This window comes from Somniosus microcephalus, chromosome 25 (genome assembly GCF_052327205.1).
Source record: "Somniosus microcephalus isolate GS21.2 chromosome 25, FLI_Smic_1.0, whole genome shotgun sequence".
In the NCBI taxonomy this organism is placed as follows: Eukaryota; Metazoa; Chordata; class Chondrichthyes; order Squaliformes; family Somniosidae; genus Somniosus; species Somniosus microcephalus.
The window spans coordinates 12,149,286-13,302,718 of NC_141011.1; the positions used below are offsets into that span (position 1 = coordinate 12,149,286).

Below are 1,153,433 nucleotides of genomic sequence, written 5' to 3' on the forward strand. Positions count from 1 at the left end.
TTACTGAAACAGTTGGATAATACTCATGATGCAGGCTCAGTATTTCTGATCTTCAAGCACCAACACTCAAGACATTCTGGATCATTGCCTTATTCAGAACAGGCAATGAACTCTGGCAGCAGAACAGAGAGTTTATGAACCTCAGTCCTGTTAGCAGTACAGTCAAGGGAGGTCCAGCAGGCAGATTAAATCGGCTGATTACTCTACAAATCAAAAAGCCAAACTGTGACCACTTTATTATTTTTCAATGTTAAAAGTATTCCCCCCCCACATTACTGCAGGTAGAGGAGGATTGTCTGGGCTATGAGCATTTTTGTAACCACAGTCTATGATGCTGTGCAATTGGCTTTTGGGAATATGCTTCTGGAGAACAGGGTTGGTTCTATTGTTTTCGCCTTCCCACGGAGAGGAAGTGCTCCTGTTGCACACTGTTCCTTGCAGTTGCAGCCCGACCAGGTCTAGGGGGAACCAACCCAAGCAATCCAGATTGAAAGTTGGTCATTCCCTTCCTAAATACCTCTACCTCTTGCTGTTCCTTTAAGACTCTCCTTAAAAACCATCTCTTTGACCAAGCTTTTGGTCACCTCTCTTTCATGGCTTGGTGTCTGTTCCCCTCACGTCTCTACTCGGTACATTTTCCTACGTTAAATGTAGGCACGTGTTGTTATTGGAACCAGAGGCTGGGGGTCCAGTGCTCCACCATTTGGGTAACAGGCCCATCCTTGCTAAGAGGTGTCCCTGTGCAGGTTGTCGGCAGAACTAGTAGGTCACACGTTCTATACAGAAACACACAAGAGGCTGCTATGGGAACCTGGAGACTTGAACATCTCTCTTCTGCTGCTAAACATCATTTGATACTTTGATAAAATGATCTCTCCTGTCTTCGGACTGATTTAAAAATAAGTTAAGTGTAAAATGAGAGAAAATAAAAGTGCATAAGGTCTTTCAGGGTTATGAAGGGAAAATATACAAATACAGCACATTCACAATTCAGCATCAATATCATTTAATGTATTGCATCAATCTAATACAAAAAAGTGCAAATTTTAAAAACAGAAAGGACAGTAATGTCAAAGAATAAACCCCCCTTTGGAATGGAGAGTGTTCTTATTACTAGCACCTAATGTGGCAGGTATCCCATATCAAGTGTGAGCCACACATTGGTTGCTTCACCTGATAACTTGTGTAATGTGTATGTTTTTGTTTCCTTATCCATAACCAATGTAAAAAAGTGCTACCAATTATTTCTCAGCTGAAGAAATTAGTTATAGGTATGTGGGCCACTTTGATTTAATTAAAGAATAGCCTAGAAGCTAAGGCAATGGATTGTCTTGCATGGGTATAATACAAGTACTGTACATATCAGTGCTTAAACAATTTAATGCATCTATTCGGAATGTGCCTTTTGTTGTTTATGTTTGGGTGCCCTTCATCATTCCTGGGTGGTAACTTGAAAATCAGGCACCAATTGAATGCGTACCCAATTAAAGTGTTTCATAAGGAAAATAGATAAGGGAGAACCAGTAGATGTGGTGTATTTGGACTTTCAAAAGGCTTTCAATAAGGTCCCGCATAAGAGATTAGCGTGTAAAGTTAAGGCACATGGGATTGGGGGCAAGGTATTGACTTGGATAGAGAACTGGTTGGCGGACAGAAAGCAAAGAGTAGGAATTAATGGGTCTTTTTCCGAGTGGCAGGCAGTGACTAGTGGGGTACCGCAGGGATCGGTCCTTGGACCCCAGCTATTCACAATATACATTAATGATCTAGGTAAGGGAACTAGATGTAATATCTCCAAGTTTGCAGACGACACAAAGCTGGGTGGGCGTGTGTGCTGCGAGGAGGATACCGAGAAACTCCAGGATGATTTGGACAGGTTGGGTGATTGGGCAGAAGCGTGGCAGATGCAATATAATGTGGATAAATGCGAGGTTATCCACTTTGGTATCAAAAACAGGAAGGCAGATTATTATCTGAATGGCAATAGATTGGGAGAAGGGGAAGTGCAACGAGACCTGGGTGTCCTTGTGCACCAGTCACTGAAGGTAAGCATGCAGGTGCAGCAGGCAGTGAAGAAGGCAAATGGTATGTTGGCCTTCATAGCGAAAGGGTTTGAGTACAGGAACAAGGATGTCCTGCTGCAGTTGTACAGGGCCTTGGTGAGACCAAACCTTGAGTACTGTGTGCAGTTTTGGTCGCCTTATCTGAGGAAGGATGTTCTTGCCATGGAAGGAGTTCAGCGAAGATTCACAAGGCTGATCCCTGGGATGGCAGGAATGACGTATGAGGAGAGATTGGGTCGATTGGGCTTATACTCACTGGAGTTTAGAAGAATGAGAGGGGATCTCATCGAAACTTATAAAATTCTGACAGGTCTGGACAAACTAGATGCAGGTAGAATGTTCCTGATGGTCGGAGAGTCTAGAACCAGGGGTCATAGTCTAAGGATAAGGGGTAAGCCATTTAGGACAGAGATGAGGAAGAATTTCTTCACCCAGAGAGTGGTGAACCTGTGGAATTCTCTACCACAGAAGGCGGTTGAGGCCAAGTCTTTAAATATATTCAAGAAGGAGTTGGATATATTTCTTAGAGCTAAAGGTATCAAGGGATATGGGGAGAAGGCAGGTACGGGGTACTGAGTTTGGATGATCAGCCATGATCTCATTGAATGGTGGAGCAGGCTCGAGGGGCCGAATGGCCTACTCCTGCTTCTATCTTCTATGTTTCTATGGCATCATTGCACTGCCGATCACTGGTACTACACTTTATTTTTGTCATAAGAAAAACTAAGACTGAAACCCTGTTGTAAAAGTTTGTGCTGTACCATATAGCAATTTCTACAACATAAACCCCCCGTGGGTGTGCAATTGAGAAAGATCGGTAATGATCAAGACCCAGGGTACAAGACACAACCGAGGTAGAAATCAGGAGCGAAGGTGCAATATAAATCAATAAATCGTGATTTGGTGAAAAGATTCAGTTTCAATAATCTGTATATTGTTGAAGAGAGGGAAAAGTGAGGGAGCAAGTTCCACAGTATTACGGTCCTGGGAAAGAATTATAATACAATACAGTTTTAAGACTGCGTTTTCAGAAAAGGCTATAGCGTTTACTGAGCAAGTCCCAAAATGCAGAATATACAATACCTCTTTAAAAATGGATTGTCCTCAGACCAGTAGATTAGGGAGATCAATTTTTGCATCATTATGGTTATAGATTGTAATTATTTCTGTATTACAGGATGTTAGGCACAAATAACTGTTCTGTCAATAAGGCCAGCATTTGCCTAGTACTAACAGCATTGACTTTGGTTGGCCATTTGCCAAACCATTAATGTAGAAGGAATGATCTTTGTAGTAAGTACCTGGGCGGAAATTCAACATCTAATGGAGAAGAGAATCATTTATCTGAGCTGTGTTCACACAGAGATGGAAGTGAACCAGAGGTCCTCTGAATATCATGACTCCTGAGCAGATGGAAACAAGACGACTTCAGAATATTTAGTGCAACTGAAGTGCAAAGTGTGCTCCTAGTTTAACCTGCTGGATATGAAGTTGCCCTAATTGCATGTTCATATAGCATACTACAGTATACAAGGAATGTTAGGCCTTGTGCATACCAAAATGAGATGTTCTCTCAGGCTAATTTTTCACAGATATCCAGTGTTCCCATGAGAGGTGAGCTGGAATATTTGTTTTAATTGAGAAAACTAGAGGGAAGGGGGGAAAAAAATAGGACAGGCTGTCTTTTGTATTTCCCATTTGGTGTCTGCACAGCAGTACAGGCCTGGGAATCGGCCAATTCCCTCAATTCTACAAGATAATCGAGGCAACACAACTGGGCTCCCTCAGTGGCGCAGCCAATTTATCCAGCGACCAGCTACGGAAATCAATGGTCTTGTGCTGAGTAGGGGCTCTACAATTGGCCTCACCGCTCCTTGGTTAGGGATGGAAAAATCCATCAGGGTATCAGCTTCTGAGCACTAGCCAGCGACCATTTCTGGAATTGTTTACCCCGACAATGGGTGAGGACAGGATCGAGCTTGGCTGCATGTTCCCTGTGGTAAAATATCCTGCTGACACTTACCATTAAGGTGGACACATGAACAATGGCCACTTGGGTGAGGTATAGGAGGGTGACCAGCACCCACAAAACTGCACCCTAGCAAAATGTCAACACCTTCAGGAGGGGAGGGGAGAAAATTGGAAGAAGAAAAAAAGATTATTCTCTTCCTCCCAGTGCAGACAGCTATGTACAATGTGTTTGAAAATGCAAAATATCTGGCCTCACAGAAACTACCTTGGATGCCTAAATGAAATCTAAACTTGTGCATTAATGATTGAAGAAGGAATATCTGTATTTCAGAAAAGATTGCAATAAATATGAAATTATGCACATTTGAGAAGGATATATACAAAAAAGTCACATCACTAAAAAAATACATTAAATATATATTTTGATTTTTAAGCTAAATACAATAATAGAATCAGGAACAAATTATAGTCAATCTCTCTTGATGTACTTGTAATCATATATTAAAAAACAGCTATATACATGGTTTAAAATACCCCAAACTCCACAATAGTTTGCTCAAACAGTTCTGTCAAATACTCTGAACCATGGATTTAAAACAAAACAAGATTAATTTGGATTACCCAAGGCCTTTTGTAACAGAGATATGTTGCAATTTTACTTATTTCTAAATCAGCTAAGTGAGGCTTGCTCTGTGATACTGAGGTCTAGGTAGTGCAGCTGCAAAATCCCTCCTATTTTCACTCTTAGCACAGCTTTGACCACAGTTAATTTTGTGACCAATGCACAGCAGTTTTGACATGCTAACTTAAAATGTAAAAGAAATATTCACATACAGTTCACCTGTCTAAGCTGCCCCATGTATCACTCTTGGTAGTTCTCGGAATTCAAAGGTGATTTTTAAGTCAGTGAGTTGTGAGTTTTGAAAATTTATCTCCACATTTTTAGCATTTAACCACATTACTTTGGTAACGTGGATGCTGCTCTATTTCTTTAACATCTCATGGCTGAATGTACCTACCCTCAGACTGGGCACAAGCCCTGCAGATGGCACTGAAGCGCATTAGACTGCCCTGGTCATGCTTGGATTGAGGTCCTCGGGATAGGTCCAATGTTACCCTAGTACTGGCCTGACCCTTGGCAGAGGCCTGTACCCATAATTGGGGTGAGGAAAGCCAACCACTGCTGCAGGCCTGAGGGGCTTAGAGCAGCAGAAATGGTTGCTAGTTTTGGGGCATTCTGACTGGTGTTCAAAGATCAGTCAGATGGTCTCCAGCCCCGAAGATGCTGTGCACCACCTTGCGGGAGGGGTGGGGGCATGACAGGATAATTACCATTTTCCAGCCTCCATGCGCTTGCTGCCTGGCCCTTCACATATCCTTCAATGTGAGAGGGGTGGGCACAAGCACCAGGGTCCACTTGCTGTGGAAGCTTCTGTGTTTGGGCCTTTGCCAAAATAGTAATTAATACCATCTTTGTTTAATGTTCCAGCTATCGAATAGAATTTCATTCAGTTTTTAAGTCTTATATGGAAGAATCTGATAAAACACATTATCAGTTCCATCTTTAAACTGGGGTTTTGTGGTTTCCAATAAATGTGAACTGGCACACAACTGCAATTTATTTTTAGACATGTTAAAAACGCGATGCCACCCACAATCTCCTACAGTTACTAAGATATGTCATGAAAATTTAAGCACAGGATATTTTTTTGTTGGGCAATACTGCTACACAAATACTGCACCCAAAGAAATGGGTGGGATTCTGGAATAATTTTAAACAAGTGGATGAACATTGCAGGTGAATGTACTGAGCCACGAGGAAGGGTTTCACCATTAGGAGATTCAGTGAGGTGTCTTTTTGCAATGCCTTTGAGATTCTAGACTTTGGGCAGATTATTCTTACATTGCAATTGGTGTTAAATAATCACCTGTGCAATTTAAATAGATGGAAAATCAGGTGGGTTCTGTTACAAGTTTGCGCTCCTTCTCATTCGATGTTTTGCGATGCACTCCACCTAAGCAATTATTTAACAACAAAACACGAAAGAAGAAACACTGCCCGTTAATGCTAATTCATTTTTACCGTCAATATTTTCCTTGCCAAGTGTTTAAAGAAGCAAAGTTAAGTCACTTCACGCCACTCTAAATGATTCTATTCACATAGAAGCAGCGATCAGACTTACAGGCTGCTCTACAGATGCATGAAAGAACCACAGTGGGAGTCACAGTTGCCTAGCTTTTCTCAATCCATCTCAAATTGAGCTCCAGTGTCAAGTTCACAGAAGTGTTTGCCACAGATTTATTGCATAAAACTAGTTTGCTACAACCACTTATTTCAGGGATAGTTTTTTTTGCAGTGAACGACAGTGTTGTGTATTTTGAATGTGTATTAGAATTGTCCCACATGGGATACCGTAGTGGTGATTTGCAATCCATTATGGGAAATGTAGTGCATTGAGTGAAGAAGCACATTGTAAATAAAATGGCCGTTAACTAAACTCTCCACCCCGGAGTCCTTCTTAATTGTTATATAGGTAAGGGTATAAAACCCCTTGAGACACAACAGACAGTCCTTGCTTTCAGTCTGACTCTGACAGTGAATGATTTATCCAGTCATGATGAGCTCCATCCCTGATGGGTTACAAGTTACTCAAATGTTTGGACAAAAGTATTCTTTCACTTTTGAACACGTGTCCAATTTTCAAAATGCAGCACCTCATACTCTGCTGTGGTTTATGCATGCACGTTTAAAAGGGAATGATTGCGTATAATCTTTAACAATATATTCTAAAAAGGACTGCTATAAATGATCAGTCCATAGCAGTGTGATCACATTCTTTTCCAAAACTCTCTGCATGAAAGGAAAGCAAAAGAAAAAAACTGGAGTTCAGTAAATTGGAAATTTCTGTAACACAACACATGGTTGGGAACCATAAACAGACTATCTGGGCTGTGAGTAAACTCTGAAACTTGTATTTTTACAGACCTGTTTCCTTTTAAATAATGCTTTAGAGAAATTTCACAAAGAACTTTCTTAGTACCAATGGAATTATTTAAGGAATTAAGTTAGAGTCTAGCCTGGATGGGATGGATGTTTCATAGAATATCAAAATGACTCCGATAGGTCAGGAGCATGTTCTGCTGATGGCGCTTAACCATCATGCAAACAGCTTTTTACCTGTCGTCAGTGATTTATCAGTCCTGTGTGCTTTCATAAATGACATTGCAATCCGACTGTTTGGAGTTCATGGTGCAGAGGTTACATTAGGCTCGTTGCTGTATTTTGACCTCTGGGTGGAGCGAGTTCATCGACGATTTGGAGTTCTGCTTGTGGTTTTGTTTAACCCAGCTCTTGGAGCAGGGATTTTGCTGCCGGTGGTTGGGGAACGTCCTTTAACCCCTGTGGGACCCGGCCTAGACGTAGCCACAGTTCCAGGTTTTGCTGTTAAAATAAACATGCACATTTAATACTGTGGTAACGGTACGAACAATGATTAGAAAAATTGAGGGTTAATTGCAGCAGAGGCCCAAATGCTATGGTAACCGAGGGGGGTGCGGGGGAGTTCACTGAAACCAATCCTTTAGAAGCAACCTGACAGGAACAAACCAAGAGGAATGCTACACAGAAGTAGGCCAAAGGTGTACTTTCCTCTGGTTGTTAAGGTGAACAGAAATAACATGGGAGGAAAATATATTCACATATGGGTTTCAGTCTGATGCACTTTAAAAGAAGTGTCAGGAAGCAAACCTACATACTCTGCTATAAATTAGACCAGTTTTATTTCATTATAATTCTATACTCCAGCTGGAAGTAACCAATTTGTGAATACTTAGCATGTAACTTCAGAGGTTGGCTAAACACAAATCTCACATATACGTCATTCATATTTTGACATTGCCTCGTGCACATACACACATAAATCTTATATAGTAATCAGCTAAGGTAGTGTTGATAAAATGACCGGTATTTCTATTTAATTAAAATTTCCACTTCGTTAAAGGCATCTGTTACAGAGGACCTGAGTATTTGGTACTCACAGTACAAAATCCACATTTGAGCATCACTTCCCAATTGGACTGTTTGCAACAAATAGTGCATAACGACGGTGATAAGAATGTGGTAAAGGGTAGCGTAAGAAATATTTTTTTATAGATTGAATTATTTGGTAAGTGAGTGCAGTGAAAAAACACCTCACACTGTACAGTTTTAATCACGTTCTTGATAACCACAATTTAAGCCGCAAATTTAATTACGCTGAGGGGGCGGGTTTGGAGGTGGGTCCGCTGTCAAATTCGCAAAGATTGACAGCGGGTAGGAAACATGCTGTGAACCCGCCTCCACGTGAGTCTCCCAGGTGTCGGGTCTGTCAGCGCAGAACTGACCCGACACCAAGCGGCAGGGGAGACAATTCAGGTACTTAAATGGCTTAAGCGCCAATTTAAGAGTATTTTGAGGCCTAATTCTAATTTTACCGTCTCCCCCCACTGGTTACCCGCTGTTCGGGGAACACACCAGCTCAACCTGGCGTGTTTTGAGTCTGCTCTGATGTTTATGAAAAGCAGACAGCTGCAGACGTGATGTCAAGGATGCCATATTTGCAGATGGTGAGTTTCAGAGCACAGAAATGTTGGTTACTGCGTTTTTAATATATAGTGATTTCTTTAGCTTACAAGTTTTCATATCCAACTGTATGTCCAGTGCCACCTCACTAGGAGAACCTCTCTCACCAGTGACAGATCGCTTCTGTCATCTCACCTGCAGCTGCCATCTATTCCAGCAACATCAGAGCCAATGAAACAATCAGACCTTGGTCCTCCAATCCTTCCATGATCAGGCCCAACACCAACATCACCAGGCACACCAACATCACCACCAACATCACCAACCTTCTCCGCCATCACCTGATGCTGCACTGGACACAGGGCATCAGCCCCAGACAAAATTGCTGGCCGGGAGGCCAGCGATGGCATCACCATGGCCAGATTTTCTTCACTTGACGCTATAAACCCTGGCTGCCACATGATGCGCCAGGTTGACAAAATCCCACACCAGCACCGTGAAGCATCCTTTTAATGTCCAAGCCATTCCATGCACACTCATCACTATAGCGGGGGGGGGGGGGGGGTCATTGGAGAGCCTGGGTGCAAGCATCCACCTTTGTGCAATGATTGTCAGTGTTTGCAGCACCTCAATGCTGTCAAACACTGACAGAACAACTGTCAAACTCCAAATGGACATGGTCCCTTTAAGGAAACCGGCTGATGACGTCATCAGTACCGCTTCCTGTTAATTGGCTGGTAAACCCGCAGGGTGGGCTTAACAAAGCCAATCAAGGTAAAATCACGGCTACAGAGCGGATGAAGCTGGGGGCGAGAGCAGAACCCAGAAACTAGCTGTCCCACCCCCATCTTGCCTCCTCAATTAAATTTGCATCCTTAGTTTTTGTTCCAAAGTACATTTAAGGAGTATAAACTGGAAGGTTCCCAACGAACCAAGTCGTACAAATGGAAGACAGAAATGGCAGAACCAGGAACAATGCCTCCTGGTTGACAGTGGTTTGCAGAATCATCCCTAAATCCAACCCGTGCTTCTGTCTAGCAAGGCTCCACACCAAAGCAGAGCCATACAAAATTACCCATCAAGCTCATGTCTATAGTTCCTTGGGGTATCCTTCAGTCTCTCTAATAAATTTGCATTCATTGGTCCCCGACACAACTTCCACATTCAGTAATCCTCTTAAAATATCGTTGGAATGTGACTCGATTTCTTCTGCCACTCATTAATATTGTGTAAAGTTTGTTAGGGCTCACTTCTATTGTCCTGTCTCTCACTGCTTTGTGGAAGAAAGATTCAAACAAAGCATATCTATAGAAGAGCAGGCATAGGTATGTGAATACTAATGTTTACATAATTTGAGCAAGTTGATGGCCTCTGTTACTCAGGTACAACAGTTACAAAAGAAAATGGCAAAGCTGGCCTGATCAGTTAGAATGGTCATTGTCTCTCTGATGAACTGACTGGCATCATTTTACTAGATTTATAAAGGAGGAATGTGGATTGATGTGATTGTGTTCATCATTGTGTCTGCAATCAAATTAATTTATTTAAGGACTTTCTGGAAAAATGAAATGTTCCTGTGAAAACTGCATTGCAATAGATAGTTCAGCAGTTCAAACTTTCCCAACTGTTCCAAGAGCTGAGCCTGCCTTAAAACACAATGCTAGCAATGAAAGTTTTTCAAAAAGGGAAATAAATGCCATTAGAGATAATGGAAAAGATGCATTTCAATGCACTTCACTCCGTCATCTACCCAATTCTTTGTTGTAGTAATGAAAGCATCAAAAATATAAAGCAACCTGGATGAGAGTGGATGACAAGTGAGAAAATATTATTAAAAATATGCAGAAGGATCTGGCCATCATCCATCATTTTAACAGAGACACAGAGGGTTTAGATATGGGGTGCATCTTTTTAAAATATTCGTTCACGGGATGTGCGCGTCGCTGGCAAGGCCAGCATTTATTACCCATCCCTAATTGTCCTTGAGAAGGTGGAGGTAAGCTGCCTTCTTGAACCGCTGCAGTCCGTGTGGTGAAGGTGCTCCCAGTGCTGTTAGGGAGGGAGTTTCAGGATTTTGACCCAGCGACGATGAAGGAACGGCCGATATATTTCCAAGTCAGGATAGTGTGTGACTTGGAGGGGAACTTGGAGGTGGTGGTGTTCCCATGTGCCTGCTGCCCTTGTCCTTCTAGGTGGAAGAGGTCGCGGGTTTGGGAGGTGCTGCAGAAGAAACCTTGGCGAGTTGCTGTAGTGCATTTTGTTTTTTTATTAAAATGAGTAAACATGCCCACAAACAGCACATCAGAAAGGCAAGAATTTTGGGAAAACAGAAGATAAAACATTTATATAGAAGTACTGGCATGTTTAGCAAGTTCTGATCAAAGCTTCCTATTCTATCACCAGGACAACTGTTGATATCACAGCTGGATAAATGTGTTTAGCATTTAATCACGTAGCAAAACTGCTCTCCTGGAGCTACTCAGTTTTGATACTCACAGGCTTCAGTCAATGATGTTCTCAGGTTGGACAACAGGACATATACAAGCTTTTAGGGTTACTTGTCTTCTGATATTCCCTTACCCCCATGCCACTTTCATCGATGCATCTGACATGGAGTCTCACTTATTTACAAAATGACAGTTGCTGTCTCCTTCAGCCAAGGAAAATAAACATCATTGGTCGGAGCTAGCAGTGCAAGGACCAGCAGGAGCGATCTTTCTAGGTCCCGGCTGATATCGCTGACTGAGGGGTTCTGAACCCAGGTATGAAGACAGCTTGAATGGACACGCCTGCATTTCCAGTCAAACCAGTTCAGTAGCCATGTATGACTACAGTGGCTATTAAAACTTTAAGCAACTCTCAGCTAAATCTTCAAAGTGATTCGACGAAAAATCTTTGCCTGTAGGTTGAGTGAGAGACCAGAGGTTCTGAGCCAAGCTTGCATATTGATCAAAATGCCCTTGAAGTGATGGTGCAATCTGCATATGCAAGTGAGATGTCCCAACACAGCTGTGTATCTGTCTGACTACATTACTAATCTGTTCCACTTGTTGGTGGATGAACTTGACCCCATGGACTTCGTAATCCACCAGTTTCATTTGGAGGGTGCTCTAGATATACACCCTTCTCCCTCAGAATTCCTGTTTACGGATTGTTTCTTTCTTGCAGGGGCCTTACCCTGAACAAGCCACACTTCATTTGTACGTTGAAAATCACCAAGGAATCTATAGTAGGGGAAGTGAAAAGGGCCTTCTTCATGACAATAGCTCTGTACAATTCATCAGCCAAGGCAGTAGCACAGGGAAATTCGCTTGCGCTTTTCGTGATCTGAAAGTGCACTAGAGGTCTTACTGTTTGTGCATGAATGATAAAAATGGGCCATCCTTTCTTTTAGATAATTTTGCAGAGTTTTACATGATGATATTGATCTGGGAAGACAATAACACTGACATGCCAATTAATGGGTGGATGAGAACCCTTTTAAATCTGGGCACCATCATTGAATTTTGCTAAAGTTGACATGGTTGGGGTGGGATTTCAATGAGAGAAATACCATCAAGTCATTACAGAGCTGAACTGAAGAATTTTAACCTGGATGCTAAATCAGGCCTCGGAAACAACATTGATGCTAAGACTGTTACACGGCAACAGAAAACTATGAGGAAAAGTAAACTCAAAAGAAAAATTCTTGGAAAAAACAAATAAATGGTAAATCAAGAGCTGCTGCAAAGGTAGATTATGATGCAGTGTATCTCGAGTCCACTAGGTTATTAGGGAGATGAAGTGGGATCAGTGAGCTGCATTCATGCACAAAGGCAACCATTACACTAAAGTTAGCCACGACAGTTTTCCTGTTTGCTAAGCTCTGCCATCAATCATGGTCAAAAGGATTCTTCTGGGATAATGCCAATGACCAGCAAATTTGGTGCGCTCCAGCAAATCAGTGAGTGCATTCTTGGGGGCTAGAGAGATCATTATACAGAGTTGCATGTGACAAAAATAGAACATTTTTATCGTGATGAATTATTTATTAGATTCTTTCATGTTGGCTACCGCACATGCAGTTAAAATGAGTTACTGCTCGCTATTTCTACAGACTTCAAATACACATCTCACACTGGTCAATACGTGTGGATCAATCGCTGCCATTGTCTGCAGATGGGTACCCATCTAATAGGTCTTTCAATGTATTTGGAATTGATCAATGAGTTAGGCCAGGGGTTCCCAAACTGTGGTATGCGAGACATCTGTGGGGGGGGGGGGGGGTACGTGGGAGAAATTGTCTAACGGTGGATTTTATTTATTAATTATTTTAATTTAGCTATTGCATTTTTTATAATAGACTACTCAGACATAGCTTTAAAACTCTGTGGGAATTTGTTCTATACTTCAAGGTGTAATAATGTACAAAGCTTGGGCATTAAAGGGGTTAAAATATTCAACCTGTACACCGGTAGGCAGCCGGTAGATCTGGAAGGGGGTATACAATAAGTAAAGTTTGGGAACCTCTGAGTTAGGCCATTCCATTCCATTCAGTTACAAACATCCATTGGGATTTTTTTACAGTATGTTTGATTGGCGCTCCGTGCAGGCAAAGATGGGTTTTATTGTTGTGAATGGTGTCAAGAACAATATAGTTATTCATTCCTTTTTTGCGCTATCTTCAAAGAAATCTGGAGATGTATCTTGGCTGTATTGTAGTTTGTCAGATTGAAGCCAGCAGGGGTAAAGGGAAGGCCAGCGACTCCTTTGCAGTAAACAGCCCCAAAACGCGATGTGGTGTCTGATCTAAAACAGGCCAAACTGAAGTCTCATCTACACGGAGGCTGTAAAAGCTGGTGGAGTATGCTACACAGATAGAAGGCTTTAATGAACTACTGTTGCTGGCAGAAAGTGGGCTTCACACTACATTACCCAACTAATGGTAGGGCCCCAAATAGTAAGAGTATTCATGCAGAATTTCTAAAAGCTGCTTTGGGTCAATGGTTTTCAAAGTTTCCTGTGTAGGACATGCGCTGTATTTACTGACACAATGCCCAAGGACAACAGCTGCTGGAAGGCATTACCTGGAGGCAGGGTATGAGAACATGTACTCATATATCCAAGGTTCTATAGCTACCACAACTGGGTTCAGAGAGGCAAGCAGGATCTTTTGGAGTTGAGATGGCTCCAAGATGACATGCCTGACATTGGAAGATTGGAACAAAGTCAACCCTGGGACTCTAATCAGTATCTAAGACAAGCAGGTTAATTGACTGACCAGTTTGGCTCATTAATGGGACCTTGAGGGGGCAAACCTGCCACTGAGGGCTGGGATGTTTTCCACTTAGCTTCAGGTAGCCCTCCACGCGAATGCCCTAAAGGATAGGATAGTCTTGGCTAATAATAGGAAGCTTATCAGTACTCTGGTCAAACTGCAGCAGTACCGCTGCGCACACAAGAACAACTTGTATTTACATAGCGCCTTTAACTTAGTAAAACATCCCAAAGTGTTTCACAGGAGTAGAATCAGACAAAAAGTTGAAACTGAGCTAAAGAAGGAGATATTAGGACAGGTGACTAAAAGCTTGGTCAAAGAGGTTTTAGAAAGTGTATTCAAGGAGGAAAGGTTTAGGGAGGGAATTCCAGAGCTTAGGGACCAGACGGCTAAAGGTTTGGCCGCCAATGGTTGGGCGAAGGAAATCAAGGATGCATAAGAGGCCAGAATTAGAGGAATGCAGAGTTCTCGAAGGGTTGTAGGGCTGGAGGAGGACAGAGAGACAGGGAAGGGATTTTTTCTATTTTTCTATGAAGCCATGGAGGGATTTGAACAGGAGGATGATAATTTTAAAATTGAGGCTTTGGTGGACCTGGAGTCAATGTAGGCCAGTGAGCTCAGGGGGTGATGGGTGAACGGGACTTGGTGAGAGTTAGGATACGGGCAGCAGAGCTTTGGATGAGCTCACATTTATGGAGGGTTAAAGATGGGTGGCTGGCCAGGAAAGCATTGGAATAGTTGAGTCTGGAGGTATGGATGAGGGTTTCAGCAGCTGATCGACTAAAGTGTGGAGATAGAGATGATATTACGGAAGTGGAAGTAGGCGGTCTTTGTGATGGAAAGGATATGAGGTCGGAAGCTCAGCTCAGGGTGAAATAGGATGCTGAAGTTGCGAACAGTCTGTTCAGACTGAGATAGGTGCCAGGGAGGGGAATGGAATTGGTGGCTAGAGAACGGAGTTTGTGGCATGGATCGAAGACAGTGGTTTCAGTCTTCCTAATAATTATTTTGGCTCAACCAGGACTGGATGTCGGGCAAGCAGTCTGACAACACAGAGGCAGCGAAGGGGTTGAGAGAGGTGGTGGTGAGGTAGAGCTGGGGGTTATCAGCGTACATATGGAACCTGATGTTGTGTCTTTGGATGATGTCGGCAAGGGCGCCATGTAGATGAGAAATAGGCCAAGGATAGATCCTTAGGGGACTCCAGAGGTAACGGTCCGGGGGGGGTGGGGGAAGAGGAACCATTGCAGGATATTCTCTGGATATGCAAGAGTGGAACCAGGCGAGGGCAGATTTACTCAGCTGGACAACGGAGGAGGGATGTTGGAGGAAGATGGTGTGGTCAAAAGCATCAAAACTGCAGACAGATCGAGAAGAATGAAGAGGGATAGTGCACTACGGTCAGTCACAGAGAATGTCATTTGTGACTTCGATTTAGAGCCATTTCAGTGCTGTGGCAGGGGCGGAAACCTGATTGGAGAGGTTAAAAAATGGAGTTGTGGGACAGATGGGCACGGATTTGGAAAGTGACAACAAGTTCAAGGACTTTGGAGAGGAAAGGTAGGCTGGAGATGTGGCCGTAGCTTGCAAGCATAGAGGGGTCAAGGATTGGTTTGCAAGGGAGGGTGACAGTACCTGATGAGAAGGAGCCATTTACAATATCAGCTAACATGGTGTCCAGAAAGGGAAGTTGGTCAGCAGTTTTGTCGGAATAGGCTCAAGAGAGCAGGAGTTGGGTCTTGTGGACAAGATGAGCTCGGAGAGGGAATGAGCGGAGATAGGAGAGAAACTAGAGAAATATGTGGCAGAGGCAGCTGAATGCCTGGTCTCAATCTTCATGACAAAGTCGTCAATAAGCTCCTCTCCCATATTGTTGGAGATGAGGGTGGAGGTGACAAGGGAGAGGGCTTTAAGGAGATGGTTGGTAGTGGGGAAGAGAAGCCAGGGGTAGACGGTGCTTGATTTGGCGATGAATGGCTAAACCAGTTGTGCGCAATAAACGTTCAAATCTGTGTCCCTTGGACTTAAGGGAGTGCCAAGGGGAATGACCAAGGTGGGAGAGAGTAAAGGTTTTACTGGAGAAGGGCATCAAAGGAGGAGGTGGGTGTGATTGAACAGATTGGTAGCTGCAGAAGTATCGTGGCGAATGGTGGGACTTTGCAACTGCTGTTGTAACTGACTTGGGGGGTTTTATTCCCGGGGCAGATGCAGAAGGAAATGGGGCAGGAAGATGGTAGGGGATGCGAGTGGTGAGGGATACAAGGAAATGATCAGTGATCGCCATGTCTGCGACTGAGACAATGGGAAATAGAGAGGCCACGTGAGATGGCAAGGTCGAGGGGGTGACAACGAATATGGGTAGGAGAATTTATATGGAGAGAGAGAGAGGTTAAGGGAGGCCAGGAGGGCAGTGAACTCAAGAGGAGAGAGGGCAAGGTGAGTTGAGAGGGAGATTGAAATCACCGAGGATGAGAAGTCGTTCAGTGCCGAGGCCAAGGATATCTCAGTGAAAAACTTTGGGTGGCGCTTGGGTGGGTGGTACAGAATCAGAATTTAAAATGCGAGGCATGGAACAAGATGAGGTGCCCAAGAAGGAGAAGGTGCCAGATGAGTAGGGGGGTAGGACCAAGGTGAGATTTGGTGATAAGAGCCACATTGCCACCATGGTGGTTTGGTTGGGGCAGGTGGTGGAAGTTATAGCCAGGCGGAGAGGCTTCAGTGAGGGAAAGGTGTCTTCACAAGTGAGCCAAGTTTCTGTCAAGGCCATGATGTCAATACTATCATCTGCAATAAGGTTGTGGATGGCAAGGGCCTTGTTTGCAAGTGAATGGTCATTCTGGAGGGAGATGCAGATAGGAGCAGTGATGTTCCACTGGCAGAGTCCATGGGGTCAGCGGTGAGTGGGACGGGAAAAAGGTTGGCGAGATTAACCCCCAGCACATAGCCTTAATCTTTCATCAACCTGCGCCTAAGCTGTCTAGACTTTCATAGGCTGGGGCTGACAAAACTTTGGAGACATATTGCCTGCCTGGTCTCCCAGCTGAAGGTAGCTGCACCGCAGCATAGCTCATGAAGGATGAGAGAAGCGAGAAGTAAGAATGGGAATAACAAGTTGGGGCAGGCGCGATTCACAATGCATCTGGAAGCACTAAAGCCACTTCAGGTCTACAAGACTGAAGATGATGTTAAAATGTTGTTGAGATATTTTAAGCTTACAAACACATCAGCCAGGTCGGAGCCTCAGAGGTGGCAGCAGACTGACTACAGTTTTCAAAAACACAAATTTATTTTGCATAGAAGTGGTAGGGTGTTAAATGGGAGACTGGAATAGCTAAATAAGGCAGATATCTGCAGTCTGTTAGTCACTCTATTACTGTAATCAGATTGCCTTCTTCAGCAATGCCAGGAATTCCCAGGAAATCGTTGTGATTGTTTTATTTATTTATTCATTCACGGGATGTGGACGTCACCAGCATGGCCATCCCTAATTGTCCTCGAGAAGGTGGCGGTGAGTTGCAGAGTCAACTGCATTGCTGTGGGTCTGGAGTCACATATGGACGGCAGATTTCCTTCCAGATGGGTTTTTAAACGACAATCTGGTAATTTCATGGTCACGTTACTGATGGTAGCTTTTTAATTCCAGATTTATTTAACTGAATTTAAATTCCTCAGCTGCTGTGGTGGGATTTGAACTCGTATCCCCAGATCATTGGTCCAGGTTTCTGGATTACTAGTCCAGTAACATAACCATCATACCTCCCTTGTGTAAGCATATACATTTTGCTCCAATGCATGTGCTTAAACCGATGAAAAGGTTACAACATGGCTCTTAAGGTGGCTTTGATTTATATAAAATATTTTACCTTGTTGGAGTTGCTGGGTCCTCTGTAATGTCTGCATCCTGCGGGGGTTCATTTTACAGCCGTCTCTTCCCATGAGATGCACTTTCCAGGCCTAGGAGGGTCGGGAGAACAAGAAGGCCTCTGTTAGTTACAATCTGTCCAGTGAGCAGCTCCTTGTGTAGCAGAGACGCAGACAGGGCCTCTGCTGAAATTGGCGCAAACCACACAGGGCGAGCGGGTCAGCATGTCTGCCAGATAGCAAAATTTTTCCTTTCAATGTACAAAGCCATGGCTTTATTCAGGGTGGAGACTTAAAACAGCACCACAGTATTTCATTCTGCATATTTTCTCTTAAGATTGCTACTCTTTGAAATATTCACAGGTATATATAAAGCTAACTAGATTGCAATGAATTGGAACATTACAAAATGTTAATGCTTTTCAGAAAAAAATCCCCAGTCTCTAATAAAACGGTTTAGTCACAGTTTTGTCTTTCCTTCTTTTCCGTATGGTAAATACTAATTATTTACAGCGCAGTGGTCACTGGTGCAATCTTCACAAGGCTTTGGACTTCATTTTCTAATAATTTCTGTAGTTGTACTTTGCCATAACTTGTTCTGTGTTTTTTCTTGGCTTCATAAAAATATGAAATGTGTTTCCTTTCAGGCTTTACATCTTCCTGCAACTGATTTTTTTAACCATATATGCAACTGAAGAGTAAATAATATTCATTTAAGTACCCAACATTAGAGAGCAGTAGTCAGGTTGATGTAAAAGTTTTTCATACTATTTAGCCAATAGCCTACAAATACAATGACCTACCTTTATGAAGCAGAGCTTACACTAGCAGACCTATCTTTTTGAATTGAAAACCAAGGTGAAGGTACATAGTGTAGGATACCAATAAGATTAAAAAGGACAGAAGAGTAGACAAGGCAAATTAGGAAGGTGTGTCTGGGTGACGCCAAGCTCGGAAGGAAAGTTTGAGGGAGTTCAACACCTTTGAGGTCCTGGGAAAGGTCCTGAGCCTGTTCCGCCATTCAGTTAGATCATAGCTGATGTGTATCTTAACTCCGCCTACCCACCTTGATTCCCTAACCCTTAATACCCTTGCCTAACAAAAATCTATCAATCTCAGTTTTGAAATTTTCAATTGCCCCAGCCTCACCAGCTTTTTGGGGATAGCGTTCCAGGTTTCATGTGTGTGTGAAGAAGTGCTTCCTGACATCACCCTTGAATGGCCTAGCTCTAAATTTTCCCAGAGGCTTGGAAGAATGAGGGCTGTATAAAGAATCAGGAACTATTAAAAGGATAATAAATATTTGGTACAAAATAGGAAACCAAGATTCTTAGAAGGATCTTTCAGCAATTGAAGATATTTGGGAGCTGAATTTGAAGCTGGGGGCGATAATAAGGCCAGGTACTAAAGGTAATGCCAAACATAACAGGCAGCAACTGTAGGCTAGAACTGAGAGACACATGAAGATACCATGGGGTTGAATTTCCACAGAGGTTCTCCCAATCATCCACTGTAATTTTGGCAGAAGGTCAGAGGAAACCCCAGAGAAACGGCATAAATTGGAAGCAACATTGTGTGAGATAGGGCAAAGCCCCGAGGAACCCGTGTGTTAATGGAAAGTCAGTCAAAATGGCACAGAAGGAGGCCATTCGGCCCATCGAGTCCATGCCGGCTCTCTGTAGAGCAATCCAGTCAGTCCCATTCCTCCGCTCTATCCCCATAGCCCCACAAGTGTCAAAAGACGTAGCAGGGTGTTGGCTTCTTTAAGTCTGTCAAACCACACAAGGGGTTAAAAACTAGCTTCATTCACAGAGAGACATGCTTAGTTTATTTCATACACAAGTTACAGAATAGATGGTTTATTTGAGACAGTGGTCCATGGGAGGGGCCAAGCCATTCAATTCAAATACAAACATCTTGCAGGGTTGGTTCAAATAAAGGTTTGTAAGCTCTTTTTGAATTGACAGTTACTACGTAGATTTGTTTGGCCCTCATCACTTTCTGAAGAGATTTATCAACCTGTATTGGTCAATTAAAAGACACTATATGAAGTCTGTAAAGACACAGAGTCAGGCCAGATTGCTTCTGTGGATGGCGAGGAAATGATCCGCTAAGCAAGAATATTAGGTATATCATACTTTAGCATAGCAGTTGCAAACAATTAATTTTCTATTTACTCATGGAGGTAGTTAAGTTTAATAACTACTACAAAATATCTATTTGGGATTCTGCCACTACTTGTGTGTTCTTTTACCATTTAATTAAAATTTGTTGGTTAAAGTGCGAATCAAAGTCCAGTGCAGTGCAGTGTTCTTCTGCTGCCCTCTGAAGATGAGCAGGATCACACAAGGGCACGCAAGAAAATCAGTGGGTTTGGAGCGTGGGCGCAGTTAAATTGTTAAAAATGGGATTCCCGCCCTGATCCCGCCTACTTCCAGTTTTGCCAGAGGCGGTACAGGGGGCGGGCGACCAACCCGCTCCCAGGGGGGGCGTCACCTCAATTTAAATACTGTAATGAGGCTGGAAGACTCGATTCCCCCGTCCATTTTGTGTTTAACTGCCTGTGGACGGGTTTCACACAATTCGTGAAACCCGGCAGTTAAACAGAGGTGGGGACTGTTGAATCCAGGTGGTAAGTGGCTTTATACCTACCTCCTGGATCCAGGGTCCTGACCATACCCACCTGCTGCGGTCGGAGACACCACGTGGGCTCGCCGCCGCCTCCCCCCCCCAACGATGATGAGGCCAGCCACGATCCTCCGGTGGCCAACCCCAATCCTCTTTACACCCCCATGGCCGAGCCTCTCCCCCACCCCCACCCCGATCCCTGCTGATCCTCTCCTCCCATTCCCCTGGTCCCTGACCGATTGCCGACCCTCCTCCACCCCCGATTGCCGATCCCCCATTACCATTCCCCCCGATCCCATCCATCCCCCTGATCCCCAACCAATTGCCGACCCCCCTCTTCCCCAACCGCACCCCCGCGATCCCTCCCCAGGACCAGCCCCTTGTTTCTGAGGCCTACCCGCCCGCAGCCAGCCAGCCTCTCAATCTGGCTGGCTGTGGGTGGGAATTCGAGGTCTCGCATTCAAATCAGGCCCTGTTGTTAAAGTCGGCAGGGCCTGCGAGAAACCCAGCCCCGCGCCTCCAACCAGCCTCCCTCGAGAAATTTCCGGCCTAAAGTTGTGTAGGATAACTCTTGGATTAAGGCCTTTGGAGCAAGCAGAGTAAATACCTTCTTTCAGGCTGAGTTAGCACTACAGTAACATCAGTACAAAGTGACACTGTTACGCTGACACTACAATTCATAGAATCATACAGCACAGAAGGAGGCCATTCAAAGTTTTCCCACCACTGATGTTGGGTAGTTACCAGGTTTATCCTCTTTTTTTGAACAGGGGTGTTTAATTTGCAACTCTCCAGCCCTCTGGAACCACTCCCATATCCAAGGAGGATTGAAAGATCGTGGCCATAGCCACCCTTACTTTCCTCAGCAACCTAGGATGCATCCGGACTAGGTGATACTTTTACAATGACCGCTTTTTAAGTACCTGCTCTTGATCTATTTTTATCCTATCCAATTTCTCTATCCCTTCCTCCTTTACGGTGACATTGACAGCATCCTCTTCTTTTGTGAAGACAGATGTAAAGTACTCATTTAGTACCTCAGCCATTATAGTGTAAATGTACTGGAGATATTTTCATGTTGGTTCGCATTAGAAAGCAGCTTGGAGACCCATCTTGCCGGGCCTCCCCACGGGAAGAGACCCTCCAGCAGGTTCCTTTCCAGCCACCTGCCACTTCTGGTTGCGAAGCCCAGCAGTTACAAGTACATGAAAGGTTTAATACTGACGGTCTCATAAGACAGCATTATAGCCAGAACACAATTCTGGATCGCATAATTTTTAATGTTGAAAACTTTTAGAAGTATAAGTAACGTTTCAATTTTCCTTCCCCTAATAAAATAGTTAGTCATACTTCAAATCGATATAGAAGCTGCACTCTGGATCATGAATAGACTAATTCCTGTACATCAGGTAGGTATTACAACAAACCAGATAAGGTCACTCTGGATTCCTTTCCTTGTTATGCAATAAAGGAAAATGTATATGTCGTTGATAAGAAAGCCTATGACGCTTAAAAATAGCTTTAATCAATTGAGAAATGATAATGATAAAAGAACACTATTAAACTAAAGGCAATTTAGATAATCTATGAAGCAGCTGCATCATAAGAAAAACATTATACAAATTTCACCTAAGGTGCTTGTTGGAAAGTCATGTGTGCCTGAAGGGTACATTGCAACCTGTTCATTAAACTGCCTGCACTCTGTTGCTGGAGGTAATGTGGCGATGGCCTGAATGGGAGCCTACCCCTGCTTTACACTGGATAAACAGAATCTTTGCCCCCGATATTTACTGCTGCAGGATTTCTGAGCGGGGTGGAGGAGTTGTGGCCCGTCGTCCGGGCTTCCCGAACACCATAGAGTTTTAACTTGGCTAGAGTTATCGGGGGGTGGGGGGGAAGAAAGAGACCACGCGGGGTGGGGATTCGTTAGAGGGAGACCGTGCAGGGTTTGGGGGGGGGGGGGGAGGAGAGACCGCGCAGAGGGGGGCTGGGCCGGGGGGACGGGACACTGCGGAGGTGGGGGGAGGGGGAATGGACCGGGTTAAAATGAAGGCACGCAGCCTCCTTAAACTGACTGACCCGCCTCCTGAGAGCGGATTGGTCGCCCCCCAGTGTTAAAACCAGAAGCGGGTGGGTTCAAAAAGTGTGGTGACCCTCCCACCTGGCCAAAACCCACCCGCTTGTGGGGGTTAAAATTACCCCCATACTGTTGTCTGGAGAACTATTGGGGGGGAATTTTAACCACCAAAAACGTGCAGGTTTGGGTCGGGTGGGATGTTAAAATGTTAAAAAAACTGAATCCTGGCCCAACCTGCCCACTTCTGGTTTTAACAGAGGCAGGACAGGCGCAGGGAACCGACCCACTCCCAAGAGGCAGGTTAGCAATTTAAATACTATAATGAGGCTGTGTGCCTCATATTTAACCACCATTTTAAATTTAACCCTGGCCGGCTGAGCTTTCTGGGCTTCGGAAAACCTGGCAGCTAAAGGAAGACAAGGACTGCTGGATCCATGAGGTAAGTGCCTTTCCACTTACCTGCTTCACCGACCCCTCCCCCCCAACCCGACTCTTCCGATCTCCTCCCACTAACCCTTCTGATCTCCTCTACGAGGCCTCCAACCTATTCCCTCCACCACTCCCCCGCCACCCCGAGGCTGCAACCGCATCACTTCCGATCTTCTCCCCCCCACCTCGAGGCCTCCGATCCCTCCCTTCCTCTGCTCCGCTCCCCGATTGTGGCCTGGTGCTGAAGGCCTACCCACCCGACAGCCAGACAGCCTCTCAATTTGGCTGGCTGCACCCAAAACAGAGACAAAAAATGCTAATCAGATCCTGCCATTAAATTCAGCAGGACCTGAGGGAAACCCATTCTTCTGGGTCTCCTGACCTCAAAGCAGCCCTCTCACTCCCTCCCCGCCTCCGAGTTAATATCTAGCCCGGAGTGTCTGTCTGGCCTAAGATGCCAGAATGGAACTTGGAACAGGTATACCCAAATAATCTTTCTGGCATACCGGAGCTACTGAGGCGAGACTGTGATAATTTAAAAGGGAATTGATGTGTTTGAAAAAGAAGTGTTTGAAAAAGAATATAAACGAATAAGGAAAAGGGATTAGAATATTCTGCTATAGTTGAAGAGCTAGCATCGACACAGGCCTCATTGGTGGATTGGTTTCCTTGTTGCATTTTCTGTGATTTTATCAGATACCATGGAATCCTATTGTAACAATTGATTTGTGCAGCCGTCTATTCCATCATTACACTCAGTTGATCATTTCATCACGTGGAAAAAATATGATCAATGTACAGTTTATTTATGGAGTATTGGGCTACAATACATGTTTACATTAGACGCAAGACAAAAATATTAGTGTAAAGTGTCTAAGGTGATGGCAATGCAGAAAAAGTTTATCATTTTTTCCTGTTCTTTAGTTTCTTCTAAAGAATGGAGATCCAGTTAGCATCGAGAATCGGCCCTTGCCCATTTCCAAGCCATTGTCTAGGGCACTGCTCCATTTCTTGCCATGTTGGCATAACAACTGTGACCTCTTTGTTTCCCTCTGTCTCATCATTGCTTGAATTACTCTGGAGTTCTGCTCTCATTTCACTTATACTGTACTGTCTATGGCCATGAGCTCGCCGCAAATCTCAGAATGTCATGGGTTCGCCAACTCAAATCTTTTGAGTATCATTCCGGTTGCTGAATATTATAATCCCCTGCAGCTATGGAAGTAGCTTTCATCAACTGGTTGGCCATTCTGAATGGTAAACTCAATGTATGAAGAGAGTTTATATTGCATGTCTGTGAGACTGCACCCTGCGCAATAACAATCATGTGTAATGCATCCAGTAGGTTAATATGCTTCGTAACATCCAGTGCAGTCAGTGTCTGCCTTAAATCATTTTGCTGTGAAGCCAGTAAAAGTTGTGTTTTATTGAAAGTTTGTGTGGCTCCAACTGATCTCAACTCCTGGATCTTTACCAGCACCTCTGCATTTACTTATCTGAATTCTCATTGGTCAGCCAGTTATTCGTTATCAGATTTGACAGTGTGGATGGGTGGGATTTTAAAAGGTTTTAATGCTATATCTCTTTGACTAGTCATGAGGACTGCCCCAGCAAAATCTTCACAAGGGAAGCGCAGAGCATTTTAATTGAGCAAGGATCATTGTGCAAAACGTGCCAGGAAGGGAAAAGAAAACTCTAGACACACAAATTGGATGGCTGTATTGCCAACCCCAGTCAATTCAGTTCTAATTGGCCCTAATCTAATTGGCTTTCCCGTGAGCTTTAAATTAATTGAAGAAAATCACTTCGAATCGGATTTCTACAACTGGATGCATGCCAACTTTAACGAAAGAGCGAAAACACTGGAGTTGTGGAAAGTAAGATTTGATCCAGTTAGCTGAATCATCAATGTAAGTGGTGATCAATAAAACTGAACTCCGCTGCATGTGTCAAGTCATGCACATACATAACCGGTTATTGCACTTTAAAAGTAATCCACTCCTTTGAAGTGTTTTGATGTAATTGGGTGCTATACAAGTGCAAGTATTATTGAAAACTTGTTCAATCAGCTCCTCTGCTGCTTCTCCTTAGGAACGTAGGAATTACTGAGCGAAACAAGACCAAGGTCCATCCAGTTCACCATCTAGATACAATGATAAAGGAGCTGTTGGCTCATCACAGCAATCGATCTCGATCAACAGATCCAGACATGAAGCAGAGAAACGCTCAGTGGTAGAAAGCTTTGAGAACTATAGGTCCAAAGTCACCTGTTCCTCCCAAGCATGCTTGACTTATCTCAAATTACTCATATACTGTGTCACAATATAGTACAGGTAGACTATCCTTTATCCGAACTTCCGAAAACCGAAAACCTCTAAAAACCGAAAGTTTTTTCGTTTAGCGTAAGTCGTGCGCACGACATGACCAGAGTGGCGCACGACTTACGCTGAGCAGGGCAGAGGGTCACAGAGTTCCCTCCTGGGTAGGAGATTGCAGGCCGAGCCGGGCAGTGTGAAGGAGGTACCGGGAGAGTGAACCCAACAATACAGCGGCCGGTCCGATATTCTTTTCTCCCCCGACCCAACCCGACCCGACCCGCAGCCCGTCCGCTATTCTTTTCTCCCCCACACCCGACCCGACCCCCGACCCGTCCGATATTCTTTTCTCCTGACCCGACCTGAACCGCGGTCCGTCCGATATTCTTTTCTCCCCCCCCCCCCCCCTTGGACCCCGACACCCCCCCTGAACCGCAGCCCGTCCGATATTCTTTTCTCCCCCCCGACCTGAACCGCGGCCCGTCCGATATTCTTTTCTCTCCCCCGCCCCCCTCCCCCCCGACCTGATTTGCGGGCCAGCTTAGTAGGAGTCAGACGATATCCGGCTTTCCAGAGAAGCAGGAAGGGGAATGAGACACGGAATAGTCGCAAGAGGTAGCCTGAACTTTTAAAATTTATATTAAATACAAATTTCCCAGTCTTATAATACCTTCTGAAATCCGAAAAATTCCGAAAACCGAAACTCAGCTGATCCCAAGGCTTTCGGATAAGGGATAGTGTACCTGTACTTTCTAAAATATACCTAATTTGCATTTAAATGATTCAATATTATGTTTCATCATCTCCCTAAAAAGCCTGTTCCATAGATTTATCACTTGCTCACTAAAAGAATGTTTCTGCATATTAGTTTTGAATTTTACCTGTGGGCCCCCCCCCACTTTAAGCACAGGGCGTGTCCTATGGTTCTACTGTTCTGGAGAAGGTGAAAGCACTTGTCATGGTCTACATTATCTAGTCACTTTAGAATCCTAAAAACAAACATCACCCCTGACCCTTCTCTTTTCCAGCGAGAACATGCCCAAATTATACAATTGCTCCTCATAATCTAATCCCTCCACCCACTTTCAATCATTCTGGTTGCCCTCTGCTGCATCCTTTCAATAGCAGTAATATGCTTTTTATACTGCAGCAACCCGAATTGTATACAATACTTTAAGTGTGATCGCACAAATGATTTATAAAGCGCAGGATTATCTCACTATCTCAGCTCAATATTAACGCTTTAATACATCCCAACATCTGATTTGCTTTACTCACTGCCACTTAGCATTGTTGTTACAGCTACAATTTATTGTCAATCAGGACCACCAGATCTTTCACTTTCCATGCAGATTATTTTCTTTCCATTTAAGTAATAGTCCCTCTCCCTCGATTTTTTGTCCCCATGTAAAGCACTTTGCATTTCTCTCAGTCTGCCCAATTCTGAAATATATTCAAATCCTCCTGTAGCTTATCCTGCTCAGCTTTGGAGTCTACCACCTTCATTAGCTTTGTACCATCGGCAAATTTAGCCACTGTGCTTGGGTTTCCTTGCTCCAGGTCATTTACAAAGATATTAAACAAAAGAGGTCCCAAAACAGACCCCTGTGGGACTCGCTGGTAACATTCTCCCAGGCTGATGGCAATCCTTGTACCACTACTCTCTGGGTTCTATCCATCAACCAATTATGTATCCATTAAAAAATATTTCCACTGATTCCTGCTTTCTTTATATTCAGTGCCAGCCTTTCCAGAGGAACTGTATCAAAACCCTTACTGAAACCCAAGTACATCACATCCACTGCCTTACATCAGGCTCCTTTGTCACACCCTCAAGTTAGCAATCAATAAGTTAGCTTGACAAGACCTCCACTTCATAATCCCTTATCAATTATCTTTTAAAATTTTATTTCTATCCGGATGCTCCACGATCTTATATATCTGTTTTATTTGTTTATGGGATGTGGGCAAGGCCCAGCATTTATTGCCCATCCCTAGTTGCCTTTGAGAAGGTGGTGGTGAGCCGCCGCCTTGAACCACTGCAGTCCGTGTGGTGATGGTACTCCCACAGTGCTGTTAGGGAGGGAGTTCCAGGATTTTGACCCAGCGACAATGAAGGAACGGCAATATACTTCCAAGTCAGGATAGTGTGTGACTTGGAGGGAAACTTGGAGGTGGTGGTGTTCCCATGCGCCTGCTGCCCTTGTCCTTCTAGGTGGAAGAGGTTGCGGGTTTGGGAGGTGCTGCCGAAGAAGCCTTGGTGAGTTGCTGCAGTGCATCTTGTAGATGGTACACACTGCAGCCACGGTATGCCGGTGGTGGAGGGAGTGAATGTTTAAGGTGGTAGATGGGGTGCCAATCAAGTGGGCTGCTTTGTCTTGGATGGTGTCGAGCTTCTTGAGTGTTGTTGGAGCTGCAGTCATCCAGGCACGTAGAGAGTATTCCATCACACTTCTGACTTGTGCCTTATAGATGGTGGAAAGGCTTTTGGGATTCAGGAGGTGAGACACTCATCGCAGAATACCCAGCCTCTGACCTACTCTTGTTACCACAGTATTTATGTGGCTGGTCCAGTTAAGTTTCTGGTCAATGGTGACCCCCAGGATATTGATGGTGGGGGATTTGACGATGGTAATGCCGTTGAATGTCAAGGGGTGGTGGTTAGACGCTTGCTTGTTGGAGATGGTCATTGCCTGGCACGAATGTTACCTGCCACTTATCAGTCCAAGCCTGAATGACATCCAGGTCTTGCTGCATGTGGGCATGGACTGCTTCATTATCCGAGGAGTTGCGAATGGCACTGAACACTGTGCAGTCATCAGCGAACATCCCCACTGGAGGGAGGGAAGGTCATTGATGAAGCAGCTGAAGATGGTTGGGCCTAGGACACTGTCCTGAGGAACTCCTGCAAAGATGTCCTAGGGCTGTGATGATTGACTTTCAACCACCACAACCATCTTCCTTTGTGCTAGGTATGACTCCAGCCAGTGGAGAGTTTCTCGCCCCCACCCCCCGCTTTCCATTGACTTCAATTTTACTAGGGCTATTTGATGCTACACTTGGTCAAATGCTGCCTTGATGTCAAGGGAAGTCACTCTCACCTCACCTCTGGAATTCAGCTCCTTTGTTCATGTTTGAGCCAAGGCTGTAATGAGGTCGGGAGCAGAGTAGTCCTGGCAGAACCCAAACTGGGCATCGGTGAGCAGGTTATTGGTGAGTAAGTGCTGCTAGATGGCACTGTTGACAACACCTTCCATCACTTTGCTGATGATTGAGTACACTGATGAGGTGGTAATTAGCTGGATTGGATTTGTCCTGCTTTTTAGAGACAGGACATACCTGGGCAGTTTTCCACATTGTCAGATAGATGCCAGAGTTATAGCTGAACTGGAACAGCTTGGCTAGAGGTGCAGCTAATTCTGGAGCACAAGTCTTCAGCACGACAGCCGGGATGTTGTTGGGGCCCACAGCCTTTGCTGTATACAGTGCGCTCAGCCATTTCTTGATATCACGTGGAGTGAATCGAATTGGCTGAAGATTGGCTTCTGTGGTGGTGGGGACCTGAGGAGGTGACCGATATGGATCATTCACTCGGCACTTCTGGCTTTAGATGGTTGCAAACGCTTCAGCTTCGTCTTTTGCATTCACTGGCTGGGCTCCACCATCATTGAGGATGGGAATGTTCATGGAGCTTCCTCCTCCCGTTAGTTGTTTAATGGTCCACCACCATTCATGACTGGATGTGCCAGGACTGCAGGATTTATTAAGGGCTTCCATAACCGTACCCACAATGGATGTCAAACTCACTGGTCTGTGGGCTCCTGGGTCATTTTTGCTACCTTTTAAAAAAAAAATAGGAGTAACTTCTGCCTTTCCCCAGTCTCCTCTCCAGTATTGAGCAATTTCTGGAAGATTTGTGCTAGAGTTCCTGCAATTTCCTCCCTTATTTCCTTAAGCATCCACAGATGTATCTTATCTGATCCCGGAGATTTATTTACCTTAAGGTTGCACAGCTGTTCGGCAACCATGCTGGCAGTAATGTGAATAGCATTACAACTTATCTCCACAACACCTTTTAGTTCCCTTTCCAGATCAAATAAGTTATCCGTCTCCTCATTGGTAAAGACTGAGGCAAAAACGTATTTAGAACTTTTGCAGCCCGTGTAACACAGCTGTCTTGCCCGCACCCAATCCCACTTTCAGTGGGCCCACTCCATCCCTCGTTTTCCTTCTGCTCTTTATGTGCAAATCTGGGAAGTAGCTTCTAGTCACGGGCGTACCAGCCAGAGCCAACAGAACTTGCGCACAGTGATCGTCAAGCTGCCATTGGTTGTTATTGGCACTGAATTGAAATTCCTAAGGGACAGCCCTGCTTGGGTGACTGCCATGCCTGGAAAGCAAAAAATTGGTTCCAGTTTGAACAGCTAGTTATTAGTTTGCAAATTTACAGACCAATAGTGGAATCAATTCAAGAAGGCAACTGATGGATTATATTCCCTTGAAAGGGGTGGGGTGATGCAATCATGGTCTACAAGATTGGTTAGGACCAGTATTAAACAAAAGTCTAATGTAATGGTGTAGATAGTGATAAGAATAAGGGCTGGGAGAATTATAGAAAGCAACAAAAGGAAAGCAAGAAAATAATAATGAGCTTACACAAGCATAAACAGTTAAGCAAGATACTAGGGGCCTGCAGACTGCTCCTGTAGAACTGAACCCCAGCAAGAGTTGATACATTCAGGAGAGGGAAAAACATCAGGAACTTAGAAATCAAACTGAAAGCTTTGTTGTACAGCTAGAGTTGTCCATTTCCTTCAGGACTGTCTGAGCAAAATCATTTTTCACGTTGAAAAAAAAATGTGACGTTCCAATGGAAGCACAGAAAAGATTTTGTAATACTTCAACCAGTAGTAAACAGGTAATATTATTTTCCATGTCCTACTTAGTGTGGCAATATTCCTCCAATAACAGTTCAGTAAAATAATGCTATTGAAATTTCGAAGTGTACAGCGAACAAGCCACTAAAAGTTTATAATGAATTTGTTGGCAGGTTCTAGTGTGTAATAGGAGATCTTATGCTGGTTAATGCACTGAGCCATTAACTGAGCAGTGCGGCACTTGGTTGTACTCTGCACAAATTAACGGTGGAAGGCTGGGACAGCAGCCCGCACTACAATTCCTGGCGCCGCAAGTTCCCACAAAGAAAACCAGTGAAAGTCACCTCTCCAACACTGTGAACCTCACCTGGCAGGTTACACAACAGCATTAGCAGAAATCTGCTTGCCCGTCTTCTCTGATGGAGAATGGCGGTGGGGGGGGGGGGGTTGCAGATAACCTGAAAAAGGGGGCTGGTGGATCTGGAACTCAGCAATATTAGCCACTCCATAAAAAGTAAGCAAGTGAAAAATCATTGTTTTGAACAAAATGGAAAAATGTAGACAAGCCATTGTGGAGCAGGCACATCACTATGCCAGTTTCCACAATTGAAAATGAGGCACTTGTTCTAAAAGTAAATCCCACTGCGACTAGAATACAGTCTTTGATTGTTCTAGAAGCTGGACACCCAGCCAAAATAAATGAATAAAAAGTAAATGTGAATTATATTAGGCTCAGTTTAGACTTGGGCAGAGTAGAACTGTCCATCTGTGGCCTTGTCAGTGTAGGGTTAATTGGTCCCCAGGAATGATTTTACACCAGTGTGGTTTTGCTAACAAGGACTGAACCTGCACTCGTGATCACCTACCTACGTGCTCCAATGCTTCACAAGAATACTACTTTGTTGCTGGAGAATATCCAGTCCAAATGCCAAAATTCCTCAGGAAAACTTGAAAGGGAGTAGTGTGCAAATGGGAAGAAAGTCTACCTTTGGACTTGAACTAGTGTGTGCTGTCAAGTATGTTGACGACGCTCGTCTCTGGGGGTAATGTTAGCCATACGATTTTAAAGCTACATCCGACACAGTCACAGAAGATACAAGCAGCTTGCTGATTTGAAAGTCAGCGTTATTTTATAGAGCATGCGCTTGAACACTAGGGTAGAGATGCAACAGGGCCTTTTCCAGGTCTGATGAAAGGTCATTGACCTGAAACATTAACTCTGTTTCTCTCTCCACAGGTGCTGCCTGACCTGCTGAGTATTACTGGCATTTTATGTTTTTATTTCAGATTTCCAGCATCCAAAGTATCGTGGTTTTGTAATATTTCTATTATTCCACAAGGAAAAAAGAGCTTTTTTTGGATAGCAGAATTCTCAAGAAAAACTTAAGAGTACACCATATAGTGGCATGGAAAACTCATTTCCAAGTTGGACTTGTAAACAGGTATGTTTGGTTTCCATCACTTGCAAAGCTGGGGCACCCTCTATTTCATCCCATACCCAGTGTAACACTGCAATCGGCCCTTTGCGATGCATTCTTCAGTTCCATACTCCTCTGTAAAATGCATTGCCCATTCCACATTAATCTGTTGCAACTGTTGTTTCAGATGCCTGAAGCAAGCTTAAAAAATAAAAGGAACCCATTAAGGGGAACCTTTAAGACTATCTAAGAGTAATGTGATTTCATATGGATCTTCTTACAAAGTTTCAGCTTTTTGGCGACTTAATTACACCCAACATTTCTTGGCAATCAGTCAAGCACAGTAATTATTTTTCTTTTCTTTGCCCTTTATTTAATTAAATTACTATTTGCAAGGACTGAGGTTCAGTATGTTTAGTTTGTTACCCAATACGCCTGAACAAAGGGTGTTCTGTTACTTTAGTCTAAAGTTAAATTGTCAACAACTTCTCTGCCATTCCCAAGCCATTTAATCAATACAAGTTAAAAAAAAAAATTCCCCCAGTTTTGTTCACCATGCAGCATCCTCCATTTTCAATTAAATTATTTAAAAAAAAATATTACTCTTGTTTTTCCACATCATTTGTTGAACTGAAATGATCTTTGGGCTGAATATCTCAAAAGGTACTGAGGTTACTTGTACAGGTACTGGACATTTCTGTGTAGTTGAACACTCACTGTCAAATTTATTTCTATTTTGTTTCCCTCGCTTCAGGTGTTCCTTAGCCAAGTACCATTCAGTAGCTGAGATAGGGAACTGCCTCTCTTCCTCCAATGCTACTTGAGTCGGCTAAGGCTAAGAGATGTGTATGAACTCTCTGTGGTGCAGAAGTAAGACTGGGAACTTATGATATGGGGAAATTACAGGCACAAAGTTGGATCCTACTTCATGGAGGACCAACAAGTCACATCACATCATGCCTCAAAGGCATTACATTTCGAGCTGTCCAATTAATACTGGAACAGAAAATGTTGAAGACTCCTCAGCATTTTCTAGTGGTATTAATTTCGAGTTGGAAATGATCTGGTAAGTGCTGATGATACTCAAATCTTTTCACCGTTTTTCCAAGTTCAGTGGTTTCCAGGCTCTCCCTCACATTAGTACAGGTTGAGCGTCCAAAATCTGGAGTTCCGGAATCCGGGATGTTCCAGGACGATTGGTGGCAGGGTCGTCCGGATCAAAGTGGTGTCTGCCAAGGTTCAATGTTTCGAAGTGCTTGGTTTACAATTACACTTGTAAAATTATCAGTGGGGAAATATTTTATTGATTTGGAAACAGATGGGAAATAGTATTAGATCTGAAGAACAGAAACAAATAGCAATCAATTTGTTGAGTACATTTGTGAGTCCAATCAAAACTCGATTTGCGCAAGTACCAAGCCTAACACTTAACAGCTGTACGCCACTTGAAGACACTCCTAAAAGGTAATTAGCAGAAACTATGCAAATCTTTATATGACTACGGTTTTTACAATACACAAAAAGATAAGGCAATGATAATGATTACATCAGCAGTTAGTGAAGGACATAAAAAATGCAACTTTGGACATTTGGTTGGCAAAATATCTGGCTAAATAATGAAGATTTTTTTCTTGTACAATGGAGAATCATTTGACATGGTTACTGGGCATAAGGTCTACATAGAGACTGGGACTTCCCCTGTATATGTACATTGATATATTTACATTTCTGAAAACTCAAATAGATTTTTAAATAATTGTTTTGTGATTAGTGCTGTGTAGGCAAGGGAGGAGTAAACGACCTATACTGGAAGTGTTTTTGTGAGGATATACAGTAAAGACTGATCCACGCTCAGCTGTGATGGCTAATGTGGTTGAATAATCTACAGACACCTTAGTCTAGAAATGCGATGGCACTGCACCAGTTTTTCAGGTGCTAAATGGGCGACTAAGCCTCCAACTTGCCAGGCAGGGAGTGTGTGCTCATTGCAAGCCTGAAGTGCATCGCCTGCCACATTGGTATAGGCAAAGAATAGGTGCCCAAGTCCCATGCCTGAAACAGGCGTCAGACCCTTTGCATATGGAGAAAAGGGGCACATCGCCTGTTTGAGGCTCACTGTGCAAAATTGGGTTACCCTGCGGGCTGGCTGCATTCAGGATAACCAGGTCTACATACAGCCTAACCAGTTTAAAAGGACCGTTGCAGGCTGCCACCAAAAGGTAACTTTAAAAAAAGGTAACTTAAAAAAACTTAACTGAACGTGCTCCTTCCGGCTCCACGTTAAAACTATGGGCCACTACCAGAGCACTCGACTGATCGCCACCAACCTCTCGCCCCCACCTCGATCGCGCTTCTCCTGGTCACCCCATCCCTGCACAGGTGGTGGAGACAATGTCACAGGTCTCTGCGCTTCTTTCCTCTGCATTACACCCAGGAAATAAGCATTTCCAGGGTGCAAATCAGAGAAAAATCTGCCTTCTGATCTATAATTGCATCTCAGCAATATTGAATATCTTGATATAGATTTAATAATGTAAATAACCCTCAATCTACTTACTTACATAAACCTTGGAACAGTATTAACAGGACTCAAAAGTAGATGGGGGCCCTGCTGCAGGTCAGGGAGCAGGCTTGGTTGTGGCATAACCCAAGAGAGAAATGGGGATACCATTTGTTCTATCAAAAAGTGCACTTTATTTGTTCAAAGAATCAGTAAGTAAACAGGCTAATATTGGACAAGGAAATTAGTGTGTGCATTATTGAAACTTTCGATAAGAGTAACTTTACATAAAAAGATTACGAAACTAAATATTAAGCTACCTGGGTTACAACCTCTGTTGATATCTAACAAGTAATGTTTCTAAAAAAGTCTACTCTGAGTAATTAACAATTTCACAAAGAACCTCTGAAAGCATCATAGGAGAACCATGGGAACTCAATATAACTTCCTCAAATGTGTTTAAATTGTGCAACTGTGTACAGTGAGTAGCTCCTTGTTCTAATGCCAACGTTTCATATGTAAATATGATTTGTTTGCAGCGCCGTGATCCAAAGCTTGTCACGTCAACTTTAGCAACCCAACACCACTGTCATCAGAATGGAGTCAATACAATGGCAGTTCAATTCACTGAAGTTCCTTTCACTCTGGTGCAGCCCTCTTAGGATATTCATGTCCAGTACCCAACATTGTAGCGCAACGAAACCGTTTGGTCTACTCGAAGTACCCAGGATAGAGATGAAGAAGTCAGTGACGACTGTACAAGGAAATTGTCTGCATAGTACATGTAACCAACTGCACTTATGTCAACATAAAGATATCTGCCGCCAGGAGTCCAGTACATGTAGGACTACAGGCTCTCTGAGCTGGACACTAGCAGGGACACATCACTTTGCATATTTATCAGACAGTACCTGATGTTAAGCTTTCTTTTTAAGGCCACACAATCTAATTCATTTATCTTTTTAGATGCTCAAAATGCTGATATCCTGGAAGGATCAGCAATTTCCTGTTATTTTGAGGCCCTTATTCCCTACTGCCCTACAAAGCTTTCTGGTTTAGGGCACAGAATTTCTAAGGACATATGAAAATTAAATTGCTTCACCAGCAAACTGATCCACTGTCATTTTAAAGGAAGGGGTCATAAATACATTACTTGACTGTAGAACTTGGCAAATCTCATACAATGATCACACACAATGTACATTGATGAAAAGGCCAGTTTTCCCACCAAGTGCTTACGTACTTTGATTGCTTCAGTGCAACCCGTTGACCCAGGTGTTATATTACCAACTTGCCAATGTGCTGTCAAGTCATCTGCCAGGACTTCTATTGCACAAGCAAAACTGAACTCAATCCCAGGTGCGCATGGTACTGCAGAGATAAGAGGATCGATCCCCTCTGTGGTAAAAAAGGTTGTGCTGTCCTACAAGAAAACAAAACAGCAGGAGCCAGATAACATTTGCACACTCAGAGCTCAATGCTGAGCATATGTCCATCTGTATTTGAAGTCACAGGTAGATGGCATGACTAAGAGGGTGTCTTGTGTCTTTTACAAGGTAAACAGTGAAACATTTGGCGCTTGTAGGTTGTATCTTTCTTAGAATCATAGAATAGTACAGCACAGAAGGAGGCCATTCGGCCCATCGAGTCTGCGCTGGCTCTTTCGAGGAGCAATCCAATTTGTCTCACTCCCCTGCTCTTTCCCATATCCCTGCAATTTTTTTCTTCAGGTATTTATCCCATTCACTTTTGAAGGCTACTATTGAATCTGTATCCACCATCCTATCAGGCAGTGTATTCCAAATCCTAACCACTCCTTGCATAGAAAAGCTTTTTCTTATGTCGCCTGTGGTTCTTTTACCAATCACCTTAAATCTGTGCCCTCTCGTTATCGACCCTTCAGCCATTAGAAACAGTTTCTCTTTATTTACTTTATCTAAATCATTCATTTTAAACACCTCTATCAAATCTCCTCTTAGCCTTCTCTGCTCCAAGGAGAACAACCCCAGCTTCTCCAGTCTATCTACGTAACAATAATCCCTCATCCCTGGAACTATTCTGGTAAATCTCTTCTGTACCCTCTCCAAAGCCTTCACGTCCTTCCTAAAGTGTGGTGCCCAGAATTGGACACAATGGGCTAGATTTTTGGGAAGCCGTCAGGCGGGGTTTCAGGCGTGTGGGGGGGGGGGGGGGAAATCCCGTATTTGGGGGTCCCGACACCATCTCGCCCAAAACCCCGCCCCACGTAAGTTTCAGGGGCGGTGGGTACCCGCCCCGCACTGGGACCCGCCGAAACCAGGCGGGAAGGGATTAGTGCCAATTAACTGCCTGTTAACAGGTAGTTAACAGGCAGTTTTTAGCCTAATCCCTATTTTGAGGGGTTTCGTGTGGGTTTCCCGACGGCTCCAAACCACGCCAGGTTGGAGTGGCGGGCCGCCGGGTTGAAGGAGTCGCGATGTCGGCACTCAGGTGAGTGATGGGTGTAAAGGTAAGTGTGTTTGGTGTGTCTAAAGTGTGTAAAGAACTTTTACTTACCTGTACTTACCTTCACAGCCTTTCTTCCTGTAGCCGTCGAGAGCCCATCACTCACCCGGCACTTAAAGCTGAACGGCTGCGATCTGTCAAAAGTGACAGCTTCAGCTTTGAGTGCCGGTAAGAGTTCTAACTGAGTCTGTACAGAAGGACTCATGTTAGAACTCAGACTGTCAGTGTTTTCACAGCTTCAAACAGCTGTGAGACACTGATATTTCATCTGTCAAGAACTCTTGACAGATGAAATTGCAGTCTGTGACATCACCTGTTGCCGGGTGGCCCTTAATTGGTCTGCTGAGCCCGCTGGGCGGGCTCAACAAGGGAAAATCGCGCGGATTGGCCGGACGTCGAAGTAGGTGGGTCAAAAACCCAAAAGGGGAAGTCCCGCCTTCTTCCCGACAGGTTCGGGAAAATCTACCCCAATATTTCAGCTGGGGCCGAACCAGTGTTTTATATAGGTTTTGCATAACTTCCTGGCCTTTGTACTCTGTGCCTCTATTTATAAAGCCCAGGATCCCATGTGCTTTATTAACTGCTTTGTTAACCTGTCCTGCCACCGTCAAAAATTTGTGCACAAGCACCCCCACATCTCTCTGTTCATGCACCCCCTTTAAAATTGTACCATTTAGTCTGTATGGTCTCGCTTCATTTTTCCTACCAAAATGTGTCACCTCGCACTTCTGTGCATTGAATTTCATCTGCCACGTGTCCACCCATTCCACCAGCCTGTCTATGTCTTCTTGCAGTCTATTACTATTTCCCTCACTGTTTACTACGCTTTCAAGTTTCGTTCATCTGAAAATTTTGAAACTGTGCCCTGTACCTCCAAGTTCAAGTCATTAATGTATATCAAAAACCGCAGTGTTCCTAGTACTGAATCTTGGGGAACGCCACTGTATACCTCCCTCCAGTATGAAAAACAGCCACTCACAACAACTCTGTTTTCTATCCCTCAGCCAATTTTGTATCCATGCAGCTACTGGCCCTTTTATCCCATGGGCTACAATTTTGCTAACAAGCCTAATATGTGTTACTTTATCAACGCCTTTTGAAAGTTCATATACACAAAATCAACTGCACTGCCCTCATCCACCCTCTCTGTTCTCTCATCAAAAAACTCAATCAAGTTAGTCAAACACAATTTGCCCTCAACAAATCCATGATGGCTCTCCTTTATTAGTCCACGCTTGTCCAAGTGGCTGTTAATTTTCTCCAGGATTATTGTTTCTGATTTTGCCTTGTACAATCATCCCTTTTGTCATTTAATCGCTCCTCCCTTCCAACCTATCACAGACCTTCTCTTTTGTTCTTTCCTCCCCTCCCCCCTATCCCTGCCTCTGCCCTTGCTTAAATCCTATTATATCTAACTTTTTCCAGTTCTGATGAAAGTTCATTGAGCTGAATTATTAACTCAGTTTCTCTCTCCGCAGATGCTGCCTGACCTGCTGAGTATTTCCAGCATTTTCTGGTATTGTTTCCGTAATTGTGGGTGTGTTTTCTTCATGTCATTTTTAGAATGTCTTGCTTGTAATTTTCAGTGTACTTAGTGAAGTTACCCTTCTTTCCAAATTCTGTTGCGTTAAAATAGGTAAATGTAATTTTGTACAAGATCGTAACACATTTGACAGTTTGCGCTTATGGTTTTAAATGATGTACTTGCTCCTTACCAGTAAAAGCTGTGATTAAATCAAAGATGGTTTTTATTAAAGCAATCACCGTGTAAATACATTTAAATAAGGGGGCCCAGGTGCAGGGGTCCGAGGGTGAGCGGCTCTACATCTTCACACAAAAGGCGGTAAGTGTGGAGTAGCTCAGCCATGGAGACAGTAGAAGCAGAAGCTGTTATTAATTTTAAGAGAGTGATGGATAATTTTTTGGCAGACAGGGCTATTCAAGTGCATCAGAGGTAAAGTGGGGGTTGAGAAATCTGTGACCTTTGCGACTGACTCAATAGTTGTTTCCAGTCCTGTGTAGTCCAATCAGCCACCAAATAATGGGAAGGAGATAGAGGAGCAAATTTGCAGGAAAGTTACAGGAAGATGCAAGAACTAGAGAGTAGTGATAATGGGGGACTTCAATTATCCTAATATAGACTGGGATAGTAACAGCGTTAAGGGCAAAGAGGGGGAGGAATTCCTGAAATGTATAGAAGGGAACTTTCTTGAACAGTATATTTCCAGCCCAACAAGGAAGGAAGCAGTGCTGGATCTAATTCAGAGGAAAGAATTGGAGCATTTGGGGAACAAAAATTGGTAGGCAAAACAGTAACTGAACAATGGGAGGCCTTCAAAGGGGAGCTGGTTCGGGTACAGAATAGACACATTCCCACAAGGGGGAAAGGAAGGGCATCCAAAGCTAGAGTTCCCTGGATGACAAAAGATTAGAGATTAAAATGAGAAAGAAAAAGGAGGCTTATGACAAATGTAAGGTACATAACACAGTAGAGAACCAAACTGAATATAGAAAGTACAGAGGAGATCTGAAAAAAGGGAATAAGAGGGGCAAAGAGAGAATATGAGAATAAATTAGCGGCCAACATAAAAGGGAACCCAAAAGTCTTTTATAAACATATAAATAGTAAAAGGGTAGTCAAAGGAATAACGGGGCTGATTAGGAACCAAAAAGAGATATTTTTGTGGAGGCAGAGGGCATGGCTGAATGAGCACTTTCCATCTGTCTTCACTGGAGAAGAGGATGCTGCCACTGTAGCAGTAAAGGAGGAGGTAGTAGCAACATTGGATAAGATGAAAATAGATAAAGAGGAAGTGCTTAAAAGGTTGGCAGTCCGGAAAGTAGCAAAGTCACTCGGCCTGGATGGGATGCATCCTAGGTTACTGTGGGAAGTAAGGGTTGAAATTACAGAGGCACTGGCCATAATCTTCCAATTCTCCTTAGACTTGGGGCTGGTGCAAGAGGACTGGAGGATTGCAAAATGTTACACCCTGTTTAAAAAAGGAGGGGGGATAAACCCGGCAACTACAGGCCAGTCAGCTTCACGTCAGTGGTGGGGGAACTTTTAGAGACAATAACCCGGGGCAAAATTAATTGGCATTTGGAGAAGTATGGGCTAATAAATGAAAGTCTGCATGGATTTGTTACAGTCTAATAAATTTATCTAAATTGATTGAGTTCTTTGATTAAGTAATGAAGAGGGTTGATGAGGGTAGTGCGGTTGATGTTCTGAATATGGACTTTCCAAAAGGCGTTCAACAAAGTATCACACAACAGACTAGTTATCAAAATTGAAGCCCATACGATTAAAGGGACAGTGGCAGTGTGGAAACAAAATTGGCTAAGGGACAGAAAACAGAAAGTAGTGAACAGTTGTTTTTCCAGACTGGAGGGAAGTATACAGATCATAACCTCGGCCCCTATTACATTTTTACTTATATTTTTTATCCACACCTTTGTTTTGGCCCTTTCCCACCCCCCCCCCTTTCCTTTTTTTTCTCTCTCCCACATGGCAGCTGTCTCCCATTCTGCCAGCACATTTCACACCTAATCTAGAGCCGTCTTTTGTCTCCACTTGTCCTATCACCATCTCGTCTCGTTTTGAATACCTCTTAATGTCTCTTCTTCTCTTTTGTTCTCTCCCAGCCTGGCCTCTTAATCTATTTCATTCCCTGTGCCTCTTTAGTCTTGACAAAGGGTTTTGACCCGAAACGTTGACTCTAATTTCTCTCCACGGATGTTGCCTGGCCTGCTGAGTTTTTCCAACATTTTCTGTTGTTATTTCGGATTTCCAGCATCTGCAGTATTTTGCTATCGTACAGGTGATGTCCCCCAGTGTCGGTATTGGGACCACTGCTCTTCCTGATATATGTTAACGGCTTGGACTTGGGTATACAGGATATAATTTCAAAGTTTGCAGATGACATGAAATTTGGAAATGTAGTAAACAATGTGGAGGATAGGTACAGACTTCAGGATATAGACAAAGTGGTGACATGGGCAGACATATGGCAGATGCAAGTTAATGCAGAGAAGTGTGTGAAGTGGTTCATTTTGGTTGGAAGAATAAGGAGAAACAGTACACATAAATTGTACAATTTTAAAGGGAGTGCAGGATCAGAGAGAGTGCTGGAGGTGTAAGAAGTCATTGAAGGTGGCAGGACAAGTTGAGAAAGCTGTTAAAAAAGCATATGGGATCCTTGGCTATATTAATAGAGAGATAGAGTACAAAAGCAAGGAAGTTATGTTCAACCTTTATAAAACACTGGTTGGACCTCAGCTGGAGTAGAGTATTCAATTCTAGGCACCACACTTTAGGAAGGATGTCAAGGCCTTAGAGAGGGTGAAGAAGAGATTTACTAGAATGGTACCAGGGATGAGGGACTTCAGTTATGTGGAGAGACTGGAGTTGTTCTCATTAGAGCAGAGAAGGTTAAGAGGAGGTTTGATAGAGGTGTTCAAAATCATGAACAGTTTTGATAGAGTCAAATAAAGACAAACTGTTTCCAGTGGCAGAAGGGTCGGTAACCAGAGGACGCAGATTTAAGGTGATTGGCAAACGAACCAGATACGACATGAGTAAATTTTTTTTACGCAGCGAGTTGTTGTGATCTGGAACGCACTGCCTGAAAGGGTGGTGGAAGCAGATCCAATAGTAACTTTCAAAAGGGAAATGGATAAATACTTGAAGGGAAAACATTCGCAGGGCTATAGGAAAGAATAAGGGAGTAGGACTAGTTGGATAGTTCTACCAAAGAGCCGGCACAAGCACGATGGGCCGAATGGCCTCTTCTGTGTTGCATCATTCCATGATTCTATGTTCGAAGGATATTTAGAGGAAAGGGGCAGAGAAAAAGGAATACAGAACACGAGTTAGTTTAAGTATGTCTAGTGATGCATCACGGGTAAACATGATCTCCTGGAGCTTGCCTGATTGCCTTAGGAAGTTGGAAACAATCAACGCTTAGACAGATGGTGCACGAAACTGCATTGTCTAATCAATAGAGTGAGCATGAATGGGCCTAAGTCTTTTCTCACCTTTCTTTTAATTTCTCTGTTGTACTCACAACCTAGGAATAAGGTTGACTATATGGGACAGGCCAGTTGATCTTTTCCTGTCCAACATTTTTGTATGTAACATACCATTTAATATTTTAGACGCCTCCATAAAGGTCTCCTCTTAGTGCCTTAGTCCAAGGCATCTTTCTCCCATTTTCCCTCATTTATCTGAAGCTAGAAAGTTGCCTCATGACTTTTCTCCAACAGTCTCCACAGCTTGAATGTTTCTCTTGTCTTAGTGACCAGATCTGGACACAGTAGTTAAGGTATAGTCTGACCAGAGCACTATGCAGTTTGAGTGTGACTTCCTCTGATTTGTACTCTATTGTGCTGTAGCCATATTCCCAATTTGTGCTGCTTTAGATCTGTGAGCATGGAATCGATGAACGTATCTTCATGTCTTGAAAGGTGTTACACTTGCCCCCTAGTGAACTGTTGTTGAATAAGTATTCCCCAATCAATTTCCTTAAGCTATTCCCTCATTTATTTTGAAGTAGCCCTTTTAAAATTCCATATACTGGCAAGTTTTATAGGAGTTGCCACCAGGTACGCAAGATCTGCATGTCAGGATCCAGTGGTGCAAGCACCCCCTCTAAGGCCAATGCCAAAAACAGCTTTTCTCTCTTCTGTTGTAACCACTTTGTAGAATGAAAGGCACAGTTTAATTAACACATGCAACGTGGCTGCAGTGTGTACCATCTACAAGATGCACTGCAGCAACTCGCGAAGGCTTCTTCAACAGCACCTCACAAACCCACGACCTCTACCACCTAAGGAGGACAAGGCTGCAGGCGCATGGGAACACTGCCACCCCCAAGTCACACACCACTCTGACTTGGAAATATATCGCCGTTCCTTCATTGTCACTGGGTCAAAATCCTGGAACTCCCTACCAACAGCACTGAAGAGTCCCCTCAACAGATGGACTGCAGCGGTTCAAGAAGGCAGTTCACCATCACCTTCTCAAAGGCAATTAGGGATGGGCAATAAATGCTGGCCTTGCCAGCGACGCCCACATCCCGTGAATGAATGAATGAAAAAACTGGATGGATAAAAAGGGTATAAAACAACTCACGATCCAATTCTCATGTACAACTAATTCAGTACAGCAATGGAACAGCACAGTATAATGTAAGATCAAAAGCAAATTGTAAACAAGGCCCTTTGGTTCCTTTGCAGATGTTGGAAAAGGGGGAGGAGGAAGGGATCAACAGGAGGTCAGGGAGATCCAAGGCCACAGGGTGAGAACTAGTACCAATCCAGAATCTAACTCACGTAATGTGCGTGCGAAAGGTCAAATATATACTTTTGAGCCACTGTGGAAAAATTCTCATGTACATTTAAAACATTTTTTTTAGGTACTTATGGTGCAATCTAATTTCCTTGATTGAAAGGTCACCATTTCAGGAACTTGATCACCAACTGTTTCTGTGGTTTGATGTAATGGAGAAAGCAATGAATGAAAATTCAAATTCTACACATTGGGGATTGTTATTTTTAAATATGAAAATATAACAAATAAAACATTACCAGGCTGTCAGCCTTGGGTCAGTGGTAGCACTCTCGCTTTTGAATCAAAAGGCTGTGAATTCAAGCCCCACTCCAGACTTGAGCACATAAACTAGGCTGACACTTCAGTGCAGTACTAAGGGAGTGCTGCACTGTCGGAGATGAGATTTTAAACAGAGATCTTGTCTGCACCCTCAGGTAGGTGTAGAAGATTCCACGGCACTATTTGAAGAAGGGCAGAGGAGTTCTCGGAGTTCTGGCCAATATTTATTACTCAACCAACATAACTTAAAGAAAGATTTGTGGGACCTTGCTGCGCATAAATTGACCGATGGGATAGAAAGCCACATATCCAGATTTGCCGATGACACAATGATAGGCGGCATTGTAGGCAGTGTAGATAAAAGCATAAAATTACAAAGGGATATTGATAGATTTAAGTGAATGGGCAAAACTGTGGCAAATGGATTTCAATGTAGGCAAATGAGAGGTCATCCACGTTGCATCTAAAAAGGATAGAAAAGGGATAAGCTGAGATCTCCTGAATGGCGGAACAGGCTCGAAGGGCTAAATGGCCTACTCCTGTTCCTATGCTGTGCTTCCCAACATTACAATAGTGACGACACTTCAAAAGTAATTCATGGCTGTGAAGCACTTGGATGTCCCGAGGACATGAAAGTTGCTATATTGATGCAAGTTATTATATAGGCATTATTACGGGTATAATTTTAACAGAACATTCGAGACTTTCTCTCCCTTTTAATCTTGTATAGATAAAAATAACTGCTTCAGGTGTGAAATTATAGCAACGGAACCAATTTCAATAGCAGCTTTCCATCAAAATAAAATCTTCTTGTCCATTAGCTTCGCCTTCCAAAATATAAGTTCTCAAAAATACCAAACGGCAACAATTCTAGCAACAATGGATATTAGGTTCACAAACTGATAGGCCTCTAGGACGACTGATCCCATAGCAAATGATCCTGTGTACTTTTTGGCTCTTGCAATGGGAGCCGTTTAAGGCAGTTTGACATACCTGTAATATTGTGTCTGCATTGACCTACTTACATTATGCTCTATACAGAAATGATGCATTAAGAAATAATTTGCTATGTTAACACTGTAAATGTTTAATATTGCAACGTAAATAAATGGGTAGCGTAGCACCATTAATGTCACACTCACTTTTAACATCCAGATCTGCTTGGGCAAATAATATCCTGATTATTCTATACTCAAGAATGGATTTCAGCCGCTATTTTTGTAATACTACACCCAAGAATGAAGCACAGTTTCCCCATTACAAACCAAGTCGCTTCCAAGCGAAAACCTACAGCAGCCATGATCTGCTTGCTGCAGCATAAATGCTTGGTAGCATTGCCGTAGTGTGAGCAATCAGGATAATTGGCCCAATCTTGAAATCTCCTATTACATGGATTTTAGAGCATGCAACTGTACTAAACAGAGATTGTAAACATAATGGCAGCATTAGAGAGTCAGGGATATTGGCATCAGTTCAGGCGATGATTCAAAGTAAACATTTCAGTCTTTACAGTAGTTTATTACGTGCCAAAAGGGAATGTAACAAGATATTTACTAGGTGATAACCTTTCCAGGCATGCATTGTTAGAATCATAGAATGGTTACAATACGGAAGGCGGCCATTTGGCCCGTGCCAACTCTCAGCTAGTCCCACTCCTCTGCCCTTTCCCTGTAGCAATGCAAATTTTTTTCCTTCAGATACTTATCCAACTTCCTTTTGAAAGATAAGATTCAGTCTGCCTCCACCACCCTTTCAGGCAGTGCATTCCTGAGCAAGGATGTCTTGCTGCAGTTGTACAGGGCCTTGGTGAGACCACACCTTGAGTATTGTGTGCAGTTTTGGTCGCCTTATCTGAGGAAGGATATTCTTGCCATGGAGGGAGTGCAGCGAAGATTCACCAGACTGATACCTGGGATGGCAGGAATGATGTATGAAGAGAGATTGGGTCGATCGGGCTTGTATTCGCTAGAGTTTAGAAGAATGAGAGGGGATCTCATTGAAACTTATAAAATTCTAACAGGACTAGACAGACTAGATGCAGGAAGGATGTTCCCGATGGCGGGGAGTCGAGAAACAGGGGTCACAGTCTAAGGATAAGGGGTAAGCCATTTAGGACTGAGATGAGGAGGAATTTCTTCACCCAGAGAGTGGTGAACCTGTGGAATTCTCTACCACACAAGGCAGTTGCAGCCAATTCATTAAATATATTCAAGAAGGAGTTAGATATATTTCTTAAGGCTAAAGGGATCAAGGGATATGGGGAGAAAGCAGGGACAGGGTACCGAATTTGGATGATCAGCCATGATCTCATTAAATGGCGGAGCAGGCTCGAGGGGCCGAATGGCCTACACGTGCTCCTATCTTCTACGTTTCTATTACTGCCTAATTGGTGATATTAGAGGGGGGTGACTCAAAGCTTGACCAAAGAACTGAGTTTTATGGAGGGTCTTAAAGGAGAAGAGGGAAGTGGAAATTCTAGAGCATGGAGCCTAGGCTGTTGAAGGCATGGCCCCCAATGGTGAGGTAAAGGAAGGAGAGAAATGAACAGGAGGATGGAGTCTGAAAAACGGAGAATTCAGTGGTGGGGATATCGGGCTGGAGGAGGTTACAAAGCTAAATTTGAGGCATGGTGGGCTGGAAGGACTGGGGTGACGGGCAAATTGTAGTTGGTGCAAAATAGGATATGGGCAGCAGAATTTTGGATCAGCTGAAGTTTACGGAGGGTGCAAGATGGGAGGCCGGCGAGAAGAAAGCTGGAATAGTCGAGTCAGGAGCTAACAAAGCCGTGAATGCGGATTTCAATGGCAGATGGACTGAGGCAGGGGCAGAGACGGGCAAGGTTACATAGGTGGAAGTAGAGTGTCTTTCTGGTAGAGAGGATGTGGGGTCAGAAGTTCAGCTCAGGGTTACTCGAATGCCAAGGCTGCAAACGGTCTGGGACTGTGGCCAGGGAGGGAGGTGGAGTCATTATAGATTTTGTAGTGGGGGCTGAATATGATGGCTTTGATCTTCCCAATGTTTAGCTGGAGGAAACTGTGGCTCATCCAAGACTAGATGTTGGAGAAGCAGTATATGATAGTATAAAGGCAGCGAAAGGATCGAGGGAGGTGATGGAGAGGTAAACTGGTTCCGTCAGTGTGCATATGGTAAAACATATTGTGGAAATATTTTTTGCCAACCAACTTTTTACAAATGTCAAACACATCAAACTCCCTTCTTGTTGGACACATATGTCGGTTCACATTTTCCTTTAATTTGTGGTGACCTGCTCCCTAGGCACCGTTAGGTCAGTTTGCCCTCTTTTGAAGTCTAGCCCCACCACTGTATTTGGTAATGGGAACTGGGTCATTCTTACCACAGATATATGGGCTGGGGGTGGGGGGAAAGGAAGAGGAAATGAGGAGATTCTCCATTTAGCATAGCCAAGATTTTTTGCATTGCCATCGAGCAGAAATACTACAGTGGAACCTGTACAAACGGACAGACAAAAAAGTGGACACCTGCCAAAAGGGACACTTATCAACAGTCCCAAATAATTTACATTGTAATAAATACAAGCTGGCAATGAACTGCAAAATCCAACAAACAGAAAGTGAACTGAAATCAAATCCTGCTGGCAGGGCTTCAGAATTAGGCACGATCCCAGGTGAGAGCGTAGAAAAGGAAAGCTGCAAGAAATACAGCCAATCCTGGGATATTTGGCTCATCCGGTTTACTGTACATACAATGACTGTTCTGAAAATAAAGGACACCTGATGCAAGTCCCTTAGGTGTCCCTAATTTACAGATGTCAGTGCATTTAGGTTAGCATAAATGAAATTTATGTTACACTGAAAATTTGGGGCCATGTGGTTATTATCCATATAGTACTGAGATTCCAGGGGGAAATATCAACCTACATAGAATTACATAGGATAAGAAACTACAGGCCAGTTAGCTTAACATCCGTCATAGGGAAGATGTTAGAAGCTATTATTAAAGATGTTATAGCAGGGCACTTAGAAAAGTTCAAGGTAATCAGGCAGAGTCAACATGGTTTTGTGAAAGGGAAATCATGTTTAACCAATTTATTGGAGTTCTTTGAGGAAGTAACATGTGCCGTGGATAAATGGGAACCAGTGGATGTACTGTACTTATATTTCCAGAAGGCATTTGATAAGGTGCCACATCAAAGGTTATTGTGGAAAATAAAAGCTCATGGTGTAGGGGGTAACATATTGGCATGGATAGAAGATTGGCTAGCTCACAGGAAACAGAGAGTAGGCATAAATGGGTCATTTTCTGATTGGCAAGATGTGACAAGTGGTGTGCCACAGGGATCAGTGCTGGGGCCTCAACTTTTTACAATTTATATAAATGACTTGGATGAACGGACCAAAGGTATGGTTGCTAAATTTGCTGATGACACAAAGATAGGTAGGAAAGTAAATTGTGAAGAGGACATAAGGAAGCTACAAAGGGATATAGATAGGTTAAGTGAGTGGGCAAAGATCTGGCAAATAGAGTATAATGGTGGGAAAATGTGAAATTGTCCATTTGGCAGGAAGAATAAAAAAGAAGCATATCATCTAAATGGTGAGAGATTGCAGAGCTCTGAGATGCAGAGGGATCTGGGTGTCCTAGTGCATGAATCACAAAAGGTTAGTATGCAGGTACAGCAAGTAATTAGGAAAGCTAATAGATTATCGTTTATTGCGAGGGGAATTGAATACAAAAGTAGGGAGGTTATGCTTCAGTTATACAGGGCATTGGTGAGACCACATCTGGAGTACTGTGTACAGTATTGGTCTCCTTATTTAAGGAAGGATGTAAATGCGTTGGAAGCAGTTCAGAGAAGGTTTACTAGACTAATACCTGGAATGGGCGGGTTGTCTTATGAGGAAAGGTTGGACAGGCTAGGCTTGTATCTGCTGGAGTTTAGAAGAGTAAGAGGTGACTTGATTGAAACATATAAGATCCTGAGGGGTCTGGACAGGGTGGATGTGGAGAGGATGTTTCCTCTTGTGGGAGAATCTAGAACTAGGGGTCTCTGTTTAAAAATAAGACAGAGATGAGGAGAAATCTTTTCTCTGAGGGTTGAGAGTCTTTGGAACTCTCTTCCTCAGAGGGTGGTGGAAGCAGAGTCTTTGAATATTTTTAAGGCAGAGTAGATAGATTCTTGATAAGCAAGGGGGTGAAAGGTTATCGGGGGTAGGTGGGAATGTGGAGTAATCAGATCAGCCATGATCTTACTGAATGGCGGAGCAGGCTCGAGGGGCCGAGTGGCCTACTCCTGCTCCTAATTCGTATGTTCGTATGATATACGGCACAGAAACAGGCCATTCCGCCCAACCAGTCCATGCAAGCGTTTATGTTCCACTCAAGCCTCCTCCCGTCTTTCCTCATCTAACTCCATCAGCATTACCCTCAATTCCCTTCTCCCTCATATGCTTAACTAGCCTCCCCTTAAATGCATCTATACTCCCTGTGGTAGCGAGTTCCACATTCTCACCACTCTCTGGGTAAAGAGGTTTCTTCTGAAGTTCCGACATACAGTTCTGGATGAGCAAAAACTTTCTCCAATTAAATACTGGGAAGACCGAAGCCATTGTTTTCGGTCCCCACCACAAACTCCATCCCTCTCCCGAACATCTGTCTGAGGCTGAACCACACTGTTCGCAACCTTGGTGTCATATTTGACCCTGACGGGAGCTTCCAACCACATATCCGCAGCATAACAAAGACCGCCTACTTCCACCTCCGTAACATCGCCCGTCTCCGCCCCTGCCTCACTTCATCCGCTGCTGAAACCCTCATCCATGCCTCTGTTATCTCTAGACTTGACTATTCCAACGCACTCCTGGCCGGCCTCCCACATTCCACCCTATGTAAACTTGAGGTCATCCAAAACTCGACTGCCCGTGTCCTAACTCACACCAAGTCCCGTTCGCCCATCTCCCCTCAGCTCACTGACCTACATTGGCTCCCGGTTAAGCAGCGCCTCATTTTCAAAATTCTCATCCTTGTTTTCAAATCCCTCCATGGCCTCGCCCCTTCCTATCTCTGTAATCTTCTTCAGCCCCACAACACCCCAAGATATCTGCGCTCCTCTAATTCTGCCCTCTTGAGCACCCCTGATTATAATCGCTCAACCTTTGGTGGCCGTGCCTTCTGTTGTCTAGGCCCTAAGCTCTGGAATTCCCTGCCTAAACCTCTCCGCCTCGCTACCTCTCTTTCCTCCTTTAAGACGCTCCTTAAAACCTACCTCTTTGACCAAGCTTTTGGTCACTTACCCTAATTTCTCCTTATGTGGCTTGGTGTCAAATTTTTTGTGTTAAAATACTCCTGTGCAGTGCCTTGGACGGTTTACTATGTTAAAGGCACTATATAAATACATGTTGTTGTTGAATTCCCTATTTGATTTCTTGGTGACTATTTATATTGATGGCCTCTAGTTTTGCTCTTCCCCACAAGTGGAAACATTCTCTTTGTATCGACGCTATCAAAAACCTTTCATAATTTTAAAGACCTGTATTAGGTCACCCCTCAGTCTTCTCTTTTCAAGAGGAAAGAGACCCAGGCTGTTCATCCTTTCCCGATAGGTATAACCCATCTGGTATCATCCTTGTAAATATCCTCTCCAGTGCATCGATATCCTTTTTATAAAATGGCGACCCGAATTGTACGCAGTACTCCAAGTGTGGTCTAACCAAGGTTCGATACAAGTTTAGCATAACTTCTCTACTTTTCAATTCTATCCCTCTAGAAATAAACCCTAGTGCTTGGTTTGCTTTTGTTATGGCCTTATTAACCTGCGTCGCTACTCTGTGATTTGTGTATTTGTATTCCCAGATCCCCTTGCTCTTCTATCCCATTTAGATTCTTATTTTCCAAGTAATATGTGACCTCCTTATTTTTCTTACCAAAATGTAATACCTCACATTTATCTGTGTTGAAATTCATTTGCCAATTATATGCCCATTCTGCAAGTTTATGAATGTCTTCCTGTAATTTGTTGCAGTCCTCCTCAGCATTGATTATCCTCCCCAATTTGGTGTCATCCGCAAATTTAGAAGTTGTGTTTTTGATTCCAAAGTCTAAACATAGAAGATAGGAGCAGGAGTAGGCCATTCGGCCCCTCGAGCCTGCTCCGCCATTCAATGAGATCATGGCTGATCATCCAAATTCAGCACCCTGTTCCTGCCTTCTCTTCATATCCCTTGATCCCTTTAGCCTTAAGAAATATATCCAACTCCTTCTTGAATATATTTAATGAATTGGCCTCTACTGCCCTCTTTGGCAGAGAATTCCACAGGTTCACCACTCTCTGGGTGAAGAAATTCCTCCTCATCTCTGTCCTAAATGGCTTACCCCTTATCCCTAGACTGTGACCCCTGGTTCTGGACTCCCCGATCATCGGGAACATCCTTCCAGCATCTAGTCTGTCTAGTCCTGTTAGAATTTTATAAGTTTCGATGAGATCTCCTCTCATTCTTCTAAACTCCAGTGAGTACAAGCCCAATCGACCCAATCTCTCCTCATACGTCATTCCTGCCATCCCATCGTTAATATAAATTATGAACAACAGTGTTCCCAGCACTGATCCTTGTGGGACCCCACTTTCCACCTGCTGCCACTCTGAATAGTTACCTTTTACCCCTACTCTCTGCTTTCTGTCTTGAAGCCAGCTCGCTATCCATTCTGCTACTTGTCCCCTGACTGCATTCTCTGACCTCATTCATTAGTCTATTACAGGAAACTCTTTGTTATCCGGCACCGACGTGTTGTCGGTTGATCAAAAATTCTGGATGACGGAGAGGGTTATCTACCGAGGCTATTTTTAACAAAGAAAAATTTAAAAAATCAAGAAATGTGGAGTATACAGTAATTGGGTACTCACCTACAGAATGTTGTGTTAAATGGATGGTGGAAGATGCTTGATTAAGTACAGTACTTAATCAGTTGAGAGTAATGCAATGCAATGACTACCAGCAGCGTGGGAGACACACAGTACCCCTGTAAAATGGCAGATCAGAAGAAACTACCGGCAACACGGGAGAGTCAGACTCCTGTTACAGGGGTACTCTTTTTGTTTGGACCAAAAAAAAAACCCAATTGGACTGTAAATAAACAAAAGTTCAACTAAAACTTAACAAATCAAATTAAAATTTGGTTTTCCGGGTTGATAATGCACTCCAGTCCCCGCGGCGCCTGTTACAGGGGTATTGAGGTGTTCCGGCTTCCGACAGCGCCAAGAAGCCGAGTAGTGGCAGTTTGGAGAACTACCCCCACTGACCAACTCGGCCACCGTGGGATACTTGGACTCGGAAACATTGCCAGTTATTGAGGTGTTGTTTTCGGAGTGAGAATTTTGCCGGTTAATAGAGAATTCCAGATATTTAGGTGCCGTTTAAACGAGAGTTTCCTGTATGTGGTATCTTATCAAAGGCCTTTTGGAAATCTAGCTAAATTACATCAACTGCATTACCCTTGTCTATTCTCTCTGTTACCTCTTCAAAAAATTCAATGAGGTTGGCCAAGCAGGACTTTTCCTTTTGAAATCCATGCTGATTATTCATCATTATATTTTTGGTTTCTAGATGTTCTTCTATTTTTTTCCTTTAGTAGAGATTCCATTATTTTTTCTACCACCGATGTTAAGCTGACTCGTCTATAGTTCCCTGGACATGTTCTATCTCCCTCCTTAAATATAGGTATTACGTTAGCTATCCACTAGTCCTCTGGCATGAATTATTAAATATGTGCAATAGTGTCGCTGCTATCTTTTCCCTAGATTCTTTTAAAATGCGTGGATGTAATCTGTCCGGACCAGGGTATTTTTCCTCTTTGAGTTGGTTAGTTTATTTAATATTTCTCCTCTTTTTATTTTAAATGTGGTTATATCATTTCTAATCTCATCTTCCGACGTCATGTCCACCTGATCTGTTGCCCTGGTAAATAATGAAGCAAAGTAATTATTTAAGATTTCTGCCATTTCGCTATCATTGCCTATGATTTCATCCTGACCATCCCTTAGTGGCCCTATTCCCATCCTGACTCCTTTTTTTATTTATGTGCCTGTAGAATATTTTATTATTTTGTTTTATGTTCCTTGATAATTTAATTTCATAGTTACTCTTTGCCTTCCTAATTGTTTTTTTGACTTCTCTCCTGTCTACTCAACCCTGCTCAATAACAAATTCAATTTATCAGGCACAAGCAATTCTAGTAGCACAGCAGAATATGTGGAATAATAAAAGGCCACGTTGCCTATTAACTGCAACCGATTCCCCATGGTCTCCAAGGTAAATGGTACAAAATTTCTTAATATCTATCTAACCTTATATCCGTTGCAATTTATCCTTCCTTGGCATTGATCCAAAAACCCAGGAGCCATCAGGTCCCACAAAGCATTCAATCATCTTTACTGGTACTTATCCTTAGAACTCTCAATTTCAACCAGATATTCATCCAGTTTCTTTTTACAGAGTTGTTAGTCGATACAGCTGAGAGGCCATTATTTAGAGAAAAATTCTTCTAACCTCAAATTTTGCCAGTACCTAGTTACCTGACAACCGTTGAAACTTACTTATGGAATTTTCAGCCTAAGTTCCCAATTGAATAAATGAACCACGTAGTTTCGTTACTGAGCCGAAGATATTATGAGTAGGATTTTCGTCTTCGCCGCCTGGAAGATAATCTGGCGGAACAGATTGTTCGCCCTTATACAACCTGCCCTATTTTCATTCCATTCGCTGCCTGGACAGTAATGTAGTAGAGCAGGTCGCCCGTCTGATTATCATTCCATTGAAATCAAAGTAATGAAGATCAGACAGGTTCTATAAAGGGCATGCAATCAACTCTGCCAGATTACCACCCAGGCAGTGAAAACAAAAATGTATTCCTATGAATTAGGAATTCAATCCCTATTCCGTGTTGAGTCAGTTCATTCAGCTGGGGCTACAAGGGAGAACTACAATTGGCTCAGTGTCTCCATGCTAGGGAAGGGCCCTGATCTTGATCGCCACTCAGTGATCGCTGCTGGAAGTGACCAAATTGGGCTCACGTTGAATTGCTGGCCACAGTTGCTCATAGCACTGCCTTCAGGGGAGCAGGGTTAAGGCGAGAAACCAGAGCAAATATTGGGGAGGATTTACAATAATAAAGGAAAGGATAAAAGGCACTCTCTCATCTATAACATGGAGAGAGGGAAACCTTTGCACTTGAATATTGAAGAGTTAATGCAATCCTCACAGCATACGTCAAGTTCTTACCTCCTCTCCTGGCTGGAAATTCTCATGGCACAGTGGACAGTGGTTGGCAACTTTCTCAGGCTTGGCAGCTGCAGAAAGGGTTACAGGAAAAACACTTCATAACTTTCCACATCATTCATTTGAATTTTTTTACATTTTGTTCCAACAATCTACTGTACTATAAATTTGTGAAGTGTATAAGAATATCCACAGATATATGTATGCCAACATATTTTGATCTACTGGACTGCTGACTTGACCAGTTTCCAATTCTATCACATTGCTGACATTAGACCATTTTCCAAGTCAGAAATCATTTGATATTCAAGAACCCAAAATACTGACAGTCTAGATTCCAGAGGTTTTATATGCGGGAGACATCTCTGCGAAGCAACAAGCGTGCCATGTCTATACTCTTCTTCTTCTTACACTATGCTGCTTATATTCTATTGCTGAACTAAATTAGTTGCACATGGGAATAGGATCTCGGGTTGTTTTATACCGTTTCTATACATCCAGTTGGCCAAACTGTCTCTTTCATACTGCATTTTATCCTGCACAAAATTCCGCTATCACCGCAATCCTTGCTGACATTTAGTGGCTGCTTGTCCATCAACAAATCAATTTTAAAATTCTTATCCTTGTCTCAAATCCTTCCTTGGCCACAACACTTTCTACCTCTGCAACCTCCTTCAACCCTTTCCCATGTCCTCAACTTTCCTTTTTCTGGTCAACTTAGACCAGAACACCAAGAAGCAAAGCTTTTTTTTATATTCGTCAATGGGATGTGAGAGTCGCTGGCAAAGCCAGCATTTATTACCCACCCCTAATTGCCCTCGAGAAGGTGGTGGTGAGCCGCCGCCTTGAACCGCTGCAGTCCATGTGGTGAAGGTACTCCCACAGTGCTGTTAGGGAGGGATTTCCAGGATTTTGACCCAGTGACGATGAAGGAATGGCGATATATTTCCAAGTCAGGATGGTGTGTGACTTGGAGGGGAACTTGGAGGTGGTGGTGTTCCCATGTGCCTGCTGCCCTTGTCCTTCTAGGTAGAAGAGGTCGTGGGTTTGGGAGGTGCTGCCGAAGAAGCCTTGGCGAGTTGCTGCAGTGCATCTTGTAGATGGTACACACTGCAGCCATGGTAGAGGGAGTGAATGTTTAAGGTGGTGGATGGGGTGCCAATCAAGCGGGCTGCATTGTCCTGGATGGTGTCGAGCTTCTTGAGTGTTGTTGGAGCTGCACTCATCCAGGCAAGTGGAGAGTATTCCATCACACTCCTTACTAGTGCCTTGTAGATGGTGGAAAGGCTTTGGGGAGTTGGGAGGTGAGAGACTCGCCGCAGAATACCTAGGCTTCTGACCTGCTCTTGTTGCCACAGTATTTATGTGACTGGTCCAGTTAAGTTTCTGGTCAATGGTGACCCCCATGATATTGATGGTGGGGGATTCTGCGATGGTAATGCCGTTGAATGTCAAGGGGAGGTGGTTAGACTCTCGCTTGTTGGAGATAGTCATTGCCTGGCACTTCTGTGGCGCGAATGTTAGCTGCCACTTTGTGAGCCCTTGCGGTTGACTTCACTCCCATCAGAGTGGCATGGTGCAGGCACTGCTGAAATACTCTTGAAGATTCAAGGTGCCTGCTCCATCCCTGCAATTTAGGTCTTCTGGTATGGCGTTCCACTATGCTGCACTTGCACCAGTGGAACAAAATGTCAGATACCCAACTCTAACTTGTACATCTTACATACTAACTTGCTGTTCCCCTCAGCTTGAAAACTATTAGGGGATAGAAATTAAACATAAAGTCTCAGTCATTTACTATTTCCACAGAACATTGGACAAAGTCAAGTAAGTCAAAGAAAGAAAGAATGGCCTAGAAACTGATGCATGCTGTGCTGCTTTATCAGGCGCTAAACGGTCTCCTAAGTCTCCAATATGGCAGGATGGAAGCGCACAGGAAGAGCCTGAAATGCGCCACCCGCCATATTTGTAAATGTTAATTGCTGTGCAGTACCCATGCCTGAAACAGTTGTTAGGCCCTTTCATTCATATGTTCGCTTCGCAGGCGAGCTGCCTCTTACTCTCCGCAGCTCACCGGCTTGGCGGTAATGAGGCCAGAGGCCCAATATCAGGGTTACCGTGGACCTCACCATTCAGACGCAGGGATCGGATCCTATGCCCTCAAAAATGGGCATGGCCAAATTTCTCGGCCTATGTCTCAAAGTGTTCCAGAGCCAATTTTAAAGTAAATTTGAGCACAGCTAGGTCTCCCAAACAGTAATGAGATAATGTGATGGTGGAGGAATGCCGACACCGGTCGAACCCTACATGGATTAACACCTTCAAAAGAAAAATAAAGAAAATTTAGAAGTAAAATTTAATTGCACCTTGTTATACTTGAAATTCAAATGATTCCCTTTAAATGCCACCTCCAATCCATGATCATTTTCATTCATCTATAATTTGTGGAGAAAGTCATCTGGGTTTCTCATTGTAAAAAAATACTTTTTCCCCACCAAGTGTTAGTTTTTAGAATATTAGCTACAGACGCTTCCACTGTATAATGGTCTGCACTTTCCTGCAAAGGGTTTACTCTTCTCAGTCCTGTAGCCCATGAAAAGGTGTGTCTGCCTGAGAAATACACCTCCAGCAAAAATGGTCTGATTTCATCTTCCTTCTCTTTCCAACTGGGGTAAGAAAAAAAATCAATGCAAAGCTTTTACTTGCTGTGCCCTCATGATAACAATGCGACCATCTACATGTAAATTAATCCAGATGCATATCAGTTTCTTGATGACAATGAACTCTCTCAGGTTCTTGTTTGGTGTTTCTTTTGTGTTGAAAATTTTGTTTCCAAAATTCCCAAGAAAGGCCCAAGGATAAATTGGGCTCCATCCAGGCAAGGATGAAGTTGTTTTTGTTAAGACTTGTCACAATTTAGAATAGACACTCGGGGCTAGAAATTCATGTACTTACCGCTACTCTGTAGCGCCATGAAATGGCGATAAAATGGCAGCATCTACTCTTTTGCCAGCTGGTGGCGGGTCCCGCAGTGGCCGCCATATTCCCCTCCCCCTTTGCGGTAACTGGCAGTGCCCTGGGGGAAAAATTGGCAGCATGGTGACGTCAATCGGCAACACCGACTGAACATCACCAAGGTGAACTTCGACCCTAATGCTGAATTCAGCACTGGGTCCCAAGCACGCCAGGTTAACCTGGCGTGCAAGCAGGCTGACAGTGGCGATGTCTGTAGCTCTTAGAGACACACACAGCATTCAGGCAAGTTTGAATTTAAGAGTTTGGACTGGTTTTTATTATTTTATTGAAGTGGTGGCTTGCTGCAATAGATGTGAAAAGTTTTTTTTTTTAAAGTGTGTAGGGAGTGCTGCTGGACACTTGCAAGGACTCGGATGGTAAATGAAGGCCTTTGAGAAGACAGAATATGCTGCGAATACTCAGCAGGTCACGCAACATCTGTGGAGAGAAAAAGAGTTCACGTCTCAGGTTGACATGCTGCCAGACCAACTGAGTATTTCCAGCATTTTATGCTGTCATTTCACATTTACAGCATCTGCTTACACAGGGACGAGGAAGACGCAGAAGAGGAGGAAGTCGAAGAGGAGGAATCAGACGGAAAGATGCATCTCAGGCAGCCCCTTTGTGGCCGGGATATCTGGGATGGAATCATCCACCTGTGGTCCCACAGGCTGGGCAGGCTGCCTCTTCTTGTTGACCCACTGGCTGGGCAGGCTGCATTTCTTGGGTGTGTGAAATGAGGAAAGCACAAGGGTGGAGTTGTACTCACGGGAGGGCGGGAAAGCAGGAGGAGGATAACGTATGAGGATATCGGTATCTTGTATCCTTTCAGCCCCGCCGCTGGCCAAGGGCTCAACCATGCCCCTGCCAAGAATGGCCTGCACCGTCTCCAAGAGTGTGAGCTGAAGCTTGGAATGGGGTATGTGCCCAGTCATTGGTGCAAATTGTTGGTAGGTGAGTGATTGGGGGTTGTGCATTGAGCAGTGTGTGAGGCTAGTGGTACAGTTGGTAGGCGACAGCTTTTGAAGGTGCATTCACTGACCTTGACCAGTGGTCTGAGGTTATGAAGCTTCTTTGGGCACTGGAGCAAGGTGGTGGAGGCGACACTGATGGCAGTCACGGCCTTAGTGATGTACTCCCACATCGTTCTTTCTTGAGGGCCTCCTAGCCCCTGTGTGTAGAGGGCCGCTCTTGCACTGTTGACCCCCTGCACAAAGCTGGAGTGCTGCGTGAGACCCCCTTGGTGCCCCTTCCCTGGCTTGCTGAGCCATGTGTGTTAGTGCTGAGGCAGTTTTCCCATTTGTTGAGGTTAGGAAGGTAATTCAGCTTTAACAGCTGAATATTCACATTTGGAAGTTCTTTTAAATATTTAATATTTCTTAAAAGGCGGAAAGGGCTGAAAAATGTATTGATTCACTGCCTTTTGTTTTGTATTGTTTCAGTGTGCATGGCCCCTTTAATTCTCAGACCTCTTCATTGTCCACAATTTCCTCCGGGCTCTACAGCTTCGCTCAGAGGCTGTGGGAAGTTGCAACGCCGGACCTGGACAGAAACTTCGTCCCGGATCCCTCCAGCAACGCCACCAAGACAGCGGTACACAGAAGGTGGACACTGCGCCACCTATCTCCATGCCCCCAGACCAATTTCACTCGGTTAGCGTTGCAGCCATTTCCAGCGGCTTTTTCCCCCTAGGTCTTTTATGCTGAACTCCAGAGTATAATACAGCCTCAGCAGTTCAGACTGGTGCCGCCATTTCCTGGTTAAATTAAAAATTACATTTTATTGCTCCCTCACCGAGCAGTTTTTCCATGCATATTTCCATGGTAGTCAAGTTGTTCTATACCTACTTAGTAGTTTAATTGCTTACTGAATCCTCTGGACAGGTCAATCGGTCAAACTTTGACCCAATTAAATCAATTGAAAATAGCTCCTCTCCTGGTTCAGTGAGCGAGTACATGGTATTATTACTGAAAAATACAGCTCACATAGGCCCCAGATTTAATCTCTGGTTACTGTTGAGTTAGCTGATTTCAGCCAAGGTGACAACTAGGGGTATTACAACTGATCTCACAGCAGGTAAAGAAGAAAAAAAAAATCAGACACATCTGATTGCTGTCTAATGAAGCCTGCTGGAAAGAACGTGAGTACAAGAACCGGTTGGGCTTGGCTGTGGATTAACAGCTGAATGACACTCACTGTCTAGACTCACAAATAGAGTGGCCACTTGGGCAAAGCACTAGAGGGTTCCTGATGTCTGTGGCGCGATACCCGATAAGGAGCCAGACCGCAAAAGGGGAGGGAAAATGGAGTAAATAGAAAACTCAAATGAAAATCTCCCTGAAATACGGACACTAATTCAAAAGGAAGTGACTTTTATGCAACCATTGGATTTGCATCAACAGAACTCCCCAAAGCCTTTCCACCATCTACAAGGCACAAGTAAGGAGTGTGATGGAATACTCTCCACTTGTCTGGATAAGTGCAGCTCCAACAACACTCAAGCAGCTCGACACCATCCAGGACAAAGCAGCCCGCTTGATTGGCACCCCATCTACCACCGTAAGCATTCACTCCCTCCACCACTGGCGGACCGTGGCTGCAGTGTGTACCATCTACAAGATGCACTGCAGCAACTTGCCAAGGCTTCTTCGGTAGCACCTCCCAAACCCGCGACCCTCTTCCACCTAGAAGGACAAGGGCAGCAGGCGCATGGGAACACCACCACCTCCAAGTTCCCCTCCAAGTCACACACCATCCTGACTTAGAAGTATATTGCCGATCCTTCATTGTCGCTGGGTCAAAATCCTGGAACTCCCTACCTAACAGCACGGTGGGAGTACCTTCACCACACGGACTGCAGCGGTTCAAGAAGGCGGCTCACCACCACCTTCTCAAGGACAATTAGGGATGGGCAATAAATACTGGCCTTGCCGGCAACGTCCACATCCCATAAACAAATTTTAAAAAACATTTAAGTGTTATAATGCACTGGAGGAGTCAAATCATCGGGTCATGGTCAGCTGCTGGCACTATATTCAAAATAATCGGGCCTGCAGCAACTCTTCCTTGTAAAAATACATCAATGGTTGACCTTGTTGTATTCATGATGAGAACACATCAGTCTTTAGAGTTCTGGCATTCAATGAGATGGAAGATCAGCCCCTGAACCAATTTGGATGCCAATTTTATAATGCATGTCCTACCTTTGAAACGGATGATTGAACCCATATGGAAGAGGAAAACCGATGTGATTATTTAAAAGTTAAAAATATTAGAAAGCAGCGAGTATAGGGAATTAGCTAGAAATTAGGAAACAAACTTAAAAGAATAAAAATTGAAAAGCCACAAAGATGAAGAGGAGAGAACAGGGAAACAAGAAAAGATGACAAAAGCTGAACAAAACTTATTTTAGCTCTCCAAAGTCTGTTGCAGCAGATGATGAGACTGTATCCTCGTAGTTGGAGCTGAGCCAGAGCGGTTACAATTGGCCAGAGTTCCTCAGGAATAAAATCAGCCAAGATTTCCACTATTGATCGTTGTCCAGTGATCACCCACCATGTGCATGTCAGCACTGACTCCCCACCCCTTCAATGATGACGGAGCCCAGCACGTGAGTGCTAAATACAAGGCTGAAGTGCTCGCCACCATCTCTAGCCAAAAGTGCCAAGTGTATTATCCTTCTTGGCCCTCTCCTGAGGTCCTCACATTCTCAGATGCCAGTCTTCGGCCAATTCAATTCACTCTGTGTGACACCACGAAATGGCCGAGTGCTGAAAACCTGTGCTCCAGAACTAGCCGCGCTGTTCCAGTACGACAACACCAGGTATGCCCTGTTCACAAAATCCAGGTGCAAATCCAACCCGGCTAATTACCACTGTATTAGCCTACTCTCAATCATCAGCTAAGTGATGGAGGACTCGTCAACAGTACGATCAAGCGGCATTTACTCACCAATAAGCCGCTCAACAATGCGATATTGGGGTTCCGTCAGAACCATTTGGCTCCAGACCTTATTACAGCCTGGGTTCAAACATGGGCAGAAGAGCATAATTCCAGGGGAAGAGGTTAGCGTGACTGCCCTTGACATCAAAGCAGCATTCAACCGAGTGTGGCACCAAGGAGCCTTCGTAAAACTGAAGTCAACGGGGATGAGGGAAAAAAACTCTCCAGAAACTGGAGTCATCCTTGGCATAAAGATGGTTGTGGTTGTTGGAGGCCAAGCAACTCAGCCCCAGGACAATGCTGCGGGAGATCCTCAGGGCAGCATCCTAAGCCCAACTATCTTCAGCTGCTTCATCGATGACCTGCCCTTCATCTCAGGGGTGGGGCTGGTGATTGCAGTGTTCAACATCATTCGCAATTCATCAGATAATGAAGCAGTCCATCCATGCCCACATGCAGCAAGATCTGGACAACATCCAGGCTTGGGCTGCTAAGTGGCAAGTAACATTTGAGCCACACAAGTGCCAGGCAATGACCAGTTCCAACAAGGAAGAGCATAAGCACCTCCCCTTGACATTCAATGGCATTACCATCGCCAAATCCCCCACCATTAATATCCTGGGGGTCATCATTGACCAGAAACTCAACTGGACCAGCCACATAAATGCAGTGGCTACTAGAGCAGGTCAGAGGGCTGGGTATTTTGCAGCAAATGGCTCACCTCCTAGCTCTCCAAAGCCTCTCTGCCACCCACAAGGCACAAGTCAAGAGTGTGATAGAATACTCTCAATTTGCCTGGACACATGCAGCTCCACCAACATTAGGACGAAGTAGTCCGCTTGATTGGCACCCCATACGCCAACTCCTTCCACCACCAGCATACAGTGGCTGCAGTGTGTACTACCTATAGGATGCACAGCAGCAAGTTGCTAAGGCTTCTTCGGCAGCACCTCCCAAATCTGCGACCTCCACTACCTAGAAGGACAAGGGCAGCAGGCGCATGGGAACACCATCACCTCTGAGTTCCCCTCCAAGTCACACATCATTCCGACTTGGACGTATACTGTCGCTCCTTCATTGTCTTGGGTCAAAGTCCTGGAACACCCTAGCCAACAGCATTGTAGGAGTCCCCTCAACACATGGACTGCAAGGGTTCAAGAAGGTGGCCCACCACTGCCTTATCAATGGCAGCTAGGTGTGGGCAATAAATGGTGGCCTTTCCCTCAACGCCCATATCCCGAGAATGAATTAAAAAAACTTGCATGCTGGATTCTACCATCCTCGTTGATGGGGATGTTCGTGGATCCACCTCCTCCCGTTAGTTGATTCACTGTTCACCAGCATTCACAACTGGATTGGGTATGACTGCTTTGACCTGGTCTATTGGTTGTGGGATCTGCAATGCTAACTTTCTTTAGTCTAACAGTAAGGTGAAAGATCCTTTAGGAAAATATGAAAATGCAAAGTCAGACATTAAATGCTGGGATATAACGAAAATAAAAAGCTATTGAGGACTTAATGACCCTATGGCGCTTTCTGTCTTTGTAAAGGATATTTTATTGTGCTATGCTACCCCTCCCAAAATGTAATCCATTCTAATAAATGGTACAAAAATGCATATTGAACCCTGTCAAGGAGGCCATTCGGCCATCATGCCTGTGTCTGTTTCCAAATGAGTACTTGAAAGTAGGCATTAGAGGATATCAATGTGTGACAGAAACCTTAGTTTTTCTATTCATTAGCCCAGGGACACAAAATCCATCCTGGTTAACTTGGTGCGTATCAGGGATAAAATCTTATGCCACCCCAATCTTTATGGGTCAATGAAGCACCAATGAGGGAGCTTTCTTTTTATTTATTTTTCAATAGCCACTAGTTCCCATCAGTGATGTTGTGTATTTCAGTCAGTGATGTCAGAGACTGATACTACCATGCAGTCGATCCTGAGAGACTGTTGGCCCTGTTATCTCCAGAATTTTTCTAGCACTTCAGTATATCAAACACCTAATGGGGGTAGATGCCTGAGCTTTACCAAATGACAAACGTGCATTATGTTTATATATATATATCTTAATGTATATACAACATGCCATCCCCGAACATGGCTACAAGGTATTCAGGAAAGACAGGGAAGGGAAAAAGGGGGAGGGTGGCAGTATTGATCAAAGATACTGCTACAGCACTGGAAAGAGATGATGTACTTGAGGGTTCAAAGACAGAATCTACTTGGTTAGAATTAAGGAACAATAGAAGAGGTATTGCGCTGCTGGATGTACACTACAGGCCACCAAATAGTGGGAATGAGATAGAGGAGCAAATTTCAGAACTATAGAGTAATGTTAATAGGGGGACTTCAATTATCCTTATATAGACTGGGAAATAACAGTGTTAAAGGCAAAGAGGGGGAGGAATTCCTGAAATGTGTATGACAGAAATTGATCAGTATGTTTCCGGCCTAACGAGGATCTGGTTCTGGGGAATGAAGTGGGGAAAGCGGAGCGTGTTTCAATGGGTGAAAGGAAGGGCATCCAAAGATAGAGCTGGATGACTAAAGATAGAGATTAAAATGAAACAGAAAAAGGAGGCTCATGATAAATACAGTAGAGATCTAAGCTGAATACAGAAAGTACAGAGAACTGAAGAAGGAAAGAGAGACAAATGAGAATGAATTAGCAGGTAACATAAAAGGGAACCCAAATGTATTTTATAAACATATAAATAGTCAAAAGATAGACAAAGGAAGGGTAGGGCCGATTAGAGACCAAAAAGGCTATCTTCTTGTGTTAGCAGAGGGCATAGCTGAGGTATTAAATGAGTACTTTGCATCTGTATTCACTAAAGAGGGCACTGCCAACGTCACAGTAAAGGAGGAGGTAGTAGAGAAATTGGATAGGATAAAAATAGATAAAGAGGTACTTAAAAGGTTGGCAGTCCTCAATGTGCAAAAGTCACCTGGTCCAGATGGAATGCAGCCTAAATTGCTGAGGAAATTAAGGGTGGAAATAGCGAAAGTTCTGGGCACAATCTTCCAATCCGGGGGGGGGGGGGGGGGAGAGAGGTGCCAGAGGACTACAAATGTTACACCCCTGTTCAAAATCAAGGAGGATAAAGGCCAGTCAGCCTAACGTCAGTGGTGGGGAAACTTTTAGAGTCAATAATCTGAGGCAAAATTCATTGTCACTTGGAAAAATATGGGTTAATAAATGACAGCCAGCATGGATTTGTTAAAGGCAAGTTGTATTTGACTAACTTGATTGAGTTCTTTGATAAAGTAACAGAGGGTTGATGAAGGTAGTGCGGTTGATGTTGTGTATATGGACTTTGAAAAGGCGTTTGGTAAAGTATTACATTAATAGACTTTTTAGCAAAATTAAAGCCCATGGGATGAAAAGGGGCAGTGGCAGCATGGATACTAAATTGGCTAAGAGACAGGAAGCAGAGAGTGGTGGTGAATGGTTGTTTTCAGACTGGAGGGAAGTATACAGTGGTGTACACCCCAGGGGTCAATATTATGACCACTGCTCTTTTTTATATACATTATAATGACCTGGACTTGGCTGTACAGGGTATAATTTCAAAGTTTGCTGTTGACACAAACTAGGAATGTAGTAAACAGTGAGGAGGAAAGTAACAGACTGGTGAACTGGGCAAACACATGGCAGATGCAAGTTAATACTGTGTCCAATTCTGGGTACCACACTTTAGGAAGGATGTCAAGGCCTTAGAGAGGGTGTAGAGGAGATTTACTAGAATGGTACCAGGGATGAGGGATTTCAGTTACGTGGAGAGATTAGAGAAGCTGGAATTGTTCTCTTAGAGCAGAGAAATTAAAGTGAGATTTAATAGGGGTGTTCAAAATCATGATCGGTTTTGATAGAGTAAATAAAGAGAAAGCGGTTTCAGTGGCAGAAGTGTCAGTAACCACAGGACAGATTTAAGGTAATTGGCAAAAGAAGCAGAGGCGAGAAATATTGTTATATGGTGAGTTATGATGATCTGGAATGCACTGCCTGAAAGGGTGGTGTAAGCAGATTAAATAATAACTTCAAAAAGGGAATTAGATAACTACTTGAAAGGGAAAATTTTCAGGGCTATAGGGAAAGAGCAGGGGAGCGGGCCTACTTGGATAGCTCTTTCAAAGAGCCAGCATAGGCACAATGGACCGAATGGCCTCCTTTTGTGCTGTGTATTCTATGATTCTATAACAAGTGAAATAAAATCGGATATCACACTGCCATGTCAGTTCAACTTTATTGAGAGCTAGCCCAAAACTCGTCATCAGCCAGGTGGTTAATATTATTTAAACAATAAGACGCACACTGGTTGTATATAAAACTAAAAGGACTTAACAGGGCGGGGCTGAACATTGAGTTTTTGATCTTTTTTATATGTTTAACTTGTCCTTATCATAGCAAGGACCTATAATATGTTACCTTTGAGTATAGTTTAAAAAACCCTGCACCTAATTTTATTAGGGAAACTGTATTCTGGGTATTCCTTTAGAAAGTTGCTTTTTAAAAAAATATACAGATTGGGGTATAGATACCAAGCACTAAAAGTAACAACACAGGTTAATAAGGCCATAAAAAAGCAAACAAAGCACTGGGGTTTGTTTCCAGAAGAATAGTATTCAAAAGCAGTGAAGTTATGTTAAACTTATTTTTAAAATCTTGCTTAGATGTGCACAGAGTATTGTGCACTGTTCTGGTTGCCATATTATAAAAAGGACATAGAGGCAGTGGAGAAGATGATCATTCTTTTACAAGGATGATACCAGAACGGAGGTTACAACTATCAGGATAGACTGAACAGGCAGAGGCTCTTCTCTCTAGAAAAGATAACGCTGAGGGGTGACTTGATAGAGATCTTTAAGATTACGAAAGGGTTTGATAGGGTAGATGTAGAGAAAATGTTTCTGCTTGTGGGGGAGTCCAAAATTAGGGGGCATAAATACAAGATAGTCACTAATAAATCCAATAGAGAATTTAGGAGGAACTTCTTTATCCAGAGAGTGGTTAGAATGTGGAACGCACTACCACAAGGAATGGTTGAGACAAATAGCATAGATGGGGAAACATAGATAGAAATATAGAAGATAGGAGCAGGAGTAGGCCATTCAGCCCCTCGAGCCCACTCCGCCATTTAATGAGATCATGGCTGATCATCCAAATTCAGTACCCTGTCCCTGCTTTCTCCCCATATCCCTTTAGCCTCAAGAAATATATCCAACTCCTTCTTGAGTTTATTTAATGAATTGGCCTCAACTGCCCTGTGTGGCAGAGAATTCCACAGGTTCACCACTCTCTGGGTGAAGAAATTCCTCCTCATCTCAGTTGGTGCAGTCGGGAGAGCAGGAGGCCAGTAACTGGTGAGTTTAAAAGCTCACCTTTCGGGGGCTTTTTCTTTCACAGCTGGGGCAGTCGGGAGAGCAGGAGGCCAGTAACTGGTGAGTTTAAAAGCTCACCTTTCGCGGGCTTTTTCTTTCACAGCTGGGGCAGTCGGGAGAGCAGGAGGCCAGTAACTGGTGAGTTTAAAAGCTCACCTTTCGCGGGCTTTTTCTTTCACAGCTGGGGCAGTCGGGAGAGCAGGAGGCCAGTAACTGGTGAGTTTAAAAGCTCACCTTTCGCGGGCTTTTTCTTTCACAGCTGGGGCAGTTGGGAGAGCAGGAGGCCAGTAACTGGTGAGTTTAAAAGCTCACCTTTCGGGGGCTTTTTCTTTCACAGCTGGGGCAGTCGGGAGAGCAGGAGGCCAGTAACTGGTGAGTTTAAAAGCTCACCTTTCGCGGGCTTTTTCTTTCACAGCTGGGGCAGTCGGGAGAGCAGGAGGCCAGTAACTGGTGAGTTTAAAAGCTCACCTTTCGGGGGCTTTTTCTTTCACAGCTGGGGCAGTCGGGAGAGCAGGAGGCCAGTAACTGGTGAGTTTAAAAGCTCACCTTTCGGGGGCTTTTTCTTTCACAGCTGGGGCAGTCGGGAGAGCAGGAGGCCAGTAACTGGTGAGTTTAAAAGCTCACCTTTCGCGGGCTTTTTCTTTCACAGCTGGTGCAGTCGGGAGAGCAGGAGGCCAGTAACTGGTGAGTTTAAAAGCTCACCTTTCGCGGGCTTTTTCTTTCACAGCTGGTGCTGTCGGGAGAGCAGGAGGCCAGTAACTGGTGAGTTTAAAAGCTCACCTTTCGGGGGCTTTTTCTTTCACAGCTGGGGCAGTCGGGAGAGCAGGAGGCCAGTAACTGGTGAGTTTAAAAGCTCACCTTTCGGGGGCTTTTTCTTTCACAGCTGGGGCAGTCGGGAGAGCAGGAGGCCAGTAACTGGTGAGTTTAAAAGCTCACCTTTCGCGGGCTTTTTCTTTCACAGCTGGTGCAGTCGGGAGAGCAGGAGGCCAGTAACTGGTGAGTTTAAAAGCTCACCTTTCGGGGGCTTTTTCTTTCACAGCTGGGGCAGTCGGGAGAGCAGGAGGCCAGTAACTGGTGAGTTTAAAAGCTCACCTTTCGCGGGCTTTTTCTTTCACAGCTGGTGCAGTCGGGAGAGCAGGAGGCCAGTAACTGGTGAGTTTAAAAGCTCACCTTTCGGGGGCTTTTTCTTTCACAGCTGGGGCAGTCGGGAGAGCAGGAGGCCAGTAACTGGTGAGTTTAAAAGCTCACCTTTCGCGGGCTTTTTCTTTCACAGCTGGTGCAGTCGGGAGAGCAGGAGGCCAGTAACTCTTATATAGGTGGAGCTGTTGCTAAACCCGAAACACTACAGTGTAGTGTCTCCCACCCTTCCACCTCCTCTAACCTTTTAGGGGTTAGGGGAAGTTGAAAAGGTAGGTTCAATTTATTTTATTTCAGGAGCCTAACCTAGGTGGAAAAGGTTCCAGGACAGGAGGCGGCAGTGAAAATACAACACCAGAAAACAGGTAGGTGACTGGTTGGTGAGTACTTTCACAAACTTATTCTAAGTAGAATTCAATAATTAAGCTAAATCGTAGTAAATAAAAGGGTATTGTAAGGGCTAAGTCATGGAAGGGCAGCTCGGACCCGTGTCATGCTCCTCCTGTGCCATGTGGGAAATCAGGGACACTGTCCCTGACAACTATGTGTGCAGGAAGTGTGTCCAGCTGCAGCTCCTAGCGGACCGCATGGCGGCGCTGGAGCTGCGAATGGACTCACTCTGGAGCATACGCGATGCTGAGGATGTTGTGGATAGCACATTCAGTGAGTTGGTCACACCGCAGGTAAAGGCTAGCTCAGACAGTAAATGGGTGACCAAAAGGCAGGGTAAAGGCAGGAAGGTAGTGCAGGAGTCACCTGCGGTCATCTCCCTCCAAAACAGGTTTACCGTTTTGGGTACTGTTGGGGGAGATGACTTATCAGGGGAAGGCACCAGCAGCCAGGTTCAGGGCACCATGACTGGCTCTGCTGCACAGAAGGGCGGGAAAAAGAGGGATAGGGCTATAGTGATAGGGGATTCAATTGTAAGGGGGATAGATAGGAGTTTCTGTGGCCGAGACCGAGACTCCAAGATGGTATGTTGCCTCCCTGGTGCAAGGGTCAAGGATGTCTCGGAGCGGGTGCAGAGCATTCTGAAGGGGGAGGGGGATCAGCCAGTTGTCGTGGTACATGTAGGTACCAACGATGTAGGTAAAAAGAGGGAGGAGGTCCTACAAGCTGAATTTAGGGAGTTAGGAGCTAAATTGAAAAGTAGGACCTCAAAGGTAGTAATCTCTGGATTGCTACCAGTGCCACGAGCTAATAAGTTTAGAGAGAGTAAGATAGATAAGCTAAATACGTGGCTTGAGCAGTGGTGCAAGGGAGAGGGATTTAAATTCTTGAGGCATTGGAACCAGTTCTTGGGGAGGAGTGACCTGTACCAAGGGGACGGTCTACACCTGAACTGTGAGGGAGCCGATGTCCTCGGGGTAATATTTTCTAGGGCGGTTCGGGAGGATTTAAACTAATTTGGCAGGGGGATGGGAACCTAGGTAGTGGAAAAGAGGGAAGTCATATGAAGTCAGAAATAGATGGTAGAAAGGTGAGAAGCAATAAGCAAAGGAGAGAAACACAAAGGGCCAAACTAATTCATAATGAGAGTGTGAAAAAAGCAAGCCTGAAGGCTTTGTATCTTAATGCTAGAAGCATTAGGAACAAGGTGGATGAATTAGTTGTGGAAATAGAGGTATACAAGTATGATTTGATTGGGATTACAGAAACGTGGCTGCAGGGTGGGCAAGGCTGGGAACTCAACATCCAGGGATATACAATATTTAGGAAGGATCGGCAAAAAGGTAGGGGAGGTGGGGTAGCATTGCTGGTAAAGGAGGGGATTAATGCAATGGAAAGGAAGGATATTAACTCGGATGAAACGGAATCTGTATGGGTAGAAATGAGAAATAGCAAGGGGAGGAAAACGTTAGTGGGTGTGATATATAGGCCTCCAAATAGTAATATGGAGGTGAGGGAAGGCATAAAAAGGGAAATTAGAGAAGCGTGCGATAAGAGCACAGCTGTCATCATGGGTGACTTTAATTTACATATTGATTGGACTACCCAAATTAGTAAAAATTCTGAGGAGGAGGAATTCCTGGAATGTTTTCGGGACGGTTATCTGGACCAATATGTCGAGGAGCCGACTCGAGATCAGGCCATTTTAGACTGGGTATTGTGCAATGAGAAGGGACTTATCAGCAATCTTCTTGTACGAGGCCCCTTGGGTCAGAGCGATCATAATATGATCGAGCTCTCAGTCGAGATGGAGAGTGAGGAAATTGAATCAGAGACTAAGGTCCAGAACTTAAATAAAGGGAATTACGAGGGTATGAGACGGGAATTGGGTAAGATTGATTGGGTGGTGTTTCTGGGGGGATTGACAGTGGATAGACAATGGCAAGCATTCAAAGATAGAATGGAAGAATTCCAGAACATGTTTATACCGGTTTGGCATAAAAATAAACCTAAAAAGGTGACTCAACCGTGGATAACGAGGGAAATTAGGGACAGCATAAAATCAAAAAAAAGGGCATATCAACTGGCAAAAAAAAGCACCAGACCGGAAGATTGGGGGCAGTACAGGATACAGCAAAAGAGGACAAAGGGATTAATCAGGAAGGGGAAAATAGAATACGAAAGTAAACTTGCAGCAAACATAAAGACAGACTGCAAAAGCTTTTATCGGTATATCAGGAGGAAAAGACTGGTAAAATCCCAAGTCGGTCCCTTGCAGTCCGATTCGGGAGAATATATAATGGAGAATAAGGAAATGGCAGACCAATTAAACTCATACTTTGGTTCTGTATTCACAAAGGAGGACACAAATAACCTCCCAGGAATATCGGCAAACATAGGGACTAATGAGAGGGAGGAGCTGACAGAAATTAGTATCTCTAGGGATATGGTGTTGGGTAAGTTGAGGGGACTGAAGGCCGACAAATCCCCGGGGCCTGATAAACTACATCCTAGGGTACTTAAGGAGGTGGCCCTGGAGATAGCAGATGCTCTAAGGATCATCTTCCGGAACTCCATTGACTCGGGAACAGTACCCGTGGATTGGAGGGTAGCTAATGTTACCCCAATATTTAAAAAGGGGGGTAGAGAGAAAGCAGGGAATTATAGACCAGTAAGCCTTACATCGGTTGTGGGCAAAATGCTAGAGTCCATTATTAAGGATAAAATAGCGGAGCACTTGATAAATGGGGAAAGGATCGGACAGAGTCAACATGGATTTACAAAGGGTAAATCGTGTTTGACTAATCTGCTGGAATTTTTTGAGGAAGTAACTGGTAAAATAGATGGGGGAGAGCCAGTGGATGTGGTGTACCTTGACTTCCAGAAAGCCTTCGATAAGGTTCCACACAAAAGATTATCATGCAAAATTAAGGCTCATGGGATTGGGGGCAAAGTATTAACGTGGATAGAGAACTGGCTGGCGGATAGAAAACAGAGAGTTGGAATAAACGGCTCGTTTTCGGAGTGGCAGGCAGTGACCAGCGGGGTGCCGCAAGGATCTGTCCTGGGACCCCAGCTGTTCACAATATATATAAATGATCTGGATCAGGGAATTGGATGCAATATTTCCAAATTCGCTGACGACACTAAACTAGGAGGAGGGGTGGGCTCTGATGAGGATGTCAGGAGGCTACAGTGCGATTTGGACAGGTTGGGGGAATGGGCGGATACGTGGCAGATGCACTATAATGTGGATAAATGCGAGGTTATCCACTTTGGGGGTAAAAACAGGAGGGTAGATTATTATCTAAATGGCAATAGATTGGGAGATGGGGAAGTGCAGAGGGACCTGGGTGTTCTTGTGCACCAGTCACTGAAGGAGAGCATGCAGGTGCAACAGGCGATTAAGAAGGCAAATGGTATGTTGGCCTTCATATCAAGGGGGTTCGAGTACAGGAATAGGGATACCTTACTACAGCTGTACAAGGTGCTGGTGAGACCGCATCTGGAGTATTGTGTACAGTTTTGGTCGCCCCATCTGCGGAAGGATGTTCTTGCCATGGAAAGAGTGCAACGGCGATTCACCAGGCTGATACCTGGAATGGCGGGAATGACCTACGAAGAGAGATTAAATAGTTTGGGCTTGTACTCACTGGAGTTTAGAAGATTGAGAGGGGATCTCATCGAAACATATAAAATTATGGCAGGCCTGGACAGGCTGAATTCAGAGAGAATGTTTCCAATGGCCGGGGAGCACAGAACCAGGGGCCACAGTCTAAAAATAGCGGGCAAATCATTTAAAACAGAGATGAGGAAGAATTTCTTCACTCAAAGAGTGGTGAGCCTGTGGAATTCCCTGCCACAGAGGGCTGTGAAGGCTAATTCAATAAATATTTTCAAGAGAGAATTGGATATATTTCTGAAGGCTAAGGGGATTAAGGGTTACGGAGAAAAGGCGGGGACGGGGTACTGAACTGGTAAGATCAGCTATGATCTCAGACGAAGATCAGCCATGATCTCATTGAATGGCGGAGCAGGCTCGAAGGGCCGAATGGCCTACTCCTGTTCCTATCTCTATGTTTCTATGTTTCTATGTTTAAATGGCTTACACCCCTTATCCTTAGACTGTGACCCCTGGTTCTGGACTCCCCCGCCATCGGGAACATCCTTCCTGTATCTAGGGAAGCTAGATATATACATTAGGGAAAAAGGAATAGAAAGTTATGCTGATAGGGTTAGATGAAGAGGGGTGGGAGGAGGCTCATGTGGAGCATGAACACCAGAATCGAGCAGTTGGGCCGATTGGCCTGTTTCTGTGCTGTAAATTCTATGCAATACCTTCCCTGGGCTGTTTACAGCCCATGGACTAGATTTTATTTGCCAGCATGTCAACACTGAATGCAGTGTGGATTTCAATGGCACTAACAGTTGAATCATCTAGTTTTCTGGTTTCCTGGAGATTATTAGTATTTAAAAATGAAGATTTAAAAGTAAATTTGGAGTCTCCCCTGATGTCTCTGTGGCTAAATGCACTGCATGGTGTGGCACTGATCCACTCGGACTAAGGATGTCCCAGGCCAGACTGATTTCTTGGTGGACATCGAACGTGGACTGGATCAAGCTGGTTCATGATGGCCCTTTCTGCTAAATAGCCACCAACTCCTCACTGTCCAGGCTCACACATGAAAAATGGCCACCTGGGCAAGGTACCTGAAAGTTGCTGGCACCAATGGTGTCAAACTCCAGCATCAATTACCACCTTCAGAAAAGGGGAGAGTAAATTAGGGGGAAAATTAAAACAATGGAAGTACCTCTTCAGTTTTTAAAAATTCATTCTGGGGATGTGGGTGTCGCTCGCAAGGCCAGCATTTATTCTTCTTGAACCACCGCAATCCGTGTGAAGGTACTCCTACAGTTCCAGGATTCCAGGACCCAGTATATGCTGTAGTATCACTGCTGTTGGCTTCCTGGAGTGCCTGAGCAGAATGGCAGCTGGTGGTTGTAAGGTGCCTATCACTTGTTGCAACTTAATAGTCAGTTCATAACGTGGATTTTCCTGTGCGTGCTTCTTCCATTGGGATGCTACAATTAGACAGTCAGATATTCACAGGATTTAAAGTGGTTCTTGCCCACCCAATCGGAGTTGCCAAGCAAACATACACAGTGAACAAACCCACAGGATGCTTGTAATAGAATGGGTTAACCGTTGATCAGTTCCAAACACTTTGAACCATCAGAAAGGCAAGTTATTACTGAAAGATAATGGCAGCAATCAGGAGAAGGAAATGCTCACAGAAGGGAATGGCTGTGACACTACATCATACTGCATACCACCAAGAAATGTTAATGGAGCAAATTGTGGTATTTATGCTATTGAGCACTAGGAATGAGTTAGGAATGAACGGAGGGACCATGGATTTTCTCGGCCTTGAAATATGAAAGTTATTGTTAGTGTGTAATATTCTATGTAAAATCCTATGGCAATAAAATCTAGCCTTACATATACTTTTTTAAAGCACGTATACACAGGTGCAGTATTGAGGGGTGCACTTTCCAACTCGGACAGCAAAAAAGTGAATTGTTGCAAACCCATAAACTTGAAACTACTGCAAATCCTCAGCGGTCTCACAATCTTTAGGCCAGCTGGGATGGTTTTTCAGCAACAAATACATTTTGAGATGAAATCGGGTCAACTTCCAGAAGCTACAATACAGAATTAAACTGAAACGGCTTGAATAGACCACTGATGAACCTATGCACAATATGTTAATTGTCTGCTGCCTGTGGGTTTTTCCCGTCCCGATAGGCTATCTATGGTTTCTATGGCAAAAAGTCTGTCCATGGTTTCTATGGCAATAACAAATCAAAGCTTGGGTCGCTGTCCAGAAAGTGAATCACCAAATACACAAACAATTCACATGTGTAATGATTCCATATCCCCCCTGCCATACAAATGAAGTCTCCGAGTTATCTATGCATATGCCAGTATGGGAGCAAAGCAGAAGAGGCATTTTTAAGACAGATCAAATAAATGACAAAGACTTGTTAAATGTCAACTATTAACTCTGGAGCAATGACTTAATAAAAAGTTTGATAGCAAGATTAATGGTTAGGGCTGCTCCAGCGGCTCAGTGTGCAAATGTATCACTTGGTGTTGTAATTACAGGAAACTTTTTTTTATCCGGCAGGACGGGACCGACGTGGTGCCGGTTCATCAAAAATTCCGGATAACCGAACGCTATAGTAAAAGATACAGAGAGCTGACAGCTCCGTATAAAGCAACAAACCCTGTTGCTTAGCAACAACTGCAGAACAATGGCCACAAGTTCCAAGCGTCTCTGTAGCCACACCCTTGCACAGCAACAGATGGAGGAACGCAAGTAGAATATGAAGTAAAACCTACTCCTGAATTTTGCCGGTTAATCGAGATTTCCGGTAATTTAGGTGCCGGTAAATCGGAAGTTTCCTGTATTCTTACAGGCCAGAAACGACCCAGGTCTGGTCTGTGGGGATTTTAGCCAGGACAGCGATGGGGGCAAAGAAAAATAAATTAGCCAGGGTTCCTGCTTACTATGTAGAGACACCCTCCTGGAAAGCGTAGAGATGCAGATATCAGTTGAGGGCGGGATCAGTGTTTGTTCTGATGTCACCAGTTATGTTTTTAGGTTTTTACACTAGATATTTTCCTTTGGTTCAGTGTCACTGGCTGCTCCTGTAATCAGACCTTGTATCCCTTGTGAGCCAAAGTGTGCTTTTATCTGCGCGATATATAAGTAAATGTAACAAGAGCCAGCCAGTTGAACACCGAACCCTTACCAATGTACTCAACTTACTGGAATATATCATGTGCTGCCGGGTGATCCCCTTATCTTTGACAAATGGATACAGACCGTGACTCAGGCTAACCACTAACTAGACAAATTTATTGAACACAAACAGGAAAATGATAGTGTAAGCAATAAATTTACAGTTAATACAAATTCCCTCATTCTACATGAAATTAAAACAATAAGCACGAAAATGTGAAATGGGATCCTTTATTTCTTACTCGGTTATCTGCTACCAAGAAGTCCTCTTATTATCCCCAAGGATCTATCCTCGGCCCCCTCCTATTTCTCATCTACGTGTTGCCCCTTGGCGACATCATCTGAAAACACAGCGTCAGTTTCCACATGTACGCCGACGACACCCAGCTTTACCTCACTACCTCTTCTCTCGACCCTTCCACAGTGTCTAAATTGTCAGACTGCTTGTCCGACATAAGCAAAAATTTTCTCCAATTAAGTATTGGGAAGACCAAAGCCATTGTTTTCAGTCCCCGTCACAAACTCCGTTCCCTAGCCACTGACTCCATCCCTCTCCTTAACATCTGTCTGAGGCTGAATCACACTGTTCACAACCTTGGTGTCACATTTGACCCTGAAATGAGCTTCCGATCACATATTCACGGCATAACAAAGACCGCCTACTTCCACCTCCGTAACATCGCCCATCTCTGCCCTTGCCTCAGCTCATCCGATGCTGAAACCCTCATCCATGCCTCTGTTACCTCTAGACTCGACTATTCCAACGCACTCCTGGCTGGCCTCCCACCCTACGTAAACTTGAGGTCATCCAAAATTTGTTTGCCCGTGTCCTAACTCGCACCAAGTCCCGTTCGCCCATCTCCCCTGTGCTCGCTGACCTACATTGGCTCCTGGTTAAGCAGCGCCTCAAATTCAAAATTTGCATCCTTGTTTTCAAATCCTTCCATGGCCTCGCCCCTCCCTATCTCTGTAGTCTCCTTCAGCCCTACAACCCTCCAGAGATATCTGTGCTCCTCTAATTCTGTCCTCTTGAGGTTGAGTGATTATAACCGCTCAATCATAGAAACATAGAAGATAGGAGCAGGAGTAGGCCATTCGGCCCCTCGAGCCTGCTCCGCCATTCAATGAGATCATGGCTGATCATTGTTGGCCGTGCCTTCTGTTGCCTGGGCCCTAAGCTCTGGAATTCCCTCCCTAAACCTCTCCGCCTCGCTACCTCTCTCTCCTCCTTTAAGACGCTCCTTAAAACCTACCTCTTTGACCAAGCTCTTGGTCACCTGCCCCAATTTCTCCTTATGTGGCTCGGTGTCAATTTTTTTTGTCTTATAATACTCCTGTGCAGCGCCATGGGACGTTTTACTACGTTAAAGGCGCTATATAAATACACAAGTTGTAGGTGTTGCTGATGATCCATTGACCAGCTCCTAACACTTTGAATGATCTGTAAGAGAGGTCATTATTTAATGACAATGGCAGCAATCAACCTATGCATAATGAAGACCTTGCCTTGGAGTTTCTGTATCAGCCAGTCTGGGGTATGTGTTCTCTGCAGCTTGCAGGAACAGTTAGCAGTACACAATATTAGCCAAATGTTTCATTTTATCACACCCCTTTATCAGATCAACCTGCCAACACTCACCATCTAGGCTCACATGTAAAAACTGGCCAGTTGGGTGAGTTACTGGAGGGCTGTTAGTGCACACACAGCTGCCACATTGAATGTTAGCACCTTCAAGAGAGAAGGGGGAAAAAAATCCAAACAGCTCCCCTTGAGCTTCAAGCTCTTCAGTGATTCATTGATCTTCGGTAGTAAAAAGCCAAGTTTCAATAATTGCCTTTGACTTTAGCGAAAACGACAACATTCGACAAAACAAAGTATCAGGGCGATTTTAACCCAGCCTACCTGGTGGATTGTACTAGTTACATATGGCAAATAAAGAATCTTGAATACAGGGCAGTCACGGGGTTAAAATCATTGTACACCACTTAACCTCCCCCTACTGCTCTGCAGTGTGACATACACAGGACCCTGGTGCAATTTAGAGGGACGAATGAGCAGATCGTGGGCCTTACGTGCTCCACCCAATTGAACCCCCCGAAAATAATGTGGGACATAAGTACCCAAACTTCCCCACTCCATTGCACCCCCCAACCCCACCCTGGACCTACGTGCCTGCCAGTTGGAATGACATCTTTGCTGCCCAATATTGTGGCAACTTTGAACCAGCGAGCTGCAGGACGCCTGTTCAGGGTTTGCAGCTCCCCACCAACATGGTAATTAGACCCGACCCTCAAAAAAGACCGGGTGTCCCTCTGGCAGGAATGAGCGGGCACTGCACATGATGCCCATCGTCCATGCAGGGACTTAAATCTACTCCATGATTTTAAATGATACATAGAACTAATTCTCTGTTCCTCTGACTCTGGCATTTTGTGCATCCCTCCTCCCTTCACCCCACCAATGGAGGCCATGCCTTCAGCTGCCCCTGCACTGGAATTCCCTCCACCTACCTCTCCTCTTTTAAGACCCTCCTTAAAACTCGTCACTTTAACCAAACTTTTTACCACTTCTCCCAATATTCTTTTGGCTCGGTGTCCATTTTATCCCTTATGATTTTTAAAATATATTAAAGGTGCAATTTAAATGCAAGTTGTTGGTTTAAGTCTCCCCTTTCTGTAATGTACCTTGTCAGAATTATGGACAGTTGTTTTAGATTCTGGGCCAAGAATCTAAAAATTAGCATACTCATTCAAGTTATGAAAAATGCACTTTCAAAAATAGCAAAGGACTGCAATCTTCATCAAGTCAGTAATACAGCAATTAGTATAATTATTTAAACAGACAACTCAACTGATGAAAGTGACACGTGGCTCTTCTGTCCAAAATCCTCCCCAAACAAAAAAAGGTTTGCCAAGTACATTTCATAAAGATCATGCCTGTTAAACCCTTCTAATAGACACAGTGAAGCATCCTAATAGCACCTGTAGAGCCAACTGTCCTTAAACCACTTAAGAGGCTGGTTTACTCATTCAATAGCATAATACTGCGGATGCTGGAAATCTGAAACAACAACAGAAAACGCTGGAAAAACTCAGCAGGCCAGGCAGCATCCGTGGAGAGAGAAACAGAGTTCACGTTTCAGGTCGAAGACCCTTCGTCAGAACTGAGAAAAAAGCAGGAAGTGGAACAGATTTAAAAGCAAGTTTAGGGGCTGGGAAAGGGGGAGGGGATGAAAGAACAAAAGGGAAGGTCTGTGAGAGGATGGAAGGCAGGAGAAGTAAAGAGGCATTAAGAGATATTCAAGGCAAGAGGAGATGGTAATGGGACAGGTTAAGGAACAAAGGATGGCTCTAGATGAAGTGTGAATTGTGCGGGCAGAATGAAGGACAGCTGCTGTGTGGGAGAGAAGAAAAAAAGGCACAAACAAAAAGTGCGGATAAAAAATATAAATATGATAGGGGCCGAGGTTATGATCTGAAATTGTTGCCTTGGCTTGTGTGTTACAGTCCCCATCGCTTCTAGCGGGCGCGCTCGTGCAAACACATATTGGCCACTATACACGATGGCTGGTGTAAAACGGGGGGAAAAAAAACTACGTATCTGAAACATACTTATGAAATTTTTATAAAAAAGGACTGTGTGATTGTTAGAATCACCCAGCTTTGGAATACCTCATTTAAATTGTTCCAGTAAGGTCAGGAGAGACTCAAATTAAACAAACTTCATTAAGAAAGACAAGTTTGTGAAATCCTGGGACAGACTCTATCCTTTCGGGATCAATCAATAGTTTATATAAAACTGGCATCAAGCAGTGTTTGTGTTCCCATTAATTCTCAGCTACAATCAGTTTATAATCTTGGGCCATGGTTTCTGACGTCAAACTATAGGAACCAGGCGCTCACCACTGATATTCAGTGTAAAGTAGGGTCAGTGCTAATGTTTGACAGACCTCATGGCAGGTGGGTGCCATTTTTAATAAGACATTATTGCCTGGAGGATGTTTAAAGTCTTGAACTGAATGTTGCACTGCTGCCAGAGCTTTCCACTTTGGCTCGAAAACCGCTGTTAAGTGCTTGTACAGACAACATAATTAAAGGAACAGCTGATTGAACATTGTGCTAATTATGCCAGCTACAATTTGCAGAGCATGATGTAAATTAACAAAGGCTGAACTTAATTGGTGAAAGAATTGACTCTTGCTTTTCTTGAAGGGTATCCGATTGAATAAAAAATATATTTAGATCAGCAAAAACACCCAGAATTTCTGTTCCTGCCCAAAATAAATGGAGCACTTCAGACGCTAAAACCGGCAACTTTGAAATTGGTATTAATGCAAATAGATAACGGTTATCGCTTTTTGCTTATTTTCAGCGACTGCCGGTTTTAAACGTGGATGTTTTAAGTGGTGCTGATGGTACTAGTGTCATCAATTTTAGTTTAAAAGAAAAACAAACACACTATAGGTTGATTTCTAAATCCTTAGAAGGAACAAATTTGACCTAGCTAAACTAGATTGGATTAGGTTACAACATTTTTTGGCTTACCATTGCAGCTCTTTATCTTGAGATGTTCCTGCAGGTCCTCTCTCGCTACTGCTTCACCGCAACGGTGGCATTTCCCAAAGCTGTCTTTCTTGTCGCACTCGGTCAGCCTGTGCTCTGTAAGGCTGGCTATTTCTACCACCTGGATAGAAAAAACAATCCAAAATTACTCCTGGATGTCATCAATTCAGTATGCTAGTCATGCAAATGCAGAGTGCAGTATGGATATGGAAGTCATGTTGAGGAATAAAAGGCTCCATGCCATGTGAAAACGGGTAATATTTGTGGTAGTCACAGTTTCTAACATCGGGCGATAAAATGCTTATGTGCTGGACTGAAAAATATCAATTGTCAATTACTGGAGGGTAGATTCAATAGATTTCAGATATACTGTGTTTTCTGAATAGTTATGTGGTGTTTGAGTCTGAAAGTGTAAAGCACACTTACGTTAAAACCAATTATCCACACCAGAGGAGAGATGGCTTTGTCATAAAAGTCAATTGTGTCAGTGAAAAAAAGTGACAGCGCGACATTGAACCATATCGAAGCATCTGGCACCATTTTGGAAGATGGACAAGCACACTGTAGAACACTTTGTGCCACAATCCCATTTTGCATTAAATTTTAGTAGTGCATTACAGGAAACTTTCGTTTAACCTGTAAGTTTTTTTTGCTTTTCTTTTCCAGTCAGGCTCTGCAAGGTCTAGCTGAAGCTGTTGCTTAGCTACAGAGACGCTTTTAAGCTGCGGCCGACTGTTTTGAAGCTGTTCAACAGGGTTTGTTGATTCACACGGAGCTCAAAAGCGCTGTATGTTTTAACATTAGCGCTGGTTTCTACGGCAGTTTTGATGGTACGGCACCAGCTCGGTCCCGTCAGTGCCGGATACCAGAGAGTTTCCTGTATTTTGAACGCAAACTTAGCGCATACATATACAGCAGAGGGGACATCACTATACCCTTTAAGCTGGTATCAGGCAAAACAAGCCTTCATGTTTTTCCAATGATGGCAGGATCCCCAAGGGAAATAGTTGACAAACTGGACTAAACATTCCAGGAACAGTTACAGTTTCACTAAAAAAAAAATCAGCAGCTCCATACCGAGAGGTTCACAGCTTCTCTTTTCAATTTATGAAAAGCTTGTTGCTGGACTTTTGCTTGTCTAATGGCGGATGCTACAGAGGGCAGTATGCGGGAAGAAGGGTCACCTCAACAAATGCCGGCCCCATATTGCCTGCAGAAAGTCCTTCAGATGCCCCAAAGTAGTACTGAATACCTACACCCCAGAGTAAAGTGGAGATAGGCAGCTAGTAATTCTTATGGTAGACTCGAAATGGTAAATACCAAGCTGCCCTTGTACGACTGTACGAAGTTGAAAGATGTGGGTAGCTTGCATGATTCACTACATGGCGAGTTCCTGATCAAAGAACAAGGTAACCTTCTGTGCACATCAAATGCCTCTCTATAACCTACATGGAAGAGGCCTACAATCTGGCTGCCTTTCTCAACCCTCTGGTAAAAGAATTGGGTTGGGCCAAAGGATAAGAAAGGAAATAACTTGAAAAATATGACAAAGAATGAAAATGAAGTGCAACATTCCTGTTTTTAAAGAAATAAGCTGAGCTCAGATACCTTGTATAGTTTTATTTCTTAATCTTCCAGAGATCATCAAAATCCTTGAACACTTTTGCTAATACATCCCTATTGAATTATCAACCTATTCAAATTGCATTTTCTGAAGAACCCCAAAACATTTCTACCTCTCACCTAAAACATCTGAGTTTTGTTACAAAGTGCAGGAAAATGGTGGGAAGGCACTTGCACTTCCAAGTAGCTAGGTGTGTAGCAGCATTGGGTCTTGGGTATGGCGAGTCATGGCATTTTGCCATAGTGGGTTTACATAGCACTGCGGGGGTGGGGGTTGGGTTTAATTTAATTTAAGTGGGGTTGTACTGCAGTGAAGCTGGTGTCTTGGGGATTTGCTAGTTTGGGACAGAGGTACTGGGAGGGTGATCCTGGAGGCTGGGAGCACTTCGGGAGGGGGTTACTGACATCTGGGAATAGAGAAGCAGGTGTTGGAAGTATTGGGGATGGTGCACTGTGAAGGAGGTTATGAGGTCTGAAAGTAGCACAAAGTAAATGCTGGGGTCAGAGACGTTTGAAGGGAGGGTCCCATGATCTGATTGGGGCGGATTAGACAGTTCTAAGATGCTGCAGTAATGGGAAGGGATCCAACAGCATGGAATGACTAGGCGTTACACTATTGAGGCTGTATTGATGAGAAGAAAGGTGCAGGAGAATGGAAGTTGTGGACCGCAGTCCATTCCCTAAGGCCAGAAGCCGAGTGGAAGCCACTTTCCTGTTAGTGATCTGGCAACTGGATCTGTTGATGAGAACAGTGGATGTGTTTCTAATCAACTTGCAGACGTACTGTTATTAAAAGTGCAGTACGTACTTTTATCAACTAAAAGCTGGTTTCTCGCTCAGTGTGGGAAGGAGCGATGCAGCTGGCTCAGGTAAGAGGCAGCAGCGGATGCTGGGTTGGATGAGAGAGCAGCCCAAGTTGGGCATCAGCCTGAGGGATCATGCAGAGTTGGCTCAGGCAGTGTTGTGGAGAATGACGCCACTGGGCCAACGATCTTGGAAACTGAGCTAAAAAGTTTCATTTAATGGTGTACATGCAGACATGGGACTTTCGGTTGCGCTTTTTCCATCACGCCAGTCACACTTTTTTATGCAGACTTTGTTGATTGGCTCAAAATAAAATAGATCAGAACTGAATTAGTAGGGAACATTCAAAATACTGAGGATATCAACCAGAAAACTACCAATAGGAACCTATCAAACCTGAATGCCAATCAGGCGAACCCAAGTTTAAAAGAAAAATGGTGAACCAATCAACTTGCTCAAAAAAATTTCCAAGTCCTTTCATCTGTCCATTTTTGTGATCAGTAACTAAAATTTGTAACTTTCCAAGTTAATTTTTTTTTTTTACTAGGTCCCAACAGCCAAATTTAGTGATTTTAACTTAGGAAAAACATACAGATATGGCTAGGCAGCAATAGACAGAGGGAAGATGGACAAGTTCAATCCTGTTATTGTGAAATAGGTAATTTTTTCTGCATTTATTATCCAAGAAGATAGCTTACTGATGAGTTTTCTTTTGTTTTCAAAAACAGGAACTTGAATTTTGAAAGCCCTTCAGGTTAAAACCTGAGCTACCTGTGAGCAAAACCAAGAGTTATCAGCTAGTATATAGAGTTAACTTAGTCATGTTGGAGACTTATACTACCGTTCAGTCTGTTCTTTTGAGACTGACAGCCCTGTTGTCCTCAGAGTTACTCTAGCACGCTGCTGGAATGTCATGCTCCTTATTGAAAAAAGAGCAGAAATCAGACCTCACCCAATATGAATAAAGTCAGGGTGAGGTAAAACGTGCATTTCAATTCATACCATTTGACACAATGTATAATAATACTAGCTGGGGAGCCCCGCGTTGCGAGGGCAATTTTGGGGCGCTTGGTCTCCCTGCCCCTGTGTGTCCCCCCTCTCCCTGTCATGTCCTCTCCCTGTCCTATCCCTCCCTTCCCTCCCCTCCTCTGTCTCCCTCCCCTCCCCTCCTCTGTCTCCCTCCCCTCGCCCACCCCCACCCCTCCCCCACTCCCCTCTGTCCCTCTCTCCGGCCCCTCCCCCTGCCTAGCGCCTGAGGTCCGGTGCCGTTCCGATAGCGGGAATGCTGAGCGGCGGCCGGCGCCGGGAGTGGGCTCTCGCGGGCGGCGCATGCGCGGTCAGCGCATGCGCGGTCGGCGCGAGCCCCCCGCGATTTCCCGAGGCTCGCCCCCCCCCCGCGATTTCCCGAGGCTCTCCCCCCCCCGCGATTTCCCAAGGCTCTCCCCCCCCCCCCCGCGATTTCCCGAGGCTCTCCCCCCCCCCGCGATTTCCCGAGGCTCTGCCCCCCCCGCGATTTCCCGAGGCTCTCCCCCCCCCGCGATTTCCCGAGGCTCTCCCCCCCCCTATTAAATTGTTATTTAATTCCCTAACACATCATTAAAATATTTACCTTAGTTCCCTAACACACAGAAGGTGTGGGGGGAAAAAATTGTGAAAAATCAAGATGGCGGCCACTCACCTCGGTTCAGAAGGATAAGGCCCGCCCACACATTGGTCGACCGGTCAGGTCACCGAAGCGTAGGATTGGTCAATCGTCGAGTCACTCGACACTCAACTGTAGGAAGGAACCCGCCGTCCGATTGGTGGACCTCGACGTCACACGGTCGCTAATGAGATGCTAATGAGCGGAACGCTGAACGTTTTTGGGATACCGCGGGTGGGATTTTTGTCCGGTCGAAACGTAAATACGCCTATGACCGGTCCGGAATCGCAAGCTTTCTTTTGAGGCGACGCGCGCGTCGGTACGCTCTGTAACTTTCAAACATATAGAGAACGGACAGACATCGGGACAGACAGAAGAGCCGCTTTATATATATAGATACTAGCTGGGGAGCCCCGCGTTGCGAGGGCAATTTTGGGGCGCTTGGTCTCCCTGCCCCTGTGTGTCCCCCCTCTCCCTGTCATGTCCTCTCCCTGTCCTATCCCTCCCTCCCCTCCCCTCCTCTACCTCCCCTCCCCTCCTCTCCCTCCCTCCCCTCCCCTGTCTCCCTCCCCCGCTCCCCTCTGTCCCTCTCTCCGGCCCCTCCCCCTGCCTAGCGCCTGAGGTCCGGTGCCGTTCCGATAGCGGGAATGCTGAGCGGCGGCCGGCGCCGGGAGCGGGCTCTCGCGGGCGGCGCGAGCCCCCCGTGATTTCCCGAGGCTCTCCCCCCCCCCCCCCCGCGATTTCCCGAGGCTCTCCCCCCCCCCCCGCGATTTCCCGAGGCTCTCCCCCCCACCCCCCCCGCGATTTCCCGAGGCTCTCCCCCCCGCGATTTCCAGAGGCTCTCCCCCCCCCCGCCCGCGATTTCCCGAGGCTCTCCCCCCCCCCCGCGATTTCCCGAGGCTCTCCCCCCCCCCCCGCGATTTCCCGAGGCTCTCCCCCCCCCTATTAAATTGTCATTTAATTCCCTAACACATCATTAAAATATTTACCTTAGTTCCCTAACACACAGAAAGTGTGGGGGAAAAAATTGTGAAAAATCAAGATGGCGGCCACTCACCTCGGTTCAGAAGGATAAGGCCCGCCCACACACGCACCGATTGGTCGACCGGTCAAGTCACCGAAGCGTAGGATTGGTCAATCGTCGAGTCACTCGACACTCAACTGCAGGAAGGAACCCGCCGTCCGATTGGTGGACCTCGACGTCACACGGTCGCTAATGAGATGCTAATGAGCGGAACGCTGAACGTTTTTGGGATACCGCGGGCGGGATTTTTGTCTGGCCGAAACGTAAATACGCCTATGACCGGTCCGGAATCGCAAGCTTTCTTTTGAGGCGACGCGCGCGTCGGTACGCTCTGTAACTTTCAAACGTATAGAGAACGGACAGACATCGGGACAGACAGAAGAGCCGCTTTATATATATAGATTGACTACTAGCTTGAGTTTCTCTTTCCCCCAGTCACATTTATTCTGTTCATCATATACTTTACGTGTCTCTCTTCACTGGTAGCTCCATTCGGCTGGATTTGTTTTGAGTTTTTGGCTCACAGCTCGAGATCTTGGACTTTTCTTGCAACAATTCCAACCAGTAGCTATCTTTCACAGAAGCACATGGATCCTCCCTCTGGGATGGTGGCGATTGAAGGGTATTAGCCAAGTCTAGTCCTGGCCTCACCCAACTTCTACATATGCCCACTTTCCAAGCAGGGCCACTTAAGTGATCAGTAACTGAATTTTCTCCCTCCTAATTCTCTTTGGGCTTAAGATCAGCCTAAAAGAGACAAGTTTTTGGACTAAATAGTCTTATCCCATTCACAACATTTCGTATATTTTTAGTCCCAAGACATTGAGGCTACCTGTAGTCCCAACTAAGATCACTGATGACAGTTTATGGTTGAAACCTTGGAACTTCCTGATCTGTATCACTCAGTACCAACACCATGCAGTACATTTACCCACTACACCATGGGCAGGAATGGTACATACTGCAATCTTAAATATACTAGAGTAGTGTTAAAAATAAAAATTAACATGCAACTTTCTACAAGGAAATCTTCCAAAATAGCAAAGGTCAGCAGTAGAACAAGGCTCGTCTATATAACACGCAGCTAGGTTTGTAAAAGGAACATTGTATAGATCTGAATTCCACTCTCCAGCCAAGAGTTTCACCTACAACTTCGAAAATGTGACCTTCCACACCTCTGACTGACGTAAGGCATAAATCTCAGTAAAACAAGGGACAGTATTAAAAAAAATTGAGTATATTTATCAAGAGTGAGCACCTAACAGAATTTGATAAAGTACAGGAAACTTTGGTTTATCCGGAGGTTATATGTCCGGAATACTCGATCTAACGGCAAAAATCAGGAGCCGTTTTCTATATGTTTTTTTAGTTCTCGTTGCTTTTTTTCCCCCCAGTCAAGCACTGCAAGGTCTATAGCTATTGCAACAGCTTCAGCTACAGACGCTTGCAGCTGCAGCCGACTGTTTTGAAGACAGGGTTTGTTGATTCACACGGAGCTTCTCAGTTCTGTATGTTTAAACATTAACTCTGGTATGTCCGGCACTTTTGATGTTACGGCACCAGCTCGGTCCCGTCAGTGCCGGATATCAGAAAGTTTCCTGTATGTTGTAGAGCAAAACCTATTTACTTGAAGACCTGTCGTCTTAAATGGACAAAGTTTGAGGCTGCTTGAGTATATGGTAGGATATTTACATTGGCTAGAAAGACAAAATTGCAGTATTACTGTCGACAAGGACTGGGGCAAAACCACACACTTTCTATATAAATTCATTAGCAAACTTTCAAAAACTAGCTGAAGTGGGTTTCAGTGCTTGGGAGGAGTAGGAAATGAAATATTAGATCACATAAATAAGATACCATTAACCAACAAAAATGTATTCAACGGTCTGTACCCCAAGTGGTATGCTTGTATTCAGTACCTAAATATATTCTTTAAAAATTCAACTTAAGCACTATTGGCCTAAAAGTTATGCCAGATATGTCTGAATAGAAAAGCGAAAATTGCCAATGAATTCTACATACCTGCTTACAATGCTCGCAACGTCTCAACATTGGACAATGCTTCCAGTAATGGATATCCAACCCTTCATCAGTAAACATTTCATCCCTCTCCCCACAGAATATGCACAAACTGAAAGAGGAAATGAGATACAACAAACTCAGTCCGATAATGGGAGACAGTCATTACCTTATCATTTAAATTATTACAGGCTAATCTCTGGGACTTCTAGCATTTGGATCAAGAGACACTGGGAACAGATTGCTTGTGTGAACACGCAGTTGAAGGACAACGCACTAAGACTGTATCTTGAGGGCACCAGTGCAAACCCAAGACAAACACAATGAACTTGAAGTCCAACTAGAAAATTTAATTCAAAAAGGAATAAATTACAAGTTGATATTGACTGTGTTCTAACAAAATATGGCGCAGCACAAACCTCATTTACATTTAGTATCCAACCCACCTCAACCGTCCTCCCTTCTCAACACAAGACTCCTGCCAAAGACGGACCATCACCCTATCAATCCATAATACTATTGCTATCCAAATCTACAGAGCTGTGCAAGATGCTCAGTGCATATATCGGCAAGTGCAATAATGAAATCCCTGTTTATTATTCAGCTTGTAGTATCCTGATGTTTGATGTGTGCTCTTTTTTCAAATTTTATTTTTGCCAAAAATCTTCAGACAGGAAATTAAAGAAGAAAAGCCTTTAGGTAGTACTTGCAGTGCAAAAAACACACACACATGCAGATTTCCCATGACATTGCTTAATGAGTCGGAGGATATGCTGTTTAACGATAAAGGTATTTATACCATGCAGGGGACACCAGGACCACTCATTTACAATGGCTGAAGGAGGTCATTTAAATTTGTATGAACTTGCATTCTGGGATTTCTACTGGGGCTCAGACGATCGTGCTCCCTGGCCCAGTTCATTATTCTATAACACCTGTATATTCTTATACCCATATATTTAATTTTTATCCCTTGTCCAGTTTTAAAGCTGGGAATACAGAGTAAGATGGTATGCAAGATTTACCACAGAGTTAAAAATCTGGTATTTAGGGGTACGGGAGTGGTGTTTAGCTGCACTGGGGGTGGTCCTGCATTTTGGCGACACAGGGGTGATTGATCATGGACTTCGGCAGAATGCGAGTGGGGATCCTGGAGGTTTGCAGCACGGTGATGGGGCTGCTGTGATTTTGCAGCATGGGGGTGAAGATCTTTTGGTCTGGGATCAATGCGGAGAGGGAACTGAGGATTTGGCAGGACTGCGGAGGGGGAACCGGAGGTTACAGAGAACTGGAGTTTGGGTCGCTGGTGGATTCATGGGTCTGTCAGCAGTGAGGGGAAGGGAGGAGCATAGGACTGATAGCACGGGGCTGGGTTAGGGATGTACTATATCTGGTAGCACAGTTTGTAGCTTTGTAAGGATCTAGATAAATATTAAATTTGATGGTTTGTGATTGGTTCCTGGAAGTGTATCTTCTAGAAGTCATTCCGTTTGTCTGCCTCTATCGTGTGTGTGTGTGTGTATCTCTCATATGCACACACAGGTGTCAATAATAAGAATGTTTACATTTTCTGACCAACAAAATATTGGTGATAACTTTGTTTGCTTTCAAGAGAGAAACAGAGTCAACGTTTCAGGTCGATGACCCTTCGTCAGAACGGGAAAAAGTTGGAGATGGAACATGTTTTTAAGCAAGTGTAGGGGCAGGGAAAGGGGGGAGGGGAGGAAAGAACACAAGGGAAGGTCTGTGATAGGGTGGAAGGCAGGAGAGATTAAAAGACAAAAGGGATGATGGTGCAAGGCAAAAGAAGATGGTAATGGGGCAAGTTAAGAAGCAAAAGATGACTCTAGATGAGGTGTAAATGGCAATGGCAGAATCAACAGCTGCCATGTGAGAAAAAAAATATAGGGGCTGAGGTTATAGTCTGAAATTGTTGAACGCTATGTTGAGCCCAGAAGGTTGTAAAGTGCCTAATCAAATGATGAGGTGCTGTTCCTCGAGCTTAGGTTGAGCTCCGTTGGAACAGAGTAAGAGGCTGAGGACAGAGAGATCAGGATGGGAGTGGAGCAGAGAATTAAAGTGACAAGTGACCGGAAGCTCGGGGTCAAGCTTACGGACTGAATTGAGGTGTTCCGCAAAGCGGTCACCCAATCTGCGTTTGATCACCCCAGTGTAGAGGAGACTGCACTGTGAGCAGCGAATGCAGTATACTAGATTGCAAGAAGTACAGTGTTTCACCTGGAAGGAGTGCTTGGGGCCCTGGACAGTGGGAAGGGAGGTGGTGAAAGGGCAGGTGTCGCATCTCCTGCACTTGCACGGGAAGGTGCCGTGGGGAGGGGAGGGGGTTTTGGGGGTGATAGAGGAGTGGACCAGGATGTCGCGGAGGGATGCTGAAAGGGGAAGGGAAGATATGTTTAGTGGTGGGATCACGCTGGAGGTGGCAGAAATGGCGGAGGATGATCCGTTGAATGTGGAGGCTGGTGGGGTGAAAGGTGAGGACAAGGGGAACCCTATTGTGGTTCTGGGAGGGAGGGGAAGGGGTGAGAGCAGAAGTGTGGGAAATGGAATGGACAAGGTCGAGGGCCATGTCAACCACAGTAGCGGGGAATCCTCGGTTGAGGAACAAGGAAGGATGACTGCTGTCAGACCTGTTGAGTGTTTCCAGCATTTTCTGTTGTTATTTCAGATTTCCAGCACCCGCAGTATTTTGCTATTCATCACATAAATCACATAAACCCCACAGTGCAGATAGAGGCCATTTCGGCCCATCGAGCCTGCACCGACACATATCCCACCTGATCCCCGTAACCCCAACACATATCCCACCCTATCCCCGTAACCCCACGTATTTAATCCCCCTAACACTAAGGGTCAATTTATCATAGCCAATCAACCTAACCCGCACATCTTTGGACTGTGGGAGGAAACCGGAGCACCCGGAGGAAACCCACGCAAACACGGGGAGAATGTGCAAACTCCACACAGACAGTCGCCCGAGGCCGGATTCGAACCCGGGTCCCTGACGCTGTGAGGCAACAGTGCTAACCACTATGCCACCGTGCTGCCACATACTTCCTGTTTACAAAATGCATTTCCGATGTCACAATTTTTGGTCACACATTTGTATTAAATTCCCTATGTCCACATTTCTTATTTAGTTTTGCCATGTCAATTATCATTTGTCAAAATGTAATTACAGGCTCTGGTCACTAACAGATAGGTGATCTTCAATTGTCAAAATTAACTAGAGGCGGGTTTAAAGAATTCAAAGTGCCCTTTTTGCAAAACCAGTAAAACAGCAAGCCATATCTATCAGTTGTACAGGGAGATGAAACTAAAACGTAAATGTCAACTGAACTTATTTGAGAATTTACCTGACAGGGAAAATCAGTTTAAAAAGTTAACAGATTTGGGAGACTTCACAGATTTGCTCCACCTCGGTGCCGGAGCGAGGAACTGCAGTGTGACAGTTGCAATAGAAAACTGCAGGGGAAATGTTGACCTACCAATTTACATTGAAAACAGTTGACACAAATGGGTAGCCAAAAATTGCGACATTATAGATATTGATACACACGATCCCCCCGCTCCCCCCCCAGTGGTGGGTTGGAGGAATATATTGTTTTATAACAACAGATCTACCATGCCATGTAACATACATTTGATGATTATAGTCTCCCACTCTCTCAAGAAGATGGGTCTTTTTTGTAGGGTTCAATAAAGTTCAAAATTATAACCCAAATAAAGTTTTGAAAGCCTGTTTTTATTTGTATGGAACAGTATGTCTATTTTGATGACAAAGATAATATAAGGGTCAGAGACAAAAACCATCAGTGTGCAAAAAAACTCAAAATTCCCATAAATTCCCCAAATTCCCATGGAAAGTTTCCTGTTTTAAAAATTCCCAGAATTTTGCAACCCTACTATCTTATCTAGATGGCCTCTAGTTATGCTCTTCCCCACAAGTAGAAACATTGGCCCAGAAATTCGGGTCGGGGGCTTCCCGCGGGTGCAAGACCTGCACTTACCTAGCGCGCCGGCAGTTGAGCTGTAGGGCCCCGTGGAATTCCGATCCTGGGCCTGGCCCAGCTGCCGGTGCGCAGTGCTTGCGTGTCCCAGGGGCGTAGTTAGTGCGATGCGTCCCCTGGGATCACGTGGGCCATGGGCAGCCAATCGGAGGAGGGAAAAGCCCATTCATAAGTCTTGACAGGAAGACCTGTCAAGACTTATAAATACTACGGCCCCAAAACAGCAGTAAACCTTCAAATAAATTTTTTAAAAATCACACTTTTAAAATAAACTATAAATTACATTAAATAACTATTTAAAACAATAATTTAAATTTTTGAATTTTTTTTTAAATATTCTAACGGGGCTAAAAATAAACTTACCTTGCTTTAAAGTATTTAAAAATAATAAATCTGTGGAAAAATTGTTTTAATTTTAATTAATTGACCACTTACCTTGTAAAAAGCAGGCCTTACGCCTGCTTTTTACATTTCTAAATTCTAAAGACTTACCCTCCCGGAGAAACCTGTAAAAAAAAAACAAGTTCAAAGCGCACGCACAGACTCCCCCGTACATGCGTTCGACCTCTGAACCCCTTCGTTCAGAGGAACGGAAGTGCCGGTTTCCCGCGCATGCAGGAAACCGGCACCTCCATCGGGCCCATGCATGAGTACCCCGTGCGTACTCACCTGTGGAGACCCGAATTTCTGGGCCATTATCTCTGTATCCACTCTATCAAAACCGTTCATAATTTTAAAGACTTCTATTAGGTCACCCCTCAGCCTTCTCTTTTCAAAAGAAAAGAGACCCAGGCTGTTCATCCTTTCCTGATATGTATACCCTCGCATTTCTGGTATCACCCATGTAAATCTTCTCTGCACCCTCTCCAGTGTCTCTATATCCATTTTATAAAATGGCAACCAGAACTGTACGCAGTACTCGTGGTCTAACCAAGGTTCGATACAGGTTTAGCATAACTTCCCTACTTTTCAATTCTATCCCTCTAGAAATAAACCCCAAGTGCTTGGTTTGCCTTTTTTATGGCCTTGCTAACCTGTGTCGCAACTTTTAGTGATTTGTGTATTTGTACTCCTAGATCCCTTTGTTCCTCTACCCCACCTAGACTCGCACCCTCCAAGTGATAAGTGACCTCCCTATTCTTCCTACCAAAATGTAATACCTCACATTTATCTGTGTTGAACTTAATTTGCCAATTATATGCCCATTCGGCAAATTTATTAATGTCCTCCTGTAACTTGTTGCTGTCCTCCTCAGTATTGACTATCCTCCCCCAATTTGGTGTCATCCACTAATTTAGAAATTGTGTTTTTGATTCCAAAATCTAAATCGTTAATGTAAATTGTTCCCAGCACTGATCCTTGTGCAACAACACTACCCACCTTCTGCCACTGAATAGCTACCCTTTACTCCTACTCTCTGCTTTCTGTCCTGAAGCCAGCCAGCAATCCATTCTGCTACTTGTCCCCTGACTCTGCATTCCCTGACCTTGTTCATCAGACTATTATGGGGTACCTTATCAAAGCCCTTTTGAAAATCCAGATAAATTACATCTACTGCATTACCATTATCTACTCTCTGTTACCTCTTCAAAAAATTACTAAAATTGGTCAAGCAAGACATTCCCTTTTGAAGTCCATGTTGACTATTTATTATATTTTTTGTTTCTAGATGTTCTTCTATTTTCTCCTTTAGTAGGATTCCATTATTTTTCCTACCACCAACGTTAAGCTGACTGATCTATAATTCCCTGGACATGTTCTATCCCCCTTCTTAAATATCGGTATAACGTTAGCTATCGGCCAGTCCTCTGGCACTACACCTTTTTCTAACAAATGATTAAATATGCGTAGTAATGCCTCTGCTATCTCTTCCCGAGATTCTTTTAAAATGCGTGGATGCAATCCATCCGGACCAGGGGTTTTATTTTTTATTCGTTTATGGGATGTTCCCTTATGGCTTTATTCATCCATGGAGTCTCATTATTGTTTAGTTTGTTCTTTCCTTTTTGTGGAATATATTTTTCCTGCACTCTGTTGAACACTGTTTTTAAATGTTTCCCATTGCTGTTCTACATCGTTGTTTGCCAATATTGTTGCCCCTTTTTGTTCCCCCCAAGTTCTATTCTTAGCCCCTCAAAATCAGCTTTTCTCCAATCTATTAACCTGGTTTTCATCATATGTCCTTCTCAATTATCATCTTAAAGCGTATTATATTATGGTCACTATTGCCTATATGTTCCCCTACCTTTACTTCTCTTATCTGCTCTGGTTCATTCCCCATTATTAGATCCAATAGTGAATCCTCCCTTGTTGGGCTTTTTACATATTGGGTTAGAAAGGAGTCCTGTACACCTTGTAGAAACTCCATTCCCGTATCCCCTTTTCTGTCCAATTAATATCGGGGTAGTTGAAATCCCCCATGATTATTATTCTATGTTTTTTACCCATTTCCCTAATTTGTCTGCATACTTCTTCCTCCACCTCCCTTCCACTGTTAGGTGGTCTGTAGACTACGCCTATTAGTGTGGTTGATCCTTTATCTCTATCCATATGGATTCTATTTTTGTCTTGCCGATATCCGCACCACTTTTTTCTACTGCCATTATGTTATCCCTAATAAGTACAGCTACTCCACCTCCCCTTTTTCCCCTCCCTATCTTTTCTAAATATATTATACCCTGCAATATTCAATTCCCAGTCCTGATTTTTCTGTAGCCATGTCTCAGTAATCCTGACTATGTCTGGTTCCTCGCAATGTATGACTGCCTCCAGCTCCCCTGTTTTATTACGGACACTGTGTGCATTGCTGTACAGACAGTTTAACTCATTTTAATAGGATTTCTTCTCACCCTATGTTTAACCATCTTTTTAGACTTCTGTTCTATAACTATTTATTCCCTTGCCATGAATGTCCTCCCTTATTTTATTCTTTCCTATGCTCTCTTTTCCTGTTTTGTTTATATTTAGGCTGGTTACATTTCTTGCAGATCCCTCCCCCCATCTTACTAGTTTAAAGCCTTTGCCACTTCCCTACTTACCCTTTCCGCTGGGACACGGGTCCCATCCTGGTTCAGGTGGAGCCCGTCCCATCGATACAGCTCCTTCCTGTCCCAGAACTGGCGCCAGTGTCCCATGAAAAGGAACCACTCTTTCCCACACCAACTCTTTAGTTTCTGCTTCTATGCCAATTTGCCCATGGCTCGGCCAATAATCCAGAGATTAGTACCCTCGAGGTCCTGCTTTTTAATTTAGATCCTAACTCCCGATACTCTTTCAGCAGGACCTCCTCCCTGTTCCTTCCTATGTCGTTTGTTCCAACATGGACCACTACAACTAGATTTCCACCCTCCCGTTCCAAGTTCCTCTCTAGCTGCCGTGAGATATCTCTTACCCTGGCACCAGGTAGGCAACACACCCATCGAGATTCTCGTTCTTGGCTGCAGAGGACGCGATCTATCCCCCTAATTATAGAGTCCCCTATCACTACCATATTTCTATGGTCTGCATTGTGGCTGTGCTCCCTGAAGTCTTTCTCCTTGCCCTCTGTTTCTGTTTTGTAGCCCATGTCATTACTCACTCATTGACATGGTTATCAAACATTCTGGCATGTGCTATATTGAAAAGGGCAACAGAGAGCTGTGCCTTGTGCTGGAATGTTTATTATAGCCATTCATGCTGTCGATTGGGACAAGTTGTTGTTTCCTTTTGAAATATTTTTGCTTGTTTTAATGTTTCTTCTGGATCATGCTATTCTATTTTAAATGCATTATACTTTCTTTCCTCATCTTATACAATAACCATAAATACTGTCTATTCTTGTTTGTTCTCTCCAATATGGTTTTCCAATTAATGGACCTAGAGAATGATGAAGTTGAACAAACCTAACAGATCAAACAGTACTATGTGCCAGAGCCTAATAGACCACATGCACTGGATTCAAGAATTTAGATTTGAAACTTGTCCCAATCGACAGCATGAATGGCTATAATAAACATTCCAGCACAAGGCACAGCTCTCTGTTGCCCTTTCCAATACAACACATGCCAGAATGTTTATGATAGCCATGTCAATGAGTGAGTAATAACATGGGCTACAAAACAGAAAAGTACAAGGTCACCTTGACTACTGGGGTGTACTGCAATAACCATTCAATTATTCTTATATAAATGAAACAAGCTCACTCTTATCGAGTGCCAAGTAGCACTCAGAAATCTATTTAGGTTTAGTCTGAAGTGCTCTTGGACGGCCTCTATAGCTTCTAAATTTTAGTTTTTGAGCCTCCTCAATCCAATTTGGTGTATCAATCAATTAAAATAACAATTGTCCCATTATTGATACATACAATGCTATAGGTGCCAATATAATTGTCATTAACTACATGGGCTCACAGGAGATTCAATTGACATGGTCCCAATGGTTCAGCTGATTTAACAATAATTACTTACATTTATATAGCACTGCTCATGTGTAACAAGACATCTCAGGGAACGTTATAACAAAGAGGAAAGAGATATTGTTGACACCAAAAGGGGAGAGAAATTGAGAGGCTAGTCTGGAGAACTAAAAGCACAAACAGGACGGTTTTGAGTAGGTTTTTGAAAGCATGGAGTGTGGTGACAAGACAGAAGGGGGTGGAGGAACAAGTTGATGAACCAATGGTGGAGCAAAGAGAACTCCAGAAAGCAAAGGGAAGAAGAAGAAATCCAGGCAGCGGGTACATGCAGGGACGTAGGGCAGAAGCAGATTATCATGTTACAGTTGGGCAAGGCAGTGGAATGATTTGAAAATAAAGACAAGAATTTTGAACTCAACATGCTGGGACACTGGGAGCCATTGAAGCTTGGAGCAGGTGAGGATGGGGATAAAGGGAGTGCATGACTTGACGTGGGCAAGGATGCAGGCTGCAGCAGCTCAGATCGGTTGAAGCCTGAGTAGGATTGATATGGGGAGGCCAGACCGCAGAGTATTAGAGAAGTCAAGCCTCACGATGAGGAAGGCATGGACTAGGGTTTAACAGAGGCGGTGGGGCCGAGGCAGGCAATGTGGCAGAGGTGGTAGAAGGCAGTTTTGGTATGTGGGGAAGGAAGTTGAGGGTTGAGCAGGGTGCCAAGGTTACGCACTTCTCGACTCAGCTTGAGGGGGCATTCAGGGAGGTTTATACAACTGAAGGCAGAGACCTGGAGATGCTGCCAGGCATCAAAGAGGATATCTTCAGTCTTGCCAACATTCAGCTGGAGGAAGTCTCGACCTTTCCAGATCTTGATATGTCAGAAAATTTGACAACATTGCAACAACCTCAGAGTCAGTAGAGGACGTTGGGAGGTAGAACTGGGCATCATGAACACAAATGTAGCAGCTGACCCTGTGCTTGCAGAAAATCTCACCAAGAGGTATCATGTAGATGGTGAACAGCAAGGGGCCAGTGATGGACTCCAGGTTACATCATAAATAACCCCACAAGTATGGAGGAGAAATGATTAGCAGCAATGTGGTAGCAGCAAGCTGCATTGAGTCAAGTTAAGAGCGGGACCAGAAGGGAGCAGTGCCCTGGAAACAGACTGCAGAGAAGAGATGTTGGGAGGAGGACAGAGGGCTCAACAGTCTTGAAAGCAGCAGAGAGATTGAGGAGGAGGAGGAGATAGGAAGCCATGGTCACAAGTACACTGGATATTGTTTGTGGCTTTATTTGGGCAGTATCAATACCAGCTTGGAGGAACTCAAGTAAGGAGTAACAGGAAGGTTGAGAACTAAGTTGCAAGGTAGCAACAAGTTCCAGGTCTCCAGAGTAAGGGAAGCTTTGAGATCAGCAGTAGCAGGAGTGGAAACGTTTGGGATGGGTTTCCTAAGGGGTAGAGTGGATTTAAAGCTGGAGGAGGATAGACGAGAGAGACAGGTTGATGATGTCAGCAAGTATGGGGAAAGGAAGCAAGTTTGAGAAATCAGGAAGAAGGATGGAAGGGGATTGAGGGAGCAGGCAGTACTTAATGGACAAGATGAGTGGGCTGAGGCTGATGGGGAAGAAACTGAAAAAGTAGAACAGTGAAGGCACGGTTGGATGGAGTGCAGAGGGGGAGATGGAAGTTTGGGGATAGGACAAGAGGTCGGGGAGACGGTGGCTGCTTTGGGGCTGGTCTCAGTTTTGTACCCAAAAAGTCCAACAGTTCTTTGTATTTTGAATCGGAGGTGAGAATTAGGGACGAGGTCTAAGGGGACAGTTAGCGGCTTTGGTTCGAGAAAGGAAGCAAAAGTACAACTTGAGGCAGCCCAGTTAGAGCAGACAGAGGATTGCGGATTTGAGGCTGCAGGTTGGTGGTGCTGTATCAAGGCGGCGATTGGGTTGGGAGGCTACATAGGATCTGAGGGGGGAAAGGGGAGATGAAAATGGAGGCAATACAATTATGGAGAAAATGAACAAAGGCGTCAATGTCAGTGCCGATGGAAGGCCAGAAGCACGGGGTGTTGAAGTTAAGACAGGATTCAAGAAAAGTGGGAGAAAGCCTGGTTAAAATGAGAGAGATCATTGTAGTGTTGAGATCCAATAGTTAAGATGGTGATAGCTGAGCCACACAGATAGGAAGATCTCGGGTTTGACCTTTAGTCTAAGCGGTTTGCTGATTACAGCTGGAGGGATGGCAGATGCCCTATGATTGGCTTCAGTGAGGAAAACTCATCAAGGTTCCCACTCCTCACCCCTTTCTAGCTAACTTGTTGGTATTGCTTGAGTTCAGCTGTGCTGCTCCTGTGGTTGAATATCATTTCTACATTCACCACCGGGCCTACAGATAAATAGCAGCCACTTGGGCAATGTGACCATATGTATAATTTGCAGGGGGGTGGGGGGGGCTATTGTAAGAAAATAAGTGTGCGCACACACGAGGTGGAAGAGAAAATTGGCAGGGGGAAAAAAAAGAGTAAAAATAAGCTCACACATATAAATATAAATAAATAACAGCAACATCTGACGTTCCATTGTGTATTACAAAGCTGTAGTATAGTCTTGTGGCTCAGATGACTTTAATCTGATCATGCGTGCAAATTTGTACATATCAGAGCAAGTAATTAAATTTCTTTTGCTTTATAAAAGGAATAATGTTAGTCGTATTTTCAGACAAGCAGTTGCCAAACTAGCAGTAACAAAATGTTCAGTGGATTCTAGCTGCCAAGTTACTGTCAACACATTATCGATAAATAATGCACAAAACATTTGATAAAATAAGGTACCCATTTCTCTGTCCCTATTGTATATAGGTAAAAAAAAAGCCTATTCAATCCAGGGCAATTTCCCTTTGGTTTAAGACAATAGCCCATTCACAGCTTCAGCCAGAAGAAACATCTGTTCTGAAATATGACTTCCATTTGCCACTGTAATCTGTCCAAACTATGAGTTATAAACTGGCTTTAAGGTGGACTTCATGCCAGTACTGATGTAAGCATATTACTATTATTGACTGGCGATGGACAAACAGCCCAAACTTTCCACACCAGCTGATGCATTCCTGCACCTGTTTGCTTTCAATCCAGAGTAAAATGTTCCACTCCCCCATCCTAAGGTAAGGGCCTGGAAGTCTTGGAATTAAAATTTGAATAAACCTGCCGAACTTCTGCATCTAAATACAGAGCAGTATGTGAATGAATGGGGATCTGAAGTTCTCCACAACTCCATTTATTGGTAACCAGCTGGAGTGCCCGGCGGTGCCGAGGGTTGTTTGAGGGTATGTTGTTGTTGGAAGAGAGAGAGAGAGAGCGACTGCTGGGGGTAAGAGAGAGAGCGACTGGGGTTAAGAGAGAGAGCGACTGGGGGTAAGAGAGAGAGCGACTGGGGGTAAGAGAGAGAGCGACTGGGGGTAAGAGAGAGAGCGACTGGGGGTAAGAGAGAGAGCGACTGGGGGTAAGAGAGAGAGCGACTGGGGGTAAGAGAGAGAGCGACTGGGGGTAAGAGAGAGAGCGACTGGGGGTAAGAGAGAGAGCGACTGGGGTAAGAGAGAGAGCGACTGGGGGTAAGAGAGAGAGCGACTGGGGGATGGAGAGAGAGCGACTGGGGGATGGAGAGAGAGCGACTGGGGGATGGAGAGAGAGCGACTGGGGGATGGAGAGAGAGCGACTGGGGGATGGAGAGAGAGCGACTGGGGGGGGGTGGGGTGGAGGGGGGGTGGGGTGGGGTGGAGTGGAGGGGGGGAGGGTGTGTGGGGAAGGGGGGGTGAAGGGTGGGGGAAGGAGGGGGGAAGGGAGAAAGGGATGGAGGGAGAAAGGGAGGGGGGGAGAAAGGGAGCAGCAAACCCTCTCCCCATTGCCGGCGATGGCTCCGCGGAGCTCCGTGCCGCCCCACGCACTGACATGGCCCAGCCGAGCGCAGCGCCCCGGTCAGCCCGAGCCCCGGCTTCAAGACCGCCGATTGCGGCTGGGCCTGCGCTGGAGCGAAGCCGCGGGAACGGGCGTGAGCCGGCTTGAGGCTGTGAGAGAGGGCCGGGTGCAGTTGCCGGGGTAACCCTTCCCCCCCTTCCCGCTCTCCCGAGCCCCGCCCGAGCCGCGGGGGTGGGGAGGAGAGAGAGAGCCGCCACTCCTCCGGTCGATGTGTTGCGGGCCGACCCCTGATGAGCGCCCGATCAGCTGAGGCAGAGCCCCGCGGTGACCGCAACTGACCTCCCGCTAGGCCCCCCCCGCGCCGCCAGCCTTTACCAAAATGGCGGCGCGGCTACGCTCGACCCAGTCCCACGCCACCAGCCTTTACAAAGATGGCGGCGATCGTGGGGTGGGCCCAGCGGGAGGGGCGGTGCCTAGCTCGGGTGTGGCTGGGCAACAGAGGCCCAGGCTTCCAGGCCTGCAAAAACGGTGAAAGGTAGGAAAATTATAGAGGTTAGAGAAACGATTTACAAATGAATTAACTTTTTTAAAAACAATTTGTGTTTTAAAAGGAACTTTTTTTTTGCTGGAAATCTAGATTGAAAAGAAACACGCAGAAAGTGGGAAAAAAAATAAACTTATGAATCAAGATGGCTGACACCTCAGTTCAGAATGATAAGGCCCGCCCACACACGCACCGATTGGTCAACCGTCAGGTCACTGAACTGTAGGATTGGTCAATCATCACGTCACTCAACTCTAGGATGGCCTGCCCGCACACACAATGAACCCGCCCCCACTCGATGCTAATGAGCGGAATTTTGAACATTTTTTGGATACCGCCGGCACAATTTTTGTCCGACCAAAAAGTAAATACACCTACAAGAGTCCCCTAATGATGAGCTTTCTTTTGATATAACATATGTGTAGGTACGCTCTATAACTTTTGATTGTATAGCCGGACAGACAGACAGAGAGACAGACATACTGTTTATATAGATAGATAGAAGAAGATAGAAGATATAGGTGCTGCAATGCTTCTAACTGACACTTGTGCACATTTACAATGGCAAAGAGTCAGCTTGACTGTTCATGAAGAAACTCAACCAAAAGCATAGTGCAAAGGAGTCCGTTTGAAAATGGGTTGTAGTTGTGAAAGAGTTAAACGTGGACTTACTTATCCAAATAATTAGCTACTGAAGACTGCTCATCACCCATCTCTGGTTGTAGGGCCGGAGCTTTTTTGCCACGATCTAAGAAAAAAATACAAATTTTTGTCAAAAAATAAATTCTTTCAGTACTCTGTTAATTTGTACTGAAACTAATTTCAAATCACACTGCGAGTTACTTCAACTTCACTTTAATCAATGGATACACAAGCACATTACTGTATTGCTTGCCTCAGGTTATAGCATATTTGTTCTTGGTGACTATATGTAATCTCATTTACTTTGGCATGTAGTTCTTTTGTGAGTAAGGATTAATAATTACACTAACTGGAATCAGGAAGGAAATTGATAGATATTCTGTCACAGAATTTCTAGCTTGAACAAGCAAGTGGAAAATCCCTTTTGGCACAGCAAGTTATTTCTATTCTCTCTCTGAGCGTACTCATGCCACCCTTGAGTCGCTACTAAATTTGGAACAGGCATAAAATAGCTAAATTTGGAACAGGCATAAAATAGCCTGACGTTACTACCTTGCTGATTTTTGTCTCCTTTGCTTTGAGGGAGTGGTTGTCTTCCATCTGACTATCCAGCTGAAATTGTAATGTTATTAACTGAGGGATTGTGGGGCTGATCTGTGCCCTACCACTCAGCACAGACCAGACATAACAGGCCAGACATTGTGCAAGAGAATACAAAAGATATGTTGGTTTTATTTTGTCGCTTATTGTCTGCCCATTTGCTGCAAAAATAAAACCCACAAACGTTTGTATACATATTGCAGAAATATCCCGCCTGTAAAAATATTGCATAATTGCTTGTTTTACAGTATACTAAATAAGAGAATCCAAAATTTCAGCCAATATCAGCATTCATAAACAGCTGCAAACTACTTAAACCACTAACGTAGCACAGTATGCATTAACAGGACGACATGTAATCTAATCTTCCAACGAAGTACAAGTTCCAAGTGAACAAATTACATACATAAAAAGCTGGATGTAATTTACTCCTAAAGCATGCTTGAAAACCTCAACTCATGGATTCTTGTCAAGCAAAGTTCTCCTCAGTACCTATCCTGCCATGCGACTCTGGTACAAGTCAGGTTAGCATTGCAACTGGTTCAAAGCCTTCTTTTCCTGCCACACAAATATTTCCATCTAAAGATGTTTTTATATTGTTCATGTACTGTCACTGCCAGTGGGCAGTACTCCCACCTCCCCCCCAAGGGCATGAGCCACTATCTATATATATAAATCGGTCGATCTGTCTGTCATTCTGTCTGTCATCGCCTGTGCGTCTGTCGGGCTATGCGCTCGAAAGTTACAGGGCGTACCTACGCGCGCGTTACCTCCAAAGAAAGCTTACGCTTCCGAGACGGTTTTAAGCGTATTTACGTTTCGGCCAGGCTAAAATTGCGCCCGCGGTATCCCAAAAACCTTCCAACGTTCCGCTCATTAGCATCTCATTATCCGCTCATTAGCGACAGAGTGACCTCGAGGTCGACCAATCGTACGGCGGCTTGCTGCCGCGTGCGGCCAGGCCCTCCTACAGTCGAGTGACGGGACGATTGACCAATCCTACGCTTTGGTGACCTGACGGTCGACCAATCGGTGCGTGTGTGGGCGGGCCTTATCGTTCTGAACCAAGGTGAGTCGCCGCCATCTTGCTTCCATTCTTTTTCCTGCTTTCTGCGTCTTTCTTTTCAAATATAAATTTCCAGCAAAATAAAATTCAATTTATTAAATTCTTTTAAAATAAATCACTCATTTGTAAATATTTTATCTCACCTGAACATTCTTTTTCCTACCTTTGCCCGTTTTTTTCTTAGGCCTGAAAGCCTGGGCCTTTCTTGCCCAGCCAGGCCCGAGCTAGGTAACTGGGCTGCTGCTAAGCTCCTCACCACTGCCCCCCCCACGTCACGTTACCCGGGGCAACGGCGTCAGCCACGAGGGTCAGGGTGCGTGCGCAGCAGGAGCAGGTGAGACTCTGTTCCGCGCTCGGCTCGGGCGGGGGGGGCGGGGCTCTCGAGAGTGCGGATCGGGTTACCCCGGCAACGGAGTGCGGGCCGGCTGGGGCTTGGAGAGCGCGGCTCTCGGCCGGGGGGGGGGGGGGCGCGGGGCTTGGAGCGTGCGGCTCTCGGCCGGGGGGGGGGGGGGGGCGGGGCTTGGAGAGCGCGGCTCTCGGCCGGGGCTCGGAGAGCGCGGCTCTCGGCCCGGGGGGGGGGGGGGGGGGGGGGGGGGGGGGGGGGGGGGGGCGGGGGCTCGGAGAGCTGGGCTCTCGGCAGTGCAGGGCAGCGCGGCAGGGTTACCCCGGCAACCGGGCGTGGCCGTGCCTGTCTCTCAGCCTCAAGCCCTCCCTTCCTCCCTCCCCCCCGCCCTCCCTCCCTTCCCCCGCACCCCCCCTTCCCTCCACCCCAGCCCTCCCTTCCCCCCCCGCCCTCCCTTCCCCCACCCGCGCTCTCTCTACCCCCCAGTCGCTCTCTCTCTACCCCCCAGTCGCTCTCTCCCCCCCCCCCCCCCCCAGTCGCTCACTCTCTCTCTCTTCCAACAACAACATGCCCTCGAAAAAGCCTCGGCACCGCCGGGCACTTCAGCTAGTCTATATATATAAATCGGTTGATCTGTCATTCTGTCTATCATTCTGTCTGTCATCGCGTGTGCGTCTGGCGAGCTATGCGCTCGAAAGTTACAGGGCGTACCTACGCGCGCGTTACCTCCAAAGAAAGCTTACGCATCCGAGACGGTTTTAAGCGTATTTACGTTTCGGCCGGGTTAAAATTGCGCCCGCGGTATCCCAAAAACCTTCAACATTCCGCTCATTAGCATCTCATTATCTGCTCATTAGCGACAGAGTGACCTCGAGCTCGACCAATCGTACGCCGGGTTGCTGGCGTGTGCCGCCGGGCCAATCGGTGCGTGTGTGGCCGGGCTTTATCGTTCTGAACCGAGGTGAGTCGCCGCCATCTTGATTCCAAACTTTTCCTTTCTTTTTCCCGCTTTCTGCGTCTTAAAAAAAAAACGCTGCTTTTAAAACACATATTGTTTTAAAAAAAAGTGATTTAGAAACGAATTAACTTATCTAATCTCATTAATTTTCCTACCTTTCCCCGTTTTTCCAGGTAGGCCTCGAAGCCTCGGCTTCTCCTTCACACCCACGCCCGAGCTAGGCACCTCCCGGCCCCACTCGAAGGCTGGAGGGCCGAGCCTCAGCCCAGCGCTGCTAGGGTGCGCGCGCAGCAGGAGCTGAGATGCGGCGTCTCTCTCTGGCTCGGCCGGGGCTTGCTGAGCGTCAAGCGTCACCCTGGCAACCGGCCCCCCCGGCCGTCTCGCACAGCCGCAATCGGCAGTCTTCACCTCGGGGGGGGGGGGGGGGGGGGGGGGCCGCGACCTTCGGGGGGGGCGCCAAGCGTCACCCTGGCAACCGGCCGCCTCGCACAGCCGCAATCGGCGGTCTTCACCTCGGGGTGGGGGGGGGGGGGGCCCCCGCCCTCCCTCCCCCGCGCCCCCCCTCCCCTTCCCCCCCTTTCCCCCTCCCCCCTTCCCTTCCCCCCCTCCCCCTCCCTTCCCCCCCTCACCCTCCCTTCCCCCCCGCCCTCCCTTCCCCCCCGCCCCCCCTCCCAGTCGCTCTCTCTCTTCCAACAACAACATGCCCTCGAAAAAGCCTCGGCACCGCCGGGCACTTCAGCTAGCGAATATATAAAATAGGCAAACTCCACATCCCTAACAGCATCTGGGACCATATGTTTCCTGTGCCACAAACACAACCGTTAAATACAGAGCAAAATGTGTAGCTCCTTTCCTGTTGACCTTTCAATGGGCTCAATAGAAACCAGGGGTACACAGTCGAAGGGAAATGTGGAGAACTTTACTACAGTTCACAGGTCTCTGCTTCACCATCATTGTCAAGTCACATCACTGTAACTCACACTAACCTAATGAGCTGATATTAGTTTGATTAAAAATTTACATGCAAAAACAAGCACCTGACATGAATTGTACATTCCAAACTGTAATACAACCTTACGGCTCAGATTACTTCATAACACTTCATGGATGATACCAGTAAAACCCAATAAATTCTGTTTCAGTTTTGTAATACACTATGACAGCAACTCTTTTCTCTGTGTCAGCTGTGGCTGAGTTGGTAACACTCTCGCCTCGTGGATCAGAAGGTTGTGGGTTCAAGTCCCCCTCCAGAGACTTGAGCACAAAAATCTAGACTGGTACTACAGTGCAGTGCTGAGGGAGAGCTACACTGCCGGAGGTGCCGCCTTTCGGATGAGACGTTAAACCGAGGCCCCATCTGCTCTCTCAGGTGGACGTAAAAGATCCCATGGTACTATTTTGAATAAGAGCAAGGGAGTTGTCCCCGATGTCCTGGCCAATATTTATCCCTCAAGCAACATAACAAAAAAAATTATCTGGTCATCACATTTTTGTTTGTGGGAGCTTGCTGTGCGCAATTGGCTGCCGCGTTTCCTACATTACAACAGTGACTACACTTCAAAAGTACTTCATTGGCTGTAAAGCGCTTTGAGACGTCCTGAGGTTGTGAAAGGCACTATATAAATGCAAATCTTTCTTTCTTTCACCTGCACAAGTATCAATCTGCCACTCGGTCCCCTCCTTCCCACCCCACCGCTCCAAGGAACAGTAAACTATCTACTGATCAGAAGAGGGGCCAAGCCAGCTAGTCTTCGGGTGGGATATTGTTCGAATCATCCACTAATTGACCATTCCCTGCACTGGACTATATACATTTAATTCAAAAACATCATAGCTGTCAAATATATTAGCAAAATAAGGTATTTGTGGAAACAGAAATAAAGCTCGTTGCTGTCTAGAAGCACAAGCTAAAACAGTTTCTTTCAGCATTGAAATGGTTAAACAGGGAAAATCTCAGAAGTTTTACTCTGTGGCATGCCATGTCTGCTTAGAGCCCAAACCAGGACTAGCAGAGTCTGGAAAGAGATGGGATTATAAAGTTAGACATTGTACAGATCTTTGCTTCTCTCTGCTAAGAATTTAATTTAGTGCAAATTTCCCCCTCTCTCATTTCAGTTGTCCTCTTTTCTAAATGTAAACACAGCAAGCGACTTAGAGGTGGGAGGTATTCATTTTCTACTTCTGACTTGTATGGTCTGAGCTTTAAAATATTTAAACTTAAAAATCCATCAAGCGTGCCATCAAAGCATCTGTGGGAGAAGTGATTTACTGAGCGGCTTATAAAATATTCTCTTTATTAACTTTTTTATGGCCTATTTTTGTATTGGATGGCTTTCAAAAAGGTTGAATATTTTCATATTACTTCTCAGTAAGTCTTTTGTTTTTATACAATGAAAGCCAGCTAGAAACGAGCTCTTAAGGATTACTTTGTATATTCCTGGACAGAGACTAGTTGGATCAGTTTCCTAGGCTTTTAATAGAAACCCAATTGTGTATTAATATAAGCCCTAAAACAGTTAACAGTTCTATTGTTTAACTATGACTTTTTACATGTACTGCTGGCTTGAATGCAGTTTTCCCACCAGGCATTGAAACAGATGCCGCAATTATACTGGGGTACACAGCCACAATGCAGGCCCAGTGTATGGAATTAGTGACAGCAGTTTAGTGCAGCAATGCCAGTTTATGATGGATGCTTTCAAGAGGGCAGGCACCTGTATTCTAAATAATTATTTATTTTCTTTAAAAGTGTCTATTACAGCAAAAGCACATCAGGTGACTCGTAGAAGGTGGCATCTGTGGTATTGTGCAGGGACTGCATGCAAGATTCTGAGGGAGATTTGGTGGTTGGTTGATTTGCCACGGAAGCCTGGCGTGAGTCTGAATTGACATCAGCATGAAACCAGGCTTCATGACTTAAGTGGGTTATATTGTACACTGTGGTTGAGACAGGCTGATTAATGGTCCAATCTAACCTTTGTGCACTAGTACAAGTGGGACAAATAGAGTAGATTATAAACATCATTTTAAATATGCATCAGTCTGCTGATAAGAAAAACGGTTTTAATGTCAATTGGAGTTGTACATGGATATATTGATGGGTTGACAGTATGGGTGAAATGCAAGGGCAACAGCTCTCTGTGAAACAGCAAAAGTAACTCAAAGTTTTGCTGGGAATAAACTGACAAGTTGGCAAAGTTTTATTGTGTTCCTGTTCTACAGATGACCTCATAAGCAGATATGTGAAAGAGTGAGAGAAATCCATTTATACCTATCATTTGTACAAGTATACAAGGAAATACTGAGCCCATAAAGCTACCAATGTACACTGTATACATGCAATATAAAACTCAAACTAAACTATACAGGAACACACCTTTCAAGTCTTGGCCTAATTCTTAAGTTTAGCAAATTTACAAACAGCTGTCTCGCTTCAGACTTGTATTACTCATTATTTCTTTGCACAATGCTCACCATCACCCAAAACTGGTTGCATAAATAGCCACTCAGATATGCGTCAATTTGGAAAATTGGTGCCAAATAACAGTACTGCCTTTGCAGCCATGCTGTAATTTCACATCATAAACAGCACAAATCACAAATTATCTGAAGCAAAATAAATTACAGGAGATAATGACAGGTTAGATTACGAAAAAAGGCTCAATTTTTCTCCCTCTTCCTGAACGTAATCACTCATGCTGGAAGTATAAGTCCATCAATGCCTGCAGCGCTCTAGTAACTTGTCCAAGTGTCCTATTTATACCTGAGCATGACAGGTTATTGGACCAGAAGCTGGGGTGGGGCAGACCTGGCCTGATCCAGACCTTAACCAACATCCACACTGGGAAACTTTCCCCTAGGGTTCAGGAGATTTTCATTTCTGAAATAATGGAACCCTTCATTAACTAATGTTCACACTTGAAGAATGACCACTTGGTTGAGGTAATGACGGACATGCATGGAACGGTTAAAAACCGTAAAAAAAAAACACACGTCTCTGCTCTCGAATTTAGTACCTCTGCAGAATAAGCCATACCTGACTGAGAGGTTTGTTGGGGTACAAGTTGGTAATCTGGAGTTGGCTTCTGGCAGGTGAAAGAGGGGCTCAGGGTAAATCTCTCTGTCAACTTCCCCCTCTCCCAGATGGTAACTTTGAGGTTCATTGATACAGCTGAGATCAGTAACCCAGTAATCCAAAGTGCTGTGTCACATTGCAATTTCTGGACCTTTTATTTAAAAAATGTTTTAACCTCAAGATATACTAAGACAAGGAAAAGAGACTGAAAGTGCAGTTGGATACAAGCCTGTTATAACTTAAGGTGTGGGCATACCAAACATTCAATCATCTTCACTGCAGGGGATAAAACCCAAAATACAGAAAAGCATATCTGGAAGTCCATTATACGTAATAAAAATGTGGGTTTCCGATAAACCATTTTATTTGAATGAACAGGAAGTGATATAGAAACTCATAACTGTAAGGGGAAGTTAACTCAAGAGTCCATCTGTGACTTTGTTTTTTCAGAACGGTTTCTCTCCTTTCCTCCTGTTTCCTTATAGATAGGTAGAGGAAATAAAGAAAAGAAAATTCAAATGATAGTGCCATAGAAATTCTTTGCTCGTTGTATGAACCATGTTGGGGAAATTTACTTGGCTTGACATACCATCGACCCTTTATACCCTACGGACATTTGCTAAGTTAATCATTGAACTTTGTTAAGCAACATGATTTATAGGTTCAATTTATACCACTTGGAACGTACAAACACACAATGATCATCCCTAAGTTACAGAGCAACTCTCAGCATTTGCCGGTCATATATTTTATTTCCCAATTTCTGCACCAGCCTCATTATTGTGTTGTATGTAGCCTGTATTATAGAAGATAGGAGCAGGAGTCGGCCATTCGGCCCCTCGAGCCTGCTCCGCCATTCAATGAGATCATGGCTGATCATCCAAATTCAGTACCCTGTTCCTGCCTTCTCTCCATATCCCTTGATCCCTTTAGCCTTAAGAAATATATCCAACTCCTTCTTGAATATATTTAATGAATTGGTCTCTACTGCCCTCTTTGGCAGAGAATTCCACAAGTTCACCACTCTCTGGGTGAAGAAATTCCTCCTCATCTCTGTCCTAAATGGCTTACCCCTTATCCTTAGACTGTGACCCCTGGTTCTGGACTCCCCGACCATCGGGAACATCCTTCCAGCATCTAGTCTGTCTAGTCCTGTTAGAATTTTATAAGTTTCGATGAGGTCCCCTCTCATTCTTCTAAACTCCAGCGAGTACAAGCCCAATCGACCCAATCTCTCCTCATACGTCATTCCTGCCATCCCAGGTATCAGCCTGGTGAATCTTCGCTGCACTCCTTCCATGGCAAGAACATCCTTCCTCAGATAAGGTGACCAAAACTGCACACAATACTCAAGGTGTGGACCCCTCATATAAAAAACACTTTCCCTAACACACTTTTCAGTATGACACGATGGGCTGGATTTTCTCAGCCCCGAGGAGCTGAGTATGCAGGCGGGACTGCCGGTAAAGTAGCAGAAAGTGGGGGCGGATGGTAAACCCGCCCCCATCCCGCCTCTGTGCCGTTTTGCCAGGAGGCGGGAAGATGTGCTGCTTCGGGTCCCGTCTCGAGGCAGGAAAGGGATTAAATCCTTTTAACTGCCTGTTAACAGGTAGTTAACAGGCAGAAAAAAGGATTAGTCCCATTTTACCTTTTTAGGTGAAGGCTTCCCTACCTTGGAGAACCCCGCCGGGTTGGAGGAGTCGAGTAGGAGGTCTGCGCGGGTCGGAGGGACCTGAAAGTAAGATGTAGAGGTGAGTGATGGGTGCAAGTGTGGAGTGGTAAATATGTAAGGTGAGTGTTAAGTTTAAAAAATGTTCACTTACCTTGGTTTCTGCCTACAGCCTTCATCCGCTCTGGATCGGGAGTCCCAACATCTTCCTTGTCGATTTCACAGATGCTGGATCCTCCAAACCAACAGTCATCTGAAATCTACAAAGTTGAAAGGTTTGAGGAGTCCTGAACACAAGGACTCATCAAACTACAGAGAATGTCAGTGTTTGACAGCTTTACAGAGCTGTCAAATGCTGACATTTCTTCTTTCAAGAAGTCTTGACAGATGGCATGTCAGACGTTGATGTGCTCGGTCAGTGACTTCCCCCTAATTGGCCTGCTGAGCCCGCAGGGTTTAACAAGGTCAATCAGGGGAAAATCCCGCTGGTTCGCCAGAAGATGATGGAGGCGGGACATAGACCCAACAAGCAGCAGTCCGCCTCCAACTCATCTCCATTGAGAAAATCCAGCCCATACTTTCAACAGCTCACAAAAGCATCATTATAACCACGTTAAACAATTTCAGCTTTACACCACTTTAAACTACCATGTTTGCAGCTTAAAGCATTTCCTCTCCAAATGACACATGCTCATTAATTCCACACTTATAAGCAGCCGCCCCATGCCTCGTCCAAGTGGGTATTCTTCTAATGTGAAGAGAGATACCACAGCTGCAGATGATCCTATCTGTGACAGCAGTGACAGGATCGGACAAAGTCAACATGGATTTACAAAAGGTAAATCATGCTCGACTAATCTACTGGAATTTTTTGAGGATGTAACTGGTAAAATTAAGGGAGAACCAGTGGATGTGGTGTATTTGGACTTTCAGAAGGCTTTCGATAAGGTCCCGCATAAGAGGTTAGCGTGCAAAATTAAGGCACCTGGGATTGGGGGCAAGTTATTGACTTGGATAGAGAACTGGTTGGCGGACAGAAAGCAAAGAGTTGGAATAAACGGGTCGTTTTCCGAGTGGCAGGCAGTGACTAGTGGGGTACCGCAAGGATCGGTCCTAGGACCCCAGCTGTTCACAATATATATTAATGATCTGGACGAGGGAATTGGATGTAGTATCTCCAAATTTGCAGACGACACAAAGCTGGGTGGGAGGGTATGCTGTGAGGAGGATGTCATGAAACTCCAGTACGATTTGGACAGGTTGGGTGATTGGGCAGAAACATGGCAAATGCACTATAATGTGGATAAATGTGAGGTTATCCACTTTGGTGGCAAAAACAGGAAGGCAGATTATTATTTGAATGGCAATAGATTGGGAGAAGGGGAAGTGCAAAGAGACCTGGGTGTTCTTGTGCACCAGTCGCTGAAGGTAAGCATGCAGGTGCAGCAGGCGGTTAAGAAGGCAAATGGTATGTTGGCCTTCGTAGCAAGAGGGTTCGAGTACAAGAACAAGGATGTCTTGCTGCAGCTGTACAGGGCCTTGGTGAGACCGCACCTTGAGTATTGTGTGCAGTTTTGGTCACCTTACCTGAGGAAGGACGTTCTTGCCATGGAGGGAGTGCAGCGAAGATTCACCAGGCTGATACCTGGGATGGCAGGAATGACGTACGAGGAGAGATTGTGTCAATTGGGCTTATACTCACTGGAGTTTAGAAGATTGAGAGGGGATCTCATCGAAACCTATAAAATTCTGTCAGGTCTGGACAGACTAGATGCAGAAAGGATGTTTCTGATGGCCGGGTAGTCTAGAACCAGGGGTCATAGTCTAAGGATAAGGGGTAAGCCATTTAGGACTGAAATGAGGAGGAATTTCTTCACCCAGAGAGTGGTGAACCTGTGGAATTCTCTGCCACAGAGGGCTGTGGAGGCCAGTTCATTAAATATATTCAAGAAAGAGTTGGATATATTTCTTGAGGCTAAAGGGATCAAGGGATATGGGGAGAAGGCAGGGACAGGGTACTGAATTTGGATGATCAGCCATGATCTCACTGAATGGCGGAGCAGGCTCGAAGGGCCGAATGGCCTACTCCTGCTCCTATCTTCTATGTTTCTATGTATCAAAGACCCACAGACACACTTGCTGGCAGTGGTCAATGGGTAGCAACCAAGAGTGTGAACTTGTCACTGAGCACAGACCAGGGATCATATCTAGGATCTTCCTCCTTTGTATGGGTCAAAGCCAAACCACCAGTACACTTACCCACCTGTGATTCCTAATCCAGAAATGTTATATTTCTTGCGAGAAAGCACAGGGTGGGAGAGGATAGAAGCAACTATTTTATGAATAGTTTATAAAACAATTTTCCAATACAACCCAGAAGGCCATTAATGAATTATTTTAAATATATTACACATCCCAAAGATAAATGTTCGTATATTTGATGGACTGGAGGCATTCTGGCTCTGCTGAGGTCAGACAGGATGTCACTTGACGCACGTTGTGTGAACATTTCAACACGCAGGTTTTACCTTGCTCTAACATGGTTTCTCCTTAACAAGACTGACACTCTGCTATGAGTCAATTAATCACTTCCAATGCAACAGTTAGTAGCAATTTAATACCCAGTTTATATTACTGAACTACATCCAAAGAAAGTGATTCTGTAATATGTGCTGGTTCCCTGGTGCCAAATACTCCATGTTTAGATTAAACAGTGAATTCCGCAAATATGAAACAGTGCGCATGGTGCCTATGTAAAGTTGCTCAAAAGCTACATTTGTCATTGTCATTCTGGTTGCATGTCATGCCTGATGCCAGGGGTAGGTCCAAACAGGCCAGCACAGTTCAAATCGCATTGCTGGCCTGTAAGAGTGCTGGGATCTCAGCCAGCCCACGGTTAGGATCAAAATGATCGAACACAAGTAGCGGCAGCACTTTGCCAATGGTGGTACAATGAAATTTCCTCCTTATTGGGTTTTGCTATCTCTCATGGCGCTGATTCCTTTATACCGTAAGGTTCCATCAGACAGTAAGTGCGCTATAGAAGGCAACTCAAGATAAACAGACCATTAGGTTCTAATCCAGAACAGCTGTCATTAAACAGCAAACATTTATCCATCACCAACTTTGGTAGATTAGAGACAAATTCTATTTAAGAAAAAGGCTTAGAACGGGCATATATTCTCTGGAGTTTAGAGGAATGAGAGGTGATCTCACTGAAACACGCAAGATTCTGAGAGGGCTTGACAGGGTAGATGCTGAGAGGCTGTTGCCCCCTGGCTGGAGAGCCTAGAGGAAGGGGTAATAGTCTTAGGATAATGGGTCGGCCATTTAAAACTGAAATAAAGAGAAATTTCTTCACTCAGTGTTGTGAATCTTTGGAATTATCTACTCCAGAGGACTGTGGATGCTCAGTCGATGAATATATTCAAGACTGACATCAATAGATTCTTGGGCACCAAGGGAATCAAGGGATATGGGGATAGGGCGGGAAAGCGGAGTTGATGTAGATGTTCATAGAAACATAGAAGATAGGAGCAGGAGTAGGTCATTCGAGCCTGCTCCGCCATTCAATGAGATCATGGCTGATCATCCAAATTCAGTACCCGGTCCCTGCTTTCTCCCCATACTCCTTGATCCCTTTAGCCTTAAGAAATATATCCAACTCCTTCTTGAATATATTTAATGTATTGGCCTCTACTGCCGTCTGTGGTAGAGAATTCCACAGGTTCACCACTCTCTGGGTGAAGAAATTCCTCCTCATCTCTGTCCTAAATGGCTTACCCCTTATCCTTAGACTGTGACCCCTGGTTCTGGACTCCCCCGCCATCGGGAACATCCTTCCAGCATCTAGTTTGTCCAGTCCTGTCAGAATTTTATAAGTTTCAATGAGATCCCCTCTCATTCTTCTAAACTCCAGCGAGTACAAGCCCAATCGACCCAATCTCTCCTCATATGTCATTCCTGCCATCCCAGGTATCAGCCTGGTGAATCTTCGCTGAACTCCTTCCATGGCAAGAACATCCTTCCTCAGATAAGGCGACCAAAACTGCACACAATACTCAGCCATGATCTTATTGAATGGCGGAGCAGGCTCCAGGGACCGTATGACTTACACCTGCTCCTATTTCTTATGTTCTTATACACAGCAGAAGAATGACCATGAAAGCTGCCAGATTGTCATAAAAGCCAAACTGGTTTATTAATGTTCTTTGGGGATCTGAACCAGCCACACCTACCTGGTCTGGCCTACACGCGACTGCAGACCTACATTAGCATTTGACTCTTTGTTCTCACTGAAGCGGCCTAGTGACCTACTCAGTCGTAAAAACAATCGCCCACCACCACTTTCTCAGGACAACTAGAGATGGATAATAAATGTGGCCTTGTCACCATCGCCCACAACCCAAGAACAAATAAATAATAAAGTATTCATCTAAAAACATGAAAAAGGAGTGGTAATGCATGGATTAAGGAGGAAAAATTGACTGGAAATATACGTTTAAATATTAGGTGAGGATTGGGCTCGTCTATGAAAACCTCTGCAGTGAAATAACCTTTAGGCGTTCACAGCCAAGGTGCAAACGTGGGTAAGGTACCAGAGTGCCAGTATACCTCAACAAAGAGTCAATGGCCTAGAAATTCAGTGGGCTGCGCCACCCGTTAGCGCCCAATGAGGGCACTTAGCGGGACGCTAATGGTGGCGCTAGCCGTTAGCGCTGCGCCACTACCGATGACGTCATCGGTGTGCACAGTGCCCCGCTCGCGAAATTTGGTAGCGCCTCCTGCTTTAACGCCGGTCGCAATTTGCGATCGGTTCAGGGGGGCCTACCTGTGGCGGTAGAAGCACTGAGGTGCGGGGCGGCCATTTTTTTTGCTGGCCGCCTGCCAGCACCTCTCTGCGCCACCGTCCCCAGCCTCCTGAGCCTCCCCCCCACCCCCACCCCCCCGCATTGTGCCGGCTGTGTCCCAAGAGCCCGGCACTTCTCCTCGGTGCTGGGCTCTTTTGCCAGCACTCGCGCTCTTCAGCAGGCCCCTCCCCTTTAAGAAGTGGAGGAAGGCCTGCAGTACCGCAGCGCGCCGTGCCGCAGCGTGTGGCGCTGCGGCACGTTGCGCTGCGATTTTCAGTTGCAGCGCCCCAAGAGGGATGCGGGGCGCCTCGAGTAGCGCCGCGCTTCCATCTGGGGCGCTGAAAGTGAATTTCTGGCAGGCGGCCGCGACTCCTTCCGGGGCGGTATTTCTGGCGCCCTGGCGCCCCAAATGGGGCGTCAGCGAATTTCTAGGCCAATGCCTTTAGGAGGGAAATGGAGGGTAAAATAGTGGTCATACTTAAGAGAAGAATAAAGCAAACAAACTATTTCATACTACTGGATATAACCCTGAAAGCAAGTGCAAACTGGAACAATTTAGTTAAAAATAGAATTTTAAGTAAAATTTGCTCAATTTTAGTTAAAATATCTTAAAACGTAGCAGCCATTTTGCTTGTGGTAAAAAGGATATACCTGAAGACAAATCTAATTTTACAAATTACTTTTGTACTTGACTGCAGGAAAACTTGAAAAATAAACGGAATAATTGATAAAATAAAATGTCTGATTTTCATTTGGTAATCAAAAGAAAGTAGGAAGTGGGGGGGGGGGGGGCGGGGGTGGAAATCATGAAAGGTGACACTTCCCCCTCAATACCAAACTGGAGAAAGCTGAGTTTTACATCCCAGTTGAAGTTGAAGTGTAACTTTGCCTGTCATGCAATTATATAATGTATTAAAAAGAAAACAATTCCCAACTTATAGAACTGCAGACCTATAGGTTTAATTTACCGGGGGCAGGTGGATATAGAGCGCTTGGCTCCAACTCTATGTACTCACTAAGCTGCACTTGAAGGTTCAGCTCACACCAGTAGTTGCAATCATGAAAAAAGTACATTGAGAAAGCAGACTCAACGTCTTGCTAACTGTTTATCTAGACTCCATGTAACACAGTTCACTTAAAAAACCATGTTCGTAATGGAAAACTAGAAAGCTTCTGCGTAATCCCCAAAATTAGCATTGTTGACAAATTTTCCAGCCTACTTATTTCCAGGAACCTAATATGATGGCTCATGGTTAGTTTCCTGTACAGTCGAGGGTTAAATTATGAGGACAGGTTGCATGAACTTGGCTCGTCTTCCCTTGAGTTTAGTGAGGGGTGATCTAATCAAGGTGTTTAAAATTATAATGGGATTCAATAGGGTAAATATAAAGAAACTATTTCCTCTGGTGGAGGAATCCAGAACAAGAGGGCCACAATCTTAAAATCAGAGCTAGGAGAGCACTTTTCCACACAAAGGGTAGTGGAAATCTGGAACCTTTTCCCCCGCAAAAGGTTATGGGTGCTGGATCAACTGATATTTTCAAAACAGAGATCAACAGATTTTTGTTAGGCAAGGGTATCAAGGGATTTGGATCAAAAGTTGGTAAATGGAGTTGAAGCACAGATCAGCAACAGACTTGAAGGGCTGAATGGCCTACTCCTGTTCCTATGGAATCGAGTCAGGGGTCAATATTGTAAACTCAATAGTGTAGATGTTTAGACAGAGAATTCCAGTTTCCATTCTCCATTAGTTGCCAAAAACAATCGCGTTCTCGATCCATGAATAAAGTAGTACAAGGCTTGCTGAATCCAACATATTCAACTTGGTTTAATTTTCAGGAGCTGAGAACCAAATAATGTTTGCTACTTTGGGGACTAAGGGTGAGATCTAAACTCTAACTCCTCAGTCCACTGTTGACCTACAGTCGAAAGCCAATCAATACTCTACTAGTTGACACCGAGAAATAAGAATTCATAAGAACATAATAGAAGGAGTCGGCCATTTGGCCCTTCGAGCCTGCTCCGCCATTCAATAAGATCATGGCTGATCTTCTACCTCATCTCCACTTTCCTGCACTCTCTCTATATCCCTTGATTCCCTTATTATTCAAAAATCTAATCGATCTCTGTCTTGAATATACTCAACGACTGAGCCTCCACAGCCCTCTGGGGTAGAGAATTCCAAAGATTTACCATCCTGAGTGAAGAAATTTCTCCTCATCTCAGTCCTAAATGGCCGGCCCCTTATTCTGAGACTGTGACCTCTGGTTCTAGACTCCCCAATCAGGGGAAACATCCTCCCTGCATCTACCCTGTCAAGCCTTGTAAGAATTTTGTATGTTTCAATGAGATCACCTCTCATTCTTCTAAACTCTAGAAAATATAGGCCGAGTCTACTCAATCTCTCCTCATAGGACAATCACCCCATCCCAGGAACCAGTCTGGTGAACCTTTGTTGCACTCCCTCTATGGCAAGTATATCCTTCCTTAGGTAAGGAGACCAAAACTGTACACAATACTCCAGGTGTGGTCTCACCAGGGCCCTATATAATTGCAGTATGACGTCTTTACTCTTATACTGAAATCCTCTTGTAATAAAGGCCAACATACCATTTGCTTTCCTAATTGCTTGCTGTACCTGCATGTTAACCGTCAGTGATTTGTGTACAAGGACACCCAGGTCCCTCTGAACACCAACATTTTCCAATCTCTCACTATTTAAAAAATACTCTGTTTTTCTATTTTTCCTACCAAAGTGGATAACTTCACATTTCTCCACATGATATTCCATTTGCCATGTTCTTGCCCACTCACTTAGCTTGTCTATATCCCCTTGAAGCCTCCTTGCATCCTCCTCACAACTTACATTCCCACCCAGCTTTGTATCATCAGCAAACTTGGATATATTACATTTGGTCCCCTCATCCAAATCATTGATGTAGATTGTGAATAGCTGAGGCCCAAGCACTGATTTCCCTGTCATAAATCCATGTTGACTCTGCCCAATCCTATTATTATTTTCTAAGTGCCCTGTTACCACATCCTTAATAGTAGATTCTAGCATTTTCCCTACTACAGATGTCAGGCTAACTGGTCTGCAGTTCCCCATTTTCTCTCTTCCCTCCTTTCTTAAATAGTGGGGTTACATTTGCTTCCTTCCAATCCGCAAGAACTGTTGTAGAATCTATGGAATTTTGGAAGATGACAACCAATGCATCCACTATCTCTATAACCACCTCTTTCAAAACCCTAGGATGTAGACCATCAGGTCCAGGGGATTTATCGGCTTTCAGTCCCATTAATTTCACCAGTACTATTTTTTTTACTAATGCTAGTTTTTTTCAGTTCCCCGTTCTTGCGAGACCCTTGGTTCTCCACTCTTTCCGGGAAGTTTTTTGCGTCTTCTTCCATGAAGGCAGACACAAAGTATTTGTTTAATTTCTCTGCCATTTCCTTATTCCCCATATTCAAGTATTGCTCAACCACTCTTTCGCAAAAGAATAGGAAATAAATTCACACAAACCTGTTTTAGAAAGTTTGTTGTTTTCGGTGTCTTTCCCCTAAAAAAGAAAATAATTTAAACCTTTAGAATCCTTCTCACATGCATAATTATTGAGAAAGTGAATGCAGTTAGTTAACACACAGTTGCTCCAGCAGCACCAATAAAACCGCTGAACAATTTGACATGAAAATCAAAAAGAGATAACCTGAAACTACTGCACATTGGAATGGAGAACTGTGCCTTGCTGTTGGACAGTGTTTCACTAGATCTTTTTGTTCAAAAGGCAAAGGGAAAATATTTTTTTGAGGCCATTATCCATGGACCATATTTTCATTTTGGTGGATAGAATTTGTTTTTAATTCATTCTTGAGATGTGGCCAAGGCCAGCATTTATTGTCCACCCTTAGTTACCCGAGAAAAGTAGCTTGCTAGGCAACTTCAGAGTCATGTGGGTCAGAGTCACATAGGCAAGACAGTGTAGGGACGGTAGATTTCCTTCCCTGAAGGATAATGAACCAATTGGGTTTTCACAACAATCCAACAACTTTGTAGTCACTTTTATTTGGTACCAGCTTTTTATTTCCAGGTTTAAAAAAAAACACAAATTCAAATTCTCACACTGCCTTGGTGAGATTTGAACTCACTCTGTGGATTATAAGTCTAGGCCAATAGGTTACTGGTCCAGTAACATAGCCACACTACGTTACAGTGCCCATTAAATTCAACTATGACAGTTTGATATGCTTGACTTACTACAAATGACATTGTTAGGCAAAATCATTACATCAGTTTACAGCATATTTCTCAAAAATCATTGTGGATCTATAAGATACGCCAGTCTTTCTTAAACTGTGAGTCACAGCTGAGGATGAGGGGAAATTAAGTGAAAGGTGGTAGTGAAATTACCGCCAATCAGCATCTGAAATGGAATGCAATGCACCTGTATAGCGTTCCAGGTGTTAAAAAATTTGAAGCCGACATCTGCTGCCTGTTGTGGCCATCTCCTGTCTGATTCGCTCAGCTCACTGCTGCCTTTCACTGAACACTTGCTGCGGAGGAGGGAGCGGGTGCTACTGGCATTATTGTTTTATGGTTTGTTTAATTACCAGACAAAAGAAGAACACTACAGCACAATGACTGGGGGGCAACTCATTTCAGGTGTAAGATGGAGTTAAGAAAAGTTGTAGCCTCCCTCCAAGTGACATGTAACTAACAATTCCACAATATAAACAAAACAATGAAGCATTACGTTCTATGATAAATGCAAGTTTGTTCTTTCTTCATGAACATAGAAAAAAATCTTGACTAACTCACTACAAATCAGAGACAAGAAAATTGCAACCTTCTTTCATCAATCATAACATAATTTTAGCTATTTTACATTCTCCTGAAAGGTTGTCTTTTATGCATAAATGCAAAAACACTGCAGCTCTTGCATGCAAGGACGATCACAAATGTGTAAATCTGTATTTAGGCAGTTTAGTGAAAGTTGTGTACTAATTGTGTATTTCCTGTCAGTAAACCTCATGCCTTGTCGTCATTGTGGGGGTGGGGAAGAAGTGTGTGTTTAGAGAGCGAGAGAGGCGCATACAGCTGAGGATCCTCTGACTTACTGTGAGCAATGGCACAGGAGCTTTGCCAGTTAAAAGACTGCATTCTTGGGAAATTAACTGCAAAAAGGATTTCCCTTTCAAAGCTACAAAAAGGCAATTTGACCTGAGTGAAGCTCCTGATTTTGTGTTATTTCTACACAGCAGTCATAGGTAGTGGAGCCAGCCTCAATGAAGTCGGGAACCACTGAGCTAATTAATTTGTTTCTGTGTAAATAAAAAGGATGTTGGTGCTGTACAGAACACTTAACCTTTGATTACAAAAATAGATCTTTCCATGATTAGTTCGAGGAACATAGGAATAGCCAGACGAAAAAAGACCACAGTCCACGTGTTCGCCTTCTCCCACTCTGGTAGTGGCAGGACGTGACAATAATGGAGTTGCTGGCTAATCATGGTAGTCAACCTCCATCAATTAGTCTACAACAGACCCAGACACGAGGTCAGGAAACCCCCAATGGTGGAAAACTTTCAGAATAATAGGTGAAAAGTAACTTGTTCCTCCCAAGCTTTCTACACTTACCACACATCAGATCTCAAATTCTAGGTGTGAATGTTGGAACTATTTTAAAGCATCAAATGGGAACTGCTTTATTAAAAAAAAACTGAACAAAAGTACTAATGAAGAAATCGCCCCACTATAATTTAATCTGTAGAATCATTTTTTTGGATAATTTTACGTTGACAGTAAAGAAAAAGTGGGATATAATTGAAATTTCCTTCATTCGCTAATTTAAGAATCCTGCTTCTTGCCATGGAGGGAGTGCAGCGAAGATTCACCAGACTGATACCTGGGACGGCAGGAAAGATGTATGAGGAGAGATTGGGTCGATTGGGCTTATATTCGCTGGAGTTTAGAAGAATGAGAGGGGATCTCATTGAAACTTATAAAATTCTAACAGGACTAGACAGGCTGGATGCAGGAAGGATGTTCCCGATGGCCGGGGAGTCCAGAACCAGGGGTCACAGTCTAAAGATAAGGGGTAAGCCATTTAGGACAGAGATGAAGAGGAATTTCTTCACCCAGAGAGTGGTGAACCTGTGGAATTCTCTACCACAGAAGGCAGTTGAGGCCAATTTATTAAATAATATTCAAGAAGGAGTTGGATATATTTCTTAAGGCTAAAGGGATCAAGGGATATGGGGAGAAGGCAGGGACAGGGTACTGAATTTGGATGATTAGCCATGATCTAATTAAATGGTGGAGCAGGCTCGAGGGGCCGAATGGCCTACTCCTGCTCCTATCTTCTATGTTTCTATAATGATTAAGACGACTTGGCAACCTGAAATTGCATAAAGATGATTTTTTAGCTGGCACGTCTGTGGGGAATTAAATGCAAACATTAATGCAGGAGACATCGAGATTAACAAAGCACCACTGTGCCAATAATTACAGAACTTTTCTATTATGTAATGAGAAAGGATTAATTAGCAATCTTGTTATGTGAGGCTCCCTGGAGAGGAGCGACCATAATATGATAGAATTCTTCATTAAAATGGAGAGTGAAGTAGTTGATTCTGAGACTAGGGTCCTGAATTTAAATAAAGAAAACTACGATGGTATAGGCACGAGTTGGCTAGGATGGATTTGGGAACGTTACTTAAAGGGTTGACGGTGGATAGGCAATGGCAAACATTTAAAGATCGCATGGATGAACTACAGAATTTGTTCATCCCTGTTTGGCATAAAAATAAAACAAAAAAGGTGACTCAACCGTGGCTATCAAGGGAAATTAGGGATAGCATAAGATCCAAGGAGAGGACATATAAATTGGCTAGAAAAAGTAGTAAACCTGAGGATTGGGAGCAGTTTAGGATTCAGCAAAGGAGGACAAAGGGATTAATTAAGAGGGAGAAAATAGAGTATGAGAGTAAGCTTGTAGGGAACATAAAAACGGACTGTAAAAGCTTTTATAGATATGTGAAGAGAAAAAGATTGGTGAAGTCAAGCGTAGGTCCCTTGCAGTCAGAATCAGGGGAATTTATAATGGGGAACCGAGAACTGGCTGACCAATTAAATACATAGGCCTAGAAATTCAGTATCGCCACGTTTGGGGCGCTACAGCCGGGCGTTCGCTAAATTTAGCGGCCGGCACAACTTAGCGCCACCTTCGCCGAAATTGAGTTGCATCGCCCCAAGAGGTTGCTGCTGCGCTAAAGCAGGCGGTGCATGACTATCATAAGGCGCTAAACCGGCGAGCCGAGGCGCTACCACCGAGGGCAGGCGCAGCGAGTTATTGATTTTTTAAAAATTCATTGATGGGATGTGGGCGTCGCTGGCTGGCTAGGCCTGCATTTAGTGCCCATCCCTAATTGCCCTTGAGAAGATGGTGGTGAGCCGCCTTCTTGAACAGCTGCAGTCCATATGGTGTAGGTACACCCACAATGCTGTTAGGAAGGGAGTTCCAGGATTTTGGCCCAGCGACAGTGTAGGAACGGCGATACAGGTCCAAGTCAGGATGGTGTGTGGCTTGGAGGGGAACTTGTAGGTGGTGATGTTCCCATGCGTCTGCTGCCCTTGTCCTTCTAAGTGGTAGAGGTCGCGGGTTTGGAAGGTGCTGTTGAAGGAGCTTTGGCGAGTTGCTGCAGTGCATCTTGTAGATGGTACACACTGCAGCCACAGTGCGCCGGTGGTGGAGGGAGTGAATGTTGAAGGTGGTGGATGAATTCCCAGCCTCTGGCCTGCTCTTGTAGCCACAGTATTTATATGGCTGGTCCAGTTCAGTTTCTGATCAATGGTAACCCCTAGGATGTTGATAGTGGGGGATTCAGCGATGGTAATGCCATTGAATGTCAAGGGGAGACGGTTAGAGTCTCGCTTGTTGGAGATGGTCATTGCCTGGCACTTGTGTGGTGCAAATGTTACTTGCCACTTGTCAGCCCAAGTCTGAATGTTGTCCAGGTCTTGCTGCATATGGACACGGACTGCGTCAGTATCTGACGAGTCTCGAATGGTGCTGAACAGTGTGCAATCATCAGCGAACATCCCCACTTCTGACCTTATGATGGAGGGAAGGTCATTGATGAAACAGCTGAAGATGGTTGGGCCTAGGACACTGCCCTGAGGAACTCCTGCAGTGATGTTATGTGATTGAGATGAATGACCTCCAACAACCACAGCCAACTTCCTTTGTGCTAGGTATGATTCCAACCAATGGAGAGTTTTCCCCTTGATTCCCATTGACTTCAGTTTTGCTAGGGCTCCTTGATGCCACACTTGATCAAATGCTGCCTTGATGTCAAGGGCAGTCACTCTCACCTCACCTCTTGAGTTCAGCTCTTTTGTCCATGTTTGGACCAAGGCTGTAATGAGGTCAGGAGCTGAGTGGCCCTGGCGGAACCCAAACTGAGCGTCAGTTAGCAGGTTATTGCTGAGTAAGTGCCGCTTGATAGCACTGTCGACGACACCTTCCATCACTTTGCTGATGATTGAGAGTAGACTGATGGGACGGTAATTGGCCGGGTCGGATTTGTCCTGCTTTCTGTAGACAGGACATACTTGAAGGCAGACACGCTGGCGCCGGTCAGCTCTTAAAGGGGGAGGGTCAATTTGGATTGCACCCACGCCCTGCAGCCCTGAATCTAGGCCTAAACAGAGCCGCTTCAAGAACGCTACGCCCACGACTATGGAGAAGGCCAGGGAGCGAGCACAGCGCTTCAGCGAGGGTGCCCTGAAGCTTCTGGTTGGCGCAGTGGAGCGCAGGCGACCTGTCCTCTTCCCTGACAGTGGCAGGAGGCCGCTGCCCAGCGAGTACAGAAAAGCCTGGAGGGAGGTGGCAAACAGAGTGACCTCCAGCAGCTTGGTCCCCAGGACACCCACACAGTGCAGAAAAAAGTTCAACGACCTCACTCGGGTTGTCAGGGTGAGTACCCTTTCCAGTATCCTCTTCATCCCTGCATGGGCACCTCACTTTACGGCCAAAGGGTCCTGAAAGCCCCAATGCCCAGCCCTCATCCAACAGCTATGGGACTCTCTTGAAAATCACATGCACATTCACCACTTTACACACCGTCAGGGCTATTCGACCATGGGAGACAGTGCAGGCTAGATCAGGGCTCGACACTGTCAGGGCTATTCCACCATGGGAGACAGTGCAGGCAAGATGAGGGCTTGACACTGTCAGGGCTATTCCACCATGGGAGACAGTGCAGGCAAGATCAGGGCTTGACACTGTCAGGGCTATTCCACCATGGGAGACAGTGCAGGCAAGATCAGGGCTTGACACTGTACTCAGAGGCCGTCCTTTCTCTTGCAGGGCAAGCTGGCCCACAATCGGAGGCAGCAGCGACAAACCGGGGGAGGCCGCCCTGACCTTAAAGACCTGAGCGACCTGGAGCAGCGAGTGGAGCGGATGATGGGAGGCCGGCTGATTGGCCCCGTCGCCACTGGAGATGCCGACCCTGTTCTGGACAGCAATGGTAAGGTCATTACGGGGCAGCACGGTGGCATAGTGGTTAGCACTGTTGCCTCACAGCGCCAGAGACCCGGGTTCGAATCCGGCCTTGGGCGACTGTCTGTGTGGAGTTTGCACATTCTCCCCGTGTTTGCGTGGGTTTTCTCCGGGTGCTCCGCTTTCCTCCCACAGTCCAAAGATGTGCGGGTTAGGTTGATTTGCTATGATAAATTGACCCTTAGTGTTAGGGGGATTAAATACGTGGGGTTACAGGGATAGGGTGGGATATGTGTTGGTGTAGGGGTTACGGGGATCGGGTGGGATATGTGTCGGTGCAGGCTCGATGGGCCGAAATGGCCTCTATCTGCACTGTGGGGTTTCTGTGATTCTTTCTGTGATTACCTTTTTGACCTCTCTCTTTCCACTTGTGCCTCACACCAGCATCCTTTGCCACTCTCGAACCAATGCAGTGCATTGCAGCACTCATGCCTCCCTCGCTGCCGCCCTGTCCTCACTCTAAAGCAACTCCTGTGCCTCCCTGCTTTCAGATGCTGAATCGCCAGATGAGGAGGCGGGCCCTCAAGCTGGCACTGCGACTGATTCGGAATTCGAGGAGGAGGAAGAGGAAGCCGGCCCATCAGTGCCACCCTCAGCCGAGGCAGCCCATGGCCATGATGGGGACACGTCTTCCCTGGAGGGGAGCAGGGGGAGAAGGGTCTGATGACGGTGAAGCTCTGGGGTCCAGCGGGCTGCAGCAACGTGGGAGGGGTGGGGAAGCTCGGCGGCCTTCTCCCCGGAGGGTGAGTGCGGCCTCCAGTCCTGCTACGGTGAGCGCAGAGGAGGTGCGGCTTCTTGGTGAAATGGGCGCCCAGGCTGAGCGCAGGCACATTGAGCTCATGGCTGCAGTGGCAAGGATGCTTGACTCCATAGAATCACTGGCAGAGTGTTCAGGAATTCGGGGCAGCACAGGCCAGGAGTCTGCAGGACTTCGGGGCAGCACAGGCTAGGAGTCAGCAGGACTTCGCTGCATCACATGTGGCTTCCAGCCAAGTGCTTAGTTGTGCCATGCAATCACTGGCTGGTCTGATGCAGACACAGATCAGGGCCACACGGGAACTAACTGCTGCCACCCTCGCTGGATCGGCCAGGAATCGCCGGGGCCCTCGCCGCGCCGCAGCAGCCCAGCAGTCTGTGCTTCAGCAGATTGCTGCGCATGCTTCAGTGCTGGCCCATGCGAGTGCCAGTGTATCGGCCGACCAGGGAGTGCCTGTGCTCTGTCAGGTTGGCAGCATTCCTGCTGCCAACACTGTCACTCCTCCACTGCAGCTGCCACCACCCATAGGACAGACTGCTGCCGCCCAAGCAGAGTTGGAGTAGTCAGCAGCCGGGCCCTCCAGGCCCAGAGCTGGTCCAGGCCGTCCCCCAAGGGCATCTGCCGACTCACCATCTGACCCTCAGCAGCCTTCCCCCAGCCTTGCTGCAGCCACTGGGGTCCCATTGAGGAGGAGCTGCAGGGCGGGAAGGGGCAAATCGCGCAACCGAGGCGGATCACCCTCGCAGGCGAAAAAGTAGGTGTGGCAAAATGTTTTTTTTTATATGAAGGCCGAGAATGTTGTTTGTTTTTTATATGAAGGCCGAGAATGTTGTGTTTGTTTTTTATATGAAGGCCAAGGATCATGGTCATTTTTGTTTCACTGTTTTTTTCATTTGCTCCAGGTTGTGAGAGCCAGTTATGTGTCTGACTGTTTTTTGGGGGGTTTCTCTGTATTTGTTTCTCATGCGGGAAGGGCACAGCGTTTGGAAAATAAAAAATTGTCTTTATTCAGATTGTCCATGTTTGCACTTTGAACTATTTGTTGCCTTGACCGGCTGAGGGTTTGCAGAGCGGCTCCATTCATGTTCTTTCAATGGCACAAGCCATTCCCTGAGAGGGGACCTAGAAGCGAATTGCAATAATCCGCCGATGGACGGCCCTTGCACTTTGTGCCTCCCTCCCGTCTTGGTGCTCCTCCTCCTCCTCCTCTGGTGGTCCTCCAATGTCTGCTGGCAGTGGCTGAGTCCTGAGGATAGCCAGGTTGTGCAGCATGCAGCACACTACAACGAAATGGAAGACTCGCTCAGGCGAGTACTGTAGGGCTCCTCCGGAATGGTCCAGACAGCGGAACCGTTGCTTGAGCACGCCGATTGTGTGCTCAATGATGTTCCTGGTCGCTTGATGGCTGTCATTGTATCGTTCTTCAGCAGGGGTGCTGGGCACACGGAGCGGGGTCATCAGCCAGGTGCACAAAGGATAGCCCTTGTCCCCAACAAGCCAGCCTCCTGGGTGAGCTGGGGCTTCGAAAATGTCTGCCACAGAACTCTGGCGCAGGATGAAGGCATCGTGGCTGCTGCCTGGAAAGCGGGCATTGACAGCTAGTATGAGCTGCCTGTGATCACACACCAACTGGACGTTGAGCGAATGGTAGCCCTTCCGGTTGCGGTAATCCTCGGCATTCTGTAGAGTTGCCCGCAAAGCCACATGCGTGCAGTCAATGGCGCCCTGGACCATGGGGAAGCCCGCTATTCTTGCAAATCCCATTGCACGCTCTTGCTGCTTGTCCGGGGTCATGGGGAAGATGTACTGACGTCTCCTTCTGAAAAGGGCATTCGTCACCTGGCGGATGCAGCAATGTACCGCGAACTGGGAGGTATTGGCAATGTCCCCAGTAGCGGATTGGAAGGAGCCGGTGGCATAGAAATTGAGAGCCACTGTCACCTTCACTGCCACCGACAGAGACGTCCTGCTCCTGAGCTGTGGCTGCAGATCTCTCTGAAGCAGGTGGCAGGTCTCAGTGACCACCTCCCTTCTGAATCGCATCCTCCGAACACACTGCTCCTCAGACATGTTGAGATATGAGAACTGCTGGCAGTATACCCTGGGTGGGTAAGGCCTCCTGTGCCGACGCCTGTTGGCCCTTCTCCGTCTGGCCATGACTGGCACTCTCTCTCGGCGTCTCTGAGCCCCTTGAATGCAATGCAGAAACCCAACGTTTCCACCCATTGCAGCCCCCATTATATGTGGCGACTCAAGGCTATGGCACTGAAAGTTAAATCCAAGTGCAAAGCTCTGGCCTGAAGCCAGAAGTACCTGTGCGAGCGCTGAGTCAAAGCAGAAAGCTCTCTCCCTTTGTCTCTCTCCAAATCTCTCTCTCTCACACAGGAGTGGAACAAAATGGCTGCCACAAAGAATGCAGGAAGAGTCCCCTTTAAATAGCGCCCCCCCCGCGCCCCACAGTGACTGGGAACCGTTCCACTCAACCAGTCGCTGGGGGCGCCAGGTGTACAGAAGGGGGGTGCCACTGAAGTTCCGGTTCGGGGCGCACCAAGGGCGTTGCACCATGAAATGATGTCAGGATCTGCACGCGCAGCTGAGCAGGCGCTGCAGTTTTGCGCCGCCGCTAAGTCTTGACTGAAGTTCGCGAGAGGCGCAGGTTGCGCTGCGCCCGGGCGCTAGCCGCTTCGCGCCCCACTTCTCCTCCTCCTAAGGCGCTAGCGGCTGGTGCTAACAACTGAATTTCTGGGCCATATTTTGGTTCTGTCTTCACAAAGGAGGACACAAATAACCTCCCAGAGATGTCGGGGAACATAGGGTCTAATGAGAGGGAGGAACTGAATGAAATCAGTATTTGTATTGAAATGGTGTTCGGGAAATTGACGGGATTGAAGGCCGATAAATCCCCAGGGCCTGATAATCTTCATCCTAGGTTACTTAAGGAAGTGGCCCTAGAAATAGTAGATGCATTGCTGGTCATCTTCCAAAATTCTATAGACTCTGGAACAGTTCTCATGGATTGGAGGGTAGCTAATGTTACCCCACTATTCAAAAAAGGTGGTAGAGAGAAAACGGGGAATTACAGACCGGTAAGCCGGACATCTGTAGTGGGGAAAATGCTAGAGTCCATTATAAAAGATGTAATAGCAGAGCACTTGGAAAACAGTGACAGGATCAGACAAAGTCAACATGGATTTACAAAAGGTAAATCGTGCTTGACTAATCTACTGGAATTTTTTGAGGATGTAACTGGTAGAATAGATAAGGGAGAACCAGTGGATGTGGTGTATTTGGACTTTCAGAAGGCTTTCGATAAGGTCCCGCATAAGAGACTAGCGTGCAAAGTTAAAGCACATGGGATTGGGGGTAAGGTACTGTCCTGGATAGAGAACTGGTTGGCAGACAGGAAACAAAGAGTTGGAATAAACGTGTCTTTTTCCGAGTGGCAGGCAGTGACTAGTGGGGTAGCGCAGGGATCGGTGCTAGGACCCCAGCCATTCACAATATATATAAATGATCTAGACGAGGGAACTAGATGTAATATCTCCAAGTTTGCAGATGACACAAAGCTGGGTGGGCGTGTGTGCTGTGAGGAGGATGCAGAGAAACTCCAGTACAATTTGGACAGGTTGGGTGATTGGACAGATGCATGGCAAATGCAGTATAATGTGGATAAATGCGAGGTTATCCACTTCGGTGGCAAAAACAGGAAAGCAGATTATTATCTGAACGGCAATAGATTGGGAAAAGGGGAAGTGCAACGAGACCTGGGTGTCCTTGTGCACCAGTCGCTGAAGGTAGTAAGCATGCAGGTGCAGCAGGCGGTTAAGGCGGCAAATGGTATGTTGGCCTTCATAGCGAGAGGATTTGAGTACAGGAGCAAGGATGTCTTGCTGCAGTTGTACAGGGCCTTGGTGAGACCACACCTTGAGTATTGTGTGCAGTTTTGGTCGCCTTATCTGAGGAAGGATGTTCTTGCCATGGAAAGAGTGCAGCGAAGATTCACCAGACTGATACCTGGGATGGCAGGAAAGATGTATGAGGAGAGATTTGGTCGATTGGGCTTATATTCGCTTGAGTTTAGAAGAATGAGAGGGGATCTCATTGAAACGTATAAAATTCTAACAGAACTAGACAGACTAGATGCAGAAAGGATGTTCCCGATGGCGGGGGAGTCCAGAACCAGGGGTCACAGTCTAAGGATAAGGGGTAAGCCATTTAGGACAGAGATGAGGAGGAATTTCTTCACCCAGAGAGTGGTGAACCTGTGGAATTCTCTGCCACACAGGGCAGTTGAGGCCAATTCATTAAATATATTCAAGAAGGAGTTGGATATATTTCTTGAGGCTAAAGTGATCAAGGGATATGGGGAGAAAGCAGGGACAGGGTACTGAATTTGGATGATCAGCCATGATCTCATTAAATGGTGGAGCGGGCTCGAGGGGCCGAATGGCCTACTCCTGCTCTTATCTTCTATGATTCTTCAACTAACTTCTTTTTGAAGTCGACAAAGTTCACTGTGAAGAGCATTTGTGGCGCAGGAGCAAAATACTCTTCCTTTACAAAATAATAGGGGAACATTGGTCTTCACGCTCTGGCCTCCTATTCAATCCCAACCTCTGCCAGACCATTGGTGCAGCACTTTAAGCTGCCTTTTACTCAAGAGACTTCCTCCCTATACATTTCCACCTCACTACTTCTCCCTCCTCTTTTGGAAACCTTCTTAAGACTCATCTTTGCGCCCAGGCCTTCAATCATCCTTCCTAAGCTCAGGGTTCCTACTACTACTCTGAAAGGTCACTTGGGAAGTTTTGTATGTTAAAGGTGATCTGTAGTGTAAATTCAGGGATTTTATTTCTTAGCATTGGTTTTTCTCATATTTCCTTCAACTTAATTGTAATTTTTACATTACTAGATTTTAAAATTCTCACCCGTGTTTAAAAATCCCTCCAAGGCTTGGCTCCTCCCCATCTCTAACCCCCTCCAGACCATTCAAACACTCCACTCCTCTAACTCTTGTGCAACCCCCTCCCTGTGCCCTACCACTGGCAACAGTGTTCTTTACCCATCTGGGCCCCACATTGTGGAACTCCCTCCCTATACCCCTCTGCCTCTACAGCACCCTCTCCTCAAGACCCACCTCATCGACCAAGCTTTTGACTACCCCATCTAATAGTTCCTTCTTTGGCTCGATGTCCATTTTTCTTTATGCCCGTGAAGCGCTTTGAGATTTATTTTTTTAAACATTAAAAGGTGCTATATAAATCATCCAATATGGAAATTGTTGGTCATGTCAGGAAAATAAAATTCATCCTACCATATGCAATAGTGAGTCGAGCTATGGATATTATAGTTATGGCTGTCTCATTATCTGAAAAACTGCAATGATATGACCAAGCTCATTACAGTGTGGTTACAAATGGTTGGCATACAGTACAGCATCCACAAAGAGTGTAACCTTTAGCTCTGGATCAATGAGCAAAAAATAGGCAGAGTCTAGCAGAATAAATTTAACTGATTCCTAAAAATATAGTCTCCGTGTGAAATAATTATAATACTAGAATAGAATCACTTCATGCATTGGGAGTTTCAATTGTACTCCTGAGAAATCATAATTGATAGCAAATTATCATTTGTGTTCCCTAATGACATTCCTGAGTGATTCAAAGTAAGAGTAGACAGTAGCTAGAAGAGACCTGATGTCAAGGGATGCGACTCATTACCTAGCCAATTTCAAATGAGTTTTGCAATCTGCATAAGTGTCAAATTGTAAACATATCTTTCAGGGCCTGGCATGGTATTGAGCTACACAGATTACGCAGGTTGCAAGTTTCATGCCTGGCCTGTGAATCAACAGATGTCAGCTGGGGCAGCGGTGAAGGCACTATAACCATGCTCAGTGCCTCCAGGTTAGAGAGGGGAAAATCATCTAGGATTTCTGCTCCTGACCGCTATCTCGTAGCACCAGGCATAAAATGTCACAGTGGATATTAGATGAGTGCAGGGCCAGGCTTAACTGTGACTGCCCCATGTTTGACACGAGGGCCACTTGAATGAAGTACAGTACTGGAAAACTGCTGGCACCTGTGAAACCGCATCCCAGCACCTTCAAGACAGGCAGAAAACAGTAGGAAAATGAGCAGATGGAGCTGTGCTTCATTTTGAGAGTCAGAATTTTCAAAATAGGTTATGTTGTTAAACCAAAACCGGTGAACGGCCACTTAGGGTAAGAAGGAATGAGTATGTAAGAGCAGAAAGTTTAATCAAGAAGAAATGCAGGCCTTGCAAAAGACAGTTGAGTGTGAGTCTGCTTGGACTCAAGAGATTGCGGTTCGCCTAAACATTACCTCATGTAACATTCAGAGGCAGAAAGCCAAATAATGAGGGAGAAGTCTGGCAGCGAGCAAAGCCTGGTCTGTGGAGCACAGAGCTTTATTGTAGTTTAGTTTGAAGGAACAGATTGGGTTGAAGACTGAAGCGGGAAATAAAAATAATGCTGAGTTTAATCAGTAAGGCAAAGGTAAAGTGGTGGATTGGTCCAGGAAGCTGGGAAAGAGAAAAAAAGGCCGTCAGATACAGAAGCGAATTCATTCTTTATGGAGTCTTTTAATAATATATATTTATTTTTCATGCAGCAACAGCATGCATGTGTAACACAACAAGTGGTGCAGAAATGAGGAAAGTGAAGTTCAGAGGCTCGGGCCAGGGGATTCCTTTGCCCACATTACCCTGCCCCATAAAGCTAAACCCAGTATCCCTACTTGTACATTTCACAGTTTGTGTATGGACAATATGCTGCTCATTACCCACTAGCGAGTCTATGCCCTTATCATTTAAAGTCCAACAGGGTCCTCAATGCACAGAATGACAGTTTTCCACAGTGTGCAATGTGTGTCTGTCTAGAGAAGGCATTTTCTCTACAGGAAATTACACCCCTATTGCCGTGACATCAGACCTCTAATGGCAGGCGGATGTGGTCTTGGTATTAATCAGAAACTGACTGATGTAGGAAGATTTGCTCAGCCCACGGTCAACCATACAAGTTCCTCTTTGTTAGCCATGACACATGAAAAGAAATAAAGTATCAAAGGCTAAAAAAATGTTGGTTGAGGAGCGATTATTGGCATGCAGAATTATCATCTTCAAGGGTAGACAAGCCTACTGAATTGCTCTGAAGGTAGTAGTATAGATACCATTATCTCGCACTCACACTCACCCCTCTTTAATATCTTTCTCTGAAGATATTCTGGTTACAGCTACCAAGGCAGCTAGCTCAGTTGGTAAAGTCAATGCCTAACTGAGGCATACAGCCCAGAAGGGTTCTGGTTCATTTCCCAGTCTATCAAATTAACTAATCTCAGGTGGGATGTTTGTAGGGCCACTTAAGGGACTGCTGGAGGCTGCTCCGAAAACACCGCAGGCACGTTGTTTTAACAATTTTACTACACCCCCTACCTGCCCCTCCTTTAATTCATTGGACCGGAATTTACGGTGCGCCGGTGGTGGAGGGGGTGAATGTTTAAGGTGCTGAATGGGGTGCCAATCAAGCGGGCTGCTTTGTCCTAGATGGTGTCGAGCTTCTTGAGTGTTGTTGGAGCTGGACTCATCCAGGCAAATGGAGAGTATTCCATCGCACTCCTGATTAGTGCCCTGTAGATGGTGGTCTTGACGTCATTCTTAAGATGGTGGAAAGGCTTTGGGTAGTCAGGAGGTGAGACACTCGCCGCAGAATACCCAGCCTCGGACCTGTTCTTGCAGCCACAGTATTTATGTGGCTGGTCCAGTTAAGTTTCTGGTCAATGGTGACCCCAGGATGTTGATGGTGGGGGATTCGGCGATGGTAATGCCATTGAATGTCAAGGTGTGGTGGTTAGACTCACGCTTGTTGTCGATAGTCATTGCCTGGCCCTTCTGTGGCGCGAATGTTACCTGCCACATATCAGCCCAAGCCTGAACGTCGTCCAGGTCTTGTTGCATGCGGGCATGAACCGCTTCATTATCTGAGAATTTGCGAATGGCGCTGAATACTGTGCAGTCATCAGTGAACATCCCCATTTCTGACCTTATGTTGGAGGGATGGTCATTGATGAAGCAGCTGAAGATGGTTGGGCCTAGGACACTGCCCTGAGGAACTGCTGCAGCGATGTCCTGGGGCTGTGATGAGTGACCTTCAACCACCACAACCTTCTAACCACCGCATCTTGACATTCAACGGCATTACCATCGCCGAATCCTCCACCATCAACATCCGGGGGATCACCATTGACCAGAAACTTAACTGGACCAGCCACATAAATACTGTGACAACAAGAGCAGGTCAGAGGCTGGGTATTCTGCGGCGAGTGTCTCACCTGCTGACTCCCCAAAGCCTTTCCACCATCTACAAGGCACAAGTAAGGAGCGTGACGGCATACTCTCAACTTGCTCCAATAACACTCAAGCAGCTCGACTCCATCCAGGACAAAGCAGCCCGCTTGATTGGCACCCCATCCACCACCTTAAACATTCACTCCCTCCACCACCGGCGTACCGTGGCTGCAGTGTATACCATCTACAAGATGCACTGCAGCAACTCGCCAAGGCTTCTTCGGCAGCACCTCCCAAACCCACGACCTCTTCCACCTAGAAGGACAAGGGCAGCAGGCGCATGGGAACACCAACTCCAAGTTCCCCTTCAAGTCACACACCATCCTGACTTAGAAGTATATCGCCGATCCTTCATTGTCACTGGGTCAAAATCCTGGAACTCCCTCCCTAACAGCACTGTGGGAGTACCTTCACCACACAGACTGCAGCAGTTCAAGGCGGCGGCTCACCACCACCTTCTCAAGGGCAATTAGGGATGGGCAATAAATGCTGGCCACAACCCATAAACAAATTTTTTAAAATGACAGAAAATATCACTGAACCAACCACATGTGGGCTGAAACTAAACATACTGAAAAGGGTTGAGAGGTTAAATAGAGAAAGATTATTTCCATTGATTGAAGATCGACTACTTCCATTTCTGTGCGTTTCTTCTGTAGATAAAGAGCTATCGTCTTTTCATGTGCCTGGGCTTTTAGCCCCTTCCCCTCCCACGCCACCATTCTCCTTCCTTCATTCAAGTTGAACTGTACAAATGCTACATAAAATGTCTGTCCCCAGGTAGCAGCACCGTAAGTGTAAAGCAGGGTAATGAAGGCTTCCTGAAAATGTCAAGTGTGTAGGTATCTCCATTCATAACAGTTGGGGCAATTTGATAGACCTTACCCTTTAAGGCACTCTTTTGTGTTAAGAGTTCCAAATGTCAAATCTAAAATTCACATTCCAAGCCAAATTCTCCCAAATTATACTGCCAGTATTGTAGAAAAGACAAAGTACGTAAATGGAATTCTCTAACCTGTATTTAACTTTTCAGTGTAATTATTATAAACAATTCATTTTAAAGTTTAAATTCCATTAAGAAGTTTTTATTCAGAATCTATATTTATACACTAGTATATATAATGTTTTTAACCTCCCCCACGGGAACAACAGTGACGGTGCTTGGTGCTATATCGTGCAAGGACAACAGAATTGTTCCACAGAATAATTCCCAATGTCATGGAGGAAAGAGAAAATGGCAGTGTGTGCAGCATAATCTCTTGAAGGGGAAAGGAAGTCAAGGAGGAGTATTTTTCATTCCAAGTGCTGCCCCATTCTGCAAAAGTTACATTTCCAAAAATATGAATTCTGCTGCTGGGCCACTCCACGATTACCGAGCAGCCCCAGTGAAATCAGTGAGCGGTTGTGACTGTGTTAATGAGCAGAGAGAAAACAATGCCCGACAAGGTCTCTGCAGGTGAAGATGTGACAGCTATCAAACCATAAAGGACAATTATCTGACTGCATATTTTTAAATAATTAATGGGAAAGTGCTTTGATCAGAAAAAAAACTCATCCCTAGACTTTTCTTCCCATTCCATCCGTCACCAGCAACTGCATTTCAAAAAAATTCTACACCAACTTCTTTCTGTAGGCGTTTACAAATATTTGCGCATCAATACCTCCAGATATCAATTCGCTTTTACAGTTAGAATATTAAAGCTTCTCGAGGTCTGTCACGTCCTGGTGGAATTAGATGCTTAAATAGTCAGTGGAAAAGTTTGCTCGTCTCACCTTCTGTTTGCGAAATTTAATTCTGCTTCTGCTGCATTTTTATGTAAACTTGCAAATGAATACAATGCTATCAGATCAGTTACATCAGGGAATTATAGGTAATTGCCAACTTGCACATTATTAATGTGGGACTGGAGTGAAATTAATTAAGAAACATCAGTCAAAGATGAATTTGATATTAGGTTTGAGAGGTGCGGGGGTGGGGGTAGAGAGTCACGAACCAAGGTTTTAAATTTAGGCACGGCTGACTTTGGAAGGATGAGGCAGCAACCGACCACAGTAGGCTGGGCTGAACTGTTAACAGATAAAAATACAGATTAACAGGGGGAGGTGTTCACAGAAGCATTTGGTTCAATAAAAGACTCGTACATTCCCCTAAATAGCAAAAGTTCTACTTACGTAATTAAACAACCCTGGTCAACAAAAGAGGTGAGAGATAGTATAAAACTGAAGTAAAATGCTTATACAAAGGCAAAGAACAGTGGATATCCCAGAGACTGGGAGAGATATAAAGGCAGTCAAGGGATACAAAGAAAGTAGTTAGAGCTGCAAAAAAGGGAATACGAGAAAAAACTTGAGTTATCAAGGACAAAACTAAAGTTTTTTACAAGTATATTAAAATAAAGAGGGTGGCTAAGAAAAAATCGGTCCCTTAAAGACAGATGAAAGTGATAATGTAATTGGAAATTAGGAAATGGCAGATTTGCTAAATACTTATTTTGTATTGGTCTTCAGTATAGAAGAGGATAAACTACCAGAGAAATGAGGAAAACAAACTAAATCAAGGAGAGGAATTTACTAGATTTAATGCAAGTTTAAAAAATGGTAAAGGAAAAAATAATGAGACTAAAGATAGATAAATCACCAGGACCTGATGGTATCCACCTCAGGGTATTAAAAGGAGATGAGAAAATTGTAGATGCTCTAGTCATGATCTTCTAAACTCTCTTGATTCGGGAATTGTCTCCTTGGATTGGAAAATGACCAATGTCACTCCATTACAGGAAACTCTCGTTTAAACGGCACCTAAATATCCGGAATTCTCTATTAACCGGCAAAATTCTCACTCCGAAAACAACACCTCAATAACCGGCAATGTTGCCGAGTCCGAGTATCCCACGGTGGCCGAGTTAGTCAGTGGGGGTAGTTCTCCAAACTGCCACTACTTGGCTTCTTGGCGCTGTCGGAAGTCGGAACACCTCACTGCCCCTGTAACAGGAGTCTGACTCTCCCGCGCTGCCGGTAGTCTCTTCTGATCCGCCATTTTACAGGGGTACTATGTGTCTCCCACGCTGCTGGTAGCCATTGCATTGCATTACCCTCAACTGGCAGTACTGTACTTAATCAAGTATCTTCCACTATCCATTTAACACAACATTCTGTAGGTGAGTACCCAATTACTGTATACTGCATATTTCTTGATTTTGAAAAAATTTTCTTTGTTAAACATAGCCTCAGTAGATAACCCTCTCCATTATCCGGAATTTTTGATCAACCGGCAACACGCCGGTCCCGGATACCAAAGAGTTTCCTGTAGTTAAGAAGGGTAGGAGAGATAAACTAGGAAATTCTAGGCCTGATAGTGAAATGTCTGTTTTGGGGAAGTTACTAGAATCTATTATTAGGGACAGAATGACTGAGCATTGGACAAATATGAGCTGATCAGCATGGGTTTGTAAAGTCATGTCTAATGAACCTAGTTGAATTTATTGAGGACATAACTAAAGTGGTAGATAAGGGGTGTCTGGATGATATTTATATGGACTTCCAGAAGGCATTTGATAAGGTTCCATGCAACAGACTATTAACAAAAATGAGAGCGTGTGGAATTGGAGGTAACCTATTGGTATGGGTAGGGAATTGGTTAGGATGTAGGAGACAGTAGAAATAATGGATATGTACTCAAATTGGCAGGATGTGACTAGTGGTGTCCCCCAAGGATCTGTATTGGGGGTCTCTGCTTTTCACGATAGCTATAAATGACTTAGATGAAGGAATAAAGAACCATATATTCAAGTTTGCTGACGACACGAAGTTAGGTGGCACAGTAAATAGTGTAGCTGGGAGCAGAAAGCTGCAACAGGACATTGACAGATTAAGTAGTGGGCAAAACTGTGGCACGTGGAGTTTAATGTGGGGAAGTGTGAAGTTATCCACTTGGGACCCAAGAAAGATAGATCAGAGTATTTAGGGGTACATGTACAAAAGAGTGTGGCTAGGTACAAAAAATAATTAAAAAGGCTAATGGAATGTTGGCCTTTATCTCAAGAGGGCTGGAAGTCATGTTCCAGTTAATATAAAGCTCTGGTTAGACCCCTTTTAGACTGCTGCATTTAGTTCTGGGCACCACATTGCAAGGAAGGATATATTAGCCTTGGAGGGGTTGCAGCTCAGATTTACCAGAATGATACAGGGCTAAAAGGGTTAAATGATGAGGACAGGTTGCATAGACCAAGCTTGTATTCCATCGAGTGTAGAAGATTCAGGGGTAATCTACTTGGTGATTAAAGGATGCGATAGGGTAGTAAGAAACTATTCCCTCTGGTGGGAGAGTCCAGAATAAGGCGGCGCAACCTTAAAATTAGAGCTCGGCCATTCAGGGATGATGTCTGGAAGCACTTCTTCACACAAAGGGCAGTGGAAATATGGAGGAGGGGTAGCCCTGATAATGAAGGATGGGATAAAGACAGTAGAGAGAAAATATCTTAGCTCCGAAAATCAAGAAGTAGAATCAGTTTGGGTGGAGCTAAGAAATAGCAAGGGGCAGAAAATATTGGTGGGAGTTGTTTATAGGCCCCCAAACAGTAGTTGTAATGTAGGGCAGAGTATAACTCAGGAAATTAGAGGCTCATGTAACAAGGGTAATACAGTAATCATGGGGGACTTTAATCTACATATAGACTGGGCAAACCAAATTTGAAGTAATAGTGTGGAGGATGAATTCATGGAATGTATACAAGATAGTTTTCTAGATCAGTATGTTGAGGAACCAACTAGGGAACTGGCTATTTTAGCTTTAGTATTGTGCAATGAGAAAGGGTTAATTAATAACCTTGTAGTAAAGGGGACTTTAGGGAACAGTGACCATAATACAGTATAATAGATTTTTATATTCAGTTTGAAAGTGATTTAGTTAAATCAGAAACTAGGATCTTAAATCTAAATAAAAGCAAACTACGTAGGTATGAGGGGCGAGTTGGCTAAGGTAGATTGGGAAACTACATTAAAAGGTATGACGGCAGATAAGCAATGGCTCGCATTTAAAGAATTAATACATAATTTACAACAAATATACAGTCCTTTAAGGCACAGAAACAAAAAGAGAAGTTAAAGATAGTATTAGTTCAAAGGAAGAGGCTTATAATGTTGCCAAAGAGAGTAGTAAGCCTGAGGAGTGGGAGGATTTTAGAATTCAGTAAAGGAGGACCAAGAAATTGATAAAGGGAAAGTAGATTATGAGAGTAAACTAGCAAGAGACATAAAAACAGACTGTAAAAGCATCTATAGGTATATAAAAAGGAAAAGATTAGCAAAAGTAAATGTGGGTCCCTTACAGGCTGAGACAGGAGAAATTATAATGGGAAATAAGGAAATGGCAGAGAAATTAAACAAATACTTTGGGGGGAACTTTCCTAGCCTTGGGAAGGCGGGACTGCCGGAAAAATGGCAGAAACTGGGAGCGGGTACCGACCCCACTCCCAACCCGCCTCCGTGCCATCTTCCCAGGAGGCGGGTCCCCGAGTCGCACAGGGACCAGTCTCCTCGAGGCGGGAAGGGGATTAGAGCCAATTAACTGTTTGTTAACAGGTAGTTAACAGGCAGTTTTGAGGCTTTTCCCCATTTTACGCCTGCAATTGCGGGCTTCCTGATGGCTGCGAGCCTCGCCAGGGTCAGCAAGGTGAGCACTGGGTCTGCGGGGTTGAGAGGGGTCGAAATGGCAGCTGTAGAGGTGAGTGATGGGTGCAAGTGTGGACAGGTAAGTATGAGAGGTGAGTGTGAAGTGTTGGAAAAAGTTTCCTTACCTTTGCTTCTTTCTGCAGGCTTCAACCGTTGAGGGTCCGGAGGTGCCTCATCTCAATGACAGAGATGACAGAATGGCTGCTGCATTCACAGATGCAGCAGCCATCTGCTTTCTGCTGAGGAGAGGTCTTGGTGAGCCTCTGTGCAAGGGCTCACCTTAGAACAGAGATTGTCAGTGTTTGACAGCTCCTCAAAGCTGTCAAATGTTGACAATTCATCTGCCAAAAAATTTGACAGATGAAGCGCCATACGCTGACGTCACCTGTCACCGGCTTTCCCTTAATTGGCCGGTAAGGGTGGGCTTAACAATGCCAATCAAGGGAAAATAGCGTGGGTTGGTCAGACGTCGCTGGGCAGGACTGAAACCCGGATACGAGAAATCCCGCCTCCAGCACGTCTCCATTGATATAATCCAGCCCTTTGTGTCTGTTTTCACTGAAGAAGACACAAAAATCTTCCCGGAAATAGTGGAGATCCAAGGGTCTAGCAAGAATGAGGATGCATTGGTTGGCATCTTCCAAAATTCCATTGATTCTAGAACGGTTCCCACAGATTGGAAGGTAGCAAATGCAACCCCACTATTTAAGGAGAGAGAAAACGGGTAACAACAGACCAGTTAGCCTGACATCAGAAGTAGGGAAAATGCAAGAATCTATTATTAAGGATATGTTAACAGGGCACTTAGAAAATAATGATAGGCTTGCGCAGACTCAGCACGGATTTATGAAAGGGAAATCACGTTTGACGAATCTGTTAAGAGTTTTTTTGAGGTTGTAACTAGCAGAATAGATAAGAGGAAAACCAGTGGAGGTGGTGTTTTTGGATTTTCAGAAGGCATTCGATAAGGTGCCACACAAGAGGTTATTAAACAAAATTAGGGCTCATGGGATTGGGAGTAATATACTAGCATGGATTGGGGATTGGTTAATGGACGAAAAGCAGAGAGTAGGAATAAATGGGTCATTTTCGGATTGGAAGGCTGTATCTAGTGGGGCACCGCAAGGATCAGTGCTTGGGCCTCAGCTATTCACAATCTATATCAATGATTTGGATGAGGGGACCAAATGTAATATATCCAAGTCTGCTGATGATACAAAGCTAGGTGGGAATGTAAGTTGTGAGGAGGATGCAAAGAGCCTTCAAGGGGATATAGACAGGCTAAGTGAGTGAGCAAGAACATGGCAAATGGAATATAATGTGGGCAAATGTGAAGTTATAAACATTGATGGGAAAAATAGAAAAGCAGAGTATTTTTTAAATGGTGAGAGATTGGGAAATGTTGGTGTTCGGAGGGACCTGGGTGTCTTTGTACACGAATCACTGAAAGTTAACAGCAAGCAATTAAGAAAGCAAATGTTATGTTGGCCTTTATTACAAGGGGATTTGAGTACAAGAGTAAAGACGTCTTACTGCAATTATATAGGGCCCTGCTGAGACCACACCTGGAGTACTGTGTACAGTTTTGGTCTTCTTACCTAAGAAAAGATATACTTACCATAGAGGGAGTGCAACGAATGTTCACCAGACTGATTCCTGGGATGGGTGGATTGTCCTATGAGGAGAGATTGAGTAGACTAGGCCTATATTCTCTAGAGTTTAGAAGAATGAGAGGTGATCTCATTGAAACATACAAAATTCTTACAGGGCTCGACAGGGTAGATGAAGGGAGGATGTTTCCCCTGGCTGGGGAGTCTAGAACCTGGGGTCACAGTCTCAGAATAAGGGGTCGGCCATTTAGGACTGAGATGAGGAGAAATTTCTTCACTCAGAGGGTGGTGAATCTTTGGAATTCTCTACCCCAGAGGGCTCTGGAGGCTCAGTCGTTGAGTATATTCAAGACAGAGATCGGCCATGATCCTATTGAATGGCGGAGCAGGCCCGAGGGGCCGTATGGCCTACTCCTGCTCCTACTTCTTATGATAGATTTTTGGATATTAAGGGAATCAAGGGATATGGAGATAATGCAGTAAAGTGGAGTTGAGGTAGAAGATCAGCCATGATCTTATTGAATGGCAGAGCAGGCTCGAGGGGTCAAATGGCCTACTCCTGCTCCTATTTCCTATGTTTCTTATGGAACACTCTTTCCCCCAAAAAGCTAGGCTAGGTCACTTGAAAAGTTCAAAATGGAGATGGATAGGTTTTTGTTAGGCAATGGTATTAAGGATTACGGAACCAAGTCGGGTAAATAGAGTTAAGATTCAGATCAGCCATGATCAATCTGAATGGCTGAACAGGCTTGACGGGCTGAATGGCCTACTGTTGTCCCTATGATGGGCAGAGGCCTTATAATAGGTTACTGAACTGTACAGTATCTGAAGCATGTGACAGTGAAGATTTTTCTCTACTTCTCCCCTTCCAGATGTTACCTCTGGGTACAAATATTGTTTAGACCAGTAATACTGTTGCATTGGGCACTGGTGGCACCTCATCAGGTGTCTGGAATCATAGCACAGAATTACAGCATAGAAGGAGGCCATTCAGCCCATTGTGTCTGCGCCGGCTCAGCTATCCAAATAGTCCCATTCACCCGCTTATTCCCCATAGCCCTGCAAATGTGGGTACTAATTAAAAAAAAACACTATGTCCCGCCCCGGAAGGAGCCGCGAGCGCCAGCCCGATATTCAGTTTCAGCGCCCCAAACGGAAGCAGGGCGCTGCTCGAGGCGCCCCGCATCCCTCTTGGGACGCTGCCACTGAATATCGCAGCGCAGCGTGCCGCAGCGCCACACGCTGCGGCACGGCGCGCTGTGGTACTGCAGGCCTTCCTCCCCTTCTTAAAGGGGAGGGGCCTGCACCAGCGCGATCAGAGATCGCGAGTGCCGGCAAAAGAGCCCGGCACCGAGGAGAAGTGCCGGGCTCTTGGGACACAGCCGGCACTGCCCGGGGGGGGGGGGGGGGGCTCAGGAGGCCGGGGACGGCAGCGCGAGGAGGTGCTGGCAGGCGGCCAGCAAAAAAAAAATGGCCACCCCGCACCTCCCCTTTAATTAGCACCACTACCACCGCAGGTAGCCCCCCCCCCCCCCCCCCCGAACTGGTCGCAAATTGCAACCGGCATTACAGCGGGGGGCACGACCAAATATTGCGATCGGGGCGGTAGCGGGGCGCTGCGCACACCGATGACGTCATCGGTGGCGGCGCAGCGCTACAGGCTAACGCCGGCATTAGCGCCCCGCTAAATTTCGTGGGAGGCGTGGCCAGTGGCGCTAAAACCACTAAGTGCCCTCTTTGGGCGCTAACTGGTGGCGCAGCCCACCGAATTTCTAGGCCTATATATATATTTTGTTTGGAGATTGTTGCAGTTGCATTTGTACACCATCAAGGGGCTGCTTACAATACTTTTCTTTCTCTACTGTACTGTTGTATATTGCACCTTGTTAAGTCAGGTTTATACACCTTTTCAGCCTGGACCTCTGCCTGTATTTCTCTCAATGCCGCCAGCTGTTCCTGAAGGGCCCGTATTTCCTCCTTCTTCCGCCTCTCTGCCTCTTCTGCAGCTGCCTTTTTGTGTGCCTGGTAGAAACATCCAACCGAATAAATAATTTTAAAAAACGATGCTTATCTCTTTGCTGCGTGTTAAATTTCTCACATGGCTTTGTAACAATCTCATTATTTTTTTCCTTTAATGCAACATTACTTTTGCTCCATTCACCAAAAGTGGGACATTTAAATGTAATTTTTTACTCCATTTGTACTATTTTCAACTTGCTTTCAATAAATTGTGACCATTTCCTTTATGAATGTCATAGTGCATTTTTTCTGCTACATTAAATAAAACATTTCATTCAAGCCTTTGCAAGAGTTTTCCTTTTTCGTAACTGAATAACCAAAAAAATGTGCACAACCACAAGAGACCAGGTTTGTTATGAGAAGCTATCTATAAAAGTTAACTTCCTTGAAAGCTAGATGTTTCCTGTGTGTTGTATACCATTTATGTGAATAGTATGGGGAGAAGATAAAATAAAACATCAGTGCAAGGAAGTACTGCGCCACCACTGTAGAACTTACACGCTGCTCAGCTTCTGTTGGCCTCCCATCTATTTTTGAAAACCCATCAAAGAGCGATTTGTATAGCACATTCCTGCGTGTATTTGCATCATCGGGTGGAAGGTGGTGCAAAATGGCACTCCTGTGTTGTCGATACATGTCAAGGACAATCCGTACAGCTGTGTCTCGGACCTCCGATGCAGTATGTTCCAAAGCTTCTGCTGCAAACTTACAGAAAAATTAAAAAAGATTATCTAAGTAATGATATATACATAGACACACACAAAATACAACACCAGTCCCACAGTAAGTGCTTTAAAAAACTCTCTTTCCTTCATCTCTTTTAGATCAGCTAACACTCCAATGAACTGGACAGGCTGGTGAACTAAAGCTCCCCACAGGGAGCTCTTATACATATCTTGTCACTTACAGGTTGATTTTTTCCCTAATAACTTGCTAACAGGGAATTGGGCATGAGCGATAGAGTACTAAAATGATTCAAATTGATTCTCCTCCTCTCCCTGAAGGAACAGCCTGGCCTTGAGTCAGTGCCAAATCGGGGACAGCATGGTGCAGAGGAGGAACAAATGCAAATAACTTGCCTACACCCTTAGCTATATAGTCCACAATCAAACTATATCACCTCCAAAATTTCTCATATATTCTATCAAAGGATTGACAAAAATCACCAGGACAGAATCATTCAAAATATGGCAACAATTAATAAAAATATGAAGTCTTTTGCGATAAGAGAACTGTAACACCCACAATCAGCCCACCCATGTTGTTCTGTTGTGGTTGATGGTGCTTTATATACAATGAGAAGCAACTCCGAAAGGACATCAGCTGGTCCTCCAGTTGTGCTCTGCCGCCAAACTTAAAGACTAGCAAAGTTGTGCTGATGCCTGCATCTGACATTTTGCCACGGACAGACAGAAAGGATCACTTATGCCCATGGCACAAATAGAAGCCTATTACAGCAACAAAACCTCTCTCATATGTATGATTTTGTAACCAGTTTATTCAGAGCAGAAGGTACAGCATAAACATTGGCTTTTTAAGATCTGAATTTGTATATTCAAGCATGAAGCAGAAAGAAAGAGCTGACAGGCACTTCTTTACTGTGTGGCACATTATATATAAATATATGGGCCAATAAAGCTGTCTAAGAGCCTGTGCAGCAACTGTGCACAAGGCTCATCAAGGCACTTTTGAAGAGGTGCGATTTAGAGGCACTTATGCTTGTTGTTGCTTTCAATGCTGTAAACAAGTTGAGATCTGGAGAGTGAACAGCTGTTTCTGGACAAAATAAAAGGATGGCTTAAGACATTATAACCAGCAACTTTGAAATTGACATTAATGTAAATGGTTAATGGTTTTTGGCAAGAGACTACGGCCTAGAAATTCAGTGGGCTGCGCCACCAGTTAGCGCCTAAAGAGGGCACTCAGTGGCTTTAGCGCCACTGGCCACGCCTCCTGCGATATTTAGCTGGGGCGTTAATGGCGGTGTTAGCCTGTTGCGCTGCGCTGCCACCGATGGCGTCATCGGTGTGCGCAGTGCCCTGCTACCGCCCCGATCTCGATATTCGGTCGCGCCCGCCTCTGTAGCGCCATTCGCAACTTGCGCCCGGTTCAGGGGGCCTACCTGTGGTGGCAGTGGCGCAAATTAAGGTGGAGGTGCGGGGCGGCCGTTTTTTTCGGCGGCCGCCTGCCAGCACCTCCGTCCCCGGCCTCCTGATCTCCCCCCGCGGCAGTGCCGGCTGTTTTCCGAGAGCCCGGCACTTCTCCTCGGTGCCGGGCTCTTTTGCCGGCACTTGCGATCTCCGATCGCGCTGGTGCAGGCCCCGCCCCCTTAAGAATGGGAGGAAGGCCTGCAGTACCGCAGCGCGCCGTGCCGCAGCGTGTGGCGCTGCGGCACCTTGCGCTGCGATATTCAGTTTCAGCGCCCTAAGAGGGACGCGGAGCGCCTCGAGCCTCGCCCTGTGTCCCTCTTGGGGCGTTCAAGCTGAATTTCCAGCGGTCGCAACTGCTCCGGTCGCTGCGCTAATTCCGACGCCCAGGCGAGCTTGCCGCCCCGTTTGCGGCTCCACCGAATTTCTCCCCCTACCTGTTTTAAACGTTGATGTTTTAAGCAGTGGGGACTGTATTATTTACAACTGAAAGGAAAAAAATCCTTGCGTAGCTGAGATAGGAAAAGAGAGAAAAATATCAAAATGGAGACAGAGCTGTGCCAGATCTGGCCATCCCTCTGCAATATACCTGGTGTTAAGGAATTGCTATGTCAGTTCCAAAAGTTACATCTTCTTCACACATTATAAAATCAGGATTAAGCTCGATCTCCTTTTCACAAATTCCCAAATCTTATAAATACAGTGGAAATGACAAGGAAGCATGTGGATACCTCCCTATCTGGGAAATTATTATTTTTTCTCAGCCAGCTGCCTGGACATGTGCAGAAACCCACCACGTTTCAAAAGTCACCAAACCAAGCGGCTGAAATTTTTCTCTATGGTGTGCAGTATAGTGTCTCCACATAGAGACACATCCCAGTCCAGAGAGCTTAGATGCAGGTTAGCTGTAGCAAATCTTAAGGACCCCCCAAATATATACTTGTACTGCTACAGGTTAACTGCCTAATACTGTGCAGCTTGCATGTTTATTTGGAGTACAGATGGAAGAATTGCAGCCTCAGTGATAGGTTCCATTAATCAGGTCAATAATCAACATGCCCTGGCGGCCGTGACGGTCCGGTGCTGAGAGCGCTCTCCCTGCTTCGGGCGGCCAGCTCTCGCCGCTCGCTCCCGCAACCGGAGCGAGGTGCTCGGCGAGTCGGGCGGTGGAGCGCAGCGCAGCGAGCAGCAGACACGTTGACACACTGCAGCACGTCGGCCGGCAGCTCCATGGCGGGTAACTCGCAGTCCGGCTGGGAGGAGGGGAGCCAGGCATGGCGGCCAGAGCGGGAGAAGCAGGCCACCACACGTGGAGCCGGCAACAGCGAGGAGGAGGCCGCGGTGAAGAGGAGGACGGAGCGGCTGAGGGACATCGTGCTCCCACTGCCACGGGAAGCCATTGTATTGACTCTGAACGCGGCGCTGGATGTATAGCTGACACGTCCCTACGGGGAATAAGCATTCCATTGTACTTGTACTTGTACTGGTTACATATGGCAAATAAAGCTGAACTGAACTGAACTGATCAATCAAGAGTGCCCTGAAGCACTGCTGACATGCCAGGTTGAAGTATCAAATTATAGAGTCTGCCACAGAGGCTTGACTTGATTCCAAACTTCCATCATTCATCACCCATATCATCGTGGACTCACCCTGATCCTGAAGAGATCACCCTTCGCAACCCCGGGTTGGTTATTAGACAATGGACAAGCAGAGGTTTGAGCTCTCACTGGGTGGACGGCAGATATCAGGAAATCCTCAGGAGCAGCACAACACAGTATAAAATCTGTCAAATCATAGCCACCATCCTCCTGATCACACTATGGATACACACTCTACCCCTGCTGAATAATGCTTCTACCCGAGGTATGGAGCTTCAGCAGCATCTGCGTACCTTGCCGCACCCAATCATGGTAGCCACGAAGCCCTGTATACACAAGCAGCTGTCACTCCATGCCACAGTTTTCTAGTCAGCAAAAGAGACATTTGCCTTCAGCGTCGTGGAAGGACCAAACAAAACAGCTTGCAATGTGTTAGCCACTTTGATGTTCGAAACATCCAAGTCCAATGCTGCATACCAGCCTTGTTCATCGCCAACTGTTTAATCCAAGTCTTTTGTGAGGAGCTTTAGCAAACAGGACAGTACAGGCTAGAGCCCCCTTCTTTGCAGCTAATTTCCCTTTTCGCCACAAATCTACTTCAAGGATTAGTCCAGCAAATTGTTTTAAAAGGGAATTAGATGGTGGCTTGACCATATGATGAGCAAGGAGAGAGTGGGATTGAACTAGACAGTTCACATGGAGAAAAATAGGCTTGATGGGACGAATGACCTATTTCATTGCTGTAACATTCTATGATCTTGGATCTCGCACATGGGTCAAAAGTAATTGATCCATTCCATGCTTAGGAGTTTGAAACAATGAGAAACATTTTGGTCTTTTAGACGAAGCTTAACTTACATTGAGACTTTGCATGCGTTGAAGATAGGAAAGACTAAAGTGCCCTTTGCCCCTTCTCCTGTGACAGTGTCCAGGACTCTCAAGTCAACAATGGAGACAAATTAATTCGATTCCTTCCAATCCAGATCGTCAACATCCCTTCTGGATTTGTGAAAAGCCAGAATACCACAGTTGGCTTCCGCCGCACCTGACCGCACCCCACGTAACGTCAGGAGGCGGGGGCTGCAGGGGAGTCAACATGGCAACAGGCCTTAGAGACAGAAGGCGAAGATACAGAGACTGGCGGCTGAGCTGGACACAAGGTGGCCGGGAGTCGTGGCCTTCTACCGACGGCAGCGCAACCCCATAACCGGTGGAGAGCGGTGAGTGCAGCAGCGGGGAGGGCCCAGATCTGTCACACGCAGCTCAGGCCCAACCCCCAGTGATCGGATGACTGGTGGATGAAACCTGTTAACCAGTTATTAACTACCACCTAACTAATTAATGCAAAACTAATGTGCTTACTAATTAGCATTTTAATCATCGCAATTGTATTTATTTACCACATTATTTATACTAACTGATAATTAGTAAATTAGTTAACAGATATATTCACTAACGTAACACCTGCTCGTTAGGCAATTGGTAAGCAATTGGTGAGCAATGTAATTGTGCTCATTACTATAATAACTACACAGCTATTAATAACAGCCCGCTGAATTATTTATTTAACATTAATTTTTACTAGTGTTTAACTAATTTACTAGTCACAGACTATTTATTTACTACCTTAGCACACGCCAAGCTCATCAAACAATTGGTGAGCAATTTAAATTGTGCTCATTAATTTATTAATTGCACTATTGTTCCCTAAATACTGATATATTTACTAATGTGACAGAAATTCTCTGCTCATGTTCAATCAGTTGAATGATTATTACTTGAATGATTTCACGTTTAACAGTACACCCATATAATAATCACTTATTTTTTTTGCAACTTAATCACTAATTGGCTGAGGATGAATTTTACAAGAGGAAAAAAAATCTCTACTAGGATTTTGTAAAGTGATAGTGCAAACAGTAAATTAAACATATTCTGGAATATGCTCAGGATCGAGCACATTCAGGGATCACTGTTGTTCATGGGCTGTAGTCTAATCCAAACTTTCATCTTGATTACACATCTTGTGTGAAAGGCCAGTTAATGTTGACATCTTTCGTGCTTGTGAATGACAAGTTTTAGCATCAGCTGCTTATAGTCAAGTTTTGACAGAACATAAGAAATAGGAGCAGGAGTAGGCCAATTGGCCCCTCGAGTCTGCTCCGCCATTCAATAAGATCATGGCTGATCTGATCCCAACCGCCAATCTACTATCACAGAACCATCTCCTGAAACTAACAGAATTAGACACACGAAATAGGAGCAGGATCAGGCTACACGGCCCCTGGGCCCGCTCCGCTACCCACAGGGCCATGACCAATCCGAACCTGGACTCATGTCCAAATTCCTGCCCGCTCCCCGTAACCCTTAATTCCCTTTACTTCTAGGAAACTGTCTATTTCTGTTTTAAATTTATGTAATGATGTAGCTTCTACAGCTTTTTGGGGCAGCATATTCCATGGACCTACCACCCCCTGAGTGAAGTAGTTCCTCCTCATCTCAGTTTTGAAACAGCAGCCCCTTATTCTAAGACTATGCCCCCTAGTTCTAGTTTCACCCATCATCGGGAACATCCTCCCCGCATCCACCCGATCCAACCCCTTCACAATCTTATATGTTTCAATAAGATCGCCTCTCATTCTTCTGAACTCCAATGAGTAGAGTCCCAATCTACTCAACCTCTCCTCATATGTCCATCCCCTCATCCCCAGGATTAACCGAGTGAACCTTCTTTGTACTGACTCGAGAGCAAGTATGTCTTTTCTTAAGTATGGACACCAGAACTGTATGCAGTATTCCAGGTGCGGTCTCACCAATACCTTGTACAACTGAAGCAATACCTCCCTATTTTTATATTCTATCCCCCTAGCAATGAAAGCCAACATTCCATTGGCCTTCTTAATCACTTGCTGCACCTGCATACTAACCTTTTGAATTTCGTGCACCAGGACCCCCAGATCCCTTTGTACTTCAGTACTTTCCAGTTTCTTGCCATTAAGATAATAGCTTGCTCGACGATTTTTCCTGCCAAAGTGCATAACCTCACACTTTCCAGTATTGTATTCCATCTGCCAAATCTCTGCCCACTTACTTAGCCTGTCTATGTCCCCTTGCAGGTTTTTTATGTCCTCCTCACTCACTACTTTCCCTCCCATCTTAGTATCATCTGCAAACTTTGATATGTTACACTCGGTCCCCTCCTCCAAATCGTTAATATAGATTGTAGAGTTGGGGACCCAGCACTGACCCCTGCGGAACACCACTAGTTACTGATTGCCAGTCTGAAAATGAACCATTTATCCCAACTCTCTGCCTTCTGTTAGATAGCCAATCCTCTATCCATGCCAGAATATTACCCCCAATCCTGTGATTTTTTATCTTAAGCAATAATCTTTTGTGTGGCACCTTGTCAAATGCCTTTTGGAAGTCTAAATACACTACGCCCACTGGTTCCCCTTTATCCACCCTATATGTTACTTCCTCAAAGAACTCCAGCAAATTTGTCAAACATGACTTCCCCTTCATAAAACCATGCTGACTTTGTCCTATTAAATTATGATTATCCAAATGTCCTGTTACTGTCTCCTTAATAATGGACTCCAAAATTTTACCTACCACAGATGTTAGGCTAACCGGTCTATAGTTTCCAGCCTTCTGTCTACTGCCCTTTTTAAATAAGGGTGTTACATTAGCAGTTTTCCAGTCTGCCGGGACCTTTGCTGAGTCCAGGGAGTTTTGGAAAATTATTACTAATGCATCCACAATCCCTACCGCCACTTCCCTCAAGACCCTAGGATGTAAGCCATCAGGTCCAGGTGATTTATCCGCCTTGAGTCCCATTATTTTACCGAGTACCAATTCTTTAGTGATTTTGATCGTGTTTATCTCCTCCCCCCCTATAGCCCCCTGTTTGTCCAGTGTTGGGATATTCTTAGTGTCCTCTACTGTAAAGACTGATACAAAATATTCATTCAGTGTTTTTGCCATCTCCATATTTCCCACCATTAATTTCCCGGTCTCATCCTCTAAGGGACCAACATTTACTTTAGCCACCCTTTTTCTTTTTATATAACTATAAAAACTCTTACTATCTGTTTTTATATTTTTTGCTAATTTACTTTCATAATCTATCTTCCCTTTCTTAATCAATCTTTTTGTTATTTTTTGCTGTCTTTTAAAGTTTTCCCAATCCTCTATCCTCCCACTAGATTTGGCTACCTTATATGCCCTTGTTTTTAGTCGAATACTATATTTAATTTCTTTACTTAGCCACGGATGGCTGTCTTTTCTTTTACACCCTTTTCTTCTCAGTGGAATATATATTTTTTGGAAGTTGTAAAATAACTCCTTAAATGTACACCACTGATCATGTATCGTCTTACCCTTTAATCTATTTTCCCAATCCACTCTACTCAATTCCACTCTCATACCTTCATAGTCTCCTTTATTCAAGCTTAGCACGCTTCTTTGAGATCCAACCATCTCACCCTCTAATTGAATATGGAATTCAACCATGTTATGGTCACTCATTCCAAGGGGATCCTTTACTAGGACATTTTTAATTAATCCTGTCTCGTTACACAGGACCAGATCTACGGTTGCTTGCCCCCTGGTCGGTTCAGTTACATACTGCTCAAGAAACCCATCCCTAATACACTCAATGAACTCATCCTCAAGGCAGCCCTGCCCAATTTGATTTGTCCAATTAATATGATAGTTAAAATCCCCCATAATTATAGATGTTCCCTTATTACAAGCCTCAACTATTTCCTGATTGATACTCCGTCCAACAGAGTTGCAACTGTTCGGAGGCCTATAGACTACGCCCACTAGTGTTTTTTTCCCCTTATTATTCCTTACCTCCACCCAAACTGTTTCATTATCCTGATCTTTTGACCCAATATCATTTCTCTGTATTACAGTGATTCCTTCCTTTATTAACATAGCCACCCCACCTCCCCTTCCTTCCTGCCTGTCCTTCCTGATCGTTAAATAACCTGGTATGTTTAATTCCCAGGCATTGTCACCCTGCAGCCATGTTTCTGTAATGGCCACAAGATCATACCCATATGTAGTTATTTGTGCCATTAACTCGTCTATTTTGTTACGAATGCTACGTGCATTCAGATAGAGAACTTTCAAATATGTTTTGTGACACTTAGTTCCTGCTTTTGCCCTTTTTATTACTTTACCTTTTACTCCATACCTTCTGCCCCTTCCTGACACGCTCTGGTTTTTAATTTCCCCACTGCTACCTAAGTCTATGATCTTCTCTGTTGTCATTTTTATTATTTGCTCTCTAGGAACCTCCCCCCCACTAGTTAGTTTAAAGCCCTCTCTACAGCCCTAGTTATATGATCCGCCAGGACTCTAGTCCCAGCACTGGCCAAGTGAAGCCCGTCCCAACGGAACAGCTCCCTCCTGCCCCAGTACTGGTGCCAGTGTCCCAGGAAGCAAAACCCATTTCTCCCACACCAGTCTTTGAGCCACGCATTTAACTCTCTAATTTTATTTGTCCTAGCCAAATTCGCTCGTGGCTCAGGTAATAATCCAGAGATTATTACCCTTGAGGTTCTGTTTTTTAATTTGACCCCTAGCTGCTCATACTCCTTTAACAGAACCGGCTTCCTAGTCCTATCTACGTCGTTTGTACCAACATGGACCACGACGACTGGATCCACCCCCTCCCACTGCAAGTTTCTTTCCAGACCAGAGGAGATGTCCTTAACCCTGGCACCGGGTAGGCAACACAGCCTACTGGACTCTCGCTCTTGGCTGCAGAGAACTCTATCTATCCCCCGAATAATACTATCCCCTGCCACTACAACATTTCTATTTACTCCCACCTCTTGAATGGCCCCCCGTTCCACGGTGCTGTGGCCAGGTTGCTCATCTTCCCTGCAGTCCCTGCTCCCGTCCCCACAGGGAGTAAGAACCTCGAACCTGTTGGTCAAGAGCAAGGGCTGCGGCTCCTCCAACACTACCTCCTGGATCCCCGTACCTGCCTCGCTCATAGTCACACCGTCCTGTCCCTGACCATGGGCTACATCTGAATTAATTAACTTCATAGGTGTGACCACCTCCTGATACACAGAGTCCAGGTACTTCTCCCCCTCCCTGATGTGTCGCAGTGTCTGAAGCTCAGACTCCAGCTCATCAACACGGAGCTGGAGATCCTGTAGCAGCAGACACTTGTCACAGATGTAATCACCGTGAGCCTCAATGGGGTCCACCGGCTCCCACATCTCGCAACAGTAACACATCACCTGCTCCATTCTATGTAATTAATTAAATTTTTTTATTGTTAGTTATGGACACCCTCTGCCCGATTATAGATGCCAATATCCCCTTTAATTAATTGGATTTAAGCAAGCGGGGTCAATACTTTTTGCTTGCATAGAGTGTACAGCACAGAAACAGGCCATTCAGCCCAACTGTTCTATGCCGGTGTTTATAAGAACACAAGAAATAGAAGCAGCAGTAGGGCATAGGGCCCCTTGAGTCTGCTCCGCCATTCAATGAGGTTATGGCTGATCTTGTCGAGTAACCAGTTTTAATTATGGCATAATATCATTGGCCAAGATAAGTTGTGTGTTAACCAGTATCATGTTCATTAGCATGTTAATAAGTGTTGTTACTTTTAAGTGTGGAAACAACATCAAGGGTTCTTTATACAATAAATGAACTAACATTTTAATGGTAGCTGTTGTCAACACAATTCATTTTATGTCTGCGGCCCTCAACAGCTCACCAAAACTTGTTAACTGGTCCTTCAGCCCAAATAACTGCCTGCCCCAGTTTAGACCGAAGTTCAAGATGATGAGTACAGGTCACGAGATCCGAAGGTGAGTTTGCCAACAACAGATCATGCGTGTAAAGAACTGCTGCAATTTTTCAGATATGTCTGGAACAGACAACCCAAGGCCAACCCCACCAACAGCCCCCTGCCAAATTCCTATCTACCTTGTCGGCAGTGGCCTGAACCACCCCCCGCACCCCCATCAATTTTGACCCACCCACCAGCAGTGATAGAATTCCTGCTGGCTTCGGGCAACAGTCATGAGTCGGGCATCCAAATGAGGCCCAGGAGTTAAAATCTATCTGGCTCCATGCTTCGGGGGTTGGACAGTTCGCCAAGCCTTTCACCTCAGATTCCCACCTCGAGTTAAAATTGCACCTTTAGATTCTCCCAATTTATGATGTGTTGAAAAATGAGGAGAAAAAAAACCCAACACAATAAGGTAGCATTCTTTGGTTTATTCAGACAGTTCTGGTTACAAGGTTTTATCATCCAAAATAGGCTCTGTTACAGGCCAACATCTTAGACATGAGAAGACAGCTAATATCCTTTCACAAATCTATACAGCCTTATTTCTATATAGTATACGCCAAATATCCAGTATTTTAACACTTACTCCATTCTGAAGCATTGAGACACAAATCTCTCATGATCAAATCTTACCTGGATTGAGAGGCCAGCTAAGTAATGTGTCTAAGGGCATTGTCAATGCCACTCTATTGGCCCTTCACACTCCTGTTGCCTCCAAACATCAGCTTCCTGGAATTGGGTTTTCATCCACTTCCTCTAACTGAAACTGGTGGTGGTGACAAGACACAAAGCATAGGCTGGGTTGGCATCTTGCGGTCTGGCTGTGGGTAGCTGGCCGTCCGGTCAGCTTGCCCATGCAAGTCAGCAATGCATCATAATTTTGGCCTGTAAAGAACTCATCTGATATCAAGGAAGGTCTGCGACTAGACTAGCAAAGTCAGGGGCTAAGCAATCTTGTGCACAAACAGTTCTCTATTCTTGCTGAATCTGTCCCACAAAGAAATGGGAATGGAAGCGACTCAGTGAAATAAAGGGAGTATACAACGGACTACTGGGAGGTGTGCCAGAGAACTCTGGGTGTCTCACCATTCAGCTTTTCTTCATTTTTGATTTCAACTGCTCATGATCAAGGGCTTGGCATATGGGGAAAACCATAAGTACAGACATTTCATCACTTCATTATGCAGAATACCACAGGGACAACTAAGCAATTTTTATCTGGCTTTTCTTACTATGAGGCTAATTATAAACCTAGAAATAAAATCTGTACAAAGAATTTCTTCATATCAGAAGAATTATTTTAATCACCCATTTTTTTCTTGAAGCTAATCTCAGAAGGAGTTTGTGTTTTTTTTAAACTGAAAAGTTTGCAGGCTTGTAACATGACACCTAACAAATCAGCAAAAACTATATTGCAGTATTTTACTGAGAGAAACTACATTCTGAGAAGTATAATCCCAGCAGTACTGCTTTTCTCATGTATATAATTAACTCTGAATGCTCAACCACGTCCTACAAGAATGGAGAAGCAGTATGAACAGCAACACACAGCACAAAAGAGAAAGTGCATTTCTAATTAGCACTTTTGGATACAATAAGCTGCACTTCCTTCTGTGTTTTTGCTCCCTCAAAGGCCATGCCCTTCATCTCCCCCAAGCAACTGAAATTTAAAAACTTACCAATTAGGAGGCAGATCAGAGTGGCAGAATGCAGTACAATACAACTGAGAATCCAGCATCATAGAGCATGACAAATTTATGCTACCACTGTCACATTACACTTTGAACAAAATTGAAGTTGCATGTCAAATCCACTGTTGATATTCATTGAAAATATTTTTACTGCTCTCGGATTTTCCTTTACTTCTATCATTTTCACAACTGTATATCTTGTGAGGAGTGGAGAAGAATTAGTTTATGGACCAGGGAAAATTGAATGAATATAATTTCTGCGACAGTGCACTGGAAGAGGAGATAAGTAAGAATGTGCTTCTAAAAGTTGGCCTTATCGAACAGTTATTATGTTATACAGTATAAAGCTCAGTTCCCTCGTTCGCAAACAATATTGCAGGATCGCGACATTCTATCACAAATGTCCTAACTTGACGTGAGTTTCCAATCAAATGTATACAACTGTATCTCTTCTGCTTTCAGCTATTAACACAGGTGCACTGTGTTATGCAGTTTTCTACAACATGCTCATTTGTAAAATAAATTAGATTTGCGTCACATTTTTTTCACGTGTAACTTCTTTATTTTCAGAAAGGCTCAAGAGATTAGACCCAAAGCTTTTGTAAATATAGAAAAGTGGCAACTTACCATGTACAGGTAACAACAAACTTCAAAGTAAGAGAATCTACACCTGCTAAGTTTCATGATGGTTACTTTATTGTGAAAGCCAAGAATCTGTTTGTGCATTAAGAGAATATCTACTGTGGCTTTCCTATTGGCTCATCCAATTTACCCAGTAAGTCGCTGAGCCACAGAGACCAGGTCAGTCTGTGCTTTTGACTGATTTCAGCTGTGGGGGTGGTGGTCTATTATTGGCCTTGGAACCCCGACATTAGCGAGAGGAAAAGATTTGCCCAGGGTTCCTGCTCTTGATTGATGTCCAACAATCCCTGCTAATAGTACGCATGAAACTTAGCAGGTGTAGATTCTCTTACTTTGACGTTTGTTGTTACATGGTAAGTTGCCACTTTTCTGTATTTACAAAAGCTTTGGGTCTAATCTCTTGAGCCTTTCCGAAAATAAAGAAGTTACACGTGAAAAAATGTGATGCAAATCTAATTTATTTTACAAATGAGCATCAGGAGAGGGCAGGATCAGTCTCTGCTGCGATGCCCTATGCACTCAAATATCCTGCTGATATTCTCTGTCCAAGCTCATACATTAATAATGGCTGCTTGGGTGAGGTACCAGAGGGCGCCTGACCCCAAACAACATCTCAACACACACAAGTCAGCACCTTTAGGAGAAGGGAGGATGACAGGAAGTTGGTGAGAAAAATAGGGGGGAAAAGACGTAATTTCAATAATTCTCCTACTGATATATTCCACCCCCCTCCGCTCCACAAATTTAATTGTTTACAATGGCCTGACCTGAAAAATTGTGAACCTTTCAAGAAAATTTTACAACCAGAGTTAAGGGCATGGACAGAGTAGCTGGGAAAGTGCCCACACTGACATCTTTTTTCTTTTTGGAAGTTGAATTAGAAGTTTTAAAGCCATCATGTTCTCTCTGGCTACTCACTTGTTATAACCTAGCCTGATTTGAGGACCAACAGGTTCATATATAAAAAAATAAACCATATAGACTAGTAAAGTCCTAGGTTCAATGGCTGAATTAGTTAATCGAAGCTGTAGTAATAATGAAGGGGCGACAATAGTTTAGAGAGAAGCAAACAAAAACAGCTCCTGATCAAATGATTCCTGTTGGAATGTTTGCGTGCAGGTGTTAAAGGGAGGGCAGGTTCACGCTCAACTGTGATGCCCTCCACAGCAGAGTAGCCGGGCAACATTTACTGCTTAGGATCACACATTTAGAATAACCACATGGGCATGTAGTTGAGCGCAGCCAGAGCCCATGGAACAATATCCCCAAAAGATAGTGACTCAGGAGGGGACATCTGTACAGGTCTGACAAATCTATCAGATATACTAACCCAAGTCCCCATAACATTTTTTGTCGGAGAAACCACTGCATAATTGGGACCCCACACAGAGTCCAATTAGAAAGAGGTCTACAACAGTTTACACTATCTGGAATGCTCAGAATTTACTAGTGTTTATTTTGTTAATTCTGCCCACTTGTTTCCCCCCCCCTCCTGTTGGCAGTGTTTGTACTAATGGTCATTTAATTAGAAGAACCTGACTGAAAAACTAAATACTAAATTTGAAACTGGATTTAAAAACAAATTGGGCTTGGCAAAGCAGTTATTTTATTGGCTTTTTGTAGTGCAACACAAATTCCACTATGTACATTCCATTTTTATACAGGTTAGCAATAAGTGAATTGGCTTGATAAATCAAAGGGCCATTTCCTCTATTTAAAAAAAAAGCTGCTAGTAAATTCTAGGACAGGATCAACCAGCAATGGTCTTTTCCAGTCCTCTACAATCCTATGTTTCTCCTCCCTTCAGAAACAAGGGTATATGGAAAAAAAACTTTTGAAATATCAAGGACCCCCCCCCCCCAATGACGAGTAGCACAGGTCGGAAAGTCCCTAGTTTGATCACTGCTTTATGGGGAGTGAGCTGAAACAGCAAGTCATGGCACAATACCTGACCTTAGCACCCCTCAATTAGGGATGGAGGAACAACATTAAGCCAGGTTCCGACATCTGATGACTGGTAGTGTTACCATGTCAGTACAACAGCCATACAGGCTGACCCAAGTGATTTCATAGTGCCCACGAGTACTAGAAATGTGTTAAACATTTATTTCTGTGCAGTTTCAAAAAAAATATTCACCTAGAATACTGAATAAATCCTGCAACCCCCATATTATTTGTACAAACTTAAGTCTATAGAGTGAAAAGCCAAAAGCTATTGTTAAAGCTTATGTTCTTACAACCCTCCCCCATCCCAGCAATTCTGTCCACCAGTTTCCTCTCCTCCATTGTTAAAGGAATTAATTTCTTGTTGGGTGCATACCTCACCCAAATGACAATTGTTCTAATGTTCAATTGTTTGAGCATCTGCAGACTAGTTATTCAACCACATTAATCAATTTTACCCAATGCTGCCCTCACTTGACATCCCCTAGATATACATGTACAGTAGAGGTCAGTAGATCATGATCAGGAGCAGGAAACCTCTCCAATTTTTTCTTCCCTAAACCAGGTCAATTATTACAGTACTACCACTGCCATGGGTATGATCAGCTATTTCAGCATTTACTGGGCCTTCCTACTCTCTATAGCTTCTTTTTCCTCCTTTGCCAGTTTTCTCTTCTCTGTAGTTGTTGGCTATTTCTGGGGTACAGTTTCAAGTGTGTCCTCTAGCTCATGTATTATACAGCTTTCTACAGGAAAACTCTCTTTTCACCGGCACCTAAATAACCGGAAATCTCTCTTATAGAGCAAAATTCAGGAGTAGGTTCAGGTAAGTTTTACTTCATATTAGTGGCCGTGTAACCGGGGTTCCTGCACCTGTTGCCATGCAACAGGGACGCCTGGATCTGTGGCCGTGTACGGGGCTCTCGTACCTTAGTAAGTGTACCTCTCTGTAATCTGGACTTTTTGATCAATCGGCACCGTCCAGGTCCCGTCGGTGCCGGATAATAAAGAGTTTCCTGTATTAGGAAAATTCAGAAATGTAATAGAGCAACAGAATGAGAAATTGTTTCGTACAAACGTTTCAGGTAGTGCATTTACACAGATTGGTATTGATTCAATCGAAGGGTCAATGCTCTTTCCACTTCACGTTCAACATCATAAAACTTGCGGAGGAAGTCTGGATCTGCGCCAGTCATTGCTAGCACACGTTCAATTGTGGCACAAGCCCGCCGAGCTTCCTTCAGTTTGGGCATTGGTAGACTATCTTCCTCCTCCTCTTCTTCACCGCCACCCTGTTTCTTTGATCCCTTCACAACACTGCAGAGCTCCGTGTCTGCTATCTCGCCAATGCAGGCAACATCAGAATCATGGTCAACATAAAGATAAAACTCCTCGTCAGTCATTCTATCTGGAGCGGCCACTTTCTCTACTGCCATTTGCACAAACTCCTTTGACTGCCGAGAAAAAATAGTCTTATGAAAGCAATACTCTATGGTGGCCTGCTTTACCTCTTCCCAGGCTCGAGACATCATGTGGACTGCATCCAAGAGACTGACCGTTTTTCCTATTACAGTTGCTGTTGCTTGCACCTTTTCGTCAATAACATTTAGGATTTTCTGTATCATCCTCCGGCGATATAGTGCCTTAAAATTTCGAATGATTCCCTGATTTAGTGGTTGAATCAGAGACGTGGCGTTTGAGGGTAGGAAAAATAATTTCACATTTTGCAGGGCGACATTGCTAGGATGGGCACTGCACTTGTCTAGCAGTAGAGCAACATTCCTTCTCTGCCTTTTCATTTCTTGGTCAAAGTCCTTTAGCCATTTTGCAAAGATTGTGGCCATCATCCAAGCACTGCTATCAGAGGTGTAAGTTACAGGGATAGACGAAGATGGGATGCCTTGAAAACATTGTGGGTTTTGACTTTTTCCCACCAACAGTAACTTTGTTTTCTCAGTTCCAGTCATATTGCAGCAGAGGAGGACAGTAAGCCGATCCTTTGCTTTTTTACTGCGAGTTAGAGATTCATGCTTGAAAAACAAACTCCCAACAGGAACAGCCCTGTAGTATATGCTAGCTTCATCACAATTAAAGATATCTTCAGGCCTAAAATCTTGCAGAACAGAAAGAAGTGTTGTATGAATCCAGCTACTAGCTATAGGTTGACATGCACCGACACTTTCACTATGGGCTCTCTGAACACAAATGTTATTTCGATTTTTCCATCGACTGAGCCATCCACTGGTTGGGGTGAATTCCACATTCAAAGCATCGGCCAGGGTCCTTGCCTTAGTCATTAGGATTTCACCAGTAATTAAGACATTTTGTGCCCTGGCCATTTCAAACCAGTGCAGCAAAGCAGCATCAACATCAGCATCCTTGCCTACTCTCCTCCTTTTCCTGTCTGGGTTGCTGTTTCTCTGCCACTCTTCCAGGATTGCAGCCTTCTTCCTTATGAGGCGGGATATGGCAGGCTGAGACACCCCCACCCTTCTGGCAACTTCCAGCTGTGACATCTTTGTCCCCTCGAGCATTTCCAGGACCCTTACCTTCTCAGCGAGGGTAAGCTCTCTCTGTTTTTTCTTCTCCATTGCAGTATAGTGCACTGCAAATGCTCCCTATTGTACTGGGAGACCTGCCTGCCTGCCTGTTTAATTGCAGCCAGCTTCACATACGGCCTTCTCTGCCCGTCAGCAGATTACATCCGGGTGAAAAGCTTTCAGTACGTGGGAGAAGAATGGAAGATGAACAGGCTCGGTTAGTCAGCAGGGAAGCCTGATGTTGTTCTGGAGCTAAGATTAGATTAGCCCAGCATAGGAAAGTGCAAAAACAGCTGCGAGTCAGTGCTGATTGATCTTTAAAATTCAAACCAATGAGGTGTAAAGGCAGCATGAATAGGTGCTGATTAAGGCAGCTGACTAAGCTGTTTCATTGTCTGGACTAAGGATTTTATTCATCTAAAGGGAAATGGCTATTCACTTATTATGCAGAAGAGACTCAACAGAGAATGGTTGCAGAACCCAAAAGTCTATTCACTGAACAGAAATGTTTAAATGTTTAACTAATGCAGGTGCATACTGACAACAAACCATTCAACATGTTATTCCCATTATTACAAGTACCATATCACAGTACTTTGAAAAGCAATGTGAACCATTTAAAAAAAAATCATTTTCCTTTTAGACAACTTCCTTTTGGCAAAAAATTTTCCTCAAAACAAATGCATCAGCCATGCACAGGAGACACTTTCTAACTTGGTGTGCACAGTAGTCATTTGATTTCAATAAAAGTAGACTGCAGTGGTTTGATTTAATTATAATGAATGACAATGCAGAAAGTGCCGGGTTCTTTTGCCTGCACTCCGATCCCGGTGGCCCAGCTGGGCCCCGGGTCGCGCTGCGCAAGGCCCCTCCCCTTTAAGGAGGAGGGGAAGGCCTGCAATACCGCGGCGTAACGTGCCACAATATTCCCTCGCAGCGCCCCAAGAGGGAGGCGAGGGTGCTTCCAGTAGCGCCCTGCTTCTTTCTTGGGGCGCTACCACTCAATTTCGGCCACGGGGGCGCTAATTTTTTCGGGCGCTGGCGAAGTTAGCGCCCCAAAGGGGGCGCGACTCAATTTCTCCCCCCCCCCCCCAGTCTCTCCATTTTGTGGAAGCATTCGTGTATCGAGTCAACAGAAACACTCAAGAACTTTAACAGGTAATTTTGACAGTTTCAGGTATACATGACCTTCAACCCCATCTAAAAAAAAACCTGCCAATCAACACAGATGCAATTTAGAGTGCAATTATCATTCTAAAAATTAAAAGTATTTCCCTAACATTTCAGATTCCGGAGACTCAGCTGGATCCTCTATTCTAATTGGCTAAACACCAAACTAATAGTATGCACTATACATGGAAAAAGTATCCAAATTCATATTTAAAATGTTATTCTTTCGCATTGAAAAAATTATTTTGACACTTGGAATATACAATACCCAGAAAAAGCAACTCTTCCCTCAAAAGGTTAAACTACAGTATATTCTACACACAAATAATTAAGACTATTCCCCATTTAGAGAACAAAATGCTCACAGGAAGAGTAAACAATCTACACCCTAATGGTTTCTTGGAGCCAATTCTACTGAAGCACATACGGTTCTGCCATTGGGATAAGGAACTGGTATTAGCCATTCAAACTTGAGCCAAAGCTTACACCACTCACTCCCCAGTGATCAGAACTAAGCACCTACAGCCATTTGCTTTTCTTTCTAGCCATCTAAGTAGATGCTAAGTCAGTGAGATTATTCAAGAACTCATCCCAGTGCTGTACTGTGAATGTCTTGAGCATATGTTCTGGATATGGGAATGTTTGTCGAAGGAGGTTATATTTATTTAATACAGTAATCAACTGTTCTTGCATGACTGCAAAGTACTCATCACTCAAACAAATATCATTTCCTCCATGAACAAAGCAATGACGTCAGATATTATTTTTGAAGAAAACGGAAATGCTACTAATTAACAACAGCACAACTGCACACTGTTCCATCAACACTACACATCATCTCATTCAATGAGGCCTCTTCCCTATACATATTCAGATATAGGGGTACTTGGGGATTCTGCTGAATGCCCAAATTTAGCTTGGACACAGTTCTTCACGACTGTGCCAAGCAGGAACAAAGGGGGGAAAATTGGCTCGCACCCCCTTTGGGACGGTAACTTCGCTACTTTTAGCGCCCTGAAAAAGTTAGCACCTCCACGCCCGAAATTCAATGTTGGCGCCCCAAGCAGGAGGCGGGGTGGTACTGGAAGCGCTCCCCTCCCTCTTGGGGCACTCCCATTGAAAAGCTCGGCGCCACACGCGCCGGCACGTAGCGCCGCAGAACTGCAGGCCTCGTTCCCCTGATTAAAGGGGAGGGGCCTAGCACAGCACAGTTTTGGGGCTTATAGTATTTATAGTTTTGACAGCTCCTTCCTGTCAATTTTATGAATGAAGCATTCCCTGCGACCATTGGCTCTCCACGGCCCACGTGATCCCAGGGGATGCATCGAACTAACTGCGCCCCTGGGATACGCAAGCACTGCGCGCCGGCAGTTGGAGGAGGCCCAGGATCGGAATCCCACGCGGGCCCTCAGCACAACGGCCGGCGCGCTAGGTAAGTGCAGGTCGGAGGCTTGCACCCGCGGGAAGCCTCCGACCCGAATTTCTGGGCCCATGTAGTAATAAGCGTGGAAAGGAATGCACTAGAAATGAATTGTGGGATGGGCTGAAGTCTGAAAGGGGATATCATAACTTTTATTAAAACAGTAGACTGTGCATTTTGAGGAATGGACACTGGAACTTCCTGCCTGCAACCCAATTCCAGTGCAAGTAAAAATAACACAAAATGACCATTAAAAAGCTGTCAGACAAAAGTATCAATTTTATAAATGTATACTGGTGAAAAATCAAATACAAATTACATATTTGTTCTGTTCAATCATAATTTCCCAACTTTTTGTAGGCCACTTTTCATTTTGCTGTTGCTACTTTAGATCTCCAAATTGTAACAAGCCTCTGAAAGTTAGTAATAGAGGAGGAGACAATAGCAAGCTGCAAGAAAACTAGAAGTGAAGAACCTATGCTTGGGAGCCACAACATAAAATGAAAAATTTAGGCAGTGAGGATTCAATCGTACAAATTCCATCTTTTTCAACTATACAACAATCTATACTTAGTTGAATTACTTATACTGTGTGCATAAATATAATGAGATATTTAAAATGTCTTCACTGTATTTCTATTTCTGAAGTCATGGATGCAAGGCACATGAGGTACGGAATTAAATTGCCATGAACCATAGCTTCTATCTGGAAAGTGGTACAAAAAAACAAAACGTTGGCTGCAACAATCAGTAGCTAGCTTCTGTCCAATAATGTTAATGTTTTTCCTATGAGACACATGTTTTCAAAGCTCCCAGCTACTACTCATCTGGGAAGGCCAGACACATGCAGGAATCTTGCTTATTGCACGGAGCAACAGAAGCCAGGCAGCAAACTATGCATCTTGTTCAGTACCGTACAAGAGCCAGGGAGGAGTGTTACTTACTTGAATATTTCAATGGCACAGCTCCTGGAAAGCACAAACGGAAACAGGCTTGGAAGTTAGAAAAAGACTTGCATATATATGGCACCTTATGTCTCTCAAATATGTTAAAGTGCTTCACATGCAATGAATTACTTTGAAGCGCAGCTAGTTATGCGGGAAAAAATGCCATCCATTTTTGCACTGCAAGATCCCTCAAGAGCAATGCGATGAAGGATCAGTTAACATATTTTTGGTGGTGTTGATTTTTGGAGGACTATTGGTAAGGACAACAGAGAATTCGGTGGTCCTCTTTGAATAGTGCCATGGGATCCATCACCTCAACAGGCAGATGAAACCATCTCCACCAAAAGACGACAGCTCTGACAATGCAACAGTACTGCATTGGAGGGTCAAGACTAGGTTATATGCTCAAGTCCTGGAGTGGGGTTTGAATCAACAACCTTTGACTCAGAAGCAAGAGTACTACCAACTAAGCCAAGCTAACACAAATAGGAAATACAAGTTCATGTCTAAATGAGACAAGTGTGCACAGACAACACAAGCTTTTAATTTTTTTTTAAAGATTGCAAAGGCCCTGAATTACGTTTTGGGGTGTTATTGTACTATTTGTCTGAATGCATCCCAATATTTATTTTATACTGGTTAAATGCCCCACTCAGATAGTGAATAGAAGAATTTCAGAAAAACAATTAGGCATTTAGAAACATTCACGACCTCAGGACATCCCAAAACGCTTTACAGCCAATGAAGTACTTTTGATGTGTAGTCACTGCTGTAATGTAGGAAACGTGGCAGCCAATTTGCATACAGCAGGGTCCCACAAACAGCAGTGTGATAATGACCAGCTCATTTGTTTTAGTGATGTTGGCTGAGGGAAAAATATTGGCCAGGACACAGTAGATAACTCCCTTGTTCTTCTTCGAAATAGTGCCATGGGATCTTGTACGTCCACCTGAGGGGGCAGACGGGGCCTCAGTTTAATGTCTCATCTGAAAGTCTGTGCAGCAACCCCTTAGTACTGCACTGGAGTGTCTGCCTCGATTTTGTGCTCAAGTCCCTGGAGTGGGACCTGAACCCACCACCTTCTGACTCAGAGGCGAGAGTGCTACCACTGAGCCATGACTGACACCTATTCACACAATACTTTCCAAATGGCTTAATTTCAGGGCCAAAGTATTTCCACTCTCTATTTCTATTTTGAAGGTGCAGTTTTATGTTGGGGCACAGTTCCACAAGTACTGACCACCCTGGCTGATTCTTCCCTTCTATAGCCTAGGAGCAAGGTCAATTGTACCAGACCTACTGCCATCAATATGGACCAGAAATCAACCCAGGAATCCAGGCCGTATGACTCAGTTGCATGGTGCCGACACCAACAAAGCCCGCAAGCAGCTCATAAATTAAAATCCAAGAGAAATTAAAAGAGTTATAAAGCAAACCTTTGCAGCAGTCTGGCATATGACAAAGAAACTGTATCACAAAATATAATAGTCGAAATGTTTACCCCTTGAATGAAATAGGGATAATTACAAATAAAATGAAAAATCGGAATTGAGATTCTGAAAAACAAAGTGTCAAAAACAACAGGTGTGTCATTGTTTTACACTGACACTTTTACCACAGGCTGATGTTCAACTAATGAGGAATGTAAGTCCCCTGAGATCATAGCCATTAAAATATAACTAATTACAAAATAATATCAAACCAGCTTGTTAAATAGTTATACCGAAGTGTTCCAAAGTTAAAATAAATCTTAGACTGCAAACCAATTGGGAGAAAACATGTCCATTTACTTTTAAAATAAACAATCTGGTCATTAAGTGTCAGTTTGGCTCAGTGGTATCACTCTCGTCTCCTGATTCATAAGCTGTGGGCTCAAGCACCAATTCAGAACTTCAGCGCATAATCTAGGCTGACACTTCAGTGCAGCACTGAAGGAGTGTATGTATAACTTGCACCGTTTTCAGGAGGGGCAGGGATTGAAGAAACCATACACAATCATGTATTTGTAATAAGGATGTGGACTCCATTTAAATGTATGGTTTACTTGACCAAAAAACTACCCAGTAAACCTTGTGCATAGGCAGTGGAAACTATTGCAGTTAACAAAGAGAAAAGCTTGTTCTTGGAGGCTTGAGCTGTTGATTAGATCTTATGCTCCTCTTTGTGATAAGTGCCTAGGAACCGCAAAGGCCTATTCAATTCATAGGCTCTAAGAAAGCTATGGAACTCCAAAGTGTCCTTGATTATGTCTCTCCCATTTAGTCACTGCTATTGATTGAGTTTGCTAACATTGAATCCTGTGGGTATATGTTGAAAGAAGATATGAATGTATTTGAAACCTTGAGACAAGAGCGGAACATCATGTTGAGACTTGGTCAAAACTCTAATTGCCGAGACGGCATGACGCACCAAGAGTGGCCGAACAAGTAAAACATCACGTAAAGAACAAATAGATCTCAGCCCGGTCATATGACTAACCCAGGGGATATAAAGGACTGTGAGACTAAGTAGCTGTACTGCAGCCGGGTGGGTTGATTCCCCACAAAGATCAACAAGAGCTCAACCGAACTAAGCAATCGTTTGGACTTGTACCAAGTAAGTGTATGTATTGTTTGCTTACTGTTGACTAATCAAGTAAAATAGTTGAACTATGACTTCCTGTTGTTGTGTCTTTCCTACGGGTCAACCCTTCAGCTTCTCAGCTGAAGAAGCAGAATCCTACAGCATCGAGGGAGTACTGTAATGTCAGAGGTGCTGTCTTTCAGATGAGACTTTAAATTGCCTGCCTGTTCAGGTAGATAAAAGATCCCATGGCATTTTTATTTGAAGAGCATGGAGTTCTCCAGGCACCCTAACAACATTCATCCCTCAACTAATACCACCTAAACAAATTAACTGGTCACTCAGCTGACTGCAATTTGTGGGATCTTGTGCACAAATTGGCTGCTGTATTTGCCTATAGAACAATGAGCGCATTTCAAAAGTAATTCTCAAACTTTTGGGATATCCTGAGGTCATAAAAGTCCCTTACCTAAATTTAAATTCTCTCTTTCTTGGAAATATGTGCTTAATCACTTGAAAAGGAACAAAAAGTTTCTATGATAGACGGTCATTGAATGGGAGGCAACGTATGGTGGCTAGATAAGCAATTGGTGAAAACAAGAAGTTTTCAAGTTGAAAAGAAGATACGAGCAGGGTACTACAGGGGCTGGGCCTGGGACCCTTGTTATTAAATATATATTAATGATTTGGATGATATCATCAAACAGCAAAATTATCAACCCAATGGGTGGCTGCAATGACAAAGGTAAATAAGCTCAGAGCTGCATTTGCAAAGGCTTTATTGTTATCGTAGAAGGCACTGATCAGGCTCCATATTGTGCAGTGATGGTCACCTAACTGTAGGAAAGATTGGCCATTTAATACATAAAGAAGCAGCCTTGGCAAGTTACTGCAGTGCACCTGTAGATAATACACACTGCAGCCACAGTATGCCGGTGACTGAGTGGCTGGATGTTTAGGCTAGTGGATGAGGTGCCAATTAAGCAGACTGCTTTGTCCTGGGTGGTGTTGAGCTTAAAATGTCGCTACAGCTGCACCAATCCAAGCAAGTGGAGAGTATTTCATCACACTCCCAGTTTGTACCTTGTAGGTGGCGGAAAGGCTTAGGGGAGTCAGGAGGTGAGCCACTCGCTGCAGAATACCCAGCTTGAGTTGCTCTAGTAGCCATAGCAATTATGTGGATGGACCAATTGAGTTTCTGGTCCATGGTGACCCCCAGGATATTGATGGTGGGGACACGGTGATAGACATGCCATTGAATGTCCCATTATAATTTCACCTATCTCAGCTTCTAAGGGACCAACATTTATCTTTGCTACTCTTTTTTACATACTTCTAGAAGCTCTTACAATGTTTTTATATTTCTTGCTAGTTTACTCTCATTCTATTTTCTCCTTCATCAATTTTTTGGTCATCCTTTGCTGGTTTCTAAAGCTCTCCCAATCCTCAGGCGTACTACTATTCTTCACAACATTATAAGCCGCCTCTTTTAATCTAATACTATCCTTAACTTCTTTAGTTAGCCACGGATGGATCACTTTTCTCGTGGAGTTTTTATTTCTCCATGGAATGCATATTTGAGAATTTTGGAATATTTCTTTAAATGTCTGCCACTGCTTATCTACCGTCATACCTTTTAATTTAATTTCCCGATCTACCTTAGCCAACGCTCCCCTCATACCCAAGTAATAAGCTTTATTTAGGTTTAAGACTCTCGTTTCAGATTTAAGTATTTCACTCTCAAACCCAAAGTGAAATTCTATCATTATGATCACTTTTCCCCAGAAGATCCTTTACTATGAGATTACTAATTAACCCTGTCTCATTACACAATGCAAGATCTAAAGCAGCCTGTTCCCTGGTTGGTTCCATGATGTATTGTTCTAGGAAACTGTCTCAAATGTATTCTATGAACTTGTCCTCCAGACTACCTTTGTCAATTTGATTTGCCCAGTCCATATGAAGATTAAAGTCTCCCATGATTATTGTATTACCTTTGTTGCAAGCTCCTATTTGTTGATTCATACTCTGTCCAATGGTATAGCTACAGTTTGGGGGCCTATAAACTACTCCCACAGGTGATTTCTGCCCCTTGTTATTTCTTATCTCCACCCATACTGATTCTACTTCCTGATCTTCCGAGCCAAGATCCTTTCTCACTACTGTCCTTATGTCAGCTGGGCTACCCAGCTCCCCCCTGCCGCCACCTCCTTTTCCATTCTGCCAGTCTTTTCAAAACATAGACACATAGAAGATAGGAGCAGGAGTAGGCCATTCGGCCCTTCAAGCCTGCTCCACCATTCAATGAGATCATGGCTGATCATCCAAATTCAGTACCCTGTCCCTGCCTTCTCCCCATATCCCTTGATCCCTTTAGCCTTAAGAAATATATCCAACTCTTTTTTGAATATATTTAATGAACTGGCCTCCACCGCCCTCTGTGGCAGAGAATTCCACAGGTTCACCACTCTCTGGGTGAAGAAATTCCTCCTCATTTCAGTCCTAAATGGCTTACCCCTTATCCATAGGCTATGACCCCTGGTTCTGGACTCCCCGGCCATCATAAACATCCTTCCTGCATCTAGTCTGTCCAGGCCTGACAGAATTTTATAGGTTTCGATGAGATCCCCTCTCAATCTTCTAAACTCCAGTGAGTATAAGCCCAATTGACACAATCTCTCCTCATACGTCATTCCTGCCATCCCAGGTATCAGCCTGGTGAATCTTCGCTGCACTCCTTCCATGGCAAGAACGTCCTTCCTCAGATAAGGCGACCAAAACTGCACACAATACTCAAGGTGCGGTCTCACCAAGGCCCTGTACAACTGTAGCAAGACATCCTTGTTCCTGTACTCGAACCCTCTTGCTACGAAGGCCAACATACCATTTGCCTTCTTAACCGCCTGCTGCACCTGCATGCTTACCTTCAGCGACTGGTGCACAAGAACACCCAGGTCTCTTTGCACTTCCCCTTCTCCCAATCTATTGCCATTCAAATAATAATCTGCCTTCCTGTTTTTGCTACCAAAGTGGATAACCTCACATTTATCCACATTATAGTGCATTTGCCATGTTTCTGCCCAATCACCCAACCTGTCCAAATCGTACTGGAGTTTCACGACACCCTCCTCACAGCTTACCATCCCACCCAGCTTTGTGTCGTCTGCAAATTTGGAGATATTACATCCAATTCCCTCATCCAGATCATTAATATATATTGTGAACAGCTGGGGTCCTAGGACCGATCCTTGCGGTACCCCACTAGTCACTGCCTGCCACTCGGAAAACGACCCGTTTATTCCAACTCTTTGCTTTCTGTCCGCCAACCAGTTCTCTATCCAAGTCAATACCTTGCCCCCAATCCCATGTGCCTTAATTTTGCACGCTAATCTCTTATGTGGGACCTTATCAAAAGCCTTCTGAAAGTCCAAATACACCCCATCCACTGGTTCTCCCTTATCTATTTTACCAGTTACATCCTCAAAAAATTCCAGTAGATTAGTCAAGCATGATTTACCTTTTGTAAATCCCATGTTGACTTTGTCTGATCCTGTCACTGCTTACCAAGTGCTCTGCTATTACATCTTTTATAATAGATTCTAGCATTTTCCCCACTACCGATGTCAGGCTTACCGGTCTATAATTCCCCGCTTTTTCTCTACCACCTTTTTTGAATAGTGGGGTAACATTAGCTACCCTCCAATCCATGGGTACTGTTCCAGAGTCTATCGAGTTCTGGAAGATGACCAGCAATGCATCTACTATTTCTAGGGCCACTTCCTTAAGTACCCCGGGATGTAGATTATCGGGCCCTGGGGATTTATCGGCCTTCAGTCCCATCAATTTTCCTAACACCATTTCCCTACAAATACTGATTTCTTTCAGTTCCACCCTTTCATTAGACCCTATGTTCCCCGGCATCTCTGGGAGGTTATTTGTGTCCTCCTTTGTGAAGACAGAACCAAAGTATGAATTTAGTTGGTCTGCCATTTCTTTGTTTCCCCATTATAAATTCCCCTGATTCTGACTGCAAGGGACCTACGCTTGACTTCACCAATCTTTTTCTCTTCACATATCTATAAAAGCTTTTACAGTCAGTTTTTATGTTCCGTGCAAGCTTACTCTCATATTCTATTTTCCCTTTCTTAATTAATCCCTTTGTCCTCTTTTGTTGAATCCTAAACTGCTCCCAATCCTCAGGATTATTGCTTTTTCTGGCCAATTTATATGTCGTCTCCTTGGATCTTATGCTATCCCTAATTTCCCTTGTTAGCCACGGTTGAGTCACCTTTTTTGTTTTATTTTTGTGCCAAACTGGGATGAACAAATTCTGTAGCTCATCCATTCGGTCTTTGAATGTTTGCCATTGCCTATCCACCGTCAACCCTTTGAGTGCATTTCCCCAATCAATCCTACCCAACTCGCTCCTCAGACCATCGTAGTTTCCTTTATTTAAATTGAGGACCCTAGTCTCTGAGTCAACTACTTCATTCTCCATCTTAATGAAGAATTCGATCATATTATGATCACTCCGACCCAAGGGGCCTTGTACAACAAGATTGCTAATTAATCCTTTTTCGTTACATAATACCCAGTCTAAGATGGCCTGATCTCTGGTTGGTTCCTCGACATATTGGTCCAGGAAACCATCCCGTAAACACTCCAGGAATTCCTCCTCCACAGTATTGTTACTAATTTGGTTGGCCCAATCTATATGTAGATTAAAGTCACCCATGATGACTGCTGTGCCCTTATTGCACGCTTCTTTAATTTCCTTTTTCATGCCATCCCCAACCTCCGCCTTACTGTTGGGAGGTCTATATACCACTCCCAGTAATGTTTTTTTCCCCTTAGTATTTCTCAATTCTACCCATACAGATTCCACACCATCAGAGCTAATATCCATCATTACAATTGTGTTAATCCCTTCTTTAACCAGTAATGCTACCCCACCTCCCTTTCCTTTTTGCCTATCTTTCCTGAACATCGAATACCCCTGGATGTTGAGTTCCCAGTCTTGGCCATCCTTGAGCCACGTTACCGTAATCCCAACCAAATCATATTCGTTTACCTCTATTTGCGCAGCCAATTCGTCCACCTTATTACAAATGCTCCTCGCATTAAGACACAAAGCCTTCAGGCTTGTTTTTTTAATGCTCTTAGACCTATTAGAATTATTATTTACTGTGGCCACGTTTGATTTAAACCGTTGATTTCTCGGACTGCCACTTTTGTTTTTCTCCTTCCTATCTTTTGCTTTTATCCCCGTTTCCCTTTCCTCTGTCTCCCTGCTCAGGTTCCCAACCCCCTGCCATTTTAGTTTAACCCCCCCCCCCCGAACAGTGCTAGCAAACCTCCCCGCAAGGATATTTGTCCCGCTCTGGTTCAGGTGCAACCCGTCCGACTTGTACAAGTCCCACCTTCCCCAGAAGCAGGCCCAGTGATCCAGGAAACTAAAGCCCTCCCTCCTGCACCAACTCTTTAGCCACGCATTCATCCGCTCTATCCTCCTATTCCTATACTCACTAGCACGTGGCATCGAGAGTAATCCAGAGATTACAACCTTTGAGGTCCTGCTCTTTAATCTGCTACCTAGCTCCCTAAATTCTTGCTGCAGGACCTCATCCCTCTTCCTACCCATGTCATTGGTCCCAATGTGAACCACAACCTCTGACTGTTCACCCTCCCCCTTCAGAATGCCCTGCAGCCGTTCAGTGACATCCTTGACCCTGGCACCAGGGAGGCAACAAACCATCCTGGAGTCACGTCTACGGCCACAGAAACGCCTATCTGTTCCCCTTACGATTGAATAACTTTGACTTTGAATCAAATATGAAAGTTCTAGGCAACTTTTGCTTTGAAAAATAACTCTTATTTTTAGTATGAAGAGAATGTAATCCTATAGCTATGATTATACAAAAACCACACACGGGTAATGACTGCTATTTTATGCTATGGTTTTAATAGCATACCCAGTAAGAAACGTTGGAAGCAATGCAAATAAATAAGATGGTAATGCCACACGACAGCACATGGTATGAAAAGCCCACTTTCAACTGCTCCAACATTTATTTTTCCGGCATAGTTTAGCATGTTCTTCTTGTGGTTTTGCTCAGAAATAAGTTCTGAAATACCTTAAACATGGCATGACAGAAATGAAAAACTACTTCTTAATAGTCTTTTCAAGGCAAATGGTTTCCTCCAAAGCTTGGCTGACTAGGCTACACACACGTACTTTGTGCACTTTACCTAAATTAAAGCAGCTATTGATAATCCAATTTTTACTGGCATAATGTCCGAATACCATTAAATGTAACCCATTAATACCCAAGTTGCTCTTCCATTCTGTGACTCAGAAAAATACTTCTATTCATATATTTGTGTTATTAGAACTGGGGTGAAATACCTTTCAGCAAAGAGCAGGAAAAATAAATTCCACACTGAAACAGCCACAAATCATGAATAAAGCATGAATATGCTCACTGTTAATCTTACTATAACTACAAAATAATGTGGCTTTTGACAGGGTTTTATTTACTTGAAATCAGAATTGCATTCATCTCTTAAATACACCTCCTCTCCCTATCTCATTCATCTTCAACCTCTTTCCAATTTTTCCTCAAAATCCTCACTCATTTCCTCTTATTCTCCTTGATCTCTGTATTTCCCCACTTATCCATTTCTCTCATCTGTCCCCTTTTCCTCCTTCTTCATTCCCTCACCGTTTCTCTCGTCCCCTCTCCAAGTCTCAGTATCATACTTCTGGCTCTTTCTCCCCTTTTGTCTCATTCCGCGTGTTTCACACAATTAACAACAGTGGCTCCTTGTCTCAGAATCCCGAGCGGCACTCCTACTGTAGGTAACATCATCTGCCTTCTTTTCTGCTGCAAAGACGGATAGCACTAAGGGTTTGCATTTGTGGAGGTAGCAGCAGTATTGCTCCCCATTTAATCCTTTGCCACGCTTCAGGCTGAGGGCCAGCTGTACCTCTCCTCGCTCACTTGATATGGTGGCATATATGGACTAAAAAAGTAGGTGAATCCAAAATAATTGCATAAAACATATGAATGAAGGATCCTATTTGTCGAGAATGGAAGGGGATAGGAAGTCCCATTTCCCACAAGAAAATCATTAACATAATCAAAAGACAGACCGAATTCATTTTTTTTGTTGTTGAAATTTTAGCCTCTTCTAATTGTACACTTTCTCCGCCCGCCCGCCCGCCGCCCTCAAAACACTTTTGATTGAAAGCACTCTTCAGTCTTCTGAAGAAATTACAAAGATTATCAACCAGAGTATTGGGCATATTGTTTCTATCACCTATTTTTTTTTAATATAAAAAGGAGTCTTGGCCAGTTTAGGGTTTTGGTATGATATCGATTAGGCTCTTGCCTTATGTCAAGAGGAAGTGAGAGGAAAAGAGCAAAGAAAAACACACTATCTACCACAATAGATTAAAGAACCTTTGGTGCTCTGGATTACAGCCTAGAAAGCAAAATTTAATCCCAAACTCATACTATTAAATTGAATAACTGTAGTGAATATCATTTAAAATGTCTTATTAATCTCCTCTCCCAGAAAAATATTGACTTAAAGCAACCATTTTGTAACGGGTTTATCTTGCTACAGCCTACAAGAAGTTCATGCAACCGTGCCAAAAATAAGGAATATGATCATCCATATTTGATATAATAATGAATTACCCCCTTTAAAAAAAAAAAATCTATGCAATCCTTTATTAACATTAGGTGGGGCAAAGGAGGGGGTCGGTTATCAAGTATATAAATTATATTTCCTAAAAAAGCTCATTTCAAAGAACAGCTTTTTTTCCTCAGAAAGGGGATACTAGAGCTTTAGGATCCTTACCTTGCATCAGCATTTTGTAGTGTAGATGAGAATGCCACTGGCTCTTACTGCACACCCAACAGTAATACATATTGGCTGAGTCAGAAATGAAGGATGGCTGTTTTGTTTTGCCTGATTGGGCCCTGTTATTAGGCTGTTTTGTTTTGTCTGATTGGGCCCTTTTATTATTCTGCACCTCTTACATTAGGATCGATAGTGTTGGCAGTGCAGTGAAACAAAATATTCAAAGAGGCAGATTTTAGTCACAGAAGAGTTGCATGCTGCTCACGAGATGCAGTTGGCCACCCTTGCAACAGAGCAAGCCCACTTTGCCCTCATTAGAAAATCTAACATCTAAATAACCACAGCTTTGGTTAAACCATTGTGGTGAAGATGATTATATGCTCTCAATAGTCTTCATACATGCTCAAAACTAATGAGTCATACAGATCAAGAAGATGGAAGTTGGATTCCCTGTGTCACTGCGTTAGTTGATCTTTGTCAGTGATGGGGACAATACAGATAGCTTCAGTGTTCCTGGACTAAGGAGGAGTAAAATAAAACAAACAGCAACAGTTCTTAGACCTGCAAAGTGCATCTATGGATAAGGTTGAGCTCGCCTATGATGCCACCAGACAAGCAGCTTGCCAACACCCACCGTCCAAGCACATATAAAGAATGACACGTTGAGTAAGGTACCGGCAGGCTGCACTGCTTAGTATGAATCACTGACTGCAGTAGAGGAGGGTGTAATTATGAAAAATAGAAAGCAATTAATACGGAGATGAGTAGGATAATGAGATGCTATGGAGAGGTGGGGTGTAAATTTAATCGTTGAGAAAGAGAAAGCAAACAAGAGCGCGTGGGACACACACACACACACTTACTCATTCAGTAAGGGTTGATAGATAATATTCTGCAATAGGAACTCTGATTAATCCCCCCCCCTCACCCTAGCATGAAGTGCAGAGGTCAGTAGTAGTAACCCACAGTTGCTGTGGCTGAAATCACTGCAGCACGGGGATCAAATCTGGGACCTAATTGTAGAATAGTGCCACATCATATCATGCATTTGCCTAGAGCCAGTGAGCAGGGAGGACGGGTGGGGGAACAGGAGAAAGGAGCCTATAAACCTCATCATACTTATTTTTAAGAATAGATAGTGGGAAAAGATTAATGCAAACCTGCATTTAATACAGTGGAGCCAACCTAAAATATTTGGAACAAAATGTTCTTAAGATTAATTTAACTCTGATTTTGCTTCTCAGTTTCCTGAAAGACATTTTGAACCAATTTCAAAGATGAATGTCAGTAGGACAAACATAAATCATTTTTCTGGATGCCTATTATAAAATTGAAAGATAGTTACAAATCAATGTAGGAGTTAAGGGAAGTTTCTCAGAGGCAGAAAGTGGGAATTGATGTCCCGCAGGGCTATGTGCCGAGTCCACTGTTGTTCATCATATACATAAATGATTTGGACTCAGAAACTGGAGGTGTGGTGACTTTTAAAACTTGCAGATTATACCAAATTGGGACAGCACCAAAATACAGGAAAACAAACAGGCTTGCCAAATGGGTGGATAAATAGTACATTAAATTCAATACAATAAAGTGTGAGGTGGCTCATTTTGGTAAGAGGAATAAGGAAGATATTCCTTGGAAGATAAGAAACTAAATATGGCAGAGCAGCAGAGAGATCTGGGAATACTTGTACAGAAATCGCTAAACGTAGCACCACAACTTGATAAGGGCATAAAGAGTACAATATACTGGGGTTCATTTACAGAGGAGGTAATGTTAAATTTATGTACAACTTTGGTTAGACCCCAAGAAGTACTGTGTGCAATCCTGGTCTCCATGTTACAAAAAGGATATTGAAGCACTAGAGAAAGTGCAGAAAAGATTTACAAGGATGTTACAGAATTGAGAATGCAACTACAAGAAAGATTAAAGCAGGTTGGGGCTCTTTTCTCTGGAAAAGGGATGACTAAGAGGAGACCTGATAGAGGTTTATAAAATTATGAATGGGTCCGATCGGGTACATCTGGAGAAACCATTTCCAGTTGTGTGCAAGTCCAGAACAAAGGGGCATATATACGAGATAGCCATTCGCAGATCAAAGAATTTAGGAGGAATTTGTTTGCACAGAATAGTGAGAAAGTGGAACTTGCTGCCCTGTGGCGTGGTTGAAGATAGATAGCATTGATCATAGTATTTTTACAGCACAGAAACAGGACATTCAGTCTAACAGATCTAGGTCACTGTTTATGCTCCACATGAGCCTCCTCCCACTTTACTTCATCTCACCCCATCAACACAGCCATGTACTCTATCTAGCTTCCCCTTAAATGCACCTGTGCTATTCGGCTCAACTACTCCAGGTCATAGAGTTATACAGTGCAGAAAGAGGCCCTTCGGCCCATCGTGTCCGCGCCGGCCATCAAGCCCTGTCCATCCTCATCCCATTTTCCAGCACTTGGTCCGTAGCCTTGTATGCTATAGCGTTTCAAGTGCTCATCTAAATGCTTCTTGAATGTCGTGAGGGTTCCTGCCTCTACCACCCTTTCAGGCAGTGAGTTCCAGATTCCAACCACCCTCTGGGTGAAAAAGTTTTTCCTCAAATCTCCTCTAAAACTCCTGCCCATTACCTTGAAACTATGCCCCCTGGTTATTGACCCCTCTATTAAGGGGAAAAGCTCCTTTCTATCTATGCCCCTCATAATTTTGTACACCTCAATCGGGTCCTCCCTCAGCCTTCTCTGCTCCAAGGAAAACAACCCCAGCCTGTCCAGTCTCTCTTCATAGCTGAGGCACTCCAGCCCAGGTAACATCCTGGTGAATCTCCTCTGCACCCTCTCCAATGCAATCACATCCCTCCTATAGTGTGGCGACCAGAACTGCACACAGTATGCCAGCTGTGGCCTAACTAGCATTTTGTACAGCTCCATCATAACCTCATACAATAGCAAAATACTGCGGATGCTGGAAATCTGAAACAACAACAGAAAACGCTGGAAAAACTCAGCAGGCCAGGCAGCATCCGTGAAGAGAGAAACAGAGTTCACGTTTCAAGTCGAAGACCTTTCGTCAGAACCGTTCTGCCGAAAGGTCTTTGACCTGAAACATTAACTCTGTTTCTCTCTTCACGGATGCTGCCTGGCCTGCTGAGTTTTTCCAGCCTTTTCTGTTGTTATTCCCTCATAACCTCCCTGCTCTTATATTCTATGCCTCGGCTAATGAAGGCAAGTATCCCATATGCCTTTTTAACCACCTTATCTACCTGTCCTGCTGCCTTCAGGGATCTATGTAGATGCACACCAAGGTCCCTCTGATCCTGTCCTTCCTAGGGTCCTACCATTCATTGTGTATTCCCTTGCCTTGTTAGTCCTCCCAAAATGCATCAGCCCCCACTTTTCAGGGTTAAATTCTATTTGCCACTGTTCTGCCCATCTGACCAACCCATCTATATCGTCCTGTAGCCTGAGGCTTCCCTCCTCGCTATTTACCACTCCACCAATTTTCATGTCATCTGCGAACTTACTGATCATACCTCCTACATTCATATCCAAATCATTAAATTACACTACAAATAGCAAGGGACCCAGCACCGATCCCTGCAGTACACCACTGGACACAGGCTTCTAGTCACAAAAACAACCTTCGACCATCACCCTCTGCCTCCTGCCACCAAGCCAATTTTGTATCCAATGTGCCAAATTGCTCTGGTAGCAAGTTTCATATTCTCTGGGTAAAGAAGTTACTCCTGAATTCCTTATTAGATTTATTAGTGACTATTTTATATTATGGCCCCTATTTTTGGACTCCCCACAAGCGGAAACATCATCTCTACATCTACACTATTGAACCCCATTATAATTTTTAAAGACCTCTATCGGGTCACATAAATGTACTGGAGAAGGTGCAAAAATGATTTACAAGGATGATACCAGAACCGAGAGGTTATAATTATCAGGTTACATTCATCAATTCCGCAGTTAGAAGATTATGAAAAGGGCTGAATATGCTATGTAATTCTATGTACAGTCACCTCTCAGCCTTCTCTTTTCTAGAGAAAAGGGCCCAGAAATTCGGGTCTCCACGGGTGAGTACGCACGGAGTACTCACCCGTAGGCCCAACGGAAGTGCCGGTTTCGTGCATGCACTGCACGTGCGGGAAACCAGAACTTCCGTTCCCTTAAAGGAAGGGGTTGACAGGTCGAACGCGTGCGCAGGAGAGGCAGCACGTGCGCATGGAACGTACGTTTTTTTTGCAGGTTTCTCCGGGAGGGTAAGTCTCCAGAAGTTACACATGTAAAAAGCAGTCGCAAGGCCTGCTTTTAACAAGGTAAGTGGCGAATTAATTAAAATTAAAACATTTTTTCCACAGGTTTATTATTTTTAAATACGTTAAAGAAAGGTAAGTTTATTTTTAGCCCCATTAGAAAATGTAATTAATTTTTTCAAAAATTTAAATTATTGTTTAAAATAGTTATTTTATGTAACTTAATTATTTTAAAAATGTGATTTAAAAAAAATTTATTTGAAGTTTTAGTGATGTTTTGGGGCTTATAGTATTTATAGTTTTGACAGCTCTTCCTGTCAATTTTATGAATGAAGCATTCCCTGCGACCATTGGCTCTCCACGGCCCACGTGATCCCAGGAGACGCATCGAACTAACTGCGCCCCTGGGATACGCAAGCACTGCGCGCCGGCAGTTGGAGGAGGCCCAGGATCGGAATCCCACAGCACAATGGCCGGCGCGCTAGGTAAGTGCAGGTCGGAGGCTTGTACACGCGGGAAGCCTCCGACCCAAATTTCTGGGCCAAGAGCTCCAGCCTGTTCAGGCTTTCCTTAAAGTGCCCTTAAAGTCCTTTTCAGAATCTTTTAACTGATGAATTGCTGAATGTAACCAGATAATTATACCCTCTCAGTTTTGATATTATCCTTGTACATCTTTTTTGCATCTTCTCCAGTGCCTCTAGATGTAATTAAGGGGATGCTTAATGCACACACAAGGGACAAGGGAGTAGAGAAATATGGGTACAGGGAGGAAGCTTGTGTGGAGTATAGAAACAGCATAGACCAGTTGGGCTGAATAGCCTGTTTCTGTCCTGTAGAGTCCATGTAATTCTATAAAGTGCACACAAACACAGCTAAACATTTGTGTAATAATTGGAGTAGGGATTACAATAGACAGATGCTCAATTCTGGGTATTCACAATTATTTTATGTGTCGCAATTTTACTGGATAACTGGATATTTATGTTAAACTACAAATATACTTGTACCTAAATAACCTGATCACTTGACCGTATAAATTAATCTTTTTACTGATCCATTTATGAATCCCACAAAGACTTCTAGACAAAGGTATTTACTGTAGGTTTGTAGTGCAGACATTTTCTTTGAATGCTGTACTTTTCAATTTCCCAGGCAAGTAACAACATGTTTAACAGTAAAGAACCTAAATGAGTTTGGACATTTTTAACCTAATTGAGCACAAATGCACCACACAAAACTACCAATAATTCAGCATTAATTAGAAGTCCGTCACTCTAATGGTCACAAGGATGGTTAGTATGGGAAAAGGAAATGATTAGAATTGATACATTACAAGAGTCAACACAAGTTCCAAGTCAGCCTATTATTCCCACTTTAAAAAGATCAAGAAGAGTACTCCTGCAATTTATTTTTTTGTTCCAGAAAAGCACTGCAATTGAGACTTTCAGGCAGTGGTTGGCATGAAAGGACACAGCTGTTCTTAGGTGTTTTTTATATAAAGGAGTACAAAAATAATGTACAGGAAACTCTCGATTTACCGGCACCTAAATAACCGGAAATCTCTGTTAACCGGCAAAATTCAGGAGTAGGTTCAGGTAAGTTTTACTTCATATTAGTGGCCATTCCTGGATTTGTGGCTGTGTAACGGGGTTCCTGCACCTGTTGCTAAGCAACAGGGAAGCCTGGATCGTTGCTGTGTACGGGGCTCTCGTACCTTTTACTATACCTCTCTGTAATCCAGACTTTTTGATAAACCGGCACCACGCCGGTCCCGGATAAAAAGTTTCCTGTATGTATATACAGGAAACTTTGTGCTATCCGAAAGTTGAATGTCCGGCAACTTTGATCTAACGGCAGAAATCAGCAGCCGTTTTGGTTAGTTTTTTTTCTGCTTTTCACAGGCAGGCTCTGGAAAGCGTCTTTGTCGCTTAGCAACAGCTTCAGAGACGCTTCCAAGCTACTGGGCCGAGTGTTTACAAGCTGTTGCTGAGCAAGTGTTTGTGGTCAGACACGGCAGGCTCTAGAAAGCGTCTCTGTATCTTAGCAACAGCTTCAGAGACGCTTCCAAGCCAGGGGCCGAGTGTTTACAAGCTGTTGCTGAGCAACAGTGTTTATGGTCAGACACTGCGATGAAAAGCTCCTATCTGATAACATTGACGCTGGTCTATCCGGAGCTTTTAAAAAAACAGCAGTAGCTCGGTCCCATGGGTGCCGGATAGCACAAAGTTTCCTGTAAATGTAAATCAGTACAATTGCACTGGACAATATCCCTAATTCTGTTTATACACCCTCAGGAGTAATAACTAATACCACAGTGAAGTGAAAGCCTGATGGTAAAGTAGCCTAACTGAGTGGCGGAGGGTTACAAACAATCACCTAATTGCCCATGTTGCAGGTGTTCTTAAACAGTTTATCCCTCAAAGAATCCACAGAATAAATTGGTTGCGGTTCCAGGTAACAATGCAGTTCAAATTTTTCAGCCATGAGGTTCTTTAACATGTGGTTTTTCCTCCATCGGCTGCATTCCATTGTGCAAAATTCATCTCCTTTTTCCTGATAGCATCGTAGGCCCACACGTGTGTCCCGGAGACAGGGCAGCTAGAAACAAACAATGCCAGTCCTGTGCGTTTGCTCTTTGTGGGTCACCGTAAAAAAGCAGAGCCCAGTAACTCTACGGAGACTGGCATCTCCAGTAGGAATGCAAAAGCAGAATAATGCATAGACCTCAATCTCCCAAAACAGGATACAGTGCTAAAGGTGAAAATAAAAGCTGGCTTATATCTGCAGCAATGAAGTTAGGATTCTTTCACATTCATGAAAAAGGAATGTGGTATCCTTTATGCATTTACTTAGCTTCTACCTGATTATTCCCTCTAATCTAAGTTTACGAGCAACATTTCACAGATCAGAAAGCAAGCTTCTGCATACTCTTAGCAGAAATGGTTTATCAATCAAGTAAATATACAATAGATTCCAAAGATATAGCTTGGAATCGTTTTACTGCTGAAATCGTGATTTATTGAACTAATTACTAGATTGATGCTATTAAAAAGCACAGTTTATGTTATTAATTTTACACCCTCAGGCTAATCATATGATATTTTGAAAGCTCGAATGTATGTAGTATTTATGTCCCATTTATAGTCTTCCAGTGGAGATGAATCTGGGAAAATTCCTAGACTTCCAAAGGAACTAGCAATGGCCTCAGGTCTGGGAGAATACAGTTTGCAGCCAGTCCACTGGGTTTATTAGTCTCCTTTGTAAAGCACCATAGCAAACGGCAGGTGTACCATTTTACAAGTTGCAGTGTAACTGACAGAAGCCTAATCATTTATTTTTTACCATCTGCATTTTAAATGTAAACATAGAACAACAACTTTCATTGTATTATACTGCTAATATCGAGTTCCAGTGCCTTAAGCCTGGCTAGTAAATAATCCATACTGGTGCACTAGCCCGATTTCCGCTGTTTAAGCCAGTAACACCAGAACTGTAGTTTCGCACAAGATTAAACAGAGCAGATGCAGCAGCTGTTTACTTATACCATCTCCAAAATGATCCTCACATGAAACCTTTTCAAAGGAGTGTTGTTGACAGCATACAAATAATTCTTCTACCATCAATAGCACTCCCAAATACACAGGACATGATGTCCAGAGTTCTGAAGCATTGAAGACCAGACATTCATTGGTGTTATGATCTGCATCCAATTAACTGCTCCCTGTTCTGGCCCACTAAACTTTTGGAACTGGTTCTGGCTTCTGTATGCTATTGTCATAAACCAGTTACACATCAATCCCCAGGCCAGCCCAGTAATTCTATGTTCCTACCAAGCTCACGCTCACTTCCAAACTGTTTTAGCAGCTGCTGGGGATCATACATTAGGGATTTTTTTTTTTTAATTTAAAAGACTGCATTAGTACATCATGACACTAGTCCATCATTCCGCTGGTGCTTCCACAGGAAAAACTTGCATTTGTCTTATGAACTGGTCTTCAATAAGCCTACAGGATGAACAGCAGAACAGGCACAAAGGACCCTGCTTGAAAATGGAGCATTCAAAAATTCCAAAGGAAATCAAAACCATTTTCATGCATGCAGACAAGTAACTAGAAGACAATGCACAACTCATTCTAAGAGGTATTGTTCTACACTTGTGTTTGTTCTCACAGGCAGGTCTAGTTTCACTACATGACTACTATGTAATTAAACTGAAAGCAACTTCCTGATCATTGGATAGACCTGCTTGGCTATACACTGCTGATTTGATGTTAAGAATTAGACAAGTTTTAAACGATCTTTAATTAGACTTGCATAAGTTTAAAAAATGCAGGTTTAGGATGATGTATACACAGCCCAACTCCCTACATATGTCGAGATTACAAATTTGTACTTCAAAATCATCACTTGGGCTTTTTTGGGGGGGGGGGGGGTGGCAGAAATCAGCCTAGTGTCAATCTGGAGTCCATCTCTTACGATGTCACTTGTATCTAGGTTCTACTGTAAGGTAACTGTAGTTGCGAGGAGTAACATCTCAAAAGGTGGTTTCTCCCCAAGCTGCCAATGGTTCATTTAAATGGCTGCTGCCAGCACCGTTGGACGTATGGGAAAATCTTTTTGTCGTCATCGTGTGAACTCACTCAGCCAGCCTGTAAATGTAATTTTCATGTTGTTGGCTTGAAGGGCCCTTCCCCAACCAACGGCGGTGGTGGGTGGGGGTGTAAGGCAGAAAAATGCAAAGTCTGTGACAGAATTCAAAAATTGCAATTAGCTGATTTAATGCAGTTGATTAATGAATAGCCTGCCAACACTCATTATCCAGGCTCTCACACCAGCATGAGGTACCAAAGGATGCCCGACACTTGTGCAACCATACTCCAGCAAGGAGAGCAGAGAGGGGGGAAAAATACCAAAAAAAGGACATTTAAAAAAAGCCAAATTCCATGAGGAGTTCCCTCCATTAAGCTATTTTCTTCTATAAATTTGCCTTCATGAAATACACATAAACAAACATGCATCAACTAATTTTTAACCCAAAAATGTTTGTTATAGTATTTTCTCATCTTGCAGTGCTCATTACCTTGATGCAGATGTAGGTCGTGTACTACATTACAATGTTTTTGTGCACAGTTTCTGATGATCCTTACAATTATTACAAACGCAGCTGGAAGGCTGATCAGAAACTGTTGTATCCACCCAAGTATTTCTTTAAAACAAAATGCATGTACAGCAGGCACATCAAAGCACTGGAGAAGTACCACCAACGCTGCCTCTGCAAGATCCTGCAAATCCATTGGCAGATAGAACGTCAGTGTTCTCGCTCAGGCCAACATCCCCAGCATCGAAGCTTTGACCACGCTTGATCAGCTCCGATGGACAGGCCACATCGTCTGCATGCCCGATATGAGACTCCCAAAACAAGTGCTCTACTCAGAGCTCCGACACAGCAAGAGAGACCCAGGTGGGCAGAGGTAATGCTTCAAGGACACCCTCAAAGCCTCCTTGAAAAAGTGCAACATCCCCGCCGACACTGGGAATCCCTGGCCCAAGACCGCACAAAGTGGAGGAGAAGCATCGGGAAGGCGCCGAACACCGAGTCTCTTCGCCGGGAGCAAGCGGAAGCCAAGTGCAAACAGCGGAAGGAGCGCACGTCAACCCAAGCACCCCACCCACCCGCCCCTTCAACCACCGTCTGCCCCACCTGTGACAGAGACTGTAGGTCCCGCATTGGACTCATCAGTCACCCGAGAACTCATTTTTAGTGTGGAAGCAAGTCATCCTCGGTTCTGAGGGACTGCCTAAGAGGAGGAGATTTCGTTAAAATATAAATATAAAAATAATTGTTTTGCTTAAGTTGCTTTCAGTATGTAACAAAATTGAGACGCCTGAAGTACAATGGTCTTAAAACTTTCATACACTTAGATACACAAATAAAAGTTCGGGATTTAGAATTGGCTCCAAACCCACAATCAAAGTTGTAGTCAACGGTTGTGGATCAGCCTGGAGGCACGTTACTAGTGGTGTTCCCCAGAGATCCATATTAGGCCCACTACTATTCACTGCCTATATTAATGACCTTGATCTTCCAAAATTCCCTAGATTCTACAACTGTACCGGCAGATTGGAAGGTAGCAAATGTAACACTGCTATTCAAGAAAGGAGGGAAAGAGAAAACAGGGAACTACAGGCCAGTTAGCCTGACATCAGTTGTCAGGTAAATGCTGGAATCCATTATTAAGGAAGTGGTAACAGGGCACTTAGAAAATCATATGATTAGGCAGAGTCAACATGGGTTTATAAAAGGGAAATCATGTTTAACAAATTTATTAGAGTTTTTTGAGGATGTAACTAGCAGGGTAGATAAAGGGGAACCAGTGGATGTAGTATACTTGGATTTCCAAAAGGCATTCATTCAATAAGATGTAGCAGCCTTGTGTGGCACAAGATAAGGGCTCATGGGGTTGAGGATAATATATTAGCATGGATAGATGCTTAAAAGGACCAAAAACACAGTAGGGATAAATGGGTCATTTTCTAGTTGGCTGGCTGTAACTAGTGGGGTACTGCAAGGATCAGTGCTTCAGCATCAGCTATTTACAATCTATATTGATGACTTAGATGAAGGGACCGAGTGCAATGTATCCAAGTTTGTTGATGATACAAAGCAATGTGAGGAGGACACGAAGTGAGTGGGCAATAAGGCGGCAGATGGAGTATAATTTTGGGAAATGCAAGGTTATTCACTTTGGTACAGGTAGACTATCCTTTATCCGAAAATCTCGGGACCAGCCGAGTTTCGGATAAAGGAGAATTTCAGATTTCGGAAGGTGGGTCGGCGGGGGGTCGTGTGCACGACGTACGCTGACGCTCAGCGTAAGTCAGTCGGGGTCGGCGGTTGTCGGGGTCCGCGGGGGGGGGTCGGCGGTTGTCGGGGCCGGCGGGGGGGTCGGCGGTTGTCGTGGCTGGCGGGGTCGGCGGTTGTCGGGGCTGGCGGGGGGGTCGTGCGCACGACTCACCCTTTATCCGAACTTCCGCAACCGGAACCCTCTAAAAACCAAAGGTTTTTTCGTTCAGCGTAAGTCGTACGCACGACTTACGCTGAACGAAAAAACCTTCGGTTTTTAGAGGGTTTCGGTTTTCGGAAGTCCGGATAAAGGGTAGTCTACCTGTAGTAAGAATAGAAAAACAGATTTTTTTTTATTTTTTTTTTTTAAAAAGGTGAGAAACTATTAAATGCTGGTGTTCAGAGAGATTTGTGTCCTCGTACAGGAAACACAAAGTTAGCATGCAGGTACAGCAAGCAATTAGGAAGGCAAATGGCATGTTGGCCTTTGTTGCAAGGGGGTTGGAGTGCAAGAGTAAGGAAGTCTTACTACAATTGAACAGGGCTTTGGGGAGACCATACCTGGAGTACTGTGCAGAGTTTTGGTCTCCTTATCTGAGGAAGGACATACATGCCTTAGCGACGGTGTAACGAAGGTTCACTAGATTGATCCCTGGGATGACAGGGTTTTCCTATGAGGAGACATTGGAGTAGATTGGACCTATACGCTCTGCAGTTTAAAAAAGAGAGGTGATCTCATTGAAACATAAGATTCTGAAGGGGATTGACAGGGTAGATGCTGAGAGGTTGTTTCCCTCTGGCTGGAGAGTCTAGAACCAGGGGGCACAGTCTCAGGATAAGGGGGTCGGCCATTTAAGACCGAGATGAGGAGGAATTTCTTCACTGAGGGCTGTGAATCTTTGGAATTATCTACCCCAAAGGGCTGTGGATGCGCTGTCGTTAAGTATATTCAAGGCCGAGTTAGATAGATATTTGGACTCTAGGAGAATCAAGGGATATGGGGATCGGGCGGGAATGTGGAGTTGAGGTCGAAGATCAGCCATGATCTTATTGAATGTCAGAGCACACTCGAAGGGCCGTATGGCCTACTCCTGCTCCTAATTGTATGTTCTTATGGACAGTGGTATTGAGGTATGGTCAGTAAGTTTGCAGATGATACTAAAATCTGTGCAAGGGTTAAGACAGTAGAGGAGTACAATCTTCAGCAAAAGGATTTAGATGCACTAGGGGAACTGGGCCAAACAATAGCAAATGGCATTTAATCTTCATAAATGCAGTGTCGTGCATGTAGGCAGGACTAACAAAACATACTTATTTACAGGGAACGACACTGAAGGTGGTTAAGAGAGAAAAGGATCCAGATGTTACTGTGCAGAGATGTGTGAAGGTTCATGACCAATGCTGAGAAGCTGTACCAAAGTAAACAGGGTGTTGGATGTGTGGTAAACCACTGTTATTGTTATTGTTGTTGTTGTTACACACTGTTGTACCTATGCATGCCTCAACATGTCTCGGCTGGCTCCACCCACAGGCCCAGGTATAAAGGTGATTGACCTGCAGCCCCCTGCCTTCTTGGAACCCAGTCAACCACGAGTTACTCTCTTAACTCTCAGTCTTTTATGAGTAATTGATAGTGCATCAGGATGGTATTAATAGAACCACTCCGTACAAATCAAAAGACACCATTCTTTCATTATATAGGTCGTTGTTAGACCACATCTGGAGTACTGCGCGCAGTTTTGGTCCCTTCACATGGTAGGTGATGTAGTGGTCTTGCAAAGGTTCAGGAGAGCTACAAGAATGACTCCTAGCTTAAAGAACCTTCAAGTTACTCAAATAGCCTTAAAGAGCTAGGTCCATTTACTTTAGAGCCATGTAGACTTAGAGGCTTCCTGAGAGGTATATAAAATAATGAAAGGGCTGTATTGCATGCCTATTGGCATATTATATTAGTTTGACAGATTGAGGAGGACCAAGGGACAGTCATTTAAACTACTCGAAAGTAGAAATAGGCTAGATGTTAGGCGGTGGTTCTTTTCCCAGAGAATAGTAATCCTCGAATGCGTTGCCAGGTTATGTGGTGTATGCTGACTCTACATGCCTTCAAAGAGCTGAACCAGTTCTTGGCTGCGGCAGAAATCGCAACATATAGAAGGTAAGTGGATTAACAGTCAAAGTATGCCTGGTCAGGGTGATCTCCAGGACTGGTTTCGATCGCCTGAAGGGGTTGGAGAGGAACATTCTAGAGTTTGGCTCTCTAGGATTAGCCTGATGTAGCAGGACTTCACTCACCTTCATGACATTGTCTATGGTGAAGCCGCTGTTGTCTGTACCCAACTCCTTCAGCAAGCGCTCCACCAACTCAATTTGATTCATTACCAGGCGGACTGGAACTTGTGGTTTCAGAGGCTGCATTAACTGGGGTGGGGTAATGTGAAGAGGTCGCACTTCTTTAAGCAGTGCCATTTCCTGTGAAGGAATAAGATAGTTTTTCAATAATGTTGCTTCCATTTCACTTCTTTTCTGTTCAGTTTAAATTGTAATTCTTAGAAGCTGTCATATCAAAGACAACAGACATGGTCCCTATTACAACATATAATCGGACATTTTCATAACTTAATTTTCAAATGATTTTCAACTTTATTATGCCAGCTATGTGCCTCTAATAAGGCTGTAGGAGCTGGTCAGGTTTACCTGTCCAAGCATGGTCTTACTGCAGGTGTCATTGAGTGTACTTGTTATAGTTAACACTCGCCGATTCAAATGCAATTTTTGCATCATGATAGGATGTTACACTAACACTTCTAGATTATTTACAGCCATCAATTTTAGCAATGCAACGGCAAGGCTTCCTCATTTGCATAGTCAGTAATAGCACAACCTTGTGTAGCACTAAACAAACCAGTAGTCTCCAGATTTGATTCCCAGTCTGTCCTGCAGCAATTGATTCCAGTTGGTGTAGAAGCAGGGATACCACAATTGCCTTTGGTATCCCTGGACTAGAGAGGGGAATATTTCCAAGGGCCTACTTGGGTTTGCCTACATTACAAGTGACTAAACTTCAAAAAGTACTTAATTGGCTGTGAAGTGCTTTGGAATGTTCGGATGTTGTGAAGGGTGCTCTATAAATTCTTCTTTTGGGTTGGAAAGGATGCACAAAGGCAGAATGGGATGGCAGGAATGACGTACGAGGAGAGATTGGGTTGATTGGGCTTGTGCTCACTGGAGTTTAGAAGAATGAGAAGGGATCTCATTGAAACCTATAAAATTCTGTCAGGCCTGGACAGGCTAAATGCAGGAAGGATGTTCCCGATGGCCGGGGAGTCCAGAACCAGGGGTCATAGTCTAAGGATAAGGGGTAAGCCATTTAGGACAGAGATGAGGAGGAATTTCTTCACCCAGAGAGTGGTGAACCTGTGGAATTCTCTACCACAGAAGGCAGTTGAGGCCAATTCATTAAATATATTCAAGAAGGAGTTGGATATATTTCTTAAGGCTAAAGGGATCAAGGGATATGGGGAGAAGGCAGGGACAGGGTACTGAATTTGGATGATCAGCCATGATCTCATTGAATGGCGGAGCAGGCTCGAGGGGCCGAATGGCCGACTCCTGCTCCTATCTTCTATGTTTCTAATAAGGTTGGCTGTGAAGCCCTCCATGGTCAAACGCCAGCCAACTTGCAATGTCTCACATGAATAACCAACTGGGTGAGATGCCAGACAGCTGTCTCTTCAGCAAGGAGGACAGAACATTTAAGTAGTAAAAGCAAAAAGAAATGCAACTGCAAATTTGTGAAACTGACAACTTATCAACCTTGGATACTTTTTTTTTTAAGTTTGAGTTTTCGTAAATAGCTTGAGACTAGTTTGAGATTAGCATGAGCAGTAAATAAAATTTCAAATATGATAAAGAATCGATAACAAAGGAGGGAAGTGGATGCCTGCTCACTGATGGTGTCCAGCTAGAATGGGATCATTAACCTTTGAAGGAATGCTTAATGCAGCAAGCTCTGCAGGCTGCCGTCCACCTTTGGGCAAAGAGCATATGAATGGAACATAACGTACCAGAATTTTACATGTAAAGCTCTGAGGTTTCTACTGCTGTATGTTATATAATGTGATGTAAAAAGTTTTGTTACACAGGTCAATAGCTTAAGAAAATACCATTGCATTTGGCGGTTAGAATTCACGGTCAGCAGCGATGTGAAAGTGCTCGCCGCTGACCTCGAAGAAAGCTGCCCACAAAGATCTAGTGATCTCTGGCATGAATTTCAGCTCTCCCAGCGCTAATTTCATGCCGGCGTTAAATTTAGGGGATCTCCAGCAACAGTGATATCATCAAACTGGCTAAACAGCCAATCACATTGAAGAATTCTCAGACAGCAAACCAGGAAGTAAAATGCACTGATTTTCCTTCACTTAATTATCATTTTAGAGTGCCAAATAAAGATTGGAACATACACATGGTAGTTAGGTAGAAGGTAAAATATATCAAACTTTAAAAAAACATTTAAATCAAAAAATTGTATGATGTTAAAAACCATGGAATTTTAAAAATTTGACATTCCACAAACATAAAATTAGTTTTTCAGGGCCACACAGTTGTTCAGCAGTAATTATGAATCAGTACGCCATTATAAACCCAGTTGCATCTCAGTCAACCAGGGTTAACGGTTTCGGGATTTTTTTTGAGAGCGGATAAAAGCTCAAGCTCTCACCAGTTCAGTGGTTTCTTGAGAACTGCCGGCTCTGGGGAGCTCAACAGCGCACCCTATGGAGAAGCGCAGAATCAGTGACAGCAGCTTCTGAATTTCCGTGTTTATCTGCGCATGTGCCAGCTCCAGATGTTGCTATCAGTTTCAGAGGAATAATGATGGCGAACACCGACAGTTTTGCCATCATTACCACAGCAAAATCCAGGCCAACATATTAAATGAAGAAATGGCATTACCATGAACAAGACTGGAAATCAGGAAAATGCACAACACACATGCACAAAACAAAAGCTACCACACAGACTAGACTTAAGAGCATACAGAATGTACTCTATAGGGAACGGTAACGTAGTGGTAATGTCACTGGGCTAGTAATCCAGAGGCCTGGACTAATGATTCAGAGGCAGAAGTTCAAATTCAGTTAATTAAATAAAATCTGGAATAAAAAGCTAGTATCAGTAATGGTAACCACAAAACTATCGGATTATCGTAAAAACCCATCTGGTTCACTAATGTCCTTTAGGGAAGGAAATCTGCCGTCCTTACCCGGTCTGGCCTATATGTGACTCCAGACCCACAGCAATGTGGTTGACTCTTAACTGGTCTCTCAAATGGCCTAGCAAGTCACTCAGTTGTCACTAACAGCTATGAAACATAAGAATGAAACCGGACAGACCACCCGGCATCGGCCTCTCCACCGGCAACGGTACACCCAGCCCCAGTCCTCCTCACCAACATCTGGGGACTTGTGCTGAAATTGGGAGAGCTGTCCCACAGACGAGTCAAGCAACAGCCCGACAGTCATACCCACAGACTCATACGTTTCAGCCAATGTCCCAAACTCCGCCATCACCATCCCTGGGTGGTGGCACAGTGATATACAGTCGGGAAGGGGTGGTCCTGGGAGTCCTCAACATTGACTCATGGACAAGGAAACCTCCTGCTGATTACCACCTACCGCCCCTCAACTGATGAATCAGAACTCCATGTTGAACACCACTTGGAAGAAGCACTGAGAGTAGCAAGGGCACAGAATGCACTCTGGGTGGAGGACTTCAATGTCCATCACCAAGAGTGGCTCGGTAGCACCACTACTGACCGAGCTGGCCGAGTCCTGAAGGACATAACTGCCAGTCTGGGCCTGCGACAGGTGGTGAGAGAACCAACACGAGGGGAAAAACCTACTTGGCCTCGCCCTCTTCCCAATCTACCTGTCACAGATGCATATGTCCATGACTGCATTGGCAGCAGTGACCACCGCACAGTCCTTGTGGAGATGAAGTCCCATCTTCACACCGAGGACACCGTCCATCGTGTTATGTGACACTACCACCGTGCTAAATGGGATAGATTCAGAACAAATCTAGCTCAAAACTGGCCAGCAGCAGTAGAACTGTACTCCACCACAATCTGTAACCTCATGGCCCGGCATATCCCTCACTTTACCATTACCATCCAGCCAGGGGACCAACCCTGGTTCAATAAGGAGTGACGAGTATGCCAGGAGCAGCACCAGACGTACCTAAAAATGAGGTGTGAACCTGGGGAAGCTACAACACAGGACTACATGCATGCTGAATAGCAGAAGCAGCATGCTATAGACAGAGCTAAGCGATCCCACAATCAATGAATCAAATCAAATCAAAGCTCTGCAGTCCTGCCACATCAGTCATGAATGGTGGTGGACCATTAAACAACTAATGGGAGGAGGAGGCTCCATGAATATCCCGTTTTTCCAATGATGGCGGAGACCAGCAGGTGAGTGCAAAAGATAAGGCTGAAGCGCTTGCAACCAGCTTCAGCCAGAAGTGCCAAGTGGATGAGCCATATCGGTCTCCTCCAGAGTTCCCCACCATCACAGAAGCCAGTCTTCAACCAATTTGATTCACTCCACCTGATAGCAAGAAATAGCTGAACGCACTGGATACAGCAAAGGCTATGCATCCTGACAGTCGTGCTGAAGACACGTGCTCCAGAACGATCTGCACCTCTAGCCAAGCTGTTCCAGTACAGCTACAACACTGGCATCTATCTGACAATGTAGAAAACTGCCCAGGTTTGTCCTGTCCACAAAAAGCAGGACAAATCCAATCCAGACAATTACCACCCCATCAGTCTACTCTCAATCATCAGCAAAGTGATGGAAGGTGTCGTCGACAGTGTTACCAAGTGGCACTTACTCACCAATAACCTGCTCACGATGCTCAGTTTGGGTTCCGCCAGGACCACTTGGCTCCAGACCTCATTATAGCCTTGGTCCAAACATGGACAAAAGAGCTGCATTCCAGAGGTGAGGAGAGAGTGGCTGCCCTGGACATCAAGGCAGCATTTGACCGAGCGTGGCACCGAGGAGCCCTAGTAAAACTGAAATCAAAGGGAATCAGGGGGAAAAACTCTCCACTGGCTAGAGTCATACCGAGCACAAAGGAAGATGGTTGTGGTTGTTGGAGGTCAATAATCACAGCCGCAGGACATCGCTGCAGGAGTTCCTCAGGGCAGTGTCCTAGGCCCAACCATCTTCAGCTGCTTCATCAATGACCTTACCCCCATCATAAGGTCAGAAGTGGGGATGTTCGCTGATGACTGCACAGTGTTCAGTGCCATTCGCAACTCCTCAGATAATGCAGCAGTCCATGCATGCATGCAGGCAGTCCCTCCCTTCTTAGGCAGCAAGACCTGGATGACAGTCAGGCTTGGGCTGATAAGTGGCAAGTAACATTCACGCCACACAAGTTCCAGGCAATGACTATCTCCAACAGGCGAGTGTCTAACCACCTCCCCTTGACATTCAATCGCATTACAATAGCCGAATCCCCCACCATCAACATCCTATGGGTCACCATTGACCAGAAACTTAACTGGACCAGCCACATAAATATTGTGGCAACAAGAGGTCAGAGGCTGGGTATTCTGCAGCAAGTGGCTCACCTCCCGACTCCCCAAAGCCTTTCCACCATCTACAAGGCACGAGTCAGGAGTGTGATAGAATACTCTCCACTTGCCTGGATGAGTGCAGCTCCAACAACACACAGGAAGCTCGACACCATCCAGGACAAACCAGGCCACTTGATTGGCACTCCATCCACCACCTTAAACATTCACTGGCTTCACCACCGGTGCACCGTGGCTGCAGTGTGCATCATCTGCAAGATGCACTGCAGCAACTCACTAAGGCTTCTTCGGCAGCACCTCCCAAACCCGCAACCTCTACTACCTAGAAGGACAAGGGCAGCAGGCGCATGGGAACTCCACCACCTCCAAGTTTCCCTCCAAGTTACACACCATCTTGACTTGGAAGTATATTACCTTTCCTTCATCGTCGCTGGGTCAAAATATTGGAATTCACTGCGTAACAGCACTATGGGAGTACCCTAACCACATGGACTGCAGCGGTTCAAGAAGGCAGCTCACCACCACCTTCAAGGGCAATTAGGGATGGGCAGTAAATGCTAGCCTTGCCAGCGTCACCCACATCCCATGAACGAATAAAAAAAACCAAATCTAACTGAAATCAATGTTATGTCAATCCTAACATGCAGTAAAGTTTATTTCCATCAAATTGGTAAACCCACAGTGGATCAACTGACAAAGGGAATCCTGATTTTTGCTCCAACTCAGGTCAATGGTCATAAACATTTCTGCAATTTAAAGCGAATTTGCAATCGTGTAGATTAACACATACTGAAGGAATAACTGCATTTTAACAATGAAAATCGCTATTTAAAAGAATCATGGCGTGTAATAGAGATTCTGATAAGACCAAGAATATCATTCAAATATTTTGTTTTTGATAGCAATATCTAAAGTGTGTGATTTGTAGTGGAATTATAAATGAAGCCATTCGCCACAGAAAATGAGGATTAGAGAAGTTATGCTAAACTTGTAGGGAGGGATATACTTGCATTGGAGGCAGTTCAGAGAAGGTTCACTAGGTTAATGCCTGAGATGAAGGGGTTGTCTTATAAAGAAAGGTTGAGCCTATACTCATTGGAGTTTAGAAGAATGAGAGGTAATCTTATTGAAACATTCTGAGGGGGCATGGCAGGGTAGATGCAGGGAGGATATTTCCCCTCGTGGGGAATCTAGAACTAGGGGGCACAGTTTCAGGATAAGGGGTCTCAGAGGGTCGTGAATCTGTGGAATTCTCTACCCCAGAGGGTTGTGGAGGCGGAGTCATTGAATATATTCAAGGCGGAGATAGAGAGATATTTGAGCTACAGGGGAGTCGAGGGTTATGGGGAGCGGGCGGGTAAGTGACATTGAGGCCAAGATCAGATTAGCCATGATCTTATTGAATGGTGGGGCAGGCTCAAGGGGCCGAATGGCCTACTCCTGCTCCTATTTCTTATGTTCTTATAAAAGATATAGAGGCACTGGAGCGAGTGCAAAAAAGATTTACAAGGATGATACCAGAAATGCGAGGGTATGCATATCAAGAAAGGATGAACAGGCTGAGTCTCTTTTCTCTTGGAAAAAAGGCTGAGTGGTGACCTAATAGGTCTTTAAAATTATGAAAGGTTTTGATAGAGTGGATACAAGAGTGTTTCCATTTGTGGGGAAGAGCAATACTAGAGGCCATCAATGTAAGATAGTCACCAAGAAATCCAATAAGGAATTCAGAAGAAATTTCTTTAACCAGAGAGTGGTGAGAACATGGAACTTGCTACCACAGGGAATGGTTAAAGCGAATAGTATAAATGCATTTAAGGGGAGGCTAGATAAGCATATGAGGGTGAAGGGAACAGAGGGTTATGCTGAGAGTTAGATGAGGAAAGATGGGAGGAGGGTCGAGTGGAGCATAAACACCGGCATGGACTGGTTGGGCCGATTGGCCTGTTTCTGTGCTGTATATCCTATGTACTCTTGTGTAACCACTTTGAATGGGTCAAACAGCCACCAACTGGAATACCAGATGATAGGTCCTCCTCTTTACCTCCGTGCTCCAACATCAGCTTGGAGGTGGGAACAGCATGAAGGAGAATGTTACTCTCTTGCTAAGAGGTCTGAGGTAAACGACAGACTAATCCATAACCAGGTTTACCACTTAAATTAAATCAAAGATGCAGAAAAATAAATGACTGGACTGTTAAAATTGGACTTCTCCCAGACTTCCCCCTCCCCCACATCACTCGCAGTAAGAATTCATCTGTTAGCCAAGGAAGACTAGTGTGACTCAGGAACACGCTCAATGCAGATATAACTCATTAATATATGTTGAATGGGCACATGACTCACTTTCTGACCTAACTCTATCTTCCAATCATTTAAACAAATCTGGATCAGGCATGGGGACAATTAATCCCAATTTAGCTGATTCAAACTCTTACCAGTTAAAGGGTAAAGTCAATTTGGAATTTAATTACTGGGCAGCTCACAATTTAAACATTTTCCAACTTGACTGTATTGGGTAGAAAACGAGGATGGAAAACGTAAATTAAAGAAAGTCAGTCTCGGAAAGAAATTTCACTATTCTGAGGTAATGATCAGTGCGACTGTATAACGAGTACAGCCCTCAAGCTGCACAAGCAGCCAATAAAATCAAACCAGACTGTTGGTTTTATTGCGAAGCTTGATCTGAATGCAGACATTAAATCAGTTGCCAATGACTTCAGAACAAATCCCCCAGGAACGCAGTTTAACAGTAAATAGATGGAATGATTGTTCCCTTGTAAACTCATCTGTGAAATACAGGAGAGCTTGAAAACGTTGATGCAGTCATTCAGTGCTCCATGTTGCCAGCAGACAACAAGATGAACATTGTCAGCAGCTCTCATGTTTTTATAATGAGCACGCGATTAAAAAATTACATCAGCCACCACCCTACAAGAAACCATTACAACAGTCCACAAGCACAGACCCAGTCACACCCATTAGTAAACATAGCATAAGAAATAGGAGCAGAGGTAGGCCATTCGGCCCCTCGAGCATGCTCCACATTCAGTAAGATCATGGCTGATCTTCTACCTCAACTCCACTTTCCTGCACTATCCCTGGATTCCCTTAATATCCAAAAATCTATCGACCTTGGTCTTGAATATACTCAACGACTGAGCCTCCACAGCCCTCTGGGGTAGAGAATTCCAAAGCTTCACCACCCTGAGTGAAGTAATTTCTCCTCATCTCAGTCCTAAATGGCCGACCCCTTATTCTGAGACTGTGACCCCTGGTTCTAGACTCCCCAGCCAGGGAAAACATCCTCCCTGCATATCTACCCTGTAAGCCTGTAAGAATTTTGTATGTTTCAATGAGATCAGCTCTCATTCTTCTAAACTCTAGAGAATATAGGCCTAGTCTACTCAATCTGTCCTCATAGGACAATCCCCCCATCCCAGGAATCAGTCTGGTGAACCTTCGTTGCACTTCCTCTATGGTAAGTATATCCTTCCTTAGGTAAGGAGACCAAAACTGTACACAATACTCCAGGTGTGGTCTCACCAGGGCCCTATATAATTGCAGTAAAATATCTTTACTCTTATACTCAAATCCTCTTGTAATAAAGGCCAACATACCATTTGCTTTCCTAATTGCTTGCTGTACCTGCATGTTAACTTTCAGTGATTTGTGTACAAGGACACCCAGGTCCCTCTGAACACCAACATTTTCCAATCTCTCACTATTTAAAAAATACTCTGCTTTTCTATTTTTCCTACCAAAGTGGATAACTTCACATTTCTCCACATGATATTCCATTTGCCATGTTCTTGCCCACTCACTTAAACTGTCTATATCCCCTTGAAGCCTCCTTGCATCCTCCTCACAACTTACATTCCCACCTAGCTTTGTATCATCAGCAGACTTGGATACATTACATTTGGTCCCCTCATCCAAATCATTGATATAGATTGTGAATAGCTGAGGCCCAAAGAACTGATCCTTGCGGTACAGCATGCCAATCTGAAAATGACCCATTTATTCCTACTCTGTTTACCAATCCCCAATCCACGCTAGTATATTACCCCCAATCCCATGAGCCTTAATTTTGTTTAATAATCTCGTGTGGCACTTTATCGAAAGCCTGCTGAAAATCCAAATACACCACAACCACTGGTTCCCCTTCATCTATTCTGCTAGTTACAACCTCAAAAAACTTTAACAGATTTGTCAAATATGATTTCTCTTTGTTGGCGAAACAAACAGCTAAAGCAAGCAACTACAGAATAGAGGGAAGTGTGTGAGGAATGAAATAATATATCTATCTAACTAGTAATAGCAATGGGTTTCAAAGGAGGCAGAAACCAACCAGTGCTCCTTCCGCTGGTTGCGCTTGCTCCCAGCTGTTGTATGTAATATATATACAGGTTAAGTGCAAAAGCAGTTGAAATCCATTATTTGACAGAAGTTGCGTCACTGCCTCAAAATCAAAATAGGCAAGATGTTTACACGCCTACTATGAAAAGACTACTTGGATCTGGGGTGTCAAAGGCCTGCTTGAAGTAGTACAAATGTTGCTGGCTTTTTCTATTCTGTTTACTTCTATTGTTTGTTTCCATGTCACAGTCGTGAGGTAGACTTTGTGAAACAAAAACCATTCACATTCCATTTAGTAAAGTCTTAATTAAAAGTTTCTGAACTGGATTCTAAGATTTTGGACTTTTTTTTTTAAAGGAACATAGGAACATGAGCAGGCCATTCAACCCCTCGAGCCGGTTTTGCCATTCAGTTAGATCATGGCTGATCTGTACCGTAACTCCATATTCCTTAATAATCTTACCTAACAAAATACTTCGTTTTGAATTTTTCAATTGCCATTTTTATTTGACAGTTTATTGTGCAAGTCAAACACTGTATTGATAGTTATTTGCTGTATTCCTTTCTGTTCCCTGTATGATTACGCATCTTGTAAATAAGTTCAGCTACTGAATGATACAGTAACAGCGTAAAATTTTCTACTTCTCAGAATGGACAGGAAAACATGGCGATTAATCAAGGTAAAAAGGTAATTGTTACTCCTGTGGTATGCTACACCCACTCACAGCACACATAAGGGCACAAGTTTCAGATCAGAGGACACACAGGTCTATCCATCAAAACTGCACTTTGGCATGAACCCAAGCACAGAGATGGAGAACGCGAAAACCGAAACAAGGTGGCCGGCTGGACAGCTACCTAAATAATACTGTGTTAATGCGGAGATTAAGAGACCAGACCCAACCCACATCAAGAGACCTTCTTCTCAGAACACAAACCAAAGAGATTTTTCCCTCTTATTCAAAATCATACACTGGTGAGCTTTGTTCCTACTGTAATCCCTGCTCCAGGAAGATGATGACTGGTGTTATGGCACTTTGTAGGGAAGTGACTGCAGAATGCCAACTTATAATGAACAAGTTAAATCCATTCAATCACAGGAGGAAACCTCAGAGTTCCATTGGGGGATTTTGTTACAACATTTAAATTTATAACAGTATTAAATAAGTGATCACTTCCAGCAAGTCAGATTACCTCAGCTACTTTATTGATTATTATAGGTAATGTTTCAACTGGAGGGTTGGCTAATTATTTATTAATTGAACAGGAAAACAGATAAGAAATAGGGGGCAGGGAACTGCAATAAACTAGACCAAGTTATCTACCAATAAACTTGTATACTGCAATGCAAACCTTCCTCAAGAATGTCCAAAGCAACGGTCTGGCTCTGGCTTTCATCATTTACTGGCAAAAGCAAAACGTATGGCACAAAAACAAGCCAACTTCTGTTTTGAGTATAAAAACAACCGATTGGCGTCATAGGCAAGTTAGAAATAAATAGACATTTCTACTTCGATAGCAAAATACTGCAGATGCTGGAAATCCGAAAGAACAACAGAAAATGCTGGAAAAACTCCTGCCTTTCGATCTATTTCATTTCCTTTCCAGTTTTGAAAAAGGGTTAGGCCCGAAACGTCGACTCTAATTTCTCTCCACGGATGTTGCCTGGCCTGCTGAGTTTTTCCAGCATTTTCTGTTGTTATTTTAGACATTTCTACTTACTCATTTAGCCATTCTACCCGATTGCGCCAGTGAAACTACATCACAATGATAAATTAATGTCACAAAGCAACTTCCAGAATTTTCTTCCAACTGCAGAAATGACAAACACTCAAAAAGTATTTTTTCCTGTTAAAAACCTGCTACAAATATTGAATGGAATATGTCATAGCTGATCGTTTAACACAACAGATATCAAGCTGGCTGTAAAAAGGGGAAAAACTGAGAGCTTGCTGCGCATGTAAAATTTTGAAAATCTTGACCAGAGCTTGCTCTATTGTAATGTACAGTACAACTGTGCAACCTCATTTCCAAAGTAACTAGGGTCCAGTTTATTGCAGTTTTGTGCTTCTTGATCCTTTTTCTTATCGGTTACCCAGTTTCATTAAAAAATGATTAGCCAACTGTGCAGATGAAATGTTACCTGGATCAAGAAAGTAATCTGACGCGCTGGAACTAACTTATTCATCAAATACACCACAACCACTGGTTCCCCTTTATCTATTCTGCTGGTTACAACCTCAAAAAACTTTAACAGATTTGTCAAATATGATTTCCCTTTCATAAATCTGTTGACTCTGCCCAATCCTATTATTATTTTCTAAGTGCCCTGTTACCACGTCCTTAATAATAGATTCTACCATTTTCCCCGACTACTGATGCCAGGCTAACTGTTCTGTAGTTCCCCGTTTTCTTTCTTCCTCCTTTCTTAAATAGTGGGGTTACATTTGTTACCTTGCAATCTGTGGAAACCGTTCTAGAATCTATGGAATTTTGGAAGACGACAACCAATGCATCCACTGTCTCTACAGCCACCTCTTTCAAAATCCTAGGATGTAGGCCATCAGGTCCAGGGGATTTATCGGCTTTCAGTCCTGTTAATTTGTCCAGTACTATTTTTTTTACTAATATTAATTTCTTTCAGTTCCTCATTCTCGCTAGACCCTTGGTTCTCCACTATTTTCAGGAGGTTTTTGCGTCCTCTTCCGGAAAGACAGACAAAGTATTTGTTTAATTTCTCTGCTATTTCCTTATTCCCCATTATACTTTCTCCTGTCTCAGCCTGTAGGGGACCCACATTTACTTTCACTAATCTTTTCCTTCTTACATACCTATAGAAGCTTTTACAGTCTGTTTTCAATGTCTCGCGCTCGTTTTCTCTCATATTCTATTTTCCCTTTCTTCATCAATTTCTTGGTCCTCCTTTGCTGAATTCTAAAATCCTCCCAATGGTAATGCACTTCTAGGGGTCTAAATGAAAATATAGTCGTCATACACAGCTTTCCGTGGAGGTTGCACCAGTCCCACATTTCTTTGCTGAGTGAGGTTCCAGTTTTATACTTGACATTAGCACCAGTAACAGAACACTTGGCACATTTTGGTATAATGTACAATTTCATAGTTCCCATTTTGCAGCACTTTTAAGAAGAATCGTTTATTTTTAAAACGAACTGAATGTTTAGGGCCTTCAGGACTTTTTCTTTACAGGATGTAGGCGACACTGGCAAGGCCGCATTTATTACCCATCCCTGATTGCCAAGGTGGCGGTGGTGGGTCTTTCTACTTGAACCGCTGCAGTTCTTGGTGATGGTGCTCCCACAATGGTGTTAGGAAGGGAATTCCAGAATTTTGACCCAGCAATGATGTAGAAAGTCAAGATGGTGTGTGACTTAGTGGGGGGGAACTTGGAAGTAATGGCGTTCGTTCCCACAACATTATTGTTATGGTTACTCTGTGGTAAAGGCTGCTGGGAGTGGGAATGTTGCTTACTTCATCTCACCCTAACATCCTTCTATTCCTTTCCCCCCTCATGTACTTATCTAGCTTCCCCATAAATGCATCTATGCTAATCGCCTCAACCACTTCATGTGGTAGTGAGTTCCACATTCTCACCACTCCGTAAAGAGGTTTCTCCTGAACATCTTATTGGATTTATTAATGAACATCTTGTATTGATGGCCCCTAGTTTTGGAGTCTCACAAGTGGAAACATCTTCTCTACATCTACCCTATCGAACTGCTTCATAATTTTTCAAGGCCTCTATCAAGTCACCTCTCGGTCTTTCCTTTTCTAGAAAAGAGCCCCAGTCTGTTCATTCCTTCCGTAAAGTGTCCACAGTCTTTTGCAGAATCTTTTAACAGGGGAATTGATGAATGTAACTGGGGCGCTTCTTCATGCCAGAGACTTGTGTCATTAATGTGTTGGCGAAACAAACAGCTAAAGCAAGCAACTACAGAATAGAGGGAAGTGTGTGAGGAATGAAATAATATATCTATCTAACTAGTAATAGCAATGGGTTTCAAAGGAGGCAGAAACCAACCAGTGCTCCTTCCGCTGGTTGCGCTTGCTCCCAGTTGTTGTATGTAATATATATACAAGTTAAGTGCAAAAGCAGTTGAAATCCATTATTTGACAGAAGTTGCGTCACTGCCTCAAAATCAAAATAGGCAAGATGTTTACACGCCTACTATGAAAAGACTACTTGGATCTGGGGTGTCAAAGGCCTGCTTGAAGTAGTACAAATGTTGCTGGCTTTTTCTATTCTGTTTACTTCTATTGTTTGTTTCCATGTCACAGTCGTGAGATTGGTTTTTGTTTCACAAAGTCTTTCACATTCCATTTAGTAAAGTCTTAATTAAAAGTTTCTGAACTGGATTCTAAGATTTTGGACTTTTTTTTTTAAAGGAACATAGGAACATGAGCAGGCCATTCAACCCCTCGAGCCGGTTTTGCCATTCAGTTAGATCATGGCTGATCTGTACCTTAACTCCATATTCCTTAATAATCTTACCTAACAAAATACTTCGTTTTGAATTTTTCAATTGCCATTTTTATTTGACAGTTTATTGTGCAAGTCAAACACTGTATTGATAGTTATTTGCTGTATTCCTTTCTGTCCCCTGTATGATTACACATCTTGTAAATAAGTTCAGCTACTGAATGATACAGTAACAGCGTAAAATTTTCCACTTCTCAAGAATGGACAGGAAAACATGGCGATTAATCAAGGTAAAAAGGTAATTGTTACTCCTGTGGTATGCTACACCCACTCACAGCACACATAAGGGCACAAGTTTCAGATCAGAGGACACACAGGTCTATCCATCAAAACTGCACTTTGGCATGAACCCAAGCACAGAGATGGAGAACGCGAAAACCGAAACAAGGTGGCCGGCTGGACAACTACCTAAATAATACTGTGTTAATGCGGAGATTAAGAGACCAGACCCAACCCACATCAAGAGACCTTCTTCTCAGAACACAAACCAAAGAGATTTTTCCCTCTTATTCAAAATCATACACTGGTGAGCTTTGTTCCTACTGTAATCCCTGCTCCAGGAAGATGATGACTGGTGTTATGGCACTTTGTAGGGAAGTGACTGCAGAATGCCAACTTATAATGAACAAGTTAAATCCATTCAATCACAGGAGGAAACCTCAGAGTTCCATTGGGGGATTTTGTTACAACATTTAAATTTATAACAGTATTAAATAAGTGATCACTTCCAGCAAGTCAGATTACCTCAGCTACTTTATTGATTATTATAGGTAATGTTTCAACTGGAGGGTTGGCTAATTATTTATTAATTGAACAGGAAAACAGATAAGAAATAGGGGGCAGGGAACTGCAATAAACTAGACCAAGTTATCTACCAATAAACTTGTATACTGCAATGCAAACCTTCCTCAAGAATGTCCAAAGCAACGGTCTGGCTCTGGCTTTCATCATTTACTGGCAAAAGCAAAACGTATGGCACAAAAACAAGCCAACTTCTGTTTTGAGTATAAAAACAACCGATTGGCGTCATAGGCAAGTTAGAAATAAACAGACATTTCTACTTCGATAGCAAAATACTGCAGATGCTGGAAATCCGAAAGAACAACAGAAAATGCTGGAAAAACTCCTGCCTTTCGATCTATTTCATTTCCTTTCCAGTTTTGAAAAAGGGTTAGACCCGAAACGTCGACTCTAATTTCTCTCCACGGATGTTGCCTGGCCTGCTGAGTTTTTCCAGCATTTTCTGTTGTTATTTTAGACATTTCTACTTACTCATTTAGCCATTCTACCCGATTGCGCCAGTGAAACTACATCACAATGATAAATTAATGTCACAAAGCAACTTCCAGAATTTTCTTCCAACTGCAGAAATGACAAACACTCATAAAAAGTATTTTTTCCTGTTAAAAACCTGCTACAAATATTGAATGGAATATGTCATAGCTGATCATTTAACACAACAGATATCAAGCTGGCTGTAAAAAGGGGAAAAAACTGAGAGCTTGCTGCGCATGTAAAATTTTGAAAATCTTGACCAGAGCTTGCTCTATTGTAATGTACAGTACAACTGTGCAACCTCATTTCCAAAGTAACAAGGGTCCAGTTTATTGCAGTTTTGTGCTTCTTGATCCTTTTTCTTATCGGTTACCCAGTTTCATTAAAAAATGATTAGCCAACTGTGCAGATGAAATGTTACCTGGATCAAGAAAGTAATCTGACGCGCTGGAACTAACTTATTCATAAGCTCCAGTGGTAAACATACCACAAAGCAGAGCCAGATTTGTTAATATTGGACAAAGCAATTTCAGTCAAAAACCATATATCGGAGGTGTCGACTCGTGGCCAAAATAGCCAACACTCTCCCCCCCCAACCCCCCCCCCCCTCCAAAAGGCTCTACGATTTTATTCTGTTAGTGGCTCAGTCATACACACAGGTGCAAGAAGTCCCATTTGTTTAGCTAGCTCATCTCAAACCAGGGCTGCAGTAAGAGTAATACAACCAGTCTCAATGTCCCTGGCTTGGGAAAGTGAAAATTGGCTCAGGTTCCTGCTCGAGCACTACCTAGCAACCCGCATTGGAAGTGTGCACGCCTGAACATAAATCGAGGACAGGATTGGGCATGGCTGCGATATCCTCCACGGTCAAATGTCACTGGCTGCTCACAAATAATGACCATTTGGGTGAGCTATTGGAAAGCAACTTCTAGTCCTAGAACTGTACCACAACAAATCAATACTCAGAAAAGGAAAGAGGAATATTAGAAAGGGAAAAAAACCCAACAAGCTGCATACAATACACAGGCCTCTAGAGATGGCCAAATGGTATCAAAGTACAGGAAACTTTTTTTTTTATCCGGCACGGACGGGACCGACGTGGTGCCGGTTCATCAAAAATTCCAGATAACCGAACGCTATAGTAAAAGATAGGGAGAGCTGACAGCTCCCTATAAAGCAACAAACCCTGTTGCTTAGCAACAACTGTAGAACAATGAACACAAGTTTCAAGCGTCTCTGTAGCTTAGCAACAGCTGCAGCCACACCCTTGCACAGCACAGATGGAAGAAGACAAATACAATTATGAAGTAAAACCTACTCCTGAATTTTGCCGATTAACTGAGATTTCCGGTTATTTAGGTGACGGTAAATCGAAAGTTTCCTGTAATCCATTTCTTATCCTTTTTTCACATTTCCTTCATTACAATTTCTCTTTTTCACAGACCACCTGACAAGTATTTGTTGTATTCTTTTGCGGCAGAAAGAGAAAGTAGTGCCAGAAATCATTAGCGGAGTCCATATAACCCGGGTCACTATTCAGCGGCCTCTACTGGACACGGAACAAGGGCTGGGATGGGTTCAACTGTACAGCATGGCCAATTGTGCATAATAATGGAGCAAAATTGTCTATGAAACCATAACCAACAATGGATTACTGCCTTCTAAAGTGGGAGAAGCACAGAGGGAAATTCTAGAAGTTATAATATATATTTTTTTAATCTACAGCAATAAATAGTAAAGAGGAAGAGGATCATAGTGATTTGAATAAAAATATATTTAAAACTGGATAATATTGTTATCCATGCTGTCACATGACCTTTTACTACTTGACTTGTAAAAACTAAATAAAGCTGGTCAAACTAGAAAAATATTACAAGAAACTTGCTACTTTGAAAATATCTTTCAAAACTACAAGCTTAGTTACTCTATGCTGTAGCTGCAGAAGTTTGTAGAATAGCATACAACCTTGCCACAGGGGCTTCGGCTAACTGGCAACAGCACTTCTTTTTTCGTTTATGGGATGTGGGGGTCGCTGGCAAGGCCAGCATTTATTGCCCATCCCTAATTGCCCTCGAGAAGGTGGTGGTGAGCCGCCTTCTTGAACCGCTGCAGTCCGTGTGGTGAAGGTACTCCCACAGTGCTGTTAGGGAGGGAGTTCCAGGATTTTGACTCAGTGACGATGAAGGATTGGCGACATACTTCCAAGTCAGGATGGTGTGTGACTTGGAGGGGACCTTGGAGGTGGCGGTGTTCCCATGTGCCTGCTGCTCTTGTCCTTCGAGGTGGAAGAGGCCGCGGGTTTGGGAAGTGCTGCCGAAGAAGCCTTGGCGAGTTGCTGCAGTGCATCTTGTAGATGGTACACACTGTAGCCACGGTACGCCGGTGGCGGAGGGAGTGAATGTTTAAGGTGGTGGATGGGGTGCCAATCAAATGGGCTGCTTTGTCCTGGATGGTGTTGAGCTTCTTGAGTGTTGTTGGAACTGCACTCATCCAGGTAAGTGGAGAGTATTCCATCACACTCCTTACTTGTGCCTTGTAAATAGTGGAAAGGATTTGGGGAGTCAGGAGGCGAGACACTTGCCGCAAAATACCTAGCCTCTGACCTGCTCTTGTTGCCACAGTATTTATGTGGCTGGTCCAGTTAAGTTTCTGGTCAATGGTGAACCCCAGGATGTTGATGGTGGGGGATTCGGCGATGGCAATGCCATTGAATGTCAAGGGGAGGTGGTTAGACACTCGCTTGTTGGAGATAGTCATTGCCTGGCACTTCTGTGGCGCGAATGTTACCTGCCACTTATCAGCCCAAGCCTGAACATCGTCCAGGTCTTGTTGCATGCGGGCATAGACTGCTTCATTATCTGAGGAGTTGTGAATGGCACTGAACACTGTGCAGTCATCAGCGAAATCCCCATTTCTGACCTTATGTTGAGGGAAGGTCATTGATGAAGCAGCTGAAGATGGTTGGGCCTAGGACACTGCCCATAGGAACTCCTGCAGCGATGTCCTGGGGCTGTGATGATTGACCTTCAACCATCACAACCATCTTCCTTTGTGCTGGGTATGACTCCAGCCAGTGGAGCATTTCCCCCCGCCGATTCCCATCGACTTCAGTTTTACTAGGGCTCCTTGGTGCCACTCTCGGTCCAATGCTGCATTGATGTCAAGGGCAGTCACTCTCACCTCACCTCTGGAATTCAGCCATTTTGTCCATGTTTGGACCAAGGCTGTAATGAGCTTGGGAGCCGAGTGGTCTTAGCGGAAACCAAACTGGGCACCTGTGAGCAGGTTATTGATGAGTAAGTGCCGCTTGATAGCACTGTCGATGACACCTTCCATCACTTTGTTGAGGATTGAGTGTAGACTGATGGGACGGTAATTGGCCAGGTTGGATTTGTCCTGCTTTTTGTAAACAGGACATACCTGGGCAGTTTTCCACATTGTCGGATAGATGCCAGTGTTGTAGCTGTACTGGAACAGCCTGGCTACAGGCACTGTTAGTTCTGGAGCACAAGTCTTCAGCACAATAGCCAGGGTGTGGTCGGGGCCCATAGCCTTTGCTGTATCCAGTGTGCTCAGCCATTTCTTGATATCACATGGAGTGAATCGAATTGGCTGAAGACTGGCTTCTGTGATGGTGGGGACCTTGGGAGTAGGCCGATATGGATCATCCATTCGGCACTTCTGGCTGAAGTTGGTTGCAAATGCTTCAGCCTTGTCTTTTGCACTCACGTGTGTTGTGTATTTTGAATGTTGTATTTGAATTGTCCCCCATAGCTTACCGTAGTTGAGATGTGCAATGCACTATGGGAAATAGAGTGCACGAGTTGAGAGGAGTCTCTGGAAAGTCATGGCTGTTAACTGAACTCTGTCTCCTGCGTACTCTTTTAATTGTTATACAAGCAAGGTTATTAAACTCTTGAGATTTAACAAAAGTGGCGACGAGGACGTCTGAACTTACGTGGCTCTGCTGTGCGGAAGATAGTCGGGTTTTACGTGTTTAAAACTGATATTTTTGCCGTGGACAGTTAATTAAAGTGAGGCTGGCTCAAGGATAAAGGAGCTTGCAATGGCGGGAAGACGAGACGGCGTATAAGGTACTAACGACTTGAGGAAGGGGAGGAAAAGCAGTGAGTAAATCGGGAAGGACATTTATTCAACTGTGAAACGATCTGTGAATTGAAGCACTAAATAACTGATAGGGATTTTAGTTGAGTTCAACATTGGAAGGATCCTTAGTGAATGATAATTAGGAGCCTGAGAGAAGGAAAATGGCTGGAATTATCAGTAACATTGGACTGTACAAGGTGCTGGTGAGACCGCATCTGGAGTATTGTGTACAGTTTTGGTCGCCCCATCTGCGGAAGGATGTTCTTGCCATGGAAAGAGTGCAGCGGCGATTCACCAGGCTGATACCTGGAATGGCGGGAATGACCTACGAGGAGAGATTGAATAGTTTGGGCTTGTACTCACTGGAGTTTAGAAGATTGAGAGGGGATCTCATCGAAACATATAAAATTATGGCAGGCCTGGACAGGCTGAATTCAGAGAGAATGTTTCCAATGGCAGGGGAGCACAGAACCAGGGGCCACAGTCTAAAAATAGCAGGCAAATCATTTAAAACAGAGATGAGGAAGAATTTCTTCACTCAAAGAGTGGTGAGCCTGTGGAATTCCCTGCCACAGAGGGCTGTGAAGGCTAATTCAATAAATATTTTCAAGAGAGAATTGGATATATTTCTGAAGGCTAAGGGGATTAAGGGTTACGGAGAAAAGGCGGGGACGGGGTACTGAACTGGTAAGATCAGCTATGATCTCAGACGAAGATCAGCCATGATCTCATTGAATGGCGGAGCAGGCTCGAAGGGCCGAATGGCCTACTCCTGTTCCTATCTCTATGTTTCTATGTTTGATGAGAATGTCGAACAATGGAGCTCATACACAGAACGATTTGAATACTTCACACAAGCAAATGACATTGGAGGGAACAAAGTAGTACCTACATTGTTAAGTGTGATGGGACCAAAGACTTTCAATCTTTTGCGTACTTGAGTGCATCCAGATAAACCAGGGACTAAACAATATAGCGAAATTGTGGAGATACTAAAAGGGCATTTTTCACCCAAACCCCTAGTCATAGCTGAGAGGTTTAGGTTCCACAGGCGTAACCAGGAAGAAGGAGAAACAGTGACCATGTTTGTAGCTGCACTAAAAAGACTATCAGAGCACTGAGAGTTTAATGACGTGCTAAATGATATTATAAGAGACAGGCTAGTGTGTGGTATGAGAACTGAAGCCATACAGAAGAGACTATTAACGGAGAGTAATCTGACTCTACAAAAGGCCATTGAAATCAGTATTTCCATGGAATTGGCAGCTAAGGAAGCTCAACAGTTGGGTGCAACAGAAAAAGTGCACAAAGTAAGAACAGAGAGCCAAGGGCCATGCTTCCGTTGTGGCAAAACGGGGCATCTTGCGTCTGCATGCTGGTGTGTGGACATGGATTGCCACAGCTGTGGTAAAAAAGGACATATTCAGCGCGCATGCAGAAATAAAAAGGACACCGAGAAAACGTCAAAGACGGAAGGAAGAAAAAAAACATTCAGACAAAAGACAAAGAAGCATGTCCGCTCTGTAGAACAGGACAAAACAGAAGCAAGTGACACTTCAGAGGAGGAACTATCACTGAACGTGCTGACTGTAGCTGGGGATTCGCATGGCTACTGGGTCTCACCCTTGCTAGAGGGGCAGCCTGTGCGAATGCAGATCGATACCGGGGCAGCAGTATCTCTTATGTCAGAGACAGTCTACAAAAAGACATTAAAGCACCTTCCACTTCAGCCAGCTAACATAGCGTTAAAGACATATACGGGTGAAAGAGTAACCGTGAGAGGTATCACTGAGGTCACAGTTCAGTTGAATGGACAAACTAGGAAGTTACCACTCTACGTAGTTAAAGGAGACTACCCCTCCCTGCTGGGACGTTCGTGGATGGAGAGAATAAAATTAGACTGGTCATCAGTCTACATGATGTCACAGAATGATCCAGGCTTACCCGCCATCTTAAAGAAACATGCAGAAGTCTTTAATGGAGAACTGGGTAGCATGAAAGATATTACTGTGAAGCTTCGTATTAAGGATAGCAAACCCAAGTTCATGAAGGCACGTCCCGTACCTTATGCCATCAGACCAAAAGTCGAGGCTGACTTAGAAGCCCTAGTTGAAAGCGGAGTACTAGAACCAGTCAGCGTGAGTGAATGGGCAACGCCCATCGTACCAGTGCTCAAGAAAGGAGGTGGAGTTAGGATATGTGGAGATTTTAAAGTAACTGTTAACCCTGTATTGTCAGTGGAGCAATATCCGCTTCCCCATATTGATGATTTGTTTGCGGGACTTGCTGGGGGCCAGAAGTTTAGCACAATCGACCTCTGTCAAGCCTACCTGCAAATGCATGTGGATGAACAGTCACGAGAAATGCTGACTATTGTGACGCACAAGGGCCTATTTAGGTATCGTCGACTTCCTTTCGGAATTACATCAGCTCCAGCGCTTTTCCAACGTGCTATGGACCAGATCCTTAGTGGATTGCCTGGAGTCCAGTGCTACTTAGATGATATCTTAGTTACTGGGTGTGATGACCAAGACCATCTGCGTAACTTGGACGCAACGCTACAGAGACTGAGGGATTACGGACTCACGAGTTCGCAGGGGTAAATGCGATTTTTTTCAGGCATCAGTTGAGTACCTCAGTCATGTGATCGATGCCACAGGCCTTCACAAGGTACCGTCCAAGACCAAGGCAATCGTGGATGCCCCAGCACCTGAAAATATCAGCCAGCTGCGTTCTTTTCTAGGGTTACTGAACTACTATGGACGGTTCATACCGAACCTAGCCTCGATGCTGAGGCCACTGCATTGGTTGCTATGTAAAGACAAGAAGTGGGAATGGACTAACAAGTGCCAGGAGGCGTTCATGACAGCAAAGGACACGCTCCTGAAGTCAGAGGCTTTGACGCATTTTAACCCTTCATTACCAATACAGTTAGCTTGCATCGTCATATGGTGTGGGAGCGGTCGTTTCTCATATCATGCCAAACGGAGAAGAGAAGCCGATAGCATTCGCATCTAGGACTCTGAACAGAGCTGAAACTAACTACGCCCAAATAGAACGAGAAGCACTGAGCATCGTTTTTGGCATTCGCAAGTTTCACCAATATTTGTACGGAAGACAGTTCACCCTACTAACAGATCACCGCCCTCTCACGACCATCTTCGGGCCACATACAGGGATTCCGTCACTTGCTGCGAGCAGAATGCAAAGGTGGGCGCTGCTGTTGTCTGCACACATATTTGACATTAGATATCGCAAGTCTGACCTGCACGGCAATGCAGACGGTCTTTCCAGGTTGCCGCTGCCTGTCACCAAGCCTATGACGCGTAGCATGGACATCTGCTATTTTAGGCAGGTGGAGAACGCGCCTGTTACTTCGACACAGGTCCGACGAAACACCAGAAACGACCCAGTGCTGGACATTATCGTCAGGGGCAAGCTTGACAGCGATGACCCAAACCTGAAACCATATCCCTTAAGGAGAAATGAACTGTCGGTGCAGTATGGATGTTTGCTGTGGGGGAGGAGAGTGGTTATTCCACCATCGCTACGGAAACCAGTGTTATAGCAACTACACTCCGGACACTGCGGAATGGTTCGTATGAAAGAAATAGCGAGGAGCTACTTCTGGTGGCCGGGTATGGATGGACAGATTGAGGACAAAGCTAAAACCTGTTCCTCATGTCAGAGAGTTCGTAATGTGCCAGTTTGCACCTCTTCACCCCTGGGACTTTCCGGAGGAAGCATGGCACCGCATTCATGTAGACTTTGCAGGTCCATTCGAGGAGAGAATGTTCCTGGTGGCTGTTGACACGCACAGTAAGTGGCCAGAGGTTGTTATAATGAGGTCCACCACCGCTGAGAAGACCATCGAGAAGTTAGGTGAGGTGTTCAGCCGATTTGGATCTCCAATGCAACTTGTCTCAGACAACGGTCCACAGTGGGTGTCACAAGAAATGGCTACATTCCTGCAAGTGAATGGCGTACAACATATCAGGGCTGCACCATACCATCCTGCGACCAATGGTCTAGCCGAGAGGTTTGTTCAGACCATGAAACACTCTCTAAAGGCATCGCAAGGCCAGGGAACGCTTCATCAGCACCTGAATAGTTTTCTGTTGAGTTACAGAAACACACTACATGTGACCACAAAAGCATCACCTGCCACTCTACTGCTCAAAAGAGAGCTACGAACCAACTTCGACCTGCTGAGACCGCCAAAGGTGAAAGACGTGGTACAGTATCAGCAGGACAAGCAGATCATGCGACATGAACGCTCCAAAGACAGAGTCTTCAGTCCAGGTGAACATGTGTTGGCACGGAACTACAGTGGTGGACCTAAGTGGGTTCCTGCTACTGTCATTGCACAGACTGGTCCAGTATCCTACACTGTACAGACACCCGAGGACATTGTCTGGAAGAGACACACCGATCAGCTTCTACGAAGAGCAGCAACACCCACTGAACCACCAACAGCAGTTTATCTGCCATTGGGTGATGCTGTGGGTCATCCGCCTTCTACACCGAGAGGCTCACCTTCTGAGGAAGCAGCCGTTTCAGCCCCTATCTCATCAGCAAGGGAGACCTGTATACAGGCACCTCAGCCGCCTACACCTGTGTTGACGTCACCTGTGAGAGACAATGAACTGGAGAGCCAGGTTGACTGCCGGTATCCTACCAGAGAGCGGCGGGCCCCTATACGTTTGAACTTATAGTTCAGAGGCTTACCCTTTATCTGGGGCAGAATAATCCCCATAGGTATAGCCATGGTTGGAGGAAGTCTACCCTCACTTCCAGGTTATTGTGTTTTAAAAATTTTGTGGTTCTATTGGGACATCTAATGTAAGAGGGGAGGAGATGTTGTGTATTTTCAATGTTGTATTTGAATTGTCCCACATAGCTTACCGTAGTTGTGATGTGCAATGCACTATGGGAAATAGAGTGCACGAGTTGAGAGGAGTCTCTGGAAAGTGATGGCTGTTAACTGAACTCTGTCTCCTGCGTACTCTCTTAATTGTTATACAAGCAAGGTTATTAAACTCTTGAGATTTAACAACGTGCTGGGCTCCACCATCATTGAGGATGGGGATATTTTGGAGCCTCCTCCTCCAGTTAGTTATTTAATGGTCCACCACAATTCACGATTGGATGTGGCAGGACTGCAGAGCTTTGATCTGATCCGTTGATTGTGGGATCGCTGAGCTCTGTCTATAGCATGCTGCTTCTGCTTTTTAGCATGCATGTAGTCCTGTGTTGCAGCTTCCCCAGGTTGGCACTTCATTTTAGGTACATCTGGTGCTGCTCCTGGCATGCTCTTCTACACTCCTCATTGCCATCAAGCCAGGGGACCAACCCTGATTCAATGGTAGAGTGAGGGATATGCCAGGGCACGAGGTTATAGATTGTGCTGGAATACAATTCTGCTGCTGCTGATGGCCCACAGCGTCTCATGGATGCCTAGTTTTGAGCTGCTAGATCTGTTCTGACTCTATCCCATTTAACACGGTGGAGGGTGCCCTCAGTGCAAAGATGGGACTTCGTCTCCACAATGACTGTGCGGTGGTCAGTGCTACCAATACGGTCATGGACAGATGCATCTGTGACAGGTAGATTGGTGAGGGCGAAGTCAAGTAGGTTTTTCCCTCATGTTGGTTCTCTCACCACCTGTCGCAGGCCCAGACTGGCAGTTATGTCCTTCAGGACTCGGCCAGCTCGGTCAGTAGTGGTGCTACTGAGCCACTCTTGGTGATGGACATTGAAGTCTCCCAGCCAGAGTCCATTCTGTGCCCTTGCAACTCAGTGCTTTTCCAAGTGTGTTCAACATGGAGGAGTACTGATTCATCAGCTGAGGGAGGGCGGTAGGTGGTAATCAGCAGGAGGTTTCCTTACCCATGCTTGACCTGAAGCCATGAGACTTAATATATGTATTACCCATTTCCCGAATCTAGAGCGCTTTGGAAAATTATGAAAGTATTGGCAATTTCTTCCCCCCCACTTATTATTTTAATAGTTTTGGAGTGGAAACCATCAGGTCAGAGATTTATCTATCTTATGTCCCACCATTTTCTCCAGTTTGCCTTACTTAAATTTAAAACCTTGGTTTGCGATACTCCCTTCACCCTCTCATGCCGAAAATCAAATTTAATCATATTATAGTCACTATTCCCAAGATGTTCCCTTACCAGCAGACTGTTAGCAAAGGAAACAATCCGAGAAGGGATAAGGCAAACTTTGAAGAATTTTGAGAAATGATTACAAGATATACGGCACAGAAACAGGCCATTCGGCCCAACCAGTCCACGCCGGCGTTTATGCTCCACTCGAGCCTCCTCCAGTCTTTCCTCATCTAACTCTATCAGCATCACCCTCTATTCCCTTCTCCCGCATACGCTTGTCTAGCCTCCCCTTAAATGCATCTATACTATTCACTTCAACCACTCCTGTGGTAGCGAGTTCCACATTCTCACCAGTCTTTGGGTAAAGAAGCTTCTTCTGAATTCCCTGTTGGATTTCTTGGTGACTATCTTATATTGATGGCTTCTAGTTATGCTCTTCCCCACAAATGGAAACATTCTCTCTGTATCCACTCTATCAAAACCTTTCATAATTTTAAAGACCTCTATTAGGTCACCCCTCAGCCTTCTTTTTTCCCCCCCAAAAGAAAAGAGACCGAACCTGTTCATCCTTTCCGGATATGTATACCCTCACATTTCTGGAATCATCCTTGTAAATCTTCTCTGCACCCTCTCCAGCGCCTCTACATCTTTTTTATAATATGGCGACCAGAATTGTATGCAGTACTCCAAATATCTCTCTAGAAACAAACCCTAGTGATTGGTTTGCTTTTTTTTTTTTAAAGCCTTGTGTATTTGTACTCCTAGATCCCTTTGTTCATCTACCCCGGCTAGACTCGCACCCTCCAAGTGATAAGTGACCTCCCTATTCTTCCTACCAAAATGTAATACCTCACATTTATCTGTGTTGAACTTAGTTTGCCAATTATATGCCCATTCTGCAAGTTTATTAATGCCCTCCTGTAACTTGTTGCCAGTATTGACTATCCCCCCCCAATTTGGTGTCATCTGCAAATTTAGAAATTGTGTTTTTGATTCCTAAGTTTAAAGTGTTAATGTGGTCCCAGCACTGATCCTTGTGGAACACCACTTCCCACCTAAATGAATTAACCGTAGTGACCTGGGCTGAGCTGTTAATGGGTAAACCTACTCCTAAACAGTGGGAAGTATTCAAACAAGTATTTGGTACGAAAGAAAACAAGTACATACAGGAAACTCTCGTTTAAACAGCACCTAAATATCCAGAATTCTCTATTAACCGGCAAAATTCTCGCTCCGAAAACAACACCTCAATAACCGACAATGTTGCAGAGTCCGAGTCTCCCGTGGTGGCCGAGTTAGTCAGTGGGGGTAGTTCTCCAAACTGCCACTACTCGGCCTCTTAACGCCGTCGGAAGTCGGAGCACCTCAAAAACCCTGTATCAGGAGTCTGACTCTCCCGCGCTGCCGGAAGTCTCTTCTGATCCACCATTTTACAAGGGTACTGTGTGTCTCCCACGCTGCTGGTAGTCATTGGATTGCATTATGGAAATCCCAAAAGTTGGTCCAAGCAAAAGGAAGAGAGTGGTGTTAACTTTAAAACAGAAAATCGATATATGCCAACGACTAGAAAGGGGAGAAGCGTATCAACATTATGAATGAATTCAAAATCGGTTCGTCAACAATCTATGACATCAAATCACAGAAGGATAAGCTGCTCAAGTTTTATTCAAGCTCGGAGACATCTAAGAGTGTAGAGAAACGGCGTACGCTTCGTAAGCCTAAGCTTGAAGAGCTGGATACCGTGCTTTATGAGTGGTTTTCTCTTAAGCGTTCAGAGGGTGCTCCGATTTCCGGACCCATGCTAATCAAAAAAGCGAAGGATTTCTACGCAAAGATGGAGCTCACTGACAAGTGTGCTTTCTCTGAGGGATGGCTAACGTGCTTCAAGGTACGGCACGGGATACGACGACTCGATATTTCCGGGGAGAAGAAATCAGCGGATCGCGACGCCGCAGAAGAATACTGCGATTATTTCAATCGGATTGTGCAGCAACATGATTTGTCGCCAGGGCAGCTATACAATGCCGATGAAACTGGCTTATTTTGGAGGTTTTTGCCAGAATCAACACTTGCTGGGGCTAGTGAGGCTAATACTTCAGGTTACAAGAAAAATAAAGATCGTATAACCGTGCTAACATGTGCGAACGCTGCTGGATCACACCGGGTTAAACTTCTTGTCATGGGAAGTATAAAAATCCCTGTGCATTTAAAAATGTGAGGCACTTACCTGTTGAGTACAAAGCTCAAAGAAATGCTTGGATGGATAAGGAAATCTTTTCAAATTGGTTCCATCATATTTTTGTTCCATCTGTGAGGGAACATTTCCGTAGAATAGGGAAACCTGAAGATAGCAAATGCATTTTATTGCTTGATAATTGTAGAGCCCATCCGCGTTGGTTTCGGGAAATATTTTCACCATTTATTTGCCACCAAATGTAACTTCTCTCACACAACCCATGGACCAGGGCGTTATCCAAAATCTCAAGTGTCGCTACAAGAAAGACTTCCTACGTAAACTGATAAGCCAAGATGACAATACAGGTATTCACGCATTTCAGAAGGAATACAATCTTAAAGATGCCATCTTTAATATTGCATGTTCCTGGAACTTGGTGAAAGGTCACACTTTGAGACAAGCCTGGTGCAAATTGTGGCCTTCTGTAATGTTTGCTGAAGGTGGTTCTTCAGAGGAGGAATTTCATGGGTTCAATGTTCGTCCCAAGAGGACTACAATAATGGAAATGGCTGGCATGGTGAAAAATGTAGGCCCAGCAAACCCTCTACATAACCTCAGTGAAAGTGATATTGAGCAGTGGGTTGATGCAGATAGAGAAGTTGCTGTTGTGCATATGCTAAGTGATGATGAAATAATGGAAACGGTTTTGAATCCAAAGAAAGAAAAGGAAAGTGAGATGGAAAGTGAAGAGGATGAGATTTCTGAAGAGAACAAGATTTCTTGGGCTAAAGCTGCAGAAGATTTTGTTTCATTACTCAAATTTGCTGAAAGCCATTCTTGCTATTCTGCCCAAGAAGTTACGATGTGGAGATGCCGGTGTTGGACTGGGGTGGACAAATGTAAGAAGTCACACAACACCAGGTTATAGCCCAACAGCTTTATTTGAAATCACAAGCTTTCGGAGCGCTGCTCCTTCGTCAGGTGAAGTGAAGAGAGGCATATAGGCACAGCATATATAGTCAGAGAATACTGCCAGATGATTACAGGTAATCTTTCTAACTGCCCTTTATCACACCTCGGCAGAGAGATAATCACAGCAATCAAAGATGTGAATGGTGTCCAAACAGGTCAGTCAGGAAAACATTACATCAAAGAACAATGAGGTGGGGTCACAAGGGGTCAAATGTTTCAGATGCTGGGGTCTGTATGAAAAACAAAAAACACACAAAAAACTATTTTTTTGCTGGAAATCACAGCAGGTCCGACCGCATTTGTGTAAGAGAGAACAAGCCAACGACGACTCGAGTCTGGATGACTCTACATCAGGTGGGGTTACATGTAGCGTGACATGAACCCAAGATCCCGGTTGAGGCCGTCCTCATGAGTGCGGAACTTGGCTATCAGTTTCTGCACGACGATTTTGCGTTGTCGTGTGTCTCGAAGGCCGCCTTGGAGAATGCTTACCCGAAGATCGGAGGCTGAATGTCCTTGACTGCTGAAGTGTTCCCCGACTGGGAGGGAACACTCCTGCCTGGCGATTGTTGTGCGGTGTCCGTTCATCCGTTGTCACAGTGTCTGCATGGTTTCGCCGATGTACCACACTCCGGGTCATCCTTTTCTGCAATCTGAAGTAGACAACGTTGGCCGAGTCACATGAGTATGTACCATGTACCTGGTGGGTGGTGTCCTCACGTGCGATGATGGTATCCGTGTTGATGATCTGGCATGTCTTGCAGAGGTTGCCGTGGCAGGGAATGTGTGGTGTCAGATGCGGCCGGACCTGCTGTGATTTCCAGCAAAAAAAGTTTTTTGTTTTTCATACAGACCCCAGCATCTGCAACATTTGACCCCTTGTGACCCCACCTCATTGTTCTTTGATGTAATGTTTTCCTGACTGACCTGTTTGGACACCATTCACACCTTTGATTGCTGTGATTATCTCTCTGCCGAGGTGTGATAAAGTGCAGTTGGAAAGATTACCTGTAATCATCTGGCAGTATTCTCTGACTATATATGCTGTGCCTATATGCCTCTCTTCACTTCAACTGATGAAGGAGCAGCGCTCCGAAAGCTTGTGATTTCAAATAAAGCTGTTGGACTATAACCTGGTGTTGTGTGACTTCTTACAAGAAGTTATGCACCTCCATATTCTGCATTTCACCTTTCTACAAAGAAGGCAAGAGTCCACTAAGCAAGCAGACATCCGGGACATGTTTAAGAAAGCTTCCCAAAGAGTTGAAGCAGTGGAAGTGCCTGAAGAATCTGTTGAAGTGCATGATCCTGATGACCCAGCTGACATGGATATTCCTGATGAACCAGTTGACTTGGAATAAGTGTACAGTCAACTACAGTACTGTATACAGTCGTTTACTGTATAAGTTTTGTTTTACTGTTATGTAATTAAAGAGTAATGGATTACCCTCAACTGGCAGTACTGTACTTAATCAAGCATCTTCCACCATCCATTTAACACAACATTCTGTAGGCGAGTACCCAATTACTGTATACTGCACATTTCTTGATTTTTTTATTTTTCTTTGTTAAAAATAGTCTCGGTAGATAACCCTCTCCGTCATCCGGAATTTTTGATAAACCGGCAACACGCCGGTCCCGGATACCAAAGAGTTTCCTGTACCTCTAAAAAAGCAAAGGTTCCACTTGTGTAGTTAAGCAACCATGGTCGACAAATGTGGTAAGAGACAGAATCAAGCTAAAGGAAAATGTTTACACAAAATCCAGCAGACTGGGAGAACTTTAACAAGCAACATAGGGATAAAAAGAAAGTAAAAAAAAAGTGTAAAAAGGGAATATGAATTAAAAAACTTGCAGGGGATATCCAAGGTAACAGCAAAAGTTTTTATAAATATATCAAGGGAAAGAGTGGTAAAAGGTTGCTAACCTGTGCTATGTAAGCATTTGCATAACATGTCAAAGGAAACAAAGGCAGATGCAAAATAAACTAAGTAGGCATCAATAAAGAAATCACTTCTCTGAAAATGAAGGAGAGAAAACTGACTGCTAAAGGCAAGTGAAACCCAAATATCAGGCTTCAAAATTGCACCACCTTTGCCAAATAAGAAAAAGTGAGTTAGCCAAGAGCAATATGTTGCTCACTAACCTTCTATGCCAAGACCAGGTCTAGTATCACTAATTATTTTGAGTGAATGAAAAGATGCAATAAAATAGTTTGCATCTCACACCATATGGGTTGAACGTGTGATGAAGTTGAACTCCTGGTTCTCCTAAGCCAGTCCTTTGAAGTGCCGAACTGTCAGTTGGAAGTTCTGGACTTGTTGTGCTAGGAGGTAGGAGACAGAGTGGGGAAGAGTGTTCATGCTGGCAGATACATACATATATATTTTAAAACATATATACAGGAAACTCTTTGGTATCCGGCACCGACGTGTTGCCGGTTAATCAAAAATTCCAGATGACGGGAGAGGATTATCTACCAAGGTTATTTTTAACAAAGAAAAATTAAAAAATCAAGAAATATGCAGTATACAGTAATTGGGTACTCACCTACAGAATGTTGTGTTAAATGGATGGTGGAAGATGCTTGATTAAGTACAGTACTGCCAGTTGAGGGTAATGAAATGCAATGACTACCAGCAGCGTGGGAGACACACAGTACCCCTGTAAAATGGCAGATCAGAAGAGACTACCGGCAGCGCGGGAGAGTCAGACTCCTGTTACGGGGGTATTGAGGTGTTCCGACTTCCGACAGCGCCAAGAAGCCGAGTAGTGGCAGTTTGGAGAACTACCCCCACTGACTAACTCGGCCACCGCGGGAGACTCGGACTCGGCAACATTGCCGGTTATTGAGGTGTTGTTTTCGGAGTGAGAATTTTGCCAGTTAGAGAATTCTGGATATTTAGGTGCCATTTAAACGAGAGTTTCCTGTATAGATATAAATAAATAAACATAATGGCCCAGAAATTTGGGTCCCCACGGGTGAGTACGCGCTGTGTACTCACCTGTAGGGCCAACGGAAGTGCCGGTTTTGTGCATGCACTGCGCGTGCGCTGGAAACCGGAAATTCCATTCTCTTGAAGGAAGGTGTTCGAAGGTCAAACACGTGCACCGGAAAGGCAGCGTGTAGACCTGGAACTTCCGCTTTTTTCCACAGGTTTTTCAGTGCTAAGTCCCTAGCAAGGCCTGCTTTTAACAAGGTAAGAGGTGAAGTAAGTAAAATTAAAACATTTTTTCCACAGGTTTATCATTTTAAAATACTTTGAAGAAAGGCAAGTTTATTTTTAGCCCAGTTAAAACTTTATTTTTTTCAAAAGTTAAAATTTGTTTAAAATAGTTAATTTATGTAATTTATAGTTATTTTAAAAAGTGATTTAAAAAAAAAAAATTATTTGAAGTTTTCCTTAGGTTTTGGGGCCGATCTCGATTCATAGATTTGACAGGTCTTCCTAGACAAATCTATGAATGGAGATTCCCTGCTCCGATTGGCTCCCCATGATCCCAGGGATGCTGCGAACTAGTTGCGCCCCGGGATACGCGTTCCCTGCACACCGGCAGCTGGAGCAGGCTCAGGATCGGAATTCCACGCGGGCTCACAGCACAACGGCAGGTGCGCCATGTAAGTGCAGGTCGGGGGCTAGCGCCCGCGGGAAGCCTCCGACCCAAATTTCTGGGCAGCACGGTGGCCTAGTGGTTAGCACTGTTGCCTCACAGCGCCAGGGACCCGGGTTCGAATCCGGCCTCGGGCGACTGTCTGTGTGGAGTTTGCACATTCTCCCCGTGTTTGCGTGGGTTTCCTCCGGGTGCTCCGGTTTCCTCCCACAGTCCAAAGATGTGCGGGTTAGGTTGATTGGCTATGATAAATTGACCCTTAGTGTTAGGGGGATTAAATGCGTGGGGTTACAGGGATAGGGTGGGATATGTGTTGGTGTAGGGGTTACGGGGATCGGGTGGGATATGTGTCGGTGCAGGCTCGATGGGCCGAAATGGCCTCTATCTGCACTGGGGTTTCTGTGATTTCTGTGATTCTGTGAATATTAAATATAGATATATGTATATATAAATAAATATATACAAATTGAAAAATGGATTCAATAGCGTAGATATGGAGAAACTATTTCCTGTGGTGGGGGAATCCAGAACATGGGCCATAATCTTAAAATTAGAGGTAGTCCATTTAGGAAACCTCTAAAATCAGGAAGCACATTTTCCACACAAATGGTAGTGGAAACCTGGAACACTCGCCCCAAAGGCTGTGGATGTTGGGCCATTAAAATTTTCAAGATGGAGATTGATATATTTTTGTCAGATAAAGGTATCAGGGGATATGGAGCATAGGTAGGTAAACGGAGTTGAGGTGTTACAGATCAACTATGATACAGCAATGTCATCAGGAATTCTGGCAAACTAGGCTACTATGGCTACATAAAAATAAGCCATAGATTTGTCTGGTCTGTGGCTTAGACTTGTGAGCTTGTTAATTTTTTATATACAGAATGGAGACCTTTGTGACAGTCCTACAAAGACATCATCATGCAACTTGCAGCAGTAGAAAGGGACTTTCACAAAATGCACAATAGGTCAGAGTAGGATGCTTGCAATGGCAATCTTCAGAAGGCTGCAAATCCCTAGAGAACTATTACAAACATTTGAAAGGAAGTTGGAGAAATGACATGAAATACTGCCTTATTAACAACCATTCTAAACATTCAAAAACTTTTATATATGCTTGTCAAAACAAGAAAGTGTAATGATTGATTATATGAAGCAACATGCTTTATACTGGCTGAAATCTGTTTGCATCATTTGCAAAGATAAAAAGGTGTTTGAAATAAAATATTCAGCAACTGGGTCAGATGTCTACAGCCCTGGAATGTGGCCTACAGCAAGTCAGTAATGTGGCTTAAATTTGACAGAATCCATCTTCTTGAAGAATGATTTCTGTAGAAATAGCCCTGTAAAGCACAATCAAATCCTGATAAATTCAAATAATTACTGTACTCGCTCTGATGTTTTTTCTGTTCCTCTCCTGAAATTGCTGACCAATGCTGGGGTACAGTTCCACTAAAGTCAGCTGGTCTCTGGTAGCTCATCCAAGCAGTTATTCTTCATGTGCATGTCTAGTCACCGAGAGTCAAAAGGATATTCAACCATGGAGGCATCATAGCCGAGCCCAACTCGAACTCGAGGGAATGGTGGCGTAGTGGTTATGTTACTGGACTAATGATCCGGAGACGGGAGTTCAAATCCCACCACGGGGCCTGGTGAATTTAAACTCAGTTAATTAAATAAATCTGGAAGAATCCGACAACAGCCCGGCTGTGTGCTGAAGGCTTGTGCTCCAGAACGAGCCGCACCTCTAGCCAAGCTGTTCCAGTACAACTACAATACTGGCATCTAACCGACAATGTACCAAACTGCCCAGGTATGACCTGTCCACAAAAAGCAGGACAAATCCAATCCGGCCATTTACCACCCAATCAGTCTACTCTCAATCATCAGCAAAGGGATAGTGCTGTCGATGACACCTTCCATCAAGCGGCACTTACTCACCAATAACCTGCTCACCAATGCTCAGTTTGGGTTCCGCCAGGACCACTCAGCTCCAACCCTCATAACAGCCTTGGTCCAAATATGGACAAGAGTTGAATTCCAAAGGTCAGGTGAGTGTGACTGCCCTTGACATCAAGGCAGCATTTGACCGAGTGTGGCATCAAGGAGCCCTAGTAAAACTGGAGTCAATGGGAATCAGGGGGAAAACTCCCCTCTGGCTGAAGCCATACCTAGCACAAGGGAAGATGCCTGTGCTGGTTGGAGGTCAAGCATCACAGCCCCAGGACATCGCTGCAGGGTAGTGTTCCTCAGCCCGACCATCTTCAGTTGTTTCATCAATGACCTTCCCTCCATCAGAAGGTCAGAAGTGGGGATGTTTGCTGATGACTGCCCAGTGATTCCATTCACAACTCCTCCAATAAAGCAGTCCCTACCCGCATGCAGCAGGACCTGGACGACATTCAGGCTTGGGCTGATAAGTGGCAAGTAACATTTGCACCACACAAGTGCCAAGCAATGACTAACTCCAACAAGCGAGAGTCTAACCACCTCCCCTTGACATTCAACGGCATCACCATCGCCAAATCCCCCACTATCAACATCCTGGGGGTCACCATTAAGCGGAAACATAACTCGACCAACCACATAAATACTGTGGCAACAAGAGCAGGTCAGAGGCTGGGTATTCTGTGGCGAGTGTCTCACCACCTGACTTCCCAAAGCCTTGCCAACCATCTACAAGGCACAAGTAAGGAGTGTGATAGAATACTCCCCACTTGCCTGGATGAGTGCAGCTCCAACAACACCATCCAGGACAAAGCAGCCCGCTTGATTGGCACCCCATCCACCACCTTAAACATTCACTCTCTCCACCACCGGCATACCATGGCTGCAGTGTGTACCATCTACAAGATGCATTGCAGCAACTCGCCAAGGCTTCTTCGGCAGCACCTCCCAAACCCGCAACCTCTACCACCTAGGACAAGGGTGGCAGGCGCATGGGAATACCACCACCTCCAAGTTACACACCATCCTGACTTGGAAATATATCGCCGTTCCTTCAGTGTCGCTGGGTCAAAATCCTGGAACTCCCTCGCTAACAGCACTGTGGGAATACCTTCACAGACTGCAGCGGTTCAAGGTGGCTAACCACCACCTTCTCAAGGGCAATTAGGGATGGGCAATAAATGCTGGCCTTTCTAGCGACACCAACATCCCAGGAATGAATAATTAAAAAAAACATTTATACACGTGCACTTTCCAGCACTGCACAGTAGGTAAACAAGACCAGGATTTGGATCTATGGCTGAATTTAACTCGACCAGTCAGGGGACCCAGAGACCAATTATCGCACCTCGACGACAACCGCAGCCGAGATCTGTTAACTCAGCACAGACCCAGAGATTTCGAAGTTTCCCAGTCTATATGGTGCTGCACCAGACAGTTACATATTGAGCTACCTGGAGATCCTAAGTAGGTAATCTTTCTCACTCATTCAAACTGTACCTACTTTCAAATAAATGAAAAACTTGCAGTGGAACTTGGCCTACACTTTCAGGTCAGCTTGGAGCAGTTCATTACTGAAGTAGCCTATCCTCCTGAGCAGTCAGATCAAACAGCCATACTAAGCAAAAGCATAAATATTGCTCTAGGACAGATTTCCTGGAGAGAAACCTCCTACATACTGGCACAAAAAGTGGCCAATGCACAGGAAGTCTGAGTTCTAATTCTCCTTAGTGGATGCTGCTTTGCCAGGGAAAAACACAAGATACACTACTCCGTTTGCCAACCTGTGCTATGCAAGCACTTACATAATATTTGCCAAAGGACGATTGCTATGTAAAATAAACTAACACTAAGTGGGCATCAATAATAAAAAAATCATTCCTCTGAAAAGGAAACAGCAGAGAAACAAATTCTTGCACAATGACTGCCTTAGGCAAGCGAAACCCAAATAAGCTTTGGTAGAAAAAAATACCATCAGGCTTCAAAATTATACCACCTTTGACAAATTAGAAAAAGTGAGTTATCCAAGAGCAATATGTTGCTCACTAATCTTCTGTGCCAAGACCAGGGCTGGTATCAATAACTGTTTAGAGAGTGAAAGATAAGATGTGATAAAATAGTTTCCATATCACATTTGATAGGTTGAACACATGAAGTTGAAATCATCTACTTTTGCTTGTTGTGCTAGGTGTGATTGTCCTTCTGACTTACAAGCTATGTGGTCTGTAAACCAAGATTTCCTCTGTCAATAAAGAGTTACAAGATCATTAGCAAATCTTTGCTTGAATATAGTGAATGACCTATAATGAAAACAATAGGATTAAGCAGTACAAAAAAATTCCCGGTCATGGAATAGACAGTCCTTCAGAAGCTGAAGCAGAATTCCAGTAACCCCTCCTTCTGAATGTGAACGCAAGAGTTTCTGAATAATCCAATCTGACAAAAATCTAATTGATCACCTTTAAATGAACAGTATCACTTTTTGGTTGCATTTGCCTCTACTGAGGGCAATTGCCACATTTCTTGGCATGTCCAAGAGAGGTTAGGCTGACAGATCTTCCAAATTTCACATAGCATTGCATCCACATGATAGGGAGAAAAAGTGCTGGGAGTTCAGTTGTTAGTTGATGCAGTGGACAGTTACGTAAGTGGTCTAGACGCTCACAGTTCTATGTATTCCATTTTTGAAAGAGTTTCAAACTAAGCTTTGTCGAAAATTCAAAATACACTAAACTTAGACAGGGTGATTACAATATACAGGAAGCTTTCGTTTAACCAGAGGTTAAATGTCTGGAAAGCTCTATCTCCCGGCAAAATTCAGGAGCCGTTTCCTATAAGTTTTTTTTACTTCTCGTTGCTTTTTTTTTTCCCCCCAGTCAGGCTCTGCAAGGTCTAGCTGAAGCTGTTGCTTAGCTACAGAGACGCTTTTAAGCTGCGGCCGACTGTTTTGAAGCTGTTGCTAAGCAACAGGGTTTGTTGATTGACACGGAGCTCAAAAGCTCCGTATGTTTTAACATTAGCGCTGGTTTCTACGGCAGTTTTGATGGTACGGCACCAGCTCGGTCCAGTCAGTGCCGGATACCAGAAAGTTTCCTGTACTATAAACCACACTGTACAACACAAAATACAAGAAAGATGATTCACAAACTTTGTATGAGCAGCTGTTCACAAATCAAAAAAAGAAAGCACATTGCACAGAGTGACACCTTATGTACACATGATGTAGAAGGTGAATACCACGTGGCCAAAATGGCAGTGAAAAAGCATGAATTCCTTACAGATCCAGTGTTGCTGTGCGATTTCATGCCGTCATTGATTACAACAAATGAAAATAAAATGCATAGCTTTTCCAATGCATCGTGTGGTGTGATACGGAATCAAACAGACCAAGAAGGTTCGACTCCTGATCTATGATTTTAGCTCAGGGAACAATGAGCGACTACAATTGGTGTCCACTGATTTTTGGGGCAGGGGAAAAATCATCCAGCACTCTTCCCAATCACTATCGAGTGACCCATGCTGAAAAATATATATGCAGGCATTAGGTGAGGAAAGAAAGGATTGAAACTGCTTTACTCTTCCTCAGGTCAAAGTTGAGGCCAGGTCCCAGGTCAGGGGCTGCCAGAACATTGTTTGGCTTGAACATAAATAATGGCCTAAATTAAAAACTGAAAGTGCTGGAAATACTCAGCAGATCTGGCAGCATTTGTGGAGATAGAAACAGTTTTGCTGATATGCTGAGTATTTCCAGCATTTTGTGTTTTTATTTCTGATTTCCAGCATCCACAGTGTTGTGCTTTTACATTAATAAATAATGGTCTCGTCAGTAAGGTTCCTTGTGGAACTGCCTTCCAGAGAAGAGGAAAGATACAGGAAACTTTGGTTTATCCGGAGGTTAAAAGTCCAGAAAGCTCTATCTACCGGCAAAACTCAGGAGCCGTTTCCTATAAGTTTTTTTACTTCTCGTTGCTTTTTTTTTTCCCCCCCCAGTCAGGCTCTGCAAGGTCTGTAGCTAAGCAACAGCTTCAGCTAGAGACGCTTTTAAGCTGCAGCCGACTGTTTTGAAGCTGTTGCTAAGCAACAGGGTTTGTTGATTCACACGGAGCTGAAAATCTCCGTATGTTTCAACGTGTCCGGCAGTTTTGATTCAACGGCAACAGCTCGGTCCCGTCGGTGCCGGATATCACAAAAGTTTCCTGTAATTGGGTGGGAAATGCATTTAAATCAATATTTCAGCTTAACACTTTTCTCTTTTATAAAAAAAAAAGGTGGATGTAACTTGTCGAGTGATTGCAGAATGCTATACAATCCATTACTTAACTCCAATTTTCTTCATGCCGCTTTTCATTACAGATGCAGCTATGTGTATGCGTTTTTCAAATATCATTTGTCTTGCTTGTTCAGATTTTCCCCATCAGGGTCTATGCTATTCTAAGGCAAAAGGACTAGCCATTCAAAAAGGAACATCCCAGAAATGACCATTTTCGTTACAGCATTCCATCTACTGGGCCTGCTGGTAAACAATGACACTCACCGAAAACAAAACTAAAAGTGTGAGGTACAGGCAGCCTATGGTTTTCTTAATCTGGGCTCAATCTTGATTGGTCTGTAGGAATCACATGATTGCCAATTTTCCTATCATTTATCCTGGTAAAATCACCTCATTAGTTACCACAAACACTACTTCTGTCATCCAGCAGTAACACTTGATCCCACATTTAATGGTGTCCACTCCAGACCTATTCTGCATGCAGCATCCTGCTTTGAGCCTGATCGCTGTCCTGCCAGACCTTGACCCAGGCCCCAATGCAGCCTACATTGGATCCACCACAGCAACATTCAACCGTATCCCTGGCTTCAACCTGGACCTACTGAACCCAACTAGGGTCCAGCCTCAGCCTGTAAACCCCTACCCCAACTCCCATACCTGATCCAACTTTGACCAAGGGTCATCCTTTGCTTGAGCCCTGACCTTCAACTTCCCACACACTGAGGCTGAAGGGATGTAATCTGTCACCCCTGATCCTCTCTAACTTTTACCGCTGCACTATAGAGAGCATCCTGACAAACTGTATCACAGTATGGTATGGCAGCTGTAGCTACTATGACCGGAAAGCCCTGCAGCGGGTAGTCAAAACTGCCCAACGCATTACCGGCACCCGGCTACCGACCATAGAGCACATATACCAGAAACGCTGTCTACGGAGGTCACGGTCCATCATCAAAGACCCTACCCACCCCAGCCACAGTCTGTTCGCCCTCCTGCCATCTGGGAGACGCTACAGATGCATTCGCACCCGTACGACCAGATTTAGGAGCAGCTTCTTTCCCAGGGCTGTCATCCTACTGAACTCCACAAATAAACTCTAAAGCCTGCACATCTGCCAATGCACTTTATCATGGTTATGTTTATGTTAATATACTACAAGCCAAATGTATGTTGAATGTTTAAATGTCTTAATCCAAATGTACACTCTCGGGAGCCGCAAGCCTACATTTCGTTGTACTGCACTTGTGCACTAACAATGACAATAAAAGTTGATTTGATTTTTTGATTTGACAACCCTATGCCCAAACACCCAGTTTTGCCTCTGGCTGGGCTATCAACTTACGTGTAGAAAAAAAACTATTATTTCTATTGTAGTGCATGCACGTGTGCATACCATTTCTAGAGACAAAATGTTGACTGGGAATATAACAAGTGCACCCAATCCACTGAGTCCGTTTACTTCGAAGATAGCTACAACAAACCGAATGTTCCTGCATTTCTTCCAGAGCACCTGAACAAGTCAACTTGAAGCTTGTATGAGAGCGAGATTCCTGGTACAGGAAACTTTCTGGTATCCGGCACTGACGGGACCGAGCTGGTGCCGTTAGATCAAAACTGCCGTATAAACCAGCGTTAATGTTAAAACATAGAGCTTTTCAGCTCCGTGTGAATCAACAAACCCTGTTGCTTAGCAACAGCTTCAAAACAGGCAGCTGCAGCTGCAAGCATCTCTAGCTGAAGCTGTTGCTTAGCTACAGACCTTGCAGAGCCTGACTGGGGGAAAACAAGCAACGAGAAGTAAAAAAAAAACTTATAGAAAACGGCTCCTGAATTTTGCCGGTAGATAGAGCTTTCCGGACTTTTAACCTCCGGTTAAACGAAAGTTTCCTGTAATAGCAAACACAATCCCCTCCCTGGCTTCTCAATTGGATAATGTGTCATTTCTCTAGAAGAACCATTCTAGAGGGTTTTAATACACAAGCACAGCAAGGACTCAGTTGCTTACCTGGATGAAATTCATTGCAGCCACTCGAAGATGTGTTGTGGCATCTCCAGTCTTGCGGAGGAGATTGGGTAACGTTCTCTCCACACAATGTGTAATTTCTACTTTGCCCAGCTTGTGTTTGGGAACATACTGTGTAATCAGCATTTTTAATAACTTCAGAGATGCTTGGAAAACCTGAGGAAAAAGTACCAATACAATTAAAAATGATCCACACACTTGTATACAAACAGATTTACCTTCATCACAAACAGCTTTCCAAAGAAACATTTCTAATATTAGTTTGTTCAAAATCGTTGTGAAATGTTATCATGAAGTGTTTTCAACCGAGTGGATTTTTTGTATTAAAAAGCTAATTAGGTTTTATTCTCTAAAAAATTTCCATCACACACTTAGGATTCGTCCTTCAAATCTGAAGACCAAATTTTGAATCAATAGTACTCCTACCACCATGCAATCTCAAAAATGATTTATCTCCTTCAGTGCAGGCAGATGCACCTTCACAATCACAATCTTCTGGTAGCATTCAATCACATACGGTAGAATGTTGAACATGGAGATATTTTATTCCAATGAAGGGTTGCATCCAAAATGTTAACTTGACTTTTCCCTTTACTGCCGACTGGCTTGCTTTGTATTTCCAGCATTTTCTGGGGGCTTTTGTAGTAAAATCTACCCTGGTTAGAAAACCCAGTGGGAACTTGGTGTACAATGAGATGGCTTTTGCTCCGAATGAGCAGTGCTAAGCTTCCAGCTAGTTTCTCTCCCTCCCTCATTTTCAGATTCCCATCACATATCTGGGTTCTCTACTATGATTTGCAGACAGAGTGGCACTGGTAGAGCACGGCCATCAATTGGCTCATGAGAAACAAGAGGTAGGGAAGGAAAATAAGGCTTCAAGAACATGCATGTTCTTAAAATCAATGATAAACCTTTTGCTGCATTTTATTCAGGGTCAATAGGAACAGCTCTTCCAAGAAGCAGAACATGTAGTTCCTTAGTCACAATATAACTAGATTACTCTTTTCTGCATAGACTGAGTTTGATCAGTATTCCTATATATTCCATATATATATATATATATATACTGTAGGTGTGGCAATTTTGTATAATGAAAAGCATCCGTTATTTTAGACAATCTTACTCACTTTACCCTCAGCCAAACTCCAATCAATTCCTACCAATTTGGACTTTAGGTGAGGCCCTCAGATTCTCAACAGCAGAGGCAATAATAACCAGAAAACCCACAGGATAACAAACCAAGTGATATCTTTATCAGCCGCCAAACGCAGATTGGGTGACCGCTTTGCGGAACACCTCCGTTCAGTCCGTAAGGGTGACCCCTGAGCTTCCAGTTGCCTGTCACTTTAATTCACCGCTTCACTCCCACTCTGATCTCTCTGTCCTCAGGCTATTGCATTGCTGCAATGAAGCTCAACGTAAGCTCGAGGAACAGCACCTCATCTTTCGATTGGGCACTTTGCAGCCTGCCGGACTCAACGTTGAGTTTAACAATTTCAGATAATTATCCCTGCCCCCATTTTTCATGCAGTATGATTTTTGCCATTCCCATTTGCAACATTTTATCTTTCCTGCCTCTTACAAAAGCCCCCCCCCCCCCCCCCCTGTCTCTGCACCTGCTTAATATGTTACATCTCCAGCTTTTTCCAGTTCTGAAGGGTCCCAGACCTGAAACGTTAACTCTGTTTCTCTCTCCACGGATGCTGCCTGGCCTGCTGAGTATTTCCAGCATTTTCTGTTGTTATTTCTTATTTTTCAAAGATGGTTAATACTTGAAACTAACTTTCTTTAGTCAATAGTATAACTATTTTGTTGGAGCAGGTGCAGGAACTAGCATTAATAGTTTGAGCACCAGCAATTTTGTGTGTCAGAAGTTATATTGAACTTATATAGGAACTTGGTTAGACCACACTTGGGAGTACTGCGAACAGTTCTGGTCTCCATGTTACAAAAAGCATGTAGAGGCGCTGGAGATGGTGCAAAAAAGATTTACAGGGATGATACCAGAACTGAGAGGTTATACCCATCAGGAATGATTGAATATGCTGGGGCTCCTTTCTCTCTATTTATAAAAAATAAAAAAAAGATTGAGGGGTGACCCAGTAGAGGTCCTTAAGATTATTAAAGGGTTTGATAGGGTAGACGTAGAGAAGATGTTTCCACTTGCGGGCAAGACTAGAAGTAGAAGCCGTAAATATAAGAGTCACTAATAAATCCAATAGGGAATTTAAGAGAAACTTCTTTACTGAAAGAGTGGTTCGAATGTGAACTTGCTACCACAGAGTAGTTGAGGCAATAGCATATATGCATTTAAGGGGAAGCTACATGAACACATGAAGGAGAAAGGAATAGAAGGATATGTTGATGGGGTTAGATGAAGGAGGGTGGGAGGAGGCTCATGTGGAGCATAAACACCAGCACAGATCTGTTGGGCCAAATGCCTGTTTCTCTACTGTAAATACTATGGGCCGGATTTTGCGGTCAGCAGCAAAGGAACCGCGCTCGCTGTCCACCTCGCTGACAGCTGTCCACAAAGTTTCCGCAGGCTTTTGAGCAGAGGCTTGCTTTAATCCGGGTCTAAATCAGGAAGTATAAAGCAGGAAGTATAAATTAGATTTAAATCATGCACAGAAAGCAAAATAAAAATTGGGAAAGACAGATGAGATCGAGAGATATGAAAGAGACACAGAAAAACCAAAAACAAATATTTTTTAAATCTCTAACACTAATTAACTTCTGAAGGAACGAAACTCCACACTTGTAAAATTACATTTTTAGGTTATTTGAAAGGAATTATGACCAATCACGCCATTAAAAATTCACTTACTTCTGAATGCACCAGCCCTAATTCTTTCCGCCGTCTTTAGTGGGCAAGTACCCCAACTTCATGCTGTTGCAGGTATTTTTATACTGAGTCTATCGGTGATGTTCTGTTATAGCGCAGCTTGTGGAGCAGCAGGCTAACTCAGACTGCAACTTCGGGGTTTCCGCAGTAAACTGCGCCTGTCCATACTCCTGAAGTTGCCGTCCGATATACAGCCTCACTATTAACGCAAAATCCAGGCCATTGTAAGACTAGGTAATGTCTTATGTAGTCCGGTACTTAAGAAAAATACACTACGATGCATTTAATTGAGAACAGAAATTTATAAAATGCTGAATCTAATTGGAAAAATGGCATTTTTAACAGAACACAAGGAGGGATTCATAGACAAGGTAGAGGGTTAGATGGACGGATAGATAATTAGACAGGCAGAAACACACAAAAATAAATAGCTAGGCTTGTTCTTGGAGAAAAATATAGACTTGGAGATGGCCTAACTGAAATTTTCAAGCTTATGAGGGAGACAACTCCAGGAAAATTGTTCACTCAGCAAAGTGTGCAGGGGAGAAATGTTGTAAGAATTAAGAAAGAAAATGAATCAGAATCACACAGCACAGAAGGAGGCCATGCGGCCCATCGTGTCTATGCCGGCTCTTTGAAAGAGCTATCCAATTAGTCCCATTCGCCTGCTCTTTCCCCGTAGACTTGCAAATTTTTCCTTTTCAATTCCTGTATATATCGAACCTGCTTCCACCACCCTTTCAGGTGGTGCATTCCAGATCAAACTCGCTGCGTTAAAAAAATGCTTCCTCATCATCCCCATGGTTCTTTTGCCAATTATCTTAAATCTATGTCCTCTGCTCACTGACGCTCCAGCCAGTGGAAACAGTTTCTCCCTACCTACTCGATCAAATCTTCATAATTTTAAATACCTCTTAAATCTTCCCTTAACATTCTCTGCTCAATAAGAACAATCCCAGCTCCTCTAGTCTCTTCATGTAACTGAAGTCTCTCATCCTTGGTACCATTCAAGTAACTCTCCTCTGGACCCTCTCCAAGCCCTGGGTATCTTTCCTACAGTGCGGTGCCAGAATTGAACACAATAATCCAGCTGAGGCCTGACCAGTGATTTATAAAGGTTCAGCACAGCTTCCTTGCTTTTGTACTCTTTGCCTCTATTTATAAAGCCAAGGATCCCACATTCTTTTTAACAGCTTTATCAACTTTCCTGCCAGTGAAAGATTTGTGTGCGCACCCCCAGGTCACACTATTCCTGCACCCCCTTTAAAATTGAACCATTTAATTTATATTGTCTCTCCTCATTCTTCCTTCCAAAAGACACCACTTCACACTTCCCTGCATTAAATTTTATTTGCCATGGGTCTGCCCATTTCACCAGTCTCTGTCCTCCTGAAGTCTGTTACTACAGTATATTCCTCACAGTTTACTACATTCAGTAGGACTTTTTTTTTATGCAACTAGATCAGAAGGCAATTAACTGCTTGCAGACAGAGGGAGAAATCAAAGAATATTATATGAAGAGGAGGGTAGGTGGAGTTTATAAAAGGTCAATAAAGGTGATCAGGCTTAAAAATGCTTACATACTTAATCCCATTTAAGACAGTGAAATTCTGAAATTTCTAGCCATTAGCATGGTGGTAATAAGAACATAAATAGGAGCAGGAGTAGGCCATGCGGCCACTCGAGCCTGCTCCACCTTTCACCAAGATCATGGCTGATCTTCGACCTCAGCTCCACTTTCCTGCCTGACCCCCATATCCCTTGAATCCCCGAGAGTCCAAAAATCTATCTCAGCCTCAAATATACTCAAAGACTCAGCATCCGCAGTCCTCTGGGGCAGAGAATTCCAAAGATTCACAACCCTCCGAGTGAAGAAATTCATTCCAATCTCGGTCTTAAATGGCCGACCCCTTATTCTGAGACTATGCCCCCTAGTTCTAGACACTCCAGCCAGGGGAAACAACCTCTCGGCATCTACCCTGTCAATCCCCTTCAGAATCTTGTATGTTTCAATGAGATCACCTCTCATTCTTCTAAACTCCAGAGAGTATAGGCTCATTCTACACAATCTCTCATCATAGGACACCCCTCTCATCCCAGGAATCAATCTAGTGAACCTTCGTTTCACCACCTCCAAGGCAAGTATATCCTTCCTTAGAGAAGGAGACCAAACTGTGCACAGTACTCCAGGTGTGGTCTCACCAAGGCCCTGTACAATTGTAGCAAGACTTCCTTACTCTTATACTCCAACCCCCTTGCAATAAAGGCCAACATACCATTTGCCTTCCTTATTGCTTGCTGTACCTGCATCTACCCTGTCAATCCCCTTCAGATTGCTTGGTGTTTCTTGCACGAAGACACCCAAATCGCTCCGAACACCAACATTTAAAAGTTTCTCACCATTTAAAAAATATTTTGGTTTTTCTATTCTTCCTACCAAAGTGACTAACCTCACATTTCCCTCCATTATACTCCACCTGCCACCTTACTGCCCACTCACTTAGTCTATCTATATCCTTTTGCAGATTGTGTTCTCCTCACAGCTTACAGTCCCACCTAGCTTTGAATAACCTCCATCCTTTGGACATGTTGGCATCAATAAGCTTTTTCAAATAGAAAGCTACTTTGATGCAAAAAAAAAACTTGTCAACAAGAACCCTGGAAACCAAAGACAGGTCTCATGCTCTTCCAAGTTCTGAATGTCATGCCCATTAATCATTCTGCCAGAAGGGCAGAGGACAACCAGTTTTAGAACATAAGAACATAAGAAATAGGAGCAGGAGTAGGCCAATCGGCCCCTCGAGCCTGCTCCACCATTCAATAAGATCATGGCTGATCTGATCCTAACCTCAAATCTTCTATCACTCTGCATCCACCCGAACCCATGTGATCTCCCGGGAGAGGCGAAAAACCAGATAAAGACCCAATGGCCAATTTGGGAGAAAAAAATCTGGGAAATTCCTCTCCGACCCATCTAGGCGATCGAAATTCTTCCAGGAGATCACTCTGTCCCTATATTTTCTACAGTACTTACCTTCTGTAAAGGCGATCTCCACCCCAGCCAGGAACAGGAATAAAACCATTTCCTGAAATCTAACAGAATTAGAACACAGTAGGAGCAGAACAAGGCTACACGGCCCCTGGGCCCGCTCCACTACCCACAGGGCCATGACCATTCCGAACCCAGACTCATGTCCAATTTCCTGCCCGCTCCCCGTAACCCTTAATTCCCTTTACTTCTAGGAAACTATCTATTTCTGTTTTAAATTTATTTAATGATGTAGCTTCCGCAGCTTTCTGGGGCAGCAAATTCCACAAACCTACCACCCTCTGAGTGAAGAAGTTTCTCCTCATCTCAGTTTTGAATGAGCAGCCCCTTATTTTAAGATTATGCCCCCTAGTTCTAGTTTCACCCATCATTGGGAACATCCTCACCGCATCCATCCGATCAAGCCCCTTCACAATCTTATATGTTTCAATAAGATCGCCTCTCATTCTTCTGAACTCCAATGAGTAGAGTCCCAATCTACTCAACCTCTCCTCAAATGACCACCCCCTCATCCCCGGGATTAACCGAGTGAACCTTCTTTGTACTGACTCGAGAGCAAGTATGTCTTTTCTTAAGTATGGACACCAAAACTGTATGCAGTATTCCAGGTGCGGCCTCACCAATACCTTGTACAACTGCAGCAATACCTCCCTGTTTTCATATTCCATCCCCCTAGCAATAAAAGCCAACATTCCATTGGCCTTCTTAATCACTTGCTGCACCTGCATACTAACTTTTTGAGTTTCGTGCACCAGGACCCCCAGATCCCTTTGTACTACAGTACTTTCCAGTTTCTTGCCATTAAGATAATAACTTGCTCTATGATTTTTCCTGCCAAAGTGCATAACCTCACACTTTCCAGTATTGTATTCCATCTGCCAAATCTCTGCCCACTTACTTAGCCTGTCTATGTCCCTTTGCAGGTTTTTTATGTCCTCCTCACTCACTACTTTCCGTCCCATCTTTGTATCATCTGCAAACTTTGATATGTTACACTCGGTCCCCTCCTCCAAATCGTTAATATAGATTGTAAAGAGTTGGGGACCCAGCACTGACCCCTGCGGAACACCACTAGTTACTGGTTGCCAATCTGAGAACGAACCATTTATCCCAACTCTCTGCTTTCTGTTAGAGAGCCAATCCTCCACCCACGCCAGAATATTACCCCCAATCCCGTGATTTTTTATCTTGAGCAATAATCTTTTGTGTGGCACCTTGTCAAATGCCTTTTGGAAGTCTAAATACACTACGTCCACTGGTTCCCCTTTATCCACCCTGTATGTTACTTCCTCAAAAAACTCAAGCAAATTTGTTAAACATGACTTCCCCTTCATGAAACCATGCTGAGTTTGCCCTATTAAATTATGTTTATCCAAATGTCCCGTTACTGTCTCCTTAATAATGGACTCTAACATTTTACCAACCACAGATGTTAGGCTAACAGGTCTATAGTTTCCAGCCTTCTGCCTACTACCCTTTTTAAATAAGGGTGTTACATTAGCAGTTTTCCAGTCTGCCGGGACCTTTGCTGAGTCCAGTGAGTTTTGGAAAATTATTACCAATGCATCCACAATCCCTACCGCTACTTCCCTCAAGACCCTGGGATGCAAGCCATCAGGTCCAGGGGATTTATCCGCCTTGAGTCCCATTATTTTACCAAGTACCACTTCCTTAGTGATTTTAATTGTATTTAGTTCCTCCCCCCCTAGAGCCCCCTGTTTGTCCAGTGTTGGGATATTCTTAGTGTCCTCTACTGTAAAGACTGATACAAAATAATTGTTCAGTGCTTTTGCCATCTCCATGTTTCCCACCATTAATTTCCCGGTCTCATCCTCTAAGGGACCAACATTTACTTTAGCCACCCTTTTTCTTTTTATATAACTATAGAAACTTTTACTGTCTGTTTTTATATTTTTTGCTAATTTACTTTCATAATCTATCTTCCCTTTCTTAATCAATCTTTTTGTTATTTTTTGCTGTCTTTTAAAGACTTCCCAATCTTCCATCCTCCCACTAGATTTGGCTACCTTATATGCCCTTGTTTTTAGTCGGATACTATCCTTAATTACTTTACTTAGCCACAGTTCTCACTGCCAGCAGAAAGACTGTCTTTCCTCTACACACAATGATTTGGATAAAACACTTGGGAACTTATAGCAAATTGAATGGGTTACTAACTTATATTTGTATAAGTGCCTTTTATGTTCCCAAAGCACTTCAGAGGCACAATCAGAACAAAAAGGATGCCGAGCCAAAGAATGAGCTATTACAAGGGGTGACCAAAACCTTGGTTAAAGAAACAGGTTTTAAACAGGTCTTAAAAGGAGGAGAGAGGGTTGGAGAGGCAGAGGGGTTTAAGGGAAGGAATTCCAGAGCTTGGGGCCTAGGCGGCTGAAGACACAGCGGTCTATGGTGGGGCGGGAGGTGGTGTAGGGCTGAGAGAGGTGGAGGCACGACAAGGCCATGATGGGACTTCAACAAAAAGGAGAATTTTAGAATTGAAGCATTGCAGGACCAGGCGCCAATAAAAGCCAGCCAGGATAGAGCAGGATAAGCAAAAGTTTACGGAGAACGAGAAGCCCATCAGAAGAGCTTTGGAATGTTCGAGTACATAGGTCGGAATGAGGGTTTCAGCAGCAGATGGGCTGAGGTAAGCTGGACGATATTACAGAAATGGAAGTAAGCGGTCTTTATGATGGAGAGGATATAGGGTCCAAGACTCAACACAGGATCAACTACGACAGAGGCTGTAAGCAGTCCAGTTCAACCCGAGACAATGGAAGGGGAGGGGGATAGAAATCGGTGATAAGGGTACAGAGTTGGATGCAGGGGCCTAAGATGATGGCTTCAGTCTTCCCACGATCCAACTGCAGCTCATCCAAGACTGGTTGTCAGAGAATAAGTCGGACAACACAGACAGTGGATGGTTCAAAAGGGATGGTGAGAGGTAGAGCTGGGTGTCGTCCGTGTAGAAATGGAAGACAACCCCATAGTTCTGGATGAGGTCGCCAAGGTCATGGGGCCAAGAATATACCCTTGGGGGAATGTGGAGGTAACGGTGTAGTGAAGGAAAAGAAACTATTGGTGGGGATACTCTGGCTATGGTTAAATAGCTAAGAGCAGAACCAAGCGAGGGCAGTCCCACTGAGCTAGACAGCGGAGGAGGGCCATCGGATAAGGATGCCGTGGTCAATCTTGTCAAAGGCTTCAGAGAGGACAAAGAGGGATAATGAATCACAGTCATAAGCACAGGGGATGTTATTTGTAATTTTGATGCTGCAGCAGGGGCAGAAGCTTAATTGAAGACATTTAAGCATGGAGCTGCGGGAAAGGTGGGCATGGATTTGGGAGGAAACAACACAATCAAGGACTTGGAGAAGAAAGGGAGGTTGGCGATGAGGCAGCGGTTTGTAAGGATAGAGAGATCGAGGGTAGGTATTTTGAGGCCGAGATGTTGACAGTACCCAAAGGAGAGGGAACCATTTACAAATCTCAGCTAGTTTTGGAAACGATGTCTCAGCACGGTGGCATAGTGGTTAGCACTGTTGCCTCACAGCGCCAGGGACCCGGGTTCGAATCCGGCCTCGGGTGACTGTGTGTGGAGTTTGCACATTCTCCCCGTGTTTGCGTGGGTTTCCTCCGGGTGCTCCGGTTTCCTCCCACAGTCCAAAGATGTGCGGGTTAGGATGATTGGCTATGATAAATTGACCCTTAGTGTTAGGGGGATTAAATACGTGGGGTTACGGGGATAGGGTGGGCTATGTGTTGGTGTAGGGGTTACGGGGATCGGGTGGGATATGTGTCGGTGCAGGCTCGATGGGCCGAAATGGCCTCTATCTGCACTGTGGGGTTTCTGTGATTCTGTGAAAGAAGCAAACTGGGAAGTCAGGTCTAAATGTGTTCAAAGAGACAGTTTGGTGCATAGCTGGAAAGAAGAATTGAGGGATATGCGAAAAGTGGACTTGATCTATGAAAAAAAAGACAGATTTGTTTGGACTATGTTCACCCCCCTCTAAAAATTGTTCATGTTCTTATGCAGAGGATGTAAGTAATTTACCCAATAGTGAGTGTGGCTGTGTGTGTGTGGGGGGGGGAGGAGAAGGGGAAAAGGGCAACAGAATATTTTAAAGAGATGGCCTACATCCTAGGGTTTTAAAAAGAGGTGGCTTGAGAGATAGTGGACGCACTGGTTTTGCACTTCCAGAAGTCCCATGATTCTAGAATGGTCCCTGTGGATTGAAGATGGCAAATGTAACCTCGCTATTCAAGAAAGGAGAGAGAGAGGGGAAACAGGGAACTATAGAGCAGTTAGTCAGACATCAGTAGTAGGGAAAATGCTAGAACCTATTATTAGGGACGTGGTAACAGGTCACTTAGAAAGTCGTAATATGATTCGGCAGAGTCAACATGGTTTTATGAAAGGGAAATTGTGTTTGACAAATATATTAAGAGTTTTTGGAGGTTGTAACTAACAGGGTAAATAAGGGAGAACCAGTGGATATAGTGTACAGGTAGACTATCCTTTATCCGAACTTCCGAAAACCAAAACCCTCTAAAAACCGAAAGTTTTTTCGTTCAGCGTAAGTCGTGCGCACGACATGACCAGAGTGGCGCACGACTTACGCTGAGCAGGGCAGAGGGTCACTGAGTTTCCCTCCTGGGTAGGAGATTGCAGGCCGAGCCGGGCAGTGTGAAGGAGGTATACCGGGAGAGTGAGACAGATGACACTGGAAGAAATCTTTAAAAAGGCCGTCTGTCGTAGTGCTGCTTCATCACTTGAGAATCCTGCTCCTGGCCCATCTTCAGATGTCCGACTCCAACCTGATGACAATGATGACAACACTGATGTACCCTCTTCTCCAAGATCCTCAAGCCAGATGTAATGTACCTTTACTGCATGTATATGTACAGGTATTTAGCTTAGTTTGTACCTGTATATGTTTGAAGTTTTACTGAACGAGGGAATTGGATGTAATATCTCCAAATTTGCAGACGACACAAAGCTGGGTGGGAGGGTAAGCGGTGAGGAGGATGTCGTGAAACTCCAGTACGATTTGGACAGATTGGGTGATTGGGCAGAAACATGGCAAATGCACTATAATGTGGGTAAATGTGAGGTTATCCACCTTGGTGGCAAAAACAGGAAGGCAGATTATTTGAATGGCAATAGATTGGGAGAAGGGGAAGTGCAAAGAGACCTGGGTGTTCTTGTGCACCAGTCGCTGAAGGTAAGCATGCAGGTGCAGCAGGCAGTTAAGAAGGCAAATGGTATGTTGGCCTTCGTAGCAAGAGGGTTCGAGTACAGGAACAAGGATGTCTTGCTACAGTTGTACAGGGCCTTGGTGAGACCGCACCTTGAGTACTGTGTGCAGTTTTGGTCGCCTTACCTGAGGAAGGACGTTCTTGCCATGGAAGGAGTGCAGCGAAGATTCACCAGGCTGATACCTGGGATGGCAGGAATGATGTACGAGGAGAGATTGTGTCGATTGGGCTTATACTCACTGGAGTTTAGAAGATTGAGAGGGGATCTCATCAAAACTTATAAAATTCTGTCAGGCCTGGACAGACTAGATGCAGGAAGGATGTTTATGATGGCCGAGGAGTCCAGAACCAGGGGTCATAGTCTAAGGATAAGGGGTAAGCCATTTAGGACTGAAATGAGGAGGAATTTCTTCACCCAGAGTGTGGTGAACCTGTGGAATTCTCTGCCACAGAGGGCGGTGGAGGCCAGTTCATTAAATATATTCAAGAAGGAGTTGGATATATTTCTTAAGGCTGAAGGGATCAAGGGATATGGGGAGAAGGCAGGGACAGGGTACTGAATTTGGATGATCAGCCATGATCTCATTGAATGGCGGAGCAGGCTCGAATGGCCTACACCTGCTCCTATCTTCTATGTTTCTATGTAATAGCCACTTGGCCAAGGTCTCCAAGGGCCCATTTTAATACAAATTTAAATTAAGTAACTTTTCAAAAAAAAATTTTTTTTTTTTATAATTTGTGCATCTTTATTTTAGGTTTGCCTTTTCCCCGTGCGAGAACCCCAATCTTTCTTTTGCCCTCTAACTGTTTTTTTTTTTTTTAAGTTAGAATCTTAGACGCTTACTCACTTCCTTGTTCGCTGTCTGAGAATTCTGCCTTTTGATCGAACTGCCGTGTCTAAGCAGCCAAACAAGGGGATCTCCATTAAGTTCCGTTGAACTGAATTCAAGGTCAGAAAATCCGAAGTTCTTGACACAGAGATCCTTGTACGAAGCACACTTTGGGGCCGGCAACGAACGCCTTTGCTTCGCTGCTGACTGCAAATTCAGGGCCACTATTAAACAACAAAATGCTGAGGGGGTGAGGGACGAGAAGGATAATGCTTCCAGTGTGGCAAACACACACTTTTACTTGGATTTAAACAGTCTCTGGATACTCCAATTATCTGCAGTAAACTCGTTAAAGTTAACTCAAAAAGAAACCAAGTCAAACCTCATCATTTAGCAGCCTCCATTATTTTACAATATGGGCTTTGTAATATGTAAATTACAGGCAGTTTAGATCATTTCCCAGATTTCCTTCTTGTAAAACTTAAGTTAGAAAATAAATGATATACCTTAATCTGGTTATCTGATTAATAAGCTACAAAAAAAAACCTGTGAAAACATGGTTCTCTAAAAGCAGCGAGTAGACGGTCACGCAAGAATGACAAAAATAACTTGGCTTACAACTTCAGAACAGAAAACATCTTTTTGCCAATTAAAATAAACACTCAAAATACAAATAATGCCCATGCTATTGCACTCTAGAACACCCAGTCAGCTACATAACAGAAGAAAATAAACCCCCACAAAATAATCCGTATGATTATTCTCAACCTTTAACACATTCAGAATATGGAACTACAGAATTCTCAACCACATTAATTGTCTAAAAAATTACTCATTAATTGTGAGCAAAATCAGGGGAGATCTGCCGGCACAGACTCGATGGGCTGAATGGCCTCCTTCTGTGCTGTACTATTCCATGATTCACATTCAAGGTGACTACTAACCAAAGATAGAAGGTTTTTTTTTTAATAAAAGGCATGCTTTAATTCCCCTCCTTGCCCCTCCCCCAAGTAATCCAAGGGGGCAACTAAATAGTTACTGTTTCTTCAACAATAACTGGATTAAATTATCAATCCATGGAGATACAATTGCAAAAAAAAATTGCAGGCAGTTTCCACCGTTCATTTTGATTCAACAGGAATACTAGTGGCAAGAATTGACATCTGGCTTCAGGTGAAAATGACCTATTTTACAATAAGCAGCCCTAAATGATTCATTTCAACATTTGTACAGGACAGTTAGAAGGGTCACACGTTCAAGTGTTGCAACAAACACCAACAATGCAATGGTCAATTCTGAAATGGGCTAGTCACACAGCGAGTTTGCTCGTACCTGGTAATCCTCCATCTCAGCCAAGCCTACAAGGAAGACTTCAGCAAGCTGAAGTCAAATGTTTCCCCGCAAGGAAAGAGAAGATGGTGGCCCACCCTAAAAGAAGGTAGGCAGACACCCCTGAACAACATCTGCCGTTGGGGGCCAAAGAATGAAATGCATTAAGAAATGAGGGAAAAACAGACTTTGCTCCAAATGTGACCAATATTTTTATTAACCCTTCTATTTTTAAAAAATTTTGACATCATAGATAAGGTACCGTAGATTTTTATTTTAAATTCAGTCACAAAGGTAAACATTATGATGGTAAATTAATGAATGGTTAGCGAACATGCTACTATATACAGTAAAAGAGTCTTCAGTAACCATCGTGGGAACAGTTTTCACTAGTTTTTTTTTTTAAAGTGAGGTGCCAATGTTGTGAAATTGTTAGTGTTTAGATGCATGATAAAAAAGATTGTGCATAAATGGAAGTGTGTTCTTTTTCAGAGTTACATTGAGATACAAAATGGGTAACTGTCACTCAATGATTCTAGAGAATCTGCTTTTATGGAAAAAAAGTTATGCTCTGATGCTCCTTAGGTTGGTCAATTGTGGATTTACCCCAGTGGTGTTGGCAGAAATGTAGACACATTAAAATCAACTTGTGGGCAGAAAACAGCACTCAAAAGTCTGACTAATGCATATCTGACTAATATACAGTCATAGGATCTCACTTTCATCTATCATGACCATGATCAAACCAGCTTCCTACCAAAACCAGCACTTAGTACTGAAGTGTACTGTTCCACGGAAGCTCAGCGTAAACTCGAGGAACAGCACCTCATCTTCCGATTAGGCACTCTGCAGCCTTCCGGTCTCAATATCGAGTTCAACAATTTCAGATCATAACCTCGGCCCCTATTTCATTTTTACTTATATTTTTCCACTCCTTTCCTCCCCCCCCCCCCCCCTTTCCTTTTGTTTCTCTCTCACACCTGGCAGCTATCTTTTGCCCTGCCAGTACACTTTACACCTAATCCCAGCCTATTACCATCTCGTCTAGCTTCTAATCTCTTTTACTTCTTTTGGTTCTTTTATTCTTTTGTTCGATCGCAGCCCTGCCTTCGATCTAGTTCCTTTTCTCTCCAGTTTTGAAGAAGGGTCAAACCCGAAACGTCAACTCAAATTTCTCTCCACGGATGTTGCCTGACTTGGAGTTTTTCCAGCATTTTCTGTTGTTATTTCGGATTTCCAACATCTGCAGTATTTTGCTATAGTACTGAAGTGTAGTTGGCTTGAAGCTACGTGGAGTTATTTTAGTTCCTGGTTCTAAGTGAATAAGCAGGGCAGTGGAAATCAACATTGTGCAAAACATTTGAGTGTTTCTGGAAACCAAGAGTGCAGAGGGCAACCACAGGTATAAGGAAGTGTCGCTGGGTGATCTTGCTTCAGCTCAAGGTTATCGAGCTTGAACAGTTAGGGGAATTCCACACACCATGGGAGGTTGAAGGGTTCCTGGTTCATCAGCTAGAGGTGGAAAAAAATAACGAGCATGGATACACAAGGCATTTTTCAGATTGCTGGTGTGTAATAGTATACCTCAAGGTTCTGTGCTGGGGTCTTTTATACAAATTATTTGGACAATGGCACATAAGGAATGATGTTGAATAAGAGGTTATGGTTTAGGATAAGTTAGAAGATTTTTCTCTACGTGAGTATTTTTAGAATATAGAACCGTTGACTTCCTGGCAGAGACTATGTTGGAGATTAAGATGTAATTGGTTAAGTATTTGAAAATATAAAAGGATGAGATAGGATGGGTGTAGTGTATGTACCTTTAAGAGGAACTATGTTTTTGAAGCCCCTGTATACTGTAGTACCAGTAGTGACCACTCGGGTATATAAGCCTGTGTAGCGTCTTGTGCTGTTAGTTCACCGCCAGACTTTGTTCAGTAAACACTTGTTAAATCAACTCCTGCATTCCGTGTCTCCATTAACACACGGATCTAACAGTGGCGACGAGTTAGAAACAAACTTACCTGCAATTCGACAGCACCTCAAGGGGATCGATTCCTCAGACGAAGGTCGAAGCCAGAAGCAAGAAGAAAAAAATAACTCGAAGAAACTCGAAAACGAGGGCCAGGCTTGGTCTCCAGTCTGTGGTTTCCCCAGCTAAACGGGCTGGTGGCAGGTAGTGCACTGATCCTTCCTGGGCGGCGGCAGGCTAGAGCTCGTTTGGGTGGCTCTGTAATGGGGCCGGGCAGCGAGTCGGGAAGCAGAAGCAAAGAGAGAGAGAGGGTGGAGCACTCAGGGGGCGGCCGGTGCTGCGAAGCAGGTCGGCGTTCAGACCGAGCAGAGGGAGGGGAAAGTCCCAGAGGGTCCGCTCCACGACGGGAACGGTTCTCCAAGTAATGGAGAAACTATTGAAGCGATATATTAAAAAAAAATAGAAATACCGCGAAAAGCTGCAGGTCGCAACGGGAACCGTGGAGAACAGCGTTGGCAGCAGCGGCAGCGGCGGGAAAGTGTGGGAGGCGCCATCTTAACTCGGCGGGAAAGAAAGAAAAGCGCGGGAAGCGCCATTTTAGATTTTCAAGATGCCGAAGACTGGCAATATTACTGCTTTCGATAGTGATATAGAAGATTGGACCACATATGTGGAAAGAGTGGAGGTATATTGCAAGGCGAATGAGGTAGCGGATGATAAAAAGGCATCGGTACTTCTAAATCTGATGGGCGCAAGGACATACAGGCTGTTACAAAACTTGATCACTCCAGCCAAACCTATGGACAAGAATTTTAATGAGATTGTTGATACCTTACAGGAGCACTTAAACCCAACACCGCTGCTGATAGCGGAACGATTCAAATTCTTCAGGAGGAATCAGCACAAGAATGAAAGTAACGCTGATTACCTCACCGAATTACGAAAGCTGTCAAAGCACTGCCAATTCGGGGCAGGACTGGCAGATTCTCTACGAGACAAATTCGTCTGCGGTCTCCTAAGCGAAGGAACACAGAAAAGACTACTTTCTGAGAAAGATTTGACACTGGACAAGGCTTTCAGTGTGGCTGTATCATACGAAGCAGCAGCAAGAGGAACTGCAGAGATACAGCAAAAGCCACAGGACTTCGGCACCCATGAAATGACACGGGGTATCGAGAGATGTTATCGCTGCGGCAGATCCACCCATGACCAGAAGGACTGCTGGTTCAAGGACAAAGCATGCAGGCAATGCGGAAAGATGGGACACATTGCACGTGTATGCAGATCTGGAAAGAAATCAGCTGACAGTAAAAAGGTCAATAAGGAAAAGTACAGAAAGGTACAAATGATGACGGACAGTAGCTCCGAAGACCAGAAGAGCGATAGCGACTCCGGAAACAAGAGACTAAGCTGTCTCAAATTACATAATGTAATTGCCAAAGAAGATTACCAGACCATTTGGGTTACCCTCACGATAGCGGGGTCCCCAGTCAAAATGGAGCTAGATACAGGATCAGCTCTGACCGTCATAAGTCGACGGGATTACGAGCGGCTATTTCCGCATATACCTTTGAAAGACACATCCATTGTCTTGCAGACATATACGGGGCAGAAAGTATACCCCAGAGGGAAAATAAGGGTGCCTGTTGTATAAAACGGCAATGAAATACAGAAGTTGTATTTATACGTTCTGCAAGATGGTGGTCCACCGTTGTTGGGACACGAATGGATTAGAAAGATACGTTTAGACTGGCACTCCATTCAGGCACTGACGGTGACCAGTAAGAAAAAAAACGATGATGACGTCATACCTGGACGATTAAAAGAAATCTTGGCTAACGCCAAAGAAGTGTTTCAACAGGAACTAGGAACCCTGAAAGGCGCCACCGCCTCAATAAAAGTGGAAGATGCGGCAATTCCCAAGTTTTTTAAGGCAAGGCCGGTGCCATACGCAATTCGTCCAGCCGTCGAGGCAGAGCTGGAGAATTTGGAAAAAGCAGGCGTGTTATCCAAGGTAGATTGGAGCGAGTGGGCAACACCCATCGTCCCGGTCATGAAGAAAACGTTGAATAATGATAAATATGAAGATCAGAGAAAAGTTTGCATCTGTGGGGACTTCAAGGTGACTGTAAACCCGGTTCTTCACATGGTACAGTATCCTCTTCCGAGGATAGAAGTACGTTTCACCAAAATTGACTTAGCACAGGCATATCTACAGATGGAGGTTGAGGAGGCCTCTAAAAAGTATCTCACGATAAACACACACAAAGGCCTGTACCAGTACAATCGACTGGTTTTCGGAGTAGCATCAGCTCCGGCTATCTGGCAAAGAGCTATGGAGCAAGTCCTGCAAGGGATTCCGGGGACTCAATGCTACCTAGACGGCATCCTTGTAACAGGAGAAAACGACAACGAGCACCTTGCCAACTTGGAGCAGGTGCTCACGAGGCTGAGAGAACGGGGCCTACGAGCAAATCACCCCAAGTGCGAATTTTTCCAGAAACAAATATCATATTGTGGCCATGTCATTAACGAAGAAGGGTTGCATAAGTCACCTGAAAAAATTGAAGCGGTCGTAAAGGCCCCAGCGCCTGAAAATGTCTCACAATTAAGGTCGTTCCTGGGATTAGTAAATTACTATCACAAATTTTTACCAAACTTGTCGACGGTTCTGCACCCGCTTAACGCACTGCTACAAACGGGAGTAGTTTGGAAATGGAGCGAAGGCTGTAAACGTGCCTTCCATAAATGCAAAGGCTTGATCACGTCCAGGGAAGTGTTGGCTCATTACAACCCATCACTGCCAATCAGACTGGCGTGCGATGCATCCCCTTACGGCGTGGGAGCAGTATTATCGCATAGATTCCCTGATGGCTCGGAGCGGCCGATAGCTTTTGCGTCACGCTCATTGGATTCAGCTGAGCGTAACTATGCCCAGATCGACAGGGAAGCACTCAGCCTGGTGTGGGGGGGGGGGTGAAGAAATTCAACCATTACCTACACGGACAAAAATTTACCTTGTTGACTGACCATCAACCCCTCGTCTCCATATTCAACCCTAAAAAGGGCGTTCCCATCATGACAGCACAAAGGCTACAGAGGTGGTCCCTTTTCCTAGGGGCACACCAATATGACATAGAATACAAAGGAACAAAACAGCATGGGAATGCTGACGGGTTATTGCGCCTACCATTGCCAACGGTGGAAGAGGCGCCTACAGTGGAGATATTCCACTCGATCATAGTGGAATATCTACCGGTGACAAATTCTACCATTGAAAAGCAAACGCGAAATGACCCGACTCTCATGAGTCTACGATTTAACGGTGAAGGGATGGCCAGCACATGGCGAACCACTGTTGCCAGCATTCTCGCAAAGAAGAGAACAGCTGTCAGTGTGCCGAGGAACCTTGATGTGTGGATCCAGAGTGGTGATTCCACCCAAACTCAAGGATAGAGTGCTAAAGGAGCTTCACGAGGGGCATCTGGGTGGAGTGAAAATGAAGAACTTAGCCAGAGCATTTGTGTGGTGGCCAGGTATCGATGGAGACATCGAACAAATGACCAAGGGCTGTCTAGGATGCCAGAAGGTCCAAAACGCTCCACCACAAGCCCCTCTACATCCATGGGAGTGGCCCTCATCTCCATGGCAAAGGGTACATATCGACTTTGCTGGTCCATTTATGGACTCAATGTTCTTAATCGCGGTGGATGCACACTCCAAGTGGCCGGAGGTAATAAAGATGTCCTCCACCACCACGGAAAAAACCATCACAGTATTAAGGACCATATTCGCCAGGAATGGGCTGCCTGAACAGATCTGTTCTGATAATGGACCGCAATTTGTATCCGAAGAATTCAGGAAGTTCTTAAAAAACAATGGGGTTAAGCACTACACGTCCGCCCCATACCATCCCGCCACCAATGGATTGGCTGAAAGGTTTGTCCAGACCTTCAAGAAGGCCATAAAGGCCATGGGTAATGAAGACATAAATCTACAACATAAGGTAGATAACTTCTTGTTTGCGTACAGGAATGCAACACGTGGTTACAAACCAAACCCCCGCCATGTTTTTCAATAGAAGACTAAGATGCCGGCTGGATTTGGTCAAGCCAAACGTCAGAAGGGACGTAGAGAACCGGCAATTTCAAAGAATGAATGAAAGGCCAACTAGAACCTTCCAGATAGGTCAACCAGTTTTGGCCGGGACTACCGTACCGAGAAATGGCAGCCTGGAACTATTTGCACACGACTAGGACCGCTAATGTATACCGTGGACATTGGAGAAAGCATAATAAGGCGCCATGCTGACCAGATCATAGAGTCATCCGAAAAAGGACAACCTACACCACCACTCTATACGCCTAGTGATGAAGCAGAGATACCCATAGTATCTACCTCCGATCCGGTGATACTGGAACCAGATGAACCCGACACTGGCATTGAAGCCGAATCGACCTTGCCAAAAGAACCTACTACACCACCGAGGCGTTATCCGGACCGAGTCAGGAAGCCTCCAGAGACTGAATTTGTAATTGATTAACTTCAGCAAATGTGTATATTATTGTTCTTGTAAAAATGTTATTTAATGATTACTTAAAATGTTATGTACTATTTATCTAAAAGGGGAGGAATTGTAGTGTATGTACCTTTAAGAGGAACTATGTTTTTGAAGCCCCTGTATACTGTAGTACCAGTAGTGACCACTCGGGTATATAAGCCTGTGTAGCGTCTTGTGTGGTTAGTTCACCTCCAGACTTTGTTCAGTAAACACTTGTTAAATCAACTCCTGCATTCGGTGTCTCCATTAACACATGGATCTAACAATGGGAAATGGGATTAGAGTAGATAACCTCAGTTGAAAAGGAAACAGTCTCCTATCCAGTAATTATGATTCTACCACCTTCCCAAATTGCCAGAGGTAGATCTCCAATAACATCGAGGGGGAGGGGGGGGTTATAGAAGAAGAGAAAGTGTAGAGAAACAATACATTGCTGCATTTAGTACCCCTTCATTATTCTGAAAGAAGCTGGTGTCACTACTGACGGTAGCAATACTTCCTGCTACCAACAAAAAGAAAATCCCTTAATCTAGAGTAAAGGCAAAGCCATTCATGTACTGTTTGGACCGTCTGTAGGTAGTCAATACAGACAGCTGGTGTTCAAGACATTTATCACCACTGCTTCATTTTAATAATTATTAGTCCAGTGATCAAAATGGAGGAATAAAATTTGTAGCATAGCTCCACCAACTGTTGTTACCTGGCAGAATGCAGGCAGTTTAAAAATCTGCCAGTAAATGCATACAAATACATTACAGCAAAATCTGCCTCAAGAGACTTATAAACAGGTCATTTCGAACAAGTTCAAGTTTTGCTGAACAAGTTTTTACCAGTGACGCACTCTCTGTACAAGTGGTCTCTTAACTTTTTAAATCACAAGGGATATCAACCTCAGTTAGAAAGTTACATCACACTTTTTATACTGGCCTGATATGAAATCTGTGCCTTCAGCTACAATCTGTTCTAAGACCAGGATTGACCTGTTTTTATCTTGAAGGAAATAAATAACTGCTGAGTTTTACAGAACAAGGGATATATCAACTAACCCACTTGAGCTGCTGATGTTAACAGTTAATATATCATTTTCATTTATGCATGCTATGTCCTGTTTGCAATGACAATGCATACACACAAACCACAAAAGGGGTGGCAATTACAAATTTACTCTTCTAACAAATAGACGCAGTGAGCCACAGGCCAATTTTACTATGCACCACTTAAAGAAGGGGAAAAAGTGTATTTGTGCAATCACACGTTGCAACAAAGCGAGTGATCACAACAAAGAAAACCAGCCTGTTTTAGCTCGTCAGGTTCCAGCTGCCCTGAAGCAAGTCTTGATGTTGTTTGTTGTCAAGTTATTTGAACGGACAGGTTGGGGGGGGGGGGGCGGGGGGAAAAAGAGGAAAGAGGACAGGATCAGGGTGGAGTTGGAGGGAGGGGTATCACAGCCCAGTCCTCATCTATCTAAATCCAAACACCATACACTCATACTTCCAGCAGGGAGTGGGAAATGTGGTAGATTTTTCCACTCTAGCCCACAGCGCCCCACATCCAAGATTCATTCTGCACAGGCCGGGAGTTGAACCTAGAATCTCCAGGTATGCGTGGCCTAGTGCCGTACAGGGTAGTACAGTTATCAATTTAGCTAATGTCTGTTGCTTGTGTGTTGTAGCAGACATGGTATGACCGAGTTAACTTTTTAAGAGTAGGAAACAAATGATTGAGCATTACTCAGTGCCTGCGCTCCAAAGCAACAAACGCTTAACTGTCCCAGCTGATCAGTAAATCCAACAGCCTTCAAATACATCATTCTGGGAAGTAATGGATGAAAACACTCTCCCACTGAGCTTCGGCAACACTGAATGTTACAAAGAGTGTTTGAAAACAAGTCACTTTTTGGAAATTAAATCACACAATTTAAAGACATCCTATAAGTTCACTGTAAACAAAATCTTTAGATGTTAAAGACTGATAGGATGTGAACTAAACAAATAACAAAATAGAAAAATGGCAATGTTCAGACAGAATTAAGAGTTTGCTGGAAGGAAGTGGGAATTTGAATTCAAGACAGAATGTAGATACAGCAGCAGCAGTAAATTAGAGAATAAAGTGGAGACTTTGGAAACTTGGCAGAATTTAGCCCAGATATCGATAGGAGAGCTGCTCATTGGTAACTGGCTTACCATAGAATCAGAAGTTTACAGCACAGGAGGCCATTTGGACCAATCTGTCTGTGCCCACTCTTTGCGAGGGTAATTCAAAACTAATCCCACTGTTCTGCCCTCTCTCCATAGCTTTGATTACATATTCCATAGCTTTGATTACATATTCCTCTGCTTCAGATGTTCATTCACATTTCCCTTAAGAAATGTAATGGTCTCTGCCTTAACTAGGCTTTTCTGAATACAAACCGAAGACCTTAAGTGGAACAAAGCTAGAACTACAAAATATGCAGCTGTGATGGGATACTAGTTCCCAAAAGGAACAGTACACTAAGGGGCTCAATCGTTGTTCCAGCTTTCCAAACTACTCAAACAATAATTCAATTCAAAACAGCCCAAAAATCTAGCCAATGTTCATTCCATGCACTTTTCAGGCGTTGTGCCACGCTGAATCAAGTTGGGTTGGTGGTGGAAACAATGTCACCAGTATTTTCACTCCTGGATTAAGTTAAAATTATATTTTGATAGACTTTCAGCAAATGATAGGAACAGGCTGCCTCATCAGCTTTTGATTTGAGGTAGAATAAAAACAAGTTTCACAGAAATCTTTTGTGGAGGCCACTGTGAAGCCAGCACCAGGTCCTCATCATCTTCCAGCCAAAGCTCCAAACTTGGTCAGTGTCTAGACAGGGTGTATTTGTAACAATCAGTAATAATACTACTACAAATTCACAATGGCAACGGGCCTGTGCCTTCTCTCATTACAGAACGCTTTGCTTTTGCCTACTACTGTATATCGAACTTTCCCCTCCCTTTCTTCAGGGATGGGAAGAGCCACAATTTCACCTTCCCACAGCCTAGTCCCTCAAGAATAGCACAAGAAATAGCCATTTGCCACTCCCTAATGAATTTCTACCAGAAGTCGAACTAGACAGCTGGTATTAGCTGTGTTATTGAACAGAAATTTCATCTGCTTTTGGTAGCACATCATTCACTAAAATGTTACAATTCTTACTGAAGGTATTGTATTCCTAATCCTTCCTGTACTGCTATTTACAACAACTCACATTTATATAATGCACTTATCGTAACAAAACGTCCCAAGGCATTTAACAGGAGCGTCATCAAAAAACAAAATGTGACACCGAGCCATACAAGGAGAAGTATGGGCAGATGACCAAAAGCTTGGTCAAGGAGGTAGGTCTTAAGGAGCATCTTTTGGAGGAGGGAGAGGTAGAGGTGGAAAGATTTAGGGAGGGAATTCCAGAGCTCAGGACCAAGGCAGTGGAAGGAAATGCTGCCAATGGTGGAGCAATTCAAAAAATCAGAGATGTTGAAAGAAGCCAGAATTGGCAGAGTGCAGAGATCTCGGGGGATTATAGGGCTGGAGGAGATTAGAGATAAGGAGGGGAGAGGCCATGGATGGATTTGAAAACAAGGATGAGAATTTTAAAATCATGGCGTTGCTTAACTGGGAGCTAATGTAGGTCAGCGAGCACAGGGGAGATGGGTGAGCAGAGTTTTCGATTACCTCAAGTTTATGGAGGGAAGAACTAGAGGCTGGCCAGGAGTGCGTTGGAATAGTCAAGACTAGAGATAACACAGGCATGGATGAGGGTTTCGGCAGCAGATAAGCTGAGGCAAGGGTGGAGACGGGCGATGTTACAGAGGTGGAAATGGACGGTCTTGTAGATGGAATGGATGCGAGGTAGGAAGCTCAACTCATGATCAAATATGACACCAAGGTTGCGAACAGACTTGGTCAGCCTCAGACAGTTGCCAGGGATGGAATTGGTGGCTAGCGAACGGAGTTTATGGCGTGAACCGAAGACAATGGCTTCAGTCTTCCCGATATTTAATTGGAGAAAATTTCTGCTCATCCAGTGCTGGATGTCGGACAAGCAGCCTGGAAGTATAGAGACGGTGGAGGGTTCGAGAGAGGTAGAGCTGGATAACACCAGCGTACATGTGAAAACTCACTCTGTGTCATCGGATGGCGTCACCGAGGGGCAGCATGTAGATGAGAAATAGGAAGGGGCCAAGGATAGATCCTTGGGGGACAGCAGAGGTGACAGTGTGGGAGCAGGAAGAGAAGCCATTGCAGGTGATTCTATGGCTACAGCTGGAAAAATAGGAATAGAACATAAGAACATAAGACGGAGGAGCAGGAGTAGGTCATTCAGCCCCTCGAGCCTGCTCCGCCATTCAATAAGATCATGGCTGATCTGATCTTGGCCTCAACTCCACTTCCCTGCCCGCTCCCCATAACCCTCGACTCTCTTACCATTCAAAAATCTGTATCTCCACCTTAAATATATTCAATGACCCAGCCTCCACAGCTCTCTGGGGAAGAGAATTCCAAAGATTCACGACCCCCAGAGAAGAAATTCCTCATCTCCGTTTTAAATGGGTGCCCCCTTATTCTGAAATTATGCCCCCTAGTTCTAGATTCCCCCACGAGGGGAAACATCCTCTCAGCATAAGAACATAAGAAGTAGGAGCAGGAGTAGGCCATACGGCCCCTCGGGCCTGCTCCGCCATTCAATAGGATCATGGCTGATCCGAATCTAGACTCACGTCCACTTCCCTGCCCTCTCCCCGTAACCCCTAATTCCCTTATCTGCTAGGAAACTGTCTATCTCCATTTTAAATTTATTTAATGTTGCAGCTTCCACAGCTCTCTGGGGTAGCAAATTCCATAGATTTACTACCCTCTGAGTGAAGAAGTTTCTCCTCATCTCAGTTTTGAAAGGGCAGCCCCTTATTCTTAGATTATGCCCCCTAGTTCTAGTCTCACCCATTAGTGGAAACATCCTCACCGCATCCACCCGATCAAGCCCCCTCACAATCTTATATGTTTCAATAAGATCGCCTCTCATTCTTCGGAACTCCAATGAGTAGAGTCCCAACCTACTCAACCATTCCTCATAAGTCAACCCCCTCATCTCCGGAATCAACCGAGTGAACCTTCTCTGAACCGCCTCAAGAGCAAGTATATCTTTTCTTAAATATGGAAACCAAAACTGCACGCAGTATTCCAGGTGTGGCCTCACCAATACCCTGTATAACTGCAGCAAGACTTCCCTGTTTTTATACTCCATCCCCCTTGCAATAAAAGCCAAGATTCCATTGGACTTCCTGATCACCTGCTGCACCTGCATACTAACTTTTTGTGTTTCATGCACCAGGACCCCCAGATCCCTTTGTGCTGTAGCACTTTGCAGTTTCTCTCCATTTAGATAATAACTTGCTCTTTGATTTTTTCTGCCAAAGTGCATAACCTCACACTTTCCAACATTATATTGCATCTGCCAAATCTCTGCCCACTCACTTAGCCTGTCTATGTCCTTTGCAGGTTTTTTATGTCCTCCTCACTCACTGCTTTCCCTCCCATCTTTGTATCATCGGCAACTTGGATATGTTGCACTCGGTCCCTTCCTCCAAATCGTTAATATAGATTGTAAAGAGTTGGGGTCCCAGCACGGACCCCTGCGGAACACCACTGGTTACTGATTGCCAGCCCGAGAACGAACCATTTATCCCAACTCTCTGTTTTCTGTTAGATAGCCAATCTTCCGCCCATGCCAGTATATTACCCCCAATCCTGTGATTTTTTAATCTTGATCAGTAATCTTGTGTGTGGAACCTTGTCAAATGCCTTTTGGAGGTCCAAATACACTACATCCACTGGTTTCCCTTTATCCACCCTGTATGTTACGTCCTCAAAGAATTCGAGCAAATTTGTCAAACATGACTTCCCCTTCATAAAACCATGCTGACTCTGTCCTATTAAATTATGTTTATCCAAATGCTCTGTTACTGTTTCCTTAATAATGGACTCCAACATTTTGCCAACCACAGATGTTAGGCTAACTGGTCTATAGTTTCTGGCTTTTTGTCTACTTCCCTTCTTAGATAAGGGTGTTACATTAGCAGTTTTCCAATCTGCCGGGACCTTTCCTGAGTCCAGGGAGTTTTGGAAAATAATCACCAATGCATCCACAATCCCTACCGCCACTTCCCTCAAGACCCTAGGATGTAGGCCATCAGGTCCGGGGGATTTATCCGCCTTAAGTCCCGTTATTTTACCGAGTACCATCTCCTTAGTGATTTTAATCGTGTTTAGCTCCTCCACCACCCCCCCTCCCCATTGCCCCGTTTGTCCAGTGTTGGGATATTTTTAGTGTCCGCTACTGTAAAGACTGATACAAAATATTTGTTCAGCGTCTTTGCCATCTCCATGTTCCCCACCACTAGTTTCCCGGTCCCATCCTCTAAGGGACCAACGTTCACTTTAGCCACCCTTTTTCTTTTTATATAGCTGTAGAAACTCTTGCTATCTGTTTTTATATTTTTTGCTAGTTTACTTTCATAATCTTATCTTCCCTTTCTTAATTAATCTTTTAGTTATTGTTTGCTGGCTTTTAAATGCTTCCCAATCTTCTATCCTCCCACTAGATTTGGCTACTTTATATGCCCTTGTTTTCAGTTGGATACTATCCTTTATTACTTTACTAAGCCACGGATGGCTGTCTTTTCTTTTACTCCCCTTTTTCCTCAGTGGAATATATTTATCTTGACAGATGTGAAATATCTCCTTGAATGTAGACCACTGCTCTTGTGCCGTCTTACACTTTAATCTGTTTTCCCAGTCCACTTTAGTCAATTCTACTCTCATACCCTTCATAGTCTCCTTTATTTAAGCTCAGTACGCTGGTTTGAGATCCAACTCTCACCCTCAAACTGAATTTGGAATTCAACCATATTATGGTCACTCATTCCAAGGGGATCCTTTGCTAGGACATTTTTTATTAATCCTGTCTCATTACACAGGACCAGATCTAAGATTGCCTGCCCCCTGGTTGGTTCAGTTACATACTGCTCAAGGAACCCGTCCCTAATACACTCTATGAACTCTTCCTCAAGGCTGCCATGCCCAATTTGATTAGTCCAGTCAATATGAAAGTTAAAATCCCCCATGATTATAGCTGTTCCCTTATTACAAGCCCCAACTATTTCCTGATTTATACACCGACCAACAGAGTTGCAACTGTTCGGAGGCCTATAGACTACGCCCACTAGTGACTTTTTCCCCCTTATTTTCCTTATCTCCACCCAAACTGTTTCACTATCCTGATCCTTTGACCCAATATCATTTCTGACTATTGCAGTGATTCCATCCTTGATTAACATAGCAACCCCACCTCCCTTTCCTTCCTGTCTGTCTTTCCTAATTGTCAAATACCCTTGTATGTTTAGTTCCTAGTCATGATCATCTTGCAGCCATGTTTCCGTAATGGCCACCAGATCATACCCATGTGTAGTTATTTGTACCGTCAACTCGTTTATTTTGTTATGAATGCTGCGTGCATTCAGATAAAGAACTTTCAAATATGTTTTCTGACAATTTATTCCTGCCTTTACCCCCTTTACTACGTTACCATTATAAATTCTGTCCCTTCCTGACACGTTCTGGTTTTTAATTCCCCCACTGCTACCTTGCTCTATTGCCTTCTCTGCTGTCATTTTTATTTTTCGCTCTCTTAAAACCTCCCCCCCACTAATTAGTTTAAAGCCCTCTCTACAGCCCTAGTTATTCGATTCGCCAGGATTCTAGTCCCAGCACTGGCCAAGTGAGGTCCGTCCCAACGGAACAGCTCTCTCCTGTCCCAGTACGGAGGCCAGTGTCCCAGGAAGCAAAACCCATTTCTCCCACACCAGTCTTTGAGCCACGCATTTAACTCTCTAATTTTATTTACCCTAGCCAAATTTGCACGTGGCTCAGGTAGTAATCCAGAGATTATTACCCTTGTGGTTCTGCTTTTTAATTTGGCCCCTAGCTGCTCAAACTCCCTCAGCAGAACCTCTTTCCTTGTCCTATCTATGTCGTTGGTACCAACATGGACCACGACAACTGGATCCTCCCCCTCCAAGTTTCTCTCCAGCCCAGAGGAGATGTCCTTAACCCTGGCACCGGGCAGGCAACACAGCCTTCGGGACTCTCGCTCTCGGCTGCAAAGAACCCTATCTATCCCCCTAACTATACTATTCCCTACCACCACATTTCTTTTGACTCCCCCCACTTGAATGGCCCCCCGCTCCACGGTGCTGTGGCCAGGTTGCTCATCCTCCCCGCAGTCCCCGTTCCCATCCTCACAGGGAGTAAGAGCCTCAAACCGGTTGGACAAGAGCAAGGGCTGCGGCTCCTCCAACACTGCCTCCTGGATCCCCGTACCTGCCTCACTTCTGGTCACGCCATCCTGACCCTGGCCACGGACTACATCTGAATTAATTAATCTAATTGGTGTGACCACCTCCTGAAACAGAGTGTCCAGGTAACTCTCCCCCTCCCTGATGTGTCTCAGTGTTTGAAGCTCGGACTCCAGCTCTTCAACACGGATCTACCCTGTCAAGCCCCCTTCAGAATCTTGTGTGTTTCAATAAGATCACCTCTCATTCTTCTAAACTCCAGAGTATAGGCCCAACCTGCTCAACCTTTCTTCATAAGACAACCCCTTCATTTCCGGAATCAACCTCGTGAACCTTCTCTGTACTGCCTCCAATGCAAGTATATCCTTCCTTAAATAAGGAGACCAAAACTGTACGCAGTACTCCAGGTGTGGTCTCACCAACGTCCTGTACAGTTGTAACAGGACTTCCCTACTTTTATACTCCATTCCCTTTGCAATAAAGGCCAATATTCCATTTGCCTTCCTAATTACTTGCTGTACCTGCATGCTAACTTTTTGTGATTCATGTACAAGGATCCCTCTGTACCTCAGCATTTTGTAATCTCTCTCCATTTAAAAAATAATCTTTTTTAGTTTTTCTACCAAAGTGGATAACCTCGCATTTTCCCACATTATACTCCATCTGCCAGATTTTTGCCCACTCACTAGCCTATCTATATCCCTTTGGAGATTCTTTGCATCCTCCACAAAAATTTTCTTTCCCACCTATCTTTGTATCATCAGCAAATTTGGCTACATTACACTCAGTCCCTTCATCCAAGTCATTAATATAGATTGTAAATAGTTGAGGCCCCAGCACTGATCCCTGTGGTACCCCACTAGTTACAGTTTGCCAACCTGAAAATGACACATTTATCCCGACTCTGTTTTCTGTTAATTAACCAATCTCTATCCATGCTAATATATCACCACCAACACCGTGAGCCAGGCAAGTGTAGTTCCACCCAGCTGAATGATGGTGGTGAGGCGTTGGAGCAGACTTGTGGTCAACCGGGTCAAAGGCTGCAGACAGGTCAAGAAGGGTGAGAAGGGATAGTTTACCTCTGTCGCAGTCAATTAAGAGGTCATTGGTAAGAGTGGTTTCAGTACTGTGGCGAGGGCAGAAACCTGATTGGAGGCATTCACCAAGGAGTTCCGGGAAAAATGGGCACAGATTTGGGAGCGGACGACACATTCAAGAACTTGAGAGGAAAGGCAGACTGGAGATGGGGTGATAGTTTGTAAGGGCAGAAGGGTCAAGGGGTGATGACAGCAGATTTGCAGGAGGGGGGGACAATACCCGAGGAGAGAGAACAGTTAACAATATCCACTAACATGGGAGCCAGGTGCTTTGTACAGGAAACTTTGGTTTATCCGGAGGTTAACTGTCCGGAATGCTCGAACCACCGGCAAAAATCAGGAGCCGTTTCGTTAGTTTTTTTTCCCCCCACCTGTCAGGCTCTGCAAGGTCTCGCTGAAGCTGTTGCTAAGCTACAGAGACGCTTGCAAGGTACGGCCGACTGTTTAGAAGCTGTTAGCAACAGGGTTTGTTGCCAGATACGGAGCCGTATGTTTCAACATTAGCGCTGGTTTGTCCGGCAGTTTTGATGGGACGGCAACAGCTCGGTCCCGTCGGTGCCGGATAGCACAAAGTTTCCTGTATGTGATGAACTACAAAGAATGAAAAAGATCACGTCCAAAGAAACTAATCAAAATTCTTCTGCATTTATTCAATCTCCATATATTAAGACAAGTAGTTATACCAGAGTGGCACAACACTGAAGTCTTGATTCAGAAGACCCAAGTACTAAGCAGAAGCACAGCAGAACCAAAGCCCACCATTCTTATTCCAAAGAAGAATAAACTTAGAATAGCATGCAATTTACTCCACATAGTTGGAATACAAACAGGATCCAGAGAAACCTTGTATATTTCAGTCCATGAAATGGCCATTACATGGGCTGAATGGGAGTTTACCTTTCTCCAATACCCCTGGGTGGCAGCAAAGCACAAGAGCACACCCCAGATAATGTATTGTGGCTGGTGATGGCTGAGGGATAAATGATGGCCTAGATACTAAGAGAACTCCGGCTCTTCTTTGGAACGTGCCATGGGATATTTTACCCCCACCCGATAGGGCAGACAGGGCCTAAGTTCAATGTCTGATCCGAAAGGCGGCACCTCCAACAGTGCAGCACTTCCTCAGTACTACACTGAAGTGTCAACTTAGATTATGTGTTCAAGTCTCTGGAGTGAGGCTTGAACCCACAACCCTCTGATTCAGAGGCAAGAGTGCTACTACTGAGCAACATCGGACACCCAAGCTGAAACTTCAGTAGTTCCGTGGTCAAAAGTTTGAGACCAAGCATATTATGCTTAGAAAGCCACTCCTTTGAATTTCAGGGCATAGCCTGTGAAATAGTGACTGGACTCTTTCCTGACATAAGAACATAAGAAATAGGAGCAGGAGTAGGCCAATCGGCCCCTCGAGCCTGCTCCGCCATTCAATAAGATCATGGCTGATCTGATCCTAACCGCCAATCCACTATCACAGAACCATCTCCTGAATCTAACAGAATTAGACACACGAAATAGGAGCAGGATCAGGCTACACGGCCCCTGGGCCCGCTCCGCTACCCACAGGGCCATGACCGATCCGAACCTAGACTCATGTCCAAATTCCTGCCTGCTCCCCGTAACCCTTAATTCCCTTTACTTCTAGGAAACTGTCTATTTCTGTTTTAAATTTATGTAATGATGTAGCTTCTACAGCTTTTTGGGGCAGCATATTCCATGGACCTACCACCCTCTGAGTGAAGTAGTTCCTCCTCATCTCAGTTTTGAAAGAGCAGCCCCTTATTCTAAGACTATGCCCCCTAGTTCTAGTTTCACCCATCATCGGGAACATCTTCCCCGCATCCACCCGATCCGACCCCTTCACAATCTTACATGTTTCAATAAGATCGCCTCTCATTCTTCTGAACTCCAATGAGTAGAGTCCCAATCTACTCAACCTCTCCTCATATGTCCATCCCCGGGATTAACCGAGTGAACCTTCTTTGTACTGACTCGAGAGCAAGTATGTCTTTTCTTAAGTATGGACACCAAAACTGTATGCAGTATTCCAGGTGCGGTCTCACCAATACCTTGTACAACTGAAGCAATACCTCCCTATTTTTATATTCTATCCCCCTAGCAATGAAAGCCAACATTCCATTGGCCTTCTTAATCACTTGCTGCACCTGCATACTAACCTTTTGAGTTTCATGCACCAGGACCCCCAGATCCCTTTGTACTTCAGTACTTTCCAGTTTCTTGCCATTAAGATAATAACTTGCTCTACGATTTTTCCTGCCAAAGTGCATAATCTCACACTTTCCAGTATTGTATTCCATCTGCCAAATCTCTGCCCACTTACTTAGCCTGTCTATGTCCCCTTGCAGGTTTTTTATGTCCTCCTCACTCACTACTTTCCCTCCCATCTTAGTATCATCTGCAAACTTTGATATGTTACACTCGGTCCCCTCCTCCAAATCATTAATATAGATTGTAAAGAGTTGGGGACCCAGCACTGACCCCTGCGGAACACCACTAGTTACTGATTGCCAGTCTGAGAATGAACCATTTATCCCAACTCTCTGCCTTCTGTTAGATAGCCAATCCTCTATCCATGCCAGAATATTACCCCCAATCCCGTGATTTTTTATCTTAAGCAATAATCTTTTGTGTGGCACCTTGTCAAATGCCTTTTGGAAGTCTAAATACACTACGTCCACTGGTTCCCCTTTATCCACCCTATACGTTACTTCCTCAAAGAACTCCAGCAAATTTGTCAAACATGACATCTCCCTTCAACTGTGCATCTGATGAAAGAAAGTCCAATTCATCCTAAAACCGTCAGCTGTAATTCCTCTTTGGAGTTTCTATATGTATATTCTAGTCTGTAATAATCTTGAGTATATTCCTTTCTCCTCATTCCTCTTCCTTACAGAAAAAGGTACAATTGCATGGGTAAAACTCACTACTTTTGGGCTACTTGGTTGATTTTGCTGGTTAAAGGGAATGAAACTGTAACCATTTCGATATATCCTGCCATATATTGCGAGACTCACTAGGGAAGAGGACACAGCATCATTGAATGCAATAAAAACTATTTGGGTGGAAGGGCGGGGGTGGTCACAGTCAGCCAACTGAACCAGGGACAGAATTTCTCAGCTGAAGTCAGTTCCTCCTATACATCACCGTTGATAGTCAAGTTGTAACCATTTACTTTCCCACATTACAACAGTGATTACGCTTCAAAGGTACTTTATTGGCTGTAAAGCGCTTTGAGGCGTCCGGTGGTCGTGAAAGGCACTATATAAATGCGAGTCTTTTTTTTTTTAAACTTAGCACTCAGCTGACAATATGCTATAGATGGTGACCCATATACTATAGATTGGTGACTTCTCTCACTTCGGTTTTCAATTTTTCTCCCCTCGCTTCTTGCCAAAAGGCACCAACTTGTGCTGAGGTATGGCTCCATGGCTGCCAGCAATCCTATGGTCATTCTTCACATGAGTTTCACAGCAAGGTTCAAGAACCTATTTGGCCTTGGGGCCATCACTGTCAAGCCAGATCCTATACTCCACATTTTACCACCGGGGCACCAATGCCAAGTTATTTGACGCCACACTTACAAATAATGGTCAATGGATAGCGATAAAAGTGCAGGAATCCTGGCTGAACTTTCACCGTCATAGTCCAAATATGTTGAGGCCATCTGCAGCAGCCTAACTCAGATGATTGGCCTGGTGAAGTGTTGTGCTGCTGGGAGTTGGGGTGCAGAGCAAAAGGGTAGGTCGTCAGAGGAGGCAGTTGGTTGTTGAGAAAAGGAGTCTGTAATTGATCTCAAAATCAAGGGTAATTCTGGAGCAGGAAGAGGATTTAGCTGTGGACAGGAAATGCTGTATTCTTTGAGATAGTCAAGCCAGGTCTGGTGGTGGTCAACCAGGCCAGGCAAGCACACACAAGTTTTGGCTTTCAGACTTAAAAGTACAAATATATGAACTGTAATTGGCAGGATCAGCAAGGCTGGGATACTACTGTGGCGACTTGGAATGGCCTAGAGCAAAGAGCTTAGGGAGTTGCTGAGCAGTTCAACAGAAGCAATAGTGTCACAGTATTATGTAAGCATTCATTTGACTGAGCTATTCCTGCCTCTTCCCATTTCTTAAAGGCATCCATGGCTTTATTATTTAATACCATCTTTACTTTTCTTAATGGTTTTCTTTGCAGGGATTTTTTTTAAACAAAAAAGCAACTACCCTGCCAGTGACAGAATCACTAAATTAGCATAATTTATCCTGTAGAGCAGAAAAATTAATTTTACAACCAGTTAAAAAGCCATCAGTCTAAATGTTTCAAGACAATTGCATGCAATGAACACTGCGCGGGAAATTTATATTCTTATTAAACAAACTTAATTTTCACGTCCATAAAGTTATCATTGCAGGATGTGTCTGAAGGGATATCAAAATCAACACAAAAAAACTTATAATTATATTAGGAAAAAGAGGGTGGTTAAGAGCAATGTGGACCCCTTAAAAACTGATAATGATGATATTATAAATTCAAATAAGGAAATGGCAGACATGTTAAATAATTACTTTGCATTGGTATTTACAGTACAAGAGGATAGCATGCCAGTCACCCCAAGGAAACCAATATTTAATCAGGGACAGGGACTCACCAAAATTAACATAAGGAAATTAATAGTAATGAAGAAAATAATGGCACTAAAGAGTGACAAATCCACAGGCCCAGACGGTTTTCATCCCAAGATTTTAAAGGAAGTAGGTGAGAACATTTTTAGATGCCTTAACTATGATCTTCCAAAGTTCTCTCAATTCAGTAACCATCCCTTTAGATTGGAAAATTTAAGAAAGGCGAGAGGGGGAAAGCAGGGAATTAGACACCGGTTAGCCTAACATCTGCTTTTGGGAAATTACTAGAGTCTATAATTAAGGATGAAGTGACTGAACAACTTGAAATTTTCAGCTGATCAAAGAGAGCCAACATGGATTTGTGAAGGGTAGGTCATGCCTGGTGAACCTGACTGAATTTTTTGAAGAGGTGACTAAGGTAGTGGACAGGGGAATGTCTATGACTGTTATTTATATGGACTTCCAGAAGGCATTTGATAAAGTCCCTCATAAGAGACTGTTAGCTGAAGTTGAAGCTCATGGAATTGAGGGCAAATTATTGACCTGGTTAGGGGATTGGTGGAGCGGCAGGAGACAGTAGAGATAATGGGCAAGTACAGGAAACTCTATTATCCGGCACCAACAGGACCGGCGTGGTGCCGGTTTATCAAAAAGTCCGGATTAGAGAGAGATATAGTTAAAAGGTACGAGAGCGCCGTACACAGCAACAAATCCAGGCTTCCCTGTGTGCCGGAACTCTGGCCACAAGATCCAGGCGTCCCTGTTGCTTAGCAACAAGCGCACGAACCCCAGTTACACGGCCACAGATCCAGGAACTGCCACTAATATGAAGTAAAACTTACCTGAACCTACTCCTGAATTTTGCCGGTTAACAGAGTTTTCCGGTTATTTAGGTGTCGGTTAAAAGAGAGTTTCCTGTACTCTAATTGGCAGGATGTGACTAGTGGCGTCCCACAGGGATCTGTGTTGGGGCCTCAACTATTCACTGTATTTGTTGACGACTTAGATGACAGGCTAGTGAGCCACATATCCAAGTCTGCCGATAACACAAAGATAGGCAGCACTGCAAGTGGAAGCATCAAATTAAAGATATTAATAGGTTAAGTGACTGGGTAAAACTGTGGCAAATGGATTTCAATATAAGCAAGTATGAGGTCATCCACTTTGGACCTAGAAAGGATACAGCAGAGTACTTTGTAAATGGTGAAAAGCTAGAAGCAGTGGAGGTCCAGAGACTTAGGGGGTCCATGTACAAAGATCATTAAAATGTCATGGACATGTACAAAAAGTAATTAAAAAAGCTAATGGAATGCTGGCCTTTATATCTCGAGGACTAGAAAACAAGGGGTTAGAAGTCTTGCTGCAGCTATACAAAGCCCTGGTTAGACTACACCTGGAGTACTGTGAGCAGTTCTGGGCACCACACCTTAAGGTGGTTATATTGGCTTTAAAGGGAGTGCAGCTTAGATTTACTCGAATGATACCTGGACTCCAAAGGTTAAATTACGAGGCGAGATGACACAAACTAGGGTCGTATTCCCTAGAATTTAGATGATGATTAAGGGGAGATTTGATCAAAGTTTTCACGATATTAAGGGTAACTGACAGGGTAGAGAGCGAGCAACCATTTCTGCTGGTTGGGGAATCTAGGACGAGGGGACATGGGCCTTGCTCTAATTTTGGGGCTTTCAGGAGTGAAGTTAGGAAACACTTCTACACGCAAAGCGTGGTAGAAGTTTGGAACTCTCTCCTGCAAGTGACAGTAGCTGCTAGATCGAATTGTTAATTTTAAATCTGAGATCGATAGATTTTTGTTAACCAAAGGTATTAAGGGATATGGGGCAAATGGGAGTTAGGTCACAGGTCAGCCATGATGTCACTGAATGGCAGAAAACAGGCTCAAGGGGCTAAATGGCCTACTCCTGTCCCTATGTAATGTCTGGCAAGAAAGTGCAAGTGAGGAGGATTGAAACTGGGTATTTTGACACGGGGGAGAAAGAGGGAGAAGTCCGTTATTTGGAGAGTGGGAAAAAAAAAGGGCACCTGTACTTGTCCACAAACGCTGAACACATTTTGATTAGCATTGAGGAAAGCAAGTACTCTGCTGCCCTCTAGTGGCAATTCTGATACATTTAGTCTACATTGCACCAACTAAATATGCAAACACTTCACTGTTCTTTCTTCAAAAATAACAACTTTCTCCCTTCCATAATATTTCCCAAGCCACACACCATCCCTTTCATGGGGCAGACAGGTAATCTGCTTCCAGACAACAAATATCCATCAGCAGGTGTACAAGAACTGCCTGAAATAAATTATCCTTGGATTTCTCACTCCCTCGTGCCCCATGGGGATGTGGCCGTCTTCACTCAGCACCTCCCTCAATTCACCGTGTGGAGAAGAGGTCACAAACCCATATTCAATCCCTGCCATGATGCAGCAGGTTGGAGCTGCAACCTGCTACCCAAACAACCATCCAGTAATTTTCCTATGACTTACGTTTTTGTTTTTCAGAATGGAAAGTGCAGTTCAGAATAAACAGAGACCTTCACTCATCAGTTATTACCTGTTGGGGCTGGAAGCTACAAACCAGCCAGCTGATCGATAGCCTCAGATGGTGCACGACAGGCAGTCTGCTTCCAGACCAGTATTTTGTTTCAATCTCTATAAGGTTTCTTTCTTCCTGCTTGGTTTGTACAGTGATAGGAACCATGGGGGCCATGAACCTCAGAGCCACTCTTTGCCCACTCAGCACAAACGTGTCTCAGGGCAACGTCCTCACTTTCAGTACAAGGTCACAATCTACCTTGCATCAAGCATCACAGCGTGTGTGTGTTATAATTGTCCAAAATGCTGCTGGGGTCTCAGCAAGTCAGTCTGTGCACTCAATCACCACAGTAATTATAAGAGGCAGAGCCGAGGAGCAAGGGAAATGAACACACAGGTAGAGGCGAGGTCTAGACTCTCAATTGACAGACTTCTTGGGTGGCTTGAAGATTTCTTGATTTAAAAGCTCAGTTTGCCTTTGATACCAATACAGTGTCTATTCTTGTGTCGGAGTAGTTGGTTCCATCAAAACTCAACTCTTATCTAATTTTATTAAATAAACAGTAATTTGCTACTATTAAAAGTGTTCGGGGAGAAATTGGGTGGAGCCGCAAACGGGGCACCAAGCTCGCCTGGGCGCCGGATTTAGCGCAGCGTTTGGAGCAGTAGCAACCGCCGGAAATTCAGCTTGAACGCCCCAAGAGGGACACGGGGCGAGGCTCGAGGCGCTCCGCGTCCCTCTTAGGGCGCTGAAACTGAATATCGCAGCGCAACGTGCCGCAGCGCCACACGCTGCGGCACGGCGTGCTGCAGTACTGCAGGCCTTCCTCCCATTCTTAAGGGGGAGGGGCCTGCACCAGCGCGATCGGAGATCGCGAGTGCCGGCAAAAGAGCCCGGCACCGAGGAGAAGTGCCGGGCTCTCGGAAAACAGCCGGCACTGCCGCGGGGGGAGATCAGGAGGCCGGGGACGGAGGTGCCGGCAGGCGGCCGCCGGAAAAAACGGCCGCCCCGCACCTCCACCTTAATTTGCGCCACTGCCGCCACAGGAAGGCCCCGTGAACCGGGCGCGATTAGCGAACAGCGCTACAGAGGCAGTCGCTGCCAAATATCGAGATCGGGGTGGTAGCGGGGCGCTGCGCACACCGATGACGTCATCGGAGGCGGCGCAGCGCAACAGGTTAATGCCGCCATTAGCGCCCCAACTAAATATCGCGGGAGGCGCGGCCAGTGGCGCTAAAGCCACCGAGTGCCCTCTTTAGGCGCTAACTGGTGGCGCAGCCCACCGAATTTCTAGGCCTTCATGTTGTATTTTGGTCAGCATTACTCTGTGACTGCCACAGCCTTACAGCTCCAACTATTCAAGATGTTGCTTTCATCCATAAATCCCTGCATGGCTGTGCTTCACCATATTTTCCAATCCCCTCCAACTCTAGGTCAAACGCTTCATTCCTCTGACTCTGGCCTTGTGTGCATCCCCTCAATCCACATCTACCAAGAGTTGGCAGAGTTTCCAATCACCACAGTTCAACTCTTTAGAACCCCCTCTCTAAACCTCTGTCTTTAAAGACCAAGTCAAAACCCAGCTCTTCAATCTAGTCTTTGGTCACCCCGCCTTCCTTGCTTGGCATCTATTTTCATCACGCCTCTGTGAAGCAGAGTGTAATTTTTTTTATATTAAAGACGCTCAAAATGCAGAGTTATTTAAAAATAGTTTCCAACCAGTTTCTAGATTCATCTGCCTGCATATTTTTGTTGTCTAGATCTCACAACTTAAGACAATCTTTGTCTGAAGTACAAATTCGGATGCATGTTTACTTTCATCTACATTAGTACAAAGTCATGGCCAAAGTCAGATACAACACAAATCACACCCCTGCATTAAATCTCTATTTTTCCCATCAAACAATTCCTGACAAATAGAAGGACTTGATGCAATAGGTAAACAACTACCTACTTCCTAGTTTAAAATATCAACTTTTTGTAAGTTGTAGCTCTTGAAATAGATAAGCAGTAGAATGGTAAGAAAGTTAACTCCCTTGATAGCTCAGTGAGTTTATCCAGTAAACAGCTCTGACCTGTACAGACTAAGAAAGTCCCAGGTTGAATCCCTTGTCTACACGGAGTTAGCTGATCTCAACCTCAGCAGTGTTAAGGGTGCTACAATAGCCCCAGGGAGTGAACAAAAAGACAAAAATTTGAGTTCCACTCCTGATCACTACTCCTGTTGGAAGTGCGTGTGTAAATGTTGGGGAGGAGAGTTTTGTGTCCTGCTCCATGAATAGCTTGCTGACATTGTCTATGATCACATGTAAATAATGGCCACTTGCTAAATGTACAGGAAGGCAGCTGCTGCTTCTGGAGCCATAATCCAAGCAAGGAGTCGACATCTTCAGAAGGGAGAGGGGAAATTTGGTGAGCCAAAAAACAGGTTTAACAAGAGAAAACATACATTGTCTATGCAGTACTTACAGATGACACTTTGTCCTTAATAGCTCTACGAACAAGGAAGATTGCTGCTTTCAACATATTCTTTAGCTCATCCTTGGGTATACCATCAGGAACAGTGGAAAGTTTTTTATACACAGCCAACAAAGCATCTTCTCTGTACGACCAAGTTTTAGAATAGGCACCAGCCACCTATGACAAACAAAATCATAAACAATTTGAAAATTACACTATTCTTGCTTTCTGTGCCTATTGCAGAAATCTTCTGCATAATGGTCTCCGTGACCGAGGACATGGAACCAATGGGCTCCTTTGCTGGCGGTTGACAACATTGGGGGTCATGATGTTCAAATACAACATGACTGTATGGGACAGGCTCAAAAGCTGCTCTTTTCCAGCCAGTTTTTTTCATATGCTGAATATGGTCCTTTATAGGCAGCTGGTCAGCTGACAACTTGGACTTCTGTCTCTTTAACTGGTAAGCTGTTGCAAACACACCTGTTTGAATCCACTTCTATGAGCACTGATTACAATGCAAGGGCAAGTGCCCCAAAGTCTAGGGCTACTCTGGGAAGAACAAAGTAATCATCCCAGAGTTGGATCAATGCAGACGATGGTCAGTATCAGTCCCAGTCCAGAGGTTGGTCTGTGGGGTGTGGCAAGGCCCCAAGAGCCCTGGTGCATTCTATCCAGCTTGTGCTGCTGGAGTCTCAAGCTGTGTATCTGAATTTTGGGGGGGGGTGGGGGGGGGGGGGGGGGGGGGGGAAGAAACTCTGTCCAGTACTTGAATTTCCCTGTGATCTGAGAGCAGCTCTTAATGCTTCATTCAACCAGAAGTTAACATTTTAGAGGCAGTTATTCTCCTGCAATGATTTTGGCAATCTCCAAGACCCAGAGCGGAGTTATTTGCCAGGCCTAACACATGAAGGAATGGAGTAGATTAAAGACACAACAGTTGCAAGACAAGTACAGATTGGAAAGGATTTTCAGCCCATCTTAGTTCATCCTCCAGAAAGACCATACAACCCCTTCCCCAACCCCTTGCAGCATCTATTTTTTTCTTCAAATGATTGCAGGGTTTTTGCATCCACTACTCTGCCCAGGAGTCCATTCCATGTTAATGATCCTTTGCTTCCATGACATTAGTTCTAAATTTGCCTTTTACTAGCTTGAACCTGTGTCCTTTTGCCCCATCTTGCAACTTAGTTTGAAATAATATTCCACTTTGAAATAATATCTCTGAATGTCTCCCTTGTTTCTCAGTGATCAGAACTGAACACAGTACTCAATACTAGTACACTATAATTTAATCACTACTTCCTCTGACTTATACTTTACTGTTTTGGCTATAGAATTCAGCATTCAATTTGCTCTGAAGTGGTTAGACATCGAGTGCCCACTAAGGCTACCAGACTTCTTTCAATTATCATCCTTAGCTATTTCAGCACCATTTATGGAGTACATCTATTTTTTTCTTCCAACATGCGGTATGGTACACTTTTCCGTATTAAATTTTCTGCCATTATTCATAGAATGACAGCACAGAAGGAAGCCATTCAGCCCATCGTGCCTGGGCCAGCTCTTTAGTGGAGCTATCCAATTAATCCCACTCCCTTGCTCTTTCCCCATAGTCCTGTAATTTATTTCCTTTCAAGTATTTATCCAATTCCCTTTTGAACATTACTATTGAATCTGCTTCCACCACCCTTTCGGGCAATGCATTCCAGATCATAACAACCCGCTATGCAAAAAAAATGTTTCAGGTCACCACTGGTTCTTTTGCCAATCACCTTAAATCTGTGCCCTCTGGTGACCGCATCTTCTACCACTGAAAACAGCTTCTCCTTATTTACTCTATCAAAACCCTTCATGATTTTGAACACCTCTCATCAAATCTCTTCACCTTCTCTGCTCCAAGGAGAACAACCCCAGCTTTTCTAGTCTCTCCACATAACTGAAGTCCCTCATCCCTGATACCATTCCAGTAAATCTCTTCTGTACCCTCACTAAACTAAGGCCTTCTTAATATGTGGTGCCCAGAATTTAGCACAATACACCAGCTGAGGCCTAACCAGTGCTGCTTTTGTACTCGACGACTATTTATAAAGCCATGGATCCCATCTGCTTTTTTTAAAAAAAAAACACCCTTCTCAACTTGTCCTGCCACCTTCAAAGATTTGTATACATACATCCCCAAGTCTCTGCTCCTGCACTCCCTTTAGAATTGTACCATTTAGTTCATATTGCCTCTCCTCATTGTCCCTACCAAAATGCATCACTTCATACTTCGGTGTTAAATTTCATCTACCATGTGTCTGCCCATTTCACCAATCTGTCTATGTCCTCCTGTAGTTTGTTACTATCCTCCTCATTGTTTATTACATTTTCGAGTTTTGTATCATCTGCAAACTATGAAATTATGCCCTGTATACCAAAGTCCAATTTAATATATCTCAAAAAAAGCAGTGGTCCAAATACCAACCCCTGGGGACCACCACTCTATACAACAACCATTCATTCACCACTACTCTCTGCTTTCTGTCCTTTAGCCAATTTTGTATCCATGTTGCCACTGTCCCTTTAATCCCTAATTTTGCTAACAAATCTATTATGTGGTACTTTTGTCAAATGCCACCATCAATCCTCTCCATTACTTCAAAGAACTTGATCAAGTTAGTCAAACACTATTTGCCTTTAACAAATCCGTGCTGACTTTCATTTATTAGCCCATACTTTTCTAAAAGATAATTAATTGTGTCCCGGATTATTGTCTCCAGAAGTTTCCCCACCACCATTAGACTGACTGGCCTGTAGTTGCCAGGTTTATCCCTCCTTTTTTTTTTTGCAATCCTACAGTCCCCTAGCACCACCCCCATTTCCAAGAAGATTGTGGCCAGAACCTCTGCAATTCCCACCCTTACCTCCTTTAGCAACCGAGGATGCATCCCATCCAGGCCAGGTGACTTTTCCAATTTGAGGACTGCCAACCTTTTACATACCTCCTCTTTATCTATTTTTATCCTATCCAATATGCCTACTGCCTCCTATTTTACTGCTACATGTTGGCATATGGAACCCAGTTAATTCAGCTTCTGAAAGGTGTTCATGTTTAATTCATTCAATATAGGGAAAAAATATGGTTGGTATCATTGGAGAGCGAGAGCACGAGAAGATTTCCATTTTGGTCCCTAATCGAACTCTCTCTCTTTGCCCCTCTTATTCCCTTTTTTAGATCTCCTCTGTACTTTCTATATTCAGCTTGGTTCTCTACTGTATTATGAACTTTACAATTGTCATAAGCCTCCTTTTTCTTTCTACCACTTAAATTTTTGCTCAACTCATTTTGTATTTCCCCCAAGATGATTCCACAGAATCAGCTCTTCCCTCACCCCCCAGTTTGGTATTATTTACAAAATTCATCAATTTGCATAGTGTTTCTGAATCAAAGTCACTGATGCAACTTAGAAACAACAGTGGTTCCAACAAACGATTGTTGGGATGTTCCACTCAGGAAGCTGTGAATATCCAATGCCAGAAAGGCTCAGTGACACTGAGCACATTTTAACATTTTGGCTGTTGGTGCCAGCCAGTTTTAAGAGCTATAAATCAGGGCCAAGCTCTAAGGGCTAGATCTGAGAAAATTGGCATTCATCATGTACTGCCCCAATTTTCAAAAACTCAATAAAATACAATAAAAACAATCAAATTGAGTAGAAAGCAAATGCAGACTCTGATGACACTGATAAGAGTCAAAGACCACAGAAAAGCTGCCAAACCTTTTCCTTGGTGCGGAACCATGACAATTAATTATTGGATTCCCGGAGGGGAAAAAATGTGGACATGCTTAGAATGAGTGAACAGAGCTGGTGGAAAGTTATGGCATGAATTGTGAAAATTTAATGGTATATTGTTGAGCTGGATTTTAACACAGAGAAAACCAATTTAAGTACAGTATAAAGAAATGCAAAATGGCTTAATCAGAACCAAAGATACTGTTTCCAAATTCCATACCGCTCCCCGGCTATTGCCGCAGGCTGAATCAGACTTTTCTTAGCCTTGGCGTCCTATTCTACTCCGAGCGGAGCTTCTGACCTCATATCCTCTCCATCACAAAGACCGCCTACTTCCACTTTCATAACATTGCCTGCATCTGCCCCTACCTTAGCCCATCTGCCGCTGAAAACCTCATCCACGTTACCTCCACACTCAACTATTGCAATAATCTCCTGGCCGGCCTCCAGTACTCGACTGTCTGTAAACTTCAGCTCATCCAGAAGTCTGCTGTTGGATTCTATTCCCCAATATACAGCATCATACTCACCTATCACCCATCCTTGCTAAGCTACATTGGTTCCCAGTTTCCAAACACCTCCAATTTAAAAATCTCATCCTTTTATTTAAATCTCTTCATTGACCCTCCATCTCTATGACTCCCCCTACAGCCTTATAAACCTCCCTTGAACGCTCCATTGCTCGGATTCTGGCTGTTTGGGCATTCCTCCATTCCCCCCCCTTAATTTTTTCTACGTTAAAAAGGTGCTTTACAAATGCAAATTCTTGTTGAATGCAATGCACAACTGCTCAGGATATGCATAAACAGAGGAAAAAAAACATTTTTGCAATGGAGAAAATAGGGAACCTACTACTGGCAATGAGGAATAAATTCAAAATCAGTCTTCCGTCCTCTAAAGGAAGGAGATTTCATAAAGGAATATTTCTTGAAGTCTATAATCATTAGCTGCTTTTCCTCTAAGTGACAGCCAATATCGTACGCATGTGTATGCTGAACAAATGAAGAGTTGCTGATTTTTCCATGCTTACCAGAGCCTCTCCAAATAAGTCAATGGCAAAACTAGCTTCTCTGAAAGCTTTCTCAGTTAGTGGTTCTGGTTGTCCAGTGATTCCACCTCTTGATGTAGGTGAAGTGTCTGTGCTTACTGCAGTCAACTCATTAACTTCTAGCTGGGGGACGCTGTACAATTCTGCCGGTTTGCGATGAGCTGGTAGTGGTCTCTCATCATAGGGAAGCATGCTAGTATCCGGCTGAGGAAGGACAAAAAACAACAAGTCAGAATTGTGGCGATTAGCTCCAGACAGGTTTCCCAATTGGTTGCAGAATACACATCGCGGATGGAGCACTCTGCTCCGCTCAACATGCATGGTCAGGTTAATTATATGGACCAAATCTTCTTCTGGAGTCAAATCAGCACTCGCCTGTCAACAGGCCATTCCTGTTTTGACAGAAAAATATCAAGTTGGTCAAGTTTTGCCATTCAATTAGTTAAAAACACAGCCATGGAACTTGTTTGTGACTCTTTTCCCCCTTCCCAGTTGCTTCCACCCATATATTAGAATTCACAAATTTAAAGAAACAACAGGATGGCAAAGAGATGAGAAGGGGAAAAAAAATTACAGGAAACTTTCGATTTACCGGCACCTAAATAACCGGAAATCTCGGTTAACCGTCAAAATTCAGGAGTAGGTTCAGTTAAGTTTTATTACTTGCCTTCCTCGATCTGTTGCTGTGCAAGGGTGCAGCTGCAGCTGTTGCTAAGCTAGAGACGCTTGGAACTTGTGGCCATTGTTCTGAACCTGAGTAACAGGGTTTGTTGCTTTATACGGAGCTCTCAGCTCCGTATCTTTTACTATAGCTTTCGGTTATCCGGAATTTTTGATGAACCGGCACCGCGTCGGTCCCAGATAAAAAAAAAGTTTCCCGTAGTGAGCACATGTTTAGGGTAACTATTTTTAGTTGCAAAGAAGAAATATTGCAGGAAAGGTCATTTTTCAATCTTGGTGCATAAGGTAAAAATAAATCAAGAGCGGGAAAGAAGAATTTCCTTGGAATATTTGACAATCTATATTCAGGATTGTATATAATAGCAAAATACTGCGGATGCTGGAAATCTGAAATAACAGAAAATGCTGGAAATACTCAGCAGGCCAGGCAGCATCCGTGGAGAGAGAAACAGAGTTAATGTTTCAGGTCTGGGACCCTTCATCAGAACTGGAAAAAGCTGGAGGGATAATTATCTGAAATCGAGTCCGGCAGGCTGTAAAGTGCCTAATCGAAAGAGGAGGTGCTGTTCCTCGAGCTTACGTTGAGCTTCATTGGAACAATGTAATAGGCCGAGGACAGAGAGATCACCGCTTCACTCCCGCTCTGATCTCTCTGTCCTCGGCCTGTTACTTTCGATTCGGCACTTTACAGCCTGCCGGACTCAACATCGAGTTCAACAATTTCAGATAATTACCCCTGCCCCCATTTTTCATGCAGTATGATTTTTGCCACTCCCGTTTGCAACATTTTATCTTTCCTAAGATGTTCTTTCAATTCCTTCCTCCCCTCCTAACCCCCTCCCCGCCTCCCCCCACCCCCGCACCTGCTTAATATCTATTACATCTCCAGCTTTTGTTGTTATTTCAGGATTGTATAGTTGCACTGCAGATTGGAGCCTCAGTGCCTTGAGTGGCAGGACACGGTCCACATCTATAATTCCCACAAGGCAAGTTCTCAATCTCAGTCATACTGTCTGATCACATATGGACAAGAGCACTAGCCCAGTGCAAACAGAAGTGAGATGGAAGGGGAGGACTCCATCGTCTCCAGTGGCAAGCAGAAAATCTAGCCTCATTCTTCCAGTCCACAGCAGCCACTTAAAGCACCACTAGGAGAAGCCAGAGAGTAAGTCACTTGCTTGCCCTCAGTCAAGCTAATGATTAGGGCATGTGATACGGTACGACAAAAATTGGCGAAATGTTAAAATTGCAGACAATTACAGGACACTTTTGTTGCAGTTCCATTAGCTTTCTCACCTCACTGGTACTTCAATTTTAAAATGAGTCGGCTTTAAAAGTGCCAGTGTTTCTGCCTTTCAGCCCACACAAGAGTGAAGGAAGTTTCCAGCTGGTTACCGATATACCTCGTCATACAATCAACAAGCACTCACCTCATCAAAGCTACTTAAAATCAGAATTTAAGTGTGAGTAAGCGGACTGAGGCGGGCGTCAATGGTACAAGTAGCTGCTACAATAATCAGCTAGAAACTTCACTGACTTGGGTAGGCAGAACACTGACACTAAAAATATAGATTCATAGAATAGTACAGCACAGAAGGAGGCCATTCAGTCCATCAAGTCTGCACTGGCTCTTTCGAAGAGCAATCCACTTAGTCCCACTACACCGCTCTTTCCCCATATCCCTGCAATTTTGACCCTTCAGGTGTTTATCCAATTCCCTTTGAAAGCTACTATTGAATCTGTATCCACCAGCCTATCGAGCAGTGTATTCCAAATCCTAACCACTCGTTACATTAAAAAGTTTTTCCTCATGTCGCCTCTCCTTTTGCCAATCACTTTAAATCTGTGCCTTCTGGTCATCAACCCTTCAGCCATTGAAAACAGTTTCTCTTTATTTATTCTATCTAAACCCTTCATGATTTAAACACCTCCATCAGGCCTCCTCTTAGCCTTCTCTGCTCCAAGGAACAACCCCAGCTTCTCTAGTCTATCCACGTAACTATAATCCCTCATCCCTTGAGCCATTCTAGTAAATCTCTTCTGTACCCTCTCCAAAGGCTTCACGTCCTTCCTAAAGTGCGGTGCCCAGAATTGGACACAATATTCCAGTTGTGGCCGAACTAGTATTTTATATAGGTTTAGCATAACTTCCTGGTTTTTGTACTCTCTGCCTATTTATAAAGCCCAGGATCCCATGTGCTTTATTAACTGCGTTGTTGACTTTTCCTGCCACCTTCAAAGATTTGTGCACAGAGACCCACAAGGCCCCTCTGTTCTTGCACTCCCTTTAATTCTTCTATTTAGTGTGTATTGTCACTCCTCATTTTTCCCACCAAAATGTATCACCTCACACTTTTCTGCATTGAATTTCATCTGCCATGCGTCTGCCCATTCCAGCAGCCTGTTTGTGTTCTCTAAGTCTATTACTATCTTCCTCACTGTTTACTACACTTCCAAGTTTCATGTCATCTGCAAATTTTGAAATCGTGCCCTGTACCTAGTGTTGCGAAGGGGTGGAAAGTTTCCAGGAAATTTCCACGGGAAGTTTAGCTTGGGAATTTTGCCCAAAAAAGCACATGCTAGCATAATATTGTTTTTTTTTTGTATTTCTTTCATTTTTTTCCCCACAGGTCCTCTCTTAAAATTACTCAGAGATGGAATCTTAATTATTACAGAATTTCTTAATCAATATATGTTTATCTTCTTACTTGGCTTGTTTTAATAATTACAAGTTTTGTGTGTGACGGTGAACAAATGTGTCCTGATTGGTTGGATGAGTGATTAGCTCCCTCTATTGGTGATGTAGCATCATGCGTGCACAAGTCATGCTTCCATCACATGGCGCATCAAGAAAAATTTACTCACCCCGCTGCAGTCCTGCTGATCGACCGCAGTTCGACAGAGACGAATGCCCTTTATTTCTCTGCATAGAGCAGTGCCACGTTTACCGTTGGATGTGTGGAAGCATTTTACCCCAGGCATTAAAGGTGGAAAGACTGTGTACATGTGCAAACACTGTACAAAGCCATATGTAAAGAACGCCACAAAGATGCAGCACCATTTATCCAAAAGCAACAACTTCACTCAAAGCTCACAGCAGTCAGCCCAGAGTTCCTCTGCTTCCATTCAAGAAGATGATGGTTCACATTCAGCATCAGGCTCCTTATCATCAGCAACTCCTGGCCCACTTGGAAGGTTCTTTGATACAATGGATAACCATAACCAGAAGAATGCAGATGAGTGCCTTGCGCAAGGTGTATATGCGACAAGCTCACCCCTCATGCTCACAGCCAATGTGTACTGGAAGAGATTTTTCAATGTTATTTGCCCTGCATACTGTCCTCCCACCAGACATGCTTTGTCTACTTTGTTGGAGGCCGAGTATAACAGAGTCCAAGGAAAGCTCAAAGAAACGATAGAGATGGCAGACTGTGTTGCCAGATGGGTGGTCAAATGTACGAGGGGAGGGCATCATAAACTACATTGTCCCCACTCCTCTCCCAGTGTTCTTCAAGAGCACAGACACGAAGGACAACAGACACACAGGCACATACATTGCTGATGAGCTGAAAGCGGTCATCAACGATCTTGGATCACAAAAGGTCTTTGCAGTAGTTACTGACAATGCTGCGAATATGAAGGCTGCTTGGGCTCAAGTGGAGGAGGCCTACCCTCATATTACGTCGATTGGGTGCGCAGCCCATGGGCTCAACCTGCTCCTCAAGGACATCATGGGTTTGAGAACCATGGAAACAAGAGAGTCAAGCAAGCTGTTAAGTATGTCAGGGGAAAACAGGTAGTTGCAGCAACCTACAACTCCAAGCAAACGACAAAGAACAAGAACACCACACTGAAGCTGCCCAGCAACACTAGATGGGGTGGCGTTCTCAAAATGTACAACAGCCTTCTGGAGGGTAAGGAGTTGCTGCAAGAAATGGCAATATCCCAGTCTGGGGATATGGAAACCACCATCAAGAAAATACTGCTGGATGATGTGTTTTGGGAGAGAGTGGTTAGCAGCCTTAAACTACTCTCACCAGTAGCATCTGCAATTGCTCAGATTGAAGGACATGACGCTGTCTTGTCAGATGTTCTCCGGCTTTTTGCTGATTTAAAAGAACAAATCAGCATTGCCCTACCCACATCCCTGCTGCTCAAAGCAGAGGAGAAGGCAATTGTTCAATTCATACAGACGCGTCTAGAATTGTGTGTCAAGCCGATTCATGCTGCAGCATACATGCTGGACCCAAAGCATGTTGGGAGACCAATACTTTCTGGAGAACAGATCAACAGCGCTTACAGTGTGATTTCTACCCTCTCACGCCACCTCAATCTGGACGTGGGCAAAGTTCTGGGAAGTCTGGCAAAGTTTTCTACCAAGCAAGGTCTTTGGAATGGGGACGAGATATGGGAATCATGCAAGCATATCAGTGCACATACCTGGTGGAAGGGACTTTGTGCATCTGAGGCCCTGTCACCCATTGCATCAGTGATACTCCAAATCCCACCTTCATCAGCGGCCTGTGAACGAAACTGGTCACTTTTTGGGAATACGCATACAAAGGTGCGCAACAGGCTGACTAACAAGAGAGTGGAGAAACTGGTGGCTATCCGGGCGAACCTACAACTTATTAAGCCAGATACAGAAGTGTCCACCACACAGCTAGACAGTGACACAGAGGAGGAAGTGGACACGTCAGAGCCAGAGTCAGAGAATCAGGAGGAGCAATGATGAGTCGAACACTCAAAGACTCATAGGAACAAAATAAGGACAAATTACAGGCTAAATAAGCGGACGCTCTTTTTATTTTATTTTAGATGGGTCTTTTTTGTGGAGGTTCAATAAAGTTCAAAATTATAACCTAAATATAAATTGGCCAGAAAAAGCAATAATCCTGAGGATTGGGAGCAGTTTAGGACTCAACAAAGGAGGACAAAGGGATTAATTAAGAAAGGGAAAATAGAATGAGAGTAAGCTTTCAGGGAACATAAAAACTGACTGTAAAAGCTTTTATAGATATGTGAAGAGAAAAAGATTGGTGAAGTCAAGCGTAGGTCCCTTGCAGTCAGAATCAGGGGAATTTATAATGGGGAACAAAGAAATGGCAGGCCAACTAAATACATATTTTGGTTCTGTCTTCACAAAGGAGGACACAAATAACCTCCCAGAGATGCCGGGGAACATAGGGTCTGATGAAAGGGTGGAACTGAAAGAAATCAGTATTTGTAGGGAAATGGTGTTAGGAAAATTGATGGGACTGAAGGCTGATAAATCCCCAGGGCCTGATAATCTACATCCCAGGGTACTTAAGGAAGTGGCCCTAGAAATAGTAGATGCATTGCTGGTCATCTTCCAGAACTTGATAGACTCTGGAACAGTACCCATGGATTGGAGGGTAGCTAATGTTACCCCACTATTCAAAAAAGGTGGTAGAGAAAAAGCAGGGAATTATAGACCGGTAAGCCTAACATCGGTAGTGGGGAAAATGCTAGAGTCCATTATAAAAGATGTCATAGCAGAGCACTTGGAAAGCAGTGACAGGATCGGACAAAGTCAACATGGATTTACAAAAGGTAAATCATGCTTGACTAATCATCTGGAATTTTTTGAGGATGTAACTGGTAAAATAGATAAGGGAGAACCAGTGGATGTGGTGTATTTGGACTTTCAGAAGGCTTTCGATAAGGTCCCACATAAGAGATTAGCGTGCAAAATTAAGGCACATGGGATTGGGGGCAAGGTATTGACTTGGATAGAGAACTGGTTGGCAGACAGAAAGCAAAGAGTTGGAATAAACGGGTCGTTTTCCGAGTGGCAGGCAGTGGCTAGTGGGGTACCGCAAGGATCGGTCCTAGGACCCCAGCTGTTCACAATATATATTAATGATGATCTGGACGAGGGAATTGGATGTAATACAGGTAGACTATCCTTTATCCGAAAACCTCGGGACCAGCCGTGTTTCGGTTTTCGGAGAATTTCGGAAGGTGGGTCGGCAGGGGTCCGCGGGGGGGTCGGCGGGGGGTCATGCGCACGACCCCCCGCCGGCCCCGACCCCCCCGCGGACCCCCACCGGCCCCGACGACCCCCCCGCCGACCCCGACCCCCGCCCGCCAACCCGCCCGCGGACCCCCGCCAGCCCCGACCCCCGCCGACTTACGGTCGGGGCCGGCGGGGGTCCGCTGGGGGGTCGTGCGCACGACTTACGCTGGACAAAAAAACCTTTGGTTTTTAGAGGGTTTCGGTTTTCGGAAGTTCGGATAAAGGGTAGTCTACCTGTATCTCCAAATTTGCAGACGACACAAAGCTGGGTGGGAGGGTAAGCTGTGAGGAGGATGTCGTGAAACTCCAGTACGATTTGGACAGGTTGGGTGATTGGGCAGAAACATGGCAAATGCACTATAATGTGGATAAATGTGAGGTTATCCACTTTGGTGGCAAAAACAGGAAGGCAGATAATTTGATTGCACTTCCCCTTCTCCCAATCTATTGCCAAAGAGACCTGGGTGTTCTTGTGCACCAGTCGCTGAAGGTAAGCATGCAGGTGCAGCAGGCAGTTAAGAAGGCAAATGGTATGTTGGCCTTCGTCGCAAAAGGGCTAGAGTACAGGAACAAGGATGTCTTTCTACAGTTGTACAGGGCCTTGGTGAGACCGCACCTTGAGTACTGTGTGCAGTTTTGGTCGCCTTATCTGAGGAAGGACGTTCTTGCCATGGAAGGAGTGCAGCGAAGATTCACCAGGCTGATACCTGGGATGGCAGGAATGACGTATGAGGAGAGATTGTGTCGATTGGGCTTATACTCACTGGAGTTTAGAAGATTGAGAGGGGGTCTCATCGAAACCTATAAAATTCTGTCAGGCCTGGACAGACTAGATGCAGGAAGGATGTTTCTGATGGCCGGGGAGTCCAGAACCAGGGGTCATAGTTTAAGGATATGGGGTAAGCCATTTAGGACTGAAATGAGGAGGAATTTCTTCACCCAGAGAGAGTGGTGAACCTGTGGAATTCTCTGCCAGAGGGCGGTGGAGGCCAGTTCATTAAATATATTCAAGAAAGAGTTGGGTATATTTCTTAAGGCTGAAGGGATCAAGGGATATGGGGAGAAGGTAGGGACAGGGTACTGAATTTGGATGATCATCCATGATCTCATTGAATCACAGAAACCTCACAGTGCAGATAGAGGCCATTTTGGCCCATCGAGCCTGCACCGACACATATCCCACCCGATCCCCGTAACCCCTACACCAACACATATCCCACCCTATCCCCGTAACCCCACGTATTTAATCCCCCTAACACGAAGGGTCAATTTTATCATAGCCAATCAACCTAACCCGCACATCTTTGGACTGTGGGAGGAAACCGGAGCACCCGGAGGAAACCCACGCAAAGACGGGGAGAATGTGCAAACTCCACACAGTCAGTCACCCGAGTCCCTGGCGCTGTGAGGCAACAGTGCTAACCACTATGCCACCGTGCTGGTGGAGCAGGCTCGAAGGGCCAAATGGCCTACTCCTGCTCCTATCTTCTATGTTTCTATGTTTCTAAATAAAGTTTTGAAAGCCTGTTTTTATTTGTATGGAACAATATATCTATTTTGATGACAAAGATAATATAAAGGTCAGAGACAAAAACCATCAGTGTGCAAAAAAACTCCAAATTCCCATGGAAAGTTTCCTCTTTTAAAAATTCCCAGAATTTTGCAACCCTACCTGTACCAAGTTCAAGTCATTAATGTACATCAAAACAAGAGTGGACTTAGTACTGAACCCTGGGAACACCACTGGATACCTCCTTCCAGTCCGAAAAACAGCCACTCACAACTCTGTTTTCTATCCCATAGCCAATTTTGCATCCGTGCTGCGACTCCCCCTTTTATCTCACGGGTTTCAATTTTGCTAACAAGCCTATTATGTGGCACTTTATCAAACACCTTTTGAAAGCCCATATACACAACATCAATTGCATTGCCCTCGTCCACCCTCTGTTACCTCATCAGAAAACTCAATCAATTTAGTTAAACACGATTTGCCCTCAACAAATACTAATTAAAATTTAAGTGCAGGATTTATCATTGGATGTTGCATTGTGACAAATCATTTGCTCTAGTAACAGTGCACGGGGTACAGAGAAAATGAATAACAGAAGAGACCGAGCTCATCATGCAATTTAATGACTTAAGTGCTTTCTAAACCCAAGTCTGCAAAATACTCTGGATCACTGAAATCCAGTACCAATATTTATTGTCTAGCAATTAGCTTTTTCAATGTTATTTGTATGTTACCCAAACATACAACTGCCTTTATATAAAATCAGGGCTGCTACTACAGACTATGTAGACATTTTGTATCCATAATTATAACCAGTACATACAACTTTATACGTTTCATTCCACCTTTCCCAGACCAGTGACCAAGATGTTACAGGAGAAAACATACCCTTGGAGAAGGCAATCTGACAGGTGGAGTAGGAGAACGCTGTGGCGTGGGAGACCATTGTGGCTTTCCAGAGGTCTGGTACCGTAGCTTGGGGCTTTCTTCAGACGAATCTTGCAGATGGGTTGTCAGAGCTGGTTGTTCAGATTTCAGCAGAACCTTCTGCTGCTGCTGGTTTCTACTGGGGTGATCCACTGGGTCAAGAGGACATTCAGGAAGCTTTTGGATCTGAAGAGTAAACGCATTCAAGTTTTTTTTTTAAATAAAAGGATTTTTCTTGATCTGGAGTCTTCTGTGAACTATTTTCTGAACTTCACAATGGCTTTTTAACACATTTCATTACACCACTTAAATTAGCTGCCTTCGATCTTAACAGACTAACAGTTCAAATTACGCTTAAAGCAGATCACCAGTGGGCAGGAGAGAACTTTCTACTTTAACTAGCCCCCTTAACCCAGATTCAATTCCTGGTATGTGCTCAGTTAGCTATGGCAGCAGATGTGACATACCATTGATTTCTGTGCCCAGGAGGGAGCAGAAGACGACTTGCATTTATATTGCGCTTTTTACGACCTCAGGATGTCCCAATTTTCCAGCCAATGAAGTACTTTTGAAGGATAGTCACTGTTGTAAGGTAGGAAACAGCAGCCAATTTGCACACAGCAACATCCCACAAACAGCAATGTGATAATGACCAGATCATGTTTAATGATGTTGGCGAAGGGATAAATATTGGCCAGGACACCAGGGAGAACTCCCCTGCTCTTAAAAATGATACCATGGGATCTTTTACATCCACCAGAGGGGGTAGATGGGGACTTGGTTTAATGCCTCATCCGAAAAATGGCACCTTCGACAGTGCAACACTCCCTCAGAACTGCACTGCAGTGTCAGCCTGGATTATATGCCCAAGTGCCTAGAGTGGGACTTGAACTCAACCTTGGAAACAATCAAATCAGTGCTTCCACTCACAATTGCCATGCAGTGACCCCTATTGGAAATTGCACATTAATGGCCATTGAGTGATGGCCAGAACAGGATCTGCTGTGATGCCTCCCACCACTCAGTCTGCCAACAACGTCCAGGATCACACAAGAATGACCACGTGGGTGAGGCACTAGGTCGTCACTGGTGCCCATTCAGCATGAGTCAAGAGTCTTCAGGAGAGGAAGAAAAAAATGGGGAACATATCTACTTTTTAAAAAGTATAGGCTAAAAATTGAGCAGAGCCCCAAAACTTCACCAGGGCGCTACTTTTAGCACCCCGGCACCAGAAATTGAGTGGTTGTGCCCAAAGAGGGAAGTGGGGCGCTACTGGAAGCGCCCCGCAACCCTCTTGGGGCGCTGCGAGTCAAAAGTGGAGCGTAGCTGGCACTCTGCGGGGGGGGGGGGGGGGGGGCAGTTCAGGTGGCCGGGGACGGAAGCGCAGGCAGGTGGCCAGCAACAAAAGTGGCCGTCCCACACCTTGCCTTTAAATAGCGCCCGCCCGGCCGCAGGTAGGCCCCCCCTGACCCCGCCAGGCGGTAAGTCAGGGGGCGCTCCCGAAGATCGCGGCCAGGGTGCTGCGCGCGGTGAGGACATAATCGCCGGGGGGGGGCGCTACCGGTTGGCGCCGCTGCTTACCTCCCGCTGAATTTCGGGGGAGGCATGGGCGGCGCCGCAGAGGGCGCTAACAGGAGGCGCACAGCAACCCAATTTTTCCCCCGATGTGTCCCCCATTTATAAGTAATAGGCTCATTAAAACTAAAATATGTTACAGACAGTATTGAACTTTAACCCTTGCAGGATCAGAATCCAGGAATCAATCTGCAACAAACAGCATTGCAGCTCATCTCCAGTGCAAGACCAGACACGCCGCGCGCGTCTCCAGCGGGCTACTGGTAACAGTGATAATGTTAAGCAGAACCTGTTTTCTTTCTGATTTTAAAAACAGGCAGCTTTAAAATAAACTCTCCCTACAATGGTAAATCAAGGACTCCAATCTAGTTCATCGCCTGAGCCACACCACTGATCACTTGGGGTGGGTGGGGATTACTCTAACAAAAGTGAAATATTCTTCGCATCAGTGTTGTAACTGAACCTATACTGACCATTCCCATGTCTAACAAGTTATGTAGCTCGAGTTGCTGGTAAACTTTCATCCTGTAATCATCCATTTGCTGTTTTTTCTGTTTAGCCAGATCATAATCCTCTTTCTCTATCGCACAGCGCTTTTCCACCTCATAACGGCCAAGGCGCTCACCTACCTGAGGAATTAAATAAATCAACATTTATATAGGCAATTCTCTAAACAAATGTACAATTGTTTCTATTCAAAGAAGCGGTAAGCATTTAAAAATCATGCTAAATTTCATAAACCATTACTAGTTACGAAGTTCTGGTGAAAGGTCACCGACCTGAATCGTTAACTCTGTTTCTCTCTCCACAGATGCTGCCTGACCTGAGTATTCCCAGCATTTTCTGTTTTTATTTCAGACTTCCAGCATCTGCAGTATTTTGCTTTTGTACAATTACTAGTTAACTTTTCCTCCAATGTTATAAGAATACTTAATGCTAATCAAGAAACAGTGCAGGGAGAAGGCTAATCTATAATCTACATGCCAAACAGTAATCCGCAAAAATGAGGCTCATGGTGCTCAGTTTTAGTTTTTTCCCAGAATTTGGATCTAAAATTGGGTGACTGTTACTTGCACATATGTGTGTGTGTGTTTGGGGGGGGGGGGGGGGGGGGGGGGGTTGGATCAAAGGTAAAACAGAACATTTGGAATAAAAAAACTTTTAGGTTTAAATCAGCAAAATAATTTTGAAACAAATACTTAAATACTAAACACTTGGAACGGTCTTCACAAAGCATAATGTTAAATGGAGTGGACCTGCATCCTTAGCTGCTTCCTCTGTGCCTTACATCCCAGGAAACTTTGCTCAGCCATCTGCACATTATGCAGCCAATTGGAGGTGCAGTCTATGTTAATGTTGCCATCAACACAGAGTGTAGCCCAACAAGGAGGCCTCTGCATGCGTCACACCAGAACTGTAGTATGCCAACACGGATGCTTCTGGATTTAATCAAGTTTAACCTTATTAATGAGGCTAAAAGCCGACAAATCCCCTGGACCTGATGGCCTACATCCCAGAGTTCTAAAAGAGGTGGCTGCAGAGATAGTGGATGCATTGGTTATGATCATCCAAAATTCCCTAGAATCTGGAACGGTCCCAGTGGATTGGAAGATAGCAAACATGACACCGCTATTCAAGAAAGATGGGAGAGAGAAAACAGGGAACTACAGGCCAGTTAGCCTGACATCAATCATCAGGAAAACATTAAGGAAGTGGTAACAGAGCACTTAGAAAATGAGAATATGATTAGGCAGAGTCAACATGGTTTTATGAAATGGAAATCGTGTTTGACAAATTTATTAGAGTTTTTTGAGGATGTAACTAGCAGGGTAGATAAAGGGAACCAGTGGATGTAGTATATTTGGATTTTCAAAAGGCATTCGATAAGGTGTCACAAAAAAATGTTGTTATGCAAGGGAAGGGCTCACAGGATTGGGGGTAATATGTTAGCATGGAGAGGATTGGTTAACTGACAGAAAGCACAGTAGGAATAAATGTGTCATTTTCAGGTTGGCAGGCTGTTATTAGTGGGGAGCCGCAAGGATCGATGTTGGGGCCTCAGCTATTTACAATCTATATTCATGACTTAGATGAAGGGACAGAATGCAATGTATCCAACTTTGCTGACGATAAAAAGCTAGGTGGGAAAGTAATGAGGAGGACACAAAGAGCCTGCAAAGAGATATAGGCAGGTGAAGTGAGTGGGCAAGAAGGCACCAGATGCATTATAATGTAGGGAAATGTGAGGTTATTCACCTTGATAGGAAGAATAAAACAACAGAATATTTTTTTTAAATGGTGAGAAGCTATTAAATGTTGGTGTAGAGGGATTTGGGTGTCCTTGTACAGGAAACTTTGGTTTATCCGGAGGTTGTATGTCCGGAATACTCGATCTAACGGCAAAAATCAGGAGCCGTTTTCTATAAGTTTTTTTTAGTTCTCGTTCTTTTTTTCCCCCAGTCAGGCACTGCAAGGTCTGTAGCTATAGCAACAGCTTCAGCTGGAGACGCTTGCAGCTGCAGCCGACTCTTTAGAAGCTGTTGCTAAGCAACAGTGTTTGTTGTCAGATACAGAGATGAAAACCTCCGTATGCTTCAACATTAACTTTGTATGTCCGGCAGTTTTGATAGATCGGCAACACGCCGGTCCCGTCGGTGCCGGATATCACAAAGTTTCCTGTACATGAAACACAAAGTTAACATGGAGGTACAGCAAGCAATTAGGAAGGCAAATGCTATGTTGGCCTTTATTGCAAGGGGGTTGGAGTTCAAGAATCTTGCTGTAATTTTACAGGGCTTTGGTGAGACCACACCTGGAGTACTGTTTTGGTCTCCGTATCCAAGGAAGGATATACTTGCTTTAAAGGGGGTGCAATGAAAGTTCACTAGATTGATCCCTGGGAGGAGAAGGTTGTCCTATGAGGAGAGATTGAGCCTATACTCTCTGCAGTTTAGAAGAATGAGAGGTGATCTCATTGAAACTAAGATTCTGAGGGGGATTGACAGGGTAGATGCCGAGAGGTTGTTTCCCCTGGCTGGAGAGTCTAGAACTAGGGGGAATAGTCTCAAAATAAGGGGTCGCACATTTGGGACTGAGATAAAGAAAATTTCTGTGAATCTTTGGAATTCACTATCCCAGAGGGCTGTGGATGCTCAGCCATCAAGTATATTCAAGACTGAGATCGATAAGATTTTTAAACTCTTAAGGGAATCAAGGGATATGAGGATCGTGCAGGAAAGTGGAGTTGAGGTCGAAGATCAGCCATGTTCTTCTTAAATGGTGGAGCAGGCTTGAGTGGCCGTATGGCCTACTCCTGCTCCTATTTCTTATGTTCTTAATTTTAAAATTCAGCATTCAGGAGCTAATTACTTAATTTAAAATTAAATTCAAACAGCTTATCGATAATATATACTATAGGTATTATTTGCCAGTACTAAAAGCATGGTTATACTATAAATCTGCAAATGTTTCTCCTTTTTGCTACAAATCCACCTCACTGCTCATTTCTGAATCTTGCACATGGGCCAGAGGAAGCACTTCCATTGCAGGCCTAGGAGTTATGAACTGTGGACGAGAACAGGTTTGGATCATACAATGGTTACAGCACAGGAGGCTATTTGGCCCGTCGCGCCCATGCCGGCTCTCTGCGAGAGCACTTCAGCTAGTCCTCTCAGAATCTTATGTTCAGAATCAAGTCTACGTCTTATATACCTCAACCTTAACCTGCACTGGGGCTATTGGCTCAAGAGTAATGAGGCCAATTGTAGTGCCCCTACTGCTAACTTGGCCAATATCGCCTAGTTCAGCACAGACCAGGAATCAAATGTGGGATATTTCTGGTCTGTATGATTCAATGCCACACTGAGAAGTTATTTACCTACTAAGTCTTTGCAGTTTCGTAATCAAAGGCAACATTCAAATACATAACCAGGTGCCACATGGGTGTGAGTTTGCATACCAGTGACTATTTGCTATCAAGTACATAAAACAGGCCAAGATTACGCTGTACAAACATGTAAATACTTCACCCACTTTCTTCCCCGACTTTCGTGAAGACAGACTTAGATTGCCAGCTTTGGTTCAATGATAGCACTCGCACCACTGAATCAGAAGGTTGTGGGTTCAAGCTCACTTCAGACATTTAAGCACATAATCTAGGCTTCAGTGCGGTACCAAGAGAGTGCTGCATCGTCAGAGAGGTTGTCTTTCAAATGAGACTTTAAACGCCTGCTTCTAAGCTGGAAGTAATAGATTCTATGGCATTATTCAAGAAGAGGAGAGTTTGCATGCTCTCTTGGCCAACATTTAGCCCTCAGCCAACATCACAAACAGATTATCTGGCCATTTATTATATTGCTGTGCGCAAATTGGTTGCCACATTTCCTTAAATTACAACAGTGATTACACTTCAAAAACACTTCACGGCTTGTGAAGTGCCGGGGGGGCATAAAAGGGAATATATAAATGCAAGTTTTTTTCTTCCATTGGGTTAGAATTAAACAACCTGATTCTTCCCACTTTAGGCTCCCAAGTGAAAAAGAGCACAACCAGAGTAAAGCTCTCTCTACTCTCACCAACAACATGCCTCAGTCCCAGAAAAGCATTAGTTACTGCACCAGTGACATTATTTTCCAATTTCCTGCGCCAGTAATTTTGTTGCTTGTCAGTGAGATTGTTAATTAGTGTCAAATTAGGGAGTGTTTTATGCTGTAGGGCCATGTCTACTAGGAAATAGATCGAGACTACCCAAACTCACTTCACATAGGACCCTCGCAGAAAGAAAACAGCACGTCTTCAGTCTGGACTGGCTTTCAATCTATTTTACTGAGGTGAAAGACCAGCATCATCTTTCGATTAGGCACTTGACAACCTTCCGAACTCAACATCGAGTTCAACAATTTCAGATTATAATCACTGCTTCCATTTTTCGAACAGCAGGTGCTGATAATGATTGAGCTTTTATCATTTTCAGCTCCTCTAAACCCATCTTTTGTTTCTTCACTTGCCCCATTGCCACCCCAATTTGCCTTGCCGCATCGTCCCTTTTGTCATTTAATCACTCCGGCCTTCCGCCCAATCACAGATCTTCCCTTCTGCTCTTTCCTCGCCTCTGTACTTGCATAAAACTTGTTACATCTCTAACTTTTTCCAGTTCTGGTGAAAGATCATCAACCTGAAACTTTGTTTCTCTCTCTCTCTCTCTCTACAGGTGCTGCCTGCCTGGCTGCAGGTAGTGGGGCACCGCAAGGATCAGTGCTTGGGCCTCAGCTAGTCACAATCTATATCAATGATTTGGATGAGGGGACCAAATGCAATATATCCAAGTCTGCTGATGATACAAAGCTAGGTGGGAATGTAAGTTGTGAGGAGGATGCAAGGAGGCTTCAGGGGAATATAGGCAGGCTAAGTGAGTGAGCAAGAACATGGCAAATGGAATAGAATGTGGAGAAATGTGAAGTTATCCACTTTGGTAAGAAAAATAGAAAAGCAGTTTTTTTTTTTTAATGGCGAGATTGGGAAATGTTGGTATTCAGAGGGACCTGGGTGTCCTTGTACACGAATCACTGAAAGTTAACATGCAGGTACAGCAAGCAAATAGGAAAGCAAATGGTATGTTGGCCTTTATTACAAGAAGGATTTGAGTATAAGAGTAAAGACGTCTTACTGCAATTATATAGGGCCCTGGTGAGACCACACCTGGAGTTTGTGTAGAGTTTTGGTCTCCTTACCTAAGGAGCAATATACTTGCCATAGAGTGAGTGCAACGAAGGTTCACCAGACTGATTCCTGAGATGGGGGATTGCCCTGTGAGGAGAGATTGAGTAGACTAGGCCTATATTCTCTAGAGTTTAGAAGAATGAGAGCTGATCTCATTGAAACAGACAATATTCTTACAGGGATTGACAGGATAGATGAAGGAAGGATGTTTCCCCTGGCTGGGGAGTCTAGAACCAGGGGCTCACAGTCCCAGAATAAGGGGTCGGCCATTTTAGATGAGGAGAAATTTCTTCACTCAAAAGGATGATGAATCTTTGGAATTTGCTACCCTAGAGGGCTGTGGGGGCTCAGTCATTAAGTATATTCAAGACAGAGATCGATAGATTTTTAGATATTAAGGGAATCAAGGGATATGGAGATAGTGCAGTTGAGGTAGAGGATCAGCCATGATCTCATTGAATGGCGGAGCAGGCTCGGGGGGCCGAATGGCCTACTCCAGCTCCATGTTCTGACCTGCTGAGTATGGAGAGCATTTTCTGTTTTTATTTCAGATTTCCAGCATCCACAGTGCTTTGACTTTTGTAGTTAAGTAGTGTTTTTCCATGTCCTCACATCCCAAAGTGCATTACAGCAATAAATTACTTTTAAAGTCTAGCCATTGTTCCTTTATTAGCAGCCAACTTGCACACACCAAGGTCTCACAGATAACAATGATATGAATGATGAGCTAATCTAGAATTGATTGATGGCTAAATATTGGCCAGGATACTGAGAAACTCCCCAGCTTTTCTTCAAATAATGACATGAGATCTTTCATATCCACTCGAGAAGATGGAGGGGGGCCTCAGAAACTATTAAGACATTAAGAACCCTTCAATGGAATTGTGTTGTACAGGAAACTTTGTGATATCCGGCACCGACGGGACCGAGCTGTTGCCGCCCCATCAAAACTGCCGGACAAACCAGCGCTAATGTTAAAACATATGGAAGCTTTTGAGCTCCGTATCTAGCAACAAACCCTGTTGCTTAGCAACAGCTTCTAAACAGTCGGCCGTAGCTTGCAAGCGTCTCTGTAGCTAAGCAACAGCTTTAGTTAGACCTTGCAGAGCCTGACTGGTGGAAAAAAAAGCAACGAAAAGAAAAAAAAACTTACTGAACCGACTCCTGAATTTTGCCGGTGGATCGAGCATTCCGGACAGTTAACTTCCGGACAAACCAAAGTTTCCTGTAACTCACTTTCAGATAGCCGTGTTTGGTAAATTTTACAATTTTTCCTAAAATACCAGTAATAAACCATCAAGACAGAAATCCAAAAAATGAGTGCAATCATGATCGGTTTTACATATTCAAACAGTGGTTGGATACATTTCCAACATTAATTATCCACAAAAATCAATCTAATGCTCAATATGCAAATCATAATTGTGATAATGTCCTGATCTACAATGCAACTGCTTCTTACATAATCAGGAATAAGTAGGTCTAACTGTAGTTTGATAATACTCTATATCTGAATATTGCACTTTACCTTGTGGAGGTCAGCTACGGCTTGTTTAAGTTTCTTTGCAAAATCATAGCGCTCATGTTTAACTGCTTCATGTTTCTCTTCATCCAATTTACGTATTATTTGGGCCACCTCGGGATCCTGGTACATGTCAAAGGCTAGGTCATCCAGGGGCGAGATAATCTCCGATTTACTGAAAGCAAAGGAGTGAAAACAATACCTGAATAAATGAAACATTTAAATAATCCATTGTAATCTTTTAGCCAATTAACTCTTCAAAAAAAAATGAATGAAATGAAACAATGCTGATACAAAAGCAAATTACTGTGGATGCTGGAAATCTGAAATAAAACAGAAAATGCTGGAAATACTCAGCAGGTCTGACAGCATCTGTGGAGACGTTTAATCGTTAGCTTTGTTTGTCTCCCTCTCCACAGATGCTGCCTGATCTGCTGAGTATTGCCAGCATTGTCTGTTTGAGACACACACGCAATCAAAACAAAATCTTGAAAGAAGCAGCTTTTCTTGGTATGGGAGCACAGTCTGTTTAGCCACCTGCCCTCCACCTCACCCCAACCCAACCCACCACGCTGGACATATTGAATTAAACCCATTCTAGTATTAAAGGTGCAAATGGTTGTCACAGAGTTATACAGCACAGAAAGAGGCCCTTCGGCCCATCGTGTCCGCGCCGGCCATCAAGCCCTGTCTATTCTAATCCCATTTTTCAGCACTTGGTCCGTAGCCTTGTATGCTATGGCGTTTCAAGTGCTCATCTAAATGCTTCTTGAATGTTGTGAGGGTTCCTGCCTACCACCCTTCCAGGCAGTGAGTTCCAGATTCCAACCACCCTCTGGGTGAAAAAGTTTTTCCTCAAATCCCCTCTAAACCTCCTGCCCATTACCTTAAAACTATGTCCCCTGGTTATTGACCCCTCTACTAAGGGGAAAAGTTCCTTTCTATCTACATGCCCCTCATAATTTTGTATACCTCAATCAGGTTCCCCCCTCAGCCTTCTCCGCTCTAAGGAAAACAACCGCAGCCTGTCCAGTCTCTCTTCATAGCTGAAGCGCTCCAGCCCAGGTAACATCCTGGTGAATCTCCTCTGCACCCTTTCCAATGCAATCACATCCCTCCTATAGTGTGGCGACCAGAAGTGCACACAGTATTCCAGCTGTGGCCTAACTAGCATTTTGTACAGCTCCATCATAACCTCCCTGCTCTTATATTCTATGCCTCGGCTAATGAAGGCAAGTATCCCATATGCCTTTTTAACCACCTTATTATCTACCTGTCCTGCTGCCTTCAGGGATCTATGTACATGAACACCAAGGTCCCTCTGATCCTCTGTCCTTCCTAGGATCCTACCATTCATTGTGTATTCCCTTGCCTTGTTAGTCCTCCCAAAATGCATCACCTCACACTTTTCAGGGTTAAATTCCATTTGCCACTGTTCTGCCCATCTGACCAACTCGTCTATATCGTCCTGTAGCCTGAGGCTTCCCTCCTCGCTATTTACCACTCCACCAATTTTTGTGTCATCTGCGAACTTACTGATCATACCTCCTACATTCATATCTAAATCATTAATGTACACTACAAACAGCAAAGGATCCAGCACCGATCCCTGCGGTACACCACTGGACACAGGCTTCCAGTCACAAAAACAACCTTACCCTCTGCCTCCTGCCACTAAACCAATTCAGGATCCAATGTGCCAAATTGCCCTGGATCCCATGGGCTCTTATCTTCTTGACCAGTCTCCCATGTGGGACTTTGTCAAAAGCCTCACTGAAGTCTATGTAGACTACATCAACTGTACTACCCTCATCCATACACCTAGTCACCCCCTCTCAAAATTCAATCAAACTGGTCAGACATGATCTCCCCCTGACAAAGCCATGCCGACTATCCCCGATTAATCCCTGCCTCTCCAAGTGGAGACTAATTCTGTCCCTCAGAATTTTTTCCAATAATTTCTCTACCACTGATGTTAGGCTCACTGGCCTGTAATTCCCTGGTTTATCCTTACTACCCTTCTTGAACAACGGTACTACGTTAGCTGTCCTCCAGTCCTCTGGCACCTCCCGTGGCCAGAGAGATTCTGAAAATGTGTCAGAGCCCCTGCAATCGCCTCCCTTGCCTCACACAGCAGCCTGGGATACATCCAGTCAGGGCCTGGGGATTTATCCACTTTTAAGCCTGCTAAAACCGCTAGTACCTCCGCCCTCTCAATACTATTTTGTTCAAGTATATCACAATCCCCCTGCCTGATTTCTATGCTTCCATCACACTTCTCCATAGTGAACACACCCGATGCAAAATATTCATTTAAAACCTCACCTACATCTACGGCTCCACACACAGATTGTCACTTTGGTCCCTAATGGGCTCTACTCTTTCCCTGGTTATCCTCTTGCCCCTAATATACTTATAAATTGTGCAATGTTCTCAATGGCCTCCCACTGTCCCCGGATCAAAGGCTGCGTAAAAATAAACAGATTTAATGCCGAGCTCATTTCCCCTCATTAACATTCCCCAACCAACCACCCATGAAGGGTCTACAAGCTTTTTATGTTAGAAGTTAGAAAAGTACATTGTAACACTGGGAATTAACTGTTTGTAACATCAACCTGACTATCAGCAACATTTTTATATAAATTGAAGAAAACTCCCTTCAAACTCAAATAGGTAAAAATCCCAATGTTACAAATGCAATCACCTTGAAGTCTTCTCTACAATAAGAACAAGCCCAACTTGCTAAGCTTTCCTTTTAAAGTCCCAATATCAGAATCATTACTAGCTTTGTAACTCATCAAGCACATTAATACCTTTCCTACAATTAGGCGACCAGACTGCATACAGTATTCCAAATTGGGTCTGCTCAATACCTCATACAGCAACAGTACAACTTTCCTTTGAGGTACTCTATCCCTCTGGCAATGCAGTCCATATCTTAATTGTCTATTTTATAACAGCCAAGCAATGGTGTGACTGTTTCATAGATTTATCCATAAGATGTTACTGTATGACTATTCCATGTTCCTCTAATATGTAAATCATCTTTTGGTTTCTTGCTCCAACACTAATGTTTTTGCACTAATCCACATTAAAATGCATCTGCCACCTACAGGCATAGTAATCTAAAACATCAAATTATATTGAATATGGTTGCACTGTTCCTATTTTGTTACCTTCAAACCTTGGCTTTTGTTTATGGTAATCTTGTCCAACCTTGCACATATGGTCATTCCTTGGCTGAGAGTATAGGTAGCGCATACATACAAGTTATTTAACCTCAAGGATAAACAGCCAATGGTAATCCTACCATTACCCAGTGTGTACACGTATAGACTTCCTCGCAGGGACGTCTAATTAAAGATCAGAAGCAGGAACCCTTGCTGGATTTTTTTCTCCTTCCCTACCCCAGGGACACAGATCAATGTTTAGTATGCCCACTGTCACCCCTTAAGTGTTCAGCTAATGCACCGCAGGCAGTGTGCACAGGAAGCAATTAATTTATACAGGAGGGACAATTTGCAAGCAACTAGATGGGGGAAAAAGTTGTTGGCACATAACAAAAACACATTCACTGGGACTCAATTAAACTGATTTTGATGGAAGAGGGTAAATGCACATAAGCAAACAGCTGTTGCTAAGAGCTTTTAGGAAATCCTGCCCAAGTTCAACAGAGGAATGTAAATATAAAGAGAGATACAGCAAGATAAGTGGTGTTGACTTTGAAGAATATTTAAGTTATTAAAAACTTCACTTTGAAAACATTCAGCCTGTGAGCTATGGTAAACACAGATATGAGAATTAGTGAACAGTATCATTTTAAGTAAACAGTGATATGTGCTGTAGCTTTTAACTTATTTTACATGAGTTGATTAGTATACATCAGGAATACAGTCATGGGTGTAATAATACTTTCTGCCATTTCTAAAACTTGGTGGGTGTCATTTGTTTCACCATCAGTATTGTTTGATTGACATTTTTGTTTATGTCAGTAAGATGTGCTCTTCAGAGTCTGGACAGAGTTGCCACAGTGATGCAAATAAAGCAGCAAGCTTGTGACATGCAGCCTCTGGTAAATCAGTGACTTTTCAAAGTAGATGGTGCTTACCTCCTTTGGGGAAAGTATTCATGTAGCATGTGTTCATCTCGGATTAGCCAACCGCTTGTGTTTTTCTATGGTAAATTCTAATCACTACCCATTATCACAATAGCTATCTGGATTATAAACACTCTTTTACCCAAGGATTGTTTGGAATAAATTATTTGAACTAGAGGCAATTGCAGCTAAGAAAATATTGACAGTATCACTGCAAAAACATGGATGAAGTAGATGAGCAAGAGATGGTATAAAATGTTTTGTAAAGGTGGACCTGTTACACTAGGAAGAGGAGTGGTAGTACTGATAAGGATGAAAGGACAGCTATGAATTGTACGAGAAGTAATGAACAGATAGCAAGGATAAACTTAAGTAATAATTTATTGTGTGTTAGTTATGGCTCAGTGGTAGCACTCTTGCCTGAGTCACAAGATTGTGGATTCAAGTTCCACCCCATATTGGTGCCCTGGCCAGTATTTATCCCTCAACTAACATCACTAACACAGATTATCTGATCATTATCACATTGCTGTTTGGGACCTTGCAGTGCGCAAATTGACTGATGTTTCCTACATTACAACAACGACTACACTTCAAGCGTTTTGGGATGTCTGGAGGTTGTGAAAGGTGCTATATAAATGCAAGTCTATCTTTTTTTTAAAAACCAAATACAAAGGACCTGGGATAATCAGGAGATAGACAGTGTTGACAGATTGGGAAAACCAAAAGGGAAGGCATGAAAGTACAAACAATTTTGCAGAAGCAATCAGTGAATGCTCAACATATCATGTGAATCATGGTAATTGAGATAAAAATAAACATTGTAAATCTCAAATCTGGAATGAAAATATGTAGCACTGGAAATACCAGTGTGCTTAAATGTTATAAAAGACTCAAGAGGATAGAATAATGTCCAATGTGTCTAGGTTTACAGATGACATCAATATGGATGAAGAGGCTGATGTGCAATAACCCAAAGGGACTTGGAGAAGCTAAATCAATGGGCAGAGAACTGGCAGATGTAATTCAACACAGATAAGTGTAAAAGTTATTAGATTCAGTGAGAGGATATAAAAATGTGGAGTATACATTAAATGATGGTATGTTTGCAGTAACAGAGGAGGAAAGACATCAGGAGAGTTTGAGATTTTTACAGGTTTAGAGAATTTGAATCCAGGAAAGTTGTTCAAGAGCAAGGACCAAGGGATATTGTTTTAAGTTAAGGGTTTCAAAAGGAAAGAAGCAAATTTAGGAATTTTTAATAACTAAAGCAAATAATCAAATTATGGAATCATGGCAGATTTCCTGTACTAAAGCAAATACGGGGCTATTAGCTCTATAATCACAGTAAGGTACCCAATGGGAGGTTTAGAAGAATAGGCTTAATGAGCAAATGGTTTTCACCTGCTCAATGCATTACAGTGTATGTTACTTTGCAGAGCAGGACATTCATAAACAAACACCACCACCAAAACACCTATATAGCGCCTTTAACGTAGTAAAACGTCCCAAGGCGCTGCACAGGAGTATTAAGACAAAGAATTTGACACCGAGCCACATAAGGAGAAATTAGGACAGATGACCAAAAGCTTTTCGCACCAAGTTCCGTTTGCCCATCACCCCTGTGCTCGCTGACCTACACTGGCTCCTGGTTAAGCAACGTCTCGATTTTAAAATTCTCATCCTTGTTTTCAAATTCCTCCATGGCCTCGCTCCTCCCCATCTCTAATCTCCTCCAGCCCTACAACCCCAGAGATATCTGTGCTCCTCTAATTCTGCCCTTGAGCATCCCGGATTATAATCGCTCCAGTATTGGTGGCCGTGCCTTCTGTTGCCAAGACCCCAAGCTCTGGAATTCCCTGCCTAAACCTCTCCGCCTCTCTTTCCTCCTTTAAGATGCTCCCTAAAACCTACCTCTTAAAGAGAAAGCTAGATTCAGATTTCAGGCAGGACCTTTCATCCCTACTCGACACTTCATGGGTGAAGAAGAGGTGGCAATATTTTGGAGGCAGAAGTAGGCATTTCTTCCAAAAAACAAAACCTGCGTTAATGCGGCACTCAGTCAGTATTGCACTGAAGCATTGGCCTAGATTAAGTGTTCAAGTCCTGGGATTCATGGTGTTGATGGAAAGGTAAAGTTGGTCATCATTAGCATATATATGGAAACATTATGGATAATGTTGCCAACAGGCGACATATAGATGAGAAAAGGGGCAATGGGGCAAGGGCGGAACCATGAATATTCAGAGGTGATTACCTTCTTTAAAAAAGCTAGATGACTATTTGCTTAAGAGTAGGATTAAAGCTTACAAGACTATCATAATTTATCCTGATTTCAGAATTTCTGGTCCTGGTGTGTAACTGGTTTGGACTTTCTCTAGGTTGTGATTTCAGAAGTGCAGAAACTAACATGTGGAGTGGAACTGCTCAGCACTACATAACATAACTGCAACAATAAACTGATCTTGTAGTTCAGTTAGTTTCGGAGGTCAGGGAGAAATTTCAAAGCTTTATCTATGTGGAATTTTAATTCGTGGTTATTCACCTCCTGCAGGACACTAAGCAAACTGGGGATTCAAGCAGTTCAGATTGCAGTCTGCAGGCTTCTTGTTCCATGTGTTATATTCTTATATGCTTATTCAGAAGGATACTTCATATGGGTAGCACAACAAGTGCTACATCCAGCTTTTGGTTTACTAATATAATTTAACAATGTTGCAATCCATCACAAAATATGCAATAAATCTCAGGTTACTGTTGAGCTTCAACATTTTTCCTCCTTCAAGTGAATAGCCGTGAACTTGCCAAAACACTAATTATCAGTGGGTCCTTTTTAGAAGCATGATCTTCATTTAAAATAATACTGCTTTTACTTGGTGACATATTACCACTTTTACTGCCAGGTCCCTTGCAAATTGGTATGGGCTAATTATTGATGAATATTTATCGGTGTTAATTTGTACTTTTGCTACTGCACAAATGCTGTGATAAGAAGGTTTACTTAAAAAGGTTACAGGGCAAAGTTTAAAATAGCACAGGTTCACAAAACTAAGATCATTCTCCCCCATAAACAGGCCACCCATACTGCACTGAAACCAGTCTGCCAGGCTCCTTACAGCAAGAGGGGGCTGGGTTTGTCAATGGGAGCACGTTGGAGGTGGGACTGCTGGTTGTCGGGTTTCAGTCCCTCCCCAAACGACGTCCAGCCAACCCACTATTTTCCCTTGATTGTCCTGGTTAAGCCCGCCCTGCAGGCTTAGCCAGCCAATTAAGGGAAAGCCGGTGACAGAGGATGTCAGCGTATGACGTTTCATCTGTCAAACTTTGAGAAGCTGTCAAACACTAACAATCTCTGTTCTAAGGTGAGCCCTTGTACTGAAGACTCACCAAACCTCTTTCCTCAGCAGAAATCAGATGGCTGCTGCATCTGAGAATGCAGCAGCCATTCTGTCATCTCTGCCGTTGAGATGAGGCACCTCCGGATCCCCAAGTGTTGAAGCCTGCAGGAAGAAACAAAGGTAAGTAAACTTTTTCTAACACTTTACACTCACCTCATACTTACCTCTCCACACTTGCACCCATCACTCGCCCCCACTGCGCACTTTTGGACCCCTCTCACCCCCGCAGACCCACTGCTCACCTCGCTGACCCTGGCGAGGTTTGCAGCCGTCGGGAAGCCCGCACTTGCAGGGGTTAAATGGGGATAAGCCTCTTAACTGCCTGTTAACTGGCAGTTAATTGGTTGTAATCCCCTTCCCGCCTCCAGGAGACGGAGGCAGGTTGGGAGCGGGTTCGGTACCGGCTCCGTTTCTGCCATTTTCCAAGCAGTCCCGCCTCCATACCTGCCTCCCCAGGGCTGGCAAAATTCCCCCCAGAGTGTCAGCAGAGTTGTGCTCTACGGGTCTGAATTACAGGAAATTCTCTTTTAACCGGCACCTAAATATCCGGAAACCTCTTAACCGGCAAAATTCAGGAGTAGGTTCAGGTAAGTTTTACTATATATTAGTGGCCGTGTAACCAGGGTTCCTGCACCTGTGGCCGTGTAACCAGGGTTCCTGCACCTGTGGCCGTGTAACCAGGGTTCCTGCACCTGTGGCCGTGTAACCAGGGTTCCTGCACCTGTGGCCGTGCAACAGGGACGCCTGGATCTGTGGCCGTGTAACCGGGAGTCCTGCACAAGTGCCGTGTAACCGGGGCTCTCGTACCTTGGTAAGTATACTTCTCTGTAATACGGACTTTTTGATCAACCGGCACCACGTCGGTCCTGGATTTAAAAAAAAAGTTTCCTGTAGTGTGGAGTGTGTTTTCCATTTTAGGCTTTCCAATGAGAATGGTGCGATGCTCTGGACAGTCATTAAGGACACGTGTGACTTTCCTTCAATACATGAGGGTGTATCTCCAACTCGGTATAAAGAAAAGAAAAACAACTTGCATTTATATCGAGCCTTTCACAATCTCAGGACATTCCAAAGTGCTTTATAGGCAATGAAGTACTTTTGAAGCTTAGTCCCTGTTGTAATGTAGTTTAATCCTTGAACACTTCAAACTAAATTAAAAAGTTCAGCTGAAGTAATTTACGATCGAGGGGGGCAGGAATATATTTTAATTTTTCATGTAGGGTGTCGGATTTTTAATATAATGCAGAGGTTCTTTTTTTCTTTTTTTTTTTATAAACTTGGCTCTATAGTTTTACATTTCATATACTAAACATCTTGAAATCATCAGTGCTTTTTCAAGTAGAATAGTGTCATCTCCCGAGTCCTTCAATCCCAATGCTCAATTCTTAATTTTGGTCCCTCAAACATCCCTTAAATTTGAATGGCAAAATGTTACTTTCATTACTGGTGCATACAAACGGAGATCAAATGTTAATGCCAGGGAGCTACACCATCATACTGCCCAAATAGAAAAGATCACAGAGAAAAATTAATGAATTGCTAAAAGTACAGTTAAAGAAAGAAAAGAAAGACTTGCATTTATATAGCACCTTTCACAACCTCAGGACGTCCCAAAGCACTTTACACCAATGAAGTACATTTTGAAGTGAAGTCACTGTTGTAATGTAGGAAACGCGGCAGCCAATTTGCACACAGCAGGCTCCCACACCAATATGACAATGACCAGATAATCAACATCACTAAAAATAGATTGAGGGATAAATGTTGGCCAGGATACCGCGGATAACTCCGCTGCTCTTCTTCAAAATAGCGTCGTGGGTTCTTTTATGTCGACTTGAGAGCGCAGACGGAGCCTCGGTTTAACGTCTCATCCGAAAGACGGCATCTCTGACAGTGCAGCACTCCATGGAATGTAAGCCTAGATTTGTGCTCAAGTCTCTGGAGTGGGACGTGAACCCACAACCGTCTAACTCAGAGGCGAGAGTGCTACCAACTGAGCCACGACTGACACTCGACAAGTGTTGACAGTTGAAGTATTAGACAACAGTGAAGTTTTACTGTGCTTCTGGCCAGTGCTATACCACTATTTGGCTACCCTGCTGCTGACAACAAATTACAATAATGCCAACTTCAGTAAAAGTTTGGATTTCCATAACTAGTTGTTATTTATTTAATAGCTCGTTGTTTCAAATCCTTTGTTCCTTCTTTATCCCAACAGAAAGGCAATTCACGAAAGATACCCAGCTGGAAGTATGGGACTGATGTAATCCCAAACAGGTTTAAATTAAATTATAATCAGGAGGGACAAAACCAGAAAGGTTGGAGCAGTATTCCACTAAACTGACACAAATGAGCTCATGCCATATGACTTTCTATCAACAACCCACTAAAGAGACAAACCTCTATTGTGCTAGACTTGCCTCAACAGCACAAACCCATGACCTCTTGGTGGAAAAGCAGCAGTCAAGGTCAATCAAGAGCCCAATTCCCAATGGCATTCGATAACTGGTCAGTAGCAGGAAAGAGAGAAAGGCACAAGTTGATACATGTTCGGTCTCTCCTCACAGAAAGTGTGCACAGTCTTGGGGCCAAACGCACGTCCTATCACTCCATGGTGCAGCACATTAATACACTAACCCACTGTTGCAGCTATTTCTTTTACTGTTCAAATACATCGAGTCAATGAAGAGCATTCTCAACTTTTACCTGAAATAAGTTCCATCAAGTGCTGGGTCATCTGGGCTACGTCCAAGGTAGTGATCAATCAGCTTATCTTTAGTGGGCTATAAGAAAAAAATGAAAATTTTTCATTGAATTACTTCAATTAATTTGGTTGAGACAACATGCTGCAATATGTAAATCTGTGCTATAATGACACCATGCCTCACTTTGTATTGAATTACAATGGAAAGTCTTAACAAAAGTGATTCAGATAATAAAAAAACCTTTGTTAGAGGGCTGGAACCTAGCTGAATATCAAACATAAACAAACACTCAAAAGTAAATAGTATTCCACATCACTAACAGAGGCCACTGATGGAAAATTGTTATTCCAAAATCATTAGTATTTACAGTAAAATCACAAAATTATCCGTGTCAGTTATAAATAGCAGTTTCTGAACATTAACTCCTCTATTGCACAATACGATTGTGCTGTATTAGGAGTACTTTCTGGCATTTTAAACAATTATTTCAGCTTTAGCGGTACAAGTAACTTGGGCACACACAGCACCTTTTGTTCAATTCAACTATGGCTTACAAATATAATGGTGTGCATTATACCATAATCAATATAGTTTTAAAATAAATCTGATTATCCTTTAACTATTAAATTGAAATATTTCCCTTAATGATAATCTTTCGAAATCCCCAACCAGGGCACCAATACTTAATTCCTGGAATGTAGGTGGGAGGCCCTCAAGTCTTGAGCTGGGCAGCCCAGAGTCTGGTTGTGTGGGGAAGGAGACAATTTATTGAAAACAACATTTCCCAGGAGTTGAGATAGGAACAGGAGTCGGCCATTTAGCCCCGCGAGCCTCTTCCGCCTTTCAATGGCATCGTGGTTGATCTGTGACCTAACTCCATATACCTTAATACCTTTGGTTAACAAAAATCTTAGATTTAAAATTAACAATTGACCTCACATCAACTGGCGTTTGCAGAAGAGAGTTCCAAACTTCTACCACCCTTTGCATGTACAAATGTTTCCTAAATTCATTTCTGAAAGGCCTGGCTCTAATTTTAAGGCTATGCCCCCTTAGTCCTCGATTCCCCAACCAGCAGAAATAGTTTCTATCTACCCCATCAATTCCCCTTAATATCCTGAAAACTTCAATCAAATCACCTTAATCTTCCAAATTCCAGGGAATACAACCCTAGTTTGTGTAATATGCAAATATTCATGTTATACTCCGCTATATTTTAAACTAGCTGGAGTGCCCGGCGGTGCCGAGGCTTTTTCGAGGGCATGTTGTTGTTGGAAGAGAGAGAGAGAGAGAGAGAGAGCGACTGGGGGGGCGGGGGGGGGGGGGGGAAAGAGAAGAGAGAGGGGGCGACTGGGGGGGGGGGGGGGGAAAGAGAGGGGGCGACTGGGGGGGGGGGGGGGGGGGGCGGGGGGGAGAGAGAGGGCGACTGTGTGTGGGGGGGGGGGAGGAAGAGGGAAGGGGGGGGAAAAAGAGGGCAAAGGGGGGGGGGGGAGAAAGGGGGCCGGGGTGGGGGGGAAGGGGGCCGGGGTGGGGGGGAAGGGGGCCGGGGTGGGGGGGAAGGGGGCCGGGGGGGGAAGGCGGAAGGGGGCCCAGGCCGAGAGCCCCGCTCTCCGAGCCCCGCCCCCCCCACCCCGGCTGAGAGCCCCGCTCTCCGAGCCCCGCCGCCCCCCCCCCCCCCGCCGAGCCCGATTGCGGCTCTGAGAGACGGCCGGCGGCCGAGCCCCCCCCCCCCCCCCGCCGAGCGCGGAACAGAGACGCCTCGTCTCACCTGCTCCTGCTGCGCGCGCACCCTGACCCTCGTGGCTGACGCCGTTGCCCTGGGTAACGTGACACGGCCGGGGGGGGGGGGGGGAAAAAGAGAGGAGGGGGGGTGAGGAGCTTAGCAGAAGCGCAATCACCTAGCTGGGCAAGAAAGGCGCAGGCTTTGAGGCCTAAGAAAAAAACGGGGAAAGGTAGGAAAAAGAATGTTCAGGTTAGGTTTACAAATGAGTTATTTTTTTTTAAAACAATTTAATAAATTCTATTTTATTTTGGTGGAAATGTATATTTGAAAAGAAAGACGCAGAAAGCAGGAAAAAGAATGGAAGCAAGATGGTGGCGACTCACCTCGGTTCAGAACGATAAGGCCCGCCCACACACGCACCGATTGGTCGACCGTCAGGTCACCAAAGCGTAGGATTGGTCAATCATCCCGTCACTCGACCGTAGGATGGCCCGGCCGCACGCGGCAGCAAGCCGCCGTACGATTGGTCGACCTCGAGGTCACTCTGTCGCTAATGAGCGGATAATGAGATGCTAATGAGCAGAATGTTGAAGGTTTTTCGGATACCGCGGGCACGATTTTAGCCCAGCCGAAACGTAAATACGCTTAAAACCGTCTCGGAAGCGTAAGCTTTCTTTGGAGGTAACGCGCGCGTAGGTACGCCCTGTAACTTTCGAGCACATAGCCCGCCAGACGCACACGCGATGACAGACAGAATGACAGACAGAATGACAGTACCGATTTATATATATAATAAAGAAGATAATGCAGACTTCCCAAAGTCACTGCCAGGGAAACTCTGAAGAACTCCCCCTCTCCACCACGACTTGAGCCATGATACCTGACCTAGAGGCCAGCTCAGGTCAAATTGAGTGGGCTAAGTAATATAAATTTGCAGTTTTTTCTTTTAAAAAAGTGATTTGATTGGGTAGCATTAGAATACCTGTTCTCTACATAAACCGTGCATAGGCCAACTAATAATAAGGCCTGTGCACATTTAACTAAACCTTATGAACCTTCACAGACTTCGAAGTCAGAAGCAAATTATTTTCCCAACTTACATGTTAAAAACACATCAAAATAGACATGGATAAAAATTCCATTTTATTGATACAAGCATAAATCTTGGTAGGATAAAAAGCAAACTGCTTTACACAAGAATGAAAAAAAAAAATGTTCCCAATCATGCCGAGTACAGGAAACTGTGTGTTATCCAGAGGCGAACTGCCCGGCAAGCTCGAGCCACCAGCAAAAATCAGGAGCCGTTTTTTCTTTTCTTTACTTTTTTTGAACAGTCAAGCTCTGCAAGGTCTGTAGCTAAGCAACAACTTCAGCTAGAGATGCTACAGAGACGCTCGCCGACTGTTTAGAGGCTGTTGCTAAGCAACAGGGTTTGTTGATTCATACGGAGATGAAAATCTCCGTATGTTTCAACATTAGCTCTGGAGTGTCTGGCAGTTTTGAGGGAACAGCAGCAGCTCGGTCCCGTCGGTGCTGGGTAGCACAAAGTTTCCTGTATGTTGCTTGACTCATGTAAAGGTCCACAGGTGTGACCACAGATGGCATCACGACCAAGCTCAACCCAACATCCACACATGTGCACTTTACTGGATGGCAATCAGGCATGAGAGCCCTGGCTGATTTGCTCCCCCCACCGCCACCCCACCTCACCACAAACCCACTTTACCCTAATCCAAAACACAGACTACTTACAATATTCCACAACCACCCTGGCTGAGATTCACTAACTCAGCACAACACAGGAATCAAATCTGTGACCTTCTTGATCTCTATGGTGGCACATTTACCCATTAAGCAGTCAGGGGAAGTCTGCTGTAATATTTCAACAGATATGCCTGAATACAAAGCTGTAATCTGCAGGAACAGTGCCTTTCTACATTTCCACTCAGGGTCTGGTTGTATACATAAAAAAGGGTGACCACCAGGCAGAGTAGTAGGCGCAAGCAGGTAGTGCAGGGGTCCCCTGTGGCCATCCCCCTCTCAAAAGAATATAACAATTTGGATATTGTTGAGGGAGATGGCTTATCGGGGGAAGGCAGCAACAGCCAACTTCCTGGCACCATGGCTGGTTCTGCTGCACAGGACGGGAGGGAAGAGTGAGAGAGCTATAGCGATAGGCGATTCTATTGTAAGGGGAATAGATAAACGTTTCTACGGCCACAAACTAGTCTCCAGGATGGTATGTTGCCTCCCTGGTGCAAGGGTCAAGGATGTCTCGGGGCAGCTGCAGGGCATTCTGGAGGGGGAGGATGAACAGCCAGTTGTCGTGGTGCATATAGGTACCAACGATATAGGTAAAAAAACAGGATGAGGTCCTAAAACCTGAATATAGGGAGTTAGGAGGTAAATTAAAAAATAGGACCTCAAAAGGTAGTAATCTCAGGATTGCTACCAGTGTCACGTGCTAGCCAGAGTAGAAATAGAAGGATATTTCAGATGAATACGTGGCTAGAGGAATGGTGCAAGTGGGAGGGATTCAAATTCCTGGGACATTGGAACCGGTTCTGGGGGAGGTGGGACCAGTACAAACTGGATGGTTTGCACCTGGGTGGGACTGGGACCGATGTCCCGGGGGAGTGTTTGCTGGTGCTGTTGGGGAGGGTTTACACTAAAATGGCAGGAGGTTGGGAACCTGTGCAGGGAGACAGAGGAAAGGGAAGCAAGGATAGAAACAAAATACAGGAAGGAGGAAAGCAGAAGTGGAAGGCAGAGAAATCAAGGGTGTAAATCAAACAGGGCTACAGTAAATAATAATTCTAAAAAGGACCAAGAGTGTTAAAAAAACAAGCCTGAAGGCTTTGTGTCTTAATGCGAGGAGCATTCGCAATAAGGTGGATGAATTAGCTGTGCAAATAGATGTAAACGGATATGATGTAATTGGAATTACGGAGACATGGCTCCAGGGTGACCAAGGCTGGGAATTCAACATCCAGGGGTATTCAATATTCAGGAAAGACAGGCAAAAAGGAAAAGGAGGTCAGGTAGCATTGCTGGTTAAAGAGGAGGTTAACACAATAGTAAGGATGGACATTAGCTCTGATGATGTGGAATCTGTATGGGTAGAGCTGAGGAATACCATGGGGCAGAAAACATTAGTGGGAGTTGTACACAGCCCCCCAAACAGTAATGCTGAGGTTGGGGTTGGCATTAAACGGGAAATTAGAGATGCGTGCAATAAGGGCACAGCAGTTATCATGGGTGACTTTCATCTACATATAGGTTAGGCTAACCAAATTAGTAACAATGCTGTGGAGGAGGAATTCCTAAAGTGTATACGGGATGGTTTCCGGAACCAATATGTCGAGGAACCAACTGGAGATCAGGCCATCTTAGACTGGATATTATGTAATGAGAAAGGATTAATTAGCAATGTTGTTGTGCAAGGTGCCTTGGGGAGGAGCGATCATAATATGATAGAATTCTTCATTCAGATGGAGAGTGAAGTAGTTGACTCAGAGACTAGGGTCCTGAATTTAAATAAAGGAAACTACGATGGTATGAGGCGCGAGTTGGCTAGGATGGATTGGGGAACGTTACTTAAAGGGTTGACGGTGGATAAGCAATGGCAAACATTTAAAGATTGCATGGATGAACTACAGAATTTGTTCATCCCTGTTTGGCATAAAAATAAAACAAAAAAGGTGACTCAACCGTGGCTAACAAGAAAAATTAGGGACAGCATAAGATCCAAGGAGAGGTCATATAAATTGGCCAGAAAAAGCAGCAAACCCGAGGATTGGGAGCAGTTTAGGATTCAGCAAAGGAGGACAAAGGGATTAATTAAGAGGGGAAAATAGAATATGAGAGTAAGCTTGCAGGGAACATAAAAATTGACTGTGAAGAGAAAAAGATTGGTGAAGTCAAGCGTAGGTCCCTTGCAGTCAGAATCAGGGGAATTTATAATGGGGAACCAAGAAATGGCTGACCAATTAAATACATACTTTCGTTCTGTCTTCACAAAGGAGGACACAAATAACCTCCCAGAGATGTCGGGGAACATGGGGTCTAATGAAAGGGAGGAATTGAATGAAATCAGTATTTGTAGGGAAATGGTGTTAGGGAAATTGACAGCATTGAAGGCTGATAAATCCCCAGGGCCTGGATCCACATCCTAGGGTACTTCAGGAAGTGGCCCTAGAAAGAGTAGATGCATTGCTGGTCATCTTCCAAAATTCTATAGACTCTGGAATAGTTCCCATGGATTGCAGGGTAGCTAATGTAACCCCACTATTTAAAAAAGGTGGTAGAGAGAAAACAGGGAATTACAGACCGGTAAGCCAGACATCGGTAGTGGGGAAAATGCTAGAGTCCATTATAAAAGATGTAATAGCAGAGCACTTGGAAAACAGTGACAGGATCGGACAAAGTCAACATGGATTTACAAAAGGTAAATCGTGCTTGACTAATCTACTGGAATTTTTTGAGGATGTAACTGGTAGAATAGATAAGGGAGAACCAGTGGATGTGGTGTATTTGGACTTTCAGAAGGCTTTCGATAAGGTGCCGCATAAGAGATTAGCGTGTAAAGTTATGGCACATGGGATTGGGGGTAAGGTACTGATTGGATAAAGAACTGGTTGGCAGACAGGAAACAAAGAGTTGGAATAAATGGCTCTTTTTTCGAGTGGCAGGCAGTGACTAGTGGGGTATCGCAGGGATCGGTCCTAGGACCCCAGTTATTCACAATATATATAAATGATCTAGACGAGGGAACTAGATGTAATATCTCCAAGTTTGCAGACGACACAAAGCTGGGTGGGCGTGTGTGCTGTGAGGAGGATGCCGAGAAACTCCAGTATGATTTGGACAGGTTGGGTGATTGGGCAGAAGCATGGCAGATGCAGTATAATGTGGATAAATGCGAGGTTATCCACTTCGGTGGCAAAAACAGGAAGACAGATTATTATCTGAACGGCAATAGATTGGGATAAGGGGAAGTGCAACGAGACCTGGGTGTCCTTGTGCACCAGTCGCTGAAGGTAAGCATGCAGGTGCAGCAGGCGGTTAAGGCGGCAAATGGTCAAATGGTATGTTGGCCTTCATAGCGAGAGGATTCGAGTACAGGAGCAAGGATGTCTTGCCGCAGTTGTACAGGGCCTTGGTGAGACCACACCTTGAGTATTGTGTGCAGTTTTGGTCGCCTTATCTGAGGAAGGATGTTCTTACCATGGAGGGAGAGCAGCGAAGATTCACCAGCCTGATACCTGGGATGGCAGGAATGACGTATGAGGAGAGATTGGGTCCATTAGGCTTATATTCGCTAGAGTTTACAAGAACGAGAGGGGATCTCATTGAAACTTATAAAATTCTAACAGGACTAGACAGACTAGATGCAGGAAGGATATTCCCGATGGCGGGAGTCCAGAACCAGGGGTCACAGTCTAAGGATAAGGGGTAAGCCATTTAGGACTGAGATGAAGAGGAATTTCTTCACCCAGAGAGAGTGGTGAACCTGTGGAATTCTCTACCACAGAAGGCAGTTGAGGCCAATTCATTAAATATATTCAAGAAGGAGTTAGATATATTTCTTAAGGCTAAAGGGATCAAGGGATATGGGGAGAAAGCAGGGACAGGGTTCTGAATTTGGATGATCAGCCATGATCTCATTAAATGGCGGAGCAGGCTCGAGGGACCGAATGGCCTACTCCTGCTCCTATCTTCTATGTTTCTATGTTAATAGTACTGCTTGTGAAGATAATTAAAAGTTAATTAGTATAAATAAAAGACATAGAATAAAAGGAATTTAGGGGAGTTAAGGTATCCATCTCAGGATGGAACAGTCTGTTAGATTAAAGGGAGATAGTTTGGATAACGGCAGGATGAGCAAGACAACGCTGACGTGGGCCTCTTGATGGAGAGGGGACGAGGTCAGGCCTTGTACTTGCTGTGCCAGGGAGGATACAGACAAAGAGATAAGACGAATTCCAATGGAGGAACCTTCAAAATGTAAAAACAAGGAGGATAAATTGGCAAAGGACATGAGACTCCCCCCCATGAAGGTTCATTCACACAGACGGTGAAGGGGAGAAACAAACAAGAGTGAGCTGGTCGAACATTCTTTCGAGAGTGGACCCACGCTCATCGAAGTCAAACACTCTTGGGGGGTCTAGACAAGGGGAAGGCTGAAAGCTGGAGAACTGTTTGCACACGCCAGCCGTCTGTCTGATCGGGACCGGTAGGAGCTGCTTGTCACAGTCGTATGTTTTTGCTGTATAACTAGTGTGTTATATTCTGTCTTAAACTCTGATTAAACACAATATTCCCACCATATTGGTTTGCAGTCGATCCCGATAGCTTGCAGAGATTACCAATCTCTCAAATTAACGAGAGAGAGGTAGAGGCCGAGAAGTTTACAGAGGGAAATCCAGTGCTTAGGGCCTTGGCAGCTGAAAGCCTAGCCACCAATGGTGGAGCGATTAAAATAGGGGATGAGCAAGAGGCCAGAACTGGAGAAGCACAGGGATCTCGGAGAGTTGGAGGAAGTTATAGAGATAGGGAAGGGCGATGCCATGGAGGGATTTGAACACAAGGATGAGAATTTTTAAACTGAGGCGTTGCCAGACCAGCAGCCAATGCAGGTCATCGAGCATTGATGGGTGAACGGGACTTGGTGCGAATTATGATACGGGCAGCAGAGTTTTGGAGAAGCTCAAGTTTCTGGAGGGTGGAAGATGGGAGGCGGGCCAGGAGAGCGTTGGGAATAGTCGAGTCTGGAGGTAACAAAGGCACGGATGAGGGTTTCAGCAGATGAGCTGAGGCAGGGGCAAGAGTCAGGTGATGTTACAGAAGTGGAAATAGGCAGTCTTGGTGATGGAGCGGATATCTGGTCAGAAGCTGATCTCGGGGTCAATTACGACATCAAGCCTGCAAACAGTTTGGTTCAGCCTCAGACAGTTGCCAGGGAGCGGGATGGAGTCGGTGGCAAGGGAACAGAATTTGTGGCGGGGACTGAAGTCAATGGCTTCAATCTTCCCAATATTTAGCTGGAGGAAATTTCCAATCATCCAGTACTGGATGTCAGACAAGCAGTCTGACAATTTAGAGGCAGTGGAGGGATCGAGAGAGGTGGTGGAGAGGTAGAGCTGGGTGTCGTCAACGTACATGTGGAACCTGACGTGTTGTAAAAGCAGACTAATGAGCACTGACCCCAATTTTCCTCGAACAAAGAAAAGAAAATTCTTAAAGAGGAAAAAATACTTGGAACAACCATATCAGGTATGTCACCCGTTCCAAATTCTGGTTGGCCAATATAAGAAACTGCAGTCACTATTCCTATTTAATAATATTCAGTGTGTTCTGATGCCACCTGCTGGCAATGGATTGTATTAGGCAGATGACAGGAACCACTTGACTATTCAAATTGTCATTACTGTACATCAGAAATGAAACCTTTCATAAACAGTGAAGCTTAACTAAGTAACAGGTAACTGATGTCCTAAGCATCATGGATTTGGAAACGCATTTTCTTTAATGAAGTGCTAATGTTCAACTAACTAATATAATACTGTATATTAAATACAAGGCATTAAATGGTGCAGGTTAAAAAAAAAATCTGCAAATGCTGGAAATCTGAAATAAAAAATGCTAGAAATGCAGTTCCCTCAGCAATTGAAAAGAATGTTCCAGGTGTGAATCCGTCATCAGAACTAGAAATTGGATGATGAACAAACCCCTTCATATGACTGAACAAAATGATGGTTGGGGGGGGGGGGGGGGGGGGATAAAGCCTTCAAGAGTGCTGTTGATGGGTTTAATGGCCTGCAAACTGGCTTCTTTGAATACATGAAAGAAAGGCTCTAAGAGAAGGATGACCCACCCGTGGCTAACTAAGGAAGTAAAGGATGGTATCAAATTGAAAACAAAGGTAGATAATGTTGCGAAGAATAGTGGAAGGCCAGAGGATTGGTGAATATTTAAAAACCAGCAAAGGACTAAAAAAGAGAGAAGATAGCTTATGAGAGTAAGCTCGCAAGAAATATAAAAACAGGCAGTAGGAGCTTCTACAGGTATATAAAAAGGAAGAGAGTAGCTAAAGTAAACGTTGGTCCCTCAGAGGATGAGTCTGGGGAATTAATAATGGGAAACATCAGAGACTTTGAACAAATATTTTGTATCGGTCTTCACGGTAGAAGATACTAAAAGCATCCCAATAATGGTTAATCAAGGGGATATTGGGGTGGGGGGGGGAACTAAAACAATCACTATCACTAGAGAAAAAGTACTAGACAAACTAATGGGACTAAAGGTGGACAAGTCTCCTGGACCCGATGGCCTGCATCCTCAGGTCTTAAAAGAAGTGGCTGCAAAGATAGTGGATGCATTGGTTGTAATCTACCAAAATTCCCTGGGTTCTGGAGAGGTCCCAGCAGATTGGAAAACTGCAAATGTAATGCCCCTATTTAAGAAAGGAGGGAGACAGAAAGCAGGCAACTATAGACCAGTTAGCCTAACATCTGTCATTGGGAAAATGTTGGAGTCCATCATTAAGGAAGTGGTAGCAGGAGATTTAGAAAATCATAATGGGCCAGTAATTCCGGTCCCAACGCGTGAGTACGGACGGGGTACTCACGCGTGGGCCCGTTGGAAGTGCCGGATTTCAGCATGCGCGGGAAACCGGCATTTCCTCCAAGGGGTTCAGCGGTCCAACACGTGCGCGCAGGACTCTGCATGCACGCGTTGAACTTCCTTCTTTTTGACAGGTTTGCCCGTGTGTAAGAGCCTCAACTTTTTAGAAATGTAAAAAGGAGACGTAAGGACTTGATTCTTTAAGGTAAGTGGTCTATTATTTAAAATTATAACATTTTTTCCACAGCTTTATTGTTTTCAAGGACTTTACAGTAAGGTAAGTTTATTTTTAGACCTGATTTCTTAAAAAATTATTTTCTTCAAAAATTTTATTAATTGTTTAAAATAGTTTTTTAAAGTTATTTTTAGTTCATTTAATTAGTGGGATGTTTTTTAAAATTTTATTTAATGTTTAAGTAGTGTTTTGGGTGCCCGTACTTTTCATGAGTTTGACAGTTCTTACTATCAAACTCATGAATGAAGTTTTCCCTCCCCTGATTGGCTGCCCAGTGCTCACCTGATCCCAGCCGGCACATCGCACTAACTGCGCCGCTGGATCAGGCCAGTGACAGGAATTCCAAGCAGGCCCAGGCTTCAGCTGTCGGCGCGCCGGGTAAGTGCACATCGGGGGCTTGCACGCGCGGCAAGCCCCCGATCCTAATTTCTGGGCCAATATAGTCAAGCAGTGACAAATTTTCTGGAGTTCTTTGAGGACTCAACTATTTACAATCTATATTAATGACTTGGATGAAGGGACCGAGTGCAATGTAGCCAAATTTGCTGATGATACAAAAATAGGTGGGAAAGCAAATTGCGTGGAGGACGCATAGAATCTCCAAAGGGATATAGATAGGCTAAGTGAGTGGGCAAAAATCTGGCAGATGGAGTATAATGTGGAAAAATGCATGGTTATCCATTTTGGTAGGAAAAATAAAAAAGCAAATTATTTAAATGGGGAGAGATTACAAAATGCTGAGAGGGGGAGATCTGGGGGTCCTTGTACACGAATCACAAAAAGTTAGTATGCAGGTACAGCAAGCAATTAGGAAGGCAAATGGAACATTGGCCTTTAGTGCAAAGGGAATGGAGTATAAAAGTAGGTAAGTCCTGTTACAACTGTACCACACCCGAGACCACACCTGGAGTACTGCGTACAATTTTGGTCTCCTTATTTAAGGAAAGATATATTTGCATTGGAGGCAGTTCAGAGAAGGTTCACGAGGTTGATTCTGGAGATCAAGGGGTTGTCTTATGAAGAAAGGTTGGGCCTATACTCATTGGAGTTTAGAAGAATGAGAGGGGATCTTATTGAAACATACAAGATGCTGAGGGGGCTTGACAGGGTAGATGCAGAGAGGATGTTTCCCCTCGTGGGGGAATCTAGAACTAGGGGGCATAATTTCAGAATAAGGGGACATACATTTAAAACGGAGAGGAGGAGGAATTTCTTCTCCGAGGGTCATGAATCTTTGGAATTCTCTTCCGCAGAGAGCTGTGGAGGCTAGGTCATTGAATATATTTAAAGGTGGAGAGACACAGATTTTTGAATGGTAAGGGAGTGAAGGGTTATGGGGAGCAGGCAGGGAAATGGAGTTGAGGCCAAGATCAGATCAGCCATGATCTTATTGAATGGCGGAGCAGGCTCGAGGGGCTAAATGACCTACTCCTGCGTCTTATGTTCTTATGAAAAGATATGACAATCTCCTTTAGGCAAGCAGGCCGTTAGTCAATAACTGTGCCTGTGACAGGTTTTTATTTCTAAGTACTTCTCCTCCTCTCAACAGTTTCACAGTATTTAGTACCCTTGCAGTTTTAGAACACGCTCACGATGTGGTCGCCTCTACATGGGGGAGACCAAGTTTAGATTGGGTGATGGGTGATCGCTTTGCTGAACACCTCCGTTCAGTCCGCAAGCGTGACCCTGAACTTCCGGTCGCTTGCCATTTTAATTCTCAGTCCCACTCCTACTCTGACCTCTGTCCTTGGTCTTCTACATTGTTCCAATGAAGCTGAACGCAAGCGTGAGGAACAGCACCTCATCTTTCTACAGGAAACTTTCTGGTATCCGGCACTGACGGGACCGAGCTGGTGCTGTCCCATCAAAACTGCCGTAGAAACCAGCGCTAATGTTAAAACATACGGAGCTTTTGAGCTCCGTGTGAATCAACAAACCCTGTTGCTTAGCAACAGCTTCAAAACAGTCGGCCGCAGCTTAAAAGCGTCTCTGTCGCTAAGCAACAGCTGCAGCTAGACCTTGCAGAGCCTGACTGGGGAAAAAAAAAGCAACGAGAAGTAAAAAAAACTTATAGGAAACTGCTCCTGAATTTTGCTGATAGAGCTTTCCGGACATTTAACCTCCGGCTAAACGAAAGTTTCCTGTACTAGGCACTTTACAGAGTTTAACTTTAGATCTTAACACATTTGCTCTCGGACGGCAAGTTCTGGTAATGGAAGATGGCTGCACCAGAGCCACTGGGACTGGAGGTGGTGTAGGCTGGTGCTTGGGGTGGGGATCCCCTATTGGTGCACAGCCAGCGGGGTGGTCAGCACCCCTGGGGTCGACCCACCTTTCTCCGCCACATTCCAGACACAACCCTCTCCATGTTGCCAGATTTTTCATACTCTCTCTCCCTCCCCCCCACCCAAGCCATTCTGCTGTAACTATCTACATCTCCTCTGCACCCATCCTTTGTGTCTATAATTGTCTCATTATCACCTCCTTTTGCCTTTCAGCATCATCTCTTTTGTCATGCAATCACCCCGCCCTCCGCCCCATCACAGACCTTTCCCTTTTGTTCTTTCCCTGCCCCCCCCCACCCTTTTATCTAGCTCTGTACAGTACTTGCTTAAAAGCTGTTCATCTCCAACATCTTCCATTTCTGATGAAAGGTGAAACGTTAACGGCATTTGTCTCTCCATCGATGTTGCCTGCCCTGCTGAGTGTTTGCAGCATTTTCTCTTTTTATTTCATAGTATGGTAATGTTTTGAGCAGGAGATGACTATTGGTCCAACTAGCCTACACTACTAAACCGTCCATCAGTCTCCTTACTGTGATTCTGGAACCAATAGCTCTGCATCTTATTTCCCAATAGGAATTAATCCAATACTTTAATGAAAACCTAGAACGACATTTTGTTCCACCACCCCGATACTCTTCCATCGCTAAAAGGTTGCCTAAACGTCCTAATTTTTTTTACACCTTTAACTTTAAATTATGTCTCAGTCTTTAAATCCGCCAGAACTTGCCTGGATTCAAATTGTCCATACCTGTATAAACTTAAAAGATCTCAAATAATCTCCATACCCTCCTCCTCTTTGCCAGAGAGCAAAATCCAGTGAAATCAATCATTCCTCACAACACAGCCCTCAAGTTTGGGAGTCACTCCTATGTGGCACTCCTATGGACATCCTCCAATAATTCTGTATCTTTCCTGTAATCTGGCAACCAAACCCCCAGGTCAGAAGGACCTGGCTTGAAATGACTGGCCTTCTCGTCAAACAAAAAGATTTTATTGCCTCTTCAATGAAGTGCAATACTCCGTAGTGTGACACAAGTGTGCTACATACACACAAGACTAGATAGATTACAGATATAATCTCTTTCTACTCACTGTTGTACTCGTCTCATCGTATTCTACTGGATCTCCAAGGATATTTACAGCTACCAGGGCAACCTAAAATTAAATACATTCAAATTAGAAATATATAAATTACCCCTTTCGGCTTCACAGATGGATTCCAGCTATTACAAGTGTTCATTTAATTAACTGTAGGACAGCAGGTACCTTTGATAATATTTTTTTAAGCCTGCCAACACTCAACTCTTCAGGAAAGGTCAGAATATTTTACATAGATGTGCGCTGCTTGGAACCCAGATTGGCTGTTGGTTTTTTGGATAGAAACATAAAAATTCACAGCACAGGAGACGATTCATGCCATGCCGACCATCATGTCTGTGCTGGTTTTTTGCTGGAGCATTCCAAAATTAATCCCACTGCCCTGCTCTCGCCACAGCTCTGTATCTGCCTCTGCTTCAAATATTAAGTCAATTTTCCTGTAAAGGAAATAGCGATCTCTGTCTCAAGTACTCCATGGCAAAGCATTCCATGCTTGAACAGCCTCTGAGTAAAGAAATCCCTCGAACCTCCCTCCTTGTTCTTTTAGTCATAATTTTAAATTGATGAACCACAGACTCCAAAACCAGAGGAAATGGTCATCAAGTCTCTCCTTATAACTATAGTTACCCGTCCCTGGCAAATCTACAATGTACACTCTCTGTCTTTAATGTCCCAAGATAAACCTCTGTGTAGGAAAGCGGCCAAGCCTTCTGTATCCTGATCTAATAGTGCTGAACACTGATGGAATAACTCCTGAGCATAACGTAAGCAGGACAAAAAAATGATGCTCACACTCCAAATGGACCAAACCAATTTCTGATCAATTTGGTCCCTTCCTGGACTGGAATCATTACAATCAATCAGCCTTGATACAGACGGACACATCAGATGAGGACAGGTAGTATCACTAAACAGGATTCAGAGGATAGAACAGTAAACATGAACTGTTAAGACACCAACAAAAAGACAAGGAGGAAACAAGGCAGCTTTGCATACTTGCACGACTGCTTCATTGTAGGTTTAGCTGCAGAAAGTCTTCTGCTAGTGGGCATCGTGATCCATTATTCCATATTTTGAACGTGATATTTGTATACTAATGTAGTGTGTGTTTTCTTGTTTAAAAACCCAACATAAAAGTCTAAAAATAAGTGTTCAAGAAAAGGAAGACCTGATTTAATGGAGTTCAACCCATTCCAAAAGTCCTCCACTTTATAGATGGCACAACAGAATTAACAACTGACAGGAATTACTGCCATCTGCTTGAAACTAGGCTATCTACTTGTCACAGAGGAAAATCTTAAACCCTACTCTCTTTAACCTAACTTTTTTTTAATGGTCTCAATAGTTTTCCTCGATCAAGTTCAATAACCCCCTTCATAATTCTGAAAACTATTAGGTCATCTCCAAGCAGAATAAGCCCAGCTTCTTAAATTTTACCTCATAGGGTTGATTCCCAGTCTGTGTGGAGTTAGCCGATTTCAGCCAGCCCAACAGTTTGGGACACCATAATTGAATTCAGTACCCCTTGGGCCTGGTCAGGTAAAAATAAACCAGGACTCACTATCCTGGACTCGCTGTCCAGGCTCACATATAAAGAACGGTCACTTCGGTGAGGTATAGCTGGGTTCCCAGCACCCTTGAAACCCACCCCAGTAAAAGTCAATCTCTTCTTGATTAGAGGGGAGAAATTTGGGAGTCAGAAAAGTTCTAAAAAGAAAATCACAATTTAGATTCGAGGCCTTGAATGCACACCCTCAAGAGCAATAAAATCTTTCCCAAGTGTTTTGAATAGTAGAATTAGTTTTCGTTTGATAAAATGAATTGTGCTTTAACAGTAATTTGGGAGAGGAAAGTATAAAATAAACTTTAATAGATGGGACAATAGAGGGCACTCCGTTAGCAAATTGGATGTCAGTCATTCAGAAGTGCATTTCTCACGTTACACAGAATTTGTTGTTTATAAATTCTACAACAGATTCTAATAAAGCTATAGCATTTTACAATTCAAACAGCCTTAGTCTTATTTACTACTGCATTGTTCAACTGTTACACTTTCTCTGTTGCTGTTTGCTTTGGTCACACCCAAGGTTACCATACAAACATTACTTCACAAACTATATGCACGTAGCTTAGGAACTCATGCCTTTAACTGAACCTGATCAATACATTAGCCACTACTGAGGGTCATTAAAATACATACACACACAGACATTATGGGGCTGCTAAGATACACTGATGAGGTCTCAATAGCTTCAGTTTACTAGCCAACGGAACTATATAAGAGAGAGAGCTGGACTGCACGTTATGAACTGAATTATCGTTACTAGAGGTTTAGCCAGGTACTTAATTAAAAGCAATATGCATATCCCTCAAGTTGCATCATCAGCTTCCCTCACAAAGAAAACTAATTTCAATCGAGCTCCTGGATCATACCATCACAAAGTACAATGACATGGATTTTCTCCCACAAAGTGAACTTTTACCAGTTCTGCTCGTTGGTACACATTTAACAGTGGAGCAAGTCATTATTGCTCCATTTTCTGAATCTGCAACTATCAAAAAGTTACACAAAATGTGCTGAAATAATCAACAGCTCCAAAAATGAAAACAAAAAACATTGCACTCCGTGGGACACACTTGTTATGCTGCTTTCTCATTAAATTGGCAAAAGAAAATGACTGTATTGGGCCCTCTTCCTTTAAAACTGCTATCGCCCCCCTCCTCAAAAAACCCACACATGACCCAGGCATCCTCTCCAACCTCCCTTTCCTCTCTCCAAGTATTCAGCTACATTCCCATCCCATCTCTGTGGCCATCTCTCCTGGAACTCCCTGTTTGAATTACTCCTTCTGCTCTTCTCATATCACTGAAATGGCCCTACCCAACTTCACGAACATCCTCCATTGGTGCACTCTTCCTCGACCATGCCGCTGCGTCAGTGTTGGTTGACTGTGCCAGTGTCTAAATGACTATCGCTCAGCTCCAAGGGACTGCTCGTGCACGATTCCATTCCTAGCTATCCACATGTAGACAGTGCATCTCCAGCAAGGGCTTTTCCACTCCCCCGCACAATCCCTCCTTGACTTTCTGCAACATCCGACAAGGATGACCATGCCTCACCATCTCCTCCAATGCCCGTCTTCTGTCATCAAACTCCATGGCCCTTGAATGAGTTTGGATAAATAGGAATGGAACCAGCCAGTGGATCTCCAGCAATGGCTTCTTTTTACTCCCCATAGTCAGCTCCGGAGCCTCGCAAAGAATCTACCCTTAGCTAGATGCTGCCCCTCGGCGACATCATCTGCAGACACAGTGCCCGCTTTTAAATGTACACTGATGATACCTAAGCTTTACCTCTTCACATATCTTGACCTTTCAACTGCTTCTATGCTGTCAGATTGCTTCTCAGCTGTCAAGTGCTGGATTCTTCATAATTTCCTCCAAATCAACAATGAGACGACCAAAGCCATCATCTTCAAACTACACCACAAACTCTGCTCCCTTGCCCCAGATTCCCTCTCCCTCCTTGGCCACTCTCAAGCTGAACCACATGGTTTACAATCACGGCATCCAGTTTGGCTTTGACCCAAGCTTTAAATCTTGTATCGCCATCACCAAGGCCCTTTAATTCCACCTCCACAAGGCAAACCTCTGCCGCTGAAACCTTTAGCCAGGCCTTTGTCACGTCCAAATTCAACTACTCTAATGTTCTCCTTGCTGTCTTTCTATCCAAAACCTCCATAAACTCCAACAAGGCCCAAAACTCTGCTGCAAATATCCCATTCCACATGATGTCCTGCTCACCTATTTCCCCTGTCCTCACTGACCATCAATGCTCAGCATTCCCCCAAAGCAATCCATTCAAATTCCTTGCCTTCTATAAATTGCTCTATGGTCTTGGCCCACCCTAGCTGTACAATCTCCTCCAGCTTCAATTTCCCCTCCAAAACACTTCTGATTCCAACCTCCTGTGTTCACCCCACAATACCACCTGCCCACACCCCCCCAACCCTCTCCCTTTGACCCACCATTGGTGACAGAGCCTTGGTCCTTCTCTTTGGAATTTCCTCCCTCAACCTCTCCACCTTTAAAAGACTTGCTCAAAATTCAATCTCTGATCTAGCCTTCAATTGTCCATCTTAATCTCTCCCTTCCTGGGTCAGCATCAGTTTTCATGGCATTCATTCTTGAAGCACCTCGGGATTTTGTTTTAATTTTAAAGTTATTGTTGTGTGTTCACAACAGGAAATTATGGAGGTTTTTAGTTTAAAAAGTCAAGTGTAACAGCAGTGTTTGAATGCAGATTCTCATTTAAGGTCAAGAGATATTAATTCGGCAAAATAGAGTATTAATTACTGACTTAAAAGATGAGTCAGTGATTTGGTGTCAGTAACTGCTGCAAAGAAGGTAGCATCAGGCTTAATCCCCATCACAACAGCACTTCAGAAACCAGCAACAAGCAGCCTCAAATAATTATACATTGTCAGAATTTTGTAACAAACAGAATGCAGTTTTATAAAAATTCCTTTATCCAACAAGTTATTTGTAACATTTAAGTGGTGAAACTCAACTTGCAGGCAAGGAAAAGTATACAACTTGGAACTCAAGAGAAAAATCACAAGATAAACCCTTAGTCAATACTGTAACAATATAGTACTACAACAACTGCTTTGGATATTTTCACAAGTTACATTAAAGACATAGAGAAACATAGAAGATAGGAGCAGGAGTAGGCCATTCGGCCCCTCGAGCCTGTTCCGCCATTCAATGTGATCATGGCTGATCATCCAAATTCAGTACCCTGTCCACCTTTTCCCCATATCCCTTGATCCCTTTAGCCTTAAGAAATATATCTAACTCCTCCTTGAATATATTTAATGAATTGGCCTCTACTGCCTTCTGTGGTACAGAATTCCACAGGTTCACCACTCTCTGGGTGAAGAAATTCCTCCTCATCTCTGTCCTAAATGGCTTACCCCTTATCCTTAGACAGTGACCCCTGGTTCTGGACTCCCCGGCCATCGGGAACATCCTTCCTGCATCTAGTCTGTCTAATCCTGCTAGAATTTTATAGGTTTCGATGAGATCCCCTCTCATTCTTCTAAACTCCAGCGATTATAAGCCCAATCAACCCAATCTCTCCTCATACGTCATTCCTGCCATCCCAGGTAGCAGCCTGGTGAATCTTCGCTGCACTCCCTCCATGGCAAGAAAATCCTTCCTCAGATAAGGCGACCAAAACTGCCCACAATACTCAAGATGTGGTCTCACCAAGGCCCTGTACAACTGCAGCAAGACATCTTTGTTCCTGTACTCGAACCCTCTCGCTACGAAGGCCAACATACCATTTGCCTTCTTAACCGCCTGCTGCACCTGCATGCTTACCTTCAGCGACTGGTGCACAAGGACACCCAGGTCTCGTTGCACTTCCCCTTCTCCCAATCTATTGCCATTCAGATGATAATCTGCCTTGTACGATAGCAAAATACTGCAGATGTTGGAAATCCGAAATAACAACAGAAAATGCTGGAAAAACTCAGCAAGTCAGGCAACATCCGTGGAGAGAAATTTGAGTTGACGTTTCGGGTTTGACCCTTCTTCAAAACTGGAGAGAAAAGGAACTAGATCGAAGGCAGGGCTGCGATCGGACAAAAGAATAAAAGAACCAAAAGAAGTAAAAGAGATTAGAAGCTAGACGAGATGGTAATAGGCTGTGATTAGGTGTAAAGTGTACTGGCAGGGCAAAAGATAGCTGCCAGGTGTGAGAGAGAAACAAAAGGAAAGGGGGGGGGGGGGGGGGGGGGAGAAAGGAAAGGAGTGGAAAAATTTAAGTGAAAATGAAATAGGGGCCGAGGTTATGATCTGAAATTGTTGAACTCGATATTGAGACCGGAAGGCTGCAGACTGCCTAATCGGAAGATGAGGTGCTGTTCCTCGAGTTTACGTTTTTGACACCAAAGTGGATAACCTCACATTTATCCACGTTATATTGCATCTGCCATGCTTCTGCCCAATCACCCAACCTGTCCAAATCATACTGGAGTTTCTCGGCATCCTCCTCACAGCACACACGCCCACCCAGCTTTGTGTCGTCTGCAAACTTGGAGATATTACATCTAGTTCCCTCGTCTAGATCATTAATATATATTGTGAATAGCTGGGGTCCTAGGACCGATCCCTGCGGTACCCCACTAGTCACTGACTGCCACTCGGAAAAAGACCCGTTTATTCCAACTCTTTGCTTTCTGTCTGCCAACCAGTTCTCTATCCAAGTCAATACCTTGCCCCCAATCCCATGTGCCTTAACTTTACACGCTAATCTCTTATGCGGGACCTTATCGAAAGCCTTCTGAAAGTCCAAATACACCACATCCACTGGTTCTCCCTTATCTATTTTACCAGTTACACCCTCAAAAAATTCCTGTAGATTAGTCAAGCATTATTTACCTTTTGTAAATCCATGTTGACTTTGTCCAATCCTGTCACTGTTTTCCAAGTGCTCTGCTATTACATCTTTTATAATGGACTCTAGCATTTTCTCCACTACCGATGTCAGGCTTACCGGTCTGTAATTCCCCGTTTTCTCTACCACCTTTTTTGAATAGTGGGGTAACATTAGCTACCCTCCAATCCATGGGTACTGTTCCAGAGTCTATCGAATTTTGGAAGATGACCAGCAATGCATCTACTATTTCTAGGGCCACTTCCTTAAGTACCCTAGGATGTAGATCATCAGGCCCTAGGGATTTATCGGCCTTCAATCCCATCAATTTCCCTAACACCATTTCCCTACAATTACTGATTTCTTTCAGTTCCTCCCTCTCATTAGACCCTATGTTCCCCAACATCTCTGGGAAGTTATTTGTGTCCTCCTTTGTGAAGCCAGAACCAAAGTATGTATTTAATTGGTCTGCCATTTCTTTGTTCCCCATTATAAATGGGGAACAAATAACAAGACACTTGTTATTTTCAGATCTATATAAAGTTGATGCACTGTTACCTGATTGTACAAGTTGTATCTGTTGACATGGTTTTTATGGAATGTTAATTTCAGATATTGCCCAACTGCATCAACATGGACAGACTTAAGCTCCCGGGCTTTGAATCCTGTCTTTTGATTATCCGAGAGAGAAACATACCTGTAAGAACAGATTAATATAAAGGATTGATATACATTAGCATTGTATAAGATATGCAGCACTTTATAAATTCTTTTAAAAATTGCATTTAGATAGCAAAACTTCAAGAAGCTTCTGATGCCAGAACCAAGCAGGAATAGGAGGGAAATTAGGGAAGAGGGTCGAAGGGCGTTTTAAGGAATATGGGGACTTTGACGGTGTAGAAGGAGGTCACAAAGGTGGAGAGATTTAGGAACACAGTTCCAAGTGTGAAAGCGAGAAGACTAGGGGCTCTGTGGTGTAGTGGAAGAAATAGGGGATGCTCAACAGACCAGTGTTGAATGAGTGTAGGGTGCAATCCAGGATGTAGGGCTGAAGATTGAAGCAGTAGTGTTCAGCAAAACCATGAGGGATCTGAAGAGAGGGACAAGATTTTGAAGTCAATGCCCTGAGGGATGCGAGGAAATGGAGGTCACCAAGAGAGGGGTGGTGGGGATAGGATGCAGGCAGAGTTCTAGTGAAGTGAAGAGTCTTTCAAGGATGGAGCTCACTATCCAGTTTTCTTCCTTTACACCACTGAAGAGCATTGGGATGTATTTCTACATTATAGATGCCATGTAAATTGATGTTTGCAAATATCAGTAATTTAATATTCGATGGCTGGTATTTTAGCAATAATAGGCTGGTGTGTCACCTTTTCAAATTCGGAGATAATTGTTCAGTGACATTTTTTAGGCTACAAGTCCTCCTTGCTCCATCCTACCATCTTTGTAGACAAGCAATTACTCTCGTTATTTAAAATGGTCTGGGGTTACTATTATATACACAAGTCGATTTACCAAGAGAGATGAACAGTGCTAGTTTGTCTAGTTACAAACTTAACAGCCAAAGTACCATTTTGCGTTATTTCAAGATCCTACAACTTTTTTTTCCCCTTCCTTTGATTATTTTTAGTTCACCATGAGTTGAGGTCTGTGGGATATGTCTTTCAGTTTGCTTACGTTGCACTTTCCCCGCTTTATACTCACACCAACCTTTTTTTCCCCTAACGTTAACTGAAGAAAATATACCTTTGTATGTTCATTTGAAAAGCTGGTCAGCAACAAAGGTGAGGTAGTTTCTTCTTTACCCTCTCCCCTCCAAAACAGGTTCTGGTAAAACTATTAATTTGCTCCTACATACGTCCTGGAGTTAAAGGCACACACCAAGTCCACTAGTTGCCCTCAGACAAGGAATGGTGCCGAGGGATGGAACAAGATTCCCCCTCTCCCAATATACTGAATGTTCAGGAAAGAATCCTTCCTTAAAACCTTAATTGAAACAGTTTCCCTCTACACATTTGATCCTTAGTCCTCAAAAGGTTCATTCAGGGCCTTTCATTTACAATCCACCCATTTTCTATTTTTTTCCAAACCCTGCATTTTCTCAGTATGAGTGGCAGTGTATATAATTACAGCAACTCTGAGCTCTGTTGTTAATCTGTCACAAGACTTTTTTCACCCATACCCGAGTCTGCGGAATCGGTCCACGTGTTGGACCCCAAAGTGATCCGGAAGACTGTCGCTGATGTAAAATTCAATTTTTGTAGAAATCAAGTACTGGTGCGCAAGTAGCTGCAGCTTGCGGATCCGGCAGCGCTCCACCATCTGCAGGACAATCTCCTGTGGGTACAGGCAGAACCTAAACAAACCAAATTAGAGGCAAAAATAGCTTAGGCGCACGCAGCAAAAACCAAATGAGAGCTATGTTTTAAAACACGAACTAATGCGTGAAGTATAATGCAGTATGTTTAATTAGAAATTGCTGAAAGTGGCCATTATTATGGTTATATAGGAGTTGGTGGGGGGGGGGGGGGGCAAGGAAAGAGAGAATTCAGATATAAAAATCCACAAGAGTGGTTAGCATAATTCATAGATATCGGAATTCTCAGATTAAATTATGCACATCAATTTCTACCATCCACAAGTTTCTACAAAACAGTGTTGTACTGTTTCAATAAAGCAAGGAAAACATTGATGAGAGTTAAAAGTAGACATGAACAACTCCCACAATGGCTCACCAGAAGTGCCTATCTTTGATCCATGTCCCAAGAAGGCAAAAGTATGGTTGTTGCATTTGGCCTAAACATCCCTGGCTAATGAACAAAAGAAAAACAGCCAGTCTTCCAACTACTGATCCCTACTAGAAACAGAACTTGTACGTATTAATCTTGGGTGGGGACAGAATTAGGCTCAGCTGCAAATCAAGTAGCTTACTAGCACTCGTTCACATCTGACAGTCAGCTACTTATGTAAGGCACTTGCACAAATGCGCCACCATTTGTAAAACTGTATCCCAGCACATGTCAGCAACTCCAGGAGTGGAATGGAGAAAATTTAGTGCAGGGGGAGGAGCAGATTTGTGTTATTCCATGCGTGTTATTTTAAGTTTTGTTTATTTTTGACCTTGGATGTCGACTGAGAACTCAGAATACTTCAACATTCAATACATCACAAGAACTAACTTTCTCTGGAATTTATGTGATCACTGTTTATTGTAGCTGTTGAAGATACAAGCCTTTTCCAGGAAATTATTTTCTTACAATTTCCTTGATTACCATGTGCCTGTCACCAGCCTCAAGAGAACAAGCAACCTACTCTAAAGACTCCACCAAGGCTGTACTAGAACTGATTCCTAGGTAATACACAAGAACAACAGAGAAGCTGCCTCTGATTTTCCCTCCTTGCAGAGGCATGTCTGGTTTCCAGTTGGCATTTCACCAACATGCAATGAAAAACATGGACACAACGGAAATTATTTTTAAAATGTAGTCTTTTCTGATTGTGATTCAAAAATTCATGGTGTGAATTAGAATTTCTTTAAAAATACACAGTGCCATAAAGCTGTAATTGTTAAACCTGTAGACTGATCTCGAGTGTTTGGCTATTAAACTTCTCACTGGCCTCCTGGCAGTAAGATTCTTCTAAGCTGTGCACTAACCAAACTACTGTACTACATTTAGAGCAGTTATTTTTGGGTTGAGTCGTTAACTTAATGAGGCTAAATGTCCATGCAAAGGATGTATAAATCCATATACAAGAAGCCATCTCGCCAAATTACCAAAGGAACCAACTCAAATCTGAAAACAGTCAGTGGATGAACAGTAGCTGCAAAACATTTACAGGCAAATAGCCCGACCCACTGATGATGGGTTGTCGAGTTGGCTAAAAAGCTTAAGTAATTTCCAGACAATTTTGTAAACATTCATTTTTGAAATAAACCCAGTCCCTCACAGAATCATAGAATGATTACAGCACGAAAGGCAGCCATTCGGCCTGTCGAGCCCGTGCCGACTCTCAGCTAGTCCCACTCCCCCACCCTCTCCCCGTAGCCCTACATTTTTTTTCCTTCAGATTCCTTACGTCGCCTTTGGTTCTTTTGCCAATCACCTTAAATCTGTGTCCTCTGGTTCTCAACCCTTCCGCCAATGGGGACAGTTTCTCTCTACTCTGTCTAAACCGCTCATGATGTTGAGCACCTCTATCAAATCTCCTCTCAATCTTCTCTGCTCCAAGGAGAACAACCCCAGCTTCTCCAGTCTATCCACGTAACTGAAGTCCCTCATTCCTGGAATCATTCTTGTAAATCTTTTCTGCACCCTCTCCAAGGCCTTCACATCCTTCCTAAAGTGTGGTGCCCAGAATTGGACACAATACTCCAGTTGGGGCCGAACCAGTGTTTTATACAGGTTCATCATAATTTCCACACTTTTGTACTCTATACCTCTAATTATGAAGCCCAGGATCCCATAAGACATTTTAACTGCTTTCTCAACCTGCCCGCTACCTTCAACGATTTGTGCACAAATACCCCCAGGTCTCTCGGTTCGTGCACCCCCTTTAGGATTTAGTTTATATTTCCTCTCCCCATTCTTTCTACCAAAATGTTTCACTTCACACTTTTCTGCATTAAATTTCATCTGCCACGTGTCCGCCCATTTCACCAGCCTGTCTGTGTCCTCTTGAAGTCTATCACTATCCTCCTCACTGTTCACTATACTTCCAAGTTTTGTCTCATCTGCAAATTTTGAGATTGTGCCCTGTACACCCACCGATTGCTTTAACTGAAATCTGGCGAAGAGCTTTAATTACCATAATCGAGCCAACAAGGTAAGCGTTCACAGGCAGACCAAAAATATATCAAAGGATCAAGGGATATGGGGAGAAGGCAGGGACAGGGTGCTGAGTTTGGATGATCAGCCATGATCTCATTGATTGGCGGAGTAGGCTCGAGGGGCCGAATGGCCTACTCCTGCTCCTATCTTCTATGTTTCTATATCTAAATCCCAATCCTGCTGGGAATTAATAGCAGCAATATTTTGTGCTCCTTACCTTGGAGATCGCCAGCCGTTTACTGTTGGCGCATGCACCATCAGTTCATTTGAATTATACCCATCTTCATGGCCAGAGGAGCTTATTGCAACAAATCCAATTTTGTGTGGCATTCTAGAGTTCTATGCTGCAAGAGGCCAGAGAAATCAAACAAATGAATTAGTCATCACACTGTAGATCTTTCCCTGTACAGATGCCCGTATATGTTATATTATTGATATGCCACTTAGAAAATTTTCCATTTACATAGTACCTTATTACATCTCCAAGAGACATCTCAAAAAGCTTTACATAAATTGCTATTGAAGTGTAGTCACTGTTATGTAGCCAATTGGTGCACAATAAGCTCCAAAAACAGCAATGAGGTGAAAGACCAGGTAGTGTTTTTGGTGCTCGTTGAAGGAGGAATGTTGGTCAAGACCTCAGGAGCACTGCCTGCTCGACCTCAGAACGTGCCGTGGGATCTTTATTGTCCACCTAAACCACCAGAACAGGCAGAGGGGACCTCGGTTTAACATCTCTTCCGAAAGACAGCACCTTAGACACTGTAGCACTCCCTCACTATTGAGCATTAACAGCTCGAATTCCAGAAACTTCTAACCTGGAGGAATTAGTGCTGAAGCTGACATGTAAATGAATAACTATACTACACATATATATATTCATTACTGTAAACTAAAAAGGAAATGAGACCAATTACCAGAGAGATAAAAATACACAGCAACCAAAGGAGTCTTATATTGGAAGACAGGAACAGGGGCAGACCATTTAGCACCTCTAGCCTGTTTCGCCATTCAATTAGATCATGACTGATCTGTATCTTAACTCCATCTACCCTCCATCATATCTTCTAAACACCCTTCCCAAATCAATGGGCAGTTGCTCATCAACAGGAACCCCAAATGACAAGAGTTTGCAGCAGTGTGGAGCTCGTGACAATTCTTTGCACCAAGAAAGACATGAGGGATGGTGAGGTATCTATCATTCACTGCAACATATGGCATTTCTATGCCCAGTATAATCTGTTCTGTCCAGTTACTTAAAACTTCAATTCCCGTATCAATTTCATCTCTTATTCATACGCTTGCTTCCTCATTGATCAACCAAGGTGAACATCCATCCTCTCCCGAAGCTATCTCTGGACAGCAACCTCGGACACCTGTTTACGCATTGATGAATTATTCCAGAACTGATAACTGATGTGTGCTTTAATGTGTTTCTGCATAACCATTTTGCAACACGTACAAATTTAGTCACTTCCGTATTACAATTTACATGTTTAAAATTTTAGTATATTCAAAATAAGACTATACTTCTACATAACCTCTTCAGTTGAACCAAATAAAACATGCAATTCCAAACAAAATATAAAGAGCTACTTAATGCTGCTGCTAAATACCAGTTAATAAAATACATGCAAAATTACCCATAAAAAAAAATCAAAAATGTTAAAAGAATTCATAAATGCTGTTACAATTTGAGCCCTCTCCCGTGCTCCGAGCAAAAGGCATAGGGAGATTCAGACTTCCAACAACCCGATGTATTCCAAACCTGTGAATTAAAAAGTTTAGCATGCACAGGATAGAAAATACCCTTTTACCAAGATATCTTGCAGTGAAGGTTGAGAGTTTCCCACCACGTTTCTGTCCATTTCAATAGATTTCATGCTGTCATTCCATATTGATTACATAGCATTCACAAAGAATAATAAATGCAGAACAATGTTAAGCTTGCAAGCAACTTATTTCATGGTGAAAATAAAGCTCTCTAGAATGCCTTTACAGAATCTTTAAACTGAACCCTGTGATGATCTTTTACATGGACCACACCTCTTCGCCCATGAGGTTATAACACATTGCAGTGACTTCTGAATTAAGTCAAATAGAGCTCATCCCCCCAAATATATACCTCACTTCCTCTGAAGTGACAGACAACTTCTTGGAGGGAGTGCCAGCTAATTAAGTTAGAATAATGATTTCTGTCACTTGAGTAGACGGGGACGTGCACTGCAGCCCCATTGCTGGCTGGAGAAATGTTTACTCGGCCAGGCCTAAAGCCTTGTCGTTTACACCTGCTGTGATACCACCTTAATGATTGCGGCAATCACAGATGACCTCTTTTCTTCAGTGTGCCTACATTATTTTGGTACTGGTGGTGTGGAGATGCCGGTGTTGGACTGGGGTGGACAAATGTAAGAAGTCACACAACACCAGGTTATAGTCCAACAGTTTTATTTGAAAGCTTGTGATTTCAAATAAAACTGTTGGACTATAACCTGGTGTTGTGTGACTTCTTATATTTTGGTACTGACGTTGATTTAGTAGCAACACAACTTTGACCTAATTAGGTTTTCTTTGCAAGACATATAAAAGAGGATAGTTGCCTCTCCTTTAATTAGCAAATTCTCTCAACAGTGTGCTCTTGCAGAACGCTGGCACCGACTCGACAGGCCGTATGGCCTCCTTCTGTGCTGTAACCATTCTATGATTCAGTACTATTTCAGTACTAATTAGGCACAGTTTCCAACAAACTAATGTTGACAGGGATCTTGAGTACAAGATCCAAAGTGTTTTCAATACTGGATAGAATAGATCAGACAAAAGTTGTCAGGGTACTATCCACAACATGAAACCAATTCACATTACAGTACATTATTACCCTTCTGCCTTTGGCAAAATAATCTCCTACGGCAAGTTGTCTTGTTGCTTTGTGCTTGCAAGAGGGCAGCCTGGAAAAACAAAAACCCAGCTTTAATTTTTAGTCCCCCAATTGGCTGGAAAAACAGCACCTTGAACCAGCTTTCTACCAGTGAAAGAGGTACCAAACTTAAGAATTACATGAAAATGGTTGAAAATACATCAGAAAATATGTTAGAACTGAACACAGTAACAATACCAATAAAATAGCAGAATATGTCCCATAATAATCAACAGCAACAATTATTAATAAAGTGCCACGATTCTCGTCAAAAACCTGTCCTCTGGAGACAGCATGTAATTTCTGAATCTACATTGCATTGAAATGGATTGCAATGCAATTCCATCATATAACAAGTTTTACAAAGGCACTTTTTCCATGAAGAATGTGATGCAAATTATTGGTCAATTAACAATGTGAACATTTTCAAACATCCTTCCCCCCCCCCCCCAACTAAAAAAAACTAAAATAAATCACAACTAAGTTCAAAAGCAGCAGCCGCAGAGGACCATTGTCGACACCGAGTGTGATCTGGGCTGGGCTGCACCACGACTCGCTGCCTCAGAAGGAAAGGCCACTTGGGACGGCAGCCTGTGCCCCTGCAACGGTCGGCGTGGGATCGCCATCCCCAGCGGAGGGATGGAGGAGCGGAGGGGAGGGAAGAATACTGGGGGGAAGCGGAGAATACTGCGGAGTGAATTATTAGCGCGGACTTTCTCCGGGCCCGGAGCCCGCCCGCCGGAAAGAACGGCGCCAACTCGTCACTCGCCCGAGCCGGAGAAGCCTGAGTCGGCCTCCAGGCCACCATGCTTAACCCGCCACAAATCATGATTATTTCCCACCTCCCCACAAACATTCACGATGTTCTGGGTTTTTTGTTGTGTGTGTGAAGTTGACCTGGTTGGTGGCGCCGCGGTTTTAACGCTGCACCCTGCTCCGCCGCCTCGCACCGCATCTCCATAGCCACCGGCACCCGCAGTGCGCAGGCGCACACTCGCCACCCGCCCCGCGCTCGGCATACTGGGAACTGCAGTCTTTTCTGGCCACGACGCATGCGCGCCGCCACCAGCTTCATTTCAGCTTCAACTTCATTTCAAGCGTCGTCAATCAATCAGACTGGCATTTTACAGGTTTTATTCAATTCCATTAAATGTCATTCTTTAACAGGAAATTCTACTTCGCGCAGTGAGTAGGCTCCCACATAGAATAGGGGAGGCATAAACTCTGCAATTGTTTAAGAATCAAGTGGCTGCTGCAGTGAAAAGATAGACTTGCATTTATATAGCGCCTTTGACAACCTTCTCTTCTCTTAGGCAGTCCCTCAGAACCGAGGATGACTTGCTTCAACATTAAACACAGGTGGGGCAGACGGTGGGTGGGGTGCTTCGGTTGACGTGCGCTGCTTGCGCTTGGCTTCCACTTGCTCCCGGCGAAGAGACTCGAGGTGTTCCTTGCTGCGATGCTCCATCTCACCCTCAGTAAGCTCCCCACTGGAGTGGAGCTAATTTACAGAACAAACGGGAAACTGTTCAACCTCCATCGCCTCCAGTCCAGATCCAAGGTCGTCCCATCCTCTGTCATCGAATTACAGTATGCAGACGACGCTTGCGTCTGCGCTCACTCGGAGGTCGAACTCCAAACCATCGTCAACACCTTCACCGAAGCGCATGAGAGCATAGGCCTTACACTAAACATCCGTAAGACAAAGGTCCTCTACCAACCTGCCCCCACTACACAGTACTGCCCCCCGATTATCAAAGTCCACTTTCCATACCTCCGGAGCCTACTGTCAACAAGGGCAGACGTCATTGACGAAGTCCAACACCGCCTTCAGTGTGCCAGTGCAGCCTTCGGTCGCCTGTGGAAGAGAGTGTTTAAAGACCAGGACCTCAAACCCGGCACTAAGCTCATGGTCTACAGGCCAGCAGTGATACCCACCCTCCTGTATGCCTCAGAGACATGGACCATGTTCAGCAGGTACCTCAAAGCACTGGAGAGGTACCACCAACGCTGCCTCCGCAAGATCCTGCAAATTCATTGTCAGGATAAGCGCACCAACGTCAGTGTTCTCGCTCAGGCCAACATCCCCAGCATCGAAGCTTTGACCACGCTCAATCAGCTTCGATTGACGGGTCACATCAGCCGCATGCCTGATACGAGACTCCCAAAACAAGCGCTCTACTCAGAGCTCCGGCACAGCAAGACAGCCCCAGGTGGGCAGAGGAAACGCTTCAAGGACACCCTCAAAGCCTCCTTGAAAAAGTGCAACATCCCCACTGACACCTGGGAATCCCTGGCCCAAGAAGAAGCATCCGAGAAGGCGCTGAACACCTCGAGTCTCTTTGCTGGGAGCAAGCGGAAGCCAAGCGCAAGGAGCGCACGTCAACCCAAGCACCCCACCCACCCACCCCTTCAACCACCGTCTGCCCCACCTGTGGCAGAGACTGTAGGTCCCGCATTGGACTCATCAGTCACCTGAGAACTCATTTTTAATGTGGAAGCAAGTCATCCTCGGTTCCGAGGTACTGCCTAAGAAGAAGAAGATGATTATGGAGTGTCCTTCTCAAATTCGGCTGCCCTCAAAAGTTTGTCACCATCCTCCGCCTGCTTCACGATGACATACAAGCCATGATCCTGACCAACAGTTCCACCACAGACCCAATTCACGTACGAACCGGGGTCAAGCAACCACCGGACGTCTCAAAGCGCTTTACAGCAAGGACACCAGGGATAACTCCCCTGCTCTTCTTCGCAATAGTGCCGTGGGATCTTTTACGTCCACCTGAGAGAGCCACGGTTTAATGTCTCATCCGAAAGATGACACCTCTGACAGTGCAGCACTCCCTCAGCACTGCACTGGTGTGTCAGCCTAGCTTTATGTGCTCGAGTCCCTGGAGTGGGACTTGAACCCACAACCAGTGGGAGAATTGAATATTTTTCTGGATGCCTGATTTAAGATGGGCAGAGTGGCCTTTCTCGTCTGTAATTATCTAGTGATTATCTTCCAGGGACTCGGTGGGGTGTCTTTGAGGATTAAAGTGGCTCCAAATGAGACACAATGACTGCCAAGATTGGAACCAAATCCATCCTCTGATAGTCAGAGAGTTCTGTATGTGGATTGCCAACTCTTGTATGTAGTCCTGGAGTGTTTGATCATGTGATAATTGATCACATTACACTTGTCCGCAGTTAGCAAATGTTATTGTAAAAGTTGGGAACCTGTAGTTAAGTGCCTTTGCTCATGGTTTTATAGGATTACATATAGGATATACGGCACAGAAACAGGCCATTCGGCCCAACCAGTCCATGCTGGCGTTTATGCTCCACTCGAGCCTCCTCCCGTCTTTCCTCATCTAAATCTATCAGCATAACCCTCTATTCCCTTCTCCCTCATATGCTTGTCTAGCCTCCCCTTAAATTGATCTATACTATTCGCTTCAACCACTCCCTGTGGTAGCGAGTTCCACATTCTCACCACTCTTTGGGTAAAGAAGTTCCTTCTGAATTCCCTATTGGATTTCTTGGTGACTATCTTATATTCATGGCCTCTAGTTATGCTCTTCCCCACAAGTGGAAACATTCTCTCTCTCTATCCACTCTATCAAAACCTTTCATAATTTTAAAGACCTCTATTAGGTCACCCTTCAGCCTTCTCTTTTCAAGAGAAAATAGACCCAGCCTGTTCATCCTTTCCTGATATGTATACCCTCGCATTTCTGGTATCACCCTTGTAAACCTTCTCTGCACCCTCTCCAGTGCCTCTACATTCTTTTTATAATATAGCAACCAGAACTGTACACAGTACTCCAAGTGTGGTCTAACCAAGGTTCGATACAGGTTTAGCATAACTTCCCTACTTTTCAATTCTATCCCTCTAGAAATAAACCTTGGTTTGCTTTTTTTATGGCCGTGCTAACCTGTGTCGCAACTTTTAGTGATTTGTGTATTTGTACTCCGAGATCCCTTTGTTCCTCTACCCCACCTAGACTCGCACCCTCCAAGTGGTGTGACCTCCCTATTCTTCCTAGCAAAATGTAATACTTCACATTTATCTGTGTTGAACTTCATTTGCCAATTATATGCCCATTCTGCAAGTTTATTAATGTCTTCCTGTAATTTGTTGCAGTTCTCCTCAGTATTGACTATCCCCCGCAATTTGGTGTCATCCGCAAATTTAGAAATTGTGTTTTTGATTCCAAAGTCTAAATCGTTAATGTAAATTGTGAACAGTGGTCCCAGCACTGATCCTGGTGGAACACCACTACCCACCTTCTGCCACTATACCAGCAGTCATCACGTGAGAAATTCTGAGAACTAGAAGACTGCCCAAGAGCAAGTGAAGAAAGTGCACAGGCGCGAAGCTCCAAAGTAATGAGGGTACTGGGGCTTAAAGGATTAAATCAATTATAAAGGTAGTTTCCATAAACTTGCATTCCCTTGAGGTTAGAAGGTTGCGGGGTGATCTAATTGAGGTGTTTAAAATGATAAAAGAATTTGGTAGAGTAAATAGAGAAACCATTTCCTCTGGTGGGGAAATCCAGAACAAGGGGTCACAATCTTAAAATTAGAGCCCGGTCATTCAGGAGTGAAATCAGGAAGCACCTTTTACCCAAAGGATAGTGAAAATTTGGAATTTTCTCACCCAAATGGCTGTAGATTTTGGGACAATTGAAACTTTCAAGACTGAGATGGACAGATTTTTATTTGGTAAAGGTATCAAGGGATATGGATCAAAGGCAGGTAAACAGACTTAAGCTACAGATCAGCCATTTTCTAATTGCATGGCAAACAGGCTTGAGGTGCTGAACAGCCTACTTCTGTTCCTATGCTTGCGTACATCTGCTTGCATATTTCTGACTGCCTGAAGTTGAATTTTTTTTAAATTCATTCATGGGATGTGGGTGTCGCTGGCAAGGCCAGCATTTATTGCCCATCCCTAGTTGCCCTTGAGAAGTTGGTGGTGAGCCACCTTCCTGAACCGCTGCAGTCCGTGTGGTGAAGGTACTCCCACAGTGCTGTTAGGTAGGGAGTTCCAGGATTTTGACCCAGCGACAATGAAGGATCGGCGATATATTTCCAAGTCAGGATGGTGTGTGACTTGGAGGGGAACTTGGAGGTGGCGGTGTTCCCATGCGCCTGCTGCCCTTGTCCTTCTAGGTGGTTGGGGTCGCGGGTTTGGGAGGTGCTGCCGAAGAAGCCTTGGCGAGTTGCTGCAGTGTATCTTGTAGATGGTACACACTGCAGCCACAGTACACCGGTGGTGGAGGGGGTGAATGTTTAAGGTGGTGGATGGGGTGCCAATCAAGCAAGCTGCTTTGTCTTGGATGGTGTCGAGCTTCTTGAGTGTTGTTGGAGCTGCACTCATCCAGGCAAGTGGAGAATATTCCATCACACTCCTGACTTGTGCCTTGTAGATGGTGGAAAGGCTTTGGGGAGACAGGAGGTGAGACACTCGCCGCAGAATACCCAGCCTCTGACCTGCTCTTGTTGCCACAGTATTTATGTGGCTGGTCCAGTTAAGTTTCTGGTCAATGGTGACACCCCAGGATGTTGATAGTGGGTGATTTGGCAATGGTAATGTCGTTGAATGTCATGGGGCAGTGGTTAGTTGCTTGCTTGTTGGAGATAATCATTGCCTGGCACTTGTGTGGCGTGAATGTTACCTGCCACTTATCAGCCCAAGCCTGAATGTTGTCCAGGTCTTGTTGCATGCAGGCATGGACTGCTTCATTATCTGAGGAGTTGCGAATGGCGCTGGACACTTTGTAGTCATCAGCGAACATCCCCACTTCTGACCTTATGATGGAGGGAAGGTCATTGATGAAGTAGCTGAAGATGGTTGGACCTCGGACACTGCCCTGAGGAACTCCTGGGGCTGTGATGATTGACCTCCAACCACCACAACCATTGTAAAAGCTTTCAGTTGCCATATGTGCTGAGCTATCAAAATTGGAGAAATGTTAAATGGGACTTTGGAAGGGCTACATAAAATCGATCCTATATATACACACACACACACGTGTCTATATAAATTGGAGAAAAAAAACAGGGCCTCTGCCTTGTCCGGTGATCCTGCACGTTTATTTAATGGCTGACCCTGGCTTCAGCAGAACAGTCAGCAACTTGCAGCCTCTGCCTTGCTGCACTTGTCAGGCCCTGGGGGTGGAGCGCGCACGCGCACTTACCTTCAGTTGTAACAAAGTGGAACTGGTTGGAACTTGTAACATGGGGGCCAAACCCTTCAAAGTGAAGAGTTTGAAAACTGATAACAAATATGGAATCGTAGCCCGCAATCTGGAGGAGTTACTGCAAAAATGGTGTCAGAAATTTCAGGTGAAATTTTAACCAGTTACGTAGAATACAAAAGGGCATGAATCATTGGATGAAAGCAAGCTTCAGGGTCCGGGGATAAGCAGAGACAACCCGGAACTGTGCAGGAGCGCCGCCTCTTCACTTCCATTGAGACTGAATTGCACTTCCGTGAATCCATCTTCCGTGAGAGAGCTCGTTTACAAATTGTGGATGTTTGCATTTTTATTGGAAAGAAATTAAGGCGTTTACTATGTTATTCAGGGTTTACTTACCTTAGAGTGCATTTACAGCAGGGTTGGAGCCTTAGTGTTAAGCACTTTCCTTCCGCACAGATTCCGGAGTCAGGACCTCACACCAAATCAAAGTGAAATATCCAGGAGCAGGGGGGTCCCACGCCACTTTGCTTGGGAATCATTAACACCTGATTTACAGTACGCAAGTTTAGCATCAATGTGTAGTCAGAACCTGTAATTTAAATGCACCCTTAGACCAATGTTACATCCAGCTCTTGGTTACATATTAGTGGTGTGTTTGCCCTTTTAATGGAGGACTGCTGCCCTTAAACATTAAATGATCTGAATTTAGAAAACAGATCATGTATTAAATGTTTACAATTCTATATCGCCTTATTAGCTTCTAAAAATGCTTCACAAATTTCATAACTTTTGAAATGCAGTGATGATGTATATGAAACACAGCAGCCGTTCTGTGAACGCAATGTCTCACAAACAGCAATGGGATAAATTGATGGTTAATCTATTCTTGAAGGAGAAATGTTGGTTTTTTAAATAGTGCCATAGGATTTCCCCTCCCTAAACCACTCCGCCTCTCTACCTCGCTTTCCTCCTTTAAGACGCTCTTTAAAACCTACCTCTTTAACCAAGCTTTTGGTCACCAGTCCTGATATCTCCTTATGTGGCTCGGTGTCCATTCTTGTGTCTTATATAACTCCTGTGAAGTGCCTTGGGATGTTTTACTATGTTAAAGGCGCTATATAAATACAAGTGATGTTATAGGATATCCATGAACCAGAATGCATACAACAGCAACAACTTGCATTTACATAATTGCACCTGTAACGTGGTAAAATATCTCAAAGTGCTTCACAGGCATGTTATTAGGCATAATGTGACACAAGGAGATATTAGGACTGGTGACCGAAAGCTTGGTCAAAAAGGTCAGTTTTAAGGGGAGTCTTAAAGGAGAAGACAGGTAGAGAAGCAGAGAGGTTTAGGGAGTGAATTCCAGATGATTTAATCCACACAAATAAAGTAAAAGTTTGAGAATTGGATCAGTGTTGGGATCACTGCTGTTTTATCATTTTAATAAATGGCTTAGAAACTGGAGCCAGTTCTTAAGTTGACACCAAAATGGATACAGTGGGATGGATACATGTTGAGAACCATAGAAAGATAGGAGCAGGAGTAGACCATTCGGCCCTTCGAGCCTGCTCCGCCATTCAATATGATCATGGCTGATCCTCTACCTCAATACCATATTCCCGCTCTCTCCCCATACCCCTTGACGCCTTTTGTGTCTAGAAATCTATCTATCTCCTTCTTAAATATATTCAGTGACTTGGCCTCCACAGCCTTCTGTGGGAGAGAATTCCACAGGTTCACCACCCTCTGAGTGAAGAAATTTCTCCTCATCTCAGTCCTAAATGTCCTACCCCATATCCTGAGACTGTGACTCCTCGTTCTAGATCCCCCAGCTAGGGGAAACATCCTCCCTCTATCAGTGAACCAGTGTCGATAAATTCAGATGATTTGGAGATGTTGGATTTGTTGGCCTAAAGTATACATTAAAAGGTGATTTATTGTACGTGACTTGGGTGAGACCACATCACTGCCAGGCCCAATTCTGTCCTTGCTGATCATCCACTCATCCATTTCTAGTGTCGCTCACTGTGTAACAATTAACAGTAGAAACCCTGATGCAAGCTTGAGGACACTCAGCTCAATCATAATACCCCACTACCATCTTCACTGAGATCAGCAAACTAAGCACGATCCAGAGTTCAGACCTGGCACCTCACCTCTGAGTCACAAGGGGGTGGGTTCAAGTCCCATTCCAGAGACTGGAACACAAAACCTTGGCTGATACTTCAGTGCCAGTACTGAGGGAGTGCTGCACTGTCGCGGAGGTGCCATCTTTCGGATGAGACATTAAACTGAGATCCCATCTGCCCGCTCAGGTGGATGTAAAACATCCCATGGCACTATTCGAAGAAGAGTGGGGACTTCTCCTCAGTGTCCTGGCCAATAATTAATTCTCGGCCAACATCACTGAAACAGATTATCTGGTCAATTATCACATTGCTCTTTGTGGGACCTTGCTGTGCATAAATTGGCTGCAGCGTTTCCCACATTACAACAATGATTATACTGTAGGAATTCGTGAATTCCTGACGAAATTACTAAGAGCGAGGCAATCAGCTAACCAAAACGATGTTTAATGCAAACTGGTGGAAGTAACATTCAAAAACACAGGAGAACTCAAACTCAGGTCTTTGCTTAAAGCTGGATCCACAAGGACTGAGAGGGGAGGCTCCTCAGTCTCACGTCATCACGTTTCCCGCCGTTGGGAACGTCACGTGATGACGTCATCGCGCTTGGTCTTAACCCTTTAGAGACCGCGCTGTTAACATGCAGTAAACGAATACAGATACCGATTGACTTTGTTACAGGCAATTATGTACAACAATATCAGAACCCCTTGGTGGCTCTGCCACAATACTTCAAAAGTACTTCATTGGCTGTAAAATGCTTTGGAACGATCTGAGGTTGTGAAAGGCGCTAAATAAATGCAAGTCTTTCTTTAAACATTTATATGGCTGCTTACCACACCAAAAAGTGCGTTCACCCGCTGAGCCACTTGTCACTTTTAATGTGTACATTTTACCTGCACCTGAAACAGGCAGTGAGAGAGGAGGCCTGGAAACTGTTTGAGAGCAGCATGTTGGGATACATGCTACCCACTTCTAAGTGATACAACATGACACATCACAGGAACGACAGAGGCGTTTGATGTTGAGTGTAATTGAAACATAGTTTTGAAAGGATATTGTGTATAGTTCTTCTTTGTTATGTATCTAAGTTTTTATATTTTCTTCTGCCAGTTTAGCTCTGAAGTTTCAGCCACGGTGAAGTAATTTGCAGTGTCATCTTGTGTACTTCTCACAGATTCACATGTAAAATATTGAGTTTTGCTGTGCAGTTTTTCCTCAGTATTGTAAAATTGGCCTGTTGCTTTTATTTTTCAGTTTGTCACGCCACGTTGAGATACATAGCCTATGCTTTGCTCAGTATCAGTCTGTAATTACACGCCGCCCATTTTAACAAGCTCTTAGCCTGTTCTCATGTGTTAAAAGCGCAGTTTTAGCCTGTTTCACTTGTTTGCAAATGATTGAGTAGAATTAACTCAGATATGTTTCACAGGTTATCATATGATTTATTATGATTGCCATGGCTCATATATAATATTTACGGATGATTGTTTCTGCATGTAATGAACATCAATTTTGCAGTTAAATGCTGGGAGGCATACTGTGATGGTAAAAGGGATAATTTTTAAACTTATTAGTTTTAGGTTTGTGTATTCAGCCACACATTGGAGTAGTACTGTGTGTGTGTTTCCCAGAACATAAATCTTTGATCATTAAAATTTGCTCATTATGTGGCCCCCGGCCTAATTTGTGGACATTGTGGAATGAGCTGCAATGCATGCTGGGCTATGTAGTTTCTCTCCCTCCTCCCCATAGCTTCGTTTTAATTTGCATCAGCCATTCGTCAACTTGTATCAGCTTTCTTATCCTACTAGAACCGATCACCCTGCCACTTCTTTGGGGGCATCTGCCCTGCAGCCTGTCCCTTTCATTATGAATCGTTCCTTCAAATAAGACCTGACTAAAGAGGAAAGGGCTGGATTTTCACTCACTCATAGTCAATGAGTTGATAATGTGTTCCATAGTGAATTGCACAGTTTAACTGACCTCATTCTTATCGACTTTGCTATAACCTTCACAAGGGTGATACATATTGGCTGGTAATTTATTTATGGAAAATAGTTCATTTCTAAATTGAGGCATTTTTCTTTCTTTACACATTTCCTCACCCTTTCACCTTCTCCCGACAGTCTGCCTGTTGGAATTATCCCCCCTCCCCTTCAGCATTGCCTTCTTATCTTTGCCACATGATGGTCCAGTGGTGATCATTCCTGCTTCAGCAATGAGAGCCACAGAGACATGCGTAGGAGTGGGAATTTCAGATCTCTCAAGATCATTGGTTTTACCTTTGTATGATTGTCCTGCTCCAAGTGACTCCATATACAGTTACATTGCACTACAGCAAATCAAACGTATACATTTTAATAGAGACACTTCTATCTATCCAGATTTTGAAGTGCTCCCACTCCCAGACCTCTAGAGGAAGCTTGCAGCTGAAGACTGCTAAGGCATCTGGAACTAAAAGGAGATTTTTTTTTAATAATGCATTTGAACCTAACTAGCTATCTACTTTTAACTAAAAAAGTGCTCTTGGCTTAAATTACCTTTTGTGAGTTTTTTAAAAATTGTACTTGATGTTTGTCTACTTGGGTTGGCCACTAACTTTTACCAGGACCACATCCTGGGTAGGAACTTGCTTGAGTGGCCCAGCAGAAAGTAACTGCATCTGCTTATCTTAAAAAAAAAAAAAAACTTTTCTAGAACTCTCTCTCACATTTGCTGTAAATTCAGCCCCACACTCACATGTAGTATATGGCAGATGGAGTATAATGTGGGGAAATGTGAGGTTATCCACTTTGGTAGGAGGAATAAAAGAGCAAAATATTATTTAAATGGAGAGAGATTACAGAATGCTGCGGTACAGAGGGATCTGGGGGTCCTAGTACATGAAACACAAAAAGTTAGCATGCAGGTACAGCAAGTAATTAGGAAGGCAAGTGGATTATTGGCCTTTATTGCAAGGGGGTTGGAGTATAAAAGTAGGGCAGTCTTGCTACAACTGTACAGGGCGTTGCAGAGACCACACCTGGAGTACTGCATACAGTTCTGGTCTCCTTATTTAAGGAAGGATATACTTGCCTTGGAGGCAGTTCAGAGAAGGTTCACGTGGTTGATTCCTGAGATGAAAGGGTTGTCTTATGAAGAAAGGTTGAGTAGGTTGGGCCTATACTCATTGGAGTTTAGAAGAATGAGAGGTGATCTTATTGAAACATATAAGATACTGAGGGGACTTGACAGGGTAGATGCAGAGAGGATGTTTTCCCTTATGGGGCAACCTAGAACTAGGGGGCATAGTTTCAGAATAAGGGTTGCCCATTTAAAACGGAGATGAGGAGGAATTTCTTCTCTCAGAGGGTTGTGAATCTGTGGAATTCTCTACCCCAGAGAGCTGTGGAGGTTGGGTCATCATTGAATATATTCAAGGCGGAGATAGACAGATTTTTGAAAAACGGGAGTCAAGGGTTATGGGGAGCGGGCGGGAAAGTGTTGAGGCCAAGATCATATCAGCCATGATCTTATTAAATGGCAGAGCAGGCTCGAGAGGCCGAATGGCCTACTCCTGCTCCTATTTCTTATGTTCTGATGTTCTTATGTAGTGGCAGCTATGCTGAAGGCTACAAATGCAGCAGAGATGATTTTCAATTGCCCACCACCGAAGTTCATGTTTTAGATAGAATTGTAGGCTGCAGCCAATTCCTACTTAAAATCTGCAATTCAAAGGAAAATAAAATCAAACTTCCAGCAATAAATATTTGATCTGTCAGGAAACACATTTGATTTTTGAAGCTTTGTCATTGTGGCAATCTTGTTCAGAAGGGTAGGAGCGCATCCAGTCTATTCACGGAAGAATCATTGGCAACGGTGACCGTAGACTCTCTAACTGAATATGGTTTTATTATTTGGTTTGTTATTGGAAAAACCATGCTTGTGGAAATGCCATTGATTTAATTCTAAATTACAGCACAAATAACACGCTCTTAAGATGTAAAGCATGTCTACAACACCCCTTCATACAAAGACAAATCCAATAACACTGATTGATTGTGCCTGCGTAGACATTTCATTCTAGTTGCAGTTGTAAGAAGTCACACAACACCAGGTTATAGTCCAACAGTTTTATTTGAAATCACCAAGCTTTCGGAGCGCTGCTCCTTCGTCAGGTGAAGTGGAGAGATGCCTATAGACACAGATTATATAGTCAGAGAATAATGCCAGATGATTACAGGTAATCTTTCTAACTGCCATTTATCACACCTCGGCAGAAAGATAATTACAGCAATCAAAGGTGTGAATGGTGTCCAAACAGGTCAGTCAGGAAAACATTACATCAAAGAACAACAAGGGGTAAAATGTTGCAGATGCTGGGGTCTGTATGAAAAACAAAAAACAGACAAAAAACATTTTCTTTGCTGGAAATCACAGCAGGTCCGGCCGCATCTGTGTAGAGAGAACAAGCCAACGACAACTCGAGTCTGGATGACTCTACATCAGGTGGGGTTACATGTAGCGTGACATGAACCCAAGATCCCGGTTGAGGCCGTCCTCATGAGTGCGGAACTTGGCTATCAGTTTCTGCTCTACGATTTTGTGTTGTCGTGTGTCTCGAAGGCCGCCTTGGAGAATGCAAGACCAAGACATCGGCGAGACCATGCAGACACTGCAACAACGGATGAACGGACACCGCGCAACAATCGCCAGGCAGGAGTGTTCCCTCCCAGTCGGGGAACACTTCAGCAGCCAAGGACATTCAGCTTCCGATCTTCGGGTAAGCATTCTCCAAGGCGGCCTTCAAGACACACGACAACACAAAATCGTAGAGCAGAAACTGATAGCCAAGTTCCGCACTCATGAGGACGGCCTCAACCGGGATCTTGGGTTCATGTCACGCTACATGTAACCCCACCTGACATAGGGTCATCCAGACTCGAGTCGTCATTGGCTTGTTCTCTCTACACAGATGCGGCCAGACCTGCTGTGATTTCCAGCAAAAAAAATGGTTTTTGTCTGTTTTTTGTTTTTCATACAGACCCCAGCATCTGCAACATTTTACCCCTTATGACCTCACCTCATTGTTCTTTGATGTAATGTTTTCCTGACTGACCTGTTTGGACACCATTCACACCTTTGATTGCTGTGATTATCTCTCTGCTGAGGTGTGATAAATGGCAGTTGGAAAGATTACCTGTAATCATCTGGCATTATTCTCTGACTATATAATATGTGTCTACAGGCATCTCTCCACTTCACCTGATGAAGGAGCAGCGCTCCGAAAGCTTGTGATTTCAAATAAAATTGTTGGACTATAACCTGGTGTTGTGTGACTTCTTACATTTGTCCACCCCAGTCCAACACCGGCATCTCCACACCATAGTTGCAGTTGTGTAGCAGTGTTTTAGTAGTAGAGCTGGTCACAGGCAGAGATACGTGTCTAACACAACTGCAGAAGAACCCTGGCCCTGTCCCAACTGCATCAGTGTCAGTGTTCCCATTTCAGACACCAGCCATTCTTTTGTGACCTGTGTGAAGTGATTCTGTCAGTGTAGTGGTGCCATATCATGGGCAGTGTGTGCTTGCACTCACTAGAAACTGGGCTGAGTCTGGCCAGGCTATGATTTCTCACAGCTGGTCGAGAGAGGAGACAGTCATTCCGTCATATAGGCTAGACTTGAACCAAAGTCTCTGAGGTGAAAGGACCACCTAATTATTCCTTTACAAGTAACTTTTAATATTGTAGTCAACATTTCAAAGAAAAATATAGTTTCAATAATAGCACTATGTCTCCAGTACAAAAAGATTACATGGAAAGGGCGGTAGTGTTTATTGTACTTGATGATAGCTGCTGGTTTTTATTTTGGATAGCTCCCACGGGATGGGTGTCGTCGTGTATGTTTACTTGAAGATGGGACAGAAGTTGATGCTAAATATTTCTCGCATTTGGGAGATAACTGTGAGCTCATCATTCTGGAGGAGGGAGAGCAGTGGAATGGAGGTAAATGAAGTGTCTTTTGCCTGAAAGTCTTTTGCAGCATCTTTCTGGGAGATCTATGACCAATCTACAAGTATTGGTTGATTGCTTACACTGACATCAGTCCTCATCCCTGGATTCAGGCAGTGCAGTGCTGATGTGCATTGGGACAACAACATTCAGTGTCACCAAATGGGAGCATTTGGCTTGACTGGGTGGCACTTCAGGTGTCTCGGCACCAGGGTATGAAGCACACTTTAGAAACTTAGAAAAATAGGAGCAGGAGTAGGCCATTCGGCCCTTCAAGCCTGCTCCGCTATTCAGTATGATCATGGTTGATCCTCTATCTCAATACCATATTCCCGCTCTCTCCCCATACCCCTTGATGCCTTTTGTGTCTAGAAATCTATCTTATCTCCTTAAATATATTCAGCGACTTGGCCTCCACAGCCTTCTGTGGTAGAGAATTCCACAGGTTCACCACCCTCTGAGTGAAGAAATTTCTCCTCATCTCAGTCCTAAATGTCCTACCCTGTATCCTGAGACTGTGATCCCTTGTTCTGGACCCTCCCCCCCCCCCCCCCCCCCCCCCCCCCAGCCAGGGGAAACATCCTCCCTGCACCCAGTCTGTCTAGCCCTGTCAGAATTTTATACATTTCAATGAGATCCCCTCTCATTCTTCTAAACTCTAGTGAATACAGGCCTAGTCGGCCCAATCTCTCCTCATATGACAGTCCTGCCATCCCAGGAATCAGTCTGGTGAACCTTCGCTGCACTCCCTCTATGGCAAGTATATCCTTTCTTCGGTAAGGAGACCAAAACTGCACACAGTACTCCAGGTGTGGTCTCACCAAGGCCCTGTACACTTTGCAGCATGTACCAGTCACTGAAGGCTTGTTGATTAGATATTTTAATGCGTGACAAACAATGAGATCTGATTGATGTTGTTTATAATAGTTGAAGATTGTTATTCCAATTCAGGCCAGTTGAAGATTGGTAACTCATATCACCATCCAATTTACAGAGGTTTCCTACTGTTTAAATAAAGTATTGAATGAATTTGGTGTAAATGAAGACATATCTATGGCTGCAAGCCGAATGTTATCTGACGAAATGGCACCCGAGAAAAGGAAGCTGCTGTGGCATTTTGTTCAAAGCGCTGCAGAAAATATTACAGCTGAAGATCGTAACGGCCATGAGGAATGGTTTAAAGGTGATGTGTTGTATGTTGAGAGTAATATTAGACTGGAGAAAGTGACTTTAGTTATTCAATAACACCACACGACAAGGTATACAAGTTGTGGAGTTGTGTCCAAATGAAATGAGAAATCACCATTCAGCCCATCAAATGCACTCCTTTCACAGACCATGTACAATTTGGCCGATCATGGATTCTACTTCACATATTTAATCTCCTTTTCTCTTCCCCTTCCCCTGCAATTTTCTTCTGTTCTCCCCTGAAGGTGTGGACTTATTAAATATATTCAAGAAGGAGTTGGATATATTTCTTAAGGCTAAAGGGATCAAGGGATATGGGGAGAAAGCAGGGACAGGGTACTGAATTTGGATGATCAGCCATGATCTCATTAAATGGCGGAACAGGCTCGAGGGGCCGAATGGCCTACTCCTGCTCCTATCTTCTATGTTTCTATGACTTTTGCTGGGGTAAAGTTCCATGGGTACCAGCAGCCCTCCAGCACATTGCCCAAGTGGTTGTTGTTTGTGAGCCTAGAGGGTCAACGTTGGCAGGCTCTTTGATTGGGCAGGGCATCCCCCTTCAGTCCACACTCAACATCTACACCTAATAACTTTCCATAGATCAGAATTGGGAACCCTGACTCATTTTCCTTAGCCCAGCTGCGCTAAGCCAATTGTCGAAGCCTGTACGTCCTTGCTGACGACAGTAAATTGAGTACAAAGCTGAGGACCTTTCTAGTCTTCATGTTCTATCTCTCTCACAGAACCTAGCAGCACATTACATTTAAAGAGCCTGCTAAGTGTCAGCTGTGGCTCAGTAGGTAGCACACTCGTCTCTGAGTCAGAAGGTTGTGGGTTCAGGTCCCACTCCAGGGACCTCAGCACATAAATCCAGGCCGACACTCCAGTGCAGTGCTGAGGGAGTGCTGCACTGTCGGAGGTGCCATCTTTCGGATGAGACGTTAAACCGAGGCTCTGTCTGCTCTCTCAGGTGGACGTAAAAGATCCCATGGCATTATTTCGATGAAGAGCAGGGGAGCTATCCCCGGTGTCCTGGTGAATATTTATCCCTCAATCCACCTAACAAAAATAGATTATCTGGTCATTATCACATTGCTGTTTTTGGGAGCTTGCTGTGCGCAGATTGGCTGCCGCGTTTCCCACATTACAACAGTGACTACACTCCAAAAGTACTTCATTGGCTGTAAAGCGCTTTGAGACGTCCGGTGGTCGTGAAAGGCGCTACAGAAATGCAAGTCTTTTCTTTTACATTTAAAGAGCCTGCTATTGGACACTGTTGCTGCAGTGGGCTTTAGACAGACTCCCTCCTAAGCATTTATTTTGTTGCATTCGTAGCGGGTGGAGAGTTGAAGTGAGGGGGAAAAGAGTCACGTAAGATGGAGACAAGGCTACATTTTGATACGGCTGTATCAGGTTTACTGTAGGATCTGTAACTTCACATAATCAGGGGGCACAAAGTAACTACAGGCCAACAATATCTGTGCTTCAAGGTGACCCAAACTTTTCAAAAATAGATAGGCTGTTCAACGCCTTTGTGGCTTTAAGATTCAGTTACAACTGGTATAAAACTGTTTTCAGAAATTACAAGCACTAACGATAGGATCTGTTATTTTGCAGGTCTGGACTCCCGATTTAAAACCAAATCTGGTTATATGAGATTCAACTGTGGCAGAAGAATGAGAAATTATCTGACGGAGGTATGAAATTGGAACAATTTTAATTCTTTAATATGAAACTGTCTGCATTAACCGCTGCTTTGCCTGATATGTTCTTTCTATGTTATTGTCATATTAAAATGAGGAGACTGTTGCCATCACACTCTAATGACAGGAATTGAAAACATGATAATTTCAAAATCCAACCCACTTCCAGCCTTACAGCTGCTCCCAGTATGTGTTTAGATCATCCTCTTGACAGATCAGACGCCTGCCCTGGAGAAGGGCCTCTGCGGGGGGGAGAGTTCCGCTTTCTGGAGAACCTCCGCCCGCAGAAAACCCTTCGAAATCTTACGCCTGGTAAAGCAGGCATTTCCGCCGATGTCCCTAGGGGCGTGTACACAGTTCATACACACCTGTAGGCATCGGAAAATACGGGCCATAGTATAAAACATTCCAAGGCGCTTCACAGGAGCGTTATCAAACAAAATTTGACAACGAGCCACGTAAGGAGATACTGGGACAGGTGACCAAAAGCTTGGTCAAAGAGGTCGGTTTTAAGGAGCATCTTAAAGGAGGAGAGAGAGAGACGGAGAGGTTTAGGGAGGGAATTCCAGAGCTTAGGGCCTAGGCAACTGAAAGCACGGCTCCCAATGGTGGAGCAATTAAAATAATTCCTTGCAAATATTCTCCTACACATTTCCTCCCTTTGTGGAAAATGTGCACCTCAGCTGTTTTACAGCCCCTTCACCCGGTGTAATTACGTTGAGAATTCAATCAGTAGAATGACCTTGATTTTTAAAAGGTACACCAACACATTTTTTTTGCAATCTACAGGTTAAAAATCATGCTGACAAACTTAAAAAAGGAAAAACGCGGGAAAATTACTTGGCATTTGTAGCAAGAATAGAGATTAAGCTGAAAGAAAATCAGTTCAATGGATGTTACTTTGACAGGGGAGCAAATGAACAAAGCCGGCTCTGCAATAACAAAGGCTGGTTTTCTTGCCAGGTGAGTGAGTATTGGCTGACAATCGAATGGCATAGAAACCGTAAGTAAACCTCTTAACCGAGAGACTGGGGTTTTCCTTGCGTGATGTCTGGGTCTGTCGTAGACTAATTGACAGAGATTGATTGCTATGATTAGTCAACAACTCCATTATCATTGTAACAGACGACTACCAGGGCGATAGAAAGCCAACTAGATGGACCTTGGGCTTTTTCCATCTAGCAGTTCCTATATTACTATGGATGGGTGGCAGGGAATTCCAGAAAGTAATTCAGTCTCGGGGATTCAGATGACTCACCAGCTTGAGCTTCACTCCTGCCTCATCTTGTCAACTCAATTCTCTGATTGGATCATGGCCTTGTAGTTCATGCCCACCAGTCCTGTATCTGTCTATTGTTCAGTTTTGAAAATATCACTTGCTGTGTGTGTCATACATCAAATTGGCTTTCTGTGTTTCTCTGCGTGTTTGTGTACCAGAAGCAAGGCATTCAAATCTTCTAACCTACAGCCTGTTAGATATCAAAACACTTACAGCACAGAACAATTACAGTTTTTAAAGATCAAGCATATGTGAAAAATACCAGTAAAATAAATTCATTGCCCTTTACATAACCATAATATAACACTGTACATTCATTATGACATTTAGCAAACGTTAGCCTTTAGTCCACCCACCTCCGTTTTTGATTTAGCGAGGAATTTAAAGCTAGTACATTTTTAAATTGACCACACAAATGTCTATAAACTAACTTGATGATTAGCTCAAGAGAAATACCAGCTCTGAGTTTCCTCGATGCCAGTTACACCATTGTAATGCTAGAAAATTACACCGGTCACCAGCAGATGGAGTTACACCCAGGTTTCCTGGGGTATGTTAATCTAAATATTCTTGGTGGCGCTCTGGTGTAGCGTTCACAGGAGTCGGCCATTCAACCACTCGAACCTGTTCTGCTAATCAATTAGGTCATGGCTAATCTGTATCTCAACTCCATTTATCTGCCTTTGCTCCATATCCCTTCATACCCTTAGCTAATAAAAATCTATTGTTTTAGATCTTGAAAACTTCAATTGTCTGAGCATCCACAGCCACTTGGGCGAGAGAGCTCCAGATTTCCACTATCCTTGGTGTGAAGAACTGCTTCCTGATTTTACTCCAAAATGGCCAAGCTCTAATTTTAAGGTGATGGCCCCTTTTTCTGGATTTCCCCACCAGAGGAAATAGTTTCCTGTAGCTCTCCTATCAAATCACTTTTTAATTTTTGAACACCTCAATTAGGTCACTCTTCAACCTTTCAAGCCCAAGGGAATGCAACCCAAGTTTAAGCAACCAGTCCTCATATTTTAACCATTTAAACCCTGGTATCATTTTGGTGAATCGACGCTGAATCCACTCCGAGGCCAATATATCCTTCCTGAGGTTCATTATTGTAAACTAAAGAGGAAATGAGACCGGTTACCAGAAAATAGGATAAAATACGCAGCAACCAAAGAGGCCTTATATAAGATAGGAACAGGAGTTTAGCAACTCAAGTCTGCTCCATCATTCTATTAGATCACGGCTGATCTGTATCTTAACTCCATCTACCCTCCATCATATCTTTTAAACACCTTCCCAAATCAATGGGCTGTTGCTCATCAACAGGAAACCTAAATGACAAGAGTTTGCAGCTCGTGACAATTCTTTGCACCAAGAAAGGCATGAGGGATGGTGAGGTATCTATCATTCACTGCAACATATGGCATTTCTATGCCCAGTATAATCTGTTCTGTCCAGTTACTTAAAACTTCAGTTCCCGTATCAATTTCATCTCTTATTCATACACTTGCTTCCTCATTGATCAACCAAGGTGAACACCCATCCTCTCCCGAAGCTATCTCTGGACAGCAACCTCGGACACCTGTTTACACATTGATGAATTATTCCAGAACCGATAACTGATGTGTGCTTTAATGTGTTTCTGCATAACCATTTTGCAACATGTACAAAGAGGTTATCTAGTCACTTCTGTATTAAAATTTTAGTATGTTCAAAATAAGACTATACTTTTATATAACCTCTTCAGTTGAACCAAAAAAATTAGCATGTAATTCCAAACAAAAAAAATATGAAGAGCTACTTAATGCTGCTGCTAAATACCATTTAATAAAATACATGTAAAATTATCCATAAAAAGTCAAAAATGTTAAAAGAATTCATAAATGCTGTTACAATTTGAGCCCTCTCCCGTGCTCAGAGCAAAAGGCATAGGCAGATTCAGACTTCCAACAACCCGATGTATTCCAAACCTATGTGAATTAAAAAGTTTAGCATGCACAGGATAGAAAATACCCTCTTACCAAGATATCTTGCAGTGAAGGTTTTGAGAGTTTCCCACCAAGTTTCTGTCCACTTCAATAGATTTCATGCTGTCATTCCATATTGATTACATAGCATTCAACAACAACTTGTATTTATATAGCGCCTTTAACGTAGTAAAACACCCCAAGGTGCTTCGCAGGAGTATTAAAAGACAAAACATTTGACACCAATCCACATAAGGATAAATTAGGGCAGGTGACCAAAAGCTTGGTCAAAGAGGTAGGTTTTAAGGAGTGTCTTAAAGGAGGAAAGAGAAGTAGCGAGGCGGAGAGGTTTCTTACGTTCTTATATTCACATATAAAAACATAAGAAATAGGAGCAGGAGTAGGCCATAAGGCCCCTTGAGCCTACTCTGCCATTCAGTAAGATCCTGGCTGATCTTCTACATCAACTCCATTTTCCCGTCCGATTTCCCCCCCCCCATATCCCTTGATTCCCCTAGAGTCCAAAAATCTGTTGATCTCAGCCTTGAATATACTCAATGACTCAGCATCCACAGCCCTCTGGGGTAGAGAATTCCAAAGTTTCACAACCCTCTGAGTGAAGAAATTTATCCTCATCTCAGTCCTAAATGGCCGACTCCTATCCTGTGACTCTGACCCCCTTGTTATAGACTCTCCAGGCAGGGGCAGCAGCCTCAGCATCTACCCTGACAAGCCCTCTCAGAATTTTATAAGTTTCAATGAAATCGCCTCTCAATCTTCTAAACTCCAGGGCAGCACGGTGGCATAGTGGTTAGCACTGTTGCCTCACAGCGCCAGGGACCCGGGTTCGAATCTGGCCTCGGGTGTCTGTGTGGAGTTTGCACATTCTCCCCGTGTTTGCGTGGGTTTCCTCCGGGTGCTCCGGTTTCCTCCCACAGTCCAAAGATGTGCGGGTTAGGTTGATTGGCTATGATAAATTGACCCTTCGTGTTAGGGGGATTAAATACGTGGGGTTACGGGGATAGGGTAGGATATGTGGTGGTGTAGGGGTTACGGGGATCGGGTGGGATATGTGTCAGTGCAGGCTCGATGGGCCGAAATGGCCTCTATCTGCACTGTGGGGTTTCTGTGATTCTGTGAACATAGGCCCATTCTACTAAAGCATAACTTCCTCACTTTTGAATTCCAAGGGGGCGATTTTGCCAGCCCTGGGGAGGCGGGTTGGGAGGCGGGACTGCCAGGAAAATGGCAGAATCTGGGGCCCATCCCGCCCCCAACCCGCCTCCGTGCCATCTTCCCAGGAGGCAGGTACCCGACCCGCGCTGGGTCCCATCTCCTCGAGGCGGGAAGGGGATTACAGCCAATTAACTGCCTGTAAACTGGTAGTTAACACGCAGTTTTTTGGCTAATCCCTATTTTGAACCCTGAAGTGTGGGCTTCCCGACGGCTCCGAACCTCGCCAGGGTCAGCGAGGTGGGCCGTCGGTCTGCAGGGGTCGGAGGGGCCAAGATGTCGGGTGTGCAGGTGAGTGATGGGTGCATGTGTGCAGAAGTAAGTATGTGAGGTGTGTGTAAAGTGTTTTAATAAGTTTTACTTACCTTTACTTCCTGCAGGCTTCCTCCCTTCAGGTCTCGGGAGTCCCTCAGCTCACTGGCACAGAAAGCAGAATGGCCGCTGAACTGTCAAAAGCTGCAGCCTTCTGCTTTCTGCTCAGGAGAGATCTCTAACTGAGCCTGAGTGGAAGGACTCAACTTAGAGGACAGATTGTCAGTGTTTGACAGCTTCACAGAGCCGTCAAACGCTGACATTTTATCTGTCAAAAGCTCTTGACAGATGAAACGTCACTCGCTGACGTCACCTGTAACTGGCTTTCCCTTAATTGGCCTGCTAAGCCCGCTGGGCGGGCTTAACAAGGTCAGTCAAGGAAAAATAGCGTGGATTGGCCACAAGTCGATGGAGGCGGGACTAAAATCTGACAATTGGGAATCCTGCCTCCAAAAGCTCCCCATTGAGAAAATCCAGCCCCAAATGTCTGGAGATAAAGACTAACATTCTATTAAACTTTTTGGTTAAATTTTGTACCTGTTCACTAGCTTTTAGTAATTTGTGTACATGAACATCGAAATCCCTTTGCTCCTCCATAGTTTCTAGTCTCTCGGCATTGAGAAAATATTCCGATTTGTCTTTCTCGAATCCAAAGTGAACAAACTCACACTTCCCCAATAAAGAAATGTTTATATTCTAGGTGTCAGCTGTGGCTCAGTGGGAGCATTTGTATCTCTGAGTCTTAAGGCAGAGGGTTCAAGCCCCACTTCAGAGACTTGAACAAATAATCTAGGCTGACACTCCAGTGCAGTACTGAGAGAGTGCTGCACTGTCGGAGGTGCCGTCTTTGGGATGAGATGTTAAACGAGGTCCCGTCTGCCCTCTCAGGTGGACATAAAAACTCCCATGGCACTTTTCGAGAAAAGTTCTCTCAGTGTCCTAGCCAACATTTATCCCTCAACCAGCATTACAACAACTTGTATTTATGTAGCACCTTTAACGTAGTAAAACATCCCAAGGCGCTTCGCAGGAGTACTAAAAGACAAAAAATTTGACACCGAGCCACATAAGGAGAAATTAGGGCAGGTGACCAAAAGCTTGGTCAAAGAGGTAGTCTTAAAGGAGGAAAGAGAGGTAGCGAGGCAGAGAGGTTTAGGCAGGGAATTCCAGAGCTTAGGGCCTAGGCAACAGAAGGCATTGCTAAAATAGATTATCTGGTCATTATCTCATTGCTGTTTGTGGGACCTTGCTGTGCGCAAATTGGCTGCTGTGTTTCCTACATTAAAACAGTGACTGCACAGTACCTCAGCACGGGGCTGCTGCAACCCCTCCATCGTTGTGATGCCCATGGGGAAAGCGATCCCATGTCCAAACCAGATGTGAGTTTGGGTTTGTGGTTGTGGGAATTCAGAGGCCCAAAGATATTTTTCTGGGAAGAGTCGAAAGCACTACGATAATATGAAGCGCAGGTGACAGTGATGAAAAAATCTGAAGTTTCTCAGAAGCCTGTTATCAGCAAGTGAGGTTGGTGCAATCTTCATCTCACCAACTCCTCACTTACACTTGTCTGGGCTGTTAGACCAGTTTTTGGGGGTGTAACTTTACACTGAATGCAGGAGCAGTGTAAACCCAGGAAACTTCCATGTGCTTGAACTGTGCAGCTATGCAAATGAGCCCTGAGAGGCTTTGACGGGCGCAAGGTTTACACTGTTAAAAAGATCGATGAAACTTGCATTTAACACAATAATGGCGTAAATGTAAAGAGAAGGAAAGACTTGCATTTTATACAGGTACTTTTACGACTTCAGTTGTCACAAAATACAGCCAATGAAGTACTTTTGATAAGTACTGTGATAATAAGCAGATAATTTGATCTTTAATGATATTGGTGGAGGGATAAATTTTGGCCAGGACACCGGGGATAACTCCCCTGCTCTTCATTGAAAAAGTGCCATGGGATCTTTTACGTCCACCTGAGCGAGCAGACGGGGCCTCGGTTTAACGTCTCACCTGAAAGACGGCACCTCCGACAGTGCAGCACTCCCTCAGTACTGCACTGGAGAGTCAGCTTAGGTTTTGCGCTCTGGACCCTAGAGCGGGACTTGACACACAACCTTCTGACTCAGAGGCGAGAGTGTGACCACTGAGCCACAGCGGATACCTGTACCCAAATGCAAATTTCCACGATCCTTTCAGCACACTAATGGGGCAGATTTCTGAGGAAATTCAGGGGTACTGCAATGGTTCATCTGCTTTGTTTGGGTTGAGCTGGTTCAGGGTGATCCGGAGCTCCAGCACTAAGTATTCACAAACCCTTCCTGTTTAAACAAGCACTTCAGCCAAATCCCCGTTCAAGACTAAACAAGTTGTCAAGTTAGAATTAAACAGTTGAACCGCTGTACATTTCCAGGGGCCGTTTGACGAGAATTCCTGCAGCTTTGAACATAAGATCAATCCCTACGGTAGCATGGAAAACAGAATTCTCTTTAGCACCTGGAATCTGGATCACAGGTAGGTGGAGAAATCTATGCATTTTCAGCCATTTCTTATAGAAGTTAGAGAATCTAAAATGAGTTGTGGTTCTCTGCTATCATTTGTGTCACTCGGTTTAAAGTTTTGTCAAATTTTCACAAATACGGTGAACTATGAGTTTCAATGTTCAGATTTGATGTAGGAGTTAAAAGGTAATTGTCAGGATTCTATTCTGAGAAGATCCATTTCCAGATTTTTTGTGTTTTCTTAATGGGCCAGTAATTCCGGTCCCAACGCGTGAGTTACGGACGGGGTACTCACGCGTGGGCCCGTTGGAAGTGCCGGATTTCAGCATGCACAGCGCATGCACGGGAAACCGGCATTTCCTGTCCTCTGAACCAAGGGGTTCAGAGGACGAACGCGTGCGCACAGGAGTCTGCGCGTGCGCGCTGAAATTCCTTTTTTTCCACAGGTTTGCGCGTGTGTAAGGGCCTCCTTTTTACGAATGTAAAAAGGAGATGTAAAGACTTCATTCTTTAAGGTAAGTGGTCTATTACTTAAAATTATAACATTTTTTCCACAGCTTTATTGTTTTTAAGGACTTTACAGTAAGGTAAATGTAGTTTTAGACCCGATTTTTAAAAAAATTATTTTTTTCAAAAATTTGATTAATTGTTTAAAATAGTTTTTTTTTAAGTTATTTATAGTTTATTTAATTATTGGGATGTTTCTTAAAATTTTATTTAAAGTTAAACTAGTCTTTTGGGCGTCCGTACTTTTCATGAGTTTGACAGTTCTTACTATCAAACTCATGAATGAAGTTTCCCCTCCCCTGATTGGCTGCACAGTGCTCACCTGGTCCCAGCCGGCACATCGCACTAACTACGCCGCTGGATCAGGTAAGCACAGCGCGCCGACATCTGAACCGGGCCAGTGACAGGAATTCCAAGCAGGCCCAGGCTTCAGCTGTCGGCGCGCTGGGTGAGTGCACATCGGGGGCTTGCACACGCGGCAAGCCCCCGATCCTAATTTCTGGGCCAATGTCTCCTGATCATTTGTAAAGAGAAAACAAACTGCCCATTCTCTCTCTTGTTCTTGGTTTTGTTTACTCTTGGCTCTCTCCCACCTGTACTCTTTTTTTCACTCTCTCTCTACCTCTCACATGAATGGGCAATTTTATGAATGACAAGTGCCCAGATGTTTGTGATCTCCACTGTCATTCATAAAATTGTCCATTCATGAAAATCACTTATTTTTAAACGAATGTTCATAAAGTTTTTATTGAAAATGTGTTTAAAATTTTACAAAATATGATTCCCTCGCTTTGCTGAGTCACTATGCAGAGCAGATGAGAAAGTGTTTCTTTATTGTGCTGCTTTGAATCCTCTTTTTAATACCACTTTGAACTTTTCAAGCGGATTTAAAAACAAAAGGCCTGATTTTAACTGGGTGTGGGCAGCAAATCGCCCTGACCCCGGCAGCATGAGTCCCGGGAGATTATGACTCGGCGGCCTGCCGCCAGCCAGTTTCTTGCCCGAAACCGGCGGGAAGTGGACGCTGGCCTGAGGGCAGGAGCCTAAATTCAGGCGGCAGGAGGCCGGCGCCAGAGACTGAAGGAACAGTCCTGGGCTCTCGGGTCAAGTCGCAGTAAAAAGCCTTACCGTTTTGGGCCTCTTCTCGTCCCGGCTCCACTCCTTGCTAGGCTGGCCTGGTGGGAAAAGCCACAACGGTTACCCCGTCCAGGCCTTTTGGTTAAAATAGCAAGTAGGTCCCCGATTATGTAATCGGAGCCCGATCTGCATATTTAAAGAAGGACTGACGTCAGAAAACTCACTAAGCACTTGGTTGAGTATAAAACAAGGCTTTAATCAACTGTTTCACAACCATGAGATTCTAGTTACATCACTAGTTCCTGGTTACAAAAACGTCCTGGGCAAGCTGGGCCCACGCCCGAGTATTTATACTCCTTGGACGGCGCCACCAGCTGGCCGCCCAGTGTTATTTCATGAGTCATTTCTTCATGAATGATCAGATTCATGACAAGGACCCCGCTGGTTTCTGGCAGGTGTCCCTCCCGCCTGCTCAGAAGAGGAGGTTAAAGTCGTAGCCTGCGGGATCAGCATGGGACATCGGTGGGCGAGCGCCACAGCCGACTTTCAATGCCTGCCTCCAGACATGATCTGGTTTTTTAGCAACTACAATTTGAATGCAACTGTTGCATGACCATTACAAGCAGTTAGCGCTAGAAATGGATTCTATTTTATTCTGAGCCCTGCACCTTGCTATACATGTTGGTTGGACAGGAAATGTGGGACGCTCCTATCAATGCCCCTTCCCTCCTTCCTCACCCCAACAAGTGTTCTGTCGATGTTTGTAAATTAACTCCCTGTTCAGCATAAGGTTTAGTAGCCCTCAAGGCTAAAATATGTATTGTAACCTTTCAGTTGACTGAGTAATCCTTTATAGTAATTGTGAAGTTCCACTCGTGTATGAGCGTGCAAAACATGGAAGATTTGGGGACCTTGCGTTTCACGTTAACATCCCTACGTTAACGTCCAGCATTTTCTCCGCAGGATTGAGAAGAAACGGGCTATTATTCCCACACTAGTCGATACTGTCGAAAAGCAGAAAACAGAGGACAGCAAGGTTGAACGTTTCTACAGCCTCTTGTTTACTCTGGACAATCTGAAGCTGGTTGATATTGTCTGTCACAAGAAAAAAGAGCACAATCTTTCATGTGACCTACCCCAGAAGAACACGAGAAAGAAACGCAAGATGAAGTAACCCATGAAAACTGGCCTAACCAGTACCGAGTTAACCATCGCTTATCATTTTACAGTTTCCACCATTTACAGTTGCCTGACTGCTTTCTGAGACAGGTATTTTTTTTTTACTGTGCTGAAACAAATACAATATTTGATTACTTGTCACTGCATAATTATGTCATTGTTCGTACCGCAGTAAAGTCAAATTGGTCCAGCTGGCACTTGCTCTGTGTTTGTGCTGTGAACTCAAAATCAGGCCAAATACTTCAGGACCGGAATGTGTAAAATAAAATGTCACATTTTGATTTCTGGAAAACGATCATATATCTTTTAAAATACTTCTAATATTTAGTGCCCAGAATTGTTCACATGGTAATGTGGAAAGTTTATAATTATAATACATTTTCTGCCTTTGGGAGTTGAAAATATGAGTTGTATTCACGGGTATGGTAGTGTAGTGGTTATGCTACTGGACTAGTGACCCAGAGGCCTGGACTAATAAACCAGAGGATGGGAGTTCAAACCCTACCATGGCAGTTTGAGAATTTGAATGAAGCTACCGATTGTCGTAAAAACCCATCTGGTTCACTAATGACCTTTAGGGAAGGAATCCTGCCGCCCTTACCCGGTCTGGCCTATATGTGACTCCAGTCCCACACCAACGTGGTTGACTTTTAACTGCTCTCTGGTGGCCTTCGGGGTGGGCAATAAATGCCGGCCTAGCCAGCAATACCCAAGTCCCAATAATGAATTTAAAAAACATATTGTCCATAATCATGAATGCACTGAGTACCTCACCCAAATGGCCATTTGGCCTGTGTGCCTAGACACTGAGCCAACTTGCTCTTCACAGAGATCTGATCCTGCCCCTACCTCACCCACCCCGCCTCCTCCCTCCCCCCCCAAATGTCTACACATGTGAACTTTAGGTAAAGTGCCCCATAAATTGCCTGAAGGGTGCCTTCAGGATTCTCGTGGGGTGGGCAGATGGTGGGGGTGATCCTCTGTAAACTTCCTGAAATGTGCTCTCAGAAAGTTCAGCTTCAAGTGGTCACTCAATGTGGAGTTAGTAGGTGAACTGAATGCTGATAGTGACTGAGAAGCAAAGCTGATCAAGCCATAAAGGCTTGTGTAGGCAAACACAAGATATTGCTTACAAGCGCTGGAAATGCAGGGAAATAGCACTTAGTGACGCTTAAAGATTCCACATCTCCTCACATTTGTGTGAGACCCCTTGAAAAGTAAAAGATGAATTGGTAAGGTGTGCTGGAAAACAGAAACCCACAGTCTAGTGTGCTCAGGATATTCAGGCTTCACCAACTCAAAGGCATCCGAGAAACCGCCATGTTAATTAGAGGTGATTGACAGCAAAATGGATGGACTTTTCTGATGTGTTACTTAGATGAGTCAATTGAGCTTCTCTTTGAAATTAAGGTATAAAAAAGTGAGCTTTTTCAGCCCTCCAACCGGTCAGTAGTAGAAGTAACATAAAAGGGAATGAAAAGGTCCTCTGTAGGCATATTAACAGTAAAAAGGGTTGTCAGAGGAGCTGTGGGGCCAATTAGAGACCAAAATGGAGAACTATTAGTGGAAGCAGAAGGCATGGCTGAGATACTAAATGAGGACTTTGCATCGGTGTTTGCCAAAGCTATGGTAAACGAGGAGATTGCTGGGATACTGGATGAGATAAAAATAGATGAAGAGGAGTTACTAGACAGGCTGGCGATAATTAAAGTGGATAAGTCACCCGGTCTGGATGGGCTGCATCCTAGGTTGCTGAGGGAAGTAAGGGTAGAAATTGTGGAGGTGCTGGCCACGATTTTCCAATCCTTCTTAGATTCAGGGCTGGTGCCAAAGGACTGGAGGATTGCAAATGTTACACCCATGTTCAAAAAAGGGGAGAAGGATAAACCTGGCAACTACAGACCAGTCAGTTTAACATTGGTGGTGGGGAAGCTTTTGGAAACAATAATCCAGGAGAAAATTAACAGCCACTTGAACAAGCATGGACTAATAAAGGAGAGCCAGCATGGATTTGCTGAGGGCAAATCGTATTTGACTAAATTGATTGCATTTTTTGATGAGGTAACAGAGAGGGTGGATGAGGGCAGTGCAGTTGATGTTGTGTATATGGACTTTCAAAAGGCGTTTGATAAAGTACCACATAATAGGCTTGCTAGCAAAATTGAAGCCTATGGGAGAAAAGGGGCAGCAGCAGCATGGATACAAAATTGGCTAAGGGAAAGAAAACCGAGAGTTGTGGTGACTGGCTGTTTTTCAGAATGGAGGGAGGTATACAGTGGCATTCCCCAATGTTCAGTACTAGGACCACTGCTGTTTTTGATATATATTAATGATTTGGACTTGGGGTACAGGGCACAATTTTGAAATTTGCAGATGACACAAAACTTGGAAGTGTAGTAAACAGTGAGGAAGATAGTAATAGACTTCAAGAATGGTGGAATGGGTGGACACATAAGAACATAAGAAAGAACAGAAATAGGAGCAGGAATAGGCCACTTGGCCCCTCGAGCCTGCTCCACCATTCAATAAGATCATGGCTGATCTTGAGCTCAAAGCCACTTCCCTGCCTGCTTTCCATAACCCTTCACTCTCTTATCTTACATGGCAGATGAAATTCAACACAAAGTGTGAGGTGATACATTTTGGTAGGAAGAATGAGGAGAGGCAATACAGACTAAATGGTACAATTTTAAAGGGGGTGCAAGAACAGAGAGATGTGGGGGTGCTTGTGCACAAATCTTTGAAGGTGGCAGGACAGGTTAACAAAGCAGTTAATAAAGCACATGGGATCCTGGGCTTTATAAATAGAGGCACAGAGTACAAAGGCCAGGACGTTATGCTAAACCTTTATAAAACACTGGTTCGGCCCCCAGCTAGAGTATTGTGTCCAATTCTGGGCACCGCACTTTAGGAAGGACATGAAGGCTTTAGAAAGGGTACAGAAGAGACTTACTAGAATGATTCCAGGGATGAGGGATTACAGTTATGTGGATAGACGAGAAAAGCTGGGGTTGTTCTCCTTGGAGCAGAGAAGGCTAAGAGGAGATTTAATGGAGGTGTTTAAAAATCATGAAGGATTTAGATAGAGTAGAAAGAGAAACGGTTTCCAATGTCTGAAGGTCGATAACAAGACGGCACAGATTGAATTTGATTGGCAAAAGAACCAGAGGTGACACGAGGGAAACTTTTTTATGCAACGAATGGTTAGGATTTGGAATCTACTGCCTGATAGGGTGGTGGACACAGATTCAGTAGTAGCCTTCAAAAGGGAATTGGATAAATACTTGAAGCAGAAAAAAATGCAGGGATATGGGGAAAGAGCGGGGGTCCCAAGAGTGGGACTGACTGGGTTGCTCTTCGAAAGAGCTGGCACAGACTCAATGGGCCAAATGGCCTCCCTCTGTGCTGTACTATTCTATGATTCTAAGTCATAGAGTCATAGTCAGCAGTAATGGAGGCAGACTCTTTCTATGTCTTCCTTAGCTTACCTTGGTAGTTAGAAGGAGATTAACTACCAGTTAATCTATCCAGTGGACTGGATCTCCAAGGCTGTTAAATTGTCAGCTATCTAAGGACTTACTCTTAGAGTAATCTCACCAATTTGCAATAGACTCAGACGCTGATCTCAACTATAAATTAATAGTCAGTTATTCCTTTAGCGCTTAATTATTGTGACATTACTGTTAAGACTTGTTGTCTGACTACTTTTTTGATTTGGCAAGCAAGGGTTAATTCATTCACTCAGTGGTTTGTGGGTATCCTGATCGAGCGTGGGTGAAAAAAGCTCAAATTTGATACTAAGTGGTAAATGTAAGACAGTTTGGCAAAAGCTGACTTGGGCATCATTCACTCCTAGACCTAAATCTGGGTGGTAAAATCCAGACTGTTCTATTGCGAGGAGTTACGGTGAGGGGAATTTAAGGATTCATCTGGTCCCTTGGCATATATTTGCCGGGATTCCTAAAACCCAGTGTTCTTACACTATTTCCAGCGAGAATCGCTGACTAGCGATCAAGAGCAGGGACCATGATTCTTTGATCCTTTCCAAGCCTGGGGATATTGAAGTCAGTTATGACTCTCCTGGTGCTACTATAGTAGGCAGTGCACTTGCCACTGAGCCATTGCAATCCTGTAATAATGTTTTGACTATTTTATAATTTATATACACATAATCTATTTTTCTGTACATGTACAAATATTTAATTCTGTGGAGAAAGTGACACATTTAATATTCTAGAAAATAATGTTGAAAACTTGTCCAAATCACCAGTTGATGGCCTTTATCCATACTTGTGTTTGGAGAGTTATTTTTGAAATTGTTCTAGTGTTCTCAGTGTTTTCTCCATCGAGCTACATAATCTCATATTTGACTGTAAAACCCCATGTCTGATGTGTATAATGATTGATGTGAATAAAACCCTGGGTCTGAATCTGTATCCTGTGAATCATGTGACTTCTAATGCAGCCCTCCAACTATCTCCACTTCATTATACAAAGGCTCAAACATCATTCTCAACAAGCGCTCAGCTTCTGCAATTTTACAACAGTTACGGAAGCCTGGAAATATGAGAGACAATTCACCAAGTAGTAAAAAAATTGAATCTTTAAACCAGTCAATCGAGTTTTACATTTTTTGCAACAGAATTGAACTGCCTGAATTCCTAGATTGCTGCTGTAGTACTGAAAATATTGGGTTGGAGTAAATGACTTGAGTATTTTTAAAGCCTGTCATATGTTGTTCATTTGACCGGTGTGTTTAACCCCTACCACAGTAATATATGGATGCATATAGTGACACCACAAGTCCCGGTCAGAATAGAGATGATTGGGTAATTCCCCTGCCAATCGCACTTCTGTAAGTAACTGGGATTGATTTTATTCACATAATTTGTATTATGTAACTATGCTCCACTCACTGCATTTTGCTGGAGAAATTACCATGCTGCACTCGGGAGCCTCTGCTGTAGTTTTGGTCATGAGTTCGGAGACTGTAAATTAAAACATAGAAACATAGACATAGAAACATAGAAGATAGGAGCAGGAGTAGGCCATTCGGCCCCTCTAGCCTGCTCTGCCATTCAATGCGATCATGACTGATCATCCAAATTCAGTACCCTGTCCCTGCTTTCTCCCCATATCCCTTGATCCCTTTAGCCTTAAGAAATATATCCAACTCCTTCTTGAATATATTTAATGAATTGGTCTCTACTGCCTTCTGTGGTAGAGAATTCCACAGGTTCACCACTCTCTGGGTGAAGAAATTCCTCATTTCTGTCCTAAAAGGCCTACCCCTTATCCTTAGACTGTGACCCCTGGTTCTGGATTCCCCGACCATCGGGAACATCCTCCCTGCATCTAGCCTGTCCAGTCCTGCCAGAATTTTATAAGTTTCAATGAGATCCCCTCTCATTCTTCTAAACTCCAGCGAGTACAAGCCCAATCGACCCAATCTCTCCTCATACGTCATTCTTGCCATCCCAGGTATCAGCCTGGTGAATCTTTGCTGAACTCCTTCCATGGCAAGAATATTCTTCCTCAGATAAGGCGACCAAAACTACACACAATACTCAAGATGTGGTCTCACCAAGGCCCTGTACAACTGCAGCAAGACATCCTTGTTCTTGTACTCAAACCCTCTCGCTACGAAGGCCAACATACCATTTGCCTTCTTAACCGCCTGCTGCACCTGCATGCTTACCTTCAGCGACTGGTGCACAAGGACACCCAGGTCTCGTTGCACTTCCCCTTCTCCCAATCTATTGCCATTCAGATAATAATCTGCCTTCCTATTTTTGACATCAAAGTGGATAACCTCACATTTATCCACGTTATACAGGTAGACTACCCTTTATCCGGACTTCCGAAAACCGAAACCCTCTAAAAACCGAAGGTTTTTTCGGTCAGCGTAAGTCCAGCGTAAGTCGTGCGTACGATCCCCCGCCGGCCCCGACCCCCCCGCGGACCCCCGCCGGCCCCGACCCCCGCCGACTTACGCTGAGCGTCAGCGTAAGTCGTGCGCACGACCCCCCCGCCGACCCCCCCGCGGACCCCTGCCGACCCACCTTCCGAAATCCGAAATTCTCCGAAAACCGAAACACGGCTGGTCCCGAGGTTTTCGGATAAAGGATACCTGTATTGCATCTGCCATGCTTCTGCCCAATCACCCAACCTGTCCAAATCATCCTGTAGTTTCTCGGCATCCTCCTCACAGCACACACACCCACCCAGCTTTGTGTCGTCTGCAAATTTGGAGATATTACATCTAGTTCCCTTGTCTAGATCATTAATATATATTGTGAACAGCTGGGATCCAAGGACCAATCCCTGCGGTACCCCACTAGTCACTGCCTGCCACTCGGAAAAAGACCCGTTTATTCCAACTCTTTGCTTTCTATCTGCCAACCAGTTCTCTATCCAAGTCAATACCTTGCCCCCAATCCCATGTGCCTTAACTTTACACGCTAATCTCTTATGCAGGACCTTATCGAAAGCCTTCTGAAAGTCCAAATACACCACATCCACTGGTTCTCCCTTATCTATTTTACTAGTTACATCTTCAAAAAATTCCAGTAGATTAGTCAAGCACGATTTACCTTTTGTAAATCCATGTTGACTTTGTCCAATCCTGTCACTGTTTTCCAAGTGCTCTGCTATTACATCTTTTATAATGGACTCTAGCATTTTCCCCACTACCGGTGTCAGGCTTACCGGTCACAAGTCCTGCCCCGCCTCCCACTCATTGGCTGACACAGTGGTGTCAATATTCACTCCAATATTATATACAAGTTAGGCTGAGATTAGGAGCACATTGTCAGATTAAATGAGTGCAATTTTACACAAAGGAAGGTGGTTGTGGTGGTTGGAGGTCAATCATCACAGCCTCAGGACATCACTGTAGGAGTTCCTCAGGGCAGTGTCCAAGGCCCAACCATCTTCAGCTGCTTCATCAATAATCTTCCCTCCATCATAAGGTCAGAAGTGGGGATGTTCGCTGATGATTGCACAGTGTTCAGTTCCATTCACAATTCCTCAGATAATGAAGCAGTCCATGCCCGCATGCAACAAGACCTGGACAACATTCAGACTTGGGCTGATAAGTGGCAGGTAACATTCGTGCCACACAAGTGCTAGGCAATGATTATCCAACAAGCGAGAGTCTAACCACCGCCCCTTGACATTCAACGGCATTATCATCGCCGAATCCCCCACAATCAACATCGTGGGGGTCACCATTGACCAGAAAGTGAAGTGGACCAGCCACTTATAAATACTGTGGCAACAAGAGCAGGTCAGAGGCTAGGTATTCTGCGGCGAGTGTCTCACCTCCTGACTCCCCAAAGTATTTCCACCATCTACAAGGCACAAGTCAGGAGTGTGATGGAATACTGTCCACTTGCCTGGATGAGTGCAGCTCCAACAACACTCAAAAGCTCAACACCATCCAGGACAAAGCAGCCCGCTTGATTAGCACCCCATCCACCACCTTAAACATTCACTCCCTCCACCACCGGCGTACCGTGGCTGCAGTGTGTATCATCTACAAGATGCACTGCAGCAACTCGCCAAGGCTTCTTCGGCAGCACCTCCCAAACCCGCGACCTCTACCACCTAGAAGGACAAGAGCAGCAGGCGCATGGGAACACCACCACCTAACTCCAAGTTCCCCTCCAAGTCACACACCATCCTGACTTGGAAGTATATCGCCGATCCTTCATCGTCGCTGAGTCAAAATCCTGGAACTCCCTCCCTAACAGCACTGTGGGAGTACCTTCACCACACGGACTACAGCGGTTCAAGAAGGTGGCTCACCACCACCTTCTCAAGAGCAATTAGGGATGGGCAATAAATGCTGGCCTTGCCAGCAACCCCCACATCCCATGAACGAATGAAAAAAAATGTAACTTGAAATGGGTTTGGTTTATTCAGTTCAATCCAGTACTGTAGTCAAATTGAATATGATAGCAATTTGATGAAGAACTTCAAAGCTCACTGGTTAGATATTTCATGCATCTATAGGCATTGAATATATTATTTTGTATACCTGCTACACAACCTAAAGAGGGTGGGATGCACCTATTACCTATTATGCACCAAATGTTTCATCATAAGAATCTTGAGCTTGGCTCTTCCAAAAGATGGTCATTGCCTGGCACTTGTGTGGCATAAATGTTACCTGCCACTTATCAGCCCAAGCCTGGATGTTGTCTAGGTCTTGCTGAATGCGGTCATGGACTGCTTCATTATCTGAGGAAATACCAATGGAACTGAACACTGCAATCATCAGCGAACACCCCCACTTCTGACCTTATGATGAAGGTCATTGATGAAGCAGCTGAAGATAGTTGGGCCAATTAAAATTGGAAACTGCAGCAACTGAAAGGGAATATGGAAGTTTTAGTGTGTTAACTGCCTCAAGGTCTGCTCAGTAAGTTTTTGGCTTATGCTCCTTTGAAGCACTTTGGGACGTTTGCCTACATTGAAGTGATATATAAATGCAAGTTGTTGCTGTTGTGCTTACAGATGAAATTTGATGACTGCTTTTACACTGAAGAGCATAAAGTTATTCCGGAATTCCATGTACATGGCAGAGACCAAGCGAGATTGAAGTGCCCATGTTCAAGCAAAAACATGGGCCAATGCATTCTTTCCTTGCACATGGATACTGAGGCCAGGGGCAGGCTCCCAACTCTGCCCTGAATGCTATTACCGAGGAATTGAATTTGGGACCTTGCTGGTTTGTAGGAGTCAGTGAAGACCGCGTTGTGCAATTCCTCACAAGGGAACCTGGATATTTCAATTTCACTTAGTCTCTGCCGTGTGCAGGGAATTCTGGAATGACTTCATGCATTTCATTCAAGTTCCATAGAATATGTTTGAACCCAACCGTGTAGCATTCCAAAAATTACAGCAGATATCATTTGTTGGAAACAATTTATTATTTCCTTAATTGCTATATAAAGCACTAGCTGGGGGAGCCCGGCTTTGCCAGGGCTGTTTTGGGCCGGGCGGTTTAAATCGAATCCCAGGCTTTGGGGCCTCTCTGTGTCCCTCTGTGAATACACAGAATACACACAGAATACACAGAATCCCCACAGTGCAGATAGAGGCCATTTTGGCCCATCGAGCCTGCACCGACACATATCCCACCCTATCCCTGTAACCCCACGTATTTAATCCCCTAACATTAAGGGTCAATTTAACATAGCCAAACCAACCTAACCTGCACATCTTTGGACTGTGGGAGGAAACCGGAGCACCCGGAGGAAACCCACGCAGACACAGGGAGAATGTGCAAACTCCACACAGACAGTCGCCCGAGGCCAGATTTGAACCCGGGTCCCTGGCGCTGAGAGGCAACAGTGCTAACCACTATGCCACTAACCACACTGCTGCCGGGCAACATTTTAAATCGAGTCCCAGGCTTTTGGGCCCTGTCTCTGTGTCCCTCTCTCAATCTGCTGCCGGGCAACATTTCTACCTTTTAATACCTTGAAAGATGAAAGTGAAAGTACTTATAAAACGTTTTTGGTAAATCTTATGTTATTTTTAAAAGAGATACTAACTTTTTCGAAGCTGGATTAGCAGAGTAGTTTGAGCTGGAAGTAGTGAAGCAATGGCTGCCCGATGCCTGAGTTGAAAAGCATTAGTCCCGCCCACAGACGCAGCGATTGGCCAACCATCAGGCGACTGAACTGTAGGATTGGTCAATTGTGCCGGCACAGGATTGGTCGACCTTGACGTCAGTCAATCAATGCTACTTAGCAGATAATGAGTTTAATTTTGAAGGTTTTTTGCATAACGCGCGAACAATTTTTGTCCAGCCGAAACGTAAATACGCTTAGGACGGTTCTGGAATCGTCAGCTTTCTTTCGACGTAACGCACGTGTAGGTACGCTCTATAACTTTCGAGTTAATTCAATACAGACAGACAGACGGAATGACAGACAGATGTATCCGTTTATATATATAGATATATTGTAACTCGGAATGGAAAATAAAAATCATTGGAAACCAGACTGATTCCGTTTCCATGGCAATCTTAAAGCATTGGACCATAAAAGCAAATGACTCATAGGTTTCTGTTTATTCTTTAAACCAATTTTTCAAATAGAATATTCAAGCATAGTATACGTAGATTTTTCATACACTCCAACAAACAAACACATCCACTGTTTAAGGAGTTAATCCCTTGTTTATTCATATGGGTCTACAAAAATGACCTTCCCCCAACAGATTCCTGTATTTTTTAAACTAGGTGCAGCTGCTGGGAGGCAATATCTCTGCAATCAAGGAAATAAAAATCAAATCTAAATTCATAAAACATTGATCCATGAGAACAAAACCTTTTTTAATCTCTGGATTTATAAGCATTTTTCTCTAAAGTTCAAAGATAGTGCAAATACCAAAAATAGCATGAATTACAAAGCTCGCAAATTTGGTTTTTGTTTTCTACAGCACAAGTTGCACCAGTATAAACTGAAAAAATGTTACTTTTTCTCTAACTTTTTTTTTTAAAGGCTGAGATGGTGTTGACAGCACACTCTACCTATTGTATTTAATACACTTCCCGTCAATCATTCCCCCACCGCCCCACCAGTTTTCTCCTTTTTCTTCCCCTCTCCTGGAGGCAATGCATTTTTGGATACCCATTGCCCTACAGTACCCAACCTGAGTAACCATTATTCATGTGTGAGCTTTGACAGCGTGTGCTGGCAGCCCAGTTTGCCATAGGGGGATTGTTTTTTTTTAATGGGATTCTTTTTCTCAACTGGGCTTTATTGGGGACGGCCTTGCTCACTGTCTGACAGCAGAAGTTGTTGTGGGATCTCACTGTGCCTTTCTTGTCAAATCTGCATAAAAGAAGTCAAGAACTTTAAAAGATGGGGATTTGACCTGGAACTGCCTAGTGGTCTGCCTGACATGATAGGCTATTGTGGAATCTTGCTGTGCTTATTTTCCAATCCAATCCAAGACAAGACTTTTGTCAAATGACAAAGTATTATATATATATATATTATATTATATTTTCTTCAGAATCAGAAATAAGTGGGATTTTTTTCTCAACTGAATGCTTAAGGCAGATCGTGTCTGTACTTCCAGCTGGGGTCACTGGATACCAATTAACATCAAGAACCAGGCTCAATTCATCCTCCTTAACCCAGGAGGACGGAGGCCAATGGTAGTTGCCCTGCCGCTACCCCAGCTGAGATCAGCTAACTTAATACAAACGGTGGGTTGAATTTGGGACATTCCTGGTCTGTAAGGCTTATTTGTTCCTTGGATAAACTTGCTGATCCATCATTGTGGAAGGGGGGCATAGCATATTCTTAATCTAACCTCTTCAAAGAAATCAATCAGCATCCGTAGCATTAAGAAAATTGTATAATGAAAGATGTTGTAGCACGTACAAGAGATTAAGAGGTATGCGCCTAGCTAATATCCAGCTTTGAATCCCTTCAAAAATAGACTGATTACTTATTTGCAGAACGTTGAATAAGTGCTTAAAAATCTAAATCTTAGTAAAAGAGCACCATTGTTACTGAAAGCAGAGGGGGAGAGTTTTGTGGGCAAGGCGACCTCAATGGGAGAGCAGGGGGGTCTGCTATTTTATTTGGCCTTTACTTTGGCTCCCGAACCATTTTACCCGTTCCCCAATTGTTTTTAAGGTCACCGGTACAGCAACATGATGACATCACTCAATTATCAGTCTTGTGCACCTACACAGCCACAGTTAGAAGGCCCAAGATCTGCTGCACTGCGAATCCACCAGATCTCAGGCAATACTGCTTAACTGGAATCAGCTGTACCAGATTCACTTCTGGCACTTCAGAAAAATACACAGCTATTGACACTATTGTCAGAATATCTGAGAAAGGTACGTGTGAATGGAATAAGAATGGCATTATTTTACTTTGCACAGAAGCTCAGTACAAGCTTAAATTAGTGAAGGCTCCTTTAATCACTGCCATTGCTTGGTCTAAGATTTCAGTTTATAATTAGACACAGATCGGCACTCTTGCACAGTTCCACCTGGGAAAAGTTCCAGCTTCGGATTGGAATTGTGCACGAATATGAGATAGCATGCAAGTCACACTTTGGAGGATTAGGTAATGGAGGGAAAATTAGAATGAAGCCCAGTAAAGGAAAAAAAACTTTGAAAAAATGCTTTTTACTGGGTGGAGGAGGTCTGATCAAATCTGGGACAGGGTGGGGGCCATAGTGCAATGATACATTACTCATTACACTAGGAATGGTGGGAGTGAAGTGCTACCTCCACTTATCTGTGGCTCAGTGGGTAGCACTCTTGCCTCTGTGCCAGAAGATTGTGGGCTCAAGTCCCACTCCAGAGAATTGAGCACATGTTCTAGGCTGACACTCCACTGCAGTACTGTCGGAAGTGCTGTCTTTTGGATGAGACATTAAACCGAGGCCCCTGTCTGCCCTCTCAGGTGGATGTAAAAGATCCCATGGCACTATTTTGAAGAGCAGGGGAGTTCATCCCGGTGTCCTGACCAATATTTATCCCTCAACCAACATCATTAAACAGAATATCTGGTCATTATCACATTGCTGTCTATGGGAGCTTGCTGTGCGCAAATTGGCTGCTGCGTTTCCTACATTACAACAGTGACTACACTTCAGAAAGTACTTCATTGGCTGTAAAGCACTTTGGGACGTCTTGAGGTCATGAAAGGCATTATAGAAATGCAAGTCTTTCTTTTTCTTTTTACCTCATCATTTGCCACATGATGAATACCTGATCTCAGCTGGGCCATCTGGGGGAGGCATCACTTGGAGAGGATACACATCACAGTGGTTGGTTCACAGCAGGGGTTGGGATTGTTTTCAGTTAGAGAATGGCACATGTCATTTCCTTCTTAGCACATCTTCACATTCTTCCCTTGGAGAATAGTATGAAGTAGTGGAAGGATTTTCAGGCTGATTAACAGTCTGACACTCCTTCCATGGCCATAACCATCTTTATACCAGCTGATATGGTGGTTAGTCCGATACGATGGGAGGGCTCCCACAGCCCAGTGCATGGGGCTGGGAGAAAGGAAAAGAGAGGAACAGGCATAGGGAACATAAAATCACAAATCAGTAGAGCAACAATGATTTATTAAGCTACTCTTAACATTTGTCTTCCATCCCTTAAAACAGGCAGGCAATGTGTTGCTTCCTGCTTGTTAAAGACATAAAACCAACAACGGAAGGGGAAAGATGGGGACCGACATTCTCCAGATTTAACAGAAGATTTTCTTATTCCAAGAACATAGTTCCAAACAAACAATCTTAAAAACATGTTAATTTATCAAACTGATCATTAACATAAGCCGCAGGACGATATGGATGGGTTGGTCAGATGGGCGGAACAGTGGCAAATGGAATTTAACCCTGAAAAGTGTGAGGTGATGCATTTTGGACGGACTAACAAGGCAAGGGAATACACAATGAATGGTAAGACCCTAGGAAGAAGAGGATCAGAGGGACCTTGGTGTGCATGTACATAGATCCCTGAAGGCAACAGAACAGGTGGATAAGGTGGTTAAAAAGGCATATGGGATACTTGCCTTCATTAGCCGAGGCATAGAATATAAGAGCAGGGAGGTTATGATGGAGCTGTACAAAACGCTGGTAAGGCCACAGCTGGAGTACTGTGTGCAGTTCTGGTCGCCACACTATAGGAAGGATGTGATTGCTTTGGAGAGGGTGCAGAGGAGATTTACCAGGATGTTACCTGGGCTGGAGCGCTTCAGCTATGAAGAAAGACTGGACAGGCTGGGGTTGTTTTCCTTGGAGCAGAGAAGGCTGAGGGGGGACCTGATTGAGGTATACAAAATTATGAGGGGCATAGATAGGGTAGATAGAAAGGAACTTTTCCCCTTAGTAGAGGGGTCAATAACAAGGGGGCATAGATTCAAGGTAAGGGGCAGGAGGTTTAGAGGGGATTTGAGGAAAAACTTTTTCATCCAGAGGGTGGTTGGAATCTGGAACTCACTGCCTGAAAGGGTGGTAGAGGCAGGAACCCTCAACATTCAGGAAACATATAGATGAGCACTTGAAATGCCATAGCATACAAGGCTACGGACCAAATGCTGGAACATGGGATTAGATTAGACAGGGCTTGATGGCCGGCGCGGACGTGACGGGCCGAAGGGCCTCTTTCTGTGCTGTATAACTCTATGACTCTATGACACAGGGAACCACACACCAATCATACAGCATGGAGTATCAACCATTACTTATGTATATTTATGTGTCTTCCTTTGCTGGGTCTATCTCCTGCAACAAATATCTCGTATTTGCTGTTTCTGCACCGCTCCTAACCAAGCCAATATTTTTCCTCTGGCTGCCCCACCTTTGCACCCCATTTAAAACATTTATTTTCTGTCCTTTATCTTATTTCCCCCCAACCTTTTTCAAATGCCTCCTGTCTGTTATCCAACATACTGGTCCATGTCCAATATGACTTAGATAACTGGAGTTCACGTCCAATGTGAAGGGTAGAGCAACTCAGCCCACGTTAAATAGGAGCCAGAAGCAGCATCAGAATCCACAATGGTCTCAGAATTCAAATGTCCAAACCCACTCTTAAATTAATGAATTTAAATAGAGCAACTTTATTTTTTAAGAGCTACTGTTAAAAAATCTATTTTATTGAAGCCATACAATACAATCAGATAAAAGAACTAAGTTTGGTGGTTTACTGAAAAATTAACCATTTCTGAATTGAACCTCATAACTACATCACTTGATAGTTAACTTTCCAATAGTTCAACCAACTTTCTTCTTGTAGTTTATGAACAGTAAGAAAGGTGCTACACATTCAGCTCTGTATTTCAGCTCAAAGACACTATTCACAACTCTCTACCTACTGCTGACTGGATTTTTGTTTCGGTATTTTTAAAGATTACACAATGGGCTTGGATATATGATAGAAGCAAAATATTTAATACCAGGTTCCATAATTTTACTGTAGCAAGGACATCACAACTGATTAATAAACTGATGAATAAATCATGGCTTATGGCACTGTGCCAGGGATGGAAAAGAGGCAGTAATTCTCCAAAAGGGGTGTTGCCAACATCATTAATTCCACATGGGGGATGGGGACGGGGGGGCTGAGTGAAGAGCAGGCACAATACCCAGAGGTAGTGTGATGAAATATGTCATTCATCAGACTCTGTATTTAACTACATATATTGTATTGCCTGCTCCGGTGTTTTACCTTGTATTGTATATAGTGCACCGCCCCCTTTCTCCCCATTGGGTGTGTCGGCTCCGCCCATACCTGGCCCTACTTAAGACAAGCCCAGGCTTGTCTTGCAGCAGAACAGCAGAATGCTAGGTGAAGACACAGGCATCTTTCTTTGCTAATAAAAGCCTTGTTTTCTCCAGTTAACTTTGAGCCTTGAAGTTATTGAGGTGCATCAGGTAGGGAGAATCAAAGCCTTCTGCACACTTCCTACTGAACAGTTTCAAGTGGCATTGGCAGGAGACTGATGGCTGACACAGGATAACCAAAAAAATTACCTGAAAAAGAGGGACTCGCACCCTCAAATAAATGCCAAACTAGGAGGTAACGAGTCGACTAATTATTCTCCCTTTACTGCATAGTAAACCTGGTAAAGCAACAGAACCGTAGAACACAACAAAACCTTTTAATTTTACTAAAAAAAAACTTAAATGAATATCACCGTAACCCATTAAACAAACACAACAGAGGATAATTGAAAGACTGAATTAAAATAAAATAATTTTACTGAAATGTAGAGTTGAAGCCTTCTCTACCAAGATTAGGAGTATTCTGGAAAATGGTGATCAATCATCCCTGTTATTTGTTAACAAATACCTACCACACCAATTAAGATAAATGACACATAACCAAAAGTGAAATGTTCTATTTATTCTTTGTGTTAGGTTTTGAACACAGCCACACAGTGAGGACTGCTGGTCGCAGATTCTCGTGTTTATTTTTGCTGTAGCTAATTATCTTGTTCCAGTACTGTGCAATAATTGCTCAATATTGAAAATAATATTCTCATTTCACTTCATCTACTGTTCATAGTAACTTTTCCCTGAATTTACAAAGACACCATTACTCCATATTACCTGACCTGAAGAAAAAAGGACCATTTACAAAGAATTACAAACCATTCACTGGATTCCCACGAATACATTAATCTCAAGTATGCAAAGCTTTCTCAGATAAAAATGTACTGATAAGTCATTTTCGTATAACCAGAGGCCAGTGTCGGGAGCGGTGAGAGCGGAGGTTCAGTGAGTATTTAAACTCACTTTCGCGGGCTTTTTTTCCACAAGCCAGTGTCGGGAGCGGTGAGAGCAGAGGTTCAGTGAGTATTTAAACTCACTTTCGCGGACTTTTTTTTTTTTACAGAGGCTTACCAATCTCACAGACCGGCAGCGGCGTTCCAGAGCCACGTCACAATTCAAAACGTGACGCGGGCAGGAGGAAGCAGCTGATTGGGGGAGTTCTTATACTACTCTATAGTTTGACAGTTAAGGTTCTAGTTTATAAAGTTTAGAAGGTCTTAATTTTGTGGTTATAGTTTCTAAGGTCTCTGTTGTGTAGCGGGGAGTGCTAGGAATCAAGGGCCCTTGAGTATATCATTTAATTGTAGTATAATTGGTGGTATTGATTTAATTTAAATTAATTAAAGGGTAAGTAATGGCAGCAAAGCTCGGCCCCATGGCATGCTCCTCCTGCACTATGTGGGAAATCAGGGACATTTCCTGTGTCCCTGACGACCATGTGTGCGAGAAGTGTATCCAGCTGCAGCTACTGGCAGACTGCATTGTGGTGCTGGAGCTGCGAATGGATACATACTGGAGCATTCGCGATGCTGACGACTTCGTGGATATCACGTTTAATCAGTTGGTCACACCGCAGGTAAAGGCTACACAGGCAGGAAGGGAATGGGTGACCGCCAGGCAGAGTAGTAGGCGCAGGCAGGTAGTGCAAGGGTCCCCTGTGGCCATCCCCCTCTCAAACAGATATACCATTTTGGATATTGTTGGGGAGGAAGGCTTATTGGGGGAAGGCAGCAGTAACCATCTTCCTGGCACCATGGGTGGTTCTGCTGCAATGGACGGGAGGAAAAAGAGCAGGAGAGCTATAGTGATAGGGGATTCTATTGTAAGGGGAATAGATAGGCGTTTCTGCGGCTGCAAACTAAACTCCAGGATGGTACGTTGCCTCCCTGGTGCAAGGGTCAAGGATGTCTTGGAGCGGCTGCAGGGCATTCTGGAGGGGGAGGGTGAACAGCCAGTTGCCCTGGTGCATATACTGTAGGTACCAACGATATAGGTAAAAAACGGGATGAGGTCCTAAAAGCTGAATATAGGGAGTTAGGAAGTAAACTAAAAAATAGGACCTCAAAAGGTAGTAATCTCAGGATTGCTACCAGTGCCACGTGCTAGTCAGAGTAGAAATAGAAGGATATTTCAGATGAATAAGTGGCTAGAAGAATGGTGCAAGGGGGAGGGATTCAAATTCCTGGGACATTGGAACCGGTTCTGGGGGAGGTGGGACCAGTACAAACTGGACGGTTTGCACCTGGGCAGGACCAGGACCGATGTCCTAGGGGGAGTGTTTGCTAGTGCTGTTGGGGAGGGTTTAAACTAAAATGGCAGGGGGTTGGGAACCTGTGCAGGGAGACAGAGGAAAGGGAAGCAAGGATAGAAGCAAAAGACAGGAAGGAGAAAAGCAAAAGTGGAAGTCAGAGAAATCAAGGGTGTAAATCAAACATGGCCGCAGTAAACAATAATTCTAAAAGGTCTAAGAGTGTTAAAAAAACAAGCCTGAAGGCTTTGTGTCTTACTGCAAGGCGCATTCATAATAAGGTGGATGAATTAGCTGCGCAAATAGATGTAAAGGGATATGATATCATTGGGATTACGGAGACATGGCTCCAGGGTGATCAAGGCTGGGAATTCAACATCCAGGAGTATTCAATATTCAGGGAGGACAGGCAAAAAGGAAAAGGCGGTGGGGTAGCATTGCTGGTTAAAGAGCAGATTAACACAATAGTAAGGAAGGATATTAGCTCTGATGATGTGGAATCTGTATGGGTAGAGCTGAGAAATACCAAGGGGCAGAAAACATTAGTGGGAGTTATATATAGACCCCCAAACAGTAATGCTGAGGTTGGGGATGGCATTAAATGGGAAATTAGAGATGCATGCAATAAGGGCACAGCAGTTATCATGGGTGACTTTAATCTACATATAGATTGGTCTAACCAAATTAGTAACAATACTGTGGAAGAGGAATTCCTAGAGTGTATACGGGATGGTTTCCTGAACCAATATGTCGAGGAACCAACTAGAGATCAGGCCATCTTAGACTGGGTATTATGTAATGAGAAAGGATTAATTAGCAATCTTGTTGTGCGAGGCCCCTTGGGGAGGAGCGATCATAATATGATAGAATTCTTCATTAAGATGGAGAGTGAAGTAGTTGATTCTGAGACTTGGGTACTGAATTTAAATAAAGGAAACTACGATGGTATGAGGCGCGAGTTGGCTAAGATGGATTGGGGAATATTACTTAAAGGGTTGACGGTGAATAGGCAATGGCAAACATTTAAAGATCGCATGGATGAACTACAGAATTTGTTCATCCCTGTTTGGCATAAAAATAAAACAAAAAAGGTGACTCAACATTGGCTAACAAGGGAAATTAGGGATAGCATGAGATCCAAGGAGACGACATATAAATTGGCCAGAAAAAGCAGCAAACCTGAGGATTGGGAGCAGTTTAGGATTCAGCAAAGGTGGTCAAAGGGATTAATTAAGAGGGGGAAAATAGAGTATGAGAGTAAGCTTGCGGGGAACAAAAAAATTGACTGTAAAAGCTTCTATAGATATGTGAAGAAAAAAAGATTGGTAAAGTCAAGCGTAGGTCCCTTGCAGTCAGAATCAGGGGAATTTATAATGGGGAACAAAGACATGGCAGACCAATTAAATACATATTTTGGTTCTGTCTGCACAAAGGAGGACACAAATAAACTCCCAGAGATGTTGGGGAACATAGGGTCTAATGAGAGGGAGGAACTGAATGAAATCAGTATTTGTAGGGAAATGGTGTTAGGGAAATTGACGGGACTGAAGGCCGATAAATCCCCAGGGCCTGATAATCTACATCCTAGGGTACTTAAGGAAGTGGCCCTAGAAATAGTAGATGCATTGCTGGTCATCTTCCAAAATTCTATAGACTCTGGAACAGTTCCCATGGATTGGAGGGTAGATGATGTAACCCCACTATTTAAAAAAGGTGGTAGAGAAAAAATGGGAATTATAGACCGGTAAGCCTGCCATCTGTAGTGGGGAAAATGCTAGAGTCCATCATAAAAGATGTAATAGTAGAGCACTTGGAAAACAGTGACAGGATCGGACAAAGTCAACATGGATTTACAAAAGGTAAATCGTGCTTGACTAATCTACTGGAATTTTTTGAGGATGTAACTGGTAGAATAGATAAGGGAGATTTGGACTTTCAGAAGGCTTTCGATAAGGTCCCGTATAAGAGATTAGCGTGCAAAGTTAAAGCACATGGGATTGGGGGTAAGGTACTGACTTGGATAGAAAACTGGTTGGCAGACAGGAAGCAAAGAGTTGGAATAAACGGGTCTTTTTCCGAGTGGAAGGCAGTGACTAGTGGGGTACAGCAGGGATCGGTGCTAGGACCCCAGTTATTCACAATATATATTAATGATCTAGATGAGGGAACTAGATGTAATATCTCCAAGTTTGCAGATGACACAAAGCTGGGTGGGCGTGTGTGCTGTGAGGAGGATGCAGAGAAACTCCAGTACAATTTGGACAGGTTGGGCGATTGGGCAGATGCATGGTAAATGCAGTATAATGTGGATAAATGCGAGGTTATCCACTTTGGTGGCAAAAACAGGAAGGCAGATTATTATCTGAATGGCAATAGATTGGGAAAAGGGGAAGTGCAACGAGACCTGGGTGTCCTTGTGCACCAGTCGCTGAAGGTAAGCATGCAGGTGCAGCAGGCGGTTAAGAAGGCAAGTGGTATGCTGGCCTTCATAGCGAGAGGATTCGAGTACAGGAGCAAGGATGTTTTGCTGCAGTTGTACAGGGCCTTGGTGAGACCACACCTTGAGTATTGTGTGCAGTTTTGGTCGCCTTATCTGAGGAAGGATGTTCTTGCCATGGAGGGAGTGCAGCGAAGATTCACCAGACTGATACCTGGGATGGCAGGAATGACGTATGAAGAGAGATTGGGTCGATTAGGCTTATATTCGCTAAAGTTTAGAAGAATGAGAGGGGATATCATTGAAACTTATAAATTCTAACAGGATTGGACAGACTAGATGCAGGAAGGCTGTTCCTGATGGCGGGGGAGTCCAGAACCAGGGGTCACAGTCTAAGGATAAGGGGTAAGCCATTTAGGACTGAGATGAGGAGGAATTTCTTCACCCAGAGAGTGGTGAACCTGTGGAATTCTCTACCACAGAAGACAGTTGAGGCCAATTCATTTAATATATTCAAGAAGGAGCTGGATATATTTCTTAAGGCTAAGGGAATCAAGGGATATGGGGAGAAAGCAGGGACAGGGTACTGAGTTTGGATGATCAGCCATGATCGCATTGAATGGTGGTGTAGGCTCGAGGGGCCGAATGGCCTACTCCTGCTCCTATCTTCTATGTTTCTAATCCATGTAAAAGATTATTTTCCAAACCATACTACAATATTGCAGTCTACCGCTAATTTCAAATGTAATACTTAGCTCGACGCTCTCAACTTAAATCAATAATTATTCCAGAGAATTAATATATACAAAGTCCATAAAACCGGTTATATGAATGGGTTAGTCTTAGCTTTAAATAGCAGGTATGATTTTAAGTGACAGAACAGTCTGGGTACATTCACACTCACATTGGCTAAAGCTCTGCACAGATGCCAAAGTTAACCCGCCATTTTCTTCCACTTCTAACTTTAAACAGTTGATGTAACACAATCATCATTATTTTGATTTATTGGTCTATTAGTAGCTGTACATGAAATAAAATGGCCCTGGCATTTACAAGTGCAAATTTTAAATAAATGATTATTATAAAAGTAAGACATAGCATAAAAATCACAGAACACAGCTGAAATAATATTAAGCCAAAATTTTGATGACTAAATACCACAGATTTATGTTGTGCAATCATAGAAAATGCAATAGCTGGGCAACTACCAAAATTGGCTTCCATACAAGCCAGGCCACATATATAAGGCTTCGCTATTATTAAGCGTGTAATCGGACATCTTTGGTTGGACTTCACTGGTTAACAGTTTCCACCTGTGCTTTGACAGACCATCACAAACACTTCTCCACCAGGTCCGGTGTATTTTGCAGCAAAGAATTTACTTTTGTTTCAGTTCCCACAGGCACCTTTGAAGACAAAACATTATTTATTAGTTGCCGGACTTGTACTTTTCATCTCCCTTAACAGATGACTAGCTGAAGTAAATTCATGAACCGTGTAGCAGTATGGGCCTTGGATTCCTTCAAAGCCTCAGATGCTTTGCTATTCTGTGGAGCAGCCAAAAGGTGGACTTCTTTCTTCCCCAGCTTCTTAGTATGGAGGCCACTTGTCTCAACGCACCCACCTCTAGCCAGGATTGGGGGTGGGGGGAGATTGGGCCCAGGCTAGTGAGAAACTCTCCAATACAGCTGTCATTGCATTCTACAACTCACCATCAGGAAGCATAATTCAAGCACAGCAAGTGAAACAATTTTATTTTAATAGTTCCCCGCCTATCTAGCTAGCCCGAAGGCACCTCTGGGAATAGAATGTCCTATGTTCTGGTTGGAAGTCAAGCACTTGAAAATGTACGTTTCTGGACTATCTTAATTAATTAAAAAAAACACAGACCCTAGTCCACTTTCTCACATGGATGCAGTCTCCTCTTGTGGTCAATGGTGTCTCTCCCCACTTAATGATGGAATATTAATATTGCTAACTAGGTTATGCTATCAACTTCACCAAAAATCAAACTTACAACATTGCGATGTGGAAGAAGACTTGAACTGCTTCATTATTCAAATTCTAGGCCAAGGGCTGGATTTTGCCAATGGGGAGCTTTTGGAGGCGGGACTCCCACTTGTCAGGTTTTAGTCCCGCCTCCATCAACTTCTGGCCAACCCAGGCTATTTTCCCTTGATTGACCTTGTTAAGCCCGCCCAGCAGGCTTAGCAGGCCAATTGAGGGGAAGCCAGTTACAGAGAATGTTAGCGTATGACGTTTCATCTGTCAAAAATTTTTGACAGATGAATTGTCATCATTTGACAGCTCTGTGAAGCTGTCAAACACTGACATTCTCTGTAGTTTGATGAGTTCTTGAATTCAAGACTCATCAAACCTCTTTCTTTGGCAGAAATTAGATGGTTTTTACATTGGAGAATGCAGCGGTCATCTGTCATCTCTGCCACGGAGATGCGAGACTCTCCGCATCCCCAACTCTTGAAGCCTGCAGGAAGAAAAAATGTAAGTAAACTTTTTCTAACACTTTCCACTTACCTCACATACTCACCTCTCCACACTTGCACCCATCACTTACCTTCACAGCGCACTTTTGCACCCCTCTGACCCCCGCAGACCCACTGCTTGCCTCGGTGACCCTGGCGGGGTTCGCAGCCTTCGGGAAGCCCACACTTGTGTGGGTAAAATGGGGAAAATCCTCTTATCTGCCTGTTAACTACCTGTTAATGGGCAGTTAAGTGGCTGTAATCCCATTCCCGCCTCCAAGGAGACGGGACCCGGCGTGGGACGGCTACCCGCCTCCTGGGAAGATGGCACGGAGGTGGGTTGGGGGCGGGTTGGGCACCCGCCCCCAGATTCTGCCATTTTCCCAGCAGTCACACCTCCATACCCACCTCCCCAGGGCTGGCAAGATCGCGCCCCAATTCTTGGAGAATTCTGCTGTGGAGGGGAGTGGGTGTAACTTCAATACAAATGCTTCTATGTCCCTGCCATTTTATTTATCCCAACATTTCTGCTCGGAGAGTAGACCAATTTATGCTCAACTGATGTCAGCCAGGAGCCGAATCATGGAGCAGTTCACTGACTCAGTATCACTATTCTTTTTGTTGCTGTATGCGGATCCAAAACACTCCAGCATATTAAAAAAAAATCTCTTTAACAGCAAGTACACAGCAGTAGTGTCATACCTCATTTTCTGAAAGAGGCACGACTCTTGGCTCTCCTGCTGTCTCATCAACTGCCCTGTCCTCCAGTTCTTCATCCTCTTCATCTTTTGCAATGAAGTGCCGCCTCCTATACTCTCGCCTGGTGACAGAATCCAGGAGTGGTACCGACTGCGGAAGATCCTGAAACATTCATTATGCTATATTTCTTATAAAGGTTAAAATGTATCTTCTTTCCCTCATAGCCAAAAATGTTTTTCTGTCTATCAAATTTCTCAAGACAGTGTAGCCGTTTAATGGCACAAAACCCATGTTTTATATGGGACATAACAACAAAAAATGCTGGAAAAACTCAGCAGGCCAGGCAACATCCGTGGAGAGAGAAATAGAGTCAGCGTTTCAGGTCGAAACCCTTCGTCAAGACTGAAAAAACACAGGAAATGAAACCGATTAAAAGGCCAGTTTGGGGGCTGGGAAATGGGAATGAAAGAACAAAAGAGAAGTGAAGAGACATTAAGAGGTATTCAAAACCAGACGAGATGGTGATAGGACTAGTAAAGAGACAAAAGACGGCTCTGGATGAGGTGTGAAATGCGCTGGCAGAATGAGAGACAGCTGCCATGTGGGAGAGAGAAAAAGGGGACGGGCACAAAACAAAGGTGTGGATAAAAAATATATATAGAAATGTAATAGGGGCCGAGGTTATGATCTGAAATTGTTGAACTCGATACTGAGTCCGGAAGGCTGTAAAGTGCCTAATCGAAAGATGAGATGCTGTTCCTCGAGCTTACGCTGGGTTTCCGTGGAACAATGCAAGAGCCCGAGTACGGTGAGGTCTGAGTGGGAATGGAGCGGTGAATTAAAATGACAGGTGACCGGAAGCTCGGGGTCACCCTTACGGACTGAACGGAGGTGTTCCGCAAAGCGGTCACCCAATCTGCGTTTGGTCTCCCCAATGTATGGGACGACTGGCACTAATGTGCATTGTATCAGAAAGTTCTAGTGAGGGCATTGTGCTATTCCTGATAGTCTTATGCATTTTTTGGGGGGAAAGAAAGGGGTTGAGAGTGATGTGATAGTAGTGCACTGACTCAATCAGGTGCAGACAGATGGCAGCAGTGCTGGTCCTCGTCATTAGTGTAGCGGGATACAAATCACTACTGTAGGGATTACAAACCACCGTCACTGGAGTCAGAATTTCAACATCTACGCATTATATTGCTTTCAGCTTCACAAGTACCCAAACTTTGGGCTTTCAAAACTGAATGCTAAAGATTGAATTTTTATCAGCAACAATGGTGTCATTTTTAAGAGAGTCTCCTCAATCAATGCACATCGCTTTCACCACAACTGTAAAAACTGACAGGTGTCTCAAGAATCATTAAAAAAAAATCAAGTTATGTTCTTAAACTTTATAACTACTTCATGGGCAATAACAACCTAATCTGATGGACCTCAATTTATTGCCAGGTTTCACAGGAATAGAAAAGCAAAACACTGCGGATGCTGGAAATCTGAAATAAAAACTGAAAATGCTGGAAATACTCAGCAGTTCGGACGAAAGGTCATCGACCTGAAACGCTGACTCTGTTTCTCTCTCCACAGATACTGCCTGAGCTGCTGAGCATTTCCAGCATTTACTGTATTTATTTCACATGAATAGATATTGGAGTCTGCCTTGGATTCAAACAGAATATGGTTCAACTTTTTAGTTAAAAAATTACAGACTAATTTTAACCATAGTAAGTCCCTTCTTACTTCACATGTAATCAATTCCTCAGTGGTTCTACAGAAAGTGCAGCAAATCACCCATCAGGTAAAAGTACATTCAAAGGAGTGCAAGTTGGATAACTGTAGGAAGAGTATGTATACATGTATATGTATCTCAAAGACACATTGCAGGTGAGGATTATAATTGAATGCGACAGTTGCTAAAGTTCCTGATACCATCACTTGCTAATTTTTTAAAAATTTGTTTTTATGGAATGTGGGCATTGCTGGCAAGGCCAGCATTTATTGCCCATCCCTAGTTGCCCTTGAGAAGGTGGTGGTGAGCCGCCTTCTTAAACCGCTGCAGGGTCACCGAGGCGAGCAGTGGGTCTGCGGGGGTCGGAGGGCTGCAAAAGTGCGCTGTGAAGGTACTCCCACGGTGCTGTTAGGGAGGGAGTTCCAGGATTTTGACCCAGTGATGATGAAGGATCGGTGATACACTTCTAAGTCAGGATGGTGTGTGACTTGGAGGTGAACTTGGAGGTGGTGGTGTTCCCATGTGCCTGCTGCCCTTGTCCTTCTAGGTGGAAGAGGTTGCGGATTTGGGAGGTGCTGCCGAAGAAGCCTTGGCGAGTTGCTGCAGTGCATCTTGTAGATGGTACACAATGCAGCCACGGTACGCCGGTGGTGGAGGGAGTGAATGTTTAAGGTGGTGGATGGGGTGCCAATCAAACGGGCTGCTTTGTCCTGGATGGTGTCGAGCTTCTTGAGTGTTGTTGCAGCTGCACTCATCCAGGCAAGTGGAGAGTATTCCATCACACTCCTTACTTGTGCTTATAGTTGGTGGAAAGGCTTTGGGGAGTCAGGAGATGAGAGACACTCGCCGCAGAATACCTAGTCTCTGACCTGCTCTTGTTGCCACAGTATTTGTGTGGCTGGTCCAGTTAAGTTTCTGGTCAATGGTGACCCCCAGGATGTTGATGCTGTTGAATGTAAAAGGGGAAGTAGTTAGATGCTCACTTGTTAGAGATGGTCATTGTCTGGCACTTCTGTGGCGCGAATGTTATCTGCCACTTATCAGCCCAAGTCTGAATGTCGTCCAGGTCTTGTTGCATGCGGGCATGGACTGCTTCATTATCTGAGGAGTTGTGAATGGCGCTGAACACTGCGCAGTCATCAGCGAACATCCCCAATTCTGACCTTATGTTGGAGGGAAGGTCATTGATGAAGCAGCTGAATATGGTTGGGCCTAGGACACTGCCCTGAGGAACTCCTGCAGCGACGTCCTGGGGCTGTGATGATTGACCTTCAATCACCACAACCATCTTCCTTTGTGCTAGGTATGACTCCAGCCAGTGGAACATTTTCCCTGATTCCCATTGACTTCAGTTTTACTAGGGCTCCTTGATGCCACACTCGGTCGAGTGCTGCCTTGATGTCAAGGGCAGTCACTCTCACCTCACCTCTGGAAATCAGCTCCTTTTGCTCATGTTTGGACTAAGGTTGTAATGAGGTTGGGAGTCGAGTGGTCTTGGCGGAACCCAAACTGGTGAGCAGGTTATTGGTGAGTAAGTGCTGTTTGATAGCACTGTCGATGACACCTTCCATCACTTTGCTGATGATTGAGAGTGGACTGATGGGGCGGTAATTGGCCAGGTTGGATTTGTCCTGCTTTTTGTGGACAGGACATACCTGGGCAGTTTTCCACATTGTCGGATAGATGCCAGTGTTGTAGCTGTACTGGAACAGCTTGGCTAGAGGCGCGGCTAGTTCTGGAGCACAAGTCTTCAGCACGATTGTCGGGATGTTGTCGGGGACCATAGCCTTTGCTGTATCCAGTGCGCTCAGCCGTTTCTTGATATCACATGGAGTGAATCGAATTGGCTGAAGACTGGCTTCTGAGATGGTGGGGACCTCGGGAGTAGGTCGATATGGATCATCCACTCGGCACTTCTGGCTGAAGATGGTTGCAAACGCTTCAGCCTTGTCTTTTGCACTCACGTGCTGGGCTCCACCATCATTGAGGATGGGGATATTCATGGAGCCTCCTCCTCCCGTTAGTTGTTTAATGGTCCACCACCATTCACGACTGGATGTGGCAGGACTTCAGAGCTTTGATCTGATCCGTTGATTGTGGGATCGCATAGCCCTGTCTATAGCATGCTGCTTCTGCTTTTTAGCATGCATGTAGTCCTGTGTTGCAGCTTCCCCAGGTTGGCACCTCATTTTTAGGTACGCCTGGTGCTGCTCTCGGCATGCTCTTCTACACTCCTTGTTGAACCAGGGTTGGTTCCCTGGCTTGGTGGTAATGGTAGAGTGAGGGATATGCCGGGCCATTGAGGTTACAGATTGTGGTGGAATACAATTCTGCTGCTGCTGATGGCCCACAGCGCCTTATGGATGCCCAGTTTTGAGCTGCTAGATCTGTTCTGAATCTATCCCATTTAGCACAGTGGTAGTGTCACACGATGGAGGGTGCCCTCAGTGCGAAGATGGGACTTCATCTCCACAATGACTGTGCGGTGGTCACTGCTACCAATACTGTCATGGACAGATGCATCTGCGACAGGTAGATTGGTGAGGATGAGGTCAAGTAGGTTTTTCTCTCATGTTGGTTCTCTCACCACCTGTCGCAGGCCCAGACTGGCAGTTATGTCCTTCAGGATTCGGCCAGCTCACTCAGTAGTGGTGCTACCGAGCCACTTTTGGTGATGGACATTGAAGTCCCCACCCAGATTACATTCTGTGCCCTTGCTACTCTCAGTGCTTCTTCCAAGTGGTGTTCAACATGGAGGAGTACTGATTCATCAGCTGAGGGAGAGCGGTAGGTGGTAATCAGCAGGAGGTTTCCTTGCCCATGCTTGACCTGAAGCCATGAGACTTCATGGGGTCCAGAGTCAATGTTGAGGAATTCCAGGGCCATTCCTTCCCGACTGTATACCACTGTGCCATCACCTCTGGTGGGTCTGTCCTGCCGGTGGGACAGGACATACCCAGGGATGGTGATGGAGGAGTTTGGGACATTGGCTGAAAGGTATGATTCTGTGAGTATGATTATGTCAGGCTGTTGCTTGACTAGCCTGTGGGACAGCTCACCCAATTTTGGTACAAGTCCCCAGATGTTGGTGACGGTGGTCCGTCTGGTTTCATTCTTATTATGTTTCGTAGCGGTTATTTACAACTGAGTGACTTGCTGGGCCATTTCAGAGACCAGTTAAGAGTCAACCACATTGCTGTGGGTCTGGAGTCACATATAGGCCAGACCAGGTAAGGACGGCAGATTTCCTTCCCATAAGGACATTAGTGAACCAGAAGGGTTTTTATGACAATCCGATAGTTTCATGGTTACTAGCTTTTTATTCCAGACTTATTTAATTAAATTTAAATTCCCCAGCTGCTGTGATGGGATTTGAACTCACGTCTCTGGATCATTAGTCCAGGCCTCTGGATTACTAGCCCAGTGACATTACCACTACGCTACCATTCCCTTGCAGATACTTGGCCGCGGTTCCTCCTGACAAAGCTATTAAGAGATTTCCATTTCAATCAAATCTCTCTTTCGAGAGCCAGCAATGGTGACACCAAAGTGATTCATAATACAGTTGGACACTGCTCCACTAACAATGTGCATTGGTAGATGGTCCTTGAATGGGATATTGGATTATTTTTAATGTTTTGGGTCCCTTAGTAACTTTGCTTTGTTGGCTTAAAGTTGTATTAAAGCAAATAAAGAACCTGGGTTTAAGCTGTCTTGTGGCTTGCGCTGAATGAGGTTATCAGAGTCTGCAAGAATACCAATACTTTATCCCCAGCTTTTTGAGTTAATGTGAAATGCAAATCAACTAATTAATTCTGTTCTTTTGAATTGTTCTTGGGACCACTTTTCCCATGCCTGGTTCTCTTTCCAATCACGGAGCTTATGCTGGAAGTCAATATGTCTTTCTTGTAAGCATCAAGTAAAGACTCTCTAATCTGCAAGACTCCTTACAGAGAATTTGATGTTAATGACAGACCTTGCGAAGATTGCCACTAGCTATGCATCTTAGCAAAACATGCAACAATATTACACAAGGTAAACACTTCTGGTGGGAATCAGCCACTGGGAATATTCCATTGTTAAGATCTTGAAACTAAGTTTTAGCATAAACTGAAGAGACTGCAGTGGTATAAGCCTCCGTTGACTAACTTGAAATCTGAAAATGGCAACACATTCCAAGAGCAAAGTCAATGGTGATGACTTTAAAAACAGATCATTTGAAACTCAAATTTACACATTTAGAAATCTTTTACAAAGAGGAGAACTTACATAGAATTACATATAATATACGGCACAGAAACAGGCCATTTGGCCCAACCTGTCCATGCCGGCATTAATGCTCCACTTGAGCCCCCTCCCATCCTTTTTCATCTAACTCCATCAGCATAACCCTCTATTCCCTTCTCCCTCATGTGCTTATCTATCTTCCCCTTAAATATATCTATGATTCACCTCAACTACTCCCTGTGTTAGCGAGCTCCACATTCTCACTACTCTCTGGGTAAAGAAGTTTCTTCTGAATTCCCTGTTTGATTTCTTTGTGACTATCTTATATTGATGGCCTCTAGTTTTACTCTTCCCTACAAGTGGAAACACACTCTCTGTGTCTATTCTATCAAAACCTTTCATAATTTTAAAGACCTCTATTGGGTCACCCACTCAGCCTTCTCTTTTCAAGAGAAAAGAGACCCAGACTGTTCATACTTTCATACTTTCCCATTAGATATAACCTCGCAGTTCTGGTATCATCCTTGTAAATCATTTTTGCACCCTCTCCAGTGCCTCTATATCCTTTTTATATGGCATCCAGGACTGCACATAGTACTCCAATTGTGGTCTTACCAAGGTTCGACACAAGTTTAGCATAACTTCCCTACTTATCAATTCTATCCCCCTGGAAATAAACCCAAGTGCTTGGTTTGCCTTTGTTATGGCCTTATTGACCTGCGTCACAACCTTTAATGATTTGTGTATTTGTACTCCCAGATCCGTTTGCTCCTCTGCACCATTTAGATTCTATTCTCTAAGTAATAAGTGACCTCCTTATTTTTCTTACCAAAATATAATATCTCACACATCTATGTTGAAAATCATTTGCCAATTATATGCCCATTCTGCAAGCTTATGAATGTCTTGTAATTTTTTGCACTATCCCCCCAATTTGGTGTCATCTGCAAATTTAGAAATTGTGTTTCTGATTACAAAGTCTAAATGATTGATATAAATTGTGAACAACAGTGGTCCCCAGTTCCCACCTTCTGCCACTCTGAATAGCTACCCTTTACCCCTACTCTCTGCTTTCTGTCATTCAGCTGATGCAATGATACAAAACAAACTTTCTCTCATACAACTCTCTGCCAATAATGGGACAAAGAGAGTATACATCCAGAGCAAGGCTCCATATCCATTTGACCAATAAAGTTTCTGTAATGCATCATTTTTTTCTTGAAAGGGAAAATTACCCAGTGTTTTTTACTCCCCCTTTGAATGACATCCTACTCTTTACATGTGGAAGCTGAATGAATGAGGAATAATAATTATTATTTATAGCACTTACTTGCATAATCTCCACATTCCCGAAGAACTTGCCAACAGGCATGGGTTGATTGCTATCCTCGTCCAGAAAAATGCTGTTATCCACTTTGAATGAGGTGCCTGGTGGCTGATCAATCTCCATACTATCTCTCCCTTCTATATCATTATCCACACTCTTTTCTGTTTTCTCAATGTCTTCCTTGTTTTCCAACATACCCTTATCGATGACTTCCAACACTTTTTTAATAGGTATCTCTGCTGAAGCACCATTATTATTGGCCAGTTCTTCAGTTTCACCTGCATGCTCTCCTTGCTTTTCTGTCTCTCTCCACTCCAAGCTGGTTGTGGAAGGTGTCTTGTTTTCCTGAGCTACTGGGTTCACTTCTGTGCATGCCTCATGAATAACCGGCTTCTCATTTTGTTCTGTTGATTTGTGTGATGGTTTGTGAGGAAGGATGATTGCTGTATCTTCCAGATCCTGCTCAGCAGCACCAGTGTCCTCCTTTGTCTGCACTTCCACTCTTTCACATTTCTGTTTTTTTGAGGGATGGTTACTTGGACAGGAAACCGCTTTATCCAGTGCAGGCATTGCTTCATGTGAAAGCTGCAGCAAAAATACACACACAAATCATTAAACATTATAATGCTTCAAATACTAACCCTATTAGGAATACAATGTAAATAGAGGACCTTGGATTAGCTACGAGATACTATTCCGTATTGGCGCTAGGCATATTTAATATTTTGGTATGCTATAGGGAAAAAAAAATCATACTCAAGCCAATATGTGTTTTAATGATGCGCAGTATATTTTTCGTGTGTTACTCTTAATTCATCACCAAAAATTGCCCCACGACAAGCAGCGACAAACTTGTAACCAGTTACATTTCATCCCAGTGTTATATAATTCAAAATGCTCTTTCCAGATACAACCCAAGTTTGGAAGGACAAAATCTATAGTAGCACTGCTGGGTGAGTTACACAATTCAAATGGACATAGTATGAAAAATATTGCACATTCACCATTATGCTTTACTAAAATTTGAATGACAACACTGTCATTAAACATTTGTGCCTGATATCTTTGCGCCATGGGAGAATCATTTTGTGAACATATTAAAAAAAAGTTGTGTCCAGTACATGCCTGTTATATAAAAACACAAAGAAACCAGTCATTACTTGAAGCCTGAAATTTACAAGCGGTTACAATACCCCGATTATCACAGCAATTTGTAAGTAGCTACAATTAACCGAATTTGCCTATCTAGAAATCACCAAGACACAGATCAGGTTAGCAACTAAACATCACAACTGTGCTCTAGACCCGAGTAATGCCATGGGAGATCTGTGAGCAGACATAAGTTTTGTGTCTGTCACACTTTGCTACAGATGCAAAACAATCTTTTTAAAAATAAAAGTACTAAAAAGCGATAAACAGCTGCTGTTTTTCCTGAGCATGCAGAGGAGCCAGGGATTTACAAGCATCTGCCAATATAGAGAGAAGCATTTACATTCTAATTGAACTGAGGAACTGCTTATTTACAACAATTAGAGCTTATGGCCCAAAAGTGGGGACTGCTCCACTTTAGCAGCAGACTATCGTGGGCTACTTACCTAGTATTTGGCCTACTATGAACACTGCCATGGCAGATCTGCTAGTGGCTCTTAATATAATGTCATGTACAAGGTAGAATATTAACAGATTGCACATTTTAACAATTTGGTTCACACGAATGATTTTTAGAAGATAAGGATTGTAAATCTCTTTACTTAAGTTGGAACACACTGCAAAGATGAGATGGTTTCACCACAGCATTCACTGTAGTAAAGTGAACACTTTTGTTTGGCCCCATCCTCAAGCTGCATTTGTACTCTTAATGACCAGGTCATGAAGACAGAGCATAGAGCAGCGTGGGAGAATGGACACTTTATTGGTTGTAAATGCAGTGTGCGTAAGGAACAAAGTCTAACACACTACCTGTATAATACAAAGCAAGTTTACAACAGGTCCAGAGGCAGGGTGCAATAGATCACGTCATCCATTGCAGTTCCCAATAACAAACAAAGGAAGGGAAATATATACAATAAATGAAAATCAGAGGGTAAAGCAGCCTGCCCTGCTCTAAAGCATTGCCTACCAAACCTCTCTAAAGCCCCATTTTAAATCAGAGCATTGTGATATTAAACATTACCACTGAGAAAAGCAACAACAGTGTGTAAAACTCTCAAGCAAAAAATAAGATGAGGTGCCAGTTCCATAGAAAATATGCTTCAAGCATGACCCAAATTCCCCCTTTCAACACATGGTAGGCTGAGTTACTAGCTGCTGTATGCACACAGAGCAGAATGGGATTGGTAGAGGCATGGGATTACATCACCTGCCTGCTCCATTGCCTTTAAAACAACATACAAAATGCGCCCCAAGTGCATCTGATACATCTAAAGCTCAACCAATAGCCTTATGTCAGAAAAAATAGGACTAGTTCCGGCAAATATCCAATTTAGCATATTGATTCCTTTTTAAAATGACTCCTGAAGCCTCATTCTATATCTGTTCCATTATGCCCTGTAATAGTCAACTTTTAGATCCTAGGCAGATTCCAAGAGGGTCTAGTATTCTCACTCTAGTATTGGTGAGACCGCACCTGGAATACTGCGTACAGTTTTGGTGTCTATACTTAAGAAAGGACATACTTGCTCTCGAGTCAGTACAAAGAAGGTTCACTCGGTTAATCCCGGGGATGAGGGGGTGGACATATGAGGAGAGGTTGAGTAGATTGGGACTCTACTCATTGGAGTTCAGAAGAATGAGAGGCGATCTTATTGAAACATGTAAGATTGTGAAGGGGTTGGATCGGGTGGATGCGGGGAAGATGTTCCCGATGATGGGTGAAACTAGAACTAGGGGGTATAGTCTTAGAATAAGGGGCTGCTCTTTCAAAACTGAGATGAGGAGGAACTACTTCACTCAGAGGGTGGTAGGTCCATGGAATATGCTGCCCCAAAAAGCTGTAGAAGCTACATCATTACATAAATTTAAAACAGAAATAGACAGTTTCCTAGAAGTAAAGGGAATTAAGGGTTATGGGGAGCAGGCAGGAATTTGGACATGAGTCTAGGTTCGGATCGGTCATGGCCCTGTGGGTAGCGGAGCGGGCCCAGGGGCCGTATAGCCTGATCCTGCTCCTATTTCATGTGTCTAATTCTGTTAGATTCAGGAGATGGTTCTGTGATAGTGGATTGGCGGTTAGGATCAGATCAGCCATGATCTTATTGAATGGCGGAGCAGGCTCAAGGGGCCGATTGGCCTACTCCTGCTCCTATTTCTTATGTTCTTATGTTATGTTCACTCTGGTACATTCTGGTGAGATCTGATGACTCAGAAGAATCCTTTTAATTTTAAAGTATTGACACTTGAGTTATCTGAATGGTATATATGAACCAGAAATATTGTACTGCAAGATGATTTAATGACTTTTTACCTAATGGTTACAGGATTTTATAAAAGTTAAATTATTGGATGTAGTTTTCTAGATCACACAGCTCTCTTCACAAGCTAAAAAATAGAAAGCAGAATTGTTCCAACTTCAGTGTAACTGGGTTGATGTCATATCATTCCGTTGCTATAGTTACAGTAATTATTTACTTTTACAGGCCAGTTAAGAATGACAACTGCTGGTGACTTCATAAAAGAAAACCACTGCAAATGGAATCTTTTAGGTTGAAAGTTCCACCCACATAAACGGCAATGAGATAGGTTCATTACAAGAGCTAATTTAAAATATGACTCATAAATCACAAGTCTTACAGGTCTAAGCAATTTAGAAATGAAAAGAAACCTGGAACTGAATATCTTCTTAAACATGCCACACAAAGGAGGACATTATGAAACAACTAACTGCATTGAACAGTGGATACCTAGAAAGAAGGAATTGAGGGGTTGAGATGTTGCTTTTATGAAAGTTAATTATGCTTTTGGTTAACTAGTTGTCTGTCATGCAAAGAAAACCATCACCATGTTTAAACATTGCCAAACCGAGCTACTGAGAAATCCGTACAGGTAGTTTCTGTATGCCTTGTGATGCGCTATCAATTACTCATAAAAGACGGAGAGTTAGGAGAATAACTAAAGGCTTTTATTAGCAAAGAACAGAGCATGCCTCTCGTGGTTGACTGGGTTCCAAGAAGGCAGGGGGCTGCAGAGCGGTCACCTTTATACCTGGGCCTGTGGGTGGAGCCAGGGGCGGAGCCAGCAGAGACATGCTGAGGCATGCATAGGTACAACAGTGTGCAACAACAACAACGGTGAACAACAATAACAGTGGTTTACCACATTCACCCCTTGTTTAAAATTGAGTCCGGCGGGGTGAAGTGTACTAAAGGTTCGTGTAAGCAAGTCTATCAGGTGGCCTTGTATGCCGTCCTGATCGTCGTGGTGGCGGCGGTGATGGTGCAGCATCCAACGTTGAATCTGGCGTCTCATTGAGTGGTTGGGTGGTCAATGACGGGTCCTGGGGCTGCGGCATGCCGTCTAGCGGGGTTGGGTTGTGGGTAGTGGTGGATGGCAATGGTAGTGTTTCAGGGGCACCCGAAGGTGCGAGATCTCGTGTGGAGGCTGTGTCCTCCCGCCCGTCCGGGTACGCTACGTAAGCGTACTGGGGGTAGGCGTGGGTAGTGGTGGGTGGCGAAGGAGGTGTTTCGGGAGCACCCGAAGGTGCGAGGTCTCGTATGGAGACTGTGTCCTCCCGCCCGTCCGGGTACACCACGTAAGCATACTGAGGGTTGGCATGGAGGAGGCTCACCCTCTCGACCAGGGGGTCCGTCTTATGGGACCTCACGTGCTTCCGCAGTAGGACGGGTCCTGGAGAAGTCAGCCATGTCGGTAACGAGATCCCCGATGTGGACTTCCTGGGGAAGGAGAACATTCTCTCATGAGGGGTGGCATTGGTGGCTGTACAGAGCAGTGACCGAATGGAATGGAGCGCCGCAGGGAGGACCTCCTGCCAGCGAGAGGTCGGAAGGCCCTTAGATTTCAAGTTTAAAAGGACTGCCTTCCAGACCGTCGCATTCTCCCTTTCCACCTGGCCATTCCCCCGGGGGTTGTAGCTGGTGGTCCTGCTTGTAGCAATACTTCTCGCGAGCAGGTACTGACGAAGTTCGTCGCTCATAAAGGATGAGCCCTTGTCGCTATGAATATAGCTAGGGAAACCGAACAAGGCGAAGAGGTCATTCAGACATTTAATGACCGTGGTACTGGTCATGTCTGAGCAAGGGATGGCAAACGGGAAACGGGAGTACTCGTCAATTATGTTGAGGAAGTACACATTGCGGTCAGAGGAGGGGAGGGGCCTTTTAAAATCGACGCTCAGCCGTTCAAAGGGGCGCGTGGCTTTGATCAGGCTTGCTCTGTCTGGCCTATAAAAATGCGGTTTGCACTCGGCACAGATTTGGCAGTTCCTGGTCATGGTCCTGACCTCCTCGATGGAGTAGGGCAGGTTACGGGATTTGATGAAGTGAAAAAACCTGGTGACCCCCGGGTGGCAGAGGTCATTGTGGAGGGTCTTCAGTCTATCAACCTGCGCGTTGGCGCATGTACCACGTGATAGGGCATCTGGGGGCTCATTGAGTTTCCCGGGCCGGTACAAGATATCGTAATTGTAGGTGGAGAGTTCGATTCTCCACCTCAAGATCTTGTCATTCTTGATTTTGCCCCTCTGCTTATTATTAAACATAAAAGCTACTGAACGCTGGTCAGTGAGCAGGGTAAATCGTTTTCCGGCCAGGTAATGCCTCCAATGTCGCACAGCTTCCACAATGGCCTGGGCCTCCTTTTCGACAGGGGAGTGTCGAATCTCGGGGCCCTGGAGGGTCCTTGAGAAAAAGGCCACGGGTCTCCCCGCCTGGTTAAGGGTTGCAGCTAGGGCAAAGTCGGATGCGTCGCTCTCCACTTGGAAAGTGATGGACTCATCCACTGAGTGCATCGTGGCCCTCGCAATATCTCTTTTTATGAGAGTGAAGGCTGCACAGGCCTCTGCTGTCAGGGGAAAGGAGGTGGACTTGATGAGGGGTCTGGCTTTGTCCGCATAGTTGGGCACCCACTGAGCATAGTACGAGAAAAACCCTAGGCATCTCTTCAGTGCTTTTTGGCAGTGGGGGAGGGGGAGCTCCATAAGGGGGCGCATCCTGTCAGGGTCGGGGCCGATGACTCCGTTCTCCACTACACAGCCAAGAATGGCAAGGCGCTTGGTACGAAACATACATTTGTCCTTGTTGTATGTTAGGTTCAGCCGCTGGGCCGTACGGAGGAATTTCTCTAGATTAACAGCATGGTCCTGCTGGTCGTGGCCGCAGATGGTGACGTTGTCTAGATAGGGGAAAGTGGCCTGGAGCGCGTTCTGGTCAACCATCCGGTCCATCTCCCGTTGGAAGGCTGAAACCCCGTTGGTGACGCCGAAGGGAACTCTGAGGAAGTGGTAGAGACGACCGTCAGCTTCAAAAGCTGTGTACTGGCGGTCCTCAGCCCTGATGGGGAGCTGGTGGTATGCCGACTTCAGATCAATCGTCGAGAACACCCGGTATTGTGCTATCTGATTGACCATGTCAGATATGCGGGGGAGTGGGTATGCATCTAGCTGGGTGTAGCGATTGATCGTCTGGCTGTAGTCAATAACTAGGCGCTGTTTTTCGCCAGTCTTCACTACCACCACTTGTGTTCGCCATGGGCTGGTGCTACTTTCAATAATCCCTTCCTTCAGGAGTCTCGCTACCTCGGATTTAATGAAGCTCCTATCCCCGGCACTGTAACGCCTGCTTTTGGTAGCGATGGGCTTACAGTCGCGGGTGAGGTTAGCGAACAAGGACGGGGGGGGGACTTTAAGGGTGGAGAGGCTGCAAATGGTGCGCGGCGGGCGATTTAAAAGCTGCTGGCTGCAGACTGTGAGTGGGGGGAGGGGTCCGTCGTACGCTAATGTGACACTCTTAAGGTGGCACTGAAAATCCAACCCCAGTAGAACGGCAGCGCAGAGATGGGGCAGGACCAGGAGTTTAAAATTTTTGTATTCTGTGCCCCTTACTGAAAGGGTCACTACACAGTAGCCACCGACGTCCGCTGACTGGGCTTTGGAAGCCAAAGAGATCCGATGGCGCGTCGGCAGGACCGGGAGAGAGTAACTGCGCACCGTGTCGGGGTGGATAAAGCTCTCCGTGCTCCCGCTGTCAAAAAGGCAGGTAGTGGCGCGGCCGTTTACCGTAATGTCCATCATGGACCTGGACAGTTGATGAGGGAGAGATTGGTCCAGCGTCACGGAGGCCAGCGTATGGTCGAGCGAGTCGATGTGGTCGTCAGATGAGGCGGTGGTTGAGTCCGGGTCCCCCGTGGTTGAAGTTGGAGACGTCCAAGATGGCGGACAAAATGGCGGCGCCCATGATCCCGATCCCCACGCGGCTGGGGGAGCCCAAGATGGCGGACAAGATGGCTGCCCCCACGGTTCGCACGCGGCGCTGCTGGCATTAGCGGTTTTATCTTTGCAGGCGCTTACATAGTGTCCTTTCTTCCCGCAGCCGGAGCAGGTAGCGTTTCTCGCCGGGCAGCGTGCTCTGGGGTGTTTTGCCTGGCCACAAAAATAACATTTCTGTGCCTTGGACATCGCAGCAGCAGTTGAAGGTGGCGGTCCCATGACCCAAGGTTGTGGCGTCCACGTTGCGGAGCGGTTAGGGGAGAAGGCGTCCATATTCCTGTGGGCCGCGTCGAGCGAGAGCGCGAGGGACACTGCCTTTCTCAGGTCCATTTCTCCCTTTTCCAACAGTCTCTGCCGGGAGTAGTCGGACCTTAGACCCGCAACGAAAGCATCTCGGATCAGTCCCTCCGTGTGTGCTGCGGCTGATACTTCTTTGCAATCGCAGCCTCGGCCGAGTATCCGTAGTGCCCGTAGGAAGGCCTCCACCGATTCCCCGGGCTGCTGTCTGCGGGATCTTAAGAGGTGCCTGGCATAGACCGTATTTACCGGGCGTGCGTATTGCCCTTTTAGCAGATCAATAGCCGCCGCGTAGGTCGTCGCGTCCTGGATTATTGTATAAACTTGGTGGCTCACCTTTGAGGCCAGGATTTCCAACTTGTTTTCGTCCAGGGTCACAGTTGAGGCTTGCAGGTAGGCCTCGAAGCAACGCAGCCAATGCGCGAATTTGGTAGCCGAACCTGCTTCTTGGGGGTCTAGGTCCAGGCATGTTGGTCTGAGGGCTCGCAGCAGCTCCTGCTGCTCAGCGTTTGGTGCAGCAGCCTGCTGCTCAGCGTTTGTTGTCGACATTTTGTTTTTGCTAATAAAATTGATGCGCTATCAATTACTCATAAAAGATGGAGAGTTAGGAGAGTAACTAAAGGCTTTTATTAGCAAAGAACAGAGCATGCCTCTCGTGGTTGACTGGGTTCCAAGAAGGCAGGGGGCTGCAGAGCGGTCACCTTTATACCTGGGCCTGTGGGTGGAGCCAGGGGCGGAGCCAGCAGAGACATGCTGAGGCATGCATAGGTACAACAGTGTGTAACAACAACAACAACGGTGAACAACAATAACAGTGGTTTACCACACCTTGTATAGAGTGAACACTCTGTCCCCACAGGTATAAATTTCACTTACCTCAGTCCAGGGAATTTAGGTGAAGGTTGGCATGAGTCGAGACTTATGGAGCCCCAGGCTTGCTCAATAACTAGCGAAAACCATGCAGTCTACCAGCACATAGAACTGAGGAGCTCCTGCTGCTTGTCCAGCTAAAGCCACCCCACCCATGCAGCAGATTAATTAAAACACAGTAGATTTCAGTTCTACTGATAATTTAGGGGTAGGTGAACCAAGTGTGGGCCCAGGAAAGCCCAAGGTTCCATCACTAGACAGTGCTGAGTTAATTAATCTCAGGGCAATATGAGGGATGCGGTTAATGGCCTTGGCAGTCCTGGGAATGGAAAACAAAATCAGCGTTCCTGCCCCTGATGGCTATCCAGTAACCTGCGCTGCAAAGTGCCCACGTGGACACTGAGTTAAAAACAGAATGATGTTTCATGCTGATGTGTCCTTCAGTCTGATAGGCTGTCGAGACTCACTGCTTAGGCTTATGGGTGAAGAATGGCTATGGGAGGGGGGGGGGGCTGCACCATCTATGGAACCATAACACGGAAGAGTCAGCAACTTCAAGAGAAGAATGCAGAAAATGCGCCAAAAAACCCACTGTAGCCAAAGCCTCTGTGCATTATACCAGATCTTACAGTATAAAGATGTTAAACAGTTTGCACGGGTGAGTTAGCTCAGATGGTTAGATCGCGGTGTTATTAACGCCACGGTCGCGGGTTCAATCCCCGTACTGACTAACTACGCTGCCTGCCACTGCCGTGCCGGAAAGGCAGCGATGACATTTTTCACTCCGAGGGTGGTGAATCTTTGGAATTCTCTACCCCAGAGAGCTGTGGATGCTCGGTCGTTGGGTATATTCAAGACCGAGACAGATAGATTCTTGGGCACTAAGGGAATCAAAGGATATGGAGATAGTGCGGGAAGGTGGAGTTAAGGTAGAAGATCGGCCATGATCTTATTGAATGGTGGAGCAGGCTCGAAGGGCAGAATGGCCGACTCCTGCTCCTATTTCTTATCATTCTGATTCTAGGTTCTGAAGATATCAGTTGTAGAAGAAATCAAAGACCTTTGACAAACTGCTCATCAGGATCAGCTTCTGATTTTGCCCAGTGTCCTGAACAGCAGTAAAAATGCCTGAATTAATCACTCAGCTTTCCTCCGCTGAGTAATCACCCAATCATCTTTTAGTAGATTCTCTTCTCCATTCACTTTTTTAAGGTTTCTGGATAGGGATTATTGTTGAAAACAGACAGGGTTATTCATAGGAAGTTAGAGAAGAATAAAGGAATAAAATAGAAACAGCTCCTCGCAAAAAAGTAAACCAATGCTGTTTTTAAATCTGTGACTTAAATTTATTGCCTTTAAATTCCTTTTGTATTCTGCAGCTGGTAGCTTATAATCAATTTTGAAATCTTCTGAGTAACTTGTGAAATTAGGATCAGATTCACCTGTGATGCGCCCATCATTCTGCTAACACTCACTAGCTAGGCTCACACATGAAGAATCTTGGGTGAGGTGCTGACACCGATGGACCGTACCCCAGTATAAGTCACCACCTTCAGGAGAGGAGGAAAGAAGAACTGGGGAAAAAAATACACACGCTAAAATTGTGGGTTGATGTGATATTCCCTCTCCATATATCTCTGACACAATCTTTACCATTAACAAATCATGCTACGTTATTTGCAGGACATACAAACAATAGGATTTACTAGAAGAAAGCTAGCAGGGACTTTACTGGGTAATAAAAAAATGCATGCATTAAGAAAATACAAATAAAATTTGGCAGTCAAGCTCCAGCATTCTTTGACAAAATACATGACAACCTGGAGCAAATGTAAGCACATGTTTTGTAACTATAAACTAACACTTGCACAAGTGTATATCCTACATATTGCTATGGCATTTTAATATTTAAAAATAACTAATTTGAATGCACATCATCAGTATGTAGAGGAAATAGATCTAGCAAAACTGTTTCTAAATGTAAAGGTACTGTAGAAAGAGTTGGGTATCGTGATTATAGAACCCTGCAGTGGAATGGTTGGGAACCACTGGCCCAGGTCATTTAGTTTTAGTCACTGCGCCATCATTTCCAACAATTACTGTAGTTTTTCCCTGAAGCATGTTATTTCATTTCTAAAAAGTTTCCACAGCCAACATGAATAAATTGAAGGTGGCATAGTGCTACAGTTTGTTGGAGCATTAATGCATGATGCCATGGCAACGGAAGGACACAGGTTTAATTCTCTTTCCAACCCCTCATGAGATTACTAATTTCTCCGTACTATTGTGGGGAGAGGGAGGAGAGAAACAGGAGTGATGTCCCCTGGCTGCTGTCGAAGAGTGGCTAGCTCAGAACAGCAATGGTCGAGACCTGGGAGACAGTTGGGCACCCACCCTCTCTAATACGAGGTGTGTATACTGAGGAAATCAAGGACTGAAGAGGAAAAAGAATAAATTCATTAATTGTAGCATGTCAGTTCCTAAATTTTTACAGGACTGCCTCACTGAATATTTTTATCTCATCCAATAGGGTTATTGATTCCCCCTGGTACGGCCCCCATCTCCACTCCCATAAGTCCAAGGGACGCAAACTTAATCGTTTATGGTGGACAACTGGTTTAGCCATTCATCACCAGATCTGGCTGGACTACACACCACTATTGAGTCCTGCTCTCCTCTGCCAAAACTGCTCACCACTCCAGGATCATCCTGGAATGCAAAGGTATCCCCCGGCTTCTCCTCTCCACTACAAACAGTCTTTCTAAACCCTTCCACCCTGCCCCTTCGCCCTCACCTCCAACAAGTGCGAGGAGCTCCTGGTCTTCTTTGTCAACTAAGATTGAGACCATTCGATCAGCTGCCTCTGACGCTTCCCTCCCTCCCCCAGCCCACTGGGCCAAACTTCCCTCCTGCCCTAGCCCTGAACTAGCTTCAGTCTCTAGTTTTTCTCCTATCTCCTCATATACCCTCTCCGAGCTCATCTTGTCATGAGACCAATCTCCTGCTCCCTCGACCCTATTCCCACCAAACTGCTGACCACCAACTTCCCTTCCTGAAAACCATGTTAGCTGATATTGTTAATGCTTCCTTCTCCTCGGGTATTGTCCCCCTCCTTTTCAAATTTGCCATCGTCACCGCCCTCCTCAAATAAAAATTACCCTCGACTCCTCTGCCCTTGCAAACTACTGCCCCATCTCCAACCTCACTTTCAAGTTCTTAAACGTCTTGTCGCCTCCCAAAAAAGCTATAACCGGAAGACTTTACCTCAACGGTGCTGATGGTCACTCAGAATTCATTCTGCTGACCGGGGCTCACTGGGCAGTGACCACACGGTACTATGCCCCCTTTAAACCCCAGGCCTTTTCAGTCACAGAGCCTATTGGCACCAGGACCAGCACACAGGACTGCAACTACATTATTGAACCACTCCAATCAGGATTCCCTCCATGCCACAGCACTAAAATGACCCATAAAATCACAAATGACATCCTATGTGACTGTGACCATGGTGCACTATCCCTCCTCATCCTTCTCTACCCATCTTCAGCCTTTGACACGGTTGACCACACCATCCTCCTCCAACGCCACTCCTCCGTTGTCCAGCTGTGTGGAGTTGCCCTTGCCTGGTTCCATTCTTATCTATCCAGTTGTAGTCAGAGAATCTCCTGCAATGGCTTCCCTTCCTGCTCCCGCACTGTTACCTCTGGAGTCCCCCAAGGATCTATCCTTGGCGGCCTCCCATTTCTCACCTGTCTGCTGTCCCTCTGCGATATCATTCGAAAACACGTTACAGTAGATTCCACATGTATGCTGATGACACCCAGCTCTACCTCACCACCGCCTCTCTCTACTCCTCCACTGCCTCCGATTTGTCATGCTGCTTGTCCGACATCCAGTACTAGATGTGCAGAAATTTCCTCCAATTAAATATTAAGCCATTGTCTTTGTTCCCTACCACAAATTCTGTTCCCTAGCCACAGACTCCATCCCCCTCCCTGGCCATTGTCTGAGGCTGAACTGGACTATTTGCAACATCGGTGTCCTATCTTACCCTGTACTTAGCTTCCAACCCCAGATCCTCTCCAACACCAAGACTGCCTACGTCCACCCCTGTAATATCACCAGTCTCTGTCCGTGCCTCAGCTCATCTGCTCCTGAAACCCTCATCCATGCCTTTGTTACCTCCAGACTCGACTATTCCAAAGCTCTCCTGGCCGGCCTCCCATCTTCCACCCTCCAGAAACTCAAGCTTATCCAGAACTCTGCTGCCCGTATCCTGACTCGCACCAAGTCCTGTTCACCCATCTCCCCTGTGCTCGCTGACCTACATTGGCTCCCGGTCCGGCAACGCCTCGATTTTAAAATTTTCATCCTTGTCCATGGCCTCGCCTCTCCCTACCTCTGTAACCTCCTCCAGCCCTACAACCCTCCAAGATCTCTGCTCTCCTCCAATTCTGGCCTTTTCTGCATCCTTGATTTCCTTCGCTCCACCATTGGCGGCCATGCCTTCAGCTGCCTAGGTCCTAAGCTCTGGAATTCCCACTCTAAACCTCCGCCTCTCTACCTCTCTTTCTTCCTTTAAGTTGCTCCTTAAAACCTACCTCTTTCAACAAACTTTGGTCACATGTCCTAATATCTCTTTATGTGGCTCGGTGTCAAATTTTGTCTGCTAACGCTCTTTGGGACGTTTTTACTACATTAAAGATGCTATATATATGTAAGGTGGCGTTGCTGTCATTATAAGTTCCATTAGTTCATAGATATAGATCTGTACCAGTGGAAAGATTACGTGGGCACATTGTCATTTTTCTTACCGTGGGTGCTTTCTGCATTGAGCTGTCATCCTTGACATCCTGTGTGGAAGTCTTTGATGCTGCGGCACAGAGCTCCCTATTCCTAAGACGTGCTGAACGGCGGATTCCAACCTTAAACAAGATGTTTGGTAAATTTATTGTAACTGAAGCAATACTTAAGAAGGTATATCTGAATACTATGTATCTCTATTTGTCAGAAAACACACTCGGAAAGTTACTCTATGATAATACAAGACTTGAGAAGCACATACAGATTTTATCCTGAAACAATAATTGTGGATGCATATTGACATGAATCAGTCATTCATGAAAGAAAGACTTATGAAATAATAAATAACAACAGAAAATGCTGGAAATACTCAGCAGGCCAGGCAGCATCCGTGGAGAGAGAAACAGAGTTAACGTTTCAGGTATTTCCCACTGTCCAGGGCCCCAAACACCCCTTCCAGGTGAAAAAGCGATTTACTTGTACTTCTTGCAATTTAATATACTGTATTCGCTGCTCACGATGTTGTCTCCTCTACATTGGGGAGACCAAACGCAGATTGGGCGACCACTTTGCAGAACACCTCCATTCAGTCCGTAAGGGTGACCCTGAGCTTCCGGTCGCCTGTCACTTTAATTCACCGCTTCACTCCCACTCCCACTCTGATCTCTCTGTCCTCGGGCTATTGCATTGTTCTAATGAAGCTCGAGGAACAGCACCTCATCTTTCGATTGGGCACTTTGCAGCCTGCCGGACTCAACATCGAGTTCAACAATTTCAGATAATTATCCCTGCCCCCATTTTTCATGCAGTATGATTTTTGCCATTCCCATTTGCAACATTTTATCTTTCCTGCCTCTTACAAAAGTACAGGGTATTCTTTCTATTCCTTCCTCCCCTCCTAACCACCCCCCCCTTGTCTCTGCACCTGCTTAATATGTTACATCTCCAGCTTTTTCCAGTTCTGATGAAGGGCCCCAGACCTGAAACATTAACTCTGTTTCTCTCTCCACGGATGCTGCCTGGCCTGCTGAGTATTTCCAGCATTTTCTGTTGTTATTTCAGATTTCCAGCATCCGCAGTATTTTGCTATTATACTTATGAAATAATACTGAGTGGCCTTCGGGTGGCGCTGTCCAGGGAGAGTATAAATACTCGGGCACAGGCCCAGCTTGCGCAGGACATTCTTAACAGGAACTAGTGAAGGACACAACTAGACCTCCATGTTGTAAAACAGTTGATTAAAGCTTTGTTTAACGCTGAGACCAAGTGCCTAGTAGTTTTCTTACGTAACATATAACTTTAGCATAGCATGAAGTGATTAAATGCACCCTTTACAACATTCTTGCCAGGTGCCATAAACATGTCTCTATTTTTTAAAATATTAAAACTTTACAGGACTCTAATTCAGGACACTGTATATTATACAGTTAAAAGTTGGTATCAATATTTTTCAAAGTCCAATTTTTATCTCCCACTCTTGTGCAACAGTATCAATCTGTCTCTGCCATATTTTCTGATCGGGTTTCACTGTGCATCATTCAATTCAGGAGGAACACATCCACAATCATTCATGCAACAGATGTGATGTTATGAAGTGTCAATACCTTTCATAGTATGTGTTAATATTTTCATTGTGCATCAAGCATTTTACAAATTGTGTAGGTCTGATGAGAATTGAAAACAAAACTACTTGCAACATTTTTGCACTTTGGTTAAAATTCTAACAGAGCTAAAGTAAAGAAAATATTCCGTTTTTAAGTTACAATATATTTAAAAAGTTACAAAAGGTAATGTATATAAAAAAAGGAATCACCATCAATAATGTTTGTAGCCTTGGGGGTTGGTGAGCACAGGTGTGGGCCTGCAGTTCCCCATACAGTAAGATTCTGATCTCAGGCAGGGTGTTAACTACAGGAAACTTTTTTTTAATATCCGGCACGGACGGGACCGACGTTGTGCCGGTTCATCAAAAATTCCGGATAACCGAAAGCTATAGTAAAAGATACGGAGCTGAGAGCTCCGTATAAAGCAACAAACCCTGTGCTTCAGAACAATGGCCACAAGTTGCAAGCGCCTCTGTAGCTTAGCAACAGCTGCAGCCACACCCTTGCACAGCAACAAATGGAGGAAGGCAAGTAATAAAAGTTACCTGAACCTACTCCTGAATTTTGCCGGTTAACCGAGATTTCTGGTTATTTAGGTGCCGGTAAATCGAAAGTTTCCTGTACCTCAACATAAGTGAAGCATAACAAGTTGGTAGACTAGCGTACATGTTGGTACAGTATCTTATTCATAATTGTCTCAGCCAATTTATCTCCTCTCCATCTGAGATGTTGTCTCCTTGTTGGGCTATGGTTGCATGGTGACCAGGTGCTCTGACACTGTGCCCAATTATTCACGTTAACCTTGCCAGCGAGTGCCAATATGTTATTTAACAAGAGAGGGCGGATCAGAATCCATCCTCATCCAACATCCACACATGTGCAATTCCTGCAGAGGCCACTGGACAGTGATCGTGAGTGAAAAGCCAGGCTGTTTTTCTCTTCTGTGACCCACAGGAGTTGAAGTCAACTACAATGTCCCCATTACCACTTTGGCTTAGATCAGCTAACTCCTAACAGCATGGGAATTGAACATGGGGCCTTCCTGGACTGTAAATGCATAACAAAACATACACGCAAGTAGCCAAAAACTGCAGCAAATTTCTTGTCAATAAAAAAGATCATGAATAGTCAACAGAGCAATGTTTCTTTAGTAGCTCATCTTGTATAATATATTTTCAAACTCTTTATTCTCCCTTTTTTCCTCTTCATACATAGTTTCCCCGTGGAGACTCCCAGTTGAGAGGGTAGGCAAACTGCTGCCAGGTCTCCACTTAAACACCACTAGAAAGTGAGCAAAAGTGGCCCAGTATAGAATCTTCCTCAGATTTCCCAACTGCAGAAGTGTGGCAAAATTTGGAGGTGGACTATTAACCCATTACTGTGAGCAGGTATCAGTCTCGAAACGATATCAATGGTATAGTATTGTCATTCCAATACATCATTGTGTTTGATACTGCCATCACTGTCAATAATGCATTAGGCTGATCCAAGCCCTTACTAGAATTCAATTGTGTTTGTGTGCAAGTGTCCTTATTGAATTTGATACAATTCCCAGCAGTTTGATCCCACTAATCATCTGATTAAAAAAACACCAATCATGTGTACAGTAGTAACTTTTGTTACAATTTTTAAAAAATTATTTATATCCAGTGGAAACAAACATCCATCTGAAGATGTAATTACACATTTCCCTCAACATACTATGGATATTTCCAAGAAGGTCCGCTTGTTCTAACTTTTTAATATGGCTTCAGTGAGCATCAATCCAAAAATACAAAGTGTGTTGTTTGATTTTGTTGAAACCACCTTCTATCAGTTGAATTATTTAATGACTGATAAGAACGTAAGTGCAGGAGTAGGCCATTCGGCCCTTCGTGCCTGCCCCACTATTCAAGAAGATCATGGCTGATCTTCTGCCTCAACTCCACCTTCCTGCACTATTCCCATATCCCTTGATTCCCTTAATATCCAAAAATCTATTGATCTCTGCCTTGAATATACTCAACCTAAATATAACCTATTCCAAAGCTCAAATATATATTTTTCCACAATCACCAAACGTTTGCTTGTGGTTCCGACAGTCACGACTGCATCTTACCTTCTGCTGGCATGACCAATTGGAATTGCAGCAATGCTTTGGGGCAGCTATCTACACATGGATTATGAGAGAACAACCTGCTTGAAGGAATTAATTCCACAGTTGAAATGACCACAAGTCATAAATCCTATGGGTTTGATCAGTCCACAATTGGAAGAAGACTTCATGTATTAATATATTTATTCCTAACACTGAGATGGACTGTTCCTGTGCTCCATAAACATTAATCCTATGCATATATGCCTGTGTTTAGAACCTGGAGACTGGAATATGCTTTCACCTATGTTTGAGTTGTTATGACATTATGTGTGTTACAAGAATAATTCCACAATTAAAATATGCCCAGGAGGCAGTCTTCCCCAATCTAGTACATGTTAAAAATAAGGTTAAAAATCTCCTATTTCATACAAGGTATTTATATTTTTAAATAGTGCTTTCCTCTCGGAGGTGATCCAGGTTCCCACTGTCTACAGGGTGCTGCTGAGCTGGGATCAGCTTCAGGAGCATCGGTGAGTGCATATATGGAGATTTCTGCAGATCGGCATCCTTTTTGATCCTGAATATCAAAGAGAACCACTCAAACTGGGAAAATTCATCAGGCTGCATAAGTAGAAATGTTTCAATTGTTTCTTAACATTAAACAGAATGTGGTTGGGGACAGATGGAAGAAAGACATTATATCCATCACCCTTTAAAGTGGCATTATAAGATTATTTGAGAAAAAAGGATTGTTTGCCCCATAACTCGCTGTGCAAATGAGCCACCTGGTGTGGTACTGAGTCACAGAGACCGGGCTCAGTCCCTGGTCTGTGCTGAGCTAACTGTTCTCAGCTAAGGCAGCAGTCAGGATGCGATAATTAACCTCAGCTGGAGGAGAAAAAACATCAGGTAACGTTCCCACTTACAATCACTATCCAGTGATCCCTGCTGCAAAGGGTTCGTGTCTGGACACTGTCCGATGACAGGACAAGGCTTGGTTGTCATGGTTTCTACAGCTTGCTAACATGCTTTAGGTGGAACTTTCAACTTCGCCCGGGGGGGGGGGGGCGTAGATCGGGCGGTAGGTGTTCAGCTGCCCGTAAACCCCGCTCGAATTGTGTTTCCATTCCAGGCAGCCAATTTTGCCGCCGGCTGTTTTACGCTGCCACCCCTCGCCGAAGTTGAAAGTTCCGCCCACTGTCTAAACTCACACTTGGTAAAATGCTTATTTGGGCAAAGTAGTCAAAACTGCTAGTGCTCAAGGGACTGTACGCTGGCATGTATTAGCATCATTCGGAGAGAGTGGGAGAAAAACTGTGGAGAAGGGGTGGGTAAAATGAAAAGATTTTTTTTTCCAATATAACAAAGTGACTAGACAACCTTTAAGAGCATAATATGTGACTTCATATTTATGTCTCACTTGCCTACTCCCTGCTGAAAGCCGAACATCATCCCACTATTTTATTGCTTACACAAAGCACCTTTATATGACATAATAATAATAATAATCTACACTCCCAGAGCTTTCCCTCAGACAGTCCTACGGGCCAACCTACTGACACAAGCATGCGGGAATGTTTACAAACCACTTTTTCTTGGTGCCAAATATAAATGGGAAAAAGTGACTGGGCCTCAACCCTCTGAGGACCACGGTAACCTTTCAGCACCAACGCTCGAGTCTCGCTGTTTACAACTTCAACTTTTTTTCCCCAAATGAGGAGAGGAAAACTTAACAGTGTTATTCACAATATTCATCATTTAAAATGCAAGTAAAAAATATTTTGCAGACGCGGTGCACAGGAAAAGGCCGTTGAATATTCGAAGGGTTTTTATTGGTTTATTTTGGACACACCCTTTCACATTAGCTGTCACTTGCCGAAAGCGCTCAGCATTCTGCACCTCAGGCAAAAAAACTCTTAGCGGACACAGCATAAACCCGAGTCTGGGAGCCAAACTAAACACTTTACCATGTTACACCTTCTGCTAGTGCCAATACTGGCTAGCCACCATTCAGACCATAATAACAATTATAATTTAACCTCCGCAAACAACCCTGTGTTCTGACCACCTCCAGCGAAGCTACCCTACCGTCCGTGCCAGCCTGGCTCTGGATTGCCAGTCCAGCAGTGCCCATGCCACCTTGCTCCGTGGAGGGAAGGCCAACCGGTGGGGAGGACAGAGCCTGCATTGAACTGACTGACTGACTTCCTGACTCTTTGTAACATGCCGGGGGACATATTTAGACCCTTTGCAAAAATGCTTACGTCGGTAAGATAAAGTAAGCTCTTGCAATACAAGAGGGAAGCAGTTACTAATTTCTCTTTCTTTTAAATTACATCTTCAAATCTCAGTGCTTGGACGGAGGCAGCTGCTGGGAGTCTCAACTTTGTGAAGAGCAACACTTCAGCCGCAAGGCTCGAGATCCCTTTAATCGCATTCCCGCAGCCACGGCACGCAAGAAAACACACACCTGTAAAGGCCAGTGAGCTCCTACCTGTTTAGTCTTCATCTTAAATTGAAATCTGGACGAGCGTCCACCTTTTTTTTTTGCACTTGCTCGCTTCAAACTGGGGCTGCAACAAATATTGCAACTTTCAGCGCAGCCCAGCCTCGGAGACAAACCCCGCCCAACCCACCGCCCGATTGGTCAGTCGATGCCGGATTCGTATTCCGATTGGGCAGCCGACACGCCCGTCATTCCGGATTGACATGGTCCGCCGCCATCTTTGTGAAGGGCAAGAGCAGAACTTGTCAAGCAGCCGGCCTGCTTAAAGCGGACATGCACTGCTCCAGAAGAAGAAAAAAACCTTGGAGTACTGATGGCAGATGATAGTCAGCCAGAAGGCGTTTTTATGCGAAAACACAAATAGTTAGCAACAACAGCAAAAGTTGTGATAATTATTGTGCCTTCTAAATTGTTCTGCAACTTAAATATTAAGGGAATAACAACAGAAAATGCTGGAAAAACTCAGCAGGCCAGGCAACATCCGTGGAGAGAAAATAGAGTCAACGGGTCAAGACTGGAAAAGCACAGGAAATGAAATAGATTGAAAGGCCAGGCTGGGAGAGAACAAAAGAGAAGTGAAGTCTTGACAAAGGGTTTGACCCGAAACGTCGACTCTATTTTCTCTCCACGGATGTTGCCTGGCCTGCTGAGTTTTTCCAGCATTTTCTGTTGTTATTTTGGATTTCCAGCACCTGCAGTATTTTGCTATTGTTAAATATTAAGGGTTTTGCTGTAAAGTATTTCCTAAACGATTAACTTGTCTGCTGCTCGGGATGTTTACCACTCTTCTCTAGTGCGGGGGGACATTAAAGTGGCATGTACTGTTTGCAGCATGTATATAAAAGTTTGTAACTGCTCCATTAAAATACGACTATATTTTACCTTGAAGAACACTTGGGGATTTCTATTTGAGAACGCTGTAACTAATGGAAATACAGTTTAAGGTACTGTACAGATTGTATCTTATTTCAGGTTTTACGAGTAAAGTATCTTGTCAACAATTGTACTCATTATCCCAGATATAGGGCCAAAAGGTGCCATTAGGAGCATGCTTTGATTATGCTCGTCACTAATTAATGGAGGTAAATGATTACATGTACACAAAAGAACCAAAGGCGAGGTAAGAAAAAACTTTTTTAACGCAGCGAGTGGTTAAGATCTGGAATGCACTGCCTGAAAGGGTGGCGGAGGCAGACTCAATCTTATCTTTCAAAAGGGATAAGTATCTGAAGCAATTTTTTTTTTGCAGGGCTACGGGGAAAGGGCAGGGGAGTGGGACTAGCTGAGAGTCGGCATGGGCTCGACGGCCCGAATGGCCTTCTCCCGTGCTGAAACCATTCTATGATTCTATGAATAAAAGCTGGACCTTATTGTTCTCTGTTTGGGCGTTCAGTAAACCCCAGATGTAACTTGTGTGGGCTAAGAAATGTATTATTTTTAAAACTGAAATCTATTCTAGTCCCTTCCTTTTCTCAATGGATTACTATTATTTTAGAAATAATTCTTTTAGATTAAATTATCTGTTCTGTGAAACAACATTTAGATTTATTTTACATAGGCAGTGCCTATTGCTGGCCTTTCCATTTAGGGTAGATCTGCACTCAAGTGGTGGGTGGCTGTTGATGACACATTGCACCACTTCTCATCTTTTAAAGGCTGTGCTATTTCTTTCGCTTTCAGCTTTTTTGGTGATCCTGTAAGCCTTGTAAGATCATTTTCTTGGCCATTTAAAAAAAATGCTGCACTACATTTAGTATGTGCGGGAAAAACTATTGCTAATCCGACACGATGAGATTAACACTACATAACATGATATTGGAACACGAGCATGCAACCTGATCAATCAACTACATTGACAATAAATAGATGCGGTAAAGGGAAGGATTCAATCAGGCCTGTGCTGGGGTGGATACTAATGAGTATGAGTAATTCAAGTCAAGCTTTATCAACATAAACATGGATATTGTTAACTTTCAATTAAGGGTAGATATGGGCCATCTGCAGAAATAAAGTTAGTTAAACAACTAAAGATTAACAAAACAAAAGCAGTAAATGGAACTACACAGCATCAGTTAGCATCTGTGAAGAAAACAGACAAATTATGTTGTTATGGGGTGTGTATCTTAAACATAAGCCTAAATTCCAATTAATTTTTGACATTATATGGTTGTATATATTAATTGTTTTAAATCTATTGTTGTTCGTGTTGTCTGCTTATTCTTGGATACACGTTCCAATTCAGTGAAAGCAAATAAAAAATGAAAGTTATTTGTTTCGTTTGAACTGGTCAGAAGACACTACCTCAGCAAGTCTCTGAAGACAGAACAGATTTTCCTGGTTTTTGTTTTTTCCCCAAGAAAATGCTATTTTTCAGTTAAATGGTATGAGGTGAATAACTCGCACTGTTTAATGCTTTCAATGACAAATATTCTTTTTTCCTTTGTTTATTTATAGGAATGAATAGACACACACATTGTGTGGTGTTATTGTACAGTTATGTTTCATGATACTTAGAGGAGAATACAATGACGCATGTGTTGGTACAGTTATGTACATGCTGGGAACCAGGAGGTCAGGGTAACTTGGCAGCTTCCCTTGGCTTTGGCTGCATTAAGACCACAATGAAGCATCTATCGATACATGGAGGGGTCTCTTAGGGTAAGGTTATGTCTCTTTTAAGGGCCCAGTCAAATGCTGGCACTCTCTCATCACACCATCCCAACACCACACCTCCACAGCACAACTGAGGAGGTTACATTCAAAATGGTCGCCACAGGAATCCAGAGGCAAAATGGTTGACAAAGAGTAGAAGCTAACACTGAATAGCCACAGTTTTCAAGAGATGGGACTGTAAGGCTACACTCAGTACTAGATTGAAAATGCTGTGCAAAATATTTGTGTTCATTATCAGGGGAAAATAACTGAGACAGTAAAGAGAGGTTAATGCATCCAAGAAAGAAGACGTGTTTTCCGACCGTGATTAGACTAAAGCAAAAAAAATAATTGATTGATAATAATGACAGAAATTAAATAGTTAAAAAAATAGAGCCGTGGAACGAACTTTTCTGCAGTGAGGGTACACATTGAGAGTGTGGACTATGTGAATGATTGTCAGGTATGTTGCTGGAGTTCTTCAACAGCACCTTGCCAGAGCAGTTGAATCAACAGAGCAATCAATGGCAGGCAGTAATGTGGCTGGTGACTGGGGCAGCTGAAAAGGGAGAGGATTTCAAATTGTGGCGTCAGGGAGTTGAATTGACTGCCCTGTGATTAAATACACTTCTTTCAGGGATGTAACAGTTAAATTCCCCCCCTCACATACCACAGCAACCCTGAATTTCAGGAACACACCAATGTTCCTAGTGCCCACATTACCATGGTACAAATAATAGGAAATACAGCATATGACATATTTATCATTTGCATACTTTTTGAATACACACGCACATATTAATTAGGATGGGCAGATTCGACATCCTCATCACTTCTCGCGTGAAAACTATAAAGTAGCAGGAGTGCTTGGAGCCAGCAGAGAGGCGCCCGGCCTGATTTTGCCTCCCCGACTGCTGAAGTTAAACCAGAGAGGTGATGACTCCAGCGGAAAATCCTGGCTACGTTTCCAGCGCCACCTTTGGTCATGAGTTAATGAGTAGAATTATATGGGTTAGCGAATGTTTGACGAGCTGGGAAACAGTAAATGATGTTGGATTTATAAATAACTGGGACTGCTTTTGGGGTTAAACCTGATTGGAGCAGGAAAGATGGGCCGCATCAAACCAGGTAAGCCCAAGATTACCTAATGTAGAGGCGAGAAACCGAAGGGAGAGGGAAGTAGATTTTTACTATGGAGGATGCCCATAGGAAAGCTAAAGATAAGATAAAGTGGGAAATAAATTTAGATATAGAAATAAACATAAAGGGGCTAGTAAACGTAAGACTAAGTAAAGAAGGCAATGAATGACCATTACCTGAATGTGAGAAATGAAGGCAATTGTAGCAGAAGAAAATATGATGTCATAAGAATTGTGAAAACATGGTTCACCCCAGAAAATGGGAGTGAATACAATACAGAGATATACAGTCACCATTGATCACAAGATTAACTGGTACAACCATAGCAACACCATGGCTACAAGAGCAGGGCAGAGGCTGGGTACACAGCAACAAAGTGGCTTACCTCCTGACCCCTCAAAGCCTCACCACCACCGACACATGTGAGGAGTGTGAAAGAACCCTAACCACTTGCAACAATATTCAAGAAGTTCAACACCATCCATGATAGAACAGTTAGCTCGACCAGTCACTGGACTCAGTATGCACTCCCTCCATCACCAGCACAATGTCGTTGCAGTATGACCTATCCACAGGATCCACTGCAGCAATGTCGACAGCTCCGCCTTTCCCTATGACCTCTACCACTGAGAAGGACAAGAACAGCAATGTCGTAAGAACATTATCACCTCCAAGTCCCACACCATTCTGAGTTGGACATATATCATCATTCCTTCATTGTTGCTGAGTTCTTCTTCTTATCGTGTCCACGGACAGTCTATACATAGCCCAGCCAGAACTGGACACATTTTTGCGCCTTGTTGTTGGATTCGGCAAGATCTGCAACAGTGCAGGGTTCCTCTAACGATGGGCATTGCAGGAGATGTTGCATAGTCTGTGCCTCAGTTCCACATTCACAAGTTGTCGGGCTGGTTGAATATCCCCATTTGCTTAGTGACACCTTTGAGCAACCTACACCGGTCCTAAGTCTGTTAAGGCACTTCCAGATTGCTCGGTTGCAATTAGCTCCTGGGGGAAGGCTTTCATCAGGTAAAACTTCCATCGCTGGGGGTTGTTCAAGACTGGCGAGCCGGTCTTTCCACAAGGCGATGCGGGCTTCAGATGAGGTTGATTGTAATGGAACAACACTGTTCATGAAGCTCTTCTTTGACTTTAGGCGGCTGGGTGTAGGTGTATGACAATGCAGAGGGTGCCTCTCATCTGATGTTTGACGGAGTCGCTCTTTCTTGCTGGCTACTGTTCTTCTTATATCAGGGGGAGCGATACCCGCCAGGATATATAGGCTGTTGGTGTTTGTTGGTTTTAAGCAACCTGTGATAAATCGGCAGCTTGCATTCAGAACGGCATCCACCTTCTTGGCATGAGTAGACCTTTCCCATGCAGGGCAGGTGTATTCGGCAGTGGAATAGCAAAGAGCAAGTGCACTGGTTCGCAATGTTTTCGGGCTTGCTCCCCATCTTGTGTTAGTGAGCTTATTCAAGATGCTGTTTTGTGCGCTCACTTTTGCCTTTGTCTTCTTGATGTGGTTCTTGAAGGTGAGGCATCGGTCAAGGGTGACTCCTAAGTAGATAGGGTGCTCGCAATGCGTCAGTGTTGCTCCACACCAGGTTACTTTCAACTGGCGTTTGGCTTCACGGTTTCTGAGGTGGAATGCACAAACTTGCGTCTTTGATGGGTTTGCGCGAAGGTGGTTTTCTTCATAGTAGGATTTTAGTCCCTCCAAGGCCTCAGAAAGCGTTTTCTCCACGGTGTTAAAATCAGTGCTTTGGGCAGTGACACATAAGTCATCAGCATATATAAAACGGCGTGTGACACCGTCTATAGGTTGGTCATGCGTGTAGATGTTGTACAGCAGCGGTGCAAGCACGCTTCCCTGAGGAAGACCATTCTTCTGAATACGTCACCTGCTGCGCTTCCCACCTAGTTCAACATAGAACCGGCGATTCTGAAGCATGCTTTCTAACAGTTGCTGAGTTAAGATCTGGGAATTCCCTACATACCACCATTGTGGGAGTACTACCATCACAAGAATTACAGTGGTCCAAGTTGCAGGCTCACCACCACCTTCAGGGCATCTCGAGCAGAGCAATTAATGCGGCCTTAACAACACTACCTACATCTTGTGAATACATTTTTAAAATATCTTTCAGGAGAGGGAGGAGATGTTACAAGAGAGCAAGGGTATAGTTTAAGATGCACAGGATAATCTAGATGTCAAGGAACTTTAATACTCTCAGGGCAAGGGGACAAAATGAAACAGGCCGCCTGGGATGGTTTATTACGTTAAAGGTGCTATATAAATATAAGCTGTTGATGTTGTTGTTGGAACAAGAAAGATGGCAGAGCACAGTTAACAATTGAGATCTGCTATGGTACCCAGGGCAATTAAAGGAAGACAATAGCATCCTACACAATGGTTTGTATAGTGAATAATGTTGGAATAATGGATGACTTCAACCAACCCAATATTAACTGGGAATGGATCTCCACCTGGTTGGGTACAATGGGGAACTGGCTGCAAAGAATAGTGATTGCAGCCAGTAGCTACATTGGAGATACCCTTCAGACTGCTGTTCTGCAGATCGTTGAGCATTCAGCTGCGGTACTAAGTTCTGGGGATGTAGCAACAGAAGAGTCTAATGAGAAAGCTTCATCTGAAGGTGGCTAAGCATTTTTAGACTCAATCCAGGCCTCTCAAAGGATTTAGGAAGTGCCAGCAAGTGGGCAGGTGCTGAGAACTGCTACATTGTCAGATGTGGCTGCAGTTGTTGTAGAGCTACTACATTACCCTTCACCAAAGGTTCAATAACACGGCCATCCAACAGGGGCACACCACCTTGCAGCAGCCATCCACTACAATTGCTCCTCCCACTCAGGAAGCACTGGGACACAGCTTTAGGATTAGAAGGATAGGCACGCTGTATAGGGTCAACTAAGGGATGCACAATGGGAACAAATAAGGCACTTAATGTTTGGACATAATAACTATTAAATATCCTCCTGTTCTTAATCCTCTGTGAGGCCATAATTTGTTGGGTAGGACCAAGTGGTGGGAAGTGTAGGGGGCATCCTTTACCCGGTTTACGGTAATTTACCTGGTCAGGCAGCCCTTTTGCCACTGCACTTTGACCAGCTCCAATCAGCGGTTTTGAATCGCTAAACCCCTCCTTCCAGTTCTGACTGGAGGAACTTATAATTAATGATATATTAAAACAGACAAATGGTCTGGATGCGAGTAAGTCAAATTTTATTAAACTAAAGAAACTACACCACATGATTAAAGTAATCACGGTAAAATGGCTTAAATAGGGGAGGGAAGAATGGACACAACGAGGGAAAATGACTAAAATAACAATTCTTAACAAAATCCCCACTTTACCCCCACCCCTAAGCCTACCCTAAGTTGCCTTGTGGAAGGCCAGAAAAATATATGCTCACCACTATAATGCCAGCTCCGTGCCCCACGAGATCTTCACTGTCCTGAAGTAAAGAAACACCCCAGTGTTTTAAAAGTAAACTGCTGGTGTTTTTACCTCTTCAGACAGACTCCACACTGTAGAGGGCACACGGAGGCAAGCCAGAGAGAGAGAGATGCCTCTGAGAAGCTATCTCTTATACTCCAATTTTGGGGCCCAAATGTTCCCGCCCAGATCCGGAAGTTTCTGGGCTAAAACAAAAGGGATCCAACTGTCCCCATTGTCCAGTAATGGGTGATTGAAACCCATTCAATTTTAAACTGTTCCTCTTCTCAGTTTAAGTGTCTCTTCTGTGATAGCTGTAGTTTTGAATGTGTCTTCATTCATCCTGATGGGTTTGAATGGAGCTGTATTACTATGTAAACAGAAACCCATTGTCTGTGGTCAACTGAGACTGCAGTCTCAAGTGGTTACTCCTTGTGCAAACATCCTTGTAGCAGTTTCTGTAAACAAATCGATTGTCTCTGCAGGGAGGGGCTTCCCAAACTGCCTTTGATTGGCAGATTCAAACGGGCTACTCCCCAGTGTAAACAAACAGCTTGTAGGTTACCTGACCCGTCCAATACCACAGGGTGATTGACAGCTCGGGCTCCATTCAAATGCTAATGGCCTGTCTGTCCTTTTTCCTGCTGAAAAGTCTGTTTCCATGAGGTTCAAAACTCAAAAGTACATCCTTTTCTTTAATAAAATGTATTATCTTAAAGTGTGCGATTTTTACAAAGTCCTTTGATTCCAGTGTCCAAGTGCTGCTTAGCTCACGGGCTCCTTAACGCAGCCTTTCGTGGTTCTGGGCACGTTTTAAAACATTGTCCAACCCAGAGACAATTTAAATCGCACAAAGTCTTCGTCCACGATGTGGATTAATATTTCCCGATCTTCGGGGGCTGAGGGGATTTTGCGAACCCCTACAGAAGGGAGGTGCTTGCGAAGATTAAATTAAAAAAAAATTAGTTTATGGGATGTTGGCGTTGTTGGCAAGGCCAGCATTTATTGCCCATCCCTAATTGCCCTTGAGAAGGTGGTGGTGAGCCACCTTCTTGAATTGCTGCAGTCCGTGTGATGAAAGTACTCCCGCAGTGCTGTTAGGTAGGGAGTTCCAGGATTTTGACCCAGCAATGATGAAGGATCGGCGATATACTTCTAACTCAGGATGGTGTGTGACTTGGAGGGGAACTTGGAGGTGGTGGTGTTCCCATGCGCCTGCTGCCCTTGTCCTTCTAGGTGGTAGAGGTCACGGATTTGGGAGGTGCTGCCGAAGAAGCTTCAGTGTGGCTTCAGTGCAGGCAGCGTTGTTGAAGGGGAAGGAGCATGTGGGTTTACACAGGTACAAGGGAAGTTGGTCAGTAATAGAATAGAAGTAGTTCTTTATCACAGCATTGTACACCAAGCTCCTTACCTGTACATCAGCATCCTGCACGTCCTCATCTCCTCTTTCTCATCCTCCTCTGGGATGCCTTTTATCCCAGAAGAGCCCTCATTATCCCATTTTACACTAATGCCTCGATGAATGTCAAAATTGTAGAGCATGCAGCAGTTAGTGATGATCTTGGAGATCTGGGCTGGACTATAGAGCAGCACTGACCGCCATAGACCGCAAGGCTCTACAGATGGTGGTGAAAGCTGCACAACATACTATAGGAATTAAACTACCTGCTGTGCAGGATATCTACCCCGAGAGTTGCCGGGGGAAGGCCCTGAGAATCATCAAAGACGCGAGCCACCCCAGCCACAACCTCTTCACCCTGCTCTCGTCCGGTAAGAGATATCGAAGCATACGGTCTCGTACCAGCAGATTTCAAAACAGCTTCTACCCCCAGGCCATAAGACTCATGAACGAATAATTTATTATTATTTATTACTGTTGTTTTATTTATTACTACTGTATTTCTATTAGTATTTTTATCATTGCTATGCCATATTTATTCCAATGTTGGGAGGACTCATAAAAATCAACATTTCATTGTGCAGTACACACGTTTGCTGCATATATGATGAATAAAATTGAATTGAATTGAATTGAATGTGAACAGTCCAAGCAACAGGGAATTTGCTTCAGCATGACTATGGTGTGTTGCACAGTAATTTGTGTAGTGGCACGGGCCTCGCTGTATTTGTGCTCCAGTGCTGTGTGGCAGTTTCTAATAGGGAGCCAAACCATAGCTGCAAATGGTCTCCCAGCAGCCATTAGTCCATGCGGCTGGGTCCTTCAAATACTGCATGTACCATGTGTTATGAATCTTATGATCCATGAAGAAAGACTTATGAAATAACACTGGATGGCCAGCTGGTGGCGCCGTCCAAGGAATATAAATACTCGGGCGTGGGCCCAGCTTGCCCAGGACATTTTGTAAACAGGAACTAGTGAAAGATAACTAGACCTCCATGTTTTGAAACAAGTTGATTAAAACCTTGCTTTATACTCGAACCAAGTGCGTAGTGAGTTTTATTACGTCACCATCGACTACTGAAGATGTTTCCCATGAATTTGTCCTTATTGTGGCGTACCGATCACAGAACGGACACAATCCGCTTTCCGGTCCGTAGACTATAAATCAGGCGTCATGCCTTTAAGAAGGATCACACCTTTAAGAAACTCGATCTGCAACATAGTTAAGCCCAGAGCGGGGGAGGAGCAGTCGAAGCTGTGCACTGATGAAAGAGAGTTGTACTTTGTGTAGTCTCTGACTCCATTTTGTGTTTAGCATGCAGCCTCAACAATTAAACCTTTTCTGTTGAACCTCTCCGAGTTCAGTATTTTTTGCTCGGAGTACGTAGACTCCTACATTATCGAATTAATGTAGCACAATGGCAATCCCAAAGAGATTTCCATCCTCCCAACTTTTTCAGCTGCATCTTGCAAGGAAGCAGGAGTGAAGCAAAGTGTTGCCCAACAAACTGAAGGCTTATACAAAAATGGTGAGAAACACAGGCCCAAAAAGTCAGTTAAAGATGTTAAATACACCACGGAAGAATTGGGGGGAAATGAAACAAAGTTTCTGTGCAAAGTTGAAAGACAGAGCTTGCATTTATCCAGCACCTTTCATGTCCTCAGGACGCCCCAAAGCACTTTCCAACCATTGACTTAATTTTTTAAACTGTAATCATTGTATTTTTTGTAGGCAAATAAGAACACTCTTGCTTTAAGTAGTATGCTAAATCAGGCTAGGCCCATTCACATGAGACACACCCATTTAACACTAGCAAGGTGTGGGCCATGGGTGGAACCACGACACGTTTGTTAAATTTGGCATAGGATCTGATTTGAATCATTAAATGAGGCTTCTGCTTGTCATGGTGCCATCTCACGCTGACCCCTGACCTGTGCCCACCAAATCTAAGGCCCACTGCTTGTGCAGTATAAGGGCTTATAAATATACAGAGGTTTTACTGAGGTTCATTCAGATTATTGTGTAAAATTCTGGTTGCCACACATCAAAAGGCACATACATGTAAGAAGAGATGATTAACAATTTTGACCCTAGTTATAAAGGGAATAAGCACTGAGGAAAAATTAGAGACATTTATTCTTGAATTTCTAGAAAAAAGGTGAGTGATGTAAGTGCTGGCCTTGCTAGCAATGCCCATATCCCGAGAATGAATTTTTAAAAATTACGCTTTTAGACAATAACAATGTGAACAAGCTAATTGCTCAGGTAAAAGAAAGACTTGCGCCTTTCATGACTTCAGGACATCCCACAGCACTTTCACTTTACAGCCAATTAAGTACTTTTGAAGTGTAATCACTGTTATAATGCAGGAAATGCACAGCTATTTGCACACAGCAAGGCCACACAAACAGCAATGAAATATGATCATCTGCTTTAGGTGTTGGTTGATGGATAAATATTGGCCAAGACAACTGGAGAACTCCCTGTTCTTCGAATAGTGTCTTGGGATCTTTTACGTCCACCTGAGAGGGTAGACAGGACCTTGGTTAAACATCACGTCTGAAAGACGGCACCTCTGACTTTATGGCACAGAAGTGCCAGCCTACCTCATCTGCTCAAGTCTCTGGAGTGGGGCTTGAACCCACAAACTTCTGACTCAGAGGCGAGAGTGCTACCACTGAGCCAGGGTTGAACCATTACCCATCAAGGTTATCTTGACCCAGAGGGAATAGTGGAGTTCATCATCTCAGTGCGCGCTATCCATTGATTCAGGGACTCCAATACCATCTAGTCATGATCTAGTCAAGGTTACAGATGAACAGTTAAGGTCAATCTGTGAAGTATTGATGTTTGCTATTGTAACTACAGTGAAGCTGGAGGATATTCTTTGGCCATTCTGGAGCTTGTGACTATGATTCAGTACATCAATGCCTTAGCCTCAGTAAGAGAATGTAAATCTTCCTAAACCTGCTGACACGACTTCTGATTCTGTCTTGTTGCCCAAATTAAGGTGAAGGCCAAGATAATCCTGCTCTGAGGTTATCGCACGTCATGAGTCTGAATATCCACCCAGTAACCACAAAGATGTTGGAAGAGCTTCCATCATTAGCTGATTATTTAGTGGAGAATTCAGAGGAATCTCTCCCCCAAGTGGAATGGGAAGAGAAACGATTGTTCCCTCAGTTAGGAACTCTGGAGACAATTGATGGCAAGGAATGGACTTGCCAGCTCAGTGAAGAAAAAAATAAACAAATTTGCACCTACAATAGTTATCCACAAGAGAATGGCCTTCTATATAAATGTCTAGGTATAGTACTCAGGCAAACCTACAGCAAAAGCATAAAGAAAAAGCTTCAGCAAGAGTTGCTGTCTATTCAGCATTACAAGACCTCTGAGATAGAAGCTGAAGCTGTACCATCAAACACTTTGATAAGACCTCAGTAGCCTGGTTTTTCTAACTTGAACACCTTTAGAAATGTATTTAACATTCTTAATAACTAGTCGGATTTAAATAGGGACAAAACTAAGAGCACATCAGTTCTTTGTTATGGATACCTCACATTACACGTAGCCAGCCATCTTATTCTTTCCAAGATAGAGGAACTGCATAGGATTACATAGGATATACAGCACAGAAACAGGCCATTTGGTCCAACCAGTCCATGCTGTTTTTTTGCTAATGAATTGAGTACAAATCGATAGGGGATAAAGGCAGCATTCCAGGATCCTGCACTAAAGCTGAGGTTGATAAAGAGTACGGGGGTGATTTTGCCAATGGGGAGCTTTTGGAGGCGGGACTCTCACTTGTCGGGTTTCAGTCCCGCCTCCATCAACTTCTGGCCAACCCACGCTATTTTCCCTTGATTGACCATGTTAAGCTCGCCCAGCGGGCTTAGCAGGCCAATTAAGGGAAAGCTGGTTGCAGAGAACGTCAACGTATGACGTTTCATCTGTCAAAAAGTTTTGACAGATGAATTGTCATCGTTTGAGAGCTCGGTGAAGCTGTCAAACACTGACATTCTCTGTAGTTTGATGAAGTCTTGAATTCAAGACCTCATCAAACCTCTTTCTTTTGCAGAAATGAGATGGTTGTTGCATTGGAGAATGCAGCGGCCATCTGTCATCTCTACTGCGGAGGTGCGAGACTCTCTGCATACTCACCAACTGAACCCTGCAGGAAGAAACAAAGGTAAGTAAACATTTTCTAACACTTTGCACTTACCTCAGATACTCACCTCTCCACACTTGCACCCATCACTCGCCTCCACAGCGCACTTTTGCACCCCTCCAACCCCCGCAGACCCACGACTCGCCTCGCTGACCTGGCGGGTTTCGGAGCCTTCGGGAAGCCCGCACTTGTGAGGGCAAAAAGGGGATAATCCTACTTTCTGCCCATTAACTACCTGTTAACAGGCAGTTAAGTGGCTTTAATCCTTTCCCGCCTCCAAGGAGACGGGACCCAGCGCGAGACGACTACCCGCCTCCTGGCAAGATGGCATGGAGGTGGGTTGGGGGTTGGTTGGGCACCCACCCCCAAATTCTGCCATTTTCCCGGCAGTCCCGCCTCCATACCCGCCTCCCCAGGGCTGGCAAAATCGCCCCCATAGACTCTGATAGCCAGATCCATACGTTGCAGTAGCCAGAGTCTTTCTTTCAACTTCCCCAGAATACAGGCGTCCTGATCTACATGTACATACTATGGCAGCTGAGTGACTGTCTGCAATGAATATCTGCATGGATCTTGTACACGTGGACTGTGCATCAAACAAAGGTAAGACCTTTGAATTAATAATGATCTGCTTGAACAGTCCTTAAAAGCTTGGCACCTCTCAAACCTAACGAGGACGAAGAAGATTCAAATAAAGGTAAGAAAAAGATAAAAGGCAAGTTACATTGAAACTGTGACTGCCTTTTAAGGTCTTCTGAAACAAATCTTACTTCAGGATGTGTACCCTGAGGGTCTTCAGTTCATAATCAAGCACCTAGGATTGTGGATAACAGAAATATTGGATTATGAATGGGAGAAGAGAGAGAAAGAAAGAAAGAAAGGAAAGAAATTTCATAGTTATTAACTTGGGAGTTGTGATTGGACATCTGGTACTATGATGGGCAGACCTAGTGCTTATGATCTAGCAGTTAGCCATTGAGAGTTTGTACTTAATGCGTTACATTCAATTGTGTTATGGAGGTTTCTGACTGAATACAGAAAATGAACATATAGAGACTCTGAAAACAATTAGAGGACAGGTAGACACCAGTGACACCTCAGCCTTCCATCAATTATGCTCTGAGATTTCAGAGGTAATTCCCATTACTAGCTAGGCAAATTTCTCTCCATGCTCTTCAAGGGACTGGCTGACCTATGTCCCAGCAATTCCAGTGCAGCTGCTGTGGTGTCAAAGCCATAATTAAAAACCGTAGTACTGAGCTTCTGGATAAGGTTCCACAGATACGCAAAGAACTGAAGAGTCAGTTGCTCAGAGGGCAGTGAAATTTTCAGTATTATATATAATTACTAATCTGGCTGCACATAATACACCAACAGTGGTGCTCTGTCTTCTCACATACCATCTGCCATGGAACCTGGTCTGCTTTATTTGTTCATCTTAATGAAAAGAGCAGTGGGGCCGTCATGTCTTGTAGAGTAACATTGCGCTCGATCTACTCATTTATAGGGTTAAATGACATGCCTGCATTGATCCAGAAGTACTTAGAGGAGCAGGACTTGAATCATAGAATCATAGAAATTTACGGCATAGAAGGAGGCCATTCGACCCATCGTGTCTGTGCCAGCCGAAAAAGAGCTATCCAGCCTAATCACACTTTCCAGCTCTTGGTCCATAGCCTTGTAGGTTACGGCACTTCAACTGCATATCCAAGTACTTTTTAAATGCGATGAGGGTTTCCTGCCTCTACCACCCTTTCAAGCCGTGAGTTCCAGACCCCCACCACCCTCTGGATGAAAAAAGTTCTCCTCAACTCCCCTCTAATCCTTCTACCTTCTTAATTTTATGCCCCCTGGTTATTGACCTCTTTGCTAGGGGAAATAACTCCTTCCTATCCACTCTATCTAGGCACCTCATAAATTTATACACCTCAATCAAGTCTCCCCTCAGCCTCCTCTGTTCCAAAGAAAACAACCCCAGCTTATCCAATCTTTCCTCACAGCTAAAATTCTCCAGTCCTGGCAACACCCTTGTAAATCTCTTCTATACCCTCTTTAGTGCTATCACATCCTTCCAATAATGTGGTGACCAGAACTGTACACAGTACACTAGCTGTGGACTAACTAGTGTTTTATACAGTTCTAGCATAACCTCTCTGGCTCTTATATTCTATGCCTCGGCTAATAAAGGAAAGTATCCCGTATGCCTTCTTAACCGCCTTATCTACCTGTTCTGCTACCTTCAAGGATCTGTGGACATGCACTCCAAGGTCCCTCTGTTCCACTACACTTCTCAGTATCATGTAATGTAGGAATCGCAGCAGCCAATTTGCACACATCAAGGTCCCACAAACAGCAATGTGATAATGAGCAGATAATCTGCTTTTTAGTGACATTGGTTGAAGAATAAATATTGGCCAGGACACCAGGGAGAACTTCCTTGTTTTTCTTTGAAATAGTGCCAGGGGAACTTTTATATCCACCTGAGATGGCAGGCGGGGCCTCGGTTTAACATCTCATCTGAGAGTACTGCACACGATCAGTACTACACTGGAGTGTCAGTCTGGAGTTTTTGTACAAGTCTCTGGAATAGGACTATGAATCCACAACCTTCTGACTTAGAGGTGAGAGTGCTTCCACTGAGCCACAGCTGACACATGAGAGTTCCAGGGAGCTGTGTTCAAACAACTCATAGAAGACTTCCCTAGAAGAGTTGACATATGCAGTGGACTGCAGATTCTTCTTTCAGCTTTCTTTCCAAGTTTACTTTTCAGACCTCCAAAAGTACATTTCAAACCTTTTCAGGTGGTCATATAGATGCAGTTTCTGGTGTTGTTGCAATTGGTGACAGCCATTAAACTCAACTCTGAACAGCTGCCGATCCTCCGCCAAGTGCTGCAGCACCGAAGCACGGTGGCATAGTGGTTAGCACTGTTGCCTCACAGCGCCAGAGGCCCGGGTTCAAATCCGGCCTCGGGCGACTGTCTGTGTGGAGTTTGCACATTCTCCCCGTGTTTGCATGGGTTTTCTCCGGGTGCTCCGGTTTCCTCCCACAGTCCAAAGATGTGCGGGTTAGGTTGATTGGCTATGATAAATTGACACTTAGTGTTGGGGGATTAAATACGTGGGGTTACGGGGATAGGGTGGGATATGTGTTGATGTAGGGGTTACGGGGATCGGGTGGGATATGTGTCGGTGCAGGCTCGATGGGCCGAAATGGCCTCTATCTGCACTGTGGGGTTTCTGTGATTCTGTGAGTTTCTGGTGTTGTTGCAATTGGTGACAGCCATTAAACTCAACTCTGAACAGCTGCCGATCCTCCGCCAAGTGCTGCAGCACTGAAGAGGAGGAACTGCTTACAGGATAATAGCCTAACCCTAACATAGTGCTTACAGACATTTTGCTTAAGACAGAAAAACAACTCTACGAATACAATATAGCTGTTTCTTTGAGCAAATCATTGGCTGAAGCACTTCTACTTTATTTTTCCCAATGACATTTGTGTATTTTTCTTTATTATGACATGAACAGAAATCTTCTTGTAACACAATAATGTTTAGATCTAAAAGTAATACTGCAGGAAAGTGCAAATTCTTCAGGACAAACCTGATTCCAATATGGATAAAACACATTAGGTACAAAGAAATGCATAACCTCAGTTCAAAACTAATGCCGCCCTGTTTCCAAAATGTAAAAGAACAACTTCAGCCTGTCCAGAGTCACAGCAACAGAGAAACTATCCTGTTGCTACATCCAATGATGACCATCTAACTTAACTGAACACAGGCGCAGATGCTCCACCACATGCTCCAAACAACACCAAGTTATATTTATAATAGCGCCTTTAATGTTATAAAACGTCCCAAGGCGTTTCACAGAAGTGTTATTAAAAAAAAAATTGACACCAAGCCATATAAGGAGATGTTAGGGTAGATGACCAAAAGCTTGATTGAACAGGTAGGTTTTAAGGAGTGCCTTAAAGGAGGAAAGAGAAGTGGAGAGGTGGAGAGACTAAGTGAGTGAATTCCAGAGCTTAGGACCTAGGCAGCTGAAAGCGCGACCGTCAATGATGGAGCATTTAAAATTGGGGGTGTTCAAAAGGCCAGAATAGGTGGAGTGCAGAGATCACAGAATCACAGAAACCCCACAGTGCAGATAGAGGCCATTTCGGCCCATCGAGCCTGCAGCGACACATATCCCACCCGATCCCCGTAACCCCTACACCAACACATATCCCACCCTATCCCTGTAACCCCACGTATTTAATCCCCCTAACACTAAGGGTCAATTTATCATAGCCAATCAACCTAGCCCACACATCTTTGGACTGTGGAAGGAAACCGGAGCACCTGGAGAAAACCCACACAAACACGGGGAGAATGTACAAACTCCACACAGTCAGTCACCCGAGGCCGGATTCGAACCCGGGTCTCTGGCGCTGTGAGGCAACAGTGCTAACCACTATGCCACCGTGCTGCCAGATGTAGGGGGATTATGGGGTTGAGGGGATTACAGAGATAAGGAGGGGCGAGGCCATAGAGAAACATAGAAACATAGAAGATAGGAGCAGGAGTAGGCCATTCAGCCCCTCGAGCTTGTTCCGCCATTCAATGAGATCATGGCTGACCATCCAAATTCAGTACCCTGTCCCTGCTTTCTCTCCATATCCCTTGATCCCTTTAGCCTTAAGAAATATATCCAACTCCTTCTTGAATATATTTAATGAATTGGCCTCAACTGCCTTCTGTGGTAGAGAATTCCACAGGTTCACCACTCTCTGGGTGAAGAAATTCCTCCTCATCTCTGTCCTAAATGGCTTACCCCTTATCTTTAGACTGTGACCCCTGGTTCTGGACTCCCCCGCCATCGGGAACATCCTTCCTGCATCTAGTCTGTCTAGTCCTGTTAGAATTTTATAAGTTTCAATGAGATCCCCTCTCATTCTTCTAAACGCCAGCGAGTATAAGCCCAATCGACCCAATCTCTCCTCATACATCATTCCTGCCATCCCAGGCATCAGTCTGGTGAATCTTCGCTGCACTCCCTCCATGGCAAGAACATCTTTCCTCAGATAAGGCGACCAAAACTGCACACAACACAGAGAGATTTGAAAACAAGGATGAGAATTTTAAAATCGAGGCGTTGCTTAATTGGAAGCCAATGTAGGTCAGCTAACACAGGAGAGATGGGTGAGCAGGATTTGGTGCGAGTTAGCACACGGGCGGCAGAATTTTGGATGACCTCAAGCTTATGGAGGGTAGAACTAGGGAGGTTGGCCAGAAGTGCGTTGGAATAGTCAAGTCTAGAGGTGATAAAGCTATGGATGAGGGTTTCGATAGCAGATAAGTTGAGGTAAGGGTGGAGACAGGTGATATTTCAAAGGTGGAAATGGGTAGTCTTAGTGATAGAATGGATATGAGGTAGGAAGCTCCATTCATGATCAAATATAACACCAAGGTTGCGAACGGGCTTGGTCAGCTTTAGACAGTTGCCGGGGAGAGAGATGATGAAGAGCAGATATCTACGAGTTGGAAATTGTCTACATTGTGCTTGTCAAAACTTTCCTTATGATAGAAAATCACTACAAGTTCAAAAGGGCTGCTCGCGTGAACAAATTGTCATTGAAGCAATTATGTTAGGATGAAGGAGGAATGAATGGCAATTGTGGGAAATGGATGGCATTGTTTTGTAGGGGAGGGGAGGAGGTACTGGATGGCAATGAAAAGGAGAAGGAAAGAGGGAAACGAGGGGATAACAAAACTGAATAGCAGACAGAAATTGGGGCGGGAGGCAGAGTAACACAGAGTCTAGTGTATAACTATCTATGGATTGGCTCTTATTTTAGGCATTGATGACGTGTTGCTTGTCCCTGTGGAGAGTTATCGGCAGAGTTTTTCAACAGAATTTGTAAAAAAAATATAATTGTATCAGTTCCACACAAGTTCACAAACGCAAACCATGCGCTGGGCTCATCCAACCTATTTCCATCTTGAAAATTACATCACATCCCTTTTAACATTTAACTTAATAGAGGAACACCTGGAAATGCTATGGACAAAAATGTACTAAAACCAGTAAAGGTTATGCACTTTGGCAGAAAAAATCAAAGAGCAAGTTACTATCTAAATGGAGAGAAACTGCAAAGTGCTACAGTACAAAGGGATCTGGGGGTCCTGGTGCATGAAACACAAAAAGTTAGTATGCAGGTACAGCAGGTGATCAGGAAGGCCAATGGAATCTTGGCTTTTATTGCAAGGGGGATGGAGTATAAAAACAGGGAAGTCTTGCTGCAGTTATACAGGGTACTGGTGAGGCCACACCTGGAATACTGCGTGCAGTTTTGGTTTCCATATTTAAGAAAAGATATACTTGCTCTCGAGGCGGTTCAGAGAAGATTCACTCGGTTGATTCCGGAGATGAGGGGGTTGACGTATGAGGAAAGGTTGAGTAGGTTGGGCCTCTACTCATTGGAGTTCAGAAGAATGAGAGGTGATCTTATCGAAACATATAAGATTGTGAGGGGGATTGATTGGGTGGATGCGGTGAGGATGTTTCCACTGATGGGTGAGACTAGAACTAGGGGGCATAATCTTAGAATAAGGGGCTGCCCTTTCAAAACTGAGATGAGGAGAAACTTCTTTACTCAGAGGGTAGTAAATCTATGGAATTTGCTACCCCAGAGAGCTGTGGAAGCTGCAACATTAAATAGATTTAAAATGGAGATAGACAGTTTCCTAGCAGATAAGGGAATTAGGGGTTACGGGGAGAGGGCAGGGAAGTGGACATGAGTCTAGGTTCGGATCAGCCATGATCCTATTGAATGGCGGAGCAGGCCCGAGCGGCCATATGGCCTACTCCTGCTCCTCCTTCTTATGTTCTTATGTTCTTAAACTCAGAGCTGTCAACATCAGGGAAATGTCAGGAGTGAGATTTATTATATCACTATAATTTAACATCTCACAAAGATAGTGAGACTGTTTGCAAAGCCATTTAAACATTTAGAGCGCATGTTTATTTTTAAGACTGAAGATAATTATGGATGAGACCATTTGGCCCATCTTACTCCAGCGATCCTAAATTCTCCCCATTTCATCATCCAATTGTTTATTAAAGGATTCCAGGGTTTTTGCCTCCACTTGTATCCCTGAAAGTACATTGTATTCATTGATCAGTGTGTGAAGGACCAGCCACATAAATGTCATGGCTGCTATAGCAGGTCAGAAGCTGGGTATCCTGCGGTGAGTGGCTCACTTCATGACACCTCAAGTCCTCTCCACCAGCTACAAGGCACAAGTTAGTGTGATGGAATAATCTCCATTTGCCAGGATGGGTGCAGCTGCGCCAACACTCAAGAAGCACCATCCAAGACAAAGCAGCCCACTTGATCGGCATTTCATACACTAGCCTAAACATCCAACCCCTCCACCAAACCGGCGCGGCGCACCGTGATTGCAGTGCATACTATCTACAGGATGCACTGCAGCAACTCGCCAAGGCTTCTTCAGCAGCACCTCCCAAACCCACAACCTCCACCACCTAGGACAAAAGCAGCAGGTACATGGGAACGCCATCACCTCCAAGTTCCCGTCCAAGTCCCACACCATCTTAACTTGGGCATATGTTGCCGTTCCTTCATTGTTCCTGGGTCAAAATTCTGGAACTCCCTACTTAACAGCATTGTAGGAGCACTTTCACCACACAGACTGCAGCGGCTCAAGATGAAGGCCCACCACCACTTTCTCAAGGGCAATGAGGAATGGGTAATAAATGCTGGGCTTAAAGCAACGGCCACATCTCGAGAATGAATTTTTTAAAATCCTGACATTGATTCTAAGTTTGCCTTTTTTTTACTTTGAACCTGTGTCCCCTTCTCCTACTCTCATGACTTAAAGTAATATTCCAGATCTATTCTGTTAGCTATCTTCTATACCGCTATAAGATCACCCCTTGGACACCTCCTTTCCAGCTGAAATGCCCAGGTTTTTCCAGTCTTTCCTCATAACTTGGACCTTTGGCACTAGAGCTCAGCTTGTGGCTCTTCTCTGCACCGCCTCTACAGCTTGAATGTCTCGTTTATGTCTTGGCGACCAGAACTAGATGCAGTACTCAAGGTGCGGTCTGATCAGAGCATTCTACAGTTTGATCATGACTTCCTCTGATAACGATATAATTCAATATTCTATTGGCTTTGTTGATTGCTGAGCTGCATTGGTTGGATATTGTTGAACTTCAAGTCTACAAAGACTCTTGAGTGTCTTTTGGCTTCATCCTCGACTATATCGGCTCCTGAGATGAGTAGGCATTTCTTCAATCAGAGGGTTGTGAATCTTTGGAATTCTCTGCCCCAGAGGGCTGTGCATGCTGAGTCTTTGAGTATATTCAAGGCTGAGATCGATAGATTTTTGGACTCTAGGGGAATCAAGGGATATGGAGATTGGGCAGGAAAGTGGAGTTGAGGTCGATGATCAGCCATGATCTTATTGAATGGCGGAGCAGGCATGAGGGGCTGTATGGCCTACTCCTGCTCTTATTTCTTATGTTCTTATGATCACCATTCATGGGGCATGTGTGTTGTCTAGTTGTTATGTTGATTTCCTAAATTGCAACAGTGACTACGCTTCAAAAAGCGTTTCACTGGTTATAAAGCGCTTTGGGACATCCGGTGGTCATGACAGGTGCAAGTCTTTCATTTTTTCAAAGCGTAAGATACATAAGAAATAGGAGGAGTAGGGCATTTGGCCCCTCGAGACTGCTCCGCCATTCAATAAGATCATGGCTGATCTTCTACCTCAACTCCACTTTCCTGCACTATCCCCATATCCCTTGATTCCCTTAATATCCAAAAATCTATCGATCTCTGTCGTGAATACGACTGAGCCTCCACAGCCCTCTGGGCTAGAGAATTCCAAAGATTCACCACCTATGTCAAGAAGGAGGGCATTTTAAAACCGAATTAAGTTCATCACACTCCAGATGAGTGAGACATGATTGGGAGGCAAACTTTCTTCAACAAAACATTATTTAAAATGGCAAAATCAGGGCTCCTTTCCCCTGCTTCCTGGGCACCGATAGGCCTGAGCCTGTCACCCTGGTAACCGGACACCCGGCGACGCCGGCTCTACCAAACCAACCGCCGTTTAGGGGTGCACTATTTCACTGCGCAACTATTCTGCATTAGTCAGTTGCAGTGAACGAAAATATTTAAAAGTAGAAATAAGGTTTGTAATTCGTTTCTGCTAGCGCCGTGTGAAGGGGGCCCGGTAGCAGTCCGTGTTGTTGGTCGGCTGGGAGATAGTTCCCTCCCGCCCCCCCCTATCGCTTGCATTGGTGCGGCCCACCGGCTGGCTGTTGCTAAGATGGCGGCGGAGCAACAGGCCGCTTTGGGTTGGAGCGGTTTTGCGAGCCTGGGGGTTCTCTCTCACCCTCACCGGTACCAGGGGCTGGCGGAGGGCTCGGAGGGGTTCCAGCTCGTGTTGAGGATTCTGGAGGGGCTGCCGTTCAGAGCGGTAAGGATACGGCAAAGAGAAAGAGAAAAAGAGACAGACAGACCCTGACTGTTCTCGATAGCAAAGTACTGCGGATGCTGGAAATCCGAAATAACAGCAGCAAATGCTGGAAAAACTCAGCAGACCAGGCAACATCCGTGGAGATGTAGAAGGGTTTCGACCCGAAACGTTGACTCTTATCTCTCTCTCCACGGATGTTGCCTGGCCTGTTGAGTTTTTCCAGCGTTTGCTGTTGTTATTCCTGACTGGTCCCCTTCTGTGCTGTAAACTTCTGTGGGAGAGATCAGGAGAAAGCAGCAGTGCAGAGTTAGCATCTTCTGCTAAAATCAAACGGAGGGCAGGACTTAGTGCAGGATGCCACCTGCCTGACTTGTCCACTGGACAGCTTGCTTTTTGAATGGGTGTCCGCTATCTTTTTAGTCATCTCCGAATCTTGACTGAAGAAATTTAATTCTCGTTTTGATTTAGTCTTCAATTTTTTTCTTTGTCACTGATCATTTTTGTTTTGGTCGTAAGAATTGTTTTCCTTCAAAATTTGATAGTTTCAGTTTTCACTCAACTCAGGCCATGGAAAAAAATATAGAAATAATAAATAACAGCTAACTTTTTTTGAAATCTGTTACAAAAGTTACAGACTATTGAGCAGTGTTGTTTGAATTCCTAGAATTTTTCAAGTTAGTTTGTCTTATTTATTTATTATTTTGAAGTCTGAGTCTTCCCCCCCCCCCCCTCCTGTTCTCTTTTTTCATTTCTCATCTCTCCCACACCAGCCAAAACTGTTGACTCCTTGCTGGGGCACAGATCCAAAGCCTTCTGGTACCTTGATGAAGGGGTCATTCTTCATGTGCGAGTTGAAATGGCGAATGCATGCAGTCCATAGACCCGCAGTTAATTGATGATGATTGGGAATGCTGACCTTGTTTGATTTTCCCTTCCTAAACTAAGAATGAAGAGGCAAACTGACTGGAACTAGAGGGCATAGTCTCAAGAGAAGAGGTTTGCCATTTAGGACTGAGGTGAGGAGAAATATCTTCACTCAGAGGGTTGTGAATCTTTGGACTTCTCTACCCCAAAGGGCTGTGGATGCTCAGTCATTGAATATATTCAAGGCTGAGATTGATAGATTTTTGGACTCTAAGGGAATCAAGGGATATGGGGATCGGGTGGGAAAGTGGAGTTGAGGTCAAAGATCAGCCATGATCTTATTGAATAGTGGAGCAGGCTCAAGGGGCCGTATGTCCTCCTACTGCTCCTATTTCTTATGTTCTTGCCGGAGATCAGCTAATAACATAGACTATTTCTGATCTTATGACTTAGTACTTCAACTCTACCTGCTAGTCCATCCAAAACAACACCAATAGTGGGAAAACAGGCCGGGATTTTGCAGTCAGTGGCGAACGAACGGCACTAGCCGTTCATTGCACTTGCGTACAGACTTTCTGTGGGTTTTTGCACTACAAATTGTGGTTATTAGAGAGCCAGAACAGCGTGGCGGCCTTTACCGGGGATCTTGGACCTGTGTGAACAGGGCAAGCCATGGTATGTCTCCTTAACCAATCAGATTGAAGAATCCTTAATGAGCCATGCAGAGTCTAAACAGAAAGTGTTAGTTAGAATAGTTAATTCAATGTCAAATCATGTACAGAAAGCAAAATAAAGAGAGGGAAAGAAAGATGGGATGAAGAAAGATAAAGAAACAAAGAAAAAGTTTAAAAAAAATTTCACTTTTAAATTTAAAAAAATCTCTACCAGTAATTAAAATCTGAAGAAATGAGACTCTACACTTGTAAAAGTTAATTTTCAGTGCCAGAGAGGTTGTTTGGCAGTAATTAAGACTTATCATGCCGTTAAAAATTCACTTACACTTGTATGGACAAGCCCTAACTTTTTCTGGGCATGTAGTGGATAAGTACAGCAACTTCATGCCCTTCATGTATTTGAATGCTGAGTCTCTCACCAAAATACCATATAGAGCAGCTTTTGGAGGAGTCGGGCAACTCTGATAGCAACTTCCTGATTTCCGTATTTTAACTGCGCATGTACGGACGCCAGAAGTTGCTGTCCGATTTACTCCTTAATAACGCTGAGCACTGATAACCTCACTATTATTTCGACCGCAAATTCTGGGCCTATGTGTGTAGTTACTCGAGTCACAAATGTGGCTTTAAATCAGCTGCATACGCAGTCATTACTGAGGTAAACTGGCACCTTGTTTATCTAGCTGGGATCCTCGATGATGTTGAAGGCAACCTTGGAGTGTAAAGGGGCACTTGGGTTGTCATCTATTTGGCAAGTCTAAAGTTGGATAGAGCATGGCTTGAGAAATTGAGAGATTTACATCACTGATTGCAAAATGTCACCAAAATGTGAATTTCCTCAATAATTAATGTATCTACATCATGAAATACAGGTGTAAATTCAAAAGTTTTTTAAAACAGATCATCATAGTAACATAGCACAGAAGGAGGCATTTGTCCCACGTGCCTGTACTGGCTCTTTGGTATAGCTGTCCAATTAATCCCACTCCCCTGCTCTTTCCCACAGCCCTGTTAATAAAAAAAAAAAAAAATCTTTATTCCCTATTATACATTTTTATGCAGCTGTCTCAAAAAATCTGGACTAGTTTGCCATGTTGAAAACCAAATAACAGCAGAGTTGGGGTTTCGGATCATGGTTTCAGTTCTGATGTTTGCTGTTCTGGGATTGGGGCAGAGCAGAGGTACTGCAAATATCGATGCTAAAGTCGATCTGGGAGTGCTTGATTTTGGCACTGGATGTGTGAAGTGGGAATGTTTTCCATTTTGGAGTGCTAGCATCCTTTGCTTTGACAGTCACAAAAAGTACCCCAAAAAGTTTGGCTTATATTAAGAATGATGTACACCAAATATGTTACTTGTTCAGAATTAAATTTTATGAGTTCACTGTTGCTGTATGGTATTTGGCAGAACTTAGTGGGTTTACACAAATAGTTTTCAGTGGTAATACAAAAGCAAAATACTGCTGATGCTGGAAATCTGAAATAAAAACAGAAAATGCTGGAAATACTCAGCAGGTCAGGCAGCATCTGTGGAGAGAGAAACAGAGGCAACGTTTCAGGTTGATGACCTTTTGTCAGAACTGGAAAAAGTTAGAGATGTAACAGATTTTAAGGAAGTGCAGGGGCAGGGAGAGGGGAGGAAAGAACTAAAGGGGAGGTCTGATAGGTTGGAAGGCAGGAATGATTAAATGACAAACGGCATGATTGTACAAAGGAAAAGGAGATGGTAATGGGACAGGTAAAGAAACAAAAGATGAGCCTAGGAGAGGTGTAAATGGGAATGGCAGAATCATCAACAGCTGCCATCTGAAAAAGTAGGAGCAGAGGTTATGGTCTGAAATAGTTGAACTCGATGTTGAGTCCAGAAGGCTGTAAAGTGCCTAATCGAAAGATGAGGTGCTGTTGCTCGAGGGTGCGTTGAGCTTCGTTGGAATAGTGTAAGAGGCCGAGGTCAGAGTGTGAGTGGAGTGGAGAATTAAAGTGACAGGCGACCGGAAGCTCGGGGTCACGCTTACGGACTGAACGGAGATGTTCCGCAAAGCAGTCACCCAATCTACATCCTTCCAGGTGAAACAGCGATTTACTTGCAATTTAGTATACTGTATTCACTGCTCACGATGTGGCCTCTTGTACATTGGGGAGAAGAAACGCAGATTGGGTGACCGCTTTGCGGAACACCTCCGATCATTCCGTAAGCGTGACCCCGAGCTTCTGGTTGCCTGTCACTTTAATTCTCCGCTCCACTCCCACTCTGATCTCTCTGTCCTCGGCCTCTTACATTGTTCCAACAAAGCTCAACAGAAACTTGAGGAACAGCACCTCATCTTTCGATTAGGCACTTTACAGCCTTCCGGACTCGACATCGAGTTCAGCAATTTCAGATCATCACCTCTGCTCCTACTTTTTCAGATGGCAGCTGTTGATGATTCTGCCATTCCCATTTACACCTCTTCTAGGCTCATCTTTTCTTTCTTTACCTGTGCCATTACCATCTCCTTTTCCTTCGTATAATCATACCTTTTGTCATTTAATCTCTCCTGCCTGCCACCCTCCCTATCAGACCTTCCCTTTAGTTCTTTCCTCCTCTCCCTGCCCCTGCACATGCTTAAAATCTGTTACATCTCTAACTTTTTCCAGTGCTGATGAAAGGTCATCGACCTGAAACGTTAACTCTGTTTCTCTCTCCACAGATGCTGCCTGACCTGCTGAGTAATTCCAGCATTTTCTGTTTTTATTCCAGTGGTAATACTGTGTTAATTTGAATTGACTATAGAAAATTCTTCATATATGCTTGAATGTGCATTTCAGAGGAGCATTTGATATGACAGTGGTATGAGGAAAATCAGCTCTGTGGAGGTATCTTTGAAATAGGAATTAGATCTTTATATACTGCTATTGATCTATAGAGGTGTTACAAAAGGAATGAACAGTAAAGCTCTATTAATACCATCTTAATATTGGAGCCTTTAACCGCAATTTGTAATTACACAGTGGCAAATAAAAAATCTGCCCTTTGCGTGTTTGGAATCATCCATTATGTCTTCCTGAAGTGAAGAGAAACAGAGGACGAGTAATCATTTACAAAAATGAGGGTGATATTCTGACTTGCGGTTTGCTGGATCGCTTCAATGATGCAGCTCAACTGGGAACACTGGATATTCTGATGAATGTCACAGGGTAATAATCCATTTGGAAGCATATTGGAACATGCAGATCTATTATTTTGGTGAGGCACTTTGTTTTGTGACTAATGCAAATTAATATCATGGCACAGAGTGTTAGTAGTTGAGGTGGTAAAGGTGGAAATTCAGTTGAGAAGCAGAGATGGCAATGCTTTACCACATCGTATTGTTTGTTCAAATCAGTTTATAGAATTCAAAGTGCCACACTACTAGTTCCAGACAGGTAAGTATATATGTGAATCCTCATCTCTTTTAATTAAAAAAAAAAAAAAAATATTTTAAAAAGTCTGAAATTGAACAAATAGTACAAAATTGCAGGAAACATAAATTACATTACAACAGTGACTACACTTCAAAAGTACTTCATTGGCAGTTAAGCGCTTTGGAACATCTTGGGGTCATGAAAGGCACTATATAAATGCAAGTTCTTTCCTTCTTCTTTATCTCAAAAAAAAAAGTGGCAAGGAAGAAAGTTGAATTTAATTATCAAAGGTCCAAAGCACACTGAAGAGGATGTGATTTAGTAATAAAAAGCACTCACTTGATCTGAAGAAGTGATAGATAAACAACTCAAAATACTTCAGGAAGGACAAAATTAATTTCCAATGTGGTAAGTTTAAAAGAGTTCTTTTTACACCTATTGTACAGTAAAAGTAGTTGGAAAGTATTGTATATGATGTGTATGTTAGCTTGCCAAAACTTTATAAAGTCACTAATATACATGTAGAATTTTTAAAAAAATATTTATATTCTGCAGATACGCTTGACTTGCATACGTTATGCTCTGCTTGTCTAGTGTCTGCAGGAGTCTCTCCATTTCCAATGGCCTTGTGTCACACATTCTCTAATATTTTTATCCCCACAGTGAAGTAATGTTCATTCAGCTGTGCTGCATCCATCCACAAATCTTTAATCATCTCAGAAGACAACAAAGAGATGCACAAGTGAGAAGAATTTTCTGAAGAGGAATAAAATCATCACCACCCACCAAGCATATACGATCCAAGGAGGGAAATATACAGCGTGTTGCTGAGCAGTGAGAAGCCCCATTTCCTGTTGCGGGACCATGTGCAGGGCCTGTCCAAGGTACTACAAATACGTGGGAGGGTCTGCAAAAACACATCATCATCCACATAAAGCAGGTGGCCCCTCGACACCCCACTGCCATTCCAAAGCTATGTAGATGATGGTACATGCTGCTTGATGGAGACCACTGAACAATGTCGGTGCCAGTGTAAATCTGAAACATCCTTGTGGAGACTAAAGTTGTTAAGTTCCATAATATTATTCAGTTGGACCACACATTTGGTGGAGCTTATTGTCTGGAGAGCCAATCTGTCTTTCCACATTCGTGTGAAACTAGTTACCCATGTTACTCTAGGATTCTGCTGTGCCGAGCTCCCTTGAGCCCTTTGAAGGCTTCTCTGATGGGGCTCTGTATCCAGCATCCATTTCTTCTGTAGCCCCTGATCTGGACTGTGCTCTGTAGAACATCCTTCGACAGATGGATCCTTCCAAATCTCAGCAGCTGGTTTGTAAGTCTGCAAATGGAAATGAGTACCTGAGTTTCAGTATTGAGATCATTCATGCCTTTCATAAATATTAAGAAGATAGTGATTTTTCATCAGTTTATCTTTTGCACATCTTGTAGTATTGTGTAGATGTGACTTAGAGGAATATTTATAATTTTGTATTTATCTATTCCTTTCAAGTGCATCATCTAAGATTGTAACGGAAAGATATAACTTTATTAAAAAATGTAATTGACATTTAATTTACATGGCATTTTTCTGAAGTAAAATATTTATTTTTCTTACATATGTCTCCTGTGTCATCTTTCGCCTCTCCATGCCAGTTTTTTGTGCTCATTATAGAGTGGATTCGGCAGCATGGGGGCTGTTCACTACCTGAAAGGAACTGACGGTTTCTGGTATGTTCAGCCACAGGTTCCTGCTGAAATTGAAAATATTCATATGGAGGGTATCTGGATTTATTCTAATAACAGTATAATCCATTTTCCTTTATATCTATTTATTTATCTTCTACCTAGATCGATTATGTAATGTGTATGTGCAGAAAAGTACACTGATGTAATGCACAAAGAGTATGCATAATATTCCATTGTATTCCATGTACATCAGAATGGTATCCACACTGACATATTTTGAGTGCTTTTTTCCTCTTTCTGGAGGAATTGAGTATTGCTGGGGCAAGGTTCTCTGGCATGAGTAGCCTTTCAAAACTGCACTCAAATGACCATTCTTCACCTGTGAGTCTAAATATTTTGGGTCAACAGACTGTTCTACCTTTTGGAGGCCATCACATTTGAGCCGGATCCTATTCTGACCAGACATTTGGACAAGTGTACTTTCTATCGGATATATCTGGAAAGCAATCAGGAAAAGGAACCTAGTTAATTCCCCCCATCCTGCCTCCATAGCCCATGGGTGCTTAGACCAATTGTAGTGACCCAGTTGTGATCAGATAACCGAGCATAGACCAGTGTATTGAATCTGGGAACTTCTGGTCTGTACAGCTCGGGTGTGTTAGACAATGCCTTTTTCTGAACGATTTTTAGAAAAAATTGACTCCGATCATAGAGTTTACTCCACAGCTGTAGTTTAAGACTAGGTATGAGTGTGATGTATAGCATATTATTTAGAATTTACAGAATGCCTAAAACCAATTGTATCTTACCCCTTGGACCAAAATGGTGTTAAGTATTTATTACTGTGTAAACGTGTCAAAATTTTGAAAGGATGTAAGTAATACCCCAAATGCCTAGGCTGCTATTTTTGGCATGGGTGTGAATTGGCATAAATTTTTTCTCCTAATTTCCTCAATAGTTTTAAAATGTTGAATATTATTGCTTGTTCTTGGTGAATGAGTCATAACAGAAAATCATTTATAATGTATTTTTTTATAAAGTCTTTATCTGTATGCTGTAACCTCGAGATCTGTTTGCCTAATATTAAAGGGGGATTGCATTCATGAAAAAGTGTTTGGCAACAATCTTTTTTGTTTGGGGAAGCAGCAGACCCATCTGTCTTTTTTGTCGCAGTGACATCATGTGCCAGTGACAGGTTGATGTGCCTCAGTGTGATTTATGTAATTGCATTGTGTGTTTATTAATGAACAGAAGATAAAAAGATGTCAATTTCTTTTTAGTGAATGTGCCCTTTAAATGGAACGTTGGTGTCAATGTATATATCAATACTTGTGGGAAGAATTCTATTCCCTGTGGTTGCATGTTGAAACAATCGCTCAGGTGCCACCTCTGTGTTCTGTTGTTCTCCAGTCCTTGAGGTGACTGTTGTATTCTGACATGATGGACCAGTTTGTATGTATTTACATATGAAATAGACCTTAGTTTTAATGTTAATGTGTAGGTCTGACCATTGATTCACAGACCTGTTGCAAACCTTCCACCTCTCACGTGATGGTTTTCTTTCAGTGGCCCTATTCTCTCCACCAGAGTTGAGCTGTCACACACAGATATTTTTGTCAGATGTTGAAAGACATATAACTCCGATATTAAAAAGAAAGAATTTACCAATTTACCAATATAGTGCTTTTCATATCCTCGGGACATCTGAAAATGATTAATAGTCAATTAATTACTTTTGAAGCGTAGTTACTGTTATATAGGCAAAAGCAGCATCCGATTTACACGCATCAAAGTCCTACAAGTACCAATGAAGTGAATGACTGACTCTTTAATCTGTTTTTGGTGGTCTTTGAAGGGTAAATGTTGGCCAAGAGAGCTGCCTAAGCTTCTTTGAATAGTGCATGGGATCTTTTGCGTCTACCTGAACAGGCAGAGGGTTTAATGTCTCGATATAGTATTCCCTCAATACTGCACTGAAGTGTTTGTCTAGATTATGTGCTCAGGTCCTGTGGTGTGGCTTGAACATATGATCATCTGAATCAGGCAAGAGTGGTACTACTGAGCCAAGTTCACTCTTGAAGGGTGGTGAGCTGAGTGCATATGATAAATATAGGGGCGACAATATAGATGAGATGTATAGAAGGAAGACACATATGGAGATTAGAAAGGCTAAGAACTTGAATGAAAGATGATCGGCAATCAACATGGAAATGACATGGTCTTTTAAATGCATTGAAATATAGAAAATCACAAGGCTGGAAAAGACCGTCTGTCCATTTAGTCTGCCTTCCTGTTGGTCTACCAGTTATAACCGATGATGTGTTTCTCTTGTCCAATTTGACCTTGAAAGAGATCTAATAAAGAAAGGCTTGCATTTATATAGCGCCTTTCATGACCTCAGGATGTCCCAAAGCGCTTTACAGCCAATTATGTAGTTTAAAAAAAAATGTAGTCACTGTTGTAATGTAGGAAATACAGCAGCTAATTTGTGCACAGCAAGATCCCACAAACAGCAATGTGAACAGATCATCTGTTTTGTAGTGATGTTGATTGAGGGATAAATATTGGTCAGGACACCGGAGAAAACTCCTCTGCTCTTCTAAATAGTGCAACGGGATCCTTTACGTCCACCTAAAAAGGCAAGATGGCACCTCTGACAGTACAGCACTCTCTCTACCGCACTGGGGTGTTGGCCTAGATTTAATCTACTTGCCGTTACAACCTTGCTCGCTAAACTATTCCAAAAACTGACCACCCTCTCAGTGCTTAATAAATACTTTCTCAGTTTTTGCAGAGGAAGGTGAAAGTGAGACAAAAGGGTAACCTGATGGAAGAACTACTATTTTTTTTTCCATTCATGGGATGTGGGCGTCGCTGGCAAGGCCAGCATTTATTACCCATCCCTAAGTGCCCTTGAAGGTGGTGGTGAGCTGCCTTCTTGAACCGCTGCAGTCCGGTTGGAGATTAGGAAGGCCAAGTGAAAGTATGACATATTCAAACAGAAACGATTTCCCAAAAAAGTGAATGGGACTAAGATGGTTACTTTCACTTCTGTAAAGTGCTTTGGGATGTTTTATGTTAAAGATGCTATAGAATTGTAAGATTTTGTTGTTACAAAAGTAGAAACGTCACCACCCCAAATGATATGCATCTGAGATTAGGAAAGAGATGGTAGCTGCACTAACCATAATTTTCTAAAAACTTTTGTAAATGGAAAAGACAGCAGCGTGACAAATGATCCACCTCTGTTCAAGAAGGGAGAAAGGGATAGGAATCCGAATCATAGAAATTTACAGCACAGAAGGAGGCCATTAGGCCCGTCTTGTCCGTGCCGGCCGACAAAGAACTATCCAGCCTAATCCCACTTTCCAGCACTTGGTCCATAGCCTTGTAGGTTAGGGCACTTCAAGTGCATACCCAAGTACTTTTTAAATATGATTTCTGCCTCTACCACCCTTTCAGGCAGTGAGTTCCAGACCCCCACCATCCTCCTACCAATTACTTTAAATCTATGCCCTCTGGTTATCGACCCCTCTGCTAAGGGAAATCGGTCCTTCCTATCCACTCTATCTAAGCCCCTCATAATTTTATACACCTCAATTAGGTCTCCCCTCAGCCTCCTCTGTTCCAAAGAAAACAACCCCAAGCCTATCCAATCTTTCCTCATAGCTAAAATTCCCCAGCCCAGGCAACATCCTTGTAAATCTCCTCTGCACCCTCTCTCGTGCAATCACATCCTTCCTGTAATGTGGTGACCAGAACTGCACACAGCATTCTCGCTGTGTCCTAACTAGTGTTTTAAGGTAGGAAGTTATATGGCCATTATGTTTTATCTTAGTTGTGGGTAAACCTCTATGCCTGGAATTTCTGAAGAGCTCTCCCGCTTGTCCATCGTAACTTCGGTAGAAGAACAGCGTCAATGGCCATTTACGTTTCTCCGGGTTTTCTGCCGATCGGCCAAAGTTACAGTGCACGAATGGGAGAACCCCTGTGGAGTTGCGGGAAAAGTGGGCACGGATTTGGGAGGCGACAACACATTCAAGGACTTTGGAGAGAAATGGGAGGTTGGAGATGGGGTGGTATTTTGCAAGGACAGAGGGGTCAAGGGTGGGCTTTTGAGGAGGGGGGAGGATGACTGCAGATTTGAAGAGGAGAGGACAGTAACAATGTGCAATGTTTATTTCGATGGTGATCTTTTTATAAAAAAAGAGCAAGAGCCGTTGAGGCTTGCCAGGCAGGTGAGGTTGTACCACAGGAAGACTGTGACCTCCCACCTGCAAACACAGGCAGAGACATACTTATCAGGATTTGTCTCTGAAACTCTGTAGCTAGGCTCTGCTTCAGAACTGGCACTACCAGTAGCTGTGAAGGTTGCATCAGCTCTTACCTCTTATACTGCAGCCTTATTGCAAGCATGCTACACTGCTGCCCTATGGGAAGGGTCCCCTGGAGTGAAAACATTTTGCACCAACCTCATGCAGCATAATTATCTGTTCAAAATTATGACGGTTTTGATAGAGTAGATAGGGAGAAACTGTTTCCACGGGCAGGATGGTCGGTAACTAGAGGACACAGATTTAAGATAATTGGCAAAATATTAATCGGGGAAATGAGCAGAATTTCTTTTACACACGAGTTGTTACAATCTGGAATGTAATATGTGAAAGGATGGTGGAAGCAGATTCAAGAGTAACTTTAAATTGAATTGGATATATCCTGGAAAAGGAGAAATTTGCAGGGCTATGGGTAAAGAGAAAGGTTGTAGGACTACTTGGATAGCTCTTTCAAAGAGCCGGCACAGACACGATGGGCTGAATGGCCTCCTTGGTGCTGTATTATTCTATGATAATGTCTCCTTAACAAATGATGAAACAACAAAAACTTTCATTTATATTCCTTTTGATGTAGAAAATGTCCCAAGGCGCTTCACAGAGGTGCAAGGAAAAAAAAATTGACACTGAGCCAAAGAAGGATAGTAGGAGGAGTGGCCAAAGTGGTGGATTTTATCTTTGAATGAGGAGAGGGAGGTGGGGAGCTGTAGGAGTTTAGGAAGGGAATTCCAGAACATGGAGCCTAGGCGGCTGAAGGCCTGACCACCAATGGTGGGGTGAAGGGAGTGGTAATGCACAATAAACCAGAGTCAGAGGAATGGAGAGTTTGGGGGAGAAGTGTAGAGTTACTGAGATAAGGAGGGGCCTATTTCTTCCTCTGTTAAATCGCCTGATTCTGCCCCTGCCTCAGCTCATCTGCTGCTGAAACCCTCATCCATGCCTTTGTTACCTCTAGACTTGACTATTCCAACCCACTCCTGGCCTTTAAACGTCACATACATTTGTGATTTTCCAGTTTCCTACATTACAACAGTGAATACACTTCAAAAGTACTTCATTTGCTGTAAAGCGCTTTGGGACGTCCTGAGGCTGTGAAAGGCGCTATATAAATGCAAGTCTTTCTTTTCTATCTTTCCCCTGTTAAGTCAACTGCCCACACAAGACCAAAGTTACTCTCGGAGCTGTGAATAAGTATGGAAATGTGCTGACCCAGGAAAATTGCATGCTGTCAACACATTGCTCTTTGGGCTAGATCACCTCGATAACTTAGCCATTCCGAACTGAACCATGTGCCAAAACTTAAAAATCTATACTCTTCAGTGGAGAAAACTGATGTTTAGCAATGGAACATCTGTACTGCCCAAACCTTGGATACTTTTTGACATCTAATTGGAATTTCATCATCTGTTGGATGCTTGTACATATGACTGGACCTCACACTAGCGCTGGCTGCATTTGTTAGAACAAATTGAGAAGAACACTGTTCTACTTTCTGCGTTTAAATTGATGAAAGACAGGTGGTTTACGCTCTTGAATCCATCACCTAGATCTCCATCCCATTAGCCCCCTTGACATTGCAATTTCAGTTGTATCATTGAAGATGGGAATTGTAGTCCTTAGTCAGGATCAAAAGAGTTTAAAAGTTAATAGAGTCTAGTGTTACATGAATAGAGGGTTTCAGCTTTTTGCTTGTAGCAGTAATTGAATAGTCAAAGTTTTCTGGAAATCTTGAATGTTTGAGTTTCAATTTCTCTTGAAGGACAGCATGACCGATTCAGATTTTGCTTACGTGAAGGGCAGAGTAGAGAATTGGTTGCTTGCAATTAAACTTGTGTTTACGGTGTTTTAAAAGGGAGAGAAAACGTGAGAGCAGTTATTACAAAAGGAAGATGAAGCAATGTTGACAGACACAAAGGGCAGGATTTTCATTGGGCCATGGAGGCGGGATTGGAGGCGCGCGGGTGGTTAAAATTGCAAAAACTGGCGGGTGGGCCCGACCCCGCCTCCATCCTGTCTCCACGCAATTTTCAAAAATTTGTGTCTGATGGTCCCGTCTCCGTCCCGCCTCCAAGAGGCAGGATAGGCCGTTAAGGCCCTTAACAACCATTAAATTGCCTCTATAATGCCATTTTGAATGGCCATTGCGATTTTAACCCTTTTCCCACGTGAAACACGCCTGTTCTGAAACACGACGGTGAAACCTGGCGGGAGCACAGTTGGATTGCTGACTATCAGCTGCAGGTCAACCATTAAAGAGGAGATTTGATCAGCCATCATTTGCAGTTGGCAGGACTTTGTAGTCTCAGGTCTGGGGGAACTTTTAGAAGGCATAACCACAGCTGTGGAAGTTTGGAGCCTGACACCCATCTCCAGTGTGACCGCCTGGGAAACCCCCCTCGCCACCTTCACTGAGTGCTTCCTCAACTGAAGCATCTACCAGAAGCATGGGAGCCATTTATTTCCTTCCCTTCTGGATATTAGATGAGGCCGAACAACAGCAGCCCCAACAGCAGCAGCAACAACAGGCACGCCAAGCTGCTGCTCACCCACTTGAAGCTGCACAGGCCAGAAGGGGCCAGCGCATGGAAGCCCGTCGGCGCAGGAGACCCCCCCCCCAAACAGGGTCTACAGATACAGGGTCAGCTATCTCAACATGTCTGAGCAGCAGTGCCAAAGACAGCTCCGACTTTCACGAGAGGTAGTGGGTGACATCTGCGCAATGCTGCGACAAGACCTGCAGGCCAGAGGACCAGGTGGACAACCCTTACCAGTGGCCATCAAAGTCACCACCGCACTCAACTTTTTTGCCTCGGTCATTCCGGGGATCAGCAGCAGACATCAGCGGTATCTCCCAGGCAACCGCACACACTTGCATCACGCAGGTAACCGATGCCCTCTTTGCCCTCGCGCACAATCACATCCATTTCACCAAGGATCGAGCAGGTGTCACGGCGCGTGCGGTTGGATTAGCTCATCTGGCAGGCTTTCCAAGGGTGCAGGGCATCATTGACTGCACACATGTGGCCCTTAAGGCACCCCATCTCAATCCAGGTATTTTTGTCAATCACAAGGGCTTCCACTCCCTTAACGTTCAGCTGGTGTGTGACCACAAGAAGGAAATTTTGCATGTTTGTGCCAAGTACCCTGGCAGTTGCCATAACTCCTTCATACTGCGCCAGTCTAGTGTGCCTCTGCTATTCAGTCCGCCAGACCAACTTAACGGATGGCTACTTGGAGACAAGGGCTATGCCCTGAGGATGTGGCTAATGACGCCATTGAGGAGACCATCCAGCGAAGCTGAGGAGAGCTACAACTCCAGCCACATGTCCACCAGAGCCATAATCGAGCAAACCATCAGTTTGCTGAAGATGCGCTTCAGATGCCTGGATAGATCCGATGGAGCCCTGCAGTACTCAGCAGCCAGGGTCTCCAGAATCGTTGTGATTTGCTGTGCACTTCACAACATGGCGCAGCTTCATGGCTTGCAGATTCCTGAGGACCAAGTGGCTCCTCACATATCCTCCTCAGATGAGGAGGAGGAGGAGGAGAGCGAAAATGAACATCCTGCAGAGGCCCATCAACCAGCGGCAGCAGTACACGAGAACGTAGCTGCCCGGGATGCAAGGAACGCACTCATCTTGGCCAAATTTGCTTAGCCTAGCCACTCAGCCACTTTTGCCTCGCATCTTCTTACCTGAGCATCGACAATGGCCACGAACCAGCTGATTCCCAACAATTTGACCACCATACTGACAATTGCAAGTAATCCTAAGCCCTCAATGTGGAAGTCCCATTCGCGAAATGACACACGCCACAACTACAGCAGCAGCCATCAGATTTTTTATGTACACGATTCATATGATGGCTTTTATACATAAAACATCAAATTTCACCCAAGTTACTACCCTTGTGACTATTTGTGCAGTATCTTTCTCTTACGCGTGCTCCTACGTGGTGCTTCCCCTGTGGCTTCAGCAGATGTGGAGGCCCCGTGCTCAATTTCTTGCTGCTCCTGTCTCGACACCTTTGGCAGGCGTCCTCTGGGGTAGCGAACTTGTGAGGGCTCGTCAACAGTCTGCTGCTCCTGCGGCTGTGCAGGGGTTGAGACGCCAATCTCAGTTGGGTGTGAACTCTGGTGGGGCTCTGACCAAGGGCTCTGCAGTGGCATGGAAGTGTGAGCGCTTGGAGAGGAGCCCCCACTTCCTTGATGTCTGCCACCAACTTCCCTCTCATGGGTCAGCTCCCCCTCAGTGCTTACAAGTGCCTTGATAGCACCTTGCTGCACATCAGGGGGGCCATGGGGACCCATATCTGCACTGGCAGTCCTACTCAGAGGGACTGCTATGAAGGTCTGGTTTCTCTGTTCAATAGCTGACCATCGCTCCTCCAGAGATGTCAGTCTATTCTGAACACTCACCATGTTTTCAACACTCTGGCAACTTAGCTCCTCCATGGCCGTAGCCATCCTTTCCATGGAACATAAGAACATAAGAAGTAGGAGCAGGAGTAGGCCATACGGCCCCTCGGGCCTGCTCCGCCATTCAATAGGATCATGGCTGATCCGAATCTAGACTCACGTCCACTTCCCTGCCCTCTCCCCGTAACCCCTAATTCCCTTATCTGCTAGGAAACTGTCTATCTCCATTTGGCAGATGCAATATAATGTTGGAAAGTGTGAGGTTATGCACTTTGGCAGAAAAAATCAAAGAGCAAGTTATTATCTAAATGGAGAGAAACTGCAAAGTGCTACAGTACAAAGGGATCTGGGGGTCCTGGTGCATGAAACACAAAAAGTTAGTATGCAGGTGCAGCAGGTGATCAGGAAGGCCAATGGAATCTTGGCTTTTATTGCAAGGGGGATGGAGTATAAAAACAGGGAAGTCTTGCTGCAGTTATACAGGGTATTGGTGAGGCCACACCTGGAATACTGCGTGCAGTTTTGGTTTCCATATTTAAGAAAAGATATACTTGCTCTCGAGGCGGTTCAGAGAAGGTTCACTCGGTTGATTCCGGAGATGAGGGGGTTGACGTATGAGGAAAGGTTGAGTAGGTTGGGACTCTACTCATTGGAGTTCAGAAGAATGAGAGGCGATCTTATCGAAACATATAAGATTGTGAGGGGGCTTGATCGGGTGGATGTGGGGAGGATGTTTCCACTGATGGGTGAGACTAGAACTAGGGGGCATAATCTAAGAATAAGGGGCTGCGCTTTCAAAACTGAGATGAGGAGAAACTTCTTCACTCAGAGGGTAGTAAATCTATGGAATTTGCTACCCCAGAGAGCTGTGGAAGCTGCCATCCTTTCCGTGGTGATGCATTCATGCGCCAATGACTCCGCAAAGACTCTGCTCATGTTAGCGAGGGACTCCTCCATTCGCTCCACACTCGCAGCGACCCTGGAGACAAAACCTGCCAGAGACTCCTGCATCTTTTCCTGGAGTGCCATCACCGCTGATACTGTGGATGGACCCAGAGGCAGAGGGTCGACATGCAGCTGAGCCGAGCTGGCAGAGTCCTGCGCCCTCCGACTAGGACTCTCCACTGCTGTCCCTGTCTCCACAATCTGCTGATGCTCACTTGTGAGTTGTGATACACCAGGTGACAACACTACTCTATGTCCCGAAGGTCCCACCGAGGTGTGAGTGTCTGCGCTGGTGCTGGGTGTGCTGAATTCTGCTGACGCTGCGCCCTCAGAGGTTGCAGTTTCCTCTGAGGAGTCTGGAGGCTCAGCCTGTTCCTCCTGGCTAGTGGGGACAGGTGCTTGCGATGGTCCTGTGAGGGAGTAAAGGAAAGAGTCAGAGATGTGGTGCCAAGGTTACATGCACATTGCATATTGCAGATGATCATTAGTCCATCTGTTAGAGCTTCCGAAACATTATCAGCGACTCATGCAATGTCAATGAGAGAGATGGAAAACTATTCTGTCACCAGCTTGGTGTGATGCACCCATCTGTCCGTTCCCCACATGCGCGTCATCCTCCACTCCTACGATCTCCAGGACCGCGTCCTCCCAGGGGGGGAGGTGGGCTACTGATGGTGGCCCTCCTCCTGTCAGCGCTAGTTCTCTTTTATTGTGAGCTCTCTTTTCCTGCAATGAGGGAGACAAGTGGAGGTTGAGTGAGAATGAAGGAGTGAGTGTAGAGAATCCATAGCATAGATGCTTAGAAGGAGACAAAGATGAAGTGAGGTGGCAAGACCAAGGGCCCTCCCTGTGTGTTGTCAGTTGTTTTCATAGCATCAGAGTGATAGGGAGTTTGAGGGCTGCATAGTTGAATAGTTAGGTGAATGTGACCATAGAGAGAGAGGGAATGGGTAAGGGTGCATGGATGTCAGTGTCAAGTGGGATGTGGAGGAAGAGATTGCTAAAGCTGAGTGCTGGTGAGGAAAGGCAATGGGGATCAGATTGAGGGTGATGGGAAATTCATACTCACTTTTCCAGTGCGCAGAAGGTCATGAAATCTCTTCCTGCACTGAATCCAGGTTCTGCGGGTAGCCGATAAGGAGTTGACCTTCTCTGCCACTTGCAGCCATGCAGCCTTTTTCTGCTGGGGAGGCTTCTTCCTCTCTGATGAAGGGAAGAGCACCTCCTTGTGGGCTCTTGCTCCCTCCACTAAAGCCTGCAGGGCAACGTCGTCAAAACGGGGTGCAGACCTCGGTCTTTCTCTGGCCATTCTGCTTCCAGCTCAGTGTATCAGCAAATGCCAAAATTCGTGTGGATAACACGAAATGCGGATTACACGACACCAACCCGCACCCGAATGAAAATCCAGCCCAAAGTGTCAACTTAAGGATTTCATTTGACACCAGAATCATCAAAACAAGTCAACTGCCATAGGACTGGAGAATTTATCCCACTCACTGAAATTCCTTCTCTAAACCTTTCTGTCTCTCCACATCCTACTCTTTTAAAATCTTCCTTAAAACATCTGACCAAACTTTTGGTCACCCCTCCTCATCTTTCCTTTGGCTTGGCTTCTGTTTTCTTTACGCCTCTGTGAAGTGCCTTGGGATGTTTTTCTATGTTAAAGGCGCTTTATAAATGTTGATGTAATTTGAAAGCATAATGTTTTACATTTGTGGAGATTTTACAGATGAATACTGTACTTCACTTTTTTGTTGAAATCCGTAGTACAGGGTACTTAGTAAATGTGGTAGCTTCAATAAAAGTTACACTTCCACTCCACTCCACTCATTTCTGGGGTACTAAAATGGAAAGTGTGCCAAATTTAAATGTAACATTTCAATTATGATTGCAGGTGTGAAAATCGGAACCAAGGACCTATTTAAAAATATGTGTATTTTTACCATAGATACCACTATAAATGTCATCTCAGTGGCTGGGGCTAATACTTTGCCTGTAGGGGCTAAAGCGGATTGAGTTTTTCCCAGCTGTGTGTCACTATGGCCATCCAAGCTCCATGGTTTCAAATCAACATCAGTTTAAATGCGGCCCATCTCAGAGGTTGGTTTTGTGCAGCCAGATTCGTGACCTGAATCCCTATTCACCCTAGAATGCGTTCAATCTCTAAATCTTGAGCCATCTCACTCAGAGGCCACGGGATGGCTGGTGTCAGAAATGGAAAAAGTGTCACACTGATGAGCTCTCCTCTGCTGTGCTACACCTGACCCGGCGCCTGAAATGGGATGAGTGCCATTCTTCCACGATCACACAATCATTACTATTTAAAAAAAAAATGTTGCAATGGAAATGTAAATCAGTTAGTAGCATTCCCCCCATCTACTTGTTTCTAAAAGACATTGACTTATGCTTTGGTATGAATTATATACTTACAAGTATTAACTAGAGCTCTCTGATCTGACGTTACCATGGAAATAGCTGGCATAGTTGTTCTGCACCAGAATCAAGCTTTTCAAATGGATTGATGTGGAAAAATCCTGTTGCGTCTCACATTTTTAATTCATAGCATCAAGAATTTTTTTTTTATCTGCAAGGAAAATTTTCAAACTACAACATCATGGGAGGCTTCTTAATTGCGCCTGGATCTTAAAGTGAAGCAAAGCTGACAGAGGACACAAGATTGACGGGAAATCTCAGTGATCAATGGAGCTAAGCCTTTGCCACACTTCATGATACTCTCTTTAATCTCGGTTTGGCTGTAGGACCACCAGCTGATTACATTTCTCATTCCATGTACCTGCCATTGTTAATGCAAAATGGGTGTTACTTTTAAACTGTACTGTTGCAACAGGTAGTTACTATTGCATCTGCACCTACCACTCGTTCAGAAAGTGCATTCCAGATCACCATAACTCGTTGCGAAAAAAAATTCTCATCTTACCTCTGGCTCTTTTGCCTATTACCTTATATCTGTGTCCTCTGGTTACCAAAACAAGCGCTCTACTCGGAGCTCCGACACGGCAAGAGAGCCCCAGGTGGGCAGAGGAAACGCTTCAAGGACACCCTCAAAGCCTCCTTGAAAAAGTGTAACATCCCCACCGACACCTGGGAATCCCTGGCCCAAGACCGCACAAAGTGGAGGAGAAGCATCCGGCAAGGCGCCGAACACCTCGAGTCTCTTCACTGGGAGCAAGCGGAAGCCAAGCGCAAGGAGCGCACGTCAACCCAAGCACCCGACCCACCCGCCCCTTCAACCACTGTCTGCCCCACCTGTGACAGAGACTGTAGGTCCCGCATTGGACTAATCAGTCACCTGAGAACTCATTTTTAATGTGGAAGCAAGTCATCCTCAGTTCCGAGGGACTGACTAAGAGCCTAAGATATCTGTGTCCTCTGGTTACCAATCCTTTTGCCAGTGGACACAGTTTCTCCTTATTTACTTTATCAAAATCCTTCATAATTTTGAACACCTTATCTCCCCTTAACCTTCTCTGCTCTAAGGTGACCACTCCCAGCTTCTCTAGTCGCTCCACTTTAACCAAACCCGCCCTTTGGGAAACTGACCGGATCGGGTGGAATGCCAGTTTTACACCCCGCCCGATTTTACTCTCCATTAAAGACAACGGAGAGTAATATTGGGCGGGGTGTAAAGCCGCCATTCCACCCGATCCCTCGAGTTTCTTGCCCGGCCCGTTAGTTTAAAATTACTCGCATAATCTTAGAAGCTGCTGATACAGTAGGCAGCAGGTAGTCTGAGCTTAGCTCTTGAAAATGGTGCCGAAGTCTGTCACCTGTTTGCTGTCTGTCTGCTACCGGAGGGCACGTGGATCATCTTTTTCTGGAAGATGTAATGAAAGGATGACAGATGCCCAAAACTATCTGGCCCGTTTCTATAACAAAACCTGCAATTAATGCTTAATGCTGTTGGGAATAAAATTAGTAATGCAAAGTGTCAGATAATTAGAGGAAGGTTTTGTGCTGGGACATTGGTTTTTGCTTTACTTTTTTTTCTTTACATCAATAATACTGAAATGTGTAAAGTTGCAGGCAGTGGTAGAGAGAGCATTGTGTGTTAGAATCCCAGCTTCAGCTGACCGTCAGACTTGCCTTCACACTGCTCCATCTTCAGAGATACAGAGAAACCATCAGATCCAGTCTCAACCCACAGACTTGTTCACACACTGCCATTAATGACAGTCATGAAGAAGACTCCCCACTGAAAGAGGAAGGACAGAAGTAGGAGACTGCAAGAAAACAAAGGAGAAAAGCCACAACAAAAAACTGCCCCAAAGTGATTTAATATTATAATGTAGCAGCTCGGACAACTCCTTCACAGTTCCACGATTGTAGGTTTAATTCTCAGTAATTACTAATACTTTAATCCATTATCCACCTGTAGGATCTGTTAAAGGACAAAGGACTTTTATTTATCTTGCTGCTTGAAAAGAACCCTCCGTGTGAAAGGCTTGAGTCGCAGAATTGGAGTGATTGGGATGTAGCGTGGAAATCTGTAAGATGTTTACCGGTTCTCAGCTATCAATGAAAATATTGGTGTTTGTTGAGGAAGACATGGGAAATCAGAAAAAAGAAATCACAGTAAAAAATGACCTACTACAGCAACCAACAACTTGTATTTATATAGCGCCTTTAACGTAGTAAAATGTCCCAACATAAGAACATAAGAAGTAGGAGCAGGAGTAGGCCATACGGCCCCTCGGGCCTGCTCCGCCATTCAATAGGATCATGGCGCTTCAGTTGTGTTATTTGACAAAATTCGACACTGAGCCACATGAGATATTAGGACAGGGAGAGGTAGATTTTAAGGAGCATCTTAAAGGATGAGAGAGGCGGAGAGGTTTAGGGAGGGAATTCCAGAGCTTGGGGCAAAGACAGCCACCATTAGTGGGGATAAGGAAATCGGGGCCAGAATTGGTCGAATGCAGAGTTCTCAGAGGGTTGTAGGGCTGGAAGAGGTTACAGAGATAGGGAGGGGCAAGGCCATGGAGGGATTTGAACACAAGGATGTGAATTTTAAAATAGAGGCATTGCTGGACCGGAAGCCAATGTAGGTCAGCGAGCACAGGGGTGATGGACGAATGAGACTTGGTGCGAGTTAAGACACGGGCAGTGGAGTTTTGGCTGAGCTTAAGTTTACGAAGGGTGGAAGACAGGAGGCTGGTCTGGAGAGCGTTGGAATAGTCAAATCTGGAGGTAACAAAAGCACTGTTGAGGGTTTTCACAGCAGATAGGCTGAGGCAGGGGCGGAGACAGGCAATATTACAGATAATTAAATCTAACATTATATTGACACTTGCAAAGGAATCTGCAGTTTAGTTGCCTGAACTGGATGAAGTATTAACAAATGGTGTTCATTGATATCTAGTTACAGGTTGTGCATTCCTTTATTTCAGGTTATATTTCTTCCTCTTCTTCTGGTCTGTCTGAGCCACACACCAACTGCCTATTTTCTTCTAGAGGTGCCACTAAGAGGTGTAGCAGAGCGGTCTAATGACATGCCTACATGCATTTAATGCTACTGTTGTTATATTTTTCCTTCTCTTCCCTGTGGGGAAATGCTTGGGCCTGAATTTTAATGGAGAAGGCGGGTTGGGGGCAGGGGGGCTCCGAGGCGGTCGGGAAACCCGGGAGAACGGGATTCCCGCAGGCCTTGGTGAATTTAACAGCAGGGCCTGATTTGAATAGGAAGCCTCTCTTTCACACCTGCAGCCAGCCAGATTGAGAGGCTGGCTGGCTCCGGGTGGATAGGCCGGAGGAGTGGGGGGGGGGGGGGGGCGGGGGGTCTGAAAAGATCGGGGGTCTGGAGGAGTGGGGGGGGGGGGTGGGGTGGGGAGATCGCAAAAAGATTGGGGTCGGCCAGGGGTGGGGGATCTGAACATCGATTGGGGACCGGAGGAGCGCCCGGAGCAGCGGCGGGGGGGGGGGGGGTTTACATAGAAACATAGAAGATAGGAACAGGAGTAGGCCATTCGGCCCGTCGAGCCCGCTCCGCCATTTAATGAGATCATGGCTGATCATCCAAATTCAGTACCCTGTCCCTGCTTTCTCCCCATATCCCTTGATCCCTTTAGCCTCAAGAAATATATCCAACTCCTTCTTGAATATATTTAATGAATTGGCCTCAACTGCCCTGTGTGGCAGAGAATTCCACAGGTTCACCACTCTCTAGGTGAAGAAATTCCTCCTCATCTCAGTCCTAAATGGCTTACCTCTTATCCTTAGACTGCGACCCCTGGTTTTAGACTCCCCGGCCATCGGGAACAGCTGTCCTGCATCTAGTCTGTCTAGTACTGTTAGAATTTTATAAGTTTCAATAAGATCCCCCCTCATTTTTCTAAACTCTAGCGAATATAAGTCTAATCGACCCAATCTCTCCTCATACGTCATTCCTGCCATCCCAGGTATCAGTCTGGTGAATCTTCGCTGCACTCTCTCCATGGCAAGAAAATCCTTCCTCAGATAAGGCGACCAAAACTGCACACAATACTCAAGGTGTGGTCTCACCAAGGCCCTGTACAACTGCAGCAAGACTTCCTTGCTCCTGTACTCAAATCCTCTCGCTATGAAGGACAACATACCATTTGCCTTCTTAACCGCCTGCTGCACCTGCATGGTTACCTTCAGCGACTGGTGCACAAGGACACCCAGGTCTCGTTGCACTTCCCCTTTTCCCAATCTATTGCCGTTCAGATAATAATCTGTCATCCTGTTTTTGCCACCGAAGTGGATAACCTCGCATTTATCCACATTATACTGCATTTGCCCAATCACCCAACCTGTCCAAATCGTATTGGAGTTTCTCTGCATCCTCCTCACAGCACACACGCCCACCCAGTTTTGTGTCATCTGCAAACTTGGAGATATTACATCTAGTTCCCTCGTCTAGATAATTTATATATATATTGTGAATAGCTGGGGTCCTAGCACCGGTCCCTGCGGTACCCCACTAGTCACTGCCTGCCATTCGGAAAAAGACCCGTTTATTCCAACTCTTTGCTTTCTGTCTGCCAACCAGTTCTCTATCCAAGACAGTACCTTACCCCCAATCCCATGTGCTTTAACTTTACATGCTAATCTCTTATGCGGAACCTTATCGAAAGCCTTCTGAAAGTCCAAATACACCACATCCACTGGTTCTCCCTTATCTATTCTACCAGTTACATCCTCAAAGAATTCCAGTAGATTAGTCAAGCATGATTTACCTTTTGTAAATCCATGTTGACTTTGCCCGATCCTGTCACTGTTTTCCAAGTGCTCTGCTATTACATCTTTTATAATGGACTCTAGCATTTTCCCCACCACCGATGTCAGGCTTACCGGTCTATAATTCCCCGTTTTCTCTCTACCACCTTTTTTAAATAGTGGGGTTACATTAGCTATCCTCCAATCCATGGGAACTGTTCCAGAGTCTATAGCATTTTGGAAGATGACCAGCAATGCATGTACTATTTCTAGGGCCACTTCCTTAAGTACCCTAGGATGTAGATTATCAGGCCCTGGGGATTTATCGGCCTTCAATTCTGTCAATTTCCCTAACACCATTTCCCTACAAATACTAATTTCATTCAGTTCCTCCCTCTCATTAGGCCCTATGTTCCCCGACATCTCTGAGAGGTTATTTGTGTCCTCCTTTGTCAAGACAGAACCAAAGTATGTATTTAATTGGTCTGCCATTTCTTTGTTCCCCATTATAAATTCCCCTGATTCTGACTGCAAGGGACCTACGCTTGACTTCACCAATCTTTTTCTCTTCACATATCTATAGAAGTTTTTACAGTCAGTTTTTATGTTCCCTGAAAGCTTACTCTCATAATCTATTTTCCCTTTCTTAATTAATCCCTTTGTCCTCCTTTGTTGATCCCGAGGATCATGGGCCGGAGGAGCAGAGGGTGCAGGCCTCGTTTGGTTGGGATCGGAGGCCTGGGGGGGGGTTTGGCGTCCTTGGGGGCGGGGGGGGGGAACTGTAAGGCCTCGTGGGGGCCAGGGGGGTGAGTTAGGTAGGGACCCTGGATCCAGGAGGTAAGTGTTAAGACACTTGCGTCCTGGATCCAGCAGTCCTCGCCTTGCTTTAGCTGGCAGGTTTCACGAAGCCTGCAAAACCCGACCAGCTAAAGTTAAAGACAAAATGGAGGTTAAAGCGGAGGCTTCCAGCCGCATTATAATATTTAAATTGACGACCCGCCTCCTGGCAGCGGATTGGCTGCTCCCCCTCTATCCCGCCTCTGTTAAAACCGGAAGTGGGTGGGTTGAGGTCCTGATTCACATTTTTAACCCTTTAAATTTGCCCCTAACCCACGCTTTTTTTTTTAGGTTCAAGTCCCCCCCCCCCCTTAGTCTCTGGCACTCCTTACAGCAGAGCTTCTGAGACTGGTGTCTCAATGGAAATGCAAACCCCAATCTTGCTTCTCTCTGGGACCACATATTACAGCTATAACAGATTGCATTGCTGATTCTGTCATAATAGATACCGTAGGGGCAACCCAACGGGCACATGTAATTGATCCAGGGTTACGCCAGGTATCATGAAGCTTGTACGCAAAAGGTTGCAAATTACTGACTTTACTCAAAATTTGAATCTATACAAAGGGCTAATAGGTTAAACTAAAAGTAATTACAAAAACAGCAGTATATAGTCGGTAGTTGCATTGACATCGTTTAAAATTCACTTGCCATCTCCCGTTAGTGAATGTAGAGGTATTTGTGAGGTGATGTCAGACTTCTAAAATCTCAATCTATGACAGGAAATCAGCCAAAACACACATAGCTGAAAAATGGACTGGAAAAAGCTTTCCCCATGTTTATTTTTGTATTTTTCACCCCCTCTTTAGATAGATAGGCAAGTGATACACGCTCTGCTCATGCCAATCCTGTTTCTAGTTTGTTTTTGTTCAAAAAGAATTATGAGAATTTGTTGTGTGTGTTTTTAAAAAATTGGGTTGTTTGATTCATACCACACACATCATGTAACAGTAGCATTAAATGCAAATATTCATGTCAAAGTAATGCAGGTTGTTGAATGCATCCTTCAAACTTGAACTAAAATCAATACTGCATGTCTGCATGATCAAGATGTCTGGTTTAGTATTCTCAGTCAGTTCAGTTTTTGTTAATTTTCCTGAGTTCTAAAATATTACAAAAACAATCCATTTTAAAGCGGCCTACTGTCAAGCATAAGGTAAAAAGTATTTGTTCATCTTAAACGAAGCAAAATATTTTGATTCGGTTGTCTAAAAGAAAACCTTAACGCCAGTGAGCTGGTGGGTAAATGCACTGTGCGGCTGGTGAATTGAGCCAGAGAGCAGAAGGTCCCAGTATTGGCTTTTAGTCTGTGCTGTGTTAGCTGATGTCAGTCAGGGCTGCAGTAAGGTGCTCCTGTTCACCTCAACGCCTCCACACTAGCAAGAGAGGAAAAAACAGCCAAGATTTCCACTCATTCTTAGTTGGAAAGTGTGTTTGTGTGGATGTCGGGGAAGGATAGGATTGGCTCGGCTGTGATGCCCTCCACAGCTGACTAGCCTGCCATTGCTCACTGTCCGTACAAATGAAGAATGGCTCCTTGGGCGAGGTACTAGGAGGTTGCTGGTGCTTGTGGAACAGTATCACATCATGCGTTTGTGCCTTCTGTAGAAGACGGGAAAGCATTGGACATGGTGTTAACTGAATCATTTCTGACACTGACCTCTGCCCATTTAATGTGAAATATTGATAACCACTTGTCAGTTTTAAAGTTTCAAAAGGTGTGTGCTGCTAGCCTCAGTAACAGTTATTACAGTGACTACACTTCACAAGTACTTCATTGGCTGTAAAGCACTCTGGAATATCCTGAGGTCGTGAAAAGTGCTACATAAATGCCAGTTCTTTCTTTCCTTACTGTTCCCGTCTTTTGCTTGTGATTGATTTGGCGGCAAAATTGTACAGTAAATATCCGTTTCTCATGTTGTCTAAGGTTTGCAATTTAATGCCAGATAGTGGAGCTAGTCCATTTTCAGGGGCGTTCCAGTGGAATTGGATGCTGCTTACAGCTGCCAATTTGAAATGTTTTACCGTCAGGAGCTGCTGGAATCTTCAGAGACTGGTAATGCTGAACAGTCGGTATTTTCGAGCTGTGTTATACAAAAATACCTGAAGCTGTTTTGCTCAATAATCCCTCCTGAATCTGGTTATTTGAGCAAACCTCACTTAGCACAGATTTTTCAATCGACTGCAGGTAGCAATATTCTTCCATCAGGGTGAATATATAGTAGAAAAGCCTAGTTAGAGGGATTTCTCAAATAACAGTGACTGTAGTGTGGTTATTTATTCCCTGGTGCTGTTTGAGTTCAATTATTACCTCAGCAAACTGACGCAGAAGGCGAGAGGCAGCATGCTGTGCTCACTGATTTCCGTCTGCAGTCACACCGCGGGGCCTAGCAACAGAAACCATTACTTGTCGAGCTCTGGTGGCTTGCTGACAAAACTGATCGCACTGCTCGTCCATTGCTATTCGTAAAGTGCTTTGTGTTCTCTTGGTCTTTATAAATATTAAACAATTTCAGACAGCGATAAAAGTTAAGCGCAGCAACCAGGTGGCTACCTAATGAACAATAAAGGTTAATGTTTTCTTTTCTTTCTATAGCAACACTGTACTCGAGCCGTGAAGCAAATTTATTGGTTCCTTTTGATATTTGCTAAACTCTGGGAGCTTGACAGATCATGTTGGCCAATGGCCGTGTTTTTTCCACAGACTCCCACCCTGTTATGGCCCCAGCAACTCCTGTGCAGTCGTTCTATCTGGAGGAAAGGACTGTATCACCAAGTTTCACCTTTTGCTAAGATGTTGTGCACTGGTGTATTCAGCAAATGTTTGAACTATCGCTGGATGGAATGAACCGGAAGCGGTTGGTTACCCTGTACAGAATAAACAGTCATGGTGACCTGCTAGCTTCACAACTCAATCCAATACAGCTAGAAACAGAAACCCCAGAGGCCAGAGTTGAAGCTGAGCTCATAAAGCTAAAGATACGTATGTTTCTACTACTTTGCTGTTGGACTCCTCCTTTCTCTTTGCTGTGATCCAAGCAAAGGTGCCCTTGAACATTTTCAGTTTCTTATAGGTGTTTAAACTATTATACCTTCGTTATTTCCTTTAATTACTGGAATTGTCCGAATGAATTTGTGCGACTGGAAGTCTTGCTGACTTTTCAGCAGTGAATAAGATCCTAAACTCTTGAGAGAAAATTCTGAACAAACCAAAAGGAACCCTAGAGATTGAGTAGAACGTGGGCCCTGGAGCGACAATGGATAGAGCTGTTTTCCTTGCCTTGTCCACTTCTGCAAAGAACCAGTATATTCCTCGTGTGAGATTTGCACAAGGAAGCTCCGAGGATGAACTGCTCCCAGAGATACAGCCTAACCTACTGGGGATCTTTGACCAGCACAGGAGACAGAAGCACTGGTTGAAACAGTTTCACACTTTGCTCAAAAGATGCCGCATCATACCAGCTATTCCCAAGCATGGAGTGCTGATGCCTAATGAGCAGTCAGTCCCATATTGCCTTGTATGCAGCCAATTACTGGGTTTATGGCACAACATCAAAATGCAGGTCAGTAATTTATCTTTAATGTGAAATCTTTGCAGTGGTAAGTGATAAGGACGTAATGGCCCCCATTTTACGGTCAGTGGCAAAGGAACGGCGTTCACCCCTCACCTTGCTGACAGTTGCCCACAGAGTTATCGCAGGCTTCTCATTGGAGATTTCTTCTAATCTGCTGTCTTTTCTAGTGCACGTCCTCTAAAGGGGATCTGTGGCGTCTTCAACCAATCTGCTATCCGATTTCACCCCCATTGTGTTAAAGTTACTGTTCTGGTTCCTTTAATGGATCTGTTCTTGAGTTAATGATAGAGGCTTTAACATTTAGGACAATTTACTGTTTAACATTATTTTGAGAAAGCTCCAGTTATGAAAAGATAATTGTTAATGGGGAATGGTGGTAAGGAAATAATCCAATCAAGTGGATGAGATGAATCATGATGAAATTGCAGCGTTGAAATCACACTCTGCTACTTCTCCCAAGTGGAGATTATTTATGTGTGAGCCTTGAGGAGGAGTATCGGCAAATATTGGCCTGCAGGGACATCCCCAACAAGCTCAATCCTGTCCTCACCTGACATTTATACAAATGCACTTCCGACAAGGGTCGCTAGTGATCAGGAGTGGACACCCAGCCCAAATCTAACCTTCCGAACCCAAGAATGTCGCGGCCAGTTCCAGTGTCCGAAGTGACACCTGGGTGAAGCCAGGCAACTCAGCACAGAACGGGGACCTTCCTGGCCTCTATGGCTCAGCCACTTACTGCAGAAACTTGCTGAGCCGTCAGGGGAGTTGTACTTACCAGTGCCCCTTTGCGCAAGTGTAATATGGCTATGTACCAATTTCACACAAGTTATGAAATCTGAGCTGGAAGTGCCATTATTTTAACTTAAGTAGTGCACTTTTTAAAATTCTGATTTGGGACTTCACTTTGGAGGACCTGAAGCTTGAAATCATCTGAATTGATCTGATTACTCCTCCCTTATTCCCGACACTGCTGTACCCCCCCATCTTAGTCAGCACCGAGGAAAGAAAACAAAGTTAAAAGAAAAATGAGCACCTTGTAACATCTGACCGTATCTGTGGACTGATCTGCACTGAGCATCGTACATCGAGCTAAACCTCTGCAGACCGCAGAAGATTTTAAGCCATGTGTCTCTGTGGGTTTGAAAATTCAGATACTTGCAATGCTGATTTCTGAAATGGCAACTACAGCCAAAATGATTAAAAAATTTAAGTCAAAGTACAAGCAAGAAATGATTTGCCTATATTTGAGACCCTGCCTCTTTCCCTTACTATATAAATAAAACTATTCAAATGCCATCATGTTCATATGGGACGAGGGCACACACTGTACTGAATCACTGGCCTTCACAGTTTAAAACCATTGCCAAATAAGAAGAATTCTAGGCATCTTTGAAGATTTCTTTGATGTGAGTGCTTTCAGCAGTGCTGACTTTAGACTTCAAAGCTGAACAAAAACAAATTTATTGAAGAAAATATTTCCATAATGTGCCTTTAATATAATCTCACTCTGTGGGATCAAAGAATCACTTCATACTAGTTGTAACATTTTATCTTCTTTTTCAGTAGCCTTGCCATTTTGAATTATTATACAATTAAGACCAAACGTATTCTAGCTTTCTTGCACATATCTGACTGCTTCTCCTGGTACTTTCAGTTTTGAATGTGTTCAATCCCTTTGCTTCTAAAGATGCTTTTCTGCAAAGAGTCAAATTCGAGACTTTTAACATCTCTCCTCTAATGTACTACATTTTTTCATGAGCTGTATAACACTAACTGATTTTTTTAAAGACTTCATATGATATTGTGTATGTGGCAGCTTCAAGTTGGAACCATTTTACATTTATAAATGCCCTTCCTTTTGGGCAGGGGATGTTATTTTCAGATCAAAAAGTCACTTGAATTTGCCCCTGCCAGTGTGATACAGCTGTACCCATCTGGAGGGACCCCGCTCTGTTCTGAGTTACAGATTAGATAGAGTAGCAGTAAAAGTGCTACACTTTGCTTCCGGGTCCCTGCGCCAGGATTTCTGCTGCTGGTCACTGTCAGTGAACCCTGATGGTGTTCATGTGCAGATGTTGAGTTTGGTTCGGGTTAGGCACAGCTGTGAAGCCCCCTGCAGTTGAATAGCCCGCCAGCGCTCACATTTGAAGCTTACATGAAGAATGAGCTTGCAAGGTACTGGATAAGGAAAAATAAAATCATTTGAGAGGTACAAGCTACTTCATACAGCATTAATTGTGACAATTGGAAATGTTGTCCATGTATGGATTTTTTTCCTCTCAATCAATTCCTTATATCGGCAGTCAATGAAAATCACTTTGACCTATGTCAAGCATGGAAGTCACATGAAGAGGAACCATAGAATAGTACAGCACAGAAGGTAGCCATTTGGCCCATCGAGTCTGCGCCGGCTCTTTGGAAGAGCAATCCAGTTAGTTCCACTCCTGTGCTCTTACCCCATATCCCTGCAAATGTTGCCCCTTCAACTATTTATCCAATTCCCTTTTGAAGGCGACTATTGAATCTGTATCTACCACCCTTTCAGGCAGTGCATTCCAGATCCTAACCACTCACTGAGTAAAAAGGTTTTTTCTCATGTTGCCTTTGGTTCTTCTACCAATCACCTTAAATCTGCGTCCTCTGGTTCTCGACCCGTCCGCCAATGGGAACAGTTTCTCTTTTACCAGGCGCAAGAATTGTAAGGGTTTTCTGCAGGCGGAGGGTCTCCAAAAAGCGGAACTATCCGCCCACAGAGGCCCTTCTCCACGGCAGCCAGAGGATCTTGACAGATCGGAAATGCCGGTTTCCAGCGCATGCGCTGTGCCTGCCTGAAACCGGCATTTCCGATGTCCCTACGGGTGGGTACACAGCGCGTACACACCCGTAGGGATCGGAATATTCGGCCCAATATGTTTCTGACGTTTAAGTAGTTAATCGGAGTTTGTTCAGGCATAAATTCCACCCTTGAGGTTGTGGTCATTTGTACCAGGATTGCTTTGGAGTACATAATTTGTGCAATTTACAGGTGAGTAAAGAAACCCGGTTTATTCCCTTTCAAAACAATGTAAATTGTGTTGCGGTGAGGAGTTTTAGCAAATGCTGAGCTCCATTGTGTTCCTGGAATGAGTTGTACATTCGGCCATTATCAGGCAGGCCCACACTGTATACCTGAATTAAACTTCTTACCTCTGCTACCTCTTGTTTTATTGTTTTGTGAGCATGTAGGGTACCCCAACTAATGAACTCTTTACATGTAAATTCATGTAGGATTATGCTTAAGGTACTTTTAATTTGCTGCTGGGATTCTGGGAAAGTGAAGACCTCCCACATACAGACCTCTCGCTCTGCTTTTTACTGCCCCGTGTGCCACTGTTCCTTGTTGAAGAGTCGACTGAAAGAGGCACTTGTTTTCCATTCCTCTAACTTCGTTCATGGGATGCGGGCGTCGCTGGCAAGGCCGGCGTTTATTGCCTCCCTCGTTGCATTTGAGAAGGTGGTGGTGAGCCGCCTTCTTGAACCGCTGCAGTCTGTGTGGTGAAGGTGCTCCCACAGTGCTGTTAGGTAGGGAGTTCCAGGATTTTGACCCAGTGCTGATGAAGGACTGGCCAATATATTTCCAAGTCAGGATGGTGTGTGACTTGGAGGGGAACTTGGAGGTGGTGGTGTTCCCATTCGCCTGCTGCCCTTGTCCTTCTAGGTGGTAGAGGTCGCGGGTTTGGGAGGTGCTGTCGAAGAAGCCTTGGTGAGTTGCTGCAGTGAATCTTGTAGATGGTACACACTGCAGCCACGGTGCGCCGGTGGTGGAGGGAGTGAATGTTGAAGGTGGTGGATGGGGTGCCAATCAAGCGGGCTGCTTTGTCTTGGATGGTGTCGAGCTTCTTGAGTGTTGTTGGAGCTGCACTCATCCAGGCAAGTAGAGAGTATTCCATCACACTCCTTACTTGTGCCTTGTAGATGGTGGAAAGGTTTTGGGGAGTCAGGAAATGAGACACTCGCCGCAGAATACCCAGCCTCTGACCTGCTCTTGTTGCCACAGTATTTATGTGGCTGATCCAGTTAAGTTTCTGGTCAATGGTGACCTCCAGGAATATTGATAGGGGATTGAACAATGGTAATGCTGTTGAATGTCAAGGGGTGGTGGTTAGACGCTCGCTTGTTGGAGATAGTCATTGCCTGGCACTTGTGTGGCACGAATGTTACTTGCCACTTATCAGCCCAAGCCTGAATATCATCCAGGTCTTGCTGCATGCGGGCATGGACCGCTTCATTATCTGAGGAGTTGTGAATGGCACTGAACACTGTGCAATCATCAGTGAACATCCCCACTTCTGACCTTATGTTGGAGGGAAGGTCATTGATGAAGCAGCTGAAGATGGTTGGGCCTAGGACACTGCCCTGAGGAACTCCTGCAGCGATGTCCTGGGGCTGTGATGATTGATCTTCAACCACCACAACCATCTTCCTTTGTGCTAGGTATGACTCCAGCCAGTGGAGAGGTTCCCCCCCGATTCCCATTGACTTCAGTTTTACTAGGGCTCCTTGATGCCACACTCGGTCAAATGCTGCCTTGGTGTCAAGGGCAGTCACTCTCACCTCACCTCTGGAATTCAGCTCCTTTGTCCATGTTCGGACCAAGGCTGTAAATGAGGTCTGAAGCAGAGTGGTCCTGGCAGAACCCAAACTGGGCATCAGTGAGCAGGTTATTGGTGAGTAAGTGTCGCTTGATAGCACTGTCGATGACACCTTCCATCACTTTGCTGATGATTGAGAGTAGACCGATGGGGCGGTAATTGGTCAGATTGGATTTGTCCTGCTTTTTGTGGCGAAGATATACCTAGGCAGTTTTCCACATTGTCAGACAGATGCCAGTGTTATAGCTGTACTGGAACAGCTTGGCTAGAGGCGCGGCTATTTCTGGAGCACAAGTCTTCAGCACGACAGCCGGGATGTTGTCGGGGCCCACAGCCTTTACTGTATCCAGTGCGCTCAGCCGTTTCTTGATATCATGTGGAGTGAATCGAATTGGTTGAAGACTGGCATCTGTGATGGTTGGGACCTCAGGAGGAGGCCGATATGGATCATCCACTCTGCACTTCTGGCTGAAGATGGTTGCAAACGCTTCAGCTTTGTCTTTTGCACTCCCGTGCTGGCTCCACTATCATTGAGGATGGGGATGTTCATGGAGCTTCCTCCTCCTGTTAGTTGTTTAATGGTCCACCACCATTCACGACTGGATGTGGCAGGACTGCAGAGCTTTGATCTGATCCGTTGATTGTGGGATCGCTTAGCCCTGTCTATAGCATGCTGCTTCCACTTTTTAGCATGCATGTAGTCCTGTGTTGCAGCTTTCCCAAGTTGGCACAGGGTTTGTTTTCATATTATAGAGTGCAGTCCTCAGCAGGGGTACTGTGCTTCTGGCATTAACTGCATGCTACTAAATTAAAGAGCTTACAGACTAGAGCAGTGGTGTTCCTTGGTTTGTCTCAGTAAGTATTTCAGTCCACCTTTGAAAAGATCGGAGATGTGCATGTGGGAAAGATTTGATATCCAGTTCATTTCATAATTTGGTCCTACTACAGTCCCCATCACTTACACCGCCCACGCTTAACACCAGCAGACGCCTATATCGGGCAAATAGCGCTAACCATTTGTCATCACCAGAGGAGTCAATTACAGAGGCACGCTTAATGTAGCAAGTGCGCCGGCTATTTCGGGCAGTTCAATAAGTACTTACCCTGTACCCATCTATTTAAAAGGCTCTGCTGATTTCAAGCAGTCAGATCTTCAAGCAGTTTCAGTCAGCTGTTCGCGCCTCATTAAAGTGTGGTTACCATAGCGATGAGATTCTGGATGCAAATGCTAACAATTAATATAGACAGTTGCTAAGTGGTTTTAAAATATGTTGATTACTGTTGCGTCCATGTATAATAAGACACAGACTGCAGGGGAACGGTGCAACAGGTGTTTACTCAACGTGGCTCACAGTGGAACTGATCTGTACAGATTACTACTCAGTGCTATATACAGGTGTGGTCACTGCCGGTACTGCAGTATACATGAGCTGTAAAAGATAGTTCCCCTTAAAGATATATACACTACAATTCCTCCCCTTTTAGATTAACAGTACCATAACACTCATTTAACAATTAAATATCAAACTAATTACAATTAACACTTTTAACATGCAACATTAGCTGAAAATAGTCTATTTATATATTCAGTCTTTGGGGAGGCTTCCTGATCCTTTCTGGATAGCGCCATTCCTGAGTGTCTCGCTCTTGGTGCGGAGGCGATTCTGGCCTCCTGTCGTCGGTTGGTTCATCAGCTTCCGATGCTACTGTTTCTGGGGTAGATGCGACCTGTACGTCGGGTTCATCACCAGGTACGTATGGGCGAGGCATGGAGTTGACTTGTTCCTGTGACTCTAGGATCTGGTCAGCATGGCGTCTCACGATGCTCTCCCCAACGTCCACTGTGTACATTAGTGGCCCCTGCCGTGTGCATATCGTTCCTTGCTGCCATTTTTCTGTTCGGTAGTCGCGGGCCAAGACTGGTTGCCCTACATTGAAGCTCCTTGTTGGCTTCTCATGGATGTGCTGGAATTGCTTACTCTCAACATCTCTTCGTATGTTTGGTCTGAGCAAATCCAGGCGAGATCTTAACCTTCGGTTAAAGAACATCATGGCCGGGGCCTGGTTGGTGACTGCATGTGTCTCATTCCGGTAGGCGAACAGGAAATTGTCCACCTTGTGCTGCAGCGGAATGTTGTCATTGTACATAGCCTTTATTGCCTTCTTAAAGGTTTGTACGAACCTCTCAGCCAATCCATTTGTGGCTGGATGATACGGGGCGGATGTGTAATGCCTTACCCCATTCTTTTTCAAGAACCTCCGGAACTCTTTGGACACAAACTGTGGTCCGTTGTTGGAGCAAATCTGTTCTGGCAAGCCGTTCCTGGCAAAAATGGTCCGTAGGACTGCAACAGCTTTCTCCGTGGTGGTGGAGGACATTTTGATGACCTCAGGTCATTTCGAGTGCACATCCACGGCTATTAAAAACATTGAGTCCATGAATGGACCAGCAAAATCAATATGCACCCGTTGCCATGGAGATGAGGGCCACTCCCATGGGTGTAGAGGGGCCTGTGGTGGTGCATTTTGGACTTTCTGGCATCCTGAGCAGCTCTTGGTCAGGTCCTCGATTTGTTTATCGATTCCCGGCCACCACACATAAGCCCTGGCTAGGCTTTTCATTTTTACCCCTCCCAGATGACCCTCATGAAGCTCATTGAGCACTCTATCCCTTAACTTGGGTGGAATTACCACTCGGGATCCACACATCAAGGTTCCCCGGCACACTGACAGCTGTTCTCTCCTTGTCGAGAATGCTGGCAACAGTGAGTCGCCATGTGCTGGCCATCCCTTCACCGTCAAATCATATACCCGAGACAGTGTCGGGTCATTTCGGGTTTCCTTTTCGATACAAGCTATAGTCGAATGGAATATTTCGACAGGATCCACTGCTGGTGCTTCGTCCGCAGTAGGCAGTGGCAGGCGTGATAGCCCATCAGCATTTCCATGCTGTTTCGTGCCCTTATATTCAATCTCATAGTGGTGTGCCCCGAGAAAAAGTGACCATCTTTGTAGTCGTTGCGCAGTCATCACCGGAACGCCCTTCTTCGGATTAAAAATGGAGACAAGAGGCTGGTGATCAGTCAGCAAGGTGAATTTCTGCCCGTGCAGATAGTGATTGAACTTTTTCACTCCCCACACTAGGCTGAGGGCCTCCCTGTCAATCTGGGCGTAGTTACGCTCGGCTGAGGTTAGTGATCGTGACGCAAAGGCTATTGGCCTCTCTGAGCCGTCCAAGAATTTGTGCGACAGCACCGCTCCAATGCCGTAGGGTGACGCATCACATGCCAACCGAATTGGTAATGCCGGGTTGTAATGGGCCAATACCTCTTTCGATGTGATTAGTGTTTTGCTCTTCTGGAAAGCTCGTCTACATTCGTCACTCCACTTCCATGGCACCCCAGTTTGCAGTAGGGTGTTCAGTGGGTGTAGTATTGTAGACAAATTTGGCAAGAACTTATGGTAGTAGTTTACGAGCCCGAGGAACGACCTCAGTTGTGACACATTTTCCGGTGCTGGAGCCTTGACTACTGCCTCAATCTTCTCTGGGGACTTATGTAACCCCTCTTTATCGATAACGTGGTCACAATACGAGATCTGTTTTCTAAAAAACTCGCATTTGGGGCGGTTAGCTCGGAGCCCATATTCCTGCAATCTAGTGAGCACCTGCTCCAGGTTGGCAAGGTGATCACTGTCATTTTCGCCCGTGACCAGGATGTCGTCCAAATAACACTGGGTCCCTGGGATCCCTTGCAGGACTTGTTCCATTGCCCTCTGCCAAATAGCCGGAGCTGATGCTACCCCGAATACCAGCCGGTTGTATTGGTAGAGACCTTTATGGGTGTTGATTGTGAGGTATTTTTTTGATGCTTCTTCTACCTCCATTTGCAGATACGCCTGGGCCAGATCAATCTTAGTGAAGCGTTTCCCTCCAGATAGCGAGGCGAAAATATCTTCAATCCGCGGAAGTGGATATTGTACGGTGTGAAGGACCGGGTTCACTGTTACCTTAAAGTCCCCACAGATGCGAACCTTCCTTGGTTCCCCAGGTGTGCTGCTCAACGACTTTTTCATCACAGGGACGATGGGTGTAGTCCACTCACTCCAGTCTACCTTGGACAGTACACCTGAATGTTCCAGACTCTCCAGCCATGCTTCGACGGCTGGGCGGATCGCATAAGGTATCGGTCTGGCCTTAAAAAATTTTGGGCTCGCGTTTTCTTCAATTTTAATCGTCGCTGTCATGCCTTTTAGTGTTCCGAGTCCTTGCTGGAACACTTCTTTCGCGTCAATTAGGATCTTTGACAGTCGCCCAGGTGTGACGTCGTCATCCTTTTTGTCAGCCACAGTCAGTGCCTGTATGGAATGCTAATCCAGTTGTATTTTCCGGATCCATTCACGTCCCAGTGATGGTGGTCCTCCATCTTGCAATACATACAGGTCTAGTTTTGGTGTTTCCTTACCGTTATATATAACGGTCACCCTTATTTTTCCTTTGGGGTAGACTTTTTGCCCCGTGTACGTCTTCAAAATAATTTTTGTGTCTCTCAAGGGTATGTGTGAGAATAGCCGCTCGTAGTCCCGTCGGTTTATGACTGTTAGGGCTGATCCTGTGTCCGATTCCATCTTTACCTGGACTCCTGCTATCTTGAGAGTGACCCAAATGGTTCGGTGATCCTCCGTTGTGATCACATTATGTAGTTTCAGACAACTCAGTTCCCTGATTTCGGAGCCGTTATCACTCTTTTGTTCATCTGAACTATTCTCCGTCATCTTCTGTACCTTCTTGTACTTTCCTTTGGTAGGTTTCTTATTGCTGGTTTTCTTTCCCGACCTGCAGACTCGTGCTATGTGTCCTACTTTTCCACACTGTCTGCACACTTTGTCTTTTAACCAGCAATCATTCTGGTCGTGTGTTGCTCTGCCGCAGCGATAGCACTTCTCTGTTCCATATGACATTTCGTTTGTGCCATATTCTTGCGGTCTCTGTTGTATCTCTGCAGCGCCCCGTGCTGCTGCTTCATATGATACCGCAATGCTGAAAGCCTTTTCCAGCGTAAGGTCCTTTTCAGATAAAAGCCGTTTCTGGGTTCCTTCACTTTGAAGCCCACACACAAACTTGTCCCTTAAGGTATCTGCCAGTCCCGCTCCAAACTGGCAGTGTTTCGATAGTTGGCGCAGTTCTGTTAAATAATCAGCATTGCTTTCATCCTTATGCTGGTTCCGTTTGTGAAACTTGAATCTTTCTGCTATCAGCAGCGGTGTGGGGTTTAAATGTTCCTGTACTGTCGTTACTATGTCTTCAAAACTCTTTTCCATTGGCTTCATTGGGGTTACTAGATTTCGTAATAAACCATACGTCATTGCACCCATTAAATTTAAAAATACCGACGCTTTCTTGTCATCTGACACCTCATTTGCCTTGCAGTACACCTCTATTCGTTCGACATATGTAGTCCAATCTTCGACTTCATTGTCAAATGCGGTGATACTGGCACTCTTTGGCATTTTGGGTGTGGTTTAAAATGGCGTCTCCCAATGACTGAAAATGGCGTCTCCCACGCTTTCCTTCCTCCCCCGCTGCTGCCAACGCCGCTCCCGGCGGTTCTCGTGGCAATGGTGACGCCCTGTAGGTTTCGCGCGCTTCTCCTGCGCTGCTGCCAACGCCGCTCCCGGCGGTCCTCGTGGCAATGGCGGCGCCTCGCGGGTTTCTGTGCGTCTCTCTCTCCCTCTCTCCGACGCTGCTCGGCCCCTGAACACCGGCTGCGCCCTGTGCGCTCTGCCCTCTCTCTCCCCTGTTGACGCTGCTCGGCCCTTTGCTGTGCCGCTCGGTCGGGCTCTAGCCCGCCACTGTCCGGGAAGGGTCTGCGCACTACCTGTTGCCAGCCTGTTTCGCTGGACCGCCTCGACTGGAAAGCCAAGCCTGGCTCTCGACAGCCTCCCCCGCAATTCTCGAGTCTCTGCTGGATGACTGGGCGGTTGCCCGTGGTCGATGCCCAAGTCTCTGGCCTTGACCTCCAATCCAATGATCTCCAGGAACGAATCCCCGGGAGGTGATGCAGAGTTGCAGGTAGGTTCGAACTTGCCTCGTCGCCAATGTTGCGTCCGTGTATAACAAGACACAGACTGCAGGAGAAACGGTACAACAGGTGTTTACTCAACATGGCTCACAGTGGAACTGATCTGTACAGATTACTACTCAGTGCTATAGACAGGTGTGGTCACTGCCGGCACTGCAGTATACATGAGCTGTAAAAGATAGTTCCCCTTAAAGGTATATACATTACAATTACCTTGCTTATAGTGGGCAAATCACGTTAACACCAATCCGCCCGCAATAAGCGGTGGGGGCTGTATTACATTCCTGGGTTACGCTATCGTCTGGTTAGATAGTGGGCAGTACGGGCACATAGAAACATAGAAGATAGGAGCAGGAATAGGCTCCGCCATTTAATGAGATCATGGCTGATCATCCAAATTCAGTACCGTGTCCCTGCTTTCTCCCCATATCCCTTTAGCCTTAAGAAATATATCCAGCTCCTTCTTGAGTTTATTTAATGAATTGGCCTCAACTGCCTTCTGTGGTAGAGAATGTCACAGGTTCACCGCTCTCTGGGTGAAGAAATTCCTCCTCATCTCAGTCCTAAATGGCTTACCCCTTATCCTTAGACTGTGACCCCTGGTTCTGGACTCCCCCGCCATTGGGAACATCCTTCCTGCATCTAGTCTGTCTAGTCCTGTTAGAATTTTATAAGTTTCAATGAGATCCCCTCTTCTAAACTCAAGCGAATATAAGCTCAATCGACCTAATCTCTCCTCATACGTCATTCCTGCCATCCCAGGTATCAGCCTGGTGAATCTTCACTGCACTTTCTCCATGGCAAGAACATCCTTCCTCAGATAAGGCGACCAAAACTGCACACAATACTCAAGGTGTGGTCTCACCAAGGCCCCTGCAGCAAGACATCCTTGCTCCTGTACTCAAATTCTCTCGCTATGAAGGCCAACATACCATTTGCCTTCTCAACCGCCTGCTGCATCTGCATGCTTACCTTCAGCGACTGGTACACAAGGACACCCAGGTCTCGTTGCACTTCCCCTTTTCCCAATCTCTCCCTCAATGTAAAACCGCTTAGTCCAAGCTATTGAATGTAAGAGATAAATCATCAGCTTGTAGGTATTCGGGTTCACCAATTGTAGGTGCTGGACGAATGCCTATCAAATAATCGAGGTCGACTCCAGGAGAACAATCAAATAGTTCTTTAATGCAAGAATTATCGAATTCCAACAGCTGGCTGAGATCGGTACAGGAGATGCCACAGACGGAGACGCCACGAGGACTAGTCAGTCCCGGGGATTACGTCATGACGTCATCGAGTTTTCCTGCGCTTGGGGCGGTCACGTGATGTGCGGCGTGACGTCATCGCGTTTACCCGCATCATCGCGTTCGCCCGCGCTCCCAAAGGGGGAACGCCCCGCACAGGCAAACCGCATATATACATCGTTACGTTAAAGGGAATTATGTACGGTAAGTAAGGGACACTCGGTGGTACCGCTACAAGCTCGTAATTTATACATTTCAGCTTAAAAAAGTTTAAAATGAATTATAAAGCAAAATACATTTGTTATGATGGTCAGAGGTGTTACCCAAACTATTGTTGGTTTTTGGCAGTGTGCCCTGCTTTGATTTGGCCCTTGCTGCAGCCTGTTCTAGTTTACGAAGTCTGAAATTTGTAGTACTCTCATGAGATGGGTGCGTATAAGGATAGCACAATATGATTTTTATGGTACAATTTAAAATAAAATATTTATAATGCTGGTATTGTAGAATAACTTTAATCTTGTCATTCTCAGTTTAAATTACTCTTAGTCAGGGTTGTCTTAACTATTCTGATGAATGATTCATCATTTTATGATGATTATAATTGTTATTATAAAAGAGTAAGTATATAATAAGTTTGTATTGTTTCTAGAGTGACTTCAAGCAGTGCAGGCAGAGAAACTCTTAATTGCAGCAGAACTTAGTTTCTAAATAAAAATCTGCCCTTTTGAAATTTGGTAATTTCCCGAATTGTGCTGTGGAATTGAAAATGTTCATGCAGTGCTCTTTTCTACCAGCAGATGGTGGCAGAGCACTTTGCATTGCATTTTGTTACCCGTTCACTGCAGTGTCCCCAGTTCAGGATCACTCTGCTGAAGCACTTGGTGAAGATCTTTAAAAAAAAAGTTTGCATTGTTCACTAAGAATCCAAAATAATAGTTCAACATCAATAACCTTGTGATTTGAGGCCCAGCACATGCAACGTTCGATCGCAGGATCCCCAGATAGAAACATAGAAGATAGGAGCAGGAGTAGGCCATTCGGCCCCTCCAGCCTGCTCCGCCATTTAATGAGATCATGGCTGATCATCCAAATTCAGTACCCTGTCCCTGCTTTCTCCCCATATCCCTTGATCCCTTTAGCCTTGAGAAATATATCCAACTCCTTCTTGAATATATTTAATGAATTGGCCTCCACTGCCTTCTGTGGTAGAGAATTCCAGAAATTCCTCCTCATCTCAGTCCTAAATGGCTTACCCCTTATCCTTAGACTGTGACCCCTGGTTCTGGACTCCCTGGCCATCGGGAACATCCTTCCTGCATCCAGTCTGTCCAGTCCTGTTAGAATTTTATAAGTTTCAATGAGATCCCCTCTCATTCTTCTAAACTCCAGCGAGTATAAGCCCAATTGACCCAATCTCTACTCATACGTCATTTCTGCCATCCCAGGTATCAGCCTGGTGAATCTTCGCTGCACTCCCTCCATGGCAAGAACATCCTTCCTCAGATAAGGTGACCAAAACTGCACACAATACTCAAGGTGTGGTCTCACCAAGGCCCTGTACAACTGCAGCAAGACATCCTTGTTCCTTTAATCGAATAGGATATATGCATCTGCATTTATATAGAGGACCAGTTTCTTCAGTCTAAAGAGGGCAGAACCTTTTGAAAGCCAGAGGGATTCCTGTGTGCTTAACACTTGTACTGCATAGGAGCAACCCTCCCAGTGGCATCTCGGCTCAGTCCTCTCTTGGTGAGAGTGAGTCCAGCACTCCAACTTAGGAACAATTAGGCCGCACAAAATCCTCAGGTGTATCGTTTACATTGAAAAATATACAAATGAGTTTTGAATTATCACTGGTTATGAACCAGACAGCATTTATTATTTAACAAAATACTGTCACAATTTCAATATTGTGTTTTTCACATCGATATGCTTTATTTTAATTTCCAGCATTTTCTTTTGCTTTATTTTAAGGCTGCGTTTAGTTTCTGACAATATGCAGGAAAAGTACAACGGATGATTTTGAGAACGGATTGATCAGGAGCGGAGAACTTTGACGGGAGGCGAGGGGGGGAAACGACAAGCCAAGTGTGCCCCGGTCAGTGTGTTGACCCAAGGACAACATCACGCTCCCCTCCCTCTGACGGGCAGTGTGTGTTTGGAGATTTTTGATTGAGACCAGAGCAGAGCCCGATTGGGTCAAATGAAACTTTAAGTCTGGAGTCAGTATTGGGAGTGGGTAAAATTAGGCAGCAATGCAGCGAAGCGCAGAGTGCCGCCGCCAGTTTATCTTCAGAATACTCAGCAGCCTGGTTCTTGTTCTTTTCCCCCCTCCTTGGGTTGGATGTTGAACGGTTTTGAATATTTACAGCTGTGCCGCACATCAAACCCTCTCCAAAGCTCGCCTTCTCGACAAAGGTCGAGCTTACAGCCCGCTCAGCAAAGAAAAAGCAAGCACACGTGGAGCATGGCCTTGGACTGGCTGCACTGGGGCTAATTTACAATTAAAATGACACTTCAGGAGAAATATTGCTAGAAAATCCGCAGCCTCGGAGTTTTCCCGGGGGCCTGATTTCCATTCAATAGTTGAAGTTGGCCGGTCCTGTGCTTTCAAATGAGCAAAACCAGCAGCACAGCCAGAGCGCCCTACCCCGGCCACACGGCGCTTTCTCAGTGAATTACTTTCAAACCCCAACACAGTGAACATGTCTGGACACATGCGCTTCCTTGCGGCGGCTCCAGGCGCCCCTTCACACCGGCAGCACATGGACCACACCCACAGCAAGGGCCAGTGCACACCCGCCGAGCATTTCAGCAAAGTATGCAAGGATATTGGGTGAAAACTGCAGCAATTTGATTAAGTCAGTGAGGACGGCTATCTCACACCCCAGTGTGTTCTTTCACAAAGCTGATTATCAATCATAAATATCACACGAAAGCATAAAAGTACTTGGCTGAAAGAGGCGAGAATTTCACGGACCAAGTTTCATTGGTGTAAACGGCATGTTTGAATAAATACGCCAATCTGAAATCGGAATTATCTTGAGCTTGTCAAAATTCGGCAGAGTTGGCTCCCAACTTTGTTTCCATTACTCAGTTCTCTCTATCAGTGCAGTTAAACTGGCCACTTGTGCAAGATTTATTTAGCCGCCAGTTTGTTGCTGGCTTCTATTGATAGATTGAGTTTACCCTCTCTGTGGAGGAGTGCCTTTCCTTCGCTTCCCTCACCCCCCCCCCCCCCCCCACGAAGAAATATAACCAAAGGCAATGCCAATCTGTTGATACAGAAACTTAATGAGGATATTCAATTGCAACACTGAATGAAATGATTCGTTTGATGAATTTGTAACTTGTTTAACAAACAAGGCCAGTGTTTTAATTCTTTCACATGAAATTAATTATTGATAACCAGTTTTATAGATTAAAGAAAGACTTGCATTTATATAGTGCCTTTCACGACCAACGGATGTTTCAAAGTACTTTACAGCCAATGAAGTACTTTTTTTGAAGTGGAGTCACTGTTGTAATGTAGGAAACGCGGCAGCCAATTTGCACACAGCAAGCTCCCACAAACAGCAATGTGATAATGACCAGATAATCTGTTTTTGTTGTGGATTGTGGAATAAGTATTGGCCAGGACACTGGGGGATCTTTTACGTCCACCCGAGAGAGCAGACAGGGCCTCAGTTTAACGTCTCATCCGAAAGACGGTGATGTGCCTCAATAATTCCGAGACTCGATGTTAGCGAAACAAAACAAGGCTTTTATTAACTTAGAAAGTAACACGTAAGAGAGAGAGGTATCTTCCTTCTGGAGACTGAGGCCAGACTGAGCTAGCTTACAAAAGGGGCCAGGTATGGGCGGAGCCCTACACACACAGCACATTCCAGCACATTCCAATAAACAATACAATGAGGACTGGGGGAAGGGAAATGACACTGAAACCGACCACAGCCACAGGCAGTGATGAATGGAATATTTCATCACATTCACCCCTTCTATAGATTTAGTCTGTTCGGGGGTTTGATAGTCCTCTGCGACCGACGTGGCTGTTGTGGTGCCGCGGGTGTCGGCTGGGTGTCCCCGGTAGTCTCCTGGGTCTCTGCCGGGGGTGCCGCCAGGGTTGTTGAAGGGGTAGTTGGTGGGGGTGCCGTTGGTCGATGTTCTTCCGGGGGTGATGAAAGAGTAGTGGGTGGGTAAGAGTTGCTGTGATCGTTGTTGCTGCTATTGCCGTGGTTGTTGTCGATGCCGGCTGGGGCGACGTCTTTTATGGACACGGTGTCCTCCCTTCCGTCGGCGTGCCGGACATATGCGTATTGGCGGTTAGCGTGGAGTAGGTGTACTGGCTCCACGAGAGGGTCCGTCTTGTGGCCCCTCACATGCCTTCGCACGAGTACCGGACCTGGGGTGGAGAGCCATGACGGCATGGATACGCCTGAGGTGGATTTCCGGGGAAAGACAAACATTCGTTCATGAGGCGTGGCATTAGTGGCCGTACACAATAGCGACCGTATCGAATGGAGCACATCCGAGAGGACTTCCTGCCAGCGGGAGATAGGGAGGCCCTTGGTCCTTAGAGCTAGAGTGACTGCTTTCCATACTGTCCCGTTCTCTCGCTCCACTTGGCCGTTACCCCGGGGGTTGTAGCTGGTGGTATGGCTCGTGGCGATCCCCTTGGACAGCATGTACTGGCGTAGCTCTTCACTCATGAAGGACGCCCCCCTATCCGTATGGATGTAGCTCGGCATACCGAACAGGCAGAACAGGCTGTTGAGGCATTTAATGACCGTGGCGCTGGTCATGTCTGGGCAGGGGAAGGCGAATGGGAACCGGGAGTATTCGTCCACAATGTTCAGGAAGTAAACATTGCGGTCGACGGACGGGAGGGGGCCCTTGAAATCTAAGCTGAGCCGCTCAAAGGACCGTGTAGCTTTGATTAAGTGGGCTCTATCTGGGCGGTAGAACCGAGGCTTGCACTCAGCGCAAGTGCGGCAGTTCCTGGTCAGAGACCGAACTTCCTCAATCGAGTAGGGTAAGTTACGGGACTTTATGAAGTGGAACAGCCGCGTGACCCCTGGGTGGCAGAGGTCGTTGTGGAGGGTCTGTAGCCGATCCCCGGTGGCGCTGGCACACATCCCTCGTGAGAGGGCGTCAGGGGATTCGTTAAGGGCCCCTGGCCGGTAAATGATGTCGTACTCGAAGGTGGAGAGCTCGATCCGCCACCTAAGAATCTTATCATTTTTAATCTTCCCCCTCTGTTTATTATTGAACATAAACGCTACCGACTGCTGGTCGGTAAGTAGGGTGAAGCGTTTGCCGGCTAGGTAGTGGCGCCAGTGGCGCACTGCCTCCACGATGGCTTGGGCCTCCTTTTCCACGGAGGAGTGTCTGATCTCGGGCCCTTGGAGGGTCCTCGAGAAGAAAGCTACGGGCCGCCCCGCCTGGTTGAGGGTGGCCGCCAAGGCGAAGTCAGACGCATCACTTTCCACTTGAAATGGAGTGTTCTCGTCCACTGCCTGTAGCGTGGCCCGCTCAATATCCTGCTTAATGCTTTTGAAGGCGGCGTGGGCCTCAGCAGAGAGCGGAAAAGAGGATGCTTTCAAGAGGGGGCGGGCTTTGTCGGAGTAGTTGGGGACCCATTGGGAATAATAAGAAAATAACCCCAGGCACCTTTTCAGGGCTTTGGGAGTGTTGGGCAGGGGCAGCTCCCGTAGGGGGCGCAATCGGTCGGGGTCTGGTCCGATTTCCCCATTCTCCACCACGCTGCCTAGTATGCAGAGGCGCGTGGTGTTGAAAACGCACTTGTCCTCGTTGTAGGTGAGGTTGAGTTTTTGTGCGGTTTCCAGGAACCTCTCGAGGTTCGAGTCGTGATCCTGCTGATTGTGGCCGCAGATGGTGACGTTGTCGAGGTAGGGGAAGGTTGCCTGCAAGTGGTGGTCATCGACCATGCGGTCCATCTCCCTCTGAAAAACCGAGACCCCATTCGTCACCCCAAAGGGGACTCTGAGGAATTGGTAGAGGCGTCCGTTCGCCTCGAAGGCGGTGTACGGGCAGTCCTCTGGTCTGATAGGGAGCTGGTGGTACGCTGACTTGAGGTCAATGGTGGAGAACACCCGGTATCGGGCGATTTGGTTCACCATTTCTGATATGCGGGGTAGCGGGTAGGCGTCTAGTTGGGTGTACCTGTTGATCGTTTGGCTATAGTCGATCACCATCCGTTTCTTCTCGCTACCCCTTACCACTACCACTTGGGCGCGCCACGGGCTGTTGCTGCGTTCAATAATGTGCTCTTTCAGGAGCCTGTCTACCTCGGTCGCGATAAACCGCCTGTCCTCCCAGCTGTACCTCCTGCTTTTGGTCGCTATTGGCCGGCAGTTAGGGGTAAGGTTCGCGAATAGCGAAGCCGGCTTTACCTTCAGGGTAGCCAGACCGCACACTGTGAGGGGCGGCTGGGACCCACCGTACTTGAGCGTGATGCTTTGGTGGTTGCACTGGAAATCCAGGCCCAAGATCACGCTCGCACATAGGTTCTTCATGATTAATACTTTAAAATTATCGTATACAGTTCCGTTAACGCCCAATTGTACCGTGCAGTAACCCAGAATGGTCGATGTCTGGGTTTTATCAGCCATAGAGATGGTACCCTGAGCAGGGACCACCTTTAGGGAGAGTTGCTGTGCCAGTTCAGGGTGGATAAAACTCTCCGTGCTTCCACTGTCAATTAAACATTTAACCCGGCACCCGTTTACCTCGATGTCCACCATTGATTTGGATAGCGGGTGCGGCCTGGTCTGGTCCACTGTGACCGATGCCACTGTAGGGCCCTGATCGATACAAGATGGCGTCCACGCTGTCTGCTCATAAGATGGCGGACCCCACGAGGTCGGGCAAGATGGCGTCCAAGATGGCCGCTCCCATGGCGCACACGCGGCGGTGGCGGGTTTTCCGGCGGTTGGTTTTCCGGCGGGGTTCCCTCTGCACACCTTCCCGAAGTGCCCCTTCTTACCGCACTTAAAGCAGGTGGTGCCTTTCGCCGGGCACAGGTTTCTGGTGTGTTTTGGCTGCCCGCAGAAGTAGCAGTTGGGTCCCTGACGCGTCGCGGCTGTCGTAGGACTTCTGGGGGGAGAGCGGGGCCCCACCGGTGTCGGGCTGCCGGGCGGGGAAGATGCCTTCCAAGATGGCGGCGCCCTCGGTGCACACGTGGCGGCGTGGACGGCGCGGGCTGAAGAGTAGGCGTCCGAGTTTCTCTGGGCCACATCCAGGGATCGCGCGGTGTCCGCAGCCTGTTTCAGGTCCAACCCCGTTTTTTCCAGCAGTCTTTGCCGGATGTAAGTGGAGCTGAGGCCTGTGATAAAGGCATCGCGAACAAGCTCGTCAGTGTACACTGCGGCTTTTACATCTCGGCACTTGCAGTCTTTGCCAAGCATTTTCAGGGTGCTTAGGAACTCCTCCACTGATTCCCCAGGTCGCTGTGCGCGAGTAGCGAGCAGATGCCTAGCATACACCTCATTCGTAGGCTGCTGGTAATGCGCCTTTAAGATGTCGCAGGCGGCCAGGTACGTATCAGCGTCTTGGATGAGGGGGTAAACCCGGTGGCTTACCCAATTCCGCAGAATTCCGAGTCTCATCCTCGCAGCGTCCGTAGCGTCTTTGACGGCTGCGGAATTGTCCAGGAAGAATTCCATACACTCAAACCAGTGTCCGAAGCGTGCTGATGCGTTCGGAGCATGTTGATCCAAATCCAAACGTTTGGATTTCAGGAGTTGATCCATAGTGTTGAAAAATAAGTTAATACAATTGATGTGCCTCAATAATTCCGAGACTCGATGTTAGCGAAACAAAACAAGGCTTTTATTAACTTAGAAAGTAACACGTAAGAGAGAGAGGTATCTTCCTTCTGGAGACTGAGGCCAGACTGAGCTAGCTTACAAAAGGGGCCAGGTATGGGCGGAGCCCTACACACACAGCACATTCCAGCACCTTCCAATAAACAATACAATGAGGACTGGGGGAAGGGAAATGACACTGAAACCGACCACAGTCACAGGCAGTGATGAATGGAATATTTCATCACAGACGGCACCTCTGACAGTGCAGCGCTCCCTCAGCACTGCACTGGAGTGTCAGCCTGGCTTTATGTGCTCGAGTCCCGGGAGTGGGACTGCGAACCCACAACCTTCTGACTCAGAGGCGAGTGTGCTACCCACTGAGCCACAGCTGACCCATTTGGGTATGGAATGGTTGTCTGATTAGACTTAAGTAAATACCCCTGTAGTTTTCACCCAAATGTTTGCTGAATTTACCAGAATTCGCTGCAGATTTCTCCTGACCCTGTTCGTAAACTTTCTGTATAAACTTGTTTATAACCCCACTGAGTCATTTATTAGTTTTGGTAATTTTAAATTAACCTTAGTGTCTGTGGACTGAGTGACATTTCTCAAGATTTATACTGTTTTGGAAAGGAGAGTTTGCACGCACCGAAGTAGAGATTAATCTCGTGCAATGTGGAGGGATGTGGTTATCGGTGTGCCCCAGGGATCTGTGCTGGGCCAGCTTTTGTTTTTCATTTATACACTGGATTTGGATACAGGCGCAAGAGGAATGATATTGAAGTTTGTTGATGATTACCAAATTAGGGGGCATGGCAAAACATGAGGAAGGATGCAGGAGGGCATAGACTGGTTAGCATTGTGGACAGGTGACAGTTCGGTGCAGAGTAATGTGAAGTAGTACAATTTGGGGTGAGGAACAGTGAAAGGAAGCATACCCTAAATGGTGTGGTCATTAACAGAGTGAATGGACAGGGAAATCTAGGGATACAGGTACTTAGATCTTTGAAGGTGGGAATACATGCAGGAAAGGCCATAAAAAAGCAAATATGATTCTGGGTTTTCTACGGAAGGAAGTTGAATACAAGGCAAGGATGTGATGTTGAATTTGTAGAAGACATTTGTTCGACCATATTTGGAGTATTGTCTACAATTCTGCTCAGCTTCTCACAGGAAGGGTATTGGAGCCTTGGAACGGGCAGGAGAACGACCTCATTTTTAAGCCTTTTTTTCATAACCATAAACCTCTCAGTCTCAGTATGAATTGTGAAGATTCACTGAATTCATACTGAGACTGAGAGGCTTATGGTTATGAAAAAAGGCTTAAAAATTAGGTCTTTTTTCACTGGAACAGAGAAGATAAGGGGATATCGATAAAGGCCTCCAGAATTATGCAACTATTTGGCAAATCAGTAAAAGGGGCCTAGACTCAGGATTATCGCTGGACAAACAAAGTTAGACATATTTTTCATGCAGGGATATTAGAACATGGAATGATTTACCACAAGTGGCTATTGAGGCAGAAACTGTAACATCGTTTAAAAGGGAATTGGATTAGTATTTGAAGATTAAGAAATGGGATTAGAGTTGGAAGTTCCAGTTGAAGAGCTAGCACGAGCAGAGACCTGATGGGCAGGGTATCCTCCTTCTGTGTTGTAATTTCTACTCGTCTCTGTAATGAAGAACATTAGCTGCTTAAATCAGGACTTAAATGCTGTTGAATGTTATTTCTAGTTTTGTGCCGTACGGAAGTTTTAATGTTTTGATATTAATTTAATCCTGTTGAGCTGAGATTGAGCCTTAACAGCATGAATCTGCCTGATCCCAGTTCTCTTCATCCCTCTTTTCCTGTGCAGAGTTTGATGGAGGGGGTGGCGAATGTCCAGTGCCAGCTGCGACTGACCCTCTTTGATACCACGCACTCCCATTTCTTTGGCAGAACCTGGAAGAGTTCCCCACAGCCCATAAAGCATGCCCATGGCCAGCCAGCCAAAGTGCTATTCAACCAGGTAAGGAACCATTCAATGAATATCATTCTCGGGGGGGGGGGGGGCTTTATTCTACTTGTAGTACGGTTGACAATGCAGCTGCTCTGATTTGCTGAAACAGCACGTACATTGAAGGTGTGTTTATGCCACAGCTAAGCTGTGCACTGTCTAAACTCAGCCAAGCTGGATCACACATTGGAGATTATTTCCCAAAAGAAATGTTTTTTCTGTGTATCAAGGTAAGGATATCAGTGTGAAGAATAGAATATTTTTCAAGGCACACGTGACTCTCTCTCATGCAGAGTAAAGCTCCCTCTACTCTGGCCCACCAATCTATTTTCACCTGTAACCTCAGGAGAACACCTCTTACTTGTTCCCCTCCCGCAGCTATCTTTGTGAAGTGCTGACCATCAAGACTAGCCTAACCGCTCGAGCATGTGAGATGCCTGAAGAACAATCAACAGCTTGTGCCACAGTACACATGCATGAAAAGGGGAAGTTCGACTTACGTACTAACCTTACGGTAACCTTCTGTACTGATCTATATAAAGACAGGGCACACCAGGAAACTGTAGGGACTCCGAAGTGGTCTTGCTGAAAGGGCAACTGAACAGTAAGGGGGTTTAGTTCACAAATTCCCGATGAGGCTGTTGCTTGTGAGTACACAGGTACCTATCTCCTGAGTACTGCTTATGCTGGGTTTTATATTTATTTTGATAAATTAACATTAATGATCAGACTACTTTCTGTCTCCTGGGCCCATGCGCCTGCCATTTAAGTGAAAGGATAAGGATTAGCCAACACGGTCCTCCCTCTTGTATTGACCTGGTGGCCTTTAGCATACCCCTAGATTTAGATATTCCACATTAGAGATTTCTATCCAGGGTAGTTCTTTGTGTAACTTACCTTCGCCTTCCATAAGATCAACTTCATGTACCTCCTGGTTGTCCCTGATGTCATCTGTTGAAATCCCACCAATTCCCCACCAGCGACCCCAACATTAAGTACACCAGCATGATGCAAGCATACCTGCGTGCCAGGACCAGATTGATATGCCTATCAATTAGTCCAATAAAAGGCGACGAGTTAAGAACGTAACTGAAGGTTTTTATTGGCTAAATAACAGAGCCCACCCTCGTGGGTGATCCGATCCAACAGGGAGGAATACTAGCCAGTCAGCTACCTTTATACCTGGGCAGGTAATGGGCGGAGTCGGAGGTGGTCAGCCCAGGTATAACAGTGCGACAAGAGGCGACCTCGTGTAGTGATGTGACAGTGAGAACAGTGAGAACAATATACAGTGATAACTATAACAGTGGTTTACCACATTCACCCCTTGTTTAGATTAGAGTCCGGCGGGGTGAAGTGTATTACCAGCTCTGGTATGTCAGTCTGTCCGGAGGCTTCGTTAGCCTCTCCGATCGTCGCAGCGGCGGTGTTACATTATCCGGTGTTAAAGCTGGTGTCTGCGTAGTCGGCAAAGGCTCGTGGGGTTCCGGCATGCCGTCTACCTCGGCTGGACTCGGGGGGTTGGGAGGGGGGGGTGAGGGTGCGAGGTCTCGTAAGGAGACAGTGTCCTCCCGTCCGTCTGGGTAAGCCACATAGGCGTACTGGGGGTTGGCGTGCAGGAGGTTCACCTTCTCGACCAGGGGGTCCGTTTTATGGGCCCTCACGTGCTTTCGCAGCAAGACGGGTCCCGGAGAGGTCAGCCAGGTTGGTAGGGTGGTTCCCGTAGTCGACTTCCTGGGGAAGACAAACATTCGGGCATGGGGGGTGGTGTTAATGGCAGTGCAAAGTAGTGACCGGATGGAGTGCAGCGCAATCGGGAGGACCTCTTGCCAGCGGGAGGTTGGGAGGCCCTTAGACTTTAAGGCTAAGAGGGTGGCCTTCCATACCGTCGCGTTCTCTCTTTCCACCTGGCCGTTCCCTCGGGGGTTGTAGCTGGTGGTCCTGCTTGCTGCAATACCCCTCTCCAATAGGAACTGACGGAGTTCCTCGCTCATGAAGGAGGCGCCCCGGTCACTATGTATATAGTTCGGGAACCCGAACAAGGCGAAGAGTTTGTTCAGGCATTTAATGACCGTGTTACTGGTCATGTCTGGGCAGGGGAAGGCAAAGGGGAAACGGGAGTACTCATCAACGATGTTGAGGAAGTACACATTACGGTCGGATGACGGTAGGGGCCCCTTGAAGTCGATGCTCAGACGCTCGAAGGGGCGGGTGGCCTTGATCAGGCTTGCTCTGTCCGGCTTATAGAAGTGCGGTTTGCACTCAGCACAGATCTGGCAGTTCCTGGTCATGGTCCTGACCTCCTCGATGGAGTATGGCAGGTTGCGGGCCTTAATGAAATGGTAGAGTCTGGTGACTCCGGGGTGGCAGAGGTCATTGTGGAGGGTCTGAAGTCTATCACTTTGCGCGCTGGCGCATGTAATGCGTGAAAGAGCATCAGGGGGGTCGTTCAGTTTACCGGGCCGGTACAAGATCTCATAATCATAGGTGGAAAGCTCGATTCTCCACCTCAAGATTTTGTCGTTCTTGATCTTGCCCCTCAGCTTGTTATTAAACATGAAGGCAACCGAGCGTTGGTCGGTGAGGAGGGTAAATCGTTTGCCTGCCAAGTAGTGCCTCCAGCGCCGTACTGCCTCCACAATTGCCTGGGCTTCCTTCTCGACCGACGAGTGTCGGGTCTCGGGGCCCTGTAGGGTCCTTGAGAAGAAGGCTACCGGCCTACCCTCCTGGTTAAGGGTAGCGGCTAGGGCGAAGTCGGATGCATCGCTCTCCACTTGGAAGGGGATTGACTCATCCACTGCGTGCATTGTGGCCTTGGCTATGTCTCCCTTAATGAGGGAGAAGGCCGCGCACGCCTCTTCCGTGAGGGGGAAGGATGTGGTTTTCAGGAGGGGTCTGGCTTTGTCCGCATAATTGGGTACCCATTGGGCATAGTAGGCGAAAAGCCCCAGGGTTCTCCTAAGTGCTTTTGGACAGTGGGGGAGGGGTAGCTCCATGAGGGGGCGCATTCTTTCGGGGTCGGGGCCGATGACTCCGTTCTCTACTACACAGCCAAGGATGGCAAGGCGCGCTGTGTTAAACACGCATTTCTCCTTATTGTAGGTGAGGTTCAGCCGTTGGGCCGTACGGAGGAATTTCTCCAGATTCACGTCGTGGTCCTGCCGGTCGCGGCCGCAGATGGTGACGTTATCTAGGTAGGGGAATGTGGCCTGCAGTCCGTTCTGGTCAACCATCCGGTCCATCTCCCTTTGGAAGACCGAGACCCCGTTGGTGACACCGAAGGGGACCCTAAGGAAGTGGTATAGGCGCCCATTCGCCTCGAAGGCGGTGTACTGGCGGTCCTCGGGGTGGATAGGGAGTTGGTGGTAGGCCGACTTAAGGTCGATGGTCGAGAATACGCGGTATTGTGCAATCTGATTGACCATGTCAGATATGCGGGGAAGGGGGTATGCGTCCAGCTGGGTGTATCTGTTTATGGTCTGGCTGTAGTCGATGACCAGGCGATTTTTATCGCCGGTCTTAACGACCACGACCTGGGCACGCCAGGGGCTGTTGCTCCCCTCGATGATGCCCTCCTTCAGGAGACGCTGCACCTCAGAGCTAATGAAAGCTCTGTCCCCAGCGCTGTACCGCCTGCTCTTGGTAGCGACGGGTTTGCAGTCGGGGGTGAGGTTAGCGAACAGGGAAGGTGGCGGCACCTTGAGGGTGGATAGGCTGCAGGTGTTACGCGGTGGGCGGTTTAACCTTCGCTGGTTGTCGACTGTGAGTGGGGGGAGGGGTCCACCGTATGCTAGGGTTACACTTTGGAGGTGGGATTGGAAGTCCAGCCCTAGTAGGACGGCAGCGCAGAGCTGGGGGAGGACGAGGAGTTTAAAGCTTTTATACTCTGTACCCTTAACCGACAAGGTCACAGCACAGTAGCCGCTAATGTCCGTGGCGTGGGACCTCGATGCCATCGAGATTCGGTTGCGCGTTGGCAGGACAGGGAGGGAGTAGTGGCTCACCGTGTCTGGGTGGATGAAGCTCTCCGTGCTTCCGCTGTCGAACAGGCAGGTCGTGGCGTGGCCGTTTACTTTGATGTCCATCATCGACTTGGACAGGTGGTGTGGGCGGGCTTGATCCAGAGTGACGGAGGCTAGCGTGTAGGTAAGCGAGTCGTTGTCGTCTGCGGGCGAGGCGGTCGTCGGGTCCGGGGGCCCGGTGGCAGTCGGGCGTGGTGTGTAAAATGGCGTCTCCCACGAGGTAGGACAAAATGGCGGAGAAGATGGCTGCCCCCATAACTCACATGAGGCACTATTGGGGTCGGTTGCCTTGATCAAAGATGGCCGCCCCCATGACTCACGTGTGGGGATACTGGCCTCAGTTGCCGTGAAAGAAGATGGCCGCCCCCACAGTTCGCATGAGGCACTGCTGGCCTCTGAAGATCCGCTCCTGCAGGCCTTAGAGAAGTGGCCTTTCTTCCTGCAGGTTGTGCAGGTAGAGTTCCTGGCTGGGCAGCGCGACCTCGGGTGCTTCTCCTGGCCGCAAAAGAAGCAGCCGGCGGCCCGATCGCGGGTGCCCGATGTCGGAGCCGGTACCGGGGGTGGCGGGCCCGGTCGGGTCCGGGACGCCGACGCTGAGGTAGGTCCCGGGGGCGGCGCTGCGAAGGGTATTGCGGTAGGGGTCGGGCCCGAGTCCCAGGGTCGCGAGCAGTACCTGGAAAACGCCTCCTGGTCCTGATGGGCCACCTCCAGGGAGAGAGCGAGGGCTTCAGCTTTGTCCAGGTCGAGGTCTTTAGCTTCAAGCAGTCTTTGCCGTGAGTAGTCGGACCGTAGGCCTTTCACAAAGGCATCGCGGATATTATCTTCCGTATTTTCAACAGCCGTCACCGCTTTAAAGTCACAGTTCCTGCCGAGTGCTCTTAGCGCCCGTAAAAATTCAGCTACAGACTCTCCTGGCTGTTGCGGGCGGGATCTTAGGAGGTGCCTGGTGTACATGTAATTTACCGGGCTGCGGTACTGCTGTTTCAGTAGGTTGATAGCGGCCTCGTACGTAGTCGTGTCCTGTATGAGTGCGTATACTCTCGGGCTCGCTTGGGCGTTCAGAAGTCTTAGTTTGGATCTCTGCGGGGCGCCGGATTCTTCCAGGTAGGATTCGAAGCAGTCCAGCCAGTGTTTGAAGTTGAGGGCTGCGTTTGGTGCCTGTGGGTTTAGATCCAGGTATGGTGGTTTCAAGGCTTGCAGCCAAGCCGGCTGGTGTGGCCCGTTGTCTGGAGGCTGCTGTTGCTGTGCTGCTGGGTGAGCTCCTTGCTGTTGCTGTTCATTATCAGACATCTTTAAAATTTAGTCAATAAAATTGATATGCCTATCAATTAGTCCAATAAAAGGCGACGAGTTAAGAACGTAACTGAAGGTTTTTATTGGCTAAATAACAGAGCCCACCCTCGTGGGTGATCCGATCCAACAGGGAGGAATACTAGCCAGTCAGCTACCTTTATACCTGGGCAGGTAATGGGCGGAGTCGGAGGTGGTCAGCCCAGGTATAACAGTGCGACAAGAGGCGACCTCGTGTAGTGATGTGACAGTGAGAACAGTGAGAACAATATACAGTGATAACTATAACAGTGGTTTACCACACAGATTGTGGTGGATGTGGGGCCCACAATGGCAATTGATCACAGAGTGATTGAATGTCGCTGCGAAAGTCACAGCTTTAAATCTGTAAATGAGTTTATAATTGTGAAGGTTCTTTGGTCAGAATGGCTGGCAAAGGTGCCATTGTGAAGTTCCTCACCCCTGCCCGGGCAGGTACCCCATTAATACCGAAAATGACGTGGGTGCCGATCCCCTTTATGCAAATGACCCAAACCCTGGTATATGAGACAGGTTCAGGGACGCGGCAGACCAGGCAAAAGTCCCACCCTGCTGCACATCTGGTGGAGAAGCGGGACCCCAGGAATTTCAGGCCCCTTGTATATGATTAGTGCCAAATGATGGGAATTTCCATGCTATGTCCCCACTTCCATTTCATGTAGACTCTTGGGCCCCAATATTTATGGTGAGGCGGGGAGGGTGCGGGTGAGGCCGAAAACGGCTCAAGAACCCGGCAAGGTTGGTGACACGGAGGTGCTGCCGATCTTAACGGCAGAGCCTCATTAACACTTTGTATGCCCGTCTCCTGCCCGGCTGCCGGCCAAATGGAGAACCTGGCTGGTGGGCGGGAGGGAGGGAACACCAGCAGCAGGAGGCCGTAGCTGGGGACCCTTGGGGACGGACCCTGGCAATCGTGAGGGGAAGGCGGGGGGAGGTCGGCAGTCGGGGCTGGGGGAGGCCGAAGGCTTCCTTGAGGGGTCGGGGTGACCACTCCTGCTCCTCCTGGCCCACAAGGAGTGCTGGAAAAGGCACTAACCTTGTGGAGCCGGCAGCTGCCACCTCCCTTTCACTGCTGGGTTTCCTGACCCCTGGGAAACCCATGCCCCAGCGGTGAATTTTTAAATTGGGCTCCTAATTGCATTGTGGGAGCCCGATTTAAGTATGTTAATTAAACGCCCCACTTCTCGAAGGCGGGACACTCGGCGCCACAATATCCACTGGTGTAAAAAAGGCAGCGGGCGCGTGCGCAGAGGGCTGGAGTCACGTTGCATGTATTTCACTTTTTAACTGTCTCCCGACCATCGTGGGGGGTTAATATCGAGGTCTTGGAGTTAAGAACATAAGAACATAAGAAATAGGAGCAGGAGTAGGCCATTCGGCCCTTCGAGCCTGCTCCGCCATTCAATGAGATCGTGGCTGATCTTCTGCCTCAACTCCATTCACCGGCGCTATCGCCATATCCCTTGATGCCCTTACTAGTCAGAAATCTATCGACTTCTGTTTTGAATATACCCAATGACTGAGCCTCCACAACCCTCTGGGGTAGAGAATTCCAAAGATTCACCACCCTCTGTATGAAGAAATTTCTTCTCATCTCAGTCCTGAATGGCCTACCCTTTATCCTGAGGCTGTGGCCCCTGGTTCTAGACTCCCCAGCCAAGGGAAACATTCTCCCAGCATCCATCCTATCAAGCCCTGTAATAATTTTGTATGCTTCAATGAGATCCCCTCTCATTCTTCTGAATTCAAGAGAATACAGGCCTAGTTTACTCAAGTTGGCACAAATAGGAGCTTTCATCCCATTAGTTTGGACTGGGTTGGAAACAAAGTCCCAGAGATGAAAAGGACTATCATTCCTGGTGCTGCTCAATGATGTAACTGATCTGACTTTTGTCAGATTTTGCCTGATAACACTCCTGTGACGTGCCTTGGGACATTTTACACTATATAAATGCAAGTTGTTGTTGACTGTATTTTATGTTGACAATGGATGGCCAAAAGTGGAATAAGTGTTCCCAAGGCACTGACACTTGTCACCTTAATGAGTGCAAAGTAGTCAGAAATTGCATTCAGCCTTCAAAGCAATGGTTATGAAAATATCACTAACATGCCCATACCATTATAACGAGCCAACTTAGCATGGTAAGGGGTTAAATTTATAGCTTGATGCTTTTGATTATTTGCAATGGCAGTCAGGATTACTTGAGATATTTGTGTTATAAAAGCAGCACTGTGTAGGTGGTAATAACCTATGATGCATAATCTACATTTTCACTTACTCTACGGTTATCAACAACTGATTATTTGACCTTTAATTCAACCGAACATGAAGAATGAAACAGAAGAACTTGTACAGCATTCTGAAAGGTTACTCATTAATTAATTAAATTTGCTGAAACAATTTATTTTGTATCCAGTGTTGTAAAATAGAGCCAGACTATTAAATGGCCTGTGGGATAGTTGCAACACTTTCTTTGCACATATTCCTTTGCTGAGAACTTTTCATATGTGAAATATATAGCGTAGTTTTTTATATCAAGTTCAGAATTCACTCTTTAACCCTGGGGTTTTTCCAAAATTCTGTAGACCATCACTACATCCAACACTTCTCTGTGTTACCTCTAGACTTGACTATTCCTAATGCACTCCTGGCTGGCTCCCACGTTCTACCCTCCTTAAAAAAAGAAGAAAGACTTGCATTTATATAGCGCCTTTCACGACCACCAGACGTCTCAAAGCACTTTACAGCCAATGAAGTGCTTTTTGAAGTGGAGTCACTGTTGTAATGTGGGAAATGTGTCCAATGTGATAATGACCAGATAATCTGTTTTTTTTTGGTTATGTTGGTTGAGGGATAAATATTGGCCAGGACACCTTCTGCTCTTCTTCAAAATAGTGGCCATGGGATCTTTTACGAGCAGACGGGCCCTCGGTTTAACATCTCATCCTAATGACGGCACCTCCAACAGTGCAGCACTCCCTCAGCACCGCACTGGAGTGTCAGCCTAGCTTTATGTGCTCAAGTCCCTGGAGTGGGACTTGAACCCATAACCTTCTGACTCAGAGGCGAGGGTGCTACCAACTGAACCATGGCTGACACATAACTTGAGGTCATTCAAAACTCGGCTGCCCATGTCCTAACTCGCACCATGTCCCGTTCACCTATCACCCCTGTGCTCGCTGACATACATTGGCTCCTGGTTAAGCAACACCTCGATTTTAAATTCTCATCCTTGTTTTCAAATCCCTCCATGGCCTCGCCCTTCCCTATCTGTAATCTCCTTCAGCCCCACAACCTCCCCGAGATATCTGCACTCCTCTAGTTCCGGCCTCTTGAGCATCCCCGTGCCTTCAGCTGCCAAGGCCCTAAGCTCTGGAATTCCCTCCCTAAGCCTTTCCACCTCTCTACCTCTCTTTCCTCCTTTAAGACACTCCTTAAAACCTACCTGTCACCTGCCCTAATATCTCCTTATGTGGCTCGATGTCAAATGTTGTTTTATAACGTTCCTGTGAAGCGCCTTGGGACATTTTACTACGTTAAAGGCGCTATATAAATGAAAGTTGTTGTGGCCTTAACTTTTATCACATCTCGAAAAGAAGGCTGTCATACATTTATATTGTTTACTGTGAAGTAGTCATCAGTGCAGCCAATATAATTATTGCTTTCCTCAGAAGCACCGTATCATTGTGCAATATGTGTGCACTTCAAGCAACTACTTTTTTTGTGTAAGTTCCTTTGTTTTCATCCCACTGCTGCACACTGTCCCCAGCTAAGAGAGTGCCAGGAGTCCTGTGCTGGTGCTGCTGGGGAACTGGCCACTGGGAGGTGTGCACAAGCAGTCCAGGGAAACTGTCCTTATTCTTCCTGCACCTCCCTCCGTGGATCATAGTGCCTGCTTCTGTTTTGAGCTTTTCCCCAGTCGTGCAGCTGGAATCGAGAACTCCCTATGAGTTGGAATCACTGGCACAAAGTTATGATGTTGTAACGAGTGCAAGTTGGAGTTCTCATGAATAATTGCACAGCACAACTGCAATTTATCAACAGAGAATGCTGAAAATACTCCGCAGGTCAGGCATCATCTGTGGAGAGAGAAACCTTTTTGTCTTTTAATCTCTCCTGCCTTCCATCCTATCACAGACCTTCCTTTTGTTCTTTCCTCCCCCCCCCTTTCCCTGCCCTTGCACTTGCTTAAAAATCTGTTACATCTCTAACTTTTTCCTCTTCCGATGAAGGGTCATCAACCTGACACGTTAACTCTATTTCTCTCTCTCCGTGGATGCTGCCTGACCTGCTGAGTATTTCCAGCATTTTCTGTTGTTATTTCTGATTTCCAGCATCAACAGTATTTTGTTTTTGCAATTGATCAAGTAGCATGCACAGTTATTCTCCAAGTTTGAACTTTTTTTTAAAGTAGGACTTGGCAACTACTATTGCACTGTTAACTTTTTTGCCCAGAATGGTGCTACCACTGATTGTTCTTGTACTTGGCATTAGAGTATGGACATTGATAGGCATGTACGACAACAACTTGTAATTATATAGTACTTTTAACAAAGGTATAAACGTCCCAAGGCACTTTGAGAGGTGTAATCAGACAAAAATGGACATTGAACCAAAGAAGGAGCTATTAGGATGGGTGATTCAAAACTTAGTTAGAGAGCTGGGTTTGATAGAAGGTCTTACAGGAGGAGAGGGAAGTGGAAAGGCAGGGGGGTTTAGGGGGGGAATTCCAGAGTGTGGGGCCTAGACAGCTGAAGGCACAGTTGCCAATGGCATACGAAGAGAGAGAGAAGGTGCACAACAGCAGAGAGTTTGGAGGGGACTATAGGACTGGAGGAGACTACAGAGACGGGGAGGGGCAAGGCCATGAAGGGATTTAAATATGAGGATGAAAATTTTAAATTGCAGGTGTACAGTATTGTTAACTAACCTGCAGAATAGTTGAATCTCAAGTTGATTGCGATCTGTTGGGAGATCACAGAGTCAGAGAGCAGAACGAAACTGAGTCTCATAACTGACCGTTCTATTCCCTGACTCCGATATCACATCATTTCAATCAACTGTGAGCATCAGCTGTGCAAATAAGAACTGAGCCACTCAGTAAACTACTGTTCCCCAGCTGTGAGGACTCTGGCTTCTAACAACTATCTAATTTTTTTTTGCATTGCTTTTATATTACATGAGACCTATGCCTGTGGACCCAGCTCCTGATGTGTGGATCTTGTGCAGTCGGCTGCAACCTGGAAGTAAACTTGGCAGGGCTTGCTAAGGCTGGCGGGTTGTAGCTGGCTGCATGAGACCTGTGCGGCAGTAAGCGGCTCCACCAGCATTGGGTCTTGTGCAATTTAAAAGCAGCTATCGTGGTTGATTCCTGTGCGATTATTTTCTATCTCTGTCAGCATGAACAGAGCCAGTCTCTGTCAGAATGGGAAAGATCAAGTATTAAGCACTTGTTGTCGCCTATTACCAATTTTAACATTTCTACCAGAGGGATTGATCAGGTGTTTTGCGAACAAAAACAACGGTACAAAGTAAATACTCAAAGTCACAAGATAATTATGGTTGAGGAACACCATTGGCTCATCCAGAAAAATCCTAGGGGGTGAATTTGCCAATGGGGGTGATGTAAAAAGACTACTGAGAGCTTGGTTTGAGTATAAAACAAGGCTTTAATCAACTGTTTCACAACCATGAGATTCTAGTTACATCACTAGTTCCTGGTTACAGAAACATCCTGAGCAAGCTGGGCCCACGCCCGAGTATTTATACTCCTTGGACGGCGCCACCAGCTGGCCGCCCAGTGTCACTTCATGAGTCATGATCAGATTCATGACAGGGGGTGCATTGGAGGCGGGACTGCTGCTTGTCAGGTTTCAGTCCCACCTCCATCGACTTGTGGCCAACCCATGCTATTTTCCCTTGATTGACCTTGTTAAGCCCACCCAGCGGGCTTAGCAGGCCAATTAAGGGGAAGCCGGTTACAGAGAACGTCAACGTATGACGTTTCATTTTGACAGCTGAATTGTCATCGTTTGACAGGTCTGTGAAGCTGACATTCTATGTTGTTTGATGAGTCCTTGTTTTCAAGACTCATCAAACCTCTTTCTTTAGCCCTGTAGTTCAGTCTATATTACCCAAACTTGATGCATTAGTAAAGCGATGGGGTGACTGAATTTTGAAAGAAAGAAAGATCTTGGATTTATATCTCGCCTTAAGAACATAAGAAGGAGGAGCAGGAGTAGGCCATACGGCCCCTCGGGCCTGCTCCGCCATTCAATAGGATCATGGCTGATCCGAATCTAGACTCACGTCCACTTCCCTGCCCTCTCCCCGTAACCCCTAATTCCCTTATCTGCTAGGAAACTGTCTATCTCCATTTTAAATTTATTTAATGTTGCAGCTTCCACAGCTCTCTGGGGTAGCAAATTCCATAGATTTACTACCCTCTGAGTGAAGAAGTTTCTCCTCATCTCAGTTTTGAAAGCGCAGCCCCTTATTCTTAGATTATGCCCCCTAGTTCTAGTCTCACCCATCAGTGGAAACATCCTCCCCGCATCCACCCGATCAAGCCCCCTCACAATCTTATGTTTCGATAAGATCGCCTCTCATTCTTCTGAACTCCAATGAGTAGAGTCCCAACCTACTCAACCTTTCCTCATACGTCAACCCCCTCATCTCCGGAATCAACCGAGTGAACCTTCTCTGAACCGCCTCGAGAGCAAGTATATCTTTTCTTAAATATGGAAACCAAAACTGCACGCAGTATTCCAGGCGTGGCCTCACCAATACCCTGTATAACTGCAGCAAGACTTCCCTGTTTTTATACTCCATCCCCCTTGCAATAAAAGCCAAGATTCCATTGGCCTTCCTGATCACCTGCTGCACCTGCATACTAACCTTTTGTGTTTCATGAACCAGGACCCCCAGATCCCTTTGTATTGTAGCACTTTGCAGTTTCTCTCCATTTAGATAATAACTTGCTCTTTTTGATTTTTTCTGCCAAAGTGCATAACCTCACACTTTCCAACATTATATTGCATCTGCCAAATCTCTGCCCACTCACTTAGCCTGTCTATGTCCTTTTGCAGGTTTTTTATGTCCTCCTCACTCACTGCTTTCCCTCCCATCTTTGTATCGTCGGCAAACTTGGATATGTTGCACTCGGTCCCTTCCTCCAAATCGTTAATATAGATTGTAAAGAGTTGGGGTCCCAGCACTGACCCCTGCGGAACACCACTAGTTACTGATTGCCAGCCCGAGAATGAACCATTTATCCCAACTCTTTGTTTTCTGTTAGATAGCCAATCTTCCACCCATGCCAGTATATTACCTCCAATCCCGTGATTTCTTATCTTGATCAGTAATCTTTTGTGTGGAACCTTGTCAAATGCCTTTTGGAAGTCCAAATATACTACATCCACTGGTTCCCCTTTATCCACCCTGTATGTTACATCCTCAAAGAATTCGAGCAAATTTGTTAAACATGACTTCCCCTTCATAAAACCATGCTGACTCTGTCCTATTAAATTATGTTTATCCAAATGCTCTGTTACTGTTTCCTTAATAATGGACTCCAACATTTTGCCAACCACAGATGTTAGGCTAACTGGTCTATAGTTTCCAGCTTTTTGTCTACTTCCCTTCTTAAATAAGGGTGTTACATTAGCAGTTTTCCAATCTGCCGGGACCTTTCCTGAGTCCAGGGAGTTCTGGAAAATAATCACCAATGCATCCACAATCCCTACCGCCACTTCTCTCAAGACCCTAGGATGTAGGCCATCAGGTCCGGGGGATTTATCCGCCTTAAGTCCCATTATTTTACTAAGTACCATCTCCTTAGTGATTTTAATCGTCTTTAGCTCCTCCCCCCCCATTGCCCCCTGTTTGTCCAGTGTTGGGATATTTTTAGTGTCCTCTACTGTAAAGACTGATACAAAATATTTGTTCAGCGTCTTTGCCATCTCCATGTTCCCCACCACTAGTTTCCCGGTCCCATCCTCTAAGGGACCAACGTTCACTTTTGCGACCTCTGTCCCAAATCATTCATAGCCAACAAAGTACTTTTGAAGCATCGTCATTGTTGTATAATATAAAATAGACAAAAGCAAGAGACTAATTTAATTTGGGATGCACATGCATCAAAATAACAAGAAACTGCATTCAGGACGTATCCTGTCCTGCTGCAGGAAACTCTCGTTTAAACGGCACCTAAATATCCGGAATTCTCTATTAACCGGCAAAATTCATACTCCAAAAACAACACCCCAATAACCGGAAATGTTGCCGAGTCTGAGTCTCCCGCGGTGGCCGAGTTAGTCAGTGGGGGCAGTTCTCCAAACTGCCACTACTCGGCTTCTTGGCGCTGTCGGAAATCCAATTAGTGTATACTGCAAATTTCTTGATTTTTTAATTTTTGTTTGTTAAAAATAGCCTCGGTAGATAACCCTCTCCGTCATCCGGAATTTTTAATCAACCGGCACCATACCGGTCCCGTCGGTGCCGGATACCAAAGAGTTTCCTGCATATCAATACAGATAGACTAGGAATTTAAGACAGGCCAACTACATCATTCTAGGAAATTGCTGTCACTATTAAAGAAACACCATGTGCATCATTATAAGAACAGGCGCTCTGAATTTAGTCCCTATGAGGGACATCTGAATTCAGGACAAGCTGTACGCGGTATTCAGTGTATCACAAGGCTGGTTGGAATTTAAATGTAGGACAGTGAGGCTGTCTCAAATTTAGGAGCCTCATGCAGAGGTTCTAACTTTGAACAGTTATGTGTGGCAAATTTGTAGCTTTGCCCTGTGTCATAAATCTCATCATCATAAAGAAACTACTCATGAAATAACACTGGACGGCCAGCTGGTGGCGCCGTCCAAGGAGTATAAATACTCGGGCGTGGGCCCAGCTTGCCCAGTGACATTTTGTAAGACAGGAACTAGTGAAGTACAACTAGACCTCCATGTTCTGAAACAAGTTGATTAAAGCCTTGCTTTATACTCAAACCAAGTGCGTAGTGAGTTTTATTACGTCACCCTGTAAACTTCGGTTGCCATGCAGGATCTAAAAATGTATCCTATAAAACTGTTCATATCTTTCGCACGCAGTCACCATCGGTTGATATGCCTTAGGGATAAAGGAAGTGTATCTCTAGCTGAGCTGTCCCCTTTCACATTGTCAAACTGGGGCATTTTCCATGCGCCTATTTGTTTATTTTACCTCTTTTTAAATACTGGTTTGTATTTTTTTAATTTTTCTTGGGATTTAGGTGACATGTGGCTGGAAAGGTTGTAATTATTGGCCATCCTCAGTGGCCCTGAGAAGCTAGTGGTGGGCCTACTCCTTGGCTCGCTGCAGTCCTCGTGGTGATGGTGCTCCCACAACAACAACTTGCATTTATATAGCGCTTTAACGTAGTACAACGTCCCAAGGCGCTTCAAAGGAGTATTATAAGACAAAAAAAGTTGACACTGAGCCACATAAGGAGAAATTAGGACAAATGACCAAAAACTTGGTCAAAGAGGTAGGTTTTAAGGAGCATCTTAAAGGAGGAAACAGAGGTAGGGAGGCGGAGATGTTTAGGGAGGGAATTCCAGAGCTTAGGCCTAGGCAGAAGGCACGGCCACCAAAGGTTGAGCGATTATAATCAGGGATGCTCGGGAGGGAAGAATTAGAGGAGCGCAGATATCTTGGGGGGGGGGGGGGCGGTTGTGGGGCTGGAGGAGATTACAGAGATAGGGAGGGGCGAGGCCATGGAGGGATTTGAAAACAAGGATGAGAATTTTGAAATCGAGGCATTGCTTAACCGGGAGCCAATGTAGTCAGCGAGCACAGGGGGTGATGGGTGAACGGGACTTGGTGCGAGTTAGGACATGGTCAGCTGAGTCTTGGATGACCTCAAGTTTACATAGGGTGGAATGTGGGTGGCCGGCCAGGAGTGGGTTGGAATAGTCAAGTCTAGAGGTAACAAAGGCATGGATGAGAGTTTCAGCAGCAGAAGCGCTGAGACAGGGGCAGAGACGGGCAATGTTACAGAGGTGGAAATAGGCGGTCTTAGTTATGCCGCGAATGTGTGATCGGAAGCTCATTTCAGGGTCAATTCTGACACCAAGGTTGCGAACAGTCTGGTTCAACCTCAGACAGATGCTAGGGAGAGGGATGGAGTCAGTGGCTAGGGAACGGAGTTTGTGGCAGGAACTGAAGACAATGGACTGGATTTTGATTGAGGAGGCGTGTAGGAGGCGGGACTACAACTTTTGGGGTTGTAGTCCCGCCTCCATCGAGTTGTGGCCAACCCACTCGATTTTCACTTGATTGACCTTTTTGAGCCCGCCCAGCGGGCTCAGCAGGCCACTTAAGGGCCACCCGGCAACAGGTGATGTCACAGATTGACATTTCATCTGTCAAGAGCTTTTGACAGATGAAATATCAGCGTTTGAAGCTGTCAAACACTGACAACCTGTACTCCAAGTTAATTCCTTCCTCTCAGGCTGATTTAGAGATCTCTCCAGAACAGAAAGCTGAATGCTGCAAATTTCGACAGCTTGCGGCCATTTTGCTTTCTGTGCCGGTGAAATGAGGGACTCCTGAGACCTGAAGGAAGGAAGGTTGTAAAGGTAAGTAAAGGTAATTAAACTTCTTTAAACACTTTACACACACTAAACACACTTACCTCTGCACTCATGCACCCATCACTCACCTGAACACTGGACATCTCGAACCCTTCAGCCCGAAGGTCCGCCTCGCTAACTTGGCGTGGTTTGGAGCCATCAGGAATCCCACACTTCAGCAATAAAAATGGGGATTAGGCTAAAAACTGCTGTTAACTACCTGTTAACAGGCAGTTAATTGGCACTAATCCCCTTCCCGCCTCGGGGAGGCGGGTCCCAGCACAGGTCGGGTATCCGCCTCCTTTGAAACTGGCATGGAGGCGGGTTGGGGGCGGGATGGGTTCGTGCCCCCCGATTTCGAGATTTTAACCCCCCACATGCCTCCAATCCCGCCTCCACGGCCCAATGAAAATCCGGCCCAATGAAAATCCTGCCCAATGGCTTCGGTCTTCCTAGCATTTAATTGGAGAAAATTTCTGCTCATCCAGTACTGGATGTTGGACAAGCAGTCTGACAATTTAGAGACCGTGGAAGGGTCGAGAGAAGTGGTGGTGAGGTAAAGCTGGGTGTTATCAGCGTACATGTGGAAACTGTGGAAACAGCGTACATGTGGAAACTGATGCTGTGTTTTCGGATGATGTCGCCGAGGGCAGCATGTAGATGAAAAATAGGAGGGGACCAAGGTTAGATCCTTGGGGGATACCAGAGGTAATGATGCGGAAGCGGTAAGAGCAGCCATTGCAGGTGATTCTCTGTCTACGCTTAGATAGATAAGAATGGAACCAGGCGAGCGCAGACCCACCCAGCTGGATGATGGTGGCAAGGCGTTGGAGGAGGATGGAGTGGTTAACCGTGTCAAAGGCTGCAGAAAGGACGAGGAGGGATAGTTTACCTTTGTCACAGTCACAAAAGATGTCATTTGTGACTTTGATGAGAACCGTTTTGGTACTGTGGCAAGGGCGGAAACCTGATTGGAGGGTTTGAAACATGGATTTGCGGATTTGGGAGGCGACAACACATTGGAGAGGAAAGGGAGGTTGGAGATGGGGCGGTAGTTTGCAAGGACGGAGGGGGTCAAGGGTTGTTTTTTTGAGGAGAGGGGTGATGATGGCAGATTTGAGGGAGACAGGGACAGTACCTGAGGAGAGAGAACCGTTAACAATGTCAGCTAACATGGGAGCCAGAAAAGGAAGTTGGGTGGTCAGCAGTTTAGTGGGAATAGGGTCGAGGGGGCAGGAAGTGGGTCTTTTGGACAAGATGAGCGCAGAAAGGTCATGAGGAGAGATCGGAGAGAAACTAGAGAAAGATGCAAGTTTAGGGCTAGGGCAGGGGGGAACCTTAGAGGAAGTTTGGCCTGGTGGGCTAGGGGAAGGAAGGGAAGTGGCAGAGGCAGCTGAAGGGATGGTCTCAGTCTTAGAGACAAAGAAGTCCATGAGCTCCTCATGCTTGTTGTCGGAGGTGAGGGTGGAGGAGACAGGAGAGGGGTTTAGGAAGACGGTTAGCAGTAGAGGATAGAAGCCGGGGTTTATGTTTGCATTTCAGAATGATCCTGGAATGGTGAGCAGTTTTGGCGGACGAGAGCAGGACCTGATAATACTTTATGTGGTCCAGCCAGATCTGGCGGTGAATGGCTAAACCAGTTGTCTGCCATATCCGTTCAAGTCTGCGTCCCTTGGACTGAAGTGAGCAAAGATGAGGGCCGTACCAGGGGGAACGGCCAGGGTGAGAGAGAGTAATTGTTTTAATAGGGACTAGGGCATCAAAGGTGGTGGTGAGGGTGTGGTTGAGCAGATCGGTTGCTGCAGAAATCTCATGGTGAATGGAGGGCCAGAGGCTGGACAGTTGGGATTTCGTAAGTGCAGTTGTAAGATAGTTGGGAGAGAGTTTTTTCCAGGGGTGGACACAGAAGGAAGTAGGGATGCTGGGGAGAGGGAAGGGGGAATGTGGATGGAGAGCGATACAAGGAAGTGGTTAGAGATAGCTTTATCTGCGATTGACGAGATGGGCGTAGCGAGGCCACGAGCGATGGCAAAATCGAGGGGGTGGCTGTGAATATGGGTTGGGGAGTTTACATGGAGGGAGAGATTAAGGGAGGATAGGAGGCTAGTGAACTCAGGAGAGAGAGCATGATGAATTGAGATGGAGATTGAAATCACCAAGGATGAGAAGTCGCTTGGTGCAGAGGCTGAGGGAGGAAAGCAGTGAAGATATCTCGGTAATAAAATGTTTATGATACTTGGGTGGGCGGTAAAGAATGAGAATTTTAAATGAGAGGTGAGAGGGGTGGAATAAGGTGAGATGCTCAAAGGAGGAGAAAGTGCTGAAGGAGTAGGGGACAGACCAAGGTGTGATTTGGTGATGAGAGCCACACCGCCACCACGGCGGTCTGGGCGGGGCAAGTGGTGGAATGTATAGCCAGGTGGGGAGGCTTCATTTAGGGGTAAGGTGTCATCACCCCTCAGCCAGGTTTCCGTTAGGGTCATGAAGTCGATGTAATCATCCATGATAAGCTCATGGATGGCAAGGGCCTTGTTCGCAAGTGAACGGACATTCTGGAGGGAGATGTGGAGAGGGTCGGTGATGGCTGATCCTCTACCACAGGGCAGCGCTGGGGGGGTGAGTTGGATGGGGAGGAGATTGGCGAGATTAGCCCCCAGCGGGCACGCTGGGCAGGAAGGTCAGCGAGAAAGTAGGATGGGACAGTTGGGGTTGCTGCTCGTGAGGAGGCAGCGGCGAGCTCCACGGTGGGCCCTTCAAAGGATGCCAAGAGAGACATGAAGGGAAGCTGTAGGCTTATCTAAGAGGGAGTCGAGCCTGGGATGGCAGCAGGAGAGTAGGAAGCTCAATGAGTAATGAAGGGTTGGGGTCGGGATTTGGGAGGGCAGGGTATACGAGAGAGGAGAGATGAAAGGAGGCATGACGACAGGAGAGAGCGGTCAGGGAGGGGTAGAGAGAAAAGAAAAAGGGGGAGAAAAAAGTGGAAAAAGAAGTGATTGGCTTGGGTCCGGAGCGGCAGCCAAAATGCGCACATGAATGGACACGGAAAAACACAAGTTACATAGGCCTGGTTATGTACCAATTATTGGGATACATACTTCCTGGTAGTAACAGGGTCGTAACTGAATTTTGTCCCCCTGATGTCCAGGAATTCGGAAACCAAATTTGAGAAGAGAATTCAGCAGCTCCGTGAGAGGAGCAGAGGGGTGGGTAATGGGTAATGGCGATTTAAAATAGCGATGAACTTGTAGTTAGGGCTAAAATGCACCAACGATGGTGTAATCACAGAAATCACAGAAACCCCACAGTGCAGATAGAAGCCATTTCGGCCCATCGAGCCTACACCGACACATATCCCACCCTATTCCCGTAACCCCACGTATTTAATCCCCCTAACACTAAGGGTCAATTTATCATAGCCAATCAACCTAGCCCGCACATCTTTGGACTGTGGGAGGAAACCGGAGCACCCGGAGAAAACCCACGCAAACACGGGGAGAATGTGCAAACTCCACACAGACAGTTGCCTGAGGCCGGATTCGAACCCGGGTCTCTGGCGCTGTGAGGCAACAGTGCTAACCACTATGCCACCGTGCATGCCCCGTGTTAGATAGGGACTTCCAGGATACTGATCCTGTGACAATGAAGGAACAGCGACATATATCTAATTCAGAATGGTGTGTGACTTGGAGTAGAACTTGGAGGTGATAATGGTCCCACAACATTGCTGATTTTGCCTTCTCATGGTAGAGGTTGCAGGGGAGTGAGGTGCTGTTGGAGTAATTTTTGTGAGTTGTAATGCATCTTGTAGGTTGTTTGATGCATTGGATTCAGCAGTATGACTCATCTCTATACCAGAAATATTGAGCCTTATCAGATCTGGCTTGAGTCCCACTGAGATCTTTTTGGGGAGATATTGGGATGCAGGACAAATCCCTCTCACCTAAGAATTTAAAGTACTGTGTGCTTACTTTATTAAATTACGACTACTACCCCTCATGAAACTTTCCACTTAACCATCAGAAGTCACTTTTTTTTAGCCGTTCTGTGCTCTCTGGACAGCTACATCAAAAATTCCTGGTTTACAAACCCATTACTGTTAATCCTCCTGTCACAAGTCCTTTGATAAATTTCAGGATACTGTTGGCAAATTCAATCTGAGATTATGGCTGCAATGCACAAAAATCAGGTGCTTTTTCAAAATCTGCAGACCTGGAGACACTTGGGCCTAAAAATTCAGTTGCTTTGCGCCTCCTGTTAGCACCCTTCTTCCACTTTTTAGGCAGTCCCTCGGAACCGAGGAAGACTTGCTTCCACGCTAAAAATGAGTTCTCAGGTGACTGATAAGTCCAATGCCCTTGTTGACAGTAGGCTCCCGAGGTATGGAAAGTGGTCCACGTTGTCCAAGGCCTCGTCATGGATTTTGATAATCGGGGACAGGTTGGTAGAGGACCTTTGTCTTACGGATGTTTAGTGTAAGGCCTTTGCTCACGTACGCTTCAGTGAAGGTGTTGACGATGGTTTGGAGTTCGGCCTCCAAGTGTGCGCAGACGCAAGCGTCGTCTGCATATTGTAATTCGATGACAGAGGATGGGACGACCTTGGATCTGGACTGGAGGCGACGGAGGTTGAACAGTTTCCCGTTTGCCCTGTAGATTAGCTCAACTCCAGCGGGGAGCTTACTGAGGGTGAGATGGAGCATTGCAGCCAGGAAGATCGAGAAGAGTGTTGGTGCGATGACACATGCATTGCTTGACCCCAGTCCATGTGTGAATTGGGTCTGTGGTGGATCCGTTGGTCAGGATCATGGCTTGCATGTCGTCGTGAAGCAGGCGGAGGATGGTGACAAACTTTTGAGAGCAGCCGAATTTGAGGAGGACACTCCATAATCCCTCACGGTTGACAGTGTCGAAGGCCTTTGTGAGGTCAAAGAAGGCCATGTACAGCGGTTGGTGCTGTACCCTGCATTTCTCTTGTAGTTGACGCGTGGTGCTGATCATGTCCATTGTGCCCCTTAGTGGGCGGAATCCGGATTGTGACTCTGGGAGGAGCTCTTCAGCCACTGGGAGAAGGCGATTGAGGAGGATTCTTGTGATGACTTTCCCTGTGGCAGACAGCAGGGAGACTCCTCTGTAATTACCGCAATCGGACTTGTCACCTTTCTTGAAGATGGTCACGATTACGGCGTCTCTGAGATCCCCTGGCATGCTCTCCTCCTTCCAAATAAGGGAAATGAGTTCATGTATTTGCGCCAATAGTGCTTCTCCACCATGTTTTAGTGCCTCGGCGGGGATTCCATCTGCTCCTGAGGCCTTGTTGTTCTTCAGTTGTCAGATGGCCTTTTCAACCTCATGCCGGGCTGGGGTTGTGCTGAGGTGGTGGTGGGTAGCATGCTGTGGGATGGAGTTGAGGACACTCGCGTCGAAGACAGAGTCTCGGTTAAGGAGATCTTTGAAGTGCTCCTTCCAGCGGACACTGACTGCCTCTCTGTCCTTGATGAGTACCCTAAGAAGGCGCTAACGGGGTGCAAATCAACAAGCACGTCATCGCCGTGCGCAGTGCCCCAGCCGCGATCTTTGGTACGCCCCCTGACTTACTGCTGGACGGTATGTCCGACGGGGTCAGGGGGGCCTACCTGCAGCCGGGTCGGCGCTAATTAAAAGGAAGGTGCCGGGCGGGCATTTTTGTTGCTGGCTGCCTGTCAGCACCTGCCCGCTGTGCCATCCCTGGCCTCGTCTGAAGCCCCCCCTGCGGAGTGTCGGCTGCGCTCCGTGAGCCCGGGACTTCTCTTGAGTGCACGCCGATCCCTGGTGACCCAGCTGGGCCCCGGGTCGCGCTGCGCTAGGCCCCTCCCCTTTAAGAAGGGGAGGAAGGCCTGGAGTACTGTGGCACGCTGCACCGTGATATTCACTTGCAGTGTCCCAAGAGGGAGGTGGGGTGCTTTCAGTAGCGCCCCGCTTCCCTCTTGGGGCGCTACCGATGAATTTCGGCCGCGGGGGTGCTAATTTTTTCGGGGTGCTAAAAGTAGCGCCCCAAAGGGGGCACAACTCAATTTTTCCCCCTTGGGTTTCTGAGGAAATAACTCGGGATCAGTGGCTCTGGGACGTAAATACTTACATTATTTCAGTTAAAAATACCTGGGTAACTGCAGCTTTCAGTGAGCAAGTAGTAAGAGTCGGAATGGTTGAAGCTTTCAAATTTGTTTTAAATTTTGAAGTTTCTGATTGGTTTCACACTGTAATTGGTACAGACCCTGGTGCCGTTACATTACCACTGTCTGCTGTGTACTGTTTATAACCCACTTTAGCTGCTGCAGTGATTCACACTTAATATCTAATGTCATGACATTAGTGACAAATGGAAGTTAGATTATCCCTGAAATCGGCCCAATGGCTCCAAGCTGGTTAGTGTATAAATGTACCACTGTGTGAAGTTGAGCCTAACAGACCAGAAAAAGTCCAGGTTGAATCCCTTTTTTTTTTTACTGAGTTAACTAACCTTAGTTGTGATATCAGAAGAGCTGCTACAGGCCACATTACCCCTGCGTTAGCTAGAATGTCCACACAAAGCTGAATAGAGCTCCGCTTGTAAGATTCGCTTGAGCCACCATTTATACACACCTACCAGAATAAGTCTGACTCCTGCGATTGGTAGAAGACGTGGCAGTGTCATGGCAGTTAGGTTGTACTGGGTATGCAGAGTGGGTGCTCAGCTCCCTCTGAAACTTGGAGCACTTGCAGACACATACATGACGCAGCATGCGTTGCTAACGTGGCTAGGTTTGCAGTGGGTACTCGGGGCAGCACTTGTGTCAGTAGGTTAAGTATAAAAGCAGCATTAGCCACTTCTCTTCCGCCCGGAGAAAAGTCATTGGTGCAAGCAAGATGATGTGTGAAATGAGAATTAAGAGATGGATGAGATGGTGACAGTAAACACACAGCAAACGGAGAAGATGAGTAATAATGAAAAGGAAAGGAGATTGGCTACAGTGAGGAAAAATAAAAAGTTATAACAAATTATGTCATATCGCATTTTCTTTCTTGCTCTATACCTTACCTCTTTCCTATTCTCCGTACCACTGTAAGCTGTATACTGATTATAACTTGCTGTAGCTGATGCCATTGCCTCATCTACCTCCTTTATTCCTTTTGTACTTTATTTCACCACATTGTCTTTACAGCCTACCATTTCAACCCATCTATATGCTCACTTTTTATTGGGTTCCATCAGCAGAAGACCTGATGGCCAAAATGTTTCTTGCCTTTTTCACTGTGCAGCCTATAACCACTAGTGTCCTGATGTAAAGCTATACCCACAATCTCAATCTCACTTAGAGAGAAACTTAAGTAATTTCATTGATATATATATATATTTTGTACCTGCAAACTTTTACTTATTTGAAACTTACTTATTTGAAACAACTATATTGGTTTCAAATGTATCATACTTTAATGTACCGTGCCTCATTCTGAAAAGTAAATACCAATCCATACGTTTAATTGGGTCTTTCTATTTTTAAGTATAAGCCTCATATCTAACACTTCCCTGATGTTGGCAACTCTGCTTTCAAATTGAAATTTATAGAGACAAGATTCTAAGCAGCTGCTGTGAATGAACTGGCCTTGATATTAGTTGACTCTTGGGGTCGATTTTAACTCACAGTGAGTTTAGGACGGGTGGGGTGTGGGGGTGAGAAGAAAACGCACTCGCAGGCCCAGAATTCAGGCCCGGGGTATTTTAACTCCTGGGCCTCGTCTGCATGCTGCCAATTAGCTGCCTGCTCGTGAAGGGTAGAAAGTGCCAGCTCGCCGATGGGAGGGAGCGAAGGTTCAGGCTGCCAGTGGGCACCAGAGGAAGGCTCGCCAGCAAGAAGGAAGGGAGATGTCAGATGTACTCACTTCCTTTGGGGTGCAGTGATCGTTCTAGTCATTTATAATTGAAATGTTTCAACAGCCAACAAAAATATTTTTCTTTTTCTTTTGGGTATGATATCAAATCTAAGCCTGCCTGAAGTCGAATAGAGTTATTCAATTTATGGCAGGATGTGACTAGTAGTGTCCCCCAGGGATCTGTACTGAGGCCTCAGCTTTTCACCGTATATATCAATAACCTGAATGAAGGAACAGAGAGTTGCATGTCTAAGTTTGCAGATGACACTTATGTTAGGAGGAACAGTAAGTTGTATAGATGCAAGCAGCAAGTTACAAAGGAACAAGAGACAGATTAAGTGAGTGAGCAAAACTGTGGCAATTCAATGTGGGGAGATTTGAGGTTATCCACTTTAGACCCAAGAAAGACAAATCGGAATATTTTCTTAAAATCAAAAGACTAAAAACTGTGGAGGAGCAAAGGGATTTAAGTGTCACTAAAAACTAGTGCACAGTTATAAAAAGGCTAATGGAATGTTGGCCTTTATCTCACAAGGGTTGGAATACAAAGGGGAGGAAGTTGTGCCTCAGTTGTACAGAGCCTCGGTCAGACCCCCTCTGGAGCCCTGCGTTCAGTTCTGGGCACCGCACCTCAGGAAGGATATATTGGCTTTGGACGGGGTACAGCACAGATTCACCAGAGTGTTACTGGGGCTTAAAGGGTTAAATTATGAGGACAGGTTGCATAAACTTGGCTTTGAATTTAGAAGGCTGGTGGATGATCTAATTGAGGTGTTTATAAATGATAAAAGGATTCGACAGAGTAGATACAGAAAAACGATTTCCTCTGGTGGGGAAATCCAGAACAAGGGGGCACAATCTTAAAATCAGAGTCAGGATGTTCAGGAGTGAAATCAGGAAGCACCTTTTCACACAAAGGGTGGTGGGAACATGTAACTATCTCCCCAAAAAGCCTGTGGATGCTGGGTCAATTGAAATTTTCAAGGCTGAGATTGACAGATTTTTATTAGGTAAGGGTATCAAGGAATAGAGCGCAAAGGCGAGTAAATGGAGTTGAGGTGCAGATAAGCCATGATCTAATTGAATGGCAGAACAGGCCCGAGGGGCTTAATGGCCAGCTCCTGTTCCTATGCTGCTATATATTAGTGATACATTGTGGACAGACTTTCAGTACAACATTTGAACTGTGGTTGGGTTTTCACTGTATTTGTGGTTGACAATACTTCCATGGCATCTCCTGCAGTCGTGTGCCTGATTTTAGTCTACTTGGTGTAATGATATCAGCAAATAGTGATGGTATTTGCCTGTTTGATTATTATGCCTTACCAGCATATTTGCCTGTTTGATTATTTATGCCTTACCAGCAGAGGGCATGTGAGAGAGACAGTTTAGTTTTAGTTTTGTTTTAGATGGATCTCTAAGATGGTGTCTCCTGTACTGCTGTTAACTTAGTTGAACAAACTTTAGATTAAAAGACATTCTCTTTCATGAATGTGTCGTCATTGAACCCACATACAAATCAATAGATGGTGTCAGAAGAAGTGATTGAAAGAGATGAAGAGGAAAAATCTGAAGTTAAATCAGCTCTCCACATATTAGCAAGCCAAAAGAGAACGTCGTTACTTACTTTTTGGAGAATAGCTAACGAAGTGAAAAATGGAAGGTTTACACCCACCGGCGAAGCTACAGTTGACAGGTAATGTGGCTGAAAATTGGAGGAGGTTCAAACAACGTTTGGAGTTGTATTTAGCGGCAATCGGAGCTGACGAGAAAAGTGATAAAATGAAAGCGTCAGTGTTCTTACATGTCGTGGGTGATGAAGCGCTGGAGGTGTATAATAACTTCACATTCGCTGCTGATGGAGACAAAATGAAGTTGGATAAAATAATGGAACAGTTTGAGGCCTACTGCATACCTAAACGTAACGTGACGTTTGAGAGGCACAGATTTTTCACGTGCACAGAAAACGGGAGAGACTATTGATCAGTATGTGACTGAACTGAGAAACCGAAGCAAAACATGTGAATTTAGGGGACTGACAGACTCGCTGATAAAAGACAGACTGGTGTGTGGTATTCCAGATAATGGTCTAAGGGAAAGACTGCTAAGAGAGCAAAATCTAGACCTGGGAAAAGCCATAGCACTGTGTAGGGCTACAGAGACTGTGAAGTCGCAGGCAAAGGAGCTGTTCAGTGACAGTAGCTGCAACGTGGATGCAGTGAGTAAGAACGGACACAAACCGTTTAACAAAAAGAGCGCCAATGTGAAAAAAGAGGCGTGGCCAGCGAACAAAAATGAAAGGGGCAATCGAAAGTCATGTAGTCGATGCGGTACACAGCATCCACCAAAAAAGTGTCCAGCATATGGTAAAACATGCAATAGTTGCAACAAAAACAACCATTATGCCCGTTGCTGTAAGAACCAAGCGCAACAAAGCAAGGTTCATGCAGTAGATGAAAGCGAGATAGAGGAGTTCTATGTGGATGTCGTGTCTGAAAACAAAAAAGAAAAAAGAGACTGGATGTTGACACTAAAAGTGAATGACATACACATTCCATTTAAATTGGATACTGGAGCACAAGTTAATGTGATATCAGAGACTGATTTTAAGAAAATTAGACCCAGACCAAAGATACATGGAATAAAAGTGAAAGTGACAGGATACTCAGGTACTAATATACCAGTGAAAGGAAGATGCATTGTCAAAGTGACACACAAGGACAGCGAGCACACGCTAGCATTAATCGTGGTGCCAAAGGATGTGCAAGCCATACTAGGTTTAATAGCCTGTGAGAGACTGAACCTGGTAAAGAGAGTCCTCGTTGTGGAAAGCAAAGGAGAGACAGTCTATGATGAACTCATGAAAGAGTACAACGACCTATTTCAGGGTCTAGGCTGCCTTCCAGGAGAACACACGATCAGAGTAGATAAAGGTATGCCAACGGTCATACATCCATGCAGAAAAGTTCTGTTTGCTCTTCAAAAGCAACTGAAGGCAGAGTTGGACAGGATGGAAAGCCTGAACGTGATTCAGAAGATAGATGAGCCAACTGAGTGGGTGAGTTCCCTCGTCGTTGTGGACAAAAAGAATGGGAAGCTCAGAATTTGCCTGGATCTAAGAGATCTAAACAGAGCAATAAAGAGAGAGCACTTCAAGCTTCCTACACGTGAGGAAATCATGTCACAGTTTGCAAATGCAAAGTATTTCAGCAAGTTAGATGCATCATCAGGATTTTGGCAGATGAAACTGGACGAGGCAAGTTCAAGACTGTGCACGTTCAACAGTCCATTTGGCAGATACAGATTCCTAAGGTTACCATTTGGCATTGCCTCAGCTCCTGAAGTGTATCACAAAACTATTCATATGATCTATGAGCACCTGAAGGGAGTTGATACCTCAATGGATGACACCATAGTATGGGGAACCACGAGAACTGAGCATGACGAGAGACTGAAAAAAGTGCTGGAAGCAACAAGGAAAACAAACCTGAAGCTGAATAGAGAGAAATGCCAGCTCGGGGTGACAGAACTGACATTCGTGGGAGATATCCTTAGCAGTGAGGGCATCAGACCAGATCCCAGAAAGGTGTCCGCCATTGAGAATATGCCAAAGCCACAATGCAAAAAGGACGTGCAGAGGTTTAATGGAATGATCAACTATATGGGTAAATTCATATCCAACCTCTCAGAAAAGATGGCGCCACTGAGAAGACTAACTGAAAAGAACATAGAATGGGAATGGAATCATGAGCATGAGAAGTCATGGAGCGATCTAAAGAAACTGCTCACAGAGGAACCAGTTCTGCGGTTTTATGACCCAGCGAGACCCATCAAGATATCATCAGATGCATCACCGAGTGGGCTCGGTGCCGTTCTTCTGCAAAAATATGACTACTGGCAACCTATTGCATATGCATCGCGCTCAATGACAGATGCGGAGACGCGATATGCTCAAATAGAAAAGGAGCTGCTCAGCATCACATACGCCTGTGAAAGATTTCACCAGTTTGTGTCAGGACAAGCAATCAGTGTAGAGACTGACCATAAGCCCTTGATTGCATTGTTCCAAAAGCCACTAAATAGCTGTCCGCTTAGAATACAAAGAATGATGATCAGGCTGCAACGCTATACACTGAATGTTGCGTACACACCGGGTAAGCTGATGTATACAGCAGACACGTTGTCCAGAGCTGTAGACCCAAGAGAGCCCGCAAACACCAAAATGGATGAAAAAGTGAACGCCTACGTGGACATGATCACAAGTGCACTGCCCATAGCAGATGCAAAAATGGAGCTCATAAAGACTGAGACAAACAAAGATGAAACACTGAGACGACTGAGGAAAAGCATCTTGGATGGATGGCCCAACATGAAGCAAGACTGCTCACCTGACATGGCAGAGTACTGGAACTGCAGGGCGGAACTATCAGTGGTCGAAGACATCATCTACAAAGGAAGTAAAATAGTTATCCCAAAGAGTCTGAGAAAAGAGATGCTAAAAAGGATCCATGGAGGACATCTGGGAATCAAAAAGTGTAAGAAAAGAGCACGAGAGGTGATGTACTGGCCACGAATCAACCAAGATGTGACAAATGAGGTGTCAAACTGCACAATATGCCTGAAATATCGAGCAAGCAATCCGGTAGAACCACTAAAGCCACACCCAGCGCCAGACAGACCTTACCAGAAGGTAGGCGCTGACCTATTCGTATGTCAAGGGAAGGACTATCTTGTAGTCACAGACTATTACTCCCTGTATCCAGAGGTTTGTAGACTGTACACCACCACTGCAGATGCTGTGATAACATGTATGAAAGCCATATTCTCCAGACATGGCGTGGCAAGCGAGGTCTTCACAGACAACGGACCCCAGTTTTACAATGCAAGTTTCCGACACTTTGCCAAAGAGTGGGACTTTGTCCACACAACGTCAAGTCCTCACTTTCCACAGTCCAATGGACTAGTGGAAAAATCGGTCCAGACAGTGAAAAGACTGATGTACAAGGCAAAAGACAGTGGAACTGACTTCTACCAGAGCATGCTTGTATACCGCACAACGCCGCTCGAGTGTGGTAAGTCACCAGCCCAACTCCTTATGGGACGTCTGCTAAGGTCAAACCTACCCATCCCGGAGAACCTCCTGAAAACAAAAGAGGGGGAGAAAGTGAGGAAGTTCAAAGAACAACAGAAAGAAAAGCAAAAGTACTACTATGACAGAGGAACACAAAACCTACCTGAACTCCACACTGGTGACCAAGTAAGGTTCAAAGACAAAACAAACATATGGACTCAGGAGGGAACTGTCCTGAGTGAAGTTCAACCAAGATCATACACCATTCAGACAGATGAGGGTGCTGTTCTGAGACGAAATCGTCGGGATCTTCTCATGGGACCAGCCACAGCAAGTCAAAAGACTGATACTGTTGAACAACCTGATCACACAGCAGGTCAAAAGACTGATACTGTTGAACAACCTGATCACACAGCTGAGAAATCATCATCTGAGGCAACAACTCAGATTCAAGGACAATCAATCAGAAAATCCTCAAGACGCGTGAAGCCTCCTGAGAGACTCATTGAGCAAGTTTAAGGACTCTTGTTATAGAAGGAAGTAATGTTATCTTATTCTCTCTTCAAGTTCTAGTGTATTTACATATTTCATGTGAACACACAAAACAAGGTTAAAAAACCTTGATAATGATAATGTAAGTTCATTAAGTGTTACAGTTAAAATGCAGAGTAATACAAAGAAAACATGTTGTTAGATAAAAGTAAAATACTTTTGTTTTACGAAAGGGAGATGTAATGATATCAGCAAATAGTGATGGTATTTGCCTGTTTGATTATTATGCCTTACCAGCATATTTGCCTGTTTGATTATTTATGCCTTACCAGCAGAGGGCATGTGAGAGAGACAGTTTAGTTTTAGTTTCGTTTTAGATGGATCTCTAAAATGGTGTCTCCTGTACTGCTGTTAACTTAGTTGAACAAACTTTAGATTAAAAGACATTCTCTTTCATGAATGTGTCGTCATTGAACCCACATACAAATCAATACACTTGGCTCTAGCGTTTGTAAAGGAATAGCAGAAAAAATATATTTTCTCTTTCAAATAATATAATTTTGAACATCGATTAACTTGTTTCCACATTTTAGCCAGGTATCTATCACAAAAATGTTAAGAATTTTGATCACAGTGTCCGCACTCCAAGGTGATCCAGGTAAAGCATTATTAAGCAGTTTGCGTCAGGAAGCTAAGGTCAGGTTTCGATGTGGATAATCAAGGTTCAGACTTCACCCCGCCAATGTGTATTTTATGTGTCGCTCCAAAGTACCACACTTTGATTTTCTTGTGAAAGGTATTTTTGTGGGTTAAGTTTTTCACATAAGTATTTTCATTTGACTAATTTAAAGGTGCCATTCTGTTAAACAAATAGGCCCAGATTTTGCATTGAGAATAATGGCTCACCGTAAATAAACATGTTGCTGTGCACATCTGATACTCCTGAGTGTGCTATTCATTCATTATTTTCAGCAATGTACAATGGCTGGGAATGTCCAGCAGGTACAATCTAACCCAATTTTATGCTGACATTGTACACGCATGGTATATTCAAACTCATAATAATGTTATCAAATTAGTGTATTTCTCTGCAGACTGTTGCACATCTGTAATTCAGAGCTTGGAATACAGTGAGAAGGCGCTTCTGTATTCCAGCTCTCAGAGCATGGCACTTAATACCCATGACCTCCGAGCACCACGCTCATCTTTTTAAGGTGATTCTACATAGCGGGAGTTGAACTGGAGACCGCCTCTTATTTGTCTTTCCGCCGGCTGAGTTCCTGAGTGTTAAGGAGCCAAAGTTCGGGGGAGCTGAAGGCACTGTAGACCCACGAGATGTCTGCAATGGCCACTGGTTTCAGTGAAGTAAAGACAGGAAGCTGGTCCCGGGCATTTGCACTTTGAGTCACTGCATTACACAGTGGAGCCCAACACACCTGCAGACACCACCTCTTAATGTGCAGCGTAAAAGATGGAGAATGGCACAAGGTGATATAATGCCGTTACTGGCATGAGTGCGTCTCATTGGAGAACAGTGGGAAAAATATGCTTGTTTCCCATACTTCTGACTTCTACTTTTCGAGACCCACACCTCCATTATAATGTGCCACTTGTGGTGGTATTAACGAGCCTTTTGCTGGCAGCACAGTCTTGATGTAAAAGTGCCCCGATAAAACTGTGTTCACATTTTGAAGATTTTCTGTAGAGGGCAGTGTTGCACCAGTGAAGAAAACCGAATGATCACCATCGTAAGCTTCTTGTTCCTTCTAACATTGGTGAATGAGCAAATCACTCATTAACTTGACATTCTTACTTCACACTGCAGCTGTTTCCTGGTGATGCCACAGCAGGTTTGCCGCAGGCTCTCATGGTGCATAATTTTCTTCATTAAAACCTCTCTTTACTAATCCTAATCTGAATGAATGGCACTGAAACACACAAAAATCAGGATTGTTACAGACTGTGTGTGTTGGGAAGGAATCCCAAGCTTTGGATATGAGGATTATGATGTTTTGAGTTATCTTGCTTTTACAGGGGACAGTAGATATGTAAGTGACATGAAGTGTTCAGTGAATTGCAGGGCGCATTGCAGATTACTTTCCAACAGACAAGGTGAAAAACAATTTGAGATACTGAAAGTTGCTTTATCTTTGTTGCAGGCTTATACAGGATGGCATTCAAAAATAGAACTTAATGTACCCTTCTAAATTACTTTCTGACCTTCTCAGCCAGCTCTGTTGTACCTCTTTATGTTTTGGGTGAATACAAGGTTATTTTATATGCTAAGCAACAGCATACAACATCTTGCACTGTTACTTTGTCTTCTACTTTATTTTAGTGCAATTTTGTGTTCCGATAAGCTCAAGGAAAGTAGTTCAATTAGTTTAATTTAGGTAGCTTTGATATTCTGCCAATGCAGGATTCTTTCCTTGTGTTACTTTTCCTCGAGTTGGAATAAACGGGTCTTTCTCCGCCGAGAAATTCCAGTATGATTTGGACAGGTTGGGTGATTGGGCAGAAGCAGTATAACGTGGATAAATGTGAGGTTATCCACTTTGGTGGCAAAAACAGGAAGGCAGATTATTATCTGAACGGCAGTAGATTGGGAGAAGGGGAAGTGCAACGAGACCTGGGTGTCCTTGTGCACCAGTCGCTGAAGGTAAGCATGCAGGTGCAGCAGGCGGTTAAGAAGGCAAATGGTATATTGGCCTTCATAGCGAGAGGATTCGAGTACAGGAGCAAGGCTGTCTTGCTGCAGTTGTACAGGGCCTTGGTGAGACCACACTTTGAGTATTGTGTGCCGTTTTGGTCGCCTTATCTGAGGAAGGATGTTCTTGCCATGGAGGGAGTACAGCGAAGCTTCACCAGACTGATACCTGGGATGGCAGGAATGACGTATGAGGAGAGATTGGGTCGATTGGGCTTATATTCGCTGGAGTTTAGAAGAATAAGAGGGGATCTCATTGAAACTTATAAAATTCTAACAGGACTAGACAGACTAGATGCAGGAAGGATGTTCCCGATGGCGGGGAGTCCAGAACCAGGGGTCACAGTCTAAGGATAAGGGGTAAGCCATTTAGGACAGAGATGAGGAGGAATTTCTTCACCCAGAGAGTGGTGAACCTGTGGAATTCTCTACCACAGAAGGCAGTTGAGGCCAATTCATTAAATATATTCATGAAGGAGTTAGATATATTTCTTAAGGCTAAAGGGATCAAGGGATATGGGGAGAAGGCAGGGACAGGGTACTGAATTTGGATGATCAGCCATGATCTCATTGAATGGCAGAGCAGGCTCGAGGGGCCGAATGGCCTACTCCTGCTCCTATCTTCTATGCTTCTATGTTTCTATGTTTCGCGATGTTCTGGTTATTTCTCACTTTTACTCTCAGAATTGTTTCCATCGTACCCTATCACTCAGGGTTTATTGGGCAGCAGACTTTTCTCTGATCTCTAGCACTGATGTTGTTTCATCAATGACCAACAGGAGGTATGGACCTATGGAGTAAGAGGGTCACAGTAACATAGTCGAGGATGGATTAAATTCATTTACTCTGCGTTATTTTTCTGAAGCCAGCTCTGATGTTTTAGGTGTGCCATTGTGCTACTTGCATAGGAAACTGTTCCATCACTTGGGAAATTCAATAAAACCCACAAGACTACTGTGGCAATGGGCATACAATTCTACTTGTTTCCACCCAGGGTGGTGAGAAGCGGGTGAATGGGAAATTAATTTTATTCCCATGAATAAATTATAGGTTGTTCTGAAATTATTAGCTACCTTCCATGGGTAAAATATAGTACACAACTTTATGGGAATATCCATTCTTTCCGACGGGAATGGTGTGATCTTACTGTATCTTTAAACCACCCCTTGCGCTGCTCTCTCTGCCATTGGCATTAGTTACAATTTAAGCCAGTTCATTGCATCAGAAAAGTAAGCATTGCAAATTTTATTTATAAAACTAAGACTTGGCTCTGAAAATGTCTGGGAAAATTATTTCTCAAGAGTTTGTTTAAGCTTTCAGACAACTTGTAAAGTGTGCAGAAATGCTTTCCCCAAGGACAGGCACCCATGCAGTTTGTCTCCACTGCCTACACAAATGTTTAGTATCTGAATATTATCATTAGGATCTTTCAGTTCATTCAACAAATAGTTTCCATGTACAATGCTACATGTAGAAATTACTCACCATTTTCTCAGCGCTTTCTACTGCCTTCCCCAAATCTTTTGCTGGTCTCACTGTTCCCAAGAACATCAGTACTCGCTACTGATTCCACACTTGGTCTCAGTGATTCCGTGCATGTTCTCCCCAGTGTTCTCTGAACAGTCTGTGATCTATATTTTAGTGTTAATTGCTTATAGGCTTTGGTACAGTGATGATCTCTTTACCTCAAAGTGATTTTTTGATACCAAATTCTAAAACCCCAGAAGTAGAAGACTAGGTAAATGTAGACCATGACAAGCTGGTTCACCTTGTCTAGAACAGTAGAACCAGAGGGCACGGCCTGCGTGTGAAGGGGGGTAAATTCAAACTAATCTGCTGAAACAGTATTTCAGTGAGTGAGTAGTCAATCTATGGAACAGGCTCCCTCGGGAGATGGTGGAAGCAGTTAGTATTGATTCATTCAAATGCAAATTAGCTATAGATTTCTTTCAGAAAATAACATTTTGGGATCCAGTATGTAAGTAATTTGAGACATGACATGTGGTGAGTGTAGTCTGCTCGGGAGGAGAAGGTGACTTTGGACCAATGGCTCCCAAAGCTCTCCACCACTGGGGGTTTCCTCGTGTCATGTCTGGGTCTGTTGTTATCTAATTGATAGAGATTAATTGCTGTGATTAGTCAACAACTCCATTATCATTGTATCAAACGACTACCAGAATGGTAGAAGGTGAACTAGATGGACCGTGGTCTAGCAATTCCTGTGTTCCAATATAAGATCCAGAGTGTTGACTGTTCCAGACTCTTTGGATTTGCCTAAGTATGTAACGATAGTAAGATTTCTTGTGGACGTCACTGTTACAGTGAATTTGTCAGTGACGTGGGATATTGGGGAGGCGAATGGTAAAAACTAGATCTTGGATAAAAAAGGGTAAATGTATGCAGGATTTAGAAAAACGTTTCACTTCAGGCACCTGTCAACAGCTTACTGTCTCGATCCAGTTGTCAAGTACAGCAATTCAAAATGACATGTTCTGTTTAAACACAGTGCAAGGCATGCCATTAACATGTGTTCTGCCACTTTATCACAAATTCCAACCTACTAAATGCAGCAAGCCACGTACGGCACTTGTGTAGGGCAAATTTTAATGATGCCATTAACTGTAATTATGCAATTCAAATTGAATATTTTACACAGCAAAGAGAAGAGACCATGAAACTTCATGTTTTTATCGAGTACTTTACAGGTAACACAGACTGAATGCATAAATAACTGATTTGCTTCAAATAATTTCTAAAGCTGTTCATCCCTGAGCTCAGTATTGCTGCCAAATGCAGATAAGCAGTCTGGCGCACTGGATTTCTGGTGCACTAAATATTTGTGAAATGGGGTTCTGTGCTGTGCCTTGGAAATGTACTTGGCATTGAGACTTTTCAGGAGATGCGAGTGCTATCACATGAACTTCAAAGTTTATCATCATGTGAGCACTAGAAAAAAAGAAAGTGCTTTTCAGCTGCTTCCTGTTTCTTTCTGCAAGGCTGGTAAGCACCACTTAATAAGGCCCGAGACCAGTTGTCCTGCAATTTACTAGTTGCCGTGTTTTTGCGTGCATTAATATTTCTACTCGTGACAAAGTTGACAAAAAAAAAATTGGCTGTAATAGTGTGAAGGGGATGTGATAATATATTTTATGATGATTTAGTAATTGTTAAAACAATATAATATTGCAGTAATTGTTCGGTCAGCTCTCTCACTATTGGCTGAATCGTGCTCACAGAGATATCATAAGTTTGCACAAACAGTACCTTACATAGAACTTTGGTTCAGGGTTTTTGGATTTTTTACATTGCTCTTATAAATAATTTAGTGCATAATTTAATGTTGGAAATACAGTAGCATTTTTCTGTAACTCTGTCTCCCTAAGGAAGCAGGGCTGATGTTTTTGAGGCTGTGGCACTGGGTTTTTTCAGCTGTGTTGCAGCCACTAAATCTACTGCTGCATAAAATCTTTTCCTCTTGTGAGTATGTTGGAGTAAAATGCTACAACTGGGTGGACCTCGCCGAGTGGGTGGACCTCGCCGAGTGGGTGGGCCTCGCCGAGTGGGTGGACCTCGCCGAGTGGGTGGACCTCGCCGAGTGGGTGGACCTCGCCGAGTGGGTGGGCCTCGCCGAGTGGGTGGGCCTCGCCGTGTGGGTGGGCCTCGCCGTGTGGGTGGCCCTCGCCGTGTGGGTGGCCCTCGTCGAGTGGGTGGCCCTCGCCGAGTGGGTGGAGTGGGTGGGCCTCGCTGAGTGGGTGGGCCTCGCTGAGTGGGTGGGCCTCGCTGAGTGGGTGGGCCTCGCCGAGTGGGTGGCCCTCGCCGGGTGGGTGGACCTCGCCGAGTGGGTGGAGTGGGTGGACCTCGCTGAGTGGGTGGACCTCGCTGAGTGGGTGGCCCTCGCTGAGTGGGTGGACCTCGCTGAGTGGTGGAGTGGGTGGACCTCGCTGAGTGGTGGAGTGGGTGGACCTCGCTGAGTGGTGGAGTGGGTGGACCTCGCTGAGTGGGTGGACCTCGCTGAGTGGGTGGCCCTCGCTGAGTGGGTGGCCCTCGCTGAGTGGGAGGCCCTCGCTGAGTGGGTGGCCCTCGCTGAGTGGGTGGCCCTCGCTGAGTGGGAGGCCCTCGCTGAGTGGGAGGCCCTCGCTGAGTGGGAGGCCCTCGCTGAGTGGGAGGCCCTCGCTGAGTGGGAGGCCCTCGCTGAGTGGGAGGCCCTCGCTGAGTGGGTGGACCTCGCCGAGTGGGCGGAGTGGGTGGACCTCGCCGAGTGGGTGGACCTCGCCGAGTGGGTGGAGTGGGTGGACCTTGCCGAGTGGGTGGACCTCGCCGAGTGGGTGGATCTCGCCGAATGGGTGGAGTGGGTGGACCTCGCTGAGTGGGTGGAGTGGGTGGACCTCGCCGAGTGGGTGGACTTCGCCGAGTGGGTGGACCTCGCCGAGTGGGTGGACCTCGCCGAATGGGTGGAGTGGGTGGACCTCGTGGAGTGGGTGGACCTGGTGGAGTGGGTGGACCTCACTGAGTGGGTGGATCTCGCTGAGTGGGTGGAGTGGGTGGACCTCGCCGAATGGGTGGAGTGGGTGGACCTCGCCGAGTGGGTGGAGTGGGTGGACCTCGCCGAGTGGGTGGACCTCGCCGAGTGGGTGGAGTGGGTGGACCTCGCTGAGTGGGTGGACCTCGCCCAGTGGGTGGACCTCGCTGAGTTTTGCAATCCAAGCCCTGCCTCTTAATATCAATAGGGAAAGCTTGTGCAGGGAACTTCACCTGCAGCACATCGCGCTTAAGAGCAAATCATAGAATCATAGAAACTTACAGCACAGAAGGAGGCCCTTTGGCCCATCGTGCCTGTGCTGGCTCTTTGAAAGAGCTGTCGTGCTTAGTCCCACACTCCTGCTTTTTTGTCCGTAACCCTGTAGGTTCCTCACCCTCAAGTAAATCCTGGCAAGGCAGCAGCTCCTTGGGGAGGCTGCAGCTTGTCATAAAAGGGAAAGTTGTGGTCAAGGCAGAAAAATGGTAATGTCTTGGATAGAGAACTGGTTGGCAGACAGAAAGCAAAGAGTTGGAATAAACGGGTCTTTTTCCGAGTGGCAAGCAGTGACTAGTGGGGTACCGCAGGGATTGGTCCTTGGGCCCCAGCTATTCACAATATATATTAATGATCTAGACAAGGGAACTAGATGTAATATCTCCAAATTTGCAGACGACACAAAGCTGGGTGGGCGTGTGTGCTGTGAGGAGGATGCCGAGAAACTCCAGGATGATTTGGACAGGTTGGGTGATTGGGCAGAAGCATGGCAGATGCAATATAACGTGGATAAATGCGAGGTTATCCACTTTGGTGGCAAAAACAGGAAGGCAGATTATTATCTGAATGGCAATAGATTGGGAGAAGGGGAAGTGCAACAAGACCTGGGTGTCCTTCTGCACCAGTCGCTGAAGGTAAGCATGCAGGTGCAGCAGGCGGTTAAGAAGGCAAATGGTATGTTGGCCTTCGTAACGAGAGGGTTTGAGTACAGGAACAAGGATGTCTTGCTGCAGTTATACAGGGCCTTGGTGAGACCACATCTTGAGTATTGTGTGCAGTTTTGGTCGCCTTATCTGAGGAAGGATGTTCTTGCCATAGAAGGAGTTCAGCGAAGATTCACCAGGCTGATACCTGGGATGGCAGGAATGACGTATGAGGAGAGATTGGGTCGATTGGGCTTATACTCGCTGGAGTTTAGAAGATCGAGAGGGGATCTCATTGAAACTTAAAAAATTCTGACAGGACTGGACAGACTAGATGCAGGAAGGATGTTCCTGATGGTCGGGGAGTCCAGAACCAGGGGTCACAGTCTAAGGATAAGGGGTAGGCCATTTAGGACTGAGATGAGGAGGAATTTCTTCACCCAGAGAGTGGTGAACCTGTGGAATTCTCTACCACAGAAGGCAGTGGAGGCCATTACATTAAATATATTCAAGAAGGAGTTGGATATATTTCTTAAGGCTAAAGGGATCAAGGGATATGGGGAGAAAGCAGGGACCGGGTACTGAATTTGGATGATCAGCCATGATCTCATTAAATGACGGAACAGGCTCGAGGGGCCAAATGGCCTACTCCTGCCCCTATCTTCTATGTTTCTTCTTCTTCAAATAATGCAGGCACGGTGGAATGCCATAATAAACACTGATGTGAATCTTTCATCAGGGACAGAGTGACTGAGCATTTGAACAAGTATGAGCTGATCAAAGAGAGTCAGCAGGATTTGTGACGGGTAGGTCATGCCTGACTAGTTGAATTTTTTAAGGAGAACACTAACAAGGTGTCTATGGATGTTGTCTTTATGGATTTCCAGAAGGCATTTGATAAGGTTCCGCACAAGAGATTATTAGCAAAAATGAGAACACTTGGAATGGGAGGTAACCTTGTGATATGGGTTGGTAATTGGTCGGGAGGTAGGACACAGAGAGTAAGGATAAAGGGAACGTATTCTGAATGGTGGGTGTGACAGGTGGTGATCTGTACTGGGGCCTCAGCTTTTCACCATATATATCAATGACTTGGATGAAGGAACAGAGATTGTATCTCCAAATTTATAGATGACACTAAATTAGGAGGCACAGCAAATTGTGTAGATGGGACCAGAAAGTTACAAAGGGACATACTCTATCAAATTCTTTCATAATTTTGAGCGCCTGCATTAAATCTCCCCTTAACCCTCTCTGCTCAAAGAAAAATAATCCCAGCTTCTCTAGTCTTTCCGGATAACAGAAGTCCCTCACCTCTGGTATAGTTCGGGTAAATCTCTTCTGTACCTTCTCCAAGGCTTTGACATCCTTCCCAAAGTGTGGAGCCTAGAATTAGACACAACACTCTAGCTGAGGCCTAACCAATGATTTATACAGTTTTAGCATCACTTCCTTGCCGTGGCTCAGCGCACTCCCCTCTGAGTTAGAAGGTTGTGGGTTCAAGTCTCACTCCAGAGATTTGAGCACAAAATCTAGGCTGAGGGAGTGCTGCACTGTCGGAGGCGCCATCATTCGGATGAGACGTTAAACCGAGGTCCCGTCTGCCCTTTCAGGTGGACGTAAAAGATCCCATGGCATTATTTTGAAGAAGAGTTCTGCTAGTGTGCTGGCCAATATTTATTCCTCAACCAACATCACTAAAACAGATTAGCTAATCATGATCACATTGCTGTTTATGGAACCTTGCTGTGCACAAAATTGGCTGCTGCGTTTTCTATATTACAACAGTGACTACACTTCAAAAGTACTTAATTGACTGTAAAGTGACTAAGGACGTCCTGAGGCCATGAAAGGCGCGATATAAGTGCAAGTCCTTTTTTCTCTTTGCTTTTGTACTCTATGCCTCTATTTATAAAGCGTTTTATGGTTTATGGTTTTATAAGATCTTTACCAACTTTTTCTGCCACCATCAAAGATTTGTGTATGTGCTCCCCATGCCTCTCTATTCGATTTCGTTTATATTGTCTCTCGTCATTCTAACTCCCAAAATGCGTCACTTCACATTTCTCTGCATTAAATTCTATCTGCCATGTGTCTGCCCATTTCCTCAGTCTATGTCTTCCTGAAGTCTGTTACTTTTCTCCTCACTTTGCTACATCTCCAAGTTTTGTGTTACCTGCAAACTTTAAAATTGTGCCCCCCATATCCAAGTCCAGATGATTAATATATATCAAAAAGAGCAGTGGTCACAAATAGATAAAGGGAACTAGTATCAGTGCCTTTAAGGATCAGAAAGCAGAGTATGTTCTATACCTTTTCAGATGTTTTTAGTGGATAGGATTTCAAGCTATTAAACAGTAACTGTTGAACAAAATATTACCAACTGCTTCTGTACCCAGCAAGGCTTTGTATTATTTGCAAGGACACTTGTGTTGGCTGCATAACAGTACTCAACTGCACTTCAAAAGTAATTCATTGGGTGAATTTCTTGAAGATATTTGGATGTGATAAGCCACTATATAAATGCAGGTATTGTTGTAAAATCCTTCAACGCTATGAAGTGATGCAGCTGTAAGATCTCCCAAGCAATTTCTCACAACAAAGAAAGAATTGAAGATTTATGGGCTTCTGAAATAGCACGATGTCTGAGCTGCTGCGTGTTGTCGATGTGGAATGCTGAGTTTATTTCCTTTCCTTTCTTCATCTGCCCTGAAGGATCTCATGCTGCTGGGTGGCGATTGCATCCTCCAGACCGTGTACAATTGGCCATTCTTTTTTTAATGAATAAAATGTTACTTATTTTTTTAGATTGAACCGTAGACTTCATTAAGAACCATTGAACTGCATGAACATAGACTGACATTCAAGTCTTAACATGCAGAACATCAGCATCACAATCCGTGGTAAAATTATTTCATTAAAATTTCAAATTGTACCATTTAGTTAATATTGTCTCTCCTCCTTCTCCCTCCCAAAATGCATGACTTCACATGTCTCTGCATTAAATGTAGTCTGCCATGTGTCTGCCCATTTCACCAGTCTATGTCCTCCAGAACCCTTTCTAACTAACCCACGAAACAGGGAAAAGAAATAGCAAAAATCTTGAAACAAAAAGGGGAAAGACAAAAGAAAGGAACAGGTGCTATGATCCATTCCTGGATTGGCCCATATCCTTCATCATAGGTCCCTCATTTTCAGTGTCCCTAAGAGAGCAGTTGGGTGACAAATGACTAGAGGTAACACAGTCTTCCATTTCAGCCCTGTGCTGCAGTGGCCGTTCTCATCCCTTCCCAAACCTGATGGTAGAAAGCTCCTTTCCTACATTTAGGGCCTTGGGGGACGTTTTACTATGTTAAAGGCGCTATATAATTGCAAGTTTTTATTGTTATTATATATAGCCATCATATGTGCTTGCAGCAAGGGTAGCTGGTCTTCCTGCTCTCAATCCTCTACTGTTGGTCAGACAACTGAACTTTTAAACTACATTAGTACTGTGAAAACAAGCTCGATGCCGGGAACATTTTACAAAAACCTTTGAAAGTACCAGAAAATGACAACTTGTATCAACGTGTACAATCTGGGGCAGATGATTGGAATTTTATATGTCAAAAAGGTGGCATGCTAACTTGAAATCTGTAACTGAGCTTTTTGTGTGTGATCTTAACTGTTAATTATGATGTGATAATGGCTTTCAGTGTAGAAGTTTAACTAATCCGAAAGCTTTCATATACAAACAGCGTTGCAGTCAAGGTCTAATTCCTTGAATTTACATAAAGTGTTTATGGCTAATTTCCTCATCTAACTTTATAATTATGACCCTGAATTGCAGACAACTATTGATAGTTAAAGGGACATTCATTTAGGGCAAACATTTAAAATAATAATTGTGAAGGACATAAGCATGACGAAGACCAGGGTAATCGATTGGAGAAAAGCTGATTTTGAGGGGCTGAGAATAGAACTTGGGAAAATAAAATGAACAACTATATTGGCAAACAGTGACGTAGAACAGCAATGGGAAACATTTAAAACGGTGTTCAACAGAGTCCAGGAAAAATATATTCCGCTAAAAAACAACAAGCTAAACACTAATGAGACACCATGGATGAATAAAGCCATAAGGGAAAAATTGAGGTCAAGGAAAGAGGCATAGACGAAGTACATGGACAGCAGGGGAGAGCATGATAAGGGAAAATACGAAGAGATTAGGAGAGAAGTCAAAAAAACAATTAGGAAGGCAAAGAGAAACTATTAAATTAAATTATCAAGGATCATAAAACAAAATGGTAAAATATTTTACAGGCACAGCAATAAAAAAAAGGAAGGTCGGGATGGGAATAGGGCCACTAAGGGATAGACAGGATAATACTACAGGCAGTGATAGAGAGATGGCAGAAATATTAAATAATTACTTTGCCTCAGTATTTACCAGGAAGATAGAACAAGTGGGGATGACATTGGATCATGAGATTAGTAATGAAATAACTGCATTTAAAATAAAAAGAGGAGATATATTAAATAGACTAATCAATCTCAAAGAGGAAAAAATCCCAGGTCCGGATGGATTACATCCACACATTTTAAAATAATCTAGGGAGGAGATAGCAGAGGCATTACTGCACATATTTAATAATACATTAGAACAAGGTGTAGTGCCAGAGGACTGGCAGATAGCTAACGTAATACCTATATTTAAGAAGGGAGATAGAACATGTTCAGGGAACTATAGATCAGTCAGCTTAACATCGGTGGTAGGAAAAATAATGGAATCCCTACTAAAGGAGAAAATAGAAGAACATCTAGAAACCAAAAATAAATAATGAATAGTCAGCATGGATTTCAAAAGGGAAAGTCTTGCTTGACCAACCTCATTGAATTTTTTGAAGAGGTAACAGAGAGAGTAGACAAGGGTAATGCAGTAGATGTAATTTATCTAGATTTTCAAAAGGCCTTCGATAAGGTATCACATAGTAGACTGATGAACAAGGTCAGAGAATGCGGAGTCAGGGGACAAGTAGCAGAATGGATAGCTAGCTGGCTTCAAGACAGAAAACAAAGAGTAGGGGTAAAGGGTAGCTATTCAGAGTGGCAGAAGGTGGGTAGTGGTGTTCCACAAGGATCAGTGCTGGGACCACTGTTGTTCACAATTTATATTAACGATTTAGACATTGGAATCAAAAACACAATTTCTAAATTTGTGGATGACACCAAATTGGGGGGATAGTTAATACTGAGGAGGACTGCAACAAATTATAGGAAGACATTAATGAACTTGCAGAATGGGCATATAACTGGCAAATGAAATTCAACACAGATAAATGTGAGGTATTACATTTTGGTAGCAAGAATAGGGAGGTCACTTATTACTGGGAGGGTGTGAGTCTGGGTGGGGTAGAGGAGCAAAGGGATCTGGGAGTACAAATACACAAATCACTAAAAGTAGTGATGCAGGTTAACAAGGCCATAAAAAAGCAAACCAGGCACTAGGGTTTATTTCTAGAGGGATAGATTTGAAAAGTAGGGAAGTTATGCTAAGCTTGTATCGAACCTTGGTTAGACCACACTTGGAGTACTGCATATAATTCTGGTCGCCATATTATAAAAAGGATATAGAGGCACTGGAGATGGTACAGAGAAGATTTACAAGGATGCTGCCAGAAATGCGAGAGTATACCTATCAGGAAAGGATGAACAGGCTGGGTCTCTTTTTGCTTGAAAAAAGAAGTCTGAGGGGTGACCTAATAGAGATCTCTAAAATTATGAAAGGTTTTGATAGAGTGGATACAGAGGGGTAGATTTTCCTGGAGCCGTCAGGCGGGGTTTTAGGCCTGTGTGGCGGGGGGGGGGGGGGGGAAATCCCGAAATCGGGGGTCCCGACACCATCCCGCCCAAAACCCGCCTCCACGTAAGTTTCACAGGAGGCGGGTACCCGCCCCGCACTGGGACCCGCCGACCCGAGGTGGGAAGGGATTAGTGCCAATTAACTGCCTGTTAACAGGTAGTTAACAGGCAGTTTTTAGCCTAATCCCTATTTTGAGGGGTTTCGTGTGGGATTCCCGACGGCTCCAAACCACGTCAGGTTAGAGCGGCAGGCCGTCGGGTTGAAGGACTTAGAGGGGTCGCGATGTCGGTGTTCAGGTGAGTGATGGGTGCATAAGTGCAAAGGTAAGTGTGTTTGGTGTGTCTAAAGTGTGTAAAGAAGTTAAAATTACCTGTACTTACCTTAACAGCCTTTCTTCCTCCAGCTTTCGGGAGTCCATCACTCAGCTGGCACTGAAAGCAAAATGACTGCGAGCTGTCAAAAGTGACAGCCTTCAGCTTTCATTGCCGGTGACAGTTCTAACTGAGTCTGTGTAGAAGGACTCAGGTTAGAAGTCAGATTGTCAGTGTTTGACAGCTTCAAACAGCTGTGAAACGCTGATATTTCATCTGTCAAGAACTCTTGACAGATGAAATTTCAGTCTGTGATGTCACCTGTTGCCGGGTGGCCCTTAATTGGCCTGCTGAGCCCGCTGGCCGGGCTTAACAAGGTCAATCAAGGGAAAATCGCGCAGATTGGCCGGACGCCGATGTAGGCGGGACTAAAACCCGAAAGTTGAAGTCCCGCCTCCTTCCCGACAGCTTTGTGAAGATCTACCCCATAGAGAGTGTTTCCACTTGTGGGGAAGAGCAAAACTAGAGGCCATCAATATAAGATAGTCACCAAGAAATCAAATTGGAAATTCAGAAGAAACTTCTTTACCCAGAGAGTGGTGAGAATGTAGAACTCGCTACCACAGGGAGTGGTTGAGGCAAATAGCATTTAAGGGGAGGCTAGATAAGCATATGAGGGAGAAGGGAATAGAGGGTTATGCTGATAGTTAGATGAGGAAAGATGGGAGGAGGCTCGAGTGGAGCATAAACACCGGCATGGACTGCTTGGGCCGAATGGCCTGTTTCTATCCTGTACATCCTATATAATCCTATGTAAACATTTGCTATGAAAATCGTAGCTACGGCTACACTATTGCCTTATGGACTCCCCGTTCTGAATTTGCCAGTGGGTTGAATAAAGCCTTACTTCATCATGGCTGTCTATTTATCAACTATGAATGCTCATTTTTATCCATGACAGTAGTAGATAATGGAAGGTTATTTATACTTAACTGACAACACCTAAATGTCTTGTCTATTATCTTTCCCTGTCAGTGCTATGATTTGAAGCCAAGATTTTTCTCGTGACACATTGCTAATAGCCTATTTATTACACATAGAGATAACTTAGTCCCTCACAGACACATGTACGCTATCTTCTGTACAGCCTGTGATGACAATTTTGGGGTTATAGTTTTAGTCTTTGTCATTGTTTAACCCTTTCATTGGTATCGAATACACACTTTCGACTAAAATATCTGCAGAGCAAAATTAGCTCACATTTGGTTTGCCACAGTTATGTGAATTGAGACTGCCTACAGTCATGGCCCAGAAGTTCGGGTCTCCACGGGTGAATACGCACGGGGTACTCACCCGTAGGCCCGATGGAAGTGCCGGTTTCCTGCATGCACTGCGCATGTGCGGGAAACCGGCACTTCCGTTCCTCTGAACGAAGAGCTTCAGAGGTCGAACGCGTGCACGGGCGAGGCTGCGCGTGCGCATTGAACTTCGGTCTTTTTTACAGGTTTTCCCGGGAACGTAAGCCTGCAGAAGTTAGAAATATAAAAAGCAGGCGTAAGGCCTGCTTTTTACAAGGTAAGTGGTGAATTAATTAAAATTAAAACATTTTTTCCACAGGTTTATTATTTTTAAATACTTTAAAGCAAGGTAAGTTTATTTTTAGCCCCGTTAGAAAATAAAATTATTTTTTCCAAAAATTTAAATTATTGTTTAAAATAGTTATTTCATGTAATTTATAGTTTATTTAAAAATTTTTATGTTTTTTAAAAACTTATTTGAAGATTTAGCGCTATTTTGGGGCCGTAGTATTTATAAGTCTTGACAGCACTTCCTGTCAGACTTATGAATGAAGCATTCCCTGCTCCGATTGGCTGCCCGTGGCCCACGTGATCCCAGGGGACGCATCGAACTAACTGCGCCCCTGGGATACGCAAGCACTACGCGCCGGCAGCTGGACCAGGCCCCGGATCGGAATTCCACGGGAGCCCAGAGCTCAACAGCCGGCGCGCAAGGTAAGTGCAGGTCAGGGGCTTACACCCGCGGGAAGCCCCCGACCCGAATTTCTGGGCCATTAACTTTATTTTTAATGCAGTCAATTCATAATGTTTATTTTTTTGTGGAGGGGGAAGGGGCGGGGGGAGAAGGTGAATTGAAAGTAGATTTGTTTATTTTACCCCTTTAGGTTTGCTTGTCGCACGCATCATACTCTGAGATAGTGGGAAAGCCTCTACCAATGCTCTTCTGTAACCAGTTGCTATGTGACTCTTCCTGTGACCTTTTATCTCCTTCTCCAGAGGGACGCACCTACCCTTCACTCCAGTGTACTCATGATGGTGTGGTTAGGAAACAGGAGCACCACGTATGGGATCATGGCTGTTAATCACCATCCTACCACTTGGAGCTCTTGTACTAACGTGCTGCTCCCACAGCTACACTGACTTTTTAGAAAAAAATGTTTTGGTTGAATTAAGTGCCTATTAGGTGAGGGATGGAACACTTCCCCACTTTGGCCACTTTGCATCAGAATCAAGCCCCTCCAAGTTAGGTCCAGCATTAGATACAAAGTGAAGACCCCTCCTCCCTGCCCCAACCAAGTGCCTCAGCCCGCACCTCAGAAGAGCACTCCCCACACCAGTGGGATTTTTATTCCATTTCCTACACCAGTCACCCGGTGACTCCTCTGAATGAGAGTCAGTTTGTACCAAATTAGGGGCAGTGGGCCCACACCAATAAGGAGCTGTATTTAGACTACTTAAACTCATCAACTTTATTTTTAATGCAGTCAATTCATAAAGCTGTTTAATGAAATGTAACCCTGAGTGTAGCTGTCTGCTTCCCAACAGCTTCATTTAGGTTTGGTCCTGAGAATTCTTGTCTGTTGGCAGCCATTGTCGTGGAATTAACCAGCTCTTAATTAGGCTGTTTGATGGGGCACGATGTTGTAGCTAAATGCTTCATTCAAAAAGGAGAAAATCCGACCTAGTCAGCTCACATTATTTGAATTGTGCCTTCTGCAGGCTTACCGTGAAGAGAATTGTCTGTAGGGTGAGGTCAATCTGTCTTTTTGGCTGAAGGAAGTTGCTTGATGACCAGATGGAGAGTGCACTGTGGCTGGATTCTTCACTTCAGGGGAACTGAAAAATAAATGACATGGAACTTGTTGCCATGCAAGATCTACTCTGATGCTCGAGTCAACCCACTGACTGCTAAATTATTCATGAAACACTCCACTTCAAGTTATCCCAGCATGCTATTACTGATCCTGGTCAATATAGTGTAAATGAATTGCTGCAATGTCTAGTGCATGTAACCACTTTACTGTGAAAGTGACACAGCGTCTTTAAGTAGCATTTTAGAAATTTGCTTCAATTTCATTGCTTCATGGTGAGTAAGTGGGCCAATGAAAAGAAAAGCTATTTTATTGTGTCTTAAAGTGCACCAGTTAAACTGATGGATCAAGATTAAGAGCCTGGGACGGCAGCACCCAAAACTTTCTTTGTGGGGCCTGGACGAGGACTCCTGTAACTTTTCAAATTGCCCATAAAGGCCTCCGCTTCTTACTGGGGGGGGGGGGGGGGGGGAGGGGTCATGTGAGGGGAAATTTAGAAATGTAAAGAGAAAGGTCAAGGCAATAGAGCAGTGTAGCGATTTGGATAAAAATAAGCAGTGTGTGACAGGAAGGGACAGAGAGTTTAATGGTAGCAGTGCAGCAGAGAATAAGGTCAAAAGCAGAGAATAATGGTAAAAATTTTAAATTAAAGGCTCTTTATCTGAATGCATGAAGCATTTATAACAAGGTAGATGAACTAGTGGCAGAAATAGAGATAAATGGGTTTGAGCTAATAGCCATTACAGAGACGCGGTTGCAAGGTGACCAAGGTTGGGAACTAAATGTGCCAGGGTACTTGATGTTTCGAAAAGACAGACAGAATGGAAAAAGAGGGGGGGTAGTCCTGATAATAAAGGATGACATAAGGACAGTAGAGAGAAAGGATCTCGGCTCGGAAGATCAGGAAGTAGAATCAGTATGGATTCAGATTCAGATTCAGATTAGATTTATTTGCCATATGTAACAAGTACAATGGAATGCTTGTTCCCCGTAGGGACGCGTCAGCTATACGTACAGCGCCGCGTTCAGAGTCAATACAATGGCTTCCCGTGGCAGTGGGAGCACGATGTCCCTCAGCCGCTCCATCCTCCTCTTCACCGCGGCCTCCTCTTCACTATTGCCGGCTCCACGTGTGGTGGCCTGCTTCTCCCGCTCTGGCCACCATGCCCGGCTCCCCTCCTCCCATCCGGACTGCGAGTTACCCGAAATGGAGCTGCCGGCCGACGTGCTGCAGCGTGTCATGAGTCTGCTGCTGCTGCTCGTTGCGCTGCGCTCCTCTGCCCGACTCGCCGAACACATCGTCAGGATGTGAATGCTCCAATGCGGCCTCCTCTTCACCGTCGCCGGCTCCACGCTCCACGGCCCGGGGCCTACTTCTCTCTCTTCATGGGTCGGCCTCTGGCCGCCATGCTCAGTTCCCCTCCTCCCAGTCGGAATTCCTTCCCGCCGAGGAGCTGCCGGCCGATGTGCTCCAGCGGGTCGGCTTGGCTGCTGCTGCTGCTCGCTGTGCTGCCTCTGCCTGACTCGCTGAGCACCTTGCTCTGGTTGCGGGAGTGAGCGGCGAGAGCTGGCCGCCCGAAACAGGGAGAGCGATCTCAGCACCGGACCATCACGGCCAAGGGGCAGCAAACACTGGTGGGAGTAGTATATAGGCCCCCTAACAGTAACTATACCGTTGGACAGAATATTAATCAAGAAGTAGTAGGAGCTTGTAACAAAGGTAATGCAATAATCGTGGGGGACTTTAATCTTCATATAGACTGGACAACTCAAATGGGCAAAGGTAGTCTGGAAGACGAGTTCATGGAATGCATTCGGGACAGTTTCCTGGAACAATACTTCATGGAACCAACCACTGAACAGGCTATTTTAGATCTTGTACTGTGTAATGAGACAGGGTTAATTAGCAATCTCATAGTAAAGGATCCTCTGGGGCAGAGTGATCATAATATGGTAGAATGTCACATTAAATTTGAGAGTGACTTGCCTAAGTTCAAAACTAGAGTCTTAAACTTAAATAAAGCCAATTACATAGGTATGAGGGGCGAGTTGGCTAAGGTAGATTGGAAAAATAGATTAAAAGATATGGTGGTAGATAAGCAGTGGCTAGCATTTAAAGAAATATTTAATCATTCTCAACAAAAATACATTCCATTGAGAAACAAAACCTCCACGGGAAAAGTGATCCATCCGTGGCTAACTAAAGAAGTTAAGGATAGCATTAGATTGAAAGAAGAAGCTTATAATGTTGCGAAGAATAGTAGTAAGCATGAGGATTGGGAGAGTTTCAGAAACCAGCAAAGGATGACCAAAAAATTGATAAAAAGGGAAAAAATAGAATATGAGAGAAAACTAGCAAGAAATATAAAAACAGATTGCAAGAGCTTCTACATGTATGTAAAAAGGAGAGAGTAGCAAAAGTAAACATTGGTCCCTTAGAGGCTGAGACAGGAGAAATTATTATGGGGGAATAAAGAAATAGCAGAAACGTTAAACAAATATTTTGTATCTGTCTTCACAAGGGTCGAATGAGGGTGAGGAACTTAACGTAATTAACGAGAAAAAGTACTAGAGAAACTAATGGGACTAAAAGCCGACAAATCCCCTGGACCTGATGGCCTACATCCTCGGGTTCTAAAAGGGGTGGCTGTAGAAACAGTGGGTGCATTGGTTTTGATCTTCCAAAATTCCCTAGATTCTAGAACAGTCCCAGCGGATTAGAAGGTAGCAAATGTAACACCACTATTCAAGAAAGGAGGGAGAGAGAAAGGAGTTAGCCTGACATCAGTAGTAGGGAAAATGCTGGAATCCATTGTTAAGGAAGTGGTAGCAGGGCACTTAGAAAATCATAACATGATTAAGCAGAGTCAACATGGTTTTCTGAAAGTGTTTGACAAATTTATTAGAGTTTTTTGAGGGTGTAACTGGCAGAGTAGATAAAGGGGAACCAGTGGATGTAATATATTTGGATTTCCAAAAGGCATGCGATAAGGTGCCACATAAAAGGTTATTACACAAGATAAGGGCTCATGTGATTGGGGGTGATATAGTAGCATGGATAGAGGATTGGTTAACTGACAGAAAACAGAGAGTAGGGATAAACGGGTCTTTTTCAGGTTGGCAGGCTGTAACTAGTGGGATGCCACAAGGATCAGTGCTGGGGCCTCAGCAATTTACAATCTATATTAATGAACTAGATGAGGGGACCGAGTGTAATGTGTCCAAGTTTGCTGATGATACAAAGCTAGGTGGGACAGTAAGCTGTGAGGAGAACACAGAGTCTGCAAAGGGATATAGATAGACTAAGTGAGTGGGCAGTGACGTAAGAAAACTCACTAAGCATTTGGTTGAGTATAAAACAAGGCTTTAATCAACTGTTTCACAACCATGAGATTCTAGTTACATCATTAGTTACTGGTTACAAAAACGTCCTGGGCAAGCTGGGCCCACGCCCGAGTATTTATACTCCTTGGACGGCACCACCAGCTGGCCGCCCAGTGTTATTTCATGAGTCATTTCTTCATGAATGATAAGATTCATGACAGGCAATAAGGTGGCAGATGGAGTATAATGTGGGGAAATGTGAGGTTATTCACTTTGGTAGAAAGAATAAAAAAACAGAATATTTTTTAAATAGTAAGAAACTTTGAAATGCTGGTGTTCAGAGAGATTTGGGTGTCCTCGTGCAAGAAACACAGAAAGCTAGCAAGCAAGTACAGCAAACAATAAGGAAGGCAAATGGCATGTTGGCCTTTATTGCAAGAGGGTTGGAGTATAAGATTAAGGAAGTCTTGCTACAATTGTACAGGGCCTTGGTGTGACCACACCTGGAGTACTGTGCACAGTTTTGGTCTCCTTATCTAAGGAAGGATATACTTGCCTAGGAGGCGGTGCAACGAAGGTTCACTAGATTGATTCCTGGGATGAGAGGGCTGTCCTATGATGAGTGTTTGTGTAGAATGAGCCTATACTCGCTGGAGTTTAGAAGAATGAGAGGTGATCTCATTGAAACATACAAGATTCTGAAGGGGATTGACAGGGTAGATGCTGAGAGGTTGTTTCCCCTGGCTGGAGTGTCTAGAACTGGGGGGCATAGTCTCAGGATAAGGGGTAGGCCATTTAAGACTGAGATGAGGAGGAATTTCTTCACTCAGAGGGTTGTGAATCTTTGGAATTCTCTGCCCGAGAGGGCTGTGGATGCTGAGTCTTTGAGTATATTCAAGGCTGCGATAGATAGATTTTTTGATTCTAAGGGAATCAAGGGATATGGAGGTTGGGTGGGAAAGTGGAGCTGAGGTCGATGATCAGCCATGATCTTATTGAATGGCGGAGCAGGCTCGAGGGGCCGTATGACCTACTCCTGCTCCTATTTCTTATGTTCTTATATTTCACAGAGCTGCCCCACTGTGGCAGACACTTGTCCAGTTTGTCATTAAAATAGCTTTGGGGTCCTTTGTACATTAGAGGACCCCGATTTACATATATTCATGAGGCTCTTGCCCGAGTCTGGCAGTCGCATCAACCGTCCAAGAAAACAGCACCATTAAAATGGCCACAGGGTGTTAAATGAACGATAAGTGTACCACTTTGAATTTCACTCCCATTTCACCCGGTTTCTGTAATCTGTATTCATTGACTTAACGAGGGGGCGGGGTTGGTGGGGGAATTTTAACTTGCAGTTATACAGCTCCTTTCACGATCTCGGAACATCCCAAAGCGCTTCACAGTCAATGAAGTACTTTTGAACTGTAGTCACAGTTGCAATTAGGGAAACACTGCAGCCAATTTGCGCACAGCAAGATCCCACAAACAGCATGAGATAAATGACCAGCTAATCAGTTATGGTGATGTTGGTTGAAGGATAAACATTGGCCAGAGACACAGAAATCTGATGACCTTGAAGGACACCCTGGTACCATCATGGCCTGCTAAGGTCCAGGAACCTATGCTCTTTGATAAGTGTGGATTTATAAAAGTAACACCGGTTTATGATGTTACAGGCCCTTTTTACCTGCACCAATAGGATTTGGATCCATCCAGGACTGATGGTATCAAGGTCCTAAATGAAATGAACTTGGGTCTGAATCCATTTCCTGTGGTTATAGGGTTGCAAAATTCCGGGAATTTTTAAAAGAGGAAACTTTCCATGGGAATTTTCGGGAATTTATGGGAATTTTGGGAATTTATGGGAATTTTGAGTTTTTTTGCACACTGATGGTTTTTGTCTCTGACCCTTATATTATCTTTGTCATCAAAATAGACATACTGTTCCATACAAATAAAAACAGGCTTTCAAAACTTTATTTAGGTTATAATTTTGAACTTTATTGAACCCCCACAAAAAAGACCCATCTAAAATAAAATAAAAAGAGCGTCAGCTTATTTAGCCTGTAATTTGTCCTTATTTTGTCCCTTTGAGTCTTCTACTCATGAGTCTTCTGAGTCTTCTACTCATCATTGTTCCTCCTGATTCTCTGACTCTGGCTCTGACGTGTCCATTTCCTCCTCTGTGTCACTGTCTAGCTGTGTGGTGGACACTTCTGTATCTGGCTCAATAAGTTGTAGGTTCGCCCGGATAGCCACCAGTTTCTCCACTCTCTTGTTAGTCAGCCTGTTGCGCACCTTTGTATGCGTATTCCCAAAAAGTGACCAGTTTCGTTCACAGGCCGCTGATGAAGGTGGGATTTGGAGTATCACCGATGCAATGGGTGACAGGGCCTCAGATGCACAAAGTCCCTTCCACCAGGTATGTGCACTGATATGCTTGCATGATTCCCATATCCCGTCCCCATTCCAAAGACCTTGCTTGGTAGAGAACTTTGCCAGACTTCCCAGAACTTTGCCCACGTCCAGATTGAGGTGGCGTGAGAGGGTAGAAATCACACTGTAAGCGCTGTTGATCTGTTCTCCAGAAAGTATTGGTCTCCCAACATGCTTTGGGTCCAGCATGTATGCTGCAGTATGAATCGGCTTGACACACAATTCTAGACGCGTCTGTATGAATTGAACAATTGCCTTCTCCTCTGCTTTGAGCAGCAGGGATGTGGGTAGGGCAATGCTGATTTGTTCTTTTAAATCAGCGAAAAGCCTGAGAAAATCTGACAAGACAGTGTCATGTCCTTCAATCTGAGCAATTGCAGATGCTACTGGTGAGAGTAGTTTAAGGCTGCTAACCACTCTCTCCCAAAACACATCATCCAACAGTATTTTAGCAAAATACTGCAGATGTTGGAAATCCGAAATAACAACTGAAAATGCTGGAAAAACTCAGCAGGTCAGGCAACATCCGTGGAGAGAAATTTGAGTTCGACCCGAAACGTCAACTCAAATTTCTCTCCACGGATGTTGCCTGATCTGCTGAGTTTTTCCAGCATTTTCTGTTGTTATATCCAACAGTATTTTCTTGATGGTGGTTTCCATATCCCCAGACTGGGATATTGCCATTTCTTGCAGCGACTCCTTACCCTCCAGAAGGCTGTTGTACATTATGAGAACGCCACCCCATCTAGTGTTACTGGGCAGCTTCAGTGTGGTGTTCTTGTTCTTTGTCGTTTGCTTGGAGTTGTAGGTTGCTGCAACTACCTGTTTTCCCCTGACATACTTAACAACTTGCTTGGCTCTCTTGTACAGTGTTTCCATGGTACTCAAATCCATGATGTCCTTGAGGTGTAGGTTGAGCCCATCAGCTGCGCACCCAATAGACATAATATGAGGGTAGGCCTCCTCCACTTGAGCCCAAGCAGCCTTCATATTCGCAGCATTGTCAGTAACTACTACAAAGACCTTTTGTGATCCAAGATCGTTAATGACCGCTTTCAGCTCATCAGCAATGTATGTGCCTGTGTGTCTGTTGTCCTTTGTGTCTGTGCTCTTGAAGAACACTGGGAGACGAGTGGAGACGACGTAGTTTATGATGCCCTCCCCTCGTACATTTGACCACCCATCTGAGATAACTGCAACACAGTCTGCCATCTCTATCGTTTCTTTGAGCTTTCCTTGGTCACTTATACTCAGCCTCCAGCAAATAAGTAGACAAAGCATGTCTGGTGGGAGGACAGTATGCAGGGCGAATAACATTGAAAAATCTCTTCCAGTACACATTGGCTGTGAGCATGAGGGGTGAGCCTGTCGCATATACAGCTCGAGCAAGGCACTCATCTGCATTCTTCAGGCTATGGTTATCCATTGTATCAAAGAACCTTCCAAGTGGGCCAGGAGTTGCTGATGATAAGGAGCCTGATGCTGAATGTGAACCATCATCTTCTTGAATGGAAGCAGAGGAACTCTGGGCTGACTGCAGTGAGCTTTGAGTGAAGTTGTTGCATTTGGATAAATGCTGCTGCATCTTTGTGGCAGTGTTTGCACATGTACACAGTCTTTCCATCTTTAATGCCTAGGGTAAAATGCTTCCACACATCCGATGGTAAATGTGGCATTGTTCTATGCAGAGAAATAAAGGGCATTCTTCTCTGTGTCGAACTGCGGTCGATCAGCACGATTGCAACAGGGTGAGTAAATTTTTCCTGGTGCTCCATGTGATGGAAGCATGACCTGTGCACGCACGACGCTACATCACCAACGGAGGGAGCTAATCGCTCATCCACTCATCCAACCAATCAGGACACATTTGTTCACAGTCACACACAAAACTTGTAATTATTAAAACAAGCCAAGTAAGAAGATAAACATATATTGATTAAGAAATTCCTTAATAATTAAGATTCCATCTCTGTTAGTCATTTTAAAAGAGGACCTGTGGAAAAAAATGAAAGAAATACAAAAGAAAACCAAAAAAACAATATTATGCTAGCATGTGCTTTTTTGGGCAAAATTCCCAAAATTCCCAAGCTAAATTACCCGTGGAAAATTTCCGGAAATTATCCACCCCTTCGCAACCCTATGTGGTTATGAACTCATGCCATGAAACAGCCCCATATCTTATCGAAGCTACATGGATGGCTGCAGTGGGATACTGAAATGGTACATTGGTGCAGTATGGAATTGTTTTTTGAAATTGGAATTATGGCACATTGTTGGGGCAGAATGGGGGGAATTTCTCCCTGGAAAGCTTCACCTGATCAGGGTAGTAATGATCTTTGGTCCTTTGAGAGAATTGTTCCATTCCTCAGCACTGCCAACACTGATCCAGAAATTCAGATTAATCCAACTAACAAAAAATGGGAAAATGAATAATTCATTTGCATGTCTGTAATAAATTGCTAAGTGCAGAAAGAAAACTGGTAAATAAGTTATATAGGTACTTTGCAATAAAGTAATCATTGCAGTCAGCAATAAATCCCACTAAAGAGATCTGGAACAGTTGTTCGTGGATAATAATTGAAGGGGAAGAAAGGAGGGGTTTAAAAGTTGTAAGATTTTTTCATTGTTTTGTGTCCTTTTTCAGGCTGTTTACTTCCACACATCCCTAAACTGCACCCACATTGCAATAATTGTGGAGGTGGTGGCCATTGCGAAGAAGCATGAAGGTAATGAACAGGTTCTCTCGTGTGGGTTTGGAGTTCTCCACTTGTGCAACAGGCAGAAGCTTACACCAGATGCAGCTCAAAGTCAAAATGCTAAAAGGTTAGTACTTAGGGTTACCATCTGTAGTTTTACAATAATTACATTAGATTTACATACAGCGAAACCTAGTCCTACGGATACTCGCAAATGACGGACATTTCATGACGGTCCGAAATATTTTACATTATAAAAGATACAAGAGGTACTCTGAAACGACAGACACTCGCAAATTACGGACTACAGATAGCCTTCAATGTACCAAGCCCTATTTATTTAGTGTATTTTACATCTTAAAACACGGGACGCTGACAAAGGCTTTGGCATTTGGATCTGGTGGCTTTCTCCCGTAAGGACCTGTATCAAAATGCTGTCACTGGCCAACTCTGCTTCAATTGCCCTTGATGTTAATGATACCGACACTCCGCTATCTTGCGTCAGGCAACAAGCTTGGACAGGCGGTAGACGTTGGACTGTGGCCCAGGGTGTTCACTAATGCGCTGGAGTTTTCATCCTTATTTCCTCCATCTGGCTGTGTAACTCATTCTGAGATACCCATTTTGTTCTGCCGCTATTGCTTCGCCCTCTGCCCTGACCATTCCATCGGTTGTTATTTTTTCCTCGGTGGGCCCTCTGGCAACCTAACTCCTTCCACTCTAAAGGCCAGGGCTTCATCGATTGGAGTTTCACTCAGAGTCTCCAAATACCACCGGTACAACGCATCTGCCGTCTCTAGAAGGTCTCCTACAGTTCTAGTCTTGGACCAGGGCGGACGGACCTGACTCTTGATTTCTGGAATCAATCCCTCAAGCATGCATTAGGCTGCATCTGTTCTTTTTGAATTACCCTGATACATAAAATGCTACAAACCTGACCATTTGGAAAATATGGACACCTGCAAAATACGGACATCTACTGGCAGTCCCCTGGGTGTCCGTAATTCACAGGTTTCGCTGCATTTATTTCTTGTGTACTTGCTGCTTGATATATGGGCATGTTCTTGTAATGTCTGTTTAGTTTTCTAAAAAAAAAATCATGAAGGCGGTGAGGATGTTATTTTGTATTTATCGCAGTGAACATGCTGGGAATTGGGACACTTTTCTACAATTTTCAGCCATTGTCTGCTTTAAGCACTTCTGCGGCAGGTATAGCACAGCAAGACGCAGGGTCAAGCTAATTTCTGCTCTGATTAAGCCAATTGCCATAAGCCCAGCTTCAGAAGAGCCTCCCCGTTACATTTCTGTTTCACAACCCAGCCAAAATAGCAGCTCCATTTGTATATGTGCAGTTTAACACCCGTGTGCAGGGATCCAGTTGAAACCTGACCTATTTCCTGTCGGACTCTTACAGCTGGCAGAGAGGGCAGCCATCTTACAAGTTCAAATGTAACAATTTTTCCTTTCCCAAGATTAAAATCTGTCACTCATGAAGTTAAAAGTTTTTTAAATTCTCGAATGCAGCAATCTTCATGAAAAATGCAAAAATTTTGCAGCATGTTCTTGGATCCTCTCGAAATGCACCGTTATTTGGCATAGTGGAGGGTGGGCCAACATTTAGAAAAGTGTGCAGAATTCCAGAATTTGCTGTTTACAGCCCTGCTCGGAACGGTCCATTGATCAAATCCCCCATTTGCGAGCGGGCATTTTGAAAAAGAACACTTTTTTTTTTTGCTTCCATATCTGTTCGTACTGGGAGAAAGAAATACAATCGTATAAAGAAAAACAATTAATTCCTAAATGGCAAATACTGTAGTTTTGAATAAGTGACCTTTTTAGTTGAAAACATTGCGCTGCTCTTGTTCAATGTAAATTCTAAAATAAAGCAACAAAATCAAAACATTTTGGAAGGCTTTCATGTATTTCTGATTATTTCCTTTTAAATACAAGTAAATGTATGTTTACCTATAGGTTAAATTACAAGCTCATGTCCCACTGCACTTTCAGTGTAATTACTTATTTTCACAAATTCAGGGCTGTTTTTAAATTGTCAGCTCTTTTGAAAGTGTGAGTCAGATTTCACTAGATTCTAGGTCACCATGAATGCCTTTGTTCCAGGGTTTAAAAAAAATGAAGTGTACATTTTCAAATTGCAAAAATCACTTTTCGTTATGAAATCTAAAATGAAAATCTAATTGTCTGAAGTGTTAGGTAAGCAATATTTTGAGTAACATTTTATAGACATAGAGAATAAATGACTGGATTGCATAAGTCTGTAAGTCACGCCTGGTTTTGGGGTTGGCACTCAGGAATAGGAAGGAAATCACTTCCACTCCATCTAATGAGAGCAGTCCAAAAAACAACAACTTTTGTTTATGTAGACTTTCCAAGGCCTTCAACAGAGGAGAAACGTATGCCATGCAGTAAGTAGAAGGCGAGTTAGCAGAGGTGACTGTGGGCATGCCCAAAGAGAGGAGGCTTTTGAAGGTGGGGGCAGATATAGCGAGGAGGAGGGATTTAGGGAAGGAGTTGCAGAGTGTAGTGTCAAGATGGCTGAAGGATGTGATGGATACATCACCTCAATGGGTCTTTCCTGGTGGACAGCTTGATATAGCTGGCCTTTCGCAGCCTGCTTTCTCACTATGAGAAATTGGAATTATTTTCTTTGGCAGGAGAAATAATAAACACTTTTGCAGAGCTTATAGCGAGAGTAGTTAAGCTTGAAGTTGTTGTTTAAAGGAGATAGAAATATATATCTTTGTTTCTGTACTTTTCATTTTATATACCCAGTATGTTTTTTGAAATATTTAACTAAAGAACCGATCTCTTAAATGAACTGGTGCCACATCTCTCCCTTGTCTAGGCCCTTCCAGTGATCTTTACACATCTGTCACTGTACCACAGGGTGTGCTGGAGGCTGCTATGCCCATCCACCACTTGTAATTAGAACAAAACCTTTTTTTTAATTCAAATTTTATTTGACAGCTATTTGAACGTGTGATCAAAGTATTAGTGAAATCCCTAATCGTGTCAGATAAAGGATGGACAGCTGTCTCAAGTATAGCTCCCAGTAGACATGGGCCGACTGCACAAGGCCTGGCTTCAAGCCTGCCACTTGCTGCTGATACAGCTATTTGGTTGCGAGAGAACAAAAGTAAGCAATGGAAGATTTCTGCACAGATTCAGTTAGTGGTGGTTTCCCACAGGTCCTGATTGAGACAATTGTTCAGGTCACTTCAGCATTTAAGATGTGCTTGTCCCTGTAATTTTCAGGGGCCACAAAGTGAATAAAGCAACATCATCCTTTGAAGGGATACGGTAGCATAGTGGTTATGTTACTGGACTAATGATCCATAGACATGAGTTCAAATCCTACCAGGACAGCGGGGGAATTTAAATTAAGTTAATGAATCAAATCTGAAATAAAAACCTATCTGGTTCACGAATTTCCCTTTAGGGAATGAAATCTGAAGGAAGTCCTTACTCGGTCTGGCCTATATGTTGACTCTTAATTGCCTAGCCATTTATCAAAACTGCTAGGAAAAACTATAATCAAAATAAAGTCGGACGGACCTCGGCACCTGATTCGGACATGACAAAGGGACACCTAACCCAGTCGACCCTGCAAAGTCCTCCTCACCAACATCTGGGGACTTGTGCCAAAATTGGGAGAGCTGTCCCACAGACTAGTCAAGCAACAGCCTGACATAGTCATACACACAGAATCATACCTTTCAGCCAACGTCCCAGACTCCTCCATCACCATCCCTGGGTATGTCCTGTCCCACCGGCAGGACAGACCCACCAGAGGTGGCGGTACAGTAGGATACAGTCGGGAGGGAGTGCCCCGGGAGTCCTCAATATTGACCGGACCCCATGAAGTCTCATGGCATCAGGTCAGACATGGGCAAGGTAAGCTACTGCTGATTACCACCTAGTGCCCTCCCTCAGCAGATGAATCAGTACTCCTCCATGTAGAACACCACTTGGAAGAAGCACTGAGGGTAGCATGTACTCTGGGTGGGGGACTTCAATGTCCAACACCGAGTGTGGCTCAGTAGCACCACTACTGGCTGAGTCCTGAAGGACATAGCTGCCAGACTGGGCCTGTGGCAGGTGATGAGAGAACCAACATGAGGGAAAAACCTACTTGACCTCGTCCTCACCAATGTACCTGTTGCAGATGCATCTGTCCAAGACAGTATTGGTAGCAGTGAGCACTGCACAGTCCTTGTGGAGATGAAGTCCCGTCTTCACACTGAGGACACCCTCCATCGTGTTGTGTAGCACTACCACCATGCTAAATGGGATAGATTCAGAACAGATCTAGCAGCTCAAAACTGGGCATCCATGAGGCGCTGTGGGCCATCAGCAGCAGCAGAATTGTATACCACCACAATCTGTAACCTGGCGTACCACTCACTCTACCATTACCATCAAGCCAGGGGATCAACCCTGGTTCAATCTGGAGTGCAGAAGAGCATACCAGGAGCAGTACCAGGCGTACCTAAAAATGAGGTGCCAACCTGGGGAAGCTGCAACACAGAACTACATGCATGCTAAACAGCAGAAACAGCATGCTATTAACAGAGATAAGCGATCCCACAATCAACGGGACTAGTCAGTCATGAATGATGGTGGGCAATTAAACAACTAATGGGAGGAGGAGGCTCTATGAACATCCCCATACTCAATGATGGCAGAGCCCAACACGTGAGTGCAAAGGACAAGGCTGAAACGTTTGCAACCATCTCCAGCCAGAAGTGCCGAGTGGATGATCCATATCGGCCTCCTCCTGAGGTCCTCACCGTCACAGAAGCCAGTCTTCAGCTAATTCGATTCACTCCACGTGATAGCAAGAAACGGCTGAGCGCACTGGATACAGCAAAGGCTATGGGCCCCGACAACATCCCGGCTGTTGTGCTGAAGACTTGTGCTCCAGAATTAGCCACACCGCTAACTAAGCTGTTCCAGTACAGCTACAACACTGGCATCTATCCGACAATGTGGAAAATTGCCCAGTATATCCTGTCCACAAAAATCCAGCGAATTACCGCCCCATCAGTCTACTCTCAATCATCAGCAAAGTGATGGAAGGTGTCCTCGACAGTGCTAGCAAGTGACACTTACTCACCAATAACCTGCTCATCGATGCTCAGTTTGGGTTCTGCCAGGAACACTCTGCTTCAGACCTCATTGCAGCCTTGGTCCAAACATGGAAAAAAGAGCTGAATTCCAGTGGTGAGGTGAGAGTGACTGCTCTTGACATCAAGGCAGCATTTGACCGAGTGTGACATGAAGGAGGCCCTAGTAACATTGAAGTCAATGGGAATCAGGGAGAAAACTCTCCACTGGCTGGAGTCACACCTAGTACAAAGGAAGATGATTGTGATTTGTTGGAGGCCAATCATCTCAGCCCCAGGAAATCGCTGCAGGAGTTCCTCAGTGCAGTGCCCTAGGCCCAACCATCTTCAGCTGCTTCATCAATGACCTCCATCATAAGGTTTGAAGTGGGTATGTTCGCTGATGATTGTACAGTGTCCACTTCCATTCGCAACTCCTTCGATAATGAAGCAGTCCATGCCCGCATGCAGCAAGACATGGACAACATTCATGCTTGGGCTGATAAGTGGCAAGTAACCTTGTGGTAAACCACTGTTTGTATTCCTGTTTGTCCTGTTTGTATTCCACTGTGTACATGCCTGGACATGCCTCGGCTGACTCCTCCCACAGGTCCTAGTATAAAGGTGACTGCTCCCCAGCCCTTGTATCCTGGACCGGTCGACCACTCGAGGCAGACCTCCATTCTGTTGTTAATAAAAGCCTTTAGTTACTCTTCTAACTCTCAGTCTTTTATGAGTAATTGATAGCGCATCAATTTTATTAACAACATTTTTATAATGGAGAAGATCCTCACACCAGCATGCCTGGACTTAGATCATCGGGAGGCGGACTCATCCACCAAGTTTACTCACTGGCTTAAGTGTTTCGAAAAATTCCTGACCGCCTCCGAAGCAATCAAATCGGACGAGGACAAACTGGATGTCCTGACCTCCAAAGTGAACCACCGAGTGTACTCGGTCATCCAAGACGCGACCTCGTACGCGGATGCTATCAAGCTCCTCAAGGACCAGTACACGCGCCCAGTGAACGAAGTGTACGCCAGGCACCTCCTGGGGAGTCGTAAACAACAACCTGGGGAATCGACCGTGGAATACCTTCAGGCACTGTCTGTGCTTGGCCGGGCCTGTGGTTGTAAGGATGTAAAGGCCGCCGTGTACACAGAGGAACTTATCCGGGACGCTTTTGTAGCGGGCCACAGATCCAATTACACACGACAGCGACTGTTGGAGCAGAGTAACCTCGACCTCAACAAGGCCTCTGAACTCGCACTATCGTTGGATGCAGCCTACCAGGGCATGGATGCCTACTCCTCTGCACCGTGGACGCCGCGGGGAATGACAGCCTGGGACACGGTAGGACCGCCTCATAGCGCCGTGCCACCCCAGCCACACCCCAACAACGGCCCAACTACCGCAGCAGTGTCCCAAGGCTAGACAGCAGTGCCCCAAGGCCAGAAATGCTACTTCTGTGGCCAGGCAAAACACCCCAGAGCGCGCTGCCCGGCGAAAAACGCGATTTGCTCGGGCTGCGGGAAGAAGGGACACTACGCTAGCGTCTGCAGGGCCAAAGCCACCCCGAACCCCAGCAGCGCCGCGTGTGGGCCATGCGGGCCGCCATTTAGGACCTCCCCGGCCGTGTGCGAATCACCGGTACAGCAGCCATTTTGGACGCCTCCAGCCACATGGGGATCATGGACGCCGCCATCTTGGACGACAGCCGGGACGCAGCAGGCCCCCGACACCGCCTCATCTGATACCCGCAGCGACACACCGACCCCTACGCTGGCATCCGTTACACTGGACCAAGCGAGACCGCACCAACTGGCCAGTTCCACAATGGACATTAAGGTAAATGGTCACGATACAATCTGCCTTTTTGACTCTGGGAGCACGGAGAGCTTCATCCACCCCGACACGGTGCGGCGTTGCTCTCTCCCAGTCCTGCCTGCGCAACAGCGGATTTCTATGGCCTCCGAGTCCCAGTCGGCGGACATCGGCGGCTACTGCGTGGTGACACTCGTAGTAGACGGGACCGTGTACGATCATTTTAAACTTCTGGTCCTGCCTGACCTCTGCGCTGCCGTCCTGCTGGGGTTAGATTTTCAGTGCCACCTTAAAAGTGTTACGATGGCGTACGGTGGACCCCTACCCCCACTCACAGTACGCAGCCAGCAGCTTCCAAATTGCCCGCCGCGCACCAGGTGCAACCTCTCCACACTCAGAGTCACCCCCCCACCACTGTTTGCTAACCTCACCCCCGACTGTAAGCCCATCGCCACAAAGAGCAGGCGATACAGTGCCGGGGACAGGGTTTTCATTAAAACCGAAGTGGAGCGGCTCCTGAAAGAAGGGATTATTGAGGGCAGCACCAGCCCCTGGCGAGCCCAGGTTGTGGTCGTTAAGACCGGCGAGAAGCAGCGCCTGGTCATCGACTACAGCCAGACAATAAATCGCTACACCCTGCTGGACGCCTACCCACTCCCCCGTATAGCTGATATGGTCAACCAGATCGCGCAGTACCGCGTCTTCTCGACCATTGACCTGAAATCAGCGTACCACCAGCTCCCCATCCGCCCTGAGGACCGCCAGTACACTGCCTTTGAGGCAAACGGCCGCCTCTATCACTTCCTTAGGGTTCCCTTTGGCGTCACCAACGGGGTCTCCATCTTCCAAAGGGAGATGGACCGGATGGTAGATCAAAATGCGTTGCAGGCCACTTTCCCATATCTGGACAACGTGACCATCTGTGGCCGTGACTTGCAGGACCATGACGCAAACCTCGAAAAATTCCTCCGCACCGCCCAACTCCTAAACCTGACATATAACAAGGAGAAGTGCATATTCCGCACAAACCGCCTCGCCATCCTTGGCTGTGTTGTGGAACACGGAGTCATCGGCCCCGACCCCGACCGGATGCGTCCCCTTATGGAACTTCCACTGCCCCACTGCCTCAAGGCCCTGAAGAGGTGCCTAGGGTTTTTCTCCTATTACGCCCAGTGGGTCCCCTACTATGCGGACAAGGCCCGTCCGCTGATCAAGTCCACCTCTTTTCCCTTGACGGCAGAGGCCCGCTTAGCCTTCCACCGTATCAAGGAGGACATTGCCAAAGCCACCATGCACGCAGTGGACGAATCCATCCCCTTCCAGGTGGAAAGCGACGCGTCCGACTTTGCCCTGGCCGCTACCCTCAATCAGGCGGGGAGACCCGTGGCCTTCTTTTCACGAACCCTCCAAGGCCCGGAGACCAGACACTCCGCTGTTGAGAAGGAGGCCCAGGCGATTGTGGAGGCTGTGCGTCATTGGAGGCACTACCTGGCCGGAAAACGATTTACCCTGCTCACTGACCAGCGTTCAGTTGCTTTTATGTTTAACAACAAGCAGAGGGGCAAAATCAAAAATGACAAGATCTTGAGGTGGAGAATCGAACTTTCCACCTACAACTACGAGATCTTGTACCGGCCAGGGAAGCTAAATGAACCCCCGGATGCGCTATCGCGTGGCACCTGTGCCAGCGCGCAGATCGATAGACTACGGGTCCTCCACAATGACCTCTGCCACCCGGGGGTCACCAGGTTCTTCCACCTCATCAAGGCCCGCAACCTGCCTTACTCTATTGAGGAGGTCAGGACCATGACCAGGAACTGCCAAGTCTGCGCTGAGTGCAAACCACACTTTTATAGACCAGACAGGGCCCACCTGATAAAAGCCACTCGCCCCTTCGAGCGCCTGAGCGTTGATTTTAAAGGGCCTCTCCCCTCCTCCGACCGCAATGTGTACTTCCTCAATATTATTGATGAGTACTCCCGTTTCCCGTTCGCCTTCCCCTGCCCGGACATGACCAGTGCCACGGTCATTAAATGTCTGAACAACCTCTTCACCCTGTTCGGCTTCCCCAGCTATATCCATAGCGACCGGGGCTCATCGTTTATGAGCGACGAACTCCGTCAGTACCTGCTAACTAGGGGTATTGCCACAAGCAGGACCACCAGTTACAACCCCCGGGGGAACGGACAGGTGGAAAGAGAAAATGCGACAGTTTGGAAGGCCGTCCTGCTAGCCTTAAAGTCTAGGGGCCTTCCAACCTCCCGCTGGCAGGATGTGCTCCCCGATGCGCTCCACTCTATTCGGTCACTGCTCTGCACTGCCACTAACGCCACCCCTCATGAGAAAATGTTTGTCTTCCCAAGGAAGTCCACATCAGGGACATCGCTACCGCCATGGCTGACGTCCCCAGGGCCGGTCCTACTGAGAAGACACGTGAGGACCCATAAAACGGACCCCCTGGTCGAGAGGGTCGACCTCCTCCACGCCAACCCCCAGTATGCTTACATCGCATACCCGGACGGGCGGGAGGACACAGTCTCCATAAGAGACCTTGCACCCTCGGGGACCACAGTAACCCACTACCCACTACCACCCCCCCCCACGATCCGATATCCAGCCCCAGCAGACGGCAGGCCGGGGCCCCGCGACCCGCTCGACATCTACGAGGACGACACGCCTGTGCCACAGCCTACGCTGGACTCGACGCCGGAAGCTTCACTACCCCTGCCGTCGCCACGCCGATCACAGCGGCAGACAAGACCTCCGGAGAGACTCCAATACACTAACGTTTAATACACTTCACCCCGCCGGACTCAATTTTAAACAAGGGGTGAATGTGGTAAACCACTGTTTGTATTCCTGTTTGTCCTGTTTGTATTCCACTGTGTACATGCCTGGACATGCCTCGGCTGACTCCTCCCACAGGTCCTAGTATAAAGGTGACTGCTCCCCAGCCCTTGTATCCTGGACCGGTCGATCACTCGAGGCAGACCTCCATTCTGTTGTTAATAAAAGCCTTTAGTTACTCTTCTAACTCTCAGTCTTTTATGAGTAATTGATAGCGCATCAAACCTACTGCTACTCCTACTACAACAACCACCACCACCAGCACCACAACAATAAAACATCCCAAATCGCAGACAATAACCATCTCCAACAAGAGAAAGTCCAACCACCTCCCCTTGACATTCAACGGCATTACCATCATCAATCTCCCACCATCAACATCCTGGGGGGGTCACCATTGACCAGAAACTTAACTGGACCAGCCACATAAATACTGTGGCAACAAGAGCAGGTCAGTGGCTGGGTATTCTGCTGCGAGTGTCTCACCTCCTGACTCCCCAAAGCCTTTCCACCATCTACAAGGCATAAGTCAGGAGTGTGCTGGAATACTCTCCACTTGCCTGGATGAGTGCAGCTCCAACAACACTCAAGAAGCTCGACACCATCCAGGACAAAGCAGCCCTCTTGATTGGCACCCCATCCACCACCTTCAACATTCACTCCCTCCACCAGCAGCGCACCATGGCTGCAGTGTGTACCTTCTACAAGATGCACTGCAGCAACTCGCCAAGGCTTCTTCGGCAGCACCTCCCAAACCCGCGACCTCTACCACCTAGAAGGACAAGGACAGCAGGTGCATGGGAGCACCACCACCTCCAAGATCCCCTCCAAGTTACACACTACCTTGACTTGGAAATATATCGCCGTTCCTTCATTGTCGTTGGGTCAAAATCCTGGAACTCCCTTTCCTGACGACACTGGGAGTACCTTCACCAGAAGGACTGCAGCGGTTCAAGAAGGCGGCTCACCACCACCTTCTCGAGGGCAACTAGGGCTGGGCAATAAATACTGGCCTTGCCAGTGACGCCCACATTCCAGAACAAATAAAAGGAAATGTACATTCCAGCCCGAATTTTGCAGTGGTAATGATGCCGTCATTACCCCTCTGAAACTGACTGTAACTTAAGGATTTGGCACATTCGCAGATAAACGCGTAAATCCTGAAGTTGCGGTCAGTTATTCCCTGCTCTGCCACAGGCTGTGCTGTGGAACTAACCAGAGCCGGCAATCAGTGAAATCAGTCGAACTGATGACAACTTTAGCTTTTCTGATTGAATATCGCTGTTAAACTCCCCGTAAAAAGTTAACCCTTGTTGGAATAGGTATAACTGGGGTTTTAATGCCGTATTGACCACTGAACAACTGTTCTGGCCCTGAAAAACTAATTTTATATTTGTGGAATGTCAAGTTTCTCCATTATGATAAAAATTGCTACATTTTAAAAAGAATAAAATATATTTTAAAAAAATGTTTTAAAGTTTTTTTTACTTTTATTTCAGCTGCTACCTTAACCCCATGTGTATGTGCCAATCGCAAGATCTTTTTGGGCAGCTTTCTTCGAGGTCAGCAGCGATCATCGTCACCATTGTACTTAGTTATCTAGTTTGTGAAAAGAAAGAACTTGGAATTAGATAGCGCCTTTCACGACCTCGTGACATCCCAAAGCGCTTCACAGCCAATGAAGTGTTTTTGAAGTGTAGTCACCGCATAGGGAAGCGCGGCAACCAATTTGCACACATCAGGGTTCCTCAAACAGCCATGAGTTGAATGACTAGATCACCTGTTTTGATCTTGTTGGTTGCTCAAGGTGAAGAGGATAATAGGGCTGATAAACTGACTTTGCTCATTTTGTAGCCACTGAGAGCCAACAGGACTTTAACTGTAGCACAGTGGGAAAAGGAAAGAGTGTATGGCCTAGAAATTCAGTTGTTTGCGCCAGCCGCTAGCGCCTTAGGAGGAGGAGATGTGGGGCGCTAGGCGGCTAGCGGCCGGGCGCTGCGCGATCTGCGCCTCTCCCCAACTTCAGTAAAGATTTAGCGGCGGCGCAAAGCCTTTGCGCGCGCTCAGCTGCGCGCGCAGATCCTGACGTCATTTCATCGTGCAACGCCCTTTGTGCGCCCCAAACCGGAAATTCAGTGGCGCCGGCATATTGCGCGCCTGGCGCCCCTAGCGACTGGTAGAGGGGAACGGTTCCCAGTCGCTGCGGGGCGCGGGGGGCGCTAATTAAAGGGCACTCCTCCTGCAGTAGAAATGGCAGCCATTTTGCTACACTCCTTTGTGAGAGACGGATCTTTGCAGAGAGACAAAGGTAGAGAGCTTTCTGGTTTGGCTCAACACTCGCACAGGTACTTGTGGCTTCAGGCCACAGCTTTGCACTTGTCTTTAACTTCAGAGCCATAGCATTGATTGGAAACATATAATGGGGGCTGCAATGGGTGCAAACGTTGGCCTTCTCCATTGCATTCAAAGGGCTCAGAGACGCCGTGAGAGAGTGGCAGTCATGGCCAGAGGGAGAAGGGGCAACAGGCGTCGGCTAAGGAGGCCTTACCCACCCAGGGTATACCGCCAGCGGTTCTCATATCTGAACATGTCTGACGAGCAGTGTGTTCGGAGGCTGCGATTCCGAAGGGCGGTGGTCACTGAGATCTGCCACCTGCTTCGCGGAGATCTGCGGCCACAGCTGAGGAGCAGGACGTCTCTGTCGGTGGCAGTGAAGGTGACGGTGTCTCTCAACTTCTATGCCACTGGCTCCTTCCAATCCGCTGCTGGGGACATTTCCAACATCTCCCAGTTTGCCGTACATTGCTGCATCCGCCAGGTGACCAATGCCCTTTTCAGAAGGAGACGTCAGTTCATCTCCTTCTCCATGGCCCTTGTCAAGCAGCAACAGCGTGCAATGGGCTTTGCAGCATTAGCGGGCTTCCCCATGGTGCAGGGCGCCATTGACTGCACGCATGTGGCTTTGCGGGCACCTCTAGAGCATGCCGAGGATTACCGCAACCGGAAGGGCTACCATTTGCTCAACGTGCAGTTGGTGTGTGACCACAGGCAGATCATCCTAGCTGTCAATGCCCGCTTTCCAGGCAGCAGCCACGATGCCTTCATCCTGCGCCAGACTTCTGTGGCAGACATGTTCCAGGCCCAGCCTCACCCACGAGGATGGCTTCTCGGGGACAAAGGCTATCCTTTGTGCACCTGGCTGATGACCCCGCTCCGTGCGCCCAGCACCCCTGCTGAAGAGGGATACAATGACAGCCATCAAGCAACCAGGAACCTCATTGAGCAAACAATCAGTGTCCTGAAGCAACGGTTCCGCTGTCTGGATTGTTCCGGAGGAGCCCTACAGTACTCGCCTGAGCGAGTCTCCCATTTCGTGGTCGTGTGCTGCATGCTGCACAACCTGGCTATCCGCAGGACTCAGCCACTGCCACCAGACATTGGAGGACCACCAGAGGAGGAGGAGGAGGAGGAGGACGAGGACCAGCACAGGAGGGAGGCAGAAAGTGCAAGGGCCGCCCGTCGGCGGCTTATTGAACGTCGGTTCTAGGCCCCCTCTCAGGGAATAGCTTGTGCCAATGGCACAAGATGAATGTAGCCGCTCCACAAGCCCTCAGCCGAGCAGGGCAACCAGGACTTCCAAAAGAAAGCATGGACAGTGCGATTTAAGAACATTTATTACTTTGATACCTCTGTGCCCTTCCCACATAACAAACTAATGGAGAGAAGCCCCCCACAAAAACACAAATCGAGCAGTCTCGGCCTTTCAAAAAACACAAATACACCAGTCTCGGCCTTTCAAAAAAACAAATCCACCCTCCCCCTTTAAGAGCTCACCGGCGCCAGAGTGTCTGCCGTCAATCAGCAGCTCGCCGCACCTGAGCTGCTCCCGCCCTCGGGAGTTTCGCCCCGGGCCGCCGGCTTAGCGCCTAATGATAGTCGTGCATCGCCTGTTTTAGCGCAGCAGCAACCTCTTGGGGCGGTGCCACTGAATATCGGCGAAGGTGGCGCGAAGTTGCGCCAGGCGCAAACTTTAGCGGCCGCCCGGCTGTAGCACCCCAAACGTGGCTATACTGAATTTCTAGGCCTATGTGTTTTAATAAGCATGCTTTAAGAGTAATTAGGGGAATAAAACTTGGGTGCTTGATATATAGAGGCACAATAACTTTTCAAAACAAATCTAGAAATTAAAGAATAGGTGATGAAAATTACACTTCTTCACTAAATAACATGGGTGATGATATGTCGAGAATGGAAAAGAGCAATCTAGAAGAAAAATACTGAGACGGGCAAGGAGCAATCTAGAAGAAAAATACTTACCTGGAGGAGGACTAATTTCAGTGAGCTGAGGAGGGATCTGGCCCGGATAAATTAGAGTCAAAGACTGTCAGGCAGAAATGTAATGGAGCAATGGGCAGCCTTTAAAGAGGATATGGTTCGGGTACAGTCTAGGTACATTATTACAAGGTGGAAAGGGAGGGTAACCAAAGCCAGAGCTCCCTGGATGAAGAAGGAGTTGGAGAGTAGGGTGAAGTAAAAAAAGGGGGCGTATGACAGATGACAGCTTGCTAATACAAGGGCGAATTAGGCTGAATATAAAAAGTACAGAGGAGAAGTGAAAAAGGAAATAAGGGGCGTAAGAGATAGTATGAGAATAGATTGGCAACTAACATAAAAGGGAATCCAAAGGTCTTCTGTAGGCATATTAACAGTAAAAGGGTGTTAGCGTAGTGGTGGGGCCGATTAGGGACCAAAATGGAGAGCTATTGGTGGAGGCAGAAGGCGTGGCTCAGGTACTAACTGAGGACTTTGCATTGTGTTTACCAAGGAAGAGGACTTTGCCAAAGTTATGGTAAGCAAGGAGGTTGCTGGGATATTGGATGAGATAAAAATAAAGAGGAGGTACTAGAAAGGCTGGCGGTAATTAAAGTGGATAAGTCACCCAGTCCGGATGGGCTGCATCCTGGGTGGCTGAGGGAAGTAAGGGTGGAAATTGCGGAGGTGCTGGCCACAATCTTTCAATGCTGCTTGGATACAGGGGTGGTACCAAAGGACTGGAGGATTGCAAGTGTTACACACTTGTTCAATAAAGGAGAGAATGATAAACCTGGCAATTACAGGCCAGTCAGTTTAACCTCGGTGGTGGGGAAGCTCCTTAATTATAGACTCTAGCAATTGCCCGACAACAGACGTTCGGCTAACTGGTTTATAATTCCCTGGTTTTCTTCTCTCACCATTTTTCAATAGCGGAGTGACATGCACAATTTTCCAATCTAAAGGAACGATTCCTGAATCAAGAGAACTTTGGAAGATTATAGCTAAGACATCTGCAATGTACTCATCTACTTCCTTTAAAACTCTGTGATGGAAACCATCAGGTCCTGGGGATTTGTCACTCTTAAGTGCCATTATTTTCTTCATTATTGTTATTTTACTTACATTAATTTTATTGAGTCCCTGTCCCTGATTTAGCTTCCTTGGAATTTCCGGCATGCCATCTTCTTCCTCTACTGTAAATACTGACGCAACGTAATTATTCAACATGTCAGGCATTTCCTTATTATCATTGATAATATCACTGCTTTCAGTTTTTAAGGGGCCAGTGTTGCTCCTGACTACCCTCTTTTTCCTAATGTAATTGTAAAAAAAATTTGTGTTGATTTTGATATCTCTTGCAAGTTTCCTTTCATACTCCCTTTTTGTAGCTCTTACTATCTCTTTTGTGACTCTTTGCTGTTGTTTGTATCTTTCCCATTTGCCAGGATCTGTGCTATTTTTTGCATTTTGTATGCTTTTAGTTTTATGCTGTCCCTTACTTCTTTGGTTGTCCATGGCTGTTTCTTTTGGCAAGTAGCGCTCTTGCCCCTCAGGGGTATAAACTGGTTCTGTATCACCTGAAATTATTTTTTGAACATCTACTGATCTTCTGTTGTTTTACCCATTAACAGATTTGCTCAGTTTACTGTGGACAGTCTCTGTCTCGTCCCTTTGAAGTCAGCCTTACCCAAATCTAGAATCTTAGCAGCTGTTTCGTGTTTCTCCCTTTCAAACGTTACGTTGAACTCGATCATGTTGTGATCGCTATTGGATAAATGTTCTCACACAGTTAGGCTGTTAACTAAATCTGGCTCATCACTCATTACTAAATCTAATATGGCGTGCCCCCTTGTTACCTCTAGGACATATTGTTGTAGAACACTATCTCGGACCCAATCAAGAAATTCATTACCTTTCTGACAGGTGCTAGTCTGCTTATCCCAATCTATATGAAAGTTAAAATCCCCCATTAAAATAACGTTGCCTTTGCTACACGCTTGTCTAATCTCTGCATTTATACAATCTAGCACTTCACAGCTACTACCAGGGGACCTATACACAAATCCTACTACAGTGTTAAATCCTTTCCTATTTCTTAATTCTATCCATAAAGTCTCCGCTGTGTGCTTACCTCTCGTTATATCCTCTCTTATCATTGAAGTGATTTCATCCTTAATCACTAAGGCTACTCCTCCCCCTCTACCATTTTCCTTATCTTTCCTGTAGACCTTATAACCTGGTATATTTATTTTCCAGTCCTGACCGTCTTGCAGCCATGTCTCAGTAATGGCTGCCATGTCATAGCCTCCAATTCCAATTTGCGGCTGCAGTTCATTCAATTTATTCCCTACACTCCGTGCATTTGTATAAAGGACAAACCTTCGATCTGGTCCTGTGTAACGAGACAGGATTAATTAAAAATGTCCTAGTAAAGGATCCCCTTGGAATGAGTGACCATAACATGGTTGAATTCCATATTCAATTCGAGGGTGAGAAGGTTGGATCTCAAACAAGCGTGCTAAGCTTGAATAAAGGAGACTATGAAGGTATGAGAGTGGAATTGAGTAGAGTGGATTGGGAAAATAGACTAAAGGGTAAGACGATACATGATCAGTGGTGTACATTTAAGGAGTTATTTTACAACTTCCAAAAAATATATATTCCACCGAGAAGAAAAGGGTGTAAAAGAAAAGACAGCCATCCGTGGCTAAGTAAAGAAATTAAGGATAGTATTCGACTAAAAACAAGGGCATATAAGGTAGCCAAATCTAGTGGGAGGATAGAGGATTGGGAAAACTTTAAAAGACAGCAAAAAATAACAAAAAGATTGATTAAGAAAGGGAAGATAGATTATGAAAGTAAATTAGCAAAAAATATAAAAACAGATAGTAAGAGTTTTTATAGTTATATAAAAAGAAAAAGGGTGGCTAAAGTAAATGTTGGTCCCTTAGAGGATGAGACCGGGAAATTAATGGTGGGAAATATGGAGATGGCAAAAACACTGAATGAATATTTTGTATCAGTCTTTACAGTAGAAGACACTAAGAATATCCCAACACTGGACAAACAGGGGGCTATAGGGGGGGAGGAGCTAAACACGATCAAAATCACTAAGGAAGTGGTACTCGGTAAAATAATGGGACTCAAGGCGGATAAATCACCTGGACCTGATGGCTTACATCCTAGGGTCTTGAGGGAAGTGGCGGTAGGGATTGTGGATGCATTAGTAATAATTTTCCAAAACTCCCTGGACTCAGCAAAGGTCCCGGCAGACTGGAAAACTGCTAATGTAACACCCTTATTTAAAAAGGGCAGTAGACAGAAGGCTGGAAACTATAGACCGGTTAGCCTAACATCTGTGGTAGGTAAAATTTTGGAGTCCATTATTAAGGAGACAGTAACAGGACATTTGGATAATCATAATTTAATAGGACAAAGTCAGCATGGTTTTATGAAGGGGAAGTCATGTTTGACAAATTTGCTGGAGTTCTTTGAGGAAGTAACATATAGGGTGGATAAAGGGGAACCAGTGGGCGTAGTGTATTTAGACTTCCAAAAGGCATTTGACAAGGTGCCACACAAAAGATTATTGCTTAAGATAAAAAATCACAGGATTGGGGGTAATATTCTGGCATGGATAGAGGATTGGCTATCTAACAGAAGGCAGAGAGTTGGGATAAATGGTTCATTCTCAGACTGGCAATCAGTAACTAGTGGTGTTCCGCAGGGGTCAGTGCTGGGTCCCCAACTCTTTACAATCTATATTAACGATTTGGAGGAGGGGACCGAGTGTAACATATCAAAGTTTGCAGATGATACTAAGATGGGAGGGAAAGTAGTGAGTGAGGAGGACATAAAAAACCTGCAAGGGGACATAGTGTGATGAAATATTTCCATTCATCACTGCCTGTGACTGAGATCGGGTTCAGTGTCATTTCCCTTCCCCCAGACCTCATTGTATTGTGTACTGGAATGTGCTGTATTGTGTACTGGAATGTGCTGTGTATAGGGCTCCGCCCATACCTGGCCCCGTTTGTAAGCTAGCTTTCAGTCTAGCCCCAGTCTCCAGAAGGACGACATCTCTCTCGCTTACGTGTTTCGTTCTAAGTTAATAAAAGCCTTGTTTTGTTCTGCTACCTTCGAGTCTCGGAATTATTGAGGCACATCAATTTTATTAACTTATTTTCAACACTATGGATCAACTCCTGAAACCCGAACATTTGGATTTGGATCAACATGCTCCGGACGCATCAGCACGCTTCGGACACTGGTTTGAGTGTATGGAATTCTTCCTGGACAATTCCGCAGCCGTCAAAGACGCTACGGACGCTGCAAGGATGAGACTCGGAATTCTGCGGAATTGGGTAAGCCACCGGGTTTACCTCCTCATCCAAGACGCCGAGACGTACCTGGCCGCCTGCGACATCTTAAAGGCGCATTACCAGCAGCCTACGAATGAGGTGTATGCTAGGCACCTGCTCGCCACCCGCGCACAGCGACCTGGGGAATCGGTGGAGGAGTTCCTAAGCACCCTGAAAATGCTTGGCAAAGACTGCAAGTGCCGAGATGTAAAAGCCGCAGTGTACACTGACGAGCTTGTTCGCGATGCCTTCATCACAGGCCTCAGCTCCACTTACATCCGGCAAAGACTGCTGGAAAAAACGGGGTTGGACCTGAAACAGGCTGCGGACACCGTGCGATCCCTGGATGTGGCCCAGAGAAACTCGGACGCCTACTCTTCAGCCCGCGCCGTCCACGCTGCCACGTGTGCACCGAGGGCGCCGCCATCTTGGAAGGCATCTTCCCCGCCCGACAGCCCGACACCGGCTGGGCCCCGCTCTCCCCCCAGAAGCCCTACGACAGCCGCGACGCGTCAGGGACCCAACTGCTACTTCTGCGGGCAGCCAAAGCACACCAGAAACCTGTGCCCGGCGAAAGGCACCACCTGCTTTAAGTGCGGTAAGAAGGGGCACTTCGGGAAGGTGTGCAGAGGGAACCCCGCCGGAAAACCAACCGCCGGAAAACCCGCCACCGCCGCGTGTGCGCCGTGGGAGCGGCCATCTTGGACGCCATCTTGCCCGACCTCGTGGGGTCCGCCATCTTGTGAGCAGACAGCGTGGACGCCATCTTGTATCGATCAGGGCCCTACAGTGGCATCGGTCACAGTGGACCAGACCAGGCCGCACCCGCTATCCAGATCAATGGTGGACATCAAGGTAAACGGGTGCCGGGTTAAATGCTTAATTGACAGTGGAAGCACGGAGAGCTTTATCCACCCAGAACTGGCACAACAACTCTCCCTAAAGGTGGTCCCTACTCAGGGTACCATCTCTATGGCTGACAAAACCCAGACATCGACCATTCTGGGTTACTGCACGGTACAATTGTGCGTTAACGGAACTGTATATGATCATTTTAAAGTATTAATCATGAAGAACCTATGTGCGAGCGTGATCTGGGGCCTGGATTTCCAGTGCAACCACCAAAGCATCACGCTCAAGTACGGTGGGTCCCAGCCGCCCCTCACAGTGTGCGGTCTGGCTACCCTGAAGGTAAAGCCGCCTTCGCTATTCGCGAACCTTACCCCTAACTGCCGGCCAATAGCGACCAAAAGCAGGAGGTACAGCTGGGAGGACAGGCGGTTTATCGCGACCGAGGTAGACAGGCTCCTGAAAGAGCGCATTATTGAACGCAGCAACAGCCTGTGGCGCGCCCAAGTGGTAGTGGTAAGGGGTAGCGAGAAGAAACGGATGGTGATCGACTATAGTCAAACGATCAACAGGTACACCCAACTAGACGCCTACCCGCTACCCCGCATATCAGAAATGGTGAACCAAATCGCCCAATACCGGGTGTTCTCCACCGTCGACCTCAAGTCAGCGTACCACCAGCTCCCTATCAGACCAGAGAGGTTCCTGAAAACCGCACAAAAACTCAACCTCACCTACAACGAGGACAAGTGCGTTTACAACACCACGCGCCTCTGCATACTAGGCAGCGTGGTGGAGAATGGGGAAATCGGACCAGACCCCGACCGATTGCGCCTCCTACGGGAGCTGCCCCTGCCCAACACTCCCAAAGCCCTGAAAAGGTGCCTGGGGTTATTTTCTTATTATTCCCAATGGGTCCCCAACTACTCCGACAAAGCCCGCCCCCTCTTGAAAGCATCCTCTTTCCCGCTCTCTGCTGAGGCCCACGCCGCCTTCAAAAGCATTAAGTAGGATATTGAGCGGGCCACGCTACAGGCAGTGGACGAGAACACTCCATTTCAAGTGGAAAGTGATGCGTCTGACTTCGCCTTGGCGGCCACCCTCAACCAGGCGGGGCGGCCCGTAGCTTTCTTCTCGAGGACCCTCCAAGGGCCCGAGATCAGACACTCCTCCGTGGAAAAGGAGGCCCAAGCCATCGTGGAGGCAGTGCGCCACTGGCGCCACTACCTAGCCGGCAAACGCTTCACCCTACTTACCGACCAGCGGTCGGTAGCGTTTATGTTCAATAATAAACAGAGGGGGAAGATTAAAAATGATAAGATTCTTAGGTGGCGGATCGAGCTCTCCACCTTCGAGTACGACATCATTTACCGGCCAGGGGCCCTTAACGAATCCCCTGATGCCCTCTCACGAGGGATGTGTGCCAGCGCCACCGGGGATCGGCTACAGAGCCTCCACAACGATCTCTGCCACCCAGGGGTCACGCGGCTGTTCCACTTCATAAAGTCCCGTAACTTACCCTACTCGATTGAGGAAGTTCGGTCCCTGACCAGGAACTGCCGCACTTGCGCTGAGTGCAAGCCTCGGTTCTACCGCCCAGATAGAGCCCACTTAATCAAAGCTACACGGCCCTTTGAGCGGCTCAGCTTAGATTTCAAGGGCCCCCTCCCGTCCGTCGACCGCAATGTTTACTTCCTGAACATTGTGGACGAATACTCCCGGTTCCCATTCGCCTTCCCCTGCCCAGACATGACCAGCGCCACGGTCATTAAATGCCTCAACAGCCTGTTCTGCCTGTTCGGTATGCCGAGCTACATCCATACGGATAGGGGGGCGTCCTTCATGAGTGAAGAGCTACGCCAGTACATGCTGTCCAGGGGGATCGCCACGAGCCGTACCACCAGCTACAACCCCCGGGGTAACGGCCAAGTGGAGCGAGAGAACGGGACAGTATGGAAAGCAGTCACTCTAGCTCTAAGGACCAAGGGCCTCCCTATCTCCCGCTGGCAGTAAGTCCTCTCGGATGTGCTCCATTCGATACGGTCGCTATTGTGTACGGCCACTAATACCACGCCTCATGAACGAATGTTTGTCTTTCCCCGGAAATCCACCTCAGGCGTATCCATGCCGTCATGGCTCTCCACCCCAGGTCCGGTACTCGTGCGAAGGCATGTGAGGGGCCACAAGACGGACCCTCTCGTGGAGCCAGTACACCTACTCCACGCCAAACCCCAATACGCATATGTCCGGCATGCCGATGGAAGGGAGGACACCGTGTCCATAAAAGACGTCGCCCCAGCCGGCATCGACAACAACCACGGCAATAGCGGCAACGACGATCACAGCAACTCTTACCCACCCACTACTCTTTCATCACCCCCGGAAGAACACCGACCAACGGCACCCCCACCAACTACCCCTTCAACAACCCTGGCGGCACCCCCGGCAGAGACCCAGGAGGCTACCGGGGACACCCAGCCGACACCCGCGGCACCGCAACAGCCACGTCGGTCGCAGAGGACTATCAAACCCCCGAACAGACTAAATCTATAGAAGGGGTGAATGTGATGAAATATTTCCATTCATCACTGCCTGTGACTGAGATCGGTTTCAGTGTCATTTCCCTTCCCCCAGACCTCATTGTATTGTGTACTGGAATGTGCTGTATTGTATACTGGAATGTGCTGTGTGTAGGGCTCCGCCCATACCTGGCCCCGTTTGTAAGCTAGCTTTCAGTCTAGCCCTAGTCTCCAGAAGGACGACATCTCTCTCGCTTACGTGTTTCGTTCTAAGTTAATAAAAGCCTTGTTTTGTTCTGCTACCTTCGAGTCTCGGAATTATTGAGGCACATCACATAGACAGGCTAAGTAAGTGGGCAGAGATTTGGCAGATGGAATACAATACTGGAAAGTGTGAGGTTATGCACTTTGGCAGGAAAAATCGTAGAGCAAGTTATTATCTTAATGGCAAGAAACTGGAAAGTACTGAAGTACAAAGGGATTTGGGGGTCCTGGTGCACGAAACTCAAAAGGTTAGTATGCAGGTGCAGCAAGTGATTAAGAAGGCCAATGGAATGTTGGCTTTCATTGCTAGGGGGATAGAATATAAAAATAGGGAGGTATTGCTTCAGTTGTACAAGGTATTGGTGAGACCGCACCTCGAATACTGCGTACAGTTTTGGTGTCCATACTTAAGAAAGGACATACTTGCTCTCGAGTCAGTACAAAGAAGGTTCACTCGGTTAATCCCGGGGATGAGGGGATGGACATATGAGGAGAGGTTGAGTAGATTGGGACTCTACTCATTGGAGTTCAGAAGAATGAGAGGCGATCTTATTGAAACATATAAGATTGTGAAGGGGTTGGATCGGGTGGATGCGGGGAGGATGTTCCCGATGATGGGTGAAACTAGAACTAGGGGGCATAGTCTTAGAATAAGGGGCTGCTCTTTCAAAACTGAGATGAGGAGGAACTACTTCACTCAGAGGGTGGTAGGTCCATGGAATATGCTGCCTGAAAAAGCTGTAGAAGCTACATCATTACATAAATTTAAAACAGAAATAGACAATTTCCCAGAAGTAAAGGGAATTAAGGGTTACGGGGAGCGGGCAGGAATTTGGACATGAGTCTAGGTTCGGATCGGTCATGGCCCTGTGGGTAGCGGAGCGGGCCCAGGGGCTGTGTAGCCTGATCCTGCTCCTATTTCGTGTGTCTAATTCTGTTAGATTCAGGAGATGGTTCTGTGATAGTAGATTGGCGGTTAGGATCAGATCAGTCACGATCTTATTGAATGGCGGAGCAGGCTTGAGGGGCCGATTGGCCTACTCCTGCTCCTATTTCTTATGTTCTTATGACACTTATTTGGGCCACACACCTTAGCCTGTCCTTTGACTCTAATGTTTTTCTCACTTGTTTCTTATTTCTCTCAGCTGGTTTAATCACTTTACATATTTTTGTTTTCCCTTTACCTGTAATGCCTAAAGCACAATTTCTGTCTGTTACTCTACTCTCTTCTCTTGCATATCTTTTTGAACTATTATTTTTACTACAATTTACACCCGAGTCCTCCCTGTCATTTACTAGTTTAAAGTCCTTGTGACCGCCCTATTTATCCTTTCCACTAGGACCCTGGTCCCAGACCGGTTCAGGTAGAGTCCATCCCAATGATACAGTTCCTTCCTGTCCCAATACTGGTGCCAGTGCCCCATGAAATGGAACCCCTCTTTCCCGCACCACTCCTTTAGCCACGTGTTTGCTTCCCTAATCAGCTTATCGCTACGCCAATTTGCACGTGGCTCAGGTAATAACCCAGAGATTATAACCCTTTGGGGAAACACTGCATGTATGTAGATAAACCTGTATAATCCCCTTTTAACTTCTGTATTCCCCTCCCCCCGCAAGACAGTTGCAAGCTGAGAGGAATAAGGCATGTTCAGACTTGCCTGCTGCTGAGAGAAGGAAAACCAATCAGGTTCCAGCAGGTGACCAATCCGTGAGTCATCACAGGCTCGCGGGCTTTACGAATGCAGTACTGTATTGTGAGAGTTGGAGTAAAGACCTATTTCTTGTAGCTCGCTGTGTTGCCTATTTCTTTACGCGGGAGACTGTAGTCTCCCACATTGGTGACCCCGAATGTCGGCGGCCGAATCCCCCGACTCACGTAGCCCTACAGAGGCCAGCAACGACCCGACGGCAACCAGCAGCAGCCCGATGTCGGCCGGCGCCGCGTCCTTGAAGCCCCCCACCTTCTGGGAACACCAAGCACCAGCTTCGTTCGCGCACACGGAGGCCCAATTCACCCTTCGCAGGGTCCAAGACGATGAAGAAAGGTACCTCCACGTAGTCTCAGCACTAGCAAGCTCCACCGCCGCCGAAGTTCTCGACCTGCTGGGGAACCCACCACAGACCGGCAAATACTCAACCATTAAGGGCCGCTTGCTGCAGGCTTACGGCCTGTCCGGGGAGGAGAGGGCCCGTAGGCTTCTTTCACTACCAGGCCTCGGCGACTCTACCCCGACCCAGTTGATGAGCCGGATGCTTGCGCTCCTGGGCTCTGAACCGCAGTGCTTCTTGTTTCGGGCCCTTTTCCTCAGCCTGCTTCCTCAGCAGGTACAGACTGCCCTCGCGGGGTCCCCGATCACGGACTGCGTACAACTGGCAGCCGCCGCGGACAAAGTCTTCGCCGTCGCCCAACTCGGCTGTGCAGCCGCGAGGCTCCCCGACACCACCGAGCGCGCGCCGCCACGCCAGGCCACAGAACTATGCTACTACCACGCGCGTTTCGGCCACAAGGCCCAACGCTGCTGAGCACCCTGCTCTTTCGATCAAACCAAGATGGCCGCTCAGCCCAACGCGCCAGCCCCGCGCCGCCGTCTAGGCCCGCTCGACCGCACCCCCGCCGCCACGATGGCCACCGGCACCGCAGGTAAACTGCTGTACATAACCGACTCCCTTTCAGGGTGCAGATTCCTTTGCGACACCGGAGCCCAATGCAGCATAATTCCTGCCTCCCAGCTCGACATCCAGGCAGGCTGCAGCGGCCCACCCCTCGTGGCGGCAAATGGTGCAGCCATCGCTACTTTTGGAAAGCGACGGGCCGAGGTTTGTTTCAACGGCCAGCGATTTACATGGGATTTCGTGACGGCCTTGGTGGCACATCCCTTGCTGGGCGCCGATTTTCTTTGTGCCCACGGACTCCTGGTCGACGTCTGCGACAGGCACCTGATCGACGCAGCAACTTTCGCTTCACTGGCCTGCCAGCAGAGCAACAGCCTGGCCCTCGTCGGGTCCTGCTCTGCCCCGGCGGATGACGACTACGCCCGCCTACTCGCAGATTTCCCGAGGCTCACACAACCGACCTTCTCAGCCGCGGCAGCCAAGCATGGTGTCGAGCACCACATCGCCACTACGGGACCACCAGTGTTCGCCCGAGCCAGACGCCTGGACCCAGCCAAGATGGCGATGGCCAAGGAAGAATTCGCCACGATGGAGAAACTGGGCATCATCCGTCGCTCGAACAGCCCCTGGTCGTCCCCCCTCCACATTGTGCCCATGCCGGGCGGTGGCTGGCGCCCCTGCGGCGACTACAGACGGCTCAACGACGCCACCACGCCCGATAGATATCCCATTCCGCACATCCAAGACTTCTCAGCACACCTAGCAGGAAAGTCCGTCTTTTCCAAGGTCGACCTGATTCGCGGCTACCATCAGGTCCCCGTCCACCACGCAGACGTCCAGAAGACGGCAGTCATCACCCCCTTCGGACTGTTCGAGTTCCTGCGCATGCCCTTCGGGCTCAAGAACGCCGCACAGGCCTTCCAATGGCTCATGGATTCCGTCCTACGGGACCTGAGCTTCCTGTTCGTCTATCTGGACGATATCCTTGTGGCCAGCACCAGCAAGGCCGAGCACATCGCGCATTTGCGCTCTCTTTTCCAGCGTCTCAGCCAACACGGGCTAATCGTCAACCCGGCCAAATGGCAGTTCGGAGCAGCCCAAATTGACTTTCTCGGCCACAGAATCTCGCCAAGGGGAGCCATTCCCCTACCTTCCAAGGTGCAGGCGGTGGCGGACTTTCCCCAGCCCACCTCGGTCAAGGCGCTGCAGGAATTTTTGGGGATGGTCAATTTCTATCACCGTTTCGTGCCCAAGGCCGCCTCACTCATGCGCCCCCTCTACGAAGCCACCAGGGGCAAAACGGGCAAAGAGCAACTCACCTGGTCCAGCGAGATGGCGACAGCCTTCCACCAGACCAAAAGCGCCTTGGCCAACGCCACACTACTGGCCCACCCCATCCCGGGCGCCAAGACCGCCCTCACCACGGACGCCTCGGATTACGCCGTCGGCGCTGTCCAGCAACAGTGGGTCGAAGGCGCGTGGCAGCCACTGGCATTTTTCAGCCGACAGCTGCGCAAGAACGAGCAGGCCTACAGCACGTTCGACAGAGAGCTCCTGGCCCTGTTCCTGGCAATCCGGCACTTCTGTTTCCTCCTGGAAGGCCGGCCGTTCACCGCATTCGTGGACCACAAGCCGCTCACTTTCGCCATGGTCAAAGTAACCGAACCCTGGTCCGCGCGCCAACAGCGCCAACTCAACTTCATCTCGGAGTTCACCGCGGACATCCGCCACGTCGCCGGCAACGACAATTTGGTGGCCGACTGCCTCTCAAGACCCTCGCTCCACGCAGTGCACCTGGGCGTCGCCTATGCCAGCATGGCGAGAGACCAGGCCGCCGACGCGGAGATCCAGACCCTCAGGACGTCAACCACCAGCCTCACTCTGGCCGACATCCACTTCCACGCAGCCGGCACAACCCTCCTGTGCGACGTCTCAGTCCCCTCGCCTAGGCCGGTCGTCCCATCTGCCTGGCGCAAGCGAGTTTTCGACATCATCCACGGCCTCTCACACCCAAGGATGCGTGCGTCTCAGAAACTCATGTCCGCCAAGTTCGTCTGGCCTGGACTCCACAAGGATGTGAGAGACTGGACCAACACATGCGTGGCGTGTCAGCGCGCTAAGGTCCAGCAGCACACCAAGGCGCCATTGGAGTGTTTCCCGGTGCCTGAGAGGCATTTCGACCACGTCCACGTCGATCTGGTAGGCCCCTTGCCGCCGTCGCACGGTTTCACACACCTGCTCACGATCGTCGACCGCACCACCAGATGGCCCGAGGCGGTTCCCCTCGCCTCCACCACCACGACCGACGTCGCGCGAGCATTCGTCTCGACATGGGTGGCCCGGTTCGGCGTGCCAACCGACATATCCTCGGACAGAGGCCCCCAGTTCACCTCCCACTTGTGGAATGCCATCACCGCCGGCCTCGGCACCAAGTTGCACAGGACAACAGCCTACCACCCGCAGGCCAACGGGCTCTGCGAGTGCTTTCATCGTTCCTTGAAAGCCTCCCTCCGCGCCAGCCTGGCCGACACCAGCTGGATCGACAAACTACCCTGGGTCCTCCTGGGATTGTGCACCGCGCCCAAAGAGGACCTCCGCGCCTCTGCGGCCGAGATGGTCTACGGCCAACTGCTCAGAGTACCAGGCGACTTCCTCCCCCTGACAACGGAGCCGTGGTCGGCCGCCAGACAGCTTTCCCTGCACCAGGACGCGGCCCAGCAATTCCGTCCAGTGCCCACTTCGCAACACGGCCCGCAGCCGTCCTACGTGCCTCGGGACTTACGACATGTGGAGTTCGTCTTCGTGCGCCGGGACGCGCACAGAGGCCCGCTGCAGGCACCATACACCGGCCCCTTCTCAGTATTGGAGACGGGGGATAAAGCTTTTCTTATCGACGTCGGCGGGAAGCCGGACCTTATTTCAGTAGACCGCCTCAAACCGGCGCACCTGGACCTCAGCTTCCCGTTTCGTCCGGCTCTTCCCCCACGGCGGGGCAGACCTCCCGCGTTGGTGGCGGCCCCACAAGAGGACCAAGACATGCCAGAACCTTACTTCCCGGCCGCCGCCCCACCTTCGCCGGCAGCCCGTCCAGCCAGCCCACTGGCAGACCAGCCGCCAGACCAGCCGATGAACCAACCGGCCGACCTCCCAGACAGCCCTCCTCACACGCCAGATGGCTACTACAGCCGCTACGGCCGTTTGGTCAAACCTCCGCAGAGACTGACTTTTACAGTTAACGAGGATTTTGGGGGGGCGTATGTGGCATTGCCACATTGGGGAAACACTGTGTGTATGTAGATAAACCTGTATAATCCCCTTTTAACTGCTGTATTCCCCTCCCCCCGCAAGACAGTTGCAAGCTGAGAGGAATAAGGCATGTTCAGACTTGCCTGCTGCTGAGAGAAGGAAAACCAATTCGGTTCCAGCAGGTGACCAATCCGTGAGTCATCACAGGCTCGCGGGCTTTACGAATGCAGTACTGTATTGTGAGAGTTGGAGTAAAGACCTATTTCTTGTAGCTCGCTGTGTTGCCTATTTCTTTACGCGGGAGACTGTAGTCTCCCACACCTTGATGTCCTGTTCTTTAATTTAGCTCCTAGTTCCTGGTACTCCCCAAACAGGACCTCTTGTCTACTCTTCCCTATGTTGTTGGTTGCAACATGAACCACAATGACTGGATCCTCCCCCTCCCTCTCAAGTATCCTTTCAAGCTGGTTCGAGATGTCCCTCATCCTGGCACCAGGTAGGCAACATACCATGTGGGACTCTTGATCCTGCTTATAAAGGATGCTCTCTGTCCCCCTAATTATAGAATCCCCTACAACTACTACATTACACTTCCTCTCCTTGTCCTCCTCCCCCCTAAGACAGCCTCCTGCTCCAAAGTGCCAAGGTTTGCATTCTGGCTGTCCTTCTGACTGTCTTTATCCTTATCGTCACAGGTAGCAAGTACATTGTATCTGTTGGATAGGATCAGTTTCTGTGGATCCTCATTCTCTTTCTTGTCGGGGTTCCCCTTACTCTGCACACTATCGGTCACACCAACCCCTGGAGCAAACTGTTCAGATACTCTTCCCCTCCCTTATGTGTCAGAGTGTCTCCAACTCGCACTTCAGCTCTGACTCTGGAGAGATGTGAGACGGAGACATCTCCTGCAGATGTGTTCACTCGGGCCAGTCTCGCTGTCCACAAACTCCCACATACTGCAGTCCAAACACACAACCTGCTCTGCCATATCTTAGTCTAACCTTGTTTTATTTATTTAATCAGTTAAAATCTTTATTCAATTATTATTTATAGTTATATTAATTAGTTTATCTAGTTAAGTGTTTAATTTAATTAAGTACGTTATAGTTTCCCACTCCTGGTTTAAACCGCTATCCTAGCTTAGAGAGAAAAAACGTTAATACTCACCCACCAATCATCTACCTGCTGTCCTGTGACGACACTCCTTGTTTTTTTGTTGTTTTAGAATTCGTCGGATTTGTATCAGCCTCCTCTGGTCCCAACTCCTCATAGGTCCGCGCTGCCTCTCCTCCCGCTGTATTTATGGCCTGCCTCCTCCGGTCCTGACTCCTCATAGGTCCGCGCTGCCTCTCCTCCCGCTGTATTTATGGCCTGCCTCCTCCGGTCCTGACTCCTCATAGGTCCGCGCTGCCTCTCCTCCCGCTGTATTTATGGTCTGCCTCCTCCGGCCCCAATTCCTCGCAGGTCCGCACTGCCTCTCCCCCCGCTGTATTTATGGTCTGCCTCCTCTGGTCCCAACTCCTCGCAGGTCCCGCTACTTCTCCTCCCGCTGTGTTTATGGTCTGCCTCCTCCGGTCCCAACTCCTCATAGGTCCCGCTACCTCTCCCCTCGCTGTATTTATGGTCTGCCTCCTCCGGTCCCAACTCCTCATAGGTCCATGCTGCCTCTCCTCCCGCTGTATTTATGGTCTGCCTCCTCCAGTCCCGACTCCTCATAGGTCCATGCTGCCTCTCCTCCCGCTGTATTTATGTTCTGCCTCCTCCAGTCCCGACTCCTCATAGGTCCGCGCTGCCTCTCCTCCCGCTGTATTTATGTTCTGCCTCCTCCAGTCCCGACTCCTCATAGGTCCGCGCTGCCTCTCCTCCCACTGTATTTATGGTCTGCCTCTTCAGGTCCCGACTCCTCGCAGGTCCGCGCTGCCTCTCCTCCCGCTGTATTTATGGTCTGCCTCTTCAGGTCCGACTCCTTGCAGGTCCGCGCTGCCTCTCCCCCCGCTGTATTTATGGTCTGCCTCCTCCGGCCCCAACTCCTCGCAGGTCCGCACTGCCTCTCCTCCCGCTGTATTTATGGTCTTCCTCCTCCGGTCCCAACTCCTCATAGGTCCACGCTGCCTCTCCTCCCGCTGCATTTATGGTGTGCCTCCTCCGGTCCCGACTCCTCATAGGTCCGCGCTGCCTCTCCCCCCGCTGTATTTAAGGTCTGTCTCCTCCAGTCCCGACTCCTCATAGGTCCTTTTTTAACTAGTGCAAGGATAACAATTGAAATTAGTTAATGGCCATGAATGCAATGTGATTGATACCTGTAAGTGCATTGCCGTGGGCATTGCAGATTCCACGAATGGCAGCCCTCAAAGTACACTTAATGCAGTCTAATTTCTTACTCCCTTGCCCTTTGTCACCTAACCTAAGTAGGTATTCCTCATGTCTGAATCTTGACAGTGAGTATCGCTGGTTCTTCGACAGTGAGTATCGTTGGTTCTTCTACTGTGAGGAGTCTGAACCTGACGTCTTTTCTAGCAGGGGGTCACCAAATAGCGATCAGGAGTAAGAACGCTTGCTGATTTTTTTCTTTGCTTTCCCCTAGCCCAGGAACATTAAGCGTCCATGCTCCTGCCGAACTCAGTATAGGACAGTGAGTAAACCTGGGTCATTTTTGATCTGTATGGCTCAGTACCAAACTAGACTGCACACTTACCTGTTGAACCATATGGGATTATTTGGTTACTATGAGATGTTACATGTGACTGATTCTGTTCACCAGATTTACACACTAAATTCCCTCTAATCTTAAACTAACCTTAGAATCTTTTTTCCAAAAGGAAGGATTTTTCTTAAACATTCAATTCCAAGCCAAAAATTTGGATGCACCCAATTACTTTTCAATGGTCACCTAAGGAATTCTGTTACGAATTGAGGCCACTTTACTTTGGCAATATTAAATCCAACCATTTCTCAAAACTCAGGCACTGATAAACCTATCATGTCGCTTCTGCTATCTGCGGACTCTGCGGGCTAAATTTTCGTCTGGGCTATAATCTGGCGGAGCGGATTGCCCACCCATTGTAGAACCTGGCTGATTTTTGTTCCATTGATTTCAGTTACAAGGGGTGGGGGTTCCACTTGGCCCAGGCAGCGAAGTCGGAAATTTACCTCGTGTGTTTCAAATTTGCTGCTGTTGGTGGATGTATAAAACTGGCTGGTGGTTTGTCTCACAACTAATCACTGTCCAATAGTTGTTGTTAGACTAGATATGGATAAGTTTGTGTGTGCAGATCCTGATGTGAATGATCCATATGTCTTGTTTTAAATGTGTACATAACTCATTTGATACAGATATCTTGTACTGATTAGGTGCTAATAGAATTAAGCCCTGCAGTATTTTTTTCAGTTTATGGTGTAGAGCTTTCTGTGGGTGAATATGTTGGTGGCTAATTGAATACGGACTCGTCTTAATTTGTAGTTGCTTAATTTGAATCAGATAATATAAACATTTTACTGCATTATTTATATTGCTTTATTTGAATTATTGGACAACTCGAGTTTTTTTTAGCACTGAAGTAGACTGTTAACGAATTTAGAAACAATTTCTCTGGAATTCTGTGAAAGTACTGAACATGTGTGCAATGATGATTACCCTAGTTAATAAATCATTTATCTCCTGTACGCAAATCTCTCTCTGATGTTTTCCTTTTTGTACTTTGTCAAGCAGATTGATGGCCCTCTTCTTGAGGAGGCCTGGAGCAGTGCTGGTAGCGACCTTTGTAGTTTTAACTGCACTGCTTGACCACATTTATGCGACCAGAAATAGGAATGAGGCTGTACAGGTGGCAGCAAAGATTACCCTGATTGTCACTAAACATTCAGCACCGTTTTATCATTCTTTATAGTGAACCAAGATGTGTGCGTACTTGCATTGTGTTTACAGTGATCTATAATTAACATTGTTATGTTAAAGTCGAGTTAAGTGTAAATAGCTTAGGGGGAACAGTTAAAATAGAGTGGCTCCATTACCTGCTCCGTTCCTACCGATCTGGGAATTTGACGTTGCCGATTTTGGCGGCGGATAAGCCTCCTGCCAGACTCCAGCGGGAGCCTCATTAATAAATGCACGTCGGGGTCCCGTGACGCACAATAATCCTCCCCTAAGTAGGGTGCTCGCCATGGCCGCCCTGCCAGGTGAATCCACTGGGAAGTCAGTGGGGACACTAAGATAGGTCGAAAAGTGTGTCCTTAGTCACGTTTTACTATGCTAAAGGCGCTATATAAATGTAAGCGGTTGTTGTTGTTGTAGTGGGGGCCCGCAGGAGCAGGAGTGACCCTCCGGGCTCTACAAGGAAAGTCTGGTGCTCTGCTGCTCCGGACTACACCCCCCACCCCCCCCACACTCCCCACCCATGTGATCCTGCAAACACCTGCCCCTCCCCAAGACTTACCCTGCTGCCGGTGAACCACTTCCCATACTGGCAGGCGGCCTCTGAGCCACCGCTGGCCAGCTGACGTTTTTCATTATAAATGACCGAGAAGCCGTTGAAATTTGCTTGGCCATGAATCCCACTCCCACACGGGATTGATTGCCTTTCGCTCCTGTCCGATTCACACTGGGAGATAAAATCAGCCCCTTTGTCTTGTCCGTTCTATACATGTAATAGAGCTCTACACGATATAAAGCACGTTGCGTTTTTATGCAAAATATCACATTAAATCCAGCCAAATAATATTTTATGCATCATATTTTAGAGCACCACTAAAAATGGCTTTTTTAAAAAGGCAAACTAATACAAATAGCTCACGTTGTTTTGTTGCTTTCTGCTGATTTCCAAGAAAAACATATTGAGTGCTGCAGGCCTCATCAGGGAAGATGTGTGGGAGCTGAATTAATACTTGCAGTTGAATCTGAGGCATGACTGAATCTGCCATGATGTTCGTTCACATCTTACTTAGCCTGTCAGACTCAGTATATTCTCCAAACCAGTTCTCCTTTTGATGTTACGAGCACTTGCGGTTTGAACATTTAAATATGCAAAAAAAACCACACACAAAATTCACGCACAGTTTTCAAAAATGTGATTTTTGCAAGGTTAGGGATGTGTGTTGTGCTGTGCACCAATACTGAGAGTGCTTTTATTTGGCAATGATCAGGTCAGGTCTCTCTAAACATTCAGAACTGAGATACAATTTTTATTAAAAGAAAAGAAAGAAAGAACTTGCACTTATATAGCACCTTTCTTGACCTCGGGGCGTCTCAAAGTGCTTTACAGCCAATTAAGTACTTTTGAAAGATAGTCAGTTATAATGTAGAAAAACTGGCTGAGTTTACAAAAAGCACACTGAACATCACAAATCACTGCTAACTATAAAATTATACCATTTGCTTATTCACAGATGATAGTATATTACAACTGATTACCGTGTTAACCCCTCGCTTCTGTGAGGAGGATCTACCCCTAACTTGGGGGTCAGGGTTCGCTGCTTTAGGAGACTAAACACGCCGGTCAGTCTATCACCACTTTCCCAGTAATACACAAAGTCAGAAACTGTAAAATAAGTAAAGTTTTATTCCGGTAACCGGTACTGGACTTCACTCCGAGAAACCCCTTTGTGTTGCACACAAGAAAGTCTCCTCTAGAGTGCGCCCCTAGACTCACTGGGCTGCAATATTTATACATTTTCATAAATTGCAAGTCATCATGAGAATACAGAAAACTAGGCGATCACACGCTGCACAAGTCATTTGTTTCTTTTTACAGAGCTCTGTTTAAAATTCACTTTTAACTTTCAACAAAATTTGACCATGAGACTGTCTCCATCAGTTATCTAAACATTCTGTTCTTGTCCTTTCTTATCTATTTGTACTGCATTCCCACAGCCCTGCATCAGTTTTTACATTTAAACTATTCACTGCATGTCAAGTAGTCCATCATGGCTTGCGAATCATTGGTACAGCAGTATTGGATTAACACCTAGCTTAACAACCGGAGCCTCTTCAATTTATAGTAAAAATAAAATACTTCATCATTTACGTTGGCTAGTTGTGACCAAGTTTAATCATTCTATAACGGATTTTTCACTCCATTTTCTTCCCTCCTTTCCTGATGATACCGAGTCTTCCTGGGTTGCGCTTCCTCAGGCACCAGTGACCTTCCACTATCTCAACCCAGTGACCACTATTCATGGGGTCATAAAATTCAAGGCACGGAAAGAGGCCATTCCACCCATCTCACCTGTGATGCACATTTGAACAATGGCCCTCTGGGCCAGGCTGTGATACGCATTTGAACAATGACCTTCTGGGCCAGGCTAGCTCTTGAAATGGAGCTGCTGGCTGGGGTTTTCCCAATTGTGCGCTCACCAACTTGCGACTTTCCTGTCCATTAAAATGAATCAGAGAGTTTGTGGTATGGCGCGTGGATACGTGGAAAACCCTGGCCATCTACTCTAATCCCATTTCCCTGCCTTTTCCCCTATATCTCTTTATATTCTCTTTTTCCAAATACTTATCCAATTCCTTTTTAAAGAATGCTGTAGTCTCTGCCTCAATCATCACTTGCTGTAAAGCATCCCATGTTCTAATAACCCTCTGCGTGAAAAAAAATCTTCCAGCTTCCCCCTTTGCTCTTTGAGTAATGCCCCTTTGTTACCAATTTACCAACCAATCCTTCTCCTTCTTAGGCAGTCCCTCGGAACCGAGGATGACTTGCTTCCACACTAAAAATGAGTTCTCAGGTGACTGATGAGTCCAATGTGGGACCTACAGTCTCTGTCACAGGTGGGGCAGACGGTGGTTGAAGGGGCAGGTGGGTGTGATGCTTGGGTTGACGTGCGCCCCTTGTGCTGTTTGTGCTTGGCTTCCGCTTGCTCCTGGCGAAGAGACTCGAGGTGTTCAGCGCCTTCCCGGATGCTTCTCCTCCACTTTGTGCAGTCTTGGGCCAGGGATTCCCAGGTGTCGGTGTGTGATATGAATCAGTCATTCATGAAAGAAAGAGTTATGAAATAATACTGAGTGGCCTACGGGGGGCGCTGTCCAGGGAGAGTATAAATACTCAGGCACGGGCCCAGCTTGCGCAGGACATTCTTAACAGGAACTAGTGAAGGACACAACTAGACCTCCATGTTGTAAAACAGTTGATTAAAGCTTTGTTTAACGCTTAGACCAAGTGCCTAGTAGTTTTCTTACGTCAGTGTGGATGTTGTATTTTTTCAAGGAGGCTTTGAGGGTGTCCTTGAAGCATTTCCTCTGCCCTCCTGGGGCTCTCTTGCCGTGTCAGAGCTCTGAGTAGCACACTTGTTTTGGGAGTCTCGTATCAGGCAATGCAACAATCTTAGCCTGTATACCCTCTCAAAACTTTTCATAATTCTGAAAACCTTTATTAGATTGATGGGCCTTCAATAACCACAAAACTAGAAGTTATAGACTTAAACAAGTTGGCTTTTAATCACTAAGATCAGAGCTAACATCTCAACACGCCGACTGGTTCACAGGAATGAGTCATACAGATCCTGGGATCTTTATGTAAGAGAAGTCAGGGGTGGAGCCAAGAGCCAAGACCTGGAACCTTCCAGGTTAGTCGGGAAAGAGGACGTGAAACTATACACCGTGGGGGAGGGTAATATACATGAGTGCAAAACGAATACAGAATCAAGACAAACAGATTTCATTACATAGATTACCGCTTAACCTTCTCTGCTCCAAAAGTAGTTATCCTAGACAGTGTTATTAGGCTATTTGGACATGATGGGCAACACAGCTGAGCCCGATCCTGTTCTTATCTGATATGTACTGTGTGTGCTTCCTGATGGGGACATTTGGATAGCAATCAGGAGTAAAAACAGTGCTATTCTCTTCCCCTCCCTGGCCTGGTGGTACTAAGCTGACTTGTAACATCCTTACTGCTGAAGTCCGGAAACTCAGCCCAGGAATCGAAGCTGGGATCATCTGGTTTGTAGGGTCTCGTGGTGCCTTTATTCAGAAGCCCATTGAGGAAGCTTCTAAAATGGATGTGTTGATTTTCTCCAGAACTGGTTCAATTTTTTATTATGCTGTGCACTTCAAAGACACTTTCTGCTTTTAGCTTTGTGGAAATCTGATGAGCTAATTTTTGAATAGCCACCAAATCAGAATTCCAACTGTCTGACAGGATACTTTGAATCCCTCAGCTGGTAGCATAACTTTTGTATCCTGATAGTTTGTGGGCCCTGAAACCCAGGGTCAGAATCCTGACTACACCTTAAATGCTGCTTCTTCTATCCCATCAAATTACATCATGCATTGAGAAGGTAGTGTGAGGAACAAGAATGAAATTCCAATCACGGCTTCAGTGGGATAAAACACAGTGCGTCAGTATCAATTTTACAGTAGTTTATTAGAACTTTGAGTCTTAGAATTTTAATAAAAGAATCTGTGACTTGTTAGAAGTAAGGTTAGTTATTACTGCTGCTTTACATCAGTGGTTAACTTTGATAAGTTACTTAGTACACCAAAGTCAATTTATCAGTTTTGATTTATTTAAAATCTGGCCCCAAGCTATCTAATAATACTCTGGCCTGAATACTAAAAAGCTGATCTCATCAGTAATACAGACAAGCCTTCCTAGTTTCTCATAAATTATTTCTCTCTCATTGCCAAAGCATCACTATTTTAAAATGCTCCTGTATAGACTGTGTTTGTTAACTGTTGCATCCATCTCACTTCGTTGACCATGCTCACAGTAACTATTAGACGATTTGCTGATGTCTTACAATTGCTTTCTTTCTTTCACCTGATTTAGTGGGGGTATGATTGTGAAGTGCCGGCATAGAATTCAATAGATGTTTTAAACACAACTCCAGGGAGAGTAAGCTTCATAGTGAGAACCGCATGAGATGTGACTTTTAGCAGCAAATGACAAATACACATTTGGTGTCTTTGGTAAACTTGTTTGCGTTATTGATAAAAACCTGTTTATTTAATTTTGAAACTCCAGTCCACAGTATATTCCATTAAACAACTGTTTCTTTCTGAATCATTTTTCTGATGAATATTTTTATATTAATATATAAAAGATACAGAGCGACCTTCTTTGTAATATTTGGCCTGAATAATTATTTACTAATAGTTTTAAATTGGCTTCCTTTTCTTTCAGCAATCTTTTCAGCATAAACGCAGTCCTAAACCTGCCTCGTAAAGCAGGCACTGGCGGCATTTCACATCCCCCGCCCCGTGTATGAAATTGACAGGCAGATTGTGGAAAATAGGCCTACAGGAACATTGACAACCCCACCATTTCAGCATCATATATTAATCTATTGTGCCTTCAAGGCAAGAGTGAAAGAGTCAGCTAATCCAGATTGAGTCGATTTGATTTAATTCTTGTATTCCTGTGGGAAATATGGCATTTGTCACCTCTTTGTTCTGCCCTTATTGTTGTGTTCACGATGGCTTGCTGCTTCCATGTAGTTACAGATCTATTTCAACATTCTTTAATACCAGATATTGGAACCTGCCATGGTCGGCTGTTGTCTCGGAGCATTTATCAATGCCATCTGGAATTGGACTTTATTTCATCACATTCTTTTCAGTACAAGTTTTAATAAAGTTGTACCCTATAGCTGCTGCTCAATCTAATAAAATAAAAAAAGTTAACAGGTTGTTTTTTTTTTTCCTTTCCTGAAATCTCCAGATTGAATCTCTATCATGGTACTCCGAGAGCATTGCTACATCCAGCATCACAGGACCCCATTGAGAGTAAGTGAACGTTTTTTGCTAGCGCAGGATGCTTACTCCACTTATTGAAATGTACAGACTGAGGATGAATTGCTATCATTAAACGCTGGCCTTTGAGTTTATTTTTCAAAGCTACGTCAAATAAAATTAGAATTATGTTTTCATCCTCATGCAGTGACGGTTTAACCTGGGTTTGACAAAGATTTCTTCTGTATTTTAATCAATTGTTATAATTAAATTCTGTTGTATTACTTCCTTTCAGTTGGAATGTGAACTGTTAACATGCACAATAAGTGAACCATTGCTTCACATCAAATAGCAAATTGAACATTTCCAGTAATAAGCATTAGCAAATAAAATAATGATTTTGAAAGTTTTGTTCATTTAATAATTCTAATCTAATCAGCAGGCCTGGTAAATTAAGTAAATTAGAACAGCTTATTGGCACAGACATGATGTATGTTACGTACTAAAGTAAACAGCTAGTCTTTTGCTTGGAAGAGTCGAACATCTATGGAGAGACTGCTGCTTACCTCAATGAAGTTGAAGGGCTGACTTTAAATCTGTGATTTATACAGATGAAATATATGCTAATTAATGGTTTAGAACATGTAGATGTTTCACAGTATTTAAGTAATTTCTGAGAGATTTGATCTTGCATTGGAAATCCAATATTTTCAGAGCTCTTGTAGAAAATTAGTCGTGAAGCATTGTATTACTGAACAGCATGATATTAAAGCCAATCACTTAATAACGTGTAGTTGAGGGTTTGAATTCCAATGGTGACTGACACTTTCATCAGAGCTACAGCTTTTGGGTGCATTCGATAATCTTAGCTGGGTTATAGGTGAGGCGAGAGCGATACCACTGAGCCACGACTAACACCAGTTACCAATCCTCCCTGCTGAAGGAAAAATGCATCATGTCAGTCACTATTATAAGAATAGAATTAACAAAGGAAAAAGGAATGAAAAAGTATTCTGTGTTGTGAATCCGGGAGGAGGAAAGCAAAGCCAAGAGTTAATAGCGGAATAAGAAATATTTGACATATGGCTACCTTGAAGCAAATCACCACTGCATTAAGCTGCAGCAGGTCAAGCAAACAAAAATAGGTTTAAGCTGCCAGTGATAATCATGTTAAATCTCTATCCTTCCACCCAGTATTCTCCCCTTCCCTTCTCTCCTGAAGGTGCTGACTCCTTGAAGCAGCTCTCTCATGCCTCACTCAGTGGTTCTTTGTATGTGAGTTTATACAATACGCTTCAGCATCGTAGTGGAGCTCAATATTATTCATACCCGATGTCCACACATACACATTCCAGCAGGGGTCACTGGACAACGATCAGGGTGGAAATTTAGGCTGATACTCTCCCTTTTAAAAAAAATAACGTACATAAGAACATAGCAACAAGAGTAGGCCATTTAGCCCCTCAAGCCTGTTCCACCATTAAATTAGATCATGGCTGATTTGTACCTGAACTCCATTTATACCGCTGATCCATATCCCTTGATACACTTACTGAACAAAAATCTATCGATCTAAGTCTTCAAAGTTTCAGTTGTCCGAGCATCCACAGCCTTTTGGAAGAGAGAGTTCTAGATTTCCACTACTCTTTGTGTGAAAAAGTGCTTTCTGATTTCACTCCTAAATGGCCGAATTCTAATTTTAAGATTATTACCCCATGTTCTGAATTCTCCCACCAGAGGAAATAGTTTCTCTGAATCTACCCTATATTTAAATCCCTTTATTTCCTCACTCTGTCTATTTTGCAGCAGGAATAACTCATTTTTAAAAATGGCATTTGAACAATTTATAACTCTTTCCATAAACCAGTTTTCAAACAATCATGTAACAAGAACGTAAGAATTGGACTGCAAGGTCAGTCAGTCTTTGATGCATAGAATGGTTACAGCACAGAAGGAGGCCATTCGGCCCGTCGAGCCCGTGCCGGCTCTCTGCAAGAGCACTTCAGCTAGTTCCACTCCCCTGCCCCTTCCCTGTAGCCCCGCAAATTTTTTCTTTCAGGTACTTACCCAATTCCTTTTTGATAGCCACAATTGAAACTGTCTCTGCCACCCTTTCAGGCAGTGAATTCCAGATCCTAACCACTCGCTGCGAAAAAAGTTTTTCCTCATGTCGCCTTTGGTTCTTTTGCCAATCACCTTAAATCTGTGCCCTCTGGTTCTTGACCCTTCCGCCAATGGGAACAGTTTCTCTCTATCTACTCTGTCTAGACCCCTCATGATTTTGATCACCTCTATCAAATCTCCTCTCAACCTTCTCTGCTGTAAGGAGAACAACCCCAGCTTCTCCAGTCTATCCTCGTAACTGAAGTCCCTCATCCCTGGAACCATTCTTGTAAATCTTTTCTGCACCCTCTCTAAGGTCCTCACATCCTTCTTAAAGCGCGGTGCCCAAAATTGGACACAATACTGCAGTTGAGGCTGAACCAGTGTTTTTTAAAGGTTCATCATAACTTCATTGCCTTTGTACTCTATGGGCTGGATTTTCATTAGGCTGTCGGGAAGGAGGCAGGACTACAACTTTCGGGTTTTAGTCCCGCCTCCATCGACGTCCGGCCAATCAACGCGATTTTCCCTTGATTGACCTTGGTGAGCCCGCCCAGCGGTCTCTCTGTTCCTGCATCCCCTTTAGAATTGTACCCTTCAGTTTATATTGCTTCTTCTCGTTCTTCCTACCAAAATGTATCACTTCGCACTTTTCTGCGTTACATTTCACCTGCCACGTGTCTGCCCATTCCACCAGCCTGCCTATGTCCTTTTGAAGTCTATCACTATCCTCCTCACTGTTCATTATACTTCCAAGTTTTGTGTCATCTACAAATTTTGAAACTGTGCTCTGTACACCCAAGTCTAAGTCATTAATATGTATCAAGAAAAGCAGTGGTCCTAGTACCGACCCCTGGGGAACACCACTGTATACCTTCCTCCAGTCCGAAAAACAACCGTTCACCACTACTCTCTGTTTCCTGTCACTTAGCCAATTTCATATCCATGCTGCCACTGTCCCTTTTATTCCATGGGCTTCAAATGTCCAAGTGACAATTTTGTCCCTGAGTATCATTTCTAAAAGCTTCCCTATTACCAAGGTTAAAGTGACTGGCCTGTAGTTGCTTGGTTTATCCTTTCACCCTTCTTTGAACAAGGGTGTAACATTTGCAATTCGCCAGTCCTCTGGCACCAGCCCCGCATCCAAGGTAGATTGGATTGCATCAAAAGAGCAAAAGGGCTGACAATGAATAGGATACACATCACCAGTCCACATAGCTCAATTGCACTCAATGAGTAAACTGCTCAATGAAAAGTGATAATGTTAATATTTTAATTGCTTGGGCAATTACTATTTACAATTCAGCAGTACTTTTCATGTGTTGTCAGTTACTTTTAACCCTTATATTATTCATCGTAACCATCGTATTACTTTGCATTTCTCAAAATGAAATGCTATTGCCCTTCACGCATGACCTTTTGATCCACTGACACTTTTGTGCCTCGGCAGATAAGAGCAACAACTTTCATATAGTAGGACAATCCCAAGAATTTGCTTGCTGTATAAGGCTGTATTTAATAACTAACATCACACGTGAACTTGATTTCCCTTTGATGAAACTATCAGGTATCAAAGTTGCGATTTGCTGTAAAGTTAATGTGTGGCTGAAAGACTGGTGTGGGGAGGATGGGTTCCATCTTATAGGACACTGGTACTGGGACAGGAAGGAGCTGTTCTGCTGGAACAGGCTGCATCTGAACCGGGCTGGGCCCAAGGTCCTATCAGAAAGGATAAATAGTACTGTAGAAAGGACTTTTAGCCAATAAAGGAGAGGGGGGAGTGTCCGGGTGGCAATAATAGTAACATAATGATAAGAAAAAGAAGGAATGAGCAACCGGCAGAGTACAAAACGTGGTAATGATAACAAATACTCTGGGGACAGTAAAGGTTGTAGGAAGTAATAATGAAATACCTGTTAGAAATAAAGCAAAATAAAAACATGTAAAATTGCCTGTATTGCATCAGCAACAAAAGGTTTGTTAAGTCAAAAAGTGTGAGATAAACTCTATCGGGACACATGGGTAGAGTGGGGAGAGTTACCCAGATAAGAGTTCTGTACACGACTGCACATAGCATAAGAAATAAAACAAATGAGTTAGAAGCACAAATTCAGCTTCAAGGGTATGATGTAATAACCATTACGGAGACCTGGCTGCAAGCTGGACAGGACTAGAGGCTAAATATTCCAGCCTACAGCATCTTTAGAAAGAACAGGGAAATTGGGAAAAGAGGAGAAGCGATATTGATTAAAGACACAATTACAGCAGTAGAAAGGATCGCAGGAAGGGTGACAAGGCAGTAGAAACACTATGGGCAGAACTAAAGAACAGCAAAAGATGCAAGACTCTGGTGGGAGTTGTCTACAGACCTTCAGACAGCCGTGATGTAGTGGAGGGATGTATAAATACAGAGTTATGGGAAGCATGTAGCAGAGACAACGTGATGATAATGGAAGATTTTAAATTTCACATGGGCTGACTAGCTAAATTCTATCATTATCCATCTCCTCAAAAAACCTACCCTGGAGCACTCCTGTTTCTCCTGACTCCACAGCAACTATTTCTGCATTTAAAAAAATGTAAACTTACCTTTCGTGGTCAGCCGCAGTGTCTGCTGAAGAATTCCGAGTGGAGAGGCCCAGCTCCTAATCCACTCATCGCCAGCCAGTTTCGGAAAGGGGGCCTAAAACGAGCATTAGGCCTGTAATTTACATATGCAAGAGGTCGAACGCCTGTTTTAGATAGACGCCAGTGATATCTGAGAAATGGTTCGGACCAATTTTGCAGTGGCCCAAATGCACGTGCTGATTGGTCACAGGCCGTCCCATTGTTAAATTTGTCGACGTTGCGCCCGTTTTACACCCGAAATTTCCATCTCCGTGTGTTTTGTTAGTCTAAAGCCAGAAGGTGTTGAGTGTCAGTATGTCAAGTCGATGTGCAGTATAAATGGGACAGTTGGTATTGACTCTTGGAGGCCTGATTTATGGTAATGCCGACTTAATCAAGATTTTGTTGAGCATTCCTGGAGTTGAGATTTTATAGTTATAAGTGACTTTTTCAGTTATAAATTGAGAGCAGTAACCATTCTCAGTCTCGAGGGGTGGTGTATTATTACTGTGCACTGAGGACATTTGCATGTTGAATGGCCCATGCCTGGAATGTAAAAGTAAAATATTCCTCAGGCAAGCATCCTCTAAACAAGCACATTAATCAGCTCAGTCGTAGGTCAACCAGGATATGTAATGCAAATACCATGACACATGAATATTGCAGCACCAATACATTTTCACTTAGTGTCTGAAGTCTGTCAACTTGGACTTATTTATATTTGTGTAAATGTGTTTTTATGTTAAAGCTTAGCATTCAATATAGTACAGTAAATAATTTAATTTATCCCCAAATTTGCATTTTTCTATTACTTTACAGGAAACTCTTTATTATCCGGCACCGACGGGACCGGCATGGTGCCGGTTTATCAAAAAGTCCGGATTACAGAGAGGTATAGTTAAAAGGTACGAGAGCTCCGTACACAGCAACAAATCCAGGCTTCCCTGTTGCTTAGCAACATGTGCAGGAACTCCGGCCACAGACCAAGCGTCCCTGTTGCTTAGCAACAAGTGTAGGGACCCCAGTTACACAGCCACAGATCCAGGAACGGCCACTAATATGAAGTAAAACTTACCTGAACCTACTCCTGAATTTTGCCGGTTAACAGAGATTTCCGGTTATTTAGGTGCCGGTAAATCGAGAGTTTCCTGTATTATTATTTTGCTGAATGGATGCTTTCTACATTACAACAGTGACTACACTTCAAAAAAAAAAGTACTTCATTAGCTGTAAAACGCTTTGGGATGTCATGAGGTCTTGAAAGGTGCTATAGAAATACAGTCTTTCTAAAGTGACAGGCCGCACACAGTGATTATGTCCAAAATAAGATTGCTCGTGCACGCCCTGGTCTGCCTCTGATGATACTGGCTCACTGATTTGTAGAAATTCTGAAGACGCTACTTTCTGAGTTCTCTGAGGAGAGCTCCAAATCCTCTGGCAGGTTTGGTTCCTGTACACTTTTTCTCTCTCTTCTCATCTCACAGATCAATCACCAGAATCAGGAGGAGGTGGAGATAATGGTCATTCTAGTGACCCTGTATTAGTTTGCCAACCTCCATGCTGGGTGCTGACAACTATCTGAGCTTATTTATTCCATAGGGGGAAGATTTCTTGACCTAGATGAACAGTCAGATTGACTCTTGAAAGGGTGAACTTCGATTCCAACAGTTAATAATGAAATACTGCTGCCCTCCAGGAAAGTGTGAATTCTGAAAGCTTAAGCTGCCAAATTGAAGCAAAAGCAGTTTGTCTATTCATATTCTGATCATCACTTCAGCATGCCTGGGTGTGCGCACAATCTTCCATACCCACAAATACTGCTGGATCAGGGATTCAGTCTAAGCTCTCTGTCCATTTTGCTTCTATTTCTGTTTATTACCTGCCTCTGATGGACATCTAATTGTTTCCTAATTTATGAAGGGTGCTTGGAAGGTGTACCCCTTTGTTCCTCCAGTTGTGACTAAGTGAAACTTGATTTTGGTTCTGAGCAAGTTGGTCAGGACCTTTTGAACCCATCAGTTTATGTTTCTCCATTTTAAGATGATTACTAGCCCTTGTACTGGCAGTGATGAGTTTGTGAACTATATACATTGGTTCCACCTTATCCAGCATGGGATGCAGATAGAGCAGTTCTTAAGCTACGCCACTTTTTTATTTAAGCTCTTTTCTTTTTTTTTATTCGTTCCTGGGCATTGCTGGCAAGGCCAGCATTTATTGCCCATCCCTAATTGCCCTTGAGAAGGTGGTGGTGAGCCGCCGCCTTGAACCGCTGCAGTCCATGCGGTGAAGGTACTCCCACAGTGCTGTTAGGGAGGGAGTTCCAGGATTTTGACCCAGCAACGATGAAGGAACGGCGATATATTTCCAAGTCAGGGTGGTGTGTGACTTGGAGAGGAACTTGGAGGTGGTGATGCTCCCACGTGCCTGCTGCCCTTGTCCTTCTAGGTGGTAGAGGTCGCAGGTTTAGGAGGTGCTGTCGAAGAAGCCTTGGTGAATTGCTGCAGTGCATCTTGTAGATGGTACACACTGCAGCCACGGTACGCCGGTGGTGGAGGGAGTGAATGTTTAAGGTGGTGGATGGGGTGCCAATCAAGCAGGCTGTTTTGTCTTGTATGGTGTTGAACTTCTGGAGTGTTGTTGGAGCTGCACTCATCCAGGCAGGTGGAGAGTATTCCATCACACTCCTGACTTGTGCCTTGTACTGTAGATGGTGGAAAGGATTTGGGGAGTCAGGAGGTGAGACACTCGCCGCAGAATACCCAGCCTCTGACCTGCTCTTATAGCCACCTTATTTATGTGACTGGTCCAGTTAAGTTTCTGGTGACCCCCAGGATGTTGATAGTGGGGGATTCGGTGATGGTAATGCCGTTGAATGTTAAGGGGTGGTGGTTAGACACACGCTTGTTGGAGATAGTCATTGCTTGGCAATTGTGTGGCGCAAATGTTACTTGCCACTTATCAGCCCATGCCTGAAAGTTGTCCAGGTGTTGCTGCATGCAGGCATGGACTACTTCATTATCTGAGGAGTTACGAATGGCACTGAACACTGTGCAGTCATCAGCGAACATCCCCACTTCTGACCTTATGATAGAGGGAAGATCATTGATGAAGCAGCTGAAGATGGTTGAGCCTAGGATACTGCTCTAACAACTCCTGCAGCGATGTCTTGGGGCTGAGATGATTGACCTTCAATAACCACAATCATCTTCCTTTGTGCTAGGTATGACTCCAGCCAGTGGAGGGTTTTCCCCCTGATTCCCATTGACTTCCATTTTACTCGGGCTCCTTGATGCCACACTTTGTCAAATGCTGCATTGATCTCAAGGGCAGTCACTCTCACCTCACCTCTGGAATTCAGCTCTTTTGTCCATGTTTGGACCAAGGCTGTAATGAGGTCTGGAGCAGAGTGAGCAGGTTATTGGTGAGTAAGTGCTGCTTGATGGCACTGTCGACAACACCTTCCATCACTTTGATGATGATTGAGAGTAGACTGATGGGGCGGTAATTGGCCTGATTGGATTTGTCCTGCTTTTTGTGGATAGGACATACTTGGGCAGTTTTCCACATTGTCGGGTAGATGCCAGTGTTGTAGCTGTACTGGAACAGCTTGGCTAGAGGCGCGGCTAGTTCTGAAGCACAAGTCTTCAGCACGACAGCCGGGATGTTGTCGGGGCCCATAGCCTTTGCTGTATCCAGTGCGCTCAGCCGTTTCTTAATGTCATGTGGAGTGAATCGAATTGGCTGAAGACTGGCTTTTGTAATGGTGGGGACCTCAGGAGGAGGCCGATATGGATCATCCACTTGGCACTTCTGGCTGAAGATTGTTGCAAACGCTTCAGCCTTGTCTTTTGCACTTGTGTGCTAGGCCCCGCCATCATTGAGGATCGGGATATTCATGGAGCCTCCTCCTCCCATTAGTTGTTTAATTGTCCGCCAACATTCACGACTGGATGTAGCAGGATTGCAGAGCTTTGATCTGATCTGTTGGTTGTGGGATCGTAAGCCCTGTCTATAGCATGCTGCTTCTGCTTTTTAGCATGCATGTAGTCCTGTGTTGCAGCTTTCCCAGGTTGGCACCTCATTTTTAGGTACACCTGGTTCTGCTCCTGGTAAGCTCTCCTGCACTCCTCACTGAACCAGGGTTGGTCTCCTGGCTTGATGGTAATGGTAGAGCGAGGGATATGCCGGGCCATGAGGTTACAGATTGTGGTGGAATACAATTCTGCTGCTGCTGATGGCCCACAGCGCCTCATGGATGCCCAGTTTTGAGCTGCTTAATCATTTCTGAACCTATCCCATTTAGCACAACCTATCTCATCCACACAACAAGATGGAAGGTGTCCTCAGTATGAAGACAGGACTTTGTCTGCACAAGGACTTTGCGGTGGTCACTCCTACCGATACTGTCATGGACAGATGCATTTGCAGCAAGTAGATTGGTGAGGACGAGGTCAAGTAGGTTTTTCCCTCATGTTGGTTCTCTCACCACTTGCCGCCGGCCCAATCTGGCAGCTATGTCCTTCAGGACTGGGCCAGCTCAGTCAGTAGTGGTGCTTCCAAACTACTCTTGGTGATGCACATTGCAGTCCCCCACCCAGAGTACATTCTGTGCCCTTGCTACCCTCAGTGCTTCTTCCAAGTGGTGTTCAACATGGAGGAGTACTGATTCATCAGCTGAGGGGGGGCATTTTATCTATCTTGAAATCACAGTGCTGAAGTTTCATCCACCACCTTACATTTGTTCCATTGAAAGAGAATGCAGTTTGGTTGATGCAGATAGCCTGTAGCCCACCATGCCACTAAGACAAAGGACCGTGGTCAGTGTTGGCCATTTGATTCTTTTGGAAAGAAAGCTTTTGGTAAATTAATTGCTAAGCAGTGGTGAGCAAATTTAGTGGCGTGTATCTCCTTATAGTGCTTTTGGATGGCGCAAGATCCATCACTCCACTCATGGAGTGGTCATTCCTTGAGGTAACACGAGAAGGTTACTTGTATGTTCTGCAGGCATGTTTACATTCATACCCCAGGCATTGCTTTATTGATTTCACAACTCAGAATGATAAATGTTGTTCTGAGACCGTGTTCTGTGCTATCTAGAAGATCTATATTCTTGGAACCCTCTCCCCAAACTCGGACCCCTCTCCCCAAACTCGGACCCCTCTCCCCAAACTCGGACCCCTCTCCCCAAGCTGGGACCCCTCTCCCCAAACTCGGACCCCTCTCCCCAAGCTCGGACCCCTCTCCCCAAGCTGGGACCCCTCTCCCCAAACTCGGACCCCTCTCCCCAAGCTCGGACCCCTCTCCCCAAGCTCGGACCCCTCTCCCCAAGCTCGGACCCCTCTCCCCAAGCTCGGACCCCTCTCCCCAAGCTCGGACCCCTCTCCCCAAACTCGGACCCCTCTCCCCAAACTCGGACCCCTCTCCCCAAACTCGGACCCCTCTCCCCAAACTCGGACCCCTCTCCCCAAACTCGGACCCCTCTCCCCAAACTCGGAACCCTCTCCCCAAACTCGGACCCCTCTCCCCAAACTCGGACCCCTCTCCCCAAACTCGGACCCCTCTCCCCAAACTCGGACCCCTCTCCCCAAGCTCGGACCCCTCTCCCCAAGCTCGGACCCCTCTCCCCAAACTCGGACCCCTCTCCCCAAACTCGGACCCCTCTCCCCAAGCCCGGACCCCTCTCCCCAAACTCGGACCCCTCTCCCCAAACTCGGACCCCTCTCCCCAAACTCGGACCACTCTCCCCAAACTCGGACCCCTCTCCCCAAACTCGGACCCCTCTCCCCAAGCTGGGACCCGTCTCCCCAAACTCGGACCCCTCTCCCCAAACTCGGACCCCTCTCCCCAAACTCGGACCCCTCTCCCCAAACTCGGACCCCTCTCCCCAAGCCCGGACCCCTCTCCCCAAGCTCGGACCCCTCTCCCCAAACTCGGACCCCTCTCCCCAAGCTCGGACCCCTCTCCCCAAGCCCGGACCCCTCTCCCCAAGCCCGGACCCCTCTCCCCAAACTCGGACCCCTCTCCCCAAACCCGGACCCCTCTCCCCAAACTCGGACCCCTCTCCCCAAACTCGGACCCCTCTCCCCATGCTCGGACCCCTCTCCCCAAACTCGGACCCCTCTCCCCAAACTCGGACCCCTCTCCCCAAGCCCGGACCCCTCTCCCCAAGCCCGGACCCCTCTCCCCAAGCCCGGACCCCTCTCCCCAAACTCGGACCCCTCTCCCCAAGCTGGGACCCCTCTCCCCAAACTCGGCACCCTCTCCCCATACTCGGACCCCTCTCCCCAAACTCGGACCCCTCTCCCCAAACTCGGACCCCTCTCCCCAAACTCGGACCCCTCTCCCCAAGCCCGGACCCCTCTCCCCATACTCGGACCCCTCTCCCCAAGCCCGGACCCCTCTCCCCAAGCCCGGACCCCTCTCCCCAAGCCCGGACCCCTCTCCCCAAGCCCGGACCCCTCTCCCCAAACTCGGACCCCTCTCCCCAAACTCTGACCCCTCTCCCCAAACTCGGACCCCTCTCCCCATGCTCGGACCCCTCTCCCCAAGCCCGGACCCCTCTCCCCAAGCCCGGACCCCTCTCCCCAAACTCGGACCCCTCTCCCCAAGCTCGGACCCCTCTCCCGAAGCTGGGACCCCTCTCCCCAAGCCCGGACCCCTCTCCCCAAACTCGGACCCCTCTCCCCAAACTCGGACCCCTCTCCCCAAACTCGGACCCCTCTCCCCAAATTCGGACCCCTCTCCCCATACTCGGAACCCTCTCCCCATACTCGGACCCCTCTCCCCAAACTCGGACCCCTCTCCCCATATTCGGAACCCTCTCCCCATACTCGGACCCCTCTCCCCAAGCTGGGACCCCTCTCCCCATACTCGGACCCCTCTCCCCAAACTCGGAACCCTCTCCCCATGCTCGGACCCCTCTCCCCAAACTCGGACCCCTCTCCCCAAGCCCGGACCCCTCTCCCCAAGCCCGGACCCCTCTCGCCAAGCCCAGACCCCTCTCCCCAAACTCGGACCCCTCTCCCCAAGCCCGGACCCCTCTCCCCAAGCCCGGACCCCTCTCCCCAAGCCCGGACCCCTCTCCCCAAACTCGGACCCCTCTCCCCAAGCCCGGACCCCTCTCCACAAGCCCGGACCCCTCTCCCCAAACCCGGACCCCTCTCCCCAAACTCGGACCCCTCTCCCCAAGCCCGGACCCCTCTCCCCAAGCCCGGACCCCTCTCCCCAAGCCCGGTCCCCTCTCCCCAAGCCCGGACCCCTCTCCCCAAGCCCGGACCCCTCTCCCCAAACTCGGACCCCTCTCCCCAAACTCGGACCCCTCTCCCCAAACCCGGACCCCTCTCCCCAAACCCGGACCCCTCTCCCCAAACCCGGACCCCTCTCCCCAAACTCGGACCCCTCTCCCCAAGCCCGGACCCCTCTCCCCAAGCCCGGACCCCTCTCCCCAAGCCCGGACCCCTCTCCCCAAGCCCGGACCCCTCTCCCCAAGCCCGGACCCCTCTCCCCAAGCCCGGACCCCTCTCCCCAAACTCGGACCCCTCTCCCCAAACTCGGACCCCTCTCCCCAATCTGGGACCCCTCTCCCCATACTCGGACCCCTCTCCCCAAACTCGGACCCCTCTCCCCAAGCCCGGACCCCTCTCCCCAAGCCGGGACCCCTCTCCCCATGCTCGGACCCCTCTCCCCATGCTCGGACCCCTCTCCCCAAGCTCGGACCCCTCTCCCCAAACTAATTTTTTTCAGCACTTTGGTATATTTCCTTCTTGCATATGGAGGTTGAACAAATAAGGAAGAATGGTAGAAAACATGCCGCAGATAGAGCCTTCCTCATTCTTTGATCAAAGTTCATTCTCCATATTTAAAACTCCCTCTCGGCCTACCCCTTATTCTCTTTCTGACCTAGAGTGGTGCTGTGTTTCACTCTTTTAGTCTAATTATTGTTAGTGTTTTTAATAGCCTCGCTGGTTTGTCAGGCTGAAGCCTGACTCAGACAGCGTGATACAGCAGATTGGCGAAAGATCACCTGATCCCTGTGGCGAACATTTCCTTGACTGAATAGCGGACACGTGGCAGATGAAATTTAATGCAGAAAAGTGCAAAGAGATATGATGGTAGAAAGAATGAAGAGAGAAAATATAAACTAAAGGGTACAACCCTAAAGCGGGTGTATGAACAGAGAGACCTGGGGGTATATGTACACAAATCGTTGAAGGTGGCAGGGCAGGTTGAGAAAGCAGTTAAAAAAGCTTACGGGATCCTGGGCTTCATGAATAGAGGTATAGAGTACAAAAGCAAGGAAGTTATGATGAACCTGTATAAAACACTGGTTCGGCCTCAACTGGAGTATTGTGTCCAATTCTGGGCACTGCAATTTAGGAAGGATGTGAAGGCCTTAGAGAGGGTGCAGTAAAGATTTACAAGAATGATTCCAGGGATGAGGGACTGCAGTTACATGGATAGACTGGAGAAGCTGGGGTTGTTCTCCTTAGAGCAGAGAAGATTGAGAGGAGATTTGATAGAGGTGTTCAAAATCATGGACAGAGTAGATAGCGAGAAACTGTTCCCATTGGCAGAAGGGTCGAGAACCAGAGGACACAGATTTAAGGTGCTTGGCAGAAGAAGCAAAGGCGACATGAGGAAAAACTTTTTTACTCAGCGAGTGGTTAGGATCTGGAATGCACTGCCTGAAAGGGTGGTGGAAGCAGACTTAATCGTGGCTTTCAAAAGGGAGTTGGATAAGAACCAGAAGGAAAAAGAATTGCAGGGCTATGGGGAAAGGGCGGGGGAGTGGGACTAGCTGAAGTGCTCTTGCAGAGAGCCAGGACGGGCTCGATGGACTGAATGGCCTTCTTCCGTGCTGCAACCATTCTATGATTCCTTTTCAATTGCATTATTCAACATCATTGGGAAACCTTGAACCACTACCTGGTTACCTTCTTTGTCGAGAGAGCAGCTCTTTCGCTGTCTTGGGCAAGATTCTGTCCTTGAGATAGAGGGTTACTGTAAGTCAGAGTGACTGACAGCTTTTGTGCAATGAACACGCAAACCAAGGCGTCCAGTTCACAAGATGGATCTTGGTGATCTTGAACCCAGCTCAGTGCGACTGCCAGTAAGGTAGACTTGACAACAGGTGATGTGCCCAGTGATCTCCTTGCCTCAGCAGCTGAAGTCATAAATAAACTGAAGTTGGAGCATGCTGGCTCCTCATAGACTAATTAGGGGCCACTTGTTTAAGGCAGCAGAGCTGTTAGGCAAAGGCAGAAGTGTTTTAGGTGATATCTGGAGCAATCAAGAGCTGCTGTAAAGGTGCATTGCGACACAGCCTGTCATGAAGTCAGGGGCATTAACAGGCAGATGAAGCAGGATCAGTGGGTTACATTTATCCATAAGAGTGCAAGGCCTAAAATCTGTTGTCCGTCATGGTGAAAAGGGTTTTGGTGCCAATGGGTGACAAGTCTGGTGCTCAAGACACCTGTAAGGGCATCCTTTGGTCTGAAGAGAACAATTTACCGAGTTGGTGTCGGATCCAACAGTCTGTAGTAAGAATTCAACTGCACGGCGGTTTGGAAGGCTGGTGGATTGTGCTGTACAGATTCTTAACGAACCAGCTTAGCGGCAGGAAGTGGACTGTGCGCTGTGCCGATAAGGCTAATGGTAGAGTGGCCAGTATGAATGGTATTGATGCCAAGGCATCTGTCCCAATTGTTGATTCATATTGGTACCTGGGAATCCAGCTGACACAGTCACCTGGGACTGAGAAGGGGCGAAGGACGCTTTGGTCTTTTTTCAAGGACCACAGAATCCAATACAGTTTGTGCTTGTGGCATACAAGACATAATTGCAAACAGTTCTCCTTTAAGCTTCAGAATTCCGAGGTATTGAATAGAAGGGCTTCCTCTGAACCAAGTACAAGACCCAGCTCCAAGCTGAGAGAATAATTTGTGGCGAAGTGGCCACCGAGTGCCCTGGAGGGGGAATTAGCGTCACAGTAGGCATGCCTCTGCTAAAGCCCCTCACACAAGGACCTGGAGTAAGTAGTTGGTGATGAGAAAGCCTGGTACATGGCATTGGGCTTGTATGTTTAGAATATCAACGTGTTCATGACAGAAGCTGTCCAGCGTAGGTCCTTCCGCCCCATGCTGAAGCTGCCACACCTCCAGCTAGTGGAACAACTGATCAGTGGATGTAGTGAGTGTCCGTGCTGTGGTCAGGAGGATTGTGCCAGTGCACTCGCACACCTTACGGGGAGCAGCTCACCATGCCGCTCAGGACAAGCTTCTTGCACTTGCTGCCCACCAAGCAAGGGCTCAAACACGCTGACCAGCTAGTGACTATCCCCCTCGAGGAGGAAGGTGACTTGATTTAGGAGACTCTAAAACATGGTAGTTGGTTTCTGCACGTACCAGACACCAGGCTATAATTATAAAACTATGATTATTTTGTAGCTAAATTGAAGAACTAAAAAATGATATAACAAAAAATAAAAATGTTTGTGCATTTAAAAAAATTGGTCCTTAGCACATTATTAGGGTAATTACACCAATCCCGCACTCACACTCGGGAGCCACACTTTAATGGAGCGAGGATCAGAGAGGGCTGCAACACCATTGTGCCGGTTCTGATCTCTGCTCCCTTTGAGCCTGGTTCCCCACTGGGAATGCAGGGCTGGTGAATTTACCCGAATATGAGAAGGGAAGGGTTAATATACAATTACCTCGGTCAAAGCCACCCCATTGTGAAAGAGCTAGAAATCTGAGCTGTATTTTGAAATTATATGCATTAAAAATGTGGTCCTTACCTCATACTTTGTTATTACTCCTTTCTTAAGTCACACAGTTTAGTCCTCAATTCTATCTGATGGGAGCATCTTTATGCACCAAACTACAAATCTAATGCAGTATTCCGGGATTGCAGTGGACTTACTCAGAGCATATTGCTGAGTACAGACGGGTGAGAATTGGAACTCTCTATCTAAGCATCCTAACACAATGTTGGATCAGAAAGCAATAAGTGAATGGATTTGGAGAAAGGTAAAACTCTTGGCAACCATTTTCAGGAAGAGGGCAATCAGTTGAGAGCAGGAAATAGTGACCATTAATTATATCAGTAACAGGTTCATGGCCTCTACGTCAATGAGTTATTACACAATAGTTGTATTCTATCAGTCTGCATGTGATGGTTAGATTCCTTCATTTAAAAGCAATTGTTCAACTGTCACTGAAATGTATTTTATCGGAACTAGCCGGGAATGCATCGAGTATGTCTAGCAGAGAGCTGACAAGAGATATTTAAAGTGCATTAAGAATGTTACTATCTCCACAGTGCAGACAGAAAGAGCCAGTCACACCAAATAAAGAACCCTATTCAAATTAAGGAAGGTTTTAGTATAAAAAGATTTATTTCTGTTAACGAGAAAGCAGAATTCAATGTGAAAATTGGCAACAATAAGAGACAGTAAGGTACATTTTGCAATGCTTCACTTTGGGAGTAAATCCATAGAAAATGTTTTAAATTAAATTTCCATTTGGCATTTCTTTTTTGCCAGACTCATGAATTTGTTCAATTTCAGTTTAGAATGTTAAAAGTAATTTTTGGTAATTAAGACCCTAAGGGGAAAAATTTGGTTGCTTAGCGCCTCCCATTAGCGCATCTGGAGGCCCCTAGCGCCCGAGTGTGGCGATTTTAGCGCCGCTCGTGAAATTGACCAGACATTTTGCGGCGGCGCTAAACACTACCGCCACAGTTTCCTGCGCCTGCAGATCGTGAGGTCAGCAGAGCGTGCAACGCCCCGGTAGCACCCCGGACCGGATATTGAGTCGTGCCCCCCTGCCTTTCCGCCTGCCACTAGCAACGACAGGCAGAGGGGAAAATTTTGCAGTCGGGAAGGAGCTGGGGGAGCGCTATTTAAAGGCGGCTGTTTCCTGCCTTTTCTTGTCCGTGAAATTTTTGCACCACGCATATAGAGAGGGAGAGAGACGTCTGGAGAGATTCAACGCTGTGTGAAGGAGTTTTGGGCCCTGAGCAGCACTTTGCAGGTTCATTTTGAATTGACCTTCATTCCAGCAATTTAGAAGAGACTATAGGGGCTGCACTGAATCGGGGCGTCGTCCTGCACCTGCAGAAACGGAGGCAGCAGAGGCGCAGAGAGAGTGGCAAACATGTCCAGAGGGAGGAGGGCCAACAGGCCTCTGCACAGGAGACTTTACCCTCCCAGGGTATTCAGGGAGCAGTTCTCATACCTTCATTTGTCTGAGGAGCAGTATTTGCGCAGGCTGTGTTTCAGCAAGGAGGTGGTTACTGAGCTCTGCCACCTGCTGCAACCAGATCTGCAGCCTCAACTCAGGACCAGGATGTCTCTGTTGGTGGTAGTGAAGGTGACAGTGGCTCTGAATTTTTATGCCAGCGGCTCCTTTCAAGCTTCTACTGGGGACATCACCAATATCTCCCAGTTCGCTGTCCATTGTTGTATCCGGGAGGTGACAGATGCCCTGTATAAAAGGAGACGCCAGTACATCTCTTTCCCCACGACCCGGGCCAAACAGCATGAACACGCATGTGGCTTTGCTAGGATAGCAGGCTTCCCCATGGTGCAGGGTGCCATTGACTGCACGCATGTGGCATTGCGGGCATCGCATGAAAATGCAGAGGTATTATGAAACCGCAAGGGCTACCACTTCTTAAATGTGCAGTTGGTCTGTGACCACACACAGCTCATACTCTCCGTCAATGCCAGCTATCCTGGCAGCAGCCACGATGCTTTCATCCTGCGCCAGACTGGTGTGCCAGACCTTTCCCAGGCACCACATCACCCAAGTGGATGGCTCCTCAGGGACAAGGGTTATCCACTCTGCACCTGGTTGATGACACCGCTCCGTAACCTCAACACCCCTGCCGAGCTGTGGTATAATGAGAGCCATAGCGCCACCAGGAACATAATTGAGCAGACGATCGGCGTGCTGAAGCAACGGTTCCGCTGTCTGGACCACTCAGGAGGAGCCCTGCAGTACTCTCCTGAGTGAGTCTCCCTGTTCATAGTTGTGTGCTGCATTCTTCACAACCTCGCAATCCTGAGGACCCAGCCAATGCCACCAGGGATTGGTGCACCACTTGAGGAGGAAGAGGAGGAGGATCAGCAGCAGCACCAACGTGGGAGGGAGGCGCACACTGTCGCCAGTGCAAGGGCCATCCGTGAACAGCTGATAAGCCCCTTCTAGGCCCCTACTGAGAAGATGGCTTCTGGCATGGAGAACAACATCATGGAAAGCAACTCGCACCCCCTATTGTCGGCCAAAGCTGGAGTGATTCAAAAGACCAAAAATGTAAATTTTGAATAAAAAAACATATTTATTTAACAAACTCTTTGTATGTCATTTATTCAGGTCAAACAATTAGAAACCAACACAACAAATCATGAACTAACAGAACTCGTTCTCACAAGATGGAGATAAATGGCAAAAGAGTAAACAAATGTAATCACACGAACCTCGACTTTTACTACAAACATTCCCACCATTTATTTAGACCTCCTACTGTTTGCCCTTCGAGGGTGATCTCCATCCCCTGCGCACTTCCCCCCTTCCCACCCTACTGCTCCTCCGTAATGGGGCCCCAGTGGCTGCAGCAAGGCTGGTGGAAGGCTGCTGAATGTCAGAACCTGAGACTACAGATGCCCTTGAAGGACGCCCTCGACCAACTCTGGGCCTGGAGGGCCCAGCTGCAGACTGCACCAACTCTGCATGGGCGGCAGCAGTCTGGGCTGGCTGTGTTGCAGGCCTTGGCAAGTGCAATGGCGAAGTGCCAGTGGTGGGAGCAAGAATGCTGTCATCCTGAGAGAGGACAGCACCTTCCTGCTCGACCGACACACTGGCACTCCCACAGGGCAGTACCTCAGCATCTGGAGCAATCTGCTCGAGCACAGATTGCTGGCCTGCTGCAGTACTGTGAGATCCCCGAGGGACTGTGGGCGACCCAGTGAGGATGTCAGCAGTCAGTGCTTGCGTGACATCAATCTGAGACTGCATGAGAGCAGTCTGAGACTGGATGGCACCAGCCAAAGACTAAATTGCAGCACTAAGCCATTGCGTTGCGTCGGCCTATGCTGCAGCGGACTGTTCCACACTCCTAGCCAGTCCATCCATACTTTCGGGCACCCTTGCCATTGCACCCATGAACTCAGTATGCATGCTCAAGGCCTGGCTATTCATGGCTGCGATGGCGCGGTCCTCATCTGAGTCCTGTGCAGCAGGACTCGCTTGCCTACTCACCCTTTGGGGACCTGGTCCCTGAGCTTCGCAACCCCCATGGCATTGCTGCAGCCCGCTGGGTCCTGGAGCTTCGCCCTCATCAGACCCTACCCGCCTGCTCCCCTCCAGGGAAGGTGTGGCCCCAGTGTTGGAATGGGCTCCCTCGGGAGACGCTGGTGCTGAGGCTCCGGCTTCCTCTTCCTCCTCGGCTGGGGCGTCGCTGCCACTGGTAGGTTGAGGGACAGGCTGGTCAGCTGGTGGTTCACTATCTGAAAGCAGGGAGGTACAAGAGTGGCTTTAGTGTGAGGACAGGGGGGTAGTAAGGGAGCAAGGACTGGAGACAGTTAGTAAGTTGGATTGAAAGTGTAAAAGGCTGGTGTTGTGAGGGGCAAGTGGTATGAGAGAGGAGAGAAAGCTGATGAACATACCATTGCTGTCCCCAAGGGGGTCGACATCTCCAGCGGCCACGGCACCTATGACCTGGCTGGCAACGAACTTGTGCACTTGCGCCTCCAAATCGGTGAGGGTGTGTAGGCCAGCCAGTCCTCCTCCCGTGTGTTGTTGCTCCCACCTGTTATGAGAGAATTTGGCCTGCAAGAAAAAGGACGGTGTCTGAGTGAATGTGCAGCCATGTGCTTGCCTGATGTGCCTCCCATAGTTGAATAGCCCTTAATGTATGCAAGGTGTGGAATGTGCATATGTGTTTTATGAGATGGCTATAGGTCTTGGATGAGTGTTGGGCATTTTGGGTTTTTAAACCCTCTGGTTACAGAGTGAAGTTGAGATGGAGGGATATAGAGGTATTGAAAAGCAGCCTGACCACCCGAGTGAGGTCGTTGAACTTCTTCCGACATTGGGTGTGGGTCCTCGGCACCAGACTCCCGGGGCAATGGCCTCCTGCCACTCTCTGGGTAGAGCACTGCCCGTCGCCGCTCGACAGAGCCACCAAGGCCTGGTCGCTAAAGCGCTGAGCTCTTTCCCTGGGCCTATCCATTAGTGGTTCCAGCACAATTGCTTTCGAGGTCTCTCCAGGCCGAGATTCAAGGCTGCAATGAGCAGGGTGTGGCTGGCCAGCAAGATGGACCCTCCCCTTTAAGAACTGGCCAGCGCCAGTCTGTCTGTGTTCCATAGCTAACTGACATCACCTGAGCTTCGGTAGCATTCTGAGGTAGCTCCTCGATGTTAGCGCCTTAAGAGAGGTGTGTAGCGCCTGATTTAGCACTCAAATCACCTCCAGGGGCGAATTTTGCAGTCGGAGGTGATAATTAGCGCCGGGCGCTAAACTTTGTGCCCGGCCGATAATAGCGCCCCAAACAGGGCGATACCGAATTTCTCCCCCTAAGAATCTGTGGACTGAGAATAGGCCATTCAGCTCACTCAGCTTGTTCCAGCCAACAAATTGGCACATCGAGACAGGATGATGCAAATATGTAATATCTTCTCATTTCCTATCTCTCCGAATGTAACCTTCGCACACTTTTAGAATCTGGGTGTGTATTTCCTCAGTTTCCTCTTTCTAGGGATGGGATGGATGAGCAGCATCCCCACTTGATCCTCATGTTTACTTTGTTGCTGAAAGTCACTAACAGAGGAAAAACTAGAGCCCCTGAGTTCTTTTTCTTGACAGAATCTGCAGACCCCACCATCTCCACGAGGTGGCAGTATTATTGCCCAGGTCTGAGGAAACTAAACGATGACTGAAACAACCTCAAACAAAAAGTTCCTCCTCGACTATTTTTCCGATTTATTTTTTGTTTCCTCTTTTCTGCACTGTGTTGCACCTCAGTTCTGACTGCTGGCTTCTACCTTGTAGTTTAACAATTTGAATCCCATCTCATTCTTTATATTGAAAAGGAGAATAATTTGCTCTCCTCAGTTACCTTTGTAGTGCCGTGAATGGAGTCTGAGATTCCTTTCGCTGTTCTCCTTTGTACCCTTCCCGCTGAACTGCTGTAATCAAGTGATTGTGAGCGCAATTTCATTAGGTAGCATCAATGTGCATTTCATTGTGTGTAAACAATGTGAACTTGCTTCTGTGAATTATAACTTATGTACCAATTCAGAAAAGAATATGCAAGTTCACATGAATGGAGGGTTTGTTAGATGGATTTATAATGAAATGCTAATGGCAAATAGAAAAATACATTTCAGCTACTGCAGCAATTTTGAAACAATCAAAAATCCCTTGTTTTGAAATCATGGAATATTCTCACTAATTTTTATCTGCATCTTATAGCAATCTGTATGGAATTTATATATTTGCCATTTCAAATAGGCAGCACAGAAAGACAATTGAATAAATTATCCTTCAAACAAAAAAAACAAACATTTATAGGGCTGGCGCTTCAATTTTTGTGAACTTTATTTTTACTGTATTTGTACATACTAGCACTTATTGTTTTTTAAAATCAAACAGCTTTTCCCCCTCCCCTCCCCTGCTCCCCCTCCCCTCCCCTCCCCTGCTCCCCCTCCCCTCCCCTCCCCTGCTCCCCCTCCCCTGCTCCCCCTCCCCCTCCCCTCCCCCTCCCCCTCCCCCTCCCTTCCCCTCCCCTACGCCCCCTCCCCTTTCCCCCTCCCCTCCCCCTCCCCCTCCCCTCCCCCTCCCCCTCCCCTCCCCCTACCCTCCCCTGCTCCCCCTCCCCGCCCCCTCCCCCCTGCTCCCCCTCCCCTCCCCCTCCCCCTCCCCCTCCCCTTCCCCTCCCCCTCCCCTGCTCCCCCTCCCCTGCTCCCCCTCCCCTCCCCTCCCCCGCCCCTCCCCCTCCCCTGCTCCCCCTCCCCTCCCCTCCCCCTCCCCTGCTCCCCCTCCCCTGCTCCCCCTCCCCTGCTCCCCCTCCCCTGCTCCCCCTCCCCTCCCCTGCTCCCCCTCCCCGCCCCCTCCCCTCCCCCTCCCCGCCCCCTCCCCCTCCCCTGCTCCCCCTCCCCTGCTCCCCCTCCCCGCCCCCGCCCCCTCCCCTCCCCTGCTCCCCCTCCCCTCCCCCTCCCCTCCCCCTCCCCCTCCCCTGCTCCCCCTCCCCTGCTCCCCCTCCCCCTCCCCTGCTCCCCCTCCCCTCCCCTCCCCTCCCCTGCTCCCCCTCCCCCTCCCCTCCCCTGCTCCCCCTCCCCCTCCCCTCCCCTGCTCCCGCTCCCCCTCCCCCGCTCCCCCTCCCCCTCCCCTGCTCCCCTCCCCCTCCCCTCCCCTGCTCCCCTCCCCTGCTCCCCTCCCCCTCCCCCTCCCCTCCCCTGCTCCCCCTCCCCTCCCCCTCCACTCCTTTCCCCTTCCCCTCCCCTCCTTTCCCCTCCCCTGCTCCCCCTCCTCCTGCTCCCCTTCCCCCTCCCCGCCCCTGCTCCCCCTCCCCCTCCCCTCCCCTGCTCCCCCTCCCTCACCCTCTTCTCTGCTCCCCCTCCCCCTCGTCCTTGACTCCTTGGTGTGGTGCACTTTTATGGGTGTCCGTTGCCCTCTGATACCTCACCCAAGTGGTAATTCCTCACAAATGTCCTTGGATATGTGATTGTTGCAAAACAGTTAAGCCGCGCAGGGCGCCACAGCTGAGGCCAATCTTGTTCTCACCGTGCGCACTTCCAGCGGTAGTGACTGGAAAACGAATAAGAGCGGGACCCCTGGTAGATTTCCCCCTCACTAGATCAGTGGCATTGAGACCAGTGGTAGTGCACGACAGGTGAGATCAACAAACGAACTTGGAACCTCTTGGTCTGGATAGTTCAACTACATGCTTCGTTTATTAAGTGGGCAAATTAAATTCATTTTTATTAAGTGCTAAGAAATGTTATACAATATATTATTGAAAATAACCTGGTGAATCGATGCTACTTTAATGAAGAAACGTATGACATCAGATCAGTAAGTCGCTGTCAATGTGATTTATTAAAAGTATCAAAGAGTCATTATCCTCCATTGTAAATACTTCTGGCATAGCTGACAGTGATTTATAAGGCAGTATTCTAATTTTGGGGTTGAGATGATGAATATGAACAAGTTGAGCTTTTCTCTTGCACTTTATATGTCATCGGAACCCCCTCATTTGAATCATGTCTTGTCATTTACTGACCATTGTCCAGTATCCTTTACATTACTTGAGGTGATATATGTTGGAGAATTTGATTTCAATTACATGCCACATTCTGTGGTTAGTTATAAAATAGTTGTGAGATGAGGCTCATGTATGGTCTTAAACTGTTCATGTGTTTAACTGTTTAAAATGTCATTGGCTCCTTCCATGAGAATGGAAGCTATCTGATAATGTGCGCTGACTGTATTCAGGGACCTCACCTCTTTTCACTGAGTAAAGTTGAATATGGATCTCACCACATACTGAAATTTATAGCTTGTTCTTTTTATTGTTCCCATCAGTTTGCCTAGATCCTCTCCTGACTCGTGCTGAGGTTTAGTTCCACATGTATTGGCAGTACTCTGGTACCTCATCAATATAGTGTGTTAATTGGTATTCAATCATGAAGTCATTGCTAATTATCCTGTCTTCACTCTACGTTCACACACTTGCCCTTCCCAGAATGGGTCACTGGATAGCAATTAGGAGCAGGAAGCATAGCCGATTCTCTCCCTCCTGCCCCCGCAGCCCAGGGCTGCCTTGGCCCAATTATAATTCCCATACTGCTGCCCCTGGCCTAGATAAGTTAACTGGGGATTGAATTATATGGTCTTCATGGCTTGCTCAGCACCACACTGGGCAATGCATTCACCCACAAGGCCATTGGGGGAGCTCAGCCATTGGTTCTTCAACTTGCAAGTTGGTAAGATGTGCTTCACCAAGAATGAAATTATAAATGGTGGACATGTGCCGTGGAGATGATCTTATCTGAGCAAGCGTTTCTGATGGGACATGCAGATCTCCATGTGGCTGCTTTCTGACTGTCACAAAAGAATGTATTTTCTCTCTGCTTTTTAAAACATTTCTGTTGTGCAGAACCATATGATCTATTAAAATATTCCCCAAATTCCCGACAAATGATTTCTTTTCATTGAGGTAGGAATCCCATCAAGTGTTTATTCTTAATCTACTTCCAGTGTTAGCAGCATTGAACATTCAGGTACTAACCTAAAACGATCAGAGGGTAAGTGACCCTACAGCGCACTGATAATTTTAATCAGAATGTAACTCCCTTTATTAGTTTGGGCACTGGATAGGTTATGCTCGCTAGTAATTGCTACTGTCATCATTTTGGCTGTTCGCTGACTGACTATAATTCTTCTGATGTGAGGGTTACGCAGTATGATAATCCTTTAGGTGCTGCTACTTTACTGGGTCTGTTTGTTGTTCATCCAGGAGAGCAACCTCTCTGCACCGATCTTCCTCTTTTATATTTGATGTTGGGTGCAGCAATCTGTAGGTGTGCTGGGCTTTGCTTTGTGATACAGAGACCTAGAGTGCAAATGTGAGGACCGTCTTCCAGCAAAAACTGTGGAACTGAAGGCCTTAATCCAATAATGGAAAAAAGGGAAAGGATTTGCATTTATATAGCGCTTTTCACTATCTCAGGATGCCCCAAAACGCTTTACAGCCAGTGAAGTACTTTTGAAGTGTAGTCACTGTTGTAATACGTACGAGATTGACGGGCAGGGAAAGAGCAGCTGGTTCATCAAGCCTGCCTCACACCTACATAAGAACATAAGAAGTAGGAGCAGGAGTAGGCCATACGGCCCCTCGGGCCTGCTCCGTCATTCAATAGGATCATGGCTGATCCGAACTTAGACTCACGTCCACTTCCCTGCCCTCGCCCCGTAACCCCTTATTCCCTTGTCAGCTAGGAAACTGTCTATCTCCGTTTTAAATTTATTTAATGTCGCAGCTTCCACAGCTCTCTGGGGTAGCAAATTCCATAGATTTACTACCCTCTGAGTGAAGAAGTTTCTCCTCATCTCAGTTTTGAAAGGGCAGCCCCTTATTCTAAGATTATGCCTCCTAGTTCTAGTCTCACCCATCAGTGGAAACATCCTCACCGCATCCACCCGATCAAGCCCCCTCACAATCTTATATGTTTCGATAAGATCGCCTCTCATTCTTCTGAATTCCAATGAGTAGAGGCCCAACCTATTCAACCTTTCCTCATAAGTCAACCCCCTCATCTCCGGAATCAACCGAGTGAACCTTCTCTGAACTGCCTCGAGAGCAAGTATATCCTTTCTTAAATCTCGAGCACCCTGAGCAGACTCTACCACCTACCCCCACCCTCCCCCCACGCAGCCATATAATCTCTTGGGTGAGGCAGAAATACAGAGAAGAAACCAAGGCCAATAAGGGAAAAAAATACTCTGGATAAATTCACTCCAACCCCCTCAGGCGATCGAAACCAGCCCGGGAGATCACATGCACCAAGTGTTAGCTATAAAGACACTTGCCTTCTGTATGATGCGATCTCTGCCCCAGTCAGGAACCAGCCCAGCTCCCTCTTGAAGGTGGGCAGAGAGTCAGCACCCACCACACCAGCCGGCGATGTATTCCAGAGGCTCGCTACTCCCTGGGAAAAGAGGAACCGCCTATCATCCAGTCTATTCCTACTCTTACACAGCTTAAACTCATGTCCCCTAGTCCTCCCCAATCTGCTAAACTGGAATAATCTATCAATAGCACAGTATCCAGCCCTTCAATTATTTTATAGACCTCTATCGGGTTGCCCCTATGTCTACACTGCTGTAAAGTAAATAGACCAAGGTCCTTAAGACTATCTAAGTAACTGAGGTTCTTTAAGCTATGAATCATTCTCGTAGCTCTCCTCTGGACCTTTTCCAAGGCTACTATATCACCCACCATGTGAGGACCATAACTGGGCACAGCACTCCAGATGTGGTCTGACCAGCGACCTGTATAGTGAGAAAATGGTGTCCTTCAATTTATACTGAATTATTCCATGAATTCAACCCAATACCCTGTTAGCTTTAGCTGGGTGATACCTATCAGGAAAGACTGAACAGGCTGGGGATCTTTTCTCTAGAAAAGTGAAGACTGAGGGGTGACCTGATGGAAGTCTTCAAGATTATGAAAGGCTTTGATAGGGTGGACGTAGAGAAGATGTTTCCACTTGTGGGCGAGACCAGAACTGAGCGATATTAATACAAGACAGTCACTAATAAATCCAGTAGGGAATTCAGGAGAAACTTCTTTACCCAGAGAGTGGTTAGGATGTGGAACTCGCTACCACAGGGAGTAGTTGAGGTGAATAGCATAGATGCATTCAAGGGAAAGCTAGATAAGCTCTTGAGGGAGAAAGAAATAGAAGGATATGCTGATAGGGTTAGATGAAAAGGGATGGGAGGAGGCTTGTGTGCAGCATAAACACCAGCATGGTTCTGTTGGGCTGAATGGCCTGTTTCTGTGCTGTAAATACTTTGTAATACTTTGTAGCTACTGTTTCTCTACTTTGGTCATGGACCTTTAGTGATCTGTGCACAATACAGGAAACTCTTCTTTATCCGGCACCGACGGGACCGGCGTGGTGCCGGTTTATCAAAAAGTCCGGATTACAGAGAGGTATAGTAAAAGGTACGAGAGTTCCGTACATGGCCACAGATCCAGGCGTCCCTATTGCATAGCAACAAGTGCAGGAACCCCGACCACAGATCCAGGCGTCCCTGTTGCTATGCAACAGGTGCAGGAACCCCGGTTACACGGCCACAGATCCAGGAACGGCCGCTAATATGAAGTAAAACTTACCTGAACCTACTCCTGAATTTTGCCGGTTAACAGAGATTTCCGGTTATTTAGGTGCCGGTAAATCGAGAGTTTCCTGTAACACCTAGATCAATTTTTCTCTCAACCTCTTTCAGTAATGTTCCTTGCAAATGATACGTGTATTCTGTGTTAGTCCTACCTACATGTAATACACTATATTTATCGAAGTTAAATGCCATGGTTGGGCCACTCCCCTAGGACATCTAAATATTTTTGCATTTGATTGCACTCCTCTACTTTCATAATCCTTGCACAAATTTTGGTGTCATCTGAAAACTTACTGACTATACACCCAACACCACTGTCCAGGTCATTAATAAAGACTCTGAAGAGTAGCGGGCCTATGACCGATCCCTGGGGAATGCCACTAGTAACGCACCTCCAGGATGAACCACATCTGTTAACTACAACATTTTGGCTACGGGATTGGAGCCAATTCCTAATCCAGTGTATCAAATTCCTACCGGTACCACAAGATTCTATCTGGTGAAGTAACCTAGTGTGAGGTACCTTATCAAAGGCTTTCTGCAAGTCCAGGTAGACAATGTCTACCAGGTTTCCCTCATCCACTACCCTAGTGACTGTCTCAAATAACTTGCAAATTTGTATTTTTTCAGAAGCCGTATTGTATATTTCTAATGGCCCCTTCTCTTTCCCATTAACAATAAAGGGCATCTCTTACGATCCCTTCTAGCATTTTCCCAATAATGGATGTCCGGGTAATAGGCCTGTAATTCCCTGGCTCTGATTTGTCCCCTTTTTTGAAAATAGGAACAACATGAGCTAGCTTCTAGTCTAAGGGAACTATCCCTGACTCTGTTCAATTATTGAAGATATGGGCAAGGGGCTCACAAAGCACCTGCCCCAGGTGTAGGAAATGCGGCAACCATTGTGCACACAGCAAGTTCCCATAAACAGCAATGTGATAATGACCAGATAATCGTTTTAGTGATAATGGTGGTTTAGGGATAAATATTGGCCAGGACACCATGGAGAACTCCCTCGCTCTTCCTCAAAATAGTGCCATTGGTTCTTTTACGTCCACCTGAGAGGGCAGATTCTGATCACAGTGACACTGCGCATGCTCCAAATACAGGCGGGCACTGCGCCTGCGCACTGGGCTCCTCCAGTGTGAATAGGGCACATTCTCCCCCAGCGGGGCATGCTGGGGAACAGCCCCGCCATTGAAAGCCCCAATTAGTGAATGGCGAATGAGTTTCTGTGATCCGATTGTGAGAAAATCCATCAATAATTCACACAGGAACCCAAGTGCACGGGTACCCTGCCATGGTTCAGTCCTGGATGTGATTAATAACAGAATCCAAACCTCAGGTTAACATAGCCAAAAGACAGATATAATGGCAGATTCATGCACCCGGTTTTCTTTGATGGCAATGGGTCCCTGCAGCTCTGGCCATTTATATTTAGTAGAACAGCTGGTGACCTAAGTCCACAATCTGCTGCATGCCTGTAATGTAAAAGAGACCTGGGTGCTTAAGTGCCAGCTTCACTCTTAAATATAATTCCAGATGGGTTTTCACAATGTATGGAAGCATTGTGCAACTGTCAGATTTCTTAATTTACATAATTAGCATTATAATTAATTTACTTGATGTGGGAATTTTAGCCAAGAGCCTTTTTATCTTGTCCTTCCTTTCTGATGCTGGCACAGCATGCCTTCCACTGCCGAGGAAACTTCAACATTCTCTCCACACTCTTTATCGAGCATCAGTACTTCAAATCCTGTTACATAACTTTTAATAAATATAGATGTCCTAATTTCCGAGAGCTGCCTTGCCTTCTCTTCATTAAGAACGTCTCCTCTCTGTGCACGGGGTGCTCACATGCTCATGAATGGCCTAAGAATATAAACAAAGTGCTAATTATTTTTGTTCAAAAAATCTTGAAACTTCAAAAGGGATACTACAAGATCAAAGGGCTTATCATTGAGGTAGCATCTGGTGTGTATCCCCCGTGACTAATTATATAAAAACCATGAACTGTGCCCCGAGCAGTTGCCGTTTCATTCGGAACTGTTCTATCGTCATTTCAACATTCTCTGCTGGTCACGTTTTAGTGGGGGTGATCTGAGCCGAGGCTACGTGACAGAAATTCAGCACCCGAAGCTCGGTAATGCTGGAATGATGGCAACTACAATTGAAATGCCAACTGTTTAGCGAGAAAGCATTCTTCTCTTTCTTTCTGATGATGTGGAATATGTATGGGTAGAATTGAGAAATACCAAGGGGCAGAAAACGTTAGTGGGAGTGGTATATAGACCTCCAAACAGTAAGGCGGAGGTTGGGGATGACATTAAAAGGGAAATTAAAGAAGCGTGCAATGAGGGCACAGCAGTCATCATGGGTGACTTTAATCTACATATAGATTGGGCTAACCAAATTAGTAACAATACTGTGGAGGAGGAATTCCTGGAGTGTTTACGGGATGGTTTCCTGGACCAATATGTCGAGGAACCAACCAGAGATCAGGCCATCTTAGACTGCGTATTATGTAACGAGAAAGGATTAATTAGCAATCTTGTTGTACGAGGCCCCTTGGGTCAGAGCGATCATAATATGATCGAATTCTTTATTAAGATGGAAAATGAAGTAGTTGACTCAGAGACTAGGGTCCTAAATTTAAATAAAGGAAACTACGATGGTCTGAGGCGAGAGTTGGGTAGGATTGATAGGGGAATGTCACTCAAAGGGTTGACGGTGGATAGGCAATGGCAAACATTCAAAGACCGCATGGATGAACTACAGAATTTGTTCATCCCAGTTTGGCACAAAAATAAAACAATAAAGGTGACTCAACCGTGGCTAACAAGGGAAATTAGGGATAGCATAAGATCCAAGGGGAGGACATATAAATTGGCCAGAAAAAGCAATAATCCTGAGGATTGGGAGCAATTTAGGATTCAACAAAGGAGGACAAAGGGATTAATTAAGAAGGAGAAAATAGAATATGAGAGTAAGCTTGCAGGGAACATAAAAACTGACTGTAAAAGCTTTTATAGATATGTGAAGAGAAAAAGATTGGTGAAGTCAAGCATAGGTCCCTTGCAGTCAGAATCAGGGGAATTTATAATGGGGAACAAAGAAATGGCAGACCAACTAAATACATATTTTGGTTCTGTCTTCACAAAGGAGGACACAAATAACCTCCCAGAGATGCCGGGGAACATAGGGTCTGATGCAAGGGAGGAACTGAAAGAAATCAGTATTTGTAGGGAAATGGTGTTTGGGAAATTGATGGGATTGAAGGCCGATAAATCCCCAGGGCCTGATAATCTACATCCTAGGGTACTTAAGGAAGTGGCCCTAGAAATAGTAGATGCATTGCTGATTATCTTCCAACATTCGATGGAATCTGGAACAGTACCCATGGATTGGAGGGTAGCTAATGTTACCCCACTATTCAAAAATGGTGGTAGAGAGAAAACAGGGAATTACAGACTGGTAAGTCTGACATCAGTAGTGGGGAAAATGCTAGAGTCCATTATAAAAGATGTAATAGCAGAGCACTTAGAAAACAGTGACAGGATCGGACAAAGTCAACATGGATTCACAAAAGGTAAATCGTGCTTGACTAATCTACTGGAATTTTTTGAGGATGTAACTGGTAAAATAGATAAGGGAGAACCAGTGGATGTGGTGTATCTGGACTTTCAGAAGGCCTTCGATAAGGTCCCGCATAAGAGATTAGTGTGTAAAGTTAAGGCACATGGGATTGGGGGCAAGGTATTGACTTGGATAGAGAACTGGTTGGCAGACAGAAAGCAAAGAGTTGGAATAAACGGGTCCTTTTCCGAGTGGCAGGCAGTGACTAGTGGGGTACCGCAGAGATCGGTCCTTGAACCCCAGCTATTCACAATATATATTAATGATCTAGACAAGGGAACTAGATGTAATATCTCCAAATTTGCAGACGACACAAAGCTGGGTGGGCGTGTGTGCTGTGAGGAGGATGTCGAGAAACTCCAGGATGATTTGGCCATGTTGGGTAATTGGGCAGAAACAGGGCAGATGCAATATAACGTGGATAAATGTGAGGTTGTCCACTTTGGTGGCAAAAACAGGAAGGCAGATTATTATCTAAATGGCAATAGATTGGGAGAAGGGGAAGTGCAACGAGACCTGGTTGTGCTTGTGCACCAGTCGCTGAAGGTAAGCATGTAGGTGCAGCAGGCGGTTAAGGTGGCAAATGGTATGTTGGCCTTCGTAGCGAGAGGTTTTGAGTACAGGAACAAGGATGTTTTGCTGCAGTTGTACAGGGCCTTGGTGAGACCACATCTTGAGTATTGTGTGCAGTTTTGGTCACCTTATCTGAGGAAGGATGTTCTTGCCATGGAGGGAGTTCAGTGAAGATTCACCAGGCTGATACCTGGGATGGCAGGAATGACGTATGAGGAGAGATTGGGTCGATTGGGCTTGTACTCGCTGGAGTTTAGAAGAATGAGAGGTGATCTCATTGAAATTTATAAAATTCTGACAGGACTGGACAGACTAGATGCAGGAAGGATGTTCCCGATGGTCGGGGAGTCCAGAACCAGGGGACACAGTCTAAGGATAAAGGGTAGGCCATTTAGGACTGAGATGAGGAGGAATTTCTTCACCCAGAGAGTGGTGAACCTGTGGAACTCTCTACCACAGAATGCGGTGGAGGCCAGTTCATTAAATATATTCAAGAAGGAGTTGGATATATTTCTTAAGGCTAAAGGGATCAAGGGGTATGGGGAGAAAGCAGGGACCGGGTACTGAATTTGGATGATCAGCCATGACCGCATTGAATGGCGGAGCAGGCTCGAGGGGCCGAATGGCCTACTCCTGCTCCTATCTTCTATATGTTTCTATATGTTTCTTTAATTTCTAAATTAGTCGCGAGGAATGCATTTGACAGACAAATGCCATCCTAAATCTATTACAACTTAAAAATGAAATTGATATGAAATAAGCCAGCAGAACATGCTGGAGATATACAGCGGCCCTTCAGCATCTGGAAAGAGAACTGATGGGTTAACGTGCGAGACCCTTCCTCAGTACTGTACATGCTTTCCAAGGGCTGTATTTTTCTCAGTGCTGCTGATGTTTTTTTCTGTGTGCAGTGATTTGCACATGTGAATATGGTAGTGGGGATTGATGGTTTTCACCTGGAGACAGTGACTGAAATCTAATACAGGCACCAAGTTACTAAGAGTGCTTTGGGAGAAGGGGAAGTGCACCCGGCTACCGACGATGGAGCACATATACCAGAAACGCTGTTTACGGAGGTCATGGTCAATCATCAAAGACCCTACCCACCCCAGCCACAGTCTGTTCGCCCTCCTGCCATCTGGGAGACGCTACAGATGCATTCGCACCCGTACGACCAGATTTAGGAACAGCTTCTTTCCCAGGGCTGTCATCCTACTGAACTCCACAAATAAACTCTAAAGCCTGCACATCTGCCAATGCACTTTATTATGGTTATGTTTATGTTAAAGTATTACAAGCCAAATGTATGTTAAATGTTTAAATGTCTTAATCTAAATGTACACTCTCGGGAGCCACAAGCCTACATTTCGTTGTACTGCACCTGTGCACTAACAATGACAATAAAGTTGATTATTATTATTATTATTATTTTTGAAGGTGCTGTTCTGATTTTACCTGAGGGCTCCGCGTCTAGGTGCAATGGGGTGTAGTAGCGCAATTCGGACGAGCAAGGTCTGAGGCTTGATCCCGAACTATGCTGAGTTACTGGATCTCTGTTGTGATTCACCCGAAAGTCAAATAGCCAATATTTAGTGTCCAGGCTGAAACATTAAAATTAATGTCTCTGAATGGCAGGTGAATTGTAAAGAGCAGCAGTAACACTAATCTCACCAGTGTTATAACAAAGTGTAAATATTGCATCCTATTTCATCAGTGCCCCAGTGTAAATGGGATATAACACTCCTGTAGGGAAACGATTAAAGGCGTATTCTGGACTTTAAAGAAACAATGGCCTGGATTTTGCAGTGATAATGATGGCGAACTGTCAGCGTTCGCCGTCATTACCCCCCTGAAACTGACCATAACTTCAGGATTTAGCGCATGCGCATCTAAATGCAAAAATCCTGAAGTTGCGGTCAGTCATTCCCTGCTCCGCCACAGGGTGTGCTGTGGAACTCACCAGAGCTGGCAATCAGTGAATTCAGCTGAACTGACGAAAATGTTAGCTTTTCCGCTGTAATATCGCTGTTAAACACCCCATAAAAAGTTAAACCTTGTTGGAATAGGTGTAACTGGGGTTTTAACAGCGTATTGACTGCTAAACAACCGCTCTGGCCCCGAAAAACAAATAATAGGTTTGCGGAATGTCAAATTTCTCCATTATGCTAGAAAATTACTCGATTTTTAAAACAATAAAAAGTATATATTTTTTAAAAGTTTGTTTGAGATTTCAGCTTCTATCTGAACCCTGTGTGTGGGCCCCAATCTTTATTTCGTTCTCTGTAAAAAAAATTTTTTTTTAATGAATTGAATCTGTGCTTTTTATTTCCTGGTTTGCTGTCTGTGAGAATTCTTCAATGTGATTGGCTGCAGCTTGATGACATCACTGCTGCTTCCTGCTGGGGATCCCCTTTTGATAGCGCTATAATCAATTGAGAAAGCTCAAGTTTTCGCCACAGGGATCATGATATCTCTGTGGGTAGCTTTCTTCGAGGTCAGCGGTGATCGCCGTCGCTTAGCCACAAATTCCGGGCCAGTATCTTTTTGGATAACAGATAATAGCTAACTGATGTATATCTGTTTTTCTGTTTTAGAGAATAAGTTTATGACGTTGATTGAGGGCAGCACCGTCTTTTACACATTATGGACTCATCATCCCCTGAAAGAAGTTAATCACCTCATCCCTGAAAACTTGTTGGTTTCTGGGTCAGAAACAATTCCTGGGGTGGCTGCACCTTCTAAACAGACAAGTAAGTAACAGAAACCATTGTACTCACTGGCTGCAGATACCGGCTGGAATCTGAAACAGGTTATGCAACTATTTTAGATTTCATTTCAATTAAATGTCTCAACTTAATTCCTGTGGGAAAGGCTCCTTCACACTTTCTGTGCTCTCTCTAGTACACTTAGCGTACTACAATAAAACCAGACAGTCTTGTTTCTTTCCAAGTCGATTCAGACAGATAGACTTATTTTCAGTAATTATGAAGAGCTGTTATTTTCTCAGCTTGTCATCTTGGTAGCACGCTCCGCTCTAACTCGGTAGGTTGTGGGTTCAAACCTCACTCTAGGACATGAGCACATAATCTCGGCTGACATTTCAGTGGATTACTGAGAGAATGCCTCATTCATTGAAGTGCTGTATTTCAGATGAAAAGCTAAACCGAGGCCCGTCTGTTCATTCAGATGGATGTACAAGATCCCGTGGCATTGTTTGAAGAAGATTAGGGAATTCTCCCAGTCTCCTGGCAACATTCTTCCTGCAACCAACACCACCAAAAACACACGACTGATCATTTATCTTATTGCTGTTTGTGGAATCTTCTGTGCAAACTGGCTGCCGTGCACTTCAGAAGTACTCCATTGACCGTGAAGTGCTTTGGGATGTCCTGAGGATGTAAAGGTGCTAGATAAATGCAAGTTCTTTCTTTGCTTCTTAATGATTCAATGGAAACGAGATTCCTTTGAAATATAAAGCTTGCTGTACTTGCAGGTCCCAATATTTGCTTCATCGTGATTTGAGAAGATGGTAGTTCTTCAAACTAATCAATCATCCAAGTTTCTTTAATTCTGTACTGGAGAAAAGGAACGTACTTCTTTTTCCTACATCCTCCTCACATTGTTGGAGTGTAGCCTAGCTTGATAGGTTCTGGGGAAACCATGTGCTGAGCATGCACATAAAATGTTGCAGAAAGGTGGTGGTCTCCTACTCCTTTGTCGCACAAAGCCTCGGCAGCCCCTCTTTTGTCTGTGTACTCTTTCAGCAGCACCCACCTGCTCCCTCCCATTCTCTGTGTGCTCCTTCAACAGCCCAACCCACTCTCCGTGCTCCTTATTCAGTGGCCCTGATGCTGCTATGTGTGTCCCTTCAGCAGCACTGTCCTGCTCCCCTGGCTGTGCACGCTTCTTGTTCATTGCACCAGACATCCTCCAATGAAAAGAAGTAAGAAAGTCGAGTAAAGCAGAATGATTACAAATAGGAGCGGGAATATAGGAGAGAGAAAAAACAGAAGGGAAGGTGAAAGAAAAACAAGAGAGATAAAAGCAAAAGGGAAGGAGAGAAAAACAGAAGTGAAAGAGTAGGAGAGAGAGGGAAACAAGGGAAGTAAAAGTAGGAGCAAAGATGTGCAAACAGAAGAAAGGACAGAAAGAGAACATAAAGGAAGGGGAAGAGAGAGAAAAAGAACAACGGGGCAGCTTACAACTAACGGCTACCGACCATAGAGCACATATACCAGAAACGCTGTCTACGGAGGTCACGGTCCATCATCAAAGACCCTACCCACCCCAGCCACAGTCTGTTCGCCCTCCTACCATCTGGGAGACGCTACAGATGCATTCGCACCCGTACGACCAGATTTAGGAACAGCTTCTTTCCCAGGGCTGTCATCCTACTGAACTCCACAAATAAACTCTAAAGCCTGCACATCTGCCAATGCACTTTATTATGGTCATATTTATGTTAATATACTACAAGCCAAATGTATGTTGAATGTTTAAATGTCTTAATCCAAATGTACACTCTCGGGAGCCGCAAGCCTACATTTCGTTGTACTGCACTTGTGCACTAACAATGACAATAAAAGTTGATTTGATTTGATTTGAACTAGTCAGAGTTTATCCCTCGCTGCTTCTGAGGTAAGCTAAGAATTTTACTCCACAAAATGAGAGGGATGTTTGCAGCGATAAACTCATGTTCACTCTCATAATATTCTAAGCTGTGTCCTGGAGTGCAGAGAGCTGTGACAGGCACAGGAATATTTACACTTGTCATGGTTATTCAAGCTTATCTCCAAATTATAGTGCCAAAAACAACTTGTAGGCCTTGACCGTTCTTATTTTTGTCCTTGTTATTTCTGCAAAAGGTCAAATAGAAAAATTATCACAGTCGCTGCTCAGTCATGTGGGACACATAGCTGAAAAATAAACTTTGCGCTAAGTGGCCTTGTTTTCTTTGACCTGAAAAAAAAATATTGCTTCATTCGCACCAGGAGTCAGTACTAGCTGTTCGTGCTCAGCAATCGGGTCTGTGTGGGAGGCTTAAGCACAGCTGGACAGCTCTATAGTTTGTGAATTTGTGTTTGCTGTGCATATCAGGTGCTGTTCTTGTGTTTGAAAAGGTTGAATTAAGGCAACAAGAGTAGGTGATTTGCAAGAAGGCAAGGCGTGAGGTGAGGTGAGGGGGATGCAGTTGTCGACAGATGGGAGCAGGGCTCAGTTACAAGTTCACAGGCAGCTTACGTTGCCAATTTAAAGTCAGGTTTTTGAATAAATTTGACCATTGCTACTGGCAGGGTGATGTATAGTTTTAATTTTTTTTGTTGCCTCATTTGTCTCCTTGCTCCCCACTGCTGCTGGAGAGTGACGAGTATGCAAACAAGACTCAACAGAGCTGGGGCACTAGTCACTCTCCAGTACCTGGCCGAAGTAGTCATTCTTCACGGCTGTGCCTAGATGTTGGAGGGCATCACCACTGAAACCAAGCTTGTTCTCCCCAAAGTTTTCCAAAAGGACTCATTAAATAGCAATCAGGAATGAGAACCCTGGCTGTTGTCTTTTTCCCCCTCCTCCCAATGCCATGGGCACTGATGCTAATTGTAGCACCTCTACCACTGCCCTGGTTGAGATCAGCTAGCTCAGCAAAGACTAGGAATTGAATCTTCCAGTCTGTCTGGTTCATGTAATATGCTGACTTTACAAAATCAGCCAGAAAAGTTGCTGCTTTTTTCTTAAACTGAAGCTCATTGAGCTCATCAGCCTTAACTATAAATACTTCTATCAGAATGAAGCAAACTACAGGTCGAACGTCCCGAATCCGGCAACCTCGGGACCGAGGCCAAGCCGGTTTTCGGGTTTTTCCGGACTTCGGAACGTGTTTCTGCTGTCCGAAGTCCAGAAACGCCCGAGCCCAGGTTGCGATATTTCCAGACTTCGGACATCAGAAACACGTGCCGAGTCCTGAAATGCCTGGGCCCAGGTTGCGTTTTTGGTAAGCCTCCCTCTGGGTGTCCGGATTCCGGAACATTTTACGGATTCTGGACCCCTGCCACCAATTGTCCCGGATTCCAGAACCCCGGATTTGGGATGCTCAACCTGTACAAGGTTTCTCGTGAACAATTATACCCAAGATCTGAGTAAACTTACCAATAAAAGATCTAATTATTTGTAAGAAATACAGGATCTTGCTCTCAAACCAGCAGCAGGAGCAAAGTTGCTCTCCTTTATACCTGTGTGCTGCCTTTGATGGCAGTGCTGCAGTCAGGTACCCTAAGTAACCCTGATGGCAGGGAGACCACTCCCAAGAGGTTGGTCAAGGATCTTTAGTCTTTGTGCTCCCCAGCCTGCGATTTTCACACCATTCTTCTTAACGGGCCGATAATCGCGGGCTGGATGAAAGTAGAAGTGGAAAATTCTGGCCGTGAAGGCAAAGCAGTAGCAGCACTCGGCATCCGCAGATTGTCATTTTGTCCTGGCCACTGAGCTCTCAGCCCACCTGTCTAAACCGACAGTGATACATCAGGGAAGGTTCATGGCCGCTAAAATAAAGTTGCTCACGTGACTTGTAAGCTTGTGCATTGCTTTATAGTTGCAATTACGACTGGGCATATGCAACCTTGTGCACGTGCAGTTGCCTCAGTGTTGCGCTTGTGCTAGAATTTGATCCTCCAACCTTAACACAACCGTAACATTCATAATATAAACATATACCATAAAAAGCTCTCCCCAGGAAAAATCTCATCACGGTCATCAAATGATGAAAGCACCTCTTTGTTGGAACAGGAACTAGTTGATAGAGTTTCTTCTTTTATGTTATAATGACAGGCAAAATGGGGATGAAATATCCAAGGATAAGCCAGAAGAGAGAGAATGTTACAAACCATCCTGCTTGGGTGTATGCTGTTTGAACTGATCCTGGTTGCTGTTTCAGCTTGTTCTCTTGCATGCTATTACTCACACATCTAGTGAGTGTAACCTCTGCCTCTCAGTACATGTTGTGCTGTCAGCAGACTGTCTAAACATTGTTCAGTTGTTGCACTCCCATCAGCAGAATCCCATCATCTCGCCGGAAGACGTGGCAAAAATGAATTATGTACTGTATTACTTTATTAATCACTGAGGCTACATTTCCAAAGTTATGGTACACCAGGGAAGCCATTGTGCACTCTCTTCACCTCCCCCCCCCGCCCACCCGCCCCCACCCCATGTCTCACTATTATCCAGGGCCAGACCAGCTTTTTCAATGTCAGGGTGGTCTTATGTAGAACAAACTTTTTTTTTAATGGAAAGCTATGGAAATCTGTGACGTCGGTCCCAGTTTAATATTCAAGTAAAATCTTATATCTATCAGTAAAGGATTGAAGACAACTAGATTTAAAGTTACACATCTTAATGAAAGAGTGACAAGCACGGTGGCATAATGGTTAGCACTGTTACCTCACAGCGCCAGGGACCCGGGTTCGAATCCGGCCTCGGGTGACTGACTGTGTGGAGTTTGCACATTCTCCCCGTGTTTGCGTGGGTTTCCTCCGGGTGCTCCGGTTTCCTCCCACAGTCCAAAGATGTGCGGGTTAGGTTGATTGGCTATGATAAATTGACCCTTAGTGTTAGGGGGATTAAATACGTGGGGTTACGGGGATAGGGTGGGATATGTGTTGGTGTAGGGGTTACAGGGATCGAGTGGGATATGTGTCGGTGCAGGCTCGATGGGCCGAAATGGCCTCTATCTGCACTGTGGGGTTTCTGTGATTCTGTGTGTGAAATAAGAAAGAGAAACGTTTCAGACAGTATTACAGGTAGACTACCTTTTATCCGAACTTCCGAAAACCGAAACCCTCTAAAAACCGAAGGTTTTTTCGTTCAGCGTAAGTCTTGCGCACGACATGACCAGAGTGGCGCACGATTTACGCTGAGCAGAGGGTCAGCGTAAGTCATGCGCACGACCCCGACCCCCGCCGACGACCCCCCGCCGACCCCGACTCCCGCCGACACCCCCGCCAACCCCCCCCGCCGACCCCGACCCCCGCCGACCCCCCCGCCGACCCCGACTCCCGCCGATCCCCCCGCCGACCCCCCTGCAGACCCCCGCCGACCCGCCGACACCCCCGCCGACCCACCCGCCGACCCCGACCCCCGCAGACCCCCGCCGACCCGCCAACCCACCCGCCGACCCCGACCCCTGCCGACCCCCACCGCCGACCCTGACAACCCCCACCCCCGACCCCCCACCGACACCCCCGCCGACCCACCCCCGACAAATTTCCCAGTCTTATAAAATACCTTCCGAAATCCGAAATTTTCCGAAAACCGAAACACGGCTGGTCCCGAGGTTTTCGGATAAAGGATAGTCTACCTGTACTTTTGTCATAATGATGTCACATGCACAGTAATGTATTTCAATGAGATTTATATTACAATATTATAAAATAAATGGGAAATGTTCGCCAAACACTTTTTTTGCAAAGCTGATGCCCTGTTTTATGTTTGTCACATGATCACAAGATATAATATTTTGGATGAGGAAGGCTATTCATCTCATCTCACTTCTTCCATCTAAAAAGACCCTAAAATCCCTCCCATTGCAGCGGCCAATAGTTCTTAAATGATTTCAGAGTTTTTGCCTGCACTACTCTACCCAGGAGTCCATTCCATATATTAAGCTCTAGCCAAGCTGTTCCAGTACAGCTACAACATCCGACAATGTGGACTACTGCTCAGGTATGTCCTGTCCACAAAAAGCAGGACAAAGCCAACTTGGCATATTACTGCCCCATCAGTCTACTCTCAATCATCAGCAAAGTGATGGAAGGTGTCATCAACAGTGCTATCAAGTGGCACTTACTCACCAATAACCTGCTCACTGATGCCCAGTTTGAGTTCCGCCAAGACCACTTGGCTCCCGACCTCATTACAGCCTTGGTCCAAACATGGACAAAGGAGCTGAATTCCAGAGGTGAGAGTGAGAGTGACTGCCCTTGACATTAAGGCAGCATTTGACCGAGTGTGGCATCAAGTCAATTAGAATCGGGGGGAAACGCTCCACTGGCTGGAGTCATACCTAGCACAAAGGAAGATGGTTGTGGTGGTTGAAGGTCAATTATCACAGCCCCAGGACATCGCTGCAGGAGTTCCTCAGGGCAGTGTCCTAGGCCCAACCATCTTCAGCTGCTTCATCAATGACCTTCCCTCCAACATAAGGTCAGCAATGGGGATGTTCGCTGATGACTGCACAGTGTTCAGTGCCATTCATAACTCAGATAATGAAGCATTCCCTGCCCGAATGCAACAAGACCTGGATGACATTCAGGCTTGGGCTGATAAGTGGCAGGTAACATTCGCGCCACAGAAGTGCCAGGCAATGACTATCTCCAACAAGCGAGAGTCTAACCACCTCCCCTTGACATTCAACGGCATTGCCATCATCAAATCCCCCACTATCAACATCCTGGGGGTCACCATTGACCAGAAACTTAACTGAACCAGCCACATAAATACTGTGGCAACAAGAGCAGGTCAGAGGCTGGGTATTCTGCGGCGAGTGTCTCACCTCCTGACTCCCCAAAGCCTTTCCACCATCTACAAGGCACAAGTAAGGAGTGTGATGGAATACTCTCCACTTGCCTGGATGAGTGCAGTTCCAACAACACTCAAGAAGCTCAACACCATTTGTTAAATCCGTGAATCTTTAAGTAGTGGTCCTTCAAATAATCAACAGAGACTGCAGAGGAACAATCAACAGGTGTTTACTGGATGAGGGTTGCTCTAAAACTAACAGTACAGCCCCCTACTCAGGGTATATATACAGGTGTGGTCACTGCCGGTACTACAGTATACAGGAGCTGTAAAAAGTAGTTCTCCCCTTAAAGGTACATACACTACAATTCCTCCCCTTTTAGATTAACAGTACCATAACATTCATTTAACAATTAACACTTTTAACATGCAACATTAACTGAAAATAGTCCATTTATAAATTCAGTCTATGGGGCAGCTTCCTGATCCTTTCTGGATAGTGTCTTTCCTGAGTGTCTTGCTCTTGGTGCGGAGGCGATTCTGGCCCCCTGTCGTCGGTTGGTTCATCAGCTTCCAATGCTACTGTTTCTGGGGTAGATGCTACCTGTATGTCGGGTTCATTACCAGGTACGCGAGACATGGGGTTGACTCGTTCCTGTGACTCTAGGATCTGGTCGACATGGCGTCTCACAATGTTCTCCCCAACATCCACTGTGTACATTAGTGGCCCCTGCCATGTGCATATCGTTCCTGGTTGCCATTTCTCTGTTCGGTAGTCGCGGGCCAAGACTGGTTGCCCTACATTGAAGCTCCTTGTCGGCTTCTCATTGATGTGCTGGAATTGCTTATTCTCAACATCTCTTCGTACATTTGGTCTGAGCAAATCCAGACGAGATCTCAACCTTCGGTTAAAGAACATCATGGCCGGGGTCTGGTTGGTGACTGCATGTGTCGCATTTCTGTAGGCTAACAGGAAATTGTCCACCTTATGCTGCAGTGGAATGTCGTCAACGCACATGGCCCTTACTGCCTTTTTAAAGGTTTGTACGAACCTCTCAGCCAATCCATTTGTGGCTGGCTGATACGGGGCGGATGTGTAATGCCTTACCCCATTCCTTTTCATAAATTTCCGAAACTCTTCGGACACAAACTGTGGTCCGTTATCAGAGCAAATCTGCTCTGGCAAGCCGTTCCTGGCAAATATGGTCCGTAGGACTGCAATAGTTTTCTCCGTGGTGGTGGAGGACATTTTGATCACCTCAGGCCATTTCGAGTGCGCATCCATGGCTATTAAAAACATTGAGTCCATGAATGGACCAGCAAAATCAATATGCACCCGTTGCCATGGAGAGGAGGGCCACTCCCATGGGTGTAGAGGGGCATGTGGTGGTGCATTTTGGACCTTCTGGCATCCTGAGCAGCTCTTTGTCAGGTCCTCGATTTGCTGATCGATCCCCGGCCACCACACATAAGCCCTAGCAAGGCTTTTCATTTTCACCCCTCCCAGATGGCCTTTGTGAAGTTCATTGAGCACTCTCTCCCTTAACTTGGGTGGAATTACCACTCGGGATCCACACATCAAGGTCCCCTGGCATACTGACAGCTGTTCTCTTCTGGATGAGAATGCTGGCAACAGTGAGTCGCCATGTGTTGGCCATCCCTTCACCGTCAAATCATATACCCGAGACAGTGTCGGGTCATTTCGGGTCTCCTTCTCTATATCCGCGTTAGTTACTGGCAAGCGTTCAATTATGGACGAATAAAATATTTCGACAGGGTCCACTGCTGGTGCTTCCTCCGCAGTAGGCAGTGGCAGGCGTGATAGCCCATCCGCGTTTCCATGCTGTTTCGTGCCCTTATACTCTATTTCATATTGGTTCGCCCCTAGAAAAAGGGACCATCTTTGTAGCCGTTGCGCAGTCATCACCGGAACGCCCTTCTTTGGATTAAAGATGGAGACCAGTGGTTGGTGGTCAGTCAGCAAGGTGAACTTCTGCCCGTGCAGATAGTGGTTGAACTTTTTCACTCCCCACACTAGGCTGAGGGCCTCCCTGTCAATCTGGGCGTAGTTACGCTTGGCTGAGGTTAGTGACCGAGACGCAAAGGCTACTGGCCTCTCCAAGCTGTCCGGGAATTTGCGCGACAGCACCGCTCCAATACCATAGGGTGATGCATCACACGCCAACCGAATTGGTAGTGCTGGGTTGAAATGAGCCAACACCTCTTTTGATGTGATCAATTCTTTGCACTTCTGGAAAGCTCGTTTACATTCGTCATTCCACTTCCATGGTACCCCTGTTTGCAGTAGGGTGTTCAGTGGATGTAGTACTGTAGACAAATTCGGCAAGAACTTATGGTAGTAGTTCACCAGCCCGAGGATCGACCTCAGTTGTGACACATTTTCCGGTGCTGGAGCCTTGACTACTGCCTCAATCTTTTCAGGGGACTTATGTAACCCCTCTTCATCAATAACGTGGCCACATTACGAGATCTGCTTCTGGAAAAACTCGCATTTGTGGCGATTAGCTCGGAGCCCATATTCCCTCAATCTAGTGAGCACCTGCTCCAGGTTGGCGAGGTGATCACTGTCATTTTCGCCCGTGACCAGGATGTCGTCCAAATAACACTGGGTCCCTGGAATCCCTTGCAGGACTTGATCCATTGCCCTTTGCCAAATAGCCGGAGCTGATGCTACCCCGAACACCAGCCGGTTGTATTGGTAGAGACCTTTATGAGTGTTGATCGTGAGGTACTGTTTCGAGGCTTCTTCTACCTCCATTTGCAGGTACGCCTGGGCCAGATCAATCTTAGTGAAGCGTTTTCCTCCAGATAGCGAGGCGAAAATATCTTCAATCTGCCGAAGCGGATATTGTACCGTGTGAAGGACTGGGTTCACTGTCACCTTAAAGTCCCCACAGATGCGAATCTTCTTTGGTTCCCCAGGCATATTACTCAATGACCTCTTCATTACAGGAACGATGGGTGTAGCCCACTCGCTCCAGTCCACTTTGGACAGCACTCCAGAACGTTCCAAACCTTCCAGCTCTGCTTCGACGGCTGGGCGGATCGCACAAAGCACCGGTCTGGCCTTAAAACACTTTGGGCTTGCATTTTCCTCTATTTTGATCATCGCTGTTATGCCTTTTAGTGTTCCGAGTCCCTCCTGGAACACTTCTTGTGCGTCAGTTAGCATTTTTGACAGTCGTCCAGGTGTGACGTCGTCATCCTTTTTGGCATCTACCGTCAGTGCCTGTATGGAATGCCAATCTAACTGTATCTTCCGGATCCATTCACGTCCTAGTAGTGGTGGTCCTCCATCTGGCAATACATATAGGTCCATTTTTGGTGTTTCCTTGCCGTTGTATATCATGTTCACCCTTATTTTTCCTTTGGGGTAGACTTTTTGCCCCGTGTACGTCTTCACGACAATCTCTGTAGCTTTCAAGGGTATATGTGAGAATAGCCGCTTGTAGTCCCTTCGGTTTATGACTGTTAGGGCTGATCCTGTGTCCAATTCCATTTTCACTTGGACTCTGTCTATCTTGAGCGTGACCCAGATAGTTTGGTGATCCTCCATTTTGGTTACATTATGTAGTTTCAGACAACCCAGCTCCTTGCTTCCGGAGTCTGTATCACTTTTCTGTTCGTCTGAACTACTCTCCGTCACCTTATGTACCTTTTTGTACTTCTCCTGTGGATGTTTCTTGCTGCTGGTTTTCTTTCCCGACCTGCAGACTCTTATTATGTGTCCTACTTTTCCACACTGTCTGCACACTTGGTCCTTGAACCAACAATCCTTATGGTCGTGTGTTGTTCTGCCGCAGCGATAACACTTCACTGCTCCATATGACATTTCATTTGTGCCATATTTTTGCGGTCTCCGTTGTATCTCTGCAGCGCCCCGTGCGGCTGCTTCGTGTGATACTGTCATGTTGAAAGCCTTGTCCAGCGTAAGATCCTTTTCTGATAGAAGCCGTTTCTGAGTTCCTTCACTTTGAAGCCCACACACAAACTTGTCCCTTAAAGTATCTGCTAGTCCTGTTCCAAACTGGCAGTGTTTCGATAGCTTGCGCAGTTCCGTTAAATACTCAGCATTACTTTCGTCTTTTTGCTGGTTCCTTCTGTGAAACTTAAATCTTTCTGCTATCAGCAGCAGTGTGGGGTTTAAGTGGTCCTGTAGGATTGCCACTATGCTTTCAAAATCCTTTTCCACTGGCTTCTCTGGGGTGACTAGGTTTCGCAGTAAGCCGTACGTTTTTGCACCCATGGAATTCAACAATACCAGTGCTTTCCTGGCATCTGGCACTTCATTCGCCTTGCAGTACACTTCTATGCGTTCTACATATGTCGCCCAATCTTCGACTTCATTGTCGAACGCTGTGACCCTGCCACTCTTCTGCATCCCTGGGTGTGGTTAGACTGGCCAAAAATGGCGTCTCCCGCGCTCTCCCTTCTTCTCCGCTGGCTCAAAATGGCGTCTCCCGCGCTCTCCCTTCTTCTCCGCTGGCTCAAAATGGCGTCTCCCGCGCTTCTCTTTCTTCTCCGCTGCGGCCCAAATGGCGTCTCCCGCGTTTTCTTTTCTTCCCCCGCGGACGCTGCTCAGTCCTTGAAACCGGTCGCGCTCTGCGCGTTTTCCTGTGCGCTTCTCTTGTTGACGCCGCTCGGTCTTCAACCCCGGCTGCGCCCTGCGCGCTTCACCCTCTCTCGTTGACGCCGCTCGGTCTTCAACCCCGGCTGCACCCTGTGCGCTTTACCCTCTCTCTTACCCGTCGATGCTGCTCGGCCTTTTTCTGTGCCGTCGGTCGGCTCCCGCCGCCGCTGTCCGGGAAGGGTCTGCGCCGTACCTGCTGCCAGCCCGCTGCGCTGGATCGTTGCGGCTGGAGAACCAAGCCCAGCTCTCTACAGCCTCCTTTGCGATGCTCAAGTTCTCCCTGGATGGTCGACGCCCGCACTGGTGGAATCGGCCGCCTTCTTCAGAGTTGCAGGTAGGTTCGAAACGACTCGTCGCCAATGTTAAATCCGTGAATCTTTAAGTAGTGGTCCTTCAAATAATCAACAGAGACTGCAGAGGAACAATCAACAGGTGTTAACTGGATGAGGGTTGCTCTAAAACTAACAGTACAGCTCCCTACTCAGGGTATATATACAGGTGTGGTCACTGCCGGTACTACAGTATACAGGAGCTGTAAAAAGTAGTTCTCCCCTTAAAGGTACATACACTACACCATTCAAGACAAAGCAGCCCACTTGATTGGCACCTCATCCACCACCTTAAACATTCACTCCCTCCACCACCGGCGTACCGTGGCTACAGTGTGTACCATCTACAAGATGCACTGCAGCAACTTGCCAAGGCTTCTTCGGCAGCACCTCCCAAACCCGCGGCCTCTTCCACCTAGAAGGACAAGGGCAGCAGGCGCATGGGAACCCCAACTCCAAGTTCCCCTCCAAGTCACACACCATCCTGACTTAGACGTATATCGCCGATCCTTCATCGTCACTGGGTCAAAATCTTGGAACTCCCTCCCTAACAGCACTGTGGGAGTACCTTCACCACACAGACTGCAGCGGTTCAAGAAGGCAGCTCACCACTACCTTCTCAAGGTAAATTAGGGATGGGCAATAAATGCCGGCCTTGCCAGCGACGCCCACATCCCATAAACGAATTTAAAAAAAGCACTTTTTGTGTGAAAAGCCCCCTGACATCAGTCCTAAATTTGATTTTTACTAGTTTGAACGTGCCCCTTGCCTTGCTCTCCTAATCTATTTTAAAATAATTTTCCAGATTTACCTTTTCATTCCCTTAATTATCTTACAAGGTCACCTCTCAAATGCTTCTTTTCCAGGCTTAAAAACACAAGGTGCTCCAGTCTCTCCTTGTAATTGTATCGCTACTGCTAGGGATCAACATCATGGCTCTCCTCCACACTGTCTCGAATGCCTCAATGACTTTCTTGTTACCAGAACTGGACACAGCACTCAAAGTGTGCTCTGTATTGGTTGAACATGTTGAGTCTACTAAGAATCCCAGGTCTCTTTCAACTACATCCGTAGCTATTTCAGCACCGTTGAGTGTGTCACTCATTTTTGCTTCGTACGTGCAGTACTTTACACTTGCTTGTATTAATTTCATCTGCCATTATTCTAACCACTTAGATATTTTGTCCAGCTCATTTTGTAATTTATGAGCTGTCTCTCCTGATTCCTCCTTGTTTGGTATCAACTACAAAGTTCACCAATTTGCCTGGGTTTCTGAGTCCAAGTCATCGATGTAAATTAGAGACAGCCGTGATCCCAATACAGAGTCCAGGGGCACCATACTTGGGAAGTATTTTCCTCAAACAACAACAACTTGCATTTATATAGTGCCTTTAACGTAGTAAAACGTCCCAAGGCGCTTCACAGGAGCGATTATCAGACAGAACTTTGACACTGAGCCACATAAGGAGGTGTTAGGACAGTTGACCAAAAGCTTGGACAAAGAGTTTGTTAAACAAGTTAAAAAGTTTGCTTAGGCAGGCCCTCCCGCATCTGAATCCATGTTGACTGCCCTCTTACTGTTGAAATACTGTCTTACTGTTATATTTCACATCTGCAGCTATGGGGCTAGAAATTCGTCTCGGGCAGTATCGGATAGGCTGCCTGTTATACGCCGTGCCTGATAGTCAGATATTGACAGCGATAAAACATGAATATCAGGCGCTGTGTATAACGGGCGGCCAATCCGATACTGCCAGAGACTAATTTCTAGGCCATGTTCTTTTCCAGGCTACTCTTTGTTCCTCTGATCACCTTTTTAACATGTTTCTGCATGTTCTTATATTCATTCTAGGGATTTCCATTCATTGCAGAAAGTTGTAGAGGCAATTTTTCCTCTTTATTTCATTTTTGATTCGTTTATTAATCCATTTAAGGTCATACTTGTTTAGTTTGACCTTTCTGTTTCTAGGATTGTAGTTATCCTGCATGCTCAACGTTATGCCTTTAAGGAGGTGCCACCTCTGTTGTTGAGCCACTCCCCCCTGTCAATTTGCTTAAGTTGTTCCTTCATTTCTTTGATGTTAGCCTTTTTAAAGTTTATATATCTGGTTCTGAATTTCTGCATCCCAAATCACGTTCAACTTAATCGTTCTATGATTGCAATCCCTTGATGGGGCTACGACTTGATTCCCCTGTACGATGTCTCAGCCATTTCCATAATATCAGGTCAAAATGAGCACTACCTCTCATGGCTCCCTGTTCTTCCGTCAGGTCTTTAGTTTGTGTTATTAAATATTTTCATTATTCCTCTCCTGAATCACTAATTATTGTTGGCATATAGTTCCATAGGTGTCAGCAGCCCTCCCATACTTCACCCAAGTACTTCATGTGTGAGTGTAGACAACTAGTGTTGGTAGGCTATTTGACTGTAGGGAACATGATAGCCAAGCCCAGTGGAGTCCTCGGCTGATGTCTGCACAGGAGCACTCTCCAGGAGAAGTTGCTGGATGGTGATCAGTACCACGACATGTGGTTCATTTACCGGATTTATATAAAACACGTTTAATTATTGCTTTCTACCGTATAACATTTTATTTAGTGTTACTTTTGTATGCCTTTTATCCTTGCTGGTTTTAAACATTTTTCTTTTTAAAGATTTTAGAATAGACTTGCATATACTAATGGTGCTTTGCAACACAAAGTGTTTAGGTACACATCAGAGATTGCAACAGTTTGCATGGCACATTGGCTTGGCACAGGAAAAACTCGTCAGAAAAAGACACTGCTGCGGGGGGTGGGGGTTACATGTATAATTATGACATGAAACATAAGTTGAGGTGGGTAAACTATCAGCGTGTTTACTGTTGACAGATGTAATGTTAGTTTTAACAGTCACTTCAGAAGAGACTGCTAGTATCTATGTTAATACAAACATCTCATGGGTACTCCAAAAGACTATTTCTAGGAGTGGCTTCTGTTGATTCCTTTGATAAAAACGCTTAAATTAAAAGCCGCATACTTCATTTTCATTAATTAATAATATCTGCCATTAGCGCTTAGTTACATTCACTAAAATAGCAAAAAGATAAAGATGAAAATAAAATAGTATTTAAAATATTAGCGTAGAAGCTGATAAGCTTTGCAGAAGCAGCCAGATGGCCCATCCAAATGCTCCATTCTGATTGTGCTGCTGAGCCTTGCCAGAAGCCTTGCCAGCAGCACGGTGGCATAGTGGTTAGCACTGTTGCCTCACAGCGTCAGGGACCCGGGTTCGAATCCGGCCTCGGGTGACTGTCTGTGTGGAGTTTGCACATTCTCCCCGTGTTTGCGTGGGTTTCCTCCGGGTGCTCCGGTTTCCTCCCACAGTCCAAAGATGTGCGGGTTAGGTTGATTGGCTATGATAAATTGACCCTTAGTGTTAGGGGGATTAAATACGTGGGGTTACGGGGATAGGGTGGGATATGTGTTGGTGTAGGGGTTACGGGGATCGGGTGGGATATATGTCGGTGCAGGCTCGATGGGCCGAAATGGCCTCTATCTGCACTGTGGGGTTTCTGTGATTTCTGTGATTTCTGTGAAGTTAAGAGGAGGGGAAATCAGTGCACTTCTGATGGCAGCCATCCTAAGCGTGCCATTGGAAAAGGATTCAGAGCAAGTTGTCTTCCCTCTTAGTCAGTGGAGAAACTTAACTAGGGATGGAGTGGGAGAGAGACAAAATGTTCCCTTTTCCCCTTCAGTGTCCTTCTGATATTTTGTCTTTGTCTCTCCTCTCCTAAAGAAGCAGGGCTTTAAATGTGTCAGTGATCCCCAGTGTTGGTGGGCTATTTGATTGTGGAGGCCACCATAGCGTAACATTCAACCATATACAATTTCCCACAGGGTCACTGGATAGTGATCAAGCGACACTTACTCATCAATAACCTGTTCACTGATGGCCAGTTTGGGTTCCGCCAAGACCACTCGGCTCCCTACCTTATTACAGCCTCGGTCCAAACATGGACAAAGGAGCTGAATTCCAGAGGTGAGGTGAGAGTGACTGCCCTTGACATCAAGGCAGCATTTGACCGAGTGTGGCATGAAGGAGCCCTAGTAAAACTGGAGTCAATGGGAATCAGGGGGAAAACTCTCCACTGGCTGGCGTCATACCTAGCACAAAGGAAGATTGTTGTGGTGGTTGAAGGTCAATCATTACAGCCTCAGGACATCACTGCAGGAGTTCCTCAGGGCAGTGTCCTCGGCCAACCATCTTCAGCTGCTTCATCAATGACCCTCCCTCCAACATATGGTCAGAAATGGGGATGTTCGCTGATGACTGCACAGTATTCAGTGCCATTCACAACTCCTCAGATAATGAAGCAGTCCATGCCCGCATGCAACAAGACCTGGACGAAGTTCTGACTTAGAAGTATATCGTCGATCTTTCATCGTCGCTGGGTCAAAATCCTGGAACTCCCTCCCTAACAGCACTGTGGGAGTACCTTCACCACACGGACTGCAGCAGTTCAAGAAGGCGGTTCACCACCACTTTTGAACGGCAATTAGGGATGGGCAATAAATGCTGGCTTTGCCAGCGACGCCCACATCCCATAAACAAATTAAAAAAAAAACAGGATCCCTGACATGCTTTTTAAAAATGTCTCTCTCCTTGGCCTGGGAATGCTGAGTCCAATTGTAGTGTCCTTACTAACACCATAGCTGAGATCAGCTAACACTGTTGACCAGGGATTGAATATTGGACCATCTCAGTCTGTATGACTCAAGAAACATTCTACGCATTGAAATAACCCATGTGACATTGGGGGCGGTGCTACCCAATTTGTTAGATCTTCGTTTCATTTATGAATATTAAATATGACACTGCGCAGGTTTTTAATTGAGCCTCGTGCTCTGAGCTCTACAGTGGTGGGAGTTGAACACTGTGGTTTATGATGAGCAATAGGAGTACCTTATAAACCAGGGAGAGCAAGCAGTGGAGGCAAGGAGCCAAGCAGCAGTGCCTGAATATATATGGTCCAATGTTGTGTGTTCAGATGCAGCAGCCAAGTTGTGATCCCTTCAAAACATTTAATGGTGAATGACAGTATTGATGACTCACATGTTAATCCTTTGATTGTTGAATGCTTCTCCAGCTCTCGATCTCCAAGTGTTGTCTGTCAAAATAGATGTGGGACTTTTGTTTCTCATCATTCCTGTTGAATATTATAGAGCAGAATTCGAGAAATGTATGGAATTAACAACCTGTACAGTGCTCTTCACATCAAGAATGTTTCAAAACACTGTTCAGAAAACTGAAGAGCGAGCAGGAGAGAAAACGAGCGTGTGAAAAACAGGGGCTAGGGAGGGGAAACAAAGGTAGTGTTAAAGTCGAGGTTTTAAGGAGGCTTTGAAAGCTAGGAGAGAGGTACTGAGGTAGAAGGATTTTGGAAAAGAGTCTCAGAAAAATAAGGAATAATGGGTAAAAAAATGGCTGTCATTGGGGGAGTGAAGAATGAGTAGAATTGTATCCGAGGAGTGTAGCTTGTGTGCAGCGACCTATGGCTGGAGAATTAGGGTACGATGAGGTCATGGAGGGATTAGAACATGAGGACAAGGGTCTTATAGTTAAATCGGTTTGGATACAGCAAGCCAGTGGAGCTTGCTGAGGATAGGGGTGTGGGGTTTGTTGCATGGGAGAACATGGGCTGCAGCATTCTGGACTTGTAGTTTACAAAGAGTGGAGGCAGTGAGTCCAGCAAGGAGGGTATTTAAGAAGATGAGACGATGAAGGCGTGGACCAGGGTCTCTGGAACGTTGAGGAGAGGTATGGGCGGAGGTAGGGAATATTTTGAAGATGGGGAAAAGCGGTTTTGGCGCAGAGGAGAACCTGGGGTGGAAGCTCAGCGCAGGGCCTAATGGGACACTGGGGCTTAGAACCTCCAGGCTAGGCTTGAAATGATAGAGAGGTTGATGGAGTCCACGGCAGTGGCACATAGGTTTGCTGGGAACCAAAGCTTCAGATTTACTGATGATATGATTCATCCAGAGCTTAATAGCAGACATGCAGTTGGAGAGGGTGGGAACAGCAGCTGATTCAAAGTCAGAGGAAACTGTTGACAAAACATTTCTCATTATTTTACAAATTATCTTTAAAAAAAAAAAAAAAATCAAAGTACTGTTGGACATTAGAAGCTGCTAGGTGTAATCACCAGTTAGTGTAGTCATTTAGTTTTTCTTAATGCTGGATAATTAAAACAATATATATAGAGCTTTCTTTAGGTTGCACTAACACTGTTACGGACATTGTAGATGTGCTTTGTGAGAAATACATCAGTTACTGGATGGATGTCACACAGATTGATGGTACATAACCTTATATACATATTCAACATTAGAAGTATAGGATAGCAGTATTGGAATAATGATACAAAATGTGTTCAGCACAAAATGGCTACTTTGATTAAGTGGGAACATTCAGTTACAGGAATCAAAATGGGTGTCCATTAAGTGATCAGACTCAATGGCTTTTACACGATTTATTTCAGTATTGAAGTCTCACTTTATCCCTGAAAGATTAATGGCCACATGGGTGAAAGAAGCAGGCCCTTCGTTTGATTGTAACGAAACAATTTGTGTTTTGATTGAAGATGATGCTTTGAAGAAACCTCATTTACTGAAGACCGTAACATGTCACTTGGACAAGCTGTCACTTCAGCTGTACCCAACGCTGGAAAAATTCGAAGAGGAGCTGGTGGAATTGCTTAATGCAGACAGATTGCTTAAGGTATGGCAGAGCTATGGTTAATCTTTGAGCTTCTGAAAATTGCTCGCTTTGTACTACTTTATTCATCATTTCTCGCTTCATTGCAGCTGCCAATGACACAGTTTGCTACAGCCAAGTGGGGTGAAGGTTACAGGTGCCTTTTCAGTTTTCACCCTGCAGGTTATTCTGTCAGTTCACAGCAACAGCCAGCAATCGTGAAGTGAGCTCCTGCTTTGCTTGATGCAAACTGCATTAGCCACATGTTGGTTTGTAGGTTAGAGTGTTGCTGCAATGTGTACTTATCATAATTAACATTAATGTCCTTTAAAGATATCTTTTGTTAAGTAATACCGATGATTGGCTTGAAGGATTTATTGAGCCTATCTGTAAATGGGATATGAATTAAGGTGGATAGATGTAGTGAAGGTGCTTCAGTGAACTTCAATTTAATTTTCTTGCATAGTGAGGTTGGTATTGATTAAGGGACTAAAATATTGCATAACTTGAGACAACCTTAAGTATCAATTAGCCATGTTTCAATATCTACCTCCTTTATCACACAGCAGCTCTGTCTATCTCTCCCGCTAACTAGAAACAAGCTGTCTCTTCAGATGTGCTCTTCTGAACTGCAGCAACAACAACAGTCAATATTATGAAGGCTTAGCAACTACTTCAAGCCACTTTCCTTGATGATTTTATTGGCACTTAGCTTTGGAACAAAGATTTTAAAATGAAGATTAAACACCCTTTTTAAAATAGGATGAACAGCCATCTTCCTTCTGGGCTTCTATTCTGGATCAGCCACTAAGAAGTACTCAAGAAGAGCCTAGGGTGATTTAGATGTCCACTCCCTCCATAGTCAAAAGTGACGGATCTCCCCTTGGCATGCCCACATTACAGTCAGGCATAAATCCCAATCATACTACTGCATGGGACAGTGCATCGTAGTACTGACTCAAGGTGCCACAATGTGGTTATTCCATTGAACAATCCTTATAGCTTAGGAAAAGCTCAACAGGCATTTCAACCCATTGGCAGCCTTGACCAAGGCAGAAGAGGGAGAGATAAGAAGAGACTGGAAAAAATCAAATGAAAAGAAGCCTTAGTTTGTTGATATGAATCTGCAGTCAAAAAATGACAGTGTAACCCAGCACTCGACCCCCAGTTTGGTGGGTGCTGAAGTGGAGGTAGTAATGCAGGAGGAGGTAGGAAGGATGGTGGCTGCCCTTGCTGCTCTATTGCACCATACCCTAGGTCAGCATTGAAGTATGCTTGCAAGAAGATGATGCTCTGTTTCGTATTGCAGATGACTGCAGTTCCCTATGCTGCATGATAGTTACAGAGAGCTTGTGAAGGCAGATCACCCTGCCAGGGACTGCAGATCTAGTTGGTGCCAGCTTTGCAGGCATCATCAAACGGGGTATTCTGGCAGCTGATCATGGCATGCTTTCCTTTGTGCAGTAGCATGACATACTGTGATTGGGGTGCTTCTGAGGAATCATTCAACATTATAGCTTGTCAGGCATTTACATATCTTAGTGCTGCCATCAGGCCTGCTGTGCCAGCCTCCTTTGGGAGTAGGAGCCTCTGTATGTACTGATCGTCTACCAAGGCAAGACATGTTCAGACGAGGGTGAGCGGGTACTGGCAAGAAGAGCACGGAGTACCTCCTGTGTAGCCTGATCTGCATGCCACTGTTGACCCTCCTTTTCTTCCACCTCAGAAATGGAGATTCCCATTGGAGCCAATAATGGTGCTGGGGGCAAAATAAATACAATTAGCATGAGGACCGTTGAGAAGCTAAGTGCCAGCAGAGAAGAAGAAAACACAAAAAAAATGAGAGTGGTTAAGAAATTGTTGAAATGCACTTATCTTAACGTAACTGTTGCATTTGATATACTTACCATTACTCATCTGTGGTCTTCTGGGCTAATGCAGCAGAGCATGTCACCTGCTACTATCAGGTAGTTGCTGTTTTACAGAGTATCAAAATGCCCCCCCCCATTAATTTCACGATTAATTCAGGTAGTTTTGAAATCCTGTACATGGAAATATGTTTTTGAGCTGTAGATTTTTACCTGGCAATCTGCAGATGAAACTGGCTTAGGATGGGATAACGAAAACAGAATAACGCTCCTTCCTCCGGGTTAGAAATTTGATCAAGCAACAGTGGAAGATATTGAGCAATTGGGATCACTGATCACTCTTTGGGACTACTTGAAGGCAATGATCTGTAGGCAGATAATTAGTGTGGCTGAAGTGAGAGAAAAGGACAAAAATAAAAATCAATTAGAGGTGGAGGTTGGAAAAGAAAAATGGGAGTTCTGGTTCCTAAACGACCTTTAGTGAGTTGCCAGGGAAAATTCTAAAATATAAATTACCAAGCAAACAGAGTTGAAACTGATTTTTGAGCGAAGTGACAATGCAGGTAGGTTTCATACTTTGCAGTTAACGTGGCACATCAATGGAAGAGTTTGAGTCCAGATAGATTGGTGTACTTAGTACAGGTAGACTATCCTTTATCCGAACTTCCGAAAACCGAAAACCTCTAAAAACCGAAAGTTTTTTTGTTCAGCGTAAGTCGTGCGCACGACATGACCAGAGTGGCGCATGACTTACGCTGAGCAGGGCAGAGGGTCACAGAGTTCCCTCCTAGGTAGGAGATTGCAGGCCGAGCCGGGCAGTGTGAAGGAGGTACCGGGAGAGTGAACCCAACAATACAGCGGCCCGTCCGATATTCTTTTCTCCCCCCTGACCCGACCCGAACCGAACCGCGGCCCGTCTGATATTCTTTTCTCCCGACCCAACCCGAACCGCGGCCAGTCCGATATTCTTTTCTCCCCCACCCCCCCCCGACCCGACCTGAACCGCGGCCCGTCTGATATTCTTTTCTCCCCCCCGCCCCCCCCCGACCCGACCCGACCCGACCGATATTCTTTTCTCCCGACCCGACCCGAACCGCGGCCCGTCCGATATTCTTTTCTCCCCCGGACCCCCCCCCCCCCCCGACCCCGACCCCGACCCCCCCCCCGGACCCCCCCGACCTGAACTGCGGCCCATCCGAAATTCTTTTCTCCCCGCGACCTGATTTGCGGGCCAGCTTAGTAGGAGTCAGCCGATATCCGGCTTTCCAGAGAAGCAGGAAGGGGAATGAGACACGGAACAGTCGCAAGAGGTAGCCTGAACTTTTACAATTTATATTAAATACAAATTTCCCAGTCTTATAATAATACCTTCTGAAATCCGAAAAATTCCGAAAACCGAAACTCAGCTGGTCCCAAGGCTTTCGGATAAGGGATAGTGTACCTGTATTGAAGATTGTACTAAATGTGCAGGTTAAGAACACGGAGTGTTGTAAAGCATTGCCTCTACCTTGTAGTAAAAGCTGAATATAATACCAAGATTTAATTGTATTATATTGTGCTTCCATTGTTAAATACATAAAAGAAAATCAGGAAAACTTGAATTTTGACGACAAATCTCCTTGTGTTGGTTCCAAATGGGAAGTCGGAGCGAAGGTCCTTCAGCTTCCTGAATCGGCCTTTATGGCACAGCTCTTTAACTCAAGGATCTGGCTGAATAGGTAAATCTTCCTCAGGTGATATCTATTTTGAGGTGTTAAGGGCACATTATTAGTTGCCTAATCCCTAGTGTCTTTATGACACTTGCTAATTAGGGATGCCCTGAGCCAAAGGGGAAGAAGATCTTCCATTAAGGATCGGCTCAATGAGTCAGAAGTTGCAAGAGTTCAAGCAGCAAAACCTCACTTTGTAGCAAAGCTGTGCCAGTCCTCAGCTGCTTGAGAGAGTACGGTAGTAATACTGGGGTAGATTTTCCTGAAGCTGTCGGGAAGGAGGCGGGACTACAACTTTCGGGTTTTAGACCCGCCTACTTCGACGTCCGGCCAATCCGCGCGATTTTCCCTTGATTGACCTTGTTGAGCCCACCCAGCGGGCTCAGCAGGCCAATTAAGGGCCACCCGGCAACAGGTGACGTCACAGACTGAAATTTCATCTGTCAAGAGTTCTTGACAGATGAAATATCAGTGTCTCACAGCTGTTTGAAGCTGTGAAAACACTGACAGTCTGAGTTTTAACATGAGTCCTTCTGCACAGACGCAGTTAGAACTCTTACCGGCACTCAAAGCTGAAGGCTGTCACTTTTCACAGATCGCAGCCATTCAGCTTTAAGTGCCGGCTGAGTGATGCAGCTCCCGACACCTACAGGAAGAAAGGCTGTGAAGGTAAGTACAGGTAAGTAAAAGTTATTTACACCCTTTAGACACACCAAACACACTTACCTTTGCACTCATGCACCCATCACTCACCTGAACACCGACATCGCGACCCCTCCAACTCCTTCAACCCGGCGGCCCGCTGCTCCAACCTGGCGTGGTTTGGAGCCGCCGGGAATCCCACACGAAACCCCTCAAAATAGGGATTCGGCTAAAAACTGCCTGTTAACTACCTGTTAACAGGCAGTTAATTGGCACTAATCCCTTCCCGCCTGGTTTCGGCGGGTCCCAGTGCGGGGCGGGTATCCGCCGCCCCTGAAACTTGCGTGGGGTGGGGTTTTGGGCAGAATGGTGTCGGGACCCCCAAATTCGGGATTTCCCCCCCCACACGCCTGAAACCCCGCCTGACGGCTCCAGGAAAATCAACCCCACTGTCTTGAGAAACATGGAAAGTGGAACTGTTGCTACAGTTCTTTCATTTGGAATGGGGGCAGGTATAGAGGCAGGTGTGGGACAATGGGGGGAGGTGTGGGGCAATGGAGGGAGGTGTGGGGCAATGGGGGGAGGTGTGGGGCAATGGAGGCAGGTGTGGGGCAATGGAGGCAGGTGTAGGGCAATGAGGGCTGGTGTGGGGCAATTGAGGCAGGTGTGGGGCAATGGAGGCAGGTGTGGGGCAATGGAGGCAGGTGTGGGGCAATGGAGGCAGGTGTGGGGCAATGGAGGCAGGTGTGGGGCAATGGAGGCAGGTGTGGGGCAATGGAGGCAGGTGTGGGGCAATGGAGGCAGGTGTGGGGCAATGGAGGCAGGTGTGGGGCAATGGAGGCAGGTGTGGGGCAATGGAGGCAGGTGTGGGGCAATGGAGGCAGGTGTGGGGGAATGGGGGGCGGTGTGGGGGAATGGGGGGCGGTGTGGGGGAATGGAGGCAGGCGTGGGGGAATGGGGGAGGTGTGGGGGAATGGGGGGGAGGTGTGGGGGAATGGGGGGTGGTGTGGGGGAATGGGGGGCGGTGTGGGGGAATGGAGGCAGGCGTGGGGGAATGGGGGAGGTGTGGGGGAATGGGGGAGGTGTGGGGGAATGGGGGGGAGGTGTGGGGGAATGGGGGGTGGTGTGGGGGAATGGGGGGCGGTGTGGGGGAATGGAGGCAGGCATGGGGGAGGTGTGGGGGAATGGGGGAGGTGTGGGGGAATGGGGGAGGTGTGGGGGAATGGGGGGCGGTGTGGGGGAATGGGGGGCGGTGTGGGGGAATGGAGGCAGGCGTGGGGGAATGGGGGAGGTGTGGGGGAATGGGGGTTGGTGTGGGGGAATGGGGAGGTGTGGGGGAATGGGGGCTGGTGTGGGGGAATGGGGGCTGGTGTGGGGGAATGGGGGGGCGGTGTGGGGGAATGGGGGTCGGCGTGGGGGAATGGGGGCCGGCGTGGGGGAATGGGGAGGTGTGGGGGAATGGGGGAGGTGTGGGGGAATGGGGGGAGGGTGTGGGGGAATGGGGGAGGTGTGGGGGAATGGGGGGAGGGTGTGGGGGAATGGGGGAGGTGTGGGGGAATGGGGGGAGGGTGTGGGGGAATGGAGGCAGGCGTGGGGGAATGGGGGAGGTGTGGGGGAATGGGGGGAGGGTGTGGGGGAATGGAGGCAGGCGTGGGGGAATGGGGGAGGTGTGGGGGAATGGGGGAGGTGTGGGGGAATGGGGGCTGGTGTGGGGGAATGGGGGCTGGTGTGGGGGAATGGGGAGGTGTTGGGGAATGGGGGCTGGTGTGGGGGAATGGGGAGGTGTTGGGGAATGGGGGCTGGTGTGGGGGAATGGGGAGGTGTTGGGGAATGGGGGCTGGTGTGGGGGAATGGGGGTTGGTGTGGGGGAATGGGGGTTGGTGTTGGGGAATGGGGAGGTGTTGGGGAATGGGGAGGTGTTGGGGAATGGGGGCAGGCGTGGGGGAATGGGGGCAGGCGTGGGGGAATGGGGGCAGGTATGGAAGAATACAACTGAAGCATCTCAAAGCACCAGGTTACATCATTGCTAGGTTCAGATCTTCCGCAGAGCAGGCAATAAAATCGACCGTCTCTCAGCGTTAATCTATTGGAGGTTGAGTTGGAGGTGTGGGGCAGAGGGGAGAGACCCTAATCCATGCTGTTTGGCATTATATTAAAATACAGCCTTTTTGGGGAGGAGTGTGGGGGGGTGGGAGGGGTGGGGGTGGGATTGGGTGTGGGTGTGTTGGGGGGGTGCGGGTGGTGGGGGGTGCGGGGGGGTTGCGGGGGGGTTGGGGGGTGGGAGTGGTGTGGAGGGCGGGGGGGGTGGGGGGGTGCGGGTGGTGTGGGGCTGCGGGTGGTTGGGGGGTGTGGGGAGGGTGGGGGGGTGGTGGGCCTGTTTAATAACATTAGGCGGACTGTTGTCCTTGTGGTCAACTTTAACCACCAGCGGGCTTTGGGCTTTGGGCAGGGGCAGGGGCAGGACGAGCGCAAAACTGGCTTGCTGCCCTAAGTTTGAGGCCCGGGGTATGTTAAAGAAAAATAGAAAGACTTGCATTTATATAGAGCCTTTCATGACCACCGGACGTCTCAAAGTGCTTTACAGCCAATGAAGTACTTTTGAAGTGTAGTCACTGTTGTAATGTGGGAAACGCGGCAGCCAATTTGCGCACTGCGAGCTCCCACAAACAGCAATGTGATAATGACCAGATAATCTGTTTTGTTATGTTGATTGAGGGATAAATATTGGCCAGGACACCAGGGATAACTCCCCTGCTCTTCTTCGAAATAGTGTCATGGGATCTTTTTCGTCCACCTGAGAGAGCAGACGGGGCCTCGGTTTAACATCTCATCCGAAAGACGGCACCTCCGACAGTGCAGCACTCCCTCAGCCCTGCATTGGAGTGTCAGCCTAAATTTACGTGCTGAAGCCCCTGGGTTGGGACTTGAACCCACAACCTTCTGACCCAGAGACGAGTGTGCTACCCATTGAGCCACGGCTGGGCTTCAACTGCATGTCACCAGTCAGCTGCCCACCTGAAATGGGCGGAAAGCGTAGCTGGCCGGCAGGTGGGAGAGGAAGATCGCGGGGAGGTGTAAGGGAGGAAAGATACCATTGACCAGCAGCCCCTTAATGAGTCAGACTGGATCTGACATTGACTTCTGATGACAGAGTAAGAGAGACTACATTTTAAAAAGAAGCATGCCATTGTTTTGAACACAGCTCATGCACTGACACCAATTCTCAGAAGCCGATGCACTTCAAGGGGTTTCCCCTGGCTGTACCACTGGAGCACTCTGATCTACTGAGAGTACCTACAGGGTTCCATGTCGGAGCCCATCAGAATTGATAATACCACGGACATATCTCAGCAAGTACTTATTATTCAAAGTATTTATCCCTCGACCGTGTCCATTCTATCTCCCGCACTTCTGCCCTCACCCCTGCCCCTCCCTCCCGGAACCACGATAGGGTTCCCCTTGTCCTCACCTTTCACCCCACCAGCCTCCACATTCAACGGATCATCCTCCGCCATTTCCGCTACCTCCAAAGTGATCCCACCACCAAACGCATCTTCCCCTCCCCTCCCCTTTCAGCATTCCGTAGGGACCGCTCCCTCCGAGACACCCTAGTCCACTCCTCTATCACCCCAAACAGCCCTTCCCCTTCGCCTGGCACCTTCCCATGCAAGCGCAGGAGATGTAACACCTGCCCCTATACCTCCCCCCTTCCCACTGTCCAGGGCCCCAAACACCCCTTCCAGGTGAAACAGCGATTTACTTGTACTTCTTGCAATCTAGTATACTGTATTCGCTGCTCACGATGCGGTCTCCTCTACATTGGGGAGACCAAACGCAGATTGGGTGACCGCTTTGCGGAACACCTCCGTTCAGTCTGTAAGGGTGACCCCGCGCTTCCGGTCGCCTGTCATTTTAATTCACCGCTCCATTCCCACTCGGACCTCACCGTCCGTGGCCTCTTGCATTGTTCCACGGAAGCTCAACGTAAACTCGAGGAACAGCACCTCATCTTCCGATTAGGCACTTTGCAGCCTTCCGGACTCAATATCGAGTTCAACAAATTCAGATCATAACCTCGGCCCCTATTACTTTTTTATTTATAATTTTTTCCACCCCTTTGTTCTGGGTCTTCCTTCCCCCCCCCCTTTCCTTTTGTTTCTCTCTCCCACCTGGCAGCTGTCTCCTATCCTGCCAGTACATTTCACACCTAATCTCAGCTGTCTTTTGTCTTCACTGGCCTATTACCATCTTGTCTGGTTTCGAATACCTTTTATTGTCTCTTTTACTTCACTTGTTCGATCGCAGCCCTGCCTTCGATCTATTTTATTTTCATTCCAGTTTTGAAGAAGGGTTTCGACCCGAAACGTCAACTCAAATTTCTCTCCACGGATGTTGCCTGACCTGCTGAGTTTTTCCAGCATTTTCTGTTGTTACTTATCTCCAGAGTTACTTTCCATCTTAATCTACTACACTGACTTGCTCATGAAGGTTTTTGCTTTTTTTTTCCCTTTTCATGTGAGAATGTTGACAGAACCGCTTTCTTCTGCCAGCAACCTAAAGCAAAGTTCACATTATTATTGCTAAATTTACTCCGAAGGTAAGATATGTAAAAGAGATGCAATGCATGTGGCCATTGACTGGAACAGTCAAAAGCATAATGTTCTGGGTTTTAAAAAAAAATACATATTCGTACTACTGTGGAAGTTTAAAAACCAGACACACCGCATTCTCCAATTTGTTATTTCAATATATTTTGCTACACCCCTGCCATTTTTCGGTTTGAAGATGTTGTGTTGTTAGTTTAGTAAAACACTGTTTTCTGATGAATACCTGAATTCTTCATGAGATGCCTCTCAAATCGTGACACTGTTGTGTGCAAAGATGCATTAGCAGCTGTTGTTGTCACACCTCAGGCAGGCACAAACAAGTTTCTTCTTCCCAAGTTTGCATTTTGGTGAAGCATTTGCTTAACAGTCTAGAGACTTAACAAGGTGTTTTATATATTAATAATGTATACAGCAATAGCATGAATTATTCATTTCAAGACGAGTAGGATAGCGAGAATATGCTGCTAATGAAATGGAAAACTCAAAGGACTACTCATAATAAGTCACGATTTGCCGCATGATCTGTGCTGAATGTAGCGAGAGGGCTCGTGTGAGTAAATTTTATAGAACTTGTGGTGTGACGGTTAGTGCATGGTCTTTAGAAGTTGCTGTAGTACAAGGACTATTTGGATAATTGGCTAGAGAAGCTACTTTGTATTACTTAACCACCTAGGTAGGAAATCCTTATCCATTACATAACAGTTGCTTTAAAAATACATTCTGCTCCCTCTCGTAACACGAGAAACACCATCAAGAAAGATATTGAAAATGTACAAGTATAATCATTTAAATATATGACTTAGAGAGAGAATAATGGATACTTGGGAGTAATTAGTGAGCTACGATCTCATTCAGGATTTAACTGAAGTTGTAAATCACAAGAGTGAAGCTTGACTGGTTTATAATACTCATTCCCGATGCCTGCTTTTTCCCAGTGTACCCTCCTCTTTTGAAGGTCTTGACGCTTGTTGGGCTTGTTGCAGCAGCCCTCCAGTACTGTGCCCATGGAGCCCTCCTTAACGTGTGAGTCTCCACAGTGAGTGTTGGCAAGTTCTTCAGTCGTAAAGGGCGTCACAACGGAGCCTGATCCTGTTCTCAAATGGGGTCCACACATGCACACTATCCAGCAGGAGTTACCGCATACCAATCGGGAGAAGGAACTCTGCCTGATGTTTTTATCCTCTCCCTAGCCAGGGTCACTGAACCCAATTATAATACCTCCATTTTTACTGAACATTTTTACTGAAGTTTAACTGGCAGTTGATTACTAAAAAATAACATGCATAGTCTAGACCACAATAAAGATACATGTGTGCTGTATAAATAGAATTTGAACTGCCTCGCCGTCCCACCCCCCCAGTCCATGTTGTGTTCCTGCCACATGCTCTTATACTCTGGTAAAAATACAGGGGAGAAGAAACAACAATGTTCACTGGGTAACTGGCAGTTAAGTCACTCAGACACAAAATTAATTTGAAAGGAATTTATGTGTATTTTGTAATGGGAAAAGTTTCTACTGTAGATGCTGTAGACTAGGGACTGGTTAAAAGCGGCTGTTATAAAAGTGTGGACCCTCCACAGAGAGCTTGTTCAGTCTTTGCAGTGATGGCTGTAGTGGTACAGGTCACTCATTAAATAGATTTTAGTGCAGCTCATGTTTCATAGTTAATTTTGATAAAATGTGTTACATGAAACTGCAACAAATAGATTTTCAGCCCCGTCACACTTTAATGGAAAAATGCTTTCAGCCAGGGGTCACTTAGCTGGAAAACAGTATTTAAAATAAATAATTAGGCAACCACAAATGCTTACTGCCACACAAATAAAAATTGTGACTCTTCCTGCAACTGTCTCTGCTTCTTTCTCCCTTGCTAATTCTTGCTCTCTCCCTTTCTTTGTTTATTTTCCATTTCTTTTTGTGTTACTGGAGCTGGGGTCTGGGGACCATCCTGTTACACAGCAGGAGCATTATTTTTAAGAAGTTCCAGAGTAAAGGTTTTAATGCTCAGGTCTGAAGAACCTTCTCCTTCGACCATCTTTTGACCCACAACTCATCCCTGGTCACACGGTGTCCAGCCCATGCTGCCCAGCCCCAAACCCTTTCTTGCCTGCATGATATTGGACCAGGAACCTCTCAGGGCTGAGACTCTGCCCTCAGGTTCATGGCCGGTACTCTCTTCAGTCTCAGGGCAAGGCTTCTCTACTTGGGCTCAGACCTGGGCTCTGTCGTCGGTCTCATGGCTGGGACTTTTTCCTTATTTGTAGGTTGAGGCTTCACTACCACCAAAAGCTCAGATTCAAGGCAATAGTTGGTGGTATGGAACCTGATGAAGAGTCCTATCTAAATTAGCATGTCTTCATCTTTCCAATACTGACTAACCTCCAGTGTATTTCTAGCATTTTCAATGTGTCATGTCAGCTTGGCTTAATTTGGCGCAATTGCTTCTGAGTGAGAAGGTTGAGGCCTCAAACCTCACTGCAAGACTTGAACATATAATTGAGACTTCAGTGCAATACTGAGGAATGCTGCATTGTCAGAGGTGGCGCCTTTTGGATGAGATGTTAAACTGAGACTTGACTCTCTGTTCAGGTGGATCCTGTGGCACTATTTGAAGAAGAGCTGTACTGATGTCTAGGCCAACATTCATTGAGTTATATCGAGTGTACAGCACAGAAATAGGCCATTCGGGCCAACTGGTTTATGCTCCACACGAGCCTCCTCCCACCATCCTTCATCTAACCCTATCAGCATATCCTTCTATTCCTTTCTCCCTCGTGCTCATCTAGCTTCCCCTTAAAAGCATTCTATGCTATTCACCTCAAATACTCCGTGTACTGGCCGCGCTAGACGTGCTCCTATCTAGTTATCCAGCAAGTTAAACACTTATTCAAAGTAATTCCTCGTGAAGCCGTTTGCTGTTTTGAAGCTTTACTTGAACAAATTTGTGAAAAGATATTGCGCTTGGCCTAACATATGAAATCAGATTACATTGGATTGTGAAACCCTCATGGAATTCTCCATTACTCAGTTCAGGTTCTTCCTGGAATTCCACTTCCTGGGTCACACAGGAAGAAAGGTAGAGAGGTCAAATGACCTCTCACACAGGAAGAAAGGTAGAAAGGTCAAATGACCTCTGCTTCATACAAACTGCTAACACGATAACCACCACCAGAGGGTGCTATCTGCATATAAAATGGTTCATCAGTCCAGAACATCACTGCTATACAATAGCTACCACCAGAGGGTGCTATCTGCATGTAAAATGTCCAGAACACTCCGTGTGGCATCAAGTTCCACATTCTCACCCCTCTTTGGGTAAAGAAGTTTCCCCTGAAATTCACTATTGGATTTATTAGTGACTATCTTATATTTATCTTATACTTCTATCTAGTTTTGGACTCCTCACAAGTGTAAACATTTTCTCTACGTCTACGCAATCAAACTCTTTCATTATCATAAAGACCTCTATCAGATCACCCCTCAGCTTTCTCTTTTCTAGAGAAAAAAGCCCCAGCCTGTTCAGCTTTTCCTGATAAGTATATCCTTTCAGTTCTGATATAATCCTTGTGAATCTTTTTTGCACCTTCTCCAATGCCTCTATATCCTTTTTATAATATGGAGACCAGAACTGTTCACAGTACTCCAAGTGTGGTCTAACCAAGGTTCGATACAAGTTTAACATCACTTCTCTGCTTTTCCGTTTTGTCCCTCTAGAAATGAACCCCAGTGCTTTTTTTGCGGCCTTATTAACCTGCGTTGCTATTTTTAGTGATTTGTGTATCTGTGCGCCTAGGTCTACCCCATTCAGGCTCTTATTCTCCAAGCAGTATGTGGCCTCCTTCTTCTTCCTACCAAAATGCACCACCTCTCACTTATGATATTGAAACTCATCTGCCAATTACACGCCCATTTTGCAAACTTATTAATGTCTTCCTGTATTTTGTCACATTCTTCCTTTGTATTAGCTGCACCTCCCAATTTGGTGCCGTCCATAAATTTTGAAATTCTACTTCCGACTCTTGAGTCCAAATTATTAATGTAAATTGTGAACAACAGGGGCCCCAGCAATGGTCTCTGTGGAACACCACTTCCTACTTTTTGCCAGTCTGAGTAGCTACCCTTAGCACCTACTCTTTTTTTTTGTTTTGCAGCCAGCTTGCTATCCATTCCGCCACTTGTCCCCTGACTCCACATGCTCTGACCTCAATCTTGAGCCTATTCTGCGGTACCTTATCGAAGGCCTTTTTGAAAATCCAAATATATTCCATCTACTGCATTACTCTTTCTGTTACTTCTTGAAAGAATTCATTAAGGTTGGCCAAGCATGACCTTCCCTTTTGGAATCCGTGCTGACTATTCTTCATTATATTTTCGGTTTCTAGATGCTTTCCTATTGCATCTTTGAGTAAAGATTCCATTATCTTTCCTACCACTGGCATTAAGCTAACTGGTCTCTAGTTCCCGGGACTTGTTCTATCTCCTTTTTTAAATATAAGAATAACATTAGCTGTCTGCCAGTCCTCTTACACTGTTCCCTTTTCTAATGAGTTGTTATATATATCTAATAGTGCCCATGCTATTTCTACCCTAACTTCTTTTAATATGCGCAAATGCAATCCATCCGGACCAAGGGATTTATCTTCTCTAACTTTGATTAGTTTATCAATTATCTCTCCCCCTTTCTATCTTAAATGTCTTTATATTTTTATTGCTCTCTTCTTCTAATGCCATGTCCTCCTTATCAGTTTCCCTGATAAATACTGAGGCAAAGTAACTATTTAATATTTCTGCCATTACCTGTGAGTTTATCGTGTGTATCTCTTAGTGGCCCTATCCCTATCCTGAGTTTTCTTTTGTTATTTATGTGTCTGTGGCATGCTTTACTATTTCTTTTTATATTCCTCGATTAAATTAATTTTGTAATTCCTTTTTGCCTTCCTAATTGTTTTTTTTAAACTCCTTTCCTAACCTCTTCATATTCCCTTTTGTCAGCCTCTCCTTTATTGTCTCTGTATTCAGTGTGTGCCTTTTCCTTCAGTTTCAGTTTTGCCCTTTTCTCTTTATTCATCCATGGTGTTTCATTATTGGCTATTTTGTTCTTGTGTTTTAGCGGAATATATTTCTCCTGAATGCTATTGATCACTGTCCTAAATAGTTCCCACTGCTGCTCTATCTCTTTATCTGCCAATTTGGTTTCCAGTTTACCTTCCCTAGTTCCATTCTAATCCCCATAAAATTAGCTTTTTTCCAATCTTGCATTCGTCTTTGTCTTACTTATGTCTTTCTCATTCATTATTTTAAACCTTATTATGTTATGATCGCTATTGCCTAGAAGTTCCCCCACGTTTCCTTTTTTTATCTGCTCTGGTTCATTTCCCATTACTCGATTCAGTAGTGATTCCTCTGTTGTTGGGCTTCCTGCGTACTGGGTAAGAAAAGAGTCCTGAACACACTGTAAAAACTCCATTCCCTTTTCTCTTTTCCCTACCTCTTCTTGCTAGTTTATTTGTGGGTAGTTGAAATCTCCCATTATTTTTCTTCTACGTCTTTTACTCATTTCATAGATTTGCCTACATATTTCTTCCTCCATTTCCCTTCCACTATTAGGTGGTCTGTAGATTACACAGAATTACATAGAAATTATAGCACAGAAGTAGGCCATACGGCCCAACTGGTCCATGCCGGTGTTTATGCTCCACATGAACCTCCCCCTACCCTACTTCATCTAACCCTATTAGCATATCCTTCTGTTCCTTTCTCCCTCATGTACTTATCTAGTTTCCTCTTAAATGTATCTATGCTATTCGCCTCAACTACTCCTTATGGTAGCGAGTTCTACATTCTAACCACTCTCTGGGTAAAGAAGTTTCTCCTGAATTATTACTTCTATTAATGTGATCAGTTCGTTCTTATCCCTTGTCTCAACCCACATGGATTCTGTTTCTATCTTAATGTTAGTTATGTCCCTTTTTCCTACTGCCTTAATGTTATCTCTAATAAGTGCAGCTACCCCACCTCCATCTTCCTTCCATATCCTTTCTAAATATGTTACATCCTGCAATATTTAACTGCCAATCCTGTTCTTTATTAAGCCATGTTTCAATTGTCCCTACTACATCTGGCTCCTCGCTACAAATTAATGCCTCCAGTTCTCCAGTTTTGTTTCAGATGCAGTGTACATTGCTGTACAGGCGATTTAATTTTTTTTTGGATGAATTATTTCCCTCACTTTATTTTTAACAGTCATTTTATACTTATCTTCTATAACTGTATCTGTTTCCTGACCGTTACCCCCATTGTTTAGCTTGGTCTGACCTTTACTCTCATCTCCTAATTCGTTTATCTTCAGGTTTATGTTATTTTCACAAGATCACTCCCCCCCCCGTCTTACTCATTTAAAGTGCTATCACAACCCTATTTATCCTTTCCGCGAGGACACTGGTCCCACTCCGGTTCAGGTGGAGCCTGTCCCAGTGATACAGCTCCTTCCTGTCCCAGTACTGGTGTCAGTGTCCCATGAAATGGAAGCCCTCCTTCCCACACACTAGTCTTTCAGCCACGCGTTCATCTTCCTGATCTGTCTATCTCTACGCTAATTAGCGCGTGGCTCAGGTAGTAATTCCGAGATTACGACCCACAAGGTCCTGTTTTTTTAATTTAATTCCTCCCTCAATCTGACGCTAGTAAAAATACATTAACTGACCATTAATTTAATTTGCTGCTTATGTGACTTTGCTGTGTGTAGATTGGCAGCTATGTTTGCCTATAATAGTGACTGCACTTCAAAAGCAATTCATTGATGGTGAAGCACTTTGAGCTACACACATGCAAATTCTTTGGGCTGGATTTTCCACCCGGAGGCGGGATGGTGGCGGGTCCGCTGTTTGACGGGTCCCGGTCCCGCTTCTGGTTCCAGCCGCCCTGCAATAATGATTTTCCCCAGATTGGAATCATTAAGGCCGCCGAGTGCGTTACCCAGCCCAATCAGTGGGTGCAGGTCGGCTGATCGGGCTTGATGACGCACTGGGAGCCTCTTTATTTAAGGGGCCCATGACCCCTTTGATCAGTACTTTCTTTTTTCTGCTCCCGAGTGCTGGTTGCTGCAGGCATGGCAGCGCAACGAACCAAGGCTGCTCCCCGGTTTGATGATGACTCCCTCTGTGCTCTTGTGGAGGGAGTAAGAGGATGCAAGGAGGTCCTCTTCCCTTCAGATGGAAGGAGGAAGCCTCCTCAGCACACCAAGGCAGCCTGGCTGCAAATTGCTGAGGAGGTAAATGCAAGGTCGGTGTGTGACATAAGAAAACTCACTAAGCATTTGGTCGAGTATAAAACAAGGCTTTAATCAACTGTTTCACAACCATGAGATCCTAGTTACATCACTAGTTCCTGGTTACAAAAACGTCCTGGGCAAGCTGGGCCCACGCCCGAGTATTTATACTTCTTGGACAGCGCCACCAGCTGGCCGCCCAGTGTTATTTCATGAGTCATTTCTTCATGAATGATAAGATTCATGACAGTGTGTACACGCACCTGGGTGCAATGTAGGAAAAGGTTTAATGATCTGCTGCGTTTAGAAAAAGTGAGTATAACATCACACTTACCTTCAATCTGCTTCCCATCTCTTCTCATCCCCATCACTCTGCATAGGCAACCTACTCCTGCACATCCCAACTCACCCTAACATCCCTTGCACCCTCACCCATCCCTCTCTCTCTATGTTCAGAATCATTTCACCATCCTACTATGCACCCCTCACACTCGCTCTCACTGTTATGCAATGACAGCAACTAACAACGCACACGGAGGGACCTTGGTATTGGCACCTCACTCCATCAAAGTCTCCCTCTAAACATCTATGTTATCCATTCTTTACACTTACTTCATCAATTTCTGTGAAACTCCACTTGTGTCCCTCATTGTAGGAAAAGAGAGCCCACAATAAGAGGGAGAGGGGGAGGACAGGAGGAGGCTCACCATCTGTGGCGCATCTAACGCACGCTGAGGAGGCAGCTCTGGAGATCGTGGGAGGTGCAGAGGAGCTGGAAGTGGGGACAGAGAGACGGGTGCAGTATAGCAAGCTGGTGACAGAATTGATTTCCACCCCTCTGATTTTGCATTCATGAGTGACTCATATGGGATCTGATGTTCATAGAAATTGAGTTCTGATCATCTGCACATTGGGATGTGTCTGCAACCTACATATCACATGTCTAACTCATGCCTTTACTCCCCCACAGGACCATTGAGAGCCCCTCTTCCCACTGTCCAGGAGGAAGAGCAGGAAGACTCCTCAGAGGAACCTCCAGCCTCTGAGGGAGCAACGTCAGCAGAAATGAGCGCACCCAGCACCAGCGCAGAGACGCACACCTCGGTGGGCCGTTTGCGAGTCAGAGTAGTGTTGTCACCTGGTGTATCACAGCTCACAAGTGAGCAGGAGCAGATGGTGGAGACAGGGACAGCAGTGGAGAGTCCTCGTCAGAGGGCGCAGGGCGCTCCTAGCTCTGCTCAGCTGCATGTAGACGCTGAGCCTCTGGGGCCATCCAGAAAGAGAGCCGTCCCAGAGCTTCAGGAACAAGTGCAGGAGGCTCTGACTGGGTTTGCAACCACGGTAACTGCGAGTGTGCAGAGAATGGAGGAGTCCATATCAAACATGAGCAATGCTGGGGTGCACGCAATGGCGAATGAAGGTGCCATCATGGAAAGGGTGGCAACCTCCATGGAGGACATGAATCGCCAGACACAAACCGACATGGTGACTCTTCTAGATAGCTGGTCAGCTATGGTGGATAGATGGACATCTACCATGGAGAGGAACCAGAGGCACATGGACGTTCCTGTTATGAGGACTGTAAGTACATGGCCCCACTAATGTGCAGTAAGGAGCTATCCAGCTACTTGCTAGCAGTGAAGTGCGGGTGACACATGAGAGGGATGGTGGTGGTCGACAACAAGTAAGTGGGGGCCCCTCTCCAGGCGCTTACACTCCCATACCACCGCAGACCCCTCGGTCAGAGCCCCCGATGCCTCATCCAACAGAGATGGCTGACTCTGGCCCTGCACAGCCACAGGAGGAGCAGACTTTGGTGGAGCCCTCCCAGGCTCCCAAACCCAGAGGACGCCCGCCAAAGGCACCTAAGCAGGCGCAGCAGGGAAGTGAGCAGGCTGCCTCTACATCTGCTGAAGCCACAGGGGAAGCACCACGTTGAAGCACGCTTAAGAGAAAGCTAACACACAAATAGTCACAAGGGTAATCCCTTGGGTGATTTCATATAAATTGTGGGCTCTCTTTCCCTACAATGAGTTGCTCTATGATGCTTCTGGTGAAAATGTGGCTCTCATTGTAGCGCTCCTCAGCTTCGTTTGATGGCCTCCTCATCGGTGTCATTAGCCATGTCTTCAGGAGATAGCTCTTGCCTCCAAGGAGCCATCCAGAAAGTTGGGTTGGCGGATTGAAGAGCTGAGGCACAGTGGACTGGCGCAGGATGTACAAGTCATGGCTGCTGCCAGGGAACTTGGCGCACACATGCATAATGTTCTTCCTATGGTTACACACCAGCTGCACATTAAGGGAGTGGAAGCCCTTGCGGTTCACAAATACAGCTGGGTTGTGATGGGTACCCTGATGGCCACATGGGTGTAGTCGATGACGCCCTGCACCCTTGGGAAACCTGCCAGATTGGCAAACCCAACCGGCCACACGGCAACACTTGCTTCATCCGTTGAGAAGTGGATGTAATTGGCCGACTTGGCAAAGAGGGCATCGGTAACCTGCGTGATGCAAGTGTGTGCGGCTGACTGGGAGATGCCGCTGATGTCTGCTGCGGATCCCTGGAAGGACCCTGACGCAAAGCGGTTGAGGGCGGTGGTAACTTTGACAGCCACTGGTCAGAAGTGTCCACCCGCTCCTCTGGGCTCCAGGTGTTGGTGCAGCATTGTGCAAATGTCTGCGACTACCTGTCGCGATAGTCTCAACCTCCTTTGGCACTGCTGCTCAGTCATGTTGAGGAAGCTCATCCTCTGCCTGTAAACCCTGTGTTGGGGATATCTCCTGTGGCGCGGTGCAGCCCTGCGCTGACGCCCTCTGCCCTGTGCAGCATCACGTGGCGGAGGAGAAGGTTGTCGTTCTTGATGTCGGTGCTGCTGTTGTGCCTGGTTCTGCTGCTGCCGCGGCTGCTCGTCCTCCAAATCTGAGGACCAGGATGAGAGGGTATAAATGGTTCCCATTCTGCTAGTATATATGTCAGTTGCGGATGAGATGTTATAAGCGCTCAGTCAATGTGGAGAGAGATTATTCCAAGGAGGTCACAGTGCATCTCACAACATGCTTACAACCTCAATACACCTGAAATATGTCTTCCAAATCCTGAAATCAGAAAACTCTGGCATGTGGAATTGAACTGATGTGGCAGGTTAGCTTTTATGCTGCAGTTGCAGCTGTGAACTATTCAGCTTGTTGGAAGACCCGACACAATCAGCTGGCGTGTTTATCGAACGACGTGGAACACAGTGAAAATGTGGCAAAATTGAAAAGTCCTCTCAAAATAGCAGTTAACAAGCTGTTAACAAGTTGTTAACTACCTTAAGTGCCTCTCCCGCCGCTTGGTGTCGGGTCTGATCTGAAGTCGCAGACCCGACACTTTGGAAAGTCGCGTGGAGGTGGACTCGCGGTGGGTTTGCAACCCGCCGTCAATCATTTTGGATTTAACTCCTGACCTGCCTCCAAACCCGCCCTCTGAGCGCTGGCAAAATTGCGGCCTTTATTTCAGATTTCCAGCACTTTTATTTTTCATCTCAATGTTTTATAATGTTACCTGCATTTCAAGTGTGATGTTTTCGTAAACAAAATGTCTGTAATATATCACCTGATCAACCATTTAATCAGGAATATGTTGCAATAGAATCCAATTAAAGTCACAGTACTGCATGATATCAATCTTGAAGATATTACATTTGAAAGCTCATTGGAGATAAGGGAAGAATAGGTAAAACTTGCTAATTATTTTTCCGTGCGACCCTTTACAGTACTTTCCCCACATCTTATTTTCTCCCTTACCTCCTTCCTCCCAAAGGCAGTGATTCATTCTGTGGGATAATACCACAGTGCGATGCCTCACCCTGGCCGATTTTTACAGTGCTCACTTTGTGTCTTGATTCATGATGAAACTTTCCTAGACTACTTTGCACTTCTCTAGCTACTGATGAAGCCCAAACAAAATTAATTTTTAAATTTTAATGTTATCTTCCAGTTTGTTGGTAAAACCATTTTCATTACGAATGCTGGAAACTAACACATGTTTGGTATGCAAACTATTTTTATTATTTAGATTCCAGCTTATTGGTTGGCTGACCCTAGAACAGGCCAGTCTTTTGATCAAATTTGCTGGGAGTGATAGTATTGCTTGGTTAAATTTGCAATGCACATATGCTTACAACAGGTCACAGAAGTGCAAACATCATAATTTTACACATGGGAAAGTAACAGTGCTTTGTTCTGATGAAAGGTCATCGACCTGATGCGTTAACTCTGTTTTTCTCTCCACAGATGCTGGCTGACCTGCTGAGCGTTTTCCAGTATTTTCTGTTTTTATTTCAGATTAGTAGCATTGGCAGAAATATGCTTTTGTATTAGTGCTTTGCTTTGTTCTTGTTTGTCAATGAGGTTTTGAAGTCTGCTTTGTGTCCCTTTATAGAATGACCAGGTTGCTGATGGAAGCACTGTGGTTATTCAAGAACGGAGGCTGCATATCGGTATTCACAATGGCTGGTGTTATGTTCAGAAGCCGCATGTGGTGGTTTTGATACCCGGGATGGTGCGAGGGAAATCTGGGAACTTCTCCAAAAGGTAAATTCATTATAAATGAGACTAAATATATTGCATACGTAGAATATACAGGCTCCTTTACTCATGTCCTGTTCAAAGATGTTCACCATTGTTAAATCACAAAAGATGAGATATTTTCTAAATCATTAAATTCTACATTCACGAACAACTCCAAGCAACTTTTCAATTAGAGACAACTTTCAAACTCCTCATTCCGCCGTCACATGTATTGCCATGTGTATCTTGATATCTACAGAAAATCAGTTAGAGTCTGCTCAGTATGGCAGGCTTCAGGAAGGATCACTTTAATCTGCACGTGAATAGCTGCAGGATTAAAAGAGCATTTATTAGTGGAGTTATCAGTGCCGCTCCCCCGCGATTACGCAGTGAACGAGTTTAGTTTTGCTTCTGATAGCTCAGAAAAATATACAAGTATTTTCAATTGCTGCTATAAAGGTAGATGGAGGATATTTCACAAATGACACTGAGTTATAGCAGTTGTTAACATAATGTGAAAGGTCCATAATTCACAAGCTAATGACATGGTGAATGTGCTCTGATGGTTGTTGGCGTGAATTAATATACTGCTGGAGCTTTGCATTAATGGTGCGTGATGTGCCTCAATAAATCCGAGACTCGATGTTAGCGAAACAAAACAAGGCTTTTATTGACTTAGAAGGTAACACACAGAGGAGAGGTATCTTCCATCCAGAGGTCTGCCGTACTGGATGTGATGCGGGCTGGGCCAGCTTACATAGGGGCCAGGTATGGGCGGAGCCCTACACACAGTACAATACAATGGTGAGGAAACGGAACTGAGGTAAGGGAAATGAAACTGAAACCAACCACAGTCACAGGCAGAGAATACCAATGAGTGATGAATGGAATATTTCATCACAGTGCGATAATCAGCCTTTTTACGCATGCCCTTAAAGGAGACTTATTCCAAATGATCTTATTGATCTCTTCCATTTTGGTTTGAATCTTTAACTCTCTGATTTTCTGGTTGTGTTTCAAGTCCTTTCTATAAATCTTCTTCCAAATCTTGAGCAAATTTACACAATGCCAATGCCAATGCCATTCATTTCCCTGGCCCTAAGAATTTTGGGCTGTATGCTGCCTCTACGGACACTCACCTGGGTGTGAGAATCTACTGACTGCGTGCTATGTCATCTCTCATCTTGCTGTTAAGATTTTAATATCCAGATAAATGTTCAGTGCTCTAAAAAGTCCACAATTCTCATCACCAAGGTGTCAAAATTTGTGAAGTTAAAAGTACCAGTCTGTAGAGCACGAAACCATACAAAACTAGAAGATCCCAGGAAAAAAACGGAAAATGCTGGAAATACTCAGCAGGTCAGGCAGCATCTGTGACGAGAGAAACAGAGTTAACGTTTCAGGTCGATGACCCTTCGTCAGAACTGGAAAAAGCTGGAGACGGAACAGGTTTTTAAGCAAGTGCAGGGGCAGTGAGAGGGGGGAGGGGAGGAAAGAACAAAAGGGAAGGTCTGTGATGGGATGGAAGGCAGGAGAGATTAAAAGACAAAAGGAATGATGGTGCAAGGCAAATGAAGATGGTAATGGGACAGGTTAAGAAACAAAAGATGACTCTGGATGAAGTGTAAATGGCAGTGGCAGAATCATCAACAGCTGCCATGAGAGAGAGAAAAAAAAAATTGGGGCCGAGGTTATAGTCTGAAATTGTTGAACTCGATGTTATGTCCAGAAGGCTGTAAAGTGCCTAATCGAAAGATGAGTTGCTGTTCCTCGAGTTTACGCTGAGCTTCGTTGGAACAGTGCAAGAGGCCGAGGATGGAGAGGTCAGAGTGGGAGTGGAGCGGAGAATTTTTCCCTGCCCCTACACTTGCTTAAAAACCTGTTACTTCTTCAACTTTTTCCAGTTCTGACGAAGGGTCATCGACCTGAAACGTTAACTCTGTTTCTCTCTCCACAGATGCTGCCTGACCTGCCGAGTATTTCCAGCATTTTCTGTTTTTATTTCAGATTTCCAGCATCCGCAGTATTTTGCTTTTGTCGAAGATCCCAGGTTTGAGTTCTGGCCTGTGCTAAGCTAATGATGTCAGCTTGGACAGCAGCGGGACTCTCAAAATGGTCCTTCATTGTTTATTATATTAAAAAAGAACAAAATTGGGGGGGGTGGGGGGGGGAGAGATTCGGGGAGATTTGAAATAAATCAAATGCAGACACTTCATTGAGGCAGATGTTTGACAAAAGGCACTCGCTAAGTTGAATAACAGTTTACTGCTAAATAGTAAGCATATGTAGATTGTGTTTGATCGTCAGGACTGGGGGTGGATTAAGACAAAGCAGTGAGTGACTGTCTAAATAATGAATGAATGTCAGGAAATTTATCTCAGACAGGTGTAATTCAGTTCAGACAAAAAGTTATTTTGGGGAAAAGTACATAATACTGTGTTTCAGTGGAACACGCACTGAGTGGTGTTAGACTGGTTAACATCATTCTGTGCCATGCACTGCTAGCAGTGTTCCACTAATGTAGAGCAGTTTATTTTATTTCTATAATTTACTTGTGCAACTGTGCAGCAATTTAAAGGAAACCTAGACTATAAGAGTCTGTTATAAAGTGCTGATTTAAGGGTATAGGTATACTGCAACTTTCACAAGGCATTGCGGTGTCTGCTGAGTATCGATGTAAAAGTGGGTAGTATCATTTTGGAATTGGACATTGATCTGGCTGTGGAGTGCGGTGATATGAAATCCCTTCGGGAAGCTATCTCACAGCACTTGGTTCTGCACCGTATGAAGTATAACTGCAGTGCGGTGTCAAGCTCGGTTTTAAAGGTGCTTACGTGGCCAATGGACCTTCCGAGCGCTTCATAAATTTACTGCAGGGTATTTAAAAAAAATGTTTTAAGAAAGCAGACCCAGAACGTTAAAGATTCATGAGCCGAGAGTGGAACATACATCCATGAATCCACAGAGCCCTGTCTTGGGATCCAGAGTGCAGTATGTAGCCGGGGTCTTGTCTTGCTGGCTGTGAATCGCACTCTGCACCTACTTGCACACATGCTGTAGTCATCATTTTGATGTTTAGGCATGAAAATAATGAGCTGGGAGTACCCAACTGAGCATCACGTTACACCGATGTAGAAGCAAATTATTTCTATCCTTGTCATACCTCGTATGGTCAAGATTAATAATTTCTGACTGTTTTGCAGGGAATCAAGTGTCATAGGTAGAGACTAAGGGGGAAAAATTCAGTTGGTTGCGCCACCCGTTAGCGCCTTAAGAGGGCGCTAAGTGGGGCGCAAGCCAACTAGCGCCCGGGCGCGGCACTGCCCACGCCTCCTGCAAAATTCAGTGGGAGGTTAGTGGTGGCGCTAACCGTTAGCGCTGTGCCGCTGGCGATGACTTCATCGGTGTGCGCAGCGCCCCGCTCACGCCCCGGCCGCGATCTTCGGGAGTGCCCCCTGATTTACCGCCGACGCTATGTCTGACAGGGCCAGGGTGGCGTACCTGCGGCCAGGGAGGCGCAAATTAAAGGCAAGGTGCGGGGCGGCCATTTTTATTGTTGGCCACCTGCCTGCGCTCCCGGCCTCCGGGAACCCCCCCCCCCCCCCCCCCCCCCGCGGAGTGCCAGCTGCACTCCAAGAGCCCGGCACTTCTCTTGGGTGCCGGGCTCTTTTGATTGCACTCCCGATCCCCGGGGGCCCAGCTGGGCCCCAGATCGCGCTGCACAAGGCCCCTCCGCTTTAAGAAGGGGAGGAAGGCCTGCAATACCGCAGCGTGACGTGCCGCAGTGCCACGATATTCACTCGCAGCGCCCCAAGAGGGAGGCGGGGCGCCTCCAGTAGCGCCCCGCTTCCCTTTGGGGCGCAACTGACCAATTTCCGGCGCGGGGGCGCTAATTTTTCCGGGGCGCTACTTTTAACGCCCCGGCGAAGTTAACGCCCCAAACGGGGCTATACTTAATTTCTCCCCCTAAGAGTATAGACAGTGCATTAGCCCTTGTGCAGACAACGAGAAATCATTGCAGAAAAATTCATTAAAATTCCATTTAATTGTTCTATATCGAATAGAACTAAGATTCCGTAGTAAATAGACTCAAGATTTTAAGTACTTTTTTTTCTAATCTATAAACATATAAAAGAAAATGATTTGCAGTTCTATCTGTAGTCAGGAAAGGAACATTCACTTGAGAATGTGTTTTTGTGAAGAGGATCAGAATGTTAAATGCTTTGGATATGGAAGTCTCTCTATTTATAGTACACATAAGATGAAACTTTGAAAACTTTTAATAAAAGAACTTTGCAGCGCTCATTATCATAAACAGGCTTACAGACTTGTTCAATTTTGTGAGTAGAGTTGAAATATTCCAGTCGTGATTTCTGACTACAAGACAAGTTATTTGGTAGGGGCAGAGAATCGGAGCTTCGAGAAAAGAAAAGACTTAGATAAAGAAGATAGTAGACATTCCAGAAAAGTTATTATACCCATCCTCCATTACCTCCCTTGGGAGGTTTCCTTGCCAATGTTCAACCTTCCTTTAACCAGCATGGTGTGCTTGTCAGAGCCATGGATCTCATTCTGCCCAATCTCAGGTGTGATTCCAGTGGATCAGTTTCACTAGTTTTTATTTCCCACCCTTCCTGTCAAAGTAAAGTATTCTATTTTGTAGACTCCCTGAGCTGTAGCAGAACTCAGCTCCGATCACTAAATAACAAACCCATATAACTCGAGACTGATTATTATGCTGCACTGTTCCGTTGCTTCAATTGCTGGACGAACTAGAGTTATATAGAAGTACAATTTAGTCTAACTAACTTCTTGCAGGGGAAGGAAAGTCTGGGAGCAGTCCTTCTTGTTCAAAGTACTCAAGCAGTGTGCACGTAAAAAATACATGTAATTATTGATTGAAGTACAGTGAAACCTGTAAATTACAGACGCCGAAAGGACGTGGATCAGGTGTCTTTTATTTGCAGGTGTCCTCATTTTCAAAATGGACGATGTATGTATAGTAAACCTGATGAGCCAAATATTCCGGGATTGGCTGCATCTTCTGCAGCGTTCCTTTTTTTCACCCTCACCTGGGATTGTGCCTAATTCTGGAACCCTGCTAGCAGGATGTGATTTCAGTTCATTTTCTGTTTGTTAGGTTTCCTAGTTCATTGCCATCCCGGGCTCTTTTTCCATTGAGGAATAGATGTTCTGATCCTGGGATCTGCTACATTGGCAGCCTCCATAGGGTGAGGTGGCTGCTATAGGGCTGGAGTGCCTGGGAGACCTCAGCCAAATTGGTGGGGTTAATGTCCAGCAGACCCTGTTCAGAACCCCCTCCCACCGTGTGCTGCAGCTACTAATGTTTGAAGTGTTGGGTGTGGGTAGGGGGCTGTTACCAGCTCATCAGTACCTGACGTACTGCTGGAGTAGGGTATCCTGATTTTATCTACAATCTGGGTAAAATAGATCCAGCAAAATATGTAATGCTGGTTATGCAATCAGCGTGTTATATCAGAACTATCTGCCATTTGTATAGGGATCACGTACCGTTTATACCATCTAGTTGATGGGTAAATAAATACTGGTTGCTTTGTTGCTGAAGCAGATGCCTTGCTGTCAAATATTGGCTTGGCTGTTATTGTGGGAATCTGATTTATTCAAGTTAACAGTTTATGTGCAAGAGCTGATACGGAGGCACATGTTAGCCAAGCAGAACCTGATGTGATTAAATTGTTGCCTTAAACTCAGTGTGGACTGCAAGCCACTTGTGGCTGAGAATAATGAAACGGCGAGCTCTCGTAACAAAAATTGACCCTTGTGTTTCTTGTCTGACCACAGTTTGCCGAAGATGTCTCTGGTCCTCAGGAGCCGTATCCAGCTGACAGAAATGGTAAAACACCCAATGTTTGGTGTGGTTTTCCACCTGGAGTATGTGTTCTCCACCTCTACAGGAGCTGATGGAAAGGTGAGTCAGTGAAGCCAGGATTTAGTTTGACCGCAGCAATCGTGTGACGTGATTCTAACAGTGGTTTATGCAAACTATGATGTAACTGCTATTTGACATTATTTGTCTAGGATTTAACCTGTCACAGCTAAATAGACAAATGCTGTGGCCATTAATCAGTGAATATCTCCTCCCCCACTCCGTTATGAAGAAAGTGCCACTTCTATTGGAGGGCTAATCCTGAAATGTTAACGGTTCTTTGAATACTGTGAATTTTTGTTTTTATATCTGATTTGCAGCACTCATAGTTTTCTTTTTTTTCTCAGTTGAAATCAATGTTTGGCAGAGTTTGATGACATTCTACAAAAAGTTATTTTCTTCTTTAAATTTCAACCCAGTTTAAAATGATGCAAATGTGATATATTGTGATTACAGAATATACTGCGATAAAAGGCCTTTTAGGGTCTTGTCTTCTGAAAGTCGTTTCTCTGGTCTTAGTTGCCCTCCCCCCGAGCAGTTCAGCTGAGCTCAGAGTCTCACCATGTGGAAAACGCAAGCATACACATTGCTGTAAATAGGTTGTGTAGATCCACATCATACTGGTGTAAAATGGGTCTGTTTTCTGCAGTTAAATGGCCACGGTGCGCCGGTGATGGAGGGAGTGAATGTTTAAGGTGGTGGCTGGGGTGCCAATCAAGCGTGCTGCTTTGACCTGGATGGTGTCGAGCTTCATGAGTGTTGTTGGAGCTGCACTCATCCAGGCAAGTGGAGAGTATTCCATCACACTCCTGACTTGTGCTTTGTTGATGGTGGAAAGTTGCAATTTAAAAGTGACAATGTGGTCTATTGGAATTGGAATTTAACTCTGTATGGAATCTTTTAATATTGTAAGAGAATGGAATTTATCACTGGTCTCTTGTAACATTAGAAATTCATTTGCAGGAGTGGAGCATTGTGCATGCATCCAAAGATATATGTGCAGAGTTCCTTTGTGGTTGACCTCAGTGTGACCTGCAGCAAGGCACAGTCTGTAGTACAGGAAACTTTGTGATATCCGGCACTGACGGGACCGGCGTGTTGCCGATCTATCAAAACAGCCGGACATACAAAGTTAATGTTGAAGCATACGGAGGTTTTCATCTCCGTATCTGACAACAAACACTGTTGCTTAGCAACAGCTTCTAAAGAGTCGGCTGCAGCTGCAAGCGTTTCTAGCTGAAGCTGTTGCTATAGCTACAGACCTTGCAGTGCCTGACTGGGAAAAAAAAAAGAACGAGAACTAAAAAAACTTATAGAAAACGGCTCCTGATTTTTGCCGTTCGATCGAGTATTCCGGACATACAACCTCCGGATAAACCAAAGTTTCCTGTATAACTCTGGTCTGCTGGCTGCCCAATCAATGGATGACGGCCTGAGTTGTTAGCTGCAGTACAACAACAACCTAGGACGTTTCTCACTTTCCTTCTCTTTGACATTCCCATACCAGGCACTGCCCCAGCAGAAACGGTAGGTGATCTACCCCCAGCATCTGCCAGTGCCACTCGGAGGCTGGCTGTTGGGAAGGTGCATCAGTGACAATGGGTGTGACTCTTGCTGAGACTCCCTCTCTCTTCCTGCAGGAATGTCTCTGGTCTCCCCCGACTCCTGCCCATGGCAGTGCGACTGCATCTGATAACTCGGCTTGTAAGAATTTTGTTTTCTGACCATAATGATATATACAGGAAACTTTCTGTTATCCGGCACGGACGGGACCGACGTGGTGCCGGTTCATCAACAATTCCGGATAACCGAACGCTATAGTGAAAGATACGGAGCTCAGAGCTCCGTATAAAGCAACAAACCCTGACAGCTTCAGAACAATCGGCACAAGTTGCAAGCGTCTCTGTAGCTTAGCAACAGCTGCAGATACACCTTTGCACAGCAACAAATGGAGTAAAAAAAGTAATAAAAGTTACCTGAACCTACTCCTGAATTTTGCCGGTTAACCGACATTTCCGGTTATTTAGAGGCCGGTTAATTGAAAGTTTCCTGTATGTCCAATGTACCTTGTAAGCAGTGTGCTAACCTTTACTGCCTTTTAGTGCGTGCTCCATAGCACCATAGAAGCCAGTTTGAAATCCCCTGGAAGTAGTGACTCTGAGGCAATTCTGATTTAATCTTGGATCCAACTGGAGCAGATTTCACAGCATACCAACAATCACTGATCTGGGAAAATCCTCTCTGCTCCACTCCAGGGCAGTTTGTGTTTATTAACACTGTCAATTCTAAACTGCATTGCTTTGGAGAGCGGAAGCACTCCATTTTATAGCTGGCAGTATAAACAGAGTTTAAGAGGAGCGTAAAATCTCAGATCAAGCAGTTTCACTGTTTGACACTAAACCCCATTGGTGTTTATAGGAGGCTGGTTGTGGAGATTGTTAACAGATACTTTACTGAAAGGAGGTTAATGCTTTACCCAGAAATTTCATTTGAATGGCATTAGGTGGCACTATTGCATGGTTTATTAAGTGACAAGCTTGTGAAGAGTTGGGAGGTCTTGGTATGCTTAGTATCACAGCTAAATGATTGCAAGTGTTTGAACTAATTTATGAAATTCTCAGAAATTCATGCTGGGCCGTAAATTCTAGCTTACAATGTAGACCTATCTGCACTTGCCCTAATTCAGTTTGGTTGGGTAACTCTGCTTAACACATTTTGCAAGGTTGGTGCTATTTTAGTGCATAAAAAGTAACCAAGCAACATATCTTGTTTAGAATCTTTTACAGAACATTTCTGATTAATTAAATGGTAAGTTAGAGCATTTCAGCACTGCTACAGGTCACTGGACTGTTTGTGATTAGTTCTTTAGAGACACACAATCACAACTCAGTTACTGTAACAGCTAAAATATATTGACTATAAAAATTCATGATACTCTTAATTTGATGTCAAATTTAGCAAATCCAATGAACCTTGTACAAACACAGTTGCTACTCCACTGCAACACACATTGCTTAATGCATGTTCTGAGAAATAAGAAGCTATTCCTGTATAACCAGATGTATGTTTTCTGCTAAACAATATAGAATAAAGGCCACTGATTTTCCCATTCTACTCTTTGGCGTCTTAACAACAAAAGAAAGTATTGAATGAGAAATAAGTCAGTAGGCCCATGAAGCCCATTCCCTTTCACAGACCATGAATAATTTGCCTTACCGTGTCCTCAACTAAAGCCAGTCAATCTGAGAGAGAGAGGGCCAGTGACACACAGGCAGTTACATTTCTCCCTAACTTACATTATAAGAAACTCTAGGACATAAGTAAACCTTATAACTCACACCACTGAGCTCTAACCAGTTGCATTCTTCAAATGATAGATCCACTGCCCCAGCAGCAGAGGAACTACTGTATTTCGCAGTGATCATCAATGTCTATCCTCATAACTTTCAATTCCATTCCAAAATAGAAACTTATCCACCTTTAAAAAAAATGAATTAACATTTGCTTCTTTTGTTGGGATCAGTTTTACATGCCCAAAAGTCTTGAGTTGTGTTAATTGTTCATTTCATTCCTCTTGTTTTGCTGTTATAGACCATGTTTAGTATCTGCTTATATTTACATTATTCATACATCTCAGAACTTGAAAGACCTGTACCATGTCCCCTCTTTTCTCCACTGAAAATGAATTCAGTTTTCTCTTCATAACTTAGAGCGACGAGCCCTGGAATCATCATAATTGCTGTTCTCTGAACTCTCTCGAGAGCGTTACAATCCTGGGGCAGGTTGGGTACCTAGGACTGCACATAATATTCCAAATGTGGCTTTTCCAATGAGCTCTTGTAGAGACTTAAAATATTGGGATCGATTTTCCAACTTGCCGCCCGCCTATTATAAAAACAGGCTGATTCTTATTCCCATTCATTTCAATGGAAAGGAAAATCAGGCGGTTTCTATAACTGGCAGCCAATCTGCAACGCCAGTCTTTAACTCTTTGTGCCTTCTAATGCTGGACCTACCGGCACTGCTCCCTAGCGTTTGCCAGTACCACAATTCAACCCCCGCATACCAGCAGTTACCCCAGCTGTGCCAATACTGGCGTTGCTGCCCACCCATTGCATGTAAATAGACTGACTGCTCAAATTCCGAACAGAGTCAGGCACATAATTGTGTGGCATACCATTATTACACCGACAAAGTGGGATCGTGAGTTTTCAGGGCCAATGTAGTTAACGTGCTTCTCCCTAAATGGCGTAGCATGTGACACTGAGATTTCTACTCTTGGGGTTCCGCCTATAAATCTAAGCCCTAGCTTCTGAAATTCCCTTTGCAAGACCTCTATCCTGCTCTTCACTGTGATATTGGTTCCAACAGGAACCGTGACTTCATGCTGCTCACCCTCCCTTTCCAGCATCATCATTATGTCCAGTACCCTGGCACCTGGCAGGCAACAGACCGTTTGAGTCTCCTGGACCTGAATGGTCATAAATTAATCAGAAGTATTGGGGGAAAAATTCGGTTGCTTTGCGCCTCCCGTTAGCGCCCTAAGAGGGCGCTAATGGAGCGCAAAGCAACTAGCGCCCGGGCGCGGCGGTGTTTGCGCCGCTCGCAAAATTGACCAGACATTTTGTGGTGGCGCTAAACACGACTGCCACGATCTCCTGCGCCCGCAGATCGTGATGTCAGTCGAGTGCGCAATGCCCCGGTAGCGCCCCGGACCGGATATTGAGTGGTGCCCCTGCCTTACCGCCTGCCGCTAGCAACGACAGGTTGAGGGGAGCGTTTTGCAGTCGGGAAGGGACTGGGGGAGCGCTATTTAAAGGCGACCGCTTCCTGCCTTTTTTTGTCGGCGACATTTTTGCACCATGCATTCTGAGAGAGAGCGAGAGAGAGAGAGAGACTTCTGGAGAGATTCAACGCTGTTTGAAGGAGTTTTGGGTACTGAGCAGCACTTTGCAGGTTCATTTTGATTTGACCTTCCTTGCATCGATTTAGAAGAGACTATGGGGGCTGCACTCTGAGCTCTTTCCCTGGGCCTCTCCATTGTTCTTTCCAGCAGATTTGATGTACAGGTCTCTCCAGGCCGAGATTCAAGGCTGCAATGAGCAGGGTGTGGATGGAGAGCAAGATGAACCTTCCCCTTTAAGAACTGGCTGGCGCCAGTGTGTCTGTGTTCCACTGCTGACTGATATCACATGACTGATATCGAATCGCCCCCGCCTTATGAAAGTTCTATACCCGGGAATTATTATTCAGAGTGTAAATGGAATAAGTCACGGACAGGAATGCTTCGGTGAAAAATCAAACTTATATTTATTTGGTCTAACATACACCGGCTAAAACATGCACTACTAAACGAAATCACTGTCTCTGTGGAGAATAAGATCCAGGTTACAAAGCACTTCTCACCTCCATCTCAAAAGAGAAGCAGAACAATGAACCCACGAGCCTAGCCAGCCGACGAGGAGCTTTCTAGAGTGGCTTTCTAATAGGTTCAAGTTCAACGGGTGCCTCAGGGTCCTCAGCCCCTTCGTCAATGGCCCCCTTCCTTTTCCCAGGACTGTCGGGCGAACCCATACATTCCGGATGACGGACAGTTCTTTTGTCACAGCCAACTGCCATGCGTTCTCTGGAGTTTAAACAAACCAGTCCCCCACGCATCTACACAGGGCGATCCCACCACAGGGAAAACATCCTCAGAAAAATTCCATAAAGTCCACAAAAATATTCTCGACTGAGTCCATTCTTCAAACAGAGACTTTGCGATCTCTTCAGTGTAAAGTTGATTTTGAAGTACTTTAGCCATAAAAATTACTTGTTTCAATTTCTTAATGCCGTCATGCCTTATAGTTTATTATGATTAATAGTGCAGAGCTACTACAGAATTAAAAACTGTGTAGGTGTAACATTCTTATCTTGCATATCTTATGGAATAGCTCCAATTGCATAGAAGGCACCCGTAGCCTGCAATTCCTGCGCCATGTGGGAACTTCAGGATGCTACATGTGTCCCGGAGGCCCATGCTTGCAGGAAGTGCCTCCAGCTGCTCGAACTCAAGCTGAGGGTTTCTGAGCTTGAGGGTCAGCTGGATTCACTGCAGGGCATACGGGTGGCTGAATGCTTCCTGGATCGCAGGTTCCTGGAGGTGGTCACCACACAGCTAGAGGGAGTTCAGAATAGCAAGTGGGTGGCCAACCGGAAGGGTAGGAAGAGGCAGGCAGTGCAGGAATCCTTCGGGAGTGTGGCACTCTCAAACTGATATTCAGCATTGAATACAGGTGAGGGTGATGACACCTTGAAGGAGTGCAGTCCCGAGCCTGGCATCGTGAGGCAAAGGACTGCACAGGGGCGACAGAAAAATGTAGGAATGCAGTAGTAATTGGGGATTCGATAGTCAGGGAGACAGACAGGTAGTTCTGCTACCGCGATGTGAGACCGTATGTTATGTTGCCTCCCTGGTGTTAGGGTAAGGGACATTACGGAGAGGGTGCAGAACATTCTGCGGGGGGGAAGAAGAAGAGCCAGAAGTCGTGGTCCATGTTGGAACCATCGACATAGGGAGGAAGAGGATTGAGGTCGTGCAGTCAGAGTTTAAGGAGCTAGGGAGGAAGTTAAAAAGCAGGATCTCACTGGTTGTAATCTCTGGATTACTCCCAGTGCCATGCGCTAGTGAGAGTAGAAATAGGAGGATGTGGCAGGTTAATGCTTGGCTAAAGACATGGTGCAGGAGGGAGGGCTTCAGATTCCTGGGACATTGGGACCAGTTCTGTGGCAAGAGAGACCTGTTCAAGATGGACAGGTTGCACCTGAACAGAGCTGGAACCAATATCCTTGCGGGCAGGTTAACTAGTGTAGTGGGGGAGCGTTTAAACTAATTCGACAGGGGTTTGGACACCAAGATGTAGTATTAAAAGTTGAAATAAGCTGCACAGAGGACTGGAAGAGAGTTAGAAATGATGCAGAATTAGGTGGGGTCATAGAAAATACAGTGAGGCCTAAATTAGGTTTGGAGTGCATGTGTGTAAATCTACAAACTGTGTTTAATAAGGTTGGCGAGCTGCAGGTGCAAATAGCCACGTGGGAAAACTGAGACCTGGATCAAAAAAGGCGAGGATTGTTTCCTTAACATTCCTGGGCACAAGATATTCAGGAAAGCTAGGGAAGAAGAGGAGGGGGGGTAGTTTTGATTAAACAAATTATTATAGTGCGAGAAAGAGAGAATGTCCTTGAGGGGTCAAAGACAGAGGCCTAGTAATTGGATATCGTTAAAAACCTGCCGGTGCCACCACGGGCCGGTGTTAACTACTGCCGAAAATTGATGGCGCTGGCAGGACCAGTAAATTGGTGCTGGTGGTTAATTAACATTAGCCCAGTGCTAAACTTACCGTGCAATCTTCTCTCCTTCTTCTTAGGCAGTCCCTCGGAACCGAGGATGACTTGCTTCCACATTAAAAATGAGTTCGCAGGTGACTGATGAGCCCAATGCGGGACCGACAGTCTCTGTCACAGGTGGGACAGACGGTGGTTGAAGGGGCGGATGGGTGGGGTGCTTGGGTTGACGTGCGCTCCTTGCGCTGCCTGTGCTTGGCTTCCGCTTGCTCCCGGCGAAGAGACTCGAGGTGTTCGGCGCCTTCCCGGATGCTTCTCCTCCACTTTGTGCGGTCTTGGGCCAGGGATTCCCAGGTGTCGGTGGGGATGTTACACTTTTTCAAGGAGGCTTTGAGGGTGTCGTTCTGGTGGCATTCGTCCCCAATGTAGCGTGGCCATAGCGTTATTGCAGCAAGAACAGCCTTCTCTTAAAGCAAGGCTGTCATTTCAGAAAGCACTTTGGTCTCTTAAAGGGGAACTGCCTTCTGAAATAAAAAAATAAAATTCATGTAAAAATAGACAGTTTTTAACCCTTACAGCTCAACTGCCTTCTGAAAAAAATTAGCATTAAAAAGAATTCCCAAATGGGAGCCTCCAGCTCTTAAAGCTGAATTGCCTACTGCACCTAACAAGATGGGAAGAATGCCTCAGCACTAACACAAATGGCTCAGCAAGCCAGGGAAGAGGCACCCAGGGTCTCCCATGCAGCACTCCAGCTTTGTGCGGGGGGTCAACACTGCAGGAGGCCCTCCAGTAAGAAGGATGAGGGACCAGATCACCGAGGCCGTCACTGCCAGCCGTGCCGCCACCACGACCTAGCTCTAGTGCCTAAAGCAGCTTTGTGGCCTCAGACCAGTGGTTAAGATCAGTGAATGCATCTTCAAAAACTGCCTCCTACCAATTGCACCACTAGCCTCACACACTGCTCAATGCTCGACTCCTGCCCCCCCACCCCCCCAATGAACTTAGCACAAAGGTCAAAGTTCGCAGAATGTGACGTTATGTTGGCGTTGCATGGCGACTGACGTCACTCTGCCATTTGCATCTCCAGGGCCAGCGCTAAGGCCCTCACCAAATGGCGGCCGCTGAGTCCTGCGCCAGAAAAGGGTGTTAGAGTGGCAGCCGCCATTTTTTGCTAGGATAGCGGCGCAAACGGGTGGGGCTAAGGTAGGGAATTTCTAGGCCAGAATCTATTTGGTTGGAGGTAAGAAACCATAAAGGAGCTATTATGCTACTTGGTGTATTTTATAGACCACCAAATAGTGGGAAGGAAATAGAGGAGCAGATTTGCAAAGAAATTACTGAGAGGTGCAAGAACTATAGGGTAGTGATAATGGGAGACTTTAACTTACCCAATATTGAATAGGGCAGTGATTGTGTTAAGGGCAGAGAAGGAGACGAATTTCTGAAGTGTGTTCAGGTGAATTTTCTTGATCAATGTGTTTCCTGCCCAACGAGGAAGGAGACATTGCTGGATCTAGCCCTGAGGAATGAAGTGGGTCAAGTGGAGAATTTCACAGTCGGGGAGCACCTCAGGAATAGTGATCATAGTATCGTAAGGTTTAGATTAGTTATGGAAAAGGACAAGGAGCAATCTAGAAGAAAAATACTTAACTGGAGGAGGGCTAATTTCAGCAAATTGAGGAAGGATCTGGCCTGGGTAAATTGGAGTCAAAGACTGGCAGGCAGAAATGTAATGGAGCAGTGGGTGGCCTTTAAAGAGATGGTTCAGGTACAGGCTAGGTACATTCCCACAGGGGGAACGGGAAACAAAGCCAGAGCTCCCTGGATGATGAAGGAGTTAGAGAGTAGGATGATGCAGAACAAGGGGGCGTATGACAGATGTCAACTTGATAATACAAGGAAGAATCAGGCTGAATATAAAAAGTACAGAGCAGAGGTGAAAAAGGATACAAGAGGGGCAAAAGACAGCACGAGAATAGATTGGCAGCTAACACAAAAGGGAATCCAAAGATCTTCTATCGGCATAGTAACAGTAAAAAGGGTGTTAGAGGAGTGGTGGGGCGGATTAGGGACGACAATGGAAAACTATTGGTGGAGGCAGAAGGCAAGACTTTTTATTTTATTCGTTTATGGGATGTGGGCGTCGCTGGCAAGGCCAGCATTTATTGCCCATCCCTAGTTGCCTTCGAGAAGGTGGTGGTGAGCCGCCTTCTTGAACCGCTGCAGTCTGTGTGGTGAAGGTACTCCCACAGTGCTGTTAGGTAGGGAGTTCCAGGATTTTGACCCAGCGACGATGATGGATCGGCGATATACTTCTAAGAACTTGGAGGTGGTGGTGTTCCCATGCGCCTGCTAGGTGGAAGAGGTTGTGGGTTTGGGAGGTGTTGCCGAAGAAGCCTTGGTGAGTTGCTGCAGTGCACCTTGTAGATGGTACACACTGCAGCCACGGTATGCCGGTGGTGGAGGGAGTGAATGTTTAAGGTGGTGGATGGGGTGCCAATCAAACGGGCTGCTTTCTTCTGGATGGTGTCGAGCTTCTTGAGTGTTGTTGGAGCTGCACTCATCCAGGCAAGTAGAGAGTATTCCAGCACACTCCTTACTTGTGCCTTGTAGATGGTGGAAAGGCCTTGGGGAGTCAGGAGGCGAGACACTCGCTGCAGAATACCCAGCCTCTGACCTGCTCTTGTTGCCACAGTATTTATGTGGCTGGTCCAGTTAAGTTTCTCGTCAGTGGTGACCCCCAGGATGTTGATGGTGGGGGATTCGGCGATGGTAATGCCATTGAACGTCAGATGGCGGTAGTTAGACTCTCGCTTGTTGGAGATAGTCATTGCCTGGCACTTGTGTGGGCGCGAGTGTTACCTGCCACTTATCAGCCCAAGACTGAGGTACTAAATGAGTACATTGCATTGGTGTTTACTAAGAAAAGGACTTTGCCAAAGCTATGGTAAACGAGGCGGTTGCCAGGATACTGGATGAGATAAAAATAGATAAAGAGGAGGTACTAGAAAGGCTGGCAATACGTAAAGTAGATAAGTTACCCGGTCCGGATGGGCTGCATCCTAAGTGGCTGAGGGAAGTAAGGGTAGAAATTGCGGAGGTGCTGGCCACAATCTTCCCATCCTCCTTAGATACCAGGAGGATGTCAAAGGACTGGAGGATTGCAAGTGTTACACTCCTGTTCAAATAAGGGAGAGGGATAAACCTGCCAATTACAGGCCAGTCAGTTTAATGTGGTGGTGGGGAAGCTTTTAGAAACAATAATCTGGGAGAAAATTAACAGCCACTTGGCCAACCATGAACTAATAAAGGAGAGCTAGCATGGATTTTTTAAGGGCAAATCGTGTTTGACTAACTTGATTGAGTTTTTTAATGAGGTAACAGAGAGGGTGGATGAGGGCAGTGCAGTTGATGTTGTGTATCTGGACTTCCAAAAGGCGTTTGATAAAGTGTCACATATTCGGCTTGTTAGAAAAATTGGGCCTGTTCCTGGCTGGGGTGGAGATCACCCTTTACAGAAGGTAAGTACTGCAGGAAATACAGGGACAGAGTGATCTCCTGGACGAGTTTCGATCGCCTAGATGGGTCGGAAAGGAATTTCCCAGATTTTTTCTCCCAAATTGGCCATTGGGTTTTTTATCTGGTTTTTCACCTCTCCCGGTTTGGGTGGGATGGAGAGTGGAAGTAGATTTGAGGTTAGGATCAGATCAGCCATGGTCTTATTGAATGGTGGAGCAGGCTCGAGGGGCCGATTGGCCTACTCCTGCTCCTATTTCTTATGTTCTTATGAAGCCCATGGGATAAAATGGCAGTAGCAGCATGGATACAAAATTGACTAAGGGATAGAAAATAGAGATTTGTGGTGAATGGCTGTTTTTTGGACTGGAGTGAGGTATACCGTGGTGTTCCCCAAGGTCCAGTGCTCGGACCACTGCTGTGCTGTACTATTCTATGATTCTATAGGGATAGTGTTTCTTTAAGACGGTTTGACACTGATACATCTTGTGAACCTCTCTCTTTTCACAACATATATAATTTGAACGATATTGCGTGGAATTGCCTGTGTGATGAGTGATCTCTATGTCCAAAGGTGCCCTCGATGATCTCCACAATGACATATTTTATCTTGGATGCAGAATTTTTTTATGCCAACAAAACAGTATCTTTTCAAGACGTGTATCATTTAATTTGCTTCCTGAGAAAGTTAAATGACAATTTTAATTGGAAGAATATGTGAAGATTTATTTTTAATGGAAATCATTACACTTAACTTTACACATCAGGAAAGCTAATGCAGTTGTGGAAAATTGCAGTCTAGAGCAGTCTTCTGACCATTTAAGATATTGTTTCATGTGAAAGATGTGAAAACGTGATCGAGTGTGAGTAACACATAAAACATGAACAGAAACAACAGCTTGAACATGTTTCTATGGCACAGACGCCTTTTTAAAATGTTATTCTAAAATGATTTGTGCTGCTTTGCACAAGATTAGCGGGACTGCTGTATTTAAATGAACCTATCAGAAACTGTTTTAAAAATGTAAGTGTTGCAGGGAATTGCAGTTAATTTTAGCTTTTGCTTTAAATATTATAAATGCAGATAATATCACGATGGGAGCAAGTTTGGAGGAGTTGATGAGCCATGAAGTGTATGGAGCTGGGTTAACAGCAGACACAGCCATTAACGCTGGGTGCTTCAGTGACTGTGTTAACTCAGCTCTGTGTTAATGTACCTCAGTTGCACTGGTTTGGCTCAGTTACTCCTCCCTTGAACCTTTCCTAATGATGTATTTAGCATTAAATGTTCAAATAAAATTATTCCCTGAAAAAACCCAGAGAAGAAAAAAAAGATGTTAACATTAATTATAGTTCCCCCCGCCCTGGCCCACAATTGTCTCCCCCATCTCCTTGGAAGATGCTGACTCAGGCTGGGGGACAGTTCCACATGCCCTGGTTGCTTTTTGGAACTTTTTGCAAGTGCTCATTCTTCATCCGTCAGCCTAGTTAGTAAGTGCCGGCAGGAGATTGGATTGTGATAGACATCACAACCAAATCTGATGTCCACGCACCTGCATTTGACAGCAGGGGTAATTGGCTGGCAATCCATGGTAGGCAGGAACCCTGACTGATTCTTTTTTTCCGCCTCCCCTAGCCTAGGAACATTGAGACCAATTTCAATGCCTCAACGGCTGCTAGATTTGAAATCAACTAATCCTGCACAGATCAGAAATTAAGACTGGCACCTTCTGGTCAGTATGTCTTAGTATCATATTACATGGTACATTTACCCTTCCAAACACATTTTGGTGCTACTCAGCAAATATAGGAGGAAATCTGCAAAAAAAAATTCTCCTCGGAGTTCACTGTCCTCCTATCCCCCCTTAATCTATCCCTCCATAAAAATTTGTCTACCCATATACATGGCCACACCCTCAACCTTGCCATCTCACACAGCCTCTTTACTCACATTGTGTTAATCACAGTTAAGGCCATCTCTTATCGCTTCCTTGTATCGCAATCCACCCACATCCCCCTTCTCCCTCCCAAACTCACTTCCTTCTGAGTTTGTCCCTGGAAAAAACTCTTCCCCCAAGGCACTTACAACTACACTTCCAAATTCCCAACTCTCTAACCTTTGGCCCTACGTTCACCACGACATTTCTGTAGCTGCCAATCTGCTCAATCACACCCTCACTTCTACCTTTGATGCCTGTGTCCCCATTAAAACCATTACTCTCTCTCACTCTGGTACAGCCCTCATCCCTGCTCCCTTAAGTCCAAGGGACACAGATTTGAACCTTAATGGTGGACAACTGGATTAGCCATTCATCGCTAGATCTGGCTGGATCACATAAAGCACTATCGCGTCCTGTTCTCCTTTGCCAAAACTGCTCACTATTCCGGGATCATCCTGGAATGCAAAATAACGCCTGGCTTCACTTCTCCACTACAAACCATCTTCTTAAGCCCCTCAGCTCTGCCTCCTCCACCCTCACCTCCAACAAGAAGTGCGAGGAACTCATGGACAACTTTGTCACCAAGATTGAAACCATCTGTTCAGCTGCCTCTGCCGCTTCCCTCCCTTCCCCTAGCCCAACAAGTCAAATGCCCCTGCTCTAGCCCTGAACTCACAGCTTTCTCTAGTTTCTCTCCTATCTCCCCTCATGTCCTCTCTGAGCTCATCTTGTCCATGAGACCCACCTGCTCTTTCAACCCTATTCCCACCAAACTGCTGACCACACAACTTCCCTTTCTGGCCCCCATGTTATCTGATATTGTTAACGGTTCCCTCTTCTCAGGTACTGTCCCCTTCCCCTTCAAATCTGCCATCATCACCCCTCTCCTCAAGAAAGCTACCCTTGACTCCTCTGTCCTTGCAAACTACCGCCCCATCTCCAACCTCCCTTTCCACTCCAAAGTCCTTGAGCGTGTTGTTGCCTCCCAAATCTGTGCCCATCTTTCCTGCAATTCCATGGTTGATTCCCTCCAATCAGGTTTTCACCCTGCTATAGCTCTGAAACTCCCCTTTTCAAAGTCACAAATGATATCCTTTGTGACTGTGACCATGGTAAACTATCCCTCCTCATCCTTCTCGACCTGTCTGCAGCCTTTGATACTGTTGACCACACAATCCTCCTCTAACGCCTCTCCTCTGTCATCTAGCTGGGGGGGGGGCGGGGGGTGGGAAATACCCTCACTTGGTTCCATTATTATCTATCTATTTGTAGCCAGAGAATCATCTGCAATGGCTTCTCTTCCCATTCTTGCACCATTACCACCGGAGTCACAGGAACATAGGAACAGGAGTAGGCCATTTAGCCCCTCAATGAGCCATTCAGTGAGATCATGGCTGATCTGTGACCTAACTCCATATACCTGCCTTTGCCCTATATCCTTTAATACCTTTGGTTAACAAAAACCTATCAATCTCAGATTTAAAATTAACAATTGATCTAGCATTAATTGCCATTTGTGGAAGAGAGTTCCAAACTTCTACCATCCTTTGTGTGTAGAAGTGTTTCCTAATTTCACTCCTGAAAGGCCTGTCTCTAATTTTTAGACTATGTCCCCTAGTCCTAGACCCCCCAAACCAGTGGAAATAGTTTCTCCCTATCTACCCTATCTGTTCCCCTTAATATCTTGAAAACTTCGATCATATCACCCCTTAACCTTCTAAATTCTAGCGAATACAACCCTAATTTGTGTAATCTCTCCTCGTAACTTAACCATTGAAGTCCGGGTATCATTCTGGTAAACCTGCGCTGCACTCCATCCAAGGCCAATATATCCTTCCTAAGGTGTGGTGCCCAGAACTGCTCACAGTGCTCCAGGTGTGGTCTAACCAGGGTTTTGTTCAGCTGAAGCATGACTTCTACCCCTTTGTATTCTAGTCCTCTAGATATAAAGGCCAGCATTCCATTAACCTTTTTGATTATTTTTCTGTACCTGTTCATGACATTTTAATGATCTATGTACCTGGACACCCCCCCCCCCCCGCAAGTCTTCTTGGACCCTCCACTGTTTTTAGCTTTTCACCTGTTCTATCCTTTTTAGGTCCAAAGTGGATGACCTCACATTTGCCTACATTGAAATCCATTTGCCACAGTTTTGCCCATTCACTTAATCTAACAATATCTCTTTATAATTTTATGCTTGCATCTACACTGCCTACAATGCTGCCTATCTTTGTGTCATCAGCAAATTTAGATATGTGGCTTTCTATCCCATCATGTAAGTCACTAATAAATACATTGAATAGTTGAGACCCCAACACAGATCCCTGCGGGACACCACTAGTCACATCCTGCCAATTAGAGTCGTTGCCCATTATCCCTGCTCTAGGTCTCCTGCCGCTCAGTCAATTTCCTAATCAGGTCAATAATTTGCCTTCAATTCCATGGGTTTCAACCTTAGTTAACAGTCTGTTATGAAGGACTTTATCAAGTGCCTTCTGGAAGTCCATATAAGTAACATCCATAGACACTCCCCTGTCAGTCTACTTCAGTCACCTCTTCAAAAAAATCAATCATCTTCATCAGGCATGACCTACCTTTTACAAATCCATGCTGGTTTCTCTGATCAGCTGAAAATTTTCAAGGTGTTCAGTCACCCTATCCTTAATTATAGGAGTCCTCAAGGGATCTATCCTTGGCCCCCTCCTATTTCTCATCTACATGCTATCCCTTGGTGACATCATCCGAAAACATGTCGGGTTCCACATGTACGCTGACGACACCCAGCTCTACCTCTCTCAACCTCTCCACTATCTGATTTGTCACACTGCTTGTCCGACATCCAATACTGGATGAGCCGAAATTTCCCCCAACTAAATATTAGGAAGACTGAAGCCATTGTCTTCGGACTCTGCCACAAACTCCATTCCCTAGCCACTGACTCCATCCCTCTACATGGCCACTGCCTGAGGCTGAATCAGACTGTTCGCAACCTTGGTGTCATATTTGACCCGAAGATGAGCTTCCGACCATATATCCGCTCCATCACCAAGACCGCTTACTTCCACCTCCGTCACGTCGCCTGTCTCTGCCCCGCCTCCGCTAATTTGCTGCTGAAATTCTCATCCATGCTTTTGTTACCTCTAGACTTGACTATTCCAGTGCTTTCCTAGCTGATCTTCCATCCTCCCCTCCGTTAACTTGAGCTTATCCACAACTCTTCTGCCCATATCCTAACTTGCACCAAGTCCCGTTCACCCATCACCCCTGTGCTCGCTGTCCTACATTGGCTCCCGGTCCGACAACGCCTTGATTTGAAAATTCTCATTCTTGTTTTCAAATCCCTCCATGACCTTGCCCCTCCCTATATCTGTAACCTCCTCCAGCCCTACAACCTTCTAAGATCTCTCCACTCGTTCAATTCAGGCCTCTTACGCATCCCCGATTTTAATTGCTCCACCATTGGCGGCCGTGCCTTCAGCTGCCTTGGCTCTAAGGTCTGGAATTCCTTCCCTAAACCTCTCCGCGCCTCTACATCTCTCTCCACCTTTAAGATACTTCTTCACAGAATCACAGAAACCCCACAGTGCAGATAGAGGCCATTTCGGCCCATCGAGCCTGCACCGACACATATCCCACCCGATCCCCGTAACCCCACGTATTTAATCCCTCTAACACTAAGGGTCAATTTATTCTATCCAATCAACCTAACCCGCACATCTTTGGACTGTGGGAGGAAACCGGAGCACCCGGAGGAAACCTACCTTTTTGACCAAGCTTTTGGTCATTGTCCTAATATCTCCTTATATGGCTTGGTGTCAAATTTTGTTTGGTAGCGCTCCTGTGAATCACTTTGGGACATTTTTCTACGTTAAAGATGCTATATAAATACAAGTTGTTGTTGTAGTAATGGAGTACAGTTCCATACAACCAGTTTTTTTTTTTTAGGAGTGGAGAGAAAATAATCAGGGGAAAAATAAATTTTACATCAAATATTTATAGAGGCCTGTAACACAAGTAACAGATAATTCAACCTTGTTCTGACTTGCCTCATGTCTTTCCGATGCTAAAGTAAATCGGCTTGGGTAATTGTACTGACTAGCTATTGTTACAGTCAAATAAGATAAAATGAGTGAACAGCCTGGATTAAAAAAAATAAAATGGGAGGTAAGCCCTGTGCGTGATATGTTTTAGTATTGTACAGGAACAAAGAGTGTAGACTATCAGTATCCTGTCTGCATGTCCTTCTGGGGGATTTCATCTGAGTCCCCATGCAACGAGACAATTTAGTGTCCTCCATAGTTAAAGCTAATTTACATCACAGAGTGTGGAAGGATCCTTATGATTTTAGCAATACTGTCTTCAAAGTTGGTAAATTCAGAGCAATTCCTTCTTTAATTATTAATGACAGTATTTAATTGCACTGAGGTGCCTTTGGATTATGGGACGCTGCCTGGTTAGTCTCTTTATACTATCAGTTACTGTGTTTACTCACAGAAGATAATTAGATTTGAATTAAGATTGACAGTAACTTAATTCTGCTTACCTGCTTGCACACAGTTGCTTGACCAAAACTAATGTGCCAATTTAATTAGTTCTTGCTGTTGCATTGCCCTGGTTACGTCAAATTATTCTTGCATATAAATCTGCTAATGTGATGTCAAAAAAATTATTTTTCCTATTAAAATGTGTACTGTAATCTGGAACTGATGATTTAAGCAGGTAGCAATTTAAGCAGGTAGCAATATACACGTAGGATGCACAGACTGAATCCTAACGTTGATGTATCTGTGAAATATAAATGAAGCAGGCGATACTTGTGTTTTGTCCATATGAATTAGAGAGCAATCTGTGTTTCAATATTACCACCAAGAGCTGCCCATAACACCCTGTCATATGATTTGATCTCTGATAAAGCCAACATAGAAACATAGAAGATAGGAGCAGGAGTAGGCCATTCGGCCCCTCGAGCCTGCTCCGCCATTCAATGAGATCATGGCTGATCATCCAAACTCAGTACCCTGTTCCTGCCTTCTCCCCATATCCCTTGATCCCTTTAGCCTTAAGAAATATATCCAACTCCTTCATGAATATATTTAATGAATTGGCCTCAACTGCCTTCTGTGGTAGAGAATTCCACAGGTTCACCACTCTCTGGGTGAAGAAATTCCTCCTCATCTCTGTCCTAAATGGCTTACCCCTTATCCTTAGACTGTGACCCCTGGTTCTGGACTCCCCCGCCATCAGGAACATCCTTCCTGCATCTAGTACGATAGCAAAATACTGCAGATGTTGGAAATCCGAAATAACAACAGAAAATGCTGGAAAAACTCAGCAAGTCAGGCAACATCCGTGGAGAGAAATTTGAGTTGACGTTTCGGGTTTGACCCTTCTTCAAAACTGGAGAGAAAAGGAACTAGATCGAAGGCAGGGCTGCGATCGGACAAAAGAATAAAAGAACCAAAAGAAGTAAAAGAGATTAGAAGCTAGACGAGATGGTAATAGGCTGTGATTAGGTGTAAAGTGTACTGGCAGGGCAAAAGATAGCTGCCAGGTGTGAGAGAGAAACAAAAGGAAAGGGGGGGGGGGAAAGGAAAGGAGTGGAAAAATATAAGTGAAAATGAAATAGGGGCCGAGGTTATGATCTGAAATTGTTGAACTCGATATTGAGACCGGAAGGCTGCAGAGTGCCTAATCGGAAGATGAGGTGCTGTTCCTCGAGTTTACGTTGAGCTTCCGTGGAACAGTACAAGAGGCCAAGGACGGTGAGGTCCGAGTGGGAATGGAGCGGTGAATTGAAATGACAGGTGACCGGAAGCTCGGGGTCACCCTTACGGACTGAACGGAGGTGTTCCGCAAAGCGGTCACCCAATCTGCGTTTGGTCTCCCCAATGTAGAGGAGACCGCATCGTGAGCAGCGAATACAGTATTCGCTGCTCACGATGCGGTCTCCTCTACATTGGGGAGACCAAACGCAGATTGGGTGACCGCTTTGCGGAACACCTCCGTTCAGTCCGTAAGGGTGACCCCGAGCTTCCGGTCGCCTGTCATTTCAATTCACCGCTCCATTCCCACTCGGACCTCACCGTCCTTGGCCTCTTGTACTGTTCCACGGAAGCTCAACGTAAACTCGAGGAACAGCACCTCATCTTCCGATTAGGCACTCTGCAGCCTTCCGGTCTCAATATCGAGTTCAACAATTTCAGATCATAACCTCGGCCCCTATTTCATTTTCACTTATATTTTTCCACTCCTTTCCTTTCCCCCCCCCCCTTTCCTTTTGTTTCTCTCTCACACCTGGCAGCTATCTTTTGCCCTGCCAGTACACTTTACACCTAATCACAGCCTATTACCATCTCGTCTAGCTTCTAATCTCTTTTACTTCTTTTGGTTCTTTTATTCTTTTGTCCGATCGCAGCCCTGCCTTCGATCTAGTTTCTTTTCTCTCCAGTTTTGAAGAAGGGTCAAACCCGAAACGTCAACTCAAATTTCTCTCCACGGATGTTGCCTGACTTGCTGAGTTTTTCCAGCATTTTCTGTTGTTCTTCCTGCATCTAGTCTGTCTAGTCCTGTCAGAATTTTATAAGTTTCAATGAGATCCCCTCTCATTCTTCTAAACTCCAGCGAGTACAAGCCCAATCAACCCAATCTCTCCTCATACGTCATTCCTGCCATCCCAGGTATCAGTCTGGTGAATCTTTGCTGCACTCCCTCCATGGCAAGAACATCCTTCCTCAGATAAGGCGACCAAAACTGCACACAATACTCAAGATGTGGCCTCACCAAGGCCCTGTACAACTGCAGCAAGACATCCTTGTTCCTGTACTCGAATCCTCTTGCTACAAAGGCCAACATACCATTTGCCTTCTTAACTGCCTGCTGCACCTTCATGCTTACCTTCAGCGACTGGTGCACAAGGACACCCAGGTCTCGTTGCACTTCCCCTTCTCCCAATCTATTGCCGTTCAGATAATAATCTGCCTTCCTGTTTTTGACACCAAAGTGGATAACCTCGCATTTATCCACATTATAGCGCATCTGCCCAATCACCCAACCTGTCCAAATCATCCTGGAGTTTCTCGGCATCCTCCTCACAGCATACACGCCCACCCAGCTTTGTGTCATCTGCAAACTTGGAGATATTATTGTTCATGGCTCTCAATAATTGTGTGTAGCACACCCTTTCTTTTGAAAATGAGCCACAATGTGGATTTACCACCCCCTTTAAGTGACTTTTGATGTGAGGTGAGTCGGTGTTGCCATTAAGCTGCTTCTATATTGGTTACTGCCAGGTTGCCACCGGCTGCACGAGACCTGCACATTGGGAGCTGCTTACCACTAAAAGTCTAAAAGCAGCTTCTGTGTTTCATACCAGTATACTGTAGGAAAAATTGCTCTTAAGCCTTAGTATTGTGTGATAGTCTTTGAGTGATCCTCCTAATTCATTAGCACAAACTATGCTAATTTTTTTGATCATTTTTATTACCAACACCAGTGACAAATCTGTAACCACCAGAATGTCAGCCTCATGTTGTACAACTCAAAATGCTCTCCAGATGCTACGCAAGTTTGGAAGGACGGTATCTCTAATTTTACTGCTGTTTTTTTCTCCACGCTTCAAGTTGACAAAGTACAAAAAGTTTGCAAAGCTGCCATTAAGTTTTACTGAAATCCCAGTGACGGCTTTTTAAATATTTGTTGCTCTGCACCAGCAGATCTCCCAAAGTGTTGCTCACAGTAAGATAAAGAATGTGCTGTTTTAAAGGGCAGCTGAATGATATCAAGGAACTGCAGCAAATTACTCTGCTGTTAAGCTGAAGCTGTATGTAGCCTGGCCTTTCCTGTTTAAAGCAGCTCTGATTTATGTAAATATGCACAGCCTGAGTTCAGTCACTCTATCTCAGGATGTGCACATCTTCAGGTCAATTAGTAGACGGTTATATCTCTAGACTTGTAGTTGCTCGTAAATTTCCGAGTCCAATTTCTTTGAAAGCGTTATCCAATTAATCCCACTCCCATGCCCTTTCCCATAGCTCTGCACTTTTTTCCCCCTTCAAGTATTTATCCAATTCCCTTTTAAGAGTTATTATTGAATCTAAAATGATCTTTCTACAAAGAGGTGCCTAGAACTGTGTGTACACAGTACTCTCTCTAACTGTTGCCTGAATTGCTGTATCATGCATTCTCCACAACGCCCATCAACGATGATATGGTGCAGCTTACACCAACATTTATTGCCAGTGGATAAACAGCATCAGCATTTACTGCGTTGCTTTTCAGTTAGCACAGGCAAAAATAAAATCTGCTTTCTTTGTAAGAAATTAGAACTTTTTCAAGAACTTTTAACTTCCCAAGCACTCTCTGAGGATAGTCCATCACTGTTACTGATCCCAGCGGAAACCCTTCTGCACATATTCTTTGGTCTTGCAATGTGCAACATCAGCAGTATCCGGCCCTTGATAATTTCTTAATTTTGGATTGGCGCCAAAGCTTGACAGTCAAGCATTGACTTTGATATTTTAAATCAATCCCACTTGCTGTTAACTTCATGCGCAATTCTGTCTATGGAAGTTTAATCAGCAGTTCAGAAAATCTGCCAAGATTGCCACTTGGACAAAACAGAATAAAGGTATCGAGTCAAGGATGAACTGGGTATTGGCTGTAGGGGGCCAGATCCAAGTTGCAATAAGTTTAGATATATTTAGGCAGGAGTGCTTCAGTCATTGTGAGCACGTTACTGTCTTCTTCTTAGGCAGTCCCTCGGGAACCGAGGATGACTTGCTTCCACGCTAAAAATGAGTTCTCAGGTGATTGATGAGTCCAATGCGGGACCTACAGTCTCTGTCACAGGTGGGGCAGACGGTGGTTGAAGGGACGGGTGGGTGGGATGCTTGGGTTGACGTGCGCGGTGGGGTGCTTGGGTTGACGTGCGCTCTTTCCGCTGTTTGCGCTTGGCTTCCGCTTGCTCCCGGCGAAGAGACTCGAAGTGTTCGGCGCCTTCCCGGATGCTGTATTTTCCAGAGAAAATACGACCTGTAAATAATCACAACCTCACTTTGGGTCTGCAACTTGTTTTTGTTTTTTTGGACACCACGAATCATCGCACAATATATATGAAACTATTAGTATGAACACTGCATGAATTGTACCCTTTCTGGTCTGTTTAAGGCTGATGGTTGGTCAACTGTGCGCTGGCACAATGTATTTTTGCTCCAATGTACTGTGCCATGAAGTGATGCAAGATGGTTTAGCGGTCGTGACTGCAGATGGCTAGTTCTTGATGTTAGCACCACAGTCAGGTGGAGGTGCTGAGTGAAAGGCAGTGAGCTCTCTCCTCATAGAAGGGCAGGAAGGAAAATAGTCTGGGAAGCCATCCAGAGCTGCTCTTGTGAACATTGCAACCTCCAAGCAGCTGGCTCGAAGGTGATATTGACAGAAGGTTGCCTATTGGAATTTTCCAATGCGAATTGTGCATGACTACTCTCCCCCTAAATTTAAAAAGGGGGCAGGGTGCAGCGTTTGTGTTAAATCTATTTAATGCCATTGCCACGTTGCATAAACTAGTGGTTATCGATCCACATAGTTTTCCTAAACTGTGGTGAATTTTCTGGTGCTCATCAAAGTAAGGCGGCGCCGGGGAATGGGAAATACTGCTGCAAAATAACTCTCTTAACGAAAAATACACCTTAAAACCAACCACAGGAAAGTTCCCATTTGTGACATTACTATTTTCCACATTGGCTTTCACCCTTGGGAGAGCCTACCAGCTCGTGATAGGATTTGGCTAGTTTTGTGTCACAATTCCCTCATAACCAACTTTTGAAGTGTAGTCACTGTTGCTGTGTGGGCAAATGCGCTAGCTAATCTGGACACATGCAAGGTCCCACAGGCAAATGAGGTGACTGAATGCCGAATCTGTTTTTGCGGTGTTGGTTGAGGGAGGACCACTGGGAGAGTGCCCTTCGCTTCTTCAAATAATGCCATGAGAACAAGGGTGATAATATATTTATATGTATATTTGTGAATTAAGACTATAACAAACAGCATGTTGCTCCTGTTCCCACCGAAGGATTTTTATTTCTCTTTAACGCATTCTGTGAAATTTTCTTCATCTCCTTGTTTGATATTTTTCACATGAGAGTACGCAAAAAAAAATAGCTATGTGGTCCATTGAGTTTGTGAACCATTGTAATGGATTCACTCCAATCTATTTAATCTCTGGAGGGAAGTGTGTCATTACAGGCAAATCTTCCAACCCTAAAGTCCTCTCATAGTTCAGCAGATAATACAGTGTAAACTTCAGGATATCAATCTGACATTCATTACGTTGTTTAGTAACCTTGACTGGTTTTTCAACCCTGGAGGCTTTGCTCCTTTGCAGCCATTAAATTTTCATACAGGCCCAAGTAACAAGAGAACACTGTTCCCTCACTACTTCTAAGCCTCTGTATACCTGCCCTATACAAGCTCTTTGCCTTTATTTACATTAGTGCTATTGATCACAGTAATATTTTCAAACCACTTGCCTGGATGAGTGCAGCTCCAACAACACTCAAGAAGCTCGACACCATCCAGGACAAAGCAGCCCACTTGATTGTCACCCCATCCACCACCTTAAACATTTACTCCCTCCACCACCGGCGTACAGTGGCTGCAGTGTGTACCATCTACAAGATGCACTGCAGCAACTCGCCAAGGCTTCTTTGGCAGCACCTCACAAACCCGCGACCTCTACCAACTAGAATTCAAGGGCAGCAGGTGCATGGGAACACCACCACCTCCAAGTTCCCCTTCAAGTCGCACATCATCCTGACTTGGAAGTATATCGCTGTTCCTTCATCGTCGCTGGGTCAAAATCTTGGAACTCCCTCTCTAACAGCACTGTGGGAGCACCTTCTTCTTAGGCAGTCCCTCGGAACCGAGGATGACTTGCTTCCACACTAAAAATGAGTTCTCAGTTGACTGATGAGTCCAATGCGGGACCTACAGTCTCTGTCACAGGTGGGGCAGATGGTGGTTGAAGGGGTGGGTGGGTGGGGTGCTTGGGTTGACTTGTGCTCCTTCTGCTGTTTGCACTTGGCTTCCGCTTGCTCCCGGCGAAGAGACTCAAGGTGTTTGGCGCCTTCCCGGATGCTTCTCCTCCACTTTGGGCAGTCTTGGGCCAGGGATTCCCAGGTGTCGGTGGGGATGTTGCACTTTTTCAAGGAGGCTTTGAGGGTGTCCTTGAAGCATTTCCTCTGCCCGCCTGGAGCTCTCTTGCCGTGTCGGAGCTCCGAGTAGAGCGCTTGTTTTGGGAGTCTCGTATCGGGCATGCGGACGATGTGACCCATCCATCGGAGCTGATCGAGTGTGGTCAAAGCTTCGATGCTGGGGATGTTGGCCTGAGCGAGAACACTGATGTTGGTGCGCCTATCCTGCCAATGGATTTGCAGGATCTTGCGGAGGCAGCGTTGGTGGTACCTCTCCAGTGCTTTGAGGTGCCTGCTGTACATGGCCCATGTCTCTGAAGCATACAGGAGTAAGAAATCACACAACACCAGGTTATAGTCCAACAGCTTTATTTGAAATCACGCTCGGGGGTCGCTAAATAGTTACACGACCCCCGAGCGTGATTTCAAATAAAGCTGTTGGACTATAACCTGGTGTTGTGTGATTTCTTACATTTGTCCACCCCAGTCCAACTCCGGCATCTCCACACCAAGCATACAGGAGGGCAGGTATCACTACTGCTCTGTAGACCATGAGCTTGGTGCCGGATTTGAGGTCCTGGTCTTCAAGCACTCTCTTCCTCAGACGACCGAAGGCTGCACTGGCACACTGAAGGCGGTGTTGGACTTCGTCATCGACGTCTGCCCTTGTTGACAGTAGGCTCCCGAGGTATGAAATGTGGTCCACGTTGTCCAAGGCCTCGTCATGGATTTTGATAATTGGGGGGCAGTACTGTGTGGCAGGGGCTGGTTGATAGAGGACCTTTGTCCTACGGATGTTTAGTGTAAGGCCCATGCTCTCGTACGCTTTGGTGAAGGTGTTGACAATGGTTTGGAGTTCAGCCTCAGAGTGTGCGCAGATGCAAATGTCATCTGCATACTGTAATTCAATGACAGATGATGGGATGACCTTGGATCTGGACTGGAGGCGATGGAGGTTGAACGGGTTCCCGTTTGTTCTGTAGATTAGCTCCACTCCAGCAGGGAGCTTACTGAGGGTGAGATGGAGCATTGCAGCCAGGAAGATTGAGAAGAGCGTTGCTGCAATGACACAGCCTTGCTTGACGCCGGTCCATACGTGAATTGGGTCTGTGGTGGATCCGTTGGTCAGGATCACAGCTTGCATGTCGTCATGAAGCAGGCGGAGGATGGTGACAAACTTTTGAGAGCAGCCGAATTTGAGGAGAACACTCCATAATCCCTCATGGTTGACAGTGTCGAAGGCCTTTGTGAGGTCAAAAAAGGCCATGTACAGCGGTTGGTGCTGTTCCCTGCATTTCTCTTGTAGTTGTTGCGTGGTGAAGATCATGCCCATTGTGCCCCTCAGTGGGCGGAATCCGCATTGCGGCTCTTCAGCCACTGGGAGAAGGCGATTGAGGAGGATTCTTGTGATGACTTTCCCTGTGGCAGACAGCAGGGAGACTCCTCTGTAATTACCACAATTGGACTTTTCAGCTTTCTTGAAGATGGTCACGATTACGGCGTCTCTGAGATCCCCTGGCATGCTCTCCTCCTTCCAAATAAGGGAAATGAGTTCATGTATTCGCGCCAATAGTGCTTCTCCGCCATGTTTTAGCGCCTTGGCGGGAATTCCATCTGCTCCTGAGGCCTTGTTATTCTTCAGTTGTCGGATGGCTTTCACCACACAGACTGCAACGATTCAAGACGGCGGCTCACCACCACCTTCTCAAGGGCAATTAGGGATGGGCAATAAATGCTGGCCTTGCCAGCGACGCCCACATCCCACGATGTAAAAGCTAGATTTTTATCACAAATATTTGAACTAGTAGAATTAGTAGTGAGACAATAACCTTGAATATATAAGTTACTGTTTTAATCACAGACACTTCCTTTACATGTGGAGCCAGGGGAAGGTACAGTGTTAACCTATTCGTGTCAGTCAGGAGGAACATACCTCCAGCCCAGTGTCACTTCATGTCAATAGCCCAGCTGAATTTCAATTTATTGATGAATATAAACATTATCACATTGCTGTTGATGGGAGCTTGCTGTGCACAAATTGGCTGCCACATTTCCTACATTACAACAGTGACTACATTTCAAAAGTACTTGATTGCTGTAAAGCGCTTTGGGATGTTCTGAGGTCATGAAAGGTGCTTTCTTTGTATAAGTTTTTTTGCACAAGATGGTGACACAGTTGGGAGAGATTCTTCAGAAACCGGAATACACTGTGCCAGTTGACAAAAATAATTCTGTATATGGAAAAGAGAAAGGCGTCTATTCAGAAAAGGAAGTTGTCTGCTTACTATGGGTGACTGTTCAGTGATTGTCTGGATTTTAGGAAGACAGGTTTCACTGTAATAAATAAGTTGTGAAGGTTTTTTTTCCCCATTGAATTGTACCTTGATTAACTGAACTGCAGTAAAATGTTATTAGCATTAACTTCCATATGACTAGACAATAGGGGGGTGATTTTCATTCAGAAGTCGGGAAGGAGGCGGGACGACAACTTTCGGGGTTGTAGTCACGGCTCCATCGAGATGCGGCCAATCCATGCGATTTTAACTTGATTGACCTTGTTGAGCCCGCCCAGCGGGCTCAGCAGGCCAGTTAAGGGCCATCTGGCAACAGGTGACGTCACAGACTGAAATTTCATCTGTCAAGACGTGTTGACAGATGAAATATCAGCGTTTCACAGCTGTTTGAAGCTGTCAAACACTGACAGTCTTACTTCTAACCTGAGTCCTTCTACACAGACTCAGTTAGAAATCGCACCGGCACAGAAAGCTGCAGGCTGTCACTTCTGACAGATCGCAGCCATTCTGCTTTCTGTGCCGGTTAGATGATGGACTCCCGAAACCTAGAGGAAGGAAGGCTGAAAAGGTAAGTACAGGTAATTTAAACTTCTTTAGATACACCAAACACACTTACCTTTGCACTCATGCACCCATCACTCACCTGAACACCGACATCTCGACCCCTCCAAGTCCTTCAACCTGACGGCCTGACTCCTCTAACTTGGCGTGGTTTGGAGCCGTCGGGAATCCCATACTTCAAGCTTTAAAATAGGGATTAGGCTAAAAACTGCCTGTTAACTACCTGTTAACAGGCAGTTAATTGGCACTAATCCCTTCCCGCCCCGGGTAGGCGGGTCCCAGTGTGGGGCGGGCACCCGCCTCCTTTGAAACTTACATGGCGGCGGGTTGGGGGCGGGATGGTGTCAGGACCCCCGAATTCGGGACTTTAACCCCCCACACGCCTCCAACCCGCCTCCACGGCTCAATGAAAATCGACCCCTAGGAGTCCTCATCTGTGGTCGTGTGCTTTGAAATTTGGTTGCTGGGTTTCAGAGCATTCAGTCAGGCCTGTCTAACAATGTTTTCTATCCACTGCCTTGTATTTAAAGTATTATTCAAGTATAGTGACAATATTCAACTCAAGAAAGATTTTTAAATTTTTTTTATTTTGAATTGCTACATTCAAAGTGAAAATTTAACCATGAACTTTTATTTCAATTTCATTTAATAAGTTACAGTGAAACTGAATTTTAAACAGAAAGTACCTTCAACTGAATTGTACATATAATAAAGGTATGTCTCAGTCAAAGGCATATAGGAACAACGATCACTTGGTGCTCTTTTATGCTTTAGGCTGCTGATTAGAAGTACCTTGGGAGCAGATATTTTATGTCGGACTTCTTATCCTATGTCAGCAGGAAATTCAGCCAACAGTTTGTGAATGGGAAAATCTACCCATTGTGTCCTGCCTGCATTCATGATGTACAAATGCCTCTGTTTGTTACATTTAGGATGATAGGGCAGGTCAGTAGAGTGTACTTTCCCATTAATAATTACAAGTTGCGGTGCAGAAAAAGGACATGACCTCTGGCCAACTTGCACTTATGTAGAACCTTTAATCTAGAAAAATGTCCCAAGGCACTTTGCAAGGGTGTAGGAAAAAAATGAATGCCAAGCTAATGAAGAAGAGATTAGGAGGGGTAATTAAAAGCTTGGTCAAAGAGCTGGGCTGTAACGAGGGTCTTAAAAGAGGAAAGCGGGGTTAGAGAGATGGAGGACTTTAAAAGGAACTCTAGAGCACGGGGCTTAGATGGCTGAACATATGGACATACGAATTAGGAGCAGGAGTAGGCCACTTGGCCCTTCGAGCCTGCTCCGCCATTCAATAAGATCATGGCTGATCCGATTATTCCACATTCCCGCCTACCCCCGATAACCTTTCACCCCCTTGCTTACCAATAATCTATCTACCTCTGCCTTAAAAATATTCAAAGACTCTGCCTCCACCGCCCTCTGAGGAAGAGAGGAAGGGAGAGTCATCAATGGTGGGGGCAGAGAGATATGGTGATGCTCAAGAGATCAGAATCAGAAGCACAGACAATTCAGGGGCGAGCTAGTAGCGCTGGAAGAGGTTGCAGATAGGACGGGGTGAGGCCATAGATGCATTTAAACACAAAGATGAGATTTTTATATTTGAGGTATTGACGGACCTGGAGCCAACACAGGTCAGTTAGGAGAGAGATGATTGGTGAGTGGAACTTGGTGCAGGATAGCATATGCACAGCTGAGTTTTGGATGAGCAAAAGAGTGCAGGATGGGACTTAGCCAGGAGAGCATGACAATAGTAAAACCTGGAGGTTACAAAGGCATGGATGAGGGTTTCAGTAGCAGAGGGTTTGAGGTAGGGGCGGAGATGGGCAATGTTATGGAAATGGAAGTAGGTAGTCTTTGTGATGGAGAGGGTATAGAGTCAGAAGCTCAACTTGGGGCTGAAAGGGATGCCAAGGGTGTGAATTGTCGGGCTCAGCCCGAGACAGTGGCCAGGGAGGGGGATAGAGTCGGTGGCGAGGATACGGAGTTTGTGGCAGGGGCCGTGACAATGGCTTTGGTCATCAATTGCGGCGTCGGACAACAGTCTGACAACACAGAGGGAGGTAAGGGTCAGGACGGGTGGAGGTAGGTGTCATCAGTGTAGATGTGGAAGCTGCATACTAGCCAGGGCATGAGGATCATAGAAAGGGTATTCTGTGGGAGCTCAAGCTGATCTACAGGCTCCCTACAAAGAGAGAGCTACTCCATTTATACTAAACAATTGAATCCTGGCTCCTCTGTCATCAGCACAACTCCACTGCAGTGCTGGGCATACACCTCAGCCAGTCTACAGCAGGAGCCATGTCGTTATTAGCTTTGAATCAATTATAATCTTTTCTCTGCTTTATATTCTTTGTTGCGCTCGAGTAGAAGTTATAACCCTAGCTTTTCATTCTGTTTTATAATAATTGCAATAAACCACTCCCGAAATGACAGACCTTAATTGGCTATGGTGCCCAGCTTATCTCCCCAGGATTTAATCGAATGGGTGGCATTCACTATGTAGGTTCATGCTCCCCCCCACACCCCGCCTGCTCCCCCGACACCCCGCCTGCTCCCCCGACACCCCGCCTGCTCCCCCGACACCCCGCCTGCTCCCCCACACACCCCGCCAGCTCCCCCACACACCCCGCCAGCTCCCCCACACACCCCGCCTGCTCCCCCCCCACACCCCGCCTGCTCCCCCCCCACACCCCGCCTGCTCCTCCCCACACCCCGCCTGCTCCCCCCCGCCTGCTCCCCCCGCCTGCTCCCCCCGCCTGCTCCCCCCCGCCTGCTCCCCCCACACCCCGCCTGCTCTCCCCCACACCCCACCTGCTCCCCCCCCCACACCCTGCCTGCTCCCCCGACACCCCGCCTGCTCCCCGACACCCCGCCTGCTCCCCCGACACCCCGCCTGCTCCCCCGACACCCCGCCTGCTCCCCCGACACCCCGCCTGCTCCCCGACACCCCGCCTGCTCCCCCCCCACACCCCGCCTGCTCCCCCCACACCCCGCCTGCTCCCCCCCACACCCCGCCTGCTCCCCCCCACACCCCGACTGCTCCCCCCCCACACCCCGCCTGCTCCCCCCCCACACCCCGCCTGCTCCCCCCCCACACCCCGCCTGCTCCCCCCCCACACCCCGCCTGCTCCCCCCCCACACCCCGCCTGCCCCCCCCCACACCCCGCTTGCTACCCCCCCACACCCCGCCTGCTCCCCCCCACACCCCGCCTGCTTCCCCCCACACCCCGCCTGCTCCTCCCCATACCCCGCCTTCCCCCCCCACACCCCGCCTGCTCCCCCCACACTGTACCTTGAAAAGCCCACCTTCCTTCAGTTGGTAATAAATGCTTTGAAATTTCTTTGCAGAGCCAGTCACAGAGGTTCACCCTGCTAGGATATAAGCACAATTTGCTTCAACATCTCGAAACTCAGGTAGCAGAAGTCATATGAAAAGACAGTAGATGTAAGATAGAGTGACTCGGGAAGAACCGTTGGTCTTCTCACAGATGAGGAAAACACTTTGTGGGTTAACATTGTTTATGAAAATGAAATCCCTAAATGCACGATCAGCAGCATATTGAGGAGTTCAGGCTTTTCAATTATCGTGTTTAGTTGGTTTGTCTTGGTGTCCTTTTACCTCTATAGTATCCTCCTCAAAGCGGGACAATATCTGCCTAAATTTCACAGTTCTCCATAGCTTTTGATATGTTTGCAGCTTTAATCAACCAACAAGAGGCACACATGTAAGGAATGATATGAGCAGTGTTGGGTTTCTGTTCTTACATAGCGTACAACTAGGAGCAGATGTAAGTCAGTCTCAAGTGAATTGGAACATCTGTCTTCAGTCTGCACTTGGACTGATAGCAATTGCTTTAGTGACAATTCTGCTGCTTTGCCAAATGCGTAGAATTTAATTTTATGTGTGAACCCTTGCATCTTTTACCCTATTCTGCTTCTCAAAAAGTCAACTTCATGTTAAGATTAGTTAGTACTGATCATGATTGGCTTGGGGAGGGGGAGAGGAAGCGTGAATTATATGCTCATTCTCTTGACTGAATGGGAATATGTGATGGTTCAACTTGTGATCGGAGATATAAAAAGAGATGAAATCCCTGGACAGAAAATTAAAAACGTACAACTCCGTGCCCTTGTATCAGGGCTCCAGGATTTGCTCTACACAAAGATGCTGTTGCTGATTTTATTACTCCTTCATGGTGAAATGTTTTGCATACATTGTTAAGTAAGTCTGAGGGTCAACCACTGCTTAGATTTAAATTTGCTGCTGTATAGCTGTGTGAGAAGCAATTTTTTCCTAACAGTTCAAGTCATTTTACATAACAACTTGAATCTGAGTTTAATCTGATCAATACAAAGGCCCAGAATTACATTAAAAATATTCTCCTCCCTATTTATGAAACAATATGTACCATGTTTGACTTTGTTATCACAATAAGTTAAACTGTTTTTTAGACTAGAACATTGATTATTTTTTGTAATTAAATTATTTAGGTATTGTGTTCTGATGAAAGTGATTTTAGAGTCATTTGTTCCAGTACCAAAAATATGATTAACTGTAGTCCATTACATTAAACAAAACTGCTGATTTCTAAATGCTTTTCACGAACTGTCAAAGCAATGCACTTCAATTCTATGAGCCAATGTTTGGTTGCGAATAGAAGATTCATTAGATTACATTTGTATTTGTTTTCATCCTATTTTAGCCAAGAATGTTTAACTCCTGTCCTTTAAGGAGCTGTAATGAAATGGATATTTATAGTTAATTAGGATTTTTTTTTCTGTCAGGAACTTTGAATTCCATTGCTAACTTTTATTAAAAATGAAGCCATACTACAGTATAATCACAAAAATATTTTATTTTACCCCAAGTGTGATTTGTGCTCACTTGAGCATCATAACTTCCCTTTCAGAGTTGGAGTTGATGTATCACGTGAAAGTTCTGCTCAGATTCAAAGATGCTCCAATTTGTACTTCTGTTGTTTTCTTGAGGTCATTATGATGTTTATACCGTCACTTAGCCTGCTTTCCCCAAGCGACTCTGACGTAAGAAAACTACTAGGCACTTGGTCTAAGCCTTAAACAAAGCTTTAATCAACTGTTTTACAACATGGAGGTCTAGTTGTGTCCTTCACTAGTTCCTGTTAAGAATGTGCTGTGCAAGCTGGGCCCGTGCCTGAGTATTTATACTCTCCCTGGACAGCGCCACCCGTAGGCCGCTCAGTATTATTTCATAAGTCTTTCTTTCATGAATGACTGATTCATGTCAGACTCTGTTTTTAAAATTAAAATAATTTTATTTTATTCAGTAGGAGATCTGGAATGCTCACTTGCATCATCTAATGTGATGACTGGCCAAGTAGAATGATGGTCACAGTAATATAGATTCCTTAAGGATACCAAAGGTCATCAAGGGGTGGGCAGTGGGGGGACTTTAGCAGGGAATGTAGGGCTATTTGGAATTTATGTCTCCGATATGGTTTGGCTCCAAGGTAATGAGTCTAGTGTTGAGATACCGTGGCAAACGTGGGAGTCGAGACCAGAGTTGATGGAACACAACTGCTTTATTTTACATCATGGCAAAGAGAGAGCTTGAAAAGCCCGCGCAACCACTTAAATACTCCCCAGACAGGAAGTGCTCCCGGCAGCCTGCCCCTGCGGGAAACAAGTTGCCGGAGGAAAGGGCCCCCGGCTGGGGGTGGCTGCTGCTGGCAGTGCGCCTGCGTAAACTGCCCGTGCCGCCGTGAGCGGATTATGTCCAATGGTGGCATGTCGCCACAGAGCTCCCCCCAGAATCCGCTTAGGAGGAGTGGACGAGTTGTGACGGTGGTCTAATGGTTCTGCCGGAGCGGCTCTGAGTGGTCGCTGGTCTAGTTGGTGGGGCCGGGCGGTTCGCCGCCGGCTGTGCTGGCGGGACGGCCTCTAGTTGGAGGTCGGGCCACGGGGACCTGTTCCCCTGGTTCTGTGTGTGCTGGTTTGAGTCGGTCGATGGAGACTGTTTTGACCCTGTCGCCGAGTCGCAGCTTGAAGACCTTGTCCCCGGTTTGTAGTACCTCGTACGGCCCGTCGTACGGGGGTCGCAGGGGTCCGCGGTGCGCGTCGTGTCGCACGAAGACGAAGCGTGCCTGCTGTAAGTTTGGCGGGACGTGAGGTGCGAGTTCGCCGTGTCGGTTGACCGGAAGTGGGGCGAACTGTTGAGCGGAAGAGAAAGAGTTGAGCCGCTGCTGTTCGGCCGACCAAGGCGTGGTAGCCTCCGGGAGGAATTCGCCTGGTACGCGCAGCGGTTGTCCGTAGACTAACTCCGCTGCTGAGGACTGGAGGTCTTCCTTGACTGCGGTGCGTAGGCCTAGTAGCACCCACGGTAGGCGGTCAGTCAAGGTACTGTCCTGCAGGCTGGCGCGGAGTGAGGCCTTGAGTGACCTGTGGAAGCGTTCACACAGCCCGTTGGCCTGCGGGTGGTACGCCGTGGTTCGGTGGAGCGTCACCCCGAGGTTGCGTGCTGTGGCCGTCCAGAGTTCGGAGGTGAACTGGGCGCCTCTGTCGGAGGTTATGTCGGCCGGTACGCCGAACCTCGCGACCCAGGTGTTAACGAACGCCCTGGCGATGTCAGCTGTTGTGGTGGAGGTCAGCGGCACTGCCTCAGGCCAGCGTGTGTAGCGGTCGACCATCGTGAGGAGATAAGTTTGGCCTTGCGATGGCGGCAGAGGACCGACGATGTCGACGTGTATGTGGTCGAAGCGGTGGCTGGGTACCTCGAAGTCTCCCAGGGGTGCTTTTGTGCGCAGCTGTACCTTAGCCCGTTGGCAGGCGAGGCAGGAGGTGGCCCAAGTCCGAACATCTTTGCTGAGGCCGCGCCAGACGAAGCGCTGGGAGAGGAGTTTGATGGATGCGCGGGAACCCGGATGGGAGAGCCCGTGGAGCGCGTCGAAGATGCGGCGGTGTTAGGTTGCAGGGACGACCGGCCTGGGTTGGCCGAGTGAGACGTCGCAAGTGACTGCCGTGGCTTCGGGCCCGTGCGCGACCTTGGCTAGGCGTAGCCCTGGCAGGCTGGTAGCCGCCGAGAGGAGGTCTGGGTCCGTGAGCTGGGCCGCTGCTAGTTGCGCGTAGTCGACTGCTAGGTGATTCGCGCAGATGGCGGGACGGGAAAGGCAGTCGGCGACAACGTTGTCTCTACCGGAGACGTGCTGGATGTCCGTGGTAAACTCGGACACGGCCGCGAGCTGGCGTTGCTGCCTAGCGGACCAGGGTTCGGTGTGCTTCGCCATCGCGTATGTGAGCGGCTTGTGGTCCACGTACGCGGTAAAGGGGCGGCCCTCCAGGAGGAACCTGAAATGGCGGACCGACAGGTGGAGCGCGAGGAGCTCGCGGTCGAAAGTAGAGTATTTGACCTCCGGGGGGCGCAGTTGGCGGCTGTAGATGGCAAGTGGCTGCCACGCGCCGTTGACCCACTGCTCGAACACGGCTCCGACCGCATGGTCGGAGGCGTCGGTGGTGAGCGCGACCCGGGCATTGGCCCTCGGGTGCGCGAGCAGGGTGGCGTCGGCGAGCGCGTTTTTGGTGGCGTGTCAGTGGTCCAGGCTACGGCCATCTTGCCGGATTTACCTCGGAGGGAGTCGTATAGGGGCTTCATGAGGGCTGCAGCTCTGGGGATGAACCTGTTGTAGAAGTTCACCATCCCGAGGAACTCCTGGAGGCCCTTGATGGTTTTGGGGCAGGGGAATTGCTGGACGGCCTACACCTTGTTGGGCAGGGGGACGGCCCCAGCAGGGGTGATGTGGTGGCCGAGAAAATCAATCTCGGCTAGGCCGAATTGGCACTTCGCCGGGCTGAGGATGAGCCCGTGTTGGGCTAGGCACCCGAACAGGATGCGAAGGTGTTCGAGGTGTTCCTGTTTGGAGGAGCTGGCCACGAGAATGTCGTCTAGATAGACGAATAGGAAGTTCAGGTCCCGGAGGACTGAGTCCATAAGGCGCTGGAAAGCCTGGGCTGCATTCTTGAGGCCGAAGGGCATCCTCAGGAACTCGAACAGGCCGAATGGGGTGATGACGGCCGTTTTGGGGATGTCCGCGGTGTGTACGGGGACTTGGTGGTAACCGCGCACCAGGTCGACCTTGGAGAAGACGGTTCGTCCGGCCAGTCGGGCCGAGAAGTCCTGGATGTGTGGCACCGGGTATCGGTCGGGGGTGGTGGCGTCGTTGAGGCAGCGGTAGTCCCCGCAGGGGCGCCAGCCTCCGCCGGGCTTGGGGGCGATGTGGAGGGGCGAGGCCCAAGGGCTGCTGGAGCGGCGGATGATGCCGAGTTGCTCCATGGTGGTGAACTCGGCCCGCGCGATTTCCAGCTTGGCCGGGTTGAGTCTGCGGGCATGGGCAGAGACCGGGGGGCCGGTGGTGGGGATATAGTGCTCCACACCGTGTTTGGCGGCTTTGGCCGAAAAGGTCGGGTTAGTGAGGGCGGGAAACTCGGCTAGTAGTGCCGAGTAGTCGTCCGTGGCTCTGACGAGGCAGTAGGTCGTCAGGCCGGCCGAACGGGCCGGGGTGAATGCGCCAGGGATGGGGGCCATAGTGTTGATGTCGACGAGGCGGTGCCTCGGAATGTCGACAAGGAAGCCGTGGGCGCGTAGGAAGTCGGCGCCGATGAGTGGGCAGAGGACCTTGGCTGTGAGGAACTCCCAGCGGTAGCGGCGGCCTGCGAGGTCGAGCGTGACCATGCGGGTGCCGTATGTGCGGATGTCCGCGCCGTTGGCTGCGGCCAGCGTGATACCCCGTGCGCCGTGTTGGATTTCGAGGGCGGAGGCGGGGGTGATGCTGTGCTGGGCTCCTGTGTCGCACAGGAATCGGCGGTTGGTGCTGTCGTCGGTGACGTACAGTAGGGGCCCCTTTTGCCCCGCGGCCATCGTGGGGGCCGGTGCGGGGGGGTGGTTTGAAAGTGCACGGTGCCGTGCAGCGTTGGGCCCTAGTGCCCAAACGGGTGTGGTAGTAGCAGTGACCCGGAGTGGAAGGGCGGTCGGGCCTAGTGGGCCGGGGGGACCGCGTGGTCGTTGCCGTGAGGTCGGGTGTGACGTCGCGGGCGGTCTGCGCGGAGAGCAGCCGGTCGGCCTTTTCGGCTATCTCATTCAGGTCCGTGGAGCCAGACTCCACAATGAGCGGGCGGATGCTGGCGGGGAGCTGCCGAATGAAAAGCGTGCGAAAGAGGGCGCCGGGGTTTTTGTTGTCCGAGAGGGACAGCATGTGGGAAAGCAGGTCCGACAGTGAAGCGTCACCAAGGCCTGGGAGGTCGAGGAGTTGGCAGTTGCGCTGGTAAGAGGACGCCTGAAATTTTTTAAGAAGCGCGGCCTTCAGATGTTCGTACTTGCCTTCCACTGGTGGATCCTGCAGCGCTGTCCAAACCTTGGGGACTGTGGCGTAGGTGAGAGAGGCGACGAGGTAGTCGTACTTCGTGGCGTCGACTGTAATGCTTCTCAGCCGGAATCTGGACTCAGCTTGAACGAACCAGGCCTCGGCCAGGTTCTCCCAAAAGTCCGGTAGCTTAACCGTGACTGCGTTTGTATCCGCCATGCTAGCTTAGGATTCGTCCTGAGCGTCGGGGTCACCAGTGTTGAGATACCGCGGCAAACGTGGGAGTCGAGACCAGAGTTGATGGAACACAACTGCTTTATTTTACATCATGGCAAAGAGAGTGCTTGAAAAGCCCGCGCAACCACTTAAATACTCCCCAGACAGGAAGTGCTCCCGGTAGCCTGTCCCTGCGGGAAACAAGTTGCCGGAGGAAAGGGCCCGCGGCTGGGGGCGGCTGCTGCCGGCAGTGCGCCTGCGTAAACTGTCCGTGCCGCCGTGAGCGGATTATGTCCAATGGTGGCGTGTCGCCACACTAGCAAGGAAGCAGGAGAACACCTGCTCTGTCAATTTTTCTTTCGCTTTGTTAAAATTTGTTTTTTTCTGGTCTTGTGGGACTGGTGGGGGGATTGTTATCAATGCTTTAGATGTTAATATGTTAATGATTCTTGTCCCAACCACGTGACCCAAGATAAATTGATCCTTTAAATATGCGTTAGTAGTTGATAAGTTAATTTAAGTCACAATTTGAACTTGTCATGTATGAGGCAGGTATTCTTTTTATTTTTATATTATAAATACATGTTTGGGATTGAGTAATGAGATTTGCCTAGACACTGGTCTTTTACTTCTGGGATCTGGGTTAAAATCCAGCCCAGACTGATGAGATGAAAGTCTTGTCTCTCTGCTACCCCCTATATGATATCCATTTGGTACTTTCAGTCTAATTTCTAATAGGTATGGGGCCATAGAACAATTGGAAGTCTTACTCAGAGAGCCCAGGATGGCTAATGCAATAGAGTGCTCTACAAAGGCTAGAGTTAAGACCCTTTGCTGGGAGCTTGTGCTTCACATGGTGGGGGTGTGGGGGGTGGGTGGTGTTGGAGGGGGTGGGTGGCAGGGGTGGCGGGTGGTGGTTGAAAAGGGAGGGAGAGAGAGGGTGCAGACTGAGTTGCAGAAATTTTAATATTACACTGCCATTTGGCAATGAACAAGTCCAAGTTGGAAACAAACTGAGATAACAATGTTCAGAACAAAGAAACAAAAGGGGAGATTTTCCACTGTGCTGCAATTAAGGCTTTCGTGCTGCAGTGGTGCAGCAGAGCTAGTCAGCAGTACAGTAAGCTGAATGCCCCTCATTTCTGCAGCTACCTCATTTGAAGAAATATTTATAGCTTCCTGTGTAGCTTTTTCCTTGTGCAGTGGGCAAGCTTAATGGAGGAAGTGGAAAAGCAGGCCAGCATGTCCAAATTAGAGAAATGTATAGACTTAAAGGTAAGTAGCTGCATATCGAGACACTTATTGTTTCAGTCCTTATCAAGCTTGAAAATGAACTTCAGATATTTGTCAACCTTTGGCAAGGCTGGGGCTTGAAAACGAGGTGAGAGCTGACAGGCATAAATGAAGCAAAAGAAAAAACAATGTGGAGGCATAGAACAGATTCCGCGGATAAGCGATGAAGTAATACAGCACCCAATCCCCTGTTTGATGGATGACCAAATGGACGTACAGCTACATGAGGTGGGTGCAAATAGTGTCGTCCTACTTCATGTTTCAGAAGATGTCAGAGGCGATGTGCCTTGGCCACCTACAACTGACCTAGAAAACCTTTCTCCATTTTGGCATTGTGCCCTCACGGTGCCATCTTGTTGTATAATAAACAGCAGTTTACCAGGAGACAGCAGTGCTCCATTCCTGACAGCAGCTGGTAACTGGAGTGGAGCTGTTCAAGATCTCAGGCAACTAGGGATGGGTAATAAATGCGGCTTTGCCGACATTGCCCACATCCTGAGAACAAAATAAAGGTGAGGGTACACTTTAAAGGTTCTGACGAGAAAAGACAATACAACTCGTATCTCATTAAAGATTGCATGCCTCCAAATTTTGCCCGTCAACGTATTCCAGTACTCTCGCCCATGTTAAGCCCTCACACAATCTTACAGCTTGCTCTTTGCATCTGATGCATATCCAAAGCTCAGTAGGACAAATCTTCATGATGCAATTTACAATTGAAAACCTTGTTCTCTCATTTTCTAAGGCCATACCGAGTTGTACAATAATCAAGCCCATAATGCACATCACTTACTGACACTCAGGTGTACAATGTCTGCCACTGTGCTCTTCAACTTCCAACCATCGGCGGCGGGTTGGGGTCGGGTTGGCTGGTCGGCGGGTTCCAGTCCTGCTGCTGGTTTCAGCTGCTCTGAAATAACGATTTTCCCTTAACTAGGCTTATTAAGCCCTTCGTGCGCGCTACATGGCCCAATCAGTGGGTTCGGGTCTGCTGCTCGCCTCTGCTGACGTCTTCCATTCAGCTGCATTTAAGAGGCCCATGTAGCCTTGTGGTTTGTCATTCATTTTCTGATGCTTCTCATTGTGGCAGATAGCGAGATGACAGCTTCACGATCAAAGGCCTCTCCAAGATTCGATGATGACTCCCTCCATGCTCTTGCGGCGGGAATGAGAGGGCGCAAAGAGGTTCTGTATCCCTCAAATGGATGGAGGAAGCCTCCTCAGTAAACCAAGGCAGCTTGGCTGCAAATTGCTGAGGAGGTGAGCGGCAGGTCATTGTGTGGTCGCACCTGGGTTCAGTGCCGCAAAAGGTTCAATGACCTGCTACGCACAGCAAAAGTGAGTATAACATCACACTTACCTTCAATCTGCTCCCCGTCTCCTCTCATCACCAACACTCTGCATTGTCTACCTACTCCTGCACATCCCAATTTACCCTTGCACCTTTAACTATCCCTCTCTCTATGTACAGAATCACTTCACCATTCTACTATGCTCCCCTCACACTCGCTATCGCTGTTATGCAATGACAACAAACAATGTACAGGGAAGGCCCTTGGTATTGGCACCTCACTCCATCTTTGTCTCCCTCTAAGCATCTATGCTATGGATTCTCTACACTCACTCCAACATTCTCACTCAAACTTGTGTCCCTCATTGCAGGAAAAGAGAGCCCACAATAAGAGGGAGAGGAGCAGGACAGGAGGAGGGCCACCTTCCATGGCGCATTTAACCACCGCTGAGGAGGCTGCTCTCGACATCATCGGAGGTGCTGAGGAGCTGGAAGTGGGGACGGAGAGACAGGCGCAGTAGAGCAAGCTGGTGACAGAATAGATTTGCAGCCCTCTCATTTAGATTGCATGAGTGACTGATATGGCATCTGGTGTTCATACAGATTGAGTTCTGTAGGGGGGTATCCTTTACCTGGTTTACGGTAATTTACCTGGTCAGGCAGCCTTTTGCCACTGCACTGTGACCAATTCCAATCAGCAGTTTCGAATCGCTAAACCCTCCTTCCAGTTCTGACTGGAGGAACTTATATTTAATGATATATTAAAAATGGACAAATGGTCTGGATGCAAAAAAGTCAAATTTTATTAAAACTAAAGAAACTACACCACACGATCAAAGTAATCACGGTAAAATTGCTTAAATGGGGAGGAAAAACGGACACAATGAGGGAAAACGACTAAAATCACAATTCTAAACGAAATTCCCACTTTACTCCCACCCTTATGCCTATCCTAAGTTGCCTTGTGGAAGGCCAGAAAAATATATGCTCACCACTGCAATGCCAACTCCGTGACCTGCGAACTTAGATCTTCACTGCCCCGAAGTAAAGAAACACCCCAGTGTTTTAAAAGTCAACTGCTGGTATTTTTACTTCTTCAGACAGACTCCATGCTGTAGAGACACACGGAGGCAAAGCCAGAGAGAGAGAGAGAGATGCTTCTGAGAAGCTATCTCTTATACCCCAATTTTGGGGCCGAAATGTTCCCGCCCAGATCCGGAGGTTTCTGGGCTAAAACAAAAGGGATCCAACTGTCCCCATTGTCCAGTAATGGGTGATTCAAACCCATTCATTTTAAACTGTTCCTTTCCTCAGTCCAGGTGTCTCTTTTCAAATGTCTGTGCTGAGCTTTGAATGTAAAGCTGCAGTTTAAATGTGTCTTCATTCATCCTGATGGGTTTTGAATGGAGTTGTATTACTATCTAAACAGCTTGGGAGGAGTGTAAACAGAAACCCATTGTTTTGTGGCCACTCGAAACCGCAGTCAAGTGGTTTAATCCCTTGTGCAAACATCCTTGTAGCAGTTTCTGTAAACAAATCGATTATCTCTGCAGGGAGGGAACTTCCCGAACTGCCTTTGATTGGCAGATTCAAACGGGCTACTCCCCAGTGTAAACAAGCAGCTTGCAGGTTACTGGACCCGCCCAATACCACAGGGTGACTGACAGCTTGGGCTCCATTCATATCCACTACAGGGCAGCTCTGAGCTTTTTCATATGCTAACAGCCTGTCTGTTTCATATGCTAACAGCCTGTCTGTCCTTTTAAATTCTGTTTCCATGAGGTCTGTTCAGACATTTTTAACAGTCCAAAACTCAAGAGTACATCTTTTAATAAAATGTACAATCGTAAAGTGTGCGATTTTCACAAAGTTCTTTGATTCCAGCGTCCAAGTGCTGCCTAGCTTACGAGCTTTTTAACGCAGCCTTTTGCGGTTCTGAGTATGTTTTAAAACATTGTCCAACCCAGAGACAATTTAAATCACACAGGTCTTCGTCCACGATGTGGATTAATATTTCCCGATCTTCGGGGGCTGAGGGGATTTTGCGACCCCTACAGTTCTGATCATCTGCACAATTGGATGTGTCTGCTACGTTAATCTCACATGTCTAACTCATGCCTTTACTCCCCCATAGGATCATCGAGAGCCCCACTCCCCATTGTCCAGGAGGAAGAGCCAGAAGCCTCCTCAGAGGAAGCTGCAACCTCTGAGGGCGCAGTGTCAGCAGAATTGAGCACACCCAGCACCAGCGCAAAGACGCACACCTCGGTGGGTCATTCGCGAGATAGACTAGTGTTATCACCTGGTGTATCACAGCTCACAAGTGAGCATCAGCAGATGGTGGCGACAGGGACAGCAGTGGAGAGTCCTCATCGGAGGCCACAGGGTGCTCCTAGCTCTGCTCAGCTGCATGTGGACACTGTGCCTCTGGGGCCTTCCAGAAAGAGAGCGGTGCTGGAACTTCAGCAACAAGTGCAGAAGTCTGTGACAGGGTTTGCGACCACTGTAACTGCGAGTGTGCAGAGAATGGAGGAGTACATCTCAAACATGAGCAATGCCATGGTGCACGCAATGGTGAATGTAGGTATCACCAGAAGCATCATAGAGCAAACCATAAGTCGCCAGACGCAAGTGAACATGGTGACTCTTCTAAATAGATGGTCTGCTATGGAGGATAGATTGCCATCTATTGAGGAGAGGAACCAGAGGTACATGGACGTCCCCGTTATGAGGACTGTCAGTACAGAGACGGGTCCTCATGGCCCCACTGATGTGCAGCAAGGTGTTCTCCAGCTACTTGCTACCAGTGAAGTGCGGGCGACCCACGAGAGGGATGTTGGTGGTCGACAACAAGGAAGTGTGGGCTCCTCTCCAAGCGCTCACACTCCCATGCCACTGCGGAGCCCTCGGTCAGAGTCCCAGATTCCTCACCCAACTGAGATGGCCATCTCAGCCCCTGCACAGCCGCAGGAGGAGCAGACTGTTGCCAAGCACTCCCAGGCTCCCAAACCCAGAGGATGCCCACCAAAGGTGTCAAAGCAGGCACAGCATGAAAGTGAGCCCCTACATCTGCTGAAGCCACAGGGGAAGCACCACGTAGAAGCACGTGTAGGAGAAAGTTAACACACAGATAGTCACAAGGGTAGTCACTTGGGTGTTTTGATCTAATACAAAGTGAAGAATGTCCTCGTCATTTCAATTGTAATAAAGAAATATGATGGCAAAGATTTAAATAGCTGGCCTATATGTGCCCAGAAATGGAAGTGTCACAGTGAGGGGTGAGGGCGCTTTTCATCTGTAATGATGGTGGTGAGAGTGATAGGAACCCACAGTTTATTGTACAGATGCTGTGTTAAGAAGGTCGGCCAGACACTCATTTCCATGTGGCAGCCACATGTGTTGGCTTTGTAAAGTTACACGAATCTGGCATGGATTAGTGCATCCCTTGCCTCACGGCCAGCAATGTGCTCATGTGCTGGTGGAACTGGCACATGCGCCTCCGCAAGGTCTTCCTCAGAAGGAGGAGGCTGTGGACTGAGCCACTTGTTCCTCAGGCAGCGGTAAGCCACGCTGCTGTGTGATGTTGTGCAGTGCACAGCAGACCACGATGATTCTGGAGACCCTGGCTGGTGAGTACTGTCGGGCTCCACCAGATCTATCGAGGCATCTGAATCGCACTTTGAGCAAGCCGATGATTTGCTCTATGATGCTTCTGGTGGAAATGTGGCTCACATTGTAGCGCTCCTCAGCTTCGTTTGATGGCCTCCTCATCGGTGTCATTAGCCACATCTTCAGAGGATAGCCCTTGTCTCCAAGTAGCCATCGGAAAGTTGGGTTGGCGGATTGAACAGCTGAGGTACAGTAGGCTGCCGCTGGATGAATGAGTCATGGCAACTGACAGGAAACTTGGCGCAAACATGCATAATGTTCTTCCTGTGGTTACGCACCAGCTGGACGTTAAGGGAGTGGAAGCCCTTGCAGTTGACAAGTACAGCTGGCTTGTGTTAGGGTGCCCTAATGGCCACATGTGTGCAGTCTACGATGCCCTGCACCTTTGGGAAGCCTGCCATATTTGCAAAGTCAACCTCACGCGTGGTTACACTTGCTTCATCCGTGGAGAAGTGGATGTAATTGTGCACCTTTGCAAAGAGGGCATCGGTAACCTGTGTGATGCAAGTGTGCGCGGCTGACTGGGAGATGCCGCTGATGTCTGCTACCAATCCCTGGAAGGACCCTGGTGCAAAATATTTGAGTGCGGTGGTGACTTTGACAGCCACTGGTAAGGAATGTCCACCCGCTCCTCTGGGCTCCAGGTATTGGTGCAGCATTGTGCAGATGTCAGTGACTACCTCTCGCGAAAGCCTAAGCCTCCTTTGGCACTGCTGCTCACTCATGTTGAGGAAGCTCATCCTTGGCCTGTAAACCCTGTGTTGTGGGTATCTGCTGTGTCGAGGTGCAGCCCTGCGCTGACGCCCTCTGCCCTGTGCAGCATCAGGTGGCTGAGGAGAAGGTTGTTGCTGCTGCTGTTGTTGCTGCTGTTGTTGTGCCTGGTTCTGCTGCTGCCGCGGCTACTCTTTCTCTGATTCTGAGGACCAGGATGAGATGGTATAAATGGTTCCCATTCCACTGGTATATATCTCAATTGAGGAATAGATGTTATAAGCGCTCAGTCAATGTGGGTAGAGGGTTTTCCAAGGAGGTCACAGTGCATATGGATCTCAGCTTAAACACTTACAAGCTCAATAGACCTGCAAAATGTGTTCCAAAACCTCAAAACACAAAGCTCTGGCATCTGAAAGTCAGCTATGTTACAGGTCTGCTTTTATGCTGCAGGAGCAGCTGTCAAGAATTCAGGTAGTTGCTGAACCCGGCACAATCAGCTGGCATGCTTGTCGCACGACGTGCAACCCGTTGAAAATGTTGCAAAATGAGAAGAGCCTGTGAAAATGGGAATATGTAGGCAGTTAACTTCTTTTCCCTTGGCTGTGGACCTGCTGTGTGCCTGGTTTTATAGGTGTACAGCAGTAACATTGTGCTAGTAGTGCCAACCAATGGAAAATTTGAGGCAAGAAAGCCTTTCCTTCATTTGCATGAGTTTTGTATGTTAAATGTGTCTCACACACTGGACAGCAGGAGCCTCCTGCCCGGTCGGAAATACCCAACACCCTGCGCCCAGTGCCCGGCCCTGGCACACATGGAAGGGGCAAATCTCTAAAATCCCTGAAACTGTAGAGACTGTGCGCTGTTTGGGAACAGTAGTTTAGGAAAAGCAACAATTAATATTCCATTTTGCTACCCTGTTTAATGACATGGTCTTACTATCAACACTTTCAGATTAAGAGTTAAACGTGTACCAGATTTTCCAGCTGCAGTTGTATTTATTATTTAGTAACTTCTCCATTGAACTGTACAACACCATGAAATCAATTTTTAATGGCTTCAGCAATTTATGTAGACATGAACGATTTCTTCAATGTAACTCACAATATTGTTCAATAAATTCTTTTCACAGTTTCCACTCTGCAAGATCACTGTGTTGGTCAGCCAGTGGTTAGATGCTACAGTGCTTTCTCCTTAAATATACTGGCAACATTGCAGTTTCCCACTAAATTTATGCAAAAAACCTAAAATGATTCTGAAAAGTAAATTATTCTACAGCAAAATTATCATTCTTGTCTTAAGCCTCCTTTGCTGTGTGTAGCCACGTCTCTGTAACTGACATCAATATTCTAGTTCTAATTCTACATTAACTTTTAAACAGGCATATAAGTAATTTAACAAAATAGCAAGATTGCCCTGCAATCACCGCCGCATGCCCCCTAACCAGGTATGCATAGTTATATAAATTGTCAGAAACCTCTGATATAAAATTACACTTTAATAAATATAATTGCAATCAGATGCTTTCTCCCGCACTTTAGTTGAAAATATTTTGTTGAAATTCAAATTTGATGTGAAAGAATCTTGAACCCAAGCTTGACTTGAATTTTACACCCAGACACTTAGAAACATACAGGGAGAGAAAGTGAAGAAGACAAGAATGAGGATTTTACTGTGGAGCAATTTACTCTTTAGAATAATTTCATGATTGACCAACACTGCGATCTTGTAGAAAGAAGTATTTATTTCGCACCTTTCACATCCTCAGGCTGTCCCAAATCACTTTACAGCCCATTAATTACTTTTGAAGTGTAGCCACTGCTGTTATGTAGGCAAATGCAGCAGCTAATTTGTGCCCAGCAACGACTCAAAAATAGCAATGAGATAAATGACCAATTAATCTGTTCTGTTTTGTTATAAATGTTGGCCAGAATACTTTGAGCTCGATGTGCTTCAAATAGTGCCATGGGATCTTTTATGTCCATCTGAAAAGGCAGACGGAGGGATGGTTAAATGTCTCATCCAAAGGGTGGCGCCTCTGACAATGCAGCACTCCCTCCATACGACACTGCAGTGTCAGCCTAGATTATGCTGGGAGTGGGGCTTCAACCCATGACCTTTTGATTCAGATGTGAGACTGTATAGCATTGAGCAAAGCTGACACTATAAACGATAGAGTTAGTGGTGACTTTTGGACGGTGGAAGGAGTTTACACACTCCCTCCACCACCGGTGTACCGTGGCTGCAATGTGTACCATCTACAAGATGCACTGCAGCAACTCGCCAAGGCTTCTTCGGCAGCACCTCCCAAACCCGCGAGCTCTTCCACCTAGAAGGACAAGGGCAGCAGATGCATGGGTACACCACCACCTCCAAGTTCCCCTCCAAGTCACACATCATCCTGACTTAGAAGTATATCGCCGATCCTTCATTGTCGCTGGGTCAAAATCCTGGAACTCCCTACGTAACAGCACTGTGGGAGTACCTTCACCTCACGGACTGCAGCGGTTCAAGAAGGCGGCTCACCACCACCTTCTCAAGGGCAATTAGGGATGGGCAATAAATGCTGGCTTTGCCAGCGACGGCCACATCCCATAAAAATGAGTAAAAAAAATAAATTTCTGGGTTGTATTGAAGAAGCCTTTTGTGTCTACCTATATTTTACATACAGTTCAGTACAAAAATATCTAAAGTTTAAAACATTATTAAGTATTAAATCATTTGTTGATCAACAACTGAAATACAGAAAAAGTTGCCAAAGTTTAGAATAAGAAGGACTGTTGAAGATAATCATTTTGCTGTCATTCAGGTATTTGAGTTAATAATATTGCTCTTACTTAACAGATATAATCAAGCAGTATTAGTGAAATTGCTTCTCGAATATGGTATTCTGCTTACTTCCTTCTTTCCTTTAATCTCTGAAAACGTGAGGTTAGTTAAAATTCCCAGTAGTTCAGCAAAAATACATTCTTTTTCTGAATACAGTAAATTGAAATATTCCTGGACAGAGTTTGTTGTCATGTTGGCTTGTTATCTGTGTGAATAAATGCCAGCTATTTCCATCATGTGCAAGGAGGAACGGCAAAGGAATTCTTTAAAAAAGGTAATTTGCCACATAGCTCTGATGAAAATGTTATGGTCCATCAAACCACAGCTGATATGCCTTGCTACATTTCACTTTTGAGTGGCATTATTAATGCATTCTTTGTTAATTCTCTTCAAAGAAGTGTGCACTGCTATGGCATTCAGTCAAATTTAATAAATGTAGTATAAAACTATTGTTATTTTTATTAATGTAAGTGTTTGGGGGTGGTAACTGAGTTAAGGCCGGACAATTAGGCCTAGAAATTCAGTGGGCTGCGCCACCAGTTAGCGCCCAAAGAGGGCACTCAGTGGCTTTAGTGCCACTGGCCACGCCTCCCGCGATATTTAGCGGGGCGCTAATGGCGGCGTTAGCTTGTAGCACTGCGCCGCCACTGATGACGTCATTGGTGTGCGCAGCGCCCCGCTACCGCCCCGATCGTGATATTTGGTCGCGCCCGCCTCTGTAACGCCGGTCGCAAATCGCGACCGGTTCACAGGGCCTACCTGTGGCGGTAGTGGCGCAAATTAAGGTGGAGGTGCGGGGCGGCCATTTTTTCCGGTGGCCGCCTGCCAGCACCTCCTCGCGCTGCCCTCCCCGGCCTCCTGATCCACACCCCGGGCAGTGCCGGCTGTGTCCCAAAAGCCCGGCACTTCTCCTCAGTGTCGGGCTCTTTTGCTGGCACTCGCGATCGGTGATCGCACTGGTGCAGGCCCCTCCCCCTTAAGAAGGGGAGGAAGGCCTGCAGTACAGCAGCGCGCCGTGCCACAGCATGTGGCGCTGTGGCACGTAGCGCGGCGATATTCAGTTTGAGCGCCCCAAGCGGGACGCGGGGAGCCTCGAGCAGCGCCCCGAGTCCCTCTTGGGGCGCTCCAACTGAATATCGGGAGGGCGGAAGCGGCTCTGGCCGGAGCGCAAATTCCGGCGCCCAGGCGAGCTTGGCGCCCCAAACGCGGCGCCACCGAATTTTTAGCCCTTAGCGCCTGCCACGGAGGTACTGCCCCAGCCGCTAAATTTGGTTTACTGCCCCGCCCAGGAAGTGGAGCGCAATCTCGGGTGCTGCCACGTTTCAACGCCCCTCCCCTTCAATTAAAGTGCCTCTGCAGGGCCTCCGATGGCCTACAATAGACCACCAGGGCGGCGTGGTGCTGCAGCCGCAGCCCAGCACCAAGATGCGGTGCTGGGCTGCGCGATGGCGGCCAGGACCACGCCACGACGCACCACGGAGGGCCGACCTGGAGGTCGGCCAAAAAAGAAAATAGCGCCGTGGGTCGGGGCTGCACCTCCCCTTTAAATACCGCCCCGTGAGTGGAGGCCGGTGTGGTTCGCGACCCGTGAGGCAGGCGCTGATACTGCCCGTGGCAGCCTGGTGGGGTGCAGCTGAATTCTGCCGCGGGGCGATAAGGGGTTGCGGCGCACGGTGATGACAGCATCGGGGGCGGCGCAGTGGCCCAGGGTGCGACGTTATCGGGTAGCACCTCAGCAATGCCCCACCAAATTTCTCGGGAGGCGCTTTTTTCACCCCCTCCGGGTGATAAGCCCTTTGCGCCCCATTAGCGGCCCCGAAGGCGCTAACGGCAGGCACAAAGGAGCTGAATTTCTAGCCCTCAGTTTTTTGCAAAGAACAGCAAAGAGTCACAAAACAGATAGTAAGAGCTACAAAAAGTGAGTAAGAAAAGAAACTTGCAAGGGATATCAAAATCAATACAAAGAATTTTTACAATCACATTAGGAAAAAGAGGGTAGTTAGGAGCAATGTTGGCCTCTTAAAAACTGAAAGTGGTGAAATTGTCAATGATAAAGAAATGGCAGACATGTTGAATAATTACTTTGCGTCAGTATTTACAGTAGAAGAAGAGGATAGCATGCCGGAAATCCCAAGGAAACTAATATTGAATCGGGGACAGGGACTCAATAAAATTAATGTAAGTAAAATAACAGTAAAAAAAGAGTGACAAATCCCCAGGACCAGATGGTTTCCATCCCAGGGTTTTAAAAGAAGTAGATGAGCATATTACAGATGCCCTAACTATAAACTTCCAAAGTTCTCTCAATTCAGGAACTGTTCCTTTAGATTGGAAAATTGCGCATGTCACTCTGTTATTTAAAAATGGTGAGAGAGGGAAACCAGGGAACTATAGACCAGTTAGCCGAACATCTGTTGTTGGGAAATTGCTAGAGTCTATAATTAAGGATAGGGTGACTGAAAATTTTCAGTTGATCAGAGATTTGTGAACGGTAGGTCATGCCTGTCGAACCTGATTGAATTTTTTAAAGAGGTAACTAAAGTATTGGACAGGAGAATGTTTATGGATGTTATTTATATGGACTTTCAGAAGGCATTTGATAAAGTCTCACTTAAGAGACTCTTAATTAAGGTAGAAGTCCACAGAATTGTGAGCGAATTATTGACCTGGTTAGGAAATTGGCTGAGCGGCAGGAGACAGAGAGTAGGGATAATGGGCAGGTATTCAAATTGGCAGGATGTGACTAGTGGCGTCCCACAGGGATCTGTGTTGGGGTCTCAACTACTCAATATATTTATTAATGACTTAGACGATGGCATAGAAAGTCATATATCCAAATTTTCCGATGACACAAAGATGGGTGGCATTGTAGGCAGTGTAGATGAAAGCATAAAATTACAAAGGGATATTGATAGATCAAGTGAATGGGCAAAACTGTGGCAAATGGATTTCAATGTAAACAAATGTGAGGTCATCCACTTCAGACCTAAAAAGGATAGAACAGGGTACTTTCTAAATGGTGAAAGGATAAAAACAGTGAAGGTCCAAAGAGACTTGGGGGTCCAGGTACATAGATCATTAAAATGTCATGAACAGGTACAGAAAATAATGAAAAAGGCTAATGGAATACTGGCCTTAATATCTAGAGGACTAGAGTACAAGGGGGGAGAAATTATGCTGCAGCTATACAAAACCCTGGTTAAACCACACCTGGAGCACTGTGAGCAGTTCTGGGCACCACACCTTAGGAAGGATATATTGACCTTGGAGGGAGTGCAGCGTAGGTTTACCAGAATGATACCCGGATTTCAAGGGTTAAGTTACGAGGAGAGATTACACAAATTATGATAGCAAAATACTGCGGATGCTGGAAATCCGAAATAACAACAGAAAACGCTGGAAAAACTCAGCAGGCCAGGGCAGCATCCATGGAGAGAGAAACAGAATTAACGTTTCAAGTCGATGACCTTTCGTCAGAACTGGAAAAAAGCAGGAAAAGGAATAGATTATGAAGCAAGTTAGGGGCTAGGAAAAGGGGGAGGGGATGAAAGAACAAAAGGGAAGGTCAGTGATAGGATAGAAAGCAGGAGAGATTAAGAGACATTGAGAGACATTAAGAGATATTCATGGCAAGAGGAGGTGGTAATGGGACAGGCTAAAGAATAAAGGATGGCTCTAGATGAAGTGTGAATTGCGCTGGCAGAATGAGGGACAGCTGCCATGTGGGAGGGAAGAAAAAAGGCCAAACAAAAGTGTGGATAAAAAAATAATAAAAAATGTATATATATATATATAATAGGGACCGAGATTATGATCTGAAATTGTTGAACTCTGTGTTGAGTCCAGAGGGCTGTAGAGTGCCTAATCGAAAGATGAGGTGCTGTTCCTCGAGCTTCTGCTGAGCTTCCGTGGAACACAAATTATGGTTGTATTCCCTAGAATTTAGAAGGTTAAGGGGTGATCTGATCGAAGTTTTCAAGATATTAAGGGGAACAGATAGGGTAGATAGAGAGAAACCATTTCCGTGGGTTGGGGATTCTAAGACTGGGGGCATAGTCTAAAAATTAAGCACCTGTGGAGCGAGAAACAGAGTTAACGTTTTAGGTCGATGATCTTTCATCAGAACTGGAAAACGTTAGAGATGTAACAGGTTTTTAGCAAGTACAGAGGCAGGGAAAGGGGGGAACGGAGGAAAGAACAAAAGGCAAGGTCTGATAGGGTGGAAGGCGGGAGAGATTAAATGACAAAAGGGATGATGGTGCAAGGCAACAGGGGATGGTAATGGGACAAGTTAAGAAACAAAGATGGGACTAGAGGAGGGGTAAATGACAGTAGCAGAATCCTTACCAACTGCTGCTGTCCAGAACAATGGGAGCAATGTTTATGATCTGAAACTATTTGAACTCAATGTTGAGTCCGGAAGGCTGTAAAGTGCCCAATCGAAAGATGAGGTGCTGTTCCTCAAGCTTCCCTTGAGCTTCATTAGAATAGTGCAGGAGGCCAAGGACAGAGAGGTCAGAGTGGGAGTGGGGCGGAGAATTAAAATGACGGGAGACCGGAAGCTCAGGGTCATGCATATGGACTGAACGGAGGTGTTCCACAAAACAATCACCCAATCTGCGTTTGTAGACGATGTGGCCTCCTCTACATTGGGGAGACCAAATGCAGATTGGGTGACCCCTTGAAGGTAGTAAACCAAAAAGGGTCCATTTAAACTCTAATGTAGCGCTCTGAGACTGTGTTTGCATTGCTTGTTTCCTGCCTGGCTGGCACCCAGGAGAGAATTCTGCGCATGCACGAAGGTGTCTCCCAGCACTTAGGAATTTAAATGTTTACAGAAAGGGAAGGGGAGAATCAAGTTGGGCCTTGACTCTGAAAGTTTGGCATTGGTCAGTGCAAAGTAGAAATTACTTTGCACCAATGTTAAACTTACAGCCTGAAAGTACTTTGCATTCCCTTTCTTAATAGACAGATGGGAGGAATATTATAACAGTTCTCCTTCAGCCTCCTTCTCCTTGAAGGATGTTGAGTAAAATGAGTTGAGGGAATAAGCAGTTTCATTATTTTCTGAAATGAACCACAAATCGCAGCAGTACAGACAAGGACTGATACCCAGGCCAACATGTACCACATTTATTATCAGAAGCATGATACAAATGTCCCAACAAAAGTGAGCTATAAGGGATTCTGTAGCACATTCTCAGTGGAATCAAGCCCGAGCACAATAGAATCCACAGTTTTCCACGGATTAAATCAATTATCTAATTTCGCAATTGAAAATTGCAAAGACAGAATGCTGTAGATTTGGTTCAGGTATATTGTTCGTATATTACGGGACGTCAGTACATTTCATCTAACCATTAAATGTTCAGTGGCAACACTGGATACAGACTGAAAGAAAGTGTTCCATTCCTCAGCACTTTTGCTCAGACAGGCAACAAAGGCAGGCTAATAGCTTCTTTATGAACAGGACTCTGAAGTGATATCCTTTCAATTATGGATGTATGCCACACTGTGCCACTGATTTACATTATATTAAAAGAATCAAATCAGTTGGAAACATTATTATTTGATTATCTGTTTCTGAACACTGACCACCAGCACAACAAGAGTAATATTGTCATATTTTAAATATGAATTTTTTAGTGTAGTGTTTATTACATTTTTATTCCTGCCCTTTCAGTGACCCCTTACCTCTACAGATTCCCTTTCAGCAGTGAAGTGTTGAATTCAGTTCTCTTTCACTTCCAAGGCCATTATTACTGCATGTCCAGTTGATAGATACAGGCCAGGTTAAAGGAGTGAGTTGTCTCACCTTGTGTTTGATGGTTGCTGAAACTAATTACACAGTTACTGATCTGTTTAAAAATCAGCCATTACCGCCAGTGTGCCATGATCAGAAGGCTGTGAAATGAGCAATTAATTCACCACATTATCATTGCTGGCTTTCAAGTTTCTTTCTGTCCATTTACTTGGAAAAACCCATTGATCATGCGGTTCTAATAAAGGGCACAGTATCCTAGATGGGTGGATAATGGCTTGATTGGCAAAGGATGCAGCAGCCTAGGAGGGCACCTGTTTTTTTTCTTATCATTTATGAGTTTATCCGTTTTGGACCTTGTAATTCTCTGGAGAATTTCAAAGTATGCACATGTAGATTCCATATTCATCTACAAAACTAATGCTGTATTGCTAATTTATTGATTAATTTCCAAAATTTGGAAATAAATTTGGTAATGTATTCATTAATTTTGAAATGAATTGCTGCCGCAATGTCTGCATTATAGCAACATTATATTAATGATGCCAAAGCGGATCTGCCTTTGCTAAGGTAAAATATTGTCCTAATCGCTCCATTTTTAGTTCAGCATCCATTTTTTGATTACGCCTCTGTGAAGTGATTTTGGATTTTTTCTATGTTAAAGTCACTATATAAATGCAAGTTATTGCTTTAGTCTAGCATTTTAACGTAGAAAAATGTCCAAAGGCACTTCACAGAGGTGTAAGGGAAGAAATGGACGCTAAGCCAAAGAAGAACATAATAGGAGGGGTCACCAAGAGCTTGGTCAAAGCGATGGGTTTTAAGGTGATCTTTAAAGGAGGAGAGGGAGCTGGAGAAGGCAGAGGGGTGTAGGAAGGGAATTCCAGAGTGTGGGGCCTAAGCAGCTGAAGGCTAGGCCGCCAGTGGTGGAATGAAGGGAGAAAGTTAGAGGAATGGAGAGTGCTGAGGGGCACTGGAGGAGGTTACAGAGATGGGAAGGGGCAAGGTCATGGAGAGATTTAAACATGATAATGAGAATTTTAAGTTTGTGGCTCTGGAGGAACAGAAGCATGTCGAGGAGGAAAGTGATTCATGAGAGGGACTTGATGCGGGATAGGATACGGGTTTAGATGAGTTATAGTTTACAGAGGGTGGAGGATGGGTGGTTGGCCATGAGAGCGTTGGAATAGTTGAGTTTGAACGTGACAAAGGCATAGATAAGCTTTCAGTGACAAATGGGCTGAAGTAGGAATGGGGACGAGTGATGCTACAGATGTAGGCAGTCTTTGTCATGGAGAGGATATGAGTTTGAATTGGATGCTGAGGCTTTCAACAATCTGGTTCATCTTGGGGAGGGAGATGGAATCGATGGCAAAGGCACGGTGTTTGTCACGGGGCTGAAGCTGATGGCCTCAGTCTACCCACTGTTTAACTGGAGGAAATTGCAGCTCAATCAATAATGGATGTCGGACAAACAGCCTGACAACACCGAGGCAGTGGAGGGGTCAAGAGAGGAGGTGGAGAGGGAGGGCTGGGTGTCATTAATTTACATGTGGAAGCTGACACCGTGTGTGCAGATGACCATGTAGATGAGGAAGAGGTAAGGGCCCAGGATTGATGCTTGGGGGACTCGTGAGGTAACGGGTCGAGAGCAGGAAGAGAAGCCATTGGTTGAGTAGATATCTAATCAAGGTGACATAAACTTCATAAGCAAACTCAAGCAGCATAGGACCATGTTCTGAGACCTGAAAATATATTATGGCCTAAATTCAATTCCTTTTATGTAATGGATTCTGCAAGTTTTTGTTTATGTTTTAAGTTTATATTTCATTTGTTTGGGCCATGGCCCTATGGTGGGAAGCTGCATGCTGTAAGGAGTTTATGGACATGTTTCATTATTGACAAACAATAATAGTTTAATAATAGTTCTTTCCCTGCGTAACAATTGTTGACATATGCAACTCGGTTAATTTAGCTTCTGAAAGGTGTTCATGTTTAGTTCATTTGATATCGGGAAAAAATGTGGCTGGGATCATTGGAGAGAGAGAGAGAGAGAGATACAGATTTCACGTCGCAACAGCCGGTGTTCGCAACCAACCGGCCTTGGATATTTTCATAATAGAATGTTTACATTAGAAATGTTATATTATGATAAGAATGTCTAGAGACTAGAAGGTTTATGCTTACCACAGTAAAGCCACAGTGTTTTTACATGCTTCTAATGTTGTTGATGTATGTTGAAGAAAATGTAGACTTGTGACTCTGGACTATGCAGCAGGTAGAGATTACCATATTAGGCAACGCCTGCTCCAGTTTGATAAGAAAACAGTGTATAACATAGAAACATAGAAACTAGGAGCAGGAGTAGGCCATTCGGCCCTTCGAGCCTGCTCCGCCATTCAACGAGATCATGGCTGATCATCCAAACCCTAGCACCCGGTCCCTACACCGACAACCATCCCACCCAAGCCCTATCCCCGTAACCCCACATATTTAATCCCCCCTAACACTAAGGGCCAATTTTTTATCATGGCCAATCAACTTAACCCGCACATCTTTGGACTGTGGGAGGAAACCGGAGCACCTGGAGGAAACCCACGCAAACACGGGGAGAATGTGCAAACTCCACACAGACAGTCACCCGAGGCCGGATTTGAACCCGGGTCCCTGGCGCTGTGAGGCAACAGTGAAGCTTTTCCCTTTGTTCAAGCAGCACGAAAAGACCCATGCCCAGGTTTGTGCGACTTTACTCCGCTTGTAAATTGCTTTTTACGCTAAAGTTAAAGAATAAAATGATTATAACCAGAAGACTGAATTCATCACCATTCAAGTGAACAGCAGATGTCTGTTTTAAGACAAGAGCAATCTTTGATGGATTAATTTGCATCTCATCCCACTGCCAGCTAATGTGGACAAGAGACGCCCTTGTCTCAGTGGCTAGTGGGTTTCTGTAGTAAGTGGACTTCGGAGCATACACAGGGCCGTTAAAGGTGTTTGTTGAGGAATCACATGTCCAGTTTATATTGGTATATTATATATTGATCATATAAAAGAAAAGAAAGAATTTTCATTTACATAATGCCTTTCATGTCCTCTGAATATCCCAGAGCGCTTCACAGCAAGGGAAGTACTTTTGAAATCTGGAGTATTGTGTACAGTTTTGGTCGCCCCATCTGCGGAAGGATGTTCTTGCCATGGAAAGAGTGCAACGGCGATTCACCAGGCTGATACCTGGAATGGCGGGAATGACCTACGAAGAGAGATTAAATAGTTTGGGCTTGTACTCACTGGAGTTTAGAAGATTGAGAGGGGATCTCATCGAAACATATAAAATTATGGCAGGCCTGGACAGGCTGAATTCAGAGAGAATGTTTCCAATGGCCGGGGAGCACAGAACCAGGGGCCACAGTCTAAAAATAGCGGGCAAATCATTTAAAACAGAGATGAGGAAGAATTTCTTCACTCAAAGAGTGGTGAGCCTGTGGAATTCCCTGCCACAGAGGGCTGTGAAGGCTAATTCAATAAATATTTTCAAGAGAGAATTGGATATATTTCTGAAGGCTAAGGGGATTAAGGGTTACGGAGAAAAGGCGGGGACGGGGTACTGAACTGGTAAGATCAGCTATGATCTCAGACGAAGATCAGCCATGATCTCATTGAATGGCGGAGCAGGCTCGAAGGGCCGAATGGCCTACTCCTGTTCCTATCTCTATGTTTCTATGAAATGTAGTCACTGTTGTAATCTAGGAAACGCGGCAGGCAATGTACACACAGCAAGGTCCCACAAACAGCAATGAGATACATGACCAGATAATCTATTTTAGTGATGTTGGTTGAGGGTTAAATTTTGACCTTTGATTTACCTAATTGTTGCTACTATTTTTTTCTCCAGTTTTCGCCCAATCACTTCTTTCCTGAAGTCATTAGCTCATTGCTGGGACATGTGTCCATCAATTCCAGTTGCTCTTCAGTGACTTGCCCCAGTGGTTATTATGAAGGGATAATTATTAGTCCTAGCCCCTACCCCGGATCAGGCGTATTCCTCAGACGTTCACTTTCAACTAAAGTTTGAGGTAGCCGAATCCTAAAGACGCTTGCTTAATTGGGTCTAAAGGTGCGGACTATCTCTCCCTAAAGGAAAGGAACAACCTGAAAATGTTACCGTCCTCCAGATAGCACTTTTAATAAGTTTAGCTAGGCTGTAACATTCTGGATATTATGAGGGTCCGGAAAACTCCCCCAGAATTCTGCAACTCCTCACCAAAGAGTGTACAGAGATTGAGTTCGCGAGTTTGATACAGAAGTATTATGTGAGACAATTCTAAAAATATATAGATTTATTAAAGAACCGACATATAATTTACAGTTGGTGAGTCAATCGCAACATTAACAGTTCCAAAAAGAGAAAGCTTACAATTCTATTGTCAGAGAACCTTACTCTCAAATCTTAACTTCGCCACAGTTTTACAGTTCTTAGTTTTCTATAGGATACCCACCAAAATCAAATACCTTTGATCCTTGAGGTACAAAGAGTTGGAGACTTACAGAGCCGCCTCTGAAGCCGAGAATCGCTTTGCCCTTTTAAAGTGAGTCTACTATCCCATTTGAGAATTCAATTTTACCCTTTTCCAGTGGTATTTCCTTTAAGGTTTTCTGCTGATGTAAGCTAATTATCTCGTCATTTTTCTGCTGACCCCTGCAATTCTTACAGTCACCTCAGCTGGTAGCATTACAGAATTATGTCTCTTCTCTCGGTGTTCTAAGTTTACCATAAAAAACGGTGTAACGACAGGTGCGTTTTACTTGATGTAATTTTTACGAAGGCAGATGTTTGTGCTTCTTTACGAGGTGTAAATTAGAACACCTTAACCAGGGTGAACCTTGTTTTGTTTCCAAAGGTTCAGACTACCGGAGCCTTTAACCTTCTGTTTCAATAAGGTTATTGATTCAGTGTCAACAACGATCTTATCTCTATAGCCAGAATGCTTTCACAGCTATTTCATCGTTAGGTTTCTAGATTTCCAGACCCAGTTTGTCATGTTTTAATAAGGCCAGAGTTCTTTCATAGAATGGTGTATTTTCTGAATAGGTTTATTCCTTCACAATTATTCATGTGTGAGCCTGAAACAGTGAGCATCGGTGAGCTAATTAACTTTGGGGCATCACAACTGAGCCTGATTCTGTCCTCACTGGATAGCTACACATGCCACTTCCAGCAGGGCTCACTGGATGTTAATCAAGATTGAAAACCCTGGCCAGTTTTCCCAACCCTAACCGAGGGTCTTTGAGGCTAATTCTCGACCCTCCTGCTGATCAGCTAATTCGACAAAGAGGAGCATCAAATTTGGGAGCATCCTGACCTGTTTAACTCTAGATAAACTCGCTGAGCCATTGAGAAAGGTTAATCGACTCTTTTCAACCTTGCTGGCACTTGCACTGTGGGGCTCAATAAAAACAAATGGTGAGGATGTTATAGAACTGAATGATTTGTCAGTAAAGAATCCATTGGGTGACGTTGGCAATAATTATGCTGATTAATCACTTGGTTTATATCTTGAAACCTAGTTGTGCGTCTTGCTAGGATTAATTCATGGAGGTTTTTTTTTGAATATCTGTGATATTTAATTCATTTATTGCTTCACAGCGTATTTGAATGTTGGGATGGCATTTCCATTTTGCCCGTAATTCAACCAGTCTTGATATTTGAGTCAGTTTAGCACCGGTTCCAAAAGACATCATACGTTTAGATTTGGCAATTTTAAGGTGGGCAGAGAGATGGAGATAGAATGAAAGAGTTACAAGAAGACACACTTCCTGCGAGAGAGAATGGAAGACATGGATGCTGAGAAAGAGAGGAGAATGCCAATAAGAATGGAGAGATATTGATATATGTATAAGGGAAGGTGAAGTTCGGGATTGATGCTGAAAGTGGCTGTCAGTGCCAATAGCAACTGTCAATCTGTGTCACTGATGTATGATGACAGTCACACTATGGGATTAATGGGTTGACGTCAGTAGTACAGCTTTATCAAGAAATAATCTGTAGCTCATTACCAGGTAATTCTATGTCCGGTGTAGATTGCAAACGATTAATAAGAGCACAAAATGAAGGTGACAAGAAACAATATAGAGCATTAAACCTGCCTAGCACAATTCAGTACTCAAATATAGAAATTTCAAATATGTAACATCTGTAAAACTGTAGGAGGTATAACCAAAGCAATTATTTGACCACATTTAATTTGATATTTTCATGCTTTTCAATATAGTACAGTACTTTAATTAAATTTCTGGTGACAGCTAATTAAATCAGTGGTCTATCATGACACATGAAATTGAGAAAAATACAAGTTATATATATCTTGCAGTTTGTTCCAATAACCAAATGTTCTCAAATATGAATATTTCTAAGAACTGATCTAAGTGGTGACATTTATAATCAGATCACTCACATATCCAAGAAACAGTTTAAATTGATTCTACAAGTGAGCCAACTCCCATAATAGTTCTCAGAATACGTTTGTTGGCTAATTTTTTTCCGTGTGCTGTTATTAACGTTCAGATAAATTCCTGTTTGCGCCATTTTAATGCAATCACTAAAGCATTCTTCTTCAATGACCTACTGTTTGTATTAAAAGAGCACCAGCAGCAATTTATACAAAAGCATTAAGTGGAGTGCTACAGGAAATGAAACCAATTAATGAGAAATATATTTACTAATTGGCCTTCCTATATTATTTAATTCAAACAATGAGCAAGAAAACCATCTTACTTGAATTTTCAAAAATATTCTAGCTAATCATTAACCTTTTCAAATTTACCATGGTTACTTGACTACTGAAACCCTGTAACCAAGATTATTTATACCATGCAGAGATGAAAAGAATTAAGAACAGAACATGCTGGAAATGCAAAGCAAACCTCAGGTGGCACCTTCATCAGACAGAAACATTAGCCTGCTTTTCTTTTCGGATGTTGACTTACCTGCTCAGCATTTCCAGCGTTTCTTGTTTTTATGTATGTATTTGAATAGATTCGTGTATATTTGTGCATACCTTTGGATCAAGGTTTTGAGCACTGCTTTCTAATGGGGTGGTTATGAGTTTGGATAATAGGGATGTCACTATGATTTTTTTTGGATAAACTTTTGTTTATAAAAGTTGAAAATCAAAATGTTGTAGGTTATAATTAATCCTCTAGATGTAATCTTTACCCAATTGTCCCTTTGCACTCCCAGCTTCCTAATTTTTTAACTTGTGCCACCTGGTAATTGACTGTTTTGCCAAAGTAAATAATTGATCTGAATTGGCTTTGTCAATTCTGTTCATAATTTTGAAAACCTCATTACTTTGTGGATGGTGGCATCAGGTTGGATTTTCTGATATGGGGAATTGCTCCTGTTAACGATGGTGTAAGTTGGGACTGGAAGATTGTGTTTCCCACTCCATGACAGGTCCCCGCTCTGAACACTGCAATATTCTATCTAGCTGCTTTCACTAGCGTATGGTGCTCTTGTACAACATGTGAGGATGCTTAATTATGCATGCTAATGTGCGCAAATATGGGTAGCCCTGGATTTCGTTCATTTTAAGTGGTCCACAAATGCAAGCTGAATTCTCACTATGGGGAGGGGAACTGTTAAAAGAGAGTGTCATTTTTCAATAGTGATAGGGTTTACTTTTATAGTACTCCAATTCATTTTTAATGTTTGAAGTAGTGGGAGATGAAAGAAGTCATGTCAGGTAGATCAGCAGGCACCAGAGTTTGACTGCCCAAATCTGCTATTGTGCCAACCATCACACCTCCTTCCCCTCATATATCTCACAGCAATGGCTGAGGCCAGCTGTAAGGACAACTGCAGACAACCTCCACTACTGACAGGTCACTTGCTCCTTCAACTGTTATGCCTCCATTTCCTTCAGGCTACCACGGGGACCATCTGCAATATCAGCCATTTTGCCACCCGTAGTGGCATCAAACAAGTGAGCATACAACAGAGCCACCACTTCTGACTCCTTTCCTACATGACGCGGCCGCCCAATTTCCTCAACTTCCAGGACGATATCCATCTGTACACAGGAACAGAAGTAAGGAAATTCAGCCCCTCATGCCTGATCAATCAGATCATAGTGGATCTGTCCATCAACTCCATTTACCTGCCTTCGATCAATAGCCCTTGATACCCTTACCCAATAAAAATCTATCGATCTCAGCCTTGTAAATTTCAATTGACCCAGCATCTACAGATCTTTGGAGGAGAGAGTTCCACATTTCCTCTACCTTTTGGGTGGAAAAACTGCTTCCTGATTTCACTCCTAAATGGCCCTGTTGTTCTGCATTCCCCCACCAGATTAAATAGTTTCTCTGTATCTATTCGCTCAAATTCCTTTATTATTTTCTACACCTCAATTAGATCACCCCTCAACCTTCTAAACTCAAGGGAATACAAGCCAAGTTTATGAAACCTGTGCTCATAATTTAACCCTTTGCGCCCTGGTATTATTCTGGTAAATCTGCCCTGAACCTCCTCCAAGCCCAATATATCTTGCCTGGTGTCCAGAACTCAACACAGTACTCTAAAGGGGTCTAACTGAAGCATAACTTCCTTCCCGTTGTATTCCAGCCCTCGTGAGATGAAGACCAGTATTCCATTAACCCTTTTGATTATTTTTTGTACCTGCGCACTGGCTTTTAGTGATTTACGTACCTGGACACCCAAATCCCTTTGCTCCTTCACAGTTTTAGTTTCCTAGCTGTTTAAAAAAAAATTGTAATTTTTGGTTCCAAAGTGGATGATCTCACTTCTCACATATTGAACTCCATCTACCACAGTTTTGCCCACTCACTTAATCTGCGATGTCTTTTTGCAACTTCCTGCTCCATCTACACAACTTACTATACCTCCTAACTTAGTGTCATCTGCAAACTTGGATATACAACTTTCTATTCCTTCATCCAAGTCATTGATATATAAACTCTGCGCACAAATGTCAACAGCCTCATCCATAGATACTCTAGCCATGTCTCCATTTTACTACATTAAAGGTGCTATACAAATACAAGTTGTTGTTGTCTCTATTATTGGCCAAGCCCCGAGCCTTTTAGCTGATACACGTGGAAGCAGACATTTGGGCTTTCTTCACCCAATTGCCCAGCATGCAGAAGCTGGACAAGACAGCCTGTGATAGGTTGAATGCAACAGTCTGAGCATCCACAAGATACTTTGGGGTATATTTTCAACAGCACCCGGGTGTAAAACTGGCATTGCAGATCATCCGCACGTTTTAGAAATCGTCCGACTCTCATTTCCATTGATTGCTATAGCGGGCGGCCGATCCGCGATGCCAGTTTTACGCCCGGACGGCATAGTAAAAATCTACCCCATTGCATCTGCACTGAGGAACTCTGCCACTGGGGTCTCTTCTATAGATGCTATTGGAGGTGCCCATGTTCCATGGTAAAATGCAGACTAGGGAAGCCTCCCTGCACTACTGCATAGGGGTTGGCTAGTGGACTGCTCTGCACTCGCAACCATACCTTGCAGGGTGCTTTGGATAAAACCAAATGACTCCCATAGATGATTGTGCACAGAGAGTAAGCTTCTTTTATAACGTTGTATAAATCCCTCGACTCTACAGTGGAGGACCAACGCAAGCTGCAACAGGTGGAGCGAGTGATGCAGGGTGGTGTGAGGTACTGGCTTCTTCAGGGCCACTCGGACTCAAAATGAGGGGTGATCTGATAGAGGTGTTTGAAATGTTAAAAGGATTTGATAGGGTAGAGAGAGAGAAACTTTGCTCTGGTGGGCGAATCAAGAACAAAGGGACATAATCTTAAAGTTAAAGCTAGGCCATTCATGAGGGAAATCAGGAAGCACTTTTTCACACAAAGGATAGTAGAAATCTGGAACTTTCTCCTCCAAAAAGGCTGTGGATACGAGGACAGTCAGTGCTTTAAGAATTGAGCTAGATACGTTTTTATTAGGCAAGGGTATCGAGGGGTAGGGAGCAAAGGCTGGTAAAAGGAGTTGAGTTGCATATCAACTATGATCTAATTGAGTAGCTAAATGGCCTTCTCCAATTCCTAATATTTCTATGTTCTGTTGGGATTGAATTCCAGCCAATATTTTGCTATCAGCCACCCAATTTATGTCACTAAAAGAAGCGGCTGGGCATGGAAAGTCTAGAGTAGCATTTTCATATGTATTTATAGCACAGAAACAGGCCATCCGGCCGAACAGGTCTGTGCCGGTGTTTGTGCTCCACACACGAGCCTCCTCCCACCCCATCTCATCTCACCCCATCAACACATCCTTCTTTTCCTTTCTCCCTCATCAGCTTATCTAGCTTTCCCTTAAATGCATCTATGGTAGTCAACTATGCCCTGTGGTAGCAAGTTCCACATTTTAACCACTCTCTGGTTAAAGAAGTTCCTCTTGAATTCCCTATTGGATTTATTAGTGACTATCTTATATATATGGCCCCTAGTTCTGGTCACGCCCACAAGTGGAAACATCGGGGGAGAAATTGAGTATAGCCCCGTTTGGGGTGCCAGCCTCGCCAGGGCGCTAAAAGTAGCGCCCCGGAAACATTTGCGCCCCCACACCGGAAATTGAGTGGTTGCGCCCCAAAGGGAAGTGCAGCGCTCCTGGAGGCGCCCCGCATCCCTCTTGGGGCGCTGCGAGTGAATATCGTGGCGCTACGTGCTGCAGCGCCACACGCTGCGGCACGTTGCGCTGCGGTATTGCAGGCCTTCCTCCCCTTCTTAAAGGGGAGGGGCCTTGTGCAGCGCGATCTGGGGCCCAGCTGGGCCCCCGAGGATCGGGAGTGCAGGCAAAAGAGCCCGGCACCGAAGAGAAGTGCCGGGCTCTTGGAGCGCAGCCGGCACTCCGCGGGGGGGGGGGAGTTCAGGAAGCCGGGGACGGGAGCGCAGGCAGGTGCTGGCAGGCGGCCAACAACAAAAATGGCCGCCTTGCACCTCCCCGGCTGCAGGTAGGCCCCCCTGAACCCGTCGGACATAGCGTCCGGCGGTAAATCAGGGGGGCGCTGCTGAATATCGCGCCGGGGCGTCAGCGGGGCGCTGTGCACACCGGTGACGTCATCGGCAGCGGCGCAGCGCTAACAGTTAGTGCCACCACTAACGTCCCGCGGAATTTAGCGGGAGGCGTGGGCAGTGCCGCGCCCGGGCGCCAGTTGGCTTGCGACCTACTTAGCGCCCTCTTAAGGCGCTAACGGGTGGCGCAACCTACTGAATTTCTCCCCCATCTTCTTTACATCTACACAATCAAACCCTTTCATAACCTTGAAGACCTCTATCAGGTCACACCTCAGTCTTCTCTTTTCTAGAGAAAAATGCCCCAGCCTGTTCAATCTTTCCTGATGGGTACAACCTCTCAGTTCTGGTATCATTCTAGTAAATCTTTTTTGCACCTTTTTCCATGCCTCTATATCCTTTTTATAATATGGAGACCAGAACTGTTCACAGTACTCCAAGTGTGATCTAACCAAGGTTCTCTGCAGGTTTAACATAACTTCTGCTTTTCAATTCTATCCCTCTAGAAATTATTCCCGGTGCTTTGTTTGCTTTTTTTTATGGCCTTATTAACCTGTGTCGCTACTTTTAGCGATTTGTGTATCTGTACTCCCAGATCCCTCTGTTCCTCTACCCCATTTAGACAAGGCGTATGTGGCCTCCTTAATCTTCCTACCAAAATGTAATACCTCACACTTATCTATATTGAGGTTCATTTGCGAATTACACGCCCATTCTGCAAGTTTATTAATGTCTTCCTGTACTTTGCCGCAGTCCTCCTCTGTATTAACTGCACCCCCCAATTTGGTGTCATCTGCAAATTTTGAAATTGTACTTCCAATTCCCATATTCTGATATTGTTGTATCCCAGTAATTCCTTCTTGCCTGTTCCTCGCTCAGGATGACATTAGATTTTCATTTACAGGTATATTAAATATATACATCCACTTTTCCCCATCCCAGCAGTAATCTGGGATCGTGCTATATTTTGGTTCACTGATGTATTCCAATATTTTAACCCCTATAAAGTAAATGCAGGTGTTTTTTTTACACCACCTACAGGGAATTTAGTGTTTCTCTGTATGTGATTGATTCTGGTAATCATTTTCTATTATGCAAGTTCACTGAACTGAGATTTGGATTAGATGGAAATAAGACAAATAGGCACTCAGCTGCTAAATTATGCATTGGATTTATTTTAATGAAGCAGTTTTCTTGAGATGATGATTAAAGCCAATTGATTTTTGTGATGCACTCAGTGGAACTGCCTTGAACGGAGTAAGAGAGATGGAGCACTTCAGTGAAGCCAGCCCAACTTCTTGTAAACTGTTTGCCATTAAATTAAAAGTGGCTTACACATATTTTAAATTTATTGATCCAATATTATTTTATTTTAAACAAAGTACTTTAGCTGAGAGGTTGTGTGGAGTACTTGTTGCAAATAAAAGAATAACTAAAACAGAAAAAAGATTTGAAACTACAAGGAATTAAAAATAGTGAATCATTTCATGAAGTGTGCCTGTTAAAAAGGCATTGCTGCTTCTGCGGACCTCACTTTCTTTAGAAGACCTGTGGCATTGCTTAGGGTGGTGTTGGAGGGTACCTGTTGTCATAAATCTCATCATCGAGAAACTACCTATGAAATAACGCTGGACGGCCAGCTGGTGGCGCCGTCCAAGGAGTATAAATACTCGGGCGTCGGCCCCAGCTTTCCAGGGACATTTTGTAAGACAAGGAACTAGTGAAGTACAACTAGACCTCCATGTTCTGAAACAAGTTGATTAAAGCCTTGCTTTATACTCAAACCAAGTGCGGAGTGAGTTTTATTATGTCACCTGTTTTATAGCATTTTTCTCTCCTACTTTTCTGCCTTTGTCTCTTTCTGCTTCTCTCTCTTACTTTCCCATTTCTTTCCTATTAGATTAGAGTAGTGAGTGGATGTGGTGTGACTAGGAAAGGAGCCATTAGCGACTCCAGGCTGCATTTGGGGTGGTAATTATTGGAAAATGTTGCTCTCCGCAGCTCCCTTCTGCTTGCTCCCATTGTGTCACCTACCCATTCACCGGCACACTACCCGTTCCCCTTCCTACTACCAGCAATATACTTACCTCTTTCCCATTGAACTACTGCTCAACTTCTTTATCCTCCCCTTCTCCTTGCTCTGCTGTCACTTACCTCACCCTTAAACCTTCATCCATTCCTCAAAAAATGTGACCGCATGAAGTCAATTGGTGCAGACAGGAAGTATGCACAGATGTAAGATTTTAAATATAATATAGATATATATCCTGAGTACCAAATGGTGTAATGAATATCTATGATGTCCTTGCCAACATTTATCCCTCATCCAACACCACCAAAAAAAGATGATCTGATCAATTATCTCTTTGATGTTTGTGGGAGCTTGCTGTATACAGATTGGCTGTTGTATTTCCCAACATTACAACAATGATTACATTTTAAAAGTACTACATTGGCTGTGAAGCCCTTTGGGACTATTGGAGGACATAAAAAGATGCTATATAAATGGAGGTTCTTTCATCTTTCTTCAATGTTTAACGCTACACTGGAAAACAAGCTCAACACTGATGCTGCAATTAATAGATTGAATTATGCTAGTAGTAGTAGAAGCTATGGGGGTGATTTTGCCAATGGGGAGCTTTTGGAGGCGGGACTCCCACTTGTCGTGTTTCAGTCCCGCCTCCAACAACTTTTGGCCAACCCACGCTATTTTCCCTTGATTGACCTTGTTAAGCCCGCCCAGTGGGAAAGCCGGTTACAGAGAACATCAACGTATGATGTTTCATCTGTCATAATTTTTGACAGATGAATTGTCATCGTTTAACAGCTCTGTGAAGCTGTCAAACACTGACATTCTCTGCAGTTTGATGAGGTCTTGAATACAAGATCCCATCAAACTTCTTTCTTTTACAGAAATGAGATGGTTGTTGCATCTGTGAATGCAACGGCCACCTGTCATTCCCAACGCGGAGGTCCGAGACTCTCCGCATACAAACTGACTGAAGCCTGCAGGAAGAAACAAAGGTAAGTGCACTTTTACTAACACTTTGCGCTTACCTCAGATACTCACCTCTACACTCTTACACCCATCACTTACCTTCACAGCGCACTTTTGCAGCGCCCAACCCTCACAGACCCACGACTCGCCTCACTGACCTGGTGGGTTTCGGAGCCTTCGGGAAGCCCGCACTTGTGAGGGCAAAAAGGGGATACAGGAAACTTTGTGCTATCCGGCACCGACGGGACCGAGCTGTTGCCATTCCCTCAAAACTGCCGGACACTCCAGTGCTAATGTTGAAAGATACGGAAGCTTTTGAGCTCCGTATCTGTCAACAAACCCTGTTGCTTAGCAACAGCTTCTAAACAGTCCAAGCGTCTCTGTAGCTTAGCAACAGCTTCAGCAGACCTTGCACAGCTTGACTGTTGAGGAAAAAAGCAACGAGAAGAAAAAAAAACTAACGAAAATGGCACCTGATTTTTGCTGGTGGCTCGAGCATTCCGGACAGTTAGCCTCCGGATAACACAAAGTTTCCTGTAATCCTATTTTCTGCCTGTTAACTACCTGTTAACAGGCAGTTAATAGGCTTTAACCCCTTCCTGCCTCCAAGGAGACGGCACCCGCCCCCAAATTCTGCCATTTTCCCGGCAGACCTGCCTCCATACCCGCCTCCCCAGGGCTGGCAAAATCACCCCCTATGCATCACAGGCTGCCAATTAGTATCCTGTTGTGATATGGGTCCTGCACAGCAGGTGCCTGAACCTAGAGACTTGAAACTTGACAGAGATTGAGCCTCGGGCCTCACTGTAATATTACCCACAAGTTGTGGGCACCTGTCGTGCTCTGAGGCACCTCGCCGTGGGACCAATGTGGGCTAGCTGCATTGCCAGCACTGGCCTTCAGGTAAGTCCTGGTAGGGAAGGGAGCAGAATGGGAGTGGGCTGGCAGTGGGTTGCAGAAGTGCTCCTCACTTAAAAAAAAAAGTTTACCTACTTTTTCATCGATGGTTTCCAGCAGTCCCTTTGAGGACCTCTGGATCGGCTGCTGTAGAACTGGAAAAACCAGGTTGGGAATGTACGCGCAAAGAGTGTATTTACACAGAGGATGGTTATAATGTGGAATTCTCTGCCATAAACTATTGTTGAATCAGATACCATAAATTATTTTAACGAGGAATTAGAAAGTTGCTTAAGAAAGAGAAATGTTAAAGAGCATGTGAACAGATCAGGGGAGTAGGATCTGATTAGATGGCACGTGGAGGAAGGCACCAGTTAGACCTGATGGACCAAATGGCATGTCTCTCTGCTCAACTATTCTAATGATTCTATGATCTCTCACTGATCGGATGTTGGATCTGCCATTTTTTCCCACCAATTACTCTGGAGTCAGGGCCCCTTTCATTCCAATTCAAATGAGATAATTTCCAGTCCAAAACTTCTACCTGGAAAACCGCTTTTTCTTTATCTGTTTTCAGTGTGAATCTAATTGGAGTGTGTTCACTATTTTCCAAGTGTTCTCCTACCTTTAGGTTTCTTACTTGTTCTGTACTTCTTTGGACATGCAACGTACTAAATTATGGATGTTTTCTATAAACTGTCCTCGATTTTGACCACATTTATCTTATGCCAGTCTACTGTAGGATTGTAAAGTCCCTATTTATCACAGATCTGTTACTCGCCTCTCATTAATTGCCTACAAATCTCCTTCCCACTCTTTGGTTGTCTGTAATTTACTCACAATATAGTTATCTTATCCCTTACTATTTCTTAAACTCAACCTAGACACACTCCATCTGAGCACCACCATCAATAAAAACTTTCCTTTAAGAACTTTTACTGTGTCTTTTATTAATAAGGCCACCCTTCATTTTTTTTCCTTTTGTATCTCGCTTGAAAATGTTATATTTAGGCTTTAATTAAGTTTTTATCAAGGCTACAACATCATGTCCTCCATTTTAATTGGTGCCTCGAGTTCCCCAGATTTATTTCTAATGCTATGCACATTTGCATATGAGCACTACAACCAACGTTCCCCCTAAACTCATTTTGGTTGCACGGTCCCTTTAACGGGCTGCGAGGCCCATTCAAAATTTCGGGCATGCGGAAATCTCCCATTCAAAAGCTGGTAAGAGGCTCGCGCGGGACCTCCAGACAGCTTAGCGGGAACGTTGACTACAACCCCAACCCTTTTATACTCCACAGCACCCTTTTCCTCCCTACTTTTTAAAAACTCTTTGAATAACTGTCCTTCTCCGTAACCTCGCTCTTATTTGCCCTAAGATTGTCTCTTCAAATTCCCTCGCGCTTACTATTTCAGACTGGTTTGCCCCTTCAATATAATTATGCTTAACCTCCTCCCTCATACATGTTATGATTTACCCATTCCCCCTACCTCACTAGTTTAAGTCCTCTCCCACTGCTCTGTTTACCCTCTATCTGAGGACACTAATACTGGTTTAGTTTAGTTGAAACTGGTCTTGTCTCCAGAGCTTTTCCCTGCCCTCGACATCATCTCAATGCCTTAAACGCTGCACTCCTTTACATTAATGAGGATGTCTGCGACTGGTATTGTCAAAAAGAATGCTGCACAATAAGTCAATTTCCAACATGTTTTATTAAATAAAGTGGCAATATCAAATCCCAAGAGATGGTAACTCGTGAACTTACAATACTATTTAATGATTGTTCCACTAATACCAACTCTTCTCAAAGATTTACTGACCTTTTTCTGACTACCCTCTTATGTATGTGAATTATAATAGGTAGGTATTTTAATTGTGTCCCCATTCCTCAGGAAATCTTTCTTGTTCAGCCATTACTTCCAGGATCACCAAAGTATTATCTGAATGCTGTGATGATCCTCAGCTTGTTGAAGTTTGGAGAAGGTCTAGCCTGCAGCCTCAAACCTCAACCTCACTTTCTCCTCCAATCCTTCATAAGTCCTTGATTGAGATTCGATTATGTTTCACAACCCCAGATTGCTCAAGTATGCAACTGTAAGAAAAGGTTGATCGTGTTATTGTACAATGCCTTTGTTGACATTAGCTCTTCTAGTTGGGCTGCCAGTGAGGTCAACATAGCAGCATTTCCTTGCAATCATCATCTCTTGTTTTACCTCTTCATACAGGTGGTCTCTTTCCTTGGACACCATTTCTCCAAGATCACATCACTATTGGGGAGTGTAACAAAAGAGCACTTTAAGGTGTTATAATGGTAGAAGTTAGATTTGGCGCTGTTCTTGTATGAACTCTTGGCCTGCTCAGAACAAATTCCTCTCCGTGTTATTTTACTGAAAGCTTTAACCTTTTATTCCATTAGTCTGGGCTGGATTCAATCTTAGGTACCATATGATAGTGTGCTAACACATTCTGCAACACAGACCCCAAATTCAATTAAAAAAAAAAATGCTTTTGTCAGTTTGAGCTGAGTGCCTAACATAGACATGATACAATAGGGCAAATTCTCTGATCCCATTCTCCCAATGGAAGCTGTGTTCAGAGCAGGTGTGAGCTGGAGAATCAGTACTACCGTCTTGTAGACAGAGCTCCGACTTGCACTTCCTTCAAGCATGGCTCACTGCTGGGAGCATGGAATTTACCCAAGTTTCCCAAGTATCTCTCTTCCTACTTTTTGTGCAAGGATAGGGCTAAGCTGGATTCCTCTGTGCCATCAACTGACTTCTGTTAAAGAAAAAATGTTCCTTGAATTGGCTCCCTTGATCCTTGACATCAAATTTATTGGTCGCGATTTCCCCAACCTCGGCGGGTCTGGTGTGGCCGGGATTGGTGGTGGGTCCCGACCTCGCTGCTGTCTCTAGCCCGCTGTTCAAAGAGATTTAATGTTGATTGGACTTGTTAAGCCCGCCCAGCATGTTTGCCGGCCAATTAAAGGAAGCGGACCTGATGACATCACTTGATGACACGTCATCAGCTGGTTTCCTTAAAGGCACCATGCACAAATTGATTTTGACAGTTGTGCTGTCTGTGTTCTACAGCATTGAGGTGCTGCAAACATTGACGAGCACTGCACAGAGGTGCACGGCTGCACCCAGGCTCTCCCATGACTCACTCCATATGCTTATGGAGGGAGTCCCAGCACGCAGGGAGGTTCTCTTCAATTAAAATGGGCGGAAGAGACCTCCCCAGGAGTTCATCGCAGCCTGGTTGCACACTGCACAGGAGGACACAAGCAAGGATGTCGTCAGGAGAACCAGGCTGCAGTGGTGCAAACCTTTCAATGATCTCAGTAGATCACGAAGCGTTACCGCAAAGCCACAATCAACCTCATCCTGCTGTGCCTCTCATCACATCCCCATCACTCTGCCTGCCCTATCCTACTCCTGCACATCCTTACTCACACCAACTTACCTTGCATCTTCACCCATCCCTCTCTATCTACATTATCACTTCCTCATCTCATTTGCCACCCCTCACACTTGCCCTCATCCTAGTCCAATCATACCAACTAACAACACACAAGGATAGGCACTATGGTGTTTTAGCCAATGTTCATGTGAAGTTTCTGTTAATGTGTTGTCAAACATTGAAACCTTTATTTTTAACACTTTGCGTTCTTGGACAGATTTGTGTGCACCTTTGGAAGTGCCTTAGTGAGTTGCAGTGAATGGTGAGATATAACGTAACCCCGCAATGGTGATGAGTGTGAAAGGAATGGTTTGAGCATTGTAGGGAAGCTTTATGGTGTTGATGTGGGGTGGTGCCAACCTGACGCATCATGTGGCAGCCAGGGTGTACTGCGTCAAGTGAAATAAATCTGGCCATGGTGAGGCCATCCCTGACTTCCCGGAAAGCAATGTGGTCGGGTGCTGATGCCCTGTGTCCTGTGCAGCATCAGTTGATTGCAGAGAAGGTTGGTGTTGTTGTTGGTGCTGCTGGTGTGCCTGGTGCTGCTGGTGTTGGGGCTGATCATGGTGGGATTCTGAGGACCAAGGTGAGAAAGCTTCAAGGGCACCGATGCTGATGTAATAGATGGCAGGTGAACTTGAGATGACAGAAGCGATCTGTCATTGGTGAGAGAGGTTGTTCCAATGAGGTGACACTGGATAGAGAGTTTACTCCAAACACTTGCAACCTGCATAAAGCTAAGTCTGTTTTCCAAATGCAGTAAGCAACAGCTTCTGAGCTTGGAAAGTGAGCAGCTATGAAATGGGAGCTTTTATAGCACATTTGCAGCTGTCAAGTAAAGAGATCATTTCATGCTAACACAACTCCCGACCTCCTTACCTGACGTGATCCCCGAGCAGCGTGGAACCTGTGGGCGACCTCATAAAATTTAAAGGTGAGCTCAAAATACTTTTTAAGTGGCTCTTAACAAGGTCATAATGACCTAAATTGCTTCCCTCACTGCTGCGTGCTGGGTCTGTTCAGCGTTGACAGACCCAACATCTGGGAACCCACTGTCAAAAAATAAATTTCCCACCCCACCCGCCACCACATTGGCCCGCTGACCCCCCAAAAATTCCCCCCATTCTGTCTATTGACATGGCCATAAATGTGGTTTTAGAAAGCTGTATCTTTAAAAAAGTTGCAAGTTCTACGGACCCATCTTACTCTCAGCAGTGACTTCAAACTTCTGGTGAAGGCATTAACTATGAGACTTAATAGAGGCTTAATAGATTGGTCCAACTTAATCAGCCAGGGTTTGTCCGTGGATGGCACTTTTATAATATTTATCAGCATCTATTTATGGTTTATGCAAAGACCCTGGGTCAGTTGCAAGTGGTGCTTTCTGTACTTGTTAAAAGTAATTTAATTGAATTGACTGGGACTTCTCCAATAGAAAGATAGGACAGACAAAGGGGTCCGGTTGATGGCACATAGATATCGTGTTGGAGTGGTGGGGACAGAGAAACGTTCTAGTGGGCTGGGCGGGGGGCTGAGTGGGCGAGTGGGGAGACGAAGAGGGGTTGGGGAGGGGTGAGGAAAGCTGGAGAATCTTTATGATGAGGAAGACCCTGTTGAAAGGAGGGATAAATTCTTGAGGTGGGGAGAAGGAGAGAAAGATGCGCACTTTATTTGGAGAGGGTTGGAAACCCTGTTGCAGGGTGTAGGGCGAGGGCCATTTTGGGCACTCTGATGGCTGTGGAAGGGACAGATACTGTTGGGGTTTAATAGGTCCATATTATAAAATGGTGTCTCTTTGATTTACTAGTTTTGATAAAAATTGACAAGCTATATAACATAGCCTAGTACAGTTATAGTTTTTCTCCAAAACATTAAGAGGAAAAATTGGGTTGCTTTGCACCTCCCGTTAGCGCCCCAGTGGTGTGCAAAGCACCTAGAGCCCCAGCGCAAGGCTTCCTACGAAATTCAGCAGGAGGTTAGCGGTAGCCAGTGGCGCCACTTGAGTGCCGGGCTGTTTTCCCGGCACCCCGCTCCCCGGTGGTCCAGCAGGGCCCCGGTGCATGCTGTGCTAGGCCCCTCCCCTTTAATCAGGGGAGGGAGGCCTGTAATACTGCGGTGCTACGTGCTGATGGGTGTGGCGCTGTTGCACGTAGCGCCGTGATAGTGAATGGTAGCGCCCCAGGAAGGAGGGGGTGTACTTTCAGTAGTGCCCCGCCTCATGCTTGGGGCACTACCACTCAATTTACAGCGCAGGGGCGCTATCGTTTTCGGGGCGCTACTTGCAAAGTTAGCGCCCCAAAGGGGGGGCGTGACCGAATTTTTCCCCCTAAATTCTTAATAAGGTAAGGTCCGTAAAAGAGCAGGATGCATCAACACATAATTTCAAGGAAAATAAAAACTGTGTTGTTCAGACGTTAAAGATTAATGAGCAGCCAGCAACATTAAATGAATGCCCGAGTAAACATTTTTGTGGAGAGGTGGGAAAAGAACACTGGAACCACCTCTGTCCGTCAGTGTTCTGGTTCCCCTGAAGCTGTTGATCTGTACCTGCTGGATCTCATGCTGTTTTGTTGCTCAGGTTACATGGTTTGTTTTAGCTGCATCTAAATTGTGCAGCATAATGTTCCATCTCATTTCCCATGGGACTGCTGCAGTTTTACTTTTTACACAAGTAGAACAGATTCAAATGCGAACGGGAAGAAGGGCTATATTTCTAAATTATTGAATTCCTGTTAATACACTATTCCTGCTGAATGAATGCAAGTTTTGAGTAGACATTCCTCCTGTGGTACAGTGGCTGAATTGCCCTTTGGTGGGACAGTGCTATTACTGTTTCCTTTGCATCTTTTGCCAGTTCAATCAACAGCTGGCCCTTCTTACCTTCGATTGGTCCACTCGTGCTCAAGTTTGGTTTCCTCTTTTGTACCAAATGTTTCTTTCCAGCGCGGCAACCTGAACAGGATGCAAGAACAGTTTGGCAACTGATAGGTGATCCTTCTCTCGTCAGTGCAGTACTGAGGGGAGTGCTGCATTAGAGATGCCGTTTTCCTGATGAGATGTTAAACTGAGGCCCTGTTAATTGTCTGTTCAGCTGAACATAAAGATCCCATGGCATTCTTTGAAGAAGAGCGGGGATTTCTCCTGGTGTCTTGGCAAATACTAATTCCTCAAGCAACACCAACCAAATGGGACAGCCTGAGAACATAAAAGACACTATCCCGGGAATTTCCTTGTGGTTTCTCCCAGTCCACAGACGAAACTTCGGTGGAAAAGAGATTTCCTCCAAATTTATGGTGACAGAGTGGGAGATGGCACGAGGGAATTCCTGACGTATATAAATGCATTTATTTTCTTTCTTTCTTTCCTTCTTTCCTACTTTCCTTTCTTCTTTCTTTCTTTTCCTACCTGTGCCTCTCCATCACAAACTTTCTTGTCTATTTCTCTATTTTATTAATTGTTGTAAGCCAGAAGATTTTGGTGTCCACTGCTGAACTTGAGCATGTAATCTAGGCCGATACTCCAGTGTAATACTGCATTGTTCGAGTTGCTGTCTTTCCAATAAAGCTTTAAACTGAGGCCCCACCTTCCTGTTCAAGTCGATGCAAATGATCCCATGGTACAATTTGAAGAGTAACATAGAAAAGAAAAGTACGACTTCTTTCTTCACAGAAATCTCAAGGAAAGCAAGCCAAAAAGCATTTATTAAAGCAAACCTCCATTTCTTCACCACTCTGAGTGGGCAATAAAATCCAGCCCCCCATCACTAAGCTGGAAATACTCTGTTTGTGAAAGGAGTCATACTTTTCATTTTTATCTCACTATATTTTGTACAAATATTGATTTACAGTGCTCGCCTTGTACCTCAAATGTTTACTTTTATATCATGAGGGCAATTTTGCCGATAGGCATAGCTAATACAATGAAAATATTTCTGTAGGGAAGCAGTTTGTGTCTATTATATTGGTGTTTTTAAGATGTTTCATCTGCCCTTTATTTTACAAATTGTGAAGGTGATTTGATGCAATTTGCGTAACTTCGTGTTTCCTTTTGATGCAAAGTGATTGCTGTTTTTGCAGTCAGGTTACTGGTAGTGGAAGGTGCTGACACAGCCTCGGGCAGGCAGCAGAGAGATACACGGATGGTGAGCCTCCGCATGCTGTTGTGTTAATTTGTTTCTGTTTTTCTCTCCAATTGACTGACACCATCCCCAGGGCTCCAAGATCTTGTAATTGAGGGCACACCAGTGAAACAGCTTAGTGGCTAATGGGTGTGAATAGAGGTCACAACATTCTGATCTTTAGTGTACGAGGAAGGAACGAGCTGGAAAAGAGCAGACTGATGGTAAACAGAAACAGTGCAGATTGTGAGCCATTCAATAATAAAGGAAGCTAATAACTTTGAATAATGCAATATATTTTTAATGAAATCAGCAGCCCCACCTTAAATTATACCAGTGTGTAAGTATTCAGTGTGAGGACTTACAGCATCGAATTTACTACACCGTTGAATTAATTCCAGCTCCTCACTCATCAATCATCCATATATTGGATCCAACAGTTCAGTAGGGTCAAGTTGGGGATAATTAGTCAGCACTTAAGTAAAAGCTGTCATAATTTATTTATGACATTTATTTTTATCTTTGGGTGCTCATTATTTTGATGAGCTGTCCTAAAGTAAGAATGATGGTAGCTATAGCTTTAAATGGTGTAAATAAATAATCTGGGTGAGTAGCTGTTTTTTTAATTGAGCTGTGAAAGAACCTAACCCCGGGTTACCCTAACTCATTCAATTTTAACATAAAGGGGTGAAAATGTACCCGAGTGTAAATAAAGTGAACTAAAAGTCTGTATTTATTTTGTGGTACTTGTTCATTTCTAAACACGGTGATGTTGATTTGTGTACAAAAGAATACTATTGTAGCAGCGGCATGATCAAGCTAACGTGCGCCTGTCTTAAGTTGAGGGTCTGATTGTGCGAAAGGCAATCAATTTGAGATAAGTAGCAGGATAACTCCAGTAAAAGTAATTTGTGCGAGAAATTGAGATTACAGGGACTCTAGCAGGATGCAGTTGCCAGGATATAAGGCAAAATGGCGTTTGTATACATGCGTGCACACTCTTTCTCACACACATGCACGCACGCACGCACTGTAAGCGGGACCCACAGGAAATGCCTCATATTGATTGGCATCGGTCTTTATTGCCATTTTCCCCCTTTCTATTCTCTACTGAAGGCATTGATTCGTGCTGGGATGTGTTCTATGGGTGGATGGAGCCCTCCAGTGCCTCCCCTAAGTGTTCCCTCTTTTGTATGTGAGCCTCGGCAGTGAGTGTCAGCTATTATTCAACCATAGATAGCATCACAGCCAAAGTTGATTCTGCCCTCAACTAACGTCAACATTTTGTACTTTCCAGTAAGGGGGGTCCCGAATATCAATAAGGGCCAATTACAACAACCCGGATGGGGTGCTGAAGTCAATTGCAGGACCCCAGCTGAGGGCAGCTACCTCAGCACAGACCAGGAGTGGAACCTGGGTCCTTCTGGTGTCTATGGCTTTGCGCACATAGAATCATAGAATTTTATAGCGCAGAAGGAGGCCATTTGGCCCATTGTGCTTAAAGAGCTACCCAATTAGTCCCACTCCCCTGCTCTTTCCCCGTAGCCCTGCATTTTTCTTTTTCAAGTATTTATCCAGTTCCTTTTTGAAAGTTACTATTGAAAATGCTTCCACCATCCTTTCAGGCAGCGCTTTCCAGATCATAACAAGTCGCTGCGTAAACAAAAATTCTCCTCATCTTCCCTCTGGTGCTTTTGCCAATTAACTTAATCTGTGTCCTCTGGTTATCACCCCTCCTGCCAGTGGAAACAGTTTCTCCCTATCTACTCGACCAAAACCATTCATAATTTTGAACATCTATTAAATCTTCTCTTAATCTTCTCTGCTCTGCTTTAAGGAGAAAAACCCCAGCTTCTCCAGTCTCCACGTAACTGAAGTCCCTCATCCCTGGTACCATTCTAGTAAATCTCCTCTGCACCCTCTCTGAGGCCTTGACATCCTTCCTAAAGTGTGGTGCCCAGAATTGGACACAAGACTCCAGCTGGGGCCGAACCACTGATTTATAAAAGTTTAGCATAACTCCCTTGCTTTTGTACTCAATGGGCTGGATTTTGTCAATGGAGGCGAGTTGGAGGTGGGACTGCTGCTTGTCGTGTTAATGTCCCGCCTCCATCCTCGCCTGACCATTCAGAGGGATTTTCCCCTGATTGACCTTGTTAAGCCCGCCCAGCGGGCTCAGCAGGCCAATTAGGGAAGAAGTCACTGACAGATCACGTCAACGTCAGACGTGCTATCTGTCAAGACTTCTTGAAAGAAGAAATGACAGAGTTTGACAGCTCTGTGAAGCTGTCAAACACTGACATTATCTTGAGTTTGATTAGTTTTTGTGGTGAGGACTGAAAAAACATTGTTGAAAAGTAAATTTCAGATGTCTGATGGATTGGAGGGTCCATCAGCCATTACCTGAAATTGACAAGGTGGATGTCCGCTCTCCCGATCCAGCACGGCTAAAGGCTATAGAAGTAAAAAAAGGTAAGTGAACACTTTTTTAAAATTTATCACTCACCTTGCGTACTTACCACTCCACACTTGCCCCCATCACTCACCTCTACACCTTACTTCCAGGTGCCTCCGACTACCGCCGAACTCCTCCACGTCTCCTCCAACCCGGGGGGTTCTCCGAGGTCGGGAAGCTTTCAGCTGTGAAGGTAAAATGGCACTAATCCCTTTTTCTGTCTGTTAACTACCTGTTAACAGGCAGTTAAAAGGATTAAAAGCCTCTCCCGCCTCCAGGAGACGAGACCCGAAGCTGCACATCCTCCCGCCTCCTGGCAAAAGGGCACGGAGGCGGGATGGGGGCGGGTTTGCCATCCGCCCCCACTTTCTCCGATTTTACGTGCTGTCCTGCCTCCATGCCCGCCTCCCCGGGGCTTGGAAAATTGAGCCCAATACCTCTGTTTATAAAGCCCAGGACCTTCACACGGGAGAGCCCAGACAGGCACTGGTCTGGAGCACCATTGACACATGTTTACGCTGTAACTAGCACTGTTAGGAAAACACTGCTACAAGTGATAATATGTTGTATCTATAATAAATTAGAAAATAGCTGGTTTATGTTATTTGAGAAAAAAAGTATTACAGCAGTATAAAAAGCCATTACAGTTATACAGGATGACTGAAATAGTAACACTGATTGGCTGTAGAGCCGTCGTGTGAGAACATAAGTTTTTCCTGTTGCCTGGTGATTGGAATCAGCGGGGTGCAGTTTGTTTTGTATGTGTTGGTGGGTGGAAGCACGGCGACTGTTACAAAGCACAAGTAATTATGTAATTTGCAGGGAATCACTGAAAGAACTCTCGCATTGTTTCAGTGTCATGAACTGCTGCGCAGTAAATGTGAGCCACCGCATGGTAAAATGAGCCTTGCGCATTTTGGAGAGAGTCGGACAACCTCACACAGACTGCATTATCTATCCCATAAATTTTACTTAGAAAGGAAGAAAGACTTGCATTTATATAGCGCCTTTCACGACCACCAGACATCTCAAAGCGCTTTACAGCCAATGAAGTACTTTTTGAAGTGTAGTCACTGTTGTAATGTGGGGAAACACGGCAGTCAATATGCGCACAGCAAGCTCCCACAAACAGCAATGTGATAGTGACCAGATGATCTGTTTTTGTTATGTTGGTTGAGGGATAAATATTGGCTCAGGGACACCGGGGATAATTCCCCTGCTCTTCTTCGAAATAGTGCCATGGGATATTTTATGTCCACCTGAGAGAGCAGACGGGGCCTCGGTTTAACGTCTCATCCGAAAGACGGCACCTCCGACACTGCAGCACTTCCTCAGCACTGTACTGGAGTGTCAGCCTAGCTTTATGTGCTCAAGTCCCCAGAGTGGGACTTGAACCCACAATCCTCTTGATTCAGAGACGAGTGTGCTACCCACTGAGCCACAGCTGATACTGCAAGGCCACCATTACAGGCTAAGGGTGTTAATGGGGAATCGGTCACGTATGATAGTTAGATATAATGACAAAAAATGGGTCCTCATCAGTCTTTTTTTCTTATTTGCATTTAAGGTCTAACAACATAAGAACATAAGAAGTAGGAGCAGGAGTAGGCCATACGGCCCCTTGGGCCTGCTCCGCCATTCAATAGGATCATGGCTGATCCGAATCTAGACTCACGCCCACTTCCCTGCCCTCTCCCCGTAACCCCTAATTCCCTTATCTGCTAGGAAACTGTCTATCTCCATTTTAAATTTATTTAATGTTGCAGCTTCCACAGCTCTCTCGGGTAGCAAATTCCATAGATTTACTACCCTCTGAGTGAAGAAGTTTCTCCTCATCTCAGTTTTGAAAGGGCAGCCCCTTATTCTTAGATTATGCCCCCTAGTTCTAGTCTCACCCATCAGTGGAAACATCCTCCCCGCATCCACCCGATCAAGCCCCCTCACGATCTTATATGTTTCGATAAGATTGCCTCTCATTCTTCTGAATTCCAATGAGTAGAGTCCCAACCTACTCAACCTTTCCTCATATGCCAACCCCCTCATCTCCGGAATCAACCGAGTGAACCTTCTCTGAACCGCCTCGAGAGCAAGTATATCTTTTCTTAAATATGGAAACCAAAACTGCACGCAGTATTCCAGGTGTGGCCTCACCAATACCCTGTATAACTGCAGCAAGACTTCCCTGTTTTTATACCACCATTACAGAAGAGGAATGGATAGTCAAATGCTAATTAAAAATGCTGGGGCTGTTAATGTGACCCAAGCTGTTTAAGTGCAGTGTGTGTGTGCCTGCAGTGCACTGAGCTGATCTGACACCGTAATTCGAAGTCAGTGCCACAGGTATTCACCCACCGTGTGCACTGAGTAGATCTCAGTGTCCCGTAACAGGGGCTGATGATGTCTGGTGCTCACAGTGCCACAGACACTGAACATTGCATTAGTGACCCCTAGGTATGTATGAGATTGTCTGTATTTTAGCACCTAATGCGCTTAGTAGGATGGTTTTGTGGATGAGCACATCTAGAAAGAAAGGCTTGCACTTATACAACGCCTTTCACCACCTCAGGACGTCCCAAAGCGCTTTACAGTCAATGAAGTACTTTTGAAGTGTAGTCACTGTTGTAATGTAGGAAACGCGGCAGCCATTTGTGCACAGCAAGATCCCACAAACAGCGCTGTGCTAATAACTAGATGATCTGTTTTAGTGATGTTGGTAACGGGATAAATAACTCCCTTATTCTTCTTCGAAATAGTGCCACAGGATCCTTTACATCCATCTGAAAGGGCAGATGGGGCTTCGGTTTAACACCTCATCCAAGGGACGGCACCTCCTAGGGGTCCAGTACAGAAATCACTAAAAGCTAGTGGACAGCTATAAAAAATAATTAAAAAGGCTGATGGAATGTTGGCCTCTATCTCAAGGGGGCTGGAATACAAAGGGGTGGAAGTTATGTTACAGTTATATAAAGCTCTGGTTAGACCACATTTAGAATGCTGCGTTTAGTTCTGGGCACCGCACCTCAGCAAGGATCTTGGAGTGGGTGCAGTGCAGATTCACCAGAATGATACCGGGGCGAAAAGGGTTAAATTACAGGTTGCCTAGACTAGGCCTGTATTCTCTTGAGTAAAGAAGGTTAAGGGGTGATCTAATTGAGGTGTTTAAGATGAATACAGGAGTTGATACGGTACACAGAAAGAAACCATTACCTCTGGTGGGGGAGTCCAGAACAGGGGGGCATAACCTTAAAATTAGAGCTAGGTCGTTCAGGGGTCATAGAGGCATAGAGTTATACAGCACAGAGGCCCTTCGGCCCATCGTGTCTGCGCCGGCCATCAAGCCCTATCTATTCTAATCCCATTTTCCAGCACTTGGTCCGTAGCCTTGTATGCTATGGCGTTTCAAGTGCTTATCTAAATACTTCTTGAATGTTGTGAGGGTTCCTGCCTCTACCACCCTTTCAGGCAGTGAGTTCCAGATTCCAACCACCCTCTGGGTGAAAAAGTTTTTCCTCAAATCCCCTCTAAACCTCCTGCCCCTTACCTTGAAACTATGCCCCCTCTACTAAGGGGAAAAGTTCCTTTCTGTCTACCCGATCTATGCCCCTCATAATTCTGTACACTTCAATCAGGTTCCCCCTCAGCCTTCTCTGCTCCAAGGAAAACAACCCCAGCCTGTCCAGTCTCTCTTCATAGCTGAAGCATTCCAGCCCAGGTAACATCCTGGTGAATCTCCTCTGCACCCTCTCCAATGCAATCACATCCTTCCTATAGTGTGACGACCAGAACTGCACACAGTATTCCAGCTGTAGCCTAACTAGCGTTTTGTACAACTCCATCATAACCTCCCTGCTCTTATATTATATGCCTCGGCTAATGAAGGCAAGTATCCCATATGCCTTTTTAACCACTTTATCTTCCTGTCCTGCTGCCTTCAGGGATCTATGTACATGCACACCAAGGTCCCTCTGATCCTCTGTCCTTCCTACCATTCATTGTGTATTCCCTTGCCTTGTTAGTCCTCCCAAAATGCATCACCTCACACTTTTCAGGGTTAAATTCCATTCTGACTGAATTGTTGTGCTTTTTGCCGTTTATATTGACAATGCCCAGCATTCACCGTTTTAATTTCTTCATGGCTATACTCTTGTCAGATTGACATCTTATGAGTCCTATTCCCTTTAGGCTCTGGCCAGGAATTTCCTCAGAGCTGCTCCAGGCTCCGTTGCCGCAACTTCACTGGAAACAAGGCCTCCACCACACTTCCGGCAAAGTCGTGGTGGTGGAATGGGAACAGCTGCGAGGAAATCCCTGGTTTATGCCTCTTGTATGTTGAGGAGGAGATGTATGTGACATGAATCTTGTCATTCATGTGGAAATGATTTATGAAATAATACTGGGCGGCCTGCTGGTGGCGCTGTCCAGGGAGAGTATAAATACTCGGGCATGGGCCCAGCTTGCGCAGGACATTCTTTAACAGGAACTAGTGAAGGACACAACTAGATCTCCATGTTGAAAAACAGTTGATTAAAGCCTTGTTTAATACTCAGACCAAGTGCCCAGTAGTTTTCTTATGTCAGTATGTTTGTGAGTTATTTTTCTGTCATACACCATTAGCCAGCGCAGAGAACATGCAGTCAACTTGCTCCCTGGACCACTTGAATTCCGCTCTCTAAATGGCGATATACGTAGATGAGAGCATGACCAGTTCGACCCCCTTCCTCGTGCGATCATTTTATTTATTATATATATATTTAATATCCGATAGATTATTGCTGTAACCAATGTTGTCAGCAACAAAATATTACATTAAAAAATTAATTCTTGCCAGAAGATGGTGCAAGTATGACTTCAACAATTCACTCTCTGTTGTGCCACTGTACTTTGCCAGATTCTAATTGCTGCACAGCGCATTGAGAGGCCATGTGAACACATAGTAAGTACAATTAATCTGGAAACTGATTGTTTCATTGGGTCTGATACCCCAAAGGACAGAAGAGACCACAGTGTGAAGCGACAATCAACTGCCTTCATTATTATGGAGCTGGTCGCCAGTGACCATATCATTCTTTATAGATTTGTACCGCGGATTTTTTATACCTGCAAGAATAAAAGTAATGTAGATAAGGCCAGCGAGGAATAGAACAGGAAACAGATGCCTGTTGCTTCAGGCTACACAGTTGACATAAGGAATACTAATAAGGTAAACGCGTTAATTCCAAGCGCTGCTATTCTTCTCTTTCTAACCTTGAATACTTAAAGCTGAAGTGCTCTTTGTTCATAATGACTTGCTTGTCATTTCCAGGTCAGTTTCATAAATGGAAAATTAATCAACCAGTAATTCTGTAGTACTTCTGTCAATTTTATAGCAGAGCTAACAATAACAAGACTAGCACTATAAAACGCCAATTTTTTTCCATTATATTCTCCTCCTATCCTGCTGGTTTTGACTCATGCTAAGATATAGTTTCATGTCTACTGGCAACCCTTGTTACCTCGAACAAGTGGACATTGACTGTGTGTGTTTGCAGGCGGTTGGGGATCAAATTGGACCTGGATGATGTTCTCGCGTGCACTTTCCAGCACTAGTCACTAGATTACAATCTGGACCAGGAACCCTGGCTGATTTCCCCCCCCCCCCCCGCAATTAGCCTACTTACTGAGAGCTGTTATAGCATCCTGACTGTTGCCCTGGCTGAGAGGAGCTGACACAGCGCAAGCCAGGGATTGAACTTGGTACGTTTCTGGTCTGTGTGACTTGGCAATACCATCAAACTGAGCCATTCAGTCAAGGCTTGGCACTTGCCTGCTGGGAAGGATGGATTTCTTCTGACTTGCTGCCACAAACCTTTTGACAACATGGCTTGAATGGTAGAGGCAGAAGGATGAGCGTTGGCTGCCTGTCCACCCTGTGGGCCCAGATAGAAGCTGGTTTAACAGAGGAGCAGAATGGCTCATTGGTACTGAACCATGCAGAAATTCCTCTCCCTACCCCCGAGATCGAGAGAAACATTTAAACAGTGAAAATTAACATATCCTCTCACTCACCATGAGCAATGCCACAACAGGTCCACTAATGCTCCATCAGAATTTTACAGTCCTGGAAACCATGACTTTAATGACTTGCTGCATGTCAGAAAATAAATCAAACACATGGGCCAACCCTGCCTCTCATTTAGTTGTAATTAATTTCCAACGTGTGAAATAGCATACAGAAATCACTTAAAAAAATAGGTTCCTGCAAGTTAATAAAGACATAAAAACATAAGAAATAGGAGCAGGAGTAGGCCATTCGGCCCTTCAAACCTGCTCCGCCATTCAATGAGATCATGGGTGATCTTCTACCTCAACTCCACCTTACTGCACCATCCCCATAACCCTTGATTCCCTTAGTATTCAAAAATCTAGCGCTCTCTATAGAGTCATAGAGTTATACAGCACGGATAGAGGCCCATCGTGTCCGCGCCGGCCATCAAGCCCTGTCTAATCTAATCCCATATTCCAGCATTTGGTCCGTAGCCTTGTATGCTATGGCATTTCAAGTGTTCATCCAAATGCTTCTTGAATGTTGTGAGGGTTCCAGCCTCCACAACCCTTTCAGGCAGTGAGTTCCAGACTCCAACCACCCTCTGGGTGAAAAAGTTCTTTCTCAAATCCCCTCTAAACCTCCCGCCCTTTACCTTGAATCTATGCCCCCTAGTTATTGACCCTTCTACTAAGGGAAAAAGCTCCTTCGTATCCATCCTATCTATGCCCCTCATAATTTTGTACACCTCAATCATGTCCCCCCTCAGCCTCCTCTGCTCCAAGGAAAACAAACCCAATCTGCCCAGTCTCTCTTCATAGCTGAAGCGCTCCAGCCCTGGTAACATCCTGGTGAATCTCCTCTGCACCCTCTCCAAAGCTATCACATCCTTCCTGTAGTGTGGCGACCAGAACTGCACACAGTATTCCAGCTGTGGCCTAACCAGTGTTTTATACAGCTCCATCATAACCTCCTTGCTCTTATATTCTATGCCTCGGCTAATGAAGGCAAGTATCCCATATGCCTTTTTTACCACCTTATCCACCTGTTCCGCCGCCTTCAGGGATCTGTGTACTTGCACACCCAGATCCCTCTGACCCTCCGTCTTGCCTAGGGTCTTACCATTCATTGTGTATTCCCTTGCCTTGTTTGTCCCTCCAAAGTGCATCACCTCGCACTTTTCCGGGTTAAATTCCATTTGCCACTGTTCCGCCCATCTGACCAACCCATCTATATCGTCCTGCAGACTGAGACTACCCTCCTCGCTATTTACCACCCTACCAATTTTTGTATCATCCGCGAACTTACTGATCATACCTTTTACATTCATATCCAAGTCATTAATGTAGACCACAAACAGCAAGGGACCCAGCACCGATCCCTGTGGTACCCCACTGACCACAGGCTTCCAGTCACAAAAACAACCTTCGACCATCACCCTCTGCCTTCTGCCACTAAGCCAGTTTTGTATCCAATGTGCCAAGGCACCCTGGATTCCATGGGCTCTTACCTTCTTGACCAGTCTCCTGTGCGGGACTTTATGAAGGCCTTACTGAAATCCATGTATACCACACCCACTGCGTTACCCTCATCCACACACCTAGTCACCCCCTCAAAAAATTCAATCAAATTAGTCAGACATGATCTTCCCTTGACAAAGCCATGTTGACTATCCCTGATTAATCCTTGCCTCTCCAAGTGGAGACTAATTTTGTCCCTCAGAATTTTTTCCAATAATTTTCCTACCACTGATGTTAGGCTCACTGGCCTGTAGTTCCCCGGTTTTTCCCTACTCCCCTTCTTGAATAATGGTACTACATTAGCGGTTCTCCAGTCCTCTGGCACATCCCCTGTGGCCAGAGAGGTTCTGAATATGTGTGTTAGAGCCCCCGCAATCTCTTCCTTTGCCTCACACAGCAGCCTGGGATACATTTCGTCCGGGCCTGGGGATTTATCCATTTTTAGGCCTGCTAAAACCGCCAATACCTCCTCCCTCTCGATGTTAATATGTTTGAGCATATCACAGTCCCCCAGCCCTATTTCTATGTCTACATCGTCCCTCTCCATAGTGAAAACAGATGCAAAAAATTCATTTAGAACCCCTCCTACATCTTCCGGCTCCACACACAGATTGCCACTTTTGTCCCTAATGGGCCCTATTTTTTCCCTAGTTATCCTCTTACCCTTAATATACTTATAAAACATCTTAGGATTTTCCTTTATTTTGCTCGCCAGTGTTATTTCATGGCCCCTCCTTGATCTCCTAATTTCTTTTTTAAGTATCCCCCTGCACTTTTTGTACTCCTCTAGGGCTTCCTCCGTTTTTAGCCTTTTGTATCTGCCAAAAGCCCTCCTTTTTTTTCTAATCCATTCTCGTATATCCCCTGACATCCAAGGTTCCCTGTGGTTTTTGGAACCACCCTTGACCTTTACGGGAACATGTTGCCATTGTATGATCTCAATCTCCCTTCTGAAAGCCTCCCATTGCTCCGATGCGGATTTTCCTACAAGTAGCTGATCCCAGTCCATTTTGGCCAGATCCTGCCTTATCCTATTAAAATCGGCCTTCCCCCAATTTAGAACCTTTATTTCCGGCCCATCCCTGTCCTTTTCCATGACCACCTTAAATCTCACCATATTATGGTCACTGTCACCAAAGTGCTCACCTACTAGCACTTCTTCCACTTGGCCGGCCACATTCCCTAGAATTAGGTCCAGTACCGCCCCCTCTCTTGTAGGACCTTCTACATGCTGGCTCAAAAAGCTCTCCTGGATGCACTTTAAGAATTCTACACCCTCTGTGCCTTTCACACTCTGACTATCCCAGTTAATATTGGGGAAGTTGAAATCCCCCATTATTATTACCCTATTATTTGCACATTTCTCTGAGATTTGCCTACATATCTGTTCCTCTATCTCCCCCTGACTGTTTGGAGGCCTATAGTACACTCCCAGCAAAGTGCTTGCCCCCTTTTTGTTTTTAAGCTCCACCCATATGGCCTCATTAGAGGAACCTGCTAATATGTCATCCCTCCTTACTGCAGTAATTGACTCCTTAATTAATATTGCGACACCCCCTCCTCTTATACCTCCCCCTCTGTATCGCCTGAAGATTCTGTACCCCGGAATATTGAGCTGCCAGTCTTGCCCCTCCCTCAACCATGTCTCCGTGATAGCAACAATATCATACTCCCATGTGTTTATCAACACCTTCAGTTCATCCACCTTATTTGCAAGACTCCTTGCATTAAAATAGATGCCATCCAGCCTTGCCCTTGTATATTTGCCCTGTCTACCAAGCTGACTTGTTTTTTTCTCTATGATTGGCAGCACATCACCCCCTATTTCAGCTCCCCTCTGTATCCCATCCCCCTGCCAAGTTAGTTTAAACCCCCCCCAACAGTGCTAGCAAACCTCCCCGCAAGGATATTTGTCCCGCTCTGGTTCAGGTGCAACCCGTCCGACTTGTACAAGTCCCACCTTTCCCAGAAGCAGGCCCAGTGATCCAGGAAACTAAAACCCTCCCTCCTGCACCAACTCTTTAGCCACGCATTCATCTGTTCTATCCTCCTATTCCTATACTCACTAGCACGTGGCACTGGGAGTAATCCAGAGATTACAACCTTTGAGGTCCTGTTTTTTAATCTGCTACCTAGCTCCCTAAATTCTTGATGCAGGACCTCATCCCCCTTCCTACCTATGTCATTGGTCCCAATGTGGACCACGACCTCTGCCTGCTCCCCCTCCCCCTTAAGAATGCCCTGTAGCCGCTCAGTGACATCCATGACCCTGGCCCCAGGGAGGCAACAAACCATCCTGGAGTCACGTTTGCGGCCACAGAAACGCCTATCTGTTCCCCTTACGATAGAATCCCCTACCACTATTGCTCTCCCACTCTTTTTCCTCCCTTTCTGAGCAGCAGAAGCGTCCCTGGTGCCAGGAAGCTGGCTGCTGCTGCCTTCCCCTGGTGAGTCATCCCCCTCAACAGTATCCAACTTGGTATACCTGTTTGAAAGGGGGATGTCCGCAGGGGGCCCCTGCACTTCCTGCCTGCCTCTGTTGCTCCGCCTGATGGTCACCCAAGTTCTTTCTGCCTGTGCAGCCCTACCCTGCGGCGTGAACAACTCGCTAAACGTGCTATCCACGACCCTCTCAGCATCGCGCATGCTCCAAAACTCATCCACCCGCAGCTCGAGCGCCGCAATGCGGTCTACAAGTAGCTGCAGCTGGATGCATTTCCCGCACACATGGTCGCCAGGGACACTGGCAGCGTCCCTGACTTCCCACATGGAGCAAGAGGAGCAGAACACGGGGCTGAGCTCTCCTGCCATGACTTACTCCTTTAATTAATTAAAAAATTTATTCAATACCCCAGTTACAGGTATACTCTAGGGCGCTTTATTTACCAACTGTCCCCACTACAACACAGAGACCCTAGAAATTTAACACCACAGAATTCAAGCTTGTATTGAAAAGAGAGAAATACTCACCAACCAATCACTTACCTGCTCCCTGGTGACGTCACACCCCGAATACTTTTTACCTCTCTGCTACCCTCTGAGCTCGCAGACTGGAGTTTGGTATGCCTCTCCTGGCCCCGCTGCCGCTTTTATTACCTCGCCGCCGCCGAGTCTCCCGCAGGTCCTCCGCTCTCGCTGCCTACCACCGCTGCTTGAATGTGCTCAGCGACTGAGCCTCCACAGCCCTCTGGGGTAGAGAATTCCAAAGATTCACCACCCTCTGAGTGAAGAAATTTCTTCTCATCTCAGTCCTAAATGGCTGACCCCTTATTCTGAGACAGTGCCCCCTGCACATGTTCACATTCTACGACCTTGGGAACAAGCTGCATATCTCAAATCCTGACTGTTTAAAATTAAACACGCTTTTTAAAATTGCATTTCATTCCTTCTACGGTGTGCACATATACTAACTTGTCATGCTGAGGACTCCCCAGCCAGGGGAAACATCCTCCCAGCATCTACCCTGTCAAACCCCTTAAGAATTTCATACATTTCAATGAGATCACCTCTCATTCTTTAAAACTGTAGGGAATATAGACCTAGTATAATCAATCTCTCCCCATAGGACAATTGCCCTATCCCAGGAATTAGTCTAGTGAACCTTCATTGCACTCCCTCTAAGGCAAGTATATCCCTCCTTAATAATTCAAGATCCGACTCTTGCCTGTACTTTAAGCAAAGGAAACAAGCGCATTCAGCCGCTAAAATGGAACCTGAATTCAATTCCTGTTGAAACCTTTACCATATCTGTTTAATATATTTCAAGCAAATTAAACCATAAAGCACTTGCCTCATTTTATGCTTAGTTTGTGACAGAAAACTATTAAAAAAATCAAACTGCGGCTTCTTTAATATTGAGAAAATCTGAAGTAATTAAAATCTGGATGGCCCAACTTTCAGCCAATAAAATAATTCATAAATTCACGGTCCTCTTAGTGATTGTATTTTAACCAAACAATATTTGCTTCATATGCTAAATTTCCCAATTCAATTTTAGTGCTTTTTTTCCTCAATTACATATTTATATAATAAATTTACCTTCATAGGGGCAGCACGGTGGCATAGTGGTTAGCACTGTTGCCTCACAGCGCCAGGGACCCGGGTTCAAATCCGGCCTCGGGCGACTGTCTGTGTGGAGTTTGCACATTCTCCCCGTGTTTGCGTGGGTTTCCTCCGGGTGCTCCGGTTTCCTCCCACAGTCCAAAGATGTGCGGGTTAGGTTGATTGGCTATGATAAATTGACCCTTAGTGTTAGGGGGATTAAATACGTGGGGATAGGGTGGGATATGTGTTGGTGTAGGGGTTACGGGGATCGGGTGGGATATGTGTCGGTGCAGGCTCGATGGGCCGAAATGGCCTCTATCTGCACTGTGGGGTTTCTGTGATTCTGTGATATTACATATTAAACCTATTCATTGAGACCCATTTTACTTAACGATTGCATTGTTTATTAATAAGTTCATCGGCCATATGATTGCTTTGTAGCTTACTTGTAACATTAGAAAACTGTTTTTGAAAACATAAAAAATGCCTCCAGTTGAAGAATAATTGAATTTTTTTTTTAAATTGAAGTTTAAATGCAGGGAGCCGTAAAGCATAAAGTCTTCATACTCAATTCATTCTGATTAATAAACTGAGTGTTTGATCTTTTCTGTCTTTATTCTATCCTGTGTAATGTGTGTCACAAAGCCTTGCCACCAACCAGTGTTGTGGCAGCACCCACACTGTGGTTGCCACAGTGAATATGCCACCTCCCTATCGTTTTGAAGTGTGAAAACACCACTGAATTATTAGCAGGGTACAGAATGTCTGGGTTTTAGCAATTTTCCAGAAATAAAAAAACCCACTGATGACGTGCTTTCATCAGGCTGCTGATCTTGTCCAGGGAGCAGTTTAACCAAATTGCTAATTGCACATGTTCACTTCCTACGACCTTCGGGACAAGCTGCATATCTCAAACCCTGACTGTTTAAAATTAAACACGCTTTTTAAAATTCCATTTCATTCCTTCAACGGCGTGCACATATACCAACTTGCCAATGGGTAAACACTGCAAAGGTTGACGTAAGAAAACTACTAGGCACTTGGTCTAAGCGTTAAACAAAGCTTCAATCAACTGTTTTACAACATGGAGGTCTAGTTGTGTCCTTCACTAGTTCCTGTTAAGAATGTCCTGCGCAAGCTGGGTCCGTGCCCGAGTATTTATACTCTCCCTGGACAGCACCACCCGCAGGCCGCTCAGTATTATTTCATAAGTCTTTCTTTCATGAATGACTGATTCGTGTCATTGTTTTTTTAAAATAAATATATTATCAACGGGTTCTGAGGTGTTGAGGGTGCGTTGGTCTTCAGCAGTAGTGCAAAACAGGCGGCAACGAATCGGCAGTCCATTTTACACCTCGCTCGATTATCATTGAATTCGCCAGCGCCCATTTAGCGCTATCGCCGGAGGCCAATTCCACCCTTATTGAGTTGTTTAACGTACTTGTTATTCCCTCATAAGGATGATTTAGTTGTTATGTTGTTCCTCATAGGTTATGTAGTCAGTCCTAATCTTGTGTCCTATATCAGGCTATATCATTTCAAAATCTGAATCTGAACTTTATCCTATTTGAAGTTACTTTGCTTGAGATTTTTAGGCCCACTCTTTGCACAGAACATTCTCCGTTCTCTGAGCGAGAAGAAAAGCAGCCAACTGTTACTAGATCTCTCTCGGGACTGCTCTTGAACTGGCCTCCAGGAAGTGCCCAAGGGCAGAATTAAGCCAATCTCTGAATTTCCTCCCTCTGAGGTGGTGAGAAAGCCTTGCTTTGGGTGCCTACTAAACCCTTTCCGAGACCAGCAACCCAGCATGTTTCAAATGATGAAGAAGGCCTCCTCTGATCGCTCCATGCACAGTAGTGTGGTGTGCCAACATACTGCACCCGCTGAGCTGCCTGCTTTTATAATCATGTCTTAAATCTATTGAAAATAGCGGCAGACGGCAAAGATATTTAGCAATATTGAGCTGCCATTCCCATTTAAATTATTCAGAACTTGGTTTGTGTAAATAAACAAAATAATGGGAGAACAGGAGATGTGTTGCTGCTGCAATATGTGGGAGCTTGTGGACATTTTTGGACATTTGCGGTAAGTGTCTACGGCTCGAGGAACTTCGGCTCCGAGTTGAGGGGCTGGAGTCCGAGCTGCAGACATTGCGAGACATCAGGGAGGGAGAAAGTTACCCGGACCTTTTGCTCCAGGAAGCAGCCACACCCCTTAGATTAAATACTTTAGAATTGACACGTGGTCAGGGACAGGAGGGTGTGACTGCGAGTGAGGCAGATACGGGTATCCAGGAGGTAGTATTGCAGGAGCCTCAGTCCCTGCACTTGTCCAATGGATTTGAGGTTCTTGTAACCCTTGTGGACAAATGCGGGGACTGCGAGGAGGACGAGCAAACTGACCACAGCACTGTGGTACATGAAGCCATTCAAGTGGGGGGAGTAAAAAGGAAGGTGGTTGCAGTGGGCGACAGTATAGTTAAGGGGATAGACACTGTTCTCTGCAGCCAGGAGCGTGAGACCTGAAGGCTATGTTGCCAGGGTAAAGGACATCTCCTCCTGGCTGGAGAAGAACTTGGAGTGGGAGGGGGAGAATCCAGTTGTCGTGGTCCACGTAGGTACCAATGACATAGGTAGGACAAAGAAAGCGGTTTTGCTGAGAGAGTTTGAGCAGCTAGGGACTAAATTAAAAAGCAGAACCACAAAGGTCATAATCTCTGGATTATTACTGGAGCCACGAGCAAATTGGCATAGGGTCAGTAGGATCAGGGAGATGAATGCATGGCTCAAAGATTGGTGTGGGAGAAGTTGGTTTCGATTCGTGGGGCACTGGCACCATTACTGGGGAAAGAGCGAGCTGTTCCGTTGGGACGGACTACACCTGAACCGTGCTGGGACCAGAGTTCTAGCGAATCGAATAACTAGGGAGGTAGATAGGGCTTTAAACTAAATAAGGGGTGTGTGGAGGGGAGGGTCCCGGTGGAGAGAAATCTAGAATGCTAAAAAGGAAAGACAAAGAAGCAGTGCAGGAAAGTGATTGGGGTAAGGATAACCAGATTGTGTCAGGAAGGGACAGAGCGTACAAACAAAGGAGTGCACTAACAAATAGGGTCCGGGTAAGAAAAAATGGTAATAAGACAAATAGGGCCATAGTACAAAAAAATGTTAAGATGTCTAAAAATGTTATAAAGACAAATCTAAAGGCACTGTATCTGAATGCACGAAGCATTCGTAATAAGGTAGACAAATTAACAGCGCAAATAGATGTAAACGGATATGATATAATTGCGATTATGGAGACATGGCTGAAGGGTGACCAAGGCTGGGAGCTGAATATCCAAGGATATTCGATATTTAGGAAGGACAGGTGAAAAGGAAAAGGAGGTGGGGTGGCGTTGTTAGTAAAGGATAAAATCAGAGCAATAGTGAGAAAGGATATTGGCTCAGAAAATCAAGATGTAGAATCAGTCTGTGTGAAGCTAAGAAGCACCAAAGGGCAGAAAACATTGGTGGAAGTTATCTATAGGCTACCAAACAGTAGTGGTAATGTAGGGGATGGCATCAAACAGGAAATCAGAGTTGCACGCAATAAGGGTACTACAGTAATCATGAGTGACTTTAATCTACATATAGACTGGCCAAACCAAATTAGCAATAATACTGTGGAGGATCAATTCCTGGAGTGTGTACGGGATGGTTTTTTAGACCAGTACGTTGAGGAGCCAACTAGTGAACAGGCTATCCTAGATTGGGTATTGTGCAATGAGAAGGGGTTAATTAATAATCTTGTTTTGCGGGGTCCTTTAGGGAAGAGTGACCATAACATGATAGAATTCTTCATTAAGGTGGAAAGTGAAGAAGTCCAATCGAAACGAGGGTCCTAAATCTAAACAAAGGAAACTACGATGGTATGAGGAGTGAGTTGGCTATGATAGATTGGGGAGCTTCATTAAAAGGCATGACGGTGGATAGGCAATGGCTAACATTTAAGGAACAAATGCATGAATTGCAACAGTTATACATATTCCTTTCTGGTGCAAAAACAGAAAAGGAAAAGTGGCCAACCATGGCTAACAAAAGAAATTAAGGATAGTATCAGATACAAAGAGGAGTCATATAACATTGCCAGAAAAGTAGCAAGCCTGAGGATTGGGAGCAGTTTAGAGTTCAGCAAAAAAGGACCAAGAGATTGATTAAGAGGGGAAAAATAGAGTATGAGAGTAAACTTGCAAGGAACATAAAAGCCGACTGTAAAAGCTTCTACAAGTATGTAAAAAGAAAAAGATTAGTAAAGACAAATGTAGGTCCCTTACAGTCAGAAATGGGAGAATTTATAATGGGGAACAAGGAAATGGCTGAGCAATTAAACAAATACTTTGGTTCTGTCTTCACGGAAGAGGACACAAATAACTTCCCAGAAATGCTAGGGAACCAAGGGTTTAGTGAGAAGGAGGAATTAAATAGTATTAGTAAAAAAATAGTGCTGGAGAAATTAATGGGACTGAAAGCCGATAAATCCCCAGGGCCTGATAATCTGCATCCCAGAGTACTAAAAGAGGTAGCCATGGAAATAGTGGATGCATTGGTTGTCATCTTCCAAAATTCTATAGATTATGGAACAGTTCCTGCAGATTGGAGGGTGGCAAATGTAACCCCACTATTTAAAAAAGGAGGGAGAAAGAAAACAGGGAACTACAGGCCGGTTAGCCTAACATCAGTAGTAGGGAAAATGCTAGAGCCTATTATAAAGGATGTGATAACAGGACACTTAGAAAATACCAACGGGATTAGACAAAGTCAACATAGATTTATGAAAGGGAAATCGTGTTTGACAAACCTACTGGAGTTTTTTGAGGATGTAACTGGTAGAATAAACAAGGGAGAACCAGTGGATGTGGTGTATTTGGATTTCCAGAAGGCCTTTGATAAAGTCCCACATAAGAGGTTATTGTGCAAAATTAAAGCACATGGGATTGGGGGTAATATACTGGCATGGATTGAAAATTGGTTAACAGACAGGAAACAGAGAGTAGGAATAAATGGGTCTTTTTCGGGGTGGCAGGCGATGACTAGTGGGGTACCGCAGGGATCAGTGCTTGGGCCCCAGCTATTCACAATATATATCAATGATGATTTGGATGAGGGAACCAAATGTAATATTTCCAAGTTTGCTGATGACACAAAATTGGTGGGATTGTGGGTTGTGAGGAGGATGCAAAGAGGCTTCAAGGCGATTTAGACAAGTTGAGTGAGTGGGCAAATACATGGCAGATGCAGTATAACATGGATAAATGTGAAGTTATCCACTTTGGTAGGAAAAACAGAAAGGCAGAGCATTATTTAAATGGTGATCAATTGGGAAATATTGATGTACAAAGGGACCTGGGTTTCCTTGTACACCAGTCACTGAAAGCAAACATGCAGGTGCAGTAAGCGGTTAGGAAGGCAAATGGTATGTTGGCCTTAATTGCAAGAAGATTTGAGTACAGGAGCAAGGATGTCTTACTACAGTTATACAGGGCCTTGGTGAGACCACACCTGGAGTACTGTGTGCAGTTTTGGTCTCCTTACCTAAGAAAGAATATACTTGCCATAGAGGGAGTGCAGCGAAGGTTCACCAGACTGATTCCTGGGATGGCAGGACTGTCGTATGAGGAGAGATTGGGTCGACTAGGCCTGTATTCACTAGAGTTTAGAAGAATGAGAGGGGATCTCATTGAAACGTATAAAATTCTGACAGGGCTAGACAGACCGAATGCAGGGAGGATATTTCCCCTGGCTGGGGGGTCCAGAATGAGGGGTCACAGTCTCAGGATACGGGGTAGGACATTTGGGACTGAGATGAGGAGAAATGTCTTCACTCAGAGGGTGGTGAACCTGTGGAATTCTCTACCACAGAAGGCTGTGGAGGCCAAGTCACTGAATATATTTAAAAAGGAGATAGATAGACAGAGCGGGAATATGGTATTGAGATAGAGGATCAGCCATGATCATATTGAATGGCGGAGCAGGCTCGAAGGGCCAAATGGCCTACTCCTGCTCCTATTTTTCTGTGTTGTAGAATAAAGATGCCAAGACATCATGACTGGGTCAACAAGACTGGAAAATCTTCTTTACCCAGAGTGGATAAAATGTGGACTCGCTACCAGAAGGAGTGGTTGAGGTGAATGGCATAGATGCATTTAAGGGGAAGCTAGATAAACAGATGAGGGAGAAAGGAATAGAAGGTTATGCTGATACGGTTAGATGAAGAGGGGTGGGAGGGAGGCTCCTGTGGAGCATAAACACCGGCATGGACCAGTTGGGCCGAATGGCCTGTTACTGTGCTGTACATTCTATATAATTCTATGTAATGTAATAATTATTACAAAAACAATTGCTTAATTAGCAACCACTCCAAAGTTGCATAACTGCAATTTGATCCGATTGAGGGTTTATCTTACAGTACAACAGTTAGCTGCCCCATTAAAATTACAGCTGTATCATTCTAATGACGGGTGTGCAGAGCAATGTGATGCTTGAGCTCTGTGGGAGCCTTCAGTTCCACATTCCAAGATTCTGAAATGGTTCATCCACAGAGCAAGGCGCGATTCTGAGCTGAGCAGGACTTTTCGGTGCCACTTAGTAATTCAGATGCAGGAGATCACAAAAGAGGAAAATGATGGATAGAAAAATCACAGAGCAGAGTGTAGCAGGCGAGCATCTGCTGTACATCTCACGTAAAATGTTTTAATATGGTTGAATTAATAATTCTGCACTGAACTCAATGGTAGGAAGAGCCATGTATCATTTTTGATCTAATGAGATCACACAAAAGTGGCGCATCGTTCTTTTCTCCATTCAATAAAGCATTTTGATGTGATTTATGCTTTTTCATTATACGTTTGTCAAAAAAAAAAGGTTGGCTAAACACTTTCCAACAACAGTAGTGCTTCTTTAAGCCTGATATGAATAACGCTCCTGTGAAGCACCTCAGGGTGTTTTTCTACATTAAAGGCGCTATATAAATGCAAGTTGCTATTGTCATTGACATAAGCTGATTAATGATGAGCTCCATATTACATTTCTCTAAAGGAGCAAATCTTTTTTGTTCACAGCTGTCTTCTTCTACCGGCTCCTTGAGCAACACCGCGTACATGCAAACACTGCGGTGGGCTGTTTGGAATCCGTTCTCGGGATCTAGCACCTCTGACGTAACGATATCACTTCAGGGCGGACCTTCACCCAACCCGAGCAATTTGCTGGTTTACAAAACCCCCTCCACTGAGATGAGCTCGGACGAGGTAGGTGGTTTCTGATCAATAATACAAAATCACTCGTCCCGAACGATCTTTACAGCAAACTTCAACTGATAGAATGTGTACCAAATCTAAACATTTAACGCAAATAACTAAGGAGAGCAGGGTACCAAGATGTTATACAGGTGTAACCAACACCAGAGTAATGCACGCTGCTGTAAATCCTTTAGAAAATGGGCATAGCTGCAAAGTGAAAAGTGGCTTGTGACATTAGTTTGGTTGCTGAATGTGTGTGACTTGCATCCCACCCATAGTAATCAAGCAATCCCTTTAAAAATAATGATGTTTTAATCCTGGCACTATTTGAAAAAAAGCAGGGCAGTTCTCCCCTGTGTCCTGGGCCAATATTTATCCCTCAACCAACATCACTAAAACAGATTATCTGGTCATTATTTCATTAATGTTCGTGGGACCTTGCTGTGCACAAATTACAACTGTGACTTCACTTCAAAAGCACTTAATTGGCTGTAAAGTGCTTTGGGTCGTCCTGAGGCTGTAGAAGGCGCTATATAAATGCAAGTCTTTTCTTATGTTCCTCTACTGGCAGGTGACCCAGAAGTGTAGTGTGTGTGTGTGTGTACCTGTAGTACCAACTGGTGCCATAGAATGGTTGGAAGTAACTTTGCACTTACAGATCAAGCCTAACGTAGTTGAACCAAGAGTAAAGCCCCCTCAACTCTACCCAAACAAGGTGCCTGAACCCCACGCTCAGAAGCAAATCCCTGCCTGTACCAGGCTGAGATGTTCAATTTCCCAAATCAGTGAGATATAGAAGGTTGTTATAAAAGAAACTGCAATATGACAGAAACTGTCTACGCATTTTTTAATAGGATGACTGTACCTTTTTAAATTAAGAATACACCAGGCCTTGTCACTCGTATGTGCTGTAGATGTAGCAGGATTTGTGAATATTTTTGTGTCATTTAAGTTCCTAGAAGACCTTGCTTATGCTTGGAAGATTCAGTGCATTCTTGACTGAAAAATCCATGAATGGTTATAACCAAGTAAGATTTCTTCTTTAATGAAAACTTCAGAAAGCCACTTCTTTATTTTCAGGTAAAACAGGTGGAATCGGGCACCATCACTTTCCATTTCTCATGCCGTGGAGATCGACCCACGGGCAACACCGCCGAGCTATCAATGAATGTGTCTGAGAAATCAGGTCGGGCGCCAAGATTGTTGTCGCCTTCAGCCCGTAAGTTACTTGCAAGCTGCTTTAGAAGCAGTTGTTTTGCATGCATTTTGAACAAAGCAACTATTGGCAGTTTGTGTTCATGTGCGTAGCAGAAGTTATGTAATGCAGTTTTCCAACCTGGAAATTTATTATGTTGCACTGTTTCAAAAGAAGGATTTCTTTGAGGAAATGACACACTAGAAGTGAACTGGAAGAGGAAACTGAAGTGCCTGTACATTTAAAAAAAATTCTAATTAATGGTAGAGTAGAGCCTTTAGGTTAAACCCTTTTAGGAAAGAAATTGATTATTTGAACTAAAGTTATCTGAAAGCTAGTTTACTAATGAGAAGTTTGTGGGTTCAAACCCCATTACAGACTTGAGCACGTAATCTAGGCTGACACTTCTGTGCAGTACTGAGTGAGTGCTGCACTGCCGGAGGTGCTGTCTTTCAGATGAGACATTGAAGCAAAACCCCATCTGCCTGTTCGTGTAGACATAAAAGATCCAATGGCGTTATTCAAACAAAAGCAGGGGTTTTTCCCGGTATCCTGGCCAACATTCATTCCTCAGCTAGCACCACCAAAGACAGATTATCTGGTCTTTTATTCATTTGCTATTTGTGGGATCCTGTTATGTGCAAATTGGCTGATTGCTTATGAAACAATAGTGACTGCACTTCAAAAGCAAAGTCATTGATTCCAAGTGCTTTGAGAAGTCCAGAGGATGTAATAAGCTGCTATATACATTTTTAGAATTTCGATACTGATTGAAATTGATAAATCTATTCCTCCTGTTTGCACCCTCACTGTATTGAAAGTAAAATTCACTGCACTGTTTCACACTTTCCTAGGATCTCAAAATGTGGAATTCTTTACCTGCCTCAGTCTTCAACTCCTTGCTGTCTGATTCTGCCCTGCTCTCTCCCCACATGGAGTGACTAATCTCTCCCTGCTACCCTAGACTACCGTGGCTGAGATTGGGAACTCAGTAATGTGGGGCGATGGAACTACGCCATCTATTTTTAACATTTTTTATACAGTACAATCTTAATGTTTATGTAATTGCCATTTTATTTATTTTGTAATTTTTTCCACTGCTTTCCCAAAAGCACTCACTCTTGTTGTGATCTGGTTTCCCAGGGACCAGCTTGCCCGTCTGTTGTATTGACCAAATGGGCATTCTTTATGTGCCAGTCTGGGCAATGGGTGTCAGCAAATTATTCAACCACATGCAACATATCAGCCAAGCTTGATCTCGTCTTCAGCCAATGCCCATATAAAGGCATTTTCTTGCAGGATTTGCTGGATATTGATCAGGAACTTGCTGAAAGGAAGTGGTAGCAATCCTGTCTCTGAGTCAGAAGGTTGTAGGTTCAAGTCCCACTCCAGGGACTGGAGCACAAAACCTAGGCTGATAATCCATTGTAGTACTGAGGGAAGTGCTGCACTGTCGGAGGGGCCGTTACTAGATGAGACGTTAAACCGAGGCCCCGTCTACCCACTCAGGTGGACGTAAAAGATCCCATGGTACTATTTTGAAGAAGAGCAGGGGAATTCTTCCCGGTGTACAACCAACATCACTAAAACAGATTATCAGGTCATTATCACGTTACTATTTGTGGGAGCTTGCTGTGCGCAAATTGGCTGCTGCGTTTCCATACATTACAACAGTGACCACACTTCAAAATTAATCAATTGGGTGTAAAGCGCTTTGGGATGTCCTGAGGTCGTGAAAGGTGCTATATAATTGCAAGTCTTTAATTTTTTCTTTTTTTCTATTTGGCCCAGAGGTAGTACAGTTACTATCATGAGATCAGCTAACTCAACACAGATCAGGAATTGAACCAGGAAACTTCCTAGTCTGCATGGCTTAGTGTTATTGAGGGTGCTTTTGTGAACTTATTCTAAAGCTACTAATAAATTGTATAAAATCAATAGAATAGTCATTCTCTAGTTTCTGATACTATGGAGTTGATTTTAACCCCCTCCACAACTGGCAGGAGAGGGTCTGGGTGGGGTGGGGTGTTAAAAATTTTAAATCGCAAAACGTGACCCTAACCCGCCGAATATTCGCCTGCCGCTATTTTTACGGCAATGGGATGCGTGTCGTGCGAGTGTCCTGTCTTGGATTGGCAGGACACTTCATTATAATATTTAAATCAGGCTCTGACAGGGCAATCGGGAGCCTGATTTAAATTTAACGGTTGCCCAGGGCTCAGGAAACCCGGCAGCGAAATGGAGACGGGAGCAGCTGGATCAAGCAGGATAGTACTTTTTAGAGCACTGCCTGCGGGCCAGAAGGAGCAGGAGTGCTTCCCCCAGCCCCTCAAGCAAACCTGCCGATCGCAACCTCTCCTCACTGCCATGATCAGACAACCGCACCCCGCCCCCCCCCCCAATCCCCGATCTTTCCCTCTTGCACGTGACCGTCCCCAAGGGTCCCTGGCTGTGTCCTTCTGCCGCTGGCCTTCCTGCCCAGCAGCCAGCCACCCTGTCAATCTGTCTGGCTGCCGGGCGGGAAACGGAATAAAAAAAATAATGAAGAAGTCCGGCCGTTAAATTTGTATCCCCGGGATTTCTGGGTTCCCCCCAGCCCGCAACCTTGCTTCTTCCCCGCCTCCCCGTAAATATCAGGGCCTATATGTAGCAGCTGTATAACTACATTGATATGAAGCCAATATGCATCCTTTAAGGTTATGGGATACAAATAATTCTTGTATCTATTGATCAGTAAATCATTGCCTTTCATGTCGTGCTTTACTGCAAATACTATTGGCACCATTGATATGTATATATGTCAGTCATTTAAGCTGGTCCCAGCAACAAAAATAAGACTTGTATTTGGCTACCTTACAGACAGCTATTAAGTAATTTAGTCCTTAAACTTTTGTCAGGTTCAGTGAAACTTCTGTTGCTCTGGGCTCACCAGTTTGTTTTTAACTCACAGAAATAATCATTAATATTACAATACTCGGACACCAGGAGTAACGTTGTTACTGTAATAATAATCCTAAGCTACTAATTTAAACACCTTGAACACAATTTTACATTTAAATAAAAAAAACTGTTTGGTTTTAGTCCCTTTTTCCTTATCTCTGTTTTCTCTTTTTTTTGAATTTTCCTATTTCTTCATTTTAACTTTATTTTTTTTTAATCTTGTCTGCCTCTATCCTACCTATCGTAACTCATTTCCCCCTGCTTTTTAAAGCTTTAAATGTTTCAGTTACCTTTATCTTGATGACTGTCTGGAGCTTGTTGTCAAGGGATTTTGCAGTGGCTGTAAATTAGTTTTAACGGCCACTTTACCGACCAGCCGAAGAAGTCCCAGATGGTGAAAAGTGCCGGGCTTACATCACAGCCACAATGGAGATCATTTTTAATGTGAAAATCATACCTAAGCTGGGAAATGCTGCTACAGCCCCTGCAGCCTGACAATGCCTAGATCACCTAACTCATCTATGATGCACAGTCATTTTTTTTAATTAACGTGTTCCAGGATGGTATGTGTCTGCCATATTTTATTTGGGCTTTGCAAGATGTTTGCAAAAGGAACATTCTTCTCCCTCAAGTCGGAGTGTAATGATTTGATCGGGGTCCCCTGGGAGATGGCATGGTAGCCGAGATTGATTTGTGGAGTGTAGGTTGTCTAGGAAAATTGAATTTTCAGGCATTCGGAGAGACGTGTTTATTGTATGAATCTAATTCCTTTCGTCTGAAGCATTTCATGTAAAATTGCTTGTTAGAAGGCCTTCTAACCCCATTACAGCTTAAAGCAATGATCATGTAGTGCACCTTTTCCTATAACCTCCATGAATAACAAAGCACAATGTCAGTGCACATTCTCTTTTAATACAGTGAGCTTCAAAGTGAACACAAGCCAGCCTACTTTCATGCTTCCCTTCAGTGCCTACACCTGCTTTCCTTTCTCGTGCTTCTTCTAGCTGCAACCTGAGGGCCAACATTGCAGGAGGTGGTTGGTTGCTGAAGCTCTACAAACAGGTCATGGGATAGAGGCACCCACTGTTCCCTGGCTGCTTCTTAGGTTGGGAATCTGCTGCAGGTTCCACTGAAGCTGCCACATGCTCCATTGGTGCCTGCAATGAAGAAAAAAACTCCCCCGATGTTGCTGCAAAGGAGAGCTTCAGACTCGAGAGATACATCTCTCAGTTGCTGCACCTTCTCAAAGACTGGCCTCAGAGCCTCCAATAGGTGTAATGTTCTTCAAACATCTTTCCTTTCAGGCGAGTACCCATGAGTTCTGGATCCCATGAGTCCAAAGCCATAGTTACTCTTCTCCTCAACTTCCACTGGGTAGGTGGCACTTCCTCACCCACATCTTAGTATCACATTCTCATCAACACTACCTAATTGCCCCCAGGTGAAAGCAATGGAGCTGGTGCCTGGGAGTGAACAACAGGTGACACAGGAGGTGAGTTGGAACTGGTTGGGGTCAAAGAACAGGCCAACTAATGAAAGCAATCATGGTCGATCCTGACTAGAGCCACCAGCTAAAGCCAGCTCTTGACCTCAAAAGATTCATTTGAGTGCCGTGTTTGTTCTGGATGATGAATAGTGTCTGGTATTGTTCCCCAGACTGCTCTTATGTGCTACTTGTGTCTGATTCTGAGCGAGCTAATATCAGAACCTGATTTGTTCTGAGTTCGAGTGTCCTTCGCACAAGTGAAAGACACTGAAAAGCTGTCGCAGTTTAGCAGTAGGCTCACCCTGTCTCACGCGGCATGTGGACAGGGAAGTTCTGTCCTTTTCTTCCTTTTTGCCTAAGATTGTTCCTTAGCCTCACTTATCTCAGGAAATCAGAGTGTTGCAGATCGATCCACACTGAAAAGTGGGCACTGTAGACCAACCTATGATGTTGACACAATAAAAAGCTTTGTTAACCTAACCTAACTGCTAATGTTGTACCGTTATTTAAAAAGGGAGAAAGGGATAGACCGAGTAATTACAGGCCAGTCAGCCTAACCTCGGTGGTGGGCAAATTATTGGAAAAAATTCTGAGGGATAGTATTAATTGTCACTTAGAAAGGGACAGATTTATCAAGGACAGTCAGCATGGACTTGTTAAGAGAAGGTCGTATTTGACTAACTTTATTGAATTTTTTGAGGAGGTAACAAGGAGGGTCGATGAGAGTACCGCGTTTGATGTAGTCTACATGGATTTTAGCAGGCTTTTGACAAAGTCCCACATGGCAGACTGGTCAAAAAAGTAAAAGCCCTTAGGATCCAAGAGAAAGTGGCAAGTTGGAACCAAAATTGGCTCAGTGGCAGGAAGCACATGGTCGACGGGTGTTTTTGTGACTGGAAGGCTGTTTCCAGTGGGGTTCCACAGGGCTCAGTACTAGGTCCCTTGCTTTTTGTGGTATATATCAATCATTTAGACTTCAATGTAAGGGGCATGATTAAGAAGTTTGCAGATGATACAAAATTTGGCCATGTGGTTGATAGTGAGGAAGAAAGCTGTAGGCTGCAGGAAGATATCAATGGACTGGTCAAGTGGGCAGAAAAGTGGCAAATGGAATTCAATCCAGAGAAATGTGAAGTAATGCATTTGGAGAGGGCTAATAATGCAAGGGAATACACAATAAATGGTAGGACACTGAGAAGTGTAGAGGAACAGAGAGACCTTAGAGTGCATGTCCACAGATCCCTGAAGATAGCAGGACAGGTAGATAAGGCGGTTAAGAAGGCATACGGGATACTTTGCTTTATTAGCCGAGGCACAGAATATAAGAGCAGGGAGGTTATGCTTGAACTGTATAAAACACTAGTTAGGCCACAGCTAGAATACTGCGTGCAGTTCTGGGTCACCATATTACAGGAAAGATGTGATTGCACTAGAGAGGGTACAGAGGAGATTTACGAGGATGTTGCCAGGACTGGAGAATTTTAGCTATGAGGAAAGATTAGATAGGCTGGGGCTGTTTTCTTTGGAATGGATGAGGCTGAGGGGAGACTTAATTGAGGTGTATAAAACTAAGAGGGGCCTAGATAGAGTGGATAGGAAGGACCTATTTCCCTTAGCAGAGAGGTCAATAACCATGGAGCCTAGATTTAAAGTACAGTAAACTCTTGTTTAAACGGCACTTAATCATCCGGATTACTTCAATAACCGGCAAAATAGATAACCGGTAATCTTGCCGAATCCATCCAGCACTCGTTTTGCTGAGTCCGAGTCTCCCGCGGTGGCTGAGTTAGTCAGTGGTTTTTATTTTTGTTTGTGTTAAAAATTGCCTTGGTAAGTATACCCCTGTGTTATCCAGAATTTTTTATCAATCGGCACCGAATAAGAAAGCGTTTACTGTAATTGGTAGAAGGATTAGAGGGGAGTTGAGGAGAACTTTTTCACCCAGAAGGTGGTGGAGGTCTGGAACTCACTGTCTGAAAAGGTGGTAGAGGCAGGAAACCCTCATTGCATTTAAAAAGGACTTGAATATGCACTTGAAGTGCCGTAACCTACAAGGCTATAGGCCAAGAGCTGGAAAGTGCGATTAGGGGGGATAGCTCTTTTTCAGCTGGCATAGACACAGTGGGCCGAATGGCCTCTTTCTGATTCTATGGGGAAAAATTGGGTTGCTTTGTGCCTCCCGTTAGTGCCCTAAAAGAGTGGTGAACCTGTGGAATTCTCTACCACAAAAGGCAGTAGAGGCCAGTTCATTAAATATATTCAAGAAGGAGTTAGATATATTTCTTAAGGCTAAAGGGATCAAGGGATATGAGAGAAAGCAGGGACAGGGTACTGAATTTGAATGATCAGCCATGATCGCATTGAATGGCGGAGCAGGCTCGAGGGGCCGAATGGCCTACTGCTGCTCCTATCTTCTATGTTTCTAATGGGGCGCAAAGCAACTAGCGAAATTCAGCGGGAGGTTAGCGGTGGCACTGCGCCACCGGCGATGATGTCCGACGGGGTTGGGGGGCCTACCTGCGGCCGGGGAGGCGCAATTTAAAGGCGAGGTGCGGGGCGGCCACCTGCCAGCAGCTGCCTGCGCTCCCGTCCCTGGCCTCCTGAACGCCCCCCCACCCCCCCACCCCCCGCAGAATGCCGGCTGTGCTCCAAGAGCCCGGCACTTCTCTTGAGTGCCGGGCTCTTTTGCCGGCACTCCTGATCCCCGGGGGCCCAGCTGGGCCCCGGGTCGCGCTGCACAAGGCCTTTAAGAAGGGGAGGAAGGCCTGCGATATTGACTCGCAGCGCACCAAGAGGGATGTGGGGTGCTTCCAGTAGCGCCCCGCTTCCCTCTTGGGGCGCAACCACTCAATTTCCGGCGCGGGGGTGCTAATTTTTCTGGGGCGCTAAATGTCGCGCCCCGGCGAAGTTAGCGCGTCAAATGGGGCGCTATTCAATTTTTAGCCCTATGAATCTAAGTTTGTTTTTCATGTAAGCAAGACAGAGATTAGTAAATTGAGTGGTGGACTGTATCTGGTACTGATCCTTATTAGGGTGGGATCTCCTAGGTCTTAGGGAAACTCAGGGCTCACGATGTATTCAGCGACTACTTGTTGGGCCAATATAGGCAGGTTTTTCTTGAGTCGTTAGCATGGCAGTGACCTGGAATGACCTCTGTGCTTTTACTAAGCATCGCTCTTTTGTTGTAACAGCTCTGGTGTGCTGCAAACTGACCTGAAAATATAGGCCCTGAAAATCTCACTGGCAACTTCTGTACTACTCCGCTATTAAAAGAAAGTTAGGTTACCTACCACAGATGACAAGTTCAACCTCCACATAAAGAATTCCACATAAAGATAGAAAGAATTTGCATTTCTATTGCGCCTTTCACTACCTCAGGACATCCCAAAGTGCATCACAGCCAATGAAGTACTTTTTAAAGTGTAGTCACTGTTGTAATGTCGGAAACGCGGCAGCCATTTTGCACACAGCAAGCTCCCACAAACAGCAATGTGCTAATGACCAGATAATCATTTTTTTTATGATGTTGATTGAAGGATAAATATCGGTCAGGACACCGTGCCAGGGGATCTTTTACGTCCACCTGAGAGAGCAGACCGGGCCTCGGTTTAACGTCTCATCCGAAAGCTGGCACCTCCGACAGTGCAGCACTCCCTCAACATTGCACTGGAGTGTCAGCCTGGATTTTTGTGCTCAATGCTCTGGAGTGGGACTTGAACCTTCTTACTCAGATGTGAGGGCTCTTCCCACTGAGCCACAGCCGACACTCTTATGTCAGTCTTCAGAGCTCCTGCTGTTTCTTGGGGTCTGAGTGCTATTTCCTCCTGGTAAATAACTGAAGGTGTCACCCAGGACAGGTCCTTACATGCAGCTGAGCAGGGGGAGAGCCTCTGCATGTTCAGGGTGCAGTTTCTTTAAGGGGACATTGTCCACATCTGTCCCCCCATGGAGTGACTGCAGTATCCTCCTTGTATGTGGACGTTAAATTTCTGTCAGCGAATCACTTATGATGGTAATATAACAATTGTATTCAACCCACAAAGCAGTCTGATAACATCAACTCATCCTCAGAATAAGACACCAGCACATTTTAATGTAACTTTATCGCCCAATGACTATGTGGACTAGACTTTCCATCCATTCATAGTCAATGGCCGGAGAATCTCGCCCACCACTGTTTACCCAGTGAGTAACTGAGCCATAGACCACAAAGGTCCCTGGTTCAATCCATGTCCTGTGCTGAGTTAGCTGATCTCAACAGGGCGGAGAGAGAGCTGCTACAATTAGCTTTAATGCCTCTAGCTTCAGGAGGGGGAACTCGAGCAAGGTTTCTGTTCTTTTTTTAAATTCGTTTATGGGATGTGGGCATCGCTGGCAAGGCCAGCATTTATTGCCCATTCCTAGTTCCCCTCGAGAAGGTGGTGGTGAGCCACCTTCTTGAACTGCTGCAGTCCGTATGGTGAAGGTACTCCCACAGTGCTGTTAGGGAGGGAGTTCCAGGATTTTGACCCAGTGACGATGAAGGATCGGCGATATGCTTCTAAGCAGGATGGTGTGTGACTTGGAGGGGAACTTGGAGGTGGTGGTGTTCCCATGCACCTGCTGCCCTTTTCCTTCTAGGTGGAAGAGGTCGCGGGTTTGGGAGGTGCTGCCGAAGAAACCTTGGCGAGTTGCTGCAGTGCATCTTGTAGATGGTACACACTGCAGCCACGGTACGCCGGTGGTGGAGGGAGTGAATGGTTAAGGTGGTAGATGGGGTGCCAATCAAGCAGGCTGCTTTGTTCTGGATGGTGCCAAGCTTCTTGAGTGTTGTTGGAGCTGCACTCATCCAGGCAAGTGGAGAGTATTCCATCACACTCCTTACTTCATCACTGGCTCGTGACCACTGCTGGGAATGTTGGTGTTTTTGTGTGTTGGGTGAGGACAGGGTCAGTTTGAGCTGTGATGCAAATTGTGATTGAAGGCCTTCGGGCGCTCACCATTAAAGCCTCACACATACCAACAACAACTTGTATTTATATCTTCTCTTCTTAGGCAGTCCCTCGGAACCGAGGATGACTTGCTTCCACATTAAAAATGAGTTCGCAGGTGACTGATGAGTCCAATGCGGGACCTACAGTCTCTGTCACAGGTGGGGCAGACAGTGGTTGAAGGGGCGGGTGGGTGGGGTGCTTGGGTTGACGTGCGCTCCTTGCGCTGCCTGCACTTGGCTTCCACTTGCTCCTGGCGAAGAGACTCGAGGTGTTCGGCGCCTTCCCGGATGCTTCTCCTCCACTTTGTGCGGTCTTGGGCCAGGGATTCCCAGGTGTCGGTGGGGATGTTACACCTTTAATGTAGTAAAACGTCCCAAGGTGCTTCACAGGAGTATTATAAGACAAAAAATTTGACACTGAGCCACATATGGAGAAATTAGGGCATGTGACCAAAAGCTTGGTGAAAGGTTTTAAGGAGCATCTTAAAGGAGGAAAGAGAGGTAGAGAGGCGGAGCGGTTTAGGCAGGGAATTCCAGAGCTTAGGGCCTAGGCAACAGAAGGCACGGCCACCAATGGTTGAGCGATTATAATCAGGGATGGTCGAGAGGGCAGAATTTGAGGAGCGCATATATCTCGGGGGGGGGGGGGGGGCGGTTTGTGGGGGGCTAAGGGGCGAGGCCATGGAGAGATTTGTACACAAGGATGAGAATTTTGAAATCGAGGTGTTGCTTAACCGGGAGCACAGGGGTGATGGATGAACGGGACTTGGTGCGAATTAGGACATGGGCAGCCGAGTTTTGGATGACCTCAAGTTTACGTAGGATATAATGTGCGATGCCAGCCAGGAGTACGTTGGAAAATCAGGTCTAGAGGTAACAAAGGCATGGATAAGGGTTTCAGCAGCGGATGAGCTGAGACAAGGGCGGAGGAGACGGGTGATGTTACGGAGGCGGAAATAGGTAGTCTTAGTTATGCTGCGGATATGTGGTCGGAAGCTCATTTCAGGGTCAGATATGACACCAAGGTTGCGAACAGTGTGATTCAGCCTCAGACAGATGTTAGGGTGAGGGATGGAGTCAGTGGCTAGGGAATGGAGTTTGTGGCGGAGACCAAAAACAAATATTTAATTGGAGAAAATTTCTGCTCATCTAGTACTCGATGTCAGACAAGCAGCCTGACAATTTAGAGACCGTGGAGGCGTTGAGGGAGGTGGTGAGATAGAGCTGGGTGTCATCAGCGTACATGTGGAAACTGACGCTGTGTTTTCGGATGATGTCGCTGAGGGGCAGCATGTAGATGAGAAATAGGAGGGGGCCAAGGATAGATCCTTGGGGGACACCAGAGGTAATGATGCGGGAGCGGGAAGAGAAGCCGTTGCAAGTGATTCTCTGGCTAAAAATCATCATTTGTGACTTTGATGAGAGCTGTTTCGGTACTGTGGCAGGGGCGGAAACCTGATTGGAGGGATTCAAACATGGAGATGCGGGAAAGATGGGCACGGATTTGGGAGGCGACAACACGTTCGAGGACTTTGGAGAGGAAAGGGAGGTTGGAGATGGGGCGGTAGTTTGCAAGGACGGATGGATCAAGGGTTGTTTTATTGAGGAGAGGGGTGATGATGGCAGATTTGAGGGAGAGGAGGACAGTACCTGAGGAGAGAGAACCGTTAACAATATCAGCTAACATGGGAGCCAGAAAAGTAAGTTGGTTGGTCAGCAGTTTGGCGGGAATAGGGTCGAGGGAGCAAGATGAGTGCGGAGAGGTCATGAGGGGAGAGCGGAGAGAAACTGGAGAAAGATGTGAGTTCAGGGCTAGAGCAGGGGGGGAGCCTCAGAGGAAGTTTGGTCCGGTTGGCTAGGGGAAGGAAGGGAAGTAGCAGAGGCAGCTGATCGGATGGTCTCAATCTTAGAGACAAAGAAGTCTATGAACTCCTCATGCTTGTTGTCGGAGGTGAGGGTGGAGGAGACAGGGGAATGGGGTTTAAGAAGACGGTTAGCAGTTGAGAATAGAAGCCGGGGTTTATCTTTGCATTCCAGAATGATTCTGGAGTACTGAGCAATTTTGGCAGACGAGAGCAGGACCCGATAATGTTTATTGTGGTCTAGCCAGATCTGGCGGTGAATGGCTAAACCAGTTGTCCGCCATATCCGTTCAAGTCTGCATCCCTTGGACTTAAGGGAGCGAAGATGTGGGCCGTACCATGGGGAACGGTCAGGGTGAGAGAGAGTAATTGTTTTATTCGGGACGAGGGCATCAAAGGGGGTGGTGAGGGTGTGGTTAAGCAGATCGGTAGCTGCAGAAATGTCGTGGTGAGTGGAGGGCCAAAGGCTGGCCAGTTTGGATTTCATAAGGGCAGTTGTAAGAGAGTTGGGAGAGTTTTTTTCCAGGGGCGGACACAGAAGGAAGTAGGGTTAGGGGGGCTGGGGGGGGGGGGGGAGGGAGCGGAAGAGGGATGTGGGAGGAGAGTGATATGAGGAAGTGGTCAGAAATGGCCTTATCTGTGATTGACACGATGGGAGTAGCGATGGCAAGGTTGAGGGGGTGGCCGTGGATATGGGTTGGGGAGTATACATGGAGGGAGAGATTAAAGGAGGAGGCTAGTGAACTCAGAGGAGAGAGGGCATGATGAATTGAGGCGGAGGTTGAAATCACAGAGGATGAGAAGTCATTAGGTGCAGAGGCTGAGGCAGGAAAGCAGTGAAGATATCTCGGTAATAAAGTTTTTATGGTACTTGGGTGGGCGGTAGAGAAGGAGAATTTTAAATGAGAGGTGAGAGGGTGGAATAAGGTGAGATGCTCAAAGGAGGAGAAAGTGCTGGAGGAGTAGGGGGACAGACCAAGGTGTGATTTGGTGATGAGAGCCACACCGCCACCATGGCGGTCTGAGCGGGGCAAGTGGTGAAAGGTATTGCCAGGCAGGGAGGCTTCAGTTAAGGGTAAGGTGTCATCACCCCTCAGCCAAGTTTCCCTCAGGGCCATGATGTCGATGCACTCATCCACAATAAGCTCATGGATGACAAAGGTTTAGTTCGCAAGTGAACGGACATTCTGGAGGGAGATGCGGAGAGGGCCGGTGATGGCTGACCTTCTGCCACCGTCCACAGGGTTAGCACTGGGGGGGATGAGTTGGATGGGAAGGAGATTGGCAAGATTAGCCCCCAGTGAGCACGCTGGGCGGGAATGTCGGCGAGAGAGTAGGATGGGACAGTTGGGGTTGCTGCTCGTAAGGTGACAGTGACGAGTGCCTCGATGGGCCCTTCGTAGGATGCCAAGAGAGGCACAGAGGGAAGCTGTAGGCTTATCCAAGAGGGAGTCAAGCCTGGGATGCTTGCAGGAGAGTAGGAAGGTTGAAAAGTAATGAAGGATTGGGGTCGGGATTTAGGAGGGCAGAGTACCCGAGAGAGGAGCGATGAAAGGAGGCATGACGACAGGAGAGAGCGGTCAGGGAGGGGTAGAGAGAAAAGGAAAAGGGAGAGAAACAGTGGAAAAAGAAATGAACGGCTCAGGCAGCCAAAGTGTGCACGCGAATGGACACAGAGGAAAAGCTCAGGTTACATACACCTCACACATGAATAATGGCCACTTGGGCACGGTATTGGAGGTCTCCCAACAGCTGTGGAACTGTACACGAGGAAGGAGTAAGTAGCTGTAGGAGAGAAGAGGAGAAAAAAAACCTGCTTATAGGGCACTTGATCGGTGATGTTAGCAATGAAGTTAATTATGCATTCTTCACTGATGCACATGTTTGAGGCATCCTATATGATTGTGCATGTGTTATTTTTATCTTTAGAAACGAAAACTTCACAAGCTTCTGGATCTCAACGAGGGCCAGGGGTGAGTGGATCTTTATGCTAATTTTTGATTCCTTTTATTTCCTCCACTGTAATGATCAGTAACATGTCATTCTAGAATGGTACACCAGATGGAGCTGTATGTTTAGTAAGGGGCTACCCACAAGGCAGTAGTCAAGATGGATGCCTGTATACTAGTCCACATGGCTGAATAAATGACTAGCTCAAGCTAGCTGTTCATAATGAAAACGTCTATTTATTTATGAACATAACACTCCACCACCCAAGTTTTACATTTTTAAACTCGCTCTGTGCCATGCACCATTTCCCAGCCAAGGCAGCAGGCTGACTCGCACCAGTGACATCCGTAACTGTTCAACCCAGTTAGACTCTCTTTCCAAATTACTTTGTCTTGGGTAAGTGCCTGGCTTTCATTCAGCACCTCATCCCAGAATCACAGCAGAGAGCACGAAGGTGGGGAATGGGCAATCACAGCTCTGAACCCCATATCCCACTGCTACACGTTGACCTAACACATTGGAGCATCAGCTCCTGCCTCATCCCGCAGCCGTATTTCTCTCATCTCTAATGTTTGCATTTTAATGTTAGCCTCGAATAACGTTCCTGTTAGTTCCACAGTAGCTTTTATCCCATGTTGAGGCGATTAACGATGATGTGGTCTGTTGGAGACCTGTATGGTAAAGTATATAATGTTTACTTTTCCTGAATAACTGAGTAAAGTGTGGGAGGGCCAACACCTGTGTTAACTTATTTAGACTTTTACCTATTATGGGGAAAAATGTTCTGCCTTAAAGAAACATAATGGGCTGGATTTTGTCAATGGGGACGTGATGGAGGCGGGACTCTCACTTTTTGGGTTGTAGTCCCGCCTCCATCGACTTATGGCCAAACCACGCTAGTTTCCCTTGATTGACCTTGTTAAGCCCGCCCAGCGGGCTCAGTAGGCCAATTAAGGGACACCTGGTTACTGGTGACGTCAGTGATTGACATTTCATCTGTCAAGGGCTTTTGACAGCTCTGTGAAGCTGTCAAACACTGACAATCTGTCTTCTAACTTGAGTCCTTCTACTCAGACTCAGTTAGAGATCTCTCCAGACCAGAAAGCAGAATGCTGCAGATTTTGACATTTCAGCGGCCATTCTGCTTTCTGTGCCGGTGAACTGAGGGACTCCCGATAACTGAAGGGAGGAAGCCTGCAGGAGAAAGTAAAGGTAAGTAAAACTTATTAAAACACTTTACATTTACCTCACACACTTACCTCTGCACACATGCACCCATTACCCACCTGCACAACGGAGATCTCGACCCCTCCAACCCCTGCAGACCGACGGTCCGCCTCGCTAACTTGGCGTGGTTCGGAGCCGTCGGGAAGTCCACACTTCAGGGCTAAAAATAGGGATTAGGCAAAAAACTGCCTGATTAAAGGAGATGATAGAGAGAAACTATTTCCTCTGCTGGGGGAGTTCAGAACAAGTGGGAATAACCTTAAAATTAGAGCTGGGCCATTCAGGGGTGATGTCAGGGAGCCCTTCTTCACAGTGGAAATTTGCAACTCTCTTCCCCAAAAAGCTGTAGTGGCTCGTTCAGTTGAAAATTTCAAAACTGAGATTGATAGATTTTTGTTAGGCAAGGATGTCAAAGGTTATGGCACCTAGGCAGGTAGATGGAGTTAAGGTACAGACCCGCCATGATTTAATTGAATGGTGGAACAGGCTCAAGGGGCTGAATGGCCTCCTCCTGTTCCTATGTTCCTTCCTATGTTCCCATTGAGTTTAATTAATAGTCTTTATCAGAAGCCTTTTGGATGTCAGGGTAAACATCATGGTGGCGTTGTGAGTTCCGCAAAAAAGTTAAGGGGATTGGTCAGGCAGGATCTTCCCCTTCTGAATCCATGCTGACTGCTGATGACAAGGTTATTGTTTACTCCTGATAATCAATTCCATGATTTTACATTGAATGGAAGTGAGACTGCTGATTTGGAAGTTGCCTGCATCTGTTTTGTCACCCTTTTGGAATGTGGGCCTTGTTCCACTCCGCTGGTCCCTCTCCAGCGCACCACTGATTCCCTCAATGATTGTCAGTGCATCACAGATCTCCTCCCTAGTCTCTTTCGGCTGTCTGAGATAATACCATCTATCCCTGAGGATTTATTTGTTTTGAGTACATTTAGCCTGTCTAGGACTTTTATCTGATTCCTGGTGAAGTTATTGGGCTGGATTTTGATTCTGGAGGTGTGTAGGAGGCGGGACTACAACTTTCGGGGTTGTAGTCCCGCCTCCATCGAGTTGTGGCCAACCCACGCGATTTTCACTTGATTGACCTTGTTGAGCCCGCCCAGCAGGCTCAGCAGGCCAATTAAGGGCCACCTGGCAACAGGTGACGTCACAGATTGACATTTCATCTGTCAAGAGCTTTTGACAGATGAATTATCAGCATTTGACAGCTCTTTGAAGCTGTCAAACACTGACAATCTGTACACTAAGTTAATTCCTTCCTCTCAGGCTGATTTAGAGATCTCTCCAGAACAGAAAGCTGAATGCTGCAGCTTTTGACAGCTCGCGGCCATTCTGCTTTCTGTGCCGGTGAGATGAGGGACTCCCGAGACCTGAAGGAAGGAAGGCTGTAAAGGTAAGTAAAACTTCTTTAAACACTTTACACACACCAAACACACTTACCCCTTCACTCATGCACCCATCACTCACCTGAACACCGGACATCTCGAACCCTCCAAGTCCTTCAGCCCGACGGTCCGCCTCGCGAACTTGTCGTGGTTGGGAGCCGTCGGGAATCCCACCCTTCAGCAATAAAAATAGGGATTAGGCTAAAAACTGCCTGTTAACTACCTGTTAACAGGCAGTTAATTGGCACTAATCCCCTTCCCGCCTCGGGGAGGCGGCTCCCAGCACAGGTCGGGTATCCGCCTCCTTTGAAACTGGCATGGAGGCGGGTTGGGGGCGGGACGGGTTCGTGCCCCTCGATTTCGAGATTTTAACCCCCCAGACGCCTCCAATCCCGCCTCCACGGCCCAATGAAAATCCTGCCCATTGACTTTACTTGGCATACCTTTGTCTGGCAAAGGCATGTTGCTAAAGTCTTCCCTTGTGACTACTTGGAGGAAGTAGTCATTCAGAATATTTACTATGTTGTGCTTATCCTCAATTTCAAGCCCGTTTGTGTCTTTTATTGGTTTTCTCTTTTCCCCTGACAGGCCTGTTGCTGTTGTGGTATGGAAAGAGAGATCTCATTAATAGAGAAGCACATTAGTTCTTTGATGGTCTTTGATTTACTTTCCTGCTTCAGTGTTCTGCTTAGTAGCTGTGACATCCGGTAAAGGGCAGCCTGATGGCACAAAAAAGGCCTGATGAGCAAAGGTCTGATGAACAAAGGTCTGATGAGCAAAGGCACTTCTGTGTAGCGCTAAGTCATACAGGCCAAAAGATGCTAGGGTCGATTCCTGGCCTATGCTGAGTTAGCTTATCTTGGATAGGGCAGCAGCTGTGATGCTATAATTGGTCTTGCTGCCCCTTGGTTAGGAAGGGAAGAAACCATCCATCGTTCCCACTCCTGATCACGCTAGTGACCCCTGCTAGAAAGTGTGTATGTGTGGGCATCGGGTAAGAATAGGATTGCTATCAATGTCTTCCACAGACCCTGTTGACACTCACTGTCTAGGTACACAAATAAGAACATAAGAAATAAGAGCAGGAGTAGGCCATACAGCCCTTCAAGCCTGCTGCGCTATTCAATAAGATCATGGCTGATATTCTATCACAACTCCACTTTCCTGCACTATCTCCCTATCCCTTGATTCCCTTAGTATCCAAAAATCTATCGATCTCTATCTTGAATATACTCAACGATTGAGCATCCACAGCCCTCTGGGATAGAGAATTCCATAAAATCACAACCCTTTGAGTGAAGAAGTTTCTCCTCATCTCAGTCTTAAACGGCCGACTCCTTATCCTGAGACTATGCCCCCTAGTTCTAGACTGCCCAGCCAGGGTAGACAAGCCCTTAAACTTGACTGAGGCACTTTAAGGTTGCCATGACCTGTGCAACTATACATTGGTAAAAGTCTACACCATCAGGAGGGGGTGTGGAGGGTGGGAGAGAAACTTGCAACTGGAGTCTCGCAGGGTTAATATTAGACGCCCCGTTATAACAGAAAGTTTACTAAAGAGGGTTGTAGGGAAACAAGGTTTTTCGATCACAGCTGAGCTGCCACTTGTTTTGTTGTTCTTCAGTTATCCCTTTCCCAACTGACCACAAGCCTTTCGAGGAGGGGAACACTGCAGCGGCAGCTTAGCTCCCTGAATTTACCCCTCCCCATGGCTTCAATCCAACAGGTAGGAGCTTCAGTGAATAACGAAAGAAAGTTTCCCATTGCCATCTCCAGGCTAATTGTTTAGTTAGTTCAAGTCACAGTGCTATTCGCAATTGGCTTTGATTCATTATTATTGGTTTAGCCACTTCAGGCAGATTTTCCTGTACAATTACATTTAGAGCAAAATAAGATCCAAATAACCTCGCTGAAATGGTATTAGCTGCATGGATGGGAAATCTCATTCTGTTCATTTATTATTTGAAAATTAAATTCAACATTCCTCAATAAGACAGTCTTTATAATAAAATTTCTTGTGGCTGTTAAGCATGTCAGGAACATTGAGCAAGTGTTCAAATCTCTGGGTTATTCTGCCTTCCAATTTATCTTCTGCTTTTGTTATTCACCAATCCATTTTCTCTGCACATTCCACCAAAAAAGCTGCAGTTACATTCTACTCAGACACACTGCAGAAAACAATTCGCCAAGATACAGTCACAGTGACAGATGCCCAGCCACTCCTAAAAATAAAATTCACAACAATGTAAACACCTAAAAATGTTTCATCCATTCCATCTTCCAATTACTATAATGACTTCCCCACTCCCATGCACATACCTATTGGCCTCCATACCTGGCTGATACCTGGGATGGCAGGAATGACGTACGAGGAGAGATTGTGTCGATTGGGCTTATACTCACTGGAGTTTAGAAGATTGAGAGGGGATCTCATCGAAACCTATAAAATTCTGTCAGGCCTGGACAGACTAGATGCAGAAAGGATGTTTCAGATAGCCGGGGAGTCCAGAACCAGGGGTCACAGTCAAAGGATAAGGGGTAAGCCATTTAGGACAGAAATGAGGAGGAATTTCTTCACCCAGAGAGTGGTGAACCTGTGGAATTCTCTGCCACAGAGGGCGGTGGAGGCCAGTTCATTAAATATATTCAAGAAAGAGTTGGATATATTTCTTGAGGCTAAAGGGATCAAGGGATATGGGGAGAAGGCAGGGACAGGGTACTGAATTTGGATGATCAGCCATGATCTCATTGAATGGCGGAGCAGGCTCGAAGGGCCGAATGGCCTACTCCTGCTCCTGTCTTCTATGTTTCTATGCATATCCCTGACTTTGTGTAGACCCTCCCCTGATAGTTCATGGACCACCTCACTCAGCTGAGGTCCAATATTCTGAGTTGAACCCTAACTGCACTATAGCTTGTATGAGTCAGCACGCTGCCAACAATTCTGGGCCTTTTGCCAGCCCTGCCTCAGTGCCGCTGTAGCCTCGGGTCTCACTCTAGCCCTGGACTCACTTCCACCCCCCTCACCCTGGACCTATGCTAGCCTTGGGCTTTACTGCACACATCCCTCCCCTCCTTCCCAGCCACACGCATGCACCAGAATTCGGCACGTGCTCCCTTCAACCTCCTTTTCAGAAAAGATACAATGGATTTGTCGATTGTTTTCAGAAAAATTCGCTTTTAAAAAGAAACATCTCCAGGTTAATGTAATTTTGCTCAAGTAAACATTTTAAAGCAATGGAAGGAATCACTAAAGAAGCATAACTGAGTGTAATCTGAGGATTGCAAGCCAAATATTAGATGCAGAAATTTAAAAAACAAGTTTCTGTGGAAAGCAAATCAAATGCAATTAATTTTAATATTTTGTTTAATGCTTTAAAATTGTGCTTACTCTTTTTTTTGGTCCATGATCAAGGCCACAGCATATTAACTAGTAAATTATAATCTAATGGGAGCCATCTATAATAGTCAGGAAAATCACAAGGGTACAAAAGTGTATGCTTGAAGCAGAAAGGCATAACATATTATTTGTGCTTTATAAACAGTTTGAACCCAGTGCATTTTGAAGCCAACCTTGTTAAAGCTCAGTAGGCGTGAAAACTGAAATTTAGTATTACGGAGAGAGCTGATCTGATGTCTAGTGTGGCACAACAAAGTCAACAGTGCGAACACTGATTCCCACAGGCCAGCCTCATTTTAAACAGTGCGGTACAGTGGAAGCTGGCATCAGAGCCGAGCTGGGAGGCACTATGACAATCTGAACACATAAAGAAGACCTTCAGTGACACATGTCTTGAAAGAGGGAAAAGACAGGGTAAAGCTTGTGAAGGAGTTAAGGAGACTCAAAGGGAGGCTCTGAATGACAACAATTGCAAAACAAGGACAAGAGAGAGTGATATTGAATGATTTGCTCAAGAAGAGAAAAAAAACCAGGAGGAAACCTTAAATAACAAGTTATCAAGGAGCAGGGGGAAGATACTGAAGGTCAGAAATCAAAAAGAGTTGAGAGTGAGAAAGATAGATGGTGGCAGTGTTTGGTAGAAACATATAGACCAGGTCAGTTAAAAAGGGAGAAACAGAAAAAGAGTGAAAGGAAGACAACAACAACAACAATTTGTATTGATATAGCACCTTTAACGTAGTAAAATGTCCCAAGGCGCTTCACAGGAGCGTTATTAAACAAAATTTGACACCGAGCCACATGAGATATTAGAGCAGGTGACCAAATGCTTGGTCAAAGAGGTAGGTTTTAAGGAGCGTCTTAAAGGAGGAGAGAGAGGTAGCGAGGCGGAGAGGTTTAGGCAGGGAATTCCAGAGCTTCGGGCCTAGGCAGCTGAAGGTACGACCGCCAATGATTGAACGACTAAAATCGGGGATGCTCAAGAGGCCAGAATTAGAGGAGTGCAGATATCTCGGAGGGGGTTGCGGGGCTGGAGGAGATTACAGAGATAGGGAGGGGCCAGGCCATGGAGGGATTTGTAATCAAGGATGAGAATTTTCAAAATCGAGGCGTTGGACAGAATCAGATAGTTAAGAATAAATAAAAGTGAGAAATCCTGCGAGAGAGCAACTCTGATAGTAAATTGGGGAAAGGTAGCAATTCAGACAGGTGCAAGCAGTAAGACGCTGCGGGGTAAATATTCCACTTCTGTGTTTCTGGTGTGGAGCCTCGCCCACCGAGACCACATACTGAATCCGTGGCGGCACAGCTCTTGATTTCCCATCCTTTCATATGAACAGTGATGGACAGGAAATGACCCTCTGGTCCACCCAACCTGTCCCATACAACTGTGATACCTTGTGCATCACAATATATACACTCACCACCCCACACCACGGAACTTCCGTTTTAATGGACACAAAATCAAGGACTGTAACGACGCCATTTTCCAATCATGCTCATGTCGGGTGTGGCCCTGTGGGGCGGCGGGAGTGGTGGGGGTGTGGGGGTGGTGAGCGATGGGGTGGTGGGCACGAAAATGCGGGATTCACCTTATAGCACTTGATTCAACAGGGGAAAGTCGTCATATTTAGGCAATGCTGCTTTGTGAATGGAGTAGGAAAAAGATTAATCTGTTGGCCTGATTATGTCGACAGTTATGAATGAACCCTTAAAAAAGCAGATATTTAAAGCATAAGTTTATAGAGCAAGTGTCATGACTAAAATAGTCTTTGCCTTGTGTGTGTGTGTGTGGCCGTTAGAATGAACAGACCAAACCTGATTGAGATCGCACTTAAATACTAATCAGGCTGCAAAACTTAGTTTTCAGAAACTGAATTACATTGAATACTCTGGAAATGTAGCTCCCCAATGGATAAGCTAGCGAAAGCAGTGTGTAACTGAGCCATATAGCTCAGTAAGATCCCAGGGTTAAGCAGTGGTTTGCACTGAGCTAGCTGGTCTCAGCCAGGGTTGCAGAAGGGGTGCAAAAATTGGCTTCACCACTTGGGCCTGGGAAGGGGAAAATTCCAAGCAGGGTTCCTGCTGCTGTTTGCTGCCGATTGACCCACCCTAGCAAGAGCTCGTGTGTGGACTTTGGGCAAGGACTGGAACCGGCTTGACTGCGATGCTCCTTTAGTCACATAGCCTACAGGCACTAGGTCGAGGCTCCCTTGAGTGAGGTACTGGAAAGCAGCTGGCACGCAAGGAAAAGTATCCCAATATGCATCAATACCTTCAGGTGAGGAGAACAGAAATTTGGATATCAAATATACTAATTCTCTGGAAACAATCGCAAGGTGAGATAATACTGGAACTTTAGAATTACTACAAAGCCACTAAAGAAGCCCAGCCTTTCGAAGATTGAGGTTCAGCTATGCCCAATAGAATGGCCATTGATCGTCCACTACCACCATATTGAGTGCAGTATAGTTGTGCCACAGCATATATCAATTCTATCCCAAAGCAAATGCTTCCTTTTTTTAAAAAAAAGAATGATTTTTATTCAAGATTGTTATAGAATAAAGATGCCCAAGTGTATTTTCGCTAAATAAAAATAATGAAGATTCTGTATAGCTCATTCAAAATGGTTAAACTCCATGAGCCAGTGTGGATATCACAACCGAGAGGCAGTGTATCTATGATTAATGAGGTGGGAGTCGAATGTGTTTTGCACCATTAATCACCATTATGCAGTAGGACTGTTGAGTTGGAAAACTGTTTGCAAACAGCACACAGGGAGTTGTTAATAGCTCCCTCTTTTCTTTATACAATGTTACCTCTTCCTCTACAGAAATAATGGTATATAGAACTAGGCTGGGTTGCATTTCGAATGTGCACCTCTGATGGGCGATTAGTTGCAGTGACATGTACACCAGCACAACAATGTCATTAACTTATTTGTTGGAACATTTAAAGGGGCACCATCACACTACAATTCTGTATTTGGAAAAAAGCTGGAATTTCCTGATGTAAACAAACTACAGAACCAGCAGCATCCAACATGATTACAGGCTCTTGGTGTGGCAAGGTCACATTGCCTCGACTCTTTCAAAATAGCACTGTTTCAAAAATTGCAGTGAAGCTGCACTCTGCTCCTGTGCTCAATACTCCTGAGCGAGTTGGGTATTTAAAGTTCAGGTTCTTCTAGTGACCGAGCCTCTTCAGCTGTGAAGTATAGTTACCGGGACAATGGAGCTGGTGATCCCTGAATTCAGTCTGAGGTAACACTCCCCTATTCAGAGCTGACAGTGCATAAAGATGGATGCTGGGTCACTCCAGAATACATATCTAGATACGAGTCAGGTGAGACAGCACGATTGCACTGTGTGTCCTTGCTGTTTGGTTGTACTCCCAAATCATGATCAGGCTTGTCCTGCGTAATGTGGGTATGTATTTTTCCTGGTGATTCACATTCCTAAATTATTTCTGTAAATGCCCATCAGGAAAATTTGCGAATACCATGTATTATGTCCGTGTGTAATTGAGACACGGACTGCAGGAGTTGGTTACAACAGGTCTTTACTGAGTGGAGACAAACTGGAACTACTATGCAAAGTTACTACGCAGGCTTATATACAGGGGTGGTCACTACTGGTACTGCAGTATACAGGGGCTGCAGAATATAATTCCTTCTGCAAAGTACATACACTACAATTCCTCCCCTTTTAGCTAAACAGTACATAACATTCGATTAATAATTAAATAACATATTTACAATTACAGTTGCTAGATACATTAGCTGAAGTTAAGCAATTATAAGTTCAGTCTTTGAGGAGGCTTCCTGATTCTGTCTGGATAACGCCTCTTTGGGGTATCAGGTTCTTCTGGCAAAGTTGATTCGGGATCAACGTCGTTGTTTGGTTCGTCTGCTTCCAATATCACCGATTCTGAGGTAGATGCAATTGGTACTTCGGTTTCATCACCAGGTGTATCGGATCGTGGTGTGGAATTGACGTTTTCCAGTGACTCTAGAATCTGGTCAGCATGGCGTCTTACAATGCTCTCTCCAACATCCACGGTATACATTAGGGGTCCTTGCCGTGTGCAGATCGTTCCTGGCTGCCATTTCTCTGTGTGGTAGTCCCGGGCCAAAACTGGTTGACCTATCTTAAAACTCCTGGTCGGCCTTTCATTCATATTCTGAAACTGCCTGTTCTCCACATCTCTTCTGATGTTTGGCTTAACCAAATCCAAGCGGCATCGTAGTCTTCGATTGAAGAACATCATGGCTGGAGTTTGGTTGGTAACCGCATGTGTTGCATTCCGGTAGGCAAACAAGAAGTTATCCACCTTGTGTTGTAGGGGTATGTCTTCATTACACATTGCCTTGATAGCCTTCTTGAATGTTTGAACGAACCTCTCAGCCAATCCATTGGTGGCTGGATGATATGGGGCGGATGTGTAATGCTTAACACCATTGTTCTTTAAGAACCTCCGGAACTCTTCAGATACAAACTGTGGGCCATTGTCGGAGCAAATCTGTTCAGGCAGCCCATTTCTGGCGAATATAGAGTCATAGAGTCATAGAGTTTTACAGCACAGAAAGAGGCCCTTCGGCCCATCGTGTCTGCGCCGCCCATCCATCCCTGTCCAGTCTAATCCCATTTTCCAGCATTTGGTCCATAGCCTTGTATGCAATGGCATTTCAAGTGCTCATCCAAATGCTTCTTGAATGTTGTGAGGGTTCCTGCCTCTACCACCCTTTCAGGCATTGAGTTCCACATTCCAACCACCCTCTGGGTGAAAAAGTTCCTCCTCAAATCCCCTCTAAATCTCCTGCCCCTTACCCTGAATCTATGCCCCCTTGTTATTGACCCCCCCACTAAGGGGAAAAGTTCCTCTTTATCTACCCTATCTATGCCCCTCATCATTTTGTACACCTCAATCAGGTCCCCCCTCAGCCTTCTCTGCTCCAAGGAAAACAACCCCAGCCTGTCCAGCCTCTCTTCATAGCTGAGGCGCTCCATCCCAGGTAACATCCTGGTGAATCTTCTCTGCACCCTCTCCAAAGCAATCACATCCTTCCTATAGTGAGGCGACCAGAACTGCACACAGTACTCCAGCTGTGGCCTCACCAGCGTTTTGTACAGCTCCATCATAACCTCCCTGCTCTTATATTCTATGCCTCGGCTAATGAAGGCAAGTATCCCATATGCCTTTTTAACCACCTTATCTACCTGCTCCGCTGCCTTCAGGGATCTATGTACATGTACACCAAGGTCCCTCTGACCCTCTGTACTTCCTAGGGTCCTACCACTCATTGTGTATTCCCTTGCCTTATTTGTCCGTCCAAAATGCATCACCTCGCACTTTTCACGGTTAAATTCCATTTGCCACTTTTCCGCCCATCTGACCAACCCGTTTATATCGTCCTGTAGCCGGAGGCTTTCCTCCTCGCAATTTACCACCCCACCAATTTTCGTGTCATCTGCGAACTTACTGATCATACCTTTTACATTCTCATCCAAATCATTTATGTAGATCACGAACAACAAGGGACCCAGCACCGATCCCTGAGGTACCCCACTGGACACAGGCTTCCAGTCACAAAAGCAACCTTCAACCATCACCCTCTGCCTCCTGCCACTCAGCCAGTTTAGGATCCAACGCGCCAAGGCACCCTGGATCCCATGGGCTCTTACCTTCTTAACCAGTCTCCTATGCGGGACTTTGTCAAAAGCTTTACTGAAGTCCATGTAAACCACATCCACAGCATTTCCCTCATCCACCCCACTAGTCACCCCCTCGAAAAATTCGATCAGATTTGTCAGACATGATTTACCCTTGACAAAGCCATGCTGGCTATCCCCGATTAATCCTTGCCTCTCCAAGTGGAGATTAATTTTGTCCCTCAGAATTTTTTCCAATAATTTCCCCACCACAGATGTTAGACTCACTGGCCTGTAATTCCCTGGTTTATCCCTGCTACCCTTCTTGAATAATGGTACTACGTTAGCTGTTCTCCAGTCCTCTGGTACATCCCCTGTGGCCAGAGAGGTTCTGAAAATTAGTGTCAGAGCCCCTGCAATCTCCTCCTTTGCCTCCCACAGCAGCCTGGGATACATCTCGTCCGGGCCTGGGGATTTATCCACTTTTTGGCCTGCTAAAACCGCTAGCACCTCCTCCCTCTCGATGCTAATATGTTCAAGTATGTCACAGTCCCCTTGCCCGATTTCTATGTCTGCATCGTCTTTCTCCATAGTGAACACAGATGCAAAAAATTCATTTAAAACCCCGCCTACATCCTCTGGCTCTACACACAGATTGCCACTTTGGTCCCTAATGGGCCCTACCCTTTCCCTGGTTATCCTCTTGCCCTTAATATACTTATAAAACATCTTAGGATTTTCCTTTATTTTGCTCGCCAGTGTTATTTCATGGCCCCTCCTCGCCCTCCTAATTTCTTTTTTAAGTATGCCCCTGCACTTTTTATACTCCTCTAGGGCTTCCTCCGTCTTTAGTCTTTTGTAACTGCCAAAAGCCCCCCTTTTATTTCTAATGCATTTTTGTATATCCCTTGTCATCCAAGGTTCCCTTTGCTTGTTGGTCCCACCCTTGACCTTTACAGGAACATGTTGGCGTTGTACTCTCTCAATTTCCCTTCTGAAAGTCTCCCATTGTTTTGATGTGGATTTTCCTATAAGCAGCTGCTCCCAGTCCACTTTGGCCAGATCCTGCCTTATCATATTAAAATCGGCCTTCCCCCAATTTAGAACCCTTATTTCCGGGCCGTCTTTGTCTTTTTCCATGACCACCTTAAATCTCACCGAATTATGGTCACTGTCGCCAAAATGCTCCCCTACTGACACTTCGAATATGGTTCGTAAGACTGTGATAGTTTTTTCTGTGGTGGTTGAGGACATTTTTATTACCTCTGGCCACTTTGAATGTGCATCCACCGCAATTAAAAACATCGAGTCCATAAATGGACCAGCAAAATCAATGTGCACCCTTTGCCATGGAGATGAGGGCCACTCCCATGGATGTAGAGGTGCTTGTGGTGGGGCGTTTTGGACCTTCTGGCATCCTGTACAGCTCTTGGTCATCTCTTCGATTTCTCTATCGATTCCCGGCCACCACACAAACGCTCTGGCTAAGTTCTTCATTTTTACCCCTCCCAGCTGACCCTCATGAAGCTCATTGAGCACTCTATCCTTCAATTTGGGTGGAATTACTACTCTGGATCCACACATCAAGGTTCCCCTGCACACTGACAGCTGTTCTCTTCTCAGCGAGAATGCTGGCAACAGTGGTTCGCCGTGTGCTGGCCATCCCTTCACCGTTAAATCATAGACCCAGGAGAGTGTCGGGTCATTTTGTGTTTCCTTTTCTATGTTTGCATTCGTCACAGGTAGACATTCGACTATGGTCGAGTGGAATATCTCCACAGGATCCACTGCAGGTGCTTCTTCCACCGTCGGCAACGGTAGGCGTGATAATCCATCAGCATTCCCATGCTGTTTAGTTCCTTTGTACTCGATGTCATATTGGTGTGCCCCTAGGAAAAGGGACCACCTCTGTAGCCGTTGTGCTGTCATTATCGGGACGCCCTTCTGAGGGTTGAAAATGGAGACAAGAGGTTGATGATCAGTTAGTAGAGTAAATTTCTGACCGTGCAGGTAGTGATTGAACTTCTTCACCCCCCACACCAGGCTGAGGGCCTCTCTGTCAATCTGGGCGTAGCTTTTGCGTCACGCTCGTTAACTTCAGCCGAGCGTAACGCAAAAGCTATCAGCCTCTCTGAACCATCAAGGAATTTATGTGACAGTACCGCTCCAATGCCGTAGGGAGACGCATCACACGCCAGTCTTATCGGTAGTGATGGGTTGTAGTGAGCCAATACTTCTCTTGAAGTGATTAGGTCTTTACTCTTCTGAAAGGCCCGCTTACATTCATCGCTCCATTTCCATGCTACTCCAGTTTGTAGTAGGGCGTTCAGTGGGTGCAGAAGTGTGGACAAATTCGGCAAAAACTTATGGTAGTAATTCACCAATCCGAGGAATGACCTCAGTTGCGACACATTTTCAGGCGCTGGAGCCTTAACCACCGCTTCGATTTTGTCAGGGGACTTATGTAACCCCTCTTCATCAATCACGTGGCCAGAATACGATATCTGTTTCTTAAGAAACTCGCACTTGGGGCGATTGGCTCGTAGCCCATGTTCTCTTAGTCTAGTGAGCACCTGCTCTAGGTTGGCAAGGTGTTCACTGTCATCTTCACCTGTCACTAGAATGTCGTCCAAGTAACACTGAGTCCCCGGAATCGCTTGCAGGACTTGTTCCATCGCTCTTTGCCATATCGCCGGAGCTGATGCTACTCCGAATACCAGTCGATTATACTGGTAAAGACCTTTGTGAGTGTTTATCGTGAGATACTTCCTAGAGGATTCTTCAACCTCCATCTGCAAATATGCTTGTGCTAGGTCAATTTTTGTAAAACGCTTCCCTCCAGAGAGTGAGGCGAAAATATCTTCTATCCTCGGGAGAGGATACTGTACTGTGTGAAGGACTGGGTTCACCGTCACCTTGAAGTCCCCACAGATGCGAACCTTCCTTGGCTCCTCAGACTTATTGTTTAACATTTTCTTCATGACAGGAACGATGGGTGTCGCCCACTCGCTCCAGTCTACCTTAGATAACACGTCTGCATTCTCCAGATTCTCCAGCTCTGCCTCGACGGCTGGGCGAATTGTATACGGTACCGGTCTTGCTTTGAAAACTTGGGAATTGCATTCTCTTCTATTTTTATCGAGGCGGTTACGCCTTTAAGAGTTCCCAGTTCTTGTTGAAATACCTCTTTGGCGTCAGCTAAGATTTTTGACAATCGTCCAGGTGTGACGTCGTCATCCTTTTTACCAGCCACCGTCAGTGCCTGAATGGAGTGCCAGTCTAAACTTATCTTTCTGATTCATTCATGTCCCAATAACGGTGGTCCACCATCTTGCAGTATGTACAGATACAATTTCTGTATTTCCTTGCCGTTGTATTCAACAGGCACCCTTATTTTCCCTCTGGGGTATACTTTCTGCCCCGTATACGTCTTCAAGACAATGGATGTCTCTTTCAAGGGTATGTGTGAGAATAGCCGCTCGTAGTCTCGTCGATTCATGACGGTCAGGGCTGATCCTGTATCCAATTCCATTTTGACTTGGGACCCTGCTATCGTGAGGGTGACCCACATGGTTCGGTGATCCTCTTTTGCGATTACGTTGTGAAGTTTGAGACAGCTTAGTCTCTTGTTCCCGGATTCACTATCGCTCTTCTGGTCTTCGGAACTACTGTCCGTCATCTTTTGTACTTTCCTGTACTGTTCCTTAGTAGCCTTTTTGTTGTCGTTAGTCTTCTTCCCAGACCTGCAAACTCGTGCAATGTGTCCCATCTTTCTGTATTGCCTGCATATTTTGTCCTTGGACCAGCAGTCCTTCTGGTCATGGGTTGTTCTGCCGCAGCGATAACATTTTTCAAATCCCCGTGTCATTTCGGGGGTGCCGTATTCCTGTGGCTTTTGCTGTATTTCCACAGCTCCCCTTGCTGCTACTTCGTACAATACTGCCACGCTGAAAGCATAGAAACATAGAAACATAGAGATAGGAACAGGAGTAGGCCATTCGGCCCTTCGAGCCTGCTCCGCCATTCAATGAGATCATGGCTGATCTTCGTCTGAGATCTTAGCTGATCTTACCAGTTCAGTACCCCGTCCCCGCCTTTTCTCCGTAACCCTTAATCCCCTTAGCCTTCAGAAATATATCCAATTCTCTCTTGAAAATATTTATTGAATTAGCCTTCACAGCCCTCTGTGGCAGGGAATTCCACAGGCTCACCACTCTTTGAGTGAAGAAATTCTTCCTCATCTCTGTTTTAAATGATTTGCCCGCTATTTTTAGACTGTGGCCCCTGGTTCTGTGCTCCCCTGCCATTGGAAACATTCTCTCTGAATTCAGCCTGTCCAGGCCTGCCATAATTTTATATGTTTCGATGAGATCCCCTCTCAATCTTCTAAACTCCAGTGAGTACAAGCCCAAACTATTCAATCTCTCCTCGTAGGTCATTCCCGCCATTCCAGGTATCAGCCTGGTGAATCGCCGCTGCACTCTTTCCATGGCAAGAACATCCTTCCGCAGATGGGGCGACCAAAACTGTACACAATACTCCAGATGCGGTCTCACCAGCACCTTGTACAGCTGTAGTAAGGTATCCCTATTCCTATACTCGAACCCCCTTGATATGAAGGCCAACATACCATTTGCCTTCTTAATCGCCTGTTGCACCTGCATGCTCTCCTTCAGTGACTGGTGCACAAGAACACCCAGGTCCCTCTGCACTTCCCCATCTCCCAATCTATTGCCATTTAGATAATAATCTACCCTCCTGTTTTTACCCCCAAAGTGGATAACCTCGCATTTATCCACATTATAGTGCATCTGCCACGTATCCGCCCATTCCCCCAACCTGTCCAAATCGCACTGTAGCCTCCTGACATCCTCATCAGAGCCCACCCCTCCTCCTAGTTTAGTGTCGTCAGCGAATTTGGAAATATTGCATCCAATTCCCTGATCCAGATCATTTATATATATTGTGAACAGCTGGGGTCCCAGGACAGATCCTTGCGGCACCCCGCTGGTCACTGCCTGCCACTCCGAAAACGAGCCGTTTATTCCAACTCTCTGTTTTCTATCCGCCAGCCAGTTCTCTATCCACGTTAATACTTTGCCCCCAATCCCATGAGCCTTAATTTTGCATGATAATCTTTTGTGTGGAACCTTATCGAAGGCTTTCTGGAAGTCAAGGTACACCACATCCACTGGCTCTCCCCCATCTATTTTACCAGTTACTTCCTCAAAAAATTCCAGCAGATTAGTCAAACACGATTTACCCTTTGTAAATCCATGTTGACTCTGTCCGATCCTTTCCCCATTTGTCAAGTGCTCCGCTATTTTATCCTTAATAATGGACTCTAGCATTTTGCCCACAACCGATGTAAGGCTTACTGGTCTATAATTCCCTGCTTTCTCTCTACCCCACTTTTTAAATATTGGGGTAACATTAGCTACCCTCCAATCCACGGGTACTGTTCCCGAGTCAATGGAGTTCCGGAAGATGATCCTTAGAGCATCTGCTATCTCCAGGGCCACCTCCTTAAGTACCCTAGGATGTAGTTTATCAGGCCCCGGGGATTTGTCGGCCTTCAGTCCCCTCAACTTATCCAACACCATATCCCTAGAGATACTAATTTCTGTCAGCTCCTCCCTCTCATTAGTCCCTATGTTTGCCGATATTCCTGGGAGGTTATTTGTGTCCTCCTTTGTGAATACAGAACCAAAGTATGAGTTTAATTGGTCTGCCATTTCCTTATTCTCCATTATATATTCTCCCGAATCGGACTGCAAGGGACCGACTTGGGATTTTACCAGTCTTTTCCTCCTGATATACCGATAAAAGCTTTTGCAGTCTGTCTTTATGTTTGCTGCAAGTTTACTTTCGTATTCTATTTTCCCCTTCCTGATTAATCCCTTTGTCCTCTTTTGCTGTATCCTGTACTGCCCCCAATCTTCCGGTCTGGTGCTTTTTTTTGCCAGTTGATATGCCCTTTTTTTTGATTTTATGCTGTCCCTAATTTCCCTCGTTATCCACGGTTGAGTCACCTTTTTAGGTTTATTTTTATGCCAAACCGGTATAAACATGTTCTGGAATTCTTCCATTCTATCTTTGAATGCTTGCCATTGTCTATCCACTGTCAATCCCCCCAGAAACACCACCCAATCAATCTTACCCAATTCCCGTCTCATACCCTCGTAATTCCCTTTATTTAAGTTCTGGACCTTAGTCTCTGATTCAATTTCCTCACTCTCCATCTCGACTGAGAGCTCGATCATATTATGATCGCTCTGACCCAAGGGGCCTCGTACAAGAAGATTGTTGATAAGTCCCTTCTCATTGCACAATACCCAGTCTAAAATGGCCTGATCTCGAGTCGGCTCCTCGACATATTGGTCCAGATAACCGTCCCGAAAACATTCCAGGAATTCCTCCTCCTCAGAATTTTTACTAATTTGGGTAGTCCAATCAATATGTAAATTAAAGTCACCCATGATGACAGCTGTGCTCTTATCGCACGCTTCTCTAATTTCCTTATCTAGCGTCAGCTCTTTCTCTGAGAGTAACCTCTTCTGGGTTCCTTTACTCAGGAGTCCACAGACAAATTTGTCCCGTAGAGTATCTGTCAGTCCTGCTCCGAACTGGCAGTGCTTTGATAGCTTGCGTAGTTCCATAAGGTAATCAGCATTGCTCTCATCTTTATGCTGATTTCTCCTGTGGAATTTAAATCTTTCTGCTATCAGCAGCGGTGTAGGATTTAGGTGTTCCTGTAGGATATCAACAATTTCGTTAAAACTCTTCGCCATCGGTTTGGCTGGAGTGATCAGGTTCCGCAATAGGCCGTACGTTCTTGCGCCCATTAAGTTTAGTAGTACCGATGCCTTTTTCTCATCGGCTACTTCGTTTGCCTTGCAATATACTTCGACTCTTTCCACATACGTGGTCCAGTCTTCTATTGCATTATCGAAGGCAGTGATATTGCCAGTCTTCGGCATCTTGAAAATCTAAGATGGCGCCTCCCGCGCTTTGCCTTCTTCCCCGATTTAACAAAATGGCGCCTCCCGCGCTTTGCCTTCTTCCCCGCTGGATTAAGATGTCGCCTCCCGCGCTTTCCGTCATCTCCGCTGCTGCTAGCGCTGTTGCTGGTGTTTTATGCCTTGATGGCGACGCCCTATGGTCTTCGCGCACTTCCCCCCCGCGCTGCTGCTAACGCCGCTCTCCGCGGTTCCCGTGGCAAACTGCAGCTCCTTGCGGCTTTCTGCGCTTCTAATTTCTTTTATTTTCCCGTCATCAGAGCAACCCTACGGGACACTTTCCTCCCTCTTCTCGGGTCTGTACGCTGCCCGGCTTCGTAACACCGGCCGTGCCCTGTGTGCTCCACCCTCTCTCTCTCTCTCCTCTTCCCGACAACGCTGCTCGGCCCCGTTGAAAAGCCACCCGATCGAGCTCTAGCCCGCCGCAGCCCAGGAAGGATCAGTGTACTACCTGCCACCAGCCCGATTAGCTGGAACACCATAGACAGGATAACCAAGCCCCGCTCTCGACAGCCTCTCCTGCAAATCTTCAACTCCGATGAATCAGAGGCGGTTGCCCACGGTCGTCGCCCGTTTCTTCTGTTTGTTTGTTTTTCTTTCTTCCTTCTGGCCTCGACCTCTAACAACTTCGCTTCAGGGATGGATCCCCATGAGGTGGTGCAGAACTGTAGGTAAGTTCGGATCTGCTCGTCGCCAGTATTATGTCCGTGTGTAATTGAGACACGGACTGCAGGAGCTGGTTACAACAGGTCTTTACTGAGTGGAGACAAACTGGAACTACTATGCAAAGTTACTACGCAGGCTTATATACAGGGGTGGTCGCTACTGGTACTGCAGTATACAGGGGCTGCAGAATATAGTTCCTTCTGCAAAGTACATACACTACACCATGGAAATATTTATATAATGCCATTTGCTGAAGAATATAAAGATCTGTTAAGTAAAAACTTCAAGGAGAAAGATAATGTGGAGGAAAGCCTTTCAGTACAAAGTACTCTCTCCGGTATAGCGCATCAAAACATCAAGCAATGAAGTCCTACCTGATAGAAGGTAGTGTAACTTAGATTTGATTTCCTTTCATCTGACTTATCGTTACAGGGTTCCCTTGCACCAGGGAGCCTGCTGCAGTGCCGAATGGTTACAAGTGTATCTTGAAGCTGATCACAGAAATCACACAGAAACCCCACAGTGCAGATAGAGGCCATTTCAGCCCATCGAGCCTGCACCGACACATATCCCACCCGATCCCCGTAACCCCTACACCAATACATATCCCACCCTATCCCCGTAACCCCACGTATTTAATCCCCCTCACACTAAGGGTCAATTTTTATCATAGCCAATCAACCTAACACGCACATCTTTGGACTGTGGGAGGAAACCGGAACACCCGGAGAAAACCCACGCAAACACGGGGAGAATGTGCAAACTCCACACAGACAGTCACCCGAGGCCGGATTTGAACCCGGGTCCCTGGCGCTGTGAGGCAACAGTGCTAACCACTATGCCACCGTGCTGCCTGATCTGAAGAGAATCCTCTGGGTTTGTATTTGGGGCCAGATTTTTAGTTGATCCGGGGTGCCTGGTTTTGGGAACGTTGGTGCTGATTGGGTGCACTGCAGTTGGAAGTTGGTCCCGGTTTTCCCCAGCTCAAGGACCTCCAGTTCAGATTGGCAACCAGGTCTGTTACAGTATCTGGCAGATTCCCCATGGGGCTGCTCCCCGATGTGTCTGTAATTGATGTCCTGTGAATTGAGCCCAACAATGGGAGATTGTTATGGAACGGGCGGAAGGAGGGAGTGGATGCTGTGAAGGATTGGCCCAGATGTTCCTGCAATGGCGAGATTGCCGAATTAGCCTTTAAATCCAGCGTGCCAATCTCAGCGTCGATAAGTTTCTCTCTATTTTCCTGCCTTTAACATAAGAATATAAGAAATAGGAGCAGGAGTCGGCTATTTGGCCCCTTGAGCCTGCTCCGCCATTCAATAAGATCATGGCTGATCTTCTACCTCAACTCCACTTTCCTGCACTATCCCCATATCCCTAGATTCCCTTAATATCCAAAAATCTATTGATCTCTGTCTTGAATATACTCAACAACTGAGCCTCCACATCCCTCTGGGGTAGAGAATTCCAAAGATTCACCACCCTCTGAGTGAAGAAATTTCTCCTCATCTCAGTCCTAAATGGCCGACCTCATATTCTGAAACTGTGACCCCTGGTTCTAGACTCCCCAGCCAGGGGAAACATCCTCCCTGCATCTACCCTGTCAAGCCCTGTAAGAATTTTGTCTGTTTCAATGAGATCACCTCTCATTCTTCTAAACTCTAGAGAATATAGACCTAGTCTCCTCAATCTCTCCTCACAGGACAATCCCCCCATCCCAAGAATCAGTCTGGTGAACCTTCGTTGCACTCCCTCTATGGCAAGTATATCCTTCCTTAGGTAAAGAGACCAAAACTATACATAATACTCCAGGTGTGATCTCATCAGGGCCCTATATAATTGCAATAAGACGTCTTGACTCTTATACTGAAATCCTCTTGTAATAAAGGCCAACATACCATTTGCTTTCCTAATTGCTTGCTGTACCTGCATGTTAACTTTCAGTGATTCGTGTACAAGGACACCCAGGTCCCTCTGAACACCAACATTTCCCAATCTCTCACCATTTAAAAAATACTCTACTTTTCCTACCAAATTTCTCCACATTCTATTCCATTTGCCATGCTCTTGCCCACTCACTTAGCCTGTCTATATTCCCCTGAAGCCTCTTTGCATCCTCCTCACAACTTACATTCCCAACTAGCTTTGTATCATCAGCAAACTTGGATATATTACATTTGGTCCCCTCATCCAAATCATTGATATAGATTGTGAATAGCTGAGGCCCAAGCACTGATCCTGCCTGCCAACCCGAAAATGACCCGTTTATTCCTACTCTCTGTTTTCTGTCCGTTAACCAATCCTCAATCCATGCTAGTATATTACCCCCAATTCCATTGGCCCTAATTTTGTTTAATAACCTCTTGTGTGGCACCTTATCGAATGCCTTCTGAAAATCCAAATACATCACATCTACTGGTTCCCCCTTATCTATTCTGTTAGTTACAACCTCAAAAAACTCTAACAGATTTGTCAAACATGATTTCTCTTTCATAAATCCATGTTGACTCTGCCCAATTCTATTATTATTTTCTAAGTGCCCTGTTACCACGTCCTTAATAATAGATTCTAGCATTTTTCCTACTACTGATGTCAGGCTAACTGGTCTGTAGTTCCCCGTTTTCTTTCTCCCTCCTTTCTTAAATAGTGGGGTTACATTTGCTACCTTCCAATCTACAAGAACCGTTCTAGAATGTATAGAATTTTGAAAGATGACAACCAGTGCATCCACTATCTCTATAGGCACCTCTTCTAAAACCCTAGAATGTAGGTCACCAGGTCTAGGGGATTTATCGGCTTTCAGTCCCATTAATTTCTCCAGTACTATTTTTTTACTAATACTAATTTCTTTCAGTTCCCCATTCTCGCTAGACCCTTGGTTCTGCACTATTTCTGGGAGGTTTTTTGCGTCCTCTTCCGTGAAGACACACAACGTATTTGTTTAATTTCTCTGCCATTTCCTTATTCCCCATTATAATTTCTCCTGTCTCAGCCTGTAAGGGACCCATGTTTACTTTCGTTAATCTTTTCCTTTTGACATACCTTTAGAAGCTTTTACAGTCTGTTTTTATGTCTCTCACTAGTTTACTCTCATATTCTATTTTCCCTTTCTGCATCAATTTCTTGGTCCTCCTTTGCTGAATTCTAAAATCCTCCCAATCCTCAGGCTTACTAATCTTTTTGTAAACATTATAAGCCTCTTCCTTTAATCTAATACTATCTTTAATTTCTCTTGTTAGCCACAGTTGGACCATTTTTCCCGTGGTGTTTTTATTCCTTAAGGGAATGTATATTCGTTGCGAATTATGAATTATTTCTTTAAATGCTTGCCATTGCTTTTCTACTGTCATATCTTTTAATCTAGTTTCCCAACCTACCTTAGCCAACTTGCCACTCATACCTACGTAGTTTGCTTTGTTCAGGTTTAGGACCGTAGTTTCGGACTGAACTAAATCACTCTCAAACGCAACATAAAATTCTACTGTATTGTGATCACTGCTCCCCAGAGGCTCCTTTAATACAAGGTTATTCATTAACCCTGTCTCATTGCACAGTACTAGATCTAAAATAATCAATTCCCTCGTAAGTTCCTTGACATACTGATATAGAAAACTATCTTGAATGCATTCCACGAACTCTTCCTCTGCACTATTTTTGCAATCTTGGTTTGCCCAATCTATATGAAAGTTAAAGTCCTCCATGATTACTGTTTTACCCTTGTTACATGCATCTCTAATTTCCTGATTTATACTCTGCCCGACAGTACAACCACTGTTAGCGGTCCTATAGACTACTCCCACGAGTGTTTTCTGCCCCTTGTTGTTTCTTAGCTCCACCCAAACTGATTCTACATTTTATTTTTCTGAGCCAAGATCCTTTCTCTCTACTGTCTTTATTCCTTCCTTTATTATCAGGGCTACCCCTCCTCCTTTTCCATTCTGCCTGTTTCTTCTAAAAGTCAAATATCCTGGAATATTTAGTTCCCAACCTTGGTCACTCTGCAACCACATCTCTGTAATGGGTATTAAATCAAACCCATTTATTCCCATCTGTGCTATTAATTCATCTGTTTTGTTGGGAATGCTTTGTGCATTCAGATATAATGTCCTTAGCTTTAACTTTTTTCTATTTTTCCCTGATGTCACTTTATTAATCTTTCTGTCCCTTCCTGACCCACTCTGCTTATCTTTACCCAGATCACTACTCTGCTCTACAGTGCTGACATTTCTCTTACTGCTTTTGAATTTACCCTTTCCTAAATCCTCCCCCCCCCCCCCACCCCCCTTCATTAGTTTAAAGCTCTATCTACTGCCCTAGTTATTCGATTCGCCAGGACACCGGTCCTAGCCTGGTTTAAGTGGAGCCTGTCCCCAGAGAACAGCTCTCTCTTTCCCCAGTACTGGTGCCAGTGCCCCATGTATTAAAACCCCTGCCTCCCACACCACTCTTTGAGCCACGCATTTAACCTTCTAACCTGTTTGTCCCTATGCCAATTTGCGCGTGGCTCATGTAACAATCCAGAGATTATTACCTGTGAGGTTCTGCGTTGTATTTTCGACCCGAGCTCCTCAAACTCTCTCAGCAGAACCTCATTCCTAGTTCTACCTATGTCGTTGGTTCCTACATGGACCACGACAACTGGATCCTCCCCCCCTCACTCCAAGTTCTTTTCCAGCCGCAAAGAGACATCTTTACCCTGGCAGGCAACACAACCTTCGGAACTCTCAGTCGTGGCTGCAAAGAACAGTATCTATCCCTCTGACTATACTGTCCCTTACCACTACAACATTCCTTTTCACTACCCCCACTTGAACGGCATCCTGTACCACGGTGCAGTGGTCAGTTTGCTCATCCACCCTGTAGTCCTTGTTCTCATCCCCACAGGTAGCAAGAATCTCATACCTGTTGGTGAAAGTCAAGGGCCGAGGCTCCTCCATCGCTACATCCTGGGTCCCCATACCTTCCTGACTCGCAGTCACACCCTCCTGTCCCTGACCATTGATGAACTCTAAAGGACTACTTAACCTAAGAGGTGTGACTGCCTCCTGGAACAAAGTGTCCAGGTAACTCTCCCCTTCCCTAATGCCCCACAATGTCTGCACCTCGTACTCAAGCTCAACAACTCTGAGCCGAAGTTCTTTGAGCTGCAGACACGTACCGCAGATGTGGTTGCTCAGGATTTTGCTGGTCTCCACAAACTCCCACATGCTGCAGTTACGGCACACCACCTGCCCTGCCATGTCCATCTAACCTTCTTTATTTATTTGATTAATTTTTTTAAATCAATTATTTTAGTTTTATTACTTAATTGGTTTATCTAGTTTTAGTTACTAATTTAATGAAGTAAAGTTATAGCAATTTACAGTTTCTTAGCTAGCTTAGAGACAAAAAAAACTGTAATACTCACCAATCAATCACCTACCTGCTGTCCCCTGTGCTGTCACTCCTCGATTTTTTTTTTTGCTTCCCTCTCCTTCGCTCTTTATTCCCCTGGCTCCACTCCATCCTCGACCAGGTCCGCTCTCGCCGCTGCTCTCGGTGAGTTTGGGCCTCCTCTCCTCCTCCGCTCTTTATTCCCCGGCTCCACTCGTCCTCGACCAGGTCCACTCTTGCTGCTGCTCTCGGTGGGTTTGGGCCTCTCTCGCCTCTGCTCTTTATTTCCCGGTCTCCACTCCGTCCCGACCAGGTCCGCTCTCACCGCTGCGATTAAATACGTTAACAGGGTGACAATTTTAAGATTTAAAATAGTCTTTTAATGCGAGTCCAAAGTACGGCGCTCGTCCAAAGTGCTTCTCCCAGCAGACCGATCTCTTCCGCGTGGAATGTGTTGAGTGCGGAGATTCCATGGGTGGGCTGAGTCTGTTCTCTTGGCCTCAGACTGGTCCCTGTCTAATCGTTTGAGCAAATTGTTTTTTTGAACAATGATGGCCCCTCTGTTTGTGGAGAGGCAGTGAGGGAGCGTGTTTGCATTAAATTTAAATCAGGCTCCCAACTGCACTGCGGGAGCCTGATTTAAATATTAGGCTGGACTTTTGTTACACTTGCACTTGCCCACAGACTATCCATGGGGTTTTGCACAGCAAGTTGCTGTCAACGGGACATCGAAACGGTGCGGCGCCCTCTACAGGGCTTCTGGGACCTGTGTGAACAGGACAAGCGACTGTGTATCTCCTTAACCAATCAGATTGAAGAATTGTTAATGAACAGCGCAGTGTCTAAATCAGGAAACGTAAGTTAGAATAGTGAATTCAATGTCAAAATCAGGTACAGAAAGCAAAATAAAGAGGGGGAAAGAAAGACTGGATTGAGAGAGATAAAAGAGACAGAAAGAAAAAGTAAAAAGAAAATTCAAATTAAAAAAAAAAACTCCAATAATTAAAATCTGTAGGAATGAGACTCCACATTTGGAGTTAGTTTTCAGTGTCAGAGAGGTTGTTTGGCAGTAATTAAGACTTACCATGCCGTCAAAAAGGTACTTGGACTGGAATGACTCGACTTAACTTTGTGGTGAGTTTAGTCCGTATCTACAACATCAATACGGGAACTTCACAGTAGGGAGCCAGAGGGTGAGATGCCCATTTTCGCGCAGTTTACGGAGGAGCACGGCAACCAGCAGCTTCTGGATTTTGGCGTTTAAGCGCACATGTGCGCTTGCCAGAAGTTGCTGTCCGATTTGCGTATAAATAACGGTGAGCGCCGATAGCCTCACCATTATTTTAACAGCAAAATCCGGCCCATTATAATGAGCTGTCCTGCCTCTCGAGAGTGGGACACAGACATGCCACGCAACACATTGCTGTAGAGATGGCGACAGGCGCGTATGCGGTGGGTTGGCGTTGCCTTACGCAATTAACATTTTTAACCCCCACTCCCCTGGCCCTCTCCTGTCATGGGGGGTGGGGGGTGGTGGGGGTGGGTGTTAAAGTTCTCCCCTGGTGTGTTAGCTATTAAACGCTGCTGCAAGGACACTGGCGCCATTAATTTTAAGTCTAAGTGGCGGCAGCGTGAAAAAATGGCGGGAGTCTTGTCAAATCGGAATCACCAATATTTTCAGTGGGGGCGAGGCTATGAAAATTAGCTTCCAACTGTTATCGATGCGGGGCAATGGCAGAGAGGCGCAGAAGGCACAGGAAAGTATGGGGCACCATAAGGGATGTCATAAGTCACTTACTCCATAATTTTCTCTTTCCTTTGAGCGGTTCAATGGTCCCGATAACATAGCTGAGCCAATATAATGGTGCAAGTCTCTCGGAAAATCTGGACCATTGTATTATCCTACATTTTTTAAATGTTGAAAACTGTTATCAATAGAACCTGTTTCCTGTGTATTTCTAGGAAGCGCCGCATAGACGCAGCATCGTTTATATGGACTTCAGTGAAGGTTCAGAGTCTCAAATAGATGAACAGTTGCAAGAATTGCCTTTCACACCAGTGCAAGCGCCAATCATCGCCCTGGGAACAGAGATTGGCGGGTAAGAATCTATGTCATATTGAAACCGATCTGAATCTTTGGGGAATATACCTCCAGAAACAACAATGCAATCTGAAATGGTGAAATGTTTCACTACATCTTGGCTGGGCCGGCTATTGTAAAGTTCTTCAGCAGTGAAGATCTAATAAGTTTTGTGGAACAGACTCTCAGTGAAGGTAGTTGATTCAGAGTCAATTGATACCTTTTAAAAGGGAGCTCTGCTGATACCTATTGTATAAAGGTATTAATAACACCGTTTGGTTCTTTTCAGGGGAGATAGGGGAAGTGTGGGAGAAATATCCGCGATGGAATTATATATGGAGTGGGCTTGGTGGGCTACACGGCCTCTCCTCAGTCCAGACTTTCTTACGTTCTTACATTGTTATGCCATTAAAAAAATATAACTTTCAGATTAAGGATGTTGGAGAGGAAGAAAGATCATGGTGCCTCACAGCACCAGAGACCCGGGTTCGAATCCGGCCTCGGGCGACTGTCTGTGTGGAGTTTGCACATTCTCCCCGTGTTTGCGTGGGTTTCCTCCGGGTGCTCCGGTTTCCTCCTACAGTCCAAAGATGTGCAGGTTAGGTTGATTGGCTATGATAAATTGACCCTTAGTGTTAGGGGGATTAAATACGTGGGGTTACAGGGATAGGGTGGGCTATGTGTTGGTGTAGGGGTTACGGGGATCGGGTGGGATATGTGTCGGTGCAGGCTCGATGGGCCGAAATGGCCTCTATCTGCACCGTGGGGTTTCTGTGATTCTGTGATTCTGATTCAGGCTAGCTGCCGCAGTCTGAACTCTACTCCACTTATTTAACAATTATTTATTCAAACGAAAACTGACTCTCAATTACAAAAGCCAATCAAACAAACGGAATGAAGAGGGGCACCACTGCGGATGGACTAGATGTGTTGATGATTTCTGTTTTATGCTAATGACTGTGGAAGAGCTGCATCACCTTTTCCAGCTGCCCAGAATTTTATATTTACATTGTTTGCTAAAATGGCAAGTTGACTAAGACCATTTGAGTCAGATTTAATGCACAGATAGGTGTATCTGTATCATAATTCCCTTTATTTGTAATGGGGAAAGAAAACCATGCCCAGAGGTTTAAATTAATGTCCATCTAGCTCTCTCGAGGAAGAACCAGACTGAGCCCATAAAACATTAACAATACTCTTTCAGACTCCTGTGAATCTTCCATTACTTTTAAAAAAAATTATATTTTTAGATACTTTTCCCAAATTGACACAATGGTGTCACATATCTAAGCCAATCAATATCTTTAAATGTTTCACTGTGTACTGACTAGCATTGCAGTTTGTAAAGTTTACTTCAAGTCACTCTCATCCCACCCAAAAGTTCTGCTACAGTGCAAATGATTCATAGGGGAAATCATCAGTCCCTGCACTTACATATTTTATTTAAAGCCCAATTTCTCAGGATTTCTTAGGTTTCGAATCTGCCTGAGGCCCAAAACATTAGAACAATGCAATGTCAGTGTCTATTAGCAAGTTCTTTGCAATATGCTGCCCCAAAAAGCTGTAGAAGCTACATCATTACATAAATTTAAAACAGAAATAGACAGTTTCCTAGAAGTAAAGGGAATTAAGAGTTACGGGGAGCGGGCAGGAATTTGGACATGAGTCTAGGTTCGGATCGGTCATGGCCCTGTGGGTAGCGGAGCGGGCCCAGGGGCCGTGTAGCCTGATCCTGCTCCTATTTCGTGTGTCTAATTCTGTTAGATTCAGAAGATGTTTCTGTGATAGTAGATTGGCGGTTAGGATCAGATCAGCCATGATCTTATTGAATGGCGGAGCAGGCTCGAGGGGCTGATTGGCCTACTCCTGCTCCTATTTCTTATGTTCTTATGTTCTTATGTATAATTACAGTGTGGTGCATCTCCGTGCTTGCCACTGCATAAATAGAAAAAGCGGAATTAAGATCATCAACATTTTTGGTGCATCAGACCATGCCCAAACCTGTCAAAGGTGGAAATAGCTGGAGGTAAAGATGCAAAATCTTGTCCCAGTTTTTTAATGGAATATTTTAGAATACATTGTTTCAGTGAGTAACTTTTTCTAAATAGGTGAAATGCAAAAACTGAGAATTAATTTCCAGATCATCTATTCAAAGATTATTAACAACAATAAAACTAGCAATCTTAAAATTTCCTTTGAATTGGAAAATGAGCACAGTTTAATAATGGCCACAATAAATGACCCAGGAGTTGTCTGCTCAAGTTAAAGAATCTCAGCTGATTAGGTCACTGAAATGTCACTTCATGCTTTAATTAGCCTGGGACATAACATAGAGTCTGATGGATGGTCCATGATAGCTGAATACTGCATTCATTATTCGTGAAGAAGCGGTATTAGAGAATATTTTGCACATTATGCATACATGAGAGTGCAGTAGGATCCTCGTTTAGTCATTGGCGAAGTGGGACTAATCGCTTAGTCTACGAAGTTGTAGATGGGTTATGTGATCTCACTCATTACTGAAAAAACTCATTGTTCCATTGTTCAATTTTAAATGGCGAAATATTAAAAACAAGGGGGGCGATTTTGCCAGCCCTGGGGAGGCGGGTATGGAGGCGGGGCAGCTGGGAAAATGGCAAAATCTGGGGGCAGGTACCCATCCCACTCCCAACCCGCCTCCGTGCCATCTTCCCAGGAGGCGGGTACCCAACCCGCGCTGGGAGCCGCCTCCTCGAGTCGGGAAGGGGATTAGTGCCAGTTAACTGCCTGTTAACAGGTAGTTAATAGGCAGTTTTTTGGATAATCCCTATTTTGCCACCTAAAGTGTGGGCTTCCTGACGGGGTCAGCGAGGCGAGCCATGGGTCTGCGGGGGTCGGAGGGGCCGAGATGTCCGGTGTGCAGGTGAGTGATGGGTGCATGTGTGCAGAGGTAAGTGTGTGAGGTGACTCTAAAGTGTTTTAAAAGCTTTACTTACCTTTGCTTCTTCCTCCAGGCTTCATCCCTTCAGGTCTTGGGAGCCCCTCAGCTCACCGGCAGAGAAAGCAGAATGGCCGCTGCATTCTCAAGCGCATCAGCCTTCTGCTTTCTGCTCAGGAAGGCGTTCTAATTGAGTCTTGAGTAAAGATTCAACTTAGAAGACAGATTGTCAGTGTTTGACAGCTTCACAGAGCTGTCAAACGACGACAATTCATCTATCAAGAGCTCTTGACAGATAAAACGTCACTCACTGACATCACCAGTAACCGGCTTTCCCTTAATTGGCATGACAAGGTCAATCAAGGGAAAATAGCGTGGATTGGCCGGACGTCGATGGAGGCGGGACTAAAACCCGACAAGCAGCAGTTCCGCCTCCGTCACGTCCCCATTGGCAAAATCACTCCCAAGGTCTAAAAATATCCATTTCCCATTGTATTGCACTTGCTCTTTGCTTAGAAATATATTGTAGCATACTCATGGTGTAGAGTATGCACAGTGCAGTGTACAGAGTATAGCCCGATAGCAAGTGAGCCACATGCTGTGTCTTGGCTTACGGATGCCACTGGGGCCTGACTCTGGGCAGCAGCGCTATTGGTGAGGATGTGCCGCTGTATTTAGATCCTTTTTTCTGCGAGAATGATTTTATACAAGGTGATTGTTACGTTACAGCTCTCCATATTATGTCTGTGTGGACTGACTGTTAATTGGGGCATTGTAAGACTGGAGTTCATACTTGAGAAGGAAGAGTTCCTGATGTGATACTGGCTAGTTGAAAAGGGGCGATTGAAGACTGGTGTTGGTTGATCAATTGTTATTTGATAGGAGCAAGACATAATATGAACAATGTCTTATCAGCTCCAATTTTCTTATGGACAGTATTTTATAGGATTCTGATCACAAACAATTTTTGTGATTTGCTTACTAAAATAAACCAAAATCTATTACTTTAGGATGCTGGTGTGCTGTGGGAATGAAAGCATTACTGGTGTTATAGAAGGAGAAGCCTGGTTATTTCATCAGCGAGAGAAGTGTTTTATGTTATAAGGCACAGATTTAAGGTGATTGGCAGAAGAACCAGAGGCGACATGAGGGAAAACCTTTTTACACAACGAGTGGTTAGGATTTGGAATGCACTGCCTGATAGGGCGGTGGATACAGATTCAATAGTAGCCTTCAAAAGAGAATTGGATAAATACTTGAAGGAGAAAAAATTGCAGGGATATGGGGAAAGAGTGGGAGACTAATGGGATTGCTCCTCGAAAGAGCCGGCACAGATTCGATGGGCCGAATGGCCTCCTTCTGTGCTGTAGTATTCTATGATTCTATGATTGTGCGTTCAGTGGAATGTTTGCTCGAGGTATTAAGGAGAAAGGGGTATCTGTGTCTCCTAGAAGGAGCAATAGGAGGACAGGTAGAGATAACATGTTGGGAGTGATTAAAATAATAATTAGGAAGGCCTGCAGAGATGTCATTTGGTCTATATATTAATAATAACTCTAGTAGTAGAATGATAACAATGGACTCCTACCTACCCAACACATCAACTTTGGAACAAATGTAAAAAGCATATAATGGTCAGAATACAGTTTTTCAATCTGGGATATAACTCAGTGATTTTTAGTTTGCACACTCATAGTTGGTCGTATGCTCACCTCTGAATCAGAAGGTTGTGGGTTCAAACTCCATTCCAGAACTTTGACCACATAACGTAGACGGACACTTCAGTGCAGTACTAAGGGAGTGCAGTCTTACAGAGGAGACGTTTAACCGAGGCCTCATCTACCCGCTCCAGTTGACATTAAAAATCCCACAACACTGTTTGAAGCAGAGCAGAGTTCTCTTGATGGGCAACTTTTATCCCTCAACTTACAACATCAAAAACTGATTAACTGAGCCATGGCTGTTTGTGGGATCTTGCTATATGCAAAGTGGTCGTCTGTTACATAGTAATATATAGCAATGTTTTGGACAGAGGAAGGTTATAGGTCCAACTAACTTACCCCTCCAAATCTCCCATGATTTTCCTTACCGTGATTCTGGAACTAATAACCCCATATCTCCTTTACTAATAGGAATTCATCCAGTCTTTTTTATGTTCACCAATGCAGCAACTGTACCTCACAGTAATTCCTTGTATGTAACACATTTTGGGATGTCCTGGCAGACATGGTAAGGTTCTATATAAATGCATGTGTTTCTTTCTGATCACTGAGAAACTCGCATTTTTACTGCCTCTGGGACCTTTTGTACAAAATTTTACACATGATAATTGTAAAAATTCTTGTTGTGAGATTCTACACCATGCCAGGTCACCTGCCCTAGCAATAAGGAATGCTGGTTCTCAGTACATCGTTTAGCAGGAATTTTCTACAGTAGAGCCGGAGTAACCTGTTGATCATGTGAGGAGAACTGACAGTCTGATCCAAAAATCCCACATTAATCTCAAAGTCCTGACAAACTGTCAGCAACGCCTTTAAGGTACTTAATCAATCACAACTCAACCAAGTGAGCAAGTACCCTTGAATGGCCAATATTCCCAACCTAATTATTTGATGCTGTAATCTTTTAATAGACTTTTCTACTGCTTGCTATCTGTACACTGTGAGAGTGAAGGGTGCGAGATGCAGATACTCTGTAATCTGGACCAGCTAGTCAGTTCTTCCCCTCTGGTTGAAAGATTGTAATCTCTCAAATATATGGTATAAGTGCTGCTGTTTACCTTGAACATTGCTAAAACTATGCATTTTGTGAAATTGAAACAAATTTTTAGTTGCAGCATATGTTTGCTGTAGTATTGTTCAGGATTTGCTTTCTCACGTAGAAGGAATGGAAGTGCACAGTGAAGCAGAGAGTTAATAAAAAGGTTCAGTAATTTTAAATGGTTTCTTTTCACTTGCATCATAAACCACTGCTGTAGAAAACACACAAATCACTAGAGTTGTCGTGTGGAGTATTTCAAACACTAGAAAACCTATTAGCCGAACTTGTAAACTCAAACTTCTATCAAGGTCCGCTTCTTGCACAGAACCAGTGCAAGAGCATTTACAGTTGCCTTTAGGTTCTGTACTACATGGTTATATTATGCAATTTGATTACAATCAAAAGAGCAGTGAAGAAGTATCTGATTTGATTTCAATATATTACATTTACTATTTTTGTACTGCAGCTTGTTTCTTCACCAGCCTCTAATCCTAGGGAGCAGCCAAACAAACAAACTTTGGGCTGGATTTTACCAGCCCTGAGGAGGCGGGTCTGCTGGGAAAATGGGAAAAATTGGGAGCGGGTCCCGACCCGCCTCCGAACCATCTTCCTGGGAGGCAGGTCCCCGACTCGCGCAGGGACCCGTCTCCTAGCGGCAAGAAGGGGATGAGAGCCAATTAACTGCCTGTTAACAGTTAGTTAAGGGGCTTTTTCCCATTTTCAGCCTGCTGATGCGGCCTTCCCGACGGCGGGAAACCCCGCCAGGGTCAGCGAGGCGAGCTGTGGGTCTGCTGCAGTGTAAGTGTGCAAATGACAGCTGCAGAGGTAGTGTGATGGGTGTAATGGTGCACAGGTAAGTATGACAGGTGAGAGAATGTAGTGAGAAATATTTTTATTCTGTTTATATGTAGCTGCAGGTGACAAGATTTGATGTTTCTGTGAAGCCTCATCTGATTGGGAGAATTGACAGATGGCTTCTGCAATCTCACATGCAGCTGCCATTTGTTTTCTCCTAAAGAGAGTCATTGGTGAGCCTGGGTGAAAGGGCTCACCTTTGAACAGTGATTGTCAGGGGGCGATTTTTCCGTTGGAGATGGGTTTCGGTTTGGATGGGCTTCAAACCCGCCTCCACTGTCAGGTGGGAAAAACTTGTGATTTTCTCCTAATTGGCCAGTTAATTTCAGAGATGTGGGGTCCCCTGGGCCAATTAGTCTTTTGGGACTGAAACTCACCTCTGCTGACTTATCCAGCTTCATTGAAGGGCTGCTTGCTGCCTTGGCTCATTCCACTGGTTTTTGGTCGATGCTGCACCACCTCCAAACTTTTATCTCATTGAAGAATGGCCAGCTCCAAGGCAAGGGCCTCCCCGAGGTTCTCGGATGAGGCGCTGGGTATCCTGGTTGAGGTGGTGAGAGCTAGCAGGGAGGTGCTCTTCCCCTCATCTGGGAGGAAGAGGCCTCCCAAAGAAACCAAGGCTGTGTGGGTCCAGCTGGCAAGGGATATAACCTCCAGATCTGTGTGCAGCAGAGCATGGATGCAGTGCCGGAAAAGGTTCAATGACCTTGTAAGATCAGGCAAAGTGAGTATACCATCAGCTTGACCCTCCTTCTGCTCCCCTTCTCCTCTCATCACCAGCACTCTGCATTGTCAACCTCCTCCTCCACATCCCACTTTACCCTTACAACCCTTGCACCCTTCACCATCCCTCTCACTCTATGAACCCAATCACTTCACTATCCGATTAACAGAGTTGCGGGTAAGGAGATCTTCGAATCGCATCTTCAGCAAGCCAATGGTTTGCTCGATGATGGACCTGGTCGAAATGTGGCTGGCGTTGTAGCGCTCCTCAGCCTCGTTAGCTGGCCTCCTGATCGGCCTCATTGGCCACTTCTTCAGGGGGTAGCCCTTGTCACCAGGGAGCCATCCGTTAAGTTGGTTTGGCGGATTGAAGCGTGGAGGAACACTAGAATTCAGCAAGATGAAAGAGTAATGGCAACTACCACAGAACTTGGCACAAACATGCAAAATCTCCTTCTTGTGGTTACACACCAGCTGTACGTTGAGGGAGTGGAAGCCCTTGCGGTTGACAAAGATAGCTGGGTTCTGATGGGGTGCCCTAAGGGCCACATGTGTGCAGTCTGTGACGCCCTGCACCATTGGCAAGCCTGCCATATTTGCAAAGCCAACTGAACGCATGGTTACAATTGCTTGATCCCTTGAGAAGTGGATGTAATTGTGCGCCTTTGCGAAAAGGGCATCGGTAACCTCTGTGATGCAACTGTGGGCGGCCGACTGGGAGATGCCGCTGATGTCTGCTGATGATCCCCAGAAGGAGCCTGAGGCAAAAAAGTTGAGTGCGATAGTGACTTTGTCCACCCGCTCCTCTGGGCTCCAGGTGTTGGTGCAGCAGTGCGCAGATGTCTCCGACAACCTCACGCGAAACTCTCAACCTCCTTTGGCACTGCTGCTCACTCATGTTGAGGTAGCTCATCCTCTGTCTGTAAACCCTGAGTGGAGGGTATCTCCTGTGGCGACGTGCTGCCATGTGCTGGCGCCTTCTGCCCTGTGCAGCATCAGGTGGGTGAGCAGGAGGTTGGCGCTCCTGCTGCTGTTGCTGCTGAGCTGCCTGGTTCTGCTGCTGCTGTGGCTGCTCCTCATCCGAATCTGAGGTCCATGATGAAAGGAAATAAATGGTTCCTATGCTGCTGGCAGATACCTCCGTTGGGGAAGCGCTCAGTCCAAGTGGGGAGATGGTCTTCCAAGGAGGTCCCACAGTTGAGAGATAGAAGCTGCAGCACCTCCGACTTCGGTAGGCCTGCTAAAAGTGCTGAAAGACCTGTGGAACAAAAGTTCTGCCACCTGCAACTGCTCCTGATGAAAGCTCCGTCTTTATGGTGAAGCTGCAGCTGTGAGGAGGCCACCCACTTGTCAACCTGCCAGGATCAGCTGGCGTGGTTTAGGAGGGTCGTGCAACACGCGCAAAATAACAAAGACCTGTCAAAATAGGATTATAGAGGCCCTTAACGACTATTTAAGGGTCTTAATTACCTCTCACGACTGATGGAGGCGGGACTGAATACATACATACTTTGGTTCTGTCTTCACAAAGGAGGACACAAATAACCTCCCAGAGATGTCGGGGAACATAGGGTCTAATGAGAGGGAGGAACTGAATGAAATCAGTATTTGTAGGGAAATGGTGTTAGGGAAATTGACGGGATTGAAGGCCGATAAATCCCCAGGGCCTGATAATCAACATCCTAGGGTACTTAAGGAAGTGGCCTTAGAAATAGTAGATGCATTGCTGGTCATCTTCCAAAATTCTATAGACTCTGGAACAGTTCCCATGGATTGGAGGGTAGCTAATGTTACCCCACTATTCAAAAAAAGTGGTAGAGAGAAGACGGGGAATTATAGACCGGTAAGCCTGACATCGGTAGTGGGGAAAATGCTAGAGTCCATTATAAAAGATGTAATAGCAGAGCACTTGGAGAACTGCGACAGGATCGGACAAAGTCAACATGGATTTACAAAAGGTAAATCATGCTTTACTAATCTACTGGAATTTTTTGAGGCTGTAACTGGTAAAATAGATAAGGGAGAACCAGTGGATGTGGTGTATTTGGACTTTCAGAAGGCTTTCGATAAGGTCCCGCATAAGAGATTAGCGTGTAAAGTTAAGGCACATGGGATTGGGGGTAAGGTACTGACTTGGATAGAGAACTGGTTGGCAGACAGGAAGCAAAGAGTTGGAATAAACGAGCCTTTTTCCGAGTGGCGGGCAGTGACTAGTGGGTACCGCAGGGATCGGTCCTAGGACCCCAGCTATTCACAATATATATTAATGATCTAGACAAGGGAACTAGATGTAATATCTCCAAGTTTGCAGACGACACAAAGCTGGGTGGGCGTGTGTGCTGTGAGGAGGATGCCGAGAAACTCCAGTATGATTTGGACAGGTTGGGTGATTGGGCAGATGCATGGCAGATGCAGTATAATGTGGATAAATGTGAGGTTATCCACTTTGGTGGCAAAAACAGGAAGGCAAATTATTATCTGAACGGCAGTAGATTGGGAGAAGGGGAAGTGCAACGAGACCTGGGTGTCCTTGTGCACCAGTCGCTGAAGGTAAGCATGCAGATGCAGCAGGTGGTTAAGAAGGCAAATGGTATGTTGGCCTTCGTAGTTAGAGGGTTCGAGTACAGGAACAAGGATGTCTTGCTGCAGTTGTACAGGGCCTTGATGAGACCACATCTTGAGTATTGTGGGCAGTTTTGGTCGCCTTATCTGAGGAAGGATGTTCTTGCCATGGAGGGAGTGCAGCGAAGATTCACCAGACTGATACCTGGGATGGCAGGAATGACGTATAAGGAGAGATTGGGTCGATTGGGCTTATACTCGCTGGAGTTTAGAAGAATGAGGGGGGATCTCATTGAAACTTATAAAATTCTAACAGGACTAGACAGACTAGATGCAGGAAGGATGTTCCCGATGGTCGGGGAGTCCAGAACCAGGGGTCACAGTCTAAGGATAAGGGGTAAGCCATTTAGGACTGAGACGAGGAGGAATTTCTTCACCCAGAGTGGTGAATCTGTGGAATTCTCTACCACAGAAGGCAGTTGAGGCCAATTCATTAAATATATTCAAGAAGGAGTTGGATATATTTCTTAAGGCTAAAGGGATCAAGGGATATGGGGAGAAAGCAGGGACCGGGTACTGAATTTGGATGATCAGCCATGACCGCATTGAATGGCGGAGCAGGCTCGAGGGGCTGAATGGCTTACTCCTGCTCCTATCTTCTATGTTTCTATGAATCGCACCCATCAAACCTGCCTCCGGCAAAATTGCGCTGAGGCGGGTTCCAAACCCGCGCTCACATTTTGTGATTTTTTTCCCAACAGTCCCGCCTCCAAACCTGCTTCCTCGGGACTGGGAAAATCGCGGCCATAGCCCTCCACAATCTTTTCGAAGGCAGATCGAAAAACACTTGCTAAGGCAAGGCCAAATACGAATTGTAAAGTTGTTTTTATTTCTCAGACAGTACGTGAATATACAGAGCAATAGTTATGATTGTACTCACTTAGTTCGATCAGTTAAACCTGTCTTAGCTTAATAATACATAGGATTACATTACATAGTATATACGGCACAGAAACAGGCCATTCGGCCCAATCAGTCCATGCCGGCGTTTATGCTCCACACGAGCCTCCTCCCGTCTTTCCTCATCTAATTCTATCAGCATAACCCTCTATTCCCTTTTCCCTCATATGCTTGTCTAGCCTCCCCTTAAATGCATCGATACTATTCTCTTAAACCACCCCCTGTGGTAGCGAGTTCCACATTCTCACCACTCTCTGGGTAAAGAAGTTTCTTCTGAATTCTACTGGATTTCTTGGTGACTATCTTATATTGATGGCCTCTAGTTATGCTCTTCCCCACAAGTGGAAACATTCTCTCTGTATCAACAAATTAATAAACACGCTACACTTCCCCTCTTAAATAGGATGACTTAAGAAAAATGCATTCTAGCCTTCTGAGTCTGGCGAAAGCTTGCCCTAACAATTATTGTTTAAGAACCTGACTCTAAGTGTGTGTTTTTATCCCTATTTTTATCTCCGTGTTCAGGGGGGAGGGCTTATGCCAGACAATCTGCCAACTGCCCAGGACCAGGGACTTCCCACCACAATAGGTGCGAGGTATTTATCAATTACTGAGATCGGTTAATTACCAACTGGCCCCCTGTCTATGGGGAAACAGCTTCAGTGCCTTGCTCATTAGCATTTTAACCACCTTTCATCTTTTTCTTTCAAGCTTGTACAAATACACAACATTTATGCAACTAATTTCCAAATCCTTTCTGTAGGAAAATAATCAAAAATCCCAAATTTTGACTCGGAGAATGGAGCAAAAAAAACCAAGTGGTAACACTAAACCAGCACAGATCACTGGTTAGGTCACAGTTAGAATACTGCGACCAGTTTTGGGTGCTCTAATTTAGGTAGGATGTCAAGGCCTCAAAGGAGAGTACAGAAGCGATTCCCTAACATGATAATATGGAGGGAGGGCTTTAGATTCCTGAGGCATTGAGACCATTTCTGGGGAAGGTGGGACCTGTACTAGCCAGACGGGCCAGTTTCTCCATCTCTGCCGCATCTGCTCCAATGATGCCACCTTCCACACCAGTGCTTCCGACATGTCTTCCTTTTTCCTCAACCGAGGATTCCCCTCTACCGTGGTTGACACGGCCCTCGACCGTGTCCCTTCTATCTCCCGCACTTCTGCCCTCACCCCTGCCCCTCCCTCCCGGAACCACGATAGGGTCCCTCTTGTCTTCACCTTTCACCCCACCAGCCTCCACATTCAACGGATTATCCTCCGCCATTTCCGCTACCTCCAACGTGATCCCACCACCAAATGCATCTTCCCCTCCCCTCCCCTTTCAGCATTCTGTAGGGACTGCTCCCTCTGAGACACCCTAGTCCACTCCTCTGTCACCCCCAGCACCCCTTCCCCTTCGCCTGGCACCTTCCTGTGCAGGCGCAGGAGATGTAACACCTGCCCTTATACCTCCCCCCTTCCCACTGTCCAGGGCCCCAAACACCCCTTCCAGGTGAAACAGCGATTTACTTGTACTTCTTGCAATCTAGTATACTGTATTCGCTGCTCACGATGCGGTCTCCTCTACATTGGGGAGACCAAACGCAGATTGGGTGACCGCTTTGCGGAACACCTCCGTTCAGTCCGTAAGGGTGACCCTGAGCTTCCGGTCGCCTGTCATTTTAATTCACCGCTCCATTCCCACTCGGACCTCACCGTCCTTGGCCTCTTGCATTGTTCCATGGAAGCTCAACGGAAACTCGAGGAACAGCACCTCATCTTCCGATTAGGCACTTTGCAGCCTTCCGGACTCAATATCGAGTTCAACAATTTCAGATCATAACCTCGGCCCCTATTACATTTTTACTTATATCTTTTATCCACCGCTTTGTTTTGGTTTCCCCCCCCCCCCCCCCCCATTTCCTTTTTTTCTCTCTCCCACATGGCAGCTGTCTCTCATTCTGCCAGAAACATTTCACACCTAATCTGAGCCGTCTTTTGCCTCCACTAGTCCTATCACCATCTCGTCTCGTTTTGAATACCTCTTAATGTCTCTTCACTTCTTTTGTTCTCTCCCAGCCCTGCCTTTCGATCTATTTTATTTCCTTTCCAGTTTTGAAAAAGGGTTAGACCCGAAACATCGACTCTAATTTCTCTCCACGGATGTTGCCTGGCCTGCTGAGTTTTTCCAGCATTTTCTGTTGTTATTTTGGATTTCCAGCATCTGCAGTATTTTGCTATCCTATAGAGTGGTGATATTGGAGGACTTTAATTACCCAAATATTGATTGGGATAATGCTAGGGTAAAGGGAAAGGAGGGAGAGGAATTTCTGAAATGTGTTCAGGAGAATTTCCTTGACCAGTATGTTCTTGGCCCAACTAGGAAGGAGGCATTGCTGGATCTGGTGCTGGAGAATGAGGTGGGCCAGGTCAACCAAGTGTCTGTGGGAGAACATGAGTGACCATCGTATCATAAGATTTAGATTAGCAATGGAGAGGAGCAAGGTACAATCTAGAGTGGAACTTCTAAACTGGAATAGGGCTAACTTCAATGGGATGCGAAAGGATCTAGGCAGGGTAAAATGGAACCAAAGACTGACAGGAAAAACTGTAGCTGAACAATGGCTGATCTTTAAGGAGGAGATGTTCCAAGTACAGGCTAGTAAGGGCTCCTTGGATGACGAGGGAGATAGAGAAGATGGTGAAAAAAAAGAGGGTGTATGATGAATGTCAGGCGAATTCTTCAAGGGAGAACCAGACCAAATACAATAAGTTGAGAGGGGAAGTGAAGATGAAAGTAAGATTGCCAAAGAGAGAATATGAGAGTTGAATGACGGTTAACATAAAAAGGAACCCAAAAATCTTCTACCAGCATGTAAACAGGTAGCGGGTAGTAAGAGGCGGGGTGGGGTCTATTAGGGACAAAGAAGGTGATATATTCTTAGAGACGCAGGGCAAGGCTAGAATACTCAATGTACTTTGTATCGGTGTTTACTAAGGAGGTGGATGCTGACAAAATATCGGTAGAAGTGGAAAAGGTAGAAGCAATGGAAGGGGTGAAAATTGATAGACAGAAAGACTGGGTATGCTTAGAGTGGATAAGTTGCCTGGTCCAGATGGCTTGCATCCCAGGTTGCTAAGGGGATTGGGTGAGGAGATAGCAGAAGGGCTTGCCATAATTTTCCAATCTTCCCTAGATGCGGGGGAGGTGCCTGAGGATTGGAAAGTGGCAAATGTGACACCATTGTTCAAGAAAGGGCGTGAGGACAATCCTAGCAACTACAGGCCGGTCAGTTTAACATCAGTGGTGGGTAAATTTTTAGAAACAATTATCAAGGAAAAAATTAACGGGCACTTGGAGAGGTTTAAGCTAATTAAGGAGAGCCAACACGGATTTGTTTGACTAATCTAATTGAATTTTTTGATGAAGTAACAGGGAGGATCGATGAAGGGAATGCAATGGATGTTGTCTACATGGTTTTAGGAAGGTGTTTGACAAAGTACCACATAGATCTGTTTCATTTCCTGCCTTTTCTCTCAGTTCTGACGAAGGGTTTCGACCCGAAACGTTGACTCTGTTTCTCTCTCCACGGATGTTGCCTGGCCTGCTGAGTTTTTCCAGCATTTTCTGTTGTTATACCACATAGAAGGCTGGTTAACAAAATTGAGGCTTATGGAATAGGTGGGTCAGTGGCAGCTTGGATATGGAATTGGCTTAAGGACAGAAAACAGCGAGTTGTAGTAAATGGCTGTTTTTCAGACTGGAGGATGGTATACAGTGGTGTTACCCAAGGGTCAGTGCTGGGGCCACTGCTTCTTTTTGATATATGTAAATGTCCTGGATATTGGAATAGAGAGTAGTATTCCTAAATTTGCCAATGACACCAAACTTGGGGAGTGGCAAACAGTGAGGATGATACCAATCAACTGCAACAGGACATAGAAAGGCTAGCAGAATGGGCAGACAAGTGGCAGATGGAATTTAATACAGAGAAGTGTTGAGGTGATGCATTTTGGTAGAAGGAACAGGGAGAGGCAATATACACTTAATAGCACAGTTTTAAAGACTGTGTAGGGACAGAGGGACCTGGGAGTTAATGTGCATATGTCCCTGAAGGTGACGGGATATATTGAGAGAGTGGTTAGCAAAGCATATGGGATCTTGGGCTTCATAAATAGAGGTATTGAGTACAAAAGTAGCAAAGTTATGCTGGACCTTTATAAAGCGCTGGTTAGGCCACAACTGGAGTATTACATCCAGTTCTGGTCACCACACTTTAGGAAGGATGTGAAGGCACTTGAGAGGGTGCAGAGGAGATTTACCAGAATGGTTCCGGTGATGGGGATCTTAGCTACAAGGACAGGTTGGAGAAGCTGGATTTGTTTCCATTAGAGCAAAGGAGGTTGAGGGGTGATTTGATCGAGGTGTACGAGATTATGACGGGTTTGGATAGGCTAGATGGGGAAAGGCTGTTCCCACTAATTGATGGTAGAAGCACTAGGGGACACAGATTTAAGGTTTTGGGCAAGAGATACAGGGGGCAAATGAGGAAAAACCTTTTTATGCAGCGAGTGGTGAGGACCTGGAACTCGCTGCCGACGGAAGTGGTGGAAGCGGAGACACTCAATGTTTTCAAGGGGAGACTGGATAGGCACTTGAGGGAAATAAACTTGCAGGGCTACGGGGATAGAGTGGGGGAATGGGATTGACTGGAATGCTCTACAGAGAGCCGGCACGGACTCGATGGGCCGAATGGCCTCCTCCTGTGCCATTATGACTCTATGTGAGGCTTTAGATATGAGGAGAAACGAAAGAAACTGGGGCTCTTTTCATTAGAACAAAGAAGGTTGACAGGAGATTCAGTAGAGGTGTTCAACATTATGGAGGGTTTTGATAAGGTAAGTCAGGAAACCTATTTCTACTGGTCATTGAATGAAAAGGGTCTGGGGAAAAGGCAGGGTAATGGGCCTATATGGATAGTGCTCTCTGAGAGCCAGTGCAGGCACATTGGGCCCAAAGAGCTCCTGTGCTGTACAATTCTACGATCCTAATAACAGACAATAGGTGAAATTAGATAGTGCCAGCCGACTGCACGAACAGGCCTTGGGCCTCATTGAAATTAGAGTGGGAAGCTGCAGACACCTGACGCACCTCCCCAGGCAGCCCACCGGAAATTTTGGGCATCTGTGTCGCCGTTAATGGCCTTCAGGCAGGTCCCAGGAGAGGGGGAAAGCCGATCAAGCAGGAGGGAGCGATCTGGAGGGTGGGGGGAAGGTGATCGGGAGGGTTGAAGCGACCAATCAAGAGGAAGGGACTTACTGACTCAGAGGTGACTGTGCTGCCAACTGAGCCAAGGTAACACTGATTAAATCATTTTCCGCTAGCTGTCTGTCTCTCCTCTCCATCTGCACAAAGCACCACACCACGTGGACCATTAAAGAAACTGAGAAAAATGAATCAAAGCAAGTGAATTTGAATGTCCGCAGTATTGGGATTTAAACACTTTACCATCTGGTTAACAGTTGATTTTGAGTTAAAAATCTTCAGGAGAAGTTTCCCCAAGATTATGTTGAGAGTTCCATTTATTTATTTATGTAGATCATTATGATAACATAAGAACATAAGAAATAGGAGCAGGGGTAGACCATTCGACCCCTCCAGCCTGCTCCGCCATTCAATAAAGATCATGGCTGATCTGATCTTGGCCTCAACTCCACTTTCCTGCCCGTGCCCCATGACCCTTGACTCCCTGTAGCTCAAATATCTGTCTATCTCCGCCGTGAATATATTCACTGACTCCGCCTCCACAGCTCCCTGGGGTAGAGAATTCCGAAGATTCACGACCCTCTGAGAAGAAATTCCTCCTAATCTCCGTCTTAAATGGGTGACCCCTTATCCTGAAACTATGCCCCCTAGTTCTAGATCCCCCCACGGGGGGAAACATCCTCTCAGCATCTACCCTGTCAAGCTCCTTCAGAATCTTATGGGGGAAAAATTCAGTTGCTTTGCGCCTCCCGTTAATGCTTTGAGGGGGCGCTAACGGGGTGCAAAGCAACTAGCGCCCTGGCGTGGCACAACTAGCGCTTTCCACGAAATTCAGCGGGAGGTTAGCGGCGGTGGTAGCCAGTAGCGCCATGTGGCGCTGCACCACCGCCGATGACGTCATCGCCGTGTGCAGCGCCCCATTCGCGCCCCGGCCACAAACTTGGCTTGTGCCCCCTGACCTCCTGCCGGACGCTATGTCCGACAGGGTCAGGGTGGCGATAATTAAAGGGCAGGTGCCAGGCGGCCTTTTTTTGGGCCGCCTGCCAGCACCTGCTCCCTCTGCCCTCCTCCTGCGGGGTGCCGGCCGCGATCCGTCAGCCCGGCATTCTTCTTGAGTGCCAGACTCTTTTGCCGGCATCCCGCTCCCCGGTGGTCCAGCAGGGCCCTGGTGAACGCTGCGATAGGCCCCTCCCCTTTAATCAGGGGTGGGAGGCCTGCAGTACTGTGGCGCTGCTGCATGATGTGCTGCGATATTCAGTGGGAGCGCCTCAAGAGGGAGGGGAGCGCGTCCAGTGGCGCCCTGCCTCCTGCTTGGGGTGCTACCATTGTATTTCAGGCGTGGGGGTGCTAACTTTTTTGAGTCGCTAAAAGTAGTTATTGCCCCAAAGGGAGCGCAAGCCAATTTTACCCCTATATGTTTCAATAAGATCCCCTCTCATTCTTCTAAACTCCAATGAGTATAGGCCGAACCTGCTCAACCTTTCCTCATAAGACAACCCCTTCATCTCAGGAATTAACCTAGTGAATCTTCTCTGAACTGCCTCCGATGCAAATATATCTCTCCTTAAATAAGGAGACCAAAACTGTACGTAGTACTCTTCTTAGGCAGCCCCTGGGAACCGAGGATGACTTGCTTCCACATTAAAAATGAGTTTGCAGGTGACTGATGAGTCCAATGCGGGACCTAGTCTCTGTCACAGGTGGGGCAGATGGTGGTTGAAGGGGCGGGTGGGTGGGGTGCTTGGGTTGACTTGCGCTGCCTGCGCTTGGCTTCCACTTGCTCCCGGCGAAGAGACTTGTGGTGTTCGGCGCCTTCCCGGATGCTTCTCCTCCACTTTGTGCGGTCTTGGGCCAGGGATTCCCAGGTGTCGATGGGGATGTTACACTTTTTCAAGGAGGCTTTGAGTGTGTCCTTGAAGCGTTTCTTCTGCCCACCTGGGGCTCGCTTGCTGTGCCGGAGCTCCGAGTAGTGCACTTGTTTTGGGAGTCTCGTATCGGGCATGCGGACAATGTGACCCGTCCATCGGAGCTGATTGAGCTTGGTCAAAGCTTCGATGCTGGGGATGTTGGCGTGAGCAAGAACACTGACGTTGGTGCGCCTATCCCGCCAATGGATTTGCAGGATCTTGCGGAGGCAGCGTTGGTGGTACCTCTCCAGTGCTTTGAGGAGCCTGCTGTACATGGTCCATGTCTCTGAGGCATACGGCAGGGCGGGTATCACTGCTGCTCTGTAGACCATGAGCTTAGTGTCGGGTTTGAGGTCCTGGTCTTCAAACACTCTCTTCCTCAGGTGACCGAAGGCTGCACTGGCACACTGAAGGCGGTGTTGGACTTAGTCGTCGACGTCTGTCCTTGTTGACAGTAGGCTCTCGAGGTATGGAAAGTGGTCCTCATTGTCCAAGGCCTTGTCGTGGATTTTGATAATCGGGAGGCAGTACTCTGTGGCGGGGGCAGGTTGGTAGAGGACCTTTGTCTTACGGATGTTTAGTGTAAGGCCCATGCTCTCGTACGCTTCGATGAAGGTGTTGACGATGGTTTGGAGTTCGACCTCTGAGTGAGCGCAGACGCAAGTGTCGTCTGCATACTGTAATTCAATGACAGAGGATGGGACGACCTTGGATCTGGACTGGAGGCAACGGAGGTTGAACAGTTTCCCGTTTGTACTGTAAATTAGCTCCACTCCAGTGGGGAGCTTACTGAGGGTGAGATGCAGCATTGCAGCAAGGAAGATCGAGAAGCGCGTTGGTGCGATGACACAGCCTTGTTTGACCCCGGTTCGTACGTGAATTGGGTCTGTGGTGGAACCGTTGATCAGGATCACGGCTTGCATGTCGTCGTGAAGCAGGCGGAGGATGGTGACAAACTTTTGAGGGCAGCTGAATTTGAGGAGGACACTCCATAATCCTTCACGGTTGACAGTGTCGAAGGCCTTTGTGAGATCAAAGAAGGCCATGTACAGCGGTTGGTGCTGTTCCCTGCATTTCTCTTGTAATTGACGTGTGGTGAAGATCATGTCCATTGTGCCCCTTAGTGGGCGGAATCCGCATTGCGACTCTGGGAGGAGCTCTTCGGCCACTGGGAGAAGGCGATTGAGGAGGATTCTTGCGATGACTTTCCCTGTGGCAGACAGCAGGGAAAGTCATCTGTAATTACCGCAATCGGACTTGTCACCTTTCTTGATGATGGTCACGATTACGGCGTCACTGAGATCCCCTGGCATGCTCTCCTCCATGAATTTGCGCCAGTAGTGCTTCTCCGCCATGCTTTAGTGCCTCGGTGGGGATTCCATCTGCTCCTGAGGCCTTGTTGTTCTTCAGTTGTCGGATGGCCTTTTCAACCTCATGCTGGGCTGGGGTTGTGCTGATAATGGGTATCATGCTGTGGGATGGAGTTGAGGACACTCACGTCGAAGACAGCGTTGCGGTTAAGGAGATCTTCAAAGTGCTCCTTCCAGTGGACACTGGCTGCCTCTCTGTCCTTGATGAGTACCTCTCCGTTCTTGGCCCGCAGTGGGGTAGGGCCTTGGGTGCTTGGGCCGTAGATGGTCTTGACTGTGCTAAAGAATCCACGCACATGTGGTAGCTGGTGTGCAACGACGCAGTACTCCAGGTGTGGTGTCACCAACACCCTGTACAGTTGTAGCAAGACTTCCCTACTTTTACACTCCATCCCCCTTGCAATAAAGACCAACATTCCATTTGCCTTCCTAATTACTTGCTGGACCTGCATGCTAACTTTTTGTGTTTCATGTATGAGGGCACCCAGATCCTTCTGTACTGCAGCATTCTGTAGTCTCTCTCCATTTAAATAATATTTTGCTTTTCTATTCTTCCTACCAAAGTGGATAACCTCACATTTTCCCACGTTCCCACATTGTGTTAGTTGTTTCTGCCCACTTTGGACTTTGCAACAGCTCCTGTTACAAAGTCAATAAGCATTAAGCACATACTACCCACAAGTAGGGTGCCAATGTCTCAGTCCAACAATAGCCCTTCAATGTATCGCTCTGTGACATATTACACATCACTGGTTACCCTCTCTCCAGTAGAGAACCCACAATGCAAACAGGTTTTATAATATATCTGCAAAACATTTACAAACCGACTTTTCACCTTTACCATCGGACAAGAAACGATGGGTAGTGGATCGGCCACTCAATTTACACCCGCTCGATTTACAACCACTTTTCAAACCCTGTCTGATTTCCGTTTCTATTGACTTTGATGGAACCAAAAATTGTGCGGGTGTAAATGGTGTGGGTGTAAATGGTGTGGGTGTAAATGGTGTGGGTGTAAATGGTGCGGGTGTAAATCGTGGGGGTGTAAATCGAGGGGGTGTAAATCGTGGGGGTGTAAATCGAGGGGGTGTAAATCGTGGGGGTGTAAATCGTGGGGGCGTAAATCGAGGGGGCGTAAATCGTGGGGGCGTAAATCGTGGGGGCGTAAATCGTGGGGGCGTAAATCGTGGGGGCGTAAATCGAGGGGGTGTAAATCGAGGGGGTGTAAATCGTGGGGGTGTAAATCGTGGGGGCGTAAATCGAGGGGGCGTAAATCGAGGGGGCGTAAATCGAGGGGGCGTAAATCGTGGGGGCGTAAATCGTGGGGGCGTAAATCGTGCGGGCGTAAATCGAGGGGGTGTAAATCGAGGGGGTGTAAATCGAGGGGGTGTAAATCGTGGGGGCGTAAATCGTGCGGGTGTAAATCGTGCGGGTGTAAATCGTGCGGGTGTAAATCGTGCGGGTGTAAATCGAGGGGGTGTAAATCGAGGGTGTAAATCGTGCGGGTGTAAATCGAGGGGGTGTAAATCGAGGGGGTGTAAATCGTGGGGGCGTAAATCGTGGGGGCGTAAATCGTGGGGGTGTAAATCGTGGGGGTGTAAATCGTGCAGGTGTAAATCGTGCAGGTGTAAATCGTGCGGGTGTAACTTGGACGGCCGATCTGCTACCCACCGTTTCCTGCCTGACAGTAAAGGTGAAAATTCGCCCCAGAGTATTTGAACGTCAAAGCTTTCAGTGTAAATAAGACATATGACACTCTCACTCCAAGTGTAGTTTATAATTAGCAGATATTGCCATTGGTCCCAGAAATCCACCCTGCTGAATTGAAAACGTGATCCTCTTATAATTTGGTGCAATTCCACAGTTGGGTCATAAATGCTCTAAGGGCATGATTCTTTACCGCCAGTAGAAATGTCCATTAATCTTTTCACTATCAATTGTCGTTGTATTTATAGTATCTGTAAATTTTTCCAGGCAGTTTTTCAATCGCAAAATGTTCACTGCGTTATTGCATTTGGATGTTGTGGACAACTGGATCAGAGTTAGCCCTTTGGGGACTATAAAAAAGCCTGATTGCAACAAAATAGAAATTATGAATTGAAAGCAATAGAACTTTTAGTTCAATATAAGAATATTATTGTGATGGAAGAAAAGTTTTACCACTTGTTACAAATCAAACTACAAGGACATTCTATTTTCTTTATGAACATCACCTGAGCAGCATGTGGTCACTTAAATCGCCAACACAAATCCTCAGTCTTGTTGTATTGGTTGTTTGTTGTATTGTCAAATGTTAGCTACAAAATACTGTGCCAATATCTGATCACAAAGTTGGTAGCTTGCAGGTGAGCGCATTTGATCATTTTCCCAGCTGTACTCCTCTTGTGTTGCTAGTCTTGCAGGATGCTGTAGAAAGAATCTTAGAAAGAACTTGCATTTATGTGGTGTTTTTCATGTCCACAGAACGTCACAAAGCACCACAGCCAATGGAATACTTTTGAAGTGTAGTCACTGTTGTTATGTAGGCAAACATGGCAGCCAATTTTATACACAGCAAGCACCCCCAAACTGCTGTGGAATAAATGACCAGTTAATCCATTTTGACAGTATTGTTTGAGGGATAAATGTTAGCCAGGACATCGTGAAATCCCTGCTCTTCTTTGATTAGTGCCATGAGATCCTTTACAATCACCTCAGTAAGCAGACAAGGCCTCAGTTTTTAAAGTCTCATCTGAAAGTTGGCACCTCCAACACCGCAGCCCTCCCTCAGTACTACATTGAGGCGCCAGCCTAGATTATGTGCTCATATCACCCTTTTAGTAAATGAAGAATTAAAAAAAGTTAAAAAGACTATAGAAAGGTTGATTATACATAGCAGCGAGTGGGACCCATTTTTTGTTAGCTATGTTAATAGTAGATGGAGTGTTAAACAGGTAAGTTGAGTAGAACACGGAATACAGAAGGAAGATCATGCTTAATAAACCTGGCAGTTCCTTGAGGATGTGGCACATAATGTGGATGGGAAATGCAGTGTACTTTCAGAACGCCTTTGACAAGGTACTACATGGGAGACTATTGGAGAAGATTAAAGGGCATGGAATTAAGGGAAGGGTAGCAAATTGGATTAAGACCTAGTTAGATGGGAGGCAACAGAGAGTAGGGGGTCGATTTTATGGAACCTGTCGGGAAGAAGGCGGGACTTCCCTTTTCGGGTTTTTGACCCGCCTACTTCGACGTCCAGCCAATCCGCGCGATTTTCCCTTGATTGACCTTGTTAAGCCCGCCCAGCGGGCTCAGCAGGCCAATTAAGGGCCACCCGGCAACAGGTGACGTCGCAGACTGAAATTTCATCTGTCAAGATTTCCTGACAGATGAAATATCAGTGTCTCACAGCTGTTTGAAGCTGTCAAACACTGACAGTCTGATTTCTAAGCTGAGTCATTCTACGCAGACTCAGTTAGAACTCTCACCGACACTCAAAGCTGAAGGCTGTCACTTTTCACAGATCGCAGCCGTTCAGCTTTAAGTTCCGGGTGAGTGATGCAGCTCCCGACGGCTACAGGAAGAAAGGCTGTTAAGGTAAGTAAAAGTTCTTGACACACTTTAGACACACCAAACACACTTACCTTTACACTCATGCACCCATCACTCACCTGAGCGCCGACATCGCGACCCCTCCAACTCCTTCAACCCAACGGCCCGCTGCTCTAACCTGGCGTGGTTTGGAGCCGTCGGGAAACCCACAAGAACCCCTCAAAATGGGGATTAGGCTAAAAACTGCCTTTAACTACCTGCTAACAGGCAGTTAATTGGCACTAATCCCTTCCCGCCTGGTTTCGGCAGGTCCCAGTGCGGGGCGGGTACCCGCTGCCCCTGAAACTTACGTGGGGCGGGATGGTGTTGGGACCCCCAAATTCGGGATTCCCCCCCCACACGCCTGAAACCCCGCCTGATGGCTCCCCGAAAATCTAGCCCTAGGAGTTAAGGACTGTTTTTCAGAGTGGAAGTAAGTTGTGTGTCCCACAGGGGCTGCCTCCATTCACTGTATATATCAATGGTTTGGATATAGGGCTTAAGGGAGTAGTGTAAAAATTTTCTGATGATACTAAAATAGAAGGCATGATAAATAATTCTGAGCACCTGCAAGGAAGCTGCAAGGAAATATGAATAAGATGGTGAAATGGGCAAAAAAGTTGCAGATGAAATTGAACATCAGTAAGTGTGAGGTGATGTATTTTGGTTAAATACTTTGAATGGGGCTAGGCTGGAGGTGGAAGAGGGATTTGGGGGTTCAAGTTCACAAGACATTAAAGCAGCACCTTAATTGGATAAGGCCATAAAAAAGCTAATGGAATACTGGATTTTAGGACGAGAGGTATAGAATTTCAAGTTCCGATTTTAATTCGGGGCGGGAATCGGGGGTGCATGAGCCTGAAGCACACAGTGTTCAATCAGCCCCCCAGAGTGTGAGATCGTGATGTTTTAACCCTCATTTGAATTCGCACCCAAGTCAGGGGGGATGGACGCCCGGGGCGGGGAGGCCCAAGGTATCCTTGCGGAGCCAAGAGGAGCACAAGGAACCGTTAAAAAAAAAAAAAAACACTTATCTGGACCTCCTGTGTCCGAGATACTGCCTATTTCCAGCTTTTGCTCCCAGGTCAGAGACTGTGCAGGCCTTTATCGCCCGCAGTTAAAATGGCAGGACACGACTTCACCATTTAAATTAGGCCCCACTCCTCTGGGGCGGGTGGCCTTCCTGTGCCTGATTTCAGTTAAGTTAAGATGGAGGGGTGTGGGAACACAGCGTGACCCCCCCATCCCCCTGCTATCTTAAACCACTGCCTGCACTGTTCCCGCCGGGAATTAATGTATCCTCTTAAAAGTTGAGATGCAATGTTGAATCTGTATAAAACCTCAGTAAGACCACAGTTGTAGTACTGTGTGCAGTTTTGGGCTCCACATTATAGGAATGGTATTGAGGCTGTAGAGAGGGTACAGCACAGATTCAGTAGGATTCTGCATAGTATGAGCAAATACAAAGAAAGAATTGAGAAACTTGGGCTTTTTCAATAGAACAGAAGAAATTATGGAGCGATTTGATAGAAGTGTTTAAAATTATGAAGCGATGTGACACAGTAGATAGAAACAGACTGATTCCAGTGATTGAGAAGCCTAAAACAAGGGGATATGGATACTATTACGTCCGTGAATGATTGAGACACGGACAGCAGGAGTGGAACAAAATAAGTCTTTACTGGTCCAAAAATGTGCAGGTTAGGTTGATTGGCTATGATAAATTGACCCTTAGTGTTAGGGGGGATTAAATACGTGGGGTTACGGGGATAGGGTGGGATATGTGTTGGTGTAGGGGTTACGGGGATCGGGTGGGATATGTGTCAGTGCAGGCTCGATGGGCCGAAATGGCCTCTATCTGCACTGTGGGGTTTCTGTGATCTGTGGTGGAAGTCAATAGTGAAACTAAAACAACAGAGGCTCACTAGCGCCTTTTATACAGGGGCGGTCACTGCCGGTACTGCAGTCTGAGACCAGTTATTCTCTTAAAGGTACATACACAACAGATACAAGATTAAATGTGAGCCGTTTAGGACACAGAGCAGGAAAAGCTTTTACAGACAGAGGATTGTGAGGCTGTGGAATGCACTAGCAGAGCTAGTGATTGAGGCAAAGACCATCATTTAAGCATCAACATTCAAGAATAGGTGTGATAGGTGGTTGAAGGAAAAGGCGATAAAGGAACATGAAAACAAGGGTGGCACTTGGGATTAAGGTGACTGCTTGTGTGGTGGATAAACACCAAACTGGTTGGGTCAAATGATATTATAATTTCTCTGTAATTCTATATAATTCTGTGAATACTGTAGCGAGTAGGCAATGGCAGATGTGCCAAATGAATTTGTCTTATCCACTTGACAGTTGAAAACTGTGGACAATTTTCACATCTCACTTTGTCTCATGAGTCTATGTGATCAGTAAATCATGTGTTTTGCAGCAGTTTTCATGCTGTTGAGTATCTTCAGGGCATGTGACCAAATGTGATACATCCTGGAATCCTCAAGCAAGCGAGTAAGGAAATGGGTGCGGCATTGGTTAATATTTTTAAGAGTTCCGTACATATAGGAGCAAATGTTAACCGGATGTTCAAAAAGGGAATGCGGCATGAACCTGGAAGATATAGATTAGTTAGCCTAACACTGTTAGTGACGTAAAGAATATTTCACATGATTGTAGCGATGTTCATTTAAAGAGTGAGGAGGTTGTGAGGAAGAGTAAGCACTGACTTGGATGCTGCAGAGCCATTTTCTTGATAATGTTATGAGGCGGCAACTGAACTAGTGAACGAGGATTATCTAGTGGATAAAATTTGTTTTGGCAAAGCACTTAATTAAAGTTCCACATTTAAGTCTTTTCAGGCAGATTAAGGCACAGGAAGCGAATGGCGAATAAGCTTGCTGGATTGAAAAGTGGTTTGGCTGGAGAAAGCAGAAGGTGATAAATGGAAGAAACTCTGTCAGGGGTAGGCATGGATTAGTGGAGTTCCACGGTGGTCTTTTCTGAGTCCCTTGCTACTTATGATATTCATAAATGAGATGTAGGAAGCTACTTCTAGTACATGATTACAACGTTTACTGCTGGCACCAAGCGGTGTGACCCAGTGATAACTATAAGAGCGATTGATAGCAGTCAAAGGGGTCTGAACCAATTAAGTGGATGGGTTAATTAATGGCAGATGAATTTTAATGTGTACAATTTAAATTAGGGTGGAACAGGAAGCATCAAACGTGTGCATGATGAAGGAATGTCCATTAACAAAGGGATTTGATTGTCACTATGTGAAGTCACTGCGATTTAAAGTAACTCATTGTGTACAAAGCACTTTGGACTGTTTCTGAGAACAGTGATAAAGTGCTATATAAATGCAAGTCTTTCAAGTATTTATTTTCATTTTCTCAAAGTATCCAGCCAGGATGACGCTACTTTCAAAACAAACCATGTGCTCGGATGTATCTCAAGGGCATTTGATTAAAATTTACAACAGGTCACCCTAACCCTGTATCAATGATTCAGGAGGATAGGCCACATCCCGTATTTCTTTGAGTTATCTTTGGGCTGAATATCCATGGGAAACCTTTCCAGGGGTGGACAATACTTCTGCCCGCCCCATGGACACACTACTAACTGGGTCCCGAATCCTGGGGTATGGAGCATTTACATATCGGTGGCGGGTGCCTGCGTCACTTCAGGTCGGGGAGGAGGGACATTGGCAATGGGGTCAGGCTGCAGTGTTAGAGAACCAGCTGGAGATTTTTAATAATTTAATTTTTTTTTTAACCTGTTTCTAATTAGCCTACTGCAGTCAATCACTCTGTGAATGATTCCTGCAGAGAAATTTTAAATCCTCCAATACCTTGAGCAACCTGGGTGCCATTGACGCACAGATATCCCTTGCGCCCAGTTATGCTAGAGCGCAGACGATGGGAATTACTTTGTATTATGTAATATCTGCATCTGTACAGCAACATAATACACTTGCCCGATTAGGCACCCACCTCCAAATCATTTGAAAGTGTTGACATGCTGAGAAAGGATGGGGGCCACATGGCCCTGAAAATTTGTCCCCTTCTCTCAAAAAGACTTTAATGGCTTGGTGAAGGGTCAGAGAAGAATGCCAACTTATTGGCTCTGTTTTAATTTGAATCCCAGGAGATTGCTACCCATGAATTGGCTCCCCATGTTTCTGTTGCTAAATCTGCCTCCCATCTCTTGGGCAGCAGACTCGTAAGTACATAGGAACAGGAGTAGCCCATTCAGCCCTTTGAGCCTGTTCCGCCATTCAATTAGATCATGGCTGATCTGTATCTTAATTCAACCTACCCGTCTTAGTTCCGTAACCCTTAATACCCTTGCCTAACAAAAATCTATCAATCTCAGTTTTGAATTTTTCAATTGACCCCCAGCCTCAACAGCTTTTTTGAGGAAGAGAATTCCAGATTTTCACTACCCTTTGTGGGAAGAAGTGCTTCCTGAAATCACTCCTGAACAGGCTAGCTCCAAGTTTAAGGATATGCCCCTTGCTCTAGACTCCCCCACCAGAGAGAATGGTTTCTTTCTGTCTACCCCATCAACTCCTTTAATCGTCTTAAACTCTAACAGAAAGCTTTCTCCCCAAATCTGTCGCCAGGATTAGGAAGCCGGATTTGCAATGCAAGTGGAGACAGCCAGCTGACAGTCGCTGGTCTTCCAGAATCCCAATTGAAATGCAGTAATATAAAGCAGCTAGCTGATTTCAGGACGCAGAGTGCACCAAAGGGAAAGATTGATCAGGGTCATGATTCAGGTCTTTTAGAACCCTGAGAGGTATGAATGATGTAGATGTGTTATCGGCTATACAAATTGGACAGTGAGGACAAAAGTACAATTTCTGAGCAAGATTAGAGATTAGAAAAAAAGATTTTCTGACAAAGTAGTGGATAAGTTTAACATGCTCCCAGCAACAGTAATGAATGCAGTGCCTTTAAAAAGAGTTGGATGTATATCTGGCTAGAAAGGAATTGAATGCTTTAAGTCTAGATGGAGATGATTGACTGTGCTATCGAACACAGTGGCTCCTGAGCTGCAGAGACCATGGGAATATCATCACTTGGAAAACCATCAGGCAAAGCTAGATAATACAGGAATTAAAGTTAGTCATATTATGGCATTTCACTTGATTATCTTTTGGCAATGTGAAGAACCGCCCCTGAATAGAATAAAGGGAAAATGTATCTTTTAACAAAAAAAATACCTCTTTTTCTCTAATTAAAGACCTGCTAGTGAATCGTGTCATTGTGCAGCCTGGAAATGTGCAATCTATGAGAATGTGATTTTTTTTTGTTAGTGGGCTAATAATTACAGCATGAAAGGAGCATTCTTCTGTTTAAATTTCTTGGGCTGAATGGCCTTTCCTTATGCTTCTGCACATTGTGAGCTGCAGAAATTATGAGCACTGGACTGTGGAGTTTGCCAAATGTTCCTGTGACCCTTGATGTACCATCAGTGAAACACATACAAGAAAGAGTTGTAAACAGTGACATTTCTGATGGGTATAATGACATATTTACTAAGCCGAACCCCAACCCTAAACCCTCGACCTTCCTCAGTTTCTTCACTATCTTCCCTCATACCATCAGTGGGCCTCAGGTAGGACCTGGGAGAGGGGGGAAAGTGATCAGGAGAGAGCGCGTCCAGGAAAGGGATTGGGCGACCAGGAGAGGGAGGTAAGTGATTGGGAGAGGGAGGAGCGGTGACTGGGAGAGGGAGTGGGACAATGATCGGGAGAGGGAGGAGGGGCGAGCAGAAGGGAGGGGGGCAATCAGGAGAGGGGGCAAGCAGTGTCCAGCAGCGGCCCACATGGTTTTATTGTGGAGCCAGGTGGAGAGCTCCTGCATCTCCCAGCTCCACATTCAGGTAAGTACTTTTTATAAAACTTAGCTTTTTGGTGGCGGCCTGCAGAGGTCCGTCCCTTCAAGGTTCGGCTGCATGTCAGCCGCATTTACCTGAAAGCAGCTGTCCCAACACTGGCTGTGTTTAAGGCAGCCCAATTTTACAAAGTGAGATTCAAACAGGTGTTACGCCTCCTATTTGAATATGCAAAGTTCCTAGCACCTGTTTCAGGCTCAGGCCCTGCACGCCTCTTTTCCTGCCTTCACCAATATGGCGGGCAGAGTAGTTCCAGTGCATAATGAGCATGCACATGCAGCCATATTGGATGCGTCGCTGCCATTTTGCGCTTGAAAAACAGGAGCAGTACCATTGAATTTCTGAGCCCGTATATTTTTATTTTCAGGAATTAATTAAGAACACAATAATGCAGGTACATACATTGAACAATCTACCCTAATCCATATTATTTAAATTTGAGAAGTAAACTTCTGCAATGTTTACAAATAATAGATTTGTATATATAGTGTTCTCTTGACTATTAACATTATACCGAGTCTTTAATGGACAAGCAATGGTGCTATTAGGCAAGCACTTCAAAGAATCATATAAAATTTATTATTTCCTCATAAATTAGTTCTTGGAAAACTCAGTAGTTGAGAAATAAAGATTGCTTTTGTACTGAACCCAAGACAAGAGTCTGGTAATGCAGACATCTGCAGTTTTGGAGACCTTTGACTCATTCAGAAAAACAGAGCCTGAAAATATCTCCAATATAACCTTTTAATTTACTGCAATATAGTGTGAGACTTAAAGAACAGTCTCCTTGAAAGTGATCACTGACATTTTGTGTAGTTACTATGGGATTGCTTACACAATGCACCATTCTATGCCTGGTGCTCCCCGCCTCCCCCTCCTCCCAGGATGGTTTCAGCCATTTTCTACAGACTACTGCATAAACATTCATCACTTATGTTTTTGTGGTATTTTCTACCCTTCTTACTCTAGACTGTATTCAGCTTCTGTATTTTGGATCACTTTAATAGATGAGCCCCAACTTCCTGTGACCTTGAGAGGAACTCTTGATATCAAGGTAAGTCCCAGGATAACAAACAGAAAAACCTTCTGGTTAAATATATTTAGTCACTGGAATTATCCTCTGCCCTCATTGGATCTCTCGCATCTTGGATGAGTGAAGAGCGCATCACACCTTCAGGCCTCATTTTAAATGTAAAACCATTAAGCAAATGTATTAGCAAAAGATGACTGAACAAATAGTTATATATTTACAGTAGAAATCCTTCCTCCTAATTCCTCAAGATGAAAATAATAAAGAGGATTGCAACTCTAAGTACTAAGCTAACCCTTTGTAAGTACATTTTATATGATGCATTGTTTCTTTTATGTTTCTCATCACTGCGAGAGTGTATACTAATCTAGCCTAATCTCTTGGAAGCTTCAAACTGAATTCTTCTGTCTCTCTGGACCAGCCGAGATTTCCACACTGACTCCTCAGTTGGAACAGAACAGCTCCTTTTTTAATATCCCAAAAAAGAGTCACTGGGACTTCCTGAATCTTGAGTAATTGACCACTGGAATTTTAAAAGGAACTGTCAGTATTGTACATGGAACCAATAACGCATTGTTTACATTCAAATTATTCTGTAACATTGTATTGGGTTAAGCTTGGGAGAGGAATTGAACTACAGTCGGGTTTTTTTAAACTGGTTATGTACTATGAATTTAAAGGAACAGGCACCAAACCAAAACTAGACAAGAACAAGTCATTTTGGTCACATTAATTTCATTGCTGCAAGTTTCTGATGCGTTTAAATCTAGAGGCGAGCATGGAGAAATGGCCATGCTTCTAAAGGTGAGAATTGTTAAGATTTCAGACTTAATTAAAAATAAGTATTTCTCTTCCAAATAATGCATTTGGAATTTAAGAGGTTTAGCTTTTGACTCACCTTAACCTTCACATCAACATGATGCTATGCAGAACCTGGTAAACGTGGTGTTAAATGTCACTTTGGTGATAGTTATACTGGTTTGGACTGGGTGTTCAGTGTTGATTTGGTGATATTTATACTGGTTTGCACTTTGACTTGGCTCTTTCGGTTATTTATGCTGCTGCTGGGAAAATTAGACATACTGCAGTTTTGAACAGGTATCTGGTGTAGAAATCTGGGAGTATAACTCACACCTGGATAGGGACAATGCTGTACACTGACGGTGTAAAAGGCCTTGAACAGAAGGGAGCAATCCTACCCCTTTTACTGATTACACCAACCATCATAATCTTGGTTGAGGAACAAAATAAAAGGGAAGCACTGGCACATAAGCAGAGGACATTCTGGAAAAGTCCTTACTTAGGGAGAGAAAAATCTACTTACTGCAGTAATAAAGACCGCAAAATCTAATTCAGTCAGCGTATTGTTGGCTAAAATATAATGAATATATGCTAAATGTAGACGTGTATGTATTTTCACACCAAACATTGACCTTGAAATAGAAGTACTGATGAATGAAGGTGCCACATCTAACTGGGAAATCCCTTTGAGAGCCTGAGGAATGGCGGAGGATTCAGTTTGTATCATCTAGGGCTCAACTTCTCCAAGTGGTGCAGATTGTTAGCTTTGATGCTCAGGCAACAAGGACAGATTACTGACTTGATGCCCATTGTCCCGCCTGACCTAAGCTTGGGTCTTTGCAGATGCTTGTAATCATGAGTGTTAGGATGTTATGAGCTCTGCAATTGTTCCCCAAGATCTGCAAGCTCTGGCCAAAGATCTGCTTGAACAATACTTCTCAAGTTGGACATACCCCCAAACACAAGTCAGAGAGCTTTGTATTGATATCCGGATGTGCCTTTAGGGGTTAAACGCCCCCTTTGCCTCCTTGTTAATATGCTGGATATTAATTATTGTGGATGTGTTCTTGTTACCAACAGCAAGTTTAGTTGTTTTTTTTTAATCAGAAACTGCTGCACTTCCATGAGGGTGGTAATCATGTGTAAATAACAAGCGAAACGTGTCCACAGAAGCTTAGGGCTGGATTTTTTCAATGGGGAGATATTGGAGGCGGGACTCCCACTTGTCGGGTTTCAGTCCCGCCTCCATCGACTTCTGGCCAACCCACACTATTTTCCCTTGATTGACCTTGTTAAGCCCGCCCAGCGGGTTTAGCAGGCCAATTAAGGGAAAGCCGGTTACAGAGAACATCAACGTATGACGCTTCATCTATCAAAAATTTTTGACAGCTGAATTGTCATCGTTTGACAGCTCTGTGAAGTTGTGTTCTGTTCTTAAAAACTGCAAATTGACTTCAATTAACCAAAATGCCACCAGCACCATCCCAGGCACAAGGAGTGATACTGTTTTTTTGTTGATTTAGATAAAGATTACTAAAAGGCTCCCTTGTACAAATCAATACCACCTCCGAATTGTGACTGAAATTTTTGAATTAGATCCTGGCTATAATCTCAGATGTCACTTTGTTATTTTTGTTGGTTTACAGTTCCTGTCCCGTCTTCATTATGTTTTCAAGTTTACTTTGTACCAGAATAGACCAGTCACTAAGAATTAGGCTTTTCAATTTGTTTTTATACTGCATGCCGAATGACTGCATCGAATACTCAGAAAATATGCTTGACACAGCAGTTGTACTCCAGAGACCGCCCCCAGTGTTGCCCTATGAACTACAACTCCAACCTCCCACACACTTCATCAGTGTGACATTTACAGTTCCAGCCTGCGGTTACAATCCTTTTGAGCAGGTTGCCTGGTTAGTGTCAGTTACACTGCTGAACTCCAAGACTGTTTTTTGTAGTTTGCTCATCCTTGAACTAATTTCACTGAGGATACTTAAAAGGAGAACTTCGCCTTTCTGGCTGGGATTGATTTAAACTAGGGTGACCATATTTTCTAACCCGAATCCGGGAGCACGCAGGGTGCGAGCAAAGCAAAGTAGCCAGGACGGAAAATGTAGGTTGTGCAGTGTGGCGAGGCAATTTTTTTTAGCAGCCTATATTATTAAAAGTTGCACTACAACTGCAAAACAAATTGTATATAATTACAACGGATGTGACGCCACACTATTGAAGCGCATTCAGACACCGTTTATAAATACAGGAAACTCTTTTTACCGGCACCTAAATAACTGAAAATCTCTCTTAATCGGCAAAATTCAGGAGTAGGTTCAGGTAAGTTTTACTTCATATTAGCGGCCGTGTAACCGGGGTTCCTGGATCTGTGGCCGTGTAACCAGGGTTCCTGCACCTGTTGCCATGCAACAGGGACGCCTGGATCTGTGGCCGTGTAACTGGGGTTCCTGCACCTGTTGCCATGCAACAGGGACGCCTGGATCTGTGGCCGTGTACGGGGCTCTCGTATCTTAGTAAGTATACCTCTCTGTAATCTGGACTTTTTGATCAATCGGCACCACGCCGGTCCCGTCGGTGCCGGATAAAAAAGAGTTTCCTGTAATACAATAACACTGTTCAGTCCATTAACCTGAAACTGTGATTATGTCTAATGGTATGACATGGCTCTAGTCTATTCGGGGATGAGTTTCGTGAACCGGGGACTCTTTCAGGGACATTGTTTGCCCAGGGACACAGTACCTCATCTGGGGACTGTCCCCAGAAAACGGGGACTTATGGTCACCCTAATTTAAACCCAGGTGCAAGTGGGGAAAGAGTGTTGCTCTAACATTGCCTGAATTATAGCTATCTTAGTATTTAATGATTGTTCTGTTTGATTCCCAGGACTACCACTGTGACTTCAAGAGCAACTTTAGCGCAGATGCACGCATTTAACTTCCCTGAGATCCTAGATGATAACAATGAGCTGGCAACGGTGATTGACCCTGATGAACTTTCGAACTTTAATCTGCAGAAGGAAAAAGCAGATTATCTTCAGTGCAATGAGATAATTCTGCAATTTCTGGCTTTCAGCAGGTAACATTAGGAGCGACGGGATACCTAGACTCTGAAGTAACCATTACCTTGGGTAGATGATGTGCATTGACTTACAAAAATGCATTTTAGCCAGGCACATGTAACAAACATGTTTGAGATTTCTGCAAAACCCTTATGGTGCAAGTGTCACATCACTAGACCTCGGGGTCAAAGGAAAAGAGCTGTTGAGAGTGGCAGGAAGAGAACAGCGATTCATAGTTTAAACAAAATATTTCATGAGACAATTAATATTTCTTTACGTTTGGTATAAAATATGAGTAACACTAAAGTTGCAGGCTATGGGAAATCTAATTTATATAGGCCACTGTTAATATTTCTCTTTCTAAAACCTTAGCTAAAAATCAACAACATTCTATTTATTTGCCTTGTGACCGAACTGTATTCAGATTTTGTTTTAGTGTCCTGCCTATGGGCTTTGGCCCTTTACCTTGATTTCTCATTGTAAAATATGCCGGTACCACTGAACTTCAGCCAACACCTAAACCAGACTTTGCACTAAACCGGGAGATTTAATTTAAGTTAAGGAAACTGCAAGGTACAAGGAGTTACTACATATTTTGAGTTGTTAACTTATGGAACAGACTGTGACTTAACGCACTGGATGTGAATGTTGCAGCCTTCAAAAGAGAAATGAATGGTTACCTAATTTGACTAAATAGTGGAAGAAGTAGATGTAAATCTTCTTTACATAGGATGTACAGCACAGAAACAGGCCATTCGGCCCAACCAGTCCATGCCGGCGTTTATGCTCCACTCGAGCCTCCTCCCGTCTTTCCTCATCTAAATCGATCAGCATAACCCTCTCTTCCCTTCTCCCTCATATGCTTGTCTAGCCTCCCCTTAAACGCATCGATACTATTCGCTTCAACCACTCCCTGTGGTAGCGAGTTCCACATTCTCACCACTCTCTGGGTAAAGAAGATTCTTCTGAATTCCCTATTGGATTTCTTGGTGACTGTCTTTGTTGGCGGAGAACATGAACCTTTGCTAATGGAGCAGCAAGATGGGCTGAATGGCTATTTTTCATTCCTAAAATTCACATTTAATGTAGTATCTGTTAAATAATCATTGTTTTTAGCAGCAACTTTTGTGGGTCAGCGCAAACAAAAACAGAAATCACCTCAAACAAAATAAGAAATATAAAAAAATTGTCTCTTTCTGATTTGTTCACCTCCGGGTACAAATGATCCAAACAAGGGACAAACCGCTTGTGCCGCCACAAAACTGGCATTCTGGGAGTACAGACAAGTTCTTTTTCACCCATTTTCAACAGAAGTTTCTTCTGTAGTCATCTTCCCCATTCAAGGAAGTCTTTACAGATGATAGTTTGTTCTGTTAATATAATATTAATGGAAATATTTAGTAATATTTTTGAAGCTTTTGTTGAAGTTTCACATTTTTGTGAACTACCATTGTTGACATAATGGCCCTGAAATTAGGATCGGGAGCTTGCCGCGCGTGCAAGCCCCCGATGTTCACTTACCCGGCGCGCTGACATTTTAATCCTGGCCCGCATTGCATTTCCTCTCACGGGCCCGCTTGAGGTCCTGCCGCGCTGTGCGTGCGTGACCCAGCGGCGTACTTATTGCAATGAGCCGGCTGGGATCACGTGAGCACAGGGCAACCAATGGGAGGTTGCAAAAGCTCATTCATGAGTTTGACAGTAAGAGCTGTCAAACTCATGAAAACTCCTGGCCCCAAAACACTACTTAAACCTGAAAGAAAATTTAAAAAAACATTGCACTACTTAAATGAACTATAAAGAACTCTGAAAAACTATTTTAAACAATAATTTTAAAATTTGAAAAAAAAAATTATATAAAAAATCGGGGCTAAAACTAAACTTACCTTACTGTAAATTCTTTAAAAATAACAAACCTGTGGAAAAAAATTTTCTCAATTGTATAATAGACCACTTACCTGTAAAACTAAGTACTTACGTGTGGTTTTTCAATGCGTAAATACCGGAGGCCTTTACACATGCGCAACTCTCTAAAAATAGAGGAAATCCAAGTCGCACGCGCTGCCCGATACCACGCATGCGTTCAGCCTCTTAACCCCTTGGGTCAGAGGACAGGAAATGCCGGTTTTCAGCGCATGCGCTGTGCATGCTGAAAACCGGCAATTCCTCCGGGCACACGCGTGAGTACCCCATCCTTACTCACGCGCTGTGCCCGGAATTACTGGGCCCTTATATTTGGAACATTTTTTGTGATGACATTTGTTGATGGAGGCCTGCATTGACTGTATTGTGTTGGGTGACCAACATCTCTGGTTGGTTTGTCCTTGATTTTGGTCAGTGCCGTTGCCTAGCTTTGTCAGCTAGGTGTCAGCCTTGGTTCAGTGGTAGCACCCTTGCCTCTGAGTCAGAAGACTGTGGGTTCAAGCCTCACTTCAGAGACTTGAGCACAAAATCTAGGCTGACACTCAATGCAATACTGAGGGAGAGCTGCACTGTCAGATGCGTTGTCTTTTGCACGCGACGTTAAACCAAGGCCCTGCCTGCCCTCTCAGGCGGATGTAAAAGATCCCACGGCACTATTCAGCGAAGAGCAGGGGAGCTTTCCCGGTCTTGTGGGAAACATTTATCCCCCATCCAACACCACCAAAAACAATACGATAGCAAAATACTGCGGATGCTGGAAATCCGAAATAACAACAGAAAACGCTGGAAAAACTCAGCAGGCCCGGCAACATCCGTGGAGAGAGAAACAGAGTCAACGTTTCAGGTCGAAGACCCTTCATCAGAACTGGAAAAAAAGCAGGAAAAGGAATAGATTTTAAAGCAAGTGGGGGCTGGGAAAAGGGGGAGGGGATGAATGAACAAAAGGGAAGGTCAGAGATAGGATAGAAAGCAGGAGAGGTTAAGAGACATTGAGAGACATTAAGAGATATACAGGAAACTCTCGGGCACCTAAATATCCAGAATTCTCTATTAACCGGCAAAATTCATACTCCGAAAACAACACCTCAATAACCGGAAATGTTGCCGAGTCCGAGTCTTCCACGGTGGCCGAGTTAGTCAGTGGGGGTAGCTCTCCAAACTGCCGCTAATCGGCTTCCTGGCGCTGTCGGAAGTCCAATTACTGTATACTGCACATTTCTTGATTTTTTTATTTTTGTTTGTTAAAAATATCCTCGGTAGATAACCCTCTCCGTCATCCGGAATTTTTAATCAACCGGTGCCATCCCGGTCCCGGCGGTGCCGGATACCAAAGAGTTTCCTGTACAAGGAACAAAGGATGGCTCTAGGTGAAGTGTGAATGGCGCGGGCAGAATGAAGGACAGCTGCTGTGTGGGAGGGAGGAAAAAAGCCCAGACCAAAGTGTGGATAAAAAAATGAGAAAAGAAAGGGAAAATATATATATGTGATAGGGGCCGAGGTTATGATCTGAAATTGTTGAACTCTATGTTGAGTCCAGAGGGCTGTAAAGTGCCTAATCGAAAGATGAGGTGCTGTTCCTCGAACTTACACTGAGCTTCTGTGGAACAATGCAAGAGGCCGAGGATGGTGAGGTCTGAGTGGGACACCAAAAACAGATTATTTGGTCATTAATTTCATTGCTGTTTGTGGCACCTTGCTGTGCGCAAATAACTGCCTGTTGCGTTTCCCTACATTATAACAGTGACTACACTTCAAAAGTAGTTAATTGGCTGTAAAACACTTTGAGACCTCCTGAGGTTGTGAAAGGTGTTATATAAATACAAGTTCTTCTTAGTTTCAAGATACGCGCACCTTGCAGGGACTGTTTTCTCTGTCTAACTCCCATCCAAGGTACTTGCGACCTCCAGAAGTAAACAGTCTGCTGATGTGTTGTGGTGTTTAGTCCATTGAAAGGAGATCTTGCAGAACAGGATGGCTTCACTTGGTACTCTATTGAATGAAAGGGCTCTAGTTCCAAGTCAGATAGAGAATACAGTGTATGGCAGGTTACTCTCAGAAGCAAAACAAATCATTGATTTTTTTGATTTGCAGCTGTACAGTAACACTGTTGTGTTCTTTGCTGTTCGATAATAATGTGGAATTTCTAATGGTTTAACGTTTTATCGACAGCTGATAACTGCACAACAATCCATAGCAAATTTCTGTGAGGAAGACGTCAGGAGCTGCTGAATTTGTCAGTGTTACAATTGGCTTTTGAACCCTTCATTCATTACCACAATCCTCTTCAAATGGTCATGTTTTTTGTTGAAAGAAAACATGGTATTTTGTAGTGATTTAGAATTGCAGCTTGGAATTCAGGATATGGATAAGTGCACTTTAATAATCTTCAGCAAATCAAAAAGAATTGCCATCTTGGGCCGAGTAAAAGTTTTCATGGCTGAGAGCATATTTTGATGGTTACCACAGGAGCTGGGGAAGGTCTTGTTGCAGTGAATGCCAAACTTCAACTCTCTGCTGGATATTCACTAAAAGAGCTCGCTTAGCTTAGATCAAACGTACACCAGTTTATCAGTTTTGAATGTCAAGTAGCTGCCTGCTGTTTAAAGCAGAGAATCGCACATTCAAAACTTACAGTTACAGGACTTTGGAGAAAATAAATTGAGTCAGCATGGAGCTGAGAAGCCAAGTAGCAAGCATTGTGGGTGGTATTGTGATGTTCCAATTTAATATTCTTAATTTGGAGTGTTCCTTCAAGGCTAAAACCTATGATACATGAAGGAGACTTGAAACAGCAGCAGTGGAACTTCAATTTAAGCCTTAAAGTGCCCTCTGGCAGAATTTGTTAATACAAATGCAGGGATGCTCTATCACAAATAATAAGCAGCCAAATTAGGTTCACTGCTGCATTTGTCACTGTAGCTGACCTTAAAACTACACGGAGGCTAGAAAGAGAGAGAGAGAGTGGAGAGATGATGCACAGCATGAATGACTTTTAACTTTAAGTAATATAGAGATGTCCCAACATACTGGGCTATGGAGCAGGATGATGCGGGTTCACCACCATGATTGCCAACAGTGGGAGCAGAATTACTATGGTCGCTATGTGCAGCAACATCATAAATATGCTGCTGAAGATTTCCTCTATTCCATATTTATAGCAAAATTGTAAGGGGGAAAATTTGGGTGCTAGGAGGTACGTGAAAAAGTTCGTGCCCCTCCGCCGGAACTTCATTGGTAGCGTCCCAATCAAGAGGTGGCGTGCTACTGGAAGCCCTCCACCTCCTTCTTGGGGCGCTACAACTGAATATCGCGGTGTTACGTGCAACAGTGCGTCATTGCAGACCTCCTCCCCTGATTAAAGGGGAGGGACCTAGCGCTGCCCGCACCGGGGCCCTGCCAGACCACTGGGGAGCAGGGTGCCGTGAAAACAGCCCGGCACTCGAGAGGAATGCCGGGCTGGGCGATCATGGCTGGCACCCCGAGGAAAAAAGGGGAACAGGGCAGGTGCGGGCAGTTGGCCAAAAAAAAAATAGCCGCCCGACACCTGCCTTTCTTACTAGCGCCGCTGCCGCTGCAAAAACGCCCCCCTGACCCTGTCAGACATATCGTCCGGCGATAGGTCAGGGGGCGCAAGGGAAGTTTGCGGCCAGGGCGCTGCGCATGGAGACGACGTCATTGCCGGCGGTGCAATGCCGCGGGGCGCTTCCACTGCCGCTAACCTCCCGCTAAATTTTGCAGGAGGCATTAGCTGCGCCACGCCCGGGCGGTAGAGGATTTGCGCCCCTTTAGCGCTAACGTGAGGCACAAATCAACCCAATTTTTTCCCCTAAGTGTTTTGAAAGTGTCTACAATTTCACTAGAATGACTGAACTGAGGAATCGAACTTCACTGACACATTTATGACATTGCTACACATTGCGACCAGAGGAATTCTCAGCCCAGTGTTAATTCCTGATCTCATCTCGGCCAGTACATGGAGCTGTGGTATTTCCCCACAGGAATGGAGGGAACATTGGAGAGTGAGTCACTGTGGATTGCTCAAGTACCTCCTAGCACCCAGTCGATGAGTGGTAGATAATTGTGTGGAGGTCCCCGGTAATCCTGCCAGTTGGAAAGTGGTGTACGGGGAGATAAGAGAAAGGGCAGAAAATACATTCACCCAGTCAACTATTGGAATTTCTATTTTAAGTCTACCATGAGAAACAGTAAGGTGTTATGCTTTCAAATATAGACGCTGGTTGATGAAGTCATTGAGGCTTCTGTATCAGTCAGTAACATAGAAACATAGAAGATAGGAGCAGGAGTAGGCCGTTCGGCCCCTCGAGCCTGCCCCACCATTTAATGAGATCATGGCTGATCATCCAAATTCAGTACCCTGTCCCTGCTTTCTCCCCATATCCCTTGATCCCTTTAGCCTTAAGAAATATATCCACTCCTTCTTCAATATAGTTAATGAATTGGCCTCTACTGCTTTCTGTGGTAGAGAATTCCACAGGTTCACCACTCTCTGGGTGAAGAAATTCCTTCTCATCTCTGTCCTAAATGGCTTACCCCTTATCCTTGGACTGTGACCCCTGGTTCTGGACTCCCCGACCATCGGGAACATCCTTCCTGCATCTAGTCTGTCTAGTCCTGTTAGAATTTTATAAGTTTCAATGAGATCCCCTCTCATTCTTCTAAACTCCAGCGAGTATAAGCCCAATCGACCCAATCTCTCCTCATACGTCATTCCTGCCATCCCAGGTATCAGTCTGGTGAATCTTCGCTGCACTCCCTCCATGGCAAGAACATCCCTCCTCAGATAAGGCGAACAAAACTGCACACAATACTGAAGGTGTGGTCTCACCAAGGCCCTGTACAACTGCAGCAAGACATCCTTGCTCCTGCACTCGAATCCTCTTGCTATGAAGGCCAACATACCATTTGCCTTCTTAACCGCCTGCTGCACCTGCATGCTTACCCTCAGCGACTGGTGCACAAGGACACCCAGGTCTCATTGCACTTCCCCTTCTTCCAATCTATTGCCGTTCAGATAATAATCTGCCTTCCTGTTTTTGCCACCAAAGTGGATAACCTCGCATTTATCCACATTATACTGCATCTGCCATGCATCTGTCCAATCACCCAACCTGTCCAGATCATACTGGAGTTTCTCAGCATCCTCCTCACAGCACACACGCCCACCCAGCTTTGTGTCGTCTGCAAACTTGGAGATATTACATCTAGATCATTAATATATATTGTGAATAGCTGGGGCCCAAGCACCGATCCCTGCGGTACCCCACTAGTCACTGCCTGCCACTCAGAAAACGACACGTTTATTCCAACTCTTTGCTTCTTGTCTGCCAACAAGTTCTCTATCCAAGTCAGTACCTTACCCCCAATCCCATGTGCTTTAACTTTACACGCTAATCTCTTATGCGGGACCTTATCGAAAGCCTTCTGAAAGTCCAAATACACCACATCCACTGGTTCTCCCTTGTCTATTCTACCAGTTACATCCTCAAAAAATTCCAGTAGATTAGCCAAGCACGATTTACCTTTTGTAAATCCATGTTGACTTTGTCCGATCTTGTCACTGTTTTCCAAGTGCTCTGCTATTACATCTTTTATAATGGACTCTAGCATTTTCCCCACTACCGATGTCAGGGATTCCAGAATTTTGGAAGATGACCAGCAATGCATCTACTATTTCTAGGGCCACTTCATTAAGTACCCTGGGATGTAGATTATCGGGCCCTGGGGATTTATCGGCCTTCAATCCCGTCAATTTCCCTAACAGCATTTCCCTACAAATACTGATTTAATTCAGTTCCTCCCTCTCCTTAGACCCTATGTTCCCCGACATCTCTGGGAGGTTATTTGTGTCCTCCTTTGTGAAGACAGAACCAAAGTATGTATTTAATTGGTCAGCCATTTCTTTGTTCCCCATTATAAATTCCCCTGATTCTGACTGCAAGGGACCTACGCTTGACTTTACCAATTTTCTTCTCTTCACATATCTATAGAAGCTTTTACAGTCAGTTTTTATGTTCCCTGAAAGCTTACGCTCATACTCTATTTTCCCCCTCTTAATTAATTAAGTATGCAGTGCCAAAGACACTGGAGCAAAAATAATGAGTACAATGGTCAATTTTTAGAGGCACCTCTGGGTTCGCTACTCAGGACAGCTCAAAATTTGGAAGTGAGACTTTTAGATGGGATGACACTGTTTGTGCCCAACAAATTACATACATGGTACTAAGACTTGTTGACTTGTCATAGACGCCCACAGACCAAAGCTCATATGGGCTCTTTCACCTTTGAGAAACTACCTCCCCAACCTTGGGCCCCAACTCTAAAATATCAGGACAAAATAGCAGAGGAGAGCTACCAGAACACTCACTCCAACGCAGTAAGGCTTGGCCTTACAATCTTCCGAATCAGAGGGCAGTCTCACAAAAAGTAGCATTACTTTCTTAACATTTTATGAATCCACAGTTAAGAAAAAAACCCTTTCCAGTCTACAAGGAATTTATCAGATGCCATTTGTATCAATAATTAACATAGGCTGCGATTTTCCCTACCTCAGCGAGTCCGTGGCGGGCGATGTCGGTGGCGGGCCGTGGCCCCACTGCTGGCTCCATCCCGGTCTCCGACATGACTTTCATGGCTTGATCGGGTGGATGCGGTGAGGATGTTCCCAATGATGGGTGAAACTAGAACTAGGGGGCATAATCTTAAAATAAGGGGCTGCTCTTTCAAAACTGAGATGAGGAGAAACTTCTTCACTCAGAGGGTGGTAGGTTTGTGGAATTTGCTGCCCCAGAAAGCTGTGGAGGCTACATCATTACATGAATTTAAAACAGAAATAGATAGTTTCCTAGAAGTAAAGGGAATTAAGGGTTACGGGGAGCGGGCAGGAAATTGGACATGAGTCTAGGTTCGGAATGGTCATGGCCCTGTGGGTAGTGGAGCGGGCCCAGGGGCCGTGTAGCCTGGTTCTGTTCCTACTTCTTGTGTTCTAATTCTGTGTTAGATTTCAGGAGATGGTTTTATTCCTGTTCCTGGCTGGGGTGGAGATCGCCTTTACAGAAGGTAAGTACTGTAGAAAATATAGGGACAGAGTGATCTCCTGGAAGAGTTTCGATCGCCTAGATGGGTCGGAGAGGAATTTCCCAGATTTTTTCTCCCAAATTGGCCATTGGGTTTTTTATCTGGTTTTTCGCCTCTCCCGGGAGATCACATGGGTTCGGGTGGGATGGAGAGTGATAGAAGATTTGAGGTTAGGATCAGATCAGCCATGATCTTATTGAATCACAGAATCACAGAAACCCCACAGTGCAGATAGAGGCCATTTCGGCCCATCGAGCCTGCACCGACACATATCCCACCCGATCCCCGTAACCCCTACACCAACACATATCCCACCCTATCCCCGTAACCCCATGTATTTAATCCCCCTAACACTAAGGGTCAATTTATCATAGCCAATCAACCTAACCCGCACATCTTTGGACTGTGGGAGGAAACCGGAGCACCCGGAGGAAACCCACGCAAACACGGGGAGAATGTGCAAACTCCACACACAGTCACCCGAGGCCGGATTCGAACCCGGGTCCCTGGCGCTGTGAGGCAACAGTGCTAACCACTATGCCACCGTGCTGCGCTATTGAATAGTGGAGCAGGCTCGAGGGGCCGATTGGCCTACTCCTGCTCCTATTTCTTATGTTCTTATGTTTCCCCTGATTGGGCTTGTTAAGCCCGCCCAGCGAGTTTCCCGACCAATTGAAGGAAGCGGGTCTGATGACGCCATGTGATGACACGTCATCAGCCCGTTTCCTTAAAGGGACCATGCCCAAATTTACTTTGACATTTGTGCTGTCAGTGTTCTACAACATTGAGGTGCTGCAAACACTGACAAACACTGCACAAAGGTGCACGGCTGCACCCAGTCACTCCCATGACTCCCTCCATATGCTTATGCTGGAGTCGTAGCACGCAGGGAGGTTCTCTTGCCTTCCAATGGGTGGAAGAGACCTCCCCAGGAGACCAGCGCAGCCTGGTTGCACATTGCACAGGAGAGCACAAGCAGGGATGTCATCGGGAGGACCAGGCTGCAGTGGCACAAACCTTTCAATGATCTCAGTAGGTCAAGAAACGTGACTGTAAAGCCACACTCAACCTCGTCCTGCTGTGCCACTCATCACATCCACATCACGCTGCCTTCCCTACCCTACTCCTGCACATCCTTACTCACACCAACTTACCTTGCACCTCCACCCATCCCTCTCTATCTACATTATCACTTCCCCATCTCACTAGCCTCCCCTCACACGCACCCTTCATCCTAGTGCAATTATACCAACTACCAACACACAAGGACAGGCACTTGTGTGTTTTAGCCATTGTTCATGTAAAGTTTCTGTTAATGTGCTGTCAAACATTTAAATCTTTATTTTCAACACTTTGCGTTCTTGGACAGATTTGTGTGCACCTTTGGAAGTGGCTTAATGAGTTACAGTGAATGGTGAAACGTAACGGAACCCCTGTATGAGTGTGAAAAGAATGGCTTGGACATTGTAGGGATGCTTTATGTTGTTGGTGTGGGGGTGGTGCCAACCTGGCGCATCATGTGGTAGCCAGGCTGTGAATCATAGAAAGTTACAGCACAGAAGGAGGCCATTTTGGCCCATCATGTCCACGCCGGCCAACAAAGAGCTATCCAGCCTAATCCCACTTCCCAGCTCTTGGTCCGTAGCCCTGCAGGTTAGAGCATCCCAAGTGCACATCCAAGTACTTTTTAAATGTGGTTAGGGTTCCTGCCTCTACCACCCTTCCAGGCAGTGAGTTCTAGACCCCCACAACCCTCTGGGTGAAGAAATTTCCACTCAAATCCCCTGTAAACCTTCCACCAATTATTTTAAAAATGTGCCCCCTGGTTTTTGACCCCTCTGTTAAGGGAAATAGGTCCTTTCTATCCGCTTTATCTGTGCCCCTCATAATTTTATACACCTCAATAAGGTCTCCCCTCTGTTCCAAGGAAAACAGACCCAGCCTATCCAGTCTTTCCTCATAGCGAAGATTCTCTACTCCCAGCAACATCCTTGTAAATCTCCTCTGTACCCTCTCTAGTGCAATCACATCTTTCCTGTAATGTGGTGACCAGAACTGCACGCAGTACTCTAGCTGAGGCCTAACTAGTGCTTTATACAGTTGAAGCATAACCCCCCTGCTCTTGTATTCTATGACAAGGCTAATAAAGGCAAGCATTCCGTCTGCCTTCTTAACCACCTGGCCTGCTACCTTCAGGGATCCGCGGACATGCACTCCAAGGTCCCTTTGTTCCTCTCCCATACTCATTGTCCTACCATTTAATGTGTATTCCCTTTTCTTGTTAGCCCTCCCCAAATGCATTACCTCACACTTCTTCGGATTGAATTCCATTTGCCACTGTTCTGCCCACCTGACCAATTTATTGATATCTTCCTGCAGTCTACAGCTTCCTTCTTCAGTATCAACCACACAGCCGATTTTAGTATCATCTGCAAACTTCTTAATCATACCCCCTATATTCAAGTCTAGATCATTGATATACACCACAAAAAGCAAGGGACCTAGTACTGAGCCCTGCGGAACCCCACTGGAAACGGCCTTCCAGTCACATAAACACCCATCAACCATTACCCTCTGCTTCCTGTCTCCGAGCCAGTTTTGAATCCAACTTGACACTTTGCCCTGGATCCCATGGGCTTTTAACTTCGTGACCAGTCTGCCATGTGGAACCTTATCAAAAGCCTTGCTAAAGTCAATACACACTACATCAAACGCACTACCCTCATCTACCCTCCTTGTTACCTCCTCAAAAAATTCAATCAAGTTTGTCAGACACGACCTTCCCTTAACAAATCCATGCTGACTATCTTTGATTAATCCGTGTCTTTCTAAATGAAGATTTATCCTGTCCTTCAGAATTCTTTCCAATAATTTTCCCACCACCGAGGTTAGGCTGACTGGCCTGTAATTACTCGGTCTATCCTTTTCTCCCTTTTTAAACAAGGGTACCACATTAGCAGTCCTCCGGCACCACACCTGAAGCCAGAGAGGATTGAAAAATGATGGTCAGGGCCTCTGCTATTTCCTCTTTTGCTTCGCTTAACAGCCTGGGATACATTTTATCCGGGCCTGGGGATTTATCCACTTTTAATGCTGCTAAACCCCTTAATACTTCCTCTCTCACTATGTTTACTTCATCTAATATTTCACACTCCTCCCCGTGATAGCAATGTTTGCTTCGCCCCCTCTCCTTTGTGAAAACAGACGCAAAGTATTCATTAAGAACCCTACTGACATCACCCGCCTCCACACACAGATTACCCTCATGATCTCTAATAGGCCCTACCCTTTCTTTAGTTATCCTCTTACTCTTAATCTGTATATATAAAACGGTATGTCTCTCTGTCTGTCTTTCTGTCTCTCTGTCCAGCTATACAATCAAAAGTTATAGAGCGTACCTACACTTGTGTTACATCAAAAGAAAGCTTACGATTCCAGAACGGTCGTAAGCGTATTTACGTTTCGGTGAGACAAAAATTGTGCCCCGCGGGATCCACAAAACGTTCAAAATTCCGCTCATTATCTGCTCATTAGCATTGGGTGACATCGAGGTCGACCAATCGTACGGTCGAGCGACCCGACGGTCGACCAATCGCTGCGTGGCGGGGCGGGTTTCCTGACGCGTGCGGGCGGGCCCCTCCTAGAGTCGAGTGACGGGACGATTGACCAATCCTACGCTTCGGTGACCTGACGGTCGACCAATTGGTGCGTGCGTGGGGCGGGCCTTAGCCATCTTGGTAAAGGCTGGCTGTGCTCACTGCAAGCTCTTCGCGCTCGCGCTGCACGGCGCACGCGCACCTCCACACAGAGCGCGGCCAGAGGGAAGCGAGCAGGTTAGCGGGGGGGGGGGGGCGGCGGGGCTCGGGAGTGGAGGGGGGAGCGGAGAGGGTTACCCCGGCAACCGGGCTCGCCAGCCGCAATCGGCCGTCTCAAGCCGCTCAGGCCCAGGCCCGGAGATCGGGAGGCGGAGAGGGGAGGAGGGTTACCAAGGCAAACCGGGCCCTGGCCAGCCCGCAATCGGCCCGTCTCAAGCCGCCTCAGGCCCGGCCTCGGGAGGGCGGGGCTCAGGCTGACCGGGGTGCTGCGCTCGGCATGTCAGTGCGTGGGGCGGCACGGAGCTCACGGGAAGCCATCGCCGGCAGAGGGGAGAGGGTCTGCTGGCTCCCCCCCTCCCTTTCTCCCCCCCCTCCTTCCCCCACTTCCCCCACCCCTCCCCTCCTCTCCCCCCCTCTCCCCCTCCCCTCCTCTCCATCCCCTCCCCCTCTCCCCCTCCCCTCCCCCCTCTCCCCCCTCCTCCTCCTCCTCCCCCCTCCCCTTCCTCCCCCCTCCCCTTTCCCCCTCCCCTTTCCCCCCTCCCCTTTCCCCCCTCCCCTTTCCCCCTCCCCTTTCCCCCCCTCCCCTTTCCCCCCTCCCCTCCCCTTTCCCCCCTTACCCCCCTTTCTCCCCCTCCCCTCCCCTCCCCTTCCCCTTCCCCTCCCCTTCCTCCCCTCCCCTTCCTCCCCTTTCCCCCCTCCCCTTTCCCCCCTCCCCTTCCCCCCTCCCCTCCCCCTTCCCTTCCCCCTCCCTTCCCTTCCCCCCTCCCTTCCCTTCCCCCTCCCCTTCCCCCCTCCCCTTTCCCCCCTCCCCTTCCCCCCCTCCCCCCTCCCCTTCCCCCCTCCCCTCCCCTTTCCCCCGTCCCCTTCCCCCCTCCCCTTCCCCCCTCCCCTCCCCCACCTTCCCCCCTCCCCTCCCCTTCCCCCCTCCCCTCCCCTTCCCCCCTCCCCTCCCCTTTCCCCTCCCCTTTCCCCTCCCCTTTCACCTCCCCTTTCCCCTCCCCTTTCCCCTCCCCTTTCCCCCCCCCAGTCGCTCTCTTCCCCCCAGTCGCGCTCTCTCTTCCCCCCCAGTCGCTCTCTCTCTTCCCCCCAGTCGCTCTCTCTCTTCCCCCCAGTCGCTCTCTCTCTTCCCCCCAGTCGCTCTCTCTCTTCCCCCCCAGTCGCTCTCTCTCTTCCAACAACAACATGCCCTCAAAAATCCCTCGGCACCGCCGGGCACTTCAGCAAGTATATTTATAAAACATCTTTGGGTTTTCCTTGATTTTACTTGCCAAGAATTTTTCATGCTCTCTCTTTGCTTTGATGATCCCTCCAACATATCATCCCTCCTCACAGCTGTAATAGTTTCTTTAATCAATACCGTGACCACCCCTCCATTTTTCCTCCCTCTCTATCTCGTCTAGTCCCAGCACTGGCCAAGTGAAGCCCGTCCCAACGGAACAGCTCCCTCCTTCCCCAGTACTGGTGCCAGTGTCCCAGGAAGCAAAACCCATTTCTCCCACGCCAGTCTTTGAGCCACGCATTTAACTCTCTAATTTTATTTGTCCTAGCTAAATTCGCTCGTGGCTCAGGTAATAATCCAGAGATTATTACCCTTGAGGTTCTGTTTTTTAATTTGACCCCTAGCTGCTCATACTCCTTTAACAGAACCGGCCTCCTAGTCCTATCTACGTCGTTTGTACCAACATGGACTACGACAACTGGATCCACCCCCTCCCACTGCAAGTTTCTTTTCAGCCCAGAGGAGATGTCCTTAACCCTGGCACCGGGTAGGCAACACAGCCTTCGGGACTCTCGCTCTCGGCTGCAGAGAACTCTATCCCCCTAATAATACTATCCCCTACCACTACAACATTTCTAGTAATTCCCCCCTCTTGAATGGCCCCCCGTTCCACAGTGCTGTGGCCAGGTTGCTCATCCTCCCTGCAGTCCCTGCTCCCGTCCCCACAGGGAGTAAGAACCTCGAACCTGCTGGACAAGAGCAAGGGCTGCGGCTCCTCCAGCTCTACCTCCTGGATCCCCGTACATGCCTCACTCGTAGTCACACCGTCCTGTCCCTGACCATGGGCTACATCTGAATTAATTAACTTCATAGGTGTGATCACCTCCTGATACACAGAGTCCAGGTACTTCTCCCCCTCCCTGATGTGTCGCAGTGTCTGAAGCTCAGACTCCAGCTCATCAACACGGAGCTGGAGTTCCTGTAGCAGCAGACACTTGTCACAGACGTAATCACCGTGAGCCTCAATGGGGTTCACCGGCTCCCACATCTCGCAACAGTAACACATCACCTGCTCCATTCTATGTAATTAATTAAATTTTTTATTGTTTCTTATGGACACCCTCTGCCCGATTATAGATGCAAGTATCCCCTTTAATTAATTGGATTTAATTTAAATCAGTCCCTCTAATTACACCAGTTAAATGGTTTACCAACAGTCACTCTGCACCAGAAAGGCCTTATTAACTACAACCCACAGAGTTAAAGTTTGGAAAGAGCACCTAACACCCCACTTACCCTAACTCACACACTTACCCAAACTCACAGCACTCTCTGCTGACTCGCGGATCATATAACTAGGGCTGTAGAGAGGGCTTTAAACTAACTAGTGGGGGGGAGGTTCCTAGAGAGCAAATAATAAAAATGACAACAGAGAAGGTCATAGACTTAGGTAGCAGTGGGGAAATTAAAAACCAGAGCGTGTCAGGAAGGGGCAGAAGGTATGGAGTAAAAGGTAAAGTAATAAAAAGGGCAAAAGCAGGAACTAAGTGTCACAAAACATCTTTGAAAGTTCTCTATCTGAATGCACGTAGCATTCGTAACAAAATAGATGAGTTAATGGCACAAATAACTACATATGGGTATGATCTTGTGGCCATTACAGAAACATGGCTGCAGGGTAACAATGCCTGGGAATTAAACATACCAGGTTATTTAACGATCAGGAAGGACAGGCAGGAAGGAAGGGGAGGTGGGGTGGCTATGTTAATAAAGGAAGGAATCACTGTAATACAGAGAAATGATATTAGGTCAAAAGATCAGGATAATGAAACAGTTTGGGTGGAGGTAAGGAATAATAAGGGGAAAAAAACACTAGTGGGCGTAGTCTGTAGGCCTCCGAACAGTTGCAACTATGTTGGATGGAGTATCGATCAAGAAATAGTTGAGGCTTGTAATAAGGGAACATCTATAATTATGGGGGATTTTAACTATCATATTAATTGGACAAATCAAATTGGGCAGGGCTGCCTTGAGGATGAGTTCATTGAGTGTATTAGGGATGGGTTTCTTGAGCAGTATGTAACTGAACCGACCAGGGGGCAAGCAACCTTAGATCTGGTCCTGTGTAACGAGACAGGATTAATTAAAAATGTCCTAGTAAAGGATCCCCTTGGAATGAGTGACCATAACATGGTTGAATTCCATATTCAATTAGAGGGTGAGAAGGTTGGATCTCAAACAAGCGTGCTAAGCTTGAATAAAGGAGACTATGAAGGTATGAGAGTGGAATTGAGTAGAGTGGATTGGGAAAATAGATTAAAGGGTAAGACAATACATGATCAGTGGTGTACATTTAAGGAGTTATTTTACAACTTCCATAAAATATATATTCCACTGAGAAGAAAAGGGTGTAAAAGAAAAGACAGCCATCCATGGCTAAGTAAAGAAATTAAGGATAGTATTCGACTAAAAACAAGGGCATATAAGGTAGCCAAATCTAGTGGGAGGATAGAGGATTGGGAAAACTTTAAAAGACAGCAAAAATTAACAAAAAGATTGATTAAGAAAGGGAAGATAGATTATGAAAGTAAATTAGCAAAAAATATAAAAACAGATAGTAAGAGTTTTTATAGTTATATAAAAAGAAAAAGGGTGGCTAAAGTAAATTTTGGTCCCTTAGAGGATGAGACCAGGAAATTAATGGTGGGAAATATGGAGATGGCAAAAACACTGAATGAATATTTTGTATCAGTCTTTTCAGTAGAGGACACTAAGAATATCCCAACACTGGACAAACAGGGGGCTATAGGGGAGGAGGAGCTAAACACAATCAAAATCACTAAGGAAGTGGTACTCGGTAAAATAATGGGACTCAAGGCGGATAAATCACCTGGACCTGATGGCTTACATCCTAGGGTCTTGAGGGAAGTGGCGGTAGGTATTGTGGATGCATTGGTAATAATTTTCCAAAACTCCCTGGACTCAGCAAAGGTCCCGGCAGACTGGAAAACTGCTAATGTAACACCCTTATTTAAAAAGGGCAGTAGACAGAAGGCTGGAAACTATAGACCGGTTAGCCTAACATCTGTGGTAGGTAAAATTTTGGAGTCCATTATTAAGGAGACAGTAACAGGACATTTGGATAATCATCATTTAATAGGACAAAGTCAGCATGGTTTTATGAAGGGGAAGTCATGTTTGACAAATTTGCTGGAGTTCTTTGAGGAAGTAACATATAGGGTGGATAAAGGGGAACCAGTGGACGTAGTGTATTTAGACTTCCAAAAGGCATTTGACAAGGTGCCACACAAAAGATTATTGCTTAAGATAAAAAATCACGGGATTGGGGGTAATATTCTGGCATGGATAGAGGATTGGCTATCTAACAGAAGGCAGAGAGTTGGGATAAATGGTTCATTCTCAGAATGGCAATCAGTAACTAGTGGTGTTCCGCAGGGGTCGGTGCTGGGTCCCCAACTCTTTACAATCTATATTAACGATTTGGAGGAGGGGACCGAGTGTAACATATCAAAGTTTGCAGATGATACTAAGATGGGACGGAAAGTAATGAGTGAGGAGGACATAAAAAACCTGCAAGGGGACATAGACAGGCTAAGTAAGTGGGCAGAGATTTGGCAGATGGAATACAATACTGGAAAGTGTGAGTTTATGCACTTTGGTAGGAAAAATCGTAGAGCAAGCTATTATCTTAATGGCAAGAAACTGGAAAGTACTGAAGTACAAAGGGATCTGGGGGTCCTGGTGCATGAAACTCAAAAGGTTAGTATGCAGGTGCAGCAAGTGGTTAAGAAGGCCAATGGAATGTTGGCTTTCATTGCTAGGGGGATAGAATATAAAAATAGGGAGGTATTGCTTCAGTTGTACAAGGTATTGGTGAGACCGCACCTGGAATACTGCATACAGTTTTGGTGTCCATACTTAAGAAAAGACATACTTGCTCTCGAGTCAGTACAAAGAAGGTTCACTCAGTTAATCCCGGGGATGAGGGGATGGACATATGAGGAGAGGTTGAGTAGATTGGGACTCTACTCATTGGAGTTCAGAAGAATGAGAGGCGATCTTATTGAAACATATAAGATTGTGAAGGGATTGGATCGGGTGGATGCGGGGAGGATGTTCCCGATGATGGGTGAAACTAGAACTAGGGGGCATAGTCTTAGAATAAGGGGCTGCTCTTTCAAAACTGTGATGAGGAGGAACTACTTCACTCAGAGGGTGGTAGGTCCATGGAATATGCTGCCCGAAAAAGCTGTAGAAGCTACATCATTACATAAATTTAAAACAGAAATAGACAGTTTCGTAGAAGTAAAGGGAATTAAGGGTTACGGGGAGCGGGCAGGAATTTGGACATGAGTCTAGGTTCGGATCGGACATGGCCCTGTGGGTAGCGGAGCAGGCCCAGGGGCCGTGTAGCCTGATCCTGCTCCTATTCCGTGTGTCTAATTCTGTTAGATTCAGGAGATGGTTCTGTGATAGTAGATTGGCGGTTAGGATCAGATCAGCCATGATCTTATTAAATGGCGGAGCAGGCTCGAGGGGCCGATTGGCCTACTCCTGCTCCTATTTCTTATGTTCTTATGTTCTTAAAATCCTGTAACCAGGAATGTTGAGCTGCCATACCTGCCCCTCTTTCAGCCACGTCTCTGTAATAGCTATAATATCATAGTCCCAAGTACCTACCTGTGCCCTCAGCTCATCTGCCTTGTTCGCTATACTCCTTGCATTGAAGTATATACCATTTAGTACAGGCAAACCTCCTTGTTGACTACTATCTAGCTCTTGATTCCTCTGTCCTTCCAATTTACTTTCTACGTTTTTGTTTTCCAATTCCAGTTTTTGTTCCCTCCCTATTGACTCTATACTTAGATTCCCATCCCCTTGCCAAGCTAGTTTAAACCCTCCCCAACAGCACTAGCAAACCCTCCCGCGAGGATATTGGTCCTGTTCCCGTTGAGGTGCAACCTGTCTGGCTTGTAGAGGTCCCACCTCCCCCAGAAACTGTTCCCATTTCTCAGGAATCTAAAGCCCTCCCTCCTACACCATCTCTCCAGCCACGCATTCATCTGCCCCATCTTCCTATTTCTGTATTCACTAGCACGTGGCACTGGTACCTTTGAGGTCCTGCTTTTTAACCTCTTCCCTAGCTCCCTAAACTCTGCCTGCAGGACCTCATCCCTCTTCCTACCTATATCTTTGGTACCGATATGGGCCACGATCTCTGGCTGTTCACCCTCCCCCCTCAGAATGCCCTGCAACCGTTCAGTGACATCCTTGACCCAGGGAGGCAACATACCATCCTGGAGTCACGTCTGCGGCTGCAGAAACGCCTGTCTGCGCCCCTAACTATTGAATCCCCTATCACTATTGCTCTCCCTCTCCTCTTCCCCCCCGCCTGTGCAGTTGAGCCTTCCATGGTGCTGTGGACTTGGCACTGGCTGCAAACCCCAGAAGAACCATCGCCCTCACCAATACTCAGCACCGAATACTAGTTGGTGAGCAAGATGGGCTCAGGGGACTCTTGCACTATCTGCCTGGTCCTCCTCTTCTGTCTGACGGGCACCCATTCCCTCTCTGCCTGCACTCTCTTAAGCTGCGGGGTGACCACCTCCCGAAATGTGCTATCCACATAGCTCTCAGCCTCGCGGTTGCACAGCAGTGACTGCAGCTGCCGCTCAAGCTCCGTAACCCAGTGCTCGAGCTGCTGTAGCTGGCGACACTTCCCGCACATGTGTGCAGCATCAAGTGAAGTAAATCTGGCCATGGTGAGGCCATCCCTGGCGTCCCGGGCAGCAATGTGGTCGGGTGATGATGTCCTCTGTCCTGTGCAGCATCAGGTGATTGCGGAGAAGGTTGGTGGTGTTGTTGGTGCTGCTGGTGTTGGGGCTCATCGTGGTCAGATTCTGAGGACCAAGGTCTTCTTCTTATCGTGTCCACGGACAGTCTATACATAGCCCAGCCAGAACTGGACACATTTTTGCGCCTTGTTGCTGGATTCGGCAAGATCTGCAACAGTGCAGGGTTCCTCTAACAGGACCAAGGTGAGAGAGTACAAAGTGCACTCATACTGATGGAATAGATGGCAGGTGAAGTAGAGATGACAGAAGCGATCTGTCAATGGTGGCAGAGGTAATGAGGCCAGACTGGATGGAGACTTGTGTAAAGACTTTCAGCATTCTGAATCTGTAGTGGAAATGCAGTTTAGAGAAGCCGGTGGCTAAGGGAACATATCTCAACAGCTGGGAGCTTTCACTTGACATTTGAAGCTGTCAACTCATCAGCTGATTCAATGGCCACTGACCTCCCGCCTCAGCTTCACAGACGAGGTCTAGGCACACCGGGAAACCGGTGGGCGACCTGTCAAATTAAAAAAACTGGGAAAAAAGCATTGTTGAGTGGCTGTAAACAAGGCACTAATGATTTGAATTGGGTCCCCTGTCGCTGCCTGTCGGGTCTGCTCAGTGCTGGCAGACCCAACATTGGGAAATGCAGGTGTGCGCGTCCTGACTCGCTGTCAATCATTTTAAATTTCACAGCTGACCCGCCACCCATCCCGTCCGCTGAGCGCCGGCAAAATCGCGGCCATGCTCTTTCTGTTGAATTGCCGATAATGTATTCTTCCACAAAGATCTGTCTGCTTGTTAATCAGTGGGACTTAGTAGACAAATTGATCTAATAGCTCAGCCCAGTAAACAACATCTAAAGCTCTAGCATGTAAATGAACCATAAATCATCTTAAATACCCGTTTCTTCATTTATTGAAATCTGTTCTGCGCTTTGTCGAACAGTACTTTGAAAAAAAATTAAAGTGTAATTACCTTGGTAGCTCTGTAATATTAGATTGTAGGTAATCCAACAATAAATGTTTGTTACATTTCACTCTGCCTGAAGAACAGATGTGTCAGCCTTGGTTCAGCGTTAGCATTCTCACCTCTGAGACTTGAGCACAATATCCAAGCTGACACTTCCATGCTTACTGAGGGAGTGCTGCACTGTCTTGAGGTGCTGTCTTTCAGATGAGACGTTAAACCCTGTCCTCTCAGGGAGGTAAAAGGTTCCTCGGCACTACTCGATGAAGAGCGGGGGAGCTTTCGTGGTGTTGTGGGAAACATTTATCCCCCCATCCAACACCACCAAAAACAGATTATTTGGTCATTAATTTCCTTGCTGTTTGTGGCACCTTGCTGTGCGCAAATAATTGCCTGCTGCGTTTCCCCACATTATAACATTGACTACACTTCAAAAGTGTTTCCTTTGGCGTGAAGCGCTTTGGGACATCCTGAGGTCATTAAAGGAAGTATATAAATGCAAATGTTTTCTTTTAACGTTAGGGTACTCTGCAGAGACTGAAGGAACAGAGTTCATGTTAAATCTGTAACAAGTCTGTTTTGCTACAGTTACGCTGTAGATTACTGAGAGCAGTGCGAGCTGGCCGCACCTGAATTATACTGTAGAAATAAGAAGCAAAACTGTAAATGCTGGAACTATAAAACAACTGTTAGCAACTGAAAAGGTTAATGTCTCGGGGTAGAGACCCTTTTTCAGTACAGGGAGTTCAGCATCGCTGTCTAACCAGGGAAAAGCAGAGCACGATGCAGACATACTTAAAATGCATGCACACTGCTTAGTGTCTTAATGTCTGGAATTTTTTAATGGTAGAGGGCAGACTGTTGTATAAGCCCTCTGCGAACATTAAAATATGAAACCATCCGGGAATTGTGGAAATAATGGAATATTTTTATCCATCGTTTATAGATCTTCTCTGTGCACTATGTTGCGTAGCTTAAAAAACAGGTTCTGCTAAGAGAGGCACCATCCTCAAAATAGCTACTGCTTGTTTTTATGGCTTTGCCTGAAGCATATTAGAAAGAAGCTCATCAAGTTGTTGATTACTAACAGACATAGGGGGAAAGATTTGGTTGATTTGCGCCTCCCATTAGCGCCCTAATGGGGCGCAAAGCAACTAGCGCCTGGGTGCGGTGCCGTCAATGCCTCCTGCGAAATTCAGCGGGAGGTTAGTGGCGGTGGTAACCGTTAGCGCCCCACGGCGCTGCGCCTCCGGTGATGACATCATCGCCATGCGCAACGCCCCGGCTGCGATCTTTGGTAGCGCCCCCTGACTTACCGCCGGACGCTATGTCGGTCAGGGGGGCCTACCTGCAGCCGGGGCGGCGCAACTTAAGGAGGAGGTGCTGGGCGGCCATTTTTGTTGCTGGCCGCCTGCCAGCACCTGCCCCTGTTGCTGTCGCCGGCCTTCTGTGTAGCCCCCCTGTGGGGTGCTGGCTACGCTCCGTGAGCCCGGCACTTCTCTTGAGTGCCGGGCTCTTTTGCCGGCACTTTGATTCCTGGTGGCCCAGCTGGGCCCCGGGTTGCGCTGCGCAAGGCCCCTCCCCTTTAAGAAAGGGAGGAAGGCTTGCTGTACCGCAGCGCGGTGTGCCACAGAGCGTGGTGCTGCGGCAAGTTGCGCCGTGATATTCACTCACAGCGCCTCAAGAGGGAGGAGGGCCACTTCCAGTAGCACCCCGCCTCCCTCTCGGGGCACTTCCAGTGAATTGCAAACACGGGGGTGTTAATTATTTCGGGGCACTACTTTTAGCGCCCCGGCGAAGTTGGCGCCCCAAAGGGGGTGCGACCCAATTTTTCCCCCATAGTGTCTGAGGAAAACAATGACCCAAGAGCTAGAAACATTTCAAAAACACAAAGAATGCAAAACAGGCAGTATCGCTATTGCCGCCAGTTTTACGACATGCCTGATATTCAGTTCTGTTGAAGTCAATGGGCCCTCAAATCAGCAAACTATGCTAAATGTGGCAGTTGTAGAAATTTGTGGCTTTACATTGTGTTATACCCATTAGAGAATGTATGTGCCTACATCTTTAAATTTTTCAAAGTGGAAATTCACAACCATATGAAGTTGCTCTTTGTAGCTTAGCTTTACTCTGAACAGTTAGCATCTGCCCCATTGGCTACCAAGGGGCAAAATGGATGGAGGCTGCCCATCTTATGTGTGTAAGAGACCACTGTTTGAGCAGTCAAGAGTACTGTGCCATCAGTAAGTTTTTTCTCCTTTGATTTTTTTTTCAGAGTACCTCAAGGTAGTAATCAGCCAGGATCAGTCTATTTCACCTTTCAGTTTTATCGCTTTCCACCAGTGACAACACAGCTGCTGCAGCTGGTGAAGATACGCAACTCAGAAAAGGGAACTTCAAACTCTTCACCTTTCGTCCTTGTGCCACTAAACAAAAATGGCACTGGTAATACAGGTGAGCATTCCCAAGTATTTACAGCATAGAAACAGGTCATTCAGCCTAACGGGCCCATGCTCCACACGAGCCTCCTCCCATCCCTCTTCATCTAACCCTATCAACAGATCCTTCTATTCCTTTCTCCTTCATGTGCTTATCTAGCTTCCCCTTAAATGTATCTATACTACTCGCCTCAACCACTCCCTGTGGTAGTGAGTTCCACATTCTAACCACTAGGTTAACAGAATTAATCCAGATGGCTTGCTAATTGAATTGCTTCCAACTTGCTTAATTTACTTTGCAAATTGAACTCACTTATCTTGCAGAATATGCCTTCAGTGATTGAAAAGAGATTATTATTGTCACCACTGTTGATTACAAGAAATACCAACTTCAGGTCAATTATGAGATGGATATCAGTTTAATTTGTCTGAAAACGATACCAATATTGATTTAGCAATTAGACCAAGGGGCAAATTTTGGTCTGGGTCCGTTTTCGCACAAGTCCCACCCAAACCGTGAGACCCGAGGATCGATGGAAATTGATCCTCATACTCGGCTCGAGCCGCCAGCGCTGATTGCGCCACCACATGCAGTGCCAAGAAAAGATAAATAATTGGTTAAGATATAACTTCTCCCTGCAGAGAATGGCAAGCATGTAGAGTATCCTATCCCAGGAGGCAGTGGGCGTGGAGGATGTTATAAATCTTAAGATGACAGTGGATACATTTTTGGCAGACAGGGCTGTTGAAGATTATCAGAGGTGAAGTGGGACCAGCTCGATGGATAGAGATGCTTGTTTCCAATCCTGTATAGTCCTATGTGTTAGGGCAATCTTTATCCTTTTACTTCAATACAGCCACGTGGATTTAGGGGACAGAGATTCATCTGATCAATAATCTCTATTTATCAAGTGAATATAAACCCAACATAAACAGTAGTTATGAGATGGGCACCTTTAAACTCACAAGTAACGGACTCATCGGGGGGGGGGGTGGGGTTAGCTGAACTAAGTCTTCTGACCAATTATGGTAGTCTCTGCAGGACTATTTAGAGTCCCCACAGTGTGCCCTATCTTTATGTGGTTCAGTACGTAATATTAGTACGCAAGCACGTAAGGTTAATACATAAGGTTAATACGTAAGTATACCAGGAGCCACGTAGACAGCTTCCCCTTCTCGCACATGCGCACTGTGGTTCAAGCTGTTTATTCTTCTTCAGACATGTCTCACACACGAGCGGTTAGGGTCAGCGTCTCCTTATCTACCCAGACATTTCTCACGTTTGAGCACCTGCTCTGCCCTGAATTACCACCACCTTTGCAGACATGCTGGTGCTTAGCTTTCTCTCAACATTATACTCCCAGCTTTCTACTCCAGCACTCAAACCACCCCCTTAACTCTATGATCACTACTATTACTATTCTATCTTAATTCATATTGCTAACAAAATGTTCCTGAAGAAATTGGGGCATATGCGAGGGGGAAGTGTGGGGTGTGGGTTAGTTTCCTAAGTATGTCTAGTGATGAGCCACAGATAGCCATGCTCTGACTAGGAGGAATGTACTAGAGCTCTCTTGAAATTGACCATAGAGTTTTTCTTGTGTTTTCCCCCTCCCCCAGAGTTAGCGTTTGGGGAGGGTGGTGCACATGGGTGCCATGGAGAGGTCTGATAGGTTTTTTTCTCACTTTTCTTTTCCGATCTTGGACTGTATAAGTCAGGAGAGCTGAGATATGTGCCTTTAGGATCTGCCCTTACACTGGAAAAAACACTTAAAAAAAAAAAAAATGAAACTTATTAATGTATTGCCCCATCTTCACTCTTTTCTATAATCATTTCCAGAGTAAATTTTCACCAGATTTCCTTTTAAAACTATTTATCCTTTATTTAACTGAACTTTGAATTAATGTGTATGACTTCAGCCTTGTCCTCATTTTTTCCCATTTCCACATGCTTTAGATTCTCCCGGGCTGGAGCTGAAATTCATGGTGGAACCAAATTACATGAAGGAAGGAGAACAGCACTGGTTTATGCGATACCTGGCCATGCAGACATTGCAGCTTGATGTCTGGGATGCAGAATCCTTGCTTCTGATTGGCACTGCTGCTGTGGAACTAAAGGTAATGACTAACAAAGCACAATACCTGGAGGGCATTAAAGGCGCTACATAAATGCAACTTGTTGTTATTGAGTATCAGTCGAGTGTCAGACTGTGTCAAAATACTTCAAGTAACACCAAACTACAAGTACTGAGGCCCGCAGAATGGCAAATATCCCATGTTAATGCTTCTAAGCTGTGCATTGTAGTTACGGCCACACTTCTAAAGTTAAATATTTAATATACACGGTGATAGGCTACATCTGGCCACTTTTGAACATTTCATCCGGTTTCAAAAGGTTTAACATTTTTATTGACTGCCTGCAGGTGAATCAAACGCACCTTTTGGATGAAAGCAACAGATGCAGAAAAAATACTTGTTGTGTAATGCTGAAAATAACTCTGTTGCTGTAATGATCATAATAACATTTTCTTACCATCTTAAAATATGTTTCCGATGGAAAAACAACTTTACATCAGGCTTTTCATCATTTACTATTATTTTTTCAATTATTAGTGCTATAAATTAGGTTCAAGCTGTAAAATTATGTCAACAAGTTGCACTGGTGTATAATTTGCTCCTAATTGTTAAGGTATTCTTTCAGTTATGTAGGTGGTTTGAATCACTCCTCCTACTTAGTTCTATACGACAGGAATTACGGTGAACAGGATTGGGACACAGACAAGCTTTTCAGACTCAACCGTACGGTGTTTAATAAGGTTAACACACACACCCGCCTCCAGTACATAAAATGCCTGGTAGCGTAAAACAAACAGTACAACAATGCAACTTGGCCCGTCGAACAGGCCCCTGTCTTGTGTTAAGACGCCTAAAATCACACTGTATTGCTATACAGAGTATAACATGGACTTGCCCCACAAACCCTGGAACAAACACCATATAATACACACAGAACCTCCCCACTAAACCCCTCTGGCTTGGTTGGGACACACAACATCCCCTCACACAGTACCAGTGGTCTTAAAGATGCGTGGACTTGGACAATGCTCACCCTGATTGTCCGTTTTCTTGCTCGCTGCTTCCCTGTGTAGAACGTGTCTCCTGGTTCTGTATCGCCGATGCAGTATCCAAGACCCAGTTTCGAGGTTCGTTCCTACAGTCGAAGAGCAAAGCAAGGCTCTTGTTGCTCGTGGTGGTTTAGAGCAAGCGAGAGAGAGAGAGAGAGAGAAAATGGCAAAGCTGCCTTCTCTATATCCCAAAAGTTCACTCTCCTCTGATGTCTTTTTAATCACCCTTCTTTGTCTGGTTTCCCGCCTTTCGGGGCTATCCCATCTAGGTGCTGGTGTTAATGGCAGATGATGGGCCGCACTTCTCACCTGATCCTGGGTTAAGTGGCTTCCCATTAATTTACAATGGCCCTCTTTTGTCTGGTTCCCGCCTTTCAGGGCTATCTCATCTAGGTGCTCGTCACTGTATGAGTCATCTCCCCGGACCCAGTGGCCCAGAACTTGGTGTCGGGGGCTTGCCGCGCGTGCAAGCCCCCGATCTGCACTCACCCTGCGCGCTGACATCTGAAGCCCGGGCCTGCTTGCATTTCCTGTCACAGGCCCGGTTCAGATGTCAGCGCGCTGTGCTTACCCGATCCAGCGGCGTAGTTAGTGCGATGTGCCGGCTGGGATCAGGTGAGCACTGTACAACCAATCAGGGGAGGGGAAGGTTCATTCATGAGTTTGAGAGTAAGAACTGTCAAACTCATGAAAACTACGGGGGCCCAAAACACTATTTAAACTTTAAATAAAAATTTAAAAAACATCCCAATCATTAAATTAAGTATAAATAAGTTTAAAAAAATAATTTAAACAATAATTTTTTTTTTGAAAAAAATAAATTTTTAATAAAAAGGGTCTAAAACTAAACTTACCTTATTGTAGATTCTTTAAAATAATAAACCTGTGGGAAAAAAAAATCTAAATTACACTAAAACACCACTTACCTGTAAAAATAAATACTTACGTGTGCTTTTTACAAGCGTAAAGACCGGAGGCCTTTAGACATGCGCAAATCCCCCAAAACAGAGGAAATCCAAGACGCACGCACTGCCCCCTACAGCGCACGCGCTAGCCTCTTCACCTCTTGGGTTAGAGGAGAGGAAATGCCGGTTTTCAGCGCATGCGCTGTGCATGCTGAAAACCGGCATTTCCTCCGGCCAGACGCGTGAGTACCCCGTCCGTACTCACGCGTTTGGGGAGGAATTTCTGCCCCAGTGTCTTCCCAGAGAATTCTGTCTGCCCAGACATTCTCCCATAATTAGCTTGTACGCCTGGCTGGATTCTCCTGTTCATGAACACCTGGGCCCCTCCCATCTTCTCCAAACAGGCTGTTGGTCAAACAGCAGTAACAATCATTCAAAAAGGTCTGATACCAAAAATCCTTGGGGCCTGCGTTCGATGCTTACAGTTAAAAGCCAAATAAATCTTATCATGTTGCACTGTAAATTGGAAGCACATATACAGTAAGTGGCTCCATTTTCTGTATTTGTCTAGATGAAGGGTTTTTGAAGCCTTAAAAGCTTAGGATTAATAGTGGCCGGGATTTTGCGGACAGAATAACAGCGCGGCCATCAGCGCTCATCGTTATTAAATCACATTGCAACTTCCGGCATCCGCACATGCGCAGTTAAACGCGGAAATCCGGAAGTTGCTGTTTGAGTTACCCTGCTCCTCCAGAAGCTTCTCTATACTCGCCTAGAGATTCAGCATTCAAATACAGGGAACGGGTGAAGGTGTATTACTTACCCACTAGATACCCACTAAACTCACCAGAAAATGTGAGGGCTTACCCATTCAAGTGTAAGTGGATTTTTAACACCGTGACAACCTTAATTACTGCCAAACAACCTCTCTGGCACTGAAAATGAACTATTATAAGTGAGGAGTCTCATTCCTTCAGATTTTAATTATTGTTGGAACTTTAAAAAAAATTAAATAAAACATTTTTAAAAACTTTTTCTTTCTGTCTCTTTTATCTCTTTTACTCCCATCGTTCTTTTCCTCTCTTAATTTTGTTTTCTGTACATGATTTGGCATTGAATTAACTATTCTAGCTTACACTTCCTGGTTCAGACTCTGCACTGCTCATTAAGAATTTTTCAGTTGGTTGAAAGAGACACGCTGTTGCTTGTCCTGTTCACACAGACCCCAGATCCCCTGTAGGAGGCGCCGCACTGAAATGGATTTCTAATTACCACAGGCTCCAGTGCAAAAGCCCACAGAGAGCCTGTGGGGAAAGTGTAAATGTAATGAATGGTCGGTGCCGTTCATTCGTCGCTGACCGCAAATTCTGGGCCAATATGCTTGTAAGTCCAATCAAAGTCCCTTTGTATGTTTTTTATTGCATCATTAGGTACAATAGGGTAACAACAGCATCTTATTGTTGCAGTATTTGCTACGCCAGGGTCGCACTGCAGTTCAGGTTTCTCATGAGCTGGAGGTCATAGCCACAGAATACGCTCCGGATACACCAATGTCCTTGGCCGATATCACAAAGCATGGCACTGTTAAACCTTATGGAGTGACGACAATAACAAAAGGAAGACTGCACCTGCGCTTAGGGAATGTTGGTGAGCAAACTTACACTTCTGACATTTTCATTGCCAATATCGTTTTGTGATGGAGGATAGAAAAGAGAAATTATTTAATAACCCAGGCCTGGAAATTGCACTTGCAAAGATTGGCATACAGGCACTTAAACTGTTTGAAATAACAGATTAAGGAATTTAATTAAAACACATTAAGTGCTTGTACGTTAATCTTCGCAACAGTATTAGTTTTGAGCTTTAAGCCGCAGTTTCAAGGTTTAAACACAAATAAAGATACAAGTAAAATGGAGTAAAGGTTCAAGCGTGACGTTTAGATCTTGGTGCTCGTGGTTTCAAGGCTTAGAACGAGGCTTGTGCTCAACCTACAGAAATATATAATAATGATGGACTCTGTAAGTCATTGCATTACACTGGTGAACTACAGTTGTAACTGAAGGTCGGAGTGAGCTAATCCAAGCTTTTCCAAGTTATTCATTGGTATTATGTAGGAACAGTGCTCCAAACAAACTTGTGACCAAAGCATAACATTTCTTGATGAACTTGTTTTAGCTCTTTTGAGGTTTCAGCTGTCATTTTTATTGGATTCTCATTGTGGAGCAAAAGCAGAATTGCATTCATTACTAGTACACGGGAATTGCTGCAACAAGTACTCAAACTGAAAGTAGAAATTTTACCAAGAGAATTTTTGGAATTGAGAGGAATAGTTGTCGTCACACAAGAGATGGGTAAAATCAGTCCAGTTATTCAGATGCTTTGACCTTTGATATTTTCACATGGTACAATAAATGTTGTTTTCTCTTGTCTTCAGGAGCACTTTTATTTTACAAATAATTTTGAAGGCACTGTTGGTGGCAGCTATATAGACGTATTTTATGTACCAATCTTGGGGGTGCTGGGTAATGCAGTGAGGACAACACCTTTCTCTTTCAGTTCTAGGGCCCGGCTCTGAATCCAGGTTCAACTGATTGCATGATAGCCTCTCTCTCTATGCTGGCTATTTGGGCCGTGTATCAAGCGACTTTACAGAGTATAAAACTCCGGGAAGGGGGTGGGCAATGTCCTGATGATTTTCATCCAATTGGAAGGTGAGGCATATAGCGGATAAACTCTAAAGAATGATAACAAAAAAACATATATTAATCAAACATCTTCAGTTGCTCCAAACATGCAGATGCATGTATCAGATCATGTTACTGACATCACAAGTACTGTTGTGGAATTTAACAACTGCCAGTCAAAGTGGTGACTCAATGCAATTTTCCTGTGGGTAATTTTGGGAAACCTGGATTAATTAATGGGAAGGACAGAAAACCAACCAATCATGACACACTAGTATAGCTGATAAATGGTTCAGTAACCCATCCGAGGATTGTACATAATGGCTCACAAAAATACAGGAAATGACAATTTACTCCCAAGGCTGTGCATCGAGTAAGAATTCCAACCTCCTTGTCTTCCGCCTCATTACCTCATTGACCTGCCCTCCTGTTCCACTTGTTCCGCTAAGTCAGCTATTTCTGCTGTACTCAGGCATGCAAGCTTCGCAGTCATTTGTTCGCAGTTTAGACATGGTGCGGATGGATTAGAACGGCTGACATAACTTATGCTATCGATTTACCTGTATGCTGGCTGTGAGGCCCTTTGTGCTGGACAAACATTGTCCTTGGAAATGGAACACATGGTGCAAATCCTAGCATTCAATCAACATGCACAGAAATTAAACTGAAATTTATATCCTCATGTTTAATTGGCGAATGCACTCAAGCAAATGCAATAATAATTTATTGACATAACATTCCTCAAGTAGATGAATGTCTCACTTAAAGGGAAGAGGTGGACACTGAGAAGAAAGAAAAGAAACAGAGAGAGCAGGGGCTGAAGCCATAGGTTTTAGAAGTCTTTTAAAAGCAGGAACAGAGGATATATTGGCCTTGAAGTGGGTGCAGCGCAGATTTACCAGAATGATACAGAGGCCAAAAGGGTTAAGTTATGAGGACTGATTGCATAGATTAGGCTTGTATTCCCTCGAGTATAGAAGATTAAGGGGTAATATAATTGAAGTGTTTAAGATGATTAAAGGATGTGATAGGGTAGCTAGAAACTATTTCCGATAGCAAAATACTGCGGATGCTGGAAATCCGAAATAACAACAGAAAACGCTGGAAAAACTCAGCAGGCCAGGCAACATCAGTGAAGAGAGAAACAGAGTTAACGTTTCAGGTCGAAGGCCTTTCATCAGAACTGGAAAAAAGCAGGAAATGGAAAGCAGGTTTAGGGGCTGGGAAAAGGGGGAGGGGATGAAAGAACAAAGGGGAAGGTCAGTGATAGGGTAGAAAACAGGAGAGATTAAGAGACATTGAGAGACATTAAGAGATATTCAAGGCGAGAGGAGGTGGTAATGGGACAGGTTAAGGAACAAAGGATGGCTCTAGATGGGGTGTGAATTGCGCTGGCAGAATGAAGGACAGCTGCCATGTGGGAGGGAAGAAGAAAAAAAAAACTATTTTCTCTGGGTCCAGAACAAGGGGGCATAACGTTAAATTAGAGCTATGCCTTTCAGGAAGCACTTCTTCACACAAGGGGTAGTGGAAATCTGGAACGCTCTCCCCCAAAACGCTGTGAAAATTTCAACACCGAGATTGATAGATTTTGGCAGTGGAAGAGAGTATTTGAAACTTACTCCTAGAGGTTGCAAAGGTGTGGATAAGGGTTTCGGTAGTGAGAAGAAGAGTGGAGGGGTGTAAACTGACAGTGATGCAGAAGTGGAAGAAGGTGGTCTTGGTGGTGGACTGGATGTGGTGTTTGAAGCTCAGCTCAGGATTAAACAGAATGCTGAGGTTGCACACCACCGGGTTCAGCAGGGAGTTCGATGAGAACAGAACAAGATGGCATCAGTCTCATGAACATTGGGCTGTAGGAAATTTCAGTTCATCCAGTACTGACTGGAATGTCACACAGGCAATTGGGTCCTACAGCGACACTCCTGGAGTCATTGGCAGACATACAGGTAGAGTTGAATATCATTGCCATACATACGGAACACCTCCGTTCAGTCTGTAAGGGTGACCCCGAGCTTCCTGTCGCCTGTCACTTTAATTCACCGCCCCATTCCCACTCGGACCTCACCGTCCTCGGCCTCTTGCATTGTTCCACGGAAGCTCAATGTAAACTCGAGGAACAGCACCTCACCTTCCGATTAGGCACTTTACAGCCTTCCGGACTCAATATCGAGTTCAACAATTTCAGATCATAACCTCGGCCCCTATTACATTTTTACTTATATATTTTATCCACACCTTTGTTTTGGTTTCCCCCCCCCCTTTCTTTTTTTTTTCTCTCCCACATGGCAGCTGTCTCCCATTCTGCCAGCACATTTCACACCTAATCTAGAGCCATCCTTTGTCTCCACTGGTCCGATCACCATCTCGTCTCATTTTGAATACCTCTTAATGTCTCTTCACTTCTCTTTTGTTCTCTCCCAGCCTGGCCTCTTAATCTATTTCATTCCCTGTGCCTCTTTAGTCTTGACAAAGGATTTTGACCCAAAACGTTGACTCTAATTTCTCTCCACGGATGTTGCCTGGCTTGCTGAGTTTTTCCAGCATTTCCTGTTGTTATTTTGGATTTCCAGCATCTGCAGTATTTTGCTATCATACGAAGTTGACACTCTGCTTGCAGTTGATGTCATTGAAGGGCACCATATAGGAGACAGGTGCTGAAGAAATCAGATCCAGGATAATCAAATATCTAATTGACTAAATGTGAAGGAATCAAAGAATAGAAAAATGTACTAGTACTAGTGTACTAGTGAGGAACCAGCAGAAAAACAAGAAATCAAATCCCTTGATCTTTGTTCAAAGCTAGCAAGTACCACAAAATCGGCTAATCAACTCATTCAAATAATTCTATCACATAGTTTTCATTTACTAATTTTCTTCTTGACTGAAATGAGTGTATATGACTAGAAATAATATTTATAGCATGACGAGCACATAAAAATGACACAATATGAAGAAAACGAAAATAGCCCATAATATTACTTATTATTGTAAGAAATGCCGACAAAACATTTCCCCAGATATGCCTACCTTATCATCGGGAGTTTGGTCTTGAATTGGAAATTTCACCTGTGCCTGGGGCTGGAATCTCCATTTATGCTGCACCCTATCATGCCTCTCAGAATGTTTCAAACCACTTCACATATTTTAAAGTGCAGTCATTGTGCTACTTAGGCAATGTGGCAGCCATTTTGTGTATAGCAAGATCCCATAAACACCAATGGGATGAATGAGCAGTTGATCTTTTTTGGTGGTGTTGGCTAAAGGAAAAATGTAGGTCAGGCTACCAGGAGACTCCCTGTTCTTCTTCAAATAGTACCAAAGGATCTTTGCCATCTATCCAACCAGTCAGCCAGGATCTCATCTAATATCTCATCGAAGATGGTATCTCCAGCAATATAGTTCTCCTCAATGCTGCACTAAAATGTCAGCTTTAATTAAGTGCTCAAGTCCTGGAATGGCACGTGAATCCACAATCTTCTGCAAGAGATCTACCAAATGAGCCAACAGAGTAATGCCATAGAAAATTAACCGGTCAGAATTTCAGAAAAGATTCCAAAGCTTGCCTGCAAAATTATGTACTAAGTAGAAAATGACTTACTGCATAATTAGTAGAATGGACGTTCATGCAATTTAAGACCGAGGCAAATTTGAATAAATAAATTCTAGCAACATTCATTTACTTTTCAATTTGTAAGTACAATGATATCAAGTACAATCACCCCATTCCCATAATATACTGCGAAAGTTTGGTTAAAAGCATATTTTTCCACTCTTTATACTCTACGCTATATCATCCTACTGTTGGTTCCTTTCCTCCTTTGATGTACCACAAACACCATTTCTTGTGATCAGGTTGATTTTTTTTCAATGCCTTGTTTTTCTTAAGTTTAATTTCAATGTAACATGCTGCAACAACCTTGAATTGAGTAGAAAATCTCCACAGTGTAGCTTTTCTAAGATCTCACTTCTGGATTCTTTGATTTTTCTTTCCACAGAAAATATCTAATTATGATTTATTTTCAATTGAGCTTTGAGTTAAAATTTGCTTTAAAGGGATTGGTTTTGCATGACAGCTGCCTGTTGGATTGTGAATCCAAAGGTGGTTAATATGCTAATCACAAGTTGTTTTTCCCAAAGACCAAACATTAAACAATGGAACAATTAGGACTAATGCCGAGAGCTTATTCTGTTTAAGCTAAATGAGACAACCTGCCGGAGTGGGATTAGTGCAGTGCTGCCTTTATTTTGTAGTTTTACACAAATATAAGTTGGACCATTTGAAGTAAGCGACTCTGATTATATTGATTGCTCTGTATGTTTCACCTTACTGTGGGGTAAAGCATTTTGCATTTCAAACCAAACTTTGCCTTATCGGGTGTTAATTTGGTCCGTCGTTTAGAGAGATTGGAGGATTACATCTTCGTAAAACACAGAGATCTGGTTAAATTCAAATGGAGTGTCATTGTTACACTCCTGGGTCAAGTAGAGATGGGGGCACCCCCCCCCCCCACCCCCCCATGAGAGAAAGGCTTTCAGACCACTTATGGGAGCGGCTGCTGCCTCTGAGCTCCAGAAGGTATCTATGGTGGGCCAGAATTTGTAACTGTAGCGTATGTACCCGTCTACCTTTAAGAGAACTACTTTAGGTGTTGCACTACTTTGTTGGCTTCTGTATACTGTAATACCGACGGTGACCACACCGGTATGTAAGTGCTGTGTCAGGAAGTATTGAGCAGATTCGCCCTGACCTTCGAATAGTAAAGTCCTGTTTTAAGTTACTCTTGGAGTCTGTGTATTAATTAACTAAACAACCCACAGACTTTACAGTGGCGACGAGTCCGATCGTACCCTGCGGCAACAATAATTCCGAAGCAGTTAACGAGCGTCGAGAAGAGGCAACCGCCCTCGTCATTCTGCTGGGAGAAAACTCGAGTCTGCAGAGCTGGAAAGGAGGAAGAATTCAGAGACAAAGACTTCCATCAGCAACAGGCACTGACTGTCCCTTCTGCCATGGTGAGGAGTGAGCCGATCAGCATGAGAAGCAAGGCGGCCACGGTGACTGTGAGTAAGGGAAAAGTAAAAAGAATAACCGGAGGATAAGGGCGGTGCACTCGACCACGGTCGAGGGGGAAAGGAGCCGGACAGAAGTCGGGCCCAGAGGCGCTGAGACTGGGGCAGCGTGGAGCAAGGAAGCCGCGGTACAGACAGGCTGGGGACGCAACGGCGTCGTGAGACAGCTAGACCGCGACCGGCGAAAAAGGCCAGGCAGCGACCGAAGCCACGAAGCACTGCGACCGGGGGCGTAGGCGCGGGAAGATATAAAAACTCAGCCGCAGCCGGGGAGGGAAGCACCGGACTGCGAGACGGCTGGGAGAGGCGTTTGGGAGCCGAGCGAGCGGGAGAGGCAGAGCCGACCAAGGGAGACTGCGCGAGAGCCAGTCCAGCGGCTGAAACTGTTCTCCGTCAACGGGGTGTACCCAGCGCCGGTAGAGCCGAGCGAGCGGGAGAGAGACAGAGCCCGAGCAAGGGGAACTGAGCGAGAGCCAGCCCAGCGGCTGAAACTGTTCGCCGTCAACGGGGTGTACCCAGCGCCGGTTGCCCTGCCGAGAAAAGGGAAAGCACTGAAGCCGACGCGCAGGCTGTGAACCTGAAAGCCAGCGGCCGTCGCCCGTGGGGAAAGTGTACCCCTCCCGCCAGGGAAGGAAACGCGGGAAGCCGCCATTAGGCGGAGAAGAAGACAGAAGCGGGGAACCGCCATTGAAGTGGGCGGGGAGAGAAGATAAGCGCGGGAAACCGCCATTTTCGCGGGAACCGCCATCTTGGAAAAAAAAAAATTTAAAGAAATAATTCGTGGTGTTATCAGGAAGAGAGGAAGATGCCTAAGCGTGGTAACATCAACGATTTTAATTCCGAGGTAGAAGACTGGGCCACGTATGTGGAACGCATTGAGATCTATTGTGAGGCCAATAAAATAGAAGAAGATGACAAAGCTATAACCTTGCTAAACTCGATGGGCGCGAAGACATACGAGCTCTTGAAGCATCTACTAGCACCAGCTAAACCGGCGGATCAAACTTTCGATGATATTGTGACTGTTCTGAAGGATCACTTGAACCCCACACCGTTGATGTTGGCGGAACGATTCAAATTCTATGCGAGAACGCAAAGGAAAGACGAAAGCAACGCAGAATACTTGGTCGAACTGCGTAGACTAGCGAAACACTGCCAGTTTGGAGGGAATCTGACAGAGGCGTTGCGAGACAAATTCGTGTGCGGAATGTCGAAGGAAGAAACACAAAAACGACTGCTCGAAGAGAACGATCTTACACTTGAGAAGGCTGTCCTTATTGCTGCATCGAACGAAGCCGCAGCGAAAGGAACGGCGGAAATGCAGCTAAAGGCAGCGGCACTCAGGGTGCAGCAAATTACTTCGGGTACAACGAAATGCTATCGTTGTGGGAAGACAACACATGACCAGAACCAATGCTGGTTTAAAAACCAGGAATGTAGGAAATGTGGCAAGCTCGGTCACATAGCTAAGGTATGCCGGTCAGGGAAGAAGACCAACAATAATGAGTCACCACAAAAGAGGTACAGGAAGGTACATGAGGTGACTAGGAAGAGTCCGGAAGAACAGAATTCGGACTCATACTCCAACTGCAAGGAACTGGATAGTCTGAGAATTCACAATGTGAGTAATGAAGCTGACCGACAAGCTACCTGGATCACACTACAGATTGCAAAAGTCCAAGTGAAAATGGAAGTGGACACCGGATCGGCGTTGACGGTCATGAATAAGCATGATTATAAAAAGTTATTCAAGCATATTCCCCTACGGGATACGGAACTAGTATTGAAGACATACACGGGGCACAAAGTATACCCCATCGGAAAGATAGAAGTCAAGGTGAGATACAAGGACAAAGAGCACCAAAGGATGGACCTGTATGTGTTGCCTGAGGGAGGTCCACCACTTCTGGGACGGGAGTGGATCAGGAAAATAAAGATAGACTGGCATTCACTAAACACCATGACGGTAGATTTCGGAAAGGAAGATGTCAAACCTGAACGGTTGTCCAGAATATTAGACGAAGCTAAAGAGGTATTCCAGCAAGGACTGGGAACACTTCGAGGATTTAAAGCAAAGGTTAAGATTGCAGAACATGCAAGCCCAAAAATTTTTCAAAGCCAGATCGGTACCTTACGCGATACGACCTGCTGTGGAGGCAGAACTGGAAGAACTTGAACGATCAGGGGTACTTTCAAAAGTGGACTGGAGTGAGTGGGCCACGCCCATTGTTCCCGTCATGAAGTCTTCACCAAGTAACAAGCCAGGGGGATCGGGGAAGGTCCGCATCTGCGGAGACTTCAAGATCACAGTGAATCCGGTGCTTCACACGGTACAATACCCGCTTCCGCGGATTGAAGATATCTTTGCTTCGTTGGCTGGAGGGAAACACTTCACCAAGATAGACCTGGCACAGGCATACTTACAAATGGAAGTCGAGGAAGAGTCGCGTCAGTACCTCACCATCAACACACACAGAGGCTTGTATCGTTATAATAGACTGGTTTTTGGGGTAGCTTCGGCTCCAGCAATTTGGCAGAGGGCCATGGAGCAGGTATTACAAGGAATTCCAAGCACGCAGTGTTACTTAGACGATATCCTGATTACGGGAGAAGACGAGGAAGAACACCTCACAAATTTGAAACTGGTGCTCACCAGGTTGAAGGAATATGGCCTTCGAGTTAATCGCAAGAAATGTGAGTTCTTCCAAAAACGGATCTCGTACTGCGGTCATGTCATTGACCGAGAGGGGCTGCACAAGTCACCTGACAAGATAGAAGCTGTCGTGAAGGCCCCCGCTCCGGAAAACGTATCACAGTTAAGATCATTCTTGGGGTTGATTAATTATTATCACAAGTTTCTGCCGAATCTATCCACGGTGCTGCATCCGCTGAATGCTCTGTTGCGGAAAGAAGTACCATGGAAGTGGAGTGAGGAATGTAAAAAGGCCTTTCGCAGAAGCAAGGCGTTGATTACCTCTGAAGAAGTGTTGGCTCATTTCAACCCAACGTTACCTCTTCGTCTAGCTTGTGATGCTTCCCCCTATGGAATTGGAGCAGTACTTTCACACAAGTTACCAAATGGCTCGGAAAGGCCAGTGGCATTCGCGTCCCGATCATTGACCTCCGCGGAGCGAAATTATGCTCAAATAGATAGGGAGGCCCTCAGCCTTGTGTGGGGCGTAAGGAAATTCAATCATTATCTGCAGGGCAAGAAGTTCACATTACTGACAGACCACCAGCCGTTGGTGTCCATATTCAACCCTAACAAGGCCGTTTCCACCATGACAGCGCAAAGGTTACAGAGGTGGTCCGTGTTACTTGGGGCACACCAATATGACATCGAATACAAAAGGTCCAAACAGCATGGAAATGCTGATGGGTTATCGCGCTTGCCATTGCCGATAGTAGAAGAAGCGACTACAGTGGACCCGGTAGAGATGTTCCACTCATCCATAGTGGAATGTCTACCAGTAACAAATTCGATGATCGAAAACGAAACAAGAAATGACCCGACTCTCTCACGAGTCTATGATTTAACGGTGGAGGGATGGCCAGCACAGGGCGAACCAACGCTGCCAGCATTTTCGCAGAGAAAAGAACAGCTGTCAGTGTGTTGAGGAACCCTGATGTGTGGATCTAGAGTGGTGATTCCACCCAAACTTCAACAGAAGGTGTTAAAGGAGCTGCACGAGGGACATCTGGGTGGAGTGAAAATGAAGAACCTAGCAAGAGCGTTTGTGTGGTGGCCAGGCATTGATGGGGACATCGAAGAAATCACTAAGAGCTGTCTAGGATGCCAGAAGGTCCAAAACGCGCCACCACAGGCTCCTCTGCATCCATGGGAGTGGCCCTCATCTCCTTGGCAAAGGGTACATATCGACTTTGCTGATCCATTTATGGACTCAATATTTCTAATAGCGGTGGATGCACACTCCAAGTGGCCGGAGGTAATAAAGATGTCCACCACCACCACGGAAAAAACCATCACAGTGTTAAGGACCATGTTTGCTAGGAATGGGCTGACGGAACAGATCTGTTCTGATAATGGACCGCAATTTGTGTCCGAAGAATTCAAGAAATTCTTAAAGAGCAATGGGGTTAAGCACTACACGTCAGCCCCATACCATCCCGCCTCCAATGGATTGGCTGAAAGGTTTGTCCAGACCTTCAAGAAGGCCATAAAGGCCATGGGTAATGAAGCCATTAACTTACAACATAAGGTGGATAGCTTCTTGTTGGCGTACAGGAATGCAACACATGCGGTCACAAATCAAACTCCCGCCATGATGTTTTTTAATAGACGACTAAGATGCCGGCTGGATTTGCTTAAGCCAAACGTCAGAAGGGACGTAGAGAACCGGCAATTCCAGGGCATGAATGAAAGGCCAACTAGATCTTTTCAGATAGGTCAACAAGTTTTGGCCCGGGACTACCGTACCGAGAAATGGCAGCCTGGAACTATCGGAAAAAGGCTAGGGCCGTTGATGTATACGGTGGACATTGGGGACAGTATAATAAGGCGCCATGTTGACCAGATCATAGGGTCAGCCACAAATGGCCAACCTACTCCACCACCTTACACGGTTAATGTTGAGACAGAGATACCCAGAACACCTACCTCCGATCTGGTAATACTGGAATCAGATGAACCTGACACTGTCCTTCAAGCCGAATCGACCTTGCCAGAAGCACCTACTACCCCGCCGGAAGTTACGACACCACCGAGGCGTTATCCAGACAGAGTCCGGAAACCTCCAGAGAGACTGAATCTGTGAACTGTCTTGCATAAAGTTGTATATATGTTATAATGTATGTTTAATGGGGAATCAGTATGTTGTAAGCTAAAAAGGGAGGATTGTAGTGTATGTACCCGTCTACCTTTAAGAGAACTACTTTAGGTGTTGCACTACTTTGTTGGCTTCTGTATACTGTAATACCGACGGTGACCACACCGGTATATAAGTGCTGTGTCAGGAAGTATTGAGCAGATTCGCCCTGACCTTCGAATAGTAAAGTCCTGTTTTAAGTTACTCTTGGAGTCTGTGTATTAATTAACTAAACAACCCACAGACTTTACAGTAACGGTATACTTAAACAAAAGTGCAAAACCAGTAGTTTCAACATGATATATTTACAGTGCAGGCGTCAAAAGTAGAAAGAACTTGAATTTATTCATGTCCTCAGGACGTCCCAAAGCACTTCACAACAAATTAAGCACTTTTGAAGTGTAGTCGCTGCTATAAAGCTGGCAGATACGACAGCCAACCTGCGCATGGCACAGCCCCACAAACAGCAGTTACATAAAAGATGAGATAATCTGTTCTACTGTTGCTGTTTGAGAAGCAAATGTTGATAGGAGAACCACTCTGCCCTTATTTGAATATTGCCATGGGATATTATACATCCTCCTGAGAGGGCAGATGGTGCCTCAGTTTAACATCATCTAAAAGACAGCACCTGACAGTGCAGCACTCCTGAAGTGTCAGCATAGATTACGTGCTCAAGTCTCTGGAGTGTGGTTTTGAATTCCACCACCCCCCCCGCCCCAACGGAGATTCGTGAGTGCTGTCACTGAGCCGAGGCTAACGCCTTAAAATCATCTCCGACTCCAGCCGAATAACACCAATGCAGCTGAGTTATTCCAGTTTTAATCATGCAATCATACAGCACAGAAGGAGCCCATTTGGCCCATCATGCCTCTTTGAGAGAGCCATCCAATTAGTCCCACCCCCCCGCTCTTTCCTCATAGCCCTGCAATGTTCTCCCCTTGAAGTATGTATCCAATTCCCTTTTGAAAGTTACTATTGAATCTGCTTCCACCTCCCTTTCAGGCAGCGCATTCCAATTATAATAACTTGCAGTATAAAAGAAATTCTCCTCCTCTCACCTCCATTTTTTTTGCCAATTACCTGTGTCCCCTGGTTACTGATCCTTCAGCCAGTGGAAACAGTTTCTCCTTATTTACTCTATCAAAGCCCTTCATGATTTTGAACGCCTCTAATAAATCTTCCCATAACCTTAGAATCATAGAAGCTTGTAGCACAGAAGGAGGCCATTCGGCCCGTCGTGCCTGTGCTGGCTCTTTGAAAGAGTCCCACATCTTCGCCTTTTGTCCGTAACCCAGTAAGTTCCTCTTCCTCAAGAACCCGTCCAACTCCCTTTTAAAATTATTTATGGAATCAGCTTCCACCAGCTTTTCAGGTCGAGTGTTCCCGATCCCCACAACTCTCTGAGTGAAAAAAATTCTCCTCATCTCCCCTCTAGATCTTTTTCCAATGATTTTGAATCTATGACCTCTGGTTATTGACCCACTCGCCAGAGGGAATTGTTTTTCTCTCTCTACTCTATCAAAAACCTCTCATCATCTTGAAAACCTCCATTAGGTCACCTCTTAACCTTCACTGTTCCAAGGAGAACAGTCCTAACTTTTCCAACCTCTCCTCATAACTGAAGTCCCTCATCCCGGGTAACATCCTGGTAAACCTCCTCTGCACCCTTTCTAAGGCCTTTACATCTTTCCTGAAGTGCGGGGCCCAGAATTGTCCACAACACTCCAGCTGAGGCCTAACCAGTGATTTATAAAAGTTTCACTAAACTTCCTTGCTTTTGTACTCTCTGCCTCTATTTATAAAACCAAGAATCCCGTATGCTTTTTTAACAGCCTTATCAATTTATTCTGCTACCTTCAAAGATTTCTATACATTAACCCCCAGGTCTCTCTCTTCCTGCACCCCTTTTAAAATTGTACCATTTCGTTTATATTGCCTCTTTTCATTCTTCCTTCCAAAATGTATCACTTCACATTTCGCTGCGTTAAATTTCATCTGCCATGTGTCTGCCCATTTCTACAGTCTGTCTATGTCCTCCTGAAGTCTGTTACTTTCCTCCTCACTGTTTACTACATTTCTGAGTTTTGTGTCACCTTCAAACCTTGAAATTATGTCCTGTATACGCAAGACCAGGTCATTAATATATATCAAAAGTATGCGACTGCTGCCAACGATCCGGAAGCGGCCTGCGCATGCGCACTGCCGGTTCGTCACGGGAGCGGGTTGTTTAAAAAAACATTTAAATGCCAGGAGGGAGCGGGCAGTGAGGAAAAGTGCTGGGAGAGAACGGGCTGTGAGGAAAATGATGGGAGAGAGCGGGCTGTGAGGAAAAGTGCCAGGAGAGAGCGGGCTGTAAGGAAAATGATGGGAGAGAGCGGGCTGTGAGGAAAAGTGCTGAGAGAGAGCAGGCTGTGAGGTAAAGTGCTGGGAGAGAGCGGGCTGTGAGGAAAAGTGCCGGGAGAGAGCGGGCTGTGAGGAAAAGTGCCAGGAGAGAGCGGGCTGTGAGGAAAAGTGCCGGGAGAGAGCGGGCTGTGTGGAAAAGTGCCGGGAGAGAGCGGGCTGTGAGGAAAAGTGCCGGGAGAGAGCGGGCTGTGAGGAAAAGTGCCGGGAGAGAGCGGGCTGTGAGGAAAAGTGCCGGGAGAGAGCGGGCTGTGAGGAAAAGTGCCGGGAGAGAGCGGGCTGTGAGGAAAAGTGCCGGGAGAGAGCGGGCTGTGAGGAAAAGTGCCAGGAGAGAGCGGGCTGTGAGGAAAAGTGCCGGGAGAGAGCGGGCTGTGAGGAAAAGTGCCAGGAGAGAGCGGGCTGCTTCAAAAATGCTTTTTAAAAAAAAAAAGAAGCTTCCAGTTCCAGTTGAATGCGTAGTACGCTTCTGCACAGCTTCTGGTCATTGGCAGCAGTCACTCCAATATCAAAAAGAGCAGTGGTCCTAATAACGACCCCTGGGGGACACTACTGTATACTTCCCTCCAGTCTGAAGAACAACCGTTCACCACTACTCTGTGCTTTCTATCCTTTAGCCAATTTTTCTCCACACTGCTACTGTCCCTTTAATCCCATGGGCTTCAATTTTGCTAACATGTCTATTATGTGGTACTTTATCAAACACCTTTTGAAAGTCTATATACACGACATCAACTGCACTACCCTCATCAATCCTCTCTGTTACTTCATCAAAGGACTTAATCAAGTTAGTCAAACACGATTTTCTTTTAACAAATCTATGCTGACTGTCATTGATTAACCTATGTTTTTCCAAGTGACAATTTTGTCCCGGATTATAGTCTCTCAAAGTTTCCTCGCCACCAACTTTAGGCTGACTAGCCTGTACTTACCTGGTTTATCGCTCTCCCCTTTTTTGAACATGGGTGTAACATTTGCAACCCTCCAGTCCTTTGGCACCATTCCCATATCTAAGGAGGATTGAAAGATTGTGGCTAGAGCACCTGTAATTTCCACCCAAAAAGGCTAATGGAATGTCAGCGTTTATAACTAGAGGGCTAGAATATAAAGGGGAGGAAGTTTTACTACAGCTGTACAAAGCCCTGGTTAGACCAGATCTGGAGTACTGTGTACAGTTCTGGGCACCGCGCCTTAGAAAGGATATATTGGCCTTGGAAGGAGTGCAGCGCAGATTCACCAGGGCTCCAAGGGTTAGGTTATGAGGAGCGATTAAATAAACTAGGCTTGTATTCCCTGGAATGTAGAAGGTTACGGGGTGATATGATTGAGGTTTTTAGGATTTTGAATAATTGATGGGTAGATAGAGAGAAACTTTTTCCACTGGTGGGGGAGTGAGCCAGGCCATTCAGGAGAGAAGTTCGGGAAACACTTCTTCATGCAAAGGGTGGTAGACGTGTGAAACTCTCTCCCACAGAAAAGCAACAGATGCTAGCTCTATTAATAATTTAAAATCTGAGATCGATAGATTTTTCCTAGACAAGGTTATAAAAGGATATGGAGCCAGGACAGGTGGATGGAGTTAAGATACAGATCAGCCATGATCTTCTTGAATGGCAGAACAGGCTTGAGGGGCTGAGTGGCCCATTCCTGTTCCTATATTCCCCTACTTCCCTTAGCAGCCTAGGATGCCTCCCATCGAGACTGGGTGACTTTTCTACTTTGATCACTGCCAAACTTTTAAGTACCTCCTCTTTATCAATTTTTATCCTATCCAATTTCTCTACTACCTCCTGCTTTGCTGTGTCATTGGCAGCATCCTCTTTTTTTTGTGAAGACAGAGGCAAAATACTCCTTTATTAACTTTGATTTAAGAAGTCACACAACACCAGGTTATAGTCCAACAGCTTTATTTGAAATCACAAGCTTTCGGAGCGCTGCTCCTTCGTCAGGTGACGAAGGAGCAGCGCTCCGAAAGCTTGTGATTTCAAATAAAGCTGTTGGACTATAACCTGGTGTTGTGTGACTTCTTACATTTGTCCACCCCAGTCCAACACCGGCATCTCCACACCTTGATTTAAGAACGCACTATTTTTTAATCCCCTGCTCCTTGCGTAATGCTGCACAATTTCCTCTTCTTTGGTATTTAACAAGGCTTTAACAAACAACATTTACTTTGCTTTCACACACTTTGGGCTAGATTTTATGAATGGAGACGTGTTGGAGGTGGGACTGCTGCTTGCCGTGTTTCAATCCTGCCTCCATCAGCTTCTGGCCAACCAGCGGGATTTTCTCCTGATTGACCTTGTTAAGCCCACCCAGCGGGCTCAGCAGGCCAATTAGGGGGAAGTCAGTGACACAGCACGTCAACGTATGACGTGTCATCTGTCAAGAATTTTTGAAAGAAGAAATGTCATCGTTTGACAGCTCTGTGAAGCTGTCAAACATTGACATTCTGTGTAGTTTGATGAGTCTTTGTGTTCAGGACTCATCAAACCTTTCTACTTTGCAGAAATCAGCTGGCTGTTGTATCGGAGGATGCAACAGCCAGTCTGTGATCTCTACAATGGAGATATCGGGGACTCCGGCTTGTAGGGGGTTTTGCACAGGCGTATTCGGGTCAGTCAGCTTTGCCTCTGACTACCTTCCTTGAGCGGTTTGAAATGCTCGCCCCCTGGGTTCTGGACACCGGACTTAGACACAGGCAGCGATACAGAGAAGACTTGAGTAGACAGGTGGTTGGGTGCAAACAAAACCAAGATTTTATTGAAGAGGAAAAACTTGATACAATCTTATGGAAAATTATTAATGTACACTTCTACAGGCAAAAATTACAAGAGAGCCATAATGATACTATACTTATACAGGGAATGGGGAATACACGGCACATCGAGGGAAAACAACTATCTTAACAATCCCCTTATCCTTATCCCACCCCCTATACCTAACTAGGTTAATCTATGAGGGGTCAGAATTCATGCTCACCAATCAAAAAGGGTTTGTTAGACTCAAAACAGCGGTTGGGTTCGGGGTTCACTCTTGGTGCTCTCTGGAGCCTGCCGTCGTCACGTGGGCTCCGGGTGCTGCAAGGGCGTTGTCCAGGTTCGAGTACCCCAAAGTTACAGTCTCTGCTTGGGTACTTTACCTTGCAGGGATGATTCTTCACCGACAGCTTGAGTTTGCATGAAGATACTTGCAGGTCGGCTGAGGCTGAAGGCCCGATGATTCGAAGCCTACCCTCAGTTGGCCTTCCTGCCTCCTCCCCTCATCGCATCCCGCTTCGCCTGGCCTGAATTGCCCGTGTTCGCCCGACCCGGTGTCGGGGTGAGTCCAGATGGAGTTGGAGAGGGCACGGGCAAAGGCCAGGGGGTAAGCGCGGGACGGGGGAAAGAGCGGCAGCCACGAGGGCGAGGGGCCGAAGAACCGGGGAGCGGCAATACCGACAGCAGCAGGGCAGCCGAGCAGGAGTTCCTTCTTCTTTTTCTACCCCCGATTGCTACCTGGGGGCCTTCAGTTATACCTTCGTCGAAAACCCTTATCTGCCCGCCAAATCAGGTTAGTTCTTTGTTTTAATTTTGGCGGGCTAGTTAAAATAATGGTAGCAATCTATACTGACGGTTTTTAGATGGCCGGTAATTGCATCTACTGGCCCTATAATTGACTCATATTGTCCTGAAAGTCCTTGATGGGCTTGTCCAGCCTCGATGGATGTGTTTAATCTGTTTCCGATTATGTATGCAGACTGTTTGATGGCTTTAACTGTAGGCCTCATTGAATTTAGATCTGCCTCTAATTCGGCCTAATACATAATTCACAGTTGGTCTGGGTCTCAAAACACAAAGTTCTTTTCACAGGAAACCTGCAGCCTTAGTTTCGATTTACCTCAAATGGCCTGGGCTGCAGAATCCATTTTGAAGACCCGCAGGCTTTCTGCCATGAGGCACGGACGCCATCTTGGGTACCCTTTTTTATTTCAAAAGAAATGTCCACGCAGGGTCCCTTTTATCGATAATAACCTTCGGGGAAATGCACAAATTTTGCGAATCTTACAGGCTCCACAGCGGCTGAAGGCTGTAGGTAGAAACAAAGGTAAGTTAACATTTTCTAACACTTTACACTCACCTCACATACTTATCACTCCACGCTTGCACCCATCACTCACCTCTACATCGCACTTTCAGACCCCTCCGACCCCCGCAGACCTCCTACTCACCTCCTACACCCCGGCGGGAATCCCCCAGGTCGGGAAGCCCGCACTTCAGGATGAAAAATGGGGATAATCCTATTTTCTGCCTGTTAACTACCTGTTAACAGGCAGTTAATAGGCTTTAATCCCTTCCCGCCTCCAAGGAGACGGGACCCGGGGCGGGGCGGCTTCCTGCCTCCTGGCAAGAGGGCACGGAGGCGGGTTGGGGGCGGGTTTGCCACCCGCCCCCAAATTCTGCCACTTTCCCGGCAGTCCCGCCTCCTCGGGGCTGGTAAAATCCAGCCCCTTATTTACAGTTTGGTGTTTGGCTTTGATGCCACCTGTTTTTAAAAATTGTCAGTCAGTTTGTTGATACTCTCTGTCCAATCTTCCATATAAATAATGCCCACTTAGATGAGATACAGACGAGCCAGGCCCTGTGGTAGTGTATCCCAAAAATGAACCCACTCCTCCAGGAAAATATTCCCATTAGTGAATTCCTCCTGCTGGCCTCCTGGAGAAACTTTGGGTTTACATAGGATTACATAGGCTATACGGCACAGAAACAGGCCATTCAGCCCAACCAGTCCATGCCGGCGTTTATGCTCCACTCGAGCCTCCTCCCGTCGTTCCTCATCTCAATCTATCAGCATAACCCTCTATTCCCTTCTCCCTCATATGCTTGTCTAACCTCCCCTTAATCTATTCGCTTCAACCATTCCCTGTGGTAGTGAGTTCCATATTCTCACCACTCTCTGGGTAAAGAAGTTTCCTCTGAATTCCCTATTGGATTTCTTGGTGACTATCTTATATTGATGGCCTCTAGTTATGCTCTTCCCCACAAGTGGAAACATTCTCTCTGTATCCACACAATCAAGGGTTTCAGATTATTTCAAGGTTGTCCCTTTTAGTGAAATCACTGTCGCTCCAGGTTATTTCCATGATTGCTAATCCTTGAGAATGCTGCAGTTACTTAAAAAGCAAACCCTGCATTGCACACGATTGAAAATCCCACAAAACAGCAGTAATGGGGTCAGATACCTTCATTCATGAACTATTGAACTGGAACAGGAGCTGCTCTTGAGTTATAATTGCTCTCAAACGGCTGGGTCAGGATTTACTCATCCCAATCTTACTCTTTGTAAGCGCAGGAAGATTAGGCTGTGCCATCCCAGATCTTTAGCTTTTTTTAATAATTCATGAAGCTTTTAGTTGTCTATTTCAATATTCAAAGTGAGCAGCGGCATTAGGTGATGACACAAACACTGACTTCATTCACTTTGCCAGTAATAATATTTTGACTGTTGGCATCGCAGACCCACAGCAAACAGCTGCATGTTTTTGATACATTGTCTTATTTCCCGTGTTTAGTTTCATACTGGTAGAATGAAATGTTTCAATGCCAAGAATTGGAATGAAAAGCCCGGGAAGACTGCAATCCATTGTATTGGTATTTGCGTCTCTTTTCAGCCTCAATTGCAATACCGCATGCCTTGTAACAATTTGGTATACACTACCATATTTATTTCCTTATTAAATAAGACTTGAGGAAGATGGAGAGAGCCACGATTGTTGATACTGTGGAGTGCAATAAAATGGGCTCCGCCTGGGCTAATTTTCCTTAAGCTTTGCAGGGGTTGGGGGTACGTGTGGCCTTCAGCTGTAGCTTTTGGCAGATTTGAGACTTTATGGGGTTTAAATTGGGCTGTGTAGCAGCTGTTTTTTAGGCACTACGCTGCCACCTTAGGTTTCAGAATGGTGTCTAACTTCCAAACGGAAGTGCACAGGACGCCATGTCGGTAAAGGTGTTTGTGCGCGGGCACCTAATGATGGTCGGCGGCATGCAGAGCAGCGAGATCATGACGCAAATTAGTGTGCAACGCTGTGTGGAGTTTGCACATTCTCCCCGTGTCTGCGTGGGTTTCCTCCGGGTGCTCCGGTTTCCTCCCACAGTCCAAAGATGTGCAGGTTAGGTTGATTTGGCTATGATAAATTGACCCTTAGTGTTAGGGGATTAAATACGTGGGGTTACGGGAATAGGGTGGGATATGTGTCGGTGCAGGCTCGATGGGCCGAAATGGCCTCTATCTGCACTGTAGATTCTGTGATTCTGTGATTTGAAGCCAGCGCTGCTGCTTTGGAACTCCACATGTCAGTCAATGCCCTGCCTTAACCTCGCACAGCTGAACCCGACATTAAACGACATGAAGGACTCCCCCACCAATGCTATTTAAAGGGATCATGACGTACTTACAGGTTATTTGCTGGATTATTTCTTCTGGCTGCTGATGCAATTGTACGGGTTTTTTGGAGCTTTCCTATACTTGTCTAAAGTTTGAATATTCTACAGGGAGTGGCCTGGCTGGTGCTGAAGTACTTTTTTTGTCATATAAAATATTGTGCTGAAAGAAAGAAAATCCAGGCATGGCTGACTTAGTAGGGCTTCGTCTTGGAACTGAGCACGACTGGGAGAGTGAAGAGAGGCCACGGAGAGCAGGACAAGCTGCTAGAAGAGAGAGGAGGAGAGCGAGAAGGGCTCTCAGCAGGAGGCCATATTCTCCGAGGGTCTTTAGGGAGCAATTCTCTTACCTCAACTTCAGTGAGGACCAATGCATGAGACGTCTTTCCTTCATAATAGAGGTCAACTGCTGCAGCCACAACTGCAACCTCAAAGCAGGGCAAGGACAGCATTGCCTGTGGCTGTCCAGGTGACCATGGCTCTTAATTTGATACCTCTGGCTCCTTCAGGTGACTGCTGCAGATATAAGCAACATCTCGCAGTTTGCAGTGCACTGCTATATCTGGGATGTCACTGAGGCTCTTCTTCATTGAGAAACATATGCATCTTATTCCATCTTGCCAGAGCGGTCAAGGCAGCGGAACCGTTGCTTGAGCACTCCGATGCTCTGCTCGAAGCTGTTCCTGGTGGCGGCATGGCTCTCATTATATGAGTGCAGGGCAGGAGTGTTGGGATTGCAGAGGGGAGTCATGAACCAGGTGGAGATCGGATAGCCCTTGTCTCCAAGCAGCCAGCCGCGAGCTTGATGAGGTGGCTGGAAGAGTGCTGGCATACCGGTCTGGCGCAGGATGAAGGCATCGTGGCTGCTGCCAAGATAGCAGGCATTGACGGCGGCGATTTGCTGTCTGTGGTCGAACACCAACTGGACATTAAGTGAGTGGTAGTCATTGCGGTTAAGGAAGACCTCAGGATTGTTATGCGGTGCCCGCAAAGCGACGTGGGTACAGTCAATGGTGCCCTGCACCATGGGGAAGCCCGCTATCCTGGCAAAGACACATGCACACTCGTCCTGCTTCTCTCTGGTGATGGGGAAGGAAATGTAGTCCCTTCTCCTTCTGTAGAGAGCCTCTGTGACCTTCCGCATGCAGCGATGGATGGCGAACTGTGAGATGTTGGCTATGTCTCCTGCTGCAGACTGGAAGGATTCGCTGGTGTAGAAATTGAGGGCGACGGTGACCTTGACTGCCATTGAGAGAGCCGTGGTGCTCCTGATGTGAGGCTCGAGGTATGCCTGCAGGAGGTGGCAGAGCTCTGTGACCATCTCCTTGCTGAAGCGGAGCCTTCTAACACACTGCTTCTCAGTGAAATTTATGAAGGAGAAGTGCTCCCGGTAAGACCTCCTGTTGAGAGCCCTGTTGGCCCTCCTCCCTCTGGCCACATTTTCCAATCTTTGTCTCTGCCTCCACTGCCTCCGACGTTGATGCTGGAGGGCGAGGTCGAGTGCCAGTACAGCCCCCATTAATATAACCAAGTGTAGGACTTTGAAATCTTAGTAGAATGAAAATGGCAGATTTTTAGCGGCAGAACACTCCTGAGAGTAAGAAATGTTTAACTCACTGAAAACAGCTGTTTCGCAATGTCAAGCTGAGCAGGCAGCATTGATTGGCGACTAAAATGAAAGCGGATGTTGATCCCTTTAAATATCGCCCCTACAGTGGCCATCGACTGCATCACGCCTCCTCTTCCTGCCGTTGTTCAGGCCAGGCGCTAAGGCGGGGAGCAAACGTCAATTTTGCATCTGGGCCGTTAATGTGGCGTTCCAAACTCATTGAAGTCACGATCTGCCAGGCACTTGGGTGAATTTCGCAAGCCATGTTGGATTTGCCACGCCCCCCTGCAAACCCATTAGTGCCCCGTTACTGCCCACTCCAGGCGCAAATGGGAGGTGCTAACATGCCGAATTTCTCCCTCTAAGTGTGTGCTTACATCATCTGCAGCTTGTGAGTCAGAAGAGATTGTGAGATAAGGGAGAAGTGGGAAGGGAGAAAGAGGATTAGGTATGCAGAGACCCTCATCATTGATCCCTCCAGCCCTGCCAACGGCCACGACCTCAGCAATGCCCCTTCCCATGATGGCCAGCACTGTCTCCTCCATGGGGATTAAAACATGCAGACACACTTGTCCTCCTCCAGTCCTTTCCTGCTGCCTCCTGTTCTGCGCCACCTTCACCTGCAAGAAAGAGGGAAGTGTGTCAGTGAGTGTCCTGCAATATGGTTGGGTGATGTGACTGTCATGGTTGAATAGCTGCTAGTGCATGTGAGCTGTGAGTAGTATGTGTGAGGCTTGTAGCAGTGCTGAGTGAGTGAGGGTGAGGTAAAGCATATGAACTGAAATGTTGAGTACTGATTGATAGAGATTGTTGGTAGGTGGGTGATGGGGTGTAGTGAATTGGGCAGTGGATAGAAGCATAGAAGATAGGAGCATGAGTAGGCCATTCAGCCCCTCGTGCCTGTTCTGCCATTTAATGAGATCATGGCTGATCATCCAAATTCAGTACCCTGTCCCTGCCTTCTCCCCATATCCCTTGATCCCTTTAGCCTTAAAAATGATACCTAACTCCTTCTTAAATATATTTAATGAATTGGCTTCAACTGCCTTCTGTGGTAGAGAATTCCACAGGTTCACCACTCTCTGGGTGAAGAAATTCCTCCTCATCTCAGTCCGAAATGGCTTCCCCCTTATCTTTAGTCTGTGACCCCTGGTTCTGGACTCCGCCGCCATCGGGAACATCCTTCCTGCATCTAGCCTGTCTAGTCCTGTTAGAATTTTATAAGTTTCATTCTTCAAAACTCTAGCAAATATAAGCCAAATCGACCCAATCTCTCTTCATATGTCATTCCTGCCGTCCCAGGTATCAGTCTGGTGAATCTTTGCTGCACTCCCTCCATGGCAAGAACATCCTTACTCAGATAAGGCGACCAAAACTGCACACAATACTCAAGATGTGGTCTCACCAAGGCCCTGTACAACTGCAGCAAGACATCCTTGCTCCTGTACTCCAATCCTCTCGCTATGAAGGCCAACATACCATTTGCCTTTTTAACTGCCTGCTGCACCTGCCTGCTTACCTTCAGCGACTGGTGCACAAGGACACCCAGGTCTCGTTGCATTTCCCCTTTTCCCAATCTATTGCCATTCAGATAATAATCTGCCTTCCTGTTTTTGCCACCAAAGTGGATAACCTCGCATTTATCCATATTATACTGCATCTGCCATGCATCTGCCCAATCACCCAACCTGTCCAAACCATACTGGAGTTTCTCGGCATCCTCCTCACAGCACACACGCCCACCCAGCTTTGTGTCATCTGCAAACTTGGAGATATTACATCTAGTTCCCTCGTCTAGATCATTTATATATATTGTGAATAGCTGGGGTCCTAGCACCGATCCCTGCGGTACCCCACTAGTCACTGCCTGCCACTCAGAAAAAGACCTGTTTATTCCAACTCTTTGCCAACCAGTTCTCTATCCAAGTCAGTACCTTACCCCCAATCCCATGTGCTTTAACTTTGCACACTAATCTCTTATGCAGGACCTTATCGAAAGCCTTCTGAAAGTCCAAATACACCACATCCACTGGTTCTCCCTTGTCTATTCTACCAGTTACATCCTCAAAAAATTCCAGTAGATTAGTCAAGCATGATTTACCTTTTGTAAATCCATGTTGACTTTGTCCGATCCTGTCGCTGTTTTCCAAGTGCTCTGCTATTACTTCTTTTATAATGGACTCTAGCATTTTCCCCACTACCGAAGTCAGGCTTACCGGTGTATAATTTCCTGTTTTCTCTCTACCACCTTTTTAAAATAGTGGGGTTACATTTGCTGCGCTCCAATCCATGGGAACTGTTCCGGAGTCTATAGAATTTTGGAAGATGACCAGCAATGCATCTACTATTTCAAGGGCCACTTCCTTAAGTACCCTAGGATGTAGATTATCAGACCCTGCGGATTTATCGGCCTTCAATCTCGTCAATTTCCCTAACACCATTTCCCTACAAATACTGATTTCATTCAATTCCTCCCTCTCATTAGACCCTATGTTCCCCGACATCTCTGGGAGGTTATTTGTTTCCTCCTTTGTGAAGACAGAACCAAAGTATGTATTTAATTGGTCAGCCATTTCTTTGTTCCCCATTATAAATTCCCCTGATTCTGACTGCAAGGGACTTACGTTTGACTTCACCAATCTTTTTCTCTTCACATATGTATGGAAGCTTTTACAGTCAATTTTTATGTTCCCTGCAGTTTTACTCTCATTCTATTTTCCCCCTCTTAATTAATCCCTTTGTCCTCCTTTGCTGAATCCAAAACTGCTCCCAATCCTCAGGTTTGCTGCTTTTTCTGGCCAATTTATATGTCCTCTCCTTGGATCTTATGCTATCCCTAATTTCCCTCGTTAGCCACGGTTGAGTCTCCTTTTTTGTTTTATTTTTATGCCAAACAGGGATGAACAAATTCTTTAGTTCATCCATGCGATCTTTAAATGTTTGCTATTGCCTATCCACCATTAACCCTTTGAGTAACGCTCCCCAATCCATCGTAGCCAACTCGCGCCTCATACCATCGTAGTTTCCTTTAATTAAATTCAGGACCCTAGTCTCTGAGTCAACGACTTCACTCTCCATCTTAATGAAGAATTCTATCATATTATGATCGCTCCTCCCCAAGGGGCCTCGCACAACAAGATTGCTAATTAATCCTTTCTCATTACATAATACCCAGTCTAAGATGGCTTGATCTCTAGTTGGTTCCTCGACATATTGGTCCTGGAAACCATCCTGTATACACTCTAGTAATTCCTCCTCCACAGTATTGTTACTAATTTGGTTAGCCCAATCTATATGTAGATTAAAGTCACCCATGATAACTCCAATTTCCCATTTAATGCCATCCCCAACCTCAGCTTTACTGTTTGGGGGTCTGTATACAACTCCCACTAACGTTTTCTGCCCCTTGGTATTTCTCAGCTCTACCCATACAGATTCCACATCATCAGAGCTAATATCCTTCCTTACTATTGTGTTAATCTCCTCTTTAACCAGCAATGCTACCCCACCTCCTTTTCCTTTTTGCCTGTCCTTCCTGAATATTGAATACCCCTGGATGTTGAATTCCCAGCCTTGGTCACCCTGGAGCCATATCTCCATAGTCCCAATTATATCATATTCGTTTACATCTATTTGCGCAGCTAATTCATCCACCTTATTACGAATGCTCCTTGCATTAAGACACAAAGCCTTCAGGCATGTTTTTTTTAACACTCTTAGTCCTTTAAGAATTATTATTTACAGTAGCCCTGTTTGATTTACTCCCTTGATTTCTCTGCCTTCCACTTTTGCTTTTCTCCTTCCTGTCTTTTCTATCCTTGCTTCCCTTTACTCTGTCTCCCTGCACAGGTTCCCAACCCCCTGCCATTTTAGTTTAAACCCTCCCCAACAGCAGTAGCAAACACTCCCCCTAGGACATCAGTCCCGGTCCCGCCCAGGTACAAACCATCCAGTTTGTACTGGTCCCACCTCCCCCAGAACCGGTTCCAATGTCCCAGGAATTTGAATCCCTCCCCCCCCCCCCCCCCCGAGATTACTACCTTTGAGGTCCTATTTTTTAATTTACCTCCTAACTCCCTATATTCAGCTTTTAGGACCTCATCCCGTTGCTTACCTATATCGTTGGTACCTATATGCACCACGACAACTGGCTGTTCACCCTCCCCCTCCAGAATGCCCTGCAGCCACCCCGAGACATCCCTGACCCTTACACCAGGGAGGCAACATAACATCCTGGAGTCTGGTTTGCGGCCGCAGAAACGCCTATCTATTCCTCTTACAATAGAATCCCCTATCACTATAGCTCTCTCACTCTTTTTCCTCCTGTCCTGTGCAGCAGAACCACCCATGGTGCCAGGTAGTTGGCTGCTGCTGCCTTCCCCCGATAAGCCATCTCCCTCAACAATATCCAAAGTTGTATATCTGTTTGAGAGGGGGATGGCCACAGGGGACCCCTGCACTACCTGCCTGCGCCTACTACTCTGCCCGGCGGTCACCCATTCCCTTCCTGCCTCTGCAGCCTTTACCTGCTGTGTGACCAACTCATTAAACATGCTATCCACGATGTCCTCAGCATCGCGAATGCTCCAGTATGTATCCATTCGCAGCTCCAGCACCACAATGCGGTCTGCCAGTTGCTGCAGCTGGATACACTTCCTGCACGCATGGTCGTCAGGGACACAGGAAGTGTCCCTGATTTCCCACATAGTGCAGGAGGAGCATGCCACGGGGCCTAGCTGTGCTGCCATGACTTACCCTTTCATTAATTTAAATTAAATTAACTCAAATCAATACCACTAATTACACTATAATTAAATGATATACTATGAGGCTAGTGGTGCTGTTGATAGGATGTAGCATTTGAAAATGAACTCACCTTGACAACTCGTGTAAGATCGTTAAACTTCTCCCTGCACTGAATCCATGTTCTTGGAGCTACACTCCTGGCATTGACCTCCGCCACTACTTGACCTCACTGCCTCCTGAGCATCTGTCTGGAGGGCCTCCAGCCCCCCTGCGGACATAGGATATGTCTCCTTCTCTCCATATCTTGCGCCAAGGTCTCCAGTGCATTGTCAGAAAATCTTGATGCACACTCTCTTGCATGTTCAGCCATTCCTCAAAGTATCAGATTCAGTTTTCAAATGACCCCCACCAGTTCTTGCAGCCACAATGCACCTCCTCTTTAAGAGGTGCAGGCTGCCTTTAAGTAGCGCTAGCCACTCGCGATATCAGGCCCCCCTGCTGACATGTGCAGCCAATGAACAGTGTGGGTAGCACTGGCTGCACACAGCAATCATGGAAATCAGCAGGCAGCACCAATTCAACATCCTTCCTGCAGCTCAATGAATGGGCGCAGGCAAATCATGAACTGCGAACCCCATGCCCTTCTTCAGAGGTTATCCAGTTTAACCCCTCATGTACCTCTGGACCTCCATTCACAACCTGCCCAGCTGTAGGATGTTGGCTCACTTGGAATTCATTGCTGTTCCTTCTCTACTTCTCCACAAAAAAGAGGCAAGGGACTGATACTCGGAGGCAGTGTTATCTCAGCTTCTATACAGCAAGTGAAATCAGAATCATATTAATGCTCTAGTTTTATTTTTTCTTCCATCTCCTGTGGGGAAATGCTTGGCCTACAGTGTAGCATTGGAAGAAGCCTGGAAATAGGCCACTCTCTGGGCTGTGAACTGGAGGCAACCTAAACTGAGGGATGAAAATACATTCTAAAATGCAAGGAGAGTCGCAGACTGGAATGTGTTTTCTCCCATGATTAATGAACTGTTTCTGTGCTGAACAACTGTGTTCTCTCATGAATGCTGAAAAAATTGAATACTCTTAGGGATGCTTGGCATTGTAGTTGAATAGCACACTGTCCTTTGATCTGCTTCGAATCCAGCCCAGTCTGGCTGGATGAAAGTCTGATCTCTCTACCAGCATGAAATAAAAGTTTAAAGCAGGCTCAACATTCTTCCTAACGGATGCAATCTGTCAGGAAAATCGCATTCTTACTCGGGAGGTCATAAGGTGTAAAAGATGGAAAGAAAAGTTAAGTGATGGATTGCCCTGAGGTTGAGGTGAGATACATTGTTGGAGCAATGCAGCTTTACTCTGCGTCTAATGGGGCCTGTGTAACCAACCTGGGAGTGCTTGATGCTGAAACACGCTGTTAATATGTTCTGTTCCCAGCACTGAGATAGCTCACCTCAAAGAGCACAAACATTCACAGGGGAACAAAATGCTCAATAACTGTGTTACAAGCAAAATTGATCCCACTAAGAATAATGGATAAGCCTAGTCTCCTGCTGTGTGTAGCTTTGATGTTCTGTTTATATTTGTTCTTCAAAAACTTTGGCTGCCAGTGCTGAGGTAGCCACCTTGGTTCTGCAGCAGGTGACAAAAAGGAATGTGCACGAGGCCCTCCCGCCCTTCCCTGGTGGCTGGGGAGGGTCTTCACAGGGCACTGACGGTGAACCTGCACTGCTGCCATGTACAGATGAGCTTAGCACTTAAAGCTGCCATAGCAGCCACAGGATCCCAGCCAGTGCAGTCAGAATTACTAAGACGTTCACCTCTTAGCATGGCTCTAGATGCTATTAAAGTGAGGGAAGGGTGGAAATTGGAAGCAAAGTGAATTAACTTTTCTAGTTCAGGGCGAGAGCAGGAAACGGCACCGATACAGTCATCGATGTACCAGAAAAAGAGGTGAGGGAGGGGACCTGAGTAGGACTGGAACAAAGAATGTTCCACATATCCCATGAAAAGGCAGGTATAGCTAGGGCCCATGCGGGTTCCCATAGCAACACCTTTAATTTGGAGGAAGTGAGTGGAGTTGAACAACTTCTCCTCTGACTCATTCACTTTACTTCCAATTTCCACCCTTCCCTCACCTTCACATGGTCCATCTCCGACTCTTCTCTTCCCTTCCTTGATTTCTCTGTCTCCATTTCTGGCGATCGACTATCGACAAACATCCAGTACAAGCCCACTGACTCCCACAGCTACCTGGACTACACTTCCTCCCACCCCGCTTCCATTCTCCCAGTTTCTCCTTCTCCGCTGCGTCTGTTCTGACGATGCCTCCTTCCATACAAAGTGCTTCCGACATGTCTTCCTTTTTCCTCAAATGAGGATTCCCCTCTACTGTGGTTGACACGGCCCTTGACTGTGTCCGTTCCATTTCCCGCACTTCTGCTCTCACCCCTTCCCCTCCCTCCCAGAACCATGATAGGGTTCCCCTTGTCCCCACCCCACCAGCTTCCACATTCAACGGATCATCCTCCGCCATTTCCGCCACCTCCAACGTGGTCCCACCACCAAACGCATCTTCCCCTCACCTCCCCTTTCAACATTCCGAAGGGACCGCTCCCTCCGTGACACCCTGGTCCACTCCTCAATCACCCCTAACAGCCCTTCCCCTTCGCCCGGCACCTTCCCGTGCAAGCGCAGGAGATGCAACACCTGCCCTTTTACCTCATCCCTTTCCACTGTCCAGGGCCCCAAACACCCCTTCCAGGTGAAATAGCGATTTACTTGTACTTCTTGCAATTTAGTATACTGTATTTGCTGCTCACGATACGGTCTCCTCTACATTGGGGAGACCAAACGCAGATTGGGCGACCGCTTTGCGGAACACCTCCGTTCAGTCCGTAAGGTTGACCCTGAGCTTCCGGTCGCCTGTCACTTTAATTCTCCGCTTCACTCCCACTCTGATCTCTCTGTCCTCGGCCTCTTACATTGTTCCAATGAAGCTCAACGTAAGCTCAAGGAACGGCACCATATCTTTCGATTAGGCACTTGACAGCCTTCTGCACTCAACATTGAGTTCAACAATTTCAAACTATAACCCCTGCTCCCATTCTTCAGGCTGTATGGTTTTGCCATCCCTATTTGCAACATTTTATCTTTCCTGCCTCTTACCATAGCACAGACTGTTCCTTCAATTCCTTCTTCCACTCCCCCCCTCCGTCCCCACTCCACCCCTCCCTCCCCACTCCACCCCTCCCTCCCCCCTTCTCCCCCCTCCCCCCCTTCTCCCCCCTCCCCCCCTTCTCCCCCCTCCCTCCCTCCCTCCTTCTCCCCCCTCCCTCCCTCCCCCCTTCTCCCCCCTCCCCCCTTCTCCCCCTCCCCTCCCTCCCCCTCCCCCTCCCCCCTCCCCCTGCCCCCCTCCGCCCCCTCAACCCCCTTCCCCCCACTCCCGCCCCCCGCTCCCCCCCCCACTCCCTGTCTCTGCGCCTGCTTAATATCTGTTACGTCTCCAGCTTTTTCCAGTTCTGTTGAAGGGTCCCAGACCTGAAACGTTAACTCTGTTTCTCTCTCCATGGATGTTGCTTGGCCTGCTGAGTGTTTCCAGCATTTTGTGTTGTTATTTCAGATTTCCAGCATCCGCAGTATTTTGCTATTGGAACCACTCACAATTGCCTGTCTATTGGAATCTGAACGAAACCAGTTCTAGTATCGAAGTCAGCCTATTAGAGCTGAGCTGAGTGACTATTACCTGCTATTGGTACTTGCCTCTGAGTCAGAAAATCATTGGTTCAAGTCGAATTCCAGAGACATGAGCATATAATCTAGGCTGACACTTCAGTGCAGTACTGAGGGAGTGCTGCACTGTCAGAGGTACTTTCAGATCAGATATTAAACTGATGCTCCACTTGCCCTCTCAGGAGGACGTAAACGATCCCATGGCACTATTTTAAAGAAGAGCAGGGGAGTTCTCCCCGGTGTCCTAGCCAACATTTATCCCTCAACCAACATCACCAAAAAACTGATTTTTTGGTCATTCTTCAAAATAATGCCATGGAATCTTTTGCAGCCTCATTATAATATTTAAAGTGCCTACCTGCCTCCGTCCACTCACACGTCCTGCCTCCATTAAAACTGTAAGTGGGTGAGTTGGGGGTCGGGATTCAGAATTCTAACATTTTAAACTCCCACCCGACCCAAGCTTGCCCATTTTCTGGGGTTAAAATTCCCTCCTATATGTCGAGGAACCAACTAGGGAACAGGCTATTTGAGACCTAGTATTCTGTAATGAGACAGAGTTCATTAGTAATCTTGTAATAAAGGATCTTCTGGGGAAGAGTGATCATAATATGTTAGAATTTCATATTAAGTTTGAGAATGATGTGGTTAAGTCCGAAACTGGGGTCTTTAATTTAAACAAAGCCAATTACCGAGGTATGAGGGGCGAGTTGGCTGAGGTAGATTGGGAAATTAGATTAAAAGATATGACGGTAGATAAGCAATGGCAAACATTTAAAGAAATAATTCATAATTCTCAACAAATATACATTCCCTTGAGGAATAAAAACTCCATTGGAAATGTGGTACAGCTGTGGCTAACTAGAGAAGTTAAGGATAGCATTAGATTAAAAGAAGAAGCTTACAATGTTGCCTAAAAGAGTAGTAAGCCAGACGATTGGAAGGGTTTTAAAAATCAGCAAAGGATGATTAAGAAATTGATGAAGAGGGAAACAATAGAATATGAGAGTAAACTATTAAAAAATATAAAAACAGATTTTAAGAGCTTTTATAAATCTGTAAAAAAGAAGAGATTAGTGAAAGTAAACGTGGGTCCCTTAGAGGCAGAGGCAGGAGAAATTGTAATGGGGAATAATGAAATGGCAGAGACGCTAAACAAATATTTTGTGTCTGCCTTCACAGTAGAAGACACAAAGAACATACCAGAAATTGTGGGGAACCAAGAGTCTAATGAGAGTGAGGAACTTAAATAAATTAATATTAGTAAGGAAAAGGTACCGGAGAAATTAATGGGATAAAAAGCCTACAAACCCCCTAGACCTGATGGCTTACACCCTAGGGTTTTAAAAGGCTGCAGAGATAGTGGATGCATTGGTTTTGATCTTCCAGAATTCCCTAGGTTCTAGAACGGTACCCGTGGATTCGAAGGTAGCAGATAAATGGGCCATTTTTGGGATGGCAGGGTATAACTCGTGGAGTGCCGCAAGGATTAGTGCTTGGGCCTCAGCCATTTACAATCTATATCAATGACTTAGATGAGGGGTCAGAGTTTGCTGATGATACAAAGCTGGGTGGGAAAATAAGCTGCAAGGAACACCTAAAGAGGCTGGAAAGTGATATAGACTGGTTAAGTGATTGGGCAAGAAGATGGCAGGACAAGTGTAATGTGGAGAAGTGTGAAATTATCCACTTTGGTAGGAAGAATGGAAAAGCGGAATATTTTTTTAAAGTTGAGAGACCAGTAAATGTTGGTATTCAGAGTTTTGGGTGTTCTTGTACACGAATCACAGAAAGTTAACATGCAGGTACAGCAAGCAATTAGGAAGGCAAATGGTATGTTAGCCTTTATTGTAAGGGGGTTGGAGTATAAGAGTAAGGAAGTCTTGCTGCAATTATATAGGGCTTTGGTGAGACCACACCTGGAGTATGGCGTACATTTTCTGGTCTCCTTACCTAAGGAAGGGTATACTTGCCTTAGAGAGGGTGCAACAAAGGTTCACTAGATTGATTCCTGGGATGAGAGGGCTGAACAATGAGGAGAGATTGGGTAGAATGGGCCGATATTCTTGGTGTTCAGAAGAATGAGAGGTGATCTCATTGAAACGTATAAAATTCTTAGGTGGCTTGACAGGGTAGATGCTGAGAGGTTGTTTCCCCTTGCTGGACAATCTAGAACTCGTGGTCATAGTCTCAGGATAAGGGGTCTGCTATTTAGGACTGAGATGAGGAGAAATTTCTTCACTCAGAGGGTGGTGAATCTTTGGAATTCTCTACCCCAGAGGGCTGTGGAGGCTCAGTTGTTGAGTATATTCAAGACTCTGATCGATAGATTTTTGGGCACTAAGGGAATCAAGGGATTTGGGGATAGGGCAGGAAAGTGGAGTTGGTGTTGAGTGTTGAGTGTTGAGTGTTGGTGTTCAGCCATGATCTTAGTGAATGGTGGGGCAAGCTTGATGGGCCATATGACCTACTCTTGCTCCTATTTCTTATGTTCTTATTATCACATTGCTGTTTGTGGGAGCTTGCTTTGTGCAATTTGGCTGCTGGGTTTCCTACATTACAATGCTGACTACATTTCAAAAGCACTTCAAGGCCACAGCCTTCTCCATCCATTGGACTTCTTGAGTTTGTAAAAGGCATTATATAAATCCATGTCTGTCTTTTCAGTGAGTTGGAGATCACGCTATTTTATAGTTACAGAAGTGCACTACCATCTAGCACCCAATGCATTATAATATAGTTGACCGAATGAGGAATTGCTTATGGGCAATTTAAAAATGCTATTTTCCTGTAACTGTGTGGTAGTGACTCACTTTTCTCATGGTACTGTCTGTATCAATCTGTCCGACTAATTTCTGATTGTCTATCTCATTCTTTCTGTAATTCCCTCTTATAGTCTGTCTTCTTTTTCTTCTGTTTGTCATCATTGTCTGTATGGCTCTCACACTTGATGCTTTATAGACTTATCAGTATCTATCATATCATTTCTAAGGCCTGAGGTATAAAATAATTGAAATCATAGAATCATACAGCACAGAAGGAGGCCATTCAACCCATCGTGACCGTGTCGGCTCTTTGAAAGAGCTATCCAATTAATCCCACCCCCCTGCTCTTTCCCTGTAGCCCTGCAATTTTTCCCCTTCAAACATTTATCCAATTTCCTTTTGAAAGTTACTATTGAATCTGCTCCCACTGCCCTTTCAGGCAGTGCATTGCAGATCACAACAACTCGCTGCATAAAAAAATTCTCCTCATCTCCCCTCTGGGTTTTTTGCCAATTATCTTAAATCTGTGTCCTCTAGTTACTGTGCCTCCTGCCAGTGGAAACAGTTTCTCTTTATCTACTCTGTCAAAACACCTCATAATTTTGAACACCTCTATTAAATCGGCTTTTCACCTTCTTTGATCTAAGACTCCTGGGAGTGCCTCTAATGGAGTCCGGGTTATTAATGAGGTGCTATTTATTTTCAGATACAAATCCATTTAACCTGATATAATCTGCATAAAAGTTTTTTATTGCAGCGAGGATTCCTTTTAATCTGTTGACCTTTTCATCGTTTAAGCGTTTGACTGGGAATGTTTCAATTGACATGTACACGTTCCCAATAAGAGGGAGTTACCGCTTCAGTCTCGGGTAAGGAGATGGCTTTGCTCAGGCCCCTGCAGGTTGGTCGCTTGATGTGTCTAAAGGCTTTTAGAGAAAAGAAACAAAAATATGAAAGCAAAAGGTTCTCCTTCAAGGGTACGCCAATCCTCCAGATCCAACTCATCTGTCCATTGGAACGAGCTGAGGGCACTTTGGCTCAATCTGCTTTGGTCTAATGTCACACTCGTTTTGTGTGATAACTCAGCCAAACAATGGAAGGAATTTAGCCTTGCTGAGTGGGGTTCTTGTAGATCCCCGATTTTCATCGCTCCAACATTGGCGGCCGTGCCTTCAGCCCTAAACTCTGGAATTCCCTCCCTAAACCTCTCCGCCTCTACATCTCTCTTTCCTCCTTTAAGATGTTTCTTAACTCCTACCTCTTTGATCAAGTCCTGTCCTAATATCTGCTTATTGGCTTCGTCTCAAATTTTGTCTGATAACACTCCTGTGAAGCGTCTTGGGATGTTTTACTACATTTAAGGTGCTATATAAATGCAAGTTGTTGTTGTTGTACTCTTCTCATTCCATAACTCCACCCTGTAACCGGGCTTGTGCAGCAGTGAGACAGAACCCTTGGACCTGTGCTGCGTGGTCATCCTTCCACTATCAAAGACGCCATGGAGCACCATGGAACAATGCCTCACAGTGTAAAGGAAGCTTTGATTAGTCCCAGACTTTAAAGGTTAATATGACCCAGGTCCTGCAATATTAGTGTGTGTATCAGGCAGGAGGGGGCAATAAGGATCAGGTGGGGGAGGGAGATCCAGATCATCAGCTGGGGGGAGCTACCAACCGATCAAGATATACACAGATACCAACAGTCAGATACCAGCTCCTCCATCACTTACACACAGTCTGCCCCACTCTCAGATACCAGCTCCTCCATCACCCACACACAGACTGTCCCACTCTCCAATACCAGCTCCTCCATCACTTACACACAGCCTGTCCCACTCTCCAATACCAGCTCCTCCATCACCCACACACAGACTGTCCCACTCTCCAATACCAGCTCCTCCATCACTTACACACAGCCTGTCCCACTCTCCAATACCAGCTCCTCCATCACCCACACACAGACTGTCCCACTCACCGATACCAGCTCCTCCATCACCCACACACAGACTGTCCCACTCTCCAATACCAGCTCCTCCATCACCCACACACAGCCTGTCCCACTCTCAGATACCAGCTCCTCCATCACTTACACACAGACTGTCCCACTCTCAGATACCAGCTCCTCCATCACCCACACACAGACTGTCCCACTCTCCAATACCAGCTCCTCCATCACTTACACACAGTCTGCCCCACTCTCAGATACCAGCTCCTCCATCACCCACAAACAGCCTGTCCCACTCTCAGATACCAGCTCCTCCATCACTCACACACACAGCCTGTCCCACTCTCAGATACCAGCTCCTCCATCACCCACACACAGACTGTCCCACTCTCCAATACCAGCTCCTCCATCACACACACAGACTGTCCCACTCTCTAATACCAGCTCATAGAATCATCGAATAGTACAGCACAGGAGGCCATTCAGCCCATCGAGTCTGTGCCGGCTCTTTCGAAGAGCATTCCAGTTAGCCCCACTACCCCGCTCTTCACCCAGATCCCTGCAATTTTTTCTCCTTCAATTATTTATATTTATTTATATTTTTAATGGTCATTCTCACGCTGCTGTTTGTGGGGCCTTGCTGTGCGCAACTTGGCTGCTGCGTTTCCCTACATTATAACAGCGACTACACTTCAAAAAGTACTTCATTGTCTGTACAGCACTTTGGGGCATCCTGAGGTCATGAAAGGCACTTTAGACATTAAAGTATTTCTTTCTTCTAGTACTTAATTAAATACCTTTGCCTGCATCTTAAGATTGCTGATAGGTTGAGATACTTTTTGAGGCCCTCGAATTTCTGTTGCCACCCGATTGCAACATTCCCCTTAATTCGACCCCATCCCTCATCACCCACACACAGTCAGTCCCACTCTCCAATACCAGCTCCTCCATCACTTACACACAGCCTGTCCCACTCTCAGATACCAGCTCCTCCATCACCCACACACAGACTGCCCCACTCTCAGATACCAGCTCCTCCATCACTTACACACAGCCTGTCCCACTCTCAGATACCAGCTCCTCCATCACTTACGCACAGCCTGTCCCACTCTCAGATACCAGCTCCTCCATCACCCACACACAGCCTGTCCCACTCTCAGATACCAGCTCCTCCATCACTTACACACAGACTGCCCCACTCTCAGATACCAGCTCCTCCATCACCCACACACAGCCTGTCCCACTCTCAGATACCAGCTCCTCCATCACCCACACACAGCCTGTCCCACTCTCCGATACCAGCTCCTCCATCACCCACACACAGCCTGTCCCACTCTCAGATACCAGCTCCCCCATCACCCACACACTGCCTGTCCCACTCTCAGATACCAGCTCCTCCATCACCCACACACAGCCTGTCCCACTCTCAGATACTGTAAAGTATGTGTCTATACTTAATCCAATAATGAAGAGATAGCTTGGAAGATTCAACGTAGGTCTTTACTTAATACCAGCAGGCGGGAACTGAGGGGAAATCAGTACCCACAGTACTATTTATACCCCTATGGCCAGGGGTGGTACTACGGTATCACTACGCCCTACAAAGTAGTGCTGCCCTGGCCATAGGTTTAAAGCAACATACATATTACATACACAACGTTCCTCCCCTTTTAATTAAAACGTACCCGTGCAATTAAGTCAATGGATGCCCCATAACTAGGGCTAATAACATTTGGTGACACAATCTACATAACATATTTACATCAAGAGTTGTCTACTTATATATATATATGAGCAGAAACAGGTTATAGATTCAGTCTCTGAGGAGGCCTCCTGTCTCGACTAGGATAACGTCTTTCTCTAGTCGGTCTCGGTGTAGGCGGCGGTACTTCCGTCACCCCTTCATCGCTGGACTCGTCGGTGTCTGATGGCACATCCTGTGCCGTGGAGATCACTGGAGTGCTGAACTCCTCGCAATCCTGAGACCTCTGTAACGACGAGCTGGGCCGTGATTCCGCTGTAACAATGTGCTGAGACGTTTGAGGTAGTGAATCAGTTGGGTTTCTGGACTCCACAAGTTGATCAGCATGTCGTCTGATTATGCCTTCCCCTGTCTCAACTGTGTACATCAAGGGTCCCTGGCGGGCCTTTATCGTACCAGCCCGCCACTTTTCCTTCTTATAATCACGGGCCAACACTTGCTGCCCCACCTCGAAGCTCCGTGTCTGTCTGTCAGGAGCCCTACGAAATACTCGGTTTTCCACATCTCTCCGAATGTTTGGTTTGAGCAATTCAAGGCGAGACCTTAACCTTCTATTAAAGAACATGACGGCGGGGGCCTGGTTGGTCACCGTATGTGCAGCATTACAGTATGCGAATAGGAAGTTGTCCACCTTGTGTTGTAGTGGCAACCTTTCCTCTCCCATCGCCTTGATGGCCTTTTCAAAAGTCTGTACAAATCGCTCTGCCAGCCCATTTGTAGCCGGGTGATATGGCGCGGACGTATAATGTCGCACTCCATTCCTTTTTAGGAATGCTTGACATTCTTCTGCCACAAATTGTGGCCCATTGTCCGAACAGACTTGCTCGGGCACCCCGTTTCGGGCAAAAATGGTCCTTAAGACTGCAACCGTCTTTTCGGCTGTCGTTGATGACATCTTTATGACCTCCGGCCATTTTGAATGGGCGTCCACTACAATAAGGAACATCGCATCCATGAAGGGGCCAGCAAAGTCCACGTGGATCCTTTGCCACGGCGTTGAGGGCCACTCCCACGGATGTAGTGTGGCTTGTGGTGGTACGTTCTGTACCATCTGGCATTCTTGGCACGCTTTTGCTACTTCCTCAATGTCCCTGTCAATGCCGGGCCACCAGACGTAGGCTCTGGCGAGGCTTTTCATTTTGACACCCCCCAGATGACCTTCGTGTAAGTCCTGCAACACTTTATGTTGTAATTTTTGAGGGACCACTACCCTGGCTCCGCACATCAATGTGCCCCGGCAGACGGACAACTGGTCCTTCCTTGCCGAAAATGCCGGCAATGATGCGTCACCCTGCGCCGGCCAGCCTTTCACGGTTAATTCGTACACCCTTGCCAATGTCGGGTCATTCCGTGTTTCCCGCTCGATACATTGGCTGGTGATGGGCAAGTGTTCCATAACAGCTGTATGATATATTTCCACGGGGTCCTGTACTATCTCTTCGATCTCGGTAGGCAAGGGTAGCTGCGACAGGCCATCCGCATTGCCATGCTGTTTGGTACCCTTATATTCGATAAGGTACTGGTGTGCTCCTAAGAACAGTGACCATCTCTGTAGCCTTTGGGCCGTCATCAGGGGCACCCCTTTTGTTGGATTGAATATCGACACCAACGGTTGATGATCCGTCAGTAGTGTGAAACATTGCCCATGCAGGTAGTGGTGGAATTTTTTTACACCCCACACCAGACTGAGGGCCTCCCTGTCGATTTGCGCATAGTTTCTTTCGGCTGTAGTTAACGACCTTGAGGCAAATGCTATTGGCCTCTCCGTCCCGTTGGGAAATTTGTGTGACAACACTGCCCCTATACCGTACGGGGAGGCGTCACATGCCAACCTCATTGGCATTTTTGGGTCAAAGTGTGCTAGCACTTCCTTTGATGTGATGAGTTGTTTACCCTTTTTAAAAGCAGCCTCACACGCTTCGTCCCAATTCCAGGAGACTCCCTTTTGCAGCAATGAATTTAGTGGATGTAAAATGGACGATAAGTTGGGGAGGAACTTATGGTAATAGTTTATAAGGCCTAAGAATGATCGTAACTGAGATACATTCTCAGGGGGCGGGGCCTTCACTACTGCCTCGATCTTTTCCGGGGACTTATGCAGGCCTTCCTTATCTATAATGTGACCACAGTATGAGATACGTTCCTGGAAAAACTCACATTTCTGCTTGTTCGCTCTGAGTCCGTATTGTTGTAACCGCAGAAGTACTCGCTCCAGGTTAGTGAGGTGGTCGTTATCCGTTTGTCCTGTCACCAGGATGTCATCCAGGTAGCATTGCATTCCTGGAATGCCCTGTAGGACCTGTTCCATGGTCCTCTGCCATATTGCCGGGGCGGACGCCACACCAAATACCAGGCGATTGTACTGGTACAATCCCTTGTGTGTGTTAATCGTTAGGAGCTTTTTCGAGTCCTGCTCCACCTCCATCTGTAAATAAGCTTGACAAAGGTCAATCTTCGTAAAGTGTCTACCCCCAGCTAACGATGCGAATATGTCCTCTATCCGCGGCAGCGGATACTGTACCGTGTGCAGGACTGGGTTAATAGTTATCTTAAAATCCCCACAAATGCGAACCTTCTTTGGTTCCCCCGGTGTGTTATTTGCAGATTTCTTTATAACTGGGACGATGGGCGTGGCCCACTCGCTCCACTCAATCTTTGTAAGGACACCTGCACTCTCTAAGGCGTCCTGTTCTGCTTCCACCGCTGGCCGAATGGCATAAGGCACCGGTCTGGCCTTACAAAACTTGGGGTTTGCGTCTTGAGCAATAGTTATTTTTGCTCTAATGTCCTTTAAGGTCCCCAGCCCTTGTTGGAACACCTCTGGCGTTTTTGCCAATAGTTTCGACAGCCTGCTTGTCATGGTTGCATCATCCGTGGTGGTCTCTACTTTTAACTCGTGTATCGACTTCCAGTCGAAGTTGATTTTTCTTATCCATTCCCTACCCAAAAGTGGTGGTCCACCGTTTGGTAGGACGTATAAATAAAGTCCTGGCACTTTCCTGCCGTTGTATTTAACTGTTACTTGCATTTTTCCCTTCGGGTAAACTTTTTGTCCCATATATGTTTTTAATTTAATTTCCGTATCCTTTAAGGGAATGCTTTTGAACAGCCTGTTATAATCTTGTTCATTAATTACTGATAGGGCTGAACCCGTGTCCAGCTCCATATTAACTTCGACGCCTGCTACCGTCATTTTAACCCACATTGTGCTGTGGTTCTCTGTTTTGTCTACACCATATAACTTGAGACATCCTAGACCTTTAGGCTCTGCTTTTGTGCCTTCCTGTGACTCGCCTGAGCTACTGTCAGACATCTTATATATTTTTGTCCTTGTCTTGGTACTGCTCGGATTGCCCCCATGATTGGGTTTCGTACCAGACCGACAAACTTTCGCTATGTGCCCCTTTTTCCCACACTGCCGGCATATTTTATCATGAAACCAACAATTACTTTGGTCGTGGGTGGTTTTGCCACAACGGTAGCATTTACCTTTGTGAAATGTCACCTCATGGGTGTCATAGCCGGTTGTGTTTTGTCGTATTTGAGCCGCACCCTGTGCTGCTGCTTCGTGGTCCGATGCTATTTCAATCGCCTGATCTAGGCTGAGCTGTTTCTTGGCTAGCAACCGTTTATGTGTATTCTCATTTAACATGCCACAGACAAATCTGTCTCTGATCGCGTCCGTCAATATGGCTCCAAACTAGCAATGTTTGGACAACCTTCTGAGCTCAGCTAAATATGTTGCCTGCGACTCATCATTCCTTTGGTCGCGTCTGTAGAAGCGGTACCTTTCCGCTATAAATGGTGGCTTAGGGTTTAAATGTTCCCTTAACGTATCAACAATTTGGGCGTACGTTTTGTCCGCTGGCTTTTCTGGAGTAAGAAGATTCCTCAGCAGCCCGTATGTTTTTGCCCCCATAAAATTTAATAAGGTTGCTACCTTTTGGTCATCTTCCACCTTGTTTACTATGCAATAAAGTTCATGCCTTTCGATATAGGCCTCCCATTCTTCTGTGTCCTCCACAAATGGTGCCAACCACCCTTCTTTAGACATTTTAACTGCTGAAGAGAAAAAAAAACTTTGAAGAGAAAAAACTTTTCCCCTTTTGTCCACTAGATGGCGTGCTAGTCCTCGTGGTTCCGTTTGTTCCCCGATCGCTTTCCCCTTTGTCCACTAGATGGCGTTTTTTTTTTTGGAAAAAAAAAACTTTTCCCTTTTGTCCACTAGATGGCGTGCTAGTCCTCGTGGCTCCGATTATTCCCCAGCTCGCCTGCCCGTTCCTTGCAGCACCCGTTCCCCGGGAAGGATTTCAGTTACCTGGCCCTGGGTGGACTTTTGCCCCGTGGCTGGAGCGCCCCTCTCTGTTGCTGCTGCTCCTCTCGTACCTGGAGTGTTGGGTGATTTCCTTTGGTCGCCGCTGGGCTCTGCACCTCTCGTACCTGGAGAGCTGGTCGATTTCCTTTGGTTGCCGCTGGGCTCTGCACCTCTCGTACCTGGAGAGCTGGTCGATTTCCTTTGGTCGCCGCTGGGCTCTGCACCTCTCGTACCTGGAGAGCTGGTCGATTTCCTTTGGTCGCCGCTGGGCTCTGCACCTCTCGTACCTGGAGAGCTGGTCGATTTCCTTTGGTCGACGCTGGACCCTGCAGGCTGGCTGGTAAGAAGCGTCTCTCCTTCGCTCTCTGTACTGCTGCCGTTGCTTTGTTGCACCGTGTACTGGTGAGTTTGAACGTTACTCGTCGCCAGTGTAAAGTATGTGTCTATACTTAATCCAATAATGAAGAGACAGCTTGGAAGATTCAACGTAGGTCTTTACTTAATACCAGCAGGCGGGAACTGAGGGGAAATCAGTACCCACAGTACTATTTATACCCCTATGGCCAGGGGTGGTACTACGGTATCACTACGCCCTACAAAGTAGTGCTGCCCTGGCCATAGGTTTAAAGCAACATACATATTACATACACAACAGATACCAGCTCCTCCATCACCCACACACAGTTTGTCCCACTCTCAGATACCAGCTCCTCCATCACCCACACACAGCCTGTCCCACTCTCAGATACCAGCTCCTCCATCACCCACACACAGCCTGTCCCACTCTCAGATACCAGCTCCTCCATCACCCACACACAGCCTGTCCCACTCTCAGATACCAGCTCCTCCATCACCCACACACAGCCTGTTCCACTCTCAGATACCAACTCCTCCATCACCCACAAACACAGCCTGTCCCACTCTCAGATACCAGCTCCTCCATCACCCACACACAGCCTGTTCCACTCTCAGATACCAGCTCCTCCATCACCCACACACACAGTCTGTCCCACTCTCAGATAGCAGCTCCTCCATCACCCACACACAGCCTGTCCCACTCTCAGATACCAGCTCCTCCATCACCCACACACAGTCTGTCCCACTCTCAGATACCAGCTCCTCCATCACTTACACACAGTCTGTCCCACTCTCAGATACCAGCTCCTCCATCACACGCACACAGACTGTCCCACTCTCAGATACCAGCTCCTCCATCACCCACACACAGCCTGTCCCACTCTCAGATACCAGCTCCTCCATCACCCACACACAGTCTGTCCCACTCTCCGATACCAGCTCCTCCATCACTCACACACACAGCCTGTCCCACTCACCGATACCAGCTCCTCCATCACCCACACACAGCCTGTCCCACTCTCCGATACCAGCTCCTGCATCACCCACACAGTCTATCCCACTCTCAGATACCAGCTCCTCCATCACCCAGACACAGCATGACCCACTCTCCGATACCAGCTCCTCCATCACCCAGACACAGCATGTCCCATTCTCAGATACCAGCTCCTTCATCAGTTACACACAGTCTATCCCACTCTCCGATACCAGCTCCTCCACACTGTCTGTCCCACTCTACAATACCAGCTCCTCTATCACCCACACACAGCCTGGCCCACTCTCCGATACCAGCTCCTCCATCACCCACACACATAGTCTGTCCCACTCTCCGATACCAGCTCCTCCATCACCCACACATAGCCTGTCCCACTCTCAGATATGCAGGAGGCTGGGATTCAATATAAAGCTGGTTGGAGGTTGAAGCATGGGGAGACTGTCGGAGAGGCAGTGTAACAGAAACAGTTGAGAGGGAAGGTTGGGGCTGAGGGCCAGGCCTGGAAGCTGTAGCAGAAAAGAAGCAAGGTGGGATTGGAGCATAGGTCGGAGCGGACGGAGCAGGTTGTGGTCTTGAAGTGAATGAGTGATGTAAGATTAGAGTTTCAACAATGAGAAAAACCATACTTTGCCATTTTATCAGATTGCATTGAGGCCAGTATCTGTAAAGTGCTGTACATACTCAGCTGGCAGATCTGTCGTACCACTGACAACACCTTGCAGTGGATTGGCCTTTCCTCAGCTAGAGAAAAGCTCTTCAAACAGCTTCTGTTCTAAGTAGTTAATTTTTAAGGTTACGACAACAGGGGCGGGCTTGTCTACTTTTGCCTCGCTCTAAAAAGTCTCAGCACTAAGTTTAAAAAGTTCCCAGGCGGTGGGACCTTTGTAAGCTTGTTTTCCACCAGGCTGGAGTGGCACCATACCAGGTACAAAGCCCAAATGTTGTGGGACTACCTACAAGAGGTGGTCTCAAAACTCTTTCTCCCGTTTGCTTAGGAGTCAGGCCACTGAACTGATGCCTAAGTTATATTGCCACTTTCATGTCGATACGCATACAAAACTATTTCACATCAACACAGAAGTGGAAGTAAAATGATAGCCTTAGTGCAAAATAATCTCATTGAAGATTTATTCAAATAGAAAATCTTACACACGAAAACAAGATTAAAAATTTTCTATTTTGCCTGAATGCTCAGAAAGTTTTCCGCAAGGACTCGATATTATGGAATCCTTGCAGTTTTCGTGCTGGAAGAAGTGCCTCAGGCTGTGGTACTGGGGTTATTTTTTTCTCAGTTGGTTGTATGGGTGTAACAGTAGGCTGAGGTACAAACTATGTCTCTCTCATCTGGCTCAGGTCTTGGCCTCTCCAAAATCAGGCATAAGTACCTGCATGAAGGCCAGCTCAGGCTTCTCACATAGGCACAGGCCTTCGATGGAAAACATCGTTCGAGGCATTTACAGAAAATCGCACCCCTGAGTGTCAATAAGCAGCTTAATTGTGAGGGCATCACAGTCCAGATCCTTTCCACTGTCCACACGTGTGCTTTCCAGGGGCTCGCCAGATAGCAATCAGAAGCAGTAACTGACATGAATCTTGTCATTCATGTGGAAATGACATGAAATGATACTGGGCGGCCTGCTGGTGGCGCTGTCCAGGGAGTGTATAAATACTCCGGCATGGGCCCAGCTTGCTCAGGACATTCTTTAACAGGAACTAGTGAAGGACACAACTAGACCTCCATGTTGAAAAACAGTTGATTAAAGCCTTGTTTAATACTCAGACCAAGTGCCGAGTAGTTTTCTTACGTCAGTAACCCAGGCTGATTTTTCTCCCTCGCTTAGCATTGGCTTACAATTGTAGCATCCTTACTGCCCCTGGCTAAGCTGGCCCAGAGCAAAGTTTGAACCTGGGAACGTCCTGTTCTGTGCGGCTAAGTACCACATCGAGAATGGAATGCAGTTTTAAAATAAATAACCTATTTTTAACATAAAACAACAGTATTTCTCATAGTAATGTAACACGAGTTTGCAGGGTTTGGATACCATTGTCGTGAGTTTTGTTTCCATAGGTCACCAGTCTGAGCAGATAGTGAAGAGTTCTCTGCCTGCTCCTCAGTCAAGGATCATCGCCTCCCGTGACGGGACCAGTGGGTTTTCTGGCGGGAGCCTGTCTACCGAGAGTGCGAAGAGCCTCAGTGGTGAGTGTTGGATCAACTGTTAATCAATCTCCTTCCATCTACAGTTCACAAGGACACGCTTCGAGTAAGCATGAGACACTCGGTGCTGGAGTATACGGAACAGACTTTATTCATATATGGCACAGGTGATCAATCTATACTGTACAAAGAAGTAACTTTCGGTTTCTCTATCTTTTGAGCTCTCCAACTAATTCTGGAAAAACCATCCTCCTTTACACACTTCAGTTTGCCTACTTCAAAGGTTCATGGTACAGATAAGACCTCATTATTTATCTGTTCTTGGACCCTTTGAAGACTAGTTTTATTGACAATTATCTTCCTAAGCATCCCCTCTATATATCATAGTTAATTATCCCTCTGCCAATGAGAGATTGGGTCGATTGGGCTTATACTCGCTGGAGTTTAGAAGAATGAGAGGGGATCTCATTGAAACTTATAAAATTCTAACAGGACTAGACAGACTAGATGCAGGAAGGATGTTCCCGATGGCAGGGGAGTCCAGAACTGGGGTCACAGTCTAAGGATAAGGGGTAAGCCATTTAGGACTGAGATGAGGAGGAATTTCTTCACCCAGAGAGTGGTGAACCTGTGGAATTCTCTACCACAGAAGGCAGTTGAGGCCAATTCATTAAATATATTCAAGAAGGAGTTAGATATATTTCTTAAGGCTAAAGGGATCAAGGGATATGGGGAGAAGGCAGGGACCGGGTACTGAATTTGGATGATCAGCCATGATCTCATTAAATGGCGGAGCAGGCTCGAGGGGCCGAATGGCCTACTCCTGCTCCTATCTTCTATGTTTATTACACTAGCCACTAAAGTTAATCACTCATGGTTGATGTCGTCCCAGTCACTTTTTTCTGGTAAATAATGAGACATTTTGAGCAGAACATACGCCATTCTTCGATGGCATCCCGCAGTTACCCTGTTTATCTTGGAAAGCCTGTTGCTCCAACATACAAGGCAGTTTGATTATTAACCCTTAACTCTCCAAGATGCCCAACAGTGAGTGGATCATTTTATGTTTTGAGACCATTGTATATGTCGCCCTGGTCAGTGTCTTTACTCCAAGCACTTGCATGGGCAAAGGATGGTGGGCTGAAGCCATTACCATTTTTCCTGTAAGTACCACTTTAAGAGGCAGCGTCCTGGTCTGGGTGGTAATCACTTGTTGTACTCCAGAATACTGGGCGTAGGTTAAAGATGGCATGTCCACAATGCCCTCATCTCTCAGAAACATCTCACCATGCTTCATATACAGTTAATTGCTTTGAAGTGTTTTGAAGTGACTAATAATATGGACAAACGTAGCAGCCATTTTGCACACAACAGGATCCCACAAACAGGAGTGAGATGAATGATCAACTTGTCTGTGTTTGGTTATGGGACAACTGAAGGTCAGGGAGAATTGCACGCCTCTTCAAAAATTGTCATGGGATCTTTCACGGCCCCCTGACAGACAAACAGGGCCTTGCTTTAATATCTATTCTAGGAATCACTCTCTCTCTCACTTGCTCTCTCTCTCTCCCCCTCTCTCCTTCTCCCTCTACCTTTCACTCGCTCTCTCTCTCACACACATTCGCGCGCTCTCACTCTTTCACACACAAACACACACTCTCTCTCGCACCCACTCTCTCGGGGACACACACTTTCTCTATCTCTGCCCCTCACATACACACACTGTCTCTCTCTCACTCTCCCTCATATACACACACCGTGTCTCTCTCTCGCTCCGTCACACACACACTCACTCTCTTCCCCCCCTTCTACATGAACAGAAATCAAGCAGGTGCTATAAAGAGCGAGCGAGTCATTCCCCCAGGTAATTGCCCAGGCAGCAAAGTTATAAATTACCCTCCATTACTGCTGAAATGGCTCAGTTTGCCTGAGCTATGTTCAGTGTTCCTGAATCTCGCTCGGATACCTCACTGACCCGATCCCTAATGTTAGGCCAGCATGAATTGTCCATCCCTTCAGTGCACCTCTTAAAAGTTACTCGGTTATAAAGATTCCTGGGGAGTGATTTATATCCCCTGACTGGACTGACCTAATAACTCATGAGTAACAGTCTCCACTTGAGTTATAAATCATATACTTTATAATACTTTTGTACTTAATTTTAAACAAGTAACTCGATGAAATTAGGTAAAAATCAGAAAGCTCGGTTTAATGGTCCTTTGTGTATTGGTTCCTCCGGAGCTGAAAGTTGTGAAATGCAAATTTATGTGATGTGGGCTGAGAATGTTTAGGGGGAAAAATTGAGTCGCGCTCCCTTTGGGGCACTAACTTCGCCGCCCGAAAAAATTAGCTACTGGAAGCGCCCCGCCTCCCTCTTGGGGCGCTGCGAGGGAATATCGTGGCACGACGCGCCGCTGTATTGCAGGCCTTCCTCTCCTTCTTAACGGGGAGGGGTCTTGCGCAGCGCGACCCGGGGCCCAGCCGGGCCACCAGGGATCAGAGTGCCGGCAAAAGAGCCCGGCACTCAAGAGAAGTGCTGGGCTCATGGAGAACAGCGGGCACTCCATGGGGGGGCTGCAAAGGAGGCCTGATATGGCAACGGGGGCAGGTGCTGGCAGGCGGCCAGCAACAAAAATGGCCGCCCGGCACCTCGCCTTTTATTAGCGCCGCCCCGGCCGCAGGGAGGCCCCCCTGACCCCGTCGGACATAGTGTCGGGCAGTAAGTCAGAAGGCGCTACCAAAGATAGAGGCCGGGACGCGAGCGGGGTGCTGCACACGGCGGTGATGTCATTGCCAGCGGCGCAGCGCCGCGGGGCACTAACAGTTACCGCCATCGCTAACCTCCCGCTGAATTTCGCGGGAGGCGTTGGCGGCGCTGCGCCCGGGCGCTAGTTGCTTTGCACCCCATTAGCCCCCTTCTTAGGGAGGCGCAAAGCCACCGAATTTTTCCCCCTTAGGATTTAAATGTCCAAGTTTTCACAGGGGGAAGTAATTCCAGCAGTTCTAATATAATCTGACAATGCCAGTCGCATGAAAAGTATTGCATGGAAATTCACCTTCGTGATTGGTGTAACAGTTATAAGATACACAAGGCTGTTTGAGGTTCCCTCGTCTCATCAGCTGACCTATCTAACCTTGCAGACATTCCCTGGGTGCACCGATGATTTTGCCCCATCTGATGGGAAGCAGATATTGTGGGGGTGAATTTTCTCGGCGCTTTTCCCACTCCACCGCTGGAACTTCAGAGACAGTTCAGCGGAAACCCTGCTTATGCGTGTAAGCGGGATTCCCGCCAAACTTACTTCAAAGTTACGCCCGCAGAGCGGGAGAAGCCCCGCAGAAATTCACAACCAATCTCTTTTTACGTGGTCACAATTGGCCCTGATAATCCTTATCATCTTTCCCCCTTTTCATAGAATCAAACAGCACAGAAGGAGGCCATTTGGCCCATCGTGCCTGTATGTTGAAAGACCAATCCAATTAGTCTCACTCCCCTGCCCTTTCCCCGTAGCCCTGCAAATATTTCCTTTTCCAGTATTTATCCAATTCCCTTTTGAACGTTACTATTGAACCTGCTTCCACCGCCCTTTCAGGCAGCGCATTCCCGATCGCAACAACTCGCTGCGGAAAAGAAATGTCTCCTTGTCTCCGCTCTGGTTCTTCTGCCAATTATCTTGCAATTTGTTTTCTGTTCTGTTCAGCTCACAACTCACACAGAGCACAGCGAATGGTGGACCTGGACAGCGAACTGGCCTCGATCCTTTTTTCCAGAGCGAGACTTGACGGTTTTGGGCAACAGCTGGATAGTGAGACAGACACTGCTCGGAAACGGAAGCTGGACAGGATGATGGCTGTCCGACAGCTCGAGTCCGGCATCGATCTTAAGTCAAGGACCCACATTTCAGTAAGATGCACAGATTTAAGTTTCACCAACCAAAAAAAACATTCGTCTTAAAAGGAAATCTCAAGATTTTATTAAGAAAACACTCGGTAAAATGATTCGGCATTAAGGGACTCTTATAACTAAAAGGTGATTCCACGATCCAGCACTTCCGACGGGGAGCAACATCTCGGGGCATTGTGGGTGTGCAGCCGGTGATTTCCGTCCATTGCCCGTGCGGTGCGGCTGCAGTTTCCCAAGAGGTGCTCCCGACAAGTCGCGCTCCTCAACAGGAGGGCCGTGCTTATTATTTTTTCCTCTCTTTTTACCTTGGCCAGGTGGCCGAGCAGTCAAGAGATGTGCTATCAGTCTTGCATCTGGCCACTAGAAGCGTGCCTGCGACTTGCTACAGACGTTTAAAAACAAATTCCACAGTCTTCCCTCCCTCGCTATCTGGCAGCAGCTTTCTCCCAATGTCCCATTCTGGAAGCCCCACTGACGTTGTGCGAGATGCCACGTTTCACGACTGAGGGGCACCGTAGTTTGCACACCAGAGAAAGCCGTCATCAGAAATAACAACAGGAAACGCTGGAAAAACTCAGCAGGCCAGGCAGCATCGTTGGAGAGAGAAACAGAGTTAATGTTTCAGGTCGAAGACCCTTCGTCTGACGAAAGGTCATCGACCTGAAACGTTAACTCTGTTTCTCTCTCCACCGATGCTGCCTGGCCTGCTGAGTTTTTCCAGCGTTTCATGTTTTTATTTTGGATTTCCAGCAACCGCAGTATTTTGCTATCGTAAAGCCGTCATCAGGTTGCCTTCATCTGTATAATTGCACTTGGGAATGTGCATTGGAAGAGGGAAAATTCCCTGCCTCACATCCAAAGTGTCCAACATACTTCTCGAGTTTTAATGGGCCAGCCTATCCTGATTGGCACAAATACCTTATTCACGAAAGAAGCAGGCAAATGCCATTTAATGCTGGCTGAATTCTTTCTATTTCTCATTTATATGCTGCCCCTCGGCGACATCATCCAAATACCAAGGGCTGGATTTTACCAGCTCTGAGCAGGCGGGTTTGAAGGCGGCGCTGCTGCGAACATCTCCAAAAATCGGAGCGGGTTCAAAACCCGCTCCCAACCCCCTCCAACCAATCTTCCCGGGAGTCGGGTCCCCGATTTGCGCAGGGACCCGGCTCCTAGTGGCGGGAAGAGGATTATAGCCACTTAGCTGCCTGTTAACACTCCCTGGAACTCCTTGCAAATATCGACACACTCCCTGGAACCCCCAGCAAATATCGACACACTCCCTGGAACTCCCTGTAAATATCGACACACTCCCTGGAACCCCCTGTAAATATCGACACACTCCCTGGAACCCCCTGTAAATATCGACACACTCCCTGGAACCCCCTGCAAATATCGACACACTCCCTGGAACCCCCAGCAAATATCGACACACTCCCTGGAACCCCCTGCAAATATCGACACACTCCCTGGAACCCCCTGCAAATATCGACACACTCCCTGGAACCTCCTGCAAATATCGACACACACCCTGGAACCCCCTGCAAATATCGACACACTCCCTGGAACCCCCTGCAAATATCGACACACTCCCTGGAACTCCTTGCAAATATCGACACACTCCCTGGAACTCCTTGCAAATATCGACACACTCCCTGGAACCCCCTGCAAATATCGACACACTCCCTGGAACCTCCTGCAAATATCGACACACTCCCTGGAACCCCCTGCAAATATCGACACACTCCCTGGAACCCCCTGCAAATATCGACACACTCCCTGGAACCCCCTGCAAATATCGACACACTCCCTGGAACTCCTTGCAAATATCGACACACTCCCTGGAACCCCCTGCAAATATCGACACACTCCCTGGAACCTACTGCAAATATCGACACACTCCCTGGAACCCCCAGCAAATATCGACACACTCCCTGGAACCCCCTGCAAATATCGACACACTCCCTGGAACCCCCTGCAAATATCGACACACTCCCTGGAACCCCCAGCAAATATCGACACACTCCCTGGAACTCCTTGCAAATATCGACACACTCCCTGGAACCCCCTACAAATATCGACACACTCCCTGGAACCCCCTGCAAATATCGACACACTCCCTGGAACTCCTTGCAAATATCGACACACTCCCTGGAACTCCTTGCAAATATCGACACACTCCCTGGAACTCCTTGCAAATATCGACACACTCCCTGGAACCCCCTGCAAATATCGACACACTCCCTGGAACACCCAGCAAATATCGACACACTCCCTGGAACTCCTTGCAAATATCGACACACTCCCTGGAACTCCTTGCAAATATCGACACACTCCCTGGAACTCCTTGCAAATATCGACACACTCCCTGGAACTCCTTGCAAATATCGACACACTCCCTGGAACACCTTGCAAATATCGACACACTCCCTGGAACCCCCAGCAAATATCGACACACTCCCTGGAACCCCCAGCAAATATCGACACACTCCCTGGAACTCCCTGCAAATATCGACACACTCCCTGGAACCCCCTGCAAATATCGACACACTCCCTGGAACCCCCTGCAAATATCGACACACTCCCTGGAACCCCCTGCAAATATCGACACACTCCCTGGAACCCCCTGCAAATATCGACACACTCCCTGAAACCCCCTGCAAATATCGACACACTCCCTGGAACCCCTGCAAATATCGACACACTCCCTGGAACCTCCTGCAAATATCAACATACTCCTTGGAACCCCCTGCAAATATCGACACACTCCCTGGAACTTCCTGCAAATATCGACACACTCCCTGGAACCCCCAGCAAATATCGACACACTCCCTGGAACCCCCTGCAAATATCGACACACTCCCTGGAACCCCCTGCAAATATCGACACACTCCCTGGAACCCCCTGCAAATATCGACACACTCCCTGGAACCCCCTGCAAATATCGACACACTCCCTGGAACCCCCTGCAAATATCGACACACTCCCTGGAACCTCCTGCAAATATCAACACACTCCCTGGAACCCCCAGCAAATATTGACACACTCCCTGGAACCCCCTGCAAATATCGACACACTCCCTGGAACTCCCTGTAAATATCGACACACTCCCTGGAACCCCCAGCAAATATCGACACACTCCCTGGAACCCCCTGCAAATATCGACACACTCCCTGGAACCCCCTGCAAATATCGACACACTCCCTGGAACCTCCTGCAAATATCGACACACTCCCTGGAACTCCTTGCAAATATTGACACACTCCCTGGAACCCCCTGCAAATATCGACACACTCCCTAGAACTCCTTGCAAATATCGACACACTCCCTGGAACCCCCAGCAAATATCGACACACTCCCTGGAACCCCCTGCAAATATCGACACACTCCCTGGAACTCCTTGCAAATATTGACACACTCCCTGGAACCCCCTGCAAATATCGACACACTCCCTGGAACCCCCTGCAAATATCGACACACTCCCTGGAACCCCCTGCAAATATCGACACACTCCCTGGAACCCCCTGCAAATATCGACACACACCCTGGAACCCCCTGCAAATATCGACACACTCCCTGGAACCCCCTGCAAATATCGACACACTCCCTGGAACCCCCTGCAAATATCGACACACTCCCTGGAACCCCCTGCAAATATCGACACACTCCCTGGAACTCCCTGCAAATATCGACACACTCCCTGGAACCCCCTGCAAATATCGACACACTCCCTGGAACCCCCTGCAAATATCGACACACACCCTGGAACCCCCTGCAAATATCGACACACTCCCTGGAACCCCCTGCAAATATCGACACACTCCCTGGAACTCCCTGCAAATATCGACACACTCCCTGGAACCCCCTGCAAATATCGACACACTCCCCGGAACTCCCTGCAAATATCGACACACTCCCTGGAACCCCCTGCAAATATCGACACACTCCCTGGAACCCCCTGCAAATATCGACACACTCCCTGGAACCTCCTGCAAATATTGACACACTCCCTGGAACCCCCTGCAAATATCGACACACTCCCCGGAACTCCCTGCAAATATCGACACACTCCCTGGAACTCCCTGCAAATATCGACACACTCCCTGGAACTCCCTGCAAATATCGACACACTCCCCGGAACTCCCTGCAAATATCGACACACTCCCTGGAACCCCTGCAAATATCGACACACTCCCTGGAACCTCGTGCAAATATCGACACACTCCCTGGAACCCCCTGCAAATATCGACACACTCCCCGGAACTCCCTGCAAATATCGACACACTCCCTGGAACTCCCTGCAAATATCGACACACTCCCCGGAACTCCCTGCAAATATCGACACACTCCCTGGAACTCCTTGCAAATATCGACACACTCCCTGGAACCCCTGCAAATATCGACACACTCCCTGGAACCCCTGCAAATATCGACACACTCCCTGGAACCCCCAGCAAATATCGACACACTCCCTGGAACCCCCTGCAAATATCGACACACTCCCTGGAACCCCCTGCAAATATCGACACCCTCCCTGGAACCCCCTGCAAATATCGACACACTCCCTGGAACCCCTGCAAATATCGACACACTCCCTGGAACCCCTGCAAATATCGACACACTCCCTGGAACTCCCTGCAAATATCGACACACTCCCTGGAACTCCCTGCAAATATCGACACACTCCCTGGAACCCCTGCAAATATCGACACACTCCCTGGAACTCCCTGCAAATATCGACACACTCCCTGGAACCCCTGCAAATATCAATGCCCCCCTTGGATCCTCCTGCAAATGTCACCCTCCCAGGGACCACCCTGTGCTAACTTATGAAAGACATTATCAGCTAAACAAAGGAATACAGTACTATCATGAGTTGTGATATCAAACCCATTTGGTCCCTATCCACCAAACAGAGGAACGCTATGTACAAATTTCCAGTTTGAAAACCAGTGATATACAAATTAAATTGGTAAAATCGAAGTCACTAACAGGTAATGGAACAAACGCTATCTAAAGGTACAGCCTTTAGATGTGTCTACTAGTCATTTTCAAAGTGAATAATTTTCTTTCAGTATGACATTACTTTTCATCACAGTAATTGTTTAATACTTTGTTGCTAAAAAAATTGAGTTATAAAATTTTTTAATTTTTTAATTTTTTTCCTCTTCTTCCTCCTTTACCCATCCCTTATTTGCTCGTGATTTAGGACTAGATAACTAATATTTATTATTTGGGAACCCTGAATATATTTATTTATCGTAGAAAAAATATCCCCTCACCCGCTTCCAAGTTAGCCACAGGCGAGAGAGTGGGTGAATGGACTGCTCCCGGTCCTTGTCAACACCATGCTGGAGTTGCCCACTATGGGGCTTGCTTAAGGTCAACACTTGTCCTCCTATGGCCTGGGTGAGATTATGAACCTGCTGTGAGAACAAAGACTGGTGCGAGCCCAAGATTTGACCTATTTGGAACCTGTCCACCCAACAAAGGGGTGCTGTTTCTGTACTTCCACCCAATGACGTGTATGTTCTTTTCCAGGCAAAGCACAAAGAGCGGATCCACCACGAGAGAGATTTACAGATCATAGAAGCATACCGCGAGCGGATTAAAACGGAAAGTATCAGCAAGATGTTGTCCCAGGCCATCACCACGCAATACACGTTGTACGCCACACTTGGGAATGCTGAATTTTTTGAATTTTCCCTGAAAAATCCCTACCGTGTTCAACACACAGTAACCATTGAATGTGAACATCCAGAACTCAGGTACATAAGAACATAAGAAAATAAGAACATAAGAAATAGGAGCAGGTGTAGGCTATTTGGCCCCTCGAGCCTGCTCCGCCATTCAGTGAGATCATGGCTGATCAGATCTTGGCCTCAACTCCACTTCCCTGCCCGCTCCGCATAACCCTTGACTCCCTTATCGTTCAAAAATCTGTCTATCTCCACCTTAAATATATTTAACCATCCAGCCTCCACAGCTCTCTGGGGTAGAAAATTCCACAGATTCACAACCCTCTGAGAGAAGAAATTTTTCCTCATTTCCATTTTAAATGGGCGACCCCTTATTCTGAAACTCTGCCCCCTAGTTCTAGATACCCCCATGAGGGGAAACATCCTCTCAGCATCTACCCTGTCAAACCCCCTCAGCATCTTATATGTTTCAGTAAGATCACCTCTCATTCTTCTAAACTCCAATGAGTATAAGCCCAACCTGCTGAACTGTTCTTCATAAGACAACCCCTTCTTCCCAGGAATCAACCTAGTGAACCTTCTCTGAACTGCCTCCAATGCAAGTATATCCCTCCTTAAATAAGGAGACCAAAACTGTACGCAGTACTCCAGGTGTGGTCTCACCAATACCCTGTACAGTTGTAGCAGGACTTCCCTGCTTTTATACTCCAACCCCCTTGCAATAAAGGCCAACATTCCATTTGCCTTCCTAATTACTTGCTGCACCTGCATGCTAACTTTCTGTGTTTCATGTACAAGGACCCTCAGATCCCTCTACTGCAGCATTTTGTAATCTTTCTTCATTTAAATAATAATTAGCTTTTTTATTTTTCCTACCAAAGTGTATAACCTCGCACTTTCCCACATTATACTCCATCTGCCAAAGTTTTGCCCACTCACTTAGCCTATATATATCCCTTTGCAGATTCTTTGTGTCCTCTTCACAACTTGCTTTCCCATCTATCTTTGTATCATCAGCAAATTTGACTACGTTACACTTGGTCCCTTCATCCAAATCATTAATATAGATTGTAAATAGTTGAGGCCCCAGCACTGATCCCTGTGGCACCCCACTCATTACAGTTTGCCAACCGGAAAATGACCCATTTATCCCGACTCTCTTTTCTGTTAGTTAACCAATCCTCTATCCATGCTAATATATTACCCCCAACCCTGTGAGCTCTTATCTTATGCAGTAACCTTTTCTGTACACTGCTCCCTGCACAAGACCATGAAGGCTGGGCCCAGCCCCAACATCTCACTGTGTGGCACTTGCAGCAACAACTGCGGCTCACTCACAGCCCACCTCCTCACCTTTGACCCTCAGCACACCTGCTGCTCCATGGCTCTTGACCTTAATTCTCTGCTCTCTGGGTTATAGTTGGAAGTGGAATTGAGGAGGGGGAGAGACAGACAGAGGGAACGTTTAAGAATTTTTTTTTTAAAGCACACTGTGAGCCTCGAGCAAGTCACCGAATAGGATTGCGTCCCTCGACCAAAAGTTAGAATATTTCCTGCTCTAAACATATTGAAAATTACGTGATAAAATTAAAAATTTTCTTCCCTGCTTTTTATTCCTTCCTTCCTTTGGTCACCCGTCTTTTCCCAGCCATGGGATAAATGGGACAAATGGCCCACTCGCAGGCTTCTTCAAATGCCTCTCTTGCCCTGGGCACCAGGTGGTGCATAACATTGACTTGCTGTGACTTTCTCCCCTTCCCTTTCATGTGGCAATGCCTTCCCTCTAATGATGAGAAATTGCAAGAAAGTCTCCCATCAATACCTGATCTGGGAGCACGTGATCCTGGTGCTAAAAATGTGTACTGGTTTTCCCTTGTACTTGGGATGTTCAGTTAGTGCAGCCCCAACAGCACGAGATTTAGAATTAACCTTGTGAGCGAATTAAAGGCACAAAGGTGCACCCCGCCACTGTCGAGCACCATGTTAGAATGGCATCGTGCCATAGCTCTGGCTTAACTTGGTGCTCAAGGGATGCCAGCATTGGGGAATGGAACACTTCCTACTGCGGCCACCCATCATTCCACCACTTCTAATCAGGTACAACATGGTTGGATGCAGACCAAAGCACCCCTTCCTTTGCCCTATTGATGTGCCTCAGCTCCAACCTCAGGAGAGCACCAGCTCCCCCTGCCCCCCACCCCGCACCAGTTTTCCTCATCCTGTTGCCTTTCTGAATGAGACAGCCAACTTGGTGCTGAATTAGGGACAGGCATTGTCCCCACAGAATTGGATTGAGACTGCCTAACTCATTTCACAAGGGGCCATTAGTGTGGTATGGTAGCCCAGTGGATATGTAATCCAGAGGCCTGGAGTAATGATCCGGAGACGTGAGTTCAAATCCCACCACAGCAGCTGGGGAACTTAAATTCAGTTAATTAAATAAATCTGGAATAAAAAGCCAGTCAGTAACGGTGACCATGAAACTACCAGATTGTCGTAAAAACACATCTAGTTCGCTGATGTCCTTTAGGGAAGCAAATCTGCCATCCTTACCCGGTCTGGACTGCATGTGACTCCAGACCAGCAATGTGGTTGACTCTTAGCTGCCCTCTGAAATGGCCTAGCAAGCCACTCAGTTGTCAAGAAGGCAGCTCACTACCATCTTCTCAAGGGCAATTAGGGATGGGTAATAAATGCTGGCCTTGTCAGCGATGCCCACTTCCCGTGAATGAATTAAAAAAAATTAGAGACAAAAGTGATGGAAGATTTTCATCCCGTCATTCTGGGCTGGATCTGAATCCAAGATAAAAAGCAAATACCCCTTGGCTCCCTTTCCACTTTCCTTTCAGAATCATGCAATAAAATACAAGCTTAACACAACAGATTGTAGTTACTCTCTCTCCAGTATGGAGCTTGAGTGTGTGACTTGTATCTTTTCCAGCGTCATTGTGAACAGCAGAGAATGGAAGCACTTCAAGAACCTCACCAAAACACTGACCCCGCTGGAGGAGGACATGTTCCATGTTGCGGGAGGCATACAGTTCCCACAGGTCTACCTGCGGCCGAAGGAGACTGTCTACATCCCATTTAAATTCCAGACCTTCAGTGCCGACCACTCCATCGCACCACAGGTACACTCTAGTCTGAGCTCTGGTAGATTTTCATGTCTTCTATTTATTTATGCCAGGTTCATTCCATTTTATTAAATTTAGAAACAGTATCAAAGCTCCCCGAGTGGCTCAGGTGGTAAGGGCACTGCCCAATATTGATCCGAGATAAAGACCAGCATGGTTTCTGGTTCAGTTCCTGAGTTAGCACATATTAGTTATGGTGGCATTAGGAATAGTACAATTAAGAAAGAAATTGCATTTCTATAGCACCTTTCATGCCCTCAAAACGCCCCAAAATGCTTTCTGGCTAATTAAGTACTTTAGACATTTAGTCACTGTTGTAATTGGGAAACTAATTGAGCTCAGTACCACAGGGCTAGGATGGGGAGGGGTGGGGGAAGTGTAGTCTGCCATTATTTCCACTCACATTCACTATCCCGAGGCCTCTGCTGGGAGATGTATGTCTGTGTGTGGATATTGGGTGACGTCAGAACCAGACTCAGTTTTGACACTCGCTGTCTGGGATCGCACATGAACAGAGGCCACCCAGGCCAGAGAGATACCTGAGAATGCCCGGTACCAGGAAACTATACCCAGCAGCAATGAGAAACTTCAGGAGAGGGCATGATGAAGCTAGAGAAATAAATCAACAAATACTGGAAATCCTTGGCACTATATTGAGAAGCATTACACAATAAGACAAATAAAAGTACTGAAGTATGGAAATTGCTCTATAATATTTACAAACTAATTTAGGTAAAGGTGCATTTCCAGGGTAAAAAAAAAATCTTCGAAAACCCATGAGACCATAAATGACACTTTGTATTTTCATTTATTTCCTCGTATCCCCGGGAGCCATTTGGAGCCTACCTTCCCTTCAGCTACGGCACTTGGTGGATCTGATGCTTCATTTGTCTCTGGGCTTCCCTTCATGGCCAGCCTGGCTGTGAGATTCAATGCTATTCCTCCTCCTTTTCTTGTTCTCCAGCAAAAATAGACTATCTCAGGTTTACCATAGCAGGAGTTACAGGGTAATGACCCAGAGTCGGAACACTGTCCTTTTTCATTCCTCTCTGCTGAGTCCAGTAGTTGCTCCATATTACTAATTTAGTTATGGCACAGTACTGAGCTCAGTTAGTTTCCCAATTACAACAGTGACTAAACTTCAAAAGTACTTAATTAGCCGGAAAGCGTTTTGAGGTCATGAAAGGTGCTATAGAAATGCAAGTTCGTTCTTTCTTAATTGCACTATTCCTCTCTGTGGGCAGTAGTTGCTCCATATTATTAATTTAGTTATGATCAGTTATCTCAGCAGTGATTGGTAATTGAACCTCATGCGATGGAAACAGAATTCTGTCTTGCTTCAAATCATAACATTTTTGTATTGTCTACTTTAGACAAGTCAAAATGCTGTGAATTTAAAATTGCCTTCTGTCAGTTGCAATCTTTGTGTTCGGGGAGAAATGCAATCCACAAGTCTGTCTCACAATAGGTATTAGTTTCAGGCAGAGGTGGGTAGCTGGTTTCCTGAACGGAAGTCATTACCTCCTCTCACAAGCTAATTGCATCAGAAATTCCCTCATATTTTTGAAATGTTAAAAGCTTTGGAAGCGTACCCCCATCAGACACTCCAGGGTTCTTCGTGGCACCGAACCTTTCGATATACAGTTAGGTATCCAAGCCAATCAAACCATCAGAATGACAGGACATCTAAGATCTACCTGAATGATAAATTGATGACTGCCTGCTTAGTTGGAAAGAATTGCTTTGATCTGAGGTGTTGAAGCCTGCAAGGACTATTCTCCAGTTCCTTGTTTGCGTGTCTGTATCAATGTTGCCGCAGTGACAAGGGCTCTGTGGAATTGAAGTGGGCATATTATGTTCAATAAAGACTCAATTAAAAGATTCTGAAAAAAATACGTTGAGATTTTGAACTTCTCGTTATCTTTGGGGGAATTTTGTATAGGTTGAATATTGTATTACTGATGATTTGCCATTTTTTTGTTCCCTGGATGTGGGCGTGCTGACAACGTTACATTGCCCGTCACTAGTTGTCCTGAGAAGATGGTGGCGGGCTATCTTCTTGAGCCACTGCAGTCCTTGTAGTGATGTGGTGCTCCCACAATGGGTGTTAGATGGGGAATTCCAGCATTTTACATAAGAACATAAGAAATAGGAGCAGGAATAGGCCACTTGGCCCCTCGAGCCTGCTCCGCCATTCACTAAGATCATGGCTGATCTTGGGCTCAAAGCCACTTCCCTGCCCGCTCCCCATAACCCTTCACTCCCTTATCTTGCAAAAATCTGTCTATCTTAGGGCAACTTTTGGTCAGATAAATTCCTCATCCCCTTGGACCATGTACCAACAGATAAAAGCAGAACCACACCCACACCAAGGAGCTAATTAAATCACGCCGTCTAGACCAAGGTGACGTCAAGCGTAATCAAGTCAGTGAGATCTCACTGGCCAATTCTTCTGTGGGTCAATGAGTTCAGAGTTACCGAGAGAGCAAGTGTCAGGACTAAACCAGGCAACAATTTCAAGTGTAACGCTCTCAGGAAGGTAGCAATACCGGGCAACCTTAAATACCCAGTACAATGCTGGCTCCTCCCTCCTCTCAACAGACCTGGCAACAATGAAGGAACAATGAAAAATGTCCACGTATTTCTCCTCTTGTGCTTCTAGGTGGTAGAGGTTGCAGGGCTGGGAGATGCTGCCAAAGTGAGCTTGGTGGTGCCCCCTGTAGATAGTACATACTGCAGCAACAATGCACAGCAGTGTGCCGATGGTGAAGGGAGCGGATATCGAGTCTAGCCAATTAAGCTTCTGTGTAAATTCTTGAAAAAAAATTTAAGTACTAGTTTTAGTCTAAATGATACTGAAAGTGTGGTGTATCCTGGATTCGACATGGGCACAATGTGATCAAGAACACATGGGTCTCCAATACTTAGCCTCTTAGCAAAAGACTTATTATTGGACAAGTGGCATATTATCCATGCCCAACATGTATAACATTATAAGTTTCAGATCATGCAAGATGCTGATCTATTTATTGAAATTGCCCTTTTTCAGTGAACCCGGATAGACGGCCTTGTGCCACACCAGTACCGTTACTCTGTAGGGCATCAGGGGAGTGCGATCTGATTCTTACTGATTTTCTGTGGTACAGGTAGCTGAAGAATAACACTAAATTATGAACGAGGTACATGGTGCCTGTTATAAATCTCATCATCGTGAAGAAACAACTCATGAAATAACACTGGACGGCCAGCTGGTGGTGCCGTCCAAGGAGTATAAATACTCGGGCGTGGGCCCAGCTTGCCAGGGACATTTTGTAAGACAGGAACTAGTGAAGTACAACTAGACCGCCATGTTCTGAAACAAGTTGATTAAAGCCTTGCTTTATACTCAAACCAAGTGTGTAGTGAATTTTATTACGTCAGTGCCCTAATGTTGGTGTTTACATGATGAAAAATGACTTACAACATGAACACAGAGAGGCTATTTTTTTATTCACCTTGAGAAATGACTTTTTCCCCAGTGTCTGCCAAGTATGGAATTTGTCATCATTTTTAGTCCAGTGATGTAGCAAAGCAACTGCTGGGAGAAGGTAATTACTATGTGCTGAACTGAACAGGTTCATGATGTGTGTAATTTGTTGTGGGTTCAGAAACACAATGCACAGCACAGAAAACTTCCCAGAAATCAACATGGAAGGAAGCAACCCTGATGGTGCAGTGAGTACATACAGTGCTATTGAGCTGTGTAGATCAGACTTCGTACTACACAGGGCGATGCATTTAATCACCAAATCATCAGGGGAGACGGTATTTAAATGTTAATCTGTAGTTTACTCAATGGAGCATTCTCATTGCAAGTTTCTGTTCAGCCAAGAATGCTAATTTATTGCATTCCTGCTTCTCTTATTTTAAACAAACCTCATGCTGAGCAATATTGAAGAACTCTGCGCTCCGTGGTCTTTCCAGAACTTTCAAAGCCATTTGAGAAAGTTTGGCAAGTTCAGTCCTGATATGAGTTTCCAAATAGCGATACTTCAACCCGTTTAAAATGAATGAATTCACATCCTCATTAAAATAATGTCCATTGGAAAGATCTTCTTCAGAGGGCAGATAGTAATGTTGAGCATTTTCAAAGACTTGTGTTCTTCAGGCGACCAGCAGGATTACAGCTTGCAGCTATCCGAGAGGGTTCACCTGAGTGAACTGTATAGAGACAGCCCGTGGAATCCTATGTCATGTGGTAATAGGATGCAGGTTCAAACCATCATTTCTACAGTGTAAGTTGTCAGTCTCTCCCATGCCAGCAAGACTGGACAGAGAGCAGGCACAAGCCCCACATGAAGGGAAAATCAGAGCTTCCAAATGACTGTTTTTAGCAAAACAGCGCACCTCAGTAAATTGTGCTTGCACTGCCACATTTTACTCACACCTTTCTTGTTGCTAAAATGAGCAAAGACAAGAATTTCCGCCTCCAAATGTCAAGTCACCCTGGGTCCCTTATCGCTTGTATCAGAGTCCCTGGTTATGGTGTAACACTGGCAGAGGCCTGGGTTCAGGTCACATGCCTGCCATCTTGGCAGGAAGTGCTAAGTTGCATAGAGGAAGTGAGGACTGTCAAGAGACCGAAAAAAAATATACATACATCTGACTTTATTTCGCTTACGCCCAACCATCTTAAACTGTTGTTAATTTTTTCTCAGGGACCAGCTGATGGGAGACTTCCTAAAAAGAACATCGCTAATCGGCAGCAGCCTAACTCCACACCCAAGAAGATCGAAGTACGTATCATCTCATCAGCAGTGTGGCTGGGGATGAGCATCGTGGTTCTAATTTAGATTTGCCTTTCGAAGCCTCCAGCTGAGGAATGACAATGATGCTTGTGCTGTGTGTGTTTATTTTTGTGGGGGGGGGGAGGGGGGGTGCAGGGGTGGTTGGGAAGGGGGCAGGATAACAGTTCCTGCATTCATTTAATGCAGTTTTGATTTCCAGCTTGAAATTGTTTTTTTTCCCAAAATGCAAGATGTGGAAAGCTATTGTATCACAGACCAGTCCATGTAACATTCTTAAAATAAAAACAGAAATCCACATGAAGGTCAGTCAGTCTCTGTAAAGAGAGAGTGCAGGTTACCATTTTGGGTATAATGCTTTGTCAGAATCGAAATGCTGGAAATCTGAAATCGTGCTCCAAATTTACTGCTCACGTTCCTGATAATTACCTTATTATCTGAATACGTCCACCCAAATATGGGCAGGCAATTCTATATCGGCACTAATCCGATAGCAAAATACTGAGGATGCTGGAATTCTGAAATAACAACAGAAAATGCTAGAAAAGCTCAGCAGGCCAGTTCTGTAGAAGGGTTTCGACCCGAAACGTTGACTCTATTTCTCTCTCCACGGATGTTGCCTGGCCTGCTGAGTTTTTCCAGCATTTTCTGTTGTTATTTCTACTTCGGCAGTCATTTCCAGTGGGAAATCCCAAAAGTGGAGGGCAAAGTCAGCCTCCTGGTCCACTTCCTGCTCCACACTGAAATCCGGTGCTAGCAGCACAGAAAAACCCAAACCCTGTCACCCACTACGCCAATACCCAAGGACCCCTTCTCCCACACCCCACTACCCCTCCCCAACTACTCTCTTACACCTCACACTACCCTCCCAACACTACTGAAATCACATCACCGTTTTGGTACTTCTATATGACTCCTACATACCTGCTGCCTGAAGTACCTTCCCTACCATCTTCCTCTTTAAAAAAGATCAAATTCACCACATAACTAATCACGGCCACTGATTTACAACTTCCATCAAAATGTAAACATAATTATATAATTACCACAACACTTGGTAATAAAAATACAATCTCATTTATTCAATCATCCAAAATCATTGGCCCTGATAATATATGATACGTGTACATCATTTAGGACGTCCCAAAGCACTTCACATGCAACAACAACAACTTGTATTTATATAGCGCCTTTAACGTAGTAAAACATCCCAAGGCGCTGCACAGGAGTATTTTAAGACAACAAATTTAACACATAAGGATAAATTAGGGCAGGTGACCAAACGCTTGGTCAAAGAGGTAAGTTTTAAGGAGCGTCTTAAAGGAGGAAAGAGAGGTAGAGAGGCGGTGAGATTTAGGGAGGGAATTCCAGAGCTTAGGGCCTAGGCAACAGAAGGCACGGCCACCAATGGTTGAGCGATTATAATCAGGGATGCTCAAGAGGGCAGAATTACATACAACACATTACTTTGAAATGCAGCTACTGTTTCTGTGTCGTAGGCATTTTGTGCACAGCAGCCTCCCTCAAAAAGCAATGAGATAAATGTCCAATTAATCTGTTTTTGGTAGTGTTGATTGAGGAAGGAATACTGTCCACTTCACTACTTCAAGTGATGCCGCGGGATCTTAAACACTCACCAGAACAAGCAGATATAGCCTCCTTTTAACATTTAATCCGGCGGGCCCCCAACTGTTCTATTCTCCCTCAGAATTGCACTGAAGATTTCATACTTAAGCACTGGAGCGGGATTTGACTCAGAGGCAGAGTGCCATCGCCTGAACAAAGCTGTGACAATAATGGATTGTTGTCTGTCTTGGCATTTTAACTTGTATCTTTTATTGCTGGAAACAGCATGTGAGGAGGGTTTAAAAAAAAAAGCACCTGGGTAAAGTTTTCACCAATGATGAAGTTCCAAGGTTTACTGTATTTCCTTCAATTGTAAGATTTTTTTTCTTTTAGGTGTCTTTTAAGATTGAAAATCAGAAGCCGATTGCCATCCTACAGGTGAATGTTGAAGCTCAGCCATATATTATTGATCAGACATTCCGCTTTTACCAGCCTGAGCTTACATTCCTGAAGAAATCTATCCGCCTACCTCCATTGCACGCTTTGTCAGGTATCGCATTATTGGACCCTTACAGTGCAATATTTCTATTTCATTCTATACATTTTCCATCAATTGCATTAACTTGCTGTGTATTCCCTTATATAATACAATAGTGTTAACTAAGTGATGCGGTAGAACTTCAGATCCCACAGGGTCACACTTACTTTCAACAGCACTATTCAAAGACTAGTTTTCTGTTCCACTTGGCCGGTGACACCAGCATGGAACAGGTGAGCAGGGTGAGGAAATCGGGTAGTGATCGCTATCGCCAGATCCCTGCTGTTCGGCGCATGCCCAATCTTTCAGCGAGTTTTTTTTTAGAGGCCAGTCTTTAGTGATCTCCCACCAAAAAGGAGAGAACTTCATTTGATATTTAAACATGTATAATGAACACGTGTGATTCCCTGATCTTTGCTGTGCTCTCAGTTTGCCCACGTGAAATGGATGATTAGAGTCAGTGCGATTAAGTAGCTGCTCAGTGCAGGTAACTAGGTTTGTCACATGATCACATCTGAAGTAGCCTTTAACAGTGAATTACATCGAATTTGCAGCTCTGAAACGGGCCTCTCGGCCCAATTAGTCTGTGCCGGTGTTTATGCACCACAGGAGCCTCCTCCCACCCTACTTCATCTAACCCTATCTGCATATCCTTCTATTCCTTTCTCCCTTGTATACCTATCTAGCTTCCCCTTAAATGCATCTCTGGTATTCGCCTCAACTGCTCCATGTGGTAGCGAGTTCCACATTCTCACCACTCTCTGGATAAAGATGTTTCTCCTGAATTCCCTATTGGATTTATTAGTGACTATCTTACATTTATGGCCCTTTGTTTTGGACTCCCATCTCAACTGGAAACATCTCTATCTCTACCCTATCAAACCCCTTCATAATTTTAAAGACCTCTATTGGGTCACCCCTCACTCAGCCTTCTCTTTTCTAGAGTAAAAAGCCCCAACCTATTCAGTCTTTCCTGATAGTTATGGCCTCTCAGTTCTAGTATCACCCTTGTACAGGAGACTTTGGTTTATCCGGAGGTTGTATGTCCAGAAACCTCGATCTACCGGCAGAAATCAGGAGCCGTTTCGTTAGGTTTTTTTTCTTCTTGTGGCTTTTTTTTTCTCAACAGTCAGGCTCTGGAAAGTCTCTCTGAAGCTGTTGCTAAGCTACAGAGACGCTTCCAAGGTACGGGCCGACTGTTTAGAAGCTGTTGCTAAGCAACAGTGTTTGTTGTCAGATACGGAGATGAAAACCTCCGTATGCTTCAGCATTAACGCTGGTATGTCCGGCAGTTTTGATAGATCGGCAACAGCTCGGTCCCGTCGGTGCCGGATATCACAAAGTTTCCTGTAATTTGTTTTTGCTCCTTCAATGCCTCTATATCCTTTTTATAATATGGAGGCCAGGCAGGACTGTGCACAGCCTCCAAGTGTGGTCTAATCAAGGTTCTATACAAGTTTAACATAACTTCCCTGCTTTTTAATTCTATTCCTCTAGAAGTAAGCCCCAGTGCTTAGTTTGCATTTTTTATGGCCTTGTTAATATGCATTCCTACTTTTAATGATTTGTGAATCTGTACCCCTAGATCTCTTTGCTCCTCTACCCCAGTTAGACTCTAATTCTGTGGGCTAGAGTTTTGATTGTCCACTGGACTCTGGTAGGCGGCATTTTTTTTTTATTCGCTTATGGGATCTGGGCGTCGCTGGCAAGGCCATCATTTATTGCCCATCCCTAGTTGCCCTTGAGAAGGTGGTGGTGAGCCTCCGCCTTGAACCGCTGCAGTCCGTGTGGGGAAGGTGCTCCCACAGTGCTGTTAGGGAGGGAGTTCCAGGATTTTGACCCAGCGACGAAGAAGGAACGGTGATATACTTCTAAGTCAGGATGGTGTGAGACTTGGAGGGGAACTTGGAGGTGGTGGTGTTCCCATGCGCCTGCTGCCCTTGTCCTTCTAGGTGGAAGAGGTCGCGGGTTTGGGAGGTGCTGCCGAAGAAGCCTTGGCGAGTTGCTGCAGTGCATCTTGTAGATGGTACACACTGCAGCCACGGTACGCCGGTGGTGGAGGGAGTGAATGTTTAAGGTGGTGGATGAGGTGCCAATCAAACGGGTTGCTTTGTCCTGGATGGTGTCAAGCTTCTTGAGTGTTGTTGGAGCTGCACTCATCCAGGCAAGTGGAGAGTATTCCATCACACTCCTTACTTGTGCCTTGTAGATGGTGGAAAGACTTTGGGGTGTCAGGAGGTAAGACACTCGCCGCAGAATACCCAGCCTCTGACCTGCTCTTGTTGCCACAGTATTTATGTAGCTGGTCCAGTTAAGTTTCTGGTCAATGGTGACCCCCAGGATGTTGATGGTGGGGGATTTGGCGATGGTAATGCCGTTGAATGTCAAGGGGAGATGGTTAGACTCTCGCTTGTTGGAATAGTCATTGCCTGGCACTTCTGTGGCGCGAATGTTACCTGCCACTAATCAGCCCAAGCCTGAACGTCGTCCAGGTCTTGCTGCATGCGGGCATGGACTGCTTCATTATCTGAGGAGTTGTGAATGGCACTGAACACTGCAGTCATCAGCGAACATCCCCATTGCTGATTACCGAGACCCAAAGGCTAAGCTTCAGTGTGAAATGCTGACGGTTGGCATGTATGAGAAAGACTTTCATTTATATAACGCTTTATCACATCTTTCAGCGATGTCTCAAAGCGAGGACCCGCTCCTCCTCTGCGTCCAGTGCAGCAGGACTCGAAGCCATACTCTCCCTCCAGGGAGAAGGCCCCCGAGCTTCCCTACCCCCCTCGCGTTGCTGCAGCCCGCTGGGTCCTGGAGCTTCACCCTCATCACACCATTCCCCCCTGCTCCCCTCCAGGGAAGGCGTGTCCCCAGTATGGGCATGGGCTGCCTCGGTAGAGGGTGGCGCTGATGGTCTGGCTTCCTCTTCCTCCTCGCCTTCAGCTTCACTCTCACTGGCAGCTTGAGGGCCCGTCTCCTCACCTGGTGAATCACCATCTGAAAGCAGGGAGGTACAAGAGTGGCTTTAGCATGAGGACAGGGTGGCAGCAAGGGAGGCATGAGTGCAGCGATTTAGTGATTTGGATTGAAAGTGCCAAAGGCTGCTGTTGTGAGGAACAAGTGGAAGGAGAGAGGACAAAAAGGTGATGACCTTACCATTGCTGTCCAGAACGGGGTCGGTGTCTCCAGTGGCGACGGGACCAATCACCCGGCTTGCCACAATCCTGTGGACGCGCTGCTCAAGATCGCTGAGGGCTTGAGGGTGAGGCCGCCCTCCACCAGTCCGTTGCTGCTGTCTCCTATTATGAGACAGCTTGGTCTGCAAGAAAAAGGACCATGATCTTGCCTGAAATGCCTCCCGTGGTTGAATAGCCCTTACTGTATGCAAAGTGTGGAATGTGCGTGTGTGTTTGATGAAAGGGCCATAGGTGTTGGATGAGTGTTGGGCATTGGGGCTTTCAAGACCCTCTGGCCATAAAGTGAGGTTGAGATGGAGGGATGGAAAGGTTTTGAAAAAAAGGCACTCGCCCTGACGACCCGAGTGAGGTCGTTGAACTTTTTCCTACATTGCACATGGGTCCTAGGCACCATGTTGCTTGAGGACACTCTCTGAGCCACCTCCCTCCACACTCTTCTGCACTTGCGTGGCAAAGGCCTCCTGCCATTCTCTGGGTACAGAATGGATCTTTTGCGCTCCACCCCGCGAACCAGAGCCTCCAAAGCCCGCTCACAGAAGCGCTGTGCTCGCTCCCTGGCCCTCTCCATAGTGTCTGGCTGCTAGATTTAGCCACAGGTCTGCCCAGGCCGAGATTCAAGGCTCCACTGAGCAGGGTGTGGCTGCAGAGCAAGATCGACCCTCCCCTTTAAGAACTGACCGGCGCCAGTGTGCCTGTGTTCAATCGCTAACTGACAGCACCTGCGCTGCACCCGCCCTCTGAGGTAGCGCCTCGCTCCTCGGCCTTAGCGCCTTAAGAGAGTTGTGTAGCACCTGATTTAGCGCTCCAATCACCTCCAGGGGCGATAAAAGCCAAGTTTGCTGTCGGAGGCGATAATTAGCGCCAGGCGCCAGCACCCGGCCGATAATTGCGCCCCAAATGGGGTGATACCGAATTTCTCCCCCAATGAATTACAGTGACTTTGTTATATAAGCAAATAGAGCAGTGCATGTACCAACTGAGCCACTGGGGGTGCTGTTGAGCAGCCGCCTGAGCTTTCTGCCTTCCGCAAACTAATTTCAGTCGCTCAAGATCATTTTCTGGATTTCCTTTTAATTTGGTTCCATCAAATTGGAGCAGCTACCAAGAGTGACTGACTAATGGAATGGTAAATGACCCAGATACGTTACCGCTGGGAGGGTACACTCAATGCCATTGCTTACAGTCCATTACTGCAGCCGACATTTTCTAATCTGCCCCCATTTACCTTGTCAAACAGATCAATTTCAGTACTTGAATCAGTTCATTTTCTGACTGATTGCCCTTGTAAATTGAACACCACTTTATAGCTTCTTTCTGTTACACTGGGTTGTATGGCACTCATTTATTTTTTCATTGAGACGTTGGATTTTAACAGGGACAGTTCCATTGCAACTTCATTTGAACTTGCTTGGGGATCAGAGTGATTATAAATTCCTTGGTTATAAATTACTGGCAATAAACTACACTTGTGGTGTAAATGAGTGCTCCTCTGCCCATCAAGTACAGTAGAATGACTTTTCCACCAGCAGAATCTGAAAATCAGATGAGAAGTTTGTTAACTAACTTTTACAAGCTGTTTTGTGTGGCAGTTTGGGGTTTATTTATGAGCCATTAACATTTCTTTGGTGCTGCTGTAATTGCTTTTGCACTTAGTTATTTGTTTAAAGACATTTTATTCTGTTTCAACATGGACCTCAACTGTAATTGTTCCTATGTCTTTGGTTCCAACATGGGCCATGACTTGTGGCTATTTCTCTTCTCTGTCCAAAATTGTCTGCGCCTTCCTCTCCCCTCCCCCTCCCCCACTTCCATGATATTCCTTACCCTGGCACCTGGAAGGCAACACACCATTCCGTTCTCAAAAGCACCCGTCACCTGACTATGGAATCCCGTTTCTACTGTGTTCCTGCACTGTACCTTTTAGCAATCACTTATTTCACAATATTGTGGCTTTGCTCATGGTTGCACCCTTCCGAATTGTTGTTGCTACAGCAATGCCAACCCCACCTTCTCATAAATCATGGGATAAAAACAGAAAATGCTGGGACCACTCAGCAGGTCAGGCAGCCTCTGGAGAGAGAAACAGAGTTAACGTTTGACAAATTTGCTCGAATTCTTTGAGGATGTAACATACAGGGTGGATAAAGGGGAACCAGTGGATGTAGTGTATTTGGACTTCCAAAAGGCATTTGACAAGGTTCCACACAAAAGATTACTGATCAAGATAAGAAATCACGGGATTGGGGGTAATATACTGGCATGGGTGGAAGATTGGCTATCTAACAGAAAACAAAGAGTTGGGATAAATGGTTCATTCTCGGGCTGGCAATCAGTAACTAGTGGTGTTCCACAGGGGTCAGTGCTGGGACCCCAACTCTTTACAATCTATATTAACGATTTGGAGGAAGGGACCGAGTGCAACATATCCAAGTTTGCCGACGATACAAAGATGGGAGGGAAAGCAATGAGTGAGGAGGACATAAAAAACCTGCAAAAGGACATAGACAGGCTAAGTGAGTGGGCAGAGATTTGGCAGATGCAATATAATGTTGGAAAGTGTGAGGTTATGCACTTTGGCAGAAAAAATCAAAGAGCAAGTTATTATCTAAATGGAGAGAAACTGCAAAGTGCTACAGTACAAAGGGATCTGGGGGTCCTGGTGCATGAAACACAAAAAGTGAGTATGCAGGTGCAGCAGGTGATCAGGAAGGCCAATGGAATCTTGGCTTTTATTGCAAGGGGGATGGAGTATAAAAACAGGGAAGTCTTGCTGCAGTTATACAGGGTACTGGTGAGGCCACACCTGGAATACTGCGTGCAGTTTTGGTTTCCATATTTAAGAAAAGATATACTTGCTCTCGAGGCGGTTCAGAGAAGGTTCACTCGGTTGATTCCGGAGATGAGGGGGTTGACGTATGAGGAAAGGTTGAGTAGGTTGGGACTCTACTCATTGGAGTTCAGAAGAATGAGAGGCGATCTTATCGAAACATATAAGATTGTGAGGGGGCTTGATCGGGTGGATGCGGGGAGGATGTTTCCACTGATGGGTGAGACTAGAACTAGGGGGCATAATCTAAGAATAAGGGGCTGCCCTTTCAAAACTGAGATGAGGAGAAACTTCTTCACTCAGAGGGTAGTAAATCTATGGAATTTGCTACCCCAGAGAGCTGTGGAAGCTGCAACATTAAATAAATTTAAAACGGAGATAGACAGTTTCCTAGCAGATAAGGGAATTAGGGGTTACGGGGAGAGGGCGGGGAAGTGGACGTGAGTCTAGATTCGGATCAGCCATGATCCTATTGAATGGCGGAGCAGGCCCGAGGGGCCGTATGGCCTACTCTTGCTCCTACTTCTTATGTTCTTATGTTTCAGGTCGATGACCTTTCGTCAGAACTGGAAAAAGTTGCAGATGGAACAGATTTTAAGCAAGTGCAGGGGCAGGGAGAGGGGGGAGGGGAGGAAGGAACAAAAGGGAAGGTCTGCGATAGGGTGGAAGACAGGGAGTGATACTTAAGTGTAGCGCCGAACCGTTTCGCTCAAGCCCTGCTGAGGCCCGCCTCACTTGCTCCTTCAAGGGCTGCTGCCCGGCTCTGCTAACATGCTGCCGCACGGTGCGTAAAGGCTGCAAAAGCGGACAAACATCAGCGGGGCTGCTGCGTTTCCCACTAGGTATGTGCGGCCAGGCCGAGGAGACAAAAAAAATCGGCTTTTACCAGCAGCGGCGTACTGCCTGAACCACGTGCTAATTGGCAAAGAGTTAGGCAGATCAGGAAAGTGAATGTGCGGCGGAAAGACTGGTGTGGGAAGGAGGGGCTCCATTTTATGGGACACTGGCTCCAGTACTGGAACAGGAAGGAGATGTGCCGCTGGGATGGGCTCCACCTGATCCTGAATGGGACCAGTGTCCTAGCGAAAAAGATGAATAGGGCTGTGGAGAGGACTTTAAACTAGTAAGACAGGGGAAGGGATCTGGTGAAAATAACATATGTCCGATGATAAAAGAAATAGGAGATGAGAGTAAAGGTCAGACCAAGGTAAGGAACAAGGGTAACATAAACTGTCAGGGAACAAATACAGTTATAAAACAGAAGCATAACATAAAGTAAAAGGAACAACTATTAAAGACAAATTAACACAGATAAATGTGAGGTATTACATTTTGTTAAGAAAAATAGGGAGGTCACGTATTACTTGGAAAATACAAATCTAAGTGGGGTAGAGGAGCAAAGGGATCTCGGAGTGCAAATACACAAATCACTAAACGTATCGGCACAGGTTAACAAGGCCATAAAAAAAGCAAACCAAGCACTTGGGTTTATTTCTAGAGGGATTGAATTGAAAAGTAGGGAAGTTGTGCTAAACTTGTATCGAACCTTGGTTAGACCACACTGGGAGTACTGCATACAGTTCTGGTCGCCATATTATAAAAAGGATATAGAGGCACTGGAGAGGGTGCAAAAAAGATTTACAAGGATGATATCAGAAATGTGAGGGTATACCTATCAGGAAAGGATGAACAGGCTGGTGAGAATGTGGAACTCGCTACCACAGAGAGTGGTTGAGGCGAATAGTATAGATGCATTTAAGGGCGGTTTGATAAGCATATGAGGGAGAAGGGAATAGAGGGTTTTGCTGATAGAGTTAGATGAAGAAAGACTGGAGGAGGCTCAAGTGGAGCATAAACACCGGCATGGACTGGTTGGGCCGAATGGCCTGTTTCTATGCTGTATATCCGATGTAATATGTAAACACTACTCATATTCCCTGATCAAGTGACGAGCAGGCAGCTGACTGCCTTGTCTATTTAAATCTTTAGTCTTCAGCCAGAGGCTGGCAGAGATTGTTCCCTGTACAGAGGCTGCTTACCCTCTGCGTTTTCCTCCCCCTTTATGGGGAAGTGTCTGTTTGCCTGGCACCATTCCCGGATGGCAGCATGACCCTATAGACTCCCCTCCTTGCAGCATCTAATTTTTTTTCTCGAATGATTCTCGGGTTTTTGTCTCCACTGCTGTGTCTGGGAGCCCAATCTGTTTGTGTGAAGGGCCACCCCTGACATTAGTTCTAAATTTCCCTTTTACTAGCTTGAGCCTGTGTCCTCTTGTCCTACTCTCACAGTTTTGTTTAAAGTAATATTCCAGATTTACCATTTCCATGTCATTTACTATCTTATATAACAATAAAAAACAAAAAATTCTGGAAATACGCAGTCAGCGTCTGAGAAGGGGAAACTGAGGCTAACATTTCCCCTTCACCTTTTCTTTCTGAAAGTAAAGCCAATTCTGGTGACAGATACGCACCCGAATCATTCACCTGTCGTTTATCTTCACAGAGGTTGCCACTTGCCCTTGAATATTTGTGTGTTGGTGATTGGAACTGTACACAGTACTCAAGATATGGCCTGACTAATGCACTGTGTACAACTTGAGCATGATTTCCCCTGACCTGCACTCTGCTGTAGTTTGGCATTGGGTTTGCATTGCTGATGCTCTGGAATGGTTGAACAGGTGGAGTGTCCGCTCTGTTAAGACCTCTGGACCTCTTTTAATTTTATCCTTAGCTATTTCAACACCATTCATGGAGTGTGCATGTTGCCTATGTTTCCACCCTATGTGCAGTACATCACACTTGGCTGTGTTAAAATTTCATCTGCCACCGGTTCTGCCCACTCATTCTGTCCAACTCACTTTGCAGTTCACAAGCTGCCTCCTCCGTCTAGTTTGGTATCATCTGCAAATTTGACCAACTTGCAATGAGCTTCTAGACCTTTGTCTTTGGTGTAAATTAGAAACAGTAATGGTCCCAACACCAAGCCCGAGGTCACACTACTTGGTACTCCGCCCCCCCCCCACCGCACTCTGACATAAATCCTGTAACAGTTTTCCACCCTTCAACCAATTTATTATCCATACTCAAGATTTGTCTTGACTCTCCACAGCTTTCAGCTTAACTGGTAGCCTTTTGTGTGGAGCTTTGTGCTGTTTTGTAGTCTAAATACACGACATTATGGGTTCACTTGGGATGTCACTTACTAAAAAATGTCCAGGAGATTGTTCAGGCAGGATCTGCTCCTTGTGTTTACTAGGTTATTTTGGTACAGATAATGCTCAATTTTACTCCTGAAAATGCCACTATTTTACATTCATTGAGCCTTCGAAGGAGCTCCCTATGTCCGCTTTTCATTAAATTACAAAGGGAGGCCTGGTAATGGTATCATGTATAAGGTGCAGTTTCTACAAGGGACAGAGGAGATTAAAATAGTTTGCGAATTGTGTTTGGATATTACGTTTACACTGTAGCGATCTGGAGTGGGATTCTCCCCTCTTTAGCCATAAGATGACAATTGGAATACAGCTGGTCCAGCTGAGATCAGCTACATCGCCACAGACCAGGGATCGACCGCGGGACCGGTCCGGTCTTTATGGCTCAGTGTCACACTGGACAGCATCTTTACCAACAGCCTGCGAGCAGTGGGATTATGGCAAAACAACTCAGAGAGCGATGATGGAAAGAGGCAACCAGTGTTTCCTGCTGACTCCCTCAGTGACTCAGTTTCACAATGGACAGTGTCTCTGCCAATCGCACCATTGTGGAAACTACCAGCAGGCTTTTGCTGTCTCGATTCAGCATCACTGTCCAAATTGTTCTTCCCATAATCTCACATCTCGCAGTCAGTTATTCTAAACATGCTCAGAGCTCCTGCTGTTATGGGGAGAGGAGGGCGTGAGGGGGGAGTCTGCAGTGTGGTTGCAATTGCTGTATTTCTCCTTGCTGTTCATGTGTGTCATCGTTTCATTTGAAATTTTACAGATATTCCAGTGCAGTCACCAAATGCTGATTTTCAGATCCACGTTCGCTGCAGTGATTTCAACATCATTTGTGAAACTAAGAAAATGGTACGTTCTTGTTTTACTCGTGTTAACGACGAGCCAGTAATATTCATTTGATCCAAATATTTGAATACTTTTGACCTTTTAGTAACTTTGAAGGGTGATGGCGGTTGAGTGATGGGCAGGGCGATGGGGAAAATTGAGGGGTGATGGATGGAGGGGAGGTCGATTGGGCGGTGGGGCGATGACTCACCTCCAATACTCTGGATTATGAAAAAAAAATTACCATGCAAGATTCAGTGCTGGCACCACTGTTGTTCGCCATTTACATAAACGATTTGGACTCAGGAATCGGAAGTACAATTAACATTTTGCGGACGACGCTAAATTGGGGGGTGAAGTTAATACAGAGGAGGACTGGGTGGGTAATTGGCAAATGAACTTCAATATAGATAAGTGTGAGGTGGTACATTTTGGTAGGAGGAATAGGGAGGCCACATACTCCTTGGAAAATAAGTGTCAAAATGGGGTTCAGGAGCAGAGGGATCTGGTGGTCCAGATACACAAATCACTAAAAGTAGCTGACATGAATCAGTCACTTATGAAATAATACTGAGCGGCCTGCGGGTGGCGCTGTCCAGGGAGAGTATAAATACTCGGGCACGGGCCCAGCTTGCGCAGGACATTCTTAACAGGAACTAGTGAAGGACACAACTAGGCCTCCCATGTTGTAAAACAGTTGATTAAAGCTTTGTTTAACGCTTAGACCAAGTGCCTAGTAGTTTTCTTACGTCAGTAGCGACGCAGGTTAATAAGGCCATAGAAAAGCAAACCGAGCACAAGGGTTCATTTCTAGGGGGATAGAATTGAAAAGCAGAGGAGTTATGCTTAACTTGTATAAAACTTTGTTAGACTACACTTGGAGCACTGTGCACAGTTCTGGTCTCCATATTATAAAAAGGATATAGGGGCACTGGAGAAGGTGCAAAGGAGATTTACTAGGATGACACCAGAACTGAGAGGCTATACCTACAGGCTGGGGCTCTTTTCTCTGAAGAAAGAGAAGACTGAGGGGTGACCTAATAGAGGTCTTTAAGATTATGAAAGGGTTTGATAGGCTAGATGTAGAGAAGATGTTTCCACTTACAGGGGAGAGCAGAACTAGGGGCCATAAACAATGTCCCCTCCAATTTTCTTTGGACCGCGCGGTCCCTTTAACAGGCTGCGTGGCCCATTCAAAATTACGCACTCGTGCGGTTTTTCCACTTAACAGCCGGTGAGCTGGCTACGCAGGAGCTCCAGAGCGTGTGGCCGCGCAGCTTAAAGAAAACATTGGCCATAAATATAAGATAGTCACTAATAAATCCAGTAGGGAATTCAGGAGAAACTTCTTTACCCAGAGAGTGGTGAGAATGTGGAACTCGCTACCACAGGGAGTGGTTGAGGCGACGAGCATTTAAAGGGAAGCTAGATAAACACATGAGGGAGAAAGGAATAGAAGGATGTGTTGATAAGGTTAGATGAAGAAGGGTGGGAGGAGGCTCATGTGGGACATAAACACCAGCATGAACCTGTTGGGCCTGTTTCTGTGCTGTAAATACTATGTAGGATTGTTTGATTCTTGTTAAGTTTGTTCTGTCGAGAAATAAAATGTGCTTGTGACAGGAATTCCTGTTCTCAGGGATTCACCTTATTATGGTCACTCACCGATCCCAGAACTGACCTATTGCTCCTAAATCACATGCTTTTCGAGGTTCTGATGAAGAATTTCACCTGAAATCTTAATATTTCTTCCTCTTTAGATGCTGAATACCCAATTGTGTATTTCCAGGACTTGCAGGTTTTCATTATCTGCCTTCAAAGAGCTGACCATTTTTGTGCACTAGCGTTCTTCGAAAGCTTTTTTTGTTCAGTTGGCAGGCCCATGTTGAGACGATTCTGCTAAAACCTGGCACCATGATCCAAAAAGATCGTCAAGGTGGAACGATGTTTGACTCTCCAGGCTCCTCCTTTCCAACAGTGTTAGTCCCCCTTTAAGGGGATCTCATTGAAGCATACAAAATTATTACAGGGCTTGATAGGGTGGATGCTGGGAGAATGTTTCCCTTGGCTGGGGAGTCTAGAACCAGGGGCCACAGCCTCAGGATAAAGGGTAGGCCATTCAGGACTGAGATGAGAAGAAATTTCTTCACACAGAGGGAGGTGAATCTTTGGAATTCTCTACCCCAGAGGGTTGTGGAGGCTCAGTCATTGGGTATATTCAGAACAGAAGTCGATAGATTTCTGACTAGTAAGGGCATCAAGGGATATGGCGATAGGGCCGGTGAATGGAGTTGAGGCAGAAGATCAGCCATGATCTCACTGAATGGCGGAGCAGGCTCGAAGGGCCAAATGGCCTACTCCTGCTCCTATTTCTTATGTTCTTAAAAAAGCAGAAAATTTACAAAGAACATCATAAGAACTTTCTAACTGTTACACTAAACTGTTCTGGATAATTATTGGTTAGATACCCCTCTCACACTGTTTGCAACCAAATCTGACTCCTCTGGTGGGGGAGTCCAGAACAAAGGGGGCATAACCTTAAAATTTAGAGCTAGGTTGTTCAGGGGTGAAGTCAGGAAGCACTTCTTCACACAAAGGGTAGTTGGAATCTGGAACTCTCTTCCCCCCAAAAGGTTGTTGAGGCTGGGGCTCAGTTGAAAATGTCAAAACTGAGATTGATAGATTTTTGTTAGGCAAGGATATGAAGGGATACGGAACCAAAGCGGGTAAATGGAGTTATGATACAGATCAGCCACGATCTCATTGAATGGTGGAACAGGCTCGAGGGGCTGAATGGCCTACTCCTGTGTTTCAAAATAAGACAAATTAGCTAAGGCAGCTGTTACTTTTATCAGGAATTTATATAAATATTATAGAGACAGTTTTACTCCTGGCAAAGGAGCCTTGTCTGCTGGGAGCACATATCGGGAGAAACAGTATGGACGGAAAGTGGAGCACGCCCATGATTCTCCTGCTATGTGCTCCTAGCAAAAATGAAAATGACTGCAAAATCAGTGATCCATAACGCTGCCCAGTAAACTGTCATTGAAACAGTGCCACCAGAATTCAGTGACCTATAAAGTGAAATTACTGGGTCCATGAGGAATATCGTTTTTTTTTTTAACTTCTCTTTCGTCTTTAGGGCACCAAGAGGTAAAAATAAACAAGGCTGAAAACCTTTCTATATAATTGGTTTTATTGACATTCAGCAATTGTAGAGATAGAACAGCTTATCACGTTAGTCGGTAGTACAGCTCCTTCTGCTTCGCGAGACTGCAGAGTTAATTATTTCCTGAAGTCTTCTTTGAACTGCTCCAATTCTGTCTCCTAGCAATTACTTTTAAAAATGGCTGTTTTTATATCCCTCTTGCTGCTACTAAAACAGTTTGATGGTCTGTTTTTTCCCCCCCTTTCTCTCACGGTTTGAAAAGGTCTGCCTTTGTCATGACTTTCTTGTTTCTCCTTGTCCTTCAAAGTACAGCAAATCTGGCCTTGCATCTTTACTAAGGCTAACACAGCAGTTAGTCTTCAACAGTCTTAAGCAATCATGATACCTTTTGATCTTGGTCAAGCTTCCCAGCATGCCTTCTGAACAGTTCTGTGTTTCTAGTCCATTCTTTTACTTTGAAAAGTCCAAAATCCTTCAATAAAGATGGCAATAGATAGGTTTTGACAGAGACTGAAAGATAAATTAAATAGCATTTGACAGGTATAGGATTAGTCAGTTTTATTTTTGTAGATTGTTTTATATATGAAAGAAAGAAAAGAAAAACTTACATTTATATAACACCTTTCACAGTGTCAGGATGTCCCAAAGCACTTTACAGCTAATTAAGTACTTTCTTGAAGTGTAGTCACTGTTGTAATGTAGGAAACATAGAAGCCAACACAGCAAGCTCCCACAAACAGCACTGTGATAATGACCAGATAATCTGTTTTAGGTGTTGATTGAGGGATAAGTATTGGCCAGGACACCGGGGCGAACTCCCCTGCTCTTCTTTGAATAGTGCCGTGGAATCTTTTACATCCACCTGCGAGAGCAGACGGGGCCTCGGTTTAACGTCTCATCCGAAAGACGGCACCTCCGACAGTGCAGCGGAGGCTCCCCCAGTACTGCACTGGAGTGTCGGCCTAGATGTTGTGCTTAGGTCCCTGGAGTGGGGCTTGAATCCACGGCCTTCTGACTGAGAGGCAAGAGTGTTACCCACTGAGCCACAGCTGACATCATAAAAAGAATGGGGGTAATTTTCACTTTCAATGCCCGGGCAGTAACCCAGCGGAACCGATCGCACACCAGTTGTAGAGCCCACCCGATTTTCACTCCATTGATTTCAATGATTTCACCAGGCGGTGTTGATGAGAATTCCCCCTGTTATTATACACAGTGTGGGAGAACGGCCCCGTGCTCAGTGAGTGTGATTATGTTCACATTATCAGGTGGGATGTTCTAAGTTGTGAACAGCGCAATGTCCTGGAGGCGTTCACATGCTGCATCTCTTTTTCTTAATGAAGGTGATAACGCAACCTCTGCAGTCTGCTGAGAACACAGCGATCAGGCACAGGATCATTCTGTGACAGCGGGATGAAGGGAGGATGTCCATCAGGGATAAATTTGTAAAGACTGATGAAAGGGACAAACATTTAATTAAATTGTAAAACTATAATTCAACAGAGATTCTATTGTAACCTCAAACAAGATAGAATATATACACAGAGAAAGCCTGGTGCGGAGCCAAACCACAGCGATTACACACTTTGAAGGAGGTCTGATAATTATCCAGCTGAATGGATTAACTGTTAAACATGAATATTTAGCTCTGTGCTTGGCTCACTGCTCAGAACATTAATGTGAGCTGCAGAAAAATGACAATTTTTATTTCTCTTTGCTACAAGCTGCCAGGGAGGCCAAAAATAATCGTAGGTCTCTTATCGGCTTCTAAAATATACCAAATAAGGAGCTTTCCAGTAACAACTTCAAAACGTTTTTTGATACTCCAGATGTAATGGTGTCACAAAGTGATCACCTTATTTTGCCTCAGTTCTGCTGAACACGCTGGGGTATGAGTCCCACGATCGCTAGCAGCCCTCCTGTGCCCAGTCTAAGTGGTCCTTCTCGCTGTGTGAGCCTAAACAGTGAGTGTTGGCAGGCTGTTGAACTGTGTAGGGCATCATTGGCAAGCCCAAGTCTGTTCTTGCACGATGTCTGCAAATGTGTATTTTCCAGCATTGAATGCTAAATATCGATTGGGAATAGTTTGATTACCCCACCACCCCCTTCACCACCCAGGGGCAGGAGGATTAGAACCTGCTGGTCTGCATTAATGGTACACTCGGAGGCACCTTTTATGCTAATCCTATTGTATGAACATTGTCACGCAGCAAGGACATGCAGAACACTAACGGTGTCTTCACTGAGATACACTGGCAGCACAAAGCAAGGTCTAAACACCAGCTGCTAGCCCACATACAGCAGGGTGGGAGGAGGCGCGTGTGGAGAATAAACATCAGCAGGGACCAGTTGGGCCGAATGGCCTGTTTCTGTGCTGTAAAATTCCGTGTAATTCAATGAGGCAGTCTATGGTTGTGGAGCGATATCTGCTGGGAAGTGAATTGAGGGATATAGAGACATTTAACAATGCTGGTTGAATCCCCCGGGAAGCCAGGCAGGAAGCTGGTGTTTAGAAGAATGAGAAGGGATCTCATTGAAACTTATAAAATTCTAACAGGACTAGACAGACTAGATGCAGGAAGGATGTTCCCGATGGTGGAGTCCAGAATCAGGGGTCACAGCCTAAAGATAAGGGGTAAGCCATTTAGGACAGAGATGAGGAGGAATTTCTTCACCCAGAGAGTGGTGAACCTGTGGAATTCTCTACCACAAAAGGCAGTTGAGGCCAATTCATTAAATATATTCAAGAAGGAGTTAGATATATTTCTTAAGGCTAAAGAGATCAAGGGATATGGGGAGAAAGCAGGGACAGGGTACTGAATTTGGATGATCAGCCATGATCTCATTAAATGGCGGAGCAGGCTCGAGGGGCCGAATGGCCTACTCCTGCTCCTATCTTCTATGTTTCTAACACATTTGCTGAGGTCCACAGACGATTGAATGACCAGATGAAAATGCTTCAAACTAAATTTGGGTGAGAGGTGATAACACGCTCAGAAATGATTAAGGTTTATGATCTTGTTTGAGTTCTTCAATGAGCTTCTAATAACTTTGAGGCACTCGTTCGGTATGCACCTTACTCAAAGCTGTAAGATTTGATTGGGTGAAAAAGGCAGAAAACACACCTGTTTCTGGAGCTGGGTGCCATTGCCTCTTGAGAGGCCATCGGGCTGCCTCTGGGAGCAGCACGGTTTGCAAAGTAGGGTGCCAAAAGAAACATCAAAGAATTAAAGTGCTAAGGAAGTCCAGTTTTGAATTTTAGCACCAACTACTGATAATATTTACACAAAAGCAAAATACTGCGGATGCTGGAAATCTGAAATAAAAACAGAAAATGCTGGAAATACTCAGCAGGTCAGGCAGCATCTGTAGAGAGAGAAACAGAGTTAATGTTTCAGGTCGATGACCCTTCGTCAGAACTGCTGAGTATTTCCAGCATTTTCTGTTTTTATTACTGATAATATTTGATTGCTGTACTACCTACTGGTGCAGTACCATTAGCCTCAGGCGAGCCCTCAGTATTTCTAATATATTATAGATCTATATTACTGTAATACTTGATTGCCATGTCAATTAACTTTTAACTATCTCGCCATTGTTTCTTTTGCAGGCCCTCTATGAGCCGCAGGATGTTTTCCTGAAAGTGGCGTGTGGCCCCAGTCCAGAGATCAAGAAGTTCTTTGTCATAGTTTATATGTGAGCAACTAATTGAATGTATTCTAACGTACTTGCTTATGAGAATGGGCACCATCTCATCATTGGACTATGTAGCCAGATCTGCTATAACAGCAGTGCTGATTTCTACCCTTTGCACTTGCCTTGGGTAACTGATCTGTGGGCGTACGGTGCAGTTTTAAAACCAAATATCTATGTATATAACAATATGAATCGCATATGATGCCTTCTGACCAGCACACTGCTGGTCTCCAGTATGAAAAGCCGAGGCTTTGAGTAACGCGTCTGTTACTGCTGTTGGAGGTGTGCTTTTGGGGCCGGGTCTCCCAGTGACCCCTTTCTCCCTCCCAGCCCGAGATGGGAGCATTTCGCTCCCGCAGTTTGCTTCATCTGGGAGGGGTTAAAAGGAAGCGATGAATGCTGGAAAACTGAAATAAGATCAGAAAATTCTTGCATTGCAATTGATGAAATGTTCGGCCAATCTTTCTCCCTCAGGTGCTGTTCATCTGCTGTACTTTGCTCTGTCCAGGAGCTTGACTGACAATCACCAACACTCACCTACTGGGAGTCATTTTCCCAAGTACCTGCTGGTAGCGGGAAGCCTCGCTTACTGGCCGCGCATATCGGGAGACCTCGGGCGCACTGCCAGCAGATGCTCAGAAAATTATCCCCTTAGAATCTTGACTAGATTGGGTAACAATTATTGGCATGGTATAAGTGTTTGTTATTTTACTGTAGGCTGATCAAACATTGACCGCACATTGTGCTATTAGAGTTTGATCAAATAAGGGGAGAGGGAAATGCTTATAAACAACCGGGAGAACCTTTTCCTGTTCCATTTTGCAGGGACCCCTGGCTGGCTGTGCCCATCCAGATATGGCAGTTCTACATACACTCCCTCCATCGGATAGACGTCAGCTGTGTGGTCGGGCAGCTAACCCAGCTCTCACTGGTCCTGCGAGGGACACAAACTGTCAGAAAAGTGGCTGCTTACACCTCAAATCCTGAAGAGCTGGAGGTAACTGCAAATTTATTGGCCGATAACTCTAAATCAATTTTAGATATGGTTATCATTTTCAGATCTTTAGGGATATGAGGCCTGGACACAGGGTCTCGCTTGACAGAGCTTGGATTGAAGAAATCAGGCGCAGGGATTTGCCACCCAATTTGTGGCAATCCTCACTTTCTCGCTATTTAAACGATTAGCCAGGAAATCGTGTGAGTTGGAACCGTGTGAGCTGGAACCGTGTGAGCTGGGAATCTGGTGTGCTGACCTCTGCACCAGCGCTACAGTCCTGCAATCTCAGGGCCGGTATATTTAAGCAGCCTCCAACCTCCATCCTGTCCAGTGTGCAAATGGAAGGAGCCCGTTTTGACCAAGAGCTAAGCTAAGTCAGTCGGGCATGACTATTATACTCAGCACCCTTGAGCTAGAGAGAAGCAAATACAATCAGCCTTACCGCAGCTGCGAATTTTGGTGGTGGAGTAAGGACAGGGTGAGATCTGGCAGAGAAATTCACGTTCTAAAAAAGTCCGCAGTTAAGAACGCAAGAACATAAATAGGAGCATGAGTAGGTCATACGGCCCTTCGAGCCTGCTCCGCCATTCAGTAAGATCATGGCTGATCTTTGACCTCAACTCCACTTTTCCGTCCGATCCCCATATCCCTTGATTTCCTTAGAGTCCAATAATCTATCGATTTCAGCCTTGAATATACTCAACGACAGCATCCACAGCCCTCTGGGGTAGAGAATTCCAGAAATTCCTCCTCATTTCAGTCTTTAAAGGCCGACCCCTTATCCTGAGACTGTGACCCCTAGTTCTAGACTCTTCAGCCAGGGGAAACAACCTCTCAGCATCTGCCATGCCAAGCCCTCTCAGAATCTTATATGTTTCAATGAGGTCATCTCCCATTCTTCTAAATTCCAAAGACTTTCGGCCCATTCTACGCAATCTCTCCTCATAGGACAACCCTCTCACCCCAGAAATCAATCTAGTGAACCTTCATCTCAGGAATCAATCTAGTGAACCTTCATCTCAGGAATCAATCTAGTGACACTTGACGAATGGCCACTTGGATGGGGTAGCAGAAACAGCTGGCACCAATGGAACCGTGTCCCATCAAGAATGAGCACCTACATGAGAGTACGGGAAAAAAACCAGAAAGCTGTGTTGTTCGCCTGCTCTGTCTTTGTGAGAATCTTTTCAGATTAATGTTTGGAAATATAACATCATAAACAGAGAGTTGAAAACTGTTTAATATTGTTTTTATTATCACCTAGGTTATACCATCAGATGTCTTCCTACTTCCACCACACGTTGTCAAGGACCTGCACATTAGCCTGCGGCCTGAGAAAGAAGGAGATAGATGTAGCTACCTGAATGTAGTGGATGTAGACTTCCATCAGCTGGTGGCGTCCTGGCTTATCTGCTTAACTTGTAGGCAGCCTATCATCTGTAAGGTAACGAGAGTTTATGCAGTTGCACCTTTATTAGGAACAAATAGGACATTATTCTCTTCATCATTCCACTCTGCTCATAATGAATCTCTTATCATTGAGGCCAACTCTTCTTGCCTATCAGTAACTGGCTGGCTTTAGTTTTCCCTGTTCACCTTTGTCTCCTCTCCTATGATGCCAAGTGTCAGGATTTCTTTGCATCCAAAATTGACACTTTCTCCTTTGCTGCTTCTGCCCCCTTCATCCCCAATACCTCCTTCAGCTCCAATACCTCCTTCATCCCCAATACCTCCTTCAGCTCCAATACCTCCTTCAGCCCCAATACCTCCTTCAGCCCCAATACCTCCTTCAGCCCCAATACCTCCTTCAGCCCCAATACCTCCTTCAGCCCCAATACCCCCTTCATCCCCAATACGTCCTCAGCCCTAAGACCTCCTTCAGCCTCAATACCTCCTTCATCCCCAATACCTCCTTCATCCCCAATACCTCCTTCATCCCCAATACCCCCTTCATCCCCAATACCCCCTTCATCCCCAATACCTCCTTCAGCCCCAATACCTCCTTCATCCCCAATACCTCCTTCATCCCCAATACCTACTTCACCCCCAATACCTCCTTCATCCCCAATACCTCCTTCATCCCCAATACCTCCTTCGTCCCCAATACCTACTTCGTCCCCAATACCTACTTCGTCCCCAATACCTCCTTCATCCCCAATACCTCCTTCATCCCCAATACCTCCTTCGTCCCCAATACCTACTTCGTCCCCAATACCTACTTCGTCCCCAATACCTCCTCAGTCCCAATACCTACTTCATCCCCAATACCTCCTTCATCCCCAATACCTCCTCAGTCCCAATACCTCCTTCATCCCCAATACCTCCTTCATCCCCAATACCTACTTCATCCCCAATACCTCCTTCATCCCCAATACCTACTTCATCCCCAATACCTCCTCAGTCCCAATACCTCCTTCATCCCCAATACCTCCTTCATCCCCAATACCTCCTTCATCCCCAATACCTCCTTCAACCCCAATACCTCCTTCATCCCCAATACCTCCTTCATCCCCAATACCTACTTCATCCCCAATACCTCCTCAGTCCCAATACCTCCTTCATCCCCAATACCTCCTTCAACCCCAATACCTCCTTCATCCCCAATACCTCCTTCATCCCCAATACCTACTTCATCCCCAATACCTCCTCATCCCCAATACCTCCTTCATCCCCAATACCTACTTCATCCCCAATACCTCCTCAGTCCCAATACCTCCTTCATCCCCAATACCTCCTTCATCCCCAATACCTCCTTCAACCCCAATACCTCCTTCATCCCCAATACCTCCTTCATCCCCAATACCTACTTCATCCCCAATACCTCCTCAGTCCCAATACCTCCTTCATCCCCAATACCTCCTTCATCCCCAATACCTCCTTCAACCCCAATACCTCCTTCAGCTCCAATACCTCCTCCGCCCCAATACCTCCTTCAACCCCAATACCTCCTTCATCCCCAATACCTCCTTCATCCCCAATACCTCCTTCATCCCCAATACCTCCTTCATCCCCAATACCTCCTTCAGCCCCAATACCTCCTTCAACCCCAATACCCCCTTCATCCCCAATACCTCCTTCAACCCCAATACCTCCTTCATCCCCAATACCTCCTTCAGCCCCAATACCTCCTCAGCCCCAATACCTCCTTCATCCCCAATACCTCCTTCATCCCCAATACCTCCTTCATCCCCAATACCTCCTTCAGCCCCAATACCTCCTTCAGCCCCAATACCTCCTTCATCCCCAATACCTCCTTCATCCCCAATACCTCCTTCATCCCCAATACCTCCTTCAGCCCCAATACCTCCTTCATCCCCAATACCTCCTTCATCCCCAATACCTCCTTCATCCCCAATACCTCCTTCAGCCCCAATACCTCCTTCATCCCCAATACCTCCTTCATCCCCAATACCTCCTTCATCCCCAATACCTCCTTCATCCCCAATACCTCCTTCAGCCCCAATACCTCCTTCAGCCCCAATACCACCTTCAGCCCCAATACCTCCTCAGCCCCAATACCCCCTTCAGCCCCAATACCCCCTTCAGCCCCAATACCCGCTTCATCCCCAATACCTCCTCAGCCCCAATACCTCCTCAGCCCCAATACCTCCTTCATCCCCAATACCTCCTCAGCCCCAATACCTCCTCAGTCCCAATACCTCCTCAGTCCCAATACCACCTTCAGCCCCAATACCTCCTTCAGCCCCAATACCTCCTTCAGCCCCAATACCTCCTTCAGCCCCAACACCTCCTCAGCCCCAATACCTCCTTCACCCCCAATACCTCCTTCAGCCCCAATACCACCTCAGCCCCAATACCCCCTTCATCCCCAATACCTCCTTCATCCCCAATACCTCCTTCACCCCCAATACCACCTCAGCCCCAATACCTCCTTCATCCCCAATACCTCCTTTAGATCCAATACCTCCTTCAGCCCCAATACCTCCTTCATCCCCAATACCTCCTTCAGCCCCAATACCTCCTTCATCCCCAATACCTCCTTCATCCCCAATACCTCCTTCATCCCCAATACCGCCTTCAGCCCCAATACCGCCTTCAGCCCCAATACCGCCTTCAGCCCCAATACCCCCTTCATCCCCAATACCTCCTTCATCCCCAATACCTCCTTCATCCCCAATACCTCCTTCATCCCCAATACCTCCTCAGCTCCAATACCTCCTTCATCCCCAATACCTCCTTCATCCCCAATACCTCCTTCATCCCCAATACCTCCTTCATCCCCAATACCTCCTCAGCCCCAATACCTCCTTCATCCCCAATACCTCCTTCATCCCCAATACCTCCTCAGCCCCAATACCTCCTTCATCCCCAATACCTCCTTCATCCCCAATACCTCCTCAACCCCAATACCTCCTTCATCCCCAATACCTCCTTCATCCCCAATACCTCCTTCATCCCCAATACCTCCTTCATCCCCAATACCTCCTTCATCCCCAATACCTCCTTCAGCCCCAATACCTCCTTCATCCCCAATACCTCCTTCATCCCCAATACCTCCTCAGCTCCAATACCTCCTTCAACCCCAATACCTCCTTCATCCCCAATACCTCCTCTGTCCCAATACCTCCTTCAACTCCAATACCTCGATGTAACGGCTGAACAGAAGATTCAAAAAGAAATCTTTCTATTGAACTGCCGCCGGCGCATGCTGTTCATTCCTTGAACGCTATGCAGATGTGAAATGTGAATTATGCAAAATGAAATGGAGCTTTAGCAGCCTAAATATAACCTAATGCCATTGGAGGCATTTTGATCAAATTAATTTATGCCAGCGAAAGGCTTCTGCTGCCTATTTGTTTGTGTTGATAAAGCACTGGATTTCTTCAGTCAGGATAAGTGATTCAGTCATAAACTCAATAAAATTTAGAGAGTGAGTTTTGTTCCATAAAGTAAGAGGCAATAGATATCATCAAAGCAAGCCTCCCTTGAACATTGCTGTTAAAATGAATTGCATTGACCCTGGAACTGCTGCAGCTGAGGTTCGCACCTGAACTCACTGTGGTCGGGAGCTCAGGTCTGCAGAGAGGCTACTGCTCAAACCCACTGACAATATATGTGGGTGAGATATGTTGCTTCTCAGGCGAAGCATTCCGCATTGGGGAGCACCCAACACCTTGAGGTAGAAAATAATTTTGGGCAGTTGCGTAAAGCACGGGTATCGCACGGGCCGCCTGTTATAAGCCCCACCCAATATTCAGTTCATTGATTTCAACAGGGCTGACTATCGAGCAGGCATGTAACAGGTGACCGATGCAATACCGCTACTGCCCAAAACCAATTTCTACCCCTTTGGCTCGCTTGCCCATTGGAACTGAGCTTCTTGGACTGCCCTGATGCCTCAGTTGTTAAATGCACTGACTAATGTGGCACTGAGCTCTGCTGCGCAGGAAAAGGTTTCAGCTTCACTGTAAGGGCTGGATTTTCATTCAGGAGTCGGGTTGGAGGCGGGACTACAACTCCACGCGATTTTAACTTGATTGACCTTGTAGAGCCCACCCAGCAGGCTCAGCAGGCCAATTAAGGGCCACCCGGCAACAGGTGACGTCACAGACTGAAATTTCATCTCTCAAGACGTTTTGACAGATGAAATATCAGTGTTTCACAGCTGTTTGAAGCTGTCAAACACTGACAGTCTTACTTCTAACCTGAGTCCTTCTCCACAGACTCAGTTAGAAATCGCTCCTGCACAGAAAGCTGCAGGCTGTCACTTTTGACAGTTTGCAGCCATTCTGCTTTCTGTGCCGGTGAGATGAGGGACTCCCCGAACCTAAAGGAAGGAAGGCTGAAAAAGTAAGAAAATGTATGTAAAACTTATTTAATCACTTTTGACACACCAAACACACGTACCTTTGCATTCATGCACACATCACTCACCTGAACACCGACATCTCAACCCCTCTAAGTCCTTCAACCCGACGGCCCGACTCCTCCAACTTGGCGTGGTTTGGAGCCGGCGGGAATCCCACAGTTCAAGCTTAAAAATAGGGATTAGGCTAAAAACTGCCAATTAACTACCTGTTAACAGGCAGTTAATTGGCACTAATCCCTACCCGCCTCCTTTGAAACTAGCATGGAGGCGGGTTGGGGGCGGGAAGGTGTCGGGACCCCCGATTGCCTCCAATCCCAATTCCACGGCACACTGAAAATTGAGCCCTAAAGTTCCATACAGACCAGGGAGGTGTGAGGTTCAACCCCTGCTTTGTGCTATGTTTGCCCATCTGAGCTGAAGCAGTGATTGACCTCCGTGTCCCCGTGCTCTCCGTGAGAGAAAAATGGACCAGCGTGTGTGATATGAGGGGTGGGGGGGAAAGTAATGAGCCTCATGTTAGCTGATGGGCGAGTAATGGAGATAGTCTTCAATCTCCTCCTTTGTACTTCTGATGTGGGAATGTTGACAAGCATGGGGGTAAAGAAATAGGGTGACCATACTGACCTTTCTGGCTTCTCTCTGCAGTTTGTAGTAATGCTCTTTCTTTTTTTAAAGGCTTTTGAGATCTCTATTCCTATCGGAGAAGGGAAAGGTAGCAACAAGCGCATCAGTTACACCAATCCCTACCCTACCAAGCGAGTGTACTTCCTACGAACCAATCGGCCTGATTTACTCCAATACAAAGAAGATTCTTTTGAGGTAAGTGCTGTACATAATTCAATTTAACAGACTTTTTTTTGTGTTTCCTACAAGGTTAGGTAGAAATATTAAAAAGTAATTCTTTCAGGAAAAAATATGAAATAACACCAGGAATTGTTTCTTTATGAAGTAGTTTTGCCTGCGTTTTGAAGGCAGTGTGCCCAGAGTTGTACACAGTATTCCATCTGTGACCTTACAGTGCATAGGTCGTACCACACCGGGAGTACTGTACTCAAATCTGGTCATCGACCACACACAGGACGTATATGTTGTGAAGTGGATGTGAAGGAGAGCCACAAGATGAAGGGAATGAGCTATGAGGGAAGATTAGAGAACCCTAAGTTCTACAGTTCAGAGGGAAGGTTGAGAAAGAGGATCGCGTCAAGGTAAATTGTATTTGGAGCAGCGGAATTGAGTTGTTAGATGATAAAAGGCCAAAGTCCATCTAGTTCGCGTTCTACCACCTTGGTACAGGAAACTTTCTGGTATCCGGCACGGACGGGACCGACGTGGTGCCGGTTCATCAACAATTCCGGATAACCAAACGCTATAGTAAAAGATACGGAGCTCAGAACTCCGTATAAAGCAACAAACCCAACAGCTTCAAAACAATCGGCACAAGTTGCAAGCGTCTCTGTAGCTTAGCAACAGCTTCAGCTACACCCTTGCACAGCAACAAATGGAGTAAAAAAAGTAATAAAGGTAAAAAAAGTTACCTGAACTGACTCCGGAATTTTGCCGGTGGATAGAGCGTTCCGGTTATTTAGGGGCCGGTTAATCGAAAGTTTCCTGTAGTTGCTTTTTACAACGATAATGGAGTTGTTGACTAATCATAGCAATCAATCACTATCAATTAGTCTACAACAGACCCAGGCATGACACGAGAAGAACCCCCATGTTGGAGAGCTTTGGGAACCATAGGTCCAAAGGCCTAGAAACTGGGCTACTTACTGCCACCCGTTCCGCTATCCTGGCGAATAATGGCGGCTGCCACTCTAGCACCCATCTCTGGCGCGGGACTCGGTGGCTGCCATTTTGGTGAGGGCCTTAGCGCTGCAGATAGCGGGACGTCAGTCACTGTGCAATGCCAACTTGATGCCACGTCTGCGAACTTCGACCTTTGCGCTGAGATCAGCGCTGGATACTAAGCTCACTCTGAAAAGCGAGCATTCAGCAGACTGACAGTCACTGTCAGCTCTTAAAGGGACACACACGTCTTTCAGGTAAGTTTGCATTTAAGATTTTAGACTGGACTTTTTTTATTTTATTGAACTAGTGACTTGGTGCAATACATGTTAAAAAGTTTTTTAAGTGCGCAAGGAGCAAAAAGAGTGCTGCTGGACGTTTGCAAGGCCTCGGCTGGTAAAGGAAGGCCTCTGAGAAGACAGAAAATGTTAGAAATACTCAGCAGATCAGGCAACATCTGTGGGGAGAGAAACAGTTCACGTCTCAGGTTGAGATGCTGCCTGACCTGCTGAGTATCTCCAGCACTTTCTGCTTTTTTCAGATTTCCAGCATCCGCGCGCAGAAGAGGAAGGCGCAGAAGAGGAGGAAGCAGAAGGAAGGATGCAACCCAGACAGCCCCTTTCTGGCCAGGATATCCGGGATGGAATCATTCGCCTGCGGTACCAGTGACCACAACCCCAATTCCCCTTTCAACAGTAGCCCCACACCTTACCTTTCCTCTGTTACTGACCATCACAGCGTCCTCTTGGCCATGATGCTGAAATAAAAGCCACCACAAAGCAAACTTTCCAATTCAACTTTATACATCTATTTATCCAATATGACATCAAGAAATCAACTCATCACCCGTATGCATTCTCTTAGTGACTGTCTTGTGTGTACCTATGCCTATCTTACTGATGTCATGCAGTGCTACCCCAGTAGCCGCAGCATGGCTGGTGGAGGGCTGCTGACTTTCAGTGAGGGTCACTGCAAATGGCCTTGCTGGTCGACCCTAAGGAGCTGGTGGCTGGGAGTGTGAAATCGAATGACGGTGTTTCTACTTTTCCTTCACTCTCCTCTCCCTCTTCTTGGTCACCCACTTGCTGGGCAGGCTGCATTTCTTAAGTGTGTGAAAAGAGGAATGCACAAGGGTGGAGCCTTCCCTGGCTTGCTGAGCCATTTGTGTTAGTGCTGAAGCAATTTTCCCATTTTATTTTTAGGCAGTTGAGCTGTAAGGGCTAAAAACTGCCGATTTTTACATGATTTTTATTTTTTCACTTCAGAAGGCAGTTCCCCTTTAAGAGACCGAAGTGCTTTCAGAAATGATAGCCTCGTTTTTCAGAGCAGACTGTTCTGACTGCAATGATGCTACGGCCACGCTACATTGGGGCCACCTGCCAGGACAAACGCCACCAGGACAGCGTTACACAGTGAATTGAGCGCCCCAGTGCCAATTTTTCGGTCCTGCCAGCGCCACCACTTTCAGCCCGCGGTGGCACCGGTAGGATTTTAGTGTTGTCGAATTTTTAGCCCCTCGTCACCTTTTTTCTGCCTAGCATGTTACGCTTACCACATGTCATGTCTCAAATTACTCTTGTACTGTACTGTACTCCAAAATATTATTTTCTGAAAGAAATCTATCTAATTTATATTTGAATGAATCAGTACTAACTGCTTCCACCCTTTCCCTATGGAGCCTGATCCATAGATTGATCATCGCTCACTGAAATAATGTTCCCGCAGATCAGTTTTGAATTTACTCCCTTCAAGCACAGGCCGTGTCCTCGGGTTTTACTGTTCTAGACAAGGTATTATGTGTCAGCTTGGCTCAGTTGGTAGCACTCTTGCCCCTGAGGCTGTGGGTTCAAACCCACCCTCAAGCACTGGAGCACAGAATCTAGGCGCAGTACTGAAGTTCAGTCTTTTGGATGAGTCATTAAAACTCCATCTGCCTGCGCAAGTGGATATAAAAGACCCCATGGCAGCATTTAGAGAAGAGCAGCGGGTTTTCAAATGTTCTGGCCAATATTCGTTCCTCAGTCTACACCACCGAAAACAGATTAACTGCTCATTTGTTCATTCATTTGCTGTTTGTGGGACCTTGCGGTATGCAAACTGGTTGCCACATTTACCTGCATAACATAACATTTAAAAAATACACCACTGGTTGTAACGTGTTTGGCATGTCCTGAGGGAGCACGGTATAAATTCCTTCTTTCTATAAATAAAGTAAACCCAGATTATTACTTCCCAAGTAAATCAGGGTAGTAGGACCAAAGTTACAAATTAAAATTGTTGCAAAGTAAATTTGGAACAGATTCTAATAAAAACTTAAAATAACAGCATTTTCCAGCATTTTCTGTTGTTATTTCAGATTTCCAGCATCCGCAGTATTTTGCTATTGTACTAATAAAAACTTCTTTGTTTAACTTAATATTTAGAATAATCTTCCAGACGAGGCAGTAGAAAGGAATTAGGGATGTTCAAAATACTGGAAATGTTAGGGTGCTAGAAGATGAACTTTAATGGGCCAAATGGCCTCTTTTCATCCTTGTCTGTTCTTAGGAGAGTTATACAGGGCTAACTAAGATGATCTGTATTAATATTCAAGTACTGGCTGAACTCAGCACAGAGGCAAACAGATGACTAAAAAGCCAATTAAAATATTGGATGACTGCATCCAACCAACATGCAGTATCAGGGCTGAGGGGTGTTGGGGCAGAACATGTAAACGTGACCTGGGAGTGCTGGGTGTCAACACTGGCCGCCTGAAGTGGAATGAGTTTCATTCTGCGGCACCAACATCCCTCAGCTTGATGAGCACAGAAGTCACTGGGGTAGCATTTCCACGCAGATTCCCCAGCCTCCCGCTGCAACCTTGAAAGATTGACGGAAAGCCCCGGGAAACGACGGGGAACGGCATTTGAGGCCGTTTCTCCAGGTTTGCACTGACTCGGGATTTGGGAAGAGCCTCTGCAGAAATTCCAGGCGATTCATTTTTAAATTGTGTTTTAACTGCATAAGCCTGTCTCTAATATATTGTCGTGAACTCTGATTGTCATGTTCCTGAGTACAGAACTGGAATATTTTTTCACAAACTCTTAATTTGTTTCAGCTTGAAGGTGGTGAGACTTACCATATAGGCCTGCGGTTTGCACCAGGCCAGAATCCCGGAGTGGAGGAAATCCTGATTTTAATTAATGACCAGGCCGAAAAGAATGAAGCAACTTATTGTGTGAAAATTACATACCAATAAAACCATACTTTAGTGCCTGATACCCCGGCGTGTGTGAAGTGACTGCATTTTGAAGGAGACAAAACCCTTTTTCTCAGCCTCCACAAGCTCACTGGAAGAACCGTCACTTTGAAAGCTGGTGTGCACACCCCGGAGTGTCAGTGGAAAACTTCTTGGCTAAGGCGCGACTGCTGCACAGGACAAGGTTTCAGCTCCACTTTAAAGTTCCATAAAGGTGACTGCTACTTGCCAGGCTAGTGCTCTGCTTCAGATTGGATATCATGATTGGTATTATATCACGGGTCCCAATCATTCCATTCACACTTCAATCTTCAGCTCCAATCCCAAAATGTTTTTCCCCAAAATCCCAAAAGGTCTTGCCCCTTAAGCGGTGCTAGAGATGGATCGTCTCGGAGCTTCAAGCATCATCCATCACTAAGACTGCTTCCATAACGTTGCCTACCTCCGCCCTAGCTCGCTCCCACCAACACTGAAAGCCTTATCTACATTTTCGTTACCTCGAGATTCTCCTCCTCCAACACCCTCCTCACCGGTCTCCCAAGCTCCACCCTAGACATACTCCAATTCATTCAGAACGCCACCATCCACCTCCTGTCCTGCACTAAGTCCCTCTCACTCACCAGCAGTCTTCACCAACCCCCACTGGCTTCCAGTTCCCAACGCATTAAATTTAAAATTCTTGTCCTCATGCCAAACCTCTCCATGGCCTCACCTCACCTGACCTCTTCAACCTCTACAGCCTGATGTCTCAGTTCATGCCCTACAGTCTTTCATCTGTTGCCTTTGTGTGTCTTCCTGTCCAAAGCTCCTCACTCGATGGTGGAGCCAGCACCTGTATTGACCCTGTACTCTGAAACTCCGCCCCTAAACCCCTCTGCTTTGCTCCTCCTTGCCCTGCTTTTAAAGGCCTCTTCAGAACCTGCCATCGCTTAACTCTTCGAATTCTTCTACTGCTACTTGGTCCGTGCTCTCGTCTGCGAATCACCTCAGGACATTTTATTCTGTTAAAGACACTCGACAAATACAAGCTGTTGGTCCTTGCCAATGGTTTATTTAAACAAACAAAAGGCAGAACATTCTACTGGCAGAAGGAACATCACAGAAATCACAGAAACCCCACAGTGCAGATAGAGGCCATTTCGGCCCATCGAGCCTGCACCGACACACATCCCACCCAATCCCCGTAACCCCTACACCAACACATATCCCCATTTAATCCCCCTAACACTAAGGGTCAATTTATCATAGCCAATCAACCTAACCCGCACATCTTTGGACATGATCAACAACACTTCGCCATCTCGCCTTAAAGTGAAGGTTCTTGCCAGTCCTCTCACCTCCACACAGACTGCTCCTGCTGGACCTCTCACTCCACACAGGCTGCTCCCGCTGTACTCACCTCCACACAGACTGCTCCTGCTGGAACTCACTCCCACACAGGCTGCTCCTGCTGTACTCACAGACTGCTCCTGCTGGGCCTCTCACTCCCACACAGGCTGCTCCTGCTGTATTCACCTCCACACAGACTGCTCCTGCTGGACCTCTCACTCCACACAGGCTGCTCCTGCTGTACTCACCTCCTCACAGACTGCTCCTGCTGGAACTCACCCCCACACAGGCTGCACCTGCTGGAACTCACTCCACACAGACTGCTCCTGCTGGAACTCACTCCCACACAGACTGCACCTGCTGGAACTCACCTCCACACAGACTGCACCTGCTGGAACTCACCTCCACACAGACTGCTCCTGCTGGAACTCACCCCCACACAGACTGCACCTGCTGGAACTCACCCCCACACAGGCTGCTCCTGCTGGAACTCACCTCCACACAGACTGCTCCTGCTGGAACTCACCCCCACACAGACTGCTCCTGCTGGAACTCACTCCCACACAGACTGCTCCTGCTGGAACTCACTCCACACAGACTGCTCCTGCTGGAACTCACCCCCACACAGACTGCACCTGCTGGAACTCACCCCCACACAGACTGCACCTGCTGGAACTCACTCCACACAGACTGCTCCTGCTGGAACTCACCCCCACACAGACTGCTCCTGCTGGAACTCACCCCCACACAGACTGCACCTGCTGGAACTCACCCCCACACAGGCTGCACCTGCTGGGCCTCTCACTCCACACAGACTGCTCCTGCTGGACCTCTCACTCCACACAGACTGCTCCTGCTGGACCTCTCACTCCACACAGACTGCTCCTGCTGGGCCTCTCACTCCACACAGACTGCTCCTGCTGGGCCTCTCACTCCACACAGACTGCTCCTGCTGGGCCTCTCACCCCACACAGACTGCTCCTGCTGGAACTCACCCCACACAGACTGCTCCTGCTGGACCTCTCATTCCACACAGACTGCTCCTGCTGGGCCTCTCACCCCACACAGACTGCTCCTGCTGGAACTCACCCCACACAGACTGCTCCTGCTGGACCTCTCACTCCACACAGACTGCACCTGCTGGTGCCCTCACCTCTGGTTAATGTTCCTTTTTCACTTAATTGGTAGCTGGCACTATTCACAGCAGCTAAGTCCACATTCATGTTGAGCTTTGAGAAGCTGTTTGCTTGTCTGGATTCTGACACCACTGAAATAAGCGATGAGTGTGACGATGCAGATTTTTAGTTTATCTCACTCAACCTCTTCAGATAGGGTGACAATACGGAAATGACATGCTAACAAGATTGGCCATTTGATGGTTGGAGGTTTAGCCAATGTTATCAGAGAAAAAGGAAACTTATTTCCGACTAAAACCTGTAACTGGGCCAATTGGGAGATGCTGCTGAAACAGTAGCATCCCAAGAAGCCTGGAACCCCCAAATGCAGAATTCAATAGGGTCCAGTGGCCCATTGAATGGGGCTGCTGATAATTTCACTCTGCTTTTGGTGTGTAGACTTACAGGCAGTGTCCACACTGACAGTCAGGGTCTGTATTGACAGGATTGTCCACACTGACAGGCACTGACCACACTGACAGGAAGTGTCCATATTGACGGGCACTGACCACACTGATGGGCACTGACCACGCTGACGGGCACTGACCACGCTGACGGGCACTGACCACGCTGACGGGCACTGACCACATGGACGGGCACTGACCACGCTGATGGGCACTGACCACGCTGACGGGCACTGACCACGCTGACGGGCACTGATCACACTGACGGGCACTGACCACACTGACAGGAGGTGTCCATATTGACAGGATTGTCCACATTGACAGGCGGTGTCCGTGTCAACAGTCGGTTAATCAGATATTAGCCCAGAAACACACAAAGGCACAACGTTAATGAAAAAGATAATTGTTTGTGTGGAGAAAAATATTTGACTCCTTAAACTATTGTTTTTAATATTGTGCCTGTGTGTGTTTTCTAGAAGGTACAATCATCTCAGTAGTAACACACTGCTGGCATGAGTAGTAACACACTGCTGGCATGAGTGTATCACAGGAACCCCTGTGGCCAGGTCCCAGCCTGTGAATTTACAGTTGAATCTCTCTGGATAATTAGACCATTTTTGTTATGAATAAACTGTACAAAATATATTTTTTACAAAGAGAATATGCCAATTCACTACAATCAAACTGGGGCGTGTACAAAATTTTACAGTGTTATTTGTATTAATTTATTTCTTTTATATTTCAATGTTTTGTTACTGATTAGCACTTTATGCAAATCTCTTATTTTCATGTAATCTTTGAAAGAATAAAATCAATCTTGTTTACTGATGTGTGTCCATTTTATTCTAGGAAGGCAGGAAACGACATAGTGGTAATGTCACTGGGCTAGTAATCCAGAGGCCTGGACTAATGATCCCGAGACATGAGTTCAAATCCCACCACGGCAGCGGGGGAATTTAAATTCAGTTAATTAATAAATCTGGAATAAAAGCTAGTATCAGTAATGGTGACCATGAAACTATCGGATTGTCGTAAAAAACCACCTGGTTCACTAATGTCCTTTAGAGAAGGAAATCTGCCGTCCTTACCCGGTCTGGCCGATATATGACTCCAGACTCACAGCAATGTGGTTGACTCTTAACTGCCCTCTGAAATGGCCGAGCAAGTCACTCAATTGTACACAACCGCTACGAAAAAGAATAATAAGAATAAAACCAGACGGACCACCCGACAAGGATGTAATTGCTTTGGAGAGGGTGCAGAGAAGATTCACCAGGATGTTACCTGGGATGGAGCGCCTCAGCTATGAAGAAAGACTAAACAGGCTGGGGTTGTTTTCATTGGAGCAAAGAAGGCTGAGGGGGGACCTGATTGAGGTGTACAAAATGATGAGGGGCATAGATAGGGTAGATAAAGAGGAACTTTTCCCCTTAGTAGGGGGGTCAATAACAAGGGGGCACAGATTCAAGGTAAGGGGCAGGAGATTTAGAGGGGATTTGAGGAGGAACTTTTTCACCCAGAGGGTGGTTGGAATCTGGAACTCTCTGCCTGAAAGGGTGGTAGAGGCAGGAACCCTCACAACATTCAAGAAGCATTTGGATGAGCACTTGAAATGCCATTGCATACAAGGCTATGGACCAAATGCTGGAAAATGGGATTAGACTGGACAGGGATTGATGGACGGCGCAGACATGATGGGCCGAAGGGCCTCTTTCTGTGCTGTAAAACTCTATGACTCTATGACCTCGGCACCAACTTCGTACATGACAACGGCTCACCCAGCCCAGTTAACCCTGCAAAGTCCTCCTCACTAACATCTGGGAACTTGTGCCAACATTTGGGAGAGCTGTCCCACAGACTAGTCAATTAACAGCCTGACATAGTCATACTCTCAGAATCATATCTTTCAACCAATGTCTCAGATTCCTCCATCACCATCCTTGGGTATGTCCAGACCCACCAAAGGTGGCGGCACAGTGGTATACAGTCGGGAGGGAGTGGCCCTGGGAGTCCTCAATATTGACTCCAGACCCCATGAAGTCTCATGGCTTCAGGTCAAGCATAGGCAAGGAAACCTCCACCAAGGAAATTTACCACCAACTGCCCTCCCTCAGCTAATGAATCAGTACTCCTCCATGTTGAACACCACTTGGAAGAAGCACTGAGGGTAACAAGGGCACAGAATATACTCTGGGTGGGGGACGTCAATGTCCATCACCAAGAGTGGCTCGGTGGCCCCACTCCTGAAGGACATAGCTGCCAGACTGGGCCTGCGACAGGTGGTGAGAGAACCAACACGAGGGGAAAAACCTATTTGATCTCGTCCTCACCAATCTACCTGTCGCAGATGCATCTGTCCATGACAGTATTGGTAGCAGTGACCACTGCACAGTCCTTGTGGAGACGAAGTCCTGTCTTCAGACTGAGGACACCCTCCATCATGTTGTGTGACACTACCACCGTGCTAAATGGGATAGATTCAGAACAGATCTAGCAGCTCAAAACTGGCCAATCCATGAGGCGCTGTGGGCCATCAGCAGCAGCAGAATTGTATTCCACCACAATCTGTAACCTCATGGCCCGGCATATCCCTCACTCTACCATTACCATCAAGCCAGGTGCCCAACCCTGCTTCAATGAGGGGTGCAGAAGAGCATGTCAGGAGCAGCACCAGGCGTACCTAAAAATGAGGTGTCAACCTGAGGAAGCTGCAACACAGGACTACATGCATGCTAAAAAGCAGAAGCAGCATTCTATAGACAAAGCTAAGTGATCCACAATTAACAGATCAGATCAAAGTTCTGCAGTCCTACCAGATCCAGTCATGAATAGTGGTGGACCATTAAACAACTAACAGGAGGAGAAGGCTCCAGGAATATCCCCATCCTCAATGATGGTGGAGCCCAGCACGCGAGTGCAAAAGACAAGGCTGAAGTGTTTGCAACCATCTTCAACCAGAAGTGCCGAGTGGATGATCCATATCGGCCTACTCCTGAGGTTCCTACCTTCACAGAAGCCAGTCTTCAGCCAATTCGATTCACTCCACGTGATATCAAGAAATGGTTGAGCGCACTGGATACAGCAAAGGCTATGGGCCCCGACAACGTCCCGGCTATCGTGCTGAAAACTTGTGCTCCAGAACTAGCCGCGCCTCTAGCCAAGCTATTCCAGCACAGCTACAACACTGGCATCTATCCGACATGGCCAGGTATGACCTGTCCACAAATCCAATCCAGCCAATTACCGCCCCATCAGTCTACTCTCAATCATCAGCAAAGTGATGGAAGGTGTTGCCGACAGTACTATCAAGCGACACTTACTCACAAATAACCTGCTCACTGATGCTCAGTTTGGGTTCCGCCAAGACCACTTGGCTCCAGACCTCATTACAGCCTTGGTCCAAACATAGACAAAAGAGCTGAATTCCAGAGGTGAGGTGAGAGTGACTGCCCTTGACATCAAGGCAGCATTTGACCGAGTGTGGCATCAAGGAGCCCTAGTAAAACTGAAGTCAATGGGAATCGGGGGGAAAACTCTCCACTGGCTGGAGTCATACCTAGCACAAAGGAAGTTGGTTGTAGCTGTTGGGGCTCAATTATCACAGCCCCAGGACATCGCTGCAGGAGTTCCTCTGGGCAGTGTCCTAGGCCCAACCATCTTCAGCTGCTTCATCAATGACCTTCCCTCCATCATAAGGTCAGAAGTGGGGATGTTTGCTGTTGATTGCACAGTGTTCAGTGCCATTCGCAACTCCTCAGATAATGAAGCAGTCCATGCCTGAATGCAACAAGATCTGGATGACATTCAGGCTTGGGCTGATAAGTGGCAGGTAACATTCGCGCCACAGAAGTGCCAGGCAATGACTATCTCCAACAGGCGAGTGTCTAACCACCACCCCTTGACATTCAGACCAGAAACTTAATTGGACCAGCCACATAAATACAGTGGCTACAAGAGGAGGTCAGAGGCTGGGTATTCTGCGGCGAGTGTCTCACCTCCTGACTCCCCAAAGCCTTTCCACCATCTACAAGGCACAAGTCAGGGGTGTAATGGAATACTCTCCACTTGCCTGGATGAGTGCAGCTCCAACAACACTCAAGGAGCTCGACATCATCCTAGACAAAGCAGCCTGCTTGATTGGCACCCCATCCACCACCTTAAACATTCACTCCCTGCACCACTGGTGTACTATGGCTGCAGTGTGTACCATCTACAAGATGCACTGCAGCAACTCAAGGCTTCTACGGCAGCACCTCCCAAACCCGTGACCTCTACTACCTAGAAAGACAAGGGCAGCAGCCGCATGGGAATACCACCATCTCCAAGTTACATATCACCCTGGCTTGGAAATATATCGCCGTTCCTTCATCGTTGCTGGGTCAAAAATCCTGGAACTCCCTCCCTAACAGCACTGTGGGAGTACCATCGCCACACGGACTGCAGCGGTTCAAGAAGGTGGCTCACCACCACCTTCTTTAATTAGAGATGGGCAATAAATGCTGGCCTTGCCAGCGACGTCCACATACCAGGAACAAATAAAAAAAAGAGAATTAAAATTGAACAAGTAGGTGAGATAGACATAAGAAATAGAAGCAGGAATAGGCCACTTGGCCCCTCGAGCCTGCTCTGCCATTCAATAAGATCATGGCTGACCTAGGGCTCAAAGCCACTTCCCTCAAAGACATTGGCCTTTCACATCTGGGACCTGCGTTTGAATCCAATCCAGGACAAAGGAGGAGATTTTTTGGCTTTGAGATTCCCATGAGCAATGTGTTTGGGCAATTCGTAGTGGGCACAAGCCCATAGCATAGATCTACTCTAATCCAGCACTAATTGGCAAAACCATTCATAGAGGTCACACAGGATGGCCGGTGTATGAACTACTGTATTGAACTGGTTCAGTAAAGTGATCTGTTCTGAGTTTGGGACAGAGTATCTTACCATGCTACACCTAACCTGGGATGGGAGTACTTGATGCTGATGACGTGTGCCCAACATGGGAAGTGGCTGATCCCTTCACACCTCTCACCATCAATGGCTATGTTTGAGATACTGCATGTTCCCACAGGACCTCCGACTTTGAATGCAGCCCAAGGAAGGAGATGGGGTTCTGCATTTAGAAACATAGAAGATAGGAGCAGGAGTAGACCATTCGGCCCCTCGAGCCTGCTCCGCCATTCAATGCGATCATGGCTGATCATCCAAATTCAGTACCCTGTCCCTGCTTTCTCCCCATACCCTTTGATCCCTTTAGCCTTAAGAAATATATCCAACTCCTTCTTGAATATATTTAATGTAATGGCCTCTACTGCCTTCTGTGGTAGAGAATTCCACAGGTTCACCACTCTCTGGGTGAAGAAATTCCTCCTCATTTCTGTCCTAAATGGCTTACCCCTTATCCTTGGTCTGTGACCCCTGGTTCTGGACTCCCCGACCATCGGGAACATCCTTCCTGCATCTAGTCTGTCTAGTCCTGTCAGAATTTTATAAGTTTCAATGAGATCCCCTCTCATTCTTCTAAACTCCAGCGAGTGCAAGCCCAATCGACCCAATCTCTCCTCATACGTCATTCCTGAAATCCCAGGTATCAGCCTGGTGAATCTTCGCTGAACTCCTTCCATGGCAAGAACATCCTTCCTCAGATAAGGCGACCAAAACTGCACACAATACTCAAGATGTGGTCTCACCAAGGCCCTGTACAACTGCAGCAAGACATCCTTGTTCCTGTACTCAAACCCTCTCGCTACGAAGGCCAACATACCATTTGCCGCCTTAACCGCCTGCTGCACCTGCATGCTTATCTTCAGCGACTGGTGCACAAGGACACCCAGGTCTCGTTGCACTTCCCCTTCTCCCAATCTATTGCCATTCAGATAATAATCTGTCTTCCTATTTTTGCCACCAAAGTGGATAACCTCACATTTATCCACGTTATATTGCATCTGCCATGCTTCTGCCCAATCACCCAACCTGTCCAAATCATCCTATAGTTTCTCGGCATCCTCCTCACAGCACACACGCCCACCCAGCTTTGTGTCGTCTGCAAATTTGGAGATATTACATCTAGTTCCCTTGTCTAGATCATTAATATATATTGTGAATAGCTGGGGTCCAAGGACCGATCCCTGCGGTACCCCACTAGTCACTGCCTACCACTCGGAAAAAGACCCGTTTATTCCAACTCTTTGCTTTCTGTCTGCCAACCAGTTCTCTATCCAAGTCAATACCTTGCCCCCATTTCCATGTGCCTTAACTTTACACGCTAATCTCTTATGCCCTTTGAGTTCTGAAACACCTTTTCTGTTTTTAAATTGTGCCCAACCTTCCATTTGTATCATATTCTGATAAGTTTGAACATTTAAAAAGTGGATTTGAGAGTTAATGCTATTAATTTTCATTAGACTTTCTAATTTCAGTAGAATGTCTGCAGATTCTTACTTGATTGTTGTGTGTATTGTGCTGTATTCAATAATCTTTCATTCAATACTTGGTAATTGCACACTAACTGAATAGAGTGCCGTAGCCAGCAATTCCCACAACAGCCAGCACTGGCAAAGAAAATTGCTGAAGATTAAATAAACCCCCCAGTGTAAAGATTGCATAAAAATGACACATACAGTGGGGCGGTTTGAAGATAATAGTCTCACCTTGGGATTCAGACGATGGTAATAAACTGCTCAAAGCTGATGCTGTCATCTAAATCCTGCGGTAGGATTATTGGCGTCTCTTCACTCACAGATCTCCATTATTTTGTGTTTTATGATGTAAGCTGACAGTTGGTGTTCACATTGATCATCGATATCCATATTGACAGGCGGGGTCCGTATTGACAGGCGGGGTCCGTATTGACAGGCGGGGTCTGTATTGACAGGCGGGGTCCGTATTGACAGGCGGGGTCCGTATGGACAGGCGAGGTCCGTATTGACAGGCGGGGCCCGTATTGACAGGCGGGGTCCGTATTGACAGGCGGGGTCCGTATTGACAGGCGGGGTCCGTATGGACAGGCGGGGTCCGTATTGACAGGCGGGGTCCGTATGGACAGGCGGGGTCCGTATTGACAGGCGGGGTCCGTATTGACAGGCGGGGTCCGTATGGACAGGCGGGGTCCGTATGGACAGGCGGGGTCCGTATTGACAGGCGGGGTCCGTATTGACAGGCGGGGTCCGTATTGACAGGCGGGGTCCGTATAGACAGGCGGAGTCCGTATTGACAGGCGGGGTCTGTATTGACAGGCGGGGTCTGTATGGACAGACGGGGTCTGTATTGACAGGCGGGGCCCGTACTGACAGGCGGGGCCCGTATTGACAGGCGGGGTCCGTATTGACAGGCGGGGTCTGTATGGACAGGCGGGGTCTGTATTGACAGGCGGAGTCTGTATGGACAGGTGGGGCCCGTATTGACAGGCGGGGTCTGTATTGACAGGCAGGGTCCGTATTGACAGGCGGGGTCTGTATTGACAGGTGGGGTTTGTATTGACAGGCGGGGTCCGTTGAGACAGGTGCGGTTTGTATTGACAGGCGGGGTCCGTATGGACAGGCGGGGCCCGTATTGACAGGCAGGGTCCGTATGGACAGGCGGGGTTTGTATTGACAGGCGGGGTCCGTATGGACAGGCGGGGTCCGTATGGACAGGCGGGGTCTGTATGGACCAGCGGGGCTCGTATTGACAGGTGGGGTCTGTATGGACAGGTGGGGTCCGTATTGACCGGTGGGGCCCGTATTGACAGGTGGGGTCTGTATGGACAGGCGGGGTCTGTATTGACAGGCGGGGTCTGTATGGACAGGCGGGGTCCGTATTGACAGGTGGGGTCCGTATGGACAGGCGGGGTCCGTATGGACAGGCGGGGTCTGTATGGACAGGCGGGGTCCGTATTGACAGGCGGGGTCCGTATTGACAGGCGGGGTCCGTATTGACAGGCGGGGTCCGTATTGACAGGCGGGGCCTGTATTGACAGGCGGGGCCCGTATTGACAAGCGGGGTCCGTATTGACAGGCGGGGTCTGTATTGACAGGCGGGGCCTGTATTGACAGACGGGGTCTGTATTGACAGGCGGGGTCTGTGTTGACAGGTGGGGTCCGTATTGACAGACGGGGTCTGTATTGACAGGCGGGGTCCGTGTTGACAGGCGGGGTCCGTATTGACAGGCGGGGTCCGTATTGACAGACGGGGTCCGTATTGACAGGCGGGGTCCGTATTGACAGGTGGGGTCCGTATTGACAGGCGGGGTCCGTGTTGACAGGCGGGGTCCGTGTTGACAGGCGGGGTCCGTATTGACAGACGGGGTCTGTATTGACAGGCGGGGTCCGTGTTGACAGGCGGGGTCCGTGTTGACAGGCGGGGTCCGTATTGACAGGTGGGGTCCGTATTGACAGGTGGGGTCCGTATTGACAGACGGGGTCTGTATTGACAGGCGGGGTCCGTGTTGACAGGCGGGGTCCGTATTGACAGGTGGGGTCCGTATTGACAGACGGGGTCCGTGGAGACAGCTGTAAAATCGGGCAGGTGTAAAGCCAGCACACGATCTGCTACCTCCCATTTTACGCCCCTGCTGAAGTTGAATTTCTTTCCCCGTGTGTGGACCAGAGAGAGCATTAGGGAAGAGGAACTTCTTTCACTAAAATCTATTCTTCATTCACACCCGAAGGTGATGAGATCTATTTTGGATGATGAAGTCACCACTAACATTTCCCTCTTTGCTTGATTCATCAGCTCTTCTTTAAGGAAGATCTGTATCCTGCTGCTGGCTTCTGAAGTCTTGTGTCTGGCTGGAGCCACTCGCCAAGCGTCCCGCGGTGTCCTCTGATCATTCTGCCCCATGTTAAATCTCGGGCTGCTGTAATTCAATGCAACAAATGAGAAACCAATTCAAGTTAAATAAAAAAGCACTTTAAATAGCAAACTGTGTATTCTAACAGATCGGGCTGCCAAATTTGTGACAATTGCTGATTATAATTCACTTCAGTCCCTTAACCTCCATTTTATCTATCCTTGGCGCACAGAGTTGTGTGAGGACATGGAATACCCGAGCAGATAAAGCAGTGCCAGCTGAATCCAGGATAGCTTTTAGAGGGGGAAGTGATTTCACGTTTGTAAAAGAACAATTTAATCTGGTTTGGGAAAAAGGCGTAATGGAGAGCTCTTTCGAAGAGCTGGCACAGACACTGTTGGCCAAACAGCTTCCTTCAGTGCAGTACAATTCTATGGCCACTGTGTTTCACAGGTGCTAATTCCCATCTGACACACTGTTGGTGAAAGGCCATCATTACAATACAATTTATATCATGTGACTGGTCAAGTGCAACAGTGCACAATTTCAAAATCGTGCGGAATACTGCAGTGGATAATGTTTTCTCTGTTGTAAGATTCTAAAAACCGTAATAAAACTGCAGCTACCGTGTGGAGATCGAAACTGCGGACAAATTGTGAAATGGTAACGGGGACTCAAATTGTAGGAAGTCAGCAGGTGTTCCTTTGTTTGTGAAGACACAAAATGGAGGAAGTCCTTTGCCTGTAAGGGCTCAGCATACGGTCCTTTGTTTGTGAGGACACAGGGACAGGAAGGAGAAACACCGGGTGAAGAGGAAGTCCTGCCTCCACACACATTACAGGAATAGGAACGTGTCATGCAGAAGGAACTCCAATCAGGGAAGGTTTGGAGTGTGTTAGATTCGAATTAACTGGAGCAAAACCACACAGAGACGGAACTGCTGACAAAGTAAAGGTTTTATTAGTAAATAGCTAGAAAGCTTGTGCGCAAGGGAGAGAGGCTGACCTCCCCAGAATCGAACCTTTCCTCTCAACGAAATACAATCTACAACCCTTGATATACCTTTCGATAGGTACCACCCATTAGGTTGCAAAAGTAGGCGTACACATACAAACAGCGTCACTACCGTCACTCCCTTATTGGTTGGCGTGATTAGTCACTCAATGTCGGGAGCCACTGTTCTGACATACAGCATAACAGTTTCTAGCCTCTGTGAGCAAGGTCGCTTAATTCTTGAGATGATAAACAATGTCCGCTTTTGGTTGCGAGCAGACATTACAAAGGAAGATGAGGTGTTTGAGGCAGAGATAGAAATGGCCGACTCCCTATGAAGTTCAGTTCCCCTTATCTCTCAGAAGGCCAGCTGCATTAAACACTGCTTCTGTAACACTGATAACAACAAAGACAGAGACTAAGGCCTAGAAATTCGGTTGGTAGCGCCAGCGATTAGCACCTAAAGAGCCCGAGAATTGGGGCGTAACCCAATTTTCGGGCGGGCGCAGTGAATATAGCGCCACCTCCCATTATTGAGTATCCTTTTAGCGCCAGCGCTAACTCTTTGCGCGTGCCCGCGGGCGCAGGCAGATCATGACATCATTTCAGTGTGCAACGCCTTTTTGGCGCCCCGGACCGGATATTCGGTGGCGCCTGCAACCTTTCCGCCTGGCGCTATTAGTGACAGTTGGATGGAGCGTTCCCAGGCCCTTCTCAGACTCGGGGGGTGCAATTTAAAGGGGACAGCACTAGTATAAAAGCTGCAGCCATTTGGGCTGGCCATTCTGATCGTTGCTGGAGAGAGTTGCTGACCTTCTGTTGGACAGTACTTTTCTCATTGAGCCTTCGGAGGCACTGGCACTGGCAGCTTGAGGGCCCGGCTCCCGAGCTGGTGATGCAGCATCTGAAAGCAGGGAGGTGGAAGAGTGGCTTTAGCAAAAGGACAGCTTGGCAGCAAGGGATGCCAGATTGCGGCAAGGCTATGACATGGGTCCACAGTGAGAAAGCATGCTGGCAGGGGGAACAAGTGGAAGGAGACAGTTGTAAAAGGTGAGAACCTTACCGTTGCTGTCGACAATGGGGTCGCCAGCTGCAATGGTTACAGGACCACTCAGACGTCCTCCAAGAATCTGGTGGACTCTCTCCTCGAGATCCGTGAGAGTGACCACTTGTGGAGGTCCTCCACCGGTGCGAAGCTGGTCTTTGCCAATCCTCGCCAGCTTGGACTGCAGGGGAAAGGAGGGGAAGTTATGTTACCTGATGCCCTGAGTGATTATCTCATGCCCCCCATGGTGGAAGAGCCATTACATGATGCCCTGAGTGATCATCTCATGCCCCCCATGGTGCAAGAGCCCTTACATGATGCCCTGAGTGATCATCTCATGCCCCCCATGGTGCAAGAGCCTTTACATGACGCCTTGAGTCAAATGTGCATGTGTGTGCCCAGAAAGGGCCATGGGTGCTTGCTGGCAGATGGCCAATGGGGCACAGGCCACCCTGTAGCCATAAAGTCAGGTGCAAATGAAGGGATGCAGAAGTTTGCAGAAACAACACCCACCCTCACGACCCGAGTGAGGTCGTTGAATTTCTTTCTGCATTGGACAGGGCTCCTGGTCACCATGCTGCTGGAGTTGACCCTCTGGCATACATGCCTTCAAGCTTGTCGGTAGTCCTTATGATTCGGTCTCCTGCCATTGTCTGGGTAGAGAACATCTCGCCGGCGCTCCACTGCGGCCACCAATTGCTCCAGAGCCTCATTGGTGAAGCGCTCTGCTCTCTGTCTCACCTTCTCCATCTGGTCCAAGTTTTTAGCGCCAGAGAAGGGCCTGCGCCGATTCTGAGGCCTGCAAGGTGCAGAGTGTGGATGCTGAAGCTGACTGACCCACCCCTTTAAGAGCTGGCCGGCGCCTGGAAGTCTCGTGGTCATCGGTAATTGAGAGCACCTGCGCTGCGCCCGTCCGCTCCGATATTGGGTTGCGCCGGAAGTTTAGCGCCTTAGGAGTCCCATGTAATGCCTGAATTCGCGCCTCAATCACCTTTAGGGGCGATGCAACCCAATATCGCGCCAGGCGGCGATAAGTTGCGTCTGGCTATAAACTTTGCGCTGCGCCAATTCTAACGCCCCAAGCGGGGCTATACCCAATTTCTAGGCCTAAGAGTCTAGTAAATATGTTATTCCTACAGTACTTGGTTAATATAATGGTCAAGTATCCCATCATGCCTCGCAGCTACCTAAATGCTACATGTTCATTTTATATATATCTCCTAATATGTGAAGCTAAACATCCTTTGAATGGTTTCTAGTACTACAGCCCTCCCTACAGCTTTAGTTAATATATTTAAAGACCAGAGGATTCAGGCTTTGATTCACAGGCCTATTTTTGCAATCCAACAAGTGAAACTGACCTGTCAGAGGGAGGCAGATGGAGACATACGAGGGAGGCCGGCAGAACGGCACTATAAAGAAATGACCCAGAGGCGGGAAATTCAGAAGGAAGCGGGAGAAGAAGAGAAGAGACAAAGGAGTGGTTTGACTGGTCAGTCTACGTGTGCAAGCTACTACTTTTCCCGGGCTGATCACCCTGGGATAATAGTATGTATGAAAGTCTAACATAGAGCTTTGATATTGTTAATGTACTGGTCTCGCTAGACGTGCTCCTATCTAGTTATCCAGCCAGCTAAACACTCATTCAAATAATTCCTCCGAGAAGCAGGTTGCTGTTTTGAAGCTTTACTTGAACAAATTTGTGAAACTGTAAACAAAGACAAAGTATGTTTGTACATAGAACTGAGTACTATACATTAGATGTTACATAAGATATAACAGAATAGACTAATTGTATAACTACATAGCACTGAAGCTAAACCTCGGTAACTAACAGCTAATAACTTCTTATAGGCAAAGTATTGTCAAAATACTACACTGACAAGGTTGTTATCATGTTAATAAACAAGGATACTCACAGACATTGCGTCTTGCCTAGCGTATAAGGGATGGCGTAGGATTCAAAATGACTGCCTCATGTGAGCTCCTTCACAACTCAGCAGGTTCTTCCTGGAATACTACTTCTGGGTCAGACAGGAAGGTCAAATAACATACTGCTATATGCTAACTACCACTAGAGGGTGCTATCTGCATGTAATAAGTCCAGAACAATTAAAGAGTACTTTTATGTGCGGTTGACTTGGGATACGAATCGCTAGGAATTAACATAAATTGCGGGGATGCTTTTATGTACTTTTAGCTATAAGTTGCTGGGAAATACTTTTATGTACGGTGAATTGGGAGCATATTAATTGCGAGAGAATACTTCTATGTACACTTGAATTTTGAACTGTAGTGTGAATAAAGACCAATTTTATTGATCACATGCTTATCTGTCATTGTTGTGCCTATTCGTAATTCTCGAGGTCCGAACAGTAGTAAGAGAAAGGCTGACACTGTCTCTGTAAAAGCTGCATAGTGTGCCTACAAATAGTGGAATGTTTGCACACAGAAAATTTGTTTGGAAAATGGACCTCTTACTCTCCGGCATAAACGGCTCCTGGAGAAGTACTTTCTTTTGCCCTGTTTGCATGCCCTGTGGGGCTCCAGCTCACAGTACGAGGGAATGCAAATTGATTCCTTCTGTTGTGCTTTACAGCGTGTTAGCACACGGCAAGCTGGTAACTGTAATGAGCCCCAAACAATGTTAATGGAGAATCTGCCACATGTACAGAGTGGGCACATTAACAGCACTTAACTGTGTGATTTGAAAAATCACTTTCCATGCTGCCCTTTTTCAGAGGTGAACAGAAACATCACTTTATTTTGAACAATTGAAGGCCATAGTGGACCTTAGAGAGACCAGTAGGGTTCCTTTCTGGCTGCTGAGTATGTTAGCACACTGCCCTTTCCCCGCTGGAGGGTGCAGTATGTTAAAGGATATATCAAGACAGGTGACCAAAAGCTTGGTCAAAGAGGTAGGTTTTAAAGAGCATCTTAAAGGAGGCGAGGTAGAGAGATGGAACGGTTTAGGGAGGGAAGCCCAGAGCTTAGAGCCAAGGCAGCTGAAAGCACGGCCACCAATGGTGGAGCGATTAAAATCGGTGATGTGCAAGAGGCCAGAATTGGAGGAGCACATAGATCTCGAAAAGGTGTTAATAATCTAGTAAATGATCACTATTAGAATCCTTTCCCATCTTTTAGGAATGGCAGCAGAGTTTTTTACATAGATGTATTTAAGGGGAAGCTAGATAAGTATATGAGGGAGAAAGGAATAGATGGATTTGCTGATAGGGTTAGATGGTGGTGGTAGGAGGCTCGTGTGGAGCAGAAACGTCTGCAATGACCAGTTGGGCCGAATGGCCAGTTTCTGCGCTGTAGACGCAATGCGTCAAGGAAACAACAGATGGAGAAAGATGAGTTAGCATGGTCTTGTGGACACCAATAAGATTAAACCAAAATATCCCAGAAAGGGTAGGGCTGAGATCACAACTCGCCTACAGATGAAGATGTAAAGCAACCTTCAACAATAAAACTAAAACACCCGGATAATGTACGTACACAGCGAGGGAATGTGTATTCTGCTCATAGTGGAAGGGAAAATTGGGTGGGCTGTATAACAGGGGGGGGGTCGATCCAACGCCATTGGTTAACTAAATCAACAACAACTTATATTTATATAGCGCCTTCAACATAGTAAAATCTCCCAAGGCGCTTCACAGGAGCGTTATAAGACAAAAAATTGACATTGAGCCACATAAGGAGAAATTAGGGCAGGTGCTTAATCAAAGAGGTAGGTTTTAAGGAGCGTCTTAAAGGAGGAAGATAGGTAGAGAGGCGGAGAGGTTTAGGGAGGGAATTCAAAGTGATTATCTGCACGGACATTTTTGTGTTCTGCACATGCGCGCGGTCGGCCCTGCCCCTTTTTGTGCATGCACGCAGTGCAGCGTGGGCCACGCTTTCCTCAGCTCCGTGGGAGAAGGCCCATCACTGGATCCATGCTGGCTGGGGGAGAAAAGAGGATTGGAGGGAGAGAGGGAATCGGAGGGAGAGAGGGAATCGGAGGGAGGGGGGCAGAGAGAGAGGTAGTCAGAATGGCGCGAATTACACTTTGCAAAGTAACTGATTGCGTAGGCAGGGAGGATCTAATTACACATTCCAGAGAAACTACAGGTGTGTCTTGTCCTCCAAGGGGACCAATCAGCAATCAGGACTTGTCATCCACGGGGACCAATCAGAGCTTTTGGTGTTGCAAATAAACACATCCAAGGGAATTCCAGAGCTTTGGGCCCCGGCAGCTGAATGCACGGACGCCAATGGTGGAGCGATTATAATCAGAGATGCTCAAGTGGGCAGAATTAGAGGAGTGATCAAGTATACTTGAACAAATTAGTATTGAGAGGGAGAAGGTACTAACGGTTTTAGCGGGCTTAAAAGTGGATAATTCCCCAGGCCCAGACGAGATGCATCCCAGGCTGCTGTGTGAGGCAAGGGAGGAGATTGCAGGGGTTCTGACACAAATTTTCAGAACCTCTCTGGCCACAGGGGAGGTGCCAGAAGACTGCAGGACAGCTAACGTAGTACCATTATTCAAGAAGGGTAGCAGGGATAAGCCAGGGAATTACAGGCCAGAGAGCCTAACATCAGTGGTAGGGAAATTATTGGAAAAAATTCTGAGGGAAAGAATTAGTCTCCACTTGGAGAGGCAAGGATTAATCAAGGATACTCAGCATGGCTTTGTCAGGGGGAGATCATGTCTAAACAATTTGATTGAATTTTGAATGGGGTTGACTAGGTGTGTGGATGAGGGTAGTGCATTTGATGTAGTCTACATGGACTTCAGTAAGGCTTTTGACAAAGACCCGCATGGGAGACTGATCAAGAAGGTAAGAGCCCATGGGATCCAGGGCAATTTGGCACATTGGATCCAAAATTGGCTTAGTGGCAGGAGGCAGAGGGTGATGGTCGAAGGTTGTTTTTGTGACTGGAAGCCTGTGTCCAGTAGTGTACCGCAGAGATCGGTGCTGGGTCCTTTGCTGTTTGTAGTGTACATTAATGATTTAGATATGAATGTAGGAGGTATGATCAGTAAGTTCGCAGATGACACGAAAATTGGTGGAGTGGTAAATAACAAGGAGGGAAGCCTCAGGCTACAGGGTGATATAGATGGGTTGGTCAGATGGGCAGAACAGTGGCAAATGGAATTTAACCCTGAAAAGTGTGAGGTGATGCATTTTGGGAGGACTAACAAGGCAAGGGAATACACAATGAATGGTAGTATCCTAGGAAGGACAGAGGATCAGAGGGACCTTGGTGTGCATGTACATAGATCCCTGAAGGCAGCAGGACAGGTAGATAAGGTGGTTAAAAAGGCATATGGGATACTTGCCTTCATTAGCCGAGGCATAGAATATAAGAGCAGGGAGGTTATGATGGAGCTGTACAAAATGCTAGTCAGGCCACATCTGGAATGCTGTGTGCAGTTCTGGTCCCCACACCATAGGAAGGATGTGATTGCATTGGAGAGGGTGCAGAGGAGATTCTCCAGGATGTTACCTGGGCTGGAGCGCTTCAGCTATGAAGAGAGACTGGACAGGCTGGGGTTGGTTTCCTTAGAGCAAAGAAGGCTGAGGGGGGACCTGATTGAGGTGTACAAAATTATGAGGGGCATTGATAGGGTAGATAGAAAGGAACTTTTCCCCTTAGTAGAGGGGTCAATAACCAGGGGGCATAGTTTCAAGGTAAGGGGCAGGAGGTTTAAAGGGGATTTGAGGAAAAACTTTTTCACTCAGAGGGTGGTTGGAATCTGGAACTCACTGCCTGAAAGGGTGGTAAAGGCAGAAACCCTCACAACATTCAAGAAGCATTTAGATGAGCACTTGAAACGCCATAGCATACAAGGCTACGGACCAAGTGCTGAAAAATGGGATTAGAATAGATAGGGCTTGATGGCCGGTGTTGAGTCTGTGTTTACAAGTGCAGTTATACTGAATAACAGGACACAGACTACAGAAGTAAGTAAACAGGTCTTTAGTGATTGAGGGTCAGGGCGGAACTGAGGTACACTTTGCTCCGCAGGGTTTATATACCGGTATGGTCACCACCGGTACTACAATGTACAGGAGCCGTTAAAAAGTAGTCCATCACCTTAAGGTATCCTCTTAAGATAGTACAGGTTACATACACTACAATTCCTCCCCTTTTAGCTTAACAGTGGACACCCCCAATTAGTACACTACATGGATAACATATATACAATTTACACACAAGAACTGTTCAAAGATTCAGTCTCTGAGGAGGCCTCCTGATCCGGCCCGGATAACGCCTTTCAGGGATCTCTGGTTCCCGTTGCTGGGGTGACTCATCCACTTGATCTCCTATGGATTCAACATCATCCAATACGTTCGAGTCTGAGGTAGATGCTACAGGCTCAATAAGTTCTTCAACTGGTGTCTCTGCCGTAGACATGGGGTCGACCCTTGTTCTCGATTCCACAAGTTGGTCAGCATGACGTCATATTACGTTCTCTCCAACGTCTACCGTGTACATCAAGGGTCCCTGTCGTGCACGAATTGTCCGAGGTTGCCATTTATCATCCCTATAGTCCCTGGCCAACACTGGTTGTCCTATTTCAAAACTACGAGTGGCCTTTTTATTTACATGCTGGAATTGCTTGTTTTCGACTTCCCGTCGCACATTGGGTTTTAACAAATCCAACCGGGACCGCAACCTTCTGTTATAGAACATTATGGCAGGGCTTTGATTTGTCACTGCATGCGTGGCGTTTCGATACGCCATTAGGAAATTGTCCACCTTGTGTTGTAGTGGAATATGATCTTCACTCATGGCCTTTATCGCCTTTTTGAACGTTTGTACAAATCTCTCGGCCAACCCATTTGTAGCCGGATGATATGGGGCAGATGTATAGTGTTTCACCCCATTCTTTTTCATGAATTTCTGGAATTCTTCTGACACGAACTGTGGTCCGTTGTCTGAACATATTTGCTCCGGCAATCCATTCCTTGCAAATATGGTTCTTAGAACTGCAATCGTCTTCTCAGAGGTAGTGGTTGACATCTTAATCACTTCTGGCCATTTAGAATGTGCGTCTACTGCTGTCAAAAACATGGAATCCATGAATGGGCCTGCAAAGTCGATATGCACACGTTGCCATGGGGCTGAAGGCCATTCCCACGGGTGCAGCGGTGCAATTGGAGATGCGTTCTGAACGTTTTGGCACCCTGAGCAGCTTTTTGTCAGATCCTCTATTTGTTTGTCGATATCTGGCCACCACACATAAGCCCTAGCAAGGCTTTTCATCTTGACTCCCCCCAGATGACCTTCGTGCAATTCTTTTAGAACTCTCTCCCTTAATTTAGGAGGAATAATCACCCTTGTTCCATACATCAATGTTCCTTGACATACGGACAGCTGTTCTCGTCTGGCTGAGAATGCTGGTAACAGTGGTTCGCCATGTGCTGGCCATCCCTTCACTGTCAAGTCGTAGACCCGAGACAGTGTTGGGTCATTTCGGGTCTCTCTCTCAATACCCGCATTGGTGACTGGTAAGCATTCGATGATGGTTGAGTGAAATATCTCGACAGGGTCAACTGCCGGTGCCTCTTCCGCTGTAGGTAGTGGCAGGCGCGACAGCCCATCAGCATTTCCATGTTGCTTTGTACCTTTGAATTCAATATCATATTGATGTGTCCCTAGGAAAAGGGACCATCTCTGAAGCCTCTGCGCCATCATTACCGGAACACCCTTCTTAGGGTTGAAAATGGAAACCAACGGCTGGTGATCTGTCAACAGCGTAAACTTTTGGCCTTGCAGGTAATGGTTAAATTTCTTAACTCCCCACACGAGGCTGAGAGCCTCCCTATCTATCTGAGCATAGTTGCGCTCAGCGGAGGTCAATGATCTGGATGCGAAAGCGACTGGCCTTTCCAAGCCATCTAGAAACTTATGTGAGAGCACTGCCCCGATAACATATGGAGAAGCATCACAAGCTAAGCGAATAGGCAGCGTTGGGTTAAAGTGAGCCTTAGAGGTGATCAGTGCCTTGCTCTTTTGAAAAGCCCGCTTACAGTCATCGCTCCACTTCCATGGTATTCCCGTTTGCAAAAGAGTGTTTAGCGGGTGTAACACCGTGGATAAATTTGGAAGAAACTTGTGGTAATAGTTAACCAACCCGAGGAACGACCTCAACTGGGATACATTTTCCGGTGCTGGAGCTTTGACAACAGCTTCGATCTTGTCAGGTGACTTATGGAGCCCCTCCTGGTCAATGACGTGGCCGCAGTACGAGATTCGCTTTTGAAAGAACTCGCATTTCTGGCGATTAGCTCTTAGCCCATATTCTTTCAATCTGATGAGCACCTGCTCCAAATTCGCGAGGTGATCATTACCGTTATCTCCTGTAATCAGGATGTCATCCAGGTAGCATTGTGTGCCTGGGATTCCCTGCAATACCTGCTCCATGGCCCTTTGCCAAATCGCTGGAGCCGATGCCACTCCAAAAACCAGCCTATTATACCGATACAAGCCCTATGTGTGTTGATCGTGAGATACTGTCGTGACGCTTCATCAACTTCCATCTGTAGGTACGCCTGCGCCAGGTCTATCTTGGTGAAGTGCTTCCCGCCAGACAGCGAAGCGAAGATATCTTCAATCCGCGGAAGCGGATATTGCATCGTGTGAAGAACTGGATTAACAGTGATCTTGAAATCGCCACAGATGCGAACCTTCCCAGGTTCCCCCGGCTTGTTGCTCAACGACCGCTTCATGACAGGAACAATGGGTGTAGCCCATATGCTCCAGTCCACCTTGGACAGTACCCCTGAATGTTCTAGCCCTTCCAGCTCTGCTTCCACAGCAGGTCGTATTGCATAAGGCTTTGAAAAATTTTGGGTTTGCATGTTCTTCAACCTTGATGGTTGCCGTAATTCCTTTCAGTGTTCCAAGTCCCTGTTGGAACACCTCCTTAGCATCGTCTAAGATTTTGGACAGTCGTTTAGGTTTGACGTCGTCCTCCTTACAGGCATCCACAGTCAGTGCTTGTATGGAATGCCAGTCCAAATTTATTCTCCGGATCCATTCCCATCCCAGTAGTGGCGGACCTCCATCAGGTAAAACATACAAGTCCATTTTCTGACTTTCTTTACCATTGTAGACCACATTTACTTTTATCTTTCCTTTGGGGTATACTATTTGCCCCGTGTATGTTTTCAATACAATCTCCGTATCCCTCAGGGGAATGTGCGAGAATAACCTTTTGTAATCTTGCTTATTCATGACCATTAATGCCGACCCTGTGTCCAATTCCATCTTCACTTGAACTCCTGCTATCCGGAGCATGACCCAGATAGTTTGGTGGTCTGCTGTGTTACCCACATTATGTATTTTCAGACAACCCAGTTCCTTACTGCTGGAGTCTGAACCCGTCTTCTGTTCATCCTAACTGTTCTCTGTCACCTTGTGTACTTTTTTGTACTTCTCCTGCGGTGACTTTTTGCTGCTGGTCTTCTTTCCTGACCGGCATACTCTCGCTATGTGACCAAGTTTGCCACATTGCCTGCATTCTTTGTCTTTAAACCAGCACTGGTTCTGGTCATGCGTTGTCCTTCCGCAACGATAGCACTTTACTGCGTCCAATGCCATTTCATTGGTGCTGAATTCCAGTGGCCTTTGCTGTATCTCTGCAGCGCCTCGTGCTGCTGCCTCATGGGATGCTGCAATGCTGAAAGCTTTGTCCAGCGTAAGATCCTTTTCCTCTAGCAGTCGCTTCTGGGTTCCTTCCCTTAGGAGCCCACACACAAACTTATCTCTCAGTGCGTCTGCTAGTCTTGTTCCGAACTGGCAGTACTTTGATAACTTGTGCAGTTCTGTTAGGAATTCAGCGTTGCTTTCTTCTTTAAGTTGAATTCTTTTGTAGAATTTAAATCGTTCCGCTATCAGCAGCGGTGTGGGGTTTAAATGCTCTTGCAGGATAGTAACAATATCCGCGAAACTCTTCCCTACCGGTTTGTCTGGGGTTACCAGGTTCCTTAATAACCCGTACGTCTTCGCACCCATCGAGTTTAATAGGGTTAGTGCTTTCTTATCATCCGGTACATCATTCATTGTACAGTAAACTTCGATGCGTTCCACATAAGTGGCCCAATCTTCCACATCGTTATCAAAAGCAGTGATGTTACCCATTTTTGGCATCCTTGCTGAATTTCTCCTTTCCCTTCGGATATTATTTAATATGATGACTTTTTTATTTATTTAAGATGGCGGCTTTTCCTGCGCTTGGCGGCTTTTCCCGCGCTTGTCTTCTTCCCCCGCCGACTCAAGATGGTGATTCCCGCGCTGTTGCCGTCCACGCCTCCCAGCGGTCCTTCCTGCCTTTATTTTGCTTGCGCTGCTGCTCTTGCTGCCCCGCCGCTCCTGCAGTCCTTGTGGCAATAAAACGCTTTTCTGGCTGCTGTGCGTCTCTGCCCCGATTGCAGTCCGGCCCCTGACACCGGCTGCGGTCGTGTTCTCCGCCCTTTTCTTCGTTTTCCCTCCCCTTCTCCCACTGACAACTCGGCCGACTTCCCCCCCGTGCCGCTCAATCGGGCTTACCCGCCGCTGTCGTAGAAGGGAAGGTCACTGCCTGTTGCTGATGTTGGACTTCGTGGCCAGAAAACCAACCCGGGTTCCTGATGGCCTCCCGTGCGATGCAGTGCTCAGCAGGATGTTGAGGGCGGATGCCCTTTTTCGACGCCCGTTCCTGAGGACGAAGCTTCCTTGGATGCAAAACTGCCGCTAGGTACGATCAGACTCGTCGCCACTGTTGAGTCTGTGTTTACAAGTGCAGTTATACTGAATAACAGGACACAGACTACAGAAGTAAGTAAACAGGTCTTTAGTGATTGAGGGTCAGGGCGGAACTGAGGTACACTTTGCTCCGCAGGGTTTATATACCGGTGTGGTCACCACCGGTACTACAATGTACAGGAGCCGTTAAAAAGTAGTCCATCACCTTAAGGTATCCTCTTAAGGTAGTACAGGTTACATACACTACAGCCGGCGCAGACACGATGGGTTGAAGGGCCTCTTTCTGTGCTGTATAAATCTATGACTCTATGAGTGCAGATATCTCAGGATGTTATGGGTTTGGAGGAGATTACAGAGATAGGGGAGGGGTGATGCCATGGAGGGATTTGAAAACAAGGATGAGAATTTTGAAATCGAGGCGTTGCTTAACCAGGAGCCAGTGTAGTTCAGCGAGCACAGGGGTGATCGGTGAATGGGACTTGGTGCGAGTTAGGACATGGGCAGTTGAGTTTTGGATGACCTCAAGTTTACGTAGGGTAGAACGTGGGAGGCCAGCCAGGAGTGCGTTGGAATAGTCAAGTCTAGAGGAAACAAAGGCATGGATGAGGGTTTCAGCAGGGGATGAGGTGAGGCCGGGGCGGAGACGGGCAATGTTACTGAGGTGGAAATAGGCAGTCCTAGTTATGCCATGGGTATGTGGTCGGAAGCTCATTTCAAGATCAAATATGACACCAAGGTTGCGAACAGTGTGGTTCAGCCTCAGACAGATGTTAGGGAGAGGGATGGAGTCAGTGGCTAGGGAACGGAGTTTGTGGCGGGGACCGAAGACAATGGATTCGCTCTTCCCAATATTTAATTGGAGAAAATTTCTGCTCATCCAGAACTGGATGTCGGACAAGCAGTCTGACAATTTAGACACCGTGGAGGGGTCGAGAGAAGAGGTAGTGAGGTAGAGCTGGGTGTCGTCAGCGTACATGTGGAAACTGACGCTGTGTTTTAAGATGATGTCGCCAAGGGGCAGCATGTAGATGAGAAATAGGAGGGGGCCAAGGATAGATCCTTGGGGGACACAAGAGGGAATGATGCAGGAGTGGGAAGAGAAGCCGTTGCAGGTGATTCTCTGGCTACGATTAGATAGATAAGAATGGAACCAGGCGAGTGCAGTCCCACCCAGCTGGACGACGGTGGAGAGGCGTTGGAGAAGGATGGAATGGTCAACCGTGTCAAAGGCTGCAGACAGGTCAAGAAGGACAAGGAGGGATAGTTTACCTTTGTCACAGTCACAAAGGATGTCATTTGTGATTTTGATGAGAGCCTGTAGCGGAGCAGAAGCCTGATTGGAGGGATACAAACATGGCGTTGCGGGAAAGATGGGCACGGATTTGGGAGGCGACAACACGTTCAAGGACCTTGGAGACGAATGGGAGGTTGGAGATGGGGCGGTAACTTGCAAGGACGCGCTTGTTGTCAGAGGTGAGAGTGGAGGAGACAGGGGAGGGGGGTTTAAGAAGACGGTTAGCAGTGGATAATAGAAGTCGGGGTTTATCTTTGCATTCCACAATGATTCTGGAATAGTGAGCAGTTTTGGAAGATGAGAGCAGAACCCGATAATGCTTTAAGGGGTCCAGCAAGATCTGGCGGTGAATGGCTAAACCAGTTGTCCGCCATATCCATTCAAGTCTGCGTCCCTTGGACTGAAGTGAGCAAAGATGAGGGCCGTACCCGGGGGAACGGCCAGGGTGAGAGAGAGTAATGGGTTTAATAGGGACTCGGGCACCGAAAGTGGTTATGGATTGAACCTCCACCTACCTGATCTGTACGATACAGCTTTGTACTGCTTTGGACAGAGCTTCCATCCCATGAACTGTCAGAGGACCAAGATAGACCAAGTTTGAATTCTTATTTAATGTTCATTTGCCTGAGACATTTTTCAGTGAATAGTTAGGGTTTCACTCTTAGCTTTCCATTTATTATCTGCAGTATGTTCGAGACTAAATCTGGTTTAAAAAAAAACTTCACTAGATTGATGCTGAAATCAAAATTTCTATTAATACGTTGGAAATATTTCCAAGTCAAAGACAAGGCGGCTGATTTTGTCTGGGTTCACATTCAGCACCCATCTCCATAGTTAGAAATAAAGAGGGTGAAATTAAATGTCAGAGGGGGTGCTATACTGGATTTATATTGGATCGGCCGCCTGTTACACACCCCTGACTTCACTGGGAAGGGAAACATAGAAACATAGAAGATAGGAGCAGGAGTAGGCCATTCGGCCCCTCGAGCCTGCTCCGCCATTCAATGAGATCATGGCTGATCCTCCAAATTCAGTACCCTGTCCCTGCCTTCTCCCCATATCCCTTGATCCCTTTAGCCTTAAGAAATATATCCAACTCCTTCTTGAATATATTTAATGAGCTAGCCTCCACCGCCCTCTGTGGCAGAGAATTCCACAGGTTCACCACTCTCTGGGTGAAGAAATTCCTCCTCATTTCAGTCCTAAATGGCTTACCCCTTATCCTTAGATAGGGATATGGTTCTGGACTCCCCGGCCATCAGAAACATCCTCCCTGCATCTAGTCTGTCCAGGCCTGACAGAATTTTATAGGTTTCGATGAGATCCCCTCTCAATCTTCTAAACTCCAGTGAGTATAAGCCCAATCAACACAATCTCTCCTCATACGTCATTCCTGCCATCCCAGGTATCAGCCTGGTGAATCTTCACTGCACTCCTTCCATGGCAAGAACGTCCTTCCTCAGGTAAGGCGACCAAAACTGCACACAATACTCAAGGTGCGGTATCACCAAGGCCCTGTACAGCTGTAGCAAGACATCCTTGTTCCTGTACTCGAACCCTCTTGCTACGAAGGCCAATATACCATTTGCCTTCTTAACCGCCTGCTGCACCTGCATGCTTACCTTCAGCGACTGGTGCACAAGAACACCCAGGTCGCTTTGCACTTTCCCTTCTCCCAATCTATTGCCATTCAAATAATAATCTGCCTTCCTGTTTTTGCCACCAAAGTGGATAACCTCACATTTATCTACATTATAGTGCATTTGCCATGTTTCTGCCCAATCACCCAACCTGTCCAAATCGTACTGGAGTTTCACGACATCCTCCTCACAGCATACCCTCCCACCCAGCTTTGTGTTGTCTGCAAATTTGGAGATATTACATCCAATTCCCTCGTCCAGATCATTAATATATATTGTGAACAGCTGGGGTCCTAGGACCGATCCTTGCGGTACCCCACTAGTCACTGCGGGGTGTAAAATTTCACGTCTAGAGCTCTTCCAATGACATAGCAGGAACCGCTGCACATGAGGGGAACGCTTCCTACCTGGGAAGAAATCATAATTGTTTTTTTTATTCATTCCTGGGATGTGGGCATCCCTGGCAAGGCCAGCATTTATTGCCCATCCCTAGATGCCCTTGAGAAGGTGGTGGTGAGCTGCTTTCTTGAACCGCTGCAGTCCGTGTGGTGAAGGTACTCCCACAGTGCTGTTAGGGAGGGAGTTCCAGGATTTTGACCCAGCGACGATGAAGGGTCAGCCGATATATTTCCAAGTCAGGATGGTGTGTGACTTGGAGGGGTACTTGGAGGTGGTGGTGTTCCCATGCACCTGCTGCCCTTGTCCTTCTGGGTAGTAGAGGTCAAGGTTTGGGAGATGTTTGTGAAGGAAATAATGTTGTCTCAGGACATTGGGAGAAGCCCCTGCTCTTCTTCGAATAGTGCCGTGGGAGCCTTTACATCCACCTGAGCAGACCGACAGGACCGCGGTTTAACATCTCATCTGAAACCCGGTAGCTCCAACGCTGTAGCATCTGTAGTAGGGTGGGCTCAGGAGGAAGGAACTCAAAGAGATACTCAGAATTAGCTGTTTGATAATGTTCTTGTTACGTTGACGCCCAGATCAGATTAAGGCTCAGTCCAATTTAATAGTTACAGGCTGCAAATGAAGCCATTGTCAATGGATCTTCAACTCTCTTCAATCCAGTCTTCAATAATAACATTTGCGGCTTGAATTAAATTGCTTGTTGAATAATGCGCTATCCCATTGATTGGTCTGCTTTCCTCTTTGGTCTGCAGTTTTCTTACACATGAAGCACGGAGGAATTTTCCACTGTGTTGTGAGACTGAGCCGTACAGATCAGGAAGATCCCAGGTCCCATCGCAGGTCTGTGTTGAGTTAGAGTTGCCCCAATTAGCCTCAGTGCCCTGGCTGGAAACAAACAGCCAAGCTTCCCACTCCTGATTACTCTCCAGTGATCACCACTGTAAAAGTATTTGCCTGTGGATCTTCGGTGAGGCCAGGATCAGTCTTGGCAGTGCTATCCCCCCATGGTTGATTAGCCAGCCATTTTCTAGGCTCAAACATGAAGAACGACCATGTGGGCGAAGTACTGGAAAACACCCAGCACCGTAGAACCATACCCCAGCATGCAATAGGAAAGGAGGGGAGAAAGCTGGGAGAAGGAGTGTTTTACGAATATGAGACATAATAATGCCAGCATAGTTGGTGCGACAGACACTTGCAATACTTGAACTATGAAGGCATATCTGTTTCTTATTCTGTCTGATTTGTGTACAACAGCAGAGTCTAATAAGAGCCTCTTCTTAATATTGGTCTCCCCTTTTAATATAACAATTATATGTGACAAGTTCCGTATGCAATAGGGACTTACACGTTTCAGTGCTTTCCAATGAGCCTATCAGGTCTGCTATCAGTGCTGCAGGAATCTGTTTTTTTGACCCTGTTGTAAGTTTCATTGAGCTACATCTTAGGGTTTTTGAACTACAGTCTGCTCTCTATTCAAAGTTCTTTCATTCAAATTATCTGACAATTCAATACTTTTAGCAGCTCTTAAATTCTTGCCTTGCTATTTAGATTGCTTAATTCACATTATTGGATAATTCAAAAATTTGTAATGCAAAAATGACTGAATTTTCAGGAGTAGCCATATCGGTAAAAGGTCTATTAACGTTTAGTAATGTATCGCTGTACTATGCGACTTTAACACAGATACGATCAGCTTCAATCGAACTAATGAAAAAGTGTGACGGTTAATTTCAGGGCTACTTAGTCCGACATTTTTCTCTAATAGCAGAAAATGCAGATTGCAAAATATGCGAGTGAGCGAGTGTTACGTTTAAAGTGCTTTGTTTTGTTTAAATGAGCGGGTTATCTCTCACGTTTCCAACACTCATGAGTTCAATAGTCTTTATTACTCATGAAGTTAAGAGCAGCCATGAACTGCTGTGGCCAACCCCTCATCACATATTCTCGGACTCTAGACAGTACTGGATCCTTACTTGTTCTGCGGTCACAATTGCCGTGTCCGTGTCCTCCAATATCAAAACTCTGTCCTCTGGAGCTGCACGGATAGGTGTACCTGGCAATGGAAGGCGGCTCAAGGCATCTGCGTTCCCATGGTACTTGCCCGCCTTGTAAATGATGACATACTCATATGCCCTTAATGTCACTGCCCACCTCTGGATCCGGGGTGACTCCATCTGTGGTACTGCTTTCATTTCATTAAAAAGAGATAGAAGAGGTTTATGATTGGTGCATATGGTGAATTTCCTGCCATATATGTACTTGTGAAACCTCTAACCCAAACATTACGGCTAACCCCTCTTTATCTAACTGGGAATAGTCTTTTTTCCGCCGGTGTCAGAGTTCGAGACATAAACCCTATTGGTCTTTCTGTTCCATCATCCAAGCTGTGTGAAAGAACTGCCCCCACCCCGTAAGGCGAAGCATCACAAGAGAGAATGATGTCTTTCTCTGCATTGTAGTGAACCAGCACATCCGAGGACAGCATCAGTTTCTTGGACTGTTCAAATGAAACCCTCTGTTCCTCTTCCCACTGCCACTGTGTCTCCTTGCACAGAAGTTTGTGAAGAGGTGCTAACACTGTTGACAAGTTTGGTAACAATCTGTTATAATAGTTTAGCAGTCCCAGGTAAGCTTTTAACTCAGTCACATTGGTAGGAGCTGGGGCCTCCTGCAGTGCTTGTACCTTCTCCTTGATTGGATGGAGCCCGGTGGCGTCCACTCTGTGTCCCAGGAACACAGCCTCATCCCCCAGGAAAGTGCACTTACTCCTCTTAAGCCGTAACCCAGCCTTATCCAATCTTTGTAGTACCTCTCTCAGAGTGCTCAGATGCTCCTGGTTGGTTCTTTCCATCACCAGAATGTCATCCAGATAGATTGAAACATGTGGGATCCCTTGCAGTACACCCGCGATAGTCCTCTGGAAAATAGCTGGACTAGATGAGACACCGAATGGTAAGCGGTTATAGGTGAACAAACCCTTGTGTGTATTTATGGTTACATACTTCTTGGATTCCTCATCTAGTGTAATCTGCAAGTATGCATGACTCATATCCAGCTTCGTGAATTTCTTCCCTCCAGCCAGGTTCGCAAAGAGATCCTCTGTTTTGGGAATAAGATACTGTTCTAGTTTAGACACCCTATTTACTGTCAATTTATAAACTCCACAGAGCCTTACCGAATTGTCCAGTTTTAAAACAGGTACAATGGGAGCTGCCCATTCTGAACATTTCACGGGTTCCAGTATGTTCTCTCTCAAAAGACGCTCAAGCTCAACCTCTACCTTCGGTTTCATGGCATACGGCACAGGTCATTGTTTAAAAAACCTTGGCAGTGCCCCCTTGACTACATAAATCTTAGCTGGGGGGCCATTAAATGTGCCTCGGAATTCGATCAGGGCGTTTCTTCTTTTAAAGACACTTCGGACGGACATTTCGGAAAAGGACAACGTGGTCGGTGTTCAGCCAGACAAGGCTCGGCCACGACGGGAAGACGACGAGGGTGGCCCAGGTACCGTTGTCGGGAGATCATCGACGACCCAGGCCGAAGAAGAAGACACCCTCAGGAAAACCGACGATCCAGGCCGGAGGAAAAGGACATTCCGGGCCTAGCACTCCCGTGCCTCAACATCCCATTCTCGGGGTTTTTCCTCACTGGACTCTCCCATGTGCATCCAGTTATTCAACTTCACATCGGTGGCAGAGACTGCTCCATGAATCCAAATCCACAACAGATTTAACTGATCCATCCTTGACGAGCGCTCATCAAGGCTGTGTCCGCTGCCTCATCGCCGGAGAGAGAGAGAGAAAAACAAGCTGCGCCAGAAGTTTCCAAATCCACGTGACGACGGAAAGCTGTGCCGAAAGGCTGCGAACCCCCTCTTTTGCGAATCTGAAAGTGGTGAGCATGATCCCGAGTTCCTCAAGTCGAAACTTAGTTTAGGTATAAGGGGAGGGAGAGGGTAAGGGTAATCGTAATGTATACCCCCTTTTTCGATGTGCCGTGTGTTTCCCATTTCCATGGAATCAAGTTTATAGATATGTGCATGCTTGTAGTCGCTTTGATTTGTGCTTATGATATGTATTTTGTAATGCTGCAAACTGTTTAATAATAAAAGCATCCATTTCGTGCTATTCAACCTGGTCTATTGAGTCTTTCTCTGCACTACAGTTCCCTGCACCTAAGTCCAAGGTCTAGAACCGTAGGGAAGAGTGGGTTGAACCACTCAAGGGTAATTATTGCACGAAGCCTGGTAGGAGACCAGAACGAGCAAGAGAAACCCCCTACACCATAAAAATCTTTATTTTCACCACTTTCCGGTCTTGGAGAAATTTGTGTGCACCTTTGGAAGTGGCTTAGTGAGTTGCAGTGATTGGTGAGACATAACGGTACCTCCACCAATGGTGGTGAGTGTGAAAGGACTGGCTTGGTCATTGTGGGGATGATTTATGGTGTTGCTGTGGGGTTGTGCCAACTTGGTGCAGCATGTGGCAGCCATATGGGTATGCAGCATAAAGTGAAGTAAATGTGGCCATGATGAGGCCAGCCCTGGCCTCCCTGGCAGCAATGTGTTCGGGTGCTGATGCCTGTAAAGTCTGTGGGTTGTATAGCGAAGTAATACACAGACTACAAGAGTAACTTAAACAGGACTTTACTATTCGAAGGTCAGGGCGAATCTGCCCAATAAATCCTGACACAGCCCTTATATACTGGTGTGGTCACCGTCGGTATTACAGTATACAGCAGCCAAGATAAAGTAGTGCCACACCTAAAATAGTTCTCTTAAAGGTGAACGGTTACATACAATAGTTCTCTTAAAGGTAGAACAGTTACATACACTACAATCCTCCCTTTTTAGCTTACAACATACTTATTCCCCATTAACCATATCATTAGAACATATATACAAATTATGTAAAACAGTTCACAGATTCAGTCTCTCTGGAGGTCTCCTGACTCTGTCCGGATAACGCCTCGGTGGTGTAGTAGTTTTCGGCGGGGTAGTAGGTTCTTCCGGCAAGGCCGATTCAGCTTGAAGGACAGTGTCAGGATCATCTGATTCCAGTATTACCAGATCGGAGGTAGGTGCTGTGGGTATCTCTGTTTCTACATTAGCCGTGTGAGGTTGTGGAGTAGGTTGGCTCTTTGTGGATGACCCTATGATCTGGTCAACATGGCGCCTTATTATGCTGTCACCGATGTCCACTGTATACAGCAGCGGCCCTAGCCTTTTTACAATAGTTCCAGGCTGCCATTTCTCGGTACGGTAGTCCCGGGCCAAAACTTGTTGACCTGTCTGAAAAGATCTAGTTGGCCTTTCATTCATGCCCTGGAATTGCCGGTTCTCTACGTCCCTTCTGACGTTTGGCTTAATCAAATCCAGCCGGCATCTTAGTCTTCTATTGAAAAACATCGTGGCGGGAGTTTGATTTGTGACCGCATGTGTTGCATTCCTGTACGCCAACAAGAAGTTATCTACCTTATGTTGTAAGTTGATGTTCTCATTACCCATGGCCTTTATGGCCTTCTTGAAGGTCTGGACAAACCTTTCAGCTAAGCCATTGGTGGCGGGATGGTATGGGGCTGACGTGTAGTGCTTGACCCCATTGCTTTTTAAGAACTTCCTGAATTCTTCGGACACAAATTGTGGTCCATTATCAGAACAGACCTGTTCCGGCAGCCCATTCCTGGCAAACATGGTCCTTAATACTGTGATGGTTTTTTCCGTGGTGGTGGAGGACATCTTTATTACCTCCGGCCACTTGGAGTGTGCATCCACCGCTATTAGAAACATTGAGTCCATAAATGGACCAGCAAAGTCGATGTGTACCCTTTGCCAAGGAGATGAGGGCCACTCCCATGGATGCAGAGGAGCTTGTGGTGGCGCGTTTTGGACCTTCTGGCATCCTAGACAACTCTTGGTTATTTCCTCGATGTCTCCATCAATACCTGGCCACCACACAAACGCTCTTGCTAGGTTCTTCATTTTCACTCCACCCAGATGCCCCTCGTGAAGTTCCTTTAGCACCTTATGCTGAAGTTTGGGTGGAATCACCACTCTCGATCCACACATCAAGGTTCCTCGGCACACTGACAGCTGTTCTTTCTGTTGCGAAAATGCTGGCAGTGTTGGTTCGCCATGTGCTGGCCATCCCTCCACTGTTAGATCGTAGACCCGTGAGAGAGTCGGGTCATTTCTTGTTTCATACTCGATCAACGAATTGGTTACTGGTAGACATTCTACTATGGATGAGTGGAACATCTCTACCGGGTCCATTGTAGCCGCCTCTTCTACTACCGGCAACGGTAGGCGCGATAACCCATCAGCATTTCCATGCTGTTTGGAGCTTTTGTATTCAATGTCATATTGGTGTGCCCCAAGTAACACGGACCACCTCTGTAACCTTTGCGCTGTCATAGTGGAAACGGCCTTGTTAGGGTTGAATATGGACACCAATGGCTGGTGGTCTGTCAGTAATGTGAACTTCTTGCCCTGCAGGTAATGATTGAATTTCTTTACTCCCCACACAAGGCTGAGGGCCTCCCTGTCTATCTGAGCGTAATTTCGCTCCGCGGAGGTCAACGATCGGGACGCAAATGCGACTGGCCTTTCCGAGCCATTTGGTAACTTGTGTGAAAGTACTGCTCCAATTCCATAAGGGGAAGCATCACAAGCTAGACGAAGAGGTAACGTTGGGTTGAAATGAGCCAACACTTCCTCAGAGGTAATCAACACCTTGCTTCTGCGAAAGGCCTTTTTACAGTCCTCGCTCCACTTCCATGGCACTTCTTTCCGTAACAGAGCATTCAGCGGATGTAGCACCGTGGATAAATTTGGCAGAAACTTGTGATAATAATTAATCAGCCCCAGAAACGATCTCAACTGTGAAACGTTTTCCGGAGCGGGGGCCTTCACGACAGCTTCTATCTTGTCAGGCGACTTGTGCAGCCCCTCTTGGTCAATGACATGACCGCAGTACGAGATCCGTTTCTGGAAGAACTCACATTTCTGGCGATTAACTCGAAGGCCATATTCCTTCAACCTGGTGAGCACCAGTTTCAAATTTGTGAGGTGTTCCTCCGCGTCTTCTCCCGTAATCAGGATATCGTCCAAGTAACACTGCGTGCTTGGAACACCTTGTAAGACCTGCTCCATTGCCCTCTGCCAAATTGCTGGAGCCGAAGCTACTCCAAAAACCAGTCTATTATAACGATACAAGCCTCTGTGCGTGTTGATTGTGAGATACTGGCGCGACTCTTCCTCGACTTCCATTTGTAAGTATGCCTGTGCCAGGTCTATCTTGGTGAAGTGTTGCCCGCCAGACAATGAAGCAAAGATATCCTCAATCCGCGGAAGCGGGCATTGTACCGTGTGAAGCACCGGATTAACTGTGATCTTGAAATCTCCGCAGATGCGGACCTTCCCCAGTCCCCCTGGCTTGTTACTTGACGAAGACTTCATGACGGGAACAATGGGCGTGGCCCACTCACTCCAGTCCACCTTAGACAGTACCCCTGAACGTTCAAGCTCTTCCAGTTCTGCCTCCACAGCAGGTCGTATCGCGTAAGGTACCGATCTGGCTTTGAAAAATTTTGGGCTTGCATGTTCTGCAATCTTGATTTTTGCTTTAATTCCTCTCAGTGTTCCCAGTCCTTGCTGGAATACCTCTTTAGCTTCGTCCAATATTCTGGACAACCGTTCAGGTTTGACCTCTTCCTTCGCGGAATCTACCGTCATTGTGTTTAGTGAATGCCAGTCTATCTTTATTTTCCTGATCCACTCCCGTCCCAGAAGTGGTGGACCTCCCTCGGGCAGCACATACAAGTCCATCCTTTGGTGATCTTTGCCTTTGTATCTCACCTTGACTTCTATCTTTCCGATGGGGTATACTTTGTGCCCCGTGTATGTCTGCAATACTATCTCCGTATCCCGTAGGGGAATATGTTTGAATAACTTTTTGTAATCATGCTAATTCATGACCGTCAACGCCGATCCAGTGTCCACTTCCATCTTCACTTGGACTTTTGCAATCTGTAGTGTGATCCAGATAGTTTGTCGGTCAGCTTCTTTACTCACATTATGAATCCTCAGACTACCCAGTGCCTTGCTGTTGGAGTCTGAGTCCGAATTCTGTTCATCTGGACTCTTCCCAGTCACCTCATGTACCTTTCTGTACTTCTTCTGCGGTGACTTATTATTGTTGTTCTTCTTTCCTGACCGGCATTCCTTAGCTATGTGGCCAAGCTTGCCACATTTCCTACAGTCCTGGTTTTTAACGCAGCATTGGTTCTGGTCGTGTGTTGTCTTCCCACAACGAGAACATTTCGTTGTACCCGAAGTCATTTGATCCACACTGAGTACCGCTGTCTTCCGCTGCATTTCCGCCGTGCCTCTCGCTGCGGCTTCGTGCGATGCTGCAATAAGGACAGCCTTATCAAGTGTAAGATCGTTCTCTTCGAGCAGTCGTTTTTGCGTTCCTTCCTTCGACAATCCACACACGAACTTGTCTCGCAATGCCTCTGTCAGATTTCCTCTAAACTGGCAGTATTTCGCTAGTCTACGCAGCTCGACCAAGTACTCCGCGTTGCTTTCCTCTTTTCGTTGCGTTCTCCCGTAAAATTTAGATCGTTCCGCTAACATCAGCAGTGCGGGGTTAAAATGATCCTTCAGGACAGCAACAATATTATCGAAAGACTGATCCGCCGGTTTAGCTGGTGATAGAAGATGCTTCAATAACCCGTATGTCCTCGCACCCATTGAGTTTAATAAGGTTAGAGCTTTTTCATAATTTGCTATCTTATTAGCCGTACAATATATCTCGATGCGTTCTACATACGTGGGCCAGTCTTCCACCTTGGCATTGAAACCGTTGCTGTTACTATGCTTAGGCATCTTCACACTCTTCCTGAGAAACAACAACAATATTCTTTAACTTTTTTTTTCCAGATGGCGGTTTCCCGCGCTTATCTTCTTTCCCTGCCCACTTTTAAAATGGCGGTTCCCGCTTCTGTCTTCTTCCCCGCCTACTGGCGGCTTCCCGCGTTTCTTCCCCTGGCAGGAGGGGTAAGCTTCCCTCGGGCGACGGCCGCTGGCTTTCGGGTTTGCAGCCTGCGCGTCGGCTTCAGCGCGCTCCCTTCTCTCGGCAGGGCAGCCGGTGCTGGGTACAACCCGTTGGCGGCGAACAGTTTCAGCTGCTGGGCTGGATCTCGCTCAGCCTTCCTCGCTCGGGCTCTGTCTCTCCCGCTCGCTCGGGCTCCCAATCGCGCCTCCAGCCCTCTCGCAGTCCGGTGCTTCCCTCCCCGGCTGCGGCTACGTTCTCCGCGGTTTATTTATTTTATATCGTCCCGCGCCTTACGATCCGGTCGCAGCGCTTCATGGCCTCAATCACTGTCTGGCCTTTTTCACCCCAATCGCGCCTCCCAGCTTCTCGCAGTCCGGTGCTTTCCTCCCCGGCTGCGGCTGAGTTCTCCGTGGCTTATTTATTTTTATATCTTCCCGCGCCTTACGATCCCGGTCGCAGCGCCTCGTGGTCGCGGTAGTTGTCCGGCCTTTTTCGCCGTCGCGGTCTAGCCGTCTCACGACGCTCCCCAGCCCGCTTGTACCGCGGCTTCTGCTCCACGCTGCCCCAGTCTCAGCGCCTCTGGGCCCGACTTCTGTCCGGCTCCTTTCCCCCTCGACCGTGGTCGAGTGCACCGCCCTTATCCTCCGTTTATTTGTTTCTATTTTCCCTTTACTCACAGTCACCGTGGCCGACTTGCTTCTCGTGTTGATCGGCTCACTCACCACCGTGGCAGAAGGGACAATCCGTGCCTATTGCTGATGGAAGACTTCGTGTTTGAAATCTTCCTCCTTTCTTGGTCTGCAGACTCGGGTTTTCTCTCAGCAAACCGACGAGGGCGGGTGCCTCTTTTCGACGCTCGTTTACTTCTTCAGAAGTATTGTTGCCGCAGGGTAAGATCGAACTCGTCGCCACTGTAAAGTCTGTGGGTTGTATAGCGAAGTAATACACAGACTACAAGAGTAACTTAAACAGGACTTTACTATTCGAAGGTCAGGGCGAATCTGCCCAATAAATCCTGACACAGCCCTTATATACTGGTGTGGTCACCGTCGGTATTACAGTATACAGCAGCCAAGATAAAGTATTGCCGCACCTAAAATAGTTCTCTTAAAGGTGAACGGTTACATACAATAGTTCTCTTAAAGGTAGAACAGTTACATACACTACAATGCCCTCTGTCCTGTGCAGCATCAGATGATTGCAGAGAAGGTTGGTGGTGTTGTTGGTGCTGCTGGTGTTGGGGCTGATCGTGCTCAGATTCTGAGGACCAAGGTGAGACAGTATAAATGGCACCCATGCTGATGGAATAGATGGCAGGTCAAGTAGAGTTGACAGGAGCAATCTGTCAATAGTGAGAGAGGTTCTTCCAATGAGGTGACACTGAATGGAGACTTTGCTGGAAACACTTGCAACCTACAGAAAGTTAAATCTGTGCTGGCACTGTAGTCAGCAATAGCTTCTGCCTGAGGAAAGTGATCAGCTTTTATACTACATTTGATGCTGTCAACTAATCAGCTAGAGCAATGGCCATTCAACTCCCGCCTCAGGCTGACAGACGTGGTTCCCGAGCTGTGTGAATCCCGTGGCCATGCAGGGAAATTTGAAAGATAGGGGGAAAAAGGCGCTTAAGTATCTGACGACAAGCTGATAATGATTTCAATTAGCTCACCTGTCTCTGCCGTTCAGGTCGCTGCCGCACCGGCAAACACGCCCGAGGGAAAGGCGCATGGGGGCGGAATGATGGCGGGTCCCTGACCCGCTCTAACGTTTTGTAACTTACCCGCCCAAACCAACTCTGATTGTGCCCGCACGGACCCCAGAAAATTCCGGCCACTGTTACACGGTATGTCTGGCCACTCAATAATCGCAGTTGCATTCAGTCTTGAACACTTGATCACCAAACCAATCATTGTTCTTTAGCTCTTATTCGTGTTCCAACATTGTAATTTTCTAGGAGTCATCTTTAGTTATAAATTACATTAAAAAAATCACATAACCATAATTGTTGCAATTATGTAAAACATGGTGTTGTAGTTAGTAAAGTTGAACTGAATATTCATCAAGCTTAAACAGACAATAAATACACAGAATACCTTCATCAGGTGATTAAACAGGCATAATTTTGAATATTTATGATCAGCGCAGTTAACTGAAGTCAAATTGAATTTTATTCCAATTTAATCTTGCCTGCCGCAATATCATTTCAATATTCACATTCAGTGTTGATTTTCGTGAAGTAAGTTTCCAATCTAGTATCTTTACAATCTGGCTACAAATGAGTCATGTAATGAAACTCAATATTTAGAAGTTCAAATTTCTACATCTACAGCTTAAGTTTTCTTGGTAAAATGAAAAAGTGTTCCCTTCCACTTTGTGTTAGTTTCACTGGTTAGTGTCGTAAATTGACAACAACAACAACAACAACTTGTATTTATAAAGCGCCTTTAATGTAGTAAAACATCCCAAGGCGCTTCACAAGAGTATTTTAAGACAAAATTTGACACCGAGCCACATAAGGAGAAATTAAGGCAAATGACCAAAAGCTTGGTCAAAGAGGTAGGTTTTAAGGAGCATCTTAAAGGAGGAAATAGAGGTAGAGAGATGGAGAGGTTTAGGTAGGGAATTCCAGAGCTTGGGGCCTAGGCAACAGAAGGCACGGCCACCAATGGTTGAGTGATTATAATCAGGGATGCTCAAGACGCCAGAATTAGAGGAGCGCAGATATCTCGGGGGGTTGTGGGGCTGAAGGAGATTACAGAGATAGGAGGGGGTGAGGCCATGGAGGGATTTGAAAACAAGGATGAGAATTTTGAAATCGAGGTGTTACTTAACCGGGAGCTAATGTAGGTCAGCGAGCACAGGGGTGATGGGTGAACGGGACTTGGTGTGAGTTAGGACACGGGCAGCCGAGTTTTGGATGACCTCAAGTTTACATAGGGTAGAATATGGATGGCCAGCCAGGGGTGCATTGGAATAGTCAAGTCTAGAAGTAACAAAGGCATGTTTGAGGGTTTCAGCAGCAGAAGCACTGAGGCAGGGGCGGAGACGGGCAATGTTACAGAGGTGGAAATAGGTGGTCTTAGTTATGTCGTGAATGTTTGATTGGAAGCTCATTTCAGGGTCAAATATGACACCAAGGTTGTGAACAGTCTGGTTCAGCCTCAGACAGATGCTAGAGAGAGGGATGGAGTTGGTGGCTAGGGAACGGAGTTTGTGGCAGGGACTGAAAACAATGGCTTCAGTCTTCCCAATATTTAATTGGAGAAAATTTCTGCTCATCCAGTACTGGATGTCGGACAAACAGTCTGACAATTTAGAGTTAGTGGCGGGGTTGAGAGAAGAGGTAGTGAGGTAGAGCTGGGTGTCCTCAGCGTACATGTGGAAACTGATGCTGTGTTTTCGGATGATGTCACCAAGGGGCAACATGTAGATGAGAAATAGGAGGGGGCCAAGGATAGATCCTTATAAGAACATAAGAACATAAGAAATAGGAGCAGGAGTAGGCCAATTGGCCCTTCGATCCTGCTCCGCCATTCAATAAGATCATGGCTGATCTTCTATCTCATCTCCACTTTCCTGCACTATCCCCATATCCCTTGATTCCCTTAATATTCAAAATCTATCGATCTCTGTCTTGAATATACTCAATGACTGAGCCTCCACAGCCCTCTGGGGTAAAGAATTCCAAAGATTCACCACTCTCTGAGTGAAGAAATTTCTCCTCATCTCAGTCCTAAATGGCCGATCCCTTATTCTGAGACTGTGACCCCTGGTTCTAGACTCCCCAGCCACGGGGAAACATCCTTCCTGCATCTACCCTGTCAAGCCCTGTAAGAATGTTGTCTGTTTCAATGAGATCAACTCTCATTCTTCTAAACTCTAGACAATATAGGCCTAGTCTACTCAATCTCTCCTCATAGGGCAATCCCCCATCCCAGGAATCAGTCTGGTGAACCTTCATTGCACTCCCTGTATGGCAAATATATCCTTCCTTAGGTAAGGAGACCAAAGCTGTACACAATACTCCAGGTGTGGTCTCACCAGGGAGACCCCAGAGGTAATGATGCAGGAGCAGGAAGATGACCAGAAAATGTATAATATATATAAATATAAAATCAATAGAAAAGCTGCAATGTAGATGCACTAGGCTGTTACGAAGTGTGAAGAGATACGGTTATGAAGAGAGCCTTGAGGTTAGGGCTTTTTAAAATTATAGTAATCTGGGTTGTTATGATTAAGGTTATCCACCAGGTGGTGCTGTAGCCAACGCTGCTGCTAAGGCCAGGGGTTGCTTCCTGTTAAGGTCAGGGGTTAGCTTCCTGCTAAGGTCAGCAAAGGTGCAATGCCTGGAAGCAGGCCTGTCTGGTTGTCTCGCAGTCGTTCAATAAAGCACTCGTATTAATCCTCATACCTCACCTCTTCGAGTTCCTTGTCTCCCTACATGGATTTATCACATTTGGCGATGAGGTAAAACAGGACCCTGAATAAGAGAAGTCTGCCAGGATGTTTAAACAACAAAATCACGAGCTGCAGTTAGCTACCAGTTGGAGGAGAGCATGGCTGCCACAGTAGGAACGGTCTCCGCTTTTGATATTCAAGCACAAACTTGGGAGGAATACTGTGAAGTGTTGGGTTATTTTTTCGAAGCAAATGAAATAAATGATGCCGGAAAAAGGAAAGCCATTCTGCTTAGTTCAGTGGGAAGCCAAACCTACAGTTTGATGAGGAATCTGCTCAGTCCTGAAAAGCCTGGAGACAAATGATTTGTTGAATTAGTGGCCGTGCTAAAAGAACATTTCAACCCTAAGGCTAGTGAGATTGTACAGCGGTTCAAGTTTAATTCAAGGAACAGGAAAGAGGAAGAGAGTGTAATGGACTATGTAGCGGTGTTGCGTAAATTGGCACAAGATTGCAATTATGGGAACAACCTGAAGGAAATGCTGAGAGATAGGCTAGTTTGCGGAATAATGGACGACCGAATGCAGCACAGATTATTATCCGAGACTGGGCTTACTTATGAAAAAGCATTGGAACTTGCTCAAGCCATAGAGACAGCAAACCGAGATGTAAAAGAAATACAGGGTTCGGACAGGGCTAATGCTACGCAAGTTGCAGGTCAGGTTGTTGTGCACAAGTTGAACATGCGTCAGAAACCACAACGTGAGCATGTGAAGGCATGTTATAGATGCAAGGGCGATCACCTGGCGAGTGAATGCTGGTTTCTGGAGGAAAAGTGCTACAAGTGTGGGAAACAAGGACACATAAAACGAGCTTGCAGGACGAAATCACCTGTGGAGGAATCCAAACCAAAAGGGGGAGGACAGCAAAACCAAGGGAGAGAAGTGAAAAAATATGGAGTACACCACATCAGCGGGGAAGCTGAGGAAGAAGAGAACATGTTCATAATGTATAGCATGTTAGAGAACATTCCAAAAGTGGCTCCTATCACATTGTAACTGACAGTAAATGACTCTAAGGTGAACTTTGAAGTGGATACAGGGTGCGGCGTGACCATAATGAACAAGGCAAAGTACTCAAAATTGTGGAACCATGCAAAAGTTCCAGAGTTAAAGCCTTGCTCCCTGCATCTTAAAACATATACAGGTGAACGAGTAGCGACATTAGGTACAGCTAAGGTAACTGTGCAACACAGGGACACAGTGGAACAGCTACCTGTAGTTATAGTATCAGGTACCGGACCAAACCTGTTAGGTCGGGGCTGGATAAAAGAACTTAAATTAGACTGGGGAGCAGTACATCAAATAGATGCAGGCAAACAGTTGACTTTGCAAGAAGTGTTGAGTGAACATGAGAATGTGTTCAAGGAGGAACTTGGCACATTTAATGGCCCCCCAGCTAAGATTTATGTGGACAAGGAGGCACCGCCAAGGTTTTTTAAACAACGACCTGTGCCTTATGCCATGAAGCCAAAGGTAGAGGCTGAGTTTGACCGTCTATTGAGAGAGAACATACTGGAGCCAGTGAAATGTTCGGAATGGGCAGCTCCCATAGTACCTGTTTTAAAACCGAACAATTCGGTAAGACTCTGTGGAGACTATAAATTGACAGTCAATCGGGTGTCCAAACTAGAGCAGTATCCTATTCCCAAAACAAAGGATCTCTTTGCAAACCTGGCTGGAGGAAAGAAATTCACAAAGTTGGATATGAGTCATGCCTACTTGCAGATTACACTGGATGACGAATCAAAGAAGTATGTCACCATAAATACACACAAGGGCTTGTTTACATATAACCGCTTACCGTTTGGTGTCTCATCTAGTCCAGCTATCTTCCAGAGGACAATCGAAGGTGTACTGCAAGGGATTCCACATGTTTCCATCTATCTGGATGACATTCTGGTGATGGGAAGAACCGACCAGGAGCATCTGAGCACGCTGAGAGAGGTACTACAGAGATTGGAGAGGGCAGGGTTCCAGCTCAAGAGGAGTAAGTGCACTTTCCTGGGGAATGAGGCAGTGTTCCTGGGACACAGAATGGATGCCACCGGGTTCCATCCACTCAAGGAGAAGGTAAAAGCACTGCAGGACGCCCCTGCTCCTACAAATGTGGCTGAGTTAAAAGCTTACCTGGGACTGCTGAACTATTATAACAGGTTTTTACCAAATTTGTCAACTGTGTTAGCACCTCTTCACAAACTACTGCGCAAGGAGACACAGTGGCAGTGGGGAGAGGAGCAGGGGGTTTCATTTGAACAGTCCAAGAAACTGATGCTGTCGTCGGATGTGCTGGTTCACTACAATGCAGAGAAAGACATCATTCTCTCTTGTGACGCTTCACCTTACGGGGTGGGGGCAGTTCTTTCACACTGCATGGAAGATGGAACTGAAAGACCAATAGGGTTTATGTCCCGAACTCTAACACCAGCGGAAAAAAACTATTCCCAGTTAGACAAAGAGGGGTTAGCAGTAATGTTTGGGTTACAGAGGTTCCACAAACAGACCCCAGTCTGTCAAATTAGGTAACCACACCTCCCCCCTCCTGACCCTGAACACGGGGGCCCCACAAGGATGTGTGGTGAGCCCCCTCCTCTACTCCCTCTTCACCCACGACTGTGTGGCTGTTCATAGTTCCAACACCATCATCAAGTTTGCGGATGATACCACGGCAGTAGGCCAGATCACCAACAACGATGAGTCAGCCTACAGGGAGGAGGCCCAGCATCTCGTGAAGTGGTGCGCCGATAACAACCTGGCCCTTAACATCAAGAAAACCAAAGAAATCATTGTGGACTTCAGGAAGTCTAAAGGCGGAAGTCACACCCCCATCCACATCAATGGGGCTGTGGTGGAAAGGGTGGACAGCTTTAAGTTCCTCAGAGTCCACATCACGGAAGACCTCTCCTGGTCCCTCAATACCTCCTCTCTGGTGAAGAAGGCCCAGCAGCGCCTATATTTCCTAAGGAGGCTGAAGAGATGTAACCTGTCACCCCTGATCCTCTCTAACTTTTACCGATGCACAATAGGGAGCATTCTGACGAACTGTATCACAGTATAGTATGGCAGCTGTAGCTACTATGACCGGAAAGCCCTGCAGCGGGTAGTCAAAACTGCCCAACGCATTACCGGCACCCGGCTACCGACCATAGAGCACATATACCAGAAATGCTGTTTACGGAGGTCATGGTCCATCATCAAAGACCCTACCCACCCCAGCCACAGGCTGTTCGCCCTCCTGCCATCTGGGAGACGCTACAGATGCATTCGCACCCGTACGACCAGATTTAAGAACAGCTTCTTTCCCAGGGCTGTCATCCTACTGAACTCCACAAATAAACTCTAAAGCCTGCACATCTGCCAATGCACTTTATTATGGTTATGTTTATGTTAATGTATTACAAGCCAAATGTATGTTGAATGTTTAAATGTCTTAATCTAAATGTACACTCTCGGGAGCCGCAAGCCTACATTTCGTTGTACTGCACTTGTGCACTAACAATGACAATAAAGTTGATTATGATTATTATTATTATGATTATATATGGCAGGAAGTTCACCATATGCACCGATCATAAACCTCTTATCTCTCTTTTCAATGAAATGAAAGCAGTTCCACAGATGGTGTCACCCCGGATCCAGAGGTGGGCTGTGACTTTGAGGGCATATGAGTATGTCATCGTCTACAAGGCGGGCAAGTACCATGGGAACGCAGATGCCTTGAGCCGTCTTCCACTGCCAGGCACACCTATCCGTGCAGCTCCAGAGGACAGAGTGTTGATGTTGGAGGACACTGACACAGCACTTGTGACTGCAGAGCAAGTAAGAACATGGACAGGTAAAGATCCAGTACTGTCTAGAGTTCAAGAATATGTGGTGAGGGGATGGCCACAGCATCCGGAAGGAGCTGACTTCACACCCTACAGTGTCAGGAAAACAGAGCTGAGTGTGCAGGATGGTTGCGTGTTGTGGGGAGCACGAGTGATTATGCCACAGCCAGCACGACAGTCTATCCTAGAGCAACTACATCAGTGTCATCCTGGGGTCTCGCGTATGAAAGCCTTGGCTAGGAGTTACTTGTGGTGGCCAAAGCTAGATGAGGAGATAAAAAATCTAGTCAAGACATGCAGCACTTGTCAGGAACACCGGAAGGCACCAGCAGTGGCTCCTCTCCACTCCTGGGAGTGGCCGGATAAACCATGGAGAAGATTGCACTTAGATTATGCGGGTCCATTCATGGGGAAGTTGTTCCTCATAATCATTGATGCACATTCCAAATGGATGGATGTTTATCCTGTAAATTCTGCTTCTGCCACTACTACTATAGACTGCCTGCATCAGAGCTTCAGTAATCAAGGGCTACCGGAGATCGTGGTAAGTGACAATGCCACTTGTTTTGTGAGTACAGAGACAAAAGAGTTCTTGAGAAAAAATGTCATAGTGCAGGTGACCTCAGCCCCATATCATCCGTCCTCAAATGGACTTGTGGGGAGAGCCGTACAACCATTTAAAGAGATGATGAAAAAAAGTGCAGAAGGGAGTTTAGCAGCCAAAGTGTCATGGGTTCTGTTCAGCTACAGAATAACACCTCAATCCACAACAGGACTCTCTCCTGCTGAGATGTTATTAGGTTGTAGACTACGCTCCACTCTTGACCTTGTCCACCCAGACCTAAAAAGGAAAATGGAAAACAGACAAAACAAACAAAAAGAGAACCATGACAAACGAACAAAGAGCCGAAGTTTTGGAGAAGGAGATGCGGTCCTTACCAGGAATTTCAGTTATGGACCCAAGTGGATTCCTGGCTTCATAGACTCAATGACCGGTCCCGTATCATACAAGGTCATGTTGGGTGATGGTAGGGTAGTATGCAGACATGTAGATCAGATACTTACCAGACAAGGGGAAATTGAAATGAAGGTTCCAGATGCAATGGCTGAGGACAGGTTTGCCCCCAGTTATCCAAGTACATCTGTGGTGCCACCACCAGGGACAGAGACCATTCCACAGGAACCCATTCGTCAAGAGGAAACCATCGTTGCAGAGTCAGATACTCCGAGCACTGCTCAGGAGCAGCTGGTGGCTTCACCACAAACAAGCAGGGACTTTACTGTCAGGCGTTCACAAAGGACTCGCAAGCCACCAGAGAGATTGATACTGACCTGTTAGATTCATCAAGTATGGAACATGGTGAATGGAGACTTCTTATGTGACCCTTAGGAATGGTTGTTTGTTAAGAAATTCATACTGAAATCTTAAGGGGGGAGGGTTATAGTAATCTGGGATGTTATGATTAAGGTTATCCACCAGGTGGTGCTGTAGCCAATGCTGCTGCTAAGGTCAGGGGTTGCTTCCTGTTAAGGTCAGGGGTTAGCTTCCTGCTAAGGTCAGCAAAGGTGCAATGCCTGGAAGCAGGCCTGCCTGGTTGTTTCTCAGTCGTTCAATAAAGCACTCGTATTAATCCTCATACCTCGCCTCTTCGAGTTCCTTGTCTCCCTACATGGATTTATCACGGAGAATGTTAAGGGCTGACCTGAATAAGGTCTTTGAAATTATAAAGGGATAAAGGGTTATGATAAGCTAAATAGAGATAGATAGAATGGTAATTAGAGGGCAGAAATTTAAGATGAACAAAAAATAATTAAAGGGTGTTTAAAGTGTGGAATTCTTAGTCACAAACCATTGTCGAAGTACAGCCCATAAGTACTTTAGAAAGGGAAGTAAATAGCTGATTGAGGCAGATAAATATTAAAAGTGAATGGGAAGCAAACAGGAGAGTGGGATGAGATTAAGTAATGTCATGTGGAGAAAAGCAGCTGAACAGTCTGTTTCTGTGCTGTTAACAGTCTACTGTTCTATAACTCACTGTGAAAAGCAAACGTCCACCTAAAAAGTAGCTTTAATAGGAGATCGCCTGTGGCATTATTCATAGAAAATTGAATGATACGCTGTTTTATAATTACAGGAGTGTTATCCCTTATAACGCACATTGTATTATTCTGCTGATGTGACCTGCCGCTTTACGGCAACCAGGTTTAATTGACCGAAGTAATCACAGACTAAGGTCAGTCAGAGTTTAATTGCTATTTGGTGAGGGGAGGCTGACGATTGGAAGGTGCTTGTAAATCCCTAGCTCCGGGTCAGGATATAAACATTATGATAAGATTAATATAATTGTTTTTTAGACATTTTGAAGTGTAATGTCTGGAAAACACTTACATCTCTCGATAAACTGTTGAAGATTGAATTTTTGAATTCATTCCTTGTCAAAATTCTGAACATTTATAGTAGTAATATACATTCATGTCAAGAGCAGGAATGTAGAGTTAAGAGGCTTATATGAGGGCCTGTTAGTAATTTTACACCCACTTACCTTCATGTAGCAATTGTTAATCAATTGTTCGCTCCAATTCCTTCCCTCCCGACATCACTGACTCCTGGTGGAGTGCCAACCTGTGTCTAGTGCCCCACTTAAATGTTCATTAGTCCGTATGAACTTAGGCAGCGAGTGTAGCTGGGCCATTTAACCATAGGTTGCATCGCCACTGAGCCTGTCCTCATCTGCCATTGACACACCTGCACTTTGCAGCGGGAGTGACTGGGTAGTAATAAGGAGCGGGAAACTTGCCCTATATTTTTCAGTGGCCAGCTGTTGCTCTGAGATTAGCTTCGGCAACAAAGAGCAGGGAGTGAAACTGGGATCTTCCTACTCTATACAGCTTAGCTTCGCACTTAACAATAGGTGCACGATCTGCTGCAGCTCTATTAGGTGATCTCAGTATTGGAGAATTCTAGGCAGCCTCGGGTGAAGGTGATCATTTCTTTAATGCTTGGAATTGAGCAACACTGGTCTGCTCTGGCCGGATTGTTCTTATTCACAGGTCCAGGTTGAGTGCGACCCGCAGGAGCATCATTCTGGCTGCCTGCCTCTCTTCCGCGGTCTTGTCCATGCCTGGGTGGAGAGGGAGCACGCGGTGTCCACCAGGACAGTGAGGGTCTTCTGTGACCGGTGGGCCCTGCAGGGCTGCAGAGTGTCTAATAGACACAAATAACAACATTATGAGTTTGCATTATAAGTTTCTCTTCGTTTGATTGGAGCTTATGTTCAGATTATTGGAATAGTGGTGCTTCCTCAGATTAAGGGGCTCCTGTTTTTCTGTTAGTGACACTTGGGGCAATCCATTAAACATAGAAACATAGAAGATAGGAGCAGGAGTAGGCCGTTCAGCCCCTCAAGCCTGCTCCGCCATTCAATAAGATCATGGCTGATCATCCAAATTCAGTACCCTGTCCCTGCTTTCTCCCCATATCCCTTGGTCCCTTTAGCCTTAAGAAATATATTCTTGAATATATTTAATGAATTGGCCTCCACTGCCTTCTGTGGTAGAGAATTCCACAGGTTCACCACTCTCTGGGTGAGGAAATTCCTCCTCATCTCTGTCCTAAATGGCTTACCCCTTATCCTTAGACTGTGACCCCTGGTTCTGGACACCCCCGCCATCGGGAACATCCTTCCTGCATCTAGTCTGTCTAGTCCTGTTAGAATTTTATAAGTTTCAATGAGATCCCCTCTCATTCTTCTAAACTCTAGCGAATACAAGCCCGATCGACCCAATCTCTCTTCATACGTCATTCCTGCCATCCCAGGTCTAACCAAAAATATAGTTCTTATATCTGAGTGGTGTGAAGTGTCAACCACATAGTGTGGACCCAAGACCACGTAAGAGCCTTGAGGGAAGGGCGTCAGTGAGCTAGTTGGGTTTTAACAAGAGTCCAGCAGTTTTCATGGATACTTTTTCTCGTGCTAGCCCACAAGTTACTTGGCGGGGTTTGAACTCATGATCCCTAGATTGTTTTCTGATTGTGGGCTTTGCTGAGTAAATTCAGGTGGGGGTCATTGCTTTGTGAACAAATGTATTAATCATCAGGATTGAAGATTTCAAAGCTCTTAAAAAAATTAACGTAATTGTAATTTTTTTCAGGGTAATTTTAATATGGAAACAACTACAATGGAGAAAAAGGTTCAAACATTCAGTCTGATTTCTCTGAAGTTCATTGAACAGTAGAACCATAGACATTGGGAGGCCATTCGTTCCATCATGTTGCTGCTGGCTCTTTGCTAGAGGAATCCTAAATGAATCCCGCTGCCGTGCTCTCTCTTGTAGCCCTGTATCTTCCTCTACTTCATATAATTATGGGGGAAGGCTCAAAATTGTTTTTGAGATGGTTAAGGGCTGATTTAATAGAGATTTTCTAAAATTACGAAGGGCTTTGCGAGGGTAAATAACAAAGGATTGTTTTCATTGGTTGGTAACATGGGGGCATAGGATTATCCTGGAAGAATGAAGGGAGAAGATAGAAGAAATTCTTTTCACCTAAACTGTTATTCAGACATGGAATGTTTACCATAAGTGGAGATTGCAGCAGAGAACATAGCATCATTTAAAAGGGAACTAGTGAAGTGTTTCAAGACAAAGAATATGAAAAGATATGGAGATAGGGCATGGAAATGATATTGAAATCGTTAGCTCCAGTTGAACAGCTAGTGCCAGCATAAGCAAGTTGGGTTGAGTGGCCTCCTTCTGTGCAGTCATTTTCATGGTTCTATGAGTTGCTGCTGCCTCAGTCCCCCTGGATATGGAACAATATTAATGTGCTCACGTCCGGTGCCAAGTTGATATTCATTTGGCAAGGACTGTTGGAGCCCAATCCAGATGATGCATTTTTAAATAGCATAAATTCTCAGGAGGTTACTTGCACTAGATTTGACTCATAGTACAATAGCCAGGGAGCACTTGATACTGTGATTGTTTCCAAAGAGGAGATATGGATGAGTTCTTGATAAGACTATTTTATGCATCATTGGTAGATAAATTATTAAAATTAGGTTGTGTCACTGGCTGTTAATCTAGCATTAATCCCTATTAAAGTCCTCAATCTTAGAACATAGACGCTGTAGCGAGATCTTTAAAGGGGTCGTGTGCTGAACTGGTTGCTAACTCTGTTCTATTGATACTGCAATGGTCAATGCTATTCCCATTAATCAGGGCCACTGATTTATGGTGACTGAATAAGTCAAATTCTGTTTTTATCAGATGGGATTCTGAAACTTATTACTGTTTTTTGGGAGACTGGGTGATTCTAGTCATTAAACCGTGAACACCAAAGCTCTGGTCATTGCTCCTTCGTACTTTCCACTTTTTTTCCTTGAATTACTGGAATTAAAAGATATTTGTGGCTAGCTGGAGGAGCAGCACTAAGAATGTGTGTAGAGTAAATCCATTCTCTTCACCTGGTTAGTATGTTCTCAGATGTTGGATGTAATTTGGACTTCTGGTGATGGTGTATCATGGGCGATATTGGCTCGGCCGCTCGTTAAACACCTCTCCTGATTTTTATTTCCATTGAAGTCAATATTAAACAGGTGGCTGAGCTGACAGCACACTATCGTCCAGAACTCAAAACTAACCCCACTGTGTCTCAAATGAATGTCGATGGCGTCTCCTCAGCTTTTGATTCAGAGAATTAGCTGAGGGGGATGATGAGGGTCTATAATTGGTCAGAGAATCTCAACTGAAGAGGGGATCACCACTAACCATAAAATCCTTAAGCGACTTGACAGGGTAGATGCTGGGAGGATGTTTCCCCCTGGCTGGGGAGTCTAGAACCAGGGGTCACAGTCTCAGAATAAGGGGTCGGCCATTTAGGACTGAGATGGGGTGAATCTTTGGAATTCTCTACCCCAGAGGGCTGTGGAGGCTCAGTCGATGAGTATATTAAAGACTGCGAGCGATAGATTTTTGGGCCCTAAGGGAATTAAGGGATATGGGGATAGTGCGGGAAGGTGGAGTTGAGGTAGAAGATCAACCACGATCTTATTGAATGGCGGAGCAGGCTCGAGGGGCCGAATGGCCGACTCCTGCTCCTATTTCTTATGTTCTTATAACCATCACCTCATTGAAATACCGTATTAGGCATAGGAGCAAGAAGTTAAAAACTATGTTAAACATTTATCCTGGACAAGTTTTTGGGCCAGCATGAAGATGTAAGTAATTATTGTTGTTTTTCTTCTCACCCCTCCTCTCCGGAAGCTAGCGACTGATGCAGGGGTAAAGTTCGATGGATGCCGGCGCCTTCCAGTGCCTCAAGTAGTCACTCCTTATGTATGAGCTTAGATAGTGAGTGCTGGTCGGCTATTTGAATGGGAGGGCCATCACAGCCCTGCCCTAGCCCCAGCCTATGCTTGCCCATTGTCCATGCACCCCAACTTTTCAATATGGGTCAATGGAATGCTACTTTTAATAGACCTATAAGGGTGACACTGGGCTGCCTCGGCTTCATCAACAGGAAAGCAAACTGACAAGTGCCCCTTCGTCAGGTGGCACAACTATTATAATGGCCCAAAATTTGCGGTTGGAGGCCCCCGACCCATAACAAACCTACGAATGTATCTGGTGGCCCGGGAGGTACAGAGGCCTGCGCTCCTGGGCCTCTCCGGGTCCGCGCGGGCAGAGGCCCACGTGTCCCGGGGTGCAGGCGGTTCGCAAGCGCCCCTGGGATCACGTGGGCCGGCCGAACCAATAAAAGAAGAGGAATCCCCATTCATACTTGTGGAAGTTACGTATACACGGAATCCCCATATGTATGAATGGGGATCACATAAAAAATACACCAACACGTGAAATACATTAAAAAAAAACTACTCATTTAAAATGAATTAAAATGCAATTTAATTAAATATTTTAAACAAAAATTTAATTTTTTGATAAATGTTTTTATATGCTTTAACAGGGCTAAAAGTAAACTTATCACAGAATCACAGAAACCCCACAGTGCTGATAGAGGCCATTTCGGCCCATCGAGCCTGCACCGACACATATCCCACCCGATCCCCGTAACCCCTACACCAACACATATCCCACCCTATCCTCGTAACCCCACGTATTTAATCTCCCTAACACTAAGGGTCAATTTATCATAGCCAATCAACCTAACCCGCACATCTTTGGACTGATGAGTGATAAAATTTTATTTTTCTATTTTTAAAATCTCTTATGCTGGTAAAAGCAGACCTTATGCCTTTACCAGGTGCAAGAATTTCACGGGCATTCAGTGGGCGGAAGTTGGGCAAATAACGCAACTCTCCACCCGCGGATGCCCATCTCCCGGAGAATTCTTGACAGATAGCGAGTTCCGGGTTTTAGCGTGTGCCCCTACCGGCGCGTGCGCACCTCTTATGTCCTCGTAGGGGTCGCAAAATACAGCCCAATAATTCAACCAGAAAATCTAATTTAAGCAAAAGGGAAACTTATAAATCTCAATCGTAAGATATATGTTATAAATCTCATCATCATCAAGAAACTACTCATGAAATAACGCTGGACGCCCAGCTGGTGGCGCCGTCCAAGGAATATAAATACTCGGGCGTGGGCCCAGCTTTCCAGGGACATTTTGTAAGACAGGAACTAGTGAAGTACAACTGGACCTCCATGTTCTGAAACAAGTTGATTAAAGCCTTGCTTTATACTCAGATCAAGTGCGTAGTGAGTTTTATTACGTCAATACCTTTGTTGTGTATACATATACACGCAGCATTAGGATTTGGTTTAATCTCATATGATTAAAATTTTTGGTTTCTTTTTACTTAATGAAATGGTCAAAAATTGTTCATTCCCAGGTTTTAGTGTGTCAGGGTACGATTTAGCCAGCTTTTGCTGGAAGTGCAGGGAATAAGATTCGTGTCTCTTGACTTGTTTTCATTGCAGGCCACAGCAGAAAACAGTTAGCCAAGGCAGTTTTGAGATAAGGAGCTGGAGCAATGGATACAGCATGAAAACCAGTTGGTATCTGTTGTTTTTGTGGGAAATACATCCTTTCTAGGGGTCTTGTTCACAATAACACTTGTCGTGCCATAATCAATCAGCAATGACAGTGTTTCGGGAGAAGCAGACTATAAAAATCTCAAGCTTCACTGCTTAAGTTGTAGAGAAAATCAGAATGGGATGGGAACAACAAAGTTACTTCTCTACCCAGGGAAACAGCACACGGTAGTATGGTTTATTTCTCTGTATGTCTACTGATTAAAGATATTGGGGGGAATTTTAACCCCAAAAATCAGGTGGGAGGATAAAGTGTTAAAAAATGGAATCCCGACCCCAACCCGCCTCCAACCCACCCACTCCTGGTTTGAACGAAGATGGACCGGGGGGGGAGGGGGGTGGCAGTCAATCCGTTCCCAGCAGGTGGATTACCCATTTAAGTATTATAATGAGGCAGTCGTGCCTCAGATTTAACCACCATTGCAAATTTAACTCTGGCTGGTTGGGTTTCTCCGGCCTCAGGGAAGCTGCCAGCTAAAGTAAGGCAAGGACTGCTGGATCCAGGAGGTAAGTGCCTTTAAACTTACCTCCTGGATTCAGCGTCCCTGCCTCACCCAACCCCCCCATGATCAGAGATTCCCCCCACGAGGCCTCTGAATGCCCCCCCGAAGCCTTCCCGGATGCTCCCTCCAGCTCTGTTGCTCCTCCGGCCCCGATCCTCACCTCCTCCCCCGATGCTCCAGCCTCGATGCTTCCCCCCCCCACCGATCCTCCTCCAGCCCCTGACCACCCTTGGCCTCCACCCAATCCCTCCCTCCCTCCTCTCTGCGGCCTACTGCCACAGGCCTACCCACCCGCAGATAGCCAGCCTCTCCATCTGGCTGGCTGCGGCTGGGAAACAGACCTTTGAAATGCAATTCAGGCCCTGCTGTTAAATTCGGCAGGGCCTGCGGGAAACCCGTTCTCCCGGTTTTCCTGACCGCTTTCTCACAAACACCCCCCTGCTCCCAACCCGCCTCTAGATTAAAATTCCGGCCATTGGGCTTGGTCGAGCGCCATCAACGGATTTTTGTTGCTTCCATATTTGGAGTCAGAAATCGAACTTGTTATACAATCATAATGTTGTCATTCGTGTCTATCAGACACTCTATACCCTGTGGTGCCCATCGGCCGCGGAAGGTCTCGAATGTACCGGTGGACGTCAGGTCTATCCGGACACGGATAAGACCGGGGAAGAGAGGCTGGCGACCAGAGCGACTCCCATGGCACCGTGCTCGTCCTGGAGCTGCGAATGGCCTTCTTACTGTCAATAGAACATAAGTGGGAGCAAAGCTTCAAGTGGAGTTTCCTCCGCCCCAGCCAAAGGCACTGAGGCCCATTGTCGCACAAGCTAATTATTTTTTTTGCCATCACTATTTCACATTAGCATTGCAAAATGGCCACGACTCTTCCAAAGGTAACTGAGACTGATAGAGAAGGTTGTGGAGCCATTGATTTTGAAACCCTCCCTCTCAACCCCAACAAATTGATATATCGTTCATAGATTTACAGACCGTGACTTTTAATTAGGAAAGCTCCACAGGATTAAAAGCAAGCTTTTGTTCTACACAGTGAATCTTAAATCTTCGTGAGAAACAAAAATATGACCGCAAGACATTAACCAAAAACTCTTACGGACTTTACACAAAAACTTCTTTTTGAATAGTGAATAGGTAGTAAGTTAAAGAGGCAAACAATACTAATTGCTAGATACTCCTACTCAAAAATCAAAAAAGCGCCACATGGAGACATCATGATCCAGACAAGACACTTTATAAACCTTAGTAGTCATCTGATTTACAGACCGTGACTTTTAATTAGGAAAGCTCCATAGGGGCAATTTTATGTCAAGGCTACATTCTGGTAGCGACCTTTTAAAGTTCCAGTTTTAAAAGCAACAGATCCCAGAGGCGAAAAGCCAGTGCATCTCGCTATTAAAAATCACCACAGTGCAGTATTGAAATTGATTTGTGATTTTTTTTCCCCCAATGTTTGTCACCGTGGCTCAGTTGGTAGCACACCCGCCTCTGCGTCAGAAGGTTGTGGCTTCAAGCCTCACTCCAGAGGTTTAAGCACAGCCTGACACTCCAGTGCAGTGTTGAGGGAGTGCTGCACTGTCAGAGGTGCCGTCTTTCGGAGGAGACGTTAAACCGAGGCCCCGTCTGCTCTCTCAGGTAGATGTAAAACATCCCATAAAAGAAAGACTTACATTTATATAGCGCCTTTCACGATCAATGAAGTACTTTTTGAAGTGGAGTCACTATTGTAATGTGGGAAACGCGGCAGCCCATTTGCGCACAGCAAGCTCCCACAAATAGCAATGTGATATTGACCAGATAATCTGCTTTTGTTATGTTGTTTGAGGGATAAATATTGTCCCCAGGACACCGGGGATAACTCCCCTGCTCTTCTTCAAAATAGTGCCATGGGATCTTTTACGTCCATGGTACTATTGGAAGAAGGGCAGCGGAGTTATCCCCGGTGTCCTGGCCAATATGTATCCCTCAATCAACATCAGTAAAACAGATGATCTGGTCATTATCACGTTGTTGTTTGTGGGAGATTGCTGTGCGCAGATTGGCTGCCGCATTGATTATTCTTCAAAAGTACTTAATTGGCTGTAAAATGCACTGAGGTTGTGAAAAGCACTTATAGAAAGGCACGTTTTTCTTTTCTCCTGATACTTCCCCAGTGTTGGCACCTCTGATTCAGATCCTGAAACAATATTGGCCCAGAAATTCAGGTCGGAGGCTTCCCGCAGGTGCAAGCCCCCGATCTGCACTTACCTAGCGCGCCGGCCGTTGAGCTGTGGGCCCCGTGGGATTCCGATCCTGGGCCTCCTCCAACTGCCGGCGCGCAGTGCTTGCGTATCCCAGGGGCGCAGTTAGTTCGATGCGTCCCCTGGGATCATGTGGGCCATGGAGAGCCAATGGTAGCAGGGAATGCTTCATTCATAAGTTTGACAGGAAGAGCTGTCAAACCTATAAATATTATAAGCCCCAAAACATCACTAAAACTTCAAATAAATGTTTTAAAAATCACATTTTGAAAATAACTATAAATTACATGAAATAACTATTTTAAACAATAATTTTAATTTTTGAAAAAATTAATTACATTTTCTAACGGGGCTAAAAATAAACTTACCTTTCTTTAAAGTATTTAAAAATAATAAACCTGTAGAAAAAATGTTTTAATTTTAATTAATTCACCACTTACCTTGTTAAAAGCAAGCCTTGCGCCTGCTTTTTAAAAGTGTAACTGCTGGAGACTTACCCTCCCGGAGAAACCTCCATAAAAAACGTAAGTTCGATGCGCACACGCTGCCTCTCCTGCGCACGCGTTCAACCTGTCAACCCCTTCTTTCAGGGGAACGGAAGTGCCGGTTTCCCGCGCATGTGCAGTGCATGCATGAAACCGGCACTTTTGTTGGGCCTACGGGTGAGTACCCCGTGCCTACTCACGCGTGGGGACCCGAATTTCTGGGCAAATGTTCTGTACCCAACATGTGTACAAATCTACCAATATACGCTCCAACAAGTACTTGGCAACAAACTATCAGGGAATTCACAACATTGTTTTGAATGAGAATCTGAGACTCCCCCAGTGCCCACAATCCTTGCCGAGGGCATCTTTGTGCACTTTAACACTGTAAATGTACAGAGACCAGAGCCGCCCTGTTGGCAGGCTGTTGTAAGTTAGCACCTCCGCTGCTGTCTGCTCACTCAAGTGTCTCTAAACCCTGCAACTGTAACCCATTAGGTTAGGCGAGCAATTCTGAGGAAGAATTAATTATCACTGGACCATCTGGGCTCTGTGCTGGCTTACCATCAATAATAACACAGAAGAGGCTGGCTGCTGCCTGCACAACCTGAAGCTACTGTAGAGGCAGAGAGAGGATGACCGAATGTGTCAAAATCAGCCCCACCAAGGATGTTCCTTCATCGTCGCTGGGTCAACATCCTGGAACTCCCGACTGATCAGCACTGTGGGAGCACCTTCACCACACGGACTGCAGCGGTTCAAGAAGAAGGCTCACCACCACCTTCTCTCACCAACTAGGGATGGGCAGATAACGCCTTGCCCGCGATACCCACATCTCGAGAATGAATATTTTAAAAGTATTTACTTACTGACTATTAGGAGTTTGTGAGGGAACACTGCGAAATGGCAAGGAAGGAAAAAAGAGCAAATGATAAATGTGGAACAAGGAACAAGGGCAAAAAGAAAGGGTGAACAGACAGGTAACGATATAGGCCGATAATTGCTATATTGTAGGAATGGCTAGATTCCTAACTAAAGGACTGAGGTCGAGTCAGTCTATCAAACAAACGATGTTTAATATTAATCAACAGAGTTTAAAACGAAAACACAGGAGAACTACATTACAGGTCTGTACTCTTTGCTGGCTCCATGAGGACTGGCCAGGGCGGCTCCCCAGCCTGACGTCATGACGTCATCATGTTTTCCCGCCACTGGAGGATCACGTGGTCAACATGATGACGTCATCACGTTTGGTCTCATTCTTAAAGGGACCGCGCTATGTACATGCAATGATATGAACAAAGATACAGATTCATTCTGTAGCTAATAATTTGTTAAAGATAATTATGTACATTAGATCAGAGTCCCCCTGGTGGCTCCGCCACAATATGATAGATGATTTATAGATGGACTCAGGCAGACAGAAAGAGGAGGAAAGTCGAGTTCAGTATTTCTCACCTAAATAATTTTTCAGTATTTGAGTTGACAAAGTGAAGTGAACAACAAAAAAAAAGAAAGACTTGCATTTATATAGTGCCTTTTACAACCTTTGGAAATGCCAAAGTGCTTTATAGGTCAATGAAGTATTTTGAAGTGTAGTCACTGTTGTAATGTAGGAAACGGGGCAGCCAATCTGGGCACAGCAAGCTCTCACAAACAGCAATGTGATAATGACCGGATAATCTGTTTTTTTTTGTGATGTTGATTGAGGGATAAATATTGGCCCAGACACCGGGGAGAACTCCCCTGCTCTTCTTCGAAATAGTGCTGTGGGATCTTTTACATCCACCTGAGAGGGCAGTCGGGGCCTCAGTTTAACGTCTCATCTGAAAGGCAGCTCCTCCAACAGTGCAGCACTCCTTCAGGACTACACTGGAGTGTCGGCCAAGATTTTGTGCTCAAGTCTCTGGAGTGGGACTTGAACTCACGATCTTCTGACTCAGAGGCAGGAGTGCTACCCACTGAGCCTCGAATTAAATTCTTGGTGAACAAATTTAAGACATATGAGTGGCAATTTTAACTACCGGCGGAGAATGGGCGAGTGCGACCAACACCCGCCATTCTTATCAGCGGGAGACCTGAGACCCACAGAGGCATGGGCCTCAGTTCCGTTCCTGCCCAGAGGGCCAAGTTAAAGTCGGCCATATGGAATAGATATGGGGCCTGATTTTGCTGTAGCAGGACTTCTAATGGCGACTGACGTTAGTTAGACTTGCTCTTGCAGGTTTAGGTTTTTAAATTTGTTTGCGTGGTGAGTTGCTGAAAGTGCGAGCTGAGAAGGACTGAGAAGGAAGTGTAAGTTAGAGTGAGTGAATTCAATGTCAATTCAGCTACAGGAAGAGAAATAAAGAGAAGGAAAGACAGATTGGATTAACAGACTGAAAGGAAAAGTAAAAGAAAAGCTTTTACATTTTAAGTTTTATATTTTAAAATATCCAACAACAATTAAAACCTGATGGAATGAGACTTCACACTTGCAGTAGTAAATTTTCAGTGCTAGAGAGGTTGATTCATTGTAATTAACACTTATCATGTTGTTAAAAGGGTACTTAGACTGGAATGGACAAGACTTAACTTTCTGTGGCAAATTTAGTTGGTATCTACTGCGCAAATACAAGAACTTCTTCACCATTCAATGCAGCTCAATGGTGAGGCGGACATCAAGATGCTGTTTTCACGTATCCAACAGCGGAGCGGCACAACTCGGACAGCAACCTTTGGATATTTGAGTTTGACTGCGCACCTAGGCCTCGCCTGAAGTAGTTGTACCATTTACACATAAATAACAGTGAGCACCATTAGCCTCGCCGTTATTTTGACAGGAAAATCTGGGCCATTGTTGTTTTTTCTGTGTTGTCGCTGACGGTGATTCATGGTGCACTGAGGTTGTGGAAGCGCAAACCAACTACAGTCCTCTTAGCAGCCTATCCAAGACTCCACTCCTCCTGTTTGGTGATGTTATGTCTAGTTGCTCACCACCACCAACAGCAACAACAACTTGCACTTAGATAGCGCCTTTAAACCTAGTAAAATGTCCTAAGGCGCTTAACAGGAGAGTAATCAGAGAAAAATTGACACCCAGCCAAAGAAGGAAACATTAGGACAGGTGACTTAAAAGCTTGAGCAAAGAGGTGGGTTTTAAGGAATGCCTTAAAGGAGGAGAGAGAGGCGGGGAGGTTTGGCGGGGGGGGGGGAGGATTTCCAGAGTTACAAAGAGATCTCAGTCAGAGCCCTCTGCTGTGATGCCTAGAATGAGGTGCGTTTATGCTTTGGTAGCCAAGAGTTGCTGGACGGAGGGGTAGTGAACGAGTCACTGAATGCACGTAGCATTCGTAACAAAATAGACGAGTTAAAGGCACAAGTAGCTACATATGGGTATGATCTGGTGGCCATTACAGAAACATGGCTGCAGGGTGACAATGCCTGGGAATTAAACATACCAGGTTATTTAACGATCAGGAAGGACAGGCAGGAAGGAAGGGGAGGTGGGGTGGCTATGTTAATGAAGGAAGGAATCACTGTAATACAGAGAAATGATATTGGGTCAAAAGATCAGGATAATGAAACAGTTTGGGTGGAGATAAGGAATAATAAGGGGAAAAAAACACTAGTGGGCGTAGTCTATAGGCCTCCGAACAGTCGCAACTCGGTTGGACGGAGTATCAATCAGGAAATAGTTGAGGCTTGTAATAAGGGAACATCTATAATTATGGGGGATTTTAACTATCATATTAATTGGACAAATCAAATTGGGCAGGGCTGCCTTGAGGATGAGTTCATTGAGTGTATTAGGGATGGGTTTCTTGAGCAGTATGTAACTGAACCGACCAGGGGGCAAGCAACCTTAGATCTGGTCCTGTGTAACGAGACAGGATTAATTAAAAATGTCCTAGTAAAGGATCCCCTTGGAATGAGTGACCATAACATGGTTGAATTCCATTTTCAATTAGAGGGTGAGGAGGTTGTATCTCAAACAAGCGTGCTAAGCTTGAATAAAGGAGACTATGAAGGTATGAGAGCAGAATTGAGTAAAGTGGATTGGGAAAATAGATTAAAGGGTAAGACGATACATGATCAGTGGTGTACATTTAAGGAGTTATTTTACAACTTCCAAAGAAAGTATATTCCACTGAGAAAAAAAGGGTGTAAAAGAAAAGACAGCCATCCGTGGCTAAGTAAAGAAATTAAGGATAGTATTCGACTAAAAACAAGGGCCTATAAGGTAGTCAAATCTAGTGGGAGGATAGAGGATTGGGAAAACTTTAAAAGACAGCAAAAAATAACAAAAAGATTGATTAAGAAAGGGAAGATAGATTATGAAAGTAAATTAGCAAAAAATATAAAGACAGATAGTAAGAGTTTTTATAGTTATATAAAAAGAAAAAGGGTGGCTAAAGTAAATGTTGGTCCCTTAGAGGATGAGACCGGGAAATTAATGGTGGGAAATATGGAGATGGCAAAAACACTGAACGAATATTTTGTATCAGTCTTTACAGTAGAGGACACCAAGAATATCCCAACACTGGACAAGCAGGGGGCTATAGGGGGGGAGGAGATAAACACGATCAAAATCACTAAGGAAGTGGTACTCGGTAAAATAATGGGACTCAAGGCGGATAAATCGCCTGGACCTGATGGCTTACATCCTAGGGTCTTGAGGGAAGTGGCGGTAGGGATTGTGGATGCATTGGTAATAATCTTCCAAAACTCCCTGGACTCAGCAAAGGTCCCGGCAGACTGGAAAACTGCTAATGTAACACCCTTATTTAAAAAGGGCAGTAGACAGAAGGCTGGAAACTATAGACCGGTTAGCCTAACATCTGTGGTAGGTAAAATTTTGGAGTCCATTGTTAAGGAGACAGTAACAGGACATTTGGATAATCATAATTTAATAAGACAAAGTCAGCATGGTTTTATGAAGGGGAAGTCATGTTTGACAAATTTGCTGGAGTTCTTTGAGGGAGTAACATATAGGGTGGATAAAGGTGAACCAGTGGACGTAGTGTATTTAGACTTCCAAAAGGCATTTGACAAGGTGCCACACAAAAGATTATTGCTTAAGATAAAAAATCACGGGATTGGGGGTAATATTCTGGCATGGATAGAGGATTGGCTATCTAACAGAAGGCAGAGAGTTGGGATAAATGGTTCATTCTCAGTCTGGCAATCAGTAACCAGTGGTGTTCTGCAGGGGTCAGTGCTGGGTCCCCAACTCTTTACAATCTATATTAACGATTTGTAGGAGGGGACCGAGTGTAACACATCAAAGTTTGCAGATGATACTAAGATGGGAGGGAAAGTAGTGAGTGAGGAGGACATAAAAAACCTGCAAGGGGACATAGACAGGCTAAGTAAGTGGGCAGAGATTTGGCAGATGGAATACAATACTGGAAAGTGCGAGGTTATGCACTTTGGCAGGAAAAATCGTAGAGCAAGTTATTATCTTAATGGCAAGAAACTGGAAAGTACTGAAGTACAAAGGGATCTGGGGGTCCTGGTGCACGAAACTCAAAAGGTTAGTATGCAGGTGCAGCAAGTGATTAAGAAGGCCAATGGAATGTTGGCTTTCATTGCTAGGGGGATAGAATATAAAAATAGGGAGGTATTGCTTCAGTTGTACAAGGTATTGGTGAGACCGCACCTGGAATACTGCATACAGTTTTGGTGTCCGTACTTAAGAAAAGACACACTTGCTCTCGAGTCAGTACAAAGAAGGTTCACTCGGTTAATCCCGGGGATGAGGGGATGGACATATGAGGAGAGGTTGAGTAGATTGGGACTCTACTCATTGGAGTTCAGAAGAATGAGAGGCGATCTTATTGAAACATATAAGATTATGAAGGGGTTGGATCGGGTGGATGCAGGGAGGATGTTCCAGATGATGGGTGAAACTAGAACTAGGGGGCATAGTCTTAGAATAAGGGGCTGCTCTTTCAAAACTGAGATGAGGAGGAACTACTTCACTCAGAGGGTGGTAGGTCCATGGAATGTGCTGCCCCAAAAAGCTGTAGAAGCTACATCATTACATAAATTTAAAACAGAAATAGACAGTTTCCTAGAAGAAAAGGGAATTAAGGGTTACGGGGAGCGGGCAGGAATTTGGACATGAGTCTAGGTTCGGATCGGTCATGGCCCTGTGGGTAGCGGAGCGGGCCCAGGGGCCGTGTAGCCTGATCCTGCTCCTGTTTCGTGTGTCTAATTCTGTTAGATTCAGGAGATAGTCCTGTCATAGTGGATTGGCGGTTAGGATCAGATCAGCCATGATCTTATTGAATGGCGGAGCAGGCTCGAGGGGCCAATTGGCCTACTCCTGCTCCTATTTCTTATGTTCTTATGTTCTTATAGTGAAAGCACCGTTCAGACACAACAAACATAAAATATCATAACAGCTGCATGACTAAGTGCTCAAAAAACAGATCCTGTGGTGGGTAATTAAGAGTATCTGAATTCCGAGTGAAATAGCCGGCTCTGCTATTAATCTAATAGTGAGTGGTTGAAGTTCACAAAGTGCCCTGGGTGTCACTTTCCCCTTCCCCTGTGCCACCACAGACTGGCAGAGAATTGTCCCCTGCTCCGTTGCTAAGACAACAGGTGGCTAGTGGTAGCTGCTAATTGGTTACAACTGAGGCAGAAAAACAGGCCCCAGGCTCGAAATTTCTAGTACACTGTACAAACCAAATGATCTTAACATTTCTCAGGGCCAGGATGCGGAGCAGGAACTTGTTGAATATAATTATGTTTTTAATTTCAGAATGTTTTGAATCCGGACTAGTTGCTGCAGTGAGTTTAAAAGCTATCTTTTCACCGTGTAGCACAGTAGCCCCAAGTTCCAGGGTTGACCTTCTCTGACCCATGACTTTGGCCTAGTTTTTTTTCTGTTCCAAGGCCATTCACAATCTCTCAATGCCGTGTGAAAAATCTCACCGAGGTTCAGAAAAATGTACTTCAATGGTGAGTTTTTTTACACGCAGCACTCAAACGATCCTCAGTCATGCCACAAATTCAGAGATCCGGCTGCTGGCTGATTGGTGCCCACTCCCCTCTCCTGCACTCAGCTGTACAGACCCGATGGGAGAGAAATTCCCTTCCTTTTGCGCCTCCCGTGCCAGGGAGGGGCGCTAATCGGGCGCAAAGGCCTTTTTGCCCGGGCACGGTGCTGACCGCACCTCCCGCTAAATTCTGCGGGAGATTAGCGGCGGTGCAACCGGGTTGCGTCCTGATCTCATGCATCCGGAGATTGTGATGTCATCTCCGGGCTCATCGCCCCAGCACAAAAATTCCCCTTCGCCCCCTGCAGCAGCACTAGTTCGAAGAAGAGCAGGGGAGTTCTCCCCGGTGTCCTGGACAATACTTATCCCTCAACCAACATCAGTAAAACAGATTATCTGGTCAATATTATCCGGTGGGACCTTGCTGTGTGCAAGTTGGCTGCCTTATTTCCTACATTACAGCAGTGACTACACTTCAAAAGTACTTCATTGGCTGTAAAGCACATTGGGACGTCCTGAAGTTGTGAAAGGCTCTATATAAATGCAAGTTCTTTCTGATAATGTTTTCAGCGTTAGTAGATGATGCAGAAACTGTGTCAACCTTCAAGATGAGATTGGATAGCTAGGTGAAGGAAAAGGGGTTGAAGAGAAATGGGACCAAGATACGTAAAATCAAATCAAATCAAATCAAATCAACTTTTATTGTCATTGTTAGTGCACAAGTGCAGTACAACGAAATGTAGGCTTGCGGCTCCCGAGAGTGTACATATAGATTAAGACATTTAAACATTCAACATACATTTGGCTTGTAATACATTAACATAAATATAACCATAATAAAGTGCATTGGCAGATGTGCAGGCTTTAGAGTTTATTTGTGGAGTTCAGTAGGATGACAGCCCTGGGAAAGAAGCTGTTCCTAAATCTGGTCGTACGGGTGATTGGAACTATTTACTTGTGTGGAGGGTAAACGCCAGCATGGACTGGTTGGGCCGAATGGCCTGTTTCCGTGTTGTAGCATCAATGTATTTCTATATCGTCACTTTAAATAATGAAATCTGGCTGTTACTGATTTTTTTTAAAAACAGAAGCTCATCACTGCTTCATGATTCTTTTAAATAAAAATAAAAATAAATTGTGTTGAAAAGCAGATTGAGATGCTGGTGGGTGGTGGAGGGGTGTTGCCAGTGCTTGTGTTTGTGGGCATGTTTAGGCAAGGAAGAGCGGAATTGTGTTTTTTGTTTGGGGAAAAGCTTAAATCCTAAAGCAGTATAGGAATTCAGAGGGACCGTGGTAAATGCACAGAGGTTGTCCCTTAACCTCTCAGATTTTTATACTCTGTGGGTTGGCCATGTTGGTGTTATAGTTGTACATATGATAAATGCATTTCATATTTTGTGTTATATCCCGGTTTGTGCCAACTGCTCTCCATGTTTTGTGATAGACCCACTCCATGTTTTGTGATAAACCCACTCCATATTTTGTGATAAACCCACCATGTTTTATGATAGACCCACTCCACGTTTTGTGATAGATCCACTCCATGTTTAATGATAGAACCACTCCATGTTTTGTGATAGATCCACTCCCTGTTTTATGATAGAACCACTCCATGTTTTGTGATAGACCCACTCCATGTTTTGAAATAGACCCACTCCATGTTTTGTGATAGATCCACTCCATGCTTTGTGATGATCCACTCCATGTTTTGTGATGATCCACTCCATGTTTTGTGATAGACCCACTCCATGTTTTATGATAGACCCGCTCCATGTTTTGTGATAGACCCGCTCCATGTTTTGAAATAGACCCACTCCATGTTTTTGAATAGACCCACTCCATGGTTTGTGATAGATCCACTCCATGTTTTGTGATAGATCCACTCCATGTTTTGTGATAGATCCACTCCATGTTTTGTGATAGATGCAGTCAGTTAGATTAGTGGTTCTGAAACGTTTTTGGATGAAGGACTCCTTTGCAGACGGATTAGACGGACACCCCATCTAAATTATAATAATATTTAATTAATACTCATAATATGAAAGTGCTGCGTGTGTTACGAACATATGAACATATGAACAATGACGGACAGGTAAAGACCACCTGGTCCATCCAGGCTGCCCCACACTATGGCGATCCTTGTGTATCACAACATATATACTCCACTCCACCCAACACCATGTGATCTCCTGGGAGAGGCAAAAAAAAGGTAAAGAAACCCAGACAAAATTGGGGGGAAAATATCTGGGAAATTCCTCTTCGACTCATCTAGGCAATCGAAACTAGTCCAGGAGCTCAGTCTGGCCTGGAATTCCCTGCAGTACCTACCGTCTGTATGAGGTGATGTCCGCCCCAGAAACAGGTCCAGCTCTCGCTTGAAGGGATTCACCGCACGAGACTGCAGCCTGTTCCAGAGGTCCAGTTTTCTCTGGCAAAAGAACCACCTCCTCACAACTAACCTACCTAGATCTGGCCTTGTACAACTTAAAATTGTGAACCCTGGTCCTCCCTAACCTATTTCATTGAAACAAACTGTCAACTGGAACACAATCTATTCCCTTCATTATCTTATAAACCTCAATCAGATCACCTCTAAGTTTACAGCCGCGATTTTGCCGGTGCTCAGCGGACGGGATGGGTGGCGGGTCAGCTGTGAAATTTTAAATGATTGACAGTGAGTCAGGACGTGCACAGCTGCAATTCCCGATGTCGGGTCTGCCAGCGCTGAGCAGACCCGATAGGCAGCAGCGGGGGATCCAATTCAAATCATTAGTGGCTTGTTTACTGTCACTTAACAATGCTTTTTTCACAGCTTTTTGGTTTTGGCAGGTTGCCCACTGGTTTCCCACTGTGCCGAGACCTCGTCTGTGAAGCTGAGGCGGGAGGTCAGTGGCCATTGAAGCAGCTGATGAGTTGACAGCTTCAAATGTCAAGTCATAGCTCCCAACTGATTGAGAAATGTTTCATTAGCCACTAGCTTCTGTAAACCGCATTTCCACTACAGATTCAGGATGCTGCAAGTCTTAACACAAGCCTCCATCCAGTCTGCCCTCATTACCTCTGCCACCATCGACAGATCGCTTCTGTCATCTCTACTTCACCTGCCATCTATTCCATCAGCATGGGTGCACTTTATACTCTCTCACCTTAGTCCTCAGAATCTGACCACGGTCAGCTCCAACACCAGGAACACCAGCATCACCAACAACAACACCAACCTTCTCCGCAATCACCTGATGCTGCACAGGACAGAGGGCATCAGCACCCAACCACATTGCTGCCCGGGACGGCAGGGATGGCCTCACCATGGCCACATTTACTTCACTTGACGCTATACACCCTGGCTGCCACATGATGCGCCAGGTTGGCACCACCCCACACTAACACCATAAAGCACCCCTACAGTGCCCAAGCCATTCCTTTCACACTCATCACCATTGCAGGGGGTAACGTTATGTCTCACCATTCACTGCAACTCAATAATCCACTTCCAAAGGTGCACACAAATCTGTCCAAGAATACAAACTGTTGAAAATAAAGGTTTCAATGTTTGATAGCACATTAACAGAAACTTCACATGAGCATTGGTTAAAAAACCCAAGTGTCTACCCTTGTGTGTTGTTAGTTGGTATAATTGCACTAGGATGAGGGTGAGTGTGAGGGGTGGCTAGTGAGATGGGGAAGTGATAATGCAGGTAGAGAGGGATGGGTGGAGGTGCAAGGTAAGTTGGTGTGAGTAAGGATGTGCAAGAGTAGGGTAGGGAAGGCAGAGTGATGGGGATGTGATGAGTGGCACAGCAGGATGAGGTTGAGTGTGGCTTTGTACTAATGTTTCCTGATCTACTGAGATCATGGAAAGGTTTGTGCCACTGCAGCTTGGATCTCCTGACGACATCCCTGCTTGTGCCCTCCTGTGCAATGTGCAACCAGGCTGCATTGGTGTCCTGGTGAGGTCTCTTCCGCCCATTGGAAGGGAAGAGGACCTCCCTACGTGCTGTGACTCCCTAGCACAAAGTAATATGGCTGTGCTTGTCGGAAGTCAGTCATCTTGTCGGAAGGCAGCACGGTGGCATAGTGGTTAGCACTGTTGCCTCACAGCGCCAGGGACCCGGGTTCGAATCTGGCCTCGGGCGACTGTCTGTGTGGAGTTTGCACATTCTCCCTGTGTCTGCGTGGGTTTCCTCCGGGTGCTCCGGTTTCCTCCCACAGTCCAAAGATGTGCGGGTTAGGTTGATTGGCTATGATAAATTGACCCTTAGTGTTAGGGGGATTAAATACGTGGGGTTACGGGGATAGGGTGGGATATGTGTTGGTGTAGGGGTTACGGGGATCGGGTGGGATATGTGTCGGTGCAGGCTCGATGGGCCGAAATGGCCTCTATCTCACTGTGGGGTTTCTGTGATTTCTGTGATCTTAGCCCCAGGACATTGCTGCAGGAGTTCCTCAGGGCAGTGTCCTAGGCTTAACCTGTGAAGGAATAGCCATGATTCAGAGAAATACACAATACCATGAACAGAATTCTGATATTATTAATACAGAATATATTGGGTTTAAAAGTCTGGAAAGCCTTGGAGACACAGGCTGTAAACAGGAATACAGGCTTCTGAGAAAAGATCAGTTGATAACAAAGTTGTAAACAAGCTTTGAAATGGGAATTAGTTATATACTAAAACAATGAAAGATTGAAGCAAACCATTGGTGCTTCCGAAAGGTCTACGGTTTGCAACAAACATAATGAAAATGCCCAGTTTAAAGTGTGAAGAGCTAACACGTAAAACAGAAACACAAACATTAAAAGAGGCATGTGCCTTTGAAACATGACATCAAGTAAAGAAGCCTGCTGGTCAAATAGTTTTATGTTAAACTTGGAAAACAGGAACTATAAGATTAAATATGCAACCAATTGAGATAGCTAGAAAACAAGTAAACACACAGTTAAAGTGGTTTTGATTTACATATTGTAAATATAATACCAACAAGAAGGCTTTGAAAATATGACTTCAATAGAGACACCAAGCAATTGCATTGTGTTTGTATTAAACTTGGAGCAGAACGGGGTCACAATGTCTGCAAAAAACCAGTAAATCCAATATTAAGAATTGAATGAAAGCATTTTGTAGGAATGACATCAAACAGAAACCATAGCTGTCATTGTTTTTATGATGGTTTTTGGAACATCTAAAGGTAGAGAAATAATTATGCATGCAATAGTTGAATTGACAGTAAGATAGAAAGCATTCGAAAGAGGTATCAATAAAAACAATTAGCTAACATCAGCAGAGAACATCAAAGGAGAAACCACTGCCAAAAGGGTATAAAAATAAGACCTTTTTAACAGAAGGTCAGAACTCGCTGATCAGGCAAAGTGTTTCTCAACTCTTCAGAGGCATCTCTGTAAGTCTTTAACTATGAGTCTCGGGAAGTCAAAGTGATTGATTTTGGTGGGTGTTCTGGATTTAGAAATAAGTAAGAAATAAGAAATTAACAAAGTAAAGATTTGAGAATAAGGATCTCTGAGAAATAAGAAAAGTAAGCTAATTGTAATTTGAATTGTTAATGTTGCAACTGATTCAACAGATGTTAACTGACTGTCGGCTCTTAAATAAAACTAGATATTTTTAGAATTGTCTCAAAGAGTAAATCTGTATAAACCTGTGAACCCACAAATTCTGTACACTCTTTTGTAAGGAGTTGCAGAATTCTGGGGGTTATTCCGGACCCTTATAATATCTGGAAGGTTACAGTCTAGTTCAACTTATTAAAAGTATTATCTGGAGGATGGTAACATCTTCAGTCAGTCCGTTCCTTTAGGGAGAGATAGCCTGGACCTTTAGACCCATTTAAGCGTCCTATGGAATTCGGCAATCTCTAACTTAAGTGAGGGTGAACATCTGGGGAATACGCCTGATCTGGGATAGCTCAAAAGGGCTAGGACTGTAATTATCCCTTCAAACCATTTTCAGCTGCTTCATCAATGACCTTCCCTCCAACATAAGGTCAGAAGTGGGGATGTTCATTGGTAATTACACAATTCGCAACTCCTCAGATAATGAAGCAGTCCATGCCCGCATGCAACAAGACCTGGACAACATTCAGGCTTAGGCTGATAAGTGGCAAGTAATATTCATGCCATAAATGTAACCCCACTATTTAAAAAAGGAGGGAGAGAGAAAACAAGGAACTACAGACCAGTTAACCTAACATCAGTAGTAGGGAAACTGCTAGAGTCTATTATAAAGGATGTGATAACAGGACACTTAGAAAATATCAACGGGATTAGACAAAGTCAACATGGAGTTATGAAAGGGAAATCGTGTTTGACAAACCTATTGGAGTTTTTTGAGGATGTAACTGGTAGAATAGATAAGGGAGTACCAGTGGATGTGGTGTATTTGGATTTTCAGAAGGCCTTTGATAAAGTCCCACTTAAGAGGTTAGTGTGCAAAATTAAAGCACATGGGATTGGGGGTAATATACTGGCATGGATTGAAAATTGGTTAACAGACAGGAAACAGAGAGTAGGAATAATGGATCTTTTTCGGTGTGGCAGGCGGTGACTAGTGAGGTACCGCAGGGATCAGTGCTTGGGCCCCAGCTATTCACAATATATATCAATGATTTGGATGAGGGAACCAAATGTAATATTTCCAAGTTCGCTGACAACACGAAACTAGGTGGGATTGTGAATTGTGAGGAGGATGCAAAGAGGCTTCAAGGCGATTTAGACAAGTTGAGTGAGTGGGCAAATACATGGCAGATGCAGTATAACATGGATAAATGTGAAGTTATCCACTTCGGTAGGAAAAACAGAAAGGCAGAGTATTAGTTAAATGGTGATTGATTGGGAAATGTTGATGTACAAAGGGATCTGGGTGTCATAGAGTCATAGAGTTTTACAGCACAGAAAGAGGCCCTTCGGCCCATCGTGTCTGCGCCGCCCATCCATCCCTGTCCAGTCTAATCCCATTTTCCAGCATTTGGTCCATAGCCTTGTATGCAATGGCATTTCAAGTGCTCATCCAAATGCTTCTTGAATGTTGTGAGGGTTCCTGCCTCCACCACCCTTTCAGGCATTGAGTTCCACATTCCAACCACCCTCTGGGTGAAAAAGTTCCTCCTCAAATCCCCTCTAAATCTCCTGCCCCTTACCCTGAATCTATGCCCCCTTGTTATTGACCCCCCCACTAAGGGGAAAAGTTCCTCTTTATCTACCCTATCTATGCCCCTCATTATTTTGTACACCTCAATCAGGTCCCCCCTCAGCCTTCTCTGCTCCAAGGAAAACAACTCCAGCCTGTCCAGCCTCTCTTCATAGCTGAGGCGCTCCATCCCAGGTAACATCCTGGTGAATCTTCTCTGCACCCTCTCCAAAGCAATCACATCCTTCCTATAGTGAGGCGACCAGAACTGCACACAGTACTCCAGCTGTGGCCTCACCAGCGTTTTGTACAGCTCCATCATAACCTCCCTGCTCTTATATTCTATGCCTCGGCTAATGAAGGCAAGTATCCCATATGCCTTTTTAACCACCTTATCTACCTGCTCCGCTGCCTTCAGGGATCTATGTACATGTACACCAAGGTCCCTCTGACCCTCTGTACTTCCTAGGGTCCTACCACTCATTGTGTATTCCCTTGCCTTATTTGTCCGTCCAAAATGCATCACCTCGCACTTTTCAGGGTTAAATTCCATTTGCCACTTTTCCGCCCATCTGACCAACCCGTTTATATCGTCCTGTAGCCGGAGGCTTTCCTCCTCGCAATTTACCACCCCACCAATTTTCGTGTCATCTGCGAACTTACTTTTACATTTTCATCCAAATCATTTATGTAGATCACAAACAATAAGGGACCCAGCACCGATCCCTGAGGTACCCCACTGGACACAGGCTTCCAGTCACAAAAGCAACCTTCGACCATCACCCTCTGCCTCCTGCCACTCAGCCAGTTTAGGATCCAACGCGCCAAGGCACCCTGGATCCCATGGGCTCTTACCTTCTTGACCAGTCTCCTATGCGGGACTTTGTCAAAAGCTTTACTGAAGTCCATGTACACCACATCCACAGCATTTCCCTCATCCACCCCACTAGTCACCCCCTCGAAAAATTCAATCAGATTTGTTAGACATGATTTACCCTTGACAAAGCCATGCTGACTATCCCCGATTAATCCTTGCCTCTCCAAGTGGAGATTAATTTTGTCCCTCAGAATTTTTTCCAATAATTTCCCCACCACAGATGTTAGACTCACTGGCCTGTAATTCCCTGGTTTATCCCTGCTACCCTTCTTGAATAATGGTACTACGTTAGCTGTTCTCCAGTCCTCTGGTACATCCCCTGTGGCCAGAGAGGTTCTGAAAATTAGTGTCAGAGCCCCTGCAATCTCCTCCCTTGCCTCCCACAGCAGCCTGGGATACATCTCGTCCGGGCCTGGGGATTTATCCACTTTTTGGCCCGCTAAAACCGCTAGCACCTCCTCCCTCTCGATGCTAATATGTTCAAGTATGTCACAGTCCCCTTGCCCGATTTCTATGTCTGCATCGTCTTTCTCCATAGTGAACACAGATGCAAAAAATTCATTTAAAACCCCGCCTACATCCTCTGGCTCTACACACAGATTGCCACTTTGGTCCCTAATGGGCCCTACCCTTTCCCTGGTTATCCTCTTGCCCTTAATATACTTATAAAACATCTTAGGATTTTCCTTTATTTTGCTCGCCAGTGTTATTTCATGGTCCCTCCTCGCCCTCTTAATTTCTTTTTTAAGTATGCCCCTGCACTTTTTATACTCCTCTAGGGCTTCTTCTGTCTTTAGTCTTTTGTAACTGCCAAAAGCCCCCCTCTTATTTCTAATGCATTTTTGTATATCCCTTGTCATCCAAGGTTCCCTTTGCTTGTTGGTCCCACCCTTGACCTTTACAGGAACATGTTGGCGTTGTACTCTCTCTATTTCCCTTCTGAAAGTCTCCCACTGTTTTGATGTGGATTTTCCTATAAGCAGCTGCTCCCAGTCCACTTTGGCCAGATCCTGCCTTATCATATTAAAATCGGCCTTCCCCCAATTTAGAACCCTTATTTCCGGGCCGTCTTTGTCTTTTTCCATGACCACCTTAAATCTCACCGAATTATGGTCACTGTCGCCAAAATGCTCTCCTACTGACACTTCCACCACTTGCCCGGCTACATTCCCCAGAATTAGGTCCAGTACCGCCCCCTCTCTTGTAGGACTTTCTACATGTTGGCTCAAAAAGCTCTCCTGGATGCACTTTAAGAATTCTGCACCCTCTAAGCCTTTCACACTCTGACTGTCCCAATTTATATTGGGGAAGTTGAAATCCCCCACTATTATTACCCTATTATTTTCGCACTTCTCGGAGATTTGCCTACATATCTGTTCCTCTGTCTCCCCCTGACTGTTTGGGGGCCTATAGTACACTCCCAGCAAAGTGCTTGCCCCCTTTTTGTTTTTAAGTTCTACCCATATGGCCTCATTAGAGGAACCCGCTAATATATCATCCCTCCTTACAGCAGTAATTGACTCCTTAATTAATATTGCAACACCCCCTCCCCTTTTACACCCCCCTCTGTCTCGCCTGAAGATTCTATACCCCGGAATATTGAGCTGCCAGTCCTGACCCTCCCTCAACCATGTCTCCGTGATAGCAACAATATCGTACTCCCATGTGTTCAACAACAACTTCAGTTCATCCACCTTATTTGCAAGACTCCTTGCATTAAAATAAATGCCTTCCAGCCCTGCCATATTCTCTTTTGCCTTCACATATTTGCTCTGCCTTCCCAGCTGACTTGTTTTTCCCTCTGTATTTGGCCGTAAATCACCCCCTACTATAGCTCCACTCTGTACCCCAACCCCCTGCCAAGTTAGTTTAAACCCTCCCCAGCAGTGCTAGCAAACCTCCCCGCAAGGATATTGGTTCCCCCCTGGTGTCCTTGTACACCAGTCACTGAAAGCAAACATGAAGGTGCAGCAAGCAGTTAGGAAGGCAAATAGTATGTTGGCCTTCATTGCAAGAGGGTTTGAGTACAGGAGCAAGTACCATCTACAAGAAGTACTGCAGTAACTCGCCAAGGCTTCTTCGGCAGCACCTCCCAAACTCACAACCTCTACTGCCTAGAAGGACAAGAGCAGCAGACACATGGGAACACCATCACCTGCAAGTTTCCCTCCAAGTCACTCACCATCCTGACTTGGAAATATATCGGCCGTTCCTTCATCGTCGCTGGGTCAAAATCCTGGAACTCCCTCCCGAACAGCACTGTGGGAGCACCTTCACCACACGGACTGCAGCGGTTCAAGAAGGCGACTCACCACCACCTTCTCAAGGGAAACTAGGGATGGGCAATAAATGCTGGCCTTGCCAGCGACGCCCACATCCTGTGAACGAATAAAAAGAAAAGTACACGTTCAGGCGCGTGATGGAAAGGCCCCTCAGGCGCTCTGATCACGTGTCGGGAGGATGGCGCAGGGTCGCGGCACCAACGAGAGGAATCAGCTCGACCAGCAGGGAGTGCTCCTTGCAAAGTGAGTGAGAGCTGTGGGCCTTTGTGAGGAGGCGGGCTCAGCCATTGTGAATAATTCACAAGAACTGAATCAGTGTCGGTTTTATAAAGAGGAGCAGGCTTGAAATCACCTCCGGAACGGACCCCCTGGAAAGTCTCTGCGGACCCCCAGGGGTCTGCGGACCTCCAGTTTGGGAACCACTGAGTTTGATGATTGATACAGGGAGGGTTTAGAAGGGGGTGGGAGATAGAAGCATGTGGCTGAGGAGGATAACGTGACACACAGCATGCACAGTATGTTCCAGCTGGTTGTATTCAAGTAGATCGGTATCCTGCACTCTTTATTTCCTACAGTACATGGATTGAAAGCTGGCCCAGTCCTGATGTGAGGAGAGTTTCTTCTGTCTGACAGCTGTGAAGGCCCCAAGTGATTGGGAGTCTGAATTCAATGTTTGTTGGTATCAGTTCACTGCACAAAAACTCCCTAACTCCAGTCTAATCGTGCAGCCTCACTCAGACAGCAGCTTACAGTGGGTAATCAACATGTCACCCTGATAAAGAGTGAGCCACCCTTCTGAGGTTGGGACACAGCAATAAAATGCAGTTTAGTACAATTAAATCATGCTGTGCCCAACCTGGGAACGTGTGATGCAGATAATAGGTGAAAAGATGGAAAATTGCTACTGTTTCCCGGTACAGACAGCTCTCGCATAACTGAGGACAGGATTCAGAAAGTACAACATCTTGAAAACATGTTCCTTAACGGATAACTTATCACAACAGGCTTAGAAAACTGGGTCTTCTTACTCTGGAAAAGTGTGGACTTCAAGGAGATGTGATTGAAATAATGAAGGGACTCGACAGGGTTACTTACCAACCCTCACAGCGCAGTGATACCCACCTCAGCCCCAACCTCCCACCACAGTGATACCCGCCTCAGCCCCAACCTCCCACCACAGTGATACCCACCTCAGGCCCAACCTCCCACCACAGTGATGCCCGCCTCAGCCCCAACCTCCCACCACAGTGATACCTGTGATGAAATATTCCATTCATCACTCATCAGTATTTCTCTGCCTGTGACTGTGGTTGGTTTCAGTTTCACTTCCATTGTATTGTACTGTGTGTAGGGCTCCGCCCATACCTGGCTCCTATGTAAGCTGGCCCAGCCTGCAGCACATCCAGTACGGCAGACCTCTGGATGGAAGATACATTCTCCTCTGTGTGTTACCTTCTAAGTCAATAAAAGCCTTGTTTTGTTTCGCTAACATCGAGTCTCGGATTTATTGAGGCACATCAATTTTATTGACTTAATTTTCAACACAATGGATCAACTCTTGAAACCCGAACGTTTGGATTTGGACCAGCATGCTTCGGACGCATCGGCACGCTTCGGACACTGGTTTATGTGTATGGAATTCTTCCTGGACAATTCCGCAGCCGCCAAAGACGCTACGGACGCTGCGAGTATGAAACTCGGAATTCTGTGGAATTGGGTAAGCCACCGGGTTTACCCCCTCATCCAAGACGCCGACACGTACCCGGCCGCCTGCGACATCTTAAAGGCGCATTACCAGCAGCGTACGAATGAGGTGTATGCTAGGCACCTGCTCGCTACTCGCGCACAGCGACCTGGGGAATCGGTGGAGGAGTTCCTAGGCACCCTGAAAACGCTTGGCAAAGACTGCAAGTGCCAAGATGTAAAAGCCGCAGTGTACACTGACGAGCTTGTTCGCGATGCCTTTATCACAGGCCTCAGCTCCACTTACATCCGGCAGAGACTGCTGGAAAAAACGGGATTGGACCTGAAACAGGCTGCGGACACAGCACGATCCCTGGATGTGGCCCAGAGAAACTCGGATGCCTACTCTTCAGCCCGCGCCGTCCACACCGCCACGTGTGCACCAAGGGCGCCGCCATCTTGGAAGGCATCTTCCCCGCCCGGCAGCCCGACACCGTCGGGGCCCCGCTCTCCCCCCAGAAGCCCTACGACAGCCGCGACGCGTCGGGGACCCAACTGCTACTTCTGTGGGCAGACAAAGCACACCAGAAACCTGTGCCCGGCGAAAGGCACCACCTGCTTTAAGTGCGGTAAGAAGGGGCACTTCGGGAAGGTGTGCAGAGGGAACCCCGCCGGAAAACCCGCCACCGCCGCGTGTGCGCCGTGGGAGCGGCCATCTTGGACGCCATCTTGCCCGACCTCGTGGGGTCCGCCATCTTGTGAGCAGATAGCGTGGACGCCATCTTGTCTCGATCAGGGCCCTACAGTGGCATCGGTCACAGTGGACCAGACCAGGCCGCACCCGCTATCCAAATCAATGGTGGACATCGAGGTAAACGGGTGCAGGGTTAAATGTTTAATTGACCAGTGGAAGCACGGAGAGTTTTATCCACCCTGAACTGGTACAACAACTCTCCCTAAAGGTGGTCCCTACTCGGGGTACCATCTCCATGGCTGATAAAACCCAGACATCGACCATTATGGGTTACTGCACGGTACAATTGTCCGTTAACGGAACTGTATACGATAATTTTAAAGTATTAATCATGAAGAATCTATGTGCGAGCGTGATCTTGGGCCTGGATTTCCAGTGCTACCACCAAAGCATCACGCTCAATTACGGTGGGTCCCAGCCGCCCCTCACAGTGTGCGGTCTGGCTACCCTGAAGGTAAAGCCGCCTTCGCTATTCGCGAACCTTACCCCTAACTGCTGGCCAATAGCGACCAAAAGCAGGAGGTACAGCTGGGAGGACAGGCGGTTTATCGCGACCGAGGTAGACAGGCTCCTGAAAGAGCGCATTATTGAACGCAGCAATAGCCCATGGCGCGCCCAAGTGGTGGTGGTAAGGGGTAGCGAGAAGAAACGGATGGTGATCGACTATAGCCAAACGATCAACAGGTACACCCAACTAGACGCCTACCCGCTACCCCGCATATCAGAAATGGTGAACCAAATCGCCCAATACCGGGTGTTCTCCACCATCGACCTCAAGTCAGCGTACCACCAGCTCCCTATCAGACCAGAGGACCGCCCGTACACCGCCTTCGAGGCGAACGGACGCCTCTACCAATTCCTCAGAGTCCCCTTTGGGTAGGCAACCTTCCCCTACCTCGACAACGTCACCATCTGCGGTCACAACCAGCAGGATCACGACTCGAACCTCGAGAGGTTCCTGAAAACCGCACAAAAACTCAACCTCACCTACAACGAGGACAAGTGCGTTTACAACACCACGCGCCTCTGCATACTAGGCAGCGTGGTGGAGAATGGGGAAATCGGACCAGACCCCGACCGATTGCGCCCCCTACGGGAGCTGCCCCTGCCCAACACTCGCAAAGCCCTGAAAAGGTGCCTGGGGTTAGTTTCTTATTATTCCCAATGGGTCCCCAACTACTCCGACAAAGCCCGCCCCCTCTTGAAAGCATCCTCTTTTCCGCTCTCTGCTGAGGCCCATGCCGCCTTCAAAAGCATTAAGCAGGATATTGAGCGGGCCACGCTACAGGCAGTGGACGAGAACACTCCCTTTGAAGTGGAAAGTGATGCGTCTGACTTTGCCTTGGCGGCCACCCTCAACCAGGCGGGGCGGCCCGTAGCTTACTTCTCGAGGACCCTCCAAGGGCCCGAGATCAGACACTCCTCCGTAGAAAAGGAGGCCCAAGCCATCGTGGAGGCAGTGCGCCACTGGCGCCACTACCTAGCCGGCAAACGCTTCACCCTACTTACCGACCAGCGGTCGGTAGCGTTTATGTTCAATAATAAACAGAGGGGGAAGATTAAAAATGATAAGATTCTTAGGTGGCGGATCGAGCTCTCCACCTTCGATTATGACATCATTTACCGGCCAGGGGCCCTTAACGAATCCCCCGACGCCCTCTCACGAGGGATGTGTGCCAGCGCCACCGGGGATCGGCTACAGACCCTCCACAATGACCTCTGCCACCCAGGGGTCACGCGGCTGTTCCACTTCATAAAATCCCGCAACTTACCCTACTCGTTTGAGGACGTTCGGTCCCTGACCAGGAACTGTCGCACTTGCGCTGAGTGCAAGCCTCGGTTCTACCGCCCAGATAGAGTCCACTTAATCAAAGCTACACGGCCCTTTGAGCGGCTCAGCTTAGATGTCAAGGGCCCCCTCCCGTCCGTCGACCGCAATGTTTACTTCCTGAACATTGTGGACGAATACTCCCGGTTCCCATTCGCCTTCCCCTGCCCAGACATGACCAGCGCCACGGTGATTAAATGCCTCAACAGCCTGTTCTGCCTGTTCGGTATGCCGAGCTACATCCATACGGATAGGGGGGCGTCCTTCATGAGTGAAGAGCTACGCCAGTACATGCTGTCCAGGGGGATCGCCACGAGCCGTACCACCAGCCAGAACCCCCGGGGTAACGGTCAAGTGGAGCGAGAGAACGGGACAGTATGGAAAGCAATCACTCTAGCTCTAAGGACCAAAGGCCTCCCTATCTCCCGCTGGCAGGAAGTCCTCCCAGATGTGCTCCATTCGATACGGTCGCTATTGTGTACTGCCACTAATGCCACGCCTCATGAGCGAATGTTTGTCTTTCCCCGGAAATCCACCTCAGGCGTATCCATGCCGTCATGGCTCTCCACCCCAGGTCCGGTATTCGTGCGAAGGCATGTGAGGAGCCACAAGACGGACCCTCTCGTGGAGTCAGTGCACCTACTCCATGCCAACCCCCAATACGCGTATGTCCGGCACGCCGACGGAAGGGAGGACACCGTGTCCATAACAGACGTCGCCCCAGCCGGTAACGACAACAACCACGACAACAGCAGCAACAACGACCACAGCAACTCTTACCCACCCACTACTCTTTCATCACCCCCGGAAGAACATCGACCAACGGTACCCCCACCAACTACCCCGTCAACAACCCTGGCGGCACCCCCGGCAGAGACCCAGGAGGCCACCGGGGACACCCAGCCGACACCCGCGGCACCACAACAGCCACGTCGGTCGCAGAGGACTATCAAACCCCCGAACAGACTAAATCTATAGAAGGGGTGAATGTGATGAAATATTCCATTCATCACTCATCAGTATTTCTCTGCCTGTGACTGTGGTTGGTTTCAGTTTCATTTCCATTGTATTGTACTGTGTGTAGGGCTCCGCCCATACCTGGCTCCTATGTAAGCTGGCCCAGCCTGCAGCACATCCAGTACGGCAGACCTCTGGATGGAAGATACATTCTCCTCTGTGTGTTACCTTCTAAGTCAATAAAAGCCTTGTTTTGTTTCGCTAACATCGAGTCTCGGATTTATTGAGGCACATCAATACCCACCTCAGCCCCAACCCTCCCACCACAGTGATACCCACCTCAGCCCAAATCCTCCCACCACAGTGATACCCACCTCAGCCTCAGATGAGTATCACTGTAGCAGGAGGTTGGGGCTGAGGTGGGTATCACTGTGGTGGGAGGTTGGGCCTGAGGCGGGTATCACTGGTGGGAGGTTGGGGTTGAGGTGGGTATCACTCGTGAGACGTTGGGACTGAGGTGGGTATCACTGTGGCGGGAGGTTGGGTCTGGGGCGGGTATCACTGTGGTGGGAGGTTGGTGCTGGGGCGGGTATCACTGTGGTGGGAGGTTGGGCCTGAGGCGGGTATCACTGTGGTGGGAGGTTGGGGCTGAGGCGGGTATCACTGTGGTGGGAGGTTGGGCCTGAGGCGGGTATCATTGTGGTGGGAGGTTGGGCCTGAGGTGGGTATCACTGTGGTGGGAGGTTGGGGCTGAGGCGGGTATCACTGTGGTGGGAGGTTGGGGCTGAGGCGGGTATCACTGTGGTGGGAGGGTTCGGGCTGAGGTGGGTATCATTGTGGTGGGAGGGTTCGGGCTGAGGTGGGTATCATTGTGGTGGGAGGGTTCGGGCTGAGGTGGGTATCATTGTGGTGGGAGGGTTCGGGCTGAGGTGGGTATCATTGAGGTGGGAGGTTGGGCCTGAGGTGGGTATCACTGTGGTGGGAGGTTGGGCCTGCGGTGGGTATCACTGTGGTGGGAGGTTGGGGCTGAGGCGGGTATTGCTGTGGTGGGAGGTTGGGGCTGGGGCGGGTATCACTGTGGTGGGAGGTTCGGACTGAGGTGGGTATCACTGTGGTGGGAGGTTGGGGCTGAGGCGGGTATTGCTGTGGTGGGAGGTTGGGGCTGGGGCGGGTATCACTGTGGTGGGAGGTTGGGGCTGGGGCGGGTATCACTGTGGTGGGAGGGTTGGGGCTGGGGTGGGTATCACTGTGGTGGGAGGGTTGGGGCTGGGGTGGGTATCACTGTGGTGGGAGGGTTGGGGCTGGGGTGGGTATCACTGTGGTGGGAGGGTTGGGGCTGGGGCGGGTATCATTGTGGTAGGAGGTTGGGGTTGAGGTAGGTATCACTGTGGTGGGAGGTTCGGACTGAGGCGGGTATCATTGTGGTGGGAGGTTGGGTGATGTGTCTCATAGTCATAAGATTACACAGGATATACGGCACAGAAACAGGTCATTTGGCCCAACCAGTCCATGCCGGTATTTATGCTCCACTCGAGCCTCCTCCCGTCTTTCCTCATCTAAATCTATCAGCATAACCCTCTATTCCCTTCTCCCTCATATGCTTGTCTAGCTTCCCCTTAAATGCATCGATACTATTTGCTTCAACCACTCCCTGTGGTAGCGAGTTCCACATTCGCGCCACTCTCTGGGTAAAGAAGTTTCTTCTGAATTCCCTATATGATTTCTTGGTGACTATCTTATATTGATGGCCTCTAGTTATGCTCTTCCCCACAAGTGGAAACACTCTCTCTGTATCCACTCTATCAAAACCTTTGATAATTTTAAAGACCTCTATTAGTTCATCCCCTCAGCCTTCTCTTTTCAAGAGAAAAGAGACCCGGCCTGTTCATCCTTTCCTGGTATTCTCCGTATTCCACCTCACGTATCCTCAGTAGATGCATGTTTATAACATCCGGATTAGTTTGGATATTCGGAATTCTTCAGATTGAGGTCAGACTGGTTGCCCTGGGTGACGGCGACATTTTTACGGAACGTTGCAGCCCTTTCTCCGGTGGCTGGGCCAATTTGTACCGTTACAAAGACCTGTGATAGCGAGCAGAGGAGATATTACTCCAAAGGGCATCTTTGAGCCGCCCAGCTGTCAGGACATGTGTAGTCTGCACAAGGACTGCTGCGCTGTCGATTCTTTCACTAATGGCACAGGATTTGAAAATGATTATTAGGCTCGGGACCCTGAAGCAGGAGTCAGAGAGAAAAAAATGAGCCAAAAGTAATTTCTTTGTTGATCTGCCCTCACACAGCAGCCAAAGGAGAGGATAACATAGGTACGTCCCATTAAGGACAGCGTGTTCTGTGTGTTGGCTTAGATAGGCAGAGCGGAACACATCCTAGCTCTGGGTTACCAGAGATTTTAAGCATTTCTGCATCATCAATTTCTTGCAAATAAAACTTCAAACGTACAGACATTACCCATGACAGGATACAAGAGTGCACACTGCTGGAGACAATTAGTTCCCTTCAAAAAGAACCAAATCATTGTATTAATTCTTGAAGTAACACGATCTTGTAGGAACAGCAGTAGGCCCCTCAGCCCCTCGGGCCTGCTCCGCCATTCCATTAGATCATGGCTGATCTGCACCTCAGCTCCATTTACCCACCTTTGCTGCCTATCCTGGCCAATATTTCTCCCTCAACCAACATAACAAAAACAGATTATCTGGTCATTACTGTAATGTATGTAATGTATATATACCTTAAGGGAGAGAACGACTTTTTACAGCTCCTGTATACTGTAGTACCGGCAGTGACCACACCTATATATAAACCCTGAGCAGTGATCTGTACAGTTAGTTCTAGAGTAACCCTCATTCAGTAAACACCTGTTGAATTGTTCCCTGCCGTCTGTTGTCTGATTATTGAAGGACACAACATTAAGATACACGGACATAACATTGCGACGAGCAGATTCGAACCTACCTGCAACTCTGCATCACCTCCCAGGGATTCGCTCCTGGAGAACAGTGGAAGAAGGTCGAGTCCAGAAGCATGGACGTCGACCACGGGCAACCGCCCAGTCATCTAGCGGAGATTTGAGCATTGCAGGGGAGGCTGTCGAGAGCCAGGCTTGGCTTTCCAGTCACGGTGGTCCAGCGAAGCGGGCTGGCAACAGGTACTGCGCAGACCCTTCCCGGACAGCGACGGGCTAGAGCCCGACCGAGCGGCACAGAAAAAGGCCGAGCAGTGTCGAAGGGGGAGAGAGAGAGGGCAGAGCGCACAGGGCGCAGCCGGTGTTCAGGACCGAGCAGCGTCAACGGGGGAGAGAGGCGAGAGAGAGCAGAGCGCAGCCGGTGTTCAAGGGCCGAGCAGCATCAACGGGAGAGAGAGGCGCGCAGGAAAACGCGAGGCGCTGCCATTGCCACGAGGACCGCAGAGAGTGGCGTTGGCAGCAGTGCAGGAGCAGCGCACGAAACCCACAGGGCGTCGCTGCAATGTCCGTGTGTAATTGAGACACGGACTGCAGAAGTTGGTTATAACAGGTGTTTACTGAATGGAGACAAAACTGGAACTACGATACAAAGTTACTACACAGGCTTATATACAGGGGTGGTCAATACTGGTACTGCAGTATACAGGGGCTGCAGAATATAGTTCCTTCTTCAAGGTACATACACTACAATTCCTCCCCTTTTAGCTAAACAGTACATAACATTCGATTAATAATTAAATAACATATTTACAATTACAGTTGCTATATACATTAGCTGAAGTTAATCAATTATAAATTCAGTCTTTGAGGAGGCTTCCTGATTCTGTCCGGATAACGCCGCTTTGGGGTATCAGGTTCTTCTGGCAAAGTTGATTCGGGATCAACGTCGTTGTTTGGTTCGTCTGCTTCCAATATTACCGATTCTGAGGTAGATGCAATTGGTACTTTGGTTTCATCACCAGGTGTATAGGATCGTGGTGTAGATTTGGCGTTTTCCAGTGACTCTAGAATCTGGTCAGCATGGCGTCTTACAATGCTCTCTCCAACGTCCACGGTATACATTAGAGGTCCTTGCTGTGTGCAGATCGTTCCTGGCTGCCATTTCTCTGTGCGGTAGTCCCGGGCCAAAACTGGTTGACCTATCTTGAAACTCCTGGTTGGCCTTTCATTCATATTCTGAAACTGCCTGTTCTCCACATCTCTTCTGATGTTTGGCTTAACCAAATCCAAGCGGCATCTTAGTCTTCGATTGAAGAACATCATGGCTGGAGTTTGGTCGCATTCCGGTAGGCAAACAAGAAGTTATCCACCTTGTGTTGTAGGGGTATGTCTTCATTACACATTGCCTTGATAGCCTTCTTGAATGTTTGAACGAACCTCTCAGCCAATCCATTGGTGGCTGGATGATATGGGGCGGATGTGTAATGCTTAACACCATTGTTCTTTAAGAACCTCCGGAGCTCTTCAGACACAAACTGTGGTCCATTGTCGGAGCAAATCTGTTCAGGCAGCCCGTTTCTGGCGAATATGGTTCGTAAGACTGTGATAGTTTTTTCTGTGGTGGTTGAGGACACTTTTATTACCTCTGGCCACTTTGAATGTGCATCCACCGCAATTAAAAACATCGAGTCCATAAATGGACCAGCAAAATCAATGTGCACCCTTTGCCATGGAGATGAGGGCCACTCCCATGGATGTAGAGGGGCTTGTGGTGGGGCGTTTTGGACCTTCTGGCATCCTGTACAGCTCTTGGTCATCTCTTCGATTTCTCTATCGATTCCCGGCCACCACACAAACGCTCTGGCTAAGTTCTTCATTTTTACCCCTCCCAGATGACCCTCATGAAGCTCATTGAGCACTCTATCCTTCAATTTGGGTGGAATTACTACTCTGGATCCACACATCAAGGTTCCTTGGCACACTGACAGCTGTTCTCTTCTCGGCGAGAATGCTGGCAACAGTGGTTCGCCATGTGCTGGCCATCCCTTCACCGTTAAATCATAGACCCTGGAGAGTGTTGGGTCATTTCGTGTTTCCTTTTCTATGTTTGCATTCGTCACAGGTAAACATTCGACTATGGTCGAGTAGAATACCTCCACAGGATCCACTGCAGGTGCTTCTTCCACCGTCGGCAACGGTAGGTGCGACAATCCATCAGCATTCCCATGCTGTTTAGTTCCTTTGTACTCGATGTCATATTGGTGTGCCCCTAGAAAAAGGGACCACCTCTGTAGCCGTTGTGCTGTCATTATCGGGACGCCCCTTCTTAGGGTTGAAAATGGAGACAAGAGGTTAATGATCAGTTAGTAGAGTAAATTTCTGTCTGTGCAGGTAGTGATTGAACTTCTTCACCCCCCACACCAGGCTGAGGGCCTCTCTGTCAATCTGGGCGTAGTTACGCTCGGCTGCAGTTAACGAGCGTGACGCAAAAGCTATCGGCCTCTCTGAACCATCAAGGGATTTATGTGACAGCACCGCTCCAACGCCGTAGGGAGACGCATCACACGCCAGTCTTATCGGTAGTGATGGGTTGTAGTGAGCCAATACTTCTCTTGAAGTGATCAGGCCTTTACACTTCTGAAAGGCCCGCTTACATTCATCGCTCCATTTCCATGCTACTCCAGTTTGTAGCAGGGCGTTCCGTGGGTGCAGAATTGTGGACAAATTCAGCAAAAACTTATGGTAGTAATTCACCAATCCGAGGAATGACCTCAGTTGCGACACATTTTCAGGCGCTGGAGCCTTAACTGCCGCTTCAATTTTGTCAGGGGACTTATGTAACCCCTCTTCATCAATCACGTGGCCACAATACGATATCTGTTTCTTAAAAAACTCGCACTTGGGGCGATTGGCTCGTAGCCCATGTTCTCTTAGTCTAGTGAGTACCTGCTCTAGGTTGGCAAGGTGTTCACTGTCATTTTCACCTGTCACTAGGATGTCGTCCAAGTAACACTGAGTCCGCGGAATCCCTTGCAGGACTTGTTCCATCGCTCTTTGCCATATAGCCGGAGCTGATGCTACTCCGAATACCAGTCGATTATACTGGTAAAGACCTTTGTGAGTGTTTATCGTGAGATATTTCCTAGAGGATTCTTCAATCTCCATCTGCAAATATGCTTGCGCTAGGTCAATTTTTGTAAAACGTTTCCCTCCAGATAGTGAGGCGAAAATATCTTCTATCCTCGGAAGAGGATACTGTACTGTGTGAAGGATTGGGTTCACAGTCACCTTGAAGTCCCCACAAATGCGAACCTTCCTTGGCTCCTCAGACTTATTTTTTAACTTTTTCTTCATGACAGGAACGATGGGTGTCGCCCACTCGCTCCAGTCTACCTTAGATAACACGCCTGCATTCTCCAGATTCTCCAGCTCTGCCTCGACGGCTGGGCGAATTGCATACGGTACCGGTCTTGCTTTGAAAAACTTGGGAATTGCATTCTCTTCTATTTTGATCGAGGCAGTTACACCTTTAAGAGTTCCCAGTCCTTGTTGAAATACCTCTTTAGCGTTAGCTAAGATTTTTGACAATCGTCCAGGTGTGACGTCGTCATCCTTTTTACCAGCCACAGTCAGTGCCTGAATGGAGTGCCAGTCTAAACTTATCTTTCTGATCCATTCACGTCCCAATAACGGTGGTCCACCATCTTGTAGTATGTACAGATACAATTTCTGTATTTCTTTGCCGTTGTATTCGACAGGCACCCTTATTTTCCCTCTGGGGTATACTTTCTGCCCCGTATATGTCTTCAAGACAATGGATGTGTCTTTCAAGGGTATGTGTGAGAATAGCCGCTCGTAGTCTCGTCGATTCATGACAGTCAGGGCTGATCCTGTATCCAATTCCATTTTGACTTGGGACCCTGCTATCGTGAGGGTGACCCAAATGGTTCGGTGATCCTCTTTTGCGATTACGTTGTGTAGTTTGAGACAGCTTAGTCTCTTGTTCCCGGATTCACTATCGCTCTTCTGGTCTTCGGAACTACTGTCTGTCATCTTTTGTACTTTCCTGTACTTTTCCTTAGTAGTGTTTTTGTTGTCGTTAGTCTTCTTCCCGGACCTGCAAACTCGTGCAATGTGTCCCATCTTTCCGCATTGCCTGCATGTTTTGTCCTTGGACCAGCAGTCCTTCTGGTCATGGGTTGTTCTGCCGCAGCGATAACATTTTTCAAATCCCCGTGTCATTTCCTGGGTGCCGTATTCCTGTGGCTTTTGCTGTATTTCCACAGCTCCCCTTGCTGCTGCTTCGTACGATACTGCCACGCTGAAAGCCTTATCTAGCGTCAGCTCTTTCTCTGAGAGTAACCTCTTCTGGGTTCCTTCACTCAGGAGTCCACAGACAAATTTGTCCCATAGGGTATCTGCCAGTCCTGCTCCGAACTGGCAGTGCTTTGATAGCTTGCGTAGTTCCGTAAGGTAATCAGCATTGCTCTCATCTTTATGCTGATTTCTCTTGTGGAATTTAAATCTTTCTGCTATCAGCAGCGGTGTAGGATTTAGGTATTCCTGTAGGATATCAACAATTTCGTTAAAACTCTTCTCCGTCGGTTTGACTGGAGTGATCAGGTTCCGCAATAGGCCGTACGTTCTTGCGCCCATTAAGTTTAGTAGTACCGATGCCTTTTTCTCATCGGCTACTTCATTTGCCTTGCAATATACTTCGACTCTTTCCACATACGTGGTCCAGTCTTCTATTGCATTATCAAAGGCAGTGATATTGCCAGTCTTCGGCATCTTGGAGATCTAAGATGGTGCCTCCCGTGCTTTGCCTTCTTCCCCGATTGAACAAAATGGCGCCTCCCGCGCTTTGCCTTCTTCCCCGCTGGATTAAGATGTCGCCTCCCGCGCTTTCTGCCTTTTCCGCTGCTGCCAGCGCTGTTGCTGGCGTTTTTATGCCTTGATGGCGACGCCCTATGGTCTTCGCGCGCTTCCCCCCGCGCTGCTGCCAACGCCGCTCTCCGCGGTCCCCGTGGCAAACTGCAGCTCCTCGCGGCTTTCTGCGCTTCTAATTTCTTTTTCTGTTATTTTAATTAATGTTCCCGTCGTCAGAGCAGACCCTATGGGACACTTTCCTCCCTCTTCTCGGGTCTGTACGCTGCCCGGCTTCATAGCACCGGCCGCGCCCTGTGTGCTCCACCCTCTCTCTCTCTTTCCTCTTCCCGACAACGCTGCTCGGCCCCGTTGAAAAGCCATCTGATCGAGCTCTAGCCCGCTGCAGCCCAGGAAGGATCAGTGTACTACCTGCCACCAGCCCGATTAGCTGGAACACCATAGACTGGATAACCAAGCCCAGCTCTCAACAGCCTCTCCTGCAAATCTTCGAACTCGATGAATCAGAGTGCGGTTGCCCACGGTCGACGCCCATTTCTTCTGTTTGTTTGTTTTTTTCTTTTTGGATTTCTTCCTTCTGGCTTCGACCTCTAATAACTTCGCTTCAGGGATGGATCCCCGTGAGGTGGTGCAGAACTGTAGGTAAATTCAGATCTGTTCGTCGCCAATGTAATGTCCGTGTGTAATTGAGACATGGACTGCAGAATTGGTTATAACAGGTGTTTACTGAATGGCGACAAAACTGGAACTACTATACAAAGTTACGACACAGGCTTATATACAGGGGTGATCACTACTGGTACTGCAGTATACAGGGGCTGCAGAATATAGTTCCTTCTTCAAGGTACATACACTACAGTCGCCATTTGCCACGAGGACCACCGAGAGCGGCGTTGCCAGCAGCGCGGGAGACGCCATTTTAAGCCACAGCGGGGAAGAAAGGAAAGCGCGGGAGACGCCATTTTAAGCCAGTCTAACCACACCCAAAAATGCCGAAGAGTGGCAGTATCACAGCGTTCGACAATGAAGTCGAAGATTGGACGACATATGTTGAACGCATAGAAGTATACTGCAAGGCAAATGAAGTGCCAGATGACAAGAAAGCACTGGTATTGTTGAATTCAATGGGTGCAAAAACGTATGGCTTACTACAAAACCTAGTAACCCCAGAGAAGCCAGTAGAAAAGGATTTTGAAAACATAGTGTCAATCCTACAGGACCACTTAAACCCCACACCGCTGCTGATAGCAGAAAGATTTAAGTTTCACCAAAGGAACCAGCATAAAGATGAAAGTAATGCTGAGTATTTAACGGAACTGCGCAAGCTATCGAAAAACTGCCAGTTTGGAACGGGACTAGCAGATACTTTAAGAGACAAGTTTGTGTGTGGGCTTCAAAGTGAAGGAACCCAGAAACGGCTTCTATCAGAAAAGGATCTTACGTTGGACAAGGCTTTCAGCATTGCAGTATCACACGAAGCAGCAGCACCAGGCGCTGCAGAGATACAATGGAGACCACAAGAATATGGCACAAATGAAATGTCATACAGAACAGTGAAGTGCTATCGCTGCGGCAGAACAACACACGACCTTAATGATTGCTGGTTCAAGGACAAAGTGTGCAGACAGTGTGGAAAATTAGGACACATAGCAAGAGTCTGCAGGTCGGGAAAGAAAACCAGCAGCAAGAAATCTCCACAGGAGAAGTACAAGAAGGTACATAAGGTGACGGAGAGTAGTTCAGATGAACAGAAGAGTGATACAGACTCCGGAAGCAAGGAGCTGGGTTGTCTGAAACTACATAATGTGATCAAAACGGAGGATCACCAAACTATCTGGGTCACGCTCAAGATAGCAGGAGTCCAAGTGAAAATGGAATTGGACACAGGATCAGCCCTAACAGTCATAAACCGAAGGGACTACAAGCGGCTATTCTCACATATACCCTTGAGAAATACAAAGATTGTCTTGAAGACGTACACAGGGCAAAAAGTCTACCCCAAAGGAAAAATAAGGGTGAACGTTATATATAACGGCAAGGAAACACCAAAAATGGACCGATATGTATTGCCAGATGGAGGACCACCACTACTAGGACGTGAATGGATCCGAAAGATACAGCTAGATTGGCATTCCATACAAGCACTGACTGTAGATGCCAAAAAGGATGACGACGTCACACCTGGACGACTGTGAAAAATGCTAACTGACGCACAAGAATTGTTCCAGCAGGGACTCGGAACACTAAAAGGCATAACAGCGATGATCAAAATAGAGGAAAATGCAAGCCCAAAGTTTTTTAAGGCCAGACCGGTACCTTATGCGATCTGCCCAGCCGTCGAAGCAGAGCTGGAAGGCTTGGAACGTTCAGGAGTACTGTCCAAAGTGGACTGGAGCGAGTGGGCTACACCCATCGTTCCGGTAATGAAGAGGTCGTTGAGTAATACGCCTGGGGAACCAAAGAAGGTTCGCATCTGTGGGGACTTTAAGGTGACAGTGAACCCAGTCCTTCACACTGTATAATATCCGCTTCCGCGGATTGAAGATATTTTCGCCTCGCTATCTGGAGGGAAACTCTTCACTAAGATTGATCTGGCCCAGGTGTACCTGCAAATTGAGGTAGAAGAGGCCTCGAAACAGTACCTCATGATCAACACTCATAAAGGTCTCCACCAATACAACCGGCTGGTGTTCGGGGTAGCATCAGCTCCGGCTATTTGGCAAAGGGCAATGGAACAAGTCCTGCAAGGGATTCCAGGGACCCAGTGTTATTTGGACGACATCCTGGTCACGGGCGAAAATGACAGTGATCACCTTGCCAACCTGGAGCAGGTGCTCACTAGATTGAAGGAATATGGGCTCCGAGCTAATCGCCACAAATGCGAGTTTTTCCAGAAGCAGAGCTCGTATTGTGGCCACGTTATTGATAAAGAGGGGTTACATAAGTCCCCTGAAAAGATTGAGGCAGTAGTCAAGGCTCCAGCACCAGAAAATTTGTCACAACTGAGGTCGTTCCTCGGGCTGGTGAACTACTACCATAAGTTCTTGCCGAATTTGTCTACCGTACTACACCCACTGAACACCCTACTGCAAACGGGGGTACCATGGAAGTGGAGTGACGAATGTAAACGAGCTTTCCAGAAGAGCAAAGCATTGATCACATCAAAAGAGGTGTTGGCTCATTTCAACCCAGCACTACCAATTCGGTTGGCGTGTGATGCATCACCCTATGGCATTGGAGCGGTGCTGTCGCACAAATTCCCGGACGGCTCGGAGAGGCCAGTAGCCTTTGCGTCTCGGTCACTAACCTCAGCCGAGCATAACTACGCCCAGATTGACAGGGAGGCCCTCAGCCTAGTGTGGGGAGTGAAAAAGTTCAATCACTATCTGCACGGGCAGAAGTTCACCTTGCTGACTGACCACCAACCACTTGTCTCCATCTTTAATCCAAAGAAGGGCGTTCCGGTGATGACTGCGCAACGGCTACAAAGATGGTCCCTTTTTCTAGGGGCGCACCAATATGAAATCGAGTATAAGGGCATGAAACAGCATGGAAACGCTGATGGACTATCGCGCCTGCCACTGCCTACTGCGGAGGAAGCACCAGCAGTGGATCCTGTCGAAATATTTCATTTGGCTATAATTGAATGCTTGCCAGTAACTAACGCTGGTGTAGAGGAGGAGACCCGAAATGACCCGACACTGTCTCGGGTATATGATTTGACGGTGAAGGGATGGCCAGCACATGGCGACTCACTGTTGCCAGCATTCTCATCCAGAAGAGAACAGCTGTCAGTATGCCAGGGGACCTTGATGTGTGGATCCCGAGTGGTAATTCCACCCAAGTTAAGGGAGAGAGTGCTCAATGAGCTTCACGAAGGTCACCTGGGAGGGGTGAAAATGAAAAGCCTTGCTAGGGCTTATGTGTGGTGGCCGGGGATCGATCAGCAAATCGAGGACCTGACAAAGAGCTGCTCAGGATGCCAGAAGGTCCAAATGCACCACCACGTGCCCCTCTACACCCATGGGAGTGGCCCTCATCTCCATGGCAACGGGTGCATATTGATTTTGCTGGTCCATTCATGGACTCAATGCTCCTAATAGCCGTGGATGCGCACTCGAAATGGCCTGAGGTGATCAAAATGTCCTCCACCACCACGGAGAAAACTATTGCAGTCCTACAGACCATTTTTGCCAGGAACAGCTTGCCAGAGCAGATTTGCTCTGATAGCGGACCACAGTTTGTGTCTGAAGAGTTTCGAAGATTTATGAAAAGGAATGGGGTAAGGCATTACACATCCGCCCCGTATCATCCAGCCACAAATGGATTGGCTGAGAGGTTCGTACAAACCTTTAAAAAAGCAGTAAAGGCCATGTGCGATGATGACATTCCACTGCAGCATAAGGTGAACAATTTCCTGTTAGCCTACAGAAATGCGACACATGCAGTCACCAACCAGGCCCCGGCCATGATGTTCTTTAACCGAAGGTTGAGATCTCGTCTGGATTTGCTCAGACCAAATGTACGAAGAGATGTTGAGAGTAAGTAATTCCAGCACATCAATTAGAAGCCGACAAGGAGCTTCAATGTAGGGCAACCAGTCTTGGCCCGCGACTACCGAACAGAGAAATGGCAACCAGGAACGATATGCACATGGCAGGGGCCACTAATGTACACAGTGGATGTTGGGGAGAATATTGTGAGACGCCATGCTGACCAGATCCTAGAGTCACAGGAACGAGTGAACCCCATGTCTCGGCCATACGTACCTGGTGAGGAACCCAACGTACAGGTCGCATCTACCTCAGAAACAATAGCATTGGAAGCTGATGAATGAACTGACGACAGGGTGCTAGAATCGCCTCCGCACCAAGAGCGAGACACTCGGGAAAGGCGTTATCCAGAAAGAATCAGGAAGCCTCCCCAGAGACTGAATATATGAATGGACTATTTTCATATAACATTGTATATTAAAAATGTTAATTGTTAAATGAGTATTATGGTACTGTTAATCTAAAAGGGGAGGAATTGTAATGTATGTAATGTGTATATACCTTAAGGGAGAGAACTACTTTTTACAGCTCCTGTATACTGTAGTACCGGCAGTGACCACACCTGTATATAAACCCTGAGTAGTGATCTGTACAGTTAGTTCTAGAGTAACCCTCATTCAGTAAACACCTGTTGAATCGTTCCCTGCAGTCTGTTGTCTGATTATTGAAGGACACAACATTAAGATACACGGACATAACAATTACCACATTGCTGCTTGTGGGAGCTTGCTGTGCGCAAATTGGCTGCCGCGTTTACAACAGTGACTCCACTTCAAACAGTACTTCATTGGCTGTAAAGTGCTTTGTGACGTCCGGTGTTCGTGAAAGGCGCTATATAAATGCAAATCTTTCCTTTTTTTAAAAAATCCCTTAACTAACAAAAATCTATAGATAATAATATGGAGGACTGCACCAAAATACAAGAAGACAAGCCTGCAGAGTGGGTGGATAAATGGCGAATGAAATTCATTGTGGCAAAATGTGAGGTGGTTCATTTTGGTAGGAGGAATAAGGAGGCCACTTATTCCTTTGATGGGAAGAAACTAAATGGAGTTTGAGGAACAAAGAGATCTGCGAATGCAGATACACAAATCGCTAGAAGTAGCAACACAAGTTGATAAGGACGTAAAGAGTGGAAAGTACTGGGGTTCATTTCTAGAGGAATAGAATACAAAAGCACAGAGGTAATGTTAAGTATATATAGAACCTTGGTTAGACCACACTCGGAGTACTGTGCGCAGTTCTGTTCTCCATATTACGAAGGGATATAGGGGCACTAGAGAAAGCGCAAAAAAGGATTTACAAAAATGTTACCATAATTGAGATGATGCAACTATCAGGAACAATTGAACAGGCTGGGACTCTTTTCTCTGGCAAAGAGAAGACAAGAGGAGACTTGGTAGAGGTCTTCAAAAATTATAATGGGATCCGATAGGGTTGATGTGGAGAAACCGTTTCTGCTTGTGGGTGAGCCCAGAGCAAAGGGCGCATATATATAAGATAGGACAAATAAAGAATTTAGAATCACAGAATAGTACATCTCAGGCCCATTCGTCCCATCGAGTCTGTGCCAGCTCTTTCGAACAGGCTCTGTGGAGGGCTTTGTACAGCTGTAGCAAAACTTTCTCCCCTTTATATTCCAGCCCTCTAGTTATAAATGCTAACATTTCATTTGAAGAGCTTCCTGTACACAGAGAGTGGTGCGAATGTGGAGCTTGCTGCCACATGGAGTGGTTGAGGCAGATAGCATTGATACATTTAAGCGGCGATTTGATGCGTACATGAAGGAGAAGGGAGTAGAGGGATATGGGGACAGGGTTGGAACATAGGAACAGAAGGAGGCCATTCAGCCTCTCGAGCCTGTTCCGCCATTCAGTGAGATCATGGCTGATCTGTATCCTAACTCCATCCACGTGCCTTGGCTCCATATCCCTTAATACCCTTGGCTAGCAAAATTCTATCGATCTCAGATTTAAAATTATTAATTGAGCGAGCATCGACTGCTTTTTGTGGAGGGAGTTCCACAATTACACCACCCTTTGTGTGAAGAAGTGTTTCCCTAACTTCTCTCCTGAATGGCCTGGCTCTGATTTTAAGGTTGTCCTAGACTCCCTCACCAATGGAAAAAGTTTCTCTCTATCCATCCTTACAAAATCATAAAAACCTCAATCAAATCACCCCTTAACCTTCTACATTCCAGGGAATACAAGCCTAGTTTATTTAATCTCTCCTCATAATCTAACCCTTGGAGCCCTGGTAACATTCTGGTGAATCTGCGCTGCACTCCGTCCAAGGCCAATACAGGAAACTCTCGATTTACCGGCACCTAAATAACCGGAAATCTCTGTTAACCGGCAAAATTCAGGAGTAGGTTCAGGTAAGTTTTACTTCATATTAGTGGCCGTTCCTGGATCTGTGGCTGTGTAACTGGGGTTCCTGCACTTGTTGCTATGCAACAGGGCCGCCTGGATCTGTGGCCGTGTACGGGGCTCTCGTACCTTTTACTATACCTCTCTGTAATCCGGACTTTTTGATAAACCGGCACCACGCCGGTCCCGTTGGTGCCGGATAAAAAAGAGTTTCCTGTATATCCTTTCTAAGGTGCGGTGACCAGAACTGTACACAGTACTCCAGATGTGGTCTAACCAGGGCTTTGTACAGCTGCAGTAAAACTGCCTCCCCTTTATATTCTAGCCCTCTCGTTATAAAGGCTGACATTCCATTAATCTTTATGATTGTTTTTTGTACCTGACTACTGTAGTGTATGTAACGTTCCACCTTTAAGAGAACTATTTTAAGGGTTGCACTACTTTATCTTGGCTACTGTATACTGTAATACCGGTGGTGACCACACCGGTATATAAGTGCTGTGTAAGGATTTATTGGGCAGATTCGCCCTGACCTTCGAATAGTAAAGTCCTGTTAAAGTTACTCTTGTAGTCTGTGTATTAATTCGCCATATAACACACAGACTTTACAGTGGCGACGAGTTCGATCTTACCCTGCGGCAGCGATACATCCGAAGCAGTTAACGAGCGTCGAGAAGAGGCATCCGCCCTCGTCGTTCTGCTGAGAGAAGACTCGAGTCTGCAGAGCAAGGAAGAAGGAAGAATTCAGACACGAAGCCTTCCATCAGCAACAGGCAGTGATCGTCCCTTCTGTCACGGTGGTGAGTGAGCCGATCAGCCACGAGAAGCAAGTCGGCCACGTTGACTGTGAGTAGGGGGGAAATAAAAAGAAATGGAGGATAAGGGCGGTGAACTTGACCACGGTCGGGGGAAAGGAGCCGGACAGAAGTCGGGGCCAGAGACGCTGAGACTGGGGCAGCGTAGGGCACAGAAGCCGCGGTACAAGCGGGAACGCAGCCGGTGTGAGAGACCGGGCTACAAGCGGGAACGCAGCCGGTGAGAGAGACCGGGCTACAAGCGGGCTGGGAGACGCAACAGCATCGGGAGACAGCTCGACCGCAACCGGCGAAAAAGGCCGGGCAGCTACCGAGGCCGCGAGGCGCTGCGACCGGGATCGTAAGGCGCGGGAAGAAATAAATAAATAAAACCACGGAGAACTCAGCCGCAGCCAGGGGAGGAAAGGACTGGACTGCGAGAGGGCTGGGGAGGCGCGATTGAAAGCCGCCGAGGGAGAGACAGAGCCCGAGCGAGCGGGAGAGCTTCAGAATAAACTGAAGCCGGCGCGCAGGCTGCGAAACCCGAAAGCCAGTGGTCGTCGCCCGAGGGCAAAGCTTACCCCCCCCGCCAGAGGAAGACAAGCGCGGGAAACCGCCATCTTCGGAGGCGGGGAAGAAGATAAGCGCGGGAAACCGCCATTTTTGAAAAAAAAAAGTTAAAAAGTAAAGAAAAATTTCGTTGTTGTTCTCAGAAAGATTGTGAAGATGCCTAAGCGTGGTAACATCAACGATTTCGATTCCGATGTGGAAGATTGGGCCACGTATGTAGAACGCATCGAGATATATTGTAAGGTCAATAAGATAGCAAATTATGATAAAGCTCTAACCTTACTAAACTCAATGGGTGCGAAGACATACGGGCTATTGAAGCATCTTCTATCACCAGCTAAACCGGTGGATCAGTCTTTCGCTAATATTGTTGCTGTCCTGAAGGATCATTTGAACCCCACACCGCTGATGTTAGCGGAACGATCTAAATTTTACGTGAGAACGCAACTAAAAGAGGAAAGCAACGCGGAGTACTTGGTTGAACTGCGTAGGCTAGCAAAATACTGTCAGTTTGGGGAAAATCTGACAGAGGCACTGAGAGACAAGTTCGTGTGTGGGATGTCGAAGGAAGAAACACAAAAGCGACTGCTCGAAGAGAACGATCTTACACTTGATAAGGCTGTCCTTATTGCAGCATCGCACGAAGCCGCAGCGAGAGGCACGGCGGAGATGCAGCTGAAGACAGCGGTACTCAGCGTGGATCAAATGACTTCGGGTACAACGAAATGTTATCGTTGTGGGAAGACAACACACGACCAGAACCAATGCTGGTTTAAAAACCAGGAATGTAGAAAATGTGGCAAGCTTGGTCACATAGCTAAAGTATGCCGGTCAGGAAAGAAGACCAGCAACAATAAGTCACCGCAGAAGAAGTACAGAAAGGTACATAAGGTGACTGGGAAGAGTTCAGATGAACAGAATTCGGATTCAGACTCCAACAGCAAGGAACTGGGTAGTCTGAGGATTCACAATGTGAGTAAGGAAACTGACCGACAAACTATCTGGGTCACACTACAGATTGCAAAAGTCCAAGTGAAGATGGAAGTGGACACCAGATCGGCGTTGACGGTCATGAATAAGCAAGATTACAAAAAGTTATTCAAACATATTCCCCTACGGGATACGGAGATAGTATTGCAGACATACACGGGGCATAAAGTATACCCCATTGGAAAGATAAAAGTCAAGGTGAGACACAAGGGCAAAGAACACCAAGGAATGGACATATATGTACTACCCGAGGGAGGTCCACCACTTCTGGGGCGGGAGTGGATCAGGAAAATAAAGATAGACTGGCACTCCCTAAACACAATGACGGTAGATTCCGGAAAGAAAGATGTCAAACCTGAACGATTGTCCAGAATATTGGACGAGGCTAAAGAGGTATTCCAGCAGGGACTGGGAATACTGAGAGGAATTAAGGCAAAAATCAAGATTGCAGAACATGCAAGCCCAAAATTTTTCAAAGCCAGATCGGTACCTTACGCGATACGACCTGCTGTGGAGGCAGAACTGGAAGAGCTTGAACGTTCAGGGGTACTGCCTAAGGTGGACTGGAGTGAGTGGGCCACGCCCATTGTTCCCGTCATGAAGCCTTCGTCGAGTAACAAGCCAGGGGGACCGGGAAAGGTCCGCATCTGCGGAGACTTCAAGATCACAGTTAATCCGGTGCTTCACACGGTACAATACCCGCTTCCGCGGATTGAGGATATCTTTGCTTCATTGTCTGGCGGGAAACACTTCACCAAGATAGACCTGGCGCAAGCATACTTACAGATGGAAGTCGAGGAAGAGTCGCGCCAGTATCTCACAATCAACACGCACAGAGGCTTGTATCGATATAATAGAATGGTTTTTGGAGTGGCTTCGGCTCCAGCAATTTGGCAGAGGGCCATGGAGCAGGTCTTACAGGGTATTCCAAGCACTCAGTGTTACTTGGGTGATATCCTGATTACGGGAGAGGATGAGGAGGAACACCTCACAAATTTGAAACTGGTGCTCACCAGGTTGAAGGAATATGGCCTTCGAGCTAACTGCCAGAAATGTGAGTTCTTCCAGAAACGGATCTCGTACTGTGGTCATGTCATTGACCAAGAGGGCCTGCACAAGTCACCTGAAAAGATCGAAGCTGTCGTGAAGGCCCCCGCTCCGGAAAATGTATCACAGTTGAGGTCGTTTCTGGGGTTGATTAACTATTACCATAAGTTTCTGCCAAATCTATCCACGGTGCTGCACCCGCTGAATGCTCTGTTGCGGAAAGAAGTACCATGGAAGTGGAGCGAGGACTGTAAGAAGGCCTTTCACAAAAGCAAGGCATTGATCACCTCTGAGGAAGTGTTGGCTCACTTCAATCCAACGCTACCTCTTCGTCTAGCTTGTGATGCTTCCCCTTATGGTATTGGAGCAGTACTCTCACACAAGTTGCCAAATGGCTCGGAAAGGCCAGTCGCATTTGCATCCCGATCATTGACCTCCGCTGAGCACAATTATGCTCAGATAGATAGGGAGGCTCTCAGCCTTGTGTGGGGAGTAAAGAAATTCAATCATTACCTGCAGAGCAAGAAGTTTACATTGCTGACAGACCACCAGCCGTTGGTATCCATATTCAACCCTAACAAGGCCGTTTCCACTATGACAGCGCAAAGGCTACAGAGGTGGTCCGTGTTACTAGGGACACACCAATATGACATCGAATACAAAAGGTCCAAACAGCATGGAAATGCTGATGGGTTATCGCGCCTACCGTTGCCAGTGGTAGAAGAGGCGACTACAGTGGACCCAGTGGAGATGTTCCACTCAACCATAGTGGAATGTCTACCAGTAACAAATTCTATGATCGAAAAGGAAACAAGAAATGACCCGACTCTCTCACGAGTCTACGATTTAACGGTGGAGGGATGGCCAGCACATGGCGAACCAATGTTGCCAGCATTTTCGCAAAGAAGAGAACAGCTGTCAGTGTGCCGAGGAACCTTGATGTGTGGATCTAGAGTGGTGATTCCACCCAAACTCCAGCATAAAGTGCTAAAGGAGCTTCACGAGGGGCACCTGGGTGGAGTGAAAATGAAGAACCTAGCCAGAGCGTTTGTGTGGTGGCCAGGTATTGATGGAGACATCGAAGAAATAACCAAGAGCTGTCTAGGATGCCAGAAGGTCCAAAACGCCCCACCACAAGCTCCTCTGCATCCATGGGAGTGGCCCTCATCTCCATGGCAAAGGGTACATATCGACTTTGCTGGTCCATTTATGGACTCAATGTTTTTAATTGCGGTGGATGCACACTCCAAGTGGCCGGAGGTAATAAAGATGTCCTCCACCACCACGGAAAAAACCATCACAGTATTAAGGACCATATTTGCCAGGAATGGGCTGCCGGAACAGATCTGTTCTGATAATGGACCGCAATTTGTGTCCGAAGAATTCAGGAAGTTCTTAAAAAGCAATGGGGTTAAGCACTACACGTCCGCCCCATACCATCCCACCACCAATGGATTAGCTGAAAGGTTTGTCCAGACCTTCAAGAAGGCCATAAAGGCCATGGGTAATGAAGACATAAATCTACAACATAAGGTAGATAACTTCTTGTTGGCGTACAGGAATGCAACACATGCGGTCACAAACCAAACTCCCGCCATGATGTTTTTCAATAGAAGACTAAGATGCCAGCTGGATTTGATTAAGCCAAACGTCAGAAGGGACGTAGAGAACCGGCAATTTCAAGGCATGAATGAAAGGCCAACTAGAACCTTCCAGATAGGTCAACAAGTTTTGGCCCGGGACTACCGTACCGAGAAATGGCAGCCTGGAACTATTGGAAAAAGGCTAGGACCGCTGATGTATACCGTGGACATTGGTGAAAGCATAATAAGGCGCCATGTTGACCAGATCCTAGAGTCATCCACAAAGGGCCAACCTACTCCACAACTCTATACGCCTAATGTTGAAGCAGAGATACCCAGAGCATCTACCTCCGATCCGGTAATACTGGAATCAGATGAACCTGACACTGTCCTTCAAGCAGAATCGACCTTGCCAGAAGAACCTACTACACCACCGAAAACTACTACACCACCGAGGCGTTATCCGGACAGAGTCAGGAAGCCTCCAGAGAGACTGAATCTGTGAACTGTTTTACATAAAGTTGTATATGTGTTATGATGTTATATTAATGGGAATATATATATACTGTTAACCTAAAAAGGGAGGATTGTAGTGTATGTAACGTTCCACCTTTAAGAGAACTATTTTAAGGGTTGCACTACTTTATCTTGGCTACTGTATACTGTAATACCGGTGGTGACCACACCGGTATATAAGTGCTGTGTAAGGATTTATTGGGCAGATTCGCCCTGACCTTCGAATAGTAAAGTCCTGTTAAAGTTACTCTTGTAGTCTGTGTATTAATTCGCCATATAACACACAGACTTTACAACTACTATGTTTTAGAAATAAAAACAGAAAATGCTGGAAATACTCAGCAGGTCAGGCAGCATCTGTGGAGAGAGAAACAGAGTTAACGTTTCAGGTCATTGACCTTTCGTCAGACCTACATTTTAGTGATCTGTGTACACGGACCTCTAAAACTCTTTGGACCTCCACTGTTCCTAGCTTTTCACCATTTAAAAAATACTCAGATCTATCCTTTTTTTGGTTCAAAATGGATGACCTCACACTTACCTGCATTGAAATCCATCTGCCACAGTTTTGCTCATTCACTTAGGGGTAAAAATTGGGTAGTGGGGCACTACCTTTGCCGGGGCGCTAATTTACCGCCCCCGCGGCCGATTTTCCCAGGTAGCGCCCCGAGAGGGAGGAGGGGCGCTACTGGAAGTGCCTCGTGTCCCTCTTGGGGCGCTGCGAGTCAATGTCGTGCTGCGGTACTGCAGGCCTTCCTCCCCTTATTAAAGGGGAGGGGCCTGGCGCAGTGCGTCGTGGCGCCCAGCTTGGCCACCAGGGATCGGGAGTGCCGGCAAACGAGCCCGGCAATCAAGAGGAGTGCCAGGTTCACGGAGAGCAGCCGGCACCCCGCGGGGGGGCTTCACGGGGGCCGGGGACAGCAACGGGGGCAGGTGCTGGCAGGCGGCCAGCAATAAAAATGGCCGCCCACCACCTCCCCTTTAACTAGCGCCTCCCCGGCTGCAGGTAGGCCCCCCTGACCCCAACGGACATAGCGTCCGGTGGTAAGTCGGGGGGCGCCACTCAATGTTAGCCGCTGAATTTCGCGGGAGGCGTTAGCGGCGCCACGCTCAGGCGCTAGTTGATTTGCGCCCCGCGCTAATGGGAGGCGCAAATCAACCGAATTTAGCCCCCTTAATCTGTCAAAGTCTCTTTGTAATTTTATGCTCCCCTCTACACTATTTACTATGCTAACAATCTTTATGTCATCGGCAAACTTGATATATGGTTCTCTATTGCGTTATCTAAGTCATCAATAAATATAGTGAATAGTTGAGGCCCCAGAACAGATCCTTGCAGGACACCACTTGTCACCTCCTTTCAATTTGAGTACCTGCCAATTACCTCTACTTTCTGTCTTCTACCACCTAACCAATCTCCTAACCAGATCACTAATTTCTCTTCAATTCCATGAGCTTTAATTTCAGCTAACAGTCTTAGGGAGAGGTAATTAGAGTGGGAGGAGGCTCGTGCGGAGTATAAACAGTTGGTATCAACCAGTTGGGCCAAATGGTCTGTTTCTGTGTTGTAGGTTCTATGTAATTGATAAAGAGAAGCTTCATTAAATTTTAACAAAGCAAGTAGAAACCATCTTGAATTTGGATTAGCAGAGGTTTTAAGCACAATAAACTTCAATAAAACTGAACTGTTAGGCGTGACAGGATACAAAATTTCACAGGGCCGAGGACAATTAGTTCCCTTCAAAGAGGGAAAACTGATTATATTAATTTAGGATAAGGCAGTTGAATCCCTTTGAAGTGTAGACCTGAGATTGCAAACTCAGAATAAAACATTGAACATGATTAACCCTTGACTGGCTTTAGCTGGTATTTTTTTTAAATAAAAAGAACAGATTTTTCAATTTGTGACAAATACAATAAAGAAAAAATGTATTGTTGTAGCGGTTCGAGTAGATCGCCACTAAATAAGAGAGTTTGACTTCGATGAACTATTAGCAAGTTGTTTATTTACAGGAACAGACTAATTACATCAGGTAAGATGGCAGGTAAGATGGCTGACTGTAGGAGCACCGTGGTATAGGTCTTGTCCCAGCAGGGACTCCACGAGGACTAACTAGAAGTTTCCCAGTTCAACTGCCAGCAGGTTCCGAGCTCAACTGCCAGCAGGTTCCGAGCTCTACTGTTGGAAGGTTCCGAGCTCTGATGTCATGACGCAGAGTACAGGAGAGAAACCTGAGTATAGTAACAGACACATACAGTAAGGTAAGTTAAAGGGAATTATGAATCTCAATGTAAGGGACAACCAGTGGTACCGCCACATAGGCCCCCCCAGAATTCACTTTAACGAAAGTCCAAGGATGAGATGGTCTGACGAGCTGGTGGTCTCGGCGGTCGTGCTGTCTCGGCTTAGTAGACGATCCTTACGCACGTCATGGCGAATAAAACGTATCCGTCAGGCGAAGGACCATAGAGACGTGCGAAACAGCAGGCCTTATCAGAGTGACGGGCAGATTGGGCGGACGCGGGCGATGTCTCTGTTGACTGGTGAGCGAAACCTTCAGGAGGCTGGAACGCACGGAACAGTGCGTGTCATAATGCTACGACATTAACAGAACGGAGGGTGAAAAGTTGCTGTGTTGATCTGTGATCAGAGCAACTTCCACGTGTTGATCGCGGCCGCAGGATGCCCGTTGGACCCGTCCTCGATGTGTGCAGCTTCAATAGACATTTGCATTTGTTAAAAGGGAAAACTGGAGAAAGGGCGGCAACAGTCCAGGTTGTTGTTGCTTTCAGGAGGGGTTAACTCTGCCTGGAGGGCGGCAACACTTGTAACAGTTGTAGATTTAGGAGAAAACAGCCGGGAGGGCGGCACGCCTTTTGTTCACGCCGAATCGTGTGGTAGGTAACACAACCAGCAGGCTGACGGGCTGGTGCGTCGTCGGTAGGGAACGAGTCTTCATGTTTCACGAGGGCAGGGTCCTCATGGTTTGCGAGGGATGGGTCCTCGTGGTTCGCGAGGGATGGGTCCTCGTGGTTCGCGGGGGTGAGTCCTCGTGGTATCCCCGCAGGGCGCGCTCCGATTTTGTGGGCCCGAACATGCTGTACCCTGCGCTTGGAGAGATGTATACTTGCTGTTGTTTTGGATGTAGAGGCGGACGATCCGTGTGGCGGTAGGAAAAACGAGTACGGGGACCGTAAGCAAGTGCGTGGTCGGCGCCGCATCGATGTTCTCGTCGAACGGGGCTTCTACCTTTATAAAGCACGAGGGAGACTGTGGCTCCCTGGATTGTGGTAGCGACAGCAAAACGGCTGGTGCTTCCATGGCGTGCTTCTTTTGTGAAAATTGCTCACAAAAAAAAACGGGGTCTGGTTGAGTTTTGTCCGTGTCAAACAGGATCTGCTCCAGGCTGCGCTTACCTTGCGAATACGTTCGCAAAGACGGGGTCGCCTTTGGAGGAATCGGTGTTAGGCGGTTGCTGTTCCGTGGTTGTTCGTCGGTTGTGCGTCGGTCGTCTTGTGTAGAAGACGAGGTTCAGGCTACGCGTTGCTACCGTGAAAATCGTTCACGGATACGGGGTCATCAGTAGTGTTGGAATTGATGAGCTCCCGCACTCACGTCGGTGGGTCACCAATGTAGCGGTTCGAGTAGATCGCCACTAAATAAGAGAGTTTGACTTCGACGAACTATTAACAAGTTGTTTATTTACAGGAACAGACTAATTACATCAGGTAAGATGGCAGGTAAGATGGCTGACTGTAGGAGCACCGTGGTATAGGTCTTGTCCCAGCAGGGACTCCACGAGGACTAACTAGAAGTTTCCCAGTTCAACTGCCAGCAGGTTCCGAGCTCAACTGCCAGCAGGTTCCGAGCTCAACTGCCAGCAGGTTCCGAGCTCTACTGTTGGAAGGTTCTGAGCTCTGATGTCATGACGCAGAGTACAGGAGAGAAACCTGAGTATAGTAACAGACACATACAGTAAGGTAAGTTAAAGGGAATTATGAATCTCAATGTAAGGGACAACCAGTGGTACCGCCACATTGTTTTATTTTAAAGGAGGAAGACCCAAATAATTCTGGGCAAACCTTGTGATCTTTAGCTCTGCAATCCGTTTTGCCCTCTGCCAGGACCAATATGGCCTCCATGGGCAACTATCTCACATCAAAGACTGTATTGTTGAAGAACTTGGTGAGATCAGACTGTAAGAAACATGTCTACACAAGCTATATTAATCCCTTGTGGACTGAGTCTAGATGTATTTGTTTCTTTCAGTATTGTCCCATTTTAGTATATTGGTTTTGGCTTCCATATAGTTTTCATCTATAATAATTATGACCAAGAAGTTTAGCCTGTAGTCACTGGGCTCGTAACGTGGTGTCATTGAAGGTGATGGGAGAATGTGGTGGGTATCCCACGTATTCTGCAGTAAGCAGTTATTTTATGATTAGTGGTTAATTATTAAACTGGGGCACCTGCCCTGTACATGGCAGTGAATAAAGTTGCAGTATAGACTCATTGCAGACTTGATGGAAACTGCCACCTAGCCATGCACACTCAAGAAAATATTGGGTAAATGCCCAGACACTATTGATTCGTCCCAGGCTCCCACTCAGGAGAAAGGTCATTGCTGCTCAATTCCTTTGTTGGGGCATCTGTACATACAATGGGCCAACAGTGCTGGTTGTGCCTCGACACTTCAGAGGATATTTTTCATTCAGACTCTGAACCTTTCCACTCCTGCGCCAGATCCCTCCACCTCCGTGATGCATCCTGGACTCGGACTCTACCATTGTGTCTGAGGCTCGGACTCTACCACTGTACCCGAGGCTCAGACTCTACCACTGTACCCGAGGCTCGGACTCTACCATTGTACCTGAGGCTCGGACTCTACCACTGTACCCGAGGCTCGGACTCTACCATTGTACCCGAGGCTCGGACTCTACCACGGTACCCGAGGCTCAGACTCTACCATTTTACCCGAGCTCAGACTCTACCATTGTACCCGAGGCTCGGACTCTACCACTGTACCCGAGGCTCGGACTCTACCATTGTACCCGAGGCTCGGACTCTACCACTGTACCCAAGGCTCAGACTCTACCATTGTGCCTGAGGCTCGGACTGTACCATTGTACCCGAGGCTTGGACTCTACCACTGTACCCGAGGCTCAGACTCTACCATTGTACCTGAGCTCGGACTCTACCATTGTACCCGAGGCTCGGACTCTACCATTGTACCCAAGGCTCGGACTGTACCATTGTACCCGAGGCTCGGACTCTACCATTGTACCCGAGGCTCGGACTGTACCATTGTACCCGAGGCTCGGACTGTACCATTGTACCCGAGGCTCGGACTGTACCATTGTGCCCGAGGCTCGGACTCTACCATTGTACCCGAGGCTCGGACTGTACCATTGTACCCGAGGCTCGGACTCTACCATTGTACCCGAGGCTCGGACTCTACCATTGTGCCTGAGGCTTGGACTCTACCATTGTACCCGAGGCTCGGACTCTGCTGCTTCCAGACCCCACCCCTTTTCCATGAGTGCCGTCCAGCTCCAGCTCCCCTGGCCCTCTCAAAAATGGCCAACTTCCAGCCCCCCAAACCGCTGCCAGGCCCCAGCCTCTCCTCTTCACAATTTCTGTCCGGTCCCAGACTGCTCACTCTATTCCCAAACACCGGCCTAAGTCAGGGGCTATTCATCCCCTCCCAAACACCCACCCCCCCTGTAAAGTCTGTGGGTTGTGCAGTTAATAAATACACAGACTTCAGAAGTAACAAACAAAACAAGTCTTTACTATTCGAAGGTCCGGGCGAATCTGCCCAATAACTCCTGGCACAACACTTATATACTGGTGTGGTCACTATCGGTATTACAGTATACAGAAGCCAAACAAATAGTGCCACACCTAAAGTAGTTCCCTTAAAGGTGAACGGTTACATTCAATAGTGCCCTTAAAGATAGACGGGTACATACACTACAATCCTCCCTTTTTAGCTTATTACTTACAGAGTCCCCGTTAAACATACATATCTTCAACTTCCTATAAAACAAATTACAGATATAATCTCGGTGGAGTCAATGTCATATAAAACAATTTACAAATATAATCTCGGTGGAAACAGTTCACAGGTTCAGTCTCTGCGGAAACAGTTCATAGATTCAGTCTCTGATCTTGACTCGTTCCGAACAACATTTCTTTGGTGTAGCCGGATTACCTGGCTAGCGTGACTCCTCCATAGCCTTTTTCTTGACGTAACAGCTTGAACCTTCGTCCTGTTGAACCAGCAGTGCGGACTTTTACAACCAAGTGGCTGTCTTGACCTTTTCCAGTTTTTCAACTAATTTAGCTCCTTTCGTAATGTCCCGCCTGGAATGGTAGAAGTGCTAATATTTTAGACAGTTATTATCTTCTGCTTCTTCTTTTTCTTTTCTGCCTTTTTGAAACTCTCGGAGCTCCTTTCTCGGCTGCCAGCTGTAGCGCCACCAACTCTCTATGTTACTTAGACCTTAAGTGCTTCCTCCGGATTTCAGCACTTTGAGAGTTCTCATCACAAGCTGGGCAGACCACATCCTCGTAATATTCAGTGTCACTCAACAGGTCATGGTAATATTCGGGTTCGTCCTGAGTTAGGCCAGCGAGAGAGACTTCTTCTTCCTCCTCACCCGTCTGGACGTTAGCTGACGGTGGTTCCTTCCCTAAACATCTTTCTTGAAAAGCCTTCTTCATGCATTCATATTCATCCCGCTCTTCCTGGGTTATCTGCCATTCCTTCACGACGGACCTCATTTGTGAGTTCAATACCTTCCTTTCCATCGGTAATTGCGTTATCAGGCTATTTAACCCTTCTACTGAAGTAACGGTTTCCACATTCTTCTGTTCACCTTGACGTGATTCAACGTACTTTTGGCATCCTTGTAAAATTTGTGTTGCCACCTCAGCTATCTCCGTGACTTTTGAGAGCTCCGAACTCGTTCCCCCTGATGATTGAAGCTCGTGTTCAGATTGTTCCCCTTGCAGAGTCTTGTCCTTCAGCATATGAAGGAGTTGGCTGACCGTTAACTCTTCCCTGGGAACACGGTGGATCAGAGTCTTCTCCATTTCCTCCACCTCTTTCTCCAATACTTCCACCTTACGTTCCTCTTGAACTTTGGCTTTCAGCGCTCGGAAAAGTTGCGCCCTGATGCTCTCTAGTTCATGTTCAGGGACCATTCTTACAGTGTCCTGTTCTTCCACTGAAAGGATTCCCAGTTGAATCTGTTCTTCAAGTTGTTGAACCTCGGTCATTGCCGCCTCATATTTGTCTTGGGTGTCCTTCAATGTTTTTATAAGTTCTTGGACATCCTGTCTTTCATGCTCTGCCATGATTTTCACCTCTAATTTCTCATCTATGGATGGATCTCCTACCGATGAGTCTGTCTTGGCCTTGAGCTCATCAAGAATTTCCTGCAGCCTTTGGACTTCTTGCTCATGTTCAACCTTTAGTTGTTCATATGCTTCTACTGAAACTAGCTTTTCGGAGGCTGCCGAGTTAACCCCCTCCAGAATTGTAGCCTGGGCCTGTTCATACTGTTCTTTCAACTTCTCACACTCTGCTTGTAAGGAGTCGTAGAGAAGAACTGGAATAAAATCCTGGCTCCCTGAAGATTCCTCTTCCTTTGGTTCATTCTGTAAATATTCTAGTTCCTGAACAGCATCAGGGGAATGTGATTGGTATTTGACCACGATGGCTCTATGGTCGCTCTCTGCTTGAGCTAGCTGTCTCTGTAGTCTTTCCAGGTTCTCCCATTCGGTGTCCCAGAACCTTTCCATATTTTTCATCTCTTGTACGAGACGGTCACTCAACTGTTCTAATTGTTGTCGTACTTTGACATAAGTTTGCGTCCGAGCTCGGTGTTCTTCCGTCATGGATGAATCCTTTGCTTGAACAGGCTCAGAATTCTCTGTCAACCTGGAGTTCTGCTCTGCAGCTTTATTCTTCTTGGTACCATAAGTCCTTCTGCATGTCTTCGTTTTCTTTCCCATCGTCGGCAAGTCCCTTTTAGCCTTGTCTTCCATATTCGACTTGGTCTTATCATCATCCATTTCAGAATCTGAGCTAATAGCTTGCACCGAGTCCTCCCTCATTATGGCTTTTAGGTAATGCCATTCCATGTCTATTTTCTTAATCCACTCCCGTCCTAGAAGTGGTGGTCCTCCCTCAGGTAATATGTACAAGTTCATTCTTGGGTGTTCTTTACCCCTATCTCTCACCTTGACTCTTATTTTCCCCACGGGGTATACGTTATGCCCCGTGTATGTCAGTAATACGAACTTGGTATTTCTTAAAGGTATGTGAGAGAATAGCCGGTGGTAGTCCCTTCGGTTGATGACTGATAGAGCTGATCCAGTGTCCAGCTCCATTCTTACTTGGACTCCAGCTATTTTTAGTATGACCCAGATGGCCTGTAGATCCGTTTCTTTACCCACATTGTGGATTCTCAGCCTACCCAGCTCCTGGTTGTTTGGGTCTGAGTCTGAATTCTGTTCGTCTGAACTCTTCTCAGCCACCTTGTGTACCTTGTTGTACTTTTCTTGTGGTGGCTTCCTTTGATTATTGGTCTTTTTCCCGGACCGGCATACCTTCGCGATGTGACCCAGTTTGCCACATTTCCTACACTCTTGGTTCTTAAACCAGCATTGATTCTGGTCATGCGTGGTCTTCCCACAACGGTAGCATTTTGTTGTGCTTGAAGTAATTTGGTCCACCCCAAGTGCCGCCGCCTTTAGTTGCATTTCCGCCGTTCCTTTCGCTGCGGCTTCGTGCGATGCAGCTATAAGGACAGCCCTGTCCAGTGTGAGGTCGTTCTCTTCCAGTAGTCGCTTCTGCGTCCCTTCTTTGGACAATCCGCATACGAACTTGTCCCGCAGCGCTTCTGTCAGATTCCCTCCGAACTGGCAGTATTTTGCTAGCCTACGCAGTTCGACCAAGTATTCCGCATTGCTTTCGTCTTTCTTCTGCGTTCTTGCGTAGAATTTGAATCGTTCAGCCAGCATCAGCGGTGTGGGGTTCAAATGGTCCTTCAGCACAGCCACAATCTCTTCGAAGGTCTGATCCGCTGGTTTATTTGGTGCTATTAGATGCTTCAAGAGCCCGTATGTTTTTGCCCCCATCGAGTTTAGCAATGTTATCGCCTTGTCGTCTTCCTCTATTTTGTTGGCTTCGCAATAGATCTCTATGCGTTCCACGTACGTGGCCCAGTCTTCTATTTCCGAATTAAAGTCGTTAATATTCCCTCGCTTAGGCATTTTTCTTCCCTTGGGAGCAGCACCAGTATTTCTTTAAGTATTCTTATTTATTTGTTTGTTTCTAAGATGGCGGTTTTCCCGCGAAATCGGCGGTTTCCCGCTCTTTCCTTCTCTCCCCGCCCACTTCAATGGCGGTATGTCAATCAAGATGGCGGTTTTCCCGCGAAAATGGCGGTTTCCCGCTCTTCCTTTCTCGCCCCGCCCACTTCAATGGCGGTTCCCCGCTTCTGGCGTCTTCTCCGCCTAATGGCGGCTTCCCGCGTTTCTTCCCGGTGGAAGGGGTACGCTTCCCCCACAGCGGACAGGTTCAGCCGCTGGCTGGCTTCCGCACAGCTCCCCTTACTCGGCTATGTCTTTTTCTCCCGCCCGCATGGCCCAACCGGCGCTGGGTACACCCCGTTAACGGAGGACAGTTCAGCCGCTGGACTGGCTCTCGCGCAGTCTCTCTCTCCGTACCCGGCTCTGTCGCTCTCTCACCCGCACGTTCGGTGCTACCGGCCCTGGGTACCCCGTTGGTGGAGAACAGTTCAGCCGCTGGACTGGCTCTCGCGCAGTCTCTCACCCCGTTTTCGGCTGTGTCTCTCACCCACTCCCGCACGTTCGGTTTTGCCGGCTCTGAGTACCCCGTTGGTGGAGAACAGCTCAGCCGCTGGACTGGCTCCTCGCAGTCTCTCTCTCCGCACCCGGCTCTCACCCGCACGGTTCCCGTTCGCCTCCCCAGCCCTCTCGCAGACCGGTGTTTCCCTCCCCGTCTGCGGCTGGGTTTCTCTTCCCGCGCCTACTCGCAGGCTCAGCGCTTCGTGGCTGCGGTCGCTGCCCGGATTTTTCCCGCCGATCGCGGTCCGGCTGTCACCCGACGCCGTTGGACCCAACTTTTGGCCGGCACAGCTCCCCCTCGACCGAGGTCGAGTGCTCTGCCCTTATCCTCCGGATACTTCTGCACCTTCCCCTACTCACAGTCTCTTCGGCCGCCTTGTTCCCTGCTGATCGGCTCACTCCGCACCGTGGTAGAAGGGTAGTCAGTGCCTGTTGCTAATGGAAGCTTTTGTTGCTAAAGTCTTCCACCTTTCTCCTGCTGCAGCCTCGTGTTTTCTTCCAGCAGCACGACGAGGGCGGTTGCCTCTCTTCGACGCTCTTCTTGCTTTGGTAATCTTGCCGCAGGGTACGATCGGACTCGTCGCCACTGTAAAGTCTGTGGGTTGTGCAGTTAATAAATACACAGACTTCAGGAGTAACAAACAAAACAGGTCTTTACTATTCGAAGGTCCGGGCGAATCTGCCCAATAACTCCTGGCACAACACTTATATACTGGTGTGGTCACTATCGGTATTACAGTATACAGAAGCCAAACAAATAGTGCCACATCTAAAGTAGTTCCCTTAAAGGTGAACGGTTACATTCAATAGTTCCCTTAAAGATAGACGGGTACATACACTACACCCCCCAACCCCACACCGCCTCTCACCCATTCTGTCCCACATGTCACTCCGAGGCCTCAACTCCCACATTTTCTCCTGGCCTCAGCCTCCATGGGTTTTCCAGCAGCTCCCAGACAACTTGTCCCTCTCCCTGAACCTACTAGCCACTTCCAACTTGGTCAATTTTGCCTGTCATCTTTCTCTGTGCGCTGACCTTCTTGAAAATTTATGACATGAATAAAGGAGTGCCCCTGTGAGAGGCGTACAGAAACACTGAGGACGTTCAGAAGGCAAGAGACAGCAGGAAGGAGGGACTTGTCCAAACAATAATTGAAAAAGAGCGAGACATGAACAGATGCAAACAGCGCAAAGAGAACAATGTGCGAGAGGCACATTAGAGAGAGCAAAACAGTGCGGCACAAACAGAAAGGCAGAGAGAGGGCGACAAAGAACTAGGGCATGGGAAGGAAGCAGAGAATCAATTACTGGAAGAGATGCACATTTTGTTGTCATGACAAATCAACTTATATAACACACTGTGTGTCACCGGGTATATATTGTATAATACAAAAGTACCTGAAGCTTTACATAGCGTTTCTGTTCTAAAACTGCATGTCCCTTGTCTCACCATGAATAATGCCACTAGTTTTGGTTAAAAGTAAAACGAACCTGGTTTAGCATTGGGCAACACCTCAAGTCGACTAGGCCTGTATTCACTAGAGTTTAGAAGAATGAGAGGGGATCTCGTGGAAACGTATAAAATTCTGACAGGGCTAGACAGACTGGATGCTGGGAGGATGTTTCCCCCTGGCTGGGGAGGTCTAGAACGAGGGGTCACAGTCTCAGGATACGGGGTAGGACATTTAGGACTGAGATGAGGAGAAATTTCTTCACTCAGAGGGTGGTGAGCCTGTGGAATTCTCTACCCCAGAAGGCTGTGGAGGCCATGTCACTGAATATATTTAAGAATGAGATAGATAGATTTCTAGACACAAGAGGTAACAAGGGGTATGGGGAGAGAGCGGGAATATGGTATTGAGATAGGCACTCCAACGTCAGTGTTCTTGCTCAGGCCAACATCCCCAGCATCGAAGCTTTGACCACGCTCAATCAACTCCGATGGACGGGTCACATTGTCCGCATGCCCGATACGAGACTCCCAAAACAAACGCTCTACTCGGAGCTCCGTCACGGCAAGAGAGCCCCAGGTGGGCAGAGGAAACGCTTCAAGGACACCCTCAAAGCCTCCTTGAAAAAGTGTAACATCCCCACCGACACCTGGGAATCCCTGGCCCAAGGCCGCACAAAGTGGAGGAGAAGCATCCGGGAAGGCGCCGAACACCTCGAGTCTCTTCGCCGGGAGCAAGCGGAAGCCAAGCGCAGGCAGGCAGCGCAAGGAGCGCACATCAACCCAAGCACCCCACCCACCCGCCCCTTCAACCACCGTCTGCCCCACCTGTGACAGAGACTGTAGGTCCCGCATTGGACTCATCAGTCACCTGCGAACTCATTCTTAATGTGGAAGCAAGTCATCCTCGGTTTCGAGGGACTGCCTAAGAAGAAGAAGAAGGTATTGAGATAGAGGATCAGCCATGATCATATTAAATTTCGGAGCAAGCTCGAAGGGCCGAATGGCCCACTGCTGCTCCTATTTTTCTATGTTTCGATGTAACAATGGTGCAGGAGGTGTTCCCAGCAGGTGGGCCATTCACTGCTGCCAGCAAGTAGTAGGTGGCAGTGTTGCCTCATCTTAGGAGCTGAGCCTTTTGGACTCCTTGTACTTAGTGTTCCCAATGACACCGGATCACTGTAGGGGCTGGCTCCAACTTTTTGTCTTGATTGCCAATTACAGAAAGCTTGTCATTTTCCCGAAAGAGCCTTTGCTGTCTGTTTGAGTTAGCAGAATGACTAAATGAAATTGTCTTAGAACGGTAAAGGCAGGCTAATAGCAGGGGAAGATATTCCATTCGTACAGCCTGTGGGCTGAATTCATATTCCTTTTTGTAGGATCCTGTGCTTTAATTATATTACAGTACAGCCTCTCAAAGTGGGTTTAATCCACGTCTCTAAAAGAAAAAGACTTACATTTATATAGCGACTTTCACAACCTCAGGACGTCCCAAAGTGCTTTACGGCCAATTAAGTACTTTTTAAATGTAGTCATTGTTGTAATGCAGGAAACATAGCAGCCAATTTTTGCACAGCAAGCTTCCACAAACAGCAATGTGATAATGACCAGATAATCTGTTTTAGTGAAGGCAATCGCCAGAATCATTTTAGAAATTAAACAGTAATAAAGGAGTACAATTAACTCCAGCCGCCTTTTCTTCCTCTGCCCATGGTGGCTCTGGGATATTTTGTTTAAACAGTGATTGTTGATGAGATCGTTGAAGTTACTGTCTCATGGGAAGGGTTACTGTGCAAGTGGGAGGGAAATAAATTCACATTAGCAGAGATACAATCATTAGTGCTTCAGTAATCACACTACTCTGACCGCATCTGTTAATCAACTCCCTGTCACTGCCAATCTTCTGGCCCATATATATCGCACAGCTAGCCCTGGTGGTATAGGGCATAGCTACCTGTGTTCTGAACAACTGCACATGCGTGAGACCATTACTGAAGGAACTGGGCATATGAAAGAAAATAAAAAGAAAGAAAGACTTGCATTTATATAGAGCCTTTCACAACTTCAGGATGCCCCCAAAATGCTTTACAGCCAATGAAGTACTTACGACCTGTTGTAATGGAGGAAACACGGCAGCCAAATTGTACACAGTAAGGTCCCTTAAACGTCAATGTGATAATGACCAGATAATCTGTTTTAGTGATGTTGGTTGAGGGATAAATCTTGGCCAGGGCACTGGGGAGAACTCCCCTGCTCTTCTTCAAATAGTGCCCTGGGATCTTTTACATCCACCCGAGAGAGCAGATGGGGCCTCGGTTTAACATCTCATCCAAAATACAGCACCTCCGACAGAGCAGCACTCCCTCAGTACACAAGTGCTCAAGTCCCTGGAGTGGGACTATGAACCCACAACCGTCTGGCTCAGAGGCGGCAGTGTTACCCACTGAGCCACAGCTGACACCTGTGTGACTTTATGTCCTGGCTGTAGACTCAGACCATTTCTGGGGGATGGTCAGTGTAGACTGGCAAAGTTAAAACCAACCAGACCAATAGGACACTGGAGAACCTCACCCCCAGTTGCAACTGACCGGCAGATATCAAGAACAACTCTTAAACTTAAATTGCAGCTAGCACAAGCACAACCATAACTGGAAAACTTATATATTTTTTCTTTTTTCATGGGATGTGGGCGTCGCTGGCAAGGCCAGCATTTATTGCCCATCCCTAATTGCCCTTGAGAAGGTGGTGGTGAGCCGCCTTCTTGAACCGCTGCAGTCCGTGTGGTGAAGGTGCTCCCACAGTGCTTTTAGGGAGGAAGTTCCAGGATTTTGACCCAGCGACGATGAAGGATCGGCGATATACTTCCATGTCAGGATGGTGTGTGACTTGGAGGGGAACTTGGAGGTGGTGGTGTTCCCAAGCGCCTGCTGCCCTTGTCCTTCTAGGTGGAAGAGGTCGCGGGTTTGGGAGGTGCAGCCGAAGAAGCCTTGGCGAGTTGCTGCAGTGCATATGTCAACCTACTCCATGTGCGAACATCAAAGCATACAATGGCCCTGAAATTAGGATCGGGGGCTTGCCGCGCGTGCAAGCCCCCGATGTGCACTCACCCTGCGCGCCGACATCTGAAGCCCGGGCCTGCTTGCATTTCCTGTCACTGGCCTGGTTCAGCTGTCGGCGCGACGTGCTTACCTGATCCAGCGGCGTAGTTAGTGCGATGTGCCGGCTGGGATCAGGTGAGCACTGTGCAGCCAATCAGGGGAGGGGAAACTCATTCATGAGTTTGACAGTAATAGCTGTCAAACTAATGAAAAGTATGGGCTGCCAAAACACTACTTTAACTTTAAATAAAAGTTTAAAAAACATCCCACTGATTATATTAACTATAAATAAGTGTAAAAAAATGTTTTAAACAATTAATCAATTTTTTGAAAAAAATAAATTTTTTAAAAATAGGGTCTAAAACTAAACTTACCATCCTGTAAATTCTTTAAAAATAACAAACCTGTGGAAAAAAAATTTCTACATTGTACTAAAAGTCCACTTACCTGAAAAACTAAATACTTACGTCTTGTTTTTCCACGTGTAAAGACCGGAGGCCTTTACACGCGCGCAACTCTGAAAAAAAAAGAATTTCACTGCGCACGCGCTGCCTGTGCAGTCGCGCGCGTTCTGCCTCTTAACCCCTTGGGTCAGAGGACAGGAAATGCCGGTTTTCAGCGCATGCGCTGTGCATGCTGAAAACCGGCAATTCCTCCGGGCACACGCGTGAGTACCCCGTCCGTACTCACACGTTGTGCCCGGAATTACTGGGCCAATGTGCTTAAAATATACATGTGAATGTAAACGCATGAAAATACAATTTTAAAAAGGGTAGTATTTTTTTGATCATTCTGCCACAGAAAGTATTTTGAAAAAGAGTTACTTTTAACACTGGGTTCTTAAAAGCATCGTGTATTTTCACAAATGAGACACTTAGATGAAAGGTAGTTAACATGCTAGATAGACATTGTTTCTCCCAGAGACTCAACAAAGCGATTCATTAGCTTGTCTGGATATTCAGAAAGAAACCTCTGACCATTATATCATCAAACCCTTTGATCACTGACAGAGGAGGATTAGAAGAGAGAGCTGTATTTTGACAGAGAGGATTTTCAAACAGAACACAGCCACCAAAAAGGGCAGTAAAGTGGTGTGAGAAGGTTGAAAGGTCATGAGACTAAAGGGAGGGGAGGCTATAGGTCAGGACGCAGAGGAGTTATTCTGTTTCAATGAGATGTAGGGAAAGCATTGTGTACTCTTTAAGCTGTACCGTTGTGCGAATTGACAAATTGAACCGAGGGGCTCTGATCATAACTGTGCAGTTTCACCGTACTGTAGAATGAAACCACTTACCAATTTAAAGACTTGTCTCCTTTGGAGGGATTGAAGAAATACACATGCAAAGGACACAGATATCCAGTTCAGGTCACAATAGAGTATTATGCTACACCCCTGGGTTTCACTACTATATAAGTAGATACGGGTCAGTGTGGGTCAACTCCCATAAAGTAAGACAATCGGAACACTTACGGGAGTGACTGGCACCACTGACCCCGAGAAAGTATTAATGCCAGATCTAAATTCATAAAATGGATAGTGTCCTTTGAGGAGTCTATGGAAACTGCACATTGGTAACAAAAAGTACACTGAAGGGAACATCACTAAACACAAACTCCAGGCCACTCGACACGCTGCTGTCTGCAAGTTGGGCTATTTGAAAAGTGGATAAGAGGTTAAAGGAGAATAAGCTTCAGCTTAGTGGGCTGGCGACTGGGGGGGATGAAGGATCTTCATCCTGTCGGTTTGAATTTTGTTGGGCCGCAAATATCCTGCGAATAGCTCAGGAGGTGGAAAGAGTCGGATAATGATGACAGTTGGTGACTGTACTGTATGTCAATGCTAAGCCGGGGCAACAGCGGCATGGCAAGGTTTCCACGGCGGCACAAGTGCTAACACTTCTTGTGAATTCGTGTCAATCTGAGTGAAAGATTATTTGTAATCACCAGACTCCAGGGGCTGGCTTTGGTCAATGGGGACATGATGGAGGCGGGACGCCCACTTTTTGGGTTGTAGTCCCGCCTCCATCGACTAGTGGCCAACCCACGCTATTTTCCCTTGATTGACCTTGTTAAGCCCGCCCAGCGGGCTCAGCAGGCCAATTAAGGGACACCTGGTTACTGGTGACGTCACTGATTGGCATTTCATCTGTCAAGAGCTTTTGTCAGATGAAAAATCAGCGTTTGACAGCTCTGTGAAGCTGTCAAACACTGACAATCTGTCTTCTAGCTTGAGTCCTTCTACTCAGACTCAGTTAGAGACTCTCCAGACCAGAAAGCAGAATGCTGCAGCTTTTGACATTTCAGCGGCCATTCTGCTTTCTGTGCCGGTGAACTGAGGGACTCCCAAGAACTGAAGGAAGGAAGCCTGCAGGAGAAAGTAAAGGTAAGTAAAACTTATTAAAACACTTTACACTCACCTCACACACTTACCTCTGCACACATGCACCCATCACTCACCTGCACAACGGACATCTTGACCCCTCCAACCCCTGCAGACCGACGGTCTGCCTCGCTAACTTGGCATGGTTCGGAGCCATCGGAAAGCCCACACTTCAGGGCTAAAAATAGGGATTAGGCAAAAAACTGCCTGTTAACTACCTGTTAACAGGCAGTTAATTGGCACTAATCCCCTTCCCGCCTCGGGAAGGCGGCTCCCAGCACAGGTCGGATACCCGCCTCCTGGGACATCAGCACGGAGGCGGGTTGGGGGCAGGATGGGTTCCTGCCCCCCGATTCTGCAATTTTCTCACCACTCCCGCCTCCAAACCCGCCTCCACGGGGCTTGGAAAATCGAGCCCCAGGTGTTGAAAATAGTCCACGTCACTAAGTTATTAGCAGTTGGACTTTTAGAAACCAATCACTTGGGAACTGACTTAAGGAAATCCTTCAGGTTCGCTCCAGAGCTGGACATCCTTAGAATCAATGGGATTTCTCAGCACTGACAGTGAGTTTTCATTAGTGCTGTCATAATCTACCGAACATGTAGTGCCATCCGGTGCACAGTTGTTAACACAATGCTATAACTCAATCTCAGGTACATTAAAGCTCCATGGTTAATCATAGAATCATAGAAAGTTACAGCACGGAAGGAGACCATTTCGGCCCATCGTGTCCGCGCCGGCCAACAAAGAGCTATCCAGCCTAATCCCACTTCCCAGCTCTTGGTCCGTAGCCCTGCAGGTTACAGCATCCCAAGTGCACATCCAAGTACTTTTTAAATGTGGTTAGGGTTCCTGCCTCTACCACCCTATCGGGCAGTGAGTTCCAGACCCCCACAACCCTCTGGGTGAAGAAATTTCCCCTCAAATCCCCTCCAAACCTTCCACCAATTACTTTAAATCTGTGCCCCCTGGTTTTTGACCCCACTGCTAAGGGAAATAGGTCCTATCTCTCCACTTTATTTAGGCCCCTCATAATTTTATACACTTTAATTTAACTCCTTCAATTCCAGGCCCATCCTGTTTGAGGCTCACTGGCTCATTCTCTGATTGGTGGCTCGCTAGGCCAGGTTAGAAGGCAGTTAAGGGTCAATCACATTGGTGTGGGACTGGAGTCATAAATAGGCCAGACCGGGTAAAGACAGCAGATTTCCTCCCCGAAAGGACATTAGTGAACCAGTTGGGTTTCTATGACAACTTCATGGTCACTTTTACTGATACCAGCTTTTTATTAAACTGCCTGGTGGGATTTGAACTCACGTTCTGCTGGACTATTAGTCTAGCCCGCTGGATAACTAGTTCTGTAACACAACCACGACACCACTATAGCAATGCCATATAGCACCTTTAAGATAGAGGCACATCTCAAGGTGCTTCACAGAGGTGTTAGGGAACAAATGGGCGCTGAGCTAGAAGAGTTATTAAAAGGGGTGACCACAAGTTTGGACAAAGGGGTGGGCTTTAAGTAGAGCCTTAAAGAGAGTTTGCAAGTTGGAGGGGTTCAGGGAGGGACTTCCAGAGCACGGGGTGTGGGTAACTGGAAGCGCATCCATCAATGTTTGGGTGAAAGGAAGAGACTAGAGTCAGAGGAAGGGAAAATTCGGAGGGGGGGTTGCAGGGCTGGAGGAAGTTACAGGGATATAGGAAGGGGCAAGTCCATGAAGGGATGAGCATTTTAAACTTGAGACATTGGAGTTCCCTGTAATTATTTTTGGCGCCGCATGGCCCCTTTAAGGGGCTGCGTGGCCCATTTAAAATAAGAACATAAGAACATAAGAACATAAGAAATAGGAGCAGGAGTAGGCCAATCGGCCCCTCGAGCCTGCTCCGCCATTCAATAAGATCATGGCTGATCTGATCCTAACCGCCAATCCACTATCACAGAACCATCTCCTGAATCTAACAGAATTACACACACGAAATAGGAGCAGGATCAGGCTACACGGCCCCTGGGCCCGCTCCGCTACCCACAGGGCCATGACCGATCCGAACCTAGACTCATGTCCAAATTCCTGCCCGCTCCCCGTAACCCTTAATTCCCTTTACTTCTAGGAAACTGTCTATTTCTGTTTTAAATTTATGTAATGATGTAGCTTCTACAGCTTTTTGGGGCAGCATATTCCATGGACCTACCACCCTCTGAGTGAAGTAGTTCCTCCTCATCTCAGTTTTGAAAGAGCAGCCCCTTATTCTAAGACTATGCTGCGCATGCGTGGTTTTCGCATTGAAAAGCCGGCAAGCTGGCTGCGTGGGACCCCTGGAGTGCGCCACACAGCTTAAAGGGAACATTGGATTGGGGTGCTGAGAGCCAATGTAGATCAGGAAGGACAGCGTCGATGAGCGAACAGGTCTCAGTACGGGATAGGACATGGGCAGCAGAATCTTGAATCAGCTGAAGCTTACGGAGAGTGGAGGGTGAGATTCTGGCGAGGAGAATATTAGAATAGTTGAGACTGGAGATAATAAAAGCATTGATGAAGGTTTCAGCAGCAGATAGGCTGAGGAAGGGGCGAAGGCGGACAGTGCTACAGAGATGGAAGGAGGTGGTCTTGGTGATAGAAACATAGAAACATAGAAGATAGGAGCAGAAGTAGGCCATTCGGCCCCTTGAGCCTGCTCCGCCATTTAATGAGATCATGGCTGATCATCCAAATTCAGTACCCGGTCCCTGCTTTCTCCCCATACCCCTTGATCCCTTTAGCCTTAAGAAATATGTCCAACTCCTTCTTGAATATATTTAATGAATTGGCCTCTACTGCCTTCTGTGGTAAAGAATTCCACAGGTTCACCACTCTCTGGGTGAAGAAATTCCTCCTCATCTCTGTCCTAAATGGCCTACCTTTTATCCTTAGACTGTGACCCCTGGTTCTGGACTCCCCGACCATCGGGAACATCCTTCCTGCATCTAGTCTGTCCAGTCCTGTCAGAATTTTATAAGTGTTGTGTCGGTACCTTTCTACCTAGACACAATTTAGGACTCAGAACTCAGAGATTCAAACATGAAGTGCTTTATTGGAAGGAAAGGAAGTTCTGGCAAGTTCCGAACAAAGAGAGCTAAAACTTAACAGAAAACACCCAACCATTTATCTCCTGTGACAGCGCCACCACAGGTGGGAGGAGAACACACAATAGAACACACAATACATAACATTTCGTCCCCTCTTAAATGGAAGATCCACATTATTCCTCAACAGGTAAGTTACTTTCAATGCACTCAACGAACCTAGGGTAGAGGTAGACTGCCTCAAACCCTGACTTTACCCTGGGGTTTATTCTGCCCCAGTCTTGTGGGTAAGTCACTAAGCCTACAGATCCAAGCGTCTTGGAGGCCGCCGCTCTCTGACAGGATACCGGCGGTCATCGTTGGCTTCCACAGCAGTAGGCATTGACACAGGCCTGGATGGAGAAGGTGCCTGTGTCAGTTGAAAGTCAGGAGTTTGCACAGGTGGAACAGTCTATTTGACTTCCTGTGTTGGAGAAGAGCACTGTGGCAAAGGATGCTGGTTTGCGGTACCATTCGGAAACAGTTCAGGCCAACCAGCCGTTGGAGCCTCTGTGGCTGTCTCTGCTCCTAGCAACAGTTGATCTGTGTGTCTTCTCCAGACGACGCCCTCAGCAGTCTCAACCGTGTAAGACACAGGGCCCATCTGCGCGATCACCGTAGCAGGAACCCATTTCGGCCCAGTGCTGTAGTTTCGAGCTAGGATGTGCTCTCCCGGATGAAACCGTCTCCCCTTGGCTCTTTTCTCTCTCTTTTCAACTTGAGCTTGTTGTTGACAATGGACAACCTGTTCTGCCCTTGGAGGTTTGAGTAAGTCAAAACTTGTCCGCAACTGCCTCTTCATCATGAGCGAAGCGGGGGAAGTTTTGGTTGTGGCATGCGGCTCGTTCCTGTAGGACAACAGGAAGCTGTTCAGACGTTGGTGGATTGAGCCCTGACCTTGCGATGCCTTCAAGGCGTGCTTCAAAGTTTGCACAAACCTTTCTGCCTGGCCGTTAGTAGAGGGATGATAGGGCGCAGACCTGATGTGTTGGACACCATTCACATGCAGGAAGGTTGCAAACTCCTGTGATACAAATTGTGGACCGTTGTCACTTACGAGTTGTTCTGGTGAGCCATAACGGCTGAACATCTCACCAAGTTTCTCAATTGTTTTCTCTGCCGTGGTAGACCTCATCACAGCGACCTCCGGCCACTTGCTACGAGCGTCCACAACCACCATAAACATCTTCCCTTCGAAAGGACTGGCGAAGTCCACATGTACTCGCTTCCACACTTCTGCAGGCCAATCCCAGGGGTGTAGGGTTGCCAGCTGTGGAACATTCCGGACCCCTTGACATGGGGAACATGTTTTGGCTTTCTCCTCAATATTCCCATCGAGACCTGGCCACCAGAAGTAGCTTCTTGCCATTTCCTTCATCCGAAATATCCCACTGTGGCCTGTATGAAGTTGTTGCAGTATAGGTTCCCTCAGAGGTGGCGGAATGATGACACGGCGTCCCCAAAGAAGACAACCTGCCTGGACGGAGAGCTCATTTGTTTTTGAAACGTAAGGTTTCAAATTAGGAGAATCTCCTATCGCTCTCCCTCGAATGACATCGTCCATTACGTCAGACAGGACTGGATCATTGCGGGTGTACCTTCGCACCTGAACTGCAGTGACAGGTGCTCCCTCCACTTGTCTAAAGTAGAAGATGTCTATCTGACGAGGCTCTGGGGGAGTGACAGGCAAGGGTAGCCTCGAGAGACTGTCTGCGTTGCTGTGCAAGTCTGATTTGCGATATTTGATGTCGTATGTGTGTCCTGACAACAGTAAAGCCCACCTTTGCATCCTGCTTGCAGCGAGAGACGGAATTCCGGTGTGGGGCCCGAAGATTGAAGTCAATGGACGGTGGTCTGTCAGGAGTGTGAACCTTCTCCCAAACAGGCACTGATGAAATTTTCGAATTCCAAAAACGATTCCCAAGGCCTCGCGCTCGATCTGCGCATAGTTACTCTCGGCCTTGTTCAAGGTGCGTGATGCGAAGGCGATAGGTTTCTCTTCACCCGAAGGCATGATGTGGGATATGACTGCTCCCACACCATATGGTGATGCATCACATGCTAGCTGCACGGGTAGCTTTGGGTCGAAGTGTGTCAGGACCTCCGAATTCAGCAATGCTTTCTTTGCTTGGGCAAAAGCTTCGTTGCACAGTTCAGTCCATTTCCATGTTTTGCCTTGACATAGCAACTGATGTAACGGCTTCAGCAATGTTGCTAAGTCTGGAATAAACTTCCCATAGTAGTTAAGTAGCCCCAGAAATGAACGTAACTGGCTCACATTCTGGGGTGCTGGGGCCTCCACGATCGCCTTGACCTTTGGCGGCACCTTATGCAGGCCAGTAGCGTCAATCACATGCCCCAGGTACTCAACTGAAGACTGAAAGAATTCACATTTGTCTTTACGAACTCTGAGTCCGTACTCTTTCAGTCGTTGTAGTGTCGCGTCCAAGTTCAGAAGATGATCCTCCTCATTTGTCCCAGTGACAAGGATGTCGTCCAGGTAGCACTGGACTCCTGGCAGTCCACTCAAAATCTGATCCATTGCCCTTTGGAATAGAGCAGGGGCCGACGTAATTCCAAATGGAAGGCGGCAGTACCTGTATAGCCCCTTGTGTGTCACAATTGTCAGCAGCTCCTTTGATTTGTCATCGACATGCATTTGTAGATAAGCCTGGCATAAGTCTATTTTGCTGAACTTTTGCCCTCCGGCCAGGCCCGTAAAAAGATCATCAATGAGGGGAAGAGGGTACTGTTCCACAGACAGCACCGGGTTAATAGTCACTTTAAAATCCCCGCAGATTCGAACAGATCCATCCTTTTTCAGGACAGGAACAATGGGTGTGGCCCATTTGCTCATGCTCACAGGCTCCAGGACTCCATTCTCGACTAAGGCCTCCAAGTTAGCCTCAACTTTTGGCCTAATTGCATAGGGTACAGGTCGGGCTTTGTGAAACTTCGGCTTGCTGTCAGGTTTAATGTCCAGTCTCACGCTGATCTTTTTCATGCTCCCAAGTTCCCCATTGAAGAGTTCTGCATGTTTGTTTAACACTGCAGTCAGACCTTGTGATGAAATATTCCATTCATCACTGCCTGTGACTGTGGTTGGTTTCAGTTTCATTTCCCTTACCTCTGTTTCGTTTCCTCACCATTGTATTGTACGATGTGTAGGGCTCCGCCCATACCTGGCCCCTATGTAAGCTGGCCCAGCCTGCAGCACATCCAGTACGGCAGAGCTCTGGATGGAAGATACCTCTCTCCTGTGTGTTACCTTCTAAGTCAATAAAAGCCTTGTTTTGTTTCGCTAACATCGAGTCTCGGATTTATTGAGGCACATCAGACCTGACTCCCCTTTTGACATCATGCGGACTGCAGGCCAGTCCAGCGTGATTTTCTCTAGCCACGCACGTCCCAGTAGCGATGAGTAATTTCCCTTTACCACATATAGTGGCAGTTTTGCAGTCTGTCCGTTCAATTTAACTGTCACCTCAATGACGCCTCTCATGGCCACAGGTTCGCCGGTATACGTCTTTAGCACAATGTTTGTTGGCTGAAGGGTAAGATGCTTTAGCATTTTGTTGTAGACAGTGTCTGAAACAAGGGACACAGCCGCGCCTGTGTCCACCTCCATCTGCACTGATTGTCCCTCCACCAGTGGTGACACCCAGTAGCCATTTGAACCACCTGCAGCCGTCAGTATGTGCACCTCTTCCTCCTCAGAGGTGTCGCTCCCCTCTGTTTTGCTTGTTCCATCATACTGCACTGAATGAACACTCTTTTTCCTCTCTTGTCCAAATACAGACATTTTGCTTCCATGCTTCCCAGCTCTGTCTGTTCTTTTTTTACCTCTACAGGTGCGTTCAATGTGACCCTTTTTGCCACAATTTCGGCATTCCAGCTCCGTACACCAGCAGTCATTAGCGTGATGGCCCGTTTTCCCACAACGGTAACATGTGCCATTCCGCGCACCTTTAGGCTCAGACAACACCTTGTGAACTCTCCCTGTTGAACTCAACTGGTGAGCCTCCTTTTCCGCCATCTCCATGGAGACACTAACTTCAATGGCCTTTTCAAGAGTAAGGTTGTCCTCAGTAAGAAGGTGCTTCTGTGTGGCTGCATTTTGCAGACCACGCACAAGTCTGTCTCTAATGGTGTCATTCAGCACCTCCTTGAACTGGCAGTGTTCCAACAACCTTTTTAAAGCAACAATAAACATTGTCACTGATTCCCCCTCCTCTTGATTCCGTTTGTGAAATCTAAATCTCTCAGCAATAACCAGAGGTTTTGGTGAAAAATGTGCTCCAAGAATTTCCACTAGTTGCTTATATGTTTTAGTTCCTGGCTTATCTGGCTGCACGAGGCTGCGAAGTAAATTGAAAGTCTTCGGCCCGATTATACTCAAAAAGGTAGGCACGACCTTTTCATTTGCCACCGCATTCACCAATACAAAATAGTCAAAACGTTCCGTATATGCGCTCCATTACTCCACATTTTCATCAAAATCACCGATGTTTCCTAATATAGTAGCCATCTCATGTTTCAAATTAAATTTTCTGTTTACTCACTGCACCCGTAACGTACGCAGATTCATCCGCTCCTTGTTGCCACTTGTTGTGTCGGTACCTTTCTACCTAGACGCAATTTAGGACTCAGAGCTCAGAGATTCAAACATGAAGTGCTTTATTGGAAGGAAAGGAAGTTAACACACAATAGAACACACAATATATAACAATAAGTTTCAATGAGATCCCCTCTCATTCTTCTAAACTCCAGCGAGTACAAGCCCAATCGACCCAATCTCTCCTCATACGTCATTCCTGCCATCCCAGGTATCAGCCTGGTGAATCTTCGCTGAACTCCTTCCATGGCAAGAACACCCTTCCACAGATAAGGCGACCAAAACTGCACACAATACTCAAGGTGTGGTCTCACCAAGGCCCTGTACAACTGCAGCAAGATGGAGGATACGGAGCCGGAAGCTCAGCTCAGGGTAGAACAGAACTCCAAGGTGACGAACAGCCTGGTTCAGCCTTAAACCGTGGCCAGGGAGGGGGATGGAGTCGGTGACGGTCGTACGAAATGTGTGCTGGAGGCTGAAGATGCGACTTCAGTTTTCTCAAAGTGTCAGTGGAGGGACTTGCGGCTCATCCAGCACTGGGTGTTAGACAAGCAGTATGACAGCACAGAGCTAGTAGAGAGGGGTCAAGAGAGATAGTAGTGAGGTAGAGCTGGGTGGCATCAGCATACATGTGGAAGCTGACCCCGCATCTACGGATGATGTTGCCAAGGGGCAGCAGGTCAATGAAAAAGAGGAGGGGGCCGAAGGATAGATCTTTGGGGAACTCCTGAGGTGACGGTGTGGGGAAGAGAAGCCAATGGTAGCAATCCTCTTGCTATGATTGGATATATCAAAGTGCAACCAAGCTGGATAACAGAGCAGAGGCGTTGGAGGAGGATTGTGTGGTCAATGCGTTAAAGGCTGCAGACAGGTCAAGGTGGATGAGGAAGGAAAATGTACCATGTCTTTGGTTAGAGCTGTTTAGTGCTGCGGGAGAGGGGTGGGGGTGCGGGGAACGGATTGGAGAGATTCAAATAGGGAGTTACAGGATAGGTGGGCACAGCCAGTAGTCAATGGGTTAACTCAATACCAACTTGCCAATATGTTTATATCAATAAGAACATAAGAAATAGGAGCAGGAGTAGGCCATTCGGCCCCTCGAGCCTGCTCCACTATTCAATAAGATCATGGCTGATCTGATCTTGGCCTCAACTCCACTTACCTGCCCGTTCCCCGTAACCCTCGACTCCCCTGTAATCCAAATATCTGTCTATCTCAGCCTTGAATATATTCAATGACTCTGCCTCCACAGCTCTCTGGGGTAGAGAATTCCAAAGATTCACGACCCTCTGAGAGAATAAATTCCTCCTCATCTCTGTTTTAAATGGGTGCCCCCTTATTCTGAAACTATGCCCCCGAGTTCTAGATTCCCCCACGAGGGGAAACATCCTCTCAGCATCTACCCTGTCAAGTCCCCTCAAAATCTATATGTATCAATAAGATCACTTCTCATTCTTCTAAACTCCAATGAGTGTAGGCCCAACCTGCTCAACCTTTCATAGAAACATAGAAACATAGAAGATAGGAGTAGGAGTAGGCCATTCGGCCCCTCGAGCCTGCTCCGCCATTCAATGCGATCATGGCTGATCATCCAAATTCAGTACCCTGTCCCTGCTTTCTCCCCCTATTCCTTGATCCCTTTAGCCTTAAGAAATATATCTAACTCCTTCTTGAATATATTTAATGAATTGGCCTCTACTGCCTTCTTTGGCAGAGAATTCCACAGGTTCACCACTCTCTGGGTGAAGAAATTCCTCCTCATCTCTGTCCTAAATGGCTTACCCCTTATCCTTAGACTGTGACCCCTGGTTCTGGACTCCCCGACCATCGGGAACATCCTTCCAGCATCTAGTCTGTCTAGTCCTGTTAGAATTTTATAAGTTTCGATGAGATCCCCTCTCATTCTTCTAAACTCCAGCGAGTACAAGCCCAATCGACCCAATCTCTCCTCATACGTCATTCCTGCCATCCCAGGTATCAGTCTGGTGAATCTTCGCTGCACTCCTTCCATGGCAAGAACATCCTTCTTCAGATAAGGCGACCAAAACTGCACACAATACTCAAGATGTGGCCTCACCAAGGCCCTGTACAACTGCAGCAAGACATCCTTGTTCCTGTACTCAAACCCTCTCGCTACGAAGGCCAACATACCATTTGCCTTCTTAACCGCCTGCTGCACCTGCATGCTTACTTTCAGCGACTGGTGCACAAGGAGGCCCAGGTCTCGTTGCACTTCCCCTTCTCCCAATCTATTGCCATTTAGATAATAATCTGCCTTCCTGTTTTTGACACCAAAGTGGATAACCTTGCATTTATCCACGTTATATTGCATCTGCCATGCTTCTGCCCAATCACCCAAACTGTCCAAATCATCCTGGAGTTTCTCGGCATCCTCCTCACAGCACACACGCCCACCCAGCTGTGTGTCATCTGCAAACTTGGAGATATTACATCTAGTTCCGTCGTCCAGATCATTAATATATATTGTGAATAGCTGGGGTCCAAAGGCCGATCCCTGCGGTACCCCACTAGTCACTGCCTGCCACTCGGCAAAGGAGCCGTTTATTCCAACTCTTTGCTTTCTGTCTGCCAACCAGTTCTCTATCCAAGTCAATACCTTGCCCCCAATCCCATGTGCCTTAATTTTACACGCTAATCTCTTATGCGGGACCTTATCGAAAGCCTTTTGAAAATCCAAATACACCACATCCACTGGTTCTCCCTTATCTATTTTACCAGTTACATCCTCAAAAAATTCCAGTAGATTAGTCAAGCACGATTTACCTTTTGTAAAGCCTTGTTGACTTTGTCCGATCCGTTCACTTTTTTCCAAGTGCTCTGCTATTACATCCTTTGTAATGGACTCTAGCATTTTCCCCACTACCGATGTCAGGCTTACCGTTTTCTCTCTACCACCCTTTTTGAACGGAGGGGTAACATTAGCCAATCCATGGGTACTGTTCCAGAGTCTATCGAATTTTGGAAGATGACCAGCAATGCATCTACTATTTCTAGGGCCACTTCCTTAAGTACCCTAGGATGTAGATTATCAGGCCCTGGGGATTTATCGGCCCTCAATCCCATCAATTTCTCTAACACCATTTCCCTACAAATACTGATTTCTATCAGTTCCTCCCTTTCATTAGACCCTCATAAAACAACCCCCTCGTCCCAGGAATCAACCTAGTGAATCTTCTCTGAACTGCCTCCAATGCAAGTGTATCCCTCCATAACTAAGGAGACCAAAACTGTACGCAGTAATCTAGGTGTGGTCTCACCAATGCCGTGTACAGTTGTAACAGGACTTCCCTACTTTTATACACCACCCCCTTTGCAATAAAGGCCAACACTCCATTTGTCTTACTAATTACTTGCTGTACCTGCATGCTAACTTTTTGTGTTTCATGTACGAGGACACCTAAATCCCTCTGTACTGCAGCATTCTGTAGTCTCTCTCCATTTAAATAGTATTTTGCTTTTCTATTCTTCCTACCAAAGTGGATAACCTCACATTTTCCCACATTATACTCCATCTGCCAAATGTTTGCCCCCTCACTTAACCTATCTATATCCCTTTGCAGATTCTTTGGGCAGGATTTTCATTCAGAAGTCGGGTTGGAGGTGGGACTACAACTTTCCCGCCTCCATCGTGATGCGGCCAATCCACGTGATTTTAACTTGATTGACCTCGTTGAGCCCGCCAATTAAGGGCCACCCGGCAACAGGTGACATCACAGACTGAAATTTCATCTGTCAAAAGATTTTGACAGATGAAATATCAGCGTTTCACAGCTGTTTGAAGCTGTCAAACACTGACAGTCTTACTTCTAACCTGAGTCCTTCTCCACAGACTCAGTTAGAAATCTCTCCTGCACAGAAAGCTGCAGGCTGTCACTTTTGACAGTTCGCAGCCATTCTGCTTTCCGTGCAGGTGAGATGAGGGACTCCCGAGACCTAAAGGAAGGAAGGCTGAAAAGGTAAGAAAAGATATGTAAAACTTCTTTAATCACTTTAGACACACCAAACACACTTACCTTTGCACTCATGCACACATCACTCATCTGAACACCGACATCTCGACCCCCCCAAGCCCTTCAACCCGACAGCCCGACTCCTCTAACTTGGCGTGGTTAGGAGCCATCGGGAATCCCACAGGTCAACCTTAAAAATAGGGATTAGGCTAAAAACTGCCTGTTAACTACCTGTTAACAGGCAGTTAATTGGCACTAATCCCTTCCTGCCTCGGGTAGGCGGGTCCCAGTGCGGGGCGGGTACCCGCCTCCTTTGAAACTGGCATGGAGGTGGGTTGGGGGTGGGATGGGGTCGGGACCCCTGATAACCCCCCACACACCTCCAATCCCGACTCCACGGCACAATGAAAATCAAGCCTTTTGTGTCCTCCTCACAACTTGCTTTCCCCCCTATCTTTGTATCGTCAGCAAATTTGGGCTACAGTATACTCGGTCCCTTCATCCAAGTCATTAATATAGATTGAAAATAGTTGAGGCCTCAGCAGTGATCCCTGTGGCACCCCACTAGTTACAGTTTGCCTACCAGAAAATGACCCATTCATCCCAACTCTCTGTTTTCTGTTAGTTAGCCAATCCTCTATCCATGCCAATATATTACCCCCAACACCATGAACTTTATCTTGTGCAGTAACCTTTTACGCTGCACCTTATCGAATGCCTTTTGGAAATCCAAATACACTACATCTACTGGTTCCCCTTTATCCACCCTGCTCGTTACATCCGCAAAGAACTCTAATATTGCATCAACTTGTGGGGCTGCAGTGTTGTGGCCCCTCTCTTCCCTCACCCTGCCCCACCCTCATACTCTGACCCCCACTCTTCTAGTAGTTCGGTATGGGAACAGACACAACAACCAACTCACTGCTGCATCTGTCACTGAATGTAACCCACAATGCCCATGGGCATAGGCAGCCTCCATTTTAGAGTGCTGAATTGGAAAAAGGCTTCCTTTACAACATACATATTTGAGAGAAATACCCTTTGAAGGGATGATGGTAAATTGAACTTTTTTTTAAATTTAGGAAAGATCCTTTCTTAGCCACAAAAATCAAAGGGGCTAGTTCAAAGGGCAATAGTAAATGGATTAAAATGACTATGAATCATTGGAGGGATTAATCAGTGGTCATGAAATCAGTATCTGTTCTTTCAGGGATGGTAAAAATAGCAGAGTCAAACCTTTCACAGCTGAAGGGACAGTTTCTCACTGTCATGTGAACTGATTCATTCTGCATAATGAACAGCTAATCTATTTTGTGTGCGCATTAAACTGTGCGAACCTGATGGGTGAGTGGGGAAGGGGGAGGGGAGTTCCTCAGCTTAATGTATGCACACTCAAGAATTCGGGTGTAGAGCAGAGCAAGAAAGAAAGACTTACATTTATATCGCCCCTTTCACGACGACCCAAAGCGCTTTACAGCCAATGAAGTACTTTAGAAGTGTAGTTACTGTTGTAATGTAGGAAGCACAGCAGCCAATTTGTGCACAGCAAGCTTCCACAATGACCAGATAATCTGTTTTGGTGATGTTGTTTGAGGGACAAAAGTTGGCCAGGACACTGGGGAGAATTCCTCAAATAGTGCAGTGGAACTTTTACATCTACCATGAAAGGACCAACAAAGCCTCAGTTTAATGTCTCATGTCAATGATGGCATCTCTGACAGTGCAGCACTCCCTTAGTGCTGCACTGGATTTTGTGCTCAGTCTCTAATGGGACTTGAACCCACAACCTTCTGATTCAGAGGCAAGAGTGCTACCCACTTTTTTTTAAATAAATATACTTTATTGAACATTAAGAACATTTACAACATCTTGATTATTTCATTGTATGATACAAATCAATTCCGCCGCTCTGCACAGCCATTCCGCCACCACATTTTAACATCAAAACCTGAAGTTTAATTTGTCTCCTGTAACATATATTAATTGATTGTACTTTAAAAATTGGTTGTAAAATACTATCCTTAAATTCCTTTCTGAATAAAACATCCACAGAGCCTTATAATGATCTTATAGCTTATATTTAAAATACTCTTTTAGATTGATTCTCCTCCCCTTAAAAAACAGAGCATTCCTTCTTTGCACAATCACGAATCTAGCCAAACTGAACATTAAATTAATTGTCGCTCCGCTAGACTCGGGCAGACTCTCCTGCAATCCCAATCTCAAAATTGAGTCCCACAGGATTCCCATTCTCGCTCTTCGGTCCCCACCCAGCAAAAAAGCTTCACACAACTGTCAAACATAGTACTTAAAGTCATTTAACTGCAGACATAACACCAGTAAATGGGACAGAGTCTCATCCCGTGTCCCACACACTGGGCAAGTTGCCGCCTCCACTCGCCCAATCTTGCACAAGACCGTCATGGTAAAAATCCGGTTATGAGCCAATTTGAAATCCAGTTCAATCCACTCTGGACATTTAAAATTCGCCCACACTCCCTTCCAAATCCTGTTGAAGTCCAGCTGTGGGTATATACTCTGCCAAAACTCCTGACCAACAGGTGTCTTGAATCTCCATTCTCTAAATACCTCATAGAAATCTCGAGTATTACAGTTGTCAAATTGGACCAATTCTCCCCCTTTCTCCAGTACAAAGCTTGGAAAAGCAGGACGCATTTTACTTCCTTTGGAGATTTCTGCATTTATTTCTTCCATCCAATCCTGTGGCATTGCCCTCACAATCTTCTCATACATAATTCCTATTGCTTTTTCCTCTATCTCCTGATCCTCCTCCCACACCATGTCCCTCACTATCGCTTCCGGCAACCAACCTGGAATCACCTCGCATAATACATCTTTCACAGATATAATCCCAGCTTTTATAAAAGCTTGATTAAATAAAACCTCTCCTACGATGTTGACCCACCTGTTCGAAAATAAGGGCTGTTCTAAAAAGTCCTCAGCCCCCTTGGGCATAAACTGCACACTTTTTAAAAATTGGGCCCAAGTCTCTACAACCCCCTTATAAAACCTAGGGAGAAGTTTAATCGATTTCAAAAACATATTATTGTATTCCAAATACAATATCCCCTGCCCTCCTATCCCACTTCATTTAAAAAAATGCTCAAAACAACTCTTCCAAAAACTTGTATTTGACTTCTGAAGAAATCTCTTCACCCATTTGATTCTAAAGGATTTTTTCTTCAAATCAATATCTGGGAAATTGAGTCCTCCCTGATTTCTCCGTCCAATGATGGTATTGTAAGCCACCAAGGCTGGTTTCCCTTCCCATAAAAACCTCACACAAGCCTCTCGGATGGACTTTTCCGCCCACTCAGGAATATCCTCCACCGTCAATAAGTACCATAGCTTAGATAGCAGGAGGGCAGACACCACTGTCGCTCTTCCTTGCACTTTCAACCACCTTCTTTCCCATCTTCCCAAAATCTTTTTAATTTTCATAACCTTCGGTTCCCAATTTAATCGATCCACTTCTTCCCTGTCTTTCTTGCACCCCATATGCACCCCCAGAACTTCCAAAACCTCCACCACCTTAAAGGGACATTCCCCCAACCATTCCCTCCTACCCCTCCCTGCAACCAGGCATTGAGACTTACTATAATTCACTCTGGCTCCTGAAGCTCTACAATATTCCTCCACTACATCCATAGCTTTCCTCACTGACTCCCCATTTCTCAATGTTAAGGTTGTGTCATCTGCATATTGGTGTATCACCGACACCAGCCCAGAACTGGGGACCACAATCCCCACTACACCTTGTTTCTTTCGCATCATGTAACCTAATGGTTCTGCTACCAATGTGTACAACAATGGGGATAGGGGACAACCCTGTCTCACTGATCTCTGTATCGGAAAATACTTGGATAAAAAACCATTACATTTAACACAGCTAAATATGTTTGAATAAAAAATCCTTATCCACTGAATGAAATTTTCCTTGAAACCAAATGCTTCCAAAACCTTCAATAAAAACTCATGAGAGATCCTATCAAAGGCTTTCTCTTGATCTATCTTTAATACATAAGCCTCCCTCCCACTCTCTTCCATGAGCTCTATCGCATCTCGGATTGAGACCACAGAGTCTGCGATGTCCCGGCCTATGACTCCATAGGACTGAGAGGGCCAAACTATCTGCGGTAACACCTCCTTCAAACGATTTGCCATAACCCTCACCAAGATCTTATAATCCACATTTAATAGTGTGATGGGCCTCCAATTCTTCAGATCCCGTCTATCCCCTTTATTTTTATATAAGCTAAGCTTATGATCCCTCTCCTCATAGATGGGGCCAGGCTTCCCTCAATTTTAATTTCCTTAAAAACTTCTAAGAGCAATGGACTTAAAATCTCGCAAAATTCTTAAAAAAATTCTGCACTTAGTCCATCGGACCCTGGGCTTTTCCCCCCCTTCATTCCACTTATTGCTACTTTTATTTCCACTAATCCTACTTCTTTGTCACACATGCTTCTCTCATCCTCCTTTAAACCCTCTTCAATAAAAGCACTAACCTTCTCCATCGCCAAATTGGAAATGTCTTCTTTTGTATATAACTCTTGATAAAAGCTGCTAACTGCCTCTAAAATCTCCCCACTTTCATGAATGATCTTCTCCCTTACCTTCAACTCTTCAATTAACGATAATCTCTGTCGCAGCTTTTCTTGCTCTAGAAAATACTTAGTGCATCTTTTGCCCTCCAATGCATCTCTAGCCTTTGCACGGAGAATGGCCCCCTTGCATTTTTCAGCTTGCAATAATTCCCACTCTTCCTTTAGCACCCGGAACTTAGTCTCCGCTCCCTTATCCCCTCCGTCAGCTGCTTTACAGACATCCGTAAACCTTTTATTTATATTCTCTTCTCGACGCTGGTTAGCTGCCGCCCTCTTTTTCCCATAACGTACCGAAAAAACTTTTACCTCATATTTGAAATTATCCCACCAAACTCTTCTTTCTTTCAAGAACAAAGGTTCCTTCTGAGCATCCTTTATTATATGTATAATCCCTTCTTTATAAGCTATTTCTTTCAGGTATTGATTGTTTAAAATCCACACCCCTGAACCGATTTTAACTCTGCTGTTCCTAATTCTAAGAACCAAAGCCGAGTGAGCACTTAAAAATACTTTTTTATAATAAATCTCCATCACCTCAGAACTTAACCCTTCCCGCATTAACACAAAATCTATTCGGCTCTGTTTTAAAACATCACCCACCCAACCTGATCTGGAGAACTCCCTTTTTATGTGGTTCTGGTCCCTCCATAAGTCTCTCAAATTTAAATTTGCCATCATTTTTATAATCATCCCTCCTAAGTTATCATCCTTAAAGGTCATCTGGGCTGAAATGTCCATCCGAGATAAAAATACATTAAAATCCCCCACTATACAAGGATTTTCCACCTCTGCCGCTTCAGTGAATAACCCCCGAAAAAACTCACGACGCTTGCAATGGTCGTTTGGTGCATAGATATTAAAGAGATCGCAATTATATCCCTCCATTTTTATCCTTAGCCGTAAAAATCTCCCCTCAGCGTCATTGTCCATCAAGGCAACGTTCTCTTTTATGGACGGATTCACCAAAACAGCCACCCCTCTACGGTTATTGTTTGCACAACTCGCAAACACCTCTCCCTTCCAAACCTTCTGAACTCTTTCTAGGATATCCTCATCCCAAAAGGTTTCTTGCAGACACAACAAGTCCGTATCTTTAAAACCCTGCAACAACAGCTGCAATTTCTTCTCACCCCTCAGTCCGTTCACATAATCCTGCTCCCTGTCAGATACTTTAGCTCCCACAGAGAGTCTTCCTGCTATCGCAGTTTCTCCCACTGTGCCGCTCCCTTTGACCACATCTCCACCTCTGACCCTTGCACCCTGTTCCCTCTCTCCATGGGACAATGGTGCACCTAAATTGTTCCCTTCTGACGTCTCTATCTCGCCGATCCCATCCTGCTGTCCCTTTAAGGCTCCAGCCTCTTGCTCCTCCTCCCCGTCCTGCCCCCTCCCGCTCACCAAGATATCCGACTCCCCGCCTCTCCCCGGAGCACCCACATCCACCACACACCCCGCTCCCGCCTCCTCTCCCCCCCGCAGCTACCAGACTCCCCAGGGGGAGCCAAACTGCACTAAGGCTCGAGTCTGCACTCGACCCTCGCTGCCCACTGCTGTCTTTGTTCCCCTCCACAGCACTCAGCATGTTTTCCGCCATCTCCATCACGTCCTCCACTCTGCCATCCTCTGCCTCTTCCTGTGCTCCTTTCTCTTTCATTTTACCGGCTGTGTCCTCCGACTGCACCGCTCCTCCGGCTGTTCCACTCTCATCTTCTCCTTCTCCCATCTCCTCATCACTCACATCGCTCCCTTCTGCCACACACTCACTGCGGGTGGGGCCTTTGTGACACACCCCACAGCTCTCCGCCTTGCAGCTCTGAATGATATGTCCCGACTCACCGCAATTGTAACAATACAAATCTGGACAGTTTCTTACGAGATGGTCATGTCCCAGACAATAGTAGCACACCTTTACTTGGTTATCGTGCAGCACACGAAAGTACTGCACTCCTTCCAGTGTCTCGAGCTTCATACTGTACGGCAAAGACCTCACCCCCTCTGGGAACTGCACCTTTACATACCGGGTTCCGTCTGCTACCCGTGTTCCCAGATAGTACCTCCTCTTTATTTCAGAGCAGATTTTTATTTCCCACGACTCCAACTTTTTGCTCAGCACTTCGTCCTCAATGTACACAGGCAAGTTCAAAAATGAAACCACCACCTCCTCTGAATATAGCAGAGTCACCTCTAAGAATTTCTCACCAACTTTCAGACTGAGTACCAGTTTTTCCACCTCCTCACGGCCACTGACCGTCACCTCAAATCCCACATTCGGCTTTGGTCGGCAGGCAAAGCAGCTTCCCTCGCCACAGTCCTCATGAACCACCTGGATTATATCCCAGGCTCGAATCTTCTTATCTTCACACTGCACCACCACTGAATTTTCCTTACCAAACCTCCTGAGGTCCTGGCCCAAATCTTTGGGCCTTTTCTTTCCCCTTCCCACCACAGTTTCTTCCCTAATTAAATTCCTCTCGGGAATATTGTCCTCTGAGGGGCCCAGGACTCCGGACCCCTCCGCAGCCATCTGGCTGTTTTTTGTGGGACAAAAAGTCCCTAAAACCTGAAAACAACACCCCAAAACCCACCACCAACTTTTTACAAAACTCCCTCCAACACCCAGCTGCAATCAGGCAACCAGTAACACCTGGCTCACTCCTAGCCCCTCCCACCTAGAGAGTGCTACCCACTGGGCCACAGCTGAGGGGGTGGGGACTAGGGTCTCAAGCATAGCAGGTCTCCGTTCTCTGCTGGTAAATGCACCTCTGGGTGTGGTCTCGAGCCAAACAGATCAGAAACGTCTCCAGGTTTGATTACCAGTCCCTGCTGCGTTAGCCCATCCCAAATAAGGGCTTTGGTAAGCTGCACTACAATCAGGTTTCAGCTCCACTGAACTAGGGAAGGGAAGACAAGCAGCCAGGGTCCCCTGTCCCGATTGCTAAGCTGCGCTTGCAGCAGGGTGCATGCAGGGGAGGACGGGTTCGGGCTCAGCCGTGAAGTCCTTCATGGTTGAACAGCCTGCCATCACTCATGTTCTAGGCACACACATGAAGAACGGCTATTCAGGCGAGGTACCAGAAGGCTGGCGCTACCCACTGAACCAGAGCCCAGCCAGAACTGGTGCATTCAGGATAGGAGAGTGAAAATAAGCCTTACACTGGAAACCAACCCTACTGGGAATGTTACATGTGGACATTTAGGAAAATCCTCAAATTACTGAGTGTTTACAGCTTGCCAGAAGGACATTCCAATATGTTCGTCCTTATAGTCACGTCTCGCACTTTCCGATATACGGTTACTCTGATACAGGATGTTACAGTTGTGATTAGCCGTGGTTCAGTCTCACCTCTGACCCACTCCAGAAATCTGAGCACGTAATCTAAACTGACTTTGCAGTGCAGTACTAAGGGAACACTGCACTGTCGGAGGTGCCGCCTTTCGTATGAGACGTTAAACCGAAGCCCGGTCTGCCCTCTCAGGTGGGCATATTTTGAAGAAGAGCAGGGGAGTTCTCCCCGCTTTCCTGGCCAATATTTATCCATCAGCCAACATCACTAAAAAACAGATTATCTGAATCATTTTTACATTGATGTTTGTGGGAGCTTGCTGTGCGCAACTTAGGTGCCAAGTTTCCTACATTACAACACTGACTACACTTCAAAAGTACTTTGTTGGCTGTGAAGTGCTTTGGGACGTCCTGAGGTCATGAAAGGTGTGACATAACTGTAAGTCTTCCTTCTTTTCTCAGTAAAGCTGCTTTAAGATTGGCCTTTCAATTCCGATTTCTGGGGGATTAGATTCTATGGGCTGGATTTTGTCGATGCTCAAAGTGTAGGTTTGGAGACGGGTCCGCTGTCAAAATAGCAAAGATTGACAATGGGTAGGAAACCCCCTGTCAACCCACCTCCAAACAACTTTCCCAAGTGTCGTGTCCCCGATTTGCGAATGGACCCGACACCTAGCGGCGGGAAGAGGATTAAAGGCAATTACCTGCCTATTAACAGGTACTTGCCAGTAGTTGTAAGCCTATTTTTGAATTTTGCCACTTCTGGCTCGGGTTTCCGAACGTCCGGACACGACGCCAGGTAAGCGTGGCATGTTGTGAGTCTGCTGTAATGTATCTGGATTGATGACAGCTGCAGAAGTGGTGTGAAGGATCCAATGTTGCACATGGTGAGTCTCAGAGGAATGAAAATGTTGCGTACTGCATTGTTAATACATTTACGCATTTCTTTAGGTTACAAGTTTTTAAATACATGTCCAGTGGCACCTCATTGGGAGAACCTCTCTCACCAGTGACAGATCACTTCTGTCAACTCACCTGCAGCTGCCATCTATTCCAGCCTATGGAGGGAGTCATTGGAGAGCCTGTGTGCAAGAGGTCACCTTTGTGCAGTGATTGTCAGTGTTTGCAGCACCTCAATGCTGTCCAACACTGAGAAATCAACTGTCAAAATAAAATTATGTGTGGTCCCTTTAAGAAAACCGGCAGATGACGTCTCATCAAATGACATCATCTGACCGGCTTCCTGTTAATTGGCCAGCAGGCCCGCAGGGCGGGCTTAACAAGGCCAATCAAGGCAAAATCACGTCTGTGGATCGGATGCAGCTGGGGGCGGGACTGGAAGCCGGAAACCACCTGACCCGCACCCAAGTCGCATCTATTGAGGGAGGAGGTACTAGTGGTTTTAGCAGGCTTAAAAGTGGATAAATCCCCAGGCCCAGACGAGATGTATCCCAGGCTGCTGTGTGAGGCAAAGGAGGAGATTGCAGGGGCTCCGACACAAATTTTCAGAACCTCTCTAGCCACAGGGGATGTGCCAGAGGACTGGAGAACAGCTAACGTAGTACCATTATTCAAGAAGGGTAGTAGGGATAAACCAGGGAATTACAGGCCAGTGAGCCTAACATCAGTGGTAGGGAAATTATTGGAAAAAATTCTGAGGGACAGAATTAGTCTCCACTTGGAGAGGCAAGGATTAATCAGGGATAGTCAGCATGGCTTTGTCAAGGGAAGATCATGTCTGACCAATTTGATTGAATTTTTCGAGGGGGTGACTAGGTGTGTGGATGAGGGTAGTGCAGTGGATGTGGTATACATGGATTTCAGTAAGGCTTTCGATAAAGTCCAGCATAGGAGACTGGTCAAGAAGGTAAGAGCCCATGGGATCCAGGGTGCCTTGGCACATTGGATCCAAAACTGGCTTAGTGGCAGAAGGCAGAGGATGATGGTCGAAGGTTGTTTTTGTGACTGGAAGCCTGTGTCCAGTGGGGTACCGCAGGGATCGGTGTTGGGTCCCTTGCTGTTTGTGGTCTACATTAATGATTTGGATGTGAATGGAAAAGGTATGATCAGTAAGTTCGCAGATGACATGAAAATTGGTGGGGTGGTAAATAGCGAGGAGGGTAGCCTCAGTCTGCAGGACGATATAGATGGGATGGTTAGATGGGCAGAACAGTGGCAAATGGAATTTTACCCTGAAAAGTGTGAGGTAATGCATTTTGGAGGGACTAACAAGGCAAGGGAATACACAATGAATGGTAAGACCCTGGGAAAGACAGAGGATCAGAGGGACCTTGGTGTGCATGTACATAGATCCCTGAAGGCAGCAGAACAGGTGGATAAGGTGGTTAAAAAGGCATATGGGATACTTGCCTTCATTAGCCAAGGCATAGAATATAAGAGCAGGGAGGTTATGATGGAGCTGTACAAAACGCTGGTTAGGCCACAGCTGGAATACTGTGTGCAGTTCTGGTCGCCACACTATAGGAAGGATGTGATTGCTTTGGAGAGGGTGCAGAGGAGATTCACCAGGATGTTACCTGGGCTGGAGCGCTTCAGCTATGAAGAAAGACTGGACAGGCTGGGGTTGTTTTCCTTGGAGCAGAGAAGGCTGAGGGGGGACCTGATTGAGGTGTACAAAATTATGAGGGGCATAGATAGGGTAGATAGAAACAAACTTTTTCCCTTAGTAGAGGGATTGTTAGATCACTTAATTTCAGTGGACCACACTAATCTGAGGTCAATGCACTAAAATAAAAGATTTTGAGTCCGGTGGTAGGTTTTAAATAGTCGATTTATTGCAGCACTGACTTACATGTTTGACTTTCGTTTGTTCTACTAAAAAAATGTTCAAAATGGCTGGTTCGTATACAGCAGCAAATCACAGCAAATGTACACGCCCCCTTTATTACCATTGGCTCAGCAGCATGCATGCAGAGCCATGGTTGGTTCAACTACATCGGCCAATCTGACATTATCACACTGATTGGATCTTTGGTGCATCACTCATTCCTCTGTTCTAAAGTTAAGCTAAATCAGCCGATGTGACGTTACCACACTGTGATTGGATCTCTGGTACATCACACCATCCTTTGATCTAAAGTTCAGCTGCACGTGGTTGACTGTTCTCAGTTTAAGCATAATCAGCACTTTCAGTCATTAGTTTAATCATATTAAAATCTATGTTCTTAAAATATATATATATATTCCCTAACAATCCCTCCTTTGATTCTTTCAAAAACTGAATCATAAAAATAAAAAGTCAGATAAAAATATAATCAATCATTGCTGTGTTTTGCCACTGTCCGGATCAGTGGCTCTGCACAAATTTATACCAACCAGGATTTTACCGTGGCCACAGTAAAAGCCTGGTTTTAACAGGTTAGTTGATTTCATGATCTTAAATTAATTAGTGCATCTTAAAAGGGGGAGGAGCTCCCCTCAGCTTATGGCTTCAGCTTTGAAAAATATATTCAGGTAAAAATTAAAAAGTAAAAAGGTAGAAAAATTATAAAAAGTAGAAAAGGTACAAAACGATCTAGCAGCTAAATATAACATGCCCCTTTAAGATGTAAAAACAGTCTGCGGCGACCTGCAAGGTGTCATAGAAACATAGAGATAGGAACAGGAGTAGGCCATTCGGCCCTTCGAGCCTGCTCCGCCATTCAATGAGATCATGGCTGATCTTCGTCTGAGATCATAGCTGATCTCACCAGTTCAGTACCCCGTCCCCGCCTTTTCTCCGTAACCCTTAATCCCCTTAGCCTTCAGAAATATATCCAATTCTCTCTTGAAAATATTTATTGAATTAACCTTCACAGCCCTCTGTGGCAGGGAATTCCACAGGCTCACCACTCTTTGAGTGAAGAAATTCTTCCTCATCTCTGTTTTAAATGATTTGCCCGCTATTTTTAGACTGTGGCCCCTGGTTCTGTGCTCCCCTGCCATTGGAAACATTCTCTCTGAATTCAGCCTGTCCAGGCCTGCCATAATTTTATATGTTTCGATGAGATCCCCTCTCAATCTTCTAAACTCCAGTGAGTACAAGCCCAAACTATTCAATCTCTCCTCGTAGGTCATTCCCGCCATTCCAGGTATCAGCCTGGTGAATCGCCGCTGCACTCTTTCCATGGCAAGAACATCCTTCCGCAGATGGGGCGACCAAAACTGTACACAATACTCCAGATGCGGTCTCACCAGCACCTTGTACAGCTGTAGTAAGGTATCCCTATTCCTATACTCGAACCCCCTTGATATGAAGGCCAACATACCATTTGCCTTCTTAATCGCCTGTTGCACCTGCATGCTCTCCTTCAGTGACTGGTGCACAAGAACACCCAGGTCCCTCTGCACTTCCCCATCTCCCAATCTATTGCCATTTAGATAATAATCCACCCTCCTGTTTTTACCCCCAAAGTGGATAACCTCGCATTTATCCACATTATAGTGCATCTGCCACGTATCCGCCCATTCCCCCAACCTGTCCAAATCGCACTGTAGCCTCCTGACATCCTCATCAGAGCCCACCCCTCCTCCTAGTTTAGTGTCGTCAGCGAATTTGGAAATATTGCATCCAATTCCCTGATCCAGATCATTTATATATATTGTGAACAGCTGGGGTCCCAGGACAGATCCTTGCGGCACCCCGCTGGTCACTGCCTGCCACTCCGAAAACGAGCCGTTTATTCCAACTCTCTGTTTTCTATCCGCCAGCCAGTTCTCTATCCACGTTAATACTTTGCCCCCAATCCCATGAGCCTTAATTTTGCATGATAATCTTTTGTGTGGAACCTTATCGAAGGCTTTCTGGAAGTCAAGGTACACCACATCCACTGGCTCTCCCCCATCTATTTTACCAGTTACTTCCTCAAAAAATTCCAGCAGATTAGTCAAACACGATTTACCCTTTGTAAATCCATGTTGACTCTGTCCGATCCTTTCCCCATTTGTCAAGTGCTCCGCTATTTTATCCTTAATAATGGACTCTAGCATTTTGCCCACAACCGATGTAAGGCTTACTGGTCTATAATTCCCTGCTTTCTCTCTACCCCCCTTTTTAAATATTGGGGTAACATTAGCTACCCTCCAATCCACGGGTACTGTTCCCGAGTCAATGGAGTTCCGGAAGATGATCCTTAGAGCATCTGCTATCTCCAGGGCCACCTCCTTAAGTACCCTAGGATGTAGTTTATCAGGCCCCGGGGATTTGTCGGCCTTCAGTCCCCTCAACTTACCCAACACCATATCCCTAGAGATACTAATTTCTGTCAGCTCCTCCCTCTCATTAGTCCCTATGTTTGTCGATATTCCTGGGAGGTTATTTGTGTCCTCCTTTGTGAATACAGAACCAAAGTATGAGTTTAATTGGTCTGCCATTTCCTTATTCTCCATTATATATTCTCCCGAATCGGACTGCAAGGGACCGACTTGGGATTTTACCAGTCTTTTCCTCCTGATATACCGATAAAAGCTTTTGCAGTCTGTCTTTATGTTTGCTGCAAGTTTACTTTCGTATTCTATTTTCCCCTTCCTGATTAATCCCTTTGTCCTCTTTTGCTGTATCCTGTACTGCCCCCAATCTTCCGGTCTGGTGCTTTTTTTTGCCAGTTGATATGCCCTTTTTTTTGATTTTATGCTGTCCCTAATTTCCCTCGTTATCCACGGTTGAGTCACCTTTTTAGGTTTATTTTTATGCCAAACCGGTATAAACATGTTCTGGAATTCTTCCATTCTATCTTTGAATGCTTGCCATTGTCTATCCACTGTCAATCCCCCCAGAAACACCACCCAATCAATCTTACCCAATTCCCGTCTCATACCCTCGTAATTCCCTTTATTTAAGTTCTGGACCTTAGTCTCTGATTCAATTTCCTCACTCTCCATCTCGACTGAGAGCTCGATCATATTATGATCGCTCTGACCCAAGGGGCCTCGTACAAGAAGATTGCTGATAAGTCCCTTCTCATTGCACAATACCCAGTCTAAAATGGCCTGATCTCGAGTCGGCTCCTTGACATATTGGTCCAGATAACCGTCCCGAAAACATTCCAGGAATTCCTCCTCCTCAGAATTTTTACTAATTTGGGTAGTCCAATCAATATGTAAATTAAAGTCACCCATGATGACAGCTGTGCTCTTATCGCACGCTTCTCTAATTTCCCTTTTTATGCCTTCCCTCACCTCCATATTACTATTTGGAGGCCTATATATCACACCCACTAACGTTTTCCTCCCCTTGCTATTTCTAATTTCTACCCATACAGATTCCGTTTCATCCGAGTTAATATCCTTCCTTTCCATTGCATTAATCCCCTCCTTTACCAGCAATGCTACCCCACCTCCCCTACCTTTTTGCCGATCCTTCCTAAATATTGTATATCCCTGGATGTTAAGTTCCCAGCCTTGCCCACCCTGCAGCCACGTTTCTGTAATCCCAATCAAATCTTACCCATGGGGCAGCAGCTGCCTGGTGGCAAGCACATTTAATCAACAGAAACACACAATTTGGTCTCCATCCTATTGTACAAGGCCTCCCTCTTATCTTTCTGAGGAATGTTTTGTCAAGTTTCTTCAAGGGCATTTTATGGCTTCGTGGCTGCTTGTTATCTAGCAGGTGCTATCCTCCCTGTTTCCTTGCATTTTACCATTCCCTTATCATTTCTATTTGTCTTTTGATGCTTGATATTCGACCTTGCTGGCATTTATGCTATCTTTTTCCGCTTGCCTGTTGTCAGTCCCTGGTCTAAGAATTAAAACCCATCTTTGAATCTAACAGCTATTTCTTACAATTCCCTTCTTTGAGGAGGAAATATCCTTATTGACTTCTCACAATCGGCTCTTGATTAATCTAGTTAGCTCTTATTGCTCTCTCAACTTGGGCGTTAGTTAGTAGGGAGTCTTGAAGATTTCTTCCTTCCTTACAGTCCATTCCTTTGAGGGGGAGGAGCAACCTCTGACCCCTTACTCACATTCAATTCACTGTTCTGGTGTTCCAATTCTGCCCCGCCTGGTGTATTCTCTGTTTCTTCTATCTTTCCTGATGTTACCCTGCCTGGGGTCTCCTCTACATTGCTTCGGATCTTCTCTTTTGATATGTTCAATTAATTTGTTAGTGCTTGTGTAGGGAGTTTGCAAAAATTCCCCCACCTCGCCTGCTTTCCGAATCAAACAAAGTTGGCTGCTTTTTAAACGTACAAAATGGAGTTCTGGGAACGTGACCAGAAAGCTGCTGGAAGTGAGTCATTTTTCTCCCCAGCAACAAGACTGGAGACAGGGCCTGGAATTCCACAGTCCCTATGTGGATTCCAGGCCAGACATGGAATTGAATATGTAATAGCAAGTCGCCAGTAGGCCGGTAAGAACAATGAACCTGGTTGCACTGCAATCAGGGTTAAGCTAGTTAAAACCATCATCGGGCCCATCCTAACAGATCCAATCATATCAGAAACCGTTTTAGAGGACTAGGCACCAGAGACACCATTGTGTGACTGAAACCAAAAACAATGAGGGCCGGTGATAAGGCCGTTAGTGGGAAATCGGCCGTTTTGCAGCCATTTACAGTTAACGAAGTAACCTGGGACACCTCTCGATCTGGGGGAGGCAAGGCAGATCGAGAGAGTATAACTGTTTTTAGTAAGCAGACAGAAAGAGCAGTTCGAGACACTTCGACTTGGAACACACTTCGGGAGAGACAGCTTCTACACTTCACTTCGATTTCATCCTGGGACTTCGCTGCAAAAGGGAAACTTCGAGGACTCTACTGGGAGAAGCAGTCTCCAAAACGGGGAAGGCTATGCGCAGCAGGCCCATGCTTTGGTAAGCAGGCGAAGCTCCCGGTCCGTACTGCCTCCCGATTTAAACCTGACTGTTCCCCCGCCCCGCCCCCCCCCCCCCCCGTGCCCACCACCTCAGGCAGGGATTCAGAGTGGAACCAGGAAGACACGGGACGGAGTGCACCATCCCGGTACAGACCGGAGCCCAGAGCGGGCCTCGCTAAACGGCGCAGCCCGACCCAGGAGGGAAGCCTTTTCGCCCAGCCAAGGAGGAAGATCCACTACCTGACTGACGGGAGAGTGTGTGGTCAGTGCACACTGAACTTTACCAGGCCAGACCAACTAAAGCTGCAGTCCCAGGACAACCTAAAGGCCTTTGTTCCAATGCGTTGGGTGAGCATGAGAGTCTGACCCCCCTTTAGTTCGACCTAGGTTAGGGATAGTGTAGGAGGTGGGGATAAGGCTAAGGGGAGTGTTAATGTGTGATACTCCTCGATGTGTCGTACTCCTTCCCGCACTCGCGTGCCCTCTGTTCTGAATATATAGTATTCCTTTTTTTTTTCTCTTTTTAAAGTGTATAGAGCTGTAGCCTTGGTTTAGTATCGTTGAACCAATTAATTTCTCTGCTTGCTTGGTTTGTTTTATTTTTCTCTCAATAAAACCGTTATTATTTGAACCTTTCATCTGCTTGTCTGTCTCAAGCTTGTTATTCTGCGCATCAGCTGCCTGGTAGGATCCCAGTGTCAGAACTGAGTGGGAGTGTGGGGACGCCTCGAAAACGTCCACTGGGTCAGGCCCGGGCCAAACCGACCACCCAACCAACAACCCCTACACTTGTCAGTCATGGGCATGAGTACCCAATTGGCTTATGTATCAAAGTCTTACTACACACGTTACATATATCAAATACACTATCATTACAATTTGGATAACTACCAGAGCATGTGAAATAATATGAACCTAAGGGTGTGCTGATGTCTTAAGCCCAATATCCCACCAATGTGAGTTGTCCCCTATGCTGTCAATTTCAATATCTATTCTCGAGTTGTCTTGCTCCAAAACATAAAAATGCTTTAGGGAGGAGTTCAGTCGCATCATGAGCTCACTGAAACCCACAAACAACAGGGGAATGTCATATCCGAGTATCCGAATTGTGCCACATAATCGTGTAGCTCATACTTAAAAACGTGTTGGTTGATGGGACAGGTCCTGTTAGACCCGTAAAGCATGGTAATTGCAGTAGCAGTGACACAGGAGGCACCACCAAAATCACCTCATACTGGATTTGTACTGGTTTTTCCCACGCTCTGTTACCTACAAAACACAATTATTACGGTCACAGTTAAATTCAGTCTTACAATCATATCAAATACATTACAGTTTAACATCTAATCAACAAATCATGGATTTAAAAGATTCTCCAGACCTCTTTTACTCATATCCATCTTGTGGATAATTCTTACTAAACATGATTTCTCCTTGGCCCTCAATTGTCCCAATCCAGATTCCATGAAACTCTCCACTTCAACATTAATTTCAATCCCTCTAACAGGTACCAGTGTGTTTAACTCTATTCTGATTGTTTCATTAATTAGATAGTTTCTCGATGGAGTATGTGTCAATGTTTTAAAAGTTGTCTCGCTCTCCTGAGCTACATTAACCATTTCATGTTTTGCTGTTGTCAAGTAACTGAGCATGCCCGAGATCCGTTCTTCAGTGCAGATTCACCATACATTCCTGGATGATAATTGCCTCATATGTAACGAATCACATTTGCAAACTCATACCGGTATCTCAATATCATGCCACACATGCCATCCGATACAAGCCTTTCTCGGGCTTTCAGGTATCTTATCGAAAGATTGTAGTCACCTGGAGATCTTTGCTCATCTTCCTCTGCATGGTCCTGATGTCTTGGGTTGTGGCCAGACTATCGAATTCACTATTCTTAACTACACTTTCCTGACTTTCACGAGAAAATTTTGAAAATTCCCATTCAGTAGTGTAATTCTCCTGTTTCAACCTTACACTCTCAATCACTTTCCTTTAATTACCATTCATATCTCATTCATGAGTCCTGGAAAAACTTTACTGTCCAGTACAATATTTAAGATAGAAAACATAGATCAAACGTTCTCACTTGATCCAAGTTATTAACACATTTTATTATCATTATTTTAGAGGATCTTTTATTTTCCCAAAAGTAACCAAATATATAGTCCATTTTGCCATTTCAAAATTATCCCAAAATCCAAACAGCAGTATTATGAGCTATCTCTTACTTTTGTTATCGGTGTGGGAAAGTATTTTCCAGCAGAGACATGGCTAGCTGGACAAAGCCACATTGAATTGTACAGCTAGCTGAATACTTCTTCAAGGTCTTGCTGTTATTTCTTAATTGTGCCTTTGTATCCTTATCTCTTCCAAGAACAGGCTCTTTCTAAACAGTTACCAGGTTGTAATTACAAGCAACATTTCAGAATGTCAGCTAATTTCTACTTATGTTAGTCTAAAAGGGTTAATATAGCCAAGTATCCCATGGTGCTTTGCGTTTATTTTCCAGCTAACAAGACTAAATGGTACCTTTCAGATGGTTTTATACCGGTCAAATATTGAGGACCCCTTTATATCTCCCCTTTTATATGCACCTTACCCCGGTAGATACTACTCCCAGTACCACTCAGACGTGTCCTTTGTTGAGGTCAAAGAGGCACTGGGGACATTCTCACCCAATCCCTGCTTTACTGCCTTGGCCAACCTTTCAATCCTCTGCTTACGACATTTATTACAGGCCATGAAAATCAAAAAGCACATCACAACAAACTGCACTACTACTAATACATGTGAAATTAATCTAATCCAAGGATGGATCTGTATATTCAGTCCCCAACTCCAAAGGTCATCCCACCAAGTGGTGACTTTAATTTGATCAATGTCATGCTTAATGTTTTTATTGTTCTGTTATAGGTTATAATAAACCTTCTGGGAGAGGTGTATCTCCATTCGCAATTTCCGAAACAAGTGATTCTCAGGCTAGGTGGCTTATACAGTGTTTTAACAGAAGTGCTGCAATTAGTTTACAAGGTAACTTCCATATAACAAAAGAAAGAAGAGACTCCATTGTGACTCTGCTTAGAGCCCAAGGGGTTAAGTTATCAAATCATAATTTTCCTACTGGGAAATATTAACTTAAAATTAAAAAACTTAAATTTAATAATGTCCAATATCTTTAAATTTCATTACTAGTTATTGCTTGGTGAACTTAAACAGCTGTCAGTGGGAAGGGTTAACTCCTTTGCAGGTTTTAAAGAAGGTGGAGCAAAACATTTTCAGGCGCAATTGCGTCACTTCACGTAAATTAAAAAAACTTTCCTGATCGAAAAAGACAGTTGTGTTTTCACACTTTAACTAAATACGAACAGAACAGATAAAACAAAACAAAATAGCACATTCTTGCAGAAAACAGTAAATTACGTCATATTTCTTATTGTCCTTTCTTCAGATGTCTTTCCAAAATACTGTAAAAACATTGAATATAACTGGAGAAAAATTAGTTTTTCACATTTAAACAAATCAAATCAAACTGCTTTAGAAGATTTCACCATAGCAACCGCGACTCCAAGGTTAAATCTTAGAGTGAAACTTAATCTTTTGTTAAACAAACTTTTTGTTGCTCTTCTCAGTTTTTACACACCAGCTTAACTTAAATTATTTCAAAGTTTTTTTTTCCAATTCTTGGGGCACAATCTCATTCGCACATTCTTAAAACTTCCAAAATCCAAGACAAGACAAAGGCCTAGAAATTCAGTATAGCCACTTTTGGGGCGGTAAAGTCGGGCGGCCGCTAAAGTTTGCGCCCGGCGCAAAGTCGCGCCCCCTTCGGCGATATTCAGTCGCATCGCCCCAAGAGGTTGCTGCTGCGCTAAAACAGGCGATGCACGACTATCTTTAGGCGCTAAGCCGGCGGTGCTGAGCGATACCCCCGAGGCCGGGCGCAGCGCCGGTGCGGCGAGTTGCTGATTGACGGCAGACATTCTGGCACTGGTCAGCTCTTAAAGGGGGAGGGTGGATTTGTTTGCCTGCCACGCCCTGCACACTGCAGCCCTCAACCTAGGCCTGACCACTTCAGCTTCACTTGCACAACGCCCAGGGCTATGGAGAAGGCCAGGGAGAGAGCGCAGCGCTTCAGCGACGGTGACCTGAGGCTGCTGGTTGGCGGAGTGGAGCGCAGGCGCCATGTTCTGTTCCCAGAAGGTGGCAAGAGGCCGCTGCCCAGCGCCTACTGGAAAGCCTGGAGGGAGGTCTCAAACAGGGTGTCTTCCAACAGCGTGGTTGCCAGGACTCCTGTGCAATGCCGGAAGAAGTTCAACGACCTCACTCGGGTTGTCAGGGTGAGTACCCTTTCCAGTGTCCTCCTCATCCCTGCATGTGCACCTCACTTTATGGGCAAAGGGACCTGAAAGCCCTAATGGCCAGCCCTCATCCAGCAGCTATGGGACTGTCATGAAAATCACTTGCACATTCAGCACTTTACACACTGTACAAGCTATTCGACCATGGGAGGCATTGCAGATGAGATCAGGGCTTCACACCATACAAGCTATTCGACCATGGGAGGCAGTGCAGACAAGATCAGCGCTTCACACTTTACAAGCTATTCGACCATGGGAGGCAGTGCAGACAAGATCAGGGCTTCACACTGTACTTAGAGGCCGTCCTTTCTCTTGCAGGCCAAGGTGGTGCACAACTGGCGGAAACGAACTGAGACCGGGGGAGGCCGTCCTGACGTAAAAGAGCTCTCCGACCTTGACCAGCGTGTGGAGCGCATTATGGCAGGCCGGCTGATTGGACCCATCGCCAGTGGAGATGCCGACCCTGTTCTGGGCACCAATGGCAAGGGCATCACCTTTTTGACTTCGCTCGTTCCACTTGCGCCTCAGATCAGCATCCTTTGCCACTGTCCGACCAATGCAGTGAATGGCACCACTCATGCCTCCCTCGCTGCCGCCCTGTCCTCACTCTAAAGCTACTCTTGTGCCTTCCTGCTTTCAGATGGTGAATCACCAGGTGAGGAGGCGGGCCCTCAAGCTGCCACTGTCAGCGCTTCGGAATACGAGGAGGAAGAAGAGGAAGCCGGCCCATCAGTGCCACCCTCAGCCGCGCCAGCCCATGGCGATGTAGGGGACACGTCTTCCCTGGAGGGGAGCCGGGGGGAAGGGTCGGAGGAGAGTGAAGCTCCGGGGTCCAGCGGCCTGCAGCAACGCGGGAGGGGTGGGGAAGCTCGGCGGACTTCTCCCCAGAGGGTGAGTGCGGCCTCCAGTCCTGCGACGGTCAGCGCAGAGGAGGTGCGGCTCCTGGAGGAAATGGCCGTCCAGGCTGAGCGCAGGCACACTGAGCTCATTGCTGCAGTGGCAAGGATGCCTGACTCCATTGAGTCTTTGTCAAGGAGTGTGCAGCAATTTGGAGCAGCACAGGCCAGGAGTCTACAGGACTTCGCGGCAGCACAGGCGGCGTCGAGCCAAGTGCTCAGTCGTGCCGTCCATTCACTGGCTGTTGTCATGCGGACACAGACCAGGGCCACACGGGCACTAACTGCTGCCACCCTCGCTGGATCAGCCAGGCATCGCCAGGGCACTCGCCGTGCAGCAGCAGCCCAGCAGTCTGTTCTTCAGCTGTTTGCTGCGCATGCTGCAGTGCTGGCCCGTGCGAGTGCCAATGTCTCAGGCGACCAGCGAGCACCTGCGATCTGCCAGGTTGGCACCATTCCTGCAGCCGACACTGCCACTCCGCCATTGCAGCTGCCACGAGCCGCTGGACAGACTGCTGCCGCCCAGCCAGAGTTGGAGCAGTCAGCAGCCGGCCACTCCAAGGCCAGAGCTGGTGCAGGCCAACCCCCAAGGGCATCTGCCGTCTCGCCATCTGCCCCTCAGCAGCCTTCCCCCAGCCTTGCTGCAGCCACTGGGCTCCCATTGAGGAGGAGCTGCAGGTCGGGCAGGGGCCAGGCAAGGATGCGAAAGGCATCGCCCTCGCAGGGCAAAAAGTAGAAGGTATGCACAAATGCCTGGTGCTTTTTGTAAGGCCGAGACTGGTGCAGTTGTGTTTTTGTAAGGCCGAGACTGGTGTCTTTCTTTCTTTTTGTAAGGCCGAGACTGGTGCAGTTGTGTTTTTGTAAGGCCGAGACTGGTGTCTTTCTTTCTTTTTGTAAGGCCGAGACTGGTAGTTTTGTGTTTTTGGAGGGGGCTTCTCCACATGAGGATGTAATGTGGGAAGGGCAGAGGTTTGCAATAAATTATTGTTGTTAAATTGCAGTGTGCATGGTTTTTTGGTTAAGTCCTGGTTGCCCTGCTCGGCTGAGGGCTTGTGGAGCGGCTACATTCATCTGCTGACATTGGCACAAGCCATTCCCTGAGAGGGGGCCTAGAACCGACGTTCAATAAGCCGGCGACGGGCGGCCCTTGCACTTTCTGCCTCCCTCCTGTGCTGGTCCTCCTCCTCCTCCTCCTCCTCCTGAGGTGGTCCTCCAATCTCTGGTGGCAGTGCCTGAGTCCTGCAGATAGCCAGGTTGTGCAGCATGCAACAAACGACCACGAAATGGGAGACTCGCTCCGGCGAATACTGTAGGGCTCCACCGGAACGATCCAGACAGCGGAACCGTTGCTTCAGGACGCCGATTGTTTGTTCGATGATGTTCCTGGTCGCTTGATGGCTCTCATTGTATCCCTCTTCAGCAGGGGTGCTGGGCGCACGGAGCGGGGTTATCAGCCAGGTACACAAAGGATAGCCTTTGTCCCCGATAAGCCATCCTCGTGGGTGAGGCTGTGCCTGGAACATGTCTGCCACAGAAGTCTGTCGCAGGATGAAGGCATCGTGGCTGCTGCCTGGAAAGCGGGCATTGACAGCTAGGATGAGCTGCCTGTGGTCACACACCAGCTGGACGTTCAGCGAATGGTAGCCCTTCCGGTTGCGGTAATCCACGGCATTCCCCAGAGGTGCCCGCAAAGCCACATGCGTGCAGTCAATGGCGCCCTGCACCATGGGGAAGCCCGCGAATGCTGCAAAGCCCATTGCACGCTGTTGCTGCTTGGCAAGGGCCATGGAGAAGGAGATGAACTGACGTCTCCTTTTGAAAAGGGCATTGGTCACCTGGTGGATGCAGCAATGCACGGCGAACTGGGAGATGTTGGCAATGTCCCCAGTAGCGGATTGGAAGGAGCCGGTGGCATAGAAGTTGAGAGCCACCGTCACCTTCACTGCCACCGACAGAGACGTCCTGCTCCTCAGCTGTGGCATCAGATCACCGCCAAGCAGGTGGCAGATCACTGTGACCACCTCCCTTCTGAATCGCAGCCTCCGAACACACTGCTCGTCAGACATGTTGAGATAGGAGAACTGCTGGCGGTATACCCTGGGTGGGTAAGGCCTCCTTTCCCGACGCCTGTTGCCCCCTCTCCGTCTAGCCAGGGCTGCCACTCTCTCACGGCGTCTGTGAGCCCTTTGGATGTAATTGAGAAAGCCAGCGTTTACACCCATTGCAGCCCCCATAATATGCTGGCAAGCAATGAGATGTCAATGAAGGCAAAGACAAGTGGAAAGCTGTGGCCTGAAGCCACAAGTACCTGTCCGAGTGTTGGGCCAAAGCAGAAAGCTCTCTACCTTGGTCTCTCGCCAAAGATCCGTTTCTCAAGAAGGAGTGCTGCGAAATGGTAGCCTTTTATAGTGCAGGAGGAGTGCCCTTTAATTTGCGCCCCCCGCGCCCCGCATCGACTGAGCACCGTTCCACTCTAACAGTCGCTAGGGGCGCCAGGCACACAATGGGGCGTCGCGACTGAATTTCCGGTTGGCGGCGCACAAAGGGCGTTGCACGAGGAAATGACGTCATGATCTGCGCGCGCAGCTGAGCGCGCGCAAAGACTTTGCGCCGCCGCTAAATCTCTAGTGAAGTTGGGGCGAGGCGCAGATCGCGCTGCGCCCAGCCGCTAGCCGCCTAGCGCCCGACATCTACTCCTCCTAAGGCGCTAACGGCTGGCGCAACCAACTGAATTTCTAGGCCAAAAGATTTAAATGCTTTTAACACAGAGAAGTGGGTGGAACTAAAACACACATAACAGAATCTTTCTTTTAATGAACATCTAATCAGACAAAAGAAATACTGTAACTTCTTAAACATTCATAGTCAGGAAAACTTTCACACTTTAACACACACTTTCACACAAACTGAAATTCCAGCATTTTTTAAGGTTCCTTTCACTCAGCAAATCTTGTGTTTTATTTGTCTCAGCACAGATGTTAATAACTTCCATGTCAGTAAAACTTTAAGTTTCACTTTTTTTTTTCCTCTTTTTACGTCGGTGTCTCAGTAGCTTTTCCTGGCTTTCCAAATCCCTGTTTTTTTCCTTCCTTTGCTGAGTTTTCAGATTGGTTAGCCTGCAAATTAGATCTTTTTCCTTCTTTATGTCTCCTGTGTTCAGCCCCGAGTGTTCCAACCAGTTAGTTTTAAATCGCTCGTCGTACTCTAACACTTCCTCCGTCCTTTTCTGTTGACAGGCTATGATCTTTCCCCAATCCGTTTTTGCAGGGCTAAACACTTGTAACCACTGTTGGATCGCATCCCATCCGGCATCTAATTCTTGCTCATCATTTCCCAGGCCAGTCTTTACTTTGCTGTGTAACTTATTTCCCTCTCTCCTGGGTATCATTACAGTCAGAATTTGGACTCCGTCCCACGGGTGGAGTTGGTAAATATTCCTCAGGGGTTCCAGCTGTTCCCAGGTTTTCACTCCCCCCCTCTTTGGGTGAGCCAATTCTTTAGACCATTTATCTATTTTTTCTGGGTCTGCCGGGTCATATTGCTGGAAGTACTCGTATTTGTACTTCGCCCTTTCTTCCCCCTTTTCTTTCTTCTCATACTCCTTTTCTACTCTTTTCCTTTTCTTTCTCAACGGGGCCAAATGGGGTCCTATTTTCTCTTCTTCACTTTCACTAACATTACTAGAGGATCCCGAGTCGGTCTCTTGACCTGCTTCTTGTCTTTGTCTCCCACGACCTTCCTCCTTTATTTCATTTAGATCTGGGTATCCCTTCCAGGTCCCGACACATTTTCCATTTTCTTCGACTACCGGTTGTTTATCCAATTGTTTTTTACATTCCTGAACTTCACCTTTAAGTTTTTTAACTTTCATTTCTAACCTTTCAAGCTCAGTTGTTTTTTTTTTCAATTGTTCATAAATCGCATCTTTCTGCTCTTTTGCATTGGTCAAATTGTGGTTATGTTGGGAGTGTGTCTTAATTTCATTTCGCTGTCGGATCTGGCCCATAAGTGCCAAGGACCATCTGATCCATCTTTTATCTTTCATATGTGTCATTTTTCCTCAGACCCTCTTTATGTCATCCAAAGACCACTGTTCAGAGGAGGTACTGTACTTTTGTTCGATTTCAGAATAGGTTTCAGGTAAGTCAAACTGAAATTTTATATAATCTTTCAACTGCTGGAGAATTTCATCCTCTGAAATCTCAGGTGGGGCCCGCCCACCCTTAATAGTTGTAGGTTTATCGAGTGATGCCATAATATCGATTTCTTTACTTGGGGGTCTCGAGTCGTAGGGTTTTCAGCCAGGTCGGTAATTAATTAAATAACACCGCCGTAGTTAGAGCTCTATATGGGACCTCGAGGCTGTCTACCACCCGGATGGTTCGCTACCCGGAGGTTTGCGGAATCACGTGGAGGGGAGATGACTAGACAACCAACCGAGGACTTTTATAATGAGGAGTCCTTACCTCCGATATAGGTCTGGTGTCTCAGATCCAATCTCTTCCTTCAGTGATCCTGCCGACTATGCCAAATTGTTAGATCACTTAATTTCAGTGGACCACACTAATCTGAGGTCAACGCACTAAAATAAAAGATTTTGAGTCCGGCGGTAGGTTTTAAATAGTCGATTTATTACAGCACTGACTTACATGTTTGACTTTCCCTTGTTCTACTAAAAAACATGTTCAAAATGGCTGGTTCATATACAGCAGCAAATCACAGCAAATGTACATGCCCCCTTTATTACCATTGGCTCAGCAGCATGCATGCAGAGCCATGGTTGGTTCAATTACATTGGCTAATCTGACATTATCACACTGATTGGATCTTTGGTGCATCACTCATTCCTTTGTTCTAAAGTTAAGCTAAATCAGCCGATGTGATGTTACCACATCTCGGGTACATCACAGCATCCTTTGATCTAAAGTTCAGCTGCACGTGGTTGACTGTTCTCAGTTTAAGCATAATCAGCACTTTCAGTCATTAGTTTAATCATATTAAAATCTATGTTCTTAAAATATATATATATATTCCCTGACAGGGGTCAATAACAAGGGGGCATAGATTCAAGGTAAGGGGCAGGAGGTTTAGAGGGGATTTGAGGAAGAACTTTTTCACCCAGAGGGTGGTTGGAATCTGGAACTCACTGCCTGAAAGGGTGGTAGAGGCAGGAACCCTCACAACATTCAAGAAGCATTTGGATGAGCACTTGAAATGCCATAGCATACAAGGCTATGGACCAAATGCTGGAAAATGGGATTAGATTAGACAGGGCTTGATGGCTGGCGTGGACGCGATGGGCTGAAGGGCCTCTTTCTGTGCTGTATAACTCTATGACTCTATGGCTCCGATTTTCTGGTCGCCGTCGGGTGGCTTTTCAGGCGGCTGGGGGCCAAAAACCAGCGAAAAAGCGGGTCGGGACCCCCCCCGCCTGATTCCCCGTCCGACTTCCGGACCGCCGTTTCCCCGCGCCCCGCTTCAGTCCTGGCCACCGCTGGCGGGACTGGTCGTCGGCACACTAATTACCAATAATCAGCTTGTTGAAGTCGATTTTCCGGGGCCGTTGCGACGTTGGGGCTTTCCCCACGTGAAACCCGCCTGCGGGGAACCCCGCTGCTGAGACCTGGCGTGAAGCTGCCTGCTTGCTTGCTGTCAGCTGCAGGTGAATTGGAGAAGCTGCGATTTAAAGGGACAGCACTTGTATTTTGAAGGACCTTGTTGTTGCAGGTTTGAGGCTACTTCTTCAAGGCTTGGGCACAGCTGTGGAAGGTTGGAGCCTCACACACTTCTCCAATGCGATCTCCTGGGAAGCCCCTCTCGCCACCCTCACTCAGCGCTTCCTCAGCGGAAGCATGGGACGCCTTTTTTTCCTTCCCTTCTTGCCATTAGAGGATCTCCAGCAGCAGAGGCGGCAGCAGCAGAACCAGGAACAGCATGATGAGCACCAGGAGTACCAGGCTGCTGCTCACTCACCTGAAGCTGCACAGACCAGAAGGGGCCAGCGCTTGGAAGTGGCTTGAGGGCACCTTGCTGCGCTTTAGGGGGCCATGGGGACCCGTATCTGCACTGGCAGTCCTCTCTCAGAAGGACTTCCATGAGGATCTGGTTTCTCTGTTCAACAGATGGCCAACACTCCTCAAGAGATGTCATTCTCTTATGAGCACTCACCATGTTTTCCGTACCCTGGCGAGTTATCTCCTCCATGGAGGTTGCCAACCTTTCCATGGTGATGCGTTCATGCGCCAATGACTCCACAAAGGCTTTGCTCATGGTCGCTATGGACTCCTCCATTCGCTCCACACTCGCAGTGACCCTGGAGACAAAACCTACCAGAGACTCCTGCATCTGTGCATGGAGATCCATCACCTCTTCTCTTGCGGATGGACCCAGAGGCAGAGGGTCGACATACAGCGCAGCTGAGCTGAGCTGGCAGCGTCCTGCACCCTCCGACGAGGACTCTCCACTGATGTCCCTGACTCCAGAACCTGCTGAGGCTCACTTGTGAGCTGTGAAACACCAGGTGACAACACTACTCTATGTCCCATAGGTCCCCCCGAGGTGTGAGTGTCTGCGCTGGTGCTGGGTGCGCTTACTTCTGCTGACGCTGTGCTCTCAGAGGTTGGAGCTTCCTCTGAGGAGTCTGGCTGCACAGCCTCTTCCTCCTCCACAGTGAGGACGGGGGCTCTTTATGGTACTGTGGGGGAGTAAAGGAAGGAGTTAGAGATGTAATGCCAAGGTCCTTCTGGTGATTCCCAGCGAGTTGGCATCTGCTGACACCTGCATCCATGCAGCATTGGTCTCAGTGGGAGGCCTCTTCCTCCCTGACCTAGGGAAGAGGACCTCCCTGTGGGCCCTAACCCCATCCAATAATGCCTGCAGTGAAGCCTCGTCGATTTTGAAGGCAGCTCGGGGTCTAGCACTGGCCACAGCTGCTGCAGGCTCCTCTGCCATCGTGTATGGTTCATTTGGAAGCCTTCAGAGGATGCAGTGCTTGCTATGGACCTTGAAAGCACCACGAATGATGACATCATACTGTGGGGATTTCTGACTCGATTTGGACAATTAGCAAGGCTTCCCACATGCTGAGAATTAATTGGCCACTTGAGGGAAAATTGCGTGGAGCTGGCTGACACTTTTTTATGTGTGTCAGAAACCCCACATTCGGGGAAACCCGACCGTTTCCCACACAAGCCGAAAATCGGGGCCTATGACTCTATTAATAAAATCACAGCCAATGTGTCTGCCCCTGGACTGCACACAATGAAATGAACAGCATAAATACCGGGAGCCAGGTGACGAAGCCATTGCTTCCAGAATCTGAACTAAAAGAACAATATAAAGGCAGATTTATAAGACCCCCTCATATAATATCCTCACACCATGCCCTGTGTTACAAAACACTGTTTACATCGCTCCCGTTTGTAGCATTATAGAGAGAGTCTATTACACATTAACTATATTGAACCATCCTACAGTTTAAACCCGAAGAACTTGCTCCTATTCAGCTGCAATGTGTCTTATAACATTGCGAGTATTGAGAGTAATATATATTTCAACCGTTCTTTCTATTAAGCCTTTCGTGAATGATCTAGCAGGTTTTGCGTGGAATAGGGGAGAGGGAGATGATTAAAGTATGAGGTGAAAGAATTATGTTTTAATTCTCAAACCCCAATGGATCATAAACTTCCAGCCACGGTGGAGGGGAACTTTTCCAATATGTATTTTGGGTAAACGTTTTTGATAATTTTTCTCTCCTGATAGCTACGTTTTTTATTGAAATATATATTTTTTATTTTCCCCTGTATCTGATCTGTTTCAAACGAGTCCTTCAGTTCAAAGGCTTTCAGCAAGAATTGATTTTAGCTGACAAACCGATGTGTCTTTGATTTTAAAGAAATTGAGTAAGACTGGGGCGCAGCAAATCACTTCAGCAGAGATTTTAGAAGGCTTTCACATGCACTGGTTTAATTTCTACAGCTCAATTTTCTCCCCTCGCCCCTTCTCCTAATGGTACTGGGACGCAGTCCCATAGGAACCGAATGACCCCTGGGCTGGGCCCTCACTCAAGTGGCCATTCTTCACGTGCGAGTGTTGGCAGGCTATGCAACGTTGGAGAAAGAAAGACTTGCATTTATATAGTGTTTTTCATGACCACCGGATGTCTTAAAGTGCTTTACAGCCAATGAAGTACTTTTGAAGTATAGTCACTGTTGTAATGTGGGAAATGCGGCAGCCAATTTGAGGGTTAAATATTGGCCAGGACACCGGGGATAACTCCCCAACTCTTCTTCGAAATAGTGCCATGGGATCTTTTACATCCACCTGACAGAGCAGACGGGGCCTCGGTTTTACATCTCATCTGAAAGACGGCACCTCCAACAGTGTAGCACTCCCTCAGCACTGCACGGGAGTGTCAGCCTAGTTTATGCGCTCAAGTCCCTGGAGTGGGGCTTGAACCCACAACCTTCTGGCTCAGAGGCGAGGGTGCTACCCACGGAGCGGCATCATAATCAACCTTGATCCTGACCTTATATGGGATCACTGTACAGCAGTCAGACATATGCTGGACACTTTTTTGGTGGATGCTGTGTACCGCATCGACTACATGACTTTCGATTGTCCCTTTCATTTTCGTTCGCTGGCCACGCCTCTTTTTTCACATTGGCGCTCTTTTTGTTAAACGGTTTGTGTCCGTTCTTACTCACTGCATCCATGTTGCAGCTATTGTCACTGAACAGCTCCTTTGCCTGCAACTTCACAGTCTCTGTAGCCCTACACAGTGCTATGGCTTTTCCCAGGTCTAGATCTTGCTCTCTTAGCAGTCTTTCCCTTAGACCATTATCTGGAATACCACACACCAGTCTATCTTTTATCAGCGAGTCTGTCAGTCCCCCAAATTCACACGATTTGCTTCTGTCTCTCAGTTCAGTCACATACTGATCAATAGTCTCACCCGTTTTCTGTACACATGTGAAAAATCTGTGCCTCTCAAACGTCACATTACGTTTAGGTATGCAGTAGGCCTCAAACTGTTCCATTATTTTATCTAGCTTCATTTTGTCTCCATTAGCAGCGAATGTGAAGTTATTATACACCTCCAGCGCTTCATCACCCACGACATGTAAGAACAGTGACGATTTCCTTTTATTACTTTTCTCGTCAGCTCCGATTGCCGCTAAATACAACCCCGCACGTTGTTTGAATCTCCTCCAATTTTCAGCCACATTACCTGTCAACTGAAGCGTCGCCGGTGGGTGTAAACCTTCCATTTTTTCACTTCGTTAGCTATTCTCCAATGGTAAGCAACGATGTTCACTTTCGGCTTGCTAATATGTGGAGAGCTGATTTAACTTCAGATTTTTTCTCTTCATCTCTTTCAATCACTTCTGACACCATGTATTGATTTCTTTGTGGGTTCAATGATGAGACATTTATGAAAGAGAATGTCTTTTAATCTAAAGTCTGTTCAACTCTTTACCAGCATTTACAGGAGTCCATCAAGCTAGTGATGCATCTAGAATGAAACTGAAACTAAACTAACTACCTTGCTTCTCTCGGTCACATGCCCTCTGCTGGTCAGGCACAAGCAGTCAATCAGGCAACTATGCTGGTAAGACATGATAATCAAACAGGCAAATAACATCACTATTTGCTGATATCATTACAAGAAGCAGGAACCCGAGCTGTTTTATTCTGCTCCTGAGGATAGCATTGCTAAGACCAGTTGTAGCGCCCCCTACTGCTTGCCCTGCTATATTCAGCCGACTCTGCACAGGCCAAAGGGGAAAAATTCGGTTGCTTTGCGCCTCCCATTAGCACTGTTAGAGGGTGTTAATGGGGTGCAAAGCAACTAGCGCCCGGGTGCGGCACCGCCAACGCCTCCCGCAAAAGTCAGCGGGAGGTTAGTGGCGGCGGTAACCGTTAGCGCCCTGTGGCGCTGCACCGCCGGCGATGACATGATCGCCGTGGGCAGCGCCCCACTCGCGCCCCGGCCGCGATCTTCAGTAGCGCCCCCTGACTTACCGCCAGACGCTGTATCCGACAGGGTCAGGGGGGCCTACCTGCGGACGGGGAGGCGCTATTTAAAGGCGAGGTGCCGGACGGTCATTTTTGTTGCTGGCTGCCTGCCAGCACCTGCCTCCGTTGCCGTCTCCGGCCTCCTGAACGCGCCCCCCCCCCCTCCCGCGGAGTGCCGGCTACGCTCCGTGAGCCCAGCACTTCTCTTGAGTGCCGGGCTTTTTTGCCGGCACTCCGATCCCGGTGGCCCAGCTGGGCCCCGGGTCGCGCTGCGCAAGGCTGCTCCCCTTTAAGAAGGGGAGGAAGGCCTGCAATACCGCAGCACGACGTGCCACAGCGCCGCGATATTCCCTCGCAGCGCCCCAAGAGGGAGGCGGCGTGCTTCCATGTAGCGCCCCACTTCCCTCTTGGGGTGCTACCACTCAATTTCGGCTGCAGGGGCAATAATTTTAGCGCCCCGGCAAAGTTAGTGCCCCAAGGGGGGGCGCGACTCAATTTCGCCCCCCCCCCCCCCAAGAATTGAACCTGGGACCTTCTGGCTTAATGCGACACTGGGCTGTGCATTTACCTACTGATAATAGACCCGCACGATTAAGAAACATATCTTCAGCAGTTTATCCAACGCACTGTGACGCTGTGTACTCATGCTAACCTTAGAGTACGGTGTCCAAGTGGTTTATGTTCGTGGGCTGCATAGTTGGGTTTCATGACACCTTGGGGTCACCTAGAAAGTTTTAAATCCACGTTCATATCAATTTGCATATACTCCATGAATGGGGCAACAGTGCTAACAAAAGCCTCTTTCAAACCTCCATGCCAGCAAAATTCAACCAGCAGATAAGAAAAAAGTAGAATATAAGAGCAGGGAGGTTATGCTTGAACTGTATAAAACACTAGTTAGGCCACAGCTAGAGTACTGCGTGCAGTTCTGGTCACCACATTACAGGAAGGATGTGATTGCACTAGAGAGGGTGCAGAGGAGATTTACAAGGATGTTGCCAGGACTGGAGAATTTTAGCTATGAGTGAAGATTGGATAGACTGGGGTTGTTTTCTTTAGAACAGAGGAGGTTGAGGGGAGACTTGATTGAGGTGTATAGAATTATGAGGGCCTAGATAGAGTGGATAGGAAACACCTATATTAGTGGTAGAGGACAGTATAGTGAGGGGGGATAGATACTGTTCTCTGCAGCCGAGAGTGTGAGTCCCGAAGGCTGTGTTGCCTGCCTGGTGCCAGGGTTAAGGACATCTCCTCTGGGCTGGAGAGGAACTTGAGTGGGAGGGGAAAGATCCAGTTGTCGTGGTCCACGTAGGTACCAATGACATAGGTAGAACAGAGAAAGAGGTTCTGCTGAGGGAGTATGAGCAGCTAGGGGCTAAATTAAAAAGCAGAACCACAAAGGTAAAAACCTCTGGATTACTACCTGACCCACGAGCAAATTTGCATAGGGTAAATAAGATCAGAGAGATGAACCTGTGGCTCAAAGATTGGTTTGGGAGAAATGGGTTTCGATTCATGGGGCACTGGCACCAGTACTGGGGTAAGAGGGAGCTGTTCCATTGGAACGGGCTTCACTTGAACCATGCTGGGACTAGTGTCCTGGTGAATCGAATAGCTAGGGCTGTAGAGAGGGCTTTAAACTAAATAGTGGGGGGGAGGGTTCAGGTGAGCAGGAATTAAAAAAGTCAAAGAGAAAGGAGAAGGCAATAGAGCAGGGTAGCAATGGGGGTAATAGTAACCAGAGTGTGACAGGAAGGGACCGAACATATAAAAATAAGAGTGCATCAGAAAGTGGGGTCAAAGCACGGAAAAATAGTAAAAAGACAAAATTAAAAGCTCTTTATCCGAATGCATGCAGCATTCGTAACAAGATAGATGAGTTGATGGCACAAATAGATACAAATGGATATGATCTGATAGCTGTTACAGAGATGTGGTTGTAAGGTGACCAAGGCTGGGAACTGAATATTCAGGGGTATTTGACATTTCGGAAGGATAGGCAGAAAGGAAAAGGAGGTGGGGTAGCTCTGTTAATAAAGGATGAGATCAGTGCAGTATTGAGAAATGATCTTGGCTCAGAAGAGCAAGATGTAGAATCAGTTTGGGTGGAGATAAGAAATGAGGGTGTCCTCATTCCGCAAACAGCGGAAGGAGCGCACGTCAACCCAAGCACCCCACCCACCCGCCCCTTCAACCACCATCTGCCCCACCTGTGATAGAGACTGTAGGTCCCGCATTGGACTCATCAGTCACCTGAGAACTCATTTTTAGTGTGGAAGCAAGCCATCCTCGGTTCTGAGGGCCTGCCTAAGAGAGAGAGAGATAAGAAATAATAAGGGAAAGAAGTCACTGGTGGGTGTAGTTTATAGGCCTCCTAACAGTAGCTACACTGTTGGACAGAGTATAAATCAAGAAATAATGGAGGCTTGTAAGAAAGGTACAGCAATAATCATGGGCAATTTTAATCTTCATATTGATTGGACAAATCAAATTGGCCAAGGTAGCCTCGAGGAAGAGTTCATAGAGTGTATCCGGGATGGTTTCCTAGAACAATACATTGTGGAATCAACCAGGGAGCAGGCTATCTTAGATCTGGTACTGTGTAGTGAGACAGGATTAACAAATAATCTCATAGTAAAGGATCCTCTAGGAAAGAGTGATCATAGCATGGTTGAATTTCAAATTCAATTGGAGGGTGAGAAAGTTGGATCTTAAATAAAGGCAATTACAAAGGTATGAAGGCAGAGTTGGCTAAAGTGGACTGGGAAAATAGATTAAAGGGTAAGACGGTTGATAAGCAATGGCAGACATTTAAGGAGATATTTCATAACTCTCAACAAAAATATATTCCAGTGAGAAGGAAAGACTTTAAGTGAAGGGAGAACCATCCGTGGCTAACTAAGGAAGTAAAGGATGGTATCAAATTGAAAACAAAAGCTTGCTAAGATTAGTGGGAGGCCAGAGGATTGGGAGTTTTTAAAAACCTGCACAGGATGACTAAAAAATTAATAAAGAGAGAGAAGATGGATTATGAGAGTAAACTAGCAGGAAATATAAAAACAGATAGTAAGAGCTTCTACAGGTATATAAAAAGGAAGAGAGTAGCTAAAGTAAACGTTGGTCCCTTAGAGGATGAGACTTTGAACAAATATTTTGTATCAGTCTTCATGGTAGAAGACACAAAAACCATCCCAATAATACATAATCAAGGGCTATAGGGAGGGGGAACTTAAAACAATCACTATCACTAAAGAAAAAGTACTTGGTAAAATAATGGGACTAAAGGTGGAGAAGTCCCCTGGACCTGATGGCCTGCATCATAGGGTCTTAAAAGAAGTGGCTGCAGAGATAGCAGATGCATTGGTTACAATCTACCAAAATTCCCTGGATTCTGGAGAGGTCCTAGCGGATTGGAAAACCACAAATGCAACGCCCCTATTTAAGAAGGGAGGGAGATAGAAAGCAGGAAATTATAGACCAGTTAGCCTAACATCTGTCATTGGGAAAATGCTGGAGTCCATTATTAAGGAAGCAGTAGCAGGACATTTAGAAAATCATAGTACAGTCAAGCAGAGTCAGCATGGTTTTATGAAAGAGAAATCATGTTTGACAAATTTGCTGGAGTTCTTTGAGGATGTAACGTGCAGGGTGGACAAAGGGGAACCAGTAGATGTCGTGTATTTGGATTTCCAGAAGGCATTCGATAAGGCGCCACATAAAAGGTTACTGCACAAGGTAAGAGCTCACGGGGTTGGGGGTAATATATTAGCATGGATAGAGGATTGGCTAACTAACAGAAAACAGAGAGTCGGGATAAATGGGTCATTTTCCGGTTGGCAAATGGTAACTGGTGGGGTGCCACAGGGATCAGTGCTGGGGCCTCAACTATTTACAATCTATATTAATGACTTGAATGAAGGGACCGAGTGTAATGTAGCCAAATTTGCAGATGATACAAAGATAGGTGGGAAAGCAAGTTGTGAAGAGGACACAAAGGGCTGGATTTTTTTGCCCTGAGGAGGCGGGTATGGAGGTGGGACCGCCTCTGTGCCCTTTTGCCAGGAGGCAGGAAGCCGTCCTGCCCCAGGTCCCATTCCTTCGAGGCAGGAAAGTGATTAAATCCTATTAGCTGCCTGTTAATAGGCAGAAAATAGGATTAGACCCATTTTACCTTTCCAAGTGCAGGCTTCCCAACCTCGGGGAACCCCGCTGGCATGTAGGAGGTGAGTAGGAGGTCTGCAGGGGTTGGAGGGGTCTGAAAGTGTGATGTAGAGGTGAGTGATGAGTGCAAGTATGGAGTGGTAAGTATGTAAGGTGAGTGTTAAGTGTCATAAAATGTTCACTTACCTTTGTTTCTGCCTACAGCCTTCAGCTGCTGTGGATCCGGAGTCCTGACATCTTCATTGTAGAGATCACAGACTGGCTGTTGGATGCTCCGAACCAACAGCCAGCTGATTTCTGCAAAGTTGAAAGGTTTGATGAGTCCTGAACACAAGGCCTCATCAAGCTACACAGAATGTTAGTGTTTGACAGCCTCACAGAGCTGTCAAATGCTGACATTTCTTCTTTGAAGAAATCTTGACAGATGGCACGTCAGACGTTGACGTGCTCTGTCACTGACTTCCCCCTAATTGGCCTGCTGAGCCCGCTGGGCAGGCTTAACAAGGTCAATCGGGAAAATCCCGCTGGTTGGCCAGAAGCTGATGGAGGCGGGATTAAAAGCTGGCAAGCAACAGTCCCGCCTCCAAAAAGCTTCCCATTGACAAAATCAAACCAAAGAATCTGCAAAGGGATATAGACAGGCTAAGTGAGTGGACAGACATTTGGCAGATGGAGTATAATGTGGGAAAGTGTGAGGTTATCCACTTTGGTAAGAAAAATAAGAAAGCAAATTATTATTTAAATGGAGAGAGATTACAAAATGCTGCAGTACAGAGGGACCTGGGGGTCCTTGTGCATGAAACACAAAAAGTTAGCATGCAGGTACAGCAAGTAATCAGGAAGGCAAATGGAATGTTGGCCTTTATTGCAAGGGGGTTGGAGTATAAAAGCAGGGAAGTCCTGCTACAACTGTACAGGGTATTGGTGAGACCACACCTTGAGTACTGCGTACAGTTTTGGTCTCCTTATTTAAGGAGGGATATACCTGCATTGGAGGCAGTTCAGAGAAGGTTCACGAGGTTAATTCCTGAGATGAGGGGGTTGACTTATGAAGAAAGGTTGAGCAGGTTGGGCTTATACTCATTGGAGTTTAGAAGAATGAGAGGTGATCTTATTGAAACATATAAGATACTGAGGGGGCTCGACAGGGTAGATGCAGAGAAGATGTTTCCTCTCATGGGGAAACTAGAACTAGGGGGCATAATTTCAGAATAAGGGGTCGCCCATTTCTTCTCTCAGAGGGTCGTAAATCTGTGGAATTCTCTGCCCCAGAGAGCTGTGGAGGCTGGGTCACTGAATATATTTAAGGTGGAGATAGACAGATTTTTGAACAATAAGGGGATGAAGGGTTATGGGGAGCGGGCAGAGAAGTGGAGCTGAGCCCAAGATCAGATCTCATTAAATGGCGGAGCAGGCTCGAGGGGCCAAATGGCCGACTCCTGCTCCTATTTCTTATGTTCTTTTTTCCCCAGCAGAGAGGTCAATAACCAGGGGGCATAGATTTAAAGTAATTGGTAGCAGGATTAAAGGGGAGATGAGGAGAACTGTTTTCACCCAGAAGGTAGTGGGGGTCTGGAACTCACTGCCTGAAAGGGTGGTAGAGGCAGAAACCCTCATCACGTTAAAAAAGTACTTGGATATGCACTTATAGTGCAGTAACCTACAGGGCTATGGGCCAAGAGCTGGAAAGTGGGATTAGGCTGGATAGCTCTTTCGGCCGGCACAGACACGATGGGCCGAATGGCCTCCTTCTGTGCTGTAAATATCTATGATTCTATGATTCCTATGATAAACGCAAATCGATCTGAGTTGTCTGGGCTTTGAGGGCAAGACTGCTAGAGTTTCGGAGGGCCACATGTGGCCCAGGGGGCCTCAGTTTGAACACTGTTGCCTTTGGTAGTTATCTGTGGCTCAGTTAGTAGCACTCTTGTCTCTGAGTCAGAAGGTTGTGGGTTCAGAGTCCCACTCCAGACAGTTGAGCACATCATCTAGGCTGACACTTCAATGCGAGTACTGAGGTGGTGCAGTGCCTCAGATGAGAAGTTAAACTGAGGTCATGTTTGCCCTTTCAGGTGGGTGTAAAAGATTCCACAGCACTATGTGAAGGAGAGTCGGGGAATTCTCAACAGTATCCTGGCCAATATTTATCTCTCATACAACATCACTAAAAACAAATTGCCTGGTCAATTTCACATTGCTGTTTGTGGGACCTTGCTGTGCACAAATTAGCTGCTGTGTTTCCTGTGTTACAACAGTGATGACTCTTCGAAAGGACTGCATTAGCTATAAAGAGCTTTGGGATGTTGTGAAAGGTCCTATATGAATGCAAGTTTTTCTTTTTAGGCAACCAATACTCGAGAATGAAAAAGGGAAAGAACTTGCATTTATATAGCGCCTTTCACTACCTCAAGATGTCCCAAGGGCTTTACAGCCAATGAAGTACTTTTGAAGCATAGAGCAATGTTGTAATGTGGTGAAACATGGCAGCCAATTTGCACACAGCAAGATCCCACAAACAACAAGGCGATAATGGTCAGATAATCTGTTTTGGTAGTGATGTTGGTTAGGGGATAAATATGCCAGCCTAGATTATCCTGGAGTGGGACTATGAACCCGCAACCTTCTAAATCAGAGGCAAGAGCAAAGGCTGACACTAGGCCTGTCTTGTGTAACAAATATATTCTTGCTGGCTGATTTATCGAGCCTGATAAAGGAGGCTTTCTCTCAGCTTTGGGATTGATTGCAATGCTTACTTGAAGGCCTCGTTTTCAGGTTCCTTGGCAGCATTCACCGCTGAGCAGCAGAATGAGGCGTTCCGGAACAGATGGAGAACACCATGACTGCTCTCTCAGGTAGTAATTTAATGACTTCTCTAAGATACTCTTCTATTCTTTCCCTACATCTCTATTAACGTATTCTTAAGGGAAGAACAGATGACAACCATTAGTGTGAGTTAGTCATGAAACAGCTTTCTTAATATCTGTGTTCTTTGATTAACAATGAGGGAGAACATCCTTTTGCCAGCTGCTTAAAAAGAGATAGGATCTGTATTGCTGTCCTACATAGAGACTGGAATTCAAAAGAGTCAAAATAAAGCTTGTTAATCACTCTCAGAAAAGATGAAAACATTTGGGTTTCAGATGTTCTTTTTGATAAATTTTTAGTCAGAAATTTTTATTGACCCACTTTAAAAAGAACAACTTTTCTTTTGGTAAGTTCTGTGTTCCGTCGCAGGAACCCAATGTCGGCAACAGCCAGCGCTCCCAGGCCACTCCCTCTATTCCGCCCCAAGAACGTACCTCAGTCCTTCTACTGCACCAATGTGACATTTTCAACCCTGTGGCCTCGCAGCAGAAAGTGAACCCGTTAAACTAGGCTGAGCTGTTAACAGGTAGGCCTACAGAAAAACAGTGGGAGGGATTGAAAGAAGTATTTAGTACAATACAGGACCAACACGTCCCCCTAAAGAGCAAAAGTTCCACTTGTCCAGTCAAGCTGCCACGGTCAACATGTAAAGTAAGACGCAGTATAAGGCCAAAGAAAGCGACTTACACAACTGCCAAGAAAAGAGTTAATTCAGTGGACTGGGAGGAATATAGAAAACAACAAAGAGACACAAAGAAAATGTTAAGAGCTGCAGAAAAGGAAAAGGCTAATAGTTTTTATAAATATTTGAAGAATCAGAGAGTGGCTCAGGGAGCTGTGGGCCCGTTAAAGACAGACGCAGGTGACACTGTAATAGACAACAAGGTAATGGCAGATTTATTGAACGAGTCTTTGTATCCGTTTTCATGGTAGAAGAAAATAAAATATCATTGATAGAAGAGAAACTAAACTTAAATCAAGGGAAGGAACATATTGGATTCAATATAAATTTTAAAAATGGTAGTGGGGAAAATAATGGAACTTAGAATCGATAAATCTCCAGACCTTGATGGTCTCCACCCCAGGGGATTAAAAGAAGTAGGCGAGGAAATGGCAGAAGCATTCTTCATAATCCTTCAGAGCTCCCTTGATTTGGGAATTGTGCTGTTAGACTGGAAGTTTGCTAATGTCAATCCATTATTTAAGAAGGGTGGGAGAGGAAAAACCAGGCCTGTCCATTTAACGTTAGTTTTAGGGAAGCTACAAGAATTTGTTATTAGGGATAGAGTGACTGAGCATTTGAACAAACTTGAGCTGGTCAGAGAGAGCCCGTGTCGCTTTGTTAAGGGTAAGGCATGTCTGACTAATCTAGATGATTTTTTTTGAGAAGGTCAATAATAAGGCAGACAAGGAGTGCCTATGGATGTTATCTATATGGACATCCAGAAGGTTTTCGATAAGAGTCTACACAAATAATTATTGTCAAAAATGACAATGGAGGTAGCCGTTTGACTTGGGTTGGAAATTGGAAATAAAGGGAATGTACTCAGATTGGCAGGATGTGACAAGCGGTGATCCCCAGAGATCTGTTCTGGGGCCTCAACCTTTTCACCATATTTATCAATGACTTGGATGAAGGAATAAAGAGTTGTGTGTCCAAGTTTGCAGATGACACTAAATTAGGAGGGACATTAAGTAGTGCAGATGGGAGCTGGAAGTTGCAAAGGGACGTTGATAGATTAAGGAAACGGGCAAAACTGTGGTCCAAACATGGACAAAAGAGCTGAACTCAAGAGGTGAGGTGAGAGTGACTGCCCTTGACATCAAGGCAGCATTTGATCGAGTGTGGCATCAAGGAGCCCTAGCAAAACTGAAGTCAATGGGAATCAAGGGGAAAACTCTCCATTGGTTGGAATCATACCTAGCACAAAGGAAGTTGGTTGTGGTTGTTGGAGGTCATTCATCTCAATCACATGACATCACTGCAGGAGTTCCTCAGGGCAGTGTCCTAGGCCCAACCATCTTCAGCTGTTTCATCAATGACCTTCCCTCCATCATAAGGTCAGAAGTGGGGATGTTCGCTGATGATTGCACACTGTTCAGCACCATTCGAGACTCGTCAGATACTGACGCAGTCCGTGTCCATATGCAGCAAGACCTGGACAACATTCAGACTTGGGCTGACAAGTGGCAAGTAACATTCGCACCACACAAGTGCCAGGCAATGACCATCTCCAACAAGCAAGACTCTAACCATCTCCCCTTGACATTCAATGGCATTACCATCGCTGAATCCCCCACTATCAACATCCTAGGGGTTACCATTGATCAGAAACTGAACTGGACCAGCCATATAAATACTGTGGCTACAAGAGCAGGCCAGAGGCTGGGAATTCTGCGGCGAATGTCTCACCTTCTGACTCCCCAAAGCCTTTCCACCATCTACAAGGCACAAGTCAAGTGTGTGATGGAATACTCTCCACTTGCCTGGATGAGTGCAGCTCCAACAACACTCAAGAAGCTCGACACCATTCAGGATAAAGCAGCCCGCTTGATTGGCACTCCATCCACCACCTTCAACATTCACTCCCTCCACCACCGGCGCACTGTGACTGCAGTGTGTACCATCTACAAGATGCACTGCAGCAACTCGCCAAAGCTCCTTCAACAGCACCTTCCAAACCCGCGACCTCTACCACTTAGAAGGACAAGGGCAGCAGACGCATGGGAACATCACCACCTACAAGTTCCCCTCCAAGCCACACACCATCCTGACTTGGACCTGTATCGCTGTTCCTTCACTGTCGCTGGGCCAAAATCCTGGAACTCACTTCCTAACAGCATTGTGGGTGTACCTACACCATATGGACTGCAGCAATTCAAGAAGGCAGCTCACCACCATCTTCTCAAGGGCAATTAGGGATGGGCACTAAATGCAGGCCTAGCCAGCGACGCCCACATCCCATCAATGAATAAAAAAAAAGATGGAGTTCAATGTGGGCAGGTGTGAGATCATCCACTTTGGATCTAAGAAAGAGGGGGTGAATGGCCTCCTTCTGTTCCTATGTGCAGTATTAGGTTCCAAGGCAGTGCTAAATTCGGGAGAATTTTATGCTGTGGGCCCAAGCTAGGGTCCCTGGTGGAAGCTGCCAAAGTTATTTCTTAAAGGACCCCTTAGGGGTAATTTTACAAGCCTGTGCTGTTGGCAGGGGCGGAGTCTTCACCCACTGGCAGCGCAAGAGGGTGGAACGATCAATCTCAGAATTTTTCTAGTGTCCAGTGGTCCCATGCAAATATTACATAGAATGACATAGAATACACAGCACAGATTCTAGTCTGTGCTGATGTTTGTACTCCATACGAGTCTCCTCCCATTCCACCTCCCTCATCTCAGCCTTTCAGCATATCTTTCTATTCCCTTTTCTCTCATGTACTCGTCTAATTTCCTTTTGAAGGCATCTAAGGTATTTGCCTCAACCACTTCCTATGGTAGCGAGTTGCACGTTCTAACCACTCTCTTGAGTTAAGACATTTCTCCTTATTTCCCTATTGGATTTATGAGTTATATTGTATTCATGGCCCCTAGCTTTGGATTCTCCCACAGGTGGAAGCATTGTCCACATCTACCCGGTCCAACCCATTCATAATTTTAAAGACCTCTAGCGGATCTCCTCTAAGTCTTCTCTTTTCTAAAGAAAAAAGCCCCAACCTGTTTCCCGATAATCTCTCAGTTCTGGTACTGTCCTTGTAAATCTTTTTTGCACTATCTCCAGTGCTTCTATGTCCTTGTTATAGTATGGAGACCAGAACTGTGCACAGTACTTTGTGGCCTGACCAGGGTTCTATACAGGTTTAACATAATTTCTTGTTTCATTTGAGCATGGTGATCTGATTTGCTTTATCATTAATGCAGTGTGTAACCAATCTACGGGCCTATTTCACAGAATCACAGAAACCCCACAGTGCAGATAGAGGCCATTTCGGCCCATCGAGCCTGCACCGACACATATCTCACCCGATCCCCGTAACCCCTACACCAACACATATCCCACCCTATCCCCGTAACCCCACGTATTTAATCCCCCTAACACTAAGGGTCAATTTATCATAGCCAATCAACCTAACCCGCACATCTTTGGACTGTGGGAGGAAACCGGAGCACCCGGAGGAAACCCACGCAAACACGGGGAGAATGTGCAAACTCCACACAGACAGTCGCCCGAGGCCGGATTCGAACCCGGGTCCCTGGCGCTGTGAGGCAACAGTGCTAACCACTATGCCACCGTGCTGCCCTCAAAGGGGCGGACGGAGGCTCTGCATGTTACACGTCACCAGGCAGACTGCCGAACACGACGGAGACCTGAGGTAACCGAGTCTCTCTCTCACCGACCTGGTGGACTGAGCCTGGGATTTCCTGGCCCTGTCTCTGCTCACACAGTGACCACGCGACCATGTAAAACAGCGAGTGCCCAGCGCCTCACACATCTTCACCCATGGCCCCTAGAATCCCTAATATGGCTCTGCGAGTGCTTTATGAGAAGGCACATTGTTGCAGGAGAGTGCGGGGGGGGGGGCGCGGGGTGGGGGGAGGGGAGCAGGTCCTGTTCATTATCCCTCCTCCCCAAACTGATACCTAGCTCTTTGTTGACATGTAGGTGCCATCCAGTGTAGAAGTGCCACAGATGGCAGGATGGAAAAAAACTGCCGCATTAGGGGGTGTTCTTCAGAGGTTGCTGCTGAAGCTCATTGTTGGGGCCGAGAGGAGGAAGCTGTACCCTGCATCTGTCTGTGCTATACCTGAGCTGGGAGTGCTTGATGTCGACATTGAGTGCCTGAAATAGGGAGAATTCTGTAGTGTATGTGCCTTTAAGAGCCCCAGGTGTGCTGTAATGCCGGTAATTGCCACTCGACTATATAAGCCTGGATATTGTGTATATCCGTGAGAACCCCCCCAGACTTTGCTTAGTAAACATCTATGAACCAACTCCTGTCTTCAGTGTCTTTATCAACACACGGACACTACAGTGGCGACGAGGTGGAAACGGACTTACCTGCAATTCGGCAGCACCTCAAGGACATCGATTCCTCGGGCGTCCAGAAGACTCAAGAAAGTGAGAGAAGCTGTGGTTTCACCAGCTGGCCAAGCTGGTGGCAGGTACTGCGCTAATCCTTCCTGGGCGTCAGGCTGGGGCTCCAGCGGCTGGCTCTACAGCTGAGACAGGCAGCGAAATCGGAGGCAAGCAATAACGGACTGGGAGGGAGCACTCGGGAGACGGCCGGCGCGGCAAGCAGGTCAGCGTTCAGACCTGGAGAGAAAGTCCGGCGGGAACGAGTCTCCAACAGTAAATAAATTTTAAAAACCGCGGTAAACAGCGTTGTCATCGGCAGCAGTGGCGGGAAAGCGCGGGAAGCGCCATATCTTTGCTGCAGAAAAGAAAGAAAAGCGCGGGAAGCGCCATATCTTTTCTGAAATGCCTAAGTCTGGCAATATTGATGCTTTTGATAGCGAAATAGAGGATTGGACCACATACGTGGAAAGAGTAGAGGTATATTGCACTGCAAATGGAATAGAAGATGAAAAAAAAGCTTCAGTACTGCTGAACCTAATGGGTGCAAAGGCATACGGGCTGTTACGAAATTTAATCACTCCCGCCATGATCTTCTTCAATAGAAACCTAAGATGCCGGCTGGATTTGGTCAAGCCCAACATCAGAAGGGACGTGGAGAACCGGCAGTTTCAAGGCATGAATGAAAGGCCAACTAGAACCTTCCAGATAGGTCAACAAGTTTTGGACCGGGACTACCGTACCGAGAAATGGCAGCCTGGAACTATCTGCACACGACTAGGACCACTGATGTATACTGTGGACATCGGAGAAAGCATAATAAGGCGCCATGCTGACCAAATCATAAAGTCATCCGAAAAGGGACAACCTACACCACAACTCTATACGTCTAACGATGAAGTAGAGATACCCATATCTACCTCCGATCCGGTGATACTGGAACCCGATGAACCGACACTGGCATTCAAGCCGAATCAGCCTTGCCAGAAGAACCTACGACACCACCAGAAACTACTACACCCCCGAGGCGTTATTCGGACCGAGTCAGGAAGCCTCCTGAGAGACTGACTTATAATTAATTAACTACAGCAATGTGTATATTATTTTGCTTATAACATGTAATTAATAATTACTTAAAATATGATGTACTGGTTAGCTAAAAGGGGAGGAATTGTAGTGTATGTGCCTTTAAGAGCCCCAGGTGTGCTGTAATGCCGGTAATTGCCACTCGGGCTATATAAGCCTGTATATTGTGTATATCCATTAGAACCCCCCCCCAGACTTTGCTTAGTAAACATCTATGAACCAACTCCTGTCTTCAGTGTCTTTATCAACACACGGACACTACAAATTCCATTCCCCAGCCTTAACAACCCTCATCTTGATCCACAGAAAAGGATGTATTTAAAAAGCTATGATGCAGGAGCATGCTTTTAAAGAATTTGATAAAATGGAATGCTCAAAATTTTCAGTTGAACAGTTACAACCCTCACACACAGTCATTATTAATGGAGGGTCTACTTAACTCATGGTTATTCTGTTGTGAGTGGTCCGGTGCAACCTGAGACAGCGCCCAGGGCACGATGGAGTCGATGGCGAAGGTTCGGAGTTTGTAGCGAGCTTGGAAGGTGGTGACTTTGGCCTTCCCAATAATTAGCCGAAGGAAATCATGGCCCCCACACAAGACCTGGTGGTCAGACAGTACAGAGGGGTCAAGAGAGCAGGTGGCGAGGTAGAGCTGGGTGTCCTCAGCGTGCATGTGTAAGCTGACCCTATGTCTGCGGATCTGCAGCGTGTAAATGATTAAGAGGAAGGGGGCCAAAGACGGAGCCTTGAGTAACAGTGCGGGGGATGGGAAGTGAAGCTAATACTAAAGATCATCTAGCTACAGTTGGATGGAAAAGAGTGGAACCAAGCAAGGGCAGTCCTGCCAAGCTGAACAACGGAATAGGACAGTGTTAACGAGCATGTTAACGAATGCAGACTGGATGTGGTATCTACTGTTGCCTAGTGGGTCCAAGTGCCAAAGAATTTCCTTCTGCATTCTTCAAAGGGATTGGTTCTTATCCTCTGAGTGTCTCGATCTTATTTAATATTTTCATTCCTTCTCTGGCTATTTTTTTGGGCAAGAATGTCTAGCAGTTTGAAGCCTTAGCATGTGAGACACCAGTTCGGTCATCAGTTGGCTCTGCAATTATAAGAAGGATAGCATTTGCATAATTTACACATTCATTAACTGTATCTTATTGGACGGAGAGGTACCGAGCTGGAGGCAATTGAGAAATGGGGATCAATTTTACTGCTGATAAATCAGTAACGCAAACATGATTTGCTGGAAAAAAAACCCAAGCAAAACCATTGAAAGCACCAAGTGAGGAAGAGTTGGACAAGAGATGCTTATATCAGCAATTTGCAAGGAATGTGCTGATGTTCAATTTGCATATAAATGTGCCTGACTTCAAATTTAACAGGAAGGGGTCCATTTAGCATGACACCAAGCATCCATCTCCACTCAAAAATAAATCTTAACAATTAAACATTAATGAGCGATTAAACTGAAGGTCACATTCTGAAGATTAAGATGTATGTCTGAACTTTGTAATTTGAAAGAAATTCGATTTAGTGCATTCGTTCTTCTGCCGTCTCCCCAAGTCTCATACGGACTCTGCCATTTCCACTGACACCTAGCGTGCTCCTTTGAGCACCTTTCCTACCCATGATCTATTCATGGTCAGTTAATAACTCGATTAAGCAACAGCGGTCTCAGTTAATATGCGGTCTGTTAAGTTATTGGAAGGCTTTGGCCCTGTGGAATCATATATCCCACTGAACACATATATTGGGTTGGAGTGAATAATCCCTCATGGACACCACTGCAGAACATACTCGGAAGTCTTGCCTCCCAGCCATTCTGATGTCATACAGAAACTCACTCTATTGTAATGTGGGGTTTTCTATGAGCAATGGGACATGGAGTATGGTCTTTTCCATGAAGTCCTCTCAGCTCTCCTATGTTTCCAGGTTTAAGTTGCATTCACATCAACATAAAACATAGTATCAGGCCAGTGAATGGAGATATGCAGAACCCAGTCAAGTCACAGTCAATCGATACAGAGTTAGGCACACGGGAAGATAATGGCCATGGACGGTCCATTTTCTGGAAGTGGAGTTGGTTCTAGAAGCTGGGGATTCTGAAGGGAATTTAATAGCTTTTTACAACTCTATTACACTTACACAACAACCAATGGAAACGAGCAGTGCAGTGTCATTAGGATGTTACCAGGGCTGAGAGTTATAGTCACGAAGAGAGACTTGAGGATTGAAGGTTTTTTTTCATTGGAGCTGAGGGGGTTAAGGGCTGACCTGATCGTTGTCTTCAAGATCATGATAAATAAATAGGGATAGATTATTTCCGCTGGTTAGCGAGATGATAATGAGAGGGCATAAATTAATCATAAAAAAAATTAAAGGGGAGGTTAGGAAGAAATTCTTTACACAGAGGATGATTAGAATGTGAAACTCTGGCCGGAATTTTAATCTGGAGGCGGGTCGGGAGCGGGAGGGTGGGGGGGGGCTAGAAAGCGGTGGGGAAACCCAGGAGAACAGGTATCCCGCAGGCCTTGCCGAATTTACCGGCAGGGCCTGATTAACATTTCAAAGCTCTGTTTCCCAGCCGCAGCCAGCCAGATGCGAGCGGGTAGGCCTGCGGTAGAGAGGAGGGAGGGAGGGATGGGTGGGGCGGGGGAGGCGGGGTGGTGGGGGGGGGAGTTGGTCAGGGGCCAGAGGAGAATCGGGGTGTGTGAATTAGCGCCTGAGGAGGATCGTGGGGGGGGGGTGGTGTGGGGGGTGGGCGGAGGGGTGGTCAGGGGCTGGGGAGCCTCGGGGCCGGAGAGGGGAGGTCGGAAGCCGGAAGGGGTATCGGAGAGCTCGTGGAGGGGAAATCGGATCTCCACTGCTGTCCCTGCCACCACCGTCTGCTCTTGCTCACTTGTGAAGTGTGAGTCACCAGGTGAAAACCCAACTATCTCTCTTACTGGTCCCACCGAAGTGTGAGTATCTGAGCTGGAGCAAGGTCTGCATGAGTCCCGTGATGGTGCACCCTCAGAAGCATTCAGCTCCTCTGAGGAATCGGCAGCAGTGACCTCCACCAACTTCTGCTGCATGTGTGAAGGCCCTGTCGGAGATAAAATACAGGAATTAGTCCTGGCAACGTAAGAATATGTTGCAAGTTCTCATTATGATGATGATTGTATTTCACTTGCTATTGAAACCAAGTCAGTATGACTGAGTGCCGTATGACATGTGGGTGGCTTTTATTTAATTGTGTCACCAAGTAGCTGGGAGGTCCCCGTCTCCCCATCTCCCACAGCCAGGGACGCCGAAACTCCACTGATTTCCAGCACCTCCTCCTGTGCGGTTGACAATTGGGAAATCTGTAGAGAACCACCTCCGGTTCTCTCCCTCTCCCTGGTGTTCTGTGCCCTCTCCTCCTGCAAGGAGGGAAAGAACAGACCTATGAGTGAGTGTAATGGCATGTGTTCACCCGATGGATGGAGTGCATTTGGCGAGGGTGTCTATCAGGGAAAGGCATGAAATTGCATAAGAATGAGGGTGAGTGGAAGTGGTGGATGGATAGATGGGGATGTGAGGAAGTGCATAGAAAGAGAAGGACGGGTGGGTGTGCAAGGTAAGTGGGTGTGAGGAGTGATGTGATGGAATAGGCTTAAGAAGACAGAGTGAGGGGTTGGGGTAAAAACAGAAAATGCTGGAAATACTCAGCCGGTCAGGCAGCCTCTGTGGAGAGAGAAACAGAGTTAACGGGCTGGATTTTGTCGTGTCAATGTCCCGCCTCCATCCTCGCCTGAACATTCAGAGGGATTCTCCCCTGATTGACCTTGTTAAGCCCGCCCAGCGGGCTCAGCAGGCCAATTAGGGAAGATGTCACTGACAGATCACGTCAACGTCAGACGTGCTATCTGTCAAGACTTCTTGAAAGAAGAAATGACAGCATTTGACAGCTCTGTGAAGCTGTCAAACACTGACATTCTCTTTAGTTTGATGAGTCTTTGAGGTGAGGACTCATCAAACATTGTAAATTTGTAAATTTCAGATGTCTGTATGGATCGGAGGGTCCACCAGCCATTACCTGAAATTGACAAGGAGGATGTCGGCTCTCCCCGTCCAGCGCGGCTAAAGGCTATGGAAGGAAAACAAGGTAAGTGAACTCTTTTTTAAACTTATCACCCACCTTACATAATTACCACTCCACACTTGCACCCATCACTCACCTCTACACCTTACTTCCAGGTGCCTCCGATCGCCGCAGACCTCCTCCACGTCTCCTCCAACCTGGGGGGTTCTCCGAGGTCGGGAAGCCTTCACCTGTGAAGGTAAAATGGCAATAATCCGTTTTTCTGCCTGTTAACTAACTGTTAACAGGCAGTTAAAAGGATTAAATGCCTTTCCCGCCTCCAGGAGACGGGACCCGAAGCTGCACATCCTCCCGCCTCCTGGCAAAAGGGCACGGAGGCGGGATGAGGGCGAGTTTGCCACCCGCCTCCAATTTCTCCGATTTTACCGGCTGTCCCGCCTCCATGCCCGCCTCCTCGGAGCTTGGAAAATCCAGCCCAAGGTTTCAGGTTGATGATCCTTTGTCAGACCCAGTTCTGATGAAGGGTCATCGACCTGAAATGTTGACTCTGTTTCTCTCTCTCTCCACAGATGCTGCCTGACCTGCTGAGTATTTCTAGCATTTTCTGTTTTTATGTCAGATTTCCAGCCTCCGCAGTATTTTGCTTTTGTGTGAGGGGTTGGGGTGAAGCGTGACATAAATCGGTCATTCATGAAAGAAAGACTTATGAAATAATACTGAGCGGCCTGTGGGTGGCGCTGTCCAGGGAGAGTATAAATACTCGGGCATGGGCCCAGCTTGCGCAGGACATTCTTAACAGGAACTAGTGAAGGACACAACTAGACCTCCATGTTGTAAAACAGTTGATTAAAGCTTTGTTTAACGCTTAGACCAAGTGCCTAGTAGTTTTCTTACGTCAATGCGCACAGCAGTATGTAGGGGAATGCTGTAACTGTACTCACCTTTCCTGACCTGGTTAGGTCATTAAACCTCCTCCTACACCACGCTCCTGCTGCTGACTTCCTCCGCAACCTCCAACCACGCCTTCTTTGTTTTAGCTGCAGGCTTCTTCCTCCCGTTGCTAATGAAGAGTATGATGTGCCATCGATAACTCAAAGACAAGGAGTTTAAAGGATTCAACTAAAGGCTTTTAATCACTAAGAACATTGCAGGTCTTTACACATCGGGTTCGTCTGATAGAATGACTCATACAGCTCTTGAGACCTTTATATGACAAAAGACAGGGGCGTAGCCAATACACACAATAGGAAAAAGGGGGCGGTACACACAATACAAAGCAGGTAACACAGGGGTTGATGAAGGCATATATTTCATCACAGAGTATCTCTCTGCTGCTCCTCACGGACCCCAGCAGCACATCAAGGGAGGCATCTGTGAAGTGGGGCGCAGCCTGTGAGCACCTGGACTCCGTTGTAACACTTCCACTTCTCTTCCTGCCAGCTTCAACTCCTTCAACTTGACGAGATTGATTCCTGGGATGGCGGGACTGTCATATGAGAAGAGATTGAGTAAACTAGGCCTGTATTCTCTTGAATTCAGAAGAATGAGAGGGGATCTCATTGAAGCATACAAAATTATTATAGGGCTTGATAGGGTGGATGCTGGGAGAATGTTTCCCTTGGCTGGGGAGTCTAGAACCAGGGGCCACAGCCTCAGGATAAAGGGTAGGCCATTCAGGACTGAGATGAGAAGAAATTTCTTCACACAGAGGGTGGTGAATCTTTGGAATTCTCTACCCCAGAGGGCTGTGGAGGCTCAGTCATTGGGTATATTCAAAACAGAAGTCAATAGATTTCTGACTAGTAAGGGCATCAAGGGATATGGCGATAAGGCCGGTGAATGGAGTTGAGGCAGAAGATCAGCCATGATCTCATTGAATGGCTTGAAGGGGCTGAATGGCCTCTTCCTGCTCCTATTTCTTATGTTCTTAACATGCATCTTTGCATTGTCCCTTTAAATACTGGTGTCGCGATAGCGCCTTGCGGATCCACATCACGCCCGCTGCCACTGATTGGACATGAAACCCGGATGTGAAATGGTGATGAGATGGCTGAGTTAACAAGCCACTGAGGGCACCCCGCTCCCCTCTCGCCCCCCCCCACCCCCCATTCCCAGCACGTCTCCCAATTAATATCGGGCCCAGATCTCAGCGGCTGCAATTTGTGGCTGCAAAGAGAATTTTAAACCGGTATGAACCCACTTTGATTTAAAATACATCACCCAAATGTAAGTCATTTCCCAATCCTTCCTGTGGGAAAAAGGTCAAAAAATCCCCAAAATGTGACACGGTCATTTTTGGTGAATCCTTGATGACTTTTTAAAAAATTTGTTCCTGGGATGTGGGCGTCGCTGGAAAGGCCAGCATTTATTGCCCATCCCGAGCTGCCCTCGAGAAGGTGGTGGTGAGCCACCTTCTCGAACCGCTGCAGTCCGTGTGGTGAAGGTACTCCCACTGAATGGTTAAGAATGAATAATTACGTAAGTAAGTGATTCTATGGTTAATAAACACCATCTTAGTGTAATAAGCAACAGTGAACACTGTGGGAGTTGGTGAGACCTCCATCTGTATACCAAGTCAATCTGTTATTCAATTTTGCCGGAAAACTGTTAATTTATTCAGCAGCTCAAAGCAACATTTTTCACGATTGAATAAGTATGCATGATATCTTTAAGTACGTTTGCAGCAGGCTCTTGTGTTTGCTTATTGAGACTTACATCTACTCCTTCCGTCTTGCTCCACACTAGTGATCATAGATCTCTGGCAGATGGAGTTCAGTGTGGGCAAGTGTGAGGTCATCCACTTTGGACCTAAGAAAGATAAATTGAAGTGTTTTCTAAATGGTGAGAAGCTCAGAACTGCGGAGGAGCAGCGAGGTTTAGGGGTACAAGTACAGAAATCACTAAAACCTAGTGGACAGGTACAAAAAATAATTTAAAAGGCTAATAGAATGTTAGCCTTTACCTCAAAGGAGCTGGAATACAAAGGAGAGGATATATAAAGTTATGTAAAGCTCTGGTTAGATCCCATTTAGAGCACTGTGTTCCCATGCGCCTGCTGCCCTTGTCCTTCTAGGTGGAAGAGGTCGCGGGTTTGGGAGGTGCTGCCGAAGAAGCCTTGGCGAGTTGCTGCAGTGCATCTTGTAGATGGTACACACTGCAGCCACGGTGGTTGGAGGGAGTGAATGTTTAAGGTGCTGGATGGGGTGCCTATCAAGTGGGGCTGCTTTGTCCTGGATGGTGTCGAGCTTCTTGAGTGTTGTTGGAGCTGCACTCATCCAGGCAAGTGGCTTCAAGTCTCACTCCAGAGAATTATACCGGGGTTAAAAGGGTTAAATTATGAGGACAGGTTGCATAGACTCGGCTTGTATTCCCTTGAGTATAGAATATTAAGGGGTGATCTAATTGAGATGTTTAAGATGATTAAAGGATTTGATAGAGCAGATGGAGAGAAACTATTTCCTCTGGTGGGGAGTCCAGAACAAGGGGGCATAACCTTAAAATTAGAGCTAGGCCGTTCAGGGGTGATGTCAGGGAGCATTTCTTCACACAAAGGGTAGTGGAAATCTGGAACTCGCTCCCCCAAAAAGCTGTTGGGGGAAAAATTGGGTGGTGCCCATTTTGGGGCGCTAACGTCGCCGGGGCGTTAATTTTAGCACCCCCCTGCCATAAATTCAGTAGTAGCGCCCCAAGCAGGAGGTGGGGTGCTACAAGAACGTGCTCTACCTCCTGCTTGGGGCGCTACTACTGAATTGCGTGGGGCGACGTGCAACAGCGCCACGCACAGCGGCACGTGGCGCTTCATCATTGCATGCCTCGTCCCCTGATTAAAGGGGAGGGGCCTAGAGCTGCGCGCACCTGCAGGGTGCCGTGCAAACAGCCCGGCACGCAAGAGGAGTGCAGGGCTGAGCGATTGCGGCTGGCACCCTGCATACAAAAGTGAAAGGGGGCAGATGCTGGCAGTCAGCCAAAATAAAAATGGCCGCCTGACACCGCCGCTGCTGCCAAACCGCTACCTGATCCTGTCACACATATCGTCCGGTGATAGGTCGGGGGCGCAAGCGAAGTTTGCGGCCCGGGCGCAAGTGGGGTGCTGCGCATGGCGATGACGTCATCGTCGGAGGCGCAGCGGCTCGGGGCGCTACCGCCGCCGCTAACCTCCTGCTGAATTTCGTGGGCAGCGGTAGCGGCGCCACACCACACCCGGGCACTAGGGGATTTGCGCCCCATTCGCACCACCCGGGGGTGCTAACGATAGGTGCAAACCAACCCAATTTTTCCCCCATTGAGGCTGGGGGGTCAATTGAAAATTTCAAAATAGAGATTGATAGATTTTTATTGGGCAAGGGTATTAAGTGTTACAGAACCAAGGTGGGCAAATGGAGTTAAGATACAGATTAGCCATGATCGAATTGAATGGCGGAACAGGCTTGAGGGGCTGAATGGCATCATCCTGTTCCTATGTTGCTATATACCCACTTACCAACCTACCAGGCAGAGAGACTTTGTTAAAGGAGTGGCTGTTGCTTGAACTGCCCAACCAATTCCAAATAATGGTGTCACCCGAGGCTCAGTGGGCAGCACGCTCGCCTCGGAGTCAGTAGGTTGTTTTTTTTAATTCATTCACGGGATGTGGGCGTCGCTGGCAAGGCCAGCATTTATTGCCCATCCCTAATTGCCCTTGAGAAGGTGGTGGTGAGCTGCCTTCTTGAACTGCCGCAGTCCGTGTGGTGAAGGTACTCCCACAGTGCTGTTAGGTAGGGAGTTCCAGGATTTTGACCCGGCGACGATGAAGGATCGGCGATATAGTTCTACGTCAGGATGGTGTGTGACTTGGAGGAGAACTTGGAGGTGGTGGTGTTCCCATGCGCCTGCTGCCCTTGTCCTTCTAGGTGGAAGAGGTCGTGAGTTTGGGAGGTGCTGCCTAAGAAACCTTGGTGAGTTGCTGCAGTGCATCTAGTAGATGGTACACACTGCAGCCACGGTGCATCGGTGGTTGGAGGGAGTGAATGTTTAAGGTGGTGGATGGGGTGCCAATCAAGTGGGGCTTTTTTGTCCTGGATGGTGTCGAGCTTCTTGAGTGTTGTTGGAGCAGCACTCTTCCAGGCAAGTGGCTTCAAGTCTCACTCCAGAGGCTTGAATGCAAAATCTAGGTGGACACTCCAGTACTGAGGGAGTGCTGCACTGTCAAAGGTACCGTCTTTCAGGTGAGACGTTGAACCTCTCAGGTGGACATAAAAGATTCCATGCCACTTTTCAAAGAAGAGCAGGTGAGTTATTCCTGGTGTCCTAGACAGCATCGCTTAAACAGATCATCTGGTCAGCATCAGGTGGGACCTTGCTGTGTGCAAATTGGCTGCTGCATTTCCTACATTACAAAAGTGACCACACTTCAAAAATGCTTAGGAAGCTGTAAAGCGCTTTTGATGTCCTGAGGCCTTTCTTTATAACTTTACAAATTCAGCAACTATATCATATATTTTATTATTACAAATAAATACACACTTTTTATCAGATTTATTTATTCAATTTCAAACAGATTCCTCCTAAGGAATAGCTAACTGCTCCCTCAAGACAATTTAAAACTCATCCACAGCCTTTCCCCATACAGTCTGTCATGTTAACTTAAGGTCAACGACATTACACGGAAGATAATTTCTTTTTAATACCTTTGATAGTTGTTTTTCCCCCTAAATAACATTACATTTCATAATAAAGATGCCATTAGAGTCAGGGTAGCATTGGAGTTTAGAAGAATGAGAGGTGATCTTATTGAAACATATAAGATTCTGAGGGGGCTCGACAGGGTGGTTGCTGAGAGGATGTTTCCCCTCGTGGGGGAATCTAGAACTATCGTACACTAGAACTAGGGGGCATAGTTTCAGAATAAGGGGGCACCCATTTAAGATGGAGATGAGGAGGAATTTTTTCTCTCAGAGGGTCGTGAATCTTTGGGATTCTCTACCCCAGCGAGCTGTGGAGGCGGAGTCAGTGAATGTATTCAAGGCGGGGATAGACAGATATTTGAGCTACAGGGGAGTCAAGGGTCATGGGAAGCGGGCGGGAAAGTGGAGTTGAGGCCAAGATCAGATCAACCATGATCTTACTGAATGGCTCGAGGGGCCGAATGGCCTACTCCTGCTCCTATAACTTATGTTCTTATGATAAGCAATGATTCCTAAAATGTGCTATTATTCTCTTGCAGCCGAGGCTTGACGCTCGAACCTCACACTATAACCCCTTATTGGAAATCTTACCGCAACGGTAAAATGACTGCTCAGCCACATCCTTTCCCCATACAGTCTGTCATGTTAACTTAAAGTCAACGACATTACACGGAAGAGAATTTCTTTTTAATACCTTTGATAGTTTTTTTCCCCCCTAAATAACTTTCAATTTCATAATAAAGATGCCATTCGAGTGAGGGTAGCAGCAGTGAAGTCACTAATGGTTGTTGACACTTCTGGGAAGTGGGTGACAGGCCGCTATTCTCCTGTCACTGTTACTTAGTCTCGTCCCGTCAGTTTTCTGCATAGAATGGTGGCGTTTATCTTCCATACAGTGGGAGTTATTGCCATGAGGATTGATTTCATGGACAAGAGAGACTCGATAATTCTAACAATGCGCGGCACGATCAGGAGATGCAATGATCTACACCGTCTTTTCAAATCTGGAATCTGGAGTTAAAGCTAGCCCATATTGATGGGATGACAGTCTCCTCTCTGGGCCAGCCAGAAGGATCTTCAGGGAAATGGGATTTGGCAGCCTCACCCCCAGCTGACTGGAGTGTGTGGTAGAAAACGGACACAGCTCCAGCGGCAACAGTTTATTCAGAGAAGCCACAGTGCTTGAGGTGGGGAATGATTACCCTGATGGTGTTGTGGCTGAGGTGCATTGTTGAACCATGTTGAGGGAGCTTTAGCCTACATCTAAGCCATGGTATACTTGAACTGACCGTGCTTGAAGCCACAGGGTGAAAAACAATTAGAAAGATTATCCATTAATTCCCCAAGGCTGATGTGTCTTAACTTAATGAGCACAACCATCTACCAAAATAAATTTAAAATGTTTCGTCGTTTCTCACCTATCAGATGCTCAAACAGTTAACTGTGAACCAGACAATAGGAAAGTAAAGTGAGGAAAAAAATTTGCATGCAAAAATTGATTGAAACTTACTTTCCTGTTGTACAAAGAAATTTCAATGTTACATGGTAATTGTGTGTAGCTACTACATACTAATCCAAGCTATCCTATCCCCTCCCACACACACCAATCATCTCCCAGCTTTATATATGCTGGCGACCAATCATCTCCCAGCTTTATATATGCTGGCGACCAATCATCTCCCAGCTTTATATATGCTGTTCACCAATCACCTCCCAGCTTTATACATGCTATTGCCCAATCATCTCCCAGCTTTATACATGCTGTTGACCAATCATCTCTCACCTTTATAAATGCTGTCGACCAATCGTCTCTTACCGTATTTTGTGACTACGCCATACGTTTCTCCTCAATAACAACAGAAAATGCTGGAAAAACTCAGCAGGCCAGGCAACATCCGTGGAGAGAAAATAGAGTCAACGTTTTGGGTCAAAACCCTTTGTCAAGACTGAAAAAGCACAGGAAATGAAGCAGATTAAAAGGCCAGTATGGGGGCTGGGAGAGAACAAAAGAGAAGTGAAGAGACATTAAGAGGTATTCAAAACGAGACGAGATGGTGATAGGACTAGTGGAGACAAAAGACGGCTCTAGATTAGGTGTGAAGTGTACTGGCAGAATGGGAGACAGCTGCCATGTGGGAGAGAAAAAAAAGGGCGTGGGGGGGGAAAGGGCCAAAACAAAGGTGTGGATAAAAAATATAAGTAAAAATGTAATAGGGGCCGAGGTTATGATCTGAAATTGTTGAACTCGATATTGAGTCCGGAAGGCTGTAAAGTGCCTAATCAGAAGATCAGGTGCTGTTCCTCGAGCTTACGCTGAGCTTCATTGGACTGACCGTAAGGATGACCCCGAGCTTCCAGTCGCCTGTCATTTTAATTCACCGCTCCATTCCCACTCAGACCTCACCGTCCTCGGGCTCTTACATTGTTCCATGGAAGCTCAGCGTAAGCTCGAGGAACAGCACCTCATCTTCCGATTAGGCACTTTACAGCCTTCTGGACTCAATATCGAGTTCAACAATTTCAGATCATAACCTCGGCCCCCATTACATTTTTACTTATGTTTTTTATCCGCACCTTTGTTTTGGCCTCTCCCCCCACGCCCTTTTTTCTCTCCCACATGGCAGCTGTCTCCCATTCTGCCAGAACACTTCACACCTAATCTGGAGCCGTCTTTTGTCTCCACTAGTCCTATCACCATCTCGTCTCGTTTTGAATGCCTCTTAATGTCTCTTCACTTCTCTTTTGTTCTCTCCCAGCCCCCATACTGGCCTTTTAATCTATTTCATTTCCTGTGCTTTTTCAGTCTTGACAAATGGTTTTGACCTGAAACGTTGACTCTATTTCTCTCTCCACGGATGTTGCCTGGCCTGCTGAGTTTTTCCAGCATTTTCTGTTGTTATTTCAGATTTCCAGCATCTGCAGTATTTTGCTATCATACGTTTCTCCTCTCCTGCAGGCAATGAGTTTGGCTGGGGCATTGTTGACAGGCGTCAATCACCCTCTCCCGCAAGTGGCTATTCTTCATCTATGAATGGAGAGCCAGTGGATATTAGCTATTTCACTATGGGAGCATCACAGCTGAGTTTGATATCGTCCTCACCTGACATTCACACTTTCCAGCAGGCCTGACTGCATAAAAGTTGGAATGGGGACCCAAGCTAATTCCACGCCCCCCTGCCCCCCGCCAAGAGAGGGCTCTGAGGTTAACTTTAGCTGAGATCACTCAAGTCAGTACAGACTGGGAATCAAACCCAGGACCTCTTACCTGTTCGGGTCAGGTACTTGCTGCCTTAATCAGATTAGTCATCAAGGGGGCTTCTCAATAAGGTGATTCCTATAGTAATGCATATACTTCCCAGATATTTAAATTGTCTCACCTCATCCAACAGTTCCTCATTTATTAAAATGCTCACTCTTTCACCTGCATTGCTGTAAATCATCATAACTTTGATCTTGTCCAGGCTGGTTTTCATTCCATAATCCATTACTGCAGCATTCAGACTATCTGCCAACAACAATGTAGTCCATTCATGGTACTTGCTTTGTCATCAGCAAACCTGACAGCTTTCACAAGCTGACCTCCAAATTGCACTCCTTCTCCATGTGATTAAGCGTTTCTGCATTCACGTTAAAAAACACAGGTGTCAAGCAGCATCCTTGTCTCACTCCTCTTCCAATTACTCCTGGTTCTGACTCTTTATCTACTACCCTAACGCTTGCAGTTTGCCCCATATACAAAATCCACATCAATAATCTTTAAACCAATTTGCTCTATCAAAGGCTTTTTACAAAATCACAGATGTACATCTCATCATTCTGTTCTGAACTCCTCTTGCACAGAACTCTCATTATCCCTATTGCCTCTGTTGTTCCACATCCTCTAGGAAAGCTAAATCGATCTTTGCCAAGATATTGTTCCGCTTTTGCTCTTAAGCTTAAGTAAGTAATCTGAGTATAATCTTTGAGGTACGTGGAATCAAACTGATGGGCCTATAAATATGGCCAGGCATCGCTCATATTTTGGGTGCTAATTGGTGCTAAGGCCCCAATATTGGGGGAGTGAGGGGGCAGGAAGCGCGTACACATTTCTAGTCATTATTGGGACAGCGAAAAAAAAGGAGTCCTTTACCCATGCCGCAAGCAGGCGTTAGGCTCTTTCCTAATGCAAGTCCGAAGCCTAACGCCTGCTTGAGGTCCCCTCTCCAAGATTGGTTTGCCCTGAGGCCGCTCGCGTCCCTCCCCTGGAACCCAAAAATGGACGCGGCTGCATTTTTCTAGGTCATAGTATGAAACTCGCACATTTTCTAGTGTTTAGCTTTTTTTCCCCAGAGGCATCGTGATTATTTTCAGGAAATCACCTGGATGCTCCCCTTTCAAGGGCATGGTTTTACATAACTAAACGCGGAACAGTTGGACCAGGTGAGATCTTCTTTTAAAATTCATTTTTATTGGATGTGGGCATTGCTGGCAAGGCCAGCATTTATTGCCCATCCCTAGTTGCCCTCGAGAAGGTGGTGGTGAGCCGCCTTCTTGAACCGCTGCAGTCCGTGTGGTGAAGGTGCTCCCACAGTGCTGTTAGGGAGGGAGTTCCAGGATTTTGACCCAGTGACGATGAAGGATCGGCCGATATATTTCTAAGTCAGGATGGTGTGTGACTTGGAGGGGAACTTGGAGGTGGTGGTGTTCCCATGCGTCTGCTGCCCTTGTCCTTCTAGGTGGAAGAGGTTGCGGGTTTGGGAAGTGCTGCCGAAGAAACCTTGGTGAGTTGCTGCAGTGCATCTTGTAGATGGTACACACTGCAGCCACGGTACGCTGGTAGTGGAGGGAGTGAATATTTAAGGTGGTGGATGGGACTGCCAATCAAGTGGGCTGCTTTGTCCTGGATGGTGTCGAGCTTCTTAAGTGTTGTTGGAGCTGCACTCATCCAGGCAAGTAGAGAGTATTCCATCACACTCCTGACTTGTGCCTTGTAGATGGTAGAAAGGCTTTGGGGAGTCAGGAGGTGAGACACCCGCTGCAGAATACCTAGCCTCTGACCTGCTCTTGTTGCCACAGTATTTATGTGGCTAGTCCAGTTAAGTTTCTGATCAATGGTGACCACCAGGATGTTGATGGTGGGGGATTTGGTGATGGTAATGCTGTTGAATGTCAAGGGGCAGTGTTTAGACTCTCATTTGTTGGAGATAGTCATTGCCTGGTACTTCTGTGGTGCGAATGTTACCTGCCACTCATCAGCCCAAGCCTGACCGTCATCCGGGTCTTGTTGCATGTGGGCATGGACTGCTTCATTATCTGAGGAGTTGTGAATGGCACTGAACACTGTGCAGTCATCAGCGAACATCCCCATTTCTGACCTTATGTTGGAGGGAAGGTCATTGATGAAGTAGCTGAAGATGTTTGGGCCTCGGACACTGCCCTGAGGAACTCCTGCAGTGATGTCCTGGGGCTGTGATGATTGACCTTCAATCACCACAACCATCTTCTTTTGTGCTAGGTATGACTCCAGCCAGTGGAGAGTTTCCCCCCCTGATTCCCATTGGCTTCAGTTTTACTGATATTTGGGAAGTATAATGACTGAAGGTGGCAGATATGCCAAGGAGCTGAGAGCTGGGATTACAATGAGAAAAGTTGCATTTAATAGAAGGAACAGGACAACTGAATAGGGTGCTGAAGAAAAGACCAGTGGTGAGTTTGATATGGAATGTGGTGCTGAAACATGGATGCTGAGAAACATGAGGTCTGGCTCCTCAGGAGTTTTAGGATGTGGGGTTAGTGACGTATGGAGAAAGTAGACTGGAATAGTAATGAGCAGATGTTGGCAATGATACAAGAAGAATGTAGTTTGATGTTATCAGAAAGAGGCAAATGAATTGGACTGGGCATGTGCTGAGAGGAGATGGGATGTACTCCCACTCTGACATACTCTTCTTCTTAGGCAGTCCCTCAGAACTGAGGATGACTTGCTTCCACATTAAAAATGAGTTCGCAGGTGACTGATGAGTCCAATGCGGGACCTACAGTCTCTGTCACAGCTGGGGCAGACGGTGGTTGAATGGGGCGGGTGGGTGGGGTGCTTGGGTTGACGTGCGCTCCTTGCGCTGCCTGCGCTTGGCTTCCGCTTGCTCCCGGCGAAGAGACTCGAGGTGTTCGGTGCCTTCCCGGATGCTTCTCCTCCGCTTTGTGCGGTCTTGGGCCAGGGATTCCCAGGTGTCAGTGGGGATATTGCACTTTTTCAAGGAGACTTTGAGATAAACCATTCTGACATATACCGTTCCAATGAAGCTCATCGCAAGCTCGATGAACAGCACCTCATCCTTCAATTAGGCACTTCAGAGCCTTCCGGCCTTAACAATGAATTGAGCAACTTTAGATCATAATCACCGCTCCTGTTTTCTCGGACAGCAAGTGCTGGTAATGATTCTCTGGAGCCATCTTTTGTTTCTTTACTTGTCCCATTACCACCCCCTTTTGCCTTGCACCATCATTCCTTTTGTCATTTAATCACTTCTGCCTTCCATCCTATCAGAGACCTTCCCTTTTGTTTTCTTCACGCCCCTCCCCCCCGCCCCCCTTGTTTCCATAGCTCTGGACTTGCTTAAAATCTGTTACATCTCAAACATCTTCCAGTTCTGATGAAAGGTCATCGACCTGAAACGTTAACTCTGTTTCTCTCTCTCCACAGATGCTGCCTGACCTGCTGAGTATTTCCAGCATTTTCTGTTTTTATTTCAGATTCTGCAGTATTTTGCTTTTGTGTTAGAAGGGCAGATGGAAGGGAAAAGATCAAGAGGTGGGGCAGGGGGTGGAGGTGCGGGGGGGGGGGGGAGAAGGATACCTCTGGACCACCTGAAGAATGGGAGATCGTATGGAGAAGTGAAGAGAGAAGAACAAGACAGAATGGCGTGGAGAAGGAAGGATTGAGCCATAGGCAGATCACTGATGATGATGATGATGATGATAGCACTAATCCTGTATAATTGTGCTGAGATTATGGCAGCTGGCTAACATCACAGGGCTCAGACACGGTTCAAACTGCAGGCAAATCTATGATGAGCCCACTAATGTTCAACCAGCTGTGAAGATTAGATTCGGCAGCAAATCTTTCATCTGTATCAGCAGCACTGACACTTCAATCGCCAAACATCTGTGACTAAGAATTCCAAATGATTCGGTTTAAATCGTATTCTTCAATTCCTGCTCTATACTTTTTCTTTATTTAGCTGCACCAACGTTATCATTTTCTCCTTTTAACCCCTTCTCATTATAGTTACTCACCGCCATATCACTGGCTTTAGGCAGCTGGGGCAGACAAAGGGTATGGCGGGTGTAGTGGTTTGGTTACTGGATTCGTTCTGGACTAATAATCCAGATCTCACCACGGCAATTTGATGGTTTTAATTGAGATTAAAAATCTGGAAATAAAAGCGAATAAAGCTGTTGGGGAAAACCCAAATTGGTTCACTAATGTCTTTTAGTGAAGTAAACATGCTGTCCTTACCGGTCTGGCTTATGTGACTCCAGTCTCTTAACTGCCCTCTGAAGTGGTCTAGCAAGCCACACAGTTGTACCATACAGGGCAACAATTAGCAATCTTGTTGTACGAGGCCCCTTGGGTCGGAGCGATCATAATATGATAGAATTCTTCATTAAGATGGAGAATGAAGTTGTTGACTCAGAGACTAGGGTACTGAATTTAAACAAAGGAAACTACGATGGTCTGAGGCACGAGTTGGGTAGGATTGATTGGGGAATGTCACTCAAAGGGTTGACGGTGGATAGGCAATGGCAAACATTCAAAGACTGCATGGATGAACTACAGAATTTGTTCATCCCAGTTTGGCATAAAAATAAAACAAAAAAGGTGACTCAACCGTGGCTAACAAGGGAAATTAGGGATAGCATAAGATCCAAGGAAAGGACATATAAATTGGCCAGAAAAAGCAGTAAACCTGAGGATTGGGAACAGTTTAGGATTCAACAAAGGAGGACAAAGGGATTAATTAAGAAGGGGAAAATAGAATATGAGAGTAGGCTTGCAGGGAACATAAAAACTGACTGTAAAAGCTTTTATAGATATGTGAAGAGAAAAAGATTGGTGAAGTCAAGCGTAGGTCCCTTGCAGTCAGAATCAGGGGAATTTATAATGGGGAACAAAGAAATGGCAGACCAATTAAATACATATTTTGGTTCTGTCTTCACAAAGGAGGACACAAATAACCTCCCAGAGATGTCGGGGAACAGAGGGTCTGATGAAAGGGAGGAACAGAAAGAAATCAGTATTTGTAGGGAAATGGTGTTAAGGAAATTGATGGGATTGAAGGCCGATAAATCCCCAGGGCCTGATAATCTACATCACAGGGTACTTAAGGAAGTGGCCCCAGAAATAATAGATGCATTGCTGATAATCTTCCAACATTCGATGGAATCTGGAACAGTACCCATGGATTGGAGGGTAGCTAATGTTACCCCATTATTCAAAAAAGGTGGTAGAGAGAAAACGGGGAATTACAGACTGGTAAGCCTGACATCGGTAGTGGGGAAAATGCTAGCGTCCATCATAAAAGATGTAATAGCAGAGCACTTGGAAAACAGTGACTGGATCGGACAAAGTCAACATGGATTTACAAAGGGTAAATCGTGCTTGACTAATCTACTGGAATTTTTTAAGAATGTAACTGGTAAAATAGATAAGGGAGAACCAGTGGATGTGGTGTATTTGGACTTTCAGAAGGCTTTCGATAAGGTCCCGCATAAGAGATTAGCGTGTAAAGTTAAGGCACATGGGATTGGGGGCAAGGTACTGACTTGGATAGAGAACTGGTTGGCAGACAGAAAGCAAAGAGTTGGGATAAACGGATCTTTTTCCGAGTGGCAGGCAGTAACTAGTGGGGTACCGCAGGGATCGGTCCTTGGACCCCAACTATTCACAATATATATTAATGATCTAGACAAGAGAACTAGATGTAATATCTCCAAATTTGCAGATGACATAAAGCTGGGTGGGCATGTGTGCTGTGAGGAGGATGCCGAGAAACTCCAGGATGATTTGGACAGGTTGGGTGATTGGGCAGATGCATGGCAGATGCAATATAACGTGGATAAATGTGAGGTTATCCACTTTGGTAGCAAAAACAGGAAGGCAGATTATTATCTGAATGGCAATACATTGGGAGAAGGGGAAGTGCAACGAGACCTGGGTGTCCTTGTGCACCAGTCGCTGAAGGTAAGCATGCAGGTGCAGCAGGCGGTTAAGAAGGCAAATGGTATGTTGGCCTTCGTAGCGAGAGGGTTTGAGTACAGGAACAAGGATGTCTTGCTGCAGTTGTACAGGGCCTTAGTGAGACCACACCTTGAGTATTGTGTGCAGTTTTGGTCGGCTTATCTGAGGATGGATGTTCTTGCCATGGAGAGAGTGCAGCCAAGATTCACCAGACTGATCCCTGGGATGACAGGAATGACGTATGAGGAGAGATTGGGTCGATTGGGCTTGTACTCGCTGGAGTTTAGAAGAGTGAGAGGGGATCTCATTGAAACTTTTGAAATTCTGACAGGACTGGACAGACTAGATGCTGGAAGAATGTTCCTGATGGCGGGGGAGTCCAGAACCAGGGGTCACAGTCTAAGGATAAGGGGTAGGCCATTTAGGACAGAAATGAGGAGGAATTTCTTCACCCAAAGAGTGGTGAACCTATGGAATTCTCTACCACAGAAGGCAGTAGAGGCCAATTCATTAAATATATTCAAGAAGGAGTTGGATATATTTCTCAAGGCTAAAGGGATCAAGGGATATGGGGAGAAAGCAGGGACCGGGTACTGAATTTGGATGATCAGCCATGATCGCATTGAATGGCAGAGCAGGCTCGAGGGGCCGAATGGCCTACTCCTGCTCCTATCTTCTATGTTTCTATGTTTCTATGTAGGGATGGGCAATGAATGCTAGCCTTGCCAGCAGCGCCCACCTCCTTAGAGTAAAAAGAAGAGCTCATGGGCTTTCCGGTGTCTATCCTGCACCCTGGCTTATGCCGGTATGGTCAGATGCCAGGTTTAAAGGGCTTTCTTCAGCAGTCTTTTTGATTCAGATTGAATGAAGGCAACAGGTGGTTTAAGAGCCCCAAAATGAGAAGAGCTTGGCTTGTATTGATCCTCTTCCTGGTGAGTATGGATCTTAATCACAAACCCGCTCATAGTTCAGCAGTAGTTTGTAATAAGTTGTCAGTCTGACTCATACAGACGGATAGTGTGAAAATGATAAAGTGGGATTGTTCTTGTGTGGCTCAAGTTAAAAGGAACCATGGGCCAGAACTTACCCGGTCACTATAGGCCAGAAATGACCGGTGGTGACTGTAGTGTATGTACCCGTCTACCTTTAAGAGAACTATTGTATGTAACCGTTCACCTTTAAGAGAACTATTTTAGGTGTGGCACTACTTTGTTTGGCTTCTGTATACGGTAATACCGACGGTGACCACACCAGTATATAAGTGTTGTGCCAGGAGTTATTGGGCAGATTCGCCCTGACCTTCGAATAGTAAAGTCCTGTTTTAAGTTACTCTTGGAGTCTGTGTATTAATTAACTAAACAACCCACAGACTTTACAGTGGCGACGAGTCCGATCGTACCCTGCGGCAACAATAATTCCGAAGCAGTTAACGAGCGTCGAGAAGAGGCAACCGCCCTCGTCATTCTGCTGGGAGAAAACTCGAGTCTGCAGAGCTGGAAAGGAGGAAGAATTCAGAGACAAAGACTTCCATCAGCAACAGGCACTGACTGTCCCTTCTGCCACGGTGAGGAGTGAGCCGATCAGCACGAGAAGCAAGGCGGCCACGGTGACTGTGAGTAAGGGAAAAGTAAAAAGAATAACCGGAGGATAAGGGCGGTGCACTCGACCACGGTCGAGGGGGAAAGGAGCCGGACAGAAGTCGGGCCCAGAGGCGCTGAGACTGGGGCAGCGTGGAGCAAGGAAGCCGCGGTACAGACAGGCTGGGGACGCAACGGCGTCGTGAGACAGCTAGACCGCGACCGGCGAAAAAGGCCGGGCAGCGACCGAAGCCACGAAGCGCTGCGACCGGGAGCGTAGGCGCGGGAAGATATAAAAACTCAGCCGCAGCCGGGGAGGGAAGCACCGGACTGCGAGAGGGCTGGGAGGCGCGATTGGGAGCCGAGCGAGCGGGAGAGGCAGAGCCGACCAAGGGAGACTGAGCGAGAGCCAGTCCAGCGGCTGAAACTATTCGCCGTCAACGGGGTGTATCCAGCGCCGGTAGAGCCGAGCGAGCGGGAGAGAGACAGAGCCCGAGCAAGGGGAACTGAGCGAGAGCCAGCCCAGCGGCTGAAACTGTTCGCCGTCAACGGGGTGTACCCAGCGCCAGTTGCCCTGCCGAGAAAAGGGAAAGCACTGAAGCCGACGCGCAGGCTGTGAACCTGAAAGCCAGCGGCCGTCGCCCGTGGGGAAAGTGTACCCCTCCCGCCAGGGGAAGAAACGCGGGAAGCCGCCATTAGGCGGAGAAGAAGACAGAAGCGGGGAACCGCCATTGAAGTGGGCGGGGAGAGAAGATAAGCGCGGGAAACCGCCATTTTCGCGGGAACCGCCATCTTGGAAAAAAAAAAATTTAAAGAAATAATTCGTGGTGTTATCAGGAAGAGAGGAAGATGCCTAAGCGGGGTAACATCAACGATTTTAATTCCGAGGTAGAAGACTGGGCCACGTATGTGGAACGCATTGAGATCTATTGTGAGGCCAATAAAATAGAAGAAGATGACAAAGCTATAACCTTGCTAAACTCGATGGGCGCGAAGACATACGAGCTCTTGAAGCATCTACTAGCACCAGCTAAACCGGCGGATCAGACTTTCGATGAGATTGTGACTGTTCTGAAGGATCACTTGAACCCCACACCGTTGATGTTGGCGGAACGATTCAAATTCTATGCGAGAGCGCAAAGGAAAGACGAAAGCAACGCAGAATATTTGGTCGAACTGCGTAGACTAGCGAAACACTGCCAGTTTGGAGGGAATCTGACAGAGGCGTTGTGAGACAAATTCGTGTGCGGAATGTCGAAGGAAGAAACACAAAAACGACTGCTCGAAGAGAACGATCTTACACTTGAGAAGGCTGTCCTTATTGCTGCATCGAACGAAGCCGCAGCGAAAGGAACGGCGGAAATGCAGCTAAAGGCAGCGGCACTCAGGGTGCAGCAAATTACTTCGGGTACAACGAAATGCTATCGTTGTGGGAAGACAACACACGACCAGAACCAATGCTGGTTTAAAAACCAGGAATGTAGGAAATGTGGCAAACTGGGTCACATAGCTAAGGTATGCCGGTCAGGGAAGAAGACCAACAACCAAAGGACCAACAACCAAAGGAAGCCATCACAGGAAAAGTACAACAAGGTACACAAGGTGGCTGAGAAGAGTTCAGATGAACAGAATTCAGACTCAGACCCAAACGGCCAGGAGCTGGGTAGTCTGAGAATTCACAATGTGAGTAAGGAAGCTGACCTACAAACTATCTGGGTCATGCTAAAAATAGCTGGAATCCAAGTGAAAATGGAGTTGGACACTGGATCAGCTCTATCAGTCATAAATCGAAGGGATTACCACCGGCTATTCTCACATATACCCTTAAGGGATACCAAGTTCGTATTGCAGACATACACGGGGCATAAAGTATACCCCATGGGAAAGATAAGAGTCAAAGTGAGAGATAGGGGTAAAGAACACCCAAGAATGAACTTATACGTACTACATGAGGGAGGACCACCACTTCTAGGACGGGAGTGGATCAAGAAAATAGACATGGAATGGCACTATCTAAAAGCCATAACGAGTGAGGACTCGGTGCAGACAATCAGCTCAGATTCTGAAACGGATGACGATAAGACCAAGCCAAATATGAAAGACAAGGCTGAAATGGACTTGCCGACGAAGGTTGGAAAAACGAAGGCATGCATAAAGGCTTATGCTCCAGAGAAGAACAAAGTTTCAGAACAGAACTCCACCGAACAACGACAACCTAGTTTGACAGAAAATTCTGAGCCTGTTCAAGTTACGGACATATCCATGACGGAAGAACACCGAGCTCGGACTCAAACTTATTTCAAATTACGACAACAATTAGAACAATTGAGTTACCGTCTCGTACAAGAGATGAAAACAATGAAAAAGTTCTATGACACCGAATGGGAGAATCTGGAAAGACAACAGAAGCAGCTAGCTCAAGCAGAGAGCGACCATAGAGCCATCGTGACCAATTACCAATCACATCTCCCTTATGCTGTTCAGGAGTTAGAATATTTGCAGGAAGAAGCAAATGAAGAGGAATCTTCAGGAAGCCAGGATTTTATTCCAGTTCTTCTCTACGACTCCTTACAAGCAGAGTGTGAGAAGTTGAAAGAACAGTATGAACAGGCCCAGGCTACAATTCTGGAAGGGGTTAACTCGGCAACCTCCGAAAAGCTAGTTTCAGTGGAAGCATATGAGCAACTGAAGGTTGAACATGAGCAAGAAGTCCAAAGGCTGCAGGAAATTCTTGATGAGCTCAAGGCCAAGGCAGACTCATCGGTAGAAGTTCCATCCATAGATGAGAAATTAGAGGTGAAAGACATGGCAGAACATGAAAGACAAGATGTACAAGAACTCATAAAAATATTAAAGGAAACCCAAGACAAATATGGGGCGGCAATGACCGAGATTCAACAACTTGAAGAACAGATTCAACTGGGAATCCGTTCAGTGGAAGAAAAGGGAACTATAAGAAACACAGAGACTGTAAGAATGGCCTCTGAACATGAGCTAGAGAGCATCAAGGCGCAACTTCTCCGAGCGCTGGAAGCCAAAGTACAAGAGGAAAAGAAGGTGAAAGCATTGGAGGAAAAGGTGGATGAAATGGAGAAGACTCTGACCCACAGTGTTCCCGTGGAAGAGTTAACGGTCAGCCAACTCCTTCATATGCTGAAGGACAAGACTCTACAATGGGAACAATCTGAACACGAGCTTCAATCTTCAAAGGGAAGGAGTTCGGAGCTCTCAAAAGTTATGGAAATAGCTGAGGTTGCAACACAGATTTTACAGGGATGCCAAAAGTACGCTGAATCACGTCAATGTGAACAGCAGAATGTTGAAACAGCTGCTCCAGTAGAAGGATTGAATAGCCTGATCAATCAATCCCCGAGGGAAGGGGAAGTGTTGAAATCACAAACGAGGTCATTAGTGAAGGATTTGCAGGAAACCCAGGAAGAGCGGGATGAATATGAACGCATGAAGAAGTCTCTTCAGGAAAGATGTCTAGGGAGGGAACAACAGTCGGCTAACGTCCAGTTGGGTACGGAAGAAGTAGCAGGCCCTCTCGCTAGACTAGCTCAGGATGACACCGAATATTACCATGACCTGTTGAGTGACACGGAATATTACGATGACTTGGTCTGCCCAGCTTGTGATGAAAACTCCGAAAGTGCAGAAATCAGGATGAAGCACTTAAAGTCTAAGGAACATAGGGAGATGGTGGCGCTACAGCTGGCAGCGGATAAGGGAGCCCCGAGAGTCTCCAAGAAGCAGAAAAGAAAAAGACGAAGCAGAAGACGATAACCATCTAAATCATTATCACTTCTATCAGATCATGCACGTGGGCCCCACGAAGGGGCCAAATCAGTTGGAAAGTAGGAAAAATTACCAAGGCAGTCCAGCTGTTTGTAAAAGTCAGCACTGCTGGTTCAGCAGGACGGAAGTTCAAGCTGTTAAGCCAAGGGAAAGACTATTGGATGAGTCACGCTAGAAATGTGAACCGGCTACACCACAGAGATGTTGTTCGGACCGAGTCAAGACCAGAGACTGAATCTGTGAACTGTTCCCGCAGAGACTGAATCTGTGAACTGTTTCCCGCAGAGACTATATCTGTGAATTGTTTTACATGAAGTTGATTATATGTTATGTTTAATGGGGAATAAGTATGTTGTAAGCTAAAAAGGGAGGATTGTAGTGTATGTACCCGTCTACCTTTAAGAGAACTATTGTATGTAACCGTTCACCTTTAAGAGAACTATTTTAGGTGTGGCACTACTTTGTTTGGCTTCTGTATACGGTAATACCGACGGTGACCACACCAGTATATAAGTGTTGTGCCAGGAGTTATTGGGCAGATTCGCCCTGACCTTCGAATAGTAAAGTCCTGTTTTAAGTTACTCTTGGAGTCTGTGTATTAATTAACTAAACAACCCACAGACTTTACAGTGACGTCAGTGGATGAATGTTTAATAAGCTCGTGAGATTTCTCTCTCTGCTATTTTCACAGAATCACAGAAATCACAGAAACCCCACAGTGCAGATAGAGGCCATTTCGGCCCATCGAGCCTGCACCGACACATATCCCACCCGATCCCCGTAACCCCTACACCAACACATATCCCACCCTATCCCTGTAACCCCACGTATTTAATCCCCCTAACACTAAGGGTCAATTTATCATAGCCAATCAACCTAACCCGCACATCTTTGGACTGTGGGAGGAAACCGGAGCACCCGGAGAAAACCCACCCATCTATAATAAACAAGTAATAAAAACAGAAAATATTGGAAACACTCAGCAGGTCAGGCAGCATTTGTGAAGAGAGAAACAGAGTTAACAGGGGTAAATATAACCTCCAAAAACGGGTGGGTTTGGGTCGGGTGGGAGGTTCAAATGTTAAAATCCCGCCCACTTCTGGTTTTAACGGAGGCGGGACAAGGAGCGGGCGACCAATCTGCTCTCGGGAGGCGGGTCGGTTGTTGAAACCTTTTAAGGAGGCTTCTATTTTTACAGTGGTTCTATTTTTAACTCACGTTGACCGGGTTTCCGGGGCTCCCTGACTTGGAAATATATCACCAATCCGTCATCGTCGCTGGGTCAAAATCCTGGAACTCCCTCCCTAACAGCACTGTGGTAGTACCTTCACCACACGGACTGCAGCGGTTTAAGAAGGTGGCTCAGCACCACCTTCTCGAGGGCAATTAGGGATGGGCAATAAATGCTGGCTTTGCCAGCGACGCCCACATACCCAGGAATAAATTTTTAAAAAACCTCCACGATCACCCCCTAAACTCCCCCATCACTGACTCCCCATCTCCCCTCTCTCCCCCGAGCCCGCTCAATCACCGACCCCCCGTGATCTTCCCCAACCATCTCAAACATGCTCTACCCACTATCCTCCCCCCCTTCCGCCCCCGCAATCTCTACACCCAACACCCACAAAACTTACCTGATCCTGGGCTGTGGACTTTTCTTTTACCATAAAGCCAATAGGGGAGGTAATCCCATAAATGCTGAGAAACTTAACCACGCTTATTCAACTGCTATTTAAGAATCGTGATAGAGGGAAACCAGGGACTTATAGACCAGTTAGCCTACTATCTGTCGGGAAATTACTAGAGTTTATAATTAAGATTTTCAGTTGATCAGAGAGAGCCAGCATGGATTTGTGAACGGTAGGTCATGCCTGTCGAACCTGTTTGAATTTTTTGAAGAGGTAACTAAAGTATTGGACAGGGGAATGTCTATGGATGTTATTTATATGGACTTCCAGAAGGCATTTGATAAGAGACTGTTAATTAAGGTAGAAGCCCATGGAATTGAGGGCAAATTATTGACCTGGTTAGGAAATTGGCTGAGCGGCAGGAGACAGAGAGTAGGGATAATGGGCAGGTACTCAAATTGGCAGGATGTGACTAGTGGTGTCCCACAAGGATCTGTTTTGGGGCCTCAACTATTCACCGTATTTATTAATGACTTAGATGATGGGATAGGAAGTCACATATCCAAGTTTGCCGATGACACAAAGGTAGGTGGCATTGTAAGCAGTGCAGATGGAAGCATAAAATTACAAAGATTAAGCAAATGGGCAAAACTGTGGCAAATGGATTTCAAATGTGAGGTCATCCACTTTGGACCTAAAAAGGATAGAACAGAGTACTTTCTAAATGGTGAAAAGCTAGAAACAGTGGAGGTCCAAAGAGACTTGGGGGTTCATGTACAGGAAACTCTTTGGTATCCGGCACCGATGGGACCGGCGTGGTGCCGGTTGATTAAAAATTCCGGATGACGGAGAGAGTTATCTACCGAGGCTATTTTTAACAAACAAAAATTTAAAAAATCAAGAAATGTGCAGTATACAGTAATTGGGTACTCACCTACAGAATGTTGTGTTAAATGGATGGTGGAAGATGCTTGATTAAGTACAGTACTGCCAGTGGAGGGTAATCCATAACTCTTTAATTACTTAACAGTAAAACAAAACTTATACAGTAAATGACTGTATACAGTACTGTAGCTGACTGTACACTTATTCCAAGTCAGCTGGTTCATCAGGAATATTCATGCCAGCTGGGTCATCAGGATCATGCACTTCAACAGATTCTTTAGGCACTTCCACTGCTTCAACTCTTTTGGAAGCTTTCCTAAACATGTCCTGGATGTCTGCTTGCTTAGTGGACTCTTGCCTTTTTTGTAGAAAGTTGGAATGCAGAATATGGAGTTGCATAACTTCTTGGGCAGAGTGGGCTGCCTTTCAGCAAATTGGAGGATTAAAGCAAATCCTTCTGCAGCTTTAGCCCAAGAAATCTTCTTCTCTTCAGAAATCTCATCCTCTTCACTTTCCATCTCACTTTCCTTTTCTTTCTTTGGATTCAAAACATTCTCAATTATTTCATCATCATTTAGCAAATGCACAACAGCAACTTCTCTATCTGCATCAACCCACTGCTCAATATCACTTTCACTGAGGTGACGTAGAGGGTTTGCTGGGCCTACATTTTTCACCATGCCAGCCATTTCCATTATTGTAGTCCTCTTGGGACGAACATTGAACCCATGAAATTCCTCCTCTGAAGAAGAACATTCAGCAAACATTACAGAAGGCCACAATTTGCGCCAGGCTTGTCTCAAAGTGTGGCCTTTCACCAAGTTCCAGGAACATGCAACATTAAAGGCATCTTTAAGATTGTATTTCTTCTGAAATGCGTGAATATTGTCATCTTGGCTTATCAGTTTACGTAGGAAGTCTTTCTTGTAATAACACTTGAGATTTTGGATAACGCCCTGGTCCATGGGTTGTATGAGAGAAGTTACATTTGGTGGCAAATAAATGGTGAAAATATTCCCCGAAACCAACTTGGATTCATGCGGATGGGCTCTACAATTATCAAGCAATAAAATGCATTTGCTATCTTCAGGTTTCCCTATTTTATGGAAATGTTCCCTTACAGATGGAACAAAAATATGATGGAACCAATACGAAAAGATTTCCTTATCCATCCAAGCATTTCTTTGAGCTTTGTACTCAACAGGTAAGTGCCTCACATTTTTAAGTGCACGGGGATTTTTATACTTCCCAATAACAAGAAGTTTAACCCGGTGTGATCCAGCAGCATTCGCATATGTTAGCATGGTTACACGATCTTTATTTTTCTTGTAACCTGAAGCATTAGCCTCACTAGCCCCAGCAAGCATTGATTCTGGCAAAAAACCTCCAAAATAAGCCAGTTTCATCGGCATTTATATTTGTGCTGGCGACAAATCATGTTGCTGCACAATCCGATTGAAATAATCGCAGTATTCTTCTGCGGCGTCGTGATCAGCTGATTTCTTCTCCCCGGAAATATTGAGTCGTCGTATCCCGTGCCGTAACTTGAAGCACATTAGCCATCCCTCGGAGTAAGCACACTTGTCAGTGAGCTCCATCTTTACAAAGAAATCCTTCGCTTTCTCGATTAGCATGGGTCCGGAAAGTGGAACACCCTCTTTAAGAGAAAACCACTCATTAAGCATGGTATCCAGCTCTTCAAGCTTAGGCTTACGAAGCGTACGTTGTTTCTCTACACTCTTAGATGTCTCCGAGCTTGAATAAAACTTGAGCAGCTTATCCTTCTGTGATTTGATGTCATAGATTGTTGACGAACCGATTTTGAATTCGTTCATAATGTTGATACACTTCTCTCCCCTTTCTAGTTGTTGGCGTATCTCAATTTTCTGTTTTAAAGTTAACACCACTCTCTTCCTTTTGCTTGGAACAACTTTTGGGAATTCCATAATGCAAGATGGGGGAGATAATTCACGATAAAGATGGAGAGACACACAGAAAACTGGCGGATCGGAAGAGACTACCGGCAGCACGGGAGAGTCATACTCCTGTTATTGAGGTGTTCCGACTTCCGACAGCGCCAAGAAGCCGAGTAGTGGCAGTTTGGAGAACTACCCCCACTGACTAACTTGGCCACCACAGGAGACTTGAACTCGGACTCGGCAACATTTCCGGTTATTGAGGTGTTGTTTTCGGAGTATGAATTTTGCCGGTTAATAGAGAATTCCGGATATTTAGGTGCCGTTTAAACGAGAGTTTCCTGTACATAGTTCATTAAATTGTCATGGACAGGTACAGAAAATAATCAAAAAGGCTAATGGAATGCTGGCCTTTATATCCAGAGGACTAGAATACAAGGGGGTAGAAGTTATGCTGCAGCTGTACAAAACCCTGGTTAGACCACACCTGGAGCACTGGGAGCAGTTCTGGGCACCACACCTTAAGAAGGCTATATTGGCCTTGGAGGGAGTGCAGCGTAGGTTTACCAGAATGATACCCAGACTCCAAGGGTAAATTAAAAGGAGAGATTACACAAACTATGATTGTATTCCCTGGAATTTAGAAGATTAAGGGGTGATTTGATCGAAGTTTTCAAGATATTAAGGGGAACTGATAGGGTAGATAGAGAGAAACTATTTCCGCTGGTTGGGGATTCTAGGACTGGGGAACATAGTCTAAAAATTAGAGCCAGACCTTTCAGTAATGAAGTTAGGAAACACTTCTACACACAAAGTGTGGTTGAAGTTTGGAACTCTCTTCCACAAACAGCAATTGATGCTGGGTCAATTGTTAATTTTAAATCTGAGATTGATAGATTTATGTTAACCAAAGGTATTAAGGGATATGGGCCAAAGGCGGGTATGTGGAGTTAGGTCGCGGTTCAGCCATGATCTCATTGAATGGCGGAACAGGCTCGAGGGGCTGAATGGCCTCCTCCCGTTCTTATGCAACCTGTCCTCATAATACAAGCCCTGGATTCATTCTGATTAGTTGTAGCTGCATCCCCCTCCAAGGCCAATATATCCTTCCTGAGGCTCGGCCATTATATTCGATTTTGGGTTTTTGCAATTGTTCTATTTCTGAATATTTTAATTTACAGAGGCTGTGGCAAATTGTATATTCCTGCAACATTTTAGCCAGCTAGAAGCTATTATGAATGTTCACAACTGCGCAGATGAGAAAGAGACTTTTGAGGTGATACACATTTTCACAGCACATTGGGAGAAGCAATTGGAACATTGAATTTTCATTACACACGGAATGTCTCTAAAATTTGAGTCACACATCTATATATTATTACACGTTTTGTGCAGGACACATGCTTCCTGTCCACAAACGTTGCTTTCTGTTATCATGATTTTTGGTCATGCTTTGCTGTCAACTTTTCCCATTGTAAACTGCTATTTCAACATTTCCCGGTCACGTTTGCCATATTAACGATCATGAAGTAGTTGTAGGTTCTGGACGCCAGATGGTTTTTGGAATGATTTTGGGAACTCTCTCTCCCAATCCTGTCACCAGCTTGTAACTAACAAAATCTTAATCTATCGACTGATGGTGGGAAAAAGATTCGGGCAATTTAGTACTAAAACATGTGTCAGCTGTGGCTTAATGGGTAGCATTCCTGCCTCTGAGTCAGAAGGTTGTGGGTTCAAGTCCCACTCCAGAGACTTGAGCACAAAAATCTAGGCTGACACTCCAGTGCAGTGCTGAAGGAGTGCTGCACTGTTGGAGGTGCTGTCTTTCAGATGAGATGTTAAACCAAGGTGCCGTCTGCTTTCTCAGATGGATGTAAAAGATCCCAAGGCAACTATTTCGAAGAAGAGCAGGGAATTCTCCCCGGTGTCCTGGCCAATATTCATCCTTCAATCAACATCATGAAAACCAGATTATCTGGTCATTATCACATTGCTATTTGTGGGAGCTTGCTGTGCCCAAATTGGCTGCTGCGTTTACAACAGTGACTGCACTTCAAAAGTACTTAATTGGCTGTAAAGCGCTTTGGGACATCCTGAGGTTGTGAAAGGCACTATATAAATGCAAATATTTCTTACATTCCTGGCCACACTTTTTCTGTGGCTCATGAGGCAGTTTAAGCAAATTGTTTTAGTCGTGTCTGGGTGCAATGGATTTGCCCACTCTCATAGAAACATAGAAGATAGGAGCAGGAGTAGGCCATTTGGCCCTTCGAGCCTGCTCCGCCATTCAATGAGATCATGGCTGATCATCCAAATTCAGTACCCTGTCCCTGCCTTCTCCCCATATCCCTTGATCCCTTTAGCCTTAAGAAATATATCCAACTCTTTTTTGAATATATTTAATGAACTGGCCTCCACCGCCCTCTGTGGCAGAGAATTCCACAGGTTCACCACTCTCTGGGTGAAGAAATTCCTCCTCATTGCAGTCCTAAATGGCTTACCCCTTATTCTTAGACTATGACCCCTGGTTCTCAACTCCCCGGCCATCAGAAACATCCTTCCTGCATCTAGTCTGTCCAGGCCTGACAGAATTTTATAAGTTTCGATGAGATCCCCTCTCAATCTTCTAAACTCCAGTGAGTATAAGCCCAATCGACACAATCTCTCCTCATAGGTCATTCCTGCCATCCCAGGTATCAGCCTGGTGAATCTTCGCTGCACTCCTTCCATGGCAAGAACGTCCTTCCTCAGGTAAGGCGACCAAAACTGCACACAATACTCAAGGTGCGGTCTCACCAAGGCCCTGTACAACTGTAGCAAGACATCCTTGTTCCTGTACTCGAACCCTCTTGCTACGAAGGCCAACATACCATTTGCCTTCTTAACCGCCTGCTGCACCTGCATGCTTACCTTCAGCGACTGGTGCACAAGAACACCCAGGTCTCTTTGCACTTCCCCTTCTCCCAATCTGTTGCCATTCAAATAATAATCTGCCTTCCTGTTTTTGCCACCAAAGTGGATAACCTCACATTTATCCACATTATAGTGCATTTGCCATGTTTCTGCCCAATCACCCAATCTGTCCAAATCGTACTGGAGTTTCAGAACATCCTCCTCACAGCTTACCCTCCCACCCAGCTTTGTGTCGTCTGCAAATTTGGAGATATTACATCCAATTCCCTCGTCCAGATCATTAATATCAGGTCATCTAAATTTGAATCCAGCCCAGACCGACAGCTGTGAGGGTCCTAAATGAAGAGATCGCAAAGTCTCTGAAGAATAGACTCAGTCGGGAATATTTTGTGGACTTTATGGGATTTTCTGAGGGTATTTTCCCTGCTATGGGATCACCCTGTGCAGATACGTGAAAGACTGGTTTGTTAAAACTCCAGAGAATGCATGGCAGTTGGCTGTGACAAAAGAACTGTCCGTCATCCGGAATGTATGGGTTCGCCCGACAGTCCTGGAAAAAGGAAGGGGGCCATTGAACTTGATTAAAAGGCCACTCTAATATGCAAAACACTTCTCACCTCCATCTCAGAAGAGAAGCAGAACAATGAACCCACTGGCCTCAGCCAGCTGTAAGGGAGCCAGGTTTTTTTTCCCAACACAAAGACCAAAGATATGTCCCAGACTTAGGGCCATTAATCCAATACATATGGGACCGAGGATGACTCATCACTGATTAAGAACATAAGAACATAAGAAATAGGAGCAGGAGTAGGCCAATCAGCCCCTTGAGCCTGCTCAGCCATTCAATAAGATCATGGCTGATCTGATCCTAACCGCCAATCCACTATCACAGGACTATCTCCTGAATCTAACAGAATTAGACACACAAAACAGGAGCAGGATCAGGCTACACGGCCCCTGGGCCCGCTCCGCTACCCACAGGGCCATGACCGATCCGAACCTAGACTCATGTCCAAATTCCTGCCCGCTCCCCGTAACCCTTAATTCCCTTTTCTTCTAGGAAACTGTCTATTTCTGTTTTAAATTTATGGAGTGCTCAGAAGCAAATGGATTTTAAAGATTGGTGGGAAAAGATAGGGGCAGCCAGACCACTATAAAGATAGATTATTTTCCACCATTCTCTCTCTCTCTCTCTCGCTTCCTGCTCCAACAAGATCGAACTAACGAGAAGTGCCAGAGAAGCCGACGAGCGGAGCGATCAAAACCGACCGCGTGTGGGGGTAAGCATAGTCTCTCAGAAGTGAAGCTTTTGGGCTATTCCGAGGGTGGGAGCTTCGTTTGGTCCAGCCAGGCGAAGGGGTTTATGCGACTGGGTAATTCATTGTTAGGGGTGGAGTTAGAGTTCACCATAGCAACAAGGGAATTACTGCTTGTTGTAGTCCCCAGTTTTGTACTGTATCTATGTTGTTTGTAACCTGGATTTTATTCTCCATCAGGACAGTGATTTCGTTTAGTAGTGCATGTTTTAGCCAGTGTATGTTAGACCAAATAAATATAAGTTTGATTTTTCACCGAAGCATTCCTGTCCGTGACTTATTTCATTTACACTCTGAATAATAATTCCCAAGTATAGAACTTTCGTAAGGTGGGGGCGATTCGAACCGTCCGTCTAGCAATTGGGCTAGGATCAAAAACCACTTACATAAGTGAAATGAGCTTATACAGACTCAGGGGTTGAAATTGGTATGCGTTGCGCCTGTTTTTTGGAGCGTAAAACGGGATCAAAGCATACCAGTTTAGCTGTGGGATGGTCTGTGCCCAATCTGCAAAGCAGTTGGCCCCACTGCTGAATTGGTGGGACCCTTTATTTAGGCATCCTGGTCGGTTACCTAAAACAGGCGCTAAGCCCCTTGACTATGTAAGTTAATGGCCTACTGGCTGTTGAAGGACCCCTTTTCAAAATTAGTCAGCGATGAGCGGGGCCTGTCACGCTCAGAATTCTTCGGTGGCTCCGAGGCCATCAACAAAAGTTAAGTTGTAAAATGTTTATAAAAAAAGCCCTTCCTGTGGAGCCAGGAGTGCTTCACCCCGACTCCACAGGCGCTATGATTAACCACCTCTGCTTGTAGCCTGCTCCAACCCTCCCCTCCCGGGGCTTACCTGAGGGCCGCTGCCGCCCGCCGTCGCAATGGCCCAACGTTGATGTCTGCTTTGTCGGCAAGCTGCCTGGGGCCTTGCAACTGCCGTCCACAGCTCGCCGGTCTAATTTAAATGTGACCCAATTACGAATGGGCTTCAGGCCTCAGGCCTACGCTATCCAATTTCTGCCCCTCAATTTAACAGCACTAACTGCTGTCATGGAAACAACTGCTCATAATCCAATGCAAGTTGACAAAACATTGGCATTCTCACTCAGAGAGGTGATAAAAATAACAACAAAGAAATGGAAAATTTAGAGCAAACGTATTTTTTTTTATTTACAAAATTTTGTTGGGCCTCTCATAGAACAAGAGAAACATTTTCTACTTTTGACAGCAGTCAGAATCGAGCAGCCCCGGGTAGGTAGAGCACCACGAGCTGCAGAGTAAGGTGACAATAATATGCCTTAAATCCAACATCCAAAGACTACGCCCCCTTATGCATCAAAATCACATATCTCTTACTTGCACCAGCCATTTGTACAGATTGCTGGATTATGCTGATGCCCACAGGAGCTGGATGGAGAATTACATAGAAACATAGAAGATAGGAGCAGGAGTAGGCCATTCGGCCCTTTGAGCCTGCTCCGCCATTCAATGAGATCATGGCTGATTATCCAAATTCAGTACCCTGTCCCTGCCTTCTCCCCATATCCCTTGATCCCTTTAACCTCAAGAAACATATCCAACTCTTTCTTGAATATATTTAATGAACTGGCCTCCAACGCCCTCTGTGGCAGAGAATTCCACAGGTTCACCACTCTCTGGGTGAAGAAATTCCTCCTCATTTCTGTCCTAAATGGCTTACCCCTTATTTACAGCTCAGAACAGGCAATTTGGTCCAACTGGTCCATGCTGGTGTTGATGCTCCACATGAACCTCCTCCCAGCCTGCTTCATCTAACCCCATCAGAGTTACTTCTCAGAAATCACAGAAACCTCACAGTGCAGATAGAGGCCATTTCGGCCCATCGAGCCTGCACCGACACATATCCCGCCCGATCCCCGTAACCCCTACACCAACACATATCCCACCCTATCCCCGTAACCCCACGTATTTAATCCCCCTAACACTAAGGGTCAATTTATCATAGCCAATCAACCTAACCCGCACATCTTTGGATTGTGGGAGGAAACCGGAGCACCCGGAGAAAACCCATGCAAACACGGGGAGAATGTGCAAACTCCACACAGACAGTCACCCGAGGCCGGATTCGAACCCGGGTCCCTGGTGCTGTGAGGCAACAGTGCTAACCACTATGCCACCATGCTGCCCACTTCTATTTCTTTCTCCTGCATGTGTTTATCGAGCTTCCCCTTAAAGGCATCTATGCTATTCGCCTCAACTACTTCCACATTGTAACCACTCTCTGGTAAAGAATTTTCCTGAATTCCTTATTGGATTTATTAGTGACTATCTTATATTTATGGGCCCTAGTTTTGGACTCCCCCACAAATGGAAACATCTTCTCTGGAGTCTACCCAATCGAACCTCTTCATAATTTTAAAGACTCCGATTAGGTCACCCCTCAGCCTTCTCTTTGCTAGAGAAACGAGTCCCAGCCGGTTCAGGCTTTGCAGATAGTTGTGCCCTCTGAGTTCTGAATGACTCATTTCATATCGGACCTTCAGACTCAGCAAAGGGAAGAGTCCTTCATCTCATCGAATCCCATACCCAGCAGTCGAGCCGCATTGTCTAACCACCCAGCCCTCTGATTGATGGTTTGCAACAAAATGTTTCTCTTCTGCATGCAATCCAGAAAAAAAAACAAAAGATTAATCGACAGGATGAATCCTAAGAACCTGCATATTTAATATAGTGAGTCTGCTGAAGCTGTACTAATTCTTCTTCTTCTCTTCTTCTTCTTCTCAGGCAGTCCCTCGGAACCGAGGATGACTTGCTTCCACATTAAAAATGAGTTCTCAGGTGACTGAGATGTCCAATGCGGGACCGACAGTCTCTGTCACAGGTGGGGCAGACGGTGGTTGAAGGGGCGGGTGGGTGGGGTGCTTGGGTTGACGTGCGCTCCTTGCGCTGCCTGCGCTTGGCTTCCGCTTGCTCCCGGCAAAGAGACTCGAGGTGTTCGGCGCCTTCCCGGATGCTTCTCCTCCACTTTGTGCGGTCTTGGGCCAGGGATTCCCAGGTGTCGGTGGGGATATCACTCAATTAATTGAGCACACACGCCAAGGTAGAATTAATTGCAAAATATCCGTATACCCATTGATTGACGATTCCTTACTGCCGAACAATGACATCACTTGTATTTATTCTCCACACGGATGTTCTAACAGTGGGTTGTCACAACCAGTCACCACACACCATGAATACCTCCTCAAGTGACTGGATAATTAGATGATGGTCACTTCAAGAATAAAGGAATTTATAATATTTGAGAGCTTGGTACGTCCTACTCTTAACCTTTGTAATAAATCTTTCAGCAATCATTTTTTAAGTGCTGAATATGCTGGCGTATGTTTACAGAAGCACTGTCACCTAACCGGCCATACCTAACATCGCTAGAGCAACAGGGGGGGCCGTTGGATAGGGTTCAGGATAGAGAACTGGTTGGTGGACAGAAAGCAAAGAGTTGGAATAAACTGGTCGTTTTCCAAGTGGCAGGCAGTGACTAGTGGGGTACCGCAAGGATCGGTCCTAGGACCCCAACTGTTCACAATATATATTAATGATCTGGACGAGGGAATTGGATGTAATATCTCCAAATTTGCAGACGACACAAAACTGGGTGGGAGGGTAAGCTGTGAGGAGGATGTTGTGAAACTCCCGTACGATTTGGACAGGTTGGGTGATTGGGCAGAAACATGGCAAATGCACTATAATGTGGATAAATGTGAGGTTATCCACTTTGGTGGCAAAAACAGGAAGGCAGATTATTATTTGAATGGCAATAGATTGGGAGAAGGGGAAGTGCAACGAGACCTGGGTGTTCTTGTGCACCAGTCGCTGAAGGTAAGCATGCAGGTGCAGCAGGCGGTTAAGAAGGCAAATGGTATGTTGGCCTTTGTAGCAAGAGGGTTCGAGTACAGGAACAAGGATGGCTTGTTGCAGTTGTACAGGGCCTTGGTGAGACCGCACCTTGAGTATTGTGTGCAGTTTTGGTCGCCTTACCTGAGGAAGGACGTTCTTGCCATGGAAGGAGTGCAGTGAAGATTCACCAGGCTGATACCTGGGATGGCAGGAATGACGTATGAGGAGTGATTGTGTCGATTGGGCTTGTACTCACTGGAGTTTAGAAGATTGAGAGGGGATCTCATCGAAACCTATAAAATTCTGTCAGGCCTGGACAGACTAGATGCAGGAAGGATGTTTATGATGGCCGGGGAGTCCAGAACCAGGGGTCATAGTCTATGGATAAGGGGTAAGCCATTTAGGACTAAAATTAGGAGGAATTTCTTCACCCAGAGAGTGGTGAACCTGTGGAATTCTCTGCCACAGAGGGTGGTGGAGGCCAGTTCATTAAATATATTCAAGAAAGAGTTGGATATATTTCTTAAGGTTAAAGGGATCAAGGGATATGGGGAGAAGGCAGGGACAGGGTACTGAAATAACAACAGAAAATGCTGGAAATACTCAGCAGGCCAGGCAGCATCCGTGGAGAGAGAAACAGAGTTAACGTTTCAGGTCTGGGACCCTTCATCAGAACTGGAAAAAGCTGGAGATGTAACATATTAAGCAGGTGCAGAGACAGGGGGGGGGGTGGTTAGGAGGGGAGGAAGGAATAGAAAGAACACCCTGTGCTTTTGTAAGAGGCAGGAAAGATAAAATGTTGCAAATGGGAATGGCAAAAATCATACTGCATGAAAAATGGGGGCAGGGATAATTATCTGAAATTGTTAAACTCAACGTTGAGTCCGGCAGGCTGTAAAGTGCCCAATCGAAAGATGAGGTGCTGTTCCTCGAGCTTACGTTGAGCTTCATTGCAGCAATGCAATAGCCCGAGGACAGAGAGATCAGAGTGGGAGTGAAGCGGTGAATTAAAGTGACAGGCTATGTTTCTATGTTTAGGAGCGGGTCCCTGGCCGATTCCCGTCCCCCACCCCCGTGGCCCCTTGTTCCTAGCGTGCTGAGGTCAGTTATCATGCCCCTACAGCCACCCAGGCTGTGATCGGTTAACTGGGGCCCCTCCTGGTCTGTATGGAGTTTCACACTGGATAGCAAATTTACCCAAGCAAGTCATTGCAGAGTTGATCTCGCTTTGCCATCGTGATTTTTTTTTCTTGCTTCCCTCGCCGCGTTTTATTACAGTGCTATTGCTTTGTATTTCAAGGAGCTTTCTATTTTAAGGTAATCGAGAATCATTCTGCACTGCACAGTCTGAAGCCTGTCCGTGTCGCTCCTTTGCCTATTGTGCACCTGATGGCTGACTCTTGATTCCTTAATGGGTTGGTTGAGTGTTGTGCTGCGCTGGTACTTATGCTTATTTATGCCTGCAGTTTGAGAAATTTAAAAAACACAGTTGTTATAAAGCTGCCTGTTGCAGTTACCATGTTGGTATGCTAGACAAGGTTTCCATCCGTCCAGCTCAATGAATGTTATACCTGATGCTCTAATAGGGTCATCCGTTTACAATGCTACTCAGGATCCTGTCTGCAGAGCCCCATTCACTGGCGAGTGCGTCTCAGTTGGGAGCTGGAACCTGGGTTGCCAGGCAACAAGATGGCTTGGAGGTCATTAGCACTGGGATGGGGGGAAAGTCACCCCAACCCTCCACAACTCGTTTTGCGACCTCCAGAATTTAAAAAAAAATTACTCAAAAGTTGTTTCCTATCCAAGTGGTACATCTAAACATCTTAATTTAACGGCAGGTTTATATTTTCCTGTGCATTTTACTGGCGCTGTCCATTTTAATCAAATGTTATATTTGTGTTCAGTAATTTTCTTTTTTTTACAGACCCTCTCCTCTCTTATACCCAGAGCCCAAGTGCTGATAGATTGAGGTTTGAAGCAGTATTGCTTTTTTTGTGGGATCATGCTGTGTGCAAATTGGCTGCCTGGTTTCCTACATTACAATAGCGGCAACACTTCAGGTCATGAAAGGCGCTATATAAATGCAAGTTCTCTCTTTCTTTTTCTCTCTCTTTTTTTCTTTCTCTCTTTCTTTCTCTCCCTCTTTCTTTCTTTCTCTCTTTCTTTCTCTCTCATAGATAAGGGCCGGAATTTTCCGGGGGGTCAGCGGGCAGGGTCGGTCGTGGGTCGGGTGGCAAAGTGTTTTTTTTACAGTGGGTCGGGACCCCGCTGTCAACCTGCCGCCACGCACATTTCCCAATGTTGGCTCTGTCAGCGCTGAGTACACCCGACGGGCAGCAGCGAGGGACCCAATTAATCTCATTCACATCTAGTTGACAGATCATTAACAGGCTTTTTTAACTAACCTTTTCACTTTAACTTCATGGCCACGGGAACCACGCTGTTCGGGGACCACGGCTGTAACCTGAGGCAGAAGTTCAGTGGCCATTGCTCCAGCTGATTACTTGGCAGCTTCAAATGTACAGTAAAAGCTCCCATCTGACAGATCATCACTTTCCTCAGCCATAAGCTGTTTCTCAGTCCATTTCCAGCACAGATTCTGCAGGCTTTCCACTTTCCACTCTCCATCCAGTCTCACCTCATTGGAACAACTCTCTCACCATTGACAGATCGCTTCTGTTATCTCTACTTCACCTGCCATTTATTCGATCAACATAGGTGCCCTTTATGCTGTCTCATCTTGGTCCTCAGAATCCCACCACGATCAGCCCCAACACCAGCAGCACCAGGCACACCAGCAGCACCAACCGCAACACCAACCTTCTCCGCAATCACCTGATGCTGCACAGGACACAGGGCATCAGCACCCGAGCACATTGCTGCCCAGGAGGCCAGGGGTGGCCTCACCATGGCCAGATTTACTTCACTTGATGCTGTACGCACTGGCTGCCACATGATGTGCCAGATTGGCACCACCTCACACCAACACTATAAAGCATCCCTACAATGCCCAAGCCATTCCTTTCACACTCACCACCATTGCGGGGGGTACTGTTATGTCTCACCATTCACTGCAACTCACGAAGCCACTTCCAAAGGTGCACACAAATCTGTCCAAGAATGCGAAGTGTTGAAAATAAAGGTTTCAATGTTTGATAGCACATTAACAGAAACTTTACATGAACATTGGATAAAACACCCAAGTGCCCACCCTTGTGTGTTGTTAGTTGGTATGATTGCACTAGGATGAGGGTGAGACGCTGTAGAACACTGAGAGCACAATTGTCAAAATAAAGTTGGTCATGGTCCCTTTAAGAAAACCGGCTGATGACGCGTCATGAAATAACGTCACCAGACCCGCTTTCTCTAATTGGCCTGGGAAACGTGCTGGGCGGGCTTAACAAGCCCAATCAACAGAAAGTCATTTCACAGAGCGGGATGGAGCCAGTAGTGGGGTCGCCACCCGCCACTGACATTGCCCAGCCATGGACCCGCCGAGGTAGAGTAAATCGCGGCCTCAACGGCTCCAGGTTGAATTCTCAGTCTGTGCTGCATTAGTTGCAAGGACTTTACAACTGGGCACTTCACCCCAGGGCCAGAGAGGGTAACATTAGCTGGGGGTTCCTGTTCCTGATCATTGCCTTCTGACCCCCCACTGGAAGATGAGCCGATGAGAACAGGACACTCACTGTGAGCGTGCCCACATTCATGGTCCAGGCTCACGCAAGTACTGAGCTACCAGTGGACTGCCAGCACCTGTGGAATTGTAACCCAGCAAGAAGACAGCACTATCAGGCGAGGATAAAGAAAACTGGGAAACATTGAAGGATGTAAAATGAGACAGGTAGATTTCCAAATTGCACACCAATAATAGGAACTCAGTTTTAAAACATTGCAGTTTTAATTTTGCACCTATCAGTAGAGATGGTTGTTAAGTCTGTGTGTTATATTGAGAATTACTACACAGACCACAAGAGTAAACTTTAACAGGTCTTTACTAGTCGAAGGTCAGGGCGGAACTGCCCAATAAATCATTACACAGCACTTATATACCGGTGTGGTCACCACCGGTATTACAGTATACCGCAGCCAAGATAAAGTAGTGCAACCCTTAAAATAGTTCTCTTAAAGGTGGAATGGTTACATACACTACAATCCTCCCTTTTTAGCTTAACAGTATATATATTCCCCATTAAACATAACATCATAACATATATACACAACTTCATGTAAAAACAGTTCACAGATTCAGTCTCTGCGGAGGCGCCTCCTGCGCTTCCTGACTCGGTCCGGATAACGCCTCGGTGGTGTAGTAGTTCTCGGTGGTGTAGTAGGTTCTCGTTGCTGGGGTGACTCATCTAATAGTCCTTCACTGGACTTAACAGCTTGAACTTTCGTAACTTCAGAACCAGCATTGCTGACTTCTAAAGGCTCGAGTACCTTGAGAAGTTTTTCTACTTCCAGACTGATTTGGCTCAGTTCGGAGGAACCACGTGCGTGACCTGGTAGGGGTGATAATGGTTCAGATGAGTCATCATCTTCTGCTTCTTCTCTATTGTCTTCTATTTCCTCCATCACTTCAGCCTTTGCCTCTGCCACCAATCCCCTGAGTGGCTTATTACTGCTGACACTGCTCACAAAAGGGTGCTCTTTCTTCTTAGCTTTCAACTGATCGAAGAATTTGACATATTCCCTTTCTTGCTCAGCTTTGATTTGTTTGGCCTCATCGCGCAGACGGAATATGTGTTCCTGATACATTTTCTCAATCAGCTGCTTCTGCTGTCTTCCCAGATTCTCCAACTCCGTGTCAAAGGACTTTTTCTTTGCATTCATCTCTTGCTCAAAATGGCGAATCATTTGTTCTAATTGCTGTTGTAGTTTGAGATTGAGTTGAGTTCGAGCCCGGTGTTCCTCAGAAATGTGCATGTCTGTAGACTAGACAGACTCAGAATTCTCTGTCAAACTATGTTGTTGTTGTTCAGTGGAATTCTGTTCTGATACTTTGTTCTCTTCTGAAGCATTTATGCACTCCTTCGTTTTTCCATCATTAGTCTGCAAGTCCATTTTAGACTTGTCTTTTGCACATGGGCTGGTCTTACCATCATCAGTTCCAGAGTCTGAGCTGATTGTCTTCACCGAGTTCTCACTCTTGGCTTTGTCACTGTCACTGCTGCATATGCCCTCATCCAATATTCTGGACAATCGTGCAGGTTTGACATCTTTGTTTTTTCCGGAATCTACCGTTATTGCTTTTAGGGAGTGCCAGTCCATATTTATTTTCCTGATCCACTCCCGTCCCAGAAGTGGTGGACCTCCCTCAGGTAGTACATATATGTACATTCCTCGGTGTTCTTTGCCCTTGTGTCTCACCTTGAC

General features: G+C 45.7%; 4 protein-coding genes, 1 long non-coding RNA gene and 1 other non-coding gene across 17 annotated transcripts; 3 read left to right on the forward strand and 3 right to left on the reverse strand.

The window, feature by feature from the left end:
- Positions 1 to 989: 989 nt before the first annotated feature.
- cep104 (centrosomal protein 104) lies at positions 990 to 327,251 on the reverse strand. Of its 8 annotated transcripts, none has more exons than XM_085966831.1 (24): positions 327,079 to 327,250; positions 326,198 to 326,267; positions 323,540 to 323,666; positions 320,676 to 320,849; positions 319,052 to 319,190; positions 312,046 to 312,108; positions 298,087 to 298,163; positions 287,893 to 288,061; positions 281,120 to 281,275; positions 279,033 to 279,257; positions 269,896 to 270,117; positions 265,099 to 265,266; positions 226,119 to 226,292; positions 185,471 to 185,647; positions 141,210 to 141,416; positions 140,598 to 140,714; positions 116,252 to 116,288; positions 107,882 to 107,941; positions 99,198 to 99,273; positions 85,656 to 85,764; positions 78,523 to 78,661; positions 53,305 to 53,372; positions 17,716 to 17,806; positions 990 to 7,476 (listed from the first exon to the last, which is right to left on the reverse strand). In XM_085966831.1, exons 3-24 carry the CDS (start codon positions 323,650 to 323,652, stop codon positions 7,340 to 7,342), a joined length of 2,898 nt encoding a protein of 965 aa, XP_085822957.1. In that variant the 5' UTR covers positions 323,653 to 323,666; positions 326,198 to 326,267; positions 327,079 to 327,250; the 3' UTR covers positions 990 to 7,339. The 8 variants fall into 8 exon arrangements, with proteins under 8 accessions (XP_085822957.1, XP_085822958.1, XP_085822961.1 ...); XM_085966832.1 differs by having other exon boundaries at positions 327,134 to 327,241; XM_085966835.1 differs by lacking the exon at positions 320,676 to 320,849 and having other exon boundaries at positions 327,079 to 327,251.
- Positions 81,787 to 81,923, reverse strand: LOC147100506 (small nucleolar RNA U109). The gene has a single exon (XR_015073641.1). It is a non-coding gene; the product is annotated as a small nucleolar RNA U109 (small nucleolar RNA).
- A 5,069-nt stretch (positions 327,252 to 332,320) lies between the features above and the next one.
- On the forward strand, positions 332,321 to 357,921 carry dffb (DNA fragmentation factor, beta polypeptide (caspase-activated DNase)). 2 transcript variants are annotated; one of them, XM_085966839.1, is made up of 7 exons: positions 332,321 to 332,569; positions 340,416 to 340,545; positions 341,546 to 341,734; positions 343,357 to 343,436; positions 344,232 to 344,405; positions 350,641 to 350,741; positions 353,276 to 357,921. In XM_085966839.1, exons 1-7 carry the CDS (start codon positions 332,324 to 332,326, stop codon positions 353,484 to 353,486), a joined length of 1,131 nt encoding a protein of 376 aa, XP_085822965.1. In that variant the 5' UTR covers positions 332,321 to 332,323; the 3' UTR covers positions 353,487 to 357,921. The 2 variants fall into 2 exon arrangements, with proteins under 2 accessions (XP_085822965.1, XP_085822966.1); XM_085966840.1 differs by lacking the exon at positions 341,546 to 341,734.
- Positions 357,922 to 366,593: 8,672 nt separating this feature from the next.
- On the reverse strand, positions 366,594 to 403,673 carry c25h1orf174 (chromosome 25 C1orf174 homolog). 3 transcript variants are annotated; one of them, XM_085966841.1, is made up of 5 exons: positions 403,558 to 403,673; positions 397,394 to 397,504; positions 383,978 to 384,559; positions 376,698 to 376,856; positions 366,594 to 374,918 (listed from the first exon to the last, which is right to left on the reverse strand). In XM_085966841.1, the coding sequence occupies exons 1-5, from the start codon at positions 403,570 to 403,572 to the stop codon at positions 374,844 to 374,846; spliced, it is 942 nt and encodes a 313-aa protein (XP_085822967.1). In that variant the 5' UTR covers positions 403,573 to 403,673; the 3' UTR covers positions 366,594 to 374,843. The 3 variants fall into 3 exon arrangements, with proteins under 3 accessions (XP_085822967.1, XP_085822968.1, XP_085822969.1); XM_085966842.1 differs by lacking the exon at positions 403,558 to 403,673 and adding an exon at positions 394,022 to 394,153 and having other exon boundaries at positions 397,394 to 397,506; XM_085966843.1 differs by lacking the exon at positions 376,698 to 376,856.
- A 22,039-nt stretch (positions 403,674 to 425,712) lies between these two features.
- nphp4 (nephronophthisis 4) lies at positions 425,713 to 943,084 on the forward strand. Of its 2 annotated transcripts, none has more exons than XM_085966844.1 (28): positions 425,713 to 425,896; positions 475,449 to 475,601; positions 530,816 to 530,994; positions 568,484 to 568,548; positions 601,923 to 602,078; positions 620,442 to 620,578; positions 641,072 to 641,223; positions 647,023 to 647,149; positions 742,718 to 742,903; positions 743,975 to 744,113; positions 757,279 to 757,322; positions 783,992 to 784,128; positions 817,630 to 817,821; positions 840,959 to 841,137; positions 843,079 to 843,239; positions 846,618 to 846,798; positions 890,855 to 890,983; positions 894,643 to 894,845; positions 900,387 to 900,613; positions 903,486 to 903,675; positions 908,376 to 908,453; positions 910,422 to 910,578; positions 920,574 to 920,659; positions 927,415 to 927,500; positions 928,326 to 928,497; positions 929,762 to 929,941; positions 935,003 to 935,146; positions 939,210 to 943,084. In XM_085966844.1, exons 1-28 carry the CDS (start codon positions 425,747 to 425,749, stop codon positions 939,348 to 939,350), a joined length of 4,131 nt encoding a protein of 1,376 aa, XP_085822970.1. In that variant the 5' UTR covers positions 425,713 to 425,746; the 3' UTR covers positions 939,351 to 943,084. The 2 variants fall into 2 exon arrangements, with proteins under 2 accessions (XP_085822970.1, XP_085822972.1); XM_085966846.1 differs by lacking the exon at positions 425,713 to 425,896 and adding an exon at positions 452,740 to 453,793.
- On the forward strand, positions 429,128 to 432,431 carry LOC147100510 (uncharacterized). Its single transcript, XR_015073517.1, has 2 exons — positions 429,128 to 431,225; positions 431,481 to 432,431. It is a non-coding gene; the product is annotated as an uncharacterized LOC147100510 (long non-coding RNA).
- Positions 943,085 to 1,153,433: the final 210,349 nt, after the last annotated feature.

Excerpts from the sequence above, each read along its gene's own strand:
- cep104 (XM_085966831.1), bottom strand. The coding sequence starts at position 323,652 with ATGCCACACAAAATTGGATTTGTTGCAATAAGCTCCTCTGGCCATGAA. Across the intron at positions 270,118-279,032 it reads TCAGATTGCCTTCTCCAAGG|CCGGATACTAGCATGCTTCC; the intron begins GTATGTTTTCTC and ends GTCCTTCCTCAG. Across the intron at positions 185,648-226,118 it reads CTGCAATGAATTTCATCCAG|GAAATGGCACTGCTTAAAGA; the intron begins GTAAGCAACTGA and ends ATTCCTTCACAG.
- c25h1orf174 (XM_085966841.1), bottom strand. Across the intron at positions 376,857-383,977 it reads GGAATGTGGAGATTATGCAA|GATCTTCCGCAGTCGGTACC; the intron begins GTAAGTGCTATA and ends TGAATGTTTCAG. Across the intron at positions 374,919-376,697 it reads TGCCTCTTTCAGAAAATGAG|GTGCCTGTGGGAACTGAAAC; the intron begins GTATGACACTAC and ends TTGTCTTCAAAG.
- dffb (XM_085966839.1), top strand. The coding sequence starts at position 332,324 with ATGGCTGACCCTGGCTTCAGCAGAACAGTCAGCAACTTGCAGCCTCTG. Across the intron at positions 340,546-341,545 it reads GGGAGAGCAGTGGAATGGAG|AGGTTTCCTACTGTTTAAAT; the intron begins GTAAATGAAGTG and ends TCCAATTTACAG. Across the intron at positions 341,735-343,356 it reads CCATGAGGAATGGTTTAAAG|GTCTGGACTCCCGATTTAAA; the intron begins GTGATGTGTTGT and ends GTTATTTTGCAG.
- nphp4 (XM_085966846.1), top strand. The coding sequence starts at position 453,488 with ATGGATAGAGCTGTTTTCCTTGCCTTGTCCACTTCTGCAAAGAACCAG. Across the intron at positions 475,602-530,815 it reads CCAAAGTGCTATTCAACCAG|GCTGTTTACTTCCACACATC; the intron begins GTAAGGAACCAT and ends GTCCTTTTTCAG. Across the intron at positions 903,676-908,375 it reads ACCACTCCATCGCACCACAG|GGACCAGCTGATGGGAGACT; the intron begins GTACACTCTAGT and ends ATTTTTTCTCAG.